The sequence below is a fragment of the Oryctolagus cuniculus genome, chromosome 7 (genome assembly GCF_964237555.1).
Source record: "Oryctolagus cuniculus chromosome 7, mOryCun1.1, whole genome shotgun sequence".
Taxonomy (NCBI): domain Eukaryota; kingdom Metazoa; phylum Chordata; class Mammalia; order Lagomorpha; family Leporidae; genus Oryctolagus; species Oryctolagus cuniculus.
Genome location: NC_091438.1, coordinates 123619065 through 124518316, shown reverse-complemented (window position 1 = coordinate 124518316; position 899252 = coordinate 123619065). Strand labels below are relative to the sequence as shown.

General features: G+C 43.6%; 2 protein-coding genes, 1 long non-coding RNA gene and 1 pseudogene across 8 annotated transcripts in view; 2 read left to right on the top strand and 2 right to left on the bottom strand.

Annotated features, from left to right (window-relative positions):
- The window catches only part of SPATA6 (spermatogenesis associated 6), a 129635-nt gene extending 31201 nt beyond the window's left edge, over positions 1-98434 (bottom strand). Inside the window, exons 1-10 of one of the 2 annotated variants that reach the window (XM_008265284.4) lie at positions 98190-98434; positions 86753-86890; positions 85113-85161; positions 67050-67091; positions 66002-66126; positions 53713-53793; positions 42556-42849; positions 38796-38883; positions 27904-27944; positions 3554-3738 (exon numbers count right to left, since the gene is read on the bottom strand). In XM_008265284.4, coding sequence (XP_008263506.1) covers positions 3554-3738; positions 27904-27944; positions 38796-38883; positions 42556-42849; positions 53713-53793; positions 66002-66126; positions 67050-67091; positions 85113-85161; positions 86753-86890; positions 98190-98240 — 1094 coding nt within the window. In that variant the 5' untranslated portion in view covers positions 98241-98434. The remainder of the gene's footprint in view (positions 1-3553; positions 3739-27903; positions 27945-38795; positions 38884-42555; positions 42850-53712; positions 53794-66001; positions 66127-67049; positions 67092-85112; positions 85162-86752; positions 86891-98189) is intronic. The other variant, XM_008265285.4, reaches the window with a different exon arrangement.
- Positions 43302-44064, top strand: LOC100339245 (protein FAM133B pseudogene; annotated as a pseudogene).
- Positions 98435-170382: 71948 nt separating the features above from the next.
- LOC100353437 (AGBL carboxypeptidase 4) lies at positions 170383-839501 on the bottom strand. Of its 5 annotated transcripts, none has more exons than XM_070078541.1 (10): positions 834001-839501; positions 724362-724578; positions 508363-508402; positions 316669-316758; positions 305279-305393; positions 280145-280256; positions 229165-229317; positions 226294-226456; positions 179042-179138; positions 170383-172206 (listed from the first exon to the last, which is right to left on the bottom strand). In XM_070078541.1, the coding sequence occupies exons 1-10, from the start codon at positions 834096-834098 to the stop codon at positions 172128-172130; spliced, it is 1164 nt and encodes a 387-aa protein (XP_069934642.1). In that variant the 5' UTR covers positions 834099-839501; the 3' UTR covers positions 170383-172127. The 5 variants fall into 5 exon arrangements, with proteins under 5 accessions (XP_069934642.1, XP_069934643.1, XP_051713750.1 ...); XM_070078542.1 differs by lacking the exon at positions 170383-172206 and adding an exon at positions 178176-178500 and having other exon boundaries at positions 834001-839497; XM_051857790.2 differs by lacking the exons at positions 170383-172206; positions 179042-179138; positions 226294-226456; ... (2 more) ...; positions 305279-305393; positions 316669-316758 and adding exons at positions 384480-385013; positions 392675-392888; positions 398545-398693; positions 413230-413614; positions 415559-415692 and having other exon boundaries at positions 834001-834619.
- LOC138850657 (uncharacterized) lies at positions 604018-668807 on the top strand. Its single transcript, XR_011390724.1, has 3 exons — positions 604018-604132; positions 605346-605473; positions 668296-668807. It is a non-coding gene; the product is annotated as an uncharacterized lncRNA (long non-coding RNA).
- Positions 839502-899252: the final 59751 nt, after the last annotated feature.

Sequence of the window (899252 nt, the reverse complement as noted above, 5' to 3'; positions counted from 1 at the left end):
AATGTGGCATATATACACAACCAAATATTATTCAGCTTTAAAAAATGAAATTCTACCACTTGCAGCAAAACGGACCTAACTGGAGGACCTAATGTTGAGTTAAATAAGCCAAACCCAGAAAGATAAATATTGCATGTTCTCCCTTATATGTGAGAGCTAAAATTAAAAAAAAGGGGGGGGTAAACAAATGTCTCTGTGTATCAGTATTGCTGCAAGCATAGTTTTGTACAACTTTGTCTCATAATTTTGTCAAACTAGTGGTTAAGAATGTAATACTACTATAGTTTTAATGATCTGTGATTAACTTAAAATTTACTATAGATGGGTGAAATGGTCATTTTTTTTCATTCAGCTATTATTTACAGCCATTGTCTATATTCCCACTAAACTAGTGTTGTTTTTTTTTTTTTTTTGCTTTTTATTTGTTAAACTTATTTGGTGAAATATTAAACCTATCTACTGTAATGTATAGTGAAAGTATATTATCTCAAAAACAAAAAAAAGGGGGGAGAAGGAAGGAGGGTGGGAAGAAGAAGAAGGGAGGAAAGAGGGAAGAAGGGAATATCATTGTGTTCTTAGGACTTTATCTACAAAGCACGCTGATCTGTCAAAAACTGACTGAAATTAAAATTTTAGAAAATAAAAGTAAATAATTCCTTTAATTTACAGGTAAAATAGTCTATGCTTAATATCGAAAACACTCATTTCTAAATATCAGAGAGTTTATCCAATCTACTTTCAAGCATGAAAATAACTGTAAATGTCACATATCTATTCTAAGCCAATCCTTGTACTGACATAGGAAAATAAAGGGACAGCTGACTTTAGTTGTCCTACATGAACATTTTTTGAATATAAACTCAATTAACAATTTACACATATACAAAGGACAAGAGCAAAAGCAGGAGCAACCCTGCTAATGTGCCTGGGAAAGCAGCAAACATGGCCCAAGTTCTTGGTTCCATGTACCCATGTGGGAGACTGGAAGAAGCTCCTGGCTCCTGGCTTTGGATCTGCTAAGCTCTAGCCATTGCAGTCAGTTGGGGAGTGAATCAGCAGATGGAAGATCTCCCTCTCTCTCTCTCTCTCTCTCTCCCTCTCCCTCTCTCTGTAACTCTTTCAAATAAATAAAATAAATATTTTTGAAAAAATAAATAAACAAAAAGCAGGAGCCAAAGTGTATGTATGGATAAGCAACACAGGACTGAAACTGACAGTAAACTACAATGGTAGATTTACAGTCTGAAAGTTCTCCAAAACATCTTAAAAGGTAGAAAAATAAAACAATTATGTAGTTTTAGGACCACAAACAGGTATAGGTTAAAAAACTTCTTGAAATCCTACAAATATGGCAAATGACATAGTCAATAAAATCAGAGTTTAATTCCAAAAGTAAAAGGAACACAGAGGGCTGGCACTGTGGCCTAGCAGGTAAAGCCGCTGCCTGCAGTGCAGCATCCCATATGGGCAACGGTTCGAGTCCCAGCTGCTCCAGTTTCGATCCATCTCTCTGCTATGGCCTGGGAAAGCAGTAGAAGATGGCCCAAGTCCTTGGGCCTCTGCACCCGCATGGGAGACCCAGAAGTTCCTGGCTTCACACTGGCCCAGCTTTGGCCATTGTGGTCATTTAGGGAGTAAACCAGTGAATGGAAGGCCTCTTTCTCTCTCTCTGCCTCTCTGTAACTTGTAACTCTGCCTTTCAAATAAATAAATAAAGCTTTAAAAAATAAAAAAGAACACAGCACCAACTGTAGACTGAACATCCAAGCAGATGGATAAATCAAGGAAAATCCACTGATGTTGAAATGCATGTTACCAGACATTAGCAAATAAAACCTCTTTTCAGGAATTACCATGAACTTTAATTTTTTAAATGTTCAGTTGTTTATTTTTATCTGAAAGGCAAAGTGAGCAAGAGAGAGTGAGTGAGAGAGATCTTCCAACTGCTGGTTCACTCTCCAATTCCCACAATTGCCAGGGTAGGTCCAAGTCAAAGCCAGGAGCCTGGAATTCCATCCAGATCTCCCACGTAGGTAGTAGGTATCCTGGTAACTGACCTCATCTACTGTCTCCAGGATGAACATTAGAAACTGGACTGGAAGCAGAGTGTGGGACTAGAACCAGGCACTCTGACATGGGACACAGGCGTTCCAAGTGGTGGCTTAACCCACTGCACCAAAACCACTCATCTCATTTCATCTCTTGAATTTTTACAGCATATGTATGTGTCCGTTGTATGTGCTTATGCCAATCACTCAATGACCTCCTTAGATGTGATTCTAATGGGCTAGAAACAATGGTAATCAAAATTCTGTATCTCAGGATTGGAGTTTCCAACATGCCTCTATATATTCACTTTGAATGCTAACAAAGCTAGTGATGAAACAGACAAATCTATTGAGAAGAGGGATTTTTTAAAAAATTTTTTTCATTTATTTATTTCAGAGGTAGAGTTACAGAGAGAGGGAGAGACAGAGAGAGGTCTTCCATCCGCTGGTTCACTACAAATGGTTGTAACGGTTGGAGCTGGGTTGATCTGAAGCCAGGAGCCAGGAGCTTCTTCCAGGTCTCCCACATAGGTGCAGTGGCCCAAGAAGTTGGGCCAGCAAAGGCACAGCCAAGAGCTGGATTGGAAGAGGAGCAGCTGGGCCCGGAAGGGATGCCGGAGCCGCAGGTGGAGGATTTACCTACTGCGCCATAGCGCTAGCCCTAGGGAGGGATGTTTTAACAGAACATGCAAACAAATATACTCCTACTCCAATCACCAGTTTTGAGGTGAACTTTTGATCTATTCTACAGTTAATTAAATCTTTGTTAATTACATCTAATATTTGCTACTTAGGATTTTTATATCTTCTGACTGGTTTTCAGGTTGCTATCAGTCTATATCTTAGGTTTCCACATTTCTATAAATATTTTTTAAATAACTGAGTTTTTAAAAAATACTATGACAAAAACATGTTTTTTCTATGGAAAGATTTGTGATAGAGACAAGGAATTTCCAATTTTTTTAATTTTTAACAAATAAAAAGGGGTTCTTTAAAATCTAAATTATAAGGAAGTAGCCGACTTTAGTTGCCAAAGTACTTTTAGAGAGAGAGCTAGACGTGCAACATGATTAATTATCTCTTGTGGAGTTGGTAGGATATTAATTTGAGAAAATTGGATACTATTTGTCATCAATATATAGATCATCATTATAATTAAATGGAAAAACATGATCTATGTTATTTGTATACTTAAGCTATGTCTGTAATATTATATCCCTGTGACTCTTCTACAAACATAACAAATATACTACTTTCCAGTTTTAAGAAACACATTATTTACAGTTAAAGTGATCCAAGTCTCCTTAAAAAACTCACTTATAGAAAACTGGGCTACAGAAGCATATCTAACGCTATGTAACATGTAATATATTCCAAAACAATTCAAGTAAGCCTCTTAAAATCAAAATATACTTTTACAAGTAGTCACATCATATGCATAAATACTGTCTTCCATTACACTAATTATGCAAAATATTAGTATAGAAATAGAGGCTACACACTACCTTTCCCTGAGAGAAGCTCGATTTAACACAGGGCTTGGTGAATGCTTCGGCACTGTTGAGGGCGCTGAATGGACTAACAAGGTCCTCGCTGAATGCTGGGGCTTGCTGCATGACCGTGAGCTCAGATATTCTTCACACCTGTCTAAGGACTCATCAAAGTCTCTCCCATGGGGTGTTCTGATAACCTGTTTTTAAAAAACCACATATAAATATATACATATATATGCACACATATTTATATTTATATAGCATAATACACAGTAGTATAATATATATGGTAACATTACACAGATGCACATATGACTTTCATAAAGTAACAAAATAAAGATATGCCACAGCTGTACTCGAAGGTAAATTTCATGATGCAGTAGTCATTATCATCAGTGACCAGAATGCAAATATTTGTTAAATAAATCTTACTCCTTTCCTCTGCAAAAATTCATTCTCAATCTTTTTAAGCTTGATCTATCAGCCATATTTCACCTAATTAGTTGCTCCTCTTTCCTTGAAATACATTCTTTACTGCCTTTATTTAACAAATATTTGCATTTTGGTCACTGTCCTAAAAGCTGGAACTACAACAGTGAACAAAACAAAATCCCTGTTTTAAGATCTATGTTCTTGCAGTGCTGTTTAGGAAACCTTACCTTTAAGAAAGCTATCCAGTCTTTATTGGGCTCACTTTCCTCATATGTAAAACTGGGTCAACAATAGCTACCTTACAGATCTTCTATAATTCAAAGTAGCCTGCAGAATGCCTGTGTGTCTAAACCAGCTAAACAGAAAGTTTAACTTATTTATTATTAAAACACCAGTACAACACAACTTTTTGCTCCAATGCTGCCACACTTTTCACTGCTTTTTAGAACTAAAACATACACTGAGAATCAAGTTTCCATCCCAGAACCAAACAGCAAGTAATTCAAAATGAAATAATTACAGTCCCAAATAACCAACCAACAAGAAATAAGTGACGGGGACTGAATGAAAGAAAAACATGAAAATTACTCCAATGTCAACTGTTCACAGAGATAAAGCAAAAACACAGTGAATGTCAAAAACATTCCATGTTTGTGTCTATGATCAATACTGTAAATGTATATGTTAAGAAATTCATAGAGGGGCTGGCACTGTGGTGTAGTAGGCTGAGCCTCTGCCTATAATGCCCACATCCCTTATAGATGCCAGTTTGTATCCTGGTTGCTCCTCCAACCAAGCTCACTGTTAAGGGCCTGGGAAAGCATAGAAAGATAGCCCAATTGCTTGAGACCCGGAAGAAGCTCCTGGCTCTTGGCTTTCTATCAGCTCAGCTCCAGCCATTGGCAGCCATTTGGGGAGTGAAGCAAGCAGATGGAAGACCTTTTTCTCTGTGTCTCCCTTTCACTGTCTGTAACTTTACTTCTCAAATAAATAAATCTTAAAAAAAAAAAAAACAGAGACAGATTCATGGAAAAGCAGGAAACAGGTACCATCATACTGTTTCTTCAATTGTGTGTGTGTGTATATATATATATATATATATGACCCACTTGGCATAGGATAGAGAGATTCTTTTCATTAATTTCAAAACAAACTAGTCATGTTGGCTGGAAGACCTTTTTTTACTAAAACTTTTGTCTACTGAATTTTCTCCCCAAACCACTTACCAATGCTTTAAGCAAATTCTCTTCTTGGTGACTAACACTGGCATTTTCTCTATCAGAAAATTCCCTGAGAATCTGTTTAGTATGTTAACAAAAACTCAGATCTAGAGAGAAATGGGAATTTGAACTCATAATCCAGATGAGATGAGAATAACCAAGAAAGATAAATGACAATAATGTATGCTGAAGCAGCAAAACTTGCTATGGTGTGGGGTGAGAGGGCCTTGCGGCACAGCAGGTTTAGCTTCCACATCACATGTTGGAGTGCCTGGTTCTGGTGGCACCTCTGCTTCCAATCCCGCTTCCTGCTAATGCATCCTCAGAGGCGGCAGATGATGGCTCAAGTGCCTAGGCACTGCCACCCTGGTGGGAGACCTGATGAAGTTCCTAGAGTCTAGCTTCAGTGTAGCACAGCCCTGGCTGTCGTGCGCATTTGGAGATGTGAACCAACAGATGAAGGCATTTTTTTTTTCTCTCTCTCTCCCCCTCTCTGCCTTTAAGCAGATAAAAACAAGCATTTTTACAATGTCATGATGACAGTTCCTGTCAAAAGAAATTTGAGGGTATTAAAGACTTCTAATGAATGGTCTGGACAGTGGAGGTCTGGTGGAGAGGAGCTAGAACTGGAGTCAAGGCCACAAGCACAGTCAGCGGAGAGAAGAGGTACTGGGTCGGGGGAGGCACGGAGGAAGAGGAACACTGACTAGAATCACCTGCACATCTTTGCAGGAAAATAACAGAGAAAATCACAGAGGGGGAGGGACAAATTGTGTAGAATCTTCAGAGCTATAACTCAATATTCAACATTTACTAAGCATCTTCTATGTGTAAAGGACAGGAAGCAATGGAACAGGAGACAACAAAACAGTGAGAATACAGAACAGTAAACATGAAAATCAAGTAATGACACAAACAATGAAAAGGGAAATTGGAACTAAATAGATATACAAGTAATTTTCCAAAGAGAATGCAGCTGGAATGTATTCTTCCATGGGATGTGCATATGTGCCTGTTTATTTTTAACGAATGTTAATAGATACATAAAATCGTATGTTTTTATGGGGTACTACTTCTGTTTTAAAACATGTATATATTGCATAATATCCAATCAGGGTAAATATACCTATTTCCTCAGTCATTTAACATTTCTTTACGATGAAAACTTTCAAAAACTTAACTTTTATATTTTAAGCAAGAAACATACATACATCAATGTTACCTATAGTCACCCTACTATGCAATAGAACTCCAAAATTTCTTTTTAAAAAATGATCTATTTATTTGTTTATTTGAAAGACAGAGCAAGAGAGAAAGAGAGAGAGAGAGAGAGAGAGAGAAAGAATATTCCATTTTCTGCATCACTCTCCAAATGACAACAACAGCCAAGTCTGGGACAGGCTGAAGCCAGAAATCAGGAACTGCATCCTAGTATCGCACATGGGTGGCAGGGACTGAATTACTGGAGCCATCGTCACTGCCGTTCCAGGCACATTAGCAGGCATCTAGACTGGAAGCAGAGTAGCCAGGACTAGAACCAGCACTCCTATGGGATGCCAGCATCATGCCACAACTACAGCCTGTGGAAACCGCAAAACTTATAAATGTGTCATAAAAATTAAATTACATAAAATCAGTGAAAATACTTGGCAGAAGCCTGGCTCATGAAAGTCAATATTTACATCTTTTGTTTATAGTATTTATATTTCAGCATAATTAGGCCTATTTTTAACTCTTATGGAAACATTACTTTGAATACCATTTCTTTTTTACATTTTTAAATGTATTAATATAGACAGATTTCATGCTTTTCATAGATATGATTCTAAGAATATAACACTTCCTTTCCTCCCTCACTCCTTTCCTTTTTGTCTTTTAATTTTTTGCAATATCATATTTTCAATTTATTTTACAATCATATAAAATGTATTTTCTATAACCCAACAAATATAACTTTCAATACTGCAAATATTTTAATTATATCATAACAAAAATTTTAATTTTTTTTTACTTTTTAAAAAATTTATTTCACAGGTAGAGTTATAGACAGTGAGAGAGAAACAGAGAGAAAGGTCTTCCTTCTGTTGGTTCATTCCCCAAATGGCTGCAACGGCCAGAGCTGCGCCGATCCGAAGCCAGGAGCCAGGTGCTTCCTCCTGGTCTCCCATGCGGGTGCAGGAGCCTAAGCACTTGAGCCATCCTCCACTGCCCTCCCGGGCCACAGCAGAGAGCTGGACTGGAAGAGGAGCAGCCGGGACTAGAACCCGGCGCCCATATGGGATGCCAGCACCGCAGGCGGAGGATTAACTAAGTGAGCCAAGGCGCCGGCCCAAATCTTTAATATTTTTAAACCAATCTAAAACTGTTAAAAGCAAAAAGAAATTTCATACATTAAATTCATTGTAACTAATGACATAATTTTCAAAACTGTGATTTCTGGTGGTTTGGTTATACAAAAGCTATGAAATAAGATTCCCGAAAAAGTGGCTTAAACATTAAGTTGAAAAGATGTAGGCAGACTGAAAGTGAAAGGTTGGAAAAAGATATTCCATGCCAACAGAAACCAAAAAAGAGCTGGCGTAGCCTTCTTAATATCAGAAGAGCTGGTGTAGCCATTTAATATCAGACAAAATAAACTTTAACACAAAAACTGTTAAGAGTGATAAAGAGGGGCACTATATAATGATTAAGGGATCAATTCAACAGGAAGATGTAACTAATATAAACATATGTGCGGCCAATGCCACGGCTCATGAGGCTAATCCTCCGCCTGAGGTGCCAGCACCCCAGGTTCTAGTCCCGGTTAAGGCACCGGATTCTGTCCCAGTTGCTCCTCTTCCGGTCCAGCTCTCTGCTGTGGCCTGGGAGTGCAGTGGAGGATGGCCCAGGTACTTGGGCCCTGCACCCACATGGGAGACCAGGAGGAGGCACCTGGCTCCTGGGTTCGGATCAGCGCAGCACATCGGCTGCCGCGTGCCAGCTGTAGTGGCCACTTGGTGGATGAACCAACGGAAAAAGGAAGACCTTCCTCTCTGTCTCTCTCTCTCTCACTAACTCTGCCTGACCAAAAAAAAAAAAAAAAAAAAAAAAAAAAAAAAAAAAAAGTATATGCACCTAATTACAGGGCACCAGTTTATTTAAAAGATACGTTAAGGAACTTAAAGGGAGACTTAGACTCCAATACAATAGTACTGGGGGACTTCAATACTCCACTCTCAGAAATAGACAGATCAACAGGACAGAAGATCAACAAGGAAACAGAAGATTTAATCAACACTATAGACCAAATGGATCTATCTAACAGATATCTACAGAACTTTTCATCCTACATTAAAGAATACACATTCTTCTCAGCAGTACATAGAACATACTCTAGGATTGACCACATACTAGGCCATAAAGCAAGTCTCAGTAAATTCAAAAGAATTAGAATCATACCATGCAGCTTCTCAGACCACCATGGAATGAAGCTGGAAATTAGCAACTCAGGAATCCCTAGAGCATATGCAAACACATGCAGACTGAACAACATGCTCCTGAATGAACAATGGGTCATAGAAGAAATCAAAAGAGAAATCAAAAACTTTCTGGAAGTAAATGAGGATAACAACACAACATATCAAAACTTATGGGATACAGCAAAAGCAGTGTTAAGAGGAAAGTTTATAGCAATAGGTGCCTACATCAAGAAATTGGAAAGGCACCAAATAAATGAGCTATCAAGGCATCTAAAGGATCTAGAAAAACTGCAGCAAACCAGACACAAAACTAGTAGGAAAAGAGAAATAATTAAAATCAGAAAAGAAATCAACAGAATTGAATCCAAAAATATTACAAAAGTTCAGCCAAATGAAGAGCTGGTTTTTTGAAAAAATAAACAAAATTGACACCCCATTGGCCCAACTAACTAAAAAAAGAAAAGACCCAAATCAATAAAATCAGAGATGAAAAAGGAAATGTAACAACAGACACCACAGAAATAAAAAGAATCATCAGAAATTACTACAAAGAATTGTATGCCAGCAAACAGGTAAATCTATCAGAAATGGGTAGATTCTTGGACACATACAACCTACCTAAATAGACACATGACGACAAAGAAAACCTAAACAGACCCATAACTGAGGCAGAAATTGAAACAGTAATAAAGGCCATCCCAACAAAGAAAAGCCCAGGACTGGATGGATTCACTGCTGAATTCTACCAGACATTTAAATAAGAACTAACTCCAATTCTTCTCAAACTATTCAGAACAAATGAAAAAGAGGGAATCCTCCCAAATTCTTTCTATGAAGCCAGCATCACCTTAATTTCCAAACCTGAAAAAAATACAGCAGAGAAAGAGAATTACAGACCAGTTTCCCTGATGAACATAGATGGAAAAATCCTCAATAAAATTCTGGCCAATAGAATGCAACAACACATCAAAATGATCATTCACCCAGACACAGTGGGATTTATTGCTGGTATGCAGGGATGGTTCAATGTTTACAAATCCATCAATGTGATACACCACATTAACAAACTGCAGAAGAAAAAACATGATTATCTCAATTGATGCAGAGAAAGCATTCGATAAAATACAACACCCTTTCATGATGAAAACTCTAAGCAAATTGGGTATAGAAAGAACATTCCTCAATACAATCAAATCAATTTATGAAAAACCCACAGCCAGCATCCTATTGAATGGGGAAAGGTTGGAAGCATTTCCACTGAGATCTGGTACCAGACAGGGATGCCACTCTCACCACTGCTATTTAATATAGTACTGGAAGTTTCAGCCAGAGCATTAGGCAAGAAAAAGAAATTAAAGGGATACAAATTGGGAAGGAAGAACTCAAACTATTCCTCTTTGCAGATGATATGATTCTTTATTTAGGGGATCCAAAGAACTCTACTAAGAGACTATTGAAACTCATAGAAGAGTTTTGAAAAGTAGCAGGATATAAAATCAATGCACAAAAATCAACAGCCTTTGTGTACACAGGCAATGCCATAGCTGAGAAAGAACTACTAAGATCAATTCCATTCACAATAGCTACAAAAACAATCAAATACCTTGGAATAAACTTAATCAAGGACATCAAAGATCTCTACAATGAGAATTACAAAATCTTAAAGAAAGAAATAGAAGAGAATACAAAAAAAAAATGGAAAAATCTTCCATGCTCATGGATTGGAAAAATCAATATCATCAAAATGTCCATTCTCCCAAAAGCAATTTATAGATTCAATGTGATACCAATCAAAATACCAAAGACATTCTTCTCAGATCTGGAAGAAAGGATGCTGAAATTCATATGGAGACACAGGAGACCTTGAGTAGCTCAAGCAATCTTGTACAACAAAAACAAAGCCAGAGGCATTACAATACCAGATTTCAGGACATACTACAGGGCATTTGTTATCAACACAGCATGGTACTTGTACAGGAACAGATGGATAGACCAGAATAGATGGATAGAATGGAATAGAAACATTAGAAATCAATCCAAACATTTACAGCCAACTTATATTTGATAAAGGAGTTAAAACCAACTCCTAGAGCAAGGACAGTCTATTCAACAAATGGTGCTGGGAAAACTGGATCTCCACATCAGAAACATGAAGCAAGACCCCTACCTTACACCTTACACAAAAATCCACTCAACATGGATTAAAGATCTAATTCTATGACCTGATACCATCAAATTATTAGAGAACACTGGAGAAACCCTGCAAGATATAGGTACCAGCAAAGACTTCTTGGAAAGGACCCCAAAGCACAGGCATTCAAAGCCAAAATTAATAATTGGGATTACATCAAATTGAGAAGTTTCTGTACTGCAAAAGGAAAAGTCAGGAAAGTGAAGAGGCAACCAACAGAATGAGAAAAAATATTTGCAAACTATGCAACAAATAAAGGATTAATAACCAGAATCTTCAAAGAGATCAAGAAACTCCACAACAACAAAACAAACAACCCACTTAAGAGATGGGCCAAGACATTTTTCAAAAGAAGAAATCCAAATGGCCAACAGACACAGGAAAAAAATGTTCAGGATCACTAGCAATCAGGGAAATTCAAATCAAAACCACAATGAGGTTTCACCTCACCCTGGTTAGAATGGCTTACATACAGAAATCTACCAACAACAGATGCTGGCAAGGATGTGCGGAAAAAGGAACACTAACCCATTGTTGGTGGGAATGTAAACTGGTAAAGCCACTATGGAAGTCAGTCTGGAGATTCCTCAGAAACCTGAATATAACCCTACCATACAACCCAGCCATACCACTCCTTGGACTTTACCCAAAGGAAATGAAATTGGCAAATAAAAGAGTTGTCTGCACATCAATGTTCATTGCAGTTCAAATCACAATAGCTAAGACATGGAATCAACCTAAATGCCCATCAACAGAAGACTGGATAAAGAAATTAAGGGATATGTACTCTATAGAATACTATACAGCAGTAAAAAAAATGAACAAAATGAAACAAAATGGAGGAATCTGGAGCACATCATGCTGAGTGAAATAAGCCAGTCCTCCCAAAGGGACAAATATCATATGTTCTCCATGATCAGTGATAACTGACTGAGCACCTAAAAGGAAATCTGTTGAAATGAAATGGATACTATGAGAACAATGACTTGATCAGCCCTTGTCCTGACTAAGAACAACTTAATACTTTATTTGTTTTAGTATTTCTTATTCTACTTAATAATATTGGTTGAACTCTTTAATTAACAGACAATTATTCTTAGGTGTTTAAATTTAACTGAAAAGTGATCTCTGTTAAATTAAGAGTGGGAATAAGAGAGGGAGGAGATGTACAGTTCGGCACATGCTCAATTGGACTTACCCCTAATGGTAGAGTTAGAAACGTGCCAGGGGATTCCAATTCAATCCCATCAAGGTAGCATGTACCAATGCCATCTCACTAGTCAAAGTGATCAGTTTCAGTTCATTATTGATCATAATGATAGGGTTAAGTGTCAAAAGGATCACATAAACAAGACTAGTGTCTGCTAATACTAACTGATAGAATTAAAAAGGAGAGAACAATCCAACATGGGAAGTGGGATACACAAAAGACTCATAGAATGGCAGATGTCCTAATCAGCACTCCGACCTCAGAATCAGCCTTTAAGGGATTCAGATCTGGCTAAAAAGCCCATGAGAGTATTTCAGGCATGGAAAGCCAAGACACTCTGGCAAAAAAAAAAACCAAAAAAACAAAAAAACCACTAAATGAAAGATCTCTGCGAGTGAGATCCCAGTGGAAAGAACAGGCCATCAAAGGAGGTACCTTTCTCTGAAGGGAGGAGAGAACTTCCACTTTGACTATGGCTTTGTCTAAATAAGATCAGAGTTGGCAAACTCAAGAGGCTTCCATAGCCTTGGCTGCTCATGACAAGAGCCTAAAGTGATTACTGACGCCATAAAAAAGAGTGTCAATTGTTAAATCAACAACAGGAGTCAATGTGCACTTACTCCCTATGTAGGATCTCTGTCCTTAATGTGTTGTACTATGTGAATTAATGGTATAACTACTACTCATAGTACTTTATACTTTGTGTTTCTGTGTGGGTGCAAACTGTTGAAATCTTTACTTAGTATATACTAAGTTGATCTTTTGTATATAAAGATAATTGAAAATGAATCTTGATGAAGAATGGGATGGGAGAGGGAGTGGGAGATGGCATGGTTGCTGGTGGGAGGGTGGTTATGGGGGGATAAAGCCGCTATAATCCAAAAGTTGTACTTTGGAAATTTATATTTATTAAATAAAAGTTAATAAAATAAAAAAATAAAAGCACTACTGATGGGTAAAAAAAAACCATTAAGTTGACACATTAATATTAATGGAGATAAAATCTGTATTTACATGAATTTCAAGGTAAATTATTATGTTAAAGACTTATTTTTATTTATTTGAAAGTTAGAGGTACAGAGAGAGAGGGGGAGAGAGAGAGGGAGAAATCTTCCATCCTCTGGTTCACTCCCAACAACAGCCAGGGATGGGCCTAGCCAAAGCCAGTAGCCAGGAGCTTCATCCAGGTCTCCCACATTGAATGCAAGGACCCAAACACTTGGGCCATCTTCTGCTGCTTTTCCCAGGCCATTAGTAGGGAGCTGGATTGGAAGTGGAGCAGCCAGAACATGAACAGGCACCCAAATGGGATGCTGGCCACACAAGTGGTAGCTTAACCTGCTCTGCCATGCCAGCCTCTTCAAGGCCAAATGAATCACTAGTAAAGGGAACCAGGAATTCAAGTATTCTACAAGTATTTACTGAAAATCTATTTAACGCCTAGTATTACACAGCATTCTCTAAAATTTCTCCTTTGTGATAGGGCAAATGAGTAGAGAAATAAACACAAATAAATCAGATGGAAGTACATAAAAAGTAGTTGGAAACAAGGATTTCAGAATGAAAGTGCAGTGCAAGATGACAAGATGAAAGTCTAAACTGGAAAGGGAGAAGAGTACAAATAGATAACTAAGATCCATTTCTCAATGTTATCAAGGACATTCCTTAGTGGGGCTGGTGCTGTGGCACAGCGGGTTAATGCCCTGGCCTGAAGCGCCGGCATCCCATATTGGCACTGGTTCTAGTCCCAGCTGCTCCACTGCCTATCCGGCTATGCTATGGCCTGGGAAAACAGTGGAAGATGGCCCAAGTCCTTGGGCCCCTGTATCCACGTGGGAGACCCTGAGGAAGCTCCTGGCTCCTGGCTTTGGATTGGTGCAGCTCCACCACTGCAGCCATTTGGGGAGTGAACCAGCAGATGGAAGACCTCTCTCTCTCTCTCTCTCTCTCTCTCTGCTCTGCGCTCTTCTCACTGTGTAACTCTTTCAAATTAAAAAATAAGTATTTTTTTAAAAAAAGAACATTTCTTAGTGTCACCTAAAACAAATGAATGGTCAACTCCTATCTTATCTGATTTAAAAATTTATAGGCTCTCCATCTAGTTTGGTTTAAAGAAGATGTACTTTCTTTACACCAAAGCAGAATTTGTAAAACATTTAAAAATAATTCAATGAAAAATTTAAGGGGCCGGCTCTGTGGTGTAGCAGGTAAAGCTGCCTCCTTTAGTTCTGGCATCCCATATGGGTGCCAGTTTGAGTCTTGGCTGCTCCACTTCCAATCTAGCTCTCTGCTGTGGCCTGGGAAAGCAATAGAAGATGGCCCAAGCCCTCAGGCCCCTGCACGCATGTGGGAGACCCGGAAGAAGCTCCTGGCTCCCAGCTTTGGATCGGCACAGCTCTGGCTGTTGTGGCCAATTGGGGAATGAACCAGCAGATGGAACCTCTCTCTCTCTCTCTCTCTGCCTCTCCTTCTCTCTCTGTGTAACTCCGACTTTCAAATAAATAAATCTTTAAAAAAATTAAAATTCAAAAAAATAATTCTTAAATATATCAATTCTTGGGGAGGGGACAAAACTCTTCTTTCTATTAGACCACTATGCACCTATGTACAAGTATCTTCTTAAATCTTTACAACCTTTTAAGATATTTTTCTTGTCTATGCTTTATGGGAAAGAAACTAAGGCAAAGTCAAATAGCTATTAATAAGCAGTGAGGTTCTCAAGCAAGTGACATAGGAGAAATCTATAGAAGAAACAAACCGAAACCTCTCTTAGCACAATCTTCATAGGATTTCTATTAAAAAAGGTGGGCTCACAACCTGATTTACCAACAATCAAATATACAGTTAAAAAGCATATTGACAAACTGTTTAGGAGAAGTATCTTCTACTTTATGTTAGTATGCTCCCCCAAACCATATAAGAAGAGTACTAGATAATTGTAGCCCATCCTCACTTGTGTCTACATATGTAAAAAAATAAAATATTAACACTTTATATTGAGTAATTCTTTTTAAAAAATAATAAAACATATAAGAAATGCTTCAAAACATTGGTGTGGCAATGTCTTTTTGCATGACTTGAAATGCTCAGGCAACAATAGTAAAACTAGACAAATTGCAATTATAGCAAACTCAAAAGCTTCAGAAAAAAGAAACAATCAACAGGGTAAAGAAACATCCAACAGAATAGGGGAAGATATTTACAAACTACTTATCCAAGAAAGGATTAATTTCCAGAACATATAAGTAACGTCAAAAAAAAAAAAAAAAAAAACCAATAAAAAAAATCCAGTTAAGAAATAGGCAAAGGAGCAGAACAGAAATTTCTCAAAAGAAGAAATATAAATGGCCAAGAAATATATGAAACAATGCCCAATATCATTAGCTATCAGGAAATGCAAATCAAAATCACAGTGAGCTATCAAGTCACCCTTGTTAGAATGGCTATTGACAGAAAGTAATCAATGCTAATGAGGATGTGGAAAAGGGGGAACTCATGTACTGCTGGAGGGAATGTAAATTTATATGGTCACCTGGAAAACAGTTAAGAGATGCCTTTAAAAACTAGAAATAAAACTGCCACATAATCCAGTAATCCCACTATTGGGTATATACCCCCCCAAAACATGGAATCACTCTATCAAAGGGATACCTACCTGGTCTACAATGTTTATTTCAAAATTATTCACAATAGCTAAGCAATAGAATCAACATGGTGCTCATCAACAGAAGAATCAATGAGGAAAATGTAATGTATATATATATATCTATCTATCTATATCTACACACACACACACACACACACACACACACACACACACACATATAATGGGATATTATTCAGCCATAAAAAGGAAATCCTGTCATTTGTAACAAAATGGATGAAACTCGAGGACATGATGTTAAATGAAAAAAATCCATATTCAGAAAGAAAAATACCGCATGTTCCAGTGCATTAGTGGAGCTTAAAAAAAATCTGAATCTGTTGCTGGCAGTGCGGCATAATAGGCTAAGCCTCCGCCTGCTCACCAGCATCCCATATGGGTTCCAGTTCAAGTCCCGGCTGCTCCTCTTCTAATCCAGTTCTCTGCTATGACCTGGGAAAGTAGTAGAAGATGGTCCAAATGCTTGGGCCCCAGCACCTGTGTGGGAGACCCGGAAGAAGCTCCTGGCTCCAGTTAGGCTCAGCTCTAGCCATTGTGGTCATTTGGGGAGCGCACCAGCAGATGGAAGACCTTTTTCCCTGTCTCTGCCTCCGTCTGTAACTGTTATCGCTTCAATAAACAAATAAATCTTTTTTAAAAATCTCAATATGAACACTGAATAGTAATTACTAAAGGTTGGAAGGGGTTGGTGGGATAGAGGGAGTGCACATAACTGGAACCAAATCCGAATTAGGTCAAAGGAGTAAGTTCCTAGTGTTCACAGTGTAAAAGTGACTATTATTCACAATAACCTACTATATATTTCATCAGCAAATAAAAGAAAGCAGTTGCAGGATTCTAATCACAAAGTAATGTAAAAGGAGTCATAATATAGATTACCCTGATATAATCAGTAGACATTATATACATTATATACATGTAAGTTATAGCTCATAAATATCTACAATTATTGGTGGTAATAAATTATCTTTAAAATGAGCACAACATGACCAAGTCGAGTTTATTCAAATAATGAAAAGATAAGATATCTTCAGAAAACCAACTGCATCTGATCTGCCGGACACAAAATCTCCGTTAAATCCCCTTCCTAGTACATGAGCCATATGACTGGTTTTTAAGTTCTGGTCTGTTTCTGAGCTTAAAAACCATTGCCAGAGACTCTCTGAAGTCTAAAGAAAATAGGAATTATCAGAAGAATTCAGAATTCTGTGAACTGCAACTAGTCAATAAATAATGTCTCTGAGCTGTGAAAATAAAAAATTCAAGAATCATTCTTGTATTACACAGCTAAGCTCCATTCAATGCTCACCACTTCCAAAGTTTCCCTGGCTGTTTTTGGCTTGTTCTTAGATTTTAAAAAATGCCTAGCGATATCATTGGGAATCTTATTAATTTTTAAATTGCAGTAGGTAGAATTATACCATACACCAACTCATGTCTTTACTTCCAGCACCACTAGTCTTTTAGCTGCTTAGCCATTGAACCTTTATAAATGTTCATCATACTAAGCCTTTTTATTTGAGAAAAGTTTATCTTTTCCATTTGTCAAGTCTGCTTTTCTACCAGCACTAGTTCTAAGTATCTAATATCTCCACTGCTTTTGCCCTCCATTAGCATCACTATCCCAGTGCTAGCTATCAGCGTTTCTCACCTTGACTATCCAATAGCTTACTAAACTGACCACCAGTATCAGCTCTTTTCCCAGGCCAATCCACTTTCCAGACTGCAATACAAAGTGATATTTACAAAGTATAAATCTAACCAGGTCTGCTTGCTATTTAAAACAACTGCATTTGCTTCCTGTTGTACTGAGGATAATGAACAAAATTCCAAGCATGACCTAAAAGATTCTATCCCTACTTGGTTTTCCATCTTCAACTACACCATGCATCAATGCATGTCTTTACTTTTTTTTTTTTTTTGGACAGGCAGAGTGGACAGTGAGAGAGAGAGACACAGAGAAAGCTCTTACTTTGCCGATGGTTCACCCTCCAATGGCCGCCGTGGCCGGCGCACTGCGGCCGGCGCACCACGCCTATCCGAAGGCAGGAGCCAGGTACTTATCCTAGTCTCCCATGGGGTGCAGGGCCCAAGCACTTGGGCCATCCTCCATTGCACTCCCTGGCCACAGCAGAGAGCTGGCCTGGAAGAGCTGGCCGGGATAGAATCCGGCGCCCCGACCGGGACTAGAACCTGGTGTGCCGGTGCCGCTAGGCGGAGGATTAGCCTACTGAGCCGCGGCGCCGGCCTGCATGTCTTTACTTTTAACAATGCTGGTCTTTTAGTCACTCAGCTATTAAACCTTTAAAATACTTTTTTGCTTTTTCCCTTACACATGCTCTTTCCTCCCTTTTCCATAAAATTCCTACTCATCTTCAGAGCTCAGGGTACCCAAGATGTCTTTTCCATTCTTGATGAGATCCAATCCTCTTAGTACATATTGTCAAAGAATATATTCACACCCTCCATAATATTTGTCACAGTTTCATATCTATGTATTTTTGTTATCTTGTTAATAGCTCCCTTCCTCATTACCATGAATTATCCATGAGTGCAGAGATGATTTCTAGCTTTGCTATATTTTTATTTCAGCATAATATTTTCAATGATAATTCTTTTTTAAAAAGAAAAGACAGAGTAGAGGGGGTGGGACAGAGCATTCTAGGTACAATGGAAAGGGCTAGCTGTCCTCCACAATTCATTCTACCCCTATGCAGAGTACACTTGTGGCTAAGAAGCAATCTTTGCATCTAGTGAGGGAATGTAATTAGTTCTTGGCAACAAAATGCAAGCAAGAATCGAGTTCAGGATTTTAAGAATAGACTTTCACCGGGGCCGTGGCTCATTAGGCTAATCCTCCGCCTTGCGGCGCCGGCACACCAGGTTCTAGTCCCGGTCGGGGCACCGGATTCTGTCCGGGTGGCCCCTCTTCCAGGCCAGCTCTCTGCTGTGGCCCAGGAGTGCAGTGGAGGATGGCCCAAGTGTTTGGGCCCTGCACCCCATGGGAGACCAGGATAAGTACCTGGCTCCTGCCATCAGATCAGCGCAGTGCGCCGGCTGCAGTGCACCGGCCACGGCGGCCATTGGAGGGTGAACCAACGGCAAAGGAAGACTTTTCTCTGTCTCTCTCTCTCACTGTCCACTCTGCCTGTCAAAAAAAAAAAAAAAAAAAGGCCGGCGCCGCGGCTCACTAGGCTAATCCTCCGCCTAGCGGCGCCGGCACACCGGGTTCTAGTCCCGGTCGGGGCGCCGGATTCTGTCCCGGTGGCCCCTCTTCCAGGCCAGCCCTCTGCTGTGGCCAGGGAGTGCAGTGGAGGATGGCCCAGGTGCTTGGGCCCTGCACCCTATGGGAGACCAGGAAAAGCACCTGGCTCCTGGCTCCTGCCATCGGATCAGCGCGGTGCGCCGGCCGCAGCGCGCCAACCGCGGCGGCCATTGGAGGGTGAACCAACGGCAAAGGAAGACCTTTCTCTCTGTCTCTCTCTCTCACTGTCCACTCTGCCTGTCAAAAAAAAAAAAAAAAAGAACAGACTTTCTCCAGGTTCTCCTTCATCTTTCACCATGTGAAGAAGACAGCAAGGCCCTAGAAGATGACCACTGCATAGAGAAAATAGTAGGCACATCAAAAGTATCCTCAATTGAATTGTTATGTAATTAAGAATTAAAATTCTGTTATAGCTAGTTTCTGAAGTGTGGAAGGTTACTTGTATAATACACAGCACTGTCCTGGCCGATTTAAAGATGGGTATCTTAATGTACTGGCCTCAACAGAAATCTAAATATACACTGGCTTTCATTCGGAGGAAGGGACAAAAGCACAGATACAGTGGGGTGGAAAATTTGAGATCCATGTAACATAAAAGGACTTCATGGAAAATAGGATTGAAAGATAAGTTTATTTTGGTACAAAAATTTTTAAATACATGTACATTCTCTTTTTTAAACATGAATTACCCATGGGCTTTTTGAATACCCCTTATACAGGGGCAAAACATTTAACAAGTGTGGTTTGCTTGGAAAACAGATCACATAGCTTTCAAGTTTATATCTCTAAGGAAATAGCTGGAAAGAGAAAGAATGGTACTATGTATTGGCTTTTTACTTGTTTTGCAAAGAGTTTTGAGAAAGTGATGTACTCATATGAAGTCAACCTTAGTTCACGAAGATATGAATGAAGAAAATGTCAAACACACATACACAGTGGAATATTATTCAACCTTTTTTTTAAAGAAAGGGAAATTCTGCCATCTGCAACAATGTGCATGAGCCTAAAGGACATTACGCTAATGGAAGTGAGCCAGGCACAGAAAAGTTCTGCATGATTTCGCTCCTATGTGGCGTCTCAAAAGGCACAGAAGCAGAGGGTAGAGTGGTGGCTGCCAAGGGCTGCAGGGGGGATGAGGGCATGGGATGAGGGTGGTCAGAGTCCACAGTTCGTTAGGATGAGTCACTTCTGGGAATCTACTGTACAACATGGGGACTACAGTTAATAGCAATGCATTGTACACTTGAAATTTGCTGAGAGATGAGATCCTGAATTTTCTTACCACAAATAAAATGGTAAGTCTATAGGTAATGAACATGTTTATTAGCTTAAACTTAATCACTTCACAATGTATGTATGTATCAAAGTATCACACTAAGTCATAAACATAAGCAATTTTTATGTGTCAATTGAACTTTCATAAAGCTGGAGAGGGGACACTGAAAACAATGAGCTCAGGAAAGAAATGACAAGTGTGAGGGCAGAAAAAAAAAGTATACCAGTCCTGATGAATGAGGAGCCCTCAGGGTCAGGAAAAATGAAAGCCAGCTCTTAAGAACTCCAAAAGGTACAAGGTTAAAATGGAAAAATTCTCTGAGCAACCAAAGTTCATTAAGATTTTTCAGTTAATCGTGAGACTAAATCCTACAGCAATGGTTGTAGTAAGGGAATTGTTTCCAGTCTAACCCAGTTCAGATGTCCTCAGGGTAAGTTAGCACCCAGTGTAATAAGACACTGCTAGATATGTGGAGATGCTAAAAGTTACCACAAATCAACCATATATGCTACATGATTTTATAGTCTTGCCTAAGGCCAGGTAAGCTTCTCTGTTGCACTAAGATGGTTTCCTGTCTCCTCTAAAAACATACAGAACTCTTTGGTTCTGCAAGTTCTCATAAAATTCATTTTCCCTAATATTTTAGGAATAATGGGTTAAGAAGAGTTAAAATTTTCATTTCAATGTTGAACAGTGAAAAGAGCGATGGGATGATACACAGAGAAGCAGGGGGAATGGTACATTGACGGTTTGTTTGTTTTTAATTCAGAGAGCTTTGCAGTATTGGTTTCAGACATTTAAGCTGAGAATAAAAATTCCTGTACAATATATAAGGTTGCATCAAATTCAGTAGTATAAGTAATATAAAAAGCTTCAAAACTGGAATCCATTAGACAAATACAAATGACTTTATTATGTTTGTTGCTAAAACAAGGTAGAGCCAATAAAATAATTAGATCAAAGAAGGTTTTCTTAGTGAGAGGGTTAACAGAAAAAAAAACACAGGGAAGTTTACAGAGGTAAATGTGAACAGAGATGAGTGCAACTGAGGACAATTCCACCTAATAGCTTACCAACATTTTCCTTGGGAAAGTAGACTATGAAGCCTTATGTAGAAAAGAGGGGTGCTGGTGTTGCGGCATAGCAGATAAAGCACTGCCTGTGATGCCAGCATCACAAATGGGCACCGGTTCAAGTCCCAGTGGCTCCACTTGATCTAGCTCCCTACTAACAGTCGAAAAAGCAGTGGAACATGCTCCATGTACTTGGGCCCCTTCTACCCAGATGGGAGATCAAGAAGAAGCTCCTGGCTCCTTGCTTAGGCCTGGCCCAGTCCTGGATGATGCTGACACCTGGGGAATGAACCAATGGATGGAAGATCTCTCTCTCTCTCTCTCTGTAACTCTGACTTTCAAATAAAAAATCTTAAAAAAAGAAGAAAAAAAAGAAAAGAAAATGAGAAGCAGTAGAATGTAGAAGGTTCATGGGGCTGGCGTTGTGGCATAGTGGATAAGGGTGCTGTCTCCAATGCCAGCATCCCATATGGGTGCTGGTTTATCTCCCGGCTGCTCCACTTCTAAGCCAGCTCCCTGCTGGTGACCTGCGAAGTGCAGTGAAAAATGGCTCGAATGGTTGGTCCCCTTCTGCCCACATCAGAGACCTGAATGAAGCTCCTGGCTTCCACCTGACTTAGCTCTGGCAGTTGCAGCAGATGAAAGGCTTCTCTCTCTCTCTCTGTCTCTCCCTCCCTCTCTGTTTCTGTAACTCTGACTTTCAAATAAATAAATGTCTTTCTTTTAGGAAAGTTTATAACATGAGAAGAAATTATCAAAACGATTATCAAGCAACACTGAAGCCTGAATTGAATAAAGAAAGGATCTGGGGCTTCTGTTTGGCTCGACGGGTTAAGCCATCACCTGCAATGCCAGAATCCCTGCTTCAAGTCCCAGATGTTCCATTTCCAATCCAATTCCTTGCTAATGTGCCTGGGAAAAGCAGCAGAAGATGACCCAAATACTTGGGCCTCTTCCACCCACCTGGAGACCTGGATTCAGTTTCTGGCTTCTGTCTTTCAAATACATAAACAAATCTTGGGGGAAAAAGAATACTAATAAAGAAAGGAAGGAAGGATGTATTTGTCATGGTCCAAGTACAATGGAGTGCATACTTCCTTCTGGAAGCACTCTATTGCTGTAAGCTATGCATCCGTTCACTCACTGACATACTGACTACATAGGACATTGTCTCCCCCAAGTTCTCCCATTGAAGCCCTAGCTAACGTGCTGATAGTATGGAAATAATGAAGATTAAATGATGCCATAACAGTAGTATCCTAATCTGACAGGGCTTTTATGAGAAAAGATATCAGAGACCAATTTTCCCTCCACCATCTGAGGACACAAAGGCATCCTGATCTTGGACTTCCGATCTCCAGAACCATGCTGTTCAGGCCACTCGGGCTAAGGTCTTTGTTATGCCAGCCTGCACTGAGCAGGACACTCTATACCATAGTGAAACATACTGTATACTCTTCTCTTCTATAAACGTTCATCTACAATGAAATGTATTGAAAATATCAATTACACTACCAAGAAGTTTCATACACACTTTCAAAAATATCAGTGTATCACTCTTTCTGTAATACAAGAAAGAAAATTAGAAAATGTACTTCAATATATAAATGCTCAAACATGACTTATGTAGGAAACACTGGCTGCTTGCATTTGCTTTCATAAATAGGTTTGTAGTAAAAAAATGTAAGAAATTCAGAAGCCATGCCATAGAAGAAAACCAGAAAAATTAAAGAGCAGATATTATTTTATAATTATTTATCATAATTTTTAATAAACTAAAAAATCTTTATACTCCATTTGCATTTCTGTAATATGTAGTATATATTTAAATAATGTAAAAATACTCTGTTTTATGTAGTAGTTAAGTGCCAGGTCCTACTAACTCTGAATATTATTTTCACTTCCAGAATATTCAGTGGAACAGTTAAAAATCTATGGAAGACATGATATCATTCTTCACTATTTGGAATTGTCCCACTCCATATAATGTCTGTCATCCCTGCCCATTAAATTATCAAGAACATTTCCCCCAAATGACTGTAATAACATAATTTCTCTGTAAATATCTAAAGTGCCACTTCACAGAATGGTACAATCCCCACTTGGAACTAACACATTAAAATAATATTCATTATATCAACACATATGGAACTATATATGACACAGGAAAAAATGATTCAGATTGGGTAAATGATAAAATAAAAAAAGAAATGAGATTAAAATAATATAAATACATATGAGAACAGCTGACTATTATACATCCAGGATAAAGAAACTTAAGCTTGCCAAAAGAACAGAACAAAGACTGAGCAAGTCCAGACTGCACATATGAAGGCAGCGGGACAGAAGCTGTGGTGCAGTGAGTTAAGCCACCACTTGGGATGGAGATCCTGGCAATTCAGTCTGGCCCAGTCCTGACTCCTGTGGACATCTCGGAGTGACCCAGCAGATAGGGGATCTCTCTCTCTCTCTGTCCCTCTGCTATTCAACTAAACAAATAAATAATTCTTTGTAAAGAATGAAAGAAGCATATATAACAAGTACAGAAAAGTAGGAAGTAAACAAAGTAGGGATGTTGGGGACCCATTATCCCTTAATATATACTGGCCATTCAAACCAAAGTTTCCCTTTTTCCCAGGACATTGCACATATTCCTAATTCCAAGAATGTTTCATGTTGTTTTTCTTCTGAAGACACTCTTGCCTATGCAAAGTAGATTTCTCTAGAGAACTCAGGCAAAATCCCACTTTTCTATAAAACTGTCTGAACACACTCCCAGCTTATGGCTCTTTTCCTTGTATAAATCCTATAGTTTTAATATATGAATATTTACTAGCCAACAATATAATGTATCTATAAAAATAATCTTCTATTCTCACCATGTTCAAGGCTGCAGATGTATTTCTATGAAAATCTACCACTTGGAAAAAGTAATAATCCTGTGAACTTCTCAACACTAATTACCCTCCAAGGAAAAAAATCCACAGACAGGAGTGGGAGGGAAATAAAGACAGGTTAGTATTAGCAGACACTAGTCTTGATTATGTGATCCCTTTGACTCTTAACCTATCATTATGATCAATTATGAACTGAAACTGATCACTTTGACTAGTGAGATGGCATTGGTACTTGCTACCTTGATGGGATTGAATTGGAATCCCCTGGCATGTTTCTAACTCTACCGTTAGGGGCAAGTCCAAATGAGCATGTGCCAAACTGTACATCTCCTCCCTCTCTTATTCCCACTCTTATATTTAAAAAGGATCACTTTTCTTACACAGCAGACTCATAGAATGGCAGATGTCCTAAACAGCACTCTGGACTCAGAATCAGCCCTTAAGGCATTCGGATCTGGCTAAAAAGCCCATGAGAGTATTTCAGGCATGGAAAGCCAAGACACTCTGGCAAAAAAAAAAAAAAAAAAAAAAAAAATCTAAATGAAAGATCTCTGCAAGTGAGATCCCAGCGGAAATAACAGGCCATCAAAGGAGGTACCTTTCTCTGAAGGGAGGAGAGAACTTCCACTATGGTTTTGTCTAATTAAGATTGGAGTTGGAAAACTCAAGGCTTCCATAGCCTTGACAATTCATGACAAGAGCCTCAGGTGATTACTGATGCCATAAACAAGAGTGTCAATTGTTAAATCAACAACGGGAGTCACTGTGCACTTACTCCTTATGTAGAACCTTTGTCCTTAATGTGTTGTACTATGTGAATTAACAGTATAACTAGTACTCAAACAGTACTTTATACTTTGTGTTTCTGTGTGGGTGCAAACTGTTGAAATCTTTACTTAGTATATACTAAGTTGATCTCCTGTATAAAGATAATTGAAAATGAATTTTGATGTAAATGGGATAGGAGAGGGAGTGGGAGATGGGATAGTTGTGGGTGGGAGGGTGGTTATGGGGGAAAAAGCTTCTATAATCCAAAAGTTGTACTTTGGAATTTTAAATTTATTAAATAAAAGTTTAAAAAAAAGTAAGTAAAGATAGGTTGAAGTGAAGTTTTTGGCAAAGTTAATGTGGAAAAGAGGATTTATCTTTAAATGAACTACTCAACATTAGCTGGATTACTACCTTAGGACAAAGATGATTATCTCATAAAGTGTACCCTTTTCCTCTCTATTCTGTATTTTTATATAGTAAAAATACATGATAATCCATTCACACAATACATATAATAGGAAGCCACATCACATGTCAAGGTGCTGGTTACTAGCAATTATCAATAAGCATTAATAGTAAGGTCATTGATAACTTTACCATTTTAGCATAGATAAATTAGAAGAAGACTTTAAAAGAAAGATGAAAATAAGTATGTAATTATCAATTATGGAGCATGACCTGAAGGACATGTACAAAGAAAAGCTTATACCGGCCGGCGCTGCGACTCACTAGGCTAATCCTCTGCCTGCGGCGCCGGCACCCCGGGTTCTAGTCCCGGTCGGGGTGCTGGATTCTGTCCCAGTTGCTCCTCTTCCTGTCCAGCTCTCTGCTGTGGCCCGGGAGTGCAGTGGAAGATGGCCCAAGTGCTTGGGCCCTGCACCCGCATGGGAGACCAGGAGAAACACCTGGCTCCTGGCTTCTGATCGGCGCAGTGCGCCGGCTGCAGCAGCCACTGGGGGGTGAATCAATGGAAAAGGGAAGACCTTTCTCTCTGTCTCTCTCTCTCACTGTCCACTCTGCCTGTCAAAAAAAAAAAAAAAAAAAAAAAAAAAGAAAGAAAAAAGAAAAAAAAAGAAAAACTTATACCTTATCTTTCCAGGACCCTCCCCATGCAAGAAACTGAACACTATGCTTTGTTACTTTGGAGTGTGCATATATGTGCAAAGATATATATTACATATTAGTGTGCATGAGTGGGTATGTATCCAAATATATGTATATATTTGTATATTTCTGTATATATACATAGACTTATACATATATGTGTGTACATATTACCCATCAGTGTGGGTAAGTATATGTGTATATAAATTCTATATAGTAGGAAAGGTGTGGACTAATTACATTTTGCCAGTCCCATGCTCCTTGACAGATAGGCTTAAACAAGGCACAACACCATACAAACACCACGTAGAGACAATCTACACAAGTGCCATATTCATATTCTATACCAGCAGGTCTTAAGTGAGAATCCTTGGATAGGTGGCAAGGAAACTGTGTAACAATCACCTAGAAATTTGCAAAAAAAAAAAAAAAAAGAAAGGTCCACTATTCATTTTCAGTAATTTCATTTATTACAATCAATTTTTATAAATTTCTACCTGGATGATTCTGACAGTGGTGGATTTGGGCCCCTAAACAAACACCTTCTTGACTCATTATTTAACTTTCCATATTTCTTTTGTGACAAGTTTGGCAAAATACTATGCTATTCAGGGGCAGGTACTGTGGCACAGCGGGTTAATGCCCTGGCCTGAAGCGCCAGCATCCCATATGGGTGTTGGTTCGAGACCCAGCTGCTCCACTTCCAATTCAGCTCTCTGCTATGGCCTGCGAAAGCAGCAGATGGCCCAAATCCTTGGGCCTCTGAATCTGTGTGGGATACCCAGAGGAAGTTCCTGGCTCCTGGCTTCAGATCGGCACAGCTCCAGCTGTTGCGGCCAATTGGGGAGTAAACCAGCGGATGGAAGACCTCTCTCTCTCTCTCTGTCTCTACCTCTCTGTACTCTGTCTTTCAAATACATAAAATAAATCTTTAAATAAATAAATAACAACACTTATCATCCAGAAACTTTCACTTAGGGACTGAAAAGACAAATTGCGAGGCAGTACTTGTTAAAATGTAGGACACTGAATACGAATGGTATGGCAGATAATTTTAATATGGTTCTCAGAATTATTTTAGATCATACCCAAGATTATTTTACATGGCACATGAACATAAACCAAATGGCACTAAAATATGTATTATCTTTCAATTTTCTTTTAAATAGGCGTAAGAAATCCTCAGCTATTAGTATGTGGCTTGCACCCTCTATCATTGCTTGTCTCATTTAAAGGAATAGAGAATATATCTCAGAGCCTTTAGCAAACAACAGCATCTAGCCAGAATTTAGTAAACTTGTTTTGCTTTCACTGCATTTTTAAGGCTATTACCCCTATAAACATGTGATAATGATCTTTCATTTATAAAGGTAAGATAAATAACAATACTGAATTTTAACAAGAGAGCATGAATTGCATTCAAATACTGTAAAAACTATGAGATTTCTCTGTGAATAAAGTTTGAAAATATTACTGCATGAGGTATTAGTGAGAGTAAAACAAACTTCCCTCTCTCCCACACACAAATACGCGCAAACATCAACATACACAAATACATTCAGTCATCAATCAAAAGGAACAATCAAAAGCTACAAAATACTTGCAGGAAGACATTCAATGAAAAGCCTATTATACTATTTGACATAGCTGTGAAAATAATGGCATTAAATTATGTGACAGTTATTGTTCATGTAATTTTACTAAATGAATATGATAATTACTGCCTAACTACACATTAAAATAACTTATGCTGGTGTCTGAAAGCTGGAATAAACATCATTTTGTAATGTATTCTACAGACCTTGTAATCCTTTGGTCGGTAGCAGCCAAGATGAGAATGATCTGAAAAAGGATACACAAAAGAACTAAAGCATAAATATTTCACACCAAAAGGGACAAAATTTAGTTTCATCTTTGATTTTTGCTACTATCACTGTTTCTACAATTATAATTCATAAGGTACATTTTGGAAATATTTTAATATTTTTCTTTTTTCTCTTTTTTTTTTTTTTGACAGGCAGAGTGGACAGTGAGAGAGAGAGAGACAGAGAGAAAGGTCTTCCTTTGCTATTGGTTTACCCTCCAATGGCCACCACCGCCGGTGCGCTGTGGCTGGCGTACTGCGCCGATCAGAAGGCAGGAGCCAGGTGCTTATCCTAGTCTCCCATGGGGTACAGGGCCCAAGCACTTGGGCCATCTTCCACTGCACTCCCTGGCCACAGCAGAAAGCTGGCCTGGAAGATGGGCAACCGGGACAGAATCTGGCGCCCCGACCAGGACTAGAACCCGGTGTGCTGGCGGAGGATTAGCCTATTGAGCCACGGCGCCAGCTAAAATTTTTCAACAATGGTACATAAGCAAAGAAGACGAACCATCCTATTAAGATATGCATCAGTTCTGGAAGGAAATTATTTCATAAACACTATTTTCATTACAGTAGGACACATCTGAATACAAAATGGAATAACTTTTAGTTGGTAAACCCATATGTCTACATGGAATGCATAAATTTTAGTTAATAGAGCAGTTTACAATCAAATAAAATGTATGCTTATAGATTCACTGTTCTCAAAAACAGATTGTCAGATGAAATGCACTGCTATTCTCAAAGTCTACGCTATAATCAGATGGGCATAATGAAACTGGACCAGTTTTAGAGGTGGTAGCATTAACAGTATACAGGTCTTATTGACAAATGACATCTGCAATACAGATTTCAGGCTCCAGTACCAAACTTTACGTTCTTGAGCACCTTAGGTAATCTTTTTAGGTCTCAGATTCATAATCTGTATGATTTACCTCTTTCATGGTTCTGTTTTATATATTACATTAAGGGATGGTGCTGTAGAGCAATGGGTTAAGCCGCACCTGCAATGGGCACTGGTTCCAGTACTGGCTGCTCCACTTCTGATCCAGCTACCTGCTAATGTGCCTGGGAAAGCAGCAGCAGATGGCCCAAGTATTTGAGTCCCTGCCACCCACATGAGAGACCCAGAAGAACCTCCTGATTCCTGGCTTTGGCCTGGCCTAGCCCCAGCTATTGTAGCCATTTTAGGGGTCAATCAGCAGATGGGAGATGTCTATCTCTTTATTTCTCTCTCTCTCTCTCTCTGTAATTCTTTCAAATAAATAAAATAAACCTTAAAAATTATATTGAATATTAGTAAGTAAATGTTAACTATGATTAAACCAAAACTACAGGCACTAAAATAAATGTTAACATTATTATGGATATCATTATTACCACAAATTCTAATTCAAATACGCCTGGATTCAGTTCCAAATTATGTTATTAAATATATAGTTTTGGCCAAGTTGTATAATTAATATTGTTTTCTCTTCATCTTAAGAGAATGCTTACCCTATCTCAGAGAGTAAGAAACCACATAATTTTTATACTCTATAGTAACTTCCACAAGGAAGAGAAAATGTGATGATTGTCTTTCTGAAACTGGTTTATTTCACTTAGCATAATAATCTTCAGTATCATTTATTTTGTAGCAAATGTCAGAGCTTCATTTTTATGGTCAAACAATATTCCATTGTGTATATACACCGCACTTTTATTTTTTAAAAATTTATCTTTATTTATTTGAAAGCCAGAGTTACAGAGAGGTAGAGACAGAGAGAGAGGTCTTCCATCCACTGATTTACTCCCCAGATGGCTATGCCAGTCTGAAGCGAGAAGCCAGGACTTTCTTCCAGTCTCCCATGTAGGTGCAGGGACCCCAGGACTTGAGCCTTCTTCTACTGCTTTTCCAGGCCATAGCAGAGAGCTGGATCAGAAGAGAAGTAGCCGGGACTAGAACCGGCACCAATATGGGATGTCGGTGCTTCAGGCCAGGGCTTTAACCTGCTGTACCACAGTGCTGGCCCCAATACACCACAATTTTTAATCTAATAATCGGTTGATAGACATCAGGGTTATTTCCACATCTTTGCTATTCTGAATTGGACTGCAAAAAAACATGGAATACTCTCTCATGTGCTGATTTGATTTCTGTTGGATATATTCCCAGGATTGGGATGGCTGAGTTATATGACAGATCTATTTTTAATTTTTTGAGGAATCTCTGCACTGTCTTCCATAATGGTTGTACCAATCTGCATTTCTATCAACAGTGTATGAGGGTACCTTCTTCTCAACAACATTATCAGCATTTGTTATTTCTGACTTTTGGATAGTAGCTATTCTACTGGAGAGAGGTGAAATATCATTGTGGTTTGATTTGAATTTTCTTGATGACTAGTGATCCTCAGCATTTTTTCATGTATATATTGGCCCCTTGCATTTATACTTTGAAAAATGTCTGTTTATGTCCTTTGCCCATTTCTTAATTTGACTATTTGGTTGTTATTCAGTTTCATGAGCTCCTTACATATTCTGGATATTAATCCTTTTTCTGATGCAGTTTGCAAATATGTTCTCCCATTGTTTCTTTATTTTGTTGAGTGTTTCCTTTGCTGTGCAGAAGCTTCTTAGCTTCATAAAATCTCATTTGCCTATTTTTGCTTTTATTGCCAGCGCTTTTGGGGTCTTACCCAAGAAGTCTTTGCCTAGGCAAATGTTTTGTTGTGCTTCCCTAATGTTTTCCTCTTGTTCCTTGATGGTTTCAGTTCTTAAGTTTAGTTGCTGGATCCATTTTGAGTTGATTTTTGTATAAGGTATAGAGCAGGGGTCTTGTTTCAAACTTCTGCAAGTGGAAATCTAATTTTCCCAATACCATTTGTTGAACAGACTGTTGTTTCTTCAGGGACTGATTTTAGCTCATTTGTTAGGATTTGTTAATTGTAGATGTGTGGGTTAATTTCTGGGGTTTCTGTTCCATTGGTCTACATGCCTATTTTTCGCCAGTACCAGGCTGTTCGGATTATAACATCCCTGAAGTATGTCTTGAAAGCTGGTGTTGTGATGCCTCATGCTTTGTATTTATTGTTTAAGATTGCTTTGTGGGAGACCAGGAGGAAGCACCTGGCTCCTGGCTTCGGATAGGCACAGCACACTAGCCATAGTGGCCATTTCAGGGGTGAACCAATGGGAAAGGAAGACCTTTCTCTCCATCTCTCTCTCACTGTCTAACTCTGCCTGTCAAAAAAAGAGATTGCTTTGGGTAATTGGGGGTGTTTGTGTTTCCATATGAATTATAGGATTGTTTTTTCCTTTTCCATGAAGAATGTCTTTGGAATTTTCACTGGGATTGCACTGATTGTGTAAATTTCTTTGAGTGATATGGACACTTTGATGATATTAATCTTTTTTTACAGTACTAGATCATATTTATTTTCTAGGTGCCCTGAACCAAACTAGAAGTCAGTGGCAACAGTAAATTTTACACAGAAGGCCAACTTCTCCATTTAATTTCAGTAAGATTCAATTTATTTCATGTACTTTTCAAAATTAAAAGTAAAAATAAATCCCAGTCCAACTCCTCTGGTGTACAAATCTAATGCACTACATGGCCATAATTGGTAGACAGAAAAAAGAATGATAAACACACACTGACTGTAAGGTCCAAAATGTCCAAAAATGCTAACTTTAAAGATTAAGGTGATAATTTCTAGAAGTGGTAAATAGACACTCTGAAAGCAGGTATAGCATAAAAAGTTTCAGTGTGTTAAAATATTTGAAGGTTTCTGCTTTCCACAAACCACATCTAAATAATTTGAACAAGTTTATATTTTTCTTTCATTTTTACAATTTATTACTTTGATCTGAGATTTCACAAGGTGCACATTTAACCACTCTCACTAGCAATTAAGCACTAGCTATATTCCAAACACAGGTGATACAGGAGACAAAAGCCATGGCTCATAACCATGAAGTATTTAAAATCTATTTGGTTAAGTTATAAAAAGTTGAATGACAGCAGAATAAAAGAATATGCTAAAAGCCAAAATGGTACAGACAACTAATGTTGTGATCTATCAGAAAGTAATCCCCCGAGGTTAAGGATGATCAGAAAAACTTCCTAAAAAGCAAACTTGTAACAGGTATAATAAATGGGTCACATTTACGCATGATGAAAAAGAACATGCTATTTCAGATCTTGTGTGTGTGATCTTGAACAACTTACTTTACGTCTTTAAATCTCAGGTTTCTTCATCCACAAAACAGAAATAAATAATCTCTAAGCTTCATGTGGTTATTTGTAATTTACTAACACAACACAACTAAAGTATTCAGAAAAGCTGTGGCCTGGGAAAGCAGTAAGAGATGGCCCAAGTCCTTGGACCCCTGCACCCACATGGGAGATCCAGAAGAAGCTCCTGGCTCCTGGCTTTGGATCAACACAGCTCCAGCTGTTGTGGCCAACTCTGGAGTGAACCAGCGGATGGAAGGACCACCCACCCCTCCCCCCCCCCCCCGCCGCCTCTCCTTCTCTCTCTTTGTAACTCTTTCAAATAAATAAAATAAATCTTTTTTTAAAAAAGAGGAAACACCAGAGACATTATTCTATCCCCACTTCCCCTGACTCCCATGCACAATAAGCACAGAGAGGCTGTGTGGGCAACAGTCAGATGGTGGGCACCTATAACCAAGAAAAGAGATCCCAGAATGAAACCCACCTCACTGTCACCTTGATCTTACACTTCCAAACCTCCAGAAATATGAGAGACTAAATGCCTGCTGTTGACACTACCCAGTTTATGGTAATTTTGTTATGGCAGCCTGAGCAGATTAATATGATAGGTAGGACTGATTACTATATGTACCGTACATTTCTGGAGACTAACTTCCTATCTAACCTGTGTGGTGGAATTGAGGTCAATAGTTAGTTCAGTGGAATTCCATTAATAAAGGATAGTAGGACATTATCTCATTAAAAATATTTCTATTATACACAACAATGAAAGTGTCTTTAGTCTCAAAAATGACATGTTATGAATTTGCTAATCAAACAGATGTGATACATAATCCAATTAATCAAATACCAAAATGTGACAGTCATGAAAACCATTTCATTAGCACACATCTATAAGAAACTGGGATCCACTTTGTCCTAAAGTCACCACTCATAACAACACTAATCTGGTAACTTAGACTCAGTACTTCCTTCTGTCTCTATGTGACCCTCAACCACAGGCTCAGATATGATTCATTTTCAGAGGATCAATCCTGACAAGTAGTTAAGGAGCACTGATCTAAAATTCTCTCCATACCAATTCATGATATCAAAGTAATACTTGATCCCATTCTGAAAATTATACCAGTATCTGTTCGCTGAGTGTCAACACCTACTTTGGAAGCTCCCATATGCTCTGCTATAAAGAATAGTACCACCTTCCTTTTTCACAACTTCAAAGAACTGAAGTCCATTCTGGTAGGTAATACTACTACTTACTGCAAAAATTCCCCACTGCTGAATATGTGTGCATACTATTAGCACTTACCCATATGTATCCCAATGCCCCTGTAATATTCTAAGTTTAACTTCTGCTCTTTTGGAACAAAAGCCAATGCTTCTGCCATATGTAAATCACTATGACCAGAGGTAAAGCTAGATGTTCAGCTTTATAAAATAAAACCAGAGTTTAATATCTCTCAGGGGATCCAATCTCCTAAAAAGTAAATTTGGCATAGTGGTTAAAATGTCAGACAGGTTGCCTTCATTCCATATGGGAGTGCCTGGGTTCAAGATCAGACTCTGTTTCCAATTCAAGGATTCCTGCTAATGTGAACCTGGAAGGCAGCAGGTGATGGCTCAAATAGCTGCATCCCTGCCACACACATGGAAGACCTGGATTGAGTCCGGGCTCCTGGCTTTGGCCTGGCCCAGCCCCAGTTCTTATGGGAATTTACAGAGTGAACCAGCAGATGAGTGATTGCTCTTTCTCTCTCTCTCTCTCTCTCTCTCTCTGTTTCTCAAACAAATAAATTTTAAAAATCAAAGTCAATGAAAAGAAAAGGCATATACCAAAGGATTTCCCATTATATCTTGCTCACTTATGCTGCAATCAAGCTGAAACTGTTTCTCAGACTTTTTTTTCCAGGCAGAGTTAGACAGTGAGAGAGCTAGAGAGAGAGAGAGAGAGAGAGAGAGAGGAATTCCTTTTTCTTTTGGTTCACCCCAAAAGTGGCCACTACAGCCAGTGCATTGCGGCCAGCACGCTGCGCAGATCAGAAGCCAGGAGCCAGGTGCTTCCTCCTGGTCTCCCATGTGGGTGCAGGGCCCAAGGACCTGAGCCATCCTCCACTGCACTCCCGGGCCACAGCAGAGAGCTGGACTGGAAGAGGGGCAACTGGGACAGAATCCGGCGCTCCAACAGGTACTAGAACCTGGTGTGCCGGTGCTACAGGCGGAGGATTAGCCTAGTAAGCCACAGCGCCAGCCTCTCATACTTTTAATATATTTATGATTCTCATTCCTATACCTGAATCAGTAGCAAAACTCCCAGATGTCCCCCTCCCTTAAAGTTTAGCACAAGGCATATTTCTTGCTTGCCAGTGACTAAAAGAGTAATGATCACCAATTAAGATGTACAAGGACCTGTTCTATACTAAAGAATACCAAAAATACGTGACAATTGAATTCTTTAAGGGATGTAGGATTTTTGTTACAAAGTTGTAATTGGAACTGGCAAGACCTGACTTAGGTTTACAGATTAGTTAATATTATTATAGAATGCTAATCACCTGCTTTTGAGAACTGCATCGGAGAAGAGAATCATGTGTTAGTCTGGGCAATAACGCACAGACTGGGGAACTTAAACAACAGAAATCTCCTACTCATGATCCTGTCAGCTGGAGATTACCAGGTTCTGATGAGATTTCTCTGGGCATACAGATGGCTGCCTTCTAGCTAAGTCTCCACGTGGCAGTAATAGAGCAAGCTCTCTGGGGGCTTTTTAAAAGTTTTAAAAAAACTGTTGAAATCCTTACTTAATGCATACTAAACTGATCTTCTGTAAAAAAAAAAAAAAAAAAGAAATTATCAATTCCCAACTTGACTCTTACTGGGATTAAACATGACAATAGGTCTGCTCTGATTTCATCATCATTTAAAAAAAATCATCTATTATTTTTCACTTTATGTTTCTGTGTGGGAGCAAACTGTTGAAATCCATACTTAGTGTATACTAAGCTGATCTTCTGTATATTAAGATAATCGAAAATGAATCTTGATGTGAATGGAAGGGGAGAGGGAGTGGGAAAGGGGAGGGTTGTGGGTGGGAAGGACGGTATGGGGGGGAAGCCATTGTAATCCATAAGTCGTACTTTGGAAATTTATATTCATTAAATAAAAGTTTAAAAAAAAATAATAAATCATTGACAAGAAAAAAAAATAAAAAAAATAAAATCAAACACATTATTTCCCATTCAAAAAAAAATTAATAAAAAGGGAACAAATTTCATGTATTTAATATATATAGTTTTAAGAGCACAATGATATTCCCACCCTACCCTCCCTCACTCCCACCCTCCCTCCTTTTTCTTATTTTTTTCTTTTAATTTTTACAATGTCATATTCCCAAATTTTTTTATAATCGCAAGCTTGATCCTCTACTAAATAAAGGATTCAACAAGCAGTAAGTAGAAAAATCTCTGTTCCTCGAGAGTATAGACAAGGGCTATAAATAATAATCAAGTGATGGCCCTGCTCACAACTTCATCTGACCCTGATCACTCCCAAATGCCTCATCTCCAAACACCATCACACTCGGGGGCAGAGCTACAACATAGGACTTTTGGAGGAATATTATCCAGTCCATAGTAATACCTTTGTCAAAAATACTTACATAGGCACTTACATAGACTCATACAGGGAAGGACGAAGAGAAGGCAACGGGAAAAGATAGAGGTTTCAAAAAGAAAGCAAATATTATTATTTTCGGATCCTCAGTGTGAGGTGTATGAGAATTCGTGGAATTATTTCTATCTTCTGTACGTCTGAAATTGTGTCACAACTTAAAAAACTTAAAAGAAAAAAGTCAGCTCACTGCTGTCCTCTGATCATATCTCTACACAGACATCATTAAAAATTCTTAGAGATGATAATAGTAATGCTGGCAAATACATAATTGTCAAATCAGACAGTTAGGTGCTCCAAAAAAATCTTCCAAGAAACATCAATAATGATGTTATTTTCCACTGGCTGGTCCTTAAAGTTCATTTTCCATATCCAGAAGTATCCTCCAAGAGAGGAAGTATGGTATAGCACGTCGATAATTTCACATAAAATGCTATTTTGAATATAAAAGACTTATTGATTACTATATCTATCTCACTGTTAGTACCAAATAATAATAATAAGCAGAAACTCTGCATGTTCTCAGAAAAGAATGTTTCATTTTCTCATAAAAAAAGAACAGATTATACATTACAGTATAGAAATAGAAACAAAGATCACCACATGTTATGAATCTCTTTTTTCCCACTCTATCTCACTTTTCTTCCTCCATGATTTTCTCAGTATGTAGTAACTTAACCTTAAAGGCTGCTAGTATACACTGACTGAACTCACTAGCCAATATTTATAGACATTAAATATCCCTAAACAAACACAATAAATATAGATATCAAATATCCCTAATTTTGGCCGGTGCTGCGGCTCACTAGGCTAATTCTCCACCTGCGGCTCCGGCACCCTGGGTTCTATCCCGGTTGCTCCTCTTCCAGTCCAGCTCTCTGCTGTGGCTCAGGAAGGCAGTGGAGGATGGCCCAGGTCCTTGGGCCCTGCACCCGCATGGGAGACCAGGAGAAAGCACCTGGCTCCTGGTTTCGGATCGGCGCAGTGCGCTGGCCACAACACGCCGGCCATAGTGGCCATTTGGAGGGTGAACCAATGGAAGAAAGACCTTTCTCTCTGTCTCTCTCTCACAGTCTAACTCTGCCTGTTAAAAAAAGTATATCCCTAATTTTATAATATCATGTAACTCCTTCATAAGAGTCATATTCATATTAAATTTAAGAAGCGATTTATTTAACCATGAGGACTAGGCCTAACAATGAAAAATACATTCTTATAAACTAAAACACTATTTTATTAGAAATATAAAAGATATTACAGTCATTAATACTAGCTGACATCTTCCCCCAGAAAGCTTTTATCTAAGGTATACAAACTTCATGTATTACATAAATACAGCTTTGGGAACACAGTGATTCTTCCCACCCTACTTGCACTTCCATACTCCTTCCTCCTCCCTCTCCTATTCCCATTCTTACATTTTACTAAGATCTATTATCTATTAACTTTTATGCATAAGTAAAGAGTTTAAAAAATACTATGAAAAAAGAAAAAAACCTGCTCAACAATTGAGACAAGGGCCGTTCAAAGTCATCACATCTCAAAGTGTCAATTTCAGTTCTCTAGATTATCTTTTAGGTAATTAGTTGCCACAGAACAGGGAGAACATATGGTATTTGTCCTTTTGGGACTGACTTAATTCACTAAGTATAGTGGTTTCCAGTTGCATCCATTTTATTGCAAATGACAATATTTCATTTTTAATGCTGTATAGTATTCCATGGAGTACATATCCCATAATTTCTTTATCCAGTCTTCAGCTGACAAGCATTTGGATTGATCTCATATCTTAGGTATTATGAATTCAGCTGCACTAAACATGGGGTTACAGATAACTCTTTGATATACTGATTTCGTTTCTTTTGGGTAAATTCCCAGGTATGAGATGTCTGGGTCACATGGTAGGTCTATATTCAGATTTCTGAGGTATCTCCATCCTGTCTTCCACAGTGGCTGTACCAGTTCACATTCCCACCAACAGTTGATTAGGGTTACCTTTTCCCCACGTCCTCATCAGCATTTGTTGTTTGTTGATTTTTTAATGTTATTCTAATGGGAGTGAGGCAAAACCTCAATGTGGTTTTGACTTGTATTTCCCTGATGGCTAGTTATCCTGAGCATTTCCCCAATGTTTTCTAATAATTTGATGGTATCGGGTCATAGATTTAGGTCTTTGATCAATTTTGAGTGGATTGTTGTGTTAGGTGTAAAGTAGGGGTCTTGCTTCATACTTCTGCATACATACTTCTGAGATACAGTTTTCCCAGCACCATTTGTTGAAGAGGCCCTCTCTGCTCCAGGGATTGATGTTAGCTCCTTTGTCAAAGATAAGTTGGTTGTAGATGTGTGGGTTGATTTCTGCAGCTTCTATTCTGTTCCATTGGTCTATCCATCTGTCAAGTGCTCATGTACTAAGACATTTGCCACAGTATCTTTGCTCTTTAATTAATAAACAAATTATCAAAGTGGTTAAATTATTCGTTCAAGAATGTCAAGAAACAGAGCAACCATCAAACATATGTCTAAATATATATACAAAAAAAAGTCTAAATATATATACAAAAAACATAACCCCTGAACTCTTTTCATTATGTTTTCCAAACCTGCTCTAGAAAGAGTATATGTTAAGGTTAGAAAAGGGCTCCATAGTCTAATAAATCTAAAAAGTATTGAGCTGAACACAATCAATTTTTATTAGAAGGTAACATAGTCTTTAATATGCTAATATGTATTTTGAATCCAAAGAGGAAGATGGTTTATGACAACACTAAAATTATCATTTTAGAGTACCTATGTGGGTGTCCCACAAGTAATAAAAAGCTACACTACACTATATTATCCAATAAAACAACAAAGATTCCAGTTATGTTCATCAATGCCAAGAGAAAGGCTCGAGTATACATTATACAATGAAAGCAATGAACAAAGAGAATTTCTAGCTTACCCGTGTGCATCCTGGACCATCCATCTCTTTCACAGTCTCTGCTAGGAGATCCGAATAAAGTGTCAGCCCTAGGACTTGGGGGATCAACCTAAAGGAAGCAGGATTTCACCATGAAAAAGAGCTTATCCATTCTCAGCCTTTCAATCTTATGGTACTAGGAACATAGAGTACAACAGACATCATTTTAACCTGAGTGTCCATATGGGGCAGTCATGTTCCAAAGTCCATGTAGTCAAGTATTTTGCATTCATTTTTAAATAAAATTGAAATTAGTCTCCAGAAACTTTTTTTTTTTCTCCAGAAACTTTTAATTGCATATTTGTACCTACTTTAAAACAAACATCTTCGGGGCCGGTGCTGAGGCATAGCAGGTAAAGCTGCCGCCCGCAGTACCAGCATCCCATATGGGCGCAGTTCAAGTCCCTGCTGCTCCACTTCCAGTCCAGCTCTCTGCTAAGGCCTGGGAAAGCAGCAGAAGATGACCCAAGTGCTTGGGCCCCTGTACCCACATGGGAGATCCAGATGGATTCTGGGATCCTGGCTTTGGCCAGGATCAGCCCTGGCCATTGCAGCCATTTGAGGACCAAACTAGTGGATGGAAATTGATCTCTCAGTCTCTATCTCACTCCTCTTCAAATAAATAATTACATCTTTAAAAAGGAGATAAAAGGAAATCAAGTCTAGCCATTTGCTACTTATCTCTTTAGCATGAATACTTTGAACTCAAACCCTTTACTTGGCTTTGTGTTTAGAGCCTAGCTTGCTGAGTGTTTTATAGATAATAATAATTGAATTTTTTAAACAAAAATACAAGTTAGAATGATAAAACATGGAGAAATAGGGTCTCACTAATGAGTACAGTGTTTTTATTTAGGGAGACAAAAGCTCTAGAGCATATACTGAACATTCTAAATGCCACTGAATTTTACAATTTAAAATGGTTCAGGGTGGGCATTTGGCCTAGTGGTTAAGACCCTGGGTGAGACACACATGGTCCCATATCATTGTACCTCTCTCTCTGCACTCAAACAAACTTAAAGAAAATATGGTTCAAATAGGGAATTACATGTTATGTGTATTTTATCACAATAGAAAAAGAAAATATCCTATTCTGCATAAATGAAAATCAAAAAGGTTTTTTAATCCTTTTAGGATGGTTGTGCTAGTTTGTCCCAATGTATGCTAACTGACTTCTTATTTTTTTTTATTTTTTTTTAATTTTTAATTTTTTGACAGGCAGAGTGGACAGTGAGAGAGAGACAGAGAGAAAGGTCTTCCTTTTGCCTTGGTTCACCCTCCAATGGCTGCCGCGGCCGGTGTGCTGCGGCCGGCGCACCACGCTGATCCGATGGCAGGAGCCAGGTGCTTCTCCTGGTCTCCCATGGGGTGCAGGGCCCAAGGACTTGGGCCATCCTCCACTGCACTCCCTGGCCACAGCAGAGAGCTGGCCTGGAAGGGGGCAACCGGGACAGAATCCGGTGCCCCGACCGGGACTAGAACCCGGTGTGCCAGCGCCGCAAGGTGGAGGATTAGCCTAGTGAGCCGCGGCACCGGCCTGCTAACTGACTTGTTTCTTATGCTTTAAGATTATTTTTCATAGCATGTGCTATTTGTCTTTCTTAACAGTGTTAACATTTTCCATGCACATGTATCAAGTTAAAATGTGTTTGGCTACCAATTTGCTAATTGCTTTTAAAACTATGAATGGGAGGTGTGGGTGAGGGAAATCCTGTTTATATATACAATTGGAAAAATACAATTTGCTATTCAATAAGCAATTTTATAAGTATTCAAATTTAGAAGTTTTGTTTACTGAAATCTGAGGGGAAGGCCACTTAAAACTTCAAAGTTTACACTAAGCAATGATAAAATTATTCCATTTGGAACACTGAAATGGAAGGTAATAATAAAACAAAAATTTTAAGAACAGTCATTGTTGCAAATAATTTTATGTGGCTAACTTCCATAATATTTGCTTATCCTTGTATTTGGCATTTTAATTAAAATGCTACTATTCCTTTAGAATATATTATATACTTTTTAAATTTAATTTGCAATTGTGGGCAGACATAAAAATTAAAGGATCCTAAAACTTCCATCAAGCATCTAATTAAAAGCATCTGGATTATCACTCAGCAACAAAAAAATGTAGACAGTTTCTATAAAAGAAAAACATAATCACAATAACCTCAATAAAATATTACCAATTGAAAGTATCCATTACACTATAAATTTTCTTCCTATAATAAAAACTACCACTTTAAGTTAAAAGAATACAGGATTCATACTCAAAACACAAAGGTCAGGGTGGACGTTTTGGCAAAGCAGCTGAAGCCACTGTTTGGCATGCCTGTATGCAATAATTGGAGTGCCTGGGATCAAGTCTGGTCTTTGCCTCCAATGTAGCTTCCTGCTAATGTACCTGGGAGGCAGCAGATGATGGTCCAAGCACTCACATTCCTGCCACACACATGTGAGACCAAGATGGAGTTTCTGGATCCTATCTTCAGAGTAGAGGGCATTTGGCGGATGAACCAGGAGACGGAAGATACCTCTATCTGTGTGTGTGTGTGTTTCTCCCTATCACTCTGCCTTTCAAATTAACTAATTAATCATTAAAAAACATAAAGATGGAATGAAATGCTGCTTTAAGGGATACAAACTGTTTTGAAAAGTATCATAAAGAAAATCTGAACTTTCAGATTGTTATACTGGGACAGCTGTAAGACACCCAAAGGGGCATGCTTACATGTTGGACTCCCTTGTTTGAGAATTTAGAAAACATGATTGACAGACATTTGAGTTAGGAGTTTCTTTTATAGATAACCCAAAAAGTTGTTTCTTATCTTGAGATTCAATATTAATACATTGTATCTGTATCTGTAGATAGAATGATCTTAAAATGTACCTTTAGTAATTTTTATTAGTTTGAAAGCTTTTGGTAAAGAATTGCTTTACTTTTTTAAGATGAACAAAGTTCATGTATTCCATATACACAGACTTAGAAACATAGTGATACTTCCCACCCTACTCTCCCACCCATGCAGCGACACTGAAGAATTGCTTTTAAGGTTAAAAAAAAAAAAAAGCTTCATGTGATTTAATGAAACTATGAAGATTCTGAGTAGGTTCCTTATTAAATAGCCCTTAAATTTAGTCAAAATCTATTTGGCTATCATATAGACACAAGACTCTAAATTTAAACTTTACCAAATCTGACTTCTGTAAAGAAAGATCAGGACTGTGCCACCCTGAAGTTAACTCTCTTCACTTTGAAAGCCCTTCCTATAACCTATCAGATAATGATTTGCTTCAAAAGGCCATTATACAAAGCTTACCCAAAGGACATAATTTCAAAGGAAACCTACTTTCCATTAAACTTTTTTTTTAAAAGGCTGAGGGTCTTCCTTTTCATAAAGAACACCTGGTTCTCTTTTAAAATCCTATCCTGCCATTTTAGTACTAATGTCAATTACAACCAAGTTCAATCTGAGGAATTATTACACTGTCCACTGTAAGAGAAGAAAAGAAATGGGTACTTAGAGGATTTAACATGGCATTCACAATGTAGCTTGATCTCTGCAGGTTTTAAGACTGAAAAAGCATGTTCTTTGATTTCTAATTTCCCATTTTAGATTGCTAGGCTAACAGTTCAAGAAAGAAAATCATTAATATAAACCAAAAGTTGAAAGATACGTCAGAATAATATTTTAGTGGATTTCATCATTTCCAAATGGAAAATTCATAAGACAGCACGTACATGTCTAATCACAAATGGAGGCTTATCTGTTTCTTTTTTGAACTCATAAGGTCCCAGATTTAAATGCGCCAGCCGCCGCCTGGTGTCTTCAGAAAGCTCACACATGCGTCTTTTTGTGTAGGGAGATGGAGAGTGTGACTTTGAAGAAATTGTGGGCTGTTCGTAGTTTTTTGCATTTATGCAGTATTTATTTCTCTCAGGTGACTTGGATTTCTTCTTCTGTGATCTTGATGTTCTGCTTTGCAGTCTGCCGTGTGACTTTTCAACTGGAGCTGAATGGTAAACGAATTTATCCTAAACATAAAAAATAAAAATTAACTTGGACAGATTTTTTAAAATCCTAGATAGAGGACGAAGAAACTTTTAGAAGTAATCTAATATACATAAAATCTATTCAAGCCAACTACATGATCTTTCCTATCTCTGCTGATCCTAGAGAAAATCAAATCCACATTCTCCTAGGTAACTTTTGTATACTAATTAATAAGGATATTATATCAAACTTCCTTCTTAAGTCTAACAAGGGCTTTATGAAAATTAAAGCCCAATATTTAATCATTTGAAAATTCCAAATTTCAAAGTCAGAAATGTATTATTTTTAATACTAAAAATTAATATACATATTGGTTCATTATATTTAATAATTGGCTTTTATAAATTAGGAGGACTATGTATGGTAGTGTTAAAAATATATCTCTAGCAGGCAGCAGTGGCGGTGGGGCCATTTGGGCTGCTTCTCTGGCTTGGTCTCCTTCGGTGTTTGGCGGTTCGGCTTAGGCAGGTGCCATGGGCAAGCGGGACAATGGGGTGGCCTATATGAATCCAATAGCAATGGCCAGATCAAGGGGTCCAATCCAGTCTTCAGGGCCAACAATCCAGGATTATCTGAAGTGGCCAAGACCTACCTGGGAAGAAGTAAAAGAGCAACTAGAAAAGAAAAAGAAAGGCTCCAAGGCTTTGGCTGAAATTGAAGAAAAAAATGAATGAGAACTAGAAGAAAGAACTAGAAAAACACAGAGAGAAATTATTAAGTGGAAGTGAAAGTTCATCTAAAAATAGAGAAAAAAAAAAGAAAAGAAGAAATCTGGTAGGTATTCATCTTTTTCATCAAGCTCTGATTCTTCCAGCAGTTCTGGGCACTCTGAAGATGATAAGAAACAAGGAAAAAAGAGAAAGAAGAACCATTCACATAAATCTTCCGAAAGCTCCACATCAGAAACTGAATCAGACAGTAAGGACAGTTTAAAAAAGAAAAAGAAATCAAAGGATGCAATGGAGAAAGAAAAGGACATTAAAGGACTCAGCAAAAAAAGAAAGATGTATCCTGAAGATAAGCCTTTGTCAGCTGAATCCTTATCAGAATCAGATTACAATGAGGAGGTACATGCCAAAAAGAAGAAAAGCAGTGAAGAACGAGAAAAAGCAACAGAAAAACAAAACAAAAAGAAGTATAAGAAACACAGTAAGAAGAAAAAGAAGGCTGCAAGTTCAAGTCTTGACTCGCCTTAACATTAAGAAAAATCAGGATCCCTTACAAAGAAAGTGCAATGTGTAAGGAAATTTCAACTGTGAAAACTATGGCATAGTTAACTAAAATGCATGAATTTTCTTGTTTTTAGAATTATTCCTGCAGTAGCCACTCAGATGCCACTGTATGAAAGGGCTGTGATTGTTGCCTGCTGCCTGACACCTCTTTTCTCTCTTCCAGTGCTTGGTAACTCTGTGAGATAAGACACTGCACTCCTACCTAGTGGTTAAGATACTTGGGAATGAAGCTAACAGTTTTGACTAGAACTATCTAGTAATAATAAATCAACAGAAACACTCCGATACATCTGTAAGATGTAATCAGAAATGACCAGATGATTCTAGTTAAAACTTTTAAAGTAGGGATTCCATTGATATGCCAGAATCCTTACTCTGTAGATAAGTGTATTTTAATTTTGCCCCTTGTATACTTTTATTGACTTGGGGAAGGAGCTTTTAGGGTCAGGAGGGAGGATTGCTATCTCTTTAGCTAGCAGAATAGCGTGCCTTTGGTCCTCCACATCCTCTTTCTGTGGACACAGCAGCCATGCTTCATGGGGCAATCAGAGCTGTGGACAGCACTCTTGCTCTTTGCTGAGCTCATCCTGGGACTCTGTTGTAGGCTGCTTTGAGTGAGCCAGAGAAACAGGCCCTTTGCAGCATGAGAAAGCCTCCAAGTCTCTGGGATTTACCTCCACTTGAATAATAACTGAATATTTTTAGCATTAAAATGAATGTCATTTGAATTAATTTTGACTTCACTTTGGCTTTGGAAAGGAAGCATTTCAAGTAGACACTGGTACTTTTTTAACTTGACAGCTAAAGATTCTAAAATGCATGTTTTATATTGTTAAGTTTTAACCAGTCAGGAAAATTTTATGTAACCAGTAATAGTTACTTATTTTTTCTACAAATTTCATTTAGGCTGCAATGTGTAGCTTTTGTTAACTCTTTACTCTTGCTTTCTTAAATTAATTACTATGTTTAATGGCATACATGCCAAGATATTTAGCATGTACAAAGCAGGATTTCCTTTTTTTTTAAACAGCTTCATATTGAAGCTGAGACTTAACCGTAAACAAGTTGAGTGGCAGGCTGGTATGCTGTTGTCTTGTTACATAAAGCTATTGCCAGAATCTTAGTAAATATAAAGTTTTAAAAGTTTGTTGTCATTGTATATTAATAACATATTATGACAAGTTAAATTTAAGTGAGAATTACATTACTGTTCTTCCTGTGTCATATCTCCTGCTGAATTGTTTATTAGGAATGTTAAAAGGAATTATATATCATTTTTACTTTACAGTTTTTATATAATCAGGTAACATGAAATAAAACTTGATTTGTAATCCTGCCTGTTACAAAGGGTGTGCTGATTCTATTGGTACGTGCACAGAACAGTTTGACACAAGAGGCTGAATAAATAGCTATTTTACCTATAAAAAATACATCTCTAGTTGATTATGAAATTTTTATAGGGAAAATAATAAAAAATAAGTTTCATTCTATAATTACATATGTACAGTATGATAATTTGAACACATACACATTTTAATGTTATGTATTACTTAGATTATACAAGGTGAATAGCATTTTAAATTCCCTTCAAAGTTATAACTTTACAATTAAATGACAGATAATCATATGATTTTAATTCTAGTTCCACATCTTTATAAAAGTAAAAACATAAAATATTTTATAAATTTAATTTAATAACTTGTATTTCATCTTCTAGTAAAAAGTTGTTAGTAGTATAAAATTCTTGATGTTATGAAACAAATTTGGGGACTGGCACTGGGTCATAGCAGATAAAGCTGCTGCCTGCAGTGCCTGCAGTCCATATCGGCTCTGGTTCGAGTCCCAGCTGCTCCACTTCCAGTCCAGCTCTCTGCTAAGGCCTGGGAAAGAAGATGGTCCAAGTCCTTGGGTCCCTGCATCCACGTGGGAGACTCGGAAGACGTTCCTGGCTCTTGGCTGCGGATCGGCGCAGCTCTGGCCATTGCAGCCATTTGGGAAGTGAACCAGCGGATGGGAGACCTCTCTCTCTTTCTCTCTCTCTCTCTCTCTGCCTCTGCCTCTGCCTCTCTGTAACTCTGCCCTTCAAATAAGTAAATCTTAAAAAAAAATTTTGACATTTCTAATTTTGTTGTGTTATTAGGATAACATTTTTTTTAACTTTTATTTAATGAATATAAATTTCCAAAGTACGATTTATGGATTACAATGGCTTCCCCCCCATACCGTCCCTCCCACCCACAACCCTCCCCTTTCCCACTCCCTCTCCCCTTCCATTCACATCAAGATTCATTTTCGATTATCTTAATATACAGAAGATCAGCTTAGTATACAGTAAGTAAGGATTTCAACAGTTTGCTCCCACACAGAAACATAAAGTGAAAAATAATAGATGATTTTTTTTAAATGATGATGAAATCAGATCAGACCTATTGTCATGTTTAATCCCAGTGAGAGTCAAGTTGGGAGTTGATAATTTCTTTTTTTTTTTTTTTACAGAGGATCAGTTTAGTATGCATTAAGTAAAGATTTCAACAGTTTGCACCCCCATAGAAACACAAAGTGAAATATATTGTTTGAGTACTCGTTATAGCATTAAATCTCAATGCATAGCACATTAAGGACAGAGATCCTACATGAGGAGTAAGTGCACAGTGACTCCTGTTGTTGACTTTACCAATTGACACTCCTGTCTATGGCATCAGTAATCTCCCTATGCTCCAGTCATGAGTTTCCAAGGCTATGGAAGCCCTCTGAGTTCTCCGATTCTTATCTTGTTTAGACAAGGTCATAGTCAAAGTGGAGGTTCTCTCCTCCCTTCAGAGAAAGGTACCTCCTTCTTTGAAGACCTGTTCTTTCCACTGGGATCTCACTCACAGAGATCTTTTGCCAGAGTGTCTTGACTTTCCATGCCTGAAATACTCTCATGGGCTTTTCAGCCAGATCACCCCGGTTAGAATGGCTCACATGCAGAAATCTACCAACAACAGATGCTGGCGAGGATGTGGGGAAAAAGGGACACTAACCCACTGTTGGTGGGAATGCAAACTGGTCAAGCCACTATGGAAGTCAGTCTGGAGATTCCTCAGAAACCTGAAGATAACCCTACCATTTGACCCAGCCATCCCACTCCTTGGAATTTACCCAACGGAATTTAAATTGGCAAACAAAAAAGCGGTCTGCACCCTAAAGTTTATTGCAGCTCAATTCACAATAGCTAAGACCTGGAACCAACCTAAATGCCCATCAACGGTAGACTGGATAAAGAAATTATGGGATATGTACTCTTTAGAATACTATACCGCAGTAAGAAACAACGAAATCCAGTCATTTGCAACAAAATGGAGGAATCTGGAACACATCATGCTGAGTGAAATAAGCCAGTCCCAAAGGGACAAATACCATATGTTCTCCCTGATCGGTGACAACTGACTGAACACCAAAAAGGAAACCTGTTGAAGTGAAATGGACACTATGGGAAACGGTGACTTGATCAGCATAGCCCTGACTGTTAATGAACAACTTAATACATTATCCCTCTTAGTAGTTTTTTTGTCTGTTCTACTTAATATGACTGGTTTAATTCTGTAATTAATACACAGTTATTCTTAAGTATTGAAAATTAACTGAAATGTGATCCTTGTTAAACATAAGAGTGGGAATAAGAGAGGGAAGAGATGTATAATTTGGGACATGCTCAAGCTGACTTGCCCCAAATGGTAGAGTTAGAAACATACCAGGGGATTCCAATTCAATCCCATCAAGGTGGCATGTACCAATGCCATCTCACTATTCCAAGTGATCAATTTCAGTTCACAATTGATCATAATGAAAGGACTAAGAGTCAAAGGGAGCACATAAACATGTCTAGTACCTGCTAACACTAACTGATAGAATAAATAAAGGGGAGAGTGATCCAACATGGGAAGTGAGATACTCAGCAGACTCATAGAATGGCAGATGTCCTAAATAGCACTCTGGCCTCAGAATCAGCCCTAGGATAACATTTTATTCAAATAGTTTTGCCTTAATAGATTATAAGTAGAAAGATTTCTTCATATACCATGTAGAATTATAAGAAGTTTTCAATTACAGAATATGGATGGTTCAGAATCTCTTTCTTCATAACACAATTTTAAAACCACAAATTCTACTGCCTTTCTCACTTTCTCAACTCCCCCCTTTATTTGCTAAGGGTATCTGAGTATATAAAATACAAATGTGAAAAGAACACGGAAGAGTCAAATTTTCTACAAAGTAGATATACAAGGACATAAAACATTTTCCAAATTGGAGAAGTAAGTCTATGAGTTTCCTACAGACCAGAAGCATCAGATGATTTCCTCGTTCTTTCTCCTATAGTTTGCAATATGCTCCTGGACCTTCTCCCACCTTGTTCAATGACCTCAAGTAATTAAGAATTTTTCTGTTTAATCGCATTCCATTCATCTCTGTGACATCACACTGACTCACAGAGGCAATGGATTTTAGCACTATAGCAAGGATCTTTGAGGTTTATTAAAGCATTCAAGAAATGAATCTTTCTAAAACCTTGGAATTAGAGTTTCTGTTTCTCAGCTCTGTCTTTTTCTACTGAATTTTGGGTTTCATCAGCATGCAGACCCATTACATCCATAAATCTGAAAATCCCAAGCTGATCAAACCCTCTTTTCCTCATCCTACTTAGTTTACTCACTGAATCTCTTACTTGCTCTTAACACCCTCAGTCCTACGCCTCTTTCCTCCAATCTTCTACGTATTTTAGTATCGCTTACTTACAGACCCAGCTGAACTGAATGATAATCATCCATTTCAACAATGCTGCAGAGTTCTTTCTTCTATATTCACCTCAGATTATGCCAAACATTAAGTAACTAACCCCATCTTCTTTCTTAAAGTTATGAGGGTTGTATACTGCTAGTGGAAGTTATAAGATGCACAGTATGTACTAGAAATACATGTCAACTCTACTCATTCCTAAATACAATCTGTCCATGCCTGACAAAGCTTACAATAGTGGCCTTGTTGTACTACTTTAAAATGGCTGCCATAACTTCCCTTTGTGAACACACACACACACACACACACATAGAGCAATTTCTCCCACAGTGACTCTGAGTTGGATATGTGACTATCTTTGGTCAAGAGGACACTAGCACATGTGCCACAAGGACAGACTTGAACAATGCTTGACCTCTCCTAACCTGAAAACATTCTCTTATCATGTGAATGAGCCACAGTTACTGTCCGGATACAGGGTGAGAGGCTCCTGATCATTGCCCTGAGTGAAAAAAACAAGCAAACAAACAAAAAAAAACAAAAAAAAAAAAAACAACAAAAAAACACCTTTATTACCAGAAATGGAAGGTCCAGCACTGGCCAAAATGACTGCCAGCTGCCAGACATATGAGTCAAACTATTTTAGATCACTCAGCCCTAGCCAGCTGGTCAATAGCAGAAGAATCACTCAGCAGATCAACAGAACCGGGAGAAATAATAAGCGGTTTAAAGTCACTGAATCAGTGAGGTTTATCATACAGCAAGAGCTGCACAGTGGAGCAGACTAACACATTAATAAAGTCATTACTGATATTTAACTAGTCAACAATAAATCTCCCTTTAAGAAAAAAGAATAACTGAGGGGCTGGAGCTGTGGTGTAGCAGGTAAAGCCACTACCTACAGTGCCAGCATCCCATATGGGCATCAGTTCAAGACCCAGCTGCTCCACTTCCAATCTAACTCTCTGCTATGGCCCGACAAAGCAGTAGAAGTTGGGTCCCCTGCACCCACATGGGAGACCCAGAGGAGGCTCCTGGCTTCAGATCCTCACAGCTCCAGCCATTGCGGCCAATGGGGGAGTAAACCAGAGGATGGAAGACCTCCCTCTCTCTCTGTGCCTCTCCTCTCTGTGTAACTCTTTCAAATAAATAAATAAATCTTAAAAAAAAAAAGAAATAGAACTGAGTAGACAGAAAAACAGTTTCATCCAGAAAAAAAAATCAAAATAATATGTTTAATTTTCAGCCCATTTAATTAGGGACAAAACATCCAATCTGAAAATATGAAAAGGATTAAAGGGCACTATAATTATCTGGAAATCTAAATAATTTTATAACTCTTTCCAAAACTTAACGTTTATCTTATTTTTTTCTTTGAAACAGAAAATGATACTTTATAGCCATTAAAATTTTAATTGAATCTAATATTCCCTTGGAGAAATAAGTGGAAATATCAACTTAAAATCAAATTGTGTTACCATTCCGTGTTTTATCTAGAAGTGACTGTTTCTATGGCTGAATAATCGTTCACCGTTTTCTGCCCTATTTTCTTTACACATTCTCCATTAATAAACATCTAGCTTGACTTCCTGTCCCAGCCTTTGTGACTGGTGCTGCATTCGCGTGCTGCACAGCAGGGTAGGGTGACCACAAAGCACAGTGATGTTTCATATACTCTACAAGAACTGGCTCAAGACACAAAGAATAAGAAAATGGAAAAGCTAGTTGCCTGATCTGATCTGTTTATGCTAGGTAAATGTGTTGAAATATTGTATTATCCACATAAAAATATACAAGTATCACATTAATAAAAAGTTTAAAAATGTCTTTTAATTTTAAGTGAATATTTTGTTGAGCCCCCTGATAACCGTTCCACTTTGTGTTTCAACAATTATCTTCTGTACCTCCCCAGTCATCTTAATTTTCTAATATAGCCTTAGATAGAACTGTAAATTCATCAGTTATATTTCATATTCCAGTCATGAGGAATACATTCTTATTCAGTCTTTACAGCAGTCTTATGAGGAACATGAACTCTAAGCTACAGGTCTGTTTCTAATGTATATTTTATTTATTTTAAATATATTTTCTTAAATACTGATTGACACCAAAAGTCTATTCTCTCACATCACTGTTCAAAAAAAAAAAATCAAACGACAAACACTGAAATTCCAAATCAGGGATAAAAAAAAGTCTTGCCAAAAATTTACAATGGAAAATGTTAGTTCCCAAGTATAATTTCACTATGCATGGGTGAAGGTTTTACATTCAGAAAAGGCTCTTCTACTGAGCTTCATACTTGGAATATATATGCACTTTTATGTGGGTATACTATATTTCAGACAAAACATAAAAAGAAAAAAAGACTAGAAGTCTTTTTTCAATCCATTAGAAGGGCATTCTCCAGTATGGAGATAAAAATTATCTCAGTCTGGGCAAAACATTTCTATACACAATGCATATCTCAAAAAGAAGTCAATAACATTATCTCCATGCTTGGCAAGCATAGATTATTAGATCTCTAAATAGCTGTTTCAGTTTGCATTTAAAAAATGTACTTCAGACCAACTCTGAAATACTAAATATCTGCTAAACAAAATAAGAATGATCCCCTCAAATAATTCTAAAACTACAAGGTACCTTTCTTAGTTTAAGTCAGTTACCATTCTGAGCAAATTTTATTCAAAAGATGATAATATAGTAATTTACCATCCTACTCCCTCCATGATAGGCCCAGTCCAGTCATTTGAGTCTCTTAGGCTTTCTATATTCCTGGCTCTTGATCACAGCCTGGTCATTATTACTGCATCACAGTGCAACTGCCCGTGAGGGATGCCTAGATACAGGCTGTTAGACAACCTGTGAACAAGGTAGCCAGCCCATCCTGGTGACTCACGAAGAATCAGTATAGAATGGAATACTAGATTCAGCTATCTCAGCCTCCTACAGGCAGTTTTACAGACACAGAGGAACTTAAGCTGAAAGTCTTCCCTTGATCTGATTGCACAAATGTGGCCATCAAATTCCTGAAGGAATTATAAACACTCAAGAAATCACTCACTGAATAGCAACATCCCAGTCTGAGAAGCTCTGGTCACTTTTACTAAAAATGGGTCCTTTGGGGCCAGTGCTGTGGCATAGTTGGCTAAGCCTCTGCCTGCAGTGCAGGTATCCCATTTAGGCGCCAGTTTGTGTCCAGGCTGCTCCTCTTCTGACCCAGCTCTCTGCTATGGCCTGGGAAAGCAGTAGAGGATGGTCCAAGTTCTTGGGCCCCTGCACCTGGGTGGGAGACCTGGAAATAGCTTCCAGCTCCTGGTTTTGGATCAGCCTATCTCTGGCTGTTGTGGTCATTTGGGGAACCAGTGGATGGAACTTTTTTCTCTGTCTCTGCCTCTCTCTGTCTGTAACTCTACCTCTCAAGTAAATAAAATCTTAAAAAAAAAATGGATCCTTTGAATGTTTTTGCAGTAACCTGGAAATTTTTATAACTTCCACAAGATTCACAGACTCTCCAACGAGTTCTCTGAGACTCCTTGATCACGGTATGTTTCTGGCAGCCTGATTTCTTTGCATTAAAAATAGAAAGATTGGGGCTGATGCTGTAGGGTAGCAGTTTAAGCCACTGCTTGCAACACTAGCATTCCATATGGAGTGCTGGTTGTAGTCTGAGCTCTTCTGCTTCCTATCCGCTTCCTGCTGATGTACCTGGGAAGGCAGTGGATGATGGCCTAAGTGCATGGGCCTCCTACCATCTTGGCTCCTGGCTTCAGCCTGGCCCAGCACCGGCTGTTGTGGCTATTTGGGGAGTAAACCAACAGATGGAAAAATTTCTGTCTCTCCCTCTCTCTGTCTCTCTGCCTTTCAAATAAATAAATCTTTTATAAAAATACAAAGGTCCATGAAGTAAAGCAAAAACAAAAACATCATGGTACCCTCTGTCATGTGTACTAACCTTTTCATTCTTACAACTAACATGTAACCAAACTGTTAAATAGCTATGTAAATTGTTTTCAACTAAAAGTTGGTCGCAATAAAGAAAAGAGATAAAAGGACCAAAATAAAATAATAAAGCTTGGCAAATGGCCTCAGAGTCAGTGAACTAAGGGGGCTTCCATAGCCTTGGCAGCTCATGACAAGAGCCTAGGGTGATTACTGATGCCATAAACAAGAGTGTCAATTTGTTAAGTCAACAACAGGAGTCACTGTGCACTTACTCCTCATGTAGGATCTTTGTCCTTAGTGTGCTGTACATTGAGATTTAATGCTATAACTAGTACTCAAACAGTAGTTTTCACTTTATGTTTCTGTGTGGGAGCAAACTGTTGAAATCTTTACTTAATGTATGCTAAACTGATCTTCTGTAGATAAAGAGAATCGAAAATGAATCTTGATGTGAATGGAAGGGGAGAGGGAGTGGGAAAGGGGAGGGTTGTGGGTGGGAGGGACGTTATGGGGGGGGAAGCCATTGTAATCCATAAGCTGTACTTTGGAAATTTATATTCATTAAATAAAAGTTAAAAAGTTAAAAAAAAGAAACACTAATACCTAAAGATAAATGTGAATTGAGTGCCTCTACACTTAAAATTTGGAGTGGGAGGCAACTGAGGCTCATTTTAGATTAATAACAAAGATGCCATCGCTCGGTAAGAAAGACACTACCCTGAAATGCCCTTTTCAAAGTACCAGGTCTATGTAAATCTGTACTGAGAACTTGATGTTTAACTTACTGTGTTTTAATTCTTTTTTTCATAAAATATGCAGAGTTTTCTTAGTAAAGAATTAAGAAGAGAATAAAGAAATAAGCAAAAAAATATATTTTAAATAAACAATCTTAACCTGAGTGCGGCACTTCCTTGAACTTATCAGACATTCAGTAATCACTGAAGTTGTAGAAAATTCCAGCTTTGGAGCAATTCCCTAAGGAAAAAGAGGTTACTATTAGACACGTGCTTTTTAAAAAGATCATCCGTGAAGAGATTATGACCTAGAGTAATAAATGCTTATCAAGGTTCAGCTGCTTCATTTGTTAGCTTGAACTTAAGAAAAATGACAGCACAGTAATGCTAAACATTAGCAAGAAACAATTTCATTCCTGATGATTCAGTTATGAATGATTATATTACTTTTCTGGAATAATACTTCTTTCATTTTAATTTTCAAATATTTCCCCATAAATTTTTAAAATACAATAGTAAAATCATAAATATGTAAATATACCTAAAGGATTTTAGCTCCTTTTTACATTTACAACTTAAGACATATTTAAATAGGTAATCAGGAAATAAATATGTTAAGTAGCTTAACTTAGGAATTCCACAATGTATACCTATATTAAAACATCATGTTATATTACCAAAAATAAAAAATATTTTATTAAAATTCTTACAAATGAAATACTTCAAATGGTTCCATTTTTTTAAAACTACAGCTCATGGGTATTCAATTCCTGAGAACATATGCCTCTAACAATTCTTCCCACATATTTTCCTATAGTGTAGCTTACATTTGGGGGTAAGAATGCGTCCAGCTTCTATTTGTCACAATATTTCACCCATCAGCTGAACATTTTTTGGGTAAAGTAGTGACAAATGATAAAGTACAAAGGGATAGGCACAAAGCATCTGAGAAAATATTTAGACACATACAAGTTTATAGTCACCAAAACATGAAACAGTATCATCAGTGCCCAGGGCACTTCACTGTAATATAATGAGAAGTCAAACATGAACCACAGTACCTACAGTTGTTCTCTGCAAACCCAGCCTGTGACTAAGTTTAAGGTTTAAAACACCACATAGATTACAGAAAAGGTAAAGTAATACATGAACTATCTTGTTTCTGTAAACATTCCTTTTAGTGATGATATTCACTATACATGCTTGTTAATTATCTATTATTATGTAACATTACTCCAAAACATGGCAGTTTAAAACATCAGTAATGGGATGGAAGAGGGAGTAGAAGATAGGATGGTTTGCAGGTGGGAGGGAGGTTATAGGGGGAAAAATCAATATACTCCAAAAGTTGTACTTTTGAAATTTATATTTATTAAATGAAAGTTTTCAAAAAAAATCAGTAAATGGGGCCGACGCTGTGGTGTAGTGGGTGAAGCTGCCACCTGCAGTGCCGGCATCCCATATGGGCACTAATTTGAGACCCAGCTACTCCACTTCCTATCCAGCTCTCTGCTGTGGCCTGGGAAAGCATTAGAAGATGGCCCAAGCCCTTGGGCCCCTGTACCCACATGGGAAGACCCAGAGGAAGCTCCGGGCTCCTGGCTTGGGATCGGCACAGTTCTGGCCATTGAGGTCAACTGGGGAGTGAACTAGCAGATGGAAGGCCTCTCTCTCTCTCTCTCTCCGCCTCTCCTTCTCTCTCTGTAACTCTGACTTCCAAAGAAATAATTCCAAATAATTCCAAAATAAATAAATAAATATTTAAAACAAGAGTTAGGCTACTTTTCAGTGGAGAGTATCAAAAGTTTTGTGCACTCTGACCACTAATTTCTTATTCCTCTCACATGCAAAACACCCCCATACCCTACCAAAAAAAAATCAGAAAAAAAAAAAAAAAAAAAAAAAAAAAACAGAAAGTCTCATTCTTCTACAAATACCAGCATAGATCAAGGCTGGTCCTTCAAGTTCAGCTCCTAGAATATGGTTCTGTACAATCAGGTATATGAGCTAAAGAAATAGAGGTATCTGCCCCAGGCATGTTGAATGTACACAAGTGCAGCATGTGTCCACAGGACAGCCACAATAGCTATTCCTGGTGAAAGATTGGGAAAACAGGAGGCAAACAGGAATTACACAGCAGTTCTACAATCCAGCCAGGGAAATGTTAGACGTTCCTTCAGCAGGGCTCGGTCCTACTCTTGCTCAGAAATAAGCAGCCATGGTGTTTGCCTCCACATCCTGGAGTCTGATTTACATCCTCTGAAGCAACTCCCGCAAGGAGAGATAGTAGACTGTGGGAGATGTGCAGTGTTCTGAGCTAGGGTGTCGCCAAAAGAGTTTGAAGAGTCCCAAAGACCTTTACATGTGGTAACGTGTTTTGTCATTTCAGACTAACCTGGTGGTGTTTCTGCCAACAACGTTTTTAAAAAAAATGTTTAGGTCTCTTGTCAATCTTCTTGGAGTTCACTCCAATAGACAATGCCACACCCCTCTCTATATTAGGATTTTGCTGAGATATTGTCCTTAAAGCATTAGAAAACTTTAACATTTGATTACATGATTTTCTAAGACCATATGTTAGATGTTCTTTAGGCTTTAATAAAAGAGTTAACTATCGCTTCACTTTCACTATCAACTGATAATTTTCTAAAAGTTCCATGGAATGATTTTCAGTTAGAAGTAATTTCTTAATTTCTGCATTGTCTGTCACTGGGAAAGGCTGGGAATCAAGAAACTCCTTTCTGTTTAACAGCCTTTCCTTTTGTTTGTATCTCTCCTCTCACATGAGCAACAAAAAGAAACCAGGTTGCTCATTTCGTGCTCTCAACAGAAAGCTTCCTTGGACAGACCATCCTTCACTGCATTTCACATGGCTGCAAGTGCCTGTGTTAAACTCTCACCCATGACATAACAATGATCCTCTTTTCTTCTAGTTTCTCACTCTCCTGTAAAGGCTTATCTGACAGTCTCTTCAACAATCTGTAGGCTTTCACAAACACTCCAGCAAAGCCCTTCCTGGTTCTGCCCTCTCCAAAGAGCTGTTTGCTTATGCTCCTACTTGACAGTAGGTTTCCATGACAGTGAGTAATCCAAGAGAGAGAGCAATGAAAAAGTCCCAATATTTTAAAAATTTAATCATTTAGCTGGCGCCGCGGCTCACTAGGCTAATCCTCCGCCTTGCGGCGCCAGCACACCGGGTTCTAGTCCTGGTCAGGGCACCGGATTCTGTCCCGGTTGCCCCTCTTCCAGGCAGCTCTCTGCTGTGGCCAGGGAGTGCAGTGGAGGATGGCCCAAGTGCTTGGGCCCTGCACCTGCATGGGAGACCAGGAGAAGCACCTGGCTCCTGCCTTCGGATCAGCGCGATGCGCTGGCCGTAGCGCGCTGGCCGTAGCGCGCCGGCCACGGCGGCCATTGGAGGGTGAATGAACGGCAAAAAGGAAGAACTTTCTCTCTGTCTCTCTCTCTCTCACTGTCCACTTTGCCTGTCAAAAAAAATTAATTATTTATTATTTTGTAACATATTTGTACATGCTCATGGGGCTCAGTATGATTTTAACATGTAAAATATGCAGCTGTATATGTCATTGACCATATACAAATTTAAATCCAAAAATTAGTAAAAAATAGAATAATGAATTAAAGATCATGTGGCTTTCTTCCTTTTTCTTTTTTAACTTCATATTTTATTTATCTAGTTATTTTTAAAGATTCATTTTATTTGTTTGAAAGGAAGAGTTATAGAGAGAGAATAGGACAGAGAGATCTTCCATTCATTGGTCCACTCTCCAAATGGCCACAACAGCCAGAGCTGGACCAGGCCAAAGCCAGGAGCCTAGAATTCCATTCAGTCTCCCATGTGCATGGCAGGGGCCCAGGTACTTGAACCACCTCCTGGTGCTTTCCTGGGCACATTAGTAGGGAGCTAGATTAGAAGTGGAGCAGCCAGAAATCCAACCAGTGCTCACATAGGATGCCAGTATTGCATGTGGCAGCTTAACCTGCTGTGCTACCCTTTTCATTATTTTTGAGATAATATATCTGTAATTAACCTTATACTGAAAGGCTTAATGCTCCACTAAATAAAGAGTTCAACAAACAAAAGGAAAAAAGACCATCATTGAACAGGAAAATAGGCAAAGGCTATAAACAATAATCAAATGAAAATGCTCAACTTCACTCATAAAAAATAAATTTTAAAAGAGCCACAAAGGGCCAGCGCCGTGGCTCACTAGGCTAATCCTCCGCCTTGTGGTGCTGGCACACCGGGTTCTAGTCCCGGTCGGGATGCCGGATTCTGTCCTGGTTGCCCCTCTTCCAGGCCAGCTCTCTGCTGTGGCCAGGGAGTACAGTGGAGGATGGCCCAAGTGCTTGGGCCCTGCACCCCATGGGAGACCAGGATAAGTACCTGGCTCCTGCCATTGGATCAGCGCGGTGCGCCGGCCGCGGCGGCCATTGGAGGGTGAACCAACGGCAAAGGAAGACCTTTCTCTCTCTCTCTCTCTCTCTCTCACTGTCCACTCTGCCTGTCAAAAAATAAAAAAATAAAAAAGAGCCACAAAATCATTAAAAACTATTGTACTATATAATTCTTATTTATTTAAAAGGCAGAGTTAGATAGAGAGACAGACAGACAGACAGGATGAGATCTTCCATCTACTGATTCACTCCCCCAAATGGCCACAACAACCAGGGCTGGGCCAGGCTGAAGCCAGGAGCCTGGAACTCCACCCAGGTCTCCCACATGAGTGCTAAGAGCCTAGCAACAGACCATCATCTTTGCTTTCCCAGGCACATTAGCAGGGAGCTGGATCAGAAGTGGAGCAGCTGGAATTAGAACCAGCGCTCCAATGGGATGCCAGCATCTCAGTCAGTGGCTTAACCTGCTGCACAACATTGGCCGGCCTAACCACAACACTGGCCGGCCCCAGTAGTATATAATTCTTAACAATCTGACAAAGATTTAAAACAAAGTGTGGCCAGCGCCGCGGCTCACTAGGCTAATTCTCTGCCTGCGGTGCAGGCACCCTGGGTTCTAGTCCCGGTTGGGGCGCCAGATTCTGTCCCGGTTGCTCCTCTTCCAGTCCAGCTCTCTGCTGTGGCCCGGGAGGGCAGTGGAGGATGGCCCAAGTGCTTGGGCCTTGCAACCACATGGGAGACCAGGAGGAAGCACCTGGCTCCTGGCTTTGGATCGGCGCAGCGCGCCGGCGGTGGCAGCCACTTGAGGGGGTGAACCAACAGAAAGGAAGACCTTTCTCTCTGTCTTTCTGTCTCTCACTAACTCTGCCTGTCCAAAAAAAAAAAAAAAGAAAGAAAAGAAAAAGTGTGACAAAACACTGTATTTGCAACAAAACTAATACACACAAGCATTTCTTTCTCCCACATATAAGGGAGAACATGTGGTATTTGTCTTTCTGTGTTCAGTTTATTTCACTCAATATGATATCTTCCAGTTCCATAGTTCCATTTAGATGCATTGATAGATGCATTAATTCATTTTTTATATCTGAATGATATTCGTGTGTGTGTGAGAGAGAGAGAGAGAGAGAGAGGGATGATGGATACCTTGATTAATGCCCTGTTTTGGCTATTATAGACACTGCTGCTATAAACACTGTGGTGTAGGTATCTCCTTGAATCAAGGTATTCGTGTCTTTTGGTTATTCATCCAATAATAGGACTGCTATATCAAATGCCAAGTCTGTTTCCAGGCTTTTTAAGAAATTTCCATAGTGCTTTTTACAGTAGCTGCACTAATTTACATTCCCACCAAGAGTGTGTAAGAGTTTCTCTTTCTCCACATCCCCGCCAGTAACTGTTGCTATCTTTTGGATAATAGCCATTCTGACAAGGGTGAGGGGATATTGCACAGTGGTTTTGATCTGCAGCTTCCCTGCTGGCTAGTGATACTAAGCATTTTTTCACTTATTTGTTGGCCATTTGTATCTTCTCTTTTGAGAAATGTCCACTCAGGTCCTTTTCCCATTTCTTCATCAGATTGGTGGTTTTGTTGTTGTTCAGTTTTTTGAGTTATTGGTATATTCTGGATATTAATTCTTCGTCAGATAGGTGGTTTGCAAATATTTTTCCCATTCTGTTGGACGTCTCTTCACTCTATTGTTTCCTTTGCTGCGCAAAAGCTTCTGAGTTTGATATAGCCCCATTTGTCTAGTCACTTTTGCTGCCTGTGCTTTGGGAATTTTATACAAGAAGCTATCAACCATACTTCAAGTGTTTTCCCTATGTTTTCTTCAGCATTTCTATCGTCTCCGGTCTTAATTAGGTCTTTGATCCATCTTGAGTTGATTTTTTTTAATATGGTGAGAAGCAGAGATCTAATTTCATTCTTTTACATATATATATCCAATTTTGCCAGCACCATTTATTGAAGAGATTATTGTTTCTCCAATGCACGGCCTGGACACTTCTGTCAAAAATTAGTTGCCCATATGTACATGTATATATGTTATTGGGGTCTCTTTTCTGTTCCATTGATCTATGTGGTTTTTTTCCAGCATCATGCTGACGTAATTAACACAGCTTTGTAGTATGTTTGAAGGAAAGTGTTGTGATACCCCCAGCTTGACTTGTTTTTGCTCAAGGTTACTTTGTTCTGGGTCTTTGTGATTTCCAATGAATCTGGTGATTGTTTTTTCTAACTCTGTAAACAATGTCATCAGTATTTTGATAGGGATTGCACTGAATCTGTAGATTGTTTTAGGTAGTAAAGACATTTTAATGATATTAATTTTTCCAATTCATGAATAAGGAGTATCTTTCCATTTTCTATGTCCTTGATGATTTTTATTCATTAACAGTCTATAATTTTCACTGTAGAGATCTTTCACTTCTTTGGGTAGATTTTTTCCTAAATATTTGATGTTTTTGTGTCTGTTGTTCATTATTGGTATATAAAAATCTATTTTTATATATTTAATTTGCTTCTTTGATGTAGTATTTATGTTTTTCCATGTACAACATGTCATGAACAAACATGGATATTTTGACTTCCTCCTTTCCAATTTTGATGCCCTTTATTTCTTTCTCCTCCTTAACTGCTCTTGCTAATACTTTCAATAGTATATTTAATAAGAGTGGTGAACATGGACATTCTTTTTTTTAAAGATTTATTCATTTATTTGACAGGCAGAGTTAGAGAGAGAAAGAGAGAGAGAATTTTCCATCTGCTGGTTCACTCCCCAAATGGTCTCAATGGCTGAGAATGGGCTAGCCCAAAGCCAGAAGCCAGGAGCTTTCTTCCTAAAAGTGGATATTCTTGTACTATTCCAGATCTGAGAGGAAATTTTTCAACTTTTCCCCATTTAGTATGATATTGGCTATTGGTTTGTCATATATAGCCTTTAAATATCTTTTAAATTTACTTATTTTGAAAGTCAGAGTTTTTTATATATATATAAATGTTATATATATATATATATATATATAGAGAGAGAGAGAGAGAGAGAGAGAGAGATCTTCCATCTGTTGGTTCATTCCCCAGGTGGCCACAACAGTCAATGCTGGGATAGACTGAAGTCAGGAGCCAGGAGCTACATCTGGGTCTCCCACGAGGGTACAGGGGCCCAACCACTTGGGCAATCATCCAATGCTGTTCCCAGGTCATTAGCAGAGAGCTGGACACACTATAACGCTTGCCCCTAGCCTTTATAAATTTGAGGTATATTTCTTCTATATCTAATCTGAGAAGGACTTTTATTATGAAAGGATATTGAATCTTATCAAATGCTTTCTCCACACCTATTGAGGTGATCACAGGATTCCTGTTCAGATATGCAGAAATCCCAGTACTTTCAATGACATGGTCTAAAAAGACTACTAATGTCATGTCCTCATATGGTGTATGGCTGGAGTCACTAGCTATAGTGACTTAGTAGGAGTGGAACTAGCTCTGCCTAGGAGCATCTACAGGAGCATCAAAGAATTTCTTGACAGGTTTTGTAGCTATTGCAGTCTGGACTGTGAGTTATTTTACTCTTTTCCACATATGGCTGCTCACACACTAAGTACTATGTGTACTAGAGTAAGTACTATATAGTGTTATACTAAGTAACTAAAGTTTCAGCCATTATTTTTACTGATCTTTCAAAAACTAGCTGCATCAATCAGGATTCTCCTGAGATAGAATACATGTATGTGACACAGAGAGAGAGACTGATTTATTTGAAAGAATTTGGTCATGCAATTCTGGGAGGTGGCAAATCAAAATCTGTAGGGCAGGCTGGCAATAAAGAAACATAGGAAAAAGTTGATGTGCAATCTTCAGTATAAAATTTGTAAGGCAGGCCAGCAGGCTAGAAACTCAAGCAAGATTTCTGTTGTAATCTTAAGGCAGAATTTCTCCTCCTTTGGAAAACTTCAGATTTTTTGTTTAAGTCTTCCACTGATTCCACAAAGTCTCACCAATATCATCAAGGGTAATCTTTGCTTAAATTCAATTGATTATAAATATTAATCACAACTACCAAATATCATTAGAGTAACATCAAATATTTGAACACCCAGGAACCAAAATGGACACACAAAATTAATTATGCTATCCCAAGTGTCAGTTCCACTACAAAATCTAAAATTTTGTACAAAACAAAAAAGATACAATTAGTTCATTCAGCTCAATCAAGAAGCATTACCAGTTGAGCATCCCTTATCCATAATGCCTGGGATCAGATATATGTAGACTTTAGAATTTTTCAGATTTCAGAATATTTGCATATACACAAGGAGATATCTTGAGGATGGAATCCTAATCTAAACACAAAGTTCACTGACATTCTATATACATATTATACACATAAACCTAAAGATAGTACTATATAATATTTTTAGTATATCCCCATTTAATTGTAACCAATTGACATGAGATCATGTGTGGCCTTTTAAGTTGTAGCATCATATGAATACTCAAAAAGTTTTAGATTTTGGAACTTTTGAGATTTTGGAACTTCAACTTAAGGTTGTTCAACTTGTAGTAATTACAACCTCTATGCAAGGTACTGTGCTAAGAGCTAAATTCAAAGATGAGATAATCAGATGCTACTTTCATGGAGTACACTGTCTAGAAGAGGAGTATCATTATCCTCAGCCATATCCCAGCATCACCATCTGCATCATGTCCACAGCCACTATCATTTCCCTAATGTTTATTAAACGTTTGCTACAACCATGTAAAAGGTTTAATAAATCTACCCAATAACCCTATAATTCTGCTATGGTGCTTTGCCTGAGATTACTACGCAGTCCCTGGAAGTGGCAGGATTTAATCCCAGATATGGTCTCAATCCTTGTCACAGTCATCAGTTCAGAATAGCTAAGGACTCCAGATGATTATGGAGAATCTCAACAATTCTGAGGAAGGACACACTGCTGCCTGCCAGGGCAATAAACTACTGACTGGAGCATTTTTTTATCCGTATTTAAATCTAATTATTTATATGCTGGATTTACATACGATATTTTGGTGTTCAGTTTATACAAGTCCCATGTCTCTTTGTATTCTTCTGTTCTCTGTAGGAGTCCCATCTGTACATCCATAGCTAAGTGGTCACTTAATAAACGTGTAAGTGTTCCATCCTTTACTGATTGTGTGTAAATTAGAGAATGCATTCAAAGCTTCAGCCAGTTCTCCAGTCTCCCTTGGCTTTCACTTTTTCCTGGGCCCACACTGTATACCCTATACATGCGAAGTTTCAAGTCAGTCAAGAATATGTGGAGTGCTTATCGCAGCCTTTTTTATTGTTGCCTTACTCCTAAGCGCTATCTGTCAACTTTCTGGCAGGTATGATGCTCTCCCCAGTTAGAACTGCAATTGGCTTAGCGAAGCTGTGGGATTTCATCAGCTTCCAATTGCATCCATCACACTTAGTGGGCAAAACTACACTATTTGGCCTACTGTTCAAAATTGATTTTAATTCCTCTGGTAGCAAAGCTGCTGATTTTGGCAAGCAATCCCAGGCTGGGGAAGCTACATCTCACTGATGAGCAGAGCATGGGGGTATCCTAGGAAACGAGTCCAGATACTCCCACTTCTACCCAAAGCTTTAGCAGCTGTTAAAACACAAACATTTCCTCATTTGTCTTGTCTTACTTGTTAGTTTTCAGAGCCCTAGAGTTGTTTGTGACAATATTATTCAGCTTCATATTTGTTTTGTATAGAAGGAAGAACTGCTAAATTCTTCACACTTCCATGACAAAAGTCCTAATTTTGGAGACCATGTGTCTTCCCTAGCAGGTAAGGCACGAGCATCCCATATTGGAGTGCCTGGGGTTTAATTCTCAGCTCTGGCACCTGACATCAGATTCCTGTCAATGCAGATCCTAGGAGGTAACTGTGATGGCTCAAGTTATTGGATTCCTGCCACCCATGTGGGAGACCTAGATTGCGGTCCTGGCTTCTGGCTCTGGCTCAGGCCCAGCCCTGGCCATTGCAGGCCTTTGGGAAGTTAATCAGTGGATGGGAGCCCTCTGTCTGTCTTTCTCTCATTAATAAAAAAAAAACTATTTTATCCTTTTTGTCATAGTACTTCAATATCTTTGATTTGTATGCAAAAGTAACATATCAATGGCAACAGATAAATCCCTATTAATAGTCTTCACTCTTGATTTTATAATGTCATCTTGGTATAATACAGCATTTTAAATTACTTTAAAGATATCATAATTTCTTTAAATAACTACTTTTTCACTCTGGGTTTCCACATGGTTCTTGAAATGCTGCTTGAAGAGTTTTAAAGTACAGAAGCTAGCTAATGGACAATGAAAATATCCTAAAGCAGGCAGAATTTTATAGACTTGCTAACTACTCAACTTTCATATTTTCAGTAAGGTGAAGTTGCTATTTCTTTGGAAAGAGCATATCATAAACCTAGACCCACCAGAAATATTACTTAATTTATGATATTGACTCATATATCAGCCTGCTTTGATTCACACTATAATATTTTATAAAATGAGTTTTTAAAAAAAAGTATGTCCAAATAATTTCAAGCAAAACAATTTTTGCTTTTCCTCATTTGAAATAATATGGGCTTCTGTTAGTTTCTCTAAATGGAGGACTCACTTTCAGGAATAAAACTTTTGAAATCAACAAACAGAACTAACAGTAAGTTTTAGGAGGGGATGGAAGAGTAACCTGTGACTTAATGTAGATTTTAATTTTAGGCATATGAATATACATTTCCATTCCATGAACGTTATACATTTAATCCATGCAAACTCTTAGTAATAGATATTTCAGGTATTTCTATGAATGTCCTATAAGAAAATATTTCTTTTTTTTAATTTGATTTATTAAAAATTTCCTTTGAGAGCAGAGGGAGAGACAGGTGGGCAGACAGACAGGAAGCTCCCATCCACTTAGTTCACTCCTCAAATGCCCACAATGACCATGACCAGAGCCAGGAGCCAAGAACAGAGACCAGGTCTCTCATGGAGTGGCAGAACCACGATCACTTGAGCCACTGTCACTGTCTCCTAGGGTGTGTACTCACAGGAAGCAAGAGTTAGAAGTCAGAGTGGGGCAATGAACCTACGCAATCCTGGACACTAGTGCCTTAACTGCTAGGCTAAATATCTGGCTCCCTCAACATTCTGAAGAGCTGGCACTGTGGCACAGTGGGTGAAGCAGCTGCCTGCAATCCTAGCATCATATATGGGTACCAATTCAAGTTCCAGCTGCTGCACTTCAGATCCAGCTCCCTGCTAATGCACCTGGGAAAGCAGTGGAAAGTGGTCCAAGTGCTTGGGCCCCTGTCACTCATGTGGGAAACTCGGAAGAAGCTCCTGGCTCATGGTTTTGGTCTGCCCCAGCCCTGGTTGTTGCAGCCATTTGGGGAGTGAACCAGCAGATGAAAGACCTCTCTATCTCTCCTCATCTCTCTGTAACTCTGCATTTAAAATAAATAAAAAGATACATACCTAGAAAGTTATTTGCTATGAGAATCTTTGCCCTTACTAGGTAATTCTGAATTGTGATTTTTCTGATTTATATGGCATAGCGGCATATTTTTTGCACTTATGATATTGTTGGGCTTATTAAATTTTTCCACTCCTAGCTATAAAAATGAAATCAATTGGTGATTTTAATTTGGATTTTCCTAAATGCTAATGAGATTGAGCATATTTTCAAACATTTAATAGTTATTCCTTAGAAAAATAAAAGAAAAAGATGGATGGGATGTGTCTATATGTTGGGTTGAAAGAGAGGAGTTCATAAAAATTGGAAGAATATTAGGCAAAATAATACTTGTAATTAAGTGTGGCTTAATTAAATTCTATTCATTTAGATGTCAATATTTTTAAAATACCATAATTTTACAAAACAATTAAGTTTTTAAACCAAATTAAATTTTGAATTTGTTCTTTACATTTAAGGTATTGAGTGCTTTTTGACAATAATCCTGCATGAAAAATTGATTAGGAAAACAGTAACCACTTACTCGAAGGCCAGAAATCCTCCTCATAGTAACCTGGCGGTTTGAGTCATGGTGTCCAGAAATCTGGTTTGGACCCGGAAACATGAAATCTCGTGTATTTTCATCATATGTAGACAGTGTTTCACCCACTACAAGAAAGACAGCCTATGATTCAAATTATTACAAAATATTTAGAAACGAAAATCATCAAATACAATAAACATATTGCCTGATGCCTTATTGAAATACCTGCTTCAGGATCAGGATTATTTTCTATGGCAGGAAAATTAAAGACATGTTAAATGTATTAGGATATATCCTGTTGCAGAATATGCTATATATGAGTATAAAAAATCCTCTTTGCCTCTTGGAGAGTAAGACTATTCATGTAAACCCAGTAATACCCACAAGTTCCTAGGAGAAAAATATTTTTAAAAAAATATGGGCCACATTTGGTATGACATCACAAACTTAATTACCACTCTACATTTTCTTCTATCTACCATTATAATAATATATTGAAAATAATTAAGATATTTTTCTAGAATTTGTGGCTACATGACTTAAGTAGATGGGTAATATTTAAGATTTTCATATGACTAACATTTAATAAAATACAGCTCTCCATTTTTAATATAATAACATGATTAAGCTAGATTTCTTCTATAATGATAGAAATCAGTATCACAGATTAAATTAACCTCTAGGTTTCGATGGTCAATTTTTCTCCAGAATCTGTAATTGTTTACAGTAATTAAGGTTTTTTCTCTTCTATTAACAGTAATAGTCAATTAAACAAAAGCAAAGGAAGTTGCTTAAAAATCAACTTTATGACAGGTCATTTTCCATTTTTAATTATTATTCAACTTTAGAACAATATATTCAATGCCCTTTATGTCAGTCTTTCTGAATATATTATTTTGTATTAAGTGATATTTAAAACATAGTGGTATGATAAAAAGCCAACTTTGTTCTTAATTTGAGAAAAGGGAGAAAAGATGAGATTTTTAAAAAATGTTTCATTGAAATGAGTTCCCATATCAGTTATCTTATCCATATGTAGATACAGTACCTGGTGGAACTAGTTGTATCAACTCAAACACTGCTGTATCATCTGAAATTATAAAGAAAAATGTCTTTAGATTAAAAACAATAATGATGGACAAAAATTAGTTATTTTACTAAAGTAGTATCTAAAATCCAAAGTAGGGGCCAGTGTGATGGCACAGGAGGTCAAGCCACTGCCTGCAACACTGGCTTCCCTTATCAGAGTGCTGGTCCTAGCCCTGGCTGCTCTGCTTCTGGTCCAACTTCCTGCTATTGTGCCTGGGAAAGTATTGGAGGATGGTCTATGAACTTGAGCTCCTGACAGTCATATGGAAGGCTGAATGGAGCTTCTGGCTATTGGCTTGGCTTCAGTCTACTCCAGACCTGGCTGCTGTAGCCATTTGAGAGGTGTCTCACTTCTCTCTGTCACTCTGTCTTTCAAATAAATAAAATAAACCTTTTTAAAAATTAAAAAGATAAATAAATAACAAAGTAACCATGAGGCAAACTATAGCTTGGGGATTTTCAAAAAGCTCATGTAAAATGCCTATCATGAAAAAATTGTTCATGGATTTCAAAAGTTGTGTTTTTTTAAGCCAAAATTAACATATTTTAAGACAATATTTATTTTTATGTACTTGAAAGGCAGAGGTACCAGTGTTTAGGGGGACTGCCATCTATTGGTTCACTCCCCAAATATCCACAAGAGCCAAGGCTGGGCCAGGTTGAAGCCCAAAGTTCAGCACTTCCTCTGGGTCTCCCATGTGGGTGGAAAGGGCCCAAACACTTCAGTCATCCTCTGCTGCATCCCAAGATCAGAGACGGAGTAGCCAGCCCACAAACTGCAACTCGGTTACAAGGTGTGGGAATTCCAAGTGGCAGCTTAACCCAATGTGCCACAATGCTCATTCCTAAATGACTCTTTTTTTAAACTTTTATTTAGTAAATATAAATTTCCAAAATACAGTTTATGGAATACAATGGCTTTTTCCCCCCATAGCTTCCCTCCCACCCGCACCCCTCCATCTCCTGCTCTCTCTCCCATTCCATTCACGTCAAGATTCATTTTCAATTATCTTTATATACAGAAGATCGATTTAGTATATATTAAGTAAAGATTCCATCAGTTTGCACCCACACAGAACATAAAGTGTAAAATACTGTTTGCGTACTAGTTATAGCATTAATTCACATTGAACAACACATTAAGGACAGAGATCCTACATGAGGAGTAAGTGCACAGTGACTCCTGTTGTTGACTTAACAAATTGACATTCTTGTTTATGGCGTCAGTAATCTCCCTAGGCTCTAGTCATGAGTTGCCAAGGCTATGGAAGCCTTTTGAGTTCATTGACTTTGATCTTATTTAGACAAGGTCATAGTCAAAGTGGAAGTTCTCTCCTCCCTTCAGAGAAAAGTACCTCCTTCTTTGATGGCCCATTCTTTCTACTAGGATCTCACAGAGATCTTTCATTTAGGTCCTCTTTTTTTTTTTTTTTTTTTGCCAGTGTCTTGGCTTTCCACGCCTAAAATACTCTCATGGGCTAAATATAATTCCATTATTTCATACACTTTTTTGAAGTACTCTCATACATGTTTAAATCTTAGTAGACTAATATGATTTTATAAATATAAATTATGTCGGCCAGCGCCGCAGCTCACTAGGCTAATCCTCCGCCTTGTAGCGTCAGCACACCAGGTTCTAGTCCCAGTCGGGGCGCCGGATTCTGTCCCGGTTGCCCCTCTTCCAGGCCAGCTCTCTGCTGTGGCCCGGGAGTGCAGTGGAGGATGGCCCAAGTGCTTGGGCCCTGCACCCCATGGGAAACCAGGATAAGTACCTGGCTCCTGCCATCGGATCAGCGTGGTGCGCCGCCCGCAGCACGCCGGCCGCGGCGGCCATTGGAGGGTGAACCAAAGGCAAAGGAAGACCTTTCTCTCTGTCTCTCTCTCTCACTGTCCACTCTGCCTGTCAAAAAAAAAAAAAAAAAAATAGAAAAAAAAAAGAAAAAAAGAAATTATGTCTATTTGTTAAGAGATGAGTACAGCTAGGTATTTTTTTTATTTGACAGGCAGAATTATAGACAGTGAGAGAGACAGAGAGACAGAGAGAAAGGTCTTCCTTCCTTTGGTTCACTCCTGAAATGGCTGCCACAGCCGGTACTGTGCCGATCCAAAGCTAGGAGCCAGGTGCTTCCTCCGGGTCTCCCATGTGGGTACAGGGGCCCAAGCACTTGGGCCATCCTCCACTGCCTTCCTGGGCCACAGCAGAGAGCTGGACTGGAGAGGAGCAGCTGGGACTAGAACTCAGCACCCATATGGGATGCTGGCACCCCAGGCAGAGGATTAACCAAGTGAGCCATGGCACCGGCCTGAGTACAGCTAGGTATACTACAAAACTCCTAATACTTTTAATGTCTGAAATATTTTATAGTAAATTTATAAAAATTAGAAAAATTAATGATATTCCTTTCACCGTCTAAGGACTCATGAGAAGGCAATAACAATCTCTCTCATCCTTTAAGTTCTGCCATTTTTCATCCAGTGAAAAGCTCATTTAACTTTCTAGAAACCTATATATTTAATCTATGAGTAAATACTCCTTTAGATCATAATTTAGTACTATAATGAGAAAAATACATATATGACCTTTTCTCAAGAATCTTAATTCCATTGGGAAGATTAACATTAAATGAAATAAATACAAATTAATTTATAATTATAAACTTCAAATATAATGATGGCAGTGAAGATCATGTTATAACAGATCATGATAAGACCCAATCTAGTCAGGAAGCTTGTGACAGCCACTCAAGGAGTGCATTTTGGGACCTTTTCTGTACTTCGAAAAATTTTATAATCTGGGAGTTGGGGGCCTAGAGAAAGAGCTTTTCACGCAGAAGGAACAACATGTTCAAAGTTTCTAAAAATTAACATAGGGTAACCTGGGAAATTAGATAGCTCAAAAACAAACTTCTTGCTAAAATCAACTAGAAAAGGCAGACATCCAAAATACCTGATTGAAGGAATGGAAGACCTAACATGGCACTAAAAAAATTACAGTTCTGAAACTCAGTATAAGAAGGAGATCCAGACGGGTGAGCCTGACCTCAAGGCTGTTTCCCCTCCTGGTGTCCAACAAAGGTGGCAACTTTTCATAGGCTCACAAAACAAAAAGTGGAGTATCACAGCTTTAGGAAGAAAGGAAGGGGAGAAATCTGGAGATAAGGGTGAATGCCATGATAAACTGGTGGAGAGAAAGGTTTTGACCACTGAAATGAACTCTAAGTAACGGATAAACTAAAAATAGATAGCCTAATAGGAAATAAGGACTAAGTTTGAAATATCCCACATTCTTGTTTTATATCTTTGTCAAACCAATGGCTAAGAATATTATACTACTATAGCTGTAATGCTCTGTGATTACTTTAAAATTTACTATACATGAGTGCAATGCTCATTTTCCATTCAATTATTGTTTATATCTACCTCCTACATTCCAACTAAACTAGAGGGTTTTTTTGTTTGTTTGTTTTTACTTGTAAAACTTCTTTGGTGAAGTATTAAGCCTTTTCACTATAAAGTAAATTTAAAATCTGTTCTCTCAAAAACTAAAAACAAAGAAAGGGAGATGGAATGAGGGTGTGAGGGTGTGAGGGTGTGAGGGTGGGGGAAGGAGGGAGGGGGCGGGAGGAAGGGAGAGTATATCATTATGTTCTTGGAATTGTATCTACAAATCACATTGAATCTGTTAAAAACTAATTAAAGTTTTAAAAAAATGATCCAGCACCACTAATTCTCTCCAGCAATCTACTGAAGAATCATAAATCCTATGTTAAGGAAAGCATCTTCCCACAAGGCTTCAAATTATTTCTAAAATGTTTACAAAGGCTGGCATTACAGAAAAACTGACTACGTATGTATGAAAATAGGTAATTAGGATCAACAACCCACAGAAAGAAAAGCAAACCAACAGAAGATACAGAAAACTGAGTGAGTTATCAGGCAGGGATGTAAAATCTACTTAATGACTTCCAGTTTACATCGCAGTGTGTAAGATGCACATAAGCATCTCTATGTCCTAAAAACAAGCGGAAATCTGGAATCAACAGCTCTTCTCAATCCATCAGACACAGGACACACTGCTGTCCCCCTAATAAGAAAGGCTGATAACAACCTACCAGAGCAGAAATCTGCAAGCAGAATCCTCTGCAGATATCAACAGCAAGCCGAAGAAACCAGTTCTGTTACGGTTGAATTGCTGGAGAGTTGGTGTGGACAAGTGTGAGAGATAAAAATGCCACTGGGATACAGTCACAGGGAGGGACTCATATACATATGTGTGTGTGTGTGTGTGTGTGTATATATGTATGTGTATATATATATGTGTGTGTGTGTGTGTGTGTGTGTGTGTGTGTGTCTCACCCCCAGGAGCTCTCCTGGGTCCTTATGCACATATCAAAGAAAAATTCACTCAATACTTCCAGCAGGGTGAGGGTAAAGAGATCCATTTGGAAATATGCAATTGTATTTAGTTCTTCTTAACAAGTTCTATCCTCAGCACAAATGACTTTTCTAGAGCCTAACTTGCTGGGGTCATATTAGAGTCTAACCCTACCTGGGGAAGGGAAGTACCCAACTCCAATCAGCTGAAGGCTTCTCCATGGGGGAAACAAAGCACCCAAATTCAGCTCCTTCTAGCCATCCTTCAGAGAGGAAAAAATCCAAAATACAACACCTTCTAGCCTTACATGTGTGAAGTACCCAACTACATCTCTGTCTAGCCTTCTGAATGGTTGAAGGTAAAAACTTAAAACTTAACTCCAGCTCCCTCCAATCATCCTGTTCCAAGTAAGGGGTTCAGGGGACTGGAAGCATTGGTGAAGATCAAAAAATAGGGGCACAGGCTCACCAAAAGACTGAGCCCACACCTTATCAATATATCAATAAAAGCCTATTTATCACAACTCCTTTTACAGAGAACGTCTTGTTTGGCTCCAAACAAATAAGTATAAGGCACATTAAAAGGCAAAAACAAAACAAAACATGGTTTGAAGAGACTGAACAAGAATCAGAACCAGAGTTAGATAAGATGGTAAAGCTGAAATCATAAAGCTATATTATAGGGGCCAGCCAGCACTGTGGTGTAGTGGGTAAAGCCACTGTCTGCAGTGCTGGCATATAGTATGAGCGCCAGTTCAGGTTCCGGCTACTCCACTTCCAATCCAACTCTCTGCTATGGCCTGGAAAAGCAGTAGAAGATGGCCCAAGTCCTTAGGCCCCTGCACCCATGTAGGAGACCCAGAAGAAGCTCCTGGCTCCTGGCTCCTGGCTCTTGGCTTCAGATCAGCCCAGCTCCAGCCACTGCAGCCAACTGGGGAGTGAACTAGCAGATGGAGGACCTCTCTCTCTAGCTCTCTCTCTCTCTCTGTCTCTCCTTCTCTCTCTGAGTAACTCTGACTTTCAAATAAATAAAAATAAATCTTGTTAAAAAAAAGAAAAGAGAAATGAATAAGGAAATTAAAACTACATTATATGAAAGAACCTAATGTAAAAAATAAAAAAAAATCTTAGAACAGATAAATGATGTAAAGAGAGAAGGACAGAAATTCTAATAAAAGACTTGAAATGTTAGAGATCAAAATTAGCATATCAGAAATGACAAATACTGCTTATTAGCTCATTAGTAGATGGGACATGATTGAGGAAAGAATCTCAAATCCTGAGGATATGACAACATAAACTTCCAAAATTGAAATGGAAAGAAAAGAACCCACAACAGAATACCCAAGAACTGAGGGACTACAAAAGATATGACATACACATAATAGGAACACAGAAGAAAAATAGAGAAAGAAACAGAGGAACATTTGAAGCAACAATGATGAGGAAATTTCTACAATTTGATGTCAAACATTAAACCAAGAGGCTAAAACAAATGAAGCAGGATTAACACCCCAAAACTTGGGCCTCAGCATTTTATATTCACACTTTAGAAAATCAAAGATAAAGCAAAAATCCTAAAAGACAGAGAGGGAATATGCCTAACCTGATGAAGAGTAAGGATAAGGAATACTTGCCACTTCTCAGAAACCATGTTAAGCAAGAACATGCTAGAGTAAAATATTCGAAACATTAAGAGGAAGAAATTAACCTAGAATTCTGTACCCTGTGAAATTCTCATTCGGAAGTGAAGAAGAAAAAATACTTTTAAAGTCAAACAAAAAGTGAGGCATTTTTTTTCCAATAGATTTACCTTCCGACAAATAAAATAAATGCTTCAGAGAGAAACAAAGTGATACAGGTCAAAACTTGAAGATACATAAATAAAAAGTAAGTGAAGGTAAAATAAAACTTGTATTTTTAGTCCACTAAGAGACTACTGGAACTCATAAAACAGTTTGGTAAGTGGTATGATATAAAATTAATACACAAAAATCAATGGACTTTGTATAGACAATGCCTAGCTAAGAAAGAACTTCTAAGATCAATCTCATACACAATAGCTACAAAAAAATTAAATACTTTGGAATATATTTAATGAAGGAGGTCAAAGATCTCAATGATGAAAATTATAAAACATTAAAGAAAGAAATAAAGGAGATATTTAAAAATGGAAAAAATCTTTCATGTTCATGATTGGAAGATCTAATATTATCAAAATGTCCATACTACTGAAAGTACTTAACAGATTCAAGGCAATCCCAATCAAAATAACAATGTTCTTCTCAGATCTAGAAAAAACGATGCTAAAATTCATATGGAAACACAATAGACCTGAATAGCCAAAGCAATCTTACACAACAAAAACAAAACCAGATCACAATACCAGATTTCAAGATACTATATGGCAGTTATAATCAAAATAGCTTGGTACTGGCAAAACACACACACACACACACACACAAAACGAGATGTGTAAACCAATGGAACAAAATAGAAACTCCAGAAAGCAACCCATGTATCTACAACCAACTAATCTTTGACAAAGGAGCTAAAATCAATCTCTGGAGCAAGGACAGTCTATTCAAGAAAATGGTGCTGGGGAAACTGGATCTCCATGTGTAGAAGTATGAAACAAGACCCACACCTATATCTTACACAAAAATCTATTCAAAATTGATCAAAGACCTAAATCTATGACCCATCAAATTACTAGAGAACACTGGGGAAACTGTAAGACATTGGCATAGGCAAAGATGTCTTGGAAAAGACCCCAAAAGCACAAGCAATCAAAGCCAAAATTCACAAATGGGATTATATCAAGCTGAGAAGTTTCTGTATTGCAAAAGAAAAACTCAGGAAAGTGAAGAGGCAACCAACAGAATGGGAGAAATTATTTGCAAACTATGCAACTGATAAAGGATTAATAACCAAAATACATAAAGAGATCAAGAAATGCAACAACAACAACAAAAAACAACCCCATTAAGAAATGGGCAAAGGAGTTAAACAGGCAGTTTTCAAAAGAGGAAATCCAAGTGGCCAAGAGACACATGAAAAAAATGCTCAGGATCACTAGCCATAGGGAAATACAAATCAAAAACACAATGAAGTTTCACTTCACCCCAGTTGGAATGACTCTCATATTGAAATCAACAATCAATAAATGCTGTCAAGGATGTGGGGAAAAAGGTACCCTAATCCACTGCTGGTGGGAATGTAAACTGGTGCAGCCATTGGAAGACAATATGGAGAAAGCTGAATATAGACCTACCAGAAGACCCAGCCAACCCACTCCTGGGAATTTACCCAAGGAAAATGAAATCAGTATATCAAAGAGTTATCTATACCCCAATGTTTACTACAGCTGAATTCACAGTAGCTAAGATATGAATTAACACAGATGCCAATCAACTGAAGACTGGATAAAGAAATTATGGTATGTATATACTATGGAATACTACTCAGTGGTAAAAAAAAATCCTATCTTTTGCAACAAAATGGATGCAATTGGAAGCCATTACATTTAGTGAAATTAGCCAGTCCCAAAAAGACAAATACTATATATTTGCTATGATCTGTGATAATTAATAGAGTAAAAAAAATAATATATATATGTATATATAAGTGAAATTGAGATTTTGAAATTCGGTGATTGTTTACAGCCCTCTCTCTACCATTGAGGGACAGCATCTTTTTCTCCTTACTATTTATTGAGTTCTTTAATTAGTGTAGGGCTAATCTTATGAGTATAAAATAAACTGAATGTAGGTTACTGTAAAAATTAAAAAGAAAGAATAAGAAAGGAAGAAGGAGGGAGGGTAGGAGAGTGTACAGCAGGGAGGGCAGAGTGGGAAGTATCACTATGTTCCTAAATCTGTTATATGAAATACATGAAATTTGTTCACCCTAAAAAATAGTAAAAAAAAAAAAAATTTAAAAAGAAACTTGCCCTCAACAAAATGTAAGTGTATAGTATAATGATACATAAAATTCATCACCAAAAGACCTTTAACAAAAGAATCATGAGAAGAGATTTTCCAGAAGGAAGCAATGAACTGAAAGAAAAAAAAAGCACAGAGATTAAAGGAAATACATAAAAACCAAACAGGTAAAATATGGTATAAAGTGAAATGAATAACACCTATAAAATAACAAAACATTTGGTGTGGCTTAACTGCATATTAAACAGAGAGGAGAAGGAGAGACACAAACATACACACACACACACACACACACACACATACACAGAGGGAGAGAGAGACAGAGACAGAGAGAGAGAGAAAGGGAGAGACCGGGAGAAACAGAGATTTTCCATCTGCTGTTTCACTCCCCGAATGGTCACAATAGCCAGAGCTGGGCCAGGTGGAAGCCAGGAGCCTGGAACTCCATCTGGGTCTCCTACATGGGTGCAGGGGTGGAAGTACTTAGGCCATCATCCATTGCTTTCCCAGGCATTTTAGCAGGGATCTGGATCAAAAGTAGAGCAGCTAGGACTCAAATAAACACTCAGATATGGGATGCCGTTGTTCCAAGTAACAGCTTGACCCACTGTGCCCCATAAATGTATTTAATATCACTGAACTATACACTTAAAAATAATTAAGATGGTAACTTTCATTTTATATATATATATGTATATATATATATATATATAACTGCAATAAAAATTTCAGGGAATAGAACCTTAATTATTTAAGGAAAAGATATAAAGAGATCTAATGCTGCTGGAAACCAATAGGAAGTTCAAGCAAACTACACCTACCAGAACATATAGTATAATTAATCTCAATTTACAGCTGCCGGTTATCTTATAACCAAGGAAAATGTTCCTTCTTTATGTTAAAATTCTCACTTCCACGTGTACTTTTAGTGTAAGTTACAAATTAAAGGTACCTACAGTACTCCAGAAATCCTAGCCAAGTATAGTCATTGAAAAGGCTACCGTGAATACCTTAAAGTGCCAGTGTACTGTTAACCCTCTGCACCAGCCAGAAAAATTGTGATAATAATTCTTCTAAATGTGTATTTACCTTTCTTAACCATAAAGATAAATTGATTGGAATGAATTTGCTGTTCTGGACTTTAAATATGAATTCTGAATCCTATAAGCTCTTCTAAGGACTAAGAGATACTCTCATTCATACAAGTTGAAGCATTCAGTCTCAGCCTTCAAATCCCTACCTGCAAGCATTTTAGTTATCCCAGACACACGGTAGGCCCTGACTGCTAGAAGCTGAGAGGCAGGAGCTCTAATGAAACTGCTACTTTTCCTTAGAGGCAACATAACTCAATAGGCACACCTCATAATCCACCTCAAAATAAACGGAGTGTGTATCTTTATCCATATGTTGAAGGGAATGAAGGCAGGACAACTGCTGTATTATGAACTCTCAGATACAAAGTATATTTCCTAATCAAAGGGTTATAATACTATAAAAGGTATATCAATAGGATAGTTCTAACAGTCACAAAAATAGTGACTGGCAGCTATTAGATATATTTATGCTATTTTATTTAACTCCATGACTATCAAATACCTAATATGTGCCAGGTACTGCCACATGGACCACAGATATAGCAGTGAACAAAGCAGGAAAAGTCTCTGCTCTTCTAAAATTGTCATTCTAATGAGATAGAATATAAAAATAAATATATTAGTGCTAAGAATAATGGGATGACAATCCATCCCTTTTTTACCTTGAGAAGTGCCCTCTTAACACCTTTTCTGGCAGAAATATTAATAAGACATCCTTTATTGTCAACATATCCTGATACAGAAGACATAACTCTAAAGATAATGGGAAAGAGACTGAGATAGAGACACCAATAGAGGGTGCTATTTTCTACATGTTGGTAAGAGGAGGCCTCTCGGATTATAATGAATTTGAGCAGCAAATGGAAATAAGGGAGGGAGCGTTCCATATGTATGGCAAAATAAAGCGCTTCTCAGGAGTGTATTCGATAGGAGAGAGGAAGACAAAGAGACAGAGACAGAGGGAGAACGAGAATCTGTAAACCTTCAGTGAGAAGGGATGAAAACCCACAGCTTCAACAGAGAAATCTATGTAGTAGAAAACTTTTGGGGCTGGCATTGTGGTGTAGCAGATTAAGCCTCCACCTGGGATTCCGCCATCTCCTATGAGCACCACTTCAAGTCCTGGCTGCTCCACTTCCAATCCAGCTCCCTGCTAATGGCCTGAAAGGCAGGTGACAGATGGCCCAGGTACTTGGACCCTAGCACCAGTGAGCGAGGCTGGGAAGAAGCTCCAGGCTCCTAGCTTCCTCCTGAGCCAGCCCCAGCCACAGTGGCCATTTGGGGAGTGAACCAGTGGCTGGAAGTTCTCTTTATCTGTCCTCTTCCTCTTTCTACAACTCTGACTTTCAAAGAAATAAAAGTAAATAAATCTTTAAAAAAGAAAGAAAATTTTCAGTCTCTTTCTTGCCTAAAAATGGGTACAAACGTATAGTTTAGGCATAACCAAGTTTATTCTGGTAGATTATAAAATTAGAAACATTTCCTTAAATAGAATATTTTCTCTGTGAATGTAAAACTGCCCTTTTGTGGCTTTTAATATCATTGGCATTTCATATCATTTTATTTATCACTGATACATTTCCCTAGAGCCTGTGGTGATCTGGCACTCTAGAGTTTCTGGTGCAGATAAGATGTGAAATTGAATGGCAAATTGTACAATGATACCGATAGGAACAACAACAGTGTAGCTTCACTAATAAGAATAAAGAATATTTTATGTGATTACTGTTTTCAAGGACTGTTAAAAATCACTTGATCTAAGGTAAATCAAAGATCTGATCACTTATCAGACTGTCTAATTAAAGGTGGAAGAGGAAGATCATAGAATCCCAAGCATTTGGATCATGTTCAAATTGCTTTTAGATAACATATTCTTAATTAATGAATTTTGGATTTCAGAGCATCCAAGGAAAAGCTCTCCCAAGCATTCCTTCCCAGCGCTGAGATCCAGACATTCTTGGAAAGGGGATAACCTTGGCACATCTTAAGAAGATTCATTCTGATGCCATGCCTGTGGAATTTACTGGAAACCTGCCCTCGGGAATGTGCCAGAAATCCTCCCTCTAGGATGTAAGGGAGGCTATTCACAGGGAAGTATTTGAACCAGGAGCACTTCATGACAGAACCACCCAAAGAGGGGATGGCTGGGCGAAGCTACTGCCTGCCACGCTGTACCACAATACCCAGGCACAAGAGACGCCACCAGGGCTTCAAAGGCCTGCTGCTGAAAAAGTCAAGTGAGCACTCCAGTACCTAGAAGCAAAATCCTTTTTCCTGCAAAATTGCTCCAGGGCTCTCTATTGCATAAGGCTTCAGCAGGACAGCAAAAAATACTCAAGGGACCCTTATCAATTTTCACATAATAGGTAAATTGAATTTAGTACTGAAGAGCAATAAACAGATAATCTACACATTTTATGACAGAAAAACTGATATAAATCAAATAAAATGAAATCAATTAAATAATTATAAACATTTAAATATTTTTCTCTTAATAATTGATAAAACAATAAAACAGTCCCAGAAAAATAAAACCAGAATACAGAAGACTTGACCATTATTACACAGCTTGAGCCAAATGATTAAAAAAAAAAGACTGATACAGAATAACTCAACCAACAAACAACAGAATACACTTCTTTTCAAATGCACCTGGAATACTGAAAAGGATAGACTTTAGGATACGCCATAAACAAGTCTCAGTAAAAGGACTGAAATCCTGTAAGTTATATTTTCTTACTGCAACAAAATTAAATTAGAATCAATATTATTAGAAATACAGGAAATCTCCAAATATTTGAAAATAAAAGAACATATTTCATGGGGTAGGCATTTGACATAGCAGTTAAGATGCCAATTGGGATGTCAAATCTCATATCAAAGTGCCTGGGTTCAAGGCCCAGCTGCACTCCCAAATCCAGCTTTTTGTTAATATACACCTTGGGTGGCAGTGGTAACAGCTCAAGTAGTTGGGTTACTAACCACCAAAGTGGGAGACCCAGATTGAGTTCCAGGCTCCTGGCTTCAGTCTGGCCCAGCCACTCTTGTCATGGGCATTTGGAGAGTAAACCAGAGAAGATGGGAAATCAATCTCTCTCTCTCCCCTCTTCCAATCCAGCTTCCTGCTAATGTACCTGGAAAGTCAGTGGAAGACAGACCAACTGCTTGGCCCCTGTCACACGTGGGAAACCAGGATGGGGTAACTGGCTTCTGACTTCAGCCTGGCCCAGACTTGGCTGTTGCAGCTGTTCAGGGAGTGAAGTAACTGATGGAAGATCTCCCTCTCACCCTCCACCTTTCAAATAAATAACTGCTTTTTAAAGAGAATATATTTCAAAAGAATCTAGAGATCAAAGATCACAGCAATAAAAGTAGGTATCTTGAAATTAATAGGGACAAAAAAATCAAAACGTATGAAAGAGACCATAATCAATGCATAGATGGAAGTTTACAGCTTTACAAGCTTTTATTGAAGGAATCAGTATTGTGACGTAGCAGGTTAAGCACCAGGCTGAGATGCCAGCATCCCGTGTAAGTGCTGGTTCCAGTCCTGGCTGTTCCACTTCCAATCCTGCTCCTTGCTAATGCACTTGGAAAGGCAGCAGGTAACAACCCAAGTGCTTGGGCTCCTGCCACCATGTGGGAGACTCAAATGGAGGTCCAGGCTCTTGATTTTGGCCTGGCCCAGCCCTAGCCAAAGCAGCCATTTACAGAAGGAATCAGTAGATAGAAGATCTCTGTGTGTGTGTGTGTGTGTGTTCGTGTGTGTGTCTTTCTGTCTGTCTACCCTCTCTCTTTGTAACTCTGCTTTTCAAATAAAGAAATATCTTTATTAAAAAATTATTTTATTTATTTATTTGAGTGGTAGAGTTACAGACAGAAAGCAGCAGAGACAGAGAGAAAGGTCTTCAATCTCCTGATTTATTCCCCAAATGGCCACAAAGGCTGGAGCTGGGCGGATCTGAAGCCAGGAGCCAGGAGCTTCTTCCAGGTATCCCAGGCGGGTGCAGGGGCCCAAGGAATTGGGCCATCTTCCACTGCTTTCCCAGGCCATAGCAGAGAGCTGGATCAGAAGTAGAGCAAGCAGCACATGAACCAGTGAACATATGGGATGGCAGTGCCACAGAAAGAGGCTTAGCCTACTACGCAACAGTGCTGGTCCTAAGAAGGTACAAGAAATCAATACCTTTTAAAAAATAAAGGAAAGCTTACATTGGAAAGGAAGAAATATCTAAAATTAATCATCTCAAAAAGCCAGAAAAGAAAGAATAAATCACAGAAAGTAGGTTAGAAGAAATAATAAAGCTCAAAATGAAAATCAATGAAATAGAAAAGAGAAAAATGACAGAGAAAAATCAATGAAGCACAAAACTCATTCTTCAAAATATACTAACAAAATTGATAAACCTTCACAATAAAACATCCAAGAAAAAAAGAAAACAGAAATGAAATGGAAAATCACTACTAATCTTACAGAAATTAGAAGGATCTTGAGGAGCAAAACATGAACACTAAGATAACTAAGTAGATATCTTAAATGAAATGTAGGAATTCCCAGAAAAATACAAATGCCAAGAGCTACCCTAGGAAGAAATGGATATATAACACAATCTGAGATAATAATTTCAACCTTCCCACAGAGGGATGTTCAGGTCCAGAAGGCTTTACTGGTAAATTTTAACAAATACTTAAAGATAAAACAATGGCAATTCTACACAAACTCTTCCAGGAACAGAGAAAGAAAGCACATTTCTCTTGTAAGGCCAGGGTTGCATGGATAACAATGCAAGAAAACAAAATTATAAAACTGCAGACCAATGTTCGCCATACAAAAAAAAAACACACAAAATATCATAAATATTAGCAAACAATCAAGGAAAATATAAAAAGGCTTATATGCCATGAACAGTGGGATTTACCCCAGGAATGAAAGGCTGGTTTGACATCAGAAAATTCATTAATGTAATAAACAATATTAACAGAATAAAGAGGAAAACACACATAATTATCCTAACACAGAAAAGGCATTTGACAAAGCCCAACCCCCATTCATGATAAAAACTCTCAACCAGCCAGGAATAAATCTTCTCATCTTATATTAGTAACAGAAAAATCTTCTGATAAAGGGTACCTATTAAGATAAATACAGTTAACATCCCATTTTTTGAAAGACTGAATGTTTTCCCCCTAACATCAGAAACAAGGCAAGAACATTTGCTTTCACTACTTCCAGTCAATGCTCTGCTGGAGGCTCTGGTTATGAGTACAATTAGACTAAGACGAGGAGGATTAATGCAGGAGAAAATAAAGTTGTCAGGTGCTATAAACATAATTTTGCCTATAAAATTAATCTTAGAAGCCAACAACAAAAAGCCTACCTGTACTAATAACATTCTTAGCAGATACAGTTTTCAATTTCTATAAAGTAACAAGAATTTTAAACCAAAGATTAATAAAAAACTATTTTTGTAGTAGCATTAAAAAAGACTAAACTATGTGGAAATACATTTAACCAAAGAAATGCTGGACCTGTATGCTATAACCTCAGAAACACTGCTGAGAGAAATTAAAGATGATTTAAAAAAAAAAAAAAAAGAAAAAACATGCCATGTTCAAAAATTAGAGATATGATAATTTTAAGAAAGCAGTTCTTCCCAAATTTATTTCTACATTTAACACTACTCTTATCATTACTACTCTAGTCAATACTCTTCTTATCAATTCTCAAATAATTTAAATGTAGAAATTGACAAGTTGATCCTAAAATGCATATGATATGCAAAGGACCTAGAAATAGTCAAAACACAGTTGAAGGGCATATATCACCTGACACCAAAACGTACCAGAAAGCTGAAGTAATCAAGACAATGGTATTGACATGAGGACAGACACGTAGGTGAATGGAAAATGAAACGTTAAAGAGCTCAGAAAGAAACCCTCAGGTTTACAGTCAATCAGTTTTCAACAAACGTACACAAACAATTCAGCAAAGAGAAGGATATTCTTTTCAACCTGAAAGTAGAAAAAAATGTGTGACCTTGAATGAGGCAGCTATTTCACAGATGTGAGGACCAGTGCTATGGCGTAGCAAATAAAGCCACCGCCTGGATGCCAGCATCCCATTTAAGAGCCGGTTCGTGTCCAGCTGCTCTGCTTCCATTCCAGTTCCCTGCTAACGGCCTGGAAAAGCAGCGGAAGATCCCCAAGTGTTTGAACCTCTGCCACCCACATGGGAGACCCAGATGACAGTCGTGACTCTTGGCTTCAGCCTGGCACAGCCCTGGCTGTTGCAGTTATCTTGGGAGCAAACCAATGAATGGAAGATCAATCTTTCTCTCTCTCTTCCCCTCTCTCTTTGTAACTCTAACTTTCAAGTACATAAAAATTTTTTAGAATACATATTTCATGGATCTGACACCAAAAGTATAAACTATAAAAAAATTTATTTAACTTTATAACTTTCATTATTCCAAAGCCACTATTGAATGAATGAAGACACAGTCCACAGACTGGGAGAAAATATTTATAAATCATCTACCTAAAAATGGCTTTTATTTAGAAGATTAAAAAGAGAAACCCTGGGGCCAGCACTGTGGTCCCAGTGCCAGCATCCCATATAAGTGCCAATTCAAGTACTGGTTGCTCCACTTCTGATCCAGCTCTCTGCTATGGCCTGGGAAAGCAGCAGAAGATGGCCCAAGTCCTTGGGCCCCAACACCCACGTGGGAAACCAGGAAGAAGCTCCCGGCCCTTGGCTTCAGATCGATGTAGCTCTGGATCGGCCCAGCTCTGCCTGTTGCAGCTATCTGGGGAGTGAACCAGCAGATGGAAGACCTCTCTCTCTCTTTCTTTCTCTCTCTCTCTCTCTCTCTGCCTCTACCTCTCAGTAACTCTTTCAACCAAATAAATAGCTCTTAAAAAAAAAAAAAAGAGCCACATTTTAGAGCCACATTTTTTTCTTCTTTTTTCTTTTTGAAAGATTTATTTATTCATTCATTTGAAAGGCAGAATTATAGAGAGACAGAGGCAGAGAGAGCGAGAGAGGTCTTCCATCCACTGGTCCACTCCCCAATTGGCTGCAACAGCCAGAGCTGTGCCTATCTGATGCCAGGAGCCAGGAAATTCTTCCAGGTCTCCCACATGGGTACAGGGGCCCTAGAGCTTTGACCATCTTCTACTGCTTTCCCAGGCCATAGCAGAGAGCTGGATCGGAAGTGAAGCAGCCAGGCCTCAAACCAGTGTCCATATGGGATGCAGGCACTGGAAGTGGCAGCTTTACTTGCTACGCCACAGCGCCAGCCCCCACAATTTTTTCTAAGACACGATTTCTCAGATACTAAATGAGTTGCTAATGAAATATTAAAAATTATAAACCTACTGACATCAAACTTTCACCAAGCTAGTCTGCCACAGTGGAATATGTAACATCAAGCACTAGGACAGCTACAAAACAATTAACAAAATATTGACATTGACAATGATGAGTGCTCTAGAGAAGAATTGAAAAACTATAAGCTGTATGAAGACAGACACTAGGTCAGCCCAGTCCTGCCCTATATACACAGATTCTAATCCATGTTTCTTCATTGCTAGAATCCCAATGGAGTGGGGGAAGTGGAAGGAGACATTTGATCATGACACCTAATAGTATTGGCCTTTTGAGCCACTGCTATACAATGGACCAATCTAGTGACTCCACAGCCTATTTATTTATCTGACAGGTAGCAGGGGCACAGAGAGGGAGGTGGGGTGGGAGTGTGGCTCCCATCTGCTGCCCACAACAGCTAAGAGACAAGAATTCAACCCAGGTCTCCCATCTGGGAACACAATTACTTAAGCCTTTACCACTCCCTCCATGATCTGCATTGGTAGGAAGCTGGAGCCAGGAGCTGAAGCCAGGGATGGAACTCGGGTGCTTCAGTATGGGACACAAGCATCTTAACAGGTGTCTCAACCACTGAGCTAGATGCCTGTTCCTCTAATTATAATGATAAATAGCAGAGCTTTTCATTTCATACCAAGAACTTGAATAGTTTATACTCAAGTATACTCTTTTGCATTGCTGATCTCACAGATAGTTGCATCTTTTCATAGTTGATTCCTACTACTCAAGTAATTTATGGTTATGCCTAGCCCTGAAAAAAGTCTTTCAAATAATTTACTAACATAATGAACATAATACAAAGAGCAAAGGCATACATATTTTAGGATACCATTACTTTGATCTTCTATTATTTAGTCTCTTGATTAGAAGTAATCTGAGGTTAGACACATTTTCTGTTTGCAGTACAAAATCCTACCTAACATGAATCTCAATCTATCCTTTTGACACAAATGATTTGTTATCATATTAACCGATAAAAAGTTAAATAAAATAAGTCAATGACTGAACACACAGAAAAGGGAGTCAAACCAAGCCTCTCTGTCACATGTATTTTTGATTATTTCCAGATGTATTCTGAAATTCTAAAAAAATGCAAAAAAGGGGGGGTCAACTCAAGATTTTTAAAACTCTACTAGACTTAAATTTCTATTTAACCCAGGATTAAAAGGAATAAGGATGATAATATCTGAGATGTCTTAGAGCCAGGAATTATAAAGTTAACTTACACTCAAGTTGTGCCACCACATCTCCAGGGTCTACTGCTTCAGGGAACACCTATGGTGGAAGGACACAGGGAGGATGGGAAGATGTGAATGGAACGTAGAGATGAGACTGTCTTTGTTTTTTCCCTCTCTCAAAATATTATGTACCCAACCAAAGAAAACATGACATTACTAAGAACACTCCCTCTCTGCTTCCCATGCTCAGTACGAAAAACACTACGAATGATCTTTATAGCTATTTCTGCCCTCTCCCAGCTTTGTCTGTCAGCATTCTTGCCACTGTTGTTACCACGATCCTGCCAACCTTCTTAGTGTTCCTCCAACCTCTCAAGCTTACTCTCAACAGGAAACCTTTACATTTGCTATCTTCTCATTAGAATGCTTTTTCCCCTAGGTCTTCAAATAACTGATACAATCTCATAATTCTGACTCAGCTTCAGTGTTACTGCCTTCTCTGACCACTCTTTAAAATGGACAACACCCCTAATCCCATTACTCTCCCTTTATTCTCTTCATGCAATTATTTCTATCTAATATCACTGATGCATTTATTGGTTATTGTCTGTTTCTCTTATGACAGTGAAAGCTCCAAGAGGGGTGGATTTTTCCTTGTTTATCACATATCCTCGGGGCAGAGAACAATTGGCAAATAGAGCAGGTACTGGGTAATTATTCCTGGGAGAAAGGAAGGAGAGAAGAAAAGAAGGAGGGAGGGACAAAGGAAGAGAAGGAGACAGAGGGAAAAAGGAGGGAAAATAAAAAGTTAAGAAATGTGACTGGTAGCCGTTCATCAAAAGGAGCAGTTTTAGGAGAAAAAAAGAAAAGAGGCTTATAGAAAAAGTACTATAAGACAGTCATAAATAAACTATCTTATCTATTAAGAATTTATTTTGTTTTATGAAATAATTATTTAGAATTCAAGGTGCTATGGTTTACACAAACCCCACTACGACAATTTTAAGAACCTGTTGATCCATCAAGGAAAAATGGCAACTGATTCAATGCAAAATATAATGAATATTCTCAATCTTATAGATTTAAGTCATAACTTTCCTTTTGGAATTAAACTGAAGCATATAGTGAAGTGACACCTTGACAGTAGGGACTCCATTTTAGAGCACCCCCCACCATGAGACTCTGAGACTCTGGTCTGAAACTATGGCCTAAAATTCAGACAGTAACATAACACTGCATCCCACCTGGCAGAACACAGAGACTCCATGGTATGATCACTCAAGCTTAAAACAGATAGGCTGCACCTGGATTAATGCTAAGATTGTAATTTGTCTATTGTCAAAATTATAATTGATATTAGTTTTGCATAGGCCTTAGGTCAGCTTCACCTTAGTATTCCCCAATCCTAGCAACCATGCATTCCCCCTCCCCTCCTTGTGATTTTTGCCTTTATAAACCCTGTTGCTTTGAGCTTCAGGGTCGAGAGTTCTTTAAGGCATGAGCCCACTCTCCACCACCACCAGCAATAAACGACCCTCAGATGTTATCAGTGTGTGATGCACCTCTGTTTCTACTTGCCCGGCTGCAACAATAATAAGCAATCATAACTTACATTATGGGCTTTTATTCAAAAGTTGGAACCACTTTGAATTTGCATTACTAGTTGATCTGCTATTTGAAAAACTTACCTTTTCAAACACCATTCTGGCATTGAAAACCAGTGGAAAAGTGGCTGGGACACATTGTGTCTTTTTGTATTGGCCAAACACACAGATGCTAAGGTAGATGTCCTCCTTGTCTTTCAGCACCACTCCTGGACAAGTTACCTGAAAGAAATTAGATAAAGGAATATAACTGTTTTATGAGTTCCTGAACTATTCTACTAAAATGATGTATCAAATATTACACAAAAACATTAGTCTGCTAATCTAATAAAAATTCAAATAACAAAAGAGAGACTAGTGTTTACAAAGTTAAATGAAACGCTTTTGCAACTTCCTCTCACTCCGAGAAATCTACAATTTTCCACCTGGTTACTTGTGCCAGATTTTGAAGTTCTCCATACTGGCACTAGGGATAGACACAAACAGGTTTAAATAGTTAGCCTTAGGCTCCCACTTTATACTGAATGCTCAAAGTTATTCAGCATCATTAAATCACAAAGGATTAGCACTTGGTAGAAATAAAAATTGTACTAGAGGGCAAAAAAAACAAATAAATAAATAAATAAACCAAAAGCACAAATCTGACCTCTAGCACACTAAACAGCAGTTCATAGACATGCTCATCAAAAGCAGTATGAGGTAAGGGCGATGTGGAACCGCAGGTTAAGTTGCCGCTTGCACACACCCACATCCCTTATAGAAGTGCCTGGTTGGGCAAGTCCCAGCTACTCCACGCTTATGATCCTACTTCCTGTTTATGCACCTGAGAGGCAGTAGGTGATGGCCCGAGTACCTGGGTTCCTGCCACTCATGTGGGAGACTCAGATGGGGTTCCTGACTTCTGACATCAGTTTGGCCCAGCTCTGGCTATTGCAGGCATTTGGAGAGTATACCAGTGGTTAGAAGATACATCCTCGCCCGCCCTGCCCCATCACTCTGCCTTTCAAATAAATAAATAATTTTTTAAGAAAAAGCAATGTGAAAAAGTTTCAAAGTCAATGAATTGAAAGTTTTGAGCCCAATAATGTGTTTTTTTAAATACTAAACTGCACCTATCCTCATTAAGACTGACAGAAAGTACCAGCATAAAATGTGAGGCTTCTAAACAAAACACAGCGCAGGCTCTCCAGCCCCTGCCATATTCCACAGCCGGTGATTAATATGCCCTTAACAGCATACTGAAGGCTTTCTGAAACTTGAGGTCAACATAATAACTTTGTCCAACATATTCTGATACATTCTAAGTATATTTTTATTGTTCTCTGAACATACACATTACTTGTCTCAAGGTCTTCCATTAACTATATAGTGTGATATAAAACAGAGTAATATAAGGAGTACTGACTTCAACCATTCCATTCCATGCCTTCTTGATTTACTCCTCCCATCTGCCCAGGCAATTATTAACAGACACCTACACAAAACTTATCTTGATTCAACAGCTGTTGTTATTCAATCCAATCAAATTCACACATTTATTATGAAGTTACTATATGCAAAAATAATATACTTTAACTTCTTTCAGCACGTCACAGATCCAAATTATTGTCTAGATGCATTTTAAGCAAATGGATACATCTTACTCTAAGTTCCCTGAGGGCAGACTTTCATTTTCCTCATCACTATAGCCAAAGAAGTACACTTTCAGTATGAAAAAGTTTAAGATATTATCTTGTCCAGCTTCAGAACTTCTATATATGAAAACAACAGAGTCCCAGGAAAGTTTAGGTGATACACTAACAAGGTCATAAAGTAATGAGTCCTAGGATTAGATGAGTTAATAAATGTGAAGTGCTTAGAGCAAAGTCTGACAGAATATTCATCAATATCAGCTACTGTCATCGTTAGATTAAAAATTATATCATCTGTCAACACAGACCACTGCATTGAATAAATGACTAACATGCCCATCTCTTTGTATTTATCAGTTAAAGATTTCTTTCTGGAAAGCGGAGCAAGACAGCAAGTGAGTAAGGTGCCCCTGCAATCCTCTCCCCGTAAACACAGCAATCTGAACAGCTGTTCATACGCAAACCACCTTCACAGCAGCTAACAACATCAGCTAAGAGACCACCATGCGACGACAGGATAAGAGGCACTGAGGAAGGCGTGAAGTTACGAGTTGCCTGTCATCACTCCCCCAGCTGCAACCGGTACAGCTCCATGCAGCCTGCTTGGGAGACGGAGAAGGGATTAAGTCCAGACCTTAGACTTGAAACCCAGTGCCAGGCAGGTCATGGTAAAACATCGTGCAGACAGGATCCCACACCCCTACCCCCAGGTCATCACCTGCAGACTGAGCCTTTGGGCCTCCTTAGCCACATGCCAAATGGACTGCCCCCACCACCCTTTCCCCCACCTCTGGCTGAGAGTGGAACAAGATTACAGCCTCTAGGAAGTGGGGTGGGAAAGTCATACAGGACCTTGCCTTGGAGCTCAATGTCAGGCCTATGGCTGTGACACCCAACACCAGATAAAGCCCAAAGGTCTCTATCCCCAGCCCAGGGCTCCCAAATCAAGCCTGTAGAAGTTAATTCTAAACAAATACCTACTATATTTAAGATAAACCTGAGATAGAAGCACCCCCTTGTATTGAAACAGTGACAACAAACCAAGAGCAGACTTGTAGCAAACTTCAACAGAACCATCTAATGCCAATACAGCCTAAGTGTCCACAGGCTCAGAGAAAACATGGCAAAGTGCTTAGAATTTCTGGAAGACAGGAACATACAAAGCCGGATTACAGAGAGTGGGAAAAATCCCTAACCCTTTAATGCGCAGTTGCCAATACATACTAACAGACATCAGTAACTGTCAGGGTGGGGCCGGCACTGTGGTGCAGCAGGTAAAGCCTCTGCCTGCAGTGCCAGCATCCCATGGTGTCGGTTCAAGTCCCGGCTGCTGTATTTCTGATTCAGCTCTCTGCAATGGCCTGGGAACACAGTAGAAGATGGCCCAAGACCTTGAGCCCATGCACCCTCGTGAGAGACCCAGAGAAAGCTTCTGGCTCCTGGCTTCAGATAGGCCCAGCTCTGGCCAATACAGCCATTTGGGGAGTGAACCACCAGATGGAAGATCTCTGCCTCTGCCCCTCTGTAACTCTGCCTTTCAAATAAATAAATCTTATAAAAAAAAAAAAACTGTAAGGGAATCATGACAGGTACAGAATGTAAAATAGTCATTTTAAGGAAACACAATGAGATTCAGGTAAACTCGGAGATGATTTATTATTCTAACACAGAAGCTTAAAAAGATATAAGAAAATAATTACAAAAAAAAATCCTATGGCTTGAAAAGTACATCAAACAAAGTTAAAAATGTGAAAGAAGGCATCAGAAGCAGAGTGGATCAAACAAGAATCAGTGAGCTTAAAAACAGTCTGTCTGAAGATATACAGAGGAAAACAAACAAACAAACAAACAAAAAAAAGAATGCAGAAGAACAGGAAGACAGACTCTAATACAATATTAACAGGGGACTTCAACGCCCCACTTTCACCAATGGACAGTTCAACTAGACACAAAATCAACAAAGAAGCAACAGACCTAATCAGCACTATGGAACAAAAGGACATACCTGATATCTACAGAACTTATCACCCCACAGTTGGCAGAATACACATCATCCTCATCAGTACATGGAACTTTCTCTAAGACAGACTATATATTAAGCCATAAAGCAAGTCTCAGGAAATTCAACAAAATCAAAATCATACCATGCATCTTCTTTGAACACAGTGGAATGAAGCTGGAAATCAACAACTCAAGAATCTCTAGATCATATGCAAACACATGAAGACTGAATAATATGCTCCTGAATGAACAGTGGGTCACAGAAGAAATCAAAAGGAAAATCAAAAAATTTCTGGAAATGAATGAGGTTGACAACACATCATATTAAAACATATGGGATACTGCAAAAGTAGTGTTAAGAGAGAAGTTTATAGCATTGGTGCCTTCATGAAGAAATTGGAAAGGTACCAAATAAATGAGCTATCAGTGTATCTCAAGGAGCCAGAAAAAAAAAAAAAGAATAACAACAAACCAAACTCAAAATTAGGAGGCAAGAAATAATTAAAATCAGAGAACAAGATTAAAACACACAAAAAATACAAAAGATGGGTGAAATGAAGAGCTGGTTTTTTACAAAATAAATAAAACTGATACACCATTGGGCCATTGGACCAACTAACCAAAAAAAAAAAAAAAAAAAATGGGAGGCCGGCGCCATGGCTCAATAGGCTAATCCTCTGCCTGCTGCACCAGCACCCCAGGTTCTAGTCCTGGTCGGGCACCGGATTCTGTCCCGGTCGCTCCTCTTCCAGTCCAGCTCTCTGCTGTGGCCCGGGAGTATAATGGAGGATGGCCCAAGTGCTTGGGCCCTGCACCCGCATGGGAGACCAGGAGAAACACCTGGCTCCTGGCTTCAGATCAGTGTGGTGCGATGGCCGCAGTGTGCAGGCCTCGGTGGCCATTGGGGGGTGAACCAACGGAAAAAGAAAACCTTTCTCTCTGTCTCTCTCTCTCACTGTCCACTCTGCCTGTCAAAGGGGGGGGGGGGGGACAACCCAAATCAATAAAACAAGAAATGAAATGAAAAAGAAAATGTAACAACAGACACCACAGAAATAAAAAGAAAATCATCAGGAATTACAATAAAGAGTTGTATGCCAACAAATTGGGAAACCTAGAAGAAATAGTTAAATTCCTAGACACATACAATCTACCAAAATTGACTCATGAAGCCATAGAAAACCTAAACAGGCCAATAACCCAGATGGAAACTGAATCAGTATAAAGACCCACCCAACAAAAAAAAGCTTGGGACCAGGTGGCTTCACTGCTGAATTCCATTATTCATTTCAAGAAGAACTAATTCCAATTCTTCTCAAACTATTCTAAACAATTGAAAGGGAGGGAATCCTCCCAATTTCTTTCTAAGAAGCCTGCATCACCTTAATTCCTGATCTAGAAAAAGACAACAACAGAAAAAGAGAACAATATCCCTGTTGAACATAGATGCAAAAATCCTCAACAAAATATTAGCTGATCGAATACCTTGGAATAAATTTAATGAAGGATGTCAAAGAACTCTATGATGAAGATTACAAAACACTAAAGGAAGAAACAGAAGACGATATTTAAAAATAGAAAAATCTTCCATGTTCATGGATTGGAAGAATCAACATCATCAAAATGTCCATAATAGCAAAAGCAATTTACATATTCAATGCGATCTCAACCAAAATACCAATGACATTCTTTGCAGATCTAGAAAAAAATGATGCTAAAATTCATATGGAAACACAAGAGACCCTTAATAGTTAAAGCAATCTTATACAACAAAATCAAAACCAGAGGCATCACAATACCAGATATCAAGATATACTACAGGCAATTATAATCAAAACAGCCTGGTACTGGCACAAAAACAGATATGTAAACCAATGGAATAGAATAAATGTCCAGAAAGAAATCCACACATCTACAACCAATTTGTATTTGACAAATGAGCTGAAATCAATCCCTGAAACAAGGATAGTCTGTTTAATATATGGTGCTGGGGAAACTGGATCTCCATGTGCAGAAGCATGAATCTATACCCACACCTTATACCTTATACACAATCCACTCAAAGTGGATCAAGACCTAAATCTACAGCCCAATGTTATCAAATTACTAGAGAACATTGGGAAAACTCTTCAAGACATTAGCATAGGAAAGACTTCTTGGAAAAAAAAAAAAAAACAACCCAGAAGCACAGACAGTTAAAGCCAAAGTAGACAAATGGGATTACATCAAGCTAAGGAGCTTCTGCAATGCAAAATTAATACTCAGCAAAGTGGAGAGGTGATCAACAGAATGGGAGAAATTATTTGCAAACTATGCAACTGATAAAGGATTAATAACCAGAATATATGAAGAGCTTGAGAAATGCAACAACAACCCAGTTAAGAAACGGGCAAAGGACTTAAACAGACATTTTTCTAAAGGGGAAATTCCAATGGCCAAGAGACACATGAAAAATGCTCAGGCTCACTAGCCATCAGGCAAATGCCAATCAAAACCACAATGAGGTTTTACCTCACCCCAGTTAGAATGGTTCTCATACAGAAATCATGAGACAATAAATGCTGGCAAGGATGTGGGGAAAAAGGTACCCTAATCCATTGTTGGTGGGAAAGTAAGTTGGTATAGCCCTTGAAGAAGACAGTATGGAAATACCTAAAAAATCTTAATATGGACCTAACATATGATGCAGCCATCCCACTCCTGGGAATTTACACAAACCAATAGAAATCAGCATATGAAAGAGTTATATCTGTACCTCATGTTCATTTCAGCTTAATTCACAATAGCTAAGATGTGAAATCAACCCAGATGTCTATCAACTGTTGGTTGGATAGAAATTATGGTATATATACACCATTAAGCACTACTCAGCTGTGAAAGAAAGGAAGGAAGGAAGGAAGGAAGGAAGGAAGGAAGGAAGGAAGGAAGGAAGGAAGGAAGGAACTATATTAGTACTTATATAGAAAGGTACTATATATTAGGTACTATAAGTAACCTAGAAATGATTTGAAATACTTGAGAGTCTGATATGGATAGGTTATATGTAAATATTATGCTATTTTATATAAGGGACTTGACTATCCTCACATTTTAATATCCACAGGGGTGGGGCTGGAACCTATCTCCCAGGGATACTAAAGGAAAGTTTTCAGCCTTTAAAAAGAAGGATATCTTGGGGCTGGCACTATGCCATAAGGGTAAAACCGCCACCTGCAGTGCCAACATCCCATATGGGCACCAGTTCGAGTCCTGGCTGCTCTGCTTCTTATCCAGCTCTCTGCTAATGTGCCTGGGAAAACAGTGAAAGATGGCCCAAGCCCTTGGGCCCCTGCAACCATGTGGGACACCCAGAAGAAGATCCAAGCTTCTGGGTTCAGATTGGCCTAGCTCTGGGTGTCACAGCCATTCAGGAAGTGAACCAGCAGATGGAAGACCTCTCTCTCTCTCTCTCTCTCTGCCTCTGCCTTTCAAATAAATAAATGACTCTTAAAAAAAAAGAAGGAAATCTTGTCATTTGCAATAATATGTATGAACTTGGAGGATATTATCCTAAGTGAAATAAGCCAGGTGAAATAAGCCAGATAAAGATAAATAATGCATGATCTCAATTTTAGGTAGAATCTAAAAATGCTGAACTCACGGATAGAGAGTAGAAGGGTAGCTACCAGGACCTGGGAGGTGATGGGGAGGGGTCAGTGAGGGAGGTGAGATAAAGGGAGACATTTGCTAAAGTGTAACATGTTTCAGTTAGGATGAATTCTGGAGAATAAACGTGGTTAAGTATAGTTAATAACAAAATGTATTGCATACATTAATATTGCTAAAACAGTGGATCTAAAATGTTCTTATCACATAAAACTAAGTCTGTGAGGTAAAGGACATATTAGTCTAACTTAAAATTTCCACAATATATACACAGCCAAAACAACAATTTGTTCATTTTAGATATATACAGTATTTGTCAATTAAAAAAAAAGAGAGAATGGATAAACACATTGTGTTCTGTACTAGAATACTATTCCACAATCAAAAGGAATAAACTAATGATATCCAACATAACCTGGATGGATCTCAAAAATAGGTGGAGCAAAGAGAGACAGACACAAAATATTACATATTACATAACTCCAATATAAAGTTTAATTACTGGCAAATTCATTTACAGTGCTAGCAATCGGAATAGTGATGGCCTCTGCATGAGACTCGAAGGGGGCACAAGACACTATTTTTTAAAAAAATAGGCTTTAATCTGTTGTCAATTTTTTTTAAAGATTTTATTTATTTGGCCGGTGCTGTGGCTCACTAGGCTAATCCTCAGCCTGCAGCGCTGGTACCCTGGGTTCTAGTCCTGGTCAGGGTGCTGGATTCTGTCCCGGTTGCTCCTCTTCCAGTCCAGCTCTCTGCTGTGGCCCAGGAAGGCAGTGGAGGATGGCCCAAGTGCATGGGCCCTGCACCCTCATGGGAGACCAGGAGGAAGCACCTGGCTCCTGGCTTCGGATCGGCGCAGGGCACCGGCCACAGTGCACCAGCCATAGTGGCCATTTCGGGGGTGAACCAACGGAAAAAGGAAGACCTTTCTCTCTGTCTCTCTCTCACTGTCTAACTCTGCCTGTCAAAAAAAAAAAAAAAAAAAGATTTTATTTATTTGAAAGACAGTTACAGAGAGAGAGAAAGAGAGAGGTCTTCCATCTGCTAGTTCACTCCCCAAATGGTTGTGACAGCTGGAGCTGGGCCGATCCGAAGCCAGGAGCCAGGGGCTTCTTCCTGGTCTCCCACATGGGTGCAGGGGCCCAAGGATTTGGCCATCTTCTACTGCTTTCCCAGGCGATAACAGAGAGCTGGATGAGAAGTGGAGCATCCAGGACTTGAACCAGTACCCATTTGGGATGCTGGTGCTGCAGGCCAGCGGTTTAACCCATTGCACCACAGCACCAGTCCTACAAGACACTTTTGTGGGGTGATGAAAGTGCTCTAAATCTTTATCTGGGAATGAATTTCCCATAGGAAAAAAATTCAGGGAATGTCATGGGAATGAAATAATAACTGCAACTGCTCAATATTAAAATGAAGTATAGGGACCAGTGGTGCTGCCTGCAGTGCCGGCATCCCTTCTGGGTGCCGGTTCTAGTCCTGGCTGCTCCACTTCCGATCCAGCTCTCTGCTATGGCCTGGGAAAGCAGTAGAAGATGGCCCAAGTCTTTGAGCCCCTGCACCCATGTGGGAGACTCAGAAGAAGCTCCTGGCTTTGGATCAGCAGAGCTCCAGCCATTGCAGCCACTTGGGGAGAGAACCAATGGATGGAAGACCTCTCTCTCTCGCTCTCTGCCTCTCTTCTTTTTGTAACTCTGTCTTTCAAATAAATAAATAAATCTTTAAAAAAATAAATAAATAAAATAAAATGAAGTACAAAGTTCTAACAATCAAATAACCAAGTACATCATGTAAACTTTGATTGGATCCTGTGTGAAAAAGTAAATTATAAAAGTCAGTTTTTAGACAACTGGTAAAACTTGAAGATGGACTTGAAATTTATGAATTATCACTCATTATCTTAGGTGTGATAACAGTTGCAGTTAGGTAGAATAATATCTATCCTTTTTTAGAAAATGCATGCTGAAGTATTCAGGAGGCAGTATTATGATGTCAACAATTTACTTTCAAAATTACAACAAAAATATTTTACACATAATATATACATATGTACAAACAAAGCAAATTAATGTAGATAGGTCAGGGAATAATGGTTATTCATTGAACTATTCTTCCAAGTACTCTGTATGTTTGAAAAACTTTATTTAAAAAGTTGGGGGTGGGGAAAAGAAGACCCCAATTCCCATGGAGGCAGAGTGATTCCCCAGGTCATATTAAATGAAGAAAAAGACACCAAAGTGTACAACAGCTTATAGAACATGCCACCTACCGTGCAAGAAAAGAAAAACGTAAACATATGTGGTGTGTGTGCTGGAGAAAAGAAAGTGTATCTGTTTACCCCACTAGTGAGGACAGCTGCTGCAGCCGATGAACACAGCTGGGTAAGGTTTGAGGAGACAGCTCTGAGGCCCAAGTTCCCCGTGTACATCATTGTACATAGTTTGGCCTTTATACCACGCGAGTGTGAACAAATAAAGTGAAAAGCAGCAGCAGAAGTGGGAAACAGGATGTAAGAACTCTCTGTGGCCACGCAAGTCCTCTGCCCAATCAAAGCCAGGATGAACACGCTTGTTTAACTAACAGTGCTGTTGCCAGGAGTCTCTTTTGTGCCTTCTGAGGTTGGCAAACAGCATCTTGGGGCAGATCTGCTCCTAAATAGTGGTGCAACCCTGAACAAACGAGTTAGCCACGCTAAACCTCTGGTGTTCTAACCTGTGAACGGGACGGAATCCAGTGGTTTCTAAAATTTCGTAGAACTGTAAAATTCTGTGGCCCCAATGTTGGGAGGGGGCTGGGGGAACGGGGACTGTTCCCACCCGCAGAGTCTTCTTTAGCTTGGGTGAACAACAAAGCTCCATTGTACAGTCATTCCCTCTGTGCCATCAACTTAACTCCGCGGAGAACGCCTGAGACAAAACCCGTCCACCCCGCAACACACACTCCTGGGCGCGGGAACCCGCCAGGGAAGGCTTCTTCCTCTCAGCGGGCTCCTGCTGCCCCCGCGTCCCGAGGCAGCCGCCCTGCCCGGGATCCCGTGCCCCACGAGTAAGCACAGGGCGGAGCAAGCCCGCAACCAGGCCCGGGGTCTGGCCAGTGGCCTCAGAGCCCAGCGCGGGAGCAAGCGTCCGGTCCGCTTTCGCTAAACAAATCTTGACTTTAGCAAGTGTCGCCAAAAGGCAGCCGGGACACCAGAGTTTCCCAGGAGCCGCCCTGGCTTGGCCCTGCAGACCAAGAGCCCTCTCTGTGCGCCTCGACCCCGGCCCCACCCAGGCCTCCTGTGAGACCCAACAAAAGTCCTACACAGTCTCGGGACTCCCCCTGGAGGTTTCGGTTCGCCGCCCCGGGAGAACTGCCGGGCTAGGTGAGGGGAGAGCCGTGCCTGCCCCGGAGCGCGAGCGGACGCAGCAGCACCTGCGGACCGCGGCGGTGCTGGGCGGCCACAGAGGGCTCGGGGACCCGGAGCTTCGCCTCCAGGCCGCCCACGGGTCTGCGCCTGCACAACTCCACCGCGCCCTGGAAGCGCGGGGTGGGGCAGAGGGCCCTCAGAAGAGCCAAGCTGGAGCTTTGGCCTGAAGCAGGGATCGGGAGAGACCTGGGGGGCGTTCAGAAGGCCTGCGAAGGGTCTTAGGAGACCGGCGGGCAGAGGGGGGCTATCTCACTGCCCCGAGCTGGTGGGGGACCGCCCGCCTGGGCTCGCGGAAAGGGATCCTCCGCCGGCGTGCGGCTGCAACTTTGGAGGAGTTCCCTTCCGGAAGCCGAAGGGGCCTTCCTTGGGAGCGACCGGGAAGACGAGAAGGGAGCCCGGTCAACCGCTGTCGCGGGGTTTGAGGGCCGGAGGGGCCAGAGCTGGGTTTCTCCTGGGAGACCCTGAGGGGACGTGGCCAGGGAGCCTGGGCAGCGATGGCGTGGGGAGGGAAGACTGAGGTGACCAGGGAGGGCGATCCCGATCACAGAGGAGTTCGAGAACCCCCGCCCCAGCGCACTGGCAGGTCGGAGGAGGGGTCAGGGGCGGTGGGAAACACCACGACTGGACGTGGGGTCCAGAGCTGCGGTGGGGGCCGGGCCTCTGCGTGGCTGCGGTGGCCGGAGGTGCGAGGGGCAGCCGGGGTCACACGGGGTCCCGGAGTCCCCAGGCGTGATTTGAAGGTGAAGGCTTTGCTGTGACTCGGGGCTTCCAGAGGCGACCGCAAGGAGGCGTCCCGCAGTCCACTCGGGACGGGAGCGCAGCCGATACTCACAGAGCGGATCTCCAGCGCCAGCGCGCACTGCAGCGCCTTCACCTTCGGCATCTGCGCGGTGTGGGGCGGCGGGGAGGGACCCCGGCCACGGGCCCGAGCGAGGCGGGAGGACGCGGGGCGGGGCGGGGACGGGGAGGAGACGAGGTGGCGGCGGCGGCGGCGGCAGCTGTGGCCCCCAGGCCGGGGCCCGCGGTCCAGCCTGGGTCCCGCCCGAGTAGCTGCTGAGCGCCGGGCGCGGACTCGTTGTCATGGCAGCCAGAAGGGGCGGGGCCGGAAAGAGGCCGGGAACGCGCCGGGCCGCGAGCCCCTGGGGACGGGGCGGGGCGGGGCGAACGCCGGGAGGGGCGGGTGGGCGTGGCTGTTCTGTGACGTCAGACAGGGGGCCCAAAGCCAGAGGAAACGGAATAACGGTGTCGTGGGGCGGAGCACAGGCCAGGCAGCCGGGCTTGGGAGCCCGGAGTTCCAGCGTGGTGATGGCACCTTGGGTCAGTGGCGTCCTTCTGTGGCCTCAGTTTCCCTAACTTTAAAAGAATAACAATCCTACTAGTCCTGTTGCTTGAATTTCTTAGTACAGTTATGAAGCCAGCGGGAGCAGGCACTGCTTGTGGCAGGGGTTACGTTGCCGCTTGGGACGTTTGCATCCCACACTGGAGTGCGGCTTCCTGCTAATGTGTACCCTGCCTCGAGTGCTTGGGTCTCTGCCACCCGGACTGAGTTCCCCATTCCTAGCTTCGGCTTGACCCGAACCTGGATGCTTCTGGCAATTAGTGAGCAGACAGATGGAAGATCTCGCTCTCTCTCTCTCTTTCTCTCTCCTTCTCTCTCCCTCTCCCTACTTGCCTTTCACATAAATAACCAGGAGCTCTCAAGTATGCCCGTCCCTTACCTCTCTGAAAAGTGGGATTGAATCAGATCACCACCGTCTTCCCGATCTGATGTGATTCTTTGTTGGTGCTTCCTCTAGGCCAATCCAGGTCTGATGGACCTGCGTATGCATCTCAATGCATATTGCTTAAACCCTCAATGAGGAATCCACAATAAATCCAGTTGTAGAGAGCCTGGTCACAGACCATTAAAGACATTTTTCTTGTTTTATTTTCTTAATTTTTTATTAATATAAAGAGAACAGATTTTATGCTTTCCATAGGTACAGTTCCACGAAGACAACCACACTTCCATCACTCCTGTCACTCCCCTGCTCCCCCCAGCCCCTCTCTTCATCAGAAGACATAATTTTAATCCACTCTCTATTCACAGGCTTAATTCACCACTAATCATACTATTCAACACAGTAGGAAGACCACAGTTCCACAGGAGTATAAACAAGGACTTAAAAGTGACAATCATATGAAGATATTGTTATTACAAAATACATTACACATGCATGAGTGTATGACACGTATTCATCTTAATAACAATGAAGCAAACAATACCTGTGTGAAACATTCAGGGCTGGTGCTGTGGCTCACTAGGCTAATCCTCCACCTGCAGCGCCGGCACCCCGGGTTCTAGTCCCGGTCGGGGTGCTGGATTCTGTCCCAGTTGCCCCTCTTCCAGTCCAGCTCTCTCTGTGGCTGTGGAGGATGGCCTAAGTGCTTGGACCCTGCACCCCATGGGAGACCAGGAGAAGCACCTGGCTCCTGGCTTCAGATTGGCGCACTGCACCTGCCGCGGGGGCCATTTGGGGAGTGAACCAACGAAAGGAAGACCTTTTCTCTGTCTCTCTCTCTCACTGTCTAACTCTGCCTGTGGGGGGGGAAAAAAAGAAGAAGAAGAAGAAAGAAACGTTCAGTTAAAAAACAGGACAATGCCCCTTAAAAATGTCCAGACCACTGCATTGTCTTCCTCCTCCTGAAAGTAACTGCTCCTCTGAATTTTGTTACAAAAACTTCCTTTTCCATTGATGAATGCATTTCTAAACAAGATATTGTTCAATTTTCATGGGTTGGGTGCTGGGTCCTAGGGGGTGAGGCTGTCACCTGCAGTGCCGGCATCCCATTTGGGCGCCGGTTCGAGTCCCGGCTGCTCCACTTCTGATCCAGTTCTCAGCTATGGCCTTGGAAAGCAGTAGAAGATGGCCCAAGTCCTTGGACCCCTGCACCCACGTGGGAGACCAGAGGAAGCTCCTGGCTTCAGATCGGCACAGCTCTGGTCGTTGCAGCCATCTGGGGAGTGAACCAGCAGATGGAAGACCTCTCTCTCTCTCTCTCTCTCTTGCTCTCGCTCTCTCTCTCCGCCTCTCATTCTTTCTCTGTATAACTCTGACTTTCAAGTAAATAAATAAATCTTTAAAAAAATTTCCTGCTACTGATGTGATATAAATGGAATCATAGTATAAATAATGTCTTGTTCTGCTGTGACTTGCTTCTCTCACTTATGACTATGCTCTGAGTTTCACCCAAAGCTGATATTCTGTAACTGAAATCGTTCTCATTGTAGTACAGCTTTCCAATATAGAAATACATATTGATGGGGCTGGCCTTCTGGTGCAGCAGGTTAAGCTGCTGCTTGTAACACCACGTGGGCACTGGTTTGAGTCCCGGCTGCTCCACTTCCTATCCAGCTCCCTGCTTATGTGCCGGGGAAAGCAGCGAAAGATGGCCCAAGTGCTTGGGCCCTTGTCCCCGACATGGGAGACCCAGGTGAAGCTCCTGGCTCCTGGCTTTGACCAGGCAAAACCCGACCGTTGCAGTCATTTGGGGAGTGAACCCACGGATGGAAGATCTCTCTCTGCCTCTCCCTCTCTCTCTGTAACCCTGCATTCCAAATATAAATAAATAAATCTTTAAAACAAAAACAAAACACATTGGTGAATGCATCCTTTCTACTATTGACAGTAGTTTTTTACTGCTGCTTTCATTTTCAGCTATCATTAACAATGGGTATGAACATTCTAGTACATGCCCATTAAAGTGTGTGTGCCAGAGTAAAAGTGGGATGCCTGGGGAATTTGGTTTTTCAGGTGTGCAACCTTAGTGGATAATACTATATCATTTTCCAAAGTATTTATAACTATTTATGCTTCTGCCAGCATCCCATATGGGCGGGCACCCGTTGGAGACCTGACTGCTCCACTTCTGACCTAGCTCTCTGCTATGGCCTGGGAAAGCAATAGAAGATGGCCCAAGAGCTTGGGCCCCTGCACCTACATGGGAGACCCAGAAGAAGCTCCTGGCTCCTGGCTCCTGGCTTCAGTTTGGCACAGCTCCAGCTGTTGTGGCTAACTGGGGAATGAAACAATGGATGGAAGACACCTCTCTCTCTGTCTCTCTCTCTCTCTCTCTCTCTCTGCCTCTCCTTCTCTCTCTGTGTAACTCTGACTTTCAAATAAATAAGTAAATCTTTAAAAAATTTTTTTCCTCCTACATTCTTGTGAACACTGCTATGTTTGGATTTTTAATTTTTGTATATTTGTACTCCAGGTATCTCACTGTGATTCAGTTTTGCATTTTTGATTGCTATTGATGTTGAACCTGGATGGAACCTGGATGGTTCCATTAGCTTTTCCCTTTTCTCTCTGCCTAGTAGTTCTCTTGCCCACTTTTATGTTGCATTCCTCCCACCTCCATTTAAAGGTATTCTTTATATATGCTACCCACTCATTCTTTGTCTATTCTATATGATACAAATATCTTTCTAATTTTGTGCTTAGTCTTTTAATTTTACATGTAGTTTAAAAGAGAATTGTTAGGTCACAGAATATGAGTATTATTGGTTTGACCAAATAATTCAAAGTTGCAGGCAGTCTATGCTTCCGGCAACCTTTTGGGTTACTTTGCCACCCCCATTCTTCCCAAATTTGGCATTATCAACCTTCCTTGTTTTCCCCAGCATAACAGGTGTAAACTATCATCTCACTATTCATTTTCTCACATTATTTATGATTATGATGCTGTCTCCATATGCTTATGAAATTTTCTGTATACCTTGTCTGCTAGTATCCTTTGCCCATTTTTCTATTATTTCTTCTCTTTTACAGTGTTCTGTGTATTCTAGTTATTGGTTAATAAATTAGTTCAACTTTAGATGTCCCAAGTATCTTTTCCAGATTTCATCCATTTATAAACTTTGTCCAGGGTGTACTTTAGTTAATACCTAACATTAATGTAAGTCAATCATTTGCCTCATATTTGTGTGTTTCTGACATTTTAAGAAATCTTCCCCATTCCTAGCTGACAAAAATATTTTCTATATTTTCTTCTAACTTTTTAGTTTTACCTTTTCACTTTTTAATGTTTAATCCATGAAGACTCAATGTTTTTGTACACATTGTGAAGCAGTAATCCAAGAACCACTTTCTTTTTCTTTTTTTCTTTTTCTTTTTCTCTCCTCTAAAGGCTGTGCTAGGTTTCCCAACAATATCTACCAAACATTCTATGCTTCCCCTCATTGAGCTATGGCACCATCTTTATCATTTACTAGCTACCCAAAGTCCTGTCTTCAGACTTCCTGTTCTGTCCCAGTGTTCTATTTGTCTGTTCTTGCAGCAGTACAACACTGCTTTATTAATTTCAGCTTCTTAGTATCCGGTTCAGAAAGTCCCTTTTTTGTGAGACAGATTTGGCTATTCACGATCCTCTATTGTTTCTTCTTAGAGTACTTCTATCAAGTTCCAACTGGAGTTTTGATTACGATACATTAAACTTAAAGATTAATTCAGGGCATCTACATTTTCGCAGTGTTACATAATCCCTTTCCAAAAGCATAGCATGTGTCTCTCTGTCGGATCATATCCTGTGTTCTTTGAGTTTTCAAGTTTTCTCTGTAGAGTTCTTATTTAATTCCTAGGTATTTAACTTCAGTTTTTCTTTGCATTAGTGAGAAGAGTTTCTTAATTTTTCATTACATTTACTAATTGGTTATTTCAACTGTTCAGAAATCTATAGGTTGATTTGGAATATCAGTTCAACTTTTGCTGATGGAAATAGTTCCTCTGTTCCACTGTTATTATTGATATTAGTCTCATGGAAATGATATGCTATTGATGCCATGGCAAATCACCACAAACTTCATGGCTTAGAATGTTACTGTCTCACAGATCTGTAGCTCAGAAGCCTAACCCAGATCTCGGTGGACCACATTCCGGGGGCAGTGGGGCCAGGCTCATTTTGGGAAGATATAAAAGAGACTGTTTCCTTGACTTTCAGCTTCTAAAGGCCACCTCCTGGTCGCCTTCCTCCAGCATCTCAGCCAGCAATTGCGAATCAAGCATTTTTCACATTTCATCAGTCAGTCTTACTCTTCTGCCTGCTGTTTCCACTTTAAGGACGGTCTGTTGTCCATGTCCTCCACTGACCCCACCTAGATAAACAGTATAATCCTTTAAGCAGAGGTCAGCTGATTAGCAGCCTTAATCTTAGTTCCATCTGTAACTAATTCATTCTCTGCCATGAAGCAGTATATTCATAGTATCCTAGGATTAGGATATGAACACATTTTGAGAGATCTTATTCTGCATACCACAGGCACCAAAATGAGGGTTAATTGGATAGTGTTCATGTACATCAAATATGCTGGAGCAGGTATTGTGATGCACATGGTTAGACAGCTGCCTTGGATGCCTGTAAACCATATCAGGGTATCCATTCAAGTCCCAGTTACTCCACTTCCCATCCAGCTTTCTGCTAAAAGGTCTGGAAAGACAGCAGCTGATGGTCCAAGTACTCAGGTCCCTGAAACTGACAGGGAAGACCTGGATAGAATTCAGAGATTCTGGTCCTGGCCTGCCCCAATCCTGGCTGTAACAGGCATTTGGAGAGTGAATCAGGAGAAGGAAGATCTCCATGTCCCTCTGTCTCTTTCTCTGTCACTCATTCAAATATATGAATAAAGAAGTCTTTTTAAAAAGACACCCCAAATAATTATGAGTTGGTAGTGTTTTTCAAAGGGGAAATAAGAATTGGGCAGTTTTGGATGACTTTAAGAACCAACTTGGGGTCAGTGCTTTGGCACAGCAGGTTAAGCTGCTGCTTGTAGCGCCAGCATCCCATATGAGCACTGGTTCCAGTCCTGGCTGATTTCCAGTCTAGCTCCCTGCTAATATGCCTGAGAAAATAATGGAGGCTCCTATACCCACATGGAAAACCCAGAAGAAGCTCCTGGCTCCTGGCTTTGGCCTGGCCCAGCCCTGGCTGCTGTGGCCATTTGGGGAGTGAGCAAGTGGAAGGAAGATTCTCTCTCTCTGTCCTTTCCTCTGTCTCTGTAACTCTGCCTTTCAAATAAACAAATAAATCTTTTTAAAAAATCATTTTGAAAGTTCCTAAATAAGAAGAATCAAGAATTTATTCACAATGTATTGTTTAACAGTACCTCAACTTGATGAAAGAGTTGAGGAGAAAATGTTCTTTATTAAAAACTTCCAGCTATAAATTAATGCATATGAAAAATTAGAATAGCAACAGCTGCTAAAACCACTGTTGAAAACCTGATGAGGAATTTCATAATGGATAGATCAGTCTGAGAGCACTCAAACAAACTGATCAGTTTTAATTTCACTAAGAGACAGAATTCCCTTCTGAGGTGATACAATTAGGAATACACTTCACTGCCTGTCATAGCAAAAATCAAACTGGAATATGACTAAGCATCCAAGTCTATCAAAAAGATTTGAAATAACTTTATTGGAGAAAGCCACAGGCATACAAAGCATCAAAATAAACACAATATGGTTTCTTCAAATAAATTGCAAAGAAGAAAGGGGACACCGTAGGCAGGAGTACTTCAAAAAGTTCATGGAAAATGGAATTAAAAGGTAGGTTTCTTTGGTGCAATTTTTTTTAATTCTTGCATTTTTTTCATAATATGTACTTTGAGTTTTTGAAGACGTCTCATGTTTAAAAAGAATAAAGAGATATAACCTTAAACAAAAGGAGCATGCATCTTTTAAGTAGTAATACACGTTGAAGCAGTTATGAATGGAATATGATATCTGCAATTTACTTCAAATCACTCCAGTGAAAGTAGGAGGTAGTAGTAGTGGAAAGTAGCTGAGGGTATGGGTGAAATGATTTAACCACCCAGTTGGTGACAGATGTGCTAAAGTTCATTATACGACTTTTTTCTAGTTTTCTTTATGTTTGGTTCCACATTATCAAATACCAAAGTAGATGTTGAAGACTGTCCAGTGCTCTTTCTGTACTGATTACTGAGATAATCACATGAGCTTCAGGGCCTGTGCTATGCACAGAGGGTGAGCTGTCTGCAGTGCCCCATATGGGTGCTGGTTCATGTCTGAGTTGCTCTGTTTCTAATCCAGCCCCTTTCTAATGGCCTGGGAAAGCAGCGGAAGATGGCCCAAGTCTTTGGGCCCCTGCACCCATGTGATACACCCAGAAGAGGCTCCTGGCTCCTGGTTTCGGCCTGGCTCAGCCCCAGCCATTGTAGCCATTTGGGGAGTGAACCAGCAGATGGAAGACTTCTCTCTGTCTCTCCTCTCTTCTCTGTAACTCTGACTTTCAAACAAATAAAATTTTTAAAAGATTTTTCTTTATGGAGAGACAAAGAGAAAGGTCTTTCATCCGCTGGTACACTCCCTAAGTGGCCACAATGGCCAGAGCTGGGCCAATCTGAAGCTAGGAGCCAAGGGCTTCTTCCTGGTCTCCCATGCAGGTGCAGGGGCCCAAGCACTTGGGCCATCTTTTACCACTTCCTCAAGCCAAAGCAGAGGAGCAGCCAAGACTCGAATTGGCACCTATATGGGATGCTGGGCACTGCAGGTGAAGGCTTATCCTACTAAACCATAGTGCTGGCCCCCAAATAATTTTTTTAAATGAAAAAAAGGGGGCTGGTGCTGTGCCACAGTGAGTTAACACCCTGGCCTAAAGCACCAGTATCCCATATGGGCGCCGGTTCGAGACCCAGCTGCTCCACTTCCAATCCAGCTCTCTGCTATGGCCTGGGAAAGCAGTAGAAGATGGCCCAAGTCCTTGGGCCCCTGTACCCACGTGGGAGACCTGGAAGAAACTCCTGGCTCCTGGCTGCAGATAGGTGCAGCCGTTGCAGCCAAATGGGGAGTGAACCATCGGATGGAAGACCTCTCTCTCTCTCTCTCTGTCTCTGCCTCTCCTCTCTCTGTGTAACTCTGACTTGCAAATAAATAAGTAAATCTTAAAAAAAAAAAACTTATTAAGTGAATTCTACTTATAGATTTTTCTGATAGTTCACTTCTTTTTTTTAAGATTTATTTGAAAGTCAGAGTTACTCAGAGAGAGATCTTGGGCCATCTTCTACTGCTTTCCCAGGCCATAGCAGAGAGATGGATCGGAAGCGGAGGAGTCGGATCTCAAATCAGTGCCCATATGGGATGCTGGCCCTTCAGGCCAGCGCATTAGCCCACTGTGCCACAGCGCCAGCCCTATGATGGTTTACTTTTATTATAATCCTATACCATGCTATTTTGTGAATATGTTTTATGTTATGTTAGCTAGTGTTTTATATAGAATTTTGCATCTGTATTCATGAGAACTGAACCTAAAACTTTCTTTCCTTTTATTACTGTTTCCAGATTTGGGAATCTAGACGACACCCGCCTCATAACAGGAGAGAAGCTTAGACCCCATGCTCTTGACCCACAGATCCCTGATGTTCTCTTTGTTTTTCTTTGTTTTCTCAGTGTCTTCAGATTATATAGTCTCCTGATCTGTCTGTCCTAATGGAAACTGCCCTCCTGCCACCTCCAACATGCTGCTAAACCCACTGAGTGAACTTTGATTTCATTTAAATTATTATTCAGTTCTAACATTTTCATTTGTCACATATTTTTCAATTTCCACATGTCTTCTGAGATTTCTTATTTGTTCATTCACTCGGACAATTTCTTCTTGATTCTTGGAAAATGTTTAATTCTTTGAACATATTTGTAATAGTTGCTTTACAGTCTTTGTATGCTCGGTCCAGCTTGTGTGCCATGTCGAGTTGTAATTCTAACTGCATGTTTTCACAATTATGTATTGCGTTCTCCTATTTCTATGTCTAGTGTTCTTTTATTGAATACTAGATATTTTGAGAACATATTGTTTGATACTGGATTCTATTATCCTTCTATGAGGAGTGTTGATTCTTGTTTCAGCAGGTGGTTTGATTCCTGGCTGATTACCTTACATCTGTGTAGAGTTAGTGATATGCTTTGAGAACCGAAATTAAAACTTTCTTTCCTTTTATTACTGTTTCCAGATTTGGGAATCTAGACAACACCAGCCTCATAACATAGGAGCGAAGTTGGTGGAGATGTATGGAAAACCCAAGATGTTTCTAAAGCACCTGTAACTTTATAGGGTTCATACTCAAACTTTGGTCTTTTCTATGGGTTTGACAGGCGTGGTTATAGACTGAGTTGAAGGAAGTGTAGCCAGGCCTTACTTTAGGGCACAAGTCTTACTGCTAAAGTGCAGCCTGTTTTGTGTAACAGCTGGATACCAGAAGTATTAACTAGAACAAGAGAAATCAGTGAATGGCCTCAGCCAACCCAGACTGCCTGTAATTCTTGGGCATAATTCTTGGGAGAATATAGGATCCGAAGATAAGGAAGAAATTCCCCAAACTATCAAGTCTATGTCCTTACTTTTCTATCACAAGATATTCTGCAATACTTGTACCTGGTGAACCAACTGAGGCTCAGGGTATATAAACCCAGTGCAGAGTGTTTTGGGGTCCTTCAGCTACAACATGAAGTGGAGCAAATACTTACAAGACTCCTTCGGCTCTGGGCAGCTTCTCTGTGTCTTGGGGAATCACTTAGCGTTAGATCCTAGGCCTCTGCTCTCCCTGTTGTCTAACCATGAGTGATAAGTGTGCTTTGCCTGGTGGGTTTCATGAGTGTTCTATCACACCAGACTCATACTCACTGGTGGATTTTTATGCAAAATCTCCTGCCAGAGCCAGAAACTTTGCACTAACAAAGTAGAAAAAAAAGTCTCCACTCCAGAAAGTTCAGAACTCCAATGTGTCGTAGTACTGCTTGATGTGCCATGTTCCCAACCTTGTAGCTATAGCTAATTGGCAAGCCTCATGTGGTCTCATTCTGTGTGTGAAAATTCATCCTGCAGCCTTGAACTTTTGGGGAAACCCCTTATAAGTTTCTGGAGACTTCTTTGCACAGCTCTCTTTTCTCAGATTCCCTGAACTGCAAGTTCCAGCTGCTTCATCTGCCCAGCGATCTCGCCTCTTCAATGCAGTGGAGCACCATGCTGGCTATACCATGGCTGCTAAATCTTCCCCACACAGAGCCAGGCAACCTGGGGAACCACCTTGTGAGGTTCCGTTATCTCATAGAGCACAGGCTTGTGCTGCCCGGTGTCCACTGTCTGGAAACAGTTGGCATTTATATTTCTCCAGTTTCATGTGTATTTAAACCAAGAGAACTAATCTGTAACTGATTATTCTATTGTAAGTGGATGTGAAATACCAACCCTATGCTGTTTTAATATTAAATATCCTTGTCCTTAATACATATTAATAGCTAGCTTCTTATTTTGAAGATTGAATGAGTGGCGTATTTCATAAGTGGTAGTTAAAGTCAGTATTAGAGTTAAATCTTTCTTTGGTAATACTTAATGACATCAAAAATATAAAGAAGTAATGGTGTTGGACATTTTCTCTAAAGGGTTAGAAATACCTTCTTAACCCTTTCTTTAAAAAATCTATTTACTTATTTTTTTATTTGAAAGCAGAGTTACATTAGCAGGGAGCTGGATTGGAAGTGAAGCAGCCAGGTCTTGAACTGGCGCCCATATGGAATGCAGGTGCCACAGGCAGCAGCTTAACCCACTATACCACAACACCAGCCCCAAAGCGTCTTAACCTTTTCTAACCACTTCTGTAACCTGAGCATCCATGGGGGCCTGCGCTGTGGCATACCAGGCGAAGTTGCCACTTAGGTCACTCACATTCAGTATCAGAGTCCCAGCTACTGTGTTTCCAGTCCAGCATCCTGCTAATGTACCAGGAAAACAGCAGATGATGCTTCAAGTACTCAAGTGCTTGAGTTCCTGCTACCTGTATGGGATATCTAGATGGGGTTCCTGGCTCCCAGCTTCTGCCTGGCCCATCCCTCTGCCTTTCAAACAAACAAACTGAGCATCTAGTTTAATAAATTCTGAATTAGAGGGGCCGGCACTGTGGCACAGTGGGTAAAGCTGCTGCCTACTGAGCCGGCATCCCATATGGATGCCTGTCTTAGTCCTGGCTGCTCCGCTTCCAATCCAGCTCCCTGATGGTGGCCTGAGAAAGCAGCGGAGGATGGCCCAAGTGCTTGGGCCCCTGCACTCATGTGTGAGACCCAGAGGAAGCTCCTAGCTCCTGGCTTCTGATCAGCCTTGCTCTGACCATTGTAGCCATTTGCGGAGTGAATCAGCGGGTAGAAGATCTCTCTCTCTCTCTCTCTCTCTCTCTCTCTCCCTCTCTCTCTGTAACTCTGCATTTCAAATAAATAGATAAAATCTTTAAAAACAAAAAAGAAATTCTGAATTAGAGAAGTTATAAAAGATTTCACTTAAGCTGAGCCATGTAACAAATATGTGATACTAAATTAAAATAATCATTAAAAATTCTCCTCCCGAGAGGTTACTGCCTCTTGCCAATGCTGCCTTTTTTTTTTTTTTTTTTTTTTTTTTTTTTTTTTTTGACAGGCAGAGCGGACAATGAGAGAGAGAGACAGAGAGAAAGGTCTTCCTTTTGCCGTTGGTTCACCCTCCAATGGCCGCCGCGGCCGGAACGCTGCAGCCGGCGCACCACGCTGATCAGAAGCCAGGAGCCAGGTACTTATCCTGGTCTCCCATGGGGTGCAGGGCCCAAGTACTTGGGCCATCCTCCACTGCACTCCCTGGCCACAGCAGAGAGCTGGCCTGGAAGAGGGGCAACTGGGACAGAATCCAGCGCCCCGACTGGGACTAGAACCCGAGGTGCCGGCGCCGCAAGGCGGAGGATTAGCCTAGTGAGCCACGGCGCCGGCCCCCATGCTGCTTTAAAATCCTATTTTATCTGTTCTTTTATCATATATTTTTGGTTCGGTTTTTTATAAAAATATTTTAGGGGGCTATCACTGTGGCATAGTGGGTAAAGCCTGCCTGCAGTGCCATATGGGCGTTGGTTCAAGTCCCAGCTGCTCCACTTCCGATCCAGCTCTCTGCTATGGCCTGGATAAGCACAGGAAGATGGCTCGGTTCCTTGGACTCCTGCACCTGTGGAGGAGACCTGGAGGAAGGTTCTGGCTCTTGACTTCAGATCAGTGCAGCTCCAGCCATTGCAGCCATCTGGGGAGTGAATCAGTGGATGGAAGACCTCTCTCTCTCTCTCTCTCAATCTCTCTCTCTCTCTTTCCCCCTCTGTAACTGCCTTTCAAATAAAGAAATAAATAAATCTTTAAAAATATTTTAAATACTCAAATTATTTTACTTTACTGATGGAGGCAAAATACAGATAATTGGGAGTCTGGTAACTTGGCCTAGATCTTTAGCCAAGTCTGTAAATGCCTTAGCAGGTAGTAACCAAGTCTTACTTAGTTTTCTTTGTATTAAACAGAGAATTTATAATGCAAAAGATGTTCAGTTAAAATGTGTTTAATTGGAGCAAGTGTACTACAACAGTTAAGATACCGCTTAGGACACCTACCTTCCATATTAGAGTCCCTGGGTTCAAGTCCTAGCTCCACTTCCAATTCCAGTTTCCTGCTAATTCATACCTTGGGAGGCAGCTGGTCCTTGACACCCATGCGGGGATCAAGATTAGATTCTAGCCTTCTGATTCCTGCCTGGCTTAGTTCCAGCTATTGCAGACATTTGAGAAGTGAACCAGTAGAGATCTCTCTCTCTCCACATTTCAAATCAATAAATAATTTTTAAATACTTATTTCATTTATTTGAAAGACAGAGTTAAAGAGTGAGGTAGAGACAGAGAGAGAGAGGCCTTCCAGCTGCTGGTTCACTCCCCAGATGGCCGCAATAGCCGGAGCTGAGCCATTCTGAAGCCAGGAGCCAGGAGCTTCTTCCAGGTCTCCCACACGGGTGCAGGGGCCCAAGGACTTGAGCCATCTTCTACTGCTGTCCCAGGCCATAGCAGAGAGCTGGATCAGAAGAGGAGCAGCCGGCGCTTCAGGCCAGGGCGTTAACTCGCTGCGCCACAGCGCCGGCCCCAATAAATAATTTTTTAATATGTGGGGTTGAATTGAAGGAGATTCTGCATCTGAAGACCTCCTTCCCTGGAGCAAGTTCAGCCTTTGAACTCAGGCCAGCTTTAGACCAACACTGGCTTTTACCTCTTGCTAGCCACGTGACCCCGGACACGATGTTTCCACACTCTGAGCCTCTCTTTGTGTGTGTGTGTGTGTGTGTATGTGTGTGTGTCTATATGCACATACATACATGTGGTGCACTTTACCAACTTGTGGAAAAGCATGCAATACTTAGTACTCAATAGCTCATTATAACCGGTTCAAGGGTGCCAGGTTCTTGTTTTTCTATACATTCTCAGATATGCACAGTCCACGTTGGAGGTCTGTTGAGATCCCACCTGATTAGGACTGAGTTTGTCTGCCTCTTTGAATTCACTGAGCTCCTCTTATGCAGTGTGCCGTGGACAAAAACATTAGTTCAGTCCAAATCCCTGGGTATGTATCATTCTTCTTCCATGTTACAACTAGTTTGAAGGCTTCCCTCTGTCATAGCCTTCAAGTTTCAGCCTTATACAAAAATTTAGCTGTCAATTTCTAAGCTCTAGGCATAGAAATCTTTGTGAAAATTTGCCTGAATAGCAGCATTATGGATGGCACTACTATAATTAATGATGTCTCTGAAAAATTTATAGTGGATAGTAGATAAAACAGGAATTGTGCTGCTCCTGCATGTCCCCTCCTTTTATTCTCTATGAAATTTTATAGGAAATAAGTCTAATGAAAAATGTAAGCTCTTAATCTTTCCCGTAAATCCTACCTCATTTGATGCATGCTTTAAGGGAATGAATCAGAGCATTTTTTTTCTTTTGTACATACTTTGCATTGATGAGGTGAGGACAGTAACTCAGACTGTCTGGCCAAATGATCAGAAGGTCAGAGACATTTTTAAATACCTCTATTGTCTTTCCTTCATGTTCAATCTCCAAAGGAGAATTGATTTCCAACAAAGTCATTGTCTTCATCAGTAATACGACTATTATAAATATTGGCCACAGTAACTATTCAGTGACTGTCCTTTATAAATCAGGCATTATGGGGGTGCTTTATATATGCAATGGGGTGGCTCACACAACTCTATAAGGCAAGTATCTGTATCCCCATTTAACAAAAAAGGACACTGGCTCAGAGCAAATGAACGTGTTCAGGGTCACAGAGATAGTACCTGACCGAGCAGGAATTCAGACCTAAGTCTCTTCTACTCCAAAGGCGGCCTTCCTTCTGCTACTGCCTCTCATGATTATCTATCATTTTAATATTATTGATAACAAACCCACCAATTAGTTTAAGACACAATACAACCAAGTCATCATGAATAGGTGGTATATATAATTTGTTATTATGATCTTGCATTTGAATAGAAATGTGTGTTTCTGATAGCATGGTCTAGTCATCTTAGCTGGCAATGCTGTATATTTTAAAGTAAAACTATCTCTAAACCTCAAACACAAAACTTATTTATCACTGAGAATGCATGGAAGGTTTAAGAGAAATAAGACTTTTTAAATTCCTAATATAGTTTGTCATGAAAAGATAAAGCATGCACCCCCTGTAGCAAGAATTTTTTAGATAGGACAGCACAAGTTTTATCCCTTGGACAGAGTGTGTATGGGCCTAAACAACTCTATGTATATACCCAGAAGATTGTTTCATTTTATGAATCTTGTTTCCCTAAGTAAGATATACTAGTTCAGCAATAATAATTAGATTGTCATTCCTCTGGCTGGGTTTTAGAAAGTAATAAGCCACAGAGAAATCACAAGTCCTCCTGTAATGGCTTTAGGGGAAATGGGGATATAACAGGGCAGGTTGCTTTTGGAAATAAAAAGTGGGAGTGGAAAATTCCTAGCTCTAGTTACAGACTGCGTCTGCTGGAATTGGGCATTACTCCCTACCCAGTGGAGGGCCTCCTGAGAGTCAACCCTGATTTCTCCATTACAAGAAGAGGAAAAGCCAAGGGCTTGGGCAAGTGCACAGTGAGCCCCCAAGGGCTACTAACATTGCACCAGCTGGAAGCCACATCCATTGTAGGGAGGAGTATGTGGGTGAGGCAAGTCCTCTACTGGTGTTACAGCTAAATAGTTTTGGACAGCAGGAAAGTTCTAATGTAGGCAATTAATTTTTGTCTACAACTACCAAGATGTAAGTATCTGGGACACTGAATACTGACAGTTAAGAGAATAACGGCCTCCCAAAATGTCTGTCTCCTAATCCCCAGAACCTGTCATCAATTTCTTTGTGTTCTTGCAAAAAGAAGAGATTAGGACACAGACATGCACAGAGGGACAATCATGTACAGATACCGGAAGACTGCCATCTACAAGCTGAAAAGAAATGCCTCAGCTGTAACCGACCTTCCCCACACCCCAGTGGCAGACGCCTGTCCTCCAGAACGTGAGCAGTATCTGTGGTTTATGCCACTCTGCCTGTGCCCACCCCCCTTGTCATGGCGGTCCTAGCAGCCTAGCACCACCAGCAAAAAACCATCATCTCAAGTCTGTTGAACGTTTTCCCTGCAGAAACACTCCTTCTCTGAACTCCGGACACTGTCATAGGCTACACTTCTCTCCTTCTCCAAGGGGTTCAAAAGTCATAGCAGCAACAGCAAAACAAAACGCCAAAGACTCAGGGGAACTGCTTTTAGCTGCAAATAGAAAACTTGATTGTTGTCGGCCTGAAACACAAAGGTGTTTAATACCAAGACTGAGGGGATCCGGAGAGGGCTGCTGCAGCTCCTCTGGCTTGAAAGCCCAGGCCCTTTCTGTCTTAGCGGGTTTTAAACGCGCAGTGTCCCCCACTCACGCTGCTTGCCTGCAGGCTGTTTGCTCACATTCACTCCAGAAAAAGGGAGAATGGGCAATACCAATTACCTGGAGAGCCATGCCTATGTCTTTTCATGGGAAAATAGAGTTTTTCTGGAAGGTTCCCAGCAGACTTCTGCTCCTGAGGTCTCATGGCCCCCTGCAGGCACAGGGGAGGCCAGATGCAGACCAGCTCACAAACTGGATAGACTGCTCATGACTGGATTAAACCAGTGGTTCTCAATCCTGGTTAGAAACACCTGAAGGACCTTTAGAAATATAGATACCTCGGGTTCTGACTCAAAACGCATGTTTTTTACACTCTGCAGGTTATTCCACTGTGTAGCCAGGTTGAGAACCACTGGCAGAGAGCAATTTTGGTTCATCTGTGATGCCACCTGGAACAAAATTGAGACCCAAAAAGCAAACAAGAAATGTAATAGGAGAGATATAGAGGTTCGCGTGTTGTGGCAGAATATCTATAAATTATTTGTCCATAAAACTTGGATGGTCCACCTGGATTTGGGAACACTCAGATATTAGAGTAAGGTTCTCCCTCTTTTCCTCTCCCTCTTCTTTTGCCACCTCCTTTCTCCCCTCCTCTTCTTCTTCCACCTCTCTTCCCTTCCATCTCTCTCCTCAGCCACCTTCTAATCTCTCCATCTGTCTCCCTCTCACTCCATTTCCCCTCTCTCTTCTATCTCTAGCACAGAGTTATATAAGCAAAGGCACAACTACAAGAAATACTCTCGCTGGCGCCCCGGCTCAATAGGCTAATCCTCCGCCTGCGGTGCCAGCACACAGGGTTCTAGTCCCGGTCAGGGCACCGGATTCTGTCCCAGTCACTCCTCTTCCAGTCCAGCTCTTTGGTGTGGCCTGGGAAGGAAGTGGAGGATGGCCCAAGTGCTTGGGCCCTGCACCTGCATGGAGACCAGGAGAAGCACCTGGCTCCTGGCTTCAGATCAGCGCGGTGTTCCAACCACAGTGCACCGGCTGCGGTGGCCATTTTGGGGGGTGAACCAACGGAAAAGGAAGACCTTTCTCTCTATCTCTCTGTCTCTCACTGTCCACTCTGCCTGTCAAAAAAAAAAAAAAAAGAAAGAAAGAAAGAAAGAAAGAAAGAAAGAAAGAAAAAAGAAATACTTTCTACATAACCAAAACATTACCATCCAGCCAGTGACTCAATGTGTCCAGATACAAAGCTCACTGCCTTCTGCACTCGCTATGTATGACAGCACAAGTACTCTCTGTACAGTGCACCTGCCCCAGATAGTGGGAAAGGCCTGGGGTCCATGTGTGAGGCTTTGGCTACAGAGTGAAGCACCTTTCTCTAAATCACGCGAAGATGCCATGAAGCTTATCATGGTCCTGGTATTATGAGACTCCTTTTTTCCACTGTTACATGGCTGTGACCATTATGAAGTTCTCGCTCTCTGTTTTAAAAATTCGATTTATCGAGGCCAACGCTGTGGCTCACTTGGTTAATCCTCCGCCTGCAGTGCTAGCATCCCATATGGGTGCCAGGTTCTAGTCCTGGTTGCTCCTCTCCCAGTCCAGTTCTCTGCTGTGGCCCGGGAAGGCAGTGGAGGATGGTTCAGGTGCTTGGGTCCCTGCACCTGCATGGGAGACCAGGAAGAAGCACCTGGCTCCTGGCTTCAGATCAGCGCACTGCACCTGCCGTGGCGGCCATTTGGGGGGTGGACCAACGGAAGGAAGACCTTTCTCTCTGTCTCTCTCTCTCTCTCACTGTCTAACTCTGCCTGTCAAATAAAAAAATTTTGATTTATTTTATTTATTTGAAAGGCATAATTACATAGAGACAGAGGAAGAGATAGAAATAAAAACACAGAGAGAGATCTTCCATCTGCTGGTTTACTCCCCAAATGGCTACAATGACAGGGGCTGGGCCAGGCCAAAGCCAGGAGCCAAGAGCTTCATTTGGGTCTCCCATGTGGAATGCAGGGACCTTTGGGTCCCTGCTTTTCCAGACCATCAGCAGGGAGCTGGATTGGAAGTAGAACAGCTGGGACTGGAAAAGGTACCCATATGGGATGCTGGCATCTCATATGGGATGTGGCAGTGGCTTAACCCACTATGCCACAACACTGGCTCTTTTACTATAAGATGAAATTTATCTCCCGGAAGATGCTATTCAGTGGCCCATTTAATGGTCTGGCACTGCCTAGAACCCATTTGCACCTCCAACTCTGGTCCTCATGATGTCTTAGTTCTCTCAGCCCTGGTTCCTGCAGACATTCTTCCTATCACAGCTCAGCTTCTCCCTCGCTGTCTCCCTCATCCGTCTCTGGATGCACTGCTGAGTGATCTGTAGTCCTCTTAAGCTACAGCACCATAGCTCAAACACTGTCATCATGAAAGGCTGCCCCCAGATGGGATAATTTTATTTCACTCAAAGGCAAGAAAGGATATTTGAAAAATAGGGGTGAAAGTTTGATGCAGCAATTAGGATGCTACTTGGGATACCCACAAAACAAGTGCCTAGGCTTCCGTTTCAGCTGACTTCCAATCCCAGCTTCCTTTTAATGCATACCTGGAAGGAAGCAGTGACGTTGCAAGTACTTGGTTTCCTGCTGCCAATGTGGGAGACCCAGAGTACATTCCTGGCTCCTGGCTTAAGCCTGGCTCAACCCTGGCTTTTGGGGTCATTTGGAGAGTGAAGCAGCAAATAGAAGATCTCTCTCTCTTTTAAAATGAAGTCATCTTTTAATTCCATTTGCCATTAACTTTGTTAAAGTTTTGTTTATTTATTTGAAAGGCTCAGTTAGAGAGAGAAAGAGAGAGAAGGGCAGGAAGGGGGAGAGAAAGAGAGATCTTCCATCCACTGGTTCACTCTATAAATGGCCACAACAGCCAGGGTTAGGCTGAAGCCAGGAGCTGGGAACTCCTTCAGGACCTCCCATGTTGGTAGCAGGGGTCCAGGTGCTTGGGCCATCTTCCACTGCCTTCCCAGGAGCACTAGCAGGGAGCTCAACTGGAAGTGGAGCAGCTGGAATTCAAACTGCTGTCCCTGGGGGAATTTCTTATATAAAATGAGGTTATTTTCAGTGCTAATGTGCCTTCCTCTCTCTTCTACCTTTATCAAGTGTTACTGAATCTGTGTAGCACGGTAGGTATAGTAAGTAACAAGACAAAGTCTTGGTCCTCGGTCGTCTGGTAGGAGTACCCTGCCCCTCACCTGTTCTCTCCTCTCCAGCCCACCAACAGGACCCAGCCCAGCAACACAGATAGAGAACTCCCTTTTCTCAAAGCTCCTGGAATTCTGTTTCAATAGTCCTACATGTTTTCAATATTCCTAATCGTTTTTTTTTTTTTTTTTTTTGACAGGCAGAGTGGACAGTGAGAGAGAGAGAGAGAGAGAAAGGTCTTCCTTTGCCATTGGTTCACCCTCCAATGGCCTCCGTGGCCAGTGCACCACGCTGATCCAATGGCAGGAGCCAGGTACTTATCCTGGTCTCCCATGGGGTGCAGGGCCCAAGGACTTGGGCCATCCTCCACTGCACTCCCTGGCCACAGCAGAGAGCTGGCCTGGAAGGGGGGCAACCAGGACAGAATCCGGGGCCCCGATCGGGACTAGAATCCGGTGTGCCGGTGCCGCAAGGTGGAGGATTAGCCTAGTGAGCCACTGCGCAGGCTATTCCTAATCGTTTTTTCAAAGCTCTAGAGAACACAGAAAAGGGAAGGGAGAAGGATTCAGGATAGAAGGGGCAGAGAGGGAACAAATGCTACTTTAAAGCAGAGAGTTCCTTTTATGGAAAGAACTGTGTTTGTTTGGGAAAAATGATTTCAAGGCTTCTCCACATGCATGAACAGAGAAACCCAGAAGATTTAACCAAGGTAGACTGGTACAGTCCAACAGTGGACGGGAGTGCTTCACACAGTGAATTGGGGTGAGTGCTGACGAGGTTTGGGTATGGGGAGGGAAGGATTCTGAGAATGTCTCAGCCGTGAGAGGGAGAAGCAAGGGATAGGAGCACTGGGAGAGCAAGCAAGATGCATGGAGCTGCTGGAGACCCACATCTGAATAGAAAAATAAAATTGACCTGGGGGCAGGAAGTGAGGTGAAGGCCCTGTACGGCCCGGTGACAAGGCTCAATGGTTGGCTTATGTCTAAGATTGCTCCCGTGGCTGGTGATATCCCTGAAGCCAAAGACGAGGTCTGGACTATTCTGTTCCCAGTAGCTACCATTGTGCCTATGTAATTCCAGGTTTTGTGGAACCTGAAGCTTATGCAATTTGGGAAGCCTTCTTTAAGAAAATGATTTTGAAATTTATTAACAAAAAGTTAAGAAAGTGAATATTTAAAATGAGGAAATAAATCACAAACTATTTTCAAAATCTCAAAGTCCAGAAAAATCACATTATGCTTTTGTTAACTCCTTGATAAGTATTACTGTAATACTTTGCTTCCTATATATCCTGTGTTTATTCTTTAATCATTTCTTTCTCTGAAAACAATTTTTCTAAGATTGATTTTCACTTTTTTGGAGAATGAACAGATTATATAATTGAATCTTTTAATATAATTTATCAAAATTGGACTTTTACGTTATAGTATTCAGAAAAGTTTGTATTAACTTCACAGCTTCTGGGGTCTATACTATGGTGCAGTGGGTTAAGCCATGGCCTACAACACCTGCATCCCATATGGGCACTGGTTCAAGTCCAGCTACTACACTTTTTTTTCCCCAAAGAAAGCTTTTATTTAATGAATACAAATTTCATTAGTACAACTTTAGGAATATAGTTATTCTTCCCACCATACCCACCATCCCAACACACTCACCCCACCTCCTGCTCCCTCTTTCAATTCCAGTCCCATTCCCCATTAAGATTCATTCTCAATTAACTTTATACTAAGTAAATACTTCAACAATTTGCACACGCACATACACACACACACAAACTGAGAACAAGTTTTACAGTTAATTCTCATAATATAACTCATTGAAGGTAGAAGTCCTGCATAAGAAGTAAGTGCACAGTGACTCCTATAGTTAATTTAAGAATTAACACTCTTATATATTACATCAGTGATCACCGGAGGCTCTTGACATGAGCTGCCAAGGCTATGAAAGCTTTTTGAATCCACAATCTCTGTCAGTATTTAGACAAGGCCATAAGCAAAGTAGAAATTCTCTCCTCCCTTCAGAGAAAAGTAAATCCTTTTCTGATGGCCACTTCTTTCCACTGGGGTCTCTTTCACAGAGATCCTTCACGTCGGACATTTTTTTTTTGCCACTGTGTCTTGGGTTTCCATACCTGAAATGCTCTCATGGGTTTTCAGCCAGACCAGAATGCCTTAAGGGCTCATTCTGAAATCAGAGTGCTATTTAAAGTGATTGTCACTCTGTGAGTCTGCTGTGTGGACTGCTTCCCATGTTGGAACATTCTCTTCTTTGCAATTCCATGTATTATTATTACCAGACACCTGGTCTTATTTCTATGACCCCTTTAACACTTAATCTTATCTATACAATCACTTTAACACTAATATGATAACTTTAACACTTAAGATAATATTTTTACCACCCAGTTTAATGGGATTTGGATCCCATGACAAGTTTTTAAACTGTATCCTTCAAGTAAGTCCGTAGGAATGTATGATGAACTATACAGCTTTTCAGTTAAAAACTTCTTCCTCCCACTCTTATTACCATTCTTATTTTTTACTGAGATATATTTTCAATTGACTTTATACACATATGATTAACTATGTTAAGTAAAGAGTTCAACAAACAGTATGAAGCAGAGAAAAAAAAAAACTGTTCCTTGACAATCAAGGCAAGGGCTGTTCAAGTCATTGCTTCTCAAAGTGTCAATTTCACTTCTACAGATTTCTTTTTAGCTGCTCTATTAATTCTCACAGATCAGGGAGAACATATGGTGTTTGTCCATTTGGGACTGGCTTATTTCACTAAGTAATGATGTTTTCCAAATTCATCCATTTTGTCCCAAATGACCAGATTTCATTTTTTAACCACTGTGTAGTATTCCAGAGTACATGTCCCATAATTTCTTTTTTTTAAACGATTTATTTATTTATTTGAAAGTCAGAGTTACACAGAGAGAGAAGGAGAGGCAGAGAGAGAGAGGTCTTCCATACACTGGTTCACTCCCCAATTGGTAACAATTGGTAACAATGGCCAAAGCTGCGCTGATCCAAAGCCAGGAGCCAAGAGCTCCTTCTGGGTCTCCCACATGGGTGCAAGGGCCCAGGGAGTTGGGCCTTCTTCTACTGCTTTCCCAGGTCATAGCAGAGAGCTGGATTGAAAATGGAGCAGCCAGCCAGCGCCGCCGGCACCCCGGGGTTCTAGTCCCAGCTGGGGCGCCGGATTCTATCCCAGTTGCTCCTCTTCCAGTCCAGCTCTCTGCTGTGGCCCGGGAAGGCAGGGGAGAATGGCCCAAGTGCTTGGGTCCTGCACCCACATGGGAGACCAGGAGGAAGCACCTGGCTCCTGGCTTCAGATCAGAGCAGTGCACCTGCCACAGTGCACTGGCCATAGTGGCCATTTGGGGGGTGAACCAACAGAAAAAGGAAGACCTTTCTCTCTCTCTCTCTCTCTCTCACTGTCTAACTCTGCCTGTCAAAAAAAAAAAAAAAAATGGAGTAGCCAGGTCTCTAACTGGTGCCTATGTGGGATACTGGCACTGCAGACAGCGGCTTTACCTGCTACTCCACAGCACCAGCCCCCCCATAATTTCTTTATTCAGTCTTCAGTTGACAGGCATTTAGGTTGATTCCATGTCTTAGCTATTGTGAATTGAGCTGCAATAAACATGGGGGTGCAGATAACTCTTTTATTTGCTGATTTCATTCCCAGGAGACTGATGGCTGGGTTGTATGGTAGGTCTATATTCAGATTTCTGAGGTATCTCCAAACCAGATTACCTTCCCAGCAACAGTGGATTATGGTACCTTTTTCCCCACATCCTTGCCAGCATTTGTTGTTTGTTGATGTCTATATGAAAGTCATTCTAATGGGGGTGAGAAGAAATCCCATTGTGGTTTTGATTTGCATTTCTCTGATGGCTCGTGATCCTGAAAATTTTTCCATGTGTCTGTTGGCTATTTGGATTTCCTTTTTTAAAAAATGTCTGCTTAAGTCCTTGGCCCATTTCTTAACTGGGTTGTTCATTCTGATGTTATGGAGATTCTTGTTCTCTTTATATATTCTGGTTATTCATCATTAATAGTTGCATAGTTTGCAAATAATTTCTCCTATTCTATTGGTTGCCTCTTCACTTTCCTGACTGTTTCTTTTGCAGTATAGAAACTTCTCAATTTGATGTAATCCCATTTGTTAATTTTGGCTTTGATTGCCTGTGCCTCTAAGGTCTTTTCCAAGAACTCTTTGCCTGTGCCAATATCTTGCAGGGTTTCCCCAATGTTCTCTAATAATTTGATGGTGTCGGGTCATAAATTTAGGTCTTTAATCCATTTTGAATGGATTTTTATGTAAGATGTAAGGTCCTGCTTCATACTTCTGCATGTGGAAATCCAGTTTTCCCAGCACCATTTGTTGAAGAGACTGTCCTTGCTTCAAGGATTGGTTTTAGCTCCTTGGTTGTAGATGTTTGAATTGATTTTTGGCATTTCTATTCTGCTCCATTGTTCCCTCCATCTGCTTTTGTAATAGTATTAGGCTGTTTTGATTATAACTGCCATGCTGCATGTCTTGAAATCTGGTATTGTGATGCCTCCTACTTTGTTTTTGTTTTACAAGATTGCTTTAGCTATTTGAAGTTTCCTGTGTTTCCATATGAATTTCAGCATCAATTTTTCTATATCTGAGAAGAATGTCTGGTATTTTGATTGGTATTTCATTGGATCTGTAAATTGCTTTCAGAAGAATGGACATTTTGATGATATTGATTCTTCCAATCCATGAACATGGAAGATTTTTCCATTTTTTTGTGTCTTCTTCTATTTCTTTGTTTAATGTTTTGTAATTCTCATCATGGAAATCTTTGACATCCTTGGTTAAATTTATTCAAAGGTATTTGATTTTTTTGTAGCTATTGTGAATGGGATTGATCTCAGAAGTTCTTTCTCAGCCGTGGCATTGTCTGTGTATACAAAAGGTATTGCTTTTTATGTGTTGATTTTATATCCTGCTCACTTTACCAAACTTTTATGATTTCCAATAGTGAGCACTTGATGAGTTGACTAAAAAAATAAACATGAAAGTGAAGCAAAGGAGGAAGAGGAGCAAGCAGGAACAACGTGCTGACGCCTGTGAAGAAGCAGCTGCCCGGTACCGTGGCAGCTGGTGAGGTTTCATCAGTGTCTCAGCCTAACCTTGGCCAGGGAACTGTCTCTGTTTGTCACCGAGACTTTGGACCTCCTGGATAAGCTGCCTGTGTTCCTCCAGCCTCTTTGCCTTCAGTGGGTCTAACCACACAAAGAACTATATTCTCATCATGATGGCAGGAAGTTTGCTAGTCGCCAAGCCTCCGTGGGTGCCTTTTTGATTTACAACATCTAAAGAGCATGAAGGGATGCATTCAGAGGCAGACTTTGAACCTGAAGTCACCCTAGTGTGAGTCCTGGCTAAAACATCCTCACTGGCAGCCACCACAGAGCACAGCTGGGCGAGTGGCAGCATTTGCCCTATAAAACATTTGATACTTTGCCAGTAAGCTGTAAAGAGCAAAAGAAAGCTGCTGTCTACTTTGCAGTTAGAGGGCAGCTTTGGAATGTGCTAGCCAAAGCAGAATGTGACCCTTGCTCGATCTGATGGTAGTACCCCAGCTTTCCCAATGAATGGGAGTAGTATAGTTGTCAAGCCCACAGGCTTGTCACTCAAGTCCCCTTTGGCATAGCCACTGGGATCTCAGAGCATGTCCCTAGATCACTCTTTTACCTACTGGTGTTGGGTGTTCTTGGGAACTACTGAAACCATCTGGCATCACTGTCACTCTCCACTCCACCTCTTTGCAGTCTTGTTTGCCAACTGGTGCTCCTGGCAAAAAGAAGAGTAGCCTGTAGCTCTGTTGCCCTTGGAGCCATCTCTTCACTTGTATCCATGCGCCTCTGCTCTCCCACTAACAAGGATCTTTGAAGGGAGGGGCTCCCAGTGAAATGATCTCCCCGTCAGACTCCAGGTGACAACAGTTGCTTGTAAAGCTGATGGAAAGTAAATGCCCCATTTCAATGTTTGTACCCCTCCTTGACAAGCGTGGGCCATGTCATTTATGGCCAAGTTGGAAGATGGCTGAATGATAGTGTCTGGTATCAAGTGCATAATGTGATTTCTCCTTGCCAATCCACAAACCTACAAAAATTCCAAGGTAGGAGTGACGGCTCTCCTCTTCCAGGATGAGTTCCTTGAGAACCCATGGATACTGCTTGAGTAGCCTTTGAGGTCCAATCTGCTTGAGGGTTCAAGCACCAGTAATCTGCCACTCAGCTGTTCAGTCCCAAAGTCCTCCCTATTTCTCCCCAGAATAGAGGTCCTTGTACAGACAGGATTCTTAGGCACTTTGCTCTCCTAGAGTTCCTGTGGTAGTTTAGGCAGCCCTAGAACCCTCAGACAATTATTTGCAGTTAGTAGTTTACTGAGGAGACGATCACAGGGAACACTCATCAGAGAAGGAAGGAGGCCACCAAGGGCACATTATCAAGTAAGCTTCCACTGTGGGACACATGGGACATTAATCCCATGGAGGAGCTCTGAGATCCAGTGCAGAATATGCATCTCGGAGTCATCCTGCGCAAGGGTGAGGAATCTGGACTCTCTTTCCACCTGGAATCTTTTCTCAACCACTGGTTGAGAGTGTTAGTCTCAGCACTTGTGGCCTGCTGTGTGGGCAGAGTAGGCCCCAGAAGGTAGAGAAACCAGTGAATCATAAGTGTTGGCCAATGGGAGTCAGGCCAGTGAGAACAGACATGGTGGGTGCCAGGTAACAAGGGTGGGGCACTGGTCACAGTGAGCTACAAGTTCCAGAATAGACTAGCAGGACCTTCCCCTAGTCCAAAAAGAAGGAAATAACCGTGGAAAAATAGTTCAACGTGTGATGACAATCTGTATGATGTCTCTGCACAATCTGCCCAGTAAGGGCAGCTGAGACTATGGGAATGGGCCAGTACCACCTCCCTAGGCCAGTGGGCACTGACATGGATAAGGCAGGAAGTTGGGGTGCAGGACAGAGATCCTGGCGTCAGGGGCACAGCACTCTAAGGAAGAGAAACATAGACATTCATTTGCATTGTTCTAGACAAGTGAGTCTCCATGGCTGATTTCACCCACCCTGCAGGTGTTTCAGAAGTTGATGGGCCATTGAACAATGGCTTTCAAAACAACTGGGTGCTACTCCTGGCACTTGGCGCACTAAATTCATATAGGCCTGGTAGTTCTACACAATGAGACATTGTTCTGCATCCCTAATCCCTATCCCATCAACTACCCTAATAGGGAAAACCTTGTACACATACCTGAGTTCCCAACCTCACTGCTTTTCACATATAAACTTGATCTTTTTTGCATAGTTTTAATACAGAGTAAATTTTCCAGGAATGTAGCCTCCTTTTCAACCAAAGACAACTAGGACCAATGCTGTAGCATAGCTGGTAAAGCTGCTACCTGCGATGCTGGCATCCTGTATGGGTGCAGGTTCATGTCCCAGCTGCTCTACTTCCTATCAAGTTCCCTTCTGATGCACCTGGGCAAGTGGCTGAAGATGGCCCAAGTGCTTGGGGCCCTGAGCCCATGTGGGAGACCGTGAGGAATCTTCTAGCTCCTGGCTTCAGTCTGGCCCAGCCTGGCTGTCATAGCCATTTGCAGAGTGAATCAGCAGATGGAAGACTCTCTCTCTCTCTCTCTCTCTCTCTCTCTAACTCTGCCTTTCAAATAAATAAATAAATCTTTTAAAAAGTTGAGAAGAGCATATGACTTGTCGTCAGTGATAGTATCTGAATCACCAATTCAACATTCCTGGTGGAGTAGCTAGCCAGCACTTGGGGCTTTCACATTCAGAGGATTGTATGAAGAGATGAAAGCATGCACTACTTCATTTAGTCTTGTGCAGTCATGCCAGAGCACTCAGATACGGACTACTTAGTATTCCATTGCACATTACTGCCAGGCAGAGATTTAGACATGAGCTCCTGGAGAGAGACCACAAGACCCTCCTCAATCCTCCTCCAGGGTTGAAACCAAGGACCCTGCTCCCCACCCATGGTCCACCCAAGACCGTCCACTTTGTCCTTTAACTTGTGGCTAAAGTGTTCTGATAAATTGGGAACTCAGCCAAACCAGAAAAGTCTAGTTTATGGTACATGCACAGGGAGGCCCAGTTTGATATTGGAGTGACCTTGCTTCATTAGACTATCATTAAAACATAATTCACTTTGTGGTTTTGCGCCCCCTAATGGCCATTCTTGATGCAGATTGGGGCTGTGCAGAGAGCTCAATGTCTGCAAGTTCCAGATGTCAATCAAAAATGCCAATCATGAGCAGCATGGCCACATCACCCATTTACACCTCTAGCACTTTAGGGATGAAGCCTCAAACCAAGGAGAAACAGTGCCACATTCCTATTCCTTTCTGGAATGCACTTTAATAAACTTTGCTTTAGTCGAGGCAAACAGCACACTGCCAGTGAATTATTTCCCTCTTATTATAGTCTGCATACTCATATGAAATATATGTGGATGTGTTTTTAAAAAGTTGAGTACACTGGGGCCGGTGCTATGCTGTAATGGGTAAAGCCACTGCCTGCAGTGCTGGCATCCCAAATGGATTCTAGTTCAAATCCCGGCTGCTCCACTTCTCTTTTTTTTTTTTTTTAATTAATTTATTTATTTGAAAGGCAGAGTGACACACAGAGAGAAGGAGAGGCAGAAAGAGAGAGAGGTCTTCCAGCTGCTGGTTCACTCCCCAGTTGGCCGCAATGGTTGGAGCTGTGCCGGCCAGAAGCTGGGAGCCAGGAGCTTCCTCCAGGTCTCCTATGTGGGTGCAGGGGCCCAAGGACTTGGGCCATCTTCTTCTGCTTTCCCAGGCCATAGTAGAGAGCTGGATCGGAAGTGGAGCAGCCAGGTCTTGAACCAGTGCCCATATGGGATGCTGGCACTGCAGGCAGTGGCTTTACCTGCTACGCCACAGCACTGGCCCCTGCCCCACTTCTGATCCAACTCTCTACTATGGTCTGGGAAAGCAGTGGAAGATGGCCCAAATGTGTGGGCCTCTGCTCCCATGTGGGAGACCTAGAAGAAGATCCTGGCTCCTGGCTTTAGATCGGCACAGCTCTGGCCATTGCAGTCCATTGAGGAGTGAACCAGTGGATGGAAGACCTCTCCTCTCTCTCTCTCTCTCTAACTCTGACTTTCAAATAAATAAATCTTTTTCAAAAAAATTGAGTATATAAACAAGTCATATTTCTTAATTTTATGTGGAAAAGAAAATGTTACAAAATATTTGTTATAAAAAAAGAAAGGTTGGCTCTGATAGGGCTATGTCACTACTCTAAGCTTCTCCGTGAAAAATCAAGAATAAAAGCAGCAGTTGCAATGCCCCCTACTGGTGAGGACTGGCACTGCCATCTCAGAGGCCTCCTGGACCCTGAACTATGTTGAGCAATCCTGGAGTTGGACTTTAGATTTGGAATCTGTTTTTAAAAGGATACCAACCTGCCAGCTTTGTGGCACAATGGTCATCTCATATGGCTGCCAGTTTTAGCTCCAGCTACTCCACTTCTGATCCAGCTCAAGGCTGGTAGCCTGGGAAAAATAGCAGAAGATGGCCCAAGTGTTTGGGCCCCTGCCATCCAGGTGGGAGATGGGAAGAAGCTCCTGGCTCCTGGCTTCGGACTGGCCCAGCAATGGTCATTGTGTACATCTGGGGAGTGAACCAACAGACTGAAGATTTCTCTGTCTCTCCCTCCCTCTGTAAATCTGACTTTCAAAAATAAATAAATAAATCTTCCATTTGATGGTTCACTCTCCAAATGGCTGCAACGACTAGAGCTGAGCTGATTTGAAGCCAGGAACCAGGAGTTTCTTTCAGGTCTTCCACATGGGTGTAGGGGCCCAAGGACTTGGGCCATCTTCTACTGCTTTTTTCCCCCCCAGGCCATAGCAGAGAGTGGGATTAGAAGAGGAGTAGCTGGAACTCGAACCAGTGCCCATATGGGATGCCAGCACTGCAGGCAGCAGCTTTACCATTTTTTTAAAAAAAGGACTACCAATAAGCTAATAACTTACAGATTCGAGTGGCTAACAGGTTAATGGATCTAAAATACCCGCCCCCCCCCCCAGAGATATGTAATTGTAGGTGCTTACTTGCAAAAAGTGTAGGGGCCTGGCATCCCAAATGAAAGTACGAGTTCCAGTCCCAGATGCTCCACTTCCGATCCAGTAATGTAAATGCACTTGGGACAGCAGTGGAAGACGCCCCCCCCCCTCCAAGTGCTTCCACTCTGCCACCTTTGTAGGAGACCTGGAGGGAGTTCCAGGCTCCTGGTGTGGTCATCTGGGGAATGAACAGCAGATGGAAGATCCACTCCCCTCTCCTCCCCCATGTCGTCTGTCAGTCTGCCTTTCAAATAAACAAACAAGTAACATGAACACCGGGGGAATGAGGGCTGGCCTGGAGAACAGGCTCTGCGTGGGAGGGAGAGGAAAGCTCTACAGGAAACGGGCACTTCCAAAACAGCAGGAGCAAATCTGGGCCCCTTTCTGCTAATGAGATAATGGAGGTCCCCCTTCCCTCACCTTCATGCCTCTGATTGTCTAAGAATCAAGTTCAAAACAGGATGTTCATTAGGTTGGCACAGCCACAAAGCAGGCAGGAGGGAGCCGGCGGCGGCACTCCTGCTGTTCCCTCCTGCTCCCACGCGGTGGCAGTGTGGGCGGCAGGTGCCCGACAGAACAGCAGAGCTGCAGCGGGCCGGCCGCCACGCTGACAGGTAGGGGGGCCTTGGTCCTCTGTGGAAGGAGAATCCAACGCTACAGAGACCCTCCCTCTGGCCCCAGTGCTTCCCATTGCTGGTACTTGATCTTTCAGCACATTTTCCATGAATGCAACATCCGGGAAGACACACAAGACAGTCCCCGCGGCCCTGTGACTCTGTGACATGTCACAGGCCCACACATCTGTCCTGTCCCCAACACCGTGTTTGCCTTGGTGTATGGCACTCTTTGGCCTTGAACTCTCCAAATACAGAGTCTCATCCAGGCTCTTCCATTGCTGCCAGCTTCTCTCTGTCTCAATTTGTTTTTAAGATTATTTATTTGGAACACGGAGTTACACACAAAGAGAAAGAGAGAGAGAGAGAGTGAGCTTTCATCTGCTGGTTCACTTCCCAAATGGCCACAATAGTTGGGGCTGTACCAGGCCAAAGCCAGGAGCTACAAGCTTCCTCCAGGTCTCCACGTGGGTACATGGACCCAAGCACTTGGGTCATCTTCCACTGCTTTCCCAGGCACATTATTAGGAAACTGGATAGGAAGAAGAGCAGCTGGGGCTTGAACAAAACCCGTATGAGATGCTGGTGTCGTGGGTGGTAGCTTTACCCCCTAAGCAGTAATGCCAGTCCCACTGCTGCTGTTTTCTCTTCTCACCCATGATGACTATATCACAAGGACTTTGGGGAAACCTTACAGCAGGCATCTACTATGAAGAGTTATCCAGATTAATAGGGTGGTTCTGAAGTAGGCAGGCATACAGGTTAAAATCGATTAGGTTTGTGACCCGGAAGACCACGCCTTCACCACACCCTTGTGTGACCTCATGTCCCTACCTGGTCACACCTGAGTGCCCGCCAGCCCATCAGTTTAATTAACCATCCCCTTTGGAAGTGGGTTAAAAGCCTGGGACATGGTGTGTTCCGGCCTTCTCTTTGCCCTGTCCTCTTGCCAGGAGGGGGCTGGCTGTAGCCCTGCGCCCCTAGGGCCTAGATGCTCCTTCATGTAGCTGATTCCTGGTGCTTGGTATGAACCCAGATATACCTCTCTCTCTTAGGTAAAGCTCTCACTCTTCTATGCATCTTTCTCACTAAATAAAGGCTTAAAATGTACCATGCTGCCTCGTTTATCTGTGCCGGCATTTAGAATTCTTCTCTAAATATTAGGCAAGAACCTTCTCAGGCTTATTAATATTGGGGATTTAGTAATAAGCACATGGTAATAGCGTTTGGCACCCCAAATTCCAGTAGCATATGTGGCACCCCATATGGCGCTTCTGGGGAACCTTAAGGGGCCACATTTTAGTGTAGATTTTAGGGGGTCATTCCTGATATCAGTTCCAGTAGAAATCTAGGATGCAAAATGCTTGCTTTCCCCAAAAGCTACCTTTAGCAAGGTCAAAAGTGCCTGCCCCATTTCTTAGGAATTTCCAGTTTTACCACGAGAATGGCAGGGGAGTGGTGATGCCATGCTCCTGAGTGCCCAGTTTGCTGTCAATCACATTAGGTGTCCCACCCTTCTGATGGGCCCTTTTATCGTGAGCAAACCAGACAGGGTAAAAGATTGCAGATCAGGTCTTTTGATGGGTTTCTCCCCGCCTTGTACTGATTGACAGTGTTTTTCCCCAAATTGTGCTTGGGAACCCCAGTACCAGCAGCTCCTTTGGGCTTTTCCTCTCTTGGAGCCCCCTCCAGGTCACTCTGGCTGGAGGTCTCTGACTTAAATAAATCTTGCTTCTAAATATGTCTTACTTTTCTCTGTGCCTTATGGGCTTGGAAATTCTTCTGCCATGTGAGACAGAACCGAGGCAATCTTTTCTCTGCTGCTGTTTTTACCCCTAACATTTCGGTGGTGTGACTCGGAAAGCAACTCCAGTGTGACATGGATCCTGCTCAAGTTCACTCCCAGCCAGCGTCAGATCATCCGCCAGAGAGGTAAGCATGTGGACTGCTCTCGCTTCCGGTTTTCAGGGAGTTTACTCTCCTCCATAGCAAATCTCTCATTTTCTCAAAAACACCGGGTCCCTGTCAGTTAAAAGTGATTAGTGCAGCTGCCGACCTTAAGACTCAGGGGCGAGGCGTGCTGATTAGGCCAGAGCAATTCTGCATCTGATACTATTCTAATCCCTCTCTTCTCCAGTGTGGACCAGCCCTTCATGAAAGAACTGGGAAAAGCTCTTGAGATGACTGAAGAACTCTTTTCCCCTGACCTCTACTGTACTCAGTACTTTGGGACAATTCTGTAAGCAGATAAAGCAATAATGCACTACAGGTTCCAGCTGAGGAGAGTATGGTACATTCATGTTACTAAGAGCAGGAAGTAACTCTAATTAATGGTAATTAAAAAAAAAAACAGTTAAATGTTTTAAGAAGCTAAATCTTAAACTGCATTATTGTTCCATTATGTATGTTATGTTATTGTGTATACATATTGCTTGTCTACATGGGAAAATTTATTAAGAGTTCTGTTTTAATTGGCTTATAGATAAAAGATTGCTCATAAGTTTAAATTGCTAAATTAACAAAAGATACCTTTTTGGTTCATGTGACCTAAATAAATCTGTGCATCAGATGTTTTAAATTTTTTGGTAGAAAGAAACTAAAAACGCTTAAGTCATTGACATGGTTTTGTGCTTGAATCTGCTGTAAAATTACATTTGTGTTATATATTTAAGCAATGTTTTCAAATACATGTATTCTTAAATGTTTCTGTAAGTTGTTATTTGACAGTTAAAATTGCTTGCTAAGTTTTCATTTGATTTTTAGTTATTGATAGTAAACAGTCTAGGAAGGCTGCCTTGTTCCCTCATTTCTCTGTTCCCTTCAAGACGGGAAACTGATTCTATTCTGAAGGTCTCTCCAGGATGTACATTTTGATTTTTAGACTTTATAAAAGCAATGGCCAACAATTTTCTGTAATAACAGCCTGGCCACATATAGAAGAAATTCTGATTTCACAGCTAGATTTATCTCACCATGGGCACAATAAACAGGCGAAACCTCTGTTTTCAAACCAAACTAACAGAAAGTTTTACTAGTGACTTAAATTTATGGGTAAGGTGGTCATCATATTTGATCTTAAAGTGAGAACGTAGCTTTCCTCAATTGCACAGAAAGACCACTATTAGAACCTGCCTGTAACTATAGATTTCTAACTTAGGCCACCAAAGATTACAGATGGGACTGAGCACCCCTTGATTTGCATCCTCTTAAAGGTTTCTTCTGGTCCACTTTAGCAGAGACCAGGAGGAAGAGGAGCAAGCAAGGCAGCAGGAGCAATGTAAAGATAAGTGGCAAGCCAATTAATGGCTGCTTTACACAGTGATCTGTGATCAAGGAGACCCAACAGGCCAGCCCACCACAAATGGCATTGGTTTTTGATGTGGAGATGCAGGGCTTCAGATGGGCACAAAAGTTAGCTTACGAAGAGCCCTGGAAGCTCTGTCAGCCAACAACTGGGTCACTGGAAATGGAACTGCCCTGGGGGTTGGAGGACTCCTGGGTCAGAGCCACAGGCCCTGTTGGCTCTAAGCTGAAAAAAGTCTTTCACTCAGCCCAGCTTCCAAAGTAACCACCATTGTTGAGGGGAGGGCCAAGTAGGGTCAACAACATTGCAGTCTTCAGGCCACCTCTCCTCCCAGGCCAGCTAGTCAATGGCCCTAAAGAGGTTCATGGCCCCCTTGTTTGCCTCTTCCAGCACTCCATGTGAAGAGATAGGTAAGTCTGGCCAGGCCTTGAAAACCCACCTGATTCTCATCAGACTCCTCCTATCAGTTTCTTTTTGTGGTCAGTTTCTATTTCTTCATTGTGGTTTTAATAGCACCTTTCTTAGGTCCTTTCATAATGACTCTCCTTTGTTTTATACCCAGTGTATTTAATCTGCTTATTAGATTCATTTTCTACAGACTTGAAATAGTGCACATGAACTCTCAGATGGAAGCAGTTTCTGTGGCCCCTTCTAGAGGCCACCTCCTGCTAGAACGCTGTCTTGGCTGCCTTTCCCTACTCTGCCCCTACTCAGCTGGAAGAAGCCAGAGTGGTCATCACCCCATATCCCTAACAGAAGTTAGGGTCCATTTTTTGGGAGGAGGAAATGTGAGGAGTTATATGGGTTAATAGACAGTTGGGTTGTTCCCAGTAGAAATCTAGGGTGCAAAATACTTGCTTTCCCCAAAAGCTACCTTTAGCAAAGTCAAAAAGTGCTTGTCCTATTTCTTAGGAATTTCCAGTTTTACCACGAGAATGGCAGGGGAGTGGTGATGCCATGCTCCTGAGTGCCCAGTTTGCTGTCAGTCACATTAGGTGTCCCACCCTTCTGATGGGCCTTTTATCGTGAGCAAACCAGACAGGGTAAAAGATTGCAGATCAGGTCTTTTGATGGGTTTCTCCCGCCTTGCACTGATTGACGGTGTTTTTCCCCAAATTGTGCTTGGGAACCCCAGAACCAGCAGCCCCTTTGGGCTTTTCCTCTCTTGGAGCCCCCTCCAGGTCACTCTGGCTGGAGGTCTCTGACTTAAATAAATCTTGCTTTTAAATACGTCTTTAAAAAAAAAAAAGATTTATTTATTTATTTATTTGAAAGTAAGAGTTACACAGAGAGAGAAGAAGAGGCAGAGAGAGAGAGAGAGAGAGAGAGGTCTTCCATCCGCTGGTTCACACTCCCCAGATGGCCGCCATGGCCGGAGCTGTGCCGATCCGAAGCCAGGAGCCAGGAGCTTCTTCTGGGTCTCCCATGTGGGTGCAGGGGCCCAAGCACTTGGGCCATCTTCTACTGCTTTCCCAGGCCATAGTGGAGAGCTGGATCAGAAGTGGAGCAGCCAGGTCTCAGACAGGCGCACATATGGGATGCCGATGCTCCAGGCCAGGGCGTTAACCCACTACACCACAGTGCTGGCCCCTAAATATGCCTTACTTTTCTCTTTGCCTTGTTGGCTTAGAAATTCTTCTTCCATTTGAGACATGGAATCTTTTCTCCTCCACTTTTTCAACCATAATGAAATCGGAGAAGACCCCCTAAAATCTACACTAAAATGTGGCCCCTTAAAGTTCCCTAGAAATGCTATCTGGGGTGCCACATGTGCTACTGGAATTTGGGGTGCCTTACGATTTCACCATAGGCTTATTACTAAATCCCTAATATTAATAAGCCCAAGAGGGTTCTTGCCTAATATTTAGAGAATTCTAAATATCAGCACAGATAAATGAGGCAGCATGGTACGTTTTAAGCTTTTATTTAGTGAGAAAGATGCATAGAAGAGTGAGAGCTTTATTTAAGAGAGAGAGGTGAATAGGGGTTCATACCGAGCAGCAGGAACCAGCCACATGGAAGAGCATCTAGGCCTGTATCTGGGCCAGGAAGCCTAGAGCACATGGCCTTCAGGAGGTGCAGGGCTACAGCAAGCCCCCTCCTGACAAGAGGCCAGGGAAGAAGAGCAGGCCAGGCCACACCGTGTCCCAGCTTTTAACCCACTTCCAAAGGGGAGTGGTTAATTAACCTGATTGGCTGGTGGGCACCCAGGTGTGGCCAGGTAGGGGTATGAGGCCACACAGGGGCGTGGTGAAGGTGTAATCCTCCAGTTCGCAAATCCAATCAATTTTAACCTGTATGCCTGCCTACTTCATTCTCCCCTCAGAGACTCCAGACCTTAATCTTAAGGGGATGTTGATGGGCATTGAGTCTCCATCTTCTGCAGCTGCTTCCTGCTTATTAGGGGCACAGACCCTGCCTGTTCTCCTTCTGGAAGTCCCTGCCTGGTAGCTTTGGGATCTGCATGGAAGGAAGGCCTATACTTCCAGGAATGGAGAAGTCCCTACCTATACTTCTTCGGAAGAAAAGCCCTTGTCAAGGTCCCCGTGGGTGCCTAAAGGTCAACCAGTGAGGATCAGACCCGCCTCAACCTTTAACCCCCATGCCCTGAATCTATAAAAGGAGCCCTCCCAATCTCTGATGTGCGACTTCCCTGGCCCCCGCTCTGTTGCTCTGTTGGGACCAGGGAACCTTGCCCGGGAGCGGAACCCTAATAAAAGCCTGTGAATTAATTGATTCGTCTGCCTGGGAAGATTTGTTATGCACCAGACACCTTGCAGATGGTGCCAAAACCCGGGAGCTGAGGGTGCGTACCTCCCCTTTCTGGGTTCGAGGCCCCCTCGCTCCTTGAACCTGTCTGGTGCCCCAGGCCGACTATGGACCACGCTCGACCAACTATAAGTAACTCCTCCCTTGCTCTCCTCCTCTGGGTTGGCCCAGTCTCTGCAATCTCCAGCTAGCTCTCCGTCTGGACAGAGACCTCCAAATCGTGCGCACATGGGCTCTGTCCTCCGCTGTTTAGCCTCCCAGCGGCTCGTGGAGACATCCCGCCACTGGCTTGGCCCTGTAGAGGACTGACTTCTAATCTATCTACTGAAGTCCGAGACAGGGGACGCCTTGCCCGAATTTCAGTAGATCCGGGTTACCGGGGAGACCATGGGATCTGGCCAATCTTGAGGGTGGGACTCAAAATGCCCCTGGCCTGCCTCCTAAAGAACTTGAAGAAACTAGGAATGGCCCAGGACCTACAGAGTAAACGCCTAATCTTCTACTCCACCCAGGCATGGCCTAATTACCTTGAGAATTTCTGCTGCAAGGGGAGAAAATGGTCAGAGGTCCCATATCTCCAGGCTTTCTGAAACCTCCGCTTGTGGGGAGCAACCCGGACTAGACTAAGTTACTGGAATTAAGACTTATTCTATGCATCTGCTCTCCCACAATATGGCGCTGGGAGAGGAGAAAACAGCTTCTACGCAGCTGCCTCTTGCCAACTTGAGTGATGACCTCCAGGAGCTGATCCTGCTCCTGATTGGAGGAGAGCAGCGTACTCGGTGTGTGGGCAGCCGAGTTGGGATTGGCGGAAGAGGACTATAAAGGAGGAGAGAGACAACATGCACCAGGAACATCTAAGGGGAACATCTATCTGAAGGAACACCTGTGCAGCCCCCGAGAGAGCCGGCCGGCGGTGTGCTGCTCCCCCTGAGGAAGTGGGGAAAGTGGCTAGGGGGAACCGCCCTTCCACGGAGGTGGAAGGGACGGCAGCCAACCCGGGAAGAACCAGCAGCAAACCCGGGAAGGGCCGAGCAGACAAAAGAACAGCGCAGGGTCCTGTGTCGTTCCTCCACGAAGAGGGGGAGCGACATCCGCTCCTGTCCTACTCCTTTCTCCCCTACTTTCCTCTCTGCCTGCTCCGCAGCCCAGGTCTTGCTGGCCAAGATTGGGCCCCCACCTCCTAAGGACGCCTCTTCTGTTTTACTGCCAAACTCTCCACCCCCTGAGTTCCTGGGGACTCCACAGCTAGCCAGGAACCTCCTGCCCCCATATGCGCATTCTTCCACCCCATGCCATGTCCTGCTCCTCCCTTCTGCCTCTCCCTGCCGCCATTGCTGGAAGCCAGGTAGCCACGTGGCCCAACCACCGTTGTCAAGCTCCACCCCCATCCTAATGAGATTTGATGCTCCTGCTTCCCTGGCCACCCTCCGGCAAAGTTTAAAAGGACCTATTCCTGAACACATGGCTCTCTAGCCTCCTCCTCTGGTCTCCTTTCTTTTCTCTCTTCTCTCCTGCTCACTCTCTCCTCTCATCTCTCTCTTTCCTCACTAGCTCCTCTCCTCTCTTGTCTCTCTTACACTCTCCTTCTCCCTCTTTTCCCTTCTTCACCCCACCCCTCCGGTCTGCTGGGTTTTAGGTCAAGTGCCTAAGCCCCATGTGGCCAACTGAATATGACATCATGAGCCTAAGGTGGTCTTGGAAAAAGGCAACTGTAACTAAAAAGACACTGAGTTTGAAGGAATTTCTCTTTGAATCTAGGAAGATCACTACCTTTGAAAATATCACTTTGTAACTTGCCAAACTTATTTTGCAATTTATTTTAACAGGTTTCCTGGTAATCAGTACTCAATGAAACAACAATGTGTAATTAGTACTTTTTTTAGATGAGTACATTTTAATTTTAATTGAATTTAGATAGAGATATTTAATATCAGCATCTTAAGTCATTTAGGTGTAACTGCTAATTTAAATTGGGTAAAGGCAAATGAGATAATGTGTCTAAATGTAAACTTGTATACTCAGCATGTTATATTCTATAAAAAGTTTTTGGGTTAGTTTATAAACTGTCCATGAAAAGAGTTCAACATTGCTTGGAGTAATTCAGGCTGAAATTTGATGTGTTACCTTAATCTTAATCTGAGATTTTTAACAGGTTATTTCAAAACATAAATCAAGGAAATTGGCAGATGGAAAACATCACAAGTATAGAAATGTGCATTTGGTTAGGAAGGTTAAAAGGAAAGAGTTATTTCGGATAAAGAAAGGACAAGGTTTGTAAGATTGACTTCATCCTGATAGCTAGTTTACTCTAGACTGGAATGGAAATGATGGAATGTTTCAAGTAAGTTGAAGAGGGTGTGTGGAAATCACAGAAGGTTAAGAAAGAAATCTTGGAAGCTGGCGCCGCGGCTTATTAGGCTAATCCTCTGCCTTGCGGCGCTGGCACACCGGGTTCTAGTCCCAGTCGGGGCGCCGGATTCTGTCCCAGTTGCCCCTCTTCCAGGCCAGCTCTCTTTGTGGCCAGGGAGTGCAGTGGAGGATGGCCCAAGTCCTTGGGCCCTGCACCCCATGGGAGACCAGGAGAAGTGCCTGGCTCCTGACTTCGGATCAGCGCGGTGCGCCGGCCACAGCACTCTGGCCGTGGCAGCCATTGAAGGGTGAACCAATGGCAAAAAAGGAAGACCTTTCTCTTTCTGTCTCTCTCTCTCTCGCTGTCCACTCTGCCTGTCAAAAAAAAAAAAAAAAAAAAAAAGAAAAAAGAAAAAAAAGAAATCTTGGATCTTAATGAGAAAGCCACAGAGGCCTAAAGAGTTAAATGTTCTGTAAAATCTTACAGGTGCTTTCAAAAATGCTATGTGAAGTTGTGAAGTAAGCACATGCCTCTTGTTGAGTTTATGATAAGTTCATAATTTTAAACGAGGCAACTTAAAGTCTTTTGTCATCCCCAGTTTTATATATCATATTTGCTGCTCATAAAACTAAAGCATTGTTGGTTCTGTGCTTAGCTGTCCTCCTATAGGTTCTGATGGACTTTTTCCAGCCACATCTATTGTATTCAGTACTTTGGGATGGTGCTGTAAACAGATGAAGCCAATAATGTATTATAGGTACCAACTGAAAGTATGGTTAGCTGAGGCTATTAAGAACAGAAAGTAATTCGAATAAATTGGTAAATTAAACAGTTAAAGTTTAATTGAAACTGCTATATTATCTAATGATTGAAACTGCTTTCTAAGTTTTCATTTGATATTGCTATTGTCAGTGATCTGGGACTGGCACCCCCATTTCTGTATTCTAAGTCCAACTTGTTCTCTCATGTCTCTATTCTCTTCAAAGTAGAAAACTAATTCTATTCTGAAGGACTCTTCAAGGTGCACAATTTGATTTTTAGATTAGAGATGGGACTTGAGCACCCCCTTGACTTGCATCCTCTGGTCTGTTTTAACAAAAACCAGGAGGAAGAAAAAGCTAGGCATCAGAAATGTAAAGATAGGTGGCAGCCTATTAAAGGCTGCTCTGTACAGTGATCTGCCCTCAAGGAGACCCAACAGGCCAGTCCACTGCAGTGGCTTTCAGTGTGGTAAGCCTGGGATTCAGCAGAAATCAGCTTGTAAAGAGCCCTGGCAGCTCTGCCAGCCAAGAGTTGGATCACTGGAAATGGAACTGCCCTGGAGTCAAAGGACTTCAGGTCAGAGCCACAGATCTTACTGGCTCTAAGCTGAAAAGCCCTTCACTTGGCCCAGCTTCCAAGGTGACCACCACTGCTAAGAGGAGACAGCCAAGTAGGGTCAGCAACATTGCAGGCAGAACTGTAAATTTTCTGTTAGAGATGACACCTGCCTTTATCTGGCCAGCTCTCCTCCCAGGCCAGCTGGGTAATGGAAGTCAACAGGGTGCCTTCCCCAAGGAGGTTCATACCTCCCTTAGGATGTACCCATGTGGAGAGATAGGTCTGGGCCTCTTAACTTACAAGGCCTAAAGCCCACCAGATTATTATCAAGCCCCTTCTGTCATGTTCTATTTGCCTCTCAATCAGCAAACGTAACAAACCCCTCTACCTGCAAAAGTTGAGTGGCCTTTCTCCTGGTCTTGGCTGGGATCAGATTTAAACCACGTCCAATAATCCTCACAAGGGTCCAGAGACCCCCCCTCATTTCCTTTCCTCTATTAAATCCTTTCATTACCTTGTTAATGCCACTCTTAGGATCATCGGTTGCTATTCTCACCCTGACTTGTATACTACAGTGTCTGTTTAAGTGTTTACAGCAGGTGATAATGGAATGAACCAAGGCCTTCAGCAACCAGGCAGTCAACCAGATGCTTCTCCATCCACACATGCCTGTCCCTGTGGAACCCCAAGATACCCCCAGCAGGCCCCTGTAGACAACGTCCCCAGTCAGCAGGAAGTAGCCAGAGAGACTCATCATTGCCCCATTTCCTATCATCAAAAGGTCAGGATGGTAGCTTTGGGATCTGCATGGAAGGAAGGCCTATACTTCCAGGAATGGAGAAGTCCCTACCTATACTTCTTGGGAAGAAAAGCCCTTGTCAAGGTCCCCGCGGGTGCCTAAAGGTCAACCAATGAGGATCAGACCCGCCTCAACCTTTAACCCCCATGCCCTGAATCTATAAAAGGAGCCCTCCCAATCTCTGATGTGCGACTTCCCTGGCCCCCGCTCTGTTGCTCTGTTGGGACTGGGGAACCTCGCCTGGGAGCAGAATCCCAATAAAAGTCTGTGAATTAATTGATTCGTCTGCCTGGGAAGATTTGTTATGCGCCAGACACCTTGCACTGCCTATCTCATCTAATGAGTTCACTTCAAGTATTTAGTCCGTATTTAGTCCCTTTCCTCCAAAATCTAGGGAGACCAGTTATACTAAGGCATCTCTTCCCAAGTGGGTAGAGTTGTGTATCTCCTTAATAATTTTCCATTGAGTGGTCATTGGTAGCATAGTTCTATGATTTAGCATCCACCATCCATTTGCGTTTTTAGTATAGCCTCACTGTTGGGCCCATTCATTCTCAGGCTCCATATAGTGAGGTTCCTTAACCACTTCCACAGATTGAGATATAAGGGCCATTTCCAAATTTTCCTGTGTGGCTGCTCTGTTTGCTAGTGCATTTCCCTGGTTAACATAATTATCTCCCTTCTGATGTCCCTTGCAGTGTATGATGGCCACTTCTAAAGGCTCCAGTACTGCCTGAAGTAGAGCCAGTATCTCTTTTCCATATTTAACAGGGGAATTCTTTGCAGTCAGTAAGCCCCTCTCTTTCCAGATTGCTGCATGTGCATGTAACACAAGGAAAGCATATCTGGAATCTGTATATGTATATGTATATGTATATGTATATATGTTAACTCGCTGGCCTTTTCCCAGTTGTAAAGCCCTAGTCAATGCAATAAGTTCCACCTTTTGGGCTAAAGTATTGTGTGGTAGTGTTTGGGCTTCTATCGTCTGCCTTTCTAACTCCTTCCTTCATATAGCTCCTGCCATCAGTAAACCATTCGGCATCTTGTAGGTCTGGCCTACTAGAGTACACCTGCCTAATTCATTCCCCCCTCAGAGACTCCATCCCCTTAATCCTAAGGGGAGTTAATGGCCGTCGAATCATCTCTTCTGTAACTGCTTCATGTTCATGAGGAGTGTGGTGCAGGCCCTGCCTATCCAGGATCTGTAAGTCTCTGTCTATCCTGTCTAACAGATTTGCTTTATGGGTTGGAGCAGTTTCGGTCATTGCCAAGGTCTGTGTCCCTGCATAGTCAGTTACTCCCAGAAGTTGAGTTCTGAAACATATAAGTTGTTAATTACTATAAGCAAAACTGGAGCAAAACCAATTGTAGGTGGGGTGCCCCTTTAGATGAAAACAACATATCTTACAGATTCCCAGATAGTGGGTAATGATAGGCTACCCTTATTTAGATCATAAACCCATTTAGTTTGAGTATAAAGAATAATAATAGAAGAAATCATTAGGTAGCTTTATCCTCAATAACTGTTCTTAGAGATGATCAAGGAAAGCAAGCACAGCATGTTTGCCTTAAGGAGACAAAGGCTGAAGTTTTACTTATCCTTTTTGCTTTGAAGTACTTACCACAATTGTTTTAGGAAGGGGGATTTAATATCAGGAAGAATTTGTAAAACCTACCTACCTCAAGAAGTGATGAGCCCCTCGTCTCCAGAAATAAGTAAAACAAGCAGTGTGTGTTCCCCTGGGACTGCTCTGCTGTGAGGTGTGTGTAGGGGACCATGGTAAAGATGAGGCTCCATGAGGACTGGGCTTGCCCGCATTAACTGCTAAACCCCCAGCCCCAAATGCACCCACTATCACTGTTTCCCCTCTTTGTTGAAACTAATGAGTCACGATTGGAGTAATGTTTTTCTGTGACTCCAAAACCATTTTGCTTAATGAGGCACTAAGTCTTTATAATTAGGCCCAGAAGGAAAGGAGGACGTGGCCCTTAAGAGCAATAATTATTTCAGTTATTTATGGTAATAAAAAATTGAAAATAGGAATTCTTCCTCAGAATGCGACTATTTATTCTTTTACATATTGCCTAACAGGCAATTACCCTATTAAGGCGGCATTTTGTTGCTAAAGACATTAATTGAAATGTAAATTAAATGTAAATCAGCTAATTAAATTGATATGTAATGAACTTGTCAGGCGGGCCTCTCAGATCAGATGCATTTCAGTAATAAACAAGCCTTGCAGCTGGCCCAACACACAACTGGGGCGAAGGGGGCCTGAGCTGTTCCCCGACAGACCCCTGGATGAAGGAGGGAGAGTCTGCTCCTCCCAGAACCTCAGGAGGTATGGGGGACAGTTTGATGAGGCCCTTGGAAACTGGCTTTCCTCTCATAGCTCTCTGGGCCTTGCTCCATTTTCTCAGATATGATTCTTTCTGATGCAAAAGTGAGGAAATTCAACTCAAACTGGGTCATGTAAATGGAACAGCCCCAAGTTTTCCTTGAGCGTTGGGAGTGGCTCCTTCCGGGATGTAGCTCCATTGCCCTCTGAGCCTCTCAGCTGTGTGCTCCTCCCCTTGTCTTCACCTTTAGGTTGGTGTCCTGTGAACGCCACACTTGTCACATGCAGGGGCAAGGTCCCCTTTACACAATCACTGAGGCTTGTGCCAGGTGAACCGGGGAGGCTTGGCAGCTGGTAGGCACAGGTGCAACTAAACCAGTGGTTAACATAGTGACGAACACTGTTGCACTTGGGAAATAACTGCTTCAGTACCCACTGGTTATTTGCCCCTCAAATATTTCTTCCCTACCCTGGCTTCCCAGGCTCCCAACTCAGAACTGTGTGGTCTACTTCACAGTTCAAAGAGAGGAGGATTAATGCCTGGTATCAGAAGGGGCCTTTAGAACCCTGCTCTGCTCTTGTGGGTGGCCCTCATTCTAATTGGTTGGTGCTCTTCACTATGCCAGTTGTTACATGCTTTTAAAATGTCCCATGTATTAGAACACTCCTAAACCAATCCCAGTGATTGTGGAAGTCCGACTGATGGATACATATCTGAATTGACAATGAATGTGACATGTGGGGAGAAATTTTCTTTGACTCTGAACAGTGATTCTCAAACTCGAGTGTACCTTAGCCGAGCCCCACTCAAGGATGGGTCCTGAGCCTTTACTTTGCTGTCTGACAAGTTGCCAGGTGACGCTGGTATTGCAGGACTGGGGGCCACACTCTGAGAACCGGTGCTTGAGGGTCTTTGCCATCCTTGGGAAAACCAAGAGTGCCATCATACAAACAGTTTCAGGATGGGTAGTTCAGATGATGAAGCCAGTGGTGAAAGGCTGCTGCGGACCAGGGCTTGATCTATGGGCCATGGGTCAAATCTGCCAGCCACCTGTTTTTGTAAATACAGTTGTTCTGGAGTACAGCCATGTTCACTGGTGTATGGATTAGCTATAGCTGCTTTCATGCCAGATTGACAGAATTGGGTAATAGGCTCAGACATCTTCTGGCCCACAAAGCCCCAAATATTTACTTACAAACTACCCCAGAAAAACGTTTTTCAGTCCTTCTTCTTTGTCCCGTCCCGCGGGACGTCAACTAGGGCCGAGCACCTAGAAGGAGAAATGAAAGGGACAGGAGACACAAAGATGGCAGCAAGACAAGGGTCCTGATCAAACTGCGATTTTTATTTTACAACCACACTCTTATATATCATAAAGGCAGGGTGTCGGGCAGGGGAAGGAGGGGCGTTTAGGAGGGCAGGACATCAGGCGGGGGAAGGAGGGGGAGCTTATCTTGTAGCTGCAATGCTTGTGCAAGTAGGGGAAAGGTTACAAGGTCTTAAGGCACAAGGTCACACAAGGTTGCGTTATCAGTACTCTCCGGTCTGGGCTGTCTAGTCCTGCCTCACTAGTTTTCCTCTAAGAGGCCACACGCTGCGTGGTCCCCGACACTTCTTGATTAATCAATGCTCTAGAGATGAAAGTGGGGTTAAGTCTTGCCTATCAGCCTGCCTGTTATACGACTGAAGATGAAGGAGAGAAAACAAGCCATGTCCACCACAGTCCTCATCTATTACATGAATATGATAATTCCTGTTGTGGTAAAGAAGTCTTATTTTGCAGTTGAAGTATTGACTAGCAAAAGCAGAAGGAAACAAAAAAGATTATGGTTATGAGGTGTGGGGAGCAACTCGGACTAGACTAAGTTACTGGAATTAAGACTTATTCTATGCATCTGCTCTCCCACAATATGGCGCTGGGAGAGGAGTAAACAGCTTCTACACAGCTGCCTCCAGTTTGACCAATAACCTGCAGGAGCTGATCCTGCAGCTGATTGGAGGAGAGCAGTGTGCTCGGCGTGTGGGTAGCAGAGTTGGGATTGGTGGAAGAGGACTATAAAGGAGGAGAGAGATGGCATGCACCAGGGAACATCTAAGGGGAACACCTGAGGAACATCTGAGCAGCCCCCGAGAGAGCCGGCTGGCGGTGTGCCGCTCCCCCGCGGAAGTGGGGAAAGTGGCAGGGGGAACCGCCCTTCCACGGAGGTGGAGGGACGGCAGCCAACCCGGGAAGAACCAGCAGCAAACCCGGGAAAGGCTGAGCAGACAAAAGAACAGCGCAGGGTCCTGTGTCGTTCCTCCATGAAGAGGGGGAGCAACAATGAAGCATCAGAAGATTGATTTTAGCACAGATTCCTTTGGATTGCCTGGTTTCAGTCCCGCCACTTCTGCTTCTAGTGGCGCTTCCTGCTAAAGAGCACTTGGGAAGGCAGCAGAGGATGTTTCAAGTACTTAGACTCCTGCCACCGGGATGGAGTTCAGGTTCCCAGGCCTTGGCCTGGACCAGCACTGGCTGTTGCAGGCATTTTGGGAGTGAACCAGTGGATGGAAGATCTCTCTCTTTCTCTGTTTCAAATAAACAAACAATTCCCTTGAGTTAACTCAGAGACCTATTGGCCAGCAGACTGAACTTGCAGTCCAGTGTGCGAATCTAGAGACGCCCGGGGTCTGGGACACCCAAGAGCTTCCCCCAGCCTTCTGCTGCATACAACTTATGGCAAGTGTTATGTCTTCTCAACACAACAAGATACATATACAAACATTCATTTATTCATTTGAAAAATACTTACCAAATACCTCCTACCAACAAAAGCTGAGTCAGGGACTAGGAACTGGTACTGAACAAAACTGATCATTCTATAGCACAATTCCCCAGTAGCTGAGCCTTGTCCATGTCCATACAGCTTCCATCGAACCCGTCTTTTGGTGGTGACTTTCTAAAAGTCTGCTTGTTTTTCTTTTTGGTAAAATATGACATATTCTGGCAAAGAAATAGGACATTTTCAGTATCCCAAGACCATCCCCCAGCCCTACCCACCCCTGTGATTCTTCTATCCAACTCTCTCCTTAGAGCTAAGCACTATCCTGACTTCTATGAAATTATTCTGTTACTTTTTTATACTTTTCCACCTAAGGATGCATGCCTGAGTGATTTAATTTCATTTCTCATTCTTTGTAATTTTATGTAAATTTAATCACACGTGGTGTACATTTCGTTGCCTTGCTGTTTTCAGTCAGCAGTGTGTTCAGATTCAACCATACTAGTGTGGTTAGTAACACTACCCATGTTGAGTATTTCATCCTGTGGATGTATGCCATTTTCTTTATCTATTCTACAGTTCATGGGCACTTGAATTGTTTATCATTTGATCTATTGCAAACAGCACTGTCATAAGCATGCTTGTACTTGCTGCCTCCTGGTGTACTTGGGCTTGAGCTTCTCTAGGACACAGACTCAGGAATGGACTTACTGGGTCATTGCATAAGAGTGGCCTCAACTGTATTAGAAAACACAGCTTGTTTTTCAACATCATCTCAACTAACATACTAAGCAGTGGACAAGACTTCCCATTCCTCCATATTCTTGCCAAAATTTGGCACCATCAGACTTTTAAATTCTTGCCAATTTATTTTTAAAATTTAATTGTTGTTGACCCTAGGTAAAATGTTATATAGCAGGTCTCCAGAACTTACTCATTTTGTTTAACTAAGTCTGTTACTGAACTAAGATAAATCCATTTGCTGGTATACATTAGGAGGCCAAACATCAAAGGCATAGTCTTTTGTGGAGAAAAAGTGAATCGTGGAGTTGCCAAGTAAGGAGTCAGGAGCAATGGTCAAATCTGATTCCCTATAAGGTTCTACAAATGGTGTATCTTGGGAAGGGAGCAAGGAGTGGACATATGATATAGCAGTTAACTGGTTGACTACAAAAGCGGAAGGGTGAGTTATTGGCCTAATGGTTAAGACACTGGTTAGGATGGCTTGTCCTTCATAGGAGTGCCCAGGGTTTGAAACCTGGCTCTAGCTCCTGCCTCTAGCTTCCTGCTAATGTAGACATGGGTGGCAACATTGAGGTCTCAAGTGATCAGGTTCCTGAGACACACATGGGAGACTTGGATTACATTGCTGGCTCCTGGCTTTGACTCTGGCCTGACCTGGGGCCATTGCAGGCACTTGGGGAGAGAACCAGATACATATCTCAGATACATAAATATACACATACAAATGTAAGTTTTTTTTAAAGGGAGTTCTCAGTTCTTCTGCATAGGAACATGTCAGCTAGTTGCCTCTTTGTGCATCGTATGTTTAAAAAGATAATGGCCTCAGTATTGCTCAGTATTGTGTGGGGAGAGACTTCAGCCCAAAATGTCATCAGTTTATCTAGTGGTCAATTTATTGTTGTGGTTCTGGTTGGGTTTAGCCAGTTTTGTCTGAGAGTCTCAACAAAGTATCTTACTCTGAAAGATAAGCTCAAGATTTTGGTTATTTCCTTATTTCTTAACCTTATAGGGACAGTTTTAAAACATTATGCCTACAGGTTCGTAACTCTCCACTTCCCCTTGACCTAACCCTTGATAAAGGCCATTTCACTGTTCTATGAATTGGACCATTTTAGGTATCTCATGTGTGGAAACTTGGAGTATTTGTCTTTCTGTGACTGGCTTTTTTAAAAGATGTTTTTGTTTATTTAAAAAACAGAGTTACAGAGAGAGAAGGAGTTGATAGATGATAGATGGATAGATGATAGATAAATAGATAGATAGATGATAGATATTTTCCATCTGCTGGCTCACTTTCCAAATGGCCACAATGGCATATGGTTGGGCCAGGCCAAAGTTAGGAGTCAGGAACTCCATTAGGATCTTCCATATAGGTGGCAGGGGCCCAAGCACTTGGGCTGTCACCTGCTGCTTTCCTAAGTACATTAATAGGGAAGTGGAGCAGCTGGGACTCTAACCCAAACCATATTGGATGCCAGCATCACAGGAACAACTTAATTTTCTGTGTGACAAAGCCAGTACCAATTGCTTATTTAGCATAATACCAAGGTTCATCCATATTATCGCATATTGCAAAATTTTCCTTTTTTCGGGATGAAGAATATTTTGTTTATCTATCATCTGTCAATAGATAGTGAGTTGTTTCTGCATGGCCATAGTAAATAGTGCTACAATGAACTTAGTATTAATATATATTTTTAAATTTTTCATGTATTTATTTATTGCTATTTATTTGAAAGAGGGATAAAGAGTGACAGAGATCCTATCTGCTGGTTTACTTCTCAAATACCTGCAACAGCAAGGCCAGGATGAAGTCAGGAGCCAGGAACTCAGTGTGGGTCTCTCACATGAATGGCAGGGACCCAACTACACTGGCGTGGCCCAGAGTCAACACTGGCAAGAAGCTGCAATTGGGAGTGGAGCTGGTACTTGAACCCAGGCACTCTAATATGGGCTGTGGGGCATCCCAAGCAGTGTCTCAACTACCATGCCAACTTCTCTATCCCATTAATACCTCTTTGAGATGCTGATTTCAGTTATTTTGAATAAATGCCTAGAAGTAGTGTTGCTGGGTTTTCTGGTAGTTCTAGTTCCATTTTTTTGAGGCCTTCTCTACTATTTCCCATTTGGCATTCTTACTACCCGTGTGCAAACTGCCATCACTTGCTGCCTTGATCTCATGCAGTTTTAGTTGCAATTTTCCTGATTACAAATGACGTTGACCATCTTTTTATAGGTGTTTTGGCCATTCATTCACATTTCCTCTGTGGATTGTCTACTTAAGATTTTTGACCATTTGTCTGCTGGGCTAATGTACTGAATTTCTTTCAATTGTCACTCTAGGTCCATTTGTAATGTCTTCACTCTGCCCTATGTCCCTGGAAGCTGACCTAAATGGATTATAGCAATATAATTCCTGACTTTCCAACTTCAACACATGAAGAGAATTGGAGGAAGGGAGAAAAATAGTGGGGGGTGGTATTTAGTCCCCCAGCTGCCTCTCTACAGAGTCACGAGGGGCTGGCTATTTCCCTGGACCCAAGGCCATAGTCCTGGCGAGCAGTGCTCTGCAACCACTCTGTTTCTGGACTCTAAGAACTGTTGCCTCCCCTTGTCCTTCTATACCTATGGGGGCAACCCATGGTCTCCTACATCCTACTCTCTACTTTGTAAACTGCCTACTTATAAAACTCCCTACAAATTTATCAACAGGAGTATGGCATTTGTTTCCCCAACACAGTTGCTAGCATTTTCTAATGAATTTTTGGGAGTTATTTATTGTGATTTGAATATCTTTCTTTGTTGGTTATAGGTATATAATTTTTTTCACTTACCAAAATCATTTTCTTAATGTTAGCTTAAAAATTTTAGGGGCCAGAGCTGTGGTGCAGCAGGTGAAGCCACTGCCTGCAGTGCTGGCATCCCATGTCGGTGCCAGTTTGTATCCCACTGCTCCACTTCTGAGCCAGCTCTCTGCTAATGGACCTTGGAAAACAACAGAGGAGGCCTAAGTACTTGGACCCTGTACCATGTGGGAGAACTGGATGAAGCATCTGGCTCCTGTCTCTTGGCTTCTGCCTGGCTCAGCCCTGGCTGTTGCAGTCATTTGGGGAGTGAACCAGAGGATGGAAGATCTCTTCCTCTCCCTCTCTGTAACTCTACCTTTCAAACAAATAAATACATCTTTAAAAAAAATTATTATAAACACAGACACAGGGCCGGCACCGCGGCTCACTAGGCTAATCCTCCGCCTTGCGGCACCAGCACACCAGGTTCTAGTCCCGGTCGGGGCGCCGGATTCTGTCCCGGTTGCCCCTCTTCCAGGCCAGCTCTCTGCTGTGGCCAGGGAGTGCAGTGGAGGATGGCCCAAGTGCTTGGGCCCTGCACCCCATGGGAGACCAGGATAAGTACCTGGCTCCTGCCATCAGAGCAGCGCGGTCCACCGGCAGCAGCGCACCGGCCGCGGTGGCCATTGGAGGGTGAACCAACGGCAAAAGGAAGACCTTTCTCTCTCTTTCTCTCTGTCTCTCTCTCTCTCACTGTCCACTCTGCCTGTCAAAAAAGAAAAAAAAAAAAAACCACAGACACAGAAAACCACACAAAACAAAGGTATGGGTTAATTAATGATTTTAAGGCAAACATCTTTGTAAACTATACCAAGGTCAAGAAATAGAATTTTTCCAGCTATTCAAAAGCCCTCCATATACTATACTACAATTGTAGACTCTTCTCTCCCCCTCTGAAAGTAACCATTGTCTTTAGTCTTATAGTAATAACTCTATTTCCTTATAGTTTTATCAATGAAGGTGGATCTCCAAATCTGGGTTTGTTTTTCCTGTTTTATGGCTTGCACATTTCTTGAAAGTGTCTTCTCACCCCTGTATCTTTGTATCTGCAATTTCTTCATGGACTACCTTGGGGTTGTTTGGCCTTTAGGTGACACAGGTTTGAATTGTACTGATCACCTCTTCACGTTACAGGTGAATATGCTCCTATGTCCTCTGTATTTCATGGAAATTGGTATTTGAGTCTACAGCCTTGTTCAAATTTGAGTTTTTTTTTTTTTCAAAATAAAGTTAATGTTTTGTTCCTATAACAGAAAAATCTGTGATGTCTGGTTTACTCTATTTTTTTCTTTTTTTTTTAAAGATTTAATTTATTTGTTTGATAGGTAGAATTACAGACAGAGAGAGGGACAGAGAAAGATCTTCTATTCTTTTGCTCCCAAAATGGCTGTAACAGCCAGAGCTGGGCAGATCCGAAGCCAGGAGCCAGGAGCTTCTTCCAGGTCTCCCATGTGGGTTCAGGGGCCCAAGGATTTGGGCTATCTTTCACTGCTTTCCCAGGCCATAGCAGAGAGCTGGATTGGAAGAGGAGCAGCCAGGACACAAACCAGCACCCATATGGGATGCTGGCATTGCAGGCAGAAGCTTAGCCTACTAAGCCACAGAGTTGGCCCCTTCTATTTGTGATTCTAATGTTCAGTTTTATGTGTCAATTTGACTCAGTCATGTGATGACCAGATATTTGGCTAAACAATATTTCTGGGTGTGTTTGTAAGGGTGTTTCCAGAAGAGATTAACACTTGAACTGGTAGACTGCATAATGAGATTGCCCTCCCCAGTGTGAGTGGGCATGGTCCAGCCCATTGAGAGTCTGAATAGAACATAAAGGAATAGAGAGATGGAATTCTGTCTCTGCATGAACTGTTTGATCAAAGATCCATCTTCTGCCCTTGTACTGAGAGTTCTCAGCCTCAAAAATTTCTTGAACCAATCTTTCATAATTACTCATACTATTTCTCTCACTCTGTCTCTTGGACTATAATTCATTGAGGTAAGCACACTTTCTAGTTCTTCTAAGAAAGGATAGAATATTTCTTCTTTCCCTCTATTTACCAATTTTTCTAGCTAAAAAGTTATTTAAGATAATAAAATGTCCTATCATTCCATAAAATGAAATAGTTTTAATGCGAACTTCATGTTTTCAAGTCATCGTAGTCATACTTCATGAAGTTCACATGGGCCCTTGTTTAGCAGCTGAGAGTGTCAGTTGACTCCTGAATCTCTTTGATTGGATCCCAGAGTATTTATTTATTTGCCAGGGATTAAGACAGAGACACAAATAGAACTCTTGTCTACTGGTTCATTCTCCAGATGCCTACAGGAGCCAGTGTTGGGTGGGAGCCAGACTCAGGAGCCAGGACATGATCCAGGTCCTGTGTGACAGGAACTCAAGCAACAATTTTCCCTTCTCATCTCTGTTTTCTAACTTTTTCTTTTTCTGAAGAGTCTAGCCAAAGTTTTATAAAATTTATTACTTTTTTTCCTCAAAGGATTAGATTTGGGAGTCAAAAGGTTATTCATCTGATTACTATACACAAACCAGAAGAACGTACTTGTGAGTTTAGTGTGGTAGGGAGTGGAGACAGTAGTTGAATATAAGACTAAATAAAATAGATTTTATCATTAAGGGGAACACTAACTTCTGATTTAGGATTTAAAACTCTGAAAGACCTCTGAAGCCACGCAGAACATGAGGGGCTCCAATAAGTTCATGGAAAATCCAAATCCTTCCTTTTAATTCCAATTTCCACCAACTTTTGGAGTCCCTTCAGGTGCTACAATGTACTCCTTTAATGTTGACCACACACACACACACACACATCATGGTGGACTGCAGGCAGGGAGTAAAGATGCTAAAACTGCTTTGGTAAGGTATTGGAAAAAAGATCTAGTAGTACAGAAAAGTGGCCAGTGCTGGAGTGGACTTACTGTAGATGTCTGGAGAACACACCGGCTGATGGTGTTACCTCTGGGGACCCTGTGTGCATCTCTTGCTAATATGATAAGATGTGGGCTAGGACAAGGGTCATAGTATTCCCTTCTTTCTTTTCTTAAGATTTATTTGAGAGGCAGAGTTACAAAGAGAGAAGGAGAGAGGCAGAGAGAGAGAGAGATTTTCCAGCTCCTGGTTCACTCCCAAAATGGCTGCAACAGTTGGGACTGAGCTAGGCTGAAGCCAGGAGCCACAAGCTTCATTCGGTCTCCCACATGGATGCAGGGGTCCAAGTACTTGAACCATCCTCTGCTGCCTTCCCAGGCCATTAGAATGGGGCTGGATTGGAAGTGGAGCAGCTGGGACATGAACTGGCGCCCATGTGGAATGCAGATGAAGCAGGCAGCAGCTTTACCTGCTATGCCCTAACGCTGACCTCGGGTACCAGCATTTCTAAGGAGCTCAGGGTTGGTTACTCTGTGCTAGCTGGGGTAATGGCAGGGGACACTGCTTCAAATATGCTCCTTATGTTAGTGAGAATGACTGAATTCTGGAATAACAGTGCTAAGTGTAATACCTACCCATCAAAGTGAAGGGAGATGTGATTAAATTAAATAATAGGAAGCAAAATGCATAGAGACCAAGTGGTCCTGACCCAGGGATCTGTAGCAAAATGATAAGACAGATGGGTGGACAATGGAGTTTTTCTTGTCTTTATGAAAAAAGATTGCAAGAAGGACATGGAAGGCTGATATCAGCTGTCAAAAGAACACATCAGGGGCTGGCGCCGTGGCTCACTTGGTTAATCCTCTGCCTGTGGTGCTGGCATCCCATATGGGCACCAGGTTCTAGTCCCAGTTGCTCCTCTTCCAGTCCATCTCTCTGCTGTGGCCCGGGAAGGCAGTGGAGGATGGCCCAAGTGCTTGGGCCACTGCACCCGCATGGGAGACCAGGAAAAAGCACCTGGCTCCTGGCTTCGGATCAGTGCAGTGCCGGCCATAGGGGCCATTTGGAGAAGACCTTTCTCTCTGTCTCTCTCTCTTACTGTCTAACTCTATCTGTAAAAAAACAAAACAAAACAAAACAAAAAACAAAACAAAACAAACAAACAAAAAACACACATCAAGACCCGTTGCCCAACTCCAGACTGACTCCAGACTGGAGCCAGTTCTCAGGTCCAGAGCTCACTGATGAAAAGGGCAGCCAGGTCTTCCTTAGGAAGGACCCTACACACCACACAGAGTAAACACAGTGGTATCTCCCTTAATATTTCTCCAAAGGGATTTAGAGCCACTTTCTAGAGTACTGAACACCAGGGAAAGGGGAGTTTCCAGCTGTTCTGAGTGCTGCTGAATAAAAGATCTGAACTGTGATGTTTCCAGGAATACCTGATGTCAACATGGCTTCCTTGGTAGAGTGGAGGCCTAGGGAAGCCAGGATAAGTTGAGTCCTGGTCCATGTCCACTGCGCAGATCAAATGGGGTCATTTCTCAGGACCCCTAGTATATAACCAAGATGGGGATAGTTAGTACCCCCCATGTTTGTTTTATAATCTGTGGAATTAGAGTCCTCATGGTGAGAAGGGGACTGTGCAAGCCCCCAATATTGAACCTCACCCCAGCAAGACAATAAATTAAGAGCACTACTGAGTGTAGTGGGATGGTAGGTGTTGGATCTAGAATGTGTACAGGTGCTAGTCCCCATTAGATTCCCATTTAATTCTCCATTTTGACACCTGAACCAAATCGGATGATTAAGGTGGAAGACAATGGATAAATGCAAATGTAATAAAATAATAGCCTAATTATAATTATGTAGGATGTGAGCTGTTTATGAGAACACATCAAAACAACCCCCAGCATTTCGGATCTCATCTGTATGTTCTTTCAATCTCCATCATAGGAAGGGATCAGAAGCAGGCACATTCACCTAGCACAGGATTGCGTATTCAGTCTTGCCCAGAGCTGCATTAACTATCCCTGTCTCTGTTACAATATAGTCTGGAGGGGACCTGATTGTCAGGACGGTTCATAGAGCACCACACTGCCCCCACTCTGTCTGTGGCATCATGGTAATCGGACCTGAACAGCAGTGAGAGTCAAGCAGCCTATAAGAAGGGATACAACAGACCAGGCAGCCACAGTGTTATGACAGAGTAGACTAGGCACCCACACTCTGTTGGCATTGAGTGTCCAGGAAAACACCTCCTGGGGAAGATATGTTTGAGTGGCAAACATAAGAGAGAACAGTTAGAAAAATAGCTCTAAATCCGGAGTAAATATAGTGTGATTAAGAAACAAGAAGGGCCGGCGCCACGGCTCACTAGGCTAATCCTCCGCCTTGCGGCGCTGGCACACCAGGTTCTAGTCCCGGTCGGGGCGCCGGATTCTGTCCCGGTTGCCCCTCTTCCAGACCAGCTCTCTGCTGTGGCCAGGGAGTGCAGTGGAGGATGGCCCAGGTGCTTGGGCCCTGCACCCCATGGGAGACCAGGGTAAGTACCTGGCTCCTGCCATCAGATCAGTGCAGTGCACCAGCTGCAGTGCGCCGGCCACGGTGGCCATTGGAGGGTGAACCAACGGCAAAAGGAAGACCTTTCTCTCTGTCTCTCTCTCTCACTGTCCACTCTGCCTGTCCAAAAAAAAAAAAAAAAAGAAAAGAAAAGAAAAGAAAGAAAGAAACAAGAAGGTTGACACAGCAGACTCATAGGATGACAAATACCCTAAACAACACTCTGGCCTCAGAGTCAGCCCTTAAGGCATTCAGATCTGGATTAAAAAACCCATGAGAGCATTTCAGACATGGGAAGCCAAGACACTGTGGCAAAAAATGACCTACATAAAAGATCTCTGTGAGTGAGATCTCGGTGGAAAAAAGGAGCCATCAAAGAAGGATGTGCCTTTCTCTGAAGGGAGGAGAGAACTTCCAATTTGATTATGGCCCTGTCTAAATAATGTCAGAGTCTGTGGACTCAAGAGGCTTCCATAGCCTTGGCAGCTCATGACAAGAGCCTCAGGTGATCACTAATGTCATAAATAAGAGTGTCAATTTTTAAATCAACAATAGGAGTCACTGTGCCCTTGCTTCCCATGTAGGACCTCTGTCGTTAATGAGTTGTACTATGAGAATTAGCAGTAAAACTTGTCTTCCTACAGTACTTTATTGTCTGTGTGGGAGCAAACTGTTGAAATCTTTACTTTGTATAGAGTTGATCTTATATATATAAAGATAATTAAAAATAAATCTTAATGAAGAATGTGATGGGAGAAGGAGTAGGAAGTGGGATGGTTTGGGGGTGGAAGGGTGGGTGTGGGAGGAAGAACCGCTATAATCCAAAAGCTGTACCTATGAAATTTATATTTATTAAATAAAAGCTTTCTATAAAAAAAAAGAAGGCCGATGTGGCTGGAGCACAAGAGAACCAAGGAGAGTGTATAGGGGCAGAGCTTGAAGAGGCAGCTGAGGACCACATCACATGGGGTTCTGGGGGCCACACTAAGATGTGCAGTTTTCAATTGACCCACAGAGATCTCAGCATGATGGGAAACCAAGGCAGGGTGCTCTGCAGGGAGGTGATGATGCAGTTTATGTTCTTTCAAAAGGAGTGCTTTGGCTGTGTGTGAAGAGTGGAGTGAAAGGGAGTAGAGGTCCAAGCAGGGGCATCTGTAGGAAGGCTTTGCAGGCACACAGGCTGGAGATCTTGATGGCTTGCTGAAAAGGGGCTGGGGTGGAGCTGAAGAGAGGTGGAAAGATATAGCATGTGTTTTGTAGGTCTGTTAATGCATTAGACAGGAAAAATTAAAGAAGAGGCATCAGGAATAAACTTTTTAGCCTGAGCAACAGCAGAAATGGTAGTGCCTTTTGCCTGATGGAAAGCCTGAGAAGAAATTGGGGACAAGGAAAAATATGTTGAAACCAAGAATTCTGCTTAAGTCTGAGATACCTGAGAACAAATCAACTGTATGCATCTAAATTTCTGGGATGGCATTAGGCTACAGAATCATTTTCACATTATAATTTTTTTCTTTAAGATTTATTTATTTGAAAGACAGAACAACACACAGATATCTTCCATCTACTGATTCACTTCTCAAGTGTCCAAAAAACCAGGGCTAGGCCAGGCTAAGGCCAGGAGCCAGGAACTCCAGCCAGGTTTCCCACATGAGTGGCAGGAACCCAAGTATTTGAGCCATCATCTGCTGCCTCTCAGGCACTGTAACAGGAAGCTGAATTTTAAGCTCAAAGTAGCCTCTACTTGAACCAGCACTCTGATACAGGATAAGTGCATCCCAAGTGATTGCTTTACTTGTACCAAAACATCCACCCAACACATTGTAGGTTTTACTGCTGCACGTTGAGGCCAAGAACACTGGATATGACAGTGTCAGAGAGCTTGGGCTTGGACTGACAGGAGTTTGAATTCTAGCTCTCGACTTACCATCAATGTGGCTAGAGACGTGTACTCTCCGTGTCTTCAGCTCCTTTCCTATAAAACAAGAACTATTATGTTTTCTCTTGGGATTGTCGAGAGGGCTAAGAACATATTGAGATGACTTCGAGAACTTCATGGAAAATGGAATTAAAAGGAAGTTTATGTTGGCACAAAAATTTGAAATTCATGTATATGGATTTTTCATCATATGTATTCCATGGTCTTTTTTTAAGATTTATTTATTTGAAAGGCAAAGTCACAGAGAGGCAGAGGCAGAGAGAGAGAGAGAGAGAGAGAGAGAGAGAGTCTTCTATCTGCTGGGTAACTCCCCAGATGGCCACAATGGCTGGAGTTACACCGATCTGAAGCCAGGAGCCAGGAGCTTCTTCCGGGTCTCCCATGTGGGTATAGGGTCCTAAGGACTGGGCCATCTTCTACTGCTTTCCCAGGCCGTAGCAGAGAGATGCATCAGAAGTGGAGCAGCCAGGACTTGAACCAGCGCCCATATGGAATGCCAGCACTGCAGGCAGCAGCTTTATCTGCTATGCCACAGTGCCAGCTCCTCCATGATCTTTTTGAAGACTGCTTGTATGTAAATCTAACTGGTATTTTAGTAGTAGAAACTGGAAAAATTGATACCATCATTCAGCCAGTAAAAACTGCGAATTACAGCTATAGTGCCTAGGAGTACATATGCTAATTTTACAAAGCCAAATCTTTGAAATAGTAACTCTTGTTCCATACCACCAAAAATGCTTGTACAAGCATGTGCCAGGGTGGGGTTAGGTACAGTAATATGCTCCAGGTGGCTGCTACAGAATGGGTCTGTGCAATCAAGTCACATTTGCTTTCCAGTGGTTGATATAACCTCATCGCCCGGATCAGGAGAGAACACGTAGGCGGTCTACAAAATAAATGTGGATTTTGCATTTAGACAGACCAGGGTTCAAATCTCCCTTTTCTCAGGAATTTAAGTCAGTGGGAGGGCTCCAGCAGTGCCAACTCCACCTGGAACCTCATTGGCACAAGCGGCCCACATTGGCTCCTTCAGGACCCACATATCTAATAAATATGTCAATTGGCATCTTCATCATTTTCACTTTAACACAGCTTGTTAGGGTGTTAGCACTGAGGAGCCCTTGGATTTGAAGCTTACGGAGCAATTAAACCCCCTCCTTGGGGAATCCAGACCTAGAGACCATCAATGCATAGAGATGAGGAATTGTGTGTTTGTCATCCTCTTACCAGAAAAATGAAATGCTCCCAAGTTCATCAAGGACTTATGCTGTATTTCAATGAGCCATGTGGACATTGCATACTATGTGATTTAAAAAACTACTCATCCCGGCCGGCGCTGCGTCTCACTAGGCTAATCCTCCACCTTGCGGCGCCGGCACACCGGGTTCTAGTCCCGGTCGGGGTGCCGGATTCTGTCCCGGTTGCCCCTCTTCCAGGCCAGCTCTCTGCTGTGGCCCGGGAGTGCAGTGGAAGATGGCCCAAGTGCTTGGGCCCTGCACCCCATGGGAGACCAGGATAAGTACCTGGCTCCTGCCTTCAGATCAGCGCGGTGCGCCGGCCGCAGTGCACCAGCCGTGGCGGCCATTGGAGGGTGAACCAATGGCAAAAGGAAGACCTTTCTCTCTGTCTCTCTCTCTCACCATCCACTCTGCCTGTTAAAACAACAACAACAACAACAACAACAAACTACTCATCCCATAAACTCAGGGAAGTGGCCTGTCTTCTATTAATTTCTTCTAATTAGCTATCGTCAGGAAAGCACTGGATGTCTGGCTGATGTGATTCCTAGCCACCTGACGGGGATGGTCAGGAATGCTGGAGAGATGACAGCTTTGCTAAGGATCACAAGGAGCTGTCACCTCCCGGCAGCGTTGTGAGTCAGGTGGGACAGAGAGCATCCTCTCCATGAGGAATGAGGTGACTCACCCAAGGTGACAGGGAAGTTTCATTTCTCAGCAAAGCTGAGCCAGAGAGGGCGCAGGCTCTGGAGTTAGGCACATCTGTGCTCAAATCCCCTGATGACCAGCTTGTCCTCAACGCTACACAGAATGGTGCCCCAGCTTCTGACCACCAGCACCTGCAGCTATGTGGCCCTAAGGCTTCTTGGCTGCTCACTCCTCACCCTGCCCCTCCTTCACAGCAGTTGCAAGTGACAGGAAATCAATACCCTTTGAGAACAGACTCAACCAAGCCCGACTGGGGAAGGTGAAAAATATCCAGGCCCCTCCTTCCTGAGATCCAAGTTCTATACTGGCTCCTGGAGTTCTGCTGTGGGGTCCAGCTCTGCCCACCCACGAGGATAACCTCCTTGATAATGACATTTCCCGGGTGGCCCTCCCATCCTTGTCTTGTCCTCCCATTTCCTTACCGGTTTTCCTGGAGACCTCATCGTAATCCCTTTGCATGAAGGTCAGTTTCTAGGGAACCCCTCTGACAAGTGATGTAGGTCCTCAAGCGTCAGTTTCCTGGGCTGTGGGGGAGAACAAGCTGTGTATGGTACGTGCCTCTCAGGTTGGTGGGGAAGAGTAAAGGAAGTGTTGTGTCTAAAAGGACTGCACACTTCTTTTCATAGGGGCATCATTTATAAAAGCAAACAGTAAGGAATGACTTTCATGTCCAACAAGAAGGGAATGGATAAATAAATTGGGATTTATCTGTGTGGCACATTCTACTTGTACCTAATGAGTAAAAATTAATGTTTTCTTTTTTTTTTTTTTTTGACAGGCAGAGTGGACAGTGAGAGAGAGAGAGAGAGAAAAGGTCTTCCTATTCCGTTGGTTCACCCCCCCCCCCCCCCAATGCACGCTGCAGCTGGTGCACTTTGGCCGGCGCACCGTGCCGATCTGAAGCCAGGAGCCAGGTGCTTCTCCTGGTCTCCCATGTGGGTGCAGGGTCCAAGCACCTGGGCCATCCTCCACTGCACTCCAGGGCCACAGCAGAGAGCTGGCCTGGAAGAGGGGCAACTGGGACAGAATCCGGTGCCCCAACCGGGACTAGAACCCGGTGTGCCGGCACCGCAAGGTGGAGGATTAGCCTATTGAGCCGTGGCGCTGGCCAAAATTAATGTTTTCAAAGAATGTTCAATGGCATGGAAAAAATATACGTGGAATCTATACATCATATAATCCAGCTGAGGATCTCAGTGAAGAAAACTACCTAAAACTGTAAATATGGAATTGTTTTAATTTTCCTAGAATGTGTTAAAATATATAAAGTGTTATTTATTGCTTGATCTTGGTGAGTTATTTCCTTTATGCTTTTTCTTATTTTTTAAATTTCAAAATTTCTGCCTAGAAACATTACAGAAATTAGTCTTTTTTTTTTTTTTAAAAAGGTATATTTATTTATGTATTTGAAAGGCAGTGAGACAGAGATCTTCCCATGAACTCATTCACTCCTCAATGGCATCAACTACCAGGTCAGGGCCAGGCTGAAGCCAGGAGCCAGGAGCCCCTCCAGTCTCCCACAAGCTTAGCAGAGGCCCAAACACCCAGACCACCCTCTGATGCCTTCCAGGTTATTAGCAGGAGCTGGAGCAGAAGCAGAGCAGCAGGGTCTCACACTGGCCCTCGAATATGGGATGCCAGCACCGCAACTGGAGACTTACCACTGAGCCACAACATCAGCGCCCAGAGTGTCATCTTAACTTCAAGGTTTCAATCATAATAAGAAAATAGATACTTAACTTCAAATGCTTTGTTTTTGTTTATATCCCTTTTCCTGGTCAAATTTACTAATGAGAAAATGGAAATTCAGTTTTCATGCAATATCAGAGTTGACAGCAAGTAAGGGTAAGGCTTTGCAAAGGCCTTGGGAGTATAAATCAGGTTCTTTGAGTCCCAGTGGAGGCTTCTGGGTCCTCCCCTTTCTTTCTTTTTAAAACGTTCATTTATTTTTACCTACTTGAAAGACAAAGTGACAGACAGGAGAGAGAGATCAGTCTTCCTTCTTCCTGGCAGAAGCCAAGATTCATGAACTCCACCCAGGTGTCCCATGTGGGTGGCAGGGGCCCAAGCACTTGAGTGTCCACCTGCTGCCTCCCGGGATGCGTGAGCAGGACGGTGCGTGGGAAGTGAAGCAGCCGGGATTCCCACCAGCACTTCAGTTGGGGATGCCTGCATCCCGAGCAGCGCCTCACCTCCCCTTCCCGGTCCCACTCGGAGACCATTTTCCTTCACAGCTCTGGTCAGCTGCTCTTCTGGCTTCCATCGGTGATGTCAACCCCAGGCTGGAGTGCCAGTTCAGGCCAAGTCAGTCAACAGCACCAATGACCTTCGTGACCCAGCACCAGGCTACTTTCTTCTGAGGACTTCTTGACTTAGCTGCCTCTGACCCATGCGGCTTCCCATCACATTCCCTCTGCATCCACTCTCTCTCCACCTCCATTTACCACCCCCTTGTGTAGACAAAAACTATTACAACAAAGAGAAAAGTCCATCCACCCATCCACCCGTCCATCCGCCTATCCATCCATCCATACACACATCCTTTCACCCAGAGTGTTTCATTCATTGGTTCATTGGTTACTTGACTGCAGGCATGTGTGTACTAGAGTTTTGGTTTGCAGCGTGGACTCAAACACCATCCCTTCCAATCTCCCTGGCCACAGGATAGCACAAAGAAGCCACTTGTGCTCACCCTACCCTCCCTCACCCACCTACAGCAGATGCCTTGTGCTGCCTGCCCCACATTGCCTCAGCCCACCTGACTTCATGCAGCCTGGGGGACAGTTCCGGGCCCCTGGCTGGCATCCCTCGTCAGGGGAGTCTCAGCCACCTCAGGGGTCAGCCTTGTGGAAGAGCAATAGGTCTTTGCCCAAGGAGAAGGAGGTGACCCTCAACTTTCAAGGGAGTTTTAACATCACTGCTCTAACAAAGTCCCTAGAGGGATTGAGGCTCAGTTTCCCCTTGGCAAATTTAACTCATGAACACGCTCTTTGCTGACTTCTCTTCTTGCTCTGTTTCACTTTTGCCTCGCCCTTCCGTCTGGCAAATAAACCACTTGCTTTCAGTTCTCTACTTCTGGAAGAACTGAGATATCGCGGTAGGCATTACTAATGAACGCATGAGTGATGATTTTATAACGAGAAGGGAGAGGGCACTGTTGCAAGCAGACAGATGACTGCCTGCTGTTGACGAGGAAACACTGTGTGTTACCTCATTGTCTGTTTGTAATGAGGGACCACAGCCTCCACGTGTGTGTGCGCCCAGGGGGCTGCTTTGACTGACTTCCTTATAAATACCAGGCATTAGGGTAATGTGGATGTGACCAAATCACAGCTGCCCCCCACAGTCATTTCATTAGTGAGGGACTTTATTCACATCACCTCATTCGCCCTTCACAGCCCCTCTGCAACTCAGGCATTCATCGGTCCCACTTTCTAAGTGAGGAAAGTGAGGTTGACAGGGACAGTTCAAGGTCATATGGTTGCAGAGCCGGATGCTCAGCTGGATCTGTCACCCTTATGCGCCCACATCTCTATGTGAGTCTATGAGGATGGCCAGTCAGGGTCCCACTTCTCCAGCTGCTCAACAAGCAATTCATAGTGCGTGCCCTTGACATCAGGTGTGCCTTCTCATGGGGTCCAGGGCATCCATCACAGGTCTGTGCAGTGATGGCACAGTTAGGAACACACAGGTCTATTTGTTACTCAATGTTAACCAACAGTTAAGATAAAGCATTGCTTTGTTTATTCTGTCAGCTCAAGTGTCCGATGAGAATTAGGTCCGCAGCACTGCACCTCTTGTATGCAAGGTTCGCGTGTCACCTGTTGGTCTCATCTCTCCAGGGGTCTCGGGCTCAGCATCAGGTCTGGGAGGCAGGAATCACTAGCAGTGCTCCTGAACTGAGGAAGACAGTCTACTCCCTGCCCATTGTATCCACAGCACTGGGGTCCAGCAACCTGGCACGCATGAGATCACCTTTCTAGGTAGGCAGTTGGGGTGGGGGTGGGGGTCCCAGAGACCCAGAATGGCCCTTGGTGCTCACCCACTTCAACCAGTTCATGTTATAGGCGAGAGAACTGAGCCTGAGAGTGAATTTTCTACACCTATAATGCTAGGAGCAGATTGTGACTAGAGCCCAGATATTTTTGCTTCCAGTTCATGCTATTTCTAATGAAGCATTTCTAGTCTCTGCCCCTGCTCCTGAGGTTTGCCCACATCCCTGCTATGATATGTCTGTAGGATGGAATCAGGCAAAGCCCCCACAGCTGTAGGGACTCAGAGAGGGTACTTCCTTCTCCCCACTACTTCCATTTTTCCCTAGGTTCCTTAAAGTAAACCAGTGGTCTAGGAAGGGCGACCACTCTTAATTCAAGTCTATGGGGATCGAATTGAGATTCAATGAGGGGAGATGACAGCAGGTGAATCCAGCATGCACGCAGAGTTGTGGGACAGCACTCTGCCCAGCAAACCACAGGATCCCTTAAGGAGGAATGAGTACATGCATAAACATGAATGAACAGATGAATAGGAAACTTACTAAAGAATGAATTAAGACTTGCAAGATAAACAAGGCTTGAACGGCCCCACCCCATACGTTTGCTTCTCCATGAAGTCAAAATCTCGAGCTCCCCGCAGCTGTTCCGCCGGCATGAAGCGCTCACAGGAATTTCACAACTGTGCACCCTGCACATTCGCCTCCCAGCCAGCACTCAGCCTGGTCTAGAGCAGGCCCTGTGAGCACTTCTGAAACTGAACAGAAACACACGCTTCGGAACCATGGGATTTCTGCTCCCGGGAGTAGTTGGGAGAGGGATTCAGGCTGGTATGGAGAGCAGCCTCTCTCCCTCACACCCCACACCAGGCGCCGTTCTCCTACCTCTGGTCCACGCTGACCTGAAGAGGAGAAACGAGGAGCACAGACAGGAGCGTGGGGCTGGAAGTGGGGCGAGGCCCAAGCCTGAGATCGTCTGGAGACAGACAGAAAAGGGGGCTCTTGGGGAGCTCCCCATCCCAGATGGGCAGGTCTGGCTTATATCAACCAGAATCAGCCTCCACTAGGATTGGGAAGAAGGGGAGGTGGCCCCGACACCCTGCTGGGCACAGTCCCTGGGAGACTGGGGTTGGGGAGGGCCATTAATATGGATGAAACGTCCAGAAAGGAGACGGAATTTCAAACAGAAACTTACCCTGGGACCTCTGACTATGAGCCCAGGTAAAAGTCTGCTCAGAATTGATAATGACTGTTGCCTGGCACTGGGTAACGGACACACACATTCACGGCCATACATACCCATGCATTTTCACACGCAGGTGAAAGGAGCTCTCAGGAGAGAGACACACACAATGCCAGCATACTGGGACACACGCACACATACCCTCAACTCCACAGGGCAGTGTGTTCTCCTCCTCCAGTTTCTCTGCATCTCTTCTTTCACTTTCTCCCTCCCACGAATGCCCTTAGCTTTAGAGTCTGACAACTTCTCCTACGGCCTTGTGAACTAGGTTTGTTGCACTTTGCCTAGAAATTTGAGGGCTTGCTTTCCTTTGTGAACTTCTGGAGGAAGGGGGAGATGCCAGCACCACAGCAATGTTCTGCTCAGGGCCGGCATCCTCATCTTCATCCTCCCCTCCCCAACCGCAGCAGCAATGCCACAGACTCTCGGGGAATGGCTCTTCTCTCTGGACTCGTGCTAGACCCTGGGCCCCAGCAATGAATAACACTATTTTTTGTAATGTCAGGCTGGGTTGGGAAGACAGAGCTGATGGACAGGAAAAGTGAAATCCCAGCACCATTGCTGAGGTCAAATGGGATGTTCAGAAACACAGGAGCAGAGTTATCTATGAGGGCCGGAGTATCAGAGAAGACTTCCTGGAGGAGGTGGCAAAAGGACAGCTAGGGAATCAGGCAGTAGAGAGGAGTGGGGACATCCCTGGCAAACTCAAGATGTTTAACAAATTCTGTTGGATGATACTCCACGTTAAAAGCCAGAGTGTGGAAGGAAGTGGGAAGTTTTACAAGGTCTCAGAAACATAGAAAACATAGGAAATCGTTTTCAAAATATTTTCTCACTCATCCTCGCATTCGTTCCTCACCACCCCCCATCTTATAGTTGGACTCTGGGGTATTTCCACCCAGAGGAAGAGATTAACTTAATTCACACAGGTGGCTGCAGGACTCAGCTTCCTAATGGCTCCATTCATTTGACTTTGCCCTTCGAAAGCTGGAGATTGGAGGTAGGAATGGGCTTGGGTGAAGGAACAGGAAGTCTTTGATGTATCTTTACAGCGCAGGGGGGAGGGGGAGGGGGAGGGGGAGGGGTGGGCCAGTAGAAAGAGCTAGGCCTCCTCTGCTCTGCCCCCTCCTAATTCCCTGGCAAACCGTCTCTCTTGTTGCTACAGAACTGAGAGCAGCCTGGGCTCCGGCCGCTAGGACAAGCATTTCGTGGCAGTGTTTCAAAGGCAGAGACTGGGGCATGGAGGACGTGCGGGGACACCCCGCTGCAAAGGAGAGGGCCTGGAGCCAGGCCCAGGGGAAGGAGGCAAAATGAGGGCACGCACAGGAACAGAAGTGAACCAGCGAGCTCCCCGAGGCAGAGGCTTTTTATAACCAGCATTAAATATTTATTACGCTGTCAGGCTCAGGTCTGTACACAACGAGGTGGAGGGGAAAATGGAAAAAAAAAAAAAAAAGCAGGCATGGGACTCGGATGGAATCCAGGCTCCTCCGCTCGCGGTGTGCGGTGCAATTGCGGACAGATGGCTTCGCCTCCCCAGCCTCTGCTTCCTTATCAGGGAAGTGAGGGGAATGATGCTTCCTTCACAGGAAGCAAGGCCGGCCAGACGAAGGAAGCAGCACAGGGCCTGGGGCCAGCCGCAGCAGGACGGACGGCGGCGGCAGCCCAGGAGCGACAGGAGAGGCACTAGAGCTCCTCGCAGCAGCAGCAGGGGGAGCAGTGGTGGTGGTGGCTGGCGGCAGGCAGATTGGCAGAAGTATCAGCAGCATTAGTGTTCATGGCAGCAGTGTCACTGGCCACACCAGTGAGAGGAGCTGCTGGTGCAGGAGAAACCATCTGGCGACCGTAGGCTCTGAAATCAGGTCGGGCCTTTAGGAAAGGACTAGGGGGTTCAGTAAATCTGTGTCCTCCCTCTCTCCATGGAGACTGAGGCCTCGAAGGTCATCCAGGACTTTGAGTCCCAAGTTGAAGGCATCTGCCCTACCCAGGGAGCCCTCATGCTGTCTGCAGGAAAGAGGAGCCGGGGATGCAGTCTGCGCAGCGGGGAGTCTCCGAGAGGGCAACACTTTGGGAAGACGCATCTGTAATTGGGATCCAGTTGTCAGGACTTTTGGATTTCAGATTCATTCATGCTGCTACATGTATCGAGTGCCTCTGATGCTTCTGGGACTGTGTTAGGTGCTCTGAGAAGCATGGAGAGGAATGCAATCCAATTTCTGCTCTCATATAAGTTAAGCGCTGGTGGGGGAGGTGGCAGTCGTCTGAATGAAATAACTGATAATCGGGGAATCAGCAAGTGGCAAGGCACAGAAGAAAAGGAAGTGACCAATTTCAGCTGCTGAGGCTGGGGTGGAAGTCATGGAGCTGGGCCGTGCCAGCTGCCTTGAAGGACGGGAATGATGATTTTCGTTAGCTAGGCTGGAGATTGTGGGTGAAGATGGGAAGGACCGAGCAGGCAGAACTGGTGAGCCTTGGTAATGGAATAAAGGTAGGGTATGAAAGGCACAAAGGTGGGACAATATCACGGCTCTTGCCTGGGACAACTGATTTGAAAGGGCAACATAAACCTGGGGTCGTTTTTATTTTTATTTATTTGACAGGGTTAGACAGAGAGAGAGAGAGAGAGAGAGAGAAAGATCTTCCTTCTGTTGGTTCACCCTCCAAATGGCCGCCACGGCTGGAGCTACGCTGATCCGAAGCCAGGAGCCAGGTGCTTCCTCCTGGTCTCCCATGCAGGTGCAGGGGCCCAAGCACTTGGGCCATCCTCCACTGCCCTCCCAGGCCACGGCAGAGAGCTGGACTGGAAGAGAAACAACCAGGACTAGAACCCTGCGCCCATATGGGATGCCAATGCTGCATGCAGAGGATTAACCAAGTGAGCCACGGCGCTGGCCCCAACCTGGGGTCATGTTTTATAGATTCTGGAAATTTCCAAGAGATAACAGGTTAGCAGAGCATCTGTAGGCAGGTAAGTCAGGGGACCACTCAGCCACCCAGTAGGAGGTGATGGTAGAAGTAGCCAGGAAGGAGGATGTGGAAAGGGGAGAGAAAGGGAAATGGATGACAATCCTGCTAACAGGTGCTATGGTCCCGATTTAAAGATGGGAGAAGCAAATTGTGATTTAAATGATTCATGAGATTTTCAAGTGGTGGAACTCAGATTAAAACTCAGGTCTGTCGAACCTGTTGGACTCCAGAGTCGCTGTGCAAAACAGCTTGGAGATCCACATGACACAGAGGCAGGGCAGTGGGCCGTGGTGCCCAGTCGGCTGCCTGTGAAGATTGAAGGAGAGGAGTTACACACCAGTGGCAGGGTGTCCAGGGCGGAAGCAAGGACATGAGCAAATACAGCAGATGAGGACTTAAGATTGACAAGGGGTCAGCCAAAAATAGATCCCAGACCTTTGGGGTCAAGTGAATTTAAGCAGCAAGGAGCTATACCCGGCATCCCAGGGATGACTGTCTGAGCTGCTCCAGCCTGGTGTTGGGCTTCGGGGTTGAACTGAGAGGCAGTGGTGTGTGGCAGAGTTGAACTGGTGCCCAGGTCCTGTCCTGGTACTGACTGGCACGAGACTTAACCACACGGGTCTGAGTTTTTTCCACTGGGGAAAACAACCCTGGAACGGCACATACACTGAGTCTGGTGGGAGTGGGAAGACCTGGCAGAGCTGGGGGTGCTTCAGGGGAGTCCTGAGTGTGAGCCGGCAGAGCATGTCGCCATGGTGACCTCATAGGGACGGTCGTGATGACCTCATAGTCGTGGTCCCTGGGATGCTGCATGCCATTGGAAAACAACACAGAAAGGGCCCCGTATGCATCCTGGTTGGATTTGATTGCAGTTATTTTAATAGGACACGGTGCCTTGTAGAACCTGGACTCCCTCCTCTTTCTAGTCTAGGCAGTTCTGCCTCCCTGCCCGGCTGGGTGAGTGTTGTGCTCACACTGTCTTCCAACTGTTCCAAGCCCAGACTTACAATGCCTGTTTCCTCCTGCTCAGGGGCTAAGGGCCACTGGAAGATCCCATCCCGATCATTTGTAGTTCCACACTCAGTGAACACAGACGTGGCCACATAACCTGTGCTAGGAGCTGAGACTGAACGATGAATGAAATCCAGGTCTCTGGCCTAGCCTTGGTGCCTCAGTGAGACTGTCAGTTTTCTCATACTCATGTCCTCTACTCGGGCAGTGTTTATGCTTCTGTCTGCACTCCATCATCCAGGGGTGAGGAAAAAGTTTGGCTGTAAGGAAGCGGAAGTGTGACTGCAGCAAGCAGGTGGGGCAGTGGTGCAGAGGTGGGGCAGGGGTGGAGGTGGTTTGGGGAAAGAGTTCCAGTCTGTGCCAGGTATTTTACAGAATATCATTATATTTTAATCCACACCATAACTGTTTGAACTAGATAGCAAGAACTCCTGTTTTAAAGATGAAAATCCTGAGGCTTAAAGATGTTAAATTATGGGGCCAGCACTGTGGTGCAGTGGATTAAGCTGCCATCTGCAGTGCCGGCATCCCATTTGGGCCCTGGTTCCAGTCCCAGCTGCTCTGCTTCCCTTCCAGCTCTCTGCTAATGGCCTGGGAAAGCAGTGGAACATGGCCCAGGTGCTTGGGGCCCTGCATCCATGTGGGAGATCCAGAAGAAATTACAAGATCCTGGCTTTGGTCTGGCCCAGCCCTGCTATTGTGGCCATTTGGGGAGTGAAGCAGCAGATGAAAGATCTCTTTCTCTTTCTCTCTCCCTCTCTCTCTGTAACTCTGACTTTCCAATAAATAAATAAATCTTAAAAAGAGAAAGATTGAATTCTTTGCCGAAAAACCACACAGCTAGTTAATGGAAGTGCTGGGAGTCACACTTAGGTGGGTCTGACTTTTTAAACTCAGTCTGTTCCTATTATGTTTCAATGTCTCCCCTATTCTGTCTGACCCTGGTGTCCTGTGGGCTGAGATGAGACAGGAGGGAAAGGACATGTAGTCATGGAAGCCATAAAGTGCTCAGGACACGGGGACTCCGAGGAAGAATTCTGAACAGCTGAGGGGCATGGAGGCCCAGTCGACACACTCCAGAGGGGCAGGTGAGTATCTGCCTGGAGTCAGTAACCCACAGGGTGCCAGTTTGGGTCCTGCGGTGATCACCTGGGCAAGCTTCCGGGAGCCCTGGAAGACCTAGAAGCTTCTGCATGTGAAGTGGTAAATGCACTCCCCCCGCCGCCACCCCCTACCTTTGCATCTGGAGAACTCTGGAGTGCCCAGAAGGCACTCAGACAAGTGTGTGGGTGTGTGATGGCTGGCGCAGCAGCTCACGAGGCTAATCCTCCGCCTGCGCGCCAGTACCCTAGGGTTCTAGTTCTGGTTGGGGCGCCGGTTCTGTCCTGGTTGCTCCTCTTCCAGTTCAGCTCTCTGCTGTGGCCCAGGAAGGCAGTGGAGGACGGCCCAAGTGCTTGGGCCCTGCACCCCATGGGAGACCAGGAGGAAGCACCTGGCTCCTGGCTTTGGATCCGTGGAGCGCTGGCCGTAGCGGCCATTTGGCATTTGGGGGGTGAACCATCGGAAAGAAGACCTTTCTCTCTCTCTCTCTCTCTCACTAACTCTGCCTATCCAAAAAAAATGGCACTCAGAAAAGTGTGTGGGTGTGTGATGAGGGGTGGGAGGAAGGGGAGGCTTCAGTGTAGGAGCTACAAAGGATTTACAGCTTTCCCAGCCCAGAAATTTGCATGCTTGCTCTCCTCTCTAACCTCCTTCATCTCCACGGGTGCCATTGCTTTCTCGATTTCCTGCTGTACTTGCTTCCCGTCTCCACCTGATTTTACTTGAGTTCCTGGAGAGGGACCAGTGGAGAGCAGTGGAAATGGAGCTGTGTTCGAACCAGGTGCTCCTTAGCCATGTGAGTGCAAACGAAGGGTTTCACCTTTACCACACTCCCTGCTCTCACCTAGGAAGTGAATACAGTGCTACTTATTTCCTGGGACTAACTGGGAACTCCAATAAGGCGAAGTTTACAATGGCATCTAAGGCAATAACCAGCAGGCAGTGTATGTTCAATAGATGTTTGGCAGATGTATTAATAGTTATTGAATGCTAATCACTCCACACTTCATGCTTAGTTCTGCTTTTATTAACTAGAAAAATGAGCTGGGTGCCAAACATATGAAAAAGTACTCAGGATCACTAGCCATCAGGGACATGCAAATAAAAACCACAGTGAGTTATCATCTCACTCCAGGTACAACGGCTATCATCAAGAAATCGAAAAGTAACAAATTCTGGTGAGGTTGTGGAGAAAAGGGACCCCTATTACATTGTTGGTGGGGATACAAATCAGTACATCATTATGAAAACAGTATGGAGATTTCTCAGAAAATGAAAAATAGATCTACCATACGACTGAGCTAGCCCACTTCCGGAAGACACGATAATGAAATGAAGTCAGCACGTGAAAGAGATATCTGCTCTCCCATGTTTATCACAGTTCCACTCAGAAGAGCAAAGATACGGAATCAACCTGGAGGTCCATCAACTGATGATTTAGGTGAAGGAAATATGAGCTATTTTTCAGAAAGACAAATACCGTGTTTCCTCTCATATGTAGAAGTTTATATTTACATATATGATCAATGGGAGGAAGGTGGAGTTTCAGTGATAGGTGCTAAAAAGTTTTTGTAGATTTCCTAGACTGAAAATTAACATGCATTTATTTATATATGTGATGTGTGGATGCCATAGTAACTGGTACATAGAAATGAATAGGTGCTGTCTTCATTCTACCCTTCTTTACTAATTTTATGATCTTTGTCACAACTCTCATATTATGTGATATTAACATAACCACTCCTGTTTTAAAAAATAGTATGCATGTATACATATATGTATCTTTACATATCAAGTGAATATGGCAAAATGTCAACAATTGTTAAATCTATGTGTGCTCATTGACTCCTTATTTGTACTCTTTCATATGGTTTTAAACATTTTAAAATAAAAAGGCAAAAATAAAGGAGTTGGGGTTTTCCAAGGCTGGCCTTAGGGGTGTCAGCTGAGTCACAGTGAGAGAGTAGAATCCATCCTGTGTCCCTACCCTGCCATCATGCAAGACTCCAGGGAGAGCTCCTGACTGCAGGCCTCCTCCTGATGCTACAAAGCAAGCTTCAGAGGTTGCTGACCCAGCCCTCTCTGCTGTGAGCTTAGTAGTGAAGAAGCTGGGGCAGGGAGTAGAGGACTCCAGTTTGTCTCCACAGCTCTGAGGGTAAATATATTTTCAGTCGCCTTTCTGAGCCTCTACACTGATGCAAAGAAACCAGCACTGCCTTAACGTGGAGAGTGGTGTTCCCATCTAGCATGGCCCTCCCCTCCACACTCTTTTGGCTTAGATGGTCTCGCACTTTGAAATGCACAGAAGCCAGAAGACGGCTTTGTTGGATTCGGAGACGTGAACAGACAAGAAGATGGGCTGGAGCGCCCCCTGCTGGGAATGGATGGCTGGTTCACTTGCCAGCTTGTTGCTGTTCTCCACCTCAGTGCTGAAAATATTTCCCCTACAGTTTGAGACCATAGTATAACCTTGTCCAAGACAGCTGAGGAGAAGCTGAGCAATCCAAAGCCACAGGAAGGGCCCCTGCCAACCCTTGGTCTTATGGTCAGCTCTTTCCTTTCTGATTTGCTGACGTGGAGAAGCACACACTCTTACAGCAAACACATCCTGCATTATAGCCATGCTTTCTCCCCCTGAAGGAATGCTAAATGCTAGCAGTGTCTGTATGCTGTAATTCAGAGACTTTTAATGTCACTGTGTCTAGCTTTAAATGATACCTTTTATTCTGCACGTTCCATTCTCTGACATCCAGAGATGTAACTTCTTGTCTCATGTCATTTCTCCTCAGAGTCACAGCCTGGGAGGGGATGCTTCAAAGCACCCAGATTCCAATCCAGCCTCCCACTACAGAATGGACCCCCTGTCTCTCCTCCCTGTTCAGGCTCTACCTGCATACTCTGGTGACAGGGGCCTCACTGTCTTCCAGGGACGCCTGTCCAATGGTTACCAATTGTATTCACTCAAAAGTTTTCTTGATCCTCAGTACAGAGTTTTCTTGTTGAGACTTGCTCCTGGATTTGGTGGTTACCTCTGGGCAATGCAGAACAATTTGCTTCTTTTGTTCCATGATGTCCTTTTAACTTTGAAGAGGCTGTGTCCTTGCTTTCCTACTCCTACTCCCTCTTAGTTCCCGTCTTAGGGATAAACAGCTCCAGTCTCCTCATCCATTTCTAATGAGAAGTGATTTCCAGACTTGTCACCGTCCTTGGCGGTTTCCAGATGATCACAGCTATCATTAAGTGAGCACATAATTTTTTCTTCTGACATTCCCCACATCTGAATTCATTAAATCTCCACAACAATTATAATGAGGTAGATATTTCTGTTACCATCATATAGATGAGGAAACCAAGATCCACAGATGTTAAATAACTAGCTTAAAATCACATAGGTTTTAAGAGATACAACCAGGGTTTGAATTCAGAATTAGAATCGATAGTGACTTGTCTCTAAGTTTTTATTCTTAAACCACTAGCACAGCTTCTGTCCATTGCCTAATCAATCAGTTCAGTTTTCAAAAATAGGAGGTTGATACTTGTACATGGTCACACCCTTATGGCAGTCGCCTGGCCAAGAAACCCTAGATCTGGACTCTGATGCTCTCATTTTAGACTCTGTTCGTGCTGTCTACAGTGAAGCTGTCATGTTGAGCTGGTTTCAGTCAAACTCCCCAGGACTGACACAGAAAGTGCTGGAAGGTCATGTCCTGACTGTTCTTCCCTAACTTGGTGACAGAATCCCTGATCTCAAAGTGATGCTTACATCAATCTGGGGTTGGCTGGTTGGTTTTTGAGGAAGGGAGACCTAAGGGAAAGGTGCCAAGAATGCTCAGAGGAACAGAGGAGCTGCACAAACTACTTTATTTATGTTCCTCTGGGCAAGAAGAACACAGGGGAGAAGCTGTATATACAACACAACATCTGTAGCCAAGTAACTTATGGTTCTTTGTTATCGTTTCTGAAAACCAAAATGCAAAAGGCGAGCAAGCTTAGCTCTTGATTTTTGCAACCAACTTTGAAAATCTCCAACCTAAACCAAAAGCAAGACTAACTGGAGCTTTGTGCTAAAGGCCCTATCTCCCTGGAGCCTTCCTGCCTCTCCCTATCTCCTAATCCTCATTTCCGGGAGGTCATTTTAATTAGCAGGCTGTCATGGTGACTCAGCCTGCTGCTTCCACAGACAGGAAGAGAGCAGCCTCCCCGGGACCCATTCATCATACAAAGGCACTTTCTTCTTCAGAAAAATGCACAATATTTAGCTTGCCCCACCTCGGGGACTGCAGCCGCTGTTGTTTTATTTTATCATTCCTGCTTGCCTCAGGGTGCATTCTTTTGTCTTTTGCAGCTCCCTTTGCTGGCAATCACCCTTTCCTTATTGCAGATTACCAATGGCTACCTCTTCAGGGGTCAGGCTTGATCCCTGTCACCAGGGTTCTGGAGACCTTCACCGTGACAGACCTTCTGGAATGAGTGCCAACACTTCTCATTTTGAGGGGGCTACACTTTTGATCAAACTGCCCAGGAAAGGGAAATGGCTTCCTGAACACTTCTTGGAAGTTTCATGCTGGGCTTTAGAGGGATGGGAAAGCAGCATGCAGTTGATAGAGACTCTATCTATCTATCTATCTATCTATCTATCTATCTATCTATCTCAGACATCGTTGATTTCAAAAATTCTGTCCCATTTTTCCCAACAGCATGTTTGCCTTGGGGTTGCATGTGTCGATTTGGGCACTGCGTTTCTAAAGCTGTAAACAATCATAGCCTATCCGAAAAGGCAACCTTCTGTAATAACTACATAACTTTAAAAGACAAAGAACTAGCTTGAGATGTGTGAAAGCCCTTAAAAAGGTGTAGGCTTTTGAATCTCCACGGTGAGGAAAATAGCATCTGTGCTGCCTGGTTCCAGGCTCCTATTTGATTCCTGGCCTTGAGCTGCAGGCTCCCAATCAATTTTCCATTGGTAACAGGGAAAATCAATGATGAAATTTCTCATTTTTCCCCTTCCCTTTCACTAGCCTATGCGTTATCCCACGCATCCTTGTCTTGGAAACCAGAGAAAGGTGATAAAGGTGATTAATTTCATGCCTCAGCAGGAGATGCATGCCCCTGCCCCCCCACGGAACCTCCCTGGTCTCCATGTCTTTAGAAAGGATTTGCAGGGTCTCTGTGGTTCACCTAGCTCTTCTTGCCCCCTTTGCTGTTGGGGTAGTTGCTCCGCAGGAATGGGTGCTTGTAGGGGCTTTTTCTTTCCTGCAAAGAGGGAGATAACAGTGAGAGAGAAGACAGCACATAGACACACCATAATGAAATCATTTGTGTGCATGTCATCTCCCCCGCTGGACCGTGACCTCCCAGGTGCAGTGGCCCCAGAACCCAGCTCACTGCCTGGTTCAAAGCAGGCACTGCAGCTTCAGTGAATGCCTGTTAGGTGGATGGACACATTGTATCATTTTGATTCTGCAGAAAACTTAATGGTTCTACAGCTACTACTCTTCCACCTTTTCACCCTGATTCCAACTCATTAACACACTGCACAGTGGAATGGGGATAGAAACATAGAGGAGCTATCATTTGGAAGAGCATGGGAGTGCATTCCCTTCATAGCAATTGTGAATTTCACTGGCTTCTTTATATTCTTCAGCATAGCCCAACTATGACATTGCATAATGTCTGTCTCCTCAACAAGACAAGGGGCTCTTGGAGAGCAGAGAACTGTCTGGATCATCTCCACATCTCATCACCCAGTGCAATACCCTTAACACCACTGATGAGGAACTGTCCATTTATCTTCTTTGTTGACATCCTGGATCACGAGAAGGGACCAAGTTTTATTCATTTTTGCATTTTCCCTCTTGCAGTGCCTTGTCTGTTATGTGGTTGACTGACAAAATGATGTGATCTTCATTTAGCCATTGGATAATATTTATTTTTGGTAGAAAGAGTGGGCTTTAATGACAGAATGAACAGAACTGAATTCCCAAGCTGGCCATGTATGAGATGTGGATGTGACTTTGGGCAAGTTATTAAGTTTCTCTGAGCTTCATTTGTAAGATGGGAATAAAATATTCCCACCATGCAGTGGTATTGTGAGGCTAAGTGAGATGTAAGTGAACACACTTAGTGTCTTCCCTACCCTACCGCGATTTACACAACTGTGGTGTTAGCTGTTAGTTTGGGTCCCACAAACTCTGGAAGTGACAGAGATGAGGTGGTTGTGGATGCTGTCCTTGTTACTTGCAGTGTAGGAGAGGAAATAGGTGCATAAACTAACTGCACGAAGCAGCAACTCCAGTGCACTGCAGAGAGGGGTAAACACCATAATGCAGGAGTCTCTTGGACTTCATTTGAATTAAGAATGGAGAAGTGCTTTCTTGTAGCTCATCTCACTCTGACCTTGGGATACCTATTTTCCTTCATTGTTGTGTGATCTTGAAGCAGTCCTTTTCTTTCTCTGAGTCTTCATTTTCTTTCTTTTTTTTTCCATTTCTAAAATAGGAGAAGAATCCACGTTCTTCCAGGCTCTTAGGCTCTGGAAAGATGGAAGCTGATGCAGAGTTTTGCAAATTCTGAGGCACCGTTTACATATCATGGAGGGGTGTGGCTCTTAGCACACAAAGGGAGCAGAGGACATGCAATGGGCATGTTTTTAGGGGAGGGGAAAGGTAGGTGTGCTTTCCCTAGAGAGGCAAGTCCAAGTTTGATCACAAGTGGGGTATCGGCAGGTGGATAGTGGCATGGATATAAGGTGTGCAGCATCTAGGGAGGGCTGTGATGGTACAGAATGATTTGAGAGGGTGGGTTAGGAAGGGAAATGGCCTCTGTAACCAAAACTGGTGGTGCAGGCGGGGTGGGGGGAGGGGAGAGAAAGAGAGAGAGAGAGAGAGGAAGAGAGTGGGAGAGAGGGAGAGAGAGAGGGAGAGAGAGAGAGAGGGAGAGGTGCACTGGAAAGCAAACATCCCATGCTCTGGGGCCTCTGCAGAGGCTTTCCCCTTCCACTCCTGTCCAGACTCCCCTCCTCTGGGGACCCGACTTCCCAGAAAAGAAGCCTCCCTCTTCTCCACACTCCTGCTGCGCCTTGCACAGCAGGCTACCCAGTGACCCACCGTTTTCTGAGTTGCCTCTTTCCCACCTGTTTATCTCCTGAGACTGAGTTCGACACACTGGCTTTTTATTTATAATTTCTGAGCCATGCGTAAGCCTGGGGTGGAGTGGGCACTTGGGGAGCATTTGATGAACAGAACTAAACTGCTCTGGTCTCGTCTTTGCCATCTCTTTTGCTCTAAGCATCCCGGCCTGTCACTGCCCTACAAAGTGTCTTGTTAGGGACTGCTTCCTGCCTTCTCGCTCCCGGCCTCCCAACCAAGAATACCCTCTCTCCCCTTTCTATTTCACCAAACTCAACTCTGCATGGCCCTTTTTTTAAAAAAAATTTTTTGACAGGCAGAGTGGACAGTGAGAGAGAGAGAGACAGAGAGAAAGGTCTTCCTTTGCCGTTGGTTCACCCTCCAATGGCCGCCGCGGCTGGCCCGATGGCAGGAGCCAGGTACTTATCCTGGTCTCCCATGGGGTGCAGGGCCCAAGCACTTGGGCCATCCTCCACTGCACTCCCTGGCCACAGCAGAGAGCTGGCCTGGAGGAGGGGCAACCAGGACAGAATCCGGCGCCCCGACCGGGACTAGAACCCGGTGTGCCAGCAACGCAAGGCGGAGGATTAGCCTAGTGAGCCGCAGCGCCGGCCTCTGCATGGCCCTTGAGACAAACTCAAACTCTACCTCCTCCCTGAGGCATTCTTGGGATATGTGTGCTAGCTGCCAGATACTTGCCAGGCTCTATAGGAGAGCAGTTTCTGCTTGTGTCTCACTTTCACCTCTCTTCAGTAGAAACGGGTCCAAGTCCAGGGTTTCTGGGTCTTCTTCAGATGTACCATTTTGTAGTTCAGTTGTAATCAGGATGTTGCTAGGACTTGATCTATGGTAGGCCCTGTACCATGCTCTAAGGACACATCCTATCTAGAGGAGAAGCCAGACAGAGACACTGTGACAGCAGACCATGGACATGCATGCTAGAGGGAGCCTGTTGGAGAAGAAGCTGTTCCGTCTTAGGTGGAGAACAGTAATAAGCAAACCCAGGGCATGATCTTTGGACCGAGATTTGTAAGATACCTAGGAATTCATCACCTATAATGAGCAGAAAAGGAGGAGACTCCAGGAAGAGGGAAAAGGATGAACAAAGACATGGAGGCATGCAAATGGCCAATGTGTGCATTCTGGAGCATAGTTCATGGAGTGGTGGAGCACAAGTGGGGAAGGTGCTCACGGGGCAGGGGTGCGGTAGGAAGCCGTAACTGAAGCTGAACATTAGACCAGGGTCTTGACTAGCAAGAAGAGGGCCTGGAACATTCTGCTACAGGAACTGGGGAGAAACCAGGGAAGGATTCTGAGAGTGGGCATGATCTGACACATAGCTGAGTACTCATTATGCACAGTTCAGTACCGTCGGTGATCTTTGCTTCTGTACACGCCTTTGTCCCATGTACAGGTGGCCTTCTGATGGACAGGGGCTATGTGTGATCCTCCAGCACAGGGCCTGGCACATAGCGGGCTCCAGTGTATAGCTAATGATCCCCACCGCCCCCCAACACACATATACACATCAGAACCTCACTACGGAGCCAGCCCTCCCAGCCTCTTGCTGAGCCCAAATCCACCCCCACTCAGAGGCTTCCCACACCCCCGCCTCCACTCCCACCTGTGCTGCACCACTGGTGCTTGGGTACCCACAGAAGCCCACTGGCCTCTTTATTTTCCCTGTGCAACTTTATGACCCTGGATGGAGCATTTGGGACTTTAGCTACATGACTGTGTCATTGTGGCTCGAATAAATGCAGGGGCTCAGTGTTGGTCCTCAATGCCATGAACCTGAGCTGGGGCTCTTGTGTCCATGTGTCTGCCCCTCCGCAGGGGCCCTAGCTGAAGGACCCAGTACCCAGGCAAGCTCCCACAGAAGCTGACATATTGTAATTATCCCCCGTGATGAGAGAAAACAAAGATAATTTTGAATCAAAACATGTAATTTTCCTTTAAAACTAAAACTGCTCTTTCACTTAAGCTATTTGATGCTTGGGTGGAAAATAACACAGAAGAGGGTGAAATATTCAAATCCTAAATCAGAGTACACAGCCTGTGTCCTCCTGGGAATTACATTTTAAAGGGCTACTGACCAATTTAGAGCTAAGTGGTGTCTATAGTCTGAAGAGGCAGAGATGCTGGGAAGAGAGCTCTCAATTTCAAGATGGGTGCATTTCTCTTGAGTCCTCATGGCTGTGGACTTGTGAGGAATGAGCCCCCCAGCCCATTCTTAAAGAGAGCTCCAAACCTCAGGACAAAGGGATGCTATGAGCAGTTAAAATGAGGGCCCTAAGGATTCCCCTGGATCATCTGGACCCAGCTTCAGGGGCCCCTCTTCCCCTGTCCCAGAGAACTCTTCCCTGTCTAAAGCCGAGAGGGAGACGGGAGTGAGGACTTAGACTCTAGTCCTGCCTCTGACCGCATGACCCTGGCCTGCTCCTTCAGCCTTCCGTGGGTCTCATGTCCACAGCCATATCATGAAGAGGGGCTATCGGGGGGGGGGGTATATTTTTCTGCCAAGGTTCACTTGGATATTTATAGTGTCATTTGTGTGGGTCATACAAAATTATAAGCTTCAACATTAGCCTGCTTGGGCTGGCGTTGGGGAGCAGTGGGTTTAGCCACCACCTGTGAGGCCAGCATCCAAAATGAGCACTGGTTTGAGTCCCAGATGCTCCACTCCTAACCCAGCTCCCTGCTAATGTGCCCGGGGAAGGCAGCAGGCAATGGTGCAAGTGTTTGGGCCCTTGCCATCCATGAGGGAGACCTGGATGAAGTGCCAGGCTTCAGGCTTCATCTAAGGCCATCCTCAGTTGTTGCAACCATTTGGGGAGTGAAGCAGCAGATGGAAGCTCTCTCTTTCTGTCTCTCTCCCTCTTTCTGTAACTCTGGCTTTCAAATAAATCATTTGTGAAAATAGCCTGCAACTGATCTGTCGAATTAGGAGTCCTGCCTGCGGTTGCCATGGCAGGGCCAGACCCAGTGATCTTGCAGGCCTCAGATGGCCCACTGGCTGGACATTCCCCACCCCTGGGAGGCAATCGCTAACGTGTCCCTGAGTCGCAGCACCATTTCATTGGTCTAGGCAACAAGGGTGCAACATGCAAGAACGAAAGTACTGAAGGACCAAGATCATTTTTATCAGGCTCTGTTAAGAGGACCTGAAAGAGACAATCCCCAAATTAACTTGCAAATGAGATTCTAGGAATTCTTTTGAGCTTTCTAAAGCTTTAAATGTGTAAGAACTTTAAACAAGCGGGAATGGCTTCTGAGAACGAACTGAGCACTTCCCTCCAGAGCGGAGGCCCTTGAAGGCAGGGGCCATGCCTTATTCATCTTCTCCTTCCAGCGTCTCCCGGCTGCCAGAGGCTGGCAGAAATTGCTGCTTTTCCTAAGTCAATGGATGCAGGGCAGGCTCTGCAGGGGCACAGAGAAGAGAAAGGTGGGACAAGCAGCCCAGGTGGTCTGTGAGCAATCCCAGAAGGGTACCAGTGAGAGGGCTTTACTTAGGCCTGAGGCCCCGCCATGCAATTCACAGCACGGTGGAATGTGGATGGACCTTGAAATGTCATCACCCAGCACAGCCACACAAGCCACGGAACTTGCCGCAGCCCGTGGTGAGCTGAGTGGACGTCTGTCACTGCAACCTAGACACTAGAGGGCTCTCCCAAGCTCCTACCTCATCTTCAAAGTCATTTTCAGATTTTGAAGTTTATTTATTTAGTCACTCATTCATTTTCAGATTGGGACATTTCAGAGGTTGTTGTTATTCCCATTTAATAGGTTGGTAGACAGAAGCTTCAAGAGACCAGGGAACTTGCTGAAGACCTCACAGCTTGCATGAGCCTGAGACTGAACTTGAACCCGCACTGATGAACGTCCACTGGAAGTAGAGCTTGCTGCAGTCCAATCCAGCTTTAGAATTATGACAGCATGAAATCAAACCCTGGCTCTGCCAAGAACCCTTTGACCTCAGGCATTTCTCTTTATCTCCCCGAACCTCCGTTCCCTTATTTGTAAGAGGGGAAACATAACGTCTGTGAGGAATAAAGATGATCCGCAACAAGCACTTCATAGCATAAATAACAGTGATTTGTATTTTTTTTATTAGTAACAGGGTAGAAAGGCAGGGTGCATCAATGCAAAGGCCTTGAGGCATCACCATACATGGGCAGGATCATGGCCAGGATCAGTGGAACGAATGGGCTGGCAGGAGCAGAGAGGTGGACATCATCAAGGAGCTGGATCACCGAGGGAGCAGGAGATGAGGCCTAGAGGTAGGGCCGGGCCAGCACATCCCAGGTGCCATTGGACATCATGGTCCAAATGCTGACTGGGCTTGCCACCGGCAGGCATGGGGACGCCAGGCCCTCAAACGGGATGGACGCTTGCCTTGGATCGTTTCTCCTCATTGGCCCTGCAAGTTGGCCCCAGCAGAGACGTCAACATGGATGTTTTCCAGGCTGTGTCCGCGCCAGCCCCAAAGAAGGGGGTCTACTTGTACAATTAGGATACGCTGTGCTGAGGGCTTGTCCTAATAATGACTACCACCGTCCCCACTTTACAGATGAGGACACTGAGGAACTGGAGAAGTTCATAAAGGAAGCCTAGGGGAGCAGGTATCAGGAGGAGCAGCATAGGAAACACCCACACTAACTTAGAACAAGGACTGAACTTGGCTTCCCGGTGACTGCTCATCCCTGGGATTCCAACATTAGACTCAACCCTGGCAGTATCCCCTCACTCTCTGTCCCCCACCCCCCAATGAAACCTATGCTCAGGAAACAGGCTCTTCTGCCCCCTCCCATCTCGGTGATTGGGCAAGGTTACCGTGCCCATGGCACCCACGGGAAGCAGGGCCAACTAGACGCTCAGGGGTTGCCCCAGGACACAACGGCAGGTAAACAAGACTTGGTAAACAAGTAAGCCAGACTACTCTGCCCTGCTCTGCTACTTACCGCAGCCTGGGCACGGGGATTGCCACCTTCTCAACCAGGGCGTTCAGCCGATAATAATCCAGAAACGTCCTTGCCACATTCCTGCCCAGCTTCATATCTGAGGGGCGTGTGTTAAGGAGCTCTGAAAGGAGACTGGGGCAGAGTGAGAAGAAGACTAGTGATACAAATGGTAATAGGAGTGAAACGGCAACACCACTCACTCTTCCAAGTGTTTTGTAAGGACGCTTTTCTTGACACTCACAACACGTTACATGTTAATTACTCTTATGATCTGCATTTTACAGAGAGCAAGCCTGAGCTGAAGTTAAGTAAGTTGTCTAAGATCACAGAACTGGGAAGAGGAGAAGCCAGGATAAGGGGCCAGGCCGTCTTACCCCAAACCTGTGCTCATAGCTTTTATTTATTTTTTAAAGATTTATTTATTTACTTGAAAGGCTGAGTGACAGAGACAGAGAGCTCTTCCATCTGCTGATTCACTCCCCAACTGGCTGCAATGGCCAGGGCTGTGTCAAACTGAAGTCAGGAGCCTGGAACTCCATCTGGAGTTCCCACATGGGTGGCACAGGCCCAGGTACTTGGGGCCATCTTCCACTGCTTTCCCAGGTGTGTTAGTAGAGAGCTGGATTAGAAGTGGAACAGCCAGGACTTGAACTTGTGCTCCAATATGGGATGTTGGAGTTGCAGGGGGCAGTTAAACCTGCTGTGCTACAATGCTGGCCCCTCATAGATTTCAAAACGTACTACAGCCCTTTACAATCAGTAGGCTTCCCTGGTCTGGCCTCAGGTGCTCAGGATGAAGCCAGATAAACAAAGCCAAGAGCAAGAGATCCTTTGTTATATACAGACCGTGCCCTATCCAACCCTCCAGGATCAGTATTCTATTTTAATAGGTAATTTCTGGTTTAGCTGTCAAACTCTGACACTAAATAGAGTACCCATTCCATCTTGAAATTTTACTAATAATGAATCTTCGGGGTAAGGATTTATGGCCTGTTGAAGTTCAAACCCCCTGGGGAAAGGAGGGCGGGTCCATTCTATGTTGACCATTAACACCTGAGTATGAATTACTCCACTCTCCTAGTCACCAACACAGAGTACCTGCACTGTGCATTGCATGTTGCATGTCAACCCACCCATCTCACACACGCTCTTCACTCTGCCTGAAGTGCCTCCTGGACTTTGCCCGAGCTAATGAGTACTCGCCACCCCTCCAGTGAGGTGGCGTCTCTTAAGTAGGGCATTCCAGGATCCTCCTGCCTTCTCTGCCCAGGGCTGCCATTGGTTCCTTGTTTCCTATCTCCGTACGTGTTGAACAGCTTCACTTACAGTACCGAAAGCTTTTCTCATAGTATGGGACTCACGTTTGCCCTCTGGAACCCTTAACCCTTCCTTCTCCCTGAGCTCAGCTCTGAGCAGCCACCCTGTCACTAGCCCTTCCCGGGGAGACCACCTATGCCTCTGAGTTTCTCCTCTTGCTTTTTTTTTTTTTTTGACAGGCAGAGTGGACAGTGAGAGAGAGAGACAGAGAGAAAAGTCTTCCTTTGCCGTTGGTTCACCCTCCAATGGCCACCGCGGCCGGCGCGCTGCGGCCGGCGCACCGCGCTGATCCGATGGCAGGAGCCAGGTACTTAACCTGGTCTCCCATGGGGTGCAGGGCCCAAGGACTTGGGCCATCCTCCACTGCACTCCCTGGCCACAGCAGAGAGCTGGCCTGGAAGAGGGGCAACCGGGACAGAATCCAGCGCCCCGACAGGGACTAGAACCCGGTGTCCCGGCGCCGCAAGGCGGAGGATTAGCCTAGTGAGCTGCGGCGCCGGCCCCTCTTGCTTTCTTACCGCTAGAAGAGGCCAGCATCGTGTTTCCCCGGATGATGAGCAGCCTGCCCTACTGGGCCAGAGGAGAGTCCCCTCTAGTCCTTTTCCACAGTGTAGTGTAGTTGTTCCACGCCGCAGAACCACCCGTGTCACTCCGCCAAGCACAGCCCTTCAGGGGCTCCAAGCCGCCTTTAACGCGGCATTTCAAGGCCCGATCCCCAAGGCTGCTCACAGCGGGTTCCCTGATTTCTTTGCCAGCTCTGTGCCTGCCGCCTCACACCTTCTGCGCCCCTTGCCTTTCCGAGCCCGGCAACACTGCACTTCTGCCTCCCGGCTTTGCTCATGCCGGGCCATCCTCCCAGACCAGCGCCTCCCCTCACCTGCCGTCCAGGACCCGCCCCTTCTCAGCCTCCAGACCTCGGTTCCGCTGTCCGTGCGCTGGGTACCTCTTCCATGCACAGTCTCTTTCCCAGGCCCTCACCCACCAGATCCTTTCCATACTATGATAAATCTAGGACAACTGAAGAAGACATTTCATGAAGAGGACACAAAATTAACACCAATGCAGAGATGAATGTCCACTCACCCATCTGTCCATCCATCTAGCCTTCCACACATACGTCCGTCCATCCATCCATCCATCCATCCATACATACATCCATCCATCCTTCCTCCCAGCCATCCTTCCTCCCAGCCATCCAGCCAGCGGCCCACCCATACAACATGCTTAGAAGACTGCACTGTGCCAGGATCTGTGTGATGGGAGGGCCCTGGTGGGTCATGGAGGAGAGTATGAAGAGATGTAGTTGGTGACAGTTGCTGATGGCCTTCCATCACTGTCTGGGGCTGGCCTGGGGCATCCAGGCCACCACTCTTCCCAGGGCCATGGAGATGGGCCAGCATCTGAGAAGCAGTCAAGTGAGTCCTCACCCCCTTCTTCACGGAGTCCCCAGGCCGGGGGTAGGCCTGGCCCAGGACCTGAAAACTGGCGTTTATGGAGCACCTGCTGTGTGCCTGGCACTGCACTTAATGCTTTGCCTGCATATGCATTTCACTCTTTAAAACAACCCCGTGCAGGAGGTGACCTTGCTTGGGGAGGTTGGGTAACTTGTCCACAGCCACAGAACTGGTCGTGGCAGTAGAGTCAGGACTCAAATCCAGGTGAGACTGACCGCAGAACTGCGATCTTTCCATTACCCTGGGCTGTTTCCCAACTTGAAAGCACCTTTTCTGTCAAAGCGTGAGTCATCCCAGGCCAGCGCCTGGGGGGAAAAGGAAAAACACCGGACAAGGTGTTTATGACAGTGAGATGCGCTGCAGGCTTGCTGTGCTCCGAGGCTGCCACCTGCTTTCTCATCTGGATGTGACCGACCTTCTCCGTCCCATTCATTAAAAAAGTTCACAAGCTGGCATTGGGTATGGCCTCTCTGACCAGCAGACCCCGAAGGCAGCCTCCCTGCCAGGGCCCACAGAGGCAAGCTGGCTGCTTTAACCCAGCCAGTCTCTAGCTGGCTCGAGGAGACCGAATCGCAGGGTATGGGCTGACAGAGCCACAGGACGTGGAGGAAAGCAGAGGTCCCTGTGGGCTGAGTGAGAAAGTTGCAGCAGAAGTTCTGTCAACAGATGTATCCCATCCAAGTCCCGGCTGTGCCACATGCTGGGCACACAGTCTGTGCTTTCCAAAGATTGTCTGCAGCAGTATCGCATCGCCCAGCTCATGGGCTGTTCCAGGATACAGCCGTGGGGCTCCTGCCACGAGAGTGTGTTCTATGTCCCTGCCCTTCTTTCGTGTATGGGAATGAACGGCAGAGTTGACACTGGGGGTCCTATGAGGCAAGGTCAGAGAAAGGTAATGTTACTTGCACCTTGCTTGTCGGAGTAGTTGAACTAGAGTCCCGAGCTTGCAGGCAAGCCTTCAGACGGACCCTAGGCCCTGGGACTGCACGGGCAGAGGTTCCTGGTCGACCCACGTCTCCTCCAGCGCTCTGCTGTTCCAGCTCTGGCCGTTACTGACTGCAATCACACCAGTCTCGAAGCAAGAGCCCCCATCTAGACCGCCTCCAGTTTCTGACCCCCAGAGAACATGCAAGTATAGTGATTGCTCTTTCAAGCCCCACTACGTTTTGGGAGATTTCCTAACATACAAATTGAGAACTGAGACACTGTGTGACCTTGTACAAGTTATTCTGTCTCCCCAAGCCTCGGTTTCCTCATCTGTAAATTGTGAATAATAATGTTATGGAGTTGTTGGGATTAGTATGTGATTGCACTCGCCTGTGAATAACCTGGGGGCTGCCCAGCGGAAGGAATGGGGAAGCCAGAAGCCTGGGCCCTGCGCCCTATCTACACTGAGAGCCGGACTTGCTGTTACCATACGAGGTATCCTTGTTAATCGATCCTTTCGGATCTTGCAAGGGAAGAGGGTGAGCTTCTCAGTGAAATGTCCCACTGCAAGGTGTTAATCATTTAGGGCAGTCTCTGTTTAGAAGACAGCGTGTTGAAGACGGGAACGTCTGGGACAACCCTGTTTCCCTTCCCCCTCCAATCCTCAAACTCTGAAAGCCTCGCTCCAGATTATTTACTGCAATGGCCCTGCTCGAGTCCAGGAATGGGACACAGGTGAGCAGTGGGGAGGGATTGATTGAACATTTTCAATTAAAATAGGCTGTCTTTGAACAAAGATTTAAGATCTGGGCAAGGGGAGGCAATAATTCTCTTGCCTAGAACCCTTTTCAACATACTGCATTTTTTTTAAGAGAGAAAAAAAAATGGAGGTGACAACACTCAACTATTCACTGTCAACGAAATTCTCAGGATGGTCTGTCAATGGGAAATCTCACACCATCCTCAGAGCCTTATGTAGGTCACTGACCTGTTTTGCACAGATGGTAGGGAACGCCCTGCCATGAGAGGCAGGTGGGATCCGGACCCTCAGAGCAGACAAGCAGGAAGATCGACTGGCATTGTCGGAAACTCGGACTGACTTGGTGACTTTGGCCCAGAGCTGCTTAGAATTAAAGGGTGAGTTGCCAGCCCCGTCCTCCTATTTCATGGGGCCCTCCAATAGATCTTGAGGATCTGAACTCTGAGAGATCATTTCCATTCATTCCTTCACTCATGCATTCATTCGTTGATTCATTTGGTGGCCTCTGCCCATGTGTATACTGCTGCAAAGCAATGGAGAATGGGGTTAGGTACAGAAGGGTCAGGCAAATGCATTCTACAGTCTAGAGGAAGAAACCTACAAGTCCCAATTAAGTACGCTACCAAGCAGGCTGCTGTATTGTCGCCTTCCCAACAGCAAACACTGCTATCCTTAGAGTTCCCTTTGCAACACATACAGGGTCATTACCTATCACACAGCTTTGCCACAGCCCTGCAAGGTGCAAGCACGATTCTACACATTTTTCACAGGTAAGAAGCTGAAAATCAGAGAGTCTATTTGCATGGTTAACCCAGAATCTCGTGGCCTGAAAGTGACAGAGAAAGCAATGCACACATGTTGTCTTTTCTCTTGAGTGCATGATCTGAAATAGGACAGTGAAGTGCTTGAGGGCCCATATATCTGAAAGGTGAGACTACAAGATCAGTCTGTAGATGGATTAGTGAGGGCTTTGAATGTCAAGTTGAGGAATGTACACTTCTATTCTGTAGGCAATAAAAGCCAGTGAGTGTCTATGAGTTGTATCTGTGATTCATCTGCTCAATATGTGTATTTGTCCACTATGTCCAGGCTCTTTGGAAAGCTCACGGTATACTATGGTTAACAACAAGAACAACAAAATAGAAAACCACAACAATGGTTCTTAAGTCTAAATGTGGAAATAGATGACAAGGTATTAGTAATTTAAAAAAACTCAAATAACTAAATAATTATGACTGTAATAGCACAATGAAGAAAATGCACAAGGTTTGGTGCTGGCACTGTGGTGCAGTGGGTAAAGCCACCACTGGGATGTCAGCATCCCATATGGGTGCCAGTCCAAGACCCGGCTGCTCCACTTCTGATCCAGCTCCCTGCTATGACCTGGGAAAGCAGTAGAAGATAGCCCAAGTCCTTGGGCCCCTGCACCCGCGTGGGAGACCCGGAGGAAGCTCCTGGCTCCTGACTTTGGATCAGCGCAGCTCTGGCCATTGCAGCCAATTGGGGAGTGAACTAGAGGGTGGAAGACCTTTCTCTCTCTGCCTCTACCTCTCTCTGTGGGTAACTCTGACTTTCAAATAAATAAATCTTAAAAAAAAGCACAGAGTCTGTAACTGAGGATAATGGGGGCACAGGCAGGCCTCTGCAGAGGGGACAGGCAAGCTGAGGGTGGACAGTGGGTGCAGCAGGGATGGGAAGAGGTTAGTGTAGCATGCTGGACAGGGACTGGATCCCAGAGGCCCCGTTCTGGGTCACCTGTAAACAGCTGGACTTTGTGAGTGAATGGGGAGCTCCTGAAGAACTTGAAGCAGGAACACAACGCAGTCAGGTTACATTTCTCTCCTCCCCTCCCTCCCCTCCCCCCCTTTCATCCTCTCCCCTCCCCCTCCCTCCCTCCCTCCCTCTCTCTCTCTCTCTCTCTCTCTTTCTTTCTTTCTTTCTTTCTTTCTTCTTTTCTTTCTTAATATTCATTTATTTGAAAGGCAGAGTTACAGAGAGAGAAGGATAGACAGAAAGAGAGAATTTCCAACCACTGGTTCATTCCCCAAATGGCCACAATGGCCAGCTGTGCCGAATCCAGGATCCAAGAGCTTCATCCCAGTTTCCCTCATGGGTGCAGGGGCCCGAGGACTTGGGCCACCTTCTGCTATTTTCCCAGGCATGTTTAGCAGGAAGCTGTACCAAAAGTGGAGCATCTGGAACTTGAACCAGCACGCTCATAGGATGCTGGCATTGTAGGAGGTGACTTAACACTGTTGCCACAGTGCTGGCCCCTGAGGTATATTCCTTTAGAAGGTCACTGCTGTGCTAAAAACCAGGAGGCTGTTGTTATGGTGCAGGCAGAAGATGAGGGGACCCGGACTGGACAGGGCAGCGGGGTGGGAGAGTGCATTTGGGGAGGAAGAACTGACAAGACCTGCTGCCGGAACCTAGCTGTGGGAGACACACCGCCGCTACATGCTGTGACTTAAAGACACAGAGCAAGGTGTGGGGAAGCTGGGGACAGGGAGCAGGGAGCAGCACTAAGCGGAGTGGCCACAAGAGGTCTCTCTGGTAAGGTGGGGTTTGCTTGGCCTCAGAGGAGGCCAAGAAGCCGGCCAGCACCTAGGGTGCCTTGGTCTTCCTCTTCCAACACATGAGCTGAGGCCATCCCTTTGTGAGCGGGGCCCTTGCTAGTCCAGGCATACACCAGACAAGTCCTGCTGGGGGCCAGGAATGCCTCCTCCCTGGCACGTGGCAGCTCCCTGTCCACAGACACTTCCCCTCTCCCAGAGCAGCCTCAGAGGCGACGAGGCTCACACGTCCTCCAAGTGGCCTGTGGCCTCTCCCTCCCCCTCCCCCACCCCATCCTGCTCTTTCCCTCCAGGCCCACTCTGAAGCCTTCTCCCACTTCCTGCTCCTGCAGCTCACGGAGAAGAGCACCCGCGCCCTGCCTGGCTGCCCTGCCCCCGGGGATGCTGAGGCCAGCTCTGATCATCACAAACCACCCTATTTCATCTCCCTTTTCCCTCAGCTGTGTGCCACAGGCAGCTCGGGTTTCTGGCCCCTTTTTGTACATGAGCAAGTAGAAGTCACTGGTCTGATGAGGCACACCAAGGATTGGCGCGAAGAGCATTGAAGCCCGTTCATTCTTTATTCATCTACTTATTAAGAGCCTTCCTGGGCCAGACACTCTTCCACCAGCTGGGATGAAATGAACGGAAAAACAGACACAGTTCTGGTCTTCCCGGAAGTCTTTCCCTGTCATCCTGCCTCCAAATAAGAAAATGTAACTCCTACCTGCTCCCCGTTTAGAAACCCCCAGAGAATTCATTCTCTGCTCACAGTCCTACCCCTGCCAGCAACAGATGATCACCATTAAAGGGGCAAGATTAATTCTGCAGAGCGGTAGGCCAAGGAAGAGTGATTTCTCTTCGGTGAGGCTGACAGCACTGCTGGAATATTAAGAGGCACCTGTCTGGGAGCCTCTAGGTGAAGCCCGAAGAACAATGCGACAATGAAATATCTTTTGTCTCTGCCTCCCTCACCAATCCTCCCACGGTGTCGGACAGGTGCATGACTAAACCGATGAATCCCTCTCTGAAGTGTGGTGTGGGGGCTGCAAATGTATTTGCAGGCAAGTCCCGAGGCGCCCCTGAGGTACAGAGGCCTGGGAATGAGAGAGAAGGGGCGGGTCAGGGAGAGTCAGGGAGGGACAGCAGGAGACAAAGAGACGGGCAGAGGCAGACACCAAAGGAGAAAGAGACGCAAGCAGGCAGCTGGGTACACAGAGAACCCCATCGGGCTGGAGAGGGAAGAAAAGGAGAGAACGGTAATCAGAGGGGCAGAGAGAGACTCAGACTTGGAAACTGAAGCGAAATGGAGACAGGGAGAGAGAGAGAGAGAGAGAGAGAGAGAGAAGAGAGAGAGAGAGAGAGGCAAATGTAGACAATAGGGGAGAGGGAGAGGACATAATGCAGAAAGGGATCAAAGACAGAAGCAGAGAAACACAGGCCTAAGAGGAGGCGCATGATGAGCTGCAGCGCCATGGAAATAGACAGAGACAGTGAGGGAGGCAGAGGAGGGAGACCCAGGCAGTGGCAGCAGGGGGACCCTGCTTGGCATGGGTGCAGTGCCGTTCCCCAGGCGGCTGTCACCTGCCAGGCTCACTGTATTTGTGTCAGCATCAGGGGAGCTCACCCCGTCATCAAGGGACCACTTAAAGTTTGGGAAACACCGGTGCGGGGGGTGGGGGGCTGCTACACTGGTTTCCTGTTGCCACTAAAACAAATGGCCATGGATTGAGTGGCTTAAAGCAATGCGCATGTATTCTTTCACAGGTCTGGAGGTCAGAAGTCAGAAAATGGCTTCACGGGGCCCAGTTCCCCGTGTTAACGGGGCCACACTTCCTGCAGGGGCTCCGGGGAAGCGGATGCTTTCTGGTATCCCTGACACCCCAGCAGCAGCTCCAGGGTCACATTGCCTCCGTCGTCCTCTGCAGTCCAAGCCCTTGCCTTTGAGAAGGTCACAAGTGACTGCATTTGAGGCCCTACCAGGTAACCCAGCATAATCCCGGTTGCCCAGATCCCTAACAGTAAATCTGTTAAGATCTCCTTTCCTTCTAACATTGCATTTATTACCGGATTCCTGGGGATCAGAATCAGCACATCAGCACACCCCTGCACACCTTGCTGGGCGCTCAGCTCAGTTCACTGCCCCTGACCCCACAGGTGACAAGTGTGTGTGTCGGGATTTGCACCAGAGATGTCTAAGGCGGGCGTGCTCCTCACAGACATCACTTGCTGCCTCTCAAGGCAGGAGAAACCCACACTGGTTTGCACCACGTTGTCACCTGTTTTCCCTCTGAAACAGATGGCAAACCCACTGCTTCATGTTCTCCCACTACTTCTTTATTTCGGACCCTGAATATCTGAACTGTTGCTTCAGCCTCCTAATCGGTTTTTTGTTCTTCGGTTTTCTCCACTGCTGCTGAGGATGGTGCTCGCTCAGTTGCTAAGCTGGTCACTTCCTGATCTGTAACCCCGCACAGACTGTCACTTACAGGGTAAGAGCTAAACTCTTACATCAGGCCTCTGTGGTCTCCCATGAGCCAATAGAAGTCTTTGTCTCTGCACTCTATCTTGTGCACCTGTTTATAAGCTGAGGGCTCCAGTCTGAAAGGCTTGTGTTTTAGTCTAGGCTAACTACAGGTTCGCTTTATGACCTTGGACAAGCTACTTACCCTCTCTGAGCCTCGGTCTCTTTGTCTCTGGAATGGACAATGAGACCCACTTCACAGGACTACTGTGTTAATTAGGAGTTCAATATCCCAGCACCCAGGGCAATTCTGGTATGTAGTAGCTGTGTTTATTGTCATTAGTATTGATGAAACTTCCACCTGCAACAAAGTGTGAGCTCTTCCAGGGTGTGGGACAAGAGTGTGACATGGCCCCAACTTGTTTCCAGGGCCATTCAGGACACGGTAGGCTTGCGGAAAAATCACGACAAAAGGAAACAAAACACGAAGATGAAAGAGGTGGAAACAAATGGATGGGAGACAAAAAGAGAGGAAGAAATTATTTTTGAGGGCCGGTGCTGTGGCATAGTAGGTTAAACCACCGTTTTTGCAGCTCCAGCATCCCATATGGATGCTGGTTCAAGCCTCGGCTGCTCCACTTCCAATCCAGCTCCCTGCTAAATGCACCTGGGAAAGCAGTGGAAGATGGCCCAAGTGCTTGGGCCCCTGCATCCATGTGGGAGACCCAGAAGAAATTCCAAGATCCTGGCTTTGGTCTGGCCCAGCCCTGGCTGTTGTGGCCATTTGGGGAGTGAACCAGCGGATGGAAGATCTAGCTCTCCTCCTCTCTCTGTAACTCTGCCTTTCAAATAAATAAAAACAAATCTTAAAATCATTATTTTTTAAATTCTGCATCTTCTGGATTCATACTAAGATCTTACAGGCTTCATCCCTGGTGGGTGCCTCAATTTTCCGTCCTGTGTGATTAGCTGGAGGTTGATCTAGAAGAACACTCAGTTGAATCTTTGCTCTCTGCTCAGGGATGTATCTCCCTGGAGCAGGGCACATCCTTTCTGGCCCAGCAGGTGCGAGCTGCCTCCTCAGGCCCCAGGGTGGTGCTGACCACACTGATGGGGCATCTGCAAGAGAGCTCAGGCCACAGGTCCATCTGCTGGACTAGAGCAGGAGGGGCGCTGCCCTCAGATCCACCTGCTTGACTCGGACTGGAACGCTCTTAGAGGAGTTTTGGACTTCCAACCACATTGGGCAGTTGTTGTCATTTGTCACTCAGTATGCATTCAACAGACACCTATGGAGCACATCGTGGTGCCCAGTGGTGTAATGGTTACAGAGTGTGCAGACTGCCGTAGAGAGCACACGAAGCTGTGGTCCTGCCGTCAGGTTGCTGTATTCCAAGCACCATTGCTATTTCGTGTTGGAGTCTGTGAGATGGGGCTGGTCCCTCAAATACAAGCTGTCTGGCAGCATCCCTGGCCTCTCCTGCTTGATGTCAGCCCCGCCCACCGCATTGTGCCAACCAAAAATGTCATCCTCAAACATCGCCAAACATTCCCTGAAGGCCGGGCAAACTCGGCCCTGGGTGAGAGTCTCTGGCCTAGGGTTTGCACAGTATCTGGTGGAGACACAACAGGGGGCATGGACAGGGTTTGATTGGGAGGGGCCTTGGCATCCCTGCCTCAGAAAAGTCATCCCCAGTGGATCCTTGGAGATGGGGAAGGGGAAAGGAATTGGCTCCCACAGGCTGCACCAGCCTTGTAGGACTGACGTCCACCCAATCAGCCCGTCACCTTGACAGCGGAAGTGGCCTCTGCACATCCCCAGCTCAACCCAAGCCCTGAGGTGCCTCTCCTTTGCCTACTGGCCCTCGGCCGCTGGCATTTACAGCCCATCTGTCTCAGACACACTTCTAACTCAAGAGGGAAATTAATCTCTCTCCGGCTTCCACACTATCACTTGCCTGGTGGCTCCCTCACTGCCCCTCCTCTTCCACTCCAGACACCTGCAATTTCCCAGCCATGCTTCTCTTTCCCCAGTGACGACCGGCCATGGCTCTGGAAACCGGGCCCTGGCTAAGTGATTGTCAGCACTTTGATGGTGCGAGGCCGGCACTGGGCCTATGCTTGTCAGGGAGATGCTCAGCCCCCATGTGTCTCGTATATATTTTTAGAAGCTTCAATGGATGTGTGGTAAAAACAAGTACAAAGACCAAGGTAAATATTTGCACAGCAGCACCCTGGAGCCATGGGATGGGGAGAGGGAAGAGGGAAGAGGGAAGAAGGAAGAGGGAAGAGGGAAGAGGGAAGGGATGTGGGCTAAGCTCAAGGAGCTCGATGGGTTCAGGAGGCTGTGCGGCCTCTCGGGGGGCAGTCTCCCCAAACTATCAGTTGTCCAGCCTGCAAAGTTGGACGGGCGATGGATTTGCTGATATTGGAAATCTTCCAGATCTGATGCTCCATGATCCTCTACATCAGGGCTTCCTACCTGGGCCCTGCTGTCCTCCGATATTACAAGCAAGATTTTACATGTGTGTGTGAATTTTCTGGGGAGATATTTATAAACGTCCACAATGTTCAAAGGAGTCAGCATCCTACAAAATGTTCAGAATCTGCTCTAGGTCTGGGGATGGAGATAATCGAGCTTATCACCACCTTCCAGGTAACTGGCCTTTTCCTTTTTCCTTTTTTTTTTTTTAAAGATTTATTTATTTATTTGAAAGGCAGAGTCACAGAGAGGCAGAGGTAGAGAGCGAAAGAGATCTTCCATGCACTGGTTTACTCTCCAATGGTCGCAATGGGTGGAGCCGCACCAATCTGAAGCCAGTTGTCAAGAGCTTCTTCCAGGTCTCCCACGTGAGTGCAGGAGCTCAAGCACTTGGGCCATCCTCCACTGCCTTCCCAGGCCACAGCAGAGAGCTGGCTCAGAAGTGGAGCAACCAGTCTCCAACTGGCGCCTGTATGGGATGCTGGCACTGCAGGCGGCAGCTTTACCAGGCCCTCTTTGCATTTCCTCATGCATTCCCTCCTTTTCTTTTAAGATTTATTTATTTATTTGAAAGTTAGAGTTACACAGAGAGAGAAGGGGAGAGAGAGAGAGAGAGAGAGAGAGAGAGAGAGAGAGGTCGTCCATCCACTGATTCACTCCCCAGTTGGCCGCAACGGCCGGAGCTGTGCTGATCCGAAGCAGGAGCCAGGAGCTTCTTCTAGGTCTCCCACGTGGGTGCAGGGGCCCAAGGACTTGGGCCATCTTCTACTGCTTTCCCAGGCCATAGCAGAGAGCTGGATTGGAAGTGGAGCAGCCGGGTCTTGAACCGGTGCCCATATGGGATGCCGGCGCTTCAGACCAGGGCATTAACCTGCTGTGCCACAGCACCGGCCCCCATGCATTCCTTCTTACATCCCAGCTCTTCTGGACTTGGTGAGACATTGGCAGCAGAGGGGAGTGAAATCAAGCTAGACGTGGAACAGAACAAGCCATATGGGGCTTCATATCCCAAGGGCATGTGCCATGGCTTAACCAGAAAACCCTAAAGAGTCGGGTGACCCCAGTTTGCTGTGGAGGTCAAAGAACAGCTCAGCCAAGGAAATTCATAGGAGGCGACTGTGACACTCAGCTGGCGTCCAGGACATTCGCTGCTGAGAGATGGGGGTGGTCCTTGGCTGGGAAGTATGAAACCCTAGGCTTAGAACTGGAGGGTTTGAGGAAAGGACAAGATAAAGGTAGTGGGCATTGCCTGAAATAGTCCCTAACAACACGGCGCCTGGCGGATGATTGGGGGGCGTGTCTGCGGCCGTTGCGGTTAAACTGGGTGAGATCGGACCACCTGCAGGGATAGGTCCGAGTTATTTCCGGCACGTGGACAATGCGTGATCCCTATACCTGGCTTAAGGTGCCCCTGTGCATGGTCCACCCATGCCTACGTGACCTTTTCGCTGATTGGCTCCCCTACTGCGCATGTCTTTCATAAGCTTTATAAGCCTGTACACTTCCTCAATAAAGCCGTTCCTGCTTCGACAGAACTCACGGTGCTTGCTGTGGTGTGCTTGATCCGTCAATCTTACCCTTCCCTTTTGCCTTGTCGGGGAGTGCTTGTACTGCCCCCTGCTGGTCAGGGGACAGTCTCAGACTTAAGACTCCAACATAGAGTCCCTGATCATCACCATCATCATCATCACCATCATCATCATCACCATCATCATCAGAAGCCCGCTCCCCATTCCTATAGCTCCACCTCTGATCAGGCCCGGATCCGAAGCACTTACGGGGATTATCTTGTGAGTGAACCGCCTCTATTTGGCAGCTTTTGCCAACTGCTGTGACCTTGGGCAGGCACCAGCCCCCTTCTTGGCTTCAGCTTCTCCTTTTGGACAATAGGGAAGAGTCTGGCTTACTCCACCCTTTCACAAAGGGGCAGCTATTACTGCAGTGACCTCTGTTGTAATATCTTGTCATTGGCCGCATCCTTGCAGGTCATCCTCATTTTGGGACATCCTTATTCCATTTCAAGCAAAACAGAAGGATTTCATCTGTGGGAAGGGCACAATGTTGGGCTTAAAGTCCAGTCTTTTGTGTTCTCCTGTTTCTCACATTTTATGAATTTCTTTTCTGAACCATTTTTTTTATTTGACAGGTAGAGTTATAGTCATTGACAGAGAGCAACAGAGAGAAAGGTCTTCCTTCCATTGGTTCACTCCCCAAATGGCCGTTATGGCCGGTGCTGCACTGATCTGAAGCCAGGAGCCAGACGCTTCTTCCTGGTCTCCCATGCGGGTGCAGGGCCCAAGCACTTGGGCCATCCTCCACTGCCTTCCCGGGCCACAGCAGAGAGCTGGCCTGGAAGAGGGGCAACCGGGACAGAATCCGGTGCCCGTATGGGATGCCAGCGCCGCAGGCGGAGGATTAACCAAGTGAGCAACAGTGCTGGCCCCTTCTGCACCATTTTTTAACTGTTCTCTTGAACTTAAAATTTAGGATTTAACATTTCTGAACACTTTCCTATCACCTGGACACTGTACTAGTTCCACTTTTTAAAGATTTATTTCTTACTTGAAAAGCAGAATGACAGACAGAGGGTTGTGTGTGTGTGTGTGTGTGTGTGTGTGTGTGTATATATATATATAGAGAGAGAGAGAGAGAGAGGGAGAGAGAGAGAGAGAGGGAGGGAGAAATCTATCTTCCATCTGCTGATTCATTCCCAAATGGCCACAACAGCCAGTGCTGGACCAGGCAGAAGCAGGACCTGAGAATTCCATCTTGGGCTGCCACAGGGGAGGCAGAGGCCACCAACTTGGGCCGTCTTCTGCTGCCTTCTCAGGTGCATCAGCCGGGAGCTGGAATGGAAGCCGAGCAGCTGGGGCTCCAACCAGTACCTCAATATGGAATGCTGGTGTCACCAACAGATGGCTTAACCTGCTGAGCCACAGCGCAGGCCCTATTTTCATTTTTTTAGTCACAAGCTAGGTAGATTTCATTATCCCCAAGTTACAGGTTAGAAAACTGAGGGTCAGAGAGGTCAGAGAAACTTTTTAAAATCACTCAGCAAACAAATATAGGTTTTGCACTTAAACTTAGGTTGTCCAACCACAAAGCCTGTAGCTTTAAAATTCATTATTATACTATAACTCTTGATGATTTTAATTTTTAAACATGAATTCATCGTTCATTTGGTATCTGTTGAGTAGCTGCTATGTAAGGCATCATGCTAACTGCTATGGATTTGGGGATGAGAGCTCAGCCTGTCCTTGGGGGATCCTGAGAGAAGACCTGTATGCAGAAAGTTCAGTGTGGGGCAGTGGCTGCAGAGGAAGTAGGGGCACAGCAAGTGAGACTGCATATTGCAGGACCCTGGAAGGCTTTTCAGGGGAGGCAACAGCTGAGCTGAATTGAAGAGAGGGTTTCTTTTTCTTCAGGAGAGTTTCCATTAAACAATTCAATCAGCAAATAGTATGGAATCTACTGTGTACCAGGTCCTTTCCTAGTTGCTTGGACACAACTGCACAAAGCCACAAGGTCTCTGCTCCCCTGGCGGCTACATTACGGTAGGGAAGATAGGCACTAAACAGAGTAACAAATTAAGCCCAAGACTGAAATCTGGAGGATTTAGAGGAAAAGCAGAAATGGGAGAAGAGGGGACGATGGCATGGAAAGGCAAGCCAACACAGACAAAGGTGCGTGCACACAGGCAGAGCCCTGCGAGCCCTGCAGAGACTCCAAGGAGTTCTTCAAGGTTGGAACATCTTCTACAAGATGAAGAGGGAAGGAGAAGGAAAACACAGACATAGACCATGAGAGCCTTGGGTGGTGTTATGAGGATGAGCTCTGGCCTGCAGATAATGAAGGTCCACGGGAAGGTGTTAAGAGATGGAGAGAGCAGAGTTAAATTTGGTTTCACAGTGGCCACTCCTGATGGGGAGAGGCCCAGGACTGCAGTCAGGGAGGATAGTTCTGGGCCAGGGAGGATGGTAAGGCCTGAGCCAAGGCACTCAGAGAGGAGTAGTGAGGAGGACATGGAGTTAGGTTTGTCAAGTGAAACCACTGACTCTGGGGAGCTGAGTGCTGGCAGAGGTAGATGGACTGGGAAAACATCAAGGACAGCAGGCTCCTGTCTTAGAGAACTGGGCAGGGGGGTCTCCACTGATACAGGATGGGAAGTCTGGAAGAGGCTACTAGAAGGCAAGGCACTTCCTCTGGGAGCCTTCTTGGTAGGAAAGTTGCCTTATCTTATTTCGTTGTACAGATATGCCAAGTGACTACTGCAATTCCTATAATGAAACTCCTTCATAAGGTCCAGTCATTGGATTTTCTTGTATCTAATGCTGTTTGGGGGATATCTTGGTTTCATGTCACGCAAAGCTGAAAATGATCCCACTCCCAGAATGGGTATGAGGCTGGTCTTAAACTGCCCACGAGGCCCACTCATTCACCCTCATTGTATGACGCCATCTTTCCCCCTGGAGATTTTCCTGCTCGTCCATTCTCTCCAATGCCTTGGACGGGCCAGCTGCCCTCTGTGTGTGTGTGTGTGTGTGTGTGTGTGTGTGACTCTCCTTCTCTCTGATAAATGCTGATCAGAATCATCTCAACGTCAGGATATGAAACATGGCTGATCTGTGTCTTATTCATTCCTGTTCTCTTTTATTAACAATAAGATCAGAAGTCAGATTCACTCGGTGTTCTCATTCATCCCTTGCCCAGCAAGATTTCTTAGAGCAGCTCTGTGCCACTTCATGCTCTGTCTCTGGCAGGCCCCTGTCTGAAGGGCTGTCCCAGACCCCCACTTCAGCTCCCAGCTCAACCGCTACGTCCTCAGCAAACTGCTGCTTCCCTCACCTCCTCGTCGAGTCAGTGCCTCCCAGCACCTCTTGGCATTTCTTCATAGTCCCCTTGGTACCAAACCACATTTGTGTATATTTTTAATTTTTTTGTATTTATTTGAGACATACACACACACACATGGCACTTTCACCCACTGGTTTACTCCCCAAATGCAAAGGGTGGGGATGAAGCTGGGAGCCAGGAACTCAATCCAAGTCTTCCACATGGGTGTTAGGAACTCAGTTACTTGAGCCATCACTACTGCCTCCCAGGGTGCACATTAGCAGGAAGCTGGAGTCAGGCGTCAGAGCGGGGTATTGAACCCAGGCACCCCAATGAAGGACATGTGCATCTAAATGAGCATCTAGGCCAAACTGTCCCCCACCAGGCTTTTTTTTTTTTTTCAGGCAGAGTGGACATTGAGAGAGAGAGAGACAGAGAGAAAGGTCTTCCTATTCCATTCCTTCACCCCCCAATGGCCACTGCGGCTGGTGCGCTGTGGCTGGTGCACCTCGCCGATCTGAAGCCAGGAGCCAGGTGCTTCTCCTGGTCTCCCATGCGGGTGCAGGGCCCAAGGACTTGGGCCATCCTCCACTGCACTCCAGGGCCACAGCAGAGAGCTGGACTGGAAGAGGAGCAACTGGGACAGAATCTGGCACTCCGAAGGGGATTAGAACCCGGTGTGCCGGCGCCACAGGCAGAGGATTAGCCTATTGAGCCATGGTGCTGGCCAACACATGTGGTTTTTGATAAATATCTCCCCTACTAGATGACCAAATACCAGGATTGAAAAAACTATGTTTGCTTTTTTTGCCTTTATTTTCCTTGTGCTAGCAAAGTGGCTGGCATGTTAGGTGCTCAATGAATATTTGCTCAGGGAACCAATGAATGGTGAAACAATGAATATTATAAAGGAGAAGGAATTTGGAGGGAAATTTGATCCTTTCTTGTTTCTGGATCTAGGTTATCTCAGTACTTCACAAAGAGGAAAAATAGAGGTCAGCTCCCAGTGGTAAATGGAGAATGTGATTAAGACAAGAAAAAAATTCTGTGGGAAGCAGGGACAGGTGTGAAAACAAGTGCTACCAACTCCCGGAAGCACAGTGGCCTTGTTCTTCCTCTCACTCCTAGGAAAGGAGGGAAAGTTTGTCCGACTTTTTCAGGGACCCTGGTTGAAGGTGAAGCTCTGAACACCACTGTCTGCTGGGCAGGTCCGAGGCGGCCAGAGGTGCAGAGAGGAGAAGTTTTCATGGGAGGAATGACCAGGTGAACGGTAGAGTGATGGGGCCAGGCTCCTTTGACAACTGGGTAGATACGGGCTCAGGGTGAAGCCAAAGAGTAATAGTGGTCCTCCAGGGACATATGCTCTTCTTGAGTCACAGGCTCCAAAAACCATGCCCCTGGGCAGAGCAGGCAACCCTGGACCTGTGCCTGGAAGGGACAAGGAGGGGCAAGGCTGGGGGCCACCAACCACAGGACTGCACCCACCCTACCCATGCTCCTACTGCTTTTCACCTGTCTCTCTTCTTCAAAGGACTGCAAGTTCCCTGAGTGTGGAGCTTGCCACTTGCCTGGCCTTATTTCCCCTTAGCCTTGAAAACCACCAAAGAACAAGTGAATAGATAAAGAACCATCAGGCAAATGGTTCACCCCTTAATCCTCAGTTTCCTTTTCTGTAAAATGGGAATGGCCACTGCTACCTTCCGGAGCATTGTGAATACTGGATGACATAATGGATGTGAGAACACCCCGTACTGTGCTTAACTGAAAACAGATGTTCAAAAACGGACAGCTGGTGCTCTTTCTTACTTGCAGCTACACCTCCTGACTCCAAGGACCCCCTGAAGGTTGCTGACCTTCCTGTTTCCTAGACTTAACTTGGCATTAGAGAGTCTTCAAACAGCTGAGCAGGAAGGTCCCCATTGCAGATACTGTTCATCTTCCTTTTTCCTGCTCTTCGGCTCTCCACTTCCCGTAGCACCCCATTTTCCTGTCTTAACCTTCAATCTTAGTTCCTGTGGCTCGGGAGGCCTTGACTCCACCCTGACTGTGGGTGGGAGCAGAGGCCGCCCTGTCTTGGCTGGTGTGGACACTGGAATTTCACCTGCCACTGTGGCTAGTCAAGAGTGGCCCAGGGCACAGTGAGATACAGCTTTGGGACTGGTGAAGCAAGGAGGAGCCCTTAGGGATGAGAGAAGGGGATAGCCCCAGGGGCTGGGGGCAGCCAGTCAGCTCCCCTGGGAGTTGGGGGCAGAGCTTGTCAGGGATTGGAGCAGAGGCACGGAAGATGGGCAGCTTGGAACAAGTCCCGAGGACTCCATGGAGCACCTAGACCCAGCTGTGCCCATGCCAGCTTGTCCCTTGCACTGCTAAGTTTTGTGAACTAGTTCTCCTTTTTTAGTTATGTCGGTTTGAGTTGGGTTTTGTCATTTGCAACCAAATTTTTGGCTAATAAAGCCCTGGGAATTTGTCTCCTTGAACCTTGCAGTTTTCTGGATGAGGAAGAGATCTGCAAAAATCAAAGGAAGTTTTTACTTACAGCCAACTCTCCAAATAAATACACTGCCTCATTTCCTTTTATCTCAACTGCTGGCCAGAACAGGGGCAGGTTGTCCTTCTGCCTGAAAAGGTTGCAGAACGCTGATTTTGGTCTCCGGATGCCTAATCTTTCTCCAACAGGGAGAATTTTTAAATGCAAGTCCTAAGGAATCAGTTTTGTTTTGCATTACAATGTTTTTATCCCCCAAGCGGAACTGCTGATGGCTGTCCCTTCCCTTCCACATAGTGCAATCAGCAGCAATTAATTCTAATCACAAGGAGACAGCAAGAACGAACAGGGCATTAATTGGGCAGAAGTAATGAAAATCTCAGCCCACAGGCAGTACCTGCAGGCAGGGAAACGTGAGCAGGCACATGCATGTGCACAGGTGCGCACACACACACACACACAGACACACACACCAACCAGGGAATAAGGAGAGCACGTAGGCTGAGCAGGCTATTCTGTTACCATGGCACAGGGGGAAAAAATCAAGGACTTTGGAGCCACAAAGATCCTACCACCAAGCAGTTGTTTAAACTTGGCTTTCTCATTTGTAAAATGAGGACACTCAGACCTACTTCAAAGTGGTTTAGAATATTAAATAAGAATATTGTTAAAAAAAAAAAAAACCCTCGCTTTTTACTGATGTGGAACAGGAACTCTGAAAGTGCTAGTTCTCTTTCCTTCCACGTCAAATACCTTTGTGGCTGGAGGAAAATGAAGGCCTAATATGATCTGAAACTTTAGATACCCAAACGTTCTTGATCCAGCCTAACTACTTTAATGGTATCCCTCAGACCTTCCCCTTAATCCTATAGTCATTGCTCTCCCCAATTCCAGCGAAACACACACACACACACACACACACACACATCCCTGATTCTTCTTTCTTTCCGCACTGGGGTGCTGGAGAGGCAAATACTGGGAGGACAGCGTGGTAACCCTGTTGGTCATCACACACTAAGCAGTGAGTGTACATTTGTTGAGCTACTCTGGGAACTGTGTCTTTACTCCCCCTACAGCATCCAGCCCCTCCATCCTGGTCTCAATCCCAGTCATCCTTCAAGGCTTGGCCTAGAATCTACCACCTCCTCCGTGAGATACTCCCAACTTGTTCCTGGGAGCACTCCCCCCTCTTCTGAAACCTGTCTCTCTTTCAGGGTACCTGCAGCTTTTTACCTTGTGTGCTGAGATTTGTTTGGATGTTTTTTTCCTCTCTGCCACCTCCTGTCCCTTCACCCACTCTTTCAACCACCCTCAGCCGACATATGCGAGGCCCCTGGATACTGCGATACATCAGATTCAATCTGTGTCCCTGACATGTTCAGAGTCAAACTAGAACTTGAGCCCAGCAACTGTGTCTGACTTCTTTTCTAAAAGCCCAGGCCTCAGGCCATGGTACGGTGATCTTTCAAGATTTGATAATGGCCATGGGTTGCCTGTAGGAGATATCTGGGCTGAAACACTGTTGGGTCTTGCAGGGTTACACAAGGACAGTGAGGTTGGGCAAGGATGTCCTTGGGCTTTTACAGGGAAAGGCTTTGGTGTTCCAGAGAGAGAGAGAGAGAGAGAGAGAGAGAGATCTGGCCCTAGACCATGTACTAAAGGTTGCAATCAAAACAAAACATTCTGAATAAACTGTGACTTGGGGCCAGGGGTATGTGGCTTTAGTAAAATGCTTGTACCAGCAGAAGCTTTGGCTGAGCCCTTACCAAGGCTCTGGCCCACATTTGTTACCAGGTTTCACAGTGATGTTGATAAAGTCCTTTGCCATCTGGGTATCAGTTTACCCATTCTGCTTCTATTCAACAACAATGATAAACACCCTACTGTATTCTTGGCACTGTGCCTAGTCCTGGAGAAACCAAGGGGACTGGGATATGACTGGCAATTCTGAAGGGCTCATAGTCAAGTGAGCATTATGAAAAGGGCCATCAAACAGGACTGTAGTAAATGTCTACATTGTGTAGTTCCCACTTCTCACTGCTTTCTGGATAAATTCCCGGCCTCCTTTATCAGACCTCATGGCCTTTTGGGATTTGGACCCTGCCTGCTGGTCCTGTCTCTTCTCCACACTGACCCTGCACCCTGGCCACACTGCAGTTCTGGCCATTCCTCAAAACTTCATTGTCATTCATGTGTTTGCTCATGTAATATCACTCCAAAATTTGCAATTGCTAGGTTTCTGATGATGCTTCCTTACAAAATAAAAGTGGTGCAATTCAGGTATGCCCAGTAGGAGCACCACATTTACAAAGTAGGGAGACTTTCTTTCTTTCTTTTTTTTTTTTTTTAATTTTCACCTCCCTCCCTTCCTCTCCGTCTCCATTCTTTCTTCCTTCTCTCTGTCCCTCAGTTTTTCTCCTTCTTCCTCTTTCCTTCTCCCCTTATTTCCTCTCATTTTCTTCTATAAAAGGACAATTGGACTAACTGAACCCTGTATCCATCCAGTGATCGGTGACACAGGAATCTCTGGCAAACTTTACCCTGAGCCTTTGGGACTTACGACCACACAGTTTGACCTGTGCTTCCCTTCAGGGAGTCTGAAGATGGCCCAGAACCAGTGATCCAGTGGTGAGGGCTATCTTTATGCACCAGCTTGACTTGAGGTGCCCAGACATGCAGCCACATGTTGTTCTGGGTGTGTCTGTGAGGGTGTTTCTGCATGAGATTGACACTTCCTTGGGTTGAATCGGTAGATGGCCCTCCCTACTGTGGGCAGGCCTCATCCAATGGATTGAACACCTGTGTTAAGGAAAAAGTCTGAGTAATGGGGACTCCCCCTGTCTGACTACTTGAGCTGGAACTGCGGTCCTTTCAGGCTCTTCTTGGGTCTCAGGGCTGCTCACTTTTGCACTGACACTTATGTTATCGCCTCTCCTGTTCCCAGGCTGGAAGTACGCATCAGATCTCCTGGGACAACAGCTTGTTCACTCGGGACTTCCCAGCCTTCATCATTACATGAGACAATTCCTTATAACAAATATATGTATACATGTGTAATATCTATACATGCATATATGTATATATAATATCTATACATGTATATACATATATACATACATATATCTATATATATTTATATCTACTATCTATCTATATATCTATATTGTATCTATACATATATATCTATACATATCTATATTATATCTATACACACATATATGCATGTGTGTATAGATATTGCATATATATGCTTTCATTAAAATTCACGTTATTACTTAATTCAACTTTTCTAAGAACCTTCTGAACCCCCTTGTAATCTTTTATCTCACACACACACTCACACACACACACACAAAGACAGAGATGACAGAGAAGGAGACATTTCCTATTGGTTCTGTTTCTCTTGAGAGTCCGATACCCAGAATGCAAGTGCTAGACTTGGCTTTAGAAGAATGTTCCTTCCAGTGGTGAGATACCAAGTCTCTTCTACTGCACCCCAACTTCCCTCTCCTAGATTCTTTCTTCTGCTCTCTTCCTTCTTAGAAAAGAAACAAATGCTTGAAGATATGGAAAAGGACAGTGTCATAGGATCCTGCTATATGGGACTTGTTGGACCCTTAGAGATCATTGGCCAGGGTTCTGTCGGCACCTGTTGAATGTCTGCTCCTCCTACTTCTGCTTCTCCTCCTGGTGAATGCCAAATCACACTTTCACACACTCAGTATCTCCTCAGACTCCCCAGGTCTGAATTAGTTGCTCGTGTTCTCTGTGTGCCCCCTGAATCACTACACGTCTTTACCTTAGTTTCAATCATGTTGCTTTATAAACTGAAGTAGATCAAGAGGCAGACCAGTCAGGTGTCATTTGTAATGGTATGGTGAAGCATGAGTAAAAAATATATCTAATGCAGTGAAAATTAAATTCATCAGAATTGTTCACCAATATGTGGTTGGAAGGAAATTTGAGAGATGAAGTAAATTTTGGTCAAAGCATCAAATACAAAGTGGTCAAGACAGAATTTGAACCCAAGTCTGACTTCAAAAGAAAAGCTCTCATTGGTTGTTTAATGCTAGCTGTGTGCCAGGCACCAGGCTAGGCGCTGGGATACAGTAGACCAGGCTGGCTGCCCAGGACTACAGCAGATGGGGGCTGGGTAGGGCTAGACCCTTTGTTCATCTTTGCTCTCCAAGTCTGAGATTTTTAAAAAGATTTATTGACTTATTTGAAAGGTAGAGATACAGAGAGAGAAGGGGAGAGAGAGAGAGAGAGTGAGAGCGAGAGTGAGCGAGCGAGCGAAAGAGAAACTTCCACCTGCAACAGCTGGAGCTGGGCCTATCCAAAGCTAGGAGCCAGAAGCTTCTTTTGGGTCTCCCATGTGAGTCTGGGGGCCCAAACACTTAGGCCATCTTCTGCTGCTTTCCCAGGCACATTAGTAGGCAGCTGGATTGGAAGTGGTGCAGCAGGAACTTGAACTGGCTCCCACATAGGATTCCGACACTATAGGCAGAGGCTTAACCTTCCACACCACAGTGCAGGCCCTGGTCTGAGACTTCTCCATCCCTGTGGATGATTTCACCACCAGGATGGTCCACAGAGAGTTCCCAGCCTCTCACTCTCTCCAGGACCAGACAAGGCAGTTCCTCAGAACAACCCCTTTGCTTGCCCCCAAATCTCTGGTTTTGCCCATGGTGGAAAGAAAGCCAAGGCTGCTGCCAAGTTCATTAATAATTTTGGCTTTCTGGAGGAAGAAGTTGGATTGCTTTACTCTCCAAATATCAAAACATCCAATTAACACAGCTAATTAGCATCACTAGCAGCAGTCAAAAGAATGGCAATTTAGAGACAGGATTTCAAAGGCTTCCTTGTTGTGGGCCAAGGCAACCCATCTCTTGCTAATGACAAGAGTTCCTCACTTAGGCAATTCCATAGCAGCCATCAATTAGCCACCAGGCAGAGATGGGCCTTGTCCCTGAGTCATTGGTCTAATCAGAACTGGGGCTAGAGAAAGAGAAAATGGGAAGGCAGACATGGAGGGGACTGAGAGAGCAAGACAGAGCACAGCTATGGGGAAGCAATGTAAGAGACGGGGAGAGGGAGAAGAAGAGAGTAAGAAAAAGGAAAACACAAAGAGGGATTGCTACAGAAAGAACACAGACAGAAATTCTCATAGAAGGAGTTACAGAGAGAGACAGAGATGAACAGAAAAGATGATTTATAGATAAACAGAGAATGGCATAGACACGGAGGAAAAGCAATACATTTCTTAGCAACAGATAGAAAAGATATGACAAAGAAAACTTCCAGCCAACGATAGCTTTGGGGAAGTAGCTGATTCATGGAATGTCTTAGTGTTCTGGTTAATAAAATCAGGCTTAGCTGTGAGGTCCAATACAACTTGGCAAAGCTTGACTGCTGTAATGAGACCATGAGAGAGAGATCAGGAGACCAAAATTGTAGTTTTTCTCCTCCTGAAAGTTCAACTTGATTTCTCTTGAGAAGATCAAGCAGGTGGCCAGCACTTCCCCATTGATAGACTTTCTCCTGTATACCCAACGAGCTTAACCACTGGGGCCTATGGCCAGCCAGCGGTGCTGCTGTCTCGCCGGAAGGAAACCAGTGACTGCAGAGTCTGACTCAATGATTTTCCCATCTCTCCTCCTCTGCCTCGCGGCATTGCATGGCCTCTGCCCTGGGTCAGGCCTCGTGATCACTGCTCTCGGTTACTTCCCCAGCCTCTGGTCTCTGCTTGCTGCTGTCTAATTCTTTCCTACACCATCGCCAGCATTCCTGAAGTGCAGATCTGACTGTATCCCTTCCTGATGAAGCCTCTTCCCTAGCGCTGCTTTCTATGGATCCAATCCAAACCCATCAAACACGCAGTTCAGGGCCCCTCTCTGGGCCTTGGCTCCTGCTGCCTTCTCCTGACCCGTCCGGCCCTACTCTGCATACTCCACTCCCACTCCCCCTCCCAGATGTTCCATATCCTCTGCCTCTGGGTTCCTTCTACTAGTTAGCCCCAGTCACACCTTCCTGATCCAGGCCCTGTGACTTTCTGTGTCTGTGCTTTTGTTGCCACACTTCCCCTGCCCATCAATCTTTTCTTTTTACTACTGCAAATCTTAACCAGCATTTGCACAGAGGTCAGGTTCATGACGCGAATGTGTGCAACGCGAAGCGTGAGACAACAGGGAGGGTAGCGATAAGCTGGATAGTAAATGAATGCTCACAGAACTTCACACTCAAAAATCACCAACCTGGGGCCAGCGCTGTGGCACAGCGGGTTAAAGCCCTGGCCTGCAGCGCCGGCATCTCATATGGGCGCCGGTTCTAGTTCTGGCTGCTCTACTTCTGATTCAGCTCTCTGCTATGGCCTGGGAAAGCAGTAGAAAATGGCCCAAGTCCTTGGGTCCCTGCACCCACATGGTAGACCCGGAAGAAGCTCCTGGCTCCTGGCTTTGGATGGGTGCAACTCCGGCCATTGTGGCCATCTAGGGAGTGAACCAGCGGATGGAAGATCCCTATCTCTGTCTCTACCTCTCTCTGTAACTGTCTTTCAAATAAATGAAAGTGATTTTAAAAAAAATCACCAATCTACCACCTTGGCCAAATGTACCTCTGCTGTGGCCACCAGTTGGTGACCCTCCATCTGCATCTAAGACTCTGAGCTTAGCTTGCTCAGACTCCACTGCAGGGCCATTTTCAGTCTCAGCGGACTCCGTCCTGGCCTGGACCCTGCAGGGGTGTTAAACACTACCAAACGGTAGTGAATAGGCTAATCCTATCATACACCTGGCCCTGGCAAGATGTTATTAATCAGCATTTTAATGAAGCCCAATTATAGCAGCTGAGGCTTCCCACCAGGTAAGGCAGGGCTTACAGATGGGAGAAAACCAGGAAACCACTCCACTGCCCTGCCCTGTGGCCCTAGGTGTTTAACCCTGGAAGGATAGAATGGCTCAGGTCACCAGAGTCCTGCAGAAGGTCCCACTAGCAGCAAAAAATGTCATCTCCCTCCCCCGCCCAAACATAAATACATCAGGACAGGAGGTGGGGCCAGGCGCCTGGTGAGGAGTGGGTTATGGCAAGCGGTGACCCCCTCTTTGGAGATCCCCTTCAGCTGACAATCTATGTCTTTCTGGACATGACTGAGTCCCTGTGTCTACCATACCCCTGAGTCAGCTCTTGGTAACACACTATTTTTTTTTTACTGGTCTTTTGTTTCTCAACCCCTCCTAGCTTTATTTCTTTTTCCTCCACTTACTCCTCTCTTCTTAGTGTGTGCGCATCCAGGACCCCCCTCCCCTTCCCCGCCAGCCGATGTAGCGGCTCAGGATGTGTGCTGCAGAATCCGGCAGCTCCCCCAGCTCCCGGCCGTGTGCCTTGGAAAGGTCCCTTGATCTCTCTGACTTCCAGAGACCTCTCCAGTTAAAGGAGAACAAGAATCTGTGCTGTCTTCTTCACACAGCCGTTACGAGATGACATTGGGGAAGACACCTGCTAGGGACCGCGCCTGTCACTGCGCTTTCTCAGGGCTGCAGCTTCGCTGAGGCCCTGGCTGCTGCTCTCTGAAGGGCAGAGTTCAAAATGCTCCGGGAGTCACCCCAAGGGGAGGCGCCCCCTGCTCTGGGGCACTCCGGCTCCTCCTGTGTGAACTGTGCACTCCTGTCCCCGCAGTCATTTTCTCACACTAGTCTCTTGCGCAGGAACCTTCTCTGGCTCCTCATTGCCTACAAGCCGAAGCCCAGATTAGTGCTATGACATTCAGGCTGTCTACGGGCTGGCTGCCTTAGAGAACTCTTCCCGGTTCAGTTTGCACACGTCGCTTGTATGAACCCGCCACTCCAGACAGTCTGATTTCTTAACACACTCAGTGCTACCCCCGGGCTTTACTCTTGAACCCATTCTTCAGGAAGCTTCCCCTGCTTCACCACCAGACTGTGAGCACAGAGGCTGTCTTTGTTTGTTAATCTCTGCATTAGTAGAGCCAGATACAGTGAAATGCTAAAAATCACCTTGGCTAATCCTCCACCTGTGGCGCCGGTACCCCGGGTTCTAGTCCCGGTTGCTCCTCTTCCAGTCCAGCTCTCTGCTGTGGCCCAGGAGGGCAGAACAGGATGGCCCAGGTGCTCGGGCCCTGCACCCATGTGGGAGACCAGGAAGAAGTACCCGGCTCCTGGCTTTGGTCCAGTGCAGCGCCGGCCATAGTGGCCATTAAGGGAGTGAACCAACAGAAAGAAGACCTTTCTCTCTCTCTCTGTCTATAACTCTCTCTCTCTATCTCTCTCTCTCTCTCTCACTGTCTAACTCTGCATGGCAAAAAAAAAAAAAAAAAAAAAAAAAGGATTAAACATCATCCCTTGGAGTACTTCCTCTCTTAGATCTGGAAGCTTCGATGCAGTCAACTTCAGGATCTGAAGCCGAAGGCCCTGGGGTCAAACCCATGGCCAAGCTGTACTCCTAGGATGGGTCATCGCACGTGTCAGTTTGCCTGGGCCAGGGTGCCCAGATAAGTGGGTGGATATTGTTCTGGATGTTTCTGTGAGAGTGTTTTCGGATGAGATGAGCATTCAAGTCGCTGGACTTCGAGTAGAGCAGACTGATCCTCCACAGTGTGGGTGGCTTCACCCAAGCAGCTGAGGGCCTAACAGAAGAAAAGATCGGCTGCCCCTGGGGCAAGGGGGAATCCAGCCTCAGAGGCCCTTGGACTTGAACTGCAGCCTTGGCTCTTCTCCAGCGTGCTGGCCAGCCCTCACCAGCCAACAAAATCACAGGAGCCGATGCCTGCATACAGGGGCCGCCTTCAACAATTTCTTAGAAAATACCTATTATGCAAACATTGTGCATGGCTTTCAAGCAAAATTTTGGCACCAGAATGAACTTGGGTTTTCATTCCGTTTCTTCACAAGCTGTTTGAGGCGCACGTTCTGTTTCTCCAGACAGCCTGGACTGACACAGCCGCTTCCTACGCACCTGTGTCTGGTGACTTGGCTTGGCCGAGCCCCTGCTTTCTGAGCTCTACAATGGGGAGGACTGCTCCTCTCTCGCAGGGTTATAGTGACTGCTCACCACGGCCCTGTCAGCGCATGTGAGGGCCCTGTGCAAGCAGCACTCGCACCGGGCACAATCTCGCTATTGCGGCCCCTCCCACCCATCCAGGAAGCTGTCCCCAGCTGTTCTGCCCTTGTTTTTCCCCCACCCTCCTGAGGTCCCAGGGCAGTGTGGGCCCACAACACACTCCTGCCTCTGTCTTTCCTTTCAGCACTGCTGCACCTGCGATGCCCGGCACCGAGTGGCCCTGGGCAGGGGCAGGGGGTGGGGGTGGGGGCCCAGCAGACACGTGCAGTGCAGACAAGTCTGGGGGCGGCTCTCAAAGGGAGCGCTGAGACTGCTGAGGCTGCTGGCAAGGATTCAGAGCAGCATCGCAGTCGATTGAGTCCTGAATTTAAATTCATCCCATTGCCTTCTGTCTCGACAAGGTAATAAAAAATCCTCAGCCAGTATATTACGGATGCAAAGGGGCAGCACCGGCGCCCTGCTCTCGGCCGTGATCCGAGAGGAGGGCGGCATCTCGGGGGCCGGAGGGGCAGGGGTCCTCAGAGGAGGCAGCAGAGCAGAGCAGAGGGCACGGCTGGGGTGGGCAGGGGAGGATGGGGCCCCTCTCAGCGCTAGGCCAGTACTCCCCGACCTTTTGGGCCGTGACTTTCAGAGAAAATGATAGTCGTTTCCACAGGGAAAGGAAAAGTGCAGGAGGTGATTAGCCCCAAGGTGCAGGCTGACCTAGGCCTTGTGAAACGGCAAGGGCCGAGAGGTCAGTCCCAGGGTCCAGCAGTGACCCCTGCAAGTGCTGGGACTGGGACTCCCCTTGCTGAGCTCCCTGCCCTCTGCCCGGTGTTGAGATCCTCACAAGGACCCGAGGGAATGCTCGGCTGGGCCTTCTGGCTTCATTGGTTTCTGCCTCGCTCTGAGCATCCTGCCATTCCTCGTTCAAAAGGCCCCCTGGCACCCGCACAGCCCGGCAGGCACCTGAGACCAGTGCTCTTCTCCTCTGTCCAGCCTCATCTGTTCCTGCTTTCTCTCCCTCATAACTTGATCTGTTTTATGAACACACCCATTTTTCTTCTCTCTGTCCGGGGCCTGCAAGTGGCTGATTTGACTGGTCTATGGTCAGCTGGGCCAAAAGATTGAGCTGGCTCCAGGCCACAGCTGGGATCCGGGTCTGCCGTCCCTGTGTACGTTCTAGCGTGGGACGGAAGTGGCAGTGGCTCCCTGCAACATGCCCTTCTCCTGGTGAGTCACCAGAGTGGCCAGTGCCAAAGCAAGCCATGCAGGCACACTGAAGACCTGTGCCCGAGGAAGGAAGGACAGACATACTGACTTGTGTGTACCAGGATTGCTGCAAATGCAGTTTTGTAAAACTTTGTTTTAGGCCTCTGTGAAACCAATGGTTAAGAATGCTACACTACTGTAGACTTAGTGATTTGTGATTACATTAAAATTTACTGTATATGGGTGAGGTCATTTTTCCATTCAATTATTGTTTATAGCTGTTGTTTATATTCCCACTAAACTAGGGACTCTTTGCTTTTTACTTGTTAAACTTCTTATTTGGTGAAGGATTAAGCCTTCTTACTGTTACATACATTTAAAATAAAAACTCAAAAGCTAGAAAAAGAAAAAAAAGGATAGGGAGGGAAAGTGGGAGGAAGAGAGAGTTGAGTTAGAGGGAGTGAGGAAGGAAATATCATATTCCTAGAATTGTATCTACAAACAATATTGAATTTATTAACAACTAATCAAAAATTAAAAAATAAAAATCTTAAAATTAACAATAGAAGACCTCTATTTGAACCAGTTGTTAGTATTCTATTATAGGTTATAAAAATCCTACACATTGGTTACAGTGGACATAAGATATGCTGAACAGGGTCAGAGGTCCTCAACTCAGCATTTGTAGTTGTGGTTGCTCTTTGAGTCCAATGCCTACCTGAGCAGGAGAAGATATTAGACCCTCCCGCGTTCCACCAGCCTTGTGAGAGAAGACATGATATCTTCTGCATCTCTGATTCCCAGTGCCCAGCATAGGGCTCTGCACAAAGTGAGTGCTGGGAAAGTATTCGTTTTGCACTTTTCCCTCTAACACTTCTATAGATAGGAAAATGAAAGCCCAGAGAGGGCAAATGAAATTACTGAATCACACAGTGAATCTCTGATAGTCTGGATTCCAGCCCGGCTCCCCTGATTTCCAAGAAACCGGAACCTAATCCACTTTGCCTAAGGTCTTGTTTCCTGATGTAGGCTCTTGATGACTTAGTTGAAATCTGGCTTAGATCACTGATGGGTCCAGCACAGCTGAGTTGGTGCTGCTCTAAAGCCACCGAGGCAGGGGCAGTGTGATGTGGTAACAGGGCAGCAGGCTCTGGAAGCCGGCAGACGTGGCTGTGAGAATCAGCAGAAGCACTTGCTGACTGCATGACCTTGGGCTAACCCTCTAATTGCCTTGAACGTTAGTTCCCCTCCCCACCACCGAGTGGGGACCATAATGCTGAGCTTTGAGAATTGCAGTTAAAGTTCATGTTAATGCATGCCATTTACCTAGAACATCTTGATCTTAGGAGGCCAATCACTTACAGTGATGTGTTTTGAGATTGTGTTCAAAGCTGGCCTGCAGCCCAGGCCACTACCTCCTGAGATCGTCTGCCCTTACCAACACTCCCGGTCCAGGTGCCCTGCCATCCTGATATTTGAATATTCACAGTGCCAGGGCTCACTGTGGAATAGCCACTGACCATAAAGTTTGACATTTTGAAGATTAAAGTGCTTTGAATTAGTCATGCACATGTGAAGTCACTGTTCCTTGTCATCCTGCTCTGGAATCTCAAAATGACTTTGGGTAGAGCCCAGTAACTTTCCTTCAACAATCACCTCCCGGTGACGAGGTATGGAGAGTAGTCTGGGCCAAGTGAAAACAGTCACTCAAGAAAAACAGAGCAGTGTGAGCCAGCACGCTTGGAGGGAGGGGCCTGTTCTGTCCGAGCACAGCACAGTGGTCCCCCACCTCCCCAAGGAGCAGTGGGGGCTAGAGGCTGGGGTACGGTGGACGAGGCAGGTGCAATCCTGCAGGTGGTCTGCATGTGGGAAGGGAGGAAGAGCAGGTGCTGTGACACCACAGGGTCTGGCTCTGTCCTGCATAAGTTGTGTGACCCCAAGGGAGTTGACATTCTCTCAGTTGCAAGAAAGAGTGACTCCTTCATTGGGCTGCCATGAGACTTAATAAACTAATAAAGCACATACTGCCTGGCACCTGATAGGCACAAGGCAATATTTTCCTTGTCTTGGGAGCTTCCCAACTTCCCAAGACTCGGGCATCTTCCTCAGGCTTTTTTTACCTACTGTGCATTCCCGGAATCCAGGAGACACCACTTGCACATTCCATTTCTAAAGCACTTCGCCAAAAGCCAGCTGAGCCGGACACTTGCCCGTCTGCTAGCAGCACAATTAAGTCAGCACAGACTGTGGTTACAGTTTCTTATGAGAACTCAAGAGAAGAATTCCTTTTGCTTTAAATCTGGCCATCTGGCTTCCCGTGTCCTTGGCAGTGTGGATGGTTCTCCAGCCTCTCGGCCTCCCGGTGGCCTCTGCAGCAGATCCCCCGGGAAGTGGTCACACAGAATTGTTATGCCTAACAGTAGCTATCATCCCTTACCAGCAGCCAGCTAGTACTGGTGTTCAGTACTTCCACACACTAGCTCATTTAATCCTCACAAAAACCCTGGGGAACTTGTACCTTCAACAGGCAAAGAGTCTGGAATCCCGAGTGCTGAAGTCACTCACGCGAAGTCACTCAGGGCTTGGAGGTGGCAGAGCTGGGATGTGAGAGCAGACCTGTATGATTCCAGAGCCTGGGCTCCCAACCGCCGAGCCGCAGCGGCTCAGACCTCTAGCACGCTGGCCCTTGCCTGAGCCTGCTGCACTGGGCTGCCCTGGCTTTCTCTGTAGCTGAGCTGAGAGACACGATAAGCCCCAAGGACAGCGTGGCACATGCAGCCCCCACACACCTGTGTTAGTGTAGTCTAGTGTTTAGCTAAACTCCAGAGAGCTACCCACACTGTCTTTTGGGTTTGTGTCCTTAGCTCTCATCAGGGGACACAACAAGAAGCAGCCTCGTGACACTGGTGCTGGCATCTGCTGAGGGAATGCACACAAGGCCTGAGGCCACCACCTCTCACTGGGCACCCAACAGGGGTCCCTGGGTGAGATGTTTCCTAAGAGCTCAGTGCTGGGCAATTGCTTTGTTGCAGCAATTTGCCACAAATGCTAAATAAGCAAGCAAATGAAAACACCCAGCTCCTGGTCACACACAACCAGATGTCATGTGGGGGCTCCAGAGACGATTCCCACCTCATCACAACCCTTTTCTGCAGAATACACTGGGACAGAGCTGCTCCTTGACTCCCTGCCTGTGTCTTGGCTCAGCTCTCACAGCTCCTGACCAGACATTCTGTCTTCCCTTGGGAAAGCAGAAGAGGGAGACAGTGAGCCCTGAAAGATAGCTCCTTCAAGGTGAAGGTCGAGTTCCCTTTTCTGAAAGGCTCAAAAGTGGTCCTGGAATCTGCACCTGAACTGCAGTTTGAGGAGCAGCCCAGGAGTGGAGGGAAGGCAGGACTGGCAAAGAAAGAAGAGGACCAACAGGGCAAGCCAGCAGCAGGAGGGGTTCCCAGGCAGAGGAGAAAGGGAGGGGAGTGCTGAGCCCCTGCTGGGTGGGAGGTGGGAGGGAGCCCACTAAAGCACTGACATCAGTCCTCTCTATCAGTTAAGGTGGTAGGGCACTAAGCAGCTTGCTTAAGTTTGTCCAAATGGAGGATCCTAATGGAGAAATTCAAATATGAATTTGAGTTGCAAAACATTCCCACTGTTTGGCTTAAGACTGGGAGCTAAGGAGGAAGACAGACAAAAAGGAGGAGAGAGCAAGGGGAGACAGTGAGAGCCCTGAAGGCTACACTGCATTAAAAGTGGATTAAAAAGACAAAGGAAAAGGAGAAATGGACACAAAGGAGGAGAGAGAGGGAAGAGGGATGGCAGGGGCAGCGAGGAGGGATATTCTTGCAGAGAGCAACCTGGGAGAAGTACAGGGGATTTGCACCTCCGTCCTCTGGCCCCAGCGCTGGGGTCTCAGGCCAGACAAAGGACTGGCTGCCTTCCAATCTTCTGTACAGACAGGAACTCGACTGTCACAGACAGCCATGCACCCTGGGGGCCAGGAGAGGGCACTTCAACCTCAGGCAATGGCAGTGAAGCCGCAGCTGGTGTTCCCTGCAGGCAAGTGGCGCAGGGAAGTGGCTGGGAGGGAGAAGCCAGACTCCTGCTCTGTTTGTGGGCCATCAGCCACATGGCCAGCATCTCTCTGATGGAGCCAGGTCTCTGCAGAACCTTGGCTGCCTCTACACATGCCCAGGGCCTCCTCTGGGCCCTGCCTCGGTGCCCACCCTTTCCAGACCCACTTTCTCTCCTAAAGAGCAGCATACCTCCCAATTCTCCCTGTGCCCCCTCCTCCTCCTCCTCCTCACCTTCACCAAGAATCACCTTTCTTTGAACATGGAGTGCAATAATTTTAAAAATAATTTCTTTTCTACAGTGCCATTTGATGAGCACAATCATTCATGAGGTGGGCACAATGGGGGAAAGGGAAACTGAGGCACAGAGCTGGAGTGTCAAGCCTCAGTGATCACAGGAAAAATAAAGATCACCAGACTTTCGGGTTCTGGAATTCCAGAGTGAGGACCTGAGCATCCTAACTTGATGGCACAACACGTTCCCGCGACCCCAGCTTAACAAGGGTTTCCCTGTGTGGTTGGTAGCTGAGCTCCACACCCCGACACGGGCCACACCCTGGCCTCACTCGTGAAGCTTGTCCACAGACTGAGTCTTTACGCTGATCATTAGTGACTTTGTCTTGGTAAAAAAATTTTTTTTCTGAATTACGCATGCGAGTACAGGTACTGGAGTCTGACTGTATCGGAATACGTGAGTACTCCAAACACGTTTTTAAGAAGATTCCTGTTTAAGCTGTGAAGAACCCCTTAAGAATCTTAAGAACCCTTCATGGAAGGTTCCATGGAACACCCAATCCAAGCCCAGAAATGGTTCCCTCACTGCAGTACTTGGCTAGTAATAGTAATAACAGCAATAGCATTTATTGAGTGCCTACTGTGATCCAGGTAATCTATTAGGCATCCTGAGAGTAATTCTATCTTTCTGTCTCCTCGAAATAACCCTGGGAGGTAAGTTTTATGCTAATCATTCTGACAAATGGGCAAACAAGGCTCGGAGACATAGGTCATTTATTTCTGATAAATAGCAGAATGGAGACTTGTGTCCAGGTCACACAGGTGGCAAAGACCGTGATCTTTTTCATCCTCCTATTTAACAATGGCACCTGTTTGTGACATCTCAGCTAGGAGCTCCTCAACCACAGAGTTGATTTCTTCAAGGTCAGTGTCTTTTGCAAGGGCAAGCAGGGGACTTACTATCTGAAGAAACAGGCTCCAGCTTCCGGAAGGCAATGCCCCACCTCCTGACCATGGCGTCACCTGGACAGGCTTCCTCTGCCCAGCTCTGAGTTTCTGTACTTGCAGAAGCTGGGACTACTCCTGGTTTAAGATGGGGCATTCAGGGATAGAATGCACTCCCCTCCTCCTGCACTTGGATGCCTTATTTTAAAACAGAGATAATCATGCTCATCTCCCCAGGGAGTAGTGGGATCAAATGAGATGATGATATTTATGCACTGGTAAGTGCTATTCACTTCCGGATGGCCCACCTAAGGCTTGGCACTCTGTAGGAGCCTCATAAATGCCGTCAATCTATTTGGGTTTGACCCAAAACACAAGCACTCTCTGTCTCCTCTCTTCCCCACTGACTCAAGGCAAAATCTGCATAGAGTGAGAGCAATGATCCTGACCCCTTCCTCCCTCTAAATTCCATTTTGCATCCTCCCAGCCACAACTCCCAGCTTCTGTCGCCCGAGATGCATCAACAAGCCAAGCACGGCCACAGCCCCAGCTAAAGGCCCTTGTCTCAGACAGAGTTGGCAGCTGCCTCCTCTTATTGGCAGCACATTTGTCATCTTGAGGAAATATTGATGGGTAAGAAACCCCAGACAGGCAGCGTGTCTCGGCTGGACGTGCAGCCTGAAGTGAGACTGGAGGTGCTTCAGGTCTTTCTAGAAGAAAAGGAGGGTCAGTGGTCCTGTGGAGGATGGTCCATGCCCCCAGAGGTCTGACAAAATCCTAGGTATGAGTGTGTCCAGCACATAGTAGCTGCTAAATGAAGGTGAGTTAGATCCAAATGAAAGGCTTGGAGAACAGAGAACCTTTGTCCAAACTCCTCATGTTATACACAGGATCCCAGGAATGGTAAGAATTTGCCCAGGCCGGCGCCGTGGTTCACTAGGCTAATCCTCCGCCTTGCGGCGCCAGCACACCGGGTTCTAGTCCCGGTCGGGGCGCCGGATTCTGTCCCGGTTGCCCCTCTTCCAGGCCAGCTCTCTGCTGTGGCCAGGGAGTGCAGTGGAGGATGGCCCAAGTGCTTGGGCCCTGCACCCAATGGGAAACCAGGAGAAGCACCTGGCTCCTGCCATCGGATCAGCGCGGTGAGCTGGCTGCAGCGCGCCAGCTGCGGTGGCCATTGGAGGGTGAACCAACGGCAAAGGAAGACCTTTCTCTCTGTCTCTCTCTCTCACTGTCCACTCTGCCTGTCAAAATAAAAAAAATTTGCCCAACAGCACACAGCAAGTTAGCAGCAGAAACCAGGTTAATAAAGTAAGTGGCTCATGAATCTCACACAACCCGCCACTAGGAGGTAGCTCCAAACCTCTGGGCAGAGAGCTCAATGGGAGAAACTGGGCCTTGTTTCTCCAGAGCAAGAAGAGGATCCTTTGAGTTACTTTCAGGGCCAGTCTCCCAGGGAATACAGCACTTTACAGGTGAAGGGAGTGAGAAAGGATGCAGGAGTGATTTGGTGAGGTGGTGTGGCATGCGCTTATGGAGCTCTTGTCTGACCCCATCCAACCCGGCCTTCCCGTCGCCGCCCCTGTGGGTGCTCTCCCCACAACACCAGTGTGGCCGTTGATCACCAGTCCATAACCAACTGATTCAATAGCCTTCTGTGGCCTCATTGCTTTTCACTCCCCCGTCCACACCCCAGGGAGCAGAAGGAAGCACCTCTGTTAATGCTTTGGACTCTGCACACACTGTGCTCTCTTCTCTCTGCCTGCAAAACACCTTGCTCCCTTCTCTTCCTTCTAGGCTTGGTTAAAGTGATGTGCTGCCTTGCGTGTGTACCTATTCTCACTCCCTGGTCCCCAAGGCTGGGCTAGGCGCTCCTCTCTCCATCACTCTCCCATCTGTCTTCTCTAGCACACTGGGCACATGTCCAGGTAGAGGTTATTACTACTCAGCTCTGCACCCCCAGGAACTAGCACAGGGCCTGACACATTGCAGTTACTCAGCGAGTGCAGCCTTGGGTTCTAGACCTTTCCTGCCATCATCTTCCACACAGAAGTCAAGAATGGAGTTGCCTCCCGCTGGCCTGTGTTTTGACCTCTAAGACTACATAGAACAGAGCTACTCTTTCTGCTCCCTGACTGGTCTTTGGAGATTTGACCAATGCAAACATTTAGCCTCCAAATGTCTTCTTTCCAGGGAAGATACCCCCCATTCCTTTACCAGTTCCCCAGGCCATAACTTTGGGTAAGGTAACCAACATCTTGGTTTGTCTAGAACTGTCCTGGTTTTGGCACTCAATGTCCCCCAAGCCCTCCAGTCTTGGGCAAATCAGGACAGATGGTGAACCCAGCTTTGTGTTTCTTTTCTAACCTGATGCCTTGGGTCTATGCCCTATTTGATCAATGTCTAAGATAGAGTAGGGGACTGGAAATGAATGCAGAGTTCCAGAGGTTGAGGACGACAGGAAATTGTTCCCAAGTCTGCTTCTGTGCGTGCGCCCACAGCCAGCACGTTTTGGCAGCAGGATAGTGTGTGGCAGATGAGGGGGCTGACGCACTTCCCTGCAATCAATATTAAGCTTAGTGTCAAATAAGATTCTAAACCATTCTACTACATAGAAACCCTCATTTCCCTGTATCATGTCTTCCTAAGTTACTTTTGATTTATTTGCTATATTCTACAGGTAGAAATTATGGGCCTGTAGCGTATAACCTGGGGAACTGGTGAAGGAATTGGTGGTATCTTCCCTGGAAAGAAGTCATTTGGGGGCTATATGTTTCTGTTGGTCACCATTACAACAACGCTTTCGTTCTACATATTGCCAACCCTGTCATTCCAAGTATTCAAGGCATCCACCCACTCACTACTGTGTGCTCAATATCGATGATCGGCAGACAGTAGTCCCTCTCCTTGTCCTTTGGGCTGGTCATAGTTAGGCTCAAAGCAATTGGTTGGAACTTATCTTGAATAAAATCCCTCCATTTTGGGGGCTTTCCCCGTATTTGTACAACAAGAAAATGGAAACACAAGTAATTATGCAAAAGGGTGACCATGAATACACACAGGTTCAAGTTACTTAGGAACGAGGCCAGATGGCTTCTAACTGTCAGCTAACACCCATCCGGAAACTGTATCACCTCCCCATATCATTGAGGTGGTTTCCATGGAGCCTGGCAGTGCTGCTCGCGAAGGCTGACAGTTAGCACTATAAAGGAACTTTACAACTTCGTAATTTGTACTTCTCTGCTGACAGTAATATTAACAGCATTTCGAATTATGGCTATAAACTTGACAACAGCAGAGAAAACCCACAGAAGCCTCATTGTGGGAGATGAGGGAGGCTGGGGGCAGGTAACAACAGGATGATTTCCCAGGCCAGGGCAAGAGGTGTTCAGAAAGCAGGGGCACACTGTCATCCGGAGGTGAGCAACAGGCGGATCCACGGCAGGACTCACAGAGGGCAGGGAGCTCAGCCCAGCCCCACAGAGAGAGGGTCTGGGTGGGCAGGGGTCGCAGACAGATCAATATCAGAGACGGGTGTTGCAGAGGGAGGACGGGAGCTAGAGAATAGTAAGAACTGGATGGGGAAGTCCCAGTCTTTGCTTTCAGGTGAAGATCCTCATCCTCAGGAAACAGAGGAAACTGGGCTGACGGCACAGCAGGGAGCAAGGGGAGACAAAAGCCCACCAGGCAGGGTGAAGAGGGCAAGCACTGAGCTGGCCCAATCTGGGTTTACATTTCCACTCTCCACTCGGTATCTGTGCAGTTCCGGGTGTGCTTTTTGAGTTTTCTGTGCTTCAGTGTCCCTGCTTGTAAAAGGAAAGTGTTATACCCAAGGCCCAGGTCACACGATTCTCGGCATCTACAAGTGAACCTGAAGCTCGTACTCCGTTCTCCTAATCTAAAGACAGGAGAACTGGGACTCAGAGCAGGAAGAGATCACCCCAAGCCTACACTATCTATCTATCTACTATCTCTACCATCAGTACTCCTATTATCATTCGTTCATTCATTCATTCAGCCAGTTGACCAGCAAGCACTCAGAGTTAAAGGTCAAAATGCAGTGTGCGTCTTTAGGGTGGAGGAGATAAAACGCAGCAGACAGTGAGTCTTGCTTTCTGTTCCCCAAACCCTCTGACTGAGGCTTGTTTGACTTCTGAATCTTAGCAAAGCTAGGTGCAGCAAACCAGAACAGGAAAGTTCCTAGGCTTCTTTAGATGCCAACCAATAGGTCAGACCTTTCTGCTTCCTAGCCTTCTGCCCACCTATAAAGTGAAGCCTCCCCAGCAAGCACAAAACTCAGGCAGTGCCCCCCTCCCCACCACTACACCCCCACCCCAACAAGTCCTCGGAACAGCACAGATCACGTACCCCTGTGACCTGCTGGCGAGTCAAGTGGACCAGAGATGCTGGGTAAGGCCTGCTTCTACGTCACTCCTCATTCAGCTTTGTTCACTAAGAGCCGACCCAACGTCAGGCCAGAAGTGAAATGGTTTAAACCAAGGCCACACAGCTTTACAAAGGGAGCAAGGGGCTAAAGGCCATACTGGAGATGGGGTCTTCACTCCCAATCCAGCATTCTTTTTACCGGTCATCAAGAGAAGCCTTCCTTGACTGGGCACACCAAGAAAATCACTTCCATCACTGTGACTTTATTACTGTGCAGAAAAATCTATTGTGAATTTGTCCAAAGTCCAGACCTTTCTCCAGGACTTCAAATCCACACAGCCATCTGTCTCCCAAATTTCTCCATTTGGATGTCACATGAGCCTCTCACACTCAACATACCACACAGGGAGATCAAAACTTGCCCCTCTCCAAAAGTCCCTACTGCTCCAGGCCTTCCTATGTACCATAGTGTCCAAATCAAGATGCCCAGGCGTCTTCCTTGATTTTCCCTCCACCTATATTCAAATACCCAGCAACAACACTCAATCATACCTGTTACATATTGCAACACGTCCTTAAGACAGAACTGCTTGACCTTTGGATTCATCTGAGACCCCACATTTCCGAGAGAGGTGTAAAACCACTGTGAAGGACTTGCAGAAGAAAACCAGAAAGGCAGTTTTGCAAATTTACCCTACCTTCACACAAGAGGGCCACTGGAAGGGTGCAGTGACCCCAACAGTGTGAATGGAACCAGAACCAACTGTCAGAGCAGATGCACTTGCCCATGTCAGCGGATCTCCAGCACCAGAAAGGAAATGCCTGGAAGAGTATGTGGGACTTGCCCACACCAGCTCACAAAAGGACTGGCCTCCTACGACCTGCCTGCCCTTCTCCTCTCCCTCCTCCTGCCCAGCCTTGAGCAGTGAACAGCTACCAGTAGGCATATGGGGAAAGGCTGGCAGCCACGTCAGGGAATCAGAAGGAACCAGCCTGACTCTAACCCCCTTCATCGCCATAAACAGCCTCATGACGCTAAATGGGATAGCCAAGCTAGGATGAGGAGGGCTTTTACTTTGAAGAGGTTTTGATTGGATCAAACATAGTCATTGCTGAGCTGAGACTGCCTGTGACTAGGATTAATTAAAGAACTTTTAATTTCCTGGGATTGATTGGAAACTCATGGGGCCTGCCAGAGCTTTCATATCCCCAGGTCTATAATCTATATCCATTTATCTGTAAGGCCAATGGGGGACAAAAAGTAAAGTTGCTTCATAATTACACCTGTGACTACTGCTTGTTCAATGTTCCTGTTCCGTATTTCACAAGGCTTTCTCCGTCTCCTCCTGATCAGGCTCTGCCTAGATTTCCTGATCACCTGCTGCTCCTGGCCTCGTGCCAGCTATCCTCCAAAATCCTGGACAAAACCTCCTCTCTCTGGCATCTGGGCTCTCTCCTGTGCTTCTCCCTGCACCAGCAAGGCGACTCCGTCTTCCTCTTCCTTCCCACATCGGCTTCACCACCGAGGTCTTACCTCAGTTTCTCTCCCTCCAGAAAGCTCTTCTCACTGTCCTCTTGCCGCCCTCTCTGGGTTAGCTGACTCCCATGTGTTTCCTCCACCAGCAGAGCTCCCCTGTGCTGGAGCATTCTCTGCTCTGTGACACTGGGTCTCTGTCCCTTTCTCCCTCCCTTCAAAAAGGTCTTTGTCTTGAGGGCAGGAGCTCTTCATCTGTCCCTTTCTAGTGCCCAGTGAGTTGTGTTGAGTGGTTGAGTAAACCAATGATGGCTTCAGTGTCTCGTGTGTGCACCAGAGGACCCCACTGGAAGCCCTATAGCAAGGTCTGAATTGAGACCAATCTACTGGCTGAAGTTGAAACCTCAACATCTTCTCTTGGCCATTTCAGCCATTCTATTCCATTCTCCTAGAGCCAGCAATTCTGATTTTAATGTGTCCCCCACTCCAGACCTGGGTGGGAAGCAGTTTTATCATGACTCAGGTCCCTGTTTGTGATATTTTTGTCATCCACTGTGTCTTAGAGCTGCTTCCCCTGGGCCTCTAACTAGAGCATAAACAAAGGCCAGTGGAGCTCTGGGTTACAATATGATTCCAGTTCAGCCTTTCTCTCTCTCTTTAAAAATCCCTTGAACAGAGAATATTTATCACTTGGCAGGCCAGTAAAATGTAAATAGGATTTGCTGAAGAATGGTCCAAAATTCTCTGGGATTTATCATTTCACAACAACAAAAACAACAATGACAAGAAGGAAAGGCAAGGGAACTAAGCCTCAATGGCACCAACTCTATGCCTTGGAGATTCACACGCACTCTCTGCACTCTCCCATGTAACCCTCATAGCAACCCTGTGAACAAAATAACTACCATCCTTACTCTACAGATAAAGAAACTGAAGTTCATGGTGGCTAGAGAACTGGGTAGGACCCTCCTGAGAATGACATAAAGCAGAACTTACACTCAGCAGTGTGACACAGAGCTGTGTTCTTCCTACAGCATAGGAAGGCAATAGAGGCCCAGGGGCCGCCAGCCGGGGCAGACTCCTCTGAGGGTGGCCCTCTGTTAACTTCTGTTGAAAACCATGGGCCTTCCTCGAGAAAATGAGCTCTTGTAACTTGTTCTTTGCACACATTTTAGACAGTAAATGGACTTTTCCCAAAGCTCACCCACAGACCTCTCAATTAGCAATCTGTATTTCACTGATGTAGTAGAGCAGAGAAGGCACAGAACAACCAGGAGGATGAAGTGACCGCTAGCTTAGCCTGATCAGCTGTCCAGAACAGAGTTGATTTTTTTTTTCCCAATTAGATTAGCAACTCCTATGATCTGGAACCAGTGAATCTTAAGATTCCTCCAATAACAGAATTAAGGATTCTTGATATCCTAAATTCATCTAGGCATGGAATTAACCATATAATTAGATTTCAGAATCAGAAAAACTTAGAATGTCAGAGCTGGAAGGGATCAGTCATGTCCACACATAATTGCACTCCACAATAACTCTGACAGGTAGCGAAGTGCCAGAAACAGAGGCTGAAGAGTTGCAAAGCCTAGCTGGAGGCCTCTCAGTTGAAGTGGTGGAGTCGGGATTCAAACCCTTGATGCTGGCTTCAGAACCAGGCCATCAGATTAAAGTCTGAGCCAACAGAAGGAAAGCCATGCAGTCTGAGAAAAGTGGGGACAAGAATGTTTGTAGGGAACCTACCAGATGCCAGGAAGCACCAGGGGGCTGCAGATAGAGGGCACCGTTTCTCACTCCCCATCACCCTACAAAGTGTATGTGTTATGTTTGTTTTACAAATGGGAAAACAGGCTCAGGGTGTGAGGTAGCCAGCCCCAGATCACACAGCTAGGCGAGCATCAGTGATTGTGTCCGTTGCTTTATTTCCCTGGTGTAGTAGAGAAGGGAAATCAGAGAATAAGACCCAGGTCATGTTCAGCTGATGCTTCTCCAGGGAGAACAACGGAACTGACAGACACACACTCTCTAGTCCACAGGGAGACAGACTCTACTGTGGACCCGGGTGAGACAGCACTCAGGATCCTCCAGCTCTCCCAGCCCTTTCCTGGCCTTATACCCACTCTGTATCCTATGGCAAACCTGGCCCCTACTAGGAAGGGGGCACCCTGGATAACAGACGTGAGAACCCCCATCACGGGAACTGCACACACCTTCACTGTGTGAACCAGTCGGCATTCATCCTGTGGCTAAGGCCCTCAACCATGGTGCCCCCACCAATGCCCTTTGTCCCAGGAACCCCACCAACATAGCCAGCGGCCTCTTGTTCTAATGGTCAAATCTTCTTCAACATAAATGAAAGTTTCCAATGTGGGAACCAACAGTAACTCACCATTTAGTTTTTAGTATGCACTCAAACACATTATTTCCTTTAGCCTTATCCCAACTCAGTGGCATCAGGTATGATTAAGTCTTGTTACAGATCAAGAAACTGAGGCCCGGTGAGGCTGTGCAAGTCACCCAAAGTGGCACATTTTGCAGGGGACTGGGCCAGGAGTACAACTCAGATATGTCTGGTCCTGCAGTCTGTTCTCTGCGCATTTCATCGTGCTTCTCCATGATGATCTCTGAGTCCTATAGTGAAGATTAGGTAAGTGTGACAGTCCTTGGCCGCGTTGTGAAGGAGAGGAAGCGGAGGCTGGAGGACTCACTGAAGGGCGCTCCCTGGGATGATGCTGGCGCTCTCATCAGTATCCTGGTCTCCTGACTCTCAGTCTAGAGGACACTTTCTCCCAGCCCATATTGCCGTTCCCATCAGACCATGTAATTTCTTTTTCTGATTGGGACACGGAGCCAGCAGCCAACAAAGATCACAGTCTGTCTGCCTGAAGTCCCCCTGTGCTATGAGAGGTGTTTTTTTTTTTTTTTTAATGTATTTCAAACAGGAACCAGGTTAAATCACCCTGTGTGCATTAACTTGGCCTGAGTTTCCCTGGTCCAGTTCCAGTTTCCTCTTCTCATCCTCTGGGTGACAGAACAAGGCAGGCTGCCTCCAACCACACCATGGCCTGCTCAGCTGGTGCACGACCCTCTAACTCACCCTTCTCCCCTACCAATCATTAGCTCCTGTTCCTCTCTGCCACCCCATCCATTCAACTGTCACGTTTTCTTAGCTCCACATCCTAAATATCTCACGGCATCCTAGCCTAGGCCTGAACAATGTCCCACCTGGATGGCCATCTCAGCGTCCTAACGCTTGAGCCTGTCTTCAGTCTTGGCCCCCTCCAATCTCTCCTTTCCTCTGCTGTCAGAGTGACTTTTCACTCCTACTTAAAATTCTCCTTTAGTTCTTTTTTATTGCCTTCATATTCAGGCTCCAATTCCTCACAGACTGCATTTCATACTTACACCTTGGATACAAAGTCCTGGACCACTTACAGCTCCTATGCAACGTCCTTCCCCACCCTGATCACAGGTCTGCGGTGTTCCCCCTCCAGCAACACATCACACATCCCAGACCAGCCTGACCAGCTTCTACTCAGTCTTAAAAATCCAGCTTAGATGCGTCTGCCACTGGGAAGCCTTCCCTGGATCCCAGGACTCTCTGAGACGTCCCCTGCATCCATGTAAAGACATTTTGTTTACTGTCACCTTGCTGGTACCTAGAAGTTTACCTGATCTATGGCAGGCACTCAATAGATGTTTGCTAAATGAGGGTACCCCGCAGCCTTTTGGAATTCCTCCACTGCAGAGCTTACCATACATGCTATTATCATCATTTCTTTTCTGTCTTCCCAGGCAGGATCCATACTTTCTTGTTCAGTTTTTTACCGTGGTGTATTGTATGAGCTTTGGCATGTCCTAATGATGTGTTTGCTCCTGATGAATAGGATTGAATTGTTAGGGGCAGAAACCTTGGGCCCGGGCTAAGGCAGGAGCACTCTCCTAAGAAACATATCTACTTCTAGCAAAAAAAAAAAAAAAAAAAAAAAAGCAAGTCAGAGGCACTAAGAGAAAACAGGAGAACCCACTGAACTGGGCATCAGATAACAATGGCCAACGCTGACCTCTTCTGGAGGGGCCCATGTGCGTCTCATCGTGAACAGGGCTGCAGAATGCCCTCTGGTGCACAAGCTCAAACTCTCCTTCAGGCAACTCCCTCCACCTCCTCTGCCACTGTGTTGTGGGAGAGAAAAGCAGCTTCAACGGGAAATGAGACTCACGTGCATATGGCTGGAGTTGGGGGATCCTGGAATAGTCATGGGGCACACATCCCCAAACGTGGGGGAGGGAGGGCAGTGTGGCACACAAGAGGTGGACAGGACTTTGGAAACCACAGATCCTTTGCCTCAGGGCAGAGCCTGCTTCCTTGACCTTGCTGAGCCGGTTGGATATTCAAGCAGATTTCAAGGTGACACTCTCAGTCTTGGAGATGTAGGGAAGGGACTCGCAGCTCCTGTCCTCTCTCCTGTGTTCTGCAGGGCCTGGGGTACTGCTCCACGGCCCTGCCTGCTTCCTTCTAGCTCCTCCCTCTGGGGCACTGTCCTTCCTCCCATGTTCCCAGCAAGGGAATTGGGCCTCTAGATTGCAATTTGTTGGGTGGATGAATCCTAAGTAATGATGTGACCAGAAAAGATTTTTTTTTCCCACAGAGAGTGTAGTAGAAACCCCATGACATTCACCAAGTGTTGACAAAAGCCTAAAAAGAACACTTGCAGGGGCCAGTACTGTGGTGTAAGGGGTTAAGCCACCATCCAACCATCCCAGATGGACACCAGTTCCTGTCCTGACTGCACCACTTCTGATCCAGCTCCCTGCTAATGTATCTGGGAAAACAGTGGAGCAAGCATCTCCTGGCTTCTGGCATTGGCCTGGCTAGGCCTGGCCTTTGCAGCCATTTGATCCCCCCCCCCAACTTTGCCAATCAAATAAATAAATAAATCTTTTAGAAAAGCACTTGCATTTCCAGGGAGAGAACACTTACATACATAGCTGGCCCTCTGTGTCTGTGGGTTCCAAATCTGCAGGTTCTGTATCCAAGGATTCAGTCAACCACAGAGAGGGATTTTTTTCCATTACACTGAATATGTACAGACTTCTTTTTGTTGTCAATGCTCACTAAACAGTTTGCTTAGCATTTACATTGCATTAGGTATTATAAATAATCTAGAGATTATGGGAAGTACACAGGAGAATGTAGTTTATATGCAAATACCACATCATTTGATAGAAGGGTCTTGAACATTTGCAGACTTTGGTATCCCCAGGGTTCCTGGAACCAGTTCCCCACTGGTACTGAGGGATATGGAGTTCATTCCACCCTTTTCCTTCCTCCTCCCTCCACTGTAATTCTTTCTCTGAGAAAAAGTGTTAGGAAAGGAGAAATGGGTCAACCCAAAGACAAAAGGACAAAGGAGAGCAGAATCTGTCTCAGCCCTGACCCTGTGTCTTTAAAATTAAAATAACACTCAGGAAGATGGAATTTCCAGATAATCCCTAAGAAGATCAAGCAAATGAGAAAGCAACCTCTAATTTCATCATGGAGAGCTTAGGAGGTTCCACAGAAATGTTATGAGAAAACCAAGAGAAAAAAAAAATTTGTCAAAGGAAATACAATGTCAGAGAGACAGCTGCACAGAGGGTGAGCAAGGAAAGACAAGGGAGAGGAGAGGAGAGGAGAGGAGAGGAGAGGAGAAGAGAGGAGAGGAGAAGAGAGGAGAGAAGGGCGAGAGAGGAGGAGAGGAGAGGAGGGGGAGGGGAGGAGAGGCAAGGAGAAGGGAAGGGGAGGGGAGAGGAGAGGAGAGGGGGAGGAGAGAGGGGAGGAGGGGAGGGGAGAGGAGAGAAGGGGAGTGGAGAGGAAGGGAGAGAAGGAGAGAAGAGGAGAAGAGAGAAAGGGAGATGAGGGGAGAGGAGAGGAGGGGTTGGGAGAGGTGAGGAGGGGAGAGGAGGGAAGGGAAGAGGAGGGAAAAGGAGGGGAGGGCAGGAACAGGAGCAAAGATGGGAAGGAGGGAATGAAGGGGAAACAAGAAGTAGGGAGTGGAAAACAGGACAGGCTTTGGGGGAGAGAGGAGAAGAGAGGGGACGGGGAGAAAAAGATGAGTCAAAGGAAAAATAGTGAATATGAGGAAGGGAAAGTGAGCTGGCAGGAGCACATGAAGACAGAGGAGGAAAAGAGGAAAGAAGATTTTGCATGTTCAGGATTACAGGAGGAGTCACGACATCAAACCATTCCTCAGCAGTGCTGCGCGAGGTCCCCCAGCCTACACACTGAGCACGCCTTAGATGGCAGAAGACTCGCTACCCAGGGAGGGGAGAGAGGAAGGTGACAGAGCCGCAAGCCACGGCAAGCCACGGGTCCAGGGGTGCGAGGGAGACTTGGGGTGTGGTGGAGGGAGGGTGTGTGTGTTCATACGGAAGTCGGAAGTGGTAGCAAAGAGGACAGTCCAGTGACATCACCAGCAGAACCAGCCACCTCCATCCTCCCCGCCAGAGTTTGGGCTCTTACCTGAGCTGGAGACTGAACTCCTGACCTGACTCATATATCCTGCCAGACTTGGTACTCCTGGCCAGATGAGGGCTGGCCCAGGGATGGGTAGGGACTCTCGCCAAGGATACAGGCTTCTTCAGTGTACGGCACAGCAGCGGTGGTACCCCCAATGATGTAGCTGTAGAAGGAGACTTCTAGCGTATAGCAGTAGGAAGTGTGGTCCAGGAGTCCCCCAAGGAAGCGGCGGCCAGTTCCTGCTTTCATGGCATCCCGGTTAAAGGATGTGCTGGACTGTGAAAGCCAAGTAGACGAGAGAATCTGGGCTCAGTGCCTGACTGCTCTTGGAGCCTGAGCAACCTACACAACACCTCAGGGGCTCGGCCTCCTCATCTGAAAAGTGGGGTTTTCACCTACGTCACAGGACCCAGATGAAGATTGAATAAACACATGTAATTGAACGAAAGCATCCTGCAGAGTGCTTGAGGCACAGTAATTGCCGTTTAATAAATATTAGTGGGGGGCCAGCGCTGTGGCACAGCGGGTTAAAGCCCTGGCCTGAAGCACCGGCATCCCATATGGGCGCCGGTTCAAGACCCTGCTGTTCCACTTCCCATCCATCTCTCTGCTACGGCCCGGGACAGCAGTAGAAGATGGCCCAAGTCCTTGGGCCCCTGCACCCACGTGGGAGACCCGGAAGAAGCTCCTGGCTCCTGGCTTCGGATCGGTGCAGTTCCAGTCGATTGGGGGAGTGAACCATCGGATGGAAGACCTCTCTCTCTGCCTCTCCTCTCTCTGTGTAACTCTTACTTTCAAGTAAAATAAATAAATCTTAAAAAAAATAAATATTAGTGGAAGTTGGAGTGGGGACAGACAGGCAGGAAAAAGTAGGAAGCAACTATATTAGGAAGATAATTAGAACTGAAATTTGGGCAGCGCTTTCAACTTTATAACCTTGTTCTCTGAGTAGTATCTTGTTCAGACTTCAGAATAAGTACCTCTTATTACCTCTCCATAGACCAGTAAGCAGAGGCTCGCAGATGTAGAGCAAGTAAGTGATTCATGGATTTGAACTGAGGATAAATGACTCCTGTCACCCCATCTCCCCTCTGCCAGGGAGAGCTCAGCTCGTGTCCGGCATTGCAAGGACGTGGGGGCCACTTTACTAGGGAGTTGGCAGCACCCATCACCATGGACACAGGAAGTAAAGTACAAGCAGGCCAGAGTCGCAAGTCCTCTACTCAAACTGTCTACCTACTGACTGCGGGAAGTTAGGCAAGTCACCTGATTTGTCACAGCCTCGGTTTTCCTCATCTGTAAAGTGGATGTAACAATTGCATCTCTTTCAGTCCACTGGAGGTTAGAAGTACGTTCAGGACTAACCCAAGGAAGTCTCAGTAAGCGAATAGACTTCGGTTTGAATGAGAGAATGGGGGTCATGTTCAGTAGGAGATAAGAAAAAAAGTAAAAGAGAGGAAAATAAAAACAAAGAGACACAGAGAAAGAGTGAGAGGAACAGAAATGTCTGTATGTGTTCGTGTATTTATTTAGAAGCATAGGGAAACATCCGAAAAACATAGAACGTCAGGTCTGAAAGGCCTTTGAAATCCATGTTGTGAAATCCAGCTCTCCCATTTTAGAACTGGGCACTGAGGATCAGAGAAGGACAGCGATTGCAGGATACAGGAACTTGACTCCAGCCCTGAGCTCTTGAGGAGGGGGCAGTGCGGGAACATGACGAGAAAAGGCCAGAAGGAAGGCTCCCAGCCTGTCCCCCTTTGTAGGCCCTGGAAACCTCACCCTTTGAGGATCTCTGAGACCTATGAGCCAGATTTGCAGAGGGGACTGGGACTCAGGAAGCCTCAGACTGCTCTGAGATGACAGTGGTTTAAAAAGGTCAGGGCTGGCCATCCTCTGGATACCCATATAGGAACAAGTATGGCTGCGTCTGTGTCACGGTTGCATGTGGGGAGCCACCTGCTTTGATTCTACCACTGGATTCTGGGTAGCCTTGAGGTAGATGCTCAACTTTCCTGGGCAGTGGGTGTCTCCTGGGCAGAAAGAGGAGCCTAGACAATGTCCCAGGTCCTTTCTTGGTCCGACATTCAAAGATTCAAAGTGCCTCTTACTGAGCAGAGAAATTCATCTCCGTTAATGCCCAGGCCTGAAGCAACGGGCAGGTGAGTTTTCAGCTCATCAACTTCAAAAATCGCTGTGACCTTTGTGTACTCTGCACTGGCCTCGTGGAAATAACAGGCCTCAGAGCTTCAGCAGCAGAACAGCAAAATGTGCTGGAACGCTCTCCCATGTCGCCATAACCACCCTCTGAGCCCCCTCCTTCTGCTTTTAGCTGTACGTTTCTCTACCGCCAACCCCACAGCTCCCCGGACCTCCTCACAAGCAAGGTGGGCTGGAACAGGAGCAGGCTCCGGGGCTTGTCAAAGTGCTCAGTGCCTCCAGAGCAACCCATGGCTGTCCTCCCAAATGACAAACGGTGCGGCAGGGTAGGGAATGATCAGCTAGCAATCACTGGCGAAGAACGGGAGTCCCAGAAAGAGCCATGGAGGCAGAGTGTGGTGGCTGCAGAACCCCTTCGGCAGACACGCTCTGCTCCAACTGGAAGAACTGGGGTGGACGGAAACAGACCTGGGCCAGGGTCTGGTGCATGGCAGGTGCTCGGAGCGTTTCCCTCTCTGGTGAACACTGGACTCTCGTTCACTGGTGAATCCAACTCATCACACAGCCCCAGCACCACCCTTTCAAAGCTCTCCCGTCCTGACTGGGCAGAGCTGCTGAGGCCATGGGCTTAGCTTGTTTGCCTCTGTCTTTATCCTCCAAGCAAGCCCTGGCGCAGAGTGGGCGTTCTCACAAAGGTTAAACCGGAAAGACTTGTGCAAGAAGGAAGGGAGGGAGGGGGTGAGAGGGAGATGGGAGGGGGTGCCGATGGGGGTGGGGGCATTGAGGAGGCTGGGGCGGGCTGGGGGAGGGGGCTCTTGGCTTACGTAGGAGAAGTCCTCAGCATTCTGGCAGAGGAGCTTAGGAAAGATGGCCTGCCTCTGGAACAGCTCCTCATCCTCGAAGATGTTGCCGTACATGAAGCCATTCATCATGGTGGAGTGGGCGTGGATGTCAATGTAAAACTCCAGGCTTGTTTTCTGTAGAGAGAGGGGGCAATGCAAGAGAAGTGTGGGGCTGGAGTGTCGCTCCCCCTCTTCGTGGAGGAATGACACAGGACCCTACGCTGTTCTTTCGTCTGCTCGGCCCTCCCCGGGTTTGTTGCTGGTTCTTCCCGGGTTGGCTACTATCCCTTCCACCTCCGTGGAAGGGCAGTTCCCCCTGGCCACATTCCCCACTTCCGCAGGGGAGCGGCACACCGCCGGCCAGCTTTCTGGGGGCTGCACAGGCGTTCCTTCAGATGTTCCCCTTAGATGTTCCCCATAGATGTTCCCGGTGCATGCCGTCTCTCTCCTCCTTTATAGTCCTCCTCCGCCAATCCTAACTCGGCTGCCCACATGCCGAGTACGCTGCTCTCCTCCAATCAGGAGCAAGTCCTACAGTTTATTAGCTGAACTGGAGGCAGCTGTGTGGAAGCTGTTTACTTCTCTCCCAGCGCCATATTGTGGGAGAGCAGATGCATAGAATAAGTCTTAATTCCAGTAACTCAGTCCAGTCCGGGCTGCTCCCCACAGATCCCCCTTTCTTTTTATTTTTGGCGTTGATACGCGCCTGTCTTCGGTGTCCCGCGGCACACACTCTGCTCTACTTGCTAGAGTTGCCACAGGCTCTTACAAGTCCTATCAATCAGGCAAACCGAATCCGGGTCCTCTCTTCGCCATGTTGTGAGGAGGTTTTTAGGCGCTGATGCGTGCCTGTGTTCGGTGACCTGCGGCTCACACTCTGGTCGAGCCACCTGCTGGCGCTTACCGCCTTAATTAGGCAGACCGAATCCAAGCCTCCTAATTGTTGTATTGTGGGGGAGACTTATTAGTGTTGGTTCGTGCCTATCTTCGGTGACCTGCAGCTCATACTCTGGTCGAGCTGCTTGCTGGTGCTTACCGCCTTAATTAGGCAGACCGAATCCAAGCTTTCTCATTGTTGTATTGTGGGGAAGCCTTACTGATGTTAATTCGTGCCTGTCTTCGGTGACCTGCGGTGCATAAGCTGCTAGCTGCCCGCAGGTGCTCATCGCCTCACTTAATCAGGCAGACCGAATCCAAGCTCTCACATTGCAGTGTTGTAGGGAGGCCTTTCTATTTCTCTATTTCTCTATCTCCGGGCATTCCTATTTCTCCCATTTTACTTCTATCTTCCAGCATTCCTATTTCTCTTTTACTTCTAAACTTCTGTTTCTCTTATCCCCGCAGCTTCCCGCTGCCCGCCCCGAGGCTGCTTCTTGGCGGCTTCCCGGCTGAGCCGCTTCAGCCCGCGCCTCTCTCATCTGCGCAGCTTCCCGGCTTTGCGCGGCTTGGCTTCGCACGCTCCGCGGTCTCCACGCCCTTCGCGTCTGCACCACGGCCTCACGCCAGCCCCGTTCCCTATCTATTCACGCCCCGTGCTCTCTCTGCACGCGGCGGCTTCCGCGAGTCACACAGCGTAGCTTACGTGTCCGCCACTAGCATTCAATCTAAGTTCCCCGGGCTAGCCTGGCGAATTCAACCCAGCTTACGTCTCCGCCCCACGGTTTGGCTTCCCGTCCTTTGCTCCCCGGGCTAATCAGACGGATCCCAACCAGGCTCACGTTTCAGCTTCTGGTTTCAACTTTTCGCCCCCTATTCCCGGGCTAACTTAAGAATCCCAAAGTGGCTTTCGTGTCCGCCTTGGCCTGCCCCCCACGGCTTCAATTTCCCTAACATTTTTCTCTACCCGGTATGTTTCCCCAAGCTTTCCTCCAACAATATTCCTCCCTCATTTCTCCTGGCCTCTCCCCACAGTCCGTATCCGAGTCTGTTTGTTCTAGCTTTCACTTTCGCTTTCGACCTTAGAGATTTCTCCCAGCTTCCCCCCGTAGTCCATATCCGAGTCTATGCCTAGGCTTTCAATAGCTTCTTCCGGCTCCTTTTTCGTCCGGCTTTTCCCTAGGCTGTTTGCTAGTCTCTCTCTCCGATATTTTCCCTAGGCTGTTTGCTAGTTTCTCTCTCCGATATTTTCCCTAGTTCTTCCCGTTTCTTCCCTCCTAAGTTTCATATCCGTCCTAAGTTTCCTATCCGAGTCACGTTTCTTCCCTCCTAAGTTTTCTATCCGTCCTAGGTTTCCTATCCGAGTCACGGCACCATTATGTCGCTCCCCCTCTTCGTGGAGGAATGACACAGGACCCTACGCTGTTCTTTCGTCTGCTCGGCCCTCCCCGGGTTTGTTGCTGGTTCTTCCCGGGTTGGCTACTATCCCTTCCACCTCCGTGGAAGGGCAGTTCCCCCTGGCCACATTCCCCACTTCCGCAGGGGAGCGGCACACCGCCAGCCGGCTTTCTGGGGGCTGCACAGGCGTTCCTTCAGATGTTCCCCTTAGATGTTCCCCATAGATGTTCCCGGTGCATGCCGTCTCTCTCCTCCTTTATAGTCCTCCTCCGCCAATCCTAACTCGGCTGCCCACATGCCGAGTACGCTGCTCTCCTCCAATCAGGAGCAAGTCCTACAGTTTATTAGCTGAACTGGAGGCAGCTGTGTGGAAGCTGTTTACTTCTCTCCCAGCGCCATATTGTGGGAGAGCAGATGCATAGAATAAGTCTTAATTCCAGTAACTCAGTCCAGTCCGGGCTGCTCCCCACACTGGAGAACTTGCCTTCAAGGAACCAGACAACACGCATGTGTGTACACACGTGTGTGAGCACACACACACACACACACACCACCACCCATGGGTCAGCAGATTCAGCAGCCATCTGCAATGAGATGGAGGGTTTGAGGCAGGTGGAGACCAATCCCGCCCGCCTCACTTTGACACCACCTGCACTCTGGCCCTGAGAGGCCTGCCCGGGCACCCTCTTTAGTCTTTTGTAGAAGCGAGGTTGGTGGGTCGGGTCGGGACCAGTTAACACATTCATGGCCAGACACGACTGGAATTCACTTCTCTGATTAATGAGAACTACCTTCCACGTAACCTAACTGTATTTACTTTGAGCCTGTTTGCAGGTTTGCTCCAGTCTGGTAATTTCTAGCTTGGGCCTGGAAATCCCCACTTTCGAGCCTCAGCTTTTTGACTGAAAAAATGGGTATTTCAGTTCCAACCCTGGAGAGTTGCAGTAGGAACCCAACAGCAATAATCACTGTCATTCACTGCACATGACCCACGCCGGTGCCGCTCTTTACAGATGAAGCCTTGGTCACATTTTTTTTGTGGCTACTCCCCAGTAATATGCAAATATGATAGTATTTGAAAAAGATTGTGGAAACTGGAATGAATAGATATATTTATTTTTGTGCAAAAAAGATTTGAAAATCATGCACATATGAGTCTTCAAGTAGCTCATGGAAAATGTGGAACTCCAAGCACAGATTTTTCATAATATCCATTTCCTATGAATTTTTTGAAGACTCCTCCTATGCAAGAGGGTGGGCGCTTTGTAATCTGCAAAGCAGACACTGGCTAGTCTGCCTCTGCTTACTGTTTGCACATTGCACACCTCCTGGCTTGGGGCAGTGTTATCTTAGAGTCTTTCCTGAAAGTAGGGGGCTATGGAGAGCCCAGTGCCTGTAAGCGAAGGATTCTGGGTAGCTGTGTGCACAGTGACTGAACAAATGATCCCTGAGAGATTGTCCCAGACACCATAATGGACCCCCGCAGGAAAGGGACATGTCCAAGCTTGTGGAACAACTGGGACTGACACCCAGCCTCCCGACTCAACTGGTCCTCACCAGTGACCAACGCTGGAGGCTGCCAAGGCAAATCCTGGCCCCCGTTCTATTCCCTTTTCCTAGTGTGTAGTCCTGGGGAAAATGGAAAGTCCACATTTAGAGGGAATCTCCCTCCTTGGGACACTTTCAAACGAAGTTAAAACCAAATGAAATCCATGTTGCTTCTAGAATGTGGGCTTGATGACTGTCATTTCATTTGCCTCAGAGTTGGAGTGAAAAATTATGTCTTGCCGAGCTCCAGTTCTCTGGGTAGCATAAGCTGTCTTTTGAGAGATACAAGATGCACTGCTCTGTGTGATATTAAACTCATCATTTTCAGCTTTGGAGGTGGAATACACAATGATTCAACAGGAGCCCTATAAAAGTCATCTTTGCAATTTTATTTTCTTCAATTGTCTGTCTTTTCCTCTGAGCTTTTGATGAGCTGCCGAGGCAAGGAGGAGGTAGAGAGACGACTTAGGAAACGTGTGAGGAAAAACTGCGATTTATATCTCCGGATGTCAAAGTGAGAGAGGACGTTAGAAATGATTTTCTCTGAGCCTTCTCGGATAGCCTTAAGTGGGGAAGTTGCTGGCCGAGGGCTGGCCGGCAGGGTGGTGGAGGAGCAGATCCTTCAGTCTGGCTCTTCTGATAACCATTTGGGTGTGGCTTCCCCTGCCCATCCTGCCTCCTGGCAGCTAATGTGACTTTAACCACAGGTGAATACACATGATTCAAAAAAATCAAAAGATCTGTATTATTTCACAGCAACGTATCTCGCTTCCGTTCCTGTCCCCAGTCACAAATTGGGCTCCCCAGGTTTTGCCATCAGGTTCACATGCACCCTTCTGGAGACTGTCCCCTAACATCCCCGCCCCCTGAAAAAGATAGTCCTCCTAACACACTACTCAGATCTGCCTTTTTCTCTAAATATCTCTTGAAGGTGAGCTACTCCATTCTTTTTCATAGCCATATATGAACCAACCTGTTCCCCATCGACAGCCACTGAAGATGTTTCCAATCTTCTCCTGGTACAAGTGATGTCTTAGTGATGGACTTTGCACATACACCCTTTCACACATACACAATTCTATGTAGGACAAATTCCTGGAAGCAGAATGTTCGGCTACCATGGAGACTTGTAAATTTGATAAACACTGACAGAGCAGCTACAAGGGCCAGTATAGTCCTATCTAACTCCAACACCTTTCTCTATTATCTTGATAACATAGGTAGAATCAAACTATTTGCCATATTGACAGGTGAACAATAATATCTCAGATTAGTTTTCAACTGAATTTCTCTTACTCTAATTATATTTTTTATTATATGGTGAGTATCTTTTCATATGCTTAGAACGTACTTGTGGGGGGCAATTGTTAGGCTAGGAGTTAAGATGCCCACATTCCGTCATATCTGAATACTTGGGTTTGATTCCCGCCTCTGACTCCTGACTCCAGCTTCTTGCCAAAGCAGACCCTGGGAGGCAGTGGTCATGGATCGAGTAATAAGGTTCTTGCATCCCCATGGGAGACCCTGATGCAGTTCTCAGCTCCCAGCTCCAGCCTGGCCCATCCCTGACTGCTGTGAGCACTTGGAGTGTGAACCAGTGGGTGCTCTCTCCCTCTATCTCTCTATCTGTCTCTCAAATAAATTATGTTATACATCTTAAATGTATACGATAAAATATTTATAAAAACTATTTGCATTTTTTCCTATGAATTATCTGTTCATTTCCTTAGCCCATTTCAAAACTTGGGTTACTGGGCTTTTAGAAGCTATGCATTAGAAACATTAGTCTTTATGTGTAGCATAAATATATTTTTGTCTCTTGTTTTTCATTACTTCTACTAGTACATTTCTCCATGCAAAAAAAATTTTAAATGCTAACTTTTTACACAGATTTATAAATATTTTCCTATGTGAGTTTTTGGTTGAATTCCTTCATTGTTTCTTCTATTTGATTGTTTCATTGTTTATTTTAAAAGATATTTCAATTCAGTTTCAATTTATATGGATGTACAATGTGAAATAAGTGTTAAACTTTATAATCCCTATTATGTTTATTGAAATGTACATCTTTTCCCCACTGACTTGAAAAGACATATTTGCCCTATAAATTTCTGTATGTAGTTGGGTTTATTCTGGAGCTTTCTTTTTTAAAAGATATTTTTAGGGGCCAGCACTGTGGCATAGCAGGTAAGGCCACTGCCTGTAGTGCTGGCATCCCACGTGGGCACCGGTTCGAGTCCGGGTTGCTCTACTTCTGATCCAGCTCTCTGCTATAGCCTGGGAAAGCAGTGGAAGATGGCCCAAGTCCTTAGGCCCCTGCACCTGCATGAAAGACCCAGAAGAAGCTCCTGGCTCCTGGCTTCGGATCAGTGCAGCTCCGGCCATTGTGGCCAACTGGTGGGTGAACCAGCCGATAGAAGACCTCTCTCTCTCTCTCTCTCTCTCTCTTTCTCTCTCTCTCTGCCTCTCCTCTCTCTGTGTAACTCTGGCTTTGAAGTAAAATAAATAAATCTTTAAAAAATATTTTTTATATTTATTTGAGAGGTAGAGTTATAGAGGAGAGATAAAAAGAGGTCTTCCATGTGCTGGTTCACTCCTGAAATGGCTGTAATGATCAGAGCTGGGCTGATCCAAAGCCAGGGGCCAGGAGCTTCCTTTGGGTCTCCCATGTGGGTTCAGGGACCCAAGCACTTGGGCCAGCTCCCACTGCTTTCCTAGGCCATAAGCAGAGACCTGGATCAGAAGAGGAGCAGCTGGAACATGAACTGGTGCCCATATGGGATGCCGGTGCCACAGTAGGAGGCTTAGCCGACCAAGCCACAGCACCAGCCCCTCTGGGGCTTTCTATTCTGTTCTAATAATTTGTTTATTCATGTGTCAGTACTAATGTGCTATAATTATGTCCATTTTTAAAAAAAGAGAGACAGAGGAAGAGAGAGAGAGAGAGAGAGAGAGGTCTTCCATCCACTGATTCACTCCCCAAATGGCAGCAACAGCCAGCATTGGGTTGACCCAAAGCCAGGAGCCAGGAGCTTCTTCCAGGTCTCCCATGTGGGTGCAGGGGCCCAGGAACTTGGGCCATCTTCTACTGCTTTCCCAGGCCATAGCAGAGAGCTGGATCAGAAGTGGAGTGGCTAAGACTCCAAATGGAGCCCATAGGGGATGTCAGCACTGCAGGTGGCAGCTTTAGCCACTTTGCCACAGCAGCGGCTCCAATTATATCCTGTTTATAACATATTTTAATATTTGTAGACCTTGTATCATCTCATCATGCTTTTTTCATGGAGCTTTCATGGATTTGCCTGCATATTCTTCTATCAGAGTTGATTGTCTAATCTCTTCCACCTCCCCAAATATACTATGAATAGTCTCAATATTTTTGTAATACATTCATAGTATATCCATAGATTAATCTAGAAAGAATTAACTTTTTTTTTTTTTTGACAGGCAGAGTGGACAGTGAGAGAGAGAGACAGAGAGAAAGGTCTTCCTTTTCCGTTGGTTCACCCTCCAATGGCCGCCGCGGCCAGCGCGCTGCGGCCGGCGCACCTCGCTGATCCGATGGCAGGAGCCAGGAGCCAGGAGCCAGGAGCCAGGTGCTTCTCCTGTTCTCCCATGGGGTGCAGGGCCCAAGCACCTGGGCCATCCTCCACTGCACTCCCTGGCCACAGCAGAGAGCTGGCCTGGAAGAGGGGCAACCGGGACAGAATCCGGCGCCCCAACCGGGACTAGAACCCGGTGCGCCGGCGCCGCAAGGCGGAGGATTAGCCTAGTGAGCCGTGGCGCCGGCCGAAAGAATTAACTTTTATGACTGTACCTTCTCATCTAAGAATATGTTTTGATTTCCCATTTTCTTCAAGTTTTCTTTAGAAGGAGAGCAGAAATTTTCTAAAGCAGTTTAGTTTTTTTTTTTTTTTTCAAATAGATCCTGAACATTTATTTTTTTAATATCCAGGCAGTTTATATTTTGTGTTGCTTCTGTAAATGTGATTTTTTTTTTGTCATTCAGGTTTCTAACTGGTAGTTCTTTTTAAAGATAAAGGCTTTTGTTTTCAACATATGAAATGTACGCCCAGGCATCACTGTTTTTATTTTCTATGATTTCTCACTTGGTTTTAATGGATTTTTATTGGTTTACCTATTTAACAAATAATTACAGAGCACCTACTGCATGTCAGTGTTCTAGACCCTGGGAGTATGTGTCAGAGGTTTCTCTGAGCACTTAGCTACATTGCCAAGAACACAACAGAAGCTCTTGATCTCAAAGGGTTTACATTCTGCAGTGAGAGAAAGAAAATAAATCAATTCATAAATACACAAGATGTCAGGATGTCAGGAGGTATGGATGCCATGGAGACAGGCAGGGTGAGGGAACAGACAGTGTCAGAGGCTTTAGAAGAGAGACACTTGAATGAAGCGGGAGAATTAGCATCAATGACATCAGCCAGAGGGTCTTCCAGGTAGAAAAGTCAAGGCACAAATCGCCTGCTCCGGGCAAGAATGAGGAACAGCAGAGAACTGACAGTGTTTTCCATACAATCTTATCACCTGCACATAACAATTCTGCCTACTATTTTTTGTTCTTTAAACTTTAGTTATTTATTTTCATTTTATTGGGGGGGGGGTGTTGGAGGAGAGAGAAGACAAAGAGAGACCTCCCATCACCTGGTTCACTTCCCTACTGACCGTAACAGTCAGAGCTGGGCCAGGCTGAATCCAGGAGATGGAACCCAATCTCAGTTTCTCATGTGGATGGCAGGGACCCAGCAGTTTGAGCCTGCACCTGCTGCCTCCCAGGGTGTGCATTAGGAGGAAGCTGGATTGGAAGTGGAGGAGCCAGAAATCGACTCAGGCACTCTGATATAACATGTAAGTGTCCCAGGTGGTAACTTCAATCATAGTGCCAAAAGTCCACTCCTCTTCTTCTGTTTTGAAACGTGTGTGTGTGTGTGTGTGTGTGTGTGTGTGTGTGTGTCTAACTACACTGGTTAGTACTTCTGACCAGAAACAATTTAAAGGACTGCTTGATTTCTAAGATCTCCCAGGATGAGATTTTAGGGACTGGAGCTAGTATAGAAAACAGTCTGAGAGGGGTCTGAGTTTGAGGTCTTAATTCTTTTTCTTCTTTATCACACAGATTCAGCAGCTCGCTAACAAGGCCAGAGGACATGCAAACACAAGTTCCAACAGCATCCTGAGTAGGCTCTGTGCCTATACTGCCCTAGTGGACTTGTGTTGGCCCAGGTAGAATGAAGCATGAGATGCAGGAGCAAGGGCTCTGGTTCTCATTCTAACATCAGAAGAACCTCTGAGCAGGGGCAGCGTTGCCTAGGCTGGGAGAGCGCCAAGTGGATGAGACAGAGGACACAAGATTCCCTAAATTTAAATGAATTCTTCTCCTCCTAATTTAAAACATTCCCCAATCTCCACATTTCTTGCTTGCAACTTGATGATAGTACTTGCTGCTGTATGCCTAACCTGACTGAGGAGTGTGTTTGCCCATGAATTCCTTGAGATCAGGAGCCATGTCTGACCCGAGTCCCCATCCTCTCTTTCTTACTTGGTCAATGACGGTTGCTTCCTAACTTTTCTTCCTGTCTTCTTCAGAGTGATCTTTCCAGGTAACAAACCATGTCTTTCTTGGCTAAAACTGGTCTATTGTTCCACATCACTCACAGGACAGAGTGGAAGGCCCCTCGTATGTTTTAAAAGGCTCTGTATGATCTGATCTCTCCATTTGCAGGCTGATAGTCTAGGATCCAGCTACACAGCACCATGTGGAGCTCCTCCAACCACTACCCTTGTGACTTTTGTTACTTTATTTACATACAAAGTCTCTTCTGCCCAAAATATACTTTATCTGGATCTCTATTTAGTTAACCCTGACTCAACCTTAAAATTGAAGGCAGGCACCAATTAGATACCCACTAAGCCTATTTCCTTTTCTTGGGCCATGGAAGACATTCCCATCTCCTTTGCCATTTGGCTGGGATAAGTGGGATGCAGGCAGTGGGGATATTTGCAATTTCTTTGCTTGGGTATGAAATGGATACCCATCACCCACATTCTCTTTTTGCCCTTCTGCACAGAAGCCACCTGTAAAAATGATGGCTTCCTAAGAAGGAAGAAGCCTCTGTCCCGGGATCAGTAATTGGAGGAGATGGCTGGGGGCAGTTACCCAGCCTGTGTCAGTCTCTGCTGTGAGACAGAACTGAATGTTCAGTGTATGAAGCCGCTGAGACGTGGGGATGGTCACAGCAGCCCGTGTTGTTTATCCTACTTGCACAAAATCTCAATCCAAGGCTTTATTTTATCCCTCAGGCCAGCTTAGCCTCCTGTGTGCTCTCCCAATTTGAGGGACATACCTCGTTTCTCACCACACGGCATGGTCATTCTGTGTTTACTGCCATCTCCCTTCAGAACGTGAGCTCTTTGAGGGCACAGCTCACAGCCTGTTGACCTCTTCTAATGCACAGGCCCAGTACAAGGCATGGCGTGTGGAGGGTTGTCACCAAGGGCTGGATGAAGGAATGAAGGGGCAAACTAACCCATGAAAGGATGAGCACATTCTCGGATGAACAAATGCATCTCAAGTTTTCTCTAGCAGGATAACACGATACTTTTCGTGGCTGCTCCAGAACAAGGGGTGTATCACTAATGTGGGGCCTTTAATTAGAACTTGGGAATGAAAATGGGGTGGTGGTGGTGGGGGTAATCTCTGCTCTTTCCTTCCCAGCTTGAGAACCTTAATTAAAACCCAGTGATGAAGGGCTGTCCCCTTGTCAGCAGCCAACAGCTCATCCTGCAATCAGGGGCCTAAAGAGTAAATTAAAATCAGTGCCAGTAAAATGAAAACTACCTTGGGGCATATTTGCAACATAATTTAGTGTGGAGTTTGCTTCCTGCCAGACACCAGGGAGGAAATGGGTTTTCTTTCTGCATTCAGAGCTGCATGGCCCAGGCGACATCTGAGTGCGGTGCTCCGAGAAGGTGCTGGATTCTTCACTCTTGGGCAGTCCTGCGGAGTCTGTCACAAACTCAGTTCCCTGGAGGGAGAGCAATCCGGGCCCTCCAGTTCAGGGAGGGCAGAGGGCTCTGAGGGCAGCTTGGAGATGTGGAAGAAACCAAAGTGGGGCAAAGATCATGGCCAGCTGGGAAGGCTGGGCTGTACTGTCGTTTCTGTTCTGCACAGGAGGGAACCGGACAGACAGCTTAAGGAACTTGCCCTGCATCAGACAGCAAGAAGTGGCAGAGCAGAGATTGCAACCCGTGCTGCTGGCTACACGCTCCCGTGCCCTGATGCTGTGTCCTCTCAGGATCTTGCAATTACCTCATCACAGTGAGGCAGGCCCCGTGCAGGTCCTGTCTTCTCTGCGCTGAGGGACTGAGAGGCCTGGGGACTGCAGGCTGACCTTAGTCTTTCAAAAAGGCACTGACATTGGGGCCATCACTGCAGTGTAGCTGGTGAAGCCACTGTCTGCAGTCTGCAGTGCCGGCATCCCATATGGGCACTTGTTCAAGTCCTGGCTGTTCCACTTCTAATCCAGCTCTCTGCTGTGGCCTGGGAAAGCAGTAGAAGATGGCCCAAGTCCTTGGGCCCCTGCACCCACATGGGAGAACTGGAAGAAGCTCCTGGCTCCTGGCTTCAGATTGGGGCAGCTCAGGCCATTGCAGCCAACTGGGGAATGAACCATCAGATGGAAGACCTCTCCCCCCCCCCCCGACTCTGCCTCTCTGTAACTCTGCCTTTCAAATAAATAAATCAATCAATTTTTAAAAAATAAAAAGGCACTGAGGTAGGTGTGAGTGCAGGAGCAAGAAGTGTTGGTGAACTGATAACTCCCTCCCACGGTCTGCCCCAGGGTGATGTTTCTCCCTGAGATTCAGGCAAAAAGTTTCAAATCTGTTCTTTCTGTTAGCAACTAAACTATCCCCCTGACTGCTTTTAAAGAAGTGAACAGTATTTGGAAGTTAGGGCCTATGACCTATGGCAAAATAGGAAAACTTTTCAAAACAATCGAAGATTTTTCCTCTAGTGACAACCAAGCAAATCAGGCAAATCGAATAAGCAATGTAATATAAAACCGCGCCTGGCCTGGATCTCTGAAGTGGCATCGTTAACTCTTCCTTCCTCAGATGCATCCTGAGTGTGGCTGCACAGAATTTCCTGCCACAGAGGGATGTGACAAATCAAGGGGACAAAAGGAGCAACCATGTAGGAAACTGAGGCAGCTGGTGCAGGGAGCCACGGGGTGGCACAAGGCCCTCTCTTCATCTTGGGCCACGGCCTCCGGAACCGCCTGGGACTTCCCCAGCACCCTCATGTTCTGCTCTGGGCTTTTGTGTGCACCACTCCTTCCTGTGGCCTTGCCCATCCTTTTCCTTTCTCGCCCTGCCTGGTACACCGTGCTGGTCTTTCCCTGCCCAGGCAGATGGCCCCGTGACAGAGAGCCTTCCTTCACTCCCGTAGGCATAGCAGCTCCCTTTACTGGACTCTGGCAGATTTTTAAAATATTCTTGTGTGAAAACATCCATTCTTCATTTACTTGACACATATTTACTATACTGTGAACCTACTATGTGCTAGGTGCTGTTGTAGCATCCGGGGGTGAAGCAAGACAGATAAGGATCCTGCCCTGTAGCAGCTGACACTTGGGGCTGGGTAAAGTCATCGCCTGTGACACCGGCATCCCACATAGGCAAGGGTTCACGTCCCGGATGTTCTACTTCTGATCCAGCTCCCTGCTAATGGCCTCAGAAAAGCAGCAGAAGATGACCCAAGTGCTTGGGGCCCTGCTACCCTCATGGGAGACCTGGAGAAGAAGCTCCTGGCTCTTGGCTTCGACTTGGCCCAGCCTTGGCAGTTGTGGCCACCTGGAGAGTGAACCAGTGGATGGAAGCTCTCTCTCTCTGCCTCTCCCTGTATCTGTATAACTCTGACTTTCAAATAAATAAATGAATGAATCTTTAAAAAAAGGAGCTGACACTCTGGCATCATAAACAGTATGAACAGCAGTCAAGCCAGGCAATCGCAGAGTGTAAAGCAGGCTAGGAATGCATCAGGATGAGCGATGGCAAGGTGCAGTCATCTGTTTTCATTACTGTAATGAAATACCTGAGGCTAGGTAACTTTGTAAAGAAGATTTTTTTTAGCTCACGGTTCTAACTGTTGAAGAGCATGGTGCTGGCATGGTGGATGTAAAAGCAAGACATCTCATCACCAGACAGGAAATCAGAGAGACTGTGGTCTCACAATTCCTCCTGAGGGCTCACCCATCACTGACCTAAGGATCTCCTAGTAGGAACCACCCCTTAAATGTTCCATATCAGTTCCCATCACCATCACCTAGGAGGTGAAGCTTGCATACAAAAATCCTTGAGGACAAACTCAAACTATGTTCAAACCCTAACGGACGGTGAATAACAGAGTGGGTAGAGGTAAGGTCTACTTTAGATGGTGTGACCAGGGAAGGTCCCTGTTGACAAGCATCAGTCTCTCAAAGAAGCCAGAAAGAGAATGATGCACGAATAAAGGCCTTGAGTTAAGGACAAGTGTGGCATTTTTCAAAGAGCAGGGGGAAGGCCAGCAGCTCCACTGTGCTGAACACTGCAGTGAGCCCAGAGAGGTTTTTCAGGGCCTTGTAGTTCAGGGTCAGAGTGTAGAGTTTATCCTGTGTACAGTGTGGAAAGTGATTTGATCAGGGGGACACTGATACCTTGCCTATCATGTAGTAGAACATCAGGGAGGACAGTTGAGATGGTTCTCCCAAGAGACCCTAGTAGCTTGAATTAGAGCAACAATGACTGAGATGAAAAGAAGATATAGCTGATAAATATTTTAACCATACCTCCATGGGACCTGAACTTAGATAACATGTGGGAAGAATCCAAGAAGAATCAAAGGTTTGTGATTTTAGCAACTGAGTAGGTAGTGGTGTCATGTACAAGAAAGGAGAGGGCTGGGATGGAGCCCCATGGGGGTGATGGTAAAGAAACTGAGAGTTCTGATATGAGACTCTGCAGTTGGAAATGACTATTGGATACTGGACTGTAAGTGTCAAGCAGGCAGTTAAAGAATTTATGAAAGTAGACTCCTTGAGAGAGGACCAGACTGGGGATATGAATGTATTATTCACATATACCTACTATTTAACACTGTTGGGACAGAGTTGAACCATGAAGAGGTCCTGGGTTTGAGCCTAGAACCCTTTCAAATTGAGAGTTTGGGTAGAGGAATAAACAAAGGAGACTGTAGAGTGGCCCAAGAACTATGAGGAAAATAAGAGCATGGTTTCATGGAAACAAAGGGCCAAAACCCCACCAGATTTCAAGAAGTAGGCTGTACTGTCTGCAAACCACCCGAGGGCCAGAGCCATGCCTGTGTGGCTCCCCTGTGCATCAAGACAATGCAGCTCAGAACTAGAAACACAGAGGGCATTTGCTGAGTGACTAAATGAAGGATGGGCCAGGTACCCTGGACTGAGAGAAAGAGGAAATGATGGGTGTGCTGATAGGAAGTCCTAGGGCCTAGATTCTATCCAGAGAAACTTTGGGGGAAGAATAATAATAACAATAATATACCATTTACTAGCTCCAGGCACTCAACACCATTTACAAATAAAGAAATCAGGGAATGAAGAGGCTAAGTAAGTTGCAAGGGAACACAAGCAGGCAGGCTCTACAATGCATGCTCTTAACCACGACACCAGTGAAAGCCATGGACATTTATGCGGCACCACAAGGGTTCTTTATAACAATCCTATGTGTTAAGTACTATTTTCAGCATATGGGGAGACGGAAAGGAAAGAGCTTGCAAATAGTAGAGCTGAGAGTCAAACCCAGGTCTTACTGACCTAGGGTTGAGCTCACCTCGAGCTTTTCAGAATGCCAACTCCTGCCTCTCCAGCCCTTCAGTGCTCAGCAGATCAAACTGTAAGACAAAGGGAATTCGTGAAAGTAATGCTTAGGTGTGGGGGAAATGCATCTACAGCAGCAAGACAGGAAGAGAAAACAGATTTTCCCTGCTTCCAACTCCTCTCTGAACATTCAACCCTGCTTTGGAGTGAGGAGGAAACTCTGGATGGAAATGGAGGCACTTCTGCAAATCTTCCTTCTAGGGACCCAGGAAGAGCCAGGGGTGGTCTGGCAGAAGGGAACCTTTCTCTGCCTCCAGCACCTCTTCCCCCTCTACGCTGGAGAAACAGAGGTTGGAGGCTCAGAACAGGAGGTTTAGGTTCATACCAGATCTTCCTAGCGGAAAGAAAGAACTCTCCATCTCTGCCTCATTCTCAGTGCTTGGTGGCCACCTTGGAGGCCACGGCAACGGCGATGAGAGCCACGGGGGTGGAGTGGTTTTGGAGCTGGCAGACTCAGCTTCAAGTGTCAATTTAGCCAGAGGTGAACTTTATGACTTGTAGAAGCCACCTATCTGCTGTAAGTCTCAGTCTCCTCATCTGAGACCTGGAAAAAAAAAAATCATCCCTAAACTCACAGGATTATCATGACATTAAGTGAGGTAACTGGCTTTGTGCGTGACAAAATGTCTGGCAGCCTATTATACACTCTCAATGCATTCTTTTCAATCACACAGTGATACCATGTGGAAGTGCTATGTTGGCACTGGAGATGCAGACCTCTTGGGGGCAGCGCTGTTCAGGAGAGATGGATATCTTACAAGTCATTGCAAGTGCTATGAAGGGTTTCAAGGGGGGCAGTATATGAGCTATAGGAGCATAGAGCAGAGAGAAGCTTGGGGTCCCAACTTACATAGATGTAAACTTCTTCCTTGTTCAACAGGAAATCTCTTGACGACAACCATCATCTTGCACACATTTGTAATGAGTTCATAAACCATTATCACACCAATTAGCTCACTTTGTTCTCTCAACAATCCACTGAAGTACACGGGATCATGATCAAGGTCTCCTAGCAGGTTCATGGTTGAGCTGGGATTCTGTCATATCTCACCTGCTCCAAACCTCTTACTCTTGGGGGTCACCCTCCATGCTCATCCCTACTTCGATAATGGACACAAATAAACAAGAAAATACCCGACCTTGCAGGAAGACAAGACGAATAATCAGAGAGTTCTCAACTAAGAGGACTGAGCTATGATACGTAAGACTGTGAGAGCTGAGGGACATTTTAGGTTGATAATTAAGTTAATGTTGCTGCATGATAAGTCAGAGGCTGATGTAACGAGGGCGCCCCTGGCACACATTAGGAACTCACTTCATAGCTGTGGCATGAATGCCGGGGGCACCTACTACGGGAGGCTGGTCCAGAGTGGCAGTGCTGAGCTGGGGACAGTAGGCCCTCGGTAAATGCAAGTTCCTCTCTCCTCAGGAAACTCATCCTGGCTCTCCTCCTAGCCTGCTCTGTGACTCTGCAGAAGCCCTTCTCCCTCTCTGGACTTCCACCTCCCCACACAGAAGGAATTTTATGACTTCTTAGGGCCTTGTCTACCGTTACGTGCTGGGAGGCTTACACCCTGCAGTACCTCGTCTTCCTGCTTTGCACCGTGACCGTTCTTCCTTCTGCCTCTGGCCTCTCGTTGAAGACACATGCTGCCAGCCTTCCCCACCTTATTTCCTTCCAGACGTGAGTGCAAGGTCCTTTTCCTTGGCCTGACCCTATGGGGAGACCCCACTGCATGACAGTAGTTCAATCATTTCCCCCCAACAAATACAGTCTTTCCACGTGGTAGAGAACCTGTCACTGCTTTTCAAGAAAACGTTCAAAGGTGCCAACATTCAAGATAGAAATTATGTGCTTTGTCTTGGGGGAAAAGATGGTTTTCTGTCTGTTTTATTCAGTGTAGACAGCTGCAAGAGAGGAGAACGGGGGTAAGAAAGGTACAGGCAGGGCCCGTTACCTTTACTCTCTCTCTCTCTCTCTCTCTGTCTCTCTCTCTCCTGTGGCCATTTTCTTTTCCTCATTCCTCTCTTCTCCAGTCACCCCCCCCCCAAAGAACCCCTTCTCACTCGTTTCACAGTACAGTGGGGCAGACAGACATAGAAACAAATACGTGTACCTAAGACTTCCAGGTGCTGTGAGTGATGTGTATGAGACTGGGTGAAAACATGGCTGGAGAGATGGGTATCTTACAAGTCTTATCTTACACTCCATTGGGTGGTAAGGAAAAATTTCACTGAAGTGACCATTGAACAGATCTCCCAAGATGGGAAGCTGTTCTCCAGGTGGATGACAAGGAAAGGAGCCTCCAATGAAAAGAGCGTCTGTCTAGGCTGAGGGCACTTGTGAGCAAAAGCCGCAAGCCCCAAATCACTCGGCCTGTGAAGGGAACGCTGAGGCATGGTTGCTGGCAATGAGGGGTGGCTGGAGAGGCCTCCACACATCCATGCACAGACGCTTCGTCCATCACTATGGATCAGGCCCTTTTCTATAAAGCAGGAAGGAGAGTCACAGAAGTGGGCTGTGGAAGTAAAACAGGATTACCCTCGCCTTTTACAAAGATGATTCTGGAGGCTGTGACGATGCAGAATTGACTCAGAGGCAGGCAGAATAGTTAGGACATTCTTGTTAGAATTCAAGCAAGGACTAACGAAACAAGGAAAACTTCCTGAATTCAGGCAGGGGAAGGAGGACTTGAAGAAGGACACAAATAAGACACCCACTCCAAAGTGAGACTGACGGCACTCAGCGTGGGACCTGTTTGCAATGACACCCGGCTTCTGGCTTGCATGGTTGGCTGGGTGGGGGGAAGGAGGCTGTCACTGAGACTGGGGATGTCATCATCTTAAAAATCTGAGTTGAGTCTTTGCCCCCTAGGTACTTGTCTTATTCTATATTGTGCCACTCTAAAAACAGTAACTGATGTGGGGTAATTTATCAAGAACAGAAATCTATTTCTCACAGCTTTGGAGGCTGGACAGTCCGAGATTAAAGCACCAGCATTTGGTGAGAGCCTTCTTGCGGCATCTTCACGTGGCAGAGGGTAGACAAAACTCTGCCCATGCAGCAGACGAGCAGAAGAGAGAGGCCCTATTCCTGCAAGCACATTTTATAGCCACATTAACTCATTCATAGGATGGAACCCGCATGATCCAAACCTCCCCTGTGGGGCCCCGCCCCACCTCCCAGCCTCATGCACTCCCCAGTGCATTAAGTTTCCTGTGTGTGAATTCTGGAGGATGCATACAAACCATAGCAGTTGATGGTCAGTGGTCTTAGGTTATGATATTTTGATGCAAAACAGTTTGATTTTTCCTAAATGTCTATTTGAATGAGAAGAAAATTTTCCCCACATAATTACATGTATCTTATAAAGATAGAGCTCCTTAATAACACCGTGAGGCATAAACATTGCATATTTTTGTTAGGATAAAGAATCAGAATGAGAGTTAAAGAACTCAGATACCTGGGTCCCCACTGGGATGTAAATAAGATGTGGGCTGGGGTTTCTTTTTTTTTCTAAAGACTTATTTATTTACTTGAAACGCAGAGTTACAGAGAGAGAGAGAGAGAGAGAGAGAGAGAAAGAGATCTTCCATTTGCTGATTCACTCCTCAGATGGCTGCTGTGGCTGGATTTGGGGTGGTCTGAAGCCAGGATCCAGGAACTACTTCTGGGTCTCCTCCATGGGTGTAGGGACCCAAGCACCTGGTCCATGCTCCACTGCTTTCCCAGGCAGGACTCGAAGCAGTCCCCATATGGGAGGACAAGTGGCAGTGACAGCTTTACCTGCTATGCCACAGTGCAGGTGCTGGTCTGGGGTTTGTTGCACTGTTACTTTGCTGCAGGCATTCACGCTCCCTTTTGTAGAAACTATTGGTTCTTAGGGCCTGCTACACTCAGTCAGAAAGCAGCAAGGAGTGAGGGAGGGAACGAGCGCTGGACAAAGAGAGGGTGTGTGTGTGTGTGTGCGTGCGCGTGCATGTGTAATAAACAGGCAAACAAGCTTTATCTCTTGGTTTGAAAGGAAGTCCCAGAATAGTACAGGCTCTTTCAGCCACATCTGCATAGAATTCTTTATCAGAATCAGATGCAGTGTGTGGTTTCTCTGGCTCTTCGAATTGTCTGCAGTTTTACTTTCCTTTGACACATGAAATACTATCAACAACCTATAGAACATGTTCACAGTCATCTCATTCTCACCATACCTGTTTTACGGTTGGGTGCTCTGCTCAAGGTTACACGGCTATCGAGTGGCAGAGCCAAGGATAAAACTCAGATCTTCTATCCACAGGACAAATGCTTCCCACTGCATTACTCTGTCTTTATTATCTGATCTTTGGCCCAATTTTAGTGCAGCCAACAGCGTGAATTGACAGCAGGAATGGAAGGTGTTCCCGATATATGATTATCAGGTCCTGGGTGACCCGCTTCCATCTCCAACCTCATTTCCTCCTGTCTGTGGTGGGCACCTTATACTTTTGCCAAGCCAAATCGAGACTGGAGATTGTGTCCTGCTCCTCTGTGCCCTCCAAGGCTTTGCTCATGCATTTCCTTGACCAGAGATGCCTTGTCCTACCTAGCCACCCTCAAGAGCTCAACACAAGCGTCTCATCTTCTCAAAAGACCTTTCTAACCCACCCAGGGGTGGTGACCCCCACTGACATTGTCTCTCCGTTCCCCATTTTTGTGATAACTGCTTCATGGTTTCCTTATTATTGCTTTCTTTGTCTATTTCTCCCACTATACCCAGTACTTCTCAAGACCTAAAATCATACTGAATCGATCTTTACATGCCCAACATCTATCAGTGTCTGGCACACAGTAGGTGCTGAGGAAATTCTTATCTAATGAGTTAGATGAGTTAGTGATAGAGAAGAAAATGGCTTTGAGGGGAGATGATCTCCATTTTTGATCTTCTGTAAGAAATGCTGTTGTGAACACAAAGAGAGGAGAGGCAGCGAAGGAATACGATGAGTGAAAAAAATCCCTCCCTGTTCTTTATGGATTCTGTCCTTTTTTTTCCTTCTTGCTGTGGTAACAAAAATAAAGAGTACATCATAAGCAAAGCTGTATTTTCTGTTTATTGTCACCAGGTTAATAACAGTAACGGTGCAAGGAGAAAATGAGGTGTTATGTAAAATCCTGCATTGCAGATTTTGCTGCTGATGTAAAGAACTCAATAAAGTATAGCACTTTAATCATGGAGATAAAAATCACACAGCAGCCTCCCCACAGGTTCCTAGAGCCTTAAGACAAAATAGTTGTAGGGAAATGAGAGATGAGAGAAGAATATTATCAGGCACCAGGAAAGTTGTGTTTGGGCTTCCCCCCACCCCCTTTCTCTAAAAAAAATTGAAGAAGCTTCTTGTGTCTACTTCTAACACATTGTGTATGAATTCCTGCATTCTCTGGAGGACAGGCTCAAACTTCTGGTGGGGAATTTTGCACATTCTTTGTAAAAAGAAAAAGGTTTGTTTAGGGAGAACTGAGTTCTTGCCTTTTAAATTACTCAGGGTCATTGAAGAAAACAAGGACAGTCTGTAAAAATGAAAGAGGGGTCTGGGTGAGGGTGGTGACATCTCTGTTTTTTATGAGGGTCTTGGGATGGGAGAAAAGGATCGCAGCTGGAGACAGGAGCTCTTGTGCGAGCTGTGATGATGTTGGGAAATCACCTCCTTGCCTCTGTGCTCCAGTCTCGTCATCCTTCAAAGCAGGCCTTGCCCTGGGTGACCACTGAAGGTCATCTGGCTCAGACACTCCACAGCGACTCTCCCAGGAAGGAGACGGGTACTGGGCTCTCGGCATCGACGGCAGTTCTTCTGGGCTGTCACAATAGCCTCCGAGCTTCTGTTCAAAACACCTCCTTCCCTCCTCACCACACAAAACCATTCTCCACCCGCAACCAGAGCAATCTATTCATACCAAGAAGAAATTACACCTGCAGCCTGGAAACTGTGTGTACTTTGTGGTGAGGTAGCAGGAACATGGGTAATGCAAACAGAAGGGTGTTGGGATCAGAGATCTTGAATGGGCCATGTGATTTTGAGGGAATCATTTCACTTCTTCAAGCCTCACTTTTTTATCAGCAAAAAGAATCTGATGGTAAGAGCTCTCCTGTCACAGTGCTGACGTAGGTTAAATGAGTTAGTGCAGGTCCAGGTGCGTGGAGCACAGGAAGCAGTCAGTAACTTTTCCATATCATAACAATTATTTCAGCTATAATTAAAACAAGGGCAGATTCTAGCATTGTACTGTCTGGTATAGTATTCACTTGTGAATATTTTAATTTAAATTAACTAAAATTAATTAAAAAATACAGTTCCGGGGCAGCCATTGTGCTGCAGCAGGTTAAGCTGCTGCTTGAGATGCTTGTAACCCATATTGGAGTACCGAGTTCAAGTCTCAGCTCCTCTGTTTCCTATCAGTCTCTTGCTAGTGCATCCTTAGAGTCAGCAGATGATGGCTCAAGCGTTTGGGTTCCTGCCACCCATGTGGGAGACCCAGCTGGAGCTTCTGGCTCCTGATGTTGGTCTCACCCAGTCCTGGCTCTTACAGGCATTTAGGGAGTGAACCAACCGATGCAAGATTCTCTCTCTCTCATTCTGTGTGTGTGTGTGTGTGTGTGCGCGTATGTGTGTCTGTGCTCCTTCTCTCTGTGTGTGCCTCCCACTCCTGTATCACTCTACCTTTCAAATAAAGAAATAAATCTTTACAAAGAGTTTACCCTTTCACCAGTATACAGCTTACAGTTTGATTTTTGTTTGGTTTCAATCCAGTTCCTCAGTCATACTTGCCCCACTGCAAGTGTCCAGTAGCCACACATGTGGCCAGTACTACTGCCATGGACAGTGCAAATGAACACTAACATCCCCACAGGAAGTTCTACTGGGTGGTTCTGCTTTAATATCTTAGCAGTCTTAAGAGATGGGTTAACATTTAAAACACATATTCACACAACCACACTTGCATAGACGCCTCTGCGTTTATTCACACAAACACATACATACAAAATCACAAACAAGCATCTACCTTGGTGACAATATGATCCATTATGAAGGAAAAATAATGTGACTCCTGGCCCTGAGACAACTCACCAAGCATACAATAAGTCAAGTCGTGTACTGAAGAGTTCACTCAGGACACTGTATCACTAAGTCCTTACCACAACCTTAACAGGAGGTATTGTCTGCATCTGGTTGATTCTGAAGTTGAGGCCAAGAGTGGCTGAACAACTTGACTGAGGTAACAAATCGCGTAAGTGGCAGAGCTGGACGATGCAATACTGCTTTCTAAGTGGTGCTTCAGAGACAAGGGGCTTATGGGTCTAGGCTGCCAATACTCTGACAATCTTAGTTAAAGACATGGGTGGCTAGAACTGCCTGGGGACTATCTCAAAGTCCCGGGTTAGAAACATTTGAGACTATAGAAGTCAATGAAATTGGCGCCGACAACATGGTGTAGTGGGCTAAGCCTCCGCCTGTGGCACCAGCATCCCGTATGGGAGCCAGTTTGAGTCCCGGTTGCCCTCTTCCAATCCAGCCCCCTGCTAATGGCCTGGGAAAGCAGTAGAAGATGGCCCAAATGCTTGGGCCCTTGAGCCCATGTGGGAGACTGGAGGAAGCTCCTGGCTCCTGGCTCCTGGCTTCTTTTTTTTTTTTTTTTTTTTTGACAGGCAGAGTGGATAGTGAGAGAGTAGGGAGAGAGAGAGACAGAGAGAAAGGTCTTCCTATTTGCCGTTGGTTCACCCTCCAATGGCCGCCGTGGCCGGCGCGCTGCAGCTGGCACACCGCGCTGATCCGAAGGCAGGAGCCAGGTGCTTCTCCTGGTCTCCCATAGGGTGCAGGGCCCAAGCACTTGGGCCATCCTCCACTGCCTTCCCGGGCCACAGCAGAGAGCTGGCCTGGAAGAGGGGCAACTGGGACAGAATCCGGCGCCCCGACGGGGACTAGAACCCGGTGTGCCGGCGCCGCAAGGCGGAGGATTAGCCTATTGAGCTGTGGCGCCGGCCTCCTGGCTTCTAATTGGCTCATCTCTGGCTGTTGTGGCCATTTGGAGAGTGAACTGGTGGATGGAAGACCTCTCTCTCTGTCTCTCCCTTTCTCTGTCTATAGCTCTACCTTTCAAATAAATAAATAAAATCTTTTAAAAAAAAGTCAATGAAATTGACTGCAGTTTTCGGTTAAAGGCGTTCAGTCTGGCTCTCTTGGCTTGTGGAGTGTGGCAGCTCAGATCTATGTTGGACCAGCTGCAGTTTTCAGGAAAGTCCTGGGGGCCATAGAGGAAGGAGAAGGTCATGAAGCCATAAAGACAGACAGGATCTCCTGAGTCCTCTAGAGCAGTGGCCTTTTCATGATTTATTTTAGAGATATGGGGTCTCAAAAGTTGTGTAGCAAAGGGTGGGCCATAGTGGGGGAGGGGATCACACGTGAGGGTTGATGTGACATGGCTGACTTAAGTCAACAACTGCCTGTAAATCCAGACAAGCACAGCTAGAGAGTCCAAAGGGATGGATGGATGGATGGGCAGCTGGACAGAGAGGCAGCCAGTTAGAATCATGTACAGAAATTTTTCTTTTAACGTTTTCTGTACTTCTACTGAACTCTGATCCTCTGGAAGGCTACTATTATTTCTCATGCATTATAAACTCCTTCTCCCACCAGATATATAGCATGGTATCTAGCCTAGAGTTGACACTCAATGAATGTTGGTTGGAAAAAAAGCACCAGAGAGAGCAATAGATAGATAATAATAATCCTTCACATTTGTACGGTACTTTGTAATATATAAAAAGATTTCACATGCACTATCGCTCTTAATTCCTACTCCAACCTCTTGAGACTTGCATTACGATGCTCGTTTTATTGATGAGAGACCCTTGGCTCAGCATAGTGAAATGACTTGCCTGGGGTTATTCAGGGGAGCCGAGAGATCAGATAAATAGGCAGGTCAGATGGAGGCTAATAACGAGACAAGATGCAGGCAGACAGGCAGAGCCAAGACAGAGGAGACCAACATGCGCATTCATGATGGAGACAAATGGAGATGGATGGTTAGATGCTGAGAGAGCCTCCCATCTCCTCCTCCACTCCATCCTCTACACTGGAAATAACTGTCCCAAGCCCAAATCTCACCACGCTACTCTTCCACTTAATGAACTTCCGTTGCTTCATTAAAACATGAAGAATAATTTTCTACCATAACAAGCTTTCATGAACAGATCCTACACACTTCTATGGCCTGTGTCTCACCACTTTTCTATAATGCCATTCACTCTTCTCATAGGACCTCCCTTAATTCCCCCAAAACCATCATATTGTCATGACCCCATATTTATAACACAATCTTCCTCACACCTACATCTCTTTTCTCACTGCCAGTGGATGTCTGGCCAACTCCTACTTATAATGTAAGATTCAACATTAACACTGCTTCCTTTTGGACAACTTTCCTTTCCATTGTTCCAGGCTGGGTTCATTTTCTGTCTTCCCAAGTCACTGTTTTCTTCATTACAGAATTCAGTATGATGGGAATAGGAAGAACCCAGACATCTAAGCAAGAGTGACTTGAATTTAAACCCTGTCCCCTCACCTACTAGCTGCATGGTGTGGGGGCAAGTCTCTCACTCTCTTAGCCCTGATTTCTTCATCTTTGCAATCAACCTGACTATGTCTGCTCTAGAATTATATTTGTATCCAAGACAACATAAACAATGTCTAGCATAGTCTGTGGGTCCACCACGTAGCAGAAGCTGCTGCTGCCACTCTAGTCTGACTGTGTTGTACTATAATCATAAAAGTTGGATCTGCCTCTCCCATTGGACTGTGCATTGCCTGAGGGTGGAGGCTGGCTCTAACACATCTCTGTGTCCCCAGGGCTCCGTGCCTGACGTAGCTGTGGCTTGCTGAATGGTGGTGTGAATGATCCCTGCTGACAACATTGGGCCATTGGTTGGGATGCATTTCCAGGCACCAGAAGGTCACACTGCAGTTATCCCACAGAATCACTGCCAAGTTTTGCAGAGGTATTGGTGGGGGAGCAGAGGAGAAGTAGCAGGTGCATTCCTCAAGATGAGAATGAAGAAATAGATGACTGAAATCTGCATTGTGGTGTAAGATAAAAAGTGTGTGAGAATTTTGGAAAGCAAAGGTTGCTAGTTAAGTCAGTTTCGTAAGAAGCTACTGTATCCCCTTGCCTCAAAGCCTCCAGAACTCTTATGTTCAGTCTTGGTCATCATTATGCATGTTTAGGTAGACGAGTTTTAGAATAGATGGACTCAGATATGCTACATATTTCTTTTACAAATGTCTTTACATTTATTTTTAAGTGTTTTAATTATTTTAAGATTTATTTTATTTATCTGAAAGGTAGAGTGACAGACAGAGAGGGAGGGACAGAGAGAAAGAGAGCTCTTCCATCCGTTGGTTCACTTCCCAAATGATTACAACTGTTGGAGTTGGGCCAGATGGAAACCAGAGGCCAGGAATTCCATCCGGGTCTCCCATATGGGTGGCAGTGGTCCAAGTTCTTTAGCCATCTTCTTTTGCCTTCCCAGGTGCATGAGCAGGGAGCTGGATCAGAAGCGCAGCAACCAGGATTCAAACTGACACTCTGGTATGGGATGTGGGCACTGACATGGGATGCCAGCATTGCAAGAACTGGCTTAGTCTGCTAGGCCACAACACTGGCTCCTCTGTATTTTCTGTTAGTTTCCAAGCTTCCCTCATTTCCTCCTGACTTTTATTTTCCCAGTAGATTCACAGATTCCTTGTAATTTGTCTCCTTTGCTCTCTTTTCCTCTTCTGGCCTGGGCCCCAGGAAATCAGCCTCCAGGTGAATGAAGAGCCACCCTGCACGCTCCATGCACACACACCCAATGGATGACGGTGAGCACCAAGCACAGCTGAACAGCTCCCAGCATGGCTGAGGATAGGAAACCATCCCATAGACACAGGGACAGGAGCTGGCAGTTGGGCCCCCAGCCAGCAATATTTCCTCTCCTCTCTGACTGCTGGGGCAGAGCCCCAGGATCATAAACACCCACTTCAGGCCGGGCCAGGGCCTTCATTGAGATGCTGCTCACAGCTAAAGCCATTTCTACACCTGCCCAGCCCTGTCAGCTGCCCTGATATCTGTGTGTGAAAAACAGACAGGCCGCCCAGCCCTCTGGCAGCCTGACAAATGGCACTGAAGCAGGCCTGAGGCTCGCTGGCGGAGGCCCAGGGCTCTGGGTGGGCTGCAGTGAAGGGTGGGAGGGAGAAGAGTATTTTCCTGTCAGGTGGTCTGGCTTCCAAGGCAAGGAGCACAGGGAGCAAGAAGGGGTGGGAGGAGGGAGGAGGATCATGAGGGAGGGTCCTGGACTGAGCCAATGCACATCTTGGCCCAGGGGTAGATAGAGCCTGAGAATGCATGCAGCTCATACTTCCTCGGTGCAGGCCTGCTACTTACAGGGCTCATAAATGTTAGCTTTTCTCCTCATCTATATAAGGGGATAGTAATAATAATAATAATAATAATAATAATAATAATATCTGCCTTGGATCGGTGGGAATTAACCTAGCTAACACAAATAAAGGGCTTTTAAAAGCAATACCTGGTGCAAGTGAGCTTCGACACTGGCTAACTGCTGTCACCTGTAAACCTTAACTATCAAATGAAGCACTGTGATGGGTTTTGAATGTGTTAACTTATTTAATTTTCATGTAAACCAGAGCTGTGGATATTATCTTCATTTTAAAGTCAAAATTTCAGAGAGGGTGCCTGGCTCTCCTAAGGCCACACAGCTGAGTAAGACAGAGGGAGGATATAAAAAGTAATCTGCACGGCTGCACTGCATATGTTTTGCCCACTAGGTGACGCTGTATATGAGCATTTTGTGTGCCTCCGAGTCTGCAAGACTGGCTCTGTTGGTTTAAAGGAAACAAGGCTTTTGCTGACTCCCTACTCAGAGGCAAACAAAAATTCAAGATAAAAACCCATCCATTTCTTCTTCAGGTTTAAACACTGCAGTATTCCACAATGAGGACAACAAAATAAACAGCTGGGCTCAGAGACAAGAAGCTCTTCCAGCCCCAGGAAGAAGGAAGCGGCAGTCGCAGACAAGGCAAAGGGGCAAGGGCAACGTGGCAGGGCAGTCATTGGCTCCACCGAGTTCCAGGCAGCCTGGGGGCCTGCGGCTGGGTGGGGCTCATGCTTGGTGGGCATCACCTGCCTGGTTGGATGGAACAGAACCACGCCTATTCATTCATTCATTCATTCAACAAATATTTACTAAGCACACTCACCTGCTGTGTGTCAGACTCTACGCTGAGTGCTAGGACTAAAGAAACCAGTAAACTCCAGTTCACATGTCAGGAGTGGGGGAGAGGATTCAGGCAGGAATCTAACAGCCCCATGCTGGGCGGTTGATCTGTGCAGCCATAGAGATGAACACAGGAGATAGAGACCACAGGAGGAAGATGACCTAAGTCCTGGCTTTGGCTGGGGCAGAGACACGGACACTTCTGGAGCCCCCTGTAGGTACAGAGATGAAGGCGGAGAAAGGTAGGCGTGCTGTGCCATACAGGCTCAGAGCCAAGGCCTGGCATTTCTCAATTCAAAGCCAAAACTTCAGTTTATTGAAATCCTACACCCCAGTGACAATGACCATCAACAATTTCCTGCACAAATAGGTTTCAATATAGCTGGCTGGTCAAACAGATGGTTAAATAAAAGTGTTTTATAAAAACAGAATATAGCATTAAGTACCATTAAATATTTTTATTCAAAAAGGTATTAAACATAATTGTTCTTAAGTTTAATAGAACTTAAATGTCTTACAGAGTCTTAAGAAATCTTTCTTTATAAGAGGACATTTTTCCTAAAAAGTATTTCTAGGGGTACAAAGGAAATGAGATTATGAGAAACTTAAGAAGTTGATGTTGGGGCTGGGCTGTGGTACAGTGGGTTAAGGCCCCATCCTGCAGTGCCAGCATCCCATATGGGCACTGGTTCAAGTCCTGGCTGCTCTATTTCCAGTCCAGCTCCCTGCTAATGTGCCTGGGAAAGCAGTGGAGGATGGCCCAAGTCCTTGGGCCCCTGCACCCACATAGGAGACCATGAAGAAGCTCCTGGCTCCTGGCTTTGGATTGGTACAGTTCCAGCCATTGTTGCCATTTGTGGAGTGAACCAGTGGATGGAAGACCTTTTTCTCTGTTTCTATCTCTCTATAACACTTTAAAATAAAATAAAATAAATCTTTAAAAAAAGAACTTGATGTCATTGTGTATTTTATTAACTAAAATTTGAATTCTAGAAGAAACAGGAGGAAATTGAGAGAGGTTAAGCAACGACCTGAGACCACCCAGCTAGTCTTTGGTGCTACTGGGATTTGGACTCAGATATATTTGATTTTTTCCATTCTATTAATTTGTTCCTCCAAACCAACTGCCTCATTTTAAAGATCAGAAACTGGGGTCCAAAGAAAGCAAGTGACTTCCCTAAAGCCCGCAGTAGGTAACTCGGTCAATCAGATCCCTGCTCCTGGCTGTTGTTCCTCTCTGTAACAGGAGGTCCCCAGTCAGCACCGTCTTTGCCTAACAATCCAAGGGGAATGAACAAGGGTGCTTCAGCTCCATCAAGTCCATGGGAAATGCATGTTATGAAGAAACTATGGGCGTGTTTCAATTCTACTTACATTGAATATTTTAATTCTATTTTGCCATCAATTAACAACTATTTATTAGAGAGAGAGATCCCTCAATGCCCACAATAGCTAGAACTGGACTGGGCTGGAACTGGAAGCCAGGAACTCAATCCAGGTCTCCTACGTGGGTAGCAGAAGCCCAATTACTCGAGTCATCACTATTGCCTCCCAGGTCTTACATTAGCAGGCAGCAGGAGTCAGGAGCTGAGGACAGGTTTCAAACCCGGGTACCCCAATAAGAGCTGCAGGCAGCTTACCAGCATCTTGCAGGCATCTTAACTGCTAGGCCAAATGCCCACTTCTCCACAAGCATTTTTGGTACCTTTGTACATATCCACGTTTTACTCATTTTGGCCTTGGCCTTGGAACCTGCTTTGGCCAGTGGAGTGTGAGCAGGAGTGTTTTTTGCTATCTTTGCATGGAAGCTTTAGCTGGGAGTGTGTCCCTGCCTTCTGACATGAGAACAGCAAGTCCTAGACAGGGGCTTCCCCCTCAGCCTGGGATCTAGATGAGAAGATACACAGAGCCGGGCAAAGCCAGCAGGGCTGCACCTGACTCACTCCTACCCTTAGGCCACAAAAGGCATGAAATCAATCGTGTAACCTACTAAGGCGCTGGGGTTATTTGTTATCACAGCAGAAGCAGTGCAGTGTCTTGTGGAAATGGGTTCTTCATTTTTCTCATTCCCTAAGTTGCTTCCAATAGTGCATGAGTTACAAGTTCAGGTTGTGAGGTAAGTGGCTGTGTTAGAGGGCATTTTAACGTCAAGTATTAAATATATAAGAAAGAGTTGACAAGTGTAAGGCACGAGAGGAAAACCCAGGTGTCAAAGGTCACCCTCTCATGAGACGATTGCAGTTTCTCTCTTGCACCTCTGCCACGCAAATGATCACCGGCATTAACTAGAATACACATCACCCAGAGCACCTGGTTCTGCAACGAAAGATGCCAAGGAAATTCACCTGCAATAAATACCGAGTGAGTCTCTGCCGCAATAATCACTTTGTGACCTTGGGGAAGTCGTTCGCCCGCTGACATCAGTTTTCTCATTTGTAAAACGAAGCAGCTGAGCGAGAGTCTCTCACTCGCCTTCTGCTCCAGCATTCTATGAGTTGATGGCCTGCAACTCATTAATCCCAACTGGCTTGAATGAGACCCAGTAGGATTGAGGCTAATCATAGAAATCCATCAAAATGCAGCCCAAAGATGGTGATCTTGATAATCAAACAGGATAATTTAGGGAAGATGCTTTCACACCGTAGAGGGCTCTCTTGCTTTTTCACTGAAAAGAGGTGGGCACGCATGCCCGCATATGCCGTCTGCATTGTTCAAGCAGCCTCCCTCTGCTTTCAACATCCAGTAATCTTTCAGGTTGTTCCATCTGCCTTAACCCTCTTAATACAGCAGAACTATTTTCTCCTCTCAGCAAAAGAGAAGAATAGCTATGAAACAAAGAAGAGCATGTGATGAAAAGATAAGAGATATGCAAATAAAGTGCAGGGGAGGGCAAAGGAAGGGGAGAAGAAATCCAGACTTCAGGGTCCAGCAGATCCAGGCTGGACCACCAACGTCCCTTTGTGTTTGAATGCAAATTGGGGGTGACACATACCTAACATGGTTGTTCTTAGAATAAATGATATGAAAAAGCTTACGGCTCCATAGTAAGTATTCGTTTATAGCTGTGATGGTCAGTGGGCTTCCTGGAAGTGGCATTAATAGAAACCTGGATGTTCCATAGGAATCCTGAGGGCCAGACAACGGGGCGGGTGGTGGGGGTGGCAACCATCTACTCAGAGGGGACTTGTGTGGGGGTGAAGGTGTAGGTGTGAGTACAAATGCAATAAGAGTGGTAATGTGGACGTGGGTGGTACAAATGCCTTTCTGGGAAAAGAGGAGCAGGCCATTGGGATGCGGGTGAAAATCTCAGCAAAGTAGTAGAGTAATGAGTCTGCACCCTTGAATGCCAAGCTGGGGAGTCCTAACCCTGTAGGTAATGAGGGGCCTCTAAGAGCCTCAGGTAGTTGAGTGTATACTGCTGCATCCTGGGAAAGAAACTCTGATCTCCACCTACTCCAAGGTGTGGGTGGGAAAAGAGACAGGGAGAGTTGCTGATGTGCCCACCCGAGAGACAAACCTGAGCTGCAGGGAGGATGTCAGACGGCACCTCCAACGAGGCGGGGCGATCCTAGCGGTAAACGCTCTCCAGACCCTTACAGCTCCGTGTTCTTCCTTTGAATCTCTTGAGAGACTCATTGGTTTTAGACCAAAGATGATGAAAATCGCAGGTAAGAAATGAACTCTACTTTCTGATCAGATCTGAGTAAGGTTGTTCTTCTTGCTTGCTTTTCTTTCAGAAGTTTTAGACTCATATCCTCCTCAGTGGGTCTACCCTGGACTCAAAAGTTTGTTTCTACTACTAAGTTATACTCTTGCTACTCCAAAGGCTGTCTGTCTCAGTACATTTGTTACTGTGATAAAATGCCTAATACTAGGTCATTTATAACCAGTAGAAATTTATTTCCCAGCATTAACAAGGCTGGAAAGTCCAAGACTAAAGGTACATGCAGGTTTGTCATCTAGTGAGGGCCCAGCCTCTGCTGCCAAGATGGTGCCTGGAGTGCATGGCATTGGGGATTAAGTCTTACTCTGTGGATTCTGGAGACACACACACACACACTCACCTGACAGCAGGCTCCTGAGTCAACGCCATCAGTCCTACCTGGCAGCTGGTCAGAAAGTCAGCTTCCCAGCGCCCTGCTCCCGCCTTACTGATCAGAACTTGGATATTTAACAAGCTCTCCCCGTGTTTCTTGTGCATTCAAGTTTGAAAGGCACTGGGGGACCATGCCTGGTAACCCCTTCATTGAACCCATGGGAAACTCAAGTCCGGAAACTGAAGAAAGAACTGGATTTTCCAAGGTCACACAACTAAGAAGCATAATGGGTACGGCATCCTACATAACGGAATACCACTCTGTGTAAGAAAGAATAATTCTCTACAGTGAGCTGGAGATGAACCTTGCAAGACACCCTAATTTTGGTGTCAACTCTGAGAGTAACACGTCCAACCCTGGAGGGGGCCAAATGACTGCACCTCTCTCAGTCTCCTTCCCCTCTTTTGAAGAAAATGAGAACAATAAGACTCACTTAACGGAGATGTGAGAGTTAATTCTTGTCAAGTCCTGCTACAGAGCACAGCTTTCAGATTTAAAGGAGAGAGGCCTTTCCCTCTGCAGGATGGGCAGCTCCCTCTGTGCAGCCTCTTAGCACCTGGCTCAGGGCCGCGTGGCTTCTCTGCTTCCCCAGCAGAGTGAGTGTGGCCCTGGTGCACAGACCGTGTCCCCAGAGCGTAGGAGAGTGGACGCGCTGGCAGAGGGAAGGAGTGAGGGATAGGGAGAGGGAAGGCTGGCAGGAGAGAAGGAGGAGGAAGGCGAGGGAGGGAGAGAGTGGGAGAACGGGGAAGTTGCTGAATGTTGGAAAGCAACCGTTTACAGCGTGATGGATTCATTCCGAGTAATAGCTTGACAGCACAGAATTCATCTTTTTATGACTGTGACAACACTAATACATTTATTTCCCTTCTGAAATTAACTTTCTAATATTAAGAAAGGTCAAAATGAACTGCAGCAAAATGAGACATTTTGTCATTTTTAACAAATTATACCAAAGCAGACTGTCAGATTAAAGGGGTCACCGTTTTGAGGTCTAAACGCTGGTGCTGATTGTATAATCAGAGCTAATGCTTGTCACTCTGCCCTTTTCAGCCCACAGACCTCCAACAACTTGCCTTTGGCCAGAAGTCTGAAACCCAAATATCTCAGCTCGGAAACCTGAAACCCTTTAGAATCTGATCCCTTCTCTGTTTTAAGCCCTTCTCTCCTCAAAGGGATGCTCTACACAGCCAGCTCCTGCTCTTTCCTGCTATTCTGTTTCCTCCTGTTTTGGCTCAAGCTTTGCCTCTCGTCTTAACTGCCACCCCTCCTTCCATGTGCCCATGGGGACTCATGCCATCCTTTCTCTACCTTACCCATCCCCCCGCCAGCTCGCCCCTGTTCCTTAGGATTCGACTTTGACTTACGGTGACCTTGAGTCTGCCTTGTCTGATCTTCTAGCCTTGGGTCGGCCCTGACGGAGGCTGAGACCCTGAATACCCTCTCCCTCCTTTGCACCTTGCTCTGCTTTCCCTTTTTCCCCTGGGAAATGTTTGGTGGTCTGGGAAGGGGCCCTGGTCTGGGTGCTTTGTTAAGGAAGTAAAATGGAAAGGCGACCATGGTGACACCCGCCTTGCCCCTCCTGCTCACTTCTTCCTCTGATGCACCTGCCGTGTTGTCTGTCGGTCCTGGGCCACCTGGAGTGGGCAGGACTAAGCTGGAGCACAGACCTTACCCCTTGGTGTCTGGGTCTGTTTTCTACTGCGATAACACAATGCCTGAAACTGGGTAAGTGATAAAGGCAAGAGGTACATTTTGGCTCATGGATTCTGGAAGCAGGAAAGTCCAACAGTGTGGTGCTGCTGAGGGCCTTGTGCCGCCTCAGCTCGGGAGGGAAAGCAGAAAGGTAGTGCACAAATGCAGAAGAGGAAGTGGAAAGCTTCCTTTATAACAACTCACTCTCAGAGGAGCTGGTCCAGCCCACAAGAGTGAAAAGTCCCTCACTGCTGCCAGCCAGCATTAATCCATTCATGAGGTCAGAGCCCCTGGCCCCCCAGCACCTCTCCCGTGGCCCCACTTCCTGAGACTGCTGACTGGGGCCACCACACACGTCCTGGGGACACACACAAACCATAGCTCTTGGGAACGTGACTTAATAACTCTAGACCTTCCTGTCTACGTCTGTAAAACAAAACAATTGTCCCTACCTCACCAGGTTGCAGGAGCAAATGAGTGCTGTTATGAGGATGTGAATGTGCTCCAAAAGCTATGTGCTTCTATTTGTGATCAGTGAAAGCGGTCGTTTCACTGTGTATGTGCCAGTGACTCATCCCCAGGCCTAGAGGACAGGGGCTGTGAGTCAGAGGGATGTCTGGAAGGGCTCAGCTGGAGCCTCGGACTTGCAGCGCTGTCTCACTCACCGTGTGACCCTGGGAGCCACTTCCTTACCCTGGGCTGAAGCCTCTCTCTCTCTCTCTCCCTCTCTCTCCCTCTCTTTCTCTCCATCTCTCTGAAGGGCTAGCTGGGAGCCCCGCTCCAGCTCACCCAACTCTGGAGAAAGGTAGTGCACATATGCAGAGGGTATTCAGGGTCCCAGCCTCTGACTTCACATAATGAAAAGGGAGCCCTGAGAGCCCAGAAGGCCAGAGTGTTATTAAGTCCCAGTCAGAGGAGCCAGGTCAGAAATTGGGAATGTGTGTGTTATCGGGCTGTGGCCACAGTCTGTGGATAAAAGGGGACATGTGAAGATCAAAATTGGTCTCAGCCAGTCCTACGTAGGATCTCCCCTCCTAACTTACTTACTTGGCATAGTCAATTTATGGAATTCATTCTGCAATTTTCTTTTTTTTTTTTTTTGACAGGCAGAGTGGACAGTGAGAGAGAGACAGAGAGAAAGGTCTTCCTTTTTGCCGTTGGTTCACCCTCCAATGGCCACCGCGGCTGGCGCACCGCGCTGATCCAAAGGCAGGAGCCAGGTGCTTCTCCTGGTCTCCCATGGGGTGCAGGGCCCAAGCACTTGGGCCATCCTCCACTGCACTCCCGGGCCATAGCAGAGAGCTGGCCTGGAAGAGGGGCAACTGGGACAGAATCCGGCGCCCCGACCGGGACTAGAACCTCGTGTGCTGGCGCCACTAGGTGGAGGATTAGCCCATTGAGCCGTGGTGCTGGCCCCATTCTGCAATTTTCAAACCAAAGTGTTCTTTACATGGTGGGGGTGGCGGGGGTGGGGGGTGGGGTGGGGGAGTTTGAGTTGTCGATTCAACCTAACAATTCTGAATTTTTGCTGTTAAAAGATGTCATCATACTTAAGAAAAGGCTAAACAAATAGGATTCCCCCATCCAGGTTGGCAGGAGACTCCTGAGACGCCTGATTGGTCACCCTGCCCTGGGCAGTAGGCTCACCCCCACAGCACTGAGGGAATGGGCCCTGGCGTGTGAGAGATCTGGCTTCCACTCCAAGTTCAACTACCACCAGCTGCATGACCTTGAAGGTTCCCAGTACTTTGCAGCTGTTCCTTCCTCCACCTGGCATCTCACTGACGTATTAAGCACTGTGCTCTGTGCAAGAGAACGCGGAGGTGACAGTTTTATCCCCAACGGAGCTCACAGTGGAGCAGAGAAAACAAGCACATGAACGGGGAGCAGCGTGATGTGGAATGATACATGTGTGCGCCCGGGGAGATGACGGCTGGGGAGAGGCATTCACCTTGAGCCTTGGTTTCCTCCCCTGAGAAATGGGGATAATAATGCCCATTTCATGAGGCTGCTCTGCGACAGACCGATGTGACGAGGCCTGCTACTTAATAAATACTTCATAACTGAGAGCGCTTCCGTCCCTTTCCCTTGCAGGGTTCTGAACAGCTGCTCTGCCCCATCCATGCCGGGAAGTCTAGTATCCAGCAAGGCATCTATTGACGCACATGCTTTAGTAGCTGTAGGACTTTTCAAGGTCATAGGCTGGAGCTAAAAGTGTAATGTGGCTGAAATGGTCTTCTGGGAGTTGGTGTAAGGCAACTCTCCTAACTGCTGAGTCCACACGGGCTGTGCTGGGAGTGCAGAGAAAAGCTGTGGCCATCATTGTGCCCTCTAGGCTAAGCTATTTCTGTAGGGTGTCCTTCCTGAATTGTCTATCTGTATACAAACTCCACCTCCCTGGTCTTTACTCAGTCACCCAGCCTGAGTGTTCCAGAGCTTCTGTGAGCAAGACCCTGACCCAAGCCACACCCGGTGCCTGGCATCACTCCAGGGGCTCCGGAGGGTCCCATTCTCCAGTGCTCACCTTGGCTGTCCTCAGGCCTTAGGAAGTTGCCCCAACACACACTGTGAGCACACATACCTAAACACCAGCAATGCGGGAAATCTGCTCGCCCTTTGAAGGTTAAACTGTGAAATCTACCCAGAACGCACCGGAACAGACAAATTCAGGAAACCCTAACCTAAGAGAGAAGGGCTCCTGGAACTAAGCTGTCTGTAACCCAATTAAAGGTATTTGCACAGCCAAAGAGACTGTGCCAAAGATTGGGGTTGGGAGAAGCTGAGCTAAAGGCTGGGAACAGCCCCCAGTCAATCTTTGAGGACCTGCCTAAGCTGCTATTTCAGTCCTTTAAACTGGGGCTGCTTATTTTAAAATGCTGCAGTTTAAAGATGGGGATAATGTAATATTGTTCTGAAGGCTCTTGTGAAATTAACATTGAAATGTGAGCTATTGTATGAATGTTATTTGAGCTTATAATAAGAATACATGCCGTGGTTTTTGAGTGCTTACAATTAACAAGCCTTATAAGACATGACACTGCACAGTATAAATGCTAAGTCCTTTTGTATGTGATGTCTTTTTAACTCCTCAGAACACCTCTCTGAGAAGACGGTTGACCCCATTTCTCAGCTCAGGCCACAGAGTGCCCAGGCAGCACAGGTAAAGCTGGAACTGGAGGCTCCAGAGTCCTTGTTCTCACTCCCTAGGACATTTCAGGGTCTGCCTGCAGTCTTCATGGCTGACAGGGCAGTGTTCCAAGGTCAAAGACTAGAAGACTGAGACGGGACCCAAGGAAAAAGAAAGGGCAAAAATCGAGGTGTGTTTAGGAGAGGGATGGGGATGTGCCCTGTTGTGCTTACAAAGAGGGTTGAGTTAGAACACTTTGTGGAATGACAGGATCCTGGACGTGGGATGCTCCCTGGGGTAGGAGCTTGAGAGTGGTATGGAAAACATGGGTGGGTGGATGGATGGTGGATGCATGGAAAGACAGGCAGAAGGGTGGCTACCTGGAGTGATGGGTATAGTCCCACTGTTGTTCTGTCAAGTGGGTTGAACTGGCTTCATGAGGCTCTTGTATTAGGGAATAACCTAGAACCAAATAATTGACTTTGATGAGTTTGGTTCTGTTTTAGAAAATAAGGCCTCTCCTCATGTCTGGGTGGCCAAGTCCCCTCTTTATTCAATATTTTTTTATAGTTATAAAGTTAATATACATTTTTAGGAAATTGTTGGGAAACATAAAAGACCAAAGAGAGAGAGAAAAAAACACACTAGTACCCAGAAATACCACTGCTAACATTTAGTTACTACAGCCACTTGTGTGTGTGTGTGTGTGTGTGTTTTAAACCTAGTTGTTATGTATGTGTTAACATATAATACATATGCAACTTTGTCTTCCGCTTTTTTCACTTAAAATTATAGCATAAGCATTTCCAAATTGTTATAAACTCTTCATAAACATCTATTATATGAATGCATCATGATTCACTTAATCAGTTTCCCACTGTTAGGCATTTAGATTTTTCTCGGTTTTCACTATTTATAAATAATGACTTTGTGGACTTTCTTTGCATAAATCCTTATTCACAATTCAGATTATTTCTTTAGTCTAGGTTTCCAGTACTCCAATTTCTGGCTCAAAGCTACAAACAAAACAATATATTTTAAATCCCAGAAAATTCACAGTAATATTTATTTTTTACTCTTGACTTCTGTCTGCTCCCGGAAGGATATTTCTCCATGGATTTCAGACTCAGTTGATGCTTCCTGGAGTAGCCCATGGGGTCCTCTCTACCTGGGCAGTGTTGGCCAACTAGCCTTGCCTCCTGCCTCTTCTCTGGATCTTGCAATTCCTGCGTATATTCCCCTGCCTAATACTTGGGTGCCCTTGGACATGCAGCCCCCTGTGCCAATAATACTTGCCCCAGTCTTTGTCTAAACAACTGACTCTTCCTTCAAAATTCATCTCTGGGATTCCTTCCTGGCCCCAAGTCCAGTTCAGACAAACCTGCTTTTCCCATGTGACTGGAGAATCCTTGTCTGGTGTGCATTTGCCATGGTGCTGTAACTGAATTTACTTGGTCTACAACTCCAGATAAGGGGTTTGCAAACTTTTATACCCAGAGAGGCTTATTCAAATACATTTCTCACACTGAATTGTAGATTGAATTTTTTGAGAATATATGTACCTGGCACAGGACCTTAACTTTTTATATGTGAGGAAATGGAAACTTAGAAATGTGAAGGGATAGGGCCAGGACCATGGCACAGCAGGTTAAACCACCACCTGTGATGCTGGCAATCTACATGGGCACCAGTTCAAGTCCAGGGTGCTCTTCTTCTGATCTGGCTCCCTGCTAATGTGTCTGGGAAAGCAGTGGAGGATGGCCCAAGTATATGGGCCCCTGCCACCCACATGAGAGACCCAAATGAAGTTCCACGATCCTGGTTTTGGCATGGTCCAGCTCTGGCCATTGTGACCATTTGGAGAGTAACCCAACAGATGGAAGATCTCTCTCTCTCTCTCTCTCTCTCTAACTGCCTTTCAAATAATAAATAAACCTTTAAAAAATGTTAAGAGTTTTGCCCAAGGTAGCAGATATTGAGTGCTCTACTGAGATTTTAAACCCAGGCTTGAGTCTGTGATCTTAACTATAAAGTCACACTGCTCTGTGGACATGGAGAGGAGCCCACTTGAACCGGTTCCTCAGAGCAGTCTGGGAGCCACCGGTGTGGTCTAGATCACCAGGCCCTGGGCAGCAGGACTATCTCTTATTTGCTTTGTGCTCCAGTGTGTAGCAGTCAGGCTCAGGAAACGTTTGTTGACTGGGTGAGTGAACGGCTTCTTCTTTGGAAGGTCACAGGAAGCTATCTTTCTACCTATGCACCTTCCCCAGCCTTGGAGCTACTGTGAAGCAGCAGAAGTCTGGGGTGATTTGCTGAGTGGGAGAGCATCAGGGTCCAGCGGCCAGGAGGTCAGGGTGTGCCTGGGCTGAGATCCTTCTCACAGCCAGACGCCTGGGATCAACACTGGGCTCGGGAGGTGGGCTTCAGCTCTTTGGGAGGAGAGGGGTAATTTCCTGATAAAAGGTTAAGCAGTTCAGTTCTTGCTGGAAGCAGTGATTAGTCTGGTCCCTTTCATCAGAATTCAGCTCTCTCCACCATGGTAAATAATGGACTAATTAGGCATCTGGCTTACTTGATTTCCCATGGCTAAGGCCAATTTCTGAGATGCAATATGCTATTTGATGTACCAGCATGAATTCATCCTGGGCTCCAGAGCCTCCCAGTAGCAACAACCGAAAATAACTCTCAGAAAAGTTATCCCCACACATGTGGAACACAAAGCATCCTACAACATAAGCCATACTCTGTTACGGACCTGCTCAGCAGAATCCTGAATGAGGCAGCAGGCTGTATGCAGGTCCCAACCTGCCTGGACCAGTGGTGTGGGAAAGAAAGAGAATGCTGCAAGGTTGAGAAATGGACAGATTCCGCGGAGCGTTGGCCTGGAGGTCAACTGGAGAGCCTGGGAAACTGACAAGAGGTCATCCCAGTAGCATCAGGCTGCCCTCTGAGACTCTCTGGCGGCTGCTTGTGGTCTGGGTAATTGGGTACCCAGGGCATGGGTGATGGGGAGGCAAGCTCAGTCTACCTCAGAAAGCAGCATAAATGGAGTAGGTACCGGTAGCAGAGAGGGAGTGAAGAGAAGAGCTAGGGGCTGGCGCTGCAGCATAGCAGGTAAAGCCGCCACCTGCAGTGCCGGCCTCCCATATGGGCACCGGTTGGAGTCCCTGCTGCTCTACTTCTGATCCAGCTCTCTGCTATGGCCTGTGAAAGCAGTGGAGATGGCTCAAGTCTTTGGGCCCCTGCACCCGCCTAGGAGACCTGAGAGAAGCTCCTAGCTCCTGGCTTCGGATCAGCACAGTTCTGGCCGTTGAGGCCAACTGGGGAGTGCCTACTAAGTGCTGGGTTCTGCTAGGTGTCAGATAAACGAGATGAAAAAGGCACAACTTCTAACTCTGAGACGCTCACAGTCTAGAGGACGCGGCTAGGAAACCTATCGCTAGAACACAGCGTGATGTTCACTTTAACCAAGGTGAGGACCCAGTGCTAGGGGACCCCGGTAGGAATCCAAAAACAACTGCCTTTCTTGAGAGACTGCCGTTTAGTCAATCGAGTGCTCAAGAGCTGCTTACTCAGCCACGCGTGAGCACCTAGTCCTGCGCAGGGCAGCACGGAGGCCAGGCAGAACCCTCCCACTGGAGGGGTTTGCGGTTGGGATGAGGAAGCGGATCCCAGGCCCAGAGGAGCTGGTACCACAGCATCAAGCCCACCGAATGCATTCTATAAATGTTGAAGAAATAAATCACTAGACAACAGAACCAAGGTCTATTAGTAGTCCTAGAAGCACAAAGAAATGGGAGCTCAGCGTGGGACAAAGCTTTCAGGGAAATCTCGGAGAAGATGGGCTTGGAGGTGGGCTCAGGGGAAGGAGGGAGCTTCGGATGGTATCTCAAGGCTTAGAACAATTTTTCTCCTCTTCACTCAGCCAGTTCCTATTTGTCTTTCAGTATTCTGTTCAGATGCTAATTCCAGCTTTGGATGAGTGGATTTCTTCTTTCCTGCCTGCCTTTTCTGTCTCCCAACACATATTCATTGGGGTGCCTGGGCCCTCTGATGGATGCTGGGTATATCAAAATGACTAAAGTATAGTCCAGGCCCTCAACAGGATCCCAACCTGTGGTGCAGCATGGAGGCAGGGTTGCAGGGACAGCAAAGGAAGTGCTATAATAGCCAGTTACAGAGAGAGCAGCATAGTAGCTCCATTTATGGCACACCTGCTATTAAAGGTTACTTATATTCATAGGGTCCAGTCTTGACAGAAATCCCAGGAGCATTGCCACTCCCAGTTTACAGATAGGGGGACTGAGACAAAGAGAATTTAATGGAACTGATTCAGAGAGAAGCTTCTAGAAACTTGCCTGATTCCCCAATGCATCTTACACAATGTGTATCTAGTCAGGTGGTTAGAGATGGCCAGAGGTTTTCAGGATGAAAAGATGTTAGAGCAATTGTAGAGGGCAACACACCTTCCAGGAATACCCCTCTGAAGTGAGAGATCCCTCTCTCCACCCTGCTTTCTGCTAGAGAGCCAAAGCTACAATCCAGAGAATTACAGAAACCACAGCTTTTATCACAGGTGGGAGAAGGTGCCCTCTAGAAAAATAATGATTTCTCCTAAATTCTCCTAAAATTCCTTAAAGCTTCATAAATCGTCTCAAACTGTTGCAGGAAAAAACTGTAAAAATTTCACAAGGCCAAAGCACATGTTCTCAGAGCCCCCTGAGTAATATTGCCTGGACCTTAGGTCTATGCCCATGCTGGCCCCTTCCCTCCAGTGGCTGTTTGCTGGCCTCCTGGGCCTTGCTGGTGGAGGTGGCATGGTGTAGAGCAGACCTGGGGTGCACCACCCCGTGCCTCAGGAAACCTCCCCTCTCTGGCTGCAGGCAGGACGTTTTAACAGGACCTCCCTCTGCAGCCTGCCCCAGGGCAATCGTCCTCTGCCACCCCTCTAAAGTGTCGCACATTCCCGTTCCAGGGCCCTCGCTCCACAGCCGATGTAGGCAGCTCAGTTATTCTCTGCTTTTAGCAGACAGGTCAGTGAGGCAGAGGACCTGCCTGGGCTGGGCACCCTCCCAGCCCTCACTCAGGCTCCTTCCCCAGCAGCAGCAGCCAGGACGTCTGTGACTGGTGGAAATCTGTCCATCACCGGATTGTATGCACCCGTTGACAGACAACTCCAGGACACACAGACAGGTGGAGATTAAAAGGACCCTTACTGTGTACAGACAGAGGGAACATGTCAGAGACCCAGAGTGGGGAAGAGACCGGCCCCCAGAACCCCAAGCTAAGGAACCGTTCAGCTTCTCTGGCAGGGATCTTTCTCGCTGCCGCACAGACACATGGGGCTAGGAAAAGGTCTGGGGGCACCAAGTCCAGTTTCCAGGATTCCCGAGGCCTGCCCCAATACAGTCAGCAAAGCCCCAGGGATGTGCTTTCAACTGGGGTCATGCTGCATGCCACTGTGGGGGCAAGAATAGAGTGCCTTGACTGTGCCCGCCCATTCTGCTGGCTTATCTCTGCCCGGTGTGGACGTGGGGTGGGGACAGGAGCTCCCCCAACCTCCTGATGCTCACCCTTCCCAGTGTGAATTCACCCTTCCACAGCAAGGCCCTCCCTCCAGCCCATTCCCCGAAACACCTGTCAGGTATGAACAAGGAGGTGACCCTTGCTTTCTAGGGAGGAAGTGCCATCTCACGGCCTTCTCCCTGGTGATCTGGAGAAACCCCTGCTCACCCTAAGAGCAGACCTCATGGACCATTTCTTTCCACTTACAATTTTTATTTATTTATTTTAAAGTCAGAGGGACAGAGAGAGAAAGAGAAATAGAGAGAGAGAGAGAGAGAGAGAGAGAGCGCTTCCATCTATGGGTTCACTCCCCAAATGCAAACAATGACCAGGATTGGGCCTGGTAGAAGCCAGGGGCCAGAGGAACATAGTCTGGGTCTCCCACATGTGTGGTAGGTGTGCAACTGCTTGCCCATCGCCTGCTGCCTCCCAGAGTGCTCATTACTGGGAAGCTGGAATTGGAAGTGGAGCTGGGGCTCAAACCCTGGCACTCCAAATGAGATGCGGGTGTCCCGAGCTGTGTGTGTGCCGCAGTGCCAAATGCCCACTCGTACTTCCGTTTTAATTGAACAGTGAAGCTCTGCCCAGCCTCATATTTGCATTGCATAGCCTTTGTGTGATTCTGTATAACTGCACATTTGTCTATGTGTCTGTTTTCTGTCCACCATATTTATGTTTTTATGTGTATGCATTTTCTGTTTTGTGCATGTAAATGTGTGCATTTTTCTGCAAGCTTCTATGTTGTGTCTCTCTCTGTGTGTGCACGTGTATGCTGTGAATGAGTGCTGCTTCTGTGTGTGTTATTTGACCATGTCACTGACTGCTCTGTTTATCACTTAAATGGAATATAATGTATTTATTTATTTGACAGAAAGAGAGCAGCTTATCTCAAGGCCTACAGGAGGCAGAGAAGGAAAAAGAGAAAAAAAAAAAAAGGAAAACCAAAACAACCCCTGCCCTGTGTTGCTCTATTTTAAAAGCTGCTCCGTGTTGTTATGGCAGCTAATTTTCCTTAAATGATTTAAGGAAACGGATCTGTCTAAAAGAGCTGCAGCCAAGTTGTTATAGCAACACAGGCACCAGCCGAGGAGGGCCTTTCTCCTCTAAGAAAAGGGAGCAAACCACCTCAGAGTGAAGAAACCTCTCGGAAAAAGGGGGGGTGGTGGTGGTGGTGGGGCTGAGAAAAGCATCCATTGGGTTCTGAGAGACTCCTGGGGTGAAGGGAAGCATTAGGGGAAACTCATTTCCTTCCTGGATCCTGGGGCTTCTCCCAGCAACGCCCTCCCACACCCGACCCTCACCTAGGCCATGGCCAGGGCCCATGGGTCTCCCTTCTTCCTGCCTGGCCCTGCCTCCGGGGACCCACCCTCCATGGCAGCCCTCCCGGTTCCTGCAGCACCCCTCCTTTATTCATCATCCAACCCCATCTCACCAGTTCCAGGCTCTGTGCTAGGTCCTGGGGACACAGAAACGCACAGGGCATGGCCTGGAACAGCGTGGCGGGGAAGGTTGGCCTGTATCTTCTCAGAATGGGAAGTTGCCGAGAGGTTGTAAAACAGGCAAGAGAGACCCAGTGGAGCTGAATTTTAGATGACTCCAGGGTTTCCAGACTGAGGAGCTGCACGGATGGAAACACCATTCATCGCGCGCTCTCTCCCTTGCTCCAGTGTTTGTGGGGGTGCTCGATTGACCACTCTGATTCTAAAGATGGAGAGAAGGTATAGGCTGGAATATTCCTGATAAGGAGCATTTTTGTCTCATTATCTTGATTTTTTTTTTACAGTCCGTTTACAAGAGGGACTGGGACTGATTTAAATGAGAAGGGAATACTGCGTAGTAGGAAGAAGCCAAATTCTTGGCCCAGTATTCAAACCATCCATGAACACACCCAGCCTGCAGCTCACCTGCCTTCTCCCACTCCCTGCTATAAATTCTGCACACCCACCCCAGAGCTGAGGTCTCCAACCTCAACCCATTGTTTAGCTTTTCCTGGAATGCCCTCTTCTGTTTCCCTGTGACGTTCCTCCTCTCCAAGCAATAGCCACCTGATGAAGTATCACTTATTCCTTAAGGCTCAGTCCAAGTGCAAATTCCTCTAAACAGCTTCCTTGGATTCCCTCCCTCACTCGCATTCATCCCCAGCCCCACATTTCCAAAGCACTGTATTTGCATTATTATAGCACACCTTCCTGCCTGCCTTGTACCAAGATTTCCTGAGTCTGGTTTTCCGGTCGTATGGGAAGCTCCTCCTGGCCTGGGACCTTGCCCCACTGATCTCTATAACCCTAAGGTCTTGTATATGGTGACACTGAGAAATGTGTATTGCATTCGGTTAGCTGAGCATTTTAAAGCAAATGCTGCTTCTTCATTTAGCTTCACTAAATACTTCTCTGGTGTGTTTCACAAATACACAGATGCCGGTAGAGTTGCAGATAGAAGATCTAGGCAACCCAGCCACAAAAAGACTAGGCTTTTAAGAATGTAACTGGATGAAGGTGTGAGAATGACTGCGTGTGTGTCCGGTTGTGTGATGTGAAGTCACTGTTATATTCCACAGTGTATGTACTAGAAGGAAGCCAAACTCCTGGGAGAAGGGAGTGAGCACTCACTCTGAAAGGTGACATCGTTTCTGGTACTCACTACCTGGAGAAGAAGTGGAGCTCTCAGATCTAAAGTCAGAAAAGGAAAGAGAAAACTGGACACAGGGCAAAGTTGGAACTGGCTGCCCTGGCCTTCACACCGCTGAAGACATTGACATTTCTAAGTGCAGCTCCTGAGCAAGATAAGGAGATGGTTAGGACCAGATGAGGAGAGGTTAGGGACCGGGAAGATACGCAGACTGGGACCTGGAGGCAGAATGCTGATTTCCAGGGTGAGTATTGTGGGGCGAGCAGAGTCCAGGGATGGAGCCAGTGCGTAGAGATCACCATGACGAGAGCGTGGGAAGGGCCATCTCAGCCTCTGGCCCTGGGAGCACTGAACAGATTCAGCAGGTTGCAGGGGAACCCTGGAAAATCTGTCACCAGGCAAGAGCCAGAATTAAAGGAGGGGACAGCGATGGTGGCAGTGGAGTCGGAGGGCTCCCCGAGCAGGTGAGACTGGGGAAGGGTGCTGGTTCGGTTGCTCCTTTCCACCAGGAAAGTCTGCTAAACCCTCGTTACACAGGCTCTGGCTTGCTTCATCATTTGCACAACATTTATGTTGAGCACCTGCTTGGGTCAGACCCTGTTGGGAGCCACGGCTCTGAGATTAATCTCCAGATCCTGCCCCCAGGGGAACTACCTCTCACACAAGGGGAGCTGCCATAGGAGGGGAACAGGAAACCCCTGTCTCAGTGAAAGCCTTTTTTATTGTGTTAAAGATCTTCATGTAACATCCCACTGCTCAAGAAGGGCTGGAGCTTTAGTGAGCACTGGGCTAGGAGAGTGGACTTGAAGTCAGCTCTACCGATGAGACAAGGCCAGTAGCTCTTGTTGCCAGATGAGGACACAGGGCACTCCTTCTAGGAGACTTACAGCACAGTGGGACAGATCACTCCTGCTCAACACATCTAAAGATGCCTGTGCCACCTTGTCCTCACCCTTACTCCTCCTCCTGGGTTCCCATCTCAGGAAGGGGCCCCGTCCGCTCTGCTGCTCTCCAGGCCAAAATCATGGGCATCGAGCACATCTCCCTCTCCCATCAGCCACAGTCGCCAAGTCCTTCCCTCTCCTTAACACATCTGGATTCCTCCTCCCCTCCTTCAAACCCACAGCAGCTTCTAGCCTGGCACCCTCCAAACCCACCCCCACCCACAGGCACCAGAGGACTCTTTCTGAAAGGCAACGCTGAGGCTGTCACTTCTGTTTAGAATCCTTCAGCAGCCCCACATGTCTATGGAGGTAAAGTCCAAACTGCTGCAGGGCCCATGGCTCCTCCTGTGCCTCTGTCTGCTCCCAGTAGGAGCCACGGAACGACTTCCAGTCTCCTGAGGATGCCTTCCTCTCCAGGCAGAGGCACACCTGCTTCCTCTCTCGGAAAGTTCTCCCTGACCTGTGCATGCTTCCTCCATCTGCTCAGGTGTTGACAGGGTATGGACTGCACAATCCTTGTATGTCCCTCTATCAATGCATCTAGAACAGCTGTCTGTAAACACCTGTCTCCATCGGGCTGTGAGCCTCTGGGGGGTGGGCACCAGCACCCAACACAGGGACAGAAGGAGGAAAGACAGTCAGTGAGGAAAGACACTCAGATCTTGGAGGGTCTTCCTGATTCTCTGCTTGCTGAGTCTGGGGGCAGAAGGCAACCAGTCCAGAAGGGGTGAGGCTGGGAGCACATAGAAACAAGTCCAGAGACTGCTCTGACAGTTCAGCTAGCCAGGCTTGAGTGATTATGGCTATATATTACACACTGAAGGTCAGGAGTGGAAACAGATTTAAAGCTATTAGGGCAGGAGCCTCCTCAGTGTTTGCCACTGAGTACAAGGATGCCTGAAGTCAACTGTGAATTTGAATCAGACCCAAATCATTGGTTGAGCATGTGCTACACACCAGTACTGTGCCTGGTGCTTTCACATCACATTGAACAGGAGAAAATGCATAATTTATCATCCGAATCAGGACACTTTAAAGAGTGAAAGAGGACACAATTTAGAAAGTACCACAGGACAATAGATAAAAGCCAGAATTTTCCCAGGAAAGCAGAGACATATGAACATTCTATCTATTAGTAGAAAGCACTTGGTAGTGGCTTGTTTTTTAAAGCCCCAGCACATTTTATAAATCTATGCTTGTTTAATGTCTACTTACCCACAGTATTACAAGGGGAGTGAGTTGCTCACTATAACTGCAGTGCCTTGTACATGGAAACCTGGTGGATAAATATTTGTGGGAGAGGAAGAGAGAGAAGAAAGAGAGGAAGGAGAAGGGCACCAAGATGGTGAGTGCGTAGGAGGCTCCACCTCCCCATGGAGACATCACTGAGAACAGCTAAACACACACCAAGTCACCTTTATAAGAACGACAGAAACAAGTCAGAGACCACAGTACCTTGTTTTATTATAATCATAAAAAAAGTCAAATTGAAGAAAGCAAAAGAGAAAGTGTTGCTTGCAGCATCCTTCCCCCAAGGACCAGGAGCAAGGCGAGGAGAGACGTCCCCTACCGGGGACGAGGAGCAGAAACTGAATCCTAGAGTCAGGTCTGCTGCAGAAAAGCTCAGAACTGAGCACCCTGCCCCTGCTCCCAGGCCCACAGCTGCAGAGTGGATATCTGGAGCTTCTACAGCCAGGCGTCTCTGCCACCTCTCCCACAAACACCCGCAGAAAGCAAAACCCCAACCACCAGGAGAGGGAGCTCAGGACCGCGTCTTGGAGCTCACATTTGGGTCTGCCATGCTGAGCCCCAGCCCCTGAGACAGCTCAAAGGCGTCTAGCCCCCATCCAGTGCTCACAGAGTCTCCAGGCCTTCCTGGCATCAGGCAGAGACTGAGCTCTGGGGGTCAGACTCACTCTGGTATTCCTCACTGCCTGCCTTTGCTGAGCTTTGTGGACACCCCCAGGACATTGTAGAGACTTGCAACTGTGATAACCGGGTATGACCAGCCTAGGGGCTCCATTACCACTCTCCTCAAACCTGGGGCAAACAGCAAGGGGACACAGGACTGTCTTGAAGCTCAGTGCTGGGCCAGTAAAGCCCAACCCTGGGCAGATCCTAATGTTTCCAGTCTGAGGCCAGTGTTTGTAGGCAGTCTCAATATGCACTTCAGGACCAGGCTGGGACCTGCACCCTGGTGAGACAGACTTGCTCTGGTGTGTAGCACCACCATCTTTTTGCAGGCCTGCTGTGCACTCCCAAGATGGCACAGGGCCTGGCGACTGTGAGAGCCAGGTGTCACTCTCCTAGGGCCTGCCTAAGTGGCTGAGGAGCTGCCTCTAGCAACCCCCCTACAATCTCAGCAGACAACAGGACTCACAGGACTGCTCTGGGACTCAGGGCCAGGCTGATAAAATCCAGCCTGCAGAAAGAGTCTCTGGACCTGCTTCAGTGCCCAACAGAATTCTGTGGTTCTGATTGAGCACTTGTACGCCCTAGCCAACACCAGCTTGGCTGACAGGGGCAGCGTCAGGTTTTGGGCCCACCTCAGCTGCAGATGGACCACATCAGGGTCAACCTTGGTTGTACCCACAGGCTGCACTCATTGTGGTGAGCTGTGGGCTCCAGATAAGATCCAGCATCATGGCCTTTGTGATCACAGAATAGGGAATCTGAGCCTACCAGAGGCATAGGAAGAGGTTTGTATGGACAGATTATCCCTTTTTAGGCACTTTCCTTGTCCATTCTGAATAATACATAAGCTGCAGCTTTGGGGCAAATTTGAGATTAGGGGGTATTTTAAGACTGAATTAGTTAAAACAAAACAAAACAACAGTGGACCAAAGCTAACCATGACTTAGCATGCTATCTAGTGCTGCAATGGCAGTAGTGCCCATCTATTGATGAATGGATAAAGAAAATGTGGTACATACACACGATGGAATTTACTCAACCACAAAAAGGATGAAATCTTGTCATTTGCAACAACATATATGGAGCTCAAGGTCATTAGGTGAATTGAAATAAGACAAACATCATATGACTTCACTCATATGTGGTGTCTAAAAAATAGGTGATCTCTTAGAAATTAAAATATAATAATGGTTACTAGAGGCTGGGATGGAAGTGAGTTGGGAGAGGTGGGGAAAGTTTGATTAATGGGAACTTGGTTAATAGCTGTATAGGAGTTAAGGACGTCTGAGGTTCTATTGCACAGTAGGATGACTATAGATAATGTTAATGTACTGAATATTTCTCTATTAAAAAATCCTAGGGAGGGACAGTGTTGTGGTGCAGCAGATTAAGCTGCTTCTTGCAATGCTTGCATCCCATATGAGCCATTCAAGTCCCAGTTGCTCCACTTCCTTTTCAGTTCCCTGCTAATGTTCCTGGGAAAGCAGCAGAGGGTGGCCCAAGTGCTTGGGTCCCTGCACCCACATGGGAGACCCGGATGGAGTTTCAGGCTCCTGGCTTTGGCCTGGCCCAGCGCCCGCTGTTGTGGGCATTTGGGGACTAAACCAATGAATGGAAGATCTCTCTTTCTCTCTCTCTCTCTCTCTCTCTCTCTCTCTCTCTCTCTGTAATTCTACCTTTAAAATAAAGAAGGAAGTAAATAAGCAAAGAAGGAAAAGATTGCATGAGGAGAGAAGGAGCTGAATTCCTACTCCAGGTCATTTTGATTCCTATTCTAGTGCCTGACCTCCTTGCTTTAGGCATAAAGCAATTAACTTTCTGGAAGAAAATGGCTCACACAACTTGTTCAGCATCCAAGGTGTACTTATTAAGATACAACTAGCTGTTGATCAATTTACTCCTGGCACCAATAACTTCCTAATACCTCCATAATCCAGTCTTGTCTAATCTGCATTTTGCAATGTGATTGACTGCCCAGTTGTTTGTAAGCAAATCAATAATTTGTAATTGCTGATGGCAAGGGCTGGCTGGAGCCTATTCCTCTTCAACAATCCTGACAGCCTCTCCTTGGGTCCCTCCTCTGTCTTCCCATTCCCCTAACTCTCTCTTTTGGGGTTCACCTAAAACACCACCATGCTCAGTGGTTCAATGGCTTATATTCTGTCACTCCTTCTGGTCCGTACCTGCTTTTTAACATACCTCACAGTCTTTTCTGTAAATAACTGTTGTGTATCTATAAATCAGATTACATTTTGTATAATAGGACTTGCCATGTTCAATATAGTTCAGTTCAAACATTCATTGAATATCTATTACCAATTAGATAAAAAAAAAACTGTAGGGGCTGTTCTCTTTGAGAGGGGGATAGCAGAAAAAAGGAATGGTCATTCTATCAGGAAATCTGCAGTTAACAAGTGGCCTTGAGTCTGCCTTCATCAGACGATGGATACTCCCTAAGAAAAACAGAAGCAGAGTCTCTGTACAAAGTAAACTGAACAGGAAGGTGTGGAGAGTTTAGGGTAATAAAGGGACTTGGTACAACACCTTCTTTTGTAGACAAAAGAGGATGAGATGGAGAAGGCAGCAAATGTGTCAAGAAATTGCTGTGCAAGCCCTGACACAGAAAGTGGGCTACAAAAGGATGTGGGAAGACAAAATCCACAAAACCCACACAGAAGGATTCAGGTAACTGTTGAGTTGCATCACTAAGATAGTCACACTGCACCCAAGGATTTGCTTTTTCAGTGATCCTTGCTGTAATAATTACATTTGTTTTTCAAGCATACATTTCTGTCTGATCGATATAGCAGTTGCTCTGTAATTCAGGATATCATACTGGCATCTTCAACAGGGTAAGTAAAATGATTTACATTGGTACCTTGGTGAAGTACCCCCAACTCTGGGACCTTTGCTGTCTTAACAACCACCATCTGTCACTGATAGCAGTCAAGAGATCATAAAAAATCAATGATCAAAGTTGAAAGAGACTCAGATGTAATTTCTAGAATGTCTTCCAAACAATTGCATCTCCTCTATACACCATTTTTCACAGACTGTCATTTAGCTTCAAGTGAACACTTTCAGTAAAGCAAAGCTCCTAGCTCACACACCTACTCCATGCTCAGGCAGCTCTAATGGTTAAGAAGTATTATTTCTCCATAGGCCCTTCTTCTTATATAGCATACCTGGAAAAGATCTATCTTACCTTCTCTCCCATAGCTCTTCAGAGATAGAATGATTATGGTCTTCCCCCTTTCTCCACGTTTTGAAATCTCATTGCCTTCTATTTCTTACAAACAAAAACTTCTTCCCTCTGAATGAACTTGATATGGACACGCACTGTTCTGCCTGCCTAGTGCTCCTTTTTTTCTGGAATAGTAGACCCTCTTATCAGGAATAGGTGCCACCTCCTCTCCCAGCTCCAACCATGAGGGCCCATCGAGGCAAGTCAGCTCTTGGGCCAGGGTTGACTTGCCCAAAGGAGGACACATCCTCCAGCCTAGGCCAATCACTGTCCTTTTGGAAGTAGAACTAGAATACGGGAAGAAGTCATGGTGGTGATGAGAACTCCTAGCTGAGACACTTGGCCATTATGTTCTCTGCACATGGAGGTGATCAGTCCATAGTTTTTAGTTATAATACATACTCGTGATATTTATCTAATAAATTCCCTATATGCTTATACCAGTTTAAGTTAACAAAGAGCTCTGACAAATATAGGTATGCACCAGTATATTTCCTTCATCCCACAAAATCTCCACAGTGGAACCCAGGATTTGTGAGGGGTCAGGGAGAAGGTACTTGGGTCTATCAAGTTCAGCAAAGAGCAGATCCACCCCTCCCCTGGTTTGGAGCTTATATTCCTTATTTTCATCCTAAGGGACTTCCCAACAAAATACTTTCCTTTCCCAGACCAGGCTATAAGACCAGCAGCAGCTGGGGGCATTCAGTTACTCACTGGGTCGTTGTACATCTGGACAATGAGCTGCTTCACCCCATGCAGGGTTGGGTGGGCCCATGGAGAGGGATCCAGCCAGTGCCGATTCAGGTCAAACCCCATAAGAGAGCATCTAGATAGGATCCAAAATAAGAGTCAGTATAGACATGAAAAGCTCAGTTTCTCATTTGTTGAAATACAGTTAGGAACAGGATATGCAAGTATGTCATGTATATAGCATTTACTGTTTTCCAGACATAGTTCCAAGTACTTTGCATGTATTAATTTATTCAGTGCTAACCCTATAAGCTCTATGACCATTATAATTCCCTTGTTATGAAAGAAACTGAGCCATAGAGAGGTTAAAAAATATGGGTATTTCTGCGGAGCACTGCCACTCCAGATGACCCATGGATACAGGCATGCCTTCTACACAGTGCACTGGAAAGAGGTGACCAGGCCAAAATCACTGCAGTCCCCCTTGTTTCTCTTGGTTTCACACCTGTAGCTACTTCATTACATCGGCTTTGAAAATGTATCAACACCTTTTCATCACTTCCATTGATACCATCCTGAGATTGGCCTAAGGTGCAGAGTATAGTCTGATCGCTTGCCTGGTCCTCGTGTTTCCATCTCCACCTCCTCCCATGGCACCATACATCTCCCCATCTTCCTTACAACAGCCAGGGTTATTCTCTTAACACATAAGTTAGAGCATGTCCCTCCTCTCTTACATTGTTCCATTTCACACGCAGCAGAAACACGCAAGTCCTTACTGAAGGGTGCATGTTCCCATGCGATATGCTGTCTTAACTCCCCAACTTCAGCTCCTACCACTATCCCCCTGCTTCCGCTGGCCTCCTTGCTGTTTCTCCAACGCACTCGGAGCTTCCTGCCTCAGGAGCTTTGCACTGTTCCCCTGTGCCTAGGCTCCTTTTCCCCTGGAAATCTGAGTGACTCATTCTCTCACTTAATTTCAAATTTTTGTTCAAACATCACCATCCTGATGCCCACTCTGACCACCTTCTCTAAAATACTTGGGCACATGAGCTAACTTCACCAGGGCAAGTGTAATTATGGCATCCAATTCTCCTCTCCCTCAACATCTCCCCCAGGGCTCTGTCCCAGTGCCTCTATCCCCTGCACCTTAACACACTGCAGGTCCTCCCCAGGCCAGCCCGGGTTGAGGTATAATTTTCAAAAGAACTGCGCTTACTCAAAATTCAAATCACCACTCCCTTTCTCTCCAATCCATTCCCCTCTTGTCTCCAGGATGCATCCCACAGGCCTCACTATTTTCCACTCATGATCATGATTCATCCAATGGCTATCCATTACTTATAAAATAAATTTCTGCTGTTTGCAGATTTTCAGCCAAATTCAAAACTGATAGAAGCCATAGCCTTCTCACCTTCTCACCACTCTCTCTACCCTAGATTGTTCCTCGTTTTCTTCTCTGGCCCTCTGTCCTACTATTCTAATCCCCACCATCGCACTGTCGTGATTTTCTGTTTCCTTGAGCAGTACAGTTTAACCCCTCTCAGCTTACAAAACCTGCACTCTTGCCTATCATCCTGCTCAGCAAAATGAAGGGCTTCCCAGAGGACCCTTCTCTCCTTTGAGATGGCTGGCGTGTAGAGAGGCAGGTGGAAATAATAATAGTTTCACCACAACTTAAAATAGCATGATGGGAGCCTGGGGAGAATCACTCATGCTCCTGGAGACTGGTGCAGAAGGGCCCCATTGAGGAGAAGCTATTTAAGCTGGATCTTCTTGAAGGGTAGAATTTTGTCAGTCATTGAGGATGAAGAAAAGAAAACAAAGGAATTATGAAACCGGCCAGGATTGGGGTTTGACTGAGTCATAGACTCTGTGGTCACAGGTTGGAGACGGTGAAGTTGTACAGGGAGATGGGGTGAAATGTGAAGGGCCTTAAATGCCTGGCAGAGTTCTGTTACTTTGTCTTTGCATTGCTATGTTTACATCAACCTGGTGCTGATGCTGGCTTCTTGTTGGTAGCACAGCAAGAACACTGATAGTCCTATACTCAGGTCACAAGAAGGTTCCCATCACAGTCATGGGAACATAGTTCACAGGACACATACTGACGTTATTTTGTCCCAAGAACTGAGTACAAAGTACTAATCCTTGGAGTCAGTCCTGACAACAACCCCATGGGAGAGGTGCCATCATTGTTCCCACTTTGCAGATGGGAACTGAGGCATAGAGAGGTCACCAACAGCTTGCTCAAGCACAGAGGTGCCATCGAGACTGATGCCCACGTAGTCTGGCTGCATGCAGACCTGGAGCTCTTAGTCCCTGTGCCTCATAACAGCAGTGACCAGTCAGGATCAGCCATCAGCCAGGCCCTGGGCTACAACCTACGATGGACTGTGACAGTTATATAGAGCAGCTGGACATTCTGCTTGGACTGTCCTGTAAGTATACAGCCTTTCACCCTGGCATCTTCCCCCTGTGGAAGTATAGCAACTGGAGTCGGAACTTAGATTGAGCTCTCTGTCCAGAGCTCAGAGCCTCTGAGTCTCACCTGGGTTGTCTTCTCCCTTATGTTTCCGGTCTCAAAGAAGTGGCAGGTCCTAAAGGGTGTAATCCATCTCTCCTTGCTTTCTTCTCTCCCCTTATCCCTCCCTCCACTTGAACAGAACTTCCCAGTGTGCAGGTCAGGAGCTGTGCACTGGGAAGAGCTCACAAGCTCACCATCTGTTGCAGGAAACTGACTCCTTGGGCACACAGTGAGGAAGGAGAGAGGCCTTCACTTTCTGGCTGTCTCTCCACATTGTAAAACAAAGCACATGGTGAAAGATCAAAGAATCCGGAACCCCTGGAAAATGTAGGCACGGACTTGCATTCAAGTGACTCAGTCACGTGTGTGTGTTTCCTTCACTCAGCACTGGGAGATCTGGAGAGCTAATGAGGACAACCCCCTTCTCCCACACCAGCTTCCTCCTTACAAGTTCATCTTTCTTTGGTCCCCTGGGAGGACTAGGAGAACCACATTTCCTCACCCCAGTGTTGCTTGTGCCCTGGAGGGAACCAGAGACAATGATGTGGAATTCCCAGGAATATTCTTTGGCTCCACATTTGGATTCTCAGTAGAGTCCAGTTGAGCCCCTCAACCTTCCTGGAGCCAGGCTGACCTGGTGAGTGGGACAATGCCCCATGGCAGAGCAGGTCCTGAACTCCACTGCTGGCTGACTATGTGACCTTGGGCAAGTCTCCAGGACTAAGTTTTCACAGGATATTTAAGAGTCTCTTCCACTGTGAACTGTATCCTCCCTACCTCCACCCCACTGGAGAGGAGCTCCCAAAACAGTGTCCCCCTGTTCCAGGATTTCCATGAGAGCGGTGATGCTGAGCCACCAATCATTCTCTCTGCTAAACACAGGGATCATGAAGTTTACCCTCCTGACCAGGCAGGTTACTTCCTGACCTTGAACTTGCAAATGGGTCCCTTTTTCATTTGCCATTACAATATGTGCATGTTTCTTTGATCTGAAACTCTTTTTATCTACCACCATAACAGTGTTGAAATATGACACATTATCCCATTGTTTGTACCCTCCCCCACCCCACCTCACCCCAATTTTTCCTTGGATATTTCCTCACTGTGGCAATTTATGTTGTTTCCAATGTTATACCATTCTCAAAATGTACTATTGAATATTCTGATTCCTAAAGTTTTTCCATATTTCAGAATTTTCCCTTAGAATAGTTTCCCAAAAGAATTACTTGGTAAGAGGACTGACTGTATAATCTTTTGTAAAGTGAAAAATAGTCCATGCTATTGAAAGTAGAAAAGGGTAAAAAGGATAGCAACCCTTCCTTTCTCCAAAAGTTAACTATTTTTAGGCTTTTGCTACAGTTCCTGCCATCTTTTCTTTCTGAACTGTGTAGCCATAACTCACATTTAATGAGTGCTTCCTATGCTCTTTAATTTCATCCTCACTTTTATTCCATTAAAAAAAATCCATGTCACTACTTCACAGATGAGAAAACAAAGGCTTGGACATTTTAAACAATTTTCTCCAGGGTCACAGAGCTACATTGTGGTGGAATCAGAATTTGAGCTGAGGTCAACTTGATTCTCAGAGTCCAGAATCTTACCAATTTCTTTCCTTATTCTGTACTCTGACTACACCAAATTTTCTTTCAAAAAGGAAATATTTGTGGTGGTGGTGGGGAGCATTAAACCCCCAGTTGGATCACACCTGTGTCCCATATTGAAGTGCCTGGGTTCAAGTCCTGGCTTCCTTCATGTTTCCTGCTCCTACTAATGCACACCCTGGGAGGCAAAGGTGATGGCTCAAGTGTTGGGCTCCTTTCACCCACATGGGAGATCTGGATTGAGTTCCTGGCTCCTGGTTTCAGCCCAGCCTAGCCCTAGCTGTTACAGGCATTTGGGATGTGAACCAATGGATGGGCTCTCTGTCTCTCTCTCCTTTCAAACAAATAATTCCTTTTTAAAAACCAGAAATATTCAATGCTGTGATTAGGGTCTTGATCTACAGGCTTAGTAGGCAGTTCTTAAATACTGCTGTCTGCAACACTACTACCCTTGAGGAATTAAGGATAGACTGAGACACACAGACCAACTCATCTGCAGTCTTCCCAAGGTCATTTTGTTGGCACGTGGTGGAGCAGGCTTCAAATGCAGCACTCTCTGGCTTTAACGCCCACACTCTTTTCAGGAACAAACAACTCAAGTCAAACCCTCTGCCTTTGACAATGCGTGAGCAAACTGAGGAAGGAAGACTGGTTTAGGGAACAAGGATGAGACAAGAATTAAATACAGCATTCATCACAGCCTCATTGAGAACCTTCTATACACCAAGTTCTAGGGTACTGCTGCTGGAAGAGAGTGATTGATAAGAGGTGTTCTCTGCCCTTGAGAAATATAAAGTCTAACAGGAGAGAGAAGACATTCTCCCAGGTGTCATCTTTCATTATTCAGGTCCGGTTGTAAGGCTTAAATGAGACAATGCACGTAGCAAATTTAAGCACAGGTCCTGGAATATATAATAGTAGCTCAAAATTTTGTATTGTCATTTTTATTGTATTTTATTATTATTTTATACTCTGTCCTGTATGTATGACATAGACTAACAGTTTTTCAGTCTATAGGAGGCTGGAGTAGACAGCAGCAGTGGTCCGGGTGACTTCTTCCTCTAGTCTGGGAATTGGGCACAACTGAATTTAAATTCCTGCTGTGCTTACTGCAGTAAGCCCTTATCTGTATTTCCTGGGGGAGTGTCCGGGATCTAACCTTGCGTTAGATGGAAGTTGGGTGGGGTGAGCTTGCTCCTCCATCATTGCCAGATCCTGCAAGCATGGTGGTGCCTTGCTTAACTCCGTGGCAGCCAGATCCTCCGTTTTTGTGAGTCAGCAGCAAGAGCAAGAGAAAGAGCAGGAACCCAGGCTCAGGCAACAGCGAGCCCTGCCCAAGGCTCAGATTTGGGACTAGGTGGGGCTGGTGGTGGGAGGTGTCGTGCAGAAGTGCTGCTGTGGGACAAAGGCGATTCCTGCTCGTCAGTGCTGTGCTAGTAACTGGTTTTCAAGCGTGGTCTCCAGCTTCTGCTTGATCTCTAAGTTCCTTCCTTGTAAATGCGCTTTGTGCTTAAGTGGCTGAAATCAGTCCTTGTTAACTTAGCTGATGCCTCCCTAACCATGTGCTCCTATGGGATGAGTATAGACCACTCCAGCTAAGCCCTGTGACGTCCTTTTCTCAGGGGCTGGTCTGGTTACTAAACAAAGGCAGTCACCAGTGCCAGCTCCACTACTATCTATAACCTTGAAAAGAAACATTGTCCTTAATAATAGGACTTAAATATAAATAACTGTATCCTCAGAGATGCTTGATTCCAAGCCTCCCCTTTGCCCTCAGCAAGGTCTTGGCCAGGTCACCAGCTAGCTCCAGGACACATCTGACACCTGGAGCCCACCACCTCCCCAGGTAACTTATCTCATTCTCGGACAGCTCTAGCAGGGAATTCTTCTTTCTCTTTGGCTGAAATGTGACTCCCAGGCGATTTCCTGCAACCGTCTCAGCCTCGCCCCATGGAGTTGCACAGAACAATGAGGCTCTCTGATGGAGTCTGGGGGCTTTGGGACCCACAGCGAGGTTTAAATTTTGGATATACTCCTCACCAGCTATGTGACCTTTTCAAAATTTCTCTTTTAAATGCCCCTCTGGGCTTCTGTTTTATCACACGGATAATGAGGATAATAAGCCTGACCTTCTGGATGGCGTACATCAACTAATGTATGTAAAGGGCCCCACAGAATCCTCAGCACAGAGTGAACTTGAGCAAACCATAGGCAGCAAAGATGGCGGCAGTGCTGACAACTATGGAGTCGTTGAAACCGTCTAGACTGTCCCACCTCCTCTATGCAGTGCAGCGTTTGCACTCCCTGCAAATGCAGAGGTGGGTACTTCTCCTCGGCTCTGGAAGCTTCCATGGCTCCTCCATCAGAATGGCTATAACAAGATGCAGTCACTGTTGATTCTGTCTTCCCCAGTGGCCTATAATTCCTCAAGAGCAGAAGGACATCTTATTCGTGTTGGTATCATCCCAGCTGCCTGACAAAGAGCTTGGGTCGCAGCAGACAGTTATCGTATGAACATTTCCTGCCTTGTATAATATTGTTCTCACAAGCAGCCAGCCACACGAGGGGACTCCATTCTTCAAGGAGGGGTTTAGGCAACCTGATCCCTGGCTGCCACATAACCGGTGCTTACATGGCATGGACTAAAAACCAAGTGTACTGGCCCTGGGCCCTGTGATCTTCCCACTGAGCCACATTGCTTCCAAGACGCTTCCTTGTTTCAAAGAAAGTGGGGCTTAAAACTGAAGGGAAAGTGTTAGAGGGGGAGATCCTGAAAGGTAGGCTCCTTCATCCAAGCTGCTGATGAAAGCAGAGTGCACTGGAGGTTCAAAGGCAACTTCCATCCTCAGAGGGTGTGAGCGCTCCCCAGCCACAGCACCTGCACGGGCACTTCCTAAGCTGGCTTTTAAAGAACCCTTCCAGGGGAAATCAGTCTACAGTAGATGGCTATTTTCTGAAAAAGACATCTTAGGAAAAATGTGGGGCCCTGGCTAGGAGACACCTAGACACCTCCATTGTCTGTGTCAACTTGGGAAAGTCCCCTCCCCTCCCTAGGCTCTGAGCTTTTCTTTGTAAAATGAAGTGGTTAAACCTCACTCACGGAGGTCTCTTCCGGATTGCTCATCTGTTGATCTTAAAGCATCAACAAAATTACAGGCTTTAGCCCCAGAATAGAAAGCATGAATTTTCCCAAAAATGTTTAATTAAAACACAAAGGAAGTAATATATTCTAGAAAAAGGATTGATATGGTTTTAAAAAGAAATGCCAACTTGTCAAAGATTATCAGTCGCTGTATGCTAAACACATGCATTTCAACATTTGAGATGTGTGTGGGACCCAGATGGGAGTTTGTTAAGAGTCAAGACACGCACCTTCCCAGCATGGTGGGTGGAAGGTATGTGCCAAGTTAGGTAAGCAAGAATGGTCAGAAATTATACATATTTGGAATGCTTGTGTTCATAACTGACTATAAGTTCCAGGAAACCAGATAGGTGCAGGCTTTTTCTCTTTAGAGGTCAAGAAACAGGTGTCTAAAGACAGAGGAATAGCCAGGGTGACCTTAAGCTACCTGGCTGTCAGGCCTATGATGAACAGCTAGAGTCACTGAGTATAAAATCCCAGGCTCCTGCTCTGGGTCTCTGTCCCCCTGATGATCTTTCTATGCTGTTATTTTTTAAAGATTTATTTTATTTATTTGAAAGGCAGAGTTAGAGAGCTAGAAGGAAAGACAGAGAGATAGATAGATGATAGATGATAGATAGATAGATAGATAGATAGATAGATAAAATGGCTGCAAAGCCTGGTCTGGTCTGGTCTAAATCCAGGAGCCAGGAGCTTCTTCCAGGTCTTCCACATGGGTGCAGGAGCACAAGCACTTAGGCCATCTTCTGCTTCCTTAAAGGAGCATTATCAGGGAGCTAGATCAGAAGTAGAGCAGTCAGGAATTGAATTGGTGTCCATATGGGATGCTGGCTCTGTAGACAGTGTCTTAACTCGCTACGCCACAATGCTGGCCTCTCTATCTTGTTATGTTTACAATGAAATTGCTGTATGAAGTGAAAATCAAGACCTATATTCTGACAGAATATTTAGGACCATTATCGGAAAAGCAAATGTGTGGAGGACAGATCTGTATGTGACTGCATAATGTATATAATTTCTTTCCCTTGAGTAGAAGTATCTCTCTCTTTTTTTTTTTCAGGCAGAATGGACAGTGAGAGAGAGAGAGAGAGACAGAGAAAGGTCTTCCTTCTGTTGGTTCACCCTCCAATGGCCATTGTGGCCAGCGTGCTGCGGCCGGCGCACCACGCTGATCCGAAGGCAGGAGCCAGGTGCTTCTCCTGGTCTCCCATGGGGTGCAGGGCCCAAGCACTTGGGCCATCCTCCACTGCACTCCCGGGCCACAGCAGAGAGCTGGCCTGGAAGAGGAGCAACCGGGACAGAATCCTGTGCTCCAACGGGGACTAGAACCCAGGGTGCCGGCGCCACAGGGAGAGGATTAGCCTATTGAGCCACGGTGCCAGCCTTTTGAGTATCTTTACTTTCTTCTTTCAAACTGTGAGCTCCCCGTGGGCAAGGACAACGTCTCAATCATCTTGTCCACCCCTCCCCAACATTATCTACCATAGACCCAGGGTGCAGAGAAGCTTCAATTTCTCTATTGACCAAACAAATGAGTGAACAGGTGCATAAATGGACGAATGAATGCCCTGCAGATTTGCAAACAGGGTTAGGTAAGTACTTGCAGACAAATTATTTAGAAAACAATTTAACTACCAGTTAAATACTAGACACATTCACAATAATAAAGTGTGGTATATATTATTCACCTTAACTGTCGCTCCCCCTCTTCGTGGAGGAATGACACAGGACCCTGCGCTGTTCTTTTGTCTGCTCGGCCCTCCCCGGGTTTGCTGCTGGTTCTTCCCGGGTTGGCTACTATCCCTTCCACCTCCGTGGAAGGGCAGTTCCCCCTGGCCACATTCCCCACTTCCGCAGGGGAGCAGCACACCGCCGGCCGGCTCTCTGGGGGCTGCACAGGTGTTCCCTTAGATGTTCCCCTTAGATGTTCCTGGTGCATGCCGTCTCTCTCCTCCTTTATAGTCCTCCTCCGCCAATCCCAACTCGGCTGCCCACATGCCGAGTATGCTGCTCTCCAATCAGGAGCAAGTCCTACAGTTTATTGGTTGAACTGGAGGCAGCTGTGCGGAAGCTGTTTACTTCTCTCCCAGCGCCATATTGTGGGAGAGCAGATGCATAGAATAAGTCCTAATTCCAGTAACTTAGTCCAGTCCGGATTGCTCCCCACAGATCCCCCTTTCTTTTTATTTTTTGGCGTTGATACGCGCCTGTCTTCGGTGTCCCGCGGCACACACTCTGCTCTACTTGCTAGAGTTGCCACAGGTTCTTAAAAGTCCTATCAATCAGGCAAACCGAATCCGGGTCCTCTCTTCGCCATGTTATGAGGAGGTTTTTAGGCGCTGATGCGTGCCTGTGTTCGGTGACCTGCGGCTCATACTCTGGTCGAGCCGCCTGCTGGCGCTTACCGCCTTAATCAGGCAGACCGAATCCAAGCTTTCTCATTGCCGTATTGTGGGGGAGACTTATTAGTGTTGGTTCGTGCCTATCTTCGGTGACCTGCAGCTCATACTCTGGTCGAGCTGCTTGCTGGTGCTTACCGCCTTAATCAGGCAGACCGAATCCAAGCCTCCTAATTGTTGTATTGTGGGGAAGCCTTACTGATGTTAATTCGTGCCTGTCTTCGGTGACCTGCGGCGCATAAGCTGCTAGCCACCGCAGGTGCTCATCGCCTCACTTAATCAGGCAGACCGAATCCAAGCTCTCACATTGCTGTGTTGTGGGGAGGCCTTTCTATTTCTCTATTTCTCTATCTCCGGGCATTCCTATTTCTCCCATTTTACTTCTGTCTGCCAACATTCCCATTTCTCTTTTACTTCTAAACTTCTGTTTCTCTTATCCCTGCGGCTTCCCGGTGCCTCGCCCTGCCGGCAGGCTCCGCCCCGAGGCTTTCCGGCTGAGCCGCTTCAGCCCGCGTCTCTCTCATCTGCGCGGCTCGGCTTTGCGCGCACACTCCGCGGTCTCGCACTTAACCCTTTCGCGTCTGAACCACGGCCTCGCGCCAGCCCCGCGTTCCCTATGTACTTGAGCCCCGCACGCTCTGTCTGCGCGCGGCAGCCTCCGCGAGTCACACAGCGTAGCTTACGTGTCTGCCACTAGCATTCAATCTAAGTTCCCCGGGCTAGCCTGACGAATTCAACCCAGCATACGTCTCCGCCCCACGGTTTGGCTTCCCGTCCTTTGCTCCCCGGGCTAATCAGACGGATCCCAACCAGGCTTACGTTTCAGCTTCTGGTTTCAACTTTTCGCCCCTTATTCCCAGGCTAACTTGAGAATCCCAAAGTGGCTTTCGTTTCCGCCTCGGCCTGCCCCCCACGGCTTCAATTTCCCTAACATTTTTCTCTACCCGGTATGTTTCCCCAAGCTTTCTTCCAACAATACTCCTCCCTCATTTCTCCTGGCCTCTCCCCACAGTCCGCATCCGAGTCTGTTTGTTCTAGCTTTCACTTTCGCTTTCGACCTTAGAGATTTCTCCCAGCTTCCCCCCGTAGTCCGTATCCGAGTCTATGCCTAGGCTTTCAATAGCTTCTTCCGGCACCCTTTTCGTCCGGCTTTTCCCTAGGCTGTTTGCTAGTTTCTCTCTCCGATATTTTCCCTAGGCTGTTTGCTAGTCTCTCTCTCCGATATTTTCCCAGTTCTTCCCGTTTCTTCCCTCCTAAGTTTGCTATCCGTCCTAGGTTTCCTATCCGAGTCACGGCACCATTATGTCGCTCCCCCTCTTCGTGGAGGAGCGACACTGAACCCTGCGCTGTTCTTTTGTCTGCTCGGCCCTCCCCGGGTTTGCTGCTGGTTCTTTCCGGGTTGGCTACTATCCCTTCCACCTCCGTGGAAGGGCAGTTCCCCCTGGCCACATTCCCCACTTCCGCAGGGGAGCAGCACACCGCCGGCCGGCTCTCTGGGGGCTGCACAGGTGTTCCCTTAGATGTTCCCCTTAGATGTTCCTGGTGCATGCCGTCTCTCTCCTCCTTTATAGTCCTCCTCCGCCAATCCCAACTCGGCTGCCCACATGCCGAGTACGCTGCTCTCCAATCAGGAGCAAGTCCTACAGTTTATTGGTTGAACTGGAGGCAGCTGTGCAGAAGCTGTTTACTTCTCTCCCAGCGCCATATTGTGGGAGAGCAGATGCATAGAATAAGTCCTAATTCCAGTAACTTAGTCCAGTCCGGATTGCTCCCCACATTAACTTTATAAACGATAATATAAAATCACAGAAAGATTTGACCTTGAAAAGGTCGCTTGGCAACCACTTGGATATAGACCTGGGATTTGAACCCATGTCTTGTTAATGCCCTTGAGGTCCCCCCAGCCATCTCTGAGACTGTGTAACCGTGAAGAACACACTAAGTCACTCATTTGTCTGCTCTCCTTGTCCAGGTCTCTTCCTCCTTTGCCCAGTGGCAGAGATACAATGGTTCCAGAGGATGCTATAAAAATGGCAAATAAATAGCTCCGTCTCAAGAAGGTCATCATGCCTCAGCCTTGTTGCAATAATAGCAGCCAGAATGAGAGCAATGATTCCACTTCCCCTCCTTATGATTTCCTTTTCATCTCCTTTAAAGGACAGAGAAAAAGGCAGCTTGGCGGCTCCAGATCAATCTCGTCCCAAGCGCCAGGATCTGCGTACTCCTGGGAGCCTTGGCATTGACAAGCAAAGACGTATGGGGCACATGTGCAATTGTCCCCCAAACACAGCAGTTTTTCAGCATTGCCAATGAGCTGGATTGGATTAAGTATATTTGCACCAAAAGCAAAATAAATATTGCTTTATTTAATGTCACTAAAAGGTTGGGATTCAATTGCCCTTGGCCTGAGGCACCTTTCAGCTCTATTGATTGGACAGTGTCAGAACGGCAGACAATCTGTCATCAACAAGCACTGCAAAGTGCTTAGCTGGTGAACTGGGCTCTGCTGTGGTATGGATGGAAAGCAGAAGGCGATGTCCTTTGTCCCAAACCCAGGGAATAATCATAACACATCTGCTTCCGGTCGTCACCACCAAGATTCCTAATGCATTTTTCTTTAGGGCAACACGACAAGGAGATAACTGTGACCAGGGCTGTGAAGACGGAGGGCAGCCCAGATAAGAACCTAATCTTCAAAGTCAGAAGGAGTTGGGTTTGAGTCCTGTATCTGCCACAGAGTAGCTTTGTGACCTTGGGCAAATGCACCTGCTTTGCTCATAGACCTGAAAGTGCCGGGAGTGCAGAGACAGAATCTCCTCTCACCACTGAGTCTTCAGGGCCAGACAGGGTGTGGGCCACAGCCGGCTCTCCATTGAGCTGTACAAGCAGACAGAGCCCCAGGAGGCTCAGCGTTTATCCACGGTGCAGCAAGGACAAGGGCAGAGGCAGGACTCAGACCCAGGCTGGCTGACTTGAAAGCCCATGTTCTCAGTGTCATTTTACTCTCTCCTGACAGCCCCGGGAGTCAGTTCAGAGCCCAACACAAGGGCTGTGCCTCATGTGAAGTAGGGGAGGGGAGTACTTGGGGGGTGGGAGGCAGTCTTTTTTAAAGATTTATTTATTTATTTAAAGGCAGAGTTAAGGAGGGAGAGAGAGACACACAGAGAGAAACAGAGAGATTTTCCATCCAAGTGGTGGAGTGGCTGGGACTGGGCCAGGTAGCAGCTAGGAGCCTGGAACCCCATTCATGTCTCCCATGTGGGTGGCAGGAGCCCAAGTCCCTGAGCCAAGCTCTTCTGCTGCCTTCCTTGGCACACTAGTAGGAAGATGGATCAGAAGTGGAGCATGCTCCTATGGGATGCTGGTGTTGCAGGCAGTGGCTTAACCCACTGTACCACAATGCCGCTCCTCACCCTTGTGTTTCAAGTGAGGAAAATAAGTCTCAAATAAGGAACTAGAATGAAAGATACCGATAAGCAAATTGACAAAAGGTACACCCCTCCAAGCTGACAAGTTACAAACAGGTGCTCTTTCTGGGTGTGTGAAGTACAAAGTGATGTTACTTGCTCTGGCCAGACTTTGGGTTGGGAGCTGAGTGGCAGCCCCTGTTGGCCCCTTGACCAGGAAACTCTGCAGTGTGTAAACCACGCGTCCTTATGAGGCAACCCTGCATGTGCCCAAGGTCCATAACAAAGCCAGGATTAACACTCGAGTTTCCCACCTCCAAAATTCAGCAAGGTCTTCAACCTTTAAAGGTAGGCTTTTTGGCAAAGTGGTAGGATTAGCAGAAAGGGTACTCAGAGTACACTTGGAAAAGGGACATATCCAACTCTGTCCTTCCTGGGCCCCTGTCCCAGATTTATTCCTACTGGACTCAGTGAAGCTTTGTTCAGGTGATCTCCCATGTCCATGGAGCACGCACCCTGGGGATGTATCCTCTGCCCTTCCTGTCTCCTCCTGGCATCAACAAACACTGAGCTCAGCGGGTGTCCAGCATTGCAACTTGAACCCATTCTTGGAGCCAGTCACCAACAGGAAGGGCGTGAGAGTGTCACACCCACACCCGATCTCCAGGTTTCAAAGGTGGGGAAACCTAGGCCAGGAGGGCAGAGGGGGTTGCCAAGACCACGCAGCACTGCAGAGATCATGCTGGAGTCCACCCCGGAACCAGTGGGCTACTTTCCTCTCCATAAGAGCACTGACAAGGAGTTTGCCTCTTTTCAAATGGTCCGAGGGAGGACATCATCCAAAGGAACTCATTGGTCCTCGAGGCCAGGAATTAGCTGCTTCAATTTCTTTTCTTTCCTTTCTTTTTTTTTTTTTTTTTTTGGATAGGCAGAGTTAGTGAGAGAGAGAAAGAGACAGAGAAATAGGTCTTCCTTCTGTTGGTTCACCCCCATGGCCGCTATGGCCAGTGCGCTGCACCAGTCTGAAGCCAGGAGCCAGGCACTTCCTCATGGTCTCCCATGCGGGTGCAGGGCCCCAAGCACTTGGGCCATCCTCCACTGCCCTCCCGGGCCACAGCAGAGAGCTGGACTGCAAGAGGAACAACCGGGACAGAATCCGGCGCCCCAACTGGGACTAGAACCTCGGGTGCCGGCGCCGCAGGTGGAGGATTAGCCAGGTGAGTTGTGGTGCCACCTGTTCAATTTCTTAAGTGAAGGGGGGGGCAGAGGAAACACAAAGAGGAAGAAAAGTCCCTTAAGTCTTCACTAGATCTAGGAGCTGGCAAGCCCCTGGCACCCAGCTCTGAGGCCCTGAGCCCCAGTGCAGACCCAGAGCCAGCTGCCTGGGTATACATCTCCTCTTTGGGGGCAGAAACTCTCTGTGCTCCAGCTCCAATCTGAACACTGGGGATTTTGCTTTGAGGACTAAATTAGATCACACACGTAAAATGCTGGGTATGCCACCTAGTTTGAGTAAATATGACACAAACTTTTATCTGTTCTCAAGGTCTGATCGCAGCATGCTATTTGGGGGTCCCCATTTATCCTGATACATTTTAAAAAATATTTTATTTATTTATTTGAGAGGCAGAGTCACAGACAGAGAGGGAGACACAGAGAGAGAGGTCTTCTATCTGCTGGTTCACTCTCCAAATGGCTGCAACTGCCAGAGCTGGGCCAATCCGAAGCCAGGAGCCTGGAGCTTCTTCTGGGTCTCCCATGCAGGTGCAGGTGCAATGCAAGGGCTCACTACACCACAGTGCTGGCCCCCTGACACTTCTTCTTACACCGTGTCACCAAGTTGTACCCCACACACAGCTAGTACATCATAGGACCTATGAACAAATTGCAAATTGTGCCCTGTGCACAGTTACACCAAGTTTCAAGGCTTATCAAGCCAGGGCAGCTCCTCCGCTTCCATCTGCCCTCTTGGTCGGTGCCTCTGTGCAATACATAGACCTTATGCTGTATGTAGACTGTGGCCCTGGTCACATACACCAGCCATACCATCCTCGGCATTCCCACGCATCCCTGATCACTCAGGGTCCATGCAGCAAGGCACAGAGGCTTGGGCTCCCAGTCAGTTCTCCAGGTGAGACCCTTGGATCTCCTGCCACTGGTGATGGGATCTTGGGCAAGTGACTCCTCCTCTCTCTCTGCACCAGCTTCCTCCTCTGTGACATGAGGATTCTGGGAGAACTTACCCTGTGCGTTCATGGGACTGCTGGTGGAAGCTTCCATTGCTTTCGATCCCAGCAGGAAGCAGAATACTCTACTCCTCCACGCACTTGCTCCCTCTTCCCAAAGAAGAGGATGGGCCTTGTCCAAGAGGTCAGCTCAAGCAAAGGAGCAGCACCTGGTGCCCTGGCCCCTCCTGGTGTGAGGGTTTTGGATCTGGGACCTCCTGGCACAGTGTGCTTCCAGGGAGGCAACTCCTTACCTGCTCTACCTACGACTGCTACAGAAGTTGAATGAATTTTGGGGCAAAGAGAAAGGAGGCCAATTTCAGCCACAGAGTGGCCATACCTTCCAAATCTTGTTCTTATCAATAATAAGGGTAATATTTTGACTTCCATCTTTCTGATCCATGTGTCTCCCTCTAAATTGGTAGAGACGGGATGAAAGTGACAGCAGGAGTGTGGTTAATTCTACCCCCACTCAACTCCAGTGAAGATGACACACATAAAACCACACGAATAGTGGCTGGAAAAGTCTTCAATTATTTCCTATTGTTAGTGTTATCAGGGTTGCCATTAGTACTATCATTCTTTGCTTTAGGGCAGGCTGCTCTTCTGTCTTCTGGTTAACTTCCACCAGTCCTTCCAGACTTGTCTCATGCAATACTCTGTGCAGGACGTTCTCCCTGAATTTCCCCGTCCTAACAGTCCCAGCTGGGTTACAGGTGCCTCCTCTGGGACTCCACAGCCCAGGAGCCCCGGGGGTCCCTCCCCGCAACCAGTGCACTTGCCTCCCCTCCAGACTGTGAGCTCCTTCAGGTAAAGCACCAGGGCCCAGCTCTCATCATGGTGCCGAGAGCCTGTGCCAGGTGAATGTTTGAGGGAAGAAAGGAGGGGAGGAGGGAGGGAGCAGGAAGGGAGAGGACGGGACAGACGGGACAGACGGAGAGAGGGAAAGAAGCAGTTTAGTTGAGAGGCTTCTATGCAGGGCAGGCTGCCAGCACAGGGGTAAGCAACAGCAGAGTGTTTCAGGACATTGGAAAGAGGCTGCGAGGGCAAGAACACAGCATGGGGTGGCTACAGGAAGGGGTCAGGTGAGCAGTGGGGGCTGGGACTGAGAAGGGAGCTCAGGGACACGGTGCAGGCCACTGGGGGGCCACCGGAGGACTTCACGGCAAGTCGGCACTACTGAAGCCGTGGTTTAGGAACTAAGGCCAGAAATGATGAAGTTCTTGATTCTATCACATTGTTTTGCTCCTCCAGACTCCCCTGCCACTAATTCTGGGTTACTGTCTCCTCCGAGGCCTGTCTTCACTGTAGAATCAATTATTAAAACCAACTTGCTATCAACTCTAACTTTGAAACGCTATTCAGCTGCTTGCAGGGACAGAGACGGGAGCTGCCTCCACAGACATCTAGCCATCTGGCCTTTGCCGTGGAACCTGGCTGGAACGCTCATTTGAATAATTGGTTTTGGCGGCGTGTGCTTGTGGGTTAGACACCTGATTACACTGCCAGCCCCAGTGTCCTTTCAGCCTCCATAGAAACATCACTCGGGTTACGTAAAGCAGGAGAGAGGCTCTGGGAGGTAAGGGTCTGTCTAGTCCCTGCTGTCACCAGGGCTGCGTCTGAACTTTGTGGCTCACTCACTGTGTGACCTTGAGCAAGTTACTTCCCCTCTCTGTGACTCAGAGAGAGAGAGAGAGAGAATGAGTCCTGCCCTGCTTATGCCACGGGCTTCTTGTAAGTCCCTGAGAGAAGATGGGGGAGTTGTGACTTAGCAGAAATGTGAGTGGGAATGTGTAGTTAAGGATTTAGGTTGAGGAGAGCTCAATGTCAGACAGCCAGTTGCGTGTGGGCTGTAGCAGAGGAAGGCTGGTCCCGAGGATGAAACCTGTGAAACCTTCCTCCTCCTCCTCCACTAATTAGCTCTGTGAACTTGAGGGAGTCACAGAAGCAGCCCGTGTCTCAGTTTCCTCACTTGTGAAATGAGAAGAGTGACACGGTCGTTCTGAGAATGAAATAAAACAGTGAATGCAAAATGCCGGGAGTAGCTGCAGGTCCCAAGGTTCCGTTACGCTGGCTGTCACCATCCTCATCATTGCCATCATCACGATTGTTCGGTGCTGGGCACCATGCCTCAAAGACACGCAATGACAAACATCTGGAGCGTGGCCAAAGGCCAGCAGGCGGGACGGGGAGATCACGCATGTCACGCTGCATATGAGGAGCTGAAGGACTTTTGGGGGAGGGGGTGTTGTTCAGCACGAGATTAGGAACTAGCAGTGGCTGCAGTGAGTGTGGGGCGTGGGGTGGAGAGGGGACACACTATTTTCAAACAGCTGGAAGGTTGTCAAGTGAAAGAGGGGCTGGACCCCAGTGGTCCTGCAGAGGGCAGAGGCGAGGGGTAGGTAGCCTGAAGATCAAGTGCTCTAACAGTCAGAGCTGGCATCAGTGCCAGAACTACCACACCTGGCGGTGGACAAGCAGAGGGGGCGTGGCCCCTGCTGGGTCACCTGAGTGAGTGGCTCTTGTTGGTGCTGTAACAAGGCCACCAGGGGAGAGAAGTGACTGGGGTGGGGAAGGTGGCACGGTGTGGGGAGGGGCCAGCAGATCTCTCCACAGGGGCAACGCTAATTGTGAACTTTTGTTTTCCGTTTCTGGCTCCATGAGAAGCACGCAGGTTCTGTGCTGTTGCACTGTGAATACATAGCACACGGGCTCGTGTTTCCCACCGTACATAGCAGATGCCCTGTTCTGTTCTGTTTTGCCCAGTCACGGCGCTTCCTCCTCCGCACGCAGCAGTGGACAAGGCAGGGCAGTTAGCTGTGGGTGTGTGGGGGAGAGGCTGCCCTTGGCCGCTCACCCCTGCTGCCTTCAGTCATGTTTTGCTGCAAAGGTCTCCTCTTACTCCCTTTTGTGTCTGGTGCCCGCTATCTGGAAGCACACCCTGCTCCGGCCGACGATGCCGCACAAGGGGAAAACCTGGGGGGTGCCCGGGGGCTCGTAAACCTGCTCTGACCCTTCCTGCTGGGGAGGCTGGGGCGAGTTCCTGGGTGCCTGCGTGCCTCAGTTTCCTTCTCTATGGGAACGGGGCTATGCCGCTGCTTCCGTGTGGGTTAATGAGGCAGTGCTGGCAGTATCCACTGGGTAGGCACTCACGCACGAGCGCTTGGTGGAGCATCGCACCCGTGTTTCCTGCACCAACTCTGGCTTCTCACTGGCAAGGGCAGCCTCTGATTTCCTTCTGCTTCCCCAAGGCCCAGCACAGGGCCTGACACCTCGCAGGCCCTCAACAAACCTGAGTTAAACTGGATTTCCTGCACGGAAGCATCCTTTGCTACGGAAGGACCGCCGGGGCCGAGAGACGGGGCAGGGCACTGGTGAGGGTCTGCGGGCTGTGCCTGAGCTGTGGGGCCTGCAGGGCCGGGCTGGAAAGCAGAATCCTTCCTGCACCACCCAGCGGGCTGCTCCTCCCCCCACCCCCACCTCCCCATGCCCGAGAAGCAAGGAGCTTTTCTGATGAGAAATTTCGCAGCATCCTGCTATCTTTTGGGTAACTGCGTATTTTATGATGACTAATAGGCCATTACTATGGTAATATTGCAATTCAGCATGTGTGAGGTTTGGGAAATGAGAAATTATGGGTAACTACTTTGGACTCATTTCTATGGTAACAAAAAGTAATTGTCATTAAATACCAGTTATACTGAGGCTGTACCTGGTAATTATAGACTTTTATGCCCAGAAACATAAATAAAACCAATAAATTTATTCAAAGGTCTATGACTGTTTACTTATACATGGCTCCATGGAATACACAATGACAAGCACCTAATTAAGAAATGCAAACCCAACCAGAGTTTCACGTTGTCAAAAGGAGATGGAAAGTCAGTTTTTCAAATACACGTCAACGCGTGCCTTACAGAGTGGTGGGGTTCTCGTGGGGGCGGGGGTGGGGGCTGTCTTCCCTGGGAGTGATGGGTAGGAGGAGGCGGCAGAGAGAGTGCAAATGCCGTAACGCATAATGTGTGGCCATGTCTCCGGGGAGATGCGAGGAGTGACTAACCGATTCTAGGCTGACTCAGCCCATCCACCCACCCACCCCGAAGGCCTTGCAGCTCCTCACCTCCACCATACCTGAAGTTACAACATGTCATCCCTCAAGTGCCCTGGGCCCTAGACCTCCCCAGATCTCCAAAAATGCCCTCATTGCAAAGACAGTAGCCCTACCACTTGCCTTCTTACGTTGTGATAAAATAGCACCGCGGCATGAAATTTCCCATCTTAACGGGTTTTAAGTGCACAGTTCAATGGCATTAAATACATTCCTAATGCGGAGCCAGCGTGCGTCACCACCATCCACCTTAAAAACTCGTCTCTTCTCATCTTGTAAAATTGAAACTCTGTACTCATTAAACAAGAACTTCCCCCTCGTACCTCCCTCAGCCGTGGTGAGCGCCTTCTACACTCTGTCTCCAGGACTCTGACAACTTTAGGGACCTCATATACGTGGACTTATACGGTGTTTGCCTTCTGCTGTGGCTCATCTCTCCAAGTGTAACGTCCTCGAGCTGCATTGGCATTGTCGCCAAACGGCTCCTGACAGTGCCTCTCCCCAGAGCTTCCACTAAAGGATGAGTCGTGTCTTCCCACCCCACGTTCCTCTTTGAAGAGGGCAGGAGGAACCGAGGCTAGGGGAGGAAAGTGTTTTGCCCATGGACAAACAAGAAGGCTCAGGAGGGTGTGGGGAGAGTGAGTCCCCAGTTCTCTGCGTCCACCCACAGCTTGGAAAGCAAAGGCAGTATCCGGGAGTGTGTAGTCACTGGGTTGCATCCTGTGGCATTGAACCCGGCTCCTCGCCTCAGTCTGTTTCCCTTTTGCACAAATGGATGTAATAGAAACTGGCTTTCTTTTCTTACAGGGCTGTTCGATGATCCGATGTGGTTTTTAAGTGCTTTTAAACGTATGTGCAGTGACAAGGTGTGGCTGAGGACCCAGAGCCTGTCAAATCATATCAGATTGATGGCACAGCGACAGGCGACTACCACAGCCAAGGTGAGCAAGCCACACAGGGCCAGGCTTAGGGTTGGGGGCTGGCAGGATCTGGTGACTGTTCCTCTGCACGGGGGGTTGTAGCTCTGAGCTACAGCACACTCACTGAACACTGCTGCTGAGTTCATCCATTCATTCAGAAAATATCCATCAAGGGCTCATTCCCTGCCAGGCACCGTGACAGGCACTAGGGATCAGAGAACAAGGTCGACCAAGTTCTGGCTTCATGGGATTTACAGTCTAAAGGTGGAGACACATGCTAAATATTTATATGAATGAAGACAGGACTAGAAATTAGGCCAAAGGCCGTGAAAGCACAGTGCAGGGTGCCCCAAAAGAGTGTAGTGGGGACTGACTACAGTGTCTGAGAAGGCCTTTGTTGAAGTGGCTTTAAACCTAAGATCTGAAGGGGAAGAAAGGCAAACGTAGCTGGGGCACCATGGACAGTAGGGCTACTGTTGCTGTGCGTCTTTCTTACACACAATAATGTAAAAATTGTTATCTGCTGTTATATCATCTAGTAGCTAGGATGGTGATAGATAGCTACAGTAGAAGGTACTCGAGTTGCTACATATCATTGCTATAAACTATACTATAGGCCTTGTGTGCCCTTGCCACAACTACAGCCAAATACCATATACAGTAGCCTGGTTAATAAGTGTTGCTACTCTTTAGCATAAAGAGGGTTATCTGTCATGGTACAGTGGCCATCGATTGCTGCTAAATGCTACAGTGTACCGTTCCTGTATTACTATGAATACCAGAGCATAGGTGCAAATCTTATTATTATGAGCTTATCTGATGAAAGCTGGGGCATCTCCTGAGTAGCCTTCCTACATGGGAATACAAGCTTTTTGAATGCGGAAGAAGCAGGAGCACATCCTTATGCAGAACTTACAGTGTGCGTTATCTTACAAAAGCCTGGTAACCCTTTACAGCGTCCCCATTTGCAGGTGAGAAAAATGAAGCACAGTGGGGCTGTGTGATTTACTCAAGGTCATACAGCAAGTAGGTGGCAGAGCAGGACCTGAAATCTGACCTGACCCCCAAGGCCATGGTCTCACCACTGATGTGCACTCCCTCTCTACAGTTCCTCCTGTCTGGTCTGCTGAACCTTCTCCCCCCAGCCCAGCCAGACGCCTGGGGCAGGCCTGTCTTCGTTCTGCTCCCAGAGCCTGGTCTACCTGGTGCTGGCTGTTGGGGGAGTGCAGTTTGCCAGGGAAGGGCTCAGGCTAGCCCAGACAGACCTACATCCCTGCCAGCTCCTCACAGGCCGTGAACCTAGGGCAGATTTTGAACTTCTCTGAGACTTAAGTAACTGCAGGTCTGAAGGGAGATGCTGAGAGAACGGAAGTCAGGGCATGGGAGAGAGGCAGAGGTGTGGCTGCCCGCACACATGCTGTTCCCAGTGATTCCGCCAGGTCCTGCGAGGCCTGGCTCTGTCTAACACCCCAGAGCTCTCAGCTTCCCCTCCCTCCCTCCCTCCCCTAACTCTCTCCTACTCTCTCTCCTCCCGTTCCCAAGCTAGTTGAGTAGATGCTCTGATCTGCAAGCAGAAAGACCTAACTTAGACCCTCCTTCACAGAGTTGTGAGGATTAAACGGGGTGAGTGCATGAGTGCTTGTCAGGCCGCTGAGTCAGCGGGCAGAGTTCTTGGCGATGCATTTCCCAAAATGTGTTTCATGCACCCTAACACTGGCCATGCAGGGTGTGGACTGTGATATTCACCTGTAGGAAACACAAAGTGCTGGGCAGGCGCCGCGGCTCAATAGGCTAATCCTCTGCCTTGCGGTGCCGGCACACCGGGTTCTAGTCCCGGTCGGGACGCTGGATTCTGTCCCGGTTGCCCCTCTTCCAGGCCAGCTCTCTGCTGTGGTCAGGGAGTGCAGTGGAGGATGGCCCAAGTGCTTGGGCCCTGCACCCATGGGAGACCAGGAGAAGCACCTGGCTCCTGCCTTTGGATCAGCGCGGTGCGCCAGCTGCAGCACACCGGCTGCGCCGGCCATTGGAGGGTGAACCAACGGCAAAGGAAGACCTTTCTCTCTATCTCTCTCTCTCACTGTCCACTCTGCCTGTCAAAAAAATAAAAAAATAAAAAGAAACACAAAGTGCTACGTTCCCTTCTTGAGATTCCCGACTATGTCTCAAGAATTTTCTAGTAAATTCTAGCATATTCAAACTTCTGAAGTCTTATTGTAAAAGGGACATGTTCAAGTTTGTTAACTGCGCACTTCTCAAACACACTTGAACTCTGAACTCCCCCCACCCCCACCCCATAAAGGCTTGGCAGGGCCCACCAAGCCGTGCAAGCCGTGCAAGCCGTGCAAGCCGTGCTGTGGAAGGCAGTGTGGCTCTGGGAGGGGCTGACCCTGAGGACCTCTAAGGCACCTTGAAGCTCTCAGCTCTGAGCCTTTAGTGCCATTTTTCACCCTTTAAGTACTGAATCCTCATGATTTATAGGTTCTTTGCTGCTCCTCTGACCTGTTTTAACCACAGGATTACTGCCTGTGGTTAGAGATTCTCTCCAACTCTCACAATGAGCGAGATCCACATATGCTCTCTCACTAGGGGGATGCCGGGGGAGGGCAGTGCGACTCCAGTATGAAATCACCTCTGAAGAGCTCTTTTATCCTGAGGTTCTCAAAACATGAGATCTTGGAGCCAGCACTGTGGCGCAGTGGATTAATGCCCTGGCCTGAAGCACCAGCTTCTCATATGGGCGCCAGTTCTAGTCCCGGTTGCTCCTCTTCTGATCCAGCTCTCTGCTGTGGGCTGGGAAATCAGTAGAAGATGGCCCAAGTCTTTGGGCCCCTGTACCCACGTGGGAGACCCAAAAGAAGCTCCTAGCTCCTGGCTTCGCATCAGCACAGCTCCGGCCATTGTGGCCAATTGGGGAGTGAACCATCGGATGGAAGACCTCTCTTTCTCTCTCTGCCTCTCTTCTCTCTGTGTAACTCTCTGACTTTTGAATAAATAAATAAAATCTTAAAAAAAAAGAGAGAGAGATCTGGAGCTTGCAGATATGTAGAATGCATCTAGTCCTCCATCACCACCCTGCTGAAGCCCAGAGAAGGGAGGCATTTTGGCCAAGGTCACAGACTTCCCAGCTGATGCTTCCCTGGACAGCAGAAGTGTGTGGAGTGGCGGCCCTGACCTCTCTGACCACTGCCACTCCTGTTAATGAAGCAGACGTGCTAACATCAATCAAACGGCCTTCCCACCCCATCATCAGGAACAGTGCATCTGCCTGGGATGGTGAACAGACACTCCTGCATCAAGCCATAAACCTGCAGATGCAAATGAGCCGTCTCTTAGCCAATTAAGTGAGGCAGCGGAACTGTCTTTAACGAAGGCGTCCTGCATCCCATGGGCGCTCTCTAACTCATCCCAGAGGCACCAGGGAGCCTTGACAGACCCAACTGCCAGGCTTTTGGAAAGTGATAAACCAACTCTATAAAATGGGCCTAGCCAGGAATCAGATCTTCTCTGCTTTGAGCTCAGCCACGGACTGCGGGCAAGTCCCGTCTTACCCCTGGGTGCCAGTTTCTTCACCCAAGAAATCATTTCTCTCATCTACTCATATTTATCCAATATTTTTTGAGCATCTACTATGTGCTGACTCCTGTATTAGGTACTGGGGACACAGAGACCATTAAGGATCAAGCCCCTGCCCTCCGAAGCTTGAAGTCAGGTGAGGTCCATGCGGTGGGATAAGACTTGTTCAATAACCAGGCCTATGGGAGCTCAAAGAAGACAGTGGCCAGTTCTCCCTGGGGTTTGGGAGAAGTGTTTTCCAGAAAAGGGGACATGAGCTGAGTTGCAAAGGGACTGATGAGATGAAGAAGTGATGCGAAGGTTCCTTCCTGGCAGGGAGCCACCTGCATGAAGGTGAGGTAGCAAGAACCAACAGGACCTGCCTGGCACACGAGGCTGCACTCAGAGTAGCTAGAGCATCAGTTCTAGGAGGTGGAGGGTGAGAGGTAGGCAGATAGGCACCAGGTCTTACAAAGCATTGCATGCAAAGCTGGGTGCTCAAATGTCATCTTAAAAGTTGTGGTTTAATCAGCTCCGAAGCTGTAGAATTTGGGCAGTGAAGTTAGACATCCAATGATTTTTTTAGCTGTGCGACTTTAGGCAAGTCAGTTGCCTCAACAGTGAACAACACCCTCTCGCTCAAAGCATTCGCTGATCTGTTGGCAGATGATCCCCTGGGCTGTGGTTGTAGGCTGTAAATTATAGTGCTAAACTCAGAGAAAAAAGATTCAAGGTTTGGGGCCACAGGTGCTGTGGGGCTAGCTGATATGAGAACACCAAGGGGGAATGCTGTTCCGATGATCTGGGATGCAGTCTCCTCATCAACTATATTCAGGAGGAATCAGCCAAGCAACTATTCTCCTCAAAACCACCGATGAGATTCTGCAAAACACAACCCTCCTCACCATCTCTTCTGATGCTTGCAACTGCTCTGCCAGGTTAAGTAGCTACTGTTTCCGTTATGCAAGAGAAAGCAAGCATCAGAGAGGACAAGTGAATCCCCCCATGGCTACACAGGAAGTAGATGCAAAAACTAACACCAAGTCTCCTCTTTCCTGGTCCAGTGAACTGTCCAGAAGTTCCCAGCAACCGACCTCAGGTGGCTGTGAATGAAACAGCTAAGGCTCATTACCCACATTCTAAAGGACCAGGCAAAACTTCCTCTATGAACGCGTGTGTGGTCTGAAAATTCTTTCTCAAAAACACAGGCCCTGTTTGTTCTTGTCTGCACCCTACCACCTTGTGCTGGGTAGCATCTGGGCAGCCTCCCGTCTCACCTGTAATTGCCAAGGTAGACTCCATCGGGGTTGAGCATCGGTGCGATCTTGAAGACCAGGTGTTGCCTCAGGACACGGGCAATAGGGTGCTGGCTTATGAGGAAGTCAATGATGCCTAGGGAGAGAGAATGTCTGGGTTAACATCAAATAGTTCAAGAAGGGGGAGCACAGCACTCTCTTCTCTACTTGGAATGTTTTTAACAGCTCCGTAGATGGTTTTTGACCTGCGTTGCTATCAACTACTGAGAGTATATAGCTAGCGGCTATGTGGTACCCAGGGAATCTTTTTTTTTAATATTATTTATTTATTTTGAAAGTCAGAGTTACAGAGAGGGAGAGGGAGAGGGAGTGAGAGAGAGAGAGAGAGAGAGAGAATCTTCCAACCTCTGATTCACTTCTCAGATGGCCACAATGGCTAGTGTTAGACCAGGCCAAAGCTACATCTAGGTCTCCCACCTGGATAGCAGGAGCCCTGGCACTTGGGCCATCTTCCACTGCTTTTTCCAACCCATTAGTAGGGAGCTAGGTTGGAACTGGAACAGCTGGGACACGAACCAGTGTCCACATGGGATGATGGCATTGCAGGCAGCAGCTTTACATGGTATGCCACAACACCAGCCCCTACCTAGTGGGCTCAGTTTTCGAGAGACAGGCAGCTCAAGACACAAGATTAAATCCCAGAGGCAGGCGAGAGGGAGCATTTCCTGATGGAAAGAACAGAGAGGGCTTGCAGAGAAGATGGCATTTGAGCTATGCCTCAGGGGTCCCAGTAAGTTCTGACAGACTGAGATGGGGAGAGATAGGACAACTGAAGACAGAATAAGAGATGCTATGCAACAGAAACATGTTCTTTTCAAATATTTATTCATTTATTTGAAAGGCAGAGTGATAGGGAGAGAGGGAGAAACAGAATGAGAGAGAGAGAGAGAGAGAGATACCGATACCTATCATCCACTGGTTCATCCCCCCAAACGCCCACAACAGCCAGAGCTGGGCCAGGCTGAAGCCAGGAGCCAGGAGCTTCAACTAGGTTTCCCACGTGGGTGGCAGGAACATAAGTGTTTGGGCCATCTTCTGATCTGTCTCTCTTCTCATCCAAGCTATCTGCACATCTGGCCTCTTCACTGCTGCCAGAGGCTCTCCTTAGAGCACGAACCTGACCCTGTCACCCCCACCTTGAAGTCTTTCTGGTGATGGTCTGTCTCCATCTCTGAGCCCTCATCCCTCCCCTCTTCTCTGTGTGGCCACTTCGCCACCAGAGATCAGCAAAAAGACGGGCAAAGTGGCTTCACAATGTTCCATGAAATGAGTGCAAGGCCAGAAGCTGATAGAAGGGTGTGACACCCTCCCCAAATGCACAGCAGGAAAGGCTTGGGGCAGGAGCAGACCCGGAGCTGGGCGCTGACAGGTGGTGTAGACAGAGGAAGGCAGCAGGGTGACAAAGATCGGTCCACAGGCCTGGCAGCAGGCACTCAGCTCTCGGAATGACAACTGGCTCCAGAGCGCATTCCAAAGCGGCTGTGACAGTGAGGGACAGCTCAGCTTTTCACAGGGCCAGGCTCAGACTCCATCCGCAGCCGAGAGCCAGTTGGACATCACTTACTTCTCGGCTGACGCGGTGGTGGACCAGATGCCCTAATTTATTTGTTGGTCCTCATATTAAAGCCGCAGTTTGCCAGTAAACAGGCAGGGTAATGATGCCAGGCATCCTTGTTAGGGGCTAATAATTGCTTAATCTGTCCACTAATTGACCCCGGCTCCCGGGGCGGCCCTCCATCAAGGAGCCAGCCTGCACTTAGGGCCTGGCCATGCTGCCTCAGAGAATGGCTTCTGGAAATGGACTAGCTCATTGTGATCCATCCTCCTTCACAGATGAGCAGATTAATTGGACTGCCAATTAGGCAGCTAATAAAAGAATGAGAGGAAAACAAAGCGAGCCCAGAGGCTGCAGCCGTCCAGAGCTCCCTCTTCCAGGTGGGTGGGAGCAGGGAGAGGGAAGGTTTTACACTCATCCCCGGGGCCTGCAGTCAAACACAATTCGTCAGGAATCATTCTCGTTGAATAGGAAGTTGGGAGGTCTTCTTTCCTTCTCCTTTGCTTAATGATGGAGGAGGGTGGTAAGTGGACAGGAGTACGGGCAAGAATGTGACAGAGCGGAGAGGAAGTTCATCCCCGGCCATGGGCCAAAAGCACTGCGTGGACCACGGAAGCAGAGGGACCCAGGGAGAAGACAGGCTTGGGGACCTGCACAGGAGTTTTAGCTAGAGAACGTGCTGTTTAGCTTTCTCTGACCAACAAACCCAAAGAGACTCTGGGCTCTGGTTTTGGCTCAATTTCTGAGGGACTTGTGGAAAGTCCCTGGGCTTATTCTCATCTTTAAAACTGGGAAAAAGATGGGCCAGTGCTGTGGTGAGGCAGGTTAAGCCTCCTCCTGCAGAGCTGGCATCCCATATGGGCACTGGTTCACGTCCTGGCTGCTCTACTTCCAATCCAGCTCTCTGCTATGGCCTGGGAAAGCAGTAGAGGATGGCCCAAGTTATTAGGTCCCTGCACCCACATGGGAGACCTGGAAGAAGCTCCTGGTTCCTGGCTTCATATCAGCTCAGCTCTGGCCATTTGGGGAGTGACCCAGCAGATGGAGACCTTTCTTTCTGTCTCTCCTTCTCTGCCTATAACTCTACCTCTCAAATAAATAAATAAATAAGTAGTTGGGAGGAAGAATGAAATCATTTCTAAAGACACAGTCCACACTGACATGCTATGATCCCACCTATTTTATTCCTCTCCCTCAAAGTGGAGGAATCCCTTGATGTCAGTGGAAGAAAACAAGTTCTCTCCTTCCAGGACACACCTTCAACTTCCTTGAGGTCCTTGGCTTTGAGCTGACTTAATCACAGAGGTGGAATAAAGTGGGGTGACAGGGAGGTTGGAGGCTAGAAAGGCTGGATGCCAGTCAGGAAAATGGTAGAGGATCTGAAATGAAATCCAGGCGGCAGAGATCACTGCCCAGTGCCAGCCTCCAGCTGCCCAGCAGAGGCCTTGCCAGGAAAGCCACAACTGAGCCTTAGAGTCGTTGTGTTTCCCCCGGAGTGCTTGGTTCAGGGCCGGGCACAGAGCAGGTGCTTAATAAATCCTGCAGATGGATCCATCCCAGGAATTCACTCAACCCTGACAAGTGTGGGGTTGGGTGAACTATGATCACTCATTCTACATACAGTCAGTGGCAGGCCAAATGCTGGGCATTCCAAGAGGAGTGAGGTGTTCCTGCCACAGAGGGGTGCATGATAAGAAAGCAATTCCTCACTGACTGGCCAGGACTCCAGGGAGCATCCCTGTGTTGCAAGAACCCAGAGGGGCTCCCCACCCAGTCTTGGCGGTCAAAATGGGGAGGTAAAAGATGAGTAGGGTGAGCCAGCTGGAAGGGGTGTCCAGGCGGGGCCTTCTTCCACCGAGATTTGGAGATGAGAAGTCAGCGTGTTTGACAATGGGAGTTTTTCAATCCCAGGGCCATGGCTTTCTGGTTAGCAGTGAGCCTCTGAGGCCTGGCCCTCTGGATTTGACTCCTCTCTCAGCTATTCCTTCACTGGGTGCCCTTACCCTCTCAGATCCTCAGTTTTCTCACCAGTGAACAAGGGGGAAATGATAATTACTTGTGAGTTACTGTGAATGGCTGACATAAGCAAAGTACCTGGAACATAGGAGAAGTATATACAAAGGTTCTTCAAAAAGTTCTTGGAAATTGAATTTTTAAAAAGATAAAAATAAATTTTTAAATAAAAATAAATTTTTAAAAAGATTTTATTTATTTATTTGAGAGGCAGAGTTACAAACACAGAAAGGGAGAGATAGAGAAAGGTCTTCCATCCGCTGGTTCACTCCCCAAATAGCCACAATGGCTGGAACTGAGCCGATTCGAAGCCAGGAGCCAGAGCTTCTTCTGGGTCTCCCATGTGGGAGCAAGGACCCAAGCACTTGGGCCATCCTCTACTGCTTTCCCAGGCCATTAGCAGAGAGCTGGATAGGAAGAGGAGCAGCTGGGACGTGAACCGGGGCCCATATGGGATGCCGGCACCACAGGTGGCCACTCAGCCCACCATGCCACAGGACCATATGCGTACAAATTTCAAAATTTTTTGCACCCAAATAAATTTATCTTTTAATTCCATCTTCCATGAACAACATGTGTTGTTTTAATCATTGCCCCTACTTGGTTTCCCTGTGGGCATGGGTCAGAGAGTGTTGAGTCGTGAGTGGGAGGGGTCGACAGGAAGTTGCTTGTCCAGATGAAAGATCACGGAAGGCACTGGAGGAGAGCCACTGCGAGACTGGAGCCAGGAGGGCACAGGGCCAGCTCGGAGCTCTGGGAGCGCTCCCTGGCTGCAGCACAGACTGAGGCTGAGGGGAGGAATAACAGAGGGCAGGAGCAGACAACAACGGGGACAGCAGCTTGCAGCCAGGCGCTTCCAGGTGACGGCCTGCAGGGACTCTGCGGGGACCAAGCCCCAGAGAGTCATGACTACAGTCCGTGGGAGGGCGGCAGTGTGGACAGATGGTGACACCAATGGCGAGGTTCTTTGTCTACCACCCCCAAGAGCATCAGAACTCTTTGCTGAAATCACACAACCTTGGAGAAAATGACTGAGATTAAGTTTTTGGCCCCGGGCAGAATGGATCTTCAGAACAGAGGCTGAATTCTGCTGTGCAGGAACGAGGAAAGCTCTAATTTCCTGAACCTTTGCGTTCCAGAGGCTGAGGCCCACCTCTGTGAGCTCGTCTTCCCTTCAGGCCGCAGGCTGCAGGATGGTAGGGACACACCTGCCTTGTTTGCCACTCTGTTCTCAGTAGCCAGTGCAGGACGTGGCACGGGAAAGTGCGCATTACATAGGTGGGAATGAATGCATAAAGCTAGAACCATGATGACTCCTGTGTGCTCCTTGGCTGGGTTACCTGTAATGCTATATGCTCCATTTTACAGGCAGAAAAACAAAGGCAGGGTGTGACGATGCTTACCGAGTGTCTCACGGGGACCTGGATGGGATTCAGACCCAGCCCGTCCAGCTTCCACGCAGTGTGCCCTTTCCATTAAGGTAAGGTGGGAAGAGCCAGCCGAGCACTGGCGTGTGATTTGCAGAATGATATAAGCCCGCCTTGCTGGTTCCTGGAAAGTTCTGTGTGAGGTTCTCTTTCTGTCCTCTACTCAGGCAGCATCCCAGAGAGGGCAGACTCCAGGCTTGAAGCAACACAGCCAGAGGTCTCTGCTAGGCCCAGAGTATGTTCTGCGTGACAGCAGCCAGTGGAGCCTGTCCCCCGAGCTGGCACCAGGCCTGCTCTCTGCCCACGGCCAAGCCCAAGGGCCTCCAATTATGGAATCACTGAGAGTCTGGCCCTGAGGAGCCTGAGGTTCACAGAGTTGAAGTCTTCACCCTCCTACCCCTGATTGTCCATGTCCCAAAGAGACAGAAGCCTAGGGAAGGGAAAGGCCCCAGCATGAGAACTTACTGGGTCTGTAATGTGAATCTGTTTGGGGCAGAGAGAGAGAGAGAGAGAGAGAGAGAGAGAGAGGAAGAACAGGAGAGGACTGGAGGTGGGAGAAAGCAGGGTTCGGGAGGATGAAGGTCACCACTTGAGTGAGGATTGTGCTTGGCTCCGGTGGCCAGTGGTGATGGTATGGTAAATATGCACATTGCAAGCGCACATATGTGTGTCTGTGTGCATGCACACATATGCTCTCCTTCTCCTTCTGTGACCCCTGAGCAGTGAACTCCTTGAGGCAGGCCCAGTTCTTTTATCTCCTGTCGCTCCCCATCTTCGTGGAGGAATGACACAGGACCCTGCGCTGTTCTTTTGTCTGATCGGCCCTCCCCGGGTTTGCTGCTGGTTCTTCCCGGGTTGGCTACCGACCCTTCCACCTCCGTGGAAGGGCGGTTCCCCCTAGCCACTTTCCCCACTTCTGCGGGGAGCGGCACACCGCCGGCCAGCTCTCTCGGGGGCTGCTCAGATGTTCCTCAGGTGTTCCTTCAGATAGATGTTCCTGGTGAATGTTGTCTTTCTCCTCCTTTATAGTCCTCTTCCACCAATCCCAACTCTGCTACCCACATGCCGAGTACGCTGCTCTCCTCCAATCAGGAGCAGGTCCTGCTGTTTATTGGTTGAACTGGAGGCAGCTGTATAGAAGCTGTTTCCTCCTCTCCCAGCGCCACATTGTGGGAGAGCAGATGCATAAAATAAGTCTTAATTCCAGTAACTTAGTCTAGTCCGAGTTGCTCCCCACAATCTCCTTCGTCTAAGCACTGGTGGGCACCTTGCCAGGAAGCAACAGGGCTCTGGGTAGGAGGCAAAGACTAGGCCGTACTCTCCACCCCACTGCTAACTTGCCAGGTGACATTCAGTGCATCCCTAGGCTTTTCTGCAAAACAGGGCTCAGAGCTGCCTGGTGCCCAGGTGGGCGTCCTGCGGAAGAGCCAAGGAGAACAAGAGGGCATGAGTGCTGCTCAGCACCTGTGTGAGTCTGGCGCTGCACCAAGCACTGGGACACTGTCTCGTTTCATCCTCACAGCGGTTCCTTGAGGAAGAGATCCCTGCCCCCACTTCGCAGAGAAGGAAACGGAGACTCTGAGAGGCAAGGACTTGCCAAAGAACCCCAGAGTGGCAGGTGCAAGTTGGAGGACTCCAACTTGGGCCTCCGTCCAGCCCCTAAGCCTCCGCTATGCCCACAGTGCCCACTGCCCCCCGCCACCCTCCAGGGCACGATGTGCTTGCCCACAGCAGCACTCCCCAAGGGTTGGTTTAATTCACTCAGTGGCGAAGGATCAGAAGAGGACAAAGTCTCCCAAGGTGGAAATTTTCAAGGAGAATCATCTCAGCAACTCCAGGAAGCTTCTGCGAGAGAACTTCTTGGCCAGGAGTCAGAGACCAAGGCCCGGGTCAGGTTCTGGCCAAGCTGCTAACCCGCACTGGGAGCCTGCTGGCAAGGAGAGCTCTGCTAACGGCTCTCTCAGGAGGGGTGAGGAAGAGCCAGGCCCAAGGGGAAGTCACACTGCTGGATTTGGCTGCTCAGAGAGCATTAGGGGAACCACGTATGAAGTGTCTCATGGAGGACCTGGCCTGTGCAAAGTGCTCCACACGTGCTACCCCTGCCTCCTACTGCTAACACTTATTTAGTGCTTGCTGTATTCCAGACTCTGTCCTCGAGGTTTTATGGACTTTAACACTGTTTGTCTCCATAACAAGCTTGTGAGGCAGGATTGCTACTATGAGTTCCCTCTGGATATACAAGAACGGAGGCCGAGACAGGTGCCACTTCCAAATCCATGCTGTAATGAGCAGGGAGTGCAGATCCCAGGCGGTCCAACTCCTGAGACGTGGTCTCAGATGCTCTGCCTTTGACTTCTCACATTGTAGCTTCTCCAGCTACGTGAGGCCATGTGTGACGTCTGGGGCACAAAACTGGTAACCTGGAGTGAATTGTCCCACCACCAAGCAGAGTCTTGAGGACATCCAAGCCCTGCTGCACTTAGTGCCGCCCCTCGCAGAACTCTGCAATGAAAGGACTTCACTCTGCTCCCAGCAGCAGGTGCATCAGCAGCTTGGCAGAGAGAACTGTGGTCCCAGCCAGATGGGGACGACCAGGCCTCACACGCCTGTTCCCTGCTCAAGGTCACTGAGCCAGTTAATGGGGAAGAGTTAACGGAAGCCAAGCTATCCCAGCCTTCATCCTTCCGGGCCTCAGACCCATCTGCCATCCCCAAAACAAGGTGGTCTGGGTGGTGGGGGAGTCAATATACAGGTTGTGACTAGGGAAAATGTCGCCAGAGGTGCCCCATGAGACTATGATCTGGGCTGTCCCTATAAGATGAAGAGACCCTAGGGCAAGACTGCCTGTATCCCTCATTAGTAACCTGAGTTAACAGAGGCAGCCTGTTTTATGCCACCTCGAGGGAAGATAACTTGTGTCTCGGAGGCACCATCAATAGAGACCATGGTCATCTTTAGACCCATCAAAACCAGGGGCTGGAGGTGGTGCCCCGGGGAGGCCCAGACTAGGCACCTGAAATAAGCGTTGTGAGATGGGAGGTGCTTGTCAGGTGGCAAAGAACTGGCCCAGGCAGGGCTTTCTAGGCAGAGGGAGCAGCAGGTGCAAAGGCCTCGTGATGGACAGAAGACCACCCATTCAAGGATTACACTGTGTGGGCTAAGGTGTCATGAGACTGAGGCCAGACAACGTGGCAAGAGCCAGTTCATGGAGAGTTGTGAATGTCATCTCAAGGACTTTGGAGTTTGTCTTGAGAATGTACTGGGCAGGCATTGCAAGGCACTGCCAAGGAGTAGACAGGTGCTGAAAACCCACAGGACAGCACTGAGTGAATCAATGAAGCACCATCGAAGAGTCCTTTTCAGCAAACAGGGTCATCAGAGGAGAGCCCCTGAGAGCCACTCAGCTGCTCTCTGCCTTTGTGTCATCAGTAAAATGGGATGGTGACCCGTCCTCTACCTACTGTCCACAGAGGAGGTGAGCAGTGGGTCTGGGTTCCCAGAGATGAAGGTATGGATAGTAAGGGTACTGTCTTTTTACAAACAAGGACAAAGCACTTACATCCAATCAGCTAGGGGAACAGATCTGCAGCCAAGTTTAGCAACTGACAGATGGCTGCAAGTAAAGGCGTGGGTAAACCCAGGAGGGCCTTGGAGAGGTGATTGCAAGGACAATGCTGGGGAGGAAAAAGACTGGAAGTGAGAATGCTACACGGCCAGCTACAGGGACTGGAGCGCCAGCCACAGCTCCTATAAGCTGCTGCGCTTTGGGCAAGTCACTTCCTTTCCCAGAAACTCAAGCTCCTCTGAAAACAAGAGAGAGACCACTGTGCCTAATCACAGCATTGGAAGAATATGAACTGGGAAAATAAAACTCTTATTTATTTGCACAGTGCTTGATAGTTGACAAAGCACATTACCTACTTCATTTTCTCAGAATCCCACGGGAGAGGAGGTGACATCTGTTGAGTGCCTGCTGTGTGCCAGGCACAGGACTGGGTTTTTTGTTTACAGTCATTCATGCCAGCTTCCTAGCAGCCTTCCTAGGTAGTATCATTATCCTAATTTTACATTTGAAGAAACTGAAGTCAGCCTGCGAGGGAGTGGCACAGGCCGTAATTGACCTCAGAATCCCCAGGTTCCAAGTCCCCGGGACTCAGTGTGCAGTGAGCTGCCTCCTTCAAGTTAGGCATATGAGCTCCATAGGACTGTTCCCACCCCTCCCTCCCTGGCCTCAAGGACATTTTGAGGTTTAAATCAGGTAAGTTCATTAACTTCTCTGAAGTTCGGTTTTCTCCTATGTAAAAATACAGCTGATATTACTGCCTGTGACATAGGAAATTGATATAAATAATATAACTGAAACAAATTAAATGGGTTGAGATGGACAATCAGGGCTGAACATTCAGCTTAAATGCTGTGACACTGTTTGGGAAGCCTGTATCCCTTGTTGGAGTGTTAGCAGGAGTTCCTAATTCCAGCTTCCTGCTAATGCACACCCTGGGAGGCAGCAGAGGATGGCTCAGGTAGTGTCCCCACTACCCATGTGAGAGATCCAGATGGAGTTCACAGTCCTGCTTTGGCCTGGACCAGCCTCAGCTGTTATGGGTATCTGGGGGTGAACCAGGAAACAGGAGTGTGCCGCTTGCTCATTCTCTCTCTCTCTCTCTCTCTTGCTCCCTTCCTTTCAAATAAATAAATTTAAGCTTAAAAATTTTTAAATTGATGTATAAAAGGAATTGAAATATGTAAAGGCTTCACATTAGTGCTTGGAACATATAGAACATAATGTATTTTACATGTAATCCACCCACTGGATAGAAAGAAAGGAAAAGCATTGTCAAGTACAGTAGAAACTCTTACACATTGCTGGTGGCAGTGGAAAGTTGCATGTTTTGGAGAGAAACTTGGTAATATCTGGTGAAGTTGAAAATGTGCATACTCCATGACCCAGCGACTACATCCTCAGGTTAAATGCCCTAGAAAAGTGTTTGCACGTGTGCACAGGGCAACATGCATAAGAACGCTTGTGGCAGGGGCCAGCACTGTGGTGCAGCCAGTTAAACTGCTGCCAGCAGTGCCTGCATCCCGTATGGATGCAGGTTCAAGTCCCTGCTGCTCCTATGGATCCGGTTCCAAGCTAATGCGCCTAGGAAAACAGCAGAGGATGGCCCAAGTGCTTGGACCCTTGCCGCCCATGTGGGAGACCTGGATGAAGTTCCTTGTTCCTTGCTTCAATCTGGCCCAGCTGGTGGAAGATCTCTGTGTCTCCTTCTCTCTCTCAATCTCTCTCTCTCTCTCTGTCTTTCAATGAAACAAATAAATCTTTTAAAAAAATACTTGTGACTGCATTATTTGTAAGAAAAAATACTATAAATAATATGATTATTCATCATCAGGAGAATAGATAAGTAAGTTGAGCTACAGATAGACATGGAATACAATGCAGTAGTGAAAAACACGTGAACTATGTGTCTCCACCAAAGTGGATAGTGGGTGGAAGGTAAGTCTCAGTGCATACAGAACAATAGCATTTTTATAAAGCTCAAAAACATATGAACTGGAAAATCCATTGTTTAAGGATGCTTGCACACACAGTAAAACAATTAACAAGCAGGGAATGACAAACACAGAATTCAGGCTGAATGGCAGCAGTGGGATAGGCATGAAGTAGGAAAGAGGAAAGTGAATGGAAAATGAACAGATAATATTGTGTTTCTTAAACTGTTGAGTACCTGGGCATTCATCATGCTATTATTTATATCTTGTTTATTAAATATATGCATATTGCTGACTGTATCTGGCTAATTAAATATACATTTTGTGTGGTTTAAGTGTGCGATAACAAATAAAAATGCAATTATAAAGGGATACACTTCAGCAGAGAAATTATGTCTTGTTTACTTTCTGTTGTCTGATGACAAGCTGCTTGTGCTCATGGAAGGTATATCAGAGTTGTTTGTTAAGTGACTGAGTGAATTAGCAGACAGTTTTCAGTCCTTGTCTCCCCACTTCACAGTCCTTCTACCAACACACACATTGACCAGGGTCTAGACGTGTTGGTGTTGCAAACCCCTAGAGACAAGAAAAGCCAAGGAACATGGATAACCGTATGAAAGAACTAACTCAGCTCTGCCTGCTCATTTATCCGTGCTTCCATTCATCCATGCCCATGTCTACTCAGTGAGCATTTATGGAAAATAACCTCGCAGGGATCAGGTGGAGCCTCTCTCAGAAGTGAAGAGAACTCCCGTCCAGTCCAGTTCTCTGCACCTGCTGGTGCTGGCGCAGAGATCATCACAGTGCCCCGGCTGGACGCTGGGGTGGGCACGGGACTCCCAGGAAATCTTGCAACTCACCTTGGCACACGAATGAAGAAGGTGTTTCCCCAGGGTGGATGCGCCCTGTGATGAAGACTACCTTCTGCTCTGCCCCTTCCTGGAGATTGTCTGTAAGAAAAAAGGGGAGAGGATTGCTAAGCTGAGGCTAGGAGCTGGTGCAGGGGAGAGATGGGATGCAGAATGGTTGGGATGCTTCATATTTCTCTCTTTTAAAAATGTTTATTTATTTGAAAGTTAGAGAGAGAGAGATATCTTCCATCTGCTGGTTCACTCCCCAAATGGCCCCAATGACCAGAGCTGGGACAGGCCACAGCCAAGATCCTGAAACTCCAACCAGGAGCCTAGAATTCCACCTGGGTCTCCCACATGGGTGGTAGGGGCCCAAGTACTTTGCCATCTTCCACTGTTTTCCTTGGTGCATTATCAGAGAGTTGGATCCAAAATGGAGCAGCTGGGATTTGAACTGGCGCTCATATGGGATGCTGCATTACAGGTAGTGGCTTAAAATGCTACACCACAACACCAGCCCCTTCACATTTCTCTTTTAAATCACTGGATTAGAACCATTAAAGCCCAGGCATTGCAGACTAATTAAGTTATGTTCCTAGGTGCCTAAAATTAAAAGACCACATTGCCTTTCCTTAGTGCAACTGATCATGCTCTATTAATATGTAACATTTACAATAACTCAAGGAAGCCATATGAGTGAGGCTGAATCCCAGATCCACTGACTGTGAACACAGACAAATGTGAATCCTCTCTGACTTTCAATTTTCGAGTCTATAAACTAGGATAGCAATGTGTACTTCCTAAGGTGTGATGCCTGAACAAGCTTGCACAGTGCAGGCTGCACGGTAGGCATTGGGAGAATGATAAAGAAGACAGCTATTGCTATTTGTAATAGTAATAGTAGCAGCTGCTATTTAATTAGCTTCTTTTGTGTCAGGCACACTATATACATGATTATTAATCCTACTGCAACATAGCGATTCCCTTTAAAGAGACAGAAATGGAGACTTGGAGAGGTTTTATTTTGAGTCTTCATAAAGTTTATGGAAAATGTATATTATGAAAAAGCTATGCGTGAATTTCAAAATGGTTTGCACCAAAACAAATTCTCTTTTAAAAATTTTGTAGTTTATTTATTTTCATTCTATTTGTAAAGCAAATACACACACATACACATAGAAAGAGAGAGATCTTACATCTACTTGCTATCTGTCTTTCCCTCTCCCACTCCATCCTCCCTCTTGTTCTGCTTTTCAAGTAAGCAAAAGAAATAGTTAAACATTAAAGAAAGGAAGAAAACAAAATCCAGACACTTACCAATATCTTTATATCTAGTATTAAATAAAATAATTATACAAATAGGAAAATATAGCCCCAAATCAGAACCCAAGCTCAGTCTGCCTCTCTAACTTATATAATAACATTTAACTCTTGCACAAAGATATTATTAGACAAAAGCTGTAGCTAAGAGCAACATTCCCAGAAAGAAGGGGAAGGGAGAGAGTCTATAGCTATTTGCAGAAAAGTAGATCAACACAGAACAGAAAAACGGCCTGAAGGAGACACTGAGAGGGTCGAGTGAGGGATTCCAGGAGGAGTGGGTGGGTAGGGGTAGCAGACAGACTTTCTCCTGACATGCTAGGAACAGGCTGTTGTGTTGAATGTGGTTCATCATCCATCCCCACAGCTGATGCCCCAGCCCCAGAGACTGCAGCAGATGACATCACCCTGTCAAACCTGGTTCTGAAGGTTTGCCACTTGCTTGGTCCATTAGGCGCACCTGAAAGGTAGCAAGAAATGCAACAGTACCAAAATATATTCTTGAGAACGCACTCGGTGTTCAGTTCTGTGCTAGATACCTCTAGGTACAAAGAGAGAAAGAGAGAGAAGACTCACTCGTACTGAAGAACTTTGTGTTTTAAAAGAGGATTTAGACACCTTGAACTCTCCCTGGACTGAACACAAGCTCCTTAAGGGTACATTTCTAACGTCTTTCCCAGAACCTTGCATGGAGTACGTGCTTGAGAACAGGCTGTTGAATAAAAAAAAAAAAAAAAAAACAAAAAAAAAAACCTGTATAGATCATGGTTTCTAAAGAAAGGCAGCCACATATTACCCCACTTCATCATTCCTCTCTGAGGTGGACAGCATTGCCCTCACTTTACAGGTGATAGAACTGACACTCACAAAACGAAGGGCAGGCCTAGGGCCATGCATCTGTGCATCTAGTGGTGCAGAGCCAAGCCCTGGCTCCCAGCTACTGTCCCTTTCACCTCCCTGTCCGTCTCCTCTTGGACCCACTAACAACAATATAAGATCCCACATCCACAGCACTTCACTGACAATATACGCGAGAGAGTTTGCTTCCATCCCTTAGTGCTGAAGGAAATTGAGCTACTGTCTTAGTATTTATATTGCTTTTCACTTAAAAATAAAGAGAACAACACCAAGCCCTTAAAAAAACACTGTCTAACACTGACCACATCTACTCCAGCAGCTCAGAAATGATAAATGGCGTTAGGGAGGCCCTCGGTGAAGGCTAACTGTATGGATGTCTCCCCTGACCCACTATCAACTCAATTGCATTCAGCATTTCTGCTGACCACAGGGAAATGCAAAATGGGCATTCTATTTGCACACTAATTTTACTGAGCCCCTGTGTCTTCATAAAATGATAACGTGGGGCTAATAAAAATCAAGCATCTCGGGTGCTAATATAAGCAAATGTTGATGCAGGCAGGTAACAAATTGCTTTGTCATTTAGGAGGCCGTAAAAGAGCATTATAATCATCTTTAGGCAAAATGGATGGGGCGCCTTTGCTTAGCTTTTAGCTTTCATTTGCAAAATCAATTTAAGGGAATGTAGCAGCTCGGAGGTGGTGTGACATGATACCACCCTCACCCCCTCTTGTCACCAAGTCCCAAGACTCCTTGCAAAGCCAATTAAACATACTCTTGGTAGAGGCAGCAGGGATGGAGAAGGAAGGATGCTTAGACAAAGCCGGGGTGGAACAGAATTGCAGACAATGAGACTGAGAAGCCCATAAGGGATGGTAAAAATTGGAGCGTTCACAGAAGTTGGCAGGCTCAAGGATACAAGTGCACACTCAGAGGGAACCCAGGTGGCCCCAGGAGGCTCCCCAGCAAGCCTGGGGTATCTGAAGTCAAATATGCTTTGTCAGCATCCCTAACACATGAGGGTGCATGCACCCCAGCCCCTACTACACACACACACACACACACACACACCCCACAGGCTCCTCTTGGTCTTCATATTCATCATCTACTCTTTTCTCATTTATAAAATATCTAATGAACAATTCTTAGGTGACCAGGGACCATCATTATCTTTGCTTTACAGAAAACCAAAGCCAGGAGCGAGGAAGTGACTCGCCTGAGTCTTCACAGCTAATGAGTGGCAGAACCAGGCTCCTAACCCAGGCGGTCTGATTCCACAAGCTGTGTCTTCAATCTCTATGCTATGCTGTCTTTTGTGAAAGAGGACAATAGTATTATCCCCTTATGACAGTGATTAAGTAACATTTATTGATTTGTGCCAGGAATTTCACATACATGACCTTACTTAATTCTCTTATTTTCAAAAAAGAGATGTTTGTTTGTTTGTTTGTTTGTTTATCTGAAAGGTAGAGTGACAGGGGGTGGGGCAGAGATCTTCTCTCTGCTGGTTCATTCCCCGAATGGCCTCAACAGCAACATCAGGGCCAGGCTGAAGCCAGGAGCCAGGAAACTCTATCCAGGAACTCTCACTTAGGTGCAGGGGCCCAAGTATTTGGGCCATCGCCCACTGCCTTCCCAGGCACATTAGTAGGGAGCTGGATCAGAAGTGGAGCAGCTGGGACTTGAACCAAGTGCTCTAATATGGGATGCTGGGGTCACAAGCAACTGTGCCACAATGCCTGCCCCTTATTTAACTCCCAGCACCTCAATGAGACATCTACTGTTTTTAGTTTTCTCTTGCCTAAACTTGAGTAAGTGGCAAATATGGGAGCCAAGTCTAACCACAGGATTTTTTTTTGTTTTTATTTTAATTTTTTATTTACTTTTAAAAGTGTCTTATAATTTATTTGAAATGTGGGGGGCAGGAAGAGAGAGAGATAAAGAGAGAGAGAGAAAGAGATCTTCCATCCACATTTGGTTCACTCACTAAATACATATAATAGCCAGGACTGTGCTAGGCTGAAGCTGAGAATCAGGAACTCTGGGTCTCCCATGTGGTTGGCAGGAATGCAAGTGCTTGGGCCATCATCTACCACCTTCTAGGCACATTGGCAGCAAGCTGTGCCAGAAACAGAGGTGGACTGGGTCCCAGACACTCTGACATGGGATGCAGGCCTCCCTGGCGGCAGTTTAACCTGTTGCACCACAACGCCCAGCCCAACCCCAGGTTTTCATAATCCCAAATGTAGTTCCTTAACTATTTTGTCATATTGGCTCTTGAAGATTACATAAGGTTGTTGTGGTGGTTTGACAAATACATCCACAAATTCTTTGTTAATCCCCTCCCCTCCAGAGGTGGGGATTAGCTCTCTTTCCCTTCAGTGTGGGCTGCGTTTCGAGATGTGTTTTTAATGAACAGAATGTTATGGAAGTCACTTCTGTGATTCAGCTATAAACAGCCCATCGCTTCCATCTTGGGTGTGCCCTCCCTCTCTCTTGACTCGCTCACTCCCGGGGAAGCCGACTACCATGTCGCGGGGGCACTCAGGCCCGCACGGTGAAGAGGCCTCCACACTGAGGTGGTGACGTATGCATATAGCAGCCAAGAAGGACTTCGATCTGCCAGAGCCACAGGAGTGGGCTGGAAGGAGGATTCTGCAGCCCTGGTCAAGAGTTAATGCAACCTCACGAGAGACCCCACACCAGAACCACTCGACCCCACTGCTCCTGCATTCCTCGCCTACAGAAGCTCAGAGGGAACAGGTGTTTATAGTTTTAGGAAGTTAAATTCTGTTGTAATTTATTAGACATCAGTAGAGACACAATAGACTCTCCCTAGAAAAAAATTACATTTCCCCCTAGTTGATATGTAGAACTTAAATAACTTTGCATCTTATTTATTGATGCTGACTTTTAAAAAGATTATTTATTAACCTGAAAGGCAGTTACAAAGAGAAAAAGAGCAATCTTGGTTCATTCCCCAAATGGCTGCAACAGTTGGGGCTGGACCACGCCATAGCCAGGAGCCAGGAACTCCATCCGGGCCTCCCTTATGGGTTCAGTGGCCCAGGTCCCTGGGCCATCCTCTACTCCTTCCCTGGTTGTGATCGCAGAGAGTTGGATAGGAAGCAGAGCATCCTGGAAGAGAACCAGTGCTCGTGTGCAACACCGGTGTTGCAGGCAGATTATGCCACGCCACAACGCTGGCCCCTTGATGCTGACCTTGACTGAAGAACAACACCGCAGTGTAAGTGCCAAGATGGAGAGAAGACTCCATCTGTTTGCCCAATTATCAATGGATCTGTAACTTGCAAAGGTGCCAGCAGATGCCAACAGGCTCCCAAGAGCACTGGCTGGGCCCTCTGAGGACAAACATATCTCAGAGGTTCACAGCATGAGTTTTGTTTTCCCATCTCTCCTGACAGTAACTCTGACCGTAACTTGTGGGAAGTGAGCTGTACTGTGACGAATGAAGGAGATGTGGAACCGTGAGACAAATGCGAACGCCATGATGGGAGAATCTTCCTTTATTTTGTTTGTCCTGTCCCTCCCTCCCTCCATCCCTCCCTCCCTCTTTCTTTCCTGACACCTAAGACTTTTTCATTTTCTTGACTTCATGACTTTTGAAGGCATCATAAAGTTGAGAAATACCCTCTGGCTGGTTTCTACAGCAGACAAGCTGCAGTCTTTGCTCCAATAATCCCAGGATCAAACAGGTCCATGCTATTACTAAGCTGAAGAAATAAGAGATGCTGGTAGCCACAACAGCACAGTTAGCTCGTGTCTGTCTGCAGGTGCACTCAGGACCAGATAAGCCTCGTCCCTGGTCCCCAGAAATGGCAGCAGCACCACCCTTGCCAGTCCACCTTCTCCTGAGTCTTTCTAAAGTGCTGAGAACTCTTTGGCAGCTCTCCACTGTCCTCAGGGGGAGCCCAGCTCCCTGAGCCCCAGTCCTCGGTCTCTGGCAGCCTGGGAGCCCTCAGCTCTCCAAGCCCTTCCGCAGGCCCTAGTCTCAGCTCACTCTTGGCCCTTTCCCAGACACGACCTGTTCTCCCCCACCTCCACACTGGGTGCCTGTTTTCCCCTCAGCCAGCCTCCATCTCGCCGTCTGGCTTACTCCCACTCAGCTTCAAGTCTCTGGAAGAAATGAACATTCATCCAGGACGTGTCCTAGGCCAGCTCTGGTGTGCACGCTGTGTCTTGTCTGAGTTAATGGGCACAGAGCAAGTCACGCTGCAGGTAACATGAGACTGCCGCTCTGCTGTTGACACTGACAAGAAAGAGGGAACGGGCTTGGAAATTGTAAGAGAGAGATGGCCAAGGTGCAGGCTAACCTGTCAATCATTTTTATGAAAAAATGAAGGGTTTAGGAGGATCGACAGAACTTTCTTGGAAGCCATGAAAAACCAGTAGATGCACTGGATCAAGATGTGACCTGATGAAGTCCAAGACATTCAGGGATAGCTCAGCCATGCCGAGTGCGGAGTGAACCTAACAGGAGGAACGAGCTGGGGAAGGGGACCTGGGCAGGATGCTGCCGCCTGTGTCTGTACCCTGAGGTGCTCAAATAGAATGCCTGGGCATCCAGGGCTCGGGACAGGGTCTACAGATCACAGCCTGTGAGGCCTTGAACAACCTACTCTCTCACTCTGACCCTTAGTTCCCTTGTTTACAAACCTTAAGTGAGAGACTTTATGCCCCTGCTGAATGACTTCACCGATAATAGCATTGTCATTTATTGAGTGACGAGTCACAGCCATGGGGTTCCTCAGCCTCATCCGTGGACGTTGCAAGCTGGATAAACTGCTGGTTGTGGGAACACTGAGCTGTGCGCTGTGGGACACTGAACCGCATCTTAGCCTCTGCCTGCCAGGATCCATGCAAACAACCCCCCTTCCCCGGCATGATGAGCAGAACTAGCCTCAGACATTACTGAACACCCCACATCTCCTTGGAAGCAAACTAGTCCCTGGGTAAGAACCGCTCTGCTACAAGAATACTCTGCCTATTCAACTGACCTTGTCATTCTCTTCCCAAGCAATTCTTCAATTTCCCACACTCCCTACCTTTGCTGTAACTCCTTTCAAAAGCATCTCCAGGTAAAGTCCAGGCCACAGTGCCCTCCGGCTCCTGTGAACTCGCAGTTTATTGTCTGGACCCCTCACCTGGTCATAAATCATTTGCTGACTTGGTCAGGCAGGACCAGGAGCTACAACAACTCAGATCTGTTCTGCCCACTGCCCAGCATCTGCTCTCCCGAGCCTCGGGGCCATGCTGGGAAAACAGAGGCGTTAGCAAAGTTTATTTTAAGTTCCCTGACCTCTTGATCCCATCAGCCCTTGCTCCCATCACAGGCCTTCCCCTAGGCTCACATCGCCCGTGGTCTAAAATCTGCTGTCTGGGCGGTGCAGTCCCTGTGCTGCAGGGCTGAGGGTGGAGTCTTCCGTGCTTGGCGAGCTGGGAGGGGAGAGGAGTGAGGCCTGGGACAAGTGGGCTCGTGGTGAGGAAGTGCTCCCCAGAAGGGAAGCGCTGGCCTTCTGGCCAGGAGTTTTTCTGGTGCATCTCGTAGTCTTGAAAAAGTAGTGCGCGGATGTTCTTAGGAGGCGTGAAAACCGCTCTTCTGGCTTTAACGAGCAGCGGGATCTCTGACTCACAGAGGCTCGCATCACACACGCACAGCCTGTGGGTCCCTGGGAACACTCTCACCCTGGAGACAAGTGACCTGCCCCAGGCCGCGCAGCTAGAGAGAGCTGGAGGCAGCTCCACCTGCCCCGGCATAGAACACCAACTTTCAGGCTACCTAGAAAGTGCCCAGCAGATGCCTGCCAGGGAAGTGGGAAAGTAGAGAAGCAGCCGGCCTGAGCTGCAGGTGGCTCAGGCCGGGTGAGAGGCCCTCACCTTCACCGTCTCAGGAGCAGCGCAGAGCCCCCTCTTCTGACAGGCTGCTGCAGTTCTCAAGCCTCCTTGACAGAGGGCTGGCCTCACAGCTTGGGGGCGAGCTAACGGCAGGAGGGCCCTTCCTGTCACTGTCTGGATCCTAGCACTCTATGAAAGGTAGACTCAGAGCCACCCACTCAGAATATCTGCTGAAGTCAGGGTCCCCAGGAAAGTGACTCAGAGACTCTGTGACTCCCAAGGTCAAGCTTCCCTCGGATTGTTCTTGAGAACGCTGTGACAGGTACAAGTCAATCAGAGTTGGGGCAGACAAAACAACAACTTGAATCAGTGCTACCTGGTGCTCTCGGCCCCAGGAGGCCCTTTTGGTTTGTTTGAGGGGGCAAAGGGGTCGGCTTTGTGCCCTGCATTGACAGACACTGGATGTGGGAGGATCCAAGGCAGCTGCATAGCCTCAGCCAAGGTTGAGTGCAGGTCCCAGTGAGCTGTCGGCCACCTTCATTCCTGGGAACTCTGGGTCCCGAAGGGGCTGCAGACAGTGCACACAGCATCTGCTACAACAGACTGACTGAGATGGCTAAGAATGGGACAGAGCCAAGGCCCGAGAGACAAGAAGGCTGGGGACTACCCACTTTCTTTTTCGGTTAAATTCCATATGCTGCTAACATTGATTGCATGGCGAACGTTGGGCTGGTATGTCAGGGCACAGAGAGGAATTAGACACTGTCCCTGCCATCCTGGAGTTCAAAAACTATTAGAGGAGAAAGATCAAGCCAGGCTTTGTGGTTACAAACTTGAATCCTGGAGTCAGACAGAAGGACTGTCAAATCCAAGTCCTGGCACATGGGTTGATGTGACCTTGAACTCTGGAATCTTCCTCAGCTGAAAACTGAGGGTAACAATAGTATCAACTTTCTAGAGATCTTATAAAAATTAAATGAGGGGGCTAGTGATATGGTGTAACAGGTAAAGCCACAGCCTGCAGTGCCGGCATCCCATATGGGCACCGGTTGGAATCCCGGCTGCTCTACTTCAGATCCAACTCTCTGCTGTGGTCTGGGAAAGCAGTGGAAGATGGCCCAAGTGCTTGGGCCCTGGAACCCACGTGGGAGACCCAGAAGAAGCTCCTGGCTCCTGGCTTCAGATCTCACAGCTCTGGCCGTTGCAACCATCTGGGGAGTGAACCATGGAATAGAAGACCTTTCTCTTTCTGTCTCTCTCTACTTCTGCCTCTCTGTAACTCTTCCTTTCAAATAAATAAATAAATCTTTAAAAAAAATTGAATGAGATATTGCATCAGGTCCATACATACATAAGACCTGATACATAGTTAAGTTTTCAAAAACAATAGCTTGTTGATACTTAGAGGTCGCTTGACCCAATTGCTTGATCTTACAGATGCAGAAGCTGAGGTCACTAGGATGTCAGCAACAGGAGAGCCATGACCTTTCCTGTCTTTTTCACAATTGGTATCCCCAGTGCCTGACAGACAGCAGGTGCTCAATAGATACGTGTGGGACAGTTGTAGTTATTGGTTGCCCTGTGGCTGAACGAGTATATCAGGCTAGAATTAGGTGCCCAGGCTTCCCCCAACATGTGCTGTGCCTTTGGAATCCACCACTCTAGGCCTCCAGAAATTCCTCTCCAGGTTCACTTTCAGGCTTATTAGCAAATGCAAATTGAATTACGCAGTGCCCTTTTGCAACAAGGACAACAAAAACAGTTTCCCCAGAAAGAGAGGGCAAGGAGAGGTGAAAGCTGGGTTGAAAGTCGAAGACAATACATTCTCATCAAACTTGATAAATATGTAAATTAAAGCAGCTAAACAGTTGGCTTTGACAAATGACTGCTCTGGTAATGGATTTTTCCACAGTGAAAGGTGAGAGTTCAGCCTGACTGTTAGTCGCAATAAGAACCCTCTGCTGCTTTCCCAGCAATGCGGGCTGCAGGGGCGTACACTGGGATGCTACCAGGCAGAGCAGGGAACTGAGCCTCCTCTTAGAGCATAAGCCGGCTGCTAGGCACAGCACTTCAGTCCTGCAAGACAGGTGCAAGTCTCTGCCTCTCAGATGAGAGCTGAGGTCCAGGCAGGTAAGGGCCGATGTCACCCAAGGGGCCTAGGCCATGGATTGTTGTTGAAGAACATACATTCTGTCCCTGAAATGGTTTTATTGCTGTCTAAGGGTCTCATGGATTTAAAGCCTTCCAGTTTTTTCCCTCACTCCCAACCTGGTGCAATGGAAGTGCTTAGAAAAGAGCTGTTCCTTAACTTGTGACATAGCTGCTACCCCCACCCTATGCCTGTTCTCATCCTGTTTTTCCATCTGTAAGCATTAGCTGTTGGAGCCACGCCAGCTAAAGGCTCGGATACACTAGAGCAGACACAGTGGTCAGATTTCAGGCTATAGACAATGATCATTTTAAGCCATTAGATTTGGGGGATGGAGAAGGCTTCTAACAGGTAGAATATACCGGTCAGTTAGGAGGTGGGCTGAAGAGGAACAGGTTCTGAGCAATTATTAAATATCAGGTATGCTACATGCTTTATGATCCAAGTCTCGGTGGGGCCACCCAACTAGCACGAATCAGGACTGGAACTCAAGCCCATCCTATCTCCAGATACCATTCTTTCCTCTGACCCCTCAAGGGGAAAGTTTATGCTTGACCTACACTGCATTTCAGAATGTTCATGGAAAATAGGATTAGAAGATAACTTTTTTTCGTGCAAAAAAATTGAAATTCATGCATACAAGGGGTCCTCACAAAGATGATGAGAAATATATATCGTGAAAGAAATGATACATGGGTTTCAATTCTTTTTGCGCCAAAATAAGCTTCTATTTTAGCCCCATTGTTCTACAAATCATTTGACATACCCTCATATAGTAAATAAGACGTGTCAGTCTCTGTGTACTCAGACATGTGTGCAGACACACGCACATATATGCTTAGTCCTACAACTAACTGAGATGTCACACAGAGTAATCAGAGCTGAAGTGCAGACAAAAATTCAAGTTCAATGGTTCACAAACTTGGAAAGATGCTATTAATGCAATTTCCTCAAGCAGAGAACCAATATATATGAGTGCTCCAAGTGCTTCAGGAGAGAGTTGCCTGGCAGGGCTGGGAGTAATGTGATCCCAGCCCTGAGCCCAGGATCTGTCTTGCCCGATGCTGGAGGAATTTAGATGTGAAGAGTGTTCTTTCTTTCCTATTGAGATCTTCATCGACTTGTATAAAAATACTACTTTCAACCTCAAATCCCCACTGGCATCTTTATATAAGCACCGAAAATGCTACTGGGCTTTGGAGATTTCATTTAATGAAGGAAAAGTATTTCCATTAAAGAGCGTAATTTTTTTTTCCTCTCTCTCTCTCTCTCCACACAGCATCTTCAGAGGAGTCAGGGAAGCTGAATTGTTCCGGGCTCAGAGAATGAAGCACCCCACGCCTTGCCCATGAGGTGGTTAAACAGGCATGAAGTGGCAGCAGCCGAGGAGGGTAGGGCAGGTTCAGCCATGAGCGGGACATGAGAGTGGTGATGACTGACCACACACAGGCACCCATGACAGCACAGTTTACGAAGCAGTCTGCCACTCATTAGAGCCATATGTCTGTTGCCCTGGCCCAGACTCAACCTTTACTCCCATCATACGTCATCGTGGGAACTATGACAGTGGCCTCCTGTGGCTTCCCTGCTGTCCCCGACGTCCATCCTCTGCAGACCTGCCTTGCTCCCTGTGGCCAGCTGTGCAGTGGTTTCCCCACACACGAGATGCAAGCCCAGGCTGCTCTCCCTGGCCCGGGTGTCCCCTGTCTCCATCCTCACTCACCTCTGCTCTCTCACCTGCTCATCACACCTCCTCACACCTGCCCCCGGTCCAGAGCATTCTCCATGGGGCTTGGAGCTGACTCCTCAACACCGTTAGCTCCGTGGCAGGAGGAATCTTGATTTCTTACTGTTGTGGCCATGGGTCTAACAGTGTCTGCCCTATACACACGCTGACTCTGCATTTACCCAGTCAATAAAAGACGGTCAGCAGTTAACTGAGTGCTGTGTGCTGGAGGAGAATGAAGGCGGAAGAGCAAGGCTAGAGAGGCAGCTGGGGTCAGCAGACCTTCCAAGGTGAAACAGCTGGTAGTGATGAGAGGAGAAGGCCTGAGGCTGGGGTCTTTCTCCCTCACTCAGACTTGGTTCATTCAGTGGGACTGGGGGGGAGGGAAGCGGGGTGCAGCGAGGGTGGAAGTGATGAACTTGACCTTTTTTTTTTTTTTGACAGGCAAAGTTAGACAGTGAGAGAGAGAGACAGAGAGAAAGGTCTTTCTTCCATTTGTTCACTCCCCAAATGGCCGCTACGGCTGGTGCACTGCGCCCATCTGAAGCCAGGAGCCAGGTGTCTCCTCCTGGTCTCCCATGAGGGTGCGGGGCCCAAGCACTTGGGCCATCTTCCACTGCCCTCCCGGGCCCTCCCGGGACTGGAAGAGGAGCAACCGGGACAGAATCCGGCGCCTCAACCGGGACTAGAACCCAGGGTGCCGGCGCCGCAGGTGGAGGATCAGCCTAGTGAGCCCTGGCGTCAGCCTTGAACTTGACCTTTGATATGGCTGGACCTGATTTCTGATTCTGGCTCTGCCACTAGCCGTGCTGCCTTGGGGCAGCCCCTCCATCTCTGGATGCCTTAGTCTCCTCATCCGTAAGATGGGAACAATCAGGTTCATTGCAGTGGGTGGTCAGGAGCACTCCCAGTTCCAGGAGAGCACAAATGACACGGCCCTTAACCACCCTTTGCTACCCTCAGTCATTCTATCCTATTGCTAGAGCTCCCTGGGAGTCCTTCCCAGCCCCCCGCCCCGCCCCCGCCCCCCAGAGGTCAGTCGCTCTGTCCTGTTCCACCCGGGCCCCTTTGCTGCTGCAGCAGCTGCCAGCAGCGTAATAGCAATTTGCTTCTCTTCCTGTCCTGCCTTTCCCCACTGGTGGTGGCGCTGAGCTCTCAAGGGGCAGAAGCCCTGTGCTGTTCAGGTCTTCCTGTTGTTCATTTCCTTTGTCTGAAGCAGAGGAGGGCATTTTGACACGGCTGTTTTGATGGGAGAGTTGTGAAATGGCCGCATCTAAATGTCCAATTGCTTTTGAAAATTACCAGGCGCTGTGCGAAACGCAGCCCCCGTTCCCGCCGCAGGTCTGATCTCCCCTTCCTTCCTCCCGCCAAGTCCTGACCACCCCTGCCTCCCTCGTCCCTGTCCCCAGCCTCTTCCCTCCCCAGAAGGGGAGAGCGGGGAGGAGGGGCAGTTCTGGGATAAAAGCAGCTAGCCTGCAATGTCTCCTTGGCACATCATTCAGGGATGTGTTTTTAAAAGGTGAAGATGTAATGGTTTGTTTTCTCAGCTGTGTCAAAATGTCCCCACGTTGAAGTGGTTGTTGTCAGAGCAGCTGCACCAGTGTGGCCGAAACAAAAGGACCACGTCCAACCGAGCTGAACTCTGCACGGGGCGCCACCTGGCACGCAGCCATCCTCAGTCATGGATTTAAAAACATACAGCACTGGCAATGCATGGACAGCAACCAGCTACGCGCGGCCCCAGCTCTCCCCGGAGCAATCACCTTTTGTTCCAGTGAGGATGTTTCCACCACATAAGAATCAGCAAAGTCCAGAATGCTGCTTGGTACCCCACAGCGGGTCTCAGGACAGCGACTCACTCAGCGGGAGCTGAGTGTTCCCTAATTAGTCTGCCCCATCTCATGGCCAAGACTCCAAAAGGGAAGGCGGCTGGACCAATGTCTCGGAGCAAACCTTACATCAGAAACGTGTGAGAGGATCTTGGGTAACTTCTCCACTCTGTGCCCTAAATTCTGGGTCACAATGTCACTGGGTCTCAATGGCACGAATTCAGCAGAACGCAACGGAGGCCATACCACAGCTCTGCACAGGCTGCTTGGATGTTGCTGGCCAGGTTCTCCATAAGAGAAGCCTTCATGTCCGCCCAGACAGATGGTCAATATCCCCGCAGCCAGGCAGTCAGCGGAACAGTGAGGCCTTAAGGGCTGCTCAGCTCTGCCGCGGGGAGGGTGGGAGGGGAAGGTGTGGGGCCCAGGGAGGAGCGGACATTAGCATCTGTTTCCACACTAGGTCTTCCTGCAGCTGGCCAAAGAAATACACCTGCTAGGCCAAGTTAGGAAGTTGCAGATCCCTACAATCTTACTGGTTTCCTGCCTTGGATTGAAGGGAGTCTTTCATGAATAAAGACTGAATTACAAGAGCATGTTTATAGAGGCTATTTAGTAGAGTGGCTCCTAGGCTAAAAGCCCCAAGATAAGCCTGCACCCTTCAATTCTGCCTCACTCGACACTTGGGGCATGTGGGAGCGGAGCTGGGAGGACCTGAGTTTGCGGCAGTGTGGCCCAGGCAAGTTGCTGAGCCCTGGTTCGAGGCGAGGTGAGGAGTGGTCACTAAATCACAGTGACCCCCAGAGGCAGCCTTCAGCATCGCAGGTCTTAGAAGTCTTCAGAGCACCTTCCTGCAGGGAGCCCTGGGGGTGACTCCGAAGGCTCTAGGACCCTGGAAGTGACCTTGACCTTGGTGCATGAGGCTCTGACTAGAACATTTCAGTGGTAACAACAGGGGAGAGTGCGGGGTGAGTGGACAAGAAGGCGCGTGTGCATTCAACAGAGGGTTTCCCGCAGGCGGGCTTTTCCTGGTCCCAGGACAAGAAGTACTAAGGTAATAGAGGTGCAGCCTCCCCAGGGCACTTGCAAGCACAGAGCAAACGCTGCATGTGTGACGGAGATGTAAGCTACATGAGTCGGGAGGAGAAAAGGCACTTTTCAGAGGATGAAGGAAGTGAATATATTTGCCACCGGGGACAGAAAGAGGCCCAGATACATGTGTGCCGGGATGCAGAAGCAGGCTCCTGGGAGGGGAGGGAAAGGAAAGGAAGGGAAGTCCCAGGAGCCGAGCACCTGCTCTGTGCCAGGCACAGGGTAGGGGTGTTAGACACGCAGCCTCATTCCACCCCCTGCTTTCCAGGGGACGGGCATCCTGCCCCCTGCCCCCTGGGAGGTTAGAGGGTGTGTGACTCACCCCAGGCCCCACAGCTGGGAACTCAGTGGGGCTGACTCAAGCCCTGTGCTCAAGCAGCTGGGTGCTCCCTTTCCCAGCACTTCCTGTCCTCAGCCCTTGGCACATCCAGATCACAGCAAAGCACTTAGCAGGAAGCAGAAGGAGGATGAGAAACTGCACCCCAGATCCACGGTGCCCATACTCAAGGCGTTGGCAGGTCTCAGGAGCCCCCCACCCCCACCCTTTTGGGCATGCTGAGTGACAGGGGCTACCTCCTCATTTCTGGAAGGCGGCGGGGGGGAAGCCTACCCTTGGGGAGCTGGTCAACAGACACAGAGCGATACAAGTTGGGGCAGGTAAAGCCACCATGGGGAGGTACAGCCTCTGGGATACGATTCTTGACTGCATGGCACCGTGGAAGGAAGCAGGTGGCAGGCAGCAGGGGGTGATGAGCCTTGGGGGTGCTGATGGGCGGTGACAGGCCTGGCCCCACAGCCCCAGGACGGCCTAGCCCATTCAATACAAGCAGCATCACGGGCGGTGGCCACACAGCAGAATGACTGCCCTGCAGCACCCAGCTGCGCAGCCCATCCCTTCTGCCCCTCCCTCATGTCCCGGAAGTGGCCATTCATTTTCTCCTCAAAGCTCACTCGACCCTACTCTGTGGCTGGCCGGTGAGGAAGGCTAGGCTTGCCCTCAGGCTGCACGGCCACCATGATCTCTTCACCCAGGCACAGGGAGGGCAAGGGCACTGTCGGCAAAGTCCTGCCGCGTTCCCTTCACATCATCTTGGTGCTGAGCACTTGTGATAGTGAGATGATGGACATCGTCACAGCCCTGCTCTCTAGAAACTTCCCACCTAGCAACCGGGTGACGTCATCAAAGTGACAAGCAAGTGTGTGCGACGACCTGGGGCTGAGGAGAGCACAGTCCAGCAATCTGGAGAGTCAGGACAGACAGGTGCTGGCGCTAGGTGAGCCAGCGCTCCTGTACCAGGGAGCTCGGGGCCCACACCTGCACCCTCACCCTGCTCATCGTGGAGCCCTGATCACAGCCCACTGTGGTGGAGCTGCCCAGGGGCTGGCCTGGGCTCGCTTAGTCCCTCTCCACCACCCCACGCCCTTTGGGAAGATGGAGGCACTCCATGCGTGAGGGTCAAGGTGGATGGGCAGGCCCAGCCAGCTTGCTCTAAAGCTGAGTCTTCCGAGGGCACCTAGTGACCACCTTGTTGCCCCTGGAAAGGAGGCTGCTGTACAGTGGTGCCAAGGCGGCCAGAACAAGGCGGAGAGTGGCGATTTGCCCTCCTCTCGCAAGGCCAGATTCTCCAATCCCCGAGTTGCCCGCGGTGTCCTTTCAAAGCCCTTCTCTTTAATGCCAGGTGGAGGAGTTCCAGACAGCTATTTGCATTTTCAATTCTAGAAATCATTAATATTTTAAAACTGCCAGCACCATGGTTTATTAACACACTTACATTCCCTACCTGCTACTGTTAAAGGGAAATTTTCTATGTGAGAAATATCCAAGCGTGGGGTGGCTCCCCAGCTCTTACTCAAATTCTGGAGCTTGCAGTCTGGGGGCCAGGGGGAAGTGACAGACGTGCAGGTGGGCAGTGAGGAATGCAGGGGACCTCTGCTTTCACTGAGGGAAGTGTGGTGGCAGACAGCACAGGGGCCCTGGGCCCGGCCTGGAAGGTGGGACGATTTCTCAGACAGAAGGGCTTGATTCTAGGGGTCCATTTTTTTTTAAACAGACAGTGGAAAGAATAGAAGGGAACAAGAAGACCTGTGCTGGGACTCCAGACTTTGCAATCACTTTTAATCATCTTGGCAATCGGCTGAGGTTAAGAGCAAGGGCCTTTGAGTCAGAAAGGCCTGGGTTCGAATCCTAGCCCTGACACCACTCTCTGGGTAGCAGTTACCATGGCTAATATTCTTGGACTCCTGTCAGGTGTCAGGGACAGGGCGGCCTGCCAGGCATAGGATGATCGGGCCTGCTCAGCACAGCCAGGGCCATAGTGGGGTGACCTTACCAGGTGGCCACTTCGGTGGGACCTGCTGTATCCTTCTCCTCCACCCCCTCCCCCATCCTCCATCCTGCACCACGTCCACACTCATTGGTGAGCAATTTCCTTTAATTCTCACTAGCACCATACAGAGTCATTCCTATCACCGCTTATTTCACAGAGCAAAGGGACTGAGATTCAGAGAGGGTAAGTCACTGGCCCAAAGGCACACAGCTGCCCTAGGGATGAGTCAAGATTTGATCTGTAAATGATTCAACACAGAGCTCTTCTGCCACTCACCCCAGACGTGGCTGTGAGGATGAAACACGCAGAGCTCAGCCGGGCACCAGCGTATCACTGGAACTTAGAAACCAGGGTCCTACCTGCCACCTCCCAGAGCCCCACGCACTCATCTCTCCTTCGGGAAGCCCACACTGGGCTCTCTGGCCAGTGGACCCCGTGAGTCTGAGCTCACAGACCCAGCTGCATGACCACTGCCCTACCAAGGGCCACACCTGTCCCACACCACCAGCACTTTCTGTTCACTGCTGACAGCAGGCACAGCTCCCGGCACACTACGTTTACCTGGAACTGAGAGAAAACCGCCCACCAGATCAGTTCTCAGAAGAAAATGTTTTCCAAAGGTTCGTCGCCCGTGAACATCAATAGAGAAATGACGCAACTGTAATTTGCTTTCAGATTCAGACTTGGGAAGGTCAACTTTGACCCTGTCAAAAAATGAGAACAAATTAAATTGAAACACAAAGCCATTTCCCTTGTTCCAGGGCTCTGGCTTTCTAATTAATGTGCAGTCCAAGTCCAAGAGCTGAAGGGGATCAGTAAGATTATGTCCGCCACCTTGCAAGCCGAGCGGAGCTCAGGAGAGAGCTTCTGGGTTGTTTATTTGCTTTCCTTTTCTGGGATGCATTGTGTTGCTTGTGGTGTAGGCTCATAGGCGAGAGCAATCCCAGGCGATTAGAAAAAAAAATAATTGCTAGACACTGACCTTGTGCAAAAGAACACACAGCAGAACAGCTCTCAACACAATCACTCACCCACCCTGTTCTCACGGGAGCAGCCGGGCTGCAGGAAGTTAGAAAAATTGGGCAGAATTCCAGCAGCAAGAGCTGCAAAGGTGATGGCCACCTTGTGGCAAGGCCGAGGGGAGGACGCGGCCCTTGAACAGGTGCTAGCACTTAACTCAGAGCCCTGGGGAGGCGCTGCTGGGGTTTGGGCTTGGGAAGCCGAGGCTCCGAAATGCTGAGGACAATGGTGAGTGACAGCGACCTCATTCAGGCAACATGGGGTCAGTCACACCAGGTTGCCTGCTGGGACAGGAAACTGACTTTGAAGAGAGGGTGAAGAATGCAAGCCAGGGCAGCCCCTTTCCGGGGCTCCTACTTGGGGCCATGCTCTTCAGCCCAGTGACCCCCAGACTTGCAGGAGGAGGAGTCGCCTGGTAGACTCACTAACCTCACAGTCTCCCCAGCCCTGCTGCTCGCTCACTGACTCAGGAGCAGCCACTTGGGGATTTTCCAGACTAGTGCCTTGGGTGCTTCTCATGACGAGGAAGTTGTGAAAGTTCCTGGTTTAGGACACACATGCTTTCCTTACTGGAGCCTCCCGAACACTGCCTGGCCTGGGGCAAGGTACGTTCTTCTCCAAGCTTCTATTTCTGTGTCTGTTAAGTGGGGTTGGAATCCTTGCTTCTCAGGGGTATGTGGCATCTGAGGAAGCAGTGAGGTGAGTGTGGCAGGTGCGTAGAGGGTGCCTGGCACTTGGGAGGTGAGGGTGTGTGAACACCCCCTTGGGGGCGTGGGGAGGCCACTGTCCCCGAGTCAGGTACCCTAAGGGGCCCTAGTTCCTTTTCCCATTCTCAAGTTTTGGCTCTCGCATAATGAGTGGCAGAGGCTCCTGCCCACCAGGGTGGTTGTTGGCGGCCTCATCTCTGGGGCCAGTGCCACAGCGCTGCAGGGGCCTCGGTGAGGGGGGGCCTCAGGGCACAGGTGTCCTCGGGGGAGCTCTGCCCGGAAAAGCCAGCGTGGAGGCAGCTTCCAAAGCCCTTGCCGAAGTGGGCCCAGGCTGACAGCGCATCTCCCAGATTTCCCCTCCCCTCCCCTGGGCTCCTGCTGAGCCTCTTCACAGTCCCCACACAGGGTCCTTGTCCGTCCTGGGCTTGGGGCTGTCAGCCCAGAGTGGGCCTTGAGGAGTGAGACCCACCCCTACCCCCAGCTCCTGCAAGGCTGCCGAGAGTTAGCATTAGCTGGGGGCTGGGGCTGGACCTGGTGGCCAGGTGACGGGAGTGAGGAAATGCGGGCCGTGGGGGGGTGTGATATGCTGAATTAGGTGCCCCCCAACTCATATGCTGATGTCCCATTCCCCAGAACCACAGAATGCAGCTGTCTTTAAAGAGGTGAAGAAGATAAAGTGAGGTCATAATTGAGGTCACTAGGAAGGGGGATGTGACTGTGTCCTCATGAGAAGATTTGACACAGGCAGGTGGAGGGAAGGCCCCGGGAAGGTCAGGGGGAGATGGCCTCAGGAGAGCCCCCATCGCCCCTACCCTGATCGCAGCCTCCCAACTTCCAGAATCATGAGGCGCTCGTTTCTAAACTTTTTTTTTTTTTTAACTTTTTTTTTTTTTTTTTTTTTTGACAGGCAGAGTGGACAGTGAGAGAGAGAGAGACAGAGAGAAAGGTCTTCCTTTGCCGTTGGTTCACCCTCCAATGGCCGCCGCGGCCGGCGCGCTGCAGCCGGCGCACCACGCTGATCCGATGGCAGGAGCCAGGTACTTCTCCTGGTCTCCCATGGGGTGCAGGGCCCAAGCACTTGGGCCATCCTCCACTGCACTCCCTGGCCACAGCAGAGGGCTGGCCTGGAAGAGGGGCAACCGGGACAGAATCCGGCGCCCCGACCGGGACTAGAACCCGGTGTGCCAGCGCCGCAAGGCGGAGGATTAGCCTAGTGAGCCGCGGCGCCGGCCTGAGGCGCTCGTTTCTGTGAAGCCCCCCAGGCTGGGTATTCTGAGCAGCCGCCCAAACCGCACAAAGCGGCACCGTCCCGGCTTCGGCGCCACGCTCTTTCCCCTGGCTCCTTGACTTTGGGTGAGATTCCTGCAGTTTTCTCATCCGTCAAAGAGGAAAGAGTGTGATTGGCTCGCGTGTTTATTAGCACAGGAGTTATCTCCAAGCAGGCAGCACAGGTGTGGCATGTCTAGTGCACACCATATACGTGTTTAGCCTTGCAATTCGGCCAGTTCCTGTAGCTACTCCAAAAGTCATCTGTCACGTAGGAAATAGGGTCATGTTCTTTTCTACCTCATAATACAGAAGTGTTCGGGACCCAGGGAGCTACCATTTGTGACAAGGTTTGAGGGAGTAGGGAGCACTTTACAGATGACATGGGCAGTTGCATCCGGGCAAAACAGGTGTCACCTTCCCCCAGAGAGGTTTCACAACTAGGAATTGCAGAGTACCGGAAAGACAGAGGTTTAGACACAAAGGCTCTCGGCGCAAGGCCCAGCTCTGCATTTCGGTGACACCTTAGACAGACGTGTCACTCAACTTCACTTTGCTGCCTGTGAAGCAGGGATGGTGACAGCTGTGATAGAAGATGCCAGTGCTTTGCAGTCAAACGGCCACCAAGTCCCAGGTGACTCCTAGTAGCTTCCCAACTTAGCTTTGTGCTATGACAATGCCAAGGGGTCCCACTCCAGATCCCTTTTGCTTCTTTCCCATCAGAATCCCATTCTGGGCTCTGCAATACTGGCATCCCATGTGGGTGCCGGTTCATGTTCTGGCTGCTGCAATTCCAATCCAGCTCCCTGGCCGTGGCCTGGGAAAGCAGTGGAAGATGCCCAAGTGCTTGGCCCCTGCACCTAATGGGAGACCTGGAGGAGGCGCCTGGCCCCTGGCTTCCACCTGGCCCAGCCCAGCCATTGCAGCCATCTGGGGAGTGAAGCAGCAGGTAGAGGAGCTCTCTCTCTCTCTCTCTCTCCCTCTCTATAACCCTGACTTTCAAATACAGAAATTAATTTTTTCTTGTTTTTCTTATTTTTTTTCAAATTTTATTTGTTACATAAGTTTCATGAATTTCATAATACAGATTTAGGAACATAGTGATACGTTTCACCCCACCCTCCTTCCCACCCATGCTCCACCCCTTCTTCTTCCGCCCTCTCACATGCTCACTCTTAATGTTTACAAAGATCTATTTTCAGTTTACTTAATGATCGTATAGTCAACCTAGTCAACCCTACACTAAAGAAAAGAATTCGACAAATAGTATGAAGAAAAAAAAAAAAAAACACTATTCCTCAACAGAAGAGACAAGGGCATAAACAATCAAAAACAAAAAAAAGTAAAAGAATCCCATTCTGAAACTAACTTTGGGAGCCCCCCAGAAACCTAAACTAGGTCTTGCAGCCTTCAACTGGGGTAACCAGCAGACCCAGAGCCCAGTCTCCTGCAGCGTTCTGTGGGCGGCCCATGCAGCATCTCATCCTAAGTCATAGCCATACCAAGATTCTCCCCACCATGCATCCTAACTTAGAAGTCAGAACAAGGAGGGCTATTTGGATGTGGCAAAAAGAATAGAAAGAAGGGCGTCCTCAAAGCTCTCTGTGCAGTGATGTCCATCCTGGGGAGGCTGTGTGCAAGGGCTCCGGGGGAGGCTGGCTTTGCCAGCCTTGAGGGTCTTCCTAATTGCAGGTCACCTGGCTACATTAACAGGGAAAACCTCAAGTTGTCAGGACTTGAACCACTGATCAGAAGGTGAGGCCCGGGCTTACTGATGAGCCACGGAGCATTAGCTCTCTAATTATGTCCCAGTCAGCAATGGCTTTATCAAAATCAACACCAAGTGTAATTACTTCCGACCTTGCTAGATGGGGAGAATGAACGCGGAAGGTGGCCCAAGCCACCCTTCCAGGTTCCAGGCAGCTTTGAAGGTGGAAAATGGGCCCAGAGAAGAAACCATTGCTTTGGCCCTGCAGGCACTCAGAGCTTGATGCTTCGACCTGATGGCTACACCCTGGAGGGACCTGGGAGTGCAGGGTTTCCTTGCCTGCCAGAGTCAGAGACCCGTGGTTTGCACTGTGCATGTCTGTGCCAAGCACCACAAACGGCTGCCAGTCTTCCCTGGAGTCCTCAACAGGTTGCTGCCTTCTCTTGGGCCAGGTCTGAGAGGACCTGGACAGCGGCCGACCGGCAGACCCGCCACGGAGGCCTGTGCTCACGAATAGTCCACCGGGGAAGGAGAGGAGAGAAAGGGAAGCAGAGAGCAGGAAGCTGCTCCCCCGTCACAGCCACAGCCAGAGCAGGCACCACGGCTGCAGGCTGTTTCCACCCGACTCAGCTCTCACCAGGGACTGACTGACTGTGCCGACACAACACACTAGGCCTCAGCTGTGGTTTGTAACACAAGTGAGCCACAGTCGTAGTCTCAGAGTTCAGGGGGCCCTGGTTACTTGGCTGTCACAGGGCCCAGAGAAGGAGTGGGCGAGTACTTTCACGCAAAGCCCAGACAGGCCGACAGTAAGAAAAGACAACCATCACCCGCTGGCTTCAAGATGGTGCCCTGAAATCATCGGTTGCCAGAGTTAATCCAGAAATAGAGATTGCCTTTCCTTTGTAAGACAGTTTCTATCAGATGGCCCAAGTCCCTGGGCCCCTGCACCCACGTGGGAGACCCAAAAGAAGCTCCTGGCTCCTGGCTTCGGATCAGCACAGCTCCGGCTGCTGCAGCCAATTGGGGAAGACCTCTCTCTCTGTCTCTCTGTCTCTCCCTCTCTCCCCCTCTCTCTCTGCCTCTCCTCTCTCTGCGTAACTCTGACTTTCAAATAAATAAATAAATCTTTTTTAAAAGTTTCTATCAAAAACAGAAAAAGGAAATTAAGAAATTTATGCACTGAAACGGAGAACGGGGAATATTAGAATTGCCTCAGTGCCGGCCTGGGGGAAATGCCAGGGGGTTGCTGGATTCAGATGTTGGCCTGAGCGAGCCCTGTGCAGCTGCCTGCCCTCACTAGTCTCACCTGTGCAAACGCTTTGTGAGTGGCGGGCGGGCTCCCACAGGGCTGAGCAGACCGTACGGCAGAACCTCCCGAGGCCACGTCTGCGGGACAGTGATGCCCACAGGTCCCTACCCCGGGCAGGACCCCGGGGAACCATGCCTGATGCCAAACAGCCTCACCTGCCCGCCCTTCCTTCAGCCCCCACCCCTTTTTCCTCTTCTTTGTCCTCGCTTCTTTCTACGGTCCTTGTGCTCACTCAGCACATTCTTTTTTCTTTGTTTTGGCAGGCAGAGTGGACAGTGAGAGAGAGAGAGAGAGAGACAGGGAAAAAGGTCTTCCTTTACCGTTGGTTCACCCTCCAATGGCCGCTGCGGCTGGATCCGAAGCCAGGAGCCAGGTGCTTCTCCTGGTCTCCATGCGAGTGCAGGGCCCAAGCACTTGGGCCATCCTCCACTGCACTCCCGGGCCATAGCAGAGAGCTGGCCTGGAACAGAATCAGGCGCCCCAACTGGGACTAGAATCCGGAGTGCCGGCGCTGCAGGCGGAGAATTAGCCAAGTGAGCCACGGTGCCGGCCACTCAGCACATTCTTACTTAGACCTACCAGAGGCAAGGGCTTGTGCTCGGTGCTGGAAGACACACAGGGGTGCATTTTCCCCACGAGACATCTGTTCCAGACGCTGCTCTCAACACAGCTGAGCAAGACAAAGAGCACAGATCACTAATTGAGACGGGGAGGCAAAACGCCCATTAGTGCCTCCGGGTGCTCACGCTCCAGCACAGGCAGGGCCCCCAACCAAGGAGAGGGGAGCAGAGCATGCGGAAGGCTCCCTGGAGGAGGAACAACTAAGCTACGACGTGAAGGCTGAGTAGATCCTTGGTGCGTTAGCCACAAGCTGTGTGATTTCCCCTTTCTGACCCTCAGTTTTGCCATCTGTAAAACGGGGGTGGTAATGCCCACTTCACAGTGAGGGGATTCAATGGAATGACAAGGAAGTTGGGGAGTGAACCAATCGATGGAAGGTCTTTCTCCCCCTCTCCCTCACTCTGCCTTTCAAATAAACAAATATACATAAATCTTTATAAAACAGCAAAAAGAAAAAAAGTGAAACTACTTTTAATAGTATATTTTGTTTTACCTGATGTATGTAAAATATAATTTTAACATGCAATCATGATAAAAAATGCTACTGCTGAGATATACACGCTGCTGTCTATACTGAGCCTGCAGTTTTGTCTTCAACACATACAGCACCTCTCAACTGGATTGAGCCACTGTGAGTGCTCGCATGTGCGTGGGGGCCATGCATCGGATGGCAGCGGGTTTACCAGCGAAGGCTTGCAGGGGGCAGGAGTCCAGGAAGAAGGGGAAGCATTCAGCAAGGCAGATGGGTCATGGGGGGCGCTAGGGATGGGCGCAGCAGGGTGGCTGTTGAGGACAGTGTTGGGCCCAGAGTCCTGTGGGCGGGCGGGCAGGCAGGCGGACAGGCAGGGCTGAGGAGCACGGAGCTGCCCCTCCTGTGTTCTCCGCTGTTCCTTCCAGCAGCAGGCTCAGAGCCCGCATGGCACTCCCTGGTCAGTGTGCACACTTGTGAAGTCACGCCAACCCTGGGAAACAGGCCCAGAGCCGTGACAGCTGCCCAAGATCGTGGGTGGAGCTGGCCACGAAGCCCTCCTCCGATGCCCCCATTGCTCTCAGGATGGCAGCCCCGCCGACACCACGGCCTGGAGGAGTCCTTCCTGAGCCCCCGACGGGCCTGGCTCTCCACCTCTGTGCCCCCGCTGGCCCTGAGCCTCTCTCACCCTCCGCTTGGCCAAATCCTCCCTACCCTGCCCTACTCGAAGCTGTTCCTCTTCTGGAAAACCTAACTCCAACGCTTGTCTCAGCGTCCACACCAATGTCTCCCTTCTGTGGGCTTCTGTTATGGAGGAGTCTGAACACGTTTCGAAAAACTCTGCTAGTGAGTGTCCCCTCCCTCTCGGGCAAGGTCCAGCATGGGACAACAGCAGAGGACGCCACGAAGGAGCAAGGGGCGGCGAGACCCATTATCAAGCCCCCTGCGCTGCAGCACAGAATGGCAATTTCAGCAATGAAACAAAACCTGGCCAGCAGTCTGGTTAATTATGAGCTCCAGGGAGGCGCTGACAGATTCCAGAGCCGGTGCTGGGGGCGGCACGCTGGGGAGTGCTGGAAGCCTGCCATCCCAGCCTCCCACTGGGACCTGCAGGTAACACCGGGTGCCGGGCGGGGAGGGGGCTGGTGCTGAGACAGAAAGGCTGTGCCTGCTGTCTGTCGAGTCACCCACACAGACAGCAAGGCAGGAGGCGGGAGGAAGTCTGGGAGAGCGAGCGTGGGCCGGCCGCCGCCCACGGAACCATAAGGGGGATGTGCATTGTGTTTGCAAACGCGACTGTGACCCTGCTCCCCGCTGAAGTAGAAGTGGATGGGAATCCTGGCTCGGCCCCATCGGCAGGGTGCTGGCTGCAGCGGGCTTGTCTGTAGGTGGCCCACCTGCCCATGGGCTGAGCCGGGATGCCACCTGGGCTGGTGTCTGTCACAGTGCCTGGAACACTGCAGGCATGAGAGACGGGCTGCTGACCCCTCCGTGGGCTTTCTTCCCGCCTTCCCCTTCTTTCCTGCTCACATGGGGATGCAGGTGAGGAGGGATTTGTAGTGACCCCGTCCCCGCCCAGTCACAGCCGATGCTATGGGCGCTCACTTTGTGCCTGGCACTGGGCTGGGTTCTCACCTGGTTTATTTCACCGAATCCTTTCAATAACCTTCTAGGACAAGAGCACCCATTGACTTGCCAGAGGTACTGACTCATTGCTGTGCATCTTTAAGCTCTGTGTCCCTCTCTCGAGACACTCAGTGGAATCTTGAACTGTCTGTCGTCTTTGTGTAGTCTCCCCAGCAGACCCAGGCCGAGGATGAGTGGACCCAAGTACTCAGTGAGTATCTGCCAGGACCAGGAGTGTATCTAAAAACTATTTGCACGGGAAAGACACCTAGTCCAATCCCCCATCAACAGAACAGAGGAAATGGGCTAAGGCACAGGTGGAAGCGCCCGTCCCATTGCCTGACCCGGTGCTGGGAGTCCTTTATTCCTGACCGGCCTGCTTTCCCTCTCAGAGACTCCAGCTGGCCAGGTGGACCCCACACTGGCTCCACAAAAGCAAATTTCCTGAGGGCCTGTGCGCAAATGCCTGTGCAGGGCATCAGGAAGCCCCCCTGAAGCAGTTCCTGGGTCTTGCCAGAAGGTGGCGCTCTGCTCCGCACTCCTGCAGCTCAACTTCTCTTGCATTTCTCAGTCACTTCATAGATCAGCTTTGGACTCCACAATGCAAAACAGAAACTTCCTTCCAGGTCCAGAAGAAAACTTGAGTGATGTTCGGTTTTCTGCCCTGAGAGCATCTGATTCACCACCAACCCGCATGAGCCACAACCAACCAACCCCGGCCCTGGACACTCACGCCCCCCTCCCCCCAACTCTGCCTCTGTGCCTGCTCTGTCGCCAAATCTGCTTTAGTCCTACTCATAACACAACAACAACAACAACAACAACAACAGCAACAAATGGACAGGCATGGGCACAGAGGTTAACATGCTGTGTGGGACACATGCATCCCATGGTGAAATGCATGGTTGACTTCCAGATCCTCTGCTTCTGATCCAGCTTTCTGCTAATGTGCATCCTGGGAGGCAGCAGGTGACGACCCAAGTGCTTGGATCTCTGCCACCCACGCAGGAGACCTGAATGGAGTTCCTGACTGCTGGCTTTGCCTAGCCCAGCCCCCAGCAGTTGTACTAGGGAATGAACCAGCAGAGGTTAGATCTGTCTCTCTCTCTCTCTCACCAGTCCCCATCCCTTGTCTTTTCAATAAAGATTGTTGCCGGCGCTGTGGGATAGTGGGTGCATCCCATATGGACATTAGTTTGAATCCTGGCTGTTCCACTTCCAATCCAGCTCCCAGCTAATGGCCTGGGAAAGCAACAGAAGATGGGCCAAGTTCTTGGGCCCCTGAACCCATGTGGCAGACCCAGAAGAAGCTCCTGGCTCTTGGCTTTGGCCTGGCCCAGCCCCAGCTTTTGCAGCCATTTGGGAAGTGAACCAGCAGATGGAAAATCTCTGTCTCTCCTCTCTCTTTCTGTAACTCTGCTTTTCAAAATTAATCAAATAAATAAATATTCAATACAATAGAGATGAATAAATAGAATTTGAAAGGGAGGAGGAAGGGTGGAGGAAGAAAAAAAAGAGAGAAATGGGTGGAGCCTGTGGTTTGGGTTTAGCTGCTCACGCTGACTGCTTCCTGGCTGAAGATGCATTCCCAGGGTGGCTCCTGGCTGCCTGGCAGGTGCTGTAGCCCTAGCACACAAGTGAGTGCAGCCAGCCTCTCAGAAGTCCTAAAACAGCAGAGCAGGAGTGGTGGGAGGAAGGGGTGCGGTGTGGGGAGAACCAGCACGTGAACACCTACCGTGCACACCACTAAGAGCATGTTTTAGCAAACGTGGGGTCCCGTTCCTGGCTCCCCACTCACTAAGTTGTGTGTGTGATTTACCTTCTTCAATTAGCTGTGTGTGCACATTAATTTCTTTCAAGCGTTTCGTGTATTGATCATGCAATGGAGATAATCATTGACTATCCTCTTCAGATGCTGGGGAGAAATCAAATGAGATGATTCACTTTGTCCTGGTGCTTGCTTTGCACAGTGTGCAACATGGACTACCGTGTGGTGACTCGGGCCCTCAGCTACTGGTGAGGGTCCTGTCATGTTTCTGAGACTGACCGTTTGCCTCTAAGAGCAGAGAGGGTTGCTGCCCTGTCCCCAGGGCCATGTTTGGCCATTCACTCTTCTGTTTATTCTGCCAACATGCAGCTTCCACTGTGGGTGGGGTCCTGGGACAGGGTTTTTGGAGGCCAGAGGAGGGTAAGGGGCCACGCAGCAAGTCTGAATTTTCTCTCTTACCCCACACCCACCCCACCCCCATAACCACCTTCTACCAGCGAAAGACCTTCTTTGGTTCCCACAACATCATTGTTGTTAAAGACTTATTTATTTATTTATTTGAAAGCCAGAGCTACAGAGAGAGAGAGAGAGAGAGACAGAGACAGAGACAGAGACAGAGACAGCTCTTCCATCTACTGGTTCACTCCCCAAATGGCTGCGACAGCCAGCTGGGCCAGGCCCAAGCCGGGAGCCAGGAGCTTCCCCCAGGTACTCCATGTGGGTGGCAGAGGCCCAAATACTTGGGCCATCTTTCACTGTTTTTCCCAGGTCATCAGCAGGGAGCTGGGTGTGAAGTGGAGCAGCCAGGACATGAGCCAGTGCCCTTATGGGATGCTGACGCCACAGGTGGAGCTTTCCTCGCTCTGCCAAGCAGGGGCCCCTGCAATACCATCCTGAACACACCTGTGCAGGGCACTCATCCTGCTGTTTGATACTCGTCACGTGCCCTCTGTCTCCTGTCCCACTAATCTGAACGCACCTCACCTGGGTCGCCACAGCTCTTTCCTGCAGTACTTTCCCCACCTCGTCTCCACTCGTTCTTGTCTGGCAGGGGCGGGGACCTTTCTTCAGCCAAGGGTCATGTGGGTGTTTATAGCATCCTTTGCAGGTCACATGAAATTATCAGCTTAAAGTTGAGCCTGCTGTGGACTTATTGAATTTCGAGTCCTGCCTGCAGTTGCCTTGGCAGGGCCAGACCACAGGACTTCTCTGGCTCCCAGATATCCCCTACTCCTGTGAGACGTATCTATTTATTTATTTGAAGGGCAGAGTGAATGAGAGAGAGAGAGAGAGAGAGAGAGAGAGAGAGAGATCTTCCATCCGCTGGTTCACTCTCCTGATGCTCCCAGCAGCCAGGGCTGGGTCACACCAAAGCCAGGAGCCAGAATCTCCACCCGAGTCTCCCATCTGGGTGGCAGGAACCCAAGTATTGGAGCCGTTGTCTGCTGCCTCCCAGACACATCAGCAGGAAGCTGGATCAGAAGCGGAGGTGGGACTCTTAACCCATAGTGCCACAACGTCTAGCTGTCCCCCTGTCCCACTACTACCGTGTGCCAAAGCAGCAGTACCCAACACTCAGGAGCGCGAGAGTCCATTAATTTCAGAGTTCATGACTGTACCACTCAGAATACAAGGTGCCGTGATGCAGCTTCATCAGGATTCTAAGCTTCCAGGTCTCCGATGAGCACAAAATCCCTGGCTGCGAGGTGTCGGCTTCGATTCTCCCGCACTCGCAGAGACTCACAGCGCACAGGGATCCTTCCAATTCCCAGTTCCCCAGCTGGGAAGAGACGCCCGCGTCGGACTAATCACCTTCTAAACAAATGGCACGGTGACAAGCAGGGTGGGGGGGAGCCGCTGCACAAGCTGGTGTTTTCAATTTAGAGGCCATGCATTATTTACACTGCCATTATTCCCCTCAACTTGACTTCACGCTTTAGCCCTAATTTCAGTATAATCAAAGCCAATGAATATTTAATCAGGATTGCTTCCAGAAATTGAGTAATGCCATTAACATAATGGCCTCAGGACTTCAAAGCTGCTTTCCGTCAAATCCATCTGACTTACACCTTTTCCCACCCCCTTCCCTGCAACCAGATGTATTTCCGAATGGAAGTGAGCAAGGGACCGGGCAGATAGGCCCAGGTCAGCTTTGTCCAGGTGTCAGGCGGCTGGCACAGATGAGGAACACTGGACTGGGTGTTTGAGTGCTGGCCCTAGTGAGAGACCAACTCGGGAGAATGGCCAAGTCCACAGGTGGGCCCCATCCCAGTGCACCTGTTTATGAAGACACCAAGGGAGTGTGCGGCAGGCCTGCAGAGTTGAGTTTGAAAGCACAGTCAGGTCGGGGAAGCACTGGCTTAGAGGATAAGGCAGCAACTCCCCTCCCCCACCCCACACCCTCTCTTCACCAAGGGGCGGCGTCAGTGACTCACTACCGGTGCACCCAAGCGCTCCCAAGCGCACCAACCCTCTCTATTGCTTAACTCCATGCATTCCCTCCCTCTGAGGCAGCCTCCTGGAGGGCAGGGGTGAAGCTCACATGTCTCTATAGCCCTGGGAAAATGAGGTCACGCTCTGTGGGTGTCAGCAGCCCAGCTCTCCCCAGTAGAGGACAGGAGACCATCGCTCCTTGACCCACTAACAGGAAGGGCCAGGGAGTTCACCAGGCCTGGGTTTGTCTTTAATCCCCGAGGCACCGCCTCCTCATTAGGAGTGATTGAAAATGCTCTGTGCTGCCACCTGCTGGTGACTTTCAGCAGGGTGCTCTCCAAATCCACCTTTTGTTCTGCCAAAGACTGGGGAAAGCGAGGCGTGGTCACAGAGCCCTGCCGGTGCCAGTGCTTCGCGCTCTCAGTCTCACTTAAGCTAGAGTACGGTTCTGGAAGGCGGGCATCCCATTCGCATTTTCAGACAGAAAAGTGAGGCTCAGAGAAGTGTGGTAGTACAACCCTAAGTCGGAGGCAACGATGAGACTTGGTTCCTCAGCGACTGACTCTGGGGCCAGTGATGTTTCCACTGCCCCAAAATCTGATCCAAATGAATCCGTCTCTAATTGAGGGACTTCAGTATTTTGCAGACAAATGGAAAGAGTATTTGGGCGTTTCTGGCAGCTTCCCTGGTATCTTGGAAGTCACACCACGCAATCATTCCCCTACTCCCATTAGTTCAGACCCTTGAGACACATTCAGAATGAAGGAACCGAGAGAACAGTGACAGGAACCTCTCCAGATCCGTGGCCTGAAGTCCCCTTAAGAGCTATGGGTGAATGTCCTGGGGCCTGGGCTCATGCAAGGAGCTGGTCTATTGGAAGGGGCGGCTGGACACGGGATGGGAGAAAGGCAAGGACATATCCTGTCCCTGGCCACATCCAGATCCTTCAGCCTGACTTCAAAGCTAACCCCGAATGACTCCTTCACAGATTGACTCCTAAGGCTGTGCCTGGCTGGACTGGGCCTGGAATAGCCTGGGCTCTGGTCTGTGCTTCCTCTCCCCAGAATCCCGGGCCACCATGACCCAGCACCTCAGAAATCTGCCTCCATACACGCGCGCGCGTGCACACACACACACACACACACACTCACACACATACACAGTCACGTCTGGAGGTGGCCCAGCTGAGGCCAGGGGCAACGAGCGTCAGGCTTGGGGCTGGTCCGAGAGCAGAGCAGAGGGACACTGGTGCAGGGAAGTGTGGAGAAGAAGCAAAAAGGGAGGAGCCGACAGAGCTGGGGGACAGTGACGCAGCCCAGGGCTGCCCAGGAGGGATGGAGGGAGACCACTGGGCGGCAGTGAGGAGAGCCCTGGATCTCGCCACCTCCCGCCAGCACCTCAGCCCATCCCGTCCTTTGGACCCAAAGGAAACAGAAACTGCCAAGGCCACCTGGGTGCTGGTGGCAGACACAAGCCTAGCACAGGTGCACCTGTGCTCTCCATCCTGTAAGCTCCTCCATGGCACGAGGGGCTGGGCCTCTGTGATGTCTCTGTCCTTTGGCTGGAAGGAGCCCTGTGTGCTGATCCTTATCTCGAGTTCAGGGTCAGGGAAGCTGAGACTCGGACAGGAGAGAAGCCTGGCCCCAGAGGATGGCCCGGGACGCAGCAGGGTCTCCCGGCCCTATGTCCCTACACTGCAGGCCTAGTAGTGTGCCCTGTGCCTCACAGGTGCTCTCTCATGTCACCTTCCCAACACCCCAGACAGGTAATGCTGTTTTCCCAATTTTCCAGATGACCATAATGAAGCCAAGAGAAGTTAAACGGGCTCAAAGCCGCAGAGCAAACCAGTGGGGGTGGGCGGGAGATATGGTACCGGAACCCAGCTCCAGCTGACTCCACGGCCCCAAGGGCTCTGAGAAGTGGAGTCAGCCCTCCACATCTTTAAAACAATGCCGTCACTGAGCTCCCGAAGAGGTGGAGATCGGGTCTGCTGGCTGCACTCCCACTTCTGCCTCTCCACCACTGAGGATGCGCCTGGCTCCTTGGGCTTGACGTCACCCTTCCACAGCTGTACTGACTGTCCCAGCAGTGGGCGGCTCGGCCTCCATTTCTCTCCTGTCTACCAGGGGGCTCCGTGGAGGACCCAGGCAGAAGGGGTTTGCCTCCTGGTGAGGCTTCTCAGGACTCTTGGTGGCGTTTCCTAGGGTCAGATCCAAGACTGGGTGGCCCCACTGGCTTGGCCGCTGACGAAGGTGGTGGGTGGCAGTGCAGAGTGAGAGCCGAGGGAGGATGACTCAGTGAGCCGCGAAGCAGAGAGAAAGGCAGGAACCGACTGACACTTCTGTAACCAACCCTCCAGTGCCAGCTACCTTCCAAGGGCACACATCCCGGGACCTGAGGCCCTCCCAGGAGGGTACCTCCCAAACACCATAACTGGATTAAGTTTCTATGCTGTTCCTGTGATTGACTTATAATTTGGGGATTTCAGAGTCTGCACGATTACGGGGCCGAGTCAGGTTCATCCTGTAGCAGCAGGTCCACAGGGATCCCATTCAGCTCGAAGATGATTAAACAAAACAAAATAAAACCTCCGAAGAAATGAAACAGTGGGGTCGTTGAAGAGGTACTACAGCCAAAGGAAAATTTGGAGAAAGAAAATGTTTGAAGAGAAGCAGAACATTTCTGGGGCCATCTGCTTGCTGTCCTGCGAGGCGACGTGGCTTCTGAGATCAGGAAGTACCATAAGAAAGGCAGATGCAGCGGCAGCTGATTGAACTAAGGTGATATTGCAAATTAGCACGAGATACGGCGCCGAATAAAATTCCCGCGGGGGTGAGAGAAGAGCAGAATAGATACTGCAGGAGACAAAATTAGTGAGGAGGGGAAACTTGCGCACCTCTCAAAGTAATGTGGAGGAGGAGGTGCGAGATGACAAGGATGAGAAGGGATGTGAGGGACACGTGAGGCTGGGCAGCAGAATCTAAGAACTGTCAAGATTCCCGGTCGGTTGGGGGAGGGGTGATAAGCAGAGGCAAATGCAACAGATACACTTGAGGGAACAGAACACACTTCACTAAAAACAAGTGATCTACTCCGGGGTCCGGCATCAGGGTGCAGCAGGGTAAGCAGTTAAGCTGCCACCTGCAACCCTGGCAGCCCATACTGCAGTGCCAGTTTGGGTTCTGGATGCTCCGCTTCTGATTCAGCTCCCTGCTAATACACCTGGGAAGGCAGGGGAAGAAGGCCCGAGTGCTGGGGCTCCTGCTGCCCATGTGGGAGACCTGAATGACATTCCTGCTACTGGCTTCAGCCTGGCCCACTGCATGGCCATTTGAGGAGTAAACCAGCAGATGGAAAATATCTCTCTCTCACTCTCTCTCTCCTGTCTTTCCCTCTCTCTGTGTGTCACTCTGCTTGTCAAATAAATAAAAATAAATTTTCAAAAAAAAAAAAAAAAACAACCCTGCTCTAATCATAAATCCCGAGGAGAAAATGGTAAGGAAAAAATCAACTACCTAGATCTTGGCAAAATAAACTTCCAGGATTCTCTTAGCATCCAGGAAGGAAAATACGTTGATAGCTAAGGAGACGGGAAGGAAAATAAAAGTGCATGGAATTCTACATTGTATAGAGGGGAGTAAAATATGATTGCTTTGCTCTTAACTGAGAATTACAGGAATATAGGGGTAACTGCATGCCACACATCTTAAAGCATGCATTAGGGAATCAGGCTAAAAAATGGATTTCTAAATTCTAAATTAATAGAAAAGATATAAAGAAAGAAAGCATAGTTCAAAAATAAGGACATTAAAACATTATTAAGAGCAAAAAATATAAAAATGGAAAAGTATAAAATTGGGTAACAGAATGAAGGTCAAACAGATTAGATGCGAAATGATTACAAACAGTTTAAATAATTCTCTTGGAAGAACAAAAGTCTCAGGCTAAAATGCAAACATTAAATTATGTATAATTTACAAAAGCTCAATCTCACGGAAATAGTTAACATTTATTGCACATTTGCCACATGTATTGCATTGTGCTAAGCATTTCAGATGCATTATCTCATCCAATTCTCCCAATAACAGCATGAAGTGGGAATATTATTATCCCTGTGACACAGCTTAGGCCACTTGCAGCATGAGGAGGCAAAGCCACTTGCCCCAGGTCACACAGCTAACACACAGTAGAATTGGGATTTAAATTCAATCTGATCTTGGAGCACAACTCCTTAAGCATTACCATTTACTGCATCTCAGGCAAAATTACACAGTAAGGCTAAAAATTAAACTTGCAGAATATTTCAGGCAAACACAGAGAGAAAACAGAGGTGACAAGGCTAATAACAAAGCAGAAATCAAGTCCAAAACCACTGAGTAGGAAGAGGTTAATTACATTAAAGTGATAAAACGTAAGATCTACACTGAAGATTGAATATTTGTGAACCTGTTGCACCCAGTCAAACATCCAAATAATCAAAACAACAAATATTATAAGCCCAAGGAGAAAGCAAAAGAAATTATAGCAGGAATCCAGGTAGCATGCCTTCACAAAGATCAAAGTCAATTACATTGCTTCACGTTTCAAGCATTCCACGCAGGTAATGAAAAATGAAAGAGGTGTTTGGGGCAAGAGTTTGGCATGGTGGTTAAGACACAGCTTGGGATGCCTGCCTCCCACATGACAGTGCCTGAGTTTGAGTTCTGACTCTTCTCTTGACTCTGCTTCCTACTAATGTGCACCCTGGGAGGTAGCAGGTGATGGCCTATGTAGCTGGGTCCCTGTCACCCATGTGAGAGACTAGGGATTGGAGTTCATGGTTTCTCTCTTGGCCTGCAGGCATTTAAAGAAGGAACCAGGAGAAGGGAGACCTGTCTGTCTGTTTCTCTCTCTCTCTCTCTCTCTCTCTGGCTTTCAAATGAATAATATTTAAAAGGAAACTTAAAAGGTGTATTTTAAAAGTAAGGAAATGGCAAACACAAAAGTTATATATATGGTAGTTACCTTTGATGATGAACAAAGTTTAGAGCATTGGTAAACATGGGTTACTGGTAATGTCTAATTCCTGGGTTGGGTTGTGAGTTTCCAAGTGTTCATTATATGATTATGCTTTACAATTTACATATATAACTGTATCATTTTATATGTATTAAATATTTAAAAGAAAGAATGCTAAAGGGAAAAGTTAATAAGGAAAATATTAAATAATGAAATTGAGCTAATGACATATCACAATTTTTTTACTCTACAAACATAGACTAATTTTATAAATTCCAAATTATATAAATATACATATAATTTTTATTCTTGAATCATGATTACTCAAACTGGAAATTAGTGACATTTCAACAACAACAGAAACAGCCGCCATTAACCACCATGTGAAGATTAAAAATTACTTTTCTAAAAATATTATGCCAAAGAATAAAAAGAAAAAATTTAAGTACAAAATATTTAGAAAATAAGGAAACAATTTATTAAACTAACAGGATGCTGCCAAAGCCATGTGGAGGGGGAAATTCTTGTACTCAAATGCATTCTTAATTGAATAAAATAGATGGAAAGCTAATAATTAAGACTGTAACTACATGATTTGAAAAGAGAACTAAAAATAAACCTAGAAAATGAAGTAGGAAAAGATATAAATGAAAGGATTAAGATGGCAGAATAGGGAGGGAGCTCATTGCTCTAGTCTAGAAGATAGTTTTAAAAAAGGGGAGAGAGTCCAGTCTCAGGGAAGAGTTAGGGAGGAAACTCCATGCAAATTAGAGGGACACAGTGGAGGGTGTGGATGTGTACAACTTAGGATCCCAGCAGCAGACAGCCTCTGCAACACGCCCACCACACACCTCTGGGTATTCACTGAAAAAGTAGACACTCCACTAATCCAGAGGCATAGTCCAAAGAAAAGCCACCACAGCAAAAACAAAACAAAACAAAAACAAAGAAAAAAGAAATCAATGAGTATCTCACGAAAGCCAAAGAATAAACATACCAATTTAAGAAACAAGAATAAGGAGTACAACATGATGCCCTTAAAAGAATACAACACTTCAGTGCTAGAGTATGAGGATGAAGAGATTAAAGAAATGCCAGAAAGTGGAATTTAAAAAAATTGATCATAGGACTACTTAGAAGTAACCAAAAGCAAATGCATGAACTAATGAAATCCGTACATGACATGAAATAATCACCATGTTCCTAAAGCTGTCATTATGAAATGTATGAAGCTTCTAAGTATAAAGCTGTATAGTTCTGCATATATTATTATGGATTTATGTCTAAGGGTACCATTTAAAAACTTACCATGGGACCCTAATCCCCTTAAGCTGGATGGTATAAATACTATCTTAATTGTTAAAGTCATCATATAAGTAGGATGAAGATTCTGGTAATAATAATAGATAAAATTAAAGAGGAGTGAATGTTCCAACATGGGAAGCAGTACACACAGAAGACTCATAGAATGACAACTGCTTTAAGTAGCACTCTAACCTCAGAATCAGCCCTTAATACATTCTGGTCTGACTGAAAAGCCCGCAAGAGCATTTCAGATTTGGAAAGCCAAGATACAGTGGCAAAGAGTGTCCTACAATGAAGGACCTTTGTGGGTGGGACCTCAGTGGAAAAATTGGTCATCAACAAAGGAGGTACTTTTCTCTGAAGGGAGGAGAGAACTTCCACTTTGCTTATGGCCTTGTCTAAATAGTGATGGAGCTTGTAGATTCAAATGGCTTCTATAGCCTAGGCAGCTCATGTCAAGAGCCTTGACATCATACATCTGAATTGCTAAATTAACAACAGGAGTCACTGTGCACTAACTTCTCATGCAGGACCTCTGTCCTCAAAGAGTTGTATTATAATTTTGTCTAAGTGCTCACAAAAGAGGTATCATTCTTATCATTCTTGCATGCTTCTTTAAAGTTAATTAAGTTTCTAAAAAAAAGAAGAAGTGAAATTAACTTCAAGATGCAATGACTTTGAACAGCCTTTTCTCAACTGTTGAGGAACAGTTTGTGTGTGTGTGTGCAAATTGTTGAACTCTTTACTTAGTATAGAGTTGGTCTTCTGTGTATAAAGTTAATTGAAAATGGATGTTAGTGGAGAATGGGACTGGGAATGGGAGAGGGAGGAAGAGGAGGGAAGGGAGTGTGAGAGGGAGGGCAAGTATGGTAGGAAGAATCACTATATTCTTAAAGCTGTACTTATGAAATGCATGAAGTTTGTATTCCTTAAATAAAATATTTCTTTGGGAAAAAAAGAAAAAATAGATATAAATGAATATATTAGAAAACAGAAAAAAAGTAGATTTGATAAAGAAATCCAACAGCTAATTTTTTGACAAAACCAATAAGGCTGAGAAGCCTCAAAAACAAAGAGAAGGAGAAAAGTGAGAAACATAAACCAACAAAGAAAGATGTGAAAGAACAAAGCAAAGGAGGTGAAGCTGCAGGGCCACATGAAGACGTCCCTGCTACATGGAGATGTCCCTCCTGGGTCAGCAGGAGCCCCTAGGGTTTGGGAAGCTGGGACGGGACATGACAAACACAGATATTTTCAGAGGAACAGTGAAGCAATTTCCTCACCTGACATTTCAAGATATGTTTGGTGACTGAATGAAGGGGGGAAGGAAGAGAGGCCAAAGAGAAAGGGGGAAGGGAATTAGGGAAGGCAGACAGGAGAGGGGAGAAGGGAAGGCAAAGCCCATCTTGTCGGGCTCACAAGAGAAGACTTTGGTTGCTGGTGGGAGAGCAGGCCAGCCAAACGGCACCCATCCTGGGACCCAGCACGGGGAGGACCGGGATATACCATTGCTGACATCATTAGTTACATCTCTATTCTCTGTGTTGGCTACACTCTTCATAAACTCTGGAAACTGCCTGAAATCACATTATATATGTATTTGTTTACTTATTTACTTTATTAGTTTGATAGGCAGAGAGAGAGAGAGAGAGAGAGAGAGGTCTTTCATCTGCTGGCTCACTCCCCGAAGGCCCACAACGGCCAAAACTGAGCCAGGCTGAATCCAGGATCCCAGAACTCAGTCCAGGTCTCCCACATGTGCAGCAGGGCCCCAGGTACTTGAGCCATCATCAGATGCCTCCCAGGTGCCCATCAGCAGAAAGCTGGAATCGGGAGTAGAGCCAGGACTCACACCCAGGTACTGCCATAGAATATGTGTATCCCAAGTGTGAGCTAAACCCCTACATCACATGCCTGCCCTGTCCACTTATCCACTGTTCATCTTTCCCCCTAAAGCAGGAACCTTGAGTACCTTTTCCCCACTCCTCTGGGACGTGCAGCACAGCTGGTCATCAAATACTGTGGAGCGAATGAAGGCAGGCTAAGGGGGAGGAGTGCAGGGGTGTGAATGTCAAGTTCAGCCGAATGGCTTTGGTATTGTTGGAACTGGGCCATCATAGGATAAAGTGATATTTGTAACGGAAAGGTGGCTTGTGGAGCCTGGTTTTCAAACCAGGACATAAAACCCAGAGAGGAGTCAGGAAACAGACTGGAACATCCCCCAGCTAACCAGGGGGCGTGGAGCTGGATGGAAACCAGCAGGCTCAAGAGGCATGAAGGGGGGACACTCTGGTATCCTAACGTGTTCAGGCAGCATCTGGGGCCCGGCTGATGAGTCCCAGACTCCCTGGATGCGGCAGAGCTCACAGCAGAGCTGGCTTGCAGGCTGCATCCTGGGCAGGGCCTCCCAAAGTGCAGGCAGTAACCACACGGGGGAAGGCACTGCAATTACACAAGGACAGCCTCTAGAGGGCGCCATCGCCTGCCCTACTTCAGCCTGTACTCGCCCCTCCCCAGAGTCCCAGCACCTACTTCACCTCCTCACCCCTGAAAATCAGTCCTAGGAGCCCAAGCCATGGTGGGACAAACTCAGCCTGGGCCAGGGATCCACACAGCTCGGTGTGCGCCTGGGACCCACTGCCTTGCTCAAGCTCGTGGGACACTGGAGGCTTGGCTTACATGTCCAGACCTGACCCAGCACACGCTCTCAAAGACGCTGTCTGGTATGTAGGCTAGGGAAGGCTTACTGGGGCCCCTGCCCTCTGCTAGGCACCAGGCAAGGCTCTTGACCTTCAATTATCTCACTTAATTCTCTTAATATTGGATCCTCATTTAACAGACTGAGAAATCGGGGTGTGGACCGATAAGGCCACTTTCCCACAGTGGCAGCTGAAGCGCAGCTTCATCCTCAACCCGTGGTCCCTCCCCTGTACCTTGCTTCCTCACCACACAGACACAGCTCCTTCGCCTCTCTACTCCTGCCAGGCCGGGCGATTTCAGACTCCCTGACTTTGCCATGGTGCCGTAGGTGAAGGGCGTGAGGCTTGAAATCATGCAAGCCCCTCTTCCCTGCTCTAAGTGGCTGGTTAACTCTTGTTTCGAGCCTCAGCAGAAGAGTCACCTCCTCCACAAAGCCTTCCTGACCCTACACTTCAGTCTGGGAGGACTGCTCCTTTGCCCCAGCCCCGGGACAGGCTTGTGCATTTGCACAGGGCCAGGTGGAGCCGCTCGGCTGGACTATATGGTCCTTGCAGGAGGCGGCTTGGAGTCCTTTGTGTCCCTGCACCTAGCAGGCAGTGGCACACCAGGGCTCACAGATTTCAAGCTCAGCTCGCTCCGATTCCAGCTCCTGGACGTCCCTCCCCCCACATCCACTTACTTTACCCACTCACAAAACAGAGGCAGGCTTTATCCACCACACAGGTTGTTGCATGTACCGCTCTCTGGACAGCTGCCAACGACTGATATGGGGGGCAGCAGTTTCATTTTCTTCCCTGCTGCAGAGGACATGACACCCGAGAAACCCTATTACAACAAAGTGAAAGGATGGAGACAGAGGATGAGCCTAATTGTCCCCGGCCCCAGACCCAGGACAACAGACTCTTGGTATGGACTGGCAGGCAACAGGGAGATCAAGCAAGACACCTGCTGGGTGCAGAGACAGTGCTGGTGGGCTGAATGCAGGAATGGAATGTTGCTTCTCTCCACCTGTGCTCAGTACGTGGTGCCCCCTTGCGTGCATCACAGCATCATCAGAGATACAAACGCTTCACAACGAATCCAGGCGTCGGAGGGCTGCTTGAGACGGGGCCCAGGCTGGGCTCTTTGCCGGTTGCTTCTTGTGAGCTTTTGTCCAGGGGAGGAGTGGGAAGAAGGTGGGTTTTTTTGGCCAAGCAGACCTGGCCTTCAGTCCTGGTCCAGCCTTCTAGGAGCTTGTGTCCTCCACTGCAAACCGGGACTGTAAACAGCTACCCCAGGGGAGACTGCGGGTGCAAGGCAAGCTTCACGAGGCTTTGTTTCCAGTAAAAGTACTTCGCCAGTCCCAGACTCTGCACACACAGAGCATTCACGTCCTGATTTTTAGTTTAGTCTCCTGACAAAGGGTGGCTAATTACTCCCTGCACTTGAGAGAAATGACAAAAGGAAGACAGAGCCACATGGTGAAGGCTGGGTCTCCTGAATGCCACAGCCACTGATTTCTTCCGTGTGGACATCTCAGCTGGAGTCCTAGCGGCTGACCCCCACCCGCCTCAGGGCACTGATGGGAAACAGGGAGGAAGCCGGGAGGAAGCCTGGGGGCAGAGCACACGGCCGGCATGGCCTGAGAGCCTTGGCAAGCGCCTTTCGCCCTTCGCAAAGGCTTCTCCCTTGAGGCTCCTCTCCCCCTCTCCCAGGGGCTGTCACTTACACACTCCTGGAAAGCCCCAGGCTCAAGGCAGCCAAACAGGGAAGGCAGCCAAGACCATGGCTAAAGGGAAACAGATGGACAAGAATGCAGCCTTTTCCCATCATGCTTGTGGGTGAGCGGGAGAGTGGAGACAACCTTGGATGGCATTTGGTCCCCTGGGAGGGGCCCTGGTCCCCTTGGCCTGGCTTCAGGACCAGAGAGGCACTGGCGTGAGCACGGCTCCCAGGCCTGCGTGCTAACTGCCTGGTCTGCCCCAGTGCCATGAGCACCCTCAGCAGAGGCACAGGAAAACTTCCTCAGGCCCAGGTGCCGGGTCACTGTGACCCCACTGGACGGAGTGAGTCCCAAGCCTGCTCTGCTGCTCCTGTCCCCTCTAAGTTCCGATGTCCTCAGGTGAACACGGGGGACAGCAGTATGCATTGGCTTCCCGGGGTCACTGTGGTGGTTGCCTGGACTCAGGCTAGTAAGGGGCTTGGTAAACTGGAAAGTACTATCTGTGCCGAATGAGTTGTTCCCGTGAGAAGGAGAAAGCAGGTCACTGTGGCATTCCGTGTCTGAGCATTTGTGTTCCTCAAAATCGATTCACTGAAATCTGATCCCCAAGGGGGCCTTTGGGGGACCATGAGATCATCAGGGCTCCACCCTCCCGAATGGGCTTGGCCCCTTCATGAAGAGGCCAGAGGGGGCCCATTGGCCCCTTCTACCCCGTGAAGGAGCCATCTACAGAGATGGGCTCTCACCACACATGGAATCCCACGGGTCCCTTGATCTTGGACCTCCCAGCCTGCACACCTGTGTACAGCACATTTCTGTAGCTTATTGAGGACCTGATTTGAGTGTGTTAGTCAGGGCTTTGTTACTTTATCTAAAATACCTACTGAGCTACTTAGGAAGGAAGCAGGCTCATCTCATCTCACAGCATTGGAGCAGCAGAGGGACCATCACAGGTAAGCAAAGGAAGCAGACAAAGCAGCAGCTCTGTGCTACTCTCCACGTGGTCTCTTCTTACCAAGCCATCATGATTCAAGCATGGGACTCTACCCTGGCAACCAAGTCCAATCCAATCACTTCACAAATTGGTTCACGAGCCCACCCTAATCCATCAACAATTAACATTGACCCATTAACTGCCAAGGTGAGACTTTGAGGTTCAGACATCCGAATGAGTTTGAGGAGCCAAACCCTGTTCTGACCATAATACTAAGGCATTTTGTTACAACATCTTAATGGACTGAGACCCAGACCCCAAATAAGCCAGAACACTAGGACTGGAGCCTTTGTTTAGATTTAGTGTGGGGATGAGATGGAAATAGAGGGTCAGAACTCCCTGCCCAAGGAGGAGCTGAGTGGTCAGGGGCTGCCCACTCCTAACAGGGAGTCATCATGCAACTCAACAATCCATGTAGCTCCCCCTGCTTGCTTTCCTGTCTCCCTTGGCAACTCTAGGAGGTCCTGGCATCATCATGGCAGGTGAGGCTGAGAGAGGCAGAGGGACCTGGGTGAGGGCACACAGGCTGAGGGATAGTTCTAGGACTTGTCTTTTCTAGCTCCTCCGGTGGTTCTCAGCCCTTTGGATGCCATCTAGACATCAAGGCTCCCAAGCAGATGTAGCTCCAGCCCCAACCTCTCCTCTGACCCCAACACTCACACGTCCAGTGGCATAATGGACAGTTCTCCTCTGGTTCTAGTGGGCACTCAGAGCTGTCTGAGAGTCCCTGTGCTCACCTCCAAAACCTACATCTCCCACACTGCACACCACTCCCCACTACACTGAACAACAAAACTCTGGTTTTCCATTGCTCAGGCCAACTGGAAAGAGCGGCCACCCTTGACTCCTTTTCTTCTCACAACTCCTTATCTAATCAACCAACACCCTTCTCTTCCTTCAAAATGCATCTCCAGGGCCACCTGCTCTTCCCGCGTCCAGGGCCCCTCTTCACTCCAGGCCGCCATCTTCTGCCAAGTCACTGTGGGAGCCTCCCAGCTCTCCCTACTTCCACCCCCATGCCCCACATCATCGTTTCCATTCAGGGACTGGGTCGGCGGTCGGAGGACATAAACTTGACGGCATTTCCATGCTCAAAGTCTTTCAGTGGCTTCCCTTCACACCTGGAATGAATTATAAACTTTGCTTACTTCTGGTCCTGGCCACATGGCCAGCCTCACCTCCTCCACTCTCTCCACCATTGTTTCTCTCCTGCATCACTTCATGCATCCCTGGCCACATTGCTTTTCCCGGGCCCTTTAAGCAGCCCCTGCACTGCTGATTCAAGTCTAGAATACGGGGCCTGTTTCCCAGGTGGCCACATGGGTGGCTTTCTCACTTCATTCAGGTCTCTGCTCAGTGCCACCTTCGTAGAGGACATTTCCCGATCGCCTCTCTAAAACAGCTTCTTTTGCCGTATATCTCTTTCCTTCACAGCACTTTAGCTACCTATCATTTTTCAGAGGCTCTTCGACTTATGATAGGTGGCTTATGTCCTGATAAGCCCACCATAAGTTGAAAATATTGTAGGCTGAAAGTGCATCTAATATGCCTAACTTACCCAACACCATAGCTTGGCCTAGCCTACCTTAAACGTGCTCAGAACACTTAATTAGCTTACAGTTGGCAAAATCATTTAACACAAAGCCTAATCTATAATGAAGTGTTGAATATCTCATGTAATTTATTGTATGCCTGTATCCAAAAAATCCTGGCAAACAGTGCATTGTAGCACATTGGCAGTTCCCCCTTGTGATTCGGAGGCTGACTGGGAGCCAGGGCTCACTGCCACTGGCCAGCATCAGGAGAGAGCATCGTACTGTGTATTGCTAGCCTGGGAAAAGATGGAATTTAAAACTGAAAGCACAGTTTCTCCTGGATAGCTATTGCGCTCACACCACTATAAAGTCAAGGAGTTCTAAGTCAAACCACCATTGATGGGGCTCTGTGTAGCTATTTGTTCCTTTGGTTTTCTGTCCTCCTCCACTAGATTATAAGATCCATAGGATGACACTCTGGCCCTTATACTCGCTGATACCCAACATTTAGAATAGGCCAGGAGCACTGTGGAAATGCCATAAATTCTTGTTTAATAATGAATGCCTCAGTGACTACATGGATGAGTGAATTAATGATGTGATTAGCCACATTCTTTCACCTCTGAGTCCAGAGCTGTGATTGGGATACAGTTTCCCACAGCAGCAGTGAGGAGAGTACCGGGGAAGTGGAACCAAGGTGGCCAGCCTCCAGGGGGTCAGCTCCAGCCATCTGGAACATTCACTCCAGGAGAGCAGTATGAGCCATCTGGTCATGTTCCCGAGGTTGTCTCGAGCAAAGCACCCTGGCCAGGACAGCACACGTCTCCCAGGCTCTCCTTCTTGCCAAGAGCTTGCCTGAGACTTAACTCCCAGCCCAGGACTGGGCAGACATGGGGGATCCGCAGCTCAGAGCCCCGATCAGAACTGGACCAGCACTGGCAGAGGAGGAGGAGAGAGTTTCGGCTGAGACTCTGTCGTGTGCCTGGGAGAGCAGCACTTGCCTGGGGCCCCATCTTCAAGCAGGCATCTCCCTGCTCTGCTAAATAGTCAACTGCAAGCGGCCGCGACAAGTGCCCTTGGTGCTCAGGGTGACCCCACAGGGAAGTCGGGCTTTGCCCAGGCCCTGGCTCTGCGGGCTGGGGATTGGGCATTTGCTCGCAGCTGCCCACGGGAACTGCCACCGTGGGGCTCAGGTCCGAAAGTTGATGCGAGAGTCTGGTGGAGTCTGAGAAAAGGCTTTGCCTTGTGTGTGTGTGGCAGCTCGGTGTGTCGGTGTCTGACCAGGCACGCTTTCTGCTCTTAGCTTTGAGTCTGTGGTCACTCTTGTTTCCCTTGGTGACTCAGGAGAGGGGCAAGGAGGGGAGGGCCTTTGGCTGGGCACTCCTTGCATGGTGTTTCCTACATGCTCGCTCATTTAACCCTGCCACGTGGGCAGTCTTGTTGCCACGTTTTAGCTGTGGAACATGGGGGCTCAGAGAGCTCTGAAGGGGTTTTCCAAGGTAACACAGGACTTTCCAGGGTCCTCAGATAGAGAGCAACACGTGTGGTTTTTCACAGCTGGATCCAGAATGAAGGCTGCCTCCCATCTACACCCAGCTAACAGAGTTAGCCCCTGCCACGCCTCTCAGCCCAGCTCCTCACAGCCAGGATGGAGAAGGCCATGTGAGGTGCTGCAGGAACCCTGCAGGGGGCTGACCCCTGGGTGTAAGAGGAGCAGATGTGCCTTGAGGAACCACAGTGATTCTGAGACAGTGCACGGACAGAGGAAAGCAACTCAGGCAGTGGGCACCGCATAGGCAAAGGCCTAGAGGGACAGACAGAATAAGAGGGAGAGCAATGGTTAGGAGGCTGCTGTAGTTTGAGGGTCCCTGGAATTCATGCAAGGCTTTAAACCTTAGAGTCATAAGTGAAGAGGTTCTAAGGGGATGGAGATTGAATCGCACTGTGGTGTTTAGTGGGAGGTGTTAGGTAACGGGGTGTGCCATCAGAAGGCAGTTCTCATGAGAGCACTGAATAAAAACTTGAGTTTGGGCCCAACCACTCTCTCTGCCTCCAGGCTTGCCATGCGACCCCTCCTCTACCCAGATCCTGCCCTTACCACCTGGCTCTCACACAGGCCAAACCAACGAGGCTGCTGCTCTTGGACTTCAGTTTCCCAAACTGCGAGCTAAGTAAACCTTTCCTCTTTGTAAACTTAGTTGCCTCTGGCACTTTGTTATAGTGACAAAGAGCTGACCAGTGCAGAGGGTCTGTGGGGAGGGTCCCAGGAGAAGGTGCCTGTCCTACAAAGGGGACACTTCATTCTGCCTGCGTTGGGGCCGACCGAAATCCACAGGGCAGGGGAGGGCACACTCACAGTCTTGTTTCCAGGAGATGATCTGAACCACTAAAGCATGGGGCAGACTGGAAGGGCACAGCCTAAAGGCCACTCCCTTCTTTTGGGAGCTATGCCTCCAAAGTACTGTGGCCTTGGAGCGAAAGCCTGTCACTACCCAGGCCTTAGGAAATACATGTCTGGGGTACCACTGGCTGCCTCTCTCTGCTTCTCTTGGCCTTCCTGTCTAGGACCCCAATCAAGTAGTGCTGCTCCAGCCTTTTCAGGAAACTCAGGCCTGGGGGAGTCCACAAACCCAGCAGGACGAGAGCCAGGAGACTTTCCCTGCCCAGACAGTATCTTAGGACTTAAGGAGAGGACTCAGGGAGAGAGGAGGAAGGGAAGGATGACCACATGTTACCCGAGGCCAAAGACCCAGGCCTGGTCAGGCTCTCAGCTCCCTCTCGCTGGCCAGCCTTGGAGTGCTGCCCTGGAGCCAGCCTGGAGTCGCTATCACTGAACTAGGGGGCTCTTTCTTTTTCTTTTTTTTTTTTTTTTGACAGGCAGAGTGGACAGTGAGAGAGAGAGACAGAGAGAAAGGTCTTCCTTTGCCGTTGGTTCACCCTCCAATGGCCGCCGCGGCCAGCGCGCTGCGGCCGGCGCACCTCGCTGATCCGATGGCAGGAGCCAGGAGCCAGGTGCTTTTCCTGGTCTCCCATGGGGTGCAGGGCCCAAGCACCTGGGCCATCCTCCACTGCACTCCCGGGCCACAGCAGAGAGCTGGCCTGGAAGAGGGGCAGCCGGGACAGAATCCGGCGCCCCAACTGGGACTAGAACCCGGTGTGCCGGCGCCGCTAAGCGGAGGATTAGCCTAGTGAGCCGCGGCGCCGGCCTGGGGGCTCTTTCTTAGACACGGTTCCCTGAGCAGTGACAGCTGCTAGGCCCTCGATGGCCCTCTACACCCCAGCCAGAAGCCGCAGCCCCAAGCCTGCCTCACTGCAGTCTCCTGCAAAGATTGAATGAAGTCTGTTCTGCACTGGGTTTTGAGAGAGGCTGCACGGCTACAGAGATGGATAAAAATACCACCTGCTTCCTAAACCGTGTGTGTATGCTGAGTGAGAAAAGCTAGCTACAAAAGAGTATTCCGTATTTGTGTGTTTGTACTTGTGGATGTGTAGACAATGGATATACAGCACATATACACCCTGCATAGAAAACTGGAAATGCACACGCAAATCTAACAGTTATTTGAGTGATACTGGATTTTTTTTTAACTTTGGGCTTTCTCCCCCCAATATTTTCTGTGTTCATTGCTATTCAAATTACAAAACAATAGCAATCATTAGCCTTTAGTGAGCACTTACTATCTCTGCCAGGCATTCGTCTAAGAGCTCTGCGCAATTAACCAATTTACTCTTGGCAACAGCTCCATGAAATATGTCCTGTTGTATACAGGCCCATTTTATAGACGGGGTCCCAGAGGCACTGAGAGGTTCATTAACTATCCCAAGGTCGCAAGGATCCGAGGCAGTGAATTCTAGTCTCCAACGGCAACGGCCTGACCGGAGAGGCTGCATTTACCCTCTGCCTCTGTTAAGCAGCAGGCACGACCACAAGGAAAAGTGTCTTCCCTGCCCAGAGCCAGGAGAAGCACTGAGACTTGCTCACGAACCCTGGGCAGTGCCCTGCAGTACCCCAGGCGCGGCAGGGTCTGTATGCGGCTCTGAGTCCCCACGTTCTCCTGGCGGAGGCTTCATACTGCAATTGGCCATGCCATCAAGGGCACGTCCACCAGGCGAGGTGGACGCTGCCCAACCAAGACCTGAAGATGGAAAGGCCAGAGACAAAGGGATGAGGTGGTGTGTCCGGGGACGGAGGGCCACGAGGAGAAGTGTGGCAGTGATCAGATGTCAGATACCAGGTCCAGCTCAAATTCCAATCTAGGAAACTAGAGGCTGGACTTTGCTGTAGGATGGCAGGTAAGACATGGAACGTTTTCCCATGGGGAGAGACTGGTCAGCTTGGGTTTAAAGTCTCCTTATGGGGAACTTCCCTTCATTCTCTCTGCTCTCCTCCCCCTCCTTGCTGCCTCCCTTTTTTCAATGTGGGGGCAGGGGAGCAGGCATTGTGGCAAAGTAGGTCAAGCCTCTGCCCACGCGGCAGTGGGTCCTGTCCTGGCTGCTCCTCTTCTGATCCAGCTCTCTGCTAATGGCCTGGGAAGGCAGTGGAAGATGGCCCAAGTGCCTGGGCCCCTGCACCCACACGGGAGACCCAGAAGAAGCTCCTGGCTTTGGATTGGCTAAGCTCCAGCCGTTGTGGCCATTTGGCGAGTGAACCAGTGGATGGAAGACCTTTCTCTCTGTCTCTTCCTCTCTGTCTATCACTGTGCCTCTCAAATAAATAAATAAATAAATCTTTAAGAAAAAATGTGGGATGGGGCTGGCACTGTGGTGCCGTGGGTTAAAGCCCTGGCCTGAAGCACTGGCATCCCATATGGGCGCCGGTTCTAGTCCCGGCTGCTCGTCTTCTGATCCAGCTCTCTGCTATGGCCTGAGAAAGCAGTAGAAGATGGCCCAAGACCTTGGGCCCCTGTACCCCTGTGGGAGACCCAGAAGAAGCTCCTGGTTCCTGGCTTTGGAATGGAGTGGCTTTGCCCATTGCAGCCAACTGAACCAGCAGATGAAAGACCCCTCTCTCTGTCTCTACCTCTCTCTATAACTCTGTCTTTCAAATAAATAAAATAAATCTTTAAAAAGAAATGTGGGACAGAAGCCAGGAGCCTTCCCATTCAACGTGTTCTTATATTTCATATACCATATTCCAGGCCTTGCTCTGAGAAGATCCAAAATAAGTAAGCCTGTATTCTTTTTGCCCAGTTACTATGGATTTTATAACCAAATATAAAATCAAAATTAGGATACAGGCAGTTGTCTAAAAGATGTTGGAAGTTCACCACTTCCCAGCCCACCCATGGAGTCCCCGCACGAGTTTCAAGATCCAGCACAAATGGCACCTCCTCTGGGAAGGTTCCTGTTATGAACTGAACAGGAATTGGCTCCCCAAACTCATGCAGCTGTTTAAACTCCAAAGTTTTGTTGGTGCTGAATGGACTAAGGCTAATGGTTGCTGGATTGAGTTGGAGGATTGTCTGAAGTGTGCGGGGTTTGGGAAGTGATGGGTTGCTGGGGTGGCGCCCCACAATGGAATGGTGATGGCTTTATGAGGAGAGAGCAGGGAGAGGGGAGATGAAGAGCAGGCCCCTGGTGTCTCTCTGCTTCCTGGCTCAGCACGTGATGGTTCTGTGCATATGCTGCCACTGCCCGTCTCTCCCAGCAGCCAGGCTTGTGAGGCCCTCTGCTCTTGGACGTGAACCTCCACACCGTCAGCTCGAATAAACCTTCCTTCCGAGGAGGTTCTCTTCAGGCCTTTTTGTTAAGGTAGGGAAACGCTGACTGCTGCAGCCTCCCTGATGGACAAGCCCTCACACAGATTCACCCATCTCTCCGCTTAGGGACGTGCTCCACCCTGGCACTGGGCATCCCTGTGTGTCTGTCTGTCTCCTCTACTTGTTCTGCCTAGAGGTCCTCCAGGGCCCAACCATGGGTGAGCCACTTCCAGGTCCCAGGGCCCAGCTCAGGCCTGGCCCACAGCCACCATCCACAGAATGTGTTGGCTGGACGATGAGAGAGCCTTGGGCCAGGGGGCTCAGCAGGGCGGGGAGCCCTGAGGTTCAGAGACACTGGGAAGGAGACTGGCCCAGGCCTTGGATGATATTCTGCAGACTGGCAGGGCACTTTGGTGGCCTTGGGGAGAGTGTGTGTCAGTTCCCATGCACGTGAGCTTGTGGGTCCCAGTGTCCTTCACCTCTCTCTGGAGGCATCAGCCTTCCATGATCAAGACAAGCACCAGATTTGGCTGTGTCAGCAAGGGTCTCATTTGACAGCCTGTCTGTCTTCACTAAGTGCCAGGCACTTCACTAAGTGCCAGGGGGCACAGGGTGGGTTTATCTCAGCAACTGCTGCCCACCCCGCAGGCTGATGCTCAGTGCTCCCTGTCTGGACCCAGTACAGGGCCCACTTCCCAGCTCCCCCAGCCCCTCAGCCTTTGCCTGGAACCATACGGTACCCCTGTCTCTGGCACTCACTCACCTCTGGCCCCCCTCCCTGTCCCCACAGTTTCTCTGGGTGTCATGTTCCCCTCTTGCCTGCACCCCTTGTCGCTCCCCCTCTTCGTGGAGGAACGACACAGGACCCTGCGCTGTTCTTTGGTCTGCTCGGCCCTCCCCGGGTTTGCTGCTGGTTCTTCCCGGGTTGGCTACCGTCCCTTCCACCTCCGTAGAAGGGCGGTTCCCCCTGCCACATTCCCCACTTCCGCGGGGGAGCGGCACACCGCCGGCCGGCTCTCTCGGGGGCTGCACAGGTGTTCCCTCAGATGTTCCTCTTAGATGTTCCTGGTGCATGTTGTCTCTCTCCTCCTTTATAGTCTTCTTCCACCAATCCCAACTCTGCTACCCACACGCCAAGTACGCTCGCTGCTCTCCTCCAATCAGGAGCAGGTCCTACAGTTTATTGGTTGAACTGGAGGCAGCTGTGTAGAAGCTGTTTCTCCCTTCTCAGCGCCATATTGTGGGAGAGCAGATGCATAGAATAAGTCTTAATTCCAGTAACTTAGTCTAGTCCGAGTTGCTTCCCACACCCCTGAAACAGGTTCTGGCCTACCCTATTCAAGTGTTCCATTCTGAAGCCAGAAGGGCTTTGTAGAATGCGAGGTGGGTTACACTCTCCTTGCTGGAAGTCTTTTCATGGCTCCTGCCCCAGCTCGTTCTCCAGCCTCATCATCTTCCTCTCCCTGCCACATACTCCAGCCACCTCAGGTCTCTTTGCATTTCTTGGAATCCTACGAGCTCCTGTCCAACTCAAGTCACCCCTCTCCCCTAGAAACAAGTCCATTCCCTTCCCTGACCTCTGCAGCAAGCTTCAGCTGGCACAAGCTTCCATGAGAGCCTGCCCCTCTCCAACTGCAGGGGCGGGACCATGCGTACCTCATGTCCCCTCCCTTAGAGAAATTTGAGGTCTCTATCTCTACCCTAAAGGTTGCTGTGCGTCACTACACCACACTGTTGAGAAACACAGGGCACTACATACAGGCCAGACACTGTGCTAAGTGCTCTGCATGAATCACCCCCTCTACCCCCATGGCGTGGTCTCCGAAGGTAAGGGTCCTGCTCAGCATTGGGCCTGACACTCGTAGGGCACCTGGTCGTTCTTGGCATCACTGAGATGATCATGTCTGGTCCGGCAGAGGTAAATGAGACAGAAATATGCCAAGCACGTCCCAGGGACAACACTCAGACGAGCCTGGCTGGAGCTCAGGGCCCGTGTTTAATAAAAGATTAATGAAATTGTCAAATTGACCTTGTCAATGTCTGCTCAATCCAATTATGTGGCTGTGGCCCCTGTGAATGGGGTTAAAACAGGAGTGCACATGAGAAACACCAAGACAGAGCCCTGAGGGAGACAGCGGCTGCCCAGGAAACCCTGAAGGGATGTCAGTCCTGTGCCAACGACCCCAGGCTGGTCCTGATGCTGGAGAAGCTGCAGCTGAGCGTCCACTCTCCACCAGAGGGCGCTAGCACACTCCCCTGAGGCACACGCCCCACCAGGCTCTGTGCTGGGCCCAGGACTCATGATGAGCAGGGCACAGCCCCTGACCTTGAGGAGCCCTTGGTCTGCTGGGTGAGACAGACACAGAAGCAAGTAGAGTGTACCAAAGTGAGCAGTGCCCGATGGACAGCAACCGGAGAAGGCACAGTACACGGGGTTGACCCGGGCCTCGGGGATTCCTGGTAAGGATGGTTCCTGCATGGGAAGTGAGCCAGGAGCCAACCCAAAGCAGAGGAGGGGAGAGTCATCCTCAGAGACAGCCAGGTTTCAGACAGCTGGACGTAGGAGGCTTGCTCTACAAGCCATGGGGGCTGTGGAGTTCATTCGTTTATGGCGGAAAGGGCTAGGGGTAGGGGGTGTCGAGGGGCTCTGGGTTATCATGCAGAGCAGCTCTTTTGCTTGGAGAGCAGAGGCCGGTGCCCCAGGACAAGGGGTACGGTAGGTTCTGGGAGGGCAGGATTTCCAGGGAGCAAGCCCAGTAGTCTTCTGTAGGGGGGCAGCCCAGCCCGCTCTGGAACGAGTTCACAGAGGCTGGATCAAGTGGGCACTGGAGGAAGCTGTGCCATCTCAAGTTCAAGGCTCCGAGGCAGGACCAGAGGCAGAGGCTGGGTGCAAAGCTGTTTCGTGCTCTGCTAGGCCAGCAGCCCCTGGTTCTGGGGCGGGGGCCTGTCTGCTGCTCTGCAGCCACCCCCCACATGGCTGGGGAGGACAAATGCCCAGTGCCCTTGCAGCCAATGACAGCACTGCCCACTGTCTAGCTGTGCCAGCAGCAGAGGAGTCGCCACAGCACGTCCTCCTTTTCCTTTGCTATTCTCCACCTCTAATCGGCAAATCACGTTGGCTTCCTCCCAAATAAATACTTCTATTTTAATCCACCTCTGCCACTCCTTCATTCCCTCACCCATGCCTTTGCTCTGCCCTTCCACATTTCTCGCCAGGGTCATTAAACCAGCCTCCCCACTGTTTTCCCCAACTCCAGTCTCACCTCTTCCTGTTCAACTAGGATTCCACAGTGTGGTTCTGAATCACCGATCTGACCAGGCCATCCCCCAGGGCGCCACCCTTCAGGGACCCCCTGTTGCCACCTCCAAGCAAAGCCAGATTCTTGACTGGCCTGGGCAAGGCCTGCACACCCCTGCTGACTGCCCCTCTCTCAGCTGGTCCCACCCTGCAGACCCCAGCCTGTACCTCCTGCAGCACCGAAGGACCGCTGAACTTTTCCAACCGTCCAATCATTCATTCACTCATTCATTCATTCAGCCTTGGAGCCAGGAGGATCTGCTAGACACTCTGCCAGTCATTGCTCTTATAGAACTTGTCTTTTAGTTGAGGGCAGGGGGGTAAAACAATATTCAAATGAATACATCAGGCTGGGAGGGAAGGAACATGGAGGAAGAGGCCTCGAGAGGGTCCTGGGGTGGGAGGGCAGTGCTCCTGCAGAAGCAGCACACGGGAGAGCCTCCCTGATGTGGGATGGGGGAGTCAAGAGCTGCAGGAAGTGGGGGACAGCCATGACCACAGACCTTACCCTTGTCTGTTCCCTCTGCCTGTACCGCCTTTACCCTCCATCCCCACCCCAGCTCGTACCCAGCTGTCACCTGAGGACCAGTGCAGCAGTCAGCTTCTGTAGGAGACTCAGGGAGAACCAGCCAATCCTGCTTTCCTGCCCATGGCCCCCACCTGGCTTCGAGTTCAGCCCAGGGACACAGGTGCACTAGTAGTCTATCTCCACCAACCCCTTCATTCATGCATTCACTTCCTGAACTGCTGCCAGGCCCAGTGCTATGCCTTGGGATGCACCTGTTGCCTCCCCTGTCCCAGGCTCCACAAGGTATCTGCACCATCTCATTATCCTGGTGCTAGCCAGGCGCCTGGCCCAGAATGGCTTTGGGTGAGTATTTTCTGAGTGAATAAACATTTGAGAACATTCTTTGAAATACTTCAGAGTAAATCTGGAGACGGCACTCCTCCACTCAAGAGTAATTTAATAACCACAAATGCCTTTAACACAGTGGGGAGAAGAAAGGAAAAAAAAAAGGTGTGTGTTTCCCTTATTGCTGCTGTTAAAATAAATGGCATTTTTAATAAAGTGTCCCCATACAGTATATAGAATATGGCCACATGATGAAATAAATAAATATCTGGTGAAATTATGCATTGCAAAGAAGACTTTTTCTGGTCTTTTGGTTATTAAATTTAATCACTTCTGAGCGGGGCCCCTACTCTTTTTCCTAGAGGCAGGTACGCTTTTGATTAAAATGTGGGCCCCAGAGCACTTTCACGGGAGAAGCTGAGCTGCGTCCCTGGAGGAGCGGCAGTGGCGCCAGCCAGCGGGATGATGGGGGCCAAGGCAACAGCCACTGTTTGCCTCGCACTTGATGGACGTGTGTCCCCAGACAGCGTGCTTAGCAGTCACAGGGTGTATGGAAATCTTGCAATTAAGGCAAAGTCAAATTAGAGACTACATAAGCAAAATACAAAGGAGCTCTGAGTGGCAGCACTGTGGTTGGCTCTGGAATGTGATCATCCCTCTCCAGTCCCTGCCTCAGCCACTCACCAACTAGACGGCCAGGAGGGAAGTGTATCTTGTTGTCAGGGGGCAGTTGTGCCTTCCTGGTCCACGGAGACACCTTGGTCCACGATTTTTGGAACCTTTAACAGACTTGGTTCCCGCTCTGCTCATTAGCATCCCCTTAAGCTTCAGGATCCTCATCTTCATAACGGGGGTGACAACGACCACAGAAGGGTCAAGGTAAGGACTTGTGGGGATTTCACTCGGGAAACTCGTTGATGGGATTAGGGTGCTTTCCTTGCATTTCCCCCCAGTCCTGTTGACCCAGGTGAGGAAGCTCAGCCCAGGAGTGTAGCTTGCCTAGGAGCCCAAGGTGAGGCCGGGAGGGAGCAGACCATTCTGCAACGCAGACGTCATGCACTGTGCCTATGGGGCCCAAGAAACAGGTTTCTTCTCACCCTTTCTCACCCAGGTACCTGGCTGTATATGAGCCATTGTGCTCTGGGTAGGAACCTGGGATAAGCTGTCACTTGTGGGTTCAAACAGTCCTCAGGGGCAAGACAGTGGGGCAGAGCAGGGGAGCCCATGGCAACTCTCATCAGCTTTGGTTCTTGCTCAGCGCTGGCGATATTTCCTCAGCTCGGGCTGGGGTGAATTAGGAACCTGCCCTCATGGAAGTCACACTCTGGTCAGGAAGAGACCAGAAGAGCCCAGAACTGTGCAGCACCGAGTCCCACTCCTACGGTCTTCACAGTGTAGACCAAGCCTTCGACCTCCCTGAACCGAGTCCCCAGGGAGCCCTTCACCTGACCCCTGTTCGGCCGAGCAGATGGTCGCTGTCATGCCCGCTGGGAAGAAGGATGCAGAGGCCGGTGGGGTGGCGATGAGCTGAGCCAGGAGTTCCCCTCCCGGCCATAACCCCGCAGAACCTCTGCTTTCTTCAAATCTCGTCTTGGTTTACTTTTGTAAAAAGTTAAAGCATTGAAGAAGGCTCTTTTGTTTTCTTCCCCATGGCAGCCCTGATCAGGACTATCCCAAAGTTGGCATCTGGCTTTCATGCCCAAGTTTTCACATGGATATGTCCATCAACAACCTACAGTAAATGCTGTACATTCAAACATTACATATATGTGTGTGTATATATATATATATACATATGTATATATATATATATGACTGGAGCTGTGGCACAGTGGGTTAAGCCACCATCTGGATGCCAGCATCCCATATAGGAGTGCCAGTTTGAGTCCTGGCTGCTCTGCTTCCCATCCAGCTTCCTGTTAATCTGCCTGGGAAAGTTGTGGAAGATGACTCAAAACCTTGGGCCCTTGCCTCCTATGTTGGAGACCAGATGGAGTTCCTGGCTGCTGGCTTCAGCCTGGTCCAGCCCTGACCATTGGAGCCAAAGAGCCGATGCAAGAGCACTCCCTCTCTCTGTCTCTCTCTCTCCTTCTCTCTGTAACTATGCTTTTAAAATAAATAAACTAAATCTTTAATAATTTTTACCTATATAGTCTCAAGCTCCACATTTCACTCCACCATTGTTTTATTTTACATTATGATTTTGAGGTCTATGTATGCTGATAGATACAGCTGTGGCTTTTTTGCTGCATGGTAATTCACTGTGTGAACAAAATCAGTATGTGAGTGTGTGAGTGTGTGAGTGTGTGTGTGTGTGTGTGTGTATACACACATGCACTATGATCCTGTTGTGGGACATTGCTCACTCTTTGCACCATCCTGCGTTGCTTTACAAGGGAAGGTTAGCATCCAAGCAGGGCAAGAGGAACACTTGTCTGACTTTGTCATACAGTGCAGAGCCTGGTATCCAGCTGGCTCCCAGGCATCACCAATTATTAGAGGCACTGAAGCTGTGATGTAAGGAACAATGGATTTGATCTCAGAAGGACCTGGATTTGAATCTTGACTCTCTATTATGAACTGTGTGCTCCTGTTGGCTGCTCACTAAAAAAGGAATGAAAGAAAAGGAAAAATAAAGAAAACAAGCCACGTTATAAACAAAATTTAAAATCCCAGGGAGCCCAACCCACATTCAAATCTGGCCTTGGTTCTATTCCACGCTGCTTCTGACTGGCTGACACCGGACCTTTCAGTAGACTCCAGTTGGCCTTGGGCCAGGCTCTCTGAAAGTTAGGCCCACTGTGCAAACTCCCACCCCCAACTCTGTCCCAATCCCCAGTCCTCAGAGAGGACAGCAACAGGCTAGGCTACACAGTGTTAAATTCCTTCCTCTCCGAGATTGGAGCCAACAAAGCTTTCTGCTTAAATGGCCTATAACTATCTCCCAAAGCTCAGAAAAGTGCACAAGTCAGCAAAAGGAAAATAATTTAAAGGTCCTTTGGAAAACAGAAATCCAACTTTCCTCCTTCCACCAGCTGTGATGGTCTCTCGATAGAGGCTCTCGTTTTTTGTATCCCAGGCCTTCCTGCCACTCAGGGGAATCTGCTTCCTGATGGGAGGGAGGGAGGGAGGGAATGGGGCAGGAGAACTGTAGTAATCTACCTCCTCAACCAGACTGCTTTGTGGTTTCTAAGCCCTGGCCGTGACTGTCAGGGTCATTTTGCTGTCAGGGTCCATGGAGTAGGGGCAGTCACAGCAGCCTTGTTAACAGGAAATTGAGGCTCTCAGACAGGAAGTGAACAGACCCATGTCCAGCACAGGTCAAGTGAGACACTCCTGACTAAGTGCTCAGTGTTCTCCCATTCCGAAGGGTGGGCTGCACCTGTTGGCAAGCTCCTATCATGTCCCTGGCGTGTGCTCAGCACCTTATGCAACACCCTAAAATGTTGACACTGTTATCCTTGCTACTGAAGCTGTAAAATTAGCTCCTCATTGCAGGTAAATCTCATGATCCAAAAAGTAGAGCAATTTGGCCAAGGTCGAGGCACTGAAAAGCAGAGGAGGGAAGGTTCAATCCCATACTCACCTGGCTCCATGGCCTACATGGCTTCCACAGCAACAAGGAAGTGGCCAAAGAAAGAACTGAACAGAGACATATGCAGCAATCCCTCCCTCCCCTCGACATGTTTCTTCTCTGCCCCTCTTGACACAGGGGCAGAGGCTGTCCCTGCTGGCACCCCTCTGTGAGGGCCCAGGGGCTGCATGGACCTGGCAGCCCTGGGCACTTCCCATCTGGGCCATTGCATTGTGGTACTCACAGCCTGGTCCCCACCTGGCGGTACTCTTAGCATCCTCTTCATCTCTTATCTGAGTTATTCCAGTATCCTCTTTGGCTCCCCTTCCACCAGCCATGATATCAGCATTGTCTTTCTAAGTCACAAAGCCCCAGGCTCTAGCCCCTGTCCATGACCTTCAGAGCCGAGTGTTTCAGCCTGGAACCAAGGCCCACCATGGTTGGGGACCTACACACCTCCCAGCATCACCTCCCAATATCACCTTCACCTCCCCTCCTGGCAACCTTGAGCCTCTCTCTGCAGGTATCCTACCCTCTTCCACATCTAAGTCCTTGCCCACAATAATAACTAAGATTCAGAGTGCTTCCTACGTGTCAGGCATAGTTCTATGTGCTTTATAGATATTAACTTAAGGCTCTTGGGAATCCTAGGCCTCCATTGTATGCAAGTGGAAACAGAGTCGCAAGCTAAGTAAGAAATGTGCTCACTGTCACAGAGCTGATCAGTGGTGAGTCCAAAGTCACAGCCAAGCCGGGAGAGGTCGGAGATCCCCAGACCTGGCCGTGTCTACCCTCTCCTTCTTCACTGACCTGGTCATAGCCTCAGGTCTCATGACCCCCTCCCCCCATGAAGGGCTTTCCTGATCCCTCAAGGCCTTGAATTGGCAGACAGAAAGGACAGCCACCGGCTCTGATTCCTTTGGTCATCAGGGTCCAGGCTTCTTGGGAGAGCTGCACATCACCTGTGCTAGGCCCTGGGTGGGCCCATGCACTTGGAGACAAACACCCTGTTACCACCTCAAATGGCTTACGCTGCAGTGAGAAGATGGGCGTACCAGGACAAGGCAGCTTGGTAAGACTGACAGTGGTCATCAGAGGGTACCGCAGGGCAGGGGCTCCCAATCCAGGCTGGGGGAGGTAGGGGTGGGTGGGGAGCAGGAGAAGGTCATAGAGTAGAACATGGGGGAAGTTCCAGATGGGAGAATCAGCTGGTACTGCTGTCACAGGTCCAAGAGAGCAGACAGCATGATCTTTAAGATGCCTGGCATTCTATCACCCAGGCTCGGATACCAGCTCTGGCTCCTCCAGGTCAAGGCTATGCCCCCTTGGGCAGCTTACTCAACTCTTTCAAGTTAGTTGTTTCCTTATCTGTGAAATGTGGATGGTGTTAGCATCTGCTTCTTTGGGTTGTGCGAGAACAAATAAAAGAATAAAGAGGGTCTGGCATACAGGAAGTACACACAGGTTGTTAATGAATAAACATTGTCCAAATCTGTGTCTCCTGCACCCCGCACATGGTAGAGCCCAGCAAATGGGTATAAAGAAGACTTCACCCAGCCCTGCTCCCAGTTTGCTGACAACCTGGGGGAAAGAGCCAACCAAACAGATACAGCATCACCACGCTCTGAGTGTTAAGATACAAGAAAGGTGCGGTTGGGAGTGAGGTGTGGAGGATGCACTGGAAAACTCTAGGAGAGGAAGTCCTTTTAGAAAGAGAAAAGAAGGGCACTTGGAGGAAACGCAAGCATTTGCACAGAGGCTTCAAGCCTGGCAAGGAGAGGGTCTGTTTTTGTTTTTCCCCATAGTTAATGATCCAGGAGGACAGCAATGAGCAAAGGCCCCCGACTGGATAGGTGCAAGCTATCTCAACAAGCCACTGATTCCCAGGGGCAGGAGCAGTGTGAGGGGTATGTGAGGGGAGCAGGGGCACAGTGAACACCCTGTCACTCCAGTGCTAGCTGCAGCTCAGACTCCAGAGCCTCCAGAAATGATGGCAGTGTGGAAATCCCATCTCTGCTGAGGTCTGGGAGGAGCTGCAGGTGGCCATGAGTGAGAACTGTGAGCAGTGACTGGCTGAGAACCGACGACAATGCTGCAGGGCAAGCCTCCTTGGTGTTTCCCCCTCTGTGTCCTCTCTGATGGCAGCTGTACCAGGTCCAGTGGGTTCTGGTGTGATTGCTGGCATTCTGGGCTCACTAAGGGCTTCCGAGTAAAAGAGAGCTGCCCACTCCAGCCGGCAAAGACAGCCTTTTTCCCATACTCTTCCCACAGAGCATTCTGTGTAAGGTGGCTCAGGCCCTGGACATCTATTAGCTCCTCCCTCCCATAATGCCACTGGTCTGATCAGGAGCCCCTCACCCTATCCCTAGGCAGGGGCCGAGAGCTGAGTTCACTGGGATTGAGCTGCAGTGGCCCCAGGGTTTTTCTCTGCTTCATTCCTCTCCCTCTGTCTTTGGGGTCCTGGAATGGGGCTACAGCCTTCTAATGCGTCTTTGATTCTTACCATTTATTTTATTCAATGATTTTCAAATGAGTGCCTATGATCTGTCATGTTCTGGAAATACAACAATGAGTGAAACTGAAACCAAGAGGTTAAAGTGGTTAGTGAATGTCATAATGATACAGTTTGTGACGTATTCAGAAAATTTGGATAGGTGCATAAAGGAGCCCTGACAAGTGGACAATCCCAGCTGTGCTTTGTATGGGGTGGGGAGGTCTGGGTGCAGAGGGAGAAGACATGGGTCTGGGTCCCTCTCTCTTCATCATGTCCTGGACACAAGGACACAGGCACAGAAAAGTGCTGAAATAGGAATGTTTTACTCTACTGATTCTTGAGATTTCTTCATTTACTTGAGAAAACATACTCTTTCTTCCACAGTCTCATCCAGTCGACCACCATCCCTGGGAAGCAGGTGGAGCCAGGATGACCATGCCATTTCACATACAGGAAGATGCGTCCCGAAGTGCTGGGGCCCACCTCTGAAGTGACGTGGCATTTGGTGGGCAGAGCTGCTGTCACAGCTCAGGCACTCCACCCTGCCTTCTGCCCATCTACCCACAGCTTCTGCTGGTCACGGCCCATTCATTTGAAATCACCAAAATGCAAGTGTGTACCACTTGTCATGGCAACCATGTTAGAAAGTGGCATTGTTTAGAGCAGTGATTCCCCAGCTGTAGTCCCTGGCCCAGCAGTGTGAGCATCACCTGGGAACTTGTTTAAAATGTGCATTTGTGAGCCCAATGCTGCGTCGGCTGAGTCTGAGATCCTGGGTGGCATCTGATGATTTGTGTCTTAGCGAGCTCTCCAGTGGTTCTGCTGCAGGCTGAAGTTTGAGAACTTCTGGGGTGCTGGAAAGAGCACAGCACTCAGAGCCACCCTGGAGGTCTGATGCCCTGGAGTGACCCGAGCAGCAGTGCCTGGCAGGGTGCTGTGCACAGCAAGGACCCGGCATACTTAGGGTGCTGCATGGAGGGCTGCACAAAAGACAAATGACCTCACAGCCACCCCCGCCCTTCAGGGAGAGTTCACATGTCGCCTCTCAGAGCTCTCCCCTGACCACTGGCAGGTGGGGGAGTCCTAACTGCTGAAATCGTCCAGCTCAGAGGAAGCTAATGAGCGACAGAAAGAGGGGTCTCTCCCATTCAGGGACCACAGGCTTTTGTCTTTACCAATAACTTGGACAAAATACGAACGAGCCTATCTATATGCTGTAAAGCTTGGAGAAAGGCTGTGGCATAGAATAAAATTCCAAAGGCACCCCTAAAATGCCCAGATGCGTGGTTAGGAGGAAGCTGAGAAGGCACAGCTGGAACTGGATTCCAAACAGTGTCGTGACATTGTGGGGAAAAGGCTCACACAAGTCACAGTGCTGGAGACGCGGCTTAACCATCTAGAGAGCAACGTAGCAACACATGGGAGGGACTGGAAAAAACGGTCCCACCCTTTAACCCGCAGAGCCCCTCCTGAGATTCTATTCTACAAAGGAAAAAAATCACCGTGAGGAAAACACTTGTAAATGATCACGTCAGGCAGCGTTATTGCTAAAGGCAAGAAACGAGAGACACACACAGCTTAGAGATAAGAGGTGAATCGCAGCGGCCCGGCACTGGGAAGAGTTCTACACTGACCATTAATAAAATCAGGCAGCAGAGGAGGAGATGTGTGCTGTGTGCTGTCAGCTGACATGGGCAGGATGCTGACCAGGACTGCGGCGAGCACAGGAGCTGCCCGTGGACACGCGGGATGGACACTCGGGAATGCACGAGGAGCTGGGCTTGGCTCGCGGGCTTGGGGCTGGATTTTCTCCTTAGATTTTGGATTTCTTTACATTTTCTCTTGTAACATAAACTAAAATGGAAAAGAAGATCTCAACCAGCTGGAATGTTGGTCTGCAACCAATAAGATGAAATGGAACAGGGATGGACGTGAAGTCCTGCATTTCATTTAAGAAATGTAATTGAAACATTCACACAATTGGGGGGAAAGGGTGAGATTAAACAACTGTGCAGATGAGAAAGGGGAGGAAAAAAAAGGGAAGCAAAAGACCCCACATTCATGGAGGCCAGGCCTGCAGGTGTGGCTCAGTGGCAGGCCACTGTGATTACCTTAACAACTGCATAGCGGACAAGTGACAGGGGCGGGGAGACCGTGGGGAACTTGCCCAATTTCCTCTAATCTAATGAAGAGTGAAGTCAGGATTTGAATTCGGTATGAGTTCCTCTGGCTCCCAGATTCTTGCTGTTTTTTCTGACAACACAGTCAACGACAGGCATAAGTATCCTGTTAGCCAAAAAGAGGGAGCAGGGGGGTAGCTGGTGACACTCCCCCACCACGCACTTTCAATCTCACCTTACTGAAATTTATTGGTTCTGTCTGAGACAATTCTATTGCTAACGATGCTAATTCAAAGAGGGAGAGTAGGGACAGGCGTTCGTGGTGCGGTAGATTAAACTGCCGCCTGTGAGGCTGGCATCTGCGATCAGAGCGCAGACACACACAGTTCCAGTCCCCGCTGCTCTGCTTCCAATCTAGCTCCCCGCGAATGCATCTGCGAAAAGTAGCAGCAAAGGACCCAAGTATTTGGGTCCCTTCCAACCATGTGGGAGACCTGGATGGAATTCCAGGTTCCTGACTTTGCCCTGGTGTAGCTCCAGCCATTGTGGCCATTTGGGGAGTTAACCAGTGGATGGAGGATCTCTCTTTCTCTCTCTCTTCTTCTCTCATTTCTGCCTTTCAAATAAATAAAATAAATCTTTTAAAAATGGAGAGAATAAGAGGTGACATCCTGTGGGTCAGGCTCTTCCTACAGTAGTGGTCACTGGGCCCTGTCTTTAGAGACTGGCTATAGAAAGGCAGGCAGGGTACTCAGTGTTCTGAGCGAGAGATCCTGGATGCCGGCCGGGGCCCTTCATCACATTGTCCTAGGAGGCTCTACGATCCCTATTTTTAAAAAATATTTATATGTATTTATTTGGAAGTCAGAGTTACACAGAGAGAGGGAGAGATACAGAGGGGGAGAGAGAGAGAGAGAGAGAGAGAGAGAGAGAGATCTTCCATTTGCTGGTTCACTCCCCAAATGGCTGTAATGGCCAGCACTGGGCTGGGCTGAAGCCAGGAGCTTCATCTGGGTCTCTCACAAGAGTGCAGGGGCCCAGGGACTTGGGCTATCTTCCAGTGCTTTCCCTGGCACATTAACAGGGAGCTGCTTTGGAAGTGGAGCAGCCAGGACCTGAACAGGAGCCCATATGGGATGCCTGTGTCACAGGCAGCAGCTTTACCTAACAAACCTGTTCAAAGTCACATACTAGAAAGTAGCAGAACCAGGATCTGAACACAGAGCTACCTAGACCCAGGTTCCCTGCTGTTTGCCATGGGGCCTCCCTCACAAGAAGTGGTAGGACAGAATTTGAGCTCTTTGTCAGCTAAAGAGCAATGCTCGCCACCCTCAACTCCACCAACAAGCAGTAATAAAAAGTATCCTTTGTGACCTTGGAGGTAGGGAACAGGAACAACTCTAGGAGTTCCAGGGAGGTTGAATTTCAGCTCAGCCGAACACTGCAGTGAGGGCGAGAAGTGGCTGGGCTCTTGGACTGAAAGGTGCACACGTGGTCTGGAATGGCGTCTGTGACAGTGGGGAGGGGATCTGAGAGCAGAACCTTGAAGTTCACTGTTCAGTCTCAGGTTCCACGAGCGTACAAAACTGCCCGACAGAACCCCATTAACACCAAAGAATTAACGAGAAGATCTGTTGGTATCTCTGTTTGCAGACACAAAAGCAAAACTTAACATGCCCAAGGTCAACACACTGACCCAGGAGAAAACAAAACACAGAAATGCCCTTAGGTTTTGTAGAAATTTCTCCTTTCCGTAAAGAAGAAACCAAACTCTAGAAGGATGTGCAGTCCATAATAATTAGAGAGAATATAAGTTTTCACTTATTAAGTTGGCAGAATAATGCAATAAAGTAGTCACGCCCAGTACATTTATAGGCAGTGGTAAAAATGTCATTCCTTCTGCGTGAGGTGAACGCACCCTAAGAAAACAATGGCAAATATAAAGAGAAAAAGCTGGGTGACATGAAAGTCCTCATCTGAGTTTCATTTACCAACAATGTGGTCATCTGAGGCAGGTACATGGGCCAACTGTGTGGAGGTGAGTGGGGGAGCATGCACAGGGAAGCCCCAAGTCTGGGGGACAAGCACCAAGCTGCTGGAGCCAAGCCAAAGTCAGCAGTGGAGGCAGGACACGGACACACTCAGGGGAGGGACCAACAGGTCTCACGGGCAAAGGACAGGAGAGGAGAGAGCTGGCAGTGCTAACTCAGGGCCATTTATCCACTTGTGCTGGACACTCTAATTACACCCTCAGTTCTCCTAACCACCCATGAAGCAGACATTATTACCTCCGTTTTCTGGATGAAGAAGCTAGTGTTAAGACTGACGATGTAACTTGCCTCATGTGAGTTAGTAAGTGCTAGAGCCAGGAACTGAGGATGGCTCCATTCACCTCAGAACTCCGGCTCCCTCTACTGCTGTATGTATGGTGTACAGCGAGGCCCAGTGTACACTGGTGGGCCCACGGCTTAGCCCCGGTGAGGGTCTAGGCAGTGTACCAGATGGCTTATGCTCCTGTAGCTTTATGTCTGTCCACTTTGTGGCTATTGGAGTTGAAAGTTATGGATTTAATGGAGCAACAAGGAAACGTATTAAATACACAGACGAGGATACAAATCTGATGGCATGCTAGGATCACAGGGACATAAAATACATATTGATATTTTAGAAAAAAAAAAAAACTAAATGAGATCCATCACAACACTTTCAGCACTGCCGTTAGGAGGGTTTCCCCTATTACTCCAAAAAATTCTATAAAGTATTTTTTAATTTATACTCATTTTTAAAAAGTCATATTTAAGAAACACAGACAAGAGGGGGCTGGCGCCGTGGCTCACTTGGCTAATCCTCCACTTGCGCCGCCAGCATCCCATACGGGTGCCGAGTTCTAGTCCTGGTTGCTCCTCTTCCAGTCCAGCTCTCTGTTGTGGCCCGGGAGGGCAGTGGAGGATGGCCCAAATGCTTGGGCCCTGCACCTGCATGGGAGACCAGGAAGAAGCTCCTGGCTCCTGGCCACTTGGGGAGTGAACCAACGGAAGGAAAACCTTTCTCTCTGTCTTTCTCTCTCACTGTCTAACTCTATCTGTCAAATAAAAAAATAAAGAAAGAAAGAAATACAGACAAGAAACTCAGGCCCCTTCTTTCTGTCTCCTGTGGTGACAGAAGACTTTTTTTTAAAATTTTTATTTTTTTGACAGGCAGAGTGGACAGTGAGAGAGAGAGACAGAGAGAAAGGTCTTCCTTTGCCATTGCTTCACCCTCCAATGGCCGCCGCGGCCAGCGCGCTGCGGCCGGCGCACCGCGCTGATCCGAAGGCAGGAGCCAGGTGCTTCTCCTGGTCTCCCATGGGGTGCAGGGCCCAAGCACTTGGGCCATCCTCCACTGCACTCCCTGGCCACAGCAGAGAGCTGGCCTGGAAGAGGGGCAACCGGGACAGAATCCGGCGCCCCGAACGGGACTAGAAGCCGGTGTGCCGGCGCCGCAAGGCGAAGGATTAGCTTACTGAGCTGCGGCGCCGGCCGACAGAGGACTTCTAAAGATGACACCCAAACCTCATCGATCCAGGTTCTGCCAGCTCAGTATGGACCATCCTGTCTGACAAGACTCACTGACCTGCTACAGGAATCAAAAATATCTATGTGCAACAGCGAGAGAAAAATCACTCGTGACTATATAGAAAGACACCTCCTGTGTTGTGCCCCACTAAACAGTTTTCCGTGTGGCAACTCTAACCACAGTTTTAGAGTATACTATCAATTATTTAAGAAGAAATTTATTCTCAATTTCAAATATCCCCAGGCATTGTAGGAGGACTGTTAATTTTTATTTATTTATTTATTTATTTATTTTTAACTTAGGAAACACTCTTATTCCTTCATTAAAGTAGATATAATGAATTCTACTAAACTGGTATTTTTCTTTCTTTTTTTTTTTTTTTTTATTTTGACAGACAGAGTTAGTGAGAGAGAGAGAGAGACACAGAGAAAGGTCTTCCTTCCGTTGGTTCACCCCCGAAATGGCCACTACGCTGCGCCAATCTGAAGCCAGGAGCCAGGTGCTTCCTCCTGGTCTCCCATGCGGGTGCACGGCCCAAGCACTTGGGCCATCCTCCACTGCCTTCCGGGCCACAACAGAGAGCTGGACTGGAAGAGGAGCAACAGATGGAGGATTAACCAAGTGAGCCACGGCGCCGGCCCTAAACTGGTATTTTTCAAAAGTGCACTTGTGTTAAAGTTAACATGTCCTGCTTAATCCCAAAGCTACTGAAAATCAGGCTCTCCAAGCCAAAGCCCAGGAATCTATATTTTAAGCACCTCAGCAAATTCTTAAGTTTGGGCAAGTTTGGCAAGTGCTCTGCTACACAGGATATGGCTTTGTGTATGTTCTTGGATGTAATAAAAATAAAACTATGAATGCCTATAAGCAGCACTACTCTTTCTAATCTCTCCAAATGGCTTGAATTAATGAGATCAATTTTCACTGGCTAATTACTTAGGTCCAGTTTCCCCTGAACACCCTCTGAAATTACACATCTAGATTCTCAGCCCTGACTGTCATTTTCCACGCATCTTTCAGGGAGTGCTAAAAAGGTCTGTTTTGAACAGACCTGGGTTCTGATCCAGCTCCACCACTGTGAGCTCCAGAAACTTGGGCAAGAAATTAGCCTTTTCTGGGCCCTTATCTTCATTGGCATGGGTATTAAGAACGACGGCCTTGTCTTCCTGTCCTAATAACTGGTACCAGGTACACAACAGGGGCTCGCCCCATCTCAGTGTAGCTGCTGTGTGAATCCTCCGGATTCCTCAGCAGGAGTTCTTCCCTGTCATATTCATTTCTCACTTCATTTTGCCTTTACCCACTAAGGACAATACCTGACACCTGCACAGGTCTTCACCACTTACAAAGCCCCTTTTCCAGCTCTCAATATGTTACTCTGCACAACAGCCTATTATGGATAATTATGTCCACGTGAGAAGCAACAGGCCCAGAGGAGTCAGGTGACCTTCCTGGGCTGGTAAAGCCAGGGCTTGAACCCAGATCCTCGCTCTTCCACAGCCCTCTGCCTTCCCTCACAGAGGCATCGGGCATTACACAACAGTTTCACATATGTCATGACATCTTTATTGTAGACGTTTCTCGGTTTCCCCCGCTAACCTACAAGCTCCTATAAAGCAGGTACCATTTCCTTTGATGGCAAATGCTCACAGGCTCTGGGTGTCCACACCTTCACCATGCTTAGGGATGAGATCAGGCATGATGCATAGTTTCCTTTGGTTTCTCATATGAATACTCCACACCATTCAAGCCCGCTGCCCCATGCTATTAAAACACATCTTAAACAAGAATTTACTGATACCTACCAAGTGTCAAGAACTTTACATACCTCACAAAATCAATGAATCCACGTTAAGTACCTAGAAAAGTCCTAGCATGTCTATTATTATTCCTTCATTATTTATACAGCCTGTAAGATAGGCATCATTTTCCTTGTTCTACTGATAAGGATTCTGAGAAATTAAGTGATTGGTCCAAGATCACACTGCTAGTTTTGGGAGGGCTAGGGAAATTCCATAATAGAAAATTCACATGTAAAACCTCATTAGGAGCATATATTTCACATTACAAAGGATTATTTTATGTACTAAAATAAAAGTTCTCGAAGTGGTAATCACTTCCCCTAGTTATTCCAATAACCTTGAGTTTTTCACTGTAGACCACCAGTAAATGGATAAACTATCAGCAAAACCAGAGGCCAAATGAGTAAAAATTGCCAGCATTCATTGAATCTTATATATATATATGTATATATATATGTGTGTGTGTGTATATATATATATATATATAGTCCCTATAACAACTCTGCAAGGCAGATATTATCTCCTTTTTATGGAATAGAAAATGGAAACTCAAAGAGATTAGGTTAAGACCAAAGCAAGAAGGGTAGCCAGGCCTGAAACCTAGAGGTGTCTCCCCAATGCCCTATATGCCATGCTCACTTCACAGGTATCACAGAAGGAAAATGCACATCAACACAAGATCCAACATGGTTAGCCAGAATGTGTGCCGGGTACATTGGGACTCATTAAGAAAGAACCATATACAAATTACGGAACTTGAAAGATCACTCAGGATATCAGGTAGGATGAATGGATACCAGGTGACACCGATATAACACTACCTCCCCCCCCCCCCATCTAAGATTATTGTCCCCCTACACCTCCTTACAGAGATAGAACCAAAAGGCCAGGGAAGCTGAATTTCAGATCACCTTAAGTGAGAAAGGTGACTGTCAGAGAAAGAGACCTGCTTTGGAGACAGCCCTTCAGATCCGGACAGCACCCCTGACCCTCAGGTGCCGTCTCTCCTTCAGACTGAAGACTCCTCCCCGAAAAGAGAAGGCATTTCAGGCCGCACACACCTCTGCTGTGTATCTGTGTTATAAATAAATGAGGATAACGATAGTCTACATCAAAGAATTAATGAAGCTTTATTATAGAACAAAATAGAGGAACGGGATCGAAGTCCTTGGATGGTAAAAATATCAGTTCCAATCCTGCTCAAGTGACAGGCAGTTCAGAGATACTTTATCCTGCTGCAGAAAGAGTGCCTTCCCCATCCCCATAATGCCACTGGCACCAGGCTGCTGCCTCAGTCTCAGCAAATCCTCTGCCTTCTTTGGAGTAGGAAGTCCAAGTTCAGAACAAGTTGCTGAGCCCAGAATCCTACTGGCTCCCTGTCCACACACCGCCGTGCATGGTGGGGTCTGGTCTGGACAGGGCCATGGACGCAAATCACACGCCACACAATGAAAACACGAAGGCTTTATGAAAAATCCAAAGTTTATTGCAAATTGTATTTTGCTTCCCTTCGTTCTTCATTCTTACAGGATTTATTGATATCCATGATTTTTTCACAGATGTACTTGTTGACTTTGGAGAGTCTCTGTGCAATTTCAGTTTCATCCACAGTTTCTTGTGCTATTCTGTCATACAAACACTCTGGACAGGGAGAACAAACAACAAGACCAAGGATTAATGGTGAATCTGAGGATAGATCTGTAGGGGGAGGGTGGGCCTCCTGATCTACCAAGTCACACATCTGGCACAACTGTATCTTTAAATTTGTACCATGGAATGTATTTAGAAAAGCATAGGCACACACTGTGAGTCCACAGTTTAGAAATAATGACAAAACACCCGTGCGGCCACCTTGTGGATAACGGGACTCTACTGGGCCCATGGAAGACCCTGGATGCCCTCCCTCCCCCACACCACCGGTGGTAACCACTATCCTGGAGTTCTGCTCTTCATTTCTTCTTGTGTTAACATCTAGGTATGCATATGTATAACTGATGCCTGGTGTTTCCTTACTGTGTTCAGCCTTTTGATAAATGTGCCAATATCTCTCTATCTCTGTATCCTTTTGACTTGCTTTCTCTCACTCGCTGTTCCAGCCTGGAGATTTACCCACGAAGAGGAGAGCTGGAGGTCATTCATCCTCATTGAGGAGTAGTGTTTTATGGTGTGACTGTACCACACACTTTAAATACATTTTACTATCAGTGGATACCTGGCTTTGCAGTTACCAACACCCTGGCATACGTCTGTGGGGCACCCAAGCCGGAACTTCTCCACTCTTAGGCTAGGTATGGAACTGCTGAATGTCAGGGTGTGTGCACAGGCAACTTTACTGGGCGATGCCTGGTAAACTGTCCTCCCACAGTGCTTGTGCTGAGTGGCACTCTTAGCAGCAGTGTATGCAAGTACTGGATGCTCGTTTCTTTAGCAGCAGTTGACACTGTCACATTATTAAGGTTTTGACAGCCTGGTGGGTATGAAGTGGTGTCTCATTGTGGTGATTGCTAATGAGGTTGAGGACAGCTACTCTCTTACCGAGTCTATCATTGCTAAGACGAAGCCAACAGCCAGCCCCACACGAGGCCTGGCAGGAGTCTGATGTCAGGGACTGGTTTCAGAGCCTGGCCTGGGGACATGGTGTTAATCAGTGTCCTAGGTTCCTTAGCTCAGTAACAAGGATAATAAGCCATGGATTATCTTTCTAGGGCTGATATGAGGCATGTGGGATAAACATTTTATGAGTCTTCAAACTGTAAGGAGTATGACAACTCTGTGGGGTGTTATAACTATTTTATGTCTATACAACTACTAACTCTGAGGGCCTCACTCAGTGCTTGGCAAAAGGAAAAGATTAAATCAATATAGATTGAGTGAGTGAATGAAATCAATGAATGTTTTTCCAGGGAAACCTGAGATGCACAAAACTGTGGACATAAGAGGATTAGGGTGTGGGTGGGGTAGGCAATCATGGGCCTAAATGAAGGCTTCTTTGAGCCTGGGCCTCCTCATCTATAAAATAGGGATTTCTATGGAGAATAAGCACAGTGTTGGCTTTACCAAGCCAGCCCAGAGCAGGTGATGTTCTCAGAGAAGCAGAACGTCAACCCTGGCAGGGATGGTAAAGACTAACTCGTGCTAACCCCTCCACTTCTAGGTGAGAAAACACAGGCCTGGAGAAACAGCAGGTTTGGGGCAGAACCCCCAGGTGCCACCCACACTCTGGCCTGTGCCTGGGCAGGGAGCCAGCTGCGCTGCAGTGGCACGGGCTGCAGGTGCACACGCTGGCAGCGTTCTTTCCCTGGGGCACCCTTTCTTCCCCGCCAAGAAGGGTTTTCCACAGTGGTGCCTTAAAGGTTTTTACTTGACCTCCACTGCTGCCTGGCCACTCCCCAGCCTGACCAATCCTTACTTTATTTGTCTCCACCTTTCCAGAGGACTGAGAGAGACAAGAAGGTGGGCAGTTCTGCCTCTCCAGCTCCACGTCTGCTACGTCCATGTGCGGCGGCCCCCCTCCCCTCCAAGCTATCTCATGAACCAGTGGCTCTGCTCATCTCTGTCCACATACCTGGGCCCTACCCTTCACCTGCCTCCTTCCAGATCCAGCCCTTCCTGGAACCTACTAGAGTGAGTGGGGATTCCCTACTCTACCCACCAGCCGGGTTCCCACACCTGCCTGTTTTTCTCTCTGACCGAACTACATTGTCTCTCAGCACAGATTGGGACTTGGGTGTTCCCTTCCCAACCCTGGGCCAGGAAAGCAAACACTCGCAGTGGCCTTGCTGGAACTGGAACCAAGAAGGGAGACAGTTTGTGATGAGAAATTATGGGGTTTAAATATGGCTTAGACATGTGCAGCCTCTACAGGGGAAACTCTCTGGATCTCAGTGTCACTATTTGCAAAAGGAGGCTGTCACCCTATGCAGGGGTGGGAAACTCTGGCCCATGGGCCTTTGCGGCGTGCAAAATCGCTTGGTCTGGCCACACCAAGGTAACTGCAGGTGGGATTCAAAATGCGACAAATGTAGAGCAGGCTAATTTTTGAGCTGATCATTTTCTATGGCCTACTAATGATATTATAAAGATGGCCCTTGGCAGAAAAAAGGTTTTCCACCCCTGCAAAAATCTCAGGAGATTCTTGTAGCGCCAAGTCTCTAGTTGTTTGCAAGGTAGAACGGGCAGGTGAAGAGGTGAGGGAGAAAGAAGGGGGAGGCAGGAGAGTGGGTATGGAGGCCGCTAGAACCCCGAGAGTGAGTGGAGAAGAGGCAGAAAGGTGCAAGCGGAGGACGGATTTCAGAGGAGCCCCCCCCCCCCATTCCAACCCCTCTCATTCCCTGAGGGAAAAGCACTGAATGGCTCCTCAGGTTGATTAAAAGGCTTCATTAGACTCCCGATATTAATCACCTGCACTTGCCGGCAATGTCTCCCTCTGCGAGGGAGCATTTGAGATTACTGCTTAATTAACAAGGTTTATAACAGCGCTAATGTGTCCTATTAAAAAAGTTATAAAAATTAACCAGAACGCAGTGCTGTGGCTCATTTAGAAAACTCAGACACTCTGCAAAAGGTCATTCGCCCTTAGAAGGCTTAACTGTCATTCTGGAGCTTGTCACTAGAGCAAGACTCTGCTGGAGCCCTCTGGCTTTCATCTCTCCACGGCAGGGTCAGTGTTTGCTCCATCCTTCTGCTATCCAGAAAGAGGTGATGTTTAGCATCCAAGGGAAGAGGAACTCCTCACCAACCTTATGAACACAAAGGCTTCTACCATGTTTATTCCGCAAATGTGAATAAATGTGATAAAATCAGATACAACACATGCAAACAATCCCAATCCGGGAGTCAGGCTGCATGGGAAGAATCAGGCAAACTGGAATAGCTCACAAAACGAGGCTTCAATGGTGATTATACGGTGGCATGGGAGACAGCCACAACATTGCCCTTCAGTAGGACTGGAAACCTTGGTGATCTCCCTCGGCCTGAAATCCCAGCTCAGCTTGGCTCTGGCTCTACTTGGGTCTATGCCCTGGGGCAAGTCAGTTTCCTTCCCATTCATTTACATAGCAAGCTTTTGCTGGACAAGGCTTGCTAGAAGGCAAAGATACTATTAAGAAGAAATCAGAAATGGAAGCACCCACCAACCCCAAGAGATGGCTTCCCTGAGCGTGGTGACAGGCAGTTGGCTGAGCAGGCAGGGCTGCTGGAGGGGGCAGGGGCACTGTGCTCCAAGCTCTAGGAACAGCATCTGCAAGTTCCCAAGGGTAGCGGGAAGAAGGCTTGTTCAGGGAATGTAGTAGCTCATTATAGCAATAATTTAAGAGTTCAAGGGGAATGTTGCTGAAGGTGTAGTCAGTGGCCAGACCACGAAGGTGCTTTTATAAGATGTTCATAAGTTCCTCCTTTAGTAGTGAACACGGCGGGGAGGGGCAGCTGTGACCATGGCCGTGGCCACAGGATCAACTCTGGCTTTGGGAAGATCACCCTGGTTACACAACAGTGGGGGGTCTGGGAGCTGCTGGGGTTAGTGTGAGGATGAAGTGGCATGGCCCAGACTACGAGATGAGCAGTGAGTAGGAAGAAGTGGCTAGGGCAGACAGCTGGTGAATGAGGCATGTGGAGGAGGCAAGGGTGCGGACTGGGTCCCTGGCTGGTGGTGCCATTCACTAAGACAGGCAAAGAGGAAGAGGCAGAGGGTTCTTGCCGAAGGAGTAGACAGCAGTGAGTGGTGCCGTCTGTAAGATGACTAGCAGGTGCCAGGACACATGGATGAGGAACCCAGAAGAGTGACCTGAGGTCAAATACAGACTTGAAGCTTGTCATTCACTGATTCAACAAACATTTAGTAAGCACTTAGTATATGTAGGTCCTGAACAAGATGTTTATAAAGTTTATATTCAGATGGGGGTAGCAGAAGAAAGAGAAATTAGATAGTTATCAAGTAAACAAGAAATGCTGAGCAGAGACTGAGTGGGTGGTGTGATAGAGAGCAATGGAGAGGCACTCAGGACAGGCGGTGGGCATGGAGAGATCTGCTTAGGGAGGCTTCCCGGAAGAACAAGGAGGCAGAGTGTATGCATCGGGTGGAGGGACACTGCTGGTGGCAGGCACAGAAGGGGTTGGAAGACGGCCTGTGTGGCTACAGCATAGTGGAACTGGGAAGGGTGGTGGTGGAGAGGACATCGCTGACCAGGCATTGGATCACCACGTCCCAGGCAGGGTGGGCGTTTCGACCTGGAGCCACGGGCATGCTGAAGGCAATGGGAACAACGGGAGGAGGGGAGGTCAGTCACGGGAAGCTCAGTGGGGTGGGAGTGCAGAGGAGACACCCACCAAGGAGACTGAGGGGCTGGAGAGGTGGGAGAAATCCTGGGCCTGCAGGATGCACTGCTCAGAAAAGGAGCAGTAGCCAGGACCTGGTGCAGGTGAGGAGGTGCGAACAAGGAAGTCGCTGGGGCCCTCCCAGTGACCGGTGACCGAGGATGAAGCAGAAGCCTGGGAGTGGGAGGCACCTGGCAGGGGCAACGCTGTGAACACAGGCAGAAAATGCAGACAAGTTTCTCAAGAAGCTGGGACAAGGAAAGGCAGGCAGATGCGACAGCAGCTGGGTGACGGACGTGGCCTCTAAGGAGTGTTCGTACTAAGTGCTCTTGTAGTAAGTGGTGTGTTAAGCAATGCTGGCAGGAGCCAGTCCAGCGGGAATGCAACTGAGGAACAAGGGACTTAGGAAGGCAGGTGAGTGGGGATCCAGAGCCCAGGTGGAAAGAATTGCTGCCCCAAGTAAGACAAGGAAACTTCTGAGACATGCAGCGGAAGGATGGGGGGTTGAGTTAAGTCTGTAGGTGGTTCACGGTTGTGGAAATTCCTTTACTTTTCCCTGAAGAGACAAGAGCATCTTCTGAGAAACAGCCAGGTGTGGACTGTCACGCCCAGAAACACTTGAGGTTCAAAAAGGGATTGGTAAACCCAGGAGTCGATCAGAGAGGGAAACTGAGCTGAGAACCGTGATTCTGTGCGAGCCCAAGCCGCAGAGCTGAGGGCCACCTCTCCTAGGTGCATTCGTTGCTGCAATCTCAGGCAGCCCTGGCCATTTAGGAGGTGAGTGTTCAGCTGAGGAGCTGCAGCTGTGGAGGGGTGGTGATTTCTAAGAGCCAACACCAAGGCTCGGCCAGGGCACCGGCTGGCGGGTTTCCTCTGCCCAGCACTCACTCACTGAGCTCCTACCACGTGCCAGGCACTAAGGGGATGGGCCCCGGGCCCCTGGGGCAGACTCACGGCAGGTGGCTTGTACCACAACAGGACAATGGCAGACACTGGATTACGTGAAGGCACCTGGGACCTGCTGAGTCACCTTCAACAAGTGTAGCACAATCAGCCAACCACCTGCCAGGTTGGGCAGGGCTACAAACCCCTGCCAGAGGGTTCTTTGTCAGGGCAGCCTTCCAAATTATGTCTCGTCATTTCAGACAGCAGCCAGGTGAACGTTATCTCTGATTATCTAAGACTACGTGGCTGCCTAAGTGAATTAACCAGGAGCCAGCCATGCAAGGGAGACAGCTGAGTTTGACTAGAACAAACCTGACCAGAGTCAGAGGGTATGGGGCCGAATCCAGGTTCTGAAACCTTGTGGCTGGGACCTCAGACTGGGCCCTTAGTGTCTGTTTCCCGCCATCCACACCTCCAAAACACACTCTGTAGCCGGCCATCCTTCTCTCCCTCCACTGCTGCGCCCTTGGTTTATGGCAGTGTCATCTCTCCCTGACAGCACGGCGTCAGCGTCTAACTAATCTCCCGAGGCGGCCGGCCGGCCCACGAGCTGAAGACCGCCGTCACCTCCCTGCTGTGAGCAGAGTGGACCTCGCTGCTTACTGTGGCCCTCACGCCCCTACGAGACCAACCTCCGGGGCCTCACGCTGGCCTTGGCTCCTGCGATTTGCTCCTCCTGCTTCACCACCCCTCAGGACATCACAGGGCTGCCTCTTCCACACCCAGCTCTCAGCTGGGGTGTCACCTCCTCACTCAGACCCTCGCCAACCGACCCAGCTAACACGGCCCCCTCTGTCCTACCACATGCCAGGACGAGGCTCACTCCACCTGAAATTGTGGCTGGGGCCTCGTTCGTGGACGGATGTGCCGTCTGCCCTAGAACCCGGCACAGTGGCCTGCTCAAAACACACTTGTTGGCCGGCTGAGTCTTATTTCCCTCATCAAGCAGGGCCGATGTGGGCACTTAAGAGAACAGGGGTTAAGAGTCCAGACTGCGAAGCCAACGCTGCCGGCTTGGGCTCCCGGCCCTGATTCAACCAGCAAATTACCTGGCATCTCAGCTACCTCACCCGTGAAACGAATAATAGTAGTAGCTAACAAGCAGGATTGTTAAGAGAACAAGTAAGTTAATATATATTCTGCTTTAAACAGACTCCTTTAAGAAAAAGAGCCTGAGGTGCAGGAAGTGCTCAAAATAATGGGCGATCGCTGTACTCCCTCTGCTGCCGCCACCTCCCTGCCTCTATGGTTTCTGTTGCCTGCACAGTTGCTGGCTGTGCCGTGTTCACTTTTCCTGGAGGACTGTCTCTTGTCCCACTCTGTGTCCTCAAAACCCAGTGGAGGGTCTGGCAAAGAATAAGAATTTGGGGAGGTGAGAGGATGGAGAGAGGGTAGGGGAGACAGGCCGAAGGAAAGACGAAACACAGGCAGGCAGGGAGGCAGAGCAAGGCGCCCTCATCAAATCTTTGGACAGACAGATGATGGCCACTTTGGCTGCTCTCCCACCCCTTCCATGCCCCAGAAAGAAGCTGAGGCCGGTGACCATCAGCTGGCCTTTCCCTCATGACCTGCTCCAGGCACAGCGCTAGAGCCACAAGCCCTGAATCCCCTGGCCTCAGCCTGGACTGCTCTCTGCATGCACGTGGCCAGGCCTTTGTCCCAGCTTCTTCTGCCCCTGAAGCACCTCTCCATGCACATCTGGCCTCCATGTTGGATATATCCTACGAGGCCCAATTCCCACCCCTGGGGACTTCCTCCCCGGTTTCCCTGCTAAGGTGCCCTTCCCTCCTGAGGACTCCAAGTATGTCATGTGCCCCTCTCGGCTCTCCCATGCTGGAACCCTGGACTGGACTCGTGCACTGGCTCATTTGAATTAAAGGTGAGCTCTTCTAGAGCATCTGTTTATCGGCTCTTCTCTGTCCCCATGCCCAGCCCAGGCCCTGGCCCGCAGGGACCCCAGGAAGTGTTTGCTGCATTGTGCCTGATGCATTCCCGATGGATGAAGGCCAGGACTTCAGTCCGTGCCACCCCACTCTGGGACCCACCTCTGACGATGCTTAGTTTGTGAGGAGACAGGGGCGGCTTAGGGACTGCGTCCTTCTTTTTTTTTGTGGCGACTCCTGTGACGCTTCTGTTCTTCAGAACATCTGTTCCCCAAATCATGACTGCCAGGTTCTTCGTGTACTTGGAGTCTCCTTGGGTTACTTGTAGCTGGTGCCATTTCTCCTCATCAACCCAAATCCCACTTCCCAGATGGACCTGAAAGAGATACGAACAGCAGCACGTGGTTAGTCCACGAGGCCAGCAGCTGGAGGCTTCTCCTGTCTGTTACAAAGCATGGCTGCCTGGCTGTAAGGGGGGGGGGTCATGCCACAGGTGCAAAATGGACTCTCCAGGGGTAAGAAAAACAGCTGCTGTTGGCTGAACACCTGTGACATGCCAGCCACTCTCTCAAACCTGGATGGAAGGCCCAAGACACCATTTTCATCTCAGATGCAAAAACCACGTTCAGAAAGGTGAGGAAGGCGAGGTGGGTGGCCACGGGTCACTCAATTAGGAAGTGACAGAGCTGGGATTTGGAACTGTGATCGCAAGGCTGCTGACAGCCTGGCTGAGCCTCTGGACTCACAGGCCTAACTCCTAAGTCCCACTACAGCCAGACTCCTCTCCCTTCAATGTGAATAATCTGGGCCACTGGCCCTCCCAGCACAGTGGTTCTCAGTCTTGGCTGCGTGCAGGGGCCACCTGGGGAGCTGTAAAAATCGCTGGTGCCTTGGCCCCACTCCCAGAGATTCTGATCTGCTCAATCTGGGTGTGGCGAGTTTAAAGCTCCCTGGGTAATCCCAACATCTGAAAACCCCTGCCAGCTGGGAGGAGGAGAGCAGCTGCTGAGGCTTTGCGGCCCATCGGAGCGTATGTGCTAAGTGCGTTCCCATCTCTGAGCTTCAGGCCCCTATCCCTGAAGTGGGAGAGCTGCATTTCATCTCAAGGTTCCTTCTGGCTCAGAACACCTACAATTTTCACAAATTAAAAGCAACCACAATGTACTCGCTTTGATTCTGAGGGTACAGGGAACGGAACCCAATCTTGTGTTCCCTCTGACGGAGATGATCCGAGTTTCAGTACAGAGCCAGTAAATGCAAAAGACCCAGAATGATCCAGCAGTGAGCTACAGGCTTTAGAATCTGTTCTCTTTTCTGCCTCTTTTGGCAAGTTACAAACCATTTACTAACCTTAATCATTAAAAAAATTAGTTTTGACTTTGACATCCAGCTTCTGCTGAGTCTATGACAGGAGGAAATGGACTCTGTGGAGACAGAGCGGGGGCAGTGGCTATGAGCTAAACTTTGGAAGGAGCGTGAGAAGGCTGTGGCAAAGGTCTGTGTTTCAGAAACAGCTGCACATGGGCTGTCTTGCCTGGGCTGGAGAGCCTGGTCCGAGAGGGCACACACATGCCAACTGAGGACAGGTCGGCAAGACTGATTATTCAAAAACCATTGCAGCTCTTTCTTGAAGGAAGGTGGGCACACACAAACGGGCAGGCAAGTCAACCAGCTACCCTCTTCCTTCACCAATTACTGAGGTTTTCCAACCATCAAAAAACTAACCAAAAAAAATAGCAACCCAGTCTACCCGCCATCATCAGTGAGTAAACTGTCTACGTGCCATGTCTGACTTCACCTCCCTTTGCTCAAAAGATCACTGGGACAGTGGCAGGTGATCTGATCCCCTGGCCTCCCTGTGCGGCAAACTTCAGTACTGCAGTCACTTCAGTGGGCCTGGGAAAGCTAAGCAACCCGGGGGTGAGATGTGCTCCTGGGGGCTGGGTAGGCAACACCAACCCCAAGGTCAAGTCTGGTCTCTCTTTTTTTTTTTTTTTTTTTTTTTTTTTTTTGCAGTTGGAAACGTAGGTGGGCAGTCTGTGTGCCAGGGCAGGTGTGCTGGGGACAAGGTCCCTGCTGCTCCCTGTGTCTCCTCCCTTGATGACGCTCTGGAGCCACCCACACAAGCTTCTGGAGACAGGGGGAAAATAAGGAACTCTGAAATCAGATTAAATTCTGAATCAGGAAGCCTTACAGACGAAGGCAGCTTTTCTTTTTCAAAGATCTCTGCCCTTTTGTACTCTGGGCCTTGCCTTTCTAGAAACTTTTACTTTATTATTCTGTTAAAAGAGATGCTGGTCATTTTGGCCAATGTTATACAGCAGAAAGGGACTCTACTATTTCTTGAATACCTCTAGTTAACCAGGTGTTGTACACTCAATTTAATCCTACTTCAGAGATGGGAGTAGGTATAAATCGTATCCTCGTTTTACAGGTGTCAACAGAGGGCCTGACAGCTTAATGACTTCTCCCAAGACACACAACCAGTAAATTTCGGAATCAAACCCGTGTCGGTGCGACCTGGAAGCTCATGCTGTCTGGGTCTTCCTGGCTAGCCAGTGTCAGGGAGGTACTGCTGTCAGCGAAATGCTCCATGAAACACCAGTGTTCAAGTAGTTTTCTTTTTGAGGTTTCTCTGTACCTGCCAGCCACTGCCCGTGCCCACACCCAGTGCAGTTCACCACTGAGACAGGGGAACCAGGGACAAAGGGCAGCACTCCTGCTGCAGGCTCTGCTCCCTCCCACCCACCCTGGAATCACTGCCAGATCAATTTCCAGAAAGTGCCATTTTCTTTCTTTGATTAGATGACATCTGCAGTCTTGCTTGAATTTTTACGTTAATGCTCTGGAATTTTGAATGGCTTTGTCACATAAATTTCCTGTTACATCAATTCCCACCTCCTTCCTCATCCTGGCTCCCAAGGCTCACCAGGCCCCTGTCTCCATTCTACCTACTAACCTCTTGGACATTCTACCTATGAACCTGCTTACTGTGCCCGCTGCTCTACAAAGCCCTCCTGAGCGCATCCTGTTCCTTCTCCTTCCAGTGTAATGGAAGAGGAAGGACTGGAGCCACCAGTCCCGATGTGAACCCTGGTTTTTGCGTCTACTGGCTGAGTAACTCGAGCGTCTCGGAGCCTTACTTTCTCAGTACCATAGACATATCGTCACCTCATTCGCTGGTGTGAGGATTAAAGGAAGCAAGAAGAGTCAAAGGCCAGGACACAGCACACACTCAGGAACAACACGGTACAACCTCTGCCTTCTTTCCCTGACTCTGCTCGCGCATTCCCCTGCACAGGAATGAACACCTCCTCCCTGTCTTCTTAAGCTTGTTCATCTCAAGCCCCAGTCTAAAGTCCAGGAAACATTCCCTGGCTGCTCCAGGGCTAGGTGCCATCGCTTCGGGATTCCTAGCCCACTCCAGCCTTCACCTCCTGGATCGGCCCCTTTCAGTACAGAGCAGAGGGATCCAGGCTTTGCCTCCTCTGCCTCTACAAAGGCATCAGTTTCAGTCTGAAGGAACATAATAAAGAAACTGAGGCCCATACTTGAGACATCTTAATGGCACTGGTTTTCGGTCCCAAGGAGCTGCTGTTCCTTGAGAAGTAAATATTTCCTGACATTGGGTTGAGCAGAAGGCCAACTTGATAGCCCAGAAAGAAATGCCCTCAGCTAGAGCGATCACAGGGATGCACCGAGACATCTGCGACAAGGACCCCTGAGGTCAGCAAAGCTCAGGGTCACCTGGAGCATACTGTCCAGCCTGCAGGGATGTGGCAGGATAGACCGGAAAGGGCACTGGCCTGGAAACCGGAGCTCTCACTTCCAGTTCCTGCCTGCTGCTCCCCTGTTGAGTAAGGGCAGACAAGTCCCTTCTCTGGCTATGTTTCCCTTTCCATCCTCCACATCAATTAGACTGTTTAAACTTTAATGGTCTTTGAAACTTTATGATGCAGCGAGCTTTTGAAATAAAGCATCTTGACAAAGAAAAGCAATGGTTTCCCACAAGCAGAGAGTTGCCTGGTGGTGAGCACCATTCATGGAAAGCACAGCGGCCCCCTGACAAAATGCGGGGCTGGGCCTTATGTGTGTCGAGGGCGTTATTGAAACAGGACACGCGGCAGGACAGGGCTTGACCAAAACCTATCCTTGTGAAGTGTGTTACAGGACACAACCAGTCTCCTACCAGGAAATAGATCCCCTTCCAGTGCCTCGGACCTTGTCGGGATGCAGCCTCTGTTCACGCAGACAGAAGGGAGGGTCAGAGGAGACAGCAGACACAAGAGCAGTGAGGGCTCCTCCGGCACGTGGGAAATCCTGTTCTTAGAAGCTGCCATCCACTTCCAGTGTCTGCTTCCTCTCCTCCCCCTTCCTAAATCTCACTGCCTGACGACAGTTTAGTTGCAAACAAAAACCAGGTTATAGCCACAAGATGGCAAATAACAATGAAAACTATAGGCATTTTCAAGATCTGTTGTTCAATTTATGTACAAAAACTAAATGAGGTTTGAGAGACCTATTTTTAGGAGGGAGATGGCTACCTTTGCAAAAGAGGTCCCTGTAATGCTTAGAAACTGTCCATCAGCCTTCAAGGCAGGAAATAGATTTCTCTTGGATGCTACGTTAAGAAAAACACTCTAATCACTCCACAACGTGGAGCTGTCATGACTAAAAGGAAATCAACAAACATAGAATAGCTGTCCCTTCTTTTGTCTTCAATTAGGCAAGATTCACCAATCTTTGATACACAGTTTGAGTCAAAGAAGGCCTAGGGAGAGCATCAGTGCAATCCACCCTTCACAGACAAGGATGCTGGAGCCCAGGGAAGTGAAGGATTTGCCCATGGTCACACAGGTAGGACGGAGGCAGTGCTGACCTAAGAACTCAGGCTCTAGGCGGCCTACCTCCTCTCCTCCGCGAAGCTGACTGCTAAAGCCCGCTGGATGGAGCAGGCCTGGCCCCTCAGCCCTGTGTTTGCAGGGGAGGCAGCACTCAGTGGGAAATGCAGAGAATATGGCACATCCACGGGAGCCCTGAACGCCAAGCTCAGTTTGACCATGTTTGCTTTGGTCGGGCCGGCCAGTTGAAGGGATGTATCTGGACAAACTAATAAGACAACCTTGTCTTTCTCATCAAGTCACCAAGGAAGGATGGCAGGTAAACAGAGACCTTGTGAAGAAGGAGGCAAGAAAAACGAACTGACACAGATGACTGCCTGGGGAGAAGGAGAGGTATGTGCCTAACCGTGACATGTGCCGTGGTGGCAGAGGACACAACACTGATACAGCTGGAGACAAAGGGCTCTGATACGCTCTCCTTCAGACGAATTCACTGAGATGTTAGCAAGAACGGCAGAGCAGCTTCCTGCCTTGCTGCCTTATCTGCATGTGACCTTGAGGCTTCTCAAAGCTAATCCGTTACTTCCCATCTCTGTATCAATATAACTACTAATCATGCTTAGGTTTTCTTTCATGATCTGTTTTCAAGGGTCATATATGAAAGTCTGCAGAGTTACACGTGGCCCTAGGACTTTGGGCCAACCTTCACTGAACACACACCTTAAAGGCAGCTTAGGGTTAGGGTGCATGTCTCATTCACCCCCGAATCCCTGGGCCTGGGAAAACATGTGCATACCTTGTAAGTGGTGAACCTGTATACATATATTGAGCTGTTATCTATAAATCAGGCATTTCATTTATAGTTCACAATAAAGACATGGCGCTATCTGGTTTTGTAGGATGCTACAGTTTCATTGAACTGCTATGGGATGTAAAAAATAAAATCTTCCTCACTGATAAGTTATTTTAAAATGTCAAGTTTAATTCTGCAGTTGCTTTGACTAATAAAAAAGAAAGGGAGAGGAGAAAGAAGAAGACAGGAAAAGTCCCAGCAAAGATACAGCTTCTCTAGTTACAATATAGAGATTCTGGAGAGTTGCTCAGGGCTAGGCCAAGCTCCCACCATACTCTTCATCTTTACTCTGACTAGTAGACACTTGCAGGGAATGGATATCGAGCTTAAAACACTACCTTGCCATTGTCTAGGATATACTTGTCCATGACAGGCGCAGGAGCAGGGTAATAGGACGACGTATTTGCTTCCTCACTGAAAGTGCTCCGTAACTCCGGCTCGGGCTCGAGACATTCTGACTTTACTTTTTCCAAGTCAATGGCGGGACCTAGGCAGTTAAGAAAAGAGATCTGTCTAGAACTCCAAGGAAAATAAAAGGCAAATATTTTTTAACTATGCATCTATCAGCACATAGTGGCACAAAAAAATTAGGGTAACTTATTTTTGTCCATTGGACTATGCTTAAACCCAGAATTGAAAATAGGAGGTATGACTGTCACCAGGGAAAAGGTAGAAAACTGGGAGACAAGAAGGGATGAGACTCTAATTTAAAGTACGAATGAAGAGCACTCTTGTAGTGTGTCATTGTCTAAATGGAAAAGCAGGGGACTTAACTTCCTGTACAGGAAAGAGCCTCTGTTCAGACTGGGTTGGAGGAAAGGGGTGGCGATCCCTGTAACATTCCTGTAATACACAAGCTGTGTACCTGCCCCATCTCTGCAGCCCACAGTGGAGAAGCCCAGAGTGGAAGAAGGGAGGTTAGGAGAGCCACAGGGAGAGATGTGAAGGCCTCCTCCTCCCCAAGACCCAGTATCTAGACAGGAGGATTCCAACCAGGAAATTAAAATACAATACAGAGTAGGCCCCTGATTGCCTGATCCAGCAGCTACTGATTTTTATTTTAATGTAATCAACGCAAATTATGTACCCCATTTAAACAGCGAAAGGAAGCCAGATAAATGGTGTTTTCGAAGGGGGATTTTTTTTTCTCCACTAGCTTTTAAAAATGATAGACTATTTTTTAAAATCACCTATTGTGTCTTGATTATCAAAGGACAGAGAAACAGAATAACAATGGGTAAATAAGGCTGGATGACTTGAGTGACTCCTTCGGGAGACCAACTGCAAGGCCAACCCAGGTTAGTGCACTGGAGTCTCCCTATGCAAACACTTAGGAGCTGACTGGGATCGGAGACTCAGTTACTGCCACAACAGCTCCCTGTGGCTGTGCATTTAACTTCGCTACCTGAGGAACTCACAGCTCAACCATCCTGCCCAACTCATGCGGACAACCGGGTAGACAGCTCTCTGTATAAAGAAGCCCTGTGCAACAAGCTGGTTGCAATTCTGTGTTCCGTTGCCGCATCCTAGACTTTGGGGAAGGTATTAGTGATTTTATGACTAAAATTCCTCGTAACAGGGCTTCTCAGAATACCAATTTTGAGTTGCTGGTAGCTACCAATGACAAGACAGAATCAATCTGCGCCGTCTCCAAAGATTTAAGCATACAACTTGGACAGAGCAGAAGGCAAGGTGACTGAGGAGCCAAAGAGTGAGGATGAAAGACCTCGTCCCTTCTTGGAGGAGGGATCTGGAGTCCAATTCCTGGCTCTGCTCTATTTTAATTAAGTGACCGCAGGCAAGTGAATTGCAGATGCAGAAGGTAGCAGAGCGAACGACGGATGGCATCTCCCAACAGTGCATGAACTATTCAAGGGCTGGGCCTACATTTTATTCTTCCCTCTATTCCCAGCACCCGGCACTGAGTAGGTGCTCTCGGAGTGTTTACTAGGTGAATCCATGGATGACAACAAGGAATGAATACTCCCAGTTTCAGAAGCAGATGTCAAAGTGTCTCTTCTCTGTGTGGGCAGTCAAGTTGAATTTCTGAGACACAAACAAACTCAAGTGGGACACTTGCTCTTTTGTTGGATCTGGGAAGAGGGAATCACTAGTTTCCCCTGAAATGCCTGCCTGTGTTAGTGTTTGAGGTCTCTGCCTCTCAGACACTCAGCAATAGGAAAAAGGAATGGGCGGAAGGAGGAGGTCTAGGCAGCCACTGGCTCACAGGTCTTCTTTGGCAAGCCCTTACCCTTCCTTTATGAAAGCTTCCTTTCCCAGAGGCTGTTGGACAAGAGAAAGAATCCAGTCCAGCTATGACTCCAGTCTGATTCTCCCCATCCACCTCCACAATGGCTGCCACAGAGGTCTTCCACGTGACTGTGACCTTGTTTGCTTAGGTTTCACAGCACTCTCCTTAAGCCTCCAGCCTACCTGTAGAGCTCATATCTTGTCCCCTCAGTATTCACCTCTATGCAGATCTGCAAGTGCTAATTTGCCCCAAGCCTCTGTGCTTGACCGCTGCCTCACCTGTTTGCCAAGCCCCCATTCAGACTTCAGGACACAGCGTGAGTGTCTCCCTTGTGCGAGTGTCTCCCTGGTGAGGTCTTGTGCTGATCCTTACCAGGCAGGGGTCTGTCTCCTTACTGTAGATACTTGCAGCTAATTATGTTTGCAGTCATTCACCCACCTGGCTGCTCTCAGTGATGCACTGTGAGGCCCCTCCAGAGCCAGCTTCCCCCTCTTTGCCACCTTGGTAAATGCCTGGCACATTGTAGGCTCTTAGTCAATTCTTTAGGCCACAGGAATGTGTGGGGGGGGGGAGGGGAGGGACTTTATCAGGCTGGGGAAAAAGGAAGTAACTCTCAGCTGCTGAGTGGGGAAGCTTGGGGGTAGAGTTGTGGGTAGGTGAGAAGCTGTCTCTTGAATGCCTGGGAAGTAGAGAATGGACAATTCAAATGGCTACAGATGTAGACAAAGGACTCCGTCTCCACTCGGCCCACAGAGGGACACCTGAGGGACATGAGCAGCAGGGGTTGAGAGTCACCTCTCTGGTGGTCTCCTCCCCATTCCAATCAAAGTGGCCTGCCTAATCCTCTCTACACATCCATCATTCTTTCCCACCTCCTAGCCTTTGCTTATGCCATTCCCTTTGTCTAGAATGTTCTACCCTATGGACATCCACCTATCCAAACTCCACCAATGCTTCGAGGCCTGACTCCAATACCACCCCCTTCCATGAAGCCACCCTCTCCCCTCAAACAGAATAAATGGTTCTCTCCACCTTACAGCTTGGGGTTTGGAGCCACAGTGACTGAGGTTTAAAGCCTGGGTTTGCTGCTTACTGTTTGGGTGAGCTGAGGTCTTCCTCGGGTAGGAGACGTTCACCCTCCTTCGGAATGCCCCCCAGCCCCACCTGTACCAGAATCATCAGAGGCAGTCATTCACCAGACGGAAAGGCTTCAGGACAGGCAGGGGCTGGGCAAAAACATCTGAGACCGTGGTCCACCCAGCACTGTGCCTGGTTTAAACTTTAGTCCCAGGAGATACTTTACACATAAATAGTTAACACGTCTGACCTTGATGCCTCACCTGAAAGAAGGAATGACAACAGGGACTTGGCAAGACTGAAGGTTAAATACGTGGCATGATTTCAGAGTGGGGCACAGAGCAGGTGCCTGGTACGCCCCTGTCCTACCCCACCTTGTGAACTTAAGGCTGTCTGCTAGACCATGGACTCTGTGAGGCCGGATTCCACCGGGCTGCAGCACAGAGCCGCCAGCTCCTTGGACCCACAGCCCAGCCCCTCCCTACCGTGCTCATGATGGTCTCCTGCAGGACTACCCAATATTATCCCATACCAAGGTCACTGCACAGGTCTCTGGCTCTGGGAAAACAACCACCTCACATTCTCAGCCAGCGCCACCGCACACTGGTGGCTGCTGGCCGCAGCACTCTCTCCAGGGCACTGTGTCCTGAACACCTGGAGCCATAGCCTCTGCAAGCAGGGCACTGCTACGCGCTAGAAGGGACCTTCTGGGAGACCTGGGTGCGACTCCTGGTTGCATGGCACCAGATGTCTGCACTTCAGCTGTCCCACCTGTAAGATGGGGCTCCAAAAGCCACCCGACAGGCTGACAGCTCTGCGAGGCGGCGTGAAGCAGGAGCTCAGAAAACGGCAGGTGAAGGAAGGCATGAGCCGGTCGAGAAAGCCTGGGGTTTGGCGCTACAGAATCTTAAAGAAAGGGAACAAAAAAGCATGTGGTTTCCTTGGGGGAAGGAAGGGAGGGCCTCTAGTGCTTTTAATTTAAAGGGGGGGGGAATCACTTCATTGCAGATTCAGTGGGCTCCACTCCCAATGTTGGCAATTTACATCTCATTACCACAAATGCTTCAGATTGCTGTTTTGCTTTTAAAAATTTCTGAGGCATTGTTCTCTCTCAAACACATGTGACCAAATTAGCCACAATAATAAGCACTTGTGTTAAGAGACGGCATTGTACGATCTGGTGCAGATATTTTAGGTAACAAAGGAACTTTTTTCACTTCGTGGGAAGCGTAGGAATAATAATAATAAAAAAGAGGCCTTTTGATCTGCTTGCATTCTGGCATTGACACACACTTGAGGTTTATTTTCGGGAAAATATCCCTTCCGTGGAGAGAAACCTCTCAGCTGGGGAAATGAAGCTTTTAGAAAAGTATAAAAGGTAGTACTTGTCTTCATTCAGTCACTCACGAGCCCATTCATCACACAATCCCCGCCTGCACACCGAGATCTGGGCTCTGTAACAGGCACTGGGGACCCAGAGACAAAAAAAAAAAGTCTGCCCCAGTTCTGGGAACGCTCAGAATCTAGCACATGAAGCATTGTTACTTGGCCTACAAACAGCTGTGATGTGAGGGGCTGAGCCACGGTTTTAGTGTTAGGAAAACCTGGCACGAATGCTGGTCCCCTTATTTACCTCTTTAAGCCAAAGCGTCCTCTCCCATAAAACTGGACTCCTGGCACAGAGGGAGCGGCTTCCGCAGTGTGTGTTACCCCAACAAGTAAATGAAATTCCACAATTTCCTCGTCTCGTTTTGTGTTACACTGCACTACTGCTGTCCTTTCTAGAAAAAGCTAATGCTTATGTGACTTCCAGGAGTTTCTGAAACCTCCTACCCCCCCATACATATTATTTATGTTTGAACACTAATTAGATTTCGGATTTCTGCTGAAATACACAGGTTAATATCAAATTTCGCAAATAAGGTTAATCCTATTTACTTCTGTAAGTCAATATCAAGTTTCTCTGTTAAACGTACAATTCTAGTTTCTTCAAAAATGAAAGGGAAAAAAGTTGCTATTCCCCCCTGTATGCAGAACACCTGCTGTGTTACACAAACATTCCAGATCTGGTAGAATGAAGACGCTTCTACTTTGCTAAGAAAGACCTGTGCATGTGGACGGCTCTGTACCACTGCACGAGGGAAACCAAGGCCTTGGCAGGAGAGAGGGGAGCGGACCCAGAGCTGTGCAGGTGGATCTGCCTTGGCGGGCCGGATCATGCCCTTTCAGGATCCATCAGCCACTCTCAGCTGTGGCTGTGGCTGTGGCTAGGCACCTGCTTTTTAGCCCAGGAGAGGGTAGAGCCAAATCTGGTCTTGTTCCTGTGGTGAGAATCCACTAACCACCTACTAAGTGGTGGCCCTGGGCTAGGTGGCCTTCAGCAATTCACAGGCAGCTTTGGAAGAGACAGGCAATAGATGTTCCCTCCCAGTGTGGCTGACGAGGACGAGCACACAGACTTGGGAACAGAAGCAAAGGAGGAGGTGCCACCGCTGGAGGACAGGGGGAGGAGACTGTCACAAACCTTACGCCAGGGCTCGGAGGGTGCACAGGAACTTGCTGGGTGCGAGGCCCTACAGTGGGGTGCTCATCTTCTTTTGGTGAAGGCAAAAGGCACAAGCTACAGGCTGGATGCCCTCAAAGTGGGCTGTCTGCTCTCTTTTTTGCAGGTTTGGGGAGGGAGAGATCACCACTGGCTAAGTGATCCTGGAGGGCTTCAGGGAAGAGGTGAGTGCTGAGTGAGGCTTTGATGGGCGAGTAAAGTCTGAGGAATGTAGGGGAGCAGTCAGGCAAGGGATGTGTCAGCTCCTCCGCTCCTTCTCCCCCTCCCTTTCCGTTTTTTGAGTGGCTTCTGTGAGTGGGGTGGGGGCAGAGGCAGGAGAAGCACTTCCGGCACGTGTCCCAGACAGCGTGGGGCCACGACATCGCTCACAGGTGGCTCCATGGCGGGGCCGCCGCGGCGGGGACTCTAAACCACTGAGAGCAAAGCAGAAATGGGCCTGAGACAGCTGCAGGGGGGCGAGCAAGAGAGAGGAGAAAGATGCAGGCCCAGGTGCCCAGTCCTGGGGGTCCAGGTTTCCCCCCACTTTGAGGGATTACAGATGCCCATTTCTAATGACGTATCTGAGAAGGAAGGGTGACTGTCACCTATGGAACACATCAGGTCATCTTACATCACAACATCACAGAAGTTTCTCTGTTTTTCCTTTTTTTTTTTTTTTTTTTTTTTTTTTTGACAGGCAGAGTGGACAGAGAGAGACAGACAGAGAGAAAGGTCTTCCTTTGCCGTTGGTTCACCCTCCAATGGCCGCCGCGGCCGGCGCACCGCGCTGATCCGATGGCAGGAGCCAGGTACTTCTCCTGGTCTCCCATGGGGTGCAGGGCCCAAGCACTTGGGCCATCCTCCACTGCACTCCCTGGCCATAGCAGAGAGCTGGCCTGGAAGAGGGGCAACCGGGACAGAATCCGGCACCCCGACCGGGACTAGAACCCGGTGTGCCGGCGCCGCAAGGCGGAGGATTAGCCTAGTGAGCTGCGGCGCCGGCTCTGTTTTTCCCTCTTTGTAGCACCCTCTCCCCCCACCCCCACAGGACGGCCAGGGTCATGTTCGCTGCTATATCCTTGGCACCCAGCACAACGTCCCTGGCACATATCAAACACTTATTAAGTAAATGTTGAGTGGAGGAAATGAGTCTTCCTGGCAGCCCTGCAACACTGACTTTATTATCCTGTAGAGGCCCAGAGAGGGGAAGGAGTTTGCCAGAAGTCACACGGGTGCTGTGAGTTCCAATTCAGGGTGGTCAGACGCCCGAGCCCTGCTCTTTCCCCTGCACCGCCTGAGCTGGGTGCACCGTCCAGAGCATGCACAGGCCGCTCAGGGCCCACTCCGTGAGACCCTCAGCCCATCTCTGACGTTCCCTGACCTCCCTGGGGGGTCTGTGAGGAGCTCCACTGCATCGGGTGGGAATAAGTGGGAAGGGCTGCACAAGGGCTCCCCTCTGCCTCCTGGGGAGCAGTGAGCATCTGAGGGGGCAGAGAGGCTCTGAGGGTGGGAGTTGGGGCAGGCAGAGTTCGAGCACATGGCTGACGTCTCCTCACCAAAGCAGTCCATGCTCCAGCCTGGTTGACGCCCTCTTCAGGCCATGAGTCTTCCCGTGCACCTTTGCCACAAGGCTGTTGACTGATCTGCTGGGCTCAGAGGAAAACAGCAACTCTGGGGTTGAGGAACTGCACCCCAGGTCACTCCAGCAGGACGCGGCCCCAAGAACTCCCTGCAGTGAGGGGCCAGAGCAACTCCATCTGCTCTCACCCACCTCTGCCACCTCGTGTCTCCTTCCTACCCGCCCCTTCCCTGCAGTCCAGCCAGAAACCATCTGCATCTGCAGTTCCCTCGATCAGCCAGTCTCTCCCACAACCCCTAAGCTGTGTTCAGGCTCTCCTGTTGCCTGAAGCATTGTTCACTTCCTTTTCATTTGGACAGACTGAACTAGTTCCTTCCCTAGCCACTGACGGCACCTGCACATCAGCCATGTAGGGAGCCCTCTTGTTATCCTCTCTTGGCATCCTGAGGGCCCCAGAGCAAAGCCAGGCTACAGTGCATTCCAGTCATCTGCTGATGCCATGAGGAGTCTTTAAGGCCATGACGAGGCCTTATATGCACAGGGTCTGGAACAGGGGAAGAATGCAGTGAGCGCTTCCTGCACTTCCCTGCAGTCAGAGCTGTCCGACAATGGGACAGGCTGTGCTGGAAGGCAGCCAGTGAGCTTCCCATCCCTAGGCATTGTTACAAGAGGCTGAGCAATCACAGGGAGTCTACAAGGCTTCCGTCCTGCGCAGGCCAGACTCGGCGAACTCTGGGGTCCTTACAGGTTAAGGCTGAGGGACCCTAAGCATTACTTCACAGCGCCCCTGGAGCAGCAGGGGAGGGTGTGGCCAGCCTCGGCTCTGCCGAATCCCGGGGGCTGGCCTGACTCCATTCACCCATCTTGGCTGCAGAGCAAGCTTCCACCCGCGGTGTTCAAATTCCACACGGTACAGACACCTTCTTCCCCCTCTCTGGGCGTCAATTTTCCCATCTAAAAGATGGATGTGGAGGGTTGGATTGGGTACTCTCTAAAGACACATTCCTATGAAAACTCTGGGACTTCTCCTAGTTGTTCTCAGTGGGGCATGTGGCTCGGTGAGGCTGAGACTGTGGGCTTTTACGTTAAGCAGGAAATGCCCACCTAACAGCTCGAGGGTCCTGGCGTCTCGTAACCCACGGCAGATTTTCCAGGGGTCTGATTGTGAGGATGGCAGAGGAGGGGACGGAGATGCCAAAGTGCAGGGGCTGGGTCCTCTGTGACCACACTGCTGACGCCTGGAGGAGCAAGACAGGCCTCAGGTGGAAACTGGCTCTGCTGCTCACAGGGTGTGGGGGCTCAGAGGCCGCCTCCTCAGCTCCTGATCCCGTCTCCTGCCAGGCTTGCTTGATGGGTGGGGACCGCTTAGTGTCTGGCCCTAAGCAGGAGCCGAGAGAGGCCGGCCCTTGCCTGTATAGAACCCTTTCCTGCCTCCGCGTCCTGACTAGCAGGCCTGGCAACAAAGCAGCTGGTGGCGAGCTGCTGCGGGGGAAGCAGCACCCTTCTCCTCTGGCTGTGGGCAAAGCGGGTGACGCTCTCTGGAAGCTGCAGCCCACCTGAGTGGTCAGCACAGGACAGCCCTCTCCCTGTTCCCTCCAGGAAAATGGACTCTGGGGAGAAAGAGGAAGGGATGTCCTAAAGTGCTGGGCCAGTCTGCAATCAATCGCGCTTTAAAATAATCGGGGGTGAATCGCTGGCTAATTGTGATCCCGTCAGCAGTGCAAAAAAGTGGAAAACCACCAGTATCTTTCACATGGAACATTCCAGTTCTCACCACGAGATCTCTCCTTGCCATGCATGTTAAGAAGGTGTAGGGACCGGGAGTTTTGGGCAGCCTTAACTCTGAGGCAGCAGGTAGACTGCGGGCCTCCTGGGCCCATCTGGACGGTGGGGATTTAAACAAATCCTCTTTAGCCGTCTCTCAAAGCCCAGCTTTTCAGGGCTCCTGCTCATTGGTGACAATGCACTGAAGGCTGGAGGAGATGGAGCAGAGCTCTGAGATAGACGGGAGCCCCGGCAAAGGAGAAACTGAGCCATCACCCAGGATGTCTAAGACAGCCGAAGGGCTCAGGACGGGAAATGGAAAAACAGAATTCTTCCCAGGAAAATGGGGGGAAGAAGGGCCCTACAAACAACAGGGCAGTGAGCCTGAAGGTAAGACATCGCTGTAAGAGTGTACTACTCAACCATGGCTTCTGAGGACTTCTCAGGGGAAGCAGAGCCCCAGGCATCACCAGCGGCCGACCAGAATGAAGATGTGCCGGAGAACCCAGTGTGTGCTCACTGTAGGACGTTGCGTGCCCACGCTGTGCCAGGCACTGCACACACTTGACCTCACCCACATCCTCACACCATGTGATGGCTCACCACAGGACCTCCTAGCACCTACTACGTGCCAGCCTCTCCACAGACGCCTTGACCACATTTGTTCACTTAATTGTCTTAAGAATCACAGTGGTGGGCACTACCATTGACTCAGTTTTATGGGGGAGGAAATGAAAGCCCAGAAAGTGAAATAACCTGCCTAAGGTAAAAAAATTAGGGCCCAAGTTCCAAAACCGCAGTATTTCAGACCTCAGAGACCATGGAGGCTCGGAAGAACTGTGTGGGCTCTTCCCCCATGCATGTTGTGGGCTTTAAGATACCCATTTTACAGAGGAAAAAAATAGAGAATGAAAAGGTTGGACTTGTTTGCTTCAAGTTACACAGGTAGTGAATTAATAGAGCTGATTGAAACTCCAGTGGTTTCTATTGTGAATGTCCAGGATGCCTTCAGTGCAGGGGAAAACCAGCAGGAAGCATTTGGTTGACATTAGCTGCCTTTTCTAAGGCACCAGCAGAGACTTGAGCTTAAAGGAACCAGTCCAGCCCACAAAAGATTTTAAAGATCAAAGCTGGTATTTTAACGGACCTTGGACAGAACACAAGAAGTAAACCCAGAGGGTTACAGAGGTGTTAGCAATTCAGCTCTCAAGCACCAAGACAGATATGCAGGCTACAATGGCCTTTTCCTTCTTCAAAAATTTCAACCAGCTTATGATCTAGCCAACAGGGGACGTTATCGCTTTTTTTTTTTTTCCACACAATCTTCTCTCAAATGGGGATAATCATCCTTATGTGGCCTTGCAATAAGGCTATCAGAATACCCCGATGAGATAAAAATGTCAAGGTGCTGTGAAACCTGTAAAGTGCTGTGCCCATGTAAATTACTGCAATTATTATTATCTGTGCCTTTCCTGGTTAGCATCCATCACTTCTGCCTCGATTCCCTGAACAGGCACACACAGAATCCACAGCCGTCACCAGCCTCCCTCCTGCAGCCAGCACTGGGGTCAGACTGTGCACAGGTTCTGTGTCCCCGTTAGGCAGGGGCTCTCCGTGCTCCTCTGTGCATTCTTCATGGAGCCCAAGGGCAATGGACGCTGTTTTGCGTCACTCCAAAAAGCTTGACACCATCCAAGTGGCACTTACAGTGTCAAAAACTGAGCGAGCCATCTTAGCCTTGGTCTTTGCCCTCTAAAACTGGGGAGTCTGGCTGCAGACAACCCAGAGAGGCCCTGGAGTCTGCTCCATTCTTGTGCACCGGAGCTCACTGACTTCCACTCACTGTTCTGCTTCCTCTCGCCCCCTTGCCAGTCTTGGAGGCTGTCAACCCCCAGTTTAAAAGATACTACTATAGCACACTAGCTTGCAAATGTTTAAAAGAAGGGACTCTGCTTTGTTTATTTCTCTATTCCTAGCAACTAACCTAGTCCTGGCACAGTGCATTCCCTCAACAAATGTTTGTTGAATAAAAGAATAAATTAATGAACAGAAGACACAAAAACAAACCTGCCCCTTAGAAATCAGAACATTTTCATGCTTTGGCATCCTTGGCATTCCTTCTCGGTGGGTGGGAGGTGGGGAGGGGAGGGAAGAAAAGGAGAAAGGGGAGTGCCATTTACTGCGCACTGGTCACCGGGCTGCTGCCTCCCTGTGACTGTCACCGGAGGCCCTGAGAGGAAGGACCCTCAGAAGAGGAGCGGGAGGCTCACTCCCATCGGAAGCGGCTCTTTCCCACGTGAGGTTCATAGGAAAGGAAAGCTGTTTACAAGAAGCGATGTCTCCTCCTCCCCTTCTTGGCCTCCAGATTGGTGACAGTGAAATCTAAAGCTTGGCTACAGACAGCACCCACCCTGGGCCAGGATATGCCCCTCAGAGGGCACGAGAGACTGCCAGACAAGGGGCTCTCGCTCACTTTCTGCCTCTTCTCTGCCTTGTTTCTTGGTGGTGCTGAGAGATCAGTAACTGATCCAGCAAGGGGACATCTTCCTGGGTCTACCCTGACGGGGTTCCACCTTGCAATGCTAGCTCCACTTCCAGAACTGGCTGCAATGCAGTTTTTAAAAGATTTATTTATTTATTTGAAAAGCAGAGTTACAGAGAGGCAGAGAGAGAGAGAGAGAGAGAGAGAGAGAGAGAGAGAGAAAGTGTCTTCCATCTGCTGGTTCACTCCCCAATTGGCTGAAATGGCCGGAGCTGGGCCAATCTGAAGCCAGGAGCTTCTTCCAGGTCTCCCACATGGGTGTAGGGGCCCAAGGACTTGGGTCATCTTCTACTGCTTTCCCAGGCCACAGCAGGGAGGTGGATCAGAAGTGGAGCAGCCAGGACTGGAACCAGTGTCCATATGGGATGCTGGCACGGTGGCTTTACCTGCTATGCCACAGCGCCAGCTCCCTGCAATGCATTTTAATGACCTGTTTCCAACCATCACTATCCCCTCCCTGCCTCCTGATGTCATTGACTTACTGTGTCTCCCAACATCCTAGTTTCAGAAAGTATCTGGTCAGGGTTAATTGACTGATGGACTGAAAAAATGAACAAACATATATAACCTCTTTTGTCTTCCATTATGGAAGACCATGACTGGCAAAGAGGTTAGTTAATCTGCCCAAGCTTATGGGAGCCAGAATCAAATGCCAAAGCAGATCATCTACCTCCTTCAATAAACGATGTGGAAAGAAGCTAAGAGCAATTACGTACCAACAGAAGGCCAGGCACTATGCTGTGTGCCACAAGCTGGATGGGACATCTTCTTTCCCATTTTACAGATGAGAAAACTGAGGCTCAGAGACCAGACTAGTTTGCTCCTCACTCTGCTCACCCACTCATTCACGCTTACATAAAAAATTCATTCATATCTTCAGGTTCAGCTAAGTTTTACTTCCTTCAGGAAGTCTTTCTTCTCCATTTCCCTAGAACCTGTGTCCCACATCACACTCTGGTCCCAGTGGTGGCATTTATACTCTGTCCTGGCACCGATGTCCTGAACATCCAAGATCTGAAACGTGCTGAGGACAGACACGACACTCAGAGAGCTCTGGATTTTGGGGCATTTCAGATTTCAAATTTTCAGGGTAGAGACACTTGGCCAGGGAAGTCTAAGCAAATACTCCACAACCCCCCAAAATCTTGGCAATCTGAACCATTTCTGGCCCCAGGCATTTCAGATCAGATATACTCAACCTGTCCCTGATGTTTCCAGGATGCCTGTGTCTGGAGAGCCCCAGGCACACTTGTGGCCTGCACTGATTTATGTCCAGCCCTCCAGCGTGATGACAATAGATTCTCAGATCTCGGAAGAGCAAGCCCTCGGCCCTCACGATTTCTCGGGGCCTGTGGGATGGGAGAACCTGGAAAGGTCAAGTCAGTGAAACTACAGCTGGGGTCAACCTTGCCTGGGCATTTCAGCATGAAAAGAGGCATCAGCGGATGCAAAATGCATCAGCTCACTGTGCACCAGAGCTCACTGACTTACGGCTCCGGAAGTTCAGGGGCATGTTCTGGAGTTCAGATTCTGGTCACGGTCATGCAAAACAGGTAGTTTTCCTGGGAGCTGAAATAGGGGTGTGCAGAGTTTTTGTTGTTAGCGTGCACCCCCGGCTCCCTGCCCAGCAGTTTACAAAAGGCACAGCATATAGAACGCGATAAAAATGAAAATTATTCGCTTGAAGTTTGAGAGGCATTTTCTCACTTCGAAATTTCAGTTCTCCCTCCATCCCGCCTCTGTTCCCAGGCCAACACAGCTTTCACAGATTCTTACTTCTGTAATTTCCCTTTGGGATTCTGTTTTCATAAAGAACTCGGATAACTTTGGAACTGCAAACCACTTGTGACCTTTACTGTCAGCGTGAACCACCACAGGCTGCGGTCTGGGACAATCACCAAGGCCAAGGCAGAGCTGGGCAGCGGGGAAGGTCCAGCCCAGGATCAGGTGACTCGGTCTGAGCTGCCTCCCCAGGTGACTCTGGTTCAGTCCCAACCCAGCATCTTTCTCTGTGACAAGTGCCTGTAAAGGCCTTTCAGGTGACTCCACGCGCCGTCAAAAGATCTATTGAGACAGCACCTTGGGGATATACCTTAAGAAGCAAAAGACACCCACAAATGTAAGTAAGGTAGGATAGGAACACATTTATCTAACAAATCAAAGAGGAGTCAAGCCTTACCTATAAATATATCACCTAGATTCTGAAAACCTTCCTCAGGACTTCAAAATCATATTTGATGTAAACTTTGGGGGCAGAACCTGTGTTTCTAGCCCAGATTCCTCCCTCTCCCAAGCAAGGGGTACTGTCCTCGGGGGCTGTGGAGGCTGTGACCTTGGTTATACTGGTTTCGTCAACACGGGCCTCTATCTTGTGCAATTCTATGTTTGTATGTTCTGGAGACAGTGTTCATCTGAGAAGCAGTCATTTGTCCCTGCTATCAAGGCTGTCACCTTTCAAATGTCCCAATTCCTGCTTCTCAACTAGTTTAGAGCAGAAAACCTAAAAATCTAGTTGGAATCAGGTGCGATAGAAGAGCTTATTAAGTTCTTCCAGGAGCAAATCAGAGGAGTCTCATACACCTTTGTATAGCCCTTTCTAAAGTTATGTGCCCCCCTGTTCAAAAGACGTCTAGAGCGTCCCATTCTTCCCAAGACAAGTCTGGGCAGCCCACGCCGGCACAGTCTGCAAGGTCTCCCCTCATCTGCCCTCCAGGCACGCTTGCGGGAGTCCTTCCTTGCTGCTCCCAGCGTTTCTCTACTGACTGTGGACCCCGACTTCCTGGCTGAAACACTGCCCACCCTTCTAGGTCCATTCAAGTGCATCGCCTTCCTGAAGCTTCCAAGTGACCTCAGTCACAAACACCCTGCCCGTCATCTGCACTTGCCCATGTGCCAACGTCTCTCTTGTAGTGTTTATCACCTGCTGCCTTACGAGGAGCCGACCTTTAGGATCATGTCCTGAGACCCCTTTGGAGAGGCTCGCTACACCCCCAGTCCGGCCTCCTGCTGAATGCACGTGGAAATGAGTGGAGACAAACATTCTGTTAGTTCCTGCTGCCCAGCCCCTGCTCCCATGGCTGAGGGTGCTGCACACGCGCACACAAGCTCCTTTGACATTCTCTGCGAAGGAATGACTCTTCCTGGCCCTGGCTGCTGAGCCAGTCTGTCCCTCCCTAGCCTCAGGGGCGCATGGCCTGCCTCCTCCCCGTGTCTTCCTGGAAGCGGAGCTGCCAGTGTGGGGCGGCAGGTGGCCTGCGGGAACACTCACCGCTGCCGAGCCGCAGGAGCAGCACGTCCTGGAGCCTCCGGTTGAGGTCGCGGAGCTCCTTCATTTCCGACACAAGCGCCCCGTACTCCTTGAGCTTCTTGGCCTGCTGGACCAGCTGCCTCCGAGTCCGCTCCAGCTCCTGCTGGAGGTGCCGCATCTCCTCCTGCTGCTGCTGGTAGTTGCGCAGCAGCTCCTCGTACAGAGCCCGGGGCACGGCGGCGTCCTCCAGACTGTCCATGTCCTCTGTGCCTGGCGAGGCCTCCACGAAGACCTCTTCTGGACACGTGCTGTGGCCCAGGCTCAGGCCGTTCTGCTTCTCTAGCCGGGCCACCACTGCCTCGATGCTCTTGTGCGCCACTTCGCTGGGCTTCCGCCCCTCGGGTCTCTGTGTAGGACAACGAGAATCAGTTCAGGCAAGGGCAGCTGGGACTTTCTTGGGCTGCGGCTCAATATTTCCCCAGACAATCCTAGAATCACAGAACCACAGAACATCAGTGCTTGGAGACACCTGTGCAAACAGTCAAAGCCCTCATGTTACAAAATGGGGGAGTGGGGGTCCTGAGGGGCGAGGTGGCTTGTCTGAGGCCACAGGGTCAGCTGGTGGCAGGACCCCAGGCCAAAACGTTTTCCCATTCACCATTCTGCTTCTTGGATGCACACAGGGCAACTCTGCCCAACTCCCTGGCCCCCCAGACCCTGTCCCCCAGGCCTGGGCGGTGGAGTGCTCAAGGGGGTTGTTCAATATGCATCAGTGAAGAATCAGGGAGAATCAGGCCAGGCCAGGCCAAGCCATCCTAGGGGAGAGACACTCAAATCTCTCCAACAACAAAACAACATTAAAGGAAGGAGGCATTCCACCCGCGAGGGGCAGCCCACCCTTTCCCCAGGGACGCTTCACTGGGAAAGATGTCACTCTAATCTAGGGGAAGAACCATGCACGTCTTCCTTTCTCTCTCTTCACTGCCTGCTCACCCAAAACTAGCACGCAGCAGGGATAAATGCTTACTCAACTGAAAAGTTCACAGAATGCTAGTTTGAGTCCCTCATTTTGTACGTAAGGGAACTGTACAGAAGGTCCACAGGGTGAGTCACAGACAGCAAGAACCAGAATTGGGAACCTAACTTCTAGCTCCTCCCGGCCCGTATCTGCCCACCTCTCCCTCAGCAGGACAGTAGGCACAGAGAGGAAAGTTCCTCTGGAAGAGCATTACCCACGACTCCCTAGGGGCTGGGGGTTCAGCTACCTGGGGAAATTCCTGCTCAAGTGGACAAGCAGGGGAGACACAGCACCAACTGAAGTCTTCCCCCAGGGCTGGGATGTTAGGAGGTCTCCTGCTAGGAACGCTTGTGGGAGGCAGAGACAACCAAGGACACAACCTTCTGGGCAACTTAACTGTGTCAGGCCAGGAAACGATAGGAAAACCAAACCAAGTCAAGCTGACCCGCGACTCTGAGACTGTTACTTGACCAGCTCCTGGGACAAGATGCTGCTAGTATAGATGGGCCAACCAGCTACAGTTACAATGGGTACTCCAGACGCCTGTCTTCATCACTATATGGTGAAACTCCAGAGGACAGGGGCTAGTCTGGCTAAGCTCCACGACCCCAGGAGCCAGCACATGGCCAGGCCTACGGCATGGGTACAGTGAACTCAACCGCCTCTTCTGGACTCCGCCTTGGGAATGTCCATAGTGTGCAAAATCAGATGCTGGCCAACGCCAGAATGCAAAGCATCCTTCCTCCTTGTCTTCCCCTTCCCTTCCTCTGGGACACCGACTGCACTGGCGAAACAGCTAACTAGCTTGCTGAACAGGATATTATCAGCTTCACCAAGTGAAGGCTGAGGAGGGCCAACTGGGCTACACAAAGTCAGTGTAACCTGATATAAAATGTTTGTCCAACTAGGATCCCAAGAACCTCCTCTGTGAATCCCCCCTACCCCATTCCTCAGTGAGTCTGTCCTTAGCTTTTGGGCAATCTGAACTGCTGCCCGAGAACAGCTGTCTCAAGTTTCTGGGGTTTGGCAGTGGCCTCCCCAGGGCTGGGGGCCAGGGAGAAAGATGGTTTCAAACCCCATGGTGAGGCTGCTGCTCTGCCTGCACAAAGCGCACCATGCTGGGCGGCAGGGCACGAGGCAGGGCTCCTTGGGAAACTGGCTGGCACAGCAAACCTGCACGCGTTCTCCCAGGCCTCCTCCACCCCTGAAGAACCCACAGCCTGTGACACCAGGGGACGTGTGTATGAGGAAGGAGGCCAGACTGAAGTCTTTAGTGTCGAGAATTCTAAAGTAGCTCCCACATACGTCCAAGGAGAGAGAAGATGTTGTTACCTTGATGTGTCTAAGCTGTAAATCTTCTTCCCCGTAATCTTTAGCCTCCCCATCTTCTTCTATGTGATTGAGAGAAAGTTTGGGGATTTTTATTTTCTTCTGCATCACACTGTTTTCAAGGTCAGATTTGTCTTCTAAAACGCATATGAAGAGAACAAGGTTGATTATGAGTCAAGATGCTCAAAATGCCCAGACCCTCAAATGCTAGAAAATGACTAAGGCCAGACCAGTAAAAAAGGAAAAGCAAACAAACTGGCTTCCCTCCTGCATGCAGGGATAAGCAGGGGGGTGGGTCCAACTTGAGGACCAAGGGTGTTGGCTGGAAGCATGACCATACACAGTGTTGAAATGGTATCTGATGCATTTGCTTAGCGGTCTAAGTACATTTTTAAAAAAGATGTATTTATTTATTTGAAAGGCAGAGTTACACAGAGAGAGACAGAGAGAAGAGAGAAAGAGAAAGAGACAGACAGATTCTTCCATCTGCTGGTTCACTCCCCAAATGGCTGCAATGACCGGAGCTGGGACAGGCAAAAATCAGAAGCCAGGAGCTTCATCCAGGTCTCCCATATAGGCACAGGAGCGCAAGTACCTGGGTCATCTTCTGCTGCTTTCCCAGGCACATTAGCAGGGAGAGGAATTGGAGGTGGAGCAGTGGGGACTTGAATGGGCATTCATATGGGATGCCAGTGCTGCAAGCAGCTGCTTAACCTGCTCTAAGCACAGTTTAAAGGGAGCCTTTTACGGAATTCTGGAAGCTTGGAACAGCCCTTAGATTGCTATCTGGCCTAAATTTAATGGGCACATGAATCCCTCAACAACCATTGTAAGCCAAGTGTCTCCCCAGGAAAATTTAGTGAGTTTTTGCCAGCTCAGGGACCAACCAATAGGCATGAAAGGGCTGACAGCTTTTGTGGAGGAAAGCCCTGAGCTAGAAGGGCAGGGATGACCCCAGAGCCCTGGAACGAGACAGGCTAGGGTAAGGCAGACATGGGAAGAGCAATCAGTAATGTTAATTGCCTTTTTACTGGTATCAAATCACAAAGCAATAGTTTAAGGGATCTCAGTGACCAGCTGGTCCAACTGCCTCATTTTTCAGATGAAGAGACTCAGACCCAGAGAATGGAAGAGCCTTCCCAAAGTGTGAGTGTGTGGAAGAGCCAGTGGTGGACGATGGCCTCCAGCATCTCTCCCAGGGCTTAGGTGTGCTCACAGCACTTACCCACAAACTGTAAAGTGCTACATAAAGACAAAGGGTTTCCTCTCACTTTCTCAATCTTTAAACTCAACCTCAGATAACTGAGGGTTGTGTTTTTTTCCCTGCACAGATTTTGAACTATAGTTCCTAGACCTGCCTCTCACTGGAACGCAAAGTGAAAGTTCAAACAGGAGGATCCCGAAGTAGCTCTGAAGCTGGTCTCTAGCACTACGATACTTCGTGTTTTGGGTTTGAACTGAGACTTCGAGAATTACTGTTTCTTATACTCTGCTGTGGTTCCCACTGCTGGATTCTAAATGCATTTTCTACCATGTTGGCCAAAGAAGGATGTGGGCAAACGGCCAGGTAGCTGGTTATACCCCATCTCCAAGATCTTCATGTATGTGTGCACACATGCATGTGTTAAACATGCACTTAGCTTTTCCCAGGCCAAGCTTCTCACCTGACAAATTATAAGTCAAGCTGTGAAAGATGTGTGTAAGCACATAGCTATCTGAGAATGTCCTCAAATGCTGCATCTTCCCAAATGGTCTTAGGGATGGTACTCCAGTCGGTCAGAGGTGGAACTCCAGGATCAGGGAGCTGAGTGTGAACCTCAGCTCTTCCATAATTGGGTAAGGACAGGTAGGCAGGGCCTCAGGGCTTCAGCCTAGCCCTCTTCTCTTTAACAGGAGTGTGGTGGTGACAGCAAGAATTCACATAACTCCCTGGGCACTCCATGAATAGGAGATTGTAATTAGTATTATGAGTATGCTCTGAAATATTTTATTCCTATAAGCCTAAGGTGAATAAAGATTTCATTTTAAAAACAAAGAAACTTCCCAGAAAAAAAGAGGTGGTTTTGTAAACAACCTTGTAGTGATGAATATGATCTTTCCCATTGAGAGAGAAGCAGTTCTTGGGATCTGTTTTCATAAGAACAGCCTGTTATTGTTTTCTTGGTGCCCATTAAATACATCCCATAAGTTAGGCCTGAACAATATCAGGGACTTCAGTCTTCTATAAACCATTGTTAACTCTAAGCCAAAAAGTGCTAAAATGTACAACTTGAAGAAAGTGCTTTAAATGAAATTATCCTGAAATGGTGTCTATGTGAAATGGTGTCAAGTGAAAGTGGGGGAGAAATGCAGAAGAAGGGGCAGTGTTCAAGGTCTTGTAAATGTGAGACCAAAGCCCTTGGATTAGTCTTTAGCTTGACAAGTTTGAGGGCAAAGTTTTGAGATGTAGCTCTTGGCTGGGCTCTGGGGACACAAACAAATCAGCACCCAGTTGGGGATGTAGGGGAAAAAAAAAAAAAACAAGAAAAGGTAACCCAAGATCCCCTACATTAAGTCTGAATAAGGGAGAAATAACTGGATCTCTTCGGCCAGTGTAACTATGGAAGGCTTCTGAGAGGAGTTGGCAATGGAGCCATACTTCTTTCTTGCTGGGTGAGCATGGGTAAATTATTTGTCTATTTCTTCTTCTGTGACTAGAAGTAAGCAATCCCTATTCAATTGCCAGACTGCGATGAAGATGATCAACCTGAGCAGAGTGAATGGCACTTGAACTTGAATGGCAGGTGCTCACAGAAAAATGGCCATTTAAGAGTAAGTGAGAATCTGGACCACACAAGGAGGAGGTGGGGAGATCAGAAGCTGTAAGAGGAAGGTTTGGAAAATATTTAGAAGAGTGGTTATAGAAAAAGGCTCAGTTACGTGCCAGAGGGAGAGGTGAGAAAGGAAGATAAAGTGGTTGAGGCTACAGGTGCGGAAAGAACTAAAAGTCAGACAGCCTGCATTTCCAAGTCCGGTTCTGCCAGTTCTCAGGAGTGAGGAGTCTGGAAAGCTGCTATGTCATTGCCATTTTTTCTCTTTCTGTAGAAATGGAGATGGAACATCTATCTCAAGTGGAGATCAAATCGGCTTGAAAACAACAGAGGATCATGCAGCCGGATACACAGTGGAAGGCAAAGCTGAGCAGGCTCTGCCTGCTGGCTGGGGCCTGGGGCAGGCTTGCTTCAGGGGGAGACCTACCCTGCTGCCTGATGGCCTGGCTTGGGATGGGCAGGGGTTACTCACACTGCCACCAGCCATCTCTGGACTCTATGCTCTTCCATCTCACTTGAATGCCCCTCCTTCCTCTGCTTGACAAACTGCTCAACCTCCACTGATCTCTTCCCCTCAAAGGTCCCATCACACACTGCACATACCTTCTTTGTGGTCTATTCTCTTTCTGTGTTGTAATTACATGCTTATGTCTCTCTTCCCCAACTGGAATATGAGTAACCTCAGAGCAGGGCCCCAGTCAGAAGACTGGCCATGCAATAAGGACTTACCAAACAAAAATGTTTAATGAGAGAATGATAAAAAAAACAGGCTATACCAATAAGCACAGGGAAAGATGCTCATCATCATCAGTAACTAGGAAAATGCAAATCAAAACTATTACAGGATACCAAAAACTTTACATTCACTAGGATGGCTACAATAAAAACAAAAAAAGGAACCAGGCAAGTGTTGGGGAGGATGTGGAGAAAGAGTGGCACTCTCATACATTCTGGATGGGAACACAAAACGGGGCAGCCACTGTGGGAAACAGTTGGGCAATTTCTTAGAAAGTTAAACACAGAACTACTCTATGACCCAGCAACTCCACTTATAGGTGAATATCCAAGGGAAATGAAAGCACGTGTCCACACAAAAACGTGTTCAGGAATGTTCACAGCAATATTCTTTTTAACAAATTCTCCAATCAACACCCAAAGTAGAAGCCCTCCTGACTCCTGCTCTCCTGCCAGACCACTCTGTCCTCAAGGAGTCTCCAGTGAAAGCAGTGCCCGTCACCAGGCACAAGAGAAACCAACTAGAGCCAGGCCTCAGGGCTGGAACTGCTTCTTTGCAAAGGCCGGCAGGAACCAGGAAGCTCTGAAGTAGCCAGAGTGAGCCCAGGAGAGAGACAGAAGCAGCTGGTCCCTGTAGGTACACACCTCCTGACCTGAATCCTGGCTGCCTCCATGCTGGGCCAGGAGGATCTTCAGGCCTCTCTGATGGCTAACGACCTCCTACTTCTATCCTAATGGTCATCAGTGTCCTTCCTGACCCATGAACCCTGGATTAGGGTGCAGGAAGACCGGATGTGTCCACTCAGCCATTTCCATGGGCAGTGAACGTTCACCGAGTCCCTGTTTGGGGCTCAGTACTATGCTAAGTGGTCCTTGTGTTGTGGGCCCTAAAACCCAGTATGTGACAAGAACCCCAACCAGGATACAAGGTTTGAGTCCTGGAGGCACTGGTTCCTATGGGGCAAACCTCTGGTCTCTAAGTCCTCCTAACTGTGCTCCTGAGCTAAAGGCAGATGATTCACGTTCATATCTAACACACAGGAGACTACTGAACACCCAGTGCCATCACAAAGAGGGGAAGAAACGGAAGAAGAAGGCCCATTTCCTAATAAAAACAGCCCTGTCCTTTGCATCAGCTGGTCCTGGGTTGGAATCCTGGCTCATCAAAGTGGGGAGGGTGAACCCTTTCCCAAAGAGACAATGTGCACAAAGCACCAAGCGAGCACCGGGCCGCTCTTGTCAGAGACGCTCTGCAAATATGCTGGGCTTCCCTTGCGGGGTCTGTGTTTGGCTTTTGTCCCATGGCAGGGAGAACCAGCGAAGGTTTGTGACACAGATTGAGACATGATGAAAGAGATGTTTGAGGAAGATTAATGTGCCAGTGGCAAGCAAGATGGATGAGATGTGAGGAGGAGACGGAACACAGGGTGACAAGAAGCTATAACTCTTGGCTGGTCACATTAATGAAGGTGAATGGTGGTGTGGATCACCTGAGACAGCAAATACTTCATGGGGCCCTTTAATGTGACTTTGTAACATGCTTCTGGCTTTGAATTCTGGGAAACCACAGAGAAACTAGCAGGTGACAGGGAAAGATGAGGAAAGCTCTCTAGTCGACCTGCCTTTGCAATTGTTCCAAGCTTGAGACCACATAATCAGTTTTAGTGTAAATAGAAATAAATGTGTAGCCTCTGAAGAGACAACCTTCACTGATCCTGACTTCCTGACACCCAGGACTTGAGCATCATCTCTCTCCTTCTCCTTTCTGGCTGCGATGATGTCAGATAACTGCATTTATCCATTCCACAAATCCTGATCGAGCACCTACTAAATGCCAGACATCACTATATTTAATCCCCCAGTAATTCCACTGCAGCAGAAGGTGAGGCTCAAAGAAGTGAGGTGGCTTTCCTAAGGCATAAATATGGTTGTCAGTGCCAGAATTTAAAATTAAGTCTGCTGGACACTCTGATCACCTAATTATCCTATAGGAACAAGAGAAAAATTACTAAGTTGTTGTAATGTAATCCACTGAACAAAAGGGTACAAAATAGACTAAAAGGTCTAAAATGGTGACTGACTGTTCTGATATAACTTTCAGTACAGTAGCCTTTCTCCTGAGACCTTGCCTACACCCCAGGAGAACACTGTGATGGGTTCACAACTAGAACTAAACACCATATAAATATGTCTTGGTGCCAAACTCGTGTGGTACAAAGCTTATTTAAGTCTACCTGGTTCTAAATTATCTCAAACGGAGTCTCTATGCAAAGCCATCAAGAGCTGTCTTGTGAAAATAGGTAAAAAGCTACTCTTCAGAAATATGGCAGAAATTGGTGTTTGTTACTAATTGGAAGAGAGGAACACCTCATTACACTTACAACTGGGGGCAAATAAAGAAATAGCAGGCAGGTGGACAGGCAACTCAGTGCAAGTCTGACTTCAAAAGTGAAAATACCTCTGAAGAATTTACACAGTTAAAACAGAGGCTGGATAATTAAAACAACCCAATAACAGAGAGTTTGGCTGGGGGTGGGTCTGTCAGCTAGGATGAAATTCTGAAAGGCTAGGTAAAATGTTTTACAAAGGTTTTACCTTGTTTTATAAATAGCTATATGAAAATTTAAGGTTGTTCATTGATAGAAAATCCTTGTAAAGTCTTATGTTTGCATTAAAAACAGATATGCCACAGAAAAGTCAAGCACATTGCATTCTCCGGCCCATGATGTTTATTTTTATAAAATCCAAGGCAGGCCGGCGCCGCGGCTCACTAGGCTAATCCTCCGCCTTGCGGCGCCGGCACACCGGGTTCTAGTCCTAGTCAGGGTGCCCCTCTGTCCCGGTTGCCCCTCTTCCAGGTCAGCTCTCTGCTGTGGCCAGGGAGTGCAGTGGAGGATGGCCCAAGTGCTTGGGCCCTGCACCCCATGGGAGACCAGAAGCACCTGGCTCCTGCCTTCGGATCAGCGTGGTGTGCCAGCCGCGGCAGCCATTGGAGGGTGAACCAACGGCAAAGGAAGACCTTTCTCTCTGTCTCTCTCTCTCACTGTCCACTCTGCCTGTCAAAAAAAAAAAAAAAAAAAAAAAAAAAAAACAAAAAACAAAAACAAAAACCAAGGCAGACTAAATTCTGCAGTTTCAGGTTTCACAAGTCGCTGGGTGACCACTCTTCTTGCTGGTTTCTCTCCTCTAAAACAGACTCTAGAAAACCTCAACAGGTCCGTCTAGCCATGTGGGAACTGGTCAGCCACTGGGACGTCCAGTCTCTGATCTGTACAGTGCAGGGGAAGTGGGGGAGAACTCAACGATTTCTGCAGGTAGGCCTATTTGAAGAAGCACCCTACGGAAGCCATCCACACAGGAGAGGAGGGATTGCTTGCCAGCTCTTCTGTGAGTCTCTCTGCTTTCACTCCCACCACCTCACTGCTCCTGGCACAAGGCTGGGGCACAAGTGAAACTACAAACGTCATTCGGCTGGGTCCTTTGTCTAGCTGCCCTCATGTGTTCTCCAGGGATGTCACCGGGGTAATAAATGGCAGAAGCATAGGGTCACCCAGGGGAAAACATGAGGGAAAGGGCAAGGCTGTCATTTGAGGTCAAGCTCCAGGAGGACTGAAAAAAATTCACAAGTTAAATTTTAAACGTGTTTGCTCCTTATATGTGCTTGCTCCTCTAAATTGCTCTTTTTCACAAAGGGTGGTGCTCACAACCAAGTAAACTGTTCCCTCAGCAACCATGAGCCCACCATAGTTCCTTGCAACCGACTGCATCTAATGAGTACCTACCATTTACCAGAAACTTCCACATTACCTTGCTAAATGACACAGAGGCCAAGTGTGTGATTACTATCTATATTACAGCTAAGGACCCAGGACTCAAAGAAGTGAAGTGATCTCCCCAGGGTCAAATGACTTATAAGTAGCAGAGTCACAGCTGGAACCCGGACGATTTGACTTCAAAGTCCATCCTCTTTCATCTGACATTTCCTCCTTGGTACTTAAGGACAGGATCTGGAAGTCATCTAATTAAACTTTCCCACAATGCAGGATTCCCTTGTCAACTATCCCTGGTCTGTTTGCCACTGGGAGCGTAGGCTAGAAGTCTTTTTCCATTATTACTCATCTTCTCACTCTACTATTACACCGCTCCCATCATTCCCTCTGAATTGTTACCCTGCCCTCACGTGTACAAAGGTACACGTCTGATCCTTCTTCCATGAAGCAAAACATGGAAATTGGAAACTGCCAAAATATCATCCCCTGCAAATTCTTTTTCTGTTCATATATTTATGATATTTAAAAAATGTATTTGTTTTATTTGAAAGGCAGAGAGAGAAAAGAGCTAGAAAGTGAGAGAGCGAGAGGACAAGTGAGCTCCATCAGCTGTGCCTGCAACACATCTCACACTGGAGTGTCTGGGTTCCACAGCCAGCTCTGGTTCCTGTCTCCAGCCTCCTGCTTACATACTTGGTTCGCCTATCCTATTTGTCACTAATGAGCACTGAAGAAAAGGTAGTTGCTCTGTAAGAAAAAAAAAAAAAAAAAACCTGTATTTAGGATCCAAAGACCTCTTTCCTGGTTGGGTTTCCAGGACGCATCTCTCCTGGTCACCCCTGGGCTCTTCATCCATCTCACTGTTCTTTCTCACTCACCTCGTTTGGCCTCTTCTTTAAATGCGCCCTGGAAAGCTGGTGTTCTGAAGAATTCTTCCCTGCATGCTCTACTCAGTCTGAACCTCTCCCACTGTGATGTTATCTTTCCCAAGGCTGAGGACTTTCCAGTTGGGATCTTCAGCCTGGAGGGCTCTTCTGATCCTTGGACCACACGCCCACTTGCTTTCCCGGTTTCCACGCAGATGGGTCCCTGAGATTCAACATGTCTCAAACTAATCATCTCCTCTTCCAAACAGCTACCTGTTCACTGTGCCTCTGGAGAGAGGGAGGCTCAGACCACCACATCATCACCACCCACAGATTCACAACAGTTACCAAGTCCCATGAATTCTCCTTCCTTAATCCATCTCATATCTACCACCTTGCTTTAGGTGTTAGGACTGAAATCCACAAGCCCAATCTAGGTCGGAAAGTATGTACAAGAGTACTAAACCACTGTTTGCATAGCTCTCTTCTCCAGGATACGGCAAGAAGCCTTAGCTCACAAGGATGTAGAAAGAGTACATGCATTGAACCTGGACCTGGTGGGTACCTGGTGTCTGGTAGGCAAAAAAAATCAACCAAGCAAACAAAAAAATGCTGACTCCTCCCCTGAATTTCCCTCCAATGTTAAGGCTGACCTAGTATCACTCAGTACTTGCAGAATTTAAATCAACCAATGAAAACTTGCTGTGGTTATGTTTTCCCGGTAAGAACAATACATATATCTTCTGTTCCTAAAGAGCTTATAAGAGAAAGCAGTTAGGCATACCAGCAAGAAAACTGGTCTTGGAGTCAAACACCTCCATCTGAATTTCATATTTTTTTTTAAACAAAAACTGTGTGTTCTTGAACAATTAAACACCGCACATAAAAGCCAAGCCTCTACTCCAGACAGTTATTTCAACCTGAGAACCAGAACTCTGAAGCACTCTTCAGCACACACTAACAAATCTGTGGCTCTTAAACACCAGAAATCCTAGCAGAGTGAACCTTCAGTGGTTAACATTCCAGTAGAATCTGCAGCAGATGACAGCAGGCAAGTTCCAGTCTTCGCTCCAACGTATATCAGCAGAACATGTCAAAACCTAAATTAAAAGTTTTCGCTTGCTTTTTTTAAAAAAAATAAATCCTTTTGTTGGCAGTCTCCCACTGATGACATGCAACAATCTTTGCATATGAAATCGGCTAGTCCCCTGCTTTGCTGCTAACTTTGTAGAAGTTCCAAGGCATTTCTGGAGCAAGTGATCTATTTGGACTGACAATGCCAAGCTGGGACCTGAGCCCTGAATGAGCTAAAATTACCAAAGCAAGAAGAACGTGGCTTTGGAAGCTATTTCTCCTTAAGTGTGGGGCTTCTTTTAGTCAAGGGAGTGATAAAGAATGTTGACTTTTTCCAGATGAACAAAATTGAATGAAACCCCAAAATCCTGGTGCAGGTTTCTGTTTGGAAAAACAAGATGCTGCTACAAATGTTCCTGCATGCGTCTTCTTCTTTGGCATAAAAATGTACCTGCCTTCTGGAAATGCATGAATTCAATACAAGTTGACCAGTGTGGTCTACACTTGGCAAGGCTGGTGCAGAGAAACGGGAGGCAGGCCCTGTCCTGGGGGAGTTCACTGCCTGGCAGCAAGAGAGGACACTCAAGAGTAACCAAAATTAAGACAGATTTGATGATGGAGGAATAAGCAAGGTATAAAAAGAGTTCTGAGGGGCTGGCACTATGGCGTAGTAGGTAAAACCGCTGCCTGCAATGCCAGCACCCAATATGGACGCCGATTCGAGCCCCTGCTGCTCATGGATGCTGATTCGAGTCCCTGCTGCTCCTCTTCTGATCCAGCTCTCTGCTGTGGCCTGGGAGAGCAGTAGAAGATGGCCCGAGTCCTTGGGCCCCTGCACCCACGTGGGAGACCCAGAAGAAGCTCCTGGCTCCTGGTTTTGGATCGGCGCAGCTCCGGCCATCACGGCCATCTGGGGAGTGAGCCAGCAGAGGGAAGAACTCTCTCTCTGCCTCTCTCTCTCTCTCTCTCTTTCTCTGCCTCTCTCTCTCTCTTTGCAACTCTGACTTTCAAATAAATAAAATAGATCTTACAAAAAAAAGAGCTCTGAGTGGGGGGGTCTCAACTAGAGGCATGCCCTAGGGCGGGGTGTCTCCCTCACACCTTGTCTACAGCGCTATCACAGCCCTCAGCAGGCTGGACCACGAATGCCTGCGCACGTCTGTCTTTTGCACCAGAGGGTGAGCTCCACATGGGCAGAGGCCACACGTCACACAATGATTACTTCATCTGAGCTGGCTCAAAGAAGTGCATGGGTATGTACTCACACAGCAGCAAGGCACACCGCAGGCTCAGGGGGAGGGGGAAAAGTAGGTGAGACTGAAGAAGTAAGGTGGGGCTTGCCTGAGGAGGGCTGTGGATGCCAGATGAAGGAGCTGGAGTTTTATTCAGTAGGGGATAAAGAGAGCAGTCAATTGATTAAGACTGTGGTTTGGAAGATTGTTCTGAAAACAATTTGGAAAATAGTGTGGCGACGGAGTGATCAAGTGGAAGGCTGTTGCACGGTTTACAAGAGCAGGAGCTGCAGCAGGCCTGACTGCAGGCAATGTTAGTGGGCCTGCAAGGGAAACGCTTACAAGATGAACTACAAAGCCCATCTAGAACTGTTCCCATCTCTGTGCTCCCCTGGTATCTGGCCTCTTCTTCTCTTTAGGACTTAATGTTGGGGTCTCCAAACTACATACTCCCTAAGGATGGTGCCAATTTCTCCTTCATCAATCTGCCCCCTGCAGAAATCCTACATAGCTGGACCCCAAAAGGTAGCCCAGTCTCTCCTCCATTATGCTGTCATTTCAATCACACCACCTTGGATACACTGGTGCATTGATGCATTCACTTGTTATAGCGTGGGGCCTGGCAAATCCTTATTGGAAGCAATAAGGGGACACTTGGCCATAAAGGCAGTTTAGTGTACCCAAACAATAATAAGAATTTTAGGACACTGAGCTTAGAGAAGGAAATTTTGGTCACCTAAAACACAAAATTCAACCATGAGCCCTCGGAACAGGTTGGGTTGCAAGTAGGTAACAGTGAGCCCTCCAAATGGGCAGTTCTGTTTCATGACCTGACTCTTAAATAAACCAGTAAGGAGACCACAGCTGAAAGGTGAGTCAAGCCTTAAGTTGTGTGGGCCCTCCATGAGGGATGGGAACTCCTTTGAGATTTACTTAAGCGCATGACATGTGATGTGCTGGGCAGGGAGTGGGGGCAGGTATGTGTGTGTGTGTGTGTGCTCTGTCGGAGGGAGGTTGGTAATACAGGAAGAGGAAGAACAAAATGGGCTTGAAAACTCAGAAACTAACCTTCTCCTCCAGCTTGAAAACTTGTCTTGAGCTGTAAGCATCATAGACAGTCCTGCCACTTCCTTCCACTCCTTCCACGCCATGCAGTGTGGCTCATGGGAACACTGGCTACTTTATGAAAAAGACTGCCAAGCAGGGGTCTGGCATGGGAAGACCTGTGTTCCAATTCTGGCTTTGCCATTTATTAGCTTTACAGCTGCAGGCAAATCTCTCAGCCTCATGTCCTGACCTATAAATTGGAAATCCCAACCGTACCTAGCAAAGAGGCACACAGAGAGAATGCACAGGCACACAAGACTTACCAATAAAAAAAGGTGGGGTTTTGTTTTTCCTCATACTGCAATCGCAGTTCGTTTAGAAAGGGGCCCAACACTCGCTGAAGCCACGGTGTGAGTAAAATACAATGTTCTACAGCAGTTGTTGTGTCTGACATTTCGTGGATGTAAGTAGAAGGACACTTCAAGACAGCTTTGTGCAGGCCTGGGGAAAAACCCAGTGAGGTATCGCACATCTCAGTGAAGGCCACAGAGTGGCCCTGACACTACCTCTGAAACCATGCCATGAGGTATTGCACATCTCAGTGAAGGCCACAGCGTGGCCCTGACACTACCTCTGAAACCACGCCATTGGTGTCCGAGAGGGAGGAGTCAACGAGGCTCATCTGCAGCGGAAAGCAGCCCCTGCCTCCTCGGAGAGGTGGTCCCCTCAGACTTGGTGCTGCAGTACAGCAGTACTTCTCTACAGGACACGCCAGACGAGCTCCTTAGGAGAAGCTGCTTCTGGCCGGCGCCACGGCTCAATAGGCTAATCCTCCGCCTTGCGGCGCCAGCACACCGGGTTCTAGTCCCGGTCGGGGCGCCGGATTCTGTCCCGGTTGCCCCTCTTTCAGGCCAGCTCTCTGCTGTGGCCCGGGAGTGCAGTGGAGGATGGCCCAAGTGCTTGGGCCCTGCACCCCATGGGAGACCAGGAGAAGCACCTGGCTCTTGCCATCAGATCAGCGTGGTGCGCCGGCCGCACAGTGCGCTGGCCGCGGCGGCCATTGGAGGGTGAACCAACGGCAAAGGAAGACCTTTCTCTCTGTCTCTCTCTCTCACTGTCCATTCTGCCTGTCAAAAAAAAAAAAAAAAAGAGAGAGAAGCTGCTCTAAGCAATTCTCAGAGCCACCCAGCTGAAGTCAAGATGGGCGTTCAAGACACACAGGAGAGTTCTGGGATAAATGAGTTCCCAAGCTCACCCTGGCCCTTCCAATCAAGCCTGCAACCAGGCCACTGGCTCCAATTTAAAAATTAACCAGCTGATTGGAATTCAAAATGTGGTCCAGCCAACCTCAAGTTGTCTGGTTTTACCTTTTGCCTACCAAGGAAAAAACTGAAGAGGGGTGGGGGGAAATAAATAGTCTATAGGCTCAAAATGTGTGGCTCTCGGGTCAACGGCGACATGGGTCTTACTTACGAGGACTTGTGTCAATTTTAAGATCAGAGTTGGTGGGGGCTGCCAGCTGCCTGGGAGACCTCTCTGCAGTGCCTGAGTTTGCTGAATGGATGAACGGGTAGAAGGACGAACAATCTCTGAAGGAGGACAACAGCCATTACACACAGACACTGGTTCCCCCAGACACACCTCGCCTGCGCTCTCCTAGGGCCCTTCCAGGTCTAGCACTGGGGTATGGCATCAAGAAGCATGCTTTCTTTTCTTCTAGCAAAAGGAAAGGTAGGGTTACAGCCCAGGTACAATTCCCTCAGGCCTATCCTCTTGGGGAATGAATTCCTCATCCCTCCCCCCAGGGAACTAAAAGCAAACAAACAAAATAAAACCTAATCCGCTACAAAGAGTTCCCTTTTCTAACACCTAGTTCCCCTCACTCAGTTCTTGTGGATCCTAGGCACTGGGCAGCAGGGCCTGTCAGGGAAGGGGTGAGGATATGGTTTCTAAGAAAGGGCCTCAGGGTGCTGCGGGTCAGTTTCCAGGTCTCCATCCATGCAGCTCCTGCAAATCCACGTCTCAGAGGCAACCTGAAGTGGTGGGACAGAAGCAGTCGTGCGGCTGAGCTCGCATCTACTGCTAACTTGCCACAAGACCCTGGGCAAGTCACCAGGATGGATGCTGGGTTCATCTTTTAGACTAAATAAGAAAAAGCAAAAGGACTTGGGGGGGAAAAAAAAACGGGAAGGGTCTCCATATGACCATATGCTAATAATGTCTTCATTCCGTTTCCCAGCCTCGGGGCTCTCTTCCAGGTAGAGGGCAGGCACATTCTGTGTGCGGTCCAAGGCATGCAGCTCTTACCAGCAGTGCTAAGAGGATGCTCTCGAAATGGATGGGCTACTTTGCTCTGCTCTGTGTGTCTGAACCCAAGCCTCTCAGAGCTGGGGAAGAGGGCCAGCTGTCTTCTCTTTTCACAGGAAGAAGTGCCTCTGCATGGCAGGAAGAACCCTGGTGCAGGAGGCTGCAGGGCTGGCCGTGTCCTATCAGCAACTGAACCTGGGTATCCTCACCTGTCGACTGGGAAGGAGATCACCTGTCTTGCCCTGTATCTCAGGGTCCTGGGAGAGCAGGGATGCAAGGTCTGGTCTTAACCTGGCCTGGAAACCCTTTGCTGGTCCCCACTTCACTCAGGGAGCCTTCTAGGAGATTCAGACAGGGATGTGGGGGCCAAGGGATGCTGAGGGACCCTGCCTTGCTACCTGTGCCACCTGGCCAGGGAAGGGCAGGAGAGCAGCACCCAATGCATTGAGGTTCAAGGCCTCCTCATCCTGTCCAACGATAGCAGGGCCCAGACAAGGATGTCGCAGCTTCCCGCTGAGGAGGGACTACTGCCTAGAAGCCCTAGCCTCCTCACTCCTTTGGAGGGACCAAGGGTCTTAAGGGGAGAGAAACTTGAGACCGAAAGGAATGAACTGGGAAGAGAGGTAAAGAGAAGGTGAGAGAGAAAGAAACGCCGTTACAAACAGCAGGAGCGAGAAAGGCAAAGTGTATGAGCCAGGAGAACACAAAGAAACAGAAAGAGGACAGACACAGATGAAGAGGCGCAGACAGACTGACAGCGCGGGAGTGCCGGGGAAGCGTGCAAGACAAAGGGGACCAGCGGGTCTTTTTAACTGGTCTGGCCTCTTAGAGACACCCGGTCCCCCGCTGCAAAACCCCGGGGCGGGAGGAGGAGGAGGCTGGAGCGAGCGCTGGCTCCCTCGGCCCCCTCCGTCCCAGCCCCGGTCCCGGCCCCTCCCGACTCCCACGGTCCCTCCCGGCCCGCTTGCTCACCTGCCAGCGCCAGGATCTGGGCCTTGTGGAGCAACAGCGCGCCCCAGTCGCGGGGGGCACGCGGGGGGCTCTCGGGCCCGGCGCCCAGCTCCTCGGGGCCCCGGTACACGGCGTACACCTTCTGGTTGTCAAAATCCAGCCGCGAGCGGGGGCTGAAGTCGCGCACGCACGACACCGGCAGCGCGTAGCAGACGTTGTCCTCCAGGAACCGCACAAAGGCGTACATGGTGGGCGCCGGGGGCGGGCCCCGGTCGGGACGCGCAGCCCGCGGGGCGGGCGCGGAGGTGGGGACCCGGCGGGGGGCGCGAGCGGCGCGGCCCGGCCGGGGGAGCGGGGGCGGCTCCCCGGGACCCGGGCTCCCCCCACTGTTATTGTTCCTGAAAGCACCGCTCTGCCAATCGGCTGCTCTCGCCTGGGCGCGGAAAAGGGAGGGAGGGGAAGGGGGGCGCGGGGCGGATGCGGGGGGTTTGGAAGCCGCCGCCACTCGCCGAGTCAGACCCGAGCAATCACAGCCGGAGCGCGATGCGCCGGGAGGGGAAGGGGCCGGGGAGTCGGTTGCAACGCTGCTGGTAACGACGGTAGCTTTGCGGGAGACGCGCACCGGCCGCAGGTCGCTGCGGGCAGGACTGTGCCGCTTCAACCGACGCGCTGCACGACAAACGCACGGCAGCAACACTGCATTGCCAAGCGGCGGGGAGTGTGGGCGAGAGTGCACGCGGGGTGGGTGGCGGCAGTCTCGTTTGCATCCCGAAGTGTAAACTTGCTGCAGACTAGAAGTTGGGAGTGCGGCAACTTCAGCCCCCCCGCCTGGGCTCCTTTAGTACCCCGCTCCCTACACACACACACACACGCCTTTCTCTTATTTCCTTTTTTTTTTTCCTCTTCCCAAACTGCCAGCTCCCGCCGTCTGGAGGGTCAGTCCTCCAGAAACATTCTCCCAGAGCTGCCAAACCAGTTCTGACCACCACCGGGACTTATCTGGGATTTCCAGTTGGACCTGCAGGCCAGGGCTGTGGAGGCTTGTCCAGGGCCACTCCCCTCCCGTGTGTGTGTGTGTGGGGGGGTGAGCAGTGACACCTCTTTGCCCTGCAGTCTTTCTCCACTGAGCTACCCCCTCCACTGCCTGCCCGCCCCTGAACTGGTACCTGTAGGAATAAAGTATCGAGTGCGGGGGACGCTGGCCAGGCACATCCAACAGTAGGCTTTCAGGGACACAGGAAGATCCGGCATGCGTTGGAATAACCTTTGCTTGAGCTTTGGAGGGTCTGGAGGGGCTTGAGGCCCCCAGGGCAAGCCATGCTGAAACTGGCCTCTGACCTCTTAGGAGCCCCAACTCACACCAGAAGCTCCATCTCACATCCCTAACAGGGATGCCCCTGAGACTGCGGGCTTTGGATCCAATGTGGCTACTTACAGCCCAGATGCTTAGTTCAGAGCAGGCGCTTGGCAGGGGATCAGTAAATTTGGGGTGAAGAAAAATAACACATAAAAATATAGACCCATCCATTCATCCATCTATCCATCCATTTCTTTTATTCAAGTAACCAATATTTTTTGCATACCCCCTGCATGCCAGATAATGGGCTGGGCCTGGTGGCAAAGAGATGAAAAGGTGGGACAAGCACCTGCATTCCTGGACCTTGTGTTAGTGTATCAGAGCTTGAGCCTCAGCTTTTGATTCTTGTGTCAAAATTAGTTTACAGTGTGAATTCATACTCCTGCTCCATCCTCGAATCACCTGTGATCCACTATGGGACTGTTACAAAGCTATAAGAATAATGATACAGTGAGAAAAGTGTTCTCATAGAGGAACACTTAATGGAGGTAGCGGACCCAATTAAATGTTCTATTTTCTAAAAATTAATTCTAATGAGTTCAATCTGTACAAATGAATAGAATAAGTACACCAAATGTTAAAAGTGATTCTCTTATCTTTTTGATACTGGTGGATAATTTTGTTTTCCCTTATAATGTTTATACCTGTATTATTTCTATTTCCTATAATGAAGCATTGCTTTATAATAAAAAAATTTAGCTTTATAAAACTGAAGTACTGTGCTTACATTTCAGATTGGCTCCACTAATGAAGCAGATAAGCCACAACCCCAAAATTATTTAACTGTGGTCTGGGGTGTACATTATATAGATGAGCCCTATCAACCCAGATCCACATGTATAGGTCAGATTGAGTTCCCTTAAACCAATCCACTGGCATACATGCCGTGCCAGCCAGGCATGACCCCAAGTTGTGCTCATGCAGATACTGGTCCTATCTCAACCAACACACTTGTGGGCAAAAGTGGAACCCCTCTGAGTTGTTCCAGCAGATTTACCTTCATGATTATGATTTCATTGGACTGATCTTAAATGAGGTTTCACTTTGAGAATACATTCCTAAGGTAGTCAAGGGGAAGTAATGTGTAGCAGGATTTCTGATAATTTACAAAAATAGATAATGCAGAGTTGGCCATATTTAAGAAAGTCCATGAAGTTCCAGAGTATGTTTGCAAAATTATATCAGGTAGCATCACGATCAACCTCCTCTCTGCATCTCAATATAAGAAGGACCTCAACATATATTACCAATCTCATCGGCTTCCTGGACACAGTATATTTTAGACACATAAGCTGTATGACATTTCCAAGACAACTTGCCTTAGCAGGTCCCAAGCCTTTGTGTTTGCTCTCTCCTCATTCTGGGAGCTTCTCCCTCCCTAAGAGCATAGTGACCCCAACTTACCCTGAAAACCAGCTCACATGTCTCCATTGTGGAGCTTTCCCAGTCACCCACAGTCCTCAAGCCCAGGCCGGCTCTTTCTACTATTTGTCCCAACACCTTTTGTCTTTCCTCACTAGAATGAAGGCTTTTTAAGGGGAGACAAAGGCTGAGTAACTTCAGCATCCCAGGTACCTCACCCAGGGCTGGGAAGTAAATGTTTATAGAACAAATCTATTAAAGAAAGACACAAAGAGAGCCTGAATGACTAACCTCTTGCATGATTTTTCTTAAAAAGCCTATTCCTGCTTTTCAGAGTTGGAGCTGAATCCCAACTCTGTCTTTCCCATTCCCAGTGATCAAAGGGCCAAACACTGACTGCACTCCTTTTGAGACAGATGCATTCAGGAGTATATTAAAAATCACTGCACCTTCAGGTTCAAACAACTTCTCCACCCAAGTCGGTGCTAAACATTCTAAAAGAACCCCAAGAGAAGAAAAGAACAATGATCAGGCACAGGATGCTCAAAGACAGTCATGGACAGCAACGGAAAGACATCCAGTGTCTGCTTCTTGTGTGACTCAGACATTCAGTCAACTGATGCCTACCTGAAGAACCAACTATGTGCCATGCTCTGCCTCCTCGACCCTAGAGAAAACTGAGTCAGAGTATTTTCCTCCTTGACCCACAGACCATAGCCCCAAGCTTTACATGTACCAGAAACTCCTGATGCTGATGACTCATTGATTGACACGAAAAGATAATCCCAAAACACAGCCTTAAGACTTGAAGCAATTCAAAACATCAAGTTCAAGCAAATTATGATTAAATTCCCTCATCAGCATTCCTGCCAAGTGGTCACCAAGGTTGTTTCCACACAGTCAGGAAGTGTACTGTCACCCCTTAACTTTGGGACGCTACCATTAGAAAGTTCTTCCCCACCAGCCCACATACAGAATCTTTCACCTCGCAGCTTCCATACTGGGTTCACCAAAGTCTCCTAGCAGCCCTTCAGATATGGGAAAACTTGCGATCTAATCTCCCCAGGTTCTTGTCTGTCTTCTGTCCAGACATCTTCACTTTCTCTCTCTGTCTCTTCTCACATAACCTGGTCTTGGTGATGATAATTGTGGTATCTACCTTTCCTCCAAAGCTCACGATAAGCCATGCATGCTGGGCACTGTGTATACGTGTTCTCAATTAATGTCACACCAATCTCATGACAGACTTGAGAAAATCGAGACTTACGGACAAAGCCATTTAGCTCTCAGGAGCCCTGGAAGGCTTGAGTTCATATTTGCATTTTAGTTGAGTTTGGAGAGAAGGCAAGTCTGGGAGAGAAGCCTCTGATGAGGTTGACTGTCTTGTCTCCCCCCTCCCCCCACTCCCTCCTTCTGTTGGCCAAATGTACTTTGCCTCTCATCCAAGTCATTTTAATGGAGCAGAAAATGTACACATCTGGGGCAGCTTTGCAACTGTGTCTCTGCTGCGCTGTCCTGTTGAGTTTCCCAGAGCCTTGAGTTCATGTCAAGCTCCTTGCATTCAGCCAGCTGAAGTGTGTTCAGTGGCAGCAGCGGGACTTATGTTTCATATTACGGCATGGAATTCTCAGTGTACTTTGCAAAACTATTTTAAGGAGACCTGGGTTCTGTAAATTTTTAAAGCAACTGGAGCGTGTCTTTTCAACTTCTCTGCTAATGATTGACCACATTTTTTCTTGATTTTGCCTTTTTTTCTGTGACGTTTGATTTGCCTTTTCAAGTCTCTGCTTTTTACATTTTTAAAGACTTTGTTTTTGGAGTAGTTTTAGGTTCATAGCAAAATTAAGAGGAAATCACAGAGATTTCCCATACACCACTTACCTTTCCCTCCCACCACCCCATGCAAAGGTTCCCCATTACCAACACCCCCCACGCCCCACGCTGGAATGGCACATTTGTTACAACTGATGAACCTACATGTCATAATCACGTGAAGCAAATCTTTGACATTAGGGTTCACTTCTTGGTGGTGTACTTTCTATAGGTTTAGACAATATCCACCATTATAGTGCCATACATTATGGCATCACAGAATATTTTCACTGACCTAAAATCTTCTGTGCTATCTCTAAACCACCCTCCCCATCAGCCCCAATCCCTGGCAAGCCACCATTGATGTTTGTATGGTCTCCAAACCTCTTAGCCTCATGTGTGAGGATCTGTAAGCATCAGGGCAGTTTTTTTTTTTTTTAAACTATCTTCTTTGTCCATCTGGATGAACTGGGGAACTCAAACAATACCCCACTCTTAGGCTCTATCCCCTGAAATCTGGTGGAGCCTGGGCATTCTTTTGTTTTTCATTTTTTTTTAAATTGCCAGATTATTCTAACGTCAGACAAAGCTGAGCACCTCTGAGTTTCAATATTTTAAGGTAATGTGCCAGGCACACAGGAAATTCTCAACCAGTTGTAGATATTATTTTCAGGTAAAATATATAAGACTTTGAAATACATATATAACTCTGGGCAAGTCATTTAATCTCTCTGGGTTACAGTTTCTTAATCTGAAAACTGTCATGCCAGTGTAAAAAGAAGACAGTATATTATAGTCTTATGCCTTGGATTGAAATCATGGTCTAATAAGAAAGGTCTGCCATTACTTTGTGTGTAGCCCTGGACTAGTTTCTTAATCTTTCCCAGTGTCACTTTGTTCATCAGAATACTAATACAACCTCATATAGTTGATCTAAGTATTAAAAGAACAGACCCATATAAAGTGCTTGTACACTGCTTGACACATGGCAAATCCTCCAAAAATTACAATTGCTATTAATGTTAATATCATAATTGGTATTATAGTAGCTATTACAAGGGCGCTTATCATATATGGACATAGAAGAAGGAGCCTAGTAAGTTTTCACTGAATCAAATTGAATATGATAAGCTGAATAATGCTGATGATTATCCCAGAAGCACCCCAGGATGCTTTCATCCTAGTACTATTCCTTCAATACAGATTCAGTGGCCACAGATCATAGTCACCAAAGAAGCTCTCAGATCTCAAATGTTCAAGAGCCTCTGAGGCTACAGGCCTTGCCCAAACCTGCAGCAAACACTTCTAAAATGTTGTGTTTGGGGTGGTTCATTCTTTCAAAAACTGACTTTGTTGAGTATTTTCTTAGAAGAAATAAAAACTTCCACACATTTTATAAAATGTAAAATGCAGAAGCATTCTCAGCAATCTGAAGTCTGTGAATGTGCCTCTTGGCTTGAAGTTCAGATCAAGCAGACCAAAGTGAAGTTCAACAATCAAGTCTCAGCCATGTTATGAGCTCCTGCGAGTCACATGTGGGAAATCTGGTCATGTGGACGATCTGAATTGGCACTTTACTCTAGCAGTGTATAATCTATATAAACCACAGACGACAAATGAATTCCCAATGGTTAAAGATACAAAGAAGTTACGAAAAGAAGAGATTATTATGAGGAAATAGCATTTGACTTGGTTTTGAAAAAGAAACAAAAAAGTGGGCTACCTTGAAAAACTGCAGGTGCCTCAATTATGAATTTCGATGACGGGCAACTGGTTTGAAAAGCTACTGCTAGTTCCTCTAATTAGCTCATCCTGTGACTTTTTAGGTGAAATGTCGCTTCTTCAGAAATGTCCCCTCTGACTTGCTCTTCCCAACCCCCTTCCACAGCCTTGCTCAGGGCCCTATTACATGCTTCCATGGCTTCTTAGCATCTTCTTCATGGAATTTCTCATCGTATATAATCACATATGTATTTCCTGTAACATTGTCTGTCTCTGCCACTAGCTCAAAATCTCCATCAGAGAAGGAACGCTAGCTTTCTTCTCTGTTGGATCCTAGCACCTTGCCTGGCACATGGGAAATCCTAAACACACACTGAATGAATATATGTCTGAAACATCGTCTCTGGAAAAGAGAAAAGTCCCCAGAGTCAAGGACCACCAAAGGCTCTTTTCAGTCCTTCTGAGTCTCGCCGTCTTCTTGTGAGTATCTTTCTGTTTCTGTGCAGTCCACAAGGTCTGACTACTCTCACCCTCTGGCCCCAAACAAACAAAAGTCCCTTTCCTTTTTTACCTTTAGCACTACTAAACATTTTTAAAATGTTTTTCTACCTATGAAGAGATAACAAAATGGAAATAATTATAGAAAAATGCACACCTCAAGTTGACAATCATACATACACTAATACCAAGAGCCACATAATCGTATCAAGAGCTTCCCTGACACAGTCCCTGGGTCCTGCAGAAAACAAAATGGTGGTTCTGCTTCATCCTTCAAGGTTAGAGTTCTTTCTACCCTGCAGTTGTCTGGAAGTCACTGACTCTGTAACTCCCTACGGAGGGCAGTCTCTGCCTTAATCTCGTGTCTTCTGACGAGTCCGAGTCCAACATTATTTGAGAAATAATGGGGCAACCTTTCTTCAAAGACCACACATTAGTTCTCTGCTCACTGTGAGCTGATCCTGTGCCTCCAAACGCCTGCCCTTCCCAGGTCCCCAGAGGGCCAGAGTGCGTGCACCCCACATCTGTTCACTCTGAGGCTTTTGTTTGATAACTCTAGGCTGCTGTGCTGGGTGACAAGCACAAAAGGGAACATTCATACAGAGAGTTAAGTCATCTCAGAAGTACACAGTAAACCATGAACTCTGATATTCTTCAGAATGTCACGACTATGCCATAAATTCAAAATCAGAGGAAAGGAGTGAAAACAGAACTAGCAATTGTTGATTTCCACAATAGGCTGCTTTACCTATTTGTTATTTTAATCTTTTCAAAATACCCCATAAAGTCGGTACTATTATTATCTCCGTTTCTCTGAGGAGGAAACTCAAACTCAGAGAAGTGATAGAAGTTGTTTATAGTCACATGGAGGAGACCTGAACCTGCATGTCTTTAATTCAAAGGCTGGGTTTTGGTGGCTGCCTGAAATAGGCCTTGCCTCAGAGTTTCCTAAGACAACAAGGAGCTGCACTGACTGTGTAATTTGATCTTAGCTTCCATAGGCTTGAATCCCTACCTAGAAATCTGAGAACCAGACCTTATAGGAAAGTCTGATATCAATCAGCCCAAGCATTCATACCTTGGGTAAGTAATAATTCTGTAAATGTTGTTGAAGATTTGACAATATTGTCTAGGATTTCTTAAATCATGGCCTCCTTATGCCAAAGACTCTGAATTTTCCGGGCTTTCTGAAGTGGCCAACTGTCCAATACATTTCTACTGCCTTGCAACCTTTGTGGATGGCCAGGGAGTTAGAACCTGTTGGGAATCACCTTTTATTTGCAAGATTGAATGAAGGCTTCACTGAGCCAGAAAAGAGATGATCAGAGAGCTCTAGTCACAGTTATCTCTGTGAGAAGTGTCAACCTCCCCCCATACCCCAAGGAAGAGTTTTCTTACTCTGCTACTGATTGGAGAAATAAGAATACGCATACTAGCAGTGAACCTTTATGGAATGCTCTCCTTGTCCCAGGCTTTACATACATTTCTCAGTTAATCTTCGTAACAATCTGGTTGTGTGGCTGGGCAATTTGCCTAGTAGTTAAGATGCTGAGGCTTGAGATGCCCGTATTCCTGAGTCCTGCCTCCACTCCTGATTCCAGCTTCCAGCTAGTGCACAACCTGCCAGGCAGCAGGTGAGGACTCAAGTAATTAGGACCCTGCCATCCACCTGGGAGATCCAGATTGAATTCCTGGCTCCTGGCTGTTGCCTGCCCAGCCCTCTTTTGCCTTTCAAAAAATAAAACTTAAAAAAAAAATCATGAGTGGTAGCTACTGTTATTACTAGCCTCATTTTAAAGCCTAGGAAACCAAGGGATAAGGGCAGAAGTAAATGGTGAAGCCCGGATTCAAATCCAGGCCATTCAGCTCTAGAGTCCCAGTCATGGACTTCTACCACAATGCTTGCTCCCTCAGAGTCTGACTCTTGCCTCATTGAGGGATTTGGATCCTTCCGGATAAAATGGGGGAAAATGGAGCATCCATTCTCAGAGGGTCATAGGCTGATTCTTCAGGGATGTCCAGACCATCTTGATGGATCTAGGGGATAACGGGCAGACATTCGACTTCCCAAAAAGCACCCTGAAGTTCCTTGATGTTTTTTGCCCTGTGGTGGGTGCGTATGAGTATACTAGATGCAATCTTTAGTATAAAGAAGACTTTATTTATTCAGAAGCACTATATTTAGTAGCATAAAAGGGTCCACCTATTAATGTCACCCAAAATTAAAGTGTTCCCTGCTCCCAATTGTTTATGTTATGATGAGAAAATGACTCATATACACAACATACAACACATTTTCTTTTTAATTTATTCTTTTAAGTCTTGTGGTGGATGTTCTGGACTGCACCCCTTATTATTGGAAACATATTTATTATAATGGAAAATAAATGGCCAGAATAGAGGACAAAGAAATAATCAGCTAATGGTGAAACATTTCTTTCTAAAGCATAGGGATGGATAGGAGAAAGGTGTACACATGAGTGTGTCATACTCTGGATAAAGTAGCCATGGAGAAGTTTACCCAAGTTGGTAGGCAGAGCTATGCAAGAGCCCAGCTCCCACCCTGCTAACATGTCCTGCACATTGCAAGGCCACCACATAGTCTATGATTACCGAGTTCTAGGACCCACGCTGGAGAGAGAGCATGGCATGGGAGAGGTGTAAGGCAAAGTGAAAAGTGACAGCTACACAGACTTTGGGTTCTTATTTGGATTCAATTACTGCCCTATCACCTTTGGCGGATCTCTGATTCCCATTTTTTGAATGCCACAGATGATCTTACAAGATTGTCATAGAATCTTGATGACCCAATGCATGTAAGTGCCTTGCAAGCACAGTGTCTTTCCTACAGGTTTCAAAAACTATCAGTTGCCTTTTTTATTTTCTTCTGAGAGGGTCTCTGTTATTCATTCCTTTCAGGAGGAGGTAGGGTACTGACAAGGATAGACCCCTGGCAGCTAGCTAATTTTGGATCAAGTGTGCCTTCCCCTCTCTACCCACTGTCCTTTTGTGGCCAACAGGGGCAGCGTGCCTTGTTTAAGAAGGTTGGGCTTTCACTAGGATCTGTACTTTTATCTTACAAAGTATTGGGGCTTAAGCTAAGTTTGGGTTTTATTGTCTGCTTTTAAAGTCATGTTGCGATTTTGTATATTTAAAACATGCCTTTGTGAAACACAGTGTTCTCAATCATAAAAAAGCATGACTTATGTTATGCCTCTCTGTTTCCATTTCTGGGTTCTCTCATCTTCTTGCACGATTTTTTCTCTGGTGCCCTGCCTTATGTGCTAATTCCTCTGGGACACTGGCTGTGAGAATTTGGGCAAGATTTTTAACACTGCTAAGACTGTCTTTTGCATTCACTCATTTATTTGTTATTGAGCTATTTCTTGGGAGCTTATTCTATGTTAGATTCTCCACTTAATGTGTGGGCTATAGTAGAGAACCAGATGGAGTGACTTTCCTTATCGATAAAATGAGAAAATGAAACTTGTCTGTTATTGAGATGTGTAAATGAAATAATTTCTATAAAAAAGAAAAAGGCAAAGAAGAGGAATATAAAGTACTGAGCCTCTTACTCTGTCGCCGGTAATGCTAGGTACCTGATGTGCGATCTTCGTAGTACCCTTGGGAAGCCATTGCTGTTGTTCCTATTTCACATATACATCCACTGGGGTTCAGGGAAGAAAACAGAGGACCCATATCATGCACTGGATTCAAACCTGGTGTAAAGTCCATGTGGTTGCCACTTATATTACCTCCATAGACCCCAGGCACAATGCTTGTCATTCAGCAGGTATGTTGATTTCCAACATGGGTTGCATGTAGGATCTGGGAGGCTGTACTCCTCTTGCTGAGATATCTGATAGCACCAATTTTGGTTTAGGTAGAGTAAGGGGTACTTGAGTGGAAAATCCAAAATCCTGTTCCCTGATTCCTTAGGGAACAAGATGCCAAGAACATTCATAAAGAGAAAGGGAGGAAACCATATACCTTAAGCTCAATAACTCCAAATCACCAGAGAAAGGACTTTGAGGTCCTCTGGCAGCCAGAGTCACCAGCTCAGGAGACAGCTGGGACATGGACTCTTGGCAAGAGGAACCATCTCTTTCCAAGCCAATCCATCTCTGCTGCTGTGATCTATAAAGATGAGATATTCAACGTTCTTGCTCCCCTTGACTCTTAGTACTCCCCAGGTGGAGGCAGACCTCAACTGCACAAATAACAAAGCGTATTTTTCCACTTGAGATGCTCAATGTGTCTATCCAAAGATGAGTCTGCCAGAGAATGTTCGCTTAGGGCCTGCACATTTTCAAGAAGCTGAAAGCAGAGTAAGAAGTGAAATCACTGTGCTTACACTTGGCAAGAGGGCTGCAAAACTGCCCCCAAGTTAAACAGTCTTGATCTATGCACCCTTTTCTTTTCCATCTCTCTGTTTGGACAGGTCACAGCAAGAGCCTATAACAGATTTACCAGCACAGGAGTCAAAGACTCCCCATGGGGTTTTAAGTTTATGAGCAACTCCTTCTCTTTGGTGTCTTGAAAATGAAGGGTCACGCCAGGGAATGCTTGTTGCCACTGAGGAAACTCGTGAGGGCTACCAGATTGAAAAGACAGACATGGAAGGAGCAAAGTACAGCCTTGCATACAGAGAAGTGTAAAAGAGAAAAAAAACCTTTTCCTTGGCATAGAAAAATTTTATCCTGAAGTTCTTTTTTCCTCCATTCTTGGCAATGTAACAAACACCTTAAAATAGTTATAAAACAGAAACAGATTCTATAGAAGCAGGGAACCAAGATGAGTGAGTTCAGAGCTCTTATAGCCTGAACTTCTCATTCCAGAAATAATGAAATGAAGGCCAGAAGGTCAAGTTATTGCTCGAAGTCAGAATTTGTTATTGACCAGATCAGTACTGGAGCCCAGCTTCTTGTGGGCCTTTTCTCTGTTCCACACTGCATGCTTTCTCTTGGTTACAGAAGAGCCTTCAGTAAAAGGTGATCTCATCTATTCCCAGGGTATTAGCTTACCTAGTCCCAGAGAAACCTACATGTCAGCATTTTGAAGATTTGTCATTGGAAAAAGGTACTCCAAGCTGGAGATGGGGTGATGAGAGGACTACTAATTCTCTTTAAGTGTTACCATTCCTTCAGAGTCTATCTCTAATACCACTGCCATCCCCATGCTGCCCCCTCTATACTTCCCTCCATGACCCCACCCCATCAAGGGGTGCTGATGAGCTTCAACACTCTGGCCAAAGCACAAACCTCGCTTGTTTTGGGAGCTTGCCCTGAGCATATCTGAGGTTGCCTACAGTTAGAGGCTTTGCTGAAGACAAAAGGTAAAAGAAAAAGCAGTAGAATGTAGTAATCAGAGCTTTGAAATAAAACAAACCAGAGTTTAAATGCCAGCTCTGAGGCCTGTTAGCTGTGCAGAGCTGAGAAGTCACTGACGTCTTTGGTTTCCTCATCTTTGGGGTAAGGAAAAACCTCCGAGAGAGCACACAAAGCATTTGGCACAGGTCTTTGCATACAGTGGGCCCTGATGTTCATAAAACACAATCAGGATGGACTTAGAAAGCACAGGCTTTTTGTCAATCATCTGAGAAAACATTTCCTGGGCCACCTTCTCTGTGCCAGATCCTATAGGAGGTGTTAGCTAGAGGCAAACAAGAAATAGTCCTTACCCTGCAGGAAACCATTTGTTTTTGCTGTACTTTGTGGTTGAAATGTGTCCTGTAAAGAGATATGTTGAAGTCCTAACCACCGATATATGTTAATAGGACCTTGCTTAGAGATGGGGTCTTTGCAGATACAGTGAAGTTAAGAGGTCATTAGAGTGGGCTCTAATCCAAAAGGAGTAGTGTCCTTATAAGAAGAGCACGATTCAAGACAGAGACACACAGGGCGAGTGACATATGATGATGGAGGCAGGAGAATGGAGTGTTCAACTGCAAGCAAGCCAAGGAACACCTACGTCTCAGTGGCTACCACTAGAAATTCAGAAGATGTGAGGAAGGGTTTTACTCAGAACCTCGGGGGAGCAGGACTCTGCTGACACCTTATTTTGGGCTTGTATCCTCCAGGATAGTCAGGGTATAATACATTTCTGTTGGTTAAGGCCTCTGGGTTTGTGGCAGCCCCATGAATCCAATACAACTGGAAGACATGCAAGGGAGCAAATGCAAAAATTACAACTTTGAAGTGATGCTAAGTTCCTGGGCTGAATCTTTATTAGAGTTAGGATTAGGGGTAGTTAGTTAGGGTAAGCCAAGCATTTATTATGTAAACTTGGTTAGACCAGGAAGGCTCCCTGTGAGCCTCGGTGTTAAAGGAGGTGGGCATCAGTAGAAGTAGCTGTCTGGGAAAAGGGCACCCTGCTTGGGGGAGCTTGGAAAGGCTTCCCAGAGAGGAGGGTGAGAGATGACACCTGAAGAATAGGTATAAGCTCCCCAGTTATCGGAGAGGGAGGAGAGGGCAACACCATTTGGGCTACAGAGCCTAGTGTGTGAAAAAGCAGAGGCGTGTAAACGAGTTTTAGAACTCTTAGCACACCACAAATATTTATACGTTGCAGGAGCTTGGTGCAGATGCTCCTTTTCTCTGCCTTCATGTCCCCCGGGCACCTCCTACTCAAAATGCCCCAACTGAAAAAGCGCCTTCTTTTGACCCCAGTCCATGCTTCCTACCTGTTCTCCTTTTGCCTTCTCCCACTTGGTGGATGGACCACCACCTACCCATCTAGCCTCACTAGAAGTCGCAGAACGCCTGCATGCTCAACTCTTGGAAGTTGACTTCCTTTTCATCCGTGACTTACACAATCATTTCTGAGCTTTACTCTCTTGTACTGATGGATTCTCACTTGGCACGGGCTCCCAGCTCTCCAGCTGTGTCTCTAGGCCATATTCTTTCCAGCCAAGCCTCTCTGCCAGATAATTAATGATCTGTAAACAAATGCTTAATTGCACCAGGGGAGCACATATTTAAAGAAACTTTGTGATAAAGCAAAAGATCCTTTTTATAACACAGAAACGCCTTTCTCACAAATTCTGCTCCATCTGAATTTAAAACAGAGCTGGGATTTTTGTTTCACAGGTTAAATCTAAAGCTCTTTTGCAGCAGGACCCCCAAAACAGAAGAACAAAAATCGGACCAAGGGACAGATGGTATTATCCTGGGGTTTACCCATGTCAAGCGCTTCCTGACATACCTTGTTTTCTAAGTCTAGTCCCTTTGGCTCTCAAACTCAATATGCAGGCACTTGGGGGAGGAAAAAAGTTTTGGCTTCTGGCAAGAAAGGGAAGGGAATATGAATATATGAAGAATCTAATATGTGCCTGGCTTTTTTGTTTATTTTCTCTCATTTTATTCCTTACAACACTCTGAACAGCTTCCCATTGCTAAACAAGTAAGTTGAGTACTTAATCCAAGTTGGTAGTAGTGTGTAAGGAAGGGCAACTGACATTGAAGGGGGTGTCTGAATGAAATGTGATGAGATTATTCTTGCTAAGCACCATTCTTTTGAGCTGTTTAGGGCATCTAGTCATCCTTATTGCCCCTTTAGAATAGATATCAAGTTGTCAGCCTGAGAGTATGCATTCTGCCTCATCATGCTATTTTGGAAAAGTGGGCAGGACAACTGGGTTTGGTGGGCAAGCAGCTGCAGTGGAAATTTTTCTATTTGTTGTTACTTTGAGGCAGTACCCTTGTGCTGGAAGTTCGGGTTAGGTGCTGTTGGGGGAGGGACTGCTCCAGCCACATAGGCCCTTCAAAGAGGAAGCACCTTGGCTCTGCTGAAATTGAACCCTCTCTAGGGAGGTTGAAAGGGTGGTTTTTGTGTAGTTCTAAATGGCATAGCTGTTTCAGAAAGGGGAAGCACAGCAACATTTTTAGAATAGCTAGTGAGGTGCGACAGAGCCCACAGGAACGCTCTCCCTGCTTATGTGTCTTAGAAAACGCTTGGTGTTCACAGTGCACCTGTGCCATGCTAGGCCCTGTGCTCTGTCCTGTATCTTCAACCTTTCTGTCTTGAAGAGTCCCTTCCTGCCTGATCTAACACAGGTTCAAATCTTTTCTGGCCTTGAAAAGCAACAGCAGCCACCTTAATCTCCTCACTCATTTTTGCTTCTCCCTTAATTCATTTGTTCTCTCCTTCTCTTCACAGGCAGAACTTTTGAGAAAAGTGCTGCCCACACTTATTATCAGCATCTGTTAACCTCTCATTTTCTCAGGCCCATGGCAGCACAGCCTCTGCCTCTCCTGAATCTGCTCTGCAAAGTCTCCAGTGACCCTGCTAATTCAAGAAACTTTCCTTCATTTGGTCTGCTAGCAGCATTCCATCGGTTCACACTTCCCTTTTCTCAGAAACTTTTTTTTTCTTTTAAGTGTTCTTGATTTTCTTCTTATCTCTTTGATAAGTTTCAATCTCTTTTAAGGCTCTTCTTCATCTATCTCCACTTTAGCTGTCAGCGTTCCTTGGAATTTTGACCTTGATCTTCTGGCCTTCTCATCTTATGTATTAGTATACCTAGCACAGACTGCCCTCTTGAGCTCCAGATATATTTGCATACAGCTGCACTTTGAGCTTATATGGGCATCTCAAGATATTCTAAAACAACCTCTTCAAATCTTTATCTCCAAGCCTGCTTCACCTCCAACATTCCTTCCTTCAATAGAGTACCACCGTCTATCCAAAGATCAAGTTAGACAACTCAAAGCCATTCTTCATTTCTCATGTCCTCTCACCACTTACTCATCACTCCCATGAATTCTGTACCATAAATATCTCCCAAGTCCATATATTTATTTTCTTCTCCACTATATCCTGGATCAATTCTTATTGCCCTACACTCTCCCCTTCCCAATACATGCCCCAAACCAGAGGGGCACGACCTTCCTCAAATGAGGATCTGGTCGTGTTACTCCTCAAGAGTTGCTGAAGGCTCTTCTTCTATCACCTACGTTCAGGTACAGTCCTAGCTGATTTGAGTCCTGCATGCTGTATCCCCTACCAACTCTCTGGGCTCAACTAATACTATTCATTCCTTCATTTTCTTTGCTTCAGCCAAACTGGCTGCTACTGCATTTTTTTTTTCATCCTCATCTTCTTTCTACCACCCCTTCTATTCTTTCTTTTTCTAACTTTTTATTTGGAGAAGATTGTAGCTTCTCATACACTTTTCATAATAATCCACAGGTTTCCCATATACTCTTCACCGTTTCCCCACAGTGGTAACATCTTGCATGCTATAGTACGATGTTATACCCAGGAAATTGACATTTCTAGAATTAATTGACCTTATTCATATTTCACCAAGTTTACTTGTTCTCATTTTGTATATACGAGTGCTTGCAGTTCTGTGAAATTTGTCACATATGTAGATTCAAAGACCACCACCACTGACAAGATTAGAACAGTTCCATCACAAGGATCAAACTGGCCTTCTTGTGTTTCCTCCTGCCAAGTTCCTTTTACTTCCAGGTCTTCACATAAGTTGTTCCTCCTATTTAAAACTCTTTCCTCCAACACCATCCATTTGTCTAATTACTATTTATCTTCCAGGCCTCAAATTAAACAACTCCTCAAAAAGACTTCTTCTGATGCTACATTCAGTTAGGACCCTTGCTCTCCATTGCATTAGAATGTATATTCATCCTCTGCCTTCAAAACAACTATTTTATCATCTCTGGACAGGTATTAACCTTCATGAAGGCAGAAGCTGTGTGAGGTTTATTCATATCTATGTCTCCAACACCTATCACAAGTTACAATTAGGGAATTCCCCCAGTTGAAATAGGTAGGAATAATGAATTCACAAAAATGGATGAGTCTTAGGACAGCATTGTGGTTGAGTAGGTTAAACTGCTGCCTGCAACACTGGCATCCCATAGGGTGCTAGTTTGAGTCCTGGCTGCTCCATTTCCAATGCAGCTCCCTGCTAATATGCCTGGGAAAACAGTGAATGAGGGCCCAAGTACTTGAACCCCTGTCACCCACATAGGTGACTTGGATTGAGTTCCAGGCTCCTGGCTTCATCTTGACCCATTCCAGCTATTGTCATTTGGAGAGGACACCAGCAAACAGAAGATCTCTCATCTTACTGTGTAACTCTCCCTCATAACTAAATAAATACATCTTGTAAAAACACACCCAAATTGATGTGTCTGTGGAGCTTCCAGTCACAAAACAGGCAACAGGCAAAAGAATGAGTTGAATTCGTTCTGTCTTGGAGGAAAGTCCTAGATGCTTTGGGGACCCAGAATATACATTTTCCTTCCAGGTTCAAACTGTACAGAGTTGGGCACAGCCAGGACCAAAAGAATCCTTGAGTACCCATGTTCATGTGCCCAAAATCCTTCAGCAGTTTTGCAGGTCAGACATATGGTGTAGGCAACAGAGTAATGAGCCCAAAAACATGACTCCAAAGTTCTAGGTTGAACAGTTTTCTCATCTCCAGCACCAAAGACTGAACAGCAATTTTGGTCACAGACTGACATTAGCCCCACAGTGAGCCCTGATCCTGGGCACGACATGGTTCTGATCCTGGTACAGATACTGACACAAGGAAAACAGAACCCAGAGCATATGTCCTACCACAGAGTAAATGACAAATATCTATCCATTTCATATCCTAAGAAGAGAAATAGAATTATTGAGTCTTGAATAGTTAAAGCTGGAAGGGCCCTTAAAGGTATTATGCCCCTTTCTATCACATTGTATAGTGCAGAGTGGGAACTCAGCTCACCAAGTGCAGGACTGTATGTGTTAATATATTGTATATAGCTTTAGATCCAAAATCCCTTCTTCCCATTTCTGAATCCAAAAATTAATTTTATCAAACATAGCTGATCTTTATCTTAGAAACATCCAACCAAAGATTTCTCCCAGCCATGAGCTGGTGCTCTCTAATATACTGTCCCTCACCAACCAGAGTGATTCATATAAAGAGTAAGATGGGCCATGTTAATCTGTTTAAATCCTCTTTACTGGTTTACTATTGACTTCAGGAGGGAGTCCAGGACCCTCAGTCTCCAGATCCAGCAAGCCCTTCTCCTCTCTAGTCTTACCTCTTGCTCCTCCTTGTATTCTTCACTAAGCACATCATACTGTTTTGTGCTTATGCTCAAGTTGTGTCCATTGCCAGAATGGATTTCTCACTAATCCTTGCCTGAGTAACTCTTCCTTGACCTTTAAGACTCACCTTAGCTACCATCTTTTCCAAGGAGTCTTCCTAGAACTGTCAGCTTAGGTTGGGTTATGGCCTCTTCACCCTGAACCATCCCTATGACTATCCTTAGCATGTCACTGAAACCTTCAATTGGAATGTCTGATTTGTGTGTCTCTACCTTCACCAGTCTGGGCTTCCAGAGGACAGGAACTGCATCCTAATAATTTCTTCCCTCTCAGCATCCAGCACAAACCTGGTGCTATGGAAGCTCTTGGTCAATCCTGATGGAAAAAGAAGGCAATTCTATGATTAACATGCACTGAGAGTTAACTGCATGTAGCAGACATCACATTAGGTGCTTCGCAAGCATGGTGTCATTTCATTCTCTTAATAGCACTGGGGTTTCAGCATGCTTAACAAAGACCCCTCACGCAGAGTATTCGTAGAGACTCCAAGCTTGTATTCCCAATAATATCCAGGAACTGTCTATAGGCCCTGCCCCTAACCTCACTCTCCATTCCAACTCATGGCCTGTGGACTACTGTCTTGCTTTCCACCCTTGTGCATCATACTTGGATTTGTCGCTCTCTCAGGTCCATTCAACTGGGAGCCATGACCACATTCTCTGCCTGTTTTTCTATTTCAATTCCAATCTAGACACCTGGCTGCCAGCCTCAAAACCAAAACCAGTCTGCATGCCTAACTTGCTCTACCCTAAGGGACAGCCAAGGCACTGCCCCTTAGTGCCAATCCAGCACTACAGGTCCTTGAGTATCTGAGAGGAAACAGCCTATTAAAATGGGCCTTATGACACCCATGATCTAGCAAAGACAAGGGAGCTCATTGAAGGTAAGTAGCATTCCCACACTTGGCTTGGCTTCTGCCCATTGTCAAGACCCAGTTGTAATATGTCTTCTTGAGTGGAAGGCTCATTCTTTCTTCTTTCAGACAGTCCTTGAAGGCCCAACTACTTGTGCAGTTTACACAGTGGTTGAGAGCTCTCCAAGCGGGGGTAGTTACCCAGCACCATCCATCAATGTTCAGCCCAGCCTTGGCACAAAGGAGACTTAGGGAGAACAAGGTAGGGGGACAGATAAGTGTCCAGTGAGCTCAAGCTCCCAGCAATCTCCCTCTGATGATAGTGCATGTTCTGTCCTTCCTCTACCTCTGTTGCCAAAAGTACTTGGAATCCCCTTGCATTTTGTTTTGGCACCAAAGAAGCAAAGCTATCAAGTGCATTTTCTTCTCAAGTTTTCTTTGTAATTGATACTAAATCCTCTGTAAAGAAACACAGTCCCTCAGTATCTTAAGGAAAGCTAGTCATGGTATGTTGGTTTAAACAAAGGCATTGTGAAATCCAGGGGAAAGTACAGATCTCTACCCAATTCCCAGAGTCCCTAGAACTAGGCTCAAAGGCAAATTTTTCTGAGGCTATGAAAAGAGAAAGTTTTTTGGTGTTAGGCAAAATTGGGTTAAAAATACTGACTCTACTTCTCTGAAGCTATGGACCTTGCTAAAGAAACCTAAGAGTCATCCCTCCTCCTTGCTCACCCCAGCCGATCTTTCAACAAGTTCAGCCGATTTCACTATCTGAATGATTCTTCTCCAGTCCTTCATGGTTGTAGCTAGTCTGGTGGTCAAGCCCCTAGGTTGTGGAGTGAGACTGTCTGGATTTGAATCTCAGTTTTCTGTTTACTATATCATTTGAGTAATTTACTGAACCCCTCAATGGCTCAGTTTCCTCATCTGTAAAACGAGGATGAAAAATGTTTGTTAACAAGATTCAGTTGAATATTTCCTATTAAATGCTAGCATAATTCCCAGCCCAGAAAAAGAGCTCACAAACATTAGCTCTATTTATTATCTCTGATTATGTCCTTTGTTGAGGTCATTACCATGTGTAACTCCACATTACCACACATATCCTCTCTACCCTGCCAACTCATATGATCATCCCTGTAAAGTCTCTTGACTGTTTTCTCTCCTTTAATGCTCTTTCTCCAATCTCTTCTTTGTGTCATAATCAAAGCATTCTCTCTCAAAGCAAACGTGAACATATGATGTGCAGATGAGAAAGACTATAATGATGTTCCATTTCTGGGTTATCTGTAGAGGAAGCGTGAGCTCCCTGATTTTGCAGAAAGGGCCCTCAGTTAGCAGGGTCCTGACATACCTTGCGACAATCCTGAGTAATTTGACTGCCTCAGAGTAGACTAGCAAATGTTGCAGTGTTCTACAGATATTCACTGGTCAAGCAGGGACTTATACTCAAGTCTATGTGATCCCAGAGCCTGTCCTCTGTTCACCAGACTGCACAGCTTCTCTCTCCCTATCCTGGCCATCCATAAATGACAACAAGGGCAGCATCTGATAAGCAGGAAAAGAAAGGTGCATCAAGTGACAAAGAGGAGCTGGGAGGGAGGCATCCTGTCACGGGGAATCTTCCTGGGGAAGCTGCAGTCCTAGGGCCCTGGAGGGACAGGAAATCACGGAAGCTTCTGGAAAGAAAGCCTACTTGATGTAGAATTGTCTGGTGAGAGGAAGTGAGGTTCATGTCTGAGTGGCAACATGTGTCCCTGAGCACTGACAAAGCCACAGGAAGTTCAGAGGTTTTGTTCTAGATTTCAGTTACTGTTACTGAGGTGGTGTAGAGCATTTAGAGCACGTTGGGGTGAACAGCTGTGTAGAAGAATCCCTGATTTGGGAAATCTAAAATGTAGATCCATATCCTCATGGAGATTCCCTCAACTGTACACCATGGATAACACCACCACTCCTGGAGATTTCATAGCTGAACCATCCAACTGCCTGTGGGCAGCCTGAGAGGAGGACTGCGTTCGCTGGCCCACCGTGGGGTCCCACTGCGGTAGTGCCTGACTTGTGGATAATTCTGCCATTTACCATCATAGTGCCTCTGGAAAACTCATCTAAACCACACTGAGCCTCAATTGCTTCTTTTATATAGAGGGGGCAACAGTACCTTTTCTCCCCACTAAATGGTAGCTACTGTTTTTGGGTCTCCCATCCTCATACTATATGCTCCCTTTTCTTAGCCATCTGTGAACAGGAGAGAATGATAAGAAGCTGTGCAGAGAAAGAATTGAAAGAATATTCTCTAAGGGCTGTTTAGTTTTGACATGCCATGCATAAAACAACAGCCAGATTGGACTGTTGCTTAATTCTATCCAAACTGCCAGATAGGCATTTGAATAAGTAATCTAATATATACATTTTTATTCTATTCAATATTCAGGTCGTCTCCTGGTTGGAATGAGTATTCAGAATGATGATTGCTTAGAAACACACCATTCCAAATACGAATGAGAATATTTTTGCAATATTCAGTTCAGCAAGGATAGGGCGGTGTGAGATTAGGTTCTGCAAATAATCACATCTTTCACATCTGAGACACCTATGCACATACTTACTACACGCCTTTCTTCATAACCTTGGAAATGCAAATCCCTGGACTCTTAGAGGCCTAAACATGCCTCCTCTGCTAAGACAATTCGCATGTGAAGATGGCAGAACAGAGCACAAACATATGACTTCTCATGTGGTGTTTGAGGCCCTGCTGTGGTGTCCTCCCCATTCTGTAAGCAGTGGTCTGGTCCCCTCACCCTCCAGCAGGGACAGGAGTTCACTACTTCTAAAAGCATACTGAGTAGGTCTGACTTGAAGAAATAGCCATTCACATTGTGCAATCTCCCTATTTTTACATTAATCCTTACTCTGCCTTTTGTTTCTTCTGCCTTGATATTCCCTTTGCAGGGAATACTATCCCTTTCCTTGAAATGAATCCCTATTCCCTTCAACCATAAGTTTGCTCTTCCTTTGTCCCAGTGCAGGGATCTGGAGGGATCAGCCTGGGGGACACCAGGTACAGTGGTGAGCTCTGGCTTCCTCTGCCATTTGGTAGGAAGGAAAGATTTCAAGCAACAGAAGAAAAGGAGCTGATGCCGAGGAAGCTTGCCAAGGTTTTTCAGAAAGCAGAATACCACTGGGGAAAGGAAATATTTGGATTGCAGCAGCATGGACAGAGAGACTTACTATGTGAACTCCTGCCAACATCATTACACCTGCCTCAGAAGGTGCACGTGTGTGCACATGTATGTGTGTGCAAATGCGTGTAGAAACACCAGTACTTATGAATGGGTATTTCCTCTCATATATTCAACAGTGCCTCTGTGGTGCTAGTGCAGAGTAGGTTCCTCACTTGGCCCACTGCCACATGTCTTCAAGATTCACTCAGGTGTAGCCTTCTCTGGGAAGCATTCTTGAAAGTGCTCTCTGCCTTGACTGACCCTGCACCCACAGGAAGCTTTCTGTGCTTTCCTGCGTGTTGTTCATGTCCTTGCTTGTCTGCCCCATTCAACTGTAGCAGCTTCTTGAGGGTCCTGACTCTGTCTGATTCGTCTCTGTCACCCTGTCTGTGCAAGTGTGGGTGCTCTGCGTAAATTGGCTATATAAATGCATTTCAAGAAAGGGACAGTCCTGTTACAGGCTTTCAACATTGTCTCTGCTGCCATGATTTTCTTTTCTTCCTTGTAAGAGGGTAAGGGGTGCAGATGCAGTAGAGCATAAACCCCATAGGGCCCACAGAGGTGGGAACATTTGTAGGGAGATAACTCGGATGAGCCAATGGCCGCTGTCTTGCGAGAGGTGGACATGGGGTTTGATGGTGCTGTTTCTCCATTCCAAGTATTATTTGGTCTGACCATTCCCAGCCACGATCTATTCTCCTCCCTTGCCTGGCCCCTCAGGAGCAGCCATTCCTATAGAGCTGGCACTCACATTTTCCTTCTTTCCAGCCAAGTCACAACTTTTGGATGTTCCTCTTGCAGATGTGTAGGATTCTTGCACACATCTGTAAATCAGAAGGGCAGGGGAAGTTGCTTGGCGAGAGGCCCTGGCTCAGCAGGGGTACTCCACTGGCAACCCCTAAGTTGTGAAAGATTTCCCTCTGTACTGTTTTTGGCCAAGGAGCTCATGCAGAGCTGGGGCTGGGGAGGGCTGCTGGGGCAGGGCAAATGGTGACATCTTCATCTCCTCTGTTGGCTGAGAAATTCAGTGGGCAATTCTTGGGATATAGGACTGGTGTCTGTGACAATGACATAAGGGAAGGAAAGGAAAATGCCTTCATTTACCTATTTGAAAGCAGCCATGGGCCTATTTGTAGAGGAGTCTGCTTTGTTCCAAGCAGTATAAGTGTGTCATCAAATGTTAGGGCCTGTTCCACACCTGAGATCCTTCACTCTTGAGGTCTGGGACCTTGGATAAGACTTTTAACCTATTTTGATATTGGTTTTCCACATTAAAATGGAATGGTAATGGTACCTGCTGCCTGAGGTTAGATTAGATGGGATAAGTCTAATAAAGTACTTAACAGAGTATGTGATAAATGTTGAGTACACATCAGTTCGTTTTGAACACTATGTTTACTGGATACTTACTATGTATCAGGCATCGTTATGAACAACTTAAATATTTTATCTTATTTATTTCATACAAAACCTTGAAGATAACTATTATACTTTTCAATCAACTAGAGTGAGGTACAGAGATACCTGGATACTTCTCAAGGCCACACAGTATATGAAGGGGCTGTTGGAGGCACCTTCCAATGCATAGTTAGAGAGTGCCATGGGGAATGAGGTCTACACTTGTATATGGTCTGGTGTAGATGAGACAACCAAATTCTTGTTCTGAGAGGCTAATATCACAGCTGGAAAGATATGCTGGGTTTCTGATCTAACGGGTGAAGTGTGAAAGGAAAAGAGTGAGTTGGAAGGCTGGTAAACAGGAAGGCCAAAACCCAGTTAGCGCAGAGTACCATGGACAGGCCACAGCCAAGGAGTCAGGGTGAAGGCTGAGACTCCAGTGGATAGGCAGAGCTGCCTGGCCCTGGTCGTCACTTTTCCCTCTCTGTGTCCACAGAAGGGGGTAAAACAGGGTACTTCAAACAGTTCATGGAGGAGCTGGTGTTGTGGTGGAGAGGGTTAAGTTGCTGCCTGTGACACAAGCATCCTATATCGGTGCCATTTTGAGACCCAGTTCACTCTGCTTCCGATACAGCTCCTTGCTAATGCATCTGGGAAAGCAGTGGAAGATAACCCAAGTGCTTGGGCCCCTGTACCAACATGGGAAATCTGGAAGAAGCTCGAGGCTTCTGGCTTTGGCCTGGCCTAGTCCCAGCTGTTGCAGCCATTTGGAGAGTGAACCAGTGGATTGAAGACCTCTCTTTCTCTCCCTATCTCTCTGTCACTCTGTCTTTCAAATAAATTTTAAAGAAAAATTTTTTAAAAAGTTGATGGGAAATGGAATTAGAACATAGGTTTATCTTGATATAAAAATTAAAATTCATGCATAGTTTTTCATAATATGCACTTTCTACCAACTTTTGAAGATCCCTCATAATATCTAGATCCTGGGGTGAGTTGAGAACCAAATGAGGCACTGTACAGAAAGCTCTTTACACAATGCCTGGAGCATGGAAAGCACTTAATAAATACATCTAAAGAAAACTATCCAGACTTGTGTTTTGGGAAGATATGGTTCCAGAAAGAAAAATGATATCATCATATTCATCTTTTATTCTGGACTATAAAGGACTGTTGGGCAGATTCCTTGCAGGAGTTTGTTCATATGAATATCCATTGAGGCTGAAATGAATGTTAAGGGGATGTGCGCTAGCCTTATTTTAGGGAAGGAGGAAGGTGACTGTGGAGTGTTTGACCTTGAGATTAGTTTCCTGGGTCAGCCTCATGGACCTGTGTTTGAGCCCCAGAGACAGAGGGAATGCAGGTAGAAGCTATTTCCAAAAAGATTCCAGGCCTGTGAATATTAGCAGGGGAGATGGACATTTGTCTTATTTCTAGATAGCAATGAGTATGGCTTTGGTTGCTAAAGTATTTCTTGTTATGACAGCTTGACATCATAACCAGCAGCACTCTTGGCTGGATCATTGGATTTCTCCTGGTGGGCACTGGGAACCCAAATGATTACTGTAAATGAGTGCCCAGAGGCTGGGCATGTATAACATTAGTTATACATGCTTTGGTCATATCTCAAATCACTCCCGGGGTATCTTTACATTTCTTTTTGCATTTATTCCCCTACTTATGACATTCTGTTGGTCACTAAGTCCTCTTGCTTTATCTTCTCAAATGTTGTGCAACATCACTTCACTGTTCATCTTTATTCTGGGTACGTGATGGGTAGGGTTCACTTCTTCAGTGATTGACAATAGTAGAGGAGTTAATCTATGCTATGTTAATCTATGTAACATGTGGGAAATGTAAGTAGCCTACAAGCATAGATTTGTCCCCTAAACATTTCATCTGAAGACTCCTCAAAACTGTTAGAGAATGAACGAATTCACTGACTCACTCACGGATTTAGCCAGTTAACCAACAAACATCTCTGAAAATTTTGCCACAGTGGATGCTGGCTGCTGGGGACCCAGGGCCTCTGTGCTTGAGATGCTTATGCTCTGGAAAGATAAGTGCGCAGCAGAGGGCTATGCACTGAGTAGCCTCCACTGTTGACCATGAGCAGGCTGAAAGAACAATGCAGATCATTTGAGTGAAAAGCCGTTCCCTAGTCCATTTGTTAGATGCTTTCTTTTCCTCGGCTTCTTCTCTGGAAGACCTGTCTACTTGAGAAGGTGAAGAGAGGGTCTGTTCTTCAGGGTTCCCTTTCAGGGAGTAAGGAGAGGGCATGAGCCTTGGGGTTAGCTGGCCTTGGGTTTCAAGCCCAGTTCTACTGCTCATTAATTGTGTGACCTCTATCAAGTCACTTTACCTCACTGAACCTCAAAAAGGGGATAATTTATGCAATGCTTTTAGAACGGTCCTGGACATATACTCAGTAAACGGAAGTGATTTAATTTGAAACTTCAACTTTGAAGATCTCTGTGAGTGAGATCCCAGTGGAAAGAACGGGCCATCAAAGAAGGAGGTACATTTCTCTGAAGGGAGGAGAGAACTTCCATTTGACTATGGCCTTGTCTAAATAAGGTCAGAATTTGTGAACTCAAGAGGCTTCCATAGCCTTGGCAGCTCATGACAAGAGCCTCGGGTGATTACTGACGTCATAAATAAGAGTGTCAGTTGTTAAATCAACAGCAGGAGTCACTGTGCACCTACTCCCCATGTAGGATCTCTGTCCTTACTGTGTTGTACTATGAGAATTAATGGTAAAACTAGTCTTCAAACAGTACTTTATACTTTGTGTGTCTGTGTGGGTGCAGTCTGTTGAAATCTTTACTTAGTATATACTAAATTGATCTTCTGTATATAAAAATAATTAAAAATATATCTTAATGAAGAATGGGATGGGAGAGGGAGTAGGAGATGGGATGGTTTGCGGGTGGGAGGGATGTTATGGGGGAAAAAGCTGCTATAATCCAAAAGTTGTACTTTCAAAATTTATATTTATTAAATAAGTTTTCTAAAAAAATAAAAAAAACTTCTACTTTGTCAAATTTTGTTACTGTCAATAAATAAATGAACTGTACTGTGATTTTGGAGTTCATCTGTTCCAACAGCCTAGCTGAGACTAGAGATTAATAAAAAGGGTAAGAAATGTGGCATTCTCATGGCCGTTCACCTGAAGCAACCATTTCAGAGCTGATATTTTATTTTATTTCTCTTTTAAATTCCAAGTCTCTAATTTGACCTTTGGAGGATGCTAGTTGGTAAAAGGCCCAGGCTTTACCACATGCTGATTATATGCTATGCTTGGGTCCAGTCCCTACATATGGAAAAGGACAACAATATTTGTAACTGATCCTGCATGAAGGCCTCTCCCTCCTCTTCCCCCTAACCCCAGCTCTTTGGCAAGCATCAAGAATAAACAAGAGCACATGTGGCAGGAGCATTCTCCCTCTGGCTGTTTTGCCAACAGATGGGACATAAAAGGTGATCTTCCCCCATTCTGATCCTCAGCAGATTGAGGGTGGGAGATGGGGGTGGGTGCTGGGTGAAAAAAATGCATGTTCTTATGGCCAAACCATGTGTGCCATGGCGTCTGAGAGCACAGAGGCACTTCTAAGACCACCAAACATTGGCACATGATTTTTCTAGGTGTGTTGGGGAAGAGGATTGCCCAGAGTCAACACAGCTGTCTAGTGATAAAGCCAAGATCCAAGATACAGGCCTCTCAGGTTGCCAGTTTGGTGCCTTCTTCATGTTCCTGGGCATCTTTGTTTAACCATCTAGATTGAGTCTTCAGAGAATTCACGGAGAAGACAGAAGTTGGGCCTAATGCTTGAGGTGACAATTGTGATGCTTGTATCTCATTTTGGAATGCTTAAATGCCCAAGTTCAAGTCCCTGGCCACTGAATTCAGCCTGGACCAGCCCCAGCTATGGTAGGCCTTTGAAGAATAGAACTAGCAAATGAAGAACACTGCCTATGTCTATATGCCACTCTGCCTTTCAAATAAATAAACAAAAAAATTATACGTTCATAGAAAATGTATAAGAAAACAATGCATAGATTTCAAAAATTTTTGCACCAAAATAAACTTATTTTTTAAATAAATTTCTCATAAACTTTTAAAAGTGTGCCTGTAAAGTGGCTTCCTATTTTGAACTACATCAAATATAAATGTTATGGATTCAGCATTCAGGGGTTAAGATATCTGATCCTCGCTCTACTTTTCTAGACTTATTTCAGACTAAAAGGATAACTTGAACTGGTACTTTCTGCTCTTGAAAATTTAATCTAGATTTTCCCATCTTTATTTTTGTTTTTGTTTTTATAAATGCCTCCTTTTCTTCTGTTCTGGGATCCTGGTTTGTAGTTAGACACATATATCTTTTTAATTCTGCCATGCTCCAGTTTCTGGCCGAGGTTCAGCCTTATCCATTAGAGTGCTTCTCAGGGGCTTATCTAAGTAGGGCACATTGTGTTGTTTCATATGGGACATTATGGGAATGGGTGAGATCTGATTTTAGAGCTTCCTACTGGAGTCTCTGATCACAGCCTAGTAGGCAGGCATCAATAGGGTCTGAGATGAAAGATAGGGAACCCTCCTGAAGCTCTTATACAGATATTGGGTAACTATGGGAGATAAATTGGAAGGTCAGGCAGAAAGGTAAACTCAGGGAGGTCTGTCCAGAAGCCAGGGCAGCACATCCAAAGAAAGTGATGGGAGGCTACCACCTGAAGTTGAGACAGATGATGAATGTGGGTGCTCTTGCATGGTTAGGACTTTATAGTTAGGGAATTGGCTTAGGGGCATCAAAATGGACAGAGGTTCTGAGAGGATGAGTCAAATCAGTAGGTATTTCCCAAGGCTGAGAGTTAAAGGAAGCCACAAAACTGGAGTTAGGAGGGTATTTGGGATCTTAGCAACAGGGATGCATACTGTGCTGTAAGGGAGAAATGGGTATGATTTTTTTAAAAATGAACAGCACTTTTGGTGGCTATGGGTCATAAAGAACAGAAGGAAGAAGTAGATCACAAGGTTCATCTTGACTCACAATAGGAACACTGGGTCATACATTTCCCCTTCCTAGATTACACTGCACTGGACTGGCCATACTCAGTCATTTCTTAATTTTTCATTCATTGAGCTCTTCCCAGAACCTTCTCTGTTCCAGATTCTGGGATAAACACTGGGAAAACAGAGATGAAACAGGTACATCCATGGCTTTTCAAGTTTTCAGTGCTTGGGGAGAAACAATCATGTAAACTAAAAAAATCAACAAAAACAGAAACAACAACAAAAAATGTGGAGTAGCAAGTGCTGTGAGACATGGATGCCAGTGTGGCTGCGTTAGAAGAGGCACCTAACCCAGACTACTAGACTGGGGCAGAGTGGCATGGGGACAGGAAGGCATGGATAAGGAAAAGTTTCTCAAGGAAGGCATGATGTCGGCTGAAAGAGGCAAGGAATTTGGTTTGTGATAGAGATGGCGTTGAATTCTTTTAGAAAGACACAGGCAGGCTTGGCCAGAAAAACCAAAGCACTTCAGTTCATGAGCAGAGCTCAGCAATGGGACATTCTTAGATGTCTAGTTTAGCAAGCAAATGGTATCAGAGAAGTCTAGATTTTTGAGGTTTAAGAGAAGAGAGAAGAGACTCTAGGCTCCAAGGAAGAGGCTGACCCTATCTAAAGGGAGCCTAGACTCAACGAGGGAGGCTTCGTGTGCAAGGGTACTGCAAAATGTTTAGGGGATAATGGAAGTAAAAAAGTTTTTTTTTTTTAAAAATTACTTTCAATTGTTAGGGCCTTTCTTTTTATTTTATTTTAAGATTTTATTCACTTATTTGAGAGGTAGAGTTACAGACAGAGAGGGAGAGACAGAGAGAGAGAGAGGTCTTCTATCTGCTGGTTTACTCCTCAAACGGCCACAATGGCTGGAGCTGGGCCAATCTGAAGCCAGGAACCAGGAGCTTCTTCCCGGTCTCCCATGCAGGTACACTTGGGCCATCCTCTACTGCCTTCCTGGGCCACAGCAGAGAGCTGGACTGGAAGAGGAGCAACCGGGACATGAACCCACAACCATATAGGATGCCTGCGCCACAGGCAGAGGCCCAGTCTACTACACCACAGCACCAGGCCCCAGAGAGGTTTATTTAAGTGTAAATATTTTGAGATTCATGCAGGTTCTTCATAATATGTGGTTTCTATGAACTTTTTGAAGACCCTTTACATGATCTCATTTTACCATATCCACAATCTGGCCACCAGGACTCTTTGCATTAGGGTTTGGACTGAGTGCTCCTAAGAATAAAATTTTGCTTTCTTCTCATGGGTCATGTTTGTATTTCCATCTCTTGGAGCCTTGATGAAAAGGAAGAACTGGTCATGGAGCAGAATTGGGTGTAGCAGATCTGGGTGTTATAGTTACTACCTTCTGTGGACTTCTTTGCTCCTTTTTCTCTGGCTCTGATGAGGATTTGGGGGGCAGCTTTTCTCTTAAAATAAAGGAGAAGTTAGGACACTGAGGATAATAGAGAAGGAGTTAGGAGTTATAACGTTTCTAGATCATTTGAGCCTCACTAACTTGGGATATAAGATGTTCATTTCAGTTCAGCTTAGCTCAGCTCAGCTCAGGGGCATCCTGCACTGGGAGTTTGAGCCAAAATCCTAGGTTATAAAGATAACTGACTTATCTTGCAAATATATTTACCTCAGTGAGCTGCCAGGGAGAGTTGGCTAAGATGAAATTTGTGTATTTTTGATTCCAGACTTCCCTGGCTACCACAGATGCATAAGAACTTTCCTTGTGGCTGAGCTCTGTGTGTTAATTACTTTTGTTGGGACAACAGGTGTTGGCTATTTTAATAATAATGGTGATTTTTCAAGGTAGAATACTTGACCTCTTGTTCAATCACATTTTTCCTCTCCCCTTTTCCTCCACTGTTGAACAGAATCGTGAGTTGAATCCCAGAGGGTCAACCAGGGAGGGTAAGCTACCAGGATAATGGCATTGATGGCCTTTTGTGGAGCATCATGGCGCACTGACAAGATCATCAGTAGGAGTTGGATGGAAGGAATCTTGACTCTGTGCTTAGCTCACCAGCTGAGAGGCTGTCAACGAACGGGTCACTTCACTCTCAGTTTCCTCATCTCTAAAAATATGCAAAATAATTCCTACCAGGTAAGACCTTTCAGAGAGTAAATTATGTTGAATTCTTCAAGAGTTGAGCCTGTTTTATATTCCTCCTTGTACCTTCTGCACCTAGGGACTACATGGCACACAGTACATAGGCAGGAAATGGTAGCAGGTAGTAATATTTATTTGAGAAGGAATTTATTCTGAAAATTCAGTCAGTTCAAGAAAGGAGAAAAGGGAAAGACCATCTTGTTCTTCACCACGTGGATCTGGAATCAGAGAGGCAGGCAGGTTAAGAGTTCAAGGCAGTTCTCGTTGCAACACTAATGTTATTAACTGTTAATCATCTGCCTGTTGCTATCATCTCTGCTCAGAGTCAGATATGCTCTCTTTTTGAAAGCAAATCCTGTTCTCTGAAGCATCTTTAATGTAATTAATGTATTTCATTACCTTTGTTCCGGCATTAGCTGCTCAAACTAAATAAAACATGGGCAGATTTTGGCTCTCTATTAGGGAGCTGGTGTGCGTGCGTGCATGTTTGTGTGTGTGTGTGTGTGTTTGGGGAGAGAGAGAAATTGAAAGAGACAGAGAAAAGGAAAAGAGACTGAGAGAAATATGGCCAATTCTATTGATTTATAGAATTTGCTATATAGAGTTATAGTTAAACATATATGTCAGGTTAGTAGTAGTTAGATCAAGGGCATGTTGAGCAATGGAAGCAACTTTTGAAATGGTTGCACTGTCTCTTTGGGTTGGGCCTTGATCCAATCTGAGACTGTCCCTTTATGGCTGAATACCCATATTTTGCTCTGCCAAGTCAATTTAAAAAGGAGCTCAAACAGCACTATGGAGGCACATGGCTTCCATATTTAGCATTTGTAGGAATGAGAGAAGGACTGACTTTCTGTTGCATGCAGCACAATAGAAGCCTGAAGGAACTTTTAACCAGATGGCCTCACAAGCAAGAAACTCATCTTGTTTCTGAAAAGATGAGGGAAATGCACCCTGCCCCCACCCCTGCTTGCCCGAAACCTCAGGGTGTGGGGATCAGAACCCCATTTCCCCAGTGGATTATGAGAGTTTCTCCCTACTGGCAGTAAGCATGCAACCTGTGTCACTTCTCAACTCTTTCAAGAATCTTGAAAGATGCTTCTTCATACATACAGGCATTCATTCAACAAATATTTGAGTGCCAACTATGTGCCCAACAGAGATTAGCAAGAGATGGTTCTGTCTATAAAGCACTCACAATCTAATGAAGTAAGAAGACAGTATAACACAGCGTGATACATGCTATGATGGAGATTTGTGCAAACAGCTGTGAAAACACAGAAGGGGAGGGGCTTCACACTAGCCAGACTAGTGTGAAGAGAGTGATTTAGACTGAGTGACCAACATGGATAAAAGCCAGAAATGAGAGGGAACTTGATCTACTCTACAGATGGAAAATACTTGAGAATAGTTTGTGCACAAAGAAGAGAAGCTGTAGCAGTGGGGAAAAGTAAGATTGGGGAAATGTTTCTATACGTGTTTTATGGAGGCAAGAGACAGTCCCCTCCCATTCACAATGCACGTTTTTGATGTTGCTATTTCCCAGGGATCCCTAATTGTTAGGGTAGTGTACTTTAAGTTTGGGCATCAGACAGTCCACTTAGGACACTCAGTTGATTCCATCAACCTCCAAAATTAAGTGAGACAGTGGCTATAAAAACTTAACATACTCCAGTCACTTCATGGAATCAGAAGACTTGGTTTATCACCCAGATAAATCCAATATAAAGTTGGGAAAGTTATTTAACTATCCTGGACTTCAGTTTCTTTGTTTATCAAATGGGTATGATAATGGAGGGCATTAAATAATTTTGTTATTCTATTTATGAACTAAGACATGATGTCAAAGTGAAAGTGTTTATTAATGCTGCGGATACCTGGATCTATTCCATTTATGTGTGTGTCTGGATCAAGTTGTCCCTCTTCGCACACTGATGAGCTGGAGTATTGCCAACAGCTCTGGTCAGCTAGAATTCCAGTTGACCACACAGGCTGGCTCTCTGCTGCCCCCACCTGTCTGGAGCCAGCTCCCACAGTAGCTAAGAGGACAGGAAGCCCAGGCTGGTGCAACTTTGGCTGCTCTCCTACACTTCCTGACACAGGAGGAACAGGAAAGCATAGCACCAAGGGTCAACCTCTACCCATATCTCTTCCTAGTATGTTTATGTGTGCTCATAGAAGCACCGGGGATATGCAGGTCCATTTTGGGTGAGTGGTAGAGGTTGTGTGGTCAGCAGGCAAAATGCCAAGACATTCCTGTCTTGGTGACATCCAAAGCCTCTGAGAGTCTGCAGCCACACCAGGAATATTCTCAGGATTAGGCCAAATTCATATCTGAGAGACAGCTTTGGAAAGACCACCCACCATTTTCCTTCTAAAGCAAATGATTTTACCAGCTCCCTCGCTTCCAGCTGTGCAAATTGGTTAATTACAAAGGCTATAATTTGCAATCAATATTATCTCCTTGGCATCTACTTCACTGAAGGCAAATATTTATGGCCGCATATGAAAAGGGGCACACTGTCTTAATTAGGAGCTATGCATAGAACAGTGGGCTAAGTGATTCTTAGGGCACTGATGTCAGATTTTGCTTTTTGGGTCTGTAATATTTGGGGGAGAAAACACAAGCAGATGCTAGATCAAGGCCGTGATTTTTACAGATTCGGTAAAAACAACCACAGGCACTGATCCCAAGAAACCAATCTTAAACAGAGAAATGTTGTATGTGCAAAGATGCCTGTCTTAGAATTGTTTATAATGGTGAAAAAATACTCATGTAAATATTCAGCAGAAAAAAGGTGAATTAGCTATTATTTACTTGATGGACTATTATCCAGCCAATAGAAATAATGGCTGTGAAAGCTACCTATTAACATGGAAAATTCTTATGTTATACTGTTAAGAGAAAAAAGAATAAAAAAAAAAAAAAAAACAAAAAAGTAAGTGGTCAAACACTTTCTTTAAAATAGGCACAGAAAAAAAAAAATCCTGGAAGGAAATCATCTCTGTGGCAATGGTGGTAGCCTTTGAGCATTTTCATTCTATTTTTATTATATTTTTCTTGGATGAATGTGTGTTCATTTCACAATAAAAAGCAGAGGAAATGGTTGGTTGTACGGGTAACTTCACAAAGTCACTCGGAGGCAAGTGAGGAAGCCAGCTTGCATAATGACATTACATTCCTTGCAGTCAGGAGACGAGTGATGTGGCCTGCCCCACTACCAAATGTCTATCTTTGCCTTCAGGGCTTCATGGACTATTGGGGAGGTTCCTCTGCAGTGTGAAAGAGTACGGGGGGAGGGGGCACAGAGCAGGCTCCTAAACCAACCCGGATGTAACATACAAACTGCATTGAGAAGGATGAGGAATCAGTGAGAAGAGAAAACATTCTGGGAAAAGGACACAGGGCAAAACATTTGGAGGATGTGAAATCACCTGTCATGTGTTTAGAGTAACCGGTAGGTCCTACACTGCGGCCGAAATGTCGGGTGCGTGGAAATGAGTGATGGAAGGGCTCTGAAGGCCAGCTTCTGAAGGGCCCTGCGTGCCGCTCTAAAGCCATGCTCCTGGGATAGAGGCTGGAGGGCTGAGGTTTATTCTGAAACCAATAAGGAGCCACTAGGAATGTTGAGCATGGGTAGGAAATTGTCAGAGTCATGTACCCAGAACACTCTCTGGTTGCTGCATGTGAAGTAGACAGGCATACAGGTTAAAATCAATCAGGTTTGTGAGCTGGAAGACCATACCTTCACCACGCCCCTGCGTGACCTCATGCTCCTACCTGGCTATACCTGGGTGCCCACCAGCCAATCAGGTTAATTAACCACTCCCCTTTGGAAGTGGGTTAAACGCCTGGGTGTGTCTGGCCCTGCTCTCTTCCCTGGCCTCTTGCCAGGAGGTGGCTTGCTGTAGCCCTGTGCCTTTGGACCACACGCCCTAGGCTTCCTGGCCTAGATGCTCCTCCACATGGCCAGTTCCTGGTGCTCAGTATGAACCCCTATTCACCTCTCTCTCTCTTAAATAAAGCTCTCACTCTTCTGTGCATCTTTCTCACTAAATAAAAGCTTAAAATGTACCATGCTGCCTCATTTATCTGTGCCAATATTTAGGATTCTTCTCTAAATATTAGGCAAGAACCCTCTTGGGCTTATTAATATTGGGGATTTATTAATAAGCACATGGTAATATCATATGGCACCCCAAATTCCAGTAGCATATGTGGCACCCCAGATGGCGCTTCTGGAGAACTTTAAGGGGCCACATTTTCGTATAAATTTTAGGGGGTCATCTCTAATTTCACATGGACTTGGGGATGGATTTGGGGTGGATTTGTGAGGGACAGAAGCAAAGATTGAAGACAGGCCAATTTGGGGACTACATGTTTTTTCTTATTTGTGGTAGTTAATGTACAGAGAGAGTATTAAAAATTCTACCATTTTACAATTAAAAAAGAAAGAAAGGAAGGAAGGAAGGAAGAAAAAAGGAAGGAAGAAAAAAGGAAGGAAGGAAGAGGGAAGGAGGAAGGAAGGAGGGGAGAGAAGTGCCATTATTTTCTTAGAATTGTATCTGTGAACTACATAAATCTGTTTTATTTATATTAGCATCGCATTGGAAATAAAAGTGCAAAAAATGAACAAACTGAAAACCAAGAATGCCCAGTGTGAACTAAGGAATGCTAGCTTTAGACCAGGAAGAGCAAGCTCCAGAATGGGTAGTGTTTTGATTTCTAGAACTTCAAGATGTTCTTAGTTTCTTGAAAGATTCTTAATAGGATTTAGTCTATACACCAATGGTGTTTCTGTTCTCTTTAAATTATTCTTGCCAACGGGTTGTCCAGCTTCTTTTTACACATATCCAATGAATGGTAGGGATCTCGCCACCAAAGAAAACTGGTGGTAATACTATTCTTAAGTCAAGAAGTTCTGCTGTGCCTAAGTATGGCTCCCAGTAGCTCTACCCTCTAATCATAGTTCTGCCTCATGAAGCCACACAGAACCATTCTGCTGCCCTATATTGTGTTCTATACTTTTATCTGATGCAATCTTCCCACCAACACTTCAAAGCAAGCCCAATTGTTATCGTTTCTTTACTGGTGGAAAAACTGATTCAAGAAGCTATGTGGAGACAAGGATCAGATCCCTCTCCTAGATTTTGTCTTCTCCATCCTCAGGTTCTTCTGACTCCAGTGTGCTGTGGTTCTGAGTACCTTTTTGTCCTGGGCACTTCCTTAGAAAACACTCCAACTTAAAGCTCAGGAATCTGAAATGGACATTGCATTCCCCAGAAACCTGTAATTGTTGCAGAATAGAGAGGGATGGGTCATCGCCCTTATCATGGTTAATTAATTAATCAATTAATGAGAAGCTGGGAGAGAGAGAGAGAGAGAGAGAGAGAGAGAGAGTTCCTGTCCCTGGTTCACTATCCAAATGCCAGCAACAGCTGGGGCTTGGCTGAATCAAGGAGACGGGAACTCAATCCAGGTCCTCCATGTGGATGGCAGGGGCCAGATTACTCAAGACATAATCTGCTGTCTCGCAGGGTCTGCACTGAGGGAAGCTGGAGTCAGGGGCTGGAACTAGAAATTGAATCCAGGAACAATGGTAAAGGACATCTTAATCCATTATGTCCCATAATCCCATATATGCAATGCCTATAAAACTTAAATTGAGCAACAAATATGAAATTTATGGTAACTCTGAAATAAATATCATGCTTTTAGAGTTTGATTCTTTTGAGAAAAGTAACAGATGGATGATAAGTCCAAACGCCTGCCCCTAAGTAAAGCAGATTGTTCTCCCTAATGTATGTGGGCCTTAGCCAATCAGCTGAAGCTTGAATAGAACAAAAACAGCTTAATAATGAAATTATTCCCTGAATATGAGGGAAATCAATGTGCCTGACTGCCTTTGACCTAGGGCATCACTTTCATCCTGCCTTCAGACTTGAACTGGAATATTAGCTCTTCCTGGGTCTTGAGCTGTTGATACTGAAATAGTAGCACTGGTTCTCTTAGCTTTCAGGTTAATGCTATACTATTGGCTCTGCTGGACTTCTTGCTGTTGACTGCAGATCTTGGGACTTGTCCGTCTTCATAAGTGCATAAGCCTTACATGAATATCATTACACACACATGCAACACAGCACACATTCCTTGCTAGTTCTGTTTCTCTGGAGAACCCAAGCATTACTCCTCCTTGTTCTTATAGTTAGACTTCTAATAATGCAGTCTGTGGTCACACTGACCTTTCTGAAATCTACACTGCCTCATTGGTATTGGATTCATCCTAATAAGAAGCAAAAGCAGGATGAAAGTCTACATCTCAGGGTCCCAGTCCAGGCCCGTTTCACTCTACCATACTGCACCAAAACGTACCAGGCCCATCTGAGGTTAAATTTCCCTTATTGCCTATACCAGTTTTTCTGGCAACAACACTTTCAAGATTCTAGAAGGGCATAGGCTTGGTTTCTTCATGAATACATCTAACTATTCACTACATGGTTATCCATTAATAAAGTTTTTCTTCCTTGTAATAGTGTGATTTCAGTAGGCACAGTCTGAAAACAAACTATGTTTCTCATTGCGTCTATCACCTCTGGCTCCCTTTGATGTAGCTAAGGTGGCTCAATAGACTAAAAGATGGTGCCAAACAATTAACCAGAATCCCCTGGTAAGTAAGGTAGCCCTACCTGGAGACCAGTGCACACTCAAGGCTGCCTAGACTCCAGCACCAGAGCAAGGGTCAGGTGGGATGGGCTGGTGACTCAAAGACACTGGTCCCCATCAGTTCCCTTTTCTAATTCTCTCCTTTTCCCAAGGCCTCTGATTAGAATGCAGCTCCTTTTCCCAAAAACCTAGTGGTGATGCTCCCTGTTCTAGACAGTGCTTCCTACTCTCTCCTTGGTTCTGACACATCACTCTGCTCACATTTCTAACTGACTCTGACTTATTGTAGTACATTTCTTCACTCCTAGTCTCCCTTTGGGCTTCCAAAAGTTACAAATCAAGTCTGATTATTCTATTTCTCAGTCTCCAACACAAAATATGGAACAGAACAGGCACTGAAGTATGAGTACTTGGTAATTTGGAAATCAAGTCTGTTTATTTAATCTCTAAACCAAAACTCCATTGTCAGACCTTAGTTTTGGCATCTATGGATTGGGAATATCTGTTTATTTGAATTATAACTTATGAATATGAAGGTATTTCAAAAAGTTCATGGATAAGTAGAATTAAAGATGTTTATTTTGGTGCAAAGTTTTTTTGAAATACTTGCATGGTTTCTTCATAGTACACATTTCCATGCATGTTTTGAAGACCACTACATTGTGAGAGAAAGATTGTGGGACTGAGGGTCTGTGTGGGTGACATCAACGTAGTCAGTTACCTTCTCCCAAGATTGTCAAGACCGTGATCCCTCCACAGGCTGGCCATATGTTTATTTGAGTTCTTCTTCCCTCCCCCCACTTTCTTCTTGCCTCCCTGTTTTCACTGAACCCCTTGGGCATATAATGAAAGGAAGGTCAACCCCTATTCTTTCTTCAAAGAGCTCACAATAGGGGAGGCAGATATCTAGCATTCCAAGAGCAGGGATCCAGAAAACATGGGGACTGTGTGAGCATGGAGGAGTAAACTTTACCGAGGCCCACATGGTCAGAGTACACATCCTTTAAACAGAAGTCAGTTAATTTAAGACTGTTCTGGGCGCAGACATAGATTTGTCAAGATAAGGGAGATGAGGGAGAATGGAGGACATCAAAAAGGTCAGAGTGGGGGCCAGTGCTGTGGTGCAGTGGGTTAACACCCTGGCCTGAAGCGCCAGCATCCCATATGGGTACCAGTTCTAGTCCCAGTTGCTCCCCTTCTGATCCAGCTCTCTGCTATGGCCTGGGAAAGCAGTAGAAGATGGCCCAAGTGTTTAGGCCCCTGCACCCATGTGGGAGACCCAGAAGAAGCTCTAGGCTCCTGGCTTCAGATCGGCACAGCTCTGGCCGTTATAGCCATTTGGGGAGTGAACCAGCAGATGGAAGACCTCTCTCTCTCTCTGCCTCTCTCTCTGTAACTCTAACTTTCAAATAAAGAAATCTTTAAGAAAAAAAGTCAGAGTGTAGAATATTGAGGTGAAGCATGGTAAAGGAGATGGTGTTTGGTTAAATGTGAAAATATAAGACTGGAAGGGCAGACAGGGGACAGTCACACAGGGCTTTGAAATTAACTATTAGGAGGTATTGGCCTCTACTCATCAATCAATGGGAATTGGGGAAAGGAGTCTTTCTGGGGAAGTAACACACCTAGATGTGCTCCTCAAAGGACTGAACCAAGAGCAACTGGGGAGGACAGGGTTCTGGATCTGCCATCCTTGAGCTTAAAGTTAATAGCTGGAGAGCCTGACCTGGAGAAGAGAAGAGGTGGATGTGGGCCTGGTTGCTCTCTTCAAAGTTGAGGCACTGCCTGGAGGAAAGGAACACTGCTCTGGATGTTCCAGAGAGCAGTGGTGACATGAGTGGGTGTGATTGACTGGCCCAGAATCTCGGCTTTGCTGCCTGCTACCTGTATAAACCGGGGAGGTGCCTTAGCTTCATGGAGCCTCAGCTTTTCCATTTGTAAACTTAGAACTGTAATACTGACTTCAGCATGTTGCTGTAAGGATTAAATGTGAAGACAGACATCAAGTACCAGCACATGTTTGGCACATGGAAGATGCTCATGCTAGCCCTTTATGACTCTAAACATGAATACTGAGATAGAGTGAGAAGCATGTTGGCAGTGGGAATATGGAGGCAGGAGGGAAATGAGAATAATTTCAGCTTCAAACACAAACATAATTCCGTTTGCTTCCTATTTTGGGGATTTCTGCGGAGGCCAGGAGGGAAGGAAGGATTCCCATTTTAGCGCAATCCGCCTTCTCACTGGGGCTGCAACTTCCAGTACTCCAACCAGCCTCTTGAATGAGCTTTAGAGAAGATCAGTCCCTGAACTGATCTTAAGGATATCAGAGTTCTCTTTCAAGGGTCCATTTAAATATTCTACCTTAGGAAAGCTGACCCTGATGGCCTAGTGTATTTAGGACCTCGGAGTATAATTTCTTATTGCACCATATATTTTTCTTTAACAAATATAGTTTGTCCTCATGTATTTATGTGAATTTAATGCTTTTCTTCTTTCCCATGAAGGCAGATTATTTTTGTGATGTATTGTATTGCCAGTGCCACAGTAGGGACTTTACTCATGGTCTGACTAAATGAAAAAAGTGCATGAATAACTGAAAAAGTAGGAACCAAGGGGAAAGGGTATTTTCAAAATAGAAAACAGCATGAGCAGAGGCACAGTGGTGGGAAAATGCAGCATCGATGAGAAGCTCAGTGTGTCTAAGAGATAAGGATGGGAAAGTCTTTTGGGGGCAGTCTGCAGAAGTCCCTCAGTGGCCTGCTAAGGACACAGGGCTGTGAGCTGCGGGCAGTGGTGAAGTACTGAAGGTGTTTAAGCAGAGAAGTCCCTGTGCTGGGAGACTTGGAGGGGAGAAATGGATGAGCTCCCTTCTGCTTCTAGACTCTCTCTCTAGTCCAGGACCTCCATTTTGTATCTCAGAGCCCATCTTCCTTCTACAACCACAGCCCACAATTCAACACAACAGAACTTTTTCTTCTAATAAGTGCCTTTGCTGCATTTAAGCCCCAAGCTTCAAGGAACAATTCTATCCCTAAAACCCCAGGTTGTGGTGGTCTCCTTCTTGTAGTCACTTAGATAGCTCTTCTCTGCACAATCAAGTCCTTAGCTTGTGTCAGAAGATTGGTTGGCCATGGCTGCTATCATATGCCTCAGTTTCTCATTCTATAAAAAAATGGGGTTGATAGTAAGTTGCATCTATCCTCTCAGCGATGGTAGGAGAATTAAACAAGAAAAAGGGTGGGAAAGAGTTTGCTGAATTGTATGGTATTGTTAAAGCCATGTAACATTACCATAAAGTATGGAAGCTGATACTCTGGACCAAGGCACATTAGCACACATTCATAAAGTGTGTGTATGTTTATATGTGTGTCCCAACCCCAGAACACCACTCCAATCCTCTGTACCATAAACCCAACCAATAGCAGATTTGTGGTGGGACACATAAGCTTCATTTGGTGAACCCCAGGGTCTAAAGATCAGAAGAACTGATTATGAAATTTCTGCAAATAGCCTCGTGGCCTATGAAAGAAGGCATCAAGCGAGAACCTATTGGAAACTTGGAGGTTATAAATCTTTCTGGAGAGCAGACTGAATAAATGGTTTAGGCAGGAGAATAATTTACAACTTAAGCTTTGTCATGTTTCTCTGAATTAGGTGTTTCCATGACTTGCTGCCAGCAAATTGCCTCTTTGAGCCCAACCTTTTGAACTCTACAAAACTCCACCATTGCTGAGGCCTTATGATTAACAGGAGGCCCTCAAGGATTCAGCTACTGTGTCCTTCCCACCCTGAACCTCCACTGCATCACATCAGACTCTCTTCCCCTCTTCTTTCTGAGTTCTGCCATATGGGACTACTTCCAATCCCCAACCAAGCTCTGTGCTCATGCCACTGTGCTGTTCCCACTGCCTGAATGCTCTTTCTCCTTCCCTACTAATCAATGTCTTGCTTGTCTTTCAAGAACCTGATCCATTGTTATCTTTTCTTTGAAATTTGCCTTGATTTCTTAAGGCAAAATTAATCTCTCTTCTTTTATTGCCTCCATAAGATATTACTGTACTGAATTTTTATTAGGTAGAAAGTCTGTTATACATGAATTTTAGTTGGCTTGTTTCCATATTTTTCCTCCATTATATACTCTTTCCAACCACAGTGTCTAGCACAGGTCTTGATATAGCTGATATGCTTAATATATAAATACATATTTATTGACTAAACAAATGAAACAGAGGTATGAAGGGAATTGATTTTTACTGCTATTCAAATGGCATGCAAACACTTTGTAGATACTGACTTACATCCTGGCTCTCCCCAGATTCCAAAGCCATGGGCCTTTGAACACAGCATCCTCTGCTCATGCTATAGAAAATCCCTAGAAGCCCACTGGGGTGAGAGAAAGCTCTGTTCTCAGATCTCATACAACCGGCCACTATCCACTCTGTTCTCAGATTATCTGGCTTCCTGTCCTGGCTCTCAGTAACTGATCATGAAATTATCGACTTCAACTCAAGACAAGTTAATTTCCTGAGTAACTGCTCTGTGGAGGCGTGTGACTTCTGCATACTTCCTTGTTTGGAAAACTCCTTCAGGTGCGACTGTAGACAAAAGCTGCTCTTAACTGAGTACAGTCAGGACAACTAGGAGCTTTTCCTCAGGCTAGGGGATGAGACAGATTTCATGTGGGTATGTTCATTCACAAATGAGGCCATGACAGGGCAAAAGTTGGGGCATGAGCAAAGAGGTAGCATTGCCATTTCTGCTGAAGGTGAAGTTCAATACCAGGATAGTGATCTCATGCCAAAACATCAGACTGTATAAGCAAAAAGCCAGAGTATTCTCCATGATGGACATGGAGGTGTCTCGAGCAGTGGCTGAGTCTCATCCATGTCCCCAGCTTTGGTTTTGTCAGGTAACTTGAGCTTCTGGGTCCAATACTACCTGATTTCCCTTTGCCTCTTTAGCTTAGGGTGGCAATGTCTTCCTGCTGCTGCTAACTTTTGGATTTCTTCAACATTCCTTGTTTGGCTTCTGAACTGATGCCAATTCCCTGCATTGAATTATCTTTGTTTTAAATATGTGGAGTGTTTTTTCTTTGGTTGTACATTAACTGATACATCCACATTTGGATGAAACAAAATTATGGAAATGATGCATGATAACAACTCATAATTAGCCAAACAATTTACTGAAATAATAATGGTTGCTCCCAGCAGGTTGTACCATAGGTGCTTCTACATTGCCAGTTTCAACCCACTCCCTAGTTGTGGCTAAAACTCTAGTGTCCTCTTTCCTCTCATATTTGAATTGTAAGAAAATAAGACTGATATTATCATAGAAACAAACCCACCTCATGTAAAAAGTAAATGATTTTCAAACCTTAGTATTTTCACCATTGTTACTAGCACTGTGTATGTGTGTGTGTAAGAGAGAGAGAGATCTTACAATCATTATTTTTAAAAGATTTATTTATTTATTTGAAAGAGTTACAGAGAAGCAGAGGTAGAGAAAAAGAGAGATCTTCCATCCACTGGTTCACTCCTCAGACAGCACCAATGGCTGGAGTTCTGACAATCTGAAGCCAGAATCCAGGAGTCTCTTTTGGGTCTCCCATGTGGGTGCAGGGGCCCAAGGACTTGGGCCATCTTCTACTGCTTTCCCAGACCACAGCAGAGAGCTGGATCAGAAGTGGAGCATCTGGGACTCGAACCGGAGCCGATATGGGATGCTGGCACTGCAGGCGGTGACTTCACCCACCACTCCACAGTTTCAGCCCTCAATCATTATTCTTTGTTATGATAAGTTCCAAAGTAAGAGTTGTTGGGATAGAATAGCTCTTTAGTGTTGACAATTTTGAGTCTGGAACAAGAATGCCCAATGTGTAAGATGGGCCTAGTGACAGCCAACATCTCTTTTTTCGTGGAGCTTTGAACTGCCACCAATCACCATCATCACTGTCGTCACTGGAAACAGTCATGAACACTTGCCATATGCCAGACTTTATGGTCTTAATGTTGACATATGAGCTTGGTGAACCCCCATAGCTACTTTGTGTGGAAACTGAGTCATAACAAAATTAAAGTAGTTGCCCAAGATGATGGATAGTTAAGGAGTGACATTGAGTTCGAGTCTGTGCTATTAGCTACCATTTCTAATGCTTCTCTACAGTACGAGTTTGTCTGCTTAGTGGCCCACTAGGACCTTCATTCAGTGTCCCATGACTTCTGTTTCTCCTCTTGCAGATGCCTTTTCAAGAGCATCACATTCCCCCCACCCTCCCCTGCGCTCTGAGGACAGGAATGTGCACATTTCATAATCACTCCACTGGAAAAGTACAAGTCCTGCCCTGTGGGGTGAAGGAGGAGATCAAAAGGGCTCTGCCTCATGTAATTCCTCCCTGCCCTTGAATAAAACCAGTCAGAGAGAGGCTGGAACATCCCTCAGGGGAAGAGTCTGAGGAACAGAAAATAGGGTATTTGGAAGGATTTGTCTTTCCAGGAGTTAAATCACTTTAGAATGAAAAGCAGAAGAAAATATAAACACCCACAAAAATGATTTTCTGCTTTTTTTTTTAAACGTAAAATTATGGAAATTGTTTCTGACAGCAAATTGCTCCTAATTAATTTTTTGGCTCTGCTGGGAAAATGTACTGTTCCGTTGATTTCTAAATTCTACCAGCTTAATTATCAAAAGACTTTTTTTTCCCCTAAAACTATTAACATGTGGGTTTGTAGTTGGAGGGGGGGTTGTCAGCATAGTGCCAAGAAAAGGAGAGTGAGGGAGGCAAAGATTGGATGGGCACCTAGACTCACTACAGATGGGCACTACAGACTCAACTCAACCCAACTCAAGGGCTGACGCCCATGTTTCCAAGTCCAGGAGAAGTAGTGTCCACAGGAAATGGATTCTGAATGGCATAGGCAGAATGACAACTCAAGAGTGCCCGAGTACCAAGTTGGGAAAGTTGGGTTCAAATTTCATCCAAATTATGTACTTCAGACAAACAGTTGGGCTTTTTCTGAACTTCAGTCAATGATCTTTGTAAAATGGGGCTAGTAATGGCAGTACCCTAAGTTAGCATTAATGTGTCATTCTTCTCCACAGCCTTGTGAAACGGGTATTGCAAAACTCCATTTTACAGATGAGAAAATGTAAGTTACACTTGTAAGAAATGGCAGAGGCCAGAAAAGAACCAGGTAGCTGGGGCTGGCAATGTGGCACAGTGGGTTAAAGCCCTGGCCTGAAGCACCAGCATCCCATATGGGCATCGGTTCTAGTCCCGGCTGCTCCTCTTCTGATTTAGCTCTCTGCTATGGCCTGGGAAAGCAGTAGAAGATAGCCCAGGTCCTTGAGCCCCTCACCCATGTGGGAGACCCAGAAGAAGCTCCTGGCTCCTGGTTCCTGGCTTTGGGTTGGCACAGCTCCAGCTGTTGTGGCCATCAGGGGAGTAAACCAGTGGATGGAAGACTTCTCTCTGTCTCAATCTCTCTCTGTAACTCTGTCTTTCAAATAAATAAAATAAATCTTAAAACAAAAAAGAAGAAGAACCAGGTAGCCAGGCTCACTGTGAGAGAAAAGGAGCCTCCAGGCCAGTTCCCAACTGCTGGTCAACCTCTCTTCTTCATTAGACTAAGAGCTTTCTGAGGTCAGAGGATGATTTCCCCTGGTTTTGTTTCCACAATGGAGTTAGTTCTGATAAGTAAATAAATAAATGAATGCGCAATTTAGATGTTCAATTAAATATTGATAAAATTTAAATTTGGAGTCAATTAATTTGGTGTGAGAAAAATATTCAATTTCAGTTAGTTAGCAATGTTGATCAAATACCAGCTACATATCAGTTGCTAAGCTAATCGATGAGTAACCTTGAGTACTTGGCAGTTTTATTCTGATCCTAAGAAAATCATTGGGCAACTGCATAAAGATAGAGGAACAAGGCTACTCATCACAGATTTCATTCATTCATTCATCCAACAGATGTCTGCTGAGGGCCTACCACGTACTGTTTTAAGCTATCCTATTGGACAAGGCAAAGTCCCTACCCTCATCCAACTTGCAATGTTGTGTGGAAGAGAGACAAAACCCAAATGTACACACAATGTCAGGTGGCAACGCAAGCTGTGACGTGCAGTGAAGCATGGCAGGGCAAGGGTGGCCTGGGAAAGGAGTGCATTTGTTTGGGCTGGGGCTCAGCAGAAGTGTCTCTTGAGCAGATTTCTTAAACATCAGGGGAAGAATCCAGTGAACATCAAGGAAGGTGAGTGGAGGCCTCAGAAATGTGGGTTAGAAGCTCATTTTCTTTGTGACCTTAACTAATTCACTTCAGCTTTTTGGCCTCCTGGGGTGTTACTAGGCTGGTCACTCTCCTTCCTCCTTGCATCTGGGGCCCAGAGCAAGGTTAAGTGGTATCTCTTCTTCACCAAAACTCTTTGCAAAATCCCAAGTGCTACACACATGTAAGTTAGATGTAAATTAGTCCCAGTCTTCCGGCCTAACTCAGTGCAACTATTACTTCCTCTCTGTACTTACTTGGTCAGGGAGGAAGCCTCCGGGCTCTGTCTATACTTCTTATGTCCCACTGTTGGAGAATTAGTTTTTGCAGGGCCTGATCTTTCAACTTCTTCCGGCAAGGACAACGTATCTTGTTTCTTGAATCCTAGTCCCTAACACTGTGCCGGGCACTAAGCAGTGCTTACTATGTTATAGCTGGATTGTAAGGTTTTCAGTTAAATTCAAATCTCTATTCTTTCATCCATAATAAGCACCCAACAAAGACCCACTGAATGAATAACTCCTGCTGTGAAAAGCAGTTTCTTTTTGCTGACTGAGGATTACCCCATCTCTATAGGGAAATCCTTGTTTTGACAGTAACAAGAACTGGCAACACAGGGATGCAGAATGAAGACAACCAGAGAGATGTGAAAGAAATTCACCTTTGTTAGAGGTTTACCTGTGCAGACCATGTGTTAGCTAAAGCACTGACTCATTATTCTGGTTGATCCTCAGAATAACCCTGAGGGTAGTCATCATTATCTACATTTCACAAATGAAGAAAAATATATCAGAGAGATGAAGGCATTGCCTGCATGTACAAAGTAGAAGGATAAAAGGATGACAATACCTCAAAAAGGTCGTGGAGAAATTGGAATTAAAAGGTGAGTTTATTTGGGCACAAAAATTTGAAGTTCATGCACAGTTGTTCTTTCTTTTCAAGACTTATTTATTTTAAAGGCAGAGCAACAGGAAACAGAAAGAGAGTGGGATATAGAGGGAGGGAGGGAGGGAGGGAGGGAGAGAGGAAGAGAGAGAGAGAGAGAGAGAGAGAGAGAGAGAGAGAGAGAGAAGAGGGGTGCAAAGAGATATTCCAAACTATGGTTCACTCCCCAAATGGCTACAACAGCCAGGTCTGGGCTGGAAAGAAGCCAAAAGCCAGGAGCTCCATTTATGTCTCCTACATGGGTGACAGAAGCCCAAGACATGAGTGACTGACCTTGGCCATCTTCTGCTGCCTTCCCAGGCACATTAGAAGGAAGTTAGATCACAAGCAAAGTATCTGGGACTTAAAGTAGTACTCTGATATGAAGAGCCACATTGGAAGCAGTGGCTTAACCTGTTGTATCACAACACGGCCCCCCATGCAGAGTTTTCTTCTGAATACACATTTTCCATGAGCTTTTTGAAGACCTTTCAAATGCACGGATTTCTAAATGTTTATATTTTTTCATCAAATGAGCTTAATTTTTTATTCCATTTCCATGAACATTCTGAAGCACTCTCATAAGAACAAGCAGCCAGGAGTGTCATGAACTAACGTCCTTGCCCCAGATAGCTCTTGGCACAGTAGGTGGTTAAGAACAGGCTGGGGCAGGCTTGGATTTCCTCTCCTGAAACTATATGAGCTCACTGGCAGTCAATGAAGAGATGGCTGCAGTGTTTAGAAGGGGCTCACAGATCCACAGTCACACAAATAAATACCCTGATACTTTAGCAAGTCAGTGAATTGGGTCTGGATTCTGCATAGACCAGTTTCTATCTCAAGGAAGAACATGGCTTTCCCAGGTCACCATGTTTTATCTACCCTAAAGGCATCAATCACTGCTTCCTCCTGTTATTGCCACCAACTTTCTCCTTTTTGATTGTGAATGTCTTGAGGTCAGGGTTTGTTATTCCTGACTCTACTGTGTCCTGCCCAGAGCCTAGTGCAAAACGGGCCTCAAATTTTGGAGATAAAAGGAAAGAGATTGTAATGTTTAATTTTGATTTGGCCCTGGAGTGTCCAGAGAGTTGGTTAAGCATTATTTCTAGGTTGGTCTGTGAAGGTGTTTCTGGATGACAGTAAGATTTGCAGCAGTCGACTGAATAAAGAAGGTCTGCTTCCATCATTGTGGTTGGGCATCATCCAATCTGTTGAGTGTCTGAACAGAATAATAAGGCAGAGGAAGGGATAAACCATATTCATCCTTTCTCTCTCTCTCCCTCTCCCTCTCCCCCTCTCTCCCTCTCTCCCTCTCTCTTCTCTCTCCCCACATCCCCACTCTCCTTGAGACTTGGGTCTATTTTTGTCCTCAGACTGAAACTTACATCATTCACTCTCTGGTTATCAGGTCTTTGGACTTAGGCTGTAGTCATCAGTTTTACAAACTCTTAGGCCTTCATACTGAGACTGGAACTGTACCACCAACTCTCTTGTGTTTCCAGTTTTCCAACTTCAGATCAGGAGAATTCTCATCCTCTATAATCATGTGAGCCAGTTCCTTATAATAAAAATGTACTCATATATCTCCTCTTGATCTTCTGTAGAGAACTGTAACTAGTACAGATATTTTGGTACGGGAAGTAGGGTACTACTGTAACAAATATTTTAAAATGTAGAAGTAAAGAGTGAGTGTTTAGTCTAATGGCTAAGATGCTTGCATCTCACAACGGAGTACCTGGGTTTGAATCCTGGCTCCAGCTTCCTGACAAATATTACAGTACTTCCTGGAATTTATCATGCTTCTTTATGTTTCCACATCTGTTTTGCCTCCATATTGTGAATTCTCTGATGGTAGGAACTGTGTTTTATATAACCTGGTATAATAGTTGTTGACCAGAACTGTATGTGTGTATAATATGTAACAATGTGTAGTTTTAATTAATTATCTTAATGATAAGGTATAATAGAGAAGGTATTAAATAAAATGCAGTTAGGACTTGGCCTAGTAGCCAAGACACTAGTTAAGACATCTGTATTCCACATTGAAGTACCTGGGTTTGATTCCTGAATCTGGCTCCTGATTCCAGCCTCCTGCTAATGCAGACCCTGGGACACAGAGATGACGGCTCTAATATTCAGGTTCCTCCTGCCTACATGGGATAACTGGATTGATTCCCTGGCTTCCAGCTTTGGCTTCAGTCAAGCTCTGACTGTTGTGGGGGTCTGGGGTGTGAGCCAGTGGAACTCTGTTTCTTTTCTTCTCTCTTCCTCTGGTAATGAGTAGAGGCTGGAATATTTTTGAGCTCTTTTCTAGAAATACAAACATTAATGGCAATTCTTATGTAGTCTCAGATGGAAATGTGGAACATGCTACGAGAAACAGAGAAAGGCAATCTTTGCTGCAACCTGCCAAGGAACTTGGCTGAACTATGTTGCAGTGTTTTGTGGAAGGTAGAATTTGTAAGCAATGAAAGTGGATATTTAACTGAAGAGGTTTTTAAGCAAAGTGCTGAAGAAGTGGCTTGGTTCCTTCCTGACTATTTATGGTAAAATATAAGAAGAGATGAGTTGAAAAAAGAATTGTTAAACAAAAAGAAACCAGAAAATTTCAAGAAATGAGAAAGTCTGTTTGAAAGAGAACAAGGTTGTTGGATTTTATCAATAAAGAAATCATGGATATTATGAACTTAATCAGCTATCTCAAAGGAAACCATGAAGAGAGATGGGATTATTCAAGGAAGAAATATGGTTAGCTGGGGCTAGAGAAGACCGAGAAAGCAGGATGGAATGAAGGAGGTTGGTTGCTACACTTCTTGGACTTTACATGATGAAAGCAAAGAGTTATGTGGCTACAAATGTGTGCTGCTCCATGATAAAAGAGAAGAATGATGCTGAAGATGGTCTGGAGATAAATAGGGCTTGCTACACCCACCACAGGCCCTAGGAACAGGGCTTGCTCCTTCTCAGTTTCAAAGGGTGGGGTCACCTCTTTGGTTCTGGCAGATGAGGATGCCTTTGCCTAGTTTCTCAGGGGCAGTGCACCTGGGGAGAACTGGGGGAGGTTGGATGGTCTGTGGCGCTCAAGGGTGGGCCAACCTCTGAGTCATGGCAGTGATGGTGTAGATTCTGGCACTGCAGTGAGACTGGAGGGCAGTACATCAAACTAAAGAGGTTTATTCTGAAGACTTAAAATATAACAGAATTTGCCCTGGTAGGTTTTGGCCTTCTTAGGAGCCACTGATCCTTTCTTTCTTCCAAATTCTCCCTTTTGGAATTGTAATGTTCTTTTGCCTGTCCTACCACTGCATTTTGGAAACACATAATTTGTCAGATTTCATAGGTTCACAGCTAGAGCGGAATTTTGCCTCAGTATAAATAGAATCTTGAGTCTCATCCCTATGTGAATTAGGTGGTATTTTGGACTTTGGACATTAGAGCTGATGCTATAATGAATAAGACATTGGGGGATATTGTGATGGAATCAATGCATTTTGCATGAGAGAAGGATATGAATTTTCTGGGGCCAAGGGTGGAAATGTTATGGATTGAATATTTGTGTCCCTCTAAAACTCATATTTGTAAGTCTTCACACTTAATGTGATGGTATTTGGAGGTGAGACCCTTGAAGGAGATTAGGTTTAGATGAGGCCATGAGACTGGGGACACAATCCATGTTCTCATAAGAAATGTGAGAATGTGAGAAAGAAATTTCTGATGCTTAAGCCTCACCAAATAGCCTAATATACTTAAAATACCTAATATAGCCTCAGCAGATAGAGACTTAGGAAATTTCTCACTTTCAAGAGGAGTTTGAGTTGAGAACTAAAGTCTATTAGCCTTTGCAATTCTTGCACAGTATCTTCACACAGCACCCAATGCCTCAATTTGTTAGAAATGCTACACATTTAACATCTAGAATGACCAGCCTTTCTCCAGGATTGGGGTGCTGGTGGTGGATGTCCTTCCTTGCCAGCCTTGTGACTTGTTCTTGTAATCAGGCTTTGCAGTAAAAGAGGTTCAGATAATACCTGATCTTAATTTAAAAAAAAAAAAAAGCTGCCTATTATGGATCCAAGGGTTCCTCTGTAAATAGTGAATCATGAATGGGTTAAATACTCAGATATTCTGAATTTACAAAGGGTTTCTCATAAACTTAGGCTAAAAAACACTATTCTACCTTATTAAGTGGACTGGTGGGTTTGACTACTCTGTGAGGTTTTGGACAAAGGAAGTCAATTTGCCCTGCCCAAATGCCTCTTAGAACTCTCTTCAGAGACAGAATGTTTAGATTTATCCACTTATCCAACAGATTAAACAACTTTTAAGTACATGAGGTGATGTCAAATGCTGAGAGCTAGTGGTGAACAAGGGCATACATGAGCTCTGCCTTATTGAAATTCATAGGCTAGTGATAGAGATAGATGTTACTTAAGTAATCACACAAATGATATCAAAACACTCTAAGATAAGTGCTATGAAAGAAAGTACAGTGTTCTCTGAGTACATATAGTAAAGGAATCTGATTATTGTTTCAAAGAAGGTTTTCTTGAGAGTAAGCTTGAGCTGGAGGTATGAGTAACATGTAAGTGATACTAGGTAAAGGAAGTATCAGGAACATCATACAGAAGTAGAAATATCAAGGGGGTAGCTAAGGTCTGTAATCTTAATTGTCCCCATCAATTCTAAACCTAAAATATAGGGGATGGCGCTGTGGCATAGTGTGTAAAGCTGCTGCCTGCAGTGCCAGTATCCCAGATGGGCACCAGTTCGAGTCCCTGCTGCTCCACCTCCTATCCAGCTCTCTGCTATGGCCTGGTAAAGCAGTAGAAGATGGCCCAAGACCTTGGGCCCCTGCACCCATGTGGGAGACCCGGAAGAAGTTCCTGGCTGCTGGCTTCAGAATGGCGTGGCTCCGGCCATTGCGGTCAACTGAACCAGTGGATGGAAGACCTCTCTCTCTCTCTCTGTGTAACTCTAACTTTCAAATAAATAAATAACTTTTAAAAAAACACACTGGATTGCTTTATAAAAGCCGTTTTAAGACTCCAGAACCTTCCAAAAAGGATACTACTTTGAAGTTCTTCCAATAAAGAAATTTGGGAGCCAACATTGATCAAAGCAGAGAAAGAATATGTCCAGAGATCTGTGGTCAGAGAGAACATGTAGGTCTTAGAAATTGCTGAAGCCCATATCAAAAGAACATTGGGGCAGAGGAAGGATATGAGGCTGGGCTAGAGCCAATGAAAAGTTTTAAGCCAGTTTGGATCGACTAGAGAGGCACAGAAATGAACATGTGTGCCATTTGACAAGAGGCTGTATGGGTACCAGTTGGAGGCTGTTGTGGTAATTCAAGTTCAAGAGGGTTGTGGCAGTGGAAATGGAGCAAAGTGGCTAGATTTAGATATTTAGGCAAAGCACAGAAAGGGCAAGATTAGAGGACAGGCCACCCAGACACCTATCCTGCATTTGTTACACATTTCTCCATAATTCTTTACAAATTCCTTCCTCGGGACTCAGAATACCCCTCGTCCACCTGAGAAGCCCCCAAAGTTCTCCAAAAAACAGTGGGAATCTACAAAACCATAGGATTAGGTGATTTTTCAGAGGGGGGATATCAGTGCCGACATTCTGTGTTCCAGAATTTTGTAATTCTAAACCTTTCTCCTCTCTCTTCCAAATGCCTAAAACTATCTTTCCTAAAATCATATTTGCTGGACTGATACTCAGGCCTGCAGCTTGATGATAAACAGTTGTGACACCCTGAAACACGCTATGGACCAGACATTTCCACATGTCTACTGCACAAAAGAAAAGGAAAATAAGAATCTTTCTCTGAAAATTTCCCCTAGAGACCACAAACCCAATAAGAAAAAAGATCAGTGTCAGATGGGAAAATGCCTTGGATGGTGATAATGATGATGATACTTAGAATAATTCCTTTACTTCATTTATTATCTTAATGTGCCTTGTCTCATTCAACATAACAACCTTGTGAGGTATGCCAGTTCAAAAGAAATGAGTTAGGAATGAGCCCAGGAGAGAAAGAAAAAAATGTCAGTGCTGAAATAGACTTAAGTATTCATCTATCCAACAAATATTTATAGAACTCCTATTGTGTGCCAGGTTGTAGGGGATAGCAGAAATGTAATGGATAAGGTCTCTATTCTCATGAAGTTCAATTATAATACATTAGATAACAATAAATAAATATATATGTAATATATAAAACAAGCATTATTTGTAGAAATTTCTTTGAAGGAAAATTAATGGTATGGTGAGATAGTGAGTAAAAAGGAAAGGCATTTCAATAGAACCCTCAGAAAACCATTCTCTGAGGTGGCATTACAAATAAAAAGGACCGCTAAGTGCAGGGGCCAGTTATGGGACAGGACCTGACTTGGTTGAAGGGCAACATGGAGACTAACGTGGCTGGTCCACAACGAATGTGGCAGAGAGTGGCACTGGGAGGAGGTGGGAGAGATTCAGTAACTGAAGCAGGAAAGGTCTGTGGGCGGTTACAGTAAGGGGGTTGAATTTTGTTTGAAGTGATGGGAAGCCATTAAAGAGTTTTAATCAGGAAGACAATATGACTTGATTTTAGTTCAAACAGCTCACTCTGGCTGATGTGTGGATATGTAACATAGGGTGGCAGGAGTTAAAAGCACAGATCAAGTAGGATGCTATTAGGGTCAAGTGCCCCAGGCCATAGAGGTATTGGCAACCGACGACAGAAACATGACACTGGAGATGAAATGCAGTGGATAAATTCAAGACATATTTTGGAAGTAGAACAGACAGGCTATGGGATAAATTTGGAGGTAGATTGAAGGAAATTTTTTTAACTTTTATTTAATAAATATAAATTTCCAAAGTACAACTTTTGGATTTTAGTGGCTTTTCTCCCCATAACCTCCCTCCCACCTGCAACCATCCCATCTCCCACTCCCCTCCCATCTCATTCTTCATCAAGATTCATTTTCAATTATCTGTATACACAGAAGATCAACTTGGTATATACTAAGTAAAGATTTCAACAGACTGCACCCACACAGACACACAAAGTATAGAGTACTGTTTGAGTAGTAGTTTTACCATTAATTCGCATTTAACCTCTTCAACTTTGCATACGGTCAAGTTGAAGTACAGGAAAGAACAGACATGGGAAATGACAGAAACAAACTTGAATCCAAGACTTCCGGCTTACTGACTGTGCTCTTCCCTGCACACCCTCTATGCTCAGAGTAATAGTTTTGATGTGTGGCGGACATTTGGATGTGTAACTAACTATCCAGTTGGTGTGTGGAAGGGAGGCTTCTGAGTAGTCTTGTGTCTACATAGGGCTCCTACAATTTGCTTAATTTCCTCCTTGATAATAGCTCCTCCTTTTATCCCAGGGTGGGTCCACCTGGGGAGATGTCTTTCACTCCCATGGAGGGCATCTGCCTGCTCTCTGCTGAACCAGGAGAGAGAAGTGGACAGATGGTGAGTGTGCTTTGTAGCTCCCAGATTCACAGAGGAAGAGATGGCGCCAATGTCAGCTTGAGTCCAGACCCTGCCGCAGGTTCATGTTATCTGTAGTATCTCTTAGCTTTTAAACTTTCACCGAGATCCTTGGGAGCCATGTCCAGTTATAAGCCACCTCCACGGCATGCCTCTCACTTCACACAGAGTATGGCTTTGTTTATATATGGGTATAGTTTATGCTAAACTATAAAGCTGCAAAAAGCATAGCCACCTCTGTGTGTCCAGTGTCTGGCAGAGCTACTGGCATAAAGTCTATACTCTGTATGTGTTAACTGAGAGAATGAGGCAGGTATACTCTCCAAGCCTTAGTTTCCTCAACTTTTAAAAGTGAACAATTAGTGACTACCTCACAGGTTGTGAAGCTTAAATGACTTAACATGCATGTTAGAAATACCTAATACAGCTTGAAAAATGAATTAATGTGTTACCTGTACATAAAAAGCCTTCCCTTGCCCCACATTACTAGATATTGGGGAAATACAAATTGAAGGTATAGTAAGATATCATAGCAAGCCTATTAGATGGGCTGAAATTAATAACAAAAGTTGCCAATTCCAAGTGCTAACAAGGATGCAGAGCAACCAGAACTCTCATACACTGACGATGGGAAAACAGACTGGTATGATTCCTTAAGAGGTTACACTTAGTTTTCATACAACCCAGAAATCTCACTGAGATGTACTTACCTTAGAGAAATGAAAATTTATGTTCACACAAAAATCTGTGCAAGGCTGTTCATAGCAGTTTTTACTTTAGTAAAAACTAGAAACAACCCAAATGACCCTCGATGATGAATGGGTAAACGAACTGAGGTACATTTATACAATTAAATAGTACTCAGCAATTTAAAGGAAAGAACTATTCATACAACTTGGATGAATCTCAAAAGTATTAAGCTCAGTGAAGGAAGACATTCTCAAAAGGTTACATATTGTTGGTTCCATTTTTATGACATTCTTGAAAAGATAAAACGACAGTGATGGAGAACAGCTCAGTGGCTGTGAAGAGCCGGGGAGGACGTGACTACAAAGGGCAGCAGAAGCTACCGACTGTGTTTGTACAACGGATGAGCATGCTGACTGTGGCAGCAGTTACATAAACTTTACATACCTGTGCTAAAATTCACAAACTATATGTACTTAAAAAGTCAAGTCTGCTGTGTGTTAATCTAAGAAATAAGATAAAAAACTTTCCCATATTCACATCTAGCATTTTAGGCCTCCCAATATTCTAAGGTGTCTTTTTAACTTACAATTAGTGACTTGGTTATTGAAGCCATCTCTTACTGAAAAAATGTAAAAAATAAGAGAGGAGGAGCAAACTGTAGACAGTGTAGAAATGTAGTTGAGACCAGCTTTTCTAGAAGTTTCTAAAGCTAGAGCAGCTATTTCATTTCAATTCAATCCTGAACTTTCAAAGAGGAAACAGTCCCTCCCCCCATCCCCTTTCTTTAAAGCTTTGCTAGTAAAACTGTCCTTGCACTGAGCCAGCAATAAATCTACAGAACGCTATGGTAATACCCATGGAGAAGGCAAAAGAGGCCTCCATAAACCATCCGATTTGAACTACTACAGATGTTGCAGTGGGAATTTATGGTTTTCGATGGATCCTTATCTCTTCTTGCCAGTTTCTGCATATTGAATCATGCACTAGCAGAGTCTATTTTAAGAGTCATCATTTTTTTCTTTAAATATTAAAAAAATCTGTGGCAATTAATTTCTTCCATACTGTTCTATCATGACAAATAAATGTGTAACGCATATTTACAGTGCACATGTAATTGCATTTGGGCACATGCAAATGACATGCAAATCTTACATTCTAAATGAGTTTGTTTATCATTCCTGAATTCTAATCCAAGGGCCTTACTTTTAAAATTCAGTTTACATTCTGACATGTATACAAATGAGTTTGACTCTGGAAAATAACTTAATAAACTCAGGGTTAGCTATGCAATTAGAAGAGGCATCTGGGAGCTATAAAATCTGGGAAGCAACATTTACATCTTTTTCTGCATTCAAGGTTTCAATTTCCTAGCTCAAACCCTCTCCCCACCAGCCTGCACTCCTCTCATTCCACCACTCGATTTTCCATCATTCCAGCAAAACCATTACTTTAAATGGCTTCCATGTTTTTTCTCTCTTAGGGGAAGCAGGTGAGTTTATTTTACTGAGGATGATCTCACTGAGTCATTGTCCTCAGTGCTCTGTTTTCAAAAAATAAGATCAGAGTGATAAATGAAATGAGAATTAATAGAGTTAACATTGATCAGAACTTCCCATTTGAGGTTCTTATTATTACGGCCCGCCCAGTTCTCCTCTGGGTGCTAAAGTCCTCCTATGGATTATTGACCCTCTAAAGAAAGCTATGAGCAGCCACAAATCTGATTTATCAAAGGGCATAAGACCGGAAAGAGAAAAACGGGACCATACTCTCTTTCAGAGTGCAGGAAACAAAACCATAAAACGAAGTGCAATGGAGCTTCCTCGGAAAATTCAAAACAGAATTTCATGTAATCTAGCAAATGTACTTCCGGGTATTTAGCCAATAGAATTGAGAGCAAGCCCGTGAAGAGATATTTGCACATCTGTGTTCCTGGCAGCACTCTTCACAATAACCGTAACGGTGGAAACAACCCAAGTGTCCACTGAGGGATGATGGGTAAATTAAAAGCCTGTATAGACACAATGGGATATTATTCAACCTTTAAAAGGAAAGAAATCTTTTACATGGATGATGCTTGAGGATACTATGCTGAGTGAAATAAGCCAGCCACAAAAATACAGCTACTATATGACTGCACCGATGAGAGACATCCAAGATAACCACATTCATAAGCATATGAGGTGCAGGGGTGCCACCAGAGGAACCACAGAAGGGGAGCTGCTGCTCCATGGTATAGCACTTCAGTTTCACAAGGTGAAAAATTCTGGAAATCTGTCCACTGTAACACTTAACACTACTGAACTGCATATTTAAAAATGGTTAAAATGGCAAAAAACCACAGCAGCAAAAAAGCTATAGGTGTAGCAAAATTGCCATATGTTGTGACAACAATGGTTCAATCAGGTTGTAGACTTGATGATTTTAAACATTTTTACGACTTTTGAAATTTTCATAATGAGGTGATATTTTGCCTATAGGAAATACCAATTTCTAAGGATGGTGTTTTAATGTAAAATATTTTGTCAAAATGGAGATTTTAAATTAAGTTCAAAAGATCACTTTGCTCACAGTAGGAATCATCTTGAAATGATAGTATGACAGTCTTTTGCGATTCACATTTTTAGGTAAACTCTAGGCCATAAGCAAAATCTGGCCTACCACCAACTGTTTTTTTTATAACAGATGAGCTAAAGTGGTTTTTACACTTTAAATGGGTAAAAAAATAACCAAAAAGAAAAATATTTTGCAGCATGTAAGATTATATAATATCCAAAGTTCATTTCTACAATGAAATCGTATTGCAACACACCTACACACACACATCAAAACCAAAGCAGAAGCTAAACTTCCATATTCTGGTGAAATTCTAAAAGAGCATGGCTGTCAGAAAGGTCCTCTGAACGATCCAGTATAAATGGCTCATTCTGTAGATGAGAGGACTGAGACTGAAAGAGGTGGAATGTTTGCCTTGGGTCACGGTGAGTTTAATAGCAGAGCTGGAAATCTCTATGCCTGCCAGGACAGGCAGACACAATGGGTCAAATTGTGACTCAGAATTTTCTTCTGTTTCTTTCTGGTCCCCACTTTTTTTTTTGTAACAAATACTGAATATTATCCTGGATATACACCATGCACTCCTTACAGTGTTAGTATATTTAGTCCTCACTACTGTCCTGGGAAGTGGATTATCCCTAAATTATAGAGCTTATTGCTCTCCTCCTTCCACCCTTCACACCATCATGTTGGTCTTTAAGAATCAAGGTTCCTGGGGCTGGTGCTATGGTGCAGTGGGTTAAGGCTCTGTCTGCAGTGCTAGTATCCCATATGAGTGCTGGTTCGAGTCCTCGCTGCTCCACTTACAATCCAGCTCCCTACTAATACATCTGTAAGCACTCCCCTGAATTTTGCTACAAACATTTCCTTTTCCTTTCATGAATGCATTTCCAAACAAGATATTTGTGGGGAGCAGCTCGGACTAGACTAAGTTACTGGAATTAAGACTTATTCTATGCATCTGCTCTCCCACAATATGGCGCTGGGAGAGGAGGAAACAGCTTCTACACAGCTGCCTCCAGTTCAACCAATAAACTGTAGGACCTGCTCCTGATTGGAGGAGAGCAGCGTACTCGGCGTGTGGGTAGCAGAGTTGGGATTGGTGGAAGAGGACTATAAAGGAGGAGAGAGACGGCAGGCACCAGGAACATCTATCTGAAGGAACACCTGTGCAGCCCCCGAGAGAGCCGGCCGGCGGTGTGCTGCTCCCCCGCGGAAGTGGGGAAAGTGGCCAGGGGGAACCGCCCTTCCATGGAGGTGGAAGGGACGGTAGCCAACCCGGGAAGAACCAGCAGCAAACCCGGGGAGGGCCGAGCAGACAAAAGAACAGCGCAGGGTCCTGTGTCGTTCCTCCACGAAGACGGGGAGCGACATAATGGTGCCGTGACTCGGATATGAAGCCTAGGCACGGTTTAGTGTCGTTCCTCCACGAAGAGGGGGGGCGACAGATATTGTTAAATTTTCCTGTTACTGATGCGATATAAGTGGAATCATAATGCAAATATTGTCTTATTCTGCTATGACTTGCTTCTTTCAATACTATGCTGTGAGTTTCACCCAGAGTTGATATTCCATAACTGAAGTCTTCCATTGCAGTACAGCTTTGCAATATAGAAATACATATTGATGGGGCAGGCATTTTTTTTTTTTTTTGACAGGCAGAGTGGACAGTGAGAGAGAGAGAGAGAGAGAGAGAGAGAAAGGTCTTCCTTTTGCCGTTGGTTCACCCTCCAATGGCCGCCGCGGCTGGCACACTGCGGCCGGCGCAGCGCACTGATCTGGTGGCAGGAGCCAGGTACTTATCCTGGTCTCCCATGGGGTGCAGGGCCCAAGCACTTGGGCCATCCTCCACTGCACTCCCTGGCCACAGCAGAGAGCTGGCCTGGAAGAGGGGCAACCAGGACAGAATCCGGCGCCCCGACCGGGACTAGAACCTGGTGTGCTGGCGCCGCAAGGCGGAGGATTAGCCTAGTGAGCCGCGGCGCCGGCCAGTATTTATCTGTTAATTGACACTAATTATGGTATCTACTCATATAGATTTTTTTTTTGATAACTGAGTTAATATATCCCAACAGTAGAAAAGTTACCTGGCACTTAATAGGTGTTGCATATTATTGCTATCCTTTTTTTTTTTTTTTTTATATAGCACAGTCGAGAGTATTTGGGCAGATAGAAGCCAATGTGGCAGGATGCCCAGGGTGACACAGGCCCAGTCTGTCCTATTTCCCTGAGAGAACTGGCCTGACAGATATGAATGCCTTTGGTTATCTGCAGTGTGAGAGGCACACATTATTTAGACTAAACTTATTGACTGTCCCACCAGTAAGTGAAAGATAGAGGACTGCTATACCTGGGTTAGTATAAGTCTCCTCAGTGTTGTTATTTATGATAAATGCTCAACAAATTTTTAAGATGGATGGATGTATATATTGATAAATAAATAAATAAATAGAGATAGGTAGGTAGGTAGGTAGATAGGCAGTTAAATGGTGGGTTGCAGGACACAGGAGCATGTAAAGGTCAGAGAAAGCATGTCCTTTGGCCCACTTCCCCAGTAAGGCTTAGACCTGAGAGAGCCCTCTTATCATTGCTGGGATCTATCATTCACTTAACTGCCACTCATTCAATTCATGACCTTTGGCATGTCCTTTCTCCTCTTCAGGACGGGTTTCTTCATATGCAAAAATGAAACTAGGGAGTTCAACTATGGTAAGTAGGCTTTGTCTAACATGGAGCTATCAGTATTTTAATAGTGCCTGGCTGGAGTACTAAGAGAAGTGTTGAAAGTGAGTGCAGCTGAGCAAGAAAAAGAGTTTCGTGATGATCTAGTGACGGCACAAGTATAAGGGATAAGCAACTGGCAGTCCATGTGTCATGTATTTTTTACTCCTGAACTAGATAGCTCTCTGCAACCATTTTCTTTTGAGGACTTCTAAAGAATTACTCAGCCTTAATGAGAACATCAATTATGGTGCTGTGGTTTTCTCATTATAAGATGTAGCTACCCTTTGTACATGTCAAGTTACCCAGTAAAAAGATTTACTCTACCAGAAACAACTTCACTCCTGTGTGAGTAGATGAAATCAAGATCAAAGAGGATCCTTCTATAAAAGAAAGAGGCAAAAAAGCATGGGGTTTGGAATTCACCTGCTCAGTCACTTACAACTGGCACAATCCTTAGTGAATCACACAACTTTCTAAATCTCAGATTCTCCCTCTTCACAATAGGATAACAATATTTACATTATAGAAATGGTAACTAGGACTTAGACAATTATAAACTTTATAGGGGCTGGCACTGTGGCGTAGCGGGTTAAAGCCCTGGCCTGAAGCGCCAGCATCCTATATGGGCGCCAATTCTAGTTCCAGCTGCTCCTCTTCCAATCCAGCTCTCTGCTATGGCCTGGGAAAGCAGTAGAAAATGACCCAAGTCCTTGGGCCCCTACACTCGCATGGGAGACTAGCTCCTGGCTTCAGATTGGCACAGCTCCAGCCATTACAGCCATTTGGGGAGTGAGCCAACGGATGGAAGACCGCTCTCTCTGCCTCTCCTCTCTCTATAACTCTTTCAAATAAATAAAATAAATCCATAGATGTCCCTCTGCATTTACGGGGGAACTTTCTGTCAGGGACCCAGGGGACACTCAGAAACCACGTCCTTTCCTGCCTGGGCCCAGCCCATGTTGTCCCTGCTGAGAGGCATGAGAAACGCTGCTTGTTTCGCCCAACTTGGTAGCCTTGCTCTGAAGTCCCCTTTGCTGTCCCAGTGACACTGAACGGACAGCAACCATTCCAGACATCTGAGCTATTACCTCACTGTTGTAAATGACATATTTTTGCTGCTGGCTCTTCTTTAGGTGAGTCCTGAAGAATCCCACAGCCTTAATGAGTACATCAATTACTGTTCATGGAAGCGCAGTGTCTCCTGAAAGGTTATTTGAAGGTTGATTGCTATCTCAGCGCTTATATCTAGCAAATCTATCTCAGCCTTATGAATGTATTTGACCTTTTTATAGGTACAGGGGAAAAATAACAGAACAAAAGTTAATTTAGGCCTCTATAATACAACATTTTTTTTTCCTGAAAGAAATGAAAGGGCATTGAAATCGATACCTGCACAATAACATGCTGATGAATGTTGGGACCCAATTTTCTCATTTTGCTAACTTGTGATTGGGAATTCTGAGGAGTTTTCAATCCTGCATTCTTTGGGCACTGTGAAGTCTGCTGTATTGTGTCCACACAATGCTGCCGCACACTCATTATGGAAGTACCAGTGGTCCTGAAAAGGTCAGTTAGTTAGAAATGTCAGCGTTCAATGGAGCCGCACAGACCTGCGTGCTCACGGATCCAATTAGAGCGGCCAGGCAACACGCTGCAACCCAGAATCCTAATGAGCAAGTGGAGGAAAGGTGGAGGTATCCTTTTTCCTCTTTCTTCTTCTTATTCAAAAGAAATGGAGATTGCCTTTCAGCCACCCTACATGGGGCTGTTTAAACTTTACCAAACACCGCTTAGGTTTCCGCAGGGCTGGGAGGGGAATCCCAGCCCCCCGCAAAGGCTGAGCCTGTCTGGAGCAGCCAGATGTGGAAGGGCGAGTAATGAAGGAGGCGGGAGCAGGGCTTCAGACTTCAGGCTTGGGGAGTGGGTCGTCTTTCACAACTTGCTCTGGTGGACAGCCAACTGAGAGGAAAACAGCCGCCTTCAAAGCCATTACTATGCGCTGGGCCTTGCACTAAAAGCGGGCCCGTGTCATTCTTTTGATAACGGAAAAGCACGGATGCAAGCGTGTGTTAGGACTGCATGAAAGTTGGTGTGTGTGTGTGTGTGTGCGCGCGCGCGTGTTGGTTGATGTTTCCAGGATTCACCTCCACCAGGGCTCCCGGATCTAACTCATTGCTGGCTGATATTTTGGAAAAGTTCACCGGTGATGAATGTGGATGCTGCACCAATGTCAAAGCGCTGTAAAGCTTCTGAATGCTCTTTCCATTCCCGTGGGCAAACAGCGTACACGGTGGCACCAGTGCATGGAGGATGCTTTCAGCGACACTGCTCTAGCTTCCTCTCCTTTGTTCTTTCTCGCCTACTCCTCACTCCTCCTACCTTCTCTGGTCTCCATCACTCATCTGCTGCTTCTGGAATGACAAACATACTGGACTCTCTTTTTGAGTTCAATCTCTATGTAATTCCTTATCTGTCCTTTGGCACCATGGACCCCACCCAAACAGCAGTCTCCTGGTAGGTCTCATTTGAGTTTCAGTAGACTAAGTCCCTGAAATAGCAAACAAAAACATGAAGTAACAAGTGATTCAGAGACCAACCTTTGAGAACTAATGAAGTTTAGAGGGAAACTGACACTGGGTTCCTAAGCTCATCAGGTAGTAATGATCTGCTTGGCCCCAGTTATTCCAGCAACTCCTTCAACTGGGGCTACTTAATCCCCTTGCAGCCTGCCAGATCCCAGGTTCATTCTGGCTTTATGGTCAGGTAGAAGCAGTCACAGCAGATATAAGAAACATTTGGTTGATAAATTAGCCTTTTCCCACAGTGGGTAAGATTTGGTGTCTGGCTTTGCTCTGACTTTATCTGTCTATTTTTCTGCATCCAGACCATTATTTGAGGCTTCTTGACGGTTCTTATCTTAATACTTATATCTGTAGTAAAGACATACTTCTCTCATTCAATTTTCCTTTAGATATTTCTGCAAACTCTGGATGAACCAGCACCTGAGATTAGTTAGGCAACTGAAACGTCAGAAGTTCACTGGCTGTTGAGTCAGAACACGTGGGTTCCAACTATGACTTTTCCACTTTCTTTGACTGCAAAAATGGATGCAGCTATCTATTTCACTAAACAAGTATTGGGTAAAAAAAATTACTTGGTATGTTGCAATGTGTTGTATTAAAGTCAGCTGTGTGGTCACTAGTGTTGTTATTGTTATACTCACTCTGCCTGGTGGATAAGTGTTTGGAAGACTTTTCAATAGTTGTCCTGTTGTACCACAGACACCACTCGCAGTTAAAGCACTAACCCAAAATATACAGAATTCCAGTACAGGGGAGGTGATTAGTTTGCTTCTCTACAACTTCAGGGGAGATGGGAAGAAGGGGTCAAGAAATTTGGGGCAGAAAAGTAGAGTAAGAACAATGAGTATTTTCCTGAGATAACTCTTGTCAGTTAACCTTAAGAACTAAAACATGGGAAGAAGGGCTGGTGCTATGGTGCAGTAGGTTAACACTCCACCTGTGGTGCTAGCATCTCATGTGGGTGCCTGTTCTAGTCCTGGCTGCTGCTTTTTTGATCCAGTTCTCTGCTGTGACCTGGGAAAGCAGTAAAAGATGAGCCCTTGCACCTGTGTGGGAGACCCAGAAGAAGCTCCTGGCTTTGGTTAGGCTCAGCGCCGGCCATTGTGGCCATCTGGGGAGTGAACCATCAGATGGAAGACCTTTCTCTCTGTCTCTCCCTCTCACTGTCTGTAACTCTACCTCTCAAATAAATAAATAAAACCTTAAAAAAATGGGAAGAGGCCATAACATGGGAGGTTTTGGTCAGCAGATCCTGGTCTCTAAGACAGGGTTGTGAAGTGATCTGAGATGCTTCCCAATGCACCATCTAAGGCTGTGACTGACCTCACCTCACAAACTGATTTTAATGGCACTTGGTATGGAAAAAGCAAGTCTTATTTTCCCCAAAACAGCTGAAAGTCACCAATTATCCTTTAGGCAATGCAATTAAACTTATTTATCATTAAGCCAATATTCTATATAATCTTTACCAGAAAGGAAAACCTTGTGCAGGACATCCAGCCATCCATCTGACAATGGATCTTGGCTAGGCTGGGCTGATCCTCCTCACATTGTTTAGTGTACAGAAAGAAGTGCACCAGGCTTATGAGACAACATCCAGGAATCATCTGCAGAGGAGAGAATTTCACTGAAAGTGCCAAATATGGGCCTTATTGATATTTCAGAGAAGGAACCAGGTCCCTAGGTTGGGGCTAGGTTATGCTATGATTTGAAAAAGATTTGGCTCGCAAACCCATCTGGATGTTGAACTCCCAATGTATTGGTACTAAGAAGTGGAAACATAATACAATTATGATGTTTAGGAGGTGAGCCTACTGGTAAGCCCTTAGGTCATTGGGGCACACCCTCACAAGACAGCTCTCACGAGATGACTGGTGATAGATGCTCATTTTGGCCCAGTCACTATCTTGCCACACAATTCCTCCTCTGCACACCCTCCATGTTCTACCATTGCTGTCCTCATCAGAGACCAAGGCAGTGGGACTTCCAGATCCTTTGCCTTGAACCTCCAAAACTGTGATCCAAAATAACACTCTACCCCTTGCAAGCAACTTGTCTCAAGTATTCTGTTGTAGTAATGAAAATCTGTGGAGACCATCATCAGAGAAAAATTTCCCAAAACAATGTGAGCATTTTCAATATACAATATGTAAGACACACATTTTAAATCATCTAACACAACAGCTCTATGGAGTTATTATTATTAGCTCAATTTTAGGGGTGAGAGATCAGAAGCTCTGAGAAATTATTTTGCCCCAAATCAGAGTAAGAGTAAATAGCAGAGCCGAGATTTGAACCCTTGTCTAGCAAACCACAAAAATTTCCATTGCATTCTAGAATTTTCTTTTCTTTCCTGCTGGTCACAGAGATTGTTTATTTTTCTCTCTCAATAGTACTGAGTAAGCACTGGTAATGGCTTAGTTACCATGCTCTCCAGATGGTTACTGAATCATTATCTTATAAACCTGACATACTTCTCTCTAGAAATTAAGTTCAGGAAGTCTTGCTAGGTGAAAAGTAGTCTATTACTGTAGTCCATTCTCATCTCACTCTTTGATGACGTTTTAGACCAGACTTAATTCAGTATGTGTCCAATCCACTCTGATATGCCCTTAACTCCTTAGCTCTAAGAAAAACAAGGACATTTACTTGGATCACATTTTGTCTCAACTCAGTTGCAGTCCCACACACATTTCCCAAGTGTCCAAAGGGCTATGGTATAGATATGAGCTGGACACTGGAGCACACAACAGTTCTCTTCCTCATGAGAGAATTTTACTTTCCTAGTCTGGTGACAAAGAAATAGTTCTCACTTACATGGTCAAGGCAATGGCCCTTGCAGTTTTAGGTCTGTGTTGCATAGAAAGACACAGATGAACAATTCAAAGCAGCAACAGCAGCAGCTATCAATTCTTGATATCTTTCTCTGAAGTCTCTGCCCATATCACAAAGCTGGTTCATTTCCACATCTCTTTGTAGTAAGGGGCGAATACTTTGAAGAATAGGAAAAGGTAAGTGATTCTGAAGAAACCAGAAATAATACTGGTAACCACAGTGAATAGGATTGACTGATGTAGCTAATAGAGTATTATAGAAATGGCAGGTAATCACTTCCAGGCTGGGTCATAAAAGGCATTGTTTCAGCTCCTACTCTGTTGTCTCTTGGATTAATCTCTCAGAACAGGTCAGCTGCCATGTTGTGACTCAAGCAGCCCTGCAGGGAAATCCATGTGGGAAGTAACTGAGGCCTCCTGCCAGAGTCCAGTACCAAGTTTCCATCCACGTGGGTGAGTCATCTTGAAAGATGATCCTTTAGCCCTACTCAGCCTTTCAAATAACTCCAGCCTTGGCTGACATCTTAACCACAACCTCATGAGATACTCTGAGCCCAAATCATCTAGCTAATCTGCTACCAGATTCCTGACCTATAAGAACAGTGTGAGATAATAAACGTTTATTGCTTGAAACTGCTACAGTTTGAGATAAGTTGTAATGCAGCAGTACAGTCATAATAACAACTGTTTGTTTAAAATCTGCTGGCTGTTTTACATACATCATAAATAATCTTCACAACACTCTAGGAATTATTACTGTCATCTTGCTCTTGCATACATGGCAAATGGAAGTAAGGCACTAAAAAGTTAACAGGATTTCCCAAGGTCAAACCTTGGGAAAGGTAGGATTCAAACACACAAAGTATTATGTGCTACAAATACATTTCAATTACAAAATTGATAGTGTTATCCTTTCCCTTCAAGTTCTCACCGAGGCCTCTGTACCTCATGGCTTGGCTAGGATCACTATAATTGCACTGCTTCCATCAGGGCACATCACATTGGCCTACACGAGCTATACCTTGATGCTCCCCCAAGTGCGCAGATGACTTATACCTCTGAAGACCTTCAGTCTATGGGTTTAAAACTCCAGACCCTGAAGCAGTGTCCTTCCAACTAAGGCCAGATGAACTCGTTCTGTCAAACCCATTGTGAAGGAGCATCTGTTCTGGCCTCTAATGTGTATGATATTTTCATGCTAATATTAACAATAGGATATGTCATGATTACCTGAATATGCATTTTATCCCTATGAAATAGGTGTCATTATCCATATTTGATAGAAAACTATGCTGCAAAGCAGTTAATGACTTACATAAGGACATGGAATCAAGAAACAGCAGAACAAATAGTGAGATGTAGTTCTACTTGGTCCTCAAACTTAGCTGACTCCTAGCTAAGGCTGGCATCCTGCTCTGTGTTCTGCTAGATGCTAGATACTGCCCCGCTACCCCCAGGGCTTGGGGCCTGATTTTGATATTCTTAGCCACTGAAGTAGGTCTGGCTTTAACCAGGAAGGCCCTTCCTTCTGTCCAAGATGTTGCCTCCATTTGATAATAACCCAGTGATTCTGTCTTTCATATCTTAGGATAATCGAGACACAGCAGAATAGATCCATGTTTGCTCTCCTCTCAGATCTTATAATTCACATAGTTGGCTTATCTTGGCCACAGACAGTTATTGAAAAACTTCACATAATGATTTTGGGCCATTTCTGAGTATTTCCATGCCCCAATTTATCCCACAATTTCAGGAGTCATGCAACTCTCTGCCAGTCGTCACAATAAGTTTCCCTGGACACAGATACTTCATCAAAGATGGGTTCATAAAGACTAACTCACTGAAAGAGAAGTCATAGAAATTCTGCTGGGATTTCTGCAGGAAAGTCTCTTGCTTTTTTCCTACTGGACTAGATTATGGGAGAATTTAAAGTCTGCAGCTGATTGTGAGACCACATGTGGCCTGGGAATGGAGTCAACACTGAGAAAGTTAAGAGCAGGAGAGAAACAGATTGGGTCTTTTGAGTTCTACATCAAGATGCACAAAATGTCAGATTTATTTCTAGATTATTCATTTACACGAACAAATGAATTGCCTATTTTTGTTTAAGCTAATTTAGGTTGAGATTGAAGAGTCTTACTTATACAGTCCCAAATATAATATTTGGACTATGCTTATATAGTCCAAAGCTAAAGTTACTTTAGCTTTTGTGACTTGAATTCCAGTTCTTCTAGACCTGTGGTCTGCATTCAGCCTCATGGCCAAGATCTTGCCAGCTCCTACCTAATCTGACTGTCCTCATGTTGATAAGCTGTGATGCCTTTGATCTTTACAGAGCTCAACCCTTCTTTTGGATGTTCTAACATGGAAACCCTGACTCTTCCCACCAGCTCTCTCACCTGAGTCACGGGGTATGACATGATATAGATTTCCAGGGATAAATATCATGGGAATAGACTACTCTATCTCTCAGAGACCACAAAAACAAACAAGCTTCTCTCTGTCCTTATGTATTTCTCAGATTCTAGAGTTTGTTCAGATTTAATAAGTCTTCTGAATAACACCCAATGATGATGTTTTTCATTGTTGACATAGGAAGTGTAGGTTGGGGGATGGAGGTGGAGGTATAAATTAATACTACCTGGAAATAACACAATGAATGATAGGATTTTTTTTTTTTGGTAAATCAGGCTCCATATATAAGATGGGGACACTAAAGCCTCTAAATGAATGCCTCTAAAATGCTTACAAATCTAGTAATTTATCCCTAGATAAATTTATCATGGGACAGTAACTTAAAATGTAGACAAACCCAAAACATGTATATGAAGGTTTAAAAGTTATTCTTAAGATAGAGAAATTGGAATTAAGCTAAATATCCAACTCTATTGGCATGGGAAAATATTCTTGTTGTAATATTAAGTGAAAAACCAAGATAAAATTTTTTATTCTATATGATCTAAACTATGTAAAACAAAATTATACAAGCATAGAAAAGGCAAAGAAGTAAATGCATTAAAATATTAAATACTTACAGCCTCTGGGAGATACATGATATTTTCATCTTTATAATTTCTCTGTGTTTCTCAAAAATTTGAACCATGGACATGTTTAATTTTTTAATAGAGAAAGTGATTATAAAAGATGGTAGATATGTAAACTATATACCAACATGGAGATTGTTTATGAAATAATGCTAAGTGAAAAAATATGTATATAAAAACTTACTGTGATTGCAATTATGTAAATATGTTTCTGCATATAGGCAAGAACTAAAAGGGAAAATGTTTAAATAGAATTAGGTTTTGTATTGTGCTAAGGCTGTGGGATTAGGAGTAATTTATTTTTCTTCTCTAAGGATGCCTTTAAAGCTGCTTTAATTATGTGTCTGCAGTTTTGAACCACCCGCTCTTGTGCATGGCTACCATGCTGCTAGAATAACTTCCCAGGTTTTGTGTTAGCTCTGAAAATGGCCATGAGGCATATGACAATCACTAGTTCAGTCTCTGTTCCTTGAGTCTCCCAGGGGCTTGGTTTACATTCTGGGGGAGGACTTGGATTAAAGACAAATTCCAAGTTTCCAGGTAATGGCCAGCAGGCTTAGTCCATCACCATTTAACATAAGGTTAAGAAGGAAGAAATGACTTGAGGGGTATTCGCTATCAGGAATTATTCTCTGGAGGTTTCTATAATATCTCAGGAAATCAATGGTCTCTTTTGGATGCAGCCTAATCCCTATGACTATGATGTCCCTGACATTCTAGTCTTTTCATTGTCCTCAGCAAAGTGGGCTGGTTTGAATTCTGAGAGTTAATAACACAAATGAAGTGATACTTATATGTAGCAGTGGAAAAGGTAAAACACTTAGCATTAGATAGGTCTGGATCCAAATCATGACTTCATTACTAATTAACTGGTTTCATTTGGGAAATTTGTCTACTTTTGCAGCAGCTTGGTTTGTTTATTTGCAAAACAGTGAAGATGATACTTGCCTTATAACCCTCTAGCGAGGATTATGTAAATATATATAAAGGGTCCAACACAATTCCGAGTCTGAGTAGATACTCTCTGAATGCTGTCCCTTTAGTCCAGCTCATCAAAACTATGATTAGTTGCAAAGGTGTCAAGGTAACTCACCGGGGGAAAGAGCAGTCTCTTCAACAACAGATGGTTCTTGGAAATCCAAACAGCCGCATGTAAAACAGTGGACTCCTGCCTTGCATCATGTACAAACATGAACTCATAATGCATGAAGGATAAATGTAAAATGTAAAATCTAAGGCTATAAATTTCTTATAAGAAAACATATGAAGTTATCTTTATGAGTTGGGTTAGGCAAAGGGTTTCATTGATAAGACAAAAAGGCATAGCAGTTAGGATGCTGCTTGGAACATTTGCATCACACATCAGAGTATCTGCACTTGAGTCTTGATGACACTCTTGATTCCAGCTTCCTGCTATTGCAAATACTGAGGAGGTACAGCAGGCGATGGCTCAAGTAATTGGACCTCTGCCATCCAAATGGGATACCTGGCTGCAACAGTTGGGGCTCTGTCAGGCTGAAGCTAGGAGCTGGGAGCTTCATCTGGGTCTCCTCCATGCATGGTAGAAACCCAAGAACTTGGGCTATCTTCTACTCCTTCCCAGGCACATTAACAGAGCTGGATTGGAAGCAGAGCAGTCAAGAGTTGAACTGGCACTATGATATGAGATGCTGGCATGGTAAGTGGCAGCTTAACCCTCTGCACCACAATGATGCCCCTCCACCCAATTAAAAATTAGTAAGGGCAAATAATTTGAATAGACATTTCTCTGAAGAAAAAATACGAATTACTTACATACATGAAATTATGTTCAATATCACTAGAGTTGGGGTATTGCAAATCAAAACCACAATGAGATACTAATTTATTCCCACTAGGATGGCTCTAATAAGAAAAAAAAGACAAATAATAACAAGTTTTGAGAGGATGAGGAAAAATTAGAAACATCCTACATTGCTGATGAGAATGTAAAGTGCTATAACTATTTTACTTCTTTTTTTTTTAAAGATTTATTTATTTTACTTGAAAGTCACAGTTACACAGAGAGAGGAGATGGAGAGAGAGAGAGAGAGAGAGAGAGAGAGAGGTCTTCCATCTACTGGTTCACTCCCCAGATGGCTGCAACGGCTGGAGCTGTGCCGATCCGAAGCCAGGAGCCAGGAGCCTCTTCCAGGTCTCCCACGTGAATGCAGGGGCCAAGGACTTGGGCCACCTTCCACTGCTTTCCCAGGCCACAGCAGAGAGCTGGATTGAAAGTGGAGCAGCCAGGTTTGAACTGGTGCCCATATGGGATGCCGGTACTGCAGGCGGCGGCTTTACCCCCTATGCCACAGCGCTGGCCCCATGTGCTATAACTATTTTAAAAAACAATTTGCCAGTTTCTCAAAATGTTTACCATATGACCAGTAATTCCATTCTTGGGTATATATACAATAGACCTGAAAACAGGTCCACACAAAATCTTACATACCAATAGTTGCCCAAATTGAAAACAACTTAAACATCCATCCATTAACAGATGAATAGATGATCGAATTGTGGCATATCCATACAAGGGAATATCATTCAGCAATAAAAAGAAATAAAATATGGATACATGCTATAATATGGGTGAACCTTGAAAACGTGCTCAATGAAAAAGCCAGACACAAAAGGCCATATAAATGATATGATTCCATTTGTATTAAATGTCTGGAATACATGGAAACAAAAAATAGATTAGTGGTTTACAGGGCATGGGGATGTAGGGAATGACTACTAATTGACAGAGCTATTTGGAATGATACTAATGTTCTAGAACTAGATAGTGGTGATGACCACACAGCTGTGTGAATGCACTGGAAACAACTAAATTGTGCAATTTAAAGGGTGAATTTTTTGGTATATGAATTATATCTCAATGAAGCCATTATTTATTTAAGGCATTTTAAATAAGAGATGCTCTATACTTATTTCTTTTTATTAACTGTATTGTAGAAGCAAGGAGAGGGGAAAAGGTGGGGAGAGAGGGACAGAGTGTCCCTCATCTGCAGCTTTGCTATCCAAATAACAGAAGAATCTGGGGCTGGGCCAGGACAGTGCTCGGAGCCAATCTTACTCAGGTAAGTGGCAAAGGTACCCAACTACTTGAGCCATCACCTGCTGCCTCCCAGAATGCACATCAGTAAGAAGCTAGAATTGGGAGTAGAGTTGAAAGTCAAACCCATGGCCGGCGCCACGGCTCACTAGGCTAATCCTCCGCCTAGCGGCGCCGGCACACCGGGTTCTAGTCCCGATTGGGGCGCCGGATTCTGTCCTGGTTGCCCCTCTTCCAGGCCAGCTCTCTGCTGTGGCCAGGGAGTGCAGTGGAGGATGGCCCAGGTGCTTGGGCCCTGCACCCCATGGGAGACCAGGAAAAGCACCTGGCTCCTGGCTCCTGCCATCGGATCAGCGCGGTGCGCCGGCTGCGGTGGCCATTGGAGGGTGAACCAACGGCAAAGGAAGACCTTTCTCTTTGTCTCTCTCTCTCACTGTCCACTCTGCCTGTCAAAAAAAAAAAAAAAAAAAAAAAAGAGTCAAACCCAGGCATGCACTTGATATGGGCTTTGGACATTCCAACCAGTGGCCAAACAGCCAGGTTAAACAGTCCCTAGCTCCCAGCAACTGTTATTTTTAAAAAGCTATGGGATAAACATTCAGTGTATCCTCCTCCTGCTTCCTGTTAATGCCCACTCTGAGAGGCAATGGCAATGACTCAAGTACATGAGTCTTTCACCTGTGTAGGAGACCTGGATTGTGTTCTTGGCTCCTGGATTCAGCATGGGCAAGCCAAGGTTATTGCAGGCATTTGGGGAATGAACCAGCAGATGGAAGATCTCTGCCCCTCTCTTTCTCTCTGTCTCTCTACATTTCAAATAAATATAAAATAAGTAATTTTTTAAAAAGTTGTGACTGGCACTTTTAACTTGATAATGGGAATATAAAAATCCTTCCAGGAATGTGAGAAGGTATATTGTCATTGCCAAGTATTCTATTTCTTCTCACTGTTGTGTTCTTCCTGTGGGAAGATGATGTGTCTCTACCCTGTTGAATTCAGAAGTGGCCACATGACTTGCTCTGCGCAAGAGAATCTGGGAAGAAATGATACCTTCCAAAAGTTTTTAAAAGCAGACACCTGGCTCACCATCTCTCTCTTTTTTTTTCAGCCATGATGGCCACCAGGGCATGTGCTGTCTGTGCCTCCACACAACCCCACATATTCTCTTAGTATGTATTATTTCTGCACATGTTGAATAACTTCCAGTTACTGATACCTGCACATCCATCCTGAGGGCTGTCCCTGATCACTGCAATTTGCTATGTCCATATTTTCAGCAGATTGGAAATGTCAAGGAATCATCTGTCCTACCCTCATGCCTGCATTTTTATGCCCCTCAAGGGGGTAACTCTGAGGTTTATTTTCCATTCTGGTTTCCAGGTTCTCCAGAGGGATTAAGTCACTGTTTCCCTCTGTAGTAGCTTGCTCAATAATGAAGCTTTCTTGGTTTTCTTCCTTTTCCCATTTCACTTCCCTACCAAGGCCTCCAGGATCACCTCCCAAATAAAATACTTGCACTAAAAGTTTTGTCTCATTGTCTGCTTCTTAGGGAATTTAAACTAAGATATCCAGCAATGTTATGAATAGAAGATGCTTGGTTAGCCTAGGTGCCAGAGTGAAAGTGATGCAGAGTAGAGTTGACTGCAATCCATGAGGGACATGTGCCAAAGAAATCTTTGTTTCTTAAGCTTTTGAAATTAGAATGCACTGTAGGGTACTGAGTTGCAGCATACCAAGTTAGGCTGCTACCTCCAACACTGGCAGCCCATTTGTGTGCCAGCTGAAGTACCAGCTGCTCCACTTCCAATCCAGCTCTCTGCAATGCACCTGGGAAGGCAGTGGAAGTTGGCCCAAGTGCTAGAGGCTCTGCACCCATGTGGGAGACCCAGAAGAAGCTCCTGGTTCCTGGCTTTGGACTGGCCCAGCCCTGGCTGTTGTGGCCATTTGGGGAATGAACCTATGTAACTTTTCCTCTCTCTCTGTAACTCTGTAATATATTTGTCTCCATTGTGAAAGACATATCACCAAAAAGCTGAAATGTACAGAAATGCAAAATGGTAAGTGGTTCTGAGGCTACTGGCTTGCTGAAATCTGGATGAAGCAGGAGGCAGTAGCAATTGAATGTATGCCTTCTATGAGATAAGGGAAACTCAAGAAGATGAGGATCATAGACAACCTTCTACTTAGAGCAAGAACTTTGGGTGGGCCTTCCCAGTCATGAAGAGATCCCAGGAAAGAAAGTGATTGCACAACTTCGGGGAGACAGCTCCTATGCATCACAGACTGGGAGTGAGGTATAAAGATTCAGGAATTATAAGCAGTGCTAAGCCATTCTGCTAACATTTTGTCATTGGATCTATGACCATACTCCATCCCCAATATTCATCAGGTCCTAAACAGAAGATGTGGGCAGGGACAATTGCAAAAACCATCACAGAGGGAGAGGTGAGCACAATGGGAGTTTTGAGACTGTGGAAAGACAACCAGAAAAAACTTCCTTCTCAAAGTGATCCTGAAATTAAAATTTCAAAACACATGAAGAAGCTGAATGCTAAAAATGATCCTAAACAAAACCAACCATTGGAAATTGAATTCCCTCCAGATGAAATTTATTTTATGGAACAAAAATTTTAAAATAAGTATATTGAGGATGTTCAAAGAAACAAATGAAGACATTAAAACAGAACAAGAAATTATGAAACAGAATAGGCAGAAATAAAACAAGAACAGGTGGATATGAACAAAATTAGAACTCTTGGGAATGAAAAACATAGTCATTGAAATATTGAAAAAGAGAAAAAAATCTAGACTAGACATGGGCAAGAAGCAAATTTGTGAATGCAAGTTACTTGTGAGGAACCAGAATCAGTGCAGTAAGACAAATGATAAAAATTATGAAAAATAGTTAAGAACCAAGGTGGGCCCCTTGGTAGGACCCAACATTTGTCTATTAGGAATTCTTGTGAGAATCAAAAGAATATGGAAAAGAGATATTTGAAGAGATAATTTTCCAATAATTTCCCAGAAATAAAGACAGGCATAGATACTTAGGTGGGAAGTCTATCACAGTACCAAGCACAGTTAAAAAAAAAAAAAAGAATTGATACCTAGACACATCAAAGTGAAAAGGCAGAAGAGTAATATTTTTTAAAAAATCTTGAAACCTACCCAAGAAAAATTAGGTTACAAAAAGCAATTATATAATGGCAGACTTCTATGGATGCCAGAAGACAAAGGAAAAAAATCTCCAAAGCGCAATGGAAAGCCCCCCTCAAACTAGAATTCCTATCTAGCCAAACTCATTCTGGAGAAGGTCCAAAATAGACAAAGAGGGCTACCCATGCACTGTCACTAAAATAGCTATTAAAGGATACACTTTAGTAAAGTAAATAGGAAAAGCTGGAGATATGATAAACAACAGAACACAGAAATTCATGATCTATGTTGGAATAATAATAATACATTGTTCTTCTTTGTAAAGGTTTAACTTAAAGTCCAAATAAAATATGTAGGCAGTTATGGGCAATGGCTAGGTGTATAGGTGGCTGAAGCATGCTAAGGCTTTTTTTTTTTTTTTTTTTTTTTTTTTTGTGGCTGAAAGGATGATAGACATTCTGAATAACTGTATAAAACATATAGGCCAGTATACAGAAATAAAATACATTGCATCTAAATATGCAGAGAGAATAAGAAGTAGATAACATAAGAAAGTTAACCAATACCCTAAAAGTCATGATAAGAGAAAGAAATAAAGAAAATGAATGATAAGCAGAAAGCACAAATATGGTGGTAGAAATATGTTCAAATATATCAGTTATTACACTAAATATGAACAGATTAAATTCACTTGCCACAATATAGAAATTATTAGGTTGTACTTTAAAAATACAATTGTTACTTTTAAAAAATAAGCATAAAAATGAAAGGGGAATGACATTTCCAAGTATGATGATATTAAAAGTAAGATAAGCAGATTGTGGAATCAGTGTAGAGGCATGTAAAAGTGGTAGGCCAATGGAATAGTATAAAGAGAGCTCAGAAATATCTGTAAATAGGAAATTTGACATGTGGCAGACATGTAATTGCTGATAGATCAGGAGAGGATGGACTAGTGTTAAATGGTGCTGAGAAAATGCACTATCCAGCTATAAACAAATAAACAACAAAAAATTAAGTTCCTATCTTACACATAAATATTAGTCCTACATAAGACAAAGGAAAGAGTCAACTGTTACACAAAACTTGATGAATTTTAGAAATAAATACAGGAGAATATGATAGCCAGGTTGGGAGGAAATTCTTAAATAAATCACAAAAGTAAAGCTCATGAAGCAACAGACTGATAACTCAGCTATACCAAAAATTTTTAAATCTTTCACATAACAAAATTCATCATGAACAAAAAATACATATTGCACTCTGGGAGAAGATATTTGCAATGCATATCAATGACAAATTATTGATATTCAGAATAGCAAGTCAGTTTTTAAAATGGGATAAAGGATATGAAAATTCAATTCACAGAGGAAACCAAAGTGCCAATAAACAAACAAAAGAATACTCAACCTCATTAGTAATCAGGGAAACACATATTATAATAACAAAGGAGTATCATTCACATTTACATTCCAACTGGGAAAATTTGTAAGGCTCACAATTCCAAGTATGGAGCATGCACAGCAATGGAAACTCTTATATTCTACTGTCGGAAGTGTAAATTTGCTCAACTACTTTAGAAAACAAGTGACCATTTGAAGATGAATGTAACGAGTGATTTCTCTCCTAGTTCCGGGTCCTAGAAAAATTCTCACGTGCAGAGTTGCTCTTGATAACATTGTTTGCAATTGAACACTAGAGATAAGCTAAATTATGACAAATAAAGTGGTCAACTTATAATCCTATCATATATTAAATACTATGCAGCAATAAAAAGGAATGAACCAGAGTTTTGTGGCTTGCCATGAATGCAGTTTTACAATATAATACTGATTGGGGAAAAGAGTCACAGAATGGCATTTATAGGAATAATTTATAGGGATTTGTGAAAAAATACTAGTTATATTTTTGGATACATACATATGGGAAAACATTGAATTTATTTCAGTGGTTACCTAAAGAGTGAAGGGAGAGTGATACAATCACAGAGAACAGAAAAGTCCCAATTTTATCCACATACATATTTTTAAAATAGGAGACTCTGGCACAAATGGTGTGATGCTGATATGATAAAGCCAAGGTATAAATGGCTACTCACCACCTCTGTACTCCTTTTTTGTATATTTGAAACTATTCACAATAAACAAAGGAAGATTTTAAAGAAGACAGCACAAAGATTGTTAAGGCTTCCAGATTTCCAGTTGGCATTTCAGAGGTGCCTAGGGTGTGAGGAGTGGCAGCACCAGGCCACAGTGCTGTCTGTGTTGAGCATGGGCTGGTGAGGAGCACAAGCAAGCCAGAGCCTCCCACTGGCAGATGCACAGAGAAAGTGAGCTTACTGAAGCTGTTGCACCTCCTGGTGATGTGGGAAATGGGGGTGCATCTGATAGAGGCAAGTAGTTGGAAGTGTTCATGACATGGAATAGAGTTATCCACTACTACAGGGTCTAATGGTACTTCCTGAATTTTCCAAGTTACGGTACACATGGATAATATTTGTCTGGCACACTGGAGGGGAGGCTACACACTTAGGGGCTCCAGCTGCCCCAGGGCCTATCTGTGCCCCAGAGGGCTAAGTGGATGAACAGTTCACACTATCCCACAAGTATAGCCCATCTGTAGTATGCTGGTGTGCCATAACACACCTTTTGGGAAATTCTGACCCAGAATTGGCAAATAGTCCCTGTAACCACTCTGCCACACTAGCTGCTCCCTCAGGACCCTTCTCCCTGCAGTCTAGTAGCCAAAGTGTTAAGGCCCCGCACAACCAGTGGTCACTGGAGCAGTTAAGTATTGTGAGTATCGCCCATGGATGAAGATGAACCATCCCACTCATTCTCGAATGCTCTCTAACCCTACTAGTGCTATCATCATCCCCTTAGTTCTGAAAGAGAACGTAATCTCCTACTGCCTCAAGCTTACATAACATAGTAAAATACCTCTGACAAAATTAAACCGCTTTACCTCTCACTAGGCTAGATGTCAGGTCTAGTGGAAAGAAAGGATCTTTTAATCCCATGGCCACGTGGATTTGTTGGGCGACGACTTGAGGGACAAAAGTCATCTAGACTTCAACACAGCCAACCCAATCTGGTCGCTTTCCCAGACTAGATTCTTCCTCCTGGGCCACCTTCCCTTCATCCCATGGCACCTTCTCAGCGGTTTCCTCATTGTTCCCGATTCCAAGAGTGATTTAGGGAGAACTTGCCCCTGAGGTATGGGGTGACATTACAGTATTGGCCTTGTCATTGGCAGAGTCAAGAGGACACAGCACAGAGCAGAGGGGGAGAAGAGGAAGTGCCATGGGGCAGAGGGTAGGGGAGAAGGGTCATTCACGGTGCACGGGTTCTGCTCTTCATTCAGGGAGTCAGCGGAGGAGGGCAGGCACTGCATTTGATGGGCAACAAGGCATGGCTCCAGGGAATCACCGCGAAGCCAAAGCGAACGGCCGCACCTACTCACCAGGGCTGGTTATTGTCAGGAGATCAAGCCGCCGCTGTTGCTGCAAAAGAAAACACATACGTGAGAGTGCTGACTTGAGCCAGAGCCAAACTTACGGAGCAGGTCAGGGAGAGCAAGCAAAATGGATGCTTGGACCCACAGAGCAGGGCAAACTGAACAGAACGTGGTGCTCCTGTAACTCTGTAGAGGGGACTTGCACCCTACAGACAACGGGGAATGGACGACCCTTTTGTTTGTCTTTGGAAGCTTTGATGGTAAGAGCTGAGAGCCTTGAAGGTCTTCCAGTCAGACCTGTAATATACCAACGGAAAGTGAGGCCCTGAGAGGAATGTGACTCACTGAGAGCCACAGAGAAAGTCCCTCTTCAGCCACCCTGCTGTAGGGTAGGCCCCTTCTCCTGTACCAGAGTCCCTGAGCTTTGTCTTTGCACTGGATGGATGTCTTATATCCTGGAAGCTCTCTGACTTGGGTACATGTGTTACCATCACTGTCTAGGTCTTCCTTCCTAACCTGGATACTTTGGACTGTTTTATTTCTTAAGCTTGCTAAGCAAGGCTACGAAAATCTCAAAGAGTGGTGATCAAACCACTCCTGGCTGGTGCCGCGGGTTAATAGGCTAATCCTCCACCTGCTGGCACACTGGGTTCTAGTCCTGGTCGGGGCACCAGATTCTGTCCCGGTTGCTCCTCTTCCAGTCCAGCTCTCTGCTGTGGCCTGGGAAGGCAGTGGAGGATGGCCCAAGTGCTTGGGCCCTGCACTCGCATGGGAGACCAGGAGAAGCATCTGGCTCCTGGCTTCGGATCAGCACGGTGTGCAGCTGCAGCAGCCATTGGAGGGTCAACCAACGGCAAAGGAAGACCTTTCTCTCTGTCTCTCTCTCTCTCTCACTGTCCACTCTGCCTGTCAAAAAAACAAAACAAAACAAAAACAAACAAACAAAAAAAACTCCTTCTCTAACTGAATCCTTATCCTTTTGAATCACCAATCATCCTCACATAACAACATTTTTCTAGGCCACTGGGCTATATGGATGAGGCCCTTTGTGTTTGGGAGCAAATGGCCTTGGCTCTCCAAGGCCTGAGATGATCAATAGCTCAGCAGGGTGGCTGTCCCCCTGTGGCAGTATACCTCTGGGAAGCTCTGTCCTTCAGTGCATGCCACGGGAACCTGAGTGTACAGAAATGGGTTTAAGAGGCTATGGATGCAGAGTGGTGAAGGGCTTCCTTAAAGAGTCTTTAAACTGCTCTTCCTGTTGTTCTCTTTCTCTTATCCACATTTGTGTTTCCATAAACAGTCTGGAGTTCTGTATGATTTTTTTTTCTTAAAAGGGGTACAAAAAACTCCACATTGAGAATCATTTTTCCAGGATACAAAAAGTAGGAGTTTCTCATCACTTGGTATTTCATCCTGTGACTCTCTTGGCCATATTCCACCTCACCTGCCTTTACCTCCTTGTCAGTCTCCTCCTCCATTTAACTTTGATGTGCCCCAGTCAAATCCTCTATAAGATCCCTCTACCCCTTGCTTCTGTGACTTCTCATGGGCCTAAAAGCAAGTCTGTATCCTTTTAGGGCCCCATCATCACACATCCCTATTTTCCTGCCAGCTTGTAACTCATTCCACTTGACATTTTCAAGCAAACAATGCAACTCCAAGATGTCATTGATCTACATAGGGAGCACACATTCTTCTGCTGAAATGAAACACAAACTCACGCTGCTGAGAAGGAATGCTGGAACCAGATCCCCTTCCCTCCCAAACACGGAGCTGGGCCAGTGGGAAAATTGGCTCCAGCTGCCTTTGCCAAGGCCAACCTGTGTGGCTTGGCACTTTCCTCATGCATTAGGGAAGAGTCTATTGTGTTCTTATTTTTCCATAACCTTGACTTTGTGTTGATCACAGCTGCAGAAGAGGTCTGTTTTACCTGCAAAGTGTCTGTTTCCAAATCAAGATGTTGCTAACTGGTGACTCTGTGCCCAGAGTCCAGTAGAGAAAAAAATGCACGAAAACCTCTTAGGAGTCAGACAGGTTTGGGCTTGTGTCCCGGCTCCTCGGTGTGGCTTTGTGTAACTTGCTGAATGGCCTCAAAGTTTACAACTCTAAAACGAACAAGTGAGGCTGAAATACATCAGGGACACTGAGCCAAATGCAACAGCTTCTGCCCTTGTAGGCTCTCTCTTCTGGTGTAAGGAGTTCTCTGAGAATCCCTGGAGCCAGGACACGGTGGGAGGTTGGGGGTGAGGAGGGGGTGGGGTCCAATGATAGAATCAGAATTTAAAAGGGACCATATTTAAGATATCCTCTCAAATTGCAATTTCCTGTGTATGTGTGAGTCTTCCTCACCAGATAAGAAGCATCTTAAGATGACTGGAACATCTATTAATTAAGGGCCTAGAATTTTTATTATTCATCTCAGTTGTATCAGTGTATGGCCTAGAGTAGCCTTGTTGAACTCAGCTGAACTAATCCCAAATCCACGTTATCCTTTCAAACCTCTGCCTATGCTTATGCTGAACTCTGCCCATTCTCTTGTCATCTTCCTGGGGAATCCCTCCTCACCTCTCAAGATCTCCATAACAGTCGTTGCACACCATCCCCTTCTCTCCCTTCCTCAGAACAGAACGAGTATTTCATACTCGTTTTTCCAGTGCATCTTGCAAAACCTATCTTTTCTATCATGCATTTTGTCTTGTCTGTTTCCGGTCCCTCTCACTTGGGGACAAGGCTGTGCCATTTCATCTCTGTGCCTCCAGTGTCCTGAGCAAAGATCTGGAAGGAGTGTTTGATGTCAACTTGTTCAACGTGCATTGACTTTGCTAACTAGCAATGGATCAGCATGAATAGTGCACTCATTCCTTCCTCATTAAGACCTCCTCTGCCACATCTTTAAGGTTTCTTGCCTTTAGGTTTTTTCTCCCACCATATCTGCTGTCAGCAATACCTCTCTTTTACTTTTGCCTCTAGAGTTGCTATGTCACCCAGACTCTTACAGCTCTTTTGTATTACCCTGTGGAGATTAAGTAAATCTAACCTTGTGACAAGTCCATTTAACCTACAGTTCACTAACATATATGTGCACCACCTAGTGGCACAAGAGGATAAGTGAAGGCAATATATTGTTTTAACCTGTAGCTCTTAAGATAGGATTGTAAAGTCTACCTGTTCTATATGCAAATGATAGCAAATGTGTATGCTCCAGAATGCCTCTACAACTTTATAGATAAGAAATTGGACTATTCAAATAATTTCCTCAAAATACTTCAAAAATAAAGGGAATGAAATGAAACAAACATTTCATTATTAGTCTACCTATCATAATTATTTGAGTCTGCAATGGAAACTGGTATTTGTAAAAATACAGCACATGATTAATGGGATTTAACCAATAATGCACAATAAGTTCTATATAGTTAGCTACAAAGTAGACATAAAGAATTACTAAATTATGATAATTAGTTACAAAGTGAGAGGGGCTTGAGCCTTTTATATGGAGATGATACATGAACTGCCTGGGTGGTGGGAGATGTAATATTAGCAGGAGGAAGTAAAGTCAGTGAGGCAGGCGGCAGGTTTGGTAGGCAGGTAGAGGTTGCTGGTCACTGAACTGACCAAAAGCTACCGCGTAAAGAAGGCAGAGTCTTCATATGTGTGGAAATGGTATTTGTGTGTGTGTGTGTGTGTGTGTGTGTTTGGGGTGGGAGACAGGATGCCCATCCTCAGATAAAGGAATTCCACATCTAGACAGAGGGGAATGTGTCCACGTTTGCTTGTGCGGCATTCCTTGGATTCCTGGTGAGGTGTGGTCATGTTGCCACGTTGGGTCAATTTTACTGCTAGCTGTGTAACAGCCCTGCATCTGGCCTTTCCTGATAAAAGTGCTGCTCCCTGGCCATTCTGAAGGAACCCATTTTTGTGATTAAATACTGTGCAGGGAATGCTGAGCATGAGACCATAAAAACACAGGATGGGGATTCCAAGGTCAATAAGAGTATCCCCTGAATTAGTACCATCCCAATTGCCAGGGAATCCAAAGTGAAGCTTAAGGACTTGCCTACCAGCATCACTGCTTTAGGAGTTCTCCATTATTCCCCTATGTCTCCAGTGTTGTTTTGTTAATACAGTGTCACTCTGCCTCTGATTACAGCTAACTGTCTCAAGGGTAGATGTACTGAAAGTGGGTCTAAATTAGAAACTGCCTAGGAATTTGGGACCTTTTATAGGCTCATTATATATATTTCATTTATTTGAAAGTCACAGTTATAGAGAGAGAGAGGGAGAAGGAGAAGGAGAGAGAGAGGGAGAGAGGGAGAGAGGGAGAGAGAGATTTTCCAACTACCAATTTAGTCCCCAAATGCCTACAACAACTAGAGCTGATTCATGCAGAAGCCTGGAGCCAGGAACTCCCTCCTGCACTCCCATGTGGGTGGCAGGGACCCAAGAACTTGAGCCATCATCTGATGCATCCCAGGATGTACATTAGCAGGAAGCTGGTTGGAAAGCCAAGGTGGGACTTGAACCCAGACACTCTAACATGGGATGTGAGTGTCCCAAGCAGTTACTTAACCTGTTGTGCCACAACACTTGTCCCTAGGCTAAGTCTTTATTTTGAAGTATAAGAGTGTAAGTCACATATTCTAATGTCATAACTAATATATTTTTATTCCTTTTTTTTTCTAATCCTTTTCAGGTAAGGTAGCATTAAACAAGAAGACATCAATGAATACTACTTAGTTATGTTGTTACTCAAGACAGCTGGAAAAGTCCAGGTACTGCTGCTTACTCATGTAGATAAAGACTAAAGACACAGGAGCAATATCCAACCAGGAAGATACTCTTTTTTTTTTTTTCATATCTGAAGCCTCTGTGATTGTAATTACAGGAAGCATTCCAAAGAATGAGCACTGGACTTAAAATCAAGTAAAGGTATAAATCCTGATTTCATAACCTCTGAGCTGTGTTATCCTAATCATGTTGTATAAGCTAGTGGCAGTTAGGTACCTATCCATAAAATCAGAATAAACCAACTCTAGGCTAACTGGAAGGAGATGCACAGTAAAAAAGGGGTAACAGGCAGACTGGTTAAGAACTAGATTTCTGAGGGCGAGCTCTAGTTCTCTGCTAACTCAGGCTGAGACTTTGCGCCTCTTACCATCTGGCACGTAGCCTTATATAACAGCTTCTTAATTGGCCTCCCTGCTTCTAGTCTTGCCTAGTTCATCCCGTTAATCCTCCACGCTGCAGTTAAAGTGAATTTTCTAGAATGCACATCTTAAAACTCATCAGGGCTCCTACGGGATAAAGTTTAAACTTCAGCAGCTATTGGAGGTCTTAAATGCTGTGGCCCCTGCTTTCCAGGGCCTGTTCTCTCCATCGGAGCTCCAGTCGTGATGGGCCACTTCGGTCCTCAAATTTGCTGTACTTTCCTCTCCAGGCCTTTGATTATGTTGTTTCACCTGCTTGGAGAAGCAACCCACACCCCTTCTACTTTGTATAGCTAAGTCCTGTTTGTTGTTGGGTCCTTAACTCACATGCCACCTCTTCTCTGGAGTCTTTTTTTCTGCCAAGGCTGGCCTGGATCTTGACCTTGGCCCAACTGGAGAGCCTGCTCTCTCCTCCACCCTCTCTTCTGGTTGAATGGGTTCCTGAGGTCAGGGAGCTGTGACTCCTTAACTTCTCTGCTCCTAGAGGCTAGCTCACCACCTGTCAGGAAAGACTTGCTGTTTGCCTGTTAGCAAGATGACAACTAGATAGGGTCCTCTTGAACTGGTCAGTAGAAGAGGTCTTTGGTGTTAGCCCATCTCTTCCAAGACACACACGCACATACAACACTCATGCACTGCTCCTATAACTTTTTCCTCAAGACCCTCTCTGTTTCTGTATTGGGAATTCAGGAATTGGGCCACAGAGAAGCTGGCCTGCTTCATGTGGATGGGTAGTGGTGAGGCTAAGGTTAAAAATGGACTTTTTATTTTGGTCACGACTGCACTGCAATCACTTCCTAGAACGAGATGGGACATGGTGTTCTGGGAACTCTGGGCTGCTTGGATGTGTGGGGTTCTGCGTGGTAGAAGAGAATAGTCACTGATTATGTGTTCTGCTTTGCTCTCTGTGTTTTGTGCAAGATAGCTATTTAGAAAAAGTCAGGTTTTCACAGCACAGACTGAAGATGATTTAGACAAGAGCAACAGTAATTCCTGGGCATTTCCTATCACTTCAGAGGGCAGCCATCATGAGGAGGACCTACGGATCAACACCCTCTGGAGGCGTGGGCCACAGGAGACACACATTTGGCCTCAGGGTTCAGCCACCTCCTTTTCTTGCAAATCTTCCTCCTCCCCCAGACTCAGTTTCTCCCCTCCACTCACCATAGTCACTCTGAAGACCTCTGGGAGTCCCGTGCCCCCTCTCTATCTTATCCTGAAACACAGCCCACTCCTTAGAAAATATTTTACATGGTGCTGGCCTCTGTCTTAAGGGTACTGCTTCTCATCTCTCCTATTCCAGTCTACTCTCCTCAGTGGCTGCAGGATTAATCATTCTAAATTAAACTCAATCCCTTATTTCAATAATTTAATGATCCCCATTGCATTTTTGACAAATATTACATGTCTTAGCTTGGCATTCAAGGAGAGTATGAAAAATTCCCACAAGTTTTATCGTGTTATTTAAAAAAAGCAGAGTTTATATTATAAAATAAGCTTTTATTTGGAAAACCAGTGAAAAGGACCTATAACTTTTAGGAGGAACTTCAGACAATAAAGCTGGGGTTGACTGTTTTGGTCTCTCACTTGGCAGGTGGCAGGAGAGAGGTAGGACCAGGTACCTCTGTGGAGAGAGGCATCGGAGATCATGGAGGCCTGGGAAACACTGTTCGGGGCACTAAGCTCAGGGCCATCTCCCACTGCAGCAGGATTCTGGTTTGACATCTGCCTGACCATTCTGCACACCATCTCTTCCCTGCTCCCCCCCTCAGCTCCTGTCCTTGACAAGGCCTTCTTTCCACCTCTGTTCTTGCTGAACAACCCAGCTTTCCTTGTCTCCACTCCACAATTAATTAATACCAATTGACGTATGTGTTAATTCAACAAATATCAATGGCATGTTTCCTATACATGTCCTAGGCATTTTGTTGGGGATAGAGTGAGAAAGACAGTCCCTATACTCAAAGAGCCAACTAATAGTGAGGTGTGGGAAGACTGGCATATAAACAAATCATCATACAATATGAATGGATGTCAATTATGGTAAGTGCTCTCAAGAAAACTGCAGGAGGGGACTGGCACTGTGGTGTAGTGGATAAAGCTGCCTCCCGCAATGCCAGCATCCCATATGTGCACTGGTTCCTCTCCTGGATGCTCCACATCCGATCCATCTCCCTGCTAATGGCTTGGGAAAACAGGGGAAGATGGTCCAAGTGTTTGGGTCCCTGCCACCCATGTGAAAGACCAGGATGAAGCTGCTGGCTCCTGGCTTCTACCTGGTCTAGCCCTGGCTATTGTGGTCATCTGGGAAGTCAACCAGTGGATGGAAGATCTCTCTCTCTCTCTGTCTCTCCATCTCTCTTTGTAACTCTTACAAAAAATAAACAAATCTTCAAGAAAACAAAAAAAAAAAAAAAAGAAAGAAAGAAAACTACCAGAGGAAGTAGTATGACAAGGGTTCAAAGCATTTCTCAAACCACTTGCTGATATGAGGATGTTACTCCCAAGAATCCCCTCAATGCCTCTGGCCTTCTAGGGGAAGTTGAGCAGTGGCTGAAGCTCACCCTTCTTTTGTGGCAAATACCCCCATCAGAATAATAAAAAATGTACTAGCTGTTTACTCAGGAAGAGAGTGATCATCAGGCAAGGCTGACACAGAAGCCCACTGCACGAGTAGTGCTGAAAGCCAGTGGGAAGTGGAGTAGGGGAGCAGGCAGAACCTGGGGCTGTGCATGGGGGACTGCCTCAACACATTTTGCAGAGCAGTTTCTGCTCCTGGAGCTTCATGTTACTGGGAAAACCAGACACACCAGTGCCTTCCATTCCCAGGACAATTCACAAGAGTGCTGTAGCTCAGCCTCTGGCGGGATGCACCAACGCAGAACAAGCAGAAATGGAGACCCACGCCTGACACTGCAAAGCCACTTGGCAAAGTAGAATAAATAGCAGCAGTGGTGGGAGCAGCTGCCATCTGCTGAGCACTTCGTATGTGCCAGCCCTCACAAGAGCCCTCGGAGGCAGGCATTACTGGCCCCTTTTACAAATGGGGAAACTGAGGCTTGAGAGGTCTGGTTACTTGCCCAAGGTCATGACTGCTCAGTGGAAAAACCTAGATTCAAGCTCACACGGTGTGCCCGTGGAGCCTTTCCTCGGTGGACCGGAAGAGCACGTAGCTGTGCGGGATGAGGAAGGACCTCTGCTGGGTCCCAGGTCTTCAGGCAGAGGAGCAGCGTGAGCTGCTGGGGTGACGCCACACACCTGGATCACCCTCCCTGCACCAGACTGGCAGTAGCTGCTTCTCAAATGTGATCTTTTGTACGCTTCCTCACAGTGCTCACAGTAGGAAATTCTATATTTGCCCGTGTTTTTATTTGATTAATGCCATTCCCATTACATTCTAAGCTGCACGGCAGAAAGGCCAGTGCTCAGGTCCCCTGGCAGAGCGGGCTCTGTCTAAATATGTGCAAAATGATTGAATACGGAAGCCTAGATCAGGTTCCTGAAGAGGGGTGGATAAACTGCTGAAACCTCCCCGCTGTTGGAGGGAAACGCCATATGTCCCGGGGGCTGGCGCTTCGGCCTTTCCTTCCCTGCTCTGGAGGCAAGTCCCAGGCCTGAAGGGGAGCGGGAGGAGTTCTGAGTCAGAGACCTGCACACCAGTTTCTTCCCTCCCCTCTGCTCCAGCTGTGTGGGGAGCTGCAAGAACAGATGTGGCACTGAAAGCGACAGGGAGGGAAGCTCAAGGCTGACAAATGCCCGCCCAGAGCACCCACGGGCTTCGCTGCACCCAAGCACCCCGTGATGCAGCCAGTCTCGTGCTACAGGCCAGGTGCTTACATAGTAGCCTTTTTTGTTTCTCCTCACCTCTACTTCTCTCTTAATCTCTCACCCCTGCCTGTCGGAAACTGAGTGTTTTTCATATATCTGTATTCTCCCTATGGTGATTCCCTGATAGGGCCCTGAGAAATTGTGGCAGATGTGATGTTTGACTTGTTACTAGATTAAGTTCCAAGACTATAAATTATCTTTATATGTCTTGAATAAGTCCTGCTTCTTTTGTGGAATCAGAGCTTAGAATTAGGGTTGTCAATCCCCAGTGTGTGTATGTGTGTGTGTAGATTCTGTAAAGCCTGCTGGAATGTCAGAACAGGGGACTAGGGACATCCACTATCACCACGACTTCTTTTTGAAGAAACAAACAGGCCACAGAAGGGAGGGGACCTGCTCATCTGCCTGCACCTTGCTTTGTGCTTGGAGGCTGTGACTTCCACAGAGATCCCATCATGCTCTAGTGAGAGTTCCCATTCTCTTTGACCTTCAGAAGTGCGCAGAGCTGTTCCCTGCGGCTCCACACAGGCCTGTGGTGAGGACTGCATGAAACGTGGAGCAGAAGCACACGGGAGCCAGAGCTGTGTGTTCTAGTCCCAGTTCTGCCACTTACTTGCTGTAGGAGACAACAATTTCCCCTCTCTGAACCTGTGACCTCTGCATATTGTCCTAGTGACCATGGGCAAGCCAGTCAAATATTTTGCAATGGGTTTAACCACACCTGCTGGCACAGCAGTCAGTCTTGTGCTTAACATGAAAGCCCTGGGTAAATAGCACAGAGTCTGCTAAGACTTTTATTTTTAACCCCCAGACCTCTTGCTTGGAAAGCCTTTCCTACTGCTTTCTTCCTATATCTTTTCTTGCCTACGTCCTGACCCCCTGGACGTCACGTCTGCTCCCCAGGCTGGGTTAGGTGGCCCCTCAAAGCTCCCTCCGCGCCTCCTTCTTCTACCCTTGGCCACAAACGTTACTGACTGTGTGTTGCAATTATCTGTCTGAGTCATCTGAATGTGAGCTCCAAGGATGTTGTGTGATTCAGTTCGGTATCTCCAGCTCCTACCACAGTACTTGGCACCAAACAGGCCCTCCGTCATGTTTGCTGAATTGCACGAAACTGTGGAGTTCCTGTGAAAAATATCATGACATTCAGAATAAAACTCTGGCACTGAAAGTGAGGTAACATTAATCTGTGTTCCTGCCCAGCCAGAGTAATGCCTCTGCACGATGTCAGAGTTATATATACTGCAGGAAGTGAAAGTGCCAGGCCATAAAAGTCTATTTTCTGCATTTGACTGGCTCTCATGGAAGCTCCATTCCACACTGATCGACCGCGACTTTCCACAAGAAACTGCCAGCTTGATTGTGGGGAAGGAATCCAGATCTAATTGTTCTTTGTAAGCCTGGGACAGAAGGTATTGTTGCTTGAAAAATGGAACTGTCTAAATTAATTTTCCTGAAACAAACATCTTTGCCAAATAAAAGCAATGCATAATAACAACCTATAATTAAAAGCAAAATGATACCTTTTGTTAGGTGGGGAAAGCAAATGTGTTCACCACAGAAAAGACCAAAATATTATTTTCGTGGAACTCCAGGGACATAGCTTGAAGTCTGATAAGAGTGGGGAGTGTGTGTGTGTGTGTGTGTGTGTTGTGAGTGTGTGTAAGAATAGGATGGAGAAAATGTCTCTTTTATTTTTTGAGATTGAACGAATAGATTTTGAAAAACAAGCACCATTCATCTCTGATTTCCCATCAATGTAGCCAGAATATTCTTAAATCCCATCACAATTTACAGGGAGGAACTGGGAAAGTGAAGGGAATTAACATTTATTGAACTGCCCTTATTTTCCTTTGCCTATCTTTCCTAATCTATTTTGAATTTATTTCAATTGTATCTTTCAACAAACTTTTTTTCTAGAAAAGAGTTAAAGGGCTGGTGCTGTGGCACAGCAGGTTAATGCCCTGGCCTGCAGTGCCAGCCTCCCATATGGGTACTGGTTCTAGTCCTCGCTGCTCCTCTTCTGATCCAGCTCTCTGCTATGGCCTGGGAAAGCAGTAGAAGATGGCCCAAGTCCTGGGGCCCCTGTACCCACGTGGGAGACCCAGAAGAAGCTCCTGGCTCCTGGCTTTGGATTGGCACAGCTCCAGCCATTGTGACCAATTGGGATTGAACCATCGGATGGAAGACCTTTCTCTCTGTCTCTATCTCTCTCTGTAACTCTGTCTTTCAAATAAATAAAATAGTAAGTCTTTAAAAAAAAGAAAACAGTTAATTACAAAGAAAAATGCTTCTATTGAATATCTACTCTGGAACATGTGCTTTATTTGTTTAATCATTTTATCTTCACAATATTCTCATATGCAGGTACAAATACTTAACCTCATTTTAGAGATGAGGAAATTGAAGTTCAGAGAAGTTAAGTAAATTGCCTGAAGTCACATAGCTAGAAAGTGATGGAGTTTCATGGGAAGTGGGATACATAGCAGACTCATAGAAAGGCAGATGTCCTAAATAGCACTCTGGCCTCAGAATTAGCCCTTAAGGCAGTTGGATCTGGCTGAAGAGCCCATGAGAGTATTTTAGGCATGGAAAGCCAAGAAACTCTGGAAAAAAAAAGACCTAAATGAAAAATCCTGCGAGTGAGATCCCAGTGGAAAGAAGGGGCCATCAAAGAAGGAGGTACCTTTCTCTGAAGGGAGGAGAGAACTTCCACTTTGACTATGACCCTGTCGGAATAAGATTGAAGTTGGCGAACTCAAAAGGCTTCCATAGCCTTGGCAACTCATGACTAGAGCCTAGGGAGATTACTGATGCCATAAACAAGAGTGTCAAATTGTTAAGTCAACAACAGGAGTCACTGTGTACTTACTTCTCATGTGGGATCTGTCCTTAATGTGTTATCCAATGTGAAGTAATGCTATAACTAGTACTGAAACAGTATTTTACACTTTGTGTTTCTGTGTGGGTGCAAACTGATGAAATCTTTACTTAATATATACTGAATTGATCTTCTGTATATAAAGATAATTGAAAATGAATCTTGATGTGAATGGAATGGGAGAGGGAGCGGGAGATGGGAGGGGTGTGAGTGGGAGGGAAATTATGGGGGGGGAGCCATTGTAATCCATAAACTGTACTTTGGAAATTTATATATATATATTTATATATATATATATATATATATATATATATGTTTTACTTTTGACAGGCAGAGTGGATAGTGTGAGAGAGAGACAGAGAGAAAGGTCTTCCTTTTGCCGTTGGTTCACCCTCCAATGGCCGCCGTGGCAGGTGCATCACGCTGATCCGAAGCCAGGAGCCCGGTGCTTCTTCTGGTCTCCCATGCAGGTGCAGGGCCCAAGCACTTGGGCCATCCTCCACTGCACTCTCAGGCCATAGCAGAGAGCAGGCCTGGAACAGGGGCAACTGGGACAGAATCCGGTGCCCCGACCGGGTCTAGAACCCGGTGTGCCGGTGCTGCAAGGTGGAGGATTAGCCTATTGAGCCACAGCGCTGGCCGGAAATTTATATTTACTAAATAAAAAAAAAAAATAAAAAAGAGAAAGTGATGGAGCTAAGTTTTAAATTTTCTATGAACCCCATGCTCTTAAAAATACTATTCCCATATAATTTATTGTTAAACAATAAAAGAAAGACACATGCAAAATCTCCACTTCCCAGCAGCTAATTTTATTTTTCACATGCTGTTTTCTAGTCCTTATCTAAGTCTCTGTGTTTATAATGCATAGCTGATAATCATGTTTAGAAAAGATGTAATCAGGGCATAAAAACACTGTTACTCTCTATCTTCTATTACTTTTAGGTTATATTATAACATAAGAGTTTCCAATTATTATTTTATAATATTATCTTATAATATTTTAAATTATTTTAATGACAATGTTCAATTTAATGAAAGTGCATAGTTTACTTAAATATAAGACATTTTGTCCACTGTTATTTTGGTATTATAAATGGCATTACAATAAACATTTTCCCGAATGCAACTTTTCCATTTGTTTGGATTAGATTATTTGCCTGGGATGAATACTCAAGAGTGGAGTTACTGGGTCAGAAAGTCTGCACCTTTTCATTACTCTTTGTACACTGTGCCAAATTGGTTTCCAGTAGGACAATTCCCAGTTACACTCCCATGAATTATATATGAGAGAAAGATTTTATTGTACCTTTGCTAGTATGGGGGATTATAATTTGTAAAATATTTTTCTTAATATAATAGATATCATAGGATATCTGGTTGGTATTTTATTGTCTTTATTGTCTTTTTATTGAGCAATAATTTTGTGTGTTCGAACTCTTTTTCATTATCTTGTTCATTTATTATATTTTCTATGTAAGAGTTGACTTTTCATATTGCCTTTCAAGAATTATAGTTTTTGTTTTTCTGTTTTTGTTTCACTTTTGTTGGCTTCTGAAGCTCTCAGGGGATATTCCCTCTCTTGTTATCAGTTTTCCATCTTTGGTGGCACTGGAGATACCCACTTGGCATCAGATGAAATGCTTTCCCTAAATAATGAGTTTCCCACACTTGGAAACACATATCAGGGTTTAGGATGCTCTGATTTCCTCTTCTTTGACCCCCCCTGAGGATTAATGATATCACTTCCCACCAAGCATGAGGAGCTGTGCACATCAAGGGCATTGCTAGGCAGGCCTCTTTTCCATGATCTCCCAGATTTTCACTTCCAAGATGCTGCAGAGGAGTCAGGGTCCCAGAGCCTCCCCCATTTGAGAAAAGAAGATATTCTTCTTACACTCAGAGAAAGCCAGGCAGGATCTCCCAAGAGGCCTTCAGAAAGGAAGCACTATTGGCTTGTTTCTTCTGGCCTAAGGATTTCTCTCAGAACACAGTCCATATACATGAACCCACTAATTACAAGTGCATTCTTTTTCTTGGGTCATTTTTGTTTTTGTTTTTGGGGGCTTTTGTCCAATATGGATATGTTTCCCTCCAAAAACTTGTGGGAAAGATCGTTGTAGGTTCAGATTTAGGTGTACAGGGTACTGAGTAGAAGCTGTCTATTCCCCGTCTAGAATTGTCTTGGGGTAATTTATTCTGATGCTTATAGTGGATAGCAGTCAGTAAATCAGCCAGGGAAATTCATTGCTTAGCACCTATCGTACACATAGCTCTGTGCTAAGCCCTTGGGTAGAGTGGAAGGTGATCACAGGTAAGTACTTAACCTGGGCTAGACACTTAGCGTGTATTCGCTCACTTAGCCACGTGATATTATGAGGCATGTTTCCCAATTCTATTTTCTAGAGTAAGCAGTCAAGGTTCAGAAATGTAAAGGAATTTATCTGTAATCATACAGCTATAAGGAGGTCTCCCGGACTCTAGTTTCACTTCCCTCAATTCACTCTTGACCCCAAAACCAATGTGAACTTTCAAAACGCAAATCTGACATTCAGTGCCCATCTCCATTGATAAAATACCATCTAAACTATCCAGCTTGGTCCTACGCCCTGCCTGCCTCTACTGGCTCCACACTCATTCATGTCTCTCTGTGGCCCTAGCAGGGCTGTTCTCCTTTGTTTCTGAGTACACCTTGCTCTCCTCATGCCTCACTGTCTTCTCTTTTAAATTTTGTTCTCTTATTTTTACTGTTAGGATTCTCCCTCAACTTTATTGAGGTATTAATAGAAAAAAATTGTATTTACAGTGTACAACGGGATGTTTCAATACATCTATCCATGGATAACTGACTAAATCAAGGCAATTAACACATCTGTCACCTCACATGCTTACATTTTTTGTGATAAAAACATTTAAAACCTATTCTCCTGGCAATGCTCAAGTAAACTACAGTCACCAAGCTGAATACTAGACCCCCAGAACTTCTTCCTCCTGTCTCACTTAAACTCCATACCCATTGACCACCCCCTATTGCCTAGCCATTGACAATCACCTTTCTATTCTCTGCTTCGCAGTTCAACTTGTTTAGCTTCCACATGGAAATGAGATCCTGTAGTATTTGCCTTTCTGTGCTTGCCTTATTTCACTTAGCATAATGGCTTCCAGGTTCATCATAGTCTCACAAATGGCAGGACTTCCTTTAATTTTTTTTTTTTTGACAGGCAGAGTTAGACAGTGAGAGAGAAAGAGACAGAGAGAAAGGTCTTCCTTCTGTTGGTTCACTCCCCAAATGGCTGCCATGGCTGGCACGCTGCACCGATCCAAAGCCAGGAGCCAGGTGCTTCCTCTTAATCTCTCATGCGGGTGCAGGGGCTAAGCACTTGGGCCATCATCCACTGCCTTCCCAGGCCACAGCAGAGAGCTGGACTGGAAGAGGAGCAACCGGGACTAGAACCCAGAGTGCAGGCGCCACAGGCAGAGGATTAGCCTAGTGAGCCACGGTGCTGGCCAGGACTTCCTTTAATTTTAAGACAGAATAGTATTTCCTGTGTATATGTATCACACTCTCTTTATTCACTCACTTGTTAACAGACATTTAAGTTGATTCTATATTTTTGCTATTGTGAATAATGCTTTGGCAGACATGGGAGTTCCAATATCTGTTTAGCATTTTGGTTTCACTTCTATTACTTTTTGATTTCAATCTTACCCAGAAGTAAGATTGCTGAACTATAGTTTTAATTTTTTTTGAGGAACCTCAGTACTGTTTTCATATTGGCTATACTAATGTATATTTCCACCAATAGTGTATGTGGGATCCTTTGTTCCCACGTCCTCACCAACACTTGCTATCTCTGGTCATTTTGCTAAAAGCCCTTCTAACACATATGAGGCAATATCTCATTATATTCCTTCATGTCTTTTTAAAAAATTTTATTATTTATTTGAAAGGCAGAATGACACAGAGAGAGAGAGGTAGCTAATGTTAAAAAGGAGAAGAGAGAAGGAGGCAGCTAGTGCAGGGAGGATTGTGATTGGAAGGATGTGACAGGCAAAGGAACAGCATAGAAGACACAGAGGGTGGGTGTTCAGGAACATTGATAGAGAGGGCTCACAGTAGCCAGGGCTGGGCCAGGCCAAAGCCTGGAGCCAGTAACTGGATCCAAGTCTGTCATTTGGGTGGTAAGAATCCAAGTGCTTCAGTCATCATCCGCTGCCTCCCAGGTACATCAGCAGGAGGCTGGATGGGAAGCAGAGGCAGAAGTGGAACTCAGTCTCAGGCACTCCAGTATGGGAGGCAAGTGTCCCAACTGGTAGCTTAACTGGTTGCACCACAGCACCTATCCTTTATGTTTTCTTATGTGCTATTTCTTTGCCTGCCACATTCTTCTAGTTACCATCCTCTCTTAACTAGTTACCTCCCGCTCTTTTTGCAAATTTTAGCAACGCAAGATTACTTCCATCTGTTGACTGAAGTAATTGTCAAGTGCCAAGGTGCGAGGTGGTACAAGGTTATTTCATCGAAAGCCTTCTCTGACCTCTGGGATCCACTTGGATGCTCTTCCTCTGTGCTTACATATCACCTGTCATACCACCTTTGCTGCCATCCTATAACTGCCTGTTTATTTTCTCACTCCACACTGTGAGCTCCTTGCAGGTGAGAACTGTGTCCCATTTATCATTGTAGCCTCAGGATCTATTCATAGTGCATGGGACAGAGTAGATGCCCAATAAATACATCTGAATAAATAAATGAGCAGAACCAGAACAGACGACAGAGCTGAAAAATAGCTGATGATCAGGATTTTTTTAAATTGTTCTTTTTTTTTTTGTAGCTACTTAAAATTGCTGCATATTCTTGTCCAGCATTTGTTGGATGACTGGTGGAATAAACAATAAAAAGAGGGTCTGATTGCCAATAAACTGGGAAGGTACTGTTTGTGGCCAAAGCTTTGTTTTCCTGGCCACAGTCCCCCCAGAGGGCCATCCTGCTCCAGGCCACCTTCTTCACCAGCATTCTGCAGAGGACAAAGTATGGGCTTTGCAATCACCTTCGCATCACTCTTGGATATGCCTTTTTCTAGCCTCAGTTTTCTAGTAGCTATCATTAAACAAATGCCTATTATTTGCCAAGTGCTATACTTTGTGCTTCATAACTCTTAGCTTAAAGCTCTAATTCTTGTTAACAAATCTGAATTGTAGGTACTACTCTTCCTATGCTGACTAAGAAACCAAAGCTCTAAGAGTTTCAGTTATTTTCTCTAGGTAGTATAAGGTCTCAGAATACAAGCATGCTTTTTTTTTTATTTTTTTTTAATTTTTTTTATTTTTTGACAGGCAGAGTGGACAGTGAGAGAGAGAGACAGAGAGAAAGGTCTTCCTTTTGCCGTTGGTTCACCCTCCAATGGCCGCCGCGGCCGGCGCGCTGCGGCCGGCGCACCGCGCTGATCCGATGGCAGGAGCCAGGAGCCAGGTGCTTTTCCTGGTCTCCCATGGGGTGCAGGGCCCAAGCACCTGGGCCATCCTCCACTGCACTCCTGGGCCACAGCAGAGAGCTGGCCTGGAAGAGGGGCAACCGGGACAGAATCCGGCGCCCCAACCGGGACTAGAACCCGGTGTGCCGGCGCCGCTAGGCGGAGGATTAGCCTAGTGAGCCGCGGCGCCGGCCTACAAGCATGCTTTAATATATCACTCTTCTCTGCTTCTTGTTATGAGCACACAGTAGGTGATCAGGAAAAGATAATGAATTACATTGTTCTTATGACATACGGCAATTTCTCTGAATCAAACCTTCCCTTCCCTGAACTAGCTCCTGTGTGTGGGCAGATGGCATATGGAGACAACTGTCCACTGCTTCTCTGAATACTGCATTTGTATCCTATTCAAAAACACATTTACAAAGATGGGTTTGTGGATGTAGGTGGAGCAAAGAACAGAGTATAAGTTTTTCTTCACCTGCCAGTTATGTTCTTCAGTGTGTGAATATTATTTCTCTGCAGGTAGAGCACAAGGTTCCCCCGGTTTCTCCTTCAATGGCTTTGTAGTTACCAGGCAAGCAAGAATGCGGTCAGTGGACCCCTATGGAGAGAGGGAGGATTGGCTCTGGTGCTTACTTAGACTGGTCAGAAGAAGAAAGAGCTCCTTGTGCTGAGATGGATGTATCAACTGCTTCTGAACCCAGATGGATAGGTATGTGTGTTTGGGAGAGGGCAATGGAGAAGGAGAGAGAAGACAGGAGAGGAGAGGAGAGAGAGAAGCAAAAGGAGAAAAGAAACAGAAAAAAGACACAGCTCTCTGGGACTAACCTGGACAAGTACATGAAGGCCTTCAGAGTTCAACTAGTCCAGGGTCAGCAAACTCCAGCCCACTGGCCATACCTGGCCTGCTAAATGTAGTTTATATGTGTTTACATTTCCAAAAACAAATAAAAAGAAAAATGACATTTTGTGGCATTTGAAAATTGGGAAATTCAAATTTCAGTGCTCACAGATAATGTTTTACTGGCACCAGCCATGCTCATGCATTTACATGTTATCTATACCTACTTTTGTGCTACAAAGGCAGAGATGAATATTCGTGGCTGAGATGGTTTGTGTGATGTGTAAATACACTTACTGTATTGTCCTTCACAGACAGTGTTTGCTGACCTGTTGATCTAGTCCAAACTCCAGACCTATATCCACCTTGAATGCAGAGGTGATATGTGTGTTATGTAAATCTACTTCCTTGGCGCCTAGCACAGGGTCTAGCAACAAGACTGGCTACATAATTTGTGCAGCCCTATGCAAAATGAAAATGCAGAGCTCCTTGTTCAAAAAACAGGAAAAAAGTGCCATTAAGCATAGTAAAATATTTCTTCTCTCCAACTGTTTCTCTTGACCTGCCATGGTGCTTTTATCTCTTATTTAATGTTGTCCTCCCTTGGGCATATGGGTATATCACGAGTACCCAGAGGCTCCACTAGCAGACACATAGGTCCACATGGCCTGCTGGCTGCTGGGTACCTTCTACCCTTTGCCGGCTGCCAGCTGGAGGCTTAGCAGCAGAGGAGTTGACACAGTCCCACAGGCAGATTGCCTTAATCTACTGCAAATGGCAACCCCCATGGGTATTGCAACCTTCCCACTGGCATGAACTAGGAACCAAGAAGGGGATTGGCCAGAATCTTTCCCCTAATGAATCTTCTGCTGAACTGCCATATGGGGAGGAGAAAGCCAAGTGAGAGAGTGAGTGACCAGAACACTGCCCGGGAAGTGGGGAGACGGTGGGAAGAGGGACTGTGCATGAGCGGACGCTCCAAGCCCCTGGTTGATGCCTTGTTGTCCCATCACACTTTACTTAAAAAAATTCAAAGATAAGACAGCAGGAGCTTAAGACAGCATCTGCAGAGCATTACATGCCAAGGGCAGAGCCCTTCTGAGCCTGGGGCGCTGTGTTACTGCACTGGTCACACACCAAGAATCCAGCCATGTTGACACCACACTAGGGGCTGAGAGACTGTTGCTTTAAGACATTTTTTGGATGAGACAATGTGCCATGGTGGAAACGAACCACTTCCTAACTGAGAGCCACTATTTCCTCACTGTCAAATATATATTTCTTTAAGGGTTCAAGTGTAGTAACACAGATGACAATGCTCTAAGGCCTGTTAAGAGCTTCACGCTTCTCTGGGAACATCTTCAGGCAGCCAAGAGTCTTACTGGCACCACCACATTAGCTTCCAGTCTCAAGACTTGGTTCCAGGATGCTCAGAGAGGTTTTGGGAAGGAAATGACAGTCAATCGGTGTGAGATGCCAGGAGAGTGCTGTGGATCCCAGAGACAAAACCAGTTAAATCCAACATGGAGTCTGCTGAGAAGGCCCGAGAGTTTCTGGCACAGTCGGCTGACAAGAGCAATATGAATGCACTGTATACTTCTCTACAAACAAAACCAAACTAGCAGATACGATTTGGGATGTTTCCCTCATAAGGAACTGTTAAATGCTTGCAGAGACAAGTCTATTTACCCTGACTGGACATTATATAATGTAAATATGTTACAAAACATAACAAAGTTTTCATATGTCTTTTAAGAGTTTGTTTTAAAAATAAAGAAATTTCATAAAAGCATTCTTTATAGACTCCTCTGTGTGGAGAAGAAGGAAAGAAAGGAGGCTTAGGAGATCCAGCAGAGGCTGCTGTGTGAACAAGGGCTCAGAGCTAGGGAGGCTCATGTGCACCTGGGGAGCGATACAAATCCCAGCACAACCGGGGCAGAGGACAAGGTGGCAGGTGGGAGCAGTCCTGCTGCTGGTGCGCCGCAGTCTTCTGTGCCCTACTTGGGAGTTCACCTTGCATTCTTGAGACAACTGAGAGTCACTGAAGGGTTCACTGATGGCAACACCTTGCTAGTGTGTGCCCTTGGCCAGGAAGGAATGCATTTATAGAGAGTGAGAATGGCTCTGTGTAGCCTCTCTCCTTTGAAGGAGTAAACAAGACAGGTGAGAGGGAATTAGTTTGTAGAGGGTACACCCCAGCCCTGGTCAGCATCAGCAGCTTGGTGTTCCTTCTCTAACACCATGCAGCAGGCTTTATAAGCTCCCTTTTGAGATGGGAACTGAGACTCTGTGAGATGAGGAGTCTCTCTGAAGATCACACAGCCAACAAGCAGGCAGAGGCAGTATCTTACCCTGACTCTATCCAGCACCTTGGCCCACAGTCTGCCATTACCACTCAGCTTTTCAAGAATTCCAGGCAAGGAAGTCAGAGCCACCTACTTCCCATGGGATGACGAACCATAGCCCTTGACAAAGGACTCGAACCAGTGAGCACTCAGAATTGAGCATTCTTTTCATTTTGCCCCAGCTTATCCTGGTTACTTCTGCTGAAATTGCCAGAATCTCTAACCATGTGCTCCTGGAGGGTGTCTCCTCTCTGTGTCTCTAGTGCCTAACATAGGGCAGGTGATTAGTCCCTGTCTGCAGAATGAATGAGCAAATGAATGAGTAGACTGGGACCTCTCCATCTCCTCTTGGAGTCCATGACTCTTCCAAATGGAAACCAAAGCCCAAAGCAACCCGTGCAGTTTTATGGAAGAGGCACGCTGAGGGCGAGGCCTGTGTGGGTTACACAATTCTAGCATTAGAACCAAACTCACAGCAAACAGTCCCCATAAACAGCACCAGCTACGCAGTTAGGCTAATTTATGTTCACACCAGGGCTATCCTGGCTCCCAAAGCCCAGAGCTCTTTACAATTCCAAAATGATTAAAAGCATCACACAAACTCGTATTTTCTGTTTTTATTAAAAGCACTAAAGCCGGCAGTGCTTTCTGCATGTCAATGGGGAGCTACTTCCTGACCCAGAGAGAGAAAAGTCTTCCCGTGGCCGAGGCAGACTCCTCCACAGCCCCGTCTGGGCATCCTTCCGCCTCCGTGCCCACTCTCCTTCTGTCCTTTGCTGCAGCTCTTCCGTCCATCCCATTTCCCCCACGCCACGGCCTTTGCTCAGACTCTTCTCACTTACAGGCACAAACCTATAGGATCTTTAAAGACTTCACCGTCCAAACTCCTTAGCCTGACATTCAAGGCCTTCCCCCAATGGTGCCAACTGCCCTTTCAGTCATGAGTCCCCCATCTTTCTCACAGAGGGTCTCAGGTTTGCAAAGTACTAGGACTCCCTTGCCCCACTGGCTTGCTCCATTCTTTGCCATTAGTGTTCTCTGGGTCTGGGATGAATTTTCTTTTCTCCAACCATCAAATATCTCTTCTTCTTATTTAAAATCTCACACAGTATTTACCTCTTCTCTGAAATATTCCTGGACTTCCTCAGGAGGAGTTACTTCTCTGTCCTCTACATAAGTCCGCTCAAGTGCACATCATCGTGGATTGTGTGATTACCTCTCTTCCTGCATGAGCGTTAAGCACAGAGCCTGGCACAGATTAGGTGCTTAGTGAATTGTCATTAAATGAATGGTCAATGAACTTCAATTTCCAACAAGTTTTCCCAACAGAGACAAACTGGCATGTGCATAAGAAGCTTACTTATCTGATGTTGCTTATTCTTCCACTTAGAAAGTAATCTGGAGAATGCAAGCTCTGAGCCCATACACACGCATGGCATTCACACACGCTGCCTTTCCCTTCTCTGCTCCTAAGCCCCTCCCTTCCAATGGTCCCCTAGATTCCTTCCCCTCTCACCTAGTTCAGGATATCACTCTTATCATTTTTGCCTATCTTTCATGTATCATCAAAATTGTTTCACTTTTACTGGATTACTCTTTCCAGTACAAAAAATCGCAACCCCTGCATTAAGAAGCAGTAACAAGCTCTTGATTTCACTTTCTCTTTCTATCACTACTTCATTTCCCCCTTTTCCTTGAAACAGCTTTTTATATTGCTCCTTGCCCCTTCCCTGTGGAACTCTTTCCCACAAGGTCTTTGCCTCTCCCCTGGGCTCCATGTTTCCTGTGTTAAATCCAGCAGTCAGTTCTCAATCCACATCTGTCAAATGCTGACAGAACAGCCGCATTTGACCCCTCCTCGCTGCATCACTTTTTAAAAACTCGACTCTCAGGATCCACACTCTCCTTGTTTTCATCCTATTTCAGGGGCCACTTTCTACAGCACCCTTGATGTTTTCTCTTCTCTCAGAATGTTTAACCTTGAGATGAGGTCTCAGTGACTGGAACTCTTTCTTTCCACTCCTTACGTGATCTCCACCAATATCATGCTTTCCAATATCATTTACATGGTGATAAACATCAAATTTTATATATTCAGGGCCTGGTGTTGGGGCACAGCAGGTAAAGCCTGGGACACCAGCATTGTGTATGGACAGAGGTTTGTGTCCCAACTGCTCCACTTCTGGTCCAACTCCCTGATAATGACCTGGGAAAAGCAGCAGAACATGGCCCAAGTGTTTGAGCCCCTGTGACCCACATGGGAGAACCAGGCAGGGCTCCTAGGTCTTCGCTCCTGGCCTTGGCAGGGATAGCCCAGGCCATTGTGGCCTTTGGGGGAGTGAACCAGTGGATGGATTATCTCTCTCTCTGTCTCTCCCTCTCTCTCTGTAATTCTTTTTTTTTCTTTTTAAGATTTATTTATTTTTTACTTGAGAGTCAGAGTTACACTGAGGGAGGAGAGGCAGAGAGAGAGAGAGAGAGAGAGAGAGAGAGGTCTTCCATCCAATGGTTCACTCTCTAATTGGTCACAACGGCCGGAACTGCACTGATCTGAAGACAGGAGCCATGAGCTTCTTTGGGGCCTCCCACATGGGTGCAGGGGCCCAAGGACTTGGGCCATCTTCCACTGCTTTCTCAGGCTATAGCAGAGAGCTGGATTGGAAGTGGAGCAACTGGGACTAGAACTGGTGCCCATATGGGATGCTGGTGTTTCAGGCCAGGGTGTTAACACACTGTACCACAGCACCAGCCCCTCTCTGTAATTATTTCACTTAAGTAAAAAAATCTTAAAAAATTTATATCTATAGCATTATATATTCTTTAAACTCCACTATCATATCTACATATAAATATATTTAATAGACTTCTTAAATTTATCATTCTAAAATCATATTCCTTTTTTTCATTTTTAATTATCTTTATATACAGAAGATCAATTTAGTATATACTAAGTAAAGATTTCAACAGACTGCACCCACACAGACACACAAAGTATAAAGTACTATTTGAGTACTAGTTATACCATTAATTCACATAGTACAACACATTAAGGACAGAGATCCTACATAGGAAGTAAGTGCACAGTGACTCCTGTTATTGATTTAACAATTGACACTTATTTATGGCATCAGTAATCACCTGAGGCTCTTGTCATGAGTTGTCAAGGCTATGGAAGCCTCTTGAGTTCACCAACTCCGATCTTATTTAGACAAGGTCATAGTCAAAGTAGAAGTTCTCTCCTCCCTTCAGAGAAAGGTACCTCCTTTGATGGCCCGTTCTTTCCACTGGGATCTCACTCACAGAGATCTTTCTTTAGGTCATTTTTTTTTTTTTTATTTTTGACAGGCAGAGTGGACAGTGAGATAGAGAGACAGAGAGAGAAAGGTCTTCCTTTTGCCGTTGGTTCACCCTCCAATGGCCGCCGCTGCAGCCGGCGCACCGCGCTGATCCGATGGCAGGAGCCAGGATCCAGGTGCTTTTCCTGGTCTCCCATGGGGTGCAGGGCCCAAGCACCTGGGCCATCCTCCACTGCACTCCCTGGCCATAGCAGAGAGCTGGCCTGGAAGAGGGGCAACCGGGACAGAATCCGGCGCCCTGACCGGGACTAGAACCCGGTGTGCCGGCGCCGCAAGGTGGAGGATTAGCCTATTGAGCCACGGCGCCGGCCCAGGTCATTTTTTTTTTTTTTGCCAGAGTGTCTTGGCTTTCCATACCTGCAAAACTCTCATGGGCTTTTTTAGCCAGCTATGAATGCCTGAAGGGCTGATTCTGAGGCCAGAGTGTTGTTTAGGACATCTGCCATTCTATAAAATCATATTCCTAATACCTTCTTTAAATCTGTTCTATCCATAGTCTCCCACCTAATTTACAGAAACTCTGGACACTATGAGAAACAATGTCTTGATCAGCCCTTGTCCTGACTGTCAAGGAACAACTTACTATTTTATTCCTTTTAGTATTTTTTTTTGTTCTACTTAATACCATTGGTTGAACTCTTTAATTAACACATAATTATTCTTAGTCATTTAAATTTAACTGAAAAGTGATCCATGTTAAATATAAGAGTGGGAATAAGAGAGGGAGGAGATATACAGTTTGGCTCATGCTTACTCGGACTTACCCCTAATGGTAGAGCTAGAAACGTGCCAGGGGATTCTAATTCAATCCCATCAAGGTGGCATGTACCAATGCCATCTCACTAGTCAAAGTAATCAGTTTCAGTTCATAATTGATCATAATGATAGGATTAAGTGTCAAAGGGATCACATACACAAGACTATTGTCTGTTAATAATAACTGATAGAATTAAAAAGGAGCTAACAATCCAATATGGGAAGCGGGATACACAGCAGATTCATAGAATGGCAGATGTCCTAACAGCACTCTGGCCTCAGAATTAGCTCTTAAGGCATTTGGATCTGGCTAAAGAGCCCATGAGAGTCTTGTAGGCATGGAAATCCAAGACACTCTGGCAAAATAAATGATAAATGACCTAAATGAAAGATCTCTGTGAGAACCCAGTGGAAAGTATGGGCCATCAAAGACGGAGGTACCTTTCTCTGAAGGGAGGAGAGAACTTCCACTTTGATTATGGCCTTGTCTAAATAAGGTCAGAGATTGTGAACTCAAGAGTCTTCCATAGCCTTGGCAGCTCAGGTGATTACTGACATCATAAATAAGAGTGTCAATTATTAAATCAACAACAGGAGTCACTGTGCAGCTGCTCCCTATGTAGGACCTCTGTCTTTAATGTGTTGTACTATGTGAATTAACAGTAAAACTACTACCAAAACAGTACTCTATACTTTGTGTGTCTGTGTGGGTGCAGTCTGTTGAAATCTTTACTTAGTATATACTAAGTTGATCATCTGTATATAAAGATAATTGAAAATGAATCTTGATGAAGAATGGGACGGGAGAGGGAGTGGGAGATGGGATGGTTGCGGTGGGAGGAAGGTTATGGGGAGTAAAAGCCACTGTAATTCAAAAGTTGTACTTTGGAAATTTGTATTTATTAAATAAAAGTTGAAAAACAAACAAACAAAAAAGAAAACATTAATTTTCATTTTCAATCTGAAAATTATAGCATGTCAAACATCTCTGGACAAAACGATGACGGCAGTATCAATTTTGATGCCATCTTTATTGCCCACACCAAAGTGGTCCTTTTTTGTGGTTGGGAGGGAGATTATGGGGGGAAAAGCTGTTATAATCCAAAAGTTGTACTTTGGAAATTTATATTTATTAAATAAAAGTTGAAAAACAAAACAAAAAACAAACAAACAAACTCAGAAACTCCATAACTCCATTCGTTCCAATGTTCAGACTGAAAAACTAGAAGGTATCTTTGACAGTATTCTTTCTTTCAAGGCCCATATTTCCAATGCAAATCAAAACCAGGATGAGAGGTTACTTCAACCCCATCAGAATAGCTATTATTGAAAAGACAGAGAGTAACAAATGCTGGCAAGGATGTGTAGAAAGAGGAACACTTATACACTGTTGGTGTGGATATAAATTAGTGCAGCCACTGTGGAAAACAGTGTGGAGATTTCTTAAAAATCTAGAAATAGACTTGCCCTATGATCCAGCAATCTCACTACTGTGTATACACCTAAAAGACATGAACATCTCTATCAAAGTGATACCTGCACAACCATGTTAACAGCAGCACTGTTCACAATAGCCAAAATATGGAATCAACCATGGTGTTCATCATCAGATGAGTGGACAAAGAAAGTGTGGTATATACACACAATGGAATACTATTCAGCTATAAAAATGAATGCAAATCCACCATTTGCAACAAAGTGGATGTAATCAGAGGACATCATGTTGAGTGAAATAAGACAGACATAGAAAGAGAAATGCCACATGTTCCCCCCTATAAGTAGGAGCTAAAATTTAAAAAGAAAAAAATCAAAAAACAAAAACAAAGAAAGAAATGCCTGTGTATTTATTTATGGCTGCAAATATTTTTTGTGTCAAACTTTGTTTTCTATCTTTGTCAAACCAATGTTGAAAACTGTTATACTAGGGGCCAGCACTGTGGTGCAGCAGGCTGAGCCTCCACTTGTGGTGCCAGCATCCCATAGGTGTGCCGGTTCGTGTCCCAGCTGCCCCTCTTCTGATCTAGCTCTCTGTCTATGTCCTGGGAAAGCAGTGGAAGATGGCTCAAGTTCTTGGTCCCTGCATCTGTGTGGGAGACACAGAAGAAGCTCCTGGCTCCTGGCTCCTGGCTCCGGTTGTAGTGGCCATTTGGGGAGTGAACCAGTGGTTGGAAGATGTTTCTTTCTGTCTCTCCCTCTCTGTCTGTGACTCTGCTTTTCAAATAAATAAAATTAAAAAAAAGAATGTTATACTATTATAGTTTTAATGATTAATGATTATTTTAAAATTTATGGTACATGGGTGAAACAGTCATCTTTCCATTTGATTATTGTTTATAGCCCTTGCCTATATTACCACTGAACTACGATCCATTTACTTGCTGATCTCTTTGTTTAGTGGAACATTAAGCCCTATATTGTAATGTTAATTAAAATATGTTATCTCAAAAATTAAAAAAAGAAGAAAGGAAGGAAGGATGGAAAAAAGGAAAGCAAGAGAGTGGGAGAAAAGGGAAGGGAGGGAGAGAATATCATTATACTCTTAGAATTGCATCTATGAACTGCATTGAATCTGTTCTCTTTGGACTAATACTACATTAACATAAAAAATAAACTATCAGAAAAAAATCCATATTCAACCCTTCCTCAAATCATGTCGGCATTGGCTTTGGCTTTATAATATATCCAAAATGAGTACTTCTCACAACCCCTATTACTGTCACCTTGGTCCCTGCCACCAGCAGTTCTCAACTGAGGTATTGCAATAGCTTTCTATTCGTTGCTCTGCTTCAACTCTTGGCACACACTGCCCCTTTGAGGTTATTCTCATCTCCACATTGAGTGATTATGGTGGAAAAACATTCATAACTAATCGCAAAGTCCTCAAATAGCTTCTGCCATGATCTGGATGCTGTGCTCCGCCAGGAACTCTTCTGTTGAAATATTAACGCCCAGGGTGATAGTAGGAGGAGCTGCAGGCATTCGGGACAGAGTTTTCTATGCAGCCCCTTCCTTCGTGTGAGGTTACGACGACAGAAAACTCATCCGTGAAAGAAGCGGGCCCTCACCAGGCACTGGATCTGCTGGCATCTAATCTTAGACTTCCCAGTCTCTGGAACTGTGATAAATAACTTTCTGTTGTCGATAGGCTGTCTAGTCTATGGTATTTTGTTACAGCAGCCAAAACAGACCAGGCTATCGCAGGGATTTGAGGAAGGAACTAATGAATGGGTTATCTCTCTTTCCCTTTCTTTCTCCACTCTCATGGCTGCTGTCTTGTTGCTCATTTGGTTTAAAGCACTCTTCCCCCACAGAGCCACATCTTGTGTCTTTACTTCCTTCACAGTGATGCCTTCCTGACTGTCCTATTTAAAATTCCAGCCCACTCCTCTCCACATCCCCTTCCCACATCCTCCCCACATGCCTTATTTCCCGTAATTGCTTTATTGTCTTCCAGAACACTTTAGGTTGAACATTTTCTTGCCTGATTTCTTCCTCTTCACCCATATATTAATTAATAGTCTTTGCTTTCAGCCTCAGAGGTATCCTGGTTTGGATAATAATTACCTTATACTTTGTCCCTACCATACTAAATATTTTACTTGTTTATTTTGCTTAAATATTATTCCCTCTTTTGGAATGTGTAAGCTCTATGAGGGTAGTGAGTTTTGTATGTTTCACTTCTTACTCTGCCCCTAGTACCTATAGTAGTACCTGACACATAGTAGGTACTCAATAAATGTTGTGCAGTGATTAGAGGCAGTTGATTTCTGGTTATCTTTTTAAAAAAGATTTACAGAGAGAAAGGGAGAGAAAAAGAGAGAAAGAGTTCTGGTTCATTCCCAGAACAACAACAGCTGGGGCTGGGCCAGGCAGAAGTCAGGAGCCTGGAACTCCATTAGGGCCTCCCATATGGGTGGCAGGGGCCCAAGCACTTGGACCATCTTCCACTGCTCTCCCACGCATGGAGCTTGATTGGAAGAGGAACAGCTAGGACTGGAACCAGTGGTCTGACAGGGGATGCTGGCATTGTAGGCAGTGGCTAAACCTGCCGGCTCCACAGTGCTGCCTCCCGACCCACCCCTCTTTTGTTTCCAAAGTGCAGCCAAAAGGCAGCACTGATAACCTAGGCCAGAGGCCTGCTTTATTTCTAGATCCTGTTAACCCATCAGCTTTCAACAAAGGAACCACAGTGAATCACTGAGCCAAAGGGCAGGTTCTATTTGTGAAATTCATGCCATCAGGAATCTCAGAAATGTGATCCATTAACCTCAGGCTCAGAGCAAGGAGGTAATGCTTGGGACAGGCCCATCACACAAAGAAAGACATTCTTTAAACCTAAACACTTTTAACATCATTACCCGAAGCCCTGCCCCCTCCGAAGCACAATCACTGTGTTCAGTGTCACGGGAAGGAAAATACACATTAGCCAGACAGCAGGTTTCGGACGCACGCCTGTGACATTATCTCTAATCATACACAGTCTATTTAATATCCGCTTTTTTGTGAGCTTCACAACTTATAATTATTGCCAGCAGGCAAAGAAAAAAAGAACAGGAGGCATACTGGAAGGAAGGGGTGTAGATAGGAGGAAAAATTCTTCCAAATAGCAATAAACTATGTAAGAAAGATAGGCCAGAGCTTATTAGAAAAAATTAGAAACTATATTTGGATTAAAGCTGAGAGAGATGAATTGCACATAAGCTGAGAGTCTGTGCAGACAAGGAAGATATTCTAACTTTGGGACTGTTTCATTACATTGTATGTCCATGACACTGGAAGGTGGTGGTGACAAGCTAGGAAATGTGTCACGTTAAGGGTTCAGACCATCTATTTTATAAATCCATATAGGACTTTGAAAGGCCTCCAAAGTTCATGGCTGGACCCCTTCAATATGTGAAAGAGGGGAAAGACCTGCTGACAGGATGCAAATGCAGGCCTTCCGATTCTCAGCACAGCTGAATCCTCTGTGGCCGGCCACTGTAACAGGGAAACTTTACCAGATCAATCATCCTGAGTCTCGGCTGGCAGAAATCTACAGACTTGCAGCTAGGACCAGAGGATGGCAGGGAGTTTTGAGAACATCATAAGGCTGAAACAGGAAACTCTTCAAGATCCAGTGATGTTGACATTGTGGGCCTTGCTCTGTGTGTGTGTGTGTGTGTGTAAGGTATGCATGTGCAGTGTGCACGACACGCCTACTGACAATGGAACACAAGGCTATGGGGAGAATCAAGACACACAGAGAGGCAGGTTTCACTCCTGCTTTCCTTCATACCAGGTGCCTCAGTCTCCTTTCCTTAGCTCTCTTACTTAGGTTTACCCATCCTTAGGGGTTACCAAGAAGCTCCTCCTCCTATACCCAGAACACAAGTGGTGGAGATGCATTGGTTAAGCCTCCACACTTCAATGTCACCCCAACCTGTGTCATCTCCCAGAACTCTCTTTACTACATGTAAAACCTTATCTGATTCTTGGCTTTTACATGAGTAAAAACTTCACCTTTGCAGGATGTGGTGAGGAGTAGAAAACAACATCTGCTGAACGAACTGTCGATGTCCTTGAGGAGAAAAGGAGGAGATGGGGGTATGGCTTTTGAGTCAACACATAGGGGATTATTTCTCAAATAGGGACAGAGATAGAGACTGCAGTTGGTGAATCATTCACCTGTGCCCCATCCCAGAGTGAGCTCAGGTAGGTGGGTCAGGAACTTAGAATCTGGCAGATTCAACAAAGACCGCTGATGTCCTGAGCAGTGCATGGAAGCAGCAGCGCAGGGACATGAGAGCCAGGAACTGGTTGGGTTGCTGGGAACTGACAGGGACCAAAAAGCAATAATCAGAGAGTCTACTTCAAATGCTTCTGATACTTTGATGCTGCATGAGGTCCCAGATCATGGTGAAACACAGGGATGGGCAGCTACAGAAATGAGAGACTCAATTTACTAGCTATTCAAATGTAAATGGCTTTATCATCAAAGATAAATACATTTCCCACACTCCTGTATTTATAGACCAAGTTTTATACCTATTATGGTAGCATGGTCCCTGCTATGTTCCATAACAGGTAGACACTATCAAGTCAGTTACTAAATTTTGATAACTAGAAATCTCAGAGTGGGTCAGGCCACAGGAGTCGGTAAAGATCTAAGGGCCAGGAGAAGACTAATCAAAAACACAGCAAAGTGTCAGAAGAAAACTACACTCAAGGAACTGAAATAATGAAATCAAATGAGAAGCCAGCAGTGTGCAACTGGAAAAAGGGCCCTCACCACAGCCCAACAATACTGGCATTCTGATCTCAGACTTTTAGCTTCTAGAACTCTGAGAAATATACATCTGTTGTTTATAAGCCATCAAGTCAATGACAATTTATTACAACAGCCTGAACTAAGACTTTCACCTCATTTTCTAATGAGGAAACTGGCAAACAAAAGGGTGAGGAACCTGTCCAAGTTTTCATTATGCACTGGCTGTGAGAGTCCCAGATGTTAGCCAAGATCAGGAGGCTGGTCTGAGAAACAAATATTCTGTAGCTTCAAAAAATTTGATTGACTTCAAAAATGTGAAAATTCTACTGTTAGAAAACTAGCCTAATGGAATGGTTAAGATTTAGCCAAAAGGAAAGTTATCAAAGTGCTATTAATAATAATATTGCTGCCATAAACTAAAACTTCACTTATTAGACGTGGTCTGGGTTCCTTGTGTATATTCTAATTTGTGTATATTCTAATTTGATCCTCAAGGGGCCGGCGCTATGACACAGTGGGTTAATGCCCTGCCTGAAGCACCGGCATCCCATATGGGCACCAGTTCTAGTCCCGGCGGCTCCTTCTCCGATCCAGCTCTCTGCTATGGCCTGGGATAGCAGTACAAGACGGCTCAAGTCCTTGGGCCCCTGCACCCATGTAGGAGACCCGGAAGAAACTCCTGGCTCCTGGCTTCAGATCAGTGCAGCTCCGGCCGTTGCCACCATCTGGGAAGTGAACCAGCGTATAGAAGACCTCTCTCTCTGTCTCTACCTCTCTCTGTAACTCTGTCATTCAAATAAATAAAATAAATCTTTAAAAAAATTTAATCCTCAAAACAAGTCTTTTTTTTTAAAGATTAAAACTGATATTAGGGGTAGGACTTTAGCCAAGCAGTTAAGGCACTGGTTAAGATGTCTGTATCCCATATCAGAGTACCTGGGCCTGGGTCCTGGATCTGCTCCCTATTCTAGCTTCCTGTATGCATCCTTGGAATCAGTAGGTGATGGCTTGAGGACTTGGGTCCCTTCTGCCCACATGGGAGATCTGGATGGAGTTCAGAGCTCTCAAATCCTGGCTCTTGGCTTCAGTCTGGGCCAGGCTATTGCAGGGATTTGAGGAATGAACTAATGAATGGGATACCTCTCTTTCCCTTTCTTTCCATCTCTAACTCCATCTTATTCTCTATTTTTCTCTCTCTGTCTCTCACAAACAAAACAAAAACAATCTGAAACTTAGAGGGTTTAATTAACCTTCCAAAGAGCACAGCTAATAATTTGAAGAATTTGGGTTGGATTCCACACCTATTTGGTTCCAAGGGCCAGGTTCTTATGTTATAACTTCTGTGTAAAGTCATAAAGTCATCTTCAGGAGCTCCAAATAAAAGTGTCAATGACTTGGAATTTGCTAAACACATTAATATGCATTCATACAATAAAACACAGTAAGAGGCACTCAGCCCTCTGCCTTTCAGCTGAGCCACCCGCCTGGCCTACCCAGGTGTATGCTCTCCATTCAACCATGTAACCTCGCTCTCCCCTGGTCTGAGTGACTCTCTCTGTCCCTTCTGTTCTGACGAGTGCCCTATCCCCAATAAAGCCTTATCACTGAAAAAAACCACACACACACGATAAACAATGACACATGACACTGCAGATTAATATCTTGTGACATGATGTGTATCTAGAAAGGCTGACTACAAACACTACTATGTGATTCTGTGGGTATGTGTACTGGTTAGAGAGGACAGAGAAATGCAAAACAAACCCCATTATGTCTTGGTGGTGGAATTATAGGTGAGGATTACTTTTTATTTTCTATCTTTGTAATTCTTCTACAAGGAGAAAAGAATTAACTTAATAAAAAGAAAAAAGAATTTTGTGGAATTTTTTGTTTGTTTTCTACTAAACAAAGAGGTTTCCAGTATGTCTAGAATGAGGATTTCCTGAAAAGATATTTTTAGGACAGTATCTTCGGCTTGAACTTGTGCTTCAGCACATTAGCATCTACCTCTTTGACAAAATCTGCCCATCTATATAACAGATGGAAACTGGCACCATCTCCTTAGTAAAGAGGATTAATTCCCTTGGACTTAGCACAAGTACCTGGGCAGTTAAGGCTGCTCCAGCTCCTGAGTATCAGAGGGATTTCAGGGCACTTCGCTTCTGCCCTGTAGCTAGTGGAATCTAATAATATCCGCCATTTCTTTTTCTTCTTTCTCCCAATGATGCAGAAGGTAAAGCTTCTGATTGAATTCCATCATGATTTCATTAAATATTCATAAAGGCCAATTAGAAGAGGAGAGAAAGAGGCCACGAGGCAGGCCCTTCTATCATGCTGTCAGAGGCTGGCTGGCTGACTGGCATGCAAGGACCTGCCAGTGGTCAACATGGCCATGATCCTTCTGCACTCTCCTCGGGAGTGAGTCACCTCTCACCATCCCAGCAAGGGACCCTGGACCAGCAGGAAATGAGAGCCGGGAGCCAGGCAAGGAAAGACAGCTCATAATTCTGACGGCAAGGTGCTTAGTATGTAGAATGCAAAATGCAAATGCCGGGAAACATCCTCAATCACTGCTGGAATGGAAATCTTTCCCTAATGAGCGATGACGATGGGAAAGAGCTGATTGCGCTAAAGAAAAACTGCTTAAAATTCATAATCAATCAAGCAAGTTGATTTTAACCTTTTGTAACTAAGCCAGACCCTTTTACTTTCCTTTATTGGCTGACTGGAGCTCATCTCTCCCCACCCTATTCCTCCCACCTATCTTGGACAGCAAGTACCAATGAAGATCCCAAGAAAGATGCATAGATGGGAAGATAGGGTGGAAGGACCTAGGGGAGCTGACCTTTCAGTTCTACAACTGGACTGATGAAGGTCAGAGGTTGCAAGGGACTTGGCAATGGTCATGTGGTCAGTGGCAGGGAAACCAGCTTTTCTGTCAGCAAGGTGCAGAGTGATACCATGAGAGAATATGCACTAGTGGTCCAGAGCTCTAGGTTTGGGACCCAGATTTGCTATCTTGAGCTGTGTGACACAGAAACAAAGTGATTTCCCTATTTTAAGCTACAGATTACAAATTCCAAGAGGGCAAAAATTGTGCCAAAAATAATGTCTTCTTCCCTGCTCCTCAGGGTTCTTGTGAGACTCGATTAGTGAAAAGGACATGAGTGCTTTGAAAATGGTAAAGCATCCTGTGATTATTACACATTGCTTTTCCTTTTTCCAGGTCCCTAGGTTCTCCCCCTCCAAACCATATTTCATACAGGTGTTGCTGAGTTCTTTTAACACCTGGATTTGACCTTGCCATTCCCCTATTTAACCCTTCCAACACTGTCCTCTGGATGAAATCTAAACTCTATGATTGGCACTAAGGAACCTTTACAATTTGGGAAACTTGCCTTCTGTTGTCTGAGCTTCATGTAATGAGAAAAACTAATACTTGTCTTAGAAAGATGCAGTAATCTTTAGAATTTAGATCGTAATGTGATCAGCATGGTTCCTGGAACATCATAGCTGGTCTCTATAGCTTAATTATTATCTTAGTATGTTTCAGAACAACCCTGGAAGATTGGTAGGGAAGGGGTCATTTTTAACTTTGATTTTACAAAAGAGACATGAGAGGTCCAGAGAGATGGAAACATTTGATTACACAAATGTCACTAAAATCCAGAGCACTAAACAAGTTGCTTTCAATCCCCAGTTCTTGACTCCCCATCAGTAAAATGATGTCTAAGTGATTAGAATGTAAAATTTTAACTTGATGGTTCCAGAGAGGAAGTTTCTGACAGGTATGACCTATATCTTCAGGAAGCAGTTTAGGTAAAAGTTAAGACAAAGTTTCACAGATATTTGCCTGTACTCAAACACCAGCTCAATAAATAACTTTGCCTTTCTGTACTTTCATGTCTTCATCTATAAAATGTGGATGTAATAAAAACCTACCTTGGGGAGGGTATTGTGGCAGTGGGTTAAACCACTGATTGGGATGCCTACATCCCATACTGGAGCGCAGGTTACAGTCCCAGCTACTCCATGCTTCTAATCAAGCTTCCTGCTAATGTACCTGGGAGTCAGCAGATGATGGCTCAAATTTGAGTTCTTTTTACCCATGTGGGAGAGTTTGATGGAACTCCTGGCTGCTGACTTTGGCCTGGTCTAGTTCCAGCTATTGTGGGCATTTAAAGAGTAACCAGCTAACAGAAGATCTCTCTGTGTCCTCTCTCCCCTCCCCTCCCCTTCTCTCCCTTTCCTCCCCTCCCCTCTCTTTCCCTTCCCTTCTCTTCCCTTCCCCTCCCCCTTCTCCCCTATCCTCCCCCTCCTCTTCTCTCCCTCTCTCTCCCTCCCCCCCCTCCTTCTCCGTCTTAGACACACTGCCTTTCAAATAAATAAGTAAATCTTAAAAAAAACTTATGTTATAGGCTAATAGTGAGGATCAAGTAGGTCAATAAATATTAGTATAAGAACTCAATGAATACTTTGAATAATAATTATTATGCACAAAGATCTGGGACCAGTTCTGATTTCTCAAAGAGGAAAATGCAGAATTATCAAGATAGAAAAACTTCAGAGTAGGACTTATTCCCAAACATAACATTCACATGTTGCTGCCTCCATTGGCTCATACCTCTCCCTACAGTCCTAAGGCAGGGGGATGGGGAAGTGGGGGTGGAATTGTATCCAGCCTACAGTTGCAAGGCACATGACTCTCTCCAATAATAAATATGATCATATTCCCTGGAGGATTTTCTGTTTCAAAATTATAATTACAATCCAATGGTTTAATTTAATTAGACCCTTAGATCTACCCAGAGGGCTCATGCAGAAAAGAATAAGCAATCATGAGAGGAGGTAACTAAGAAGGAATCTTCAGGAGGTAGAATCATAAATTGTGGGTTGCTCACTTGCTATGAAGCCCTGTCTTTTTCTAGGATCCTCAGGCTTCAGAATCCTTCATGTTACCGGCCACTCTATCAAAACATTCATAGCAAGAAGCAAGTAAAAATCACAGTTTCTAAGAAGTTCATCACTATGCTTACAGGCCTTCCATTTTTACCTTTACTACTTACGGTAAAGATTTAGGGACACAGACACAGCAACAATGTTTAGTAATAAATTTACTGCATTGCCTTTAAAACTCAGCCAACCAAAGTAATGTAAAAATTGAAAATAAGTACTAATTTGAGTACAACTAAAAAACACAGCTATACTAAACTGACAGAGGGGAACAGCGTTATGGTGCAACAGGTTAAACTGCCACCTAAGATGTCGCCATGCCATATGAGCACCAGTTCAAATCCCAGCTTCTTTGCTTCCCGTCCAGCTCCCTGCTAATGTGCCTGGGAAAGTAGCAGAAGATAGCATGAGTTCTTGGGTACCTGAAATCCTTGTATGAGATCTGGATGGAGTTCCAGGCTCCTGGGTTAGGTCTGGCCCAGACCTGGCCACTGTGGTCATCTGGGGACTGAACCAATGGCTGGAAATCCTCTACTCTCTCCCTCTCTCTGTTTCTCTCTCTCTCTCTCTGTAAATCTACCTCTCAAATATGAAAAACAAAGAACTAAGAAGATGGAATATTGGTGTATTTCAAAGACGTGTTTCTGGAATTGAAGAAAATAATAACAGTTATCACGTATTTGAGAACTTACTGTTCTTAAGTACTTTACACAAATCTGACCCCCTGAATAACTCTTTGAAATAAGTAGGGGTATTATTCCACATTTACAGATGGGATAAGTAAAGCATAGAATAATTAAGTAATTTGCACAAGTACTGACTCCAGCGATTATGTTTAAATTTCAGGCCTAGCCAGTCTCTCTGTATCCCAGAAATCATGAATGCCCCCTTGGTTGAAACTCATCATTCTAAATCATATCCAAATCATTTAAAATCTTTCTAAGTCATATCCAAATCAGATATGGCATTACAACAACAGCAAAAATTACCCAGGCCCACCAGTTTTCACTTTGTGACAATACCTAGAAGAATCCATTCATTTATTTGAAAAAATACTGGTTGGACACGTACTACATGGGCAGTAGGGCTATAACAGTGAATAAAAGTGAGAAAATTTTCTGTGCTCATAGAACTTACTTTTAATTGGGGAAAAAGACAAGAAATAAAACAAGTAAAATGTATAGTATTTAAGGTGCTGATAAGTGCCACAGAGAAAAATCAGAGAAGGAAGGTATGGTGTTTAGAGGAGACTTTAAAATTTTAGATAGGGTAGCCAGGGGAGGGAGGGCTCATTGAGAATGTGATATTAGATTATAAACCTAAATGAGGGGAGGGATCCATGATCCATGAAGATATTAGACGTGTTCATATCAAGCAATAATCTATCTGTTCACATATATCACAAATAAAGCATGTTATTTTACCTAGAAAATCAAACTTTGAGCTTGGAAAGAGGGGAATCCTGTGCTGGTCTTGACCATATGCTTGGCACCATGCTAGACACTATGAGGGATTCAGAGATAAAAGTCAGGGTCTCTGCCACCAGAAAGCTTGTATTGTCGGGGAGGCTACCATATGAGGACTGGCTGAATTTTAAGAAAAAGGGCCAAAAGTTTTTAGAGAGGGAACAAACAATTCCACGGAGGAAATAATCCCTCCTCCAAGTGGGAGGAGGGATTAGGAAGAGTCTGAGAGGCAGACTTTGGAGCTGAGGCAGTTCACAGGTTGCAGAAATGGCACCGTATATTCAGAGGCACAGATGTGGGAAAAAGAGAGATTTTGACACTGCCAGCAGGTGGGGTGGGGAGCTAGATCAGACTTCTGAGGAAGATAAGGGAAAGTAAAAGTTTATCCAATTTTTTTATTTTTGCCAAGAAAACAAAGAAATGAAATGATTTGGATTAATTGGCTTATGTGATTAAGTGGCTTAATACAATATAAAATCTTTCTAAATCCGTAGAGGAATAATGTGAGCTAAAAATAAGCACAGAAGTGCCTTCTATACCACATGATTGAAGAAGACAAGTCTCTTCCTAGGGCCATAAAAATCACCCCATCTGCACATCCGAGCCGAGTCTATGTCAACTGTGAAAGCCAATCAGGCCTTCAGAGCTAGAGGGTGGTGGTCTTGAGGTCAGATGACCACAACTGGTGACACCTGGAATGCCACTTAACCCTTCTGTCCAGTTCCTGAGCTGGATGATGTGGGTGACTCTTACAATGCCTGCATTTTTCTGCATTTTTCTGCGTTTTTCTGCATTTTCTACAATTCAGCACTGTGTGTGGCTTTGACATGGTCTTGGATGCGGAAAGCACTTAGTAAGCCCTGAAGCACTGGCTGCTGCTTTACCATCAGTACTCTCTATTGACATCCGCACGCAACTTTGCCTTTCCTTACTGGGAACAAAATAACTCACATAGAGTTACAGATTGTGGGGAATCTTTCTACTTCCTATATTCAGCTTTATGGCTCTGGTAAAGTCTTAGAACTTCTGTTTTCTCATCTATAAGATGGAAATTAATAGAACTAACTCACAAGACTGTGATAAGGTTTAAATAAAATAATATAGTTGGCATACTGCAGTGCTCATTAAATTAGCACCTCTGTTTACTATTTTAAAAGATTTATTTGAAAGGCATAGTTAGAGAGAGAGAGAGAGAGAGGTCTTCCATTTCTGGTTCACTCCCCAGATGGCCGCAACCGCTGGAGATGTGCTGATCCACAGCCAGGAGTCAGGAGATTCTTCTGGGTCTCCTGCACAGGTGTAGGGACCCAAGGACTTGGGCTATATTCTACTGCTTTCCCAGGCCACAGCAGAGAGCTGGGATCAGAAGAGGAGAGCTGGGATATGAACCAACGCCTATATGGGATGCCAGCACTGAGGGTGTGGCTTTATCTGATATGCTACAGTGCTGGTCCCTGTTTACTTTTTGATGAGTCCACTGAATCATCTATTTCACTTTATCTTGTCTTTAGCTGATGGATATTTGGGTTGATTCCATATCTTAGCTATTGTGAATTGAGCTGCAATAAACATGGGGGTACAGATAACTCTTTCATATGCTGATTTCATTTACCTTGGGTAATTCCCAGGAGTGGGATGGCTGGGTCATATAGGTCTATACTCAGATTTCTGAGGTATCTCTATACTGTCTTCCACAGTTGCTGAATTAGTTTACATTCCCACCAACAGTGGATTAGAGTACCTTTTTCCCCACATCCTTGCCAGTATTTGTTGATTTCTGGATAAAAGCCATTCTAATAAAGTGAGGTGAAACCTCACTGAGGTTTTAATTTGCATTTCCCTGATGGCTAGTGATCCTGAACATTTTATCATGTCTGTTGGTCATTTGAATTTCCTCTTTTGAAAAATGCCTGTTATGTCATTTGCCCATTTCTTAACTGGGTTGTCTGTTTTGTTGTTGTTGAGTTTATTGAGCACTTTATATATTCTGGTTATTAATCCTTTAACAGTTGTACAGATTTCAGATAATTTCTCCTATTCTATCAGTTGCCTTTTTACTTTCCTGAGCGTTTCTTTTGCAGTGCAGAAGCTTCTCAACTTGATGTAATCCCATTTGTCAATTTTGGCTTTGATTTCCTGTGCCTCTGGGGTCTTTTCTAAGAACTCTTTGCCATACCAATATCTTGCAGGGTTCTCTAATGTTCTCTAATGATTTGACGGTATCAGGTAGTATATGTAGGTATTAATCTTTTTTGAATGTTTTTTTTTTTCTATAAGGTGTAAGGTAGGGGTCTTGCTTCACACTTCTGCATGTGGAGATCCAGTTTTCCTAGCACTATTTGTTGATGAGACTGACTTTATTCCAGGGATTGATTTTAGTTCCTTGGATAAAGATAAGTTGGTTATAGATGTGTGGGTTGATTTCTGTTGCTACTATTCTGTTCCATTTGTCTATTCATCTGTTTTTGTATCAGTACCAGGCTTTTTTTTAACTTTTATTTAATGAATATGAATTTCCAAAGTACGACTTATGGATTACAATGGCTTCCCCCCATACCGTCCCTCCCACCCGCAACCCTCCCCTTTCCCACTCCCTCTCCCCTTCCATTCACATCAAGATTCATTTTCAATTATCTTAATATACAGAAGATCAGCTTAGTATACATTAAGTAAGGATTTCAACAGTTTGCTCCCACACAGAAACATAAAGTGAAAAATAATAGATGATTTTTTTAGATGATGATGAAATCAGATCAGACCTATTGTCATGTTTAATCCCAGTGAGAGTCAAGTTGGGAATTGATAATTTCCTTTTTTTCTTTCTTTTTTTTTTTTTTACAGAAGATCAGTTTAGTATGCATTAAGTAAAGATTTCAACAGTTTGCACCCCCATAGAAACACAAAGTGAAATATATTGTTTGAGTACTCGTTATAGCATTAAGTCTCAATGTACAGCATGCTAAGGACAGAGATCCTACATGAGGAGTAAGTGCACAGTGACTCCTGTTGTTGACTTTACCAATTGACACTCCTGTCTATGGCATCAGTAATCTCCCTATGCTCCAGTCATGAGTTTCCAAGGCTATGGAAGCCCTCTCAGTTCTCTGACTCTTATCTTGTTTAGACAAGGTCATAGTCAAAGTGGAGGTTCTCTCCTCCCTTCAGAGAAAGGTACCTCCTTCTTTGAAGACCTGTTCTTTCCACTGGGATCTCACTCACAGAGATCTTTTTGCCAGAGTATCTTGGCTTTCCATGCCTACCAGGCTGTTTTGATTATATATGCCCTATAGTATGTCTTGAAATCTGGTATTGTGATGCCTACAGTTTTGTTTTTGTTGAATAAGATTGCTTTACCTATTTGGGATCTCCTGTGTTTCCACATAAATTTCAGCATCATTTTGTCTAGATCTGAGAAGACTGTCCTTGGCATTTTGATTGGTATTGCATTTAATCTGTAAATTGCTTTTGGTAGTATGGACATTTTGATGATACTGATTCTTCCAATCTATGAACATGGAAGATCTTTCTATTTTTTGTGTCTTCTATTTTTTTTCTTTTATGTTTTTTAATTCTCATCGTATAGATCATTGATGTCCTTGGTTAAATTTATTCCTTCATTTGTAGCTATTGTGAATGGGATTGATCTTAGCAGTACTTTCTCAGCTGTAGCACTGTCTGAGTATACAAAGACTATTTGTTTTTGTGTGTTTCTTTTATGTCCTTCCATTTTACCAAACTCTTTTATGAGTTCCAACAGCCTCTTAGTGAAGTCTTTTGGATCCCCTATACCTAGAACAATGTCATCAGCAAATAAAGATAGTTTGATTTCCTCCTTCTCAGTTTGTATCCATTTGATTTCATTTTTCTTGCCTAATGTCTCTGGATAAAACTTCCAGACTATACTGAATAGCAATGGTGAGAGTAGGCATCCTTGTCTGGTTCTAGATCTTAGTGGGAATGCTTTCAACTTTTCCTCATTCAACAGTACGCTGGCCATGTCATAAATTGTCTTGATTGTGTTGAGGAATGTTCCTTCTATCTCCACTTTGCTTAAAGTTTTCATCATGAAAGAGTGTAGTATTTTATCAAATGTTTTCTCTGCATTTATTGAAATAACCATATGGTTTTTCTTCTTCAGTTTGTTAATATGATGTGTCACATTGATTGAGTTGTGGATGTTGAATCATCCCTGTATACCAGGTATAAATCCTACTTGGTATGGGTGAATGATCTTCCTGATGTTTTGTTGGATTTGGTTGGATAGAACTTTGTTGAGGATTTTTGCATCTATGTTCATCAAAGTAATTGGTCTGTAGTTCTCTCTCTGTTGTATATTTTTCAGATTTAGGAATTTAAATGATTGTGGCTTCATAGATTGAGTTAGGTAGGATTCACTCCTTTTCAATTGTTTCGAATAGCTTGGGAAGAATTAGAATTATTTCTTCTTTAAACGTCTAGTGGAATTCAGCAGTGAAGCCATCCAGTCCTGGGCTTTTCTTTTTTGGGAGGGTCTTCATTACTGAGTCAATCTTCATCTCAGTTATTGGTCTGTTTAGGTTTTCTATGTCTTCAAGACTCAATATGGGTAGGTTGTATGTGTCCAGGAATATACCCATTTCTTCTAGGTTTCCCAACTGTTTGCCATACAGCTCTTTGTAGTAATTTCTGATAATAATTTTTTATTTTTGTTGTTATCATCTCTAATTTTATTGATTTGGGTCTTCTCCCGCTTTTTTGGTTAGTTGTGCTAATGATGTGTCAATTTTGTTTATCTTTCAAAAAATCAGCTCTTCATTATGCTGATCTTTTGTATTTTTGTTTCAATTTTATTTATTTCTTCTCTAATTTTAATTGTGTCTTTCCTCCTACGAAATTTGGGCTTGGTTTGCTGTTGTTTTTCTAAGTTGTTGAGATGCATTGATAGCTCATTTATTAGGTGCCTTTCCAGTTTCTTGATGCAGGCAACAACTGCTATAAACTTTCCTCTTAACACTGCTTTTGCTGTATTCCATAAGTTTTGATATGTTGTACTGTCATCTTCATTCATTTTCAGAAATTTTTTTGATTTCTCTTTTGATTTCACTGTGACCCATTCTTCATTCAGGAGCATGTTGTTTAGTCTCTATGTGTTTGCATTTGTTCTAGAATTCTTTTTTTTTTTAAGATTTATTTATTTATTTGAAAGTCAGAGCTATAGACAGAGAGAGAGAGAGAGAGAGAGAGAGAGAGAGGTCTTCCATCTTCTGGTTCATTCCCCAGATGGCTGCAATGGCCAGAGCTGAGTCAAACTGAAGCCAGGAGCCAGGAGCTTCTTCCGGGTCTCCCACGTGGATACAGGGACCCAAGGACTTGGACCATTTTCTACTGCTTTCCCAGGCCACAGCAAGGAGCTGGATCGGTAGTGGAACAGCTGGGACTTGAACCTGCACCCATAAAGGATGGTGGTATTGCAGGTGGTGGCTTTACCCATTTCGTCACAGCTCTGGCCTCTGTTCTAGAATTCTTGAGTTGTTGATTTCCAGCTTCATTCCATGTGGTCAGAGAAGATGCATGGTATGATTTCTATATTTCTGAATTTGCTGAGACTTGCTTTATGGCCTAGCATGTAGTCATTACCAGAGAAAGTTTCACGTAATGATGACAAGAATGTATATTTTGTACCTGTAGGATGAAAAGTTTTGTAGATATCTATTAGGTCCATTTGGTCTACAGCATTGATCAAATGTCCTATTTCCTTGATGATTTTCTGTCTTGTTGATCTGTCCACTGCTGAAAGTGGGGTATTGAAGTCCCCCATTACTATTTTATGGGAATCTATGTCTCCCTATAGATCCATTAACATTTCTTTTAAATAGCAGGTGGCCTGTTATTAGGGTCATATCTGCTTATTATAGTCACATCTTCCTGTTGAATTGATCCCTTAACCATTACATAGTGCCCTTCTTTGTCTTTTTTAACAGTTTTTTTTTTGTTAAAGTTTATTTTGTCAGAGATTATGATGGCTACACCAGCTCTTTTTTGTTTGTTTGTTTTTAGTTTCTGCTAGCATATCTTTTTCCAATCCTTTCACTTTCAGTCTGCCTTTCACTTCAGTATGTTTGTTGGTGAGATTTGTTTCTTGTAGGTAGCAAATAGATGAAAAAGATGGGTTTTGTTTTTAAATCCATTCAGCCAGTCCATATCTTTTAACTGGAGAGTTGAGGCCATTTACATTCAAGTTGATTATTGATAACTAATGACTCGGTCCTGCCATTTTTCCATAAATATTCCTATTATTTACTTTGGGTTTCCTTTGTACTTTTACTGGGAGGTTTTTCTTCCTTCACCTTTAATAGTGATGACCATGTTTCTGTGTTTCTGTATGTAGCACATCTTTAAACACCTTTTGTAAGGCTGTACAAGTAGTGACAAATTCTTTCAATTTCTGTTTGCTATGAAAGGTCTTTATTTCACCTTCATTCATAAATGAGAGCTTTGCAGGGTACAGTATTCTGTGTTGCCAGTTTTTTTCTCTTAAGACTTGGACTATATCTTGCCATTCTCTCCTAGCCTGTAGGGTTTCTGATGAGAAGTCAGCTGTGAGTCTAACTGGAGGTCCTCTGAAAGTAATCTGGCATTTCTCTCATACACATTTTATAATATTTTATGTTTTACTGTGGAGAGTTCGACTACAGTGTGTCATGATGAAGATCTTTTCTGGTCATGGCTATTAGGAGTTCTATGTGCTTCCTATAGTTGGATGTCCCCTTCTTTCTCCAAACTAGGAAAGTTTTCTGAAATTATTTCATTAAAAAGGCCTTCTAATTCATTCTCTTCATGCCATCAGGAACTCCTAAAACCATATGTTGGGTCATTTGGTTATATCCCATAAATCTCCAACACTGTTTTTTAGTTTTCTAATTTCTTCTTTTTTTTAGGTCTGTCTATAAAATTTCCAGAGATTTGTCTTCTAACTCGGATATTCTTTCTTCTGCCTCACTGAGTCTGCCTCACTGAGCAAGGCTTTCCACTGCTGTTAAGGCTTTCCACTGCTTTTATTTGATCTATTGAATTTTTTTTTTTTTTTACAGGCAGAGTGGACAGTGAGAGAGAGAGAGACAGAGAGAAAGGTCTTCCTTTTGCCCTTGGTTCACCCTCCAATGGCTGCCATGGCCGGCGCACTGCGGCCGGCGCACCGCGCTGATCTGATGGCAGGAGCCAGGTACTTATCCTGGTCTCCCATGGGGTGCAGGGCCCAAGCACTTGGGCCATCCTCCACTGCACTCCCTGTCCACAGCAGAGAGCTGGCCTGGAAGAGGGGCAACCGGGACAGAAAACGGCGCCCCAACCGGGACTAGAACCAGGTGTGGCGGCGCCACAAGGTGGAGGATTAGCCTAGTGAGCCGCGGCACCGGCCGAATTTTTCATTTTCAATATTCCATTTTGATTTTACTTTAAAATCTCAATTTCATGGGAAAATTTTTCATTCGTGTCATGTGTGGATTACTTTAATTTGTGGATTTGCTTCTGATTACTTCTATATAATCTGACAATTGATTTTTTGAATTCTGTTTCTGGCATTTCTTCAAACTCTTCATCTTCACAGTCTAGATTTGAAGTGTTGTTGTATTCCTTTGGGGGCATAATGTTGTCTTCCTTATTCTTGTTTCTTGAATTGCTGTGTTTATTTTTAGGCATTTGTGGAGACACTTGTTGGTTGTTTTTTTTTTTTTTTTTTTTTCCCTCTACGATGGCTTTTATCTTTGTTCTAGGTGGCTTAGTGGAGTGTCTGCTCTCTCAGTGAAAAATCCAGAGGCACAAGCTGGGGTGGACAGGGAGCTCTGTTCAGTGCTCCTTGGTGAGGTAAGTATCCAAGGTAGCACCCATGTTGGGTGTCATAAATCTCTTTTTTTTTTCTAATCATATGTGAGTTTGATCAGCTTTGTTGAGTAGTCTCATGCTCACCTCCTGACTTCCAAGGAAACCAATGTATCCAGTGGGTACAATATTCATCTGTGCTGCCCAAGAACCACACGAAGGATCCATGCAGCCCTCGGTGTGAGCATGGTTCCTGCAACAATGACCCCCACCAGGGAATCAGGAAGTCCCAAGCATGTGGTGCCACTCACAGTGACTCCCCAAAGACCCAGCCACACCCTTCACCCTTTCCTGCAGCCATAATGTTTTCACAGTCCCAGCACACAAGGTTCCAACAGTCATGACCTCCCAACCCCCTATCAATTCTAGCAGCCAGACTCAGGCATCTTCTCTTGGCTGGTTGCTGGGTGCGTGGACATGAATTGGTGTAGCTGTTATGTAAATATTATGTTTATGTCAAAAGTGGCACCTGCCCTCTGTCAGCTAGTTACAGGATGCCAGTGCCAAGTGGTCTGGGAGAGAGAAATATGCCCCCCCTTTTCTCTAGGTTGGTAGGTACACTGTCCTCCACAGTGCTTCAAGCCAGACTCATGCCAGGCTCTTATGCATCTTTATTACCAGTGGCCTGGGCTGCTGCAGTCTGGTCTCACTTCATTCTCCAAAACTGGTGCTGAAGCCCTGCCTGCTGGTGTCCTGTTTGTGTGTGTCCACAACCTCCACATAGATCCACATTGTCCCTCTAATTTGCATGGAGTTTAGTCTTCAGTTTTCTCCCTAACTTTCCCTGAGATTGTACTCTCTTCACTTTTTTTTAACTGTCTTCCCCTAGACTAGAACAATAAGCTTCCTCCCTATTCCACCATCTTGGAATCTCTCGCAGTGCCAAATCTTAGTCTGAGTTTGCTAGGTCAAGATTAGGAAGGTAAAGAGGAAATCACTTGAACAAAAGTATGGAATGTTAAAAAGAGCTCTCTCTCTCTCTCCCCCCTCCCTCCCTCCCTCCCTCCCTCCCTCTTTGTGTGTGTGTGTCTCTGTGTGTGTTTAATGAGTAGCAAGCCTTTCAAAAATTTTCTGACACTTCTAAGCTCCTCTTTCCCCTTTCTTAAAACTTTGGGAAGACCCGTCTTCTAAGAGCCACTCTTCTTAGGAATCTGTTTTTTGGCGGGAAGGCAGTAACTTGGTCCTGACCTTTTAAGAGAATAGCCTCAGCCAAATTGTGATGGACTCCACTAGGCCCAAGCTGCCATTTTGTGGTCATGCCAAATCCCAATCACTTTCCAGTGGGTCAACCCATTCTCATAGGGTCACCTCAATTCATGAGCTGGCAAACGCCTTGAGGCCAGGCTTTCAGTAAACAAAGTTGCTTTTTCCAGAGGTCTGTAAAAATGATTCAACCAATACAGCATTTTCTTATTTTCTTCTTCATGCTACCTAATGCCAAGTTTCTAATTTTATAGGCAAGTTGTGAATCTCCCTGAAAATAAAATGAATTCCCTATAAGGGAGCTTATGGTTTTATTGCAATGGCACTTTAAGTACACAAATGTCTTGTTTATTCCAAATTGTCTAGGGGTTTATGGGAGTAAGAACATTTTAGTATACTGAGCACCGGCAACATGTCAGGCATTGAGCTAGTGCCTCTATTTATGTTATCTCATTTAATTCTCACATCATGCTATGAATTAGAAATGTTTTTCTATTGTACAGTGGAGAAAACGGAAGAACAAAGAGGTTAATTTTCCTGTCCCACACATAGAAGTGGGATGTGCTGGGAATTAAACCCAGGTCCATTACTCCAGAGGCTGTCCACCTTTGGGCCTTTGTCTTCCCACATACACAGCTTCCAAACAATTCAGTGAACTCCAAATGTTTCTTATTACTTTGGGGTATTCTGAATTCAATATTTCTATATCATATTGTATCCTTTCTTATGTTTTCATATGAAGATACTTCAAAAAGCTTGTGGAAATTAGAATTAATAAGTTATTTTTGTATAAAATGTTTGAAATTCATGCATTTCTTCATAATAAGCATTCTCCATGAACTTTTTGAAGATTTCATTTAGGCAAAGCTGAGCTTACTTTAATTTTGTATTAGTTTTTTTGGGGGATGCAGAATTATTTTTGCAACTGTTCTGAATCCCTTCAATCAGTATACCTTTGCCTTATTTGGATAGCTTTCAAGCTACTATTAGCTTTTCCACATAGTTTCTGCCTCTTTCTAAATTCTCCTGGTTCATTTACATTTGCTGCTTATATATTGTTTTAGACTACTAACTAAAATACCTATATTTATTCAAGCATGTTTAATACAAGATAGATAGGGCTAAATGAGTGTTGGAGTATCTGGACTACATGAAGTGTAATTTTCATGGACATGCCTGTGATGCTAGCCTAAAGTAGTTAACATGACATAGGAAATATCATGGTGGTCATGGTTCTGTCAGCTTTCATTTCAGGGTCCAATAAGGAATATACTCTTCGTATTGAAAGGATCAACAGAAAACTTTTCATTCATTTCCACTTCCCTGGCTTGTGGGAAAAGGATAAAACCATTAGGTACAACATGCTCAGCTTAAACACAGAGATCCACTAGCCTTATAACTACACAAACTGAGAAACAATTTGCACCAAAATGGTTCATAAGCAGTGGGCACTTTGTAAAACACACTGAAGGAATGCAACACCTCCTCAGGAACATCATTGTTGAAGATGACAATTAAAGAGAACCTGGAGCAAGCACATAAGCAGGGTCTAAATGTTTTCCTTGAATAATAACAAGACTCCTATTACTAGGAAGTCATATCTCAGCACCAATGTGTGTGGGACAAAAATAGCACATGAAAGAGAGGGAAATGGCAAGGCATATGCAGTGCAGGAGGAAGAGAAATGCAGAGCATATGGAATGAATCCCATTCTTTTAGCTACATGTAGCCATGAGTTGCCATCAAGTTCTTGCTGGGAAGGAATTGAAAGCATATACCGGAATTCTGCTGAATTCCCTGTAATACATGTATGTTTATGCCCATGTGGTGCACTGCATTCATTCTCATAAGTCCTCTTGCTTCTCTACAAGTCCAGATTTTGGGACTCTATCCCAGCATGTGACAGAGATTTGGAGTTGACAGACTCTAACTATTGCAGTCAATTTTTTAGTTCCTAGAATGGGCCAAAGAAAGTAAGTAGACCCAATTATAAAGATTTACCTTAATGAGTTTCTCTATGTGTGACACAATAAGCAGGGAACTTGTAAAATTTACCAAGAGACCTTTAGTTTTCTGGGTTCCAGGTAGATTAGGCTTCCTGAAATCCATTCTGATGATATAAAGCAGATAGTGGGTCCTCAGTAAATACCACTGTTCTCATTTGAAGTGAAATACAACTGAAACATAATGGCCAAGAACAAATTAAGTTTACGGGACATTATTATCAATCAGGGAAATCTCCCTAAAGTGATCTTGCTAAAATAGTTAAAACCCATTTTCAGTTGAGATTCAGAATAAAGAGAATTAATTTTCAGCAATAGGAGTCAGGTGTTCCCACTGAAGATTTATGGTGTGGTAGATGGTTTGAGAGACATTTTGAGACACTCCCTGACTCCTCGGAAGAAGAGTCTTTCCACATCACCCAGATGCAGAAAAATATGAAGACCCTTAAGAGCTTATGAAAAACATTCATTAAGTCAGTCTGTCAGAACAGCTGGCTCATAACCAAATTTAGGAATTTCACAAACAAGTGATGAAGTGACAGAAACAAGAGAAAGAATGACAGTTCTGACAGGTATTTTTTTTTTCCTTCAGTAAACTGCCCGTGGGTTTCCTGGCCACTGGCTTCAGTGTTGAGGCATCCTCAAGGGATTGGCATTCAGGAGAGAAGAGGAGGTGGCCATACTGTTGCTTGTCACTTAAGTATTTCTACCAAGTGGACTTGTCCATATGGCTGTTCCATTCTGTTGCTGGTTATTTATAACCCTTCTAGTCTTCACCACCAAAACTAATCTATACCACATCAGTGAAAACATTCCTAGGTCGTTGAGTTTCCTTCATTCATTTCCAGAAGGCAGGGCTGCTGCACAGAGCAGAAAGCTGAGTCAGCACAAACGTGCTTGTGGCTTTGTTGGCTAACATCAAACAACATCCTTAGATGTTTCTAGACAGAACTGGTTTTTGATCAGTTTCGTGAGACCCCTTTAAAAAAGAACATAGCCTGTTTCTGACCTCATCAAGCTCATTCATCTTGCATTTGAACTTTTAAAAATTTCGTTCTCTGAGTTGTTATTTCATTTGATAACTATTGATGACTTCTTTGTGCCAGGGCTTGTGCACTGGGACTAAATAAGAAGTGGGACATGGTTTCTGTTCTCCTCGTAGGTAAATAGGCATGATTACTTAAGATATTTAACCTCTCTGATCCCTTGTTTATAAGTTAGAAATGATAAAGACTAACTTATAAAGGACAAACAAGATAATGCATGTCTCATATTGAACACAATGTCTAACACAGTATAAGCCCTCATATGTAGTATTTACTATTATCCATAGTATTATAGTTAATATTGTTATTCAGGCCCCAGTGCTGCCTCCTTTGAAATATCTTCACCATCTTCCCAGTTGAGTCATCTTTCCTTTTCCTTCTTGGAGTGTCTTATGGCACTTTCCACCCAGAATTTCTATTTACTCCATTCACTTCCTCTTGTAGATAATAGCATCTATATCTGTCATCTTTAGTAAACTGTGAACTGCTTGAAGGCAGAGACCATTTCTAATTTCTCTCCAGTCGTTTAATATTCATTTATTTAACAAGCACAGACTGAGCATCTATTATACAAGGACACTTTAAAAATTCATGGAAAATGGAAATAAAAGATAAGTATTTTTGGTGCAGAAATTTTTTGAAATTCTTACATAGTTTTTTTCATAATACTCATTTCCATGAACTTTTTGAAAACTCCTTATATACCAGGAACTACACTAGCCACTGGAAATGTAGCAAAAACATAAGAAAATCATGATTCAGTCCATCATGTGTGGTGATGGAGACAGATTAATAGATGGATCAGCTTGTGAAAGAAGCAGGTGTAGAGATATGTTAAAATTTAAATGATCAGCTGGCACCGCGGCTCACTAGGCTAATCATCTGCCTGCGGCAGCAGCACTCCGGATTCTAGTCCTGGTTGGGGCACCGGTTCTGTCCTGATTGCTCCTCTTCCAGTCCAGCTCTCTGCTGTGGGCTGGGAAGGCAGTGGAGGACGGCCCAAGTCCTTGGGCCCTGCACCCGCATAGGAGACCAGGAGAAGCACCTGGCTCTTGGCTTCGGATCGGCGCAGCACTGGCCGTGGTGGCCATTTGGGGGGTGAACCAATGGCCTTTCTCTCTGTCTCTCTGTCTCTCTCTCTCACTGTCTAACTCTGCCTGTCAATAAATAAATAAATAAATAAATAATTTAATTGATTGACAACTAGCTCAGACTAAAGGAGTCAGTGAAACCACTCTAGAGGAAGTATATATAGACTTAACTCTAAGTGACAAGTGCTAGTTAGCTTAGGACAGGGTGAAAGGGGAAAGAGATTGTATACTTTTTTAAAAAAAGATTTATTTATTTGAGAGGTAGAGTTACAGACAGAAAGGGAGAGACAGAGAGAAAGGTTTTCCATCCACTGGTTCACTGCACAAATGGCCACAATGGCTGGAGCTGGACTAATCCAAAGCAAGGAGCCAGGAGCTTTTTCTGGATCTCCCATGTGGGTGCAGAGGTCCAAGCACTCGGTCCCTCTTCTATTGCTTTCCCAGGGCATAGCAGAGAGCTGGATTGGAAAAGGATCAGCTGGGATACGAGCCAGCACCAATATGGGATGCTGGCACTACAGGCGGAAGCTTAGCCCACTACACCACAGCACAGGCTCCGGGTTTGTATTCTTAATAAAGAAATATCCAGAGATAAAAGAAAGCAAAGTGCATTCACGTAATGACTGGATATAGAACTACTAACTTCTATATGTCTATAGGAGTGCCTGTAAAGAGAAGAGAGTAGCCAGATCATTTAGGACATTGTAGGCCATGCTTTAAAGTCTCTTCCTCAAGAATAAGGGAAATCATCAGAGAGTTTTAATCAGTGGAGTAACATGATGGTCATATAAACTAGGCTGGGGAAGAAGTAAGGGAGGAGAAGGGGACACTTTTGGAAAATCAATATCAATAGCAGTGATAGAGTCCTGTTGCTGTTGAGATTAGGGAAGTAGGAGAGTCATAAATGGCTTCAGGGTTTCTGGCTCTGAAACTGGGGTAGAGGATCATAGAATTTTCTTAGATGGAGGAAACAGGAGGAATAATTGTTTTAGAATTTGGGGAAAGATAATGGATTCTATTTAAAACACATCTGAGGCCATTGCCGGAAGCCGTTCTGGAGATGTTAAGTGGGAAGTTGGGTAGAAAGATTAGGAGCTTTAGACAAAGTATGGACTAAGTGTAGATTTGTGGGCTTGCTGCAGAGATAAAAACCGCCATCACAAGAGATGATAAGATCATGGACTCAGGCTGTGGATAATGAAAACAGAAGCTAGCTTAAGAGAGTGCCACCCCAGGGCTGGCACCGTGGCACAGTAGGTTAATCCTCCAACTGCAGTGCTGGCATCCCATATAGGCGCCAATTCCAGTCCTGGCTGCTCCTCTTCCAATCCAGCTCTCTGCTGTGGCCTGGAAAAGCAGCGGAAGATGGCCCAAGTCCTTGGGCCCCTGCACCCGCATGGGAGACTTGGAAGAAGGTCCTGGCTCCTGGCTTTGGATCGGTGCAGCTAAGGCTGTTGCGGCCATTTGGGGAGTGAACCAGTGGATGGAAGACCTTTCTCTCTGTCTCTCCCTCTCACTGTCTGTAACTCTACCTCTCAAATAAATAAATAAAAATATCTTTCAAAAAAAAAAAAAGAAAACAAGAGGATGTGGGGAAAAAGGAACACTAATCCACTGCTGGTGGGAATGCAAACTGGTAAAGCCACTATGGAAGACAGTTTGGAGATTCCTCAAACCTGAATATAGCCATAGCACATGACCCAGCCATCCCACTCCTTACCCAAAGGAAATTAAATTGGCAATAAAAGACTGTCTGCACCTCAATGATTCTGCAGCTCAATTCACAATAGCTAAGACATGGAATCAACCTAAATGCCCAAAAAGAGAAGACTGGATAAAGAAATTATGAGATATGTACTCTATAGAATACTATACAGTAGTAAAAAAAAATTAAATCTGGTCATTTGCAATAAAACGGAAGAATCTAGAAAACATCATGCTGAGTGAAATAAGGCAGTCCCAAAGGGACAAATATCATATGTTCTCCCTGATTGGTGACAACTAACTGAACACCTAAAAGGAAACCTGCAGAAGTGAAATGGACCCTATGAGAAACAATGACTTGATCAGCCCTTGTCCTGACTGTCAAGGAACAAGTTACTATTTTATTCCTTTTAGTATTTTTTTGTTCTACTTAATACCATTGGTTGAACTCTTTAATTAACACACAATTATTCTTAGTCGTTTAAATTTAACTGAAAAGTGATCTCTGTTAAATATAAGAGTGGGAATAAGAGAGAGAGGAGATATACAGTTTGGCACTTGCTCACACGGACTTACCCCTAATGGTAGAGCTAGAAACGTGCCAGGGGATTCCAATTAAATCCCATCAAGGTGGCATGTACCAATGCCATCTCACTAGTCAAAGTAATCAGTTTCAGTTCATAATTGATCATAATGATAGGATTAAGTGTCAAAGGGATCACATACACAAGACTATTGTCTGCTAATAACAACTGATAGAATTAAAAGGAGAGAATGATCCAACATGGAAAGCAGGATACACAGCAGACTCATAGAATGGCAGATATCCTAACAGCACTCTGGCCTCAGAATCAGCCCTTAAGGCATTCAGATCTGGCTAAAATGCCCATGAGAGTTTCGCAGGCATGGAAAGCCAAGACACTCTGGCAAAAAAAATGACCTAAATGAAAAATCTCTGTGAGAACCCAGCGGAAAGTATGGGCCATCAAAGACGGAGGTACCTTTCTCTGAAGGGAGGAGAGAACTTCCACTTTGATTATGGCTTTGTCTAAATAAGTTTGGAGTTGGTGAATTCAAGAGGCTTCCATAGCCTTGGCAACTCATGACAAGAGCCTCAGGTGATTACTGACGTTATAAATAAGAGTGTCAGTTGTTAAATCAACAATGGGAGTCATTGTGCACTTACTCCCCATGTAGGTCTCTGTCCTTAATGTGTTGTACTATGCGAATTAATGGTAAAACTACTACTCAAACATTACTGTATACTTTGTGTATCTGTGTGAGTGCAAACTGTTGAAATCTTTACTTAGTGTATACTAAGTTGACCTTCTGTATGTAAAGATAGTTGAGAATGAATCTTGATGAAGAATTGGATGGGAGAGGGAGTGGGAGATGGGATGTTTGCAGGTGGGAGGGAGGTTATGTGGGGAAAAGCCTCTATAATCCAAAATTTGTACTTATGAAATTTATATTTATTAAATAGAAGTTGAAAAAAAAATGAGGGAACCCCAAAGAATTCCAAAGTTTGAATAGAAAAGAGTCGCCAACAGATTGGAAAGGCAAGGCTGAGGAATGAGAATGGCACCCACATGAATGCTATGTCACAGAAGCATATGGGAAATGTGGGTGATCCTGTGTCCTGTGTCTAGCTGGAAGACTGCCTGCCTATTCTTTGTAGGAGGTCAAGAGGGCATGGCATGGCACACCACGCCCCCAGGGAAAAATCCTGGTTGAGGATTCAGCACACTGAGACTCAAATATGACCTGACTGCTGGCAGGTGGCAGGGGCCTCAGGCACATTTCCCTAGCCCCTGCTTCCTGCTGAGGGACCTTAAAACTGTTTAGATAAACAGCTCCGGATGTGGTCCAGACCCATAAGATCACTTTGAAGGCTACATGGGCTCTGTGACTTTCAAGATGATTGGAGAAGAGTAGAGGCTCCAGTATCTGCTTCATCCTATAGAATTAGTGTTGCCACCCTGAGCTTGCTACTCCCACTTTCCTGCCCTATAAAAGCTTGTGCCTAACTGCTACTAGATGGACAAGTTCATCAAAACTGTCTCCAGTGCTTCTTGTTGAAGAATGCCGTTGCCCCACCATCCAGACAATGTGGGCCTCTCAGGACCAACCCAGAGGGAGACAATTTTTCCAGAAGAATAGAATGTTCAGCAGTGACCCAACAAAAAGCAGATAGCATTTCCTGACCTAGGCCAGAACCCATTGAAGTTGAGGGGTACAGGAGTCAGCCTGTGAAGTGTTGCGGAATGCGTGGGATATGAGGAAGTGGAGACAGGAAGTATATTAGATACTTTTAAAGAGCTTTGGCTGTGAAAGAATAGAGAGTGAATCCAGAAGGGACATGAGGTCGATGAAATTAGTTTTGTTTTATTTTGTTTTAAGATGAAAGAGACTTTACCATGTTTAAATGTTGATGTAAACACAGTAGTTCTCCCTCATAGAACATGCAGGTAAATAATATGTCTATCATATATTCTTTTACTCATTCTCTCATGCCCTGGAAGTCTGGCAAGGTGGGTGGAAGAGGAGCTGTGAATCACTTTTTGAGAGGCTGATGTTGTTTAGTATATGAGGAAATTCAAGAACTAAAGAGAGACAGAGACTTTACCTATGGCCACCCTTTAAGTTAGTCTAGAGTCATACTGGAACCCAGATCATATGACCAGGTATAAATGTGAGCACCTATGTCCTATGATAGGGCACCACATGTCCTAGATTCTCTGAGGTAGTCAATCATTTCTGAAGCATGACTTCTCTTCTTTACCAAAATCTCTTTTATTGCATCTATCACAGTGCCATGATTTCTTCCCTTGTCTATCTTCCCCCGTGAGCGTGGGAGCATCTTGAAGACAGGGACATGCCTAATTTTTGTATTCCCAGTCCCCAAAAGCATTTGGCAGAGAGGGGAAAGTCAGAGATCAGGATTACTCAGAAAATGTTAAGCTATGATCCAGGGATATTCAAAAAGTAGGGAAAATGCATATTATTAAAAAACTATGCATGGATTTCATTTTCCTAACTAAAATACACTTATCTAATTCCATTTTTCCATGAACTTTTAAACCTTTTATATCTTAGTGCTTCTCTATGCAAAATATCACAATTTTAAAATATGAAAACTCCAACCCCACCCCAAAACAATTAAATTAGACTCTAAGGAACAGATACGTTTTCAAACATTTTCAAGTGATTCTAAGTCACAGCTAGGCTTGAGAACCATTGTTTCTATCATCTGATTTAATCACACCATAGTCATTGGAGGTGTATAACGTTATTCCCGATTAAATGGGCTCAAAGTAAGAAATGATGCAAAGAAACTCTGTAGAAGGGCCAGGATTCAAATGCTGGCCTATATCACCAGTCATCTATCGAACTGACCTGAATGGATTTCAAATTCTTCGCTATAACACTCATTCTGTATACTTGTCTATGTTGAAATATGCCCTGGGTCTCAATTCAGAAAAATAAGTTACTGACATGAGAATTATACCGGAGAAATATGTCTAGGAATTGTGGGGATCAAAGATGTAAAAGGCTAGCATATTACATACCCACATCAATAGAAATTTGGTGTCCAAAAGATAGCAACTATTCCAATAACTTCAGTGACAATTTATTCCCAAGTTTCTGGAATGTTTTCAGTTCAACATACTCTGGCCTGTAATCTTATTTATGATAGCAAAGTCTTAGAAATTTCAATGTTTTACAAGTAGTAAGTGAATGCATTAAGCCAGTGAGTATTACAATAAAATATACTGCAGTCAGAAAAGATGAGTATAAGCTAGAGTTACATGCCCAAATGTGGGGAAATTATGCATTAGTTCACAACCATGTACATTAAAAAATCTAAGCAATATATTAGACTTTTCTCATATTATCTTGTTTAATTCCCAAGACAGTTCTCTGAAGTACATTTTATATAAATATATGCTTTGCAAATCAAGGAACTGAGTCTTAGCTAGGTTAAGTGACTTTCTCAAGGTCACAAAGACCCAGGTCAGACTGACTCCAAATGCAATTCACTATTGCATATTGCATCTTCTATGTGAAACAAAGGCAAGCAGTGCCTTTCTGGTCTGATGCCCACACACTGTACAAACACAGAAGCTCACATGGTGGTGGCAATTATTTCATTATACACTTTTAAATGATTTTCCTTTTCATATGGAGAATGTTATATTCTAAACATCAAGAAACTGTGTGGTTTTTCTTTTTCTGTCTTGGTACCAGGGATAAACAATGTTCCAAGGGTCATATTCTCTGATTATCAGTTTCAGGAGATGATAGCATACGGTTGATTATCACCAGAGCTGTCAGACCTCCATCAATAATCCAAATGAATTAATCATAGGCTTTCTAATAACATTTTGATTAACAAAAGAAGAAAGCAAATGTATTAAATATTGAGTGACTGGATTTCGCCAAAGCAGTATAGTTAATTCTGAGCCCCCATGCCCTTAGGTATCCCTTTCCCTGTGCTCTCCTCTACACCCGTTCCTGGCATCCATCTATTTCTCTTGCTGTGTTGCTATTGTCTTTTCTTCACTAAACATGGAAATTTCTTGGGCAGGGACTCTGTCATTTCAGTGCTCCTGGTTACAAGCCTCTGTTTAGTAAATGCATGTAGAATGAGAGAGTGAATCTAAATGTATTCTTCTTCTTTAAAAGGGATTTGCTAAATATATAACTAGTGTTGACCTTACTCTTAAATATCTATGAGACCATTCATGCAAATTGCCAGACCAGCAAAATTCCCCTTCAGACTGGTTTGCTCAGGAAATGTGATACCCAAACTTGACGTAGGTTCTGATCTTTATTTACCAACTATTTTAAGTAATCATGAGGCAAGATTCTTATGAACCATTTTCATAACTTCTGCACTGGTCCTAATTGGTTTTCCTGGCCCAATGTACACTCTGGACCCCTCTCATTCAAGATGGATTCTATAGGGTATGTTAGGATTGTCTGCCAGGAATACTCATTTTGGGTCCAGATGGCCAAATTGGGAGGAAGGTAGACTGAGAGCAAAAGGAAAACATACATTCTTGGACTGGGCAGGGACTAGCTGGAGAACATGACCCAGTACAGGCAGAATGATGTACCACCGAAACAGTCCACATATCTTAGGCTGTGGTCATGAGTTTTTCAGCCAAATTTGCTCTGCCCTGGTGAGTTGTCTCCAACTCAGTGTGTGATACCACATTCCCTGCAGTTATGCAGACCTTGGTATCATTTCAGACTCTTTGATGAGTGAAAATGAGAGGGCTGTATATCTCCTCCTGTAAAATGTGAGCCTCACAAGAGTATGCAATGTGCTTATTGATGCATCACAAGTGTCAATACCTGGCACAGAGTAGGTCTCATTAAAATTTATTGAATGAATTCAAAGCTCTGTTATTTTTAAGGTCCTTAAAAGATGCCTTTGTTTCCAGAACTTTTTGGATTGCTTTTGCACACACCTTGATTGTTTAAGTTGAACTTCCTTATGTTAAATAAAAGGACTCTGCTCAAACCAAAAGACACGTTTTATCAAAACGGGTATTATTAATTGGTGAAATATGCCTTCCAAAAGGAGTTGTATCTTCCATAGCAATAGTAACATATCTACATTCTTAGGATATCCATGTGCTAAATGAATGAATTTGAAGCTTATTCAATCTGTTATGGTATTTGATCCTCACAACAACTCAATGAGAAAGGTTTATTTGGAATTATTTTTCCCTCACTTGGTACATGAGGAATCTGAGGTAGTGAGTGGTCAAAGTGAGGGGATTAAGTCCCTTCAGTTAAGTTACTGTGACATAGCAGGGACCTAATTACAGATATAACAGAGGCAAGACTACCGTCCCTGGGAGAAAACAATGTTTGAGACAGAGAAGCACAGGAGATGTGAGTGCCTCCTTAGAGATAAACAGGACCTGGTTACAGGACGCTGGCAAGAAAACAAGCTGGGAGCTCAGAGAAGGAGTAGAAGGCACAGCGATACTGACCTGTTTCTAAAGACCTTTATAATTCCTCAGCAGGGCAGGACTGAGCTGGAGCCCAAGTCTACCAGGCCCCTCTGTCTGTCATGTCCTCTCCACCTTTATGACTTCTTACCTAGAAAATTATCAGAGCTCCACTCTGGCCTCACTCCTCCAGTCTTGCCACTAGTAGTCCAAACTCTACAATGTAGACATTTTACATGTTTATTATTGTTTCATTATCTGGAGTACGACCAGGAAACATCTTAGCATAGCACTCAAGGCCTTTATGCTGGCCTCTTCAGCTCCATCTCCTCCTATCATTCATCCTTCATTCTCCTATCATTCATCTCCTTCATCCTAACATTCCCTGTGGCACTGCCCATTCTCCCAGGCCCAAGATCCCACAGTCTGAACTTCCTATGGCTTTTCCTATCACTATGCCTTGGCCCATGATGTTGCCCTTTTCTATTACTCATGTAGTCTTCTTAGTCCTCCTACAAGGACAGCTCAGATACTACTACATTTGGGAAGTTTTTGTTCTTCCCAACTCCACAGAAATTGCTAATTACATGCTTATTTTGTACTTCTGGAACACTCCCTGCACTCCTCTGGCATAGCAAAGTGTTGCCCTATTTGTTTTTCCCTCCTGTCTCCAGCCTGTGCTGGCTGAGTGCAGTGATCGTCTTGGTCACTGTGGTATAACCATTATGTAGTACAGTACACTGTATTAGTTAGTTAGTAATCAATAACTGCTAAAGAAAGTTGTCTCTTAGTGTGATTCTTGGGTCACCAGAATAAACATCACCAGGGAACTTGCCAGAAAAGCAAATTTTTAAGTCACACCCTACATCTACTAAATTGGAAATATTGGGAGTGGAGTCCAGCCTTTCAAGTGATTCTGATGCATACTAAAGTTCAAGAAGGGCTGGTGTTGTGGCACGCGTGTTTTATCACTGCTTGTGATGCTGCTATCCCATATAAGTACCGACTGCCCGTTTCCAATGTATCTCCCAGATTATGTGCTTGGGAAGGCAGCAGAAGGTGATCCAAATGCTTGGATCCTTGTACTCTCATGGGAGACTGGGATGGAATTTCAGGCTCCTGGCATTGACCTGTCCCATCCCTGGGGGCCATTTGGAGAGTGAACCAGTAGGAGAAAAATTCTCTCTCTCTCTCTCTCTCTCTCTCTCTCTCTCTCTCTCTGTAAAATAAATAGAGCTTAACAAAATAAAGTTTGAAAACAGCTGTACTAAAGAATTAAAAGAACCAAGAGGATTTATGTGTTAAGAATCAGGAAAGGCTGCCCAGGGCAGGAATTGTTTGGAATGGGCCTGTGAGGTTAAGATTTAGATACTAAGAGGGGAAAAAAAAAAAGCCTTCCCAAGAGAGGGATGCAAGAACAAAGGCAAGGAGATAGAGAAGTACAGCTTATGGTCAGGCTGTGATGTTGAGCACAGTTGCCTGGAGTCATAAAGGGTGAAGGAAGTAAGGAGATTGGTTTGCCAATCCAGCAGCCTCTCTCACTGGTCCATAAGCTCCCCCATAGCAGGGACGGTGTTTAATTCAGTACATGTCCTGATAGCTGGCTCCGGACAAGGGCTTTGTGAATGTTTGATGAATGATTTATTGAGGGCAGCTCCACTGAAGAAGAACCTCAGAGAAATAGCTTTTCTGCAAGATCAGCCATATCATGCAACTCTTCCTGAAAGAGAAAGTGCAGAGAAAATGGTTCCACTGCAGGGAGAGCCTGAACTTTCCCATCTGGCTCCATCTAGTGTCCTAATGGGCAGATTTCTGGTCCAGGACATCTCTAGCTGCAGAGGAAACATCCTCTGTTTACTCTGATTGTTATGCAGCAGGAATAGGGATGTGAGGGAGGCAGAGCAGCTGGAGGACCCTGGCCCATGCTTACTCCTGACCTTGGCTCTAAATCAAAAACTTTAGGTCTGAGCTTTGTTGACATTTTTTTTAATTTTAATTTTCTGTGGCTTTGTTTTGTGTGTGCATGTACATGTACTCATGTATGACATACATGTATACCACACTGACACCTTTCTTGCATTTCATGTTTTCTTGTCCAAAAACAAATGTGGAGTGATGAGAGACAAATCTTGTAGGTGCTACACCCTGAAGGTTGAGCGCTCAAAATCTTTGAGTTTGCTTATCAGGGAATACGTGACCAGTTTGGCCATGTTCTATAACCTCCACCAGGGGGTATCCCAGTCTCTAGCAAAGTAGCAGAAACCTAGGACTTGGGAGGGGACAGTTTTCCTTAAAGGCAATCAATAAATTATTATCATTGTCTTTATACAGATTGAATGAGTGTTATTCTAAAGAAATAACCAGAGAAGCAAATATATGTAAAAGTGTGTCTTGAATTATCAAAATTAAAAAAATTGAAAGTTACCTAAATGTTGAATAAAAGGAAATTACTAAATGATTCACAGGCATGCTATAAAAATATGCAATTCTTAAAAGCACATTTTTTGAAGATTATTTAATCACATTAGAAAATGATAATGGTAAAAAATACAGTATGACACTCATTTTATTAAAAATTATAGAAATACCTAAAAACCGTGGTAAGAAATACAGAGAGTGAAATATTGATTAAGAAATTACCAGTAATTAAAATTTTCTACTTTTTTATCTTTTCTGTCATGAGTACATAGTTAAAATATGATATTAAATTAAGAATTCAGTAGAGCAGAAAAACAAAAGAAATGTTAGAAGATGAAAAGAGGGATATGACTGAATCTGGGAATATATAATCAAATAGAAATTATGTAGTTCTAACAGTTTGGAAAAAGGTATTTTGCCAATATTAACAAGTATAACCTATGTCCCGTTATGAAGGCTGACCTAAGGGTCACATTTTGGGGATTTTACGGTTTCCTATATTTTAAAGAATGAAACAAAACCAATTTGTACTATGTAGGCAATTTAATTTTCAGGGGTAAAATGCCATCATGAGATAACAATACTTAATCTTGTTAAACACTTTAACCAGCTAAATTCACAGTGGAAAATCACACCTTCTTGACAATGTCCACTCTCAACCAGCCTTGTAGGAACACATTTATATAACAGCTGTAGTATGCCAGATATTTTCACATATCTCTCACAAAAATCCCATGACCGAATCTCAGTAGTCATACTAATCCTTCGCCCAAAAGAACTCTGCTGAAGCTTCATATGTGCTCAGCATTGAACTAACAGACACTGTGCTTGTCCTGCCTAGGATTTGTCACAGTGAACCTTCACAGTGACGTGATGATATAGGTTCTGTGAGTTTCATTCTGAAAATAAGGAAATTAGGGCTCAGAAAGGCGAAAAGACCTCTCCAAGGTCATACAGATAGCACGCAAGAAGCAAAGCTTAGTTCAAACTGAAGTTTGTCCATTTGTAAACTCAGGTGCTTGCTACTACATTCTTCATTTCCATGAGTGCCACTCCAGGGCACAATTAAAAGGATGGAAGAGATGCAGCGACTGAAGCTCTCAGAAGGCACTGCTGTGACCTAGCTCCTGCTTGCACTCCAGTGACCTTGAGGGTTGAAAGGGACAAAGGAGCAGATTCCCCTGATGCTGCGTGATGAGTCAAGGGGAGAGGCCGCTCTCAAGAAACAGCTGGTCTTTCTCCAGCAGCCAGGCCTGGCAGATAAACAGATCAATGCGGACACTTGCCTCCACCTAATGAGCTAATGGCACAGTCGGGGCACTGCATTATTGGATTGCTGGTCAGGCTGACAGGGCCTTGAGTTAAGCAGGCCTGCTTTAGGGTGGGGAATTGATTTCCTACCTCCTAGTGAGGTCCAGCCCCTTTGCATGAAAGCTAGGAAGGGCTTGTTCCTTTATTTGGCTCTTCATTCACTTATTTGGGTGTGTTTTTCTCATTCTCCTGTGACAACGTTGAGATTTCACAAAATGATGTGAATGACCTTTCTGCTCTGTGGACACAATACCATAGGTGAAGGAAACACTGTCCTCCCAAGAGGCAGCCTAATGTGCCACTGTAGTGGACTGAATATTTGTGTTCCTGCCAAAATTCACATGCTGAGATTTTCATCGTGATGGTGTAGGGGGTGTTGAGAGGTAATTAGGTCATGAGGGTAGTCACCTTCATGAATGGGATTGGTGCCCTCAGAGAAAAGAGACCCAAGAAAGTTAGCTGGCCAGGTGAAGACAGCAATCTGTGACCCAGAAGTCCTTACCTACAATTCAACCACGCTGGCAACTCCCAGCCTCCACATCTCCATTGTGTGTAAGTCACCCAGTCTCTGGCACTTTTACAGAAGACCAAACCAAGGCAATTGCTAGGAGTCCTCCCTTGGGCATCAGCACAACTGCTCTGTGATTGGACAGTGACTCATGGACTCAGGGCATGTGTCAGCCTCTCTCTGGATCTGCTTCCCATGTGAACATGTAAGCATGGGAGTGACTGGAGTAGAAGAGTTTCTGGGCAGGCAGCGGGCCCTAGGTAGAAGCAACTCAACTGACACTGACGATTATGCTACTGACAAGACCCTGTTTCTGCCTCTGCAACCCATACACATTTCTATTAATGACAACACCACTACTAATAAATGTTAGTTGAGCATCTACTTACCAAGAGACAAACACTAGAAAAATAATCTTTAAGTAACCTTGTAAAGATAACATTATCAACATTGTTTCGCAGACATGTAAAATGAGACTTAGAAAGGATAAGGGTTGTTCAAGATCACATAGTAAAACAGTAATAGAGCTGCGACAAGAACCCGAGCCTTTCCAACAGGCTCTGATTTAACACATCTCCTACTGGAAAGGGTTGTGAGTGCTTCCTGTTTCCCACAGCAGCTTTCCCTCCTCTTGTCTCCACACAAGAGGTCCACTCCCACTCATCACTGATAGCCAAGTCTTGCTCTGGATTCTTGAGCAATCTCTCTCTAATTGCATCTCTGTCTTGTCTCTCATCAGCACCCTCAGCTGCTTTTCTTCAGCTGTCCCCTAGGAGGCTGCTGGATGATCTCAAAGAGTTAGCTCTGAGGAATCTCCTGCTCCTGCTTTGGCTTATTCCAAGCATATGCAGGCTAAAACACGGCAAAGGTAGAGGCCTCTCATTGCTGGCACTTGACTTGGGCCATCCTGAATGGCCAGAGAAAGTTACCTGGGGTTGGGGACTGGGGCAGGAATCTCCCCTAGCCCTATTCTTCGAGCACTTGGATACCTGAAGACAGACCCAATGCTTGCCACAGGCATAGAAGATCAAGGAGTCAGTCCCCATACTGGTAGAAAACCAGGCAGGCTGCTGTCCTCACCCAAAGACTGGAGAAAACAAATGAGTCTCAGAGGCATACTTGAGCCTATTTTAAAATATAAGCTGTATATAAGTCCTTTTAGGAGGAGTCTTCAGAGGGTTTTTGGTCTAAAAGTGCCTTTAGAGCTGAACTATCTCAGTGGTTTATAAATTCTTCAAACTGTGGAACCCTTTGTACAGAAGAAATCACATTCAAAGCCCATAGTAGAAAATAGATGCAGGGGGTGGCATGTTGTTCAGGCTTCATGGACCAAAGTGTGAAAATCACTAATCTAGACCAACTCTTGCATTTGCCCAGCTGGTGGTGAAGCTTTGATCAAACTTGGGTCTCCTGAATCATAGTTTAGTGTTCTCTCCTGTAACACATTGCCTAACTGATAAACTCACGAACTCACAAGAAAGACATCATCCTATGAAGCCCACAGAGAGAGCTCAGGAACCACTGATGCACAGACGAAAGGAAAATGCAGAACCTGGGGACAGGTTAGATCAAGATTTCTGAGCAGCAGCAAAATTGACAATTTAGAGCAGGTAATTCTCCATCATGGAAGCTGTCTTAGGCAGTGCAAGATTTTAGCAACATACGTGGTCTCTACTTACTTTGCAAGTAATAGCTCTTCTCAAGTCTTGACAATAAAAATGCCTTTAGACATTACCAAATGCCCCTTCTGAGGGAAATATAGAAGGGAACAATTAGCTCCAGTTGAGAAGCAACACAGAAGGCTGCACAACATTTAAGTTTGGGTAAGTGATGAAGACAAGTTTCATGTAAAGTCTGAGAAGAAGGGTATTCCCTGTGCCTATGTGAAGCCAGAGAAACTTTGATTTCCTAGGAGGAGGATGGGATTTGGGGAGGAACCCTTGCCAGTGAGAAGCTATGAGCACAGTACAGGGGGCAGTGGGTGGAGCAAGAGCAGATTCTTGGCTGAAGATGGACTGGCCCTGATAGGTAAAGGCCATTGTCCTCTCACCCCATGCTATCCTAAAGATTTCCTGGCCTGGAAGCTCCATGCAAAGTCCACTGAACCAGGACAAGGCCACTTGTTTCCATTCCTCACTGTGCCACTAAAACACAGTGTGACACTTGTCAATTCCCTCTCCCTCCCTGACCTTGGTTTCCTTATCCATAATAAGGATAGAGAGTGAGAATCGTGGCTTCACCATTGAGTCATCAATTCTCTACCCGCTCCCCATATTCTATTGCTTCCACAGCCCTAGAAAGAGTTAAGAACAAGTCAGACTGATGACTACTTGACGTTAGGCCTCTCTCACATCTGCAAATTCACTTGCTCAGGCAAATTCCAAAGGACAGTATAAAGGGAGTTTAATGCTCCTATCCACACCTTGGATCATGATAGTGATTTATCTTCCTAAGTGGTTTCATAGTTTATAAAGCATCTTCACACATATTACTCACATGTATGATCTTCCAAACAAACTGTGAGGAAGGGAATAATTATTGCCAATTCATGTACAAGAAAATCAATTTTCAGAAAGGTTGAGAATGCTTTGCCTAAGGTCACACTTAGATTTTCCTGACTTCAGATGCCTTGCTGTCTGGGCTGTATCCAGCCACCCATGCTTCACTAAGCAGATCCAAAACCCTGTTTCCCAGACTCCTAAAGACAGGATGGAAAGGCCAAGTGGCTGAGACATTAAGAATGAATAGGAAGGAAAGAGGTAGCTTGCTGAGGTTACCTTGCTGATATGTTGCAGTGGCAAGAGAACTGGCTGAACAAGTGCCAAGCCATGTGCTTTGAAAATGATTGAAAAAAAGGGGGGGAAAACCAACATCTTCCCACTGTTTTTGCCTGCCAAGGCCCTGTGCTGGGACATGGGTATGGAGCTCTGCTTAAGGCTTAATTCTATTGATTACACATTCCATTTTCCAAAGTGCCATTTGCCTGAAGGAGCAGGTGGTGTTTTCGGCATCCATTTAGCTGATGTATTAGCCATGTGGCTCAGTGCATCAGCAGGCCCGAGTCATCAATTTACGAGGAGATGACAGAAGGAATCACTCACTGCAGAATTGTAATGGGGAGGGGGGAGGGGAAATGAAACACACAGAAAGGGACAAAAACATCGGAATAATGGCCCTGACTATAGCACGGGGAAGCGGAGAGCTGGATGGCCCAACATAGGACCTTTGGCTGAAAATAGCAGATACTCAGGATAGCTTTGTAGAAGGACCTAGGACACAATGGGGAGTCACAAGAACTCCCACCTTGAGGGATTCCGTTTCATGAAGAAGATAAACATAAACAACGACAGTGACATCAGACACGTGGAGCAATAGAGGGATACAATAGGTAACAGCAGAATGTCTGAAAATTCCACAACTCTGGGTCAAATCATTCACTACCTGTGCAGCTGTGGGCCACATCAGACTGGAAGCTCCTGGAGAGCAGACAGGCAGTGCACCTGCCCCAGCCCAGATGGTGGTGCTGCCATCCCAATCATTAAATAGTAGTGACTGCATATTCGTAATAAAAATAGAAGTGGTAACAATGGAATAGTAGTTATAGCAGTCCCTCCAAATCTATGGTTCCCCATAGATTTCAGGCATGAGCGGGCAATCATGTTCCAAAAATATTACATGAAAAATTCCAGAAATAAACAATTTTTAAGTTTTAAATTATATGCTGTGCTGTGTAGTGTGATGAAATCTTGTACTATCCTGTTTTGTCCCATTCAGGGAGTAAATCATTCCTTTGTCCAGTGTACCCAGGCTGTATATATTACCTACCTATTAATCACTTAGTAACCATCTTGGTTATCAGACTGATGTTATGGCATCACAATCCTTATGTTCAGATAATCTCTATTCTACTTAATAATAACCAGAAGAGTAGTGATGCTGGAAATTTGTCACAGTATATTCTTATAATTGTTCTAAACTTTACTAGATATGTAATATTTGTGGCTTCAGGGACCTATTGGCAGCCTTGGAACATATCCCCCAGGAAAAAGAGGAGGACTACTGTATTGAGCTCTTGCTATGTTCCCCATACTGTCTATGTGACATGTATCTTTTTTTAAAAAAATTATTTAACAGATAGAGTTAGACAGTGAGAGAGAGAGAGACAGAGAGAAAGATCTTCCTTCTGTTGGTTCACTCCCCAAATGGCCACTACGGCCGGAGCTACACTGATCCGAAGCCAGGAGCCAGGTGCTTCTCCCTGGTTTCCCATGCGGGTGCAGGGCCCAAGCACTTGGGCCATCCTCCACTGCCTTCCCAGGCCACAGCAGAGAGCTGGACTGGAAGAGTGGCAGCTGGGACTAGAACCCAGCATGAGATATATCTTTCAAACTTCACCATAAACCTATAAATTAGATATTATTATTATCTCTTTTATTGATGGGCAGATGTAGCCTCACAGAGATTAAAAGACTCTTCAATACTCAGACATCTTTACATGGTAGTAGACCCAAGATTCAAACTCTGTCTGGTTCAACAGCAAGATAATCATTCAACAATAGAAGCTCAACTATTATAATTGCTGTATTGAATTTTTGCATGCCAATTGTCATTTAACCTTGCAGAGACAGACTTGATTTCCTTGTAAGTCAAGTAAATGCAATATTCTTTTTCTTCATCATAGGTTGTTGGATTAAGTAAAGTAATATATGTGAAACATTCAGTTATACATTCTGCAAAGTTCTACAATGTGTGTGTATTATTACCATTATTCCTAATATTACTACGTTCAAGGGAGATCTTTGAGAGGCAGAGTTCACCAGAATTTAAAGAAGCCTTCTACAGTGTCTATGTGATTATATACTTTTCTCTGTTGAAACTAAGTTGACTGCTCTGCCTCTTATCCTTACTAGTGGTCCAGTATGTTTCTTTTAAATTAGGTGATAAACTATCTATTATGCCTTTTCTCATTTGACATATTCAGTTAGGCAGGTAATAGTAAAGGTACAACATGAACAATGTTAAAACTGACTTTGGCAATTGTATTCCAATAAAAAGATTCATTAGCCTCAGACTTTCACCTAAGAAACTGATCTGATAGAAGTGTAAGAGTTAGATGTGGGAAGCTGATGCTGACCAGTTGCCTTGGAAGAGAATCCCAACACACCCTATATCTCTTGGGTCTGGCTAGAGAACACCCCATCACTCTTCCCTGAAAAAGCAGTGATCTTGAAGAAAGAACCACTCATGCAATTCACTGTCATTCATTTACTCATTCAACACATATTTCTAGAGGAATTGCTTTAGTCCAGGCACTATACTAATCACTGGACTTAGACACGTGAACAATATTTTGTTACTACTCATGATTTAGAAGGGTGATACTTGTATATTGTATATAAAATAATGTCACCATTCATTCCTGTGTTATTTAATATAATGGTAAGTTAGAACCATCTAAAATATAAATAGAAGAATATTTTTAATAATATCAGTGTAATATTCATATCAATTCAGAGAATATTATTCAATCATTTAAAGTATTTATAATACAATGTTAAGTGATATAAAGCTTGATATTGGGACCAGCGTAATGGGATACAGTGTTAAGTTTCTTCCTGTGATGCCAGCATCCTACATGGGTGCCAGTTCAAGTGCCAGCTGCCCCACTTTCAAGCCAGTTCCCTGTGAATGTGCCTGGGAAAGCAGTGGAAGATGGACCAAGTCCTGGGGCCCCTCAACCACATGGGAGACTGAGATGAAGCTCTTGCTTCCTGACTTCAGCCTGGCCCAACCCCAGGCATTGTGTAACTGGGGGAGTGAATCAGCAGACCAAAGATCTCTAAATCTTCCTATAACTCTGGTCTTCAAATAAATAAAATAAATATTTTATGAGACCAATGTCTTACCACTTGGCGACCGTGCCTAAATAAAATAACTATTAAAATAAAACAACTGGATACAGCATGTTCTCAAGTATGTATTCAAATAAACACACACATAAGGATAATTCAAAAAGCTCATTGGAAATTGAATTAAAAGATTCATTTTGAAGCAAAAAGTTGTTAAATTTTTGCATTTTTTTTTATAATGCAAGCTTTCCCTAAAATTTTTGGAGATTCTTATTTATATATATGTAAATAAATTTGAAAAAGTCAATATATTAATAATAATTATTTTTAATATAGTGTTAAGGGTGATAACTTTTCTCTGATATATTTTTCTGTGTTTACAAAAGTTTCTGCAGTGAATACATAGCAGAAATTAAAAATTTATATACAAAATGTATAAAATGGTTATTGGATTAGAAGTCTGTATAGAAAAAATCCTGGCATACAAAAAAATTGACTTTCCAACATTTGCATTTTAAAGATGAATAAATTGACCTCTGAGGGATTTAGTAACTTTCCTGAGACTTCCCAGCACAGAAGCACAACTCAAACCCATGTCATCTGATTCTAAACCGAGAAGTTTTTCTGCTGAGCTCCAGGGACTTTCAGATTGCCTGCCTAAAATGGTGAGGCTGGCTTTCTCAGAGATCTCAAAAGTTATGGCAGAGTTACTGTTCTGATTGTTCTAGAAGAACCCAGAAATCAAAAGGAGAGCCTGGGAATGATCCAGCGATGGATCTCTGGAGTCCAAGCCAGCTGTGGGCCTGGAGGAAGTGCATAGCACTGAGAAAATAACTTTGACTATTTGCATTTCAACCCTTCAGGATTTACGGTATTTGACTTATAAGAATAATATTAGTTTACACATGCATTTGATGTTCTCGTTTACATTAGAACATATATCCCCAGCACTGGACTCATATAAATATTTGAAAATTTTAATATCACTGTATTGTGAGCTCAGCATATGTGATTTTATATATATATAAGTCCAATTTACTTTAAACTTCATTATGGTCTGTTAGAGCTGGTATTAATGAATTCTGCATTTGGCCACATAGCCCAGCATCAGTGTTTTTGCAGTTGTATATTTGTGTACATACATTTGTAAGCATGTAAAACCCACTCTTCCATGCAAAGCCCTCTGTAAACACAAGTATTTGCTGTATTGTGAAGGATCTTTTGTCTTAGTTATCAGCAGATATTAGAGAACAAAAGGACTGAGATACCAATATATCCAGTTCTGTTCTTAGATCTGGTGCAGAGAAACTCTATATTGGCTCCAGGCATTATTGATGCAAACTATGCCAGCCTGTCTCTCCGCCATGAGAATACCCAGATATGTAGGTAAGAATTAAACTCAGACTTTTTGATACATTGCAAATTTCTAGTCACATAAAAACTACAAGTTTATTAAGTTGCCATTATGTATGGCATATTTGTCAAGGTAGGGAAATGAGTATATATTTTAACAATTTGTCAACTGGACTTTTCAGTTTTGGAGTAGATATTTGTCCTAGTGGTTAAGATGCTGCTTAGGACACCCGTGTCCCACATTGGAGTGTTTGGGTTAGGATTCTGTCTCTGCACACTGCTATGCTTCCTGCTGGTACACACCCTCGGAGGTAGCAGGTGACTGCCATCCATGTGGGAGACCTGGACTGAGCTCCAGCCTGGCTCGGCCCTCACATTGAGGGCATTTGGGGGTGAACCAGCAGGTGGGAATGCTTTCTCTCTCTCTCCCCCCCCCTTTTTCTCTTGCTTCTTCCCTCTGTCTCTCTGCCTCCCAAATAAACAAAAGTAAACTAAATTAAAATTAAATATTAGATTAATGCCTCCATTTGTCCTTTCACCAGAGTCCTACAAATGTTCAAGGTAGGCCTGCAACTTCTTGCAGCTCCCAATTTACTCTCAGGGTCTTATGGGCAAAAGACTTACCCAAGGAATCATGTCTTGCTCATCTCTATGCCTTCTGTACATCTCGGTACTTCTCACTTAGAATGCCCTCAGTGAATAGAAGCAAACTAATTTCAAGGGCTTTTTCCTCTTTTGTTTTGCATTCTAGACTGGGGATTTTATAAGCACAATAAAAAGCATAAATTCAGGAGACACAAAGCCAATAGAGTTTACTAAACAATTACCTTGGACGTATTTAGTTACCCAAAAAATTACAATTAGTGTAAATATCCACCTGTGATATGAGCCTGCAGCCTGAGAGGAGGGACTATGCTAATGAGCTCATGTACGAGGAGGTCACAGTTCCCATTCTTGACTCCAGTGGTAGGTGTTCCTCTCACCACAGGTTTGGAAGGGATCTTTTAGGAATGATTTATGTGCTGTTATTATAAGAAGAGGAAACGGACATTGCACAACACAATATTTGATGTTTTCTCAAACTGAAATTGTCACATATGTGTGTCTCTCCATATACATATTTAAATGCCTTTACAGACAGACTGATACATAGATCTTCCAAATTTCTACCCAGTGGGTCATCAGGCCATGAGGTACAATACATCATGCATCTGTAACTGCAGGCATGTTTTCTGAGGTCCACAGGATTTGCACTGCCTCCACCCACCCCTTTAACTTCATCTCTGCTCCTCCCCCATCCAGAGAGACATTCTCATTACAAGATAATGATAGTGGAGTAGAGTTCTGTCACTGGATAATGATCTCCTGTGGTTAGATGAATGAGGACAGCAGACTTGGACACCTTCAGAAACTGAGCAGCAAGGGGCTGTCAAAATGTTGATTTTCAAAAAGGGAGACTATAGCCATCACAACATTCCCATCAGGCTGAAACATTTTATGATGCAGAAAATGCCCCATTAGGAAGAACAAGGCCCTCTCAAGGCTCAGATAAGATAGAGAGAAGGTGGGTGACCACTGTGCATGACCAGGAAGGATTTCATATCCTTACTGGGTAGCTTTTTATTGCAGGCAGCTGAATTGCTTTGCTACCTAGAAACAGGAAGCTGATAGCATATATGTTGTCTTGAAGTCCACCTGGGCTCTGAAAGACCAGAGTTTGCTGACTTGAATGGAAAGAGCCCTGGAATGGCATACAGGACAGAGGTGCTCTTATCTCTGCTTTCTATGTAGCTGCTGGGTCTCAGTGCTCTTATTTATGGACTGGGGCAGATGCTTGGAGATCTCTTACATTCCAGATGGCTCTGACCTTACAACTTCCCTTCAGTAGCAATGTAACCCACTCTGTTTATTTCATAAGATGATCAGACACAATGCATCTAAAATGCAGAGGGAAGAGAGTATCCAGCAGCCACCCATACTTCTCAAATAATTGCAGTGTCTTAATCATGGAAGAAAAAGTTTTGGAAGTTATTTAGTCAACACCTCTGGGTACCCTAGAGACTCTGCAGGACGCTTTTGGAGGTGGGGAGCTCACCATCTTCCCAGACATCCCTGTCAGTGTTAGTTTGATTGCCTAAGAGCCATTTATTTATTTGTTGCTTTATCATTCATTTATTCATTCGAGATCTAGCAGGTCAAGGATTATATAAAGCATTAGGCTCCAAATGTGACATGATCTCTGGTCCATAAAAGCTCAGTGTTGAATTGAGCAGCATGCTTGGGGGAGTTAGCAAGGGGGTGGTAAGGCAAATTAGGCATAGAGTTACATGAAGTGTTTTGGCAGAAATAATTTGTTATGATTTATCCACTGACAAGAAGAAAGTATTAGACAACATTTTGTGGAAGAAGGTAGAAAATGGGAGAACTCACTTTCAGGAATACAAGCTGGGGTCAAGCCAGCCAGGTGCTTGTTATTATTAAAGATTATGTAGTATAGGGTTCAAGAGAAGACTCTGGAGTCAAACTGAGTTTAAATTCCGACTCCATCATTTCTAGCTCTGCGCTTCGTGAAAGTTTCTTAACATCTCTGTGCCTCAGTTTCCTCATGTGTAAAATGGAAATAATAACAATTGAATATTATTAATATTATGTGTACATAGAGAGCATTATTACTGAGTAGGGCACATCAGTAAACATTAGCTAACAGTTATTACTGTAGTGGTAGTAAGAGGGCATCAGTAGAATCTTACTGGCATACTGTACCAGTAGAAGAGGTGATGGTAATAGTACCAGTAACAACAGTAGTATTAGTGGTCAAAACAGACATGTTAGTAGTAACAGCAGTAGCAGTAGTGCTACTAATAGTAGAGGCAGTTGTAATAGTGGCAGTTGTTGTGGTATTAATATATCAGAGAGGGAGACATACTGGAGATCACGGGCAGTGGACCAGAGGTTTTGGATCCTTTGCCTCCAATCTAGTTTGTTCCTTTATAACCCCTGCATTTGCCCGATTCATCATCTACTTTTCCATCAAAGAACCAGTAGGAAATGCACCCTAAAATGGAGGCATCCCAATGCTTTACATAAAGACACCACAAGGAACTGGGAAGCCTGGAGATAGGTTTTCCCTTCCCAGACAATGTCTAGGTTTTGGAGTGAAGATGGAATTCCAAGAAAGAGTATGGCTTGCAGGAACATTAAATGAAAGTGGTTAGGGGTCAGTGAGTGAGAATGGGGACATTCTGGCTGGACAAGCAGAGGGAAAGGAACTGACAGTTGGTAAATATGTCAAGAACTGTGTTTAGTATTTTCCGCAGAACTGACAAAGGGGCAGGGGATCCAACCCAAGTGAGTTGACCCTAGTATCTCAGATCTTCAAGGCTCAGTTCTAAGACTTATATTCAAGTTGGCTTGCCCAATGTCCATGGTCTTCGCCTGAAATCCAACATATCTCTCCAGATACCCTGTGTCTGCTTCTTAACCAATAAGAATGCCTAATCTGCAGTTGTTATATGGCTAATGATGTGTTCCATGGCTGAAAGCCAGAATTCCATCCTTAGTGGTCAGCCATCAAACTAACTTTTAAATATGTACATTTGTTCATTTGAGAACATTCTAAAAATGCACAGTTCAAGTCTTTCAATACTTGGAAAGCCATGAATCCATCTGGGCTAACAACTTTAGGAAGTGAACCGAGAATGCTACCTCCCATTTTCTCTTCTCCTTTCTTCTTGTCTTCTATGAAATAGCACCCATTAGCTAGAGGGAGGAGTCAGTACAGTAACAGCAGGAAACTCAGCTCCATCAATGGAGCCCAGGATTAGAACCACATCTTTCCAGCAATTGGAATGAAAGCTTAATAAACATTTGGACTAGTGCATCCCCATTTACAAAGGTTTGAACTCAATTAAAAATTTCAAGTGGAATCTTGGCACAGGTGCCTTGAGATAGAATCTGACTGTTCTGGGCTCTCACTCTAATTTTAATATGTATTCCTGGAAGGAGCTAGTTGGGTCAGATAGACCCGGGGCTCAATTTAGACTCTTGGCATAAAATGTAATAAAATTCTGTTTGGAATTCCACAGCAATTTAGTCAGATTACAGAATCAGCTGCTTCTGTGGATCTCTTCTACCCTCAGGCTTACTATTCTCAAATTTGATGCCATTTTTGAAAGAGTAGTGAAGTAAGGGAGCACTGGATTTGGAATCCAATGAACTTCACACAAATCCTGGCTCCATTTACTAGCTTGATGCTCTTAGCCAGGAACTTAACCCCTCTGAGCCCTACTTTTCTCTCCTGTAAAATTGGAATAGTAATAGATAGCCCTTCCTGAAATGGTGGCTGTGATAATTTAAATGGAATAGCAGACTGTGTTGTCTGGTACATGGAATTGCTGAACTAAATTATTTTTGTTCCTGCAAATCATCTCAAATAGTAGGTTATACAATGTGACATCTCAGTCCTTTACTCTCAGACCAGCCCTGGCCTTCAGTTGCTGCTTTAATGACAAGAGCCCACTACTGAATCCTGGGGTTGTAGATGAATTCTGCTATCTACCTCAAATTCATCAACAACCTTCTGCAGAGCTCAATCCTTCTCTTGATTCCTTGGCTGGTGTGTCTCTCAGACCACACAGCTGTCACACCTCCAATCCATTCTTGATATAACACAGACATGCTTGTAAATACAAATATGATTCTTAATCACTTCCTCAGTGGCTTCCTGGTGCTCTGAGGTAAATGATTAAAATGTACCCCATGGCCTAGAAGGCCCAGCACAATCTGGCCACACTTACTTCCCAACTCTCATCTTCCACTCAATGTCTTTGCTTCAGCCACACTTGAAGCTTCCAGTTCACGAACATGCCCCATTGTTCTCATTGTCTGGAGCAATTTTCTCTCCCACCTCCCTCTTGTCCACCTTTTAAAATCAACTTTTCCTTCATATCTAAAGTCACTTCCTTGGAGGAGGGGTCACCCTTGAATTTGGAAATTCTTTCAGGTTTTCCTAGTATATTATTTGATATGATTTTTAATTGGAAGCAACTTTTATGGCTCTATGATCTTAATTCTAAATGCCATGAGGGCAGAGATCATGTATGCTTCCTCATCATTGTATCTTCAATATCCAATAAATTGTATAAAATTTTTGATGCTGAAAAGTAACCCTCAAACACTGCCAGTCTTTTATGGGTGGTGCTGGAACCACTTATCTTGAGCTTCTTCTGAATCCTAATTTCCTAGAGATCCTTGAGTTTCTACACTCAAGACTTATTTCCTTCTTTTATCAGTCAGACGTGTAATCAGCACCACTTACTCTGCTTAGTCTCTTCTCTGATTTTCTTATCGTAGATTATATCAGGGAAAGCCAACAAGTGTGGTCTTGGTCCTCTGGGCCTACACATAGGTCTCCTGGGAAGGGCAACTACATATGCCAAACTTACTGAGCAAGACTTGCTTCCCATCCAATATAAACACACTGAGTTGGGGCCGGCACTGTGGCATAATGGGTAAAGCCACTGCCTGTGGCACTGGTATTCCATATGTGTACCAGTTCAAGTCCTGGCTGCTCTACTTCCGAACCAGCTCTATGCTATGGCCTGGGAAAGCAGACGATAACCCAAGTGCTCAGGCCCCTGCACCCGTGCAGGAGACCTGGAAGGAGATTCTGGCTTCTGGCTTCTGGCTTCAGATCAGCCCAGCGGATGGAAGTTTCTCTCTCTCTCTCCCTCTCTCTCTCCGTCTCTCTCTCCCTCTCTCTCTCTTCCTCTCCTCTCTGTAACTCTGCCTTTCAAATAAATAAATAAATCTTTAAAAAAAATAAACACACTGAGCTGTAAGTGGAGATCTGGAACCACCAAGTCCCCATGATGCCAGACCTGGATGTCTGGCTATTTTCCCTGGAGTCCCCCATCAGTCATGTTTGACCTCTTTATTCCCCCTTTAGCTAATTTGCTGCACTTGGGCCCAACTATGATCACACACAGGAAGGAGCTTTGTAAGCTTGAAAAGACTACACACGTGTAAGGGATCAAGGGCTTAGTTCAGGCTCCCTTTCAATTCACATGCCAGGTGTCTGCTTGGCACACTCTGCCACCTGGAGAAATTTCTGACTTCTTTCTTCCAAACTTGTTCACTGGTCTCTCTACTTCACTGCTGTAGATAAAACAGGATTCATTTTTTTTTTCTGTTGAATGTACTATCTGTTGCCATTAAACCATTAAGGTCTCCTATTTTTGAGGTTCTTTGATAATTTCCAATACTATTTGTCACAACAGAGCCGCACAACAGCAACTTAGATAGCCAACACCATTTCAGCAAATTAAATCTTGATATGAGCTAAATAATGCATGCTCACAGTTACTTTAGGATGAAGAATAACAGCATAAGGGCTTGCTCTATAACCTTGAGCATATCTTCTTCCATCTCTGAACCTCAAATTCCTCATCTGTGGGGTAAGGAGTTATATGAGTAAATGCTTACATGATAGTCATTCTGATTAAAATGGATCACACATGTAAAAGGTCTGGTGTCATAGTTTGTTTTCTGTTACTGTAACAGAACACCCAAGACTGATAATTTGCAATGAACAAAAGAGCTTATTTTGGCTTATGGGTCTGGAAGCTGGGATGGTGCTAACACCTGCTCAGTTTCTGGTGAGGGTCACAAGCTATTCCATGCATAGTGGAAAAGTAGAAGAGGAAATGAATGCATGTAGGAGAGAGGAAGAGGACAAAGAAACACCTGCTTTATAACAACCCCCTTTCATGAGAACTAATCCATGACTGCAAGAACCCCACTAATTAATTCATGAGGTGGAACCTTCAAATACCGCTTAAAGACCCCACCACTCTTCAATACTTTTACAGTGGGGCCTAAGCCTCAAAGAGTTTTGCTTGGGACAAACCATATTCAAACCCTAGCATTCTTCCCCTCCTCTCCTCAAATTCAAGTCCTTCTCATATGCAGAATACATTAATTTGATTCCCAAAGTCCTTAAAGTCTTATTCCAACTTCAACTCAAAAGTTTAAAGTTCCATTGGAGACTTGAGGCAAATTTCTTCCAGTTGTGAACTTGTAAAAATAAGAAAGCTATTTATTTTCAAGATACAATAGTGAATTGCCAGACCCATAGAATGGCAGATGTCCTAAACAGCACTCTGGCCCCAGAATCAGCCCTTAAGGCATGCGGATCTGGCTGAAAAGCCCATGAGAGTATTTCAGGCATGGAAAGCCAAGACACTCTGGGGAAAAAAAAAAAAAAACCTACATGAAAGATCTCCGCGAGTGACATCCCAGTGGAAAGAACGGGTCATCAAAGAAGGAGGTACCTTTCTCTGAAGGGAGGAGAGAACTTCCACTTTGACCATGGCCTTCTCTAAATATGATCAGAGTCGGTGAACTCAGGGGGCTTCCATAGCCTTGGCAGCTCATGACAAGAGCCTAGGGTGATTACTGATGCCAGAAACAAGAGTGTCAATTTTTAAGTCAACAACAGGAGTCACTGTGCACTTATTCCTCATGTAGGATCTTTGTCCTTAGTGTGCTGTACATTGAGATTTAATGCTATAACTAGTACTCAAACAGTATTTTTCACTTTATGTTTCTGTGTGGGAGCAAACTGTTGAAATATTTACTTAAAGTATGCTAAACTGATCTTCTGTATATAAGGAGAATCGAAAATGAATCTTGATGTGAATGGTAGGGGAGAGGGAGTGGGAAAGGGGAGGGTTGCGGGTGGGAGGGACGTTATGGGGGGCAAGCCATTGTAATCCATAAGCTGTACTTTGGAAATTTATATTCATTAAATAAAAGTTAAAAAAAATTAAAAAAAATAGTGAATCAGGCATAGAGATCAGGCATAGGGTAAACATTCCTATCCTAAAAGGGAGAAATAGGTCTAAAGAAAGGGGTAACAGGCCCCAAACAAGTCTGAAACCCAGCAGAGCAGACATTAAATCTTAAGTCTCCAGAGTAATCTTTTACCGTGCATGCAATTTCCTTGGTGCACTGGGGGATTTGGGTCCCCAAAATGTCAGGCAGCCCAGATCTTATGCCTTCAGAGGGCTCAGTCCTCATGGTGGCTCTCACAAGTTGGAGTTGCTTACTAGTGCATATAGCCTGTCCAGGTAGACAGTGCATGCTGCTGGTGGCATGAGTATCCTAGGGTCCCAGCGGTGATCCCACTTGTGTATTCCCACTAGGCATTGCCCTCATGGGCAATCTCTGTGGTGGATCCACCCTATGTCATGTCTCTGCCTGGGATTCCTGGCAGTTCAAAGCAAACTTTGAAATATAGGTAGAGGCTGCTACGCTGCTATACCTCTTGCATTGTCCACATATACAGAATTACCCCACATGAACATAGTCCTTAACACATGTACCCTCTGAAGTGGCAGCAGAGCTGTGTAGGGGTCCATCTGAGCCAAAGTGAGGTGATTCAAGTGTCGCACATGGTGTGAGGAGCAGAGTCCTAAGCTGGCCCTGGGCAGTGGCTTCCTGGTACTGTACCCTGCAGTCATTCTATCCTCCTAGGCCACTGGGCCTATAATAGGAGAGGCAAATAGCCTGGAAGATCTCATGAATGCTTTTGGAACCTTGTTTGTATTGTACAAATGCACAGCATCTGGCTCCTTTTTATCTGTGCTAACCTCTTTAGCAAGCAGTTGCTGGCCCACACCCTCAGCATTCTTCAGCAGTCACCTTTTGTCACTCTACATGACACAGCTGCAATTTTCCCAAAATTTTAATGCTCTGCTTCCTTTTTAATTATAAATTCCATCTTTAGGCCATTCCTTTGCTCTTGAATCTCTACATAAGCAGTGAAAAGTAACCATGCAGCAACTTCTATGTGCTTAGAAATTTCTTCTGCCAAAAATTCTACTGCATTGCTCTTAAACTCCGACTTCCATAAAGCCACAGGGCTTACATACAATGCAGCCAAGTTCTTTGCTACTTCATAACAAGGATGGACGTTATTTGAATTCCCAATAAGGTAATCTTCATTTCCATCTGAGATATCATCAGATTGGGCTTTACTGTCCATATTTCACTCAGCATTCTGTTCACTACCACGTACTCAATCTCTAAAAAGTTCAAACTTCCCCTAGTCTTATTTTCTGAGCCTTCACCAGAATTGCCCTTAATGCTCCATTTATGGCATTCTAGGCATGTTTCTAGCTTGCTCCTCTAAATTCTTCCAATCTCTGTCCACTACCTGTTCAAAGCTACGTCCACATCTTCTGGTATTATGATAATACTCCATTCTAGGTACTGATTTTATGTCTTAGCTAATTTTCCAATGCTAGAGCAGAAAACCTGAGACAGGATAATTTATAAAGAATAAAGGTGGGGGGCCAGCACCTGGCGCAGCAGGTTGATGCTCTGCCTGCAGTGCCGGCATCCCATATGGCCAATGGTTCTAGACCCAGCTGCTCTTCTTCTGATCCAGCTCTCTGCTATGGCCTGGGAAAGCAGTGGAAATGGCCCAAGTCCTTGAGCCCCTGCACCCGCATGGGAGACCGGGAGGAAACTTCTGGCTCCTGGCTTCAGGTCAGTGCAAGTGTTTGGGCCCTGCCACCCCTGTGGGAGACCCAGACGAAGCTCCTGAGTCCTTACTTCAGCCTGGCCTAGCCCTGGCCCCTAAGACCATTTGGGGAATGAGCCAGTGAATGGAAGATCTCTCTCTCTCTCTCTCTCTCTCTCTCTCTCTCTCTCCACCCGCTCTGTGATTCTGCCTTTCAAATAAATAAATATTTAAATCATTAATAAGGAATAAAGGTTTATTTTGCCTATTGATTCCCTTAAGGCTGGGAAGCTATTGGCATCTGCTCAGCTTCAGGTGATGGTCATGTGCGGTTTCATGCATGCAGAAAAGCAAAAAGAAAGAGGATTTATGCAGAAGAAGGTTTATAGCAATCCTCTCATGACAATAATTCATATGCTCATCCATTCATGAGGTTGGATATATAATTACCCCAGAAACCTCCTTGTCTCTTTTATAATTTTGAAAAGAAAAGTGGGGGGCGCTCAATATAGTGGTTCATTACCCAAAAGCCCACAATGGACAGAGAAAAGTAGCAGGACTGCAATCTAGCTCTGCAACGTGGGTGGTAGGAAAGCAATCATTTGAGCCATCACTATTACCTCTCATAGTCTGCATTAGCAGGAAGCAGAGTCAGGAAGTGGAATTGGGTATTGAATCCAGTTACTTTGATATGGGGTGTGACTTCCTAACCAATATCTTATCCATTAGACTAAACACCCACCCCACATATACCTGTAAAGGCCCATGACCAATCAACATGGTTACATTGGGGACCAGGTCTCAACATGAGTTTTGATGGGGACAAACCACAGAAAATTGTATGTGGCATGCTGCAAATACTTTGTCATCACCAATTTTGAATCTGACTCCTTCACTCTCCCAAAAAAAAAAAAAAAAAAAAAAAACCTGAAGGTCATTCAATCATTTATTCTATAATCATTCATTAATTGCCTTTTATGGGCCAGGACTATGCCAGAGGTTAAATAACTTACCCAAAGTTAAACAGAAATTTCATGGGAGATCTAGGATCTCAGCAATAGCAACAAGCTTTTATTTGCTAAGAGCTTATAACAAAGCTAGCATCTGTTAAAGGTTTTAAACACATAGTCTAATCCTCACAGTGACCCTTTGGTAGATATTATTAGCCAGGTTTGCTTTTTTGATGAGGGAGAAATTGAAGCTTAGAAAACTTAAATGTTGGCTCAATGACTTTTACTCAGATCTATCTCTAAATGGTTGCAATGGATACAGAAGATGCTATTGAGATACAGAGGCCAATGTGTGATGAGCTAGGAATTATGTTTATCAGTTTAAAAACATTAAGCAAAAATTCCAAGCAAAGGGTATTAAGTGCCATTTGTAAACATCTAGGAAACTAGTAGAAAATCACATAGCAGCTACGGGAGCCAAACAGAGCCACTCATCCATAAAAATGGTAACAATTATCCCTCCTTTGCAGGGCTATTTTGCAGATAAACCAGATACTAAACAGACACAGCACTCTTCCTCCATTTGTCCTCTGTCAACTTCTCATTTCATTCAGACCTCTGGTAAAGATGTCACGTACCTAGAGAGCTCTCCTTGTCAACCTGAAGCAGTCCTTACTTGACTCTTCCTTACACTGCTGGGTTTTTCTATACAGCCTTTGACATCACATGATGTCCATGTTTATTTTAGACTTATTGGCTGTTTGATTGACTAAATGAGTATGAGCCCCTTTCTTCTCCCTTCCACTTGACTCCCATTTTGGTATGCTTCTCCCTGCATATGAAATCAGCTCATTCCTCCAAAGAAGAAAAGTATGAGAGTGAGTCCAGAGAAAACCTACATTTCCTAGATAAGTCGCTAGGAGGACCCTAGGTTTCTGCAGCATCCATCCTGAGGAGCCTTCCGTTCACCTGAGCAGCATGCAGTGGGAGTCTTGCCAATACAAGCCAGGCTGGCTGCCTCCTTGCTGCCTCCTTGCTTCTTGTTGCCCCAGGGCGTAGATGAGAGACAGGTGTGCCGGACAGTATGGTATGTCTTCCTCGAATGACAAGCTTTGCAAGTTCAATTAAACCCTGGTAATTTCACAGACCACAGGGTTGAAGACAAAACAAAAACAATAACTATGTTCTCAGAGCTTTTCTGGCCCTTTTAAAATGCATTCCTTCAGTCCAATTTTGATTTTCCATGTAAAAAAGTAGTGAAGTACGGCCGGCGCCTTGGCACACCGGGTTCTAGTCCTGGTCGGGGCGCCAGATTCTGTCCCGGTTGCCCCTCTTCCAGTCTAGCTCTCTGCTGTGGCCTGGGAGCGCAGTGGAGGATGGCCCAAGTGCTTGGGCCCTGCACCCCATGGGAGACCAGGAGAAGCACCTGGCTCCTGGCTTCGGATCAGCGTGGTGCGCTGGCCACAGGGCCACAGCAACCACTGGAGGGTGAACCAAAGGCAAAGGAAGACCTTTGTCTCTCTCTCTCACTGTCCACTCTGCCTGTCAGAAAAAAAAAAAAAAGAAAAAAAGAAAAAGATTCGTGAAGCTAATGGAAAGGAAATGTCCAGGGAAGGAAAGGTGTTGTTACTTGTTGAATTTGTAATGGGGGCCGGCGCCGCAGCTCAATAGGCTAATCCTCCGCCTAGCGGCGCCGGCACACCTGGTTCTAGTCCTGGTCGGGGTGCCGGATTCTGTCCCGGTTGCCCCTCTTCCAGGCCAGCTCTCTGCTGTGGCCAGGGAGTGCAGTGGAGGATGGCCCAAGTGCTTGGGCCCTGCACCCACATGGGAGACCAGGAGAAGCACCTGGCTCCTGGCTTCGGATCAGCGCGTTGCGCTGGCCGCTGTGCGCCAGCCGCGGCGGCCATTGGAGAGTGAACCAATGGCAAAGGCAGACCTTTCTCTCTGTCTCTCTCTCACTGTCCACTCTGCCTGTAAAACAAAACAAAAGAATAGGGATGATATTTCTGAACATTTCTTCAGCTGTCGAAAGATCACAGATGTTCTTTCAATGTTATGAAGACAAAAAGTTTTTCTTGTTGCATACTGCCCGGAAATGAGACCCAGGAGAAAGGCATTGTTTCCTGCAATTACACAGTTGCCAGGGAAACGGTGCATAGACGTTAGCCTAAGTGCAAGTTAAAAAATGAAACATCTTGTAAATTGGTATAAGATTATTTCAAAAAGTCTGGGCCAATCATGGTGCGGAGTATTCATTGCAGAACTATAAGGATTTCTTAGCTCGTGGCAGGATATGACACTTAAAGGTTATCTTTCTGCTGATTTTTGTTATACACCTTTTTAATGAGTGTTTTTCTAGGAGTGCAAATCTTTAGGAAATTTTTTACAGCTCCTTTACCAAAAAAGGAGAAAAAAAAAACAAAAAAACACCAATCAGACTAGAGAAATATATAAACACACACACATTCTCACAGAACTCTGGAAAACGGCATTTGGTCATCTTACATATCAGAGAAAAGACAGCTTTCTCCCCTTTACTATTTTACACAAAGTTTGTTACATGCTATTTCCTTTAAGGAAAGGCCTGAATTAGTATCACATTATGTCAAGTGTATTACCTTCAATGAGTCTCAGTTCTAATTTAAATTATAATACCCTATTGCCCACAATTAATCTATAATACATATATATATATGTATGTTTATTGATACATATTTATATACTCAAATGTGTCTCTCTTTATATATGTAAGTGCATGCATATGTGGGTCTATATACACATACTTGTACATGGCATTTATCATACGGTAAATGTTAAATAAATGTTCAGAAAATGGAAAAATCTTAGAGATCATTTAATTCAACATTCTATTTAGTGCAGTGAATTCTCTTTAAAATGTAACCATCCTCCAACTTTTCTTTAAATTCATCCAGAGACAAGGCGTTCATTGTCTAACAAGGCAGCCCATATCATCAGTTGGTGGTTGATTTCCTAAGATCCCTAAAGCTTGTATCCATCAGACCTGATGTCTGCAGGTTTGTAGACACAGAACAAGTCTACTCCCTTTCCTTCAATGCATCAGAAGAACCCCATTCTTAAAAACAGGCAGCTCTGTGTGACCGCAGGTAAGTCGCTTCACATCTCTGACCTTCAGTTTCCAGTAACATGAAATAGGAATAGCAATTCTTTTCCTGTTTTCTTGTCAGGCTTTTGGCTAAAGATCAAAATGAAATGCCAGATAGGAAACTGTCTTGGAGATTGTAAATTATTCACAAACATAAACTATTATTATTTTTTCTAATCACCACCACTTAACCTTGTGCTGGGAGAGCTGTGGGCACTGCTTAGGGGAGAGGGAGGAAGGTGGCCTTTCCTTTGTTAATCTCTGTCCCCTGTAGTTACCAAGGCTGGAAACGTGATTTGCATTTTCCTTGTTTCCCTAGCTGCCTTCTCAGCATGAGCTCATGCCTCTCCCCCAGGTTCCCTTGTTGATGTTGCTCACCCAGTTAGTTCAATGCTGTTTTGACGAGGTAGCCTATTTTGGTAAGTGCCCCTGGGGAGTTGCAGGAAGGCTTAATTCCCTTTCTTTTCCCTAATGTTTATCTAATGGTAAAGGATTGAGAATAGGTTCCATATCCCTGGAGACCCTAGGCTGAATGATTCAATAATGTATGTGTCTGGGGCCTGGCTGAGAGGTGCAGTTTTCTAAATAGAGGAGAGAGTGGGTTAAAGGCACCGAACCATCATGCCAGGTGGGGTGTCACTCATCAGGAGGTATCCCAGGGGCTTAGCAAGGTGCAGAGACAGAGAATAAGGTGATCAGGGCAGCAAGGTGGGGTGACCACATGTCCCAGCATCTAATACAGTTATTAATAGTACCATGTTCCACTCACAAAAGTGAAATTTGAGGGAGAGATTACATTTTTACTTAAGCAAATACCACACAGGGGGAATTCTTGGTGGGAATCTAGGTCTCTTTTTTTCCCTGAGCTTCAGACCACCCCACAATTGCCTATTGGACATCACCACATTGACCTCAAAATCAAAATGCCCTGAAGCGAATTGTTGGCATCTTCCCTCTATATGATTTTCCTCCATTATTCCCTATCCCAGGAAAGGGAAATAAAAGGCCATGTACCTGGTTCTTTAAGACAGAAGCTTGGGAACCCTCTGAGATACTATAATAATCCTCATCTCTGAAACTAGTCTTAAAAGAATCTTTAGATCATTCTTTCCATTTTCACAGCTGCTGTATTGGTTCTGAGTCTCATCCTTTATCCAGGATCCCTAAAACTTTTATGTTGTTCTGTTCATCCCCTGGCTCCAAGTGTTATGAGATATACTTATATTAGTCATCTCTCCAAGTTCCCCTTTATGCTTCTGCTTCTGCTGTGCTAATCTAAATCACCAAGTCCTGCACCTTGCATCTAGAAGCCAACCTTCCAGTTCATATTTTCAAACATTCATTCATTCATTCAACAAGGATATTGAATATGCTGTTTTTTTAAGACTAAAGCTTCAGGCAAATGAGTGATTTTTAAGATTTTATTGATTTGAAAGGCGAGTTACAGAAAAAGAGAGGGAGAGACAGACAGAAAAAGAGAGAGACAGACAGAGATATCTTCCATCATTTGGTTCACTCCTCAAATGGCTGCAATGGCCAGAGGTTGGCCAGTCCAAAGCCAGGTGCCAGGAGCCAGGAGCCAGGAGCTTCTTCTGGGTCTTCCACATGGGTGCAGGTACCCAAGCACTTGGGGTATCTTTTGCTGCTTTTCCCAGGTGCATTAGCAAGTATCTGGATCAGAAGTGGAGCAGCCAGGACTTGAACCAGCACCTATATGGAATGTTGGCACTATAGGAGGTGGTTTAACCCACTATGCCACAATATCATCCCTTGAATATACTAAGTTCTAAGAGTTCAAATGAGTCAATATTATTGAATTAATCAATCAATGTTTGTTACAGCCTGTTGAGCGGTTACAAAAGCATGAATTTATATCAACATCCACTGTACTTTGGATATAAATCCATATTCTACTCATATCCTAGAGTGTTGTTTCCAAAACACAAATTTCACTATGTCATTACCCTGCTTAGAACACTCTAATCTCTCCATTTGCTGTGGATAGATGTCAATATGGAGAAACCTGCACTAGAGCAAAACGCCTATCCCCACCACATCCCCTTCCCTTACTCTCTTCTCCTTAGGGAATGGGAGTAACTTACCCAATGGTGGCAGTGAGAGAATTGAGCACTAAGCTTATGCTCTGTCTGGAATCAGCCTACCTACAGACAGCATGAACTCAGTTCTACACCTGTGCTCTGTCTGCCTGCTGCCTGTGACTGGGCAGTAAAGAAGGTTTCCAGGGTTCAGTATTTGTTGCCCCTTTTATCAGCCATGTTCTCCAATCTAGCTCTTCTAAGTGGAAATTTACTTGACTCCATCTCTCAGATGGGTCTGATCTTGGGTAGGTTTTATCCAGGACTAGAGTCAAGTTCTATGGTAATTGTAAAAAAGCAAGTCTACCTCCCCTGCTTCTGTAAAGTAAAACATTTGCCTTTCTGCCTTTGCTCAGTATCTTTCCTCTCTTTCGTCTGCTCTTTTGGGAAGTCCCCCTCTATGTTGACAAGCCAGTGAAAGTTTCACAGAGAGCTTTTCCGAGCTCAAAAGAGACAAGAAGAGTCAGCTGGAAGCAGGCTTGTTAGGAGACTGCTAAGTGGCAGGCTCAGGGGGCCCTTACATTCTCTACAGCTCCGCAGGGCCCAGGAGGGCTGCACTCTGGTGTATGACCCTGAGTCTGACCTGGAAGTACTTTTGAGTCCTTGAGCAGGGCTTAAGCATTCGGTGCTATTGAAGTAGCCACTCCCAATCTGGCTATGATATACTTTCTTGGCTCCCTGGGTGAGAACAAAACATCCCAGTGTTGTTTTGCAAATCATACTGAAAAGGCATTTTACAATTCGTTTGTGAAGTTTCTTCCATTATTCATCTTACATTCTCAGAAAATCATGCTGAAAGGTAAAAATTTACCCCTTTTTCAGATGAGAGAACTCAGTCTCATGTTAAGTGACTTTTCTAAGGTTCCACAGTAAGTTCAAGGAAAAGCTGGAGCAACCCTCTCAGAATCAGTCAGAATCAGAAGGGAATCTCCCTGAACGACGACTGCAAATCAACCATTTTTTACGTGTGGGTAGAGCTTTGTACCCTTAAAAACACAAAATATCACAATCAGAAGGCTCTTTGGCATGTGTATATTACAACCTCCCTCCTTGACAATGGGCAGAGCAAAACCCAGAGCAAGAATGTGATTTTCCTAAGAACTTGACATGAATCTAAGCCTGTAATTCTCAATTGTGATTCTTCCTGTTAGAGATCCCTGTGCAAGGCATAAGCCCACTGTGTAGATGAGAACATCAAACTCAAGAGGTAAAACATATTGTTCAAGTTGTCATGAGTAGAAAATGGAGGAGCCAAGATTAGCTTTGGAGTCATATAACATGGTACTTGACTGAATAAGGGGGGTTTTTTACCTATTCTTACTGTTAAGATTATTTATAGCAATTCCATCCTCATGTGATAGCTTTAGCTATCCCAACCCAAAGCCTTTGGTAAGTCAGTTTCATTACTACTAAGTCAGTTTTATAGATTTGCTTTCTTTTGTGAATAGTGCTTATATTGTGTGGTATGCCTTCAAAAAATAAGGTATTCACAGACCACAGATTCTGATTATGGGATTCAAGTACATTTTGTTTCTCCAATACATTCACTGACTGCTACCCCAGGGCCCAGCATCAATTGGGTTGCCAGAAAACATTTGACATTTGGAGTGGTCCCCCCCCCCCGCTTTGGTAATCAATAAATCACTTTTGATGACTTTAATGGAAGTCGAATAAATACAAAAAATCAGATAAGTCTTTACCTTATTATTGCCTGATTATGAAATTTACATTTTCAACAGTAAAATTGGAGCTTTTCAGACTCAAAGAGCAGGCAACTATTAAAAAGGTTAACCCATAGGCCGGCGCCGCGGCTCACTAGGCTAATCCTCTGCCTAGCGGCGCCAGCACACCGGGTTCTAGTCCCGGTTGGGGCGCCGGATTCTGTCCCGGTTGCTCCTCTTCCAGGCCAGCTCTCTGCTGTGGCCAGGGAGTGCAGTGGAGGATGGCCAGAGTACTTGGGCCCTGCACCCCATGGGAGACCAGGAAAAGCACCTGGCTCCTGGCTCCTGCCATCGGATCAGCGCGGTGCGCCGGCCGCAGCGCACCGGCCGCGGCGGCCATTGGAGGGTGAACCAATGGCAAAGGAAGACCTTTCTCTCTGTCTCTCTCTCTCACTGTCCACTCTGCCTGTCAAAAAAAAAAAAAAAAAAAAAGGTTAACCCATAACCCACTATGGCACACCGGGTTAAAGCCCAGGCCTGCAGTGCCAACATCTCATATGGGTGCTGGTTCGAGTCCTGGCTGCCCCACTTCCCATCCAGCTCTCTGCTATGGCCTGGAAAAACAGCAGAGGGTGGTCCAAGTGCTTGGGCCCCTGCACCCATGTGGGAGACCCAGAAGAAGCTCCTGGCACCTGGCTTCAGCCTGGCCCAGCCCTGGTCATTGCAGTCAATGGGGAGTGAACCCAGTGATGGAAGATACCTCCCCACCCCCATCTCTACCTCTTGCTATAATTCTTCCTTTCAAACAAGTAAAAATATTTTTTTTAAAAAAGATTTAACCACATGACTCTGGTGCTGGAACTCAGGTCTCTGGGCAGTCACTGCTAAGGGTTTTCACAGGCAGTATTGCTTCGTGTTCTTAGTCTCTTTGAAATAATTCTAAACCTGGTTTTTCCTGGGCACTGGTATGGTGGCCAGACAAACCTGGGTTTTTAACTGTAGTTCTCCTACTAATCAGCAAGGTACTTTTTGTAAGTAATCTAACTTCTCTGAGTCTCAACTTCCTTATCCCTAAAATTGGGACTATAATATCTACCTCCTATGGTTATTGGAAAAATTAGAAACAAAACACTTACGGCCGGCGCCGTGGCTCACTAGGCTAATCCTCCGCCTAGCGACATAGGCACACCGGGTTCTAGTCCCGGTCGGGGCGCCGGATTCTGTCCCGGTGGCCCCTCTTCCAGGCCAGCTCTCTGCTGTGGCCAGGGAGTGCAGTGGAGGATGGCCCAGGTGCTTGGGCCCTGCACCCCATGGGAGACCAGGAAAAGCACCTGGCTCCTGGCTCCTGCCATCAGATCAGCGCGGTGCGCTGGCCACAGCGCACCGGCCGCGGCGGCCATTGGAGGGTGAACCAATGGCAAAGGAAGACCTTTCTCTCTGTCTCTCTCTCTCACTGTCCACTCTGCCTGTCAAAAAAAAAAAAAAAAAAAAAAGAAACAAAACACTTAAAATACATGGCTCATAATAGGTATTCAACAAGTATTAGCTCTTCTTCCTCTTCTGAAGTGATTCATCAATATGTATATGTTATTGACCAAAATGTATGAGCCTTATGCAAACGAAAGCAGTTATGCCTTATCTGCCTATTTTTGGTACCTCAGTCATCTGTCCAACAAATAATGCCTATGATATGTCAGGCTCTGTGTTATGCTGGGGATTGATTATCCAGAGGTGAAAACATAAATATGATCTCTGCCATTATGGAGTTACAGCCTAGTGAGACGGAGATTAAATCAGTAAGCAAGTAGATAACACGTTTAATTATACATTGTAGTAAGTAGAGGGAGGAAATAGAGTTCCATCAGAGAACAGGACTGACTCTTTAGAACAGACAGCTGAAGATGACTTCTCCAAGGGGTGACATTTAAGCTGAGAATGAGAAAGAGTCAGCAGGAAGATGAGTGGAAGACCATTTCAGGGATGGGTCCTAGCAGATATAAATGCCTGAAGTGAGAATGAGATTAGAATATCTTTCAAACCCAGCCCTTTGGCTGTCCCCATATATTTCTACCATCCCACTACTGATTGGCTTGTAACTTTGCATGTCCTCTTTTCTCAGTCTTCTCAAGCTTTTCTCCTATTTCTCCATCTGGAATGCCAAACTCCAAATGTCACATTTCAAATACTCCTTAATCAATCTCCTCAAAGCAGATCTAATCCTTCTTTCCTCCAGTGTTCCCCCAAATGTTTGTGTTTACTGTATGTGTTAGTAAGTACACAATGACTGTCACTAAACATTTACAATGTGGCATGCACTGTGTTGAATACTTTATCTGGATTGCTGTATTTGGTCTTTACAGCAGCCCTGTGAAGTAGGTACTATTACTATCATCCCCCTTTTACCAGACAAGAAACTGAAGGTGTAGTCACTGACTGTGACAGTCAGTTGCATGTCTGGATTTGAACCAAAATCTGAGGGTGGAGTTTGGCGTGATTCATTAATACATTCTAGCACACAGAACAAAATCTGGTACAAAGGAGTTAACTATTTCTAAAAGAATGTCTTGAAAATTACAGATCCTAGTGATAAAGACAAAATCACATAACACGTAAACAGGTCTGTGCCTCCAGCCTTCAGGGGTAGCCTGTACTGTGGCCTCTGCTGATCTGATTTGTACAGCGATTGACAGCCTGGGTCCCTCTTCTTCAGTCCTGTTAATGGCATTAGCATCTAGTCAATAATGCTCAGCATTTCATTTTACCACTTTAATTAACAAATTCAATTTGTTCAAACTGCTGTGAAAACAAATTAAAAGCTCACGAATGGGGCTTCCAGGAGGGTGGGAGGAAGGCAGGAGCACTGCACAGATTAGGCTGGGTGTTGGTCTACTCTTTGGAGCTTACAGGGAGATGAGTATTGTTTGCCCTTCAATCATCTTCCTATCCTTGACCCAACAGTGTGTCTGAGTGATACAGCTAAGATCAGGCAAATCAGCTTCTGTATCTGCTATGTCTGTCCTCTTCCCCCACCCCCATATAGGCAGATGAGGCCTTACTCTGCCCTCCAGTGTGGTTCTCATTTCTCAAAGAGAGCACTCTGCTTTGAATTCCAATTCAAAATAACGGTATCAACATTCATAATGGATAATCCTGTACTCCAGGGTTTCTCAACCAGGAATAATTATAGCCCTGAGGGAAAAGCTGATGCTATCTGGGGCCAGCACTATGGCATAGCAGGTTAAAGCTGCTGCCTGCAGTGCCGGACATCCCATATGGGTGCTGGTTTGAGTCCCGGCTGCTCCACTTCCAATACAGCTTCCTGCTAATGTGCCTGGGAAATCAGCAGAGGATGGCCCAAATCCTTGGGCCCCTGCACCCATGTGGGAGACCCAGAAGAAGCTCCTGGCTCCTGGCTTCGGCCTGGCCCAGCCCTGGCCATTGCAGCCAAGTGGGGAGTGAACCAGCGGGTAGAAGACCTCTCTCTCTCTCTCTTTCTCTCTCTTTCTCTCACTCTTTAACTCTGCCTATCAAATAAATAAAAATAAATCTCAAAAAAACCCTGATGCTATCTGGAGATATTTGCAGTTGTCACAGCTTGGGGGAGGGCACTACTGGCATCTAATGAGAGGCCACAATGCTGTTAAACATCCTACAATACACAGGACAGCTCACTTCACCAAAGAATTAACCAGCCCTAGTTGGTGACAGTGCTGAGGTTGTGAAATCTTGTTGCAGTCCCTCTACAGTTTTCTAGGCAACTTCCTTCAAAATTATAATGTCCCTGTGAGATGAGCAGTATGGAGACTACTGATCCCTACTTAAGAGTTGAGAAATTTGGCAGTCAGCATTCAAGTGATGTGTTTCAAGTAGACAGTAGGTAAGTGGTAGTGAGGATGCCAGGACAGGTCCTTTCATCACTGCTAGCTGATTTGGAAGAATGGAAACTACCCTTTGGAGAATCCAAGTAGCTTTTAAGGAAATGAGAATGATTTACAGATATTTTCTTGCTGTCTACACTGCTCTCAGGTGGCAAACACTGGTTCACTGGCCATGCTAAGCCTGATGGGAAGTAGGACCTTGAACATCAGAGGGCAGTGGTGGTTCCCGAGATAGCCAGTATCAGATACACTGGTAGTCTGGGTATGTGACGTGGATTAAGCTCTGCATGTGTGGGTCAAAAGAAATGAATCACTAAATTCTGTAATACTTTGGAGCCCACAATATTTGCTATAGATACCCTGGAAATGAGTATGACAAAGAGGGCATGTCATGGGAGTGCTGTTCTGTGGTAAGTTAACTTCTGGCATCGAGGCACAAGTTTGGCATTCCACTTCATTTCCACGGGGCGCAGATTTTCAGCTCTGAAGATAATGGCAATGATGAACACAGTGTTCACAGGAGTAAGGTTCTGGCCTAGAAGAAGTTACCAGGTAGATTGAAGCTTAGCATTGTGAAGTCTCAGCTAAGCTTGCTAGCAAGTAAGAACCAGGAGGGTTGTACGCACACTTGTAACACTCCTTGGGACCTTTAGCATTGGAAAGAAGCAGTGTAAAACATTGGATTTCCTGCTAGAACACGTAGGGGTACAGGGATACAGAAATGCAGTTAATGACCTCCATGTGTCCTCAATTATATTAACAGAAGCCCAGGCCATTGGATTTGTTTGCATTATCTCATTTCGTCTTCATAACAAGGAACAGGGTTGTTTTTTTCTGTCCATTTTCAAAACAGAACTCAGAAGTTAAGTCACTTGCCACCCAGGAGGTGGCAGAGATGGAATTTGAAGCAGATCTCCCTGATTCTACAAGGCAAGCTGCCTCTATTCCACAATCTCAGGGACACTTACAAGGGGACATGAAGAATGGACAGAAGGGACTGACTGTCTGATCTGGGTTCAGCTCACTCTCCAGTGCCTTTTTCTCTTGATCCTGCAAACCAATAGGGCCTCTGGAGTCAAGAAGTTTTTTACCCCAGTGGGGACTGTTTTATAATACTGAACTGGCTTCCAAACTTAGCAATCATAACTATATTCACATAGCGAAGTATGACATTTACGATTATAAAATCCAAGGGTGGCATATTCCTTGCCTTTTCCCAGAAACAAAGTAGATTTTTTATCAAAGGAAAAGATACTAAGGATGCACCTTACAAAAGACTGAAGGGCTACTGTAGAAACCCCCAGTCCGTTCACAGTATACGTAGTAAGATGTTGAATTAGTTGTAGAGTGGGATGTGGTAGAAGAAAACAGTTTTAGAGCCAGGTGGACCTGGATTTGAATTCAGAATTCATAGCTCAATAGCTGAGTGACCTTAGGCAGAAAATCTTGGCCTCTCAAAACGTCAGCTTCCTCAACCAAGTGGGAAAAGAATAAAACTATTAAAGGACTGTTGTGACAGTTAAACAAGCTAATATGGGCAAAGAACCTAGAACAGGGTTTTGTATATGAGTAGATGCTCAAAATCTTTGCACCATTCCCTGCATTCCTGCCTTCCTCTTACACTAGAAGCTGTGTCCCAATTCCACGTTGTACTCCCAGGGTCCAGAACGAAGTCTGTGGCCGGGCAGATACCTTGGTAGATTCCTTCCATATCCACTCGATGCCAGATTCTGTGTCAGGCATGAGGGACAAAGAGGTCAAAGATACCTGTTCTCCATTCACTAGGACTCCCAGTCGCATGGGTAACACAAGCTTTCATAGGGAGAAGGGCAGAGGAAAGCAGGGGACGGGGGGTTCGACAGCCCGAGGGCAGTGGAGCTCAGTTAAGGACGTCATGGAGGAAGTAAGAGACATGACTTTGTGGAGAAATCTCCACGTGAGCAGGACAGAGGAGCAGGCCACAGGCCACCACTCGGGACCCAGGGCACACTTGAGGTACTTAGCTCCTAATGGGAGACTTACCGCTCCCCAGGACACCTTTGCTTCTGGCCACCATACCTTTTCTCTTTCCTATCAGCACTTCCCCTGTCCACTTCTCCCCATTTCCTTCCTATCCAATCAGCTCTTACTCAGCCTTCAGACCCTGCTCAGAAGTTACATCCTCAGAAAAGCCTTTCCCGATGGCCCGATGGTCCTGGGGAGGTTTGGCCTCCTTACTGTGTGTTTTCATAGAACCTTGTGCTTCTCCTTCATCACGTTTTAGAATAATTAACTTAGTGTGCTTGGTGGCTTAATGTTTGTCTACTCTGCTAGAGTGAAGGTCTCACAAGGGGTAGGGATTCTTGCTTATCCAATGTTTTATCTCTAGCACCGTGCCTTATGGAGTTGGGTCTCAACAGTACACTGAATATAGTGATCCTATTTATAGTAGGGTCTCAATGAATATTTGCAGAATGAATTAGCAAAGGGGCTAATGTATGAGGTAGAGAATGCAGGAGAGCAGCATCCACCTTTCTTTTGGATCACATTGCAGCCTATTATTCCTTTTTCATTACATTAAAATCCATGAGGTCTCTGAGGCTAGAGCTCTTCAGCTATTCCCTCCTCTCCCATTTTTCTGCACTAACCTCAACTGAACCCTTAGTGCTTCAAGTGCTCCAAAAATATTTGTCAAATGAAAGGATAAATGCATATTGTCCTAAGCTTCTCATGCATTAACCCATCAAGGCCTTTTCTATTCCTCAGAGTGCAACATACTCCAGTTGTCTTCAGGATACTCACTCTCATCGGACAACCCAGTCCCTCAGTGTTACCCATTTGAGGAAAACAATCTGATGGAATACTCTCACACTGTGGTATCAGTGACTGATTGCCCTTTAAAGTTCTTTCTCTCTTCCCCCAGCCTGTCTCTCCCTTCCTTCCTCCTTGCCTTGTTAATTTTAAAAACAAACAGTTGCTAAATCCAGGTGACTGGGGTACTCAAAACATGTTGAGGCTAAAAGGGAAAATATCTTTCTTAGCAACATCACACAAAGCAAAATTATGTTTTTTCACAAAGGCTGAAAATCAGACCCTTATAGAATGTTTATATTATCTCTTTTCACTTACAGATGTAGAAAGCGATGCTTAGAGAAGGCTTAAACAAGAAGACTTGTTTAAGGCACAGCAAAGCATCAAAGATGAGAGTAGAATAGAGCCTTCCTAATGCTCTTGCTCTCTGTAGGTCAGCTGGTGCTTGGTCAGCAGTTGGTAAATCGAGCCCTCCTGCCTCCCTGTGCTCGCCCAGCCCTGCCTTTCTCTCGGAGTCCCAGTGGCAGCCTGCCCTTGCTGAGCACTGCCACTCTGGAGATGGTTTTGCCGCCTTTCACTGATTCATCCACTCGCCATCTGCTTTCAGTCTGAAAACCCTAGCGTTTCTGCTGTTCCCTGTGCTTTGTCGCGTCCTCCTCCCCCTGCTAATAGGCCCAGAAGACAGCTGCTTTAATGTACCCTTCATCCATCTCCAAGCCACCATTTTCTAAAATTTATGTCATCTATTTTTCATTCTCTTACATATTTTGATTCATCAATTTCAGACAACTCAATGGGTCTGAAAGAGCAAAGGTAAGGAAATGTTGCCTTTTCAGAGGACTCCTAATCACAGTATTCACTCTTTTTTTCTTGTGTGACTGAGTTCAATGACCATTTTTTGTGCTAAGTATGGGGGTACTTCAAAAATTTTATGGAAAATGAAACAAAAGGATAAATTTATTTTGGTGCAAAACATTTTGAAAGCCACACATGGTTGGCTTTTTCACACTATGCATTTGCATGAACTCTTTGTAGACCCCTTGGATGGCAGAACAAGGCAAGGGAGGATACCTAAAGAAGGGCAAGGCATGATGTCATAGGGAAGAGATACAGCAATACAAGTTTTAAAAAAATTAAATGAGTGTCTACTTGGGCAACCTGACACAGTGACATGTAACAAGCATTTGTTCTACGTCAAAGGATACGAAAGTGGATGTTTCATCTGAGGCACCAGGAAATGAAGGCATTCTATATTCTGAAGGAATGTCACGATTTATACAGAATTTCTAAGTAAAAATCTATAAATCGAAGCCCATTCCCCACTTAAAGGATCTAAAGGAAAAGAGCGTTGGAAATTAAAGAGAATGCTTCATAACGGGGATTCTGGTCCCAGGAGTTCAATGTTCCACATCCTCAAAGGACTAGGCCATGCTTCTTCCTTGCCTGTGCTTGGGGAATGAGAGCAGAGTGGACTGAATTCTTACTCCAGTCTGAGAAATCTCATGAGCAGGAGGCTGAGACTGGCTGATGATCCTGGTGCTTGCCAAAGTGACAGATTCAGAGCAGATGTGAGATGCATGGCAGAGAGAATCAGTCTGGTACCATTTGGACTCCTGGAGACACTCTACAGGCAGTAGACTGCCAGAATAGCAGGAAATAAGGGCAGTGACTGTAGGAGGGGTGGGACACATTGCCAAAGTGATGGCTGCCTTTAAGCAGAGGATCCTCCACAGAGTCCACCAAAGCACTCAAGAGAGACAGAGAAAGGTGTGGGGAGGGATAGCTAGAGTGAGAGAGAGAGAGAGAGAGAGAGAGCAAGAGCGAGTGTGAGAGAGAGAGAGAGAGCAAGCGAGCGCAAGCTGTAAACATCTCCCAGGCACAGACAACCTGAAGCCAGCTGAGGAGATTGTGAGGCGACTGAGGTCCTTCTGTTCCCTTCACTCCAACCTTGGTGAGCTAGTGGGAGGAGCTGAGTGAAAGACAGACAGAGAAGCGTGACTACTCCCTCTCCCCAAGCCCTGCAAGCTCCCAACTGGCCAGATGTAGAGGGAAAAGAGGGACTGGAGAAGAAGACAGTCAAGTCAGGTTTAGTCTTGATTATTGTCTGGAATTGGATATTTGTAATTATTGAATTGAGGCTGTTCATTAATTAAAGGAATCTAAGGTCTTTCTGTTGCCCTAACGTGCATTTTTTTGCCAGGCAGGATAAGGGTTACCCACTCTGAACAGATCTGGAGCACCAGTAACAGGAAAACGTCAGGTTGCTCTTTACGTAAAGTCTTGCATGTTCTGTCAATGAATTATCGTCTACACATATATTGATATACTGACTTCTGGAAACAATCCTGGGGAAAATTAATGTTATAGGCCCCATTTTAATAAATGAGAAAACTGAGACACAGGGACGCTGAGTATCTTGCCCAAGGTCATCAGCTAGCCAAATTTAAGTCCTTGTAAGCACCATAGGTACTGGACACCTAGCTGAGCTGCAGAGCTCCTCAGAGTGCCAATAGTTTACCAGGTCTGACAAACATGGTTTGAGGGTCTGATTTCAGATCATTATATTGGAAACATAAGGGAAATTCAGGAAGTTTTTGGAAGAGTAGAGCTAAAAGATAAATTAACCTTAGTTCAAAATAATTTGGAAACTCATGTATAGTTTTTCCATGATATTATTTTCTGTGAACTTTTTGAAGACCCATCCTAAGTGCATTAGAGAAGCTGTAAGCCTTTGAGCTAGCCCAAGCCAAATGAGAACAGTGTGGATTCATCAGGAGCCCTTCAGAAGTTCTCAACTCCCTATTTTGGTCTCCTGGCCAGGTCATACCAGAGATTGTATCTTTTAGACACAATTTTATAATCTACCCTACCTTGCTATTGCTTTTATATTGCTTTTGCTCTGGTCCTTACCACTCTCCTCTGCCTTATTTCAGTCCTTCTTTTATATCCCCACCCCCACTATTTTAAATCCCTCTATATTATGTCTCAGTGTCTAAGAAGAATATCTTCTCTGGTGACATTCTTGTGTTTTTGTGCAAATGTGACCCACGCTAACCACATGTGAAGGGAGATGTTGAGGAAGCTACTATATTTTACCCCAGCCACTTTGGAAAACACACAATAGGCCAATGGATAGAATGTTTTTTCCAATGCACGTTGAAACCACAACTACTAATGTTATAGTACTAGTAAGTGGACCTTTGGGAGGTAAATAGGCCATGAGGGTGGAACTCTCATTAATGGGATTAGTGCCCTTATAAATAGGACCCATGGATTTCTCTCACCTTTTTTCCACCAGTTCAGGACATAACAAGAAAACGGCAGTTTGAAACTCAGAAGAGTGTCCTCACCATGACCAGTATGTGTTGGCAACCTCATCTCAGACTTCCAGTCACCAGAATCAAGAGGAATACATGTCTTTTGTTTGTAAGTCACATAGTGCATGGTACTTTGATACAGCAGCCTAAACTATTACCTCAACTCTGATCAGTATTATCAGAATCACTGAAGTAGAAGATAACATGGAGTATTGAGAAGCCCTTTATTGCATTCATCCCTATAATGGCCTCATGAGGGGAGCACTTTTATTTCTATCACAATGAGGATAAAACAAAAGCTCAGAGAAACTAGATAATCTGCCAAGATCACATAATTAATAAATGGAAGAAACCAGACTTGAAGCTAAGTTTTATCCAACTTCAAAGCTCCACTCCTTCTGCTGTGGCAGATAAATCTGTTGAATTGAATTCTACTATTTGTGGAATAACTGTACAACCCCTCTAGGAAACTACTTTGAGTGAACATCATTTATGTTCATCTACTCACTGGCTCATTTGTTTATTCATTCAACAAATATTTATTGAACAACTACTAACTGCTGCGCACTGTGCACAGCATTGAGGATAAAATTTGGGCAAGTAATACTTTGTTCTTATGGAATTTACATTTGAGTAGAGTTAGTAAAGGACAACAAGGCAATAAAAAAAGAGTGAACAAGATAATCCAAATAATAATGTTGTATGTGAAGGGAATAAAGTATGGTGATTCAAGACAAAGGAAAGTGATGTGATAAGAAGTGAGAGGAGCAGACAGGGATAACAAATCATGTAATCAGTGAAATTCTCCTGTGCAGGCTGTGGTCAAGGTTCAAGTGTAAGAGGGTGGCTGAAGGAAATGGATGTTCATATTATGGGAAAACACAGCGTGTAGATGCAGAGGGAGAGGGAGCACTCTGCTCTCTTCCCTTGGATTTCTTTTCCAACTCCTCAGTGCTGGTCTTCAGGTTTCTGAGTAGAGGAAAAGGAATAAATCTGGCAGACGGCTCCGAGGCAGAGAAGTGTGATGCAGATGGAAGACTGAGGGCTTCGGAATAGACAGAGTTCAATTTGTGGAACTTTGTGTGAGTATTTTAGCCTCTGAGATTGTTTCCATTTAGGGAAAGTAACTCTTCTCTACTAGGGTATGTAAATATGAACTGAGACAATGAATGGAGTTTCAGTTCTTAGCTGCTAGCAAAAGAAGCTGACTAGCTCATTAAGCATAAAGGAACCTGCTAAAGGCATCTCAGTAGCTTACATAATGGGTTGGAGGTCCTGAAAACCATACTCCAGGCTAAGCTCCATGCTCAAAACCACACTGCAGGACTAAGCTTCTGGGAACACTGCTGCTGCTATCCCTACCACTAGGTAAAAGATGCTACAATTAACAATAGTACCTCTTTAGTGCCATCAATACAATTAGATGACAACCACTGTGCTGCCAGTACTGATGGTCTTCCTTGACTAGGAATTCCAGGTTCCCTCTGTCACCCAGGCCTCACTGTTGCTCGCCTCAGAATTGATTTCTTGTGCGGGTGCTTCTGATGGATGGAGCTTAGATCATAAACCTACATCTTAGCTGCAAGAGAGGCTGGGAATTGAGTTTTCTAACTTCCACCTTGAGTGGAAGGACTCATGAAGGAGATTATTCAAAAGGGATTGAGAAATCAGAGACTGTGACAAATTCGCTCTAGGATGGAAGACACCTAGCACTATCTTCCAGTGCTTGGCATCCAGCAGATGCTCAGTGGAGGTGCGCTGCTTTTCTTCCTTCAAGTGCACAGATTCCATCCATCTGATTCTAAACTCTCAGGAGGTATTAATAATACTGGATGGGTATATGAAAAGGCCACAATGTACTATTTAAGACTCCCAGAAAGGAATCATAAATTTAGCCTGTTCTGTAGATACCTTCTAGAGAGGCGGGCTGCTGACTGGGACTTGGCTCAGAGCAGGAACAACGTGCTTGGCATTTACCTAAATCCAGCCTAGCTCAGATGCAGAGAAGCCAAATTTAATGAGGTGAGTTGAGAATCAGGCCTCAATATAATTGCTGATTATTGCCTTTGATTGGAGACAAAGACATAGACAGACCAGGGATCTTCAGTTGACAAATGATGGGTAGGGCAACAATTGGGCTTTAACCTTAAGTTGAAAATTTAGGGAGCTTGAGACAGGGAAGTGTTCTTGGGCCACCTCCTTCCTTCCCTATCTATACTCAGTCCCATAACCGAGTTTCCTGGTTTGCACCTCAATTCTGTCTCTCCACCACTTCTTCTTCCCTTTGGAACCAGTCCTGAACCCCAAACCACTTAAAAAACCTGTCAACATCTTATCAAAACTGCTTCCTATGCCAGATTTGCCCATCCCAGGCAAGATTCTCCCAGAAATAAACCACATCCTAGATGGAAGTCAATTTAATACTATAGTTTATGGGTGAAATATAGTTTACAAAGCACTTTCCTATATGTTATCACTAGATTCCAATAGCATCTCTGTGGGTTTTATCTAACTACATCAACCACACATTTATTGAATCCTATTGAGTGTTTCTTATGCCAGGCACTGTGCAGCACAGACAGGAGAAGTTACCTGCCCAAGAGCACAGAGCCACAGTTTGTGTGCTTCCATCTTTCTCCTATGGTTGCCAAGATCAAATAAAATACCTTGGAGGGAAACTGCCACATAAAAGCCTGAGGTTGCTCTATTAGTGTGCTCATAATATTGACTCTCGTTTCTGAGCCCTTGCTGTAAAAATCTTGGTAACATAACAGAAGCCTGGAACTTTGTATCGTGTGAACTTGGCTGTGCGCTTCGATTTCGCCCTGATCACAGCTTTGTTTCTGTCTGACCACTACCTCCTGCCTGCTCCCTCATTCCTCTCTGGTCACATCAGCCCCAGACAGTAGTCAAGCATTGTTGCTGTGGACATTAGTACTACAGATCTGGAAGGAAAGGAATTATAGAGATTAAAATAGCACTGACCTCATTGAGGGGATCAGTGAGAACTGCATCAGATAATGTATATATGCATTCAGTAAGTGAGAGCTGCTATTATTCCCTTTATTATAAAGCAAGGAAAACAGTGCTCAGTGTATTTAGGTGGCACGCACAGGGGCATGCAGTGATAAAGAGGGAAGTCAGGATTCAGAATGAGGCTCGCGTTTCCTCTGCTGTGCTGCCTGCATGTGCAGTTCTTATGCACTTCAAGATTAGGGCACATCCTTCCTCTTCTTTCAGTCTTCCCAGAGCTCTGCATGCAACACAAATGTCCCCTTCGTGGCTTGCCCCTGCCATAGATGGAAGAACTCCTGAGCTGGGAAGAATTTCAAGGCCACTTGGACATTTTAAAGCACAGTTGTAATATTTTTGCTGGGTGGTCACCCTGTATGGGTAGTGCTACAGTTCAGCTTTGTACCCAGATCATTCTCAGGGTAGCAATGGATGAGATGAATGTGCTTGTAAATGTGAAGGCTGGGGCCTGGCACCCAGTGACGGATTTCCCTTCTCTGTTCCCTTCCTCACTTTAGTTCTTCATCACAGGCTATTAGACAGCTTCATATGCCAGCTTCAAAAAATGGGAGCTAGGCAGTCCTAGATTTAAATTCAAAATTTGGCTTTGCCCCTACCTGTGTGATGCTAGAAAAAAGTTTTAACTTCCTTAGTCTGCTTTTTTATTAGTGAGATGGAAATACTATGAGAAGTTTGAGCTAACAGGTGTAAAACGCCCAGCCAATCATGAGGCAAACACAGAGGATTTGTACTTAGTAAACAGTAGCTGTGACTCATTAATCATCCACTATTACTATTACCTCGCCAGATTGTGCCCTCACAGGTGGATGTCTGCCTTGACCTTGGCTCTTTAATTGGAGCTGACCATCCCTGGTTTCCCAATAGGAAGCAAAAAAGGCCAGCCTCTGCCAGCAGCCCTGCTGGATTTTCCTGGATGGCCTTTCTTTCAACAGGCTGTCCCCCGTTCTTGTCTTCCTGCTGAGAATAGGCTTCCTGGACTGCTTCAAAGTTCGCAACATGGACCATGCATAACTGTGCTTTCCATTTACTGTTTTTTCAGCACATGGTTGCACCAACTGTTTACTTCAATCTCAAGGTGATCGAACTTCCTTTCTTAGAAAGACAGAAGCAAAATAAATCCTAATGTATTCAAAACTACAATGCTAATAGCAACAGACAAAATTGCTTTTCTTTAGATAACTATTATATTTCAAAAGTTACATTACAACCAGTTAATGGCTTTTAATCACAAGAACCATTTTCTTATAGAAATACTTACAGGCACCTCATATCTTCTTTAAAATTTTCCCTATTAAAAAATAACTGATGCAGCTTAGGGAGGGGGAAAAGGGAGCCTAGGGAAGGGGGACCTCTGTGATATAGAGAGAATTCAGGGAAAGGCAGGAGAGAGGTTTGCAATCATTTCTGGGAAAATTAGGTTGATTGATTGAGCCAATCATTCAACAAACATTTACTAATGCTTACTCAACTAATTCTGATTTAGGTTCTGATTAGGGGCTGCAGATATGTAAACAAAGAAGATATGGTTCTTGGTCTCAAAGAACTCTCCAGACTGGTGTAGCAGGCAGATAAGCAAAGGAACAGTAAGGATCACTGTGATAAGTTTACCAGCATGAAACAACAACAATATTCTCACACCATGCTTTGCATTTTAGGACTGAAGCTTTACAGATAAGATGGGTTTTCTTATTTATATCTGTAAATATTTAATCTTTAAATATTTCAAATATATCAAAAAGTACGGAGACTAACATAATGAACGTCACTATCAGTTCCTAATATTTTGTCACATCCTTCATGTATTTTAAATAAATGCAACACTATAGATAGGGGCTAAAATGTCCATGTTCTAACCTAATCCTTCCCTTCCATAACAGAGGTGAACACTTATCTGAAGATTTTGGTTTATTGTGATTACTATTTTTTTTTAACGTAGTAGTATATATGTGTGTATCTATAAGCAAAACAGGACACTGACACTTTTCAAACTGTATGCAAGTAGTGTCATATAAAACCAAAGCACCCTTTCTTCCTTTATAGTATTTTTGGTCATGTTGACAGCTGTAGTGCTATTTCACGTATTTCAACTTCGTGCCATGTGAATGTCCTAAAAAAATCTGCCTATTGTTCATATGTGTGACATCTAGAAATGGGATGGATGGATGGCTATGAAGGTTTAAGCATCTTTGGCTTTATTATATACTGCCACATTACATAGTGGTTGGGCCAATTTATTCTCCTCTCCAAGAATGGATCATTGCTCTATGTCCTCACTAACACTTGCTTTTCTGTGTGTCCACAAGGCTATCATATAGCTGCTTCCCTGACTTTGACCCTCCAGGGCCTGCAAAATTTGTATTTAAAATATCAAGGGCATTTCCCGTTCTGAATTATCCCCAGATGATAGAGCATCTCACATCAGGAACACTTCCATGGTTTCCTAACTAAAGGGTTCCTTTTTTCCAACTTTTGCCCTCAATTCATCACAGCCAGAGATCTTTCTAAAACACAACTCTCAACTCCATGACTCTGCTCAGAATCCTCAGTTACTCCACTCTCTTTCTCTGGATAAACTACAGGCTGTTTGGCATGACAATCTTCACAAAATGACCCCTAATGACCTGTGCACCCTTTCTGCCACTCTCTTCCTCATTCTGTGTGTTCCAGCAACACCTGTCTTTAGTTCCTTGAAGAAGCCATGTTATCTCCAGCTTATGAGTCTTGGCTAATGCCACTCTTTCCCCTGTGAATGCCCTTCTGTTCCCTAATTCTACTGGAGATCAAGGCTAACTTTCCCACAAATGTGCTCATCACCTCTTTTGTTGTCACTGAGGAGTACCTTCTTAGCAAGGACTGCATTCCTCAGCCCCTATAACAATTAGATGTTATCATCTTAATGAGTTATAACTAATGGACTATTAGTGAAATTGATGTATATTACTTTCAGGGCTGCCTTTGTTGACCTATCATGAGGGCCTCTTCATGATTTACTTCACCTTTGAGCTGGATACAAATGTCTCTAAGACCACAGGAAATGGCAAAAGCCCCAAGTGAAAGGAGACTGGGTCCACAAATTCCTGGCATTGATACACAGACATTTCTTTCTTGCTTGTTTTTTAAATTTTAGTTCTTATATATAAGGGAGAACATGTGATATTTGTCTTTCCGGTACAGCTTATTTCCCTCAACATCATGTTTTCCAATTTTATCCATTTTGCTGCAAGTGGTAGAATTTAATTCTTTTTACAGTTGAACAATATTACAGTGTGTGTGTGTGTGTGTGTGTGTGTGTGTCTCACATTTTCTGTATCCATTCATCTGATCGACACCTTGGTTGGGTCCAAATTTTGGTTATTGTGAAAAGTGCTGCTATAAACATGGTGGTGCAGGTATCTCTTTTATATATTGTTTTCAAGTCTTTGGGGTACATACCCAGTAGTGGGATTGCTGGATCATATGACAAGTCTGTTTCTTTTTTTTTTTTTTTAAGAATTCTCCACACTGTTTTCCATGGTAGTGCACTAATGTACCTTCCCAGTAACAGTTCATAAGTGTTCCCCTTGTTCTACATCCTCACCAGCATTTGTTACTCTCTGTATTTTGGATTTTGGTCATTCTGACAGGGGCAAGGTGATATTTCATTGTGGTCTTGATTTGCATTTTCCTGATCGCTAGTGATATAGAGCATTTTTTGCATGTATTTGTTGGTCAATTGTATTTCTTCTTTTGAGAACTGTCTATAAAGTCCTTTACCCATTTCTCAACTGGATTGTTTTTTGTTGTTATTGTTGAGGCTTTTAGCTGCTGATATATCTGGGATATCAGTTCTTTGTCAGATAGGTGGCTTGTAAATATTTTTCCCATTATATTGGATGTCTCTTTACTCTATTGATTGTTTCTGATGCTGTTCAAAAGCTTCTGAGTTTGATATAGTCCCATGTGCTTACTTTTGCTTTTTGTGCCCGTGCTTTGGGATTCTTGTCCAAGGAGTCATACCCTACACCAGTGTCTCGAAATGTTTCTCCTACATTTTCTTCCAGCAACTTCATAGTCTCAGATCTTAAATTTAGGGCTTTGATTCACCTTGAGTTGATTTTTGTGTATGGTGAGAGGTATGGATCTAATTTTATTCTTTAACATATGTATGTCCAGTTCTGACAGCACCATTTGTTGAAGAGACAATCCCTACTCTATTGTGTATACTGAGCACTTTTATCAAAAATCAATTTGCCATATGTATGAGGATTAGTTTCTGGGCTTTCTATTCTTCTTCATTGATCTATATATTATGTTTATGCCAGTATCATGCTGTTTTGATTACACTATCTTTGTAGTATGCTTTTAACTCGGGTGTTGTGATGCCTCCAGCTTGATTTTTCTTGTTCAGGATTGCTTTGGCTATTCTGGGTCTTTTGTGATTCCATAGGAATTTTAGGACTGCTTTTTCTAATTCTATAAAGAATATTATTGGTATTTTGATAGAGATTTCATGTAATCTGTAGATTTCTTTAGGTAGTATAGATATTTTAATGATATTGATTATTTTGATCCATGAGCAAGGAATAATTTTTCATTTTTTTTGTGTCCTTGATGATTTCTATCATTAATGCTAAATAATTTTCATTTAGATATCTTTCACTTTTTTGGTTAAATTTATTCCTAAATACTTGATTTTTTGTGGCTATTGAGAATGGGATTTGTCTCTGAATTTCTCTTTCTGTGAGTTCATCATTAGCATGCAAAAAGCTACTGTTTTTTGTATGTTTATTTTATATCCTGCCACTTTATGGAATTGGTTTATCAATACCAACAGCTTTTTGGTGTGGTATTGATGTTTTTTCCATGTACAACATTGTGTCATCTGCAAACATGGATAATTTAAATTCCTTTGTTCCAATTTTGATGTCCTTTATTTTTTTTCTCCTCCCTAATTGCTCTTACTAAAACTTCCAGCACTATATTGAATGAGAGTGGTGAAAGTGGACATCCTTGTCTTGTTCCAGATTGAGAGGAAATGCTTTCAGCTTTTCCCCATTCAATACAATATTGGCTGTTGGTTTATGACATATACCCTTTAAAATTTTAAGGAATGTTCATTTTATAACTAATTTTTGGAGAGTTTTTTTTAATCATGAAGTGGTGTTGAATCTTATTAAATGCTTTCTCTGCTTCTATTGAGATGACCATATGGTTTTCGTTTTTCATTCTACTTATGTGATATATGGTGTTTATTGATTTGTGAATGTTGAGTTACCCTTGCATTTCTGGAATAAAGCCCACTTGGTTGTGATTAATGATCTTTTTTATGTGGTTTTGGAATCAGTTTGCTAGTATTTTTTGAGAGTCTTTGTATCTATGTTCATTAAGGATATAGGTCTGTAGTTTTCTTTTTGCGTCATTGATTGGTTTTGGTATCAAAGTAATTCTGACCTCATAAAAAGAGTTTGGCAGAGTTCTGTCTTGTTCAATATTTATTGACTTGTTTATATATAGAGCAGTCATAAAATATTTGTCTTGGAACCTCAGGTGCCACACATATCACTAAATATAGGAAGGCTGACCAGTGAACAGGAACAACCACATTGCAGGGTTATGTAATGAGAAATAAATGCTTATGGGTCAGGGTACTGATATTGTATAATTTATCAAGTAACTGTATTACCCTAACAACTTTTTCTTCTTTTTTATATCAGTCCTATTCATCCTAAAACATTCTACATACTCTAGATGGTATATGGGAAAAGCCAGAGAAGCAAGGGAAGAATCAGGGCTGCCAGTTAGGAAGCTACCTCAAGAATCCAGGGGAGATAGAAAGGTAGTTTGAAAAAAAGGGAGAGGAGATAAAGGTCTTGAGAATGATTAGGAATTTTGGACATATTTGGAACATAGAATCAATCAGATACAGGTAGGTAGGCTGCTGGGAAAAGAACAGAGGAATGGAAGATGATTTCAAAGTTTATGGATGGTGCTGCCACTTTGGAAATGGGACAGATTATGAGAGAAGTAGCTTTGGAGACTGGAAATTATACGCTCTGTTTTGAAAGAGTTGTACTCCATATTCCTACTAGATATCCTATTAGATTTGAGTAATCAATTGGATATACAATTCTGGAGTTCAGGAAAGAGGTATGAACAAATGCATCAGCTGATTATATAAAGTTATATCAGGAGTAATCCATTGAAAAAGGTTATTATAAGCCATGAGACTGAGGGAAATCCTTGGATTTAATACTGATGGAGAAAAGAGGCAATCCAAAGATAATTGCTGAGATATTTCAATGTCCTGAGATTAAAGGAATGAAAGGAGACAAGCAAAGGATGAGCTAGAAGGAGAAGTAAAAGAAAGTATGCCCTAAAGTCAAAGGAAGAATGAAACTTGAGAAGTTGTGAGTGATCATCTGCATTATAAAAAACTGCTGGATTCATTAATTCATCATGGAGAATGCTGACATAAAACACTTACCATGAAATATTTTCTGCTATGGTATCAGTAGATGCAGGCTCAAACCTTTAGGTGCTTTCTCTGTTAAATATGGATATGAATTTCTGAACACTATTTTCTCAAATTCTGTGGCGTATATACAAAATAGTAGCTATGGAAAACATTCAGGTGAAATGTGTTATTTTTAACTATGTATTACCCACACTCATTGAAACTAGCTCTATGCCAGGGCCTGTTTTCTAAGATGGGAAAAAGCACAACATACTGCTGTTCTTTGCCTGTGTGTGTATGTGTGTGTGTGTGTGTGTACATGCGTACTTGCAAGATATGTGCCAATAGATAGAATATGCAGCTCTGGAGGAATGCTAAAGCCTTACAGCAGCACAGAGGAGGGGTAGGGTAAGAGGAATTGATAGTGAAATGGAAGTCCCAGGAAATCACAAAAATTGGACAGGCAGGACGTTTCTCAGGAACTCATTTCTCGAGCATGAAGCACGGAAGTGGCAGAGTCAGTCCCAGAAATGCCAGTCACATTGATCTCTTTCACCTTCTGACTCACTTAGAGCATCAGCACTGTTAGGTGAATCAATACTTTGTCCTTGACCCAAGTGCTTGATTTTCACAAACCAAGAAGTGGAAATGCAGAAAGACTGTTAGACTTTCTGAGATAGAGCAAGGGAAAGCTGTTTGTTGGCAGAACTGGATTTCAGGGTGACAACGATATTGGGGCTGTGGGTTCTTGGAGGTAGGAGGGTTAGGGTATGAGAAACTGAGGCAGCCATCCCAGTAGTCTCCTGGTAACACTGGATGGTGGTGACATCAGCAAGAGGGATGGAATTCATGCTAGGAAGTCTAGGACATAGCAGCCTGTTAGGATCAGAATGTGAGGCAAGCAACTCAGCCACAATTTCACCAGGCTGACTAGAGGTCAGAGAAGCAGCAGTCAGAACAGTACAAATATCATCCAGAAGCCAAGAATGATATGTCTCTGCCCCACAGCCCACTTAACCTGATAGCAGGAACCACTTACAAGCCATTTAAAAAGTCTGCACATCCAGGCCCAAGGAGGAAAATTCCAGTCCTCTCAAGACCAGTGATTCTCAGCTCTGTTTATATATGAGAATAAATACCAATTTTAAATACTAATTGGTTTTGGTATAGATTCTTACACAATGGAGAAGGCAGCCGGCAGTTGGTATTTTTAGAGGCTCTTTAAGTATTCTAATATGTGGCCAGTGTCAAGAGCCAAAGCATCAGACCATCTTGAAAAGCAACCTGGGCTGGCGCCACAGCTCAATAGGCTAATCCTCCGCCTGCAGCGCTGGCACCCTGGGTTCTAGTCTTGGTCGGGGCGCCGGATTCTGTCCTGGTTGCCCCTCTTCCAGGCCAGCTCTCTGCTATGGCCCGGGAGTGCAGTGGAGGATGGCCCAAGTCCTTGGGCCCTGCACTTGCATGGGAGACCAGGAGAAGCACCTGGCTCCTGGCTTTGGATCAGCGGGATGTGCCAGCCACAGTGCGCCGGCCGCGGCGGCCATTGGAGGGTGAACCAAAGGCAAAGGAAGACCTTTCTCTCTGTCTGTCTCTCTCACTGTCCACTCTGCCTATCAAAAAAAAAAAGAAAGAAAGAAAGAAGGAAAGAAGGAAGGAAAGAAGGAAGGAAAGAAGGAAGGAAGGAAGGAAGGAAGGAAGGAAGGAAGGAAGGAAGGAAGGAAAGAAAGAAAGAAAGAAAGAAAGAAAGAAAGAAAGAAAGAAAGAAAGAAAGAAAGAAAGAAAGAAAGAAAGAAAGAAAGACCTGGTACACTTGAGAGATCCCTTACCTTACCACTCATTCAACAAGTATTTATTGAGGGTTACCAAATACCATAACCATGGGTAAAATCACAGCCCTTATTCTTAGCAGCTGTGTGATTGGGGAGACATTGAAATTCCAGTTTCTTTAAAATGAGAGTAATGGTGCTAATTATTTCATAGGATTATTTAGGAGAGCACCAGAAATTGCATACTAAAAATACTTTCAAATAATAATCATTCAATGGTTGTACATTGTTCTATCCTTTTTGTTAATGAATTGGGAAAGAGAAGGGCTGGGGTGGGCAGAGGAAGCAGAACATAAAGCACACTTGTTCAATGAGTCTCAGTGAGTCAGGTGAGGCAAGACCAAGGCAGACTTTCGTTGGCCACTGTGTTTCTGTTCACAGAACTACAACGATTAGAACTCTGCTTTGCTCTGATAGCTAAGACCTCACCCAGTATCCTTATCTTTGTCACCTGGGGTCTTGTCTTTCTCCCAGAAGTCACACAGGACATGGATTGCTCAGGCCCTGCTCCCTCCCTAGGCACAGACTTGTACTTGGCAGGACTGGAGGAACAGAATCTAGATTGGGGACAATAGGTTAAAAGTGGTTCAATCATTTATGAGTAAACCCTTTAACACCTGAATTTCTGTTTCTTCATTTCGATGTTGGGGATATGATTATTTATTCAGCTCAGACACTCTGCAGTGAAGCATCCTAGGTTTGAAACTTGATTAGGTCACTGATTCCTTTCGAAAAGTGGTGATAATAACAGTACACACCTTACAAAGCTGTTGTGAAGATAAATTAATCTATTTAAGAGGTTTAAAATACTTTCTAGTTGTGGTAAGCTATCAATTAATATTGCCTGATATTATTATTTTTATTATTACCATCTGAATGCCCATGGAAGTAAGTCTATGATCAGCCCAGCCGCCGATACAAGCACCAAAACACAAAGAACTAATTAATCCATTAAAGCAGCAGCTTCTATGACAGCTGTGAATGTGTACAAATCAAGTTGTTTTTTTTTCAAACCTGTCATCTCACATAGGATTATGGCTCCCAAGCGGGCTCCATATTCTGTATGATGTTCCTGAGAACTCTCATAGGGGTTTCAGGTGGCGTGAAAGATGAGATTTTTGCCAGAGGTTTTCAGAGAAGGGGAAATAAACGACCTCACAGTGTCCCTTTGACTCAGCCTATGCCTCTGTGGCTCACCACACGGCTACTTGGTGCCCAGAATGCCTCACTACTGAAGGCTGAAAAACACACTAAGGTCCAAAGGAGCTTACCAGCTGAACTGGTAATGACCACTGTTAAAAACATTATGTTACAAGTACTTTCACATATATCACTTCATTGGATTCATTCAGTCATTCACTTATTCATTCATTTGTCATTAATTAATTTTTAAAAAGATTTATTTATTTATTTGAAAGGCAGAGTTACCCAGAAAGAGGAGAGGCAGAGAGAAGGAGATGCAGAGAGAAAGAGAGGCAGAGAGAGAGAGAGAGAGAGAGAGATAACGAGAGAGGTCTTCCATCCACTGGTTCACTCCCCAGTTGGCCACAACAGTGGAGCTGGGCCGAACCGAAGCCTGGAGCCTGGAACTTCTTCCGGGTCTCCCACAAGGGTGCCAAGGCCCAAGGAATTGGGCCATCTTCTATTGCTTTCCCAGGCCATAGCAGAGAGCTGGATCAGAAGTGGAGTAGCTGGCTCTCGAACCTGTACATATGGGATGCTAGCACTGCAGGCGGCAGCTTTACCTGCTATGCCACAGCACAGGCACCGTGTGTACATAATTTTTATCCATTCATCTGATGATGAACACTTCGGTTGGGTCCAAATTTTGGCTATTGTAAATAGTGCTGCTATAAACATGGTGGTATAGGTATCTCTTTTATATATTGTGTTCAAGTCTTTTGGATATATACTCAGTAGTGGCTGAATCATTTGGCAAGTCTATTCCTTTTCTTTTAAAGAAAAAAAAATCTCCACACTGTATTCCATAATGGTACAGCGATTTACATTCCAGCAACAGCTTATAAGTGTTCCCCTTGCTCTACATTCTCACCAGCATTTGCTACTCTTTGTGTTTTGGATTTTGGCCATTCTGGCAGGGGCAAGGTGATATTTCATTGTGGTCTTGCTTTGCATTTCCCTGATGGCTAGTGATGTTGAGCATTTTTGCATGTATTTTTTTGCATGTACATTTTTGCATGTATTTGTTGGTCAGTTGTATTTCTTCTTTTCAGAATTGTTATTGAAGTCCTTTGCCCATTTATCAACTGGATTGGTTATTTTGTTGTTGAGTTTTTTAAATTGCTGTATTGAGATATTAAGTTGATATATTCAGAATATTATTCCTTTATCACATAGGTGGTTTGAAAATATTTTCCTGTTATGTTCGATGTCTTTTCACTGTATTGACTGTTTCCTTTGCTGCACAAAAGCTTCTGTGTTTGGTATAGTCCCATTTGTTTAGTTTCACTTTTGTTGCCTGTGCTTTGGGGTTCTTTTCCAAGAAGCTGTACCCTACACCAATGTCTTGGGGTGCTTCCCCTGTGTTTTCTTCCAGCAAATTCATAGTCTTAGATCTTAAATTTAGGTCTTCAATTCACCTGGAGTTGATTTTTGTATATGGTGAGAGGTATGGATCTAATTACACTTGTCTACATATATACATCCAGTTTTCCAGCACCATTTGTTTAACAGACTATACTTACTCCACTTTATGGTCTGAGCACTTTTGTCAAAAAACAGTTGGCTTTATGTATGAGGCTGAGACTTGATTTGTGGCCTAATATGCGGTCTATCCTAGAAAATGTTCCATGTGCTGATAAGAAGACTGTATTCTGTAGATGTTGTGCAAAATGTCCTATAAATCTGTTAGAGAGAGAGAGAGAGAGAGAGAGAGAGAGAAATATCTCCTACCCACTGGTTCATTCCCCAAATGGCAGCAACACCTAGGGCTGGGCCAGGCTGAAACTAGGAGCCAGGAGTTCCTTCTAGGTCTCCCATGTGGGTTCAGGGGCCCAAGTTCATTCCCAGGCACATTAGCAGGAAGCTGGATCAGAAGTGGAGCAGCTGGTACTTGAACCAGTGCTTATATGGGACACCAACACTGCAGGCAGAGGCTTAACCTTCTATACCCCAGCATCATATTCTGATTGGCTTATTTTAAAATTCTTATTCTTGAGATCAGAAATTCATTCCTCCACTTGTTATAGTCTGCTATTAAAGCTCTCAATCATATTTTTTATTTCAGTGATTGAAGATTTCATTTGCAAAATTTCTATTTGGTTCTTCTTAATGAGTTCTATCTCCTTAGTGATATTAGTGATATTTTTATTCATGTCATTCATTGATTTCTTCAGTCTATCTGTATTCTAGTTGCATCTCAGTTTCCTTACAATCACTATTTTGAATTCCATGTCTGTCATTTCATGGATTTACTTCACTTCAGGGAGTTCTTTTGAAGAGTATAGCAGGGTCATTATCCAGATCTCCCAAGGTAGAAGTGGATTTTTTTTATGGGTTGCTTCTGGTGTTAGGCCCAGAATCTAAGGTGAACTCCCCTTCCTCAGGTAGAGTGCATGAGCTCCACTTCGAATGCAGCTCTCTGCTATGGCCTGGGAAAGCAGTAGAAGATGGCCTAAGTCCTTGGGCCCCTGCACCCATATAAGAGACCTGGAAGAAGCTCCTGGCTCCTGGCTTTGGATAGGCACAGCTCTGGCCATTGTGGCAAATTGGGGAGAGAACAATCGGATGGAAGACCTCTCTCTCTCTGTCTCTCCTCTCTCTGTTTAACTCTGACTTTCAAAGAAAAAAAAAACCTTAAAAAAAAAAAGATGTCTGGTTTGAGTCTTTGCTTGTGATCCAGCTTCCTGCTAATGTGTACCCTGGAAGGGCAGCAGATGATGGCCCATGTACTTGAGTTCCTGCTACCATAATCCCTGGCTCCTGGCTTTGACATGGTTCAGCCCTGGCTGCCGCAGGCACTTTAGGAAGTGAAGAACCAGCAAATAAAGATGTATATGGTGCTCTGTCTTTCTCTGTCTCTCTACCTTTCAAAAAAAATGAAAACAAAGAAATAAAATTTCTTTAAATAGGTATTTTAGTAGACCTAGGAATCTGAAATGTTAAAAAGATGGGTTCTACCTCAAGAAAAGGTTTAAAACACATAAATGGACTCAGAGGCCTGCAATTATAAAAGACTTCTGGAGACTGGTGATTTGTCTGATGTGGTATTGATCTAGGAAGGAGAAGAGGAATTAGAGAGAGATAGGGAGAGAGGGGGGGAGAGGGAGAGAGAAGGGGGCGGGATGAAGGGGGAGGGAGAGAGAGGGAAAGAGAGGGGAATGGGGAGAGTGGGGGGGGGAGAGAGAGAGAGAGAGAGAGAGAGAGAGAGAGAGAGAGATTTACCATGCCTAACGTGTCACCTTTGGCACACCCTTAACCCTGAAGAACCAAACAGAGCTCTCTGGCCACGCCCATCTCAAGCCTCTAAGATTCCTTCAAAAGCAGACAGTCCACTTAATACTGTCATAGTATAACAAGAAAAAAACACCACAGCAAGGGAAGAAGAAACCAAATAATATCTCCACAATGCCAAGCAACAAACACAGAGACCAAGGAAACAAGAACAAGGAAGACATTATGATGCCACCAAATGAACAAGACACCCCAAGCCAAGATTATGAAGATGATGAGATAGAAGAAATGCAAGATACAGGTTTCAAAAAATTTATGATAAGAACATTTAGTAGTTTTCAAAAACAAATTTTTGAACTACAGAAATCCTTACTGGACAAGATAGAAAATCTCTCTCGTGAAAATGAAATCTTAAGGAGGAATCAAAATGAAATGTAGAAACTAGTAGAACAGGAAAGTGTTATAGTGAAGAGAAATCAAAATGAAATGAAGAACTCAATAGATCAAATGACAAACACGTTAGAGAGCCTTAAAAACAGAGTCAGTGAAGCAGAAGAGAGAATATTGGACTTAGAAGACAGAGCACAGGAAAGTATACAGTCAAACCAAAGAAAAGAAGAGGAAATTAGAAATCTAAAAAATATTGTTGGGAATCTACAGGATACTATTAAGAAATCCAACATTCGGGTTCTAGGAGTTCCTGAAGGCATGGAGAGAGAGAAAGGATTAGAAGGCCTTTTTAGTGAGATACTAGCAGAGAACTTTCCGGGTTTGGAGAAGGACAGAGACATCCTAGTACAGGAAGCTCATAGAACCCCTAGTAAACATGACCAAAAGAGATCCTCACCAAGACACGTTGTAATCAAACTCACCACAGTGAAGCATAAAGAAAAGATTCTAAAATGTGCAAGAGAGATACATCAGATTACTCTCAGAGGATTAGAATCACAGCAGACTTCTCATCAGAAACCCTACAGGCTAGGAGGGAATGGCGAGACATAGCCCAGGTACTAAGAGAGAAAAACTGCCAGCCCAGAATATTATATCCTGCCAAGCTCTCATTTGTGAATGAAGGTGAAATAAAGACCTTTCATAGCAAGTAGAAATTGAAAGAATTTGTTGCCACTCGTCCAGCCCTGCAAAAGATGCTTAAAGATGTGTTACACACAGAAACACAGAAACACGGTCATCAATATGAAAGAAGGCAATGGAAGGCAATCTCCTAGCAAAAGACCACAGGAAGTTCAAAACATATATTAGAAAATATCTTTGGGAAAATGGCAGGGCAAAGTTACTACTTCTCAATAGTCACATTGAACGTTAATGGCCTCAACTCTCCAGTTAAAAGACACAGATTGGCGGAATGGGTTAAGGAACAAAACCCATCTATTTGCTGCTTACAAGAAACACATCTTTCCAACAAAAATCCATACAGACTGAAAGTGAAAGGCTGGAAAAAGATATACCATGCCAACAGAAATGAAAAAAGAGTGGGCGTAGCCATCTTAATATCAGACAACATAATCTTTAACACAAAAACTGTGAAGAGAGACAAAGAGGGGCATTATGCAATGATTAAGGGGTCAATTCAACAGGAAGATGTAACTATTATAAATGTATATGCACCTAATTACAGGACACCAGTTTATTTAAAAGATATGTTAAGGGACTTAAAGGGAGACTTAGATTCCAATACAACAGTAATGGGGGACTTCAATAATCCACTCTCAGAAATAGACAGATTAACAGGACAGAAGATCAACAAGGATACAGTAGATTTAAACAACACTATAGCCCAAATGGATCTAACAGATATCTACAGAACTTTTCATCCTACAAATAAAGAATTTACATTCTTCTCAGCAGTACATGGAACCTACTCTAGGATTGACTACATACTAGGCCATAAAGCAAGTCTCAGCAAATTCAAAAGAATTAGAATCACACAATGCAGCTTCTCAGACCATAGAGGAAAGAAGTTGGAAATTAGCAACTCAGGAATCCCTAGAGAGTATGCAAACACATGGAGATTGAACAACATGCTCTTGAATGAACACTGGGTCATAGAAGAAATCAAAAGAGAAATCAAAAACTTTCTGGAAGTAAATGAGGATAACAGCAAAACATACCAAAACTTAGGGGATTCAGCAAAAGCAGTGTTGAGAGGAAAGTTTATAGCAATAGGTGCCTACATCAAGAAATTGGAAAGACACCAAATAGATGAGCTTCCAGTGCATCTCTAGGATCTAGAAAAACTGCAGCAAACCAGACCCAAATCTAGTAGGAGAAGAGAAATAATTAAAATCAGAGAAGAAATCAACAGGGTTGAATCCAAAAAAAATTAGAAAAAATCAGCCAAACAAGGAGCTGGTTTTTTGAAAAAATAAACAAAATTGACACCCATTGACCCAACTAACTAAAAAAAGAATGGAAACTACTGAAATCAATAAAATCAGAGATGAAAAAGGAAACATAACAACAGACACCACAGAAATAAAAAAGAATCATCAAAAATTACTACAAGGACTTGTATGCCAGCAAACAGGGGAACCTATCAGAAATGGATAGATTCCTGGACACATGCAACCTACCTAAATTGAACCAGGAAGACACAGAAAACCTAAACAGACCCATAACTGAGTCAGAAATTGAAACAGTAATAAAGGCCCTCCCAACAAAGAAAAGCCCAGGACCAGATGGATTCACTGCTGAATTCTACCAGACATTTAAAGAAGAACTAACTCCAATTCTTCTCAAACCATTCAGAACAATTGAAAGAGAGGGAATCCTCCCAAATTCTTTCTATGAAACCAGCATCACCTTAATTCCTAAGCCAGAAAACATGCAGCATTGAAAGAAAATTACAGACCAATATCCCTGATGAACATAGATGCAAAAATCCTCAATAAAATACTGGCCAATAGAATGCAACAACACATCAGAAAGATCATCCACCCAGACCAAGTGGGATTTATCCCTGGTATGCAGGGATGGTTCAATGTTCGCAAAACAATCAATGTGATACACCACATTAACAGACTGCAGAAGAAAAACCATATGATTATCTCAATAGATGCCGAGAAAGCATTTGATAAAATACAACACCCGTTCATGATGAAAACTCTAAGCAAATTGGGTATAGAAGGAACATTCCTCAATACAATCAAAGCAATTTATGAAAAACCCACGGCCAGCATCCCATTGAATGGCGAAAAGTTGGAAACATTTCCACTGAGATCTGGTACCAGACAGGGATGCCCACTCTCACCACTACTATTCAATATAGTTCTGGAAGTTTTAGCCAGAGCTATTAGGCAAGAAAAGGAAATTAAAGGGATACAAATTGGGAAGGAAGAACTCAAACTATCTCTCTTTGCAGATGACATGATTCTTTATTTAGGAGATCCAAATAACTTTACTAAGAGACTACTGGAACTCATAGAAGAGTTTGGTAAAGTAGCAGGATATAAAATCAATGCACAAAATTCAACAGCCTTTGTATACACAGGCAATGCCATGGCTGAGAAGGAACTTCTAGGATCAATCCCATTCACAATAGCCACAAAAACAATCAAATACCTTGGAATAAACTTAACCAAGGATGTTAAAGATCTCTACGATGAGAATTATAAAATCTTAAAGAAAGAAATAGAAGATACCAAAAAATGGAAAAATATTCCATGCTCATGGATTGGAAGAATCAATATCATCAAAATGTGCATTCTCCCAAAAGCAATTTATAGATTCTATGCGATACCAATCAAAATACCAAAGACATTCTTCTCAGATCTGGAAAAAATGATGCTGAAAATAATATGGAGGCACAGGAGACCTCGAATAGCTAAAGCAATTTTTTTTCAACAAAAACAAAGCTGGAGGCATCACAATACCCGATTTCAGGACATACTACAGGGCAGTTGTAATCAAAACAGCATGGTACTGGTACAGAAACAGATTTTTCAACCTCTCCCTTAACCTCTGCATTTTCTATGATAGTGCCGCAAAAGTGTCATCATTCACATTTTCCCCAAATTAATAGAACATTTTCCCTTTAACTCCACAAAAATTCCTTCACAGAATTATCTATAATTATTGCCTCCATTCTTTAATCTAAATGGTTTCCACTTCCACATTAGTGAAATCATTCCTCTTTTTTAAGAAAAATATTTATTTATTTGAGAGGTAGAGAGAGAGAGAGAGAGAGAGAAAGAGGTCTTACATTCACTGTTTCAATCCCCAAATAGTCACAAGGGCTAAAGCTGGGCAATCCGAAGCCAGCAGCCAGGAGCCTTCTCTGGTCTCCCACATGGGTGCAGAGACCCAAGCACTTGAGCCATCTTGTACTACTTTCCCAGGCCTTTACCAGAGAGCAGGATCAGAAGAGAAACAGCTGGGACATGGACTGGCACCCATATGGGATGACAGCACCTCAGGCAAAGGCTTAACCAACTATGCCATAGTACCAGCCCCACTAGAATCATTCTTACCAAGCCTAGAAATGGTACCATAAATGCTTCAAAAAAGCTTCCCATCCTCATTTTATTTATTTAATACTATACTGGTGTTTGACAGCTTTAAATCCTCCCTCCTTAAAATTACCTCTATATTGTCTTCAATCATATTGCTGTCTCCTGGTTCCTTCTGACTCTTCTAACTATTCTTTCAGTCTCATTAACTGATTCTCCTTAACTTGGCCATCCCTTAAATTCTAGCATTCTCAAAGTTCCAGTCTCTTAACCTCAAACTGTTACAACCACTCATCCATCCATGCATCCATCCATGCATCCATTCATCCAACATACACCCAACAAAGATCTATAGAAGTGAATCAGACTAGATCTCTGCACTCAAAGATCGCATTGTGTAGTGAAGACACTGACATGTAAATAGACAATCCCACACAGCTTCAGGCATTTTTTTGCCTTTCCTTTACTGGTGATGATGCAGTTTGGTGACAAAGGCAGGTTTAACAGGGGCCTTCTGCTTCTTTCACTGTGGGCTTTGGGATAAGACAACTTACACCTGCTACTGACTTATATCCATTTAGATAGCCTACAAATGCCCTGCTTATCATGTTCCACTGAAGTATTTGAAACAGCAACTACTTATGATATTAAAAAGGCACCTATTGTGATCTCTTAGCCCATGACATTGCATTGTACTGGGGGAGCAGCACCCTGTAAAAGAAAGACCACAACTTTTAGGAAAAAAAGAGATGAGTTGCAATTCTGGCTTCATTCTTAACTAGCTATAGTATCTCAGACACATTACTAAAATGCTCTGGCCCTTGTTTTCCTCATCTGTAAAATGAGCATGATATTTTTCTTACAGTTATTATAACGCTTTGACACAGAACATATTACTTAGCATTTAGAATGGATATCAACCCATGCTCTCTTCTATATCAAAAGTGAGATTGGCTCAGAAAAAAAGACAGAGGGTGAGCAATCCAGTGTATGTCTCTTTTCAGGGAATGAGACATGATGCATTGGATAACGGGGCTTAAGACAGCATCGTTTTAAATAAAAGTCCTAAATTCTCTTTCAATTTCCTTGTTCAAATCACTTAAGAGGAGCTTTCTGTTGTTCTCCTAATGAAGTCATCCTCAAAATCACTTTCAGACAGACTATTGCTCAATAATAAACTAACTGCATGATAATACATACACCCAGGCCCCCACGTTGGGTAATTTTTTTTAAGATCAGAATCCATACAAACAGTCATTGAGAGTCTTAAGGGGGTCATTTGTGGAGATTGGATTTCTCCAAAAGAAAAGAATATACCCGTTTTATTCTCTTTATTTTGCCAGCTCATCAAGAAGAAAATGATGAAAAAACGCTAATGTCTATAGTACAATTCATCACAGGGAATTTTATAGCAGAAAATGTTTTCAATTTATAATGGCAGGAAACGGTGACATTGGGCAAAGGCTGAAAGAGCCTTTTTTTTCTAGTAGGAGTCTGTTAGGAATACAAGAGGGATGTAATCATTATTCATCCTTGGATATTGAATGTTTAAAGGCATCTTACACAGTAACACTCATTTTATCCTGCTATATATCAGGTAGAAAATTTTTTTACCAAAGCTATAATCTGTATGCCCTGCTATTAAAACTATGTCCAATTCAGGACACATGGTGTATAAAGGGGAGGGTGCTCTCTTGACAGATTACTAAAGCTTACTTTGAGAAGTCCAGCAAAAGATCAATCTTTAGAAGGGAGTCTTGTTGTAAAGTTTTGTTTGCAAATGTGGTTAAACAACTGGAGCACCAAGGAGAAACACACACACACACACACACACACAATTTCATTGGCACAGTTTTCTAATAAATGGAATGCAATGGTAGAAAACTCACTGAACACTATTGCCAAAATCCACTGTCTTATACTTCACAGTACTTAATTCTCTTTATTGATGTCACATGGTCAAGGCATGCTTCCCTGTTCTGTTTCACTCTCTGGTCTGGAGATGGGAAGTCATCATGACCTGTGAGTGCTTCCAATCACCACCATAATCACCTTAATTCTTGTGCCCCTCATCTTCATCATTTTCATTTGTCATTCATTTATTGAGTCATTCATGATATTCTTAATCAAAAATTCAAATCAATAAATACTTATTATATTACAATCTGTAGTACATTAAAAATAAACCAGTGATTATTTCCGGATCCTCTATTTTCAAGGAAAGGGACTCTTAGTAGTTAGCTGAGCAAACAATTATACCACTGATGACTGCATGATGCATGCTCTGTGTGAGAGAGGTTGGTACTGAGAAAATACCTCCTGGTGAAGATGGCCTTTTAAAAAGTGAGTTGTGATGGATGAGTGGGTATTTTCCAGTAGGGAAGAAAGGGCAGGTAGAAGAAGGAATAGGATGTTCAACGGTGAGAGTACGGCATGGTGTAGAACAGAAAGAAAACAGTCAAGTGTAGCTGAAGGGCAAAGCCCAGGGATAATGATTAACTTACCATGGGTAAGCTGTTGTTCTATATGCTCTGGGATCATAGATAAAAGAAAAAAATATACTAATCTCAAAGAGCTATTAATTCACACTTAGGGAAAATTTTTTCTTCATTGACTGAGACCCCTTGCCAGGTAAGGTCAGCATTTAAAATTTATTGTTCTTGTTGCTTGTTATTGCTTGGGGGTTTTGTTTCTTTTCTTACTTACTTTGGTGGTCTTTGCCCTATTTTTTGACAGACCTAAATGAAGACAAAGAGTAAAACATATGGAAACCTGAGATCAGATAACTCCTTTTCAGAGGGAACAGAAAAAAACCCTAAGGAAAACACATTGCTTATGGGAAAGGAATAGCAGGAAGGCCGAGGTGTTGCAGCAGAGTATGGGAACAAAATGGTAGTTCATAGATGAAAAGAGCAACTTGGGATCTGGATTTTGTGAGGTCTTGAGAGAGATTGTGAATTTCCTGCACATGAATGGTTACCCACTGATGGACTGAGAATAAGAAAACAAAGTCATCTGACTTTCATTTTAGAAGGAGAAATCTGGTTGCTGTTTGAAGACTGCAGGGGCACAGATGTGAGGGGTTTGCTAGGAGAAGAGCATCTTATCAGACTGAAGCTTGAGTTAGAGTGGCAATGATGGAGGAGATGAGAAATGGAGCCTGGACATATTTTATATTACTACATGAGCATCCCTCTTTCATTTTACTTAAGTCTTCAAATGCCTATTCATTCAGTGGATAGGGAAACTGTGGCCTGGGGGGCCCGTTGTAGCACAGTGGTTTAAGCCATGGCCTGTAGCACCGGTGTCCCATAGAGTGCCAGTTCAAGTCCTGGCTGCTCCATTTCTGATCCAGCTCCCTGCTGCGCATGCTATGCATGTGGGAAAGCAGTGGAAGATGGTCCAAGTCCCCTGGAGACCCAGAAGAAGCTCCTTGTTTCGTTTTGGCCCAGTGCTGGTCATTGTGGCCATTTTGGGAGTGAACCTGTGGGTGGAAGATCTCTCTTCCAGTCTCACCTTCTCTTTCTCCGTAACTTTGCCTTTTAAATAAGAATTTTTTTTTTTTGTAAAGAGACGCTATGTACAGGAGGGGCAGGATTTGTCTAAGGCCACAAAATAGGTCCATGGTTGGGATCTGGCACGCAGGTATCTTACCCTTTGTCTGGCCCCCAAATTTTCTATCACCTTCTCCCAGCTCAAGTCAGCCCATTGCTTTTCATAAGCCTGCAACCCATCCTCCTGGTGGCATTTTAAGAAAACCAGACGGCATTTAGCAGAAAGCCTGCCCAGCATCAAGAGAAACTAGGACTTTGATGTGCTCCAATTGGAGCGGAGAAGATGTGTGGAAAATACCAAGCAAATGTTTGGACTCAGAATCCAAAATAACATGTACTTAACTTTGCAATTTAAAAAGCTAAATTCAAACATGTGTCTTGTTGGTTTTCCAGAAAATATAGAATCTTGTAGCATAAAATTAAATAAATACCAGCCCCAACTTGTGGATTCTTTCTCCCTTCCTCTCCCCGCCTCCAGAATTTTTTCTAATCCTTTCAAACTCCCTCTTTCATAAATTTAGGAACTTTACATATGTTTGGTCTGCATGAGGGAACTGGTTCACACTGGCTGATATGGTAACACATAGTGGAGACTCTTTATTTCCTAAGTACATTGTACATGTTTAGCTCCCTGGGCCTTTGATCATGCTAGTTCTCTGCCTGATACACTTCCCAAAGCCCCCCAAAATATACTTGTTAATATCTTCTTCTTCAAGAACTAGTCCATAAGTCTTCTCATTTAACTGGCTACTTTATTCCTCTTAAATCTCATTGCAAAGATAGCTATGCAATTCTGTTTCTTTATCCTTACAATGGAAATGAAATACTTGCCTCACAGAAATTTATAAAAGTTAAATGAATATCTATGAGGTAACTGTGGAAAGACTAAATTGATTAACTATTAGTATTAGTTTTCCTTTTCCTTTCCTCCCTTCCTTTCTTCTTCCCTCTTTCTTCCTCCTTTCATTCCTTCCTTCCCTCCTTCTTCCTTCCTTCCCTCTGCTAAATTCATAGGTAAATCTATTTTTCCTTTGCTGGGGAGGGAAGGCTCCCAAACATATAAATGACACAAACATTTGTCACCAACTGCCTCATGTCCTTAGATAAGCAGCCACTTTCAGCATTGTGGGGCCTATTTCCTGGACTGGGTAGCCCTATACCATGCCTAAGTCTTGCTCAGTACACCATTTCATCAAATACCAACAACCAAAGTAAACAAACTCTTAAAAACAACTCTGGTACTACCTCCATAAAAGATGTCTAGGTCTTCAACCCCCACCTTTGACCTGGATAGCTCTTTTATTAGTTGCATATTTTACGTGAGATTTTGTTTGAGAAATAGATTCTTCTGCTTGAAAAAAGCTTTAAAATAACTGTTATGGTTCAAAGTCCTCATTTTAGACATGCAGAAGCTAAAATTCAGAGAAAGGAAAGGACTATCCTGAGGAACATAAGTCTTGTAGATTAGCTTTCCAAAGACAGCTGAAGCAACTTCCAGACCTAGCATGAGCCATTCCCTGGATGCTTCTCTACCCTGTCTGCCTCCTACAGGGTTTTCTTGATATCAAATGAGCTAATGGAATTACTATCTGAAAACATCTTACTTTCTAGAACAAATGGCCATCATCATGCTCAGTTTGGCTCATTCTCCTGGTCTCACACACCAGGAGCCCTGACAAACAGGTTCCAAATCCATGCCTCATAAACAAAAAGTTTTGGATTACTGGCTGCAACCAATTCATTAAACTCATATTGGATCATTGTGCATAGATTGCTGCTGGTTGAGAGACTTTATTTTCTCCCAATTCAAGAGAAATCTGAAAAGTCCACAACAATTCAGTAACAAGGCCTGAGACTTCAATACCAGAAAATGATAGCCTCCTTTCTCCTCCTTGTGATTGCATCTGAGCTTTAAAGGGTGGGTGGCTTATGGGAATAGAAGAAGAAGGAAATGACCTTGGGACACCATGCATGTTTAGGAGAGTGAACTCAGATATCAAAATTTCAGGAATGTGTAGGCTCCTCTAAAGTTGGACTTTGCAGACTTTCATGAACTAAACTCTAGACAGCTCTCAAATGAGATCAAATTCACAGTTCACAATCCATTAAAGCTCACCCATTCTGAGTCTGTTTGCTCGTCACTAAACTGTCTATCTCATGAGATTGTCATGAGGCTTCAACCAAAAGATGTATTTAGAGTTCCTGATGTACTCCTGGCATATGATGATTGATAAAACAACAATAGCTAAACTTCACCAAGAATTTATTATGTAGACAGATTCTAAGCATATAAATAAACATGTGTGTTAATTATTTTAATCTTCAAGAAAAGTCCTTGAGGATTATTTTGCCCATTTTAACGATAGAGAAACTGAGACACAGAAAGTTTAAATTACTTACCTAAGATCGCACAGCATGAAGTGATAAGGATGGGATTTGAGCCAGGTAGTGTATTTCCTGTGACCTTAACCACTGTAGTGAACAATTTCTAACTACACGGTAGACTTAATTGTTTCTATTAATGAGATCAGCACCAGAAAGGAAACAAATGTTGTCTCTTGGAAATGCTCACAAAATCCTCCATAGCATGTCAGTCCTGCCCATGTCTGTCCTGATCCAGAAAACAGGAATGACCCAATGGTTCCTTTCAAAATGGCTCCTGTTGACAGAATGCCAGATCCTTATACTTTGCTCTTTGGCATTAATTAAAACAAAGGAGCTAATCAAGATAAACTTCCACACCTGCTTGGCACCAGCCTGGAAGTTTATCATGTCTAAATATGTTTCTCATGCATTTACTGCAAATTAGTTTCTGAAAGTGAATTTCAAGGTCTAGTGACTCTGAGGTTCCCTAACTCCGTTTTCATTAAGTTTTCACAAATGATCTACTGTTGCATTATTCTTTTATAGTGCAGATTTAAGGCCCCACTATGAAAAGCAATTATGCTGTCAGAAAAGTGTATTTTGACTTATTAAAAAATCTGAAAGGTTTCAGAAAACTATTTATTTAGGTTCTCATCGGGAGGGTATTTTGACAGTCCTCAGAAAGAAAGCACTTTTCAGTTGCATGCTATTTGGAGTAGCCTAAGAAGGCCTTTCCTTGACAAATACGTGGAGCAGTGGGACAAGCACAATGCAGGGCATCAAGAAGGCGAGGTGCCAGTTTCTTTGGCCTCTCTGTCCTTAACTGAAAAATAAAGGGTTTAGGCACAGTAATCTTGCATTAAGCATACAGAGACATATAATGACAGGTGTTTATACTGACCATTATGTCCCAGGTACAGTGCTAATGGGTGGATAGTCAGCCCTGAGAGGCAGACTTTATTATTCCCATTTTAGAGATGAAGAAACTGAATATTAAAAGGTTAGATGACTTATCTAACATCATTCAGTAGATGCTGGATTGTGGATGTGACACCATTGTATAGTCTATGATTTATACACACAATGGAATGGTATCAAGGAACAGACTATTGATACGTTTAACAGCATGGATGGTTGAAAGAAATCAGATGTAAAAGACTTCAGGGGCCCGCACCGTGGCTCACTTGGCTAATCCTCTGCCTGCGGTGCCGGCATCCCATATGGGCACCAGGTTCTAGTCCCGGTTGCTCCTCTTCCAGGCCAGCTCTCTGCTGTGGCCCAGGAAGGCAGTGGAGGATGGCCCAGGTGCTTGGGCCCTGCGCCCACATGGGAGACCAGGAAGAAGCACCTGGCTCTTGGCTTCGGATCGGCGTAGCTCCAGCCTTAGCGGCCATTTTGGGGGTGAACCAACAGAAGGAAGACCTTTCTCTCGGTCTCTCCCTCTCACTGTCTGTAACTCTCCCTGTCAAATAAATAAATAAAAAATCTTTAAAAAAAGACTTCAAGTTCTATGACTTCATTTATATGAAGCTCAAGAACAGACTACTCTTTGGTTACAGAACCATGATTGGTTGCCTATGGGGTGGGGTGGGGATGGGGGAGAGTAAGCAGATGGAGCAAGAAGACAATCTTCTAAGGTGACTAACATTCTAAATCACGATTCAGATGGTTACACAGATGTAGATATTATCAAAACCTATGGAATCAAATTATTAAGCATAGGGCATTTCATTATATGTAAACCCCATAAACAGAACATTTTTTTTTTTTGACAGGCAGAGTGGACAGTGAGAGAGAGAGACAGAGAGAAAGGTCTTCCTTTGCCGTTGGTTCACCCTCCAATGGCCTTCGCGCCAGCACGCTGTGGCCAGCGCACCGCGCTGATCCGATGGCAGGAGCCAGGTACTTATCCTGGTCTCCCATGGGGTGCAGGGCCCAAGCACTTGGGCCATCCTCCACTGCACTCCCGGGCCACAGCAGAGAGCTGGCCTGGAAGAGGGGCAACCAGGACAGAATCCGGCGCCCCGACCGGGACTAGAACCCAGTGTGCTGGCGCCACAAGATGGAGGATTAGCCTAGTGAGCCGCGGCGCCAGCCGCAAAGACTTCTAATATAGGTAAGGCTGGCTCAGTGTGCCTCTACTGTGGGAACCTAAGGGACAGAGACAGCACCCTTTTCTTCTGGGTGTTTCTCCTCCTATGCAAACCTCTGCTGCTGGGGAAGACCTTTGAACCGAGGGAATGATTAAGGTGTGCTTGTGCTTTCCTCCTACATGACCTTGGGTCAGTCAGTCCCCTTCTCAGACACTAATTTCTTCATTTTAAAATAAAGGGTTTGCACATGGTAGTCTCTGAGCTCCTTTGTAGATCTATTTTCTCATTTTGGACCAACATGATTTTTTTTTTTTTTTTGGTAAGACCAAAATGCCCCATTGTTTCAGTTACAGAAAGCTGGGCTGAGTGCATGAGAGGCAGGAAAGTTGAAGCAGGATTGTCAGGTGGGGGAAATGGATTTAGCCTGTCCACATCTTCTTAAATGATCATTATAGAAAACTAATGAAAGAATGTGAAGTGTGAAATAGTCAACAGAATGAAGCTCAGACATTATCCCAGTTTAGTTCTTAGTCCATGGCCAGAATCAGGACTGAGCTGTGTCTTCTTTTTAGCTTATTTTTGTACACCTGTTCTGTCCTACCAAGTATCCCTTAGATGGTCCTTCCCGCTCATTCTCAACAATCCTGTGTGAAGTAGGCATCATTATCCTTTTTTATAGGTGAGGAAAGGTTAAATGATTTGCCTGAGGTTATGTGAATTTCCTACAGCATAGCTGGAATATTATTCATAAATCTCTACTTTGAACCTCTATTTTAATAGGCAGTTTTGGCCTGAAGTTAGCCTATAGGTCAGTCTGAAGCCAAGTTTAAGAGGCTCAATCTGTGGCCAAGATCAGTAATCAGTATAAGACAGGACTTGGAAAGACATGTTTATTTTTTGGTAGACATTATTTTAGAAACTGAAGCATTGTGAATCAAAAGAAAAATAAATTCTAGATTGTAGGGAGAAGAGAATCAATTGGAAGGGAGGTAGATACCTACTATTTGTTATCCAGTAAGCGTCTACAACAGAAACAACTAGAGTTCTCTTATTTCATGTAGTCCTGAAATATACCATTTGATATGGGTAATACCAGCCCATGGAGGTGAAGTAATTGGTTCAAAATTTCCGAACTTGAAATCTTTTCCTGGGGCCTGCACTGTGGCATAGAATGTAAAGCTGCCACCTGAGGTGCTGGTATTCCCATACGGGGGCTGGTTTGGGTCCCAGATGCTCCACGTCCAATATAGCTCCCTGATAATGATCCTGGAAAAGCAGAGGGAGATGGCCCAAGTACTGGAGGTCTTGCATCCACATGGGAGACCTGGAAAAAGCTCCTGGCTCCTGGCTTTGGGCTGGCCCAGTCCTGGCTATTGCATCCATTTGGGGAATGAATTAGCGATGGAAGATATCTCTCGCTTTCTCTTTTTCTCTCTTTCTCTTTTTCTCTCTCTAGCTCTGATTTTCAAATAAACAAATAAATCTTCAAAAATTTCATAAAAATATTTTCCCAAGTAGGTAATTTCTTCTCTAGTCAAGAGAGGGAGAGAGAGAGTAGGAGAGAGAGTGCTGGAGGCAGTTAGGGGTATGTAAAACAGAATAAAAGTTACAGTATGTTGCTTGAGAAATCCTCAAGAAAATTACTTTTCTTTTTTTCTTTATATTTAAAAATTTTTAGTTTTATTCCTTTTCATCTTACTTAAAAGGCAGACAGAGATAGAGAAAGAGAGAGAAGAGAGATCTTCCATTTGTTGTCTTACTCTTTTTTTTTTTTTTTTTTTTTTTTTTTTTTTTTTTTTTTTCAGGCAGAGTGGACAGTGAGAGAGAGAGACAGAGAGAGAAAGGTCTTCCTTTTGCCGTTGGTTCACCCTCCAATGGCCGCCGCTGCAGCCGGCGCACCGCGCTGATCCTGGCAGGAGCCAGGAGCCAGGTGCTTTTCCTGGTCTCCCATGGGGTGCAGGGCCCAAGCACCTGGGCCATCCTCCACTGCACTCCCTGGCCATAGCAGAGAGCTGGCCTGGAAGAGGGGCAACCGGGACAGAATCCGGCGCCCCAACCGGGACTAGAACCCGGTGTGCCGGCGCCGCAAGGTGGAGGATTAGCCTATTGAGCCACGGCGCCGGCTTGTTGTCTTACTCTTCAAATGCTTGCATCAGTGAGGGACAGGTCAAAGTCAGGAACCTGGGATGCAATCTGTATCTCTCATGTGGGTGGCAGGAACCCAACCCAAGCCATCATCTGCAACCTTCCAAGATGTCTTTTAGCAGAAACCTAGATCACAGAGGCAGGACTCAAACATTTACACTGATATGGAATGCACACAATCCAACCTCTGAGCCACTCACTCCTCTCTTTTCCTTTTGTAACTGGTACAGATGGAACCAAAACATGTAAAAACATGTGGTGATATTTTCTTAAGTATTAATGGCTGTAATTTCAAGATGCCAGGCTATCAATTTGAAATATGGCAAAGAAAATAAAATGGGTGAAGTTACCTTTACAGTATATTTAGATCTATTTCCTGGCCAATCAATTATAGAAACCTCAGATTTTAGGGGGAATATCCCAACTTCCCAATAAAATACACAGGGAAGATAAGTAAATAATAATAATTTGTAATACCTACAACTGGAAAGATAATCAATCAATTGCTATAAACTTGTAGTTACTTCTATGAATTTTAATACCATCAAAGCTGGGTTAACGAAAAGTGTTAGTGGCCTACTTATGCTTTGCAACAAGAAATCAGACAGGTACTCCTACCTGAACGACGGTAAGAAAAAGCCACATCTAGATCACAATCTCTGGCATTCAGGGACTGTAACAGCCAGAAAACTGGCAGCCCTTTCTCTACCTAATGAGCATTGCTGTTAGAGGCTGCCAGATTGCATCTTTCCCCAACCTCTGCCCAACATCTTCTCCCTACAAACACGTTTTATTTCACCTATTCAATGACTTCACCACCACCATCCCCTAAAAAAAATCAAGGAAAGAAATCAAGAGTAATTAGTAATGAAAGTTTGTGTATAGGAACTGTCATCCTCATATGTAAAATAATGTGGACAGCCTGAAAAACAAGAAATCTATAACAGTCTATTAGAGATAGCAGTTTTGGGTTCTTGTGTGCTTGTTTATTCATTTAATGTGCACCAGAGAATAAAGCAATACAAAGAACAGAAGACCCCAGTTGAACACATCACAGACTGGGTGTGTTAATTCAGGCATTCTGAGAGTCTGACATCAAAATAGTATACGTGTACAATAAATTTACTAAGGGAAATTATTGTGAGAGAAAGTAATGAAGGATGCCAGTGGGAGGCTAGGATTGCTGTCAGACATAACATAATTATTTTAAGGGCAAGAAGTAAGGAAGATGTATTTTAGAGTACAGTGCCATTCTCAGGAAAGATTGGCAAGGTAACAGGGAGTCCTTGAGCCAAATTTGCCTGACAGAGGAGTCCCTCATCACCTAGGAATAAGAAAGCTTTAATATCATATTGTACTCCGTCGTTGGTGGGAGCAGCTCACAGAAAGTGTGGTCCCAGTGACAACACAGCAAAGTCTTCAGTACAGCAGCTAGGACCCTTAGTCAACGATAGCTCTCATATAACATAAGGAGCACCTATTAATTGTTGCCATACTGAGAATGGGTCTGGCAGGAGCTCAGAACTTAGTCTCTTATTATAGATATGAGGAGAAGATATGAACATGGTGATGGGAAATGCCATATCCTATATTTCATCAATAATTCAGCTTGGACAGTACCCCATACATTTTATTTTTAAAAAGATTCATAGAGGGCCAGCAGTGTTGGCGTAGTGGGGTAAGCTGCTACTTATAGTACCAGCATCCCGTATGGGCACTGACTCAAGTCCCAGTTGCTCTACTTCCCCTGCAGCTCCCTGATGATGTGCCTGGGAAAGTGGTGGGGGATGATCCAAGTGCTTGGGTCCCTGCACCCACGTAGGAGACCTGGTTGGAGCTCCTGGCTCCTGGTTTTAGCCTGGCCCAGCCCTGGCTGGTGTGACAAATTTGGGGAGTGATCCGGTGCACGGAAGATTTCTTTCTCTGCCTCTCTTCTCTCTGTTAATCTGCCTTTAAAATAAATAAATAAATAAATAAATAAATAAATATTTAAAAATGCTTGATAGCAAAGAGATTTATGAATCAAAATGCAATTGAATCTATAGACATTCTTATCACTTTCCCATTTAACTTGCCTTTTGGGCCAGGGGAATAGAATCTTGGAGAATGACTACAAAGTATCATAAATTTCAATATATAGTGACTATAATGACAGTTCTTGTTTCAGATGTGATATATTTATTGGATAATATCAATATAGTTCTTGGCATCTTGCACAAACTATTGATTTGGCAAACACCATTTTCTTTTTCTCTTTTCAAGGACCACCAAAAGCAGCTTTTATCTGACAGGAACAATCACATATTTCCCCATATTTTTGCAAGGCTACTCAGTCCTCCTACTTTTTATCATAATATTGTATTGGAAGGTCTAGACCCAAGTGTACATTACTTTGATAACTATATAATTCAGAGAAGGAGGTTATCAGTACCCTAGGTGCTTTAGAAGACACAGGAGGTGAGAGATACATGTCTCAAAAGTCCAGGATCCTAATATCTCAGTGAAATGTCAAGATGTCCAGAGGTCTGGAGTATGTTAGGAAATTTCCAACATGGCTGAATAGTCAGAAATTGAGCTAACTTCAGTCATACAAGGACACAAAAAAAACGAAGGAGGGATGAATTTTCCAGGGCACTGGCTGACAGAAGTTTGTAGTGGAGAAGTAAAAGAACAGAACAAAGATTCTCTGGGACATCAAGGAAAGATGAAAGATACCCTGCTTTGGGCAGTGGCATGGTGCAGCCAGCTGCCTGCTGGGAGATGCCATCTTCCCAAGTTGCCGTGAACCCTGACATTAGCAGCATGAGCTGAGCGAGAATTCCACAGTACCCCTCTGACCTTAATTCCACCAAGAGGAGTCTGAGTGACAGTTTTGCTTGAAGAAGAGAAGCCACATTGCTTCCTTCCCCTCCCCAACTCATGCAAAGTCTGGTACTCACTGTGAAGAGTCACACAGCTGATCTCTGTTCCACTGCCACCAGAAGCGATGGCAGACAGTGACAGGGAAACTTTTGGGGCAGGGGTCAGATCCACCCATCCTAGAACTGTGCTAGTCTTGGGAATAAGCCCTGGAGCTGCACTCACTCTGTGATCAGCTTCTTGGGGATAGCACCAGCAGTTACCCCCAAAGAACCCAGAGCTGACCTGAGGAACTTTCCTCCATACCTCCTAGTTCATGATGCTGGAAGACCTAGGCACAAATCCTTGCATGCCCTTGCATCCTTTGTGAGAACTAGAGGCATTTTCATCTGTGCCTTGTGGAACTGGGACGGTTGATATTGGCATTATAATCTTGGGAGTAAATTGCACTGATTCATGCTATTTGGAGTGCTCTGTCGGTATCACTGTGCTTTAGAAAGTAGCCATCACTAGCCTCCATACCTGGCTCCTGCCCTTTGAGATATGGGAATGATCCCACCATACCTTGCAACACCAGGACTGTAACAATCACTAATAATTTTTTAACACACTCTAAGCTACCCAGTGCCTATATTCCACCTCTCTGGACACATAATTATCAGTGAAAAATCCTCTGTTTCCATGTAGCCATCCTGTAGGACTAGAGCAACATTCACAACTTCAGTCCTGGCACTAGGGATGTTGGTGCTAGGGATGTTGGTCCCAGGATAAGTTGCATTCTCCTAGTGGGACCTGTAGAAGGGTCCATCCACATAACACAGTACTAGAACCACAGCAGTTGGTGCCACAAGCCCCAGCATCACTCAAGCTTACCAATGGGACAAGGGGGCAGCCCACTTTGTCTCCTTTGTCACCAAGAATAAGACATTGGCTATCATAATCCCCAGTGTAAATGACAATGAACTATCTGGGGACTGAAGATACATGCCTTTGGAAGCCCACATTCATCTCAAAGTCACATTTCTAATCTGATAACCTGCAGCAGACTAGACCACTAATTCACTTATAGACACAGCTGACATTGATTAAAGCAAAATAAATCACTCAGAGGCTACAATTCTGGGCTCACTTAAAATTAAAGCCAAAGCATCAAGTCAAGTGATATCCTTCACTCCGTCAAAACCATAAACTCTTTTCCAATAACTCTTTTCTGTGACTATAACACCAAGACACTCTGGCAAAAACAAAACAAAACAAAACAAAACACCCTAAATGAAAGATCTCTGTGAGTGAGATCTCAGTGGAAAGCATGGACCATCAAAGAAGGAGATACCTTTCTCTGAAGGGAGGAGAGAACTTCCACTTTGACTATGACCTTGTCTAAATAAGATCGAAGTCGGCGAACTCAAAAGGCTTCCATAGCCTTGGCAACTCATGACTAGAGCCTAGGGAGATTACTGATGCCATAAACAAGAGTGTCAAATTGTTAAGTCAACAACAGGAGTCACTGTGTACTCACTCCTCATGTGGGATCTGTCCTTAATGTGTTGTCCAATGTGAAGTAATGCTATAACTAGTACTGAAACAGTATTTTACACTTTGTGTTTCTGTGTGGGTGCAAACTGATGAAATCTTTACTTAATATATACTAAATCAATCTTCTGTATATAAAGAGAATTGAAAATGAATATTGAAGTAAATGGAATGGGAGAGGGAGCGGGAGATGGGAGGGGTGCGAGTAGCAGGGAAGTTATGGGGGGAAAGCCATTGTAATCCATAAACTGTACTTTGGAAATTTATATTTACTAAATAAAAGTTAAAAAAAAGAAAATGAGTAACAAACTAAATTCCAAATCAGCAGGCAGGAGGAGACAAATAATAAAGGTCAGAGCAGACATAATTGAAATCAAAACAAAAAATACAGAAGAGCAACACAATAAAAACTGTTTTGGGGAACATAAACAAGATTGACAAATTTTTAGATAGACTGACAAAGAAAAGAGATTTAAAAAACCTCAAATAAATAACCCTAGAGATGAAAAAGGTGGCATTACAACTTACACCACTGAACTACAAGGGGTCATAAGAAACTACTATGAAAAATTTTATGTAAATAAACTGAAAATATTTAAGAAATAGATAAATTCCTGGGTACATATAAACTACAAGGAATAATGCAAGAAGATATAGAAAAACTAAACAGACCCATAACAAGCAAAGAGATTGAAACAGTAATTAAGAATCTTCCATGGAGTGAAATTCCAAGACCTTGATGGTTTTACTATTGAATTCAACAAAACACTTAAAGTGGAACTAGCAGCAATATTTTTTTAAACTACTGCAAAATATTAAATCAGATGGAATTCTACCACATTCTTTTTATGAGGCAAGCAACATTGTGATACCAAAACCAAAAAAAGGCAAAATATGAAAAAAATTCTGTCTATATCCTTGGTAAACATAGATGCAAAAATCCTGAACAAATGCTAACAAACTAAGTCCAAAAGCACATGAAAATGATCCTATAATTATGATTACATGGGATTTATCTTAGACATGCAAGGTTGGTTCAACATTTTCACAACAATAAATGTCATGAATACAACAGAATGAAAAACCCAAACCACATGATCATCTCAATAGATTCAGAGAAAGCACTTAATCAGATTCAACATCCTGTCACAGTAAAAACACCCCACAAATTATTTACAGAAAGAATAATACTCAAAATTATAAAGGCTATGGATGACAAACCAATAGTCAATATCATACTGAGTACAGAAAAGCTGAAAGCATTTCCCCTCAGATCTGGAATAGGACAAGGAGAGCCACTTTCACCAGTCTTATTTAATATGGAACTGGAAGTATTAGCAACAGCAATTAGGGAGGAGAAAGACATAAAGGGCATCAAAATTAAAAAAAAGTAGAAGTCAAAATATCTATGTTTGCAAATGACATGATTCTGCACATAGAAAAAATTAAACACTCCACAAAAAAGCAGTCAGAATTGATAAAAGTAAAGTTGCAGGTTATTAAATAAACATACAAGCAGTGCCCAGACTATACATTGGAGAAAGGATAATCTCTTCAATAAATGGTGCTGGCAAAACTGGATGGATATATGTAAACGATTGAAATTAGATCCTTACCTCTCACTGTATACATCAACTCAAAATGAATCAAATACTTAAATTTAAGACCTGAGATTATGAAGTTGCTGGAACAAAACGTAGGGGAACAGTTCAAGAAAATGGTGATGGTGATGACTTCTTAGATAAGACCCCCCAAAGCACAGGCAACAAAAGCAAAACTACACAGATGGGATTATATCAAACAGCAAAGGAAACAATAAATAGAGTGAAGAAACATCCAACAAAATGGGAAAAAATATTTTCAAGCTACCTATCCAACAAAGAGTTAATATCTAGAACATATCAGAACAAAAAAAAATCAACAAAACAAATCAACCCAGTTAAGAAATGGAAGAATGACCTCAATAGACAGTTCTCAAAAGAAGAAATACAAATGGGTAGCAAATATCTAAAAAGTGCTCAACATCACCAGTTATCAATAAATAGTAATCAAAACTGCAGTGAGATATCATCTCACCCTTGTCAGAATGGCTATTATCCAAAGGACATAGAATAATAAATGCTGGCGACAATATGGAGAAAGAGGAATTCTTGCAGTTTGTGGGAATGTGAATTAGCACATCTATTGTTGAAAACAGTATGAAGATCTCTTTTAAAAAATTATAAATAGACTTGTCGTATGGTCCAACAATCCTACTACTGGTTATGTACTCAAAGGCACAAATATATTGTATCAAAGAGCTACCTGCACCACCATGTTTATAGAGGCACTATTCACAATAGCCAAAATATCATAGTAAGCTAAACCTCCGCCTGCAGCCCTGGCATCCCATACGGGTGCTGGTTCATGTCCCGGCTGCTCCTCTTCTGATTTAGCTCTCAGCTATGGCCTGGGAAAGCAGTGGAAGATGGCCCAAATGCTTGGGCCCCTGCAACCATGTGGGAGATCTGGAAAATGCTTCCATTTCCTGGCTTTGGATCAGCTTAGCTCCAGCTGTTGCAGCCATTTGGAGAGTGACCAGTCAAGGGAAGATCTCTGTCTGTCTCTTCCTCTCTTTGTCTATAACTCTGCCTCTCAAGTAAATAAATAAAGTATTTTTTTAGATTTTATTTATTTTTTTTATTGAGAGGTAGAGTTACAGACAATAAGAGGGAGAGACAGAGAGAAAGGTCTTCCTTCCATTGGTTCACCCCCCAAATGGTGGCAACAGTCAGAGCTGCACCGATCCAAAGCCAGGAGCCAGGAGCTGCTTCTTGTCTTCTATGCGGGTGCAGGGGCCCAAGGACTTGGGCCATCTTCTACTGCTTTCCCAGGCTGTAGCAGAGGGCTGGACTGGAAGTGGAACAGTGGGACTACAACTTGTGCCCATAAGGGATGCTGGTGCCACAGGCAGAGGATTAACCTTCTGTGCCACAGCGCTGGCCCCAATAAAATATTTTAAAAATGTTATTTCAAACATTATAAGAAAGAAGAAGGGGGAGGCAAAGAAGGAAGAAAGAAGGGAGCAACGTAGAATGGGAAGTATTACATTCTTAGAATTGTATCTAGGAAATACACCGAATCTGTTCTCATTTTATTAATATCACATTACTTTGAGAATTGATGAGAATCATGTTATAGTAATTATAATGTATTTGCTGAGACTCTGAGAATCTAATGTTTTAATGAATTCACCTAAAAATAAAAAAAAAACCTAATGACTGCTACTTTAAATATTTTTCTACAGTTTATACTAAAAAGGGAGAACAATGATAGGTAGGTATCCTTGGATTGTGGAAGTGATATACACCATATTTGACTGTGTTGTTCTTATACACTTACTGAATAATCTGTAGTGCTGCCAGTGGTGAGTGGTGCCCATGGAAACAGAAGTCCCTCTGGTTGGTCCATCCTGTAGTGAAAGCTGATTTGGCATTTGGATCTTATGATCCAAGAGATCCTAGGTGTCTGTGGTGAACAGGGATGCTACACAAAGACTATAGCCAGCTCCACTATGAGAGCCATAGAGAAAATCCTTATAGTTAAGGGAAAATAAATGCTTTTGCAAGACAGCACCTAGCTGTGCATGGAATACAAAAAAGACTGAACACCGGACTACGGCACAATTCTTGATCATGTTGCCTGAGCTGCCCCTCATGAACTTGGTATAATGTGACCCTGTAAGCCATAAACTTGATACTACTGTCCACAAACAAATGAAAGTGGTCTGTTGAATCTGGTGTGGGATCAAATGGTATATAAAGCTCTAGGAGATCCTGAAGGCACAAATACGTTTCATGAACTTATGGCCTGAATTCCTACAACATGGCTTCCTGCAGCATTGCTTGTTCTTCAGTTCACAATATGGTCTCACAGGAAATTCTGTGGAACTGACTGAATATTAAAACACTTGAGTCTGGTTTACAAATGATTCTGCAGGATGTGCTGGCATCAACTGAAAATGGATTATTACAGCTTTATAGGTCCAAGACCAGAGGTGATCCAGAAGCACAACAGTAAGGGGAAGTCTCCCCAGTGGACAGAACTGCAGACAACGCTTTGGTTGTCCACTTTGTTTGAACAGGGAAGGCTAGAATGTTTTCACTGAATTACAGCCCAATGGTTTGGCTAGATGATCAGGGACTTGGATTGAACAACACTTGCAAGGTTCTGCAACATGGACTTCTCCTGAATGTCTAATTTTCCAGTAGCATTATGGACTTGGATTTGTCTTCTCTATATCAAGTTTTCTTTCATCATCATTATCTATGGATTATAGAATGCCTTATTCACCTTATAATTTTTCACACAGCATTAATTCTGGCAAAGGAAATAATTTTTCCACAAAGACAGGGCAGTGGCAGGCTCATAACATACAGTGTTCACTTGGCTTGATTCATATCTCACTTCCCAGAGGTGTTGAACCTGACATATTTGTGTAATGGTTTAATAAAGGCTCAGTTCTAGTTTCAGAAAGCTTAGGGTTTTCTGTTTCAAGAAATCATACATGATTTCAAATAGTGATGAACATGAGACTAGGGCTATTTCTCACACAGAAAGAACATGGGCATCTGAGTCAAAGGTAGAAATAAGATTGACTCCCCTCATACTTGACCTAATAACCCACTCTCAGAAATTCATTTCTCAGTCCAACAACTTTGAGCTCTGCTGGATTAGGAGTTCTTTGTTTCCAAGAAAACACAATAGCGATGACACTGAAATCCAAGCTAAGGCTACTATTAGCCATTTAGAGTTCCTCAGGATGCTAAACCCCGAGGCAAAGAATCAGATACTTGTAGTGGTTGGGGTGGCTCATTCCAATTACTAAGCGAGATTTGAGTTGCTGTGACATAGGAGTAAGAAGGCCTAATCTAGAACTCAGAGGTTTTGCTTGGGTGCATTTTAGCATTTTTATACACAGAAAATAAACTTAATGGAAAAACTAATAGAATAAATTTTACTGAGAGTACATACTCTTGAAGAATAAAGGTTTGGGTCACCCTACTTGAAAAAGAATATCCAAAAGCACAGATATTTGTTTATGGCAAAAGGTAAATAGAATGACTAATGGAAAAAGAAGTTTTAACTAACATTATATGCTATAACCAGTTCAGAAAAAATACTGAAAATACTGTAGCAAATATACATCTCTTCTTTGCTTAGGAGTGTGTGTGTGTGTGTGTGTGTGTGTGTATTTATTTCTTCCTCCCTCCCTCTTCCTATGTCCTTCATATTTTATACACATTTTATCAGTGGTGGTTACCTTTTCAAGTTACCCTTTACATTATTTATCAGTCAGATGGTGACCAAAACATCGCTCAGAGATGGATAACATGATCTTGCCTACAAAAGGATATAGTAACCATTGGAATTTGTATCTTTCCTTTTGAGGAGCTGGTAAAAACATCTTCAACATATGAAGCTAGTTGTATATTTTAAGGTGAAAACATAATATTGACAAATTTTGTCACAGGAAGGTCAAATATATACGTAGAAGACTGTGTATAGGTGACAGAGACAGACTGTGTGAATTATTTATTTTTTCTCTGTCCCTAATGCACTCTTTAATATTCTGCTGGATGATCCTTAAAAGTTATATTTTCTATATATCCTTGCTATCTGACTTCCTGTTAGGTTCTGCTAATTTCTTAAGCAAAATTAAAAGGCAGTAGGAGGTTAAAAGGGACTCCTTTTTGTGTTTGTCAGTGTAACCACAGAAGTACCTGCTGGCTTCAGCTTCTAGATTCTTTTGCATCTCATTGAACCAACCTCTACATAGACCTTCAAAGATGTCAGTCACAGACAGGCAGTGCTCCCTCTCCAGAGGTCTGAATCCCTCTGTAAAGTTTCAAATTCTGATAATTCCAACTAGACCCCTTTGTTTTCTTATCCTACTGGAGATAGAAGCTACCTTAAATTATTGTCTCTGTGTTTTCTTTTTGCACTTTTAGCCATACAATATGGTAACAATTTCCACATACTAAATCACTTTTGTTGAAATACTTAGTGTAGTTGTGTTTTACTAAATGAATGTGACATAGTCACATAGAAATATGTCCTTGTAACAAGGTCTCAAAGGACAGGCAGCAGCCAAGTTGTGTTAATTAATAGCTCCAATGTTTTAGTCTTAAAAAATAACCTTTTTTTGAGGATAAAGAGTGAAAGAACCAAAGATACCTATCTGTGTGGTCAAGACAAAGATAAATGATTAATTACCTGCTAGTAAAAGACAGCTGACAACAAAGTCATGCCCTTTACAAATGGAGACCTTATATAAAGTCTATTTAGTATACCATCCAATGATTTATTTTCATTTGTCAAATCTGGAAAACATAAATGATTGCTTCTCCCCCCGATATCTATGTCCTGATTCCTTCTAAACTCCAATTCTATATTCCAATGGGACCTATAGTGCACCCTCTCTATATGTATATAAATGTACACTTACCTTTCAATTAGTGTCTCTACTTCCCTCAAGTTTTTAACCTGTATCCTAAAAGTATTATTTTTAAGTCAAAACATAATTCATTAATTCATTTTTTAACTTTTTCAACAAATAAGTAATGTGTGCCTACTATGTTTATGCAACTGTGCTAAGAAGTGGGGATATATAAGGAGAAAAACAAGACATACCCACTGCCCTTAGAAACTTACAGTCTATTTGACAGATAGATATTAATAAAAAAGTCATAAATATTTGACAAATTCTACAGTGCTATGAGCTATGTGTACAGTGATAAGGGATAAAACTCACAATATATGAAAATCTATTACAGAGATTTGTTTAGGGTGGGAAAAGGGAAACAGGAAAACATACTAAAATCTTTAACCTAAAAAGATTGGGGAACTATTAGAGTATTTTAATTTTTTTAAGTACCTCAGGTGATCAAGTGTACATTTGATTTTCTCTAGATGGAAAGTTCTTCAAAATTTGTATAGGCAGAGATGCACAATATAAGGAAAGATTAGATAACAAACTACTTGAAGTATTAGATTAATAACAATTGTTTTTTAATTGGTCATAAATATTTGAATGACAATTACAAAGGTTGTTATGGTACTTGTCAACTTTGTATATTACAGGGTAATAATAAATCAGTTTTGTATACAGTAATCTCTGATATATATAATGCAGTACTATTAAATATGTTATGAAGGTGATAAAAATACTACATCTGTTATTTTTCCCATCTTTTCAACGAGGCTGAATTTCACCATGTCTGTCAGACTGTCCCTAGGTAGATTCTAAATATAATTGCAAGAATGGGCAGCTGCTTCTCTCCAGCCCATCTATTCCTTGCAAAATGCTGAGATAGGACTTTTTTGCTTTCACTATTGTTTTCCTCTAATTATGTTCAACTTAAATAGCCACAGAGCTAAAAATATACCCAGAGAGAGGAGCTGTGAGAGCATTTAGTAAAGGTTCTGAATGGATGCCTCCCTCAGAAATCACCTTCTAAACTGGCTTGATGCTAAATGTGGAAAAATTCCCAACAGGTTCCAAAGCTATTGTCACAAAATGAATAGTCAGATTGCTGCCAAATATAATCCATGGTGCTGACTGTTAATCCAATGGAATTATAGAATCAGAAAGTCATAATTTAAGGAAATACAGAAACTTTTAATTTTAGAGCTATAAAATAAAGCATACTTTAAAAATACAGAAGTTGTTGAATATAATCTTATAGTCTAGCTGCTTCAGATATCCCCTCTATGTTTGTATCTGCTATAATAGCTGACCCCTCGGTGCCTGCTAACTTAGAATACAAAGATTTATGGGAGATCATTACCTCCATGAGAAGCCTGTTTTATATTTAGGCAGCTTGGAATATTGCAAGGACTTTGTCAAACTTGGGATGAAATTTGACCCTACACAGTGTCTACACATTGGTGCTACTTCTATTACCAATGCTGTGAGTATTCCAGGAGAAAAACATAGATAAGCTCACTCAAGCTCCTTTGGATTGGTTTCATTTCCTTTACCCACAGATACAGCAATACTACAACCCAATCATGAACAACTGTGCAATATGAGACCCAATTCCTAGTTTTCTTCTGATGCTTCTGAATCATCATTTACCAAGTGCAGTCTATGTGCTATATAAATGATTTAAGATCAGTATGAGTATAACTCATTTACTCTTCATAACTCATTGATACAGTTTCTTTCATTATACTCATGTATAGAGGAAAACTTGAGAAATAAAAATATAAGTATCATGTACAGATTTCTCAACAGTGAAAGGTATAGTTAGAATTCAAATTAATACTTCTGGCTCCAGAGTTAATGTTCCTAATCTAGATGAGAATAGAATACAGAAAAGTATTAAAAATTCTCACAAAAAAGAAAGATGAATTTTTTAATGTGACAAAAATAAGGATTTATCTAACAATGGACAAAAGTCATCAAATGTACAATGTTTAACTGGGAAAATTACTGCTTTTGTGGGCCTTAGTTTCCTCTGCAGCAAAAGAAACAACTCCTTTGAATGTCCTTCAAGGACCTTCTAGTCCTGAGATGTATGGAGCTCTACTAACATTAATTTGGGTCAGAGTTTAGCTACAAGGATTTCTGTACTCAAAACATGTGTCAGACACTGAAGTTTGTCCTAAGAATACATGAAGACAAACAAATGAAGTAAGATAAACATAAAACAGTGTGATATATGTAATAATAAAATGAGGGCACAGAAAAGAGTCATTGATTTTACCTTAGGGTAACAAAAGGAGCCTAGGAAGACTCTGGAGAAGAGCTGATACCTGATCAAGGTTTTGAAGAATGACAATGAACTCATCAGGTAGAAATAGTGGTGGAGGACCTTTCATGTAAAAGAGATGGCACATTGAGAAAGTAGAAATGTATGTTTGGGACCAAACAAGCAGTTCCATAGCAATGTATGGGAACGTATAGTAGGAGAAGGGGTAGAGAATAAAACTGGAAAGCTGGGTAGGGGCCAGTTGACAGGGCTGTGATGCCAACTAAGATTTCAGATAGGGACTTTACGGAATGTGACAGGGTAAAAACAAATGGATTTGGTTATTTTTTTTTTAATTTTGAAATATAAGCATGATGACTTACACATACATTATTTTTGAACCAAGTAACTCATCAGAAATGACATTCCTAGAACTTAAATTGCTTTCAATGTAATAGCAAATTCTCTTTTTCTCCATATTAAAATAAAAGCCAAGTACATTCTGATACTTTTTTAAAATCTACAATACCATATTCATTGTCATCTAGATATACTGTCCCAATTATGGGTAAAAAATGGTGCAAATAGCAACCACCTAGAGGGCTGAAAAGAGTTTGTTTTACTAGGCTTTGGCTTGGCAGCTGTTTCTAGATTTATAGATACCCAAAGGAAAACCAGGACAAGGAAGTTCTGGGGAGATATTCAGCATGAACAGAGATACTGGTAATAGCTTACTGACAGTTAGGCACCCAAGAAAGAACATCCAGACCATGCTCATTTTTCAGAGTTAAACAAAATTATTGTGCAATGCAAATAACATATTTGTAGGGGGAAATAACATATAATAAGCTGTTATCAAGTAAGGAAATAATAATATAGGGAATTCAAGTTAATTTCATAAATACTTCAATCCACTCCTTCATTTACCTATAAATCATTAAAAAATGTTAACTGAGGAAACAGTTCTGTTAAAACTTAAGATTCTCTTCATAGTTCAGTCATTTATTAGCTGCAGGTCCCTGTGCCTCAGTTACCTCAACTACAATAAGAGGAATAATAATAATCCCACTACAAATATTTTAAGGAGGTTGACTAAAGATACATCCAGGGACTAGAAATAATCAGAATCAAACTTATTAATCATATAAATGGGAAATAAGGGATATTAATGGATACAGAAAAGCCCTCAGGGTTCTAATAATGCTATAGAATACACATTCTTTTCATCAGTGCATGGAATTTTCACTAGGATAGACCATATGTTAGGCCATAAAGCAAGTCTTAACAAATTCAAAAAAATTGGAAACATACCATATAGCTTTTCTGACCATAGTGGAATGAAGCTGGAAATTAGCAACTTAATAAACTCTAGAAAATATGCAAACACATGGAAACTGAACAACATGTTCCTGAATGAGCAGTGGGTCATAGATGAAATCAATTGGAAAATCAAAACATTCCTAGAAATGACGGAAGATGACAAGACAACATATCACAGCATCTGGGATACAGGAAAAGCAGTGTTAAGAAGGAAGTTTAGAGCAATTATTGCCTATATCAAGAAATTGGAAAGGCATCAAATTGCATATAGAAGGAACATTCTTCAACACAATCGAGGCAATATATGACAAACAGAGCCAGCTTCATACTGAATGGGGAAACATTGGAAGCATTTCCTCTAAGGTCTGGAACCAGCAAGTATGCCCACTTTCACCATTGCTATTCAATATAGTTCTGAAAGTTTTAGCCAGAGCCATTAGATAAGAAAAAGAAATCGAAGGGATACAAAGAGAAGGTCAAATTATCCCTATTTGCAGATGACAGGAATCTACACACAAGGATACGAAGTCTCCACTCAGAGACTATTGGAACTCACAAGAGAGTTTGGTAAAGTTGCAGGATACAAAATCTACACACAAAATCATTAGCCTTTGTATATACAAACAATGCCATGGCTAAGTAAGAAATTGTAAGATCAGTACCATTCACAATAAATACAAAAAATTTTAAATATCTTGGAATAAATTTAACCAAAGATGTGAACTAGCTCTACAATGAAAATTATAAAACATTGGCTGGTGCCGCGGCTCACTTGGCTAATCCTCCACCTGTGGCACTGGCACCCCGGGTTCTAGTCCCAGTTGGGGTGCCAGATTCTGTCCCAGTTGCTCCTCTTCCAGTCCAGCTCTCTGCTGTGGCCAGGGAGTGCAGTGGAGGATGGCCTAAGTGCTTAGGCCCAGCACCCACGTGGGAGAACAGGAGGAAGCACCTGGCTCCTGGCTTTGGATCAGTGCAGCGTGCCGGCCGTAGCGTCCATTGGGGGGTGAACCAACGGAAAAGGAAGACCTTTCTTTTTTTTTCTCTCTCTCTCACTGTCTAACTCTGCCTGTCAAAAAATAAATAAAAAATAAATTACAAAACATTAAGGAATAAAATAGAAGACAGAAACATACACAAAAATGGAAAAATCTTCCATGTTTGTGGATCAGAAGAATCAATATCATCAAAATGTCCATACTACACAAAGCAATTTATAGATTCAATGTGATCCCAATCAAAATACCAAGGGCATCATTCTCAAATGTTAAAATTCATATGGAAACACAAGAGACTATGAATAGCTAAAGCAATCTTAAACAACAAAAACAAATCCAGAGGCATCACAATACTGGATTTCAAGACATAAAACAAGGCAGTAATATTCAAAACGGCCTGATATCGGCACAACATGGGAAGCGGGATACACAGCAGACTCATAGAATGACTGATGTCCTAAACAGCACTCTGGCCTCAGAATCAGCCTGGCTTAAGAGCCCATGAGAGTATTTCAGGCACGGAAAGCCAAGACACTCTGGGGAAAAAAAAATCTAAATGAAAGATCTCTGTGAGTAAGATCCTAGTGGAAAGAACGGGCCATCAAAGAAAGAGGTACCTTTCTCCGAAGGGAGGAGAGAACTTCCACTTTGACTATGACCTTGTCTAAATAAGATCAGAGTTGGTGAACTCAAATGGCTTCCATAGCCTTGGAAACTAATGACAAGAGCCTAGGGTGATTACTGATGCCATAAACAAGAGTGTCAATTTGTTAAGTCAACAACAGGAGTCACTGTGCACTTACTCCCCTTGTAGGATCTCTGTCTTTAATGTGTTGTACAATGTGAATTAATGCTATAACTAGTACTCAAACAGTACTTTACACTTTGTGTTTCTGTGTGGGTGCAAACTGTTGAAATCTTTAGTTAATATATACTAAATTGTACTTCTGTATATATATATATATATATATATATGTATCTACATATATATATACATATATATATGTATATATATATATCTATATATATATATAGAGTTGAAAAATGAATCTTGATGTGAATGGAATGGGAGAGGGAGCGGGAGATGGGAGGGTTGTGAGTAGTAGGGAAGTTATGGGTGGGGAAGCCACTGTAATCCAAAAGCTCTACTTTGGAAATTTACATTTATTAAATAAAAGTTAAAAAATAAGATCAATTCTAATTGAATCAAGGAGCTAAATCTTTGACCTTATACCATCAAATTACTAGAGGAAAATATCAAGGAAAGTCTGCAAGACATAGGAAAAGACTTCCTGTATGAGACTCCAGAAGCACAGGCAATCAAAGCAAAAATGGACAAATCGGATTATTTCAAGCTAAGAAGCTTCTGAACTGCAAATTAAACGCTCAATAGAGTAAGAAGCCACCAAAAGAATGGGTGAAAATATTTACAAACTATGCAACTGACAAAGAATTAATAACCAGAATCTATAAAGAGCTCAAGAAACTCAACAATAAAATAAGAAATCCAGTTAAGAAATGAGCAAAGGACATGAACAGGCACTTTTCAAGGATGAATTTCAAATGGCCAACATACACATGAAAAGATGCTCAGGATCACTAGTCATCAGGGAAAATGCAAATCAAAAACACAATGAGGTTTCACTTCATTCCAGTTAGAATGGCTTTCATTGAAAAAAAAAAAGTATAAATGCTGGCATGGATGTGGAGCTAAGACACCCTAGTCCACTGTTTTTGGGAATGTAAACTAGTACAACCATTACAGAATACAGCATTGTGATTCCCCAGAAATCTGAAAGCATTTCTACCATATAATCCAGACATCCCACTCCTGGGAATTTACCCAAAGGAAATGAAATCAGTATATGAAACAGTTATCTGTACCCAATGTTTATTACAGCTCAATTCACAGTAGCTAAGATATGGAATCACGGCTGGCACCGCAGCTCAATAGGCTAATCCTCTGCCTTGCGGCACTGGCACACCGGGTTCTAGTCCCGGTTGGGGTGCCGGATTCTGTCCCGGTTGCCCCTCTTCCAGGCCAGCTCTCTGCTGTGGCCAGGGAGTGCAGTGGAGGATGGTCCAAGTGCTTGGGCCCTGCACCCCATGAGAGACCAGGAAAAGCACCTGGATCCTGGCTTTGGATCAGCGTGGTGTGCTGGCCGCAGTGCACCGGCCGAGGCGGCCATTGGAGGGTGAACCAATGGCAAAGGAAGACCTTTCTCTCTGTCTCTCTCTCTCACTGTCCACTCTGCCTGTCAAAAAATAAAAAAAAGAAAGAAAAAAAAAGATATGGAATCAACCCAGGTGTTCATCAACTGATGAATGGATAAAGAAAATGTGGTATACATAGAGTATTGGATACTACTCAACCATAAAAAAGAATGAAATCCTGTCTTTTGTAAAAAATATGGATATAACTGGAAACCATTATTCTTAGTGAAATAAACAGTCTCCAAAAGAAAAATATCATATAATTTCTCTATTTTGTGACAGTTAATATAGGCTACAAAAAAGTATATGAATAATGTGATATGATTGCTGTTTTTTAGTCTTTGTTTATACTCCTATGGAACTGTGGTATTCCAACTTTTTACTTGTTAAATATTATAGTTAGTGGTGAATTGGACCTGTGATGATTGAGTGGATCGAAATAATATCTTTGCAAACATTAAAGAAAAATAATGGAAAAATAAAGAAAAAATGTATTTATTTATTTTCATTTATTTGGAAGTCAGAGAGAGACAGATAAATACATAGACAGAGACGTTCTGTTGGCTGGTTCACTCCCCCAGTACTTACAAGAAGTGGGTTAAACCAGGCCAAAATCAAGTGTTCAGGTGACAGGGACCCAATCGCTAGAGGTATCACTGTTGCCTCCCACTGGAAACATGGGCATGAAGCTGGGATGGGAAATGGAGCTGAGACTTTAACTTGGTGGCTCTAATTTTACCACCACATTCAAGATATGGAAACTCATGATTAGTGAGGGAAGTAATTCACCCAAGGTTTCTACATTGAGTTAGAGGCATGCCTTGGACTATTGAACTTCATGCTCCATTGACACCTGAGCAGAGTAACTGCCTGGCATATCCCAGTTTATCCACTGCACAACAGAGTCTTAGCCAGTACATTTTTACTTTACAAAAATTGTATCTGAATCTCAAGTTTTAAGCTGCCTATCATATCTCTTCTTGGAGAGTCACAGTACACGTTTCAAAAAAATATGTAGTAGTAAAAAAATGTTTAACACTGTTCAACCTTGTTATAACCACACCCTTACTTATTATAAGGTATTTTCGTGCTCCAATGAAACACAATCTGAGACATGCCAAAAAAACTGTGATAGAGAGATGCAGGGCTCATATCCTGTCCTAGGGGTAGAAGGCACAACAAGTAGAGGTTTCTGGTACCAGAAGTGTCTGGAAGAATGAGTAGGAGTTAGTTAGAAGAAGGAGGTAGTGAACTGAGAAGGCCATATGGGCAGAGAGAAACTAAAAACGTGACACAATATGGTATATGCAGTATTACAGATTGGTAAATGACACGTGAGAGTGGAGGGAGAAAGATAAATCATTGAGTTTCCATCAGGCGGGACTTATGATACCATAGAAAAGAATTTGAGATAATTTCTATTTCTAGTTGAGATAGAATAACAAGTATTGTACTTACTCTCCTATTTGAAGCAACAATAGCAACAAAACCATAAGAAATAGATGAAAAAATTATCAAGACAATGGACATAAGTCAAAGAAGGTCGGAGATTACGGTGACAGGGAAACCGACATGCTGAGCCCTAAGATTGGCTCAGCTTATACCTTAAGAGATTTTTCAGGCCAGAACACAGGGAAGGAAAACGAAGCAGAGGCTGGTGTACTCCCTGAACTGAGGAGACAAAGCTTAGATTCTACAGAGGTCTTCACCTGTAATTTGCTCTCAAGAAAAGTGGAGACGACGGAGGTAAAAAATGGAAACTGCCCTGGAGAACTGCTGAAGGTTCCCTTCGAGTATTCAGCAGAGCACTGACCATCACATATATGTGAGAAAGCTACTCTAGGTCAAGGATAGAGTCTTCTAAAAGGATTAAAGGAAATCTGATCCTCACTCAAGACTAGGAATGGTGCCTACTCCTACGAGCTAAACTGGAAACTTTGTAATTAACAGTATATTGGGTAGAATCACTCAGAAGGGACTTGCCTCACTAGTGGAAAATAATTAGTCCAGGCAAACATTGTTCTTGTTCCATCTAATCAGTTTGAAATAGAAAGGACAAAACTGCTTTGAAGTAATATAACTGTATCTCAAAACAAAAATTTTACTTAAGAATATTTATAAGAAAACAGAAATGTCTATCACCCAACAGGGTAAAATTCAGCCATATAATAAATGTCTGTCATGTAATAAAAAAAAGTAGAAAAAGAAGCAGGGAAATACATCCCATAATAATAAGAAAAATCTTATCAAAATGGACCTAGAACTGATACAGATGTTTGCATTAGCAGAAAGACATTAAAACAGTTTTATAACTGTATTCTGTTTTCCAAAACTAAGAAAGTAATGTGAAAAATATATAATTGATTCACACTGAAATTCCATACAGAAAACCTCCAAATGTTGATTGGATGGGAATAATGACAAACTAGACATTGCAGATGAGAAGAATAGTGAATTGGAAGAAATACTAACATAGCAATAGAAACTATTCAAACACACACACACACACACACACACACACACACACACACCTCTCCTCTAATTAACAAAATATCAGTGATCTGTGGGCTAACTTCAGTCATCCTGATGAATATGGATCTGGAATCCTTTAGGTGGGGGAACAGAAAAAAGATCTGCAAAAATAATAGGTGGATTTTTTTCACATTAAATAACTATCAACCTGATGACATACGAAAGTCAAGGAGCCCTAAGCACAGGGAACATGAAGAGAAGGCCCATCACATTAAATTGCTTAAAACCAATGATAGAGTATAACTTGAAAGCAGCCAGAGGGAATAAGATACATTATGTGCTGAGCAAGGAAAGATTTCCAGATTTCTTGGAAACAATACAAGTGAGAAGATGATGAAGTAACATCTTTGAAGTACTTACAGAAAAAACTGTTCAAGCTAGAATCATATACCTCTCAAAATATCAAATTTAAGGCATATAAGGTTCATCAGACATAAAAAGCCAAAAAAATCATCTCTAGCATATCCACCTTTTAAGAAGCATTAAAGGGAGTCTTTCAGATTAAAGTAAAATGATATCAGGCAGAAATATGGATCTTCCACAAAGAACTTAGAGCAACAGAAATTGAGTATCATTTATTATAGATAAATATGAACATGTCTAATAAAAACATATCTTGCTATTGAAGTGACTTTAAAAGATAATTCACTGTTCAAACAAAATGATAAAAGTGTACTGTGCGGTTTATATGACATGTAAAGGTAAAATATATGTCAACACAATAGCACAAAGGCTGAGAGGGGAGAAATGAAAATATAGTGTTAGAAAGTTGTTGGGGAAGGTACTGTGGCACAGCAGGTGAACCTGATACTTAGGATGCCTGCAGACCACATCAGAGTGCCTGGTTTTAATCCCTGCTACTCAGTGCTTGTACTACAGCTCCCTAATAATGTACCTGGGAGGAAGTGGATGGTCCAAGAACTTATTTCCTGTCATTCACATAGGAGACCCTGATGGAACTCCGGACTTCTGGCATCAGTCTGAATCAGCTCTGATTTTTGGAGGCATTTGGGGAGTGAACCAACTCATGGCTCACTCTCTCTCTGTCAGTCTTTCACATAGATAAATATATAGATAGATAAATAAATAAATCTTTTTAAGAAAGTTGTTATACTACATATAAAACAGTATAATGCCACTTGAAGGTAGATTGTGATAATCAAAGAGGTATACCACAAACTCTAAATAAGCTACAAAAATAATACAGCAAAGAGCTGGAGTTACTAAATCAACAAAGGAGATAAAGGCAAAACTTAGAAAGCCCAAAAGAAGACAGAAAAGTTTTTTTTTAAATAAAAAGAGCAAAAGTGGATAGGACTAATAGAAAATAAGCAGTGAGACGAAACAGTCAAACATAACAATATCAATATTCATATATAATCTAGGCAGTCTACTGTAATTTAAAATTTTTATAAAGGAAAACACATGAAGAACAAATTATATGCTATCTATTAAAATATCCATATGTTTGGTCATTTGATAGTATCATATAAATCTCTAATACTGACTGTGTGTTTTCTATTTTTTTCTTTCTTTCTTTTTTTGGTCTGACTGCAAGATTTTCAAAGATTGGTCTTCTAGTTTGGATATTCTTTCTTCTGCCTTGCCAAGTCTGCTTTTCAGCCTTTCCACTGCATTTTTTATTTGATCCAATGAATTCTTCATTTCTTCTTTTTTAACTTTATTTAATAAACATAAATTTCCAAAGTAGAGCTTTTGGATTACAGTGGCTTCCCCCCCCACCATAACTCCCCTAATACCCACAACCCTCCCATCTCCCGCTCCCTCTCCCATTCCATTCACATCAAGATTCATTTTTCAACTCTATATATATACAGAAGTACAATTTAGTATATATTAACTAAAGATTTCAACAGTTTGTGCCCACACAGAAACACAAAGTGTAAAGTACTGTTTGAGTACTAGTTATAGCATTAATTCACATTGTACAACACATTAAGGACAGAGATCCTACATGGGGAGTAAGTGCACAGTGACTCCTGTTGTTGACTTAACAAATTGACACTCTTGTTTATGGCATCAGTAATCACCCTAGGCTCTTGTCATTAGTTTCCAAGGCTATGGAAGCCATTTGAGTTCACCAACTCTGATCTTATTTAGACAAGGTCATGTCAAAGGTCAAAATGGAAGTCTTGTTTATGTGATCCCTTTGACTCTTAATCCTATCATTATGATCAATTGTGAACTTAAACTGATCACTTTGACTAGTGAGATGGCATTCAGTTAAATTTAAATACATAAGAATAGTTGTGTGTTAATTAAAGAGTTCAACCAATAGTATTAAGTTGAACAAAAGAAACACTAAAAGAGATAAAGTATTAAGTTGTTCATCAACAGTCAGGACAAGAACTGATCAAGTCACTACTTCTCATAGTGTCCATTTCACTTCAACAGGTTTCCTTTTTGGTGTTCTGTTAGTTGTTATTGATCAGGGAGAACATATGATATTTGTCCCTTTGGGACTGGCTTATTTCACTCAGCATGATGTTTTCAGATTCCTCCATTTTGTTGCAAATGACCAGATTTCATTGTGTTTTTTTTTTTTTACTACTGTATAGTATTCTATGGAGTACATATCCCATAATTTCTTTATCCAGTCTACTGTTGATGGGCATTTCGGTTGGTTCCAGGTCTTAGCTATTGTGAATTGAGCTTCAATAAACATTAATGTGCAGATAGCTTTTTTGTTTGCCAATTTAATTTCCTTTGGGTAAATTCCAAGGAGTGGGATGGCTGGGTTGTATGGTAGGGTTATATTCAGGTTTCTGAGGAATCTCCACACTGACTTCTTAGTGGCTTGACCAGTTTGCATTCCCACCAACAGTGGGTTGGTGTCCGTTTTTCCCCACATCCTCTCCAGCATCTATTGTTGGTAGATTTCTGTATGTAAGCCGTTCTAACCGGGGTTAGGTGAAACCTCATTGTGGTTTTGATTTGCATTTCCCTGATTGCTAGTGATCCTGAACATTTTTTCATGTGTCTGTTGGCCATTTGGATTTCCTCTTTTGAAAAATGTCTATTGAGGTCCTTGGCCCATCTCTTAAGTGGGTTGTTTGTTTTGATGTTGTGCAGTTTCTTGATCTCTTTGTAGATTCTGGTTATCAACCCTTTACCTGTTGCATAGTTTGCAAATATTTTTTCCCATTCTGTCGGTTGCCTCTTCACTTTCCTGACTGTTTCTTTTGCAGTACAGAAACTTCTCAATTTGATGTAATCCCAATTATTAATTCTGGCTTTGACTGCCTGTGCCTCTGGGGTCTTTTCCAAGAAGTTTTTGCCTGTTCCTGTATCTTGCAGGGTTTCTCCAATGCTCTCTAATAATTTGATGGTGTCAGGTCCTAGATTTAGATCTTTAATCCATGTTGAGTGGATTTTTGTGTAAGGTGTAAGGTGTAAGATAGGGGTCTTGCTTCATGCTTCTGAACGTGAAAATCTAGTTTTCCCATCACCATTTATTGAATAGACTGTCCTTGCTCCAGGAATTGGTTTTATATCCTTGATCAAATATGAGTTGGCTGTAGATGTTTGGATTGATTTCTGGTGTTTCAATTCTGTTCCGTTGGTCTATCCATCTGTTTCTGTACCAGTACCATGCTGTTTTAATTACAACTGCCCTGTAGTATGTCCTGAAATCTAGTATTGTGATGCCTCTGGCTTCGTTTTTGTTGTACAAGATTGAATTTGTCGAGTTGATTTTTTTCTTTTCCTCTGATGGCATTTACTTTTGAGCTATGCTCCATGGCTTAGTGGAATGTATGCACTTCCAATGAATATCAAGAGGTGTGTAGTGGGTGTGGCCAGAGATTAAGAGTGGGAATGTGAGAGGGAAGAGGAAGAATGGTGGGAGCAAGGGCAGAAGGGACTATAAGGGGGGAAGTGTCACTATGTTCTTAAATATGTATATATGAAATACAAATAAGTTGCATAACTGAAATAACATTTTAAAAAGAAGCCTTTAAATCATACCACAGTAAATCCATTTAGAATTCCCTGATGTATTTGCAGACACTATTCTTGTTTCTGTGATCCCTTTGGTTCTTAGTCCTATCATTATGATCAATTGTGAACAGAAATTGATCACTGGGACTAGTGAGATGGCATTGGTACATGCCACCTTGATGGGATTGAATTCGAATCCCCTGGTATGTTTCTAACTCTGCCATTTGAGGTAAGTCAGCTTGAGCATGTCCCGAATTGCACATCTCTTCCCTCTCTTATTCCCACTCTTATATTTAACAGTGATCACTTTTCAGTTAAGTTTCAGCACTTAAGAAGAATTGTGTATTGATTACAGTATTCAACCAAAAGTATTAAGTAGAACAAACAAAAAAATACTAAGAGGGATAACATATCAAGTTGCTCATCAACTACCTGATAGAATAAAAAAGGGAGAGAACGATCCAACATGGGAAGTGAGATACACAGCAGACCCATAGAATGGCAGATGTCCTAAACAGCACTCTGGCCTCAGAATCAGCCCTTAAGGCATGCGGATCCAGCTGAAAAGCCCATGAGAGTATTTCAAGCATGGAAAGCCAAGACACTCTGGGGGAAAAAAAAAAAAACCTAAATGAAAGATCTCTGCGAGTGACATCCCAGTGGAAAGAACGGGTCATCAAAGAAGGAGGTACCTTTCTCTGAAGGGAGGAGAGAACTTCCACTTTGACCATTGCCTTGTCTAAAAATAATCATAGTCAGTGAACTCAGGGGGCTTCCATAGCCTTGGCAGCTCATGACAAGATCCTAGGGTGATTACTGATGCCATAAACAAGAGTGTCAATTTGTTAAGTCAACAACAGGAGTCACTGTGCACTTACTCCTCATGTAGGATCTTTGTCCTTAGTGTGCTGTACATTGAGATTTAATGCTATAACTAGTACTCAAACAGTATTTTTCACTTTATGTTTCTGTGTGGGAGCAAACTGTTGAAATCTTTACTTAATGTATGCTAAACTGATCTTCTGTATCTAAAGAGAATTGAAAATGAATCTTGATGTGAATGGATGGGGAGAGTGGGAAAGGGGAGGGTTGCGGGTCGGAGGGACATTATGGGGGGCAAGCCATTGTAATCCATAAGCTGTACTTGGAAATTTATATTCATTAAATAAAAGTTTAAAAAAATAAAAAAAATTCCCTGATGTAAATCTCAATTTATTTCCTATATAAATGAGCAAATGTGTATATTTACCAATACATTTATAGACATGCATATATTTAAGAGTAATAAATTGTTTCCTTTGTGGGGATGCATACAAAATGCCTGCTTACAAAATGTGTGCCTTTTCACAATCTTTTTGATGTCAGGCAATAATGGCCAGAAAAAATTAAAATTTAGTCCTTGAAAAAATGCCCGTAAGACATAAAGACACAAATGGATTAAATGTGAAAGTATGGAAAAGATATGCCATCTTAACATTAATTTTAGCAAAGCTGAAGTGGCTAAATTAATATCTGGCTCAGTAGACTTCATAGTGAAGAATATTACCATGGATAAAGGGAATAAGTTTATAATAGAAGGGCTAATTAATTAAGAAGACATAATAATCCCAGATGTTTGTGCATCTGATACCAGTGATTTGAAGATGCAGAAAGCACAAACTGACAGAATTGGGCAAATCTGCAATTATAGTTGAAGATTTCTCTACTCGTCTCTCATTGATTGACAAGATATATATATATGAAAATGAGAAAGGATATGTAAGATTCAAGCAACATTGTCAACCAATTTAACTTAATTGACATTTATAGAATACCCCACAATGATAGCAGAATATATATTTTTCTCAAATATTTGCAGAACTTTCACTACAATAAACCTATCCTGGATCACAAAACAAGTCATATATGTTAAAAAGCAGGTAGAATCCACAGAAAAGCTACTGGAACTAGTAAGTGAGTTTAGAAATGTTGTGGGATACAAGATGAAAATACATTCAGTCTCAGGGATCTTAATGTGGGTCCATGGAAATGCCAGGCTATGCCACACATCTGAGTTTTCTGCTGCTGGGCATTCCCAGGATCCTCACATTCCTTCTCACGCTTACCTTTCCTACCGTGTCAGGAGGCCTGCTTATTTTTCAAGTTCTAACAAAAAAGAATTTCCTTCTCCATAAAGCCTTTCCTGACCCATCGCCTTATTTCTCTATACTGGGAGATAAAATCTGTACATCTTCTAAATGCTACATGCACAAAACCTAAAATGGAGCCTATTTTTATCATTAAAACAGTCTATGAACTACTGGAGAACAGCGATTTTTCTTATTCATTCCATAAATTTTTAGATGTAAAGGAGTATCTTTTCACTATAGGAACTAATAAACAAACTCATACTTAATTCTCTATGTATGTTTCTGACTCCTTCAGCAAAAAGGGGGCTCTTTGTGGGTGGGGAGTGTGTCTGACTTCTCTACCCTGGTCATGACTTAACACAACACCTGGCACACCTAAGACCTTTCATACATATCTGGGACTGTACTATAGAAATCACGTGAGGAAAACCTGAGGTTCAGCACCTCTGAAGACAGTTTTCCAGACTGCAGGATGAAGTCCGCAACAAATGAAAACATGAAAGAAAAACAACTCTCTCCTAAGACAACAACACAGATGGCCTTCAGTAATCTCCTGTGAGAGGCCAATGTTCTACTTTCGCTACTACCAACCTTTTGGTCAATACTAGGGCCCATGGCTAGGATAAATGATAATGCATGATCTTTTCCTGGCAAGCTAAGAAATCTACAGCATATCAATAAAATGTGATATTAGTAAGAGAAGAATTCAATGTAGAGGACTTCTTAACTCTTCACAGAAACACTCCCTGACACAGGACTGGGCAGGTGGAGAGGAGGTCAGCCAGCATTAATATTGCACTATTGGAGCCAGTGCTGAGGCATATTATGCTAAGCCTTTGTCTGGGGCCCCGGCTTCCAATAGGGTGCTGGTTTGTGTCCTGGCTACTCCAATTCCCATCCATTTCTCTGCTTATGGCCCGGGAAAGCAGTAGAAGATGGCCCAAGTGCTTGGACTCCTGTACCCACATGGGAGACCCAGAAGAAGTTCCTGGATTCTGGCTTTGAATTGGCCCGGCTCCGGCCATTGTGGCCATCTGGGGAGTGAAGCAGCAGCTGGAAAGCCTCTCTCTGTTTCTCCCTCTCTGTAACTCTGCCTCTCAAATACATAAATAAAATCTTTAAAAAATATTTCATTATTGCTGGCTTGAGAAGTCAGCACACAAATGAGTGCAGCAGGGGAAATTTAGCTTGAGGACAGAGATCCTGTCTTTCATTGCTATTGATGAAGTAACACTGTTTACTTTTATGACAAAAAGAAAATGGAGCTACTTATTTAGCTTAAGAAGCTTCACAGCTATGAAAGGGGTCTTTTAGAGATCATCTGGTCCAATTCCCAGTTTGGCAGATACAGGGATAGAGGTCCAGAGAGCAACAGCTCAGAGGCAGATCCCGGCTACTGTCCTCTGTTTCATCAGAGCTTCCGTAAATTCTTCAGCTACAATGATAACTACAAGGTACTCTTCCTGTTTGGGAATGATCTTCAAGATGCTTCAATCTTGATCCTAATTTACCTCTTTGCTTATTTCCTGTCTTCCTCACGTGTATCCCATCCATTATAATAACTCACAGTTACATTACAATAACTTGCAGTTCCTGGAATATCCCATGGACTTGTGTATCTATCTTTGGCTTTATCATCTCCTTTCCCTAACTGGCATTTCCTTTGTTACTGTCTGGAAAATTCCTACTCATCCCTCAAAGCCTACTTCAAATTCTGATTCCTCTGAAAACTTCTTAGATATTCTAAGGCAATGTTATTCTTTCTCTGCACCTTTTACATAGCAATTTTATATATCCACCTCTTTTAACATTATACTCTCTTAAGTATTCTCTATGACCTTATATGTTAATGCATACATATATGCATGCAGGTTATGTTTTGTGGAGGTGTTATCTACATCTACAATTATCAGTAGACTATGAAAGGTAGATACTTTATCCAAGCAGCTATTTATATGGACCCGTATTTGGTCATACAATGAGTACTCCGAATAATATTACTGCCCGAAGAACCAGCATGTCTCACCAAAGCCCAAGACAGGGGTCATAGCCATTTATTTATACTAGAACTATTAGTACATATGGGTATTTATTATGATAAAATATCTTTTATGAAATAAAAATCAAGCTTTACCTATACAATTTATACATTAAGACATTAATAGACTCTGACATGTTTACTACATGAACTCTCAGTAGATTAGCTCTTTAGTAGATGACAGATTTTACATGCAGGATTAGGTCAGGTATATGTATGCAGTTCCAAAATTTGTGTAATTCATGTTCTATAGCATCCCTATGGGGGGAAATCACATTCCAAAGAGGGACTGTCTTGATATAAAATGTTGAAATGAAATACAAAATTTCAAACATAAGATTTAAATCAGTTGGCTGCTTCCTTGGCTCAGCATGCAGAGCTAAATTTCAACATCTTGGATCCAACACCTAAGTCCTTTTTTAAACTGGTGGCTGTGCACCTCTTTCCTCTCCTCTGGCCCTGATGCATCACACACTATAGTCTCACTAAACTGCCATATGGGCTCTTCCTCTTTGCTCTTCACCTGGCTAAAACCAACTTATTCATCAAACTTTAGTTCCAGCTTCACCCGATCTGATGTCTCAAGCTTGGTTAGGGGCCCCTTTTAACTCCTCACAATGCTTGGATTTCCTGTGTCTCAACAAAAATCATACCACGTGGTCACTCCTCACATTTTAGTCCTGCTCATTACACTAAAGATCCTGAAAGCAGGGATTTCATTGGTCAGTCCACAGATATTTACTTAGTATCTACTAAGTACTGGGCATTGTTACAGGTACTGGGGATACAGCAAGTAAGAAAACAAAGGCCATCCTCCCCCCCCACCCTTAGGAAAATACAGTTGTAAAGGAATAAAAAAAATTAAATAAGATCAGTCTAGTTACTGATCCATGCCATAAAAAAAATTAAATGGTACAATGTGATAGTGATTGCAGCAGTTGTGGTATATTTAAATTAAAACGATATTTATTTTATTTATCGGAAAGGAAGAGACCCATCCACTTATTCACTTCTCAAATGCCTGCAACAGTCAGATCTGGGTCAGGCCAAATCCAGGAGCTCTGTCTGATCTCCCACAAGGGTGGAAGGAACCCAAATAATTTAGCCATCCCTGGATGCCTCTGAGGGTACACACTGGCAGGCAGCTGAATTGGGAATGGAGCTGGAACTCAAACCCATACATTCTTAGGAAGCGGCTTCTTAACTGCTGCCCCAAATACTTGCTCCAGTAGTGGTGGCATCTTTTAACTAGAATGAAAATGAAAATCCTCCTTGAGAAGGAAATCTTAACTGGGACCTCAATGAGGAAAATTCCCTGTGAAGAGAGTGCCAAGTCAGAGAGAGAATGAGCTTGCTATTTTTGGGTGATAGAAAGAAGGTCACAGCAATTAGATCACAGTAACCAACTGGAGAGAAAAGACAGGAGAAGCGGGCAGGGCCCAGTTCCTATAGGGTCTTACTGGCCATGGTACGTACCCTAGATTTCATCTGAGTTAGAATGGAAGCACTTGAAAGGTATTAAGCAGGCAGTTACATGACCTGGGAGGAAGAAACAGGGAGACATTTCAAGGGCTATTTCTGTAGTCAAAGCAAGATGTGACAGTGACTTGAACTAGGGTTACAGCATACAGTATGAGGGAAAGTGATTAAAGTAGAGGTATATATTAGAGATAGAGCTGGCAAGACTCACTAATGGACTAGATGTGAGATTTAAGGGAAAGAGAAATTAATCATAGTCCTCAGATTTTTTTTTTTTTTTTTTTTTTTACATGAGGCCCTTTACTACAAGAGAAAAGTGCTGAGTTTCTGCTTTGGATGCATTGGTACTGACATGCCTATAAGACATCAGAGGGAGATGCTGTGCATGCAGTTTGATTGTACCTAGTCTAGAGTTCAGGGGAAGGTTGACAATGTGGATACAGGACTCATTAGTGTGTAGCTGACAATGACAGTTGGATGAACTGCAGAGTAATTATAGCTGAAGAAGAGAAAGAGAAGAGAAGACAGAATGACTGGGGCACACCAACATTAAATGTATGGCAGAGAAAGCACCATCAGGGCATCCTGAGAAGCACTGACCACTGAGGAAAAGGAGAAAGAAGAGGAGGAGGAGAGAGAAGGGGAGGAGGGGAAAGGGAAAGAAAAGACTGAAAGAGAGGAGGTAGAGGGGGAGAATTATGACAAACAGAGTCTAGTAGACTGAGAGTATGAAGAAGAAAGTACTTTAAGGAGGTTTTGGGGACCAGCGTTGTAACGTAGCAGGGTAAGCCGCCATCTGTTATAATAGCATCCCATATGGGCACCAGCTTGGGTCTTGGCTGTTCCATTTCCGATCCAGCTCCCTGCTAATGTGCCTGGGAAAGTAGCAGAAGATGGCCCAAGTGCTTGGGCCCCTGCCACCTGCATGGGAGACCTGGAAGAAGCTCCGGGCTGTGAGCATTGGCCTGGCATAGCCGTAGTCGTTGCAGCCACTTGAGGAGTGAACAAATAGATGGGAGAGCTCTCTCTTTCACTCTCTGTCTCTCTCTCTGTAACTCTGCCTTTCAAATAAATAAATAAATCTCTAAAAATTTAAAAATCAGGTTTTGATTTAGCTTTGTAAAGTGCTGTTAGGAAATTCAGTAACATGAAAACAGTTAAGTGATCAATATGATTGTCATGATGTTGGTTCATGAAGATCTTGATAAAGGGTGTTTCTGATGAATGTTAGAATGAAAGCTCAGCCAGAGAGGACTGAAAACAGTGATACATGGAGAAGAAGTGGAAAGAAGAAGTATAGGTAATTCACTGAAGCTCTGCAATGAAGCGAGGCAGGGACTGGAATATAACCAAAGAAAGATATGTGAGGTCAAGGAAGGTTCTTTCTCTTTTTCTCCCCCCCCCTTCTTTTTTATTTAAAGATTTATCTTAAAGACAGAGTGACACAGAGACAGAGATGAAGAGAGAGAGAGAGAGAGAGAGAGAGAGAGAGAGAGAGAAACGATAGCTTCCATTTGTTGGTAAGCTTCTCCAAATGCCAGGGCTAGGCCAGACCAAAGCCAGGAGCCAGGAACGCCATCCTGTTCTCTCACATGGATAGCAGGGTCCAGATACTTGGCCATCTTCTTGTGCTTTCCTAGGCACGTTGGTAGGAAGCTGAATTGCTGAATTGGGAGTTGAGCAGTCAGGACTAGAACTGAACTCCAATATGGGATGTAGGTATTACAGGCTGGTGGCTTAAGCTGATGTACTGAATGCTGGTCTTGTTTTTTTTCTCTCCCCTCCACTCCCCTCCCCTCCACTCCGCTCCTCTTCCCTTCCCTCCATTCCCCCCTTCCCTCCCCTTCTTTTCTTTTGTCCCCTTCTCCTCCTTCTTTCCCTCTTCCTCTCTCATTCCCTCCTCTTATCTAAATATGATAAATATTATGACTTACTTATTTCTAAAAAGGGAAATACAGAAAAAATAAATTTAAGATTTAGAATAAATAGAGTTAAAATCAGAAGAGGTCTAGAATATAAGTGATTGGACTTAAACAGGATCAAAGGCACGTTTCCATTCTAACAAAAGTAAGACTGAGTGTATGGATATAGTCCAAGGAGGTTGGTGAATTTTGAGGTAGTTATCATATGATTTATTTTTTTCTTTATTAAGAATTAGACAAGATAAACCAGTTAAGACGACTTATTTGGCTCCGTTTTCCTAGCTCTTGGCACTTTGTAAATATTTGCTAGTAAGCCAATGATCTCGCCCCATGAATGAAATCTTAAGAGGAACTATGTATACACAAACTCTTAAACTGAAATCCTGGGTCTGTCCATTACTGCCTGGGAGACCCATACCAAATGACTTAAAGTTTTTGAATGTAAAGTTTATGATCCATAGAACATGGATGAAATGTTTTCCTCATAGGTATATTATAAAAGTCAGCAACTATATAAAGCACCTAGAATAGATTGTTCCACATAAATTTTCATAAATGGGTCTTGCTACTCATGAGGAATATTGTTACCATTGCTGCTATTCCTATGAGTAATGGTCAACATCAAACTCTTCTATTTGTTTCCTCAAATAAATTGTGAATGCTTGTAAAATTAATGACTCTGTCTTATAAACATTTCACGGTGGGTTTTTTGTCCGAGATGATAATGAATACAATTGATATAGATATTCCAAACTGAGAAATAACCTTTTGCCTTTTAGGTTGGGTAGTTAGAAAAAGTTGGAGTCAATAGTTTGAAGACTAAAGCAAAACTATTTCATGTTTACTTGCATTTTAATTAACGTGATTGTATCAATTCCTCCTTTCTAGCTTCCCAAGAGTTGGTGGGATGGGCGTTTTTCTTCCAATTTCATTAATGAAGAAACAGACTTACAGCAGTGAAAGGAGTTATAAAGTGCTCAGTAAATAAGTATGGGACTTTGATATCTGCATTCAAATGCTATGTGCTTTCTGCTACACTCATGATTTGAAACATACCACCGGAAGAATCAAACGAAAGAGAATGACAGTAGAAATGAGAGCCCATTTGAACTGCAGCCTGCCTATCTGACCTCATAGATTATAGTGGAGGCTGGTGGATGGCCCTGAATATCTTTCCCCCTCTTCCTGGGCATGTGACCAGACCACATAGTCTATGAATATTCCCACTGCACTTAAGTATAGCCATTTAACTAAGTTCTGACCATTGGAATGCAAATTAAAGACATGTGTGTCACCTTGGCCTAAGCTATAAGGCAGTGAGCTTTCTTTCTCTAGCCTCATTTTCCCCTTCCACAAGTTAGAACCTGATGGAACTTGAACTGGAATGTGCAGATGACAAAAAAAAAAAAAAAAAAAAAAAAAAAAAGAAGAAGAAGAAGAAGAAGAAGAAGAAGGTGCATCAGGGTACTGGATGGAACCATTTTGTGAAAGAGAATAAACTTGATTGTTCTTTTTAAAAAAAAGATTTATTTTATTTATTTGAAAGGCAAATACAGAGAGATGCAGAGAGAGACACACAGAGGGAGACGGAACTAGAGAGAGGAAGAGAAAGAGGATGAGGAAGAGAAAGAGAAAAGGAAAGAAAAAAAGAGAGAAAGATCTTTCATCTGGTGGGTCCCTCCCCAAATGGCCTCAATGGCTTATACTAGACCAGGCTAAACCAGAAGTCTGGAGATTCAGACTTGGGCCAGCACTTGGGAAGTGCTTCCAAGCAGTGGAAGCACTGCTTTCCTAGGTCCATTAGGAGGGAGCTGGATCGGAAGTAAAGCAGCTGGGACTCAAACCGGTGCTCATATGGGATGCCAGTGTCTCAGGTGGAAGTTTAACCTGCTACACCACTACACCATCCACAACTTCATTGTTCTTTAAGTCACTGTGTTGTTGGGTCTCCATGAACATTACTAATACACAGTAACACATGCTGTATGAGAGGAGGATAAGAAGTACACAGCAGCTTCTAGCTTCTTGATGATCTTTTTGTGGCTTGCCTGAGGCAGAAGGTCAGATAAGTCCAGCTACCCCCAGCAGCAGAACCAGAGCACATTCATAAGTGGGACTCAGAGGCACACTTCCATAAAAGGAGAACTTGCTTTCTGAGTTGCTCACAATAGTGAGGGTATCTTTAAAGATAATGAGTTCCTTGTCAGTTCAGGTGTGGCAGTAGGGATTGGATGCCCCACTGATAAAAGTGCTATAGCCAGGGCTCAAGCTTTATTATGAGCTTGAACTTGACAACCTTTAAGGTCCCCTCTGTTCCTTAGAGTCTAGACTACAGAGGAAAACAAATCTCATCCAATTAAGGACCTCAGAAAAGCAAGCAATGACTCACTGATGTAGAAGCAGGCTGTGCCTGGAGTTCAATTGCCCTAATAATCATCATCATCACAGAAGTTCTATTGGCTTTTTCCCCCTTTGATTAAAGTCCTCAGAAATACCTTCAGGCTCCCTTCCAAACAAATGGCCCATTACGGAAACTCAATTTTAATCTGATCTCCCCTTCGGTAATTACATTCTTGGTCAGGGGAACAGGACATCCACTTAATGAAGGGGATGCAGCTCAAAGGGTAAGCACTGCAAATGTCCAGAAGTGAAGAGAATGCATTTGGCATGACACGCCTCCATCAAAGCGCATTAGAAAAATGCTGCACAGCTTGGTAAAAGCCCCAGCTTGGAAGGCAGAAGGTCTGGATCCTGTCTTACCCTTGACCCTGTCTCACTTCCTCTCACTAGTCTCTACAATTCATCCCACTTGCATCCAATCCATATTCCACAAAGTGGTCTGAAGGAATTCCAAAAACCCTTACATACAAATAAGACACTGTGTTTTAAATCTTTCCTTGAATATCCACTGTTTTTTGGATAAACTCTAATAACATCCACAAACCCCTCCAATCCCATTATCTAGACTCTGAATGCCTCTTTGCAATCAACAGGGTACATTATATTTTAGCCATGCTTGGCTTCTTTCAGTTCCTAGAAATAGAATCTCTTGCTTCAGTCTCTGTATTTGGTGTTCTCTATCAGAAACATTTCTCTGCCTTGTGGTTTTTCTGGTTAACTTCTCTCAACCCTTTGGATCCCAGACTCTTAATTTTATTTTATGATCCCTTACATAGAAGTATGTGTCAAATCCTATGTTCTTTCTAAGTGTTAACTAGTTTGAAACTAATCAAAACTCTGCAAGTAGGAATTATAATATTCTTACTTTACACCTAGTGGGGACACTAAGACCAAGAGAAATTATGTGTCTTTTTCCTCATTTTTCTCTAAAAAGGAGAAGAATGAGGGTTCTACAGAACTGATGTTTTTACTCCTGTATTAAGCTGAGGCATCGCTTCCTCAGGGAGAGCTCTCTGACCTGATGCTTTCCGTTTTGAATCTATTCTATTGGAGTACATGCCATTCCAGTATGATTAATTATGTAAGGCTGTCTTCCCTATTAGACTGGAAGCTCTGTGAAGATGTTAATCCCATCTTTCTTTTCCATTGCTGCACCTCCATCTCCCATCATATCCTGGAAACTCAGTAAATGTCTTTTGATTGAATTCATGAATATATGAAGAAGACTCAGTTTTCTAATGTGTAAAATTAGGAAGTTGACCTTGGTCTATACTTTTTTCTTATTGCTTTGAGTAAGAATGTCCCAAGTTTATATGCTGGCCTTGATATGTGATTGAAAGCCATTGGAGTGCAAGGCATTTTAACTATTTGGATCTTAGCTGTTTCCACTGCAGAAGACTGGCCTAGCTAGCCCTCTCAGATTCTTCCAGCTCTAGGACATTACAGGTGTTTAGATGCCATGCACATTGTGGGAAGGAGGGTGCTATGGAAAGTTTGGGTTGTATCTGCCTAGTTTAACATTGCCTTTTTCTGACCTGGTATAAAGCTATTATTGTATACACCATGAGAGCAGAGAAAAATCTTCAGGCTTGAAAACACAATTCAATTTTCAAGGCTGGGGAGAAATGCAGGAAATTTAGGAGTAATCAAAGATTATTACAGTGAAGTGAAAAGAATATAAAACTTAAGGACAAAAGCTAGAGTTTTAACATTAGCTCCTTCCAACTTACCAAACTGTATCATCGTGAATAAGCCAGATGATTGGTAAGGTCAGTCTTTAAATCGGACTAAGTTAGCATTTTGCCTATGAATATTGCTTTTGAATTATTATTCATTTCCAAGAATTTTCAGTTCTGCTTTATTTAAGGAATCTTCAGAAGCCTCTGGTAGCTTCTAGTCTTTTGTTCTTTCTGCCCTCCAGAGAGTTCAAAGAGGAACTAAAGTGTAAGGATTAATAAGATCAACCATCAGATAATACCATTTCAAAGTTACTAATGTTAACTTGAAACCTTCTGTTGACAAGTAGTTATTTAGCCTTTATTGTAAGTCAGATGGCATGAAAGAACTTGGATAAGTGCTTCAATTCCATTCTTCAGTGTCCTCACTTATTAACCGAAAGATTTGAGTGCAAATGCTGGAAATTACAAACACTCAGGGAATGGGTAGGAAGATTCTAACCTTATAACTTGTCTGGTTTTTTGGTAGAAATATCCTTTCAATAAGCATCTTTAAAATGAGATCTGCTTCCCAGTACTGTGGGTGGCATCTTAACCTACCTAGGCTTCAGAACAACAAAGGATTCTGCTTCAATTCCAATCTTAATCTTCTCTCTGGTCTCCAAACCCTGTCCACTCTAACTTCTGACTATCTCTTTAACATATCAATTCTTCTGTGATGCTTTCTACATGACTAGCCAAGATTACCAAAATAGTTTCCCATACTATTTTCTCCTGCCACACAGACAGTTCTTAAAATTTGATCATATCACCTATTTGCTTTAACAGATTCAATGATGTCCATTGTCAGCAGGATAAACTCAAATCTCTGGGGTTATATATAACAATATATATCTGGGGATATATAACAATATCCACAAGGTATCCCCTGTAGATATGAGTTAGAAATAATTTGGCTTTATCACTATCCTACGACTGGAACCTGGGGCAATTTAGCTGGCCTCCTTAATTTCCAGTTTTTAATCTATAAATGGGATAATAATCTCTAGAAAGATGTGGTTAGATTACACTAAACATTACAATTCAGGTGCTTAGTACAGTGTATGGAACACAGAATGCAATAGTAAACTTCTTTTTATCCCTAAGGAACTCATGTATAATTGGGGAAGGAAGAGACAGATGTGTTTACAAGTATGGAAAAGATCAAGAAAAACAGATGTGTCAGCAGCATTCTATGCAAGCTCAGAGGCGGGGGATTGTAAATATTCACTGAGAAGTGACAGAAGCCTTTTAAGTGGAGGTAGTATTTGATGTAGGTCTTGAGTGGTCATGTAAGATGACTATTTTGGACAGAGTTTGTTGGCCCACTTTGATGGCTGACCTTCCTGTCTGTCCTTTCTGGGGCCTTGCTCACTGAAAGTTGAAATAATTAGTATGGAATTTATTTTCTCTAGGATATGATGATGTACTTGTTCCTCCTATAAAACTAAAGGCTTATTTTTCCAATATAATTGATCCCTTAAGCTTCAGAGACTCAAACATTCTCTCTACCTTCAAAACAATAGAAAATTAAACGAACAATTTCTCTTTACCTTCTAAATCTTGGCAACCTAAAATAGGAGAATGAGGGAGAGAACATTAAGGTCTCATTGGTTTCAACTCTCAACAATGTAATGTGTAATTTTTCTCATTGGAATTTCAAGAACTCTTATTATTTAATCTGTTATTTATTCTGTTAAAGTACAGTCTTCCTTAAGAGCAAAAGGATTAATGGTTTCAAATTCCAGCACGTTGACCTTTATTCTACATTAAAATGCTTATTTGAAACCACTCTTCTAGGGCTCCCATAAGCCATTTGGTATTGAACATCGAAGAAATATAAAGTTTAACTCCCACTCCAGTCAGGAAGCAGGATTTTAGAAATAAAAATAGGCTTTTGTAATGTGCACTCCTAGGTGCATGGAAAATGCTTTGTGCAGTTTGTGCACAGACCAAGTAAGTAGGAGCTTGGTTGGATTAGGGCCTATCCTCTCTGTTCAGCCTTGGCCTTGGTTCATCATGAAGTGAAACAAGGTCATTTTCTGTGTATTTCTCTATGGCAAAACACATACCTTAATCTATAACACGAAAGAAAGGGAATATATAAAAAAAAGTATGAATCAATGAAACATTAAAAATAAAGTTGGAAGATTTAATACAGAGAAAAGAAGAAAGTTAAAAATGCACATTTATTGGCTGCCTAATATCCTTTAAGCATTGTACCAAGAGCTTCTGTGTGATTTTATCTGCAAACAAACCTTTGGCTCAGATAAGAGTGACTTCCCCCACCATTAGTCCCACAGTACAAACCAATGACTTGTTCACAGCACCTTTCTTGCTTTCATCATAGTTACGTATATGTGAGTCTTGCCTCCTATACTAGACCAAGGCTTTCTTTGAGGGCAGGCACAGCTGTTGTCTTAACTATTTCCCTTTACCCTGAGAGCCATGTCTGTATTTACCTACTAGTACTAGTGCATTTTATTGCAATAGTCACTGGGAATCACCTCTTTCCTGCCTGTTCAAAATCTCCTGTCCATCAATTATAGCACAGCCCAAACACAATGCATCACTTGGGTCCCCACAAGGCTCTGGGAGCCAGATACAGCAGACAGCCATCTCCAGTTTCCCCCGAGGACTTTGGTTTTTCAAGGAGTTTCCTAAAATTCCAGAGTCTGAATAGTTCAGAATCCCTCTTGCTGTCATTTAAAATTAGTGCTAATAGGCACTGACCCAAGGGACTAACATCCTGTTTCCACAGTATCTCAGGTCTAGGCCTCCATTCAATCTCTCTCTCTTACTCAGCATGGAATCCTCTAAATGAAATGATAGTTTTCCTGGCAAAATTCTTATTGTCCAGTGTCTGGGGATTTTTTCACTTTCAACATGGGCTGAACAAATCCAACTGGCAGGAGGAGTATAGTTTGGGCCTTCAATATTTCCAGAAATGGAGTCAGGAAATAGATCATCAAGAGGCAAACTTCTGACTAAAAGTACTATATGACATCAAAGGTATAAGAGGCACATGACAGGGACAATGTTTTGGACAGAGCATGAGACTGAGTGGACTGAATGAATGAAATGAGATGACATACACAAAATATGTCTTAGGGCTAGACCAGAGCAAGGAGTCATAGCCCCTAATATGTTGCTTCACTAACTTTTAGAAAACATCTCAGCTATGGAAGGCCCTGAACTGAGAACTGGGGGTACAGTGATGGATCAGATACAGTCTTTGTCCACAATTAATTCACAATCCACCAGGGAAAGAGAGGGAATGAGGATCATACCGAGCACAGAATGCTGAAGTAGAGGGAAGCACAAAGCACTGAGGGAGTCAAAGAGGAAGAAGGACTAAATCTGCCTGAGTAATTAGTTTAGACTTCAAGTAATAGGAACATTTGGTCTGGATTGTTAGAGCTCTTAGTGTTGCTAGCCTGAGCAAATGAAGGTACAAGGACCACTTGTACATAGGTCTGTACATTTTCCTTTGAGCAGAGAGCAATTTGGGATGGATGAAGCACAGTATACTGGGTGAGGATGGAGGGAAATAATACTGGGAAGATTTTGGAACAACATGTTTGATAAACATTGCATTTCATTTTGTAGTCCAAATTAACTACTATGGTAATACTGGGGAAGATGGAAATTGTATGGGCAGGGCCAAGGTTTGAATTCAGATCGCATTCTTTGAATACTGCATTTCCCACAATGAGTAGCATTGAAAAAAATAACCAAGGATATTTAGTCTAAAAACACACAACATCACCAAACTCTTGATAAACGCAGGCCATGCATCAAAAACACAAAATAGGAAGTGACATTCAATGCAGGGCTCTGAAATACCACAGAAATAAAATTTCTTTTTCTTTTTTTTTTTTTTTTTTGACAGGCAGAGTTAGACAGTGAGTGAGAGAGACAAAGAGAAAGGCCTTCCTTCCGTTGGTTCATTCCCCAAATGGCTGTCACAGCTGGCGCGCTGCACTGATCCAAAGCCAGGAGCCAGGTGCTTCCTCCTGGTCTCCCATGCGGGTGCAGGGCCCAAGCACTTGGGCCATCCTCCACTGTACTTCCGGGCCACAGCAGAGAGCTGGACTGGAAGAGGAGCAACCGGGACAGAACCCGGCGCCCCAACTGGGACTAGAACCCGGGGTGCTGGCACTGCAGGCGGAGGATTAGCCAAGTGAGCTGTGGCGCCTGCCCAGAAATAAAATTTCAAGTTAGAAAAGAGATCAATGATATAAAAATATGCATACTAAAGGGTAGCTCAGCCTTTTCTCTGTCTCTCAAACACACACATGCGCGCACACACACACACACACACACACGGTATGGAGGTCAATCAGAGTACAGATTTTTGATTTTTCCCTCTGAACTGTAAGAATGACACAGATAACAATAGGCTGGCTTATTGATTCAACTGCCTGCTCTCTCAAAGAGGTGCTGAGTTCAGGAAAAGATAGAGAAAGAGAGAGCCAAAGTACATGAGACAGTCAGAGACAGGGAAAGAGAAGAAAGAGGGAGATAAAGCCCAAAAGACAATACTGGGCAGGTGAGGGGAAGGAGTGTGTTAAGGGAGAGAATAAGCAACCATTAAAAGTCTTTTACATACTAGGCACTATGTTAGGTACATAACAGAAGAGCGTGTCATTCTTATAAGATGGAAAGAGACAGCTGGTGGTTCTACTCACATTTGTAGGATAATACAAACCTACAGTTCTAGAAAATAGGTCTATTTATTTTAAAAGAGGAATCCTCAAAACTGTTGTGATTTCTTGTGCCATTTAGGAAGTGTCATCTTATCCATCAGCAGGAACTATTCTGACTTGTGTCTGAAATTCCACTAGTCCATCTGCTCTTTCAGTTTAAGCACTGTCCGCAGTCACAGTGTGTCGCTCCCCCTCTTCGTGGAGGAGCAACACTGAACCCTGCGCTGTTCTTTCGTCTGCTCGGCCCTCCCCGGGTTTGCTGCTGGTTCTTCCCGGGTTGGCTACTGTCCCTTCCACCTCCGTGGAAGGGCAGTTCCCCCTGGCCACATTCCCCACTTCCGCAGGGGAGCGGCACACCGCCGGCCGGCTCTTCTCGGGGGCTGCACAGGTGTTCCTTCAGCTAGATGTTCCCCTTAGATGTTCCTGGTGCATGCCGTCTCTCTCCTCCTTTATAGTCCTCCTCCACCAATCCTAACTCGGCTGCCCACACGCCAAGTACGCTGCTCTCCTCCAATCAGGAGCAAGTCCTACAGTTTATTAGCTGAACTGGAGGCAGCTGTGCGGAAGCTGTTTACTTCTCTCCCAGCGCCATATTGTGGGAGAGCAGATGCATAGAATAAGTCTTAATTCCAGTAACTTAGTCCAGTCCGGATTGCTCCCCACAGATCCCCCTTTCTTTTTATTTTTGGCGTTGATACGCGCCTGTCTTCGGTGTCCCGTGGCACACACTCTGCTCTACTTGCTAGAGTTGCCACAGGCTCTTACAAGTCCTATCAATCAGGCAAACCGAATCCCGGTCCTCTCTTTGCCATGTTGTGAGGAGGTTTTTAGGCGCTGATACGTGCCTGTGTTCGGTGCCCTGCAGCGCATGCTTTGCTCTGCCTGCAGGGGCTTACAAGCCCTAACAATCAGGCAAACCGAATTCAAGCCTTCTCATTGCCGTATTGTGGGGGAGACTTATTAGTGTTGGTTCGTGCCTATCTTCGGTGACCTGCAGCTCATACTCTGGTCGAGCTGCTTGCTGGCGCTTACCGCCTTAATCAGGCAGACCGAATCCAAGCCTCCTAATTGTTGTATTGTGGGGAAGCCTTACTGATGTTAATTCGTGCCTGTCTTCGGTGACCTGCGGCGCATAAGCTGCTAGCCGCCCGCAGGTGCTCACCACTTCCCTAATCAGGCAGACCGAATCCAAGCCTTCTAATTGTTGTATTGTAGGGAGGCCTTTCTATTTCTCTATTTCTCTATCTCCGGGCATTCCTATTTCTCCCATTTTACTTCTGTCTGCCAACATTCCCATTTCTCTCACTCCACTTCCAAACTTCTGTTTCTCCCCGCAGCTTCCCGCTGCCCGCCCCGAGGCTGCTTCTCGGCAGCTTTCTGGCTCTGAGCCGCTTCAGCCCGCGCCTCTTTCATCTGCACAGCTTCCCGGCTTTGCGCGGCTTGGCTTCGCGCGCTCCGCGGTCTCCACGCCCTTCGCGTCTGCACCACGGCCTCGCGCCAGCCCCGTTCCCTATCTATTCACGCCCCGTGCTCTCTCTGCACGCGGCGGCCTCCGCGAGTAACACAGCGTAGCTTACGTGTCCGCCACTAGCATTCAATCTAAGTTCCCTGGGCTAGCCTGGCGAATTCAACCCAGCATACGTCTCCGCCCCACTGTTTGGCTTCCCGTCCTTTGCTCCCCGGGCTAATCAGACGGATCCCAATCTGGCTTACGTTTCAGCTTCTGGTTTCAACTTTTCGCCCCCTATTCCCGGGCTAACTTGAGAATCCCAAAGTGGCTTTCGTGTCCGCCTTGGCCTGCCCCCCGCGGCTTCAATTTCCCTCACATTTTTCTCTACCCGGTATGTTTCCCCAAGCTTTCCTCCAACAATACTCCTCCCTCATTTCTCCTGGCCTCTCCCCACAGTCCGCATCTGAGTCTGTTTGTTCTAGCTTTCACTTTCGCTTTTGACCTTAGAGATTTCTCCCAGCTTCCCCCCGTAGTCCGTATCTGAGTCTATGCCTAGGCTTTCAACAGCTTCCTCCGGCACCTCTTTTCGTCCGGCTTTTCCCTAGGCTGTTTGCTAGTCTCTCTCTCCGGTATTTTCCACTTCTTCCCGTTTCTTCCCTCCTAAGTTTCCTATCCGAGTCACGGCACCATTATGTCGCTCCCCCTCTTCGTGGAGGAGCAACACTGAACCCTGCGCTGTTCTTTCGTCTGCTCGGCCCTCCCCGGGTTTGCTGCTGGTTCTTCCCGGGTTGGCTACTGTCCCTTCCACCTCCGTGGAAGGGCAGTTCCCCCTGGCCACATTCCCCACTTCCGCAGGGGAGCGGCACACCGCCGGCCGGCTCTTCTCGGGGGCTGCACAGGTGTTCCTTCAGCTAGATGTTCCCCTTAGATGTTCCCGGTGCATGCCGTCTCTCTCCTCCTTTATAGTCCTCCTCCGCCAATCCCAACTCGGCTGCCCACACGCCGAGTACGCTGCTCTCCTCCAATCAGTAGCAAGTCCTACAGTTTATTGGTTGAACTGGAGGCAGCTGTGCGGAAGCTGTTTACTTCTCTCCCAGCGCCATATTGTGGGAGAGCAGATGCATAGAATAAGTCTTAATTCCAGTAACTTAGTCCAGTCCGGATTGCTCCCCACAACAGTGCAAACCCCTGAGTGAAAATCTGGGAACCCCTTTGGTTGACTTGGAGAAAGTGAGTATGACAGTAAAGAAAACAAACAAATTAGTGTTTGAGGATGACATGCTTGTGATGATATAACTAGCCTGTGGTGCCATGGAAATGCCCAGGAAATCTCTACAGAATGTGACTGCAACAAGCCTGGTCTTTTCTTAACCCACCATGAGTTCATTACAGAGCACTTAGCAACAGTGAGCAACGTCCAGGAATTCTAATGAGAAGCTGGTTGCAGCAGAAGTAAAAGCTTCTGTAAAGGGCACTGAGAATCTTGATGATCCAGAAAATAATGGAAGAACAGACACTATTTGGGGAGCTCTTTATTTCGCATAGTTAAAGGAGATTCAGCTTCAAAATATCCAGGCAGTTTTCCAATTTAAAAAGGTTATAGGTTCCATCTCTCCCATAGAAAAAGGTACTTCTTTGAGTTTCCTCAGTTATCTCTCCATACCATATGCTATGTCCATCCCTGATTCTTTTGCACTATTTTTGATGCTCCCCAATTCTTACCCTTCTGTGAAGCTCTTGCCCTTTCTAACTACTCTGCATGTCCTAATTGCTTACATCAAGAGGGAGCTGGGGCACTCAGCTCTGCCACTTTCCAGCTGGGAGACCCTCCCTCTTTCCGAGCCCCAGTTTCACAGTGTGGAAGTGCATGACTTCCAAGTCCCTTATAACTTAAAATGTTGATTATGCCATCATCCTCTGACATTTAACTAGCAAGCCATCTCTGACTGCTTTGTCCACCACCCTCCTTGTTGCCCTCTTCTATATATTATCATCTTTATTCTGGGGCCCACATATTGGGCAGTGTAAAAAGTATTTAAAGTTTTTCTCTCTCTCTCAATAAAAGATTTTGAGGAAATTGTTTTTCCTGTTTTGTACCACTCCATCCATTGTCTCTATTTCCATGTGCACAGCCCAGAGTTGAAATGAGCTGAACAAATATTTTTAAAAGGGAGTGGGAAGGAATCCTGCCAAGTAAGGATGCTCTATTTCTGGAACACTGACTTGAAATGGCTACTGAACCTTATATTATTAGTTATCTGAGCAGATTGGTAAAAGAGGGCATTCTAGGCAGCAGGAACAACATGGAATACAAGATACATATTTTTAGACCAAGAGGTAGTATTATAACGTGATTGAGAGTATAGACTTGGAGACAAACTTCTTTGGCTCCCAATTCTAGCTCCACTACTTAATAAATAAATTATCCCCCATTCCTCAATTTCCTCAACTGAAAAATATAGGATCTACTAGAAGCACCTATCTCATAGGGTTGTTAGAATTAAGGGATTAGTATATGCAAAGTAATTGGAATAGTGACTGGGCATCCTTGTAAATGCTCAACAAAGACAAACCATTATTAGTCCTGAATCATAAAGTTTACCTATAGGGATTCAGTCAAAGGTGACGGTATTAGAGACTGAGTTCACTGACAGAGACCATATCAAGAAGAACTTTGCATCATCTGTAAAGGAGTTTAGATTTTTATCCTCTAGGATAAATGAACAGTTGGTAATTGAATATCAGATTTGGGCTCTAAAAGATCTCCCTGAAACTTGTGAAAAATAGATTAGAGGGAGGTGAAAGTGGAGGCATAGGAAAGGATTAAAACATTGTGAAAATAATCTGTGAAGAATGTTTGATCACTTGAAACTTCAGATTTCCTTTCAGGGCTAAATGCCTACAAATATTATTTATTTTTTTTAAAGATTCATTTATTTATTTGAAAGAGTTAGAGAGAGAGAGAGAGAGAGAGAAAGGTATCTTTCATTCGCTGGTTCACTCTCCAATTGGCCACAACGGCCAGAGCTGCGCTGATCCAAAGCCAGGAGCCAGGAGTCAGGAGCTTCTTCTGGGTCTCCCACGTGGGTGCAGGGACCCAAGGACTTGGGCCATCTTCTACTGCTTTCCCAGGCCATAGCAGAGAGTTGGTTCGGAAGTGGAGTAGCCGGATCTTGAACTGGCACTCATATGGGATGCCGATGCTTCAGGTCAGGGAATTAACCCACTGCACCACAGCCGGCCCCCTACAAATATTATTTCCAAACCTGCCCTCCACTAGGGGATGGGATATCGCCAGGGTAATCTACCAGCTTACTTTTTCCACCAGAAACACATCCCATGTGCACTCCACAGGTAAGGTCAGCCTCCTCATAGGCTTTTTCCTTCCTACTGGTGTTAGGCACAAAATGCCCTCTCATCAGTGTCTTCTATAAAGCCCTAGGTGCCCTGCCATCCCATGTGCAGTCCAACCCTACAGGGAGACCTCTTCGTTGCTTAGTCTGGCATCCTCAGCTTTGTGAGCTATCTAATCATATTTCACCGATACTTCAGGCAGCTATAATACTTATCACCAAAATCAGGACATTGTTGTAGAAAAAGAGAATGAATGCTATTATTTCGCTATGTATGTCTGTGGTACTAGACATATATAGGGACCACCTTAGGCAAAGTGAAATATGCAGGGTTACCACACTCACACAGGCAGTTGTGGGGAGGCACACTACTTGCAGTCTTTCTGTTACTTAAATTTCCCTTCATCTGCACAGTACTTTTCAGCTTACAAAATACTTCCTCTCATTAATCCTCACCTCAGTCTTGGGAATACACTGGACAGAAACTCTTCCACCAAACTGGTTTTCCCTAGGTTTCCCAGTTGCTTAAAACACAAAGGAACGTTTGCTTCACTCTGACTCCTGCTCCAGCTCCTAACTATGTCAGGGCTTTACAGCAATCGATTTTGTTCCCTCAGGTTGGTGGTGGAAGAATCATGTCATATTTCTTATTTTGCTGTCATCATTCCCCTGTCTAAAGCTGGGAGAATGATAGAGTTTATAAAGTTGCAATGAGAAGCTACTAAAGAAACTATCAGAAAGTTTCAAAATATTAATTAATCAATACAATTAATAGACGTATAATATTCATAGCTATCTAGATGGTAGGACTTTAAGTAATTTTTAATTTTTCATTATCCATTTCTGTATCATTTTAATTAGTATGTACCAGTTATAGAATTTTACAAACTGATATTTTTACTTATTATTTCATTTTAAATAAAAAACACAGAGTTTTCAGTGAAATGACAAATGTCAGTGGAAACAAACAAAATCCCAAAACATAAGATTTTGAGGTAGCCATGAGTTTCCATTTTAATTATTCTGTAGACTTCAGATATTTTTAAGATTTATTTTATTTATTTGAAAGGCAGAGTGACAGAGACAGAAGGAGGGAGTGAGGGAGGGAACGAGACAGAGAGAGAGAGAGATCGAGAGATCAACTCTATCCACTGGTTCACTCCCCAAATGGCTACAATGGCTGGATCTGGGCTAGGCCTAAGACAGGAACCAGGAACTCCATCCCAGTCTCCAAGGTGGGTGGCAGCAGCCCAAGCACGTGGGGCGTCTTCTGCTTTCCCAGGTACATTAGCAGGATGGATCAGAAGTGCAGTGGTCGGGACTCAAACCAGTGTTCCAATATTGGGTCCTGGCTTTGGAAGCTGCAGCTTAATGTCCTGTGCCACAAGCTGGCATCTAGAATCAGGAATCTCAGAAATTAATACATGCCTTTGAACCTTAGTTTCCTAATGAGTACCACAGATATCACCACCCATCTCACACAGCCGTTAGGAAGATTCCATAAGACTCAACAAGCAAGAAGCCAAGGTGAGGGCCTGGTTTGTGACAGACTCTCGGCCACATTCATTTCCTTCGTGGGGTGTTCTTGAGATGCAGCTCCCAAGGCTCCAAGAAGCCTTGCCACCTCCTCTGCCAGCAGCTCCGGAGCTACTGCAGGGACGCCGTGACAGCTGTGCCCCTCAGCACGCAGGCGGGGCTGTCCAGAGATGCTGAGGCCTAATGCGCAGAGGCAGTCCTGTCCGAACCACTGGGGTTAAACATCCTGCTTTCAGGGTTCCTGACAGGATGTTTTGATAAAATAAATCTATTTTAAGTGACTGTAATGAAATACTAAACCAGTTTCTGAAGGGCTTTTAAGATGTTTTAAGAAGTTTCAGATCAAAGGCCCTGGGAAGGCAGACTCCATGCATTAAATATTTAGCACTGACTCAGTCACTTGAGAGCTCAGGCATTTTGACATTGCAGGAGGGAGAAAGCACATTCTAGTTGGGACCACACTCGAGTTAAAGACATAGACAAAGGGATTCGGCACCAAGAGGCTTACCTTCGGTCTCCCATTGGCTGGAATGTTGGAGGACATAACCTCAGAAGGAAGTCCTCCTAAGGATCTTGGATCCAAGAGAATTATTCACGCCCAATAGCAGTCAGGCACACGGGCCCTCAGTGAGCCCTGACAGCAGGGATCTGCCTTCCCAGCTGCCCACCAGTCTCAGTGCCTGTCATTCTGTGCACTGCCACTTAGGGCCTACCAAGCTTCTGATGCCTGCAATATGGTCCAGCTGTGAGACACTGCCCTTGAGACCTCATATGTATGCACAGACTGCTGGCAGGTGAGGTTCAGTGTAAAGAATAGATCACAGAAGGCCACCAGGCAAGTTAGTGGCAGGGCTGGGGTAGTGTCAAGAGCTCCTGACAGTTTCAAGGTTTTTCCAATATATTACACTGACTCTTCAATGGCAAACATCCACCATAGCTATGGACACAGAAGGACAGGAGTTTAGAATAGGGTGTGATGTAGAATCTTTGATCTATACTAAGTCATAACCACCTCTGGAAATTTGGTAGGAGCTAAGAAGTTCTCTCCCCCACCCAAAGCACACGTATACGTTCATATACTACATCTGGTATCTAGGTTTGAAGAATTTGAGCATTCTTATAAACACATTCTTGAACTTCAGGTTGCAAAACCTTGGTCTAAGGTCACAGTAGGCCAAGTGATCCAAGAATTTATAGCTTTGAGTTTCTTGGCTGATTTTTAGATAAGTACTCTGACAGTAGAAGCATTATAGGGTTTGGTGTTTAAAAAAAAAGAAACCCTGAGTAACAAGTACTCAGCAACTGTGTAACATTAAGAAATTGACTGGCCGGCGCCACGGCTCAATAGGCTAATCCTCTGCCTTGCGGCATAGGCACACCGGTTTCTAGTCCCAGTCGGGGCGCTGGATTCTGTCCCGGTTGCCCCCCTTCCAGGCCAGCTCTCTGCTGTGGCCAGGGAGTGCACTGGAGGATGGCCCAAGTGCTTGGGCCCTGCACCCCATGGGAGACCAGGATAAGTACCTGGCTCCTGCCATCGGATCAGCGCGGTGCACTGGCCGCAGCACGCCGGCCATGGTGGCCATTGGAGGGTGAACCAATGGCAAAGGAAGACCTTTCTCTCTGTCTCTCTCTCTCACTCTGCCTGTCCAAAAAAAAAAAAAAAAAAAAAAAGAAAGAAAGAAAAAGAAAAAGAAAAAGAAATTGACTGACTTCTGTAAACCTAGGTTTCCTACTTGATTGCAGGAAACTACAAAACTATTACCTCAAGGAGCAGTTGGGAGTTCAAGTGAGATAATAGAGATACTTCTGATACACTTTCAATGGATGCAGACTTCCTATCTTCTGTGTGCTCCTAGGAAAATTGTGAGATCCCTCCAGCACCCAGTCATTCACTCTAGCTTTCTACCTTACAGCTGGGCTTTGGAGTCCAGTTGGGCAAAAACCATGCTTATTTTGCTCACAATCACTGCCTCTGGGTGTAGTTATTGGCCCATGTCAGGTGCTCAATACACTGAGTGAATTAATTAAAAGAACAAATGAATAAAACCAGGTGGATACTCACAGAGAGGGAGTAGAGGCAGAGAATCAAGCACTAACCTAGGGGAAACTTGAAACCACGCTATCGGCCACAGAAAAAGTAATGGCTTAAGTAATGACTTGGGAACTGGGGATTCTAAGAAGACAATTTAAAGGAAGCGCTGTCTGTTTAGTTCTGCTCATTATTTCATTAATCTCTACCAATGTCATGAGCCTTGTCCTTAAGTTCATAGCAAGCTAAGGGGCTACAGTTATATCAAAGTCAGTTCAGGTAAACAGAAAATCTAGGATGAAGGGACCAAGTGGGATGGTTGGAAGAGGAAAAAGCTATTAGCTCTAGCCTGGTGCAGGCCTGATTCTGACTTTGCAGGCACTACTGCTCTACCTGGAGCATACTCAGTTTCTGAACCAGTCCTGACAGGTTCAAAAGCAGTTGTAGTTTCTGCTCCACATGAGATTTTGTTATCGTGGGCCAGAACACACAGCCCAGCTCTTCACATATCAATGGAGTCAGAGTTGACCACAGTGTCTTCAGATGGAAAGTCAGTCTCAATCACAAGTTCCACTTCAGCCCCTGGCTATCTCTTCACCTGGACACAGGCCCCAGACAGTGACGACAGAGGGGAGAAGTACCACGTCACCACACAACACACTTTCTACAACAACTATTACCTGGAAATCCTTCCTGACATCCTGAATCCCTTAGAAATACATGCACGAATGCCAGCTATTTCTGGACACTGAACATCCTGTCAAAATTAATACATTCTCCACAATCTTCTTATTTGCCACTTTGGTAGTTCTACCATACATCAGTTCCAACAAGCCAGAAAACCTAGGGGTAATGTTTGACTTCTCTCTTTCTCTCAACCACAACAGTCTATTAATCACAGATCCCATGGATCTTAAATCCCATATATTTTCAGATTCCTAGGTTAGGGATATAATATATAGGAATATATATCACAATCTTGAAATATCTAGGAGCTAAAATTTTCTAGTTGAATTTCTCAACTCTTTCCCATTTTTCTAACAAAAGATATGCTAAATTTTATTGAGAAAAATATAAAACTATTTAAGGACACACATCTTAAGCATTTTATTGTCATTAGAGAACTCTCTAGCAATGTTCTCTGCCCTTTAATCCATCCTCCACATAGCAATCCAAGTACACTTAATATAAAATATGTTTGGCTTTGTTACACCCTTGCTTAAATCCCTACACTGATAACCCTACCACATACAAAACAACTAACAAACAAAAACCCTAGACCTTTTCTTCCATTCCAGCTTCTCTGTATCCTTCCTGGGATCCTTACCTGTGTGTTTTCAAAACCCTGTCAAAGACTCCTTCTCTGGCTCAACAGAAAGAGAAGAGGAAGTATGAGCTATTCTCTGCTGAAATAAGCTACCACGGGCAGTAGTGAGCTCCTCATACATGAAGGGGTGCCTCAGAATCTGGGTAACTGATGACCAGGATGTCACTGAAAAGTTCCTCTCTTGAACAAGAGACGGGTTATACGCCACGTAAGAGGAAATTCTGACCTGAGGAGACTTCCAGTGGGGTCAAAATAGCATGTTCCCTGGGGACAAAAACACATCATCTCACCCCAGCTTCCCTACATGGACATCTGTATGAGGAGGCCTGATCTCAAGGAAAGCGCCTTCTCCTGTGAGACCAGCCTGATCCACAGCCAGCAGCAATGGGAAGCTGTTCTGGCATTTATTTCTCTGGTCAACGTAATCAGTGTAGACATTCCAAGTGAATAATTCAGGCTTCCTAAAATAAATCAACTAAGCTAAGATTGCCAAATCTAGCTGTCTTCCTTGATCAAGGTAACTAGGTAAATACCAAATCTCACTCCTTTTTCCTGTAAACGCAGCTTTCTGGGCAATCCTTACTAAATGATGAGAAAGAGACAAAGTCTTAAAGATAACAAAAACAAATGTTTTGCATTTGTATAGATCTTTAGAAATTTAACATGCAGTTAAAATATGCTTACCAATGGAGAACCTAATGTGTGCTAGGCAATATGGCAACATTTTTTAGACATTATCTTTTAAAATCACAAACTTTTCAGACAAATCATCCTGGTTCAGATCTAAACTCTCAACTCTAGTACCTGTGGGCTTTTAGGCAGGTTATTTAATTTCTTTCTATATCAGTTTCATAATCTTTAAAATGGACAGGGTAACAGAGCAGACCACAAAAGCTTGTTTGTGTAATTATACAAGGTAATAACATTAGCCAGTCCCAAAAAGACAAATACCATGTGTTTTCCATGATCTGTGGTAACTAACAGAGCATCTAAAATGTAATGTACTGAAGTAAAATTCACATTTTGAGATTTGGTGATTGTTTATAGCCTTTAACGCTACTGTTGAGGAAAGTGGTTTTTTTTTTTTTTTTTTTTTTTTTTTTTTTACTCATACTATGTTGGTCTCTTATTGTAGTGTTAATCTTGTGAATATAAATGAAACTGAAAATAGTTCTTTTTGAAAATTAAGAGTGGGATTAAGAGAGGGAGGAGAAAGAAGAGTAGGAATGCAGGCAGGAGGGAAGGTAGGATGGGAAGAATTGTATGTTCCTAAATTTGTATATATGAAATGCATGAAGTCTGTATACCTTAAATAAAATTTTTTTAAAAGATTTATTTATTTATTTGAAATTCAGAGTTACACAGAAAGATCCCATATGGGATGCCAGCGCTTCAGGCCAGGGCATTAACCCACTGAGCCACAGCACCAGCCCCACCTTAAATAAAATTTTTAAAAAAAGGAAAAAAAAGATAACACATATAAGGAACTTAGCTAGCACCATGTGTGGCTCCATAAATGTTAGCACAGAGTCTATGATGTGGGAGTCTGTTATTGATGAAGAGTTCAGAGATGAAAACACACCTATCATTCTTCCCTAAGAAGAATATTCAGCGCTTAGACTACATAGAGGGGGCTTGCTGGAGGAGCAGGGCTTCCTAACCTAAGGGAGGTTGGGCCTGAGGGAACTGCAGCCACACTGAAGTCACTGAAGAGTAACAGAGGGACAGAGCAGGAACCAATGCCAGGTGAACTGGAAAAGTTGTTTCTACTTATCTTGTACCTTTATTGGCTACTTAGCTCTGCATCTGTAGGGCACAAAAGGAGATCCTGGAAAGAGGAGGTTTATGGTCTTGTTCTGTGGGGCAAAGATGTGGAGAAGGAAGCTAGGAAGATTCAATCAGTCTTCTCAACTAAGCTAATGGCAAGAAGCCCAGGAGAGAAAGAGTAGAGGGTAGGCTGGGTCCTGAGGCTGGTCAGGGAAACGCAAATTAGAGCAGCAGAGGCAGCAGAGACTTGCCCTGGAGACTCAAGAATAAAAATACCTCTACTGCAACCCCATCAGTGAATGCTTCCATGACCCTATTAGATTCCCACAGCAACACAGAAAGATCCCATATGGGATCAGGTAGATTCAGGTAGAACAGACAGCAAACATTTTGAAGTCAGATTCTCTATTTTCATTCTACAACTACTAGCCATGTGCTCTCAAGCAAGCCAGTGAACCTGAGAGCTGATCTCTTCATCTGTGTTAGAGAATAATAACGGCAACATATTGTTAATTGTAAAGATGAAATGATTACATGTGATAAGTAAAAGCAGAGCCTAGCTCAGAATGTGCTACAATCTGAACTTTTTGGGTCCCTCACCCTCTGATTCTTATGCTGAAACCTAAATCCCCAGTATAATGGCTTTTGGATGTGGAGCCTTTGAGAGGTAATTGAGTCATGAGCATGGAGCCCTCATGAATGACATTTGTGCCCCTGCAGGGGGCTGAAAAGACCGGAGTTAGTTCCCTCTTCCTGTTAGGTGAGTATACAAGAGAAATTCGGCCATCTGCAACCTGGAAGAGGGCCCTTAATAGAACCAATCATGTTGGCAACTTGATCTCAGACTTTCAGCCTCCAGAACTGTGAGAAATAAATAGCTGTGGTTTATAAGCCACTTAGTGCATGGTACTCTGTCACTGCAGCCCAAATTGACTAAGACACAGTCTAAGGGAGAATATGGTAGACAGCATAACTGAAGTGGCTCCTCTTTATTGAAACACAAAGAGCATGAGATTCCCAATCAAACAACCAAGGTCATGTACCTAGAGACCATGGACCTATATATTCTGTCCTTGGGTCTCAGTTTTCTCCGCTGGGAAAAGAAGGCGAGAGAAAACTGATATTTAGGGGGTCTTTCTGGGTCTAAACTTTAATGACTTCAGCTGTCTGTAGTGCAGACATCATGAATGGGAAACCAGCCATGTGCCTATGCCCTTGTGAAATGGCAGCTGGGAAAAACAATATCCGGATTGGGTAATATCCTGCTGACCTAGTTAGCAGAGTTGGGATACTTTTAAATATGTATGAATATTATTGAATGAGAAAGAAGAGGCTGACTCAAATGGTTGCAGTGCATATTAATATCTTATTATCCACTTTAATATAGGACAGATACTGGAAACCTCTATTCCCTTCTTAGCAAAATAATTATCTTCTAATATCAGGCTATGGTAAATAAGCCAGAGAAATCAAATGATATTGAGAGAAGGAAGTTAAATAATTTAGAAAATAGGATTCCAACATTTAATAAATTAATCTAATCCCAGATGTTATTAAGAACAAAGGATAGGGTTTCTATGTTCCATTTTCTAAAATGATATCTCTTTGGGAAGGGAATCAAGGACTCTAAACATTCTTAGCTGTTTCTCCTTTGAGGAGAGATATCATCTATATGACAAACAGTATTTGACAGCCTATTATGTACCCAGCAGTTACACCCACCTCTTTGAAACCACAAAGAGGAATAAAATCCAGACACTCCTCTTGAGGACCTCACTAGATAATGGGAGGACCCATATCCAGGATTACTATAATCATACCTTTATTTGGAAAAATGAGGAATTGGTGTTCATGCCTTGATAAATTGTGGAATGCCTCTCTCATCCTCTCTAACCCTCTCTTCAATTCCCAATAGCATGTGAATTTACTCTTCTTGGTAAAATGAATGAGTCTAGTTGAGAAAATTAATTTATTTAAGATGTATGCCAATGACTTTCAGAGCAATAAACACTAGTAGCATGTATCCTGCCACTCATTTATAAATTTGTGGAGTATCTACTGTGTACCAGGAAATGGTAAGCTCTTTTTTAGTCACTAATTTAATTTTTCTAACAATTCCAAAATACAAATAAAACTGAGGATTGAAGAGATTAACCTGCCCAGTGACACATGGTGAAGACCAACAGCACTAAAATCAAATTCATCTGAAATAAAAGCCTTTGCTCTTTCCTTTAGGCCACCTTACTGGCCTAGTGATGAGAGCATATGAAAATGTTATACCACTGGACTGGAGAATCTATGCTGACCACAGAACTGCATCAATGTGGGGGATGGGGGGTGGGAGAAGTCTGCCTATTTATCTGGGCATCATTGCTCTTTGGATAAATGAAACTTTTCAGGCCATCCTGGAGACAGAAAGGTCTGATCATGTTCTGTTCTGGCTGGAAGTCTGGAGGCCCTGAGGTCAGGATAGACTTTAGGCAACAGAAGTCAAGACTATGGGCCAAAGTTCAGGCCTGGGACAATAATAGCGGGACAGGTCCAGTTACGGTGGGCAGCTTCGGGGTCCCAGAGTCAGAGGTTAATAGAGATCCAACAACTCATTCTGGCTCTACCATCATTCAACTGCGAATTGGGCTAAATTCCTTTTTCTGCTAGTTTCATTTTCCCAAATTAAAAAAATAAAGGCTGGGCCAAAATCATTACTTCTTCTAATTTCTTGTAGTTCCAAAATACTATGATTTAAAGATCTCAAATGTGATCTTCAGCAACAAGAGTCATACAAGTCATTATTTGTTGAGCACTCGGTATATATGACAGCACACTACTATATTAACTCTAATTACACTCTTACAACAACATTGCAAAGTTGGTTTAATTGTCCTTCTTTATAAGGTTAGAGGTCCTGGACTCCAAGAAGTCAGTCCCACGTAACTTGGCCATGTTCCACGTAACTTGTTACATTTAATTGAATCACAGTCACCCAGCTCATAAATGGCAGAACTCTGATCTGTGTCACAGATAAAATCATAATCTTTTTCACCTATGCCTTCTTTCCATTGCTCCCCTGAGTAAACAGTTGAGGATATGACCTCAAGGATATTTTTCAGGCTTTTTTGATAGCTCTAATTCAAAACAAGTACCATAAGTAATGAAGCACTCTCTGTTTGCATGGACTAAGACGAAACACAAAAATGCTCTCGAGGGTGCATGTGGACTCCAAGATGGCTGAATAGTGAAAAGGTGGACTGCTTTAGACAAGAGGAAAATAGCAGAAAAAATCAGAGGTACTTCATTCCCAAGGGAGAGTTGGAGCGATGTTTGCAGTGGAAATTCTATGTAAGGAAGCGGGACATTGTGGAACAGTGTGGAATGTGCAACTGCACAGCAACAAGCAGAGGAATCACACACGATCATGCTGCCAGGAAATGGGGAAGAGCTTTGGAGAGCAAGGTGAGAGCAGACTGTAGCATCCCATGCTACTGGTGATATTGCCTGAGGAAAAGCCTTGTGGACCATACTATCTTTGAGTCTGGTCTGGGACCCTAATGGGGGGCAGGGTACCCACTTATAATCTATGAAAGAAAAGCACGTTTCTTTCTCCCCATCCCCCCACAAAGGTGCCTGGAAACTGGCAGGGAAAAGGCACTAATTTGACACAGGTAGAGGCTGCAGCACCTTTTGTGTGCATGTGAAACCAGGGGATTTTAGCAGAGGGAAAATCTATATTCCCCACTGACTTTGAGTCTGGATGGGAGGGTTGACAGGGGGTGGCACCCACATAGGACTATGAGGTGCCCCCAGTCTCTCAATATATCACAATTCCAGGGTTCAACCTGCCAAGGCGGAGCACCCCTAGACAGCTGACTCTGGAAACATCTGTGCTCGCTCCATGGATGCATCAGGCCAGCATGGTGGAGTGGATCATCTACATCCCCTGACTGTGGGAGTCTTGCAAGCTGTGACTGTGGGAATTCTGTGACTGCGTGATAGGGCACGGTGTGTAGTTGGGTCTCTAGACAATCACAGTGTGAGGCACCACAGGCTCAGAGCTCCCTGATTGCCTAGAGTGCGTCATTGCAAAGGGATCCCTGTTCACAATGAGGACTGCACAGATCCATTGTGAAGTTTGTGCAGCAGTGGGGAGAGCATTGCACCCACTGTGGGCTAACACCAGACATTGATCACCTTGGAGTAGAGGAGGTGAGGGTGTGATTATGCCATCAGAGATGATCTGACAATAGACAATAGAGGAGATCGATCCTACCCAATTTTTGTGTCACCCTGGATACTTGCCCCAGCATGGAACACGGATAAGAGCTCCCTGGCCACACCCAGCACACACCTCTGGGTATTCACTGAAAGGGCAGACACTCCACTAAGCCACAAAGCCATCGTTCAAAGATTACATCCATCAGAGGGGAAAACCAATAAATATTTCCACAAATGTCTAAAAATAAATGCATAAATTCAAGAAACAATATTAAGAAAGTAACATGGCTCTTCAAAGAAACACAACAACAATTCAATATTTTAATGATAAGATGAAGAGATTGATGAAATGTATGAAAAGTTGTTCAAAAGAATGATCACAGGATTACTCAGAAGAAATAAGAAACAAATTCATGATAAAATAAGTCCATACATGACATGGAGGAAAAATTTTCCCATGAAATTGAAATTTTGAAGAGAAATCAAACTGAAAGTTTAGAAATAAAGAACTCAATATGTCAAATAAAAATACAGGGGAAACCCTTAACAGCAGGCTTGGTGAGGCAGAGGAAAGAATATCTGAGCTAGAAGACAAATCTTTGGAGATACCTCATTCAGACAAAGAAGAAGAAGGAGGAGAAGGAAAAGGAGAAGGAGAAAATTGGAAAAAAATTTAACAAATGTTTGAGATTTATGGGATACCCTCAAATGACTCAACATATGGGTCTTAGGAGTTCCTGAAGGTGTGGAAAGAAAGAATGGATTGGATGCATATTCAGCAAAATACTTACAGAAAATATCACTAATTTGGAGAAAGAAAGAAATGTCCAAGTATCTGAGGCACATAGAACTATACTAATAGAAAGACCAGAGAAGATCTTCACCACAACACATTGCAGTCAAATTTCAACAGTGAAACATCAAGAAAGGATTCATGAGAGAAATGCCAGATTTCTTTCCCCAAATTAGTGACAGATTAGTTTCAGAAGATCAACTGGAAAAAAACTGAAAATGAGAATACAACATAGCAAAACTTATTAGATACAGCAAAAGCAGCAGTAATTGGTGACTACATCAAGAGATTGGAAAGGTATCAAATAAATGAGCTAACAATACATCTTAAGGACCTAGAAAAATGACAACCAAAACCACAAATTATTAGGAGGAAAGAAATAATTAAAATTAGAGAAGAAATAAACAAAATTGAAACAAAAAATACAAAAGATCAGTGAAATGTCTGGCTTTTTGAAAAAAGAAAGAAAATTGATACACCATTGCCAACTAACCAAAAAAAAAATAGAGATGACCCAAATTAATAAAATCACAGATGAAAAAGGAGAGGTAACAAAGGATACCATAGAAGTAAAAAGAACAATCAGGATTTACTACAAACAGCATATGCCAACAAATTGGAAAATCTGTAAAATATGGATAGATGTCTAGACACATACAACCACCAAAATTGAGTCATGAGCACATAGAAAACCTAAACAGACCAATAATTAAGATGGAGATTCAATGTGTAATGAAGACACTTCCAACAAAGAAGAGCCCAGGACCAGATGGCTACACTGCTGAATTTACCAGAAATTTAAAGAAAAACTAATTCTAATTCTTCTAAAGCTATTCAAAAAAATTGAAAGGGATGGAATCCTCTCAAACCCCTTCAAGGAGGCTAGCATCACCTGAATTCTTTAACCAGAAAAAGATACAACACAGAAAAAGAACCATAGGCTAATATCTCTGATGAACATAGATGCAAAAGTCCTCAACAAAATACTGGCTAACTGAATCCAAGAACACACCAGAAAGATCATTCACACAGACCAAGTGGGATTCATCCCTGGTATACTGGAATAGTTCAACATACTTAAATCAACAAACATGATATATCAAATTAATACATAGAAGAATAAAATTTTATAATTATTTCAATAGATGCTGAGAAATCATTTGATAAAATACAACATCCTTTCATGACAAAGACCTTGAGCAAATTGGGTATAGAAGTAACATTCCTCAACACAATCAAAGCAATATTGACCAACCTATGGCTGGCATTGTATTGAACAGGGAAAAGCTGGATGCACTTCCACTAAGATATGGAACTAGACATGGATGCTCACTTTCTTTTTTTTTCTACTTCTGAATTTTAATTTGTACAAAATAGTTTTAAAGAAGATATCTGGGCCGGCGCCATGGCTCAATAGGCTAATCCTCCACCTTGCGGCGCCGGCACACCGGGTTCTAGTCCCGGTCAGGGCGCCGGATTCTGTCCCGGTTGCCCTTCTCCCAGGCCAGCTCTCTGCTATGGCCAGGGAGTGCAGTGGAGGATGGCCCAGGTGCTTGGGCCCTGCACCCCATGGGAGACCAGGAAAAGCACCTGGATCCTGGCTCCTGCCAACGGATCAGCGCGGTGCGCCGGCTGCAGCGGTGGCCATTGGAGGGTGAACCAACGGCAAAGGAAGACCTTTCTCTCTCTGTCTCTCTCTCTCACTGTCCACTCTGCCTGTCAAAGAAAAAAAAAAGATATCTGTATGGGAGACCAGGAGAAGCACCTGGCTCCTGGCTTCAGATCAGAGACGTGCACCGGCCGCAGCGTGCCGGCCACAGCGGCCATTGGAGGGTGAACCAACGGAAAAAGGAAGACCTTTCTCTCTGTCTCTCTCTCTCACTGTCCACTCTGCCTGTCAAAAAATAGGAAGATATCAGGTAAACAAAAATAAATGTGATAAATTTTATAACCAATGACTTTCACCATTGCTATTCAAGATAATCCTGTAAGTTTTAGTCAGAGCCATTAGGCAAGTGAAAGAAATCAAAGGGATACAAACTGGAAAGGAGGAAGTAAAATTATCCCTATTTTCAGATGACATGATCCTATATATGGGAACCAAAAGCTTCCACTAAGAGACTATTGATACCCATAAAATATTTGGTAAAGTTGCAGGATAAACACACACACACACACACACACACACACAAAAGTCAACAGCCTTTGTAAAAAAGACAACACCATGCCTGAGAAAGAACTTCTAAGATCAGTCCCATTTACAACAGCTACAAAAAAATTAAATACCTTGTGATAAATTTAACCAAAAGGTCAAAGATCTCTACAAGGAAAATTTCAAAACATTAAAGAAAGAAATAGAAGACACACAAAAAATGGAAAAATATTCTGTTTGTGGATTGGAAGAATTAATATAATTAAAATGTCCATACTACTGAAAGCAATTTACAGATTTAGTGTGATCCAAATCAAAAATATCAAGAACATTCTTCTGAGATCTAGAAAAAAAAGCAATGCTAAAATTCATATGGAAACATAAGAGACCATAAGTAGCTAAAACAACTTTAAACAACAAATGAAAGCCAGAAACATCACAATACCAGATTTCAAGACATACTACAGGGAAGTTATAAACAAAACCACCTTATACTCACACAGAAATAGACATGTAGACCAATGGAAAAGATAAAAACCCCAGAAATCAACCCACACATCTACAACCAGCTAATCTTTGAAAAGTACCTAAAATCTACTCCTGCTGAAAGGAGAGTCTCTTCAACAAATGGTGTTGGGAAAAATTGGATCTCTACATGCAGAAGTATGAAACAAGACCCCTACTTTACACCTTATGCAAAATCAACTCATAAACTCTAAACAGATCATGAATCTAAAACTACAACCTAATACCTTCACTTTAGTAGAGGAGGAACATTCTTCAAGACATTGGCATAGGGAAGGATTTCTTGTATTAGACTCCAGAAGCACAGGCAATCAAAATCAAAATTGACGAATGTGATTTTATCAATCTGAGAAACTTTTGCACTGCAAAGGAAACACTCAGCAAAATTTGGCGGCAACTAATAGAATGGGATAAAATATCTTCCAACTGCGAAACAGATAAAGGATTAATATCAAGATCTATAAAGACTTCAAGAAACTCAACAACAACAAACAAACAATCCTGTTACGAAATGAGAAAAGACTTTAAACAGAGATTTTTCAAAGTATGAAATTCAAATGGCCAAGAAACACAGGAAAAAATGCTCAGGATCACTAGCCATAAGAGAAATGCATATTAAAACCACAATGAGGTTTCACATCACCCCAACTAGGATGGCCCTCATACAGAAATCAATAATACATGCTGGCGAGGATATGAGGAAAAAAGTACCCTAATCCACTGTTGGTGGGAATGTAAACTAGTACAGCCATGGTGGAAGACAGCATGGAGATACCTCAGAAAGCTGAAAATTAATCAACCACATGACCCAGAAATCCTACTCCTGGGATTTTACCCAAAGGGAATGAAATCAGCAGATGAATGAATTATCTATCCCCTTTGTTCATTGCAGCTCAATTCACAATAGCTAAGATATGGAATCAATCCAGATGTCCATAAACTGATGACTGTATAAAGAAATTGTGATACACACACATACACACACACATACACCCACACACATATACGTACATACATATATACATATATAGTATGGTATGATCAGCCATAAAATAGAATGAAATCCCTGTGTTTTGCAAAAAAAATGGATGGAACTAGAAACCATTACACTTAGCAAAATAATCTAGTCCCCAAAAGACAAATACTGTATGCTTTAGCATTTTTCTGGAGTACTCTTCCCAGGTTGTTCCATCATCTTCAGATCTTTACTCATGTGTCACCTTCAAAATGATGCCTTTCTTGCCTGCCTTATCCAAAATTACCAGTCTTCTATCTCTCTTCTCTATTTTTTTTTTTTCATTTTACTTGCTTACTTCACTAGAAAGTAAGCTCTATGAGGACAGGAATTTTTTCTTGCCAGTTTTCATATCCCTGCTCAATCCCTTGGAACAGTGTCTGGCACATGGTAACTGGTTACTAAGTAGTTGAACAAATGAATGAATGGTATAACTAGAAGACATGGTAAAAATGATGCTACATTTGAAATCAGATGATCTGGATTATCTGACTAGTGTAAATTTGTGTTAATGATGCATTAGTTTCCTTTTATATACATTGGGCATTATAATCCTAAACCACTGTACTTCACAAGGTCATTGTGAACACATAAGAAAAGTGTACATTTTTAAGCAGTGTTATTGAGATATAGTTGACTTAACATAAAATTCACAAATTCAAATACATTTATTGTATTCAAAAAGCTCTGCAAGCATTATAGCAACATGATTTTAAAACTTTCCATAGCTCAGAAAGAAACCCTGTACCCACTAGGAGACCACTCCCACTCTCCTACAAATACCCTAATTCTAACTACTGATCTATGTTCTTTATATTGATTGGGATAATATGAATTGAATTATACAATAGGAAGTCTTTTGCAACTTTTTTCCTCACTTAGAATTATAGGTTAACCTTTGTTATCCCATCTCAATATTCACTCCTTTTCATGACTGAATAATATTACTGCTTGGATATACAGTATCATTTGTCCATTGATTAGTTGATGTACATTTGGTTGTTTCCACTTTTTTGACATCATGGATAACACTGATGTGAACATTCATGTACGTGTATTTGTTTTCAGTTATTTTGTATATACACCTAACAAGTGGAATAGCTGTGTCACACAGTGACTTCTTACTTAACATTTTAAGTTACTGCCTAATGTTTTACATAGCAGGTACAACATTTTACATTCTCAAAAGCAATGCATCTATGTCGTCCCAAACCCTTGTAATTGTCATTTTGGTTGTTGATTACAGTCATTCTATTGTGTGGGATATTATATCTCACTGTGATTTTTCCTGACAGCTTATGATGTTGAGCATCTTTTTAAGTGCTTATTTTATGTGCATTTTAATATATTCTTCAAAGAAATGCTGGGCTGGAGCTGTGGTGCAGCAGGTTAACACCCTGGCCTGAAGTGCTGGCATCCCATATGGGTGCCGGTTCTAGTCCTGGCTGCTCCTCTTTTGATCCAACTCTCTGCTGTGGCATGGGATAGCAGTAGAAGATGGCCCAAGTCCTTGGGTCCCTGAACCCACGGGGGAAACCCGGAGGAGTCTCCTGGTTCCCGGCTTTGGGTTGGCGCAGCTCTGGCAGTTGCGGCCATTTGGGGAGTGAACCAGCAGATGGAAGACCTTGCATTCTGTCTCTACCTCTCTCTGTAACTTTATCTTTCAAATAAATAAAATAAGTCTTAAAAATAAAGAAATGCTGATTATAACCTTTACCCATTCTTATACCATTTTTTTGTTAGTTTTTATTTGACTGTAAGAGTTCTTATATGTTCTTGATGCATGCCCTTTTTCAAATATATGATCTGAAAATATCTTCTGCCATTTTGTAGCCTATCTTTTTATTTTCTTGGTGGTATCATTTGCAATACAAAGTTCTTAATTTTGATGAAGTTCAATTTGTCTCTTGTTTCTTGTTCTTTTTGTATTGTACCTAAGAAACCAGTGCTTAAACCAAGATCACACGTGTTTGCTTCTATGTTTTCTCCTAAGAATTTTATAGTTTGAATTCTTATATATAAATGCACATTTAACAATATTGCTTTGTCAATGAAAAGGAGAATGGAGTATCAGGGAAAAAGAAGCAGCAGAAATTGTCAGTGTTCAGAGAAAAAGAAATAACATATTCCTTGGCTTATTCTATACAGATATAGTAGTAGTATAATCTTGGACAGGTTACTTAACCTCTCATGTCTCAGTTTCCTTATTTACAACTTGGGGAAATAATATTATTGATTTTGAAATGTTGTTGAAGGGTTAACAGAGATATAAAGAACTAGAATAGTTTTTGACATGTAGGAAACACTTCATAAATGTTACTTTTTATAATTTTTACAAAGACATTTATTTATTGGAAAGTCAGAACTAGAGAGAGAGAGAGAGAGAGAGAGAGGGAGAGAGGGAGAGAGAGATTTTCCATCTGCTGGCTCACTCCCCAAATGACTTCAAAGGCTGAGGCTAGGCCAGGGTGAAGCCAGGAGCCAGGAGCTTCTTCTAGGTCTCCCATGTGGGTGCAGGGGCCCAAGTACTTGGGCCATCCTCTGCTGCTTTCCCAGGAACATTAGCAGGGAGCTGTGGATCAGAAGTGGAAGAGCCAGGACTCTAACTGCTGCTCATATGGGACGCTGGCATCACAGGCAGTGGCTTAACCCGCTACACCACAACACAGACCCCACTTGTTCTCATTTTTATGTGACAAATTGTATGGCTTCAGTCTGATACGGGGGGTATATAATCTAAATGTATTATATTCAAGTCTGTACAAATAATTCAGGCAGGACTTTCACATTTATTATTTAATGTTGACTAGAAGCCATGATAGAAATCCGAAAGCCTATTCACAATGCCCATTTTGCAGATGAGGCTTAGAAAAGCTACTTAGCATCTTTACTTAATGTATGCTAAACTGATATTCTGTATATAAAGAGAATCGAGAATGAATCTTGACATGAATGGAAGGGGAGAGGGAGTGGATAAGGGGAGGGTTGCGGGTTGGAGGGACGTTATGGGGGGGAAGTCATTGTAATCAATATTCTGTACTTTGGAAATCTATATTCATTAAATAAAAGTTTAAAAAAATACTAGAAAAAAAAAGAAAAGCTACTTAACATATAAACTGAAGAGTCAAAATTCAAATCCCAATATGGCTCCAACCTTAATGACTTAAATTTTGACTGAATAAGGGGTTTCTCTGGATATCTTCTGGGGAGGGTTCTAATGTATAAAGAAAAAGGCATCAAGAGGTTAAATAATTGCCCAAAGTTATACAGTGGATGGGTGGCAGAGTCAGCCTTTTAACTTATGTAGTCCATACTGTTTCAAATTATCCATTTAATTTCTTTCTTACTGCCTTGTAGCTGCTCAGTTAATGTTTTCACAAAGAGCAGATAAATAAGTAAACCTTTCAAATGGGTCTGGGGTGACAGGAGTCAGTTACAGTGGATATAGGTTAAGCTAGGCAATTGGGCTTCCAGCTAGAGCTGTTTCACTAACTCACTAGGTATCTCAGAAAAGTCACCTCCCCTTACTAGGCCCCAGTGCCTCCAGCTGGAAAAAAATGTTAGCAGTCAAGTCCTTTATTCACACTAAGCCACTGGTAAGGTCAGTTAGCAGGAGCTGTTCTTGTGTGTGTGTGTCAGTAAGGAAAAGAGAGGTAAGAGCCCTGATTTCTCAGAAGTTTCTTTCTCCCCTTCCTACTTCAGTGGCCCCTAAGGTACTGTTCAGAGCCTGGATTCCACCTTAGGGATATAGGGGGCAAAGTATTAAAACTCCAGGACTAGAACTTAAGATTCTTCTTGGCTTTGACATTCCATGACTCACATAAAAGAAATGACCTTGTGCCCGAATATTATATACCTTCTGATTCAACAAAGTAGAAATGTGGCTTCAGAGGAAATGACAAAGGGTGATCATACCCAAAGGTACCAAGAAGTGATTATGTCTCTAAGAGCATAACTCCTCTACCTGCCCCATTCATGGACATACACTAAATAAAACTATGTTCCATAAGCCGGTGGACATCATATTCATAGTAAAAAAATCTTTAATGAGACAAATAATAAGTGGGTCTTAGAGCCTCTGGATTTATAATTTCCTTATTCAACTTTGCTTTCTGCAATTTCTAATCAAATATTGCTAAATGTGGCTTACATTTGGCATTTACTGGGGGGAATTGGATATTTTTCAACTTTATCAAACCATATTTTATATATGGTATAAGTTATATTTCAAATGTAAGATTTAATTTTTTGGTAAATTTGTCAAGTGTGCCACTATCATCACAAATTAGTTATAGAAAATTGTCATTGCTCTAATAAGATCTGCCCTAAAATGGTTTTGTGTGTGTGTGTGTGTGTGTGTGAGAGAGAGAGAGAGAGAGAGGAGAGAGAGGAATGGGGGTGACTCTTAGATAAACACAGGTTCAAAAGAGGTCGGCTGCATGAGTATCAAGCTATTGAATTCTGATGTATATAGTCTAACATCTCACCATCTATTTCCATGCTGTCAATGCCTATTGCCTAAGTAGAACTGTGGTAGAAAATCATCTCAGCTCTTGTTTGTTCTTTCAGTGTTTAAGATAATGAACATAAATTAAAATTTATTGAGCTTCTCTACTATTAGATCCAGAAGAAAACTCAAGGGCAAATCAGGACCAATGCCTAAGCATCAAGAGCAGCCAGTTTGGAAAAAAAGTGGTTCAATACAGAGTCCTAAACTAGGACGGGAAATACTAGAAGTCTAAAGATGGGAAGAGAAATTGCTGACAAGTTCATTTACAGCTAAGGGGAATCAGGGATAATTTCTGGAAGCAGGGCATAGAACTGGGCCAAATTCCATCTAATTATCTGACTTACTGATGTAGTTGGTCAATACCAGTTGAGTATCTCTCAACTGAAATGCCCAGACATATTTCAATTTGGGAATACTTGCATGAACCAATTGACCATCCCTCATTTGAGTATCTGATATCAAAATGTTTTAAAAATTCCTATATTTTCCAATTGGGGATGCCCAACTTGTATAGCATCATTGAGCACCCCTTTAAAAGTAGATCTGTGCTTCAATTAGGCATGGTTTTGTCCTAAAGATGATGAAATACTGGGTACTTTACCTCTTAATTTCTGGAACAAGGCAATTGAATGTGTTCTTGCCATTTAAGTTTAAAATTCAGTCAGACTATTCTTAATAACCCAGGACATTACATATGAAAAGGAATAGAAGAATGAAATAAAAAGAAGTTAAACAATCTATCTTTGCAAATGATATGATCTTATGTATATAAAATCCTTACAAGTCCACTAAAAACTATTAGAAATAATAAATGGATGGGTTTAGTGTTGGCCATTGTGACACAGTGAGCTAATGGGCTAAGCTGACATTTGGGACACCTGCATCCCAATCAGAGTGCTGATTTGAGTCCAAGCTTGTCCTCTTTTGTTTCAGTTTCCAGTTAATGAGTCCTGGAAAGCAGCAGCAGGTGGCTTAAAGTGCTTGGGGCTTTATTCCCCATGTAGGAGATCAGATGAAGTTCCTGGCTCCTGGCTTTGGAGAGTGAACCAATGAAGATAAAATCTCTCTCTCTCTCTCTCTCTCTCTTTCAAGTATATGAAAAAATATATAAAAAACTTGTGGAAAATAATAAAATAAATGACTTCAGCAAGGTTTGCTGAATGAGGATCAAAATACAAAATACAGTTAGTATTTCAATCCATAAATAAAATTTAAAAAGTCTTATTTATAATAGCATCTAGAGAATAAAATATATTGGAATGAATTTAATAAAATATGTGCAAGCCTTGATAGATATTGAAATATTCAAAATAATATCAAAAGACAGTAAAGAATATCTAAATAAAAGGAGACATGTTCTATATTCATACATTAGAGGACTTAATGTTATTAATATGGCAATACTCCCTAATTAATCCACAAACTCAGTGCAATAACTATCAAAATCTTGGCTGTATTTTTGTAGAAATTGACAAGGTGGGGGTCTTTGCTGTGGCGCGGCAGGTTAAAGACCCATTTTGCAGCACTGGCGTCCATATGGGCTCTGGTTCTAGTCCCGGCTGTTCCACTTCTCATCCAGGTCCCTGTTAGTGTGCCTGGGAAAGCACTGGGAAAGCACTGGAAGTTGGCTCAAGTCCTTGGGCCACTGCACCCACATGGAAGACCCAGATGAAGCTCCTGGCTCCTGGCTTCGGATCTGCTCAGCTCCAGTCATTACAGCTATTTGGGGAGTGAACCAGTGTATGGAAGACTTCCCTCTGTGTCTACCTCTCTCTGTAACTCTTTCAAATAAATAAAATAAATCTTAGAAAAAGAAAACTGACAAGATGACTTTAAAATTCATATAGAAGTGCAACTGACCCAGTACAGCCAAAACAATCTTGAAAAACAGAGAGGAGGAAGAAGGGTGGGGGCGTGGGTGGAAGGGAGGATAGGGTGGGAGGTATCACTATGTTCCTGAATCTGTATATAAGAATTACATGAAATCTGTATACCTCTAATAAAATTTTAAAAAGTACACAGTTGGATCACACTTCCTGATTTCTATACTTAGGCAATACAATAATAAAAACAGTATTGTACTAACATCAGGCAGACATATAGATCAATAGATTATAATTCAAAGTCCAGAAACAAACTCCTACCTTTATGGTCAATTGATTTTTTTATAATGGTGCTAAGACAATAAAATTGAGGGAAAATAGTCTTTCCAACAAATAGTGCTACAACATATATAAGTTACTTTTCCTCTTACCACTCACTAAAATTAATATAAACTGAATCATACAACTTAATGTAATCACTTGAACTGTAAAACACTTAAAGGAAAACACTGGAGTAAATCTTTGTGGCCTTAGGTTAGGTAATGGTTTCTTAGATACATTTTATGAACTGAAAGTTTGTGTTCTCCCCAAATTTCTTATGTTGAAATCCTAATCTCCAGGTGATGCTATTAGGAATTGGGGCCTTTGGAGGTATTTAGGGCATAAGAGTGGAGGCTCTTAAGAGTGGGATTAGAGTCTTTGTAGAAAATATATGGGAGAGGCCGGCGCCGCGGCTCACTAGGCTAATCCTCCGCCTAGCGGCGCCGGCACACCGGGTTCTAGTCCCGGTCGGGGCGCCGGATTCTGTCCCGGTTGCCCCTCTTCCAGGCCAGCTCTCTGCTGTGGCCAGGGAGTGCAGTGGAGGATGGCCCAGGTGCTTGGGCCCTGCACCCCATGGGAGACCAGGAAAAGCACCTGGCTCCTGGCTCCTGCCATCGGATCAGCGCGGTGCGCCGGCCGCAGCGCGCCGGCCGCGGCGGCCATTGGAGGGTGAACCAACGGCAAAGGAAGACCTTTCTCTCTGTCTCTCTCTCTCACTGTCCACTCTGCCTGTCAAAAAAACAAAAAAAAACAAAAAAAAAAAAAAGAAAATATATGGGAGATCTTGCTGTTTCTCTCTCTGCTCTCTACCACATAAGGAAGCAACAAGACAGCCACCTGAAAACCAGGAATGAGCCCTTCTCAGATATTGTTCATGCCAGTATCTTGATTTTGGGCTTCCATCCTTCAAAACTGTGACAAATACTTTTCTGTTGTTTAAGCCATCTAGTCTATGGTACTTTGATTTTGGCAGCTTGAACTAACTAAGGAAATCACCAAAACAACAGCAAAAGAGAGATGCAGGGGAGGGAGAGATGGAGAAAGAAAAAGAAAACAGAAGAAAAGAAAAAAATAAATAATTGGACCTCATCAAAATTAAAAACTTTAATGCTATTATGAAGGTTACCATTATAAAAGTGAAAACAGTAGTTTTCAGAGGCTGAAGGTGCAAGATGTAGATGAGGAAAGGAAAAGTTTTGGTCAAAGGGTACACAGTTTCAGTTTGATAGGAGGAGGGATTTGGGGTGATCTATTGCATAGTGTGGTGACTATGGTTAATGATGATGTATTATTTATTTCAAGGGGAAACTTGTTGAAATGAAATGGACACTATGAGAAACAGTGACTTTATCAGCTCTTGTCCTGATGGTTGATGTACAATGTAATACTTTATCCATTTTAGTATTTTTTTTTGTTCTAGTACCGTTGGTTGAACTCTGTAATTAACACACAATTATTCTTAGGTGTTTAAATTTTAACTGAAAAGTGATCCTTGTTAGGAATTTGGAAAACATTATGCTGAGTGAAATAAGCCAATCCCAAAGGGACAAATACCACTTATTCTCCTTGATAGGTGACAACTAACTGAGCACCAAAAAGGAAACCTGTTAAAGTGAAATGAACACTATGAGAAATGGTGACTTGATCAGCCCTCACCCTGACTGTTGATGAGCAACTTGATATGTTATCCCTCTTAGTATTTTTTTGTTTGTTCTATTTAATACTTTTGGTTGAATACTGTAATCAATACACAATTATTCTTAAGTGCTGAAATTTAACTGAAAAGTGATCACTGTTAAATATAAGTGGGAATAAGAGAGGGAAGAGATGTGCACTTCGGGACATGCTCAAGCTGACTTACCTCAAACGGTAGAGTTAGAAACATACCAGGAGATTCCAATTCAATCCCAACAAGGTGGCATGTACCAATGCCATCTCACTAGTCCCAGTGATCAATTTCTGTTCACAATTGATCATAATCACAGGACTAAGAACCAAATGGATCACATAAATAAGAATAGTGTCTGCAAATACTAGCTGATAGAATAAAAAAGGGAGAGAATGATCCAACATGGGAAGTGAGATACACAGCAGACCCATGGAATGGCAGATGTCCTAAACAGCACTCTGGCCTCAGAATCCACCCTTAAGGCATGCGGATCTGGCTGAAAAGCCCATGAGAGTATTTCAGGCATGCAAAGCCAAGACACTCTGGAAAAAAAAAAAAAAAAAAAAAAAAAAAACCTAAATGAAAGATCTCCGCAAGTGAGATCCCAGTGGAAAGAATGGGTCATCAAAGAAAGAGGTACCTTTCTCTGAAGGGAGGAGAGAACTTCCACTTTGACCATGGCCTTGTCTAAAAATTATCAGAGTCAGTGAACTCAGAAGGCTTCCATAGCCTTGGCAACTCATGACAAGAGCCTAGGGTGATTACTGAGGCCATAAACAAGAGTGTCAATTTGTTAAGTCAACAACAGGAGTCACTGTGCACTTACTCCCCATGTAGGATCTCTGTCCTTAGTGTGCTGTACATTGAGATTTAATGCTATAACTCGTACTCAAACAGTATTTTTCACTTTACGTTTCTGTGTGGGAGCAAACTGTTGAAATCTTTACTTAATGTATGCTAAACTGATCTTCTGTATATAAAGAGAAACGAAAATGAATCTTGATGTGAATGGAAGGGGAGACGGAGTAGGAAAGGGGAGGGTTGCGGGTGGGAGGGACATTATGTGGGTTGTCATTGTAATCCATAAGCTGTACTTTGGAAATTTATATTCATTAAATAAAAGTTAAAAAAAAAAAAAAAAAGGAAAAAGAAATGTTGGAATGTCCTTAACGAAAAAAAAAAAAGTATGTGAAGTGATGGGTATGTTAATTAGCCTGACTTGTTCATTCTACAGTAAATGAATCTAATAAAAATCACACTGTACCCCATAAATATGGATAATTATTACTTTTCAATATGAAATAAAATTTAAAAAGGAAGGTGAAAATACAGCCTTTTTAATGTAAGAAAATACATGTAAGTCATATATTTGAAAAGGGACTTTATACAGAATATACAAGAATTTATATAACTCAAAAACAAAAAGAAAAAACAATTTAAGAATGGGAAGGGAATATAAATATACATTTCTCCTAATAAAGCTATATAGATAGCTAATAGCAAACTAAAAGATGTTAAATATCATCAATAATAAGGAAGAAAACAGGAAGTTCACTAGCAGTGGTGTAGAGTTTACATTACATGAGGAGGTACTAGAGATAGAGCATCAATTCTTTCAATAAATACTTATGTGCCTGGCATCATATTTGTCCTATAGATATAGCAGTATGTGAAACAGATATGGTACTTGTCCTCAGGGACCTTAAAGATATCCAAGGATATTAGAAATTGAATGAGTAATCAGAATAACAGTGTCTTAAAGGAGAAATAGAGTATATTATAGAAGTTTGTGACAGAAACTCCTGAACTAGTCTAAAGAAGAGTGCTTCTGTGAATTCCATGAAGGATTGTTTAATTTGGATCTTGAAAGTGGATAGAAAGTAGTTGGGCAGGGGATAATAGATTAAGGATATTCCATGTGCCAGTGTTTTTACAAGGTAGGAAGAAAATACACTAAGGAAGACCAGTGTGGGTACAGCATACACAGCAGGGGAAGAGGTATGTGAGAAAGACTGGATCAGTCACAAGCCAGATTATAAATGACCTTATAGACCATGTTAAGAAGTTGTTATTTTATTTTATTTATTTATTTATTTTACTTAAAAATCTTTTTATTAAGTAAATATAAATTTCCAAAGTACAGTTTATGGATTACAATGGCGTCCCCCTCATAACTTCCCTACTACCCACAACCCTCCCATCTCCCACTCCCTCTCCCATTCCATTCACATCAAGATTCATTTATCAATTCTCTTTATATACAGAAGTACAATTTAGTATATATTAAGTAAAGATTTCAACAGTTTGCGCCCACACAGAAACAGTGTAAAGTACTGTTTGAGTACTAGTTATAGCATTAATTCACATTGTACAACACATTAAGGACAGAGATCCTACATGGGGAGTAAGTGCACAGTGACTCCTGTTGTTGATTTAACAATTTGACATTCTTGTTTATGGTGTCAGTAATCTCCCTAGGCTCTAGTCATGAGTTGCCAAGGCTATGGAAGCCTTTTGAGTTCTCCGACTTTGATCTTATTCCGACAGGGTCATAGTCAAAGTGGAAGTTCTCTCCTCCCTTCAGAGAAAGGTACCTCCTTCTTTGATGGCCCTGTTCTTTCCACTAGGATCTCACTCGCAGAGATCTTTCATTTAGGTCTTCTTTTTTCTTTCCCCAGAGTGTCTTGGCTTTCCATGCCTACAAGACTCTCATGGGCTCTCCAGTCAGATCTGACTGCCTTAGGGGCTGATTCTGAGGCCAGAGTGCTATTTAGGACATCTGCCATTCTATGAGTCTGCTGTGTATCCCACTTCCTATGTTGGATCGTTCTCTCCCTTTTTGATTCTATCAGTTAGTATTAGCAGACACTAGTCTTGTTTGTGTGATCCCTTTGACTCTTAGACCTATCAGTGTGATCAACTGTGAACAGACATTGATCACTTGGACTAATGAGATGGCATTGGTACATGTAACCTTGATGGAATTGTATTGGAATCCCCTGGCATGATTCTAACTCCACCATTTAGGGCAAGTCCGATTGAGCATGTCCCAAATTGTACATCTCCTCCCTCTCTTATTCCCATTCTTATATTTAACAGGGATCACTTTTCCATTAAAATTTAAACACCTAAGAATAATTGTGTGTTAATTACAGAGTTCAACCAATAGTACTAGAACAAAAAAAATACTAAAATGGATAAAGTATTACATTGTACATCAACCGTCAGGACAAGAGCTGATCAAGTCACTGTTTCTCATAGTGTCCATTTCACTTCAACAGGTTTCCCATTTGGTGCTCAGTTCGTTGTCGCCGATCAGGGAGAACCCAACAGCCTTTGTATACACAGGCAATGCCATGGCTGAGGAAGAACTGCTAAGATCAATCCCATTCACAATAGTTACAAAAACAATCAAATACCTTGGAATAAACTTAACCAAGGATGTTAAAGATTTCTACGATGAAAATTACAAAACCTTAAAGAAAGCAATAGAAGAGGATATAAAAGAAAATGGAAAAATCTTCCATGCTCATGGATTGGAAGAATCGATATCCTCAAAATGTCCATTCTCTCAAAAGCAATTTATAGATTCAATGCAATACTAATCAAAATAATGAAGACATTCTTCTCAGATCTGGAAAAAATGATGCTGAAATTCATATGGAGACACAGGAGACCCAGAATAGCTAAAGCAATCTTGTACAACAAAAACAAAGCCGGAGTCATCACAATACCAGATTTCAGGACGTACTACAGGGCAGTTGTTATCAAAACAGCATGGTACTGGTACAGAAACAGATGGATAGATCAATGGAACAGAATTGAAACACCAGAAATCAATTCAAACATCTACAGCCAACTCATATTTGATCAAGGATCCAAAACCAATCCCTGGAGTAAGGACAGTCTATTCAATAAATGGTGCTGGGAAAATTGGATTTCCACGTGCAGAAGCATGAAGCAGGGCCCATACCTTTCACCTTACACAAAAATCCATTCAACATGGATTAAAGATCTAAATCTAGGACCTGACACCATCAAATTATTAGAGAACATTGGAGAAACCCTGCAAGATACAGGAACAGGCAAAGACTTCTTGGAAAAGACCCCAGAAGCACAGGCAGTCAAAGCCAAAATTAACATTTGGGATTGCATCAAATTGAGAAGTTTCTGTACTGCAAAAGAAATAGTCAGGAAAGTGAAGAGGCAACCGACAGAATGGGAAAAAATATTTGCAAACTATGCAACAGGTAAAGGGTTGATAACCAGAATCTACAAAGAGATCAAGAAACTGCACAACATCAAAACAAACAACCCACTTAAGAGATGGGCCAAGGACCTCAATAGACATTTTTCAGAAGAGGAAATCCAAATGACCAGCAGACACATGAAAAAATGTTCAAGATCACTAGCAATCAGGGAAATGCAAATCAAAACCACAATGAGGTTTCACCTCACCCTGGTTAGAATGGCTCACATTCAGAAATCTACCAACAATAGATGCTGGAGAGGATGTGGGGAAAAACTGACACTAACCCACTGTTGGTGGGAATGCAAATTGGTCAAGCCACTATGGAAGTCAGTCTGGAGATTCCTCAGAAACCTGAATATAACCCTACCATACAACCCAGCCATCCCACTCCTTGGGATTTACCCAAAGGAAATGAAATTGGCAAACAAAAAAGCTGTCTGCACATTAATGTTTATTGCAGCTCAATTCACAATAGCTAAGACCTGGAACCAACCCAAATGCCCATCAACAGTAGACTGGATAAAGAAATGATGGGACATGTACTCTATAGAATACTATACATCAGTCAAAAACAATGAAATCCAGTCATTTGCAACAAAATGGAGGAATCTGGAAAACATTACGCTGAGTGAATTAAGCCAATCCCAAAGGGACAAGTATCATATGTTCTCCCAGATTGGGGACAACTAACTGAGTTGTTATTTTATTTTAAGCTACTGAGAGGCTGTTCAATGGGTCAGTTTCATGGACACTGAAATCATTCAGTATGGTGGCAGCAGCAGAATGGAAAGACAATAATGAGCCCATGTCCTCCATGATAGAAGGAAGTATCCAAGAAGTCAGCAGAAGTCAGAAATAAAGAACGGCATGCGGGTTGTACAGATACAAAGCTCAAAATACGTCTTCTTCTATGATGCACTTTTATAAAAGGGAGAGGAAAAAATGGTTTCAAAGTAGTAATGAGCCAACTTGGCTGAGGTGGTGTTCAGTGAAGAGGTTGTTTTGTCTTTGGTAAGGCACCACAGAACCAGCAAAGAGATTAGGGGGACAGGAGAACTAGGACTTTCTGATATCTACTGTGATGCTGAGGTAGCTGTGCTTTGTGGGCGGGACAGAGAACCTGGATAACTTCTCATCTGACATCTTGTACCCCTTGGCTAGCAAAGCTATTGTAATTTCCTGAGATATACTGACAGATGGAAATATAGCTGTGGCAGCAGAGACAAGGAAGAGATGGACTCTAAGGATATTGACTTGGTAGCCTTTATCATGCTTGATGACAGAATGTGAGTGGGGAATAAAAAGGAACAATGACATAGGACAGGTCTCTGACATGGGCACCTAGAGTGCTGGTGATGCCCTCAATGAACTAGGAAACCCAGGAATGGGGCAGGGGTGTGGTAACCTGAGTCGGCCTGTACAGGTAAATCAGATATATGTCTCCTGTGTTTAGCTGGGGGTAGGGGCATTGCAGGCAGGGGGGTGCCACCATTTTCAGTATTTTCTTTGCAAGGTTCTCATTGACCCCAGACTAAGGTTTAGGATGCAGGGGCTACTTGTATCAGCAGTGTAATCTGGAGGCCTCTCAGCAAGATTCTAGGAGAATGTATCTGCCTTCAATTAAATTTGGACTCTTTGGAAGGAAGAGAAAAAACCATGCCAGGAGAACCGTGACTTGTGAAGTGGCCTGGTGGGAGAGAGCCAAAAGCACTAAGCTTGTTTAAATTAGAATGTCTGATCAGAAAAAATATTTGGTGCAGATGAGGGCCCACCGAACTCTTCTGAGACATGGATTAGGAGCTGATAATTGAAATTTCTAACTTCCAACAATTATTCAACTTAAAAGCTCTGCCAAAAAGATGTAATTATTTTTTCATACATTTGCTTGGTCATGTGGCCAGCTGTAACTCCATGATGCTTTATTTCAAAGGGGACAAAAGTAGGCAGGGGGGAGGAGCAGAAAGAACAGAAGGGGACTTGCTTATTTTGCAGTTATCCTGCTGGTCATACTGTACTGGCCTCTCCAGCCTCTTTTCTGTGGTTCTGCCTTCTGTTCCTTGACTTTCCTGCCCACAAGGTCATCAGTCCCCTTTCAGATCATTTTTGAGACATTGGTTTTTCCACACAAGGATTGCCATGGAGTCAGCCAAGCTACATATCTTAAATTCTTCCAGATCTCCTAATATTTGTCCATTCAGCTCCTCCTCTTTCTTATTCTGGCTCTCTGGCTTTCTCTAATTAGATTTTATTCTCCATCCTCTCACTTTAGTTTCATAATTCCCCTTCCCTTTTTCTTTCTTTTCTTTTCTTTTCTTTTTTGGCTAACTCTCCAGATTCTTATTTCAGATTTTGTTTTGAAAATCTTTCAAGACAAGGGCCTCTGCTCCCTAACCAGTCTCATTGGGATTTCATGTAAATGACTCTTAATCCCACTCTGTCTCCTAACCGGAAGCCCAAGGACTGCTGAATGGAGCCAAGCTCAGGAGAAGAGGTTGGGTTCCCAGTGTGCCTTCTTATCATATAACACCCTCACTGTAGAGTCCCATCTAACATAACCCTTCCACAGCAAGCATTCCTTTTTCTAAAATTTGCCCTTTGCAATTTGTTTTTTTTTCTCTCACTCATCATGGAATTAAACTAGCCACTAGATAAAACTTTATATATTATCCTAATGGACAAGATGGAAAATACAGAAGTTACTATGTCTTATTTATTTCTAAATTTCTCATTGTATATGGTACATAATGGATACTAAGATAAGCTGAATTAAACTGATCTGGAAGCAGGTACAATTCTGGCTTCATGTAGGTACCTTATATTACTGTAGGTAGGAGAGGGGAGAGCTGCATTTGGAAAAAAGAGAACACAGGAGAAGGATGTGATCGATGTCTTGGTGTCTGCAGGTCTGTTCAGGTGCTAAAAGAGCAAGTACATGCCAAGTAGGCCCAGAGAGTAGAACTAGAGGGAAAGTTTCTGACAGGCAGCACTTTTAGGGATGTTCTTGTTTGGAATGTGTCCTTGGCTGCTTTCAACAGCTATGAATAGAGGACAAAAAGTCAAATTTCTGGAATGTTAAGAGAAGATGCTTGTCTTATCCACAGGAGATGACTAATATGTTTTCTAAATTTGGATGAGGCCCCTGTTGTTTTTGACAACTCTAGAGATCTTTGTGAGATGTTTAGACCAGAGAGGCTAGCTCTTCTAAGTGTTTCCATTTCATTCTCATTACTATACTATACTATACTATACTATGATAAACTTTTATTCCTGGTGCTCATGGCTAACAAATATCTTTGCCTGTGGGAAGGAAGGGCAACTGGATTCCCAGGCAGTAGTTAATCTGACTTTAGTCAGGGATATCAGCTGCCACTTGCATGGGCAACCAGGAGACATTGGGCTCAGTGCCATGGGGACCATTTTTCCTCCTCATTGGTTCCTCAAGGCCCTTAAGATGGAATCCAAATTCTTTAGCTTGAAATTCAAGGCACTCTTGGCTTGGCCTCTCCTTAACTCTGCTGTTTCCCATATCACCATCTCTCCAGCTCTTAGGTTGAGTTTGTGCCTTTGTCCCATGGAACATGTAACATTATCAGGATGGACGTGATGTTTTAGCCTTTTCATGCACGTTTGATACTCACTCAATTCAACAAGCTTTCTTCCTTAAACTTCATCCTTTGCTTGTGCCCCTTCTTTGTCTATACCTTTATTGTACCAGTTCTCTTACTATCATTGCCATTATTACTTTTTCGTCTATGTTGAGCACTATGCAACTATAACGTGTACTTTTCAGGGATTGTTTTAATCTTTCTGTCCCTAGCACCTTACATAGCAGAAGATACTCACCAGGTATTTGTACTGTTAAAGAATCATTTTGTAAGAAGTCATGAAATGACTATATGCATGAATACAAAATTTCCCTATTCAGAGATGATTTAGAATCCCCTCCTCAGAGCCCACAAAACCTTGGTTTCAAATACCAATTTGCATGATGTAGAAAATTTACTTATTTTCATTAAATTTTGGTTTCTAAAAATATATGGGAAAAGCTAATACTTACATATATCAGAACTTAAATACCACCTTCTAAGTGAAACCTTCCCCCCAAAATGGATCCAGCACTGATTTTATTACTCTAATTTTGTATATCTCATGAGGGCAAAGACCTCTATTTGTTTTCAATGATATATTTCCAGAATCTAGACAGTGCTAGTAATACGATAGACCTTCAATAATAGAGGTGCTGTGAAGATAAACTAACATAATTTATACAAAGGTCAAAGCGTTAGATCTGGCACATGCTAAGCACTCAATATTTTCTAGCTATTATTATATAGTAAAGGGCACATTAAGAGCTAACATTACAACAAGCTGGTGACTGATACAGACAGAATCGTATAATTGAAACATCATGAACATCTGAACCATAATTTACATGGAGCTGGAAGCGATCCTTGAAATCATCCAGTCTGACTTTCCAAGGACCACAGAGGAGAAATGCTTTTCCCAAGGTCACAGAGCAAGCTAACCAGAGGCAGGGACTAGACAATATTATTTTCATGTAAATGACTACATATTTCCCTAAATTCCCTAAATGTTCATTTTCTTTATTAAACATTTCTTTTTGTCACATTTTCCCAAGTATGGGAATGGCTTTCTACATCTAATTCTTTTAGCTCATACATATACACAAACCCTCAAACATATGCAGAACTGTGTCTATCAAATCAGTCCAAAGACATGAAAATAATAGCATATTTTACTCTATCTGACAGTACAAGGGCTAAAATATTTAAAAGTTATTGTTTGTCAGTTGAAATTCACCTCTTGTTATATCAGAATGAAAAAATCGGTAGGTCCTATCGTCTGAAGACAAGTATAAAACTCTGCAAAACTGACACAAGCAAACATTTCAACACTTTGGAAACTGACAAAGGCATATACAACAATCTCCAAAGTGTAAGCTTGAAAACCTGGTGAACTTCAAGTGATCAGTGTGGGGAGCAATCCGGACTAGACTGAGTTACTGTAATTAAGACTTATTCTATGCATCTGCTCTCCTCTGTGGGGAGCAGCTCGGACTAGACTAAGTTACTGGAATTAAGACTTATTCTATGCATCTGCTCTCCCACAATATGGCACTGGGAGAGGAGAAAACAGCTTCTACACAGCTGCCTCCAGTTCAGCCAATAAACTGTAGGACTTGCTCCTGATTGGAGAGCAGCGTACTCGGCGTGTGGGCAGCCGAGTTAGGATTGGCGGAGGAGGACTATAAAGGAGGAGAGAGACGGCATGCACCGGGAACATCTATGGGGAACATCTAAGGGAACCCGTGCAGCCCCCGAGAGAACCGGCCGGCGGTGTGCCGCTCCCCTGCGGAAGTGGGGAATGCGGCCAGGGGGAACTGCCCTTCCACGGAGGTGGAAGGGATGGTAGCCAACCCGGGAAGAACCAGCAGCAAACCCGGGGAGGGCCGAGCAGACGAAAGAACAGCGCAGGGTCCTGTGTCGTTCCTCCACGAAGAGGGGGAGCGACATAATGGTGCCGTGACTCGGATATGAAGCCTAGGCAGGGTTCAGTGTTGCTCCTCCATGAAGAGGGGGAGCGACAATCAGAATAAGAATCTATGACCTTCTGGCCTGGGCTACACCATCTTGTCGCTGGTTTGATGAATGCAGTGTTCTGCTAGAGCAGGATGTGGGTGAGATACAGCAGCTTCTCTTCCAAAGTGGAAGGGTCGCATTAGATTTGGGCGGTGTCCATAGACAGAATCAATATCTGTGGAAATGCTCATCACAGAGGTGAGAGAATGAGGTTGCACAGTTGAGACTAGCATATTCTTGGCTGAGACTAGGTGTAGGCTCAGCAGAGGCCACAGAAGACTCAAGTCAGCTAAATACTCCAGACCAAACTTGAAGTTGCACATATGTATGCAGGAAGGAAAGTAAAAGACAAGGCAGACTTGAAAACTGTAAGAACTTTGAATGTGCTCCCCTACCCAGACACAGACCCAATGGCACATGGAAGGAAGCCTTACTGGCTGTGCACAACCTCAGCACAATCATAGCTAACCATTAACTTACGCAGACACAGGGCTACATCCTTGAAAAACCGGTTTGAAATAAGAAAGTAAAAACAAAACTGAGTAAAACCAAAAAAGACAAAAAAACAAACAGCCCGATTTTTAAAATGGGCCAAAGATCTTAACAAAAATCTCACTGAGAAAAATATAAAGATGGTAAATAAGAGTACGTATAGGTGCTCCCGATTAGTTGTCCTCAGGGGAATATGAAGTGAAGCACCACACTGAGATGTCACTATGGACCTCAATAGAATGGCCAGAATCCAGAGCATCGCCGACCGCAATACTGATAAGGATGTGGAACAATAGGAACGCTCAGTTATTCATCTCTGCTGGGAATCCAAAATGGTACCACCACTTTGGAAGGTAGTTGGGCTACTTCTTACAAAACCAAACATATTATTATCATATGATCCAGCAATCATATTCCTTGCTATTTGAACATTTATGTACATATGAAAACCTGCACACTGATTTTTATTGCAGCTTTATCTAAAACTACCAAAACTCGGAAGCAACTAAGATGTCCTTTAGTAAGCAGATAAATAAACTGTGTTACATCCAAACAATGGAACATTACCCAGTTCTAGGAAGAAATGAGGTTTTAAGCCACAAATATATATGGGAGAAACTTAGATGCACATCATTAATTGAAATAAGTCAATCTTAGAATCCTATAAAAATTCTAACCATATAACATTCTGGAAAAGGTAAACTATAAAGATACGAAAAATATTAGTGTTGGTGGTGGAGAGAGATGTATATGCAAAACACAGAGGATATTTAATGGCAATGGAATTGATCTATATATACTAAAATGGTAGATGCATATATCATTATACATTTTTTCAAACCTATAGAGTGTATAACACCAATTGTGATCTAACATAAATGATGGACTCTAGATAATAATGTGTCAGTGTATTTCAGCAACTGTAAAAAATGTACCACTCTAGTGGGCAATGTTGATAATGGGGAAGGCTATGCATGTATGAGGGCAGAGTATATAGGAAATCTCTGCACCTGCCCCTCTGTTTTGCTGTGAACCTAAAACGTCCCTAAAAATAAAATAGTAAAAACAACCCAGAGTCATCGCAGAGTAGTGTCAAGACAAATCATGAGTAAAGCACTTTTCAACAAGTGCTATTAGAACGACTGGATATCCGTTTGCAAACAAAGGAACTTAACCCCAAATTTCATGCCATACACAGAAGCTAATTTAAAATGGTCCATAGACTTAAATGTAAGCTAAAACAAATTTAAGATAAAAACAAGAGAAGAACTTTATGGCTTTCCCTGTGCAATGTTCTTTGCTCCACAAAAGACATGATTTATAAAAGAATAAACTGATAAATGGAATAGCAAAATTAGAAACTTCTACCCCACAAAGGACATGGTTAAAGAATGAATGTAAAGGCAGGCAGAGATCAGGGAACAATATTCACAAAGCATATAGCTGACAAAAGACTTGCAACTAAAATATATAAAGAATCCTCGAAGCTCAATTACAAGAATGTAAGTGACTTTTTAAAATGGGCAGAGATAGGGGTTTGTTGTGGCAAGTGGAATGAGGAAGGGAGGTATGGTAGGTTGGGAAGTATTATGCTCTTAAAACTGTGTTCCTGAAGTACATGAATTTTTCAAATTTCATAAATAAAAAATTTAAAAACACACTGTTTGCAATGCCCACATCCCATATTCAAGTGCCTGGGCTTGGGTGCTGGCTCCACTCCCAATCCTGGCTTACTAATACTGTGCATCCTGGCAGATACAGCTGATGGATCGAGTGGTTGGAATCCCTTCCACTCATATAGGAGAACCAGATTGAGCTACTGTCTCCTATTTTGGGCTTAACTAAGCCTTGGTTTCTCTCTCTCCCCCCCCCCCCAATAACTAAATAAAAATAAAAAATGGACAAAATATTTGAACTGACAATTTACCAAAGAAGATTTATGAATAGTAAGTGACATTTTGTATGAATGATAGTGCTTTGTATGATGAATTATGAATGATACATGAGAAGATGATTATCATAATTATTCATTAGGGCAATATAAATTAAAGCTACAATGCGGTATCACCACATTGTCTAAAATTTTAAAAAATAGATAATTCCAAATGTTGGCAAGCACATGACCTGTTTACCTTGCCAATGGCAATATAAAATGGAGGGATGGCATTGTGGCCCAGCAGGTTAAGCCACCACTTGTGAGGCCAGCATCCCATGTCAGAATATTGGTTTGAGTTGTTCCAGCTACCCAGCTTCCAAATTAGTTTTCTGCTAATGTGCCTAGGAAGGCAGTGGAAGATGGTTCACATACTTGGGACACTGCCACATGTATTGGAGATCAGGATATAGTTCCTGGCTCCTAACTTAAATCCACCCAGACCTGGCTGCTGCATTCATTTGGGGAGTGAACCAGCAGATTAGAATCAATCAATCAATCAATCTCTCTTCCTCTGTTTCTCTCTTTTATTTTTTTCTTTCACCCTCCCTCTCTGTCACTCTGCTTTCATACATATACATATATATTTTGGAACACATTTTGATAGTTTTCTTTTTAAAGCTGAACATAAACTTACTATGTGACCCAGTGTCTACTCCTGGAAGTCTATGCAAGAGAATGTAATCATATGTCCACTCAAAGATTGATACACAAATATTCACAGCAGCATTATTCTTGGTAGCCTCAAACTGAAGCTCATTCAAATGTCCATGTACTACAGAATAAATAAAATGTGGCATGTCCTTTCAATAGAATACTACTCAGCACTAAAAACAAATAAATTAGTTACTAATATGTGCTACAGTATGGGTAAATTTTGAAAATATAATGCTAACAGAAAGATTAAAGATGCAAAGATGACTTCGTATTATAAAATTCTATTTGCATGAAATGTTTAGAAATAGCAAATTTATAGTGTCAGAAAGCAGATCAGTAGCTACTTAAATAGGACTTGGGGTGGAAGTGAGTATTAAAAAGAGAACTTTAGGGCATGATAGAAATGCTCTAAAACTGTACTGTGGTGATAGTTGCGCAACTCTCTAAATTTACTGAAAAATCATAGACATGTGCGGTAACAATGGGTGAATTATATGCTGTATAAATTACATGTCATTAAAGTTACTAAAATAAGAAAAAAATCTTTCCCATGAAATCTTCATCTTAAATATCAGAATATGATTTTATCACAGGTTCAACTGGTGGAGTTAGAAGGGACAATTGATGAGTAACAACATAAAATTCCACTTGGTATGATATAATTAGTACCATTTACAGCTATGGGCATGGTGAGTAATACTTCCAGCACTAAAAATTCAAAATCTTGCTTCTTGCCTGCACTCCCTAAGATCTGGATGTTGGCATGTTTAGCCTTACCACTTGTAATTATCCTCCTTCCAAATTAGAAGAAGGATTAACTAATTACAGTGGTGGCCTCAGAAAAAAGCCACATCAAACCCTCTGGTAACCGAGCATTGTCCTTTCTGCAAAAGCATGCAGAACGCTTTACAATCCCTGGTATCTGCACTGAGGCCCCAAACAGGGGTTGAGCCAACCACAGAGCTTTTCCAATCGAGTTGATCCAATACAGGAACTCTCTGCCTTTCCTTTAGGTTTACTTTCTTAAAAAGCTACTTTGGATAAGGTGAATCCCTTTCTCAAAAATTTACTCAGCACAATGTGGTGACTATGGCTCTTGATGATGTAAAACATTCTGTATAAGAACGTAAATAAGAAATTGGCAGGTTCCAAACACCTAAAAAATAGATAAGGAAACAGGTTAGTTGCATGGGATGGTCTAAGATACGTTGATATGTTGAAAAGTTGCACTGAATTCCTTTAAAACTGTGATTATTACATGTTAATTCAAAAAGTAAACAAATTTTAAAAGACACAAACACAGACATGCACAAAAAGGCACATATTAAATGTTTTACATATGAAAGTTTAATATATGCATATATAATTGATATAAATCTTAAATAGGAATGATTAGGTGATGGAAGAATGGGAGGACAAGAAGAGATTTGATAGCAGGTATCAAAGTACAACCATGTGAAGGTAAAGGGATTTGGTGTTACACAGAACAATAGGGCAACTATAATCTAATAAAAGAAATGGAAGGGCTAAGTGACTAGGATGATTGGTTTATGCCATATAAATCTGTTGAGATACTGCACCATGCCCCATGAGATGTGCAAATCATTCATGTTAACTTAGAATATTAAATTAATTTAAACACATGCATACTTCTGTTTAGGTCTCAGTGTGTCCATCAAAGGAACAGGTTTAAATCTTGGCCCTCATATGAAGTAGTCATGTAAACTTAGTGAATTAACTAGTTTTTTTAGGCCTAGGTAATTTTTCTCTCAAATTGGGAAAATTCTGCCTAGTCCATAAAACTATTTTAAGAAATAAATAGGATAGTCTATAAAGTAATGGGCCCAGTGTTTTTGTGTTAAATCTGAATAAAGGATATAGCCAAGATGATAGTCAAGCAAAGATGATAATCAAGTTTGGCCTGAACCTTCATGTCTATCTTAGTCTACTAGTATCTCCCAATATGAATTTGCATTCCAAACAAACCAGACTTCCAATCAACTACCACCAAGGGATGACCCAGGCTGTTCTTGCTTTATGTGTGCCCTATTCTCTAAGTCTATATTCAGCAGTCCTATCCATCCTTCAAGAAAAGTCTATCTTTTCCATGATGTTTATTCTGATTGCTAACTCTGTAAATAATTCATGAGACCATTCAATATATACTTTTAAAAAATATTTATTTATTTGAAAGGCAGAGCTATAGAGAGATAGAATTAGAGAGAGGGAGAGAAAGAGAGAAACAGAGAGAGAGAGGTCTTCCATGAGCTGGTTCACTCCCCAGATGGCTACAATGGCTAGAACTGAGCCAATCCAAAGCTAAGAGTCAAGAGCTTCTTCCAGGTCTCCCACATGGGTGCATGGGCCCAAGGACTTAGGCCATCTTCTACTGCTTTCCCAGGCCATAGCAGAGAGCTGGATCAGAAGTGGAGCAGCTGGGACCATAAGGGACGCTGGCACTGCAGATGGCAGCTTTACCCACTGTGCCACAGTACCGACTCCTCATTGTATACTTTTAAAATTATTATAGCTATTTGAATGTGTCTTATTTCCTCTGATATCGAATACATTTCTGGAAGTACAAGAGTTACAAGGGCAAGCACTGTGGTGCAATGGGTTAAAGCCCTGGCCTGAAGCGCTGGCATCCCATATGGGTGCTGGTTCTAGTTCAGGCTGCTCCTCTTCTGATCCAGCTCTCTGTTAAGGCTTGGGAAAGCAGTGGAAGGTGGCCCAAGTGCTTGGGCCCCTGCACTCACATGGGAGACCTGGAAGAAGCTCCTGGCTCCTGGCTTCAGATCAACTCAGCTCCAGCTCTTGCAGCCATCTGGGGAGCATATGAAAGACCTCTCTCTCTGTCTCTGCCTCTCTCTGTAACTCTGTCTTTCAAATTAAAAAAAAAAGTTACATAATATTACTATATATCCCCACAAAGCCTTTTACAGGATCTGAAATAGGACAGAAATCTCAAACTACTTTTTTTTCCCAAGAGAATTTGAAATAGTTTACATCCCCAGAAAGGGGATGTAGCATTCAAGGTCATACGAGTTGTTTCATGTTAGGGCTGGGAGCAGAATTCAGGATTCCTATAGAAGAGAATACAGCCTGTCTTTATTATGCATCAATTATCTGCCATAGCTATGGAACCACCAAATTTTAGCTGAGTTGTGGGTGACTCTGAATAAAGACTTCATTCCTTATCATTCCTTTGGTTAAATGAGATGTGAAGTCTACAAAATGACATAATCACATTACTGCTTCTCTTCATTTCTCTTCCTCTTCCTGCATCTTGCTTCCTGGAACAGGGATGTGATAGTAGAATTCTATATTAGATAATAAGATTGAGGGCTATGTCCATGGAGAACAGCAGAGAAAGCTGAAAGAATCTGATTTCCTGAAGCTTTCAAGGAGCAAAGCCACAGTATCAGTTGTGCATTGCCTACACCTACATCTTTACATAGAAAATAAACTTTCTTACTTAAGTTGCTCTTACTGGAAGGCTAACATATCCTGCAATCCTTCTTATCAGCTTTCTGCTGCTCTCAGTTCTTCACACTTCCTCCAGACATATATCTTCATTATTTCATTCACTCATTCAATCATTTATTTGATACCTATTCAATGTACACCTGCATTCTGCCTGAAATAAATCTGAGAGGGGACTAGGGTAGACATGAGGGTGAAATACAGATTTTGTCCTTAAATGTCATGAGTGTTGAATGATCTTCTCAATTCTCTTAAATGATATCAATATCAATTAAATAATATCAATATCAATAATATGAATATAATAAACAATATGTCTGGCAAACATTCATGCTTCATGTCAGAATTTCTCTGACAGTGTCACCTGAAATAATCCCACTGTCCCTGGTAATGTATTGTTGATTAGACCATATGTGCTTGTTTTGTTTTATTTGTCCCTCTACACTTACTTTCTGCTCTCTTCTATCCTTTCTTTCCCCTGGGAGGCTTATTTGTATAGGTTATGTCAATGAGTTCCCTTGTCCTCTGGCTTCTGTTTGGGTTGGTCAGTAGAGACTCCTAGTATAAGATCAGAGGAAAGAAAAAATAAGGACCAGGAATTCATTCTTCTCAGCTTCCTTCCTGTATGGTCATCTCAGGTTATCTGTTCTTCTTAAGTGTAGGTTACTATTTCTTTCAAGTTGGCCCCAAAAATGACTTTCTACTATTTGGTTCTAGTAACCATCACCTGCTTCACACCAGTTGAACCATTATTAGCTCCAGGGAACTTTACCCTATCTTGTAGTTTCCCTACATACCACTCATACCTTGTAAATAGCCCATTTATTAAACTCTCCTCAAATTATTCTAATTTGAGACTGCCATCTGTTTCCTGCTAGCATGCTGACTGATACACCATGTGTCCCAATTTTCAGTTCAAGATATATAGGCACTAGATACAAACAACACCCACCAGAAGCACTGTTGGGAAGAAGACTGGAGTAGAAGAAAGACATTTAGCAAAATTTTTGTGTATAGAGAATCTCAGGCTATAAGAATATCATCATGACCAGATTTTATTCTCAGAAACCCGACCCATACACAGGCTCGCTTGCTCTCTGTTTCTTTTTGTGGGACTCACTTAAATGTGGAATCCACAACCACTACATGAAGTCCATTTTTCCCCTAACACATATCATAAACACAGTGTCTTATGCCAGTTCTACCAGAGTCTTCATGGGGGCCTTTAGAGATATGCTCATTATACATATTTTAGGGACACAGCACACCCTTCTTGGAGAGTAAACAAAAAATCAAATTTTGACCTGCTTATTCCTTACTTGTTGGCAATAAAGAGCAAAATATAAGTTCACTGAAAAGAACAACTTCAGGTCCCACTTTGGGCATGAGAAGGATACAGGAAATGAGAGATGTGGTAGGCAAAACGAACCATGGTGTCCTCCCAACACGGCCAATGCTCAATCCCCAGTCCCTGTGAATATGTTACCTTAAATAACAAAAGGGAATCTACAGACATAATTAAAGTTTCTTTTTTAAATGATTTATCTGATTTATTTGAAAGGGAGTGTTACATAGTGAGAGGGAGATACAGAGAGTGAAAAAGATCTTCCATCCACTGGTTCACTCCTCAAATGGCTGCAACAGCAGGGCTGGACCAGGCCAATGCCAGGAGCCTTGGAAGTCTGTAGGTCTCCTGCATGGGTGCTGGGGCATAAGCACTTGACTCATCTGCTACTGCTTTCCCAGGTGCATCAGCAGGGAGCTGGATGGGAAGTGAAGCAGTGGGGACTCTAATTGGTCCCCATGTAGGATGCCAGCATTGCATGCGGCAGCCTAACCTGTTATACCATGACACCAGCCCCCAAACTAAAGGTTTTGGGAAAGGGAGAGTAGTCTAGATTATCTGGTGAACCCGATGTAATCAGTCACAAGGAACCTAGCAAGTGAAAGAGGGAGGCAGGAGAATCAGTATCAAAGTAATGAAGCATGATCATTAATAGCTTTCAAGATGGAAGGAGTCACAAACCAATGCATGCAAGCAGCTACTGGAAGCTGGAAGAGGCAGGAAACTGAATTCTTTGCCAGAGCCTCTAGAAGAATTTCATATCTGGTGATATTTTTAGCTCTACCTTCCAGAATTATAAGACAATAAATTCATGTTACCTTAAGCCACCAAGTGTGGGTAATTTGTCATATGAGTAATAGGAAATCAATAAGGAATCAAACACTGAATTCTCCAATCCCACAGAACGAAAGCTGGAGAAAGGAAAGGAGAGTTTGGAGCTGATGGTGGCAGAGACAAAACGCACTTCGAGTAATAAATCAAACTGCACACCACTCACCAAACTGTACTGGAGGCAACTTGGTTTCCCTAAGAAACAAATAGATTTCTCCTCTGAGAGGTTCATAGTCATAAAATGCTTCCATATTTTGGGGTTGGTGCTGTGGCTCACTTGGTTAATCCTCTGCCTGCAGCACCGGCATCCCATGTGGGCACCAGATTCTGTCCCGGTTGTTCCTCTTCCAGTCCAGCTCTCTGCTGTGGCCCTGGAGGGCAGTGGAGGATGGCCCAAGTGCTTGGGCCCTGCACCCACTGGGAGACCAGGAGGAAGCACCTGGCTCCTGGATTCGGATCAGCGCAGGGCCAGCCTTAGCGGCCATTTGGGGAGTGAACCAATGGAAGGAAGACCTTTCTCTCTGTCTCTCTCTCTGTCTATAACTCTACCTGTCAAATAAACAACAACAAAAAAACTCCCATATTTTTTAACATCCAGGAAATTTCCCTCTTAAATTTCCTTCTTTTCTCAGTTTTTGAGATTTACCAGAACTTTTGTATTTTACTAGAAAACTTTATCAGATTCATTCAGAAAGACAACTGTTTACCTCACATCTTATTCTGTGGCTTTCTGGTACATACAGCAACAAAGAATCACACAATAAAAATGATATTTAAAACAACATTAACTAATAATAGTTAATTACACTACTTAATACTACTATTTAATTATATATTATATAATACTAATTATTTAATTATAATTTTATCCAACTAATAATTATTCAATGACTAAACAATTTAATATATTACTTAATATAATAAATTATTAAATCTCTCTATATAATCTATAGAGCACCAATATTCGTTTTATGCATTCTGTAAACTTATTGTGAAATCCCTACCCCAGGGTTGCCTAGTTCTAATGGGCTTCCCAAACCAGGCACAAGTCTTACCACGCTCTGACCCAGCTGCTCTCGAAAGAAGTAATCCATGTTTCTCTTTTGTAGGCTGTCAAGGTAATGCTGAAAGCGGGTGTATGTATAAGGGTAGCAGTAAGCAAACTGGTAAATGTCTTCTTCTCGGTCAAAACAAAATGCAAAGGACATCACGTAATTTTTCCTGTGGTCCGGGCAGCGGTAGTAGTAAACATTTTTAGGTGGCAGTCTTTGCCTGAAAGATACAAAGAAATTTGGGCATATCAGACAATTGTTCAAGCTTCAAAAGTCAATAAATAGGACAAAGGATTAGGAGAAAAACTGACGCCAAGGACCCTGAGTGGTGGGAATGGGAAACAATAACAGACTACACAGAGGGAAAACCAGACCTGACTTTGGCAATGTTTTGTTCAAAATCCAGAAGTATCTTTTTTGAACTGCTTAGAAAACATAAGGTAAAATTAAAATGAGCAAATTTCATCTTCATTTTGTTTATCCTTATTTTGAGCACTTAATGTATGCCCAGCTGTTACATTAGTGTCTTAATGGACAATAAGACAAAGTTTCAGTTCTCATGGGTTATAAATTTTAGTGGAGACTTATTCAGTAAGATATTAAAAATAAACAGACAATAAAGTTAGAGACTCCAAAAGTTTTTTGAGTGAAAATAAAGAGTGTAATGTTATGGAAACATAAATAGGAGAGGCCCACTTTTTCCAGGGAAGTCAGTTTTTCTTTATTACAGGACTAATTCAGACCTTTTAAAATAAACTAATATGCATTGTGAATATTCAAGGAAGGGAAAGAATATTAAACATTTTTTCTAAATTATTACTATTATTTTTCTATAGAGAATTCCATGAGACTAATTTTCCATAGAAGCACTTTGGGAAATATTGCTTTAAAATATGCTGTGTGAGTGTTTTGCTAAGTCATCATGTTCATTCTTCAGTAAGGAACAGAGATGAATACATAAGAAAAGGAAAATGTTCCAGTCAGAGTCGTCTTAACTCCTTTTTATTTATGCTCTTCTTTTTTATTTAAATTTTTTATTTATACAAATGTCGGGGACCATGTAGCATGTGGCCTCTTAGTGGAAAACTAGTGAGGCAGGACTAGACAGCCCAGACCGGAGGGAGAGTACTGATAACACAACCTTGTATGACCTTGTGCCTTAAGACCTTGTAACCTTTCCCCTACTTGCACAAGCATTGCAGCTACAAGATAAGCTCCCCCCCTTCCCCCGCCCGACACCCTGCCTTTATGATATATAAGAGTGTGGTTGAAAATAAAAATCGCAGCTTAATCAGGACTTGTCTTGCTGCCATCTTTGTGTCTCCTGTCCCTTTCATTTCTCCTTCTAGGTGCTCGGCTCCAGTTGCTGTCCCGCGGGACAGGACATATAAATGGAACAAAATTTATATATCTCATACATATAATTTTATGTACATAATGACTTCTAACCCCATCCTCCATCCCTCCCTCACTCCCACACTTTCTTCTGCTTCCTTTCTTATTTTTCTTTTAATTTTTTTTCTTTGAGAACAAGATTTATCATTAATCAAAGAAGTTCCAAAGGAAATGGGCAATGGAGTTGGGCACTGAGGCTTATCTAAAACTTATGAGACATAAGATTATCCTTTGCTTAATACACTAATGTGAAGTTGATCTTTGAGAACAAGTTTTACTATTAACTCTCATAATACAACTCTTTGAGGACAGAGGTCCTACATGGGAAGTTAGTACATGGTGACTCCTATTGTTAATTTAACAATTAACACTCTTATGTATGACATCAGTAATCACCTAAGACTCTTGACATGAGCTGCCTAGGCTATGGAAGCCTTTTGAATCCACAAAATCCTTCAGTATTCAGACAAGGCCATAAGCAAAGTGGAGGCTCTCTCTTCCCTTCAGAGAAAATACATTCTTCTTTGATGATCACTTCTTTATCCTGGAGTTTCACCCACAGAGGTCCTTCATGTAGGACATCTTTTGCCACAGTATCTTGGCTTTCCATGCATGAAATGCTCTTGTGGGCTCTTGGGCCAGACTAGAATGCCCCAAGGACTGATAGAGAGTTATTGCACCCTCTCATGCTTTCTGATGTCCAAACACTTCACATTGCTTCCCTACAGAGAATGCTTCTCATTTCTAGCTCCTCAAATTCTCTTAATCCTAAAAAAAATCCATCTCAAATTGCGCCTTTTCCATGATCCTATGTTGATGATTCCTGGCCAATCAGCTCAAGTATTTTGTAGGCTCTCTTGCTTCCTTATCATCTACTTCACCCCAGGATTGATCTGAAAGATTCTTAAGGGAAAGGATGCTTCTGGGTAGGGCTGGTTCAGTGGGTGGAGGATGTAAGGCTCACCTGTAGCAGCTGGACACTCAATTGAAAGCCAAGTGGCACAAGGACAAAGAGAGGAAACCACGAAGAAGAAGATATAAGAGACGTAGTTGAGAAAAATGAGAAAGTGCTGGCTTTAGAAACAGCAGGCTGCAAAGAACTGTTAAGTAATAGATCCAACAGCATTGTACAGATAAGTGCTCATTATGGACTACCTTGGTATCTTTCCAAGGCAGCTTAAGTGACTAGGATGGGAGGCAAGGCTGTGAGACTTTTGTAGAGCAGCAGAGGTTACCTGGTATTGATGGTATTGAGATTTGTACAAATATTTGATAATATTAGATTGAACTAAAAATCCTGTTGATTGATTTTATTGGAAAGAAATGATTGAAGTGGCAGGCCATGCCATCTAAAATGCACAGTGGGCTGAAAGTGCTGAGAAGGACAGGATGGTAGACAACACACGTTACAGAGGAAGAAAGTCAGTGGTAGCATTAAAGGCTATAAGAGGTATCTTTAGGTGCACCAGGGGGTCTGTTTATCTCCTACTCCCAAAGCCAATGTGAATGAACACATAAGTAACAACATATTTCTTATAATGTAAGTGCAGCTTTAAGACAAATCTCCTAGCACTCTTTGCTATCCCAAACCTTCCCATATTGAAATTCTGGAGTTCCAAGTGATGAGATAGAGAAATAATGGCTTGAAAGATATGTGGGGAGTAAAGGAAAAGTAATCTCCTGATCCTTCTTTATGTGCAGTGTAGGAAAACCCTCCTAAGAGGGCGTTGTGGGAAGCAATGGCCTTTATGGAAGTCAGTATTTAGTTCACTGTTTTATTAAACAAATATTTAAGTATCATGCACCAAGCAGTCTGGTTAAGATGAGAAGTGAACGAAGAAGTGGACTAAGAGGCTGAAGGATCCAAGTGAGTTTATTAACAACAGAGCTGAGTTTCAGAGGAAAGTCTCTATCAGAAAGGGAGGCAGAAAGGAGAGGGGATCAGTGGAGAGCCAAGATTAGAGACGGAAGATTGGCCCCGATAGAGGGATTAGCACACGCAGAGTATACGATGTTCTTCACTTATGATGTGACTGAAGATGCACGAATGTGAAGCTGGTGGAACAAGGTAGTCTCAGGGTTCCAAAGTCCCAAACAAGGGAGAATTCCAGTGAAAGCGGACGAGACATCTCCTGCCAATGGTCTGTGATAGTTGCTTCTGGCTGAGTCTGAGTCTCGTGGAGCACTGGGTGAGCGTGTCGTCAGAAGCAAGTGATCCCTACAGTTCTGAGATTCCTGAATTATGACACTATTTTCAGCTGTTCATTTCCTAGTATATCCATTCAAGGTTCATGCTTTAAATTCAATCATTCCAGTTCTCTCCACTTCTAGCCAAGTTCAGCAACTTGACTCTCAGAGCCTATTGTCTCCACTGATTCTGATTACGTGCTATCAGGAGGATTCATCTACTGCCTGCAGCTGTCCTAGCTCCTCTCCTGGGTGGGTTAGGATGCCTAACCTGATTAGCAGAAAGAGCGGAGCTAATGGGCCCTGGTGGAATGATTTAAGGAAGCTAAGATATGACTCAGGGCTTAGGTTTTCCAGATTTTGCCAAGGATACAAACAGAATTCTATTTGAGAAGGGCTCAGCAGGGCAAATTTATTACTTTCAAGTAATACAAAGAATAAAGGCAAAAGAGGGATGGAATTAAACTCCTCAAAGATGCAGCATATAAAGGTTTGAATATTTTAAGAATGAACTAATTAGTCAATTAACAAAAGAATGTGGAAATAAATTCCTGTTCTTGACATACCTCCTTTCTAAAGCCATCCCTGACTATTCAGTCTTCATTATTTTTTCTTTATTTTGGAAAATATTAAAAAGGCTCTTATAAAACACCAACAACTTTTAAAAAAGATTTATTTACTTATTTGAAAGTCCAAGTTAGAGGGGGGGCAGACAGAGTGAGAGAGAGAGAGAGAGAGAGAGAGATCAATCTTCCATCTGATTGTTCACTCCCCAAATGGCCGCAATAGGGGAACAGGGGGTTGGGCCAGAAGGAAGCCAGGAGCCATGAACTTCATTTGGGGTCTCCATGTGTGTGGCAGGAAACCAAGCACTAAGAGCATCCTCTGTTGCTTTCCCAGGTTCATTAGCAGGGGGGTGGATAGGAAGTATAACAACTAGGACTTGAACTGGAGCTCATATGGGATGCCTGCACTCCAAATGGTGGCTTAACCCACTGTGCCACAGTGCCAGCCCCTAAAAAAGTTTTATCACATGGTTTGTCTCAAAACAATGAGAAAGAAAAGTAAATGTACATTTGGATATTTCTTCAAGTAGGATGTAGGCTTCTTGAAGATAGATACTGTGCCACTTATTTCCTCAGAGAGGTCTCAAACAATACCTGTTTATTATTTAAAGCAATAAAAATGGAAAAGAAGAGTCATCCCAGAAGATCAGTGTCAGGCATTATAAAGTAGATTTTGGCTCAGTATAAAGTAGAGTCTAATATTCAGCTGAAGGGAAGGGCAAGTGTGGGGAATGTTAAGGGATACTGTAAAGAAAATGCCTGCATTTGTTAATTTAGACAAGGAAGCCTCCTATTCCATTTAACACAGCTGGTCTGAGATATCCATGAGGTCAATATAACAATAAATATAATAGTCATTATAATACTATTTCCCAATGTGTGTGTGTATATATATATATATATAGCACTGACCTTGGCCAGGCCATTCTAAGTGTTTTGAGATATACTAACTCTTTGCTATTGTTCAGTTTTTTAAGATTCATTCATTCATTCATTCATTCATTTATTTGAAAGGCAGAATCTCTCTTTCACACACACAGAGATACCTTCCATTAGTTAGTTCATTCCCCAAATGACTACAACATCCCAGGCTGGGTCAGGCTGAAGCCAGGAATCAAGAGTCAAGAACTCCATCTTAGTCTCTGCTATGGGTGACAGGAGCTCAAGTACTTGAGCTATCATGCACTCCTTCCCAGGTGCCTTAGCAGAGAGCTGGATCAGAAACAGAGGTGTCAGGATTCAAATCAGCACTCCAATATGGGATGCAGGCGAAATTCACTGCACCACAACATTCACCCTGTATTAACTTTTAATCCTCACAACAATCTCTTTATGTTATTCCTATTATGCCAAAAATATGATGAAAATTAAGGTATAGACAAGAACTCCTGTGTTTTTTTAAAGATTCATTTGTTTATTTGAAATTATTACAGAGAGAGGGAGAGAGAAAGATCTTCTATCTTTTGGTCTCCACATTCCCAAGCTGGCCACAACTTCCGAGGATCTGGGGCTAGGCCAGGCTGAAGCCAGTAGACAGGTGCTTCATCTGGGTCTTCCATGTGGATTCAGGAACCTAAGCACTTGGGCCATCTTTTGCTGCATTCCCCAGACCATCAGTAGGGAGCTGGACCAGAAGTGGAGGAACCGGGACTCAAATCAGCACCCATCTGGGATGCCAGCATCACAGACCGTGGCCTTTACTGCTAGGCTGCAATGCCAGCCCTCCAAGAACTCTTCTTAATAGAAAGAGATTGCCCATGATTTCCCAGAAAATCCCAGAGGGTGATTGTCCAACAGTTGATCCTTCCATAGACCTTGGAAGATTCAAGGTATATCCTCTCAGGACTCAGAGATTAAAGGCTTATCCAGTTCTTGGAACAAGCCATTGCCTTTGGTCCATCCTGGTAAGTGAATAGGACATCCATATGTGTGAGGGAGGTGTGTAACTCATACCCACATATTCCCTCATACATGCAGAGGTGGATGGGGAAGCATTTGCATGCATCATCCCCATGTGCACACAGACACATTCACAAACATGCTTCCTACACCTCTCTAGTACAGTCTGCACCTCATTGTGTCTGTATGTTCATCTTTCTCCACTATGAGACTGAGACTCTGAGGGCAGAGTTAACTCTAGTACTCCAGGAGCCTTGCTTGACAAAGCCACTCAAAAATATTCATGAATTGGATAAATTAATATATTTTTGAGTAAATAATCTCAAGTCAAATTAATGTACAAAGTGCTTTCTCCATTTGAAACTCTGGGCCATGTTCTAAATACATGTTCTCAACACCCCCCTTGCCTTTCTAAACATGGTTTCTTCTAACAATAATTGCCTTTCCTATACTTTTCTACATAGTGCATCTTTATGAAAAGAGGTAGCTCAAATAATTTCTTCTTCGAAGTCTTTTTCAGAAACTCCAGATGAATTAATTGCTTTAAATACTAATTGTGACATTCCTGTGTTTCTGATTCATATGAAAATCCACAGCATTTAGCACAGTGTTTGGTGCTAAACAGGTGCTCAGTTTATGTTTGTTGAATGAATGAGTAAATTTGTGATTTAATTAGTATGTTAATGATTCCTCTCTCACTATCTTCTCTGCTTTATATACAAACCTATTAGCTAAATTCTTAAAATACTTTTTGGAGGCTACCAGTATGAAAGGAAGAAGAGACTACTACCTAACAGAACACAAAAGCTTCTCTGAAACAGCATTTATTAGCCCAGCTCAGGAGCCCAGAAAGACTGGAGCCTTGATTTTCCCTCTAATCAAGCAAAAAATATGGTGTGAAAACTTGACTTCCAACCCAAGTCTTCCTTGATAGCACTCACTTATCCCTCAAATTAATAGGAAAGGGAAATAGCACATAATCAGACTTTCCAGGTTGTAAGTCCTAAAGAAAGAATGAGAAACAAGGGCATCACACTCAGATGCACCTCAAATCAGTGTTCGTATGCATCACTTTCTGTATGCCAGTTGTGTGTTACCTATTCAATGTACACTACTGTCTGGCTACTAAGCACGTATGCTCCCTGCTATGCCAAGGCCTTGCTGCCTAAAATTCATCCACAAACTGTGATTACGGTGTCCTGGTTCCCAGGCTTTATCTACCTAAGGACAGGAAGCTAGCTGTTATCCACTTTCCCAGGTATATCTGATATTGAGCTGAGATTTCATTCCTCTTCCTTTCATGAGGGATGCTGAATCTCTCTTTTTTCATCAATAGGAACACATGGCCTTCAGTTTACTTTTTGCTGGAACAGCCCAGACCATGACCTGGCTTGAGCCAGTTGGCCCCCTCTTTTTCCTCTCTGGCATCAAGCACAGCCAGATGCCTGGCATGGATGCCCATATTATAAATCTGCCCTTCCTAAGGCAAACAGGACCCACTCCTATTCCAATCCTCTCTTCCTCCAAATAATTATAATAGCGCTCCTGTCACCAGCATATTCATTCTTATCTCTGTCCACAATTTGTCACATCTCTCGGTGAGTTACAGGGAGGGGGAGACAGAAAGAGTGGGGGAGTGCTCAGATACAGACAACACAGTTTTTTTTACACCCAGTGGCTAATCAGATTACCATCTTATCAGGAGCTGATGGGCACAAGGGGTGGGAGGAAAGAGACTTGCAACATGCTGCCAGCCAAGTTTTTGATAACAAAAAGACACTGGTCGATTCTTGAATTAACCTTTTTGTCCTACACACTGTATTGTTTATTTTTTAAAGTTTACATGTAGTTTTTTTTTTAATCTGTGCCTTCTGGAGAAGGACACCCACACACTGTGGCAGCAGCTGCTTGTATTAATTCCAAGCCATTAAAAAATTAAAATTATACTCAATTAGTCTGACTGGTTTAGAGCTAGGAAATAGCTGAGACAGGTTATTGTCCCTGATTAGGGACAGAAACAATATCTTAACACATGGTGGCTGCTGGCAGCATGCCAGTATAGCCAGAAACTCCAGGGACAAGGCCCTCTTGCAAGGAGAGGCTCTAAATCATTTGCTCTGTCTTCTCCAATCCAAATTCCTAATGGATGGCAAGAAGAGAACAGTGGAAAAGGAGCTAGAAGTTGGGTTATAGTTCAAGTTATTCCTGTATTCTTCCCTTCTCTGTGGCTCTGTGTAAAATGGGGGTACTAAAAAGTATCCTGTGTCCATTTCAGGGTTGCTATGAAATTATAAAAGGAAACAGATTGTGTTTTCAATACCGTCACTTTCAGGGGGTATGGGATGACATATGAGGCAGTATCTGATATCTGGGTGCTGTGGGATGGAATGAAAGGTGATAGTTGCAATGGTTCAGGGTTGTACTGACGTTTGTTATACCCAAGTATTCTGTGGCTACATCCTGGGTGGAATAGTAATAAAGGTTCAGGTTTAAGTCACCGGACTGAAATTTTCTTGTGTTTGGAAGCTACCAAAGCAATAAATATTTTGAATCAAACAACAAATAAGTTAGCAGAGGTGGGTTCTGATGTATTTAGTTACAGCCTTTTTTTTTTTTTTTTTTTTTTTTTTTGACAGAGTGGACTGTGAGAGAGAGAGACAGAGAGAAAGGTGTTCCTTTACTGTTGGTTCTCCCTCCACTGGCTGCTGTGGCCGGTGCACAATGCTGATCTGAAGCCGGGTGCTAGGTGCTTCTCCTGGTCTCCCATGCGGGTGCAGGGCCCAAGCACCTGGGCCATCCTCCACTGCACTCCCGGGCCACAGCAGAGACCCGGACTGGAAGAGGGGCAACCGGGACAGAATCCAGCGCCCCGACTGGGACTAGAACTCGGTGTGCAGGCGCCGCAGGCAGAGGATTAGCCTAGTGAGGCGCGGCGCCGGCCAGTTACAGCCTTGAATACTTTCAGAGCCGTAATCATTGTAGAGTAGAAAGAATGTGGGCTTAGAGTATAACTCACTTCCATTGTTCCTCAGTCATGTAACTTGGGTTTCCTTATCTATAGGATGAAAATAGTGTCCATCCCATGGATTATAGTGTCTATCTCATGGATTTGTTGTGAAGATTAGAGATTGGTAACCGACACACAGTAAATGGTGATAGTGATTATCATCATGCTCCATGATAAATGGTTGGCATCATGCTACCTCTTGATTCAGAATAGTGAGCATGACATAGGCAGAGTAGATCTGAAGGGGACCAAGGAAAAAGTGACAAGAGATAGGGACAACTTAAACATATAATTAAAAAAAAAAAAAAAGTGATAACCCTGTTTTCTCTTTCTTACCCTTTCCAGACCCAGTGTAACTGATAACCTCCTTTCAAGTGTGTCAAGCTTTCCAATAAAACTGAGTGTGCTCGATCTGTTACCATCGGGATGATAACCTGAGACCCCCACTGGAAATCTCCAATCTTTTGAAAAACCTGGAAGTGAGGAGTGTGCACAGATGCTGAATGTTTGGGAATGAGAGGATGAGTGAGTGAGGCTTGAAAACACACCACATTGAAAATCCTGTCACAGCAGCACCCGCAGCCGCCAACAGCAGCGCTGTTAGTGAGCTAAGGAAGCACTAACTTCGTAGAAAACCAAAACATCGGTCATCTTGGAAAAGAAAGCGGTGGATTTACTTGCTTGTAACAACAGAAAGAAAGCTGTCTCTTCCCAGGGAGAGGCTAGAAGTAGCTTTTCTGTCTTGTGGCCGGTACCAAGTGGAATGACTGGTTTGGGAGAGGAGGCGGGGACTGGGTTCAGCTGTGGTGCTTGTAAAAGGCAGCCTGGCCTTTGCTACTGAGGAGAAAGAGGGGGCCTGGCTCTCGAGCCCACCTCCGCTGTACCTTTGCCACGCGGCCCAGTGTGCGCCAGCCCGGAGGAGGAGGGCGAGGGAGGGGTTTGTCCAGTCTGAGAATGAGTGTGTGTGAGTGAGGCGGTATCCACATTCTCAACTTCAAGTCATTGCAGTTTCTTTTTCCCAGAAAACAGGGGTTAGATGTTGCATTTCATAAAACTAACCCAAGTTCCGTCTACTGATACAGCACAAGAGATGTTTAAAAAAATGGAAAGATGCTCTTTAGGTTTTGTTTTGTTTTTAATTATTCTAGGGAAAACACTGACGAATGGTCAGAGCTCCTATCCTGGTCTTTTCATCAAGGCGCCTTTCCTAAATAATATGGTTCAACTGTGAATGTAGAAGCGGGGGGAGGAGGGAGAAGGAGAAAACTCTGGAGTTAGAGGATATAGAAAAATAAAAGTACAATTGTTACAAATAAAGAATACAGACTTCAGAAACAAAAAGAGCCACAACCCAAACAAACCAAAATTTAAATGCTCAGAATTGGCAGCCCGAAAGGAAAGCTCTCTCCTGACTCGTATTGTGGCAGTCGGCACGCCCCCAGAAAATTGTGCCAAAGAGTTTAGAAAGTGACATACGATAACAGTAAATACACACACACACACACACACAACAGCAAACTTCAGGGAACGATTTTGGATTGCAAACAAGGATAAATTTAATGTTCAAACAACCTGATAAAATGACCACTTGGAAACTGAAACAAACAAACAAACAAAACAACTAAGTGTGTCTGGATAGTTTACTATCCAGGGTAGTTTACTCCTTTTGGGGTACTATTGATAGAACTATTCACAGGTGTTGCTCCTGCTGACAACTGTACTAAGGCCTGTGTTGAAACCTTCAAGATACATAGACTCCAGGTCACTAGTTGATGGCAGCAAAAGGAAAAATGGAAAATTCCAGGTTAGGTGAAGGTTAGACATGTTTGGGAAACAGAGACTGCAAAGTCCTCATAGAGAATAGTCTGAACACTTCTGACATTTATTTTAAGGTATAAATCTAAAATTGTATGTGTTTTTTAAATTAGGTTACACTTTAAAATGTTTTCTTACTTTTTCACCAACAATGAAGTAAAACATACAAAAGTGGACATTTTAGGAGAGTTAAGTACTAAATTTCCATTTCTTATGAAATGCAATGAGGAATATGAAATGTGTATAAAATGTTTGTTGGTACTTGAGATCAGTAAATAAAACACAGAGTGTATACATGAACACATAAAAAACAGAAGACACTAATTTAGTGCTGAAGAAAAAACACCATCTACTTATATAGTTAACAGTTACTTTCAAAAACCAGTGACCAATACTGCAATTTGATCATGTAAAAGTAGAAGCATAGAGGAAAAATGATTGAAAATTATTTTATAACAGTCATGTACTGTACTCTAAATGAAAAGCAATACTTGAGGAATAACATGTAGTAGGACTTATTATTTAAAACACACGACTGTTCTTTGTTCTAAAATAATTTATGTCATTCCTGAGTTTTCTTGAGTATAAAGTCATAGCTGTCAATGTCTCTTCTCAATTAGCAGTAGAGCTACAACAGTAGTTTTATATCAGTGTCATCAGATATTTCAAATAGAAAATAATTTAACTGACTTTCAATGTAATTCAATTATTTTCAACTATTCATGGAATCAAATTAAAGATTCTGAGAAATTTTTTATTGAAGCTAAAACACTGTCTCAGTGGTAATGATAAGCTAATTAAAGTTCAATAACAAAGATAATTTTTGTGTGTGGGGGGAAAATATGAATACAAATTTCAGTTAAATCAATGTATTGCCAAATCAACCAATCTATGGAGTGTAAATTTATTTTGAATTGATATCAGGTATCTACATAATTTATAATTGTATCCAAGCAAGCTTCAATTTTCTATCTTCTAAATAAAATCATAGTTATCAAAATGTAAAGAAATCGAACTATATAATTTTTGTATTAAGCTAATGTTAAGAAACACATACACAAACACATACAAACGTTCCAGTCAAGTTTCAGAAAGACAGACATGCTCCTACTGATGGGATGTCAGAAATCTTAACATCTTAATAATCTGCTTTATTAATTAATGTTGATTTTCATTTTTTCTTGCTAATCTCTAAATTTTGGTTTTATTTTGTTCAAATAAAGTTTGGGAATAAGGAAACATGATATTTGTCAGTACAAAAGCAAAAGAGGAAATACACAAATTAAACAATGATAGAATAATTGGAATATAAGACTTAATTTTTGAAATTCAAAGATTACATTTTAAGATATCTCAATCTAGGCAGAGAATCTTTTGATGGAGCTCCTATTTCTAATTGGATATTTATATAAAAGTTTTTTTTTTCAACAAAATGGATGCAACTGGAAAACATTATGCCTCATGACATAAGCCAGTCCCCAAAAGGCAAACATCATATATTGTCTCTGATATGTTGTAGCTAATACAGAATAAAAAAAATTACAGGAATGAAATGGACATCTTGAGATTTGTTTGCTGCTTTTAGCCCAGATTTATATTCCTGTGGACCTGTGGTCCTCCTATTTCTTACTTATTGAATATTATGATTAGTGGTGAATTAAGTCTGTGAATATGGAATGGATCCAAATTAAGTTTTTGCAGAAATTAAGAAACAAAAAAAAGTGAAGGAAAGAGGGGGATTGAGGGAGAGAAAGAAGGAAGAAGAAAATATGATTATATTCTTAGAATTGTATATATGAAATACATGAAATCTATTCTCTTTATATTACAATTTTTTAAATGCAAACAAGAAAAAGTGAGAAAGCCTACATTTTTACAGAATTGGCATTTGGTAAAAATTTAAAAGAATCAAGAAAATATAACTTTCTTGATAAATTTTATATTATAAAATATTTTTTCTGTGGCACATGTTGTGGTACAATGCATTAAGCTGCTACTTGGGATGCCAGCATCCCATGGTGGAGTGCCTAGTACATGTTCTGGCTACTCCATGCTTCAGATCAAGCTTCCTATTAGTGCAATGGGGAGGCAATGGGTGATGACCAAAATACTTGGGTTTCTGCCACCCATATAGGAGACCCAGATGGAGTTTCTGGCTCCTAGGTTTGGCCTGGCCCACTCCTACCTATTGCAGGCATTTGGGGAGTTATGGAAGCTCTCTTTCCATCTCTATCTCTGTCACCTTGTCTTTAAAATACATAAATCAATATTTTTTAAAAACTATCAAAAAGGAGCTGGTGTTGTGGCATAGTAGGTTAAGCCACTGCCTGTAACACTAGCATCACATATGGGTATCAGTTCAAGTTCCGGCTACTCCATTTCCAATAGAGTTCCCTGCTAATATGCCTGGGAAAGCAGTGGAAGATAGCACAAGTGCTTGGGCCCCTGCATCCATGTGGGAGACTCAGAGGAAGCTGCAGTTCCTGGTCATTGCAGACATCTGGGGAGTGAACTAACTAATGGAAGATTCTCCCTCTCTCCCTCTCTCTGTCTCTCTGTCTCCCTCTCTCTGTCTCTCTCCCTATGTCTCTGTATCTCCCTCTCTCTCTGTAACTCTGACTTTCAAAACAAATAAATAAATCTTAAAAAAAGAAAACCTCTGTGGTCTGTGCTGTGGCATAGGTTAGAATGTGTCAGAAATTTCAAAATTATTAACTATAAAACATAATTCTAAGGTTAAAGACAATGTCATCAGAAACTGCAATAAACATTAATGTGCAGACAGCTTTTTTGTTTGCCAATTTAATTTCCTTTGGGTAAATTCCAAGGAGTGGTATGGCTGGGTTGAATGGTAGGGTTATATTCAGGTTTCTGAGGAATCTCCAGACTGACTTCCATAGTGGCTTAACCAATTTGCATTCCCACCAACAGTGGATTAGTGTCCCTTTTTCCCCACATCCTCTCCAGCATCTATTGTTGGTAGATTTCTGAATGTGAGCCATTCTAACCGGGGTGAGGTGAAACCTCATTGTGGTTTTGATTTGCATTTCCCTGATTGCTAGTGATCTTGAACATTTTTTTCATGTGTCTGTTGGCCATTTGGATTTCCTCTTTTGAAAAATGTCTATTGAGGTCCTTGGCCCATCTCTTAAGTGGGTTGTTTGTTTTGATGTTGTGTAGTTTCTTGATTTCTTTGTAGATTCTGGTTATCAACTCTTTATCAGTTGCATAGTTTGCAAATATATTTTCCCATTCTGTTGGTTGCCTCTTCACTTTCCTGACTGTTTCTTTTGCAGTACAGAAACTTCTCAATTTGATGCAATCCCAAATGTTAATTTTGGCTTTGACTGCCTGTGCCTCTGGGGTGTTTTCCAAGAAGTCATTGCCGGTACCTAGATCTTGCAGGGTTTTTCCAATGCTCTCTAATGATTTGATGGTGTCAGGTCGTAGATTTAGGTCTTTAATCCATGTTGAGTGGATTTTTGTGTAAGGTGAAAGGTAGGGGTCTTGCTTCATGATACTGCACGTGGAAATCCAATTTTCCCAGCACCATTTATTGAATAGACTGTCCTTACTTCAGGGATTGGTTTTGGATCCTTGATCAAATATGAGTTGGCTGTAGATGTGTGTATTGATTTCTGGTGTTTCAATTCTGTTCCATTGGTCTATCCATCTGTTTCTGTACCAGTACCATGCTGTTTTGATAACAACTGCCCTGTAGTATGTCCTGAAATCTGGTATTGTGATGCCTCCGGCTTGTTTTTGTTGTATAAGATTGCTTTAGCTATTCGAGGTCTCCTATGTCTCCATATGAATTTCAGCATCATTTTTTCTAGATCTGAGAAGAATGTCTTTGGTATCCTGATTGGTATTGCATTGAATCTATAAATTGCTTTTGGGAGAATGGACATTTTGATAATATTGATTCTTCCAATCCATGAGCATGGAAGATTTTTCCATTTCTTGGTATCCTCTTCTATTGCTTTCTTTAAGGTTTTGTAATTTTCATCGTAGAGATCCTTAACATCCTTGGTTAAATTTATTCCAAGGTATTTGATTGTTTTTGTAGCTATTGTGAATGGAATTGATCTTAGAAGTTCTTTCTCAGCCATGTCATTGCCTGTGTATACAAAGGCTGTTGATTTTTGTGCATTGATTTTATATCCTGCCACTCTGCCAAACTCCTCTATGAGTTCCAATAGTCTCCTCGTAGAGTTCTTTGGATTCTCTAAGTAAAGAATCATATCGTCTCCAAAGAGGGATAGTTTGAGTTCTTCCTTCCCAATTTGTATCCCTTTAATTTCTTTTTCTTGCCTAATAGCTCTGGCTAGAACTTCCAGAACTATATTGAATAGCAGTGAATAGCTAATACCTGGAACCAACCCAAACGCCCATCAACAGTAGACTGGATAAAGAAATTATGGGACATGTACTCTATCAAATACTATACAGCAGTCAAAAACAATGAAACCCGGTCATTTGCAACAAGATGGAGGAATTTGGAAAACATCATGCTGAGTGAATTAAGCCAGTCCTAAAGGGACAAATATCATATGTTCTCCCTGATCGCCGACAACTAACTGAGCACCAAAGGGGAAACTTGTTGAAGTGAAATGAATGCTATGAGAAACAGTGACTTGATCAGCTCTTGTCCTGACGGTTGATGTACAATGTAATACTTTATCCATTTTAGTATTTTTTTTTGTTCTAGTACCGTTGGTTGAACTCTGTAATTAATACACAATTATTCTTAGGTGTTTAAATTTTAACTGAAAAGTGATCCCTGTTAGCAATTTGGAAAACATTATACTGAGTGAAATAAGCCAATCCCAAAGGGACAAATACCACTTGTTCTCCTTGATAGGTGACAACTAACTGAGCACCAAAAAGGAAACCTGTTAAAGTGAAATGAACACTATGAGAAACGGTGACTTGATCAGCCCTCACCCTGACTGTTGATGAGCAACTTAATATGTTATCCCTCTTAGTATTTTTGTTTGTTTGTTCTACTTAATACTTTTGGTTGAATACTGTAATCAATACACAATTCTTCTTAAGTGCTGAAACTTAACTGAAAAGTGATCACTGTTAAATATAAGAGTGGGAATAAGAGAGGGAAGAGATGTGCAATTCGGGACATGCTCAAGCTGACTTACCTCAAATGGTAGAGTTAGAAACATACCAGGGGATTCCAATTCAATCCCATCAAGGTGGCATGTACCAATGCCATCTCACTAGTCCCAGTGATCAATTTCTGTTCACAATTGATCATAATGATAGGACCAAGAACCAAAGGGATCACATAAACAAGAATAGTGGCTGCAAATACTAGCTGATAGAATAAAAAAGGGAGAGAACGATCCAACATGGGAAGTGAGATACACAGCAGACCCATAGAATGGCAGATGTCCTAAACAGCACTCTGGCCTCAGAATCCACCCTTAAGGCATGCGGATCCAGCTGAAAAGCCCATGAGAGTATTTCAAGCATGGAAAGCCAAGACACTCTGGAAAAAAAAAAAAACCTAAATGAAAGATCTCTGTGAGTGAGATCCCAGTGGAAAGAACGGATCATCAAAGAAGGAGGTACCTTTCTCTGAAGGGAGGAGAGAACTTCCACTTTGACCATGGCCTTCTCTAAATATGATCAGAGTTGGTGAACTCAGGGGGCTTCCATAGCCTTGGCAGCTCATGATAAGAGCCTAGGGTGATTACTGATTCCATAAACAAGAGTGTCAATTTGTTAAGTCAACAACAGGAGTCACTGTGCACTTACTCCCCATGTAGGATCTCTGTCCTTAGTGTGCTGTACATTGAGATTTAATGCTATAACGAGTACTCAAACAGTATTTTTCACTTTACGTTTCTGTGTGGGAGCAAACTGTTGAAATCTTTACTTAATGTATGCTAAACTGATCTTCTGTATATAAAGAGAATCGAAAATGAATCTTGATGTGAATGGAAAGGGAGAGGGAGTGGGAAAGGGGAGTGTTGTGGGTGGGAGGGACGTTATGGGGGGGAAGCCATTGTAATCCATAAGCTGTACTTTGGAAATTTATATTCATTAAAGAAAAGTTAAAAAATTAAAAAAAATTAAAAAATTAAAAAAGACAATGTCATCAGAAACTAAAAATAAATAACCCATATTAAAAAAGCAAAATTTCATAAAAATACCCACAGTTGGGGCCAATGTTGTGGTGCAGTGGTTTAAGCCACTAGCCGCAATGCTCGCACTCCATATGAGCATCAGCTTGAGTCCCAGCTGTCCTACTTCCAATCCAGCTTTTTGATGATACCCCTGGTAAAGCAGCAGAAGATGGTGCAAGTTCTTGAGCCCTTGCCACCCATGTGGGAGACCCACGCAGTTTGTCTCCTGCCTTTGGTATGGCCCAGCCCCAGGAACTGCAGCTGTTTGGTGAGTTAACCAGAGCAGTGAAGATCTCTCCCTTTCTGCCTCTCCCACTCTCTCTGCAACTTTACTTTTCAAATAAATAAATAAATCTTTAAGAAATACCTATAATTCAGTATTATATATAGGTATAGCTAAGGAATTTATTAAAACCTATGAATATATGCGAAAACTAATGACTTTGATTTTAACAAAATAAATTGTTTTTAAAAATGTGCTTTACTGTACATTAAGGTATATTAATCTAACTTTAGGAATGGATTTTATTTTGAAAATAATTATTTTGTAAGCCCACCAACGAATTAAAATCAATGGTTTAAAGTATTATTTAATAAAACATACAAAAACACCTTTTTTTTTTATCCCCAATTGACTTGCAGTTGGGATGATAAATTATATGGTCATCAGGTCCATCTGCCAACCTATTGCTCCTCTTGTATGCCTCAAAGTTATCTCAAATTTAACCTGATGAAAATTGATCTGCTGAAATCACTAAAACCTAGGCTTCTGAAAATGCTCCCATCTCAGAGAATAACTCCACCATTCACATCCATCCATTGCATAAGCCAGAACCCTGAGTGGACTTTAATGTCTTCCTCATTTTTTTTCCCCATGTTCATGTTTGAAGATTTTTTTTTAACTTTTAAATAATAACTATAAATTTCCAAAGTGCAACTTTGGATTATAGTGGCTTTTCCCCCCATAACTTCCTGCCCAATCGCAACCATCCCATCTGCCACTCCCTCTCCCATCCCATTCTTCATCAGATTCATTTTCAATTATCTTTATATACAGAAGATCAACTTAGTATACACTAAGTAAAAATTTCAACAGACTGAACCCACACAGACACACAAAGTATAGAGTACTGTTTGAGTAGTAGTTTTACTGTTTTTTGCATAGTACAACACATTAAGGACAGAAATCCCACATGGGGAGTAGGTGCACAGTGACTCCCGTTGTTGATTTAACAATTGACACTCTTATTTATGATGTCAGTAATCACCCGAGGCTCTTGCCACAAGCTGTCAAGGCTATGGAAGCCTCTTGAGTTCACCAACTCTGATCTCAGGCAAGGCCATAGTCAAAGTGGAAGTTCTCTCCTCCCTTCTGAGAAAGGTACCTCCTTCTTTAATGGCCTGTTCTTTCCACTGGTATCTCACTCACAGAGATCTTTAATTTAGGTCATTTTTTTTTTTTTTTTGCCACAGCGTCTTGGCTTTCCATGACTGAAATACTCTCAGGGGTGTTTTAGCCAGATCTGAAAGCCTTAAGGGCTGATTCTGAGGCCAGAATTCTGTTTAGGGCATCTGCCATTCTATGAGTCTGCTGTGTATCCCGCTTCCCATGTTGGATAGTTCTCTCCTTTTTAATTCTGTTAGTTAGTATTTGCAGACACTAGTCTTGTTTATGTGATCCCTTTGACTCTTAATCCTATCATTATGATCAATTATGAACTGAAACTGATATCTTTGACTAGTGAGATGGCATTGGTACATGCCACCTTGATGGGATTGAATTCGAATCCCCTGGCATGTTTCTAACTCTCCCATTATGGGTAAGTCCGATTGAGCATGTGCCAAACTGTATATCTCCTCCCTCTCTTATTCCCACTCTTATATTTAACAGGGATCATTTTTCAGTTAAATTTAAATGCCTAAGAATAATTGTGTGTTAATTAAAGAGTTCAACCAATGGCATATTCTATAGCATACTATACAGCAGTAAAAAAAATGAATTCCTGTCATTTGCAACAAAATGGAGGAATCTGGAAAACATCATGCTGAGTTAAATAAGCCAGTCCCAAAGGGATAAATATATGTTCTCCCTGATCGTTGCCAACTCACTGAGCAACTAAAAGGGAACCTGTTGAAGTGAAATGTACACTATGAGAAACAATGACTTGATCAGCCCTTGTCCTGACTGTCGAGGAATAACTTACTATTTTATTCCTTTTAATATTTTTTGTTCTACTTAATGTCTTCCTCTCTTATACCCATTCCTTCCTTCCTTGCTTCAATAAATATTCCCTATTTCATTTGTCAATTAATACATTAATTCTAAAAATAAAAATGGTGATCAGAAACTTCGTATATTGGTTCTTTTCTAGATTTTGAAGAAGTAGAATTAAACAAAACAATTCCATGCTTATGTGGAACTTAAATTCTAATGGAAAAGAGAGATAACTAGTACATAATGTAGTAGAAAGTAATGCTAAGTATAGTGCATGAAAAATCAGGGTAAGTTGTTAGAGAGTCATTCATAAGCCTGTGATTATAAACTAAATTGAGAGTATATTATTGCAAAAATTAAAGGGAAAAATGAATAAAGGAAGGAGGTGGGATTTAGGGAAGAAGGGAGGAAGGGAAGTAGGTTATCTTAGAATCGTATCTATGAAATACATGAAATATGTTCTCTTTATATTAATAAAAAGTCTAGTTATGGAGGTCAGAAAAGTGACCATTTAGTAGGAATTGACTCAAGAAAGGAAATGGCCATACCTACAACTAAGAAAGGGGTAAAGTAGATGAACGGCAAGCACAAAGGTCTAAGGGCAGAAATAAACTTGGTGTATCACCAGGAACAGTAAGTAAGTCAGTATGACTGACTGAGTTTAGTGAAAATCAATTACAATATGGGGAAGAGACTAGATTACAGTGTCTTGAAGGCTTTGATAAGAGTTCTTTTTTTTGTTGTTGTTGCTCCTTATTCTATTTTTTTAAGTTTTATTTAATAAATATATAAATTTCCAAAGTACAACTTTTGGATTATAGTGGCTTTTTCCCCCATAATCTCCCTCCCACCTGCAACCATCCCATCTCCCACTCCCTCTCCAATCCCATTTGTGGGGAGCAACTCGGACTAGACTAAGTTACCGGAATCAAGACTTATTCTATGCATCTGCTCTCCCACAATATGGCACTGGGAGAGAAGAAAACAGCTTCTACACAGCTGCCTCCAGTTCAGCCAATAAACTGTAGGACTTGCTCCTGATTAAAGGAGAAGAGCAGCGTGCTCGGCGTGTGGGCAGGCGAGTTGGGATTGGCGGAGGAGGACTATATAGGAGGAGAGAGACGGCATGCACCAGGAACATCTAAGGGGAACATCTAAGGGGAACACCTGTGCAGCCCCCGAGAGAGCCGGCTGGCGGTGTGCTGCTCCCCCGCGGAAGTGGGGAAAGTGGCTAGGGGGAACCGCCCTTCCACGGAGGTGGAAGGGACAGTAGCCAACTCGGGAAGAACCAGCAGCAAACCCGGGGAGGGCCGAGCAGGCGAAAGAACAGCGCAGGGTCCTGTGTCGTTCCTCCACGAAGAGGGGGAGCGACACCATTCTTCATCAAGATTCATTTTCAATTATCTTTATATACAGAAGATCAACTTAGTATATACTAAGTAAAGATTTCAACAGACTGCACCCACACAGACACACGAAGCAGAAAGAATGGGCCATCAAAGAAGGAGGTACCTTTCTCAGAAGGGAGGAGAGAACTTCCACTTTGACTATGACCTTGTCTAAATAAGATCGGAGCTGGTGAACTCAAGAGGCTTCCATAGCCTTGGCAGCTCATGACAAGAGCCTCGGGTGATTATTGACATTATAAATAAGAGTGTCAATTGTTAAATCAACAACGGGAGTCACTGTGCACCTACTCCCCATGTAGGATCTCTGTCCTTAATGTGTTGTACTATGCAAAAAACAGTAAAACTACTACTCAAACAGTACTCTATACTTCGGGTGTCTGTGTGGGTAAGAGCTTTTGGTATGGAACTGGAGAGTGGTAGCAAGGAGACCAGCTAGGTAGCTATTGTAGTCCAAGCAAGATACAATGATGGGTTGGGTAAGGACAGAATCTATGGATGCAGCAGGAAGTTGTGGGATTTGGAATCCGATTTGAAGGCAGACTATAGGATTTAATGTATTAGATATGAAATGAGAAAGTAAGAATGAAGTCAACAGTGATACCAAGTTTTTTGGCTTTATGTCATTTACTGAAATTTTCACATCTTACTTCTCACTAAGGTCTTTAAATTCTCCAAAAGATTTAAATTTATCTATCTCCAAAAGATATATCCAATCTGTCTTCTTATTCGTATTTCCATGTTTTTGCTGTTATGCAGAAAAAGTCCCCTACACAGCCAGTTTCCTTTTTCCCATTCTTCTCCTCTCCAATATCTTCTTCATAGGTCAGGTCACTCCTGGATAAAATTCTTTCACAATTTCCAATTATGCTGAAATAAAGTGCAAACTCTTTTTTATGAGTTAATTTTAATAAATGTGTTTCTCAAATTTTTGATTTAAAATTAGCAGATATATAAAATATTTACACATTTTTGGGTACTATGTGATTTTTCACATGTGTACACTGTGAAATGTCTAATCATGACAAATCTATCCTTTGAAGAATTTAACATTTTCTTACAATTTAACATGATATTTTGACTTCCTCAGAGCACTGAGTTCACAGTTCATATCTCAGAAAGTTTGAATCAATTTTATTCTACTCATCCTGTTCTCTACACCAAATCCTTCCCTTGCCTAGCTGGCTTCTAACCCTTTGTTGTTGTAGCTCAAATGTCATCTTCCTATCACCACCTATATTAAATTGCATTGTCTTCCAGTGGAAACACTGAGGTGTAGATCATGAGAACAAACTCAAGTGACTTGGAGTACAAATAAGCCAGGAAGTGGCCAAAATTCCAAGTTTCAAAAATCAAAAATGCTTAAGCAAAAAGCAATGTGACCAATGAGTTGGTCCAAATGTTAAGTTTCTAAGTTCCAAGGGGATATGTGATGAGAGGCAATGAGACTGTATCCAAAACTGAGTCAGGAGCTAAGGAAATACATGGCCAAGGGAAAAAAATGATGAGGGAGAAAGGACACTTGCAGCAAGTGACTTTGAGTTCTCCATGGGTATAGGTGCGATCACAGGCTCAAGTAGATGAAGATATGTTTGGAATTAGTGAGAGGAGATAAGAAGGATTACTGAACAGAAATGACATCCATACCAGATTCTAAGCCAGGCCATGTGGAAATTATTATTCTTTCCATGATTAAGGGAAACAAGAGTGAGAGCTATCCTATCAGGAATGAACAACTGGCATGGATATACTGGAAACGGGATAGGAATCTTGAGCAGATACTCTAATGGTTGTCAATCTCTAGACCATGGATAAGAAAATCAAGACTGAGTCATATCTCTATGTGAAAAGTGATAACAGTTTGATGACTTTTGGATGCACAGGAATGGCAAGGTGTAAGGGATGGGCTTTGGGCTAAGGAAGCAAAACACTGACTAGATAATAAAGACTGAGATATGGCAGATCTTTGGGAATATCTGATACAAAGAAAGAAAGTCTCACCTAATAGTGAAAGAAGAATTATTCTAGTAGTGCGACAGCTGCATGACTCCCAGACAGCTTAATTCTGTAACCAGCATAGGTTATCAGGGTCAGAACAACTGTAGGGTTGGTAATTGAGATTGACACTGGAGTTAGAGGTATGGGCAAAGCAAAGATCCATCATGCTAGGAGAAGGTGTAAGTAGGTCAGGGCCTAGCTGTGATTCTGAGAAAAACACTGATGATAGGGGAGCCTTCATCTTTTTGCCAGAGCCTGGTACTCACTGCCTGAAGGACAAGATTTAGCCCCAGACAGTTGGGAGTGAGTCCCCATGGGAATGCGGTTTTCAAACCACAGTGGGCGATGAACACTTAAACTACCCCCAGAGAAACTCGATATGTCAAGAATTACTTATCTGATCTCACTTCCTCTGAGAAGTCCTCCCTCTTTCTGCATTAATTATGCTCCATTCTCATCCTACTCCATGATCCCTATTGTATCTATGCATTATCTATTACCTTATGGTAATATGCATCATTCTTCATGCTAGCTTAGTATACCTTTTCATTGTTCCATTAGACTGAGCCTGCATTTCTAATTGTACATCATGAATCCCTACTGATTACCCCAAGTCTGATACATAAAAATCACAAAATAAATAATTTTGATTATTTGACTGAGTGAATAAATGAATATAAGAGAATGAATAGCAAAGGGTGTACCAAAAGATAAGCTTGAAAAGGTGGAGCCAGAGTATTTGGCAAAATGCGTAAGCCAAAGCATAAAGACCCTAAAAGAACTGAAAAACCATTAATGGATTTTAAGTGTATCCTTAGTGACCTTCTAAACAAAAAGGCCACTGGTTCCCAAGGGGCTACCAGTGCTATCCCATTAGGCCATTCGCTCACACAGCAACTGGTTAAAGTGCTGATTCAAAGGAAAATGCTCTAGCATTTTGGCCTTCAGCACATGAAAGAGTCTCTAAATCAATTTCTCAGTGCCCATCATCTGCCTGTGAATGGTCCAGCTTCCTTTCTACACCACTGATCTTCAAACAGTTAAAAATCATGTGAAAAGCTTTCATACTTCAGTAGACTTATTAATCTTAGAAGCTCTGAATTCATGTATTTCACAACCTCCCACTTTTCAGGGTTATTATGTTAATTAAAATAATAAAATGAACTCAGTAAAGAGCTTTTGGTAATTGAAATGAGCAAATGAACTTTGCAAACCATCTATGAGCTTTCAGAAATTTGGGAATCAGAAGTACAGGAAAAGAGGAAATTTTAATTTTTCTAACAATAAATGAATAATCATTCTTTGACAGACTTTCTTTGTAATGTGTTTGGTAATTCTATTAACCCTTTATACTGCCACATATATACACTTTTAGAGATATAAGGCTTTAGGGATCATGTAGTCTAATGTCTTTCAAAAAATTTTTAGCAATAAAATGCTCTTTGCCAAAGAAAGCTATGAGAAAAACACAATGCATACAAGCAAACAAATAGGTAAACATAATTTGGAAGGCAAGCAACAGGGCAAAGGTGAGCTGGGATGATCTGGTTCAACCTTTTCATTTTGGAGCTAAAGCTTAGAAAGGTAAACAACTAGGCCAGTGCCACGCTGGGAGTTAAAGGCAGAGCTAAAAACTACTCTTCCGATTATACTTGCTTTGTTCATTCACCAAGGGAATATTTATCAAGCATTGTTTTTATATTGAAGATAAATTAGTATATAAAACAAAATGGCTTTATAGGAGATAATAAAAAGACATATGCATGTCAGGTGGTGAGAAGTGCCATGAAGAAAAATGACAACATAAGGGGTTAGAAAGTAAAGGACATAGTGGTAGGTCTGTTATACAGGGTTGTCAAGGAAGGTCATTCTAATAAGGTAACATCTGAAAAAGTGACACAATAAGCCCAGTGGATTTCTGGGAAAAGACTTTTGCAGACAGAGAGATTAGTGAGCGCCATGGATGATTCTCCACTGCCTCTGTTCATGCATGGCAGAGCTCCTGCTCGGTACCGGGAAAGGCATTCGCCCTTTCAGAAGCAGAAGGGTCACAGCAGTGGTGAGAACTTAGATTTGAGAGGCAAAAAGATCTGGTTTTGAATCCAGACATTTAATTGCACAACTTTGGACAAGTGATTTACTCTCTTTTCCCTTTATTTTTTTATTTTTAACTTTTATTTAATGAATATAAATTTCCAAAGTACAGCTTATGGATTACAATGGCTTCCCCACCATAACGTCCCTCCAACCCGCAACCCTCCCCTTTCACACTCCCTCTCCCCTTCCATTCACATCAAGATTCATTTTCGATTCTCTATATATACAGAAGATCAGTTTAGCATACATTAAGTAAAGATTTCAACAGTTTGCTCCCACACAGAAACATAAAGTGAAAAATACTGTTTGAGTACTAGTTATAGCATTAAATCTCAATGTACAGCACACTAAGGACAGAGATCCTACATGGGGAGTAAGTGCACAGTGACTCCTGTTGTTGACTTAACAAATTGACACTCTTGTTTATGGCATCAGTAATCACCCTAGGCTCTTGTCATGAACTGCCAAGGCTATGGAAGCCCCCTGAGTTCACTGACTCTGATAATTTTTAGACAAGGCCATGGTCAAAGTGGAAGTTCTCTCCTCCCTTCAGAGAAAGGTACCTCCTTCTTTGATGACCCGTTCTTTCCACTGGGATCTCACTCACAGAGATCTTTCATTTAGTTTTTTTTTTTTTTTTTCCAGAGTGTCTTGGCTTTCCATGCTTGAAATACTCTCATGGGCTTTTCAGCTGGATCCGCATGCCTTAAGGGCGGATTCTGAGGCCAGAGTGCTGTTCAAGACATCTGCCATTCTATGGGTCTGCTGTGTATCTCACTTCCCATGTTGGATCGTTCTCTCCCTTTTTTATTCTATCAGCTAGTATTTGCAGCCACTATTCTTGTTTATGTGATCCCTTTGGTTCTTGGTCCTATCATTATGATCAATTGTGAACAGAAATTGATCACTGGGACTAGTGAGATGGCATTGGTACATGCCACCTTGATGGGATTGAATTGGAATCCCCTGGTATGTTTCTAACTCTACCATTTGAGGTAAGTCAGCTTGAGCATGTCCCGAATTGCACATCTCTTTCCTTATATTTATTTTTCATTTTTATGATTTCTAAAATGGAAATCAGAGTATTTTTCAAAGTATATAATAATAATAAGATATACACACCAGTGGGCTACATTTGAGCTACCCCCTTTATATGAATGAAGCATTCTTGTGGTGGGCACTGGTAAATTTTGGCTGTTCAGCATCTATTTCTTCTTCCCCACTGAAAATTATTTTCTATATTTAAATGACCTCTTTCTTACTGTGTATAGTTTACTTGAGCCTCAAAGAAGGGTATATGTGCTGTGCCTTACTAAAGCATATATTCCTATCCAGGCCAATCAGATATGCACCCTGCCCCATGAAATCTGCATCTTTAGCGGAGAAAATAATGAACAAGTTGGTGCTCATTTCTGTTCTTGCTAGACTGTTCTACTCCAAGGCCACCTTGATGGCCTCCTCTCCCTGCTGGTAAGATTCTGCTTCCTGCTCACCTTCAAGTCCAGGTCTTCATCCCCCACTAATCCTGTCAGTAACCAATGTTCTTCAAAATACATCTCCTTTTGCCTAACTTAGACAAAACAGATTTCTATTCTTAGGAACCAAAGAAAGTGTGTGTCTTATACTCTCATATACAAGCAATTTAATTGGAGACAATGAAAGCATTAGTAAGGCATATTTTCCTTTAAATAATAGGAACAAATAATAGGATGTGGTAAGGAAGATGTGATGTGTCCACTGAAAGGTGTGATTTTGTCGCTCCCCCTCTTCATGGAGGAACGACACTAAACCCTGCCTAGGCTTCATATCCGAGTCACGGCACCATTATGTCGCTCCCCCTCTTCGTGGAGGAACGACACAGGACCCTGCGCTGTTCTTTCGTCTGCTCGGCCCTCCCCGGGTTTGATGCTGGTTCTTCCCGGGTTGGCTACTATCCCTTCCACCTCCGTGGAAGGGCAGTTCCCCCTGGCCACATTCCCCACTTCCGCGGGGGAGCGGCACACCACCGGCCGGCTCTCTCGGGGGCTGCACAGGTGTTCCCTTAGATGTTCCCCTTAGATGTTCCTGGTGCATGCCGTCTCTCTCCTCCTTTATAGTCCTCCTCCGCCAATCCCAACTCGGCTGCCCACACGCCGAGTACGCTGCTCTCCAATCAGGAGCAAGTCCTACAGTTTATTGGCTGAACTGGAGGCAGCTGTGTAGAAGCTGTTTTCTCCTCTCCCAGTGCCATATTGTGGGAGAGCAGATGCATAGAATAAGTCTTAATTCCAGTAACAGTCTAGTCCGGGTTGCTCCCCACAGATCCCCCTTTCTTTTTATTTTTTGGCGTTGATACGTGCCTGTCTTCGGTGTCCTGCGGCACACACTCTGCTCTGCTTGCTAGAGTTGCCACAGGTTCTTACAAGTCCTATCAATCAGGCAAACAGAATCCGGGTCCTCTCTTCGCCATGTTGTGAGGAGGTTTTTAGGCGCTGATGCGTGCCTGTGTTCGGTGCCCTGCAGCGCATGCTCTGCTCTGCCTGCAGGGGCTTACAAGCCCTAACAATCAGGCAAACCGAATCCAAGCCTTCTCATTGCCGTATTGTGGGGGAGACTTATTAGTGTTGATTCGTGCCTGTCTTCGGTGACCTGCGGCGCATAAGCTGCTAGCCGCCCGCAGGTGCTCATCGCCTCACTAATCAGGCAGACCGAATCCAAGCTTTCTCATTGCCATGTTGAGGGGAGGCCTTTCTATTTCTCTATTTCTCTATCTCCGGGCATTCCTATTTCTCCCATTTTACTTCTATCTTCCAGCATTCCTATTTCTCTCATTTTACTTCTAAACTTCTGTTTCTCTTATCCCCGCGGCCTCCCGGCGCCCGCCCCGAGGCCGCTTCTCGGCGGCTTTCCGGCTCTGAGCCGCTTCAGCCCGCGCCCCTCTCATCTGCGCTGCTTCGCGGCTCTGCGCGGCTCGGCTTTGTACGCACACTCCACGGTCTCCGCGCTAGCCCCACGTTCCCTATCTACTTGTGCCCCGCACGCTCTCTCTGCGCGCGGCAGCCTCCGCGAATCACACAGCGTCAGCTCACGTCTCCGCCATTAGCATTCAATCTAAGTTCCCCGGGCTAGCCTGGCGAATTCAACCCAGCTCACGTCTCCGCTTCTGGTTTCAACTCTTCGCCCCCCCCATTCCCGGGCTAACTTGAGAATCCCAAAGTGGCTTTCGTTTCCGCCTCGGCCTGCCCCCCGCGGCTTCAATTTCCCTAACATTTTTCTCTACCCGGTATATTTCCCCAAGCTTTCCTCCAACAATACTCCTCCCTCATTTCTCCTGGCCTCTTCCCACATTCCGCATCCGATTCTGTTTGTTCTAGCTTTCACTTTCGCTTTCGACCTTAGAGATTTCTCCCAGCTTCCCCCCGTAGTCCGTATCTGAGTCTATGCCTAGGCTTTTGATAGCTTCTTCCGGCACCTTTCTTGTCCGGCTTTCCCCTAGGCTTTTTGCTAGTCTCTCTCTCCGGTAATTTCCACTTCTTCCCGTTTCTTCCCTCCTAAGTTTCCTATCCGAGTCACGGCACCATTATGTCGCTCCCCCTCTTCATGGAGGAACGACACTAAACCCTGCCTAGGCTTCATATCCGAGTCACGGCACCATTATGTCGCTCCCCCTCTTCGTGGAGGAACGACACAGGACCCTGCGCTGTTCTTTCGTCTGCTCGGCCTTCCCCGGGTTTGATGCTGGTTCTTCCCGGGTTGGCTACTATCCCTTCCACCTCCGTGGAAGGGCAGTTCCCCCTGGCCACATTCCCCACTTCCGCGGGGGAGCGGCACACCGCCGGCCGGCTCTCTCAGGGGCTGCACAGGTGTTCCCTTAGATGTTCCCCTTAGATGTTCCTGGTGCATGTTGTCTCTCTCCTCCTTTATAGTCCTCCTCCACCAATCCCAACTCAGCTGCCCACACGCCGAGTACACTGCTCTCCAATCAGGAGCAAGTCCTACAGTTTATTGGCTGAACTGGAGGCAGCTGTGTAGAAGCTGTTTTCTTCTCTCCCAGCGCCATATTGTGGGAGAGCAGATGCATAGAATAAGTCTTAATTCCATTAACAGTATAGTCCGAGTTGCTCCCCACATTATTTAAGATCTCATAGCTTGTCAGAAGCAGCTGGTGATGAGCTTCAACTCCAGAGGCCAAGACTTAAACAGAACACTGTCCTGCTTCTATGACATACTAAATAATGTTGATACTCACAGGAGACATGTGGAATAAACAGGAAGGGTGGTTTCAACCTGAATCTTGACCGTGGGGTTAAATATGGTTTTATTCAAATGGATAAAAAGACTTCTCAGACAGAGCATATAGTATATAGAGAGGAGCAGAGCACAGAGTGTACACAGTGGGTTCAAGATGACTGAGCTCTGTACCTGAAGCAAAGGTTTAATCTGAGAATCACAGATGAGCAGTCTAGAGAGAAGCCTGAACCAAGGAATACAAAATTGGGTGGGATTCAAGGTTACACTACTGAATATAATCCAATCAATGTATCACTCATATGCTTTACTTTCACCAAGTTATCTTTTCTGAAGTCCAGATGCTTCCTCTAATTGCCTAAAAAAGCACTCAAGGAGGGAGACTATCTGGGTAATGTTACCAGGATCTATATAGTGGATGTTTGATAATTGTTAATTAACATAGAAGAAAGAGTAAGATTCTTTCAATGGGCATATTGAACATCATACAGCTTTATATCCACAGCTCCCACCACTTCTGAGTTTTTGGGAGAGTTCTAGAGGAATCTTCATTTAGATGTGCAATTTAGGGAGGGTTTGGGGGAAGTGGTGTCAAGTGTGGAAAGAGATCTCTGATAATAGGGCGCCTAAGGAGGTCTGGCCTTTCTTCCTCAGCTGGGCTTCTGTATTAAGGAATAAGATGGAGAAAGTGTTCCTCAAGCTGACAGGTTACCACAATAATAACCACAGGTTACCACAATTTATTTACCAAAATAAATCCCATAGAGTGAAGACAAAGGTGATGGGATCAAGGGGCAATAGAAAGAGAGAAGACTTAATGGGAGATTTATTAGAGAGCAGAGGAAGCAATGACTGGGAGAATAAATTTAACAGTAGTTATTGTACTTTTGGGCTAAGACTTTATATAATGTAATATTTCTCCAGAATGAGACTCAGCTGCCACAAGGCCTCTGTCTTTCTTAAGATTGCTGCCCAGATTGCAAATGCATATTTGGAGGGAAGACGTGGAAGGGGTAGAAGTTTTGCTATTTTTGACTTAAGTTTGGGTGAGAAATTGCATTTCTATTTATTTAAAAATCAATCAGAATACTAGTATCCATGTCAGTGGGAACAGCAAAGCCTCAGCTGATTAAGTGTCTGAATACACAGTAGCCTATAGACAGCCTGAAGAGAAGACATGTGGCACTGCCTATGAGGACAGTTTGTCCCACATGGCTATCAAAATTTCAAATTTTAGTTAATTTTCAATTCCTGACATAGTCAAAAGAATACTTTTTAAGAAGATATATTTATTGGGGCTGGCACTGTGGCGTAGTAGGTAAAAGTAGGTAAAGCTGCCACCTGCAGTGCCGGCATCCCTTATGGGTGCCAGTATGAGACCCGGCTGCTCCACTTCTGATCCAGCTCTCTGATATGCCCTGGGAAAGCAGGCCAAGTCCTTTGCTCTCTGCACCTGTGTAGGAGACCCAGAAGAGGCTCCTGGTTCCTGGCTTTGGATCGGCACAGTCTGGCTATTGTGGCCATTTGGGTAGTGAATCATCGGATGGGCGATTTTCTCTCTCTCTCTCTCTATACTCTCTTTCTCTCTTCTCTCTCTCTCTCCCCCCCCTCCTCTGCCTCTCTGTAACTCTGCCTTTGAAGTAAATAAATAAATCTTTAAAAAAATTTATTTGAAAGGCAGAATCATAGAGGGAGAGAATGAGGGAGAGGGAGGGAGGGAGAGAGAGACAGAGAATCTTTCATCTTCTGGTTCACTCCACAAACAAATGGCTACAATGGCAAAGTCTGGTCCAGGCCAAAGCCAAGAGCCAGAACTTCGTCTGGGTCTCCCAAATGAGTTGCAAGAGCTCAAGCACTTGGGCTATCTTCCACAGCTTTTCCAGGTGCATTCGCAGGGAGCTGGATTGTAAGTGTAGCAGCCCACATTGGACTGGTGTTCATATGGTATGCTGTTATTGTAGGCGACAATGTGCCACAATGTTGGCACCCATTAAAAACTCTATATGGATAATGCTAAACTCAAACAATGCATTCAGCATCTTCTCTGTGCTAAGACCTTTCTAAGTAATGGAGATTCAGAGATGAGTGAGATACAATCATGTCCCCAAGCCATACATCTGAGAAATACAGTATTGCAAGAAGCACAGACATTTTGATGACAATAAGAAATATTCTGAGTGCTGTGCTAGGAATGTGTATACATATAACTAAAGTACAGAGAAATCATGCACTGGCTGGGAATTGGACATTGATGGATGGATCATTAAGAGCTCACAAAGGATAAATGGATAATAAAGAAATTTCTCAGCAGAGAGAAAAGCATAGAAACATGGAGCTAGGATTTTGCATATTATCTTTAAGGAAGGAACTTTTTAAATTTAATGTCATATTTTTCACATTTCTGCTTAAAACCTGTCAGCACCTTCCCATTACACTTTTTATTTTTTTTAAAAGGCTGATTAATAGGAGTGGATTAAGATGGCTGAGTAGGGAGGGAGCTTGTTGCTTGAGTCTAGGAGAAGATAGCTTTAAAAAAGTGGAAAGAGTGCAGTCTCAGGGAAGAACTAGGGAGAAAACATCAGCGGAAACTCTACATAAACTGGAAGAACACAGTGGACCTATGCGGAGGGCGAAGACGTGTACAACTTAGGACCTGATCAGCCGAAATCCTCCACACCAGCATTGGAGATCAAGGTGAGAACAGACTGCAGCAGCTCAAGCCAGATAAAAAAGCTACAGGAAGATCCTAGAGGGAAGCCGGCTTGGAGCCCCATGGGGGTAGTGTACCCACCAAACTAGAGGAGAAAAAACAAAGAGGGGCAAGTTTTCTCTCTCTTAAATCATCCTGCAAAGGCATCCTGTAACAAGCTGACAGACAGCAGGTACCATTTTGGACATACATAACAGCTGTGCTAGCTCGTGTCTGTGCCCAGCAACCAGACAAGTGGAGACTTCCAAGTCTGGTGGGGAGAATAAGCAGGGGGCTGAGTGGTTGTGACTGTGGGAGGCTTATGTGCCGGAACTATGAAAACACTGAGGCAGTGTGGGAGGATTCAGGGTGTGGCTGGGACATTGGACAGTCACTGTAGGAGGCTTCATATGATCAGGGCTCCCTGGTTACCTGGTGAGAGACATTGTGGGGGAATCTGAGCTTATACTGAGGACTGCACAGATTTTTGTGTGGTCCTGTGGCAGAGAGGATGAATAATATACTCACTGTTGCTAGTGCCCAGGCACTGGTTTTATTTGAGGAGAGGAGCTCAGCTGCATGTATGCCAACAGACAAGAGAAAAACCTCCCTCTGATATATATGAAAGGAGATTTATCATGACAAACCTGGGTGTGTTACCTCAGACAGGCACTACACACTGGAGAACTGAACAGAGCTCCCTGGCCACTCCCACGACATGCCTGTAGATATTCCCTGAAAGCAGACACTCCACTAATCCAGTCAGACATAGCTGCAGATAAAAGCTGCCATGGTGAAAAATCAAAGAAACCAGTGAGCATCCCCACAAATGCAGAATAACAAATGCACCAATCCAAGAAACAAGAACAAGGACGATAACATAACACCCCAAAAAGAATAAAACACCTCAGTAGTATATTATGAAGATGATGATACTGAAGAAATCCCAGAAATGGAATTCAAAAAAACTGATGATAGGATTACGTAGAAATAATCAAAGCAAATGCATGCACTAATGAAATCAATACATGACATGAAAGAAAATTTCTCTCATGAAATCAAGATCTTAAAGAAAAATCAAAATGAAATCTTGAAAATGAAGAATTCAAATGAGCAAATAAAAAAAAAAAACAGTGGAGAGCCTTAACAAGAGAATCAGTGAAGCAGAAGAAAGAATATCTGACTTAGAAGACAAAGCACAGGAAATTATACAGTCAGATCAAACACAAGAAGAAATTAGAAAACAAAAAAGAACACTGCTTGGAATTAACAGGATACTATCAAATGACCCAACATAAGGGTTCTAGGAGTTCCTGAAGGCATGGAAAGAGAGGAAGGACTAGAAGGCCTTTTTAGTGAAATAATAACAGAAAAGTTCCCCAATTTGGAGAAAGAAAGGGGCATCCAAGTACAAGAAGCACATAGAACTCTTAATAGACATGATCAGAAAAGATCTTCACCATGACACGTTGTAGTAAAACTTTCCACAGTAAAAAATAAAGAAAAGATTCTAAAACGTGCACTAGAAAAATGTCAGATTACTTTCAGAGGATCTCCAATTAGAGTCACAGTGGACTTCTCATAAGAAACCCTACAGGCTAGGAGAGAATGAGATATAGTCCAAGTCTTTTTTTTTCAACTTTTATTTAATAAATATAAATTTCCAAAGTACAACTTTTGGATTATAGTAGTCCAAGCCTTAAGAGAAAAAAACAGTCAACCCAGAATACTATACCTTGCAAAGCTCTCATTTATGAATTAAAGTGAAATAAAGACCCTCTATGACAAACATAAACTGAAAAAAATTATCACTACCCATTAAGCCCTTCAGAAGATACTTACGGATGTTCTGCTCACAGAAACACAGAAACATGGTCATCACTATGGAAGAAGGTAAAGGAAGGAAAGCTCCTAGTAAAAATACAAAAGAAATCCAAAGTAAAAAATGGAAGTATTTACGGAAAAATGGCAGGGTGAGGTTGTTACTTATCAATAGTCACATTGAAGGAAAATGGCATTACCTTTCCAGTTAAAAGACACAGACTAACTGAATGGATTAAAAAACAAAACCCTTCTATTTGCCGCTAACAAAAAACACATCTTACCAACAAAGATGCACACAGACTGAAAGTAAAATGATGGAAAAAGATATTCCATGCTAACAAAAACCAAAAAAGAAAGCTGTTGTAGCCATTCTAGTATCAGACAAAAAATAGACTTTAACACAAAAACTGTTAAAAGAGACAAAGAAGGACACTAATGATGATTAAGGGATTAATTCAACAGGAAGATGTGACTATTATAAATATATATGCACCTAATTTCAGGGCACCTGGCTATTTAAAAGAAATGTTAGGTGGCATGTACCAATGCCATCTCACTATTCCAAGTGATCAATTTCAGTTCACAATTGATCATAATGAAAGGACTAAGAGTCAAAGGGAGCACATAAACAAGTCTAGTACCTGCTAACACTAACCGATAGAATAAATAAAGGGGAGAGTGATCCAACATGGGAAGTGAGATACTCAGCAGACTCATAGAATGGCAGATGTCCTAAATAGCACTCTGGCCTCAGAATCAGCCCTAAAGGCATTCGGATCTGGCTGAAAAGCCCATGAGAGTATTTCAGGCATGGAAAGCCAAGATACTCTGGCAAAAGATCTCTGTGAGTGAGACCCAGTGGAAAGAACAGGTCATCAAAGAAGGAGGTACCTTTCTCTGAAGGGAGGAGAGAATTTCCACTTTGACTATGACCTTGTCTAAACAAGATAAGAGTCGGAGAACTCAGAGGGCTTCCATAGCCTTGGAAACTCATGACTGGAGCATAGGGAGATTACTGATGCCATAGACAGGAGTGTTAGTTGGTAAAGTCAACAACAGGAGTCACTGTGCACTTACTCCTCATGTAGGATCTCTGTCCTTAATGTGCTGTGCATTGAGATTTAATGCTATAACGAGTACTCAAACAATATATTTCACTTTGTGTTTCTATGGGGATGCAAACTGTTGAAATCTTTACTTAATGCATACTAAACTGATCTTCTGTAAAAAAAGAAAAGAAATTGTCAACTCCCAACTTGACTCTCACTGGGATTAAACATGACAATAGGTCTGATCTGATTTCATCATCATTTAAAAAAAATCATCTATTATTTTTCACTTTATGTTTCTGTGTGGGAGCAAACTGTTGAAATCCTTACTTAATGTATACTAAGCTGATCTTCTGTATATTAAGATAATCGAAAATGAATCTTGATGTGAATGGAAGGGGAGAGGGAGTGGGAAAGGGGAGGGTAGTGGGTGGGAGGGACGGTATGGGGGGGAAGCCATTGTAATCCATAAGTCGTACTTTGGAAATTTATATTCATTAAATAAAAGTTTAAAAAAAAGAAATGTTAAGGGATATAAAGGGAGGCATAGACTCAAATACAATACTAATGGGGGATTCCAATACCACACTTTCAGCAATGGACAGATCAACCAGGCAGAAAATCAGCAAAGAAACAGAAGAGTTAATTGACACTATAGACCAAATGGACCTAAACAGATATCTACAGAACTTTTCATCCTAAACTTGCAGAATGCTCATTCACACCTGTGTATGGAAACTTCTCTAGTAGTAAATACATGCTAGGCTAAAAAAACAAGTCTCAGCAAATTCAAAAATATTGAAATAATACCTTACGTCTTCTCAGACCACAATGGAATGAAGCTGGAAAAAAGCAATTCAAGAATCTTGAGAACATATTCAAACAAATGGAGACTGAACAACATGATCCTGAATTAACAGTAGGTCATAGAATAAATCAAAAGAGAAATAAAAAAGTTTCTGGAAACAAATGAAGCTGACAATACAACATATCAAAACTTATGGGATGTAGGAAAAGCAGTGTTAAGAAGAACGTTTATAAGAGTCAAAGGGATCACATAAACAAGACTAGTGTCTGCAAATACTAGCTGATAGAATCAAAAAGGGAGAGAACAATCCAACATGGGAAGTGGGATACACAGCAGATTCATAGAATAGCAGATGTCCTAAACAGCACTCTGGCCTCAGAATCAGCCCTTAAGGCATGCGGATCCAGCTGAAAAGCCCATGAGAGTATTTCAGGCATGGAAAGCCAAGACACTCTGGCAAAAAACCAAACCAAACCAAACCAAACCAATACAAACAAAACCTAAATGAAAGATCTCCATGAGTGAGACCTCAGTGGAAAGAACAGGTCATCAAAGAAGGAGATACCTTTCTCTGAAGGGAGGAGAGAATTTCCACTTTGACTATGACCTTTGTGCAAATATGAACAGAGTCGGCGAACTCAAAAGGCTTCCATAGCCTTGGCAACTCATGACAAGAGCCTAGGGTGATTACCGATGCCATAAACAAGAGTGTCAATTTGTTAAGTCAACAACAGGAGTCACTGTGCACTTACTCCCCATGTAGGATCTCTGTCCTTAATGTGCTGTACATTGTGATTTAATGCTATAACTAGTACTCAAACAGTATTTTTCACTCTTAATATATACTAAAGTGATCTTCTGTATATAAAGATAATTGAAAATGAATCTTGATGTGAATGGAAGGGGAGAGAGAGCGGGAGGTGGGAAGGAAGTTATGGGGGGGAAAGCCATTGTAATCCATAAGCTGTACTTTGGAAATTATATTCACTAAATAAAAGTTAAAAAAATAAGAATGTTTATAGCAATTGGTGCTACATCAAGAAATTGGAAAGGCATCAAATAAATGAGCTATCAATGTATCTCAAGGATCTAGAAAAACAACATCAAACCGAACCCAAACTAGTAGGAGAAAAGAAATAATTAAAATTAGAGAAGAAATAAACAAAATGGAAACCAAAAGAAATACTAAAGATCAGCCAAACGAAGATCTGGTTTTCCCAAAAAATTAAACAAAATGGAGATGCATCGGGCCAACTAACCAAAATAAGGAGAGAGAAGACCCAAATCAATAAAATGAGAGATGAAAAAGGAAATGAAACAGACACCACAGAAATGAAGAGTCATCAGAAATTACTACAAAGAGCTGTTTGCCAACAAACATAAGTATTATGTTATACCAACAGAAGATAAATTGAGACAGGAATCTTAGGATGAAAGGATTATCACTCTTTTTTAAAAACAAAGAATTTGAGAGAGTTAGGAAGCAGTAATGTGCTAATATCATACTGCTCCTGAACAAAAGAACTAGAATTGGAATCAAGTTCTAAATGACTCGCAAACAAAACCTAGCTATTAAATATAGAGGAGAGACCGGCCTATATGCCATCTGATGGATTTTCTGCAAGTACATGATTCTAAGAGAAGGAATGTCTTTTAAGGTACTTTGTGGGAATGGGACAAGTAAACTTGGTGGCAGATCACAAATCTTACTTTCTGGCAGCTAATGATTCTCTCTGTCCCTAAACTCCATATATATTCATCTTGGGCAAAGATTTGGTCCAAATATTTCCACTTTTATACAAAAAAATCTGCAAGTATCAGAAAAATTATTGAATTAGATAGAAAGGGACCAATTTTGTTGATTCCCTAGATTTCTGACCTCATCATGGCCAAAACTGACACTGTGTGTGAGTGTGTGTATACACATGAGTATTTGTAGATCCTTTAGGTTCAAAATGCATTAGAGAAGACTTACAGAAATGTACATCACACAAGAGTAAATTTAAAAAGTGAAGATAAGAAATCATGGAACAAAGTCTGAAGTAAAGTTAGTAAAATCAGTCTTCATTAGAAGTGGGCTTTAAATTTGTTTCCTACTAGTCAAATCAAGTAGGAAATATGAACTGTTATATGATTCTTAGAGTTAACATAATAAAAAAAATTAACTGGTTTTCATGGGGAAAAATAATTCACTTACAATCTCCCAGTTATGGAACCTTACAAATGTTTCTGATGCTTTCATAAATGTTTTGGTATCACCTTAGAGCAAATTCACTAAGATATTTCATGGCACTGTTTCTGTGAAGTTTTTCAATGCAGGTCAGGACTGACATACCAAGTGCAGTTCTATAAAAGCAACCCTATGAGGCATCGAGATAATGCAATTCCCCTAGGAAGCCTCAGATTATCTAGCTTTGTTCAAGGAAAAGCAAACAAACTGTATATCCTCAAGCAGGGTTCCATTAAAGTTATCTCTTACAAACACTTTAGAATATGATAGCAAAGAACTTGAGGTTCCATATAAATTCCTAGAAACCAAAAATGGATATTCCATTTTGATAGCTCAAGGCATAATTTTTTATTTTTATAATCAGCTGAGATCTGATAAGCTCTTTTAAAACTTAAAAAAAATTGACCTAATTGCACCTACATAGGTGCTGAAGAAAGGACTTACGGTTAAGGCCAAGATTCTCTATGGAATAATGTACAGAATCTGATCAAATACCTTGACAATTGGCATAGAGTTATGTAGTTTTAGCATTCAATTTTAAGTAAGACTATAATTTCTCTCTTAATTAGAACTGAATTTCCAATTAAAATGTTAGATATTGTGTTGAGCTGGCCAATGGTTTCCTTAGACTTCAAAGAGACAAAATCTTGGGAATAGTATATTTGTATAATCACTAAAGAGTACACTTGACCTGAATTATACAATACCACTTTAAGAAAAGGGTGTCTGGAAAAAGCTCCCTGTTCAGTGATTGTGTTTTAATAAATAAAAAGGCAGCTGCAATGAAGAGAAAGCAGCATATGGGATGAAAACCCTACAAGTAAATTGTCTGCAGAATGTTGCAGTAATTCCCATGGCATGTGCTTCCTAGAGAATGATGGGACGTTTGTCAACACACGTAGAGCAAATGACGGGAAAAGACTCCCATATATAATTCATCTCTCTATCAAGTTAAATACACAAATACCTCAATTGTGGGTTGGCACAGACTAAATATTTAAAAGCTTCCCACAGTGCTCCAGGTCTTCATTGTTGCTATTTCAGTGTACATCAGAAAACAAGCATTTCTCATTTTCAGAGTCACTGACAAGCACCTATCTTCTCTTGGTCACCAAGCACCAGTAATTTTATGTTGATGATCAGTGCTTTCCTTGTCCAGAAAACAATTCCAGAAAGACTTCAATCTAGAGGGAATGTACACATTTATACTCATAGGTGTGCCTTATTTTAAAATTATATATAAGATTTCATAGTTTCCTAAAGAGATTTTCATCATAACATATACATCATTTCAGTGAATTTGTGTATGTGTGTCTGTGTCTTTGTGTACAGGTGTGTATATGTGTGCTGGTGTGTATGTGTGTGTCCCTCTTCTAGATGAGCATCTACTTCTAGATGTAGAAGAATGTAATTAAATCCCTATCTCTCACCATACACAACTATAAACCCAAGATGAATCAAAGATCCGAATGTAAGGCCAGAAACTATGAAAATTCTGGAAGAAAATACAGGAGAAACATTTTAAGACACTGGACATTTGAAGTAGGCAATTTTTTTTGGCTAAAACTCCAAAAGCACAGACAACAAAACTAGACAAATTGGATGATATCAAACTCAGAAACTTCTTCACAGCAAAGGAAACAATCAATAGAGTATAGAGAAATCCAACCGACTGGAAGAAAATAATTGCAGCCTACTTATCTGAAGAAAGATTAATACCCAGAATATATTAGGAGCTTAAAAAACTCACAGAGTAACTACTCCTGTGAAGAAATGGGCAAAAGACCCGAATAAATAATTCTTAAAAAATATAAATGGCGGGGCCAGCACTGTAGCTCACTTGGTTAATCCTCCGCCTGCAGCGCTGGCATCCCATATGGGTGCCACGTTCTAGTCCCAGTTGCTCCTCTTTCATTCCAGCTCTCTGCTGTGGCCCGGGAGTGCAGTGGAGGATGGCCCAAGGGCTTGGGCCCCTGCACCCCATGGGAGTCTGGGAAGAAGCACCTGGTTCCTGGCTTTGGATCAGTGCAGCGGCAGCCGCAGCAGCCATTTGGGGAGTGAACCAGCAGAAGAAAGACCTTTCTCTCTGTCTCTCTCTCACACTGTCTATAACTCTACCTGTCAAACAAACAAACAAAAAAGAATATAATACACTATATACAATGAAGATGTGATCTATGTAAATAAATAGTAAACAAAGATAATATGATATCAAACTAGAATTGCTATCTGCATAGAGTGAGATCTTTTCAAGAGCTATAGAAGCAATATTTTTGCTTCAATATTCATTCATCCCAAAAGATAACCAAAAAGAAGGAAGAAGGAAAAGAGAAGGATGGGGAAAGTAGTGTTTCTAATTAAGGATGATCACCTTAATATTAATAGCATTTGTTAAGGGGATACCATGTAATAGGCATCATTACATTCCATTCATTATTATTAACATGTCCTTTTTAAGAATAAAAATAACAGGCTTGAAGAGGTTTAATAATAATCACTTTTCCAGTGATTGAGTTAGAACCAAAATCCTGATGATCTGCCTCCAAATCTGAGCAGGTAACCACTAGACTATACTTCTTTCAGGCAAATGTTCTGTACTATGTGCTGTAAAAACAGAAAAATATAAATGGACCTGTCTCAAAAGGGTCTCGCAGAGAAATAGAGGAGAAAATGCGGACTAGGCGCTCCCAAAAGGCCCAGAATGTGTCCATTCCTCTGTTCTATGCTCTAATCCAACCCTGGGGTTTTAAACTCATTTATGCTGCTAAGTACTATATTTATATCTCATGTTCTACCATTACCCTGAGCTTCAGACATATATTTAATTTTCTACACTACACACTTTTACTTGAATGTATACTTGGCATCTCAAATCTAACATTTCAAGAGATAGAATTCTTTATTTTCTTGGCCGGCGCCACTGCTCACTAGGCTAATCCTCCGCCTTGCGGCGCCGGCACACTGGGTTCTAGTCCCGGTCGGGGCGCCGGATTCTGTCCCGGTTGCCCCTCTTCCAGGCCAGCTCTCTGCTGTGACCCGGGAGTGCAGTGGAGGATGGCCCAAGTGCTTGGGCCCTGTACCCCATGGGAGACCAGGATAAGTACCTGGCTCCTGCCATCGGATCAGTGTGGTGCGCCGGCCGCGGCGGCCATTGGAGGGTGAACCAACGGCAAAAGGAAGACCTTTCTCTCTGTCTCTCTCTCACTGTCCACTCTGCCTGTCAAAAAAAAAAAAAAATTTCTTTATTTTCTTCCTTCATTGACACTAACTAGTCAATTAGCCCCCAAACCTAGAAGTCATCCTTGGTTCATCTCTGTCAAGAGGGTCACTTAATGGAAACTATGACATTTGATCAAAGGACATAGCCAGCCAGTATGACCCCTCAGTGAGGAAAATGGAGAAATAAGTACCACAACTTTATTTCTCCCATTCTCTGATCTTTTGGTGATACTACTGACTGGCGGAAATCATAGGTCAAGTTATTCTGTGAATGTGATCCATACAAATCACTCTGGAGATGGGATGGAAGAGAGAGAGAGCATGCAAGGTTAGAGAGAGGAATAGGAGAGACAAGCACAATATATCCTACATAGTGAAAGAAAGTCATGGAAGGCTTTAAATAAACCTGAATTTGGATTACATTTCTTTGCTTAAATTGTCACATATATTTTAACCTGCCAACTATTGTTTTGTTCACTGTAATGCTTGAAACAAAAGCTTATCTATAAATGATTATTTTGTAATTATATCCCAATTTAATGAAAAGTATGTGCTTTTTCTCATATCAACTTATCTGAAAATTTCTTTTTGTTACTTCCAGAACATCTCATAGTTCTTCCAGAGCACTTATATATAGCCTTTTTAATTGTTTCTCTAAAACAATTATAATTTCATTATTATATTTGAAATTTTAATATAGTCATTATAATGTGAAAGGAAACCTCTTTGAGACACATTCATATTTTCATATTAATGGAAGTGCAGTTATAATGGTAATAGAAAAATGGGTTTAATCAATTATTAAATTCATTCATTAACTACATACTATCTCCAAACTCAGGGGGATATAAAACAAACAACTCATTTAAAACAACAAAAAAGACTGTGCTTTGGAGACATTCAAGGTATATTCAATAACTTTAAATCATTTAAATCTGGAATGACTAATCTCATAAAAATAGAAAGAGCATGCCATGTGTAAAGGACACAGTTCTTGAAGCATAAAACCCAGAAGAAAATCATGATGAAAAGCAGCATCAAAAAAGCATTTCAAAATGGAGTCAAAGGCTATTAGGGGATCAGGACTTGTGGACTTCTCCAGCTGCTGCCCGGAATAAAAATTCGTGGACTGGGCATGGAAATGTGAACTTCTGAATTGGGCCAAGTCTGTAAAAGCCATAAATATCCTCTAATGAATGTTAAAAGTTTGCAAAATGAACTGTTTTACCTAGAGATAGCCCCAGCAATCAATTATGTATGGTCTAGAGTTAGAAATCCCAATGTTAGAATAACTTGTGTATACCAAATACCCTGGCAAACAAGTTGCACAAGCTCGTTGGAATTTATTTTGTCTTTTATTTCTCCTCTTTAAAAGCCCTGAATAAAATGAGTTTCTTGGGTCCACACATTTGTTATCAGCTATCTGGGTCTGTTTCCTGGATTGCAATTCCTAACACTTCCAATAATGTCTTTTACTTTGAGAGTGTCTGACCTTGAATTGATCAGCATAGTTAGACCTGGGGCAAGGTTCCAGCTCTGCAGTTTATGATCTGTGTTTTAAATTCTCTAAGCTTCAGTTTCTTCATCTGCAAAATGGGTGAATTACTGTATATCTCATAGGGTTGCTTGGGAATTGTGTTAAAATATGCAAGGATTTCACATGGGTACTTGACACAATGAAGATGCTCAGGCAATAGGAGGTATCACCAGTTAATTTTTATTCTTAAATAGGGCTGCTTTAGATAGTCCTGCCTCTCCTCCCGCTTAAAGTCATTTTTTACTTCATCTCTCATCTCTAGAGCCTAAAACTAGACCAAATCAAGAAGCACTTTTTTTCTTCTCTTCTGGGTCTTGCATCCCATCATTCTTTATTCCCAAGGTAAAGCAAAGCCACTTGTCAAGCCAAAGTACCTTACTGCCTAAACATATCTCTCCAAGTCTAACACAGAAAAGAAGAAGGAGGCCAAAGTTCAAACTTCTTTATATATATATGTATATATATATATATATATGTGTGTGTGTGTGTATGTATATATTTCCTTTTTAACTTTTATTTATTTATTTATCTTATATCATATTAGAAAATGCATTTAATTCACCTACTCTTCCAAACATCATAGCCTAATCTATCTTTTAAACTTTTATTTAATAAATTTAAATTTCCAAAGTACAACTTTTGGATTATAGCAGCTTTTTTCCCCCATAACCTCCTGCCCACCCACAACCATCCCATCTCCCACTCCCTCTCCCATCCATTCACATCAAGATTCATTTTCAATTATCTTTATACACAGAAGATCAATTTAGTATATACTAAATAAAGATTTCAACAGTTTGCACCCACATAGAAACACAAAGAATAAAGTACTATTTGAGTACTAGTTATGCCATTAATTCACATAGTACAACACATTAAGGACAGAGATCCTACATGAGGAGTAAGTGCACAGTGACTCCTGTTGTTGACTTAACAATTTAACACTCTTGTTAATGACATCAGAAATCACCCTAGGCTCTTGTCATGAGCTGCCAAGGCTATCGAAGCCTTCTGAGTTCACTGACTCAGATCTTATTTAGACAAGGTCGTAGTCAAAGTGGAAGTTCTCTCCTTCCTTCAGAGAAAGGTAACTCCTTTTTTGATGGCCCGTTCTTTCCACTGGGATCTCACCCACAGAGATCTTTCATTTAGGTCATTTTTTAATTTTTTTGTTTTGCCACAGTGTCTTGGCTTTCCATGCCTGAAATACTCTCATGGGCTTTTCAGCCGGATCCAAACAAATATCATATGTTCTCCCTGATCAGTGACATCTAACTGAGCACCTAAAAGGAAACCTGTTGAAGTGAAATGGACACTATGAGAAACAAAGACTTGATTAGTCCTTGTCCTGACTGTCGAGGGACAATTTACCACTTTATTCCTTTTAGTATTTTTTTGTTCTACTTAATACCATTGGTTGAACTCTTCAATTAACATACAATTATTCTTAGGCATTTAAATTTAACGGAAAAGTGATCCCTGTTAAATATAAGAGTGGGAATAAGAGAGGGAGGAGATGTACAGTTCAGCACATGCTCAATTGGATTTACCCATAATGGGAGAGTTAGAAACATGCCAGGGGATTGCATTTCAGTCCCATCAAGGTGGCATGTACTGATGCCATCTCACTCATCAAAGATATCAGTTTCAGTTCATAATTGATCATAATGATAGGATTAAGAGTCAAAGGGATCACATAAACAAGAGTAGTGTCTGCAAATACTAACTGATAGAATTAAAAAGGAGAGAACAATCCAACATGGGAAGCGGGATACACAGCAGACTCATAGATTGGCAGATGTCCTAAACAGCACTCTGGCCTCAAAGTTCTTTTATACCTCTATTAGATCAGAAATTACAATTCCCCAATTCTGATTTACTTTAAAATCCAATGGGAGAGTAGAAGAGATAAAGATTTACAACTTGAAAACTTCAATCTATGAAGGGCAATGACCTTTTATTTCAGGCCAATATATTCGGCACAGTGCTTCCCAAGGGAATTTGGCAGTACAGGAGGTGGTTAGAGTAAGGTGCAAGTGTAGGTATCATCATTCCAGTTTTAGACATTAACAAAAAGAAAGATAAAAGTCAAACAAGGTTTTGAGTATAAAGAGGAGCATAGGAGCATCTATGAATGATGCCAGTGTCTAAGATCTATGCAACACAGATGAATGTATAATGAAATAGTGGAAAACGTTTCACGTAACAGAACTATTCAGTGTATGTAGCTGGATGCAATGTCTTGATAAGCTGTTGAGGTATGTGTGGAGGTTATGTGTGGCGGATGGAAGACTTCCAAGCCTGAGCTACAACAGATTTTTACTAGTTGCCTGGAGAAGGAAGGCATGCCCTTTTGGCTTTTGATTTTGCTGAGTTGTTTTTTTTTTTTTTTTTTTTTTTTTTTTTTTTTTATGGGTTCAGTGCTGAGTTTTTCAAGATAATACAGCAGAGGTTGTGCTTTTCCTCCATGCAGCGTTCAGTCTCTCTCAAGAAAATAATAATGAAAACATATAATGAATCTAAGATTAGGAGGTTTCCAAATCATTGGTTCACTTGAGACATTTCCACATTACCAGTTACTAAGGGGGAGACTTAAGACCATAATTTTGTTCCTTTTTACTGCAAATCCCAAGTTTCTTCTGTCTACCTACCTTTTAATTCACAAGTATGATGATGAATTTTGTCAATTTGATTGGGCTAAGATGTTCTCAGCTGATAAAACATTTTTCTCTCTGAGTATGAGGGTGTTTCTAGAATAAATAAGCATTTGAGTAAGTAGAATAAATAAAAGATATCTGCTCTACTCGATGTAGATGGGCATCATTCAACCCTTCAGGGTCTGGACATAGTAAAAAAAAAGGCAGAGGAAGGACAAATTTGCCCTTTTTGCTGGAGCTGGGATGTCTGTCTTCTCCTGCTGTTGGACATCAGCATTCCTGGTTCTTGGCCTTTGGATTCAGGCTGGTATTTATATCCCCTGGATCTCAGGCCTGTAGGCTGGGATTGATTCACGCCACTAACATTTCTGGGTCTCCAGTTTGCAGATGAAAGATCAGGAGACTTCCTGCACTCCATAATAACTAAATTTTGGATTCCCTAAGTAAATAAATTAGTATAACATCTATCTATCTATCTATCTATCTATCTACCTACCTATCTATCTTTCTATCTTTCTATCTGTATATTAACACAAACAAAATTCACAATCTCAAAGTAAAAAATGTATTAGGGAGGGTATGAACTCAGGAAATGAAGAAAGACTTAGGAAGCAAGTGCAGAACAGGTTTGTTGGGATTTTTCTTTTTCTTTACATTGTGGTTTGGGGCCAATAATAGATCCACTCCCTTAACTTCAGTGATTACAGCAACTCACTTGTGTCTTTCCAATTTCTTTCTTGAACTTCATTTTCCCTATTTGACGACAGTTATAATACTCAAGTTATTACTGGGGCCAGTACTATGTAGAACTATACAGCTTTACAGTTACAAACTTCCTCCTCCCTCTCTTATTCTCACTCTTACTTCTTACTGAGATTCATCCTCAATTGACTTAATGCACATATGATTAACTCTATGTTAAGTAATGAGTTCAACAGCTAAGCTGCTGTCTGTGGCACTGGCATCCCATATGCACACTGGTTGAAGTCCCAGCTGCACCACTTCCTACCCAGCTCCCTGCTAATGTGCCTAGGAGAGCAGGAGAGGATGGCTCAAGTGTTTGGGCCCCTGCACCCATGTGGGAGACTCAGAAGCTCCTAGATCCTGGTTTCCAATTGGCCCAGCTCTAGCTGTTGTGGCCATTTGGAGAGTGAACCAGCAAAAGGAAGATCTCACTCTCTTTGTCTGCAATGCTGCCTTTCAAGTAAATAAACAAATTCTTATTTTAAAAAGCTATTATGAAGATTAGTTAAAACAGGCATAAAACATCTAGGTGAATATCTGTGCTAGTAACTGTCATTATCAACTTTGCTCTTGCTTCTCTTTCTGGGACCATCAGACTACCTTGGAATTGTCTGTTTTTACACCTATCTTTCTCACTAGACTGTGAGCCACCCAATGGAATGGGGCCCATTTCTGCTCACCTGCAATCTTAGCACTCAGCACAGAGGTTAACAGAAAATTTTCAATCATTTACTAAATTCATGAACCTTTACTGAGCATTGTTCTGTCAGCCCAGTTTGCTTGCAGCCAGCTTACTAACACTTGAAATTTACTCTGCAAAGAACAATGGTAAAGGAGGCCCCTTTGGTAAGATGACATTTAGGTTCTGACCCTATTCATGTAAGTTTTCCTTCTTATACTCTCATTTCACAGAAAGAGGCTGGAAGAGACATCAAGGGAAAGGACATCAAATCCTGGAGAGACTAGATCTAATTTGCACCTTCACAAATTGCCCTGGGGACCTTAAATTGCAACTAATTATCACCAATAATTAGAGCTTCCCTTCACCGAGGCAGAAGTAGTCTCCTGTAGAGAGCACACCTTGTACCTCAAAGAGAAATTCAGATGGGACAAATGTCAGTCTCTTTTAAGCAACTTTCCTTGAGGAGGGGATCCAGTTTTAGTGACTGAAACAAAGACTTACTGCTAGGACAATGCAGATAATAATAACAAGAACAACGTAAGGCATCTTGAAAACGTCTTGAAATTTAAGAACTTTCATTGCCAGTATCATATTAGATTCTCCCACATTCTTATGACACAAAATAAGATTCATTCATTCATTGTCCACCTACCTAATGTATAATTTGGTCTGCTAAGCACTGAAAGCAAGTAGTAAACACAGCATATGAAATTTCTGCCTTTACAGAATTTTAAGATGTGTGCAAGAGACAGTAAGTAAATATGTCATTATAGTACAATGTAAGTAGCACTATAATGAAAGTAAAGGCAACTATGTTTTGAAAATTATTATTTTCATGCTACAAAAAGAATTATGTGACTAAGTGACTTGAAGAAGGTAGCATTTGACCATAATATTAAATGCTTGTAATTGGTAACATCTCTGACATACACATAATGAAACTGAAACTCAAAGACATTAGATAACATGCCATGGTTACACAGTAAGAAGAAAGACAAAACCAGAACCTCAGTCCTTCAACTTCAAATCCTTGGGTTGTTATACAAAAGGATTGCTATTTAATATTCAGTTTGCTACTGCAGCTTGCTTTCTTTCTTTCTTTCTTTCTTTCTTTCTTTCTTTCTTTCTTCTTGGTATCTTCTCATTTATTCAAGTATTCTCCCACAGTCATCAGTAGAATTGTACACATCTTAAATTTATTTCTAGGAAATTAATCTTTACCATGTCATGAATAAATGAGATATGTTCACATCTTAAATTTACAATAACATAGTATAATTATAGCTATTTTTGAATTTTTAAAATAATATTTATTTATAGAAGGTGAACAGATTTCAAGTATTTCATAGATAAAGATTTAGGAGCAGAGTGATACTTTCTACTCCACCCTCCTCCTGCCCACACTTCCACCTTTCTTCCTCCTTCCTTTTTCTTTCTTTTAATTTTTACAATGACATACTTTCAGTTTATAATGATAAGACTAATCCTCTACGAAGAAAAAGATTCAACACATTTTAAGAAGAAAATTAAAAAAGCACTGTTCCATAACAGTAGAGACAAGGGCTATAAACTATAATCATATCTCAAAATGTCAAAATTACTAACATATATTACATTTTCTATACTCTAGTTATTACCGTAGATTGGGGAAAACACATGGTATTTGTCTTTTTGGGGCAGGCTTATTGCACTAAGTATAACAGTTTACAACTGCATCCATTTTGTTGTGAAAGACAGGATTTCATTCTTTTATATGGCTGAGTGATATTCTATAGTGTATATATACTACATTTTTTTTTATCCAGTCATTGGTTGTTGAGCAGCTGGGTTGTTTCTATATCTTAGCTCGTGTGAACTGAGCTGCAATAAACAGGAGGTACAGATAGCTCTTTCATGTGCTGACTTCATTTTGTTTGGGTAAATTTCCAGGAGGGGGGTGGCTGGGTCATATGGTAGATCTATATTCAGCTTTCTGAGGTATCTCCATAGTGCCTTTTACAATAACTGCACTAATTTTCATTCGCACAAACAATGGGTTAGGGAATCTTTTTCCCACTTCCTTGCAAGCATTTACTATTTATTGATTTTTGTGAGAGCCATTCTAACTGGGAAGAAGTGAATCCTCATTGCCTGCCTTCCTTCCTTCCTTCCTTCCTTCCTTCCTTCCTTCCTTCCTTTTTGCCAGGCAGAGTTAGACAGTGAGAGAGAGAGAGAGACAGAGAGAAAGGTCTTCCTTCTGTTGATTCACCCCACAAATGGCTGCTACGGCAGGCCAGCACACCACACTGATCTGAAGCCAGGAGCCAGGTGCTTCCTCCTGGTCTCCCATGCGGGTGCAGGGCCCAAGGATTTGGGCCATCCTTCACTGCCTTCCTGGGCCACAGCAGAGAGCTGGACTGGAAGAAGAGCAACCGGGACAGAATCTGGCACCCCAACCAGGACTAGAACCCCGGGTACCAGTGCCACAGACAGAGGATTAGCCTAGTGAGCTGCGACACTGGCCCTCATTGTGGTTTTGATTTTCATTTCCCTGATGGCTAGTGATACTGAAAATTTTTTCATGTGCCTATTGGCCATTTGAATTTCCCCTTTTGAAAAATGTCTGCTCAAATCCTTTGTCCATTTCTTAACTGGACTGTTTGTTTTGTAGTTGTTGAGATTTTTGAGATCTTTATAGATTCTGGATGTTAATCCTTTATCAGTTGCATAGTTTGCATTTATTTTCTTCCATTCTGTCAGTTGCCTCTTCTCCTTGTTAAATGTTTCCTTTTCAGTGCAGAAGCTCCTTCGCTTGATGTAATTTCATTTGTCTACTTTTGCTTAAATGCCTGTGCTCTGGGTCTTTTCCAAGAAGTCTTTGTCTTTGAGAATGTCTTGCAGTTTTCCCAATGTTCTCCTCTAGTAATTTGATGGTATCAGGTTATAGGTTTAGATCCTTGATCCACTTTGAATTGATTTTTATATAAGTTTGCAGGTAGGGATCTTGTTTCATACTTCTGCATATGGAGATCCAATTTTCCAATTTTCCCAATGCTATTTCTTTTCTTTTCTTTTTTTTTTGCCAGGCAGAGTTAGACAGTGTGTGTGTGTGTGAGAGAGAGAAAGGTCTTCCTTCTGTTGGTTCACCCCACAATTGGCTGCTACGGCTGGCCGGCACACTACACTGATCTGAAGCCAGGAGCCAGGTGCTTCCTCCTGGTCTCCCATGCGGGTGCAGGGCCCAAGCACTTGGGCGATCCTCCACTGCCTTCCTGGGCCACAGCAGAGAGCTGGACTGGAAGAGGAGCAACCGGGACAGAATCTGGTGCCCCAACCAGGACTAGAACCTGGGGTGCTGGCGCTGCAGGCGGAGTATTAGCCTGGTGAGCTGCAGCACCAGCTGTTTTCTTTTCTTAATGTTTATTCTTTTCTGGAATACCTTTGATGAAGAAAAGCTTACTATTTCACAAGGCAGCCCATTTATTCAAAGAATAGATAACAAGAATTGCAATGGGGAAGAAATACTGTGCTTAGAGAGAGAAGTATATACTACTTATAGATACAGAATGTGTGACCTTCCAGGTAGATTTTTGAGCCATATAAAAAATAAGAACTCTGGCTAAAATGAAGGGAATGAATGAAAATGTATAAGGATGCAGAACAACCAGAATTCTCAGACACTTCTGGGATCCATGTCAACTGGGAGTACTAGGACTATCTATAAATGAACATACTATGTTGTGGACTGAATGATGGTCCCTCTCTCAATAATATCTATATCCTAATCCTTGGAATATTAGTATGCTACTTTTTACGGCAAAACAGACTTTTTAGTCATAATTAAGTTGGTGATCCTGAGATGAGAAGATTATCGAAGTGAACATGATGCAATCATAAGGGTTCATATAAGAGTAAGTATGATCTAGAGATAGAAATGGAGAGAAATTTGAAGAGACGATACTGCTGACTTTGAAGGTGGGGGTTAGGGGACAGTAGCCAACGAATACAAGGAACACAGTTCTAGTAACTGGAAAAGGCAAGCAAAGATTTTTCCCTAGAGCCTCCAAAAGGAACTAGTCCTGCTGACACCTTGATTTTAGTCCCAGAAGATTCCTTCTGCACTTCCTATTTTCAGAACTGTATGAGAATAAATTTGTATTGTTTGAAGCCACTATGTCTATAGTAATTTTCATAGCAGCAGTAGGAAACTAATATACCATACAAACTCAACGACTGAACAATTTCACTCCTAGACACATACCCAACAGAAATACATTCTGTGCTTAGCAAATTGTACTAAAAACATACACAATATTATTATAACATTATTTATAATATATAAGACTAGAAAGTGTTGGACTCCATCAGTATTATAATGGATAAAATAATTATGGGATGGAGTCAAGATCAGAGTTATCCTTCTGAGACTCTGAAGATGTTGTTTCTTGATTTAAGTGCTGCTTCCTTGTTCAGATGGGATAATTACTCCAACTGGGCATTTATGAATGAATACTTTATGTTTGTACAGTGTGATTAAGTTAAAACTGAAGTTCTGACTCACTGATGCATCTGACCCTTCTGGAGCAGTCACCTATGAAAATCACCAGGCTAGTATTTGGGGAATGCACTAGGAAAACTTTAAGCTCTAGGCAGTTATTTAACAAAATTGGCTTCTTTTAGATTTGCAGAAATTTTTTTCATGCCTGTAACTTAGGCATACTCCTATTGTGGACCTCTCGGTTCTGTGGACATAATATTCTACCTGGTTGAAAATGTCAGCAGGTTATGTGCTGTAATGTTATTGCCTCTTCAAGAGGCAGGCAGCTCTGCAGCAGAAGAATGAGCATGAAATCGAGAGGCAGAAGACGTGCACTTAAGTCTTTCTTTCAGACTTGTTACACTATAAATAACTCCATTCTAAAATCATCTGTAAAATGAATGGTTATAAGGTAATCTGTAAGATTTAAAATAATATGAGAATACTCCCAGTTCTACTCTATATCTCACCCATACAGATGATCAGAATATATGTGTTGCATCTGAACAAACAGAAAATTTCACTCAGGAATACCATCAGGTAGGAGAAACAGACTTTCTTGTCTGGTCAAACTGGACATGGAAGATGAAAGACCACACTGGGAAAAGTCCCAGAGGCTCAACTAGTTTAGGCCAAGCCTGGATAAGCCTGAGACATGAGAAGATATGTGATTTGAGGACAGGAAAGTGCCAGAAGAGTAACATGAAGTATCATATTTAAGGGGTAAAAGTGTGGTATAGCCATAGAAATAGGTCAGGAAGCAGGGATTCCAAAAAGTATGTAAGGAATCAAGCATTCGATAGGCCACACAAAGGCTTCAGAACACAGGCTGGGAGCAGCTCTCCAGGGTTAGACGTTCACTCCAATCTGGCACTGGTTTAATGACATGAGGGTAGTCAGAGAATTTATAGGGGTGCTGCTGGCCTGGGGAAACTGGGCATTGAGGAGTTTCAGCAGGGAACCTTCTATTCAACTAAACCCTTCTCAGGTGAGGTTGCAGCTCAGGGCACTCTGCCACTCTCCCACAGATGGCTTTAGGCATTTGCAGATTAACAAAAAGTTCGAAAATCTATTTTGATACCTGGCAATATGCTGCCCAATGGTTTTCTGTTGTGTTCTATGACCTTTCCGCTGCGTGTCTGTTTTGCTATTGATTTTAATTATGGAATATAATTTCCGGCATGAGGACTCAACGCAGCTCCCTCTGGCAGACCAAGCTCTTGCCAGAGCCTCCCAGAGAAAGGCAAATGGGAAAACAGTATGGCTTAGAGCTATGCGCTTTTACTTACAAAGGACACAATGGGTTCCTTTCATAAAAAATGTCACTGCTGTGGTCTGATGATTCTTTGCCATCCCACTAAGCATGAAGGGGAATGTGGATGTGTGAACAGAAACACTGCCCAGTGGCCAGGCTCATTTCAACGAAGAACAAAACAACTTGAAATGCAAAGCCTGAAGCCAGGTATATGGTCTGTCCAAATTGTGAGGGAGGCAGTCAGTTTCCCAAAAGTTCAGATCTGAAATCACACATTCACACACAGATTCATACACATTTTAATAGCCTTTCAAGGCAGAGGGCTTAATGCAAAAAAGTCATGGAGTAGAAGTCTAGAGATTTGAGTTCTAATTTCAGCTTTGCCATTAACTATCTATCAGATCTTACACAAGTCATTCAATGTATCAGAGTTGAACCTGAAAAGCAAGGTGGTTGGGTACAAGCACTGCCTCCCCTATACCTGGTATTGTGTTATGTGGCTTCATTTAATCATGGAAATAATGACCAGGAAAACATAATCCAAGTTCCTTGGGGATGAAACCATCCTTTTATTGCATACAACCCTCTATCCTCTAATTAATTTGTATAATGACTGCCTCTAAGTTTATGGCATCTACAGGGAAAACTTGGGTCTGATTTAGGCCCATGTTCCTGAGGTCTAGGACCTAACAGAGTAAGGCACTTGCAAAATGAAAAGGGGCTGCTAGACATTAAATTCTGGTTGACAGTTGGTTTCATTGAAACACAATCTGGGAGAAAAAAGTCAGGAGACGACCCTGTGGCTTTGGCTTTCAAACCAGAGCAGCAAGTTTCTATCTCTTTAACACACACATACACATTCTTTCTTTCTAGGGTACAGTCAGGAATAGTCCAGGGTCTGTTAGATAAGTTCAATTCAAAAAATGGTGGGCACAATGTAAAACTTGAAGGAAGCTTGTTGCGGGCTAGGTGTTCCACGAAGTAGAAACTGAAATGGAGATTAGTGCTTAGAATGTTTAAGGGTTACTTTGGGGATTAATGTCTGAGAAGAAGGGAAAGAAAGTAGGATTGGACAGAAAGAAAAATAAACTGTGATGTAAGCCCAGGGATAAACTCACTGTAATCTTGGGGGAATTATGGAGTTAGAATGGCAATTCACAGTTGTCTCAAGTTGGGTTGTGATGACCAGACCTTTATAATCCTTCCTGTTAGAATCAACTTTTGGGTGAGGAGGCCCCAGAAAGAGGTATGTCTTTGGCTGAGTGACTCTCTGTGTAGCTGAAGCAATATCTATAGATGCATATAGCTGCAGGCTGTCTGATGAGTGCACTCCCACGAACTGGGGCCATACACCTTCCTTGAAGGGGAATCTAGGGGTGCATCAGTGTCCAGCACCAACATCAAGGTCATTAAATCTAGTCTGGCAAGGGGTTAAGAATCATAAAGATCTAGCAATATTGGGCAGCTGGTAGAGAGGAATAGAATAACATATTGCAGGGTAGAATTCAGATGAGGTTGCCTGGGGTCTTAAAGGCTATACATCTAGGCTAGAGATCCTAAGTCTAAGCAATGACTCAACTCCATGGAGTCAGGCAATGTTCAGAGTCAGGAACAGACTGACAAGACACAGCAAACACAATTTCAAAGCCACATCTAAGAGAGCTCCAGAAAGTAGCACAAAAGAATTGTGAGGAAAGGAAACTATCATTTATTGAGTTCCTACTCTGTACTAGGCATCTTACATAATTTATCTTGCTTCATTCTAATGACTCCAAGTTGAGATGTTATATTTTATCATGTTACAGATAAGGAGCTCATGTCTTTTGCAACAAAATGGATGCAACTGAAAAGCTATACGTTTAGTGAAATAAGCCAGTACCCAAACGACAAATATCATGTTTTCTCTGATATGTGGTAATTAACATAGAATGCAAAAAAATGTACAGGAATTAAACAGACATATTGTGATTTGATTGCTGTTTTTGGCCCTTGTTTATACTATATTTTACTTGTTGAATATTATGGTCTGTGCTGCATTAAAACTGTGATAACAAAGTGGATTGAAATTATGTTTTTTAAAATTTAAAGAAGAAAGGAAGGAAGAAGAGAGATTGAAGAAGGGAGGGAAATACTGTTTTTTTTCTTAGAATTGTACCTATGAAATACACAAAATCTATTCTCTTTATATTAAAAATAAAAAATAACAAAATAATATTTCAGTAACATGTCTTAATCAGTAAGTGACAGAGCTTATATTCAAATCCAAATAATGTCTAAGAAGAGGGACAGTTCAATAAGACTAGGACCACATATGAAAAAGCTGTCCAGACCTTGCTGAAAGAACACACAGAGACTTCTAACTTCTGTGTGATCCTAGGTAAATTATCCATCTATGGTTTTATCATTTTTCAAATGAAAAATTAAATGAATGACTTCTAATTAATTTTTTTCTAAACATCTATACATGTGAATCTAACAATACCAATACTTGCTTCCAAGTAAGATTTCTGTACATAAGAAAATGGCTAAGATTATGAGTTTTGTAGTTAGAGGGACCTGGGTTCAAATCATAACCTCTTGACAATGTGAAATTTATTGTGTGATGTAAGTAAGCATACATGTATATGTGTGTTCCTGTGTACATATGCATGTGTGTTAATATGTGTCTCTATTTGAGGTGTGATATTTTAGATACATGTAGAAAAGTATACAGGAAATAGAGTTTAGAAGGTATTCTGCTCCATTTTCAATGCAAGACTTTTAAAAACAAAACACCTCTGGGCTGTCGCCATATCAAAGTAGTTTCTGTGGAAGGTGTGGACAAGAATTAGGAATTCCAATGGGAGCCAATTGGAGGGCTCAGAAGTTAGCTCAGAGTCTGGCTGGGCACTTACTAGTGAACAATCATTGTGTTAAGGCCAGAATAAATGAGACAGACTATAGATGAGATGCAATATATGACTAGAAAGAATGTCTAGGCCACAATCAATAATATAGAGAGGAGACAGATGGGAGAGAGAGAGAAACAGAGCAGTTGGGGGGCACTAGCTAGAGGATTTTGCAATAGATGCACTCAGAAAAGCAAGGACAGGGCTGATCCAACTTCATGTTCTCTTATGTGAGGAGCAACTCAGATTCAGAATTCAAAAACCAAGATAAATACAATCCAGAGGCTATAGTGTGGAATTCTAATGCCCCTTCTTCGTATGGCTTGTGGCACAGGACTAAGTTTACTGGTTCGGAGTAAATTTATTGTTATTGCTAATTATTTTCAAGCTTCCTTGCACACAGGAACTCCTAAGGAGGACCAGAGGTAATGTACAGAAAGGAAGACACTACACTTTGTCTACAGCATCAGAAAAATTTCTGGACCCACAGCTCTAATACACAAATTAATATTTGATATGTGTGTGACATTTTTACAGTTAGACTTGGAGCTCAAATCACTATTTTATCTCTAATGCCAGCATAATTACTGATACAAAATAGGATTTCAGTGTTTGATGACTCAACCTAATGAATAAATGAATACATCTATTTTGAAAATTAAATATCAGGACACCCCAGTGATGTGCATATTATAATGCTCATTATGCAAATGAGAAAAATCAATGCTCAAAAGGGTAAACTGATTGAACCTAGGTCTCCTGACTCCACACTCATTTCCTGTTTCCATTATCACTTGGTCTCATTTCAATATCATGCTAGCCACAAACCCACCACTAAGGTGCCAAAAGTCCTAGATATTCAGCCATCAAAGAGAATGAAATTCTGTCATTTGCAGCAAATTTGATGGAACTGGAAGACACTGAATTGAGGAAATACACTAGACACGGAAAGATAAAAGTTGCATGTTCTTCCTCATATGTGAGAGATTAAAAAAAACTAAATATGAACAGGAATGTTGATTTTCTTAGGTGTTGAAATTTAACTGAAAAGTGATCCCTGTTAAATATAAGAGAGGGAAGAGATTTACAATTTGGGACACGCTCAATTGGACTTGCCCCAAATGGTGGAGTTAGAAATGTGCCAGGGGATTCCAATACAATTCCATCAAGGTGGCATGTACCAATGCCATCTCACGAGTCCAAGTGATCAATTTCAATTCACAATTGATCACACTGATAGGTCTAAGAGTCAAAGGGATCACACAAAAAGACTAGTGTCTGCTAATACTAACTGATAGAATCAAAAAGAGAGAGAACGATCCAACATGGGAAGTGGGATACACATCAGACTTGTGGAATGGCAGATGTCCTAAACAGCACTCTGAGCCGGTGCCGCGGCTCAATAGGCTAATCCTCTGCCTAGCGGCGCGGGCACACCGGGTTCTAGTCCCAGTCGGGGCGTCGGATTCTGTCCCAGTTGCCCCTCTTCCAGGCCAGCTCTCCGCTATGTCCTGGGAGTGCAGTGGAGGATGGCCCAAGTCCTTGGGCCCTGCACTCCATGGGAGAACAGGATAAGCACCTGGCTCCTGCCTTCGGATCAGCGCGGTGCACCAGTTGCAGTGCTCCGGCTGCAGCGGCCATTGGAGGGTGAACCAATGGCAAAGGAAGACCTTTCTCTCTGTCTCCCTCTCTCACACTGTCCACTCTGCCTGTAAAAAAAAACACAAAAAACCAAAACCAAACCAAACCAAACCAAACCAAAACAAAACAAAAAAACAGCACGCTGGCCTCAGAATCAGCCCTTAAGGCACTCGGATCTGGCTGAAGAGCCCATGAGAGTGTTTTAGGCATGAAAGCCAAGACACTCTGGCAAAATAAAATAAAATAAAATAAAATAAAAAAAATAAAAACACTAAATGAAAGGTCTCTGCAAGTGAGATCCCAGCAGAAAGAACGGGCCATCAAAGAAGGAGGTACCTTTCTCTGAAGGGAGGAGAGAACCTCCACTTTGACTATGACCTTGTCTAAATAAGATAGAAGTCAGCGAACTCAAGAGGCTTCCATAGCCTTGGCAACTCATGACTGGAGCCTAGGGAGATTTCTGATGCCATAAACAAGAGTGTCAAGTTGTTAAGTCAACAACAGGAGTCATTGTGTACTTACTCCTGATGTGGGATCTCTGTCCTTAATGAGTTGTCCAATGTGAATTAATGCTATAGCTAGTACTCAAACAGTATTTTACACTTTATGTTCTGTGTGGGTGCAAACTGATGAAATCTTTACTTAACATATACTAAATTGAACTTCTGTATATAAAGATAATTGAAAATGAATCTTGATGTGAATGGAATCGGAGAGGGAGCGGGAGATGGGAGGGGTACATATGGGAGGGAAAGGGGTGTATGTGGGAGTGGAGAAAAAGCCATTGTAATCCATAAAATGTACTTTGGAAAATTATATTTACTAAATAAAAGTTTAAAAAAAATAAAGACTTGGAAGGGTGGGAGGGATAGAAAGAGTTTGTACTAATAAACTAGGGGGTGGGGCCAGTGTCATGGTATAGTGTGTTAAGTCACCATATGCAATGCCAGCATTCAATATGTGGTCCAATTTGTTCCTGGTTGCCCCATTTCCAAGCCAGCTCCCTAATAATGTGTCTGGGAAAGCAGTAGAAAAGGGCTCAAGTACCTGGGCTGCCGCCACAGATGTGAGAGACATGGGAGAAGCTCCTAGCTCCTGATTTTGGCTTGACCAAGGCATTGCTGTTGCAGGCAGTTGGGGAGTGAACCAACCAGCAATGAAAGATCTCTCTCTCTTAGGCCGGTGCCGCGGCTCACTAGACTAATCCTCCGCCTTGCGGCCCCCGGCACACCAGGTTCTAGTCCCGGTCGGGGCGCCGGATTCTGTCCCGGTTGCCCCTCTTCCAGGCCAGCTCTCTGCTGTGGCCTGGGAGTGCAGTGGAGGATGGCCCAAGTGCTTGGGCCCTGCACCCCATGGGAGACCAGGAGAAGCACCTGGCTCCTGCCATCGGATCAGCGCGGTGAGCTGGCCGCAGCGCGCCAGCCGCGGTGGCCATTGGAGGGTGAACCAATGGCAAAGGAAGACCTTTCTCTCTGTCTCTCTCTCTCACTGTCCACTCTGCCTGTCAAAAAAAAGAAAATCTCTCTCTCTCTCTCTGTATATATATATTTTTTCTGTCTTACAAATAAATTAATTAATCTTTAAAAAACTGGGGAAATTTGATATGGCTCATTAATTGTGACAAATATTAATGATATGAAATGTTAATAATAGGGTATGTAGGAATTCTTTTACTACTTCACAATGTTTATTTTGTAAATATAAAACTTTTAAAATAAAATTTTTGAAAATAGAACTAGAGCATTTTTTAAAATTTAAAAATTTATTTATTTTCATTTTATTTGCAGGTAGGTGGAGATCTTCTATCACTGATTTACTTCCCAAATGCTAGCAATGGCAAGGACTGAGACAGGCCAAAACTAGGAACCTGGGATTCAATCTGGGTCTCCCAAATGAATGGCAGTGACCCAAGTACTTAAGCCATCATCTGCTGCCTACAAAGATGCCTATTAGCAGGAAGAAGGATCAGAAACAGAGCAGCTAGGACTCAAGCCAAGCATTCCAATGTAGGATACAGGCAACCCACGCAGTTTCAGTTCTCACATATTCACATCTGATATAAATTTCGACATGACTCAGTTCAAAAATTCACGAGGCACTTCCTTGCCACTGGCTTCTTGCTCATACAAAGCCAATGTCCCTCAGCATTTTCAGCTCCTTTAAGTGCTTACACAAAGTTTATATCTTTAGGGGCCTCTACTGGGAATTCAGGAATGTAGGAGTACACTGTTACAGGATTAGAGTTTTATCTTCCTGTTTATAACAATGTTCACTGCAGAGCAGAAAGTGGTCTGTTAGCCCTGGCCTCTTTAGTGAGAAGTGTACAGTTCTGAAAACATTTCCAGGTACATTAAGAGGGTAAAAGGTTGAAAGATTAGATTTTGAACAGAATATCTTTAAGTAAAATCTTGGTAATAGGTTCAAAGATAAAAAATCAAATATTAAAGTTAACAAAGACCTCAAAAGTCACCTGGCCCAGCTGTGCAATTGAGGAAACTGTACCCCAAAATGCAGAGCAGCCTTGTCCAAGGTCATATAGCCTAAATATCCAAGACAGGCAGAATTAGTCTTTCAATAGGCAAGATGCTAACCTCCATTTCCCATCGTCAACTCTTCATCTTTCTGTTCATCACATAATGGAATGCACTACTTCTAGGAGGTTCCCAGAAAACCATTGTGGAATTAAGAGGCACTTGTGTTACTTAAAAGATTCTTCATGCCTTAGAGAAAATCAAAGCTTAGAGAAAATCAGTTACAGAGAGCTTAAGTCACTTGCCAGTTTTTACCCAGCAAAAACACATTACCTTTGACTAATGTCTTGCTGATTTATAATCTGCAGACCCAACAATCTCTGCCATTCACCTAGGGGATGATACATATCAATTGTAATCACCTTGGCAATGGAAATGAAACCATGTATATGTTGTCTTTCTATTGTTTATAGGATAAAGTGTAAATCTGATATTCAGATGCCTTAATAATGTGGCTCCAAGGCCAGCAACGTGGCTCAATAGGCTAATCCTCTGCCTGTGGCGCCAGCACACCGGGTTCTAGTCCTGGTCGGGGCGCCGGATTCTGTACCGGTCGCTCCTCTTCCTGTCCAGCTCTCTGCTGTGGCCCGGGAGTGCAGTGGAGGATGGCCCAAGTCCTTGAGCCCTGCACCTGCATGGGAGACCGGGAGAAGCACCTGGCTCGTGCCTTCAGATCAGCACGGTGCCTTCAGATCAGCAGCCATTGAGGGGTGAACCAACAGAAAGAGGAAGACCTTTCTCTCTATCTCTCTCTCTCACTGTCCACTCTGCCTGTCAAAAAAAAAAAAATAATGTGGCTCCAAGCTAATCTGAACCTTCAACCATTCCATTGCTCTGCATTCAGCATATAGGGGCTTCCTCACCATGCCATGAACAGGCCATGATGTGGTACACTTCCAATATGGTGCTTATCCCGAGCCCTCCATATCTTCTCCCTTATGTACCTTCCTCCTCTTTCTCTACCTATTAAATAATTTTCATTCTTCCAAGCTAAACTCAAATGACTCTTCCTCTGGTAGGCATTTCATGAAAAGAATCCAGTGTTCATTGCTTTGTGTTTCCATACCACCCTGTACCTGGACTATGTTATTTTAACTTATATTTCAATAATTTAGTAATAGATTTAAAACCTACACTTGACTGGATCTCCTTGAGGGAAGGACAAGGTTCATGTTTATATAAGGAATGAATATCATCATATATTAAGTAGAAAGTAGATATAATTATTTTATTTCATAAACTAGCAAGGTAACGAAAAGCATAGGGATATAGAAGATGTTTAATAAATATTCATTCTTCTTTCCCCTTCAGTTAATATTGACACTAACTCCTTGAATCTTTGCCTCTATAATAGAAGAAGAGCAGGGATCAAGAAATCTAAATAATATGTACAAGGTTATAGAGCTTAACATTGGTAAAGCTGAGATTCTACCAAGGAGTTTCTGAATTAAAGTTCAAGGCCTCTTTCAGTTGCATTTTCATTGCTTCTCAATTACTCAGTCCCAATCTCCAAGCTACAGGAAGAAAACCTGGGAAATTTCAAACACTCCCTGCTATGGTAGGCCACTCTGGGTCTGACAGGGCTCCAAAAGATCCTATGAGGATAAGAAAAGTTTTTTTTAATAGTTTTTGAATGACCAAACATGGCTAAAATTGTTTTTCTTATTGTCTGCATAATAAAAATCACCATAGACTGTGTTGCTTACCAGTTCTTCTTTCCTTCCATACAAGAATCTTCCTGGAGCCAAATACAACACCACATTTCTTATATGGAAAATGGGCTGTCTTCCAACAATCTGAATTTCAATCTCCCAGCCAGGTCTTCTGCCTCAAATCAGTATTAAATATTTTGCTGATATGGATTTGTTATTTTAAGTGGAATGTACTTTACCAGACCCAGAGAAGACACTATGCATTTATTTATTTATTTTCAGCACTGACATTGAGAGTATAGTTGTCTCCTGTGCACTGATTGGCTTGATGTAAGCAAGTGCTGCCAGGAGTCAGAACCAGAGTATCCTCAGCAAAGTTGTTCTGGATGGACAGAATGTACTGAAACACAATTGCAGAATCATGGTCCCAAGAACCAGTAACAGAGGCTCTCAAATAGAGTATTATAAACAGTGAGAATTCACAGGACACAGGGCTTACTTCAGAAGCCTCTGAGAGCTTGCAGGATCATGGAAATTTGCAGTGGAAGGGTTCTACAGTTCTGTCCAGGTCCCACTGATTACAGGTAGGAAAAGGGAGCTGCAGAGGCTAGAAACAGCTCATCTAAGGATACACAGTAAGCTGGTAGAGGGCTGAATTTGGAATCCAGATATCCTAATATCCTGGTCACACAGATCCCCATCATCTTTGCACTGTAGTTTGAGGAAAAAGAGGGGAGCATCTAGCATAATGCTAAGTCAAGCTTTTGAGTAGTGGAATCTGTCTTAATGCTGGCTTTGCCACTCAGTAGCTATGTGACATGAAATGTCTCCCACTATCTCTGAGCTTCAGTCTCCTCATTTGTAAAGTGAAGTATTATTAACATCTACTTCTAAAGAATACTTGATTCATAGAATTACTATGAGTTTAAAATGTGTAAATGTATGGAAAACTCTTAGCACAGTGTTTGACACAATAAGTTCTCAATAAATATTCATTTTTGTGATGATAATCCTATAGCTGCTACATGATTTTTTTTTTACTCTTGAATAGCTCCAAGGGCAATATTAGAAGTACTGGCTAGCTCTCCTTTTTTATAGAAAGAACAGGTGAATATGAAAATCCCTTTAAACTGGAAGGAAGACCTAATATTGCTTCTTAAATGAGAAAAGGTTGATAGAACTTAAATTATATTTCTCCCCACCTTATATAGAGGTGTGGGGAGCAACTCGGACTAGACTGTTACTCGAATTAAGACTTATTCTATGCATCTGCTCTCCCACAATATGGCGCTGGGAGAGGAGTAACAACTTCTTTTTTTTTTATTTTTTATTTTTTTATTTTTTGACAGGCAGAGTGGACAGTGAGAGAGAGAGACAGAGAGAAAGGTCTTCCTTTGCCGTTGGTTCACCCTCCAATGGCCGCCGCGGCCGGCGCGCTGCGGCCGGCGCACCGCGCTGATCCGATGGCAGGAGCCAGGAGCCAGGTGCTTTTCCTGGTCTCCCATGGGGTGCAGGGCCCAAGCACCTGGGCCATCCTCCACTGCACTCCCTGGCCACAGCAGAGAGCTGGCCTGGAAGGGGGGCAACCGGGACAGAATCCGGTGCCCCAACCGGGACTAGAACCCGGTGTGCCGGCGCCACTAGGCGGAGGATTAGCCCAGTGAGCCGCGGCGCCGGCCAGGAGTAACAACTTCTACACAGCTGCCTCTCGCCAACTTGAGTGATGACCTGCAGGAGCTGATCCTGCTCCTGATTGGAGGAGAGCAGCGTACTCGGCGTGTGGGTAGCAGAGTTGGGATTGGTGGAAGAGGACTATAAAGGAGGAGAGAGACAACATGCACCAGGAACACCTGGGGAACATCTATCTGAAGGAACACCTGAGCAGCCCCCGAGAGAGCCGGCCGGCCGGCGGTGTGCCGCTCCCCCGCGGAAGTGGGGAAAGTGGCAGGGGGAACCGCCCTTCCACGGAGGTGGAAGGGTCGGTAGCCAACCCGGGAAGAACCAGCAGCAAACCCGGGAAGGGCCGAGCAGTCGAAAGAACAGCGCAGGGTCCTGTGTCGTTCCTCCACGAAGAGGGGGAGCGACATAGAGGTTTAGTTTATCTAACCACAATAAGTTAAAAATATTTCTCTTTAGTGACTGCCTCCAATTCTTGCTGGCTGTGCTCACATCAATTCTGAACGACTAGATGGCTACACCAAAGTTCCAGAGATACAGATTACAGTGGGTAATAGGTGTTTCTAGTTAATTCTCTGTTGGATAGTTAAAGGGTTTTAGCTTATTACTTATGTCACAAAGACATACCTCACATATGTGCCCTTCTCTAATCACCAGCAGTAATACTAGAATACAGATTTTTATACCAGTACCTGGGCCTGTTTCTAAGCATGTTCCTAGTGAATATCTTCTGAATGAACGAATCAAGAGTGTTATCACAATGTATGACAATAAGAGAAACATAGTGGAAAAAATCTGTTTGGAGTAGTGAATGAATCCCCATTGATTCTGCATTTCCTGGAGATGGCTCATTTAACCATAGGTTAATACCCGACCTAAGTCAGGACAAACAGAGTCACTCTCTGGGAAATTTAAAATTGGAAATGGAGAAACAAGACTAGTTTTGGTGACACTGAGTCACGTTCATATTAAAGCCTAGTAGAAATTTGATGTATTACTGAGATCCTCTAGGTGGTTTGGGAGGTTTCCCTAAAGCTTGATTCTTCAACTTCAATTTCTATGAAAGCCCCCAATATCCTTTCAATGATACATTTTATTTTATTGTTTTCTTTCACAGAACAACTTCATTAGCAAAGGTGTGGTAGGAAATAATCTTTTAATAGCATCAATTTTTCCTCAGAATTGCACTGCTTTACTTTGGAAAAAACTGTGATCAGCTAGTTGGAGACAGAAAATGAAATATAAGCTTCAATGGTGACAAGGAAACAAAAGCTGAAATTGTTGGAATTCATAAGAAATGAGTACGAATTTAAGAATGGGCAAAGAGAAGAAAGGAAATGAAAGTGAGAGGATTGGATGATATTGTGGTTTGGAAAATAATTTAGGTGTCCCCTAATATCCTATGTGTTAAAAATATTGATCTCAAGAGTCTTAACGGATTAAGTATGGAATTTCCTCAAATTATAGTGTCTAAGAGTGGGGTCTTAAAAAGTGACTAGATTGGATCTGGTTGCTAGGCTGGAGCCCCTATAATGGAATCATTGTGGCTATATAAAGAGACACATAGTTAAAGAAATTTGTGCTCTCTACTTCCTGCATCCACTTTTTTTTTTTTTTTTTGACAGGCAGAGTGGACAGTGAGAGAGAGAGACAGAGAGAAAGGTCTTCCTTTGCCATTGGTTCTCCCTCCAATGGCTGCTGCGGCCAGCTCACTGCGCTGATCCGATGGCAGGAGCCAGGTGCTTCTCCTGGTCTCCCATGCAGGTGCAGGGCCCAAGCACTTGGGCCATCCTCCACTGCACTCCCGGGCCACAGCAGAGAGCTGGCCTGGAAGAGGGGCAACTGGGACAGAATCCGGCGCCCTGACCGGGACTAGAACCCGGTGTGCCGGTGCCGCAGGCAGAGGATTAGCCTATTGAGCCACAGTGCCGGCCCTTCATCCACTTTTGACAGTCCCTCCCTTGCCAGTTTCCATCAGATGCCTGATTAATGGAATCACCTGATCTAGCTAAAATAAACTTTCTTCTCTAAGAAGTTTCCCTAGTCATTTTAACGTAGTAAAAATCTAACACAGGTAAAAATATATAAAAGGATTAAGATAGGATGAAGTCCAAATTACTAGAAATGGTTAAAGAAGGTTCAGGAACTGGCATGAATGATATTGAAGTTCCTGTAGGAAAGTCCGTTCCACACACCCAGGCTTTATATAGTAAGTTAATCAGTGTGTGTGTGTGTGTGTGTGTGTGTCTATGGGTATGTATCTGTGTGTTGTGCATTTAGATAGATCCCGGAGAATAGTTGAGTTCCTTGTCAATAAGGACATCATATGCAGGACAGCAAGATGATCCATAAACTGAAATAATACAGGGAGCTTCAAACCAGAAGTAACTCAGTGTATTAAAATTCGCCCAACCCCACATAAAATTCTGGGAGAGGTTAGAAAGGGAAAAGAGCTCCCACTGTACATGGAATAGGATATTCAAGCTAATTTCATAAAAAAGGACACTTCAACTAACATCATATATATATATATATATATACACACACACACACATACATACACTATTTGGAGCAAGTGACCTTGGCAAGTTACCTCACTCTCTGCTACAATTACATAGTTTAGCCAGGACTAATACCCAGGACTCTCAACTCTCAGCTCTTTATGCTATGAGAAGTTGGAGCAGGTGTCTCATTCCAGAGACACCTTTCTGATATTGGCATTTTGGGATCACTTTATCCAGTTCTTATTAATGCATTCATTTGTTCACCTATCCACTCATTCAAAAAATGCATATTTATTAGACACCTCTTGCATATTAGCCACTATTGCAATTGCCTGAGATGCATCAGTGAACAAAATAGGAAAATCCCTGGCTTTCCATCTGGAAAGGGTAAGTTTTTTAAGAACAGGGAAATTTCTGTACAGTTTACACAAGAATGAAAGATAGTATAAAACAGAAAAGCAGATATGTGGAATGGAAGGGTGAGGGAGTTCTGCTTAATTGACAGCACAGTGACTTTTCTGTTGATTGTAAGCTGGATGAATAGAGCACCTTATCTAGAGTCTCCAAGCCATCTAAGAAAGTACTTTCTGTAAGTATTTCTGGAAGTACATGGTCCAGTGCCATGCCAGGGTGAGCAAAGCATGCTGGGAGGCCTTATCTCTGCACTGTCAGGAGAGGACACCCACAGGGTTACTGACAAAACAGCGAGTGATTTCTTAATAGAATACACTCAGCAGAGACAAGGGTTATGACATAATTAACATAACATGAATTTTTAAAAACCCCAGGTGCGGGCTGCCAGCAGGAGATAGACCAGACTTAGAGAAGGGGAGAGAGAGAGGCAGATACATTAGATACCCTAGTGCACTTGTTAAGGGCTCTAAAACTGGGTCCAATAGGTGTGGTGAAGACCACTAGCCTGGGAGTCAGGAGAACGAATCTAGTTCTATGCATGAACTCACTGTGTGACCTTAAGCAAGTCCACCCTCCTCTCTGGGCCCTTATTTCAGGTCCTGTCATGTTCAATGGAATATTTTTAAGATTAAACGATCCTCTAATTTAAGGTTTCTTGAACATACAATGTAATTTTTAAATAAAGCCTTTGCTTACCAAAAAAACTTATAAGGATGCTATAGACTGAATGGGACTGGGCTCTCCAAAATAATGAAGACATTTAAATCAGCAAGTCTTGTGTTAAGGATTGATGGATTAAGGATAGACTTAACCTAATCATGACATCTGGTAGTTGGGCCTGGTGGGAGGTTCTGTGAGAAGGTGGTTCTCCTGAGAGGGTTGATGTGTGTGTGTATGTGTGTATGCGCGTGTGTGCAGCAGGCTTCCTTTAATTCTGCTTTCTGGATCACTGTGTGATTATTTCTCTGCACCCATCCACCACTGCCAGCCTCCACCAGATGTCAGAATAAGGGAGCCATCATATCTTGAACTGGAAACTTTCAAACTGTAGGTCAAACTAACCTCTCCTTTCCCAAGGAACTCTTCTCAGAAATTTTAGTTAAAGTAACAAAAATATGACTAATACTAGGGACAGATAAGAACTCCTCATCTCCCCTTGGTACAGGATCTTTTCTTTCCTGGATGGGAGGAGGAGAGTCTGTCATCTTAGCCACATACCTCCTGCTGTCTCAGAATCCATCACTCACCTGGTGAATCCAGCATTATAACTCACTGGCCACTTCAACTGGAAGGCTGTTAGGGCTCATCTATACCTTACTTATCAATTTTCGTCAGTCTCTGCTAAACGTCTAGATTCCTTCTGGTATCTGTCCTCACCTGAACTTGTCTCTCACTTCTCTGGGGCTACTCTCTAATCCAACCTAATGTCTCATCTTCTCCTCCCTCCCTTCTTCCTAAACACTTTTCACCTTGAACAATGGAATAATATACAGTATCCTCCTGATAGGGTTTTCTGAGTGGAATAAATTAATATATCTTAGTATTTAGTACAATGCTCAGCACTTAACAAGCATTAAGTATTTTTACTGCTGTTAATAATATTATGTTGGTGTCAATATTGTTGCTTGCACTTTAGTGAATCACCAGGTTCACTTATCTTGATTTATTTATTAAAAGCTTTAATTTTTGCCTCTCTCCCCACCCACTTGACACCTTCTTTTTTACTTATTCCCACTTTCAGGTAGATTATGCATGAAACAGTATGGCTTTTTACTTCAGTGATGTACATTTAGCAAACAGAACAATGCCTGGCTGGTGGAAGGAAATAGTCGAGAAATACTTACCTCTGATACTCTTTTTCTTCACTCCATTTCAGCCTCCCTTCCTCCACCCCCAGCCATATCCTCCTCCCTCTGCTTCTGTTCAACACATACATTCTATCCCATCCACAATTCCTAATTTCCACACTGTATTTTCCAACTACAACTCTCAAATTAATTGAAAACATTCACACTACAATAATTCTTTGAAATCCAATCCATTGATTCCTATCACTCGATAGTCATCAGTCTATTTTTGCCTCCTCCCAAAACCCAACATCATAATTATTCCCTCACAAACACCTTCAATACCCCTATCTTGATTATTTGTTTCCTAATGTGGCACAACTCAAAGCCAGAACGAATTCTTCTACTTTCTTCATCTAGGTCCCAGATAACTGGAGAAAATCACATATTTATTTAGAATGTATTCTCAGGTCATGATCTCAGTCCTTAAGCAGACTGTTATCAGTTATTCTGGTAAGTACACAGTTATTCTGGTAAGCAAGTTTCTCAGTTTTTTAGAAAGAAAATGTAGTGCAGACCCTCTTCTATCTCTTAAGCCATTATTCTTTTTCCTTCACCAGTTCCTTAGAGGATAATCTCATCTAATGCTTTCTATTTTAGAATCCATCAGATAGGAGCATCCTCATAGTTCCACAACCAAAATTAGTAACATAACTATTTCTCTTTCTATAATTCTGTGACTGTGGATGAAGGTGTCATTTTTCCTTTGCAAAGTCTTTCATTGTGTCTTCTGGTCTCCTGACTCACTTGCTCATGGACTGCACTCTTATTTCCTGTGTTTCCTTCATCATCAGTCCAGCTCTATGCTTGGGTCATTACCATTATCAAAAATCCTTTACCTCATGACTTTATAATATCCATCAGGAGCTACTCCCCATTTCTCTGCTCTTCTTGGCCAAACTGAATATGCATTCTGCTTGTGCCTCTTATTCTTTAATGACCATTCAGTTCACTCTAGTCTTAAATTTTCCTGCTACTTCTGGTCATTTTTTTTGTCTAATGTGTAACTATTGAAATTTCTCCAGGCTTGATCATCTACTATCCATTCTTTTTTACTCCATCCTCCTCATATATATATATATATATATATATATATATATAGGCATTAAATATATCCTATTTACAGACAATCTCAAATTGGTTTATGCTCAAACTTCTTGGGGCTCCAGGCTTATATATATAATAGACTACTACATGTCTTCCCATGGAGATATCACAAGTATCTATAATTTGGCATTTTAAAAATAGAAGCACCCACTCTCCTATTCCACCTTCATTCTTGGTCTTTCAAAATGTCCCAACACAGTTAATGGAAATAATACTCAACCAGTTGCCCAAGCCAGAAATTTGGACTCAACCGAGATTCCTCACTTGTCTTCATTCTCAGATTCAATTAACCTCTCAGGAATCTTATTTCTGATACACTCTTCAGGCCATTAAATTGTTTTCATTTCTACTGTAATCCATCCTAATATAAACCAGTTATCTAACTAGTGCAGTAGCCTTCTTACTAATTCTCTCTCTTTTACAATTTTCCTAGTCTAAGCACAAATTTGATCCTCTGTAACTATCTATTAAATAATGTTGAATGAACTCTAGGACTACAAAGACTATATTTTGAAAGATATTTAACTGTGAACTTTTTGAGGACAGAGATTAGTCTTATTTATTTCTGTTTCTCCAGCATCCAACACAGGGAGAGTGGTGGGGTGCACTCTTTTAGTTTAGCATTTCAAATGATATAATGTATCAATTTTACAATCCTAGAAATTGCTTAGCTCTGCCTGTATTCTACTGGGTTAAAGATATGACTACTAGGGGCCGGCGCTGTGGTGTAGTAGGCTAAGCATCCGTCTGTGGAGTTGGCATCCCATATGGTCGTCAGTTTGTGTTCTAGCTGCTCCATTTCTGATCCAGCTCTCTACTTATAGTCAGGGAAAGCAGTAAAAGATGGTCTTAGTGCTTGGGCTCTGCACCTACATGGGAGATCTGGGGGAAGCTCCTAGCTCCTGGCTTCAGTTAGGCTCAGTTCTCAATGTTGCTGCCAGTTGGGGAGTGAAACAATGGATGGAAGACCTTTCTCTCGTCTCTCCCTCTCTCTCTCTCTGTTACTCTGCATCTCAAATAAATAAATAAAATCTTTAAAAATATGAAAATGATGTGACTATTAAAAGAGGACCTGTAAGGCTGGAAGTGTTCAGAGGTCAGACAGGTAGTTTCTGATGTTATAGATGGGGACATGCTTAGGGCCATACAAAAATCAGTGTGAAGTCATGTGTGTATTTTCTCTGTATTGTTTTACTTTGTATATTGAAAATAGGATATTAACAAAATTTTATGGTACAATATTAAGAAAGAAAAAAGTACTATTGTATTAAAGTTCACATGCCCGAGAAGATAATGTTGAAAACCTGTGAGTAAGCAAAAAGTTTTAAGGCAGTAGTCCATTTCCCAGAGCTATTACCTACTCCAGTTGGTTCACAAATATACATTGGATACTTACCTGTGCTTGGGCTCAGATGAATGAAATGAGGCTTCCAGTGAAACTCCTCATTGAAATTGTTATAATTTTAAGTCAGACAGAGCACATGTATTATGTAACACAAAACTAATTACCAATTTTAAGACACTTGTCTTCCTCCCACCCCATTTAACATCCTTGAAATCCAGATGCATTTCATAGTTTCGGTGACAGTCAAGTCTCCTTGACTTTGCTCGAGTACACATATCAAAACTTGCTAATATGTCAGTGAGTTGAGAGAAAATACCAAGACAATAGTAGTCACCTTGAACAAAGGCTGTACCACCACATTCTTGAAGGCATAGAAGATGCTACTGTGTGGGAATGTGTGTCTACTGACAGCTCTGAGCAAAAGCCAATTCCATAGAGTTGGATCCTGAATATTTTCTAAATTCCTTATCATTTCAAAAACTCAGGCTGTTATTATGCATAAGAGATTAAAAACATGTGTAAATTTAAAAGAAGTCTCAGAGAGTAAAGAAATTTTAAATGCTATCAGCATTTAATTGTCAACATTTTTTCTTACTTAGTAGCACCTAAAGTAATAGTGCATCCGATATTGATCACTTTTTAAATTTGATGAAATGTGGTAAGTCATACCAAATAAAATATTGGAATCTATATAATACTTTTGAATAAAATACTCCAATCACATTAATATTATACAATTAACAATAGTTTAGGTTGTCGTATGCAAATTACTATTAACCCACTTACGTCATTTATCAAATCTGTGACCTTATACAACTTATACTCTCCAATCATCCATCTTATTTTTAAAATTTATTTTAATTTTTAAAAATTTTAATTTAGTTTTTAATAGATTCAGTGTGGTTTGTAGATATAATTCTAACCATCAGTTTTAGATTTTTCAAAATTGGCACAAAAATAATACTGATCTTTTCAAGATTGTGCTAGGGATTAAATGAGATATGATAATGTAAATAAAGTAAGTAGCAGTACTTGACACTGGAAATGATTTAACATGTTAACCACTATATTATTTTGCTCATTATTTTTATTACATATTACTTGAACTTTACAATATCCACTTGAAATTTTTATGATTATTATTATCTCTAATTTTGCAGATGAAGATTTGATTCTTAGAAACTCTGTAATGGAACAACACTACACAGACCACTGAGTATTTAGCAAATATGGTTAGGGGCCGGCACTGTGGCACAGTAGGTTAATCCTCTGCCTGTAGCGCTGGCATCCCATATGGGCACCAGTTCTAGGCCTGGCTTCCCTTCTTCTGATACAGCTTTCTTCTATGGCCTGAGAAAGCAGTGGAAGATGGCCCAAGTGCTTGGGTCCCTGCACCTGTGTGCGAGATCTGCAGGAAGCTCCTGGCTCGTGGCTTCAGATAGGCTCAGCGCCAATAGAGAAAGGGAGAGAGAGAGAGAGATTCTTTCAGCTATTTCACTCCTCCAGTGCCTACAATGCATGGGACTGGACCAAGCTGAAGCCAGGGCTTGTCAGGGATTCCAGTCAGGTCATCCATATGAGTGACAGGGACCGAAGTACCTGAGTCATCAGCTGCCACCAGTCAGAGAGCACATTAGCGGAAAGCTGGATTGAAAGTGGGGGCAGGACTGGGTTCTCTGGCAGAGTGACATTGGATGTGGGTGACTCAAGCAGCAGCTTAACTCATCGTCCCACAACCCCACCCCACTGTACTCTTTATAAAACCCTCTAAAGTTCTCTTATCCCCTTGGGTCTCAGAGGCAATACGAGCTATGTTTGTCCTAAGACACTGAATTGAGTTTTGTAATGGATACTGTGAGTCATGTGTCTGTTCTTTTATCTTTCCTTGCCAGTTGCTAGGACATTCAAAGTCAGTTTTACTACTCAACCTCAACAAGCATGAATACTAACCACCCTTACTCCTGGTTTCTTCTTTTTCCTAATCTCATTTTGCAAAAAGGACATAGTGTAAGATGGATAAAATTGACAAAGATCTTGGTGCTTTCAAGTTATGGTGAGGAGATAATATAGTTGGAACATTTTCAGAGTGGTTAGAGATGAAGTTGGAAAGATAGACCTGGTCAGCTGGGTTCTTTGGGGCAATGATATGTTATACATATTTTTATAATGTACATCACATAATGCATGTCAAGTTAAATATAATATAAATATAAATAATATATAATATATATTATATAAATATTATATTATATAAAGATAATATAAAGATAAATAAATAAATATAAATCAGCCAACAAATTAAATGCAAATTAGTATTAAATATGTACTTGGAATCTATTGATTTACTTATGGGAAAATAAATTAAATGATCTTTCCCCTACCTACCCTGGTTTGCAATGAAGAATCCTATACAATTGACACAGTATAAAATAGATGAATGAAGGTCAAATGCTGCTAGATAAAGCAAGATTTCTAAAAAGAATAACATACCTCAAAAGCTGAAACTAGATATACCATATGACCCAGCAATCCCACACCTGGGAATTTACCCAAATGAAATGAAAACAACATTATGAAATAGTGATTTGTACCCCCATTTTTATTGAAGCTCAATTCTCAGTAGCTAAAATATGGAGTCAACCCAGATGTCAACCAGCTCATGACTGGATAAAGAAATTATGCTATATATACACTATGAAATACTAGTCAGCTGTAAAAAGACTGGAATCTTGTCTACTTCCAACAAAACGGATGCAACTGGAAGCTATTATACTTAGTAAAATAAGTCAGTCCCCAAAAGACAAATACTGTATGTTTTCCCTGATCTGTGGTAACTAATAGAGTACCAAACATGTATATATAGGAGGGAAATGGACATTTGAGCTTCAATGATTGTTTACAACGCTTGTCTCTACTGTTGAGGAACAGCATTTTTTTCTTCATACTGTTTGTTGAACTCATTACTTACTGTAGGGTTACTCTTAAGAGTATAAAGTAAACTGAAAATGGATATTTGTAAAAATTAAGTGTGGGAATAAGAGAGGGAGGAGGAAGAAGGTTGGAGTCTGGGCAGGAAGCAGGGCAGGGTGGGAAGTATCACTATGTTCCTGAATCTGCATATATATTAAACATATGAAATTTGCATACTTTCAACAAAATTCAAAAAATGAAATGATTAAATAAATAAAAAGATTTGAAGATCCCCAGGTAATCTTAACATAACCCTACAACACAAGCCCTAGAATTCTTGGCACATACCCTTTGCTATTCTAAAAATAACCAATGCTGCTAAGATAGAGCTTGATTGTACAGTGAAAAACTTATTAAGGGGCCAGTGTTGTTGTTCAGCAGGTAAAGCTGCTGCCTGCAATGCCAGCATCCCTTATGGGCTCTGGTTCTAGGCCTAGCTGCTCTGCTTTGAATCCAGCTCCCTGCTCTAGCCCTTGGAAAAGCAGCAGAAGATGGCTCTAATTTTTGGCCCCCTGCCACCCATATGGGAGACCCAGATGAAACTTCTGGCTCCTGGCTTCTGCCTGGCCTAGCCCTGGCTGTTGTAGCCGTCTAAGGAGTGAACCACGTGATGGAAGTTGTCTTTCTCTCTCTTTCTTTCTGTCTCTCTCCTTCTATCTCTCTCTGTCCCTCCCTCTCTCTCTTTGTAACTGACTTTAAAATAAATAATTAATTGTTTAAAAATATATTAAGACTATTATTTCTGCGAAGGACTCCCCCCTACTGGCTCTCAGCACACACATACACACACACATACATACACACTGGAAGTCAGAATCAGTTTCATGTTGCAGTCAGCTTAGCAATTACAGAAGGAATGATTTTTAAATAACTTGTCCAGGTTGCTGCTCAGAAAATTAAAAAAAAAAAAAGAACGCCAAGGTTCTCAGAGTTCCAAGGTGATCTGAAGACTTAACAATACTGATAATCTCATCATCTCTGATCTTTGCAATAGCCTTTCAACTTAAGATAAACATAGGACATTATTCCAAATATATGGGTAAAGAAACTGAGTGATATAGAAGGGAATTAAACTAAAGTGAGCACAGTATAGGACAGGTACTTACTTTATTCACGTACACAGTCCTCACAATCATCCTAACAGTTATTAAAGGTGTAGGTATAATGTTGAAAAAATTTGAGATTAAGCAACTTTATTAATTTGCCTAAGGTTACATGAATATTAAGTGTTATAATCTAATACTAATCTTGGCATATTCTGTACAGTATAATAAAAATCTGTCTTGGGGGACTGATAGTAATGGTGCCTAGCTTACCCTTAATTACAGCACGGTGCCTCTTTTGATAGATGGTAACTGACTTGTTCAAGATCACTTACTCATTTGTCTTTCCTGACTAGACATAGCTCCCTAGTAATGAGATTTTTCACAATTTTACCTTTATATTTCAGAATTTAGGGCATTAGAAATGATTATCAGTGTTACACAGACAACTGAAATCTGGTTCTGACTATAGATCTGTCATCAAAGATCTTGGATTTAGAAAACTCTGTCATAGTATAACACATTAAAAACCGCATCAGCTAGGATGCAATAACAGAAAACATATTTATATTCTCGGATGTTGGAAAATAGACCATGTGGGTCACTAATCCTTAAATAAGGGGGAAAATTAGGTGAGCAGTGATTACTTCAAATTTTTGCCTGGAGGCATATTTTGGACAATAGAAAAGGGAGATCCCATGCATAGCCAAATTGTTTTGCTTAAATTAAAAAAAAAATAGAGATGGAAGTCCAGAGATTCTCAGGTGATGATGGATAGTTCTTCAGAGGATAGAACATTACGGAAAAACAGCTTCAGAAATTTGCATAGTGGTGCCCTTGAATCTTTGCTATCTCCAAATGTGCATGTAAGGGCAAAACTCCACAGGTCAAGAAAAGAGCAATGAGGGAGGACTTTGAGCTAAATAATTCCTAGAGATCACAGAGGGGCTAGAAATTAGTTGTTCAAGTTCCAACAATGAAGAATCCTCAAAAAATCCCTTGGATCATTCAATAGACTGCAAAAGGGCCAGGCCTTGTAAACCAGACTAAACTATTCCTAGAGTAAATGATACTCTGGGTATGCCTAAAATATCTCCAAAATTAACTTCAAAAGAATAAAACTGAACTACAAACAACTCAAGTTTCAGCAAAGATAAAACTCAAGACGCTTTAAAGAAAAGGAAATACAAAAACCCAATGTGAAATCCATAAAGTTCATCAATTTAATAAAAAATTAAAAAGAAAATAAACTTATATTAAAATGGAAAAATAAACTGAATAGACTTTCTCAAAAGAAGACAAACAAATGGCCTAAAGTACATGAAAAACCACTCAATATCAATAACCACCAGCGAGATGCAAATCAAACCACAATAAGATATTATCAAACTAGTTAGAATGGTTATCATTATAAAGACTAAAATACAAAACTTCTGGCAAAGATGAGGAGAAAGGATAACTCTTACACACTGTTGGTAGGAATGTAAATTAGTATAGCCATTGTGGAAAACAAAAAAACTAAAAATAAAACTAACTCATGACTCAGCAATCCCACAACTGATGGTTATATGTCCAAAGGAAAGGAAATCAGTATGCTGAAGAGATAGCTGCATTCCCATGTTCGTAGTGCTTGTGTTGGTAGTATTTCACTACTATGTGAGTATTGTTTGCAGCACTGATAACAACGGTCAACATGTAGAATCAACTTAAATATTAATATCTTATACACACACACACACACACACACACACAATGGGGAGGCAGAACCAAGATGGCTGCTGAATAAGACGCTCTGGGGATCACCTTCCTGAAGAGACACCAATGTGAATAGCTCTACACACACCAATTCACATATTGTGATAATCATTTTAAAAAGTCACATTATTGTTGTAATCCATAAGCTGTACTTTGGAAATTTATATTCATTAAATAAAAGTTAAAAAAAAACCTTCAAAAATAAATAAATAAAAAAAATAATCTTAAAATTAAAAAAAAAAGTCACATTGAAGAAGCAAGAAGGAAAGAGTTGTCTAAGGTACACCTCTCCTCCAGCTCCAAGAAGCAAAGGCATGGAAAGATGTCTCCTGCCTGGGAGAAGGAGTGAAAACTGAATCCCAAAACCAGAATGATTGTGAGAATAATTCAGTATTTCTGAGCCCCTGTGTCCTTATCCCTAGGTCCATACCTGTAGAGCTTCTACAGCTGGGCAGAATGACACACCTGCCAACAGGAAGCAAAACTGCAGACATGCCAAAAGGCCAGGAAAGGGGACTTAGGACCAAACCTTGGAGCTCCGACCTGGGCTTAATGCACCAAGACCTGGTACCTGATAAAGCCCAAAGTCATCTATACCCCTGCAAGTATTCACAGACTGAGCCTCTAGACTCGCCGGGCATCAAGCAGAAACCTATGGTTTGTTGGGCCAGACTCATTTTGACATGTGTCACTGTCTGCCTTGGGGGGACTGTGTGGGGCCTGATGACTATGGAATCCAGGTGTGAACACTCTGGTGCCAATCTGGCAGTAAAGGGTCTGCCTTTGTCATCCAACTCTGAACTTTGGCAGATTTCAAGGGGCTATAGAACTGTAAACTGGAAATCAGCGCTAAGATGGTAAAAGCCCGATACTGGGCAGATCCTAATGATTTCCATCCCTAGGCCAGCACCTGTGAACATAATTGCTGGATGGCCCCAGTATTGGCTGGAGACCTGCGCCCTGGTTATATGGGCATCTTATTGTGTGTATCACCACTAACCTCTTGCAGGCCTGGTGTACACCGTTAAGATAAAACAGGAACTGCTGACTGAGACCAAGGAGTGAATCACCTAAGAGCTGCTTGAGTATTTGAGGGATGTCTGTATTATCCATCCTACAACATTGCACAGACAGCAGTCGCAGGACCATTTTGGTTCTCAGTGCCAGGCTGATAAAACCCAGGGTTGTGCAGATCCTAACGCTTCCTAATTCCAGGGCAGTACCTACAGAGTCTCTAGACCTTCTTCAGTGCTAGCAGAGTTCCATGCTTTGGTTTAGCAGTATAATATTTCAGCCAGTAGCACTAGGGCCCTTAGTACTGGGTACTGAGTCACTTCAGCAGCAGACAGACCATAGTAGCGTTGGTTTCAATCCTACATCCAGGATGCACTGGTATTTGTAGGAAATGGGCTCTGGATATGATCTAGCATAATCATATACATGAACACAGACAAGGACGCTGAACCCACCATAGGCCCAGAGGATAGTTTGTAGTGACAGACTACTCCTTTTTAGGCATGTTTCCTGCTTATATTGAATAATACATAAATTGCAGATTGGAATAAACTTGAGTTTGAGGAGGATGACAGGAATGAAATAATAAAAACATATCAACAGTGGCCCAGGAGGAATATCAACAGAGGGTGTTATTTAGAGCTGACATAGCAAAGGTCTATAGGCTTGGAGAAAATAAATAGATTAGAATTTCTAGAAGGACAGCCACAGCTAAGGCCAGGTTATTAAAACTAATGCCTCAGCCGGCGCCGCGGCTCAGTAGGCTAATCCTTCGCCTTGCGGTGCCGGCACACCAGGTTCTAGTCCCGGTCGGGGCACCGGATTCTGTCCCAGTTGTCCCTCTTCCAGGCCAGCTCTCTGCGGTGGCCTGGGAGTGCAGTGGAGGATGGCCCAGGTGCTTGGGCCCTGTACCCCATGGGAGACCAGGAGAAGCACCTGGCTCCTGCCTTCGGATCAGCGCGGTGCGCAGGCCGCAGCGCACCGGCCGCAGCAGCCATTGGAGGGTGAACCAACGGCAAAGGAAGACCTTTCTCTCTGTCTCTCTCTCACTGTCCACTCTGCCTGTCAAAAACAACAACAACAACAAAAAACTAATGCCTCAATGTTCAGACCATGTCATATATCAACAAGCATCAGGAATTTCCCAGGAAATTCACCTAAAGAGCAAAATAAGCTGCCAGAAACCAACCACCCAGGAACTAAAATTTCCAAATGATCATGTAAAGATTTCAAAATAACTCTTTGTAAGTAAATTTAGTGAAAGTAAAGAAAACAGAGAGAAATACTTCAATATTCAGAGAGATTTGATAGAAATATGGAAATCATTAACAAAATCAAGCAGAAATCCTTGAACTGAAAAGCACACAAAGTGAAATAAAAAATATCTTCAAATGCATCAATAGCAGGATAGAGCAAACAGAAAATATAATCAGTGAGCTAGAAGTCAGGCTATTTGAAAAAACAAAGCTGGAGGAGAAAGAAGAAAAAAGAGGGAATAACAAAAGCTTACAGGATATGGGCTATCATAAAAACAGCAAATACTTGAGTTGTTTGGATACAAAAGGGACTTGAAAATGTCATAGGAATAGGAAACATATTCCAAGAGACAGTGGTCAAAAAATCTCCCAAACCTAGATAGAGATAATACTATCCAGGTACAAGAAGGTCACAAGCTACCAATGAGATTGAACCCAACCAAGTCTACTCCTCAAGACATTATAATCAAGCAGTCTAAGGTTAAAGATAAAGAATTCTCAAAACTATGAGAGAAAAAAAACAAATAATATGTAAAGGGATCTCAATTTACTTGACTACAGACTTCTCAACAGAAATGATACAGGCCAGAAAGATGTATGGTGGGACTTTTATGGTACTGAAGGAACAAAAAGATGCCAACCAAAAATAAATATCCATCAAAACTTTTCTTCAGAAATGAGGAAGAGATAAACACATTCCCAAAAAATATCTGAGATAATTTATCACTAACTGAAATTTCTTACAATAAATGGCAAAACAGAAACAAAGAGATTTTAACAAGTAATACGAAAACATCAAAAGGTAGAACATTCACTGAGAAGTTATACATACAAATTCTGAATGTAATAATGTTATAAACCTGATATATAAATCATTGATATATATGTTTTTAAGAATAAAAATATTATAATTATGGCATTAAAACATTAAGAGGAAATATAGAAAGAGGTCAAATATAACATTAAATATTAAAAATGTGGGGAAGAATGGAGCACAAATGTAGAGTGCTTTATTAGGATTTCTTATCTCTTTGTGTATTGTTTCTCTCTTTTTCTATATTTTTTCAATGTTGTGTTGTTATCATTTCAAGATAGATTGTTAAAGCCAAAGAATTTTTTGTAAGTCTCAGGGTAGTCATTAAGTACATGAAAAAGAATGCTCAATATCACTAACCATAAGGGAAGTGCAAATCAAAACCATAATGAGATATCAGTTCACTCCAGTAGGATTGAATTTTATCAAAAAGACAAAATAAAAATACAAAAAGTATTGGCAAGGAAGTGGAGAAAAGGGAACCCTTGCATACTGTTGGTGTGATGGAAATTCATATAGTCATTCTGAAAACAGTATGGAGGTTGCTCACAAAACTAAAACACGAGTAACATAATCCAGCAATCCCATTTCTGGGTTTATACTCAAGGGAAAGGAAATCCATTTGTCAAACAGACATTTACATAGCCATGGTCATCAAAGCATTATTCATAATAGCCAAGAAATGGAAACAGATTGTCTATCAACTGATGGATAGATAAAGAAATGATGGATAGGGGGCTGGTTCTGTGGCATAGTGGGTAAAGTCACCACCTGCAGTGCCAGCATCCTATATGGGCACCAGTTCGAGTCCTGGCTACTCTACTTCCGATACAGCTCTCTGCTATGGCCTAGGAAAGCAGTAGAAGATGGCCCAAGTCCTTGGATTGGACCCAGATGGGAGACCTGAAGGAGGTTCCTGGCTTCAGATTGGCTCAGCTCCGGCTGTTGCGGCCATTTGGGGAGTGAAGCAGCAGATGAAAGATGTCTCTCTCTCTCTCTCTCTCTCTCTCTCTCTCTCTCTTTCTCTCTCTCTGCCTCTCCTTCTCTCTCTGTGTAACTCTGATTTTCAAGTAAACAAATAAATCTTTAAAAAAAGAAAGGTGGATAGATAATGAAAATATCCATAATAGAATATTGTTCAACTATAAAAAGGATGAAACATTGTCAATTGCAACAATATAGATGGAACTGAAAGTCACTGAAAGTGAAATGAGCCAAGAATAGAAAGATAAATATCATGTGATCTCAATCATATGTGGAGTCTAAAACTAGGTGATCTCATAGAAGTTAAAATTTAATGATGGTTATCAGAGGCTGGGGAGGGAAGTACAGAGGAAGGAATGGGGTCAGGTTGATTGACAGGTACTTAGGTATAGCTAGATAGGAATAAGACAGCCTGGAGTCCTATTGCAAAGTAGGGTGACTATTGGTACCATTAATGATTTGTATATTTCTCTATTTAAAAAACCCTAGAAGATAAATTTTTTATGTTTTCAAAATAAAGAAATGTGAAATGCTTGAGAGGATAAATATACTTGCCTTGATTGGATAATACAAGATGTATACATATAAATGAAACATCATATAGCATACTCTAAACAGGCACAATTTTTATATGTCTGTTAAAGTTTTTTTTTTTTTTTTTTTTTTTTTTTTTTTTTTTTTTTTTAAATTTCTGGCCAGCACCGCGGCTCAATAGGCTAATCCTCCACTTGCGGCGCTGGCAACCGGGGTTCTAGTCCTGGTAGGGGCACCGGATTCTGTCCTGGTTGCTCCTCTTACAGCCCAACTCTCTGCTGTGGCCTGGGAGTGCAGTGGAGGATGGCCCAGGTCCTGGGGCCCTGCACCTGCATGGGAGACCAGGAGAAGCACCTGGCTCCTGGCTTCAGATCAGCGCGGTGCGCCGGCCGCAGCACACCGGTCACAGCGGCCATTGGGGGGTGAACCAACGGCAAAGGAAGACCTTTCTCTCTCTCTCTCTCTCTCTCACTGTCCACTCTGCCTGTCAAAAAAAATAAAAAAAAGAAAAATAAAGAACAAATTTAACCAAAAGCAGATTTGTGCCCTGTATTCATATCAGACAGTCCTTTGTACCCATCTTCTCTTCCTAACACTAACGTGAACTCTTTCCCTTTAGAGAGATTTCAGGTTCATTTGTGTCCCTAGTCAGTAGCAGCATGTGGCAAATAGTCTAAACTGCAAGTTACGTTTGAAAAGAATGCCTAAATGGAAAGAATGACCATATTTATGCTTGAAGCTCCTCAATGTCCTCCAGGCTCTCTCTGGAGACATTCATGGAAGGCTGTTTCTGTTTGCTTCCCAGGCATCATTGCCTCCTCTATGGTAACCATTACTCCACACGACATGGAGTTTAGGAGAGGTCGATCAGGATTGTGAAGCTTTTTCCCTATGCAGGCAGGAGTAAGTGTGTGAATAAAGCTAGGTGACATAGGACGATAAATCTAGAACTAAACAGATGACTGTTTTCAATGGAAACTGGCAATTATTTCAAACTATTTATTGCCCAAAGTTCATGTTTTATGAAATCTGATTGTTCTTCTTTCCATTAAAAAATTAATCAACTTTATTGAAAAAATCTCCAGGGCAGCGCTGTGGCACAGCAGGTTCAAGCCCTGGCCTGAAGTGGCAGCATCCCATATGGGCACCGATTCTAGTCCCGGCTGCTCCTCTTCCCATTCTGCTCTCTGCTATGGCCTGGGAAAGCAGTAGAAGATGGCCCAAGTCCTTGGGCCCTGCACCCACGTGGGAGACCTGGAAGAAGCTCCTGGCTCCTGGCTTCAGATTAGTGCAGCTCCCACCTTGTGGCCATCTGGGGAGTGAACCAGCCATGGAAGACCTCCCTCTCTGTCTCCAACTGTAACTCTGTCTCTGTAACTCTGTCTTTCAAATAAATAAAATAAATCTTTTTTCAAAAAAAGTAAATTATAGTGTGATCATCGAATACTACTCAGGAATTAAATAAACTGCTGATACTTACAAAGACATGCTGCTTAATGAAGAAACCAGATATAAAAGAGTATATAGTTTACATTTATATTAAATCTAGGAATGACAAGAGATTAAGTTGAAATCTTCCAGTAACCTAGTTGGAAAAAGTACTAATCAGAATAACTCTCCTGGCCGGCATTATGATGTAGCAGGTAAAAACACCAGCATCCCATGCACTGGTTCCAGCACCGGCTGCACCACTTTTGATCCAGCTCCTGCATCCACATGGGAGACCCAGAGCAAGCCCCTGGGTTTCCTGGAGGAAGCTCCTGGCTCCTGGCTTCGGCCTGGCTTACCTCTGGCCTTTGTGGCCATTTGGGGAGTGAACCAGTAGATGGAAGATTTCTCTCCCTCTGTCTCTCCCACTTTCTCTGTAACTTTGCCACTCAAGTAACTTGAATAAGAAAGGTAGGAGGAGGGAGGGTGGGGTAGGAAGTATCACTATGTTTCTAAATCTGTATATATGAAATGCATGAAAATAGTGCACCTTATAGAAATAGAATATAAAATAAATATTTTTTCAAAAAATGGTAACTCCCTGGCTCTGCCCTGCACAACAAGGTGAGTGATGTAGTATCTTAAAAGATATTTTAAGGGCATAGGGTTACAGGCAGTGATGGTAAGTCTAGTTTTGAATAGGATTTGAGGTGACAATTATAAAATTATGAGATTAAAATATATACTGTTCTGTATATTGTTTGTATGTCATTACATCTTTAGTGAAACTAAGGAGAATCATAGTGATTATAAATGATAGTCATGTGATTTGGGTTTGGAAGAGAATCTAAATAGTAACTAAGTTCAAGTCCATTGGAAATCTCTACCTTAAAGCCAGAATACCATGAAGGATTTCATATAGCAAATGCTTTTTATCCTGTGTTAGGCATTATCATTAATGTATGAAATGATCTTATAAATTATTAAGAAAAAATAAACACTTTTTTAAGAAAATTAGTAAAATATTTCAATAATCAGTTTATTAAATGGATAAAGTAATAATATACAGATGAAAAAGTTTTTAATCTCATTAATATTTTAGTAAATGTAAAAAAACACTAAATACCATATTTTTCTATCAAATTGGCAACTATTAAAAATATTAAAATACCTAATTGTCACTGAAATGTGGGACTACAGGTTGATTTTTGTTTTATTGTTTGGGTTTTTCTATATTTTCTAATTTTCTGCAATGAGTGATCACATACTACTTTTATAACCAAATAATTGTGGAAAAATTACATATTCAAAATTATAAAGAAATACTTATAATATTTCAGGTTTCAACATTCATATTTTCTCTCATTAGGTTGTAGTGATTATTTAAGAGCAAGCACATAGAGAATAATAATATCAAAAAACCTTCCTGTTTTAGCAAGCAAAACAACTCTGTCCCATTGATTAACAAAAGTATAAAGAATTTTAAAAAGAATCTTGACTAAGGGCCATGTTTAGGGTATCCCTTCAAACTCATATTGGAATTTAATTGATGTTTTTACAGTATCAAGAGGCAAAAACTTTTTTTTTATTTGACAGGTAAAGTTATAGACAGTGAGAGAGAGACAGAGAGAAAGGTCTTCCTTCTGTTGGTTCACTCCCCTAATGGCCGCTATGGCCGGCGCTGTGCTGATCCGAAGCCAGGAGCCAGGTGCTTCCTCCTGGTCTCCCACGCGGGTGCAGGGACCCAAGCACTTGGGCCATCCTCCACTGCCTTCCTGGGCCACAGCAGAGAGCTGGACTGGAAGAGGAGCAATCGGGACTAGTAGCCAGCGCCGAAACCTGGACTAGAACCCGGGGTGCCAGCACTGCAGGCAGAGGATTAGCCAAGTGAGCCACGGCACCAGCCAAGAGGAAGAAACTTTAACGCCATGTTTGTTAAAATGGGTTCTTGGTGATGAGTTTGGTTTCATAGTCCATGGCCATCTCACACACTTGCTTGCCCTTCTCCTTCTGCCGTGGGATAATGTAGTATGGAGGCCCTTGCCAGATGTGGACACCGAGCCCTTGATTTCCTAAACTGCAGAACTGTGGACAAAAAGACTTCTGCTGTTTATAATTTACTAAGTATTCGGCATTGTCACAGCAGCAGAAAGTGGACTAAGACACCAGTTGCCAGGCTTTTCACTTGCTTCAAGTCATTTGACAGGATTACCTTGAAAACACACTCTCATTTTCTACCTTTTACAGATGAAGAATGTGCTCAAAGAGAAGAAGGAATTCCAACACAGACCTTTCTAACTTCAAGCTACACTTGTCCACTACATGTTGCTATTCACACAGTTGACAGATATTTTGCTACTGTGAAATTTATGAATCCTACCAGAGACCAAGTTGAAATTGCTAAAATAACACAACTGGAAAACAGTGCTATAAAAATTATTTCATATTTCTTGCTAGAAAATAGCACATACACACTCTTATTAAGAAAATGGTATCAAATTACAGACTTTTCAATAAGCCATTCTTTAATATCTGTAACTACTAGACTATTAAATTTCAATTTTATTGTAGGTGACAAATATAATAAATTAACTTGTGGAATTAATCATCTTATTTTTGATGTAAAATATGAATATAGAAGCTTTACCATCTCTATACCTATGGCCAGGGATAATGGTTTATGTTGAAAAATACCACTCCACAGGAATTCCTGCTAATGTTTTACACTGTAATTCAGTTTGGCCTATTTAAATACAAAGATACGCTAGTCCTTCAGATAATCAGTCCATCACTGAGATTCACAGCAGGCTAAACCACAACCTTTTCCACTCAATAAAAAAATAATTATTTAAATTTTGTTCCCCTAATAATTTGTGGCATTAGAAGCAGAAGGAATGCTTTATGAATAAATCAATTCAATGAAATCAAATTGACAAATATTTACTGAGTAACTTACTAGTTTGCCAAGTGTTTCTTTAGTGTCTATCACATTGTTTCCTAATGAAGTTCACATTTTATAAATCATGAAACTAAGGATCAGAGCCATTTACTGATGTTTGCCAAGGTCACATAACTAAGAAGTAGCAGAATGGGAATTTGGACCCAGGTATACCTGGATCTAAACTCCATGCTATGAACATAATATTAAACTAATGTTTATATTCCCCATATGGTGTAAGATGAATGATACCATATGATAAATGCAATGACAGAAGTTTGAAAGACAGAGGTGGGAAAGACTGGTATGAGAATACCAGGAAAACTCCCTAGAGGGGATGTCATTTATGTATCCTGTGTATACTTTGGTTTCAGGATAATTGCATTATAATGTATTACCATGTTCTACCGTGGAAACTACGGTTTTCATTTTGCATAAAGTGATTGATACTCAGATTAATACTCATGATCCTGACATTTGGATTGGACAATTAATTAAGAACCAGAAACAAGTTTCAGCCTTAGGCTAGTGGATTGTGTAGGGGTTGGGGAAACTGTTTAGGCCACAAAGTAGGTAAATGACATAGTGAGTGAGTGAGTGGATAATGTTAGAACTGGACATCTTTGGCATGATTGATAGTAATAGAATCACATAGAATGTCAATGCTCCAGAAATTACTTAGAACTTCTTTGCTAAGACATCACCCAACATTTTCTAGGATATTTTTATTGACCACTATAAAATCATTTATGTCATTTTTTAAAAAGATTTATTACTTTTATTTAAAAGACAGAGTTAGAGATTTCTGATTCACTCCCCCAAATGGCTGCAATGACCAGGACTGGGCCAGGCTAAAGCCAAGAGCCTGGAGCTCCATCCTGGTCTCTGATGTTGGTGCAGGGGCCCAAACACTTGGGCCATCTTTGGTTGCTTTCCCACCATTAGCAGGGAATTGGATCAGAAGTGGAGCAGCTGGGACACAAACTGGTGCCCATATGGGATGCAAGTGTTACAGGCAGCAGATTAACACACTATGCTGGCCCTAATTTATGCCATTTTTGCACAAGCTGTAAGTAACAATCACTACAAGAAAAAGCAGAATATGCAGTAATTACTACAGGTAAGGGAGGGGAACTTGAGGTTGCCTGGAAGAAATGACATCTATGCAGAGTCCTGGACAGGAAGGAAGGATTTACATGAAGAAAGGGAACAGGAGGGGCTTCTAAGCAAAATGAAGAATATGCTTAAAGGTGAAGAGCTCTGGGACTGGAAAAAAAAATCCAGAGTGGTAAGAGTGTGGAAGACATTTGTACTAATACACCAGAGCTAGATCTAGTAGAGTCTTGATTGCCATGCTAGGCTTTTATGTCTTGTTCCAGGTGGGTGAGTAAAGTTCAAAGAGAAGAATATGACAGACAGATGTTTTAAAGAACAGGCAGGTGAAGAAGAGCCAAAGAAGGAACAGTTGGAGAGAGCTTTTGCAGAATCTAATAGACTAAAGTGTGTTAAAAATCCTGAAGTGCCCAATAGTGCCACAACTTCTGCACTGAAACAGCAACTTTCTGCCCCAGACTACCAAAATACTTTGAGGAGTAATCCACACTTTGATAACTCCTTTGATGTCAATTGACTTCTTTACCCACTATAGTTTATATCCCTACACCCACCATACCACTGTAATGACTCTGAAAATATCACATAAGCTTTCCTTGTTGTCAAATGCAATGGCTATTGTCAACTTATTTCACTTTCTGTGGCCCTGTTGACCAAATTTATATCCCTAGCTCAAACCTCCTATACCATATCTGGACTCATATATCTAACTGCCACCTCAACAATTCACCTCGGAATCTAATAAACACCTCAAATTTAACATGCCCCAAACTGAACATCTGATCTTCACAATCTTACTCTGTTTAGTCTTTCCCATCTCATTTCATGGAAACTCCATCCTCCTAAGTGGTCATCCCTAACTCTTTCCTATCTTACACTCTACATGTGATACTTAAAAATTACCACTGGGTATTCTTTTAAAATATACTCAATACTTAATCCACTGCTAAAACATGGGTTCAAGACACCAGATATAGAAATAGCACTGCAACTTGTTTCCTTAGTTGTAGATGTATAGGCCATTCTCAATAAATCAGCCAGAGTAATTTGGCCAATAGGAAAACTTTTTGAAATGTACTCATGTGAGCTAGAGCAGAGCAAGCAATTTACATGGGGTTCTATGCCTGTCTGCACTGGGTAAGAGGTGGATGGGGCTCCAGTGCAGCCATGTTTATTGGTTTTTCATTTACAGAAGCAACTTTTTAAAGTATTTTTTAAAGTAGATGCAAACTTCATAAACACTTTGGCATCCAGGAGTCATTTCTATATTACAGGAGAGCAAAGTGAGGCTTAGAGAAGTGAAATGACATCATCCTTCCACCCATTCCTTCTCATACTATGTATTGAGAATGTGTTATTTGCAAAGTCCAACAAATTATCTGAAGTTTCTCAATCAGTCCTGGTACAGTGGAATTCAAACCCAAGCCTATTCACCTTAATTCCCAATGACCTTTTCTTTTCTTTTCTACAGTGCTGTACAGGAAATATATAGTGAAGATCTTTTTGTATTTTGTTTGTGAATGAAAAGCATGTGGGAAATGACACATTTATAGTTTGGCAACAATTACTGTACTTTATGTATAATAATTGGTACTCAATACATGTGTTAAATTAGTAAATGAATGGATGAAAGTAAGGGGAACAGTAATACTGCTTTTCCTACCCCACAGGACTATTGTGATTATCAAATGAAATTGGGGTGGAAAACATTTTGGTAGGGCCCGTTTTAACACTCTTTTTTATTATTTGTTCTCTCAAATATTGCTTGGAAATATGCAGTGATGCTTTTGGCTATGGTAGATCCACATATTTACAGAGCAACAGCATTTGGTTATAAGTTATGATCCTTTCTGTTTTTACTTGTTGTTTCCAAAACAAGATATAATTAAGCACCTATATTTTTCACCTTCATACATTACCAGGTCACAAAACAAGGCTTCAATCTCTGTTTCTTGAATGCACTTGTGAATTCCAATTCTACAAATTTGGAATCCAATGCTCAGAAAGCTAAAAAAATAGCATAAAGTCATCCAGCTATAAGGGGCAGAACTAAAACCTGCACTCAGGCCTTCTGCCTCTAATAATTTTAATATACTACTTTTTGACTGAATATTTTCCTTCAATAGGATTTAGACAGTAATAAAACAATGTAAGTTAGGTAGAACATGATCATTTTAGGGGCATTTCCCATATATTGCCCACCCTACACCTAACACTGGAAGAACAAATTATACATAAGGATATCTACACTCAGAGTGACCCAGATGTGAAAAGGCCTAGAGGTGTAGAGCTAGCGAATCCAAAAGCCAGGCTCTTCTCCAGACTCAGCATCTCTGGTTCCTTCATCTTCATTTCCTGGCCTTTCTTCTGCCAGGCTCCCTGCTCCAGGAAAGCTACACAATCCTCTTAATATGGGGTCCCCACAAGCTAGCATGGAAGAATACAGCCTTTCAACTTGTGAAAATTGCCAAAGGGAAAAAAAAGTTTTTTGCCATCTAAAAAAGCTGTCAAGGATCTAAGGATGTGATTGGTGAGGAACTAAGGCAGCTGGTAAAGTGTTTCAAAAAAATCCCAATTTTTGCTGATTCTCCAGTTACAAGAGACAAAGACTTCTTGGATGTGGCCGTTGGTATGCATTCAGGCCAACTGAAATAGAATCGCAGGTGCTGTCAGCCTGATATGAAATGTATCCAGATATTTTTCTTGTCTTTCCTTTTTAGGCTGAAGTATAGTCCTCTTTTTCTAGCAGTTGCTGGAGTCATATGACTGGCACAACTCTGGCAAGGGCTATAAATGCAATGGAATTATGCCTAAACGAAAATTGCTATTTTGTATAAATATGACTAAATATTTGTACTCCTTGTCAGGGCTCCTAAGGTGGGTGTCGTTTCTTTTTTTAAAAAGACTTATTTATTTATTTATGGAGTCAGAAGCTTCATCCAGGACTCCCATGTGGGTTTAGGGGCCTAAGAAATTGGTCCATCTTCTGATGCTTTCCCAGGAGCATTAGCTGCGAGCTGGATCATAAGTAGAGCAGCCAGAACTTGAACGGGCACCCATGTGGGATGCAGGCATCATAGACAATAGCTTAACCCTCTGGGCCACAACACTGGCCTTAGTAGGTGCCATTTCTTAGAGTTAAGAAATTGCTTAATTACTGATACATACAATCAAGGGAGAAGCACTGCTTTAATGGAGTTTATATTTAAATACCATAGGAATAGGCAGTAACATTTACCAATATTAAAAAAGAGAAGGTATTATTAATTTCACTTTATTTAGATTAGCTGATACTCAATTTAACAAATATTGCAAGTATAATATAAATTTCATTTCTTCTTAAGTATAAATTCATCCAATCATGAGTCAAATGGAAAGAGAAAAGTAACACATTGAATTCTTCCATTTTTTATTTATCATTAATTAAAAAAAATTACTAACCATGGACTCTGACACCAAAACCTAAGTGTACATCAGGTATCTGTCATTTAATATCCCTAAGTTATTATTTTAATCATAATTATTATTACTACTACTACTATATATTAAGCAATTTTCCAGATACTGTGAAACACATAATAAGCGAGTAAGATTCCATATCACCATGGTTGTTTCTATTTCCTGTTTTGTTGTTAGACTCTCAGATGCTGCTCACAGTGGCTCTTAGTCCATTTGTTCTACAGTATTTGTTGTTTCTATTTTTCTTCTTATATTTTACTGTGGACTATGAAGTTAGCCAAGATGCTAATTAGAAATACATCTAGTGCAAGAAGCAACAAACATTAAGTGAGAACTTGAGGATGCTTTGAAGGACCTAGGTGGAGATGATAGGGTGTTATCTTTGTAGCAGTTTAAGTGACAAGCCCCAGGGAGGCAATGATTAGGTAATAAAATGGAACAGTTTTGATTTGCATTTCCCTGATGGCTAGAGATCCTGAACATTTTTTCATGTGTCTGTTGGCCATTTGGATTTCATCTTTGGAAAAATGTCTGTTTAATTCTTTGGCCCATCTCTTAACCGGGTTGTTTGTTTTGTTATTGTGGAGTTTCTTGATCTCTTTGTATATTCTGGTTATTAATCCTTTTTCGGTTGCACAGTTTGTGAACAATTTCTCCCATTCTGTTGTTTGCCTCTTCACTTTCCTGATTGTTTCTTTTGCTGAACAGAAGCTTCTCAATTTGAGGTAATCCCACTTGTTCATTTTGGCTTTGGCTAACTGTGCCTCTGGGGTCTTTTCCAGGAGTTCTTCACCTGTGCCAATGTCTTGCAAGGTTTCCCCAATGTTCTCGATTAATTTGATGGTGTTGTGGCATAGATTTAGATATTTAATCCATGTTGAGTGGATTTTTATGTAGGGTGTAATGTAGGGTCTTCCTTCATACTTCCACATGTGGAGATCCAGTTTTCCCAGCACCATTTGTTGAAGAGACTGTCCCTGCTGCAGGGATTGGTTTTAGCTCCTTTATCAAATATAAGTTGATTGTAGATGTTTGGATTGATTTCTGGTGTTTCTATTTTGTTCCATTGGTCTATCCATCTATTTTTTAACAGTTTTAGGCTGTTTTGATTATAATTGTCCTGTAGTATGATTTGAAGTCTGGTACTGTGATGCTTCTGGCTTTTTGTTGCTTTAGCTATTTGAGGTCTCCTGTTTCTCCACATGTATTCCAGCATCATTTTTTCTAGATCTCAGAAGAATGTCTTTGGTATTTTGATTGGTATTATCATTGAATCTGCTTTTGGAAGAATAAACATGTTTCACCTTATTCCACTTAGAGTGGCCCTCATACAGAAATCAACAGACAACAACTGCTGGAGAGGATGTGGGGAAAAGGGCACCCAAACCCACTGTTGGTGGTAATGAAAACTGGTAAAGCCACTATGGAAAACAATATGGAGATACCTAAAAAATTTGAATATAGACCTACCATATGACCCAGCTATCCCACTCCTGGGAATTTACCCAAGGTAAATGAAATCAGTAAACAAAAGAGCTATCTGCACCTCCATGTTTATTGCAGTTCAATTCACAATAGTCAGGACATGGAATCAACCTAAATGCCCATCAACTGAAGAATGGATAAAAGAAATTGTGGGATAAGTTCACTATGGAATACTACACAGCAGTAAAAAAGGATGAAATCCAGTCATTTGCAACAATATAGAGCAAGCTGGAAAACTTCATACTTAGTGAAATAACTCAGTCCCAAAGAGACAAATACCATATGCTCTTCCTGATTTGGGATAATTAATAGACTCCAAAAATGAAAGCTATAGAAACAAAATTGATACTTTTAGAATCAATGACTTGAATAGTCCTTGAACTGACTGTTGAGGGACAATTTATTATTGTTACTTTTTATTTTGTATCTCCTTTTTTTTGTTTTCTTTCTTTCTTTTTCTTTTCTCTTCTTCATACTATATGTTGAACTCTTTATGTAACATAGAGATAATCATATGTATATTAAGTCAATTGGAAAAAGATCCCAGTAAAAAATAAGAGGGGGAATAAAAGAAGGAGGAGGTAATCTAAAAATGTAAAGTATTATAGTTCTGCATAGAGTCCTACAGACTTAATTCTAAGGATACAGCCTAAAAACTTATCATGGGACTCTAAACCCATTAAAATCAGTGGTATAAATGCTATCTTAACTGTTAAAATGATCATATTAAATGTTAAAGTCAATATATAGATAATGTAAAAGTGATCATATAAATAACATCAAGTGCCTGGTAATAATAATAGAATTAAAAAGGAAGGAATATCTAATATGGGAAGCAGTCCACACAACAGACTCCTAGAATGACATTCACTGTAAATAACACTCTGACCTCAGAATCAACCCTTAAGGCTTCCTGGTCTGGCAAAGGCCTGTGAGAGCATTTCAGGCATGGAAAGCCAAGACTCTGTGGCAAAAAATATCCTACACGGAGGATCTCTATGAGACCTCAGTGGAAAGAAAGGGCCATCAAAGAAGGATATACTTAGGGCTGGCACCGTGGCTCACTTGGGTAATCCTCCACCTGCAGCGCCGGCCTCTCATATGGGCACCAGGTTCTAGTCCTGGTTGATCCTCTTCCAATCCAGCTCTCTGCTGTGGCCCAGGAGGGCAGTGGAGGATGGCCCAAGTGTTTGGGCTCCTGCACACACACGGGAGACCAGGAAGAAGCACCTGGCTCCTGGCTTCGGATTGGCACAGTGTGGGGAGCAACTCGGACTAGACTAAGTTACTGGAATTAAGACTTATTCTATGCATCTGCTCTCCCACAATATGGCACTGGGAGAGGAGGAAACAGCTTCTACACAGCTGCCTCCAGTTCAACCAATAAACAGCAGGACCTGCTCCTGATTGCAGGAGAGCAGCGTACTCGGCGTGTGGGCAGCAGAGTTGGGATTGGTGGAAGAGGACTATAAAGGAGGAGAGAGACAACATGCACCAGGAACATCTATCTGAAGGAACACCTATGCAGCCCCCAAGAGAGCCGGCCGGCGGTGTGCCGCTCCCCCGCGGAAGTGGGGAAAGTGGCAGGGGGAACCGCCCTTCCACGGAGGTGGAAGGGACGGTAGCCAACCCGGGAAGAACCAGCAGCAAACCCGGGGAGGGCCGAGCAGACAAAAGAACAGCACAGGGTCCTGTGTCGTTCCTCCATGAAGACGGGGAGTGACATAATGGTGCCGTGACTCGGATATGAAGCCTAGGCAGGGTTTAGTGTCGTTCCTCCACGAAGAGGGGGAGCAACATAATGGTGCCGTGACTCGGATAGGAAACCTAGGAGGGAAGAAGCGGGAAGAAGCGGGAAAATACCGGAGAGAGAGACTAGCAAAGAGCCTAGGGGAAAGCCGGACGGAAAAGGTGCCGGAAGAAGCTATTGAAAGCCTAGGCATAGACTCGGATACGGACTATGGCGGGGAAGCTGGGAGAAATCTCTAAGGTTGAAAGCGAAAGTGAAAGCTGGAGGAAACAGACTCGGATGCGGACTATGGCGGGGAAGCTAGGAGATTAAAAGTGAAAGTGAAAGCTAGAACAAACAGACTTGGATACGGACTGTGGGGAGAAGCCAGGAGAAATGAGAGGGGAATATTGTTGGAAGAAAAGTTAGGAAACATACTGGGTAGAGAAAAATATGTTAGGGAGGATGAAGCTGTGGGGGCAGGCTGAGGCGGTGACATAAGCCAGGTTGGAATTCTTCAAGTCAGCCCGGGGAGCAAAAAGTGAAAAGCTAAAACTAGAGGCGGACGTGTAAACCAGGTTGGAATCCATCAGATTAGCCCGGGGAGCAAAAGACGGGAAGCCAAACCGAAAGGCGCAGACGTGAGCTAGGTTGAATTCGCCAGGTTAGCCCGGGGAACTTAGACTGAATACCGGTGGTGGAAACGTGAGCTAGGCTGTGTGATTCGCGGAAGCCGCCGCGTGCAGAGAGAGCACGCGGGGCGCAAGTAGATAGGGAATGCAGGGCTAGCGCGAAGGCCATGGTGCGGGCGCAAAGGGGCGCAGAGACCGCGGAGCATGCGCGAAGCCGCGCAGAGCCGGGCACCCGCGGAAGCCGCAGGGATAAGAGAAACAGAAGTTTAGAAGTAAAATGAGAGAAATAGGAATGCTGGCAGATAGAAGTAAAATAGGAGAAATAGGAATGCCCGGAGATAGAGAAATAGAGAAAAATAAGGCCTCCCCACACCATGGCAATGAGAGAGCTTGGATTCGGTCTGCCTGACTAGTAAGATGATAAGCACCTGTGGGCGGCTGCAGGTCACTGAAGACAGGCACGTTATCAACACCAATAAGTCTCCCCACAAGACGGCAATGAGAAGGCTTGGATTCGGTTTGCCTGATTGGTAGGGCTTGTAAGCACCTGCAGGCAGTTCTAGCAGAGCAGAGCATGCGCTGCAGGGCACCGAACACAGGCACGCATCAGCGCCTAAAAACCTCCTCACAACATGGTGAAGAGAGGACCCGGATTCGGTTTGCCTGATTGGTAGGGCTTGTAACCACCTGTGGGCAACTCTAGCAAACAGAGCAGAGTGTGTGCCGCGGGGCACCGAAGACAGGCGCGTATCAACGCCAAAAATAAAAAGAAAGGGGGATCTGTGGGGAGCAACTCGGACTAGACTAAGTTACTGGAATTAAGACTTATTCTATACATCTGCTCTCCCACAATATGGCACTGGGAGAGGAGGAAACAGCTTCTACACAGCTGCCTCCAGTTCAACCAATAAACCAGCAGGACCTGCTCCTGATTGCAGGAGAGCAGCGTACTCAGCGTGTGGGCAGCAGAGTTGGGATTGGTGGAAGAGGACTATAAAGGAGGAGAGAGACAACATGCACCAGGAACATCTATCTGAAGGAACACCTATGCAGCCCCCAAGAGAGCCGGCCGGCGGTGTGCCGCTCCCCCGCGGAAGTGGGGAAAGTGGCAGGGGGAACCGCCCTTCCACGGAGGTGGAAGGGACGGTAGCCAACCCGGGAAGAACCAGCAGCAAACCCGGGGAGGGCCGAGCAGACAAAAGAACAGCGCAGGGTCCTGTGTCGTTCCTCCATGAAGACGGGGAGTGACATAATGGTGCCGTGACTCAGATATGAAGCCTAGGCAGGGTTTAGTGTCGTTCCTCCACGAAGAGGGGGAACGACAGCACAGCGCCAGCCGTAGTGGCCATTTGAGGAGTGAACCAACAGAAGGAAGACCTTTCTCTCTGTCTCACTGTCTATAACACTACCTGTCAAATAAAAAAAAAAGAAGAAGGATGTACTTTCCTCTGAAGGGAGGAGAGAACATCCACTTTGCTTATGGCTGTGTCCAAATACTGACGGAGTCTGTGGTCCCAAAAGGCTTCCATAGCCTTGACAGCCCATGGCAAGAGCCTTGGGTGATCACTGATGTCATAAATAAGAGCGTGAATTGTTAAAGGAATAACAGAAGTCACTGTGCACTCACTCCCCATGTAAGACCTCCATCCTTAATGAGTTGTACTATGAGAATCAGCTGCAAATCTTGTTCTCAAACTGTACTCTGTATGTTGTGTGTGTGTGTGGGTTCAAACTGTTGAAATCTGTGCTTAACAAGGAGTTGGTCCTCTGTATATAAAATCAAACTAAAAAATAACCATAATGAAGAAGGGGATGGGAGAGGGAGGGGGGATGGGAGAGGGAGGTGGGATGGGAGTCGGGGTGGGAGGGTGGGTATGGGGGAAAGAACCACTATATTCCTAAAGTTGTATCTATGAAAAGATGCATTCATTAAATAAAAACTTTAAAAAAAAATGGGACAGTTTCTTGAGCTCAAATAGAATTCTCTGGAGATGGCACCCGGTGGTCAAATTCTTACCTTGCTTTAAATGAACTGCTATTTCTTTTTAACAAAATGGTATTCATCTACTATTTGCTAGGCCTCTACCAGATGCCAGATATAAAGGAATAAATTAATGTTTATTCTCAAAAATCTTAAAAAAATAGGGCTAGCATTGTGGTGCAGCAGGTTAAGCTGCCACTTACAACACTAGCATTACATATCTGAGTAGGAGTTTGAGTTCCTGGCTACTCTGCTTCTGATCCAGTTCCCTGCTAATATGCCTGGGATGGCAGCAGAAAATGGCTTTAGTGCTTGGGCTTCTGCTACGCATGTGCGAGACTTAGATAGAATTTTTGGCTCCTGATTTCAGCCTGGCCCAGATCTGGCTATTGTAGCCATTTGGGAAGTAGACAGCAGAAGGAAGATTCTCACTTTCTCTCTCTCTTCCTCCCTCCCTGTGTCTCTCTCTTTATGTTACTTTGCCGTTCAGATACATAAATATCTTTTTTTAAAAATAAGTTCAATAGAGTAAGATATGGAAACAACTACACAGTTCATATTATGATAATATTTTGACAAAATTAGAGGTTCTTTGAAAAGAAAGAACAATACATAATTTATTTAATAAATAATTACTGGGTGTATTGAGTGTTGACTATGCTTCAGGCAATATATTAGGTGCATATGATACAGTAGTGAATCCAACAGATATGACTCCTGCTCACATAACGCTTACATTTTAGTGGGGTGAGATAGAAGATTAAGTTTAATAATAAAAATAAAATATGTAAGTGCAGGTGTGGATAAACACTATGAATAAAATGAGCCACAGGGATTTAATAGTGAGGCTGCTGCTGGTGGAGTGAGTGGTGGTGTTATGTTTCTTTTGACTGAGTAGTCAGGGAGACCTCTGTGAAAAGCTAAGGAACAAATGACCAGAAACCCACTTGAAGTTCAGGGCAAGAGTGCTCTAGTAGAGAGATTGCTAAAAATCTTCTGTTTGCTTCTTCAGATACTACTCTTCACCTTTCTTAATAAAATAGGGCAAACGTTGTGGTGCAGCAGGTTTCTGCCTCCGAAGGCTGATTTGAATGTACTGACTTGAACCTTATAGAGCTGCTGATCTTGACAACAGGTTCAAGCTACCAAATAAAAAGGGTCTTCTTGCTCTCTACCTTCAGGTTGAGTTTAGTCAGTGGGGAGCTTCAGCAGGACATGAGAAGGAAGAGGGCAGGTTTTGTAGTATTGCATCCCATATCAGAGTACCTGGTTAGAGTCTTAGCTAATCCACACTTCTGATCTAATTCCCTGCCAACATCCTGGAGTAGCATTGGCTGATGGTCCAAGTGCTAGCGTTGCTACCATCCACACTACATGGAAGATCCAGATGGAGTTCCTGGCTCCTGGCTTCCACCTGCTTTAGCCCCGGCTGCTGCAAGTCCTCCCTCAAGTAAATACTTATTTTTTAAAATGAGGGAGTAGAAAATCCTTTGAGTATGTGCTTTCTTGGTTTCCTTTCCTGTGAAATCACTTTAAACTAGTTGTGTCCTTCAATCCTTTTTCAACTTCTATCAGGTTATCCTTTCAACATAACTATACAGTTTTAGGATGTAATAACTACTTCTATCTTTTCTTTGCCTCTTCAAGTCTTGTGTGGTAAAAGCACCCCAATATTACTACCCCCAGGTATCACATTATATGCTTTCCATACATCCTGTCAACATTTTATACATTTTCTCCTTATTAAGTTCTCCTCAAATGTGTTCCAGGAAATAAACTTTAAATATTTGAGATAACCAAGAGGCTAGCGTGGCTAGAGTTTAATCAGAAATGAGAAGGGAAAAATAGATGATATTAAAAAGATAAGCAGAGATTGAATTATAAGGACCTTAAATATCATGGTAACAAGTTTGATGTTATCTTCAGTGTATGAGAAGCTGAATAAGTCAAAGTGAGAACTTTGTGAAAGAGAAAGCCTTAATGATTGCCAGAAAAAGAAGGGAAGAGACTTCAGTGAAGAATCCTGGTCATCCAGTATAGTTATAGAGAAGAGACTGGTAGAAACAAGGCAAGGATTCAGGCTCAAGGTCCTCTCAGAATCTAACATGATGGCAATAAAAGTGTACAGCTTATAAAATTCGAGGCCTGTAGAATTCTAAAAGGAGTAAATTTTCTGCCAGCTGTAAGCTCTGGGAATTTGGTGTCTTATAAGATAAAAACATAATAAAATGCCTTCTTAGCTATTTTTTAAATCAAACTGAGGAAACACTGAAGTTGTCTAGCTCATTGTTTTTTTCTAAAGCATTACTCATTTGATGTAACCTTCCCTGCCAAACAGATTTATTATTCTATTCACATTGTCCAGTCATTCTGCGTATAATTTAAGAACTAAACAAAACTGCAGCATATTATTAAAGACTTAATGGCCAAAAATATCAATGATCTTAAACTCATCTCCTCTTTCCCAAGAGAAATGTGTCCCTTACTCCTTCAAACACATGCTGTATTCATTCCCACCTGCAAACATTTCCTGTCTTCTCTACTCACTGTCATATTCCTTCCGACAAACTCAATATATAGAAAAGAATGTAGGATTTGAGCTAATACATTTCTGGGTTCCAATTCTGGCTCTGCCACTCACTAGCTGAGTTACTTCAAATAAGTTATTATAACTCTTTGATCTTTAAAATGAATAATAGCATTTACCTTAATGGGAGTATTGAGAGGATGATTTACATGTAAGCAAAGAACTTTGAATAGCATTCATTACACAAATGCCCAGTAAAAAAATACCATTTTCTTCCCCATCTTTCCTCCTATCTGTAGTCCTTCAATAGTATTAATACCATGAAATTTAGTATAAATGGTATCCTGTACAGTAATCACAAAACTTTTTATTGCTGAAGCTCGTTCTGTTATCCGAAGGAATCGAGATGTCTGTTAAGAATATAAACCGTACATTGTGATTTAATGCTATAACTAGTACTCAAACAGTATTTTTCACTTTGTGTTTCTATGTGGGTGCAAACTGTTGAAATCTTTACTTAATATATGCTAACTGATCTTCGGTATATAAAGAGAACTGAAAATGAATCTTGATGTGAATGGAAGGGGGGAGGGAGAGGGAAAGGGGAGGGTTGCGGGTGGGAGGGAAGTTATGGGGGGGGGAAGCCATTGTAATCCATAAGCTGTACTTTGGAAATTTATATTCATTAAATAAAAGTTAAAAAAATAAATAAATAAAAATTAAAAAAAGAATATAAACCTAACAGTATAAAGATATTATAAATAATTATAGTGACAAAGATTTCGTAATTCAAAAATTAATTTTATATCCCTTCATTTCCTTCTCAAAATACCCTGTACAGTGGACAGGTAAGATATTATTCCAATTTATAGCTAAAGAAACAGGCTTGGAGTTATTTTAAGATATTCACCCTATCTGTAGGAGATGGAAAAATGAGCAGAACCAGGTCTTCTAGTTCCTTTATAATGGTTTTTCCTGCTCCATTCCTAACAGATAGGAATATCCACTAAATGGGAAATGTCACTCCAGCCTGAGACCTCCCATTGCCCTCAGCACAAGCCATCAAAGAAGTATGTGAAGTAGGCTCACCCTGCCTTCTAATATCTAGCCTTACCATGTCCTATTCATAAGTTGAAAGAGAAGCAACAGTTGCTGTTGCCTGTAGTTCCTGAAATACATCAAACTTAGTTCTTGGCACATGCTGCTTGCCTTTGCCTGACATACCCTTCCTACTACTGAACACCCAGGCAACATCTTTTCATGAATACAAGACTCAACTCAAGGGGTTTGCCAGGATCTAGGAGGATTTGCTTAACATTCCACATAAAGTGGCTCCCTCATCTTTGATGTACCTGGGCACAACTTTGTACTAAGCAATCATGTCTTGCATTTGGTACACTTTTGTCTGTCTCTCCATCAGTTGTATTTGGGCAACCACGTCTGTCTCTGAGGCTGAACTATGATATGAGCTCCATGACAGCAGGGAATGTACTAAGCTTTTTATATCCTCAATGGTCAGACAGGACCTGGCATAGAGCAACTGCTAGTGGAATATTTGATAATATGATACATGAATTAAGTTTCTTAGGGTTTCTTTGGGTCCGACCCAGGAGCCTCACACCCGCAAGGAAAATAGTTTCTCACATATTTCTTCAGGAAGGAGTCAGTCTAAACTTTACATACACATTAAAGCATGGGGAGCAAAGTGGAAAAACAAAAACAAAAAGGTAGAAGTGAGAAATTACCGGAATTACTGTTCTTTGAGACACAACCTTGAACATGTCATTTTCCCAGCAGCAACTCTCTCATCATTTTATCTCCATATGCCATTTGCCAGTGCAGACTGAGCTGATTCTCTGGCACAAAATAGCCTTAATGCTATTGAAAGATGGTTCTTCTAGTGAAAAAGCTAGGTTATACTTGGAGAAATACATTTTACCAGGCCCATGTTCAGATTTGAAATGAGTCTCATAAGTTCTTTGAGTCTTGGTTTTCGTCCTATCTTAACCTCTGCATCAGCAAGACTGACCATGGCATGAGGTGAATAATGTGAAAATGCTCTGAATACCATTAACCTGCCATATACTAGGACCCACAGGAAAAATACTGGAAACAAGATTTGAGGCAATGTGTAGTTGGCTGATAATGGCTATCAGTGGGCACGACTAAATTCTTCAAAAGACAGAAGGAGACGATGTGAGGGGCTACATTAGAGCACTTGGGAGGCAGAGGGTTTTTGGGTACTCCAATGAGCCCATTTTTGAGTAATACTCATGAAGGGATAATATGGGATAATAGATCTTCTATGCTGTAGTACCAAACACAAAATGGGCACTTCATCATTTTTATTTTTTTTTTTATTTTTTTTTTTTTTTTTTTTATTTTTGACAGGCAGAGTGGACAGTGAGAGAGAGAGACAGAGAGAAAGGTCTTCCTTTGCCGTTGGTTCACCCTCCAATGGCCGCCGCTGCAGCCGGCGCACCGCGCTGATCCGATGGCAGGAGCCAGGAGCCAGGTGCTTTTCCTGGTCTCCCATGGGGTGCAGGGCCCAAGCACCTGGGCCATCCTCCACTGCACTCCCTGGCCATAGCAGAGAGCTGGCCTGGAAGAGGGGCAACCGGGACAGAATCCGGCGCCCTGACCGGGACTAGAACCCGGTGTGCCGGCGCCGCAAGGTGGAGGATTAGCCTATTGAGCCACGGCGCCGGCCCACTTCATCATTTTTATATGACAAGAAGGAAGGAAGGAGAAACAGGAGAAAGCAAGAGAAAGAGGAAACAAGAGAAGGATGAAAGGGAGGCTATCAGGTGGATAGGCAGTTTAGGTCCAAATACTTCTGTTTAACAGCATTTGAACCTAGTTAGCATGAGTTTAATGGACATTAACCCCTTACTATCTCTCACTTATACCTCATAGTTATGCACAAAGTCCCAGCTCACTTCAGTACAATTTCACTCAGTTTACCTAATACACATACTTATATGTGCTTATTTTTTTGCCCTGTACTGCATTCTAGGGATTCTGATGTGAAAGAGACACAGCCCTTGACCTTAAAGACTAAGCTGAAGCAGACTGGGGAACAGACAGTGAGTACTTGGTGATAAATACTATGAGAAAAGAGCTCACGAGGAAAGGGAACACTCAGAGCAGGGAATGACTAACTCTGCTTCTGCAGTTTCCAGACGACATCACAGAGGAGGAGGCACTTAGGTTAGCTCTTGAAGGAAGATTAAGAGTTTTCCAGATAGAGTGGCAGAGGAAGGATTCAAGGCTGAGATCACCCTGAGAGCACAGGCAGTGCGTCTGATGGTGGTGTAGAAAGAATAATTGTGATCTGGAAGTCCCAGAGAAAGCATCCTATGGATGAACAATAGGTATGGATGTGAAGGTGTCTGGGTTAAGGGCACATAAGACAGGATGGGGTCAGTCTAAGCCTATCTAAGAGCAGAAATTGTGTTCCAGGTAATGAAAACAATAGCAGCAAATGTGAGAAATGTATGGACTATCTAGAAGAAAGACTTTTTTAGAAAGTCATATGTTGTAAAGCATTGTTTAAAATCACAAGTATAGTTAGAAGGTTTGGGCAGGGAAGAATAAATATCAAGCAGGTAGTTTCTTCTGGCTTTTCTTTTAGTTGTCTAATTTTACATCATCCCCTCCCCATAACCCTCACCACTCAACCCCATCCCATACCCCAGAGGCATAAATTAAAGATACGGGATAATGCTGCTTGGTTTTGAATCTCAAATCTAGTTTTGATTACTTCTTTGAACTTGGAAAACTTCCCAACTTTTCTTAGCCTCAATATTTATATCCACCAATGGGATTAATAATAGTATCTAGGATTATGTGCTTTAGCAGTAATATCTAATTTCTATTGAGCATTATCTGTGTGTGAATTCTTGTTCAAAGCATTTTGTGTGTATCTCATTTATACCCTAGACAACTGTTACATTCTGGGCAGTATTTGTGACTCTATTTTATAGATGCCAAAAGAAAAATCCAAAAGGTTAAGAACTGGTCACACAGCTTACGTAGAAGAGTCAGCATTTGAATCCAGATGTTTTGACTTCAGAGTCTGTGCTCCTAACCACAGTGAGCAAGGTCACCTATTTAATGTACCTAGCATTGCAAGGGATCACAAGAGCTCTATGTTTGTTATCATTCCAGTAGCTCTGTCAATGAATAAACTGGATGAGTGTCTTATTTAATGAATGACTGCATAAGCAGTAAGCAAATATTGGTAGAAATGGGAGGCACCCAGCTGCGAAGAGAACTGTCCTTCTCCAGCTGGTTGGCCAGGACAGTGAAGCTGGTAGCAGTGATGGGAACAGTAAGGATAGGTGTACGTCTTCGTTAGACGTTCTTGGCACATGGGCACCATTGTCCTGGATCATGTGGGCACAATGAAGCTGGCACAGGGGTGGGGGGCACTCTTCTGTCCTATCCATCATCATTACAGCCAACTTAAAATTCTGATTATGAAGACATAACATAGGAGTGGTGAACATCCAGGGAACCCAGGACTTCCACACCAGGAAGAGAATGACTAGAGTTAGGTGGAGCTATAGATTATCAGCCTCACTAAGCTCAGAAGACTGACAGCAGCATAAGGCTGATGCTCCTGGACTGAAAGGATAGCAGCAAAGGCCAGGGATCAGCCTTAATGAGGAAGGGAACATAAAAAGTAGAGAAGGAGGTGGGCTTTTATGTCCACAGATGCCTACAAGGGGAGGGACGTTACAGAAGGGTGACATCTCTAAATGTGCTGGACACTCAGCACAGAATATGGTTGCCTGAATTGTCAGAAAGTGTAAGTGACTTTCCCAGGTCATACAGATAGAAGTAGAAAACTATGCAAACTGGGGGTTATGTGAGTCCAAAGTCCAAGCTCTTTTTCTTACCCTGCACTGTCTCATGATCACAAAGGAGGGAATTCACAGATACATGTGCACAATTTGATCCTATTGCTACACACCAGTTTGAGAAAGAAAATAGGTTAGCAAGTGCCACTGGATATTATCCACTCAAAATTTCCAATTCTCATCTCCATTTCATATAGGTGAAAACCTAGACCTAAAGACATACTGTGTGACCTGATCAAGGTCACACAGTACCTAGCATCTGAGTTTCTGAATTCCCACAGCACTTCAAGAGAGAAGTTGTTCATCTCTAGGTTTCCAAGGAAAACTGTGCTTTCAAAGCCAGAAATAGTTTGAAGGTCATCCAGTAAGAGCCTTCACATGCTTGTTTACTTAAAGAAAGGGAGGATGCCTAATTATAGTCCACCAAGGAATGAAATGCTGATATGCAAAAATATTTAGGAAGAGAAACCTGACAGCAAGCTTTGGGAGAGTGGAAAGCTTAAAATCATAAAGGATGGATAGAGTGCTTCAAGCAAGGAAGGGAAGAGATGAGAACAGGCACTATGGGTAGGTCTTACACCAGGAGAGAGGAGTCTCAGGTCATGAAAATTGCTTCTAGCACCCCATTGTGCACTGTCCTAAGCCTTAGTCCCAAGCAAGGCTATTTTTTCTTTACCTTTAGAGAGCACTTAGAGACCATCTTAGAAAAGGCAGTGAGATAAAATGCAGGGGCCTGCTCTGTTAAAGCCTTTACCAGCACCCCATATCAGCGCCAGTTCAAGTCTTGGCCGCTCCTCTTCTAATCCAGCTCTCTGCTAATGGCCTGGGAAAGCAGTGGAGGATGTCCCAAATGCTTGGACCCATGCAACTGTGTGGAAGACCCAGAAGAAGCTCCTGGCTCCTGGCTTCGGATTAGCCCAGCTTTGGCTGTTGCGGCCATTTAGGGAGTGAACCAGTAGATGGAAGACCTTTCTCTCTGTCTCTCCCTCTCTGTCTGTAACTCTACTTCTCATAAATAAATAAAATATTTTAAAAAGATACAATTTAAGAAACCTGGTTTTTAAAATAGTGTGGGCCTGGCTTTGCCACTCATTAGCTGAATGGCCTTGGAAAATCACCTCATTTTTATGAACCTTGGTTTCTTCATATCATCAATGGAGACAACACCTACTTTCTAAGACTATTGTAAGGTTAAAGGTACTACATACATAAAATATCAAGCATGTTCCTCCAACATAGCAGATATTCAACAAACTTTATTACTATTATTTATGTATTATTTATTATGGTCATGACTATTGCTATCACTGCTACTGTCTGTCTCTCATAAAACAAGAAGCATGACACGCTAATGTTTACACAGTGGTTTCTAAGATTTGCTATTTTCTGTTAAAGAGGCATAGCTTTTCTTTCAGAACAGTGAAAACTGTATATGTTAGCCAGCACCGCGGTTCACTAGGCTAATCCTCTGCCTTGCGGCGCCGGCATACCGGGTTCTAGTCCCGGTCGGGGCGCCGGATTCTGTCCCGGTTGCCCCTCTTCCAGAACAGCTCTCTGCTGCGGCCAGGGAGTGCAGTGGAGGATGGCCCAGGTGCTTGGGCCCTGCACCCCATGGGAGACCAGAAGTACCTGGCTCCTGCCTTCGGATCAGCGCGGTGCACCGGCCGCAGCGCGCTGGCCGCAGCGGCCATTGGAGAGTAAACCAACGGCAAAGGAAGACCTTTCTCTCTGTCTCTGTCTCTCTCACTGTCCACTCTGCCTGTCAAAAAATAAAAATAAATAAATAAATAAACTGCATATGTTTCTCTAATGCATATATATTCAGCTCCCACTTGACACTCTACCTGCCTATTGTGGATATACTTCTTTTTTCATCTATCTATCTATCTATCTATCTATCTTCATTTCATGAGAGAGAGAGAGAGAAAGAGAGAGAGTCTTTGATCTGCTAGTTCTCTCCCTAAATGCCTGCCATAGCCCGTGCCAGGTCAGGGTGAACAAAGACAGGAGCCAAGAGATCTGGGTCCTACATGGGTAGTAAGGATCCATGCACTTAAACCATCATCTGCTGCCTCCCAGAATGCACATTTGCAGGAAGTTGGATTAGAAGCAGAGTAGTGGGGACTCCAACCAATCATTCCAATATGAGATGCTGGTGTCCCAAGTGGCAATTTAACCACTGACCCAAACACCTGCCCCTGTGGATATACAGATGGAGCTGGAAAATCATTTCTTTGGGATGTCTCACTGAGCCAGAACTGAAACTTCTGGGCCAGGCCCAGTAATACTTTGTGACTTAGTAAGTGGGGCCTCTGTCTTTGGTTGCATAATTTGGAGTATCTTTTTAAAAAAAAGTATAAGTCATTCTTCAGTGCCTTGTCTGGTTGTACAGTCCAAGCAGGATATTCTGAGCCCAGAGCAGGTTTGTGGTCTGTAGAAGTGCCTAACGTGAAGTTTTCTAAGTCCCTCTTTGGTGCATAAGATTAATCATGGCTGGCTGTGACTATTGGGAAGGGATACTCCCAGTCCTGTTTTCTTATTTCTAGCATGCTCTCCATCCCTCTCCATCTGCATTCCAATTGCAGAGAGAACAAAATGCTCTAAGCAGATCATTTCTATTAGCTGGTATGGTATTTCCTTCATGGGGTCATGCAGGATTGGGCCATCAGAAGGGTCCCAACATACCGATTCTGAGAAACTCTCATGCATGTTGAACACGGAAGTTTAGGGTTCTAGGTTACCATTCACCTCTGAACTTGAGCTGTGTGTGGGCCCAGGCATTGGCTCCTGCCCTTGCATTTTCAAACCATGATGTTGACTCTAAGTTTATAGCAACTGAAGACAATACGGATGGCAGCAGGAACCTTTTGGCCTGTGTTCCCTATTCCTAGGCAGTATTCACTCCCTCTTCAGTGCTAAGCTAGCTTCCAGAAATGGCTACGCCTATCTCACATTTATCTTCTTTCAATTCTTTTGAAGTTGTTACTCTGTACCTCAAACACGCCCTTCTGATAATTGCCAATCCATTTGTGAATGTTGTACTCTCCTGGGTCAGTATTAGAGTGGTCATATAAAAACAAATGGGACTATTCCTCTGGGCATTTGGGTCCCTTACCTATGCTTCTTGCTGATGGAAATGCATGGAAGGTAGTTAATACAGCACAGTCATCACTGAAAGACAGGACATTCTAGGGTTGCAGTGCACATGGCCTAAAGCTAAAGAGTTCAAGAGAAAATATTCTTAGAAGACGCACTGATCTATGTTTAAGCTATAAAACTCAAATGGTACATTTAACATAACCAGAAGATGAATTGTCATTCACATTTTCCATTTTCCTGTATATTCAGTATGATCTCTGTAGTTGTATTACCAATAAAACATCAAAAAAAAAACCTTTAGAGAGTCATTAAAAACCAGTATTTGTGAGGCCCCATGAATGATGAAGCACCATAAAGAATGATATTATTAGCATTAAATAAATGGTATTAGGAAATACAAGAAGATCTAAACTGTGTAATCATGATCTATTTTATTTCAATACAAACAAGCTTTGAAGAGCTATGCATTGCAAATAACCTCAGTATTTTTTTCAGATAAGAGATGTTAAATTAGTCAGAAACCACATATTTGACAATAAAGAACATGAAACTATGATCCTAAACGCTTAATGTGACCTGTATGAACAACAGATGAACATGTAAGTATCTCTTCTATACCCATTGTTCCCTGTCTAAATTCATTCTCTCATGAATCCATGGATTTTGTGATATAATTTTAATTAATTGTTTATATAGTTAGGGGCTTCACAGAAAGTATTTGCCTGGGACCCTGCATGTATTAAGAGAGCTTTGTTCAATTGATATAAAACATCTCTAGCTACTGACAATCTCCTCACCAGATAGAGGATAAAGGAAAGTATTGAGGACTGCTTGGAACATTGTAGACTCTCCCTTACACCTGAAGGGTCATTGAGGGTCTCATACAGAGATACAATATGATAAGCCATTTAAAATGAAGTTTCAAAGCAACATTGTGTTAGAATCAAGGACATATAATATTAGAAGCAAGAAGTAGAAATATACATATGTATGAATGTATTTTCTAAGCTTTTTAAAAAGATTTATTTATTTATTTGAAAGGCAGAGTTACAGAGAGGCAGAGGTCAGAGAGAGAGAGAGAGAGAGAGAGAGAGAGGTCTTCCATCCGCTAGTTCAATCCCCAGTTGACTAAAATGGACGGAGCTATGCCAATCCAAAGCCAGGAGCCAGGAACTTCTGGGTTTCCCACATGAGTGCAAGGGCCCAAGCACTTGGGCCATTTTAGACTGCTTTCCCAGGCTATAGCAGAGAGCTGGATCTGAAATGGACCAGCTGGGACTTGAACCGGAACTCATATGGGATCCTGACACTGTAGACTGGGGCTTTAACCCACTGTGCCACAGTGCCGGACCTGTATTTTCTAAGCTTTAGTATGTAAAGAGAAAGTGCACAGAAAAGAAGACTAAAATGTAATAGGATAAAATATATGTTGCCAGGACCAGTGCTGTGGCATAGTAGGCTAAGCCTCCGCCTGCGGTGCTGGCATCCCATGTGGGTGCTGGTTCATGTCCTGGCTGCCCCTCTCTGATCTGGCTTTCTGTTTGGCCTAGGAAAGCAGTAGAAGATGGCCCAAGTGCTTGGGTCCCTGCACCCAATTAGGAGACCCAGAAGCTTCAGATCAGCCCAGCTCCAGCCATTACAGCATTTTGGGAGTGAACCAGCAATGGAAGAGCTTTCTTTCTGTCTCTTCCTCCATCTCTAACTCTGTTTCTCAAATAAAAAAAAATTTAAAAATATAAAATATGAATTACCTTCAAGAGAAAAATTCTTTTAACTATTTTCTAAATTTGCTATAATAAATGTGCTATTTTCACTTGAATCTCTCAACTCACTAGTGTCTTTCATGGTGATCATGCTTCTTTCACTTCTGTGCAGGTTATGTTCCCTTTTGCTCAATACTCCTTCTCTCCAACTACTTGCCTTTATTTGGCCAAATCTTATTTATCTTTGAGAGTCCATCAGAAATATCACTTCTTCCAGGCATCTGTCCTTAATAGAGCTCATAAGGCTCTATTAAGTGCTCCTCCAGTAAGTTTCACATTGATCTATAAATCCTCATCACTATTTCTATAACTGAAATTTTGTTTGCCTCTTTCCTACCAATCCTGCACTTGAGCAGTGCCTGTCACCGTGCCTGATACATGCCAGATTCTCATAAATATTTGTGAAATGAATAGCTAGATCAATATTAAAACATGATCTAAGATTCTCTTTAAATACATATACACATGAGAGACTCAGGAAAGTTTTTGTTTTGTTTTTTCTTTCTCACTGATAGTTTTAAAAAGTTATTAATGCAGTGAAAAAAAAACTTTAAATCTTTGGGGAAGGGTTAGGCAAATACATTCCTAAGGATGTTAATTCAGTAAGATACTCCATAAAATATTCTGGAAAACAGAGGGAAAGAGGGTCTATAGTGAGTAACTTCAGGAAGTGCTGGACGTGCTCATTCCCTTGAAAGAACTGGGCTTTGTATTAACCATGGTTTACTCTTATGAAAGTCCTACTATAAAGAGTCTGTTAGTACTTCTCAAACATATTTAAATATGAATACTTTCTTTTTCTAAAGAAACATCTATTAGCATTTATTTCCCAGAACATTTCAGGTAATGCTGAGTTTTAAAGATAAGGCTTGGGGCCTGCACTGTGGCACAGCAGATTAATGCCCTAGCCTGTGGCGCCAGTATCCCATATGGGAGCCAGTTTGAGTCCTGGCTGCTCTTCTTCCGATCCAGCTCTCTGCTATGTCCCAGGAAAGCAGTAGAAGATGGCTCAAAAACTTGGGCCCCTGCACCCGCATGGGAGTACCTGAAGAAGCTCCTGGCTTCAGATAGGTACAGCTCCAGCCATTGTGGCCATTTGGGGAATGAACCAACATATGGAAGACCTCTGTCTCACTGTCTTTACCTCTCTATGTAACTCTGTCTTTCAAATAAATAAAATTAATTAAAAAAAAAACGGCTTCCAGAGAAAGAAATTTTCTGTCTCACGATGAAGAAGTAGCAATAATACTGGAAGGAAAAATACAATGTTGTTTTAAAAAAACTAATAAAGTATAACATTTATTGAGCATTTACTATGTGGCAGTTAGTATGCCAAGTATTTTACCCACATTAGCTTCTTGAACTTTTATAATACATTTAAAAAGCAGCAACTATAATGGCCACTAAATGTCCCAAAGGCTATGGATAGAATATCTCTTTCTGGGTTACTTTAGATTCTCTCTCTTAACCACTATGCTCCCACCATAGAATGGTACAAACTTTCCTCTCCCTAGTGCAACAAGGGAAGAAATAGGAGTGCTTGCTTTCTTTATTTTTCTTCCCTTGCCCTCCTTTCCTTTCTTCCTTCTCCCTTCCCTTCTTTCCTCAAACATCCTGAGTGTCCATTCTGTGTCAGTCGTGTGTGGACCCTGAGGCTTCAAAGATGAATGAGAAATGATTCCTCTTGCAAAAACCCTCTCGCCTAGCCTAGCAAGTCAATCAGTTTCAAAGCACTTTGGAGAGAGTAACAGGCAGGTGAAAGGTAAGGGGACCCCACAAACTGTACCCTGAGCATGGGAAAGACTGCTGGCGTAGAGATGAAAGCCCCGTCCAGGGCTGCTTCCCACACATCTCTGAGGCTGGATGCTTAGGAGAGGCACAGGAGGAAGGGTGGGAAGTTTCATGAACAAATCACTAACTTAATGCTGTTGTCATTAACTAGGCTTATTAGTGAAACCTTGAGGATAATCACACCTGTACCCTCTTTCAAATATTCTCTGGAGTTCTGAGAGATAAGCAACATGTCAGTCTGTCCATGTGCCAACAGTTATGGGAAGCCACAGTAAAATTTCATTCACAAGAGAGTTTCAAAATAAACATACTTCAGAAAAAAAATAAACTTGTTCTCTCCTTTTAAACTGAAAATAATAAACAGATAAACTCTCTGCACCTTACCTATGCCATACTTCCAACCCTACTGTCCTGTGAATGTCTGCTTCACTGTTGGAATGAGGAGGACCATTGAGAACTACAACTTTTCCTTCTTTTCAGCTCCTGTCCCCAGCCTCTGGCACAGTGCTTGGTCTGTTCCAGATGCTGAATGAATGTTTGAGGAAGGAAAGATGGAAGGAGGAGGCAGGGAGAGAGAAGACCTGGGTGAGACATTGGAGTCATAAAATCTTCAGGGAAGCTCAGGAATTAGATGTGTGGATCCTTTGGGACAAAGTTCAGATTTGAAGGATACTCATCATTTACTCACAGCTGCTTCATGGTACCCTCATCCTCAAAAGAGTCTTGGGCTGATCTAAGGCAACAATTCTGATCTCTCATGTGGATAAGAAGGCTCAGGCCTGCCATCCTTCTTGCTAAAGTCTGTCACTGAGGGGAGGAGAGGTGAAGGTAAGGCTCTGCTTGAAATTCAACTGGGGCTGCATAAAGAACGATGAACATGAAAAATTGATTACCACACTGCACACAGGCAAATATTATTAATAATGCAATATTTAAACATACAATATATCCCTCTTAATGATGAAAACCAACCCAAGGTCACACTAAATAAAAGTCATCCCAATGGTATCAAAAGGAAAAGATTTTCTCCATATGTATTATTCCACAATAGCTTCCTTTACACCACCATATAACAAATGAGTAGTATTTCTTTTAAGAATCCCTTCTCAGTAGAAATATTTCAACACTAGGGTTCCTGAAAACAGCAGACTCTAGGGCAGGGGATGGGGTATCGGCCTTCTTTTTCTTATCTTCTTATCTATAAAACAGAGACAATAATACCTAACCTCTTTTTATTTTTAAATTAACTAAGGGAATCAATGCCAAACAGATACCATTCCATCCCCTATTCTTTTTTTTTTTTCTTTTAGATTGATTTACCCATTTGAAAGGCAGAGTTAAAGAGACAGAAAGGGAGACACAGAGAGATGTTGCATCTGCTAATTCACTCTCCAAATGGTTGCAATGGCCAGAGCTGGACCAGGCCAAAGCCAGGATACAGGAGCTTCATCCAGGTCTCCCAAGTGGGTGCAGGGCCCAAGGATTTGGGCCATCTTCTGCTGCTTTCCCAGGCACATTAGCAGGGAGCTGGGTTGGAAGTAGAGCAGCCAAGACTCAAACCGGAGCCCATATGGGATGCTAGCACTGCAGACCATGGCTTAACTCACTGCAGCACAGCTCCAGCCCCAATAGCTAAACTCTTTATGGGATTTGATTTCCCTAGCTAGCAAATGAGGGGGGTTCTAGAAATCTCCAAGATACCAACTTGCAATCCTGAACATTGAAAATCACATAGATAAAGTCAATTGCTAAGAGCATGGCATTTGGAATCTTCTGATTGATCTGTGTTCAAACAAAGCTTCTACACATACCTGCAAGTAGGACTTTGATCAAGTTACGTAACTACTCTATACCCGAGATTCCTGAGTGATAAATAAGATAATAATAGTCCCTACATTGCAGATTTCTTTTGAGCACTAAGTAATTCAAGATAACACAGTTAGTTTGCGGAAATGTAGAAATCAAACCATGTTAAAAGATTATGCTGTTTCCCCTAAAATAAAGGAGAATACCAACTAAAACAAATGTCTACAAAGCCAGGCAGAATTCAAGAGAAGCACAGGCATTCTGATGTTGAATGCCTAAGGCAACAAGTTGTGAAACTGTGCAAAGAATTCTACAGTCGGAAGCCAAGGGATTCAAAATACTTAACCTCTTTGAGCCTCAGTTTCTTCTCCTGTAAAACATGGACAGTAACAGTACCTGCTTTAAAATGTTAAAAGTATAGATGATAGGGGCTGGCACTGGAGTACAGTGGTTTAAGCTGCTGCTTGCAATGTCCACATCCCGTATGCATGCTGGCTCATGTCCTGGCTATTCTACTTCTGAGCTCCCTGCTAAAGGACTGGGAAAGTAGCAGAAGATGACCCAAATACTTGGGCCCCTGTCACCTATGTAAGAGACATGTAATAAGCTCCTAGCTCCTGGCTTCAGCCTGGGCCAGCCCTGTTCTTTGCAGCCATTTTGGGAGTGAACCAGTGGATGGAAGACATCTCTGTCTCCGTATCTATCTAATTCTAACTCTGCCTTTCAAATAAATCAGTAAGTTTTTAAGAAAAGCTCAACACATGATGAGTACTGCTACTATAGTAAAATTTTAATACATGAAATCAAATAATAGTCCGCTATTATAAATGGCCAAAACTTTTAGAATGATCTCAATAGTCTACAAAGTGATGGCAACCCTAAAAGAATCAGAGTAGCATTTTCTCATTGGCCTCTCTACTTCTATACCGCAAAACAAAAAGTCAAGAAACCACGTGCTTTGGCCTTAAATGGGGTATTATTCTCAGAGGGATTCTTTATGTTTCAGATTTATTATTGTTTTTCATGGTGCTGGCATGAAATAATTCTCCATTCTCTTCCATGTTAAAAGAGTACAGTGTCTCTTGACTCTATAAATAATTCAGGCCTGTATTAATATTTTAAGAAGAATAAGCAATATATTTTAGGCCCCAGAAAAACCATGAGGATTGAAATTAGTTATTTGTAGCTGAAAACTTAATTGAGCCAACATATTGATTGTTTTTTTTCTTGCAGGTTTTATTGCCCACACAATGAAGAGGAGCGCCTAGTTTTATTCCAAATGCTGCATGCTTAATTATATCTGCTAGATTTTATTTTTATGAAAACTCAAGAGCATCCAACCATGAACTTAAATGCTTTTGCCCATCTGATGCTAAATATAGAACCACCACCCATTTCTTACAACAGCACACTCTCCTTCACATACATTTTTAAGATGATAGATGCTATTTTTCAAAAATATCTGATTTCTGAGTTAGCACTTATAATCTGGCTGAAGAAGAGAATTAAAGCTTACTAAGACTCAGATTTGTGTATGGGTGATATTATTCAATCCTTGAAACAACCTATGGGGTAGGTAATATCTTCCTCTTTTATAGATGAAGACATTGAAGTTCAGAGAAGCTAAGTAACTTCTTGCAGTTTTCAAGGTCACAGATCCAAAATGTGCTTGCAGCAGGGAAACTCAAGCTTTTTCCTCTATAACAGGCTGCTTGGGAGTACTGATAATGACAATAACTGATCAGATCCATTGAGAATTTACTAGGTACCACACAGTTTTAAGATATTTACATGCATTAATTCATTAAATTATAATAATCCTTTGATATAGAGGCTATTTTTATTCCCTCTATAGTTCAAGAAAATAAAGCTTTGAGAATTGAAGTGGCTTCCCCTGATATTAAGTGATGGAACTAGGATTTGAAGTCAATCTGGTTCCATGGCCCAGTCTTAACCATTACACAAGTTATACTCCTAGACTCAGCAATCTAGAAAATAGAGAGTGGGTTTCTACTGGTAGGTGGGTGATTGAGACAACTAGGGAGACATATCACCTCCAAATGGGACACTAAACACTTACCTAATGAACAAATGATGACTGTGACAGGCAGCTCACAGATGCTGACTTGACAGTGTTAAGAGAGCCCACTTTGGGAACTGATCTGGGATCATTGTTGCAAACATTATCTCCCTCGCTGATAATTTCAAACTTGGTCTGCCCAGGAAGGGGAAGTGTGTCAGGGACCTTTGTGCTATACTGTGGTTACACCCTAATTTTTCTCAAAGTATAACCACATAGAGTATTGCCTCCACCATCTGTAATGACAGGGTTCCAGGAGAACAAAAAATGCCTAGAGTTAGCTGAATAGTCTCATTATAAACTGCTCTTTATTTGATAAGGTTGGATGAATTTAAAGGGACAAAAAACAAATAAAACTGTTTTGGGTAGATTCGCACATGTAATCATACTTTCAAACACCTCAGCTTGCTTGTTCACACACACACACACACACACACACCACAGTTCCTGGTCTTCTCACACCCAATGGGCACATATAACTACTTGGCAGCATTGCTATCTGGGTCTGGAAACATGCTTTGCAGAGAAGACAAATCCTTCTGCATATGGACAGGTGGACTTAGTTTATGTGTAAATAATATAGTTCAACAGATGTGTATTAAGCTCCTATTAAGTGCCAGACGTATGCCAAGTCTCTGATTCTTGTTTGTACATCAGCAGCTTCAACAATCTGAAATGAGTCTTATAACTTCAGGCTAGTCATGGGCTTCTGGACTCCACATTTCCTTGTATTCAAATATATCTAGGTCACAGCTCTTCATCCTGACATTCAAGTTCACTCTGACTATAATCATTCCTAGAGTGGACAATACACAGGGCATTTCCAATCCAAGAGGTTAATCAAGAGATGAGTGAAAGCTCTGAGAATTCCTCGTACTTCAGTAGCAAACTATTATATTCCTGAAATATTGTAATATGACAAATTACTCCAAAACCTAGCAGCTTAAACCAGCAAACATTTATCATCTCCCACAGTGCCTGGGGGTCAGGAATTTGGGGATTGTTTAGCTGGACTGTTCTACTTCGGGGTAACTCATGAGGTTTCAGTTAAGCTGTATATCTAGGCAGTAGTCAATGGAAATCTTTTTTTAAAGGTTTATTTTATTTATCTATAAGACAGAGTTACAGAGAGAGGTAGAAACAGAGAGAGAGAGGGAGAGATGTTCCATCTGCTGGTTCACTCCCCAGATAGCTGCAACGGCCGGGGCTGTACCAATCCGAAGCCAGGAGAAAGGAGCTTCTCCCAGGTTTCCCATGTGGGTGCAGGGGCCCAAGGACTTGGGCCATCTTCTACTGCTTTCTCAGGCCATAACAGAGAGCTGGATCGAAAGTGGAGCAGCAGGGACTAGAAGCAGTGCCCATATGGGATGCCGGCGCTTCAGGCCAGGGCTTTAACCCACTGTGCCACAGTTCTGGCCCCACTAGAAAACTTGACAGAGGCTAGAAAATCTGTTCAAGCTCAGGTGCGTGGTGATTTGGTAGGCAGGAGGGCTTTTTACTTCCCCACCACATGCATCTCTCAATAGATCTTCTCATGATATGGTAGCTGGTTTCAACCAGGGAAAATAATCAGAGAAAAAGAGAGAGAGGGAAAGAGCGACACAGAGGTATAAGATAGAAACCACAGTTCTTTTACAATTTTATCCTAGAAGTGACATATCATATCATCACTGATGCCTTATTCATCACACCTACTAATTCTGGTATGATATGGGATGGGACTACACAGGGGTTCAGGTGGGAAATCATTAGTAACTAGCTTGAAGGCTAGTCACCATAAATAGCAGACAATATAAGTAATAGAGGTCAACATTGTGGGTTAAGCCCCCACACTCAGCAGAATCCCATGTGGTCACCAGTTCCAATCCTGGCTGTTCCACTTCTGATCCAGCTACCTGCTAATGTGCTTGGGAAAGCAGAAGAGGAAGGCCCAGCTGCTTGGGCCTCTGCACCCACATGGGAGGCTTGAATGAAACTCCTACCTTCAGCCTAGCCCAGCCTCTGCTGTTGCAGCTATTTGGGGAGTGAACCAGTGGGTGGAAGACCCTTTTCTGTCTCTCCCTTTCCTCTGTAACTCCACATTTCTAATACGTAAATAAATCTAAAAAAATAATAAAGTAATCATGAGAAGGCAGTTTAAAGATATTTCCCAACATTGAGCCAAACATTCTTTGAAATACAGAAACAACTAAAATAATTAAGATTTCTTTTGGGTTAATTGATTGTTGAATGAATCCAGTTCAAGTTAGGGGTAACTATATAAGGGTGCTTCAAAAAATTCATGAAAAATGGAATTAAAATATAATTTTATTTTACAGAAAAACTTTTTGAAATCAATGTAAGGAGGGACTTTAAATGTTTATGAAAAACATGCATTGTGAAAAAACTATGTATGGATATCAAAAAATTTTTGCACCAAAATAAACTTGTATTTTAATACAGTTTTTCACAAAACTTTTGAAGTATCTCCATACTTGCGATTTTCAAAGGTTTATGAGAAGATCAGCTTTGGAAGATCAGCCTTCATTTGGAAGACCAGGCTCTCATTATCCTTTAGATAATGTAATTTCAGATATGTAAGCCTCAGTGATTATGACCTGCTTAATCACTTCCTGCTTAGGAAACAAATATGTTTCCTTCTTTATTCCTCTGACCTTGTTCAAGAACCACTCTGTGTCTGGCACTTGGCATATATTATTTCTTATTGCTATACTACCTGATAATGGGGATTTTAGAGTTTATTTTACAGATGAGGAAACTGAGACTCAGAAAAATAAAGTGCCAGAAAATTTATGGAAGAACAATTTCAAACTCAAATCTGAGGATTCTAAAGAGAGGAGTTGTAATTTTTAGAAAATTCCAGGCCGGTTGCCCCTCTTCCAGGCCAGCTCTCTGCTACGGCCCGGGAGTGCAGGGGAGGATGGCCCAAGTCACTGGGCCCTGCGCCCCTATGGGAGACCATGAAAAGCACCTGGCTCCTGGCTTCAGATCAGCACGATGCGTCGGCCGCCGCGTGCCGGCCGCGGTGGCCATTGGAGGGTGAACCAATGGCAAAGACCTTTCTTTCTCTGTCTCTGTCTCTCTCACTGTCCACTCTGCCTGTCAAAATTTTTTTTTAAAAAAGGAAAATTCCAGGGAACCTTGATGGAAATGAAGTAAAAATACTAATATTTAGTTTTCTAGATGGGATAGTAACTCATAGCTTCTGTTTTCTTTCTTCACTTGTTCAACATTATACAATGCGCTGTGATGACAAAGAAATGAGACTTTCAAAGTTACTATCCGTCAAAAAGATGTTTTATGTCCTTGCTGTCGCCAAGCCAGTTTCAACAACTCACAATAAAACTGACAAAACTCTAAAAGACTGTGTTGTCATTTGGGAGAACTATAAGAAGCATCCTGGTTTGAGAGTATTGAAATAGGTTTGGCTGTTAACTATTTGAGGCCTGAAGCAGCAAATAAAGCATTTCTGATACAGTGTTGTCCCCCCTTACCTGCATATGGTACTTGATCTTCTCACAGAGAAATCAGGCTGCATACTTAACCACCTTCTCCAGCAACAGTCTCTTAAACTGACATCTCTGTTTCTCAGTCACCCACTCAGGTCACTGGCCACCTCTGTAAGAGCTGCCCTCTACCTCACTTTCCTTCTCTCAGGCCCATTACCAGATGATTGCATAACATAAATCATTTGTCTTCAGCTCTTGACACTAACTTGTTTCAAAGTCACTATTATCTCTCTCCTGAGTTACTAATGATTCTTGGTTACTTTTCATTCTAGTCAAGTATTATGATGTATTATCTAACCAGCAAGCAGAATTACCTTTTATAAATAAGAAAATTTACATAACAGTTATGCGAATGAAAGGATTCTAGAATGGCCAGTCTAAACTGAAATCCTGATACCACTAATGATTAATTTAGAATGTTACTTAGCCGATTTTGTACTTAAATTTTCTAGTTTTTAAAAGGAACATTAAGAAAGTATTTACTTAATAGGGTTGTTATAATAATTCAAAGAATTAAGATATATACAGTTCTTTTGAGTTCCTGATATGTAATAAATGCAATATGCTTAAGTTTCTTACTACTCACAGTCTGGTCTTTAAGCCAGTAGTATTGATATCATTTTGGAGCCTAATTGCAACGTAGCATACTGGATCCCACCTACAGACTATTGACTTACAATCTATAGCTCACTAAGATCTCCAGATGATTCAAGATCGAAAAATACTGATTTAGCTGACATCAACTATTGTCACTGCCACCACCTCGTAACTTTTTGATTTCTAACATCGAGTCATAACTGGACACTTCTGTACACAGCTCTGCTTGGCACATTGTGATTGGCAATTCCAATTGGCTTTTTGATTCCATATTTCACCCAAGACTCTGTCTCTTAATATCCCTGTATAGTTCCCCGCATTGCAGTCTGCCTACAGAGAACTAAGAGACTGTGCTGCTCCAATCACAGCTCTGAAGATATTGCTCCCTACCCATAGCTTAGCAGTCCCTCCCAGGGTCCTGCTTCTTAGGAAGCAGCCATCTGAGAGTGACTTCGTAATTATGTGGCCCTGAGAAAATCTCAGCTTTATGTTTCTCTTGGCCTCATTTTCCTGCCTTCAAAATAAAGAAACAATTCTTCAGCTGCTTAACAAGCTCAGTCCCTTAACAGTTTTTTTTTTTTTATTTTGGGAAGCTATATAAACTATTTGAGCCTCATTTTTCAAGACAATTGAAATAATGTTACCTTTATCAGAGGGTTATGAAGATTACAATAATATGTGTTAAGCTCTTAGTATTATGGCTAGTACATATTATGCAACAATAAACATCAGCAACCTGTAAGTACTTGTCTACGTAACCTATGTAAGTAATCTATTTAACCTGTAAGTATTTGTCTATGATATCCCTGAAAATTACTCTGTCCGGCACTTGAAATTCCACTCTCGAACGTTTGCCCCACATTTCTGAAGTTACTTTAAAAGGAACATCATATATTTTCATGTATATATTTCAGAGAATACATAAAAATATGACATTATGGTCACATTCTGTAATGTTTGATAAATGAACAAATGAATGAATGGTGTATATTTGCTATGAATCAAGGTGATGTTTACTTGCTCTTGCCTGTAAGAACAATAATAAATCCTCAACTCAGCATTCATATTTTCATTTCACTGGGCCTCCTTCAAGTTAATCTCCCATGAATTCCCAAAGAAACTGACCATTCCAACCAAAACAATGAAATAATCTTATCTTTAGAACTGTAGAAAGAGTTTGGGCTCTGGAATGTTTACTGTAAGTAAACATGATGAATATTTGTGAGATCTCAGACAGGTCTCTTAAACTGTTTTGATTTCCACTTCTGCAAAGTGAATATAATTGGTCTTCAATATCACTGTAATATTTTGGTGATATGATACATACAATAATTGATAGTACATGAGCTGATTCATACTAGAAAATGAATGATAGTGAGCTCCTTTGTAACTGATTTTTTAAAAATATTTATATAAGAAAAACAAATTCCATATATTTCATATATGCAGTTTTAAGAGAATAATTTTACTTCCCATCCTACCTTCCCTCCCTCTCTCCCACCCACCATCCTTCTTCCTTTCTTATTTTTCTTTTAATTTTTTCAGTAAGATACTTTCAATTTACTTTATAATCACAAGTTTCACCCTCCAAATGCAATTCAGTAATATGTATCAATTCTCACACTTCTCTTCTATTTAGTAATTCCACACATGGGAATTACTCCTAACGAAGTGACCAAAATAAACAAATTATATTTATGTATAGCTGCTATATTTATCTTGTCTGAGTTTTTATACTACTCTATATATTAACTCTCACAAATAAGAGAAAATGTGTGATCACTGTCTCAGTTTGGGTTACTTCACTTAGCATAAGAATCTGCAGTACCATTCATTTTGTTGCAAATGTCAGGGTTTCATTATTTTTTTTTTTATTGCTGAGTAATAGTCAATCATGCTTATATACCTTATCTTCGTTATATAATCATCACTTGATGGACATCAAGGTTGATTCCATTTCTTGCTACTGTCAATTGAACTGCTATAAACATGGGAATGCAGGTATCTCTTTCATATGCTGATTTCATTACCTTTGGGTATATTCCCAGGAATGGCATAATTGGGTCACATGGTAGATTTACTTTTCTGAGGAATTTCCATACACTTTTTAATTATTGTTGTACCAGTTTGCATTTCTACCAACAATATATTCAGGTCCTTTTTTTCTCCACAATCTCAACAGCATTTCTGATTTTTGGGTAATATCCATTCTAACTGGTGAGAGGTTTTTATTTGCATGTCCCTGAAGGCTAGTGGTCATGAGCATTTTGTTTTATGTCTGCTGCCATTGCATTTCATCTTTTGAATAAAATCTGTTCACGTCCTTTGCCTATTTCTTTTTTTTTTCTTTTTTAAATTTTTATTTTTTACAGACAGAGTTAGACAGTGAGAGAGAGAGAGAGAGAGAGACAGAGAGAAAGGTCTTCCTTTTCCATTGGTTCACCCCCCAAATGGCTGCTATGGCCGGCGTGCTGAGCTGATCCAAAGCCAGGAGCCAGGTGCTTCTTCCTGGTCTCCCATGTGGGTGCAGGGCCCAAGCACTTGGGCCATCCTCCACTGCTTTCCCGGGCCACAGCAGAGAGCTGGACTGGAAGAGGAGCAACTGGGACAGAATCTGGTGCCCCAGCTGGGACTAGAATTTGGGGTGCTGACACCACAGGAGGAGGACTAGCCAAGTGAGCCACGGCGCTGGCCCTTTGCCTATTTCTTAACTGCATCGTTTGTTTTGGTGCTGTTGGGTCTCTTTAATTTCTTAGTCTTAATATTAAATGTTTATCAGATGCATAGTTTGCAAACATTTTCTCCCATTCTGTCAGTTACCTTTTCACTTTGTTGTTTATTTTGCTGTGCAGAAGCTTCTTAATTTGATGGAATCCCATTTATCCATTTATTGCTGTTATTGCTTATGTTTCTAGTGTTTTATTCAAGTAGTCTGTGCCTAGATTAATGCCTTGCAGCATTTCTTCTACGTTTCCCTCTAATAAGTTGATGGCTTCAGGTGTTGGGTTTAGTTCAACACATTATATTGTTAGTGTATATTTACAATTTTTTGTCTCCTCCTTGGGATTGTGGCCTGCAGTGTTGTTTAACTTGTAAAGGGACTGGTTAAAGTAGAACAGGTACCAAGGAATATATTTTAGGAGAATAAAAGTTGTACAGGAAAATAGCTCTAGAAATCTATCAATTAGACCTAATATAGGGGTATGTGAGAGAAAAAATGCAAGTTTGTAGGTAGAGAGCAAGTAGGAGGCTAGAGGAAAGGAATTTAGCTTAGGATAGTGGTGCAAGAGACCTAGACACTTATAGGAAAAGACTAGGATTTCAGTGCTGCTGTGACATAAAATGAATAAGGTCCAGGCTATCCTTTTAAAGATATTTTTAGCACAGGAGACAAATAGGCACACAAGCATGTAATTATGGATGAGCTATGGTAAATGATAGACTCATACTCAAAGTGTTGGAAGAGCTGTGTTCTGGTAATCTAATTTTGTAATCTTATCATCTTAGGACTTTGTATTCTTGTCTAAATATGCTACTTAGTAAAGGTATAACCTCAGGAAATGTCACTTATGCTTCCCAGGATTCATTGACCATCTGCTGCCTAGTAATAGGTCAATCAAAATCTCCTGCCTTTAATCTTGGAATGTGATCGTCCATGTATTTCTAACCATTTCTGCCCTGCTCACTTCCTCACTCCACAGATTTCACTGTCACTCTGCAGAGTTGATTATTCAACTGGATATGGCCAAGGAGTCTGTAAATGTTAACTAGAGATTACTGCAGCAAAAGGAGTTTCCTCAGTTCCCCTATGGATGAAGGTCTACAGCCAACTCTCTACTTTCTCTACTGCTCCTGTCTTTCCAGAAAGAACCAATGGTACAATATTCTAAAACAGCCTCCAAGTGGAGCAATATACGACAGCTGTGTCTGAAACATTCCAGGCAGTGGCATGTATATCTGCGTCATACCTACTGCAGCAGTAACAAAGTTTAATGAGAGTTAGATTAGTGAGGAAGGGAGATGATACTCAAAGGATTTAGATAAGAGAAAAAAATTCTGGAAGGGTACCAACAAGAGCATAGGCATTTGGGAAGACACTGACGCAGTATATGGACAGTGAGGGGATCTAGATTCATAAGGAAGATTGTACTGGAAGAGCAGAGAAAAGAATGTGAGGAGACAGTAATTTACTCAGTGGGGAAGTACAGGAGGTAGGTTTGAGTTTACTTTAAGGAAGACCTTTCTAAGAGGTAGCTTTGTTCAGAAATGACTTGGGTTCTTTGGAAGGTGGAGGCTATGGATAAAGAAATATGAGTGGAAATCGAATGTCAGCATCAGGGAACTGTCACAGAAAATATTTCTTCCTCCATTAGAGAACTGGCACAAAATCATGAGTTCCAAAGTTGGAAGGGAATTTGATGAAGAGTATAGTCTTGAGAATGTGGTAAGAAAAGAATGGGGAAGTAGCGTAGAAGAGAAGCAGACAAGAAAATGGAAAGGGGGTAAGAGGGAAGGAAAGCAGAAGAAAGAGAAGTAGAAGGAGGCAGACAGGGATTATTGGAGGAAGGAAAGAAGGAAAGGGTAGGAAGTGGGGATGAAGGGAAGTATGAAGGGAAAGAAAGAGGAAAAGTGACATGGAGTGGGGAAAGGAAGAAAGGATCATATGACCGAGTTCTTCCTGACACAAATATCCTAAGTGTGAAACCTCTCAAGTTATTATGGTTCATAATAATAAACTTCTGGGGCAACCAACCATGGATGAGATATGGATGGTTCTAATCATAGGATACAAAGGAAGAGAGCCCAGCTTTATTTTCTGAACCCTTTCAAGAAGAGAAACAATAGCTAGCTAACAAGGCATTCTAATTGACTGTATCATGTAGACCTTAAAGTGTCTGAGCAATTTAGCCTCTAAAGAACTGCCTACAAACATTTCATCACACCACTGCTTTGGTAACTTTAATAAACTATGGTGCCTTCTGGGACCCAGTTTCATATAAATTAACTGCCTTCAACTTGGAGTATCAGGGTCTTTATCTTCTGTCAGCTTAATTATGTGTTTAATTTTATTTTTAACATTTTTAGAATGACCCACACTAAGAACAGTCTTGATTGTTTAATTAAGCAAATTAATATTGCTGTATCTAGCATGATCAAAACTCTAATTTGTCATGTTAATATCTTATAGAAAACAGAATACACCATGGTAGTACCCAGGTGACTAGCCTACCTTTCCCAAGTAATTTAGTGGCTGAACTTGGCTCTGCAGTACTGTTATTGCTAATTTGTGTCAGCGTCTCCTAGATCCCTAGTATGCTACTAGGTACTTATTTAACTTCTCTTTGTAGAAGCACTTGCATTGTAGAGGTTACAGACCTGAGGTGGTAAAGTGAACCATTAAGAATAATTTAGGCTTCCAACTATTTAATTCTGCAGGTCAAAGATCAGCCCACAGTCATTAGTCCTCTTCACATCATTTTATCTTCCATCAAACCATTGCTTTCACTTCCAAATGGGTCACTCTTGCATAGACTCTGACCTGGCCCTTAAGACCTCTGTTAAGTTTTTACTTTATAATCACAAAAAGCAGAATCTTAAACTTTGTCTTGACCTCTTGCCCTGACTTGTTTGCCATGCTTCATCCTGATGTCATACTCCTCATCCTGGGTTTTCACTTCATCTTCCTTCCTTCCTTCCTTCCTTCCTTCCTTCCTTCCTTCCTTCCTTCCTTCCTTCCTTCTTTCCTCCCTCCCTCCCTCCCTCCCTCCCTCCCTCCCTCCCTCCCTCCCTTCCTTTCTTCCTTCCTTCTTTTTTCTCCATTTTGCACCAAAATCCATTTCAAGTTTCAGAAACACAATCAAAGCCTTTCCAGTACAGCTTGGTGTCCAAAATAATCTTGACACCTACACTCCGTGTTTGTGCTATGACAACTTATAAAATGTAGAGGTTCTGAATGTCTCCAAATCAAACTTTTCTTTATATCATTGTAAGATAGCTTTCCTAAACAGACTTTTTTCATGTTCTTGCTTCTTAAAAACATTCAATTGTTTCAAGTTGTTACCAATATAAAGTATAGGTTCTTTAAAAAGATACTCAAACCATTCAAACATTATCTCCAGGCCAACATGTGAGACTTAGTCTCTAGCTTCCCACCACTTTACATACATGTTGACAGAACATAGACCGCACTATTCTGGAATGTATTTTACATTTTTTCTCTTCCATGTCCTTGTTCATAGCTTCTCCACATGCCTGGTTATCATTATTCCACATATCTATCTAGCAGAATGTGTACCCTCGGCCGGGGCCGCGGCTCAGTAGGCTAATCCTCCACCTTGTGGCGCCGGCACACCGGGTTCTAGTCCCGGTCGGGGCGCCGGATTCTGTCCCGGTTGCCCCTCTTCCAGGCCAGCTCTCTGCTGTGGCCTGGGAGTGTAGTGGAGGATGGCCCAAGTCCTTGGGCCCTGCACGCCATGGGAGACCAGGAGAAGCACCTGGCTCCTGCCATCGGATCAGCGCGGTGCGCCGGCCACAGCACGCCGGCCGCGGCGGCCATTGGAGGGTGAACCAACGGCAAAAGGAAGACCTTTCTCTCTGTCTCTCTCTCTCTCACTGTCCACTCTGCCTGTCAAAAAAAAAAAAAAATGTGTACCCTCTAATAGGAAGCCCCTATATAATTTCCATGGTTCTACTCTAATTATCCATGTCATTGAGGGAATCCACTAACCTGAGCTGGGTCAATGATCACATCACCATATCATTACCCACAGAGGGCTGGCCTCATCAGTAGAGAGACTAGGTTCCTGCCTAAGTCTTAGGGCTCTATAAATGCTCCAGTGCACCTTCCCAAAGGCAGGCTATCTATTTAGATGAAGGCAAGGAGAATGAGACACGGTTATGGAGAGAGCACAGCAGGCCAATGGAACATTATGTACAAATGTGGAAAGAAAATTGCTGTATTCTAGGATTCCAAGTGTTCTATATTGCTATGCAAGTGAGATTTATAATAGGAAGAAAAATGTGCTTTTTAAAAGATTTATTTATTTTTTGAAAAGCAGCTACAGAGAGGCAGAGGAAGAGAGACAGAGAGAGAGAGAAGTCTTCCATCCACTGGTTCACTCCCCAAATGGCCACAACAGCTGGAGCTGAATCAATCTGAAGCCATGAGTTTCTTCCCAGTCTCCCTCGTGGGTGCAGAGGCCTAAGGACTTGGACCATTCTCTGCTGCTTTCCCAGGCACATTAACAGGGAGCTGGATTGGAACTGGATCAGTCAGGACTCAAACAGGTGCCCATATGGTATGTTGACACTGCAGGTGGCGGCTTTACCCACTATGCTACAGCACCGACCCCATAAAAATGTTGTTTCAAAAAATGTTATATACACAGAATTAGTGGTAATCCATGTTCCATAAGACACTGCATAATCTCTCTATGTCTGAGCTTATTTTACTTCATTTCATTCTGTTTATTTATTTTTAAAATAAATTCTAGATTTTTATCATTATGTTTGGGGCTGCTATGATCAATCTCATATTTTGATGCAGGTTTCAAGAGTTTCTTTGGAATACTCACTTAGAAGTATTATTGCTAGGGATTATGTGAATATTCAGTGTTCACAAGTTAATGCCAAATTACTGTGGTCTGGATTTTACCAATCAGAGAAATAGTCCTGATGAGAATATTTAATCAAGCTAGTTACCTCCCCAAATTTTCTCAGAAATGGTTTCCCCTTGATGCTACCAAGAGTACATAGGAAGATCAACTGGCACTCACCATAGTCTTGGAGGTTACAAAAGGAGGAGTTATTCTTCACTGGAGTGAGGTTTATGGAGTTACTCTATCACTTTAATGGTAGGAGCCAGGCTGTCCTGGTCCTCTGCCTGTTTGGCCAGCTAACTTTACTGAGTTGCAGCTCTAGATATGTGTTTTGGCAGAATTACCCATCAAAGCCTGCCTTCATCTTTAGATTTTTAAGCTGCAGGAATGTGACCAATATAGCCTGGCTTCATGTCTTGTGTCATTCAACTCATGCCACCTGCATCCAGGACATCCCTGTTGGTGCTGAGATACAAGGAATGTGTATGTTTTGATGGCCACTCACTCACAATGGTTCACCTATCCAAGCCTATGAGGCTGCAGGTTTATAAGTGGGCCAGCATGGAGTGTTGCCAACTTGCACACGACCCACCTACTTGGTGATTCATTCTGTACCCTGTGACTCACTATGCTGATGTCTCTGCTGATGCTGTCCTGGGAATTATTTCCCCAGCAGCCATTGAGGGCTTGGTGCTTCGGCCCAAAGTATGGGAGCAGTTGATGTCTGATAGGACACATTTTCATGAATAGAAAATGATAAATATGAGAAACTAGGTGTATTTGTTGCAAAGCTGTGGCTAGCTAATAACATGCCCATGTGTGTTTAACTTCTGTTAATTCCTTTTCTTCCTTGTTCTTGGTATTCTGAGCTTTCATCCTGCTCAAAATTAAAAAACAATATTAGCATGCAAGATTTTGACTCAGCAAAGTCAGGTAGCGTTATAGATCATCAAACCATCAAAGAGAAAACACTGAAGCAGTGGTCAGCATCACATTTGTAGGCTGGAATGAAATTCAGCCCAGTGTGGCAGAGTACCCACCATCTGTTCTAAAGTAATAGACTGACCTGCCAAACAGCTGTTTACAGTCTATTCCTTGATCCATATAAGAATTATTCCTTGCTGAGCTGACTGCATCTGTCCCTTTCTATTTCTTATAGAGCCTTGCACTTCTCTCTTTTAAATTTTTATTTAGTTATTTTCATTTTATTTCAATGGCAGAGAGGCAGAAACAGAAACAGAGACAGAGATCTTCATCCATTGGTTTACTCCTCAGATGTCCACAGCAGCCAGGCTGGGCCAGGCTAAAGATATGTACTTTTCATAACTTCATCAATGCAAGCCCAGATCATCCTTATGATATGATCACATCTTTTTTTTTATTGAAGTGAAACTTGCATAACAAAATTAACTACCTTAAAGTGAATAATTAAATGACATTGAATACTTTCACAATATTTGCAACCATCACCTCTAATTACAAAACATTTTTTATCATCCAAAAAGGAAACTGTACACAGTAAGCAGTTGCTCCTCATCTCATACTTCTGAATACATGGTTTTAAACAATTCATACCTTTCTTCTCTGCAGACTCAATGTTCATCTAATAAACTCAAAAAATCTCTCTCTCTCTCCTTATCTCTCTCTCTCTCTCTCTCTCCTTCTCTCACTCAAGTATCTGCCTATCTCCTCTCAAATCCATGGTTGGTGAACAAAAAATATAAAACTTTTAAAAATAAGTTTAATATAATATATTCTTTTAGTTATATATATATATGTATCAAATAAGAAAGAAATTTTTGAAATAAAATTAACAAGAAAGCAGATTCAATTAAATTCAGCATTTGTTCATAAAGAACCCATTATATATAAGATACCAAGTTGAGGGAGAATAGAGCTTAAATTTGCATTATTGAGTGATTCTATGTGCTAACCACTATGTTCCAATCACCATGTGATATACTTACTTTTAGATCATTCAGTTCTGACACTAAGCCTAAAAAATTTTCCTTTTTGTTTTGAAGATGAAGAGGAGAAAACAGGTTTAAAGAAGTTAGGTGAGCTATTCAGATCACAAGAACCCAAATTTGCACTAAGACAAACCCTACGTCCTTTCCACTAAACCATGTTACCTACAAATATAGATATTTGTGCAATATTTAATAATTATGTTGTGGTATATAACAGTATTGAACCTTAAATATTTAATGTTATGGTATGACAATTATTTATGACTATATAAAAACTATCCCCGAATTTAGTAAGTTAAAACAACAACTATTTATTTGCTCACAATTGTGTCCACTGATAATTTCGGCTAGGCTCGGTGAGGCAATTCTGCCAGTTTCATAGGATTCTTTATACAATTGCAGTTATCTCACGCCAACCAGGACTGGATTATCTCAGATGTTACCACTCACAGATCTGCCGGTTGATTAGGCTGTCACTGGGGATGCCTCAGTTCTGCTTCATGTGATATCTCATTTTCTTATAGGTTAGATGACTTATTCATATGATGACAGAAGTATTCTAACAGTACCAAGGCAGAAATGGCAAGAGCTTTTAATGCCTATCATCAGAAGTCACATAACGTCTCTTCTGCCACACTCTAATATGTCACAGCAGGTTCAGAAAGCCAGTCTAGACACAGAGGCTGGGAAATAGACTCTTCCTTTTCATAAGCAGAGCATCAATGTCACATTGCAAAATGGGACTGAAATTAGGGAGTTGTGTCTCATTGGTGGCCAGTACTGTAACCATGGTCATACATAGCAACTGGAAGATTTTCTGTCCTTATAAAGCTCCAAGCACAAGGACATTTTCAAGTGTTCTTTAGGAAAAGGGAGCCAAGGCATTGTACTGAGTCATTTTTCTATCTATAATGGGTGGACAGACAGAAAGTTTGAATACCCTGTTTCCATGTGTGTTTGCTACACTCCAGCTGTATTCATCAGGGTACTCCAGCACAAGGCTTCATCACAGCCCATATTTCAAGTGATTTTCATATCCAATAAAAACACCCTAGGTCAAAATGGGTTTACAATGGAAACAGATGAGCATTTAAAACATACCTTTTTTTCTGCGAGAATTAATTTGGAAACAAGAGATGGGGGAGTATAACTCAGTGCAGGAACTACAATCTGATAATTATTCCACTAACCATCATCCTTCTTTGGGAGTCTTATTTCTTCCTTGCATATCAATTCACTAAGTATAATCAATGACTCCAATCTTGTTTGTTCTGGGGCTTTGATCTATCTTTCTCCCATTTCCACATATTCTTCATGGAGGTAGTCATTTTATTTTCTCGTAACTCCCCTTTAACCTACAACATATATGTGATACAATATCTTACCTATGTCTTTTTCTGTGGTTTCACAAGAATATGCTTTGTAGTCCTCCAACTACAAGAATTGTAACTGGCATTGCCCTAGCTGCTATACTCTTAAACCCACTGTTATATTTGCATCAGGGCCCTGCTTCTCACAGCCAATGATCCAGTAATTAGACACAGCAGGTATACTAAAATATACCCACTCCTGGGAGATAGAAGTCCCCTCTGGCAGATGACTTTGGCTCAAGGATTCTCCCATGAGCTTACTGAAATTTTGATCCAACATTCCTTTTTTTTCCTTCTATGCATGGGGTCAGGCACACATTGTAGTCTGAAAGGTCTCCAAGCCCGTTGGTTCTCTCCTCATTTCTCCCTCACAGGCATTTTGGCTAATAAAACTGTTATGCTTTTATCTTGTCTTGCTATCAAGAGAACTGAACTCAACACTTTTCTCTGCCACAAGCCTGTGAACTACTAAAGAGACCAGAATGTGTTACATATACATCCACATTCTTATTTATCTTACCCTCCTGGATATAGAGTTAATGCATGGGCATTTGAATATGAAAATTCCAGAAGTATTTAATCATTCCATTTAAAACACTAACAACTAACATTTGTTAATATCCCATGGGCCAGATACTAGGCTAAGTGCTATATAAGAATTATTTCATTTAACCCTCATAAAAATCTATTATAGTTGGAGAAAGTGAAGCCCAGAGAGAGTAAATAACTTGCACAAGCCACAGAGCTAACAAATAGCAAGTTTTGGATTTCAGTTCAAAATGTGTAATTCTAGAGACCATAATCTCAGTCACTAAAATATACTTCTTCCCCATATTTAAGCTGCTTTCAAAGAGGATTAAAAAAATATACAGGGTTGAATAAAAAAGAATTTCAAATTTCCAAAGGCTCATAACCTAATAGGGGAGATAAACATTTCATTTATTCTGTAATACACTGAATAACAACTTTTTCCAGGAATCACACTAAGCCCTGAAAAATGCTACTGTAAAGAAGGCACTGTCTTCAAGAAAACTATAATCTAGTAGGGAAACAGACAGACAGACACAGAATACCCTTTACTGGGATAATGGCTAGGGCCATAGCAAGTATGGGGATAAGAGCCATATTGTGCCATATTAAAAAATGGAAGGGGCAATTCATGAGGGCATGTGGCAAGGAAAGCTTCCATGGGAAAGCAGGCCAGAACAGCAATCCTATGAATCTGTAACAATCTACAGGGAAGAGAAGGAGAATAATTTATGAATTGAAAGAAGGAATGATTAGGAATTTCCTAATCTGACAGGAATTTGAGTGATGAGCAGAATTTGAACAATGGAGAGGATGGGAAAGGATATTATGAACAAAGTCAAGAAACATATGCAAAAGTGTGCAGGCATGACATACCATGTTCTTTTCAAAACAATATATGTCAGGGGCTGGCGCTGTGGTGCAGAAGATTAAAGCCCCAGCCTGCAGCGCCAGCATCCCATATGGGCACTAGAGTCCTGGCTGCTCCACTTCTGATGCAGCTCTCTGCTATGGCCTGGGAAAGTACACGCTTGGGATACCCAGAAGAAGCTCCCGGCTCCTGGCTTTGGATCAGCTCAGCTCTGGCCATTGAGGTCATCTGGGGAGTGAACCAGCGGATGGAAGACCTCTCTCTCTCTCTGGGTCTTTCTCCCTCTGTAACTCTGTCTTTCAAATAAATAAAATAAATCTTTTTTAAAAAAGAAATTTTATGTGTAGGTAAAGTACAGGGTACATGGATAAAGGTAGTAAAAGATAACATATGAAAGACTATGGAAGTTCATTGTCAAAGTGTTTTAAAAACCACTATGAGCAGTTTGGGTGTTATTGCAAAAACATAAGCCATGTGAAGTGTTTAAGCAGGATAAAACCATCATAGTATTTGGACAGAATAATATCATATACCAGGCCAAGGGTTTGTATGGGTAGAGAAGCAAAATTTAATCTCAGACATAAAGGAAAAAGAGAACAATCAATGCCTATTATGAATAAGACCTCGGCCAGGTGTTTTGTTGCATTTATTTATTTACTCCAAAATCTTGTACAATAGATATTAATGTATTATTTTACTGATTAGAAGACCAATCAAAGAGGATAATTTACTTCCTCAAACCAAATATTTGTAAGTTAGTAAATATTGCAGTTAGAATTTGAACCAGGTCTATCTGACTTTGGAGCCTACATGCTTTACTTACACTATATAGTCTCTAATCTGAGAAGGACTTTGCAATTGTATATTCACTCTTCCATTCATTAGGCCCACTGATAAACATTTATTAATCTCATTACTTGTTAGATCCCATTCTAGTTTCTAGGGATATAGAGTACACCATACAGACAAATCTCTTCTCTTGGAGCTTATGTTATGGAAGAGAGAGATTGACATTGTACTAAGGGACAAAGATATGATATGTTAGGGAATTATGGGTGTTATAAAGAATAATAAAGTGGGGTAAGATGATAAAGATTGAGGGTTTAGGTATATAATTTGATATTGTGTAATAATGAAAGGTGAAACTTTTAACAGAGACTTTAATGAAGTAGGGGAGTATGCTCCTGGAGAGGAGCTTCTAGAGAGAATAAAATTAAAAAGGGGACACACACAACAAGCGCACCCTCAAGGAGTATTCAAGATACAAAGCAAAATGAAACTCACAGTCCTCATTATCATCTAAACATTCTTATGTGCTCTTTCAACTAATCATATCATGATCATGATCACTAAGGAAAAAGATGTGATATTAATAATACTTTTCAATCATTAAAGAATTTCATAGTCATATATCAGATGATCCTCTACAAATCAATGAGATTGCCAGGACTGATAGGGCCACATCTGTTTTTAGATGAAGAAACTGAGGCTCACAAAAACAAAACAACTTATTAAACATATGAAATAGCAATCCTCATACCAATATGGTACATTTTCTCTAACTCTCCACAGTGCCTAACATGATGCTCTTCACTCAAAGGAACTGAATGCCTTGTCTTCTGCCTGGCTGTGTGCAGGCCACGCAAGGCCTAGGAGGGTCAATTCACTTACTTCATATTCCCCCTGAAAGGGGTATCAAATGCCAGTGGCCAATTTATTATTGTGGGGTTAGGAGGAGATAGCACCTGCTGTTGGCAAAGAGAGCCTGAATTTGTCAGAGAAATTAAGTTACCATCACAGTGAGTAGGAACCAGAAGTTATGGCAGCTGGAACACCAATCTTTCTGAAACAGGAAACATGTTTTCTAAACCCTGGCCCTTGAGCAGGACTGCATCTCCATGTTTCATGAGAGTCCTAAGTGAACATGACAGAAGGCTATGCTACACAAGAATATTAAATTAAGCTTTGTTACATCCTAAGAGGGCAAATAACAACTTCTACAGAAGTCACTGCATTTAGCAGAATAGAATGTAAAAAGCAAAGAAAGGCTTTGGAGTTAGATTTGGGCTAGAATTCTGTCAATAGCTTTGTCATTCTGGACAAATCACTTCATCCTCATGAACCTTGGGTTCCTCAACAATAAAATGCAGTGTTATAAGATTAGATATAATATTCTTTGTAAAAAACAAAGCCTGACAGAAAAGTCAAGTGTAATGTTTTGTTTAAACTTTGCGCTCCTTAATGTTACCTAGAAGTAAAATGATATGCTCTTAGTTTTAAGGTCTAGTACTAGCAACCATCTCCAGTGAGAAGTTCTGCCTAATCCTGTATGCAGAAGTCAGTTCTCTCTGCTTTGGGTTTCCTTATCCCTTTGCACAAAATTCTGATCTTATTCTTATTGCACAATATTGAAATACGGCAACCCTGATTCTGTTTCATTCATCTCCATATTTACAGAGCCTGGTACCTAGTAAATGGTGGGTAAATAAATACACAGTGTCATCCCTAGCAACCAGCAGGCTCCTCCAGAGGGGGAACTAGGTACTGTTCTAGATTTTAATCTTTAGGATAGCAGGGACTGTGTTTGGATTCTGCCTTCGACACTGCTAAAATACCAGAAACTAGAGTATTTACTGAAGTTTAATGAACTAAGTCCATATTTCTAGAACTTACTTAAGGACCTGAAACAGAATGGATGCTCACTGAATGTCTGTGGATTGAATGAATGAATGCACTCTTGAATTGGTCCAATCACAAAAGAATGTAAAAATTCATTTTATTGGAGCGACTGGAGAATGGCTGGTACATAACAGCAATACCTCAGTTAAAGAAGGTGTCAGAGCTGCTTAGCTCAATTCAGATGAAGTCAAATCTTGCATGTTAGAAACAGAAGGATCTTTAATAACTATCTGCTCATTATAAATGATACAACTCACTTATGTTCTTTAAAAACAGAGGATTTCTTTATTGTCTCCACAATACTAAGAACAATAGGAAACCATTAAGTTATTTTAAATAGGATTACATTCTTCTAAGATCAACATGGATGCAGCATTAATAGGTTAGGGTAAACACAATCTGGATAGATGAAGTCAGTGAGGAAGCTATCGAAGTGGCCCAAGGATAAAGACTAGGAATTTACAGGCCAGTATTGAGCCACAGCGGATTAATCTGCTGCTTGTGACACTGGCTGGCATTCCATTTCAGAGGGCCAGCTGGAGTCTTGCTGTTCCACTTCTGATCCAGTTCCCTGCTAATATATGTGGGAAGGAAGCCTTAATATGGCCCAAGTGCTTGGACCTCTGCCATCCATGTAAGAGACCAGGATGGAGTTCCTGCCTTCTAGAGTCGGCCTGACCTAGTCCTGGGTGTTGTGACCTTTTGGGGAGTGAACTAGCAGATAGAAGGTTGGTCTCTCTCTCTCTCTCTCTCTCTCTCTCTTCCCCTGATACTCTGCATTTCAAATAAATAAATAAACATTAAGAAACGAATACAAGCTTAAAGCAATAGTATGCGGATAGGGAAAATGTACAGAATCAAGAGTTTTTAGGAGGCATAATCAACAGGACACGGAGGTGGACATTTGACTTAACAGTTAGGATACCCACATTCTATAACAGTGTCTCTGGGCTCAATTCCCAGCTCTGATTTCCAATCCTGTTTCTTGGTAATGCACACCCTGAGAGGCAACAGGTGATGGTTCAAATAACTGGGTCTCTATCATTCATGTGGAAGACTCAGACTGAGTTCCCAGCTCCAATCTTTGACCTGGCCCAGCCCTAGTCATCGTAGGCATTTGGGTAGTGAACCAGTGAAACATCAGATAAGAGTTCTCTGTCTTTGAATCAATCAATCTTCTCTCTCTCTCTCTCTCTCTCTCTCTTTAAGAAAATAAACCAAGACAAAATACAATTTTTAAAAACCAACAAGACAAGATATGATAATGGCATATAAATGGGGGGATGGGGAAGAGGGTAAAAGAAACAAAAAGGTGACTGATAACACTAGCATTTCTCTATTTTTGCTGCCTTTCCCTACAGAACTGACTTCCTTAAAAACAGGAGCCCTAACTTGTTTTTATACCCTTAGTGACTCACATTGGACACTGAACTTAGTAGATACTTGGTGACAATTACTTGAAAGAATGAAGAAATAATTTCTCAGCAGGAAGAGAACAAAAGGAACAATATTCAGAAATCAATACTATCAGTGAGAGGTGAATGGTCCCCTACTGGGCTTCAGATTATGATTCAGTTTATGGGAATGGCCAGCAGGAACAAGGGAGATAAGAAGTAGGCACAGAGACACAGCTTGACTTGGGTATAAGGTGGCATCTCAGTTTTAGGAAGAAGACAGATACAGTATTTGTATGAGTAAACATTTAGGAGTTCAGGCTCTGGACCAGATGGCATGGGTTCTACCCCTAGCTTTGTCTCTTTCAGCCTTCTAATCTTCTTTGGACAGTTACTTCTTTCAAATCTCAATTTTTTTTTTTTGACAGGCAGAGTGGACAGTGAGAGAGAGAGAGACAGAGAGAAAGGTCTTCCTTTTGCCGTTGGTTCACCCTCCAATGGCCGCCACGGCCGGCACGCTACGGCCGGTGCGCTACAGCCGGCGCACCGCGCTGATCCAATGGCAGGAGCCAGGTACTTATCCTGGTCTCCCATGGGGTGCAGGGCCCAAGGACTTGGGCCATCCTCCACTGCACTCCCTGGCCACAGCAGAGAGCTGGCCTGGAAGAGGGGCAACTGGGACAGAATCCGGTGCCCCGACCGGGACTAGAACCTGGTGTGCCGGCGCCGCAAGGCGGAGGATTAGCCTAGTGAGCGGCGGCGTCGGTCTCAATTTTCTTATATGCAAATGAGGCTAATAATATGATTAGCGTGATGTTTTATCTATTAACCAATAAATAAGTTCCAAATAAGAAGGAAATTAAGATAATAACTAAACCTATCATATATTTATCACATGCTATAGAGCAGGCCCTTTACAATAAATGGAGAAACTGATGCTCAGAGAGGTTAGATGATTTACAGTTGGTAAGTAGGAAACTCAAGACCAGATCTGTCTGAACTTCAAGGTGCATTATATACTGCTAACTACTTAATTATTGAATTGGAGGCTCCATTTCTCACCTGGTCAACTATGGCTTGATATATAACCAGTGCTGCTGGCACTGATCTATAAGATGGTATTAAACTGCCCAAGTGAAGGCCGCGAGGTTTGGGAAGAGGAATGGCATATTGGAGCCAGACAAGAACCTGGTACTCTGCATAGTAATAGCAGTACCTCACATCCACATACTCTATAAACCAAGAGCTGTATGAACCACAGACTTGGGACATCACCTCCATAATTCATTCTGAAAATGGATAATTATAGGAGGTTGTCAAATTCAATAGGCAATTGCTGGGGAAATAAAAACAACAAATTATGTGAGAGCTGGTATTTGTTCAGGCAGACATCTGTCTTCTGTTAGAGGGTTTAGGGATGTTTTTTCAACATAAGGTTTTAAATACAGCTTGGAAAAACCTCTTCTCAGCATGGTCTGCACAGCAGAGCCAAATTTCTGCTTTCAGTGAGTCTTCTCAACACTCAGAGAGTTGGTCCCCAAGGCCATTGGAGGAGAGGAAGATGAAAGCCATATTTAGGCTGACAGCCCTCTAAGACAAATCAAGCTGTCCTCCTCCTCAGAATTCATTTTCTGTTCCTGCAAGGCCATGATCCACACCGCCTCCACGTGTCCCCAACTCATTCTCATCCTTGCAGCTTTGCCCACTCTTTTCCTATGGGTGGCCTCTTCCCAAAGAATGACCATATTATTAAGTGAACCCAAATGATAGCAGAAAAGGACAGTGAATTGCAGATTTCCAGGTAGAATGAAACATTTCTTTTCAAGGTTCCCTTAGTACTTTGTTTTTGCAATAAAATCATAAACTATAAATCCTACCATGCACAGGCTAGCATTTAGTTCATTTGATTCCATTTTCCTATCACAGTGTGAATGCTTGACCATCTGCCTAAACTGCATCGCTTTATTATTGAATGAGTGATACTCTAGAGCCAGGTTGGCCTGCTCTGCCACTTGATAATAATTTGGTATTGTTCAGCCATGCAATCTCTTTTAATGTTAGTTTCCTCATCTGTTTAATGGGGCTAATAATGTGCCTTACTCTGTTTACTTGAATTGACACTGGGAGTTTGACATGAAATAGTGTATGTGGAAGTGATTTATAAACTGTGAGGCATTAGAAAGATTATTTTTATTCATTGCATCTCATCTTTCTAATGAGGCCGTAAATCTCAGTGGGTACATGCTGGTCTTTGTTAGCCATTTGATCCTTATCTCCTCAGGGCATAAAGGAAGGGGCCATTATTCTTTGAGCTGTCCTGTGTCAGACACTGTGTTAGGCACCCTAGATGCTCCATATAGTTTTGTTTAATTCCCATAAAAACTCTGTCCTTCTTATCTATAGACACTGTCTGCCTTCCAAGAAATAACAGATATTCAATAAATACTTCCAGATTCATATATAGTTTAATTTTCCCACTTTGGGGTTAGTAGTGTAATTAAAGAAGAGAAGTGGTATGAGAGGCACAATTCTGCTACTGATTGATAAAATTACAATGGTCCCAAGATGTATGCTCTATCACGTATTCTACTAAACTGCATCAAACTCCTACCCATAAGCCTGATCAAATACACAGTGATTGTTCTGTACCAGGATGTCTGTTAACCATGAGGTATTTATTTTTACTAATATTTAAATTCAATACTAAAGATTACATAGACATTTAAGAACAATCTGTATCTCAGAGGGAATTTGGGGGGACATAATTCTTTGCTTAGCATATGTAAGAATGACCTTTATTTGTAGTTTCACACAAGCATAATCAGAAAATGTTCTGCCTCCTTCTGGCTCCATTTCAGAGTCTAAGATGTTAGCATCATGGGCCTGGCCTTTTTAATTTTCCCCTCCACCTCAGTACATAATCAGTTACTGCAGTAATTGCCTCTTTACTACCCATAAATACACCATGTCACCGAGACTTCTGCAATTCCCTCCTAACTCATCTGTCTGTCTCTGTTTGGCCTCTCACAGTCCATAGTTACACAAGTTTTATTCTAGGAATCAAATGTGTTCATTCTCTTTGTCTCCTTCCAAAGCTTCTTCATCCTATAGGATGCAGCCCAACTTCCTTTATCTTTAATCTTTCTTTTTGCCTTTCTGCTCTTCCCTCCACTCTCACAATATATGCATGCATGCCAACATAACAACATTAAATGTTCCACTTCCACTGATACACAGTTTTCTGAAACTTTCTTTCCTTCTCACTGTCAGGCTTTACATGAATTGATAAACACACTATTTCTTTCTGTATCTTGACAGGTCTTATGTTTTTCCAAGAGCCAGGTCAAGAACTAGCATAACAAGGAAGACTTACTTGACCTCCAGTTCTGTAGCCCCAAACCACCTTTTCTAAAGCTAATTTAGTTCCATCCTCAGAGTTCTCTGAGCTCCCATAACCACAGTAAATGTGGTAGACCTTCAGCTTTTGACAGATACTGGGACCTGAACAAGACCCCAGTGTTAAAAATGTGCATTACCTAGATGAACTGCTTCCTTGCAGAAGGAAAAACTGAATCCCAGAAATGTGAAATGAGTTGATCACGTTCTTGGACTACAACTCAAATCTCTCAGCTTTTAGCAATTACCTCTGAAACCAAAGATAAGGAAAAGAAGGAGAAAAAAAAACCACAATATTTACATGGTTCCAGAAATATAACTGCATAGAACTGATTCACACACACTGACCCTCTGGTATACTTCTCTTAATCATTTTGCTCTTGTCACCATTCTACAGAGGAAGCAAGTTCCAGAGTGTCCAACAATCCTGAGCTAAGTGAGGGCAAAGTTGGGATTCCACACATATCTCTGCTTCCAAACAATGAATGCTTCCCCTTCACACAGCACGTGTTTTGCCTTCGCTAGAACCATTCAAAATTATTCTAATTGTTACAGGAAGAAGAATGTGAAAAAGAAGGAAAAACTGATTAATACATATATGGCATACATAGGCAAAAGGATTCTATACTCAGCACACTGAATATTCAGCACTAAACGGAGAACTGAGCAAAAAAGTAGAAAAGTGACATCAGCAGATGAAAAATGTATTTGCCAAAGCACTATCACCCTAGTTCCCATAGACATGTATGCAAATGTCATGTACATGGGTTGCTAGGAACCATGGCACTAATTAGGGCAAAGATGTCACTTCCTAGACAAAGTCAGGTGCCACTGCTGTGCCTTTTAAGAATGCCTTTTGACCTTCTATGGTAGATTTCTGTAAAATCTTACATTTAAATGTCAGTATTTCAATAAAATTACCTCACATTTGTATAGAACACAGGATAAGAGCATGGATTTTTGCGAAGTTACACAGAAGAGGCTCTGCCTTTTGTCTTGGCACTTACTAAATGTGTGACCTTAGCTTCAGTGTCTTCGTTTGAAAGATAGGAATAATGTCAATGTCCTTTAAAATTGTCATGAGATTCAAACCTGGTGTTGGAGGTAAAACACCTAGCACAGCACATGATATGTGTTGAATCCCTCCCCTTACCTATAATTATAATGGCCCTCCAAGTGTTTTCATATGTATTTGATCTCACAAGAATCCTGTGGGTTAAACAAGACAGATGCTATTTTCCCACATTATGGAGACTAGAATTCTGTAAGATTTCTTAAAAGCACCAAATAATCAAATGATAGAACTGGGGACTAAATCCAGGTTTTCCTAGTTCATGTGGTATCTCATTTGTTTACTCAATAAACACATATCTACATGCTAGGTTCTGTGGACATGATAGTAAGACCAGAACCTTGGCCCCATAGAAATTTATTTTGATGTATTAGACTACACACCAGTGTATAGGAAACAGCCATAAAAGGCAGAGATGCTTTGCTACAGAAACTATAGTGAGCCAGCTACAAGCAACACATCACAACTCTTGTGTAGGTTCCGTGGTTGCTAAAGAGGGATCCACAAAAGTCTGGCCAGGGTGATAACATGTCCAAAGTAAATGTTATACCAAAGTGCCAGTTAAATGTCACTATAAGAACATAACAAGCCTCCTTCTCCTTCATCTCCTTTGGAATAAGCTATTTTACTTTAGAAATGTTTCAATGTGTCTATAGAGCTATTTTAGCATTCTCTTAGTTATACCAATCAACACTTCAAAACAAGAGAAACTTGGACATATGTTCTTCCTGATCATGCCTCACGTTGAACTAAAACAGTCTTAACACATTAAAAACACGAAGGAAGTTCTTGCTACTTCCCCCTCACACCTCCCTGCCTCATGACCCAGTTTAGGGACTGATTTTACTTGGCTTATGTAATACTCTGCTAGTCCCTTCTCCTAACCTTTCTTCCCTCCCTAAAATTGGGAAACCTTGACTATATTCTGTTCTTGCAAGTATTTAAGGGTCCCTTACTGAGTCATTCAGGAAAATCAGCATCAAAAAGGTTTAGCTGGTTCTGTGTCACAAATCCAGGAAATGAACAGGTGACCAATGAACTGCAAGTGAGCTGTAGACTCTCTCTTCATATTCTCTGGTACTTCCTTCTACATCATCATGATCCTTTTCCATGTACTCCTATCTCCACAGTCAATGTCTCAGTTTTTCTTTTATCCCTGGCCTAAGGACTAGTATTTCTCTTGTTTCACATCTATAGCCTCTCACATATCCAGGCATAATTTGTCAATCCAGTCTTATGTCATTTCCTCTCCTTCATAAAAAGCTTTCGCAGTATATAACTTAATAAGCCTATTCTTCTCCATGCAGTCTGTCTTCCCCATTCATGCATATTTCCTCATTCCTACAATCATAATACCCTTGATCTGGGATAATTCCCTCCCAAACTTTGATTTCAGAACCACTAATCCATTCATTCTTCAAAGCTAACCTCAAATATGTCTATGTTACCATTCTCCAATAATGGGAAAATGAAGCAAAAAAAAATCAATGTGGCTACAGAGTATGAAATTTCAGTATTAATACTTCCATAATAAAATATAAACTTTGGTAGTCTTGTAGTCATACTTGTCCCTAAAGTTGTAGTCTCTGAGCAGCTCAGGAAGCTTCTCTGGAGGACAGTTTCTTCTGCAAAATTGTGGCATTAGCATCAACCTCACATGGTAATATTATCAAGGCTGGCACATGGCAGGTGCTCAATAAAATGACATATATTCTAATTAGTTATACACGAACAACTTTCAGAAGATTTGGAATGTGATGGGTACTGTAGACTCCAGAAGGAGGAAAACACATCTGCTTGAAGGGCTTGTGGAATTCTTAAAGAGCAAAACATCTGAACTCAGACTTGGAAGAAGGTTAAAATGTTCACATGTGAAAACAATAGGAAACCAAGAACTAATTACTCACAAAAAGTGTGCAATGAGAAAGTGCACACATTAATTGGATAGCCAAATCACACAGACTGAAAGAAAAGTTACATGAAATGATTTTGCTGGAGTTTTAAGCTATTCCATCTATATGTACAAATGTCCATGCAGTGAAATGAATCATTATATAATTCTGAATATCATCAGAAAATGTGGAAAACATACCAAGTCTTTTCTGACATGGATCCATGAGATAGTTTCGGTGAGAACAATTTGGCTTTTGCCAGCATTCATAGGAGGTATGAATAATTTTCAGGACTTTTAGTGTAAAGGAAAAGCTCAAAGTACCCCCTCCTTTTTTTTCGTTAAGACACCACAGTCTTTTTGGGGCTTTATTAGAAAATTTTCGTGCCAGCTGTCTCTTTTCTCCAACTCACATTCACACAATATGCCTCTCTCTCTTGTTTCTGTTCAGCACTGCACTCAGATACTAATGAGTTTTCGGGAATAGAAAACCCAATGGAATATTAAAATTGGAAAGAGGAGCTCATTGAGTTAATTTCGCTGAAGTGCATCACAACACACTGCACTAAGAATGAATATTCAAATAGGAACTCAGTCATGGGAAAATTAATTAAGGAAATGTTATTGCTATTATTGCTTTTTATACATATAAATATGCAGAGACACACACCCATCTATTGGCTCCAGTGTTGACAACAATAAAAGTTAAACATTTATGAGTCAAATATTCATGATCTCTTGCTAAGTTGTTAAAAGATTTTAAAATTTAAAAGAAATTAACTCTGATTCCAGACAACATTTTCTAAAAGACAAATGTCATCACATCACTCCTTTACTTAAAATTCTACAATGGATTCAAGACATTTTTCAGAATAAAGTCAAAAGCTGCAGTTAATGAAGGACCCTTCATTATGTGGCTTATATATTCACACTTCTCATTTCCCCTACCTGCATTCTCCCAAATATGTTCACTGTTCCAAATCATCCTGTCTTTGCACATGCTGTGTACCCTGTGTGAAACACTCTCTCACCCCTTTCATCAACTAATCCTTGCAGATGCAGCTTAGCATCACATCCTCCACTAGAGAAAGATTCTGTCTTGAGTGTTCCCAGAGCATACTAGGCTCAGTGCTAGTTAGCAAACACTGCACCTACAAAATGTTGGAGGTCATACTAAGAAGCTGCATACTTTATTGACATAGTCTGTTTATTTGGATGCTCATCCACTAGACAGTACATTTACTGATTGATTAAATAACCACTATATAACAGCACTATGCTCAACACTGGGGCTCAATGATAAACAAAAATGAAGTCAATGCCCTCATGTTATCTCTTCCTTCCTTACTTCCTTGCTTTCTATCTATCTATCTATCCTTATACAAATGTAGGCATATAGATTATATACATATAATAATTGCATATCCTCAGAGTAATTATCTCTATTTCCCACACCCAGCATCTGAATACTTCTTTAGTGAAGAAATAAGCAAATGAATATGTGGGTGAATATGTTGTTTCTTAATATGGAAGTACAGCAGAGAAGAACACAGATCCTAGGGCTCAATAAACTTAAAATTTGATGTTTCTGTAAGAAAACTGAATTTGGAACTAAAGTATTGATTTCTAGGCCCTAAACTTGCTAAATTTCTGAATTTCAGAATGTCTTATAACTTACCCAAGCTTTAACTTCCTAATTCATAAAACAGTAATTCCAGTTGGTTTAAAGTCCAAGTTTTCACTCTTCATAATACCCAAGGGATAGAATCAAAAATAATACACTGGGAATACCATTCTAGGGGTCATAGACTTGAGGGTCAATTCAGATCAAGTGGCAATGCTTTCTGGAAATCTATGTTGGGAAGTTTTCTGATATTGAATCCAGGTTTGGCAGAAAGTATAGTTATCATCAAATAGCAGTGTCTGCTCAGGAGGGCAGAGGAGAGTGGCTATGCATGCATTTGTTACCCTATAACACAGTGAGCTTTATAAGAATTATGTTATATAGGAAAGTATGTCCAAAAGTTTATACAAATGGGAATTAAAATATAAATGCTGGTGAAAATTTTTTTAAATTCATACATAGTTTTTATGTATTATACGTATTTCAGAACTTTGTAAAGACACCTCAGAGATAAGTATGATAAATCTGAGTATGAAATGTAATGAACCAGAATGGAATGCAAAGAAGGGAATATCAGTCTGGTTAACTGGACCATAAAAAAAGTTTGTGTGAGAAGGGGGATTCTTTTTTTTTAAGCTACTTAGAGTAATCTGTTGTTTAGGAATGTTCTGTTTTCTTTCTAGACTACGAATGTCTTATTTCTGGCATATGAGATAAGGTCTATAATGTTTATTGGACAAATAAATGAATGAATGAATGAAAAGGTATTCTGCTTCCTCTCTGCATGACCTTGGCCAGGCCCTCAATGTAACAGTCAAATTATACCTTGATATAACATTCAACAGAATGTCATTATATACAACACAGATCTCAGTTAGACCTTAACCTTCCACCATCCAGATAAATGGACTGGCATTTGCTAATATGACTATTTTACAAATGAGGAAGCTGAGGCTCAGAGATTAAGTGGCCCCTTTTGTATGAATCTATTTTGTCATCAGTTTCATTATCACTGAAAAAAAAGAGAATAATTCTTAGTGCCTACCTCTTTAAATTGAGAAGCATTCTTTGCATATAAGGCAAGATCTTGTTAATGCTCTACTTTCTGGGAATTTCGAGTTCTTAAGCTCATTTCATTCTCACAAAACCTGCATCAGTGAATTTTTATATCTAAATCTAATTGATGTGGGAACTAATGCTCCAGTCCCAATGTCACTAAGCTATAAAGGAGTAAAACCACTGTGTGTCTCTAAAATTCATGTTTTTTCTTTATACATAGACCTTTTCTTCCATAGGAGATTTCTGTTACAATAATGCATGCTTTTTAAAATTTTTCTCTGAAGATTTGAGACATTAGATGTGGTGTATGGCATATACAAACACAATTGCTTCAAGGGAGACAGGTTTCTGGTATGCATGTGATTCTTCATAGAATTACACAAACTTGGAGGCAGTGGGTAGGAGGAAGCAAATGGGTGTATGTACTGGGGTCAAGAAGGTGGATTCTTCCAGACCAACATCACTGAGATTAGGAATGCCAAAATCTGAGACTGCACACAGAACTTCTAGGATAACCAAAGATTACCAAAGGCTTGTGAAATACTGTCTATTGTAAAGCAGGTCTCATCAAATAATCCATAGCTCCCTTGTCTTCTTGGGCCTGCAGCTCCAGGCTTTGTTCCAGGAGACACAGATGAGCCCTTTATTCTATTGTCTAAACAGGAAAATTATGGTTCCCTGAGGGGAAAAGACCTGGGTCTGAGGCTCAACTTTTTATCAATCATGTTAATTTGGAAATAAGCTATCGGTTTGACTTTGTATTCATCAGAGTCAAAGGTGGATTATGTTCCTTTGGTCCCCTTTGTCCTTAATTACCAGCCATTGAATTCTCATATTAATTAGTGGGGCTGAGAGATATTTTGCCTCACCCTTCACCATGGTAGATAATTAAAAGTCCCATTTAATAAAATAGCTTCATTTATAATTTCTATAAACCTATTATAAAAACAATAAACATGATTATAGGGCAGCTTCCTTTCCTCTCTCAGTATCCCTTCACAATTCTTGTCCATTTCCATAAAGGACTTAGAATTGCACAGGGAGCACAGACTCACAAAGACTGCATACTAGCTTTGGATGTGATCACTCAGAGTGTGTAATTGCACAAAAGTGCTCTTGACATGAGAGGAAGAGACCTACTTGGACTAGAAATGTGATGTAGTTTCATAGTCCTGGAAGTCCTTTTATCTATTTAATTTCAATAAAAAACTGAAAACTTTGTTTTTAATTGGACTGGAAATATCCATAAAGGGTTTAAAATGGGCTATTCTGACATTTTTGGCTCAACTCAGTTTAGTATTTTGAAGTCTATGCTGAATGTTGAGCAGAAAGCATGAGAGATACAGAGATAAATGAGGAATAATGTCTGCCCTCAAAGCTTTTGCTGTCTAATGGAATGGAAAATCCTAAAGCAACCTAGTCAGATCCAAAGAGAGTCTTGTAGGTTAAGAGAAGGAAAACATCTCCACTGGCAAAATATTCTCCAAATCAATAACCTGCACTCCCCCCGACAGACCAGACTCTGTGTTTCTTCTAGGTCCTCCTAGTTCACTGTTCACTTCTCAATCATATCATTTAGCAAAAGATGTTTATTTAATCCACAATGAAGAAAAGCTTTATTATGACAGCAACTAACTGTGTCTTAGTTCAGAATTCTCGGAGCTGGCATACTGTGGGTACTTAATACATATCTATTGAGTGAATTCTGAATATTGAATGAACATTTGGGTATTATTAGTCAGACTTCCAATAAGAATAGTGACTTTACCCAGACAAGCTCTTGAAATACACAACTTTTAACAAAAATTCTCTTACAATCAAAAAATTCCTTGTTCTATTTATGGAAAATACAGAGATGGAAAAATGACAAATCGGTGAGTTGATACCAACACCAACTGTTCTGATCTTAAATTTACTGCTCTTCCCACTCTAAAATACACCTCTACTCTGTTCTCTCTAAAGTTCATCCTCTATTCAAAAGTTTAGTTGGGATCCAGTCATAAAAGACCTTCCTTTCAGAATTTCCACACAAGCTTCAGCTTCGAAGGACAGTTGGACAGTTGGTGTTGCCTAGGCTAATAGGGGGCTTTTTTTTTTTTTTTTTAACGTGGGGGACTTGAATTCTTGAACTCTCTATTTCTCGGCACCCCTTAAAGACAGTTTTCTGCTTCTTTTCTGTACTCCTCAACATTCTTTTGCTCTTACTTGACCCAAATAAACCTTCAAAATTATTCAATATAAAACTGCTAACGTATTCTGGGCTGGTTAACTAATTAGGGCTTCAAACATTGTAACTCTCTTCTTCTCTAAAGGATGTAACACATAAGTGCTCAAAACTATGGATTAATTTTCATTTTCAGTGTCCTGAAAATAACTGCAAAATCTGCCCTTTCGGAAATCTTACCATGTCAAGAGTCTACACTTGTCTCTATTTCCTCACCACTCATTTGCTTTTCAACCTCCTGCAGTATGGCTTCTACCACTGAAATTTTCTCATTGATACTCCACATGGTCCATTCCAATGATTCTTCAATGTCCTTATTATACCTAATTTTCTGCATAATTACAAATAGTTGAGGAATCTGTTTTAAAACACCCTCTTCAAAACTTAATTTGCAGGAACTGCTTGGTTGTCAGGCTGGGCCAGGACTTGGAGAAAGATTGGGGGCTGGTGGAGAAAGAGCTAAGTTAATTGTCAGTTGTGATAATATTTTTAGAGGTGTTTGCTTATGTTCATATTTTTAAAATTGAACACTTTAAAAGTGTATAATTTCTGTTGCAGTGGTCTGAATGTTTGTGTCCCCCTAGAAATCACATATAGAAATCCTCACTCCCAAGATGATGCTCTTAGGAAGTATGGCTTTGCAGAGGTGATTAGGTCATAGGATTAGTGTCCTTAATAAAAAGACCTTACAGAAATCACTCATCTCTTTCACCCTGTAAGGACACAGGGAGAAAGAGCCATCCACATATGAGAAAGTTGGTTCTCAACATACAATGAATCTTCTGCATCTTGATTTTGTATCTCTTAGCCCTCCAGAACTGGATGAAAATAAATTTGTGTTTATAAGGTACCCAGTTTATAGTATCTAATACAGCAAATAGACTAACACAATTGTGTATCAACTAACTGTAGTTTGATTGTTTGTGTCCCTCTAAGAGTCAGGTTGCAACTTAATCCCCAGTACAATAATCTCAACAGGTAGGGACTCTCCAGGGAGGTGCTTAGACCATGAATGGTGTTAGTGCATTTACCAAAAGGCTTCAAGGATTTCACTATTTTGCCCTTTTGCTTTTCTACCCATTTACCATGTGAGGACCTGGTCTATGCCCATTCTGCCATGTGAAGATACAGCAACAGATGCCATTTTTGTAGCAGGAAATGAGAGAACAAATTTGAGGGGCTTTCATCTTGAACTTGCCTTTATCTTAGACTACTCAGCCTCCAGACTACGAGAAATGTATTTCTATTATTTATAAATTACATGGTCTAAAATATATTGTTATAGAAACCCCAAAGGACTGGAAACATACCCCAATAAATGTGTTTTTCTTAAAAAAAATCCTGGTTTTCATTCCAAATATCAGAGCATTTAAGTGTTGTATCCAAGGGGAAAAATTTAGCATTAAGCCTTCAGCCTTGACTGTTTGCCTTCACAAATATGAGTTTTGCCTATTTACCTACTTCTGAGATGACAGTCATATAAGTAATCAGCAAATAATTCCAACTCATACATAATATATTCCATTATTAGAGTTAATAAATAAAAAGGAACATTGCAAAATCTTATTTTTCTCTTTCCTCTATTGCTGTTTCTATAGTTTTTTTTTACCTTTATAAAATCATTTCTGCTCTAAGGGTGGCCAAAAAAATAGGAAGAAGTATAAATTTATCTCTTTGCCAAATAAATAAAGCTGAAATTAGCAAGTTTAGTATAGATGACAACCCCACAAAGAAGGTTATATAAAGAACACTGCCGAAGGCTTTCCTTTCCAAGTGTTTCTAAGTTTATGGCTCAAGTTTGGGGAGATTTGGATGTTTTGGATGTTTACTTTTATTTATGTGTTAGGTGTAGATTTATAAAGCTAGCTCAGTTTACATGCACACAGAAGAAAGTTAATGTGTCACTGTCAACATCACTAACAATATTTTTGTCTTCCACCTCTATATCCTTTTCTTTCTTTCTTTCTTTCTTTCTTTCTTTCTTTCTTTATTTATTTTTTTTTAATTTTTGACAGGCAGAGTTAGACAGTGAGAGAGAGAGACAGAGAGAAAGGTCTTCCTTTACCATTGGTTCACCCTCTAATGGCCGCTGCGGCCAGCGCACTGCGCTGATCTGAAGCCAGGAATCAGGTGTTTCTCCTGGTCTCCCATGGGGTGCAGGGCCCAAGCACTCGGGCCATCCTCCACTGCACTCCCAGGCCAGAGCAGAGAGCTGGACTGGAAGAGGGGCAACTGGGACGGAATCCGGCACCCTGACTGGGACTAGAACCCAGTGTGCCGGCGCCACAGGTGGAGGATTAGCCTATTGAGCCACGGCACCGGCCTATATCCTTTTCTTTATCACTATTATTAACCCCGTTACTACCATTCATTCAATGCTTTCTATATGCCAAGGCCCATGTTAAATATCTGTCTTCTCATCTGATTTTCACAACTTAAAGTACAATCAGTTTGCCCATTTTACAGATAAGGACACTGAAATACAGAGAAGTTAAATAGCTTACAAAAGCTAAATATGACAAAAACCAGCACCGATCCAATATTCACTGCTGTTTCAAACATAATTTTCCAAACATATGCAGACATTTAAACCCAAAGTCTGTGTTAATATTAACAGGGCACAAACAGTGTTTGTGGTGTTTTGTGGGTTGGCCTAGTGAGAAGTATTCAGTTCATTGAAGATATGTCTTCAAAGGTAGTTCTCACCAGAAAGTTGGTAATAAAAGCCAAGTTAAACCCAGCCAACTCCATCTCTGCCTCTTAATTTCCCAAATAATGTTCCTTTGCCCATGCTGTACCACTACCACCATCACCCTAATCAAGGGCAAACAACTGGGGCCACTTGTCTTGAAATTGAGTGTTAAAAATTACGAGCTAAATACGCCTTTTCTCTTTATGAAGTTAGTTTTCTTGGATATTTTATTATAGTGATAGAAAGATGACTAACACAGAAAATTGGTACTGAGGAGTGGGGTCATTACTATATTTATACCTGAAAATGTGGAGGACCCCTTGGAATTGGTTTACTGGAGAAGCTTGGAAGAGTTTGTAGAGGCAGAATAGCTAAAACGTAGGATGTCCTAAGTAGAGCAATGAAGATGATTCTGGTCTGGGTTCAGAAGGAACACGCTATAAAATGTGGACAGTAAAAGCCATGCTGATGAGGTTTCAGAGAGAAATGAAGGTTCCATTGAGAACTGGACTACAGGCCACCCATGTTACACCATGGCAAACCACCTGATTCCATTGTGTCCATGTTTTATGGCTCTGTGGAAAGCAGAACTTAAAGCTGATGGATTGATTAATTTATTTGTTGGAGGAGATTTCAAAACAACAGAGCATTCAGGCTATGGCGTGGGTTTTACTTACTGATTTTTGTTATTTTTTACAGTGAGAATCAGAGCAAAGTGGAGCGTACTGGAAAGATTTGGAAAATCTGAAGCTTGGCCAGAGAAGGAACAAGAAAAAGCATGGTTGACACAGGGGGAGTCTGGCATGTAAGCCACTTGCTAGAGAGATGAGTGCAGGTAAAAGAGAGAATTCTGCTAACTGGCAAGACAATAGAAAAAGGACCTCAAGGGCACCTCAGAAATCCTTGAAGAGGCTGCCTTTTCCAACATGAGCAGAGGTCTAGAAGGGCAGAATCATTTCACTCCAGGGTGAACTCCAGGAACTCCAGGGTGCTTTCCCTGGACTTGTCTAAGACTACATCAGGATGAATTTCCCTGTGTTTAAATGGCAAAACACTTCAGGGGTTTGGTTCAAGCAGGTGCAAGTGTTGCTGGTGCCAGCAGCAGACCTTGGCATTATCTACCTGATGCTGGTTTTGCAGGTGTGTAAAATGCAAGAGTTATAGGATTATGGCAGCTTCCACCAAGATTTCAAAGCAAAGCCTCAGAGGCCCGGCACCATTGTGCCACAGGGTTGCAGTTATTTAATGGAATCCCTGATGGGGTGATGCATAGTAGAGCCGTGGGAGTCAAGTTATTGTGGAGAACAAGGAAGTTAAAATGACCAACCACACGCAACACTTGCTGTGGAAAGCCACCGACATCAAAGTATAGCCTCATATGGCAGAGAATAACAGCCGTGGAGGTCCAGGCGGAACCTGTTACAGAAGCAGAGCCACTACAGAGAACCCCAGATAGGCCAGGAACAAGCAGAAAAACAGCATCAGAGTTGCCATAGAGACATCCTACCAGTGTCTCCAGTATACCAGATATGGAGGTGCAGGATTTAATGTTCTCCTTATTTCTTTTGTTTTATCTTGGCCCCAGTTAATTGTCTCTATTTGTTGCCCTCATTTAAAACATTATTAATTTATTATTTATTTATTTGGAAGGCAGATAGACAAGAGAGACAGAGACATAAGGAGAGATATTAGCTCTGGTGGTTCATTCCCCAGATACCACAACAGTGGGTGCTGAGCCAGACAAAAGCCAGAAGCCCTAAACTCCACCCAGGCCTTCCATATGGGTGGTAGGGACCCATGTACTTCAGCCATCACTGCTGCTTCCCAGGATGTGTATTAGCAGGAAGCTAGAAGCTAGAGCAGAGCCAAGACAAATCACTAGTCACTGGGGACATGGGCTGAGAGTGCTCAGAGTGGCATCTTAACTACTGCCCAAACGCCCACCCTAGTTATCCCTTTTCAAAATAGAAATTTGTATCCTGTTCCTATTTCACCAGTGTACCCCTGAAGTCTATAACTCTATTTTAATTTTATAGGGGTTCATAGCTGTTGGAGTTTTGCCTTGAGTTTCAAATGAAACTTTAGAGTTGGAATTTTGAACTAACATTGAAGTGAATTGAAACTTTGGAACTATTGTGAGACAGACATGCCTTTCAGGGAGCCAGGGGCAGAATACTATGGTTTGAAGATGATTTGGTTCCCAAACTCATGCAGCTGTTTTAATCTCAAATTCATAACTTAACTTAATGGAAACTTAGTGTGTGTATATGGACTCTTAGTTTTATTATAACAAAGCAATTTGTATGTTTTTTAAATATGTATTTATTTAAAAGACAGAGTGACAGAGAAAAAAGAGACAGAGATCTTCCATCTGCTGGTTCACTCTACAAATGGCTGCAAAGCTGGGACTGAACCAGGCTGGAAACAAAATCCCAGAATTCCATTTAGATCTCCCACATAGGTGGCAGGAGCCCAAGTACTTGGGCCAAGTTCTGCTGCCTTCCCAGGTGCATTAGTAGGAAGCTGGATTGGAAGCAAACAGCCAGGACTTTAGTACTTGAATATGGGATGCCAATGTCCTAAGTGTCAACTTAACCAGCCGTGCTACAATGCAGGCCCCAATTTATATATACTTTCAGCATTTAAAACTAGGCATCATCTTTCCTTCCAGTGAAACAAAAAGAAAATTTAAAAATAAATAAGAACAAAATTACAATAAAGAATGCCAATTCTAAAGATCCTACAGTCTCTTGTGATTCTCACATTAAGTGATAAAACTTAAGTCATCATTAAGAGATAATTTTATTTTTAAAAGTGTCATTTAAACTGCAAGTGTGTCCATTAAACATCAAAATTAAACATGCAAAGGAGAAGCCATGCTATCAAAATGCCCACTTAACCCACCCAAACATCTCAAACCCACCCTTTGCTGAACTTCTATAACTCCATTTTTAAGCTTTTCTTTTTTTAAACAAGAAATGTAGACAGATGGATGTTGGTAAATGCTGACTGTTCATATTCACAAAGAAACATAGGGTAATCGCTGAACCCAAAATACAAAGAAATGAGGAAAACAGCTAGAATTCTATGCAGTACAACATAGGAGCCTAGTACTTTCCAGCTTCCAACAGAGAGAATTTTTCCTTTTTTCCCACAGAGCATGGTGGTATTGATTTCATACAATTTTTGTCAAAACAAGAAGGGATAGAATGAATTGGAACAGAAAGGAGTATAGATGATTTACCTATTGTATTCTCCTCAAAGAATTTTCCCCCTAGTAAGGTGAGAACCATGGAATAAAGAAGAGACCTCAAAAATAGGGTAACTGAGAAAAGAGGGAAAAAATAAAAGTAGAAACACTGCAACTTGTTCTTGTATTTGGGAATAGAGGAGAGAGGTTGGAATCCATCAGTAGTCTATTAGTCATCTCCTTCACCTCCTCTTCTTCCCATTCATCATCATTTTCATCTTCATCACTTTCATCCGCCCTCATCCTCTCCTTCATCAGTATCTTCCAATCCTTCCTCCTCTGCCTCCTCTTCTTCCTCCTCTTCCTTTCCCTTCCTCATCATCCATTCAGGAATCAAGCAGTGTTGTAACAGATTTTTGTCAAATATCACCTTTGATGCTCTCCCCTAACACATCTGCATCTGTACCAGAATGATCGCTAATCATGCCAGGAAGAGAAGCTCTTTGGTTCCTCATGCTGTCTCTTCCTGCTGGCTTTGTTCTGTGTTTGATTTTAACATTTCATCAAATCTTTTCCAAATTTCCATTTGATTAAAGTCGACCTTGAAGATGGATCACCAATCTCATTCAGATGAAATTCTTTGGACAGAACTTATTTTCAAATTAGGATTTTCAAATTAGGATTCATAGAAATAAAAATCTAATCTGTAATATGATGTAATATTTTCAAAATCTGTCTCTTCAACTGCTCGAATCATATACCCCCTGTTTATCTCCTCCCCAGGCAGTGAAGATCATTGCAGATGGTTGACAAATGCTGTTACCCAAAATTTCGGGATTTGGTGATTGATTCCTACTTCTTCTTAAGTAAATGGTTGCCAGAGTTTGTTATATTTCTGATGTACTTTCACAGCATCACTGGCTTGCTCATTAAGTCTGTCTATTTCATCTTGTACTTCATCAATATTTTCAATTGCTTCTTGTTGTTCTTTTTTAATTCCTTTGGCAAATCTACAAAGCCCAATGTGTCTGTTGTCCTCAGGACAGGAGCTTGTCCTGGTTTCTTCATTTGAAGCAACGGTGAGGATACGCATTTTCATATTTTTACTTTACTACCTAAGCAAAAAGTCATTCATTGCAGTGTTCTGAAGCTTTTCTCCTATATTTTCTCCTAGGAGTTTCATAGCTTCAGTTCTTACCCTTAGACCTTTAAATCATTTTGAGTTATTTTTTGGTGTGAAAGTCCATCTTTGTTCTTGCATGTGTGTATCCAGTTTCCACAATATCAACTGTTGAGCAGACTAGACTCTCTTCATTGCATAGTCTTGGTACCCTTGTCAAAGATCATTTGACTATAAACACAAGTATCTACTTTTTTGGTGTCTATTCTACTCTCTATCTTAATGCCTGTGCCATACAGTTTTGACAACTGCTACTTTGTAATATATTTTTCTCTAAGATGTATTTATTCATTTGAAAGTCAGAGTTACACAGAGAAGGAGAGGCAAAGAGAGAGAGAGAAAGAGAGAGAAAGAGAGAGAGAGAGAGAGAGAGAGAGAGAGAGGTCTTCCATCTGCTGGTTCACTCTCGAATTGGCCACAAAGGCCGGAGCTGTGCCAATCCGAAGCCAGGAGCTTCCTCCAGGCCTTCCACAAATTGGGCCATCCTCCACTCTTTCCTAGGCCATAGCAGAGAGCTGGATCAGAAATGGAGCAGCCGGAACTTGAACCAACGCCTTATGGGATGCCAGCACTGCAGGCGGTGGCTTTACCCACTATGCCACAGTGCCTGCCCCCTGTAATATATTTTGAACTCAGTTAGTCGGAAGCCTCTAGCTTTGTTCCTTTTCCCTCAAAGTTGTTTTGGCTATTTAAGGTACTTGGTTTCTACAATGTTTCTGGAATAATGAATGAATAAGATTATTATTCCACCTAAATTATTATGTTGCAATTGAACATCTCATCTACCTTTTTTCTTTGTAATGAGTCTCTTTTTTTATTTTTTTTTTTTTTTTTATTTTTTGACAGGCAGAGTGACAGTGAGAGAGAGAGACAGAGAGAAAGGTCTTCCTTTGCCGTTGGTTCACCCTCCAATGGCCGCCGCGGCCGGTGCGCTGCGGCAGGCGCACCGCGCTGATCCGATGGCAGGAGCCAGGAGCCAGGAGCCAGGTGCTTTTCCTGGTCTCCCATGGGGTGCAGGGCCCAAGCACCTGGGCCATCCTCCACTGCACTCTCTGGCCACAGCAGAGAGCTGGACTGGAAGAGGGGCAACCAGTACAGAATCCGGTGCCCTGACCAGGACTAGAACCTGGTGTGCCGGCGCCGCTAGGCGGAGGATTAGCCTAGTGAGCCGCGGCACCGGCCTAGTGACAGTTGTATTTAAAGAGGCTCACTAGGCTAATCCTCCGCCTAGCGGCGCCGGCACACCAGGTTCTAGTCCTGGTCAGGGCACCGGATTCTGTACTGGTTGCCCCTCTTCCAGGCCAGCTCTCTGCTGTGGCCAGGGAGTGCAGTGGAGGATGGCCCAAGTCCTTGGGCCCTGCACCCCATGGGAGACCAGGATAAGTACCTGGCTCCTGCCATCGGATCAGCGCAGTGCGTTGGCCGCAGCGCGCCGGCCGCGGCGGCCGTTGGGGGGTGAGCCAACGGCAAAAGGAAGACCTTTCTCTCTGTCTCTCTCTCTCTCATTGTCCACTCTGCCTGTCAAAAAAAAAAAAATTTAAAAAATACAACTGTCACTTAGTGTGCCTCAATTGTGCAAATATTGCAACTGTGAATTGGCAGTCATACCATTCAAACTAAACCTTTGATTTTAATATTAAGACAATTCCTTGGAGGATAACATCTGCTAGGAGAATTGAGCTATTTCTGTGCCCTTCTCTTTGCTGTCACAAGAATGAGTATTTGCTCACTGTATTTTTTTCTCTCCTTGGTTTTCAGTGTCATGGGATTTTCTGCATCATCAGCCAACATCCCCTAACCTAGGTATCCTCTTTGGCTAAAAATACAGGACAAATTCAGGAATCTGTTATCAAAATTAAATTTACCAAGTCTAACCAGTCCTTTGGGAAGTCAGGAGGGAGCACTAATCCTCAGTGGAAAGTGCTGAAGATTTCTTAATTAAACAGGGTTATAAAATTAGATTTAACTTCATACCTGAAATTTCAAATGAATTTCCTTGGTGAGGAAGCTGTAATGACTTTATGAATGACATTTTATTTTTATTTTGTAAAGACCTGGCATGAAATGTCATTGCGTTTTCAATACAACATAAGAAGTAATTTCTAATTTGTTTAGAACAGATGTTTTTGCACCTCAGTGCACTCATATACATTCAAATAATTACAGTGAATTTTTTCACTGCTCACTAAAAGAAACTTTGACAAAGTAGAATATGACCAGGATTGTAAAATACTGCAAGGCTTTTTAAAAAAGATTTATTTAGAAATCTGAAAAGCTGAGTGACACAGAGAGGGAGAAATAAAGATGGGGAGAGAAGGAGAGGGAGGGAGGGACAGAGAGAGAGAGAGAGAGAGAATCTTCCATCACTTAATCACTTCACAAATGTGCACAACAGCTGGGGTTGGGCCAGGCTTAAGATAGGAGGACTATATTCTTGGCTACTGGCTCTGACCCTAGCCAGGAGAGTATTTCAGAGTGAACTGACAGATAGAAGCATTCTCTCTCTTTCTCTTTCTTTCTTTTTCTTTCTCTCCCCTCCCCTTCCTCTCCCTCTCCTTCTCCCTCTGCCTCTCTCTCGTGCTATGTTTCTCTAACTCTTGAATAAACATTCACTTAAAAAATGGGCATAGGTTTTGAATAGGCATAGGTTTTGAATACACATTTATTATATATAGAATCATATGCAAAGATGCTCAATATCACTAATCATCAGGGAAGGATATATTGAAATCACAGTGTGATATTACCTCATACTCCTTGGGGTGGCCACTACCAAAAGGAAGAGCGGGGAAAGAAGGAAGGAAGGAAGAAGGGAGGGAGGGAGGAAAGAAGAAGGGAGGGAGGGAGGAAGGAAGGAGAAAGGGAGGGAGGGAGGAGGAAGGAAGGAAGGAAATCCAGCACCTAACAAATCCTGGAAAAGACGGAGAGCAATCAGCACCTTTGCATATTGCTGGTAGAATTTTAAAATGGTTTCTGTGGAAAACAGCACAGGGTTTCTTACAAATATTAAAAAGGGAACTACCATATGACACAACAGTTCTACTTTTGAGCATACCAGGGGGCTTCTAAAAAGTTCAAGGAAAATTGAACTGAGAAATAAAACACATTTTCATGATTTTTTTTGAAGTTCCCTTGTATATCCAAAGGAATTGAAAACAGAATCTCACAGAGATATTTCTACACTCACATTAATTGTAGCACTACTTATACTAGCTTTAATGTGATCTTTAAATGTCCATCAATGGGCAAATGAATTTTAAAAATGTGGTAAATATCAATGGTATTCAAAGAGGTTACAGAAGATACACATAATGAAAAAAACTATGCATGGATTTCAAAATGTTCTAGACGAAAATGAACTTGTATTAACTTATTATAATGTGTCTAAACAGGATCTAGCTTGAACCACTAACGAAGATAAGACATCAGCTTGAACAGAGCCACTATCAAAGCAACATGAATTCTGCTAAAATTTAAGCACAAATACTGTAAAATTCATGGTACAGTATGAGTGGTAGAATGGTGAAATCATTGATGCTTTCCAAAAAGTTTACAGAGACAACAGAATTTGTCAAATGGAAAACTTGTTTTTAGAAGGGACAAGACAATGTTGATGATGAAGCCTATGGCACAAATTAGTGAGGAAAAAAATCATCTCATTCATGCCCTGATTGAAGAGGACTGAAGATTAACAACAGAAACAGTAGCCAATACCACAGACATCTCAATTACACACTGTGAATGGAAAATTAAAATTGAGCAAAATGTCCACTCAATGGCTGCAAAAGAACAGCTGCAAACAAAAGTGGTTTTCAGCAGAAACCTGAAACACCTGGGATGAAGATCCTGAAGCATTTCTTTAAGGAACTGTCACAGAATACAAAATGTGGCTTTTCCAATATTATCCCAAAGATGAGACACAATCATAACAATGGCTACCAGGAGGTAGAATGGGTCAGTCTAAGCAAAAGCACACCAGTCAAGCTCAAAGGCCATGGCAACAGCTTCCTGAGATGCTCCAGGCATTTTACGTTTTGGCTTTCTGGAGGGCCAAAGAACGATAACACCTGTTATTTTGAGAGTGTTTTAAGAGTATTACTCAAAGATTTACTGAAAAACCAAGGAAAGTTTCACCAAACAGGCCTTCTCCACCATCACATTGCTCCTGTTCGTTCCTCTCGTCAAACATGGGCAATTACGTTAGAGTTTTCATGGGAAATCATTCAGCATTCACCTTCCAGTCCTGATTCAGCTCTTTCCAGCTTTGCTTTGTTTCCCAATCTTCAACAAACTTTAAGAGGCACCCAGTTTTCTTCAGATAGTAATGTAAAGAATCTGTATTGACATGATTAAATTCCTAGGAACCCCAGTTCTTTAGAGATAGACTAAATGGCTATTATATTAGCTTCAAGATGTGTCTTGAGGGGTTGGTGTTGTGGTGTAGCAGGTAAAGATGACACCTGTAATGCTGGCATCCCATATGGGTGCCAGTTCTGTCCCAGCTGCTCAGCTTCTGATCCCGCTGTCTGCTAATGGCCTGGATAAATCAACGGAACACGGCCCAAGTGTTTCAGCCTCTGCCACCCATGTGGGAGACTTGGATGAAACTCCTGGCTCTGTCCTGGCCCAGTTCTGGCCATTGTGGCCATCTAGGGAGTGAACCAGCAGATGGACTATCTCTCTCACTCTTTCTCTCTCTCTCTCTAACTCTTTCAAATAAAAAAAATAAATCTTTTAAAAAACAAAGTGTCTTGACAGTGTTCATGTTGAAAAATAAAGCTTTCATTTATTACTTTTATCTTTTAATTACATTCCCCATGAACTTTATGAAGCCCATATATACATATGGGGAATTATATATATATGGACATACATATGTTATATGTATATATAAAAAACATGAGATATTATTTAGCCTTAAAAATAAAGGGAATTCTGTCAAATGCTGTTAATGTTGGATGAACTTTGTAGGACATTAGGTTAAGTGAAACAAGTCAATCACAAAAGAAAAAATACTGAAACATTTCACTTACATAGTAATCTAAAATAATCAAATGATGAAAACTAAAAATATAATGGTAGTTGCCAGGAGTCTTGGAGAGGAATAAATAAGAAGCTATTGTTCAGTAGGCAAAGAGTTTCAGCTTCCCAAGATGATAAATGTCACAGAGATCTGTTGTACAACAATGTGCCTATAACAATACTGTGGGAAGTATTACCATACTCCAAAATCTGTATACACAAAATCATGAAATTGAAATTTGTTCACCTGATATAAATTAAAAATTGCTAAAAATTCTTTAAAAATCCAAAAAATTAAGAGGGTAACTTTATCTTATGTGTTCTTTGTGATAATAAATATACAAAAAAATACACCATGTCAGCCCTGAGGTCTCACCTATAAATGACATGGATGAGGGATCCCAAGGGAAGAATGGGGAGGGCAGGAGCACGGGGTAAGAAAGTATTAGCATAGGAGACTACAGAAGCCATTGCAAATAAAGAGAATAACCTGAACGGAAGGGTAGGTTAGAGACTGGTATATTGGGAGTACTGTATACAGTTTATTGTTCATGGAGCATAAAATAAAGAGTTTAACATATGAGCTTAAAGGGCTGCATAGGCCTTGTTAAGGACTATGGTTTTCATTCTGTAGATACTTGGGAATCATACATCTGTTTGAAGTAGGGAAATGCCACACTAAAATTTATATTTCAGAGAGAACATGTAGGGAATGGATGCGAGCAAGATAAGGCTAAAACCAGGGAGGCCAGACTAGAGAATGTTTAACATTCAAATGAGAGATAGTAACAGACCTGGTATAGAGTCAGTATGGATAGACAGTATGGTTTAGATTAAGAAAAACTTAAGAGACAAATTCAGCACACTTTATAATAGTACAAGTATGGAGCTAAAAAAAAGTTGGAGGCATTTTTTTCTTTAGTACACAAAGGCATAATACCAAAAAAGGGGAAGTTGAAAGATAAGGTACAGATTTGCGGTAAAAATATTGTTGTCATGATCAAAAAACACCACAGAATCAAAACAAACAACCCAATAAAAAAATGGGCCAAGGACCTTAACAGACATTTTTCAAAAGAGGAAATCCAAATGGCCAACAGACACATGAAAAAATGCTCAGGATCCCTAGCCATCAGGGAAATGCAGATCAAAACCACAATGAGATACCACCTCACTCCGGTTAGGTTGGCTTACATACAGAAATCAACCAACAACAGATGCTGGCGAGGATGTGGAGAAAAAGGGACACTAATCCACTGTTGGTGGGAATGCAAACTGGTAAAGCTACTATGGAAGTCAGTCTGGAGAATCCTCAGAAACCTGAATATAGCACTACCACAGGACCCAGCCATCCCACTCCTTGGAATATACCCAAATGGAATTAAAGGGGTGAAAAAAGCCATTTGCACCTCAATATTTGTTGCAGCTCAATTCACAATAGCTAAGACATGGAATCAACCTAAATGTCCATCAATGGATGACTGGATAAAGAAACTATGGGATATGTACTCTACAGAACACTATACAGCAGTAAAAAACAATGAAATCCGGGCATTTGCAACAAAATGGAGGAAGCTGGAAAACATCATGCTGAGTGAAATAAGCCAGTCCAAAAGGAACAAATATCACATGTTCACCCTGATCGATGGCAACTAAACGAGCACCTAAAATGATACCCATTGAAGTGAAATGGACACTATGAGAGACAATGACATGAGCAGCCCTTGTCTAGACTGTTGAGGAACAACTTACTATTTTGTTCCTTTAGTATTTTTGTTGTTGTTGTTGTTGCTCGGTTTGCTCTACACAAGGCCACTGGTTGAACTCTGCAATCAATGCACAACCATTCTTCAGTGTTTAAAAATTAACAGAAAATTGATCTCTGTGAAACATAGGAGTGGGAATAAGAGAGGGAGGAGATATATAGGACAGCACATACTTACTCAGACCTACCTCCAATGGTGGAACTGGAGATGTGCCAGGAGATTTCAACTCAACCTTACCAAGGAGGCAGGTACCAATGCCAGCATACTTGGTAAAGTGATAAATATAAATACACAACTGATCAGGAAGATGGGGTAAGTGTCGAAGAGATTTCACAAATAAGACCAGTGTAAGCAAATAATGAAGGATAGAATCAAAAGGGAGAGAATGATCCTGCAGGGGAAGCAGGACACACAGCAGACTCATAGAATGGCAAATGCCCAAAACAGCACTCCTGCCTCAGAATCAACCCTTGGGACATTCGGATCTGACTAAAAGGTCCATGAGAGTCTCACAGGCATGGAAAGCCATGACACGGTGGCAAAAAAAAAAAAAAAAAAAAAAAAAAAACAATCTAAATGAAGGATCCTGGTGAACAACACCCCAGCAGAAGGATCAGGCCATCAAGGAGAGAGGCGCCTTTCTCTGAAGGGAGGAAGGAACCTCCACTGTGATATGGCCTTGACTAAACAAATTCAGAGTTGGTGAACTCAAGGGGCTTCCATAGCCTAGACAGCTCATAGCAAGACAACTCATAAATAAGAGTGCCAATTGTTAAATCAACAACGGGAGTCACTGGGTTCATGCTCCCCACACAGGATCTCTGTCCTTAATATGTTTAACTATGAAACTCAAAAACAACACTACTAGTTGAACAATACCCTATACCTGGTTCGGTTGTGTGAGTGCAGCCTGTTGAAATCCCTGCTTAGTATATACTAAGTTGATCTTCAGTATATGAAGGTAATTGAAAATGAAACGTGCTGAAGGACGGGATGGGAGAGGGAGTGGGTGAGGGGAGGGCCACGGGAGGGAGGGAGGTCGGGGGGGGGGAAGCCACAACAATATAAAAGATGCATTTTATATTCTACTTAAAACTATTGGTTGAACTCTGTAATTAATACACAATTACTCTTAGGTGTTTAATTAATGCTATAACTAGTACTCAAATAGTATTTTACACTTTGCATTTTTGTGTGGGAGCAAAATGTGGAAATCTTTACTTAACATACGCTGAATTGAACTTCTGTATATAAAGATAATTGAAAATTAATCGTGATGTGAAGGGGAAGGGGAGAGGGAGTGGGAGAGGGGAGCGTTGTGGGTGGGAGGGAAGTTACGGGGGGAGGAAGCTATTGTAATCCATAAGCTGTACTTTGGAAATTTATGCTCATTAAATAAAAAAAATGAAAAAAAATATTGTTGTCTTTTGGATATGTTTAAGGTAAAGTGCTATGGACACATGTGTTGATATCTAACAAGAATTTTGATATATGGACTTGAAGAATAAATAAAAATTTGGTTAGCGGAGCATCAGGGGCTGGCATTGTAGTGTAGCAGGTAAAGCCGCCACCTGCAGTGCCAGCATTCCATGTGGGTGCTTGTTCGAGTCCTGGCTGCTCCACTTCTGATCCAGCTCTCTGTTATGGCCTGGGAAAACAGTATAAGATGGCCCAAGTACTTGGGCCCCTGCATCTGCATGGGAGACCCAGAAGAAGCTCCTGGCTCCTGGCTTTGGATCAGCATAGCTCCAGCCATTGTGGCCCACTGGGAAGTGAACCAGCAGATGGAGGACCTCTCTCTCTCTCTCTCTGCCTCTCTCTCTCTCTCTCTAACTCTGACTCTGAAATAAATATTTTTTTTAAAGAAGAGCATCAATTTTAGTATCAACCACATATAAATGGCATCTACAATTATGAAAGATAATAAAATTTAAGGAGAAGCTTAAATAAAAAATAATGAGTGAGTAACAAAAATCCAAGGAACATTATTTTTTTGAAAGATTTATTTTATTTATTTGAAAGACAGAGTTATAGAGAGAGGTAGAAACAGAGAGAGAGGTCTTCCATCTGCTGGTTCACTCCCCAGATGGCCGCAACAGCCAGAGTTGCACTGATCTGAGGCCAGGAGCCAGGAGCTTCTTCCGGGTCTCCCATGTGGGTACAGGGGCCCAAGTACTTGGGCCATCTTCTACTGATTTCCCAGGCAATAGCAGAGAGCTGGAACGGAAGAGGAGCAGCCGAGACTAGAACCAGTGCCCATATGGGATGCTGGCGCTTCAGGCCAGGGCATTAACCAGCTGTGCCATAGCGCCGGCCCCAGGAACATCATTTTTAAGGAGAAAAGAGAGAAAGAGAACTTATAATGGAGAGTTATAGAGAGGAGAGCAATAGAGAAGGGATGGACGTATTGGAGGGAAGACAGGAGAATTTTTGTCATGAAGTCAAACAATAAAAATTGAGAGAGGAAAACAATGAAAAGTGTGCAACTCCAGAGTTATCACAAGATGAAAATGTCCCTATATTTGGCAATCTGGTATGTAAAAAATTTGTGGTCATCTTAATGAGAGCAAATTCAGTAAAGGTAAGCATGTCAGCAGAGGACTAAATGAAAATTGCACCAAGATCCATATACTGGTATATGGGAGACCTGGAAGAAGCTCCTGGCTCCTGGCTTCAACCTGGCTCAGCACTGGCTGTGGTGGCCATTTGGGGAGTGAACCAGTAGATGGAAGACCTCTCTCTCTCTCCTCTTTCTGTAACTCTGCCTTTCAAAATAAATGAATAATAATAATAATAATAATAATAATAATAAAAGACTTGGGGGCTTCAGATATCATATGATATTTTATCTTAGAGGTTACGACCTAACAGCCTCTGACAATACCCATTCTCTACTCCAACTCCACTGCCATGGTGAGCCTCTAAACTGTTACCATGGTCCTCCAAGACAGCACAGAAAATCTCTGGTAAATCAAGTTCTTAATTTATTTCAGATCACATATCCCTTGAAACTGTTAGTGTTATACTCAAGGCTTTAGAACAAGGTCTTCCTCATACTCTGCCAAGAGATTCTTCTCTTGATATAGTTATTCTAAGGTAAGGCAAATTATAATAGCTTTTAAGAGTATGTTAAGTATTTATGTTTGATATATTATAATTTACAACACTCTTTTAAATTTTTTCTCTTATTTATCCTTCTTAAACTACACACCTTATAAAAACAGTAATGTTACTCACTTAAAACCCAGTGACAACACAGAATGTGTCCCCTGGTCCCCTAATTCAAAATCTCCTGCACAGACACTTCAGAATGCATCACAGTGTTTGGTGAACTATGAGTGTTATACATGTGTGAGCACTCATTACACTGAGACTCACATTTGTACATCTTCTCTAGTGCCATTGTTGACTCAGAGAGGCGAAATGATTGTCCAGGATCACATGGCTATTAAATGGCAGAGTTCTTGTCTCCTAATACTTTATTGTGTGATCTTTGCCTTATTCTTGGGTACAACTGCTAACTGAGGAGCATTTTAAAATGGCTTTGTGTTGGCTAGTTCTTTTGTGCTGTGAATATTATGACGTTGGCATATAAACTATAGTCCAGAACCAGAATTAGGGATTGTCCAATAAGGCTTGTGAAATCATTTGGTCTGGCCCAGCCAAGGCAACCACAGGTGGGATTTAAACATCATTAAATCTATAGCAGGCTGATTTTTAGGTTGATAATTTTGTATAGCCCACGAGTGATGTTATAAATATTCAGAGTAGCTCTTGGAAGAAAAAAAGGTTCTCCACTCCACGTCTAGACCAATTCCATCTTTCCCATTCTTCTTATCTCCTCATTAAACTATGGTTTTGACCGAACAGCTTCTCTAAATTCATTTCTTCTTTCTTCTCCACATGGCTTTAATCTATTACTAAAGTGACTCCTTGAAAGTCCCTTATTTTCCCTTTCAAGGACACAGAGGAGGGAAGCATAGAATTTTTTTTCCTTATAAATAAGGTTGACCCTCTTTTTCATTGTTCCTCATGTCCCTTAAACAACCTCCATCCATCTATATTTAGCACCTATCAATTCTCACTTAACTGCCTTATTCCAACATTATTCTGGAAACATTTCAACTCTATAGAAACTGACCAAATGTCTGCTTCCTCTGAATGTGTTAAATAAACTATAGGTTGTATAGTATAAATACTAGATCCTACCCCTGACCCCAAGGTCAGTCTCACTAGAAAAGTAGTGCAGGTTTGGGAGTAGGGAGATGGGATTTAGAAAGGTATTTTACTGGGAGCCAACAGAACCTGGCACAGGTCCCATTTCCTATTAAAGTGATCATAGATGGGTCACAGCTCCTCTGTGAATCAAGTTCACTTTAACTGATGACAAAAGGAACTGTACTAGGTGTTCTGAAAATGCCCTTTATGTATCCTTTTTCAAGTTAGATTTCATGTTGTCTATATTTGTTGTATATTAATAACTAAAAATTATAAATAAATGAAATTTTAGAAAAGTAGCTTATAAATGAAAAGGCTCTTCATGGATGCACTCATTGTTCTGGGAAGAGGTGAATTATACGAGTTTAGGTGAAGACCCTTTCATTGGCCATTCTAGTTGGACCTACTAACAATGAAATATATCAATGGCAGTATCCAAATTATCTCATCTCATTCTGTGCAACTGCCTGGTTTTATGCTCTTATGAGGGAGATAAAAAGCCAGGCTAGTGTTCCATGGTGTCCATGCCCCATTCCAAAGCAAAGCCATCAGCCAGAGCAAAGATAAAATCCGCCTTCAGTGAGGATTTCCTTGACCTTTCCAGGCATCCACTTCATGTTTTTTTTCTATATGCTATCTTTTACCTCTTTATTACTTCTCATTATACTACTACTATAATTAAATATAATAACAAGGCTGGCGTGGCGGCTCACTAGGCTAATCCTCCTTGTGGCGCCAGCACACCGGGTTCTAGTCCTGGTCGGGGCGCCGGATTCTGTCCCAGTTGCCTCTCTTCCAGGCCAGCTTTGTGCTGTGGCCCGGGAAGGCAGTGAAGGATGGCCCAAGTGCTTGGGCCCTGCACCCCATGGGAAACCAGGAGAAGCACCTGGCTCCTGCCATCGGATCAGCGCGGTGCGCCGGCCACAGCGCGCCGGCCGCGGCGGCCATTGGAGGGTGAACCAACGGCAAAGGAAGACCTTTCTCTCTGTCTCTCTTTCTCACTGTCCACTCTGCCTGTCAAAAAAAATATAATAACAACTATCATTTTTAGGTAGCCTAGTATGTCCCACAACTTCTTCTAAAGAATCATACAATCTAATTTCATTTAATTTTTATGACTATAATATGCCTATGAGTTAATTCTATTTTGCATATGAGGAAACTGAGGCTTGGAGAAATCTGGTACCTTGCCCAAAATCATACAAGTAGAAAGTGGTAAGGGCTGGTACTGTGGCGTAGTGGGTAAAGCTGCCACCTGCAGTGCCAGCATCCCATATGGGCGGCATCTCAAGTCCCGGCTGCTCCACTTCCAATCCAGCTCCCTGATAATGGCCTGGGAAAGCAGTTGAAGGTGGCCCAAGTCCTTGGGCCCCTTGCACCTCTGTAGGAGACCCAGAAGAAGCTCCTGGATTTGGATCAGTGTGGCTCTGGCCACTGCAGCCATCTGAGAAATGAACCAGCAGATAGAAGACCTCTTTCTCTCTCTAACTCTGTAACTCTGCCTTTCAAATAAATAAGTAAATAAGCAAGTAAGTAAATAATAAAAAAAGGAAGAAGAAGAAGAAAGAGATAGAGCCAGGTTTTAAAACAGATCATTTCTCTGATTTGAAAATCCATGCTTTTTCCTCTGGCTATACTATCTTACTAATATTTGTTTCTCTTCATTAATAATTCTGATGATTCTGATTCTCTTTGTCAGTGACATGGCATACTCAGTCTGCCAGATGACATCATAGGTCCTACCTTATCAGCAATATTCCCTACCCTTACATCCTCCCCCCCTCCCCATCTAGTTTCTCTGAGTTTGCAGACAGTTCTCAGACAGTAGGAACAGAAAACCTAGAAATTAGAGGATGGAAGAAAAAAAATTAAGACAATGAGTTTTTCACAGCTGCCTCATTTGTGTATATATGACACCTGTCTCAGGTAAGATCCATTGTTGGGTATTGCCTAACATGGAACGGATCCTAGAATTTGACATCACCACAGGAGATCTTTCTCATATTATCACAGCATTTGTCCTACAGGAATGCTGGTGGCTTTTTTTTTTTTAATGAGTAATGAGCAAATTTAAGGAAAGCTATAAAAACAAAATTAATTCAAATCATTGTTCCAAAGAACCCCAGAATAGGGCCATTCCTTATTTGGTTTCTAAGGAGATAAACATATTCGTGATATGTCAAGACCCAGCTCTTGTTGAACCCACACATGAGTGCAGGCATGCGCATGTGCAGACACACACACTCACACGTCTCCACCCAGCTCTGAAGCTATTTTCCAAGAACAGCAGATGAAGATCGTTTTTATTATCAGAAGCAGGGAATGAGTCAGTTCGGGGTAAAACAACTAAACAGTCCTATTAGGAGGAGTGCCAGAGCAAGGGAAAACAAAAGCAGTGACTTTAGACATGGGGGCCACAGGGAGTTGCCTGGATTCCTGAAAACGAATCTAGCACTACTACATATATTCCAGTAATTAAAAACTGTCCATCAATTAAAAGAAAAAAATAATAACAAATGCTGGCAAGGATGTGGGGGAAGAGGTACCCTAGTACACTGATGATGGGAATGTATACTAGTACAACTATTATGAAGACAGTGAGTAGATTCTTCAGAAATATGAAAATAGATCTACCATATGACCTGGGAATTTACAAAAGAAATAAAATCAGCATACAAAAGAGTGATCTGTATGCCCATGTTTATAGCAGCTCAATTCACAATAGCTAAGGTATGGAATCTACTCAGATGTCCATCAATTGATGATGGGATAAAAACATTGTGGTATGTGTACCAGATAGAATACTACTCAGCTGTAAAAAAAAGAATGGAATCCTGTCCTTTACAACAAAATGGATGCAATTGGAGACCATTACACCTGGTGAAATAAGTCAGCTTCAAAAAGACAAGTATCATATATTTTCCCTGATTTGTGGGAACTAATATAGAGAGTACAAAAATGCAATGTATATGAGTGAAATAGACATCTTTTATTTATTTATTTTTTTTATTTTTTTTATTTTTATTTTTTTATTTTTTTTTTTGACAGGCAGAGTGGACAGTGAGAGAGAGAGACAGAGAGAAAGGTCTTCCTTTGCCGTTGGTTCACCCTCCAATGGCCGCCGCGGCCGGCGCGCTGCGGCCGGCGCACCGCGCTGATCCGATGGCAGGAGCCAGGAGCCAGGAGCCAGGTGCTTTTCCTGGTTTCCCATGGGGTGCAGGGCCCAAGCACCTGGGCCATCCTCCACTGCACTCCCTGGCCACAGCAGAGGGCTGGCCTGGAAGAGGGGCAACCGGGACAGAATCCGGCGCCCCGACCGGGACTAGAACCCGGTGTGCCGGCGCCGCTAGGCGGCGCATTAGCCTAGTGAGCCGCGGCGCCGGCCGAAATAGACATCTTTTAAAATTTACTTTTTAAAGAATACAAATTTCACAAGTATAACATTAGGAACATAGTCTTCCCACCATATCAGCCTGCCCATTTACACTCCCACCCCTCCTCCTCCTCACTCTCCCCTTGACATTCCCATTCTCCATTAAGATTCATTTTTAATTAATCTTGTACAAAATAGATCAACTGTATACTAAGTAAAGATTTCAACAATTTGCACACACATACATACAACTGTTTGAGAAAAGGTTTCACAGTTAACTCTCAATATAACTCATGGAGGACAGAGGTCCTGCATGGGAAGTTAGTGCCCAGTGACTCTTGTTGTTAACTTTGATTATTGTTTATAGGAGCAGTGGTTTTTCTACTTGTTGAATACATTATTTACTGGAGGGTTAAGCTTGTGATTATAAAGTAAATTGAAGAACACTAAGAAAGGAAGGGAGAAGCAGGGTAAGAGCGAGGGAGGGTACAGTGCAAAGTATCATTATGTTGTTAAAACTGTGTATCTGAAATACATGAAATCTGTTCTCTTTACATAAATAAAAATTAAAAACCATAATTCAAAATAACTCAAATAATGATTTATATCTGACCTAGTCAAGAAATGAAATATTAATTAATCTCATTATAGGTAATTTTATATTATATATGTATAATATTATATATTAAATATCAATAATAAAATTTAATTTTGTTTTTATTATAATTTCTAAATAATTATTTATTTATTTTAAAAGCAGAAGGATAGGGAGATAGAGATGAGAGAGTGAAAAAGAGAGAGAGAGAGAGAGAGAGAAAGAGAATCTTTCTCCCCAAATGGCTGTAAAGGCTGGAGATGATTCATATCGAAGGCAGGAGCCTATAGCTCCACGTGAGGGGGGTGGGAAACACTTGCATCGTGTACTGAATTCCCAGGCAAATCAGCAGGGAGCTGGACTGGAAACAGAGCAATTGGGACTCAAACCAATGCTCTGATGTGTGATATTGGCAATAGAGGCAGCAGCTCAGCTTACTGTACCACAACACTGGTACTCAAATTTATTTTTAAAAGAAAAGATAAAATGTAAAAAAAAAAGAAATGAAATACATAACATCTCAAAGTTGTATCATTTCATGTAAATGAGTATGAATGAAAATTAGATCATGTTTTGAAGTTAAGGAGTAAACCATGAAGTTGTCAGGGAATTACAGATGATAGTAGCAACTTTCTAACTTCCAATTTCAGTTGCTTTCTTAAAGTATATTTTGGTTAAAAGGAATAATTTCTATTTCTAATTCTTGTCACTCTTTGCTGGGCCTCTGTCAACATGAAGTCCATAGGGAACAGAGCCAGCATTGTGGTGTAGCAAGTGAAGCTGCCATCTGCAATGCTGGCATCCCATATGGGTGCTGCTTCAAGTCCTGGCTGCTCCATTTCCAATCCAGCTCCCTGCCAATGCACCTGAGAAGGCAGCAGATGATGTACCAAGTGTTTAGGCCCCTACACTCACTTGGGAAATTGGAGGGGGCTCCTGGCTACTGGCTACTGACCCAGCCCCAGCAATTGTGGCAATTTGGAAATGAACCAGATGTTGGAAGGCCTCTCTTCTGTCTCTCCCTGTCCCTCAGTGTAACTCTGCCTTTCAAATAAATAAAATAAATATTTTTTTTTAAAATAGTCCACAGTGAAGGACCCAGAAAAGGATACCATAGTATAGTGGGGAATGAGTACAGAAGGATTCTTTTTTTAAAAACCTTTATTTAATAAATATAAATTTTGAAAGTACAACTTTTGGATTATAGCGGCTTTTCCCCCCATAGCCTCCCTCCCACCTGCAACCATCCCATCTCCCATTCCCTCTCCCATCCCATTCTCCATCAAGATTTATTTTCAATTATGTTTATATACAGAAGATCAGCTTAGCAAAGATTTCAACAGTTTGCACCCACACAGATGCACAAAGTATAAAGTACTCTTTGAGTACTAGTTTTACCATTAATTTGCATAATACAACATATTAAGGACAGAGATCCTACATGGGGAGTAGTGCACAGTGACTCCCATTGTTGATTTAACAATCAGTAATCATCTGAGGCTCTTGTCATGAGCTGCCAAGGCTATGGAAGCCTCTTGAATTCATAAACTCCGATATTGTTTAGACAAGACCATAATCAAAGTGGAAGTTCTCTCCATCTCTCCAGAGAAAAGTACCTCCTTCTTAGATGGCCCATTCTTTCTGCTGGGATCTCACTCACAGAGATCTTTCATTTAGGTCATTTTTTTTTTTTTTTTTGCCAGAGTGTCTTGGCTTTCCATGCCTAAGAAACTCTCATGGGCTTTTTAGCCGGATCCATATGCCTTCAGGGCTGATTCTGAGGCCAGAGTGCTGTTTAGGGCATCTGACAATCTATGAGTCTGCTGTGTATCCTGCTTCCCATGTCGGATCGTTCTCTCCTTTTTAATTCTATCAATTATTATTAGCAGACACTGGTCTTTTTTATGTGATCCCTTTGACACTTAATCCTATCTTTATGATCAGTTATGAACTTAAACTGATAACTTTGACTAGCGAGGTGGCATTGGTACATGCCACCTTGATGGGACTGATTTAGACTCCCCTGGCATGTTTCTAGCTCTACCATTAGGGTTAAGTTCGAGTGAGCATGTGACAAACTGTACATCTCCTCCTTCTCTTATTCCCACTCTTACATTTAACAGGCATCACTTTTCAGTTAAATTTAAACACCTAAGAATAATTGTGTGTTAATTAAAGAGTTCATATTCTGCCTCTTTATTGATGCTATATTTCTTAATACTGCAAAGATGGAAACACTAGTAAAGAGCATTGTGTTAAACAAAGAGCGAAGCTTAGCCCAGTCTGGTGATGAGTAATTATCAAAGGTAAGGCAATCAATAGCTCAGGGCATGATCAGAGGAGAGCAGGCTGTCCATTGAGTTTTGGGACATCAGAACCTATTAGAAATGAATAATAAAATAATCATTTCAGTTTATGAAAACCTTGACTGCCATGTGTACAAACAGGAAATTTGATCCCACAACTAAAGAAAAACTCTGCCTGGGCTTACAGAACCATGATTTGATTTATGTTTTTGATAGCTCACAATAACAGTAAATGAATAGATATGGAGGGGAGGCAAATGAAGGTAGCAACACAAATCAGAAGACTGGTACAGTAATTTATGCAGGAGGATAAACTTTATGAGAATTGACATCATCCATGTATCAATGTTATATGTATCCTCAGGACCCAAAACTTAAGATATATTCAATAAATAGCTGCTAAGCCAAAAGTGACCTCCAATTATGTTCAGAAGGGAAGTATAAGAGGGAGAGATTTCTGGCACTCATCCATAGTTTCCCAAGTAACTCCCCTTTCAGGTCATTATCTAGACTGTACTGGCTAGCTACCTAGGTTAAGCTACATTTCACCAAGCATCATGAATGGAGCCAACACTTAGCATCATTGTTCAAATACAATCTCATTTAATCTCTTAAAAAAGACCTTAAGAATTAGGTATCATTATTCCTCAATTTATATGTGAACATATTGAAGTATCTGCCTCAGGTCATAGAACTACTAAGTTGCACCAGGTTTCAATCTTAACACTAATTCCAAAGACTCTGATTTCTCCACTATATTCAGAGGAGCATGCAGCACTAGCCTTATTAAATGGAATTCTATGTATCTCATTTCCATACACATGCCAAAGACATGTGTATCTCACAGCTTCCAAAAATAATAAAAACACACTACATATAAGTTTCTGTAAATGTGTTTTTAATAAACTGCCTCTAAATTTGCTGTATGCCTTAATAAGCTTTTATACTCTCAGGAGGCCTTATTAGATGGAAAATGTTTTTAGAAACTCCCTATCTTTAATTATTTTAAGATGCATTAATCTTTTAAACTCCCCTCCCCCCCAAACTGTGGGCAAAAAAATCGTATTGTTGACTAGTTTAATGAATATAAATATTGTCCCTTCCCTCTTGAAATATCTTTGGATAAACTTCCACAAATACTATACACAGGAGGGTCCCAAACATTCTCTAAATAAATAAAATAAATAACAGCCCCTACTTACCCCTGCTGCCAGTTCTATGTGCTATAATTCTACCCTTTCCTTTGTTATAGCTTCAAAGTATATTCTGCTTCCACCCTAGAAATGCTATTTTACACTCCTTTGTTTTTTTTTTTAAGATTTATTTATCTATTTATTTGAAAATCAAGAGTTACACAGAGAGAGGAGAAGTAAAGAGAGAGAGAGAGAGAGAGAGAGGTCTTCCATCTGATGGGTTCACTCCCCAATTGGCCGCAACCGCCAGAGCTGCACCGATCCGAAGCCAGGAGCCAGGAGCTTCCTCTCCCACATGAGTGCAGGGGCCCAAGGACTTGGGCCATCTTCTACTGCTATCCGAGACCATAGCAGAGAGCTAGATCGGAAGAGGAGCAGCCGGGACTACAACTGTTGCCTCAGGTCAGGGCTTTAACCCACTGTGCTGCAACACAGGCCCCTACACTCCTTTGTTTTTAATAGGTCCCTAAAAGTAACAACCTAATATTATTTTTCTTCCAAATGTTCTTTCCTTTTTAGATAGGGAATTTTCCACCTATCATTTCAAAGAACACTGCCAAAACAATGTTGTGCTTAAAGTCCAACAGCATCCCCAGCACTCCAAGAATATCTTGGGGACATAAAACAATAACATTCCACCAAATCCATGTGATTGTTTATAAAATGCCCACTATTTTTGTAAGTTTCCATTGCTGTCATAGAACGGCAATACTCTCTTTGAAATGTCTCTTATTTTTCATTTATATGTTGAGAAAATGTTTTGATTACAGAATTATGCAGTTGAGTTAGAATTACATTCTCACTTATCCCTAACCAACCCACAATTTCCAAATTTCTCATAATTGAAAGAAAGGACTAAAATTAGTTTATGACAAAAACCATAAGAATCAAAATTGTGTGTCACCAGTTTTATCAAGTGAATTAAAGATCTGCATTTATGTTCTTTATATGTAAAATAGGGATAATAATTCTTCAGGGATGTTATTATAATTAAACTTGAAAATGGCACAGTTTTTGATCAATAGAAGAAACTCAACAAATAGTGGCAATAATGGCAGTAATGGTTGTTATTGTTTCATGCTTTATTTATCAATCACTGATCATGTACAACACAGTTCCCATAGAAGAAGCTCTCAGTGTAATGGGCAAGGAAGACAAGTAAATGATTCACTACTATGCTAAGTGATAACCCTGATACTAGAGATATGCAAGAATTGCTCTACAAAGAAAGACACAAACAATATCTTATATGAGTATTTGTATAACATTTTTTAGTTTCCAAAACTCACTACAACCATCTGAAGTAATCTGAACTCCCATCTTTACAGATAATCGTTGTCATCACCCTGGCAGTTACCGCTTGCTACACGACTGTGACACCAGATCCTGGACTAGGAGTTCTGCATGTGCTGCCTTACTCAGTCATCACAAAGAACCCTGCAAAGTCAACGCTTTGATATCTATTTTATAGATTATGAAACTAAGATTCAGTGAGTTGTACTGATTTTCCCTCATGACTCAACTAGTAACCGATGTAGTCTGAACATGAACGTAAATGTGTCACTATGTCACTGTCGAGAATGCGGTTCACAGAAAAATACATCATAGATTAGGAGGAGGAGGGAAGTTGTCTTTCACTGTGATCTAATATATGCATCTTGAATAAAAATGCAAATGAGAGGCTGACAATTAGTACACTGATCTCCAGTTAGAAAAGTCATCCTTCTGATTTGTTATTTCAGCTGCCATTCAATAAAACTGGGGCATATCACAGATAAGTATCACAAATAAACGGCCTTGGAGAAGCCATCACACCAGTACAGAGAGACTTTGAATTTTAACATTGTTATTGCCAATTTTTACATCTAACCTTCCAGAAATCATATTGCTATCCAGAATACAGAAGAGGTAACTTTCAGATGCTGTCTAATGAAAACCAAATGTTTAAACAAGCTCTTATCTCTTATACAAGAAAGCTAAAGTTAAGTAAAATCTTTAGTTATATTACTGCAACCCAAGTTACGACTAAGAGAACAAATACTAATTACAGGAACCTGATAATTCAAAGATGGTCTGCAGTATTCTCTCAGATCATTGATGACCATTTAACTTTGCTTCTACCAGAAGTTGTACTTCTGAGATAACCACTGCATTATTTAATCTGGCCCTGTGTAAAGTCCTGAATGAGAAATAACTAGCCCAGTAAAAACTTACTCCCTAAGCATTTCGCATGTTTCTTCCTTTCTGACAACAAAAACTAACTAACCTTAGTCCTTTGTAGCTAGGAAACAGAATTGAGTTTTCTACTAATTCACACTAACGAAGTTAATTGTAAGGTTAGTATACATAATTTTTATTTCTTTACTCATTTTAATAGGGCTCTGTTTTAAAAATAATTTATAATAATAGCACCTATTTTAGTTATCATTCTATCATTTCATAACATAAAGAACACAGACTCATTTTTCCAGATACTAAATTTATTATCACTATGTGAACGTCATTATTTCTTTTTTCTTCTAAATTTTTTAAAAAATTTATTTGACAGGTAGAGTTATAGACAGTGAGAGAGGGAGAGAGAGACAGAGAGAAAGGCCTTCCTTCCGTTGGTTCACTCCCCAAATGGCTGCCACGGCTGGTGCTGCCAAAGCCAGGAGCCAGGTGCTTCTTCCTGGTCTCCCATGTGGGTGCAGGGGCCCAAGCACTTGGACCATCGTCCACTGCCCTCCCAGGCCACAGCAGAGAGCTGGCCTGGAAGAGGAGCAGCTGGGACAGAATCCGGTGCCCATGTGGGATGCTGGCACCGCAGGCAGAGGGTTAACCAAGTGATCCATGGCACCGGCCCCGTGAACTTCATTATTTCAAACAAAATCTACTACATATTTATAAAGTGCTGAACTTTACCTATGATTAACTCTTATCCTAACCCTGATAATGGAGAAGAGTAAACATAAAACACCATGTGACAAATGCTAATAATACTACAATGTGCTATCTACCAAAACTACTTGCAAGCTGTACAAAGTGGGTATTAAATATATCCTTACACACACACACACACACACACGCACATATCTACCTTATGTTTTCTTAATAGGCAGAAAGATGCTGACTGCTTAATGTGGCTTTTTGAAATGGATCTCTGAAACTCAAGCACCTTAGAGCTTTGAGTGAAGGAACAGATTTTATTTCCGGACAGAAGAGTTTACACACTCCTTCAGAAGGCTCCTCTGTGCTCTGCAATAACAAGTATCTCTCTAGCTCTGCATCCTGATGTATTCCCTCCAGGTCAGATACAAAAGGCTCCGATCATCTGACACAGCCAACCATAGCAGACAAGTCCAGTATCACCAGCCTGGATGGGAACTCTCAAGAGTTTAGGTCTCACTTAATTTGTATGCCAACAACCTTTCATCAAGTTTCAAAATTCAACTCAGCTTAACAGTCATTTATTAAGATCCTATTTTTTTCCTGGAGGTGCATGAATAAATAAGACTCCCTATTCATAGTTCAAGGTTAGTAGGGGGGATAGACACAAAAAAGGTTTAATAAAATATATAAAATTACCATCATAGGGCTATGTCCAGGGTACCTGGACTACAGAGGGCTAATAATTTGTATGGGAGAGAACTTCATTGATGCTGATCACTGGAAAGCAGGGGATAGGGACAGAGACAAGGACCAGGAGGAAAAGAGGCTGCTATTGCTTGAACAGGATTTCACTCTCCAGCTCATGCAGACATTTAAATCTCCAAAGTTTATGTTATGGTTAACGGGTTAATGTCAATGATTGATGCATTAAGGATAGAGGCTTATTTTAGCAATAGCATCTGAGAAGTGGACCTAATGAGAGTTCTTTAGGTCACTTAGGGCTTGCTCTTGGGAGGCAGTTTTTGAAAGAGGGTTAGTCATATGAGCCAAATTCAGTCCGCCTGTCTCTCTTTACTTCCTAGTCACCAGGTGATCATTCATCTGCACATACTCTACCACTAACAGCGTCTGCTCTGATGAAAGACCAAACCAGTGTTGCTGCCAATCTTAGAATGTGAATCTCTATAACTGAAATAAACCTTCTTCTTGATAATATCTTCTCTCAGGTATTTTAGTTAGGCTAAGTAGTATACCATCCATTGCCCAATGCTCAAAAGTGAGGTGAGGGTCATTAGAATTAGAATTTTGTCCTATCGAGTAGTATGGATATGGAATGTAAGAAGAGGCAGAAGGTAAAATCAGGAAGGTAGGAGACATTCTAGAAGACCAGTTCATTCAGGACAGTACAGGGAAAGAATTCTGCTTCTCCTGGGGTTAGAACTCACTTGAGGCAGGTGTCAGTACTCTACACAGGCAAGCTGAGATTTAGAGAAAAGCAACCGTTTTCTCTAGTTCTAGTGGGAAACCAGAATGCTAGAAAATGAAATTGAAGAAGAAGTCCAATTGTTTGTGGAACAGAAAAACTCTCTATGACTACACAAATCGCTCAGGTTCCCCACCTACCGTCATACTCAGACACATTGGAGGCAATGTGTTTGGAGAACACTAATTTTAGTGTTCTTAGGCCAGCAATAAGCCTCCTTTTCTAAAGATTGGTTGGGGGTCTTGGCCAGACAGCCTTGAGAATGAGGAGTTAGGGAAGGGATAAAGGCAAAAATGTTTGTTGTTGAAACATTTTTGAAGGTTAGTAAGAACAATTCTCAGCCTCTTTCCCATCAAGATAGAGGAAAGTCATTTGTTCTCTTC

Bases quoted from the DNA above. Each gene is read 5' to 3' on its own strand.
- LOC100353437 (XM_051857790.2), bottom strand. From the start codon at position 834,098: ATGGCAGGCCTGAGCCTTCTTATCCACATGAGAGATCAGAATTGTTGC. The intron at 508,403-724,361 runs GTAAGACTTGTG...TTTCTTTTGCAG, and splicing joins AGCAGCTGGGTCAGAGCGTG to CAACAGCGGCGGCTTGATCT. The intron at 392,889-398,544 runs GTAGTGTTTTAA...TATCTCTTTCAG, and splicing joins ATATCCTAGACAATGGCAAG to GTCCATCTGGGAAGTGGGAT.